This window comes from Lepidochelys olivacea, assembly GCF_965140295.1.
Source record: "Lepidochelys olivacea isolate rLepOli2 genome assembly, chromosome: 10".
Lineage (NCBI taxonomy): Eukaryota > Metazoa > Chordata > Testudines > Cheloniidae > Lepidochelys > Lepidochelys olivacea.
The window spans coordinates 42,003,663-43,039,651 of NC_140420.1; the positions used below are offsets into that span (position 1 = coordinate 42,003,663).

Here is a 1,035,989-nt window from a genome sequence, read left to right on the forward strand (position 1 = left end):
TAAAAGGGCTCCCGAGGTGACCCTGGCAATTACAGCCCAGTAAGCCTGACTTCAGGACCGAGCAAACTGGTTGAAACTATAGTAAAGAACAAAATTGTCAGATACGTAGATGTACATAATTTGTAGGGGAAGAGTCAACATGGTTTTTGTAAAAGGAAATCATGCCTCACCTATCCACTAGAATTCTTTGACGGGGGTCAACAATCATATGGACAAGGGAGATATAGTGTACTTAGATTTTCAGAAAACCTTTGACAAGTTCCCTCACCAAAGGCTGTTAAGCAAAGTAAGCTGTCATGCGATATGAGCGAAGGTCATAGAATCATAGAATATCAGGGTTGGAAGGGACCCCAGAAGGTCATCTAGTCCAACCCCCTGCTCAAAGCAGGACCAATTCCCAGTTAAATCATCCCAGCCAGGGCTTTGTCAAGCCTGACCTTAAAAACCTCTAAGGAAGGAGATTCTACCACCTCCCTAGGTAACGCATTCCAGTGTTTCACCACCCTCTTAGTGAAAAAGTTTTTCCTAATATCCAATCTAAACCTCCCCCACTGCAACTTGAGACCATTACTCCTCGTTCTGTCATCTGCTACCATTGAGAACAGTCTAGAGCCATCCTCTTTGGAACCCCCTTTCAGGTAGTTGAAAGCAGCTATCAAATCCCCCCTCATTCTTCTCTTCTGCAGGCTAAACAATCCCAGCTCCCTCAGCCTCTCCTCATAACTCATGTGTTCCAGTCCCCTAATCATTTTTGTTGCCCTTCGCTGGACTCTCTCCAATTTATCCACATCCTTCTTGAAGTGTGGGGCCCAAAACTGGACACAGTACTCCAGATGAGGCCTCACCAATGTCGAATAGAGGGGAACGATCACGTCCCTCGATCTGCTCGCTATGCCCCTACTTATACATCCCAAAATGCCATTGGCCTTCTTGGCAACAAGGGCACACTGCTGACTCATATCCAGCTTCTCGTCCACTGTCACCCCTAGGTCCTTTTCTGCAGAACTGCTGCCTAGCCATTCGGTCCCTAGTCTGTAGCTGTGCATTGGGTTCTTCCGTCCTAAGTGCAGGACCCTGCACTTATCCTTATTGAACCTCATCAGATTCCTTTTGGCCCAATCTTCCAATTGGTCTAGGTCCTTCTGTATCCTATCCCTCCCCTCCAGCGTATCTACCACTCCTCCCAGTTTAGTATCATCCGCAAATTTGCTGAGAGTGCAATCCACACCATCCTCCAGATCATTTATGAAGATATTGAATAAAACCGGCCCCAGGACCGACCCTTGGGGCACTCCACTTGATACCGGCTGCCAACTAGACATGGAGCCATTGATCACTACCCGTTGAGCCCGACAATTTAGCCAGCTTTCTACCCACCTTATAGTGCATTCATCCAGCCCATACTTCCTGAACTTGCTGACAAGAATACTGTGGGAGACCGTGTCAAAAGCTTTGCTAAAGTCAAGAAACAATACATCCACTGCTTTCCCTTCATCCACAGAACCAGTAATCTCATCATAAAAGGCGATTAGATTAGTCAGGCATGACCTTCCCTTGGTGAATCCATGCTGGCTGTTCCTGATCACTTTCCTCTCATGCAAGTGCTTCAGGATTGATTCTTTGAGGACCTGCTCCATGATTTTTCCAGGGACTGAGGTGAGGCTGACTGGCCTGTAGTTCCCAGGATCTTCCTTCTTCCCTTTTTTAAAGATTGGCACTACATTAGCCTTTTTCCAGTCATCCGGGACTTCCCCGGTTCGCCACGAGTTTTCAAAGATAATGGCCAGTGGCTCTGCAATCACAGCCGCCAATTCCTTCAGCACTCTCGGATGCAACTCGTCCGGCCCCATGGACTTGTGCACGTCCAGCTTTTCTAAATAGTCCCTAACCGCCTCTATCTCCACAGAGGGCTGGCCATCTCTTCCGCATTTTGTGATGCCCAGCGCAGCAGTCTGGGAGCTGACCTTGTTAGTGAAAACAGAGGCAAAAAAAGCATTGAGTACATTAGCTTTTTCCACATCCTCTGTCACTAGGTTGCCTCCCTCATTCAGTAAGGGGCCCACACATTCCTTGGCTTTCTTCTTGTTGCCAACATACCTGAAGAAACCCTTCTTGTTACTCTTGACATCTCTGGCTAGCTGCAGCTCCAGGTGCGATTTGGCCCTCCTGATAACATTCCTACATGCCCGAGCAATATTTTTATACTCTTCCCTGGTCATATGTCCAACCTTCCACTTCTTGTAAGCTTCTTTTTTATGTTTAAGATCCGCTAGGATTTCACCATTAAGCCAAGTTGGTCGCCTGCCATATTTACTATTCTTTCGACTCATCGGGATGGTTTGTCCCTGTAACCTCAACAGGGATTCCTTGAAATACAGCCAGCTCTCCTGGACTCCTTTCCCCTTCAAGTTAGTCCCCCAGGGGATCCTGGCCATCCGTTCCCTGAGGGAGTCGAAGTCTGCTTTCCTGAAGTCCAGGGTCCGTATCCTGCTGCTTACCTTTGTTCCCTGCGTCAGGATCCTGAACTCAACCAACTCATGGTCACTGCCTCCCAGATTCCCATCCACTTTTGCTTCCCCCACTAATTCTACCCGGTTTGTGAGCAGCAGGTCAAGAAAAGCACCCCCCCTAGTTGGCTCCTCTAGCACTTGCGCCAGGAAATTGTCCCCTACGCTTTCCAAAAACTTCCTGGATTGTCTATGCACCGCTGTATTGCTCTCCCAGCAGATATCAGGAACATTAAAGTCACCCATGAGAATCAGGGCATGCGATCTAGTAGCTTCCGTGAGCTGCCGGAAGAAAGCCTCATCCACCTCATCCCCCTGGTCCGGTGGTCTATAGCAGACTCCCACCACTACATCACTCTTGTTGCACACACTTCTAAACTTAATCCAGAGACACTCAGGTTTTTCTGCAGTTTCGTACCGGAGCTCTGAGCAGTCATACTGCTCCCTTACATACAGTGCTACTCCCCCACCTTTTCTGCCCTGCCTGTCCTTCCTGAACAGTTTATAACCATCCATGACAGTACTCCAGTCATATGAGTTATCCCACCAAGTCTCTGTTATTCCGATCACGTCATAGTTCCTTGACATCACCAGGACCTCCAGTTCTCCCTGCTTGTTTCCAAGGCTTTGTGCATTTGTATATAAGCACTTGAGATAACCTGTTGATCGCCCCTCATTGCCAGTATGAGGCAGGAGCCCTCCCCTCACAGACATTCCTGCCTGTGCTTCCTCCCGGTATCCCGCTTTCCCACTTACCTCAGGGCTTTGGTCTCCTTCCCCCGGTGAACCTAGTTTAAAGCCCTCCTCACTAGGTTAGCCAGCCTGCTGGCAAAGATGCTCTTCCCTCTCTTCGTAAGATGGAGCCCATCTCTACCCAGCACTCCTCCTTCATGGAACACCATCCCATGGTCAAAGAAACCAAAGCCTTCTCTCCGACACCATCTGCGTAGCCATTCGTTGACTTCCACGATTCGACGCTCCCTACCTAGGCCTTTTCCTTCCACGGGGAGGATGGACGAGAACACCACTTGCGCCTCCAACTCCTTTATTCTTCTTCCTAGAGCCACATAGGTCCTCTCATGGATTGGTAACTGGTTAAGAGATAGGAAACAAAGGGTAGGAATAAATGGTCAGTTTTCAGAATGGAGAGAGGTAAATAGTGGTGTCCCTAGGGGTCTGTACTGGGACCTGTCCTATTCAACATATTCATAAATGATCTGGAAAAAGGGATAAACAGTGAGACAAAACTACTCAAGATAGTTAAGTCCCAGGCAGACTGCGAAGAGCTACAAAAGGATCTCACAAAACCGGGTGACTAGGCAACAAACTGGCAGATGAAATTCAATGTTGATAAATGTAAAGTAATGCACATTGGAAAACATAATCCCAACTATACATATAAAATGATGGGGTCTAAATTGGCTGTTACTACTCAAGAAAGAGATCTTGGAGTCATTGTGGATACTTCTCTGAAAACATCCACTCGGTGTGCAGCGACAGTCAAAAAAGCAAACAGAATGTTGGGAATCATTAAGAAAGGGATAGATAATAAGACAGAAAATATCATATTGCCTCTATACAAATCCATGGGGTGCCCACATCTTGAATACTGCGTGCAGATGTGGTCACCTGATCTCAAAAAAGATATATTGGAAAAGGTTCAGAAAAGGGCAACAAAAATGATTAGGGGTATGGAATGGCTTCTGTATGAGGAGAGATTAATAAGACTGGGACTTTTCAGCATGGAAAAAGAAACGACTCGGGGGATATGATAGAGGTCTATAAAATCATGACTGGTGTGGAGAAAGTAAATAAGGAAGTGTTATTTACTCCTCATAACACAAGAACTAGGGGTCACCAAATGAAATTAATAGGCAGCTGGTTTAAAACAAACAAAAGGAAGTATTTCTTCACACAAAGGACAGACAACCTGTGGAACTCTTTGCCAAAGGATGTTGTGAAGGCCAAGACTATAACAGGGTACAAAAAAGAACTAGATAAATTCATGGAGGATAGGTCCATCAGTGGCTAATTGCCAGGATGGGCAGGGATGGTGTCCCCAGCCTCTGTTTGCCAGAAGCTGGGAATGGGAGACAGGGGATGAATCACTTGATGATTACCTGTTCTGTTCATTCCCTCTGGGGCATCTGACATTGGCCACTGTCAGAAGACAGGATACTGGGCTAGATGGACTTTTGGCCTGACCCAGTATGGCCATTGTTATGTTCTTATGAAGTAACTTACCAAAGCTCACCCAGAAAGCATCATAGAATCATAGGGCTGGAAGGGACCTCAGAGGTCATCTAGTCCAGTCCCCTGCACTCATGGCAGGACTAAGTATTATCTAGACCAGGCCTGACAGGTGTTTTTCTAACCTGTTCTTAAACAACTCCATTTCCTGCATAACGCTTCCCCTGTGTGTTTACACTCAAGACCTATCTCTTCTCTGTCCCTGGGGACACTGGGTGCACCACGCTGCCCCAGAAAGTCCCTCCCGCAGTTCTGGGGAAAGGGGAAGAAAGGCCAAATCTCACCTTTCTACTGAACTGTTTCAATGTTAGAGCTGTTTCAAAAGCATTGTGGGTTCTTTTATATGAAGGAAGTGTATTCTTCCCAACACCTTCAACCAAACACTCCACATTCTCAGAAAATAGTGAACCATTTTTGCTCAATCTTTCAAAGGAGGAAATTCACCCTTGGTTACAACCAGGTAAGGAAAATGTCAGCCTGGAAAATAGGCTCCTCCCTTTCAACAAAACCCCACCCAAAACACAACCCCCACCAAACTAAAAAGCCATAGCACCAACATGACACTTGAAGACCATGGACTAGATCCTCAAATGTACTGAGGAAAGTAATGGGTGTTAGGTGCCTTTTTTGTCTTGTCTATTTAGATGATCAGCTCTGGCTTACTTTGTTGATACAGTGGGGCCCTGATCTAAACCAGGGTCCCTAGATGCTATTGTAATAAGAGCAAAACCCTGCCAGAGCAGACTATTATTTTTAATCTCATAAAGTCGTTTTTGGTCTTATCAGTTGAAGCCTCTTCCCTTTTCTCCACTTATCTCCTGGCTCACAGAGGCTGTGTTGCTTAAGGCTGCAGTACCTGCTTCCAAGGAACAGGCATGTTGGTGGCACAAAATGCTCTCTTCTTATTGAAGATAATGGGCTATTTGAGGATTCTGGGGCTGGCCTGGCCCAGTCACTGATTTGTGCAGGGGATTGGTCAGGCCTGGAGAAAAAGAAACACGTGCAGCGAGATCATGCCTGAAATTTCTTGGGGCCTCAGCTACACTAGGGGTGAAATCCTGGCCTCATTGAAGTCAATGGGAGTTTTGCCATTGACTTCAATGGAGCCAGGATTTCGCCCTGAGATTCTTTTTTCTGAAAAATTTCCCCCAATAGCTACAACTGGTGCAGAGTAGCAGGCACAGGAGGGGACACCAGCTTCTAGTGCTTTTACCATCATGTTGTTTAGACCTGCTGGGCCTAAATCACCATTGTCTCACAACCTATGCAGTCATTTACACCAATACCAAAGAGAGGTGATATAGTCGAGTGGCTCGGGCACTGCACTCTGAGTCAGGAGACTGGTTTCTCTTCCTGACCCGACTGCTGACCTTCTGTGTGGCCCCGGGCAAGTCATTTCACCTCTCAGTTCTTCCATAGCATTTCTTGCCTTTGTTTTCTCTATTTAAATTATAAGCATGTGGGAGCAGGAATATGTGCAGCACTTAGCAAAATGGGGCAATGATCTTGGCTGGAGCCTTCAGGTGCGATGATGATGATAAATCAGAAGGGCAGTGTTTTGCACTCACTTTACACTGACATCACTGACTACACAAGTTGCAGAGCAATGATGACTTGAGTCCACTGCATGGTGGATGATATGGAGTTTAGAATGCCAGTGACTACCTGTGGCCTTGTCTACACAAATAATCCTACTGTTGCATCCACTCATAAAGCTGCAACGGTGGGAAATTACTCAGAAAAAGCATAGTATAGCCCCCAAAAAAACTAGGCAGGTGACCCAGAGATCCTCACCAATGGACATTCAGATCCGTTTTCAGCTGGGAGAGTGCAAGTGAGAAATCTGCCCAAGTTGTTAAAACAAGTTGGCTGTTTCTCTTTTTAATCAAAGATTTTGACTCCCTTAGGGAACGGAAGGGCAGGATCCCCTGGGAGAATAACATGAGGGGAAAAGGAGTCCAGGAGAGCTGGTTGTATTTTAAAGAACCCTTATAGAGGTTGCAGAAACAAAACATCCCAAAGTGTAGAAAGAATAGTAAATATGGCAGGAGACCAGGTTGACTTAACAGTGAAATCCTTGCTGATCTTAAGCACAAAAAAGAAGCTTACAAGAAGTGGAAACTTGGACAAATGACCAAGGTATAAAGATATCGCTCAGGCATGCAGGAGTAAAATCAGGAAGGCCAAATCACAATTGGAGTTGCAGCTAGCAAGGGATGTTAAGAATAACAAGAAGGGTTTCTTCAGGTATGTTAGCAACGAGAAGAAAGTCAAGGAAAGTGTGGGCCCCTTACTAAATGGGGGAGGCAACCTAGTGACAGAGGATGTGGAAAAAGCTAATGTACTCAATGCTTTTTTTTGCCTCTGTCTTCACGAACAAGGTCAGCTCCCAGACTACTGCACTGGGCAGCACAGTATGGGGAGGAGGTGACCAGCCTTCTGTGGAGAAAGAAGTGGTTCAGGACTATTTAGAAAAGCTGGATGAGCACAAGTCCATGGGGCCGTGTCATAAGGTAAAAGTAAGCTTAGGAGGTTTTCATGCAGGTCCCCACATCTGTACCCTAGAGTTCAGAGTGGGGAAGGAACCTTGACATGGTGGCAGTGGTGGGCTCAACTTGAAATCATTTTGAGATCAATTTGAGATTTTTTGAACAAGAAGCACAGATTTGAAAAGGAAATATTTTTTTTTCCTTTGGGCTGCTGGAAAGCAGGTTTTAAACTGAAAGCAGTTAGAGTTTCTTCTTCTTCTCTGCTTTGGGGCCAAAGCAGAGACAAAAGTCTTTTGTGAGCTGGAGTTTTCTCTACCTAAAGGCAGGGCAGTTAACCTCCTGAAGGGAAATTCACCAGTCTTCACAGACCTGAAGAAGACCTAGAGGGGTTTTCTGCCTATTTGCCTGGACACAAAGGCGTTAGGGTTTTTTTTTTTTTTTTTTAAGGATTTCTCTGTAGGCTGACGATCACTATCAGAGAACATAGGTATCCGGACAGCACAGCAAAATTTTACAAGCCAAGTTTTTTTGTTTTTTTGTTTTCTTTCTTACTCTCGGGTGTAAAGTTAGTTAAAAACAGAGAGGTTAGGATGACAGACTCCACGGTTCAACAAAAGCTGGAATTAGCCAGATTTGAGGCTGAGGAAAACAAAAGGAACGTGAAAAACAGATAGAACTCATGCGGATGAAAATGGAGGAGAAGGAAAAAGAGAGAAAGCATGTGGAGGAGGAGAAGGAAAAAGAGAGGAAGCATGTACTGGAGATGAAGAAGGCAAAGGCTCAGCAGAATATACCAACAAACCCTAGCAATTCTTCTCCAGGTACCATTTTCCATCCCAGAAAGTTCCCCACCTACAAGGCAGGCGATGATACCGAGGCCTTCTTAGAAAACTTCAAAAGGGCCTGCCTTGGGTAAAGCATCTCTACAGACCAATACATGGTAGAGCTGAGGCCGCTCAGAGCTCAGTGGACCCTTAGCTGAGGTGGCGGCTGAAATGCCTAAAGAACACATGAACCAGTATGAACTGTTTAAAACCAAGGCGAGAGTCAGAATGGGGCTAACACCCGAGCATTCCCATTGGCGGTTCAGAGCCCTAAGGTGGAAACCAGACATGCCATTTACCCGACATGCCTACCACACTGGGAAACATTGGGGTGCCTGGATATCAGGAGCAAGTGTTAAATCTCCAAAAGATTTGCCCTTCCTAATGCAAATGGAGCAGTTCTTAGAGGATGTTCCTGAGGAAATAGAAAGATACATCCTAGATGGGAAGCCCAAAACTGTAATCGAGGTGGAGGACATTGGAGCCAAATGGGTGGAGGTGGCAGAAAAGAAAAAAACTGGTCGCAGTTGGAGCGGATACCAGAAGGGACAACCTCAGACCACCCCCTACTACCAGGGGCAGCCCAAGGCCCCAACTACCCCCCAAGGAACCCCCCAGACACCTTATTATCCTGCCACACCGTTCTCCAGCAACCCACCTTGCCCCAGTGATCCATCAGCTGGACGGTGTTTTAAATGTAACAAGCCGGAGCATGTAAAGGCCAACTTCCCCAAGAACCCCAACAGATTCCAGTTCATTGCACCAGAATCACACCAGAGGTCCTCAGGCCCAGATACCTCCCAGATACCCTTGGAGCAGAGGGAAACTGTGAGTGTGGGCAGGAAGAAGGTCACCGCGTGTAGGGACACTGGAGCACAAGTGTCGGCTATCCATGCTTCCTTAGTGGACCCCAATTTAATCAACCCAGAGATCCAAGTTATGATTAAACCCTTCAAGTCCAACTCTTTCAGTTTGCCTACAGCCAAGTTGCCTGTCCAGTACAAGGGCTGGTCAGGAATGTGGACTTTTGCAGTCTATGATGATTATCCCATCCCCATGCTGTTGGGGGAAGACTTGGCCAATCATGTGAAGTGAGCCAAGAGGGTGGGAAGGTCACCCGCAGCCAGGCTAAACCTGCCGTCACGCCTAGCTCTGTTCCGGAAACTTCTACCAGGACCTGGTCAGAGGTGATGGACCTGGACCCCAGGCCAATGTCTGCAACAGCAGTAGTGGATCCAGTCCCAGAGACCCAGACAGAGCCAGTCCCAGAACCAGAACCGGCGGAACAACCAGCACCAGACCCATTGCCAGCACTGAATCCAGTACTTGCAACCCCAACACCAGAGGGCCCCACCGAACCTGAACCAACAGCAGTCCATAACGCTACACAAGGGGCTCAGCCAGAGCCTGAACCCCAACATAATGCACCAGTGGAGAGCGGTTCACAGACAATGGAAACAGCCCCATCCCTACATCGCTTCCAGAGGGACCAAGTATAGGTCCACAATCCAATGAGGAACTGATGTCTCCAGCATCAAGGGAACGGTTCCAGACTGAACAGGAAGCAGAGGAAAGCCTCCAGAGAGCTTGAACAGCTGCACGGAGCAACCCACCGCCTCTCAGCTCTTCTAATCGATCCAGGTTTGTTGTAGAAAGAGGACTTTTATACAAGGAAACTCTTTCTGGTGGACACCAAGAAGACTGGCATCCTCAGAGACAGTTGGTAGTTCCAACTAAGTATCAACTAAGTACTTGAGCTTAGCCCACGATCATCCTAGTGGCCATGCTGGGGTGAACAGGACCAAAGACCATTTGGGGAGGTCATCCCACTGGGAGGGAATGGGCAAGGGTGTTTCTACCTATGTCCGGTCTTGTGAGGTATGCCAAAGAGTGGGAAAACCCCAAGACCAGGTCAAAGCCCCTCTCCAGCCACTTCCCATCATTGAAGTTCCATTTCAGTGAGTAGCTGTAGATATTCTGGGTCCTTTTCCGAAAAAGACACCCAGAGGAAAACAGTACATACTGACTTTCATGGATTTTGCCACCCAATGGCCGAAAGCAGTAGCTCTAAGCAACACCAGGGCTAAAAGTTTGTGCCAGGCACTAGCAGACATTTTTGCCAGGGTAGGTTGGCCCTCCGACATCCTCACAGATGCAGGAGCTAATTTCCTGGCAGGAAAGACTATGGAAAGTCTTTGGGAAGCTCATGGGGTAAATCACTTGGTTGCCATTCCTTACCACCATCAAACAAATGGCATGGTGGAGAAGTTTAATGGAACTTTGGGGGCCATGATACGTAAATTCGTAAATGAGCACTCCAATGATTGGGACCTAGTGTTGCAGCAGTTGCTCTTTGCCTACAGAGCTGTACCACATCCCAGTTTAGAGTTTTCACCATTTGAACTTGTATATGGCCGTGAGGTTAAGGGGCCATTACAGTTGGTGAAGCAGCAATGGGAGGGATTTACACCTTCTCCAGGAACTAATATTCTGGACTTTGTAACCAACCTACAAAACAGCCTCCGAACCTCTTTAGCCCTTGCTAAAGAAAACCTACAGGATGCTCAAAAAGAGCAAAAAGCCTGGTATGATAAACATGCCAGAGAGCGTTCCTTCAAAGTAGGGGACCAGGTCATGGTCTTAAAGGCACTCCAGGCCCATAAAATGGAAGCGTCATGGGAAGGGCCATTCACGGTCCAGGAGCGCCTGGGAACTGTTAATTCCCCACCTCCAACTGAAAGCCTAAGGTGTACCATATTCATTCTCTAAAGCCCATTTATTCCAGAGAATTAAATGTTTGTCCCTTTACAGCCCAGGGAGGAGATGACGCTGAGTGGCCTGAAGGTGTCTATTAAGAAGGGAAAAGTGCTGGTGGTGTGGAAGAGGTGAACCTCTTCATGACCCTTGGGCATATGCAGCGACAGCAGATCCAGGAGCTGTGCACTAGTTACGCACCAACATTCTCAGCCACCTCAGGACTGACTGAACGGGCATACCACTCCATTGACACAGGTAATGCTCACCCAATTAAAGTCTAACCTTACCGGGTGTCTCCTCAAGCTAAAACTGCTATAGGATGGGAGATCCTGGATATGTTACAGATGGGTGTAATCCGCCCCTCTGGCAGTGCATGGGCATCTCCAGTGGTTCTAGTTCCCAAACCAGATGGGGAGATACGTTTCTGCGTGGACTACCGTAAGCTAAATGCTATAACTCACCCCAACAACTATCCAATGCCACACACAGATGAACTATTAGAGAAACTGGGATGGGCCCGGTTCATCTCTACCTTGGACTTAACCAAGGGGTACTGGCGGATACTGCTAGATGAATCCACCAAGGAAAGGTTAGCCTTCACCACCCATGTCAGGCTGTATGAATTTAATGTACTCCCTTTCGGGCTGCGGAATGCACCTGCCACCTTCCCAAGACTTGTAGACGGTCTCCTAGCGGGATTAGGAGAATATGCAGTCGCCTACCTTGACGATGTGGCCATATTTTCGGATTCCTGGGCAGAACACCTGGATCATCTACAAAAAGTTTTTGAGCGCATAAGGGAGGCAGGACTAACTGTTCAGGCTAAGAAGTGTCAAATCAGCCTAAACAGAGTGACTTTCCTTGGACACCAGGTGGGTCAAGGAACTATCAACCCCCTACAGGCCAAAGTGAATGCTATCCAAAAGTGGCCTGTCCCCAAGTCAAAGAAACAGGTTCAATCCTTCTTAGGCTTGGACGGTTATTACAGATTATTTGTACCGCAATACAGCCAAATCGCCACCCCACTGACAGACCTAACCAAAAAGAAACAGCCAAATGCTGTTCAGTGGACCGAAGAGTGTCATAAGGCCTTTAACCAGCTTAAAGCAACACTCATGTCTGACCCTGTACTAAGGGCCCCAGACTTTGACAAACCGTTCCTAGTAACCACAGATGCGTCCGAGCGTGGTGTGGGAGCAGTTTTAATGCAGGAAGGACCGGATCAAGAATTCCACCTTGTAGTGTTTCTCAGCAAGAAGCTGTCTGAGAGGGAAATCAACTGGTCAGTCAGTGAAAAAGAATGTTACGTCATTGTCTATGCTCTGGAAAAGCCTCGCCCATATGGTTGGGGACAGCGTTTCCACCTGCAAACCGACCATGCTGCACTACAGTGGCTTCATGCCGCCATGAGAAATAAGAAAAAGCTTATTCGGTGGAGTTTAGCTCTCCAAGATTTTGATTTAGACATCCAACACATCTCAGGAGCTTCTAAAAAAGTGGCTGATGCACTCTCCCGTTAAAGAGATGTGGAAAATATTGTTAGTCTTTATATACTTGGTAGTATATTTAGAGGTGCATGTGTCTTATTAACTCTGTTTTTTCCTAGAGCTCCAGGAAGAAATCCCAGCCAGCATTTCACCCTATCTGTGATTTGGGGGGGCGTGTCATAAATATAAAGGGAAGGGTAAACACCTCTAAAATCCCTCCTGGCCAGAGGAAAAACCCTTTCACCTGTTAAGGGTTAAGAAGCTAGGATAACCTCATTGGTCATTTTGTTCAGGTGCCAGCGAGGAGACAAGATACTTTCAAAATCTGTGGGGAGGGAGAAACAAAGTCTCTATCTCTGTGTGTGTGATGCTTTTGCCGGGGACAGAACAGGAATGGAGTCTTAGAACTTAGTAAGTAATCTAGCTAGATATGCGTTAGATTCTGATTTCTTTAAATGGCTGAGAAAATAAGCTGTGCTGAATGGAATGGATATTCCTGTTTTTTTTGTCTTTTTGTAACTTAAGGTTTTGCCTAGAGGGGTTCTGTATGTTTTGAATCTAATTACCCTGTAAGGTATTTACCATCCTGATTTTACAGAGGTGATTCTTTTTACTTTTACTTCTATTAAAATTCTTCTTTTAAGAAACTGAATGCTTTTTCATTGTTCTTAAGATCCAAGGGTTTGGGTCTGTGGTCACCTATGCAAATTGGTGAGGATTTTTATCAAACCTCCCCCAGGAAAGGGGGTGTAAAGTTTGGGATGATTTTACCACAGATGCGTAAAGTTTGGGTGTAAAGTTTGGGAGGGGGAGACATTTCCAAACAGACACTTTCCAAATTATATCCCTGTTAGACCATTTGGTGGTGGCAGCGATAAGTCCAAGGGCAAAAGGTAAAATAGTTTGTACCTTGGAGAAGTTTTAACCTAAGCTGGTAAAAGTAAGCTTAGGAGGTTTTCATGCAGGTCCCCACATCTGTACCCTAGAGTTCAGAGTGGGGAAGGAACCTTGACAGGCCGGATACACTGCATCCGAGGGTGCTAAAAGAGTAGGTGGATGTGATTGCAGAGCCATTGGCCATAGTCTTTGAAACCTCATGACAATCGGGGGAGTCCCGATGACTGGAAAAAGGCTAATGTAGTGTCCATCTTTAAAAAAAGGAAGGAGGAGGATCCGGGGAACTACGGGCCAGTTAGCCTGACCTCAGTCCCTGGAAAAATCATGAAGCAAGTCCTCAAGGAATCAATTCTGAAGCATTTAGAGGAGAAGAAAGTGATCAGGAACAGTAAGCATGGATTCACCAAGAGCAGGTCATGCCTAACTAACCTATTGGCCTTCTATGATGAGATAACTGGCTCTGTGGATGAGGGGGAAGCAGTGGAAGTGTTATTCCTTGACTTTAGCAAAGCCTTTGATATGGTCTCCCACAGTATTCTTGCCAGCAAGTTAAAGAAGTGTGGGCTGGATGAATGGACTATAAGGTGGATAGAAAGCTGGCAAGATCATCGGGATCAACAGGTAATGATCAATGGCTCCATGTCTAGTTGGCAGCCGATATCAAGTAGAGTGCCCCAAGGGTCAGTCCTGGGGCCGGTTTTGTTCAATATCTTTATTAATGATGAGGAGGATGGTGTGGATTGCACCCTCAGCAAGTCTGCAGATGACACTAAACTGGAAGGAGTGATAGATACGCTGGAGGGTAGGGATAGGATACAGAGGGACATAGACAAATTAGAGGATTGGGCCAAAAGAAATCTGATGAGGTTCAACAAGGACAAGTGCAGAGTCCTGCACTTAGGACAGAAGAATCCCAATCACTGCTGCAGACTAGGGACTGTGTGGATAAGCAGCAGTTCTACAGAAAAGGATCTAGAGGTTACAGTGGACAAGAATCTGGATATGAGTCAACAGTGTGCCCTTGTTGCCAAGAAGGCTAATGGCATTTTGGACTGTATAAGTAGGAATATTGCCAGCAGATCAAGATACGTGATCATTCCCCTCTATTCGACACTGGTGAGGCCTCATTTGGAGTACTGTGTCCAGTTTTGGGCCCCACACTACAAGAAGGATGTGGGAAAAACTGGAAAGAGTCCAGCGGAGGGTAACAAAAATTATTAGGGGGTTGGAGCACATGACTTACGAGGAGAGGCTGAGGGAACTGGGCTTATTTAGTCTGCAGAAGAGAAGAATGAGGGGGGATTTGATAGCTGCTTTCAACTACCTGAAAGGGGGTTCTGAAGAGGATGGATCTAGACTGTTCTCAGTGGTACCAGATGACAGAACAAGGAGTCTCAAGTTGCAGTGTGGGAGGTTTAGGTTGGATATTAGGAAAATCTTTTTCACTGGGAGGGTGGTGAAGCACTGGAATGTGTTACCTAGGGAGGTGGTGGAATCTTCTTCCTTAGAGGTTTTTAAAGCCAGGCTTGACAAATCCCTGGCTGGGATGATTTAGTTGGGGATTGGTCCTGCTTTGAACAGGGGGTTGGACTAGATGATCACCTGAGGTCCCTTCCAACCCTGATATTCTCTGATTCTGTGATTTCAGGAGCAAGGGAAGGCTTGTGCGTGGCAATGAGAATTGAGAACAATACATGAGTGGGGTCTAGCAGAATGATACAGCCACATAAAGGGTAAATGAGGAAAGATGACCCAGTGGTTCAGGCATTAGCCAGTGGCTTGGATGCCAATCCCCACTCTGCCACTTAGTGTGTGACCTCAGTCAAGTCCTTTTGCTTCCCGTTGCCTCAGTTCCCCACCTGTGCCATGGGGATAATAGAACTGCCCTACCCCACAGGGCTGCTGTGAGGATAAATACATTAAAGATTGTGAAGTGCTCAGATATTACAACAATGGGGACCCTGTGGAAGTACCTTAGACAGACAGTAAACTGCACTGGCGTGATTTGTGTATGTGCTGGGGTCTGCAGCTGTGCAGCTATGGTGGTGGTTAAAACACCAGGGTTGAGAAGGCCACCATTGAACTCATTTTCTCAGCAGGATAAAGGGTTAAGTGAGCCCTGTGGGAATAGAGTGTTTAAGCAGTCCAAATCTGGAGCCTGCTTCAGCTCCCATGGGAGCCAATGGCACAACTCCCACAGACCCATCTGTGATACTACGCCCATATTCTTAATAGAGATATTGTTAGAATATGATTTTGGTATAACTATGATATGTTTTATGCAAGGTGGATCATGTGAGGTATCATTGGAAAGGTTATGATTATCCTATTTGTATGCAAGTATCATTTCTGTATCTGAAGTTAGGAATATGGATTATGTATAAATTACAAAAATGTTTGTGCCTGGGGAATGCCAACCAGATAAAATGCAGTCAGGCTGGCTGGTTAGTCAATGGGCCATTTGGGAGAACAATAGGACTCTGAAGGTGTTAATCTCCCACCTTTTCTGAGAAGCTTCCTGCGATGCTGCTTTGACACTGCAGGGTCATGTGATCATGTCACCTGGTACTGGACCCCATCTCGGCCTACTAGTATTTTTCCACTAATAGGGGGTGGGGACCAAACTGGAAAACAAAGTATTCCCGCCATACATAAATCCTATTTAAGGCAGGAAAGTGAGTTAATCTTTGTTGGTTCTTCACTGAATCCCTGCCCAAGATGACTGCTGAAAACACCTAAAACTGATCTGGGGAAGAAAGAACTGGACCCAGGCTAGAAGGTGTCTGGCCTATGAAAGGAATATCTGGAGTTCTAAGCTGCAAGCAAGAACAGTTTGTCTTCAAGAATCTCTGCAACCTACTTAAAACAACATTTAGAGTGAGAAATTACTACTTGTAGTCACAAAAAGAAAAGGAGGACTTGTGGCACCCCAGAGACTAACAAATTTATTTGAGCATAAGCTTTCGTGAGCTACAGCTTACTTCATCGGATGCATTCCGATGCATTCCGATGAAGTAAGCTGTAGCTCACGAAAGCTTATGTTCAAATAAATTTGTTAGTCTCTGGGGTGCCACAAGTCCTCCTTTTCTTTTTGCGGATACAGACTAACACAGCTGCTACTCTGATAGTTGTAGTCAGTTTCTTTAGTGTATTAAACTTAGCTTGCACGTTTGCTTTATTTGCTCAGTAATCTGCTTTGATCTGTTTGCTATCCCTTATAATCATTTAAAATCTATCCTTTGTGGTTAGTAAACTTGTGTTTCTTTTCTCTAGACCAGTTTGTGCAATTCATAACTGAGCGGCAAAAAGCTGTGCATATCTTCCTCCACATTGAGGGAGGGGCGAATTTCATGAGCTTGTGCTGTACAGTTTTCTGTGCAGTGCAAGACAATACAATTTTGGGTTTTCCGGAGGGGGTGAGTACTTGAGTGGTGGGCAATTCCTTAGCTGAGTCTTCTGATACAGAGCTGATCTCAGTGTCTGTGTCTTTCTGCAGCTGGGTGTGGCCCTACCTGTGTGTGTGCTGGAGGAGGCTTGAGGGTCTGGCTCAGCAGGCCAGTGTAAGGGAACCCAGACTGGTGGAACTGGCAGGCTTAGTGGTACCCCAGTATATCAGGTGGCACCCCAGACGGGGGGCAATCCATCACACCATCCCTGCCTGGTAAGAGCCGATACAGTGCAAGTCATGTAGGAAGATACACAGATGGGGACAGATTCATGAAACAGGATCCCTATTCTCTGTTAAATTACAACTCTCTGAGTGTGGGTGAAAGGGTCAACTTTGAGACAGAAGTCCTTAGATAACCACAGCACTGACCCATCTTGAGCAAAGTTCCCCAAGCTGCCTCACCAATATTCTGGATGGGCCCAGGTAGAGGTGGACCTTGAGGAACCCGGTCCTCGGACCTCACTTGCAATGTGAGTTGGATGGAATATGTGTTTAAAATGTAAGTTGTATTGAATTTAAGTTCTAGGTACAAATTTAATGGCAGTGCTTCACTATAAATATTAGGAAATTCATCAGTAAAGCTTAGGTAACGATTTTCAAAACTGTCTAGGGGATTTAGATGCAAACTCCAATTAAAATTAATGACATATTTAAAACCTCTAGCAGGCTCTATCTCAGCCAGGGTCTCTTGTTACTTATTAACTCAATTGATTCTCTAAATATCTTTAAGATAGGTGGCAAGATAAGAGGAGCAGCTCTTGTATACAAAGAAAGATTTCCTGGCTGCTTTGTCCATCTTAGGTCATACCTGTATATTTTGTTACCAGTCCCTCCCCCCCTAGTCGAAAAGTAATGGGGGAGTGAATGCTGTTGCTGGTCATTATGTCTCAAGCGGTGAATTTTAGCAAATTGCTGTGGTGAGAATACTAACGTACACAGCAAATCCAAACACCCTCAGAACGTCAGGGGGTTGTTTTCTGCACATTGTGTCCTATTTCCATAGATATAGGCATGACTGATCATGCAACAGAGGTGCCCTCGTTACGCTCCAGTAATGAAACTGTTTATGAGTAATAAGGACATCTCCATCGTATCTCATGGACATGCGTATCTTGGATAGAGGCACATAGTTTTTTACTTGGTTACACAGGAGAAGTTAATGGGATTAGTCTAGATTAGCACTGGTGTAAGTGAGAGCTGAATTTGGCTCTACAGCTTCTTCCCCCTTGACACCTCTGCTAACCTCCCCTTCCCTGCTCTTCCCCCAAGTCATATTTTCTGCTGCCATCCTCTCTCCTCCTGAAACCATTGTTGCTCTGGCCTACCTCATCTCCCCAAGATCCCCTTGGTGGATTCTGGATGCTGTCTCACCCACCCCCATTCCTGAGTAATAGAAAGGCCTTCTTGCTTCTTTCACCTTCACTTTCAGGATGGCAAAGATCCTTGCACTCCCCTCTGGAATGACTCAATGGTTCCACAAACCTCTTTTTAACCTCTAGTGTAGCTCTCGAATCCACTGCAGAACACTCTCTCCTTCACCTCTGGAGAGGACCTTGCCATATGCTCCAGTACCGTCCTCTTCATGTCCTCTCCTCCTGCCCCAGCACCCTCAACTGCCACCTCACTAGCTGTGGGCAGGAGGTGTGGAGTGAGAGTTACAAGCCATTGGCTGAATTTAATCAATCTTGTGACATCATATCCATGTATTTAATTGGGGTGCTCTTAAAGGATCTCAGTGTGTTTCAGAGGACTATTTCTTTATTAGCTTCTAGTGACACCATAAACCGCAATAGTGGAGAGCCAATGGTTTGTCACCAAAACCCTGAGATGGAATCTCCTTGTCTCAGTGTGTTAAATGTTTGTTTTATGGGCTTTAAAATGTAATAGTAGGTTAGCAATATGGGGGTAGGAAAGCTCTCACTCCAGTTTCTCATGGACAGGTGTCTACATGATAAGCTTATTAGCTCTTTTTCTGGCAGTCTCAGCAGTGAGGACAAGGACCGAATGGGTGATGGATTATGAACTAACCTATCACCGTAGAGATGGTCCCACCAGTGCAGTTTGGAGGAAGCTTCCCCTGCAGCTGCCAATTGTACCTCTCCCACAGTTTATAGAGGACTTCAGTTTCCAGGACTCTGTCTGCTACCTTTCATGAGTCCTGAGCTCACTATCCACATGATGCTTGCATTTATCTGTTGCTGTATTCATAGGTGCTGGAACTAAGGGTTAAAGTGGTTTTAATCATATACAGCTTTTACAGTTTGGTTCAATGGTTCTCGGCACCCCCACTGTAAAAATTGTTCCAGGACCCCTGCCTGTACTGCAATCTTTAAATTATGTCATATGTATGCGTGTATACACACACCACATATGGTCATGCAGTATCTCTGTGATCATTTGCAGAACCACATGCTAAATAATCTGCCACTTTTACTGCCTCCCCTGCACTCTGTCCACTAAAGCCATCTCCCTGGGACTTATTCCAATGCCCTAGGGAGCTCCAAACAGACACCATTTAAAAAAGCAATCAACTTGCAAAACAAAAGTTTCCTCACTCCCCTCCCCACCACAATGACATGTACTTGGAGCCCAGGATGAGCTAGGTTCAGTACTACAGCAGTAGCAGCTTTTCTGCACATAAAAATATTATTATGAAGTCCATTTACTCATAGGGTAGATGCTACCATAATACATAATACCAATAATGGCCATAATAATAGCTTGGTGCTCTCAGAGTTGATTCCCAGGCCTTCACACTTATTTCCAGTCCTGTAATGTCCTCAAATAAAATGATCATGACTTTCGAAATTCTCAAGGTATAAAAGAGCCATTTAAAGACATTTTTAGAGGTTTTAATGCTCCCTCTGAGCCTGGGACTTAGGACTCATGGAGAAAAATTTCCCAAAGACCTTAGCACCCACAGTGACAGACTGATTTACACGTTTTTGAAAAACTGGTTCATTGTAACAGAGGCCAGATTCAGCAAAGTACTTATGCACCTGCTTAATGTTAAGCACATGCATCAAACCCACTGAAGTTAATGGTACTTAAGCATGAGCTGAAGGACTGGGCCCAACAAGGAGTTGCTGGAAGAATGTGCCTAAAGGTAAGCGCTGTGCTGAATCCCAGCCGCATGCTTTACAGGGGCAGGGATGTTTTAAAAACTCTCTTAAAATATTCCTACATATTTTTCTGTAATACGTGTGGCATGTCAAGAATACAGGGTGCGGGGAAGGCAGGTCTGTAATCCTGCCAGAGGTTTGAGTTTTCTAATCCACAGAAACATTTCAAAATTGAGATCCCCTCCTGCGCCCGCCTTGCTCAAGGAAAGCTCACAATCTCCCCAGCTAGTTGTTGGAGTATTTCACAGGAGTCAGTCGGTGTAGGTCCTGCCCCAAGCTGCGGGGGTGGGGGGAGATGCTAGGCGAAAGCACTGCCGAGCGAGGGGGCTGCTCAGGCCGAGGCGGCATATGCTGTGAGTGTGCACGGTGAAGTCACTCCGCCGCTGGCTGCATTTCCTCGAAGTCAGAACTCCGGTGACTGACACATCCCGCCGCCCTAGGTCGCTGGAGAGCGGAATACGCCGCCAGTGACTGGCAGCAGCCTGCTGGGAAATCTGGTTGCGAGCAGCTGTACAGCTCTTCTCAGGGGAGGCGGGGGGATTCCCACCTTCTCTGCCAGTTATCACCAGGGTGCAGGCTGCCGGCTAGTCCAGCACAGATTGCACGGGCGTGGCCTTTTCCCGATTTAGTTTTATTTTAAATAAATACAAAAGGAAAGGAAATAAAGAGGGCGGAGGACTTAGACCCCCATGTACAATAGAGAATACTATCCTCCATCCATTAGCGCACAGGGCCAAATTCATCCTTGCGGTAAATCGTTGGGCTGCAAAGACGGGGCGCCAGGGCAGTTCGCAAATCTACCAGTTTAGAAAAGCTGGTGTGAAAAACAGCCACCTCGAATATCCTCCATCCATGAGCGCACATGACCAAATCCCCCTCCCTAGGAATACGCCTGGCTGTGTCCTGGCCCCACGGCTTCGGCATCCCTTCAGGGAGGTTCAGTGCAGGGCTGGGCAGGGAGAGAGGCTCTCCAGGTCCAGCTGTCAGTTTCAGCAGCTGTCTCCTGAGAGACGCGGTGAGTCTGGGGTGAGTCGCAGAGTCAGCTGCCCCCTGCCAAGTGGTTTCCCCATGCCCCAGGGAAAGCCCAGGCTTTCCACCCCCTCCCGACATCAAACCCAGCCTGCCTGGTTCGGGGGTGCTCTTCGAAATATAGCTTGGATTCATGACCGCTACAGAGCCAACCCCGCGGGGGAGACAGTAATGTTTACAAGACTGAGGGGAACGCAAGACAAAGGGAAGCCTGAAACCAGTCCATGGCTTGCCAGCGTGTAGAGAGAAAGATAGGCTTCCTTCGAGCCCAGCCTACGATCGAAACGCCGGGCATCCCTCAGACCCTCTGCTTTGCATGCAGCAAGCATGTGTCCAGCACGCTGGCTTTTCAAGGTGAACTGGTCTCGCTTTAGCTTTACATTTTTCCCCTTTCACCAAAGCCACAGTGTTTTCGGCAGCAACACTGCATGACACAGCCTCAACTCCCAGAACGAGGGGAAATGATCCTGGGTTGCTCTTTTTAATATTTGTAATTCACTACCCCCCAGTAGTTTCCTCTGAAACTAAACTGTACAATAAGCCTTCTCAATGAGCTAAGAGGACCCTGGGATCCCGGACCAGGAGCAGCGCTGTAGTGCCCAACCCGAATGGACAGTGCAGGCTGCGCTCAGAAATATTCCAGTGTCCATCTAGCTACACGCCCGCTGCCCAGCCAGACGTTGCCCTTTTAAGAAACCGGGGTGATGGCTCAGGTAGGCAGAGCCTGTTTGCAGTAGTTGCTCCTATGGCAACCCAATTGAATTAGATAGCCTCATGAATATTCCCAGCCCCAGCAGCTGCAGGAGGGATGAGGAGGGCAGTGATGTCAGCAAGCCGGGGATGCTGCAAGTTGCGGTTAATTGTGTCTTAGTGGCTGGGAGGTGAGGAGCGGAGGCTCCCCGGGGTGGGTGGCGGCTACCCCTGCGAGTTGTGCGCTGTGCCGGAGCCGCAGCCCGTTCGCAGGCGGCATGGCCACGGCTGCTGCCGCAGCGGGGCAGGCCCGGCGTGCGGCTCGGACCTAGACTTGCCCGGCGGCGGGGCTCCGGGCGGCCCGGGATTGCAGTGACCCCGCCCCGCGGGGAGTAGGCAGCGAGGAGCTGAAGCGGGACGGGGCTGCCGTCCCCTGTTGCGGACGCGGAGCTGAGCCTGATGCAGAGCCAGTGGCTGGCACGCTCCGGCGAGGAGATGACACGCCTGCCACCGGCCCCCCCTGCCCGGTGAGCTGGGGTGCGGGAGGCCGGGGCCCCGGGGCGGAGCAGCCGCCATGGATAAGCTGCCCCCCGCCATGCGCAAGCGGTTCTACAGCCTGCCCCAGCCCGGCGGGGCCAAGGCGTCGATCATGGATGAGGAGGGAGACGGCGACAAGGACACCCGCAGGCGGAGCATCCGCCTCAAGCCGCTGCCCGCGGCTGGGGGCACCCGGGGAGACGCCGGCCCGGAGCCGGGCGCCAAGAGCAGCACCAACGGGGACTGCCGGCGCTTCCGCGGCAGCCTGTCCTCGCTGGCCAGCCGGCACCTGCACGACGCGGCCGAGGGCAGGCGGCTCATCGGGGGCGAGGGGGAGGCGGCCTCCCCCGGCGAGGAGCGGAGCCCCCAGGGCGGGGGGGAGCCCGAGCTCCCGCCGGCCCCCGCCCGGTCCCCCCCGCCGGAGCCGCAGGCCCTGCCCGCCTCCGCCTCCATCAAAGTGGAAGGCGGGGCGGGGGGCGACCAGATTACCCCGGACGAGGAGCTGCGGCTGGGCCAGGCAGGCTTCATGCAGCGCCAGTTCGGGGCCATGCTCCAGCCGGGGGTCAACAAGTTCTCGCTGAGGATGTTCGGCAGCCAGAAGGCGGTGGAGCGGGAGCAGCAGCGGGTCAAGTCCGCCGGGTTCTGGATCATCCACCCCTACAGCGACTTCAGGTACTGAGACCCCGCCAGCCCAGAGCCCCTCCACCAGCCGTGCACCCCCCACCCCCCGCGCGTGGCCTCCTGCCAGTCCAGAATCCCCCCGCTCCCGCACCGCCTGCTGTGCCCCTCCCAGCCCAGAGCCCCCGCGCGGAGGGAACTTTTCTGGTTAGTTTCCCTGTCGCTGGAGCTAGAGGACACAGTTGTTGCTGAGCAGCCCCAATGCAAACCCGCTCTCCTACTCCGCTGAGTTTAAGCAAAACTTTCACCTCCCTCCATCTTATTTTTGACTATATTGTCAAATGTATCATCAGCTTCCACCTGCGTTAAGGGCCACTCCACAGTCCAGCGTAACTGGGAACCTGCCCTCCAGCCGCTACACAGCTGTGGTTAGTTGGTGCCTGTAGCATGTTAAACTGCTCCTGCCTCTCCACTTCCACCCCTCGGGTCTGTTTTGTTCATGTGCTAGCTTCGCTGTTTGCTGTTGATCCCCAGATCGTTATTCTCCCACCCTCCAAGAGTGGAGTAAGGATGTTGCTGCTGCTCCATAGGGCTACTTACTGCAGCACTACTTGCCAGGCATTTGTATGTACAAGGGATAGCGCCATTCATTAAGCAGAATCCTAGTCCTTCAAAGAATGGTTAAGACTTTTTTTTGTTGCATATATAGATCCTGTTTGTGGAACTAATTTGAATGGGGTTAGCCAGCCTGGTTTTGCTACAAAACTGTTCTCACTTTCACTTAAGTGGCAATCTTTCATTGTGGGTTAATGAGAGAAGTAACTTGTAAGCAGTAGATCCAATTTCTTTAATGCCCTCTGTCACAGTGTTTGGGTATTTTGGGGTGAACGGATGGCTACTGTACAGGCAAGTGTTCCTCGGTGCAATATGTAAAGTACTGCAGTCAGTAAGGAAGTACATAGTGCAAGCAATGTCCAAGGTTTATTGCTTCGACTTTAATTACAACAGGCTTATACACTACATAAAAATTCAGTGGAAGCTCTCCATACAAATACATATCACAAAATGCACACTGCAAATTGTCCAGCACAGCATTATCTCCTAGGATGGGGTCAGGGAGATAGTTACAGGGGAGGCAAAGTGTTGATTTCTTACCAATAAAAAGCTCCTGAAACTATGTTTTAGAGATTTAAAAATCAGTTCACACATTTAAAGGGTCCACACCTGCCAGTGATCAGATTAATTTATATTTCTTGAATTAACACATAATAATAGGGTGTTTTTTTTAATCTGAAAGACTGCACTGTCAATTAAATCCATGCATTGAAGCCCCAAATGCACTGCTGACCCAGCACGTAAGGGTTTCCAATAGTCACATCATCATATTTAGTCCTTGCATGTATAATCTCCTTCATGCACTGATTGAAAAGGGTTTAAAAAGATGTCTCACAAACACAGTAGAATGTGAGGGGTTGGCTTGAAAAACTATAATTATGTGGCCTTGTCTACAGATCTTTGTCTTATCTGCCTCTGCCTGGATGTAAAACCGAACCAAACCTCTGTGTCCTCTTAGGTTATTCTAGAGAACTGTTCTCTTGCATATAGCATCTTAAAGGGTTTGTTTGGTTCTTAGTGCATTGGCTATCTGAGCGGACTCCATCCAAAAGTAGCCTAGAGTTTGCACGTTTCACTCATACTGTGAATTCATTCTCCCCTTCTTTCTTTAGGGCTAATTTTTCAGCATAGAACCAGACTGTCAAACTCCAGTACAGAGATGTTTGTAATAGTAGCCAATGCGCCTCTCATACAAGGTGAGATGTTCCTATTTGGCTAGAATTGCTAAATTAGCCAACACTGACTGATTAAAATAGAGCAACACATTATGAGGTAAGTTTTTATTTCTGAGGTGCTGCAATATATGGCCATTCACCGTATCACACACAGGAATAAAACATGCAGGCAAGTTAGACACACCCAGACCAAATGATCAGGCCAAGTCTGTAACATGCAGTAGGTCTCTTAGTCACATGCATGTGTGTGATTTGTTAGTATTAATAATTAAGTCCTTGCCTGATGTAGCCTTGTGTTTGTGCAGAGATGATAGCTCTGGCTGGATATTGTCCTCAGGTGCAAGGCACTCTTGGTTTTAAATTCCAGTTAAGATGATCAGCTGCTGCTTTGTGTTCCCTTCTAACCTTATGCTAGTAGCCTGGCACACAATATACGCTTTCTCCCCACAGTCCGTACTGGGCCTGCCACAGATGGGACAGCAGCATTGGTTGTACAATGGATGTTAGTGAAGGGGATGAAGAGAAGGGGAGACGATACTGTAGTCTATGGCCATTGCCTGTCTTCCCCCCACTGTTTTCTCCCTTTCCCTGCTTCTAGGTTCCTTGAGAATATCCCTACGAAGATGACTGCCACTGAAAGGAACTGTGTAGATTTCCCTGATAATACTGACCGTGGCTCAGCAAGTTTGCAGATGACACTAAACTGGGAAGAGAGGTAGATACGCTGGAGTGTAGGGGTAGGATACAGAGGGACCTAGACAAATTGGAAGATTGGGCTAAAAGAAATCTGATGAGGTTATCAAGAACAAGTGCAGAGTCCTGCACTTAGGACGGAAGAATCCAGTGCACCGCTACAGACTAGGGACCGAATGGCTAGGCAGCAGTTTGGCAGAAAAGGACCTAGGGCTCACAGTGGACGAGAAGCTGGATATGAGTCAACAGTGTGCCCTTGTTGCCAGGAAGGCCAATGGCATTTTGGGATGTATAAGTAGGGGGCATTGCCAGCAGATCGAGGGACGTGATCGTTCCCCTCTATTTGACACTGGTGAGGCCTCATCTGGAGTACTGTGTCCCACACTACAAGAAGGATGTGGAAAAATTGGAAAGAGTCCAGTGGAGGGCAACAAAAATGATTAGGGGGTTGGAGCACATGACTTATGAGGAGAGGCTGAGGGAACTGGGATTGTTTAGTCTGTGGAAGAGAAGAATGAGAGGGGATTTGATAGCTGCTTTCAACTACCTGAAAGGGGATTCCAAAGAGGATGGCTCTAGACTGTTCTCAGTGGTAGCAGATGACAGAACAAGGAGTAATGGTCTCAAGTTGCAGTGGGGGAGATTTAGGTTGGATATTAGGAAAAACTTTTTCACTAAGAGGGTGGTGAAACACTGGAATGTGTTACCTAGGGAGGTGGTGGAATCTCCTTCCTTAGAAGTTTTTAAGGTCAGGCTTGACAAAGCCCTGGGATGATTTAATTGGGGATCGGTCCTGCTTTGAGCAGGGGCTTTGACTAGATGACCTCCTGAGGTCCCTTCCAACCCTGATATTCTATGATTCTATGATTCAGTGTTTGAACTGAAGGGGGCAAATTTTCCCTGATTTTGGTGCTGAAGCATCCTTCTTGGGGGCAACTTAGTTCTCCCTTTTATGGATGACAATATTTTTGGCCTCTGAAATGCAGCAGCTTGCAACAAATAGCAGGTATTATCAAAGTACTTCCAAGCGCTAGGTATCCTTCAGCCAAAGGACTTTACTTCCTCCATTGCAAATTACTCAGTGCAATACTGACTGCTCCTAATCAAAGGCAGGTACAGATTCCATGCTGTTAGGACAGTATTCTCTGTTGCCTTGTAACTGCATTGTCTCCAAAGTGCTAGGGGAACACTTTGTAATGACAAGGAGGAGTTAAAGACTAACAGATTTATTTGGGTTCAACCCATGGGGTTTTTTTTACCCACAAAAGCTTATGCCCGAATAAATCTGTTAGCCTTTAAGGTGCCACCGGATTCCTCGTTGTTTTTGTGGATACAGACTAACACAGCGACCCCTCTGATATTTTGTAATGACTACACAAGTTCTAGGGCAATGGAGAATCAGGCCCCAGATCTTGTTTCCTGCCTCTGTGGAGTAATCAGTTTCACTGTTGAGAGTAGCTCTTGCACCTGCAAGACAGAGATCTGGAAACTCATTGCTGTTGCATTAGACAGCTGGGGATGTAAACCTGTGGGCTGGATGCCTCAGTATGTCGAGTCACTACTATTGGGCCTGATTCTGACCTGACTTACGTTGGTGTAATTCCACTTGCTTCACTGGAGGTACTCCTGATTTACAATGGCATGAGGGCAGTTCCTGTCACAATGGCACAACAGATGCTTTCATCATAGATTGTCATTAAAGAATCCGTTTTACACCTAATATGGTTAATTCAATGGCAAATCTATGACTCCTCCAACAGTAAAATAAGTTAATACGGATTAATGTTCCATTGATCCCAGCTTCTAGTCCTTTGCAAGAGGGAAAGAAACTGAATGACCTCTACCAAAATCAACTCCAATGCCCTAAGTATGGTGACTAGTGAATGGGCTAATTCTAGAAGCACTTAAAAAGTGATTTAACCAATACACTTTCTATTAGAAATTGCTGTTACACTGTGAAGCATACCTATGTATTAGTTACCAGAGTTTATTTGCATTCATGGTTGATTGCACATCAGTGCAGATTCAATGTATGTTTCCTAAATCAAGATTTATGTGAAACTTTGAAAGCTTTTTCAGTGGCTAGATAAATAGATTCATAATTTCTAACTTGGAGGAAGCATTGAACCAGTACAATTTGTTTAAGATAAAATAATAGGCAAACGATAGGTTTTAATTTGTGTTCGAGTAGAGGATATTGGGGATATCTGCTCTCTCTGTGATCAGGAACTGCTTGCAAAGTGGGTGTAGTATGCTGCTTTTTAGAGTGAACTGAGCCGCAAAAAATGTCAGGTGAAATGTACGAGCATCAGGAACTCTTAAGGAACACAGTTGTTTTCATTCCTGAATGTGGCCCTAATCCCCCAGACACTATCAGGCGTAGTTCTTTCTACTGTGGAATCAATAGAACTGCCCACAGTAGTACACACTAAACCTGGTTGTCTGGGCCCAACTAGGGGATGAGAAACACAAGGCTCATGACTGGGTTTGAATAGACTTATTGATTTGTGAAGGACTCTACGGGGCACTAGTGGATCTGTGCTTATCCACTAGTGGATCTTTCCCTGCTTATCTTTTTACTAATTGTTTTGCTAAGATGAAAAACCATTTGCAACATGTACAGCGATACCCACTGCCTATGTCAGTTCATCAGGCAGTTATTGTCATTCCTGTTCTGAATCAGCAATGGTATGCTCATTACCTACTGCTGTAAAATGGCTCTGAGTGCTACCTCTCTGCATCATTTTATTCCTGCCCATGTTCTGAGACCACCCACCATAGTGAACTCTGATCCTGTGAATTGCTTGCTACTGTTAGTGAAGTGGAATGGAAGCTGCACATTGTTTCAATGTCTCTCAGAATGCAAATTGGGTGAGACTTCTGTTTTAAGTGAGAGATAGAAAAAGTTTTGTCTGTCAGTAAAAATGGACAGTCAAAGACACAGGTTAAACACAGGTGGTTCAAACACTGGAGTCTCTTTTCTTATTTTCAAACTGATTATGCTTGGGTTAAAACTGGTGCTACATTGCTAATTGTGAAATGGTTTCACTGACCCCCGTCCTGCCATCCTTACTGAGGCAAAACTTCCCATTGAATTCCATGGGAGTAGTACTCTAGGGCAGTGCTACTCAAAGTGGTGGTCCGCGGACTGGTGCCGGTCCTTGAGCCATCGGATGCCGGTCTGTGCACACATTGGAAAAAAAAATTGCCAGTCCCCCACATCAGATAGCTTGAGAAGCACTGCTCTAGGGCATTTAGTAGGAATGGTTCAGGGAAACTGCATCTGTATTCCACCTCCTCCCCCTATCTAGCCCAGGAGTGCCCAGTCATATCTCAGATTTCTGCTGTCACTGATCTCTGGACAGGGACTCTTGACCCACTCCCTTCTGATGGGGGATTTTTAAGGCCACACAGCTCCCTGCCATCCATTGAAATATCCCCAGCAAGCCAATCTGCTTAAAGGCCAGCCCTGTGTGTTGCTTTCTCTTTGAGTATGACACTGTTTTTACTGACAGGCACAATTTACCACCCAGCTCTTTCTAAGCAAGCACATTCTTCAGGTAAAAGCATTACAGAGAAAACATATAAAAACAATAAATGGATTTAAACACATACCAGGAGTCACCCAGGAGTCTTATGGGGCCCTAGTAATCCAAAATCTTTCCAACACTTCTGCAATGGTTCTGCTCCGCCCCCTTGGACAGAAGGCCCTGTTTGCTGGATCAGAAAGCAGGCCCTGCATCCATTTAAACCTGGCCTTTTTATATCAAAAGCCCTTTCTTTGTCTGTTGGTCTCTGGAAAACCCAGTTGAACCAATCTATGCAACACCCCCACCCAAGGAAACGATACCCCTCTGGAGGTGTTTATAACCTAACTGATTCACCTGTATCATCCCCCACTTTTTGTTGTTCGTGGAGGAGCTGTGATAACAATCCCTGTCCCCCAGTGGTACATTATACGCTTAAAGCAGCATGGTCCCAGAGATATTGCATGGGGTTGCAACATCTGTCACACAAGGGCCTAATCCAAATCCTGTTGAAGTAATTGGAAAGGCTCTTCCTGACTTCAGGGAGTTTTGGCTCAGGTTCCAAGAGAGGAAGCCCAGTCTTATAGTTGGCTAGTCTAGATTCAGGGGTTCTATTCCTGCCTCTGACTCTGTGTGTGCCCTTGTACAAATCACTTAATTTGTCTGTGCCTTAGTTCTCCATCTATAAAATGGGATAGTAGCTCCCTGCCTTAAAAGGGTGTTGTGGTGATAAGTGCATTTGTTTATGAGGAGTGTTCAGGTACTAGAACAAGCACCATTTAAAGAAAGTAGTGCCTCTATGAATCAAACCCTGCAGCTTATTACCATAATGACAGAGCAAGATTTGGACTATTACCATAGAACAGTGGCTCTCAACCCTTCCAGAGTACTTTACCCTCTTTAAGAGTCTGATTTGTCTTGCATTCCTCTAAGTTTCACCTCACATAAAAACTACTTGCTTACAAAACCAGACCTAAAAATACAAAAGTATTTAAGTAATTTGAAAGGCTTCACTATTATTATACTACACTATTACTACACACACTATTACTGAAAAATTGCTTACTTTCTCATTTGTACCATATAATTATAAAATAAATCAACTGGAATGTAATATATATATTGTACTTACATTTCAGTGTATAGTATATAGGGCAGTATAAACAAGTCATTGTACGAAATTTTAGTTTGTACTGACTTCGCTGGTTGTAAAACTAGACAAATATCTAGATGAGTTGATGTACCCCCTGGAAGACCTCTGTGTACCCCCAGGGGTCTGAGTACCTCAGGTGGAGCCATAGAATACTGCCGTGATTATGTATTATACAACAACAAAACACCAGTGTATGTTGAAAGAATGTTACGGAGGCTGCAAATTCAAGCCTTAAATAGGAAATGCTAGCATTTCAGAGCAGCATTCTGCTGCTTAATGGTGAGACCATCCTTTCTCTTCCTGCAGTCTCCTGTCTAATTCGTCATACACCTTCCAACTTCTGTAGCAAATGGGGCAGGCGTCTTACTGACAACAGTCTCCTTCATTACACAGGTTTCAGAGTAGCAGCCGTGTTAGTCTGTATCCACAAAAAGAACAGGAGGACTTGTGGCACCTTAGAGACTAACAAATTTATTTGAGCATGAGCTTTCGTGAGCTAATGAAGCTAATTCTCCAATGAAGTGAGCTGTAAGCTGTAGCTCACAAAAGCTTATGCTCAAATAAAGTGAGCTGTAGCTCACGAAAGCTTATATTCAAATAAATTTGTTAGTCTCTAAGGTGCCACAAGTACTCTTGTTTCATTACACAGTCATCATTCATTCCTATAGTGGATTGATCCTGTGCACTGAGTGAGGCAGGAGTCATGTGGGAAAAATAGCATATGCTCTTGTAATTACTATATCACAATGCGTATATACAAGGGGGTTGAGTTAAGGTTGTACAGGCAATCTTAATTTGGGCATTTCCTGTCATTTGAGTGCTTGATTTTGCAACCTTAATAACATTCTTTTAAAATAGTTTTGTGTGTGTCATTTCCTAGTTTTTAAGTTTGTTTTTTTAAAAACACAGAAATTCCATCACTTAGCATCATAATAGCACACATGATCATTAGCACACAGCAGATCATTAGTAGGGTTGGCACCTTTAGATCCGCCACACAGACCTCTGCCACTTGAGCTAACAGAGTGAAAGAGAGCAGCAGTAGCCAGGGTATCTATGTAGACCAGCACTAAAGGGCATGAGACACACACTATGGTTTTCACTGCTATTTGGTGACAACAGGGGAATGATGAGACTCAGGAATCTTGAGTTCCATTCTAGGCTGGTGTGTGTGTGTGCTCTGATGGGCATGCACTCTTATGCTCATTTTCCCTAAGTTTCCCCCTCTAACTGGTCCCTGTGTCAGTCCTGTCTCTTTCCCACCCCATCCTAGACAGTTCCAGTCTCCCCTCCTCAGACTTCTTGTCTCAATCTCCTTGCCCAACAAGGCCTAGTCTTATGCCTCTGGGCACCCAGTTTGAGTCTCCCCTGCACTCCCAGTCCCCGCCTCTCTATCCTTAGTTCTCCCCACCATATCTTTGTTCCAATTTTCCTTACCCAGTTCCCCTCCCTCTGACTCCTTATCTAATCTATCTCTTTTACCCTAGTCTCCACCAATGTCCCCTCTGCTCACGGTCCCCAGGCCCACTGGCTCCCAGTCCCAATCTCCCTCTGCAGGTTCTTCATCCAATCTGTGTTGTCATTGTTCCATCCCGGCTCCTTGACTCAGGGCATGTCTTCACTAGCAACGTTAAAATGCTGCTGCGGCAGCGCTTTAATGCGGTTGTGTAGTCCCAGCACCAGCGCTGGGAAAGAGCTCTCCCAGTGTTGTAAAAAACCCACCTCCATTAGGGGAGTAGCTACCTGCACTGGGAGCAAGGCTCCCAGCGCTGGTGCACTGTCTTCACTGGCACTTTACAGCACTGAAACTTGCAGCGCTCAAGGGGGTGTTTTTTCACTCTCCTGAGTGAGAAAGTTGCAGTGTTGTAAAGTGCCAGTGTAGACAAGGCCTCAGTCTCTTTGCCCAGCAAGTCCCAGTCCCCGCCCCACTTTTTAGCTCCTTGTCAGAGCCGTCTCCACTCCCCGCCCCCTCCTTCCCACTTTTCTCAATCCCAACCTCCTTGCCCAGCCGGTCCCAGTCTCCCCCTTTCCCACAGCTCCTCATCTCATCTCAGTCTCCTCCCTTCATCTACTGGTTCTCGGTTTCCCCACCTCCCATTTCCCTCTCCCACTCCCAATCCCTTTGCCCAAGGAATGGCAGTCCCCTTTTCTCCCCCCTACACCGACCTAAAAGTGGAATTCTTTTTATAAAGACCCATTTTTAGATAAACCCTTCTACTTCTTGATTGCTGGATCCAAATAATCTCAAAACGTAAACCCTCCAGATTACACATGTCTATAGAAGTGAAATCTTCATTTTGCTAGGATGAAACAAGTTTGTTTTTGGGGGTGGGAAAGTGTGTTTTATAAAAGTATTACTGGTGAGCACATAGAAAAATATACATGTAAGTTTCAGAGTACCAGCCGTGTTAGTCTGTATTCGCAAAAAGAAAAGGAGTACTTGTGGCACCTTAGAGACTAACCAATTTATTTGAGCATGGCTCAAGTACTCCTTTTCTTTTTGCGAATACATGTAAGTATTTTCAGTGTTATAAACAGGCAGGGCTCTGCTGTGCAGGTGTTTTGCATTATACAATAGTATACACTGTATAATAGTATACATTGTTTTGCATTATACAATAGTATGTGGTGCAATAAAGTAAATAATATCGCATCAGAATGCTTTCAGAATACAGAAACCAGAATGCTGTCTTTCTGGAGATCAGCATCATTTTAGTTTGAAACTACTGACATTTGTGTTTGTTTCTTATCAGTAACTTATTAGCTAAGCCACAGAATTACTCAGACTGCTCTTGGGACCATCGTATCAGAGCTCTCCTCTTTCCCACATCATGCATTTCTCTCTCTCTCTCTCATTTTTAAAGACATGTTAATGCCAAGGCAGTTACAGGTCAATCAAATCATTGTTGGTTCTAATTGGCACTCTAACAAGCTGTTAAATTATTTTACTTGCAGATGAATGTCACTCAGAAATAAAGGTGTCAAATCCTTTTCCTCCTTTGAGAACATCAAAGAACCCATTTCCTTGTATATCTCTTCCCACAGATGAGCGTAAGTGAAAGGTAACTCCGGGAACTGGCTTGTTGGAACTTGAGATTCAACCCACAGAGCTAAATGAATGATGGCTGCACAGAGGGCCTGTATAACCGTGTTCCAGTCTGGTCCCTTGTGTGATTGTACAGTAGGAAGGGTGCAGCTTTTATACAACATGAGGCTATGGAGAAGATTTTCAAAGATGGAAAGGGGAATCAGATGCCCAACTCCCATTGCTTTTCAGTGCTGAACTGTCCTTTGTGCCTGTGAAAATCTCTTTCCTGATCTGTAATATTATCACCTTTTTGGTGCCACGCCCCTCGTGATACTGGGATATAGCAAGGCTACTGAGCGTCTGTCAGAAGAGTTGACTCTGCTTTAAGCCATTTTAAGAGATGTTTTATGTAATGACATCTCAGTTCCTCTCTCTAGGCATTCATGTCCATCACCATAGTGTCTAAGCACGTCTCATTCCCTTTCTCTATTAAATGGCTTAGCTTGTAAGTCAGAACAAGATTTTCCTAGCTAGCAACGTTGAAAGCTCATCCTAGTGCCTCCAAATCAAAGCTGCCTATTCTCTGCCTCGTCTATGACAGGCAGTAGGAAATATTCTGGAATCCTCATTTAGGTGGCCAATTTTGCTGGTGATGCATGAGGCAGAATAGAATGCAGCTTTGCTCTGCACAGATGTATGGGCTCTGCAGTGCTGACAGCACTAAAATGTATTGTTGTTTTTTTGGTCAGCAGACCAAGTGGTTAGGATGTTGAGAACATTGAGGAGGGAGCAAGTGCATTCCAGGCACTAACAAGGTGCCATTCTGGTGGCCCTTTTTTGACCTTGACCCTAGTTAATGCTTCATTTCTTTGAAGTCCCTTTACAAATGCAGTATATTTGCCCCCTGCAGTATATTCATGTCAATTGTGGCCATCCTGTGCTTGGCACTAGCACCAGAATGTAATAAAACCAGACAGTTGCTCCTATTAGGATACTGCATGCAGCAATGGAAGGATGTGTCAATAAGAGAGAGGCAGATGATGATCCAGTGGGGAATTCCAAGGTCAGCTCAAGGGACCATCAATCTGATATGATAGGGTCCCAACCAAGCCCCAGTGAGGCACATGAGTTAATCTCATTTGTGGTGCTTCTTCCAAACATGCTAACTGTTGATTTAAATCTTTGCCACTTTGGAGGGACAGGTTGCCTGTGTTTATGCATCTATTGTTAAGGAGCTTAGAAGCAGGAGAGGTTCTGCAGGTTGCCAACTGACTCTGGGCAGTGAAAGGTGCAAGAGCTTCCCCTCTCCTCTTTCACAGCTGTGGGTCTGGTTTCTGTGATTGCACAAGTGCTTGCTTTACTGGCAATGAGTACCTTCCCTTCCTTGCACTTGGTACCTTGTAGCTCTCCTTTCTACTCAGAGCTGCTCTAACGTTGCTGTAATTTGACAGACATTTATGCCCCCTGCACATTTGGGGGATGGGAAACCTGGTGAAGTATTTATAGATTTGTTGAGGGAGAAAGAAATCTCTTGCAAAGTTATCAGCACTCCAGAGCTTGTGAAGGAGATAAGAGCTGCATTCTGAAGACTTGGGGACTCCATATTAATAAGTCTCTTACTTCCACCCATCACATCACACGTGATTTCATAGCCAGGCACTCACTCCCCACAGCACTAGTATCACTGTTGCCCAGCGCAATGTCTTGTCTGCAAAGAAATAGAGCAGTGATGGCAAGGGGTGGGTGGGTGGGTAGGGTGTTGAGGCCCCTATTTATCCACTGGCTCATTCTGAGAATTCAATCTCCGCTGTTATGTTAGTGAAGAGATTGCAAGGAAGGTGCCAAACCCTGGGGGTGCAGGATGAGAGAATGCAGGAGCCGATAATGGAGGTATTAGAGCTCTGCAAAGAACCAGATGTTGCATTAGACACAGAAGCAGCTCAGGGGGGACACTTTGCAGACACTGTCAAGGTTTGGACTGGCTCTCCCAACAGACGGAATGATAACAGGCTGGATACTGACAGCTGGCTCCATGCTGTCTCTTCACACAGAGAAAACCCTTCACTAAGCACTGATTCCCAAGATTTGATTTCCACCACCTGCTTGCTTATATCGCTTTTTCCAGTGTTGTAACTCCACTGACTGTAGTGATTTACACTGGTGTCAATGAGGAGGGAGTCGGGTACCCTCCATCCACAGTCTTTAATGAGTTGTAGAGAGAGGAAGGGCTCAGTATAATCTGTGGCCATATTCTTTTCTCACTTACACTAGTGCAAACCTGGAGTAATCCCTTCAAAGTCATTGTGTGTCTCCCAGTGTAACTGAAGGATCAGTAGTCTCTGGAGAGGAAGCATTATCTATCTGTCAAAGTGCAATGTTGGGAGGTGGGAGATCTGGGTTCTGTACTTGACTCTGTCATAAATTCATTGTCACCTGGAGCAGGGCATTCTTTGTGACTGGAGAAAGTCACTCTTTCTCCAGCTGTATATCGTGGCTAATAATACTCAGTGACCAGGAGAGTGGTTGCGAGGCTTAACTTTTTGTAAAGCTCTTTACTACCCTCAGATGGAAAGTGCTAAAGAAGGGCAAAATAGACTTACCTGCTCTGGGATCCATTGGTACATACGGTATGTGTGATCTACAGCAGTCCAAGGGTTTACAGAGAAATCTTGGAAGAATTTCTGTCTTTTGTCTTTGAAGATGTGGGATATACCCCTTAGCCTGTTAATGGCACAGGCCTGAATGGATCTCCATGCTGCTGGCTGATTTCTAGAGAATTGGTTCCTTTGTCCTTACCTTAATGAGACAAATTTGACCAGCACCGAATCTGAAAAACAGAATCCAAGAATAACTTCTATGATTCTACATTGCTTGGCACGTTTTTAAAGCTAGATTAGACAGACAATCAGTAAATGTGCCATAGGGACTAATCCTGCATTGGCAGGGAAAGCAGCTAGAGGAATTCTCTCTTTTCAGTGGTCAGGTGCAGCACCTTGGGAAGGATTGGGGATGCTTCCAATATAAAATAATGCCGTGCCTTTCCCTTGTGCACAATGTATGCCACAACATGGAACACCCTCTGCTTGTGGAATCGCAGCCTCTTGGTTACAGTAAATGTGACCCAATGGAAGGCCCAGCCCCAGGGTTATGCGATCTGGCCTTTTTGGGATGTGGCAGGCTTGGAAAACATCACCTGGTATAATCTCCTATGAATAACCTTTTGAATGATCTGTTGTGATGCTGGGCTTTCAGCTCAAACGTGAATGTGCTTCGGACAAAGTCAGTCCTGATTAAGCTCAGGTCAGAGAGTAGCTGAGGTGCTTGTTCCATGCTTGAGAGCTGGAACAAGGCAGCCTGAACCAATGACACATGCTTAAAAGAAAATCCAAGTATGGGGGTGTCTGTAGGCTGAACACTGACTCTGTGTTTGAAAAGGTCTGGTCTTTAGGATTCACAAGGCCCTATGCAAAGTAATGTGCGGGGGGTCCATCTAGTTCTTTCACTGTGAACGCCCCCTGCCAAATCTCTCTGTACCCATGATATCCCTCCTCTCCTGCCTGTCTGTGACCCACCACTTGAATGAGGTGAATTCCTCCTTGTTACTATCCATGAGGCTTCTGTGACCACCCATCCCACTGCACTGAACAGGAGGGGCAGCCTTCCAAGCAGGGGAGGTTAAGCTGGCTCTGTGATCCACTGGTACCGCAGCAATGGCACTGGCAGGTTTGTGTATGGTGTGGGCCACTGAGTATTTGAACAGGGTTCTGGAAACTCTGCCACAAGTGGCGCCGTGCAGTGAAATTTGCACTGCAGGCTGCGGAGGATTTGCCTTGACATCATCTGGCCTGCGCTGAGATCCGCAGACAGTCAGCAGACCTGTGCGCACATCCAGTATCTTCAGCTTTGTAGAATTAAGGCTTAGCTTCAACATAAGCTAATGCAAGCTGTGCCCACCCCACACAGCTGGTTGCGGTATGGCTTTATGTCTGTCTAAGCCTTCTGGCATGGGGGCGGATGTGTTATGTGTGTGAATGACTCTGCTTTGGAAATTAATACATAAAATCGGGGGTGACGCTAATAATAAGACACTGCCTCGTGAGTGGTGGGGATGTGAGAAGCACAAAGCAGAGGCTTTGTCAAGCTTCTGTACTGGGAACAACACTTCTCCTGCTCTCAGAGCATGGTGATTCTCAACCCCAGCTCCACATGGTAAGAGCTCGGATGTCCAACCAGTGCCTGTCTCCTCCCACAGTCAGTGGGCACACTAGAGATTGCAGTGGAGCTTCTCCAAAACCCAGTCTCTCAACCCCAAGAATAGCTCAAGCTGTACTGAAGGTTAGAGTGCATGTAGGTGAACGGGAAATGGGCAGTAGAGGTACAGGTAGCTGATTCATCACTAAGGAGTGAAGGAGACATATAACCTCTATCCATGAATACAAAACTTTCAGAGAGCTTGAGAAAAGTCATCTGTGCCTCCAGACCTCTGGAAGGTGACCCGCACAGGCTGTGACCTTGGCAGCCTTTACAGGGGTATTGTTTTCCTAAGGATGAGTGTTCTTAAACAATTTCTCCAGTGTAATTGGCAGAAATCTACTTTCCCAAGCAATATCAGGTCAGCAGTTCTTCTTCGTCTCCTGAATGAGACATACCAAGGCATGCTGGGTAAGAGTGGCGGGAAATGTTCCCTAATCGTTCATTCAAATTCTCCTTGACTAGCGTTAGGGGTGGTCTTTCTGCATTCATTCATGAGTGTCCTAATGAATTAGTTCACTGGTGGGACTGTTCACTAAAAGAGTGAATGTTAAATGAATGTTTGTGGAAATTTGTTATTCTTCACACCTGAAATTTGATTTGAGGGGTCATGATCCAATCATGGAACACTATCATACCATGTGACTTATAAGCCAATCAAAATGGCTTGAATCTTGAATTTCAAATCTTGAATTCTCACAGCTGAGTGACAGAGTGTGTATGAGTGAGAATTCTTCACAAACCTAGTCGCAGCAAGCTGAGAAAGTCATTTGCTCCTGAACAGTTTGTGGAAAAGGTGAGAGGCGCCATTAATCAAATAAACTATTTTGGTTTGCATTATTCGTCCAACTTTGTAGCACAGACATACAGGCCACCCCTGATTATTTAAGATCCACAGCAGTTTTTGAAAGAGTTGGTCTCTTAGCCAAATTCCATCTGGAGTAATTCCACTACAGCTTCAATAGCATACAGTATTTCTGTTCATATCCTGCCCTGAAACATTCTGTGGGGGTTGCTGTGCATTGCTTAACAGCTGTTGCATTTCATCCCAGAGTTAGCTTCATGCCAGTGCTGGGTGAAATTACTCCAGTACACGTAGTTTGTACTGTACTCTGGGATCCTCATGGATATACAAAGGGAAGGTGTCTTTTCTTTCAAACTATTTTTATTTGAATGGATATATGGTGCCAGATTCCTTGGTGTAATGCCACTAAAGTCAGGGACATTACACCAGAAATGTATTTCACCCACTGTGTTTGTCTGGGGCTGATCTTTCTAGTTTAGACACTTATCACTGCTGTATCTAGAGCAGGGGTTCTCAAACTGGGGGTCAGGACCCCACACGGGGTCACAAGGTTATTACATGGGGGGTCTCAAGCTGCCAGCCTCCACCCCAAACCCTGCTTTGCATCCAGGAATTATAATGGTGTTAAATATATAAAAAAGTGTTCTTAATTTATAAGGGGGGGGGTCACACTCAGAGGCTTGCTGTGTGAAAGGGGTCACCAGTACAAAAGTTTGAGAATCACTGATCTAGAGCAATGCCCGAGTCCTGCTTTTGCCATGCCATAGTGGTATATACATGTGCTTGTTAATGTTTGTTACATGTGGAATCCGACTGCAGGGTTCCACTGCAATTTCATAGAGGTTAAGTCCAGAAAGGAGCATTAGATCATCCAGCCTGACCACCTGCATAACACAGGCTATACATTTTCACCCACTTACTCCTACGCTGAACCCAACGACTCTAGTTGGATGAAAGTCCTCAGGTGACTAATTTACTGTGTGCCACGGGTAGAGAAGAGGAGAGACTGGGGTGCCATCAACATCCATGGCCCCTGCAGAGACAGGGAATCAATTAGGTAAGACATGCCCAGATGATCCCAGCAAGTGAACTGCACTTTATGCTGCGGAGGAAGGTGAAAACCCCACAGGGTCCCTGCCAAAATTCCTTCTTCACCCCACTAGGATGGGGACCTTTAGGGGGCATGGCGTTTTCTCCCCTTAGCCCATGAAGAGGCTGTGGTATGAATCAGTGCTGTCTGTGGTGGGTTGGCTCCTGAACCCAGGAGTTAATTGTCTAAGCAGGTTGAGAGGGTTCTGAGGAAGTTCTCCTGCACAAGTCTGTGAGGAAGGGAGCTAATTCACTCCCTGCTCTTCTAAGCTTCCCAGGAAGGACTGTCCCCTTGTTTCTGAGCACAGAGTAAAGGTTCCATCTACCGATGGCTCAGCTGCGAAGAGTTGGGATTTGGTTTGGAAGCTGAACTGTCAGATCCTTTTTGTCCTGATGCTTCTCTCGCTGACTTCATGAGCTTCAGAGGAGGGTCTTCTGGTTTACACCAGCATGAGAGGAGAAGGTTTGCAAAAATGGGCTGTCTCCTCAACTTAGCCCAAATAACTATCAGAGGATCTATCTGCCTATATCCTCACAACTCTCCTGAGAAGCAGGGCAGTTATCCTTATTTTACAGATGGGGAAACTGAAGCACTTCCCAGGGTTACAGAAGCCTAGAAGAGCAGAGAATTGAACCAGGTTAGTGGCCAAACCACTGGACCATCCTTCCTCTAAAAATCCTCTCTGAGCACTTCAGCATACCAGTGAGTGCAAGTCATTTGGACTGTGTTGTGCCATTGTTAGCCCAGGTGGACACAATTAGGTAGAAAGGGATCAGGTCCTAGATCCTGCCTCCTACCGGAGCTTTCTTAAGTGCAGTGAATAGAGCAATAAAAAATTAAAAGCAATATCCTGGAAATCACCTCGTCAAGTCAAGGGAGCAGTTAAGTTTTTTTCCTTCTCCCATTGAAATCACTGGGAGTAGGGATTGGTCCCCACGTGTGTAGAATTAAATACTACCAAACGTTTTAGACAGTGAAGTATTTAAGGATCCAGCTCCTCCTTTGCTTCCCTGAGTTCAGGGATCTGTGCTTTTTTAGCTGCCATCACAGCTACTTAAAACAGGGCAGGGAATGGACTTACCCCTGGGCATTGACAGAAAAAGGAAAACCCTGTTTTCTGATATTTTCTTTTAAAATATAAATGTGGTTGTAACTTTAAAGTCTGGGGAAATCTCTCGTGGTTGTAATTTTCAAGACTGCACATGGTTTTTTTTGTTACTGATCTGAGGCCATAAACATGACTGGATAGGTTGTGTTTAGCCTTAAGCAAAATATCTTTGTTCTCCTCCTGCTCCCTTTTGGCCCACCTGTGCATTGGTCAGGCACAGTCCCGGTCCTTGCCCAAGGACTGGATAACAGAAAAGAGGATTAATTGTGCCAGTGCCTGGCCCAGAGCAGGACTAACACATTAGACAGGATGCTACTGCCTGTTGTAGGGTGAGATGGGCATTTCCAGCCCATGATCCTGGAGCCATTGGGCCTGCCTCATAAACAATGCCCCTGAGAGCAGCTGCCAGGCTGCAGCGCCCACCTACATTCCCACCTACACATGTCCCAACCTAGGCAGTGGCTTATAGTCACTATCTTGCTCTTTTCTTTTGTTTTCAGATACTTTGCATGTCATCAAGTACAATTGGGTTATTTGTGAGGGGTGCACAGTTCCCAGGGACTAATTCCGAACAGGCATCGGGTAAATTTAAAACACACCTTTAATTAACATGTATGTGGTGTTTGCGGTAGGATCTGAGTGTTAAAGGAGGAGAGCAAGACAAAGTTCAGATCTCAATAACCAAAGATAGACGTCAATTCTGTTCTATTAGTAATTGTAGTTCATTAATATAGATACCTGTGTTTGAATTACTCATGACAGATGGTGGAATAATCATGGTCGATGTACATCAAAAAGCTTTAAAGAGATTGTTTGCTTTTAATAAAAAGCCAGTTAAAATCTGGTGATAAGGAGACCAAAGGGCTTTAGTTCTTCATAGTTCGGAATGCACTTCAGCTGTTTTGGATCCTGTTTTGGATCCTCAGTTTTGGGGAGCCTTAAAGGGCCTGACTCTAATAGGGTGGGTGCTTTCAGCACTTTGCGATCATCAGGCCACTTTAAAGTTTCTCAAGGTGGGAACCCAAAATTACTAGTCATTTTTCAAAACCTTGGCCTTGGCAATGAATACCTTAGAGAGTGTTAAGAAGGGAGGAGTGGTAGATACGCTGGAGGACAGGGATAGGATACAGAGGGACCTAGACAAATTGGAGGATTGGGCCAAAAGAAATCTGATGAGGTTCAATAAGGATAAGTGCAGGGTCCTGCACTTAGGACGGAAGAACCCAATGCACCGCTACAGACTAGGGACCGAATGGCTAGGCAGCAGTTCTGCGGAAAAGGACCTAGGGGTGACAGTGGACGAGAAGCTGGATATGAGTCAGCAGTGTGCCCTTGTTGCCAAGAAGGCCAATGGCATTTTGGGGTGTATAAGTAGGGGCATAGCGAGCAGATCGAGGGACGTGATTGTCCCCCTCTATTCGGCATTGGTGAGGCCTCATCTGGAGTACTGTGTCCAATTTTGGGCCCCACACTAGAAGAAGGATGTGGATAAATTGAAGAGAGTCCAGCGAAGGGTAACAAAAATGATTAGGGGTCTGGAACACATGATTTATGAGGAGAGGCTGAGGGAACTGGGATTGTTTAGTCTGCAGAAGAGAAGAATGAGGGGGGATTTGATAGCTGCTTTCAACTACCTGAGAGGTGGTTCCAGGGAGGATGGTTCTAGACTATTCTCAGTGGTAGAAGAGGACAGGACAAGGAGTAATGGTCTCAAATTGCAGTGGGGGAGGTTTAGGTTGGATATTAGGAAAAACCTTTTCACTCGGAAGGTGGTGAAACACTGGAATGCGTTACCTAGGGAGATGGTAGAATCTCCTTCCTTAGAAGTTTTTAAGGACAGGCTTGACAAAGCCCCGGCTGGGATGATTTAATTGGGGATTGGTCCTGCTTTGAGCAGGAGGTTGGACTAGATGACCTCCTGAGGTCCCTTCCAACCCTGATATTCTATGATTCTAAGGGAGACTGGTAGATTTGTTTTAAACAGCTGGTAGAATCTTCCATTGTAACTCTGATGTAAGAATTCCTCTATCCGTGAGTCTAGTCACTTACATAGCCTCTATCACGATTCTACTTGAGCACCTCCCAAATGTTTATGGTTTTACATTTGTTATGCTCATATTAGGTAGAGAGGTAGTATTCCCATTTTACAGATGGGGAACTGATACAAGGAGAGATTACATGACTTGCTAGAGGTCACACAGAGACTCTGTGGCATAATCAGGAAATGAACCCAGGTCTCCTGAGTTCCCAGACTGTTTAGTGCCTTGATCACCAGTTTGTCCTACCAGTCTCCTGGGATGTCCTTTATGTTTTAGATGGAAAACAGGCAAAAATCTGTAATGAAGAAACTGGGATGCCTCCATCTGAATATATTTCAGAACTTGTTTCTGGCAGGTTGATCATTTTAAAAATATATTTACTTCTCATTGCTGAGCTGAATTCTTAATTAATTCTACATTTCGAAGAACAATTAATCAAAGGAATGGTTTGTGACCGAGTATTACTCCCACAGAAGCCAATGGCAATGCTCTCATTGTCTTAAATAGTGTGAAATCAGGCCCTCAAAGACCAACCCTTATTTAGAGGCAGTATCTATGTAAGTTCTTATAATAGTAGCCAGAGGCTACATTGATGGGTACCTATGCTAGAAGTACTCCAGTATTCTACAGTAGCAGTAGTATGACAGCAAGGTGCAATGTTTTGCAATATTACTGTAACACTTCTCAAAATCAAGGGGACCCTGCATTATTTGTTGGGTTGTGCAAACTCCCATTGACCTGACTGGGCAGGAAAGAAAAGATCAGTGTTGGGCAATGATTATTCTATCTCGGAGAGGGTGGCTACTCACATGAGATGTTTGACACTCTGTATTGCTGATGTTGTATTTAAGCCCACTCCCTGGCATACCCCTCGAGATGGGCCTAATGGGAGTGGTGGGACCACAGCACTGCTGAGGTGTGGATCAGAGCTTTGCTGCCTGGCTCCTCTCTAACATGTTTTATTTAATAAAAACACTTTCCAGGTTTTAGCCTGTGATGTCCCAGGGCACAATGTCCGTGATATTAATACACTGTAGGCCAGTTAGGCAACAGGAGGCTTGCTAGCAGTTCAAAGAATAGACTCTTCTTGCTGCTTCTGCAGAGCTCTTTTTATGGCATTACAAGACGCCATGAATTGCCATGGGGAGCTGCTGGTTTCTTAATTCTGCTCCTCCCATCCAAAACTCCTGCTGCCCTTGAGCCTCCCTCTACTTTCTATCTAAAGCAGAAACACTTGCTGCGGAGGAGTCAGGGAAATGGAGAGGCTCACAGAGACCTGCAGAGGGTTGGGAGACCCAGAGGCTCCTTGCAGATGGAACTGCCCCATGTGGGGCCTGGTCATTCCATGAGGGTGGGAGGGCTGGGGTAAGCTGCCTCCATGAGATGGAAGAGTCTGTAAAAGCGACCTCTTGGAGTTTCCAGTTCCCTGCATGGGTGAAGTGCAAGTGGGAGACAAAAGAGCCTAAGCGAAGGAAGTGAGGCGGTTATGTGAACATCACTCTGTCTCCCAGTGAGTGCCGGGACACTGGGCTAGGAGGCGGGAGACCTTGTTCTGTGCTCAGTTCTGCTGCTGTCTTGCTGGGTGGGACTTTGAGCAAATGACTTACTCTGTGTGCCTCAGTTCCTTCATCTGCAAAATGTGGGTAGCCCCCTTTGGCAAACGGCTTTGATATCACTGGATGCAAGCTCTCTCTGATCCAGGTATTATAATGGAATTAAATGTGTCCAGTGTGAAGAGGGGATAGAAGATGCATGTAAATAAGTATAGCCCTAACCTAGCACAATCTTTCTCTGCTGAGACCGAAAACAATTGCAGCTTTTTTCTTAATTGCTGCATTTAAAAATATGACTCACTTTCTTGACTCTGAGCTAGTGGATACCTGACTAGTCCAGAGATCTCAGCAGCCTTTATCTTCTCCAGCGTGCCTGGAGCTCCTGCCCAGTCTGTTACTCAGTGCAAGCAAGACACTGGCATAAATAGCTGGGGAAACTTTGAGACTTAGAACTGAAACCTCACGTAGTCACTGGATCACTTTTCATAGAATCATAGACTATCAGGGTTGGAAGGGACCTCAGGAGGTCATCTAATCCAACTCCCTGCTCAAAGCAGGATCAATCCCCAACTAAATCGTCCCAGCCAGGGCTTTGTCAAGCCTGACCTTAAAAACTTCTAAGGAAGGAGATTCCACCACCTCCCTAGGTAACGCATTCCAGTGTTTCACCACCCTCTTAGTGAAAAAGTTTTTCCTAATATCCAACCTAAACCTCTCCCACTGCAACTTGAGACCATTACTCCTTGTTCTGTCATCTGGTACCACTGAGAACAGTCTAGATCCATCCTCTTTGGAACCCCCTTTCAGGTAGTTGAAAGCAGCTATCAAATTCCCCCTCATTCTTCTCTTCCACAGACTAAACAATCCCAGTTCCCTCAGCCTCTCCTCAGAAGTCATGTGTTCCAGGCCCCTAATCATTTTTGTTGCCATTCGCTGGACTCTTTCCAATTTTTCCACATCCTTCTTGTAGTGTGGGACACAGTACTCCAGATGAGGCCTCACTAATGTCGAATAGACGGGAACGATCACGTCTCTCGACCTGCTGGCAATGCCACTACTTATACATCCCAAAATGCAATTGGCCTTCTTGGCAACAAGGGCACGCTGTTGACTCATATCCAGCTTCTCGTGCACTGTAACCCCTAGGTCCTTTTCTGCCGAACTGCTGCCGAGCCATTCGGTCCCTAGTCTGTAGTGGTGCATGGGATTCTTCCGTCCTAAGTGCAGGACTCTGCACTTGTCCTTGTTGAACCTCATCAGATTTCTTTTGGCCCAATTCTCTAATTTGTCTAGGGCCCTCTGTATCCTATCCCTACCCTCCAGTGTATCTACCACTCCTCCCTTGAGTGTCATCTGCAAACTTGCTGAGGGTGCAATCCACACCATCTCCAGATCATTTATAAAGATATTGAACAAAACCGGCCCGAGGACCGACCCTTGGGGCACTCCACTTGATACCGGCTGCCAACTAGACATGGAGCCATTGATCAGTACCCGTTGAGCCCGACAATCTAGCCAACTTTCTATCCACCTTATAGTCCATTCATCCAGCCCATACTTCTTTAACTTTCTGGCAAGAATACTGTGGGAGACTGTGTCAAAAGCTTTGCTAAAGTCAAGGAACAACACGTCCACCACTTTCCCCTCATCCACAGAGCCAGTTATCTTGTCATAGAAGGCAATTAGATTAGTCAGGCATGACTTGCCCTTGGTGAATCCATGCTGACTGTTCCTGATCACTTTCCTCTCCTCGAAGTGCTTCCGAATTGATTCCTTGAGGACCTGCTCCATGATTTTTCCAGGGACTGAGGTGAGGCTGACTGGCCTGTAGTTCCCAGGATCCTCCTTCTTCTCTTTTTAAAAGATGGGCACTACATTAGCCTTTTTCCAGTCGTCCGGGACTTCCCCCATCTCCATGAGTTTTCAAAGATAATGGCCAATGGCTCTGCAATCACATCCACCAACTCCTTTAGCACTCTCGGATGCAGTGCGTCCAGCCCCATGGACTTGTGCTTGTCCAGCTTTTCTAAATGGTTCTGAACCGCTTCTTTTTCCACAGAGGGCTGGTCACCTCCTCCCCACACTGTGCTGCCCAGTTCAGTAGTCTGGAAGCTGACCTTGTTCGTGAAGACAGAGGCAAAAAAAGCATTGAGTACGTTCGCTTTTTCCACATCCTCTGTCACTAGGTTGCCTCCCTCATTCAGTCAGGGGCCCACACTTTCCTTGACTTTCTTCTTGTTGCTAACATACCTGAAGAAACCCTTCTTGTTACTCTTAACATCTCTTGCTAGCTGCAACTCCAGGTGTGATTTGGCCTTCCTGATTTCACTCCTGCATGCCTGAGCAATATTTTTATACTCTTCCCTGGTCATTTGTCCAATCTTCTACTTCTTGTAAACTTCTTTTTTGTGTTTAAGATCGGTAAGGATTTCACTGTTAAGCCAAGCTGGTCGCCTGCCGTATTTACTATTCTTTCTACACATCGGGATGGTTTATCCCTGTAACCTCAATAAGGATTCTTTAAAATACAGCCAGCTCTCCTGGACTCCTTTCCCCCTCATGTTATTCTCCCAAGGGATCCTGCCCATCAGTTTCCTGAGGGAGTCAAAGTCTGCTTTTCTGAAGTCCAGGGTCCGTATTCTGCTGCTCTCCTTTCTACATTTTGTCAGGATTCTGAACTCGACCATCTCATGGTCACTGCCTCCCAGGTTCCCACCCACTTTTGCTTCCCCTACTAATTCTTTTCCCTTTGCCGTGCCCCTTTCTCCGGCCCCCCAGCCCCCCGCCCCCAACACCGAGGTGTCTCCAGGCTGGCGCTATGTGATGAAGCCTGTCTGAAAGAGTCATAGACTTTAAGGAAAGAAGGGACCATTGTGATCATCTTGTCTGACCTCCTGCATGTCGTCCACCCGCTCCTGTAGTGGCCTGATAGCCTCTGGCTGAGGTACTGAAGTCTTCAAATCATGGTTTAAAAACTTTAATTTGCAGATATGCAGATTTACTCTAGTTCAGACAAGTAAATGACCTGTGCCCCACACTCCAGAAGCAGCTTTAGCTCTCACCATATAAGCTGAGTTATCCTGTAGGGATGGTGGACCGTTTCCTCAGCTGGTGTGAATTGGCATTGCTGCATTGGCTTCAGGGAGCTATGCTGATTGGTTGTAGCTGAGCATTAGGCCTGGTGTTCTTAGGGGAAAAAGACCTGCCATTTAGGGTCAAATTATTCCTTCCTGCTGGAAAAGGAGGGGAGACAGACTGCTTGTTGCCTCCTCTGACTCCTCCCATCACAGGGCTGGTGGTTTTAGTCTTTGTAGGGAGGAATGGGAGACGTGGCTTGGAAATCCCCTGGATTCCTAAGCTCCATGCACTCAGATCCTAGGCCCCTTGACAGTGCTACACTGGCCTCCCCTTCACCTCTGGCTCTTGGAGCTGGGCTGTTGTTGACTGCCTGAATTCTATTCCCCAGCTCACCTGGAGTAGATAGAAAATGTACTATGGGAGTCAAAGCTGCTCCAAGCTGCATTAATGCCAGAAGCAATTTCTACTGCGAAAGGCAGTAAGCCATAGGGGAGCATGTTGCAGGGAGTGTCTCTTTCCCCTTGGCTCCTCTCATTCCCAACCTGCAGAACCCTGATCCACTAGAGCGGGGGTCAAGGGTCCACTGTAGGCTTGGAAGGTGAGGTGCAGTGGAGAAGAACTAGTTTATAGCTGAGACTCTGCTCCCTTCTTTTGTGACTCATTTGCTCCCTCCTCCTGCAGTGGGATAAATTTATGGAGGACAGGTCCATCAATGGCTATTAGTGTCCCTAGCCTCTGTTTTCCAGAAGCTGGGAATGAGCGACAAGGGATGGATCACTTGATGATTGCCTGTTCTGTTCATTCCCTCTGGGGCACCTGGCATTGGCCACTGTTGGAAGACAGGATACTGGGGTAGATGGACCTTTGGTCTGACCCATTATGGCCATTCTTATGCTCTTTATGTTCTAACTCTGAATGTCATGACCTCAGCAAGCTCCCTGCTTGTCTCTGAAAGCTTGATGCCTTTTCATTACTGTGACAAGCAGACATACCCAGGGCCTGAGCCAAGCAGCAAGAGTGCGTGTGCATTGGCACTGCAGACTACACATTGCTGCTGTTCAACCCAGTTGTAAATCTAGGTATTTGCAAAATCAAAGTCACTTTATTTTTCATGGATTTTGCCCCAAACATTTTCATTTTGAAAAATAATAGATTCTGATCCTGCGTCCCTCCCTCTTGGGAGCAGAACCATGGATGTCAATGGGATAGCACACTGGGGGTGACTTGCATGACTTAAGAGTTGTTGGATCAGCCTCACATTTGACTTTTCACCCAACCCTTTCCCCACTCTTTTGCTTTATTATTTTGATTGTAAATGCCTAGATCCTTAGCTGCCGCAAATCAGTATAGCTCTAGTGAAGCAAGTTCACACCAGTTGAGGAGCTGGTTCAGAGATGTTCGTGTGAGTATGTGAAGCTCAAACGCTTTTGATACCTGCCCCAAATACTGGATGCTTTATACAGACTTCTTGAGCAAACTGCACCATGAGCATCCTGGCAATGGACTTTCTAGACAGATTTCCAGAGCACACTGCTTTCTGGGGTGGGAGGTTCCTGGATTTCTTGCTAATGCTAAGCTCTTGCACAGCAGCATCCACCACCAGCCACAGAACCATCTGTCTTCGGCAGTTGGCTAAGAGATTCTGTGTTATCCTTATATATGATGGCCTGCCCTCGTTTATATGTACCTGCATCACTTCTACTGTGGACTATGGCAATGTGGTATGTCTGGGCACCCTTGGGAAACTCCAATGAATACAGAATGCTGCAGCATGTATCTTCAGCAACAAGGCTACTGCGAGCACATCAGATCTGTCCTCCCCTCTCTGCAGAGCTTTTCATTGAATTCCAAGTCAGACTCTAGGTCTTGATCCTGATCTTCAAGGTACTCAATGGCTTGGGCCCAAGGTATCTAAAACATCATCTAAAGCTCCAAGATGAAGACCCTGGTCAACATCTCTGCTACGCTGGCATAATAAGGGTGAAGTTAGTCTATGCAGGAGACAACTTTCTCAGTAGTTGGTCTGAGAGTGTGGAATGACTCCCCTAGGAACTAAGGACCATCACAAACCTCTTTACCCTCTGTTCCAGAACAAGGTGTGTTTCTTTGACCTGCCTTCTCTCTCCAACATCAACACAGAGCAGCCTGGGCATTCTCAAAAAACCCCCCTAACCTCCAAACCAAACATTCCACGGCACACACTGTTCTCACTGTGGGGAGAGAGTGAACTGCATGGGGAAGGTGCTCAGACCCTGCAGTGATGAGGGGAGGTAAGAATCTGCACAGGATAGAACAGACAAAAATGTAGCAAGGCCAGCTCTTTTCCATGGTTCTTCAGCATTTTCACCTCCCGACCCAGCCAGAACCAAGGAGATCCATGTCAAGCTCCATGTTGTCCCCACTGCTCTACCAATGCTCCCAAGTTTGTCAACCTCTTTGCTAGCTTCTTTCATGGAGCCCCCTCTGCACCTCCCTGAACCCATCCACAAGGCTCCTCCCCTGTCCACATGTAAGTCCTCCTAGAGGCTCCACTTCTGCTGTGCTGTTTACAATGAATTGAGTTGGCTTGTTCACAAATGGACTGTTGTTATTCCCGTTCCCATAAACTCTGTCTATGCATCTATCCCTCCTTAGATTACAAGTTCCTTGGGGCATGGAATATTTGGAAAGCAGCTGGAATATTGTGGGTGCTACTGTAAATAAGAGCAATAATAAAACTGCAAAATTAACCTCATCCAGCTTCCATTAGACTCTTGATGACTGTTCTGGCCATTTCTTGTTATCTGACCCAGTTCATTACTCCAGTAAATGTGGTAATGGTGATGGGATTGCCTTACAAATGTGTCAAGTGGAGTGCCCCAGGGGTCGGTCCTGGGGCTGGTTTTGTTCAATATCTTCATAAATGATCTGGAGGATGGTGTGGATTGCACTCTCAGCAAATTTGTGGATGATACTAAACTGGGAGGAGTGGTAGATACGCTGGAGGGCAGGGATAGGATACAGAGGGACCTAGACAAATTGGAGGATTGGGCCAAAAGAAATCTGATGAGGTTCAATAAGGATAAGTGCAGGGTCCTGCACTTAGGACGGAAGAACCCAATGCACAGCTACAGACTAGGGACTGAATGGCTAGGCAGCAGTTCTGCGGAAAAGGACCTAGGGGTGACAGTGGACGAGAAGCTGGATATGAGCCAGCAGTGTGCCCTTGTTGCCAGGAAGGCCAATGGCATTTTGGGATGTATAAGTAGGGGCATAGCGAGCAGATCGAGGGACGTGATCGTCCCCCTCTATTCGACATTGGTGAGGCCTCATCTGGAGTACTGTGTCCAGTTTTGGGCCCCACACTAGAAGAAGGATGTGGATAAATTGGAGAGAGTCCAGCGAAGGGCAACAAAAATGATTAGGGGTCTGGAACACATGACTTCTGAGGAGAGGCTGAGGGAACTGGGATTGTTTAGTCTGCAGAAAAGAAGAATGAGGGGGGATTTGATAGTGCTTTCAACTACCTGAGAGGTAGTTCCAGAGAGGATGGTTCTAGACTATTCTCAGTGGTGGAAGAGGACAGGACAAGGAGTAATGGTCTCAAGTTGCAGTGGGGGAGGTTCAGGTTGGATATTAGGAAAAACTTTTTCACTAGGAGGGTGGTGAAACACTGGAATGCGTTGCCTAGGGAGGTGGTGGAATCTCCTTCCTTAGAGGTTTTTAAGGTCAGGCTTGACAAAGCCCTGGCTGGGATGATTTAATTGGGTATGGGTCCTGCTTTTGAGCAGGGGGTTGGACTAGATGACCTCCTGAGGTCCCTTCCAACCCTGATATTCTATGATTCCATGATTCTATGATTCTACGTGTAATTTGCTATGTGTGATTCTCAGCTGGGATAGATATGGTGACACCAGTCGTCTCTCTTTTATTTTTATATTCTAGCCTTTTTTTTTTCTTCAATTAATGAGTGACAAAGGCCCAGATCCTCAGCAGGTCTAAAGTGATGTGATTTCCATGGAGCTGTGTCATTTTACACTAGCTAAGAATTTGGCCCATGGTCTCTGTAGCTTGTGGAGAGAAACATAGGTGAGAAATACATTTTGTACAACTTTAGTTTGCGTGTTCTCTTTGTCATACTGTGTTGTGGTTGCAGCATTCTTGATTCTAAACCATAGAGTATGTTGAGCCTGATCCTGTAGCTGTTACTCACGAGTAGCCCAGTTTGTCATGTAAGAGCAACAGGATCAGGCCCATAAGAAGTATGCCTGTGTGTCTTTCCATGGAATTGGGATCTGGCAACTCTGAAACAGGAGACAACCCCATTTGTATTCAGAGATGGGTCCAAAACAAAACCCTGCTCCCAAACATTTTTGGGAAAGTTTTTTGATACAAATCCTAATTTATGATTCAGGCCTATCTCTATAATGGGCAAAACCAAACATTGGATCTGAGCAGTGCTCAGGGTTGGACTGTGACCAGGGTCTGAGTTTTGTAGCTCTGGCCCATCTTTACTTGTATTCCTATACACTCAACAGTAGATGCACTGGGTCTTTGCAAACTACTGCCCCTATTGAGCTGTATATTCTCTACTGCAAGTTTCCAAGGCAATGCACACCCTTGAAGGGGCTTCCTTCTGTCCCCCAGCATGTTGGTTCTTTTTATTATTTGCTCATCAGAGATAAATACATGTCAAGAAGGGTCAAAGCCTGGATCAATGGACAGCAAACAAAAAGGGACTTTTCCATATTCATACAAGTGCGAGATTTTTGGGAGATCAAACAAAGCATGTTGGGCTTGTACATAATATATGTTGGGAGCTCTGTTAAATCAAGACATATCAAACGCATTGAATGTCTTAACAAAGAGTCATGGGGAAGAGGGCTAATGATGTGTTTATCCAGTACAATGGGCTGGACATGAAGAAAGGGTTAGACCCTTTGCATTGCTTTTTCCTCGATGACTTGCTGGGATTCCAGCAGGCCTGGATGAAGGGTGAGAACGAGGAATTATACATAGCTATGTAGCTTTGTAGGGATGTGGTCATGCTGCTTATCCCCTCCTGGTGAAGCTTGGCTAGGATAAGCATAGAGAGAGATGACATCCTTTGCAGTGACATGACTGCCCAAGAAGTGATCCCACTGGGTTTCCCCTGGAACAAGCCAGCAGAACCTAGGCCCCAGACCACAGCAGAAGGTATGAAGAGTCCTCTCTGTGACTTAGCCAGTGCAACACCAACAGTGTGTGGAGCCAAGCCACGATAGGGTGGGGCCATGCTGGCCAAGAGACACACTGATTGGGCACCTCTCCAGGTCAGCTTGTGCCTACAAGTCTCTGGTGAAGGCTGTAATGGATTTTAAAGCAGAACACATATGGGAGGGGGTAGTGGTGCCATCACCAGCTTCCTCAGGCAGTGAATTACTACTCATGTCCCTTTGCATGTCATCTTCAAATCCACTCAACTTTGTCTGAGCCTGAGGTCTCACCAGAACTGTATAAACATGTCTAGCTCCAAGATATGAACCTTTTCCCTTTCAAGCCCTATGGAGGGGAGGGAATGAAATTTTTGCACAGAAAGTAATGGTCCTAAAACCTCTTTGCTCTACTGTCCTGTCGCAGAGCATGACTCGCTCTGAGCTGAAAATGGCTGGATCCAGGGAGAGCGGGAATATGACTAATGCTGTCTAGAAGCTGAAAAGGTAATTCTGCTCTAACTGCCTCCACTCTTCAGATTTAGGGCAGAGAATTCCCTGAACCTGAGCTCTGAACAAATGAGATCTCTTGAGGCTGTGTGTGTGTGACAGGGGATGGGGGTGGCGTGGAGTGGAGTGGGGTGGAGTGGGGGGAGGAGAGGGGAGGGATGAAATCACATAATTCCTCTTTCTTTTTTTAGGAAAGCCAGATTCTAAATATAGATTTAAGAAACTACTTAGTTTGCTGAGCAAGCAGCTGCAGGAAAGAGAGCACGGAGCAGGTCCAGGGCAGTAGCCACTAGAGTAGCTTGCAAAGAACCTAGTATGGCTGCTATCCTTGTGACATGTTTGTGTCTTGTCACTGCAAGGAACATCCTTGTAACACAGTAAAGGAATATGTTGTTTCCTTGTGATGCCATGCGTGCCGGCCAAGGAGGAGATACAAGTAGCCAAATACATTTGTGAACTGGCTTTCCCTTCCATTTTCTACCATGGCATGTTGCACACTGGATTCCTCAGACCTTTCTGCAATCTTTAACACAGTATTTTTTTCAGATGGTGGATGTTGCTTGTTTGTATTTGTATTTGAATTGTGGTGGAACAAGTGTGCATGAAGCTCTCCCCAGGGTTGCTCCCAAGAATGAGATGTGTGCCTTGGGTTATGGAGGGAGCAGTATCCAGTGGGTAGAGCATGGGATGGGAAGACGGGACTCCTGAGTCCTGACTATACCACTGACTCATGTAGCGACCTTGGGCAAGTCACTCACCGGCTCTGTGCCTCTTTCCCCATCTGTAAAATGGGGGTTACGTTTACAGCAGGATTGGAGGGTTATGTAGCTTGATTGATGGCTGTCAAGTGTCATTGAATCCTATTATTACAGGTACAATATAAGTATAAAGCAATACTACTTTGTCTGTGATTGCAGAGCCATTGGCCATTATCTTTGAAAACTCGTGGCGAACGGGGGAAGTCCCGGATGACTGGAAAAAGGCTAATGTAGTGCCAATCTTTAAAAAAGGGAAGAAGGAGGATCCAGGGAACTACAGGCCAGTCAGCCTCACCTCAGTCCCTGGAAAAATCATGGAGCAGGTCCTCAAAGAATCAATCCTGAAGCACTTGCATGAGAGGAAAGTGATCAGGAACAGCCAGCATGGATTCACCAAGGGAAGGTCATGCCTGACTAATCTAATTGCCTTTTATGATGAGATTACTGGTTCTGTGGATGAAGGGAAAGCAGTGGATGTATTGTTTCTTGACTTTAGCAAAGCTTTTGACACGGTCTCCCACAGTATTCTTGTCAGCAAGTTAAGGAAGTATGGGCTGGATGAATGCACTATAAGGTGGGTAGAAAGCTGGCTAGATTGTCGGGCTCAACGGGTAGTGATCAATGGCTCCATGTCTAGTTGGCAGCCGGTATCAAGTGGAGTGCCCCAAGGGTTGGTCCTGGGGCTGGTTTTGTTCAATATCTTCATAAATGATCTGGAGGATGGTGTGGATTGCACTCTCAGCAAATTTGCGGATGATACTAAACTGGGAGGAGTGGTAGATACGCTGGAGGGGAGGGATAGGATACAGAAGGACCTAGACAAATTGGAGGATTGGGCCAAAAGAAATCTGATGAGGTTCAATAAGGATAAGTGCAGGATGGAAGAATCCAATGCACCGCTACAGACTAGGGACCGAATGGCTAGGCAGCAGTTCTGCGGAAAAGGACCTAGGGGTGACAGTGGACGAGAAGCTGGATATGAGTCAGCAGTGTGCCCTTGTTGCCAAGAAGGCCAATGGCATTTTGGGATGTATAAGTAGGGGCATAGCGAGCAGATCGAGGGACATGATCATTCCCCTCTATTCGACATTGGTGAGGTCTCATCTGGAGTACTGTGTCCAGTTTTGGGCCCCACACTACAAGAAGGATGTGGATAAATTGGAGAGAGTCCAGCGAAGGGCAACAAAAATGATTAGGGGTCTAGAACACATGACTTCTGAGGAGAGGCTGAGGGAGCTGGGATTGTTTAGCCTGCAGAAGAGAAGAATGAGGGGGGATTTGATAGCTGCTTTCAACTACCTGAAAGGGGGTTCCAAAGAGGATGGCTCTAGACTGTTCTCAATGGTAGCAGATGACAGAACGAGGAGTAATGGTCTCAAGTTGCAGTGGGGGAGGTTTAGATGGGATATTAGGAAAAACTTTTTCACTAAGAGGGTGGCGAAACTCTGGAATGCGTTACCTAGGGAGGTGGTAGAATCTCCTTCCTTAGAGGTTTTTAAGGTCAGGCTTGACAAAGCCCTGGCTGGGATGATTTAACTGGGAATTGGTCCTGCTTCGAGCAGGGGGTTGGACTAGATGACCTTCAGGGGTCCCTTCCAACCCTGATATTCTATGATTCTATGATTCTTGCGGAGCATGGACTGGCATACAATAACCAATGGGAAAGGGAATCTGGGGGAATATTTGCAGCTGGAGAAAGCTGTTGGCCTGACAGATCTGGAGACCATGAGACATACAGAGGACAGCCAGTGGCAGTGCAAGCTACATACATACACCCTCTCTACCCTTTGAACCAGCCTCTACCATGATTGGAGGGACCACTCGTCAGGATGGAAGGGGCAGTCAGTGTCCATGGTCTGTTTGTGGTTGAAATTGTGCACAAGGATACAATTTTCCACTCTCCTTATGTGAACTAAAAAAATACCATCCTGTCAGACTTGAAGGGTCACAGGTAAAAAGAAGTGTGGTTTGGTGGTTAGTGTGGACTTAGAGTCTGATCCCAGTTCTGTCACTGACTCACTTCAGTCAAGTTTCTTACCCTCTCTGTGATTGAGTTCCCATCTGAATAATTGGACTAATTATGCTCATAGGAATGTGTTGGGAAAGTTAATTCCCAAAGGCCTACGAAGAGCTTTGAGATCCTCATGTGAAAGGGTGAAAAGCAAAATGAAGTGGTGTTATCACAAGCTCCATATACTTGAGGAGCAGCACGCTGACATGAAGGGACCATAGCCTTTGAATGAATAATTTAAAAGGCAATGTTAAATCAAATAAAACAGTAGATATTTGGTGAAGATTATAGAAATGCTTTGAGTCCTGTAGATCCAGTCTTGCTGGGGGGATAGTCTATTGTCTTACAGCTCATCCCAGTAGCTGCAATGGTTGAGGCTGGAGCTGCTGGCTATCCTAGCATCCAGGAGCTGGAGCTTTTTCTCTCAAGGCCCCAAGTTTATGAAGTGCTCTCCCTTCCTGTAGAAGCCAGAGCACATTCAAGGTTGACTGCTTTTTAATTTCTTTTTGTTCATATTTGATGGAAGGGGGGCTCTTGGTAATGGGTTCCTTTTATTGCATCCTGCACTCCTTCATTTGAACTAATGGAAAGTGCAAGGTCCAAGACTTTCTTAATCATAGCAATTAAAAGGCTGTTTGTTTTAATAGGCATATCATTTGTTTATCCCCAGAGGGCCATTTCAGCAACTGCTTAATAGTCCACTGGAAAGAGCTGTCCAGGGTGCTGAAATGGACCAGTCGCAAGGGACATAATGCTTCCTTGTGTCCGTCCCAGAGCATGCAGTTTGACCAGAAAAGTTCGTGCTGAAATCAAAGGCTGTACTAAGAACTAACAAGGCCCTGATTTATTTAGAGCATTGTGCTATTGCATACCATAGATTACCACATTCTCTGTCAGAGATTACCTTGACATAAGGCCAGTTTTGGTAGTTCTTGATTCTCTTGAATTTCTCTATAAACATCTCTTTGTGAACTGTGCTATGCAAAGCTCTTCATGTCTTTAAACAGCATGAAATAGAGTAGATGACATCAAAACACTAATAATTTAAACTAATTCTTATTGATTTAATGCCTTATCTTTTGTAAGTTAAAGGGCATAAATCATATTTTACTGTGTTATAATAGGGTAAATGCATCAATGCACTGAACATTTGAAAACTATTAAACTCTATAACTGGAATAAAAAATATCACTGAGTGCATATTTATATGTGTGATTATATTTTTTACTGTGACAATAAAATGCTCCAATTTTAGTGTATAATAGGGAATTAAGCATAGAACTAAGCCAAAATCTCCTGTGTTCTAATCTCAGCGCTGGCACTGTCTTGACATATTGTTTTGGACAAGTCATTTAACTTTTCTGTATTGTCTTGTCCATTTGTAAAGTGGGGATAAAAAGGTCTGCTTGCCTAGCACTACTGGGGATTAATGAATGTTTAAAAGCACTTTGAAAAATGCAAGTGTTGGTTGTTATTTGTTAATTATATAGAGTTAGGTAAAAAACTGCTGAAGGAGAAACACTAGCAAGCTACTGCACTACCAAAATCTGGGCTACAAATACCAGTTCAAATTACTGCATTACCTTTTTTTTCTCACTCTCCTTCCTCCCCCCCACCCATATAGCATAATACATCTTACATGTTATAGGGGAAATAATAATGTAGGCATATTTGATCTGCTCTGAAAATCATACAGAGTCCTGGACTGTTCAGACAAATTTGGGTGCAGGATAATTTAATATATAATGAAGATAATTCAACTGAAAGGCTAAATACATCTAAAATATCTTGCTAACCCTTCCTCCTCCCCAAACTTGATGAGTGAATTCCATAGGAATTTTATCAAGGCTGGAGCACTGTTTGTAGTGAATCAGATGTGACAGAGTAGCTCTAATCCACTGAGACATAGGCCAATGCCAGTAGTGAATGCCTTGTCTGGTTCCCCTCCCTACCTGTGTCTCTGACCCTATTAACACTTAAACATATATGCAAGTCTCCTACTTGGAGCAGACCTGTTGATGTCAATGATAGTAAAGTTAAACATGTGCAGGATCAGGGCCTGTCTTAGTAACTTAGACCTAGATCCTCAAAGATATTTAGGCTCCTAACTTCCTTTGGTCAATAAAATCATGAATGATGTGGAGAAAGTGAATAGGCAAGTGTTATTTACCCCTTCACATAACACAAGAGCTAGATGTCACTCAATAAAATTAATAGGCAGCAGGTTTAAAACAAACAAAAGGAAGTACTTCTTTACACAGTGCACAGTCAACCTATGGAACTCGTTGCCAGGGGATGTTGTGAAGGCCAAAAGTATAACAGGGTTCTAAAAAGAATTAACTAAATTCATGGAGGCTAGGTTCATCAGTGTCCATCAATGGCTATTAGTCAGGGACACAATCCTATGTTCTCGGTATCCCTAAATGTCTGACTGCCAGAATCTAGGACAAATGAGAGCGTGCTGGATCACTTGAAATTGCGCTATTCTGTTCATTCCCTCTGAAGCATCTGGCACTGGCTGTTGTCAGAGACAGAACACTGGGCTTAGATGGACCATTGGTCTGACCCAATATGGCTATTCTTCTTGATTTCAGTGGATGTTAGGAGCCTAAATATCTTGTAAGGATCTGGACCTTAGCCTCTATTGCAGGTCTGGCACAGCACCATTGCTCACATTCCATCCGCTTGCATACATTTTAACCTGCAGTGGAGATGGAGTTTGGTGTAGTCCAGGTTCTATGGAGAATTGGAACATGCACAACTGATGGGAAGCAGCCAGCACTGATGAGTATGGCCAGGGTGTTAGTCTGGTAAACTGTTATAGGAAGCAGACTTTGCAGTATGCTGTCACGTGATACACACCTTATTATCGGTACTCTTCAGTGGTTATTTATGGATGGCAGAGTATACATCTTATTTGCATAGCTTAGTACGGAGTTAATTAAAGTAATTTATCTCATTCTTTTAACAGGTCCCCTAATCATTTTCCATTATGTAGCATTCAGCTTTTCTGGGTTTTTTAGTCATTTAACACAAGCATTCTCTTTGTGGGTGTTTATTTCAGAGAGCATGCATAGCACATTTGAATAGATCACTATGAGTAAATGAACTTATTTAGCAGGTGAATTCCTACATTGGGTATTTGCCTAACTGTCCTTTAATACATTTAGTAGCAGTGACTCACCACATCTCTTCTATTATCTCTGTGAATAATGCAAAGTTATGACCATCCAACAGAAATACACCAACTCCTGGTTGGAAAAAATAATACTCAAAATAGAGGAAAGTGTCTGTCTATCGCTCCTTCCTTGTGTCTCTCGCTCCTCATTCTACCCAGTGAGTAGCTGCTTTCTGAAATGAACCTTTCCTCCAACCCCCCCAAACCCTACCATCCCCACTCCAGTCATGCTGACATCTGCTAATGCACTTTACAAACAATGATTTTTATTTCTAGCCTGACTAGCAGTCCAGGGAATTAAACTGTGGCCTGTTTCCTGTCAAGAAAGTTGCTGGTGAGTGTAGTAATATATCATTCAACTTGCATCCTCCAGGAGAGGGGAGCTGCTCCTTTGTCGGGGGGGGGGGAATGCTTAAAGGCAGAAATTTAGGAAACATTCCCATGTAAAGAGTGACCATATAAAGAGGGGAATTCTTTTTTCTGAATCAGCTCTTAACCAGCACCCAAGATTGGTCTTGTTGGAGATGGTGGGATGTAGTCATTAAATATACCATTGCACTCTTTGTAAAAGTAGGAAGGTTAGCCATGGTATCTCATTTAAATTCCACTCCTGGTGATATTCCGGCTTTGCTTTTGCTTCATTTCTGTGCATTGGCAGAAAGCTACTTGGTTCAACCCAGAGCTGACTGCATTGCAATGAAGGCTGAAAATGGACCAAATGCTTTGTTAATTTAGAGTTAATGTTAGAATCATAGAAATGTAGGACTGGAAGGGTCCTCAAGAGGTCATCCAGTCCATCCCCTGCATGATGAAGCGGGGTCATCCCTGACAGGTGTTTGTCCAAACCCTTCTTAAAAACCTCCAGTGATGGGGATTCCACAACTGCCCTTGGAAGCCTATTCCAGAGCTAAACTACCCTTATAGTTAGAAAGTTTTTCCTAATATCTAACCTAAATCTCCCTCGCTGCAGATTAAGCTCATTACGTTTTTGTCCTACCATCAGCGCACATGGAGAACATTTGATCCCTGTTTTCTTTAACATATTAGAAGACTGTTATCAGGTCCACACTCCATCTTCTTTTCTCAACACTAAACATGCCCAGTGTTTTTAATCTTCCCTCATAGGTCAGGTTTTCTAAACCTTTTAGTTTTTGTTGCTGTCCTCTGACTCTCTCCACATTTTTTTTTTAAAGTCTGGCATCCAGAATTGTACCCAGTACTCCAGCAGCAGTCTCATCAGTACTGAGCAGAGCAGAGCAGGACAATTACCTCCCATGTCTTACATACGACAGTCCTGTTAATACATCCCAGAATGATATTTGCCTTGTTTGCAACAGCTTCAGATTGGCTCATATTCAATTTGTGATCCAGAAAAAGCCTCAGATCCTTTTCAGCAGCACTACTACCTAGCCAGTTATTCCCCATTTTGTATTTGTGCCTTTGATTTTTCATTTCTAAGTGCAAACTACTTTGCACTTGTCTTTATTGAATTTCATCTTGTTGATTTTAGACCAATTCTCCAATTTGTCATGGTCGTTTTGAATTCTAATCCTGTTCTCCTAAGTGCTTGCAACCCTCCCAGCTTGGTGCCACCTGCATATTTTATAAGAATACTCTCTGCTGCATTATCTAAGGAAAGGTCCCCAAAGGGATTTAGACATTGCAACACCAAGCTTTGTGGTGCCTAACTTTTAGAGGCCTAGAAAATCACAGGTTCAACACTGAGATCTGCAACGCTGGGTTAGGTACCTAGACTCCCTATCCATTGCATAGGGAGAGATCAGCGCCTTGGAATGCAATCCACAAAAGCCAACACATTAGCCCCCACCTAAGCTAGCCAATGGGAGATGATGACAAGAACAAAGGGTGTGTAAGCCACACACCTTTCATGGAGATAGGCACCTAAGTCCAGGCTGCAGGGAGGCGTCTTTCTCCCCCTCTGCCAGGTGAGGCGGGGGCTGTACCTGGGTCTCCCACATCCCAGGTAAGTACTCTAACCACTGAGCTAAGAGATGTTAGGTGGGCACCACCTCCTTCTCTGGCCAGACTCTGAATTGGACCCAGTCTGCTAGGTAGTCTCTGAGCATGTCTGCTGGAGTGGGCCCTGCACACAACTTAGGTGGCTGAACGCCTTTCTTCCCCTGGCTTGTGAATCGCTCTGGGGCTCAGGCAGAAGAGAGGAGTCCAGACACAGGAGAGAGGCAGCTGTTCACATGCCCAGAAACAGGAGCGTGGGGACCCAGGGAACTTTTACTCTGAAAAGCTCAGTTGCGGAGAGAGTTTAGGCAGCTACAGAGTTTACAGGAGTTTTCTAAATCACAGTGGAGCCAAAACTGGGACGTAGGCACATAACACCTGACTTAGATGCCTGCGTCTGGAGTTTAGGTGGAATAGTGACTTCATGGATTCCACCATGGCTCATTAATGAGAACGTTGAATAGTGCGAGACCCAGGACAGACCCCTGAGGGTATGTCTACACTGCAACCAGACACCCTCAGTTCCTGTGCCAGCAGATTCGGGCTCAGACTAAGGTGCTGTTTAATTGTTGTGTAGACATTTGAGCTCAGGCTGCAGCCTGTGCTCTGGGACTCTCCCACCTTGCAGGGTCCTAGCACCCAGGCTCCAACCAAGCCCAAATGTCTATACAGTAGTTAAATAGCTCGTTAGCCCAAGCCCCATGTGCCGGAGTCAGCTGGCACAGGCCAGCTGCAGGTTTTTAATTGCAGCAAAGACATACCCTGAGAGACCCCACAAGATGCATCCTCCCAGTCTGACAGTGAACCATTGATGATTACTGTCTGAGTGTGGTTTTTCAACCAGTTGTGCACCTACCTCATAGTAATTTTATCTAGACCACATTTTCCTAGTTTGCTTATGTTATGTGGGACTGTGTCAAAAGCCTGACTAAAATCAAGATATAGCATGTCTACTACCCCCCGCCTCCAACCCCCCCACCCTCCCCGGCATCCACAAGGCCAATAACCCTGTCAAAGAAGGAAATTAGGTTGGTTTGGCATGATTTGTTCTCGACAAAACCATGCTGGTTATTACTCAGCACCCTATTATCCTCTGGGTGCTTACAAACTGATTGTTTGATAATTTGTTCCAGGACCTTTCCAGGAACTGAAGTTAGGCTGACTAGTCTGTAATTCCTCAAGTCCTCCTTTTCTCCCTTCTTTAAAAAACAGCACTATGTTTGCCCTTCTGCAATCCTCCTGGACCTCACCTGTGCTCTGAGTTCTCAAAGATAATCTAAGATTGCTTCAGTGGTTCCTTACATACCCTCAGGTGAATTTCATCAGGCCCTGCCAACTTGAATACATCTAACTTATCATAATATTCTTTAACTTGTTCTTTCCCTATTCTGGCTTGCATTCCTTCCTGTTTGTTGTTGCTTAAGTATATTTTTCTTATGAAACTGTGGACACTTAAAAAATCCAGGAGAACATAAGTTAAGGTAGCATTCGTGCCCAACACAATACCAGTCTCCAAACATTAGACTGATACCGTCCATGATATTGATCCAGACCAACACACTGATACCCCTCTGACACACAATCATTTTCTGTTCCATAATAATATCCCCTCTTAATGCACACAGCCAAAAACTGAAAATCCCACTGCAGCGTGCACTCTGAACTTTGTCCTTCCAACACTACAATATTTAATTTAATGTCAGTTATTGTAAAAAAACAGTCCTAGCACGTCCACACAGCACACCCAAATGTGTGGGTATTGAACAGAAATGGGTGTGGTATTGAACAGAAAGCTGATTTGACTCGCTGGTCAAAAATCACAAACGAACATCTGCTAGGTATTTACACTGTGACTTTTAAAAAATCAGATCAGCTATGCAATATCCACTGCCATTCAGAAATTCACACAAATATGATTGAAATGCACATGCTCATCCTCTTTCATAGGCATATCCATAGAACATTGTAACTAAATTACAGATTAGCAGGTCAGAGTTAAGGGTGTGGGCTGCAGTGTGATTTTTTTCAGTTGTAAGGTGTGTGATAGTATTGTATTAAAAGCAAGTATGTTAGAACTGGCTGGTCAGACAGTGTGACTGAGCAGCTCAAAACAAGAGGAAAACCAGCACTAAGTCAGCTAAAATAAATCACATGCATTCCTACTGTTAATTTTCTATGTAAGCTTTTGGAAATGGGAGGGGAGCTGTGGTCAGCAAGACAGGAAATGGGAAGGGAAACATCCTTAAGCCAATCTCTCTGTAAGTTGTAGTCCCCACTATGGAAAAAGTTTGAGATCTAGTAGTCACAGCACAGAACTGCGAGTCGAGTTCTGTTCTCTGCAGTGCCACAGACTTGCTGTGTGACCATTAGACTATTCCTTAACTTCCCCATGTCTCCGGTTCCTCATCTGTAAAACGGAGGTGATAATCCTTACCTACCTTTCAGGGGAGTTATGAGGCTAAATTTGCTACTGTTTGGGAAGTGCTTTGGGATCCTTGGGAGGTGCTGGAGAAATGCAGTGCATTTCTATTAACAATTATTAACAATTGCTTAACAATTTTATTTTATTTTATTAACAATTTATTAACAATTATTAACAATTGCTACGAGCCCTTCCAAACATCACATGCATTTTTATTAATTTCCGTCAATAATTTAGAAAGGGCAAAAAAAGGCTTCTTACTGCAAGTATAAAATGACATTATGATGTTTGACCCCTAGGATGTTGGGATCACTGAGCAACCATTGACACTAAATTAATGATCCTTCACTAAGTGTGTTGCATTTGACCTAGATATAGGTGAGCTGTGGCTTCCTCATTGTTGCATTTATAACTTCTAGGAATTCTGGTTAGCAAGTTCCACTAGGCACCTCTTTTTGCAGTGTGGGAATGGTGTCTAGGCCAAAATCCTGGTACTTTTCAACCTCAGTTATCTTCTTCGTAGAGGCCAAAAGTTGTATTTGCTCGCCATTTGGGGCACTCATTAGTGAGTAGTCAGTACACTGGATATAGATGCTCATTGTCTCTATTCCATATGTGATGCCTTCTAAATGCCAGGAACAAAAGGAATCAATGGCATTTGTCTTGACTCACTTCTCCAAACCTGGGCTAAAACTCTGCTTTAAGTACCACATGGAAATGAAGGTTATGACTTAATCTCCGCTTGTCTGCCTCACAAAACAACTGTGTGTGTGTATGTGCACGCGCGCACAAAACTCGAAACTCAGCATTATAATGTCAGCGGCACTGCCGTTGATCAGGTCAAGGCTGACATGTGTTGACAGAGCTAGGAGGGGGTCCTAGGACTGGAGCAGCAGAGACTGCAGTATTCAGGACCACAGGGAGCTGGCAGAGCTGTGTATCTGGATTAATCTACAGTGGACTGGAATACGAGGGAGTGCTACAAATCAGGATTGAAGTATATTGCTCAACCTGTGTGTGGGAAATTTCCTGCTACTCACACTGACTAGTTAGCCAATGCCATCAGTTTCTCACTCTCTGCTGAACCCTAAAATCACCTGCTGATGTTGAGAAAGGCAGGCAGAGAAATCAAAAGATCTCCGCAGAAAGCGACTGTCACCTTTATGTGTATGCAGGGCTGGCTGCTGCTTTAGCTTTCATCTGCTTCCTTTGAAACTTGGGGAGGAATAATGCTCTTCTTCTGTGTGTGCATCTCCCTCTGTATTCCAACGGTTAGATTAAAGATGGCTGAAAGGATTTTTCTCTTGGGAACACATATATCAATTTCTTCCAGACTTGCATGCTGTTGTGTGATTATCTAAATTACTTGAAAAGGAAAGCTGCGTCATCATATCAGGCCCTTAATAAGCAAGTTTGCAGCTTGGATTTGTTCAGTACTAGCACGTATTGCGATATGGAATGACGGTGCTCTGAGGCATACAGACTCATCTCGTTGCTTCTAACATCAGCTACTGTGCTTGCATGCTAGATAGGCAGTTGCACTGGGTATGTGGCAGGGCAATGACCATGCATCGAAGAGCAAGATAAAATTATCTGATGGGATTTTCAGAGGCACTCACTGTTGGCCTAACTTTGCGTCCACTTAAGTTCATTACGATGGGCTTCAATGGGACCAGATTTAGGTCAATGCTGAATACTTCCGAAAATCCCCACTCTGTGTGTTGTGTGTGTCTCTGTCTGTCTGTCTGTTTGTCTGTGTGTATATATATCTTACGTTTGGGGAGTGCAATTTTCATTGATCTATACAGAGAAGTCTTTTGTTAACAAAATAAAGATGAGGGGTCAGATCCCCAGCTTGCACAAATTGATACAGCTCCATTGAACTTGCTAGAGCTATGCTGTTTTATACCAGCTGAGAATCTAGCCAAAGATACAGGCGGAAGGAGTAAAATTCTTACCTACATCTTCATTCTGAACATCCCAAAGTTGGGTGTGGTTGATGCAAACCCATCTTGGCTATGTAGCCAATTTGCCAAGAAACATGTGCTATGTCTGTTTCACAGATCAAATTCTGTGCTTGGTTACATCAATGAAAATCCAGAGCAGCTCCACTGAAGAGTGCCCCTGGTGTAAATAGGAGTGGAATTTATCTCTTGTATTGTAAGCCTTTTGGGACAGTGACCTTGTCTTCCTCTTTGTACTCTCCATGGCAAAGAATATATTGGTTGCTCAGGAAATGAAGAATAAATAAAATATCTTGTGACTGTGTGAGTAAGCAAACAAAGCCGATAGATGAGTTTGTCCTGTGCACTTCATTCATTTACTTTGACAAGCACATTTTAATTTTAATTGTTTATGCTACTTCTACATGATATACTACAGGGCATTTACTGCTATTTTAAGAAGTAATGCAATCTTGGTGATAATGAGGCCACGTTACATTGATGTCTCCATGAGTTAAGTCTCTGAGGTTTGGAGTGAGGCCACTAGGTTACTGTGAGAGTCCTCAGCAAAGTCTGAGAACTAGTGAGGTTTTCTGTCTGTCTTACTCTGGATTAGCTTCTGCAGCAGCATCATGTGATCACTTATCTATTCTACTAATACTTGGTAAAACCAGCAAGTGGTTTATAACATCAGGGATTATGCTCAGACACACAGTGCTTTCCAAAAATAAAATGAATGCTGTTCTGAGAGCCCTTCAGATAATATTGATTGACCAATAAAGAAAAGACCAGAGTATCAGAGACTGGTTTGAGGGCACAGAAGTGAAATGTTTCCCTTGGTTACTTTGACAATGAAATACATATCTTCAGGCACGCGACTATGAGCTGTATTGATCATTTCTGCACTGCATGGGCATCCAGGGAGCACTGTCTAAACTCCCCAAATCCAGTTTCTGCACACGCTAGGCACAGTGAGAAATCTAAGCTGAATTCTCAGGCTCCATGTAATGCAGAGTCCTCTTTCTGATCGTGATCAGCACCATCTGCTTCAGAGGCAGGTTCAAGAAACCCGAAGTGGGCAGTTCTGAGAGAGCCTGCTCAAAGCACTATATTTCTTCTGACTCCCAAAGATCAAAGGTTGGCTTATGCCGGAAGTGGGAGGGTTTGTATCCCTTCCATTAGCTTTTTTTTGGTAGTGTTTGTTTATTGTTAGAATGGTGGTTGTTTTTGTAAGCCATATAAATGTCTTGGTCTCTTGGGTTATTGCAAAGCCCTGATCAGGATTTTGGAGTGGACACCCCCATTGCACCCTACACCCCCATCAGGACCCACCATGCCAGCAACCTATTATCCCTCTTTACGTTAAATGCCTAAATACAGTAGTCATCTGGTGTGCCCTAGACATACCTCTGACAGGCAGGCAGGGCTTGGGGAAGCTAATAAGAGTACAGTTTTATAAAGCAGATGACTTGGTCTCTCTCGCCCTGGGGCACCTCCTTTGGCTGATCTCCTGTCTCTGTCTCGCTTTCTAGGTTCTACTGGGATCTGACCATGCTGCTCCTGATGGTGGGAAACCTGATCATTATCCCTGTGGGCATCACTTTCTTCAAGGACGAGAACACCACCCCATGGATTGTTTTCAATGTGGTCTCAGACACCTTCTTCCTCATCGACCTGGTCCTCAACTTCCGGACCGGCATCGTGGTAGAGGATAACACCGAGATCATCCTTGACCCCCAACGAATTAAGATGAAGTACCTGAAGAGCTGGTTCGTGGTGGATTTTATCTCCTCCATCCCTGTGGACTATATCTTCCTGATTGTGGAGACCCGTATCGACTCGGAGGTTTACAAGACTGCCCGGGCTCTGCGTATCGTACGCTTCACCAAAATCCTCAGCCTTTTGCGCCTGCTAAGGCTCTCCAGGCTCATCCGCTACATCCACCAATGGGAGGAGGTGAGCAGAGGCTGTGTTTCATGTTCACTTGGGTCCTGAGGCCCCTTTCCCCTCACACCAGGAGTGCGGTTCCTCCCACTTCACACCACTGTAAGTGGGAGAAGACTTGGGTTCTAGATGTGGCTCTTGGCAAGTTGTCAGGAGGACCCTCAACCTGGCAAAATTTAGGCACTGTTGCTTTAGACTGTACTGTCTCTTTAAGGGTCATGATGTAACGTTGGATGATGTTGCACTGTTTAAAATGAGAGTAAATTCAGGTCATCCCACGCATGTCATATGAGATTGTAGAGTACCCGCAAGGAGAAATGGATAGCCAGTCTGCCTGCTGTTGCTTTTCCAGAGCCAGAAAGCACTACCAGGTAAATCACCTAGGGCAGGGGTTCTCACAACAAACTCACAACTCTGAGTGTGGCCACAAAATCGTGCAGGGGGCCGATCTGACAATCTTTCCTAAAATATTTAATTAACTCTAGGAAAAACAAATAAATATGCACAGATATATATCCAAGTTCCGACCCACCTCTGTCCCTATCTCCAGTGGCCTTTCAGCAAGAACCCGCCCTGGGGAAGGTGGGTTGGGAACTCATCGGCTGCCTGCAGAGTCCCAGGCTCTCCATGCCCTGGCTGGGTGGGAGTGGGGGAGCTGATCAGAGGAGCACCCCAACAACTGAACATTGTAGCTGCTTTCACAGACAACAGTTGCCACAGGCCCAACGCACACTGGCCCCTCGTGTCTCCAGAGGCGCTGCCCAGAATGCAGGGCACTGATCCCTGCTGGTGGAACATGCTGTTGGTAACAGCTATTCAGGAGCAACAGCTGGGTGCTGCAGGCAGGGACCACTGCTTTCTGGGAGGGGAGATGGAGGGTAAGGGGTGGACTGTGACTTAAGCTGTTCAGGAGGTGGTGGAACCTTTACATTGTTTCCCCCCACACACACACACTATAAATGTATACATTGGGGAGGGGCAATGCCCCCCAATTTCCATCCATACTTTAGAGGCTGTCGTGGCCACAAAAAATCTGCAGGTGTCTGCGTTTGAGAAACGCTGACTTAGGGTATCAGCCTCTCTGCAGGTGCCTGCACAGACATGGATGTGGCCACAGATACATTTTTTCATGAACCTGCAGCACTTGTTTATCCAAGTGACTTAGTTCATTACATGCTTATCTCTTGAGTAAAGAGCTTGGTGATGTATTTATAACCTGCCAGCTTTTCTAAATTCTCAAGCGCCATGTTCAGGGGAAAAAGAAGCCAGACAATCTGTCGGCAAACAGGCATTGCTTGGTGATAAGGAGAAACCTAACAATCCGGCCCCCTGCACCTCCCTGGCCCTGCAAGGAAATTCCAACTTATGGGTGCTGGTACTCTGGTTCCCAGGTTGGTTTGATTGGAGCCCCCTGCCTTGGCTATGGCCTAAGAAATGATCACCTCCCAGTCCCTTGCTCCCTCCACAGGAGCAGGGAAGGAGCACCTGATACTTATACCCATGTCTCAGGAGCATTTCTGCAGTGGAGGAAAGGCTGGTCAAGTGTCATGTATTTTTCTCTTCTCTGTACCCCAGCTAGTCCTGGGTTCCCCAGTTTTGGGAGCACTGATTTTATGCAATTGTGCCATTTCCTGTTATGCTTCCCACAGTGGCATGGCTAAGGAGGGAGTGTCCGCAGTCACTGTGAAATCGCTGGGGTTCATCTGTGTGTCCTTATTAATAATAATTGGTATTAGAGTAGTGCTAAGGGTCCCCAATCAAGATCGGAGCCCCATTATGCTTGGCATTGTGTGGGGAGACAGTGAGGGGCAGTCACCCCAAATAGCTTGTAAATAGAGAAGACAGATGAAAGTGGGGAAGAAAAGTAGAGGCATGGGCGGAGGGAGTGGCTTTCCCCAGACACCGCAGGTCAGAAGCAGAGCTGGGAACAGAATCCAGGCCTCCTCGTTCCAATCAGAGAGCAGAAACAATACCATATGAATTAAGTGTCCAAACACACAATATGAATTGTGAGTAGATGAAGCAAACGAATCCATAGCCTGAAAATTGTCCGTCCAAAACCGTCCATTAATACTGATGAATAAATATGACTGATAAGATCAGTATCCATTCACAAATGACTCAGAATAGGATTAATTCAGGCACAAATATTTGTGATGAGTAGAATCATAGGACTGGAAGGGACCTTAAGAGGTCATCTAGTCCAATCCCCTGCACTCATGGCAGGACTAAGTATTCTCTAGACCATCCCTGAGAAGGTGTTTGTCTAACCTGTTCTTAAAAATCATAAAATCATAGACTTTAAGGTCAGAAGGGACCATTATGATCGTCTAGTCTGACCTCCTGCACAATGCAGACCACAGAATCTCACCCACCCACTCCTGTAACAAACTTCTAACCTCTGTCTGAGCTATCGAAGTCCTCAAATCATGGTTTAAAGACTTCAAGGTGCAGAGAATCCTCCAGCAAGTGACCCATGCCCCACACTGCAGAGGAAGGCGAAAACCACCCAGGGCCTCTGCCAATCTGCCCTGGAGGAAAATTCCTTCCCGACCCCAAATATGCCGATCAGCTAAACGCTGAGCATGTGGGCAAGACTCACCAGCCAGACACCCAGGAAAGAATTCTCTGTAGTAACTCAGATCCCACCCCATCTAACATCCCATCACAGGCCATTGGGCATATCTACCACTAATAGTTGATCAATTAATTGCCAAAATTAGGCTATCCCAACATATTGTCCCTTCCATAAACTTATCAAGCTTAGTCTTGAAGCCAGATATGTCTTTTGCCCCCACTGCTTCCCTTGGAAGGCTATTCCACAACTTCACTCTGATGGTTAGAAACCTTCATTTAATTTCAAGTCTAAACTTCCTAACAGCCAGTTTATATCCATTTGTTCTTGTGTCCACATTGGTACTGAGCTTAAATAATTCTCCCCCCTCCATGGTATTTATCCCTCTGTTATATTTATAGAGAGCAATCATACCTCCTCTAAGACTTCTTTTGGTTAGGCTAAACAAGTCAAGCTCTTTGAGTCTTCTTTCATAAGACAGGTTTTCCATTCATCAGATCATCCTAGTAACCCTTCTATGTACCTGTTCCAGTTTGAATTCATCTTTCTTAAACATGGGACACCAGAACTGCACACAATATTCCAGATGAGGTCTCACCAGTGCCTTGTATAATGGTACTAACAGCTCCTTATCACTACTGGAAATACCTCGCCTAATGCATCCCAAGACCGCATTAGCTTTTTTCACGGCCATATCATGAAAAAAGCGGCTCATAGTCATCCTGTGATCAACCAATGATGGAGATTCCACAACCTCCCTAGGAAATTTATTCCAGTGCTTAACCACTCTGACAGTTAGGAAGTTTTTCTTGATGTCCAACCTAAACCTTCCTTGCTGCAATTTAAGCCCATTTCTTCTTGTCCTTCTTGTCTTAACCTCAGAGCTTAAGCAGAACAATTCTTCTCCCTCCTCCTTGTAACAACCTTTTATGTACCTGAAAACTGTTATCATGTCCCCTCTCAGTCTTCTCTTTTCCACACTAAACAAGCCCAATTTTTTCAGTCTTCCCTCATAAGTCATGTTTTTGAGACTTTTAATCATTTTTGTTGCTCTTCTCTGGACTTTCTCCAATTTGTCCACATCTTTCCTGAAATGTGGTGCCCAGAACTGGACACAACACTCCAGTGGAGCCCTGATTAGTGCAGAGTAGAGTGAAAGAATTACTTCTCGTGTTTTTGCTTACAACGCTCCTGCTAATACATCCCAGAATGATGTTTGCTTTTTTTGCAACAGTGTTACACTATTGACTCATATTTAGCTTGTGGTCCACTATGACTCCCAGATCCCTTTCCGCAGTACTCCTTCCTAGGCAGTCATTTCCCACTTTGTATGTGTGCAATTGATTGTTCCTTCCTAAGTGGAGAACTTTGTATTTGTCCTTATTGAATTAAATCCTATTTACTTCAGACCATTTCTCCAGTTTGTCCAGATCATTTTGAATTATAATTCTATCCTCTAAAGCACTTGCAACCCCTCCCAGCTTGGTATCATCTGCAAACTTTATAAGTGTAAACTCTCTATGCCATTATCTAAATCACTGATGAAAATATTGAACAGAACCAGACCCAGAACTGATCCCTGCGAGACCCCACTCGCTATGTCCTTCCAGCATGACTGTGAACCACTGATCACTACTCTCTGGGAATGGTTTTCCAACCAGTTATGCACCCACTTTACAGTTGCTCCATCTAGATTGTATTTCCCTAGTTTGTTTATGAGAAGGTCATGCGAGACAGTATCAAAAGCTTTATTAATGTCAAGATATACTATGTTAACTGCTTCCCCCATCCACAAGGCTTATTACCTGTCAAAGAAAGCTATCCGATTTGTTTGACATGAGTATTCTGACTCTCTCTAACCCAGGAGTTTGTAGTGTTGAAGGAGCATGAATCTGTTCCTTTCTGTGCTATTGTTCTGCTGGTCCAAGAGAATTAAATAATTTGGCTGCTTCTTGTACTGAACTTGTTTAAAACATCAGCAATTAAGAGCTAATCAGGAACCCTCTTCCCCTGCTACTCTCCTATCTCACAGTGGGCAGCGGCCCCTAATTTTGAGTCTGATAACATGACTAATGTGTGGTTTATTGCACCTTTGCTGCCGGCGACACTAAGCCCAGGGGTGGCTACCATTCGCATTACATCTCCAGATGCTCTGGAACACTCTGAAGATCGTGCTCTCCAGCGAGGTGTTATGCTGCAAGTGGAAGGGACAGATGGCGATGTATTGCCACTGGGGACTGCAATGCAGATCCCAGCAGTGCAAGCCCAGCCCTTTCTTTGGCACAGGACTGAGCCAAAACATCTGGTTCTCAGGGATGACCCAATGGTAGGAAGGTTTCTTGGTTTTGGGTGGAGCAGCAAGAGATGTCCTTGTGGGGTGTCACATGCTACAAAGCAGTGAGGTGTCAGGGAGGAGAGTTACTCCTCCTCCTTGGGCAGGGTTAGTCTGTCCTGCTCACTGGAATCACACAGACAGTTCTCGTGTCTCTTACCCTGAAGTGCCTACAGCTGATCTGTCTCAGATGACAAGTTCCCATGCAGTTCTCCTCACTGCACAGGCTCACTGTCACGGGCCAGAAATGTACAGCTATAGCAGGGAGCCATGTGAGACTGGATTGACTGTGGGGGCAGGGTGTGAGGTGGAGGGCCAGCCAACCAGAGAAAGACAGAATGATGTGGGGGATGGAGGGGAAGTGAGGGTCTGTCTGCGCTGAGGGCTAGCTGATATGGGGAAATGGCTGCATGTGTGTGGGCAAGCTGAGGAGAGGCTAACATGAAGTCACTCTTCCTTGTTAACTAGTGACCCCCATTGTCATCATTCTGTGTCTCTAACTAGCCAGCCCCCTACACACACAGTGGGGGTGTGGAGGGTAGTTAAGGAGAGGGGGAGGAGAGGGTGGGGAACATAGAATCATAGAGGATTAGGGTTGGAAGAGACCTCAGGAGGTCATCTAGTCCAACCCCCTGCTTAAAGCATGACCAACACCAACTAAATCATCCCAGCCAAGGCTTTATCAAGCTGGGCCTTAAAAACCTCTAAGGATGGAGATTCTACCACTTCCCTAGGTAACCCATTCCAATGCTTCACCACCCTCCTAGTGAAATAGTGTTTCCTAATATCCAACCTAGACCTCCCCCACTGCAACTTGAGACCATTGCTTCTTGTTCTGTCATCTGCCACCACTGAGAACAGCCGAGCTCCATCCTCTTTCGAACTCCCCTTCAGGTAGTTGAAGACTGCTATCAAATCCCCTCTCACTCTTCTCTTCTGCAGACTAAATAAACCCAATTCCCTCAGCCTCGCCTCGTAAGTCATGTGCCCCAGCCCTCTGATCATTTTCGTTGCCCTCCACTGGACTCTCTCCAATTTGTCCACATCCTTTCTTTAGGGGGGGACGACCAATATTGGATGCAGTACTCCAGCTGTGGCCTCACCAGTGCCGAATAGAGGGGAATAATCACTTCCTCAATCTGCTGACAATGCTCCTACTAATACAGCCCAAGATGCCATTGGCCTTCTTGGCAATGAGGGCACACTGCTGAATCATATCCAGCTTCTCGTCCACTGTAATCCCCAGGTCTTTTTCTGCAGAATTGCTGCTTAGCTAGTTGGTTCCCAGCCTGTAGTGGTGCATGGGATTCTTCCGTCCCAAGTGCAGGACTCTGCACTTGTCCTTGTTGAACCTCATCAGATTTCTTTTGGCCCAATCCTCCAATTTGTCTAGGTCACTCTGTATCCTATCCCTACCCTCCAGCATATCTACCACTCCTCCCAGTTTAGGGTCATCTGCTAACTTGTTGAGGGTGCAGTCCACGCCATCTTCCAGATCATTAATGAAGATCTTGAACAAAACCGGCCCCAGGACCAACCCTTGGGGCACTCCGCTTGATACCAGCTGCCAACTAGACAGCAAGCCGTTGATCACTACCCATTGAGCCCGACAATCTAGCCAGCTTTCTATCCACCTTATAGTCCATTCATCCAGCCCAAACTTCTTTAATTTGCTGGCAAGAATCCTGTGGGAGACTGTATCAGAAGCTTTGCTTAAGTCAAGGAATAACATTTCCACTGCTTTCCCTTCATCCACAGAGCCTTTATCTCATCATAGAAGGCAATTAGGTTCGTCAGGCATGACTTGCCCTTGGTGAATCCATGCTGACTTTTCCTGATCACTTTCCTCTCCTTTAAGTGCTTCCGAATTGATTCCTTGAGGTTCTACTCCATGATTTTTCCAGGGACTGAGGTGAGGCTGACTGGCCTGTAGTTCCCCAGATCATCCTCCTTCCCTTTTTAAAAAGATGGGCACTATATTAGCCTTTTTCCAGTCATCTGGGACCTCCCCTGATTGCCATGAGTTTTCAAAGATAATGGCCAATGGCTCTGCAATCACATCCACCAACTCCTTTAGCACTCTCGGATGCAGTGCGTCCAGCCCCATGGACTTGTGCTTGTCCAGCTTTTCTAAATGGTTCTGAACCGCTTCTTTTTCCACAGAGGGCTGGTCACCTCCTCCCCACACTGTGCTGCCCAGTGCAGTAGTCTGGAAGCTGACCTTGTTCGTGAAGACAGAGGCAAAAAAAGCATTGAGTACATTCGCTTTTTCCACATCCTCTGTTTTTAGGTTGCCTCCCCCATTTAGTAAGGGGCCCACACTTTCCTTGACTTTCTTCTTGTTGCTAACATACCTGAAGAAACCCTTCATGTTATTCTTAACATCCTTGCTAGCTGCACCTCCAATTGTGATTTGGCCTTCCTGATTTTACTCCTGCATGCCTGAGCAATATTTTTATACTCCTCCTTGGTCATTTCTCCAAGTTTCCACTGGTTGTAAGCTTCTTTTTTGTGTTTAAGATCAGCAAGGATTTCACTGTTAAGCCAAGCTGATCGCCTGCTATATTTACTATTCTTTCTACACATTGCGATGTTTTGTTTCTGCAACCTCTATAAGGATTCTTTAAAATACAGCCAGCTCTCCTGGACTCCTTTCCCCCTCATGTTATTCTCCCAAGGGATCCTGCCCATCAGTTCCCTGAGGGAGTCAAAGTCTGCTTTTCTGAAGTCCAGGGTCCGTATTCTGCTGCTTTCCTTTCTTCCCTATGTCAGGATCCTGAACTCGACCATCTCATGGTCACTGCCTCCCAGGTTTCCATCCACTTTTGCTTCCCCTATGAATTCTTCCCTGTTTGTGAGCAGCAGGTCAAGAAGAGCTCTGCCCCTTGTTGGTTCCTCCAGCACTTGCACCAGGAAATTGTTCCCTACAGTTTCCAAAAACTTCCTGGATTGTCTGTGCACCGCTGTATTGCTCTCCCAGCAGATATCAGAGTGATTGAAGTCCCCCGTGAGAACCAGGGCCTGCAATTTAATAATGTCTGTTAGTTGCCTGAAGAAAGCCTAGTCCACCTCATCCCCCTGGTCCGGTGGTCTATAGCAGACTCCCACCATTACATCACCCTTGTTGCTCACACTTCTAAACTTAATCCAGAGACTCTCAGGTTTTTCTGCAGTTTCATACTGGAGCTCTGAGCAGTCATACTGCTCTCTTACATACAATGCAACTCCCCCACCTTTTCTGCCCTGCCTGACCTTCCTGAACAGTTTATATCCATCCATGACCGTGCTCCAGTCATGTGACTTATCCCACCAAGTCTCTGTTATTCCAATCACATCATAATTCCTTGACTGTGCCAGGACTTCCAGTTCTCCCTGCTTGTTTCCTTGATTTATGTACATGCACCTTCCCTTTCTGTGAACATACAACCCCGACTTCCCCATGGGCTTATGGCAAAGGCTTTAACAAAAATTCCGCTAATGTTCACTTGAACTAAAATGTAAATTCATTCAGTTCATGATAGTCATTTGTATTTGCTTTCTAAAAGTATTCCTGCAAACAAGTGTCCTGGCAGGGATGACTATGGAAAGAGCCAGTTTTAAATAACTAGGAGAGAATATTCTTGGAAAGCGGATTTGAGCTTGAAACCTTGTGTTAAAATCCTCCGGTCAGGGAACAGAAACAAGACCATGTGCCTCTGATTCCACCAGATGGGACCATTGTGGTCAACCTCTGATCTGTGCATCCAATCAAAACAAGGCCGAGTGGTTCAGATTTTGAATGTTAAATACAATAAAAATCTTTGCTCATACAAAGTTCAAACTGAGAAAGAGGCAAAACTGACTGAATAATAAATCTAATTTGCTGAGCTTTGCCAGTAGCACCTACCCTAACACTCAGTACTAGTATGTAGTACCATGTATAGACTTGTCGGTCATTTGAGGTGAAAGCCAATGTTTCCTTAGTGAAATTAAATGTGTATCTGGAGAACAGTGGAATATCCTTCTTGAGACATCTGTTTTTAAACAGCAAAATGACAGCGCTGGTTAAATTTTTGTTTTGGACAAAAAAAATGGTGCTTTCAATACAATGGACTTTTCTGTGGGACTTTTTTTTTTTTTGGTCAAAAAACCAAAAATTATTTTTGCTTTTGGAAACCAAAAACTGGAAAAATTTCAGGTTTTGGATTTTTCTTTTTTTTTTTTCAATTGAAAACATGAAAACTTCTGAAAAAAAATTTAAATGACAACTTTAAAAAAAATTATTTTCCCTAGGAACAAAAAACCTTTCCCCTTTAGCGCTACCAAACAGGTTGCTGATCTTATCCTCTGTTTCTGCTGAGTACTGGTAAGGGGTGTAGGTTTAGCCTGGAGAATATACAGCTCTCAGGGTCTGTAACTTAATTTAATGGGTATCTCAGTTCCAGAAAGACATTGGCACATTTGAGGGACTTCAGAGAAACCCAAAAAAACATGATAAAAAGGAGGGATCAGCTTGTGAAGAAAGAATAAGAGTGGAGAGCAGTGGCCAGCAGCAACACAGAAATAAGGGTGGTTAATGTGAAAAGTGATATTTGTCAATATAACTTTTCACAGCAGATTACCACCCTTACTTCTTCACTGCTGCTGCTGCTCTGGGCTGATAGCCAGAGCCCCACGGCATCCAGGTGAGAGATTGCCGGGGAGGGGGAGGGGGGTAAGGAGAGCCCCTTAAGGTGGCAGGGCTCTGGCTGTTCCCTTTATCCCCACCTCCTGCGTGTGCATGGCCCTTCTTCACAGGCCTCAGCCACCCAGGGCTGACAGCCAGAGCTCTTAAAAAATGAAAAAACGCACAGCTTGCACCTGCCTTGACACAGAGGACCCTGCTAGATGACCTCCTGAGGTCTCTTCCAACCCTAATCTTCTATGATTCATGATTCTATGATTCCCATCCCCCCCGTGGGAGGCCCGCCCCATAGTCTGAGAAGTGCTGCGCTAGAGAATGCAGTGCAGGGCGCAGTCCTGCACTGGGGATGGAGCAGATGGGTCAAATTATAGTATTACAGTGGATCTGCGAGGTCCCAACATTGTTTGGGGGCCCCAGTGTGCTAGGTTTTGAAAATGACCTCAAGGGCATTATTAATCTCTAATGTTCACAGCCAAGGCAAACCCCCACTGGAAAGTCTGTAGCATGACCCAGGACCGTCTCTGAGATTTCTGAATGAAAGCCGACCCACTGGGCACACCACTGCGGGGAGTCTAGACAGTGGACTTCCCAACTGTATATCCCCACATTTCTTTAAATGGCATGATCAAGCTTTTGGTTTAACGCCACTGGGGCAGCCTCTAGCACTCCTGCTGAAGCCCTAGTAACTTGCATTCCCACTGCACAGAATGACCAAGAGCCCTGGCATCTGTTACTTCCGGAGGAAATCCAAGCTCCACTAATTCCAACTTCCATTGATTTTAGTGAGGCAGGATTTCACCCCTGTACATGGTGAGCTGCTGTTTGACTTGTGAAAATGACCCCTTTTGCAGCAAACTGTCATTTGGGGGGAAAGGGTGCCCCTCTGCTCCTACACATCATCACAACCTCCCTTATTGGGTTGTAGCCGCTAGCAATTGACATCTGAACCTAAGCAGAGTCTTTGTTAGAGGAATAAAGCTAACGAGGTCTGGTCTTGGATTTTGCCCTCAGCAGGAAGTTATGTAGCTGTAGTGCAAATTAAGCTTTCCACCTGGGCAATGAAATTACACAATTTCAAAGTGAATAGCATAAAAAAATGTGTTGTAATGAATTATAAAGAGCAAGGCAAATATTTGAATAGCTGCGCGGTTGGGATAGAGAGGAGAAAAGCAGTTGTACAGTTGCTTTCTGGCAACATGTATAAGTATAAGTATTGTATAAGTAGGGGCATAGCGAGCAGATCGAGGGACGTGATCGTTCCCCTCTATTCGACATTGGTGAGGCCTCATCTGGAGTACTGTGTCCAGTTTTGGGCCCCACACTTCAAGAAGGATGTGGATAAATTGGAGAGAGTCCAGCGAAGGGCAACAAAAATGATTAGGGGACTGGAACACATGAGTTATGAGGAGAGGCTGAGGGAGCTGGGATTGTTTAGCCTGCAGAAGAGAAGAATGAGGGGGGATTTGATAGCTGCTTTCAACTACCTGAAAGGGGGTTCCAAAGAGGATGGCTCTAGACTGTTCTCAATGGTAGCAGATGACAGAACGAGGAGTAATGGTCTCAAGTTGCAGTGGGGGAGGTTTAGATTGGATATTATGAAAAACTTTTTCACTAAGAGGGTGGTGAAACACTGGAATGCGTTGCCTAGGGAGGTGGTAGAATCTCCTTCCTTAGAGGTTTTTAAGGTCAGGCTTGACAAAGCCCTGGCTGGGATGATTTAACTGGGAATTGGTCCTGCTTTGAGCAGGGGGTTGGACTAGATGACCTTCTGGGGTCCCTTCCAACCCTGATATTCTATGATTCTATGATTCTATGAACATTTAATGTTTCTATTGTCAATGAGATGGGATGATAAAGAGAATGGATGACTCCAGGGGCTGCAGAGCCATTTGTCTCTAGGTCACTAGTTCAGATCCAGCTTGGTAGCGAGTGAACATTATATGCCATCTTATGACTGTTCGACTATTTATCCTGATCAGTTTTCGGCAGACTCATGTTTGTTACAAAGCCATCACCACAGCCAGCCCCATTGGTCCCCAGTTCCCATTCAGGGGCAGCCTCTAGGTCCTGGAGGGTGGTCTCTCTACAGCAGGGTAAAAGGGCATTGGTAAGCGGATACAGGGAAGTTTGTCCTGCCTCTGCCTGCCCTGGGGTGTAAACAAGTCATCAAGGCTATCACACTGGCACCTTTCACCAGCACCAAACACACTGTGATTTAAGGACAGGATGATCAAATCTATCTAGAATCAGCTCTGTGTGCTATTGAGATGCTGCTGTAGCCTGTCACTTGCTGTCCATAGGACTCTCTTCTAGACTACTCCATATGATGTTCCTTTCCCAGTGCATCCTGGGCAATGTGATAAGGCTGCTCTCCTCATGGAGAGTTCGGATCTATTTCCCAGCCATCTGTAGCAGCTCCTCATTTGAAGTCCATGCCTCCCCAGTCCTGGCTATTTTTTCCAGACGGTTGTTTTTGGGTAGAGTTTTCTGCTCAGTTGTATTCTAGCCCCAGGCTGCTGTGTCATGGTAACACAGGGTCTCAGGTGAAGGAGTGCTGGAGTCCGGCACAGGGAGGAGATTCAGATTCCAACCACGGTGGTTTCATAAGAGGCCTGTAAATAAGGGGGAGCCAGGTGAGCTAGCTATAAACTCTTCCCATAGTTGCTACATACGCTGGTAATGGGCCAGTCACCTACTGTACGACATAGGGCCATGGTGCACTTGTCACACTGAGATCTCCCATCACGTTGCCACATGAGGCATTGCTGGAGCACCCCAATGCTGTGTCTTGTGTTCTGAATTCCAGATTAAGCCCATGTGTAGCAGGAAGAGCAGCTAAGGAGCCGCTGGTAACCCTGTAACTAATATGGAGAGAGTCCAATGAGCACAGGGACCAAGAGGGCAAGGCCTGATGGGTATTTGCTGAGATCTATGGAAGCAGCTGAGATTCAGACCTACATGGGCCTGTGCTAGGCCAGTGCTAGCAGATATGCTAGGCCAGTTGAGAAGGTCTCCATTCTCAGTGGCACTGGGAAGCTGTTGTAAGATACAAACCAGCTCAAGCAGTCCATGTGCCACAGCAAACCTGCCAAAGAAGATCAGTGCAGACCTCTGCTTAGCCAAGGCTGTGTCTTCTGTGGCCAAGCTGCCTAAAATGATGTGTACAGCATATATGTTAGCAGCTGCTGAAGGGCTCCTTTCGATTGAGGGTTTCATTACAAACTGGGATGTTGACCCCACCGCCCTGGTCCTTCTGCTTGCAATCCATGGTATAGTGTTTGGGCAGCGTGAGAGACGTGCTCAGCCAAACTTGCCAGGTGTTTCTGCCAGATGTGCCTGGCACCACATAGCAGATAAGTCCATTTTTCCTTAGCCATAGCAAAGGGCAGCATGCTGCCCTCATAAAATGACAGTGAACCCACTTCTAAGAAGGCTCTACAGATTGTATACATGTCAGGTAAAGAACTTAACGAGACAGCAGGTGAGAGCAGAGTTTCCTCTCTGCTGCTTTATCATCAAATGAGACAGGTGGGAGAGATGGACACTGGACCCACAAGTGAGGCAGGCAACCTGCCTGACAATTTCACAGGGCCAAATGGTTAAAGAACAACCGCAGGAAAGGAGCTGTCTCTGAAACTGAACCTCACCCACAGCTGGTTGCAGGCATGAGCCTAGGGGGATTGGGGCCATAATAGTAAGGTGTAGCAGTAGGGAACCACGCTGGTTAAGAGAGTATATAAAACTGGTACCTACTTTCCACATAGAGGACACGGAGGAATGAATGGGAATGGGACAGAGAAGAGTCACTCAACAAGGCGGGAAAAATAAAAACTACCTACTGTGGTGATTTAGGCCATATGTTTGACAAAGGGGCATCTGCCTTCGAGCCCTTTGGCCATGCATGCTGTGCCTCAACCCTTCAAACTGTTCTACCTAGGCACGAGATCAGGTGCATTCTTCAGCCCACAAGCCACCACTAGCTGCTGTCCAAATTGACTCCACAGTAATGCACATGTGCATGGCCCCTTCCTGCATTCCAGTACAGAGGATGGGTTGGGCAGTGGAGAGACAAGTTAATGAGCAAAAACCCAGGTCTCCTGGTTTGAAGGAGTGTAATGTAGCCCATGGAATGCACTGAATCACGGCAGGAGCTCTAGACTTAGACAGCAGCTGCATACCTCTTTCAGCTCACGCCCACTGTAGTGAAGAAGGCTGAGTACACCCAAACCTTGCTGACATTTTTCGCTTGTCCCCAGACCTGAGATACTAGCATGGCCATTGAGTAGTTGTGAGCTGGAAGGGCACTGTGGGTGTACGAGGAGACTTTGGCAAACCAGTAAAGTGCCTGAAACCACTATAGCTTATTGCCTAAGCAGCCAAGTCAGCAGGCTGTAAATTAGCCAAGTCAGCAGGCTTAGCTTAACCAAGGCAGGAGGGGAGGGAGTGTTTTGGGTGCCACAGAAAGGGCAGCTTGACCCCAGCTTCCTTCCTTATAAGAATTGTGTTGAAGTGGCTGATACATGCATTTTCAAAGAGCAGGATGTGCCCCAGGAATGTCTATTAGGGCTTCAAGGCTGCAAACTCTGGAAAAACCCGCACCTGGTTAATAGATAATCAGAAGGAACCTCTTGCTTGATTATTGAAACTGCTTACTTAACAAGTTTTCTTTAAGGGACATGTCATTCTATTACTAATGTATAAAGAAGGGGGAAAAGTTTGAGGTAGTTGGACTTGTTTTTGGACTCTCCCTCTGGATACATCTTGCAGTCCCCACCGGCAGACGGAAGATTTGGCCACCGGAAGCCTGCCGCTGTGCCACTTGAGAGCCACACTCAGCTTTGGTAATTATCAAGAGTTGGGGGTGTTTTACTAACCTTTTGCAGATATGTGTTAGTGCTTGAGACTAAGTAAAGTTTAGCTTTAAGTGAAAGCACTCTTGTGTTGTCCTGTTTGTGCCAGCCATCTATCGGTCGGACAGCCGTGTCTCCCCTGATTTATTTCCTGACACCACCTCGCACAGAGTAAAAGTTACCAAGAGCTTTGGGTTGAAAGAACCCCAGGTAACATGGGTACTGCCTTGCAAGGGAGCTCCTTTAAGGGCAAGAGCTGCCTTTCCAAGTACGTGATGCACTGGGGGCAGGGTGGGGGCAGATGTCAGCTGAGCTGAGGAACCAGGAATCCTCCTACCTGTAGGGATGGCTCAGGGGGCAATTGGTTGGGCAGCATGCCCAGCAGCATTGCTAACCATTTCTCTGCACACATAAGGGCCAAGGCCTGGTCAGTCCCCCATGGGGTTGTGGAGCACTGCTGGGTGCATTAGCTGGCTTCCCCACTCAGGAAAGCACCAGCTGCCCCTCCTCCCTTGACCTTGTGCAGGTGGCTTAGAGGAGGAAGAAACTTCATGCGTGCTCATCCTCCAGAGTGCACCCAAGCCATCTTTTGCCCTTAGCAATTCCCACGTTACTCCTGGAAGTTCTGAACAGCCATGGTGGGGCGCTCTCTCCACAGCACACCCTGGGGAGTGGCGGCGGGGGGGAGAGGATGGAAAGCTCCAGTCCTGAGCACATTTATTTTTTACCCACTTCTATGCAGACGTGACAGGGAGAGCCAGATGGGCCCTTTCTGTTAGTTAAAGGGGAAAAAGCTCCCCAGGGGGCACAGAGTTTGCATCTGACCTGACACAGAGCAGTGTGAAGGGTTGATGGACGAGAGCCGTACTGATGAAGTTATTTTCTAAGCACAGCTGTGGAAAGAGCTGTGGTGAAGACAGTTTCAGGACATGCAATTATCCAGTTTGCCAGCTTAATGCATTCAACTTAACCTCATTTATATGAAGTAGAAATCAATGTGTAACTTTTTCCAGGCTGCAAGATGACGTTTTACTCCTGCTTCTCTCAGAAAGATGAATTTTCTCAGCTCCCTCTTCCATGTCAAACCCTTTCCCCGCCCTGCTCTCCTGGCTCTGAGCAAACAGGAATAGCCTGTGGGCACAAGGAAAGGCTGGGGCCATTCTCCATGATCCTTTGGGCAACCAGGGCTTTGAATGTCCAGCGTGGGGGGTGAGGCCTGACAGTGCATTTACAACAGAAATCCAAGACCCTTTCTCGTTTCAACCCACCACCACTTAACTAAGAGAGAGGCCCATTCCGTTGTTAATGGAGTTAATCATCAGCCCGCTGGGGATTCTGAGACCTCGAGGAGGCTCCATTACCTGGAGCTCCAGCAGCAGAGCTTCCAGACAGAACCTTGGACCTTCTCTGCGCTACAGCAGCATCTCCCACCACGAAGAGGGGCATTAGTATCCTAACAGTAAGAAACACAGCCAAAGCAAACTGCATGCTGCTGCTGGAGGGGGCTTTCCAGGATCCCCAGGCTAAAATTCTGCCATCAAACTGGAAAGGGGGTTTGGGGGAATTTCCTTGCCTTTGGAGGAGTCACCTCCTCTCTGGATATTGCTAAGCCATCCCTGCCATGGACAGCTTCTCCTGGGGATTGTTGCAATTCCCGTGAAGTGTGTGGAATGGATCAGGGTGCACTAAGGGTTGGGGATTTTCAAAACACTTCCTGGGAGAAGAAACTCAAAAATTACCTCCCACCCACCCCCATCCTCCTCTTTATCAGATGATACATGCTGAACACTGGGCTGTATTCTCCATATGCTCTGCATGGTGTTGGGAACAAAGGATAAGCCTTCCGAAGAGCCGGTTGGGTCCATGCTGCCACCCACCTCTTTCTTTGATTCTCTTCCAGCCAAGAAAGCAATTTTTGTTTAAATACAAAAACAAGTGACTGGATTGCCCAGATCCTCTCCCTCCTCGCTACAGTGCCCTAGGGATGTGAGGGTTTATCCCACGCTCCTGGCAAAGTTTTGTGGGAGCCCCTTGTTTCATGCATTGGCAGCACACTGCTGGTTAGTGCACAAAAATCCCAGACAGCAGGGCAGCCCGAACGCCTGTTGAGGCGGTGAGAGTCACAATGCATGACTCAGCAATTGTGCTGCCGAATGCTCTGCAGCATCTGCAGGATGGACAATGGCAGCAGGTTGTCTGCTTAATGCAGATCCCAAGCTGGGTCACTCTTCAGAGCTATCGGCTTTCACCTTGCTGGTCTCCACAGCTGACACGACTTGCAGATTTCCATGAAATTGTTAGGCTGGTCAAGGGCAAAACGCTTCATTTTCCAAAAGGAAAAAATGAGGTTTTGTTGTTTGTTTGGACAGTGGAAAATGGCAAAGAGTTACCCTGGCAGAGCACAATAACAAATGGCCACCTGCTGAACTGCAGGTAAATGGATCATCACCATTTTCTCCAGGAAGGTCTCCTCCCATGTTTTTGGGAAAAGCCAGAAATCAGAACTGACCAGAGGAAATCTGCCTGTTGATGAAAGGAATGACAATAGAGGGAGGCCTGTACTGAACACAGGTACTTCTGAGTTCTTGCATTGGTCCATGAATGTCAAGACCTCAGTTCCCCGATTAGTAGAACAGGGCTAACAATAGCTGAGCTACTTCACATGGGGCTCGAGAGGTTTAAGATAGCTAATGTTTGCAAAGCACCTTGGAGCTAGAGGATCAGGATCTGTCCTGATCTGCATTCTGAGCAATCCAGCTCAGACACTATTTCAAAATACAATTATCCCTGTGTCGCTCTTTGGCAAGCCATGCACCTCTTCTCTCACCGCTCTAGAAAGACAGTCCTAGGCGAAGCCAAGACCTATATATTCCTCTGTTCCACACTAATTGTCTCCTTTGGCCCCACATTATACTGCAAACCTGCAGAAACACCATCCAGTGGGGTCTTTTACCTCCTCTTCCTTGCCTTATTTACTTTGCTGACCATGAAAAGTCTCATTAGCACAAGATCCTAGAACAGGATCGCGTCACCAAACCTCATGGCTACTGTCCCCTAAGGGGAAGTAGTTACAACAGTGACAATGACACAGCAAGGAGGTGGGCAGAGTGGTTTTGGAAAGGAGTGATGGGCTGGTAACAATGGTAGAGTCAACAAGTCCAGGGCTAGGAGGGTCCACTGTGATCATCTAGTCCAGGGATTCCCAAACTTGGTTCACAGCTTGTTCAGGGTAAGCCCCTGGCGGGCCGCGGGACTCTTTGTTTATCCGAGCATCTGCAGATTTGGCCGCTCACAGCTCCCATTGGCCGTGAACGGCGAACTGCAGCCACTGGGAGCTGCAAGCGGCTGTACCTGCATATGCTCAGGTAAACAAAGCGTCTCATGTCCCGCGAGGGGCTTACCCTGAACAAGCCGCAAACCAAGTTTGGGAACCCCTGATCTAGTCTGACTTTCTGTACAGCACCAGCCAGAGACCTGTCCACAAACAATCCCCGTTGGAGCCAGAGCCGACTGTTTAGAAAAACATCCCATCTGGATTTAAACAGTGCTAGGGATGGAGAATCCACCCTGATCCTTGGTCAGTTGTTCCAACAGATAGTTACCTTCACTGTGAAGATCAAGCTCTTTCTGGATGTGTTCAGTGTGATGAGCTGCCCGTATCATTCCCCTACCTCACAGAGTCTACGCTTTACAAATAGGCCTAAACTGGGCAGTTATGTTGTGAAAGCAGAGGGATTGGTGTGAGAGAGGGGAGTGGGAGGTTATTCTGAGCAGTGAGGCATCATGAGAGAAGGCGTGAAGTCAGCAAGGGGGCAGGCAATAAAGGGATTGGTTGTGGGAGAGGCTGTGCAGATGCACAGGGAGTGAAGGATGGAACAAGTGCAGAAGGGGTATGTAATGGGGGTTTGCACAGAGCCATCAAAGGGAGACTGAGAAGTCAGATTCACTCCTGTGGTGGCTCTGCTGAAATCCCTGGTTTTGCACCAGTGATGAACTGAGTCCCAGGAGTTCAGAGATGGAGGAAGCCAGCAAAGGAGTCCTAATATGGGGGCAGGCCCAGTTGGAGCAGCAGGAGTGTAAGTCCTCCTAGTAGCTGGTGAGAGTAGGGCTAGCATGCAGGGAGGCAGAGGTGGCAGCTCTCAAGGCGAGTGAGGACCAGGGCATGAGGCAGGGGATGGAGAGGGAAGGGCAGGTTTTAGAGCTGTTGGAGAACAGCTGACGTGGCAAGAGCCTGAAGGTGAGGGAGGAGCCAGTGCTGACACCGAGCTCAGGGGGGTGGTAAGAAACGCCCCCCTTCTGAACTCTGCCCAACACTGAGGCGATAAGCCAGAGTCTTCTCCATCCCCAGCAGGGAGAGGCCAGGAGACTCTTCTCCATGAACATGGGTCAGGGTCTTGCTCAGTCTCTGAGAGGTCGGGAGCCTTCCCCGGCTCAGGGTCTGGTAGAATCATTTCCATTCCCGTGGTGGAGAGACAGGGAGTCCTGCAGCAGGTGGCTCGGAGAGAACCTCTCTCAGCATTGGCGGTGACAAGCAATCAAACAAGCAGCAAGGGTGCCTCCTTGTAAACATTGTGAGGAAACAGTGAAGATAATGGATCCTGAAGAAGCTGATAGGCCTGTTCCTCCCAGGGTCCCTGGAGGGGTAAAGAGCATTTAAGATGCAGCAGCTGTGTTTGATTTTTTGGCTTTGCACAGCAAACTGCCAACTATTAATTCCCCTTGATTTGATGTGTCTCAGCACAGCCTATTCTGGAGTTGCTGTCCTCTGAATAGGGTTGATTAGATGCCTCTCCTGTCTATTTTGCCCAAACATCAGCTAATTCCATTTTACACTAACAATGTGCCAGGCTCTTATTGTGCTATAAGAAATAAAGCTGCAACTGTCAACAGTTAATTAGATAAACTTAGGGCTAGAGAGGTCTCTAGGGCTTCAGCAGGGCCAGCGGGTGTTCCCCAGAGCAGGGCCAGAAGCAGAGTCCTAGATCTTGGCTCCTCTGACCCCAACCACCCCAGGTTGGGATTTGCACAAGGAGACTGTCTCCTGTGCCCAGCTCTAGTTAGTTACGGTAGGGCCAGTTCATCCTAATGGCTGAGCTTGGCACAAGGATTGAGGTAAAGGTAGGTGATTTTGTGCCTCTTTGATGCTGGGGCTCATTTGTCCCACGATAGGATTAGAGCAACCCAAGGGCTACCCTGACTTGTGCCCTGACTCACTAGCCATGCTTCCTGCTCACTCTCTTGTACCAAGGGGACTCCTGCAGAAGATGATGTAGCAGTAGTTAGGCTGACTCTATGCTGTTAGGGACTCCTCTAATTCTGGGCGATCTCCCAGAGGGCTGTAACAGTAGCTCTGCTGCCTGTTTAGGGACCCAGCACACAGATGAATTTGGCGCCATGTGTTTGCCCTGTCATCCCTTCTCTCCTGCACCCTGAGTCCCAGCTCAAAATAGCCCAGCTGCTGGAGATGCACAAGGGATTCTTCTTCTTCTGACTCATTGCTTCTGGCAGAAACACTACAGGAGCGTGGGGTGCTCCGCCAGCCAGGTTGTTCCCACAGTGACTGGGGCCCTCTGTGGCCACCACATGCTCTGGGTTGACTAGTGAGGTGGCTGCTTGTGTATGGCGGCTGAGAAAAGGATGGGCCAGGTGGAAGGAGTGCAGCAATGTAGGGTTAGAGCTGCTTATGCCTTCCCTGGTGGTCTCTCCTCTTCCTGGAAGGGTTTGTTGGCCTAGTCTCATGTTGCAAGATACAGCAGCTCATGGCTCCTTCCTCTGCACAGCGAACACGTGCTCTATGGAATATCTTTGCTCTACCGCATCCCTGCTGGTACATATAAACCCCTTTGTGACATCGCTGCCTGAGCTGACCTTCCTGCAGTCAGTGCATCACTCTGTGCTCACTGCAGAGGGGGACATGTGGGAATGAATGCCAATGTCTGAAGGAAATTGTCAGGGCACGTGACCGGACCAAGTGCTTGCGACTTTCTCTTCAGTTCCAGCCCTCCAGCTCTGGCAGATGGGTCTCCATCCCATGCCCAGGACACACCAGACACAGCTTCTGATTCTGGAGAGCACAGGGGAAATGAGAGCTGTGTGGAAGGCTGGACCAAAGAAGAAAAGGGAAGGTAACAGACTCCCGTAAACCAGGAGCCATAGAAATTAGAAATGAGTGGCCTAGTGCTTCAGCTAGTGCCTCCTAGTACAGGATTGTTCCCTGCACTGTATTTCAGGGCTGTTTCCAGATGAGTTTTAGATGGTCCAAATGTTGGGACATCCCCACTTCCTCTGGGAGACTCTCCCACAGCTTCCCGTTGAGTGCTGTGCTGGGAAGTCTTTCTTCCTGATATGTTAACTTCTGTTGCTCAGTTGGGGGATCTCCTGTTATTTCCTGCTTGTGCCTCAGCCTGTCCAGGCCCAATGTAAGGGGTGTATTGGTTCTGTTGGAAATCGGGTGTCAGGAAATGCTCTAGGAGAGGAAGCCCATTTTGCCATCAAGGAAAAATCATTCCCAAACAGAAGGACAAGTCCTCCTGATCCAGAAAGCAGCAAGCATGTGCAGATCGCAGAGTGGGTCGCAGCACTTCTGCTTTGCCAGCCTCACATAACGCTCCTTGTGAGTGCAGCTGGGGATGGGAGAGCACAGCGACTGGCTTCAGGGGAGATGGATAATTCCCTTCCTGGAGCCCCTCTCCAGGGCACCAGAATGGGGGGGCCAAGGCGCCATGACCTCCCCACACTTTTTATTGGCCCATAAAAATGGGGGAAGGGGTGGAGAGGAGCAACTGGTAATCAGAGGCTTTGGGACACCCAGAGTTTGGGGTTGCATCCATGACCATCTTGGCTAATAGCCATTGATGGACCTGTCTTCCAGGAGCTTATCTAATTCTTTCTTGAATCCAGTTGTATCTTTGACCTTCACAACATCCTCTGGAACTTGTTAACTGTCTGTTATATGAAGAAATACTTCCTTTTGTTTGTTTTAAACCTGCTGCCTATTTAATTTCATTTGGTGACCCCTAGTTCTTGTAGACCTCTATCATCTCCCAGCTTAGCTGCCTCTTTTCCAGGCTGAATAGTTAGTCTTTTTAATCTCTCCTCATATGAACACTGTTCTATATGCTTAATAATTTTTGTTGCCCTTCTCGGTACCTTTTCCATTTCTAACATATCTTTTTGGAGATGGGGTGACTAGAACTGCAATCAGTATTCAAGGCATGGGCATATCATATTAATATAGTGGCATTGTGCTATTTTCTGTTTTATCCTCTATCCCTTTCTTAATGGTTCATAACTTTCTGTTTGCTTTTTTGACTGCTGCTGCACATTGAGTAGGTGTTTTCACAGAACTATCCACAATGACGCCAAGATATTTTTCTTGAATGGTTAACAGCTAATTTAGACCCCATCATTGTGTATGTATGGTTGGGATTATGTTTTCCAATGTGCATTACTTTGCCATTATGAACATTGAATTTCATCTGCCATTTTGTTACCCAGTCACCTAGTTTTGTGAGATCCCTTTGTAACTCTTCGCAGTCTGCTTTGGACTTAACTATCTTGAGTAGTCTTCATAGAATCATAGAATCATAGAATATCAGGGTTGGAAGGGACCCCAGAAAATCATCTAGTCCAACCCCCTACTCAAAGCAGGACCAATTCCCAGTTAAATCATCCCAGCCAGGGCTTTGTCAAGCCTGACCTTAAAAACCTCTAAGGAAGGAGATTCTACCACCTCCCTAGGTAACGCATTCCAGTGTTTCACCACCCTCTTAGTGAAAAAGTTTTTCCTAATATCCAATCTAAACCTCCCACACTGCAACTTGAGACCATTACTCCTCGTTCTGTCATCTGCTACCATTGAGAACAGTCTAGAGCCGTCCTCTTTGGAACCCCCTTTCAGGTAGTTGAAAGCAGCTATCAAATCCCCCCTCATTCTTCTCTTCTGCAGGCTAAACAATCCCAGCTCCCTCAGCCTCTCCTCATAACTCATGTGTTCTAGACCCCTAATCCTTTTTGTTGCCCTTCGCTGGACTCTCTCCAATTTATCCACATCCTTCTTGAAGTGTGGGGCCCAAAACTGGACACAGTACTCCAGATGAGGCCTCACCAATGTCGAATAGAGGGGAATGATCACGTCCCTCGATCTGCTCGCTATGCCCCTACTTATACATCCCAAAATGCCATTGGCCTTCTTAGCAACAAGGGCACACTGCTGACTCATATCCAGCTTCTCGTCCACTGTCACCCCTAGGTCCTTTTCCGCAGAACTGCTGCCTAGCCATTCGGTCCCTAGTCTGTAGCTGTGCATTGGGTTCTTCCGTCCTAAGTGCAGGACCCTGCACTTATCCTTATTGAACCTCATCAGATTTCTTTTGGCCCAATCCTCCAATTTGTCTAGGTCCTTCTGTATCCTATCCCTCCCCTCCAGTGTATCTACCACTCCTCCCAGTTTAGTATCATCCGCAAATTTGCTGAGAGTGCAATCCACACCATCCTCCAGATCATTTATGAAGATATTGAACAAAACCGGCCCCAGGACCGACCCTTGGGGCACTCCACTTGATACCGGCTGCCAACTAGACATGGAGCCATTGATCACTACCCGTTGAGCCCGACAATCTAGCCAGCTTTCTACCCACCTTATAGTGCATTCATCCAGCCCATACTTCCTTAACTTGCTGACAAGAATACTGTGGGAGACCGTGTCAAAAGCTTTGCTAAAGTCAGGAAACAATACATCCACTGCTTTCCCTTCATCCACAGAACCAGTAATCTCATCATAAAAGGCGATTAGATTAGTCAGGCATGACCTTCCCTTGGTGAATCCATGCTGGCTGTTCCTGATCACTTTCCTCTCATGCAAGTGCTTCAGGATTGATTCTTTGAGGACCTGCTCCATGATTTTTCCAGGGACTGAGGTGAGGCTGACTGGCCTGTAGTTCCCAGGATCCTCCTTCTTCCCTTTTTTAAAGATTGGCACTACATTAGCCTTTTTCCAGTCATCCGGGACTTCTTGTATCATCTACAAACTTTGCTAGATCATTGTTTATCCCTTTTTCCAGATCATTTATGAATTTGTTGAACAACACTGGTCCCAGTACAGTTCCGTGGGGGACACTGCTATTTACCTCTCTGTTACCTCATTCTCCATTTATTCCTACCCTTTGTTTCCTGTCTTTTAACCACTTCCCTCTTATCCCATAACTGCTTACCTTGTTTAAGAGCCTTTGGTGAGAGAACTTGTCAAAGGCTCTCTGAAAGTACAAGCACACTGTATCCACTGGATCACCTTTGTCTACATGTTTGTTGACCTCCTCAAAATATTTTAGTAGGCTGATGAGGCATGATTTCCCTTTTCAGCAGCTGTGTTTACTCTTCCCCAACAAATTTTGTTCATCTATGTGTCTGATCATTGTTTTCTTTACGATCGTTTCAACGAGTTTGCCTGGTACTGAAGTCAGGCTTACCAGCCTGTAATTTCTAGGATCATCTCTGAAGCCTTTTTTAAAAATTGGCAACATGTTAGCTATCCTCCAGTCATCTGGGACAGAAGCTGATTTAAATGATAGATTACATAGCACACTCAATAGTTCTGCAATTCCATATTTGAGTTCCTTCAGAACTATTGGATGAATACCAGCTGGTCCTGGTGACTTATTACTATTTAATTTATCAATTAAATGGGATAGTTCCTCAGATTTGTCACCTAAAAAGAATGGCTCAGGTTTGAGAATCTCCCTCACGTCTTCTTCAGTGAAAATCAATGCAAAGAATTTATTTAGCCTCTCCACAACGGCCTTGTCTTCCTTGAGTGGTCCTTTAGCACCTCACTTTCCAGTGGCCCCACTGATTGTTTGGCAGACTTCCTGCTTCTGATGAACTTAAACATATTTTGCTGTTAGTTTTTGAATCTTTTGCTAGTTGCTCTTCAAATTATTTTTTGGCCAGCCTCATTATACTAAATATACTCTTACTCTTGAGCTTCCTGAACTTCAGGGACTGTTTTGTCCAGTAACCATTAGGAAGGGCCTTTAGTAGAAGGGAGTGTCACCTAGTGGTTAAATTAATGGACTTGAGGGTGAGGTGGCCCCTGGCAAATCCCCACCCCTGCCTGTGACGGCCAGTCTCTGTGGGCCTATTGCCACCAGTTTTATTCTGTATAAAGGCACTACCCCCGCCCCTGCTGGCATCCTCCTGCTTTTATGCTCTCCTCCCCTCATTTTCACTGGACAAACCCACATCTGATGCTAAGTTCCTACCAGACAGGGACAGTGCGCCACAAAACTAGGACTGTCCATCTTTAATCCGGACAAAAGATTTCCCTACATGGGAGATGGTGGGAATCAGTATCATCTTAGGCTAGTCACTTAACTTCTCTGTGCTGCCATTTCCCTGCCTGTCAGATGCAGGGAGTGCGGGGGAATAATATGCCCAGAGAATCCTATGGACGTTGTGAAGCTTAAGCACTTACCATTGTGTAAAGTGTTTTGAGATCTTTAGACAGAAGAGGCCAGAGAAAAGAGAGAATTATTCTTGTTATTCGAAAGGTAGAATAATTTAATCCTAGTGCTAAATCTTCCAAAAGTGGCACCTTGGAGCTGGCACGGGGAAATGTGCATACTTCCCTGCTGCTGCTGAGGGTCACTCTCACATGTCCCTGCTGTCAGGGTACAGCCTCTGGTATCTGTGTCCTCCACCTGATAACGTGCTTCTGTCCTGAGTCACATTTCAGCTCTGTCACAGCTACGGGGTCAAGCAACTGGCTCCATTCGTCCCCCATACAGTCGACTCCTTATTCTGCATGAGGTCAATATTGTTTGTGGAGCAGCCATTGGCTAAAAGAACCACAGCCCACTAAACCACTGCGCTGCTGGCTCCTTCTCCCCCTCCCCCTCCACCACCACCCCCAGCCCTCCAGCCTATGTGCTCTGAATAGTGTGGTGCAGCCTCACCACTCTGTTCACATCTTGTCCCACAGGACAAAGTATGAAGTTCATAGAATCATAGAATATCAGGGTTGGAAGGGACCTCAGGAGGTCATCCAGTCCAACCCCCTGCTCAAAGCAGGACCGATCCCCAATTAAATCATCCCAGCCAGGGCTTTGTCAAGCCTGACCTTAAAAAACTTCTAAGGAAGGAGATTCCACCTCCCTAGGTAACGCATTCCAGTTCACCACCCTCCTAGTGAAAAAGTTTTTCCTAATATCCAACCTAAATCTCCCCCGCTGCAACTTGAGACCACACTCCTTGTTCTGTCATCTGCTACCACTGAGAACAGTCTAGATCCATCCTCTTTGGAACCCCCTTTCAGGTAGTTGAAAGCACCTATCAAATCCCCCCTCATTCTTCTCTTCCGTAGACTAAACATCCCTAGTTCCCTCAGCCTCTCCTCAGAAGTCATATGTTCCAGTCCCCTAATCATTTTTGTTGCCCTCCACTGGACTCTTTCCAATTTTTTAACATTTTGTGTTTGCTCTGGAAGCCTTTCGGCACTTGAGGAGGTATATAATTAAGTCACACAGGCAAGAGTGGTTTGTGCCACACACTTAGATTTCTCTAATAAGCCACTGCAGGGGTTGGTGGGGTTTGCGTTGCAGCAGGATCATAAAGAACAATCAGCGCTGTCATTCTAATGCAGTTTGTTTTTCCTGGTAACTTTTCAGCACTGCCATTGCTGCTGCGTTAATCTACAGAGGCGAATTTTCAAAGTGCTGCGGGGGGATCGGGGGGGGGGCGGGTGGAGGTTAGCAGCAATGACTGTCATTAAATCAGACATGGCAGCAGAAGTTGAAGAATGGTCCTCAACCATGGCAGCCAAGATGGGAGGAGGGGAATGAGCAGGATGTCATGTGACTCCCCAGAAGAGTCAGTTTCAGCTAAAACTGAACAAGGAACTTTATCCAAATATGAAAGCGGTATTATCCTACCTCTGCATCACAGGAGATCCTCTTCATAGAATTTCCCCATGTTTCTCATCCAGGTCTGGCTCTCTACTAGAAATTTAAAGAAACAGTAGGCTGGAGATTGGAGGAAAGGAACCTGATTCTGATTTCACTTACACTGGATAGGATGCATGAGGAATAGGCTGGAAAATACAATAATTCCATTACATAAAAAAGGCTGCCATTTTCATTATAATTCCAATAGGAAATGCTGCTTGACAACAGACATCAAGACAGAAATAACCAGAGCTGCAGCTGGAGAGACAGGGCGCAGCAGGAGATTTGCACAGCTCTTTGGGAAAGCAAGAAAAAGTCTGACATGGATATAGAACATTAAATCAGAAAGGAAAACTTATACAAGAGTGTTATGGAAAACTCGTGCAGTTCCCTGTCTCTCCAGCCGCACCTCTCATCTTCCTGTTCTGATGCATGTCATCAGGCTGGTAATACGGCAGGGTCCGGCTTTGTTACTGCATATTCCCATTGCCCTGTGAGGCTTTCCTGGCTAAGAATGACACTCGCAGCTCTGACATCCTTTCCGCTCAGTAAACCCCGATCTACCAACCCCCCAAAAAGGAAATTAATAAAATCTAAAACCCTCACCCAGCAGTTTTTACCCTTGAAAGGTTGCAATGCCAGGCACTCCATGAAGTATACCAGGGACTTTGTATTGCTATTTATTTTAAGTGGAAATCACCCAGATACTATGGTGATGGGTGGCAGTACAAAATCCTAAAATAGACACATAGATGCTAATGAGGTAATTGTTAGGGATGTTAATTGTTAATCATTGTTAATCATGTTTCACACTGGATCATGTGGCTAGATGTTATTTTGGATCCCACTAACAGGCTTGTTAGTAGACTGGTTGAAATTGACATCACTTGTTCTGACCAGTTTTTTTCTCTGGAAAGAGGGACCCTCCCCTTTCCCTTTTGACCTGACTTCCTAGCCAGTTCTGACTCCAACTGAAAATTGCCCTCCTTGTCCTGATGGGATTGACATCCTGCTCTTCCCCTGCCCACTCACTCTTTTCCTGGGGCCTGATTTTGATCTCAGTTATACCAATGTACATCAGGAGCAACTCCATTAACTTCAGGGTAAAACCGCAGGAACCTAACAATTGGATTGGACCTGTGGTCCATCTACTCCAGTATCCTGTCTCTGACCATAGCCAAGCTGCTTCAGAGGAATGAAACATGAAATTTTTTATGCCTTCCAAAACACTTTTTTGCATTGTTATAACTCTGGATAGTTGAATTATCCATATAAACTGCCAGACCCTCTTTGAATTGTGTTAAGTTCTTGGTCTCAACAGCATCCTGTGGCAGAGAGTTCTAACTAAGCATTCAGTGAAAAATGTTTCCTTTTACCAGTTTTGAATTTGCTCGAGAACATTCCCTTGTTCTCGAGACTGGGAGAACAGAAGCTCCTGATTTACTTGCTCTATATCATTAATAATTTTATGTACTTTTATCATGTCCTCCCTTATCTGTCCCCTCTCTAAGGTAAACAATCCAATCTCCCCTCACAGGCGAGTTTTTCCAGGCCCTTGATGATCCTCACTGCCTTTCCCTGAATCTTCTCTAAGTCTGCAATATTCTTCTTGGGATGGGATGATTTGCCCACAGTGGTCCAAATAAGGCCAAAGTATTAGTTTATATTAGGGGTTCCCAAACTTGGTTCGCGGCTTGTTCAGAGTAAGCCCCTGGAGGGCCGCAAGATGCTTTGTTTACCTGAGCGTCCTCAGGTACAGCCACTCTCAGCTTCCAGTGCCTGTGGTTCGCTGTTCCTGGCCAATGGGAGCTGTGAGCGGCCGTACCTGCTGATGCTCAGGTAAATAAAGCATCTCACAGCCCACGAGGGGCTTATCCTGAACAAGCCGTGAACCAAGTTTGGGAACCTCTGATCTAGAGGTTTTGGTTGAGTGAGTTTTTCTGTGAATGTCTAAGGCAGCTGTAAAAACCAATGAACATGTTTTGCATCTGAAGAAGTGGTGCTTTACCCACGAAAGCTTCTGCCCAAATAAATCTGTTAGTCTTTAAGGTGCCACCAGACTCCTTGTTGTTTTTGTGGATACAGACCTACACGGCTACCCCCGATACAATGCACATGTGGGTGCTCTCAGCATTTCTGAGGATCAGGCCATTTAGCTGGGTATCTAGATACACACACCTGGTTTGTAAAGGTTGGTCTTGGTTGAGCCAGTATCATTGAACCATTGGGTTAGAAGGGACTGCAAGGGTCATCTAGCCTAACCCCTGCCAAGATGCAGGATTTGTTGTATCTGAATCATCCCAGTCTCCTTTCGAAAACCTCCAGTGAAGGAGCTTCCATGACTTCCCTACACAGTCTTTTCCATCGTGTCCCACTTAATTTCTTTTCCTAACTGCTTGTACCCAGTTCCTTCAGCCTTTTCTCTGGTTTGCATTCCATCCCTTTGATCATTTTTGTTGCTTGCCTCTGGATCCTTTCCAGTTTCTCTACATCCTCTCTATACATTGGTGACCAAAATTGGAGACAGTACTCTAGCTGAGACCTACCTAGCACGCTGAGTACAGTGGTACTATCACCTCCTGTGATTTGCATGCTAGGCCTCTGTTAATGCAACCTGAAATTGCATTTGGTTTTTTTGGGTATTTTTTTGCAACAGCATCGCATTGCTGATTCATGTTGAAGTTGTGATCCACCACAATTCCCAGATCCTTCTCAGCAGTGTGGCTGACAAGCCAGTAACCTCCCATTCTGTATTTATGCATTTGGTTTTTCTTCCCTAAGTGTAGCACTTTACATGTGTCTTTGCTGAATTTCATTTTGTTGTCTATAGTCCAGTTCTCCAATTTATCAAGATGAATTTTACCTCTATCCTCCAAAGTGTTGGCAATCCCCCCCAACCCCCTGCAGAGTTTTGTGTAGTCTGCAAATTTGATCAGTATGCTCTATTCCTACATCCAGGTCATTGACAAAGATGTTAAACAACACCGGGCCCAGAACAGATCCCAGTGGAACTCCACTTGAGACCAGTATATTAGAGCAGATTAGAATTTGGTCTAAGTGGTGCTCTTTTGGATCCAGAACTGAATCTTTGAACATGCCCAAGGATCAGGATGTTAAAAGTGAACAAGGCATGGAGCATAGGGGAACCAGCCTACATTAATGGGGACATTGCTGTGTGGCCACCAGCTAGTGCTGTCTGGTGGCAGGAGTAAAGCCTAAGAGGGGATCATGTAATTAACATTTCATTTGCCTGCTGAGGATCTTGCTTTGTGTGGTTACATATTGGCTCTGTAAAAATGGCTTGGTGGGGCTGACATTTATATAAAGTACCAACCTTGAAGACAGCAGGGGATCTGAGAGTCAAGCTGGGTCTTTTTCTCCCTGCATATTGTCAGCTGTTAATCAAGGTTCTTCAGGGCAAATCAGGCCTTCAGTCACACCCCATTGTCTTTAGTAGACTTGCTTGCTCAGCAGAGACTGGAATTCAGTAATATTCCTGTTGAAGAAGGAGAAAGAGAATCCAGCTCACTCAGTCCTGCAGAGCCAGCACTGCAATAAAGTTTATTTCATGGCCTGACTTTCAGAAATGCTGAGCTCTAATATGGGCAAGGGGCTGCAATAAGAGTCGCAGCTGCTGAGCTTGCTGCAGATCAGGTCATTAGCCACTAGCCAGAGCAGCTCTGACTCTGAACATGCAGAAAGGAAGGACAGTCTAGTAATTAGACCACTAGCTTGGGACTTGGCAGACATGGGTTCAGTTCTCTGCTCCTCCACAATCTTTCTGGGCAATCTCTCTGTGCACCATCTGTCTAATGTGGGAAGAGCCCTGGGCCGCCCCCCCAGGGATGCTGTGAGGGTTAAGATATTGCAGGGTACTCACAGACTGCGGTGATGATGGCTTGGATAGAGAGAAAGGGCCCATTTTACTTTTGACACTTCAAGTCATTTTCCCTCACTTTTTGCCTGCCCCTGCATTGTTGGGAACAGCAGAGCAGGAGTGCAGGGGGCTGGACCCTTGCTCCTACTCAGTGCCTATAACTGCCCCTAGCTCTCAGCATAAAGTGCTCTTAGGGACCTTCCATGCATCCTAGTGCCCCATGCCATGCATTGGAGGGGCGGGGAGATGTCATTGTTCTGGTCTGGCCCATTACACAGTGAGGCCCAAGTCACAGTTTGGATCCAGAGCAGCTTTTGTTACCTGGTCTGCTCTGCACCTGTTTCATGGTTAATCAGAGGATTTAAGTCTCCAGGGCTGTCAGTTCAATACCCTTTTGAGAGCATTTCAATCAGTAATGGCGTAAAAAATGAAGGGTGGAAGTCGCATTTGGTTCCTGAGGTTTTAATCTAATTAACTGGAGGATTGAGTTAAGGGGAAGCGCTCCATCTCTCTGTAGAATGTGACTTGTCCAGGCAGGGTGATTTTGTGCTATAAGCCGCAATATATTAAACTAATACATAATGTAATTGACTGTAACACAATAACAGCATCTGTGGACGGATGTTGCAAATTGGAATTTATGGCATCTGTTGTGTTTAAAAAAGACAAACTAACTGCAGGCATTTCCATTGACAGGAAATCTGACAGCTTTTCAAAATTAATAGCTGAGATTGACAAAGGGTCAGTGTGAAAACAAATCTAATTAAAACAATAATAAAGCCAGCAGGGCTGATTGTGGATCCTGCCCTGGTCCCTGTGCACTGCTCTAGGGGCGGGCCTGTTGTGCACTATGAGGATTCTAGGTTGTCGTGCCATCCATAGGCAGCCATGAGGAGGCTGTCATATGTTAGAGCAGCCCCTGGGCTACTCTAACTGACACCAGTACAACCCATGCAGCGGCCTAGAATCCAGGCAGTGCAAAGGTGGCTTAGGGTGACATATGCCATTTGTGTTGTGCCTCTAGGAAGTACAATACAGACTCTGTCCCTTCAGACACAGGGTAAACATAAGCTTCAGGGGAGATGTCATTTGTTAAGGGATTTCCTAAAAATGGCTGTAATAATGAGGACTTTGGAGCAAATTCTAATAGGGGGAGAAGTAGGAGCAAAGGATGCACTTAAACCCTCCTAAACCTGGTTAAATCCACGCAGGGAGGAATGCAGTGCTCTGACTTCCATAGGGAAATACAGATTTGCAAATGCAAATATGGGTGTTTGGGGATGAACAGGTGCATGGGCTTTTCACCTTTGGGATTGTCTTATTTTAGGTCACATCCCTTCCATACGCTCTCTCTAGATATTTGCATAGTGCTTAATGCAGGAGTAATGTGCGTGTTCTTGAAATTAGACGAAGGTTTCTAACCATCAGAGGAGTGAAGTTCTGGAATAGCCTTCCAAGGGAAGCAGTGGGGGCAAAAGACATATCTGGCTTCAGGACTAAGCTCGATAAGTTTATGAAGGAGATGATATGATGGGATAGCCTAATTTTGGCAATTAATTGATCTTTGACTATTAGAGGTAGATATGCCCAATGGCCTGTGATGGGATATTAGATGGGGTGGGATCTGAGTTATTACAGAGAATTCTTTCCTGGGTGTCTGGCTGGTTAGTCTTGCCCACGTGCTCAGGGTTTAGCTGATTGCCATATTTGGGGTCAGGAAGGAATTTTCCTCCAGGGCAGATTGGCAGAGGCCCTAGGGGTTTTTCGCCTTCCTCTGCAGTGTGGGGCATGGGTCACTGGCTGGAGGATTCTCTGCATCTTGAAGTCTTTAAACCATGATTTGAGGACTTCAGTAGCTCAGACATAAGTTAGGGGTTTGTTACAGGAGTTGGTGGGTGAGATTCTGTGGCCTGCATTGTGCAGGAGGTCAGACTAGATGATCATAATGGTTCCTTCTGACCTTAAAGTCTATGATTCTGTGATTCTTCACTTGCTTATTTAAATGGAAGATGTGATAAATACACTCATTGATCAAGAATGTACTACATGAGTTATTTAATTCTCTAAGTTCACAGCTCTTGCACAGGACCTCTGAGTCTAGCACTGAGTTATATTGGACCCCACTAGCTGTATTAATCCCCTGGTATGTGACATTCACAGATTGTTTTAAGTCTATACTGAATCCTTATCTGAGGCTGGCAAATTAAAGTGTGACTGAAAGAGAGGTAAAGAGTTGTGGCTTTTTGGAACCTGATCTGGACTTTGAGCTGTTGGTTTTAGTTTTTATTTGAAGAGTGTCTCCCATGGATCTGATTTTGTTGCTTTGGTGATCTGATTTTAGGTTTCTGTTTAGATACTGAGCTGTCAGCAATTTGATATCAGGATCAGGTTCTTTCACTAGTGTAATTAGGAGCATAGGAATGGCCATTACTGATCAGGCCAGTGGTTCATCTTGTCCAGTATTCAGTTTCCAGTCAAGGTCAGTAGCTGTGCTTCAGAAGGAAGGTGTAACAAACCCCAAAGTGGCCACAGGGAAAGTTTCTTCCTAAATCCCATCAGTCAGAGGTTGACTTATACCCTGAGAAGGGAAGGGCATTAAAAAAACCCACTTTCTAATGTATGTCCTTGTCACCCAGTCCTTGTTTTTAATCTTGACAAGCTCTTAACATCAGTGATACCTGGTGGCATTGAATACCACAGGTTAAATGTGCATTAGGTGGAAAAAACTGTGTCCCCTCTGATCAGTTTTTAAATTTGGCATCCTTGAATGTCATTCAATGTTCCTTTGCTCTTGTATTATAAGATAGAAGGCAGGTGAAGTGTTCTGATTTACCTTCAGTGCTAGTTGTTGTTTTCTGTCATGTCCCCTCGGTCACCTCCTCTCTGGACAAAACATTCCCATAATTTTCACACTCCCCCTGTGAAAGTCTTTCCTGAACTAATCATTTTCATCTCCTACCTCGAAACCTATGTCTATTATATCAATTTGGAAGCAGGGTGGCTAGGAGTGAATGTGGTGTTCCAGGATGAGGGGACTGATCACTGACTTATGTCATGGCACAACACTTCCCCACCTTAACATTTTGTTTGCTTTTTTGACCACAATGAGCAGAGGTTTTCAATGCACTCTCCACAGCAATGCCCAGTTCCTTTTACCTGTGTTGTTAACTTAGAAGCCAGTAATGTGTGTGGATAGCTCAAAAGATTCCTTCCTATGTGCATTACTTTGCATTTACCACCCTTGAGTTTTATCTACCATTGTCTTGCCAAGTTAACTAGCTTTGTGTCTGATGAAAAGCCCATTGAAATCAATGAGGATCATTCCATTTATTTCAATAGGCTTTGTTCAGACCCCCTGTGAAGCCCCTCTGAAGTTTCTTTAAGTTTTCTCCAGTCTTGACTAATCTAAATAATTTTATGTCATCTACAAACGTTATCATTTTGCTGCTCAACCCTTTTTCCATTTCACAGATAACTATATTAAACTCTGGTCCTGGTACAGAACCTTGGAGCTGTTAATCTTTGCTGTTGGTGAAAACTGACCACTCATCTCTCCTCTTTGCTGTCTGTTGGCCACTTGCTAATCCATGACAGAACTTAACCTCTCATCCCAGGATGACCAAGCTTCCCAAGCCTTAGGATAGACTTTGTCAAAGGCTTTCTGAAACTCCAAGTTAATGATGTCATCTGGTTCTCCTGCATCCGTGACCTACTCAAAGCATTCTAATAGGTTAGAGAGGCAGTGTTTTCTTTGCCAAAGTTATGCTAGTGAGTCCTTTTCAGACCATGATCAGTCACCTATTGAAAGTGTTTTATAATTCTGTTTTTAATGATCATTTCAACCAATTGTGTCTTATGTTGATGTAAGAGGAATGATATAGAATAACAGAACTTGGCACTTACATAGCACTTTGCCTAGTCCATATAGTGTATAAATATTCATTAACTCTTGAAACACTACTGAGAGGAAAGTATTATTACTCCCATTTTACAGATGTGGTGAATGAGGTGCAGAGGCATTATGACTTGCCCGAGGCCCCATATATTAATAAATGATGAGAAATGTGCATCGTTCAGTCATCTATTCCTTGCTAGGTCTTGAACTGTTTTAATAGAGGACATTGATTAAATTATACTCAAAATGTCCTTCTGTACAAATTGTTCTCCTCATAGAATATTAAAACTGAAAAAAAAATTAAAGTCCGTTTTCCTTCATTTTCACCTTTCTGCCGTTAGTTTAATTCTTGCAGTTAGTTTGGCCACAAAGAAGCTAAACTGGTCAGTTTCACTTCCTGATTCTCCTTCACCAGCAGCAGCCCTTGTGCTCGGGCTTCCAGCGCTGCAGGGAATGGTTTAAGTGAAAGATAGAGTCATGGTGCAAAATTCAGATCGACATCTGAGGTGCAAACATTCCAGAATTTTGTTTTGTTCAGACTTGGGCCCATGTCCAGTTTAAACAAACAAACAAACAAAACCCAAAAAAACAGCCTCCTGGAATTTAAAATGCCACCAAAACATTCCAATTTATATGCTGAGTTTTGTAACTAGTGTTTTAGCAAACCTAAGGCTAGATTTTCAGAGTGTCTTAGGGAGGTTAGGGGCCAATTTTCATTGCAGTGGGAGTTGGGTGCCCAAATTCGTCAATCACAAATCATGCCAAACCAATCTAATTTCCTTGTTTGGCAGTTGTACTGATATAGTGGGTGGGGGGAGGCGGTAGATGTGATAAATCTAGACTTTAGTAAGGCTTTTGACACAGTGCTGAGTGGATGTGCTCATTTTTAATTGCAAGTGATTGACATTACTCACTTTTGATTCTTTTTGTGTTAGTTTTCTAGACTCAGAGTAAAATTTCCCACAGTAGCTAATTCCCATTTTCAAAAATGTCTTAGGGCCAGGTTTTTAAAGGGATTTAGGCACCTAAAGATGCAGCTAATGAGAGTTAGACACCTAACCTGCTTAGGCACATTTGAGAGTCCCACTAGGTCTCATCTCCATCTTTAGGTGCCTAAATCCCTTTGAAAGTGTGACCCATAGGCACTTCAGAGCCAAATCCTCACTGAAAGTCAACAAAAGACTTAGGCATCTAAGTGTCTAAATCACATAGGCTCCTAAGTCTCTTAGGCACGTCTAAAAAATTTAGGAACAACCTTATTGTTGCTTTCATCAGACACCTTCTCTGAGATTTCAACCATTGCCTCTTCCCCTCCATCACAAGGAACCTAGGACCTGCTCCTTACTCCTCTTAATGGTCCCAGGAGTCTCACATTTGAGTTTGGTGGGAGCAGGATCCACTCCGGAATCTTCTTCCTAGAGGTATTTGGACAAAGCAATTGAAGGGCAAGCCAGTCACTGGAGTTGTCTGTGTCATGTTTGTCGTGGTAAGAAAAGTTCTTAAAATGATGATGATTAAAATCTAGTCTGAATGGTTGCATGGGAAGGGAGGCAGTTTCCTTGACAACCTGAACTCTAAGAGACACAAACACATGGCGCAAGCAGGATCTTTGGGGTTTTATATATATATGTCTATAAACATCTGCCATTTGCACTAGCTTTTTTGGTGCTAATTAGTCCTGCTACTTCACCTTTTCCTGCTGTAAACATTTTGCAGCAGACACGAGTCTCTGCGTGAGAAGAGAAGAAAATGTTTTTTATTTTTAGTTGGGTTTCCTGGTGGATTTTGTCCTGTCTCCTGCCCACCCACTCCCACCTCCCGACTGGAGAAGAAGCTCCATTAGCATGATCAGTCCTGCTGGAAGCCAGCTGTCTATGAAGAATTAAACTCCCTCTGGAGGTTAGTATAAATCTCTCTTGCTGCCATGCAGTTAAATTATGCTGGCCAACAGAGTGTTAGAGAACATTCACTGTGCAAAGCAAAACCTCTCCACGTACAACATAATTCTTCACACTGTTATAGCCTTGAAAATAACCCCCTTCACCCATTCTTGCACATTTTTTCCACTCCAGATTAGCCCCGATCAATGAAAATGGGTCCGTTGTGAGTAATAGGTGCCTTTGAAATTCAGAACTTGTGTGTGTTAGTGGCAAAAATGGCCATTTTGTGCAATCTTGAGCATTGGTAATTGGCCAAAATGACACACGTTTTGGGGTAAAATGTGTCTGGTTTTGCACATCTTGAATTGCAACCTCACTGTGGGGAAATGAGCAATCTTAGCGGGATGTAAATGAGAGAGGTTGATGGATATTTGGTGGTCAGCAACAGTGGGATAAGAAATGCAGAAAAAGCAACTGAGAGCTTTTGTACGGTGCTGCTAAAATAAAATGTATTAGAGTTTCAGAGAGTATGCGCGCTGGTTCCTCAGTGCACTGAGGGGTGAATTATTTTTCAATCTATCCTAGTCACCCTGGTTTTTATGCCTTGTCCATCACATAGTATATGTTAGCTGGCCAAGGGGTTTGGCTGCGGGTGGCTTAGGTTTGCTTGTTGCTTGTCAGTGTTTTGGTGTCCATGAAGTATTGTATATTCCTGGAGAGTATGTACCTTCCTGCAGGGAAAGCCACCTCATAAAATCGCCAAGCCTGGGGAGGTGCTTGTTTGATCTTCTCCCTCTTCCACTGGCACATCCTGTTGTCAAATAGCAGCCAGGGCATGTCATTGTTAGTGTTGTGTGGGATGTTTGTTAAGTTTGGAGAAAAGGAAGGAAGGTGTTTTCTTTGCAGGCAACAGCAGGCTCTGTCCTCCGACAACAACAAGCCCTAAGCGAGAAAAATAATGATCCCTAAGCAGTTGCATTACCTTGAATGTTGGTGTGGGGCAATAACAGCTTAGACATTATACTCAGAGGTGTGATTGCAGCATAAGTAGGTGCACCCCAGCTAGCATTAACCTAGCTAATGCAAATACCAACAACAGTGAAGCCGCAGCAGCATGGGCTGTGTAAGCCTGTCTGGGACCCTGGGTTCTTACTCAGGTGGCTGATCTGTGCGGCAGTCTGTGCTGCCATGGCTTCACTGCTATTGATAGTCCTGTGAGCTAGATCAAGGTAGCTCAGGTATGTCTACACTTGCTGCAGTTGCACCACCAGCTGCAGTGTAGACATATCTTGCGGTCTTTTCTAGTCAGATCTTGCAAGCTAAGCAGGGTCAAGCTTAGTCAGTGTTTGGATGGAAGACATCTAAGAGGAATTGAGGCTGCTGTCAGATGTAATGTTGGTGACAGGATATTCTGCTGCTCCTCCACCAGTAGGGAGCCTGTGTGAAATCTGTGCAGTGTTACTCTTGTGTTCCTTCCCAGAAGTGGGGGAGGGATCCAAGTGTATACGTTATAGCCAAGCAAATATTTCCCAGTAAATGGTTCACTCAAAGATTTTAGCCTCTTTCTCTGCTTCTGGAATGTTCTTGGGCAGATTAACTTACTGATAAATTGATAAACTAAACAGGAATAAGTCACCAGGACCACATGGTATTCACCCAAGAGTTCTGAAGGAACTCAAGTGTGAAATTTCAGAACTACTAACTGTAGTCTGTAATGTATCATTTAAATCAGCTACTGTACCAAATGACTGGAGGACAGCTAATGTGATGCCAATTTTTAAAAAGGGCTCCAGAGGTGATCCCAGAAATTACAGGCTGGTAAGCTTGACTTCAGTACTAGGAAAACTCGCTGAAACGGCAAAGAACAAAATTGTCAGACACATAGATGAACATAATTTGTTTGGGAAGAGACAACATGGTTTTTGTAAAGGGAAATCATGTCTCACCAATCTACTGGAATTCTTTGAGGGGGTCAACAAGCATGTAGACAAGGGGGATCCAGTAGATATAGTGTATTAATATTTTAGGAAAGCCTTTGACAAGGTCCCTCACCAAAGGCTCTTAAGCAAAGTAAGCTGTCATGCAATAAGAGGAAAGATCCTCTCATGGATTGGTAACTGGTTAAAAGATAGGAAACAAAGGGTAGGAATAAATGGTCAGTTTTCAGAATGGAGAGGGGTAAATAATGGTGTCCCCCAAGGGTCTGTACAAAGACTAGTCCTATTCAACATATTCATAAATGATCTTGAAAAAAGGGTAAACAGTGAGGTGGCAAATTTGCAGATAATACAAAATTTCTCAAGATAGTTAAGTTCCAGGCAGACTGAGAAGAGCCACAAAAGGATCTCACAAAACTGGGTGACTAGGCAACAAAATGGCAGATGAAATTCAATCTTGATAAATGCAAAGTAATGCATATTGAAAACATAATCCCAACTATACATATAAAATGATGGGGTCTAAATTAGCTGTTACCACTCAAGAAAAAGATCTTGGAGTCATTGTGGATAGTTCTCTGAAAACATCCACTCAATGTGCAACAGCAGTCAAAAAAGCAAACAGAATATTGGGAATCATTAAGAAAGGAATAGATAATAAGAAAGAAAATATCATATTTCCTCTATATAAATCCATGGTATGCCCACATCTTGAATACTGTGTGCAGATGTGGTTGCCCCATCTCAAAAAAGAGATACATTGGAATTGGAAAAGGTTCAGAAAAGGGCAATAAAAATGATTAGGGGTATGGAACTACTTCCGTATGAGGAGAGATTAGTAAGACTAGGATTTTTCAGCTTGGAAAAGAGATGCCTAAGGGGGGATATGATTGAGGTCTATAAAATCATGACGGGTGTGGAGAAAGTAAATAAGGAAGTGTTATTTACTCCTTCTCCTAACACAAGAACTAAGGCTCACCAAATGAAATTAGTAGGCAGCTGGTTTAAAACAAACAAAAGGAAGTATTTTTTCACACAATGCACAGTCCACCTGTGGAACTCCTTGCCAGAGGATGTTGTGAAGGCCAAGACTATAACAGGCTTCAAAAAAGAACTAGATAAATTTATGGAGGACAGGTCCATCAATGGTTATTAGCCAGGATGGTCAGGGATGGTGTCCCTAGCCTCTGTTTGCCAGAAGCTGGGAATAGGCAACAGGGGATGGATCACTTGAAGATTGCCTGTTCTGTTCATTCCCTCTGGGGCACCTGGCACTGGCCAATGTTGGAAGACAGGATACTGGGCTAGATGACCTTTGGTCTGACCCACTATGGCCATTCTTATGTTCTTATTAATTTTTTCCTCTAGTTTTATTTCTATCTTTAGTTTGCTCACAACCAATTTACTGCTAGTATTCAACACTTAATACATATGAACAAAAATGAACTATTAGTTAGCTGTGATTGGCCAGATGGTATCATTATTGTTTCCTGAATGGATGATCATTATTTTTGTAATCAGGCAGAAGGCTCAGCAAAGCTACTGATGCTTTGAATCTCTTGGAGAGAAGAATCAGTTTAAGGAGAGAGGGAGCATTTTTCATCAGTTTCTTAAAAACTAATTTTTTTTCCTGTCTATGTAATACAGGACTTGCCTATGGCATCTTTCCTAAAAGAACTGGGCTATTCGGGGGATGGGAGGTGGGGAGTTTTTAAAGGAAATTTCTCTTGTACTAATCATACAAAATAACGGCTTGGACATCTGTGGTCTATTTAATTGTATCAGTACTTGAGATCTGGTGAGGGTCTTAGGGTTCTTGTCCACCTGCTACGTTTGATACCATGTAAAATGCACCAATTTTCATAGAATCATAGGACTGGAAGAGATCTCGAGTGGTCATCTAATCCAGTCCCCTGCACTCATGGCAGGACTAAGTATTATCTAGACCACCCCTGACAGGTGTTTGTCTAACCTGCTCTTAAAAATCTCCAATGATGGAAATTCTACAACCTCCCCAGGCAATTTATTCCAGTGCTTAACCACCCTGACAGTTATGAAGTTTTTCCTAATGTCAAACCTAAACCGCCCTTACTTCAATTTGAGCCCATTGCTTCTTGTCATATCCTCAGAGGTTAAGAAGAACAATTTTCTCCCTCCTCTTTGTAACATGTACTTGAAAACTGTTATCATGTGTTACACTGTTGACTTATATTTAGCTTATGGTCCACTATGACCCCCAGGTCCCTTTCCACAGTATTCCTTCCTCGGCAGTCATTTCCCATTTTGTATGTGGGTGGGCAACTGATTGATTGTTCCTTCCTAAATGGAGTACTTTGCATTTGTCCTTATTGAATTTCATCCTATTTACTTCAGACCATTTCTCCAGTTTGTCCAGATCATTTTGAATTTAAATTTTAGTGCAAATTTGTGCACATGTACGTTTAAAATACACTATGAATGAGTATTCAGGTGTTGTGTGTGTAAAACTCTATTACTCCAAAAGTGGATGGAGCATGAGCAAAGCATACTCGGTCTGATTCTCTTTTGTCCTGCATCTTGCATAGTAATTTACACCAGTGCACAGAAAGAGTGAAATGCTATCAAATCAAAATGGTAGCATTTTACGTTCACTCTGCATTAGTCTAAATGACTACGCAAGGTGCAGGGCAACAGATAAGTGGTCCAGTGAATTTTAAATTCAAGCAAATACTCTATGGAAACCTTTTTTCCTCATTCACTCAACTCTCATATACCCAGAAACAAAAAGCTTTGTTTAGAAAACCAGCTAAGTTTGCTACGTGAAAAAAAAATCACAAAATTTTCCTAGCGCTTCATTTGCAAAACCCAAATAAAGGAACAAATAGTTAAGAGTGTCCTAAATCTCACATTCTCCACGTAATCAACAAACATGCTATTTTCAGAAATAATCAAATGCACATTTAATCACAGCACAACCGTAACACTGTCCCATAAGGTGGGTTTTTTAAATTATTTTTGTTGTCTTGATTTCTTGTACCCTTAAGTGTTTTCTTCTAAAGGGATATTTTTGGATTTGTACCATAAATTAATGTTGTACACTTAAACTACTTAGCCAACACCATTCTCAAGGAAATGAAATTATAGATACTTGACCAAAAATTCTACTGACAATTGATAAATCAGTTGGAGTATCCACACTCAGATATGCACCAACTTTAAAAAACTACACCTTTAGTTAAAACAGTGTGATGGAGCCAAGGCCTAGATTCCACAGTCGGGGCTGGGCCCTGTTAAGTCACCTTCAAGTCTACTTTGCCCTCTGACTTTAGTGGCCGTCTGAAGCTTCGCCCAGCCCAGTGGAGTCCTACAGGGGTGTAGAGCTAGTGGAGATGTATTCTACAGAGTTGGTCAGTGCTGACAGGATTTCAAATGTGTACCACTAGGAGCCTGAAGGATAATCAGGGGTTCTAAGGCACATCCACAACTAGAGGTTGCTTTACTGGGAAAGGGTTCCGTCCAGCTGCGGTGTTCACAGTCCCACCTGCTGCTGGCCTGCCAGGAAGCTTCACTGTTCTCTTGGCTGGGGGTGTAGAGCAGACTTCATAACAGGGATTCACAAGTCACAGCCATTTGTGGACAATTGGCCTGGTTTCTGAGGTGAAGCCCTCAGCACTGTCAGCCAGTGTCACCACCTCCCGCTTGCCTCTCTCCCGAAACAGAGGTTCGGAGGTTGAGTACAGGCTGCCATCCCCTCTGCCAAACCCCAATCACTCAAATGGCAAGCAGATGAAAGACCGAGTGTGTGACCAATTCCAAGTGAGCCCAGGAGTCCCGATAGAACCTAGTGCAGGACTGGTCACTAGCACTCCAGGCTTCCCTACCTTAATGACAAAAGCCAGGCCAGTACCAATCACAGCTCATGTCCCAGTGCGATGGACTTTCAGACACTCTTTCCCCATCTCTCATGCACAAGTAGTGGGGAGGGCAGGGTGTGCTGCAGCGCAGCAACGCACAGCGCTCGGTGAGAGGCCAGCTTAGGAGCTCTCTGATGAGTGTTTGGAACCCATATTCCCCATGACATGGGACAAAATTACAGCAGCGTTATCTGCTCAGACCAAGGGCATCCACCACATCCCCTGTGGCTACTTCTCAGAGTGAGGGTTTCTCATTTTTTCTTAATGTCTGAAAGTGAATCTATTTCAAGGGGGGAAAGTTACTGAACGGACTGCACTGGAGACAGGGGCTGTCTGTCCAGATAGTGGCAACAGCCCAGGGAGTGGTTATGTTGGCTCACCCATGTGCCCTCCCCTTGGCCTGGAAGGAATCAGCCCTGGGGATGGCAATTCATTCTGTATGGCCCATTCAACTCTTGGCTCCCATTCCTGGGTCTGCCAGTCAAGGGGGTCAGTTCGTGCCAAGAGCAAAGGCAGCTGTTTGTCATGGGGATGCCTGTCCACTAAGAACTAGGCTGAAGCTCACAACTCCGTTCACACAGGCTGCTGACGCACATCAGATGGTGAAAGCTTTGCATCCCTAGCTGGAATAGGGCCAAATCCCTAGCTAGGGGGTGAAAAACTTCGTATCCCTTTAACAATCCCCTGAGACGTCCATTTCTGCAGGCTTTTGATTTTCTATCTTTCTATGTTAAAGAAAAAAGGCAGTTCCTGCCACTGTCCCCATGGGCAGGGCTCTTAGGGATGGAATTATTGCTAGAACTCTGATGAAATGTGAGAGTGCAGATTCATAGGAGAGGAAATGTCATTAGCTCACTAAAGCCCTCCATTGACAAATATCTACTTGCGGTCCCTTTCACAGATCATTGCCCCAAGCACCAGCATAGCTCTCGGTTGTCATTTGAATACTCTGGACTTGGGGTGATCATTTCTGTGACAGAAGAAGGGATGAAACCAGTCAAATGATTCTTTCTGAAGGATTTGCTCAGCAGTCATACTAACCTGCTGAGCCATACAAACAGAGCTGGATTTCCTAATGCAGCCTTTCACTTGGGATTCTGGGTCAATCTTGCGTGGAAATGCTGTTTGGTGGCCTCTCATGCTATTTTTGGCTCTGTTTCCTGCTGCACCCAAGAAGCAGAGGAAGCTGGGTAAACAATGGGGTTGAGAAACAGTTAACCAAACTGTCCGCCTTTCTTCTTCCCTAATTACCTGGCCACATCGCCGCAGTCATTGAGCGCCTTACAGTCTTTAATTTATTCTCACAATAGTCCTGTAAGGTAGGGCGGAGCTATTCATAGAATCATAGAATATTAGGGTTGGATGGGACCTCAGGAGGTCACCTAGTCCAACCCCTGCTCAAAGCAGGACCAATCCCCAACTAAATCATCCGAGACAGGGCTTTGTCAAGCCTGACCTTAAAAGGAGGAGATTCCACCACCTCCCTAGGTAGCCCATTCCAGTGCTTCACCACTCTCCTAGTGAAGAAGTTTTCCTAACATCTAACCTCCCCCACTGCAACTTGAGACCATTACAACTTGTTCTGTCATCTGGTACCACTGAGAACAGTCTAGAGCCATCCTCTTTGGAACCGCCTTTCAGGTAGTTGAAAGCAACTATCAAATCCCCACTCATTCTTCTCTTCTGCAGACTAAACAATCCCAGTTCCCTCAGCCTCTCCTCAGAAGTCATGTGTCCCAGCTCCCTAATCATTTTTGTTGCCCTCTGCTGGATGTTTTCCAATTTTTCCATATCCTTCTTGTAGTGTGGGGCCCAAAACTGGACACAGTACTCCAGATGAGGCCTCACCAATGTCGAATAGAGGGGAATGATCATGTCCCTTGATCTGCTGGCAATGCCCCTACTTATGCAGCCCAAAATGCTGTTAGCCTTCTTGGCAACAAGGGCACACTGTTGACTCATATCCAGCTTCTCATCCACTGTAATCCCCAGGTCCTTTTCTGTAGAACTGCTACCTAGCCATTTGGTCCCTAGTCTGTAGCGGTGCATGGGATTCTTCTGTCCTAAGTGCAGGACTCTGCACTTGTCCTTGTTGAACCTCATCAGATTCCTTTTGGCCCAATCCTCTAATTTGTCTAGGGCCCTCTGTATCCTATCCCTACCCTCCAGCATATCTACCTCTCCTCCCAGTTGAGTGTCATCTCCAAACTTGCTGAGAGTGCAGTCCACGCCATCTTCCAGATCATTAATGAAGATCTTGAACAAAACCGGCCCCAGGACCAACCCTTGGGGCACACCGCTTGATACCGGCTGCCAGCTAGACATCAAGCCGTTGATCACTACCCGTTGAGCCTGACAATCTAGCCAGCTTTCTAACTACCTTATAGTCCATTCATCCAGCCCATACTTCTTTAACTTGCTGACAAGAATCCTGTGGGAGACCGTATCAAAAGCTTTGCTAAAGTCAAGGAATAACCCATCCACTGCTTTCCCCTCATCCACAGAGCCAGTTATCTTGTCATAGAAGGCAATTAGGTTAGTCAGGCATGACTTGTGTCTTTGGTGAATCCACGCTGACTGTTCCTGATCACTTTCCTCTCCTCGAAGTGCTTCAGAATTGATTCCTTGAGGACCTGCTCCATGATTTTTCCAGGGACTGAGGTGAGGCTGACTGGCCTGTAGTTCCCTGGATCCTCCCCCTTCCCTTTTTAAAATATGGGCACTACATTAGCCTTTTTCCAGTAGTCCGGGACCTCCCCCGATCGCCATGAAAAGATAATGGCCAATGGCTCTGCAATCACATCAGCCAACTCCTTTAGCACCCTCAGATGCAGTGCATCCGGTCCCATGGACTTGTGCTCGTCCAGCTTTTCTAAATAGTCCTGAACCACTTCCTTCTCCACAGAGGGCTGGTCACCTCCTCCCCATACTGTGCTGCCCAGTGCAGTAGTCTGGAAGCTGACCTTGTTCGTGAAGACAGAGGCAAAAAAAGCATTGAGTACATTAGCTTTTTCCACATCCTCTATCACTAGGTTGCCTCCCTCATTCAGTAAGGGGCCCACACTTTCCTTGACTTTCTTCTTGTTGTCAACATACCTGAAGAAACCCTTCTTGTTACTCTTAACATCCTTTGCTAGCTGCAACTCCAGGTGTGATTTGGCCTTCCTGATTTCACCCCTGCATGCCTGAGCAATATTTTCTACTCCTCCCTGGTCATTTGTCCAAGTTTCCACTTCCTGTAAGCTTCTTTTTTGTGTTTAAGATCAGCAAGGATTTCACTGTTAAGCCAAGCTGGTTGCCTGCCATATTTACTATTCTTTCTACACATCAGGATGGTTTGTTCCTGTGACCCCAATAAGGATTCTTTAAAATACAGCCAGCTCTTCTGGACTCCTTTGCCCCTCATGTTATTCTGCCCGGGGATCCTGCCCATCCGTTCCCTGAGGGAGTGCCCTGACAGGGAGTTTTTCCCAATGTCCAAGCTAAAGCTCCCTTGCTGCAATTTAAGCCCATTGCTTCTTGTCCTGTCCTCAGAGGTTAAGAAAAACAATTTTTCTTCCTCCTCCTTGTAACAACCTTTGACATACTTGAAAACTGTTATCATGTCACCCCTTGGTCTTCTCTTTTCCAGACTAAACAAACCCAATTTTTTCTATCTTCCCTCATAGGTCATGTTTTCTAGACCTTTAATTATTGTTGTCACTCTTCTCTGAACTTTATCCAACTTGTCCACATCCTTCCTGAAATGTGGCATCCAGAACTGGGCACAATACTCCAATTGAGGCCTAATCAGTGCAGAGTAGAGCAGAAGAATTACTTCTTGTGTTTTGCTTACAACACTCCTGCTAATACATCCTAGAATGATGTTTGCTTTTTTTGTAACAGCGTTACACTCTTGATTCATATTTAGCTTGTGGGCCACTATGACCTCCAGATCCCTTTCAGCAGTATTCCTTCCTAATGACTTCCAGGCAGTCATTTCCCATTTTGTATGTGGGCAACTGATTGATTGTTCCTTCCTAAATGGAGTACTTTGCATTTGTTCTTATTGAATTTCATCCGATTTACTTCAGACCATTTCTCCAGTTTGTCCAGATCATTTTGAATTTTAATCCTATCCTCCAAAGCACTTGCAACCCCACCCAGCTTGGTATCACCCGCAAACTTTATAAGTGTACTCTCTATTCCATTATCTAAACCATTGATGAAGATATTGAGCAGAACCGGACCCAGAACTGATCTCTGTGGGACCCCACTCATTACATCCTTCCAGCATGACTGTGAACCACTGATAACTACTCTCTGGGAATGGTTTTCCAACCAGTTTTGCACCTACGTTATAGTAGTGTCATCTAGGTTGCATGTCCTTAGCAAGACAAATCCCAGTGTTTTCAGAATGCCAGTTCTCCCTAGCAAATAAAGAAAAGTGTCCCCACTGAGCTGTACTCTATGGGGCTGTCATAACCATACAGCTAAGGGTAGCCTAGAATTCCTCCTTATCTGTAATGGGTTAAGAAGCTCAAATAACCTGGCTGGCACATGACCAAAAGGACCAATGGGGAAAGAAGATACTTTCAACTCTGGGGAGGGAGACGCTTTGTTTGTGCTTTTTGTTGGGTGTTCTCTCTCCTGGGACTGAATGATGCCAGGCCGAAATCCATCTCCTCCAACCAATCCTGAACCAGTCTCTAATATTACAAAAATAGTAAGTAAAGCCAGGCAAGGCGTGTTAGATTATCTTTTGTTTTAGCTTGTGAATTTTCCCTTTGCTAGAGGGAGGTTTATTCCTGTTTTTTGTAACTTTGAACTAAGCCTAGAGGGAGTTCCTCTGTGTTTGTGAATCTTTTGTTACCCTGAAAAGTTATCTTCCATCCTGATTTTACAGAGGTGATTCTTTTACCTTTTCTTTAAATAACATTCTTCTTTTAAGAACCTTATTGATTTTCATTGTCCTAAGACCCAGGGGGGGTTGATCTGTGCTAACTTTGTAACCAATTGGTTAGGATATTATTCTGAAGCCTCCCCAGAAAAGGAGGTGTAAGGGCTTGGGGGGATATTTTGGGGGGGGACAGGGCTCCAAGTGGCCCTCCCTGAATGTTTGTTTAAATCACTTGGTGGTAGCAGCATACCGTCCAAGGACAAAAGGGATTTGTGCCTTGGGGAATTTTTAACCTAAGCTGGTAGAAATAAACTTAGGGGGTCGTTCATGCGGGTCCTCACATCTGTACCTCAGAGTGGAGAGGGAACCCTGACAGGGGCATATGTCTGTCTGCACCCTGCCTTGATCACATGATACGTGGGCTTCTGAATATATTCTGCTTATGATTAGTACGATGGGGGGAAATACGTTGCCCCTCCTTGTAATGGAGAATTACGGGCTGCAGAGAACCAAATGCAACTGCCTGATTCAGGGCTGCTGAGCCCTCTGGTTCTAAATGGCCCTGTTAAGAGTAAGACTCTGCATACCAGCAGAAGATGGTAGCCCAACTCTGTGTAGCCCAAATCTTCTGTGCCCCCTCCTCTCCACCAGCCTGCCCTCCTCCATGTAAGGCCAAGGACAGAGGGGACAGCTGGATAGGAGACAAGTTCTGCTGAATTTTTCACTGTAGAGCTCTGGTTGGTTTAAGGCTGCTGTGCACTGTGGGAAAGAATGCTGGCACGTGCATCCAATGTACAAACACAGAAAGAGACCCTGCCCTGGGGGGGCTTATAATCTATTTTCAAAACTGGGGATATCAAAGGAGGATTGCTCCCTGGAGAGAAGTAAGGCACAAGTGAAATGCTGAAGAGCAGCTATGTGATTTATTTTATAAAGCAGACTGAAAATTTTAAATCGAAGTGAAATTTGGATGAAGAATGGGAGGGGGTGGGTATATTTGGTGATTTTTTTAACCTGTTTTCTGACTTGCTCTAATATTTTGTATTTAACCACTGATCTGCCTGTGGAGAATTGACCCAACCTTGTCTTGGACTGCCTTTGTTTGGTTGTGTTTCCCTGGCCTGGAGCTCTCTGTCTGTTGGTTGTGTTCGTTGGCTGAGGCGCTGGGTGTGAATCATCTCCCTCCTGGCCCCTGCAGATATTCCACATGACCTATGACCTGGCGAGTGCGGTGGTGCGGATTGTGAACCTGATTGGAATGATGCTCCTGCTGTGTCACTGGGACGGCTGCCTTCAGTTCCTGGTGCCCATGCTGCAGGACTTCCCTGAAGATTGCTGGGTGTCCCTCAACCGCATGGTGGTAAGTGCCTGCTCTTTCTGACACCCCAGAGCCCTCCACAAGCCTGCAATAATGAAGCAATTTCCTTCCAGCCCCCCATCACACAAGCATCCCTCCAGCATCCCCGCAACACACAGCTCCCTATTCCACAACGCTTCCCCCCTCAGCAATACAGCATCCCCTAGGATTGCTAACCCTCCCGGATTAGCCAGGACTCTCCCAGAATCAGCCTCAATCTTCTGGTCGCAATTGAAAGTAGTCAGGGAGATTTTAATAAGTAGGGGCATAGCGAGCAGATCGAGGGACGTGATCGTTCCCCTCTATTCGACATTGGTGAGGCCTCATCTGGAGTACTGTGTCCAGTTTTGGGCCCCACACTTCAAGAAGGATGTGGATAAATTGGAGAGAGTCCAGCGAAGGGCAACAAAAATGATTAGGGGACTGGAACACATGAGTTATGAGGAGAGGCTGAGGGAGCTGGGATTGTTTAGCCTGCAGAAGAGAAGAATGAGGGGGGATTTGATAGCTGCTTTCAACTACCTGAAAGGGGGTTCCAAAGAGGATGGCTCTAGGCTGTTCTCAATGGTAGCAGATGACAGAACGAGGAGTAATGGTCTCAAGTTGCAGTGGGGGAGGTTTAGATTGGATATTAGGAAAAACTTTTTCACTAAGAGGGTGGTGAAACACTGGAATGCGTTACCTAGGGAGGTGGTAGAATCTCCTTCCTTAGAGGTTTTTAAGGTCAGGCTTGACAAAGCCCTGGCTGGGATGATTTAACTGGGAATTGGTCCTGCTTTGAGCAGGGGGTTGGACTAGATGACCTTCTGGGGTCCCTTCTAACCCTGATATTCTATGATTCTATGAATAGGCCAGAAGTCCAGTCGGCGGTACAGCAGGGCTAAGGCAGGCTCCCTGCCTTCCCTGGCTCCGCACAGCTCCCGGAATTGGCCAGCATGTCCCTGCAGCTTCTAGGTGCAGGGATGGCCAGGGGGTCTCTGTGTGCTACCCTTGTCCCAAGCACCAACTCCACAGCTCCCATTGGCTGGGAATCATAACCAATGGGAGCTGTGGGGATGGTGCCTGCAAGCAGGGGCAGAGCCACCTGGCCGCCCCTGAGTCTAGGAGCCTCAGGGACATGCTGCTGTCTGAAGTAAGTGCTGCCCGGCTGGAGTCCGCAACCCTCACTCCCTCCTGCACCTCAATCCCCTGCCCAAGCACAACCTGGAATCCCCTCCCACGGTCCAAACTCCTCAGCCCCAACCCAGAGCCTGCACCCCCTCTCACATCCTAACCCCCTGCCCCAGCCCAGTGAAAGTGAATGAGGGTGGGGGAGAGCGAGCAACAGAGGGAGGGGGGATAGAGTGAGTGGGGTGGGGCCTTAGGGAAGGGGTGGAGAAGGGGTGGGGCAAGGGTGTTTGGGTTTGTGTGATTAGACAGTTGGCAACCCTAAGCACCCCACAGCTATCCAGCAGCCCTCCATTGCCTCCCCAACTCTAGTATCTTCCTTCTCTCTCTAGCAATCACCTGGAGGTGGAGGGAGCTGGCGGGAGGTGGAATGTGCCTTGCAGAGCCCTCTGTGATGAAACAGGCAGGGCTGACAGGCCTGGAAAGCAGCAGGGGCAGAACCTAAGTAGAGCCTGCTCTGGATGCACACAGGAGAAGGCAGGAGCCCAGCTACTCCTGCTGGCAGGAGACAGCAAGAAGGAGGGTTCAAAAAAATTACACAAACCCTGCTCCATGCTGGGAGCAGGCTCTTGTGCCATCTGTGGGGCTGAGCTGGGGCAGCAGCGTGCCCAGTGCCTCCCCATAAGGGCAGGCCTGGGTTTGAACCACAGGCTCCTAATTCCTGACACCAATCCCTGCAGTGGCCTTGAGCAAGTAACTCAGCCTCTCTTGCCTCAGTTTCTCTGTGTATAAGATAGTGCGATCGCACTGCTCACCTCCCTGTCTTGTGGGGGTGTTGTACAGACTATAAAGCACCCTGAAAATAAACTGTGCCAGTCAGTATTGCAACTCCCATAGCAGGAGCAATAGGCAGGGCTCTGCTGGTGGCTGCAGTGTTTATGATGAGACATGGAACATATGGTAAGTGCCTGATGAGCTTATGGTGCCTTTCAATATTTCCCAAAAAATTCAGGATCCCTTATTCAAAGGGACAACATCCAGATGATTAAGCAGCAAAACTGACAAACCTTAAAAAGTTTCCTCTTATTGCAGCTCTTATTGCAGCTCCGGATCCCCCAGCCACTATTTTCTTCAAAATCAGTCACTGAAGCAGAAAGAAACTTGAAATTAAAAAAGTGCAACCAACATCTCATGACTGCTCCTTTCAGAGCTGTGAGGGGCCAGGGTGGGTGGCGCATCTCAGGCTGAGTTAGAAGCCACAGAAAGCCACCTGTGGGGAGGTTGGTTTGTTTATTTCTCCCCGCTGGTGAATGATGCCAGACTGACTACTCTATTGATCTGCAGGACAGGTACAGCACGATCTTCCCCCAGGTTGCCCCCTTTCTATTTCTATTGTGGACTAGAGATGAGGGCCCTGTTGTGCTGGGTATTGGACAGAGACAGAGTGAGAGACAGCCCTGGACGGAAGAGCCTACGGTCTAGACAGACCAGAATGCACAGCAAGGGGAAGTGACATGCCTACGGTCACCTAGCAGGACAGTGGTAGAGCCAAAAATAGAACCCAGGCATCCTGGCTCCCAGTCCAGTGCCCTGGCCACTAGATCATGCTGCCTCTGATTTTCTGCTGATGTGCCTCAACCCTCCCAGGGAGGTACTAGCCTGAGCAGCAGCAGCTGAAAGGGGAGCAGAGTCTCTCTGCCTGGTCAGTGCTGACCCCAGTCAATTAGTGCCAGTTCTGCGGTGGGTTTTGTGACGTGGATACCTGTCCACTAGGAGCTGGGTGGAAGCTGCAAACATGCTGAGCAACCTGGAAGGACTTTCAGACAGCTTCTCTCCTGAGCCAGACTCCCAGAGCTTTGCACCCCATCGCTGCACTCTTGAACAGCCAGACTCCCATGCACAGCCTGGCGTGCCCAAGTTACAGTCCAAATTCAGCCAAAACCAAATGTCATCTGGAGGAGCTGGAGCAAGTGGCACTGCAGGCAAGGAGGGGACAGTCCAGACTGACACATGCCAAGCCCTACACCTAGGAAAAGGCAATAAACAGTATGGTTAGGGAGGGATGGAGAGGCTGGATAGCCCAGGGGTCAGGGCACTAGCTTGCAATTTGGGAGACCAAGGTTCAAGTCCCCGCTTTGCCACAGACTCTGTGTGGCCTTGGCAAGTCACTTAGTCTCTCTGTGCCTCCGTTCCCCATCTGTGCAATGGAGGTGATAGCCCTGCCAGCCTGGCATGTTGAGATGAGAAAGTCATTAAAAATTCTGAGGTTCTCAGAGACTATGGCAATGGGGGCCAGATAAGTACCTTAGATAGACAGACTTGGGGGGTAAACCAGTGAGTCTGAGACCCCCATGTGATAAATCTGGGCTCCCAGTGCTATCCTGGGGTTCAGTACAGCTAAGGATGTACAAACAATGCCAGTTTGTACCCCTGGGGCATGCAGCAGTTTGGTCACCACAGTCGCTCTCAAAGGACTTTGCAAAGGATATTCTTACCCCACCTTTTTTTTTTTAGTGGGGAAATTGTGGCACAGGGAGGTGACGTGACTTACCCAGAGTGACCCACTAGGCCAGTGGTGGAGCCAAGAAAGTAACCCCAGTCTCCCGAGTCCCTGTCCAGTGCTCTATCCACTAGGACACACTGCCTCTCTCTTGTCTCACCCACTACAAAGATGAGCAAAGGATTGGAGCACGAGACCCGTGAGGAGGGAGGAATGGAGCTAAAATTATCATCTTAAAAGGAGATTAGGCGAGGGCAGGGTATGATCACAGCCTATTAATATTTTCAAGAGATCAGTGTGACAGAAGGAAAGGACTATTTGCAGGCTCAGAAGATGGCAGGAGCTGTGGAGGGTGAAGGAAAAGCTAAGCGGGTTGAGGGTTAGGTGAAAAATGAAACACACATCACCTTTGATACAATATATGAATCATAGAATCATAGAATATCAGGGTTGGAAGGGACCCCAGAAGGTCATCTAGTCCAACCCCCTGCTCAAAGCAGGACCAATTCCCAACTAAATCATCCCAGCCAGGGCTTTGTCAAGCCTGACCTTAAATACCTCTAAGGAAGGAGATTCTACCACCTCCCTAGGTAACATATTCCAGTGCTTCACCACCCTCCTAGTGAAAAAGGTTTTCCTAATATCCAACCTAAACCTCCCCCACTGCAACTTGAGACCATTACTCCTTGTTCTGTCATCTGCTACCATTGAGAACAGTCTAGATCCATCCTCTTTGGAACCCCCTTTCAGGTAGTTGAAAGCAGCTATCAAATCCCCCCTCATTCTTCTCTTCTGCAGACTAAACAATCCCAGTTCCCTCAGCCTCTCCTCATAAGTCATGTGCTCCAACCCCCTAATAATTTTTGTTGCCCTGCGCTGGACGTTTTCCAATTTTTCCATATCCTTCTTGTAGTGTGGGGCCCAAAACTGGACACAAAAGTACTCCAGATGAGGCCTCACCAATGTCGAATAGAGGGGAATGATCATGTCCCTTGATCTGCTGGCAATGCTCCTACCTATACAGACCAAAATGCTCTTAGCCTTTTTGGCAACAAAGGCACACTGTTGACTCATATCCAGCTTCTCGTCCACTGTAACCCCTAGGTCCTTTCCTGCAGAACTGCTGCCTAGCCATTTGGTCCCTAGTCTGGAGCGGTGCATGGGATTCTTCCGTCCTAAGTGCAGGACTCTGCACTTGTCCTTGTTGAACCTCATCAGATTTCTTTTGGCCCAATCCTCTAATTTGTCTAGGTCCCTCTGTATCCTATCCCTACCCTCCAGCGTATCTACCTCTCCTCCCAGTTTAGTATCATCTGCAAATTTGCTGAGAGTGCAATCCACACCATCCTCCAGATCATTTATGAAGATATTGAACAAAACCGGCCCCAGGACCGACCCCTGGGGCACTCCACTTGACACCGGCTGCCAACTAGACATGGAGCCATTGATCACTACCCGTTGAGCCCGACAATCTAGCCAACTTTCTACCCACCTTATAGTGCATTCATCCAGCCCATACTTCTTTAACTTGCTGACAAGAATACTGTGGGAGACCGTGTCAAAAGCTTTGCTAAAGTCAAGAAACAATACATCCACTGCTTTCCCTTCATCTACAGAACCAGTAATCTCATCATAGAAAGCGATTAGATTAGTCAGGCATGACCTTCCCTTGGTGAATCCATGCTGACTGTTCCTGATCACTTTCCTCTCATGTAAGTGCTTCAGGATTGATTCTTTGAGGACCTGCTCCATGATTTTTCCGGGGACTGAAGTGAGGCTGACTGGCCTGTAGTTCCCAGGATCCTCCTTCTTCCCTTTTTTAAAGATTGGCACTACATTAGCCTTTTTCCAGTCATCCGGGACTTTCCCCGTTCGCCATGAGTTTTCAAAGATAATGGCCAATGGCTCTGCAATCACAGCCGCCAATTCCTTTAGCACTCTCAGATGCAGCGCATCCGGCCCCATGGACTTGTGCTCGTCCAGCTTTTCTAAATAGTCCTGAACCACTTCTTTCTCTGCAGAGGACTGGTCACCTCCTCCCCATGCTGTGCTGCCCAGTGCAGTAGTCTGTAAGCTGACCTTGTTCGTGAAGACAGAGGCAAAAAAAACATTGAGTACATTAGCTTTTTCCACATCCTCTGTCATTAGGTTGCCTCCCTCATTCAGTAAGGGGCCCACACTTTCCTTGACTTTCTTCTTGTTGCCAACGTACCTGAAGAAACCCTTCTTGTTACTCTTAACATCCTTTGCTAGCTGCAACTCCAGGTGTGATTTGGCCTTCCTGATTTCACTCCTGCATGCCCGAGCAATATTTTTATACTCTTCCCTGGTCATTTTTCCAGTCTTCCACTTCTTGTAAGCTTCTTTTTTGTGTTTAAGATCAGCAAGGATTTCACTGTTAAGCCAAGCTGGTCGCCTGCCATATTTATTATTCTTTCTACACTTCGGGATGGTTTGTCCCTGTACCTCAATAAGGATTCTTTAAAATACAGCCAGCTCTCCTGGACTCCTTTCCCCATCATGTTATTCTCCCAGGGAATCCTGCCCATCCATTCCCTGAGGGAGTCAAAGCCTGCTTTTCTGAAGTCCAGGGTCCATATTCTGCTGCTCTCCTTTCTTCCCTGTGTCAGGATCCTGAACTCGACCATCTCATGGTCACTGCCTCCCAGGTTCCCATCCACTTTTGCTTCCCCTACTAATTCTTCCCGGTTTATGAGCAGCAGGTCAAGAAGAGCTCTGCCCATAGTTGGTTCCTCCAGCACTTGCACCAGGAAATTGTCCCCTACACTTTCCAAAAACTTCTTGGATTGTCTGTGCACCGCTGTATTGCTCTCCCAGCAGATATCAGGGTGATTGAAGTCTCCCACGAGAACCAGGGCCTGCGATATAGTAATTTCCGTTAGTTGCCGGAAGACGGCCTCGTCCACCTCATCCCCCTGCTCTGGTGGTCTATAGCAGACTCCCACCACAACATCACCCTTGTTGCTCACAATTCTAAACTTAATCCAGAGACTCTCAGGTTTCTGCCGTTTCACACTGGAGCTCTGAGCAGTCATATCGCTCTCTTACATACAGTGCAACTCCCCCACCTTTTCTGCCCTGCCTGTCCTTCCTGAGCTTATATCCATCCTGAACAGCTTATATCCATCCATGACAGTACTCCAGTCATGTGAGTTATCCCACGAAGTGTCTGTTATTCCAATCACACCATAATTCTTTGACTATGCCAGGACTTCCAATTCTCCCTGCTTGTTTCCCAGGCTTCTTGCATTTGTGTGTAGGAATGTAAGATAACTCACTGAACATCCCGCTTTCTCAGTATGAGGCAGGAGCCCTCCCCTTTTATGCTCTCCTGCTCATGCTTCCTCCTGGTATCCCACTTCCCCACTTACCTCAGGGCTTTGGTCTCCTTCCCCCGGTGAACCTAGTTTAAAGCCCTCCTCACTAGGTTAGCAAGCCTGCTTGAGAAGATGCTCTTTTCTCTCTTCATTAGGTGGAGGCCTTCTCTGCCTAGCACTTCTCCGTCTTGGAACACCATCTCATGGTCAAAGAATCCAAAGCCTTCTCTCCAACACCACCTGCGTAACCATTTGTTGACTTCCAAGATTCGACAGTCTCTACCCGGGCCTTTTCCTTCCACAGGGAGGATGGACGAGAACACCACGTGTGCCTCAAACTCCTTTGTCCTTCTTCCCAGAGCCATGTAGTCTGCAGTGATCCACTCAAGGTCATTCTTGGCAGTATCATTGGTGCACACATGGAGAAGTAGGAAGGGGTAGCGATCTGAGGGCTTGATGAGTCTCAGTAGTCTCTCCGTCATGTCATGAATCCTAGCTCCTGGTAAGCAGCAGATTTCTTGGTTTTCCTGGTCAGGGCGGCAGATAGATGACTCAGTCCCCCTGAGGAGGGAGTCCCTGACCACCACCACCCACCTCCTTGTCTTGGGAGCGGTGGTCGTGGAACCCCCATCCCTAGGACAGTGCATTTCATGCCTTCCAATCGGCGGAGTCTCCTTCTGCTCCCTTCCCTCATATGTATCATCTAGTCCACTCTCTGCATTAGTACCTGTGGAGAGAACATGAAAACGGTTGCTTACCTGTATCTGCATTGCTCGTACATGGGCGCTCCCCTTTCTTCTTCTGGAGGTCACATGCTGCCAAATTTCTTCACCATCCTTCTGTCCCCGCTGCGTAGCCTGCTCTGATTCTTCAGAACGTTGTGCCCGTAGAAGCATATCCTGACATTTGTCCAGGAAATCTTCAGTTTCTCTTATGCAACACAGGGTCGATACCTGTTGCTCCAGACCTTGAACGTTCTCTTCCAATATGGAGACCAGCTTGCACTTTGTACAGACAAAGTCGTTTCTGTCCTGTGGAAGAAAGACAAACCTGGCACATCCTGTGCAGGTCACAACCGCTGAACGCTCACCATCCATATTACCTTCCTTCTAAAAGCTTCCTCAGCTGTTGTAGTAACTATTCAGAGAAACCTGCAAGATGAAAGGCTCTCCGCAGGCAAACTCCCTCTGTTAGCCTCTCTGCTGTTCGCTGCGCAGCTGGTTTGCATCTGACTGGCTTTTTATAAAAGTCAGACCCACTCAAGGCTCACCTGGAACAAAGCACTCCCAATTCACACTTTTCAAAGAAACAATCAAGCGCACGATCAAACTGACAAACTGTCCCTGCAACAGACACTCATATACTCACCAACACAGCCCCCCTAATGCAGCACTTGGCGTACCTCCTCTTGGACAGATCCCAGGCAAACTCCCTCTGTTAGCCTCCTTCACTTCCTGTTTTAAACTGTAGCACTGCAAGTTTAAACAAGTTGCACTGCAGTGTTCAACAGCTGTTGCGTTCAACCCCAAAAGCAGCTGCCTTTCCATGATGGAAATGATAAGTGATTCTCATAGATGTACCGCTGATAGAGCATGTGGGATCCTTCAGGCTGAGAGACGCTGTAGAGAAGCCAGAATGACAAGGTCAATGGAGACATTTCCTGAGTGCTGCCCAACTGGGGTGAAACACGACATTGTCTCCCCAGTGTGTAGTGCCCTTCTCTTGCCTCTGTCATTGCAGTGACAGCCACAGATAAGCATGAAGGCAGAAGGGTATCAATGCAACCACTGCACTGTGGGGTGGCTGGGTTTCCATCATGCCGCCTCACCAACCTAAATTGGGCACAACAAAGGATTATGTGCAGACCGTGGCTAAACTGCCCTTTTCACTTCTCCTGGTGTGCACTGAGCTCCGAGGCTGGCTGCTCCATGCTCATCTTATGCTTCTGCTCCACAGTGATGTGACCCAGATCATCTTTCTTGGGCCACTCTGCACTGGACCTGTGTGTCCCAGTCACACACACGAGTGAACGGACATACCTGGCCTCTGTAACTTCTCCACAGGCCTTCTCTGCCTTCCCAAGATAAGATCCTGCAAGCCACTGCTAGGGATCCAAATTCTCCCACGGGCTGTGATGCTGTAGCTCTCCTGCCCAGCATCAGCCTTCTGCTCACTCCCACTGAGCAGTGACCTACTGTCTCTAATGCAATTTGATTAACACAAACCACATCCATTTAACAGGGAAGGTTCATTACACAGAGAGGGAGAGAGACCGCTGTGCTGCCTCTGCCCCCTCACAATGGTGGCAGCTGGCATAACTTGGGCTGTCAATCCACTGCCCACCTCACAGGTGACCTGCCATCATGGGCAGAGGTCTGGCCAGGGCAGCTGGTCCAGCCCGGGCAGCTGGTCCAGCCCACAATCTCAGAGCTCCCTCTAGCCCTTCAGTACATAGACAATAGGCCAGGTGGGGAGAGAGAGCTAATGATTGGAGCGTGTGTGTGTGTCATTGTGTAAGTGAAGGAGCATTTTACAGTGATGACTGTGATTGCTAGAATGAAGTGGGCCCAGGGAAAGGGAAGGTGGGTAAATACCATAACTGGAAACTAGTGGTAAGGGAACAACGCGTTCATTAAAACAAAACCTAGTTTGAGGTGCATACGGAGGAACCTCATGGAGCACTGTCTGCAAGTGAAATCTGTGCTCCCATTCCAAGGTGCAAACGCTGCTCCCCTTGGCACAGTGAGGGGCCCATTTCATAGTAGGGCTCTGAATCTGCAATTACCATGTTGTCTCAATGGCAAGAGATGTTTTCCAATGCACTGGGTTGAACTGGATCCTTCTTTGTTAGCAAGACCAGCCCAGAGAGTTTGACACGGTGAAGAGCTCTATATTTATGCGGCTCTGAATGGGTTCCTTTTGCCGCTGCTTTTGTTGTGTTGTCCATTTTTAATCAGGACATTATACGTATGGCCACTGAATATAGCCTGGGTCAGACTATCCTGAGTCTCTGTCCACTTGCTTAGTGCCCATGAGCACTCTCCAAAGGTTCCAGCTGTTCTTGGCTGCCCAGAAACAGCAATTATCTGCTCTGTCTCCATCTGTGCTAGTGGAGCTTCTGACAAGCTTCCCATTGAAGTTGGTAATGTTGGGAGTCCTGTTGTAGATGATTACCAGCCTGTTCACCGCCATTGTGGTTAGATCTCTCCATGGTGGGCAGTGTCCAAAAACCTCTGGGAGCCCATTAGCATGAGGCTTCCTAATGTTGCTACATGGTGGAGCTGAGCCAATGGTGGGAAACTCCTAGGGAGTGTCCCTAGTGTAGACAGGGTCTCTCTAGGTGGTTAATAGAATTATTCCTTGGTTATACTACACTCACCCACCAAACAACCCCTCCCCACAAAGACCTTCCCCAAGCTGGTCTGGCCCATGTTATTGGCACAGATCAATCCGTATCGTTAGCATCTTCCTAGGAACAGATGAGTGGTGAATTTGTGGGTTCTTCACTGTCACTCATGTAACCACAGTGAAGATATTGTTCATATATGTTGTTGCAGCAGTGTGTGATGACAGTGTAATGACCAGGTAGGATTTTGTGGGAAAGACCGTAGAGCTATCACTGCACCCCTAGTGTAGTTAATAAACCTGTATTGGTGTGTGAACTCAGTCTAGTCTGAGTAGCTCACAAAACCTCAAACTTGCCTGCATTCAGCCCTATCTACTTCTGTAGCAGTTGGTGTGCTCCTACTGTTCATTTCAGTGCAGAGCCAGGACTGTCCCAAGAAGGCAATGAATCGATTTGCCTTTTACTGTGACAGCTTAGGGCATCCCTGCAATATGGTCACCCATGGCTTGTGCTGCTCCTAGGGAGTAGTACTATTTTACACTGAAAACAAGTCCCTGCGCTGCTGTTGGGGAAAGGGCTGCTTGGACATTATAAATACTAACTTGCCTTCACCCCTTCATGCCTGTTCAGTTGGGGTTTGGCACGCCTAAACTGGAGAGTAAATCAGAGACGTACAAGTGATGTTAGAATACAACCCATCAAGGGGTTCTAAGCATCAGCTTGGAGCAGGTCAGTTGTGGTACCCCAGCTGTTCCCCAGCTTAACCCAGTTTTTAGGCAGAGCAATGATTTGCTGCAGTTCCTCCTACAGCACACAAATCACCCTGGGAATCACCCTGTAGCCTTTGTGTGCTGTGATCGATGGCGCTGCCTAAGATCATCCTGGGCTAGCAGCATGTTAGTCTCTCTGGGTTCCCTTTGCAGAAGGTTTGGCTGGAGCCAGTATATGCAATTTGTGTAAATCCTAGCCATGATTTTTAAATGTTGGTGCCTAAATTTAGACTTCTGTGCCCAGAGTTAGGCACCTAAATAAAAGATCTAATTTCTTCAAATATACTGAGTGCCCAGCTGTTTTCAGGGGAGTCGTATGTGGCCTTTGGGGAATTAAGTCACCGGTTTAGGCACCTTAAATATGGACTTAGCAGCCTAACCTTAGGCATCTGTGTTAAAAGTGTCTGTCCCAGGGAATGTCTCCCTGGCTTCCTCCTTGTGTCCTGTAACACTGCTAAAGCCTTGTCTGTCTGTCTGTCTGTGTCTGTCTCTTTAGAATGACTCCTGGGGGAAGCAGTATTCCTATGCGCTGTTCAAGGCGATGAGTCACATGCTCTGCATTGGCTATGGGCAGCAGGCTCCCGTTGGCATGTCAGATGTGTGGCTCACTATGCTGAGCATGATCGTTGGTGCCACTTGCTATGCCATGTTCATCGGCCACGCCACAGCCCTCATCCAGTCTCTGGACTCCTCAAGGCGGCAATACCAGGAGAAGGTAAGGACCCTGCTTTGCCACAATTAGATTACAGCTGAGGTGACACCAGTTTATGGATGGTTGGTGTCTTTTCATTCACTCAAAGAAAACCCCACTAGCCCCTGGGAAGAAATCAGTATAACAGCCGCAGGGGGCTGGCTGTGGGAAGGCTGGCCAACCAATGTGTCCACTCTCTTTCTAAAGGGACGTTATCAACTTCAGTGGCAGCTAAAATTTTCACCCACTTTGTCTCTTTCAGGTTTGGTTTCAAAGCCCACGTCAATCTTCCAGAGAGCGCTGCTGTTTTTTAGCCAGGCCTTTCTTTAAAAGTATCTATTCCAACCGCTCCAGCGCTTCTGAGAAACCCTGTGCTACCACATTGTTGAGTGTAGCTCAAAGCACGAGAGAGCCAAACAGACAATGAGTAGGCTGCGTAGCTGCCAGATTAACCACAGGGCGATGCAGTGGCCAAATGTGATGATGTTACAGTGTCATGCTATTACATTGCATCCTTGTGCGTTAGCTGATGCAATGTCAAGACAATAAGTCTCGTGGCACAGTTCTTTGATGGAGTTATTTTGTCCCAGCTGATACAAAAGGGCAGGAGTTCTAACTTAATTTGAAGCAGCCAGGCCCTGCATAGTTATGAAGAAGAAAAAGTGCTTGTAGAACTATGTGTAGCTGTGGGCCTAGAGTCTAGGTGCCCCAGAGGTGAGGAGTCTACTTAACAACAAAGGAGTTTGGTTACCTCCATACATGGAGACAGGTGCCTACCACTGGTCAATAGAGTTCAATCACCTCTGGACAAAAAGGTAGGTAGTCAGGGGAGCCAGGGTATCTCCAGAGTGGGAGAGTGGGCACCCTGACCACTAGACCTCTGGACAAGGAGGTCTAGTGGTCAGGGTGCTACTAGGAGTCAGGAGATCTGCGTTTTAATCCAGATTCTGGTACTGATTTGCAGGGTGACGTTAGGGAAGAGATTTTCCATCTCCATGCCTCAGTTTCCCCAGCTACAAATTTGGGGGGTGATTATTATTTAAACAGGTAAAGCAACATGTTTTTAGGCTTCATAGAAGTGAGTTTTAAGGAGACACTTGAAGGAGATGGAGGGCTAGAATTGTGGATCTGGTCCAGACGAAGGTTCCAGCCATAGGAGATCAAAACTGGAAGTGTGAGGAGGAAGAAGCAGGAGTGGTTGGTTGTGTAGCTTGCACAGAGAGCAGGGGCAAAGCAGGAAGCAAAAGGAAACAAGAACAGAAGTAGGCAGGACCTCATTTGTGGGGAAAGCTCAAACCTGAATTTGATTGAGAAGTTGAGAGGGAGCCAGGGAAGGAACTTGAAGGGAAGCTGGGTATGATCGGAGCAGCAGGCAATGTAGATAATTTTGCCACGATACTGTGGATGGTTTGGAAGGGGGAAAAGAGAGTGAGGAACGCAAAAGAGAAGGAGCCTGCAGCAGTCACAGTACAAATTGATCATGTGTGTGCAGAGTGTGTATGCAAATGTGTTTGAAATGGCAGCATGTAAGCTAAGGACTGATTTGCAAATTCAACTGCCTGGACTTGGTAGCAACAGCTCAGTTTGCATCTGCAGGTCTAGGCAGTTGGGTTTGATCCAGCCAGATTCGAAGTCCAGGGTGGAATGTGGCCCATTTGTGTTTGATTCTGATCAATGTGCATAGTCCAGAGCTCTCAAGCACCAAACAGGAAATAAGGACACAGTTTACCCATGGGGATTGCAGTGGGGGGTGGTTGGAGGGGTGTAACATTTAAAGCAGGACTAGAATTTCAGGATGTTGTGAACGAGGGGTTAATCCTGCATGTATCTGAACATCCCCAGGGAAATCTTTATGGCAGAGTCAATGAGCAGTGAGGGCATAACAAAAACTATATTTTATGTATGCTGGTTACAGCGGATTCATTTCCCCTGGGTTTCTCTCAGGAGCATAGCCAGAGGGAATCAAGTACATTCAATTTCCTGTTGCAAATGGGGCAAAAGATGGCCTAAAAACAAATATATATTTACTTTCTGCATTCCTGGAACTTGAATAGCCATAATTAAAAATGAGTCTGCTTCATGATTTTCAGCTCCCCAGCTCAATTTAGCTCAGTCCTCCTGGGACAGTGTTTCTGCTGGAGCATATTAGAAGCAGTGAGGTTCAGAGGATTGATTTGGAGAAGCAGCCATCAGGCTGGGGACTTATCCTGAGTTGTTGTTGTAGTTGTTTGTATTCCCACAGTACCTAGCAGCCCAAGTTGTGGACCAGGCCCTCAAGTGCTTTGGGCTGCTCCTCATTGGAATGGACGTTCTTGTGCAGTGGTCCATACTGTTTGGCTGGATGGGCTATTTCATGGGTATGATGATGGTGGCCCGGTGCTGAGGAGCAGACATAAAGTGTTGGTCTGGGGAATCTTTTATTGTATTCTTGGCTTTAAACAAAACTTCCCCTCAGGAAAAGGTTCAAATTTAAGCTTGCAGTAAAGTTTTAGGCTGGCTTATGTTTTAGTCAAGCCAGTTTGCTCTTGCATTAGAAAGGCCAGTTGCACAAACAGGGCTTCGGAGGGCCAGAACTCGGGGCCAAACTCTGCAGTCATCAGTGGGAGACTTGTCTGAAGAAGGACTGCATGAGGTGGCCCAACATTCTTCAGTTTGTAATCCGAGCAATTGAATGGTTGGACAGCCTGTTCCAGTTCTAGCTATTGATCGCCCGCTGTGCCCACCCCTTGCTGTATCATAGAATCATAGAATATCAGGGTTGGAAGGGACCTCAGGAGGTCATCTAGTCCAACCCCCTGCTCAAAGCAGGACCAATCCCCAACTAAATCATCTCAGCCAGGGCTTTGTCAAGCCAGACCTTTAAAACTTCAAAGGAAGGAGATTCCACCACCTCCCCAGGTAATGCATTCCAGTGCTTCATCACCCTCCTAGTGAAAAAATTTTTCCTAATATCCAACCTAAACCTCCCCCACTGCAACTTGAGACCATTACTCCTTGTTCTGTCATCTGGTACCACTGAGAACAGTCTAGATCCATCCTCTTTGGAACCCCCTTTCAGGTAGTTGAAAGCAGCTATCTGAGCGCCGCATTTACAAGAACAAACAGATCCTCATGGGGCTCCATGGGGTGGGGAGCTGAGACACAGCGAGATTCAGTAACTTGTGCCCAGAATTGAACCTAGATCATGGGCGACCAAGCCCCTGTCTAATCGCAAGTGCATCCTTGCTCTTGAGCATCTTTCCTTCTTCCCTTGTATCGAGCCTGGCAAGGCATTGTTACAGCAGTTCCCCAAAGGTATCTCTGGCCTGCTGGTGATCTGCCCAGATACCTCCAGGTAACTGCTTTGCATAGGGAAAGGTCCCACACCAGAGAGATGCTGGCTCATGTAACATGTGAGCTAGGCTCAGTCCCGAGGGGTGCTCCATGCCCTCGACTGCCATGCTCTTCAGTGGGAATTGAGGGCATTCAGCACCTCAGGGATCCTTTCCTTGCCATTGCAGAAGCCTTTGGCCCTTAGGTGCCTTGGTCCTTCCTGTTTGCTGCCTGTGGTTCATACTAATCCAATCTCCTGAAGGCTGTTATGCTTTAGTCTCAGCCCAGTTGTTGGGTTAGTTGGCAGGTGCTGGGTGGGGTGTGTGTACCCCTGGGGGTACTTAGAGGTCTTCCAGGGGGTACATCAGCTCATATATATATTTGCCTAGTTTTACAAGATGCTACATAAAAAGTAGGGCTGTCAAGCGATTAAAAAAATTAATTGTGATTAATCGCGCAATTAAAAAAAGTAATCATGATTAATTGCGCGATTAATCGCACTGTTAAACAATAATAGAATACCATTTATTTAAATATTTTTGGATGTTTGCTATGTTTTTAAATATATTGATTTCAACTACAACACAGAATACAAAGTGTACAGTGCTCTCTTTATATTTATTTTTATTACAAATATTTACACTGTAAAAAACAAAAGAAATAGTATTTTCAATTCACCTAATATAAGTACTGTAGTGCAATCTCTTTATCATGAAAGTTGAACTTACAAATGTTGAATTATGTACAAAAAAACCCTGCATTCAAAAATAAACCAATGTAAAACTTTAGAGCCTACAAGTCCACTCAGTCCTACTTCAGCCAATTGCTCAGACAAACAAGTTTGGTTACATTTTCAGGAAATAATGCTGTCTGCTTCTTGTTTACAATGTCACCTGAAAGTGAGACTAGGAGTTCACATTGCACTGTTGTAACCAGCGTCGCAAGATATTTACATGTCAGATGCGTTAAAGATTCATATGTCCCTTCATGCTTCAACCACCATTTCAGAGGCTATGCATCCATGCTGATGACGGGTTCTGCTTGATAATGATCCAAAGCAGAGCAGACCAATGTATGTTCATTTTCATCATCTGAGTCAGATGCCACCAGCAGAAGGTTGATTTTCTTTTTTGGTAGTTGGGGTTCTGTATTTTCCGCATCGGAGTGTAGCTCTTTTAAGACTTCTGAAAGCATGCTCCACACCTCATCCCTCTCAAATTTTGGAAGGCACTTCAGATTCTTAAACCTTGGGTCAACTGCTGTAGCTCTTTTTAGAAATCTCACATTGGTACCTTCTTTGCATTTTGTCAAATCTGCAGTGACAGTGTTCATATATCAAACAACATGTGCTGGGTCATCATTCGAGACTGCTATAACATGAAACGTATGGCAGAATGCAGGTAAAACAGAGCAGGGGACATACAGTTCTCCCCCAAGGAGTTCAGTCACAAATTTAATTAAAGCACTATTTGCTTAACAAACATCATAAGCATGAAAGCATGTCCTCCAGAATGGTGGCTGAAGCATGAAGGGGCATATGAATGTTTAGCATACCTGGCACATAAATACCTTGCAATGCTGGCTACAGAAGTGCCATGTGAACGCCTGTTCTCACTTTCAGGTGATATTGAAAATAAGAAGCAGACAGAAGTATCTCCCATAAATGTAAACAAACTTGTTTGTCTTAGCAATTGGCTGAACAAGAAGTAGGACTGAGTGGACTTGTAGGCTCTAAAGTTTTACATTGTTTTCTTTTTGAGTGCAGTTATGTAACAAAAAAAATCTACATTTGTAAATTACACTTTCACAATAGAGATTTCACTACAGTACTTGTATGAGGTGAATTGAAAACTACTATTTCTTTTGTTTATCATTTTTACAGTGCAAATATTTGTAATAAAAAATAATATAAAGTGAGCACTGTACACTTTGTATTCTGTGTTGAAATAGAAATCAATATAGTTGAAAATGTAGAAAAACATCCAAAAATATTTAATAAATTTCAATTGGTATTCTATTGTTTAACAGTGTGATTAATCGTGATTCATTTTTTAATTGCAGTTAATTTTTTTGAGTTAATCATGTGAGTTAGCTGCAATTAATTGACAGCCCTAATAAAAAAGCACTAGCGAAGTCAGTACAAACTACAATTTCATACAGACAATGACTTGTGTATACTGCTCTAGATACTATGCACTGAAATGTAAGTACAATATTTGTATTCCAATTGATTTATTTTATAATTAGGTGGTAAAAACGAGAACGTAAGCTATTGTTCAGTAACAGTGTGCTGTGACACTTTTGTATTTTTAGGTCTGATTTTGTAAGCAGGTAGTTTTTAAGTGAGGTGAAACTTGGGGGTATGCAAGACAAATCAGACTCCTGGAAGTGGTACAATAGTATGGAAAGGTTGAGAGCCACTCGTCTGGTCCCTTCTGACCTGGAATGCTGTGGTTCTGTGATGGGCCCTGATCGAGCACTGTGCGTTGTTTTCTGCCTTGCCTTGAAAGGGCTTGTTACTCAGTGAAATCCCAGGGAGGGTAGAAAATGGCTGCTCCCAAAGCTGTGAACTTTTTACACCCAAAGGCACTTTGCTGTGTAAATGGTGCGATTCAGCCAAGAATCCCACTGGCATCTTGCTGTACTAGAGCAGATTTGGCAAGGCTTTTTCCCCTTGCTGAATCTGACCTTTTACATTGTTTATTCCCCCTTAGCCATGCCACAGACCCGTGAACCCCCCTCCCTGCCTATCTGCCAGCCCGTCCTCTTCTCCAGGCTCCCTCCAGCATTGCTTCTTCTGTCTGCACTGGTGATTAAAGGTGTTATGTAAAAGGAGCTCAGGTGTTGGGCTCCCAGCAGGGCCATGTGCACAGGTGGGGGAGGGTGACATGGGCTGTCAGAAGAGGCCAGGCTCAATGGCAAATTTGCCACTGTTCATCTCCAGCTGCTCCCACTCCTTCTTGCTGCACTGAGAAGTCCTATTGATTTCTCATTGTCCTAGAGCTCAGCAGGATTAATATTAATGGGAAGTCATTATTCATCCCCCTTGATAGACTCTGTAACCTTGAGCCAGCTGGGAGAGCTGAACGTGCTGCCTCCATACTACTTTGAACAGGACAGAGAGGGCCGAGCTCATAAGAACAGCCATAGTGAATCAGACCAAAGGTCCATCTAGCCCAATATCCTGTCTTCCGACAGTGGCCAGTGCCAGGTGCCCCATAGGGAATGAACAGAACAGGTAATCATCAAGTGATCCATCCCCTGTCCCTCATTCCCAGCTTCTGGCAAACAGAGGCTAGGGACACCATTCCTGCCCATCCTGGCTAACAGCCATTGATGGACTTATCCTCCATGAACGTATCTAGTTCTTTTTTGAACCCTGTTATAGTCTTCTTGGCCTTCACAACATCCTCTGTCAAGGAGTTCCACAGGTTGACTGTGCATTGTGTGAGGGCTCCCTGGACCCCACTTCTCCCTCTCTCATCCCACCAGGAGACTAGTAGGCACTGGGAGCTAGGTGTGTCCTGCAGCGAGGTGGGGCTCTCCTCTATTGTCTCCTGAGATGCAGCCACTGACGAGAACTAGTCTTGCTGCTGTCAGCCATGCAGAATCCAATCTAACTGAAATTTCTTTCCAGAGTCCCCTCTCCCGTTCCAGATCTCACATGCTCTATCAAGCTCTGTTCTCTGCACCTTCACTGCTCTCCATGCTGCCCATTCTAAGACAGATGTAAATATATAGTTACAGGCTGGACCGTTAGGTAAATATTTGCGTGTAGCCCCAGACTGACTTGTCACTGCGCCAAAGGGGTGGCATCAGTTCTCATGCACAGTCACTGGGGACTGTTGGCTTGTCTGGGTTTTTTTTGAAAGAGGCATTAAAACAGGGAATGGCAAACTTTTTGGCCTGAGGGCCACATCTGGGTGGGGAAATTGCATGCAGGGCCATGAATGTAGGGCTGGGACAGAGGGTTGGGTTGTGGGAGGGGGTGCGGTGTGCAGAAAGGGGCTCAGGGCAAGGGGTTGGGACTAAGGGCAGGGGGTTGGGGTGCAGGAGGGGTGCAAGGTGTGGCAGGGGGCTCAGGGCAGGGGATTGGGGTGCAGGAGGGGTGTGGCAGAGGGCTCAGGGCTGGGGGTTGGGGTACAGGAGAGGTTCAGGCCAGAGCCCGCACCACTTACCTGGAGTGGCAGCAGCACACAGCAGGGCTAAGGCAGGCTTCCTGCCTGCCCTGGCCCCGGACTGCTCCGCTCTGCTCCCGGAAGCATCCAGCACCATGTCCCTGGGGTAGGGGGGCCAGAGGGCTCCACATGCTGCCCTCACCTGTGGGTACCTCCCCCGAAGCTCCCATTGGCTGCGGATCCCTGTTCCTGGCCAATGGCAATCCCGTAGGCCGTAGTTTGCTCACCCCTGCATTTAATAGAGACATGCTTACACTGCAGTATTCAGGGTCTGCTTACCACTCTCAAATTCCAGCAGAGAGTCCCTGCTTAACCTGCCTTCTTGTGTCTGGGTGTTGGATCTCACAGCCACTTGGAAATGAGTTGGGTCACCAGCCACTTGGAAATGAGTAGGACCTTCCTGATTTGCACAAATGTGTCCTGTATCCTGTGAATCTAGCCTGGGCTTTTCCAAGCTGCATGGGATGTGAATGCCAGTTCCCATGATCTCAGGCCTGCTGTTTAGAAGAGAGACCTGAACTCGTTCTCTGCCTCTCCATGGCATCAGGATGGGTCAGTATGAGAAAACACAAACCTCAACTCATGATTTAGTCCCACCAGGAAAAGGTGCCCTGAGTCAAATTAACATGACTGCAGCGCTCTTAAAAGCTCTAGGCCAAACAAAAGCTTGAGAAGAGAGAAGGTGTCTCTAAAACATGTAAGTGGATTTGGGGCTCGGTTGATGGCCCTGGAGACTGAGGTTCTGCACCCAGAAAACTAGCAGAGTAGAAGCAGCACGAGGAGAAACTTTCCGGCACCACCCACTGCACCAGAGGGAGCACTTCCTGGGTGTGAGGGCAATCCAGGCCTCAGACCCCATTCAGGCCTTGGCCTCTCTTCTGAGACTGCCAGCACCTGAGCTAATTAGTGCCACTGGCTATTTGTCCCAGTGGGAATTGGAATGAAACCGCCACTAACTTCAGTTAGGCATCCAAACAGCCCTCAGCTGGGAACAGGTGGCATTCACTGCCAGTCTGGAGGTTAAAACGTCTCTCTGCCATCAGCCATCCCCTGGCAATTTCCTTTCTAAGTGTGTACTGTGAGGATGATGGACCTCTGTTTACTAAGAACTGGCCTGAGACCTGTTATGTCTCCATGTCTGTATGTCTCCTTATCCTAGGGTGAGTGAAAGAACTCAAAGTTGAGAGTGAGGTATGTAATCTATGAGCTGTACTGATCATGTCCACATCACATGGGTGGCCTGTGCTGGGCTGAGACTCCATGGGGACTGGCATCTGGATAGATTCTCTGAGAGCTGGGCTGGACTTTTTTGGTTTTCTTCAAGTCCTCACTCAGAACGTGGTAGAAAAGTCACCAGGACATTGCAAAGTCCCCAACCTGTTTCATACAGGTCACTGAACAGCTGACATTGGTAATGACTGTTGGCTTTGAGTCACACAGCCTGTGCTCTGAACTCCAGTCACCCCACCTCCACCACCATCTGGTTTCAAATAGTTTGTAAGAAACAGGTGATGAGTCTTCCTGAATAGTGCTTTAGAAAGGGGCTCCCAGATGCCCAGCCTGGGGCAATAACCTCTTATATCAGGCAGCTCAGGGAGATCCCCAGCATGCAACAAGTGCTGAGGTCTAGGTGTGTCAATCTTATTCAGTAGTTTTCAACCAGGGGTACGTATACCCCTGGGGGTATGCAGTGGTCTTTTAGGGGGTACATCAACTCATCTAGATATTTGCCTAGATTTACAACAAAAGCACTACATAAAAAGCACTAGCAAAGTCAGTACAAACTAAAATTTCATACAGCCAGTGACTTGTTTATACTGCTCTATATACTGTACACTGAAATATAAGTACAATATTTATATTCCAATTGATTTTTTTTGTAATTATATGGTAAAAATGAGAAAGTAAGAAGTTTTTCAGTAACAATGTGTTGTGACACTTTTGTATTTTTAGGTCTGATTTTGTAAGCAGGTAGTTTTTCAATGAGATGAAACTTGGGTTGAGGGTACACAGGACAAATCAAACTCCTGAAAGGGGTACAGTAGACTGGAAAGGTTGAGAGCCACTGATCTTATTGACTTCAGTGTATATGTGGGTTCACCTGAGCCTGTGGGAGGGTGAGCGTACATGTGAAACACTGTGCATGTGTGTGCGTGCGGGGTGGGATGGTGGGAGTTAACTACACGTCCAGCCAACATGTACAAACCTCTGTGGGCCAAACTAATCCATGGCAGAACTCCAGTGTTGTAAGTGGACTTACACCAGGGATGAACTGGCCCATTGCGGAAGAAGGCTAAGATTTTGACTTCTGTTATTCCCGTAAGTGAATCTCTATCGAGGGTGCATGTTTTGGCCCCATAGCCCTGTGCAGCAACAATCTGACCTGAGCAGAGCATTTGTGTGTGTGTCTGCATGTGTTCACAGTGAGGAGAGAGCTCTTGTCATTAGCAGTTCAGTACATCCTGCGTGTGGGGGAGAGGGAAGGGAAGGTTCAAACTTCATTATCAGTTTTCAAATTCATTTCTGCACATGCATGGGAAAACAAATGAGTAACGCTGAGAGCCGAGGCTCCCTGCTGAGCAGTGACCCCGGTGGGAACTGGAGGTGTCTGCTTCGTGGGCGCTGATTGGAATTGCACAGCCTCTTCGTTCCCCACCCCCACCCCTCCATCACGCTTTCCTCCTGCTCACTGCTGCAAAAGAAGCGTTGTTTTCTCCATTACCCCAGCCTTTCCAGACCCACTGGCGCTGAATGTCCCACCCAGGGTGAGCTGAGTGTGCAGGCTGGGATCTTTAAAGAGCTGTGTCCCTGGGAAGTCCCAGCCCCAGGGCTTAAGGACATGACCTGGCAACCAGGGGCTAAAAGGGTCCTATACAGCTGTGCTGTGTGCTGCCCAACTGTAACCTTGCCCCAACCAGCCTGCTTGAATGTGCTGTTCTGATCACAGGCCGTGTTGGAGGGCCACTCAAGGGCTTGCCCGGAGATATCTGCAGGTGCCATGATCCAGCGGCTCCAGACGTTTCTTTCTATCCTGTGGAATCTTTGTTCAAATCCAGCCCCTCTTGTGGATGCCTCCCCTCTCAGATCTGATCTCACATCTGTCCTAGGGCTGCCTCCACACAGACACACTCCATGCTTAACTTGTTCCAGGTTAGAGCGCTAGCCCCTCCGGCCGTGGCAGCTCATGGCCCCGGCCCCTCCGGACTTGCTGCATCAGTTATGAATGTAAAAAACATTGCTTGGTCCCTGGCACCTTTTTCATTACAAATTAAGCACTGGACACCCTCATCAGTGGAGGTAGGTCTCAGGACCTGCACCCACAATCTCCCTGTCTTTCCAGCTGCACTTGCCCTCACTCTCCCCACTCCCTCAGTCTCTCCTGCAATAGAGATGTCAGCTCAATAAGGGCTCAGTCGTATTTGGCTCTGGATGGGTGTCCCCTCCTTCCCAGCTTCCTGATCCCGTTGTGTTCAAAAGGGCCATAACACCTGCCAGGATTGGGCCTTAGCTTTACACCTCACAGACTCTGCTCTGTGAAAATCTATTGACCAAACCTGGAGTTCTTCTTTGCTGTGCTCCTGATTCGGGCTAGGATCAGGCCCGTTGGACCCATCTGCCACGGTGCTTGGATCAGGAGTCTCTCCTAGCCTGGAGAGAAAATCATGCAAATGAGCTCTTTGAATGGCTTTCCCTCCCCTCACACATGTTGATGCATAGGGATGTTTAGTCTGGTGCCGCAATGCACCATCCTTGCTGGGGCATACCTCCTGGGGGAGCACCTGTAAGAGCAGGCGAGCCCTGCACTGCATCTCCACTGTGTTATGCACCCAGATCAACCCCTAAGGGTATGTCCACACTGCATTGGGAAGGGAGCCTCCCAGCCCAGGTTGACAGCAAGGCTTGCGTGAGTGCATTATAAATAGCTGTATGAACTCTGCAGCTCAGGCTCACATGCCAAGGGGTGAGGGTGGGCTTGAGGGCCCAAGCTCCAGCCAAAGCTGCAATGCCAACATCTACATGGCTGTTTTCAGTGCACTAGCCTGAGCCCCACTAACTCAAATGTGTCAACCCAGGTTGGGAGGCTCACTGCCAGGTGCAGGGTGACTGTACCTTTAGGATGCGTCTACATAGCAAACCCCTCCCCCCCGCCCACACACACACACTTAAAATAGCCACGCAGACACCTTGGTTGGAGCTGGAGCTTGGAGCTGAAGCCTGTGTACATGATTATGGTTCGTGCCGTAGCACAAGCCCAAGTCTGTAGACCCAGACTCTGAGACTCAGTGCCCCAGGGTATTGTTTGCTGTATAGACACCGGGTGAAACCTGGCAGAACTCCCATTGACTTCAGTGGGGCCAGGATTTCACCCGCTGAGCATGCAGACTGCCTTGTGGGGGTTAAACATAACAATTCCCCCACCACAGAGGATGTCCCTCTGGTTTGCAGTCTGGCAGCAGAGAGCAGCCATTTCCATTTCATCAATCTGGGAACTGACCCCTCCCTGTCACAGTCCAGCAATGGGATTGTCTGAAATACATCCTCACCTGAATGGGGACTGATTAGAATCATAGAATCATAGAATATCAGGGTTGGAAGGGACCCCTGAAAGTCATCTAGTCCAACCCCTTGCTTGAAGCAGGACCAATTCCCAGTTAAATCATCCCAGCCAGGGCTTTGTCAAGCCTGACCTTAAAAACCTCTAAGGAAGGAGATTCTACCACCTCCCTAGGTAACGCGTTCCAGTGTTTCACCACCCTCTTAATGAAAAAGTTTTTCCTAATATCCAATCTAAACCTCCCCCACTGCAACTTGAGACCATTACTCCTCGTTCTGTCATCTGCTACCATTGAGAACAGTCTAGAGCCATCCTCTTTGGAACCCCCTTTCAGGTAGTTGAAAGCAGCTATCAAATCCCCCCTCATTCTTCTCTTCTGCAGACTAAACAATCCCAGCTCCCTCAGCCTCTCCTCATAAGTCATGTGTTCTAGACCCCTAATCATTTTTGTTGCCCTTCGCTGGACTCTCTCCAATTTATCCACATCCTTCTTGTAGTGTGGGGCCCAAAACTGGACACAGTACTCCAGATGAGGCCTCACCAATGTTGAATAGAGGGGAACGATCACGTCCCTCGATCTGCTCGCTATGCCCCTACTTATACATCCCAAAATGCCATTGGCCTTCTTGGCAACAAGGGCACACTGCTGACTCATATCCAGCTTCTCGTCCACAGCCTAGAGCAGCAGCAGGGGTGGCTGATGGTCACGGCTGGACTGTGCCTGGACCCTGCATGGAGAGTGGAAAAACATACACCGAGTTTTCAGCCCATTTCGGGGGTGGTGGTGTTGTAATAGAACAGGAGATAAGGACCCTAATTCTGCTTACACCACTGTTAATCAGGAGTAACTCCACCGGAGTCACTGGCGTTGAGTGCAGGATCAGTCTCAGATTGTTCTCAATATTTCAGTGTGATATATGGCTCTTGAAAACCCTCCTGCTGCAGTATAAAAATAGAGCCAAGGCTGAGCCATACAAATCTGATCCCTATCTGAACCCCGGTGTTTAGAGGAGCTGAGAACCAGGATATTCGGTGAAGAGTATTTGCAAAATGTGGCTTTGGATCCAAATGCAGCCATCGAATGCTCCAAAAGTTGAGGAGTGGATAGATCTGGCGATTAGGTTTAGTCCTATCTTTAATAAGAAATCAAAGTTGTGTTACTACAGCATCCCAGAATCACCTGGGCATTGCTATGGAAAGGACATACAGCGCAGACTAAGGCCCTGCCTCTGCAAACAGTGCCACACCTGCTTCGCTTTACGCACCCGAATAGTCCTGGGAAAGTCAGTGAGAGTCCTTGTCTGTGTGTGAAGTTAAGCATGTGTAGAAGTACTGGCAGGATCAGTGTCTAATGTAACAGATTGCACTTATCTTGGTTCAAGTGAAAGGTGGGGACTGGAGAAGAGAGGAGTGCAAACTTTGACACCGATCCCAAAGACACTTGGCATAGACCCCTGCAAAGTGAAACAGACGAGCTACACAACTTGGGTTGCTATCTCCCCTGATTTTATTGCAAGTGTTCCAATATTTGTTTATTTTCTTAAAGCCCCAGCTCCTGGAGTCCTGTGATTATATGAGAATCTGTTGTTTTTGCAGGAGGGTTTAAAGTAAGATCTAGCCCTCATGATTGCAGAGAAATGTTAATGGTGTGAACTCTAAAAGCTCAAAATCCAGAAACCAATTAAAAAGAACGCAAAAATTATTAATTTTTTTAAAATCCTGTGATTTTTTTTAAGCCTTCCTCATGATTTTTTGTGGGGCCCAGGTCATGATTTTTGAATGCCTGGGGATTGGCAATACAGTATCAAATCTAATTATAATCTTGGATCATAGAAAATGCAACAAAGATGCAATCAGAATATTCCATTTGGTGGATTCAGTGACCTGAGCTATGCCCTTGTAGAATGTAAATTCACCAGAGCCCCCTTGTCAGGGCCATGGCTTTGTATGTCATGACTGCTGAACTTTGCTTTTAATTCATTCTCATAGAATATATACTGCCCTCAAAGCACTGCAATATTTCACTCACTAAATGTACTGAGCCTGAATCTCCTCCCTTTTAAACCAATGCAGCTCCGCAGAGTTCGTCCTGGGTTTACATGAGTGTGACTGACAGCAGAATCAGGCCAACAGTTGCTGGAAGCACATAAGCAATTGTCAAGGCTGATTCCCCACTCTGGCACTTTGAGTGTAGAAGGTGGGGGCCCGCAAGGATTCTAAAAATTCATAGTGGCCACTCAAGGCTTGTATTAAACCTCCAACCTTACAGCTTCTCTCTGACCTTGGATGGATAGATGCTGCCATCACCCAAATGCAAAAAAAAATGCTTTTGAGAACCCAGAAAGGCACACTTGGGAATTCCTTCCTGTGGGGTGCCCTCAAGCCCTTTCACCGCCCCCCAGGAAGAGCTGAGAAAGAAAAACAAAGGAAATCAGCTGTTGCCACCAGCTAATTAAACAACATATGCACAAACCTCTTAGAACACAAAAATCCAATCCTGTTCTTTAAAAAGGTAACTTTTATTAAACACAAAAAGAAAGAAAAGACATCTGGAACTTAGGCTTTTTGCTAGATCAAAAATTAAGGATCAACATAACTCTCTTGAGGTTCAGCTTAAAGGTTACAAGCAAAACAAAAGTATTTGGGGTTAGCACAGAGGAGTCCACAAGCCATAAAGAAATAAAAGAAATAACCCTAATCACATCTTCCTTGACTTTCCCTGACTTACTTACATACATCTTTGGGGTTTCAGATAAGCAATCTCTAGGTATGATCTGATGATTTTTCATACCTAGCTTAAAGCTTCCTACATCATAGTTCAGCCCAGTTCCTGCTTTGGTCTCCTCTCTCTGGAGAACAACAAAAAACAGGCAGAGGGAAAGTTTTTTCTCAATTTAAAAAAGTTCTAGTCCTCTCATTGGCACTTTTGGTCAGGTGCCCATTCCCTTCATTTTACCTGTGGGCTTTTTTTAACCCTTTACAGGTAAGGCAAGTAGAGAACAGGTACCAAGAGGGATTTTATAGCTAACTGGCTGGCTGGGTGTCCATAAAAGGAATTTCTCCCCCCCCCCCCGTCCCTTCCCCCACTTTCATTTATCACAGCAATAATGCTCTGGGTAGAAAATAAATATTTATCTTGATGAGAGTTTGTAGGAAAGCATTTTGGCTTATTCTAAGTGGCCTTCATGACAACTGTCTGTGTGTGTGTATGTGTGTGTGTGTATCCATGTATATACAGTGAGTTAATTGAACCGAGAAAATGGAAATCAAAGTTTCTTTGAAGATTTGAAGACTGATCTCTGTGGGTCAAGGGAGAGCTTGGTGGAGAGTGGGGAAGGCCAGGAGTGGGAGGGGAGCAGTTCTTCCTATGTGCAAGAAACCTTCCTTGCTGATTCCCTGAGAAGTGTGTCCAGGTCTATGATATTATAGCTGTCACATAGAGACACAACAAGGAGCAATGGGGTAAATTGGGTTTAAAAGTGTTCGGCACCCAAGGGCTTTGAGTGAGCTGTGCAGGGAAGGAAATAGACAGGAAACTAAGGTGACCCACCCTGGGAGAAAAAGATTCCCAATTAGATCCTTCCCTTCTAATACACTAGTGTTGCCTTCCAGGGCTTACTGGGAGAAGCAGACTTGAAGAAGACGAATTGACATTTAAATGCACCCAATTTTCTTCAGAGAGATTCAGATAATCCCTAAATGAGTCTTTTAGGGTTGAACGTGGGGGTGTCACTCATCTCTGCACATGTCACAGAGCTCTGGGCAAATTCAAGAGCACAAGCGAGGGAACTGAGCAGACGACTGCAGGAGAGAGGCTGGGCAAAATGGGCCTGCCAAAATAGGACCTGGACGCAGCCTTCACCCACAACTCACAACACAGTCAAAAGAAACAGTGTCTCTCTGACAGATCCTCTCTGAGGAGCTCTCCGCCCACTCTTCCTGCAGTGCATTTTCATTTTTTGGAGCAGCCTCTGCATTTGTCTGTTCTGTCTGGGACCAGAACTGTAGGTATTTAAATGCTACTTGAAACACTGTGCATGTGTTAGTCACAGCCCTGCTGATGGCAGGAAATACCAGGAAGCTTGAGATGTCCAGTAAAGTTTTCAGGTAAAGTTCATATAAGGATAGACATTTTGGGGTGCAGAATGGACCCACTGAACCTTTTGGCTCCCCCATCACTAGTAAAACTGTAGGCAAGGTGGGGCAGGGAGTCTTTAAAGCTCTGTTGAATATGTTGAGAGATGCTGGTAGGGCAGGAGCAGGGATGGGAGATCTGTGGTTTGAGTCACATAGGGGCCTGGCTAGTAGGATGGCTCTAGAGACACAGGTCAGGGAGTGCCTGGTCTGTAGAGAGCAAAGGCAATTGAACCACAACTTAGATGACACTGAGATGAGGCAACTGTAGGAAAATGGAGTTCAGTCTAATTAGCAGAGTTCACCCTGTGAGCAAACAGCCCGGGTGTATCTGAACTAGCAGTTGGGTCCCAGCAAGAGGCGGCGTGAAAGAGAAGAGCCCTCTGAGCTGCTGGTCATGATCCCACTTCAGGCTCCACAATTCCCTCGAATGACAGAACCAGGGCACAGGCCTTGCACTGGCACAGCGATCAGGCCTGGGTGCTGGCTGTCCTGCACAGGGCAAGGAGCTCAGCAAGCGAAGGGGGAGACTGTCTAAGGCTAAAATTACAAATGCTATTAACATTCAAAGTTGGCAATGAGAAAATACTCTAACATAGCACTCTGCTACGCACCCGCTCCCCCAGCTGCCCTCTCACCTTCTCAGTGAGGCTGAGACTGGCATTTAGCTTTTCCAGTGAGTTCAAAGGAGCAAGATCAGGCCCTCTTTAATTTTCAGCATCAAGCTGAGCAGACAGGATATAGTTCCTCTCTGACTCAGCACTGAACAGCAGCGGGGACTGAGTACTAGCCAATGGCACAACAAGAACACTCACCTTCCTGAACAGCCTGGCTGCAGTTTGTGTCTGTGGCTGCAGTAGATAACCTCAGCATTGCTAACCCAAATCTCCTAGAGGATCGGTTGCTGTGGGGGCTCCAAGGAAAGACGTAGCCAGAGGAGAAAGATCTGGAACCCTGCCATTCCTAGGGCTGTCTCAGAAATCATAGAATCATAGAATATCAGGGTTGGAAGGGACCTCAGGAGGTCATCTAGTCCAACCCCCTGCTCAAAGCAGGACCGATCCCCAATTAAATCATCCCAGCCAGGGCTTTGTCAAGCCTGACCTTAAAAACTTACTATAAAATGCTATAAAGCAACAACCTCCTACTACTAATGTCAGACCTGAAGAGGGTGGGGAAAGCAAGAAGGTCATTGGAACTATATGATTTTATGGTGTGTTACCTCTTAACCTGCTTTAGTTAGAAACTCTTTGGTAAGACCAGTAAATGCTCGCCAACCCTGGGCTTGGGCCAGCAATCAGAAAGAAAGGAGCTTGACTCCTGTGCATGCATTTTATTTCCACTAGTCTTCAGTGAGGGATGCAGCAGGATGTGATAGGTATGCAGAGTGCCCTTTGTACTGCATTCTCATAAACGGGAGATAACAATCAGTCACTCTTCTCCCTGCAGCTCCTCACACTGGGAGGATCCAGCCTGGCTTTCTTTGAATGTTAATGGATAACTTTCTGCTCCCCAATTTGTGTGCTCTCTGGTTCGTATTTTCTTCTGCCATTTTATACCATAAGTAATTGGGTAGATGGTCAGTCCATGGGTGCAGCGCATGGCCACCTCCAAAGATTTGCTTTGTTTTCCTGGGGCTGGGCAACTGTTTTAAATTTTATGGCTCTGGTACCTTCATCCAGCACTTGGCTGGCAATTATTGTTCAATGCGGGCAGTTCTCCAACTAGATGAGGGCTTGGTCTGAGCTGGTCTGGGGGTGGGCAGCTCTATAAACAGCCACAAAGCTAGAACAGTGCTCCTCATTAGGGTGGCCAAGTGCCTGGTTTTTGGCCAGAAAGTCCGATCAAAAAGGGGACCTGACAGTGTCCAGTCAGATCTACTGACTGGACACTCATGTTTGATTACTACGGGCAGGAGAGGCGCTGGATTATCACCTGCCCCAGCCCCTATTCAGGTGGGGCTACCTCCTACCTGTGTTGGGTGGCTGCAGCTCCCAGCCCTGGCTTCACAGGCGAGTCTCTCCTCACCTGGGCAGGGATTGGGAAGGGAAAAACAGCAAGCGACATGGGGGAGGGAGAAGAGGAGTGAATGGGGGAGGGGCCTCGGGGGAAGAGGCGGGGCAGGGGTAGTGCTTCGGGGGGAATAGGTAAGGCAGGGTGGTTCCGACACTCCTGTTGGATTGTCTGATTTTTAAATACTACCAAGTTGGCAACCCTAGCTCCTCTGCAAGTATGATCAGCAGCCTGCTGTGGCAGAGGGACGCTGGGACGTCCCCATGTATTTGCTTCTGATTTACTCCCACCTGTGCTGCACAGGAATGCTCCCCCACAGCCAGTTGGGAATAGGTAGCCACCAAAGAAGCCACTAGACTGCTCCTCTAGTCAGCTAAGAGAAGGTGCTGTAGAGCAGCGCTGACTACAGCATTCTGCCATCCCCCTGCCTCTGTGTTTGCAGCGTTCCCATATCCTTGCTGAGCAGAGGGTCAGGTCTGGATCTGTCACCTGCCAGGGTGAACCACTGGACTTTCTCTGGGTCTAGAGTGGTGTAGGGATGAATGATGCATGTAGGAGAGCCCTGAGTATAGACATGCAGCTGCCCATTGCCTTGAGTGCCACACAGATGGCCACACAGCTGCCATCCCAGATATCCCTTCCCCACTATTCCCCATCTGATATGTCATGGAAATGACTGCACAGCTGCCCCATAAGCTTGCAGTGGTGTCTGTCCACGTTAAACTGACAAAGTTCTCTCTCATACCCATGAGACAACTGGAGTATGTAGGAGCCCTGCAAGACACTGTGCAACTCAAAGCTTTCCTGGCTTAGCATGGGGTCCAGGGCCTAGTAGATCTGGTGGAAAGGTTTTGCCAGACCCATTGGGTTTCAGCAAAGACAATGTTATGAATATTGGGTTTCTTTGATGCAACAGTATTCATGGTACCCATGATGTGAGAGGAAAGATGGTCTTGTTTAAGGTACTAGATTGGGACTGAAGAGAACTGAATTCATTTCTGGGCTCTGCCATGTACTTCCTGTGTGACCTTGGGCATGTCACTTAATCTATTTGCATCTGTGAAATGGGGAGAATAATACTGTCCCTTTCTCCCACTTTTTGTGTTATCTTTTTAGAATGTAAACTCCTCAGGGTGAGGCCTGTCTCTCACTACATTTTTGTATGCCATCTTGCACAATTCCCCATGTCTGATCTTGGCTCCACTCCTGCACCCTTGAGCGAGTGTTGTTTATTCATGGTTCCAGTTCCACTGAAGGCCTTTTTCTCCCCCAGCGCTGCCCATGTCCCATCAAATGAGCCCTTGCATCCCCGTTAAGTGATGCTGTGGAAATGCAAATCCACAAGCAAAACTATAGCCAAATTAGACTGGCGGATGTCTGCAGTGCAGTAGAGCTGTGGAAAAGGCCAGCACAAATTTGGTCTCTGGTGGCCATGCATCACGAAGTAGGGAAACCGAGGGGAGAGTGCTTAACTGTTGAACAGAAGAGGGTGGGGGAGGGGTTGTTATGTGAATGGAAAGTGGGGACAAACTATATTGCAGCTTTTGCTAAATAGCTTAGCTAATGTCTGGCTGTATCTGTCTGTCTTGTCTAGTTAGGCTGTACCCCCTTCAGGACAGGGCCTGTGTTCTATTCTGTTTGTACAGTGGGGCCCTAATCCTGGTTGGGGCTGTTAGATGCTAAAGGAATGCACATAAGTAATAATGAGGGTAATGGACTCTCCTGGGCCATTTGATTCCAGTGGAGCTATGCTGATTTACACCAGCACAGGGGCTAGAATATCGCATTCCCATCTGGGAACCTCATAACTAGAAGGACTTTGGCAAACTAGAGGGAGTTCAGCAAAAAACAAAACTGATCAGGGGGCTGGAGTAATTGACTTCTATGGGAAGATTCAAACCTCTAACTATTCACAGCTTGGTGAAGAGCTGCCTAGGAAATGGCATGGGATAACGCAGAGTGGTTCAAGGTGATGTAACTAGGAGGAATGGAAAGGAAGAGAAAACCAGGCTGAATAAGAGGCTGAGTATCAGGCTCTGTCAGGGTTCCTTCCCCACTCTGAACTCTAGGGTACAGATGTGGGGACCTGCATGACAGACCCCCTAAGCTTATTCTTACCAGCTTAGGTTAAAAACTTCCTCAAGGTACAAACTTTGCCTTGTCCTTGAACCCTATGCTGCCACCACCAAGCGTGTTAAACAAAGAACAGGGAAAGAGCCCACTTGGAGACGTCTTCCCCCGAAAATATCTCCCCAAGCCCTACACTCCCTTTCCTGGGGAAGGCTTGAGAAAAATCCTCACCAATTTGCATAGGTGAACACAGACCCAAACCTTTGGATCTTAAGAACAATGAAAAAGCAATCAGGTTCTTAAAAGAAGAATTTTAATTGAAGAAAAAGTAAAAGAATCACCTCTGTAAAATCAGGATGGTAAATACCTTACAGGGTAATCAGATTCAAAACATAGAGAATCCCTCTAGGCAAAACCTTAAGTTACAAAAAGACACAAAAACAGGAATATACATTCCATTCAGCACAGCCTATTTTACCAGCCATTAAACAAAAGGAAATCTACTGCATTTCTAGCTAGATTACTTACTAACTTGAGTTATGAAGAGCATTCCTGATCTGTTCCCGGCCAAAGCATCACACAGACAGACAGACCCTTCCCCCCCCCCCAGCTTTGAAAGTATCTTGTTTCCTCATTGGTCATGTGCCAGTTAGGTTATCTTAGCTTCTTAACCCTTTACAGGTGAAAAGGTTTTGCCTCTGGCCAGGAGGAATTTTATAGTTCTGTATACAGAAAGGTGGTTACCCTTCCCTTTATATTTAAGACAGGCTCTGTGCTTGGTTCAGTTGTGATCTAATGGATCTAACACACGACTAGATCTCAGGAGGCCTGGCTTCTGTTCCTGACTCTGCCGCTGGCCAGCTGGGTGACCTTGAGCATGTCACTTTACCTCTCTGTGGCTTAGTTTCCCTTCCAACCCTTTGTCTGTCTTGACTGTTTAGATTGTGAGCTTTTGGGGGCAGGACTGTATTTTACTGAGTTTTTGTACAGCACCTAGCACAATGGCACCCTGATCTTGGTTGGAGTCTGTAGATGCCACTGTAATACACATTATTGTTGTTATTTATTATTGCATTTGCTAAGCAAGGTGAAGGGATAGCTCGGTGGTTTGAGCACTGGCCTGCTAAACCCAGGGTTGTGAGTTCAATCCTTGAGGGGGCCATTTAGGGATCTGGGGAAAAAACTGGGGATTGGTCCTGCTTTGAGCAGGGGGTTGGACTAGATAACCTACTGAGGTCCCTTCCAACCCTGATATTCTATGATTATTGATTTGTATTACCATAGCACCTAGGAGGCCCGGTCATGGCCAAGACCCCATTGTGCAAATGCAGAACAAACAGTCCCTGCTCCAAATTCCTGACAATCCAAGTATAAGACAAGAGAGAACAGCTAGGGAGTACAAGGGAATAGTGAGACAATACTGGTCAGTGTAATTGTGGAATAGTCTCCCAAGCCTGTAATGTTTAAACCATGCAAAACTCTGTTACATGTGTAATAGGACACAGGCCTGCCCAGGGAGGGAGAAGGGCTAGCTGACCTTGCCTGTGGAGAAATGTAGTGATTCTGTGATATTGAGTACCAGGGAGATGGAGGGTGAGCTTGGGGCAGATATAAATGTCCACGGAGATGTGAAGAGGAGCAAGTTAGTACACTAGCCTTCTGCCTCTGGAGATCTGGGTTCTAGTTCTGTATGGGCCATTCAGAAGTGAAACAGTGTTTGGTCTCAATCTGATTCAAAAGCCAGCACTAACTTCACAGCAGTTGGCACCCTGGAGGTGCACTGGTGGAGCTGTGTGAGGGACTCAGAACTGGCAATGCAGGGGCTGTTTCCATGGGATGACTCAGGTGCACTGAGTTTTCTGTAGGAAGCTGGCATGATGCCTATTGGTAATTGTGCTCTGCCACAGCTAGACAGAACTGTTAGTTTCTTCTCAGGATTGGATTACGACTGAGATAGCAGGGGTGCTCCAGGTCAGAGCTGAGCTGTATTGACAGAACCAGGACAGGGTGCATGCAGGACTGCAATGCAGGGGTAGAGATGGGATCTGTGGGTGCTGCACATCAGGACTTAAGAGTATTGGCCAAGCTGTGTGGTTGCCCATTACTGGACCAGTAGGGAATGCAAACTGAGATGCCTTGACAGAACTGTGTGGGACGCATGGCTATAAGCCCCTTGCTTTTCTGAGTGCTAGTGGCTGCCAGAACTCAACATCATTATTCCAAAGCCTAGAAGAGCCCATGAACTGAGAATGGAAAGTCTCAAGTCAGCTCTGACCTCCTCCACCATTAATAGACGAGGTGATGGGCTGCCCTTAGATGTGATGTGCACGTCAGCCTAACAGTACTCCAAGCAAACCTCCCCAAATGCCTCCCCTGGCCCATTATTTTCATCAACTGCTCAGTCTGAGGTCATTGCTGATCTAACCAAATGGAGCAAAAGGTCATTCCCAAGTGACCAGCATGAGCCTTCCGTGCTCATTCCTATTGGGGGCCCATCCAAGTGAAGGTAACGGCAGACAGGCAGGCCGTGGGGTGTGTGAGGGCAAGTGAAGCTCAGCCATGTACCTGTTCTGAGGACACGTAAAGGGGGCTTTGGTCTCCTGGGTGGTCCCTGACACTGCCTGGGGTTCTGGGTGTTAACCTGGCAGGAATGGGCACGTTTGTTCTTCAGTCAGGTGAACTCTTGGCACTGAGCTGTTAGCATTCATTTGGCAAGAGCTGAGTAACCCTGTGTTGTTGCCCCTAAACTGAAAATGAAAATGAACAGTTTAAGCCTGAGAACACGGAACGGAAGAGGTTGGGTCTGGTCTGATTGGGCAGGGGAGTCTAATGTGGGAACAGGGGACAGATTCTAGTGGCAAGAATATTGGTGAGAGCTTCTGTCTCTGAACTTTCAGCTGGGAATCCACCCCAAGCCCTCTGGACATGAGATCCTGGCTGCCAGTACCCCACCCAGCTGCTGGGAGGCACGATGGAGGGGGGGCAGGTGTCTGCTGAGAGCTCAAGATAGGGCTGGCTGCACACAGAGCACATGTAGGGAGGAGAGGTGGAAACCAGCAGAAGGGCAGTATGGTGGCTGGGGAGCACCAGGCAGCTGGGAGAGAGCTAGGTGGGTGAGGTGGTAGGGAGAGGATCCTGGGTCACCAAGAATATGTGTCTCGGGTTCCTCTGTGCAACTGACTGAGGAGAAGTCATGCTTACTGTGCTAAGGGTTAAAACGTGTGGTAGCCATTTATGGGAAGTGTGGGAATGGGCTCTGAGCTCCTCTAGCTCGTTGGCCTCTGCATCACCTGGCTCTGCTTGACACAGCAGACGCAGGTCAGTGTGAAGGAGGCAGGTGTAGCCACCATCTGAGATTTGCTCTGACGTGCACAGGCGTCTGCAGTAAGATGACTGGAGGCAGCGGAGGTGCCCTTTGGCGTTGTGTCCCGGTAATGTCTTGCCTTTGCTTGTCTTTCTTCCTGCGCAGTACAAACAAGTGGAGCAGTACATGTCCTTCCACAAGCTCCCCGCCGACATGCGCCAGCGGATCCATGACTACTACGAGCACCGCTACCAGGGCAAGATGTTTGACGAGGAGAGCATCCTGGGGGAATTGAGTGAGCCCCTGCGCGAGGTAATGAGGGGTGCTCTGAGTGTTCATTGGGGGGCTGAGTGGGGCCAGGGCTCCTCTCAGCTCCACAGCAGTGGAGCTCATGGTGTGCAATGGCAGAGGCTGATACTGCACCAGCTGGCATGGAGACGTCACGGGATATGTGGGGTGGCGGTGGGGGAGAAGGAGCAGAGCAATAGGGCCTGACTGTAGCAGCAGCTGACCTAGAGGGAAGTCTGTCATTCCCTGGCCTCTGTCTGCCCATAATCCATTGCCATTGAGCAGAACAGTGCAGTCCGGGATTCCCCAGTGTCAGCCCAGCAGCCAGGACAGCATGTCTTGAGTCTATTAACCAGTGCAGTGCAGGGGATTAGAGCTGGTGAGAACATTTCTGACTCAATGAAATTGTCAAATGACGCTGTTTTGTGGAAAACCTTTTGCAGGGACATGCTGGTTCCAGAGAAGTTGGCATTGGGAAGGGTTTCCGGCTGAGAGAGATTCTCATGTTTCATGGGTCAGTGGTTAGAGCCCCCGTCTGGGATATGGGAGGCGCAGGTTCTAGTCCCTGCTCTACCTGATTCAGAGTGATCTAGGGTGAAACACTCTGTTCTGAATCAGGTAGAGCAGGGACCTGGGTCTGATGCTCATTGCCCCATCCTCACTCCTTTGCCTGACCCAGGTTACAGAACTGGAAGTCGCTGCTTTCCCAGTCCCTATCTTCCTCCTGCGCGAGACATCTAAAAAAGAGGAGGAAACAAGTCACAAAGGGAAAAGAGCCCATGTGATGGAATGCCCCTGTGACTTTGAGTGGTTCTGCTGCTGGAGAGATCCCCAAATGTACCTCTATTATGCCCTATACATGGGTGTTGCATTACCAGACTAGCTCTTTGCAGATGAAGGAGCCAATGCTAAAGCCAATGATCTGGCACCCAGAGTCATTCACAAGTTCATATGCCAAAGCAACAGCATTTTCCCGGACAGCCTGCCAGCCACACATGGTTTATTGCCCAGCACATGGACAGCCTCCCCCCCAACCCTCCCCTCCCCCCACACACAATTTAAACCTTGTACTGCCAATGCCCAGGTGGGAGTGGGCTGGAGGGGAGAGAAGAGCCTTTCTCACTAACACAAGGGAGCCTCAAAAAGGAAATTGCAGAAGAAAGAAGAATCAGATTCCTTCTGGGAGTGGGTTTGGTAGATGACCTGCCTCAATTTCGCTTCACATTGTTTTCTGAGTCTGAATCGAAGTGACCCGGAGCAGCACAGTGCAGTGAAAAGCACTGTCATATCCTAAGAGGGTGTGATGCACTGGAATACACACAGGACGTATATTTTATGACAAAGGTACAATCACATTGTATTTTCTTCATCTGAGGCACTCAAACCAAAGAGGTCACAGCCTACCTGGGACACACTAACTGGTAGGCACCTATCCTGCCCACCTTCTCCCCACATAAAGCCCCCACTTGCCCATGATATTTCCTTTTCCGGCTGGCTGGGTACATCTGCCCAGTTTTTAGCATTTTGGAAGCAGGCCAGGACAATGCAGGACATAAGGCTGCCAAGGCGAGTTACAGCATTTTCCCACGAATGAGCCCTCTAGCTGCTTCATGTGGCATTTCACTGGTGCCACCCACAATGTGCATGGCTGCCAAAGATTGGCCTGTGGGGGAGATGGCTATCGGGTCCCAGGTTAGAAAGAGAGAGAGAGCATGTCGTGAATTCGAGCAATAAGACTGAGCTTCCAGCTTTAGTAAATATGGCTGCATTGAATGACCATCCAGGCCCTCCTAGAGTGCTGTTCCAGCAGGCACTGGATTTGTGTCCATCCTACGGTGGATCTTTTGGGAGAATAGTATCTTGGTTGGGGCTTTGGGAGGGGATCTCTGTAGGTTATTTCACCTTAACTGAAGCATTTCTCTCAGTGCGTGTCTCTGTCTCTTCCCCCCACCCCTCCAGGAAATCATAAACTTCAACTGCCGGAAGCTGGTGGCATCCATGCCGCTGTTTGCCAATGCAGATCCCAACTTTGTGACATCCATGCTGACCAAACTGCGGTTTGAGGTGTTCCAGCCGGGGGATTACATCATCCGGGAGGGCACCATCGGCAAGAAAATGTACTTCATCCAGCACGGGGTGGTGAGCGTGCTTACCAAAGGCAACAAGGAGACTAAACTGGCAGATGGCTCCTACTTTGGAGGTGAGAGTCAGTGACCCACCCAACTGTGCTGCTTGGGCAACAAGACCCATGGCTGTTCCCCAGGCAGTCCTCGTCTGGTTCATGTTAGTGCTTGTCATAGCCAGCACCAGACAGAACTGGAGCCTCTGTCACCTTGTCTGTCTGTCTCCACCTGAGGACTCTTGTCTTACACTTAAATCGTGAGCTCTGTGGGTCAGGGCCTGTCTTTTTGTTCAGTGTTAGGGCAGCGCGTAGCACAGCGGGGTCCTGACCCATGACTGGAGCGCCACGGCATAGAAGAACAATAATGAGATCAGGATCAAGGGGGGGGGAAAACTTTGTTAATGCCCTTTGTTAATGGTTATTTCCTCCTTGCTCCTTGTGCGGTTAGCAGATCTGCCAAACACAGGCCCTTCCTTATACAGTTACTTTTGCCTGGTCCCGCCTGCTGTCAGGCACTGTATTGTGGTGATGGATAGGGATCAGGCTGCATGGTGTTAGGTGCTGTACAAACACGGGGCAAAACGACAGTCCCTTGACAGAGAACTCGCTATTTAAATCTGACACAGGTTACCAGGGGAGCGGAGCACGCGACAGCAGTGAGATGAGTGGGAGCAGTATGATAAACAGTGGGATGGGATTTCATTGCCTGCCTGCAGGCTGTGGGGCTGGTGACTGCAATGCTCTCACTCCTAGGGCTCTGCAAAGCTTTCACCCAGAAACGCCAAACCAAGCAGACTTCACATGGAGGCAACTTCCAGCGCAAATATTAAACCTGCCGAAGCTGAGTGGACCCGGAAAGGATGGGCGGAGTGGGCCGCTCTTCCCCACCTCCTAAGCCCCGTGGCCTGCTCTCCACAACCAAAGGATCCCCCTCCATCTGTAACAGACCTTGGGACCCCCACCCCCGCAGGCCCGAAATTCACTAAAGAATCCCCTTTGTCCTACCAGGCTCCAGGATATTTGCATGACTGTGCAAACCCAGGCCAGTAGGATCCATTAGCTGGGCTCCAGTCTCATGTGGAGTTTCTGGTTCACATAGATCTGAAATAGCAAAGTGAAACTTGTTGGTTTCATCATGAAACAGCTGAGCTCTTGTAGCTCCTCCCTTTCCAGCTATGAGGCCCCCTTTCTCCCCCTAGCAGGCCATGGGGTCCCCTCACTCTTCTCACATGAGCACCGCACACAGTCCCCAGGACCCACATGCAGCCCAGCCTTCTCTTGCCATGGGTAGTTGGCTCTCTCCCCACGTTCCAGACCTTCAGAGGGTGGCTGGCTGACTTGTGAAGGGCTAAAATGGAGGAGACACCTGCTGACCTTGAGCCCTGTTTGGAATGGGCAATGGGTTCCGAGTAATCTGCACTCACCCCCAGAAATGCCTTTGGCTGGATTCCCTGATTGGGGGTGGGGGGGAAAGAAGGATATCAGCTGTGGCATCAACAAAGCCTGGCAATCTTCCTGCGCCAGCTATACCCAGAGGCCAGTGGGAACAGGAGAGCACTACACTGAATCTAGTGGTACCCTTGCTCTCAGAGGGGCAGGGTCACATTGTCTGGACCCATCTAATTTGCTAGAGGAGAATGGCTTTCCTCCTGGTGGCAGGATCCATTAGAGCCATCTCCCAGAGGTGCCAGCTCTTTTTAAAAACAGATTTTAAAAATTATAGCATCAGTCAGAGTTATTACACTGCCGTAGTACCTCCTACGTAGGGGCAGATGCAAACGGGGCAATGGGGAAAGGCATCGTCCAATTACTTACATGCACACACATACACGCACAATGTGTGGTGCAGCCACAAAGTTGAAACCAGCAAAGAGCTTTGTGTGTTCTCTGCCAGCCTAAGAATGGTTATGCGAAGTTTAATTGCTTTAACCTTGGTAATAAAGGGGTTCCACTTGGTGTCCTTATCCTCTCAGTTAATAAGATCGTAGCAGATCCACCAATAACTTGTAAGTTTCTTTGCTTGCACAGCATCAACATGGGGGATCGCTGAACCTCCTGATGCTGAGTTACAGGTCAAATCAGAGACCTGACTGCAAATCTAGGGAGAGTTAGCTTCAGTGAGACGTGGTGTGACCTTCCACTCCCAGTGGGCCAGGAAAAGTGTGAGAGAGACAGTTCCTCCATTCTGAATGCACAAGTGATACCTATGATAAGCCACAATTACAGAACTTGCTGGCTACGTAGATCAGCTGAATCCCTGAGGTGCCATATTGTACAGCAGTTACTGCAATTGAGCCCTCTGGTATTTTGTTCGGTAAATGTTATTGCATAGTGGAACATTTATACCGTTAATGTGGAGGCAGGGATGTCGCTTAGTGACATGAGCTGCTTTTGTTTGGAGGCAGCGATGGTCCCTTCCTCGCTCTCCCACTCCCGGGGTTCTCAGGCTGTGTCTTCATTCCAGAAATCTGCCTGTTGACCCGTGGCCGGCGCACGGCAAGCGTGCGAGCTGACACCTACTGCCGCCTTTACTCCCTCTCGGTGGACAATTTCAACGAGGTGTTGGAAGAATATCCCATGATGAGAAGGGCTTTTGAAACAGTGGCACTGGACAGGCTGGATAGAATTGGTGAGTAGAAAGTATGAGGCAATGCTTCATCACCCATGTCCATGGGCTCCTTTCAGTGGCTGTTTCCAAGTGAGGGAAACCACACCCTGCCCTACCTTCTTCCACAGTCTCTTTTTCAAATGGGTAAAACCTCTCCACCCCATCACCTTTAGCTCCATTTCCAAGCAGATAACTTCACCCCCCAAATACCTCCATTTCCATTATCTCCATTTCCAAATGGCCTCTGTGAAGCACATCCTGCCAACTGTGCAATATTGTGCAGGAACTCCATATGATATAGTGTAATAGCCACCATGGGCTGGGATGTGGGACCCAAGAAATGGGGCTTAAGCCAGATTTTGGTTGGTAGTTGACATTGTGCAAATGCCAGGGGCTTCCCACTACTAAGAGAAATGGGCCAGAATCTGACATCCTTACTCTGCTAGCAATCCCATGGATTTCAATAAGTCTTTGTGCGGAATAAGATAGTACTCAGCATAAATCTGGCCCAGAGTTTGCAGGGACACTAGCTAGGGTATAATTACATGGACTAGCATTATTCGTTTTTACAGCAAAAACTGATCACCAGATGGGATTAGGAAGAGCCACACCCCTGTGATATACTATGGCACAGTGGGGTGTGGACGTGCCGGTGCTAGGCCTTGGACTATAGCCACAGAAAACAAGTCTAGCAGAGCAGACAGGATATGTTTTGAGGAAGGCAGGGGGCCAGGATGTTTGCTGATCCAAAGAAAGATCCCGCTATTGCAAAGTGATCTGCAGAACATAAAAGTTAAGCCTTATATGCTAATTAGCCCAATTATGAATGTATTTGCTATGATTAGATGCCTGATTAAACAAAGATGTGGGAACATTTACAGAACAAAGCCAAGGTCCAGCGTTGGTTTCTTGTAGGTGTACTAAGCTGGGAGTATGGCAAAATACTGAACCCCAACAGGTGAAAGGAGTCATAACTAAGGCTGATACACCCCAAGTTATTGTATAGATTCCCCCAACAGAGTTGGCAGCTCCATTGTGCTGGGTGCTGGACAGACACCTAGGAGGCGGGAGTGTCTGCTCTGAAAAGTGGACCATCTAAATAGACAAGACAAAGGAAGGGAGAAAGGAAGGGTTATTCCCTGTTTATTGCTGGGGAGCTGGGCACAGGGGAGATTAAGTGATTCCCCCAAGGTCAAACAGGTTGGCTGTGACAAAGCTGGAACTGAATCTTCTGGAGCCCCAGTCCAGTGCCGTAACCCCTAAATTGCCCTTTGTTAATTAGACCTCTCTTAAAAACGTGTGCTTGTTTTCACCAATTCCTAGAATCAAAATGACTAGTGCAGTTCTGGGCAATGCTCTGGGTGGGCACGGAAGAGCTGGCAGGGGGTTCTGGGCCTGGCCACACCAAGAGGCATTCATTCAGTTCCGGGCATCGAGCTCCCAGAATGATATTGCAAATTGGAGGGACTGACTCTGGAGGAAAGAGTAAGAGCTAAATATGTGCAGCTTGGCTGAGCACTAGCTCATTAGGCCCTAATGTAAGTGGTGGCAGGTTTGTCACTTGGGACACTTGAATCTAGACTGAACAAAGCGCAAGAAAATGTGCTGTAAGGAGCTGTCCTGTCTTGTCCCCAGGGGATGGACCAGATGGGAGCTAGCAGGGCTTTCCCATTTCTAGTTCTGCAGAGTCTCTGAAAAGAGACTCCCTGTGATGGACACTTACGCTGCCATTCAGCCTTGCAAATGCAAAGCTCCCAGGTTGTCAAGGTTCCTCCCCCACTCTGAACTCTAGGGTACAGATGTGGGGACCTGCATGAAAAACCTCCTAAGCTTATCTTTACCAGCTTAGGTCAAAACTTCCCCAAGGTACAAAATATTCCACCCTTTGTCCTTGGATTGGCCGCTACCACTACCAAACTAATACTGGTTACTGGGGAAGAGCTGTTTGGACGTGTCTTTCCCCCCAAAATACTTCCCAAAACCTTGCACCCCACTTCCTGGACAAGGTTTGGTAAAAAGCCTCACCAATTTGCCTAGGTGACTACAGACCCAGACCCTTGGATCTTAAGAACAATGAACAATCCTCCCAACACTTGCACCCCCCCTTTCCTGGGAAATGTTGGATAAAAAGCCTCACCAATTTGCATAGGTGACCACAGACCCAAACCCTTGGATCTGAGAACAATGAAAAAGCATTCAGTTTTCTTACAAGAAGACTTTTAATAAAAATAGAAGTAAATAGAAATCATAGAATCATAGAATCATAGAATATCAGGGTTGGAAGGGACCCCAGAAGGTCATCTAGTCCAACCCCCTGCTCAAAGCAGGACCAATTCCCAGTTAAATCATCCCAGCCAGGGCTTTGTCAAGCCTGACCTTAAAAACCTCTAAGGAAGGAGATTCTACCACCTCCCTAGGTAACGCATTCCAGTGTTTCACCACCCTCTTAGTGAAAAAGTTTTTCCTAATATCCAATCTAAACCTCCCCCACTGCAACTTGAGACCATTACTCCTCGTTCTGTCATCTGCTACCATTGAGAACAGTCTAGAGCCATCCTCTTTGGAACCCCCTTTCAGGTAGTTGAAAGCAGCTATCAAATCCCCCCTCATTCTTCTCTTCTGCAGGCTAAACAATCCCAGCTCCCTCAGCCTCTCCTCATAACTCATGTGTTCCAGTCCCCTAATCATTTTTGTTGCCCTTCGCTGGACTCTCTCCAATTTATCCACATCCTTCTTGAAGTGTGGGGCCCAAAACTGGACACAGTACTCCAGATGAGGCCTCACCAATGTCGAATAGAGGGGAACGATCACGTCCCTCGATCTGCTCGCTATGCCCCTACTTATACATCCCAAAATGCCATTGGCCTTCTTGGCAACAAGGGCACACTGCTGACTCATATCCAGCTTCTCGTCCACTGTCACCCCTAGGTCCTTTTCTGCAGAACTGCTGCCTAGCCATTCGGTCCCTAGTCTGTAGCTGTGCATTGGGTTCTTCCGTCCTAAGTGCAGGACCCTGCACTTATCCTTATTGAACCTCATCAGATTCCTTTTGGCCCAATCTTCCAATTGGTCTAGGTCCTTCTGTATCCTATCCCTCCCCTCCAGCGTATCTACCACTCCTCCCAGTTTAGTATCATCCGCAAATTTGCTGAGAGTGCAATCCACACCATCCTCCAGATCATTTATGAAGATATTGAATAAAACCGGCCCCAGGACCGACCCTTGGGGCACTCCACTTGATACCGGCTGCCAACTAGACATGGAGCCATTGATCACTACCCGTTGAGCCCGACAATTTAGCCAGCTTTCTACCCACCTTATAGTGCATTCATCCAGCCCATACTTCCTTAACTTGCTGACAAGAATACTATGGGAGACCGTGTCAAAAGCTTTGCTAAAGTCAAGAAACAATACATCCACTGCTTTCCCTTCATCCACAGAACCAGTGGATGAAATAAAGAAATCCCCCCTGTAAAATCAGGATGGTAGATACCTTACAGGGTATTTAGATTCAAAAACATAGAGAACCCCTCTAGGCAAAACCTTAAGTTACAAAAAAGATACACAGACAGAAATAGTTATTCTATTCAGCACAGTTCTTTTCTCAGCCATTTAAAGAAATCATAATCTAACACGTACCTAGCTAGATTACTTACTAAAAGTTCTAAGACTCCATTCCTGGTCTATCCCCGGCCAAGACAGAATATAGACAGACCCACAGACCCTTTGTTTCTCTCCCTCCTCCCAGCTTTTGAAAGTATCTTGTCTCCTCATTGGTCATTTTGGTCAGGTGCCAGCGAGGTTACCTTTAGCTTCTTAACCCTTTACAGGTGAGAGGAGCTTTCCCTGGCAAGGAGGGATTTCAAAGGGGTTTACCCTTCCCTTTATATTTATGACACAGGTGCATGCATACATGTGTGAGCAGGCTGTGCTGTGGTGCCAAGCTCCATACCCATCTGCCGCATCTCTCTGAGTAGGCAATACAACTGCTGAAATCTCTCTCTCAGCAAAGCAGAGGAGAAAGCACATGTGAGCCCAGAGTACATGGTTCCTAGCTGTGTAGACAGCAGTGCCTCCTCTAATAAGGAGCTGTAACATACTAACTGTGATGTCCCCATACTAACTGTAACTAGACCCACACAGAGAATAAGAACCCACTACTGCTACTAGCTAGCAGAGCTGCTTTATTAACTGAAGTGGGAGAGGCCCCACCACTGACATTAACTGAAGGTCCCGGGTTCCATCCCTGTTGATGAACCATGGTGGAGGGGGTTGTTACATACTTTTGATGAGGACCATACATAACGAGGGAGAAATAGAGTAGCAGCGGAAGGAGCTTGCTGTAGCCCTGACATGATGCTCTGGTCCAGGTTCCAGCTGACCTCATGGAACCCACGTTTGCCACCACTTTTCTGTTTTAGGCCCCACCACTGACAGCCTGTTCTTTGCAGTGTGAAGCCTGGGAGGCGGCACAGGACTTGTGGAATCATGGAGCCGGGTGCAGACCCAGTAAGACCAGAGGCAGGGGCAGCGCTGATGGCGCCAGTCAGACCTATTTCCAGTGACAATGCTTCAATAAAACACCACATAGAGCCATTGTTTCCGCACCCTGCAAGCGCCACCCAGATGGCTGCTAGGGAGGGTGGATCAAATGATAAACTACTGAATAGAAGAAATAGTAATGGTGTTTGCAAGTATCAGTCATGCCAGATACTCAGGGGTGAATCCCAGTGTAGGTGGATGTGGATGTTCCCAAGTCATGTGGGAGCATCCCACCCAAACAGTGACAGGATTCAGGGACTCAGTCATGATCTACACATCAGCCCTGTCCAGCCATCATAGAATCATAGAAGATTAGCGTTGGAAGAGACCTCAGGAGGTCATCTAGTCAAACCCGCTGCTCAAAGCAGGACCAACCCCAACTAAATCATCCCAGCCAGGGCTCTGTCAAGTTGAGCCTTAAAAACCACTAAGGATGGAGATTCCACCACCTCCTGAGGTAACCCATTCCAATACTTCACCACCCTCCTAGTGAAAAAGTTTTTCCTAATATCCAACCTAGACCTCCCCCACTGCAACTTGAGACCATTGCTTCTTGTTCTGTCATCTTGCTCCACTGAGAACAGCTGAGCTCCATCCTCTTTGGAACCTCCATTCAGGTAGTTGAAAGCTGCTATCAAATCCCCCCTCACTCTTCTCTTCTGCAGACTAAACAAGCCCAGTTCCCTCAGCTTCTCCTCGTAAGTCATGTGTCCCAGCCCCGTGATCATTTTCTTTGCCCTCCGCTGGACTCTCTCCAATTTGTCCACATCCTTTCTGTGGGTGGAGACCAAAACTGGATGTAATACTCCAGATTTGGCCTCACCAGTGCTAAATAGAGGGGAATAATCACTTACCTCGATCTGCTGGCAGTGCTCCTACTAATGCACCCAATATTCTATTAGCCTTCTTGACAACAAGGGAACACTGTTGACTCATATCCAGCTTCTCATCCACTGTAATCCCCAGGTCCTTAGCCAGTCAGTCCCCAGCCTGTAGCAGTGCATGGGGTTCTTCCGTCCTAAGTGCAGGACTCTGTACTTGTCTTTGTTGAACCTCATCAGATTTCTTTTGGCCCAATCCTCCAATTTGTCTAGGTCACTCTGGACCCTATCTCTACCCTCCATTGTATCTACCTCTCCCCCCAGCTTAGTATCATCCGCAAACTTGCTGAGGGTGCAATCCATCCCATCATCCAGATCATTAATGAAGATGTTGAACAAAACCAGCCCCAGGGCTGACCCCTGGCGCACACCATTTGATACCAGCTGCCAACTAGACATTGAGCCATTGAGCGCTACCTGTTGAGCCCGATAACCTAGCCAGCTTTCTATCCACCTTATGGTCCATTCATCCAATCCATATTTTTTTTTACTTGCTGGCAAGAATACTGTGGGAGACGGTATCAAAAGCTTTGCTAAAGTCAAGATATATAAATCCACCACTTTCCCCATATCCACAGAGCCAGTTATCTCATCATAGAAGGCAATCAGGTTGGTCAGGAATTACTTGCCTTTGGTGAATCCATGTTGACTGTTCCTGATCACCTTCCTCTCCTCCAAGTGCTTCAAAATGGATTCCTAGAGGACCTGCTCCATGATTTTGCTGGGGACTGAAGTGAGGCTGACCAGTCTGTAGTTCCCCAGATTCTCCTTCCCTTTTTTAAGGATGGGCACTATATTTGCCTTTTTCCAATCGTCCGGGACAGGGCCGGCCCACAACATTTTGGCATCTGAGGCGGGGAGCTCAAATGATGCCTCCGTGTCCACCTGCTTGGGCCAAAACTTTGAAAGGTCTCAATTCTGCCTTCTTCCTGTTCTACTCCTCTCATGGTACTGCCCTGCTACCTACCCCAATAAAGGAGAACTAACAACTTAAAATGCCTTGTTCAAAAATTTTAAGTAACACTTTCAAATGCCTGAACAGCAAATGTAACTTTTCTTGTCTGCATAGTAAACACTGGTGTTTTTATCTGTTTAAATAATCAAACTGGTGCTTTCCGTGCTTTCTTGGTTGAAAAGATTTGACCTGCTTTCTGCTGGAGGTCCACAGTGTGGGCCAGCTCATGCTCTATTGAGATGGTTGCAAGGCCGACCAGCCTCTCCTGTGTCATTGTGGAGCGTAGATGTGTTTTTATTAACTTCAGCGTGGAGAAGTTGCGTTCTCCACTGGCAACTGTTACAGGAAGTGCTAGAAGTATGCGCAGAGCAACAAAAGCATTTGGAAAAAGGGTGGTCATCTTATTTGTGCACATATATTCCAGAACAGCCTTTGGAGTTCTTCCTGCTGAAATGTATCTTGGAAGGGCTTTCAGTTCATCACCTAAATCACTAGCATCAATATTGTGCAATATCATCATGTGTCAACACTGTCTTTAGTGCCCTGCATTGCTGGTGTAGGTCTTCTTCAGGTATAGTGAGGAGTTTTGGAATATTATACAACATCCCAAATATACTGCTGTGTTCCTTGAGCTGCATGAAATGTTCTTCAACTGACTGTATTGCACAGTCTCGCACCTGGTTAAAGAATTCAACTTTGAATTGTTGTTTGGGGTCTCTTCTGGGATTATCCCGTGCCTCGTAATCAAAATGTTTTCTTCTTCAGTGATTCTTGTATTCTTGAAGGGGTGGGAAAATAGCTTCAGTGTGAAGTTCCTCTGCCAACTTCTGTGCATTCTTCAGAATGTTTTGAAATCCCTCATCTGACAGGTAAGACTGTAGGTATGACTTTGTTTTGTCCAGTTGTTCCATTGTTCCAGATATATCAAGGTCAAGACTTTGGAGTCTCTTGCTTACAACATTTATTTCAACAGTATGTCATGCCACAACACTAAGCCACACAGAAATTTGAAGTTATATATGTTTCTGGTGATTCCATTTCTCTCTGCCACTGTTCTCCCATGAACAGTTCCTGTCATAGTATTATCCTCCATAATGGCAACTATGACATCATCTATCTTCCCAATTTGGTGTTTAATAGGCTTTATCGCCTCCACTCGACTTTCCCATCGTGTGGCACTCCGTGATTTCAGTGTCAGAGAGGATGTTCCCAGACATAGCTTCAAAATTTGCCATCAATGAGTTGATGCAGAGAAAAATACATAGATGCTTTGAATTACATTAAAAAATTCAGCAGCTTCAGTAGAAGTTGATGCTGCATCACGGACCACCAAGTTCAATGAATGAGAACTGCATGGGACAAAAGAAGCTCGAGGGTTTAACTCTCAAATCTGTGTCTGCAATCCTCTGTTCTTTCCTCTCATGTTGGCACCATTATCGTAGCCCTGACCTCTCGTCAGCTATCGCAATTCCCGTATCTTCCAGCTTTTTAAGAAGCACATTTGTCATACCAGCTCTTGTAGTATCATCAATTTCAATAAATTCTAGAAAATGCTCTCTGACAGTCACCATTACAGGGACATTTTCACTAGGTTCTATTTTTGTTACAAAACGTACCATTAAATTCATTTGTTCCCTATGGCTGATGTCAGGTGTGCAGTCCAGAATAACAGAGTAATATCTTGCTGACTTCAGATCTGCCACAATCTTCTGTTTGACTTTTGTTGCCAGTAACTGTATGATCCCACTTTGAATTGTTTTTCCAATGTAGTGGTGTGTGTACATTTCTTGGGTGGTGACTCTTCTTAGATACTCCTGGAGTACAGCATCAAACTCAGCCATCAGCTCCACAATTTTAAGGAAATTTTCACTGTTTGGCACATACAGCTGATCTGAAGTGCCACACAGTGCTAGGTTTTGGGTAGCAAGCATTCTCACAATGGCAATGAGCCTTTTCAGAACATTTTGCCAGGAAAGAGACTCTGATGCAATCTTCTCTTGATGCTGATCATCTATGGTGGCCTTTAACCTTAGTCTCATCTCAAGCTCTTTCCACCTATGGAATGCTCTCTGGTGATTTGCTGCCTTCTCATGGCATGCCAGATTTCTAGCCAGATTTTTCCAGTCCTTTGTTCCTGTAGAATCCAGTGTGGCTGGAACATTAGACTGGAAGAGTTTGCAACAAAAACAATAAGCAGCATTCTGGGCTTTTGAGTACATAAGCCATGGCCTCTCCAATTTGTCACCATTGGGGATTTCACGCTAGTAATGTGTTGGATGGAAACTTCTATTTTCATTGTCTTTGGGGAACATGAAGTTTTTCTCTTGCTGTGGCCCATGCAGTACAAGAAAGTCCCTCAGGCTACTGCTCAAGTGGGTCCACAGTCCTGGATCATCTAGACTTAAGGAACTAAACTCAGCAACAGCTGTTTCTTGCGCCTCCACCACACTCTTCTCTGATCTACACTTTTCTTCAGGAATGTGCATGGTTACATCCATTTGAGATGGAGATATGGATGCTGCAGTAGCTGCCAGGCACCTGCTCTCTGACTAACTGGAAGATCAGGCATCTCCTCACCACTCACATCCTCGCTGGGGCCGGAAGGCTCACCATGAACATTTGTGTCTATGTATCTCAGGAGAGCTCCTTCCTGCTTAGATAGAAAAGCTTCCTTTGCTTGCTTTCTTTTTTTGAATGCTGCCCCAGAGGGGCATTTTCTTCTTTCACTCATGACAGCTATAGTGGCTCCCAACACTCAATTGAAGGGGACAAATAAGCAGGCTGGTAGCAGGGCCTGTGTGAGGGACGATATCAGCTTCTTAAGGGCCTAACTGGCTCTTACTACTTCAGTTGATTGCCTGTTCTCCTCAAGTGGGTTCAGGGAAGCAGCAGGAAACAAGGAACTCCCTGAGAAGCTGGTGTTAATCAGTCCAGACTCCTGGGGGTGCTAGAGAAGCTCGAGGGTTTAACTCTCGAATCCGTGTCTGCAATCCTCTGTTCTTTCCTCTCATGTTGGCACCATTATCATAGAGAGGTACATAAGAGGCTCCTCCTCCTCTCTCTCCCTGCAGCTCCTGCTGCTTTCTGTTATTCCCTCTCACCTTTTCTCCTGCCTACTTGTTATGTCTCTTGAGCCCTCCTTCCTCCAGCACAGCACTCCACCATCTCTGCGCATCTAGAGCAGAGAGAATACGTATGCACCAGCAGCAGACACAATTTTCTACACTCTGGGTCCTAGTGGCACCCCTCCCCACCACAGTCTGGCACCTGAGGCGGCCACCTCAGTTCTCCTCATGGTAAGGCCAACCCTGGTCCCGAACCTCTCCCGATCGCCACGAGTTTTCAAAAATAATGGCCAATGGCTCTGCAATCACATCAGCCAACTCCCTCAGCACCCTTGGATGCATTGCATCGGGCCCCATGGACTTGTGTATGTCCAGCTTTTCTAAATAGTCCTTATCCTGTTCTTTCACCACTGGGGGCTGCTTACCTCCTCCCTATACTGTGCTGCCCAGTGCAGCAGTCTGGGAGATGACCTTGTGAAGCTAGAAGAGGTGTGCTACTATGCTCCCACTGCTCCCCAGGAGCAGAGAAATCCTCTAGAAAATCTTTGAATGAAAGGCCCTCTTAAAATTGTATTCTGGCCCTGATTTCGCTTTGCTCTGTTTCTGCTGTCAGTGCATCTATGGCAGGGGGAAAGGGGAGCATGCAAATGTTAAAGCTATCCTCTTGAATTCTGCGTCATGTCAAGGGCCTACCTCACCCCCAGAACAACTCAGAGCAGCCCCCAGACTGCTGTAAGTTGTGCCAGTTGTAAGAGCCCTCTATGGGTCATTTCATCAGCAGAGAATGGCTGGAGTGCAGTGCACTCTGGTCAGACCACTTCTCGCTTCCTCCCTCCCTTAATGCATTTTATACCCTGGGGACTGGGAGGGAATCCAGTGTAGAGCTGGGGAGACGCAGAGACAGACAAAGGCAAACTCTGTGTCACAATGCTGCCAATTCTCACAATTGTAGTGCGACTCTGTGTTTTTTTCCTTCAAGCCCCAGCCACTGGAGTCATGTGATTACATGAGACTGTTTCATTTTTTAAAAAGAAATTTCTATTTCTCATCATTCCAGAGAAAAGCTGGAAAATGTGACCCTTAATGGTGCAAACAGCAAACGCCAAATAAGAATAACCCCCAAAATAACTTTTTAAAATCTCATGATTTGCGGGGCCTGACTAGTGATTTTCAAACTCCTAAGGCTGGCAATGCAGTAGCAGTCACACACACTCTGAAGCTCTTCTGTGGCAGGTAGGTGTAAAGTAAGCAGTTCTCAAGATGATTCACACCCTCTGCCCCCAGATTGTTAAGTCTAGCGATAGTACGATTTCCACTGCTGAATGTACATGGGTCTTCTAGAGAGCTGCTCAGTTGCTCCAGCTGTAACACCACCTAGCTCTTATAGAGTGTGTTTTTCATCCATCGATTTCAAAGTACTTTACAAATGAGGTCAGTACCATTATCCCCCTTTTACATATGGGGAAACTGAGCAACAGATAGGGGAAGTAATTTGCCCAACATCACCCAGCAACCAACGATAGAGCTGGAAATAGAACCCAGGAGTCCTGGGTACCGGTCCAATGCTCTGTCTACTAGGACATATTGCCTCTCTGTACAACTACATTGCTTTGGGTCAGAACAACCATGTGCACTGCAATCGAAATTTTTAAAAGGCGTTGATTATGCCTGCTACAGCTCTCTGCCCCCAGCAGAGCAGATGCTGTGCTTTCCAGGACAGATCCTCAGCTGCTGTAAACTGTCAGATCCATTGACTTAAAGGGACTTAAGACCATTTACACCAGCTGAGGATATGTCTCTCCATATTCAAAGAGCAGCTACCTACATTCAGTGAGAATAACCCTGAGTTTAGACTGAGAGCAACAAAGAACAAAAGTCAGGTCCCCAATGGAGAGCTCAGTGTGTGTCATCTCCTTGGTTACAGTCTGCAAAACTCTGCTTGCACAAAGTGGCAGCTATAAACAGAAGATTCCTAGAAATAGAAGGATGCAGTACCCACCTAGAAAACACCCCTGGGGGGCGGGGCAGGGCTGTTATCCCCAGAGTACAGAAGGGGAGCTGGCCACAGAGACACTAAGTGCCTTGCCCAAGGTCACCCAGGGAACTTGTGGTGGAGCAGGGACTAGAACCCAGGTTTCTGGCTAGCACTTAAACCACTGGAACATCTTTCTCTTGTAATCCCCTCCCCATCAAAACCAAAACAGAACCCACCCACAGCGCCTGCTGCTCCATGAATAACATTGTATACAGCATCTTTCATCTGGGAATTTCAGAGTATTTTACAGTTGTCAGGTAAGTATCATGTCTCCACTTTACAGATGGGGACACTGAGGTAGAGGGAGGTGACTTGACTTGGTCAGGATCATACAGCAAGCCAGTGACAGTGCAGGACAAAGACCTCAGGTGATCTGACTTCTAATCCTCTGCTCTAAGAACTAAACAATGCTGCCTCTCAGTAGCATCCCAGTGCTGAAGGCAAGTAGATGTCTGGCCCTCGGATGTCTGTGCTATTCTGTGAGTCTCCAAGAGGAGATACTTAGATCTTGGGTCTCACTGGCTTTGCAGGAATTACTGGAGCCATAATCTTTCAAATCCCTCCTTTGGGTGCCTGGACTTTCCCTCTTCAGCTAGGAAATGAGCATGAAAGCTCGTATGTACAGGTGCATGGTGTTAAGACTTTCCTTGTAGTGATGGCCAAGGAGGAGAGGGGCCACTCCCTGCAGCAGTGCTCTGTGAACTAGCCCAAATTCCATGCATGCCTCTTTCCCTTGAATCAGCCTCCCTCCAGTGCTCCTGCAGAAGTCTTGGTCAGGTCAGAAGGTGACATGGAGGAGGTAGAGTAACTGGCCCACCAGTGCTTTCTCCTGCTCTTCTTGCTCCTCTGCTGAGCCAGGGCAGCCTCTGCCGTAAAAGGTACAGCCGTGCCACCCGTAGTAACAAAGTGAAAAATCCTGGCACTGCTGCTCCCATCTCTCTCTGGGATGCTGCTTCTCCTGCCCATCAGAACTGGTGTTTAACTATTCTCCTGTGCATCCCTAATAGCACAACGTGGGTGCGTGAAGACTAGTACCTTACACACTCTGGCCATAGTGCCTTGCCTCCTGAAGGCTCACCAAGCATTTTGGCTAGGATTTCCAAAGGAGCCGGAAAGAATTAAAATCCCACCCCCTTTGCACATCAACATGCTGCAGGTGCCTAACTTCCTTAGGCTCCCTTGAAAATCCCAGCCTTTGTAAACAGGGGCCACGTCACTAACCACTGAACTGCAGCCATATCGGGGGAGTGACATGGCAGCTGTGTAACAGCACCCAACAGTTTGGGAGAGTCAAGAACACAGCACTAGCTGAAGCTGCCAGGGAAATGAGGGAGGCGGAAGGTCATTCCCCAAGCTGTAATGTGACTGGAGTGGCAGGTGTGGAACATGGTGTGGGACTTGCAGTGACTATTTCTGCTCTCGTGTACGTGGATTTAATGCCATGGATGTTAGTGGAGCTCCTACTGATTGAAGCAAGTCAGTCAGAGTGGAAGCAGCCCTCCCTGCCGTAGTCAGAACTCCAATTTTGCACCTCATCTAGAAAACGGCGGTAGGAAGCCCTTCCCCGCCTGCCATCTGCACTCCACAGTTAGCCAGGAGGAATGTGTTTTCTTGGGTAGGTGTTCAGTGCAGTCTTACCCCAATACCCCTGACCATTCCATCTTCCATCCACCCAACTGTCCCTCCATCAGATACAACGAGCAAGAGGTGCCGACGGGTGGCACGGTGCCCACCCTCCCATACACACATACAGGTACAGTGAACAGAAAGCACAAAGAGCAGGAAGCCCTGGAAAATAGGATGTAAAGCCGGCCGGCTCATTTGTTCAGCCGCATGGATGAGCAAGAGGCAGGGGGAGCAGGGTGCTCTACCATGCCCCATAGCAGCAGAGGGAATTAGAGGTGCCCCTGGTTTTGGGTCCCCACCTACCTGCTCCTGCCTCCCAGTCGTAGAGGAGGTGAGCGGGGGCAGGTTTGCTGTGGTTTCTGGTTCAATTCAGAGCCTAAGAACTCCAGGTTCTTTCATTAGTTTCATTCAAAAAATAAATTGCAATAATAATTAATGCACCTTCCACAAGTGCAGAGTTGCAGCTGGGTTGGGGCAGCTGGGGGCAGGGATACAGGCTGTGCGTCCTGGGAGTTCCTAAAGCGCTGAGCCTCTGAGGCCTGCCTGGTGTCATGTCCCCTGACACAGCACATATGCTATAAAAGGCAGGCCATGGGCAGCCCTAAGGAAGGGAACCGAGTGGGACAAGCTTCTGCCCAGGATACGGTTGTGGGGGGAGCAAAGTGTAAAGTCGAGGCAGGATTTGTGCAGAGATGCACCAGCATGAGTGTTGCTGGGGGAAGGGAAGGGGCTTAATAACAAAGGTGGAAGGTTTCCATTGAGTGACTGGGTCAAAAGCCTCCTGCAAGTAAGACATGAGCTGGGCAAGCTCCCTCCTCACTGCTCTACCTCAGACTCGACCCTCTGCCGCCCACGTCCCCTGGTCCTTGCCCGCAGCCCTTCCTGCCCCCTGATGCTCCAGCGCCGGGCCTCCCACGCACTGCACTGCCAGTGCCCCGATCTGGTCCTTCAGTCCAACTTGCCCCCTGCTGCCCCGGGCCTCCCCCACACAATGCTGCCAACATCCCTGGTCCTGTCCCGCAGCCCCATCATCCCCGTGCTGCTCCAGCCCTGGGCCTCCCATGCACAGCGCTGCCCCCACCCTCCTCCTGCTGCTTCTGCTCCAGGCCTCCCACGTACAGCGCTGCCCCCATCCACCCGCTGCTGCTCCAGCCCCAGGCCGCCTGTAAAATGGGAGCAATAGCCCTACGCTGCCTCTCAGGGGTGTTGGGAAAAGTGACACGCAGTCCATTAATGTTTATGAGGTGCCTACATACTAGTGTTAGAATTACATACCTGGTGGTATCACAACATATGGGCAGTATATAGAATAAACTACACCCAAATGTGGAGTTGCAGCACCAGATCCTGCTTGTCTTACTCACATGAGTAACCTCCAGTGAATTACTTGCATGAGTAAGGCAGCCAATTTGACCCAGGAGGCTATAATTTTATATAAGGATTCTGGTGCATGTATACGTCACTTGGGCACAGGATGGTCCTGGCATTAGAATACAGCCTTAGAATAGCTGCAGTTTGTGTGGGTTTTCTTTGTATTTTAAAACAGCCTTGGAGACTGCCAAACTTCTGTGACATCCCTGTTACCAGTTGTAGCCAGTGACTGACATCACTAACTGACTAGTGTAACAGGTATTATTTTATCTTCTCTCTCTGCTCTTCCGAGCAACCAATGCGCATCGAGAACTTACGATGAGCTTTCGATGAGGAGTAGGAACTGAAATACTTACTAGCCAGTAACAGTCCCCATACTGCCAATGGGTCAGATTCTGACGTGCGTAGTTATGGAGAGTAGATCCTGACTCCACTCATAGTCCCATTGAACTCAATAGACCCGCTCGTGGAGGAAGGTGCTACCCAGTATGAGTAAAGCTGTCAGAATCTTCCCTGATGGCTTGTGTTTGCTTCAACTGAGAAAAATTAGAGTAAGCAGGTGCCTATAAAACCCCAGCACTGAAACCCCCATAGACAGCACAAAAGGTGGCAACATGGTCTAGACTGTGAGCTGTTTGGGGCCCAGATTGTTATTTTGTTTGGTGTTTGTACAGCACCTAGCACAGTGGTCCATGACTGGGTGCTATGAGAATACAGATAATTATAAATAACAGCACCCTGGACTGGAAGTCAGAAGACCTGGGATCTATTCCTGGCTCTGTCACTGACTTGCTGGATGACCTTGGGGGAGTCACGTAATCTTTTTGTGCCTCCTTCCCCCCCTCTCCCCCCACCTTTTGCCTGTCTTGTCTCTGTAGGCTGTAAGCTCAGGGGGACAGCCTTTCTCTCACTATGCTTGTACAGGGTCTTGTTCAATGGCATTCCAGCCTTGCTTGGGGCCTCGAGGTGCTACCATAATAATAACAAAACTACTCAATGCTCTGCAGCAGCTAAAATGCAAATGAGCTTTTCAACAAAGGAATCAGCTAATGTATGGGGAAGGAAACCAGTCTGTAATCAAGCCAGAATCTGCATATGGATGGACAGCACATGTCTGCACAGGCATCGCAGCTGTCAGCTACTGTATGTGGTATAGAGCAGCGGTTCTCAACCGGGCGTCCGTGGCACCCAGGGGGTCAGCAAGCCCTTTCAAGGGGGCCCCATGGCTGAAGCCCCGATTCCCTGCTGCCCCCCGGGGCTGAAGTTGGGAGGCGCGGGGCTGAATCCAGGAGCCCCGATCCCTGGTGCTCCCTGTGGGGCAGAAGCCCTGAGCCTATGGTGGGCAGAGCTGGGGACATGGAGGGCATTGCCCCACCCCGCCCCAAACTGCAGGGCAAGATCAAGGCAGTCCCTGGGCAGCTCCACACCTCCCCAAGTCCTCCCCACATCTCCTCTCCCCGCCCCTTGGCCAGGTCAGAGACAGGAAGCCAGAGCCGGGCAGTGCAGGGCAGCTGCTGTTCTGGCTGGTGCCATGGAGCAGGCATCTGCAGCATTCCTTCCTCTACTGCTGGTGGCCCAGTTAAAGCTGCTCCTCAGTTCCCAGCCCTCTTTGCTCCCACAGAGGAAGCCGGTAAGAGCCCCCAGGTGGGGAGCCCCAGCTCCATGGCTGGCAGACCCCTTCAGGAACAGGGACCACAGGGGAGCCCTTCCAGCACACAGCCCCTAATACCTCTCTCTCTACACCCTGAGCTCTGCACCCTGAGCTACCCCCTACCCACACACAGCCCATAGCCACCCTCTGTGTGCACACAGCCACAGCTACCCTCTGTCTACACACAGCACCTATCTACCCCATCACTGAACCCAAGCTATTTTCAAACTTTGTGAGCTAAACCCCCCCACCTTTGAGTTATAATTTAAATATATAAATTCCCTTCCTGGACCCCACCACGTGGCGGCGGCTCAAACCCCGCTGACCCCTGCCCCCGGCCAAATAGAAGTCAAACTACTTTGCCTATGCCCAAGGGCTCTGGAGTTTTTATAGTTTGTCGAGGGAGGCCTCAGAGAGAAAAAGTTTGAGAACCCCTAGAATCAGGACTCATGGCTCCAAATCCAAAAGCTTCTGCCACCTGAGCTAAAGAGGGCTCCTTGCCCCAGTCCTGCAATTGATTGAGTGCCACTGGGCTCTGGGCTCCAGCTATTAAAGGTTACTAGAAAAACTTCCACAAAGTTTGAGTGCACTCGTGCCTATTTGCAAATGATTTGTCCAGCTAAATAGAGTGCAGGAATAATGGGGAAGGCTGTGGGGGAGAAATATTCATCATGTGATTTATTTAAATATTATTAATGAACTTCCTCAAATAAATTATTCAACAAGTACAATTTGACCAATTCTGATTTTAGCCAAAGTGTTAAAGTCTTCTTTTCCTACGCAAAGTAAACGACAGACTCACATCAAGAGACAACTAACAACATTTTGGGCAGGAAAAAAGATTGATTTGGGGGCCTGCTCTAGACACTGGGTTTGTGCTGATGTAATTATAGGTATGTTACACCAGAGCTGAAGGTGTCATTTCCAGCATGAGCAGACAGACCCATGTGGCTCTGATCAAACTAGCATGCTAACAATAAGCAGTGTAGCCCCAGTAGTGTGAGCAGTGCAAAGGGCTAGTGCAGGTAACATGCTGACAGTGTAGGGGCCATATCCAAGGCTTCTTTGCTCCCCCAGCCATCAGCAGCTGCAATATTGGCCCATTAGAGCCACTGGCAGCCAGCTAAGTTAGGACAGGAGACCAGCCCAGTGCACAATAGTCCAGGATCAGAGGATTGCAAAGGCCACATTCACACCTGCCCCATCCTGAGCTGTGCTGCAAACTTGGCTGTGCTCTAGCCAAGGATCTGACCTGGTGTGCTTACTATTCAGTCTTCAAAATAAAGACACAGAATGAATCTGAGCCTCCCAGGAGCTAACTAGCTATGCAGAAACCAGCAGAATAAAGTGAGAATGTTGAAAACGCATGCAGATTCAAAAAGCAATTCCCTGACCTGTATTCTTAAACTACAGCCACTGGCCTTAGATGGAACTGGAGGGAGAGAGCCAGGATAAACAGAGTGTTCCAGCTAATCTCTCCAGGGTCTGTGCAGAATTTTAACAACAGAAAGCTCATCTTGATGATTTGCTAGAACTGTTGTTGAGAGCTGATTCTTTTCATTAAACCACATGGCCCTTTTCCCTGGGATTCTTTGTGTGTTATCTCCAGTCAGGTGACATGTGTCTTTTCAATTCTTTATTGAGAGAGAACCATCTATTAGTTAAACTCCAAAATTTCAGACGCATCACTGTACTTCAGAGCTCTTATGACTGGAGGGCACATCCTCCAGGTTCTAAATACCACTTTTGTTTTCAGGCCATCACTGTGTTGATGAGAAATTGTTTTTTGTAGGACCCACAGTATTTACTACAATTATTTATTATTTGTATTGCGGGGTTCTCACAACAGAATGCAGCCACCAACTCTTGCTGGTGGCCGCTCTGACAATTTTTCTTAAAATACTTAATTAACTTTAGGAAAAACAAATTAATATGCGCATCTACATGTCCAAACCATTGTAATCTATCTATGTATGCGTTTTATTTTTACAGACTCAGTAATAAAAATAGTGTACAGTTCTCTCTATTCTTTATTGGACCTAAATAGAATAGAAACGCAAATAAGGTGCCTTGAACATTCTTGTCTTTTTTCTTATTGTTTCTTTTGCTTTTTTTGGTTTCTTTCTTTTTTTTTTTTTTTTAAGACTTGCTAGCTACTAAGTGTGCAGTGAAAAGTGATGCAGGGACCAGGGGTGATGGGGCACTGGAGGAGGCAGCAGGGGGGAAGAAGTGATGGGAGGGGGGCTTGGGCCAGAGCCCATCACCATGCAGCCAGGGAATGGAGCCCGAAGCTCCACGTACAGGGGATCGGGCCTAGGGACAGAGCCCGAAGCCCTGTGGCTGGAGCCTGCCACCCAAGGGCTGATGTCTGACCCCACTGCCACCGGGAAGGTGGGGAACTCACTGGCTGCCTGCTCCTCCAGTTTGTGCCTCTCCAGAGGGAGGCAGGGCCCAACCACTGCTGGTGGTCTCTGGGAAGGGGCTGCTGCTTTGCTCTCCCTCCTCCAATCTCTTCCCAGGAGGCCGGGGCCACAAGAAAAGCCCCTGGTGGGCTGCATTTGAGAAATGCTGCCTTAGGAGCCCCAGTCCTGGACCAGGACCCCCTTGTGCTAGGTGCTGTGCAAACAGAACATTGACTCAGTGTATGCTCCAAAGAGCTTGTGCAATCTAATTATGATGCACCACTGGTGTTTCCAGATCTTTGCTAATGCTACTTTAATAAATTGACTCATGTATCTTTATGCACCACTGTCCTCTACTGGATGGTATCAGAACTGCTCAACTATGTGTCAGAGATCCTGTATTACTCACACCTAGTGAAGAGTCTCCTTTACTCAAGTGGCCGGGGTCTCTGCTTTTTGGAGAAGGAAGATCTGAGTTTGATTGCTACTGCTATTATAAAGTTTCGCATATTTGGGTTTAGGAGTCAAACTGGAACAGACTAGTGTGTATTCTATATATTATATTAGTTCTTATACCATGCTCATCGCCATAGTGTCGGAAGGATAGAAGGTCTAGAAGGATAAAGTCTTAACATCACGCAGTCTCTGTGCTTCCAGCACTGAAATGAGAGGAAAATAGATTATCCTCTCCAAGCATCCTACTGTGGTTCACTGAACAAAACTATGGTGCAGAATAGCTTTACGGTTCAGATTACGCCAAACTAATCAGCAGATCTCATTTCAAGGCAGGTGAAATGACAATAAATCCAGCGCGAAGAAACTGATCTGTAGACAGAGCAGTTTAATAAAGAAAGAAGGAAGAAAAGAGTCATTGCAGAAACACTCTCCCTCGGAAACTCCTCTCTCCTGCCTTGCTCCAGCTTTGGCTTGTGTTTAACTCATGGCTTTAGTTAAACTTTCAGGAAACCATCTTTCCTCAACTAGGGCATCACCCTGTACCTATTATGGTCTGACACTGCATGGGGCTGCCCCACTAGAAGTAGCCAATGAGCTGCACACATGGGCAGAAGAGACATGGGTCAGTGGAAGGGTGTGCGAGGGTATAATATGCTGCTGGGGTGCCCAGAGCTGTGCGCCAACGTGTTACCTCTCTGCCTCAACAGGAGTGAGTTTTGCTGGCAACTAGATTGTGTGTCAGCTCCCTGCCACACCAGTCTGTCTGCCTCCCCAGCCAACTCCTCAAGGCTCTCCTGGCCCAGACCTCACCTAGCAGGTGCAATCAGTAAACTCCAGCACCTGAGTGCCCCAGGGATGTTTCTCTGCAGTGCACAGTCCCTATCATGGTGCATTCACAGAAGATATTAAGTTCACTGCTCTGTTAAAGACTCAGTACATCACAGCTTATTAATTGAACTGGGGTAAATACACCCTTCCCTTCAAACACCCCCCTGAACTGGTTTATGGTAAAAGTAAAACAAGTTTATTAACAAAAGAGCATGGGTTAAGAGACACCAAGTAAAAGATAATGGTAGTGCTGTCTACAAGCAAATAAAAGTGAAAATACGTACTTAAAATCTAAAACTTAATCTAACACGATACCGTCTTTGTGCAAGATGGTTTCTCTCATTCTCAGTCTCCTTTCCAGTCTGGCCAGGACCTATCACAGACATCAAAGAGTTCAGTTTCTTTGTTGCCTTAAGGTGAAAGATCGAGATGGAGTCTATCTGTGTTCCTTGTCTCCCCAAAGGGATGTCTTTGTGTTACATGTCAGGAAGGCCTCCTGGGGACTCAATCTCCTGTGTCTTTCTGGGGTGCAGGGCCATGTTAATTCTCTGTCTCTTTTGTTTTACCTCATGATAAGGCCCACTGGTTTAGCATGATAGCAGCTTTGTTTACAGCTAATACGTAAATTGAGGTAAACCTCCCTTCCTTTGTCTGGGGCAGACCGGTCTATCACCTTTACCTAGGTTAGGCTGTCTTTGTCTTAAACAATGTTCTAGTAACATTATACAGAGGGAATTTATAACATCACATATAAGGTTAACACATGCATTTTACAATGATAATAATAACCAGCATGTTATTAGCTTTCATGTGATACCTCACAAGGCATATTGTATACCTGTATTATTGCAGTAGCATGTAGGGTATGAATACAGGGGGCCCTCGGCTCACAGAGGGTAAGGATGTATTGAATGCACTGCAAAGAAGGCACTCTCGCTATACTGCTGTCACGGAGTGCAGACATTGAACAGTTAGGGCCGTCTCCCGCCTCTCAATCTACCTGGGCAACAATCATTAACATCCCAACATTCTGCTGGTGAGTGAGGGCAGTGTCTCTGAGATCAGAGGCGGCTCAAGCATAGAAGGGCAAATTGGAAGCCAAGTGCAGATGACACAGGATGAAGGAGTGAGGTGAGGGGTTTGCTGTGATGATGGATCACAGAGCAGATGCTGGTCTAGCACTCTTAGGGAGGCTGCAGTAACCACTCCTGCTTCTTCCCCTCCTCCTTCCATCTCTTCTCACTTGCAGGCTTCCTCAGTCCAGTTTCTTGCTAAAGAAATCCACTGTACGATATCCACAGAGCTACTAACTTTCAGCCACAGAGTTGGCGTTTGACTGTCTCCTTGAAGGCCCCCATATCTCTCTCTCCGCACCCTGGCCTTGCAGTTGTGTGGGAGAGCTCTTTGTACCCCTGGCTGGAATTTGCACCTGTGACTCCAGAAAACTCATTATTGCAAACCTGAGGTGTTGCCCTCTCAGACCTACCCTTTTGATTCTTAACGTGTTAGCCAAAGTCTAGCTTGGGTAATTCCATTTTGTTTCCTACCCTGCAATTTCAATTGGGTAGGTTCTTGTTTACTTCCTCGCCAGAATTGTTGTATAGTGTTGCTGTGCACTGCTGAAGAGCTGTCCCATTGCATCCCAGAAGTGGCCACACTCTTGTCCTCCATAAAACAGTCCTCAGATATATGGTTTGAATGATGACGGCATCATACAGGGTCTGATGCTCCATTGCCTGCAGCTCATATAGCTATTTACACCAGTGCAAAACACTGCCAAATTCAAATTGTAGCTTTTCACAGCTATTTTGCACTGGTATAAATAGCTACATGAGCTGCAGGGAGAATCAGAGCTTGTCTATCCTGGTTATATGTGTAGCAGTCACTCTCATTCTATGGCAGGTTTTCCAGATATTGACTCATTCTTGTAGTTCTTTTCTGTACCCCTTTTAGTTTTTCAACATCCTTTTTGAAGTGTGGACACCAAAATGGGGCACAGTCTCCAGTAATGGTCTCACTAGTGCCATGTCCAGACATAATACCAGCTCCCTGCTTCTGGTTGATATTCCCCTGCTTTTGCATCCTAGGATCCCATTCTTCCTCTTAGCTACAGCATTGCGCTGAGCGTTCATGTTAGATGGTTACTTACCATGACCCCTAACTCTTTTTCAGTCACTGCTTTCCAGGGTACAGTCCCCCAGTTATAAGGGTGACTTATATTCTTTGTTCCTCGATGTATGACCTTGCATTTGGCTGTGTTAAACTGCACATTAGCTCACCTTACCAAGCGATCCAGGTTGGCTTGTATTAATGACATGTCCTCATCATTATTTAGCACTCCACCAATTTTTGTGTCCTCTGCAAATTTTACCTGCAGTGATTTTATATTTTCTGCCCAATCATTGATAAAGCTATTGAATAGCATAGGACTGAGAACAGATTCCCTACAGGATCGCACTAGAAGCATCCCCACTGGATGACGATTCCCCACTTACAATTACTTTTTGCAGTCTGTTGGTTAACCAGTTGCATTGATTTTGTATAGTGCTAAATATTTGTATCAGAATATCATGTGGGTCTAAGTCAAATCCTTAGAATTTGTCTACATGTGAAAGTTAATCTGGAATAATGATCTCAACAAAGAATGATGACAAGTTTATTTGACAAGCCCTATCTTTCATAAACTTTGTTGACTGGCATTAATTTTGCCTACATTCTTTAATTCTGAAGATGTGATGTGGCTGTGGTGCCAGAGTTCAGGATGGACAGTGTTTACAGATCCAATCTGCCATGCTATGCCTGTATCTAATTCAAATTCTGCAAACCCACTGGGAGGAAGGGTGTTTGTCAGTCCTGGTTTTGGATGGGAGCTGAAAGTGCAGGCAGGAGCCTGGGGCACTGAAACAGAATGAGAAAGGAAGTTAACTGATTGGTGTGGAGCTTGAGGAAAGTTTTGTTTGGGAGGAGGGTTAATATCGCTTTTGATTTAATCCAAACTGGCTGGCGCCTTAGGATGCCACTGTATACTCACCTTGAACCCCAGTCTCAAGACAAGCTGCTATGCATACGTGCACTCCTCAGTGCTGTATACCCAACATGCACGCAGGTTACTACTGACTAACCTGAGCCCTCCAAATCTTGCCAGCACCAAGAAACAAAAGCTAAAGGGAAACCCACAGGCAGCTGCTCTAATATCTTCAGGATGGGATCAGCTGGGAGTGTGGAGTGCAGGGGCGGCCCGTCCATATAGGTGAACTATGTGGTCGCCTAGGGTGCCAAGTTAAATGGGGCCCCAAATTCTTGGAAAAAAAATCAAATTAAAAAAATAATAAAACGAAAAAAAATTAAAAATGAAAAAAATACAAATAAAATACGAAGATGTCATTATTTCAATTCCCATGCATGTATGGAGGGAATAGGAATTATAATTCATTTCTCTACATTTCTGAGAATTTATTAATATGTGAAATCTTTTATTTACTGCAAAAATAAATAATATTTTAGCAAAAAAGAATTTCAATTTGCGACATAGGGTCAAGATGACCCACTCCGCAATTTTGATAAGCAATAATTCAGCCATAATGAAACACATCCACCAGTGGCAAGAGCTGCAATGCTAGTGACACCTAACTCGAATATACATCAAGGTCACATAGCCGGAAATTCATGTAGAGCGGAGATATCGCGAATTGATACATGTCAAACAGTCCTTTTAAGACACGTCACAGGTAGACGGTTAAGAATCAAGCGAATACTGTGGAAAATTGTGTTTCTTGGTGCCAAAGGGTAAAGAATATCGTCTTTCAGCATTATATATCCAAAATGTGAATATCTTCAAGAGTTATTAAATCTTAGCGTTATTATCGGGCTGTATAATTATGAACTTTTCTTTGTTATAAATGGTTCACATGTAATAAATAAGATTCATAAAAGAAAAGTAACAGCGTTAATGCTTAATAGACTACGAAAGTGATGAAGTCACACTCCAAGCGGGTAACCGTGTCGAGTTCCAAACAACCGGTGTCGAGTTATAACGTCGAAAAAGGTCATTTTGTTTCCGTGTAAACACTGTAACTAACTGTTATAATAGGTAAGTGAGTGTATGTTACTAATCATTGAACCTTTAAGCAGTGAAAAGGCATGTTGGGATGGCTGCATTGTGGTTTAAATCTCCAACCATGTGGTGTGACAGCCATCCTTAACGCTATAATGCTTGCAGTCGGGAGCACAGTTAGTACATAACAATATTCAAATGCCCCATGGCAGAAAGAGGAAAAAGAAAACCTCTTTTCAGGAGCTGAGTATCATAAATGAAAGGCTAAGAAGGAAAAGGACCAAGCAAAACAGCAGGGATCCTTCCTGAAATATCTTCTCATTAATCCAAATAAAGATGGAAGCAGTTCACAGCATCCAGATGAAGGAATTTTACTTGGAGAGGCGGTTAGCTCACATCCGCTTGGAAGCAGTTTGGAACATCAAGATGAAGGTATATTACTTCAAGATGAGGGTAGCTCACATCCACAAAAAAGCAGTTTGGAAACTCAAGATGATGGAAACTTACTTCTAGATGAAGGCAGCTCACAGCATCAGACTGATATGGAAGTGGAGAAAATTTATTCACCTTCAGAGACACATGCAGAAATTGAAGTAAATGAAGTAGAAGGAAGAAAGGATGAGGAAGTTACAAACAAGTTACAATATGGGGACCCAGCTTCATGGCCCAGATGTGATGACAAGTGTGCGGCAAATTCTCGTGGAACATGGACCCGAACAAGTTCATGAATTTCCCTTCCTTAAGGATGGAAATAACAGAAAACTCTCTGCTCAGCATTACAAGAGGAAACTAATTAATGGGGAAGAAATTCATCGAAGTTGGTTACAATATTCAGTTTCGAAGGACTCTGTGTTTTGCTTTTGCTGCAAGTTGTTTAGAAATCAAGCAATTGGTACATCACTTACTGAAAATGATTCGAAGGTCTGGAAAAACATATCTTCAATTCTCTCTTCTCATGAAAGAAGTATAGAACATTTGGGATGTTTTCAAAATTGGAAAGAACTTGAATTATGATCGAAAAAAGAAAAAACTATCGATGAAGAAAATTTACATGTGATCAAGGAAAAAGAAGAATATATTGGCAACAAATATTACAGCGTCTGATTGCTTCAGTGAGAGTTCTTGTGGGCAAAATTTAGCATTCCGCGGCCATGGTAGAAATGAAAATTTATACACTCCAAGTAATGGAAACTTTTTAAAATATGTTGAATACCTAGCTTTTTGATCCAGTCATGAAGGAGCATCTACGTAAAATAACTGATGATGAAACACAGGTTCATTACTGAGGAAAAAATATGCAGAATGAACTGATTCAAATCCTAGCAAATGCCATTAAAAAGAAAATTGCAGAAGCTGCCCATTCTGCAAAATACTTTTCAATAATACCGGACTGTACACCAGATGTGAGTCATGTTGAACAAATGACGATGGTCATTCGTTTTGTGGATATGGAAAAGTCTGCAGATGAAGATAATGTTGAAGTGCTTATAAAGGAACATTTTTTGGGTTTCGTACCACTGAAGGAGACGACTGGAGCATTTATGACTTAAACTATTCTACAAGAGCTTGAAAAATGTCATTATCTGTTGAAAACTTATGTGGCCAATGCTATGATAATGGGAGTAATATGAAGGGTAAAGACAATGGTGTGCAAAGGAGAATGATGGAAATCAATCTTAGGGCCTTTTTCGTTCCTTGCAGTGTGCATTCTCTGAATTTGATTGTCAATGATGCTGATAGATGCTGTTTGGAGTCAGGCAGTTTCTTTGACCTGGTGCAACATGTTTATGTGTTTTTCTCAGGCTCAACACACTGTTGGGAGATTCTAACTCGCCACGTGAATTCTCTAACTGTGAAACCACTTAGTCAGACAAGATGGGGAGAGTCGCATTGATGCTTTGAAGCCTCTTCGCTATGAACTTGGAAACATTTATGATGCCCTAATTGAAATTTCTGATGATACCACCTTTACTAGATTATCTGGCAATATGGTATGTTCAGATGCAGAAGCTCTTGCAAATGGCCTTTCCAAGTTCAAATTTGTGACTTCACTCATTTTGTGGTATAATATCCTTTTCGAGATTAACCTCACTAGTAAGCAGCTTCAGGAAAAGAACCTGAACATGCATTCTGCTATTCAAAAACTGCAGCAAACTAAAAATATTCTGGAGGAATTCAGAAGTGATGAAGGGTTTGAAAGAACACTGGTAGATTCTCTTGAGCTTTCTGAAGAAATAGACTTTCTGACAGAATTTGCACCAGAGCCAGTTCGCATTCGGCAAAAGAAACAGCAGTTTTCATATGAAGGACGAGACACACCCATTCAGAACCCAAAACAAAGGTTCAAAGTGAATTTCTACTTTGCAGTCCTTGATACTGCTATTCACTTGGTTGACGAAAGATTTCAACAGATACAGCAGCTAGAGTCAGTATTTGGCTTTCTATATGATATCCACAGCTTGCAAAAGAGAACAGCAAAACAGATAAGAGAATTTTGTATAAAGCTGGAGTTGGCGTTGACTCATGAAAATTCAAAAGACATTGATGCTACAGATTTCTACAGAGCTCTGTTTTCACTAACAAGGTCAGCTCCCAGACTGCTGCGCTGGGCATCACAAAATGCAGAAGAGATGGCCAGCCCTCTGTGGAGATAGAGGTGGTTAGGGACTATTTAGAAAAGCTGGACGTGCACAAGTCCATGGGGCCGGACGAGTTGCATCCGAGAGTGCTGAAGGAATTGGCGGCTGTGATTGCAGAGCCACTGGCCATTATCTTTGAAAACTCGTGGCGAACCGGGGAAGTCCCGGATGACTGGAAAAAGGCTAATGTAGTGCCAGTCTTTAAAAAAGGGAAGAAGGAAGATCCTGGGAACTACAGGCCAGTCAGCCTCACCTCAGTCCCTGGAAAAATCATGGAGCAGGTCCTCAAAGAATCAATCCTGAAGCACTTGCATGAGAGGAAAGTGATCAGGAACAGCCAGCATGGATTCACCAAGGGAAGGTCATGCCTGACTAATCTAATCGCCTTTTATGATGAGATTACTGGTTCTGTGGATGAAGGGAAAGCAGTGGATGTATTGTTTCTTGACTTTAGCAAAGCTTTTGACACGGTCTCCCATAGTATTCTTGTCACCAAGTTAAGGAAGTATGGGCTGGATGAATGCACTATAAGGTGGGTAGAAAGCTGGCTAGATTGTCGGGCTCAACGGGTAGTGATCAATGGCTCCATGTCTAGTTGGCAGCCGGTATCAAGTGGAGTGCCCCAAGGGTCGGTCCTGGGGCCGGTTTTATTCAATATCTTCATAAATGATCTGAAGGATGGTGTGGATTGCACTCTCAGCAAATTTGCGGATGATACTAAACTGGGAGGAGTGGTAGATACGCTGGAGGGGAGGGATAGGATACAGAAGGACCTAGACCAATTGGAAGATTGGGCCAAAAGGAATCTGATGAGGTTCAATAAGGATAAGTGCAGGGTCCTGCACTTAGGACGGAAGAACCCAATGCACAGCTACAGACTAGGGACCAAATGGCTAGGCAGCAGTTCTGCGGAAAAGGACCTAGGGGTGACAGTGGACGAGAAGCTGGATATGAGTCAGCAGTGTGCCCTTGTTGCCAAGAAGACCAATGGCATTTTGGGATGTATAAGTAGGGGCATAGCGAGCAGATCGAGGGACGTGATCGTTCCCCTCTATTCGACATTGGTGAGGCCTCATCTGGAGTACTGTGTCCAGTTTTGGGCCCCACACTTCAAGAAGGATGTGGATAAATTGGAGAGAGTCCAGCGAAGGGCAACAAAAATGATTAGTGGACTGGAACACATGAGTTATGAGGAGAGGCTGAGGGAGCTGGGATTGTTTAGCCTGCAGAAGAGAAGAATGAGGGGGGATTTGATAGCTGCTTTCAACTACCTGAAAGGGGGTTCCAAAGAGGATGGCTCTAGACTGTTCTCAATGGTAGCAGATGACAGAACGAGGAGTAATGGTCTCAAGTTGCAGTGGGGGAGGTTTAGATTGGATATTAGGAAAAACTTTTTCACTAAGAGGGTGATGAAACACTGGAATGAGTTACCTAGGGAGGTGGTAGAATCTCCTTCCTTAGAGGTTTTTAAGGTCAGGCTTGACAAAGCCCTGGCTGGGATGATTTAACTGGGAATTGGTCCTGCTTTGAGCAGGGGGTTGGACTAGATGACCTTCTGGGGTCCCTTCCAACCCTGATATTCTATGATTCTATGATTTGTGTAGTGAGCTTCAGGCTTTTTCCAGACGACTTAAGAAACATTCCTCTCCTGAAGAAGTACTGAAGTTTGTTTGTGAAAATAAGACAATTTTCCAAACATTTTCATAGCTCTACGCATTCTTTTAACTTTGCCAGTTTCCGTAGCTAGTGGGGAACGTAGCTTCTCAAAGTTAAAATTGATAAAAACATATCTGCGTTCAACAATGGTGCAAGAGAGACTTGTTGGACTTGCCACGATGTCAATACAGCATGAAATAGCCTGAAAACTGGATCTAAAAAGAACTAGTGACTGAATTTTCAAAAGTTAAAGCAAGAAAAGTCATGTTTTAAGAGCACAGAGTGTTTTTTATTCGGAGTGTTTTGTAAATACAGGTTAAAGTTCATTGAAGAGTTTTCTTATTTCTTTCTATATTGGATGTGGTGGTAATGGCAGTTAAAGCAGGATAGCATAATGGATGATTTTGGATTTGTAATAATAAAATTATAATTAACATTTTTAATGCATTTTTATTTGAAATCGGACGGAAATATCATCGAGCTGTCATGTACAAATCTATTCTGAAAATTTCGTGTCTCTATTTTATCTGATTTCAGAAACATTGGTTGAACAGATGGACGGACAGACAAACTGAATAATTAAGCCTCTGTTTAAAAAAAACACTTAAAAACATTAAAAGAAAAAAAAGGGGCAAAATGTTTCCCAGTTTACCAAAAATCTCAGCCTAGATCTGCTCTTGGGGCTTGGGGGTGGGGGGCGTGGATTGCATGGTTCGCCGAGGGTGCCAGTTGCTGTCAGCTAGTCTAGGGCTGCCCCTGGTGGAGTACCCTTGAAAAGTCAAGTGGTGGATTTAATTGAAGCCAGTTTGTTAAGGATATGATACAAACCCCTATGAGCAGCAACTCCTGATGAAGCAATGCTGGAACAGAGTAGTTCGTTTTCATTAGGCTTTGAGGATACAACTAAATTCTGATGCATCAGACGTTCTCTCCCATTGAGAAGGTGCCGTGATCTGGTGAAAGGGCTCCACACAACACCCTCACTCATGGCTCAGAGCTGTTCTTTAATCACATGAAGTTTCCCCTCAGTGCCAGGTGGATTCTGGGGCCAGGCAAACTCGTGTCACTGAATTTTGCAACACTTGGAAAAGGCAAAGTGCTGGGTAATATTACACTGCAAGGCTGAAAGATGAGCTGGAACTTATATTTGATTGGCTTGAAATTCCGCTTCCAAAGCACAAATGAAACTATAATGGCAGGCAATCTGCTGCCCAGAGAGCTCTCACCTGGGCAAGCAGAGCCTTTGGGGAGGGAGAGTTCTTCTGTTCCTAGTGCACAGAGACTGCCGCTCAGCTAGAAGTACTTGCTTTACTTACCTCCCTGCTAGGGAAACTGCGAGACTTAGGGTGAAGTCCTGGCTCCATTGACAGAGTTCACATTGACTTCAATGGAATCAGGATTTCATCCTTAATTCCTTACCATTTGTAAAGTGCTTTGAGAGCTTGGGGCGAAAGGGTCGAGAGATGACTTAAATGTCACAGTCACCCTTAAAGGGGAAATGGACATGGACTTATATGATGGAGAACATGGGGGAAGGATGTTCTTGTGAACTCAAACAATGGTTGGAGAGCTTTGCAAAACCTCCAGGGTGAGGAGGAAGTTCCACTGTCTCTCCCTCAGTCCTGCAGGGTAATGCACAGTGACTAATGATTAGAAGTTGTATGCACCCAGCACAGTGTGCTGCGCAGTGTCTCTATTCACTCTATTCAGATCATCCACTGTGCTTGAGCCAGGTGGAGGTGGCTTTAGGTCACCTTATGCACTCCCCCAATATATGGGCTGGGCGGGGGCTGGTCCAGGTCCCAGCACAGAATGCCTCTGGTATGCTCTAACTTATGCCAGGCCACTCCCAGCTCCTTTGCGGCAGCCAAGGCTTGCTGAGGTGTAGGAATGCTCACCCATGCCTCCTTTCTGCTAGAAATGCCCCCTGCAACAAGATACAGGAGATGAGGATGATTTAGAGTATTCTCTGACAGTTCTGCTCCATTGGAGGGTTCCCCAATGCCTCAGGGGGACAGATCGTCAGGCTTGATGGCTGCTTTGCACTGGAGGAGGGCTGAGGATCTGACTCACCATGACTCACTAGCCGAGTAGATGCAATGAGATGTGGACTGGATACGAAGGAGGGATGTCCAACGATTAGCGGAGGAGACTGGGATTCAGCACTCTTGGGTGCTGTCACTACCTTGCTGTGTGATCTAGGGCAAACCACTTCACCTCTCCATGCTTTGGTTTACCCAGCTGTAAAAAATATTGGGACAATAATAGTGACCATACTGAGTTGTTGAGAGGCAAAATCACTTGAAATTAGTCAAGCGCTGTCAGACACTAGGTTGAAAGGTGCTACAGAAGCACTGAGCATTAGCTAGCAAAGTGTTAATAAAAGGTCTTCTGCAGAAAATAACTTACCATTCACCAGAGGAAATTTGCCCTAGAAAATCCAAAGTTGTATGTGTGGCATACATAGCTTCTGCCTTTCAGCAGCTGGGTTTTATCAGGTACAGTTCCATCCTGAGAACATGTTGAGCTTCTCCAGAAAACTGCAGGAATGTGCAATGGCCAGGAAACCCCACTAAACCTTGGCCTCTGTTTTGGATTCCCTCCAGGTGAGAAGAAAGTCCCAGCTGCCACTTCAGGAGCTGTTTGTTGAAAGCCTGTCAGGGATGGTCTAGATAACATTTAGTGCTGCCATGAGGGCAGGGGACTGGAATAGATGACCTCTCAAGGTCCCTCCCAGTCTTACGATTCTACAATTCAAAGGAATCCAGCATGGTGGCAGCATGAGGAGCATGCAGCAGGAATATAATTTGGGGGAAAGTCGGAGTACTCACGCAAGGTCCACCCACAAACCAAGCTCCACCCACTTGAGATACCAAAATGAAATGCCACTGAAAGCAGATCTTTACAAAATCATCTCTCAGCACTGGCTCAGGGGTGAAATAGTTAATAATGTTTGTATTTAATGTTTTGCCATTAGACTTCATAGTGAACTAGTCCATTGAGGTGAATGAGGCAGAGCTATTGTTTCAGGCTCTCTGCAGGCTCAGGCAGACATCACTGACATAGTTACACTCAGGTCTTCTGTTTGGAGTTTTCGTTCCAACCACAAACACTACAGAGTAATTGTTTTAAATGGAAGTTGAGATTCTAAAGCACAAGGTAATAGCCTCCAGACAAAAAAAAGCAGTTTGCCAATCTGCCCTGACCCTGGCCCCTTACAACCGCTGGTGAGCAAGACTCCTCATGCCCCATGAGGCAAGATCTTATGGGACACTACTTGACTAGAGGATGTAGTGTATGTCAGCTTACTGGCTGGCACAAAGCTGCCATGGCACCTCCATTTGAGAGAACTAATGAGAATGGGACAATGTGGCCCGAAAATGAACTGGGAGGGGCAGGCAGTGGCCTTCAATTGATACCCGCTGAAAGGTTTCCCCCTTGCTTTTACCAATCAGACTGATTCTTCCTCTCTCCTTTTTTTCTACAGGTAAGAAAAATTCCATCCTGCTACATAAAGTCCAGCACGACCTCAACTCTGGTGTCTTCAACTATCAGGAGAACGAGATCATCCAGCAGATTGTGCAGCACGACAGAGAGATGGCGCACTGCGCTCACAATGTCCAGGCTGCCGCAGCAGCAGCTTCCACACCAACCCCCGTCATTTGGACTCCACTGATCCAGGCGCCCTTGCAAGCTGCAGCAGCCACCACTTCAGTAGCAATAGCTCTGACCCACCACCCGCGCCTCCCGACTGCTATATTCCGTCCTCCAGTATCTGTTTTGGGGTCTTTGGGGCAGCCGCCCAGCCAGACACCGAGACAACTGAAAAGGCTTCAGTCTATTATACCATCAGCTGGTCCTTCTGCAGTAGGTTCTCCATCCAGCACGCCATCCCAGCTGCGCACTCCAGGAGCTGAAACCCCTTCATCATCTTCCTTCCAAATCCAGCAGCTGGCAGGATTCACAGCCTCTGCTGGCTTAGGCCAGTTCCATCAGGCCTCAGTTGGATCTCCTTCCCCTGGCTCAAGCCAACAGTGCTTGGGTGGCACATCATCAGCAGGATTGAACCAGTTTCAACAGGCGCCTTCAGGGTCTCCTTTAGGGGCAGTTCAGCAGCAGCCACTTTCCAGCAACACTCTGCCTAGTGGGTTTGGCCACTTCCAGCAGACCACCACTAGCTCTCCACCTACTTCCTTCACCCAGCTCTCATCAAACTCACCTAGCAATCTTCTCAACCAATTCCAGCCCACCCCCAGACCACCGCAGGTGGGACAGTTACAGCCCCTCACGGGAAGTGGAACTTTGGGAGGAATGAACCACTTTCAACCCCCTCCTTCTTCCAGTTCTCCATCCTCTAGCTTAAGCCAGCTGGCACAAGCCTCTGGAGGCTCCCTTTCAGGGCTGTGCCAAATACAACCAAGTGCATTAGGTTCTGCAACTGGGACGATAGGCCAGCTGCACCAGGAAAGGTCACCTTTTGCCTCCATGTCTCCATTGCAGCAGCCTGGTGTAGCCTCCCCTTGTTACACCCCTTCTGGCCTTAGTCCTCCTAGTCAGAGCCCAGAGGCCACAAGAACTTTCCAATGTGGCCCTTCCAGGGCCTCTGGCTCTCATGGATCTCTGCTCATGCCTCAGACCTCCAGCCCACCTCCACTGGTCCTTCAACCCAAGAGCTCTCCACATTTGCCACAAAGACGCCTGAGCCAGGACATCAGGTTGATTTCTGCTTCCCAGCCATCTTTGCCCCAAGAATTGTCTCAGACTCTGAGCCAAAGTTCTCCTCTTTCCTCTAGAGAGTCTGTTCTGAGCTTCTTTCCTTTCTCTGGGGGAGGGTCTGGACTTCTCAGGAAGCCGTGTAGCTCTATTCCCGGACGCATGACTTTGCCACGTCAGATGTCCTCAGGTTCTCTGCCACACCCGCTAGTGTTTGGAGCCAGTGCTGTCGTTGCTCCCTCTCTGACTGCTGGTGGGAGGAAAGAATCTGTTGTGCTCCCCGGGGAGCTAGAACCTGTCAGATCCAAACTGCCCTCCAATTTATGAGGATCTCTTCTCAAAGCCGTTTCTGCCACTCCTGCAATTCAGTTCCTGATCAGACTTTCACAAGTCATTGCTTTCCTTTTTCTTTCTTTCTTTGCCTTTCTTTCTTTAGGTTTGACTGTGATTAGCGATAAACAAAAAGAAGATAACCAGGTATTCTTAGAGCTATAGATTTTTGGTCACTTGATTTTATAGAATATTTTAATACGTGGAGCAAAAGAAAATGAGGAGATTTAATCTACTGAGGTAATACACAGATACAATGTGTGCCTGAGCTGGAACTTGTGAATGATCAGCCATAGAGCCACCAAAAGGTTTTCCTGTTGAGACACAGATCCCAGGTTGACATGGGCAGAAGAAGGAACACTGGGCCAGGCCCATAGCTGGTGTATTTTGGAACAGCTCCATTTGAAGAGCTGTGTTGATTTGCACCAGCTGGAGATCTGGCCTATAGTGTCTAGATTTTGAGGTCCTGAGCAGTTTGCTGTGTGCATTGGAAGGTTCTGATTCCCCCATGGTTTTCTCCTGTCCTGAGTGGATTGCAGAGGAAGTGGTGGAGGATCAGTATTGCTAATGCAGTTCCCTGTAGGGATTAGAATCACAAGGGCAGGAGGGTTGCTTTTCCCTTTCTTGGACTCCTTCTGGACAAGGTGAAGCATCTGGTGACCTGGCTATGGAAGGACCCTCACTTCCCTCAGCATTCTTCCCACCCCACTGATGTGTTAGTGGGAGCAAAAGCCAGTCGCAGGTCCATTATGGTAGGGAGGGGCTACGTCCCCTCTGTATTCCTAAAGGGATCGGGGACAGGGGAGGTGTGAGTCTCATCTCACTGGTCACTGTTGTGCTTTGCCAGCAGATCAGCAGCATGGCTGCTGCCTCACAACTAGCACCATGCTCAGAGGCCTGTTGCTGATTTTGCATTCCAGCTGAAGGAAGTCAAAGTAAGTGGTAGGAAGAGGATGGTTCATTCACCTCACCTCCCTCAGTGTTAGCCTCTCAGCTTCTGGGGGCCTCTGCTTTGAACCACAAGAGAACAGGTTAAGATGATGTTGAAAGGAAGAGGCCAGCTAGTTCCCATCCTGCCACTCCTATGTTCAGAGAAGCCCAATGGTGTGGCACAGAGTGTCATCCTGGTGCTCTGCTGGAGCCTGAGGGAGCCACCTGATTTGCACCTAAATTAATATAATGTAAAATGTGTGTATTAAATGCTGCCAGCCATGGCCTATGCTTCTCCTCTGCCAGAGGAACAGAAATCATTTGCTTGACTTCACCAGCAATAATAACCCGCAGTTGATTGGCTGTGGCTCCACTCTGCAGTGACAGCACCATCAGACATAGCCAGATCCTGCGGGCTTCTTGGGCTACATCTTGGGTTCCTGGCATAAGACAATCCAAGTGGGGACAGGACAATAACGAGAATCCTAGAGAGGTTTCAGCCATTGGATGTGCAGAGCGCTGAGCTGCTGCAGCCTTTACCTCTAGAGCAAATATCTCCTCTTGCTTTGCTTGTTTTTTTCTTAGACCAACAGGTGTCTCTGGTCACCTCACTGTAAAGAGCCGAGCACTCGCCTTTTTTCTATCACATGGTCCCATGTGCCCCTTCTTCCTATGCCCTCTGATATCATAGATTCCTTCCAGTGCTCCCATGAAAGCAGGCCCTCCTGCCACAGTGCCAGAACAACAGAAACAATCAGAGTAATAGCAATCCTCCTGTCTCTCCCCAGCCCCTAAAAAACTGGCTGGCTGCTGGTTTTATACCAAATCCTTTGCAAAACTCTGACATGGGCCTGTGTCTCCAAAAGTTGCTGCAAGTGTAACTGGGCACTCTTGGTTCAAGGTGCTTTGGTGGCTCACAATTAAGATGTAATCAGCTTTGGTCTTCCTTAAAGGGTCAAGGGTATGCTAGAAATATTTTCTACTAACTAAATACAGCTATATATGTGTGTGTACATAGGTGTATATGTATATAGATACAATATACACAGCTATACACGCACACACACATATATATATATATCTTCTAGTTTTAAAATACATGTTAGTTTTGACCCTCCTGTAATAGCAATTTGCAGGTGATGCCTATAGAGTATATACCTTGCTTTCCAAAATGTGTATAGGATTATCCGCCCAGCTTCAGCTAAAGGCCCATTTGAAAACAGAAACCACTGACAGAGGGGGAAACTGACCAACAACCCCTTCCCCCCTACCCGCTCAAGGATACAAGATGATTCCTAGAAGGAAGCTTTCGGAGATCTTTTTTAAAAATTTCCCCCTGTTGCCACATGCTGGACAGACCACACTGAGCATCTTGAGAGAGTGGGACCTGAGGAGATGGCTGGGGTCAGAGAAGGTAAGGAGTGGGTGGGAAAGATCTCCTTGAGACCAACAACACCAAGCCTTTGTGGATAAACACGCTGTGACTGCTGTGTAAGCACTTGAATTTCGAATGAGACCCACGGATGCTCAGACACACAGAGCTGCACAGACACACCTGCTGGGCTGTCACTGGTGGATTTGTGTTCCTCCCCCCATTTGGTGGACAGGCTTCATTCGGGTGGGTGCCTTGGTTTTGATTTTCTAGGGGACATTATTTGATTTCTGATTCTTAGCGGTGCAATAGCTAATACTGAGTTACTCCGACTGGACTTCAGTCAATACTAGGCTTTTCACAATAGTTTTTTGTGAGGGAGGGAAGAGTTGTAGGGGAAGGGTTTGGAATACAAAACAGACACAATAAAAAAAAACCTTAGTAAATAAAAAAGACCCTCTGTCTTGGTATCTGTTTACTTTAACCCACAGGAGAAGGTAAACAACAGATTGTATGGTCTCTCATTTCAGGTAATCTATTTCCTACTAGTCCTGCTTGGGGACACTGGGGGACTTGGCATTTCCCTGCCTGTCTGTACCCCTATCTGTCTGTATTTTCCTAACCGTCCATGTGATTTTGAAGGGGCTTCCTTTTTTCTAGGAAAATAAAAATAAATTACTGGAAAACACCAACAAGCACAGAAAAGGAAGGGCTCTGTGCTTTTAAACCGACAAGAGGAAACATGATAGCTGCTTATAGGGATTCGTATTTGTGTTACTGGAGAGCTGGGACACCCCAGCTGAGTTTGAAGCCCATACAAGCACATAGTGAGAAGCAGTCCTTGCTGCCAAGAGTTTATGCTTTCTCGAAAAGTCGGGAGAAAGGAAATATTGAATCCCCATTTTCACGACTGGGCAATGCTGAAATGTACACATGGCACACGTTTTGAGGATGAATTTGTCCTCCAGAATCTAAATTTCATTTCTTTAAAAAAAGGAAGTTCTCCCTTGAGTCTTTGTGTGTGTGGATCCCACTCTAGGTGTTCATGCATCTCATGCAGGTGAGATTGGGTTCTTGAGCCAGCAGTTTCTACTGGAGCCACACCTGCATGTCCTCATGCCCCCCAACCAAGGGTACACAGAAGCCCACCCACCTCTTAGTTCCCTCTTACTGCCTGTGGCAGCAAGGTGGAGCTCAGCTGTGTCCACCTGCTACCTCACAGCACCTTTTACCCAATCCTTTTGTAAAGCTCAGTTCAGTGAGCTATTTCTGCCTTATTGGCAGCCCCTTCTTTGTTTTCATTCTCTAAAATCTGTCATTTCTTCTGGCTATTAGTCAATGCCTTCCTGCTTAAAGACTGAGCCTCAATCCACTAGCTTTAAACCATGCCCATTGTGCGAAGGACGCATCTCTCTAATCCATGGGCACAGTCAGTGTCTGTTCTGTTTGGGCAAGTGCCACATAGAATCATAGAATCATAGAATATCAGGGTTGGAAGGGACCCCAGAAGGTCATCTAGTCCAACCCCCTGCTCGAAGCAGGACCAATTCCCAGTTAAATCATCCCAGCCAGGGCTTTGTCAAGCCTGACCTTAAAAACCTCTAAGGAAGGAGATTCTACCACCTCCCTAGGTAACGCATTCCAGTGTTTCACCACCCTCATAGTGAAAAAGGTTTTCCTAATATCCAATCTAAACCTCCCCCACTGCAACTTGAGACCATTACTCCTCGTTCTGTCATCTGTTACCATTGAGAACAGTCTAGAGCCATCCTCTTTGGAACCCCCTTTCAGGTAGTTGAAAGCAGCTATCAAATCCCCCCTCATTCTTCTCTTCTGCAGACTAAACAATCCCAGCTCCCTCAGCCTCTCCTCATAACTCATGTGTTCTAGACCCCTAATCATTTTTGTTGCCCTTCGCTGGACTCTCTCCAATTTATCCACATCCTTCTTGTAGTGTGGGGCCCAAAACTGGACACAGTACTCCAGATGAGGCCTCACCAATGTCGAATAGAGGGGAACGATCACGTCCCTCGATCTGCTCGCTATGCCCCTACTTATACATTCCAAAATGCCATTGGCCTTCTTGGCAACAAGGGCACACTGCTGACTCATATCCATCTTCTCATCCACTGTCACCTCTAGGTCCTTTTCCGCAGAACTGCTGCCTAGCCATTCGGCCCCTAGTCTGTAGCGGTGCATGGGATTCTTCCATCCTAAGTGCAGGACCCTGCACTTATCCTTATTGAACCTCATCAGATTTCTTTTGGCCCAATCCTCCAATTTGTCTAGGTTCTTCTGTATCCTATCCCTCCCCTCCAGCGTATCTACCACTCCTCCCAGTTTAGTATCATCCGCAAATTTGCTGAGAGTGCAATCTACACCATCCTCCAGATCATTTATGAAGATATTGAACAAAACCGGCCCCAGGACCGACCCCTGGGGCACTCCACTTGACACCGGCTGCCAACTAGACATCCGGGACTGTTGCTCATTGTTCTGGTCCTTCTTCACTCCACTTGCTACTCCTGAGATACTTGGCTAAAGCTCCACCTACTAGAGCAGACAATGAGGGGAAAGAAAGGTTTTGGAAAGACATTCCTCTGACATCAAAAGGGACTCTTCTTCCAGCAATCCCTCTCATTAACTGCCCTTATAAGCAGGAACTCTACCCTGCAGGCTCCTGGTTCCAGTCTGAAACCCACTCAGTCAGCTGTCCTTAGGCCTCCAAACTGGCTAGGAGATGAGCTGGTCAGAAAACTTTAGACTGGCGTTCCATCAGAAAATGCAGGTCCATCAAAGTTTAAATGATTAATGAATTTGTGTCAATTTTGCCAAAATTTTGTTTGGGGGGGCGGGATTTCTGACAATGTAGAACATCCCATTTTGACATATTTTGGAACAAAAAGTTCCAGTTTTCTTTTGAGAATGACTTCATTTCAAATTGTTTAATGTTTTGAATTACAGTCTTTGTTATAACATACAGTTTTAAAAAGTCAAAATCGAAACAAACCATTTTGAACAATCCAAAATGAAAGGGAAGGGTTTTTATTCTCGCTGCTTCTTTATCCCCCGAAAAAAAGGGTAAATACTGTGATGGGATCCCTGAGGTGCAGCCTGGGACTGTGGGACCACTGTGCAGCCTTAACTCTCCAGCCTGGGCTGTGTCTCACAATGCTTTGCTAGTGACAAGCAGCAAACCCCTCTAGGTGCTATTATCACTCAGAAAAACAGCATGTGGAGCCCCACACCCAGATAGATTGCATGAATGCTCCCAGAGCCACATGAATCACACAGAAAAAAGGCACCAGCCAAATCCCCCCACCCCCGAGCCTTGTACCTCAGGAATATACTGTCTTGCACTGCTCAAGATGAGCAGTGCAAATTTATTAATTTGTTCACCACTTCATCAATGGAAAGTGGATATACATCAGCCTTTATAAACCGGAGCAAGCACCCTTACCAAACACTTCAGGCAAATTCACTGGTAAAGATAAACAGTTAAATAAATTTATTAATTACAAAAGATAGATGTCAAGTGATTATAAATGATATGCAAAAAGTCAGAGTTAGTTACCAAAAGAAAAGAAAATATAAGCACGCAGTCTAAATTCTCAACCCTATTAGACAGGACAACATCTAGATTAAGTAGTTTTCTCACCCCACTGGATATTGCAGTCCTTAATATACAGGTTTGTCCCTTAAACCTGGGCCAGTCTCCTTTGTTGGAGTCTTCAGTCTTCTGAGTGTCTTTGTTGCTTGCAGCATAGGTGAGGACAGGAGAAAGGCCAAGCATGTGACCCTGTGTTCTGTTTTATACCCTCGGTCCCATGTGCTTGGAGAATAGAAGTCCAGGCATGTCTGATGAGCATTGCTGAGTCCCCAGGCACAGCTGAGCAATTCCCCTGGTGTGGCAGGTGAATCATTGAATTGTAGCTCCCTTGCTGGACAATGGCTGTTAATGATTGTTTGACACCTGCCCGGGCATTGGTACTCCCTGTCCTTCCTTGGCATTGTCTCTGGAGAGCTAGTATCTGGGCACTTCCCAAACCTACAGCATATTTTAGTGAGAAGCATACAACACAATTCTCATAACTTCATATACGTTAATGATATACATATTTTGATAGAATAGTGGCTTTCAACAGATCATAACCTTTCCCCTGATACCTCACATGGCCTGCTTTATATGCAAGATCACAATTATATATGAATGAGGAATATGGGGGTTACAGGTTGCTCCCCCAAGGTATAGAATGTCACAAATACTTCTTAACATGGGCCTGAGGCTACCGAACAGATTGATATACTGACTCCAGTTCAGAATGGTGACTCTAGCCTCCATCATCCCCTCGTTAGACCCTTAGGATTGGTTTGCTGCTCTCAGCTTCCAAGATGTTTATTTTCACATAGCAATTCTTCTGACTAAACAGTATCTCCAGTCACTTTGGGACATGACCACTCCCTGTACAAGGCACTATTGCTCAGCCTCTCTACTGCCCTGAGAGTATTCAAAAAAGCTAGGCAGTAGTAGGGGCCCACCTGGGAGAAGGAATACAGCTCTACCTGGGCATGGACAAATGGCTTCTAAGAGGTTATTCCGCATCAGGAAGCTTCCAGTGCCCTCTCCATAGTCCTTAATCTGAACCACTCCTTAGGACTGAGAATGAATTACAAGTCATCCCTCACTCCAGCATAGTCCATAGAATGTATAGAGGCCCTTCTTCATTCCAAATCAGCAAAGGCATACCTCTCTCTGGACAGATTTCAGGACATCACATCCCTGGTCTCCACCCTCAGGGAAACCCTGCAACAATAGCAAGACCTGTCTCAAACTATTAGGCCACATACGCTGTGCACTTCTGTGACATCTCTTACCAGACTTCACCTCCCCCTCTCCAAAGCTGGCTGAGGCCTGCTTACTAACCAACCAACCAACCACCATTTGGGCACTCACCCCATGGGCCCAACTCCTTTAGTAGCTTCCCTGCATTGGTGGGGAGCCCCCAGTCTGCAACAGGGGGTACCATTTTGCACCTCTCCTCCCACCATCACACTAATTGCAGGTGTTTCCATTAGGACAGATGGGGGAGCTCCCCTAAACAACTGATACATCCAAGGTATACAGTCCAGGGAAGAGTTCTCACCCCTTATCCATGTGCTGTGGGGCGATTCAGCAGTAGAGCCAGTCTACTGCTCCTGGCGGGGGGGGCCACTGTACAGATCCTGACAGCCAACGCCTCAGCAATGTATTGTATCAATGGACCAGGAGTGCCTGCTCATCCTCTCTCAGTTAGGAAGTGAGTCAGCTGTGGAAATGGTGCCATCTTCACACGATAACTCCCACAGCCCTTCACCTATCAGGGACAAACAATGATCTAGTCTAGTAGGTTACCTCAAAAGACGGTACCCAGCCAACCAGGAGTGCTCACTGAAGCACTCCATTCTTGAACCTGTATTCCACAGCTGGGCCTCCCCCATCATAGGTCTTTTTGCCACCAATAAGAACAACAAATGCCCTTTCATCTGCTCCATAGCAGGGACTGGCCCAGGCTCCCTCTAATATGCTTTCTTCATCCCCTGGTCTCAATGTCTTCCCTATGCTTGTCATACCACCCCCCTCATACTCAAGGTCATAAACAAGATCAGGATGCAGCCTCAGTGGCCCCTTGTTGGGCCAGAAGGCATTGGCTCCCAGACCTACTGCATCTGTCCAAGCAGCTGCCACGCTCTCTCCCCACGCTGCCAGACTTGCTGTCCCAGAATCAAGGGCAAATTCTCCAAATATCTCTGCCCTGATGGTCTGGAAGTTGGCTGGCTGAGCACAACAGACAGGCATTGTGCCACAGAAATCCAAGAGCTCCTGGTACAGAGCAGGAAGCCCTCTACATGATCAGTCTACAGAGCGAAGTGGAAGCGATTTTCCATCTGAGCTTCACAACAATATCTGAACCCTTTGTGAGCTTCTACCCCCAAAATTCTGGATGGCATGCTCAAACTCAAGCCTTGCCATCAGAGTGCACCTAGCTGCCATTTCAGCTTGCTGCCCTCCCATTCAAACTCATGCTGTGGTCCCTCATGCCACTGTTTCAGAATTTCTAAAAAAACCTGTTCATGCCTTTCTCCCATTCCAGAGCCTCCCGCCCTGGGACATTCATGTAGTTCTGATGGGTCTTTTGGTACCCATCTTTGAACATTGATGGACGTTCTCTCTTCACCATTTAACACTCAAAAAAACCACCTTCTGGTGACTGCCTACTCAGCCAGTAGTGTTAACGTGATTCAGATACAAATCGCAGACCCCTCCCTTACTGCCTGCACAAGGGTAAGGTGGTGCTGAAACCCCTGCCCTAGGTTCCTCACCATGGTAGCGTCTAATTTTCACTTAAACCAAACCATCAGCCAAACTGTTTTCTTTCCCAAACCACTCAAGCCCAAGAGAAAACAACTCCCAATTTCAGATGTCTCCAGTGCTGCCCTATATTGCTTAGACAAGACAAAGCCATTCAGGAAATCACCCCATTTATTTGTGGCATTAGGGAAAGCTGTGAAAGGTCAGAACATCTCTTCCCAGAGATTACCCAAGTGGATCACTCAGTGCATTCCAATTTATTACAAACTAGGGCCATGTATACCCTAGAAATCCTTTGCTGGGATAGCTATACCTGTCTACTATACCAGCTCCTAGTGTGGATGCAGTTTATCCCAGCAAAACTGCCCTTTTGCTGGTATAGCTTATTCTAGCCACAACACGTCAAACAAGCTATGAAAACGCAGTTTTGACAATGTAACTCACCTACACTAGGGACTTTGGCCAGCACAGCTCTGCTGGTCAGGGATTGCACCTTCTCAGACTCATGACTGATGCAGCTGTGGCTGTAGAAATTTGTTGTGTTTGTAGACATGTCCTAGCAGATATTCCCTTTTTCTCACAAATCAAGGACCACTCAGCTAGGGCCCAGGCAATATTCCTATATCAGCGATCTGCAGGGCAGCCACTTAGAGCTCAGCAGATGCCTTTACCAAACGTTACACCCTGGATCTGGCAATTCGATCAGATACTTCATTGGGGAGAGCAGTAGGTAGAACTTCTCAGACTTTCCTCACATTAATCTGGAAGCTGCTAGCTAGTCACCATAAGTGCGATCCAAACAGACAAAGACCTGAAGAAGATAAAATGGACACTGACCTTACAGTAACTGTGGGCTTGTCTATGTGAACACTGAATTCACAGCAAGCTGGGGTGTAAATCTACCCTGATCTAGACTGCCATGCATGGCCTGTCCATGTGGATACTGCTGTTGCAGTTCCCTAGTGCACTTTAATCTACTTCCATTTCAAAGAATGATAGATCAAAGTGCTTGGAGGAACTTGTAGTGGGCAGCAATAGGGTCCGCACAGCCAATGTGCAGCAGGCTAGTGCAGGGTAGATTTACACTCCAGCTTGTCACAAATTAAGTGTTCATAGAGACAAGCTCTATGTTTTGTCTGTGCAGATCCCACAACCTGTCCTCCATTCCCACTCCTTCAGAGTCCATCTTTACTGCTATTCTGCATTAGCAAGGGAACTCGAACCACTATGCCCTACATGCTCTTAGGTGAGAGTAGGGGGAAGACATGCAGGGCCCAGGGAATGCCCCCACTCACACTGCTAGTCAACAGATTCCCATCTTGCACATATGAGGTGCATGCAGACCACAACTGGGATTCTCATGGTCAGGACACTTGGAAGACGCAGTTACCATAAGGTGAGTAAGTGGGTGTCCCTTCTGGCTGCTGAGAATACCTTGAAAACATAAAATGACGGCAAACTGTGATGACATTTTACTGTGGTCTGCAGCTGCAGAGAGCTTGGAGCAATAGTTCTGCAAGGAGTGAACTGCCCCATTCCTCTCAATGGAGTGTGGACTTTACATGGTGGTATAGTTAACCGCTTCACTGCTGATCCAAACAAATAAGTAAAGGGGGGAGGATTGCAGACTTGCAGAATCTCCCGTGAGAGGCGTCTCATTTTGGTGCTACAAGTGGATGGCATCTAGGGGAGGACCACCACACTGGCCCCCATAAACCCTGTGGATTCAAAAAGCTCAGAGGGGTGGGTCCATGCCCTGGGGTGGAGCTGAGCCTCACCAAATGGGAGACAATCCCACTCAAACTATATGGGGCAGCCCATGCTCCAGCTAGGCAGCTCACCTGAGCAGCAGGGGCCAGGTCTGCTCCAATACTGGGTGTGAGGCCAGCCGGCTTCCTCTCCAGCTCTAGTGAATGCTGTTGATCTCTCTGCCAGATACTGTCTGCAAACTCAGGCAGACAGCACTGTGTTGATTACACTTGACTCATGTTTACAGGGTTTTCTTTGTAACAAAGAGAGCTAGAAAAATAATGATTTTTAAATGAAAGCTCAGACTCCAGGGTTCTCACAGGTCTCTGGCATGAGTTTATTGCACTTTTGTCTTAATCTGACCTCTCCAAGGGATTGTCTGAGACCCAGTGAAGGGCAGCCAAGTTTGTAGAGGACATGGAGCCTGCTTGGTCATATCCTGAATATTTGCACAATCTGCTGAGGGCACCTCACGTTGGAAATTAAGAATCTCAAGTGGAGCTTGGCTTGTGGGTGGATCTTGGGAGAGCACCACCACACTTGTTTCCAGTTCAAGCCTTGCCCATTTTACAGTTAAGGAACTGACACACAGAGGGGTGAAGAGACTTCCCCACTGGTGCACACAGCAGATCAGGGTAGAACTGGGAATTCACTCCCAGCCCAATGTGGATCCTGGATCTTCAGATTACCTTTCACAAGGGTGAGGGACAGTGCCACAAGGACAGTGTTGCCAACTTTCACAATTTAATCATGCATCTCATGATATGGTCTTTTTTTAAAGTTCCAGCTCCTGGAGTCATGAGACTCTCTGCTGTTTGGATCCAGGTATTTGGATCAGATCTGTCTCCAAGCTTGAATTCTGAAGTTGCTTTTTCCTGGAAGGGCTAAGAGTTCAGGGCCAGACATTTTTGTTGTTGTTCCCTCCGATCTGTCTCTTGTCTTCAGGGGAGGGATATTATAACATGGAACCAGCCTCAGAGCCAGGGCTGGATGAATAATTCATAGCAAACCATTTATGCCATGACTGTCACCTCCTTTTCATGATTAGCTGTGAACAGGAGGCCAGTTTCTCTGGAGTATTTGTCCTTCGGGGCGACTGGCCGGATCGCCTCTGCAAATGATTCCTGGGGAGTGAGCAGGTCATGGTGAGAATTTCACACCTGAAAGATTAGACCGGATCTATGGGGCCTGTGACTCGTTCCTGTTCCCTAGCTGGCTGGGCATAACCCTGACTGCCACCTCTAGGGGTTCCCACCCCCTCTTGATGGTAGGTGTTCAGCCCCTTCTATGGAGAAAACCTGTCAGTCTTCAGCAAACACTCTCTGATTGGCTGTCATTCCTATTCCCCCACCTCCTGGAGAAAGGCAGCCAGACAGAGCTACTCCATGTGCTATAAGGCATCTCTCCCCACTCCCCAGCAAGTGGAGCTCTCACAGCTGCCCCCCAACCCGGCCATCTCTTAAAGGGCCAGGTGCACCCCGAGCTCTCCTGAGTTCTCCTGCTCAGGAGCAGCTTTGTCTCTCGCATTCCTGGCATGGCTCCCTTCCTCCAGGGCAGGGGTGAGGATAAGGGGAGGCATGTGAAACTCCCAGCTAGGAAGGAGAGGAGTGAGAAACTCCTTGCTGCCCCATCCCTTCTGGGGCGCACCCTGCACCTGGAGGGGTGGAGACAGGGCTAGATTAACTCTCCTGTGGGCCCAGGGCTATTAGATTTTGTGGGACCCCTGTATTCAAGTCTTTTTTCCTAATTTAAAACAAAATGATCACAATTATGGCATCGAGGCTATTAATGCTATACTAAACTTGCCTTTTAATTACCTAAAGCCATTCTGTGGTTACATTTCAGTCTCAAAATATGTAGAATATAGCTAAGTTAATTCAAAATAGCCTACTTCTTAGCTGAGAACACCTGTTATATTAGTTTCTTTCTGGGAGGGAGTTTGGGTGCAGGAGGGGACTCTAGGTTGGAACAGAGTGTTGGGGTGCAGGAGAGGGCGAAGGGTGTGGGCTCTGGGAGGGATTTTGGTGCAGGAGGGGATTCTGAGCTGGGACAGAGGGTTGGGGTGCAGGAAGGGGTGTAAGGTGCAGGCTCTGGCTGGGAGGCGCTTACCACAGGTGGCTCCCAGTCGGCGGTGTAGCAGGGCTCAGGCAAGGCTGCCTGCCATAGCCCCACGCTGCTTCTGGAAGCAGCTGGCTGCTGGCATGTCTCTGCACACCAGCAGGGGGAGGGGGACAGCGTGTCTCTGTGCACTGCTCCCACCCCTGTCTCCGTGCACTGCTCCCACCCCCAAATGCCATCCCTGCAGCTCCCATTGCCCGGTTCCCGGCCAATGGGAGCTGCGGGGACAGTGCTGGGGGTGGGGGAAGCAGATGGAGCCTCCTCCTCCCCTCCCACCTGGCCAGGGGCCACAGAGACGTGCCAGCAGCTGGCTGCTTCTGGGAGCAGCATTGGGCCACGGCATGCAGGCAGCCTGCCTTAGCCCTGCTTTGCTGGACTTTTAGCAGCCCGGAGATCTCGATCAACTGGCAGAGGGTGGGTCTGGGTTCCCCTCCAAGCCCCAAGGCAGGGGCATACAAACCCAAGCACAAAGACTCTTGAGCCCAGGATGGGGCTGAGGACTGGGTGGGTTGAGGAACAGCCCCAAAGGGGAGGAAGGATCTCTTGGGATGCCTGGCCTTTGTTACCGTGGCAGGGGTCTGGACCAACCATGGTTGAGCCAGACCCCAAGGAGCTTGGCTGTGCACAGAGCCAGGCCCTCACAGGGCCAATGGGGTGAACAGTAGGGGTGCTAAAGGTGAAGACCCTGCAAGGCCATAACCTGTTCCGGGGGAGGGGGACGCTACAGCAGTAAGTGAATCTACTTGTATGCAGCCAATCAGAGTGACAGAAGTGCTTCCCCGCCCCATCCATTCCTCAGGAGCTCAGAGTTGTTTTGAGGTAGGGGAGGAGGGAGCAAAAATTGCCCCTCAGCTCAGGGTGGCTCTGCTTTCCACCCTCCTGCGAGTGGTGGGTCAGTCTGCATCTCCCCTTTGAAGCCCTGGGAAGGGGAAGCAGAGGGTGACGAGTCCCAGGAGGAGCAGGGCTGAGGCTCCAGGGGACAGACAGATGGGGTGGGGACTGATGTGGGGCTGCATAATGAATTGCAGGGCTGGGGGAGAGGAAGATGTGGGGTTGGGGGAGCACAGGATTAATGGTGTGCTGGGGCTTGGGGAGAAGTTGGAGGGTCCCCACCATCGGAGGGCCACAAAAGCTCTTGATGTGGGGCCCGAATCCCCTCACCCCATAGATTTGAGAGAGTTGATGACACTGCTTGTGACACCTGCATGGTGCCGGGGGGAAGCAGGGATGTTTGAAATCCAAATTCAGCACAGTCTAACCTTCAGTTTTAAACCCAGTCTTGTGAGTTTTGAAGCTGTGGGGTTGGTAATAAGGCAGCAGATTGATTAATTGGTGTGAGGGGCGGGGTCTGTCTGTGTTGGGGGCAGCAGATTAATTCATTGGGTGGGTCGGGGGGTGGAGTAGAGTAATTCCACCCGGGGTGGTTGAGGAAGAGCAGAGCAATGAAGGGAGGGTTTGGAATTAGCATATATGTGATGAAGTGATGGCTGCCACTGCCAGTTCCTCTCCCTGATCCTGGTGGGAACTAATGGCAATTCCTCTCCCATTTGCACAGAGTCCCTACCCCACCCTTAGGCCATGCCTGCTCTGGGGGTCTTTCCCTCATTGCTGCTAGCATTGCAGTTGTACAGGTGCAACCCTTCATACAGACAGGCAAAGCCACTCTCTCCACCATTCTCAAACCCCCAGGGTGAGCACCATGTAAGGGGCTACCCTGGCTCGCCTATGATCATGGCTGTAATCAGAGCAAATCCCCAGTCTAGACTGTATGATTTAAATAGAAATGTGCTGGGTGTTTTGGCTGAAGCTCTTGGCAGGTCTGGCATCACTTTTAGAATGAGATTCCTGCTGCAAATACAATTATTTAATTAAAAAATTGGCTGGCCAAGTAGATTTGTCAAGACTCGTTCAAAATTCCCTGACCATTTCTGCTAGTAAACTCAGTAGAATATTCACACCAGCTGAAATTCACCCCTGTGCAAAGAACCAGCATAAAGCCTAGACATCACTCACTATCTGCTTGTTGCCCGGATCAGTGTGCTATCTGAGCACCTCATCATCTTTAATATAGCTATCCTCACATGCTCCCTGCAACGTACGACAGTGCTATTATCCCACAGGGAACTGGGGCACCAAAAGTCTTGTCCTGGCTCTCATAGAAAGTTTCTTGCAGAGCAGAGACTTGAACCTGGGTCTCACAGGCCTTAGGTTAGTGTACTAGTTGGATACCAGACTGTGCTTCCTTTGCTTATGTCCTTCTGAAAACTTATGTAGTGCCTGGGCATTATGCTTGACCTCTGCACAGAAGTGAATTTCACTCTAAGTTAACACACAGTGGCTGTGAAGGTAGCCACAGCAAATCAATTAAAAAATTCCACTAATGCTTAGAAAATCTTTTTCCCTTTATCTCCCGGCTGTGCTCAGGTATATAGAGCCACTTGTGATGCAAACTGTTGTGTGTCACCATAGCAATTACAGATCTCAAAGGGTGTAATTGGCTTTCGCAAATGGTAGCCAAGAGCATGTTTAATTTTGTCATGGCAACTGTCACATGGAATGGATACATCCCAAACGACTTAAGCATCATCCATCCATATTTAATTAATAGTGACCTGCTTTTTTCTAAACAATAGTATGAGCTATTCAGCCAGTCGGAGTGCTAGACTTTCTCAACAGCTCACACCTTGTACATTTGCATAGTCAGGTGCCTTATACAGTGATGCTTGGGCCCTGATTCCCAACTCACACTGGAGTAAGTCAGGAGGAGTGTAGCTCCACTGATGCCAATGGAATTATGAGAAAGAGGAGAAGCAGGCCCCTGTACTCTATCTCTGAGGAAGAGGGAGTGCAAAAGAGATGAGCCCAGGATGCTAATCTTGGATTTAATACGCCCTGCCCCACCTCTTTTCACCCAGTGCTATGGGGGTGCTTGGATCCAGGGGTTTGGCCTATTATAGAGACGGGGTCTAGCTACCGCATGCAGATACAGATCCAGCTTTAAACTGTGATGCTTCCTCACCAAAACTGGGGGCTCTTTGGTTCATGTGCGACTCCAAACCTAAGCTCTGACATGGGCCTCTTCTTTCATTTTGCAAACCTAGTGAATTATTTGACCTGGCAACTTCCCAAAGGGCTAGTCTACTCTGGCAACGCTCACACCCCTGAGTGAGAAAGTTGCAGCGCTGTTAATTGCTAGTGTAGAGAAGATTACAAGGCTCCTTATCACTGAACTACAAAGTGATTTGTGAATGTTCCAGTCTGGAAAGACTCCTACGTTTCCCTTCACACTCTTCTGTCTGCAAAACACAATGGCCAAAGGAGACCTTATAATTCAGTTAGTGCTGTGCCTCCAAGAGCCAGTGAAATATCTGGAGTGGTGTATGAGCATTGTTCAGAGTTCCTCCTTCCTCATGGGCAGGTCTGACAGCTGCTACTTTCACTCCAGCCAGGTGCAAACACACACTTTTTGCCTTCATTGCAAACCCAATGAACTGAGCAGCCCATGAACTTGAGAGCTCACGGGATGGGCCAGACAGGCTGAGAAACAATACCACGAATGCCCATCAGGCTCATTCTCTGTTTCATTCACCTCCACAACATACAGGATGTTAGAGACTGAGGAATCTACTACTAGTCTAAATGAAGAAAACAAACCCAAAGATTCATGTGATCTTTTGATCCTACATTCAAATTAGAGGACTGGGCCAAATTAGAGGACTGGGCCAAAAGAAATCTGATGAGGTTCAACAAGGACAAGTGCAGAGTCCTGCACTTAGGACGGAAGAATCCCATGCACCGCTACAGACTAGGAACCGAATGGCTAGGCAGCAGTTCTGCAGAAAAGGACCTAGGGGTTACAGTGGACGAGAAGCTGGATATGAGTCAACAGTGTGCCCTTGTTGCCAAGAAGGCCGATGGCATTTTGGGATGTATAAGTAGGGGCATTGCCACCTGATCGAGGGACATGATCATTCCCCTCTATTCGACATTGGTGAGGCTTCATCTGGAATACTGTGTCCAGTTTTGGGCCCCACACTACAAGAAGGATATGGAAAAATTGGAAAGAGTCCAGTGGAGGGCAACAAAAATGATTAGGGGACTGGAACACATGACTTCTGAGGAGAGGCTGAGGGAACTGGGATTGTTTAGTCTGTGGAAGAGAAGAATGAGGGGGGATTTGATAGCTGCTTTCAACTACCTGAAAGGGGGTTCCAAAGAGGATGGAACTAGACTGTTCTCAGTGGTAGCTGATGACAGAACAAGGAGTAATGGTCTCAAGTTGCAGTGGGGGAGGTTAGGTTGGATATTGGGGAAAACTTTTTCACTAGGAGGGTGGTGAAACACTGGAATGCGTTACCTAGGGAGGTGGTGGAATCTCCTTCCTTAGATATTTTTAAGGTCAGGCTTGACAAAGCCCTGGCTGGGATGATTTAATTGGGGATTGGTCCTGCTTTGAGCAGGGGGTTGGACTAGATGACCTCCTGAGGTCCCTTCCAACCCTGATATTCTATGATTCTATGTTTCCCCTTAGTTAAGAGCCCTGCTCCTGCAACCAATGCTTACTGACTGAAGCTAGAGAAATTACACACTTGAGGAAAGACTGCAGGATTGAGTCCAAAGGTTTTATGATCAGGGACATTTTTACCTTGTTAGTTCATGGAGATCCTAAAACTAGTATGGGGGTGGTGCAGTACCAACTGTAGGAAGCAATATGTGCCCAGATGCCAGGGTGATGGTCAGTGGGGAATGGGATGGGAGGTGGGGATGAGGAGTGGGAGAGATGGCTGGGGCAGGTGAAGGGGAATGGCAGGAAAAGTGGGGGACAAGGAATGGGAATGGGAGGAGATGTGGGGGAGGGGCAATGAGTGGAGAGGTGGCCACAGGAAAATCTCTCTATTAAGATGTGGCCCATGCTATGTAGAATTTGGAGAACTCCTGGTAAATTAATGAACTAGTGTCAACTCCTCCTTTATGGGGAAATTATCCACAGTCTTGCTTGTTTCATGCCCTAAAACATCTGCCCTATGCCCCAGCCATTGGTTTTCACCCACTGCTCTACTAAAAAAAGCCCAGGCTCTGAGATCATAGAATCATAGAAGATAAGGGTTGGAAGAGACCTCAGGACGTCATTTAGTCCAACCCCCTGCTCAAAGCAGGACTAACACCAACTAAGTCATCCCAGCCAGGGCTTTGTCAAGCCAGGCCTTAAAATGAAGGATAGAGATTCCACCACCTCCCTGGGTAACCCATTCCAGTGCTTCACCACCCTCCTAGTGAAATAGTGTTTCCTAATATCCAACCTAGACCTCCCCCACTGCAACTTGAGACCATTGCTCCTTGTTCAGTCATCTGCCACCACTGCGAACAGCTGAGCTCCATCCTCTTTGGAACCCTCCTTCAGGTAGTTGAAGGCTGCTATCAAATACCCCCTCAATCTTCTGTTCTGCAGACTAAATAAGCCCAGTTCCCTCAGCCTCTCCTTGTAAGTCATGTGCCCCAGCCCTCTGATTATTTTTATTACCCTTGGCTGGACTTTCTCCAATTTGTCCACATCTTTTCTGTAGTGGGGGGCTCAAAACTGGACGCAATACTTCAGATGTGGCCTCACCAGTGCTGAATAGAGGGGAATAATCACTTCCCTCGATCTGCTGGCAGTACTCCTAATAGTGCAGCCCAATATGCCATTAGTCTTCTTGGCATCAAGGGCACACTGCTGACTCATATCCAGCTTCTCGTCCACTGTAACCCCTAGGTCCTTTTCTGCAGAACTGCTGCTTAGCCAGTTGGTCCCCAGCCTGTAGCGGTGCATGGGATTCTTTCATCCTAAGTGCAGGACTCTGCATTTGTCCTTGTTGAACCTCATCAGATTTCTTTTGGCCCAATCCTTCAATTTGTCTAGGTCACTCTGGACCCGATCCCTACCCTCTATCGTATCTACCTCTCCCCCCAGCTTAGTGTCATCTGCGAACTTGCTGAGGGTGCAATCCATCCCACCATCCAGATCATTAATAAAGATGTTGAACAAAACTGGCCCCAGGACCGACCCCTGGGGTACTCCGCTTGATACTGGCTGCCAACTAGACATCGACCCATTGATCACTACCCGTTGAGCCCGACAATCTAGCCAGCTTTCTATCCACCTTATAGTCCATTCATCCAATCCATACTTTTTTAACTTGCTGGCAAGAATACTGTGGGAGACCGTGTCAAAAGCTTTGCTAAAGTCAAGGAATAACATGTCCACTGCTTTCCCCTCATCCACAGAGCCAGTTATCTCATCATAGAAGGCAATCAGGTTGGTCAGGCATGACTTGAGAGGAGAGGCTGAGGAATCTGGGGTTATTTAATCTTCAGAAGACAACAGTGATGGGGGATTTGATAGCAGCCTTCAATTACCTGAAGGGGGGGTTCCAAAGAGGATGGAGCTTGGCTGTTCTCAGTGGTGGCAGATGACAGAACAAGAAGTAATGGTCTCAAGTTGCAGTGGGGGAGGTCTAGGTTAGATATTAGGAAACACTATTTCATGAGGAGGGTGGTGAAGCACTGGAATGGGTTACCTAGGGAGGCGGTGGAATCTCCATCCTTAGAAGTTTTTAAGGCCTGGTTTGACAAAACCTTGGCTGGGATGATTTAGTTAGTGTTGGTCCTGCTTTGAAAAGGGGATTGGACTAGATGACTTCCTGAGGTCTCTTCCAACCCTACTATTCTATGACTTGCCCTTGGTGAATCCATGTTGACTGTTCCTGATCACCTTCCTCTCCTCCAAGTGCTTCAAAATGGTTTTCTTGAGGACCTGCTCCATGATTTTTCCAGGGACTGAGGTGAGGCTGACCGGTCTGTAGTTCCCCAGTTCTTCTTCTTCCCTTTTTTAAAGATGGGCACTATATTAGCCTTTTTCCAATTGTCCAGAACCTCTCCCAATCACCACGAGTTTTCAAAGCTAATGGCCAATGGCTCTAAAATCACATCAGCCAATTTCCTCAGCACCCTCGGATGCATTCAATCTGGACCCAGGGCCTTGTGAATGTCCAGCTTTTCTAAATAGTCCTTAACCTGTTCTTTCACCACTGAGGGCTGCTCACCTCCTCCCCCATACAACATGTGTTGCCCAGTGCACCAGTCTGGGAGCTGACCTTGTCTGTGAAGACCGAGGCAAAAAAAGCATTGAGTACATCAGCTTTTTCCACATCCTCTGTCACTAGGTTGCCTCCCCCATTCATTAAGGGTCCCACATTTTCCCTGACCTTTTTCTTGTTGCTAACATACCTATAGAAACCCTTCTTGTTACCCTTCACATCCCTTGCTAACTGCAACTCCAGTTGCGTTTTGGCCTTCCTGATTACAGCCCTGTGTGCTCGAGCAATATTTTTATACTGCTCCCGAGTCATCTCTCCAAGTTTCCACTTCTTGTAAGCTTCCTTGTTGAGTTTAAGCTCATCGAAGATTTCACTGTTTGTGGGGTTTCACTGTTTGCGGGGTTTCAGAGCCTGGCTCAAACATGAGCAGGATGTCTGCACCGCTGTCTGCTCCGTAGCATGAGCCCCGCTAGGCCAAGTCAGTTGACCCAGGCTCTGATATGCTTTGGTTTGGGGTCTGGGTTTTTTTGAAGTGTAGACTTACCCCTGGAAGCCATGTCACGCTATACGCTAAGACGTGTGAATGAACAAGCCAGGGCTCACTAGTAGCCAGGGCTCAGGCAGGAGGGAGGCAAGGAACCCTGAGAGTAACAGAGCAGGCAGAGTTGCTCAGGTCCTCTTCAGGTTCTGTTGCCTCTTTAGCAGGATGGGAGGGGGAAGGAAGGGAGCCAGGCAGCCCATGAGCTGCTGCCAGATTCAATCTAGAAACAGGGAGTGAGAAGCAGAGCAGCCTCTGAGTTACTTCTTTGTTCAGAGTGTGGGTGCTGGGGGAAGTGAAGCGCTTGTGGTGGAGGGCAGCAGTGGAGGATCCTGTCAAAGAGGCAGGGCCCTATTTGTGGCTCGGAGCAGAGGCAGATTATGTGGGTTTCTGGTACAGAGCAAGTGGGGGGCCCCTCCCCACCCCTTCTGCCTGCAATCCCCACCCAGTGCTCCTGCCGGGGAAAAGGGGTCAGGGCTCAGAGGCTTGCCATGCCCCGTCCGGCACTCCTGTTGCAGCTCTGGCTGGCTTCACGGGAACCAGATCCAATTTTTCCTGAGAACATTCCCGCTCCCCAAGAGATCTCCTCAATGGAAGACACAGCCCTGCCTTTGCTCCTCCTCTGCTGTACTGATACAGCCTTTTGATAGTCGTGGGATGGAGCAAGGTTAAAGAATGGAGCCTTGCATTACACCAGTGGTTAACCAGGGTGGGGGTGACAACTTCTTCCTGCTGGAGTGGGCCATCTCTGAGACATAGCCCCAGGTCACTAGCTTTTACTCCAAGTCCATAAAACACACTTTCAATATAGTTTCATTATTCCTTAACTATTTCCCATACACACATCTTGCAATGACTATGAATTTTGACAAGTTACAAGCTTTCTATAGATACCTCACATGCTACTGTTTATGGCTAAATATCCTGCAAGATGTGCATTTGGTGTAGTGAGTTTGTCAGGTCTGAAGTCCAAGTTTGCAAAGAACAGGGGACCCTTTGCTAGGGGCTCTGTGTCACAGCCGGGACATGAAGAATTGCAATGGGAATTAAACAGCAGTAGCTTGTGGGGGCAGGGTGGGGGTGAGGGGGTAACACAGGTATTGCTCACTGTGACAAAATGAGGGGCGTCCGTGACACTCACCCAGACAAAGACCTTGGGGTGGGTGGAATTTCTGAAGCCTGGTAACTATCAGACCAAAAGCCCCTCACCCTGGATGGATAAAAGTTCTCTAGAACAGGAACTTGGGGTGGGGGATGTGAGGCAGGGAATTTGCTAAAGCCATGAGGCAGGGTAGGACCACAACTGAGTCTCAGTGGAGGACAGAAATGCTTTCTCAGCTGTATACTTGTATATATCAGCCTCTCTTGGCCCCTGCCCAGTCGCTTGAGGTGAATCTGCTACCACGTGAAGTGTGATTGTCCCAGCGGAAGCTGGGCTCGGCTGACTGGGCTGACCTTGGTTTTCCGCTTGCTGGAGCTGTCAGAAGTGAGCAGCATGCAGGCCCGCTCCTGTCGGCGTGCTGCCGGGGGGAGAGGCACTCAGCCTGACCTCTCTGTCTGTGTAGCTGAGGGCAGCAGCTACTAGTGTCATCCATGTGCCAGCCTCTCTCACTTCAGGAGAGGTAGAGCAGAGTGGCAATGAGGCTGCTTTCCCCTTGAAGGGAAGTGCCAATAGCAAAGGGCGGGGGCGGGGGGGCTGAATGTGTTTGATGGGCTCCTGCGTTACACTCAGAACTCAGCACGTGGGTCTGCAGCAGGCAGGGGAGGGAAGGCGGATGGTCCAGTGGTTAGGGCGCTAGCTGGAGACATGGGTTCAGTTCCCTGTGCCTCCACAGACTCCCTGGGTGAGCTTGGGTTTCTCTGGGCCGCAGTCCCCTAAAAGCACGGCCTTACCCAGCAGGGGTGGGAGTTAGCGGATGTGATTGCAGAGCCATTGGCCATTATCTTTGAAAACTCATGGCGATCGGGGGAAGTCCTGGATGACTGTAAAAAGGCTAATGTAGCACCCATCTTTAAAAAAGGGAAGAAGAAGGATCCTGGGAACTACAGGCCAGTCAGCCTCACCTCAGTCCCTAGAAAAATCATGGAGCTGGTCCTCAAGGAATCAATTCTGAAGCACTCAGAGGAGAGGAAAGAGATCAGGAACAGTCAGCATGGATTCACCAAGGGCAAGTCATGCCTGACTAATCTAATTGCCTTCTATGACGAGATAACTGGCTCTGTGGATGAGGGGAAAGCAGTGGACGTGTTGTTCCTTGACTTTAGCAAAGCTTTTGACACGGTCTCCCACAGTATTCTTGCCAGCAAGTTAAAGAAGTATGAATGGATGAATGGACGAATGGACTAGAAAGCTGGGTAGAAAGCTGGCTAGATTGTCGGGCTCAACGGGTACTGATCAATGGCTCCATGTCTAGTTGGCAGCCAGTATCCAGTGGAGTGCCCCAAGAGTCAGTCCTCGGGCCGGTTTTGTTCAATATCTTTATCGATGATCTGGAGGATGGTGTGGATTGCACCCTCAGCAAGTTTGCAGATGACACTAAACTGGAGGAGAGGTAGATACTGGAGGGTAGGGATAGGATACAGAGAGACCTAGACAAATTAGAGGATTGGACCAAAAGAATTCTGATGAGGTTCAACATGGACAAGTGCAGAGTCCTGCACTTAGGATGGAAGAATCCCATGCACCACTACAGACAAGGGACTGAATGGCTCGGCAGCAGTTCTGCAGAAAAGGACCTAGGGGTTACAGTGGACAAGAAGCTGGATATGAGTCTTGTTGCCAAGAAGGCCAATGGCATTTTGGGATGTGTAAGTAGGGGCATTGCCACCTGATCGAGGGATGTGATCGTTCCCCTCTATTCAACATTGATGAGGCTTCATCTGGAGTACTGTGTCCAGTTTTGGGCCCCACACTACAAGAAGGATGTGGATAAATTGGAGAGAGTCCAGCGAAGGGCAACAAAAATGATTAGGGGTCTAGAACACATGACTTATGAGGAGAGGCTGAGGGAGCTGGGATTGTTTAGTCTGCAGAAGAGAAGAATGAGGGGGGATTTGATAGCTGCTTTCAACTACCTGAAAGGGGGTTCCAAAGAGGATGGCTCTAGACTGTTCTCAATGGTAGCAGATGACAGAACGAGGAGTAATGGTCTCAAGTTGCAGTGGGGGAGGTTTAGGTTGGATATGAGGAAAAACTTTTTCACTAGGAGCGTGGTGAAACATTGGAACGCGTTACCTTGGGAGGTGGTGGAATCTCCTTCCTTAGAAGTTTTTAAGGTCAGGCTTGACAAAGCCTTGGCTGGGATGATTTAGTTGGGGATTGGTCCTGCTTTGAGCAGGGGGTTGGACTAGATGACCTCCTGAGATCCCTTCCAATCCTGATATTCTAAGATTCTATGATAAATGCATTAGGGATTGTGAAGTGCTCAGGTACCAGAATGGTGAGTGCCATACATGTACAGTAGCTAGATGTGAAGGGCGTCTAGACTAACATGTGGTGATAAAGTTAACTGGGTTACCCAGAGTATTATGGGATGGAGCCATGTTCCACCCTTTCTTCCTGTTTAGGCAGTGGGACTCCCCCTCCCACCTCTCTCCACCTTGAGATGCAGTTAAAGAAAGCAGCAAGGACACAGCCTACCGTCCTGTGGGTAAGCTCTTTTTCTGGCACCGAGCGTCCCTTCGCAGAAGGGCTGATTGCTTTGTGATGTGTCAATGACAGGCTGTTTGCATGTAACCACAGCCCTGTCACCCCCCAGATTCGTTCTGTCCACTCCACCCAGTCACTCTCTCGCCCCCTCCCCCTCCTGATCACTCCGTTCTCCATCACTCCCGCCTGCCCCTCTCCCACCCTCAAGCTGAGCACTCCTGGGTTCCCCAGCCTTTCCTGGGAAGGCAGCATGGTCGCAGCCCCAGGCCCCAGTGTGCGATGGCTTTGTCCCAGTTATTTACACGGACATAGGAGGTGGAGCAAGGTCTCATGACTGCCACCTTCCTATAACAGCATCTCTCCTTTCATGTTGCCCCCTCCCAAGCGAAGGCGCTGTATGTGAAGGTGCTGTATCCCACACGCTGTGATTGCTGTTGTTTCTCTTAATCATCTGCATGTTTCCTTGATTGCATTTCATATGGTGATTGAGAAAAGTAAGTGGCAAGCCCCAGGCTTGGCAGTAACTAATCTTCCTGAGGTGGAAGCCTGCTCCCTGTGCAAAGGGAGGCGAGGTGGGTCTGGGTGCCATGCTGGCGCATATAGGCAAGTGATAATGATGGGCAGGATTTGGCTCTGGATTGTGTGAAGGGCAGATGGACTGTTGGCTGCAAAATCACTGCCTGTCAGCTTGGAGAGCCTCTTGCTGCAGGGCACAGACAGTGGTGGTGGCCCTGGGAGTAGCTTGCCTGGATGGAGCCTCCCTTGCCCCAGGCTTCATTTGAACTGGGTTTCCCATGCTCACGAACACTATAAAGGGGTGCCAACATCATTGTCCCTTCGGTGAAATGCTCTGTTAACAAGCCCACACTCTGTTGCTACTCGGAGCACAAGCACTGCACCCCAGGAATGGGCTGTGGGTCACAAGCAGATGGAGGCAACGCAGTGCCAAGTGTTTTCCCACTCACTCACTGCAAGGCCTCCATGCTGCACCCTGAAGGGCAGGCTGCTTTGTCACTTTGCTGTCCACCCAGACGCTCTCCTGCACTGATACATGCTCCCACCAGTGAGTTACAGTTAGGAGAGAGGCCTGAGACTCAGAATTATTCCTGGCTCTGCGGTGTTACTTCAGCCAAGTCACTTGAGTTCATTGTGCCTCTGTTTCCACATTTACAATGCTTCTGCTATGCCTCCCCTCCCACACTCCCAACACAACATTACTGCAACAGCAGCTGATGCTGCCGGCCTCGCCAACCGTTTTCACCCCTGCTCCCACTTTGGGAGCATCGGAACAGGATCCGCCATAATCCTGCATCAGGCAAAACCTCGCGTCCGCCACATTTGTAAATCACTGTTCTGCTCAAGTCCAGATGCTATCAGACCCCTGATTCGAAAAGTCACAGGTGTGCAGAAGTGACTGAAATCTCTGAAATGCTGCAGCTTCTGTTATATTTCCACCAGCGAAAGACAGCAGCTGGGCAAATTAAAATGGAGTCTTCAGCCCAAATGCAACATGCTTTCCCTCTCCTTAGTCTTGCCTGAGCTCCCTCCAGAGTTCCCAACTGTGAATTGCATATACTCTGCTGTATTCAGTTAGCCTTAGCTATGACCATGTCCGTGGCCCAGTAAGAGCAGCCAGGTGCGTGCCCTACGGCCATGTGATCAGAGGAGTGACTGACACCCCACCAGCTTCTGGGCAGACTCCTCCCTCGGGAATCCTCATGGCTTCCTCAGTTGTATTGCAGGTGCCTTGGACTGACCCAGGGAGGGGCACAGCCATTGCTTGGCTTTCTTTCCTTTAGGCGTTGCAGTGCTGGACAGGAGGGTGTTAATAGTGGCTTCCTTGTGGGATATTCATTTGCCAGTCCCTGATGCTGAAAACACCTCTTTGAACCTGAAGGAGTTGATCTCTTCTCCTGTGCTGCAAATTAAACAGCTCTGCTTGGTCACTTTCTTAATACCCCATTTTCTTCTGCCACTTTGGAAACAACTGAGACCTGCCCATACCAGCTCCCAGCTGCTTCTCCATATCAGCTGGGCTCTGCCAAATGCAGAGTGGAGGACTGGGAAGGAGCCACTAAGCTCCTGCGCATGGTCTGCCCATGCCAGTCCAGCCCCTCCCTGCTCGGCCCACAGGCATCAGCCAGGCTGAGATAGAGGCAGTCAAATCCACCTCCCCACTGAGCCTTCTGCCAAGGCTGACAGGCGCTGTCAGCTCTGGCCTTGCTCCTGTCTGTCATTATCACCCCGCCCCCCGCCTTCCCATGCCGATATGTAGTTAGTTCTGTGTGATGCTGTACAGCCCCTGGGGTGTCTTGGGGGAGAGCTAGGGGAGGCATCACTGGGGATGTCTTGCTTGTTTGAACTAGCATGGCTGCTGCCCCAGTTAACCCAGCTGCCACATCACCCTGGGAACAAACCTACGTCTTCGCTCGACAAGGTCTCCAGGTTTGCTCAGCCCTGGCCTGGGTTCTAACTGGAAAGCCCTGGCTCTAGCACTACCAGACATCCTGAGGTATCTTTGTCTTGGGGATGGAGGGAGGAGCTGAGGCCCCTTTTCTATGCTCCACAGCACCTGAGTCCCAGGACTGTCCTCTCTCCTCAGGTCAGTGGGTCCCACAGTTGGCCACGGTGGGGACCAGTGTCTCAAACTGCAGCCGATACTGTGTTTTGACTCGCAGGCTTCTAGGCAAACATGTAAGGTTGGTTGGGTGCATGATGGGGTTTTTTTCCCCTTCCCCTGAGGCATTGGGTCCCTGCTGCAGGCGGGATGCTAGGTGACATGAAGCAGTAAGGTACTGGTGCATCACAAACCCTGTGTCCCCATATGGCTGGCGTTTCATTTCACCACGAGCGGCTGTCATGTATCTCTTTAAATAAGGAGACTTGCAGAGGCATTGGGTAAAAGTACAGGAAAATGAACCAGCCGCTCATCATCCTTTAATGGGGGTTGCAATTTAGCCACAGGTGCTAATGTGTTTTCACAAGCTCTTGCTTTCAAACAGCTACATGGAGAGCAGCAGCATGAGCTCCCCTCCTGCTTCAAGCACTGACGAAGCACTGTGATGGCTAAGCGCACAGCCAGCTGTCAGAAATCAGGAGATTGGCATAAAAATCTTGAGATTTAAAAAAATAATTTTGGGTAATTTTCTTTGCCTTCTGATTTTTGAGCCTTGAAAGTGCCTCCGGTCACATTTCCCAGCTTGGCTTCACAATCACGAGAGATAAAATTTGTTTTTGTTTTTTTTAAAGAATGAAAGCTGAGATTCTTGGGTAATCCTATGATTGCAGGAGCGTTAAGCTAAAGGCTAACTAGTGTGAGAATCGCGATGCAAGCATGAGGGTTGGCAGCACGGAACTTGCTACATCCCCCTGATGTGGAAAAAGTGTTTGTATGTCGGACTAGACTCTGCATAAAGGCTGCCCCAGTGTGGCTCCATCGCGCATTGGGAGATGGTTCTGGCATAGCCCTCCGGCACATACTAGCATGGCCAGATGGCTTCTGCGCAGACGTAAATGGTGCAGTTGGGGCGTATTCTTGGAACAGTTGCAGGGCTAAAAGTTTAACCATTCCCCTGAAGTGTTGACAGCTCAGGTGCAGGAGCAATGAGGCTGAGACTGAGACGGAACCAACGAGCTCACTGTCATGGCACCAAGTGAGTGAAAGGAGAAAAAGTAAATGGCCTAAATGGTGACAATCATATGAGAATATTAAAATCTTTCAGATTTAATAACCCTGGACAGGTCCAATCACCCCAGGAGAGGCATCAGAGTTTGGAAAGAGGCTTCTGTTCAAACCTGTTTCCCTGAATATTGGCTTGGTGGACAGCCGTACTGCAGGGTATGGCCTTTCCCTCCATGGACAGTGTACATGGGTTGGTGGGGGGCAGGGAGGAGAGAGCTAAGTGTTTCCTCCACGACCACAAGATGGCTCCCTGGCTCTTTGCAAACCAGGCCACAGATACGGTTAATTCTTGCCTGGTGTTGCAAGAGGGCTCCTGCCCCTGCTGTGGGGAAAGCCCCACTCTGGGGAAAGGTTTCAGAGTAGCAGCCGTGTTAGTCTGTATCCGCAAAAAGAAAAGAAGTACTTGTGGCACCTTAGCGACTAACAAATTTATTTGAGCTTAAGCTTTCGTGAGCTATTGCAGCTGATGACGTGAGCTGTAGCTCACGGAAGCTTATGCTCAAATAAATTTGTTAGTCTCTAAGGTGCCACAAGTACTCCTTTTCTTTTTACTCTGGGGAAAGCCGCCTGCCCCGAAGCAGCATCTCTGGGGCTGCCTGGCTCATGGCTGACTTGCTCTGTAGCCCCAGCAAGCCGACATAGAGCCTGGGCCTGCTGAGCGCTGTCACCAAGCATTATTATTGTTAATAATGATGAGCTGCAATTTTGCTCTCAAGAAGCAGAAGGGAAAAGTGGGCTCCTGTGAAGATGTACAATATTAGTTGCCATGGCAACGCAGCAGTGGGTGATAAGGTGGGTGATAAGGATAAGGTGGTTATGGACTAATTGCTGCTTGAAGAGGGCTGATTAAACACACGGCTGAGTGGCAGGAGAATTAGCAGGTGACAGAGGCACCTTGTCCAGTCTGTCACATCACCTTCATCGGGATCATTGGAACCTTGTCAGCTCGCCTGACACTGCACTCAGGTTTGGGCTGTATTTTAAAGCAATTAAAGTAATCTGAGTAGGGCATGGCAGGGTCCTTTGGGGACTGGGGTGACACCACTGCTGGAGGAGGCAAGTCGAATGGAAACTGCAAGCCCTCCCTCCCCCCACCCTGAGTCCCGGCTTTGGGCATGTGCAAACATGGCCTCTTTTCTCTCCTATGCTCCATGCACACACTCGCTGACCCTTGGCAATGTCAGTCTCCGACAGCTAGAGGCTTGGCATTAGAGTCAGGAACTCCCACTGGATCATGATTAGGGGTTTGCCCAAGATTCCTAGCTAAACTTTCCCCCTCCTCCACCGTTGTTGTGCTTTGCAGTGGTAGATAGTTTCCCTCCACCCCAAAAATGGTTGCCAGCCAGTGGGGTGTGTGCATGAGCGTATACCTTCTGGGATGTGGTAGGACTGAAAGGAGCTAAAAAATTAATATACTTGGGACAAATTGATGGCCGTAGAAGGAATTTCCTGTTTGTCAGGGTGTTGCACGTTCAGATCTAAAACACAAATCCTCCTGCTCCAAGCACACAGGCCCCGCTACTGAAGCTAAAGAAGAATCTCCATCAGGTGTTAGCAGTAGCTTGCCTAAGATGAACAATAGCGCAGTTCTGAAGCCATCCAGTAGAGGCCAGTGGTGTCTCGGTAGCCTTATGTCCTGGTGTAGCCTGGTCCTGCTGCATCTTCCACCCCCTTGCATTCTCTGACTATCTCCCTTGTCCTTAAACCCTACTTGTCCCAACACATGCAAAAAGCAGCCCCACTTGCAACAGCTGTAGGTCCATTGGCTTCACCAGTAGCTTCCACTCAGCGCCGAATTCAATATAGTTTGGTTAAATAACCTATGGTGCACCCTCCAGCCTCACCAATGCTCCCCACCATTCCCTTCATTAAACACTAGATCAGTGATTCTCCACCAGGGGTACACGTACCCTGGGGGTACACAGAGGTCTTCCAGGGGGTATATCAACTCACCTAGAGATTTGCCTTGTTTTACAACAGGCTACATAAAAAGCACTAGCAACATCCGTACAAACTAAAATTTCATACAGATAGTAACTTGTGTATACTGCTCTGAATACTATATGCTGAAATGCAAGTATAATATTTATATGCCAATTGATTTTTATAATTATATGGTAAAAATGGGGAAGTTAGCAATTTTTCAGTGTAATCCCATGATTGCAGTGTGCAATTTTGTATTTTTAGGGCTGATTTTTAGGTCTGAGTCAGCAGTGTGCCCTTGTTGCCAAGAAGGCCAATGGCATTTTGGGATGTATAAGTAGGGGCATAGCGAGCAGATCGAGGGAACGTGATCATCCCCCTCTACTCGACATTGGTGAGGCCTCATCTGGAGTACTGTGTCCAGTTTTGGGCCCCACACTTCAAGAAGGATGTGGATAAATTGGAGAGAGTCCAGCAAAGGGCAACAAAAATGATTAGGGGACTGGAACACATGACTTATGAGGAGAGGCTGAGGGAGCTGGGATTGTTTAGCCTGCAGAAGAGAAGAATGAGGGGGGATTTGATAGCTGCTTTCAACTACCTGAAAGGGGGTTCCAAAGAGGATGGCTCTAGACTGTTCTCAATGGTAGCAGATGACAGAACGAGGAGTAATGGTCTCAAGTTGCAGTGGGGGAGGTTTAGATTGGATATTAGGAAAAACTTTTTCACTAAGAGGGTGGTGAAACACTGGAATGCGTTACCTAGGGAGGTGGTAGAATCTCCTTCCTTAGAGGTTTTTAAGGTCAGGCTTGACAAAGCCCTGGCTGGGATGATTTAACTGGGAATTGGTCCTGCTTTGAGCAGGGGGTTGGACTAGATGACCTTCTGGGGTCCCTTCCAACCCTGATATTCTATGATTCTATGATTTTGTAAGCAAGTAGTTTTTAAGTGAGGTGTAACTTGGAGGTATGCAAATCAGACTCCTGAAAGGGGTGCAGTAGTCTGGAAAGGTTGAGACCCACTGCACTAGACAGCTCCCCTGCCCTCAAAAGTGCCACCCACCTATACAGCCAGCTGGGAAAGATCAGCTATTGTGATGGTTTGGGAAAGTGGCTGTGCAATTTATCAGAGGGGTCGCTGTGTTAGTCTGTATCCACAAAAACAATGAGGAGTCTGATGGCACCTTAAAGACTAACAGATTTATTTGGGCATAAACTTTTGTGGGTAAAAAAACCACTTCTTCCCAACTAAATCTACTAGTCTTTAAGGTGCCAGCAGACTCCTCGTTGTTTTCATGCAAATTATGACTCTTAGGTACTTGTGTCAGGCTACTAACTCTATTTTGATTGTGCAGCCTTTTGTCTTCTCTACGGTCTATTTGCCTCCACGTTGGTTTGAAATCCCAAAAGCTGGTGCCAAAAGAATAACAAAAGAGGGTCATTAGCTTAAAACGCTCGCCATTTACATGCAATTGCCCTGGACAATATTCTAGTGCCAACCCGGAGGTCTGGTTTAGCAGCGAGGAGGGAACAATGGCAACGCGGTCACCTGGCAGGGTTTTCTGGTCACTTAGGGAGGCGGAACAAGACATCACCTGACCGGTGTGGGACGGGGAGCTAAAAGTTATAACTAGGGAGGAGCTGATTTAGCTGGGTCTTTGGTTATTTTTGTCTGTAGTTCAAAAGGAGAGAGAAGTAACCCAGCATAATAGGGGAGAAGCCTGCTTCAGGCAGGGGGTTAGGCCTGCTTTCCTGAGCCATCGGAAGTCCCTCGGGAAGGGTGAGCTAGTGGGAGTCACTCTGCAGTTAAGCTGTGCATTGTTTTGTAAATAATCTGAATGCTTGTGTTTTGATATGATATGATTAAGTAAAAGAGCAATAATGTGGTATGTGTTAACTGCTTTGTGATACCAGAGTGCCTCCAGGGAGCATTAAACTGGACCCAGAAGCTTTGCCCCTTTGGGGATGGTATGCTGGGCCAGGGTGTGTTTAAGCATGAGTAGACTGAAGGGTCAGTGGGTCAGTGCTGTATCCAAAGAAGCTAGGCCCTTGGAGGGCAGGTTCCAGTTCTAAGGTCTGTGCCCTGATCACGTGCTGAGGGACCTCCAAGAGTGAGCGGTGGGCAGACTCCATTCAGGTCGTAGAGGCTTAAAACACCTGAGGATCCAGGGCCACAGAGACTTGAATTCCCTTCACACTAGCCTGGTGGGTTGCCAGCAGGGGGCACCCAATCAGAATAGTGACTGAGCCCACTTGTCATACTGGAAAGCAAGATGCTCCAAGCTGCACCCCAGTACTCTTCCCCAAGCCTCCTGCTCTCACTGTGCATCAGATGACCACCCCCTCCCCCCAGGATGTACCCATGCAAACTCGCACTGCTCTTCTGATGCAGTGCAGGCTGGCCTGGTTTTGCTCGCTGAGGCAATTGCTTTCCCGCCAAGCAACTGAGTCACTGTTTGGTGCAGGCATGTTCCAGAACTTTCTATGATACTTCACGGAGTGGTGGGTCTTCACCTGAACAGCTGCTGCCCATTTACCGGGCAGTCACGGAGCCTGTGCACTGCCTGGAGCAGGCCTGGGCTTGGGTTCTTGGTTATTTGTCTTATGGCCTCTAAGATGACAGGGGCTCTGAGGTGCTCCCATAGTGCACATAATTTCCCAAGCCCTGGGAGCACATCTCAGGCCTATAATGCAAGGCAGGCAGGCCACTCCCAGCTGGGCATAGGAGGGAGCAAGCACATGGCTTATTGCTGGTCTTCTTGTAGATAGGCTGTGCACAACCTGGTGTGAGGAGTCCAGGTGGACTTCCCCATTACTACCACCACCCCGATGTCACAGTCTCTGGTGATAGCCATGACATGCCCGCTGCTGCCTCAAGTCCCTTCAGCAGATTTTGGGTTCCCTCTGCCCAGACCCCTCACATCTTCTGTATGTCCGAACAAATGCCCATAACCAGGGGCCTAATTGTTGGGGACACTGGGCATGGCCACTAGGTAACTCGAGGGGATGGAAGACCACGAGTGTCGATGAAGTCCCCTCGCACTAGGCCCAGGTGTCCTTGCCCCCCCCCACCCCCACCTGGAGGCACTCGCAGCAGTTATGCTGAGGATCTGCAACAATATGTTGCAGAGTCGGACTGCCTGAAACTAAACAAGGCCAAACAGGACAGATATGGAAGAACAATGCTGAATAAAGCAGCTTTATGTATGGTTTAACAGATGGTACAGAGAACAAGGGAACTAGCTGGTAACTGGATTGGCTGGCTATATGGATACTTAGGGCAGCTTGCTATTGGATAAGTATGCTGAAAAAAGGATGTATAAAAGCCTGTGTAACTTCCTGCTCTGTGTGCAGGATTTGAGATTCTAGTCTCCCTGTATCTTCTTTGAAGCTTCAAATAAACTTTTCTGCTTCTCCGCCCTGTTGTGATTATTGGGTGACGCACACCGGGCAGCGAACCCCTGCTGTTGCTCGCCTCTGGCACTGGGTGCCAGCAACAGCTTTTGGCGTCCCTGGGTGGGCCACGAGGCTACTATTTAGCCTTGCCCGGACCCCTCCTGGAGGTCAAGGATTGCAGCGAGAACCGACACCCAGCGCGCACCGGTGAGTTCATCGGGGGCCTCGGAGGAGACGTGATTTGATCAACCCCGGAGGGCACAACGGTGCAACGCACTCATATAGTGGAGAAGCAGTTGTGGGCAACGGTGAGGAACTGGTCCCTTGGACATAGGGGAGGAGCAGCTGCGGACGACAGTGGGGAACCGGTCCCTTGGATAAGGTAGGAACCTTTTGAACTCCGGATTGTATGCTCTGTTGGAACCTGGGGATGCCCAGAGTTACCCTGTAGGTATGGGACAGGGACAGATCTTGGGGGTTAGGGCACAGTGTACGCCCCTAGAATGCATTCTAGCAAACTGGAAGGTATTTGGTGTAGATCTGATGACTAAGAGTCAATTAAAACGATTCTGTACAGTAGACTGGCCTCAGTATCAACTAGAGGACCAGGAATGGTGGCCACTGGGAGGGTCAATCAATTATAATACGATCCTCCAATTAGTTTTGTTTTGTCAGTGAATGGGTAAATGGAATGAACATCTATCTGTATGCACAAGCATTTATGGCTTTAAGAGATAGAACAGAGCTGTAATTCTGCAGAGCTGTAATTTGACTCTGACTGGTTCGGTAGCAGCTAATGTTAGTCCCCAGACCCTCACCCCCACTGTAATGGCAGAGCCGGTGTCCCCTTCAGCCCCCACACCCCCACCTTATAAGGGTAGGATGCCTCGGGTTACAGAGATTGCCCCCTCGGTGGGACTCTATCCTTTGCTTACCGAGACTGTTGTGGCTCGCCCAGGGGCAGACTGACGTCAGGCTACCACTATGCAAGTTTACACCCATGTGCCATTCAATCCCATAGACCTAGCAGCTTGTAAAACACAGGCTGAGGAATTCTCCACGAACCCAAGCCAGTTTATTTCAGTCTTTGAGGGGTGCCTCAGTAGTCACAAGCCGGATTGGTGCGACTGTAATATCCTCCTGAGAACCCTGTTGTCTGAGGTGGAACAGGATCAGGTTACAGCTAAGGCAAGGGGAGCGTCAGCTTTCAAGCAAAAGAAAGGAAGCTATATGCCAAGTTCCTACCCCAAGTAATCGTAAGCGGCTCAGGGCATTTCTGGGTATGGCAGGCTTTTGCAGGATATGGATCCCAGAGTTTGGACTATGGGCTAAACCCCTGTACGACTGTGTAAAAGGAGCAGATCATGACCCCTTCTATTGGACCCCAGAGGCTGACAGGGCATTTAAAATCTTGAAAAGAAAGTTGATGGAAGCCCCGGCTCTGAGCTTGCCGGATCTCTCTAAGCCGTTTCCGTTGTATGTACATGAACGAAGGGGGGGGTGGCCCTAGGAGTGCTTACACAGCTGTTAGGAACATGGAGACGTCCCATGGCTTATTTTTCTAAGCAACTGAATGAGGTTGCAAAGGGTTGGCCGGCATGTTTACGGGCGATCACAGTTACTGCCCTAGTGCTTGAGGAAGCTGAGAAGCTAACATTGGGAGGGGCTATGCAAATCTATACTCCCCATATGGTCCGAGCCTTATTGGATGCAAAGGGAGGGCTCTGGCTCACCCAGGCTCGGATTGCTCGGTATCAGGCTAAGCTGTTAGAGAACTCTGAAGTCACCTTACAACCTTGCCCCTCCCTTAACCCAGCCACCCTCTTGCCAGAAACAGAGGAACAGAAACATGACTGTTTAGAGATCATAGATGCCCAGTACTCCAGCTGTCTGGATTTAAAGGATGTACCCCTCCCAAATGCAGATTATGAGTGGTACACTGATGGTAGCAGTACTGTAATAGATGGGCAAAGGAGGGCGGGTTATGCTGTTGTGACCCTCCATGACACTGTGGAAGCTGAAGGTTTGCCTGCTGGGACCTCTGCCCAGCTGGCCAAACTAATAGCCCTGACCCATGCACTTGAACTGTCAAAAGGAAAGCGGGTCAACATTTTTACTGATTCAAAGTATGCTTTTGGTGTGCTGCATGCTCATGCTGGCCTATGGAAGCAAAGGGGAATGCTGACAGCCCAAGGCTCCCCAGTCAAGTATGGGCCCCAAATCCTCCGGCTCCTAGAAGCCGTACAACTTCCCTCGGAAGTGGCAGTGGTACACTGTAAAGCCCATCAAAGGGAGGATCAAGATGTGGCCAGAGGTATGCCCGGGCAGATAGAGAGGCTAAGCATGCTGCCATCCCCTCAGACTGAGAATGCCCATATGCATGCCCTTATCCCATCAGTAGGGGAGCTTCCAACCCCTCAGTACTCTGGGGAGGAGAGACATCTAACTGACAAGCTCGGTCTCCGGGAAAAGGAGGGATGGTCCATTCCCCGGAAGGGAAGGGCCTCCTACCAAAGGGCGTGATCCGGCTGGTGCTACAGAAACTATATCAAACCACTCATGCTGGCAGGGAAGCACTTATCCAACTAATGGGAAAATACTTTATCACTTCTGGACTCCGACCCCTGGCTGCCCAGGTACAAGCGGACTGCTTAGTCTGCCAAAAGAATAACCCTCAACCAGGACATCCTGTGCCATCAGCTGCCCTAAAACCCACTCCGGGCCCCAGACGAGTGTAGCAAATAGACTTCACTGAGTTTCCCCGGACCCAAGGGTTCAAATATCTCCTTGTCATAGTGGATCAGTTCAGCGGATGGCCAGAAGCCTTCCCATGCCGTAACTGCACTGCCAGAACAGTGGCCCTCAAGTTTGTTAAGGAGATCATTCCTCGCTTTGGACTCCCCCGGTGGATGGAATCTGACAACGGGACACATTTCATGTCAAAAATCATCCAAAGCATCTCAAATGCCTTACAGATCCCCTGGAAACTCCATACACCCTGGAGACCGCAAGCCAGTGGTGTAGTGGAGCGTACCAATCAGACCCTTAAACAGCATCTCTCAAAAGTGTGCCTAGAAGCCTTACTGTGATGGCCTGATGCTTTGCCCCTCGCCCTACTCCGTATCCGCGTTCTCCCAAAGGGTAGATTAGGGCTTAGTCCCTTTAAAATTATGTTTGGAAGGGCATGGCCTGTGAATGGCACCCCGGTTCTGTCAGGGGAATGGGAGTTGGGTAATGGTTTTTTGTCACAGTAGATGTGTTCCCTATCTGCTGTTCTCCTCTCTCTTCACAGGTATACCAAGGATTCCCAGCCTCTCCCCTTTCACTCTCCCATCCACTCCTTATAGCCCGGTGACTCCGTGCTTGTTCGTACCTGGAAAGACGAGCCTCTCCAGGAAAAGTGGAAAGGACCCTATACCATCCTGCTGATCTCCCACACAGCGGCAAAGGTCGAGGGACACAAGAACTGGATCCATCACTCTCGTCTGAAGGCAGTACCTGCCCCCTCGTCAGCAGAACAGTGGACCGTCCAACCTGCTGACTCCTCATCTAGTGACAATCTCAGGCTAAAGCTACCGTTTAAAAGACACAAATAGCGGGCACCTTAATGCCAAAATGGGCCCACCCAGGTACTGAAGACCCTGGGTTGGGAAAACTCTGGTAATAATTAATTGGGTAACATTGTTATTCTTTGTATTGGTATTTCAAAACTGTGCATATTGGGAGCATAATTCCTTTGTTTCGCTTGCGCACCATGTTGCTACGTTAACAAACCAGACTGATTGCTGGGTATGTGCTCTACTCCACTGTCCCCCAAAACGGGAATGCCCCTTGACATGCTGCCCCTGACCCTAGCAGAATTAGCCGCCACCAAAGAGCAGGAAAGAACGGACTCGCCGTTCTGGAACAAGACTTCTTTACAGCAAGCCACCTATCAGGACCAGGAGTATTCAGTTGCAGTACTCACTGAGGGAGTGTTATGTTTTACCCGAAACCAATCTGATCACTATGGGCGTCCTGTGGGAAAAAGCTCCTGTATTATTATACAGTGGGCTGATAGGTATTGGATAAAGACCAAAAGGGGAGGCCAGCAGTGTGGGTGTAGTGGTTCCTCCCCTTTTAGGAAAACATATGCTGAAAAAAGGATGTATAAAAGCCTGTGTAACTTCCTGCTCTGTGTGCAGGATTTGAGATTCTAGTCTCCCTGTACCTTCTTTGAAGCTCCAAATAAACTTTTCTGCTTCTCCACCCCGTTGTGATTATTGGGTGACGTATACCGGGCAGCGAACCCCTGCTGTTGCTCGCCTCTGGCACTTGGTGCCGGCAACATAATCCTGAGCTCCTGCTCTTCCAGCGTTACACCTGCCCCCACCAAAGCTCCCGACACTGGCAGGCATGCCTGAGTGAGGCCTAGAGGAAATCTCCAGCCAACCCCAACACCCCTGTTGCTGCCACCTCAGCCCTGGTAGCTTTGCCTGGCAGGCACCCTGGTGCCAATTAAGGATACAGCCAAATGCAGAGAAGTCAAGCTGTTCTGTCAGGCTCTGGCTTCTTTGCTTTCCTGGGTGACTGGCAGTGTTGGCAACCTCACTCAGCAGCCAGGAGTCAATCAGGCTAGGGAATCCTTGGCCCCGCTGCTAAGGAAGGAGAGGCAGCTTGTGGAAAATGGTTTGTTCACTGGCACCCTTTCACCAGAGCCTCGTGCTAGGTAGGATTGCCAACCCTCCAGGATTGGCCTGGAGTCTCCCAGAATCGGCATCAATCTCCCAATGACGATTGAAAGCAATCCTGGTGATTTTAATAGGCTATTTTAAGAAAATGACATTACATCGTGCTGGGGGCAAAAATTTTCCTGGAATAGCTTCAGTCAGAGTTGGCAACCCCAGTGCTAGGCAAAGCTGGAGTGCAGCAGCAGCAAGGAATGTGACAAGGAGGGATGGCAAAGCCCTAGGTAATGAGGCTGGGAGAGCACAGCCTGGGATATGTCACAGCCTGGGATATGGGGAGAGCCTCACAGCCTGGTAGTATAAATCCAGCATGTCGGTCAAGTAGCACTGGTGCCTGGGAATGCCCCAAAGAATAGCCATTGTTGGTGCAGCTCCTAGAGAGAGAGTCCTGAGCCCTGGCCCTTTACTGCATGGGGAGTGTCTGTGCCCATTCAAAGAGAGGGGGCACACGAGCGAGGGCTCCTGGGTTGAAGCCCTGCCCCTAGCAGGAACAAAGCCGAGAAATGGCTAGCCACAGCTCCAGCCCTGCTCCCTGGGGAGATGTCCCAGCAGTCGCTCAGCAGGGAACTAGGCTTTTTGTGCTGTGACTCCTGTAATGATTAAACCCAGAGGCTGGGCCTGCATCAGGCAGTGCAGCCCAGGGCTGTGAGGTGAGCAAGGGGCTGGCAGGCAGGCCTGGCGCTGACTGGTTGGGTGCCCTCAGTACAGTCACTGAGCTTTCTGTTGCCCCAATATTTGCTTGCCTTACAGGGGACACAGGTCACAACAGGGGCCTGGCCCAGGCCTCGGGAGAGCTGGGTTTGAGTCCTGTCTGCCTGCTGACTGATGCTGTGTCCGTTTTAATATCTGTCAAATGGGGCTGATGCTATGGCCCTGCTTTGAGCCCTGTGGGTGGGAAGTGCTGTGGTAATAACACCACCACCACCACTGATCACAAAATATTCTGAGCACTGCGGAAATCCAAAATTGTCATAGCATGGCTGGTCCTACCATGGGCCGTCCCCAGCGCAATGGTGATGAATTGGCACAAATCCCAAAGGAAATGTGTGTTACAACTGGGGGAGCTGGTGGGCCTCCAGGAGAGGCTTCCAGGCACCAGGAAGGTGCTGCAGCCTGGGGGTTGTTACAGGGGAGGGGGCTGTCCGGGGCATGAGAGGCAGGCAGGCTATACCGAACACAGAACATTTCCCTTCCCCTGTGTGTGCTGGGGCTTGGCATTTTGCTGCTGCTGACACTGTCTGTTAAAACCCTCTCCAGGGTGGGGGCCAAGCTGGGCCAGGGGAGGAATAACTTACAGCTCTGAGAGATGATCCAGACCCAAGGTGCATTGGCAGAGCTGAGTCTGGGGATCTCCTGACTGGACTTGGAAGTGGGGCTGTGGGTCAGGAATGTGGTACATCAAGGACTGGCCTAGTGGGGAGCTGTGGGTCAGGACTGTGTGGCTCTGGGAGACCTCTGTATGGGAAGCCCAGGACTGGCATTGCAGTGCTGCTGCAGGTTGGGCTGAAGGGGCATCAGCAGAGCTGTGTTGTGTATGTAGCATCTGGGACTGGAATAGCATGAGTGATCAGGACAGCAATTGCAAGTGGGAAGGGGCAGGGAAGGAGGGGGAAGAGACTATGGGTCAGGATTGAGGGGCTGTGATGGGCGGTGGGGGTGGAGGAGCCTACACAGCTAGTCACTATGCCAACATGTCATGGCCACTTCACAGAAAGTTTCTTTATTTCCATTAGCCTTCGATCCTTCACAGCAGAATGACGTAACATGGAGGGAGGGGGGCATTTCTCCCGAGAAAGACAGCAGCAGGGAGAATTCCCTTCCTGCAGCAGGAAACCCATCCCCTGACCTTGTTCTGTGTAGCTGGCCAATGCTGTTGCTGTGGTAACGGTGCGTGTGGCCGCGATGGGTTGCTTCAGCCAGGCCTGGTGTTATCCGCACATACAAAGGTGCTCAAGGAGCTGGGACTCCGTGCCCATGGCAACTGCACTGAGCAGGCTGCAGAGGAGACACGGGGAGGAGAAATGGGCTGAACGTATTGTTTGTTTTAGTCACCTGTTGAAGATCTAGCAAGGACTCCCTTGGGCGTAGGGGTGGGGGTGGTGAGGAACCACTGCTGCCTCTGAGCACTGTAGTTTACCAGAGCAGATACATTCCCTGGGGGGGGGGGGGCAGGGAGGGACTCATTGCTCAGCCCCAGGCTGCTGGAGTGAGCAAGTTCTACATGCTGGAGGGAGAAAAGGGATCTTGGAGGAGCGGTGCAGACTAACCCTGAGCCAGCTTGCACCATACAAGGCTGCGTCACCAAGAAGTGCTCATGGTTCACCACCTCCCCTCTCCCTGCTCAGGGGGCTGAAACAGAGGAAAGGATAAACCAGTTCTGGTGGTGCCAGAACGTTACACCAAGTCTATTTCCTCTGTCACTGACATTTGATTTAAAAACGCCCAGCAGTTGGCACCTGCCTGCTCCTGCAGTGCACTTTCTCCCTTGGCCAGCAGATGGTACGGCAGCTCCACAGCTAAATCCCACGGAAGGAGCTGGTTGCTGGAAGTCCTAGGATGAGGCTCTGGCATCTGAACTAATGGTTTTAGAAGCGTTTTGAGAAATGAGCTGCATTACATATGCATGCCAGTAGCTGCGCTGTGCCCTGGCACAGCTTGGCCTTACCATTGCTAAGGAGATGGAGCAAAGGAGCTTGCAGTAAGGATTGGACTAAATTGTTGCTCAGAGTCCCAGGCCCATTTGTGCAAACGTACAGCAAGTTTCTGGTTTCAATGCTGTTGTAGCCATAAGTCCGATATAGGGTTTCCAGGGGTCCAGTTTTCCACTGGAATGTCTGGTCGAAAAGGGATCCTAGTGGCTCTGGTCAGCACTGCTGACTGGACCATTAAAAGTCCTGTCGGCGGTGCAGTGGGGCTAACGCAAGCTTCCAGAAACGGCCCGCATTTCCCTGTGGCTCCTAGGTTGAGGCATGGCAAAGGGGGCTCTGCACGCTGCCCCTGTCTCGAACGCTGGCTCCGCAGCTTTCATTGTCCAGGAACCGTGGCCAATGGGAGCTGTGGGGGCGGTGCCTGTGGGTGGGGGCAGCGTGCTAATCTCCCTTTGCCATGCCTCCACCTAGGAGACAGGCATGCCACCACTTCCGGGAGCTGCCTGAGGTAATCGCCGCCTAGAATCTGTGCTCCTACCCTCACCTCAACCTCCTGCCCCAGCCCAGAGCCCTAGGGTTGCCAACTTTCTAACTGCACAAAACTGAACACCCCTTCTCTGCCCTTTCTCCATGGCTCTGCCTCCAATCACTCCATCCCCCCTCCCTCCATCACTTGCTCTCCCCCATCCTCAATCACTTTCACTGGGCTGAGGCAGGGGGTTGGGTTGTATGGGGGAGTGAGGACTCCGGCTGGGGGTGTGGACTCTGGGCTGGGGCAGGAGGTTGGGGTGCAGGAAGGATATGGGCTGGGGGGGTGCAAGCCCTGGATGGGGCCAGAAATGAGGGGTTTCTGCACTTAGGACGGAAGAACCCAATGCACAGCTACAGACTAGGGACCAAATGCCTAGGCAGCAGTTCTGCGGAAAAGGACCTAGGGGTGACAGTGGACGAGAAGCTGGATATGAGTCAGCAGTGTGCCCTTGTTGCCAAGAAGGCCAATGGCATTTTGGGATGTATAAGTAGGGGCATAGTGAGCAGATCGAGGGACGTGATCGTTCCCCTCTATTCGACATTGGTGAGGCTTCATCTGGAGTACTGTGTCCAGTTTTGGGCCCCACACTTCAAGAAGGATGTGGATAAATTGGAGAGAGTCCAGCGAAGGGCAACAAAAATGATTAGGGGTCTGGAACACATGACTTATGAGGAGAGGCTGAGGGAGCTGGGATTGTTTAGCCTGCAGAAGAGAAGAATGAGGGGGATTTGATAGCTGCTTTCAACTACCTGAAAGGGGGTTCCAAAGAGGATGGCTCTAGACTGTTCTCAATGGTAGCAGATGACAGAACGAGGAGTAATGGTCTCAAGTTGCAGTGGGGGAGGTTTAGATTGGATATTAGGAAAAACTTTTTCACTAAGAGGGTGGTGAAACACTGGAATGCGTTACCTAGGGAGGTGGTAGAATCTCCTTCCTTAGAGGTTTTTAAGGTCAGGCTTGACAAAGCCCTGGCTGGGATGATTTAACTGGGAATTGGTCCTGCTTCGAGCAGGGGGTTGGACTAGATGACCTTCAGGGGTCCCTTCCAACCCTGATATTCTATGATTCTATGATTCTATGGTTCAGGGTATGGGAGAGGGCTCTGGGTTGCGGCAGGGTGTTGGGGTGGGTGAGACTGTGACTGTGGCTAGGGGGTGCAGGCTCTGGGGTGGGACTGGGGATGAGGAGTTTGGGGTGCAGGAGGGTGCTGAGGCAGGGGGTTGGTGTGTTGGGGGGATGCTCCCAGCCAATGAGAGCTATAGAGCCAGCCCTTGGGGTGGGGGCAGCGCGCGGAGCCTCCCTGACTGCCCATGTGTCTAGGGTCTGCAGGGACCTTGTTGGATCATATTAAAGAAGTTCTGTATTAAAATCACAAATGAGTTTGATTCCCCAGAGTTTCAATTCCAGGGTATTACTAATTAAGAGGTCTCTTGGTTTTTGGTACTGTTTCTCTCCCTCTCTGTGTGAAACTTGCAAGCTGCTAATTGCGTTAGTACATTCTAAGACAGAGTCTATTCTCAAAGCAATTCACAAGAGAGAGAGACTCAAAGCAATACTCTAACAACAGAAACAGCACCCAGAGACTCCCCGCCCTTTTGTTGTATTAACCATTGTGATTAAAATAGAGGTAGAGGATGTATGTGGATGGATGCTTGGTGTGGATAATAACTGAATGATCAGGGAGGTGCCAGCCTAAGAATCCAGTGTCCATCGGCTGAAGAAGGCGTCAAGTGGAAATAACCAGAGGACCCCCCGGAGGGCAGACTGGAATCCACCCAACAGCCTCAAGGATGGGAGAACCAAAGAACAAGATAACATCTTGGAGCCGTCAGGAATGTGCTATCTGCTGATTGATTCAGCAACAGCATGATGAAGCAATTCCCATAGACTGGCATAGGAAAAAAATCCTATAAAAATAGACTCTAAAAAGTGAGAACTTTGGGGTCTGATTCTGCAAACCAACTTCCAGGAGCATCAGATGAGCATCTGACAAGGCCCTGCTCCCTCCTCATGTCCAGGCCACCTGGCCAGTGGCTTGGCATGAGCAACTCTAAGGCTAGTAACTATGATAACAACCTTGCAGAACCTGTGTGTGTGTGTTTGTATGAATGAATGTGTGAATAAATATGAGATTGAATGGAATGTTATAGCTATAACTAACTGCTTACTATGTTTCTTTCTGTATTCACAATAAATGTGGTATTTTGCCTTTTTCCCTTTAATAAGATCCCGCTGGTTTTTATTTTATTGGTATAACAACCTGACGGCTGCTTCTGGGAGCTGTGAGGAGCTAGGGCAGGCAAGGAGCCTGCCTTAACCCCAGGTCCCCACTGCGCCGCTGACCGGACTTTTAACGGCCCGGTTGGCACTGCCAACCGGAGCCGCCAGGGTCCCTTTTTGGCCGGGCATTCCAGTCGAAAACCAGATGCCTGGCAACTCTACGGAACCCCCTCCTGCACCCCAAGCCCCTCATCCCTGGCCCGAGAACAGCGCTCGTGCCCCCAGCTGGAGCCCTCACCCGCCCCCCACACACCTGCCCCCTCCCACACTCCAAACCCCTCATTTCTGGTCTCACCCCAGAGCCCACACCCCCAGCCGGAGCCCTCACCCCCCCACACACACCCCAGCCCTTTGCCTTCAGGCCAGTGAAAATGAGAGCATGAGCGAGGGGCAGGGAGCAAGCGAAGGAGTGAGGGGGATGGCATGAGCGGGGGTGGGGGGGCAGGACCTCAGAGAAGATGTGGGGCAGGGTGTTTGGTTTTCTTGCAATCAGAAAATTGGCAACCCTAATCCATAGCTGCGTGAAGTAATAGCTTTTATGGGTCCAGCTTCTGCTGGTGAAGGAGACAAGTATGTGAGCTCTTCTTCAGGTCTGAAGGGGTGCTCAGAACGTCACAGCTGAAAACAAACTGGAATAGATTGTTTAGCATATGGAATTAACATGTAAGAAATCATTCAAGGTAGACACAGGTAGTTAACAACTTTAGGACAAAGGCGGGTTAGTGGGGTATAGGTTTGTGTAATGAGCCATAAACCCAATGGCTTTAAGGCCATGAGTGTAACAGGGACTACACATTAAGCTTGCGAGCACTGGAGCAGCTATTGATCTTGCTGAAGGGCGCAGGTCATGCACCATCTTGTTCTGAGTTTCAAACCTCACTGTGAACAAGGAAGCTCGCCCATCTTTACTGAAAATAAAACTATGGGGGAGATGGGGAGAGAACACTTCTATATCTAGGTTTCTAAGCTTAACAGCAAAAATTGTAATCCAAAATACACAGGCAACAGACGCACCAGTCCACAGCTCAGTCTGTGACACCTGAATTCGTGCTCTTTGCTTTCCTGGTGCACATTAAGTATCATGCCTGCTATTGGCAACTTTTCCTACATTTCCTTAGATCATGATGATAATCAACGGACAGCCTAATGCTGCCACCTCTGCATCTTGCTTCCGCCTGCAAGAACGTCCTCTCAAGGGCACTGAATATTACCCAAGACGCATGGTAAAAAAATTGTGACAGTCAATCCAAACACTGTGGATTGGCAGGGACCAGCCCAGATATGCTGCAATGACATTCACATTCAAATGCTGCTGCTGAAGTCAACACCCCTGTGCTCTGGGAGTCAGCCCTGGGTGTATGGGCTAGAGCCAGGCTCTCCTGGGCTGCTGTCACAATGTGGGGACTTTGCTATGTGACCAGGGCAGGATTAGGATCATGATGCTGTGAGAGCAGATTTAATAGATGTGGCAGAGCTTAGTTAACAATTTCAAGCTGTGCACAAGGACTTGCTGGGCAAACATGGCACTTCTCTGGGACCCTCTCCTTTGGGACACAGCCAGTGTTCCCACTAATTTTTCCCCAATGAATTTTGAATGTAACAAAATTAATGTGGCAGGGGTGGGACCGAGGGCTTCGGAGTGTGGGAGGGGGCTCAGGGCCGGGGCAGACGGTTGGGATGTGGAGGGAGTGAGGACTCTGGCTCGGGGTGCGGGCTCTGGGGTGGGGCTGGGGATGAGGGGTTTGGGGTGAAGGCAGCCCCAGGGTTACAGTGGGGAAAGAGGACTCCCCCCCCCGCCAAGTTCTCTCTCCCCTTAGCAACACTTCGGATAGGGGGGATAGGTGCCTCTCCCCCAGCTGCGGCAGGGCCAGGGCAGGGCTGCAGCCAGCAGGGAGAGGCATCTCTCCCCGCTGCAGCCTTGAGCACCTGCACGGCACTTAATAAGCTACTGTACAGCCGTACAGCTTAGAGGGAACTTAGGACACAGCCCTCTCCAACATTCAGCCAGTGGCAGACACTGGTGAGCAGCATATTGAGAACAAGACTTGCTGCCTACGGCAGGAGGGGCGGGAATCCCAGAGGGCTGTGCTCTAACCAGCTGCCAAGGGAAATGATTGATTTGCTTTGAATTGCGCCTCCTGCTCCCTTTCAGGCAAGTGGTGCCCCAGATGGCTAGGGTGGAGGCAGCTGCCTGGGCTCTGGGCCAGATTTTTAAAGCTAGTATGATGTCTAAAGATGCCGATAGGCACCTGGGTGCTTTTGAAAATCCCTAGCTGCATTCCTAAAGACCCTTAGAAAGCTGGTCCATCCTGTACCTCATGGTTTTTTGTACAATTGTGCAATGCCCTCAAGGCCTGGGCTCTGCCACTTGAGCAATTGCTTGGGTGGCATTACAGACCCAGGAGCAGGGCCCTATTTTCTCTGTTTTTTAAATGACTAATGCACATGCAGGCCTGAATCCCCCTCCTTGTTGCTCCTGGATGCACCGCCCTGCACTGCCTCTGGAGAAAGGTGGGGCATAACGCTGCAGGAGCAAGGTGAGTTCTTGCCCCACATTCGGTGGGAGAAGGTTTGGGCAGCAGGCTCCAGCGGTGGGAATTCAGGAACCTGGTCATGCAGCCCTGGGCTCTGACCATGGGGCAGTGGGTACTGACACCCCCACCCCCGGACTCCAGCTGCGGGGCTTCAGCCTCCTGCCCCTGGTTCTAGCTGCGTGGCAGCAGGTGCTGGCTCCTGGCTCAGTCCTGAGCTCCGGCTGCACAGTGGCAGGTGCTGACCACAGACGCCAACCCCCCAGCCCCGGCCGCAGGGCAGTGGGCTCCAAGCACTGAGCTTTGGGCACCAACCCCTGGCTCTGGCTGCAGGGCAGCAGGTGCTGACCCCTGGCTCCAGCCTCACGGCCCTAGCCCTTGGTGCCAATCCCCTGCTCCAGCTGCACAGCAGCAGGTGCCGCCACACAGCTGTGGGTGCTTACTCCAGCCACACAGCCCCAGGCTCTGGAATCCAGCTCCGGGTTCTGGCCACAGGCCCTGAGGCCCGGCCCTGGCTGCATGGCAGCAGACACCAGGGCCTGGCTCTGGCCACTCAACAGTGGGGCTCATGACCCACCCCCATTGCCTCTGTATCCATCTTGGCCCCCGCTATCTCCCATGGCCCTATATCCATCCCATTGCCCTGGGCCCCTGCTGCTTCCTCTGGCCCCACATCCATCTCACTGTCACTTCTGGCCCCTGCTGCCTCCCCCTTTGGCCCTCCCATCCAGGGCTTAATGGGTTCTGGGGCTTGCTGAGAAGTGTGATATTAAGAAACATGCAAGTATCACTTTTCACAGCAGACTGACTAGCTATCTATGAAAAGTGATAGGTGTAGGTTTGTTAATAGCACTTTTCGTAGCCTCCCAGGTAGCTACTAAGTGTGCTGTGCTAGTAACAAAGATCACTTTTCACTGCAAGCCCCAGGACCCAGTAGGCCCTGGATGGGCAGGGGGAGGGGGACGAAGAGGGAGGCAGCATTATTTTTGTTATTGAGTCTGCCAAAAAATACCCCCACAAATATACATTACAGTGACCTGGATGTGACTCTGTGCACATTTAACTGGTTTCCCTAAAGTTAATAAAGTATTTTAGGAAAAAAGTGTCAGTGCGGCCACGGGTGAGAGTTGGTGGCCACACTCTAAGGCCGCCAAAAATGTTGTTGCAAGAACCCCTTCTCTAGGAGCTGGACTGCAAGAGGCAGCACATTCCACACAGACGGGTGTGTCAGACTGGGTTGCAGTACAGGACAGTCTGCAGAGCATGCGCTGGTGGATCATGCAAGGTGTCAAGTCTGAGAGTGTGCCAGATTGAGCTTTGTTCCTTCCCAACCCCCCTTAGTTTTTAGTACTTGTTCCCCGACAGCTTGTTTTGTATCACATCAATCAGGCATCTCCCTTCAAGGGCACAGTCACATTCTAGATCTCCACTCATCTCCTCCAGCTGCCCCTCACTCCTCCTGCAGCGTTCTCATCCCCATCTGCATTCCTTATTTCAGTGCTTTCGCGGCTGGAAAAACCTCCCATGTCCTCTCTATCGAACACCCTCTCTCCTCTTCAAAACCTACTTCTGCCAAGAATCTTCACCAGCTGCCTCCATATCTGCTGTTCCTGCAGTCTTGGTGGCTGAGTTTCAGAGGTGCCAACCACATGCAGCTTTCCTTGACTTCAGTGGCATTTTGCGGTGCTCCTCACATATGAAAATCAGGCCCTTAAGTGTATAAGCACATTGGTGTATCTGCTCTGTAAAGCACTGCATCCATTTATAGTGGGGTATAGATATTTACTCAGTCATGCCCATGACCTGGAGAAAAAGTTTACTCCATGGGCCATGCAGGACAGTTTGCTTTTGCACAGATAAAGTCTGAGGCCTTGTCTAAGTGGGCGGGGTGCACTGGCTTAACGTAAATTTGATTGTATACCCATTTAGTCTGTTAAACCAAAGCATCCCGTTTGAATGCTCTCATTTCAGTTTAAGGGGACTTTTTGTGGTTTATCTTAAACCTGTACCTAACTGATTTAAGCTAACCCAAAACAGCCACTAAGCTGAAAAGCGTGTCCATACAGGAGTTTGCACAGTTTAACTAATCTGGTTTAAATTAACACTCTAGATTAAACCAATGCAATGCTACTGCCTAACAGTGCAGTGACAGGGGGATGTAGTGTTGAATGCATCAGCAGCCTGTTCAGTACCTAGCACAATGGGTCCTGGTCCAGAGCTCCTAGATGCTTTAGTAATGCAAATAACTCATTTGATGGATGATCACATGCTATAAGTTTTTCCAGTAAAGAAGTTACATTTAACTGTGAGGTATATGTGGGATGGGCTGCCCTCTGACATTTATGCTTTGTCATTGCCACTCTGTGGGAGTTAGCCAACCAACCTGAGAAATTCTTCTTGTGAGAGACTTAAGATCACCTCTGCGCTCTAAAGGTCACTTCTCCTCCCTCCACCGTATAAAATTTGTATCAAGTTTTGTTTAAATTGCAAAGCCAATACCATCAAATTACCTGGTGACCAATTTAACAGTGGTCTCTTTTCATTTTTAAACCTAGGCAAGGTGTTTGTTTAGCCTTTTCAACTTTTTCTGTCTGGTTTAGGTTCAGATTATGCAACATTCCCGGGCTGCTTGAAAAATGCACCATTGTACAAAAATGAGGTAAATTTCTTTGTAAACTCCCTGTCTCCTATATACGCACAAAATCCCTGCTCAGCTGCAGTACTGAAGGTAGCTACCTAGAAACACGTTGGAGACCAATTCCCATCTAATTCCGCAACACATTGCCAAAGCTTAAGTGGAAACAATCCGAATCAGACTGACTGTTGCCTTGGTTTGGAGGATAGCTGCCATGGGCTGTGTAGATGTACCCTAAGAGAACCAGGCTTAAAGTGAGTGTGAAAATGGGAAGCACTTGGAGAGATCATCCCAGTAATGTAACACATGGGATGTTGCTCGTCACAGGCTGCCCACCCTTTGGTCTTGTAGACTGCTTTCAGGGCAGGGAGCCAGGAGACCTGGGCTCTAGTCCAGACTCTGCCAGGGAAGTAGCTAGGTGACTGGCTTGAGAAGTAACTTACCTCTATTTCTGATCAGTAAAATAAAGATAATACTTAACCCACATTGTAAAGCACTTAGAAAGCTACAGCTTCAAATGGCTAAGTGCAAAGCATTAGAATTCTGTTCTTCTATGGATTTATGGGTTTATTGTATTAAAGACACTTTCTATAGCATACTTCATTGCTTTGAAATACTCTCATTATGGGGCAAGTTTGTTGGAAAAGGAGATTTATGCTGGTGAGTTTCTGAAATGTAGGGGAGTTAGGTGCAAAGACACTGTGCATGTTGGAAAAAACACACCCCACTAGCAGTGACATGCTGGTTCTGCCTTGGAGCCCCTCAACTCTGCACTGCTCCACCCAGAAGGAAAAACAGGTATGAGTAAAATTCAATCCTGGGTCACCGAAAGGGTTACAAAATAGCAGGTATGGTGTGATAAATGAAGGAGGGGTAGCTCCCTTTTATGGACATCCACCCAACCAGTAGCTACAAAAATTACCTCTTAGTAGCTGTTCTCTAATTGCTCTACCTGTAAAGGGTTAAAAAGTCTCACTGCTATGCATAGGTAAAAGGAAGTGAGTGGGAACCTGGCCAAAAGAACCAATGGGAAGGCTAGAACTTTTTAAAATTGAAACAAGACTCTCCTTTTGTCTGCCTGTCTGTTGTTCTCCCGGGGAGAGGTGCACAGGGCAGCACCTATGCTGTAAAAGCTTGGGCCAGGTATGAAAAATCATTAGTATCATACCTAGAAACTACTCATTTAAAACCCCAGATATGTAAGTAGACCACGAATGTCTAGGAAGATGCAATTAGGTTTTATTCCTTTTATTTCACTATGGCTTGTGGATTCCTCTGTGCTAACCCCAGGTGCTTTTGTTTTGCTTGTCACCTTTAAGCTGGACCTCAAGAAAGCTATTCTTGGTGCTTAATCCTTGTAATTGCTCTTTTAAAATCTAGCAATAGTCTGAGTTTCCAGATGTATTTTCTTTCTTTTTTTAATAAATAAAATTTACCTTTTTTTTAGAACATAATTGGATTTTTGTGTCTTAAGAGGGTTGGGCACATGCTATTTAATTAGCTGGCGGCAACAGCTGATTTCCTCCCCCCTCCCCTTTCTCAGCTCTTCCCTGGAGTGGGGTGAAAGGGGTTGAGGGTACCCCCCAGGAAAGCATTCCCAAGTGTGCCTTCCTGGGCTCTCAAAGGGGTTCTGCACTTGGGTGGTGGCAGCATCTATCAATCCAAGGTCAGAGAGAAGCTGTAAGCTGGGGAGTTTAATACAAGCCTGGAGTGGCCACTATTAATTTTTAGAATCCTTGCAGGCCCCCACCTTCTGCACTCGACGTGCCAGAGTGGGGAATTAGCCTTGACATATGGGAATGAACAAAGGGAACAAACTCTCCAAGCAGACCAGAATTTGATTGGATTAAAAAAGTGTATTGGATATCCAATACTAAATAATAAACATGAAGTTATTAAAAAAGCCATAGAGTATACAGCAAATACTACAGAAAAGCAAAAAAAAACCCAACCAATCAAAATTGTACAGAAAGGTAGAATTCTACAGCAGTCCTCAAAATTCTCCTACATCAGAATCATAAAACCATATACAGGGTTGGTTTGTTTTTTCCCAAATCCTTCTGAAGGAAGCTGCCATTTAACAGCCTAACGATGACACTACAAGATATACAATGTTCCAAATTCAAAATCACAGGATATGTAAGAAAACGTAGCGTTAAAATGTGAAAAAGTGCAATACAGATTGTACACTGATTTGAATGTTTTTTTAGTTTAACCTTAAAAACCAACAACTTTGAACAGTTGTTTTATCAGTAAAAATACTAGCCCCCACCCCAAATTCAATGGCAATATTAACATTCCCTGTGTTTTACATAAGTAATATTCACAAAGACCCACCAACTAAGAATATTGAGTACAAATGATGGTACACTTTGGGTATAGGTCAGAGGAAAACATACACAACCCTTACAAGCAACATGTGAATCCAAGTGTGTGTGTTTTGTTCATTAAATACAAGATCTGTAGCTTATTTTGTCCTGAATTGTATTGACAAAGGCCTGAACATCTATTTTCAGGTGGCCCGGGGTGCTCAAACGTTGCACTTTTCACCAACTTTCCCCCCCGTCCCAATAATAAATAATACCAGCAAACCCGCTGGAAATGGCAACACACAAGGAGTCCAGGAAAAGAAAGGAAGTCAAATCCCAAATAAGTCCCAGCTACTTTCCAGGATGATTCATTGCTTCCCTTCTCAGCATCAGGAACCAAACCATTGGCCTAGAGGGTCAGCTTTTAATCCAATGGATAGAAGAAAAAGAAAATGCAGCCTTATTGCTTTCTTTATTACATAAATCCTAATGTTTCCTGCTCTGAGAGGTGCAAGTGTCCCCAGAGAGCCAGTCTGTGCCCACTGGAAGTGCTATTTGCCTCACCTCTCCTATCATTAACCTGTGTTGGCAGAATAGATTTTCCACATAAAGCCATCAGTAAGTTCTTGTTTTCCTTTCTTCAAAAAAGGGTGTATATGAGTTCCATGGGAAGCTGAGATTTCATCAAACACTACTCCTCAGGCCAGTCACCATTGCCGCATGTGGCACGGCCAAGCATGCTGGTGTACCACATGGCAGCAAGTGTGCAAGTAGGAAAAAGAAGATGCTTCCCTTGCCCCACAGCCCTTCTCCTCATGCAGGAATTCCCTTTTAACTTCCCTCCTCCGCGCAGAGAGATCTGTGAACAGCACCTGAGTCATTAACACTGATTTTTCAACGGGTTTTAAACATGTAGAAAAATACATTTTGCCTTGACTGCAGTTGAACATTTAAGATTCTTTTCAAAGCACTGTTTAAATGGCCGGGGACAGCAAAACTACGCTAGGGTTGATCTAGCTGAAAGGGCCGGGGGTGGGTGGGTGGGTGGGTGGAGGTTAATCTAGTTAAAAAATCCTATGGGTGGGGTTTGATTGTTTCCAAAGGCCTGCTATCCTACTGGATTATAAGAGCTCCACCTTTCTCTGCTTCAGGATATGCCAGCACTTAAACCCTAGATTTAAGTACCATAGCAGCGGAGAAGCGTTGTGCAAACTGTGCACTGCTGACTGCTGTATGTTCTAAGAGCTGAAATAATGCTCAATTTGCGCTTAAACGTTTTAAGATCTGTAGGATCTTTAAAATTATAGCTAACAATAAATCCAAGCACTGTTGCCAAAATAAACTGTGATGTCATCTGTACATATGAATCCTACTGTATAAGAGGAACTTTTAAAAAATGGTTCTAAATGACACTCCCACTGCAATTTAATAAGCAGAGATATAATTAAGTTATAAGAAAGGACATAACAGAAGATGCTTTCATTTTCTTCAGTCTTTTAGTGAACATATGAAGACTGGAAAACAACAATAAGGAAACCTCCCATTAGCCCCTGGCTCCCCTCCCCCTTCCCCATTTACTTTTCCCCCATCAAAGTATTGAAACTGCACAAAAAGCGACAAACAGGTCTTTCAATGTTACATTTCAATTCAAACAGATTTGTAATCTCACAGTGATGAGAGGAGAAAGTCAGGCTTTTAATAATTATAATATAAAAATAATAAAAGAGCTTACAAATAGCAATGCAGCATCCCAAGTGGCCATGGATTAACTGCTGGAAGGGGATGTAATTATATGCAGAATAAAAACAAAAACAAAACAGAATACCCCACACTGGCAATGAATTTCCATACACAATAGAACAAGCAGTCAAACGTCAGCCTAGACTGTGGAAAACAACAATGCTTTTCTTTTTTTTTTCAGATTACACAATTTTTTTCCTTTTTATAAAAAAAGATAAAATAAAATAAAAACACACAAATAAAATTGTACATAAATGCGAATGTCCAACACTGAAAAGGCAGGGCAATCACACCACTGAGACAAAACCTGACCAGAAAAAGAATGTAAAGTCCATTTGATTTTTTTTTTTCTTCTTGCCTGGACACTAGATTTCACCTGATGTGTCCCATCCTGCATGGTTTCAGCAGGCAAACAAGACTTCAACTTGGCAATGACTTTGTTTCAGGACGAGGAGGAGAAAAGTCATCCTTTTTAACCAGCATTAGCATTAATGCACCAGTTGGTTTGTTTGCTTTCTACATCTGCTCTCATGTGCTGTCCCTCTCTTTCTCTGTACAATTCCTTGTGTTCCAAGGCTGAGTTCCAAGACTTGTAAAACTGGATTTGGAGTCATGTCCTGGTGAAGGTGTTCATGCTGTAGTGATGGCATTAAGGTCCTTCATTAGTCCTTCCAGGTGGGCCATCTCTTTGGTCAGCTCATCCGGTTCATAGTTCTGCAGGAGATTTAAGAGGGTTACTGGACAAGATGAGCTGTGCTCTTTAAGGAAGAGTGGGAGGAAGCATGATCAATGACTCTGGTATACAATAGGACTATAAATCATGTTTAGCAAAGCCAAGTTTTGATGGTTATGTGACTGCACAAATTGAAACCACCAACAATTTTTCAAATTCTGAAATTTTGCAAAAGTGATGAAAGGAGTAAGAAACTGATGGGCAAAGGGTGCACCAGAATTGGGCATGCAAACAAAACCACAACAAAACATACAGAAATCAAACCAAAAAGGGTGAATTATTGACAAATAGAGTGTGATAGAGAAAAAACACAGAGAAAGTGGAAAAAGAGAAGAAAAACAGAAATTTCAAATTAAACATTTTCTGCACCCACAACACTAAGTACATCAAAGACAATGATTTGAAGCAGTGCTGTGGTAGCATCAGTTACAAAGGATTTTTAGCTGTCATTTTCAAAGCTGGCTGCCTAGTTAGACTGCTTACTTACTAAAAAAAAAAAAAAAAAAAAAAAAAAGATGCTGAGCGGTTTGTAGCTCCCACAGCCTTCAGTGAGAGCAAGGGTTGCTCAACATCTTTGAAAATCAAGCCACTCATTCAGGAGCCTAAATAAGGATTTAGGGTCACAGGTTTAAGTGTTTTGACTTTAATCCTCAACTATCCCCTTTTGTCACCCCCACTCTTCATCCTGGGGATGTAACACGATTGTGCTGCATGGGATTTCTAGTAACAGTTAAATCCAGGCACAGCCTTCTTTCACAACAACTGTAGGGAAATCAAATGCCAACTTGGGCAAGGTCATAGCATGTGAAGCAGCAGTGGCTTTCCAGGAAAGCAAACAATGCTTGCTGGGGCTTCCCACTCTAGTCAGTAATTCTTTGGCACATACAGTCCAGTGCAGAAGTCTAACATAGCTCCTCTTTACCCTGCTCCTCTTTTCATCAAGACAGGTTAGGGGAAAGCCAGAGGCTTGGACAGCTCCTCGTCCTCAGCTAACTGTGCTGGAAGGGAACAACGTTATTGCACGTTCACGTAACTGAGAGGTTTGTTAACTTGAGGTTCTGCTGAACTTGGTAAAATTGTCAATCCCTGCTCAGGAAGGCTCCTGGAGTGGAACAAAGGGAGTAGTGCACATCGAGGCAGAAGTATACTGACAGAGCATTACCATAAGCTTGGCTCTAACTATTAGGCCTTAAACTTAAGTACTAAGTCCTTAACTTCACCACAAAATATAAAAGGAGTTAGCTCTGGGTGAGACTTTCAAAGGCATAAAAGACAGTTCAGAGCCCAACTCCCACTGACTGTCGATGGGTGTTCTAGTCTAGTCTATATAAGTTCTTACACCTGGAGTGCCTGACCTGGGTGCCTAACTGTCCTTTATGCCTTTGAAATCGTCTCCCTTATGGTTAGCATTACTATAATGCTCTCTGCGGGCATCCAGGGAAGTTTGTCATGCTGTGGTAAGTGCTGCCAAGAAAGCTGTAAATACACTTACACTTTCTGAGTCCTCAAGCATCCTGGTGGTCTCCTGCACATCAGGGGCGCTGGGCACTACCACTGGCATAGGCGGTCGAGTTCTCCCTAAAGTCCCGATCGACGCAGTCTTCACCGAGTGAACTGGATGGTTAGAAGCTTAAAACAAAAATGTTACATACTCTTAGCTGTGTTCCCTCTAATTTTTCCCACCCATCTGTGGAATGAATTTTGTTATGTGCACCAATATGGAGGTGATATGTGACACATCACCTTCATATTGGTGCACATAACAAAATGCATGTGGTGGGGGTGGGGCCAAGAGGTTTGGAGTGTGGGAGGGGGCTCAGGGCTGGTGCAGAGGGTTGGGGTACAGGGGTGTGGGCTCTGGGGTTGGGCCAAGGATGAGGGGCTCAGGGCTGGGGCAGAGGGTTCAGTGTGTGAGGGCGGCTGGGGTTGTGGGCTCTGGGGTTGGGCCAGGGATGAGGGGCTCAGGGCTGGGGCAGAGGGTTGAGTGCAGGGGGTGAGAGCTCCGGCTGGGGGTGCGGGCTCCGGGGTGGGGCTGGGGGTGAGGGGTTTGGGGTGCAGGAGGGTGCTCTGGGGCTACGGCAGGGAGAGAAAAGACTCCCCTCAGCGCTCTCTCCCCACAGCAGCATCTGGGCTGGGGTGGAGAGGTGCCTCTATCTGCCTCTGGGGCTGGGGCTGCAGGATAGGTGCCCCTCCCCCAATCACAGCAAGTCCAGGCCGGGGGAGGGCTGCCCTGGCCACGCCTGGGTCCAGGCTGCTCTGGGGCTGGCCCGGGCTGCACTGCCCCAGCCAATCTGGTCACGCCGCCCCAGCTGTGGAAGGTCCGGGCCGCAGGCTGAGTTGGGGCCAGGGGAGGGACACCCCTCTGATGGCAGGTTGGGGGCCGGGCTAGGTGGGGATTCTCCGAGCGCCTGTGTGGCGCTAAATAGGCTACTGCGTGGTCGCGCAATTTACAGGGAACTTAGACTCTTAGCCATAATTTCCCTGTCCAGACGGAGAAAGTGGTTATGGGAATGTCAGAAGCATTGCCACAGTGCAGAGAATGCTCTTGAATTGGCCAGATCAAAAGGGTTCTATCAGAATAAAACTTCTTTTCCAGTGGGTTAGAACTAATGCTTCAAATTAACGAACGCTGGAGTTGAACATCCCTTTGGATTGTCCAAATACTTGAAGATTTAGTTTTCAAGGACAGCAATAAACTTCATGTATGAAATTCAGCCCAGTCTGAAATCTTACCACCTCTCTTTGGCTGTCAGGTGTAATCTTTCCCAAATGACTCCTCCTGGCGCATGATGTGCTTGCTTTTAGACAATGGTGGGCCCCAAACCAAAATGGAGTCACATGTGCTAACTTTTCCTTAACACAAAAGCAACTCCTCATTTTCCTCTCCCTCCCTCATCTATCTCCGCTGACAACTCCACTATTTGTCACTCTATCCTCCTCCATGTGCAGGATATGCACTGTGATTCTCAGAGCTATACCATGTCATTTATCCTTCCACCCCACCCTGCTCACCTTGCTGCGTCAATAATGGTGTGCTTGGCAATGCAGGGTCATATGTGGAACCTGTGGGTGGAACTGCTGGCACTGCAAAGCTCTTCAGAGGGTGAGAGGGACGAACGTGGGCAGTAGGGAGACTTTGACCTGAATCCTCCTCCTGCGCATTGGCCAGATAAGATGCTGTGGCACTTTCTGGATCTTGATGGTCAGCACAACATGTCTGAGATGAGGAAGCCGGCATGGTGTCTGTGCTTGGTGTATTTCGAACAGATTCTACAATGGGAAAGTAAAAATGGGTCTTATTTTCTTCCATGGAAGTTTTCCCTCTTTTCAGCTAGGCTATTAAATATTTCCTTTTGCAGTGTCCCAATAGCCACATGGGACCAAAGCAGGAGTCTCTACCAAGCGCTTTTCCTGAAGATCTTGGTTAAAGCTAGGGAACTGATTCACGCATCAACAATCCCCTGAGCACTTAACATCCAATACTATGTAACTGCCCTGTTTTAAGAAGTAAGTCCATAAAAATTTCACAAGACAAAAAAACAAACAAACCCCAAATCAAAAAAACCAGCCATCCCATGACAATGCAAGCTTCGGCACAAAAGGAGGTCACAGCTGACCAGATGTTTTGCTGTCCTACAAGGTTTCTGCAGCTTATTTTCAGGCAAATAAGAAACACAAGGGGAAAAACAAAATCACCGCTAATTCATATATAGATTTGGTCTATGATACTGGTCTAACAACAGTATGTCTCAAACCTTAATATCTAAAAATGTGTATCCCATTCACATTTCCACATTGCATAACCACAAATGACTTCTTCTCCACACTCATCCTAATGTTACCTATGTGCACTTCAATTCTTCTCTGTCTTTTTTTCTAGGTTACTGTGCCTAAATAGGATGTAGCAATCAAGATATAATATGCCAAGTTGTGGTCAGTCGACTATTAAAGAAGAGTTCATTTTAGTACACAGCTCCAAAGGGAAAGCATGATCAGCCCAATACCTAAGCAATCAATATGGTGCATCATAAAGTCACCATGAAATTCTGTATCATCATCAGCTTTTGTTTAAGAAATAAACAGCATGTGATGCACATCTTAATTCTAATTTGAGACTAGAACACTCCACAACTTTATAACTACTACAAATATCTACCTGTTTATGTATCACCAATCATTGCGATACATAGATGAAACCAAAATCTTCTGCAGGATCATGAAGGCAGGGCAATGAAAGGGAATCTTGTATTTTTATGGTATCTCTATCTGACCTACTCTGTGCACAAGAAAATATCTTGGCTGCAAGAGCTGCTACTTCCATAATCATCTGAATAGTACAAAAAACAAACAAGCAATACCTTCTACTACAACACAATCCTTCATCTGCATATTAGCAACTTCATGAGGTATTTGAAGCTTTGTCTATGAACTGAGACATTCCAAGTCTCAGAAAACAACCGTACAAGCATCATTGTTGCCTATGATACCTTATTAGGATTCAGAATCTAACAACAGACTAAAGTAGAGGTGGGCAAACTACAGCTCGTGGGCTACATCCAGCCTGCGGGACCGTCCTGCACAGCCCCTGAGCTCCCCACCAGGGAGATTAGCCCCGGCCCCTCCCCCGCTGTCCCCTCTTCCCCTCAGCCATGGGCGCAGTGCAGCTTGCGCCCGCCTACCTGCCAGGTTTTCCAGTAAGCCTGTCTTGCCGCTCTGAGTAGCATGGTAAGGGGGCGGGAGGGGTTGGATAAGGGGCAGGAGGTCCCAGGGTGGAGGATAGGCAGGGGGTGGTTGGATGGGGCAGAGGCTCGGGGGAGGGGGGGGGGGGCTATCAGGAGACAGGGAGGAGGGGGGGTTGGAGTCCTGGGGGGGCAGTTAGGGGACAAGGAGTAGGGGGGTTAGATGGGTTGGGGGGGCTGTCAGGGGGCAGGGATGTGGATAGGGATCGGAGAAGTCAGGGGATGGGGGGGGTTGGATAGGGGGTGGGGTCCTGGGGGGGGCACAGTTGGGGCAGGGGGTCCCGGGAGGGGGCGGTCAGGAGACAAGGAGCAGGGGGTTTGGATGGGTTGGGAGATCTGAGGGGGGCAGATAGGGGGCGGGGGCCAGGCTGTTTGTGGAGACACAGCCTTCCCTACCCAGCCTTCCATACAGTTTTTCAACCCCAGTGTGGCCCTCGGGCCAAAATGTTTGCCCACCCCTGGACTGGAGGCATTGCATTCATTGTATCCTAAGAAGTTTAACTATTTGTGATTCCTACAGCATACACAGCAATGTTGCCTAGATATTTCTCATAGCACTGGCTGCTTTAATAGGAATACTGCAAGACTTGTACTTACACACCACTGTGCCTGAAGCTTAAAAACATTATGTAGGAAAGATCAAGATTTTGTTGTTGTTGTTTTAACACAACCAATCAGGGAAGTTATTAATGTTCTCTAAGTGTGCACAAATTAAATGTAAACAGGGTTTTAGATTCTATAGGTGCTAAAAAAGGACACTATCCGATATCTCAGGCTCAACATTTGACCCAAGCAAAATTCAGATAATTGGGGCAAAATCTTCATAAGTACAAAGGGGATTTTGTTCATTCTTAACTCATCACTGCATTACTGGGAAATAAAAATAAAGCTGATAACTCTTCTGTTCCATTTCTGGGTCTTCAGTAGGAATGAACTAGCAAACACTATTCCCAGAGATGGGCTCTCAGTGCTGAATTGGTTATACAAAGCACACTGCTCACTGTGATGAGGTGTGGTGCAAGTTAAGCTGCAGCTGCCAAGCAAAAAACCCAAACATGTTCATTTTAGTTTCAGTCAGACAATGAGTCTCCTTGTTTTGACATATGGAAAGGAAAAAATATCAGTAGGCACAGGGTATGCTATTTTCTCACTTCTAAGGAGACCATAAGAGCAATGGGGACTGATCAGAGTAAACTACTAAAGATGACTTGAGGGTTTTCCTTGGAACTTTGCTTTCCACATTTTGTGAATAGTTCCCTTTCAAATGAATGCTACCTGGTCATTCATCTCTCACCTGTGGAATTGGCCCTGTCTGAATTGGACATGGACGTGCCAATCGGCCAAGGGTTGACCTGATGATGGTGATAGCTGCGAGTTGGAGAAGCGAGGCTGCCGGAGTGGAAATGATGGTGAGGGTTATCGAGTGAATGGATGGGATGAGCGCTAATCACAGCTGTGAATGGACACAAGACAGAAAAAACGCTTAACATACTGACAAGCACGCACACATACAGAAATGCACTGCACCCCTCCCTTCTCCCTCAACGGCACAGTACAAGGTAGCCAGCCATTCATCAGATTCAGAAAGGAATCAAGTGGACTTATTTTAACATCAAATTCCCGCTCTACCCCCTACTATAAAAAAAAAACACCCTCCCGACATCAGTCTTCTCATCATTTTTCTTATGCTGAAAGAACACACCACCTGGTCACCTGCTTTCACCGAGAGGCCTCTTGAGAACATGAGGATCAGCTCCTTTTAGAGCTTTCCTGTATGACTCTAGGATGTAAACTTCACACCTAATAAGGGGAATGGAAATGTGAACTCAAACTGTGAAAACCATTTCAGTCTGAGAGAATTTAATTTTCCAACAAGCATGAACAAGTATTACAGTATCTTTGGTTAATTAAATAATGCTAGACAGATGGTGAGACGCACAGGATGAGATGCAAAAGATTTATTCATGCCTTCTGCTCAGAATCAGCAGAATTCTCATCCAATACATTCAAATTGGAGGCCTTTTTTTCTCTCCACACTTTTCTTTCTGCCTGAGAGGTATGAATACTTGAATTTCTCAAGAGAGCAGCATTTGTATATCTTACATTCTCCTCAACTTGTGGCAGTGACATTAACAGCAAAGCAAGGGTTTCTACAACTGCAAGTTCACACTACATTCCAGAATTTGGAGGGCTGTCTTACACAGAATTTGGTTCTTATGCTAAACTCAAACACTAGATTACTCAAGAAATGGCCCAAAAGAAAGTTGGAGGGATATGCTGAAGGTTAGGCCTCATTGCTAGCCCCATAGTTAAAGAATAAGAAAACTGCAGTCGGTTACTTACCCAAACATGAAGTTGCCCAGACCTATTGCCTCTAAAACTCCCCTGTTAGAAGTCACACACCATGTGAATCCAGAATCTTTTCATAGAATCATAGAATATCAGGGTTGGAAGGGACCTCAGGAGGTCATCTAGTCCAACCCCCTGCTCAAAGCAGGACCAAGCCCCAATTTTTGCCCCAGGATCCCAAATGGCCCCCTCAAGGATTGAACTCACAACCCTGGGTTTAGCAGGCCAATGCTCAAACCACTGAGCTATCCCCACCCCCAAAGTAGTTGGGAGTAAAGTAGTAGTTTTAAAGTAGTTGGTACAGCTAGGGCCTCCTGCCTCACTGCATGCAAGTTTGTACACAAAGTTTGGTTAAAAAGAATGAAACCCCTGCTCCCTCCATTCCTATTCACCTGTTTGGATAACAGTCTCTGAGGTGGGGAGGGTGTGAATTTGTGGAGGCAATGTATTCAGAGATCTGCAGTAAAAGGGAGATCTTACCTGGCTGAGATTATAGCAGTCACAAAAACCATGGGGCATCTATCATGTCATCAAATTGGGAAGCACAAACTATCACTATAAATTGTAGCTATTTCAACTTGTAGAAAAAAAACTCCCATCGACAACTCTGGGCGCTTTCACAATGATTACAAATACACATCTCAAAAATGATGCATTATAAGATAACAGATGGGGCACATAAATAAACAGCTGTCAATTAACATCAAAAGTCCTACACTTTCCATTGCACTCCCTTCCCAAATGTCTGAGGGGAAAAATGGATTTGCAGTGTTTCTGGAGAGTTAACCAATTGGAACTGGTAACCAAGAATGAGTTCCATGTTGAGGGACAATCCCAGAGAACACCCTGCTAATGCCCATCACATGTTTAAATGAATTGGACTCCAGTTTGAATGCAGATTTGTCAGATTCCCAGACCCTAAACCATCTGCAGGTTTGTGAGTTAAAACCAACACCTTAAATGAACAAGCAGCTAACAAAGATCATGGTGCAGGGGCTAATTTTGAAGACTCAAAACTACAGTCTTAGAAATTAGATAAACAGTCTCCAGAAGGACAGGAAAAAGGGGCACAAACTGATAACAATGGTTCTGTAGGACCCTTTAAAATTTTTGTTTTGCAGTAGCCAGCACCAGAGGAGCTAAGAACAGCTGCCTTCGGACATGCCTGAGGCTGCTAATACAACTGCAGCTGCCAACAACTTTGATGAGACTGGTTTTGTGAGCGACAATGCTGGGAGAAGGCTAGAGCCTGGGCAGTAGCCCCTCAGCTGTTCTCTATTATCCGAGTTGATGAAAGTGGTTCCTGTGAAAAAACACCTTCAAAGCCCCTTGAGATGGTGCCAGGTTCCATCAGCTTAGGCAATCCCCCCTTCCCCACCTTTCACTAAACCAAACAGACAGCAGCTTCTAGAACCAGACTTTTTACTCTAGATTTCCCCCAGCTCAAGTAATGCCATCCAATTACCCTAATTACTGACTGATCTCTATTTAACTGTATTTAAAAATTAACCGAAAAAGAGCCCAAGGAAGAGACCTGCAGGCACAGACCAAGACACTCCAAGTGATGCTCAGCACTCAGTGTGGTGGTAGAAGGAACTCAGACAGTTATATCATCTCTGGCATCTGATGTTTGATGAATCAATGGGGTGCTTATCCAGTGTCTTTGGGCTTTCAAGAGGGTTCCAGGAGCCAAAGCACCGGTCGTGGTCACAGGGTGACAATAACCCTCTAAGAGGACACAGGGCCAGTGCACCTGTGTCTCCTGAGCCCACTTATACTGGGCTTAAAAGAGGGCATCTGGGACCGAGAGGGAAGAGAGACCCAGCAAGTGAAGGTTGCCTTAGAACACAGACTGAGTCAGTTAGAAAAGAGGGCGGCGAGAGCTGCCAGAGCCAGGTAACTGTAGGAGGTTCCTGGCAGAAGACTGAAGATATGAGAGCAGCAAGAGAGGTTTGCTGGTTGGCACCCCAAGCCAGAGAGCTAGGGCCAAAGAGGCTGAAGGCCAGGGAGCAGCAGAGGGAGGTGCCTGCTGGCTCTATGCTGGAGAGCTGAAGCAGAGGGCCACAGAGAGCAGAAGGGGTGAGCAGCAGAGAAGCTTTCTTGCTGCTACCTGCATGCCTGAGAGGTGGACACAGAGGAACAGTGAGGGATGCTCTGAGAAGAGCAGGGTTGCACTCCAGCTGGAAGGGTTGGGGTGGCTGTCCTGTTAGCGGGATAGAAGAGGACTCACAAAGAGTCTGGATGTGACTGAAGGTCCCAGTGCATGGGATGGGGGAGAGCATCTTGGGGTTTTAATGACTACTTGCACTGGGGTGATACACTGAACTATGTGGTTGGACCTTTGCACAATGTATTTATAGCAAACCGGCCCCCAGGAGTGTTGTTATTTAAGTGAGAGGGCCTGAAGTGGAGTTACTGGTAATTCTGAAAGGGGAAACTGAGGCAGATGCGCCTATCATGCTGGGGCCTACCAAAAGTGTGTGCTCCAGGTGGAGCCACCCTCTTACAGGCACCATCCCAGAAATGGGAATGTACAGAGGCCGTCTAAGACAGTGGTCCCCAAACGTCTTACCTCGCACCCCACTCTTATCCCTGTCCGTTCCCCCCTCCCCACAGACCTGGGAGCAGGGCCGTGGCTCTGGGAGGATGGGACACAGATAGGGGTAAGGCGGCTGAGGCTGGGGCCACAGCTGGGGGTGGGAGCAGCCCCTTGGCCAGGGGTGAAGGCCTGCAGATGCGGCCAGGCACAGAGCCCTGGGTGTGGGGTGGACAGCTGGGACCCTGGGTGCGGAGCTGGTAGCCACAGCCAGGAGCAGATCCTTGGGTGTGGGGCCATCAGCCAGTGCCAGGGACAGGAGCAGAGTTGGGCAGTGGCTCCCTCCCTGCCCCCTGTGGGGGCTGGTATAGGCCCCAGCCGTGCCCCCCCCCAAATGTTACTCTGTGCCCTCGGGGCACGCCCCCCACAAATGGAAGACCTCTGCTCTAAGAAGAGCAAGGCTCTTGCCATACAGGCTTTGAGATGCTTTCCTGAGAGAAGCTGCCTGCACTGTGAGGATGCATTTTAGTTGCGGTTTCTTCTCAGTGTGGACAGGGTGTCCTTTTTGAAAATACAAGGATGGATTCTTTCAATGAAATACCAAAAGATAAACCATTTCTTCTGCACTCTCTGGGGGAAGCTTGAAGCTCCGGGTCAGAATGCTATCTGCAGCCAATGCAGCTGATATCGCTGCAGTGTCAGTCTCACCAGAGAGAGTATCTGAACACAAACATGTTTGAGTCTTACCCTAATTAAATTTTTAATTGTCTACAAACTCAGATCCTGGTTGCTGGAGGCTCTTGTAACTGTTGTTTAATAAAACAGACATCTAAGCCAAAAGAAAAGTCATAAGGAAAATCTTCAAGATGCTCTTGAGGAACCAGATGAGATCACATATCTCCTTGACATTCAGTACATCATGTTAACCTGCCACCCAGACAGCTGTATTAGTGGTAGATTCTTACTTCATCACAGACACATGCTGCTCATAGCTCACATTTCTGGGCAATGAGGTCTCTCATTAAAAAGAACACAACGTATGCCAGTCAAGTGAACAGTAAGTTTGATCTCGCAAAAGATTCAATGTTCCTTGCAAAAATAATGCCACACACATTTATTTCTGTCAGCATCGTGAACTGGATACTGCCAACTCCCTAGAATACTTACTGCTACAGTAGGAGACCAAATCCTTCCATTAAGAACATAAGAACGGCCATACTGGGTGAGACCGAAGGTCCATCTAGCCCAGTATCCTGTCTTCTGACAGTGGCCAACTGTCAGGTGCCCAGAGGGAACGAACAAGTGATCCATGCCCTGTTGCCCATTCCCAACCTCTGGCAAACAGAGGCTAGGAACACCATCCCTGACCATCCTGGCTAATAGCCATTGATGGACCTATCCTCCATTAATTTATTTAGTTCTTTTTTGAACACTGTTATAGTCTTGGCCTTTACAACATCCTCTGGTAAAGAGTTCCACAGGTTGACTGTGCGTTGTGTGAAGAAATACTTCCTTTTGTTTGTTTTAAAACTGCTGCCTATTAATTTCATTTGGTGACCCCTAGTTCTTATGTTATGAGAAGCAGTAAATAACACTTCCTTATTTACTTTCTCCACACCAGTCATGATTTTATAGATCTCTATCATATCCCCCCTTAGTCGACTCTTTTCCAAGCTGAAAAGTCCCAGTCTTATTAATCTCTCCTTATATGGAAGCCATTCCATAACCCTAATAATTTTTGTTGCCCTTTTCTGAACCTTTTCCAATTCCAATATAGCTTTTTTGAGATGGGGCAACCACACCTGCACGCAATATTCAAGATGGGGGCATACCATGGATTTATATAGAGGAAATATGATATTTTCTGTACTATTATCTATCCCTTTCTTAATGATTCTCAACATTCTGTTCGCTTTTCTGACTGCCGCTGCACACTGAGTGGATGTTTTCAGAGAACTAGCCTCAATGACTCCAAGATCTCTTTCTTGAGTGGTAACAGCTAATTTAGGTAACAGTTAATTACCTATACCATGTTACGGGCCTGATCATGCACACTGCTGAGCACCCTCTACATGCACTGAATTCAATGAGAGTGGAGGGCACTTAGCACCAGGCAGAAGATGCTCAGCATACTGTAGAATTGGATCCTACATGCCTTTATCTATAGGCTACTCTTGTTCCATACTAAAGGAATGCATTTTGTTTTGGAAAAGACTGCTTTCAATATCAAAAGAGTGCAAGGGAATGGGGGAATAGGTTTTTGGCATCTGAATTCATCAAAAAATCATATAAATCTAAATCCTTCGTCATCCTTACTGCACCTGACACCCTTCCTACACGGGATGGAGGAGAGCTTTCAGAATCAGACTCAAATGACTATAGGTTCCTCATAAGGCATCTATATTTAACAGCTTACACAATTTTTAAGTAACTACTCAGAGCACAGATGATTAGTATAAAATCTTGACGGTCTTTCTTCACTCTTTCCCTAATGTATGTAAAACAGGAAGAAATCAAGGAACATTGCACTGAGTAGTTAAAAAGAAACCAACAACCCAATTTGTCATTCTAAGAATTATAATCTTGTAAAAACCTTTGAGCATAGAAAGAAAGAGCAAGCTAAGAAATTCCGAAACAGAGCTATTGATGTCATCAGACTAGTTGGAAAAAGAAAGTGGGGGCCAGGGAATGTGAGAGTTCAAAATTATGTATTTTTATGTAATTAAACAAAGCACCAGAAGGTTGAAAGTTGAGATGTAAAGAACTGGCCACAACAACCTCTCTCAAAAATACTCAAGTATGGGTGCGATTACTTGGATATGTAGACCATAGAATTAAAGAAGCACAGGGCTAGAAGGGACCGCAAGGAACATCTAGTCTAACCCTCTGCCAAGATGCAGGATTTGTTGTGCCTGAACCATCCAGGACAGATGGCAACCCAGCCTCCTTTTGAAACCCTCCAGTGAAGGCGCTTCCACGATCTCCCGAGGCATCTGTTCCATTGTCCTACTGTGCTTACAGTTAGGAATTTTTTCCTAAGATTAAATCTAAATCTGCTATGCTGTAGTTTGAACCCATTGCCTCCTGTCCTGCCCTCTGTGGCAAGAGAAACCAACTTTTCTCCACCTTCTTAATGGCAGCCTTTCAAGTATTTGAAGACCACTATATTGTCCCCCCATTAACCTCCTCGTTTCCAAACTAAACATACTCAGTTTCTTTGGCCTTTGCTCATATGGCTTGCGTTCCCCATCCCTTTGATCATCTTTGTCACTCTCCTCTGGATCCTTTCCAGATTCTCTACATTCCTTCTATATATTGGCAACCAATATTGGACACAGTACTCCTGCTGAGGTGTATGTAAACTGATTGCTCAAGGAAGTCTGAGCTTAGGTCAGGCAAGCGCTGTGTTCCTTTACCACACAGTTCTGTCAATGCATGCCAGCCTTCATCTGGAATTCCCCTCCTATGCCTAGCCTTGACCTTCTCTTGAGCAGTGATGGAGTTCTTTGAGATGTGTCCCCCTTCTGGAGCTCCACTTAAGGTGTACACACGGCCCATGTGCCTTTGATCAGGGTTTTTCGGTAGCAGTGCTCATCTGGCCTGCACACATACTCCAGATAGCCTCATGCCCTGTGTTGAGGATATACAGAACTGTATGGGTGAATGACCCTTGGTTCCTTCTCTATGGTGAAGTCCTGCAAGACAAGACTCTGAAGCAGAGGGCGGACAGTGGAGCACACATAGGGACACGCATCTCAAAGAACTCCAGTTACTGCACAAAGTGAGTAACCTCTTCTTCTTCTAGTAGTGCCCCTATGGGTGCTCCACTTCAGGTGATTCCCAAGCAATATCATCAGAAGGAGGAAGGAGCTTCAGAGCTGGATCTAACACTGAAGATATAATTGCAATGCCAACCAAAACCTCTGAACTGGAGGCATGAACCAAGGCATAATGTTTAGAGAAAATATGTACTGAGATACAGCTTGCAGCTCTACAGATTTCAACAACTGTAACATCTTTCAATATTCCCATAGAGGTAGACTAGGACTTTATTGAATGGGGTAGAACTCAAGAAGGATACTGAATGCTGGCAGCCTCATAACAAGAGATAATATACCCTGAGATTCATCTCGACAGTTTTTGGGTGAAAACTGTGGATCCTTTGGATCTGTCCACAAAATAAACAGTCTGGGTGACTTTCTAAACAGTTGAGGTCTGTCCAGATAAAAGTCAAACACCCTTTTAACATCCAAGGTATGGAGGATAGTTTCCTCTCTGGTCTGGCGTGGCTCTGGGATAAAAACTGGAAGATAAATAACCTGGTTAATATGAAATTCAGGAGATACTTTAGGAAGAAACTTAGGATGTGGCTGCAATTCAAATTTTATCCTTGAAGAAAAATGTAAAAGGAGCATCTGCCATTGAAGTTCCCATTTTTCCAACTCTCCTGGCAGAAGTGATGGCCACCAAAAAGCCTCTTTCATTGATAGCTAAAATAGAGGACACACAGTGTCTCAAAGGGAGGTATCATAAGGGAATTAAGAACCAAGTTTAAGGGTGGGCCCTTTAATTTGCAGGAAGAGATTAATCAATCCCTTGATGAATCTTGCCGTTGTGGGGTAGGCGAACAGTAAGAATCCCTCTACCAGTGAATGAAAGGCTGTGATAGCCACCAAGTGAAACTTGATGGAACTCAGAGAAACACTTATCTTTTTTAATTCCGACAGGTAACTGAGAACAGCAGAGAGCAAAACTGCCCCTGGGCACACCAGTGGTGGAATCTCTTCCATTTTCAATGTTAAGTGTTTCAGGTAGATATCTTCCTGCTCTTTAACAATACCTGTTGTACTTCTGCTGAAATCTCCAGCCCCAAGAACCATCAGGGAGCCAAGCTCTGAGCTGAAGCATTCTCAAGTTGAGATGAAAAGTCTGACTGGAATCAAAACGGTTGGAAGTCTCAATGGTGGACAAGAAATGAGGCGAATCAGGTAAGGATACCACACATGTCTTTGCCAAGTTGGTACAACTAGAATGATTCTGACTTAGTCGTGTTTAATCTTGTTCAACACACTGAGGATCAATGGTTTTGGGGAGTATACTGTAAGAAGACCCCTTGTCCAAAAAATTAGGAAGGTGTCTCCTAGGGATTGCGACCCAGTCCCTATCTCAAGCAGAATTTCTTGCACTTCCTGTTGGTAGTGATGGCAAAGTCCACATCTGGAAGCCCCCAAGTGAGAAGAATATGTTTGAGAATTTGAGACTCTGAGTCCCACTCGGAATCTAGTGAGTGCCTGTTCAGATTGTCAGACATTGTGTTTTGTATGCCTGGAAGGTAACAGGTTGAGATGAGGGTGTGATTGGCTACATACCAGCTATATTCTGGGCAGATATACCGGCTATATACCGGGCACATTGCTTTACAAAAGTGCAAGTCATAGCAGTTGAAGACAACTTCTTTTCGATGCCTGCAGGCTTATTTGAAACCTGGAGATGGCGTTTGTTAGGGTCATAAACCTGTCAACAGGTAGGTAAGCCCTGGCTGTTACAGCATCCAGAGACACCCCTATGAATTGTATCTGCTATACTGAGGTCAGAATGGATTTTTCCAATGTTGAGTTGAAGACCTAACCTGTAGAATAGAGACATGGTTATCCGTACTACAGAAAGAATTTTGTTGTACAATTAGTACTTAAGAAGCCAATTATCGAGGTAAGGGAAAATGAACACACCTAGCTGTCATAGGTGAGCGGCTACCACTGATATAACTTCTGAGAACACGCTTGGTGCAGAGAAGAGGCTGAATGGAAGCAATCGATACTGGAAGTGATCCTGGCCATTGAAGGGGAGGTTCTACATCGATTGCTGAGCCGCCGTTGACAGACCCAAGAGCAGCAGCCAGGAAGCAGACCTTCACATGGAGATGGCGGAGGCCATGGTGTGAACCACAGAGTCTTCTGTGTCTGAGGCTGCTTGGAGGGCCACTCTCGCTGCAGCCATGTCCTCTTCGAGGATCGCCCACAATTCATTCCTGGACCCTTCAGGCAGCGAGACCTCAAAATTGGCCATAGACTGCCACATATTGTAGTCATAGCAACCAAGGGGGGCTTGGTAGTTGGCCACTCTCAACTGAAGGCAGGAAGACGGATAAATTTTTCGCCCAAACAGATCCAATCTTTTTGAGTCTTTTTGACTATAAAACAAAGAAACCTCTTGTGAGGGGGTGAAATGCAATGTGAAAAAACGTATTCTGAAGATCAAGGGCCACAAACCAATCTCTGGAATCTAATGATGGAATTATAGCTGTGAGAGTCACCATTCTTGGCTGATGACCAAATTGTGGGACAGGGGTCTGTACCTGCAGGAAGAGTCTCTCGAGGATTCTCAAGAATCTGACAATCATGTCATGAGAAAACACCGTCTAGCCTTGGATCAGTGGTGAAAAGTGGAAATGGCCACAAGATGCACTCTAATAGAAGAGAGTGACAGGCCCTGGTTCCTCAGACGAAGCAGGTAGTCTAAGATAGACTGTATGGAAGTGTGCGAGGGAGAGATGCCACGCTCAGACGCCCAGTGGGAAAACCTCATCCATTTGGCCAGGTAAGTCAGTCTGGTTGAGGGCTTCCTGCTTCCCAGGAGGACCTGTTGGACCTCATCCGAGCAAATCCGCTCCTCCGGGTTCAGCCACACAGCACCCATGCTGAGAGGAAGAGGGACATGATGCTGGGGTGCAGGAGCCGACCATGGTCCTCTGACAGCAGGTCTGGATGGTTGGGCAGGGGCCAGGGAGGGGCCGCTGCCACGTTCATGAGCATGCTGAACCAGTGCTGGCGAGGCCACACCAGGGTGATCATGATAATCTGTGCCTTGTCTCTCTTGATCTTTGCTAGGACCCTGTTGATGAGAGGAATCAGAGGGAATACATACATCAGGTTCCCTGACCACAACAGAAGGAAGGCATCGGAGAGGGAGTCCTTGCCCAGGCCTTACCGTGAACAAGACTGGTGGCATTTCCTGTTTAGCCTGGTGGCAAACATGTCTACTTGGGGAGTTCCCCACCTCTGGAATATCATACAGGCTACCTCCAGGTGGAGTGACCACTCGTGGTGAGAGGAGAAGTACTTGCTAAGGTGATCCGTTAATGTGTTCTTGACGCCAGGGAGATGACAAGCTTCCAGATGGACTTTGTGGCTGATGCAGAAGTCCCAGAGATGGAGTGCCTCTTGGCAGAGAGTCGAAGAATGTGCTCTCCCCCGCTTTGCCTGTTGATGTAGAACATCAAGGCCGTGTTGTCCATCAGGACTCTCACCACCTTTCCTGACAGGTGATGTAGGAAGACTCCGTATGCCAAGCGGACCGCCCTGAGTTCTTTGATGTTTATGTGTAACGTCATCTCCTCCAGGGACCACATACCCTGGATGTGGAGGTCGCCGAGGTGTATGCCCCAGCCGAAGTCCGAGGTGTCCGATACCAACTTGATAGAGTGATGGGGGCTGTCGAATGGAACCTCCTCTGGGACCATGTATGATAGGTCCACCATCGCACTGACGCGAGTACTGCCAGGGGAATGGTAACAACATTGTCCAGGTGATCTCTGGACTGGGAATAGACCATCGCGAGCCATTGCTGTAGGGACCACATCTGGAGTCTGGAATGTATGTATGCAGACAATGTATGTGCACGCTGCCATGTGACCTGGCTATAATCAGGGGGAATGCGGAGACTTCCGCGATGCGATCTGTCAACGTCTGGCGGCAGGAACACTCTGGCGCAGGTTGAGTCGAGCACCACTCCAATTAACTCTATCCTTTGCACTGGAACTAACATAGACTTTTTGTCATTCACCAGTAGGCCCAGGGAATGACACATGTGGCTTGCAGCACCGCAACATTCTCCTGGACCTGAGAGCTGGAGTTGCCCTTGACTAGCCAGGTGTCAAGGTACGGGTAGATCTGGATACCCTGATGCTTGAGGTAAGCAGACATCCACCGACAGCACTTGGTAAACACTCTGGGTGCTGTCGCTGAATAGGAGGACCGCAAACTGGTAGTTGGAGAACAGTGGGACAGACGGATCCGGGGTATACTTTTCTTATGGGGGGGCTCCTGGCGGGGTTGGCTCTGAGATTGCTGCAGTTTGAACTACTTACAGGCTGGATCGGGAACGTACTGCCCCAGAGTTTTCAGGATAGTGCGGGAGTCCTTAAGGCCACGCAGTTTACTGTCTATCTGCTCTGCAAACAGGCCCTGGCCATCGAAGGGGAGGTTCTGCATCGATTGCTGAGCCTCCGTTGACAGACCCAAGAGGAGCAGCCAGGAAGACCTTCACATGGAGATGGCGGAGGCCATGGCGCGAGCCACAGAGTCTGCTGCATCTGAGGCTGCTTGGAGGGCCATTCTCACTGCAGCCATGTCCTCTTTGAGGATCGCCCACAATTCCTTCCTGGACCCTTCGGGCAGTGAGACCTCAAAATTGGCCATAGACTGCCACATATTGTAGTCATAGCAGCCAAGGGTGGCTTGGTAGTTGGCCGTTCTCAACTGAAGGTTGGAAGACGGATAAATTTTTCAACCAAACAGATCCAGTCTTTTTGAGTCTTTATTCTTGGGCATAGCCCCGGGTCTCCCTCTGGTTAACGACCTCAACTATGAGGGAGGAAAGATAGGCAGTATGGCAAGATACCACCCTGGCTTAACCAGGAGATCTTCAATGATCTAAAACTGAAAAAAGAGTCCTACAAAAACTGGAAACTCGGTCAAATGACAAAGGATGAATATAAACAAATAACACAAGTATGTAGGGACAAAATTAGGAAAGCCAAGGCACAAAACGAGATCAAACTAGCTAGGGACATTAAAGGACACAAGAAAACATTCTACAAATACATTAGAAGCAAGAGGAAGACTAAGGACAGAGTAGGCCCGTTGGGGTGGGGGAGGGAGAAGGGGAAGCCAATAACAGAAAATGTGGAAATGGCAGAGGTGCTTAATGATTTATTTGTTTCAGTTTTCACCAATAAGGTTGGTGGCAATTGGACGTCTAACATAGTGAATGCCAGCGAAAGTGAGGTAGGATCAGAGTCTAAAATAGGGAAAGAACAAGTCAAAAATTACTTAGACAAGTTAGAGGTCTTCAGATCACCAGGGCCTGCAGAAATGCATCCTAGAATACTCAAGGAGCTGACTGAGGAGATATCTGAGCGATTAGCAATTATCTTTGAAAAGTTATGGAAGACAGGAGTCATTGCAGAAGACTGGAAAAGGGCAAATATAGTGCCCATCTACAAAAAGGGAAATAAGGACAACCTGTGGAATTACAGACCAGTCAGCTTAACTTCTGTACCCAGAAAGGTAATGGAGCAACTAATTAAGAAATCAATTTGCAAACACCTAGAAGATAATAAGGAGATAAATAACAGTCAGCATGGATTTGTCAAGAACAAATAGTGTCAAACCAACCTGATAGCTTTCTTTGACAGGGCAACAAGCCTTGTAGATGGGGGGAAGTGATAGATATGGTATATCTTGACTTTAGTAAGGCTTTTGATACTGTCTCGCATGACCTTCTCATAAACAAAATAGGGAAATACAACCTAGATGGAGCTACTATAAGGTGGGTGCATAACTGGTTGGAAAATCGTTCCCAGAATGTAGTTATCAGTGGTTCATAGTCATGCTGGAAGGGCATAATGAGTGAGGTCCCGCAGGGATTGGTTCTGGGTCTGGTACTGTTCAATATCTTCATCAATGATTTAGATAACGGCACAGAGAGTACACTTATAAAGTTTGCGGACGATACCAGGCTGGGAGGGGTTGCAAGTGCTTTGGAGGATAGGATTAAAATTCAAAATAATCTGGACAAACTGGAGAAATGGTCTGAAGTATACAGGATGAAATTCAATAAGTACAAATGCAAAGTACTCCATTTAGGAAGGACAATCAGTTGCACACATATAAAATTGGAAATGACTGCCTAGGAAGGAATACTGCTGAAAGGGATCAGGGGGTCATAGTGTACCAAAAGCTAAATATGAGTCACCAGTGTAACACTGTTGCAAAAAAAGCGAACGTCATTCTGGGATGTATTAGCAAGAGTGTTGTAAGCAAGACAAGAGAAGTAATTCTGGGTCTCTACTCCACGCTGATTAGGCCTCAACTGGAGTATTGTGTCCAGTTCTGGGTTCCACATTTCAGGAAAGATGTGGACAAATTGGAGAAAGTCCAGAGAAGAGCAACAAAAATGATTAAAGGTCTGGAAAACATGACCTATGAGGGAGAATTGAAAAAATTGGGTTTGTTTAATCTGGAGAAGAGAAGACGGAGGGGACATGATAACAGTTTTCAAGTAATAAAAGGTTGTTACAAGGAGGAGGAAGAAAAGTTGTTCTTCTTAACTTCTGAGGATAGGACAAGAAGCAACGGGCTTAAATTGCAGCAAGGGCGGTTTAGGTTGGACATTAGGAAAAACTTCCTGTCAGATTGGTTAAGCACTGGAATAAATTGCCCAGGGAGGTTGTGGAATCTCCATCATTGGTGATTTTTAAGAGCAGGTTGGACAAATACCTGTCAGGGATGGTCTAGATAATACTTAGTCCTGCCCTTGAGTGCAGGGGACTGGACTAGATGACCTCTTGAGGTCCCTTCCAGTTCTATGATTCTATGAGTTTGGTGCAGGGTGAGTATAGAGATACTCATGGCCTTTAGTCTTTCCCTGTGGGGTCTCCACCTCCGGAGGAGGGCGGGATGCTGCGGCCGATGGCCTGAGGCTCCCACTGCTGACCAGGCGGCCTGGGAAGGCTGGGTGAACCCCCATGGATTCCATGGGTACCATGCTGCTGGCCATTGGCCTGGAGGCACGGGGTCGGTTACAGTGCCAATGGGGTTGACGGTACCACTGGTGCCGGAGCCTGTCCTGCTACCAGGGACTCCTGACCAGCACCGAAAATGTAAAGCAGAACGGACACTGCCGAGTGACCATGACCGCCTTGCCCGGTGGCCCTCCTCCCTGTGGTGCCAGCTGCTGTATCTTGACACACCAACCTATCTGATCGGGACCAGTTCCTCCCGTGGAACCCCGTGGATCTTTGGTGTTCGGCGGATCTGCATCAGTAGAATGGTGATCTACACCTCATGCTGCTTGACCTGTACTGGGATCTAGAGCGGAACCAGGAGTCAGAGCGGGTCAGCTGTCGGTAGAATCTCCCTGATCGAGGGGATTCGCGTCTCGGCGACAGGTGCCAGCGATCGATCGCAGGAATGGTGCTGAGGCATTGGAGACCCGATAGGTCGGTCTCGAGGCTCATGCCAGGGGACGTGTACCTCTGCAGGTCTGCACCAGGTTACTGGTGAGCCATGCCTCGAATCTCGCTGTCAGTGCCCAGGGTCCGGAGACTGGAGAGGCATGATGGCTCCGTGCAGGCGAGTGCTGGCAGGATGTCCCCCGCGATGGGGAGCAGTGCTGCTGAGGTGGGTTTACCCCTGGCCTTGGGTACCACCGGTGTAGGTGGCACTGGTAGAGTCAGGATTTCCTGCGCTGCCTGCAGGGCCTTGGGCATTGATGAGACTTCGAGTTGACGGAGGCCCTCATCACTGTCCAGTGTGGCAGGCATAGTACGGGAAGGGCTCGACTGCTCGACATGAGCTGGGGCTCCACTCCCTGACGGAGGTGTTGAGCTGCCCACCATGGGTCTTGGCTCTCCTCCAGCTCTCTCCTTTCCCTTATGGGAAGGGGGAGATCTTCCCTTTGTGGATCTCTTGGGCTTCTTGGCCATGGCTGGGGAGGGGGATTGATGCTGGCTCATGGATGGCACCAGCGGGGCGCTCCATACCGATGCTGCAGTGCTTGGGGCTGAGTCGGACTTCTGCTCCGTTGCCGGGGTCAGCACTGACTCCATCAGGAGTGCCCTGAGATGGATCTCTCTCTCCTTTTTCGTTTTGGGTTTGAACGACTTACAGATGTGACACTTGTCACTTATGTGTCCTTCTCCCACACACCTTAAACAACTAATGTGCGGGTCACTGATGGGCACAGGCCACTTACAATGATTGCATGGTTTAAAGCCTGGGGACTGGGGCATGCCCGTCCATAGACTGAGTCCCGTCGAGGACCAACTAACTAGAACTAATACTAAGGGTAAATACTAAACTATATACAACTATTTTACAAAGAAACTATCATGAGACATACTGAACTAAGTGAAAACTAGTCGAAGCAGCAGAAGTTCCAGCACTGTAACTGGCGGCAAGAAGGAACTGAGGGTGGGGGGAGCCGGCAGAGCCCCTTATACTGCACCATGCAGGCACCACTCCAGAGGGCGCCAGAGCTGGTCCCCTACGCATACTGCTAAGGGATATGGAGGTTGACAGGGCACTAAACGTGCTTGAAGGCCAGTGTACAGAAGGATTCTTAAAGCCTGGATCAGAGGCAGGTCTCAGGGCTTGTTCCATCATGAGCAACCTGAACTTAATTTGCCTGTTTTTCCTAAATCTGCTTGTAAAAGACATGCAGATATTACACTTGGCTGGTATGTGGGAGTCTCCCACACAATGGAGGTATCAAGAATGGCCATCACTAACTGGGATGGATCCCTGGCAGGAAAGATGGTGCTTGATGCCTGGAGATCCTGGCATACGCTAGCAACAATGACCCCCCTGAAGATAGCCCCTCAGCAACAGAGGTGGTGGTGGTGGGTGGGGGTTGATAGAAAAATCCTCCAATAAAAATAGAATTCAAAACAAGCAAACTAGATAAACTATTAAACTAAACTGAACTATCATACAAACTAAACTAAAAGGGCTCAGCTACAGGCTGTGCTAGAGTGGGCATGCAAGATGCTCTGTTTCAGGGTGAAGAGCAGCTGATATGGTGACTAGCCCATACAGCTCTATATATCCTCTGTCAGGGCATGAGGATGTCTGGAGCACATGTGCGCGCCAAATGGTCACTGCCACTGAAAATCTCTGATTAAAGGTGCATGATGTGCATGAGGACCTGAAGTGGAGCACCCACAGACACGCTACTTGAAGAAAAATGCACATTGTGCTGACTTGTGCCTGATAACGGCATATAGTGGTTTTGCGATAAAGACAAATGCTTGTGGAATCCAGCATAAACCAAACTTATATGCACTTATGACCTGAGCCAAGATCTCAGTAATTCTCCGGAGACTGAAGACCAGTAGAATTAATGCATTGTGGCAAAGTTTCCTCTGCTCTCAGAGAGATTGTTTGAAACTGCAAGTATTGTTTGAGAAAAGAACTGTTCTTACAATATTCTGGAGTAATGGGAAAAATAGCATGGCCCCACTGCATGGTGCTACAGCAGTAGCAAAACTTCCAGTTAGTGAGCTTTCCTCAATCATCAGTAACTGGTAGTGAAGAAAATACACAGATAGCAAAGGTAACCAACCAGGCACCCACAAATTACCCTCTTATTTGAAATTTGATTTTTTCCCCCAAATGGGATGTCTGGCAGCTGATGCACATTAAGTCTACACACTGAAAGACAGAAAGAAGTAGGACACATCCAAAATGAGAGTCTGCTTGACCAGGCCCACTGAACCTCAGCTTCTATCAGTGAGCATTCTAGGCAGCATTCCCTGCACCTTGAGATTAGAATAATATAATTTTTTTGGAAGAAAAGTACTATCAGAATGAGTACTGGGAAGCCTACAGGATTATTCTATATAGTTATTCTTTCTAAAATATGTGCAAATGCTTTTTTGAGCTATTTCTTCCACACAGTAAATACTCCTTGTTCAGAAAGGGCCATCCAGATCTCTCTGTCAATAAAATAAAGGTGTAAGAGGACTTTAGTGCCCCTTCCTGATATTATCCCCATTGCAACCTGGGATGGAATTATTTGGGGGTAGGGGGTGTTGAGAATATATTCACAATGTCTTGTTTTGTTGTTCCCAATTATAACAAAACATTCCTTCTGGAAGAGACAATTGTTAAAAAAGGCTGTTAACTTACGCTGAGGGGGCTGAGAATCAAATGGCATCATCATTTTTGGCCTCATCCCTCTTCTTCCTGCCAATGTGGACATGCTGTCCTCTGACTCATGCCCTGAGAAAGAATACTGAAGGTTACTTACTACAGCACTGATTCCTTCATGACAATACACAACCAGGTGATTTGGCTACAAACATATTTTAATTCTGTGTGCATAGTTTGGCTGTCCTCTTCATAATAGTTCTGCAGCTGATGACTGGCAAGCATCCAAGAACAGACTAGATTTAGTTCTTCCACCCCCTCCGCTGGAAAACCAGCAGGGGCAGTTGGGTTACAAGCACTATTGTACATGGGAGAAACAGTCCAGACTTCCATGAAACTAATATCCTATAAGAAAAGCAATTTCTGGAGAGAAATGGTAGTATGAATTAAGCTCAGTCATGTAGAGATGGCACTAATCATCATTTCCCTCAACAGACTAGTATGAGATACTTGTTATACTACCTTGCACACAAGATTACTAACTTGTTATAACTAGGTACCATTATTATGATATACCAAAGAATAACTCAAAAATGTATTCTTCTGCACTCTATTGTCCCACTGATACATATGTAAACCATGAAGATGAATCCCCTACACTGGAATGGAACAGAGCCCTGTAATCTAGTCACTAAACCGAAACTAATAAATAGAAAAATAACAATTTAATAAAAACTTTATTATAATCTAAATAACATTTTAAGAAATACTTTTGCCAGATACAGTGGTTATACTGAAACTAATTTTACACAGTTAAATACCATGATCCAACTACAGCTTGTTGTTAGCCAAGCTTACCCCTGTATGAGTTGCGCCTTTGATGGATATTGCTATCCATGGAATTGTCAACTGGTGTGATGTCCTGGGAGTTGCGAGGGATTGGGGTGTCTGTCATGATTGGGTTAGGGTCTGGAGATTTATCAATGGGTTTCAGCTCCAGTCTTTCATGATGGATCCAAAGGTCAGGGGGTTTGACATCCCTGGAATTTCCTTTGTATTTATGGGACCCATTGACTGATTTGCAGGCAGCTCGTTTCCTTGCAAAACAAGAAAATAAATAAAACATTCTTAGACAAATATTTTGTTACTCTCAGAGACAGGTGAGTTTTCATCTGAATTTTTTTTAGATCTACTATTCAGCTGTGTGGCAGCTATCTACATGTTCCACACCTAAAGGGATAGGCTGGTGTACTATGCAGCCACAGATTTTTTCCTCAAAATCTGCCATGTGCTGCAGAACCTAAGCTTTCATAAACAAATATTAAGTTCCCAGTCCTTGTGGTGGTGAAGACAAATGTGAAGTGTATGGAAACCAATGCTCTGTTGTTGTCCTAAGTGTGCAAACAACCTTAAATAACAGCCACAAGTGGGGTGTGAAATGACACAATTACCTCAAAATGGTGATAACTCTGAAGCTTAATGTTGATAATCTAAATGTTAATGATTTTACTACTGATCAGGTTAGCAGATACATTCAGCTAATGTGCTTACTCGCTCTTGTTGGAGTAACAGTGCCAGGTTCTGGAGTGTGAGGCAATTTTTGTGTGATGTCAAGGGTTTTAATAGGTGGAAAATGAGGCGTTCAAACACCCCTTTCCACCTTGGACCCTGGGAGCAAAAGAGGAAATGGAAAAGCTCCATTTGTCAGGGGGCCAAGGTAGCCTGAAGAGTGCAGCAGGAGGGAGGGTATTTCACTCCCTGAAACTCCTCTGCAGGTTCTGGGTGAGTGAAATGTAAAAGTTAGGAGGCCTTATATCAGTCCTAAACTGCTGAAGAAGTAAGTTGGCAGGAGTGGGCACACAATAGAGTGGAAGAGGGTGAGAGGAGGAAGGACGTGAGCAAGTTTGAGGTGTTGTTCTTGGGGCCTGCTGCTTCTCTTGCTGAAAGGACCTTATAAGCTGGGAAGAAGTTAAACCTTTATAATTTTTAGAAACATAATGTGGGACATGCTATTTAAGGGACTGCTCTACCAGAAAAATCAAATTGATAATGTCCCTTTAATTTAATAAAAGTATCCATCTTGAGATTCACCAAATATACAGAATTTTCAGTCTGCTGCACTAGAGTGCCACGGATCACACGAAGGATTCCTGAATGGTATCTATCAGGATATTTCAAACCTAAGTTCTTTTGGTATGACAATCCTAGAATCATAGAAGATTAGGGTTGGAAGAGACCTCAGGAGGTCATCTAGTCCAACCCCCTGCTCAAAGCAGGACCAACTCCAACTAAATCATCCCAGCCAGGGCTTTGTCAAGCCGGGCCTTAAAAACCTCTAAGGATAGAGATTCCACCACCTCCCTAGGTAACCCATTCCAGTGCTTCACTACTCTCCTAGTTTTTTCTAATATCCAACCTAGACCTCCCCCACTGCAACTTGAGACCATTGCTTCTTGTTCTGTCATCTGCCACCACTGAGAACAACCTAGCTCCATCCTCTTTGGAATCCCTCTTCAGGTAGCTGAAGGCTGCTATCAAATCCCCCCTCACTCTTCTCTTCTGCAGCGTAACTAACCCCAGTTCCCTCAGCCTCTCCTCATAAGTCATGTGCCCCAGCCCCCTAATCATTTTTGTTGCCCTCTGCTGGACTCTCTCCAACTTGTCCACATCTTTTCTGTAGTGGGGGGCCCAAAACTGGACACAGTACTCCAGGTGTGGCCTCACCAGTGCCAAATAGAGGGAAATAATCACTTCCCTTGACCTTGGCAATGCTCCTACTAATACAGCCCAATATGCCATTAGCCTTCTTGGCAACAAGGGCACACTGCTGACTCATATCCAGCTTCTTGTCCACTGTAATCCTCAGGTCCTTTTCTGCAGAAAGGACAAGACTAATAATAGAACCAAGCAACTTTTGCATCTAAATCTTTCATACAAAGACTCAGAGATGAATTACACTAAATGACAGGTTTCAGAGTAGCAGCTGTGTCCCCAGCCAGACACCTGGGAAAGAATTCTCTATAGTAACTCAGAGCCCCCCCTCTCTGGTATCCCATCTCTAACAACTGGGGATATTTGCTAATAGCAGTTGTGGATGGGTCCTATGCCATCGTTGGCAGTCTCATCATCCCATACCCTCCATAAACTTATCAAGCTCAGTCTTTGCCTCTCCCTACTCTCCTCAGGAGGCTGTTCCAGAACTTCACTCCTCTGATGGTTAGACCCTTCATCTAATTTCAAGCTTAAACTTATTGATGGCCAGTTTAACACCTCTTCCTCCCTGATGTTTATTCCTCTGATGTATTTATAGACAGCAATCATATCTCCCCTCATCCTTCGTTTTCTTAGGCTAAACAAGCCAAGTTCTGTAAGTCTCCTCTCGTAACATAGGTTTTCAATTCCTCTGATCATCCTAGTAGCCCTTCTCTGCATCTATTACAGTCTGAATTAATCTTTCTTAAACATGGGACAGAATTGCCCACAATACTTCAGATGTGGTCTCACCAGTGCCTTGTATAATAGTAATAACACTTCCCTATCTCCTGCTTTGAGCAGGGGGTTGGACTAGATGACCTTCTGGGGTCCCTTCCAACCCTGATATTCTATGATTCTATGATTCTATGATCTCTACTGGAAATACCTCACCTGATGCATCCTAAAATTGAATTAGCCATTTTCACGGCCATTCCACATTAGTGGCTCATAGTCATACTGTGATAGACCAACATACCTAGGTCTTTGTCCTTCTCTGTCACTTCCAACTGATACATCCCCAGTTTATAGCAAAAATTCTTGATATTAGTCCCTAAGTGCATGACCTTGCACTTTGCCCTATTAAATTTCATCCCATTTTTATTAGTCCAGTTTTCAAGGTTGTCCAAATCTTCTTTTATGATATTCTGGTCTTCCTCCATACTGGAAATATCTCCCAGCTCTGTCATCTGCAAATTTTATTAGCACACTTCCACTTTTTGTCACGTCATTAATGAACATGTTAAATAAGATCAGTCCCAAGACCAATCTATTTAGTTTAAAGTGAATTAATTCAAGATCACTTGAACCAAGATTGTCCTCTACAATGAGTTCTTCTCTAAGGGCCTTGTTACTTACCAGTACTAAATCTAAAATGGCATCACCTTTTGTTGGAGTAAGATATTTAACTCTTTCATCAGTGAAGCCAAGGAAACAGCCATCCTTAAACAGCTAGTGTTAGTGGCGCAGACCTATATAATAATTAACTGACTTAAATTCAACCCACATAAGACATGATTGATATTGATAGGTAAGGACAAAGAAAATGCATGAATGGCTGAGGGTTGTGCCAACACTTTCAGATGGAATATTTTTTAAGCCTTTGCCAGTACTAACTGCAATTGTGAGGTCATAATGGAGACATCACTACTCTTGCAGTCATAGATGCAGCTATTAAGTAACTGAATAAATGGAGAAAACCAGAACGGAGTAAAGCACATCTTACTTTTTCTGGTGAGAGGTGGTGCGACGAGTGCAGAAGACAGCAACAATCACCACTATCACAATGGTGATCACTCCAACAGATACTATTATGACTAGAAGCATGTTGCTATCCAGGGGGGATGTGGGGCTTCCATGAGGACTGTTACTGCCTGTAGGGGAGGCGGGGGAAGAGGGGGGAAGAGGAAAGCACTTGTTATACAAAACCTTTACTTGAGAAAAAGCTCCCCACTACAGGAGGAAAAAAGGAATCAACAGTGATGGGGAGCCTGAAGAAAGTACACAGTGTCAGACAGAAACTAATCTTGGCTCAGCTGGTGCATTTCACATTAAGTACTCTCTCTCTTATCTTTTGTTATTTAAACATTTGCACATCACCACCTGATTATGGCCTGTACAATTATCCTTTTCTCCTATATAACATTTTGATGATCTATTTCTAAATGATAGCCCATTAAAAATTACGTAATGATACCTACAGTTGCTGTGAAAACCATTAAGGTGTGGTGAGACAATCAACTATATCACAACAAAGAGGTTCAATATGTCAGAGGCTGGCATAGTTAACCTGCAAAGCAACAATGAGTCTTCACACTGAAGTGTATCTGCATGAGCACTTCTGATTAAAAAAAAAAGAATACTGATATAAAAATCAATTGGTTAAGTCCTATTTGTACTGAAAACATGGAAACAGGATACTATGCCAAAAGAGAGGCACAGGGTGTGCTTATATATAATGACACCTGATCAACTGCTCCCCATAGCAATCTCTAAAGAGTCTCCAAGGGAACAACAAACATGCTCATTACATGTCACTGGACCAACTAATGTAAGAATTCTTATCACCTGACGGTATCTCCCTCTGAGGCCACACAAGTTCACCCACTCTGCTACTGTTGTTGAGGATGCATGGATGGGTCCCTTCAGATATTAGGGCAAGAGGACAGAAGCCCACTGGAACACACACTCCAATACCCTAATAGTCTGGGGCTGTAAAAGTGCCACCTGCAGGGGCCTTCCCATTACCTATTCAAGCCTCAGTTTCCTCATCTGTAAAATGGGGATAATGATACTGACCTTCCTTTGTAAAGAGCTTTGAGATGCACTGGTGACAAGTGCTATAAAGAGCTACAGATTATTATTATTACTTAACTCCCTATTCAGTTACCCCCTTCTTGCACCATGTGTCTCCAATGTTCAGATAGTCTTCTGTCATATGAATAAACTCATTCTCCCTTCCTTCCCCTGGAACTTTGGAAGTATTGGAATCTGGAGTTTGTGGCCCAGGTTACCCCTGTTTCTGTAGTGGGTCTGACCTGGATCCTTAAACTTGGGCAAAAGTTTACTTCTGGATGTGAATTTTGTGGCATCGCTAATTAAAACAAAATAAAAATAACAATCAAGCACACAAATTACATATTTGTTCAAAGAAATGGTAGTTTCCTGGGCATGGCTCAGAAATGTAGGTTTCAAAGTAAAATATAAACCTTTAATTTCAAATACCTTCCATAATTTAAAAAAAAAATCCATCTCAGCATGCTGCTTCCAGAGAACAGCACTGTGCTACTAGCAGCTATCTTCTTTCACAGTCCAAGCCTCTAGGACTTTGGGGAATTGTACTTTGCTGTCTCTAGAAAGGTGTGTGGTGGACAGTGAAAGGGAAGAAGGGCCTGAAAACACATCCAGGAAAGCTGACAAGTATGCAGTGAAAAGGACCCTGCTGGAACTAAAGGGTATCAGGCATTCCTTTGGACACAGTAACCACACTTAATACACTACTGGTATTCTATAATGAAAATGTTTCTTTAAAATAAGATACATTTTGTGCAGCTTTAACCAGTGGTACCTGAGTGCAAGACTTTCATGATACTAAATGCAAATGAGAGGAAGGTTTAAGAGCAAGACTTTTTTCTCCTTGACCCTATTATGTTCTATACAATTAATTGTACACTGGTACCTAGTGGCAGTGGTTTTAAACTAGGCTGGGAAAATGTTTGGTGACATAATTGAAATCTGGTGCATATAAACATTTTTGTTCCCATTTGTTTTTTCATGGCGGACAAAGATTATATTATAGTAGCATGCTAAATTATTTTCCCAGTCTTACTTGTGAACTGCTAATATCAAATGGTTCATAAAAGGGGAAAACTGCAATTATTGGAAAAGATGTCTTCAGGGCTGTAAATAATAGCTTCATATTTTAGGAGACATATCACATCATACACCATTATACCAAGACATACTGAATTTCAACCTAATAGGTCTCTGCTGAAATGCTTTATAAAGGGCCTTACCACTCATGGGTGGTTTGTAGTCAGGTCCTATATCCAATGGCCGACTTCCTTTTCCTGCGGACCCTAATGCTGGGAAAAAAACCCCACATTAATAAATATCAATTATGTGATAAACTTTCTTCATCTCCTAGCTATTCATTTCCAAAACCTGTATCATCTTGGATCTATTTTGTACAAGTTTTGTTTTTATATGGACATGAATAGCAAATACACTCCACCAGAGATGTTCCCAACAAGTTCAGCAAACTCTGAATACCTCCAAACACAGAAACAGTTCAGAAGGGCTACCACCTAATAGGTGGATATCGCTTTTCTTAGTAAGTTGGGCTTTTTTCCTTTTTATTACATTTTTAAAATATCAATAACAAGAAATGATCGTTTGTAACCATGATAACCACTAGATTGATACAAGTAACTTCCTAGATGCTTACATTTGGGGTAATATCTACTTGGGCATCACTGAACAATAGCATATACAACAACATGCTAAGTTCCTTTTCCTAGCCCCAGAATTACAAGCCAGCTTAGGAGACAGAAACACATAAACAATGGGAATGTATCTTAGACATAGTCAGTCTTTGCTTATCCATACAAGCTTGCAAGGCAATTTTTTGGGGGTCTCTCTCGCGCCCCCCAGAAAGTGACACTGCAGTCAGAAAAATCTTTTTAGTGGATGTTAAGAGAACAAGTCTAGCAGCTTCTGGTCTGTCTTTCAGAGACAACACACCTAAAAATTACTTAAAGTTCTGGACAGAGCAGTGTGATTAGAGGATGACAATGGAGGTACATCTATTTGTCAGCTGGTTCATTAAGCCAAATAACATATCCACTTCAAGAATCTGAACTACTGTTACCTAGTTCATAGATACTGAATACAACTGACCTAATAATTAGAGTGCAGCTCTCTTTTTATTTTACCATATGTTCACTATTATTATAACTCAGAACTAATTTAGGCAATCTGCAGCAGCAGCACGACACGTGGAGTCACAAGTTCAAATCTAGTGTCAGTGCCCGTACTGAGTTAGCAGAACCTTTCTAGCAGAGAAGATACAACAAAGACAAGTGCAAGAAAAAAAAATCAAATGCACGGCTACAAAATGGGTAATATCTGGCTAGGTGGTAGTAGTGCTGGAAAGGATCTGGGGGTTACAGTGGATATGACTGAATGAGAGTCAACAAAGTGATGCAGCTGCAAAAAATGCTAATATTCCGGGGAGTATTTACAGTGGTGTCATATATAAGAAATGGGAGGTAACTGATCCACTCTACTTGGGACTGATGAAGCCTTGGCTGGATTTCTGTGTACAATTTTGGGTACCACACTTTAAAAAAAGATGTGGACAAATTGGAGAGAGTCCACAGGAGAGAGAAAAAAAGAAGTGATAAAAGGTTTAGAACACCTGGTCTGTAAGGAAAGATTTAAAAAACTGGGTATGTTTAATCCAGAAAAAAAAGACAACTATGGAGGGAAAAAAGTCTTCAAATATGTTAAGGGCTGTTATAAAGAGGACAGTGATCAATTGTTCTCCTTGACCCCAGAAGGTAGGATAAGTAGTAATGGGGTCAATCTGCAGCAAGGGAGATTTAGGCAATTATGACGATACAAAATTATGACAATACAAAATTGCTGTTATGCCAAAGTTAGAATAGAAATGGGTAGCAACACACACACTTACTTTTGTATTTATACACCTATATATATATAATTATAGTTAGAAATATGACAGATATTGCAATCCCATGCAATATCTTTGGGAAGCATACTGTATTAAGTTTATGTTTCACTGTGGGCCAGGGACTGTATGCAACTCCAAGTGGGAGAGTTATTACAGCTTTTCTAGAAGCCAAAAACAGTAGGGGGTGATTAAGTTGAATCCCCTAGGTGGAAAATACATCTAGAGAGGTACCCCACCTGGGGGAGGACTGCACATACAGGTTCAAACTGGATTTTCCAGAGACTAACAGACAAAGGGCTTTTGGCATAACAACACTGTGTTTAAGCTGACTCAGGCCTCCTTTCTGATCCAGCAAACAGACAGGACTTTTTGTCCTAAGGCAGCCCCCAATCCTTGTCAAAAGTTTGGAAAGATTTGGGCCTACTAAGGTCCCTATGACTGATGGGGTGACCTTTGGTAAGCTTCTAATATGCATCTAGGAAGTTTTACTACTTTTATGTTTTCTCTGTAACCTTAAGAATAAAGGTGCTGCTTAGAAAGAGCTGTGTGGTAACTTGTAACTGGTGCATAGCTCTTGGAGAGAAGGCAAAGCACAGGCACTGGACTTTAGGCAGAATGGCTAGCTGGGGATATCACAGTGTAAGGCAGGGAACTGTGCAGCCTTAAATGCCCTAGAGTCAGGAGGGAGAGACACGTGACACTGGGAGCCAGAACCCTCCATCAAGGGGTGTATGTGCCCTCCAGGAACCACAGAGGGGGAATACAGATGCAGTTACCTTGAAACTTTGACACCCAAAACCCTACAATTCTGCAGTCATGAAAGAAGGCTTATAAAGTTAAGACATCATCCTGATTAAGATGGGAAGTTGAAAAAGCAATAAAAATTATCATAGAGATATAATGGAAATGGAGAAGTTGACAGCAATCTCTATAAATTAGCAGTTACGCTATACAGACAACCGATAAGGGAAGCTAAAGACATTAATGAAAAATACAGAAAATACACTAGATTAAAGACAGTAAGAAGGAATTTGTTAAATACATGAGGAATAAAAGAAATCCTAACACTTGTGTAGGTACATTGCTAGATAAGAATGGTAAAATTGTCAATGAAGAAAGGGTAGATATGTTTAGTAAATATTTCTGTTCTGTATTTGGAAAGAAGCTGGATGAAATATTCACATTTTACAACGATAATGAAATACAGTAATAGACAAAATGTTAAGCAGCAAGTACTGAAGGTAAACAGTTTTAAATCTGCAGGACCAGATAACTTGCAATTAAGAGTTTTGAAAGAATTGGCCAAGGAGTTCTCTTACCCATCGATGTTGGTATTTAACAGATATTGGAACACAGGGGAAGCATCAGAGGACTAGAAAAAAAGCTAATATGCCAGTATTTTAAAAGGGTAAATGGGATGGCCTGGGTTACTTTAGTCTGGTAATATCTGGATATTGAACCAGATATTGAAACCAGGCAAAATCATGGAAAGGCTGATATGGAATGGAATCACTAAAGAATTAAAAGATGGTAGCATAATTCATGCCTACTTTTATGGAAAATGGGTCTTGTCAAACTTGATACAGTTTTTTGGATCGGATTATGAATTTGGATGACAAAGGGTAATTGTGCAGACATAATATACATAGACTTCTGTAAGGTATTTTACTTAGGGTATGTCTACACTACGAAATTAGGTCGATTTTATAGAAGTCGATTTTTAAAAATCCATTTTATACAGTCGAAAGTGTATGTCTCCACTATGCGCATTAAGTCGGCGGAGTGCGTCCTCAGTACTGTGGCTAGCATCAACTCACGGAGTGTTGCACTGGGGGAAGCTATCCCAGAGTTCCCGCAGTCTCTGCTGCCCACTGGAATTCTGGGTTAAGCTCCCAATGCCTGATGGGGAAAAAACATTGTTGCAAGTGGTTTTGGGTACATGTCGTCAATCTCCCCTTCCTCCGTCCCTCCGTGAAAGCAACTACACACAATCATTTTGTGCCTTTTTTCCTGGGTTACCCATACAGACACCATAGCATGGCAAGCATGGAGCCCGCTCAGCTCACTGCTACTGTTGCGAGCATTGTAAACACCTCAAGCATTATACTGCAGTATGTGCAGAACGAGGACGATTGTGAGGAGGATATGGGCACAGACGTTCCAATTGTCACATCCTGTGCTTTCAGGAACATCATCGCGGCAGTGGGGCTAGTTGTTACAGTGGAACGCTGATTCTGGGCCTGGCAAACAAGCACAGACTGGTGGGACTGCATATTCTTGCGGGTATGGGATGATTCCCAGTGGCTGCAAAACTTTTGCATGCGTAAGGCCACTTTCCTGGAACTCTGTGAGTTGCTTTCCCCTGCCCTGAAGTGCAGGAATACCAAGATGAGAGCTGCCCTGACAGTTGAGAAGCGAGTGGCGATAGCCCTGTGGAAGCTTGCAATGCCTGACTGCTACCGGTCAGTCGGGAATCAATTTGGAGTGGGCAAATCTACTGTGGGGACAGCTGTGATTCAAGTAGCCAATGCAATCACTGATGTTCTGCTATCAAGGGTAGTGACTCTGAGAAATGTGCAGGTCATAGTGGATGACTTTGCTGCAATGGGTTTCCCTAACTGTGGTGGGGCAATAGACAGAACGCATATCCCTAACTTGGCACCGGACCACCTTGCCAACCAGTACATAAACTGCAAGGGGTTCTTCTCAATGGTGCTGCAAGCACTGGTGGATCACAAGGGACGTTTCACCGACATCAACGTGGGATGGCCGGGAAAGGTGCATGACACTTGCATCTTTAGGAACTCCGGGCTGTTTGAGCAGCTGCAAGAAGGGACTTACTTCCCAGACCAGAAAATTACTGTTGGGGATGTTAAAATGCCAAGAGTTATCCTTGGAGACCCAGCCTACCCCTTGCTCCCATGGCTCATGAAGCAATACACAGGCAGTCTGGACAGTAGTAAGGAGCAGTTCAACTATAGGCTGAGCAAGTGCAGAATGGTGGCAGAATGTGCCTTTGGATGTTTAAAAGCTCGCTGGCACTGTTTGCTGACTAGGTTAGACCACAGCGCAACCAATATTCTCATTGTTATTACTGTTTGCTATGTGCTCCATAATATCTGTGAGACTAAGGGGGAGATGTTTATGGTGGGGTGGGAGGTTGAGGCAAATTGCCTCAGTGCCAATTTTGAACAGCCAGACACCAGGGCGATTAGAAGAGCACAGGTAGGGGTGCTGAACTTCAGAGAGGTTTTGAAAACGAGTTTCATGACTGGCCAGGTTATGGTGTGACAGTTGTGTGTGTTTCTCCTTGATGCAAACCCGCCCCCTTTGTTAATTTTAATTCCCTGTGAGCCAACCACCCTCCCCCCTTCGATCACAGCTGGCAAAGGAAATAAAGTCACTATTGTTTTGAAACTATGCATTCTTTCTTTATTAATTAAAAAAAAAAGGGAGATAACTGATAAGGTAACCTGGGTGGGGTGGGGGAGGAGGGAATGACAAGGACACATTGCTTATTGTAGCCACACTACAAATCAAAACCGTTTGAATAACAGCTTTCTGTTGCTTGGGCCATCCTCTGGAGTGGAGTGGCTGGGTGCCCGGAGCCTCTCCCCCCGCGTTCTTGGGTGTCTGGGTGAGGAGGATATGGAACCTGGGGAGGAGGGCAGGTGGTTGTACAGTGGATGCAGCGGCGGTCTGTGCTTTTGTTGGCTTTCCTGCAGCTACACCAGATGCCTGAGCATCTGCTCCCCCATTAGCTTCAGCATTCCATCCTGCCTCTTCTCATCGCGCTCACTTAATGCTTTTCTGGACTCTGCCACTGAATGCCTCCATGCATTCAGCTGTGCACTATGAGTGCAGGAGGACTGCATGAGCTCGGAAAACATGTCATCACGAGTACGTTTTTTTCGCCTTCTAATCTGCAATAACCTCAGGAACGGAGATGATAGGGGGAGCATAGAAACATTTTCACCTGCAGGGGGATAAAAAGGGAGAGTAAAATTTAAGATGATACATTTCTGAGAACAAAAGGGAGACTCTTTCACAGTGAATCAAGCAATTCACGGCAGACAGCACATGTGCTTTAGGTACAAGGTTGCATTTTGCCTTTTATATTGAGCGCCTGCTGGTATGGTCACACATCACACACGGCTGGGCAACAGAATTCAGTTTCCAGGCAGCCATGGTAAATGGGTTTGGCTTTTAACGCCTTCATAACATGTGGGAATGTTTTCGAACTGCAGCGTCCTCCTTTCCCATAGCAAGCAATGCCGGTTGGGTTTGCCATTTAAAAGGAGGGGCTGAGGTTTTCGGCTGGATGTGCGGCACACCCCTCCCTCCACCCCTCAGCGTGGCTATTTGGGATGTTCCCTTCACCCCTCCCCCTGCCGCATGGCTATGGGATGATCCCTTTTAGCCAAGCGCAAACAGCCCAGCATGAACAGGGTCCTTTTACTGTTTCCTTCCAAAAATTCCCATATTTCAACCAGGTGACCATGAATGATATCACTCTCCTGAGGTGAACACAGAAAGATAAAGACCAAATGTTGCTCGAATGAGACCAAAACCCAGGACCATTCGCTACCATACTTTGTGCTGCAGTGATTCCAGACTACTTGCTACTAGCTTGGCTTGGTAAAGTGTCCTACTGTGGACGACGAAATAAGGTAGCCCTCCTCAAAAACCTTCTGCAAAGGTTTTCAGAGTACCTCCAGGAGAGCTTCAAGGAGATGTCCCTGGAGGATTCCCGCTCCATCCCCAGACACATTAACAGACTTTTCCAGTAGCTGTACTGGCAGCGAATGCATCCCAAGTCTTCAGGGCAAATCAAACATTAAACACTATTGCTTTTAAACCCTGTACTGTAGTTACAAATGTGCACTCACCAGAGATGCCTTCTCTGCCTTCAGGGTCAGGGATCGTGCCTTGGGAGGGTATTGGCTCCAGGGTGATGAAAAGGTCCTGGCTGCTGGGGAGAATGGATTCACCCTTGCCTGTTGTGCATTCTCCTCCTCCTCAACAAAATGCTCCTCCGTGTTGCGTGAGACTCCCCCCTTGCAGGTGTCCAAGGACAGTAGTGGTAGGGTCTCCCCCTAGAATGCCATGCAGCTGATCATAGAAGCAGTATGTATGGGGCTCTGACCCAGAGCGACCGTTTGCCTCCTTTGTCTTTTGGTAGGCTTGCCTGAGCTCCTTGACTTTCACACGGCACTTCTGTGTGTCCCTGTTGTAGCCTCTGTCCACCATGCCCTGTGAGATTTTGGCATATATATTAGCATTTCTTCTTTTTGATTGGAGTTCTGCCTGCACAGATTCTTCTCCCCATACAGCGATCAGATCCAGTGTCTCCCGCTAGCTCCATGCTGGAGCTCATTTGTGATTCTGGAGGGACTGCATGGTCACCTGTGCTGCTGAGTTCGCCATGCTGCCCAAACAGGAAATGAAATTCAAAAGTTCCCGGGGCTTTTCCTGTGTATCTGGCTAGTGCATTGGAGTTCAAAGTGCTGTCCAGAGCGGCCACATTGGAGCACTCTGGGATAGCTCCCGGAGGCCAATAACGTCAATTTGCATCCACACTACCCCAGATTCTACCCAGCAAGGTTGATTTTAGTGCTACTCCCCTTGCTGGAGAGGAGTACAGAAGTTGATTTTAGGTCGACGGAACGGGGTTGCTTGCGTAGATGCATTCATTATAAAATCGACCTAATTCAGCTAAATTCGACCTAACTCTGTAGTGTAGACCAGGGCTTAGTACTGAACAACATTCTGATTAAAACGAGCAATACACAAAACCAATGTGGCACACGCTAAATGGATTAAAAACTGATTAACAGATAGATATTAAAAACTTGTAATGTAAATCATAGAATCATAGGACTGGAAGGGACCTCAAGAGGTCATCTAGTCCAGTCCCCTGCACTCATGGCAGGACTAGGTATTTTCTAGACCATTCCTGACAGATGTTTGTCTAACCTGCTCTTAAAAATCTCCAAAGATGGAGATTCCACATCCTCACTGGGCAATTTATTCCAGTGCTTAAGTACCCTGACAGTTGGGAAGTTTTTCCTAATGTTCAACCTAAATCTCCCGTGCCGCATTTTAAGCCTATTGCTTCTTGTTCTATCCTCAGAGGTTAAGAAGAACAAATTTTCCTCCTCCTCGTTTTAACAACCTTTTATATACTTGAAAACTGTTACGTCCCCTCTCAGTCTTCTCTTTTACAGACTAAACAAACACAATTTTTTCAATCTTCCCTCATAGGTCATGTTTTCTAGACCTTTAATCATTTTTGTTGCTCTTCTCTGGACTTTCTCCAATTTGTCCACATCTTTCCTGAAATGTAGCACCCAAAACGGGACACAATACTCCAGTTGAGGCCTAATCAGTGTGGAATAGAGTGGAAGAACTACTTCTTGTGTCTTGATTACAACATTCCTGCTAATACATCCCAGAATGATGTTCGCTTTTTTTGTAACACTGTTATACTGTTTTCTCATATTTAGCTTGTGGTCCACTATGATCTCCAGATCCCTTTCAGCAGTATTCCTTCCTAGGCAGTCATTTCCCATTTTGTTCGTGTGCAACTGATTGTTCCTTCCTAAATGGAATACTTTGCATTTGTTCTTATTGAATTTCGTCCTATTTACTTCAGACCATTTCTCCAGTTTGTCCAGATCATTTTGAATTTTAATCCTATGCTTCAAAGCACTTGCAACCCCTCCCAACTTGGTACCATCCGCAAACTTTATAAGTTTACTCTCTGTGCCATTATCTAAATCATTGATGAAGATATTGAACAGAACTGGACCCAGAACTGATCCCTATAGTACCCCACTTGTTATGCTCTTGCCGCATGACTGAACCACTAATCACTACTCTCTGGAAATGGTTTTCCCTCCAGTTTTGCACCCACCTTATAGTAGCTCCATCTAGGTTGCATTTCCCTAGTTTGTTTATGAGAAGGTCACGGGAGACAGTATCAAAAGTTTACTGAAGTCAAAGATCATTATCCAAAGTGGGTGTTTTTAGTGAGGTCCTGCAATAAACTGTTCTTATTGCAATATCATCAAACATCATTATCAATGGTCTGAAAGAATATATAAATTCATTGCTGATAAAGTTTGTAGATGACATAAAAACTGGCAGAGTGGTAAATAATAAGGAAAGGTTAGTTCTACAGAGCAAAGTGGATCAGTCGGTAAGCTGGGCTCACCTGATCAATATGTATTTTATTTAACACAGCCAAGTGCAAGAGTATATATTTAGGAACAAAATTTTCAAAAGTGCCTATGTGTAACTTAAGAGGTAAAGTCAAATTTTCAAAAATGACTTAGGCACTTCGCAGGCTACATGTCACAAACAGCCAGTGAGACTTGGTTTCCTAAGTCACTTTTGAAAACTTGACCTTGCATGTTATGTCATTTAGGCACTTTTGAAAAATTCACCCCATTCCTGGAATACTGTGTCCAGTTCCGGTGGACACACTTTGAAATTATTAATTGGAAAGGGTTAACAAAAGCACCACAAGAATGAGAGGTCTTGGTACCTGCCTTACAGGGATGACTAAAGACATTTCATTTATTTAGTTTAGCCAAGAGAAGATGTCTTGGATTGGGACTTGGGCCAGAAAAGCTGCTGCTTTGAACGGTCAAGATAGCAGCAGGGGGAATGCCTGCCTGCTCATCACACATACGAATACAGGAGGTGATCCAGGACGACATTCTTTGGGATGAAACCGGTAGGCCTTTCATCCTGTCTGCTATTGCCACAAAGAGCTGCCCAGATTTGGTCCTCTCAGAGTAGAAGGCCAGGGCACATCTAACATCCAAAAAATGGAGATGCCGCTCCTCTGCACTCCTATGCCCTTTTGGGAAGAAAACTGGCAGGAAAATAGCCTGGTTACTGTGAAACTGTGAGACCACCTTTGGAAGGAATGCTGGGTGGGGGCACAGTTGAACTTTGTCCTTAAAGAACACTGTATATGGGAGTTCTGATGTAAAGGCCCTTAATCCTTTGAGGAGGTGGATGGCCATTTCATGAGAAGACCAATTTACTGTTCACCGGAGGGTGGAAGACTGAGATTGCTGCTAAATGCACCTTGATCAATGAAAAGGCCAGACTTTGTGCTGGAATACCTGCTCCATCTGAAACAACAGACTGGAGGGATGACAGAGTTGGTGAGAGATCTCACTGGGAGGACCACATCAAGGAACACTTCCACTTGGCTAGGTAAGTTGCTCTAGTCGACAGTTTCCTACTACCTAGCAAGACCTGACTGACTTGTTCTGAACAGGCCTGTTTCTTCAGGTTCAACCATGGAGCTTTCATGCAGTTGGGTGAAGGACCCAGATGTTTGGGTGGAGTATATGGCCATGGTCTTGCGAGATCAGGGCCAGGCAGGGTGGAAGTGGCAGCAGGGGCACCAGTAACATGTCCAGCAGTGTCCCTCTCATTGGCTGCTGTGACACAAGGGACCTGAGAGGAGGGTGAAAGTACAAAAATTCATGTCGCTTGGCAGGCACATAGTACTTCTCTGCCCTCTTTCAGGTGGGAGGAAGAGAAGATGGGGTATGCCACAGGGATCTGACCAGACCCATTATGGCTTCATTGACAGGTAGGTCCTCCTTTGACGGGGCTATCATGGCCAAAGTCTCAATGAGGCTATGTGAGGACTCTTTAAGAACCCCCACCCTCCAGCTCTAGGTTAAAAGCCATTCTTTTTAAAAGCTCATGGTGGGCTCTAAAGTCAGCCTGTGGCATCAAGCTGCTAGGTCCTGAGATAGCTTCGTCTGGGGAGGAGGAGGAGGAAGCCTGTACCAGCAAGGGGCCCTCCTCTTCTTCTTCAGCCCTAACTATGTCCCCCCAGGCCTAAGTCCTGTGTGTCAGTACTGGCTCTGTATCAAAGTCCGGGTCTGGTGCCAGATTGTGAGTTGGAGGAGCCCTCCTCTCGGACACTACCGTGATCACGCTAGCACTGCGATAATGGCCCGGCATCAACAAATGGTCCCGCACTGGACTCAATGGCATCTGCGATCAGAAATGAGTCGATGGTGCCGCTAGCATGCAGTGGAGGAGTAGCCTGATGTGAGTTGTACTCTGCTGCACTCCCCTTGTTTGTCCTTCCTTAGTACCGGGAAGCATCCCCTCTTGGACCGTTGCTCCTTATTCTTCTTTCTTGGTACCGGAGATGGAGAATGGTGACGAGAAGCATGCGGTGCCAGAGTTACTCTTCGCATCAAAGCCGAGGTGCTCGTAGCGGAGTGCAATCGGCTTGGCTTTGATGCCGGTTTAGGTGCAGCTTCCATTAGGATAGCCTTTAGTCTAGCCTCCCTGTCCTTCTTTCTATGAGGCTTGAAATCCTGAAAGATTTGGCAACGCTGTCATATATGCGCCTTTCCCAGACACTTTATATAGCTGGAGTGTGGCTTGCTCACTGGCATACACCTGCTGCAGGAGACGCAGGGTTTGAAGCCTGGAGACAGGGGCATGCTCTAAGCTAAGGGCGGGGGGGGGGGTCTAACTATATACACTAATTCTATCTAATTAAGTACACTACTACATGAAATTAAGACTAATATAACTAATCTAGAGAATAACAGGAAAAAAAAACAACTGAATGAATGCCTTGCCAAAGCAAGAGGAGCTGTTCTAGCGACTGTCACGGGTGTTAAGAAGGAAGTGAGAGGGTGAAGGGCAGGCCGGTCCCCTTATACCAGTGCGTAAGCATGAAGCACCAGAGGGCACTCGAGCTGACCTGATGGATACCACTGAGGGTAAAATCTCCAGCAACTGTGCATGTGATGTGTGCACACCTAACGTGGAATGGACACAAGCAAGCACTCAAAGAACTAAATGTTCTTCTGATGTTCAATCACATGTTGGCGTGTCTATAGCTCAACCACAATTTATGGGCTTGCTGCAGTGACAACCGAGTGAAATTCTATGACTTGTGTTACGCATCGAGAGATCAGACTGGATGATCATAATGGTCCTTAATGGCCTTAAAATCTATTAATCTAGATCCCTTTTGCATAGTGACTCTCAGTCAGTCTGGCAAATATCTAATTCCTAGAATGAGGGATTGATAGATTATTCTTTCAACTCTTCCCAGTTTTCACATCTCACGCTACCTTGACAACAGTTCTATCTGCAAGATGCTGAATCTGATCATCCTCTCGCAGCAGTTTTACACCATTGTAATTCAGAGGAGAAATGGGCCCACTAGCCTAAGGATTGCAAGCAATTGTCCTTCTCCAAAACTGATCATCACTGCAGCAAGAATTAGAATAAATGTCTCTATTTTCAACATAACACTATGAACTAGCTAGTGTACATGTCCCATCTTTGGTCCTAGAGGATGTGTACCAGCCTGTCTGCAGAGAGCTGTACTGGAAGTTAAGTATTGAGGTTCTCTGTTGACCTCTTCAGTAAGGATTGGTAGAAATAAAATTTGCATGTAATCCTTAAAGACTTTCCAGTGTTAATAGGTCAGTTTTTTTAGGCTAGCTGTCTTGGGAGTGCCCCATAAGTATATGCAAAAAGAAAAGGAGTACTTATGGCACCTTAGAGACTTAGAGTACTCCTTTTCTTTTATGCTCAAATAAATTTGTTAGTCTCTAAGGTGCCACAAGTACTCCTTTTCTTTTTGCAAATACAGACGAACACGGCTGCTACTCTGAAAACTTACCTTTTGTTACTGTAGGTTAGCTCTACTGTGTACTACACACATTTCCTTTTGTCCTGGTACCTGACCAATGTGCAACACACAGATAGCTTCAACAGGGAACCTGTTCTACTGTGTGCCAACACCTGTGCTATGAGGAAGGAGAGTGGAGGGGCAAAGTATTGTACTATGTACGTAAGGAGGAACACTATGGGAAAAAGATTTGAAAATATATTCTGAGATAACATACCCATCAATATGTGGCTACGGCAGAAATAAGAACCAGAGAGGTTAGTGATTCAGTCCACTCACTGTGGGCTGGTTTGTTCCCTATACTCTCCAGTGCTTTTTCCATCACTTCTCAAGAGACACTATTCCACAGTCTAACAGATCTTGTTGTCAGGAAGTTTTTTCTGCTATTCAGCCTATGCTTTCCTTTTCTTCATTTCACCCATTGCTCCTAGCTTGTCAGCTCTTCAAAGCCCTATTATATTTACAGGAATTATAAAATAAATGTCTCCTGCTCTTCATATATGCATTTTTGAATTAAAAGTTCTATGCAATTATGAACACTAACAAAATGTTACTGTGATAAAACTTTCCTCCCTTAGGATGCTCATGCTGTATTAAGGACATGAAGACAGTTATGTGCAGAACTGAGGTTAGAAAAGCAGTGCAAAAGGGACAGTGCAGCAACTTTTAAATAAAACACAAAGTTTCAGTCTTTCCCATCCCTTTGGGATAGAGACTGGGATAGCAGCCAGGGTTTTTGCAACCAAAGGCTGGATAAGAATTTGTTCCTAAGCTGCCCTCAGTCATTACTGTTTGGTTTGGAACAGGTAAAATAAACAGTGTTTACAAAATATTTCTCAGTAATGGATTTAAAAAGATATTTATAACGTGGAACACATTTTTGCTTTAATCGTATGCCTAAATTCTTTGCTTGTATCCCTTTAAACTCTTTTCTCCCCAAACACTAAAATACATTTCTCTCCCTATTAGTGGGATGTTTACCTTATTTGAAAGAAAGCAAAATTAGCCCTAAAAATTCACCACAGACCCCAACTCCACACAGCAAGCTCAAAGCTACCATTTGTCAAGTTAGTAAGCTTAAAGTTTTTGGTGGCTAAAGTTGTTGCATTCCTAGCAGAGACTGATCTCTACATGAGCCGATCGGCAGACTCTTTCATGCAGAAAGCTGAACAAGACTAAGGCTACTTTTATTTACTGCAAACAATAATAATAGATGTAGAGCTGACAAAACAGCACTTGTGCTAATCCAGCAAGTGTTCTTTGGTCTTCTACCCCTCTGTGCTGAGATCCAGGGTTCACCAGTCAGAGCTCTACTTGAATATCACCTAATCCAAATCCATTTTAACAGAATGATTCAGGGCTGGCATAACCCACTTCTCCCCTCATGTGACATCTGACTATGGAGATCACTTTACATTCCTGACACCCAAACCACAAATAAAATCTCTAGTTCCTCTGCTAATAAAAACTCCACAAGAGCTCGCTCAGTTACATTTAGAGCAGCTGATGTGTGTTTCATTTAACAAGTGCAATTGCAGGTGGAAAAGAAACACAGTAGTGTGTGAAAGAGATGGAATAAAGGAGAAAGAATATCCACTTATTTACCTTGATCATTAGGCATTTTATCTGAGGATTCAGCTACCAGGACAAGCACAGGGGAGTAAAAAAACAAGAGAAAGATCACCAGGCCTGAAGGAGTGACAGACAGTATTCAAAGAACTTCACACAGCAGAAAAAAAACTAGTTAGAGATTTAAACTTCCATTTTTAAAGACAAAAACTCACATAGAAACAATACTGCTAGATATTAAAACGACATCTTTTTTACATATTTTCAAATGTCTTGTTCATTCCTATCCTTTCACCAGTTACCCATGAACAAGCATCTCTTGATTAAAGAGGCAGTTATGTCATACTTGTTCACGTTGTATCATCCATGACATTAACATGTAATTGTTCACAGACCAATAAGAACTTATTTGCAAATCCTGCTGCGTGCACTGTTGGGCAGACGCAACACACTGCACCTGAAGTCTTTAGGTAACTAGAAGTCAGTTTTTCTGAAGTTCACTTACGGCACTGACCATGTAATAATGGCTTGGTGATATATGGGCCAATAATTAATTTAAAATTAATCTCCACAAACATATGGGTTTAAACTAGTTTATGCATTTGTTTCCAGCCAAGAGCTGCTAGAAGAATGAAGAGAAAACATCTTCCCTAATCAAACTTCATCTTCTCCTCCGCAGCCCATATCCAATAGAGAACTGATGCTGCCAGTTGCTTTTCCTAGAGGTATTTTAGGAAATGCTGGAGAACATACATGAGACTTTACCTTTGGGTGTTCTGAACTGTACTGCCTCCGACATAGGCCCCATGCCCTTGGAGTTGCGGGCCTGGATTTTGAAATAATATGGCGTATCAAGGGTTAACTCTTGGATCTGGTGTGTCAATCTGTTTCCCACCACAGGTTCGATGACCCAATCATGTATTTCTGCATTCACATCTGTGCTGTAGTAAATGATGTATCCTGTTCAAAGGTACCAATAAGATAAAATTTATGCACTAAAAGGTGGGATTTTTGTTGCTCCTTAAATGACTCCAGAGCACAAGTCCTATTGACTTTAGATGGAATTGGTGCTCTTAAACCACCGAGGGGCTTTCGAGAACCACAATCTCCTTTGTTTCAATATATAAACATTAATTTAAATATTAGATACACATCCCATGGGAAATTTTAAACCATTGTATTATATCATAAAGTATAACAATGCCACTTAAAATATCAAAATGATCTTACATTTAGTTATAGAGAATTCCATTATTTCCACCTTCTTTTCCAATCATATGAAAACAATGTAAAATTATAATTTGATGACTATTATAAGAATGTTCCCTCAAATATTAGCAGTTTAGAGAAAAATGATAGCTTTAAAATTAAAAAAAAATATAAGTAGTTAAAACTTTTTGCTATCTCTCAGTTTATATTAACGATGAAAAACGTCAACCTCAAGACAATTGCATATTGCCTGTAAAGATATGTTAAATCAACATAATATTTTATTGAATATACTGTATGTATGGCACCATGATGAACTGGCAAAATGATTATGATATATATTTAATGACAGTGAATGGGAGAAACAATATCATCAAATAAGCACTCACTGACAAATACAGGGCTAAACATCAGTAGCCCTATGCACCTGCACAAGGGGACATCTGATGTCTCCTTTGTCCCTTGCATGGGCTACCTGTACCATGGATAGAAGAGTGGAAGGGGCTGCACACTCTGCAGAGCTGTAACTTCCTCTCCCATGCAGGTGGGTGGCACCCACCTCTATTCCCTGGGCTGATCCCATGCAATGGAGCTATGATCTGCCCTAAGCAGCATGTAAAGTGGCAGTCAAACCCAGAGATTAATGCAATTCAAGACAATTCTCTTTACTTTTTGTCTCAATTAATTGGTTGGTATTTTCAATATATTGTACAACAAAGGCCTGTAGAACCCAGAAATTGCACTTCTTAATGTTTATTTACTTCAAGTTATGTTAAAAAACATTATTTTGGTTGCAAATAAGCCAGTAGAAATTAGGGAATGTTACAAATAAAGTTGCCTGTGTAACCTTAATTCACCCCTCTTGTGTGTATGCATTATGATACAGTCTTTAATGACATGATCACATACAGTTTTTCCACAGGACCCTGTCTCCCTCAGTGCACAGAAAGGCCAGTACTCACTTTGTGAGCTGTTTAGTATCTTGTTTTCTATTCAATCCACCAGAGGGCAGTCTGTTCACATGTTCCTGTAAAATGTGGAACTGGCATAGGACTGACATATAAAGGGAATTGTAATGCTTCACAGAATGCAATAATTTTATCAGATTCCCTTTTACAGTGTGATTACGAAACATTTTAAAATCATTCTGCTGTGATCGCTGCACATTCAAACAATAATAAAGCTTAGTCTTGTAAAATTCTACTTAATCCAGGTGAGCAAACACATCATTTTTAGACTTTTGTGCCTGGATTTTCATGACAATTTTGGATTAAAAATCTAAGTTTGTCTCCTTCTTTTTCACATACACATATATGAACACTTGGTGGGGTGGTATAAAGATTTTATTGGCATGGATTTGAGATGGCTGCATAATTTGCAAGTGATTAAACATGGAGTAACTGATTTTCAGACTCAGACCAGTTCAGGTTTAAAGTCCACTAGTACAGTATGAAAGCTAGAAACAGAAGACTTGCACTATTGCAAAGAGGAGAGTCTCATCTTTTCAAAAAAGATACACAACCCTTGTTTCTTGCTGTCCAAGGACTCGTTATCAGACCAAATTATACATAAGACATTTTTAAAAGAAGTTACTGAAGTGGATGTTACAATTTTCCTTTCCCTCAGAGTTCTGTTCAGTTGGACTCTCCATTCCAAAGGTTTCTAAAACAACACCCTTAGGCTTCCCCATTTTTATGGCTCTAGGCAGGAAGTACATTTTACTGGCATACATCATACACTGTTTGAATCCTGCCTTGTTGTCAGAGTCAGTCAGAGCACAGAATCAATCCCTCGACCCCAACCACCAACTAAATAACCTGCCTATGCAATACAGAAGACGTGGGGTGGATGGGGAGCCGAAAGTAGGCAAACATATGGCAAATCTACCTAAAACAACTACAAAAGCAACTTTGAACCAGACAACTGGAATGGCTGCTAAAAAGCAAAGGGCACTCCACACATAGTCCTGAAGCCTGCAGCTAACCAGCTTCAGTGCTGAACAATCCAATCCATGAGGGGGGGGGGCACTCGCACAACCCAGAAAACCCAGAAGGGCATGGCTCTTCTAGATGGGCCTGAGCCAAGCAGCAGCACATGCAGATCCCGTAAGTGGGGATATGCTGTTGCACTTCTCAAAGACAAACCTTTATATACACCACACCATCACGTACTCTCTATCTGTGTGTATTCTCTGCTGTGTGCACTATTGTAGCCACGCTGGCCCCAGTACAGTAGAGAGACAAGGTGGGTGAGGTAATATCTTTTATTGGACCAACTTCAGTTGCTGACAGAGACAAGGCTTTTGAGCTACACAGAGCTGAAGAAGAGCTATTACCTCACCACCTTGTCTCTGGATATATAGCTGTTCATCTTTACATGCCTCTATATTTTCATCCACATTTACAAAATTGAATTCTACATTATTTTATGAATATTGGGGGGATATTTTATTTTCTCCCTTCCCTTCTTTTGTCTGCATGAAGTTCAAAGGTATAGAAACAACCACGCAGATCCAACGTGCAATCCAGAGCAGCTGGCTCCAATGGTCTACAGGGTACAGATATACCCAGTTGTGCTCCTAGGCCACTTATGAATTGCCTTGAACGCAGGGAAATCCTCCAGCACCTACACAAATTGGGTCTAAGTCCACTTTGTACCAGAGGAACATGCTAGAGAATTGGGCCAAAGAGTCTCTTGCACAAAACTCTTAAGGGACCGTCTAACTGCAGATGTGTTTCTCTGAAAGTTTGCTACTAGGATTGCATAAGCCGGTGAAGATGGTGATTTCTACAGTATTTAAAAATGATAATCTAACCTTTCATGAAAATTTTACATGATCCAAACTCCTATTTTACAATGATCTATACTTCATATGGAGATCAGCAATACCAATGCCTCTAAAGAGCAGAGCAGCAGTGGGCTGAAAACTTCAGAGTTGCATTTATTTTTTATACTTAACTCATTTCCAGCAGATGTAAAAGTAAACAGTTAATTTGAGCTACATGAGAAGATTCATAAATAACAAGATAAACATCCTGGATGGGTTTGTGATTAACAAAGAGGAGAGTAGGGCATTATCTATGGTGTCTAATCTGCTGTTGATTAGATATTTTCCATCTACCCTCCCAAGCTCAGTATACCAAAAATAAGTACACAGAATCACTTCAGAGAGTGCACACAAACGGCACCTGTAATTTTGCCATTGGCTTCAGATGGAGGCTGCCAGTTTACAATTATGGTCCTAGGTTTTCCCTCTTTGCTCACCACAGTCACATCTTTTGGTGGAGACGTAGGAACTGCAAAAAAACCCCAAACATTCATTAGAAGCATGTAAGTGATCTCACTGAACGCATGTAAATGATCTCATAAGCATCCTTTTAAACTTGCTTTGCCGCAGAAGTATGGGTGCCCAGCAACAGAAACCCAGTATGTTTAATCGCAAGGTAAATCTAGCATTCTAGGGCAGCCGTTTTAATGATTTACTCCATTAAAATGGCAAATGCCATATGGTGCATAATATTTCCTTTCCTTAAGGAGATATCTATTTCTACAGTCCAACAGATGCTGTGAATCATGACTAGATAAACAACGTGTCTCTTCAATGTTTGTCTTTTTTTTTTTTTTTTTTTAAACAGACAATATATTTGTAGAAGCAAAGCTACTAGTTGAGAGTACTGACTGGTAATCACAATAGTTTAACATTCCTGAAATCCCATCAACCTGAGAAGACACCATTCCATATTTTGTTTTTTACATACATAAAATTTATCTCTACAGAAAAATGTTTGCTCTGGGGCTGAGATCTTGCAACGGCAATTTTCCACCATGAACACATTTGAAGCACCATGGTAAACTCCTAGAGGGTTTTAATTGTAACCTCTGAGAGACCCTTCACTTTGACTACAGGTTTCTGGATGGCTTGCAAGGAAGTCTGCATCTACTGAGGTGTTTTCTCTCTTGCTCTCTGCTAACCGAGGTTTATTTGAACTCTGGAAACAGTTATAATGAACACATGGCCCTTTTGTTCTTTTTAGTAGCTTGAGGCAGAAGTCTTCTCCCCACCGTTCCTCCTGCACAGAAATGAGGATATGATACAGGCCTTTTACCTCCGTAAAAGGCTTAAATGTGTGCATCAGAATCTTACTGTGAACTGAAATACCCAGATGGGGCTCAGATTAATGACAATGAAATGCATAGAGCCGATGTCTCCAAAGGTGCAATTGAATAACCAGCTATGCCTTGGAACTATAACACTATAAAAAACAGACTTCTAATTATGTAATTTTTAGCAAACTATATCTGCCATGGAAACTGAATTCAGTAACAGTCCTAATTAGTGTTGTCACAGTGCTTTTCCTGTTCAAAGTGCTTTATGTATGTTACCTACTGGTGATTAATCCTCCTGTCATCCCCTGTGTTAGGTTACTAAGTATTATTATCCCCACTGTAGAGATGGGGGAAGTGAGGCTCAAAGATTAGTGACTACTGCCCCAATTCAACAAACCACCAAAGATGTTCAAGTGCTCTACGGAATACGGATGAACTTAAGCTAAGCACGAATCAACCTTAGATAAGGCTAGGATGAGCAAACCAGGAACACCGTCAAGACTAGAACTCAGGAGGTTTCCGTTTTCCAGGCCTGTGTTTGAACTACAACAAGAAGTTACTCATCTTGTGCAGTAACGATGGTTCTTCGAGATGTGGGTCCTTGCGGTTGCTCCTCTGTAGGTGTGCTTGTGTCCCTGTGCGGCTGATCAGAGAACTTCAGTAGCAGTGTTCACTGGGCCTGCACATGCACCGTCTCTCCTTGTGCTGCACCACAAGTATAGCTGGTGTGCATGAGCTAATGCCCCTCAGTTCCTTCTCTACAACAGAGTCATAGACAAGAACTCTGAAGTAGAGGGAAGGAGGGTGGATTGTGGAGCACCTGCAGGGGGACACATCTCGAAGAACCACAGTTACCATACAAGGTGATTAAGTTCTTTTTCTTTGAATAGTGTCCCTATGGATGCTCGACTGTAGGTCACTCCCAAGCAGTACCCCTTCTGGAGGGCCAGGACTTCGGAGTCGGGTCAGTTACAAATGACAGCACTGTGAAACCGAAGATGGCATCAGAGATGGAATCCCAGTGATCGCATAGTGTTCTGCGAAAGTGTGAACTGACTCCCATGTCGCTGCTCTACAGAGCTCTGAGCTAGGGACATTCTTGAAAAAGGAGATGGATGAAGAGATTGACCTTGTGGAGTGTGTACGAATAGAGTCTGGAGGGATCATGCTGCAAACTTGATAACACTATCTGATGAAATTTGAGACCCACTTGGATAGCCTTTGGGCACACCTCCACAGAACATTATGCGATCACTGGGGACTCCACCTCCGATGCCATCTTCAGCTCCACAGTGCTGTCATCTGTAACTGAGCACTAGGATGTTTCCACAAAGGAGAGAAAAAGTCTACGGAACTTCCTGAAGGCCTTTGTCCTGTCCAGGTAGAAGGCCAGGGTTCTCCTGACATCTAGAACATGTAATATAGCTTCCCTGTTGTCTTGGTGAGGCTTGCGGTAGAGGATTGGAAGGTGAATCAATCGATGCATGTGAAACGGGGAGGTTACCTTAGGGATGAATTTTGGATGGGACTGGAGTGTAACCTTGATTGGAAAAAATACCATGTAGTGGGGATGTGTTACCAGAGCTGCTATCTCCCCTATCCTCCTGGCCGAGGTAATCGCTGTGAGAAAGGCCATTTTCATTGGCCGAAAACCAGTCTCCCTTTTCCAGTGTTGGAATGATCCTTGATAAGGTGATCTTGAATTTTTGAGCCATGATAAACTTATTGAGAGCTCTGAGGTCTAGTATGGGTCTCCAAACTCCCTTCTTTTTGGGTATTAGAAAATAACAAGAATAGAACCCCTTGCCTTATAGATGTTGAGGTACTGGTTCTACGGCTCATAACAATAGCAGACAATCTACCTCTTGTAGTAAACTCTTGTGAAAAGGGTCCCTGAAGAGGGACAGAGAAGGGTGTTGTTGAAGGGGTAGGGAGGTAAAATGCATGAAGTACCCAGTTTGAACAATCACTAGGACCCATTGGTCTGATGTTATGCGCTCCCAGGTGCTGTTGAACGCTGCCAATCAGTGGCCAAATGGGCATGGTCGGCTGTGTCAGTCAGGGGGATTGGTCTAATGGCACCTTAACCTGCTCGTCAAAAGTGGTGCTTAGACGTAAAGAGCTGGGACGAAGATTGTGGACCAGGTGGTTTGTGGTTAGGGAATTTTCCTTTCTTCCTGCAGCTCATAGTGGTGTTGCGGTTGGTACTGAGACATGTGTTCTACACTGGGATGAGCGACTAAATCATCTCTTTTGTTCCGTATATAGATACCCAGTGACCGGAGGGTAGCTCTGGAGTCCTTCAGGGTGTGAAGGGAGGCATCAGTGTTCTTGGCAAAAAGCTTCGTGCCCTCAAAAGGAAGGTCCTCAACAGTGGACTGTGCCTCTTTCAGGAAGCCTGACAAATGGAGTCATGACACTCTTTGCATCACCACAGTTGTGAAAATGGACCCAGCCACTGTGTCAGCCACATCGAGGGCAGATTGCAGCGATGTCTTTGCCATTAATTGGCGCTCCTGGATAATAGCCTTAAATTTGGTCACAATGTGCTTCTGGCATCTTTTCAATAAATTCATTCACTTTTGAGTAATTTATGTAATCATAATTCACCATGAGGGCCTGGTAGTTGGCGATACGGAATTGTACAGTGGCTGAGGAATACACTTTTTTACCAAAAAGGTCAAGGCGCTTCCAATCCCCGTTGTAGAGAGTAGCTCTTGACAGTGTGATTGGTTGTGGAAGTTGACGGCGTCCACCATGATGGAGTTGGGTGTTAGGTGGGAGAATAGGAATTCAGATTCCTTAGAGGGGACATAGTATTTTTTGTCCACTTACTTGCAGGTTGGTGCCAAAAAGATGCTGTGGTCTGCCACACAGTCTTTTCTGGGTCTAAAATGGCTTAATTAATTAGGAGGGCAATCTTTGAGGAGGAGGAAGAGTAGAGGATGTTAAGGAGTTGATGGTGGGTGTCCATGACTTCCTCCAATGGTATCTGAAGAATGACTGCCACTCTCTTTGCCAGCTCCTGGGAGAGACAAAAGTTGTCTGCTAAAGATGGTGGAAGAGGAAAATTAAGAGGATATGATCCTCTGTGTCACTTCCTCCCCTATACCAGCTTCCTGTTCCTCTATGACGAGGCTTGAAGACTGAGAGGCATGCTGGCGGTGCACCACCCAAGGGTCCCAATATGGCCATTGGGATGGTGGTGGCATAGAGCTTGGCGGTGGCACCCATGGGTGTCCATACCAGGATGGTGCTTGTGGGGCCATCTGTGGGTATATCCTGGGTCTCTGTTGGTAGTAGGCACCATATGGAGCTTGGGAGGAGTACTGCAACACTACCTCCTCTGGCTCATTGTCTGACCCCTCACTACAGGGCAGAGGGGCATGGCAACGGGGATACTTCCCGTGCTTGGTGGAGGCTTGGTGCAAAGGTCTCGGTACTGAGAGATGGGGACTCCAGTGCATCTGGCATGTGGAGGTCTCTGAAATGGTGGGATTCTTCTGGTACTGATTGTCCTGGCATAGGTGGTAGTGTCGGGGAGGACGGGGATCTTGTCCACACCAGTTGCTCCAGTGTCAGGCAAGCTGTCGGTGGTGGTGTTGATGTGGATTTGAGTACCAGGAGCATCTTTTTAGAAGATTGGTTACCCCTGTCCTTCAGGGCTGATGACTCAGTGCCCATGCCCATCGGGTCTGTAGGCCTGTCAAGGAGTTCTGGTTGCTGTCGGTCTCTGTGATCCATAGGTGCTGGACTGAGATAGTCTTGATGCCGGTGATGCCAAAGATATTGAGTGAGATGGTGACTGATTGCAGCTATCTTGGGGCTCACTGTGGGGACTTACCACTCTCTTCTTAGATGATTTATGAGAGGGATCTTCAGCCTGTTTCCTTGACCCAGCCCTTAGATGTAGAATGCTGTAGGGAAGGCTCATGTCTACCAGGCAACTGGGGTCGGAGAGCTGCCTCCATGAAGATGATGTTCTGGCACAGCTCTCTGTCTTTGCAGGATCTTGGCTGGAGTTGTTGGCAAAGACCACACTTCTGTTGTGTATGGCCTTCCCCGAGCCTGTGAACGTACTGAGAGTGCTTGTCTGTAATCAGGATGGTCTCTTTACAAATGAGGCACTTTCTGAGGTCGACAAACCAGGCATACCCCGTTGGGGGGAAGGATCCACAACAGGGGAGAAAGAACAGGAAAGAAATTAATGACAGGTTTCAGAGTAGCAGCCGTGTTAGTCTGTATCTGCAAAAAGAAAAGGAGTACTTGTGGCACCTTAGTTTGTTCGTCTCTAAGGTGCCACAAGTACTCCTTTTCTTTTTAAAGAAATTAATGTATTTTTTATTTTGTTTTCAAGGGTAAAATAAGAAAGGAGAAGTTGACTACAGCTAGAACTCTTAGTAGTAGACCAACTAACTATAGGTATGAAAATTAAGTGATAGTCTTAATGGACTGCTAATGACTTCATCTCTTGTTGGGGTGGTTGAGAAGGAACTGAGGGGGGTTAACCAACGCGAGCTGGAGAGACAGCACACAAAGAGAGACAGCACATGTGCAGGCCTAACGGACACTACTAGCAAAGTTCTCTGATCACCAGTGTAGTGATCCAAGCTCTCCTACAGTGCAGCGCCCATAGGGACACTACTTGAAAAAGACCAAACCCTTCTTCAGTAGTAGTTGAGGAGTAAGTCCTACGCAGCATTGCCAACCCCAACTGTTCAAAAATCATCAGTTAGGCACCTAAAATCAGGAGACTGGATTAAATCATGAACATTAAAAAAGAAAAGATACATTAGGAGTTCTTTTTATTTGTCTTCTGTTTTTTGAGACTTTTGGGTGCACTAAGGTCATGCTTTCAAGGTTTTCTCCACAAACACAAGGAGTAGAAAGTTGGCGACTCCTCCTATATAAGTCTATGAATATCTCTAATGAAAAGATGACTAGTCAGGGATAGAGAAGTGATTTTCTTCATTTCGCCCTGATTCACATCTCAGTTGCCTGTATTTTTAATACAAATTCTACTTAAAAGGTGTTTACACTTTTCTGCAACTTCTAGGTTCCAACTCTAATGGTTCATGACAGATTAATATTACACTAAAACCAAGTTATCAGATGCTCTTGCTTTGGGCCTCACCACACATCACCCTGATAACTAGACCTAGCCCTGCTTGCCGCTTCTGTCAGCTAGGTAAGTCCCTTAAGAATTTAGACCCTCAGTACTAGGTCAACTATAGTTTCTGTGAAGCTGATACTAACAAAGATGTCTAACACGACAAAGATACATTTCAACCACACCCACAAAAAAGAATAACATTTTCAAAAGCAACATGGATGTTTTTGAAAATTTTACTTTAAATCTAAACAAAGTGAATGGTTTCACTCTTTCTTTATGGTATTGTGCAGACTGGACTGGCTCTTTGTGCGCTTTGTTTTTACATATTTTTAATGTCATTTTTTAATAGATATCAAGGCCTTAAGGCTATTTGGACAGGGGCTTATTTGTATTTACAAGTAAAATAAACCAAAAAGTAAATATAATAAGAATAGCAGATTTAGATTAAATCTCAGGAAAAACTTCCTAACTGTACGAACAGTAGGACAATGGAACAGACTGGCAAGGAAAATTGTGGAATCTCCTTCACTGGAGGTTTTCAAAAAGAGGCTGGATAACCTTCTGTCTTGGATGAGCCTGGTGGTCCCTTCTGACCCTATGGTTCTATGATTCTAAGAAAGCTAAGAAAGCTAAAGTGAAGATAGCTGGATGCTAACAAAGAAAGTGAATGCTCCCCACTCTTTGACCAATCTTGCAGGTGAAAAATAAGATACTGGGGGACAGGTCTGGGGCAGAGGGGTTCTGCAACCTACAGATAGTCATTAGGCATGAGTTTCTACCAGCAGCTGTAACACTATCAACAGTTCTGTAGTTTGTAAGCACAGTTTACAGCTCCTATAGTTCTGGTAGCTGCCTAGGCAATTCACGAGGAGATGACGAATGTAGGGCTGATTTTGATGACTACATTTCTATTCACCAAAGTTCTCAGAATAGTTTGTCTCATCTCATTTTTGTCCTATAATTAATGAATTTTAGCAAATTTTCATTATTAATTACAAGATTTTTCTCAGTAGCTGCTATTTAGATATGATTTCTCAGATATTTGAAACATATGTCTCCCTCTTCTTTCTCATTCATTAACTGCGGATCATTTTATCCATTTATTTTCTGTAATTTGATCACAATTCTCTCTTTTATGTAATCTCCACTTCATTGACTTTCAAAGAATATTAATACCAGGATTGCCCCCACTCTGCCCTCTCCCCCACCCCCAAATCCCACATCAGCAACAGCAGAGGACTGCCATTTTAAGTCAGCATTGGGGTAGAACTGACTTTATTCATCTCGTTGAAATGGTGAACAGTTCCAGAAAGACACAAGTGAATACCTAATTCAAAGGTAGTCCCATGAGCTGTCATACTCCAAGTACTTGATCTTCGACCTTTAGTCACCATCACAGAGAACTCATACAAGGTGTTTGGTTTTAAACTGGTCACTAAATAGCTCAAGGTGGTTGTGTTTGCAGTCTGAAAGAAACACAAAGTATAAGGAACTTCTGAAGCGAAAAACATCATTTACAAAGTCTCAAATACTATTGTCTAAGGTAAGTGCCTAAAGCATTATAATAACATCACCAACACTTGAAAACCATAGCCATTAATTCTCTCAATATTCTTTTTTGCTCTACCATGCAAATTCATTAATCATTTACTCTATCTGAAACGAGAAGTTCCTTTCGTAATCAGCAAGAGCATTCAATACTAGTCAACCATAAATGTAAATGCATAAGGTCTAGGACACACTTGTTATGCAGCAAGACTTTTAGCTGTCTACTGGTGGTGTTTAATTTACAGTGTTCCATTAAATGAACTAACCATGGGAAAGAATGATAAAGGGAAGCTAAAATTAAAAATCCATCTTGCAATTTGAGTATTTTTCAAAAGTTATGTTAGGATTCTAAGATAAAATCTAAAGAGTTCAAAAACTAGCTGAAAATGTTGGTTCTCTGAGAGTCTGGGGGACAAAAAAAATTTTTTTTTGTCTGGGGGGACAAAAATTTTCTATACCTATATGTTGGTTTGCAGAAAGGAGGACCATCTGTGGACAGACTTTCCTAAATCACACATAGCCTCCGGCACAGGTAATCAGAAATATGACTCATTTAGTCACCATTTTTGCCTTTGGGCTAAACTGTCCAGTATGTACTGTACGTGGCTTGAGTATAAATAGTATACCTGATGCATACATAAATATACCTGGTTCCTTATTTGGATCTACTGCTAATCTAAAAGCAGAATGAAATGACTGGCAACTTCAAAACTGGACAATGTGACTATATATCCATAAATAATTGCTACCTTCAGAAAATTTTACTTAGAGATAATGTTTCTTTTACTAAAGGTAAAGATTATCTATTAAGTCACATTCCTTGAAAATAATGAGAGAATACCATTCTAATGAAAAGGACATAGAAGTGTAAAGGCAATAACACTCGCATTTCTGATGTAAAGTGTACAATGAAACCTTTTAAAATTATCCCAGTAAAAGATCAAGAAAATTTCTATTTGCCAAATGAAACTTGGAGTCACATAGAGTGCTTTGAATGTTCAAAGAAACGAAAAGCTATTTTTGGATTTGACTAGTTCGGTTTCATCAGGATCAGTATGAATAGGGCCCTATCAAATTCACGGCCATGAAAAACGCGCCACGGACCACGAAATCTGGTCTTTTGTGTGTTTTTATCCTATACGATACAGATTTCACAGGGGAGACCAGCGTTTCTCAAATTGGGGGTCCTGACCCAGAAGGGAGTTGCATGGGGGTCACAAGGTTATTTTAAGGTGGTCGTGGCATAGCCACCTTTACTTCTGCACTGCTTTCAGAGCTGGGTGCCTGGAGAGTGGCAGCTGCTGACTGAGGGCCCAGTTCTGCAGGCAGCAGCGCAGAAGTAAGGGTGGCAATACCATACCATGCCATCCTTATTTCTGCACTGATGCTTGCGGTGGCTCTGCCGTCAGAGCTGGGCTCCCAGCCAGCAGCTGCCGCTTTTCAGCTGCCCAGCTCTGAAGGCAGGGCCGCCCGTAGCAGCAGTGCAGAAGTAAAGGTGGCAGTACCCCAAGCCCCCCACAATAACCTTGCTACCCCACAACAACTTCTTTTTGGGTCAGGACCCCTACATTCTGAAATTTCAGATTTAAATAGCTGAAATCATGACATTTATGATTTTTAAAATCCTATGTCCATGAAATTGACCAAAATGGACCATGAATTTGATAGGGCCCTAAGTATGAAGGAGAGAAAGAATAAAGACAGGGGAAATGACTGTCAGAAATTTCAATTTTAATCAGTCTTACCAAGAAATATTAGATGCATAGGCAAAGCAACCTACTTTTAAGAAAATTTAATCTTGGGTGGAGCAGTTATTGCAACCTAGAGGTTAATAGTCCCTTGTAATTGTTTACTGACTGCCACTTAAAAAAATAAGCAATCCTCCATTGGTAGTACTTGAGCTAATATGAAACCACATATTCAAAAGTGGTTTTCATCAGCTTTACACAGTAAGTGCCATAGAGGATCATATCCATGATCCATCTAGCCCAGTATCTAACCTCTGACAGTAGCAAGTGCAAGATGCTTCAGAGGAACAAGACACTCTGATCTGGACAATTAGGTAATAATCTTCCCCCATAAGGCAAGTCATACCCTGAAACAGCAGGGTTAATAAACTTTATACTTTTCCCCCCTCGCCAGAGTAAACATGGATATTCTTCTTTATTCATATATATGTTTAATTCTTTTTTGAATCCTATTAAGCTCTTGGCCTCAGTCACACCTGGCAGGTATGAGTTTTACAGGTTAATTGTGCACTGTGTAAAGAAGAATTTTCTTCTGTCTATTTTAAATTTGGTGCCTGCCTTTCAGTTTCATTGAATGCCCTTTCACACAATACAAGGCCAAGGAGACAAACTGGAGTGGCCTGATATACTTTCAATTTCATTCACTGTTTTGTTTCATTTACTGTTTTAAGAAGGTGGCAGTGATATCCCATGATACTAAATATTGCTTAACTAGTACTATAATTATATATGATAGATTTTTGCAGGATAAAATTTATTTTCCTTCTATAGGTATCTAAAAGATCTAAACTCCAGAAATAAGTGATTTACTTATTTGGAACCCACCATCTGATGAATGCACTTTGTGTGTAGGACAACTGCATTCAAGCAGCAAAGAAAATTTGAAAAATGCTCTCTGACATGTCAAACCAATGCATCCTCTTGGTTGGCAGCAGGTAGAATACTTCAGCTTCAGGAGATACTTCCTATCTGTTCTAGTGCCACAAAGCTCTTCATAGTTACCTTACATAAAAACTCGGAAAAAGAGGGTTCCTGGATTTGTAATCACAGAACTCCTATTCGAGGTTTACAAACTCATCTTGTTCTAAATATTTTCTACAATTTCAACATATGAGGGGGAATCAAAAGCAGCAAGTTATGAATGGACTGTATCAACATGCAGTTAGCTGCAATGGGTGAAACACTGATGGGTGACACACTGGCTTGAACATCTGCAGCACTGGAGGCATCAGGATTGAGGTAATTGCAAATCCGTAACGTGAGTCATTAAAGGTACTCAGAAATAGGAACAGATCTGGTGATGGATCTACTGGAGGCCTAAAAGCTATTCTCCATAACCGTAGGAAAAAGCTTTATATATCATCTTGATTTGCATGCTGGGGTCACCTAAGACATAGGCACTGCCACCTAACTGATGGATGTCCTAGCTCCTTCCTGAAAAGGGATCAGCAGTATGGGATCTACACAACTTCTTGGAATCCCATCTTGAGATGTATAAGGGAAGAATCTATCATTGACTTAGAGCTGAACACATGAGATGTGCTGAGACAACGAAATTACACTTAATGACCCTCCGTGGGCAGACACTATTGTGGAACTTGGCATAATAAGAAAATTCTTCTGAAACTGCAGATTCGGAAGACAGCTTCTGATTCCTAATGGGATGAACTGCACAGGGTTACTTTGATAAGGGACAAGGTATGTTTTTCCTTAGAAGCTTGTCAGAATTCTGAACCTCCTCAGCCAGAAATTGTGAAATGGAAGTGCCATGCAAACACTGCATCCAGCGGGTCAGACTTCCAAGTCAGATATCTTCAATACTTGGTTGGTCAGTGGCAATTAGTCTGACAGAGAACCTATGAGAACTCCACTGAGACTGATAGCCCCTAATATGTTCACTTAATAATAAGGTCACTGGAAATGGGCTTGGCAACAATGCACATTCATCAATTCATATTCATTAAGACTACCAAGGATCTGGCTGACAGGACTGCTCAAGAGTCCCTTTGGGCTGAAAATTAGTAGTTGTTACTTCTCCATAAAACAGTAAAGAATACGTGGCTGAAGCAGAGAAAAAACAAACAGTGCACAGACTGTTAATGCTCTGGGATAGATGAGCAACCCAAATGGGTCTAATGCTTATGTGTTCTGAGGCAAACACTTTGCATTGAGGAATTTTGAACAATTTTATTTCATTATTATGTATTATGTTTGGTCAATTACTTATGAATCCATGCTCCTGAGTCATCTGGTCACCAGCACAGAGCATTATGGGAGCAATTAATATAGTACTGCAAAAAGAAAAGGAGGACTTGTGGCACCTTAGAGACTAACAAATTTATTTGAGCATAAGCTTTCGTGAGCTATCTTCAATAGGGTCTTAACTCATGAACCTACAAGCACTGTATAAATGGCTCCCGAGATGCCCAGTGCACATGACTCAGGAATGTGGATTCATAAATAATACTTGCCTTTAGAGGCGTAACACAGAAACCATGTATCTTTTCATATCAATATCATATTTGTGGTTTGTAATAAGATTGCTCTGTAAAGGAGCATAAAAGAAGCTCCATTAACTGGCAAATGTAATAACCATTTCCTTTGAGGCTCATTTCTATCTTGCAATGTACAGTCAGCATTTTCAGGCCTTCAAGAAACTGTTAGTCCAAAGAAGTCTTGAAATCAACTGCCTTTGGTATGGTATATGCAGAAAAATCTGAGAAGCAGGGAATGCCATAATGGAATAGTTATACATTTTTACACAATCACCGCCATAAAAATAGTTTTTATCATCAACTTAGTATGACCCGAAAGGCTTGTCTTTTTCCATTTACATGAAGTAGGGTAAATATCTTTCAGTTTGACTCACCCCATTAATTTAGATTCCCATCACTACTGTTTGAAGAGAACCCAGTAGTAGCATACACAGTGTTACTGTGCTACTGGCCCCACAAAGGTGAGCCCACGTCCTTCACGCAAGCAGTTTATGCCAAGGCCAAATGAAGAATACAAAGTCTATATTCTTTAGCATCCAAACTCCAGCAGAGGAAATTAATCCTGCAAGTGTCTTCCTCCCCCTACCTTCACCCCAAAAAGGAGATTATTCTTCTATCTACTCACATATAACACTCCATATTATACAGAACTATTGTCAGAAAAATAGACCCCAAAATGTCCAGTTAGATCAAGTTTATAAAAACCTTTAAACTGATTACTAAACTGAGGGATATTATTGTAAATGGGAGTCCATTCATGTCAAATTCAATTGGACCCAAATCTAAACTGCTTGCTCAGCAAATACCTCAGCCCTCAAATTGCAATTAACACTAAACGGAGCACTGAATCTGTGTTCATTAAATTGTACCAACTGTGTTGATGTTGTTCAGCTTCCAGTACCTTGTATTTCGTGTTTGCAGGAATGTTGGTTTTCCAGCGGACCGTGTAGTAGCGAGCATCTGTGATCTTCTGATTCTTTGGCAGAGAATTGTCTGCCCAAGTGATCCTTATGGTGTCATGGCTCAGAATGGAAGCCTGAACTCCCACCGGTGGCATCATGGGGGAGGGATCTGGCACTGGAGTGTATGGAGCATTAATAACAAATAAATCAACTTCGGAAGTGTCTAGAGGATTGATGGGTAAAAAGTAGTGTATTATAATTAAAAAGGGAGAATGTGGCATTTTAATGTAAACAAAAACAAAAAAGGAAATGCAGGGTTATACAATGGAATGAAAGATGAGGAATGGAGAAAAAGAGAGAAAAGCCAGAGTTAGTAGGGAACATAAGACTAGCAAAGTAATTATTCCATCCCGATTGCTTTTAATGCAAAGGTTATGAATAAAAATATCCTATACACTTCATCACGTAAGCATACTAACATCTATGAACCTCAATCACCGTATAAAGTACTTTCAGGATAAGATACTAGTTCAAACCTTTGGCTTTATTTGCCTCAAAAACATCCACTTATTTCTTCTCCAGAAAGCAATGATATGAGAAGAACAAGATGGACTTCTTAGGGATAAGTAATTAGTGTTTCATTCAAGATTACTGGAGAACTATCATCTTTCAGAGCATTTTGGGAAAAAAATCTATATGTTATATGAAATAGTGATTCAGGGAATTCAAACACCAAGGTACTCTAGAAAACCTAGCAGAATTCTTGGTCTTCAAAAGAAAGATTAAACTCACAACAATGTTCACATCTGATGGATCATCTCTTAAAACAAGGCCAAAATGCTACACAATGTTAGCAATGCCAAGAAGCAGAACGAGACACAGGGCAACAGCAACTCAGAGGCTAATGGATTACTCTGCTTAAAGCCCAAGATAATATCAGGTTTATTATCAGTTTATTACAAGATGAAAAACATTATCCTAATGCCTCATTTAATTTAGTTACTGCAAAACAAGACCTAAACACATCATACAGAGAATGCATGCATTATAATCAGTGTCTCAGCTTCACAGATAAATGCTATACTTTTTCTGAGACATCCATAAAAGGAAAAAATTAGAGCCAGATTTTTCAAATTGTGCATGTATCATCTGCGCTATACAGTTATAGCCACATACTGAAATCAGAACATTTGTAAGTTTTTGCAGGGTAAACTCTAGAATTTAAAACCAAAACCAAACATACAGTTTTGGGTAGTTTAATAGTTGGCTTAACAATTGAAGTTAACCACAAAGGCAATAATGTGAACCAGTTTAGGACACAGAGAATATCTGATATCATAAGAGAATAAAACTCTATTGCATTATGCATTTTCTCATGTCTTTGATTGCTTTCTGGGACTCAAGGCTATAATTTTCAGCTATGTGTAAACAATAAATTAAAAGAAGGCAAACATTGCCCTTTACCTGTATGAGGCCTGGTCACTGCACTCTCATAGAGTGGGATTCCTTCACCAACATTGTTAAATGCTTTCAGAGTTATGACATAGTGGGAACTTGGATCTGATGGAAGAAAAATTCACATGTAGTTTTAGTGCAATTTCTCATTGCAAATTGTTACTTCTATTTCCTGCCTCTAGTTTCTCTATACTTCACTCACTGCTTTACTTGTTAACAGAGAAATGCATCCAATAAGCAGCAAAACTAGAACTGTGAGTTTTCTCTAAGACTTTGTCTTCCAGCATGCTTTGTGTATCGGACCGTACAAGAATTCTTCGCATACTACAGGATGTCTGTATTCACACCAAATCTTTAACTGGAGCAAAACTGAGATAACACTGAGGTACTAGGGCTGTGGGGAGGCAGCTGGGGCTAGAAAGGCAGCATGTCCAAACCCCTTTGCTGATGATGAGTGGCCACTTTAGACTGCAGTTTGTCCCTGAGGGAAGGGGCCAGATGAGGACTGGCAGTGGGTAACTGAGGCGAGGTGGGCTTAGGGGATTGGGGTTCCCCAGGGAGGGGAGACTCAGAGTGTGGGGGCATTGCTGTGGGGCAGAACCCCAAGGTAAGGGGCACCGGGGTCCAGGAGGGATGCGGGGTCTGAAGTGCTATAAGTGGTGGAGATCAGAAGGAAGCAGGCACCAGCAGGAGGCACTCTGAGGCTGGAACTGAGCTAATTCTCAGATGACCAGCAGGAGGCACCGTGGTGGTGACTGCTGGCCATGCTACACTTCATAATGGAAGAATCTTTGAAAAACACAGTTCCTTATTTTTATTTTAAGCTGTGACTTGGAAAATACCGATACAAATCAGAATTAAAATTTAGAAAACAATGTTAGTGAATTTTCCTCACCCAAGTTCTCAATGGTGTAATAGCGTTGTTTGTAGTCCACTTTGATAGTCTGTGCATGAGGACTGCCAATGCCATACCCTATAGCATATCCTCTTACCACAATGTTCTGGTTTTCAGGAGGAGTCCAGCTCACTACAATACTTGTAACAAGTGGACGAACATGTAGGGAGCTTGGAACTTCAGGAACACGAGTTTCTGTTACAAAAAAGAAAAATGCAAACCAAGTATTCTTACAAGTATTCTTAACCCCTTGTGCTGCCACAGAGCAACGCTAATATTTTTAGGAAACCCCACTTACATTTTTTCTCTGTTAGTGCTCAAAAACAAGGGCTGCAAAGAGTGACAAAATTCCAGTTATTCATCTGTGCATTGCAGCAGAAAGTAAAAAGATAAATGAAAACTGAAAATCCAAATATGGTAATTTTAACTACCAAAAAGGCAGGTCTTGTTATAACAGAAAAAAAGAAAGAAAAAACAACCCCTCTATATAGTAAACTAAAATTAACCGACTTTTATATTCCAATATATACAGAAATTCATACTTCTAGTACTTTTCTTAAAGGAGAACTTTTACACTGGAGCAAAATATTACCGACAGAGACAAATCCATTTAACTTTCTGGCTTTTGTTTATTTTCCTTGCCACTTTGCAGTTTTCCAAAATTTGCTTAAAATAAAGCATTTACCCCACTCCATCCTCACTAACCATTTTCTTCTTATGTATGTAACTGCAGCACAGTCACATTGCTGACTTTTTGGCATCAAAGTATTTCCATGACAACAGACTGATGACACAGCAAAAAGATTATAACTTTACTGTAGAATTAAGGAGACAATTTTATAGCTTTAACAACTGCCTGTAAGAAGTTATTAAATTTGCTACATAAATCACTTGTGATTTGTCCAGTGGACTCTAGGTTAGTAGTCTCTCTTTAAATCTATAAGCCCCCTTTATTTACCAAAGCAAGTACACAGACATATTGTGACTATGTGGCTGATGTTTAATACTCTTATAAATCTGCAGCACCTCACTGGTTTAGTTATGAGCCCACTGCATGCAGTCTTACTGCTGAGACATCATCAGAAATGAGCACCTGTGGAATCCACATTAAGGGTCTGAACAGAGCAAACACCCAATCAGGATCCAATCAAATCGATCAAAACTGTGTAGCTGAGTTCAGATGGATTTCCACAGCACTATCAGAAGAATAGCATCAAAGTAATTTTAATGAAGGGCTTTTACCACCATTGTTAATTGAAATATAAGCAACTAAACAAACTTAATATATATGTCTGCACCTTTAACTAAATTGCTTGAAAGTAAAGGAAAAATAGCTGCTTTTTATTTGCATTACTTTCTCCATCCAGTGGAACCTGCAGTGGCAGATGTTAAATATTCCAAATAAAAGATAAGATGGATTAATATTAGGTTCACACAAACAAAAAATCAATTCTGCTAGTTCTGCTGTCTCCTGCCTGCAGGGTTTCTCGCTTAATGAACTGTGCTTTATTTATTGAAAATATGCAACCAACTTCACTGATCAGGATGTCAGCTCATAACATGCTTATTGGCCTGCCTAACCTAGAGGGCTTATGGTCTCCATCTAATATTACTGGTCAATTAAAATTCACAATTATTAAATGCAAAAAGCTACATTAATACAGTGCTAAAAATGAGAGATTAAATTGTACAAACTCAGTCCATTCTAAACCTCTCACAACAGTGTACAGGGGCCATTACATCAACTGGAGATCAGACGGGTGCAGAGGTGCCACAGCCACCCCACTCCATTATGGTGGCACTACACTGTCATAATATTGTCTTATACAAGAGAATCTTTCACAAGCCAAGGTGAGCAGAGTATACGGCTGCTTTAAACAAAAAAGGAGGAATAAAAAGGAAGGTGATAAAGAGAAAAAAGAGAAATGCAAAAAAAGATTAACCGATTATTAAAACTGATCCAAGGACTCTATTCATAACCACTTTCTAAACTGAAATTTCTGTCTGTGGCTACCTCTTGTATGAGCTAGGAAAGGCAGTGTTTTCTCCAGCTCCCTAAGGTTGCCTGCTAGTTTGTGACTCTTTACCTTAGCCATTAGTCTCCAATGTGGAACCTGCTACATACTTTTTGAAAATCTAAAATATAGTGCACCTACTGAATTCCCCTTACCTATCATGGCAGCTATATATCGTCAAATAACGTCAGCAGATTAGTTAAGTACAGCCTCACATTCATTGATGAGGTCACACTGGTTATCCTTACTCACCTCTGTTTTTCAAGATATTCTCTTACACTGTCACTGAATGCAGTGTCTAAGAGTTCTTGTATGAAATGATGAAGTGACACTTTTAAAAAAAACAAACACAGTTTGCTTCTTACCAAACTCAACTGCAGTTGGTCAGATTCTGGATAGCCCCAGCTAAACCATCTTTCCTCATTCAAATCCCTCCTAGACATGCAGGATAGGATTTTTAAAACCATCTAGAGGATTTAATTTCAAATAGAAGATGATATGGGTCTAAATTCCCTAGACTACTTTGAAAATCAACCTCGGTTCTTCCGTAAGACCCCAAATAGTTATCATTTTCAGTCAAATGCCCTCTTACCCTCTCTCTACTATAAAGAAGAAAGGGGTGAGAGAGAAAGAAGTTTAGAAGAAGAAACAGCCTGTCACCAGGGTGTGAATCTAAGTACATAAGTACCTAAGTACGTAACATAATCCTATTATTGTTACCTTCGTCCACATTTTTCCCTTGTCTACTAAGTCTTTGTGCTTCCCATTCATTTCACCACAATTATAGTTAGGCCTCAACCTGCAATGTACAACTTGTGGGCAGACTGCTGAACACACACAGCCCCACTGCAGTCAACAAGACACCCCCTAAGCCAGGAGTGGCCAACCTGAGCCTGAGAAGGAGCCAAAATTTACCAATATACATTGCCAAAGAGCCACAGTAATATGTCAGCAGCCCCCCATCAGCTCCCCCTCCCTCCCGATCAGTTGTTTCGTGGCATGCAAGAGGCTCTGGGGGGGAGGCACAGGGGAGGGGGTGAGAAGGGGTGGAGTGGGGGCAGGGCCTGGGGCAGAGCCAGGGGTTGAGCAGTGAGCACCCCTCAGCACACTGGAAAGTTGGCGCCTGTAGCTCCAGCCCCGGAGTTGGTGCCAATACAAGGAGCTGCATATTAACTTCTGAAGAGCTGCATGTAGTTGGCCACCCCTGCCCTAAGCAGAGCAGTCTGCCAAAGCGCTGGACCTTTGAAGATTGGGGCATTAGACTGGAATTCTTTGGGGCATGCACTGTGTCTTATTTGCTTCATAAAACACTAGCCTGCTGTATAAATGATGAGTATATGATCACACTTTTGCTTGCCTCAAGGAACAACTTTTTTCCCACTTTTGCAGGGTGAAAACATGTGGAGGATTAAAGTCATGTACCCAATTACATTATTTCTTTTCAATAGACATTGAATAATTCATAATTGACATTGGCACCCTGTAATTAGGTATTATTTAGTGGGGAAGGCAGCACAATACATAGAACTGAAAGTAAAGGAGCAGTATTTACATCTTCAGTTTTCAGGCCAATTTCTTGACAGGAATTTTATTACATTAGTGACTACTACTAAAATTATATATAAATAAAATACATGTGTCCTGCTGTGCAATTAGAATATAGTAAACACAATGGAGCAAAATTATGTTTGCTTTGGAAAAAGGTCTGCCAAATTTTGTAGTTACCCTGGTCCATGAATTTTGAGGTCTTTAAAGTCAGAAACATGCTTATGCTCCTTACCATCTAGATCACTCTCAAAAGTTTCTGCTGATATCCAATCAGTAGCTGGTCCTGTACCATTGCTTGTTAAGGCAGCCACACGGAAACTATATTCTGTACCTCGCTCAAGACCTAATATAAAAATAATATACAAGTTACTAAAATAGGAGCTCTAACGGTGATCAAAGAATCACAATTTCTAATTAAAACATCAAGAATCTCACCATCAGACTTTGACAGTAAAAGCTTGTTAATGCAAAACTAAATGAGTGGATGAACACACTGTAGCTGCTGTTGTGACATCGCATGGGTCAAGCCTGAAACGTAGCCAGTGAGTTAAGTGCACTATGTTTTGACCTTTCACCCCTGAGACTGCTGTTGAGCAAAACCTGAGGTCAGGAATGGAAATCAGCACTACTTGCAGTGAGACTCCAGTAAGTGAAATTGACACAAATTATTGTGTAGCAGCCAGACTGTGACAGCAGACACCCAGGACTATGGCGCTCTGGAGACCTTCCCTGTAGGTCACTGGCAGAACAGCATGAACGTCGTGTGTAACATATATAGCCAGCTGATAAATGAAAGACTTTGCTTTTCATGCTAGTAGCCCTTTGTCTGCACAACAGAAACCTCCACATTTCTATAACTAACCTTCTGCATTCAGTGCCAACTATTGAGTGATCAAAGTATGTAGGAAGTGAATTATTCTTCTTAGATAGGTTTCAGAGTAACAGCCGTGTTAGTCTGTATTCGCAAAAAGAAAAGGAGTACTTGTGGCACCTTAGAGACTAACCAATTTATTAGAGCATAAGCTTTCGTGAGCTCACGAAAGCTTATGGTCTAATAAATTGGTTAGTCTCTAAGGTGCCACAAGTACTCCTTTTCTTCTTAGATAAACATCTATAAGCTATAACCAAAGCAATGGTAAGATACACTGTAATAGTTAATATATACCTTTATCAAACATACATATGAATAAGAGCATCCACAGTTACCCCCCAAACCCACCACTGTGCCATTTAAGGTATTTTAAATAAGGAACATAAACCTTTATGGCATGGTTTGAAAAACACTTCCTCTATGAGCAATTATTCCATACTTGTCCATTATGGGATTTCTTGCACCTGCCTCTGAAACATCTGGTACAGATCAGTGTCACAGACAAGATACTGAATTAGATGGACCACTGGTCTAATCCAGTGTGGCAATTCCTATGTAGTGGGAGCTAAGAATTCAAGATGGTATCCAAAGAGCCTTAAAAAACCCAGGATTCAAAGGATCATGTTACATCTTGGAGGAAACAATCCACAGAAAAAACAAAAAACAAGATTTAAAATCCCCCGAGCATAAAATCTTTGTGGTACAACTAAAGTTGTATTAGTTTCACAGATCAGCTAATTTTTAAATGAACACTAGAGTTAAAAACCAGTTCAACATCACCTTCATTATTCACATTTTCGTTTATTATAATAAATGTTTAGAATTTATTTCTTGTATTTTTGTATTTGCACTATTCAGAGCACTCAATTTCAGTTTTGTTTATAAACAATTTCTAATCAGCTCCACTTTACAGAATTCTGTTATATGAAAATAGTAAAGTCTGGATTGTGAATGCTATTTTTAAAGGAATACCATTCCTCTGAAAATTTTCCATTGACCTGTCAACTGATGTTAAGTTTACAGAATTCAGATTGTTCTGACAGAGCCCATTTACATGTACTAATGATATGGGTTGCATGCTGAATTTCCTTAATGACAAGGGTATGATGGGACTAAAACAAAACAAGTGTTTCCAAGTGTAGTTTGGTTTGGCTTTACATGCCCTAAATAGAAGAGGTCCTGCTCCATTCTCGAGCCCCACAGCACCACTGAAACTCACTGTGCACGGAGCTGGCAGATCTGGGAACAAATCATGCAACTGCCCATTTTAAGTGTGTGTTCATCTAGTTAGGCTATTATTTTTAGAGCCCTGTGTGGATACAAAATTTGTATACACATCTGATCTGCAAACATGGTCTGCAGATATAAAGTGGATATCCACAGATTTGCAGGGCTCTAATTATTTTATCTTATAGCAAAAACAGTGGCTGGCTAGTTGTGACTTCAGAGTTTAAAAAATGAACAAAACATTTAGAATCACTTATGTGTTGAGTGTCCTGATTACTTTTGTTATATGATGTACATATACAATTCTATCAACAATAAAAAGAGTACATTAGCACTTTTCAACCAAGGATCTCAAAATCCTTTACCAAGGTTCCACTTTGCAGATAAGGAAACAGACACAGATGATTTAAGGGAGTTGTCCAGTACACACAGCAATCCAATGGCAGAATTAGGAACAGAACTCAGGTCATGACTTCAGTCCTGCCCTACCTGCTGTCCCATGCTGCCTCCAAACTTACCACAATTAGCTCATGTAAAGCACATTTTCAGGTCACCTATAAATGCTAGGAGTGTATGGAATCTTGTTCCCAAACCTGCCATTCCCAGGAACAAGCAGGACCTACTCAGCTCCTGATAACAGGAGCTTGGGGATAATTGTGACTTTTTTCAGTTTTAACTAAATGATGTAAAATAGCTTACCTTCAATTAGCTGAAAAAGTTGTGTCCCACCAATGCTCTCTGTTACCTCACTCTTACGAGATGCTTTACGGTAGCGAATTTTGTAGCCTGTGATTTGACCATTGTGTGTTCCTGCAGGAGGGGGCTGCCAATGTATCATGATGCTCTGTGAAAGGTAAAATGCATTATAAATCACTGCCTCCCATCAAGCCGATCGAACTGTTTTATTCGTAATGCTCCATGTATTACCCCCCAAAAATACAAATAGTAAAACAGAGGATATTCAGGAAAGAATTTTTAATTAATCTGCAAAAATACTCAAATTGTAAAATCTTTGTGCCTAAATAAAACCGAATGTGCACATGGTTCTCTATTTTAAAGTACCCAGGAGGCTATCCTGTAATAATGTTTATATACACATATGTATACACACAGATATATGAAATTATTATAAATCAGACACACAGGGCAGTAGTTAATCACTGGGAACACATTCTAGCTACTTCAGGGTTTTACATTTGATCTAAACTCTTCCGTTCTGTAGTACAGAGCCTCTGTTCTTAGCCCTGGTGCATTGCCATTTAGTTACGTGTACTCCTAACCCACAATGGAGCTTGTGCTGCTCCATACACAGGGTCATAATTCCTCTAGTTTCTTAGTACACACACAACTGAATAGAAGACAGCAGGCACCATCTCCCAGAGTAAGACCTGAGTTGTACCAAAACTGATAAAGTTATCCAAGTGGTTGGAAACTAAGGACATGTAGGTTGGAGGAATCAGGTGATGTACATGGAAAGAAAAAGCCTGCCCTGAACCTGAATACTTGGGGAGATAGTACAGAACTGATCTGGAATTAAGCCTATCAGGGTCTGTGATCTGGAGAGGGGTAGTCTTTCTGGGAGAGGGGGACATGTGTCAAAGTCTGCTTGAGGGATGGGAGGATTTGAAGGAACAGTCCAAGGGGGCTTGAAATTTTGGTCAACCTGGGCTCCATCTACTAGTCATCCACCCGTCAAAAATGGCAAATTAACAGCATCTTACCTTGGAATTCCGCACTTCCAGCGACAGATTCTGGGGTGCAGCACTGGGGACTAGAAATGTTTTAAAAAATTACTCCTCCAAAACTCTGTAAGTAATAGAATTCCTCCCTGATATCGGTCCATTGCATAAGAGTCAAATCCCAAGATCTCTGGTCTTAGACCATATTTTATATACTTATTAAATAGCTCTACCATGAATACTTTACGATAGACAGTAATTGTTCAGCCAAGTAGGTCTTACGGTATATAGATCTAGTGGACACAGGTTCTATATTTTTAACCTGAGTGCCTACTAGTAAGCACCTGAATAAAAGGGGCCTGATAGTCAAAGTTTCTGAGCATCTACATCTCACACTGACAACACCAGAAGAGATGGTTGCTCAGCATCTTTTAAAATCAGAACATTTACTTAGGTTCCTAATTTTGGGCACCCAAAATTTGAAATTTTGTCCGTATTGTTTATATCATGACATCCTCCCAAAGGAAAATTGGATACAAAGTAGCTCAGGTCTGTTTAGTGGTATAAAATGAGAAATTCTTTGTTAAACTGTTTAACTAAACAGTAGCAACTTGGTATCATGACATTTACAATTGGGCTGTGAAAAAATGAACCAATGGATATATTAGAGAGCCTTAGACCCTGTTATGTCCCGTCTGCACTGATTTAGTGGTGCAAAGCTCACATAAAGTTATCCCAAAGGGATAGCGGAGTCTTCTCCTGGCATAGAAACGAAGAGTCAGCATAATGTAAGGGGCTAGGGTGAGGCTGCAGCATAACAAGGCTATATAGGTTGGGATCAGAGCATTCTGAACTCTGGTGATACTTAGCTGGCAGAATAGTTCCTAGGGAACCATTCCAGATAGCATCAATTGAGAGCCCTCCTATGGCTACCGTAATTTACGCTGGGGACTAGCTAGACTCAGCATGGGGGTGGCAGAAGGGCAGGCTTCTCCCTGAATGTGAGCTCAGCACAAGTGAAGATTAAGCCCTGCTCTCTTTCACAAAGACGAAAACAGATTAAGAAGAAGAAAACAAAAACTGAACACTTTCTGCAAGTGGAGCCTGCTTGCAAATAGGGGTGCGGGAAACCTGAAAAAGGGAAGAAGTATCTGAAGGGCAATCAAGAATAAATACAAGCATATTTCAGAGCTAAGCATTACACGTAAAAGCCAGTGTTAATAGTGGCCACTACAATTTTTTTTAAATATAGCCAAATTTACGTACTTCCCTTTCCGATTGGCTTGCCTGAAATAATGTAACAATCGCCTGCTTTTAGCAATAAATACTACTGATTTAACAATATCCACATGGGAAGCAGATCAGAAATACAGGGTTTTTCCCCATCAGCTAGCAAATTTAGCAGGTGAATTATTAAAGGGAAAAAAGGAGAAGAAAAAGTGTAAAGATAATGTAAGAACAAATATGAAACATCAAAGAAATCATCAATTTATCATAGCGGTACTGTATGTGCCACTACAAAAAAGCATCTTTTAAATTTAAGACTAGGACTTAATCATTCCAATGCAAGTATTTATTCTGGGGTTGATGATTATTATACAAGATCTCCACCTATGAACACTTAAAATGAAAACTCATTTAATGTGAAAAATCTGCCTACATACAGTAAATTACAGAAACTCAAAAAAAAAATCTGGGGTTACTGGCTTCAGTATTATTCTGTGTTTTTGATCTAGATATGTTGTACAAGCGTTAGTCCATGATGTGAATATTAGAGAAATAATTGCTTGATTATTAGAAAAGCAGATGTTTTTGCAGGTACAGTAATCTCCTTCCACCCACTTCCAACAATCTCAAAGAGGTCCATTCAGCATGCACGAGCATATTCCGCAACCAGATCATGATACAGGGCAATGTCTTGCAAGAAACTTCTGCAGTTCTATTTGGTTAAAAATCCATTTAATCGGAAGAGATCACCAAATGATTTCCACAAGAAAACTGGAATAAAGCAACTCACCATCTGACAGAGTTTGCACAACAACATCTTGGGTAGAGACTCCAGGACCGTGTTTATTGTAGGCTACCACTCGGAAGCTGTACTCAGTATATTTCTTTAATCCATTAATGGTGTAGGAGTGACCTCCAACATCAACATCCTGTTCACAAAGATACATGCGACTCAATCCCTAAAGCAATGCTGACATGCTAACAGGCCTGGCTCCCGGCAAGCGCTGCAACCTGGTGTGCTGGGTCACAGTGCTGCTCAGGTTTGGCCCCTGCCTCATCATGATGGAGGGGCAGCTGGGCAATACAAAGATTAGGGATCACATTAAAGCCACCAATGGCTAGGCAGCAGTTCTGCAGAAAAGGACCTAGGGGTGACAGTGGACGAGAAGCTGGATATGAGTCAGCAGTGTGCCCTTGTTGCCAAGAAGGCCAATGGCATTTTGGGATGTATAAGTAGGGGCATAGCGAGCAGATCGAGGGACGTGATCGTCCCCCTCTATTCGACATTGGTGAGGCCTCATCTGGAGTAATGTGTCCAGTTTTGGGCCCCACACTACAAGAAGGATGTGGATAAATTGGAAAGAGTCCAGCGAAGGGCAACAAAAATGATTAGGGGTCTGGAACACATGACTTATGAGGAGAGGCTGAGGGAACTGGGATTGTTTAGTCTGCAGAAGAGAAGAATGAGGGGAGATTTGATAGCTGCTTTCAACTGCCTGAGAGGTGGTTCCAGAGAGGATGGTTCTAGACTATTCTCAGTGGTAGAAGAGGACAGGACAAGGAGTATTGGTCTCAAGTGGCAGTGGGGGAGGTTTAGGTTGGATATTAGGAAAAACTTTTTCACTAGGAGGGTGGTGAAACACTGGAATGCGTTACCTAGGGAGGTGGTAGAATCTCCTTCCTTAGAAGTTTTTAAGGTCAGGCTTGACAAAGCCCTGGCTGGGATGATTTAATTGGGGATTGGTCCTGCTTTTGAGCAGGGGGTTGGACTAGATGACCTCCTGAGGTCCCTTCCAACCCTGATATTCTATGATTCTATGAAACCTAACCAGTGCTGTGACCCTGCTCACTGGGCTGAAACACCTGGAGTGGCGAGCTGTGCTCAGCCCGGTGGGTGGGACAGGAACCACCATTGCAGGGTTAGTCACAGACACACACAAAAGTTAGCAGACAAATAAGAAATATTGAATATCTATGGCTTTCTTATCCACCCTGACAAGCCTGCAGCCCAACCCATAATCAGCTACAGGGGCAGCATTGTTGCTTTTTCCTTTAAAGTCACAATCTATTGAGTCAACAAAGCTTAGTCACATAAGAGGATCCCACTCTCTTCCTCCAAAATACTAGCAGTCGAACTCAAGCAATAGAAAGATTAGGGATCACATTAAAGCCACCAATTAAATTAGCTGTTTCCATCTCTCGTAAAAGAGGAATGAATCTGTCTACAAACTTAGCAAGTCCACTTGACATAGTCTGAGTTAATATTGCTAAACTTAAGATCCTCACTGTGTTTCCAATACTTCTTAGCAAGCTCATTGACTTGGCTCTTAAGTATTCCCAGGACACATTCTCTTGTGATGGTGCATGAGCCTTTTGTTGCCCTCTGGAGATGACTGCATCCCTGATGTTTCCCACTGAAGTGGTGGCCCTTAGAGAAGGGCTCTGTGGGACAAACAGCCTGGAGATACATTTTCGTATTAATTCCCAACAAGAACTCAGTCAGTTCAGGAAGACACTCCCACGTGGGAGTGAATTAGATATATGAGATACATGTAAAGCTTTGTGGAGGGAATGGAGCCAGAGACTTCTGATACGTTATTGTTATTGTGGTTAAACCAGAACTGCTGAAATAAATCCAAAACCCAGATAGGCTTTTTGTATTTAAGTCTCCTTTAAAATTTCTGAGTACCCACTCAGAGCCAAACTTGCCCTTTCATAAATATTTCTTCATACGCATTCGCTAACTTGGGGCCTTGTCTATGTAAAGGCTAGTGCAGCTTACCTAAAATCAGTTTTAAAATGAGCAATTTGGTTAAAACAATGCAAACTCCAGTATGAAAAGACATATTGCTATGTAATTGGATTATGTTGATTCATCTTGCCTTGTGAAAAGCGAAACCAGCACAAGTCAGTTTTAAACTGATAAACTGTTGTAAACTCCTATGGATTTTCTTAACTAATTTGCTTTTAAACTAATTTTAGTTTAACTCGTGCAACTTTTTTGTGTAGATCAGACCTGAACAAGTCATGTATCAATTTGCTGTTAAATTAGATGAGCTAGAACATAGAATACTGTCTTAATTTTGTTATTTTCGTACTTCATGAATCCCACAATACTATAAAACTCTCAGTTCCTCTTTTCAGAGGGACATTCAGTTTCTATAGCTCCATAGTTTCACCCTTAATACGCTGGCATTATCCAAATTGCCAGTCAAATGATTGGCAGGATGTTTTGAGAAACTCAGAGGAAAAGCGTTATAACTAGAAAGTATTGTTATTGGGTATATGGCTGTATGACCAGAGTTAAACTGGCATTATATTCTGTCAAGAGAGATATAGGTATCATACCTGTTCATTATCTGTCCCCTTTTCCATGTAATACAGCTTGTAGTTCTGGATTTCACCATTGCCTGACAACGGTGTGTCCCATGTGACAGTGATTGAAGTGGGTGAATTAGCATATGCTCGAATGTTCGGTGCTGGACCAGGAAGTTGAACTGGAACATAAACATGAAACTAGTGTAAATTCATCAAACATAACTATTAACTTTGACATTGCTAAATATACTGAGGCAAACCCAAAGAGCAATCAACCCTGAAATACTCCTTAAAACAGGTATTCTGGGTAACTGAACAAACCCATTAATATTACTGTACATTTTGCAGGCACAAGTTGTGTCCGCAATGGGAGTCCACCCTTCTGAAAACTTATCCCTACATATTGTGCATAGACTTTTAGGCACATTCTACTAACAGTGAATCAAACTCCACTCTATTACACCAGTTTTATATGGATGTCACTTCCCTGACATCAAAGGAGCCACATAAGCATAAAACTGTTGTAAAGGAGAGATAATATGTTCCAGTAATTTTCCACCCTCTTCCACACTACCTCAGTTTCAGAATACCTGAACTCCATTTCACTAATTGGCAGACTGAGAGATATGGTATTGTCTCAAATGGTAGAAAACTTCATTTTTTAATCTCATTATTTGCAAACCCTGCAGACCACAGAGCAACTTCTGATTTCAAAAGGAGTTCTACTGCAAAGGTACATTATATGTTGGAGCTTTTTATATTGCACTTCAGAGATATATTCTGAATGTATCTGCTCTCCATTCATGCCAAAACAGAACTTGTTTTGAAGAACACAGAAATATCAGCCAGCTGGTGTAACAGATGGAGCAAAATCAAAGAACCTCTGACACTAATACTTTCTTCCTTCTCTTCCGCCAAAACAAACACAAAAATTATCCCATTCTTTGTGTCACTGTGTGAAAATTTCATATCTGAGGTAGAAATCTGCAAAGGCACTTACATTTACAACAAATGCTTTAACATTTGTAAACCACTTCCATACACTTTAAAAGGGATGAAAAATACATGCTTAAGTAATTATAATATGTTGATCTAGCTGTCTTTGTGTAGTGCACATTCAAAGTATTTGCACTTTCTATGCTCAGCTGAGGCAATTGTGTGTGGAATACAGGAACAAGCGGTACAGAACAGAGATAAAACATTAACAGAACTAGAAGTAATCATAGTTATAGAAACTAAGGGTTGATGGGATCAAAAGGATCACAGAGTCATAAAAGATAAAAATTAATGGCCTGATTTGCAGAGCTGTTGGAATAACCCCATCTCCCACTGGGGACAATGGGAGCTGCAAGTGCTCAACACTTTTGAAAAAGAGGCAATAAAACTACATTTCAAACAGCATGACAAAAATAGGCAACATTCAGAGTACTGCCTGTTCTCTCATGGACTGTGTATAGTTACTGATGTTTTAATCCACCTAGCCATTATTGGTAGACACAGCTCACTAACTTCCAGATCCTCAAAAGCTTAACACAATTGGAAATATCAGAAGTACCCCAGAAAATTCTGGTTTGGACAGAAGCAAGTTGTCACTCTTATCACCTTCCAGAATAAAGGTTACTCTTCAGGGAGAAACTCTTGGCTTTCAGAACTGAAAAATGCTCTTTATTATCTTTATGATTGGCAATCATATCCCATTCTTAAAAAAATACAGATTTAGGTAGTGAAACAGACAAGACAGTCACCTATCTTTTTGTAACCGTTGTTCTTCGAGATGTGTTGCTTACATCCATTCCATTCTTGCTTTGTGTAAGCTCACATGTGCAGTCGTCGGAGATTTTTGACTTAGTGGTATCCGGAGGGCTGGCTGTGATACCCCCGAGTGCTGCGCTCATGCGTCGGTATACCAGGAGCCGCTGACCCTATGCCCTCTCAGTTCCTTCTTGCTGACAACTCCAAGAGGGCGGGTAATGGAATAGACATGAGCAACACATCTCAAAGAACAACAGTTACGGAAAGGTCGGTAACTGTTTTTTCTTCTTTGAGTGCTTGCTCATGTTGATTCCATTCTACATGACTCACAAGCAGTGTCCACGGAGGTGGGCTCGGAGTCCACAGTCTTGCAGCACTGCTCTGCCAAAGCCAGCGTCGGCTCAAACTTGCTGGGTAAGCGCATAATGAGATGCACACGTATGGACAGATGACCAGGTAGTGGCCCTACAGATCTCTTGGATTGGTACTTGTGCAACGAAGGCCACTGATGATGCTTGTGCCCAAGTCGAGTGTGCCATCACGATCGCTGGCAGAGGCACCTTCGCCAGCGCATAGCAGTGGCAGATGCTCACCTCGGGGTGGAGTGACTGCTCGTGGCGAGATGAGAAGGCTCTGCTGAGGCGATCCGATAATACATTCTTGGTCCTGGGAAGGTGTGCTGCCACAAAATGAATGGCATGCTGCACACAGAAGTCCCAGAGCCAGAGGGCTTCCTGGCAAAGTGCTGATGACCTTGCACTACCTTGCTTTCTGACATAAGCAACACGGTGGTGTTGTCTGTCGTGGTGTTGTCTATCAGAACTTGAACGACCTTGCCTTTTAAGTGGGACCGAAAAGCGTGACAGGCCAAGCGAACCACTCTGAGCTCCCTGACATTCATGTGGAGGGAGCAGTCGACCTGGTGTACTGTTTCCTGTTCTGATGAATCGTGAACAAGTCCACCTGGGGAGAGCCCCAGTTTCTCAGCCTCCTTGTTTTTTTGGGTGAAACTAGATTGCCCTTACTTGTCTCTTTCATTGGCTGCAGAAACAACCAACAACCCCAGGGGCGGGTGAGTGTACAAGTATTTGAACCCCTTGGCTGGGATGAAATACTTCTTCTCAGCCCTCTGGGAAGTGGGTGGCATTGAGTTCGGGGTATGCCAGAGGGCTTTTGAAATCTTTAGGACCCCTTCGTGTACTGGGAGAGTGACATGTGCAGCGGTGGATGCGGAGAGCACATTAAACAAAGCGTCTGATTGCTCCGCCATCTCTTCCACCATTAGGCCTAAGCTAGTGGCCACCCTTCAGAGCAGGGCTTGGTGTCCTTAAAGTCATCTGGTGGGCTAGTACCCACAGCCTGATCTGGAGAGAATGAGGATGACTCTTCCACTGCGGGCAAGCCCAGGGCATCAGCTCCTGTGGGGAAAGAGGGTCTTGGGGTGGGCACCTGCCCTTCCACCCCAGCATCCACTTGCACTTCACCCACTGAGTCTGGTGCTGTCGGTGCTGTCTGATACTTGTCCGACGCAGCGACTGAACGGTGGGTTCCAAAGAGGATGGATCTAGACTGTTCTCAGTGGTACCAGATGACAGAACAAGGAGTAATGGTCTCAAGTTGCAGTGGGGGAGGTTTAGGTTGGATGTTAGGAAAAACTTTTTCACTAGGAGGGTGGTGAAGCATTGGAATGGGTTACCTAGGGAGGTGGTGGAATCTCCTTCCTTCGAGGTTTTCAAGGTCAGACTTGACAAAGCCCTGGTATGATTTAGTTGGGGATTGGTCCTGCTTTGAGCAGAGGGTTGGACTAGATGACCTCCTGAGGTCCCTTCCAACCCTGATATTCTATTATTCTATGACTGACCATTGGTGCGACGGGGGCATTGGCATAACTGGCATACCCCAGGCATTCCAGTAAGGCCATTGCGCTGGCCTCTGGCCCTGCTGCCAGGACAGTCTAGGTCATGCCTGTTGGGAATGTGGACAGACGGCAGCCACGCTTGCAGAAGCCAGAGATGGAGCCAAGCATGGCTGGCCAAGTATGTACACGTGGCCATGTGGTCCAACAACTGCAAACAGGTGTGAGCCATGGTGAGCTAGTAGTTCTTTACATGGGAGATCAGGTCCAACATGGCCTGAAAAAGATCAGGTGCAACATGGCTTCCAGAAGGAAGGCTCTAGCTCACGTGGAGTCGAGAACCGCCCCAATGAACTCTATTCACTGGACGGGCGTTAAGGTGGATTTTTTCTCATTTATTAACAGGCCCCTGTTGTGGCAGGTGGAATGCACCAGATCGAGGCTCCTTTGCACTTGCTCCTGACACCTGCCCTTGACGAGCCAGTCATTGAGATACTGGAAGACCTGGACACCTCAACATCTCAGGTAAGCAGCCACGGGCGCCATATATTTTATGAACACCCTCAGGGCTGATGAGAGGCCCAAGGGCAGTGCTGTGAAATGAAAATGGCGTCCACCCACTATGAAACAGAGGAAACGTCTGTGACCTTGGAATATGGAAATAAGCGTCCTTTAAGTGGAGGGCAGCATACCGGTCTCCTGGATCCCAGGTGGGAATGATGCCAGGGAGAAGGAGTTGCTCGTGAGAAGGGTCCCTGAAGGGAAAGAGGGGGGTGGTAGGGAGGGGCGGCTGAAAACTGCAGGGTATAAAACAGAGATTCTATGTCCAGCACCCAGCAGTCTGAGATGACCTGTGACCAGGTCGAATGATAGGGATGAAAATAGTTGAGGAAAGAACAAGGTGGATCCAGGGAATTGATTGAGGCATCGCTCTCAAGCGCACCTTCAAAATGAGTGCTTTTGGCCCTCGGGATGCTGCACTGGGGCAGGCAGCGCAGGTGAGTGGGAGGAGGAAGGGCAGAAGCGACTAAAGCTCATGTGTCTATCCCTTCTCCTTGCAGATGCCTTACGAGGCTGCCAAGGCCTTGGCAGAGGGGTCAGCCAGAACTGCTTCCATGCAGACTGCAGCATATGCATGGTCAGTGAGTGAAGGGTGGCCCAAGTGTCCTTTAATCCATGCAGCCTCACATCAGTCTGCACTGAAAAGAAACCGTTCCCATCGAATGGGAGGTTCCAGATAGAGGCCTGCATCTTTTGGGACAGGACGGCAGTCTGAAGCCAAGAGCTGCACCTCATAACCACCGTGGCTGCGACCACCCTACCTTTCTTGTCCGCCACGTCCCACACTATTTGGAGGGAGTGCTTAGCCACCGTGGTGCCCTCCTCCACCAGGTCACCAAATTCCTGGGCCACACCCTGTGGGAAGGACTCCTTGAACTCATGGAGGGAGTCCCCTAAGTTAAACTTGTATTGCCCAAGAGGTCCTGATGGTTCACTACCCGGAACTGCAGGCTGGCTGTTGAATACATTTTTCTCCCAAAGAGGTTCAGTCTTTTGGCCTCTTTATTTTTGGGAGTTGAACTAGTGTGCCCCTGCTTGTCCTTTTCCTTAGCCGCAGAGACAACCAGTGAGCCCAGAGGTGGGTAGGTATAAAGGTACTGAAAACCCTTTGGCCGGGATGAAGTACTTCTTTTCAGCCCTTTTGGAGGTGGGAGGGATGGACGAAAAGGTCTACCAGAGGGCCTTGGCAATTTTCAGGAACCCGTCATGCACTAGTAGTGCAATACATGCCAGGGTAGAGGCTGAGAGGACAAAGAAGAAAGTGTCCCCCTGATCGGCCATCTTCTCCATCTCTAGGCCCAAGTTCTCGGCCACTTGTTGAAGCAGGGCCTGATGTTCCTTAAAATTGTTTGACAGGCTGGCCCTCAAGGGTCCTGCAACCGCCTCGTCTGGGGATAAGGATGACGATGAGGCATCATCCCCAGTGGGGGATGGAGGTTTTGTGGTGGGCACTGTCTCCTCTACCCGGACCTCTGAGTGGGTCTCATGCCTGAGCCCGGTGCCGCCAGCTGTTGCTCCAAGGTGGCAACAGATGTGTGGTGCGAAGGGGGCATCGTCATCACTGGCATGCCCCATGCGCTCAAATAAGGCCACTGTGCTGGCCACTGGCTATGTTGCCAAGGCGGTGACGTAGACATAGATGCAGACTCAAGTGCCCAATCGCACTGGTGGAGTTTTGGCAAGGGGCTGAACTGCTCTTCCGTGCTGGAGGAATCATCCTCTGGTGACCATGGCGGGGCTGTCGACACCTGTGCCTGCTGTAGTTTGAACCCACTGCCTCTTGTCCTGCTCTCCACGGAAAAACAGAATAACTTTTCTTCATCTTTTTTGTTGCAGCCTTTCACATATCTGAAGACCATTACCATATCCCCCCTTAATCTCCTCTTTTCCAAATTAAACATATCCGGTTCCGTCAACCTTTGCTCATATGACTTGCATTCCATCCCTTTGACCATCTTTGTCACTCACCTCTAGATCCTTTCCAGTTTCTCTACATCCTTTCTATACATTGGTGACCAAAACTGGATACCCCACTCCAACTGAGGCTTAACAAGCACTGAGCAGAGCAGTACTATCACCCGTGACTTGCATGCTATGCCTCTGTTAATGCAAACTAAAATTACATTTGCTTTTTTCGCAAGAGCATTGCATTGCTGACTCATGTTGAGGTTGTGATCCACCACAACTCCCAGATCCTTCTCAGCAGTGCTGCTGCTACGCCAGTTTTCCTTGAGGAGGTGTTGCGCTGTACCGTCAAGAATGAATACACTTGCTCTGAGGTCCAATGGGAAGTGAGCAAAAGACTTACTGAGAGTCTCTGGGTGAGGATAACAAGGGAAAAGAACAGTAACGATGTTATGGTGGGGGGGGGGTCTATTATAGACCCCCAAATCAGGAAGAGGAAGTAGATGAGTCATCCTACAAGCAGGTAACAAGATTAGCTAACACACATGAGCTGGGGGATTTTAACTTTCCCTGATATCTGTTGGAAGACTATTAGAGCAAAACATAATAATGCAAATCCTGCAAATTATTAGCATGTGTAAGGAACAACTTTCCAATTCAGAAATTTGAGGAAACAACCAAGGGGTCACCTATTTTGGATCTGGTTTTGACCAACGGTGATGAATTAGTTGCAAACGTGAAGGTGGCTGGGAACTTGGGAGGATGTGATCATGATCTGATAGAATTCAAGATCCTATGGAAAGGAGGACATGAGAACAGCAGAACAAGGACACTGGATTTCAGAAAGGCAGACTTCAACTGACTCAGAAAAATTGTAAGCAAGGTGCCATGAAAAGATCAATTAGGAAGAAAAGAAGTCAAAAGGGGCTGATAGTTCTTTAAAGATGTAATACTATAGGCTCAATATCAAGCTATTCTGACACAGAGGAAAGATAAGAAGAACCATGGGAGGCCAATGTGGCTGCACAAGGAGCTTTTTTAAGCTATCTAAAAACCAAAAGGGATACATACAGGAAATAGACGGAAGATCATGTCACCGAAGAATACATGGGAATATTAAGACCATGAAGGGACAAAATCAGGAAAGCCAAGGCAAAGAATGAGCTACAGCTGGCAAGAAATGTTAGAGACAGCAGGAAGAGGTTCTTCAAATATGTCAGACAAAAAAGGAAGATCAAGCACACTGTTGGTTCACTGCTCAATGGAGAAGGTGAGCTGAGAACAGAAGATGACAGGAAGGCAGAGCTGCTAAAGCCTACTTTGCCCCAGTTTTCTCACAAAAATATAATGTGACCAGATGGCTAGCGAAGTTACCATTGACAATAAAGGGAAGGGATATAGATTGGGACAAGAAAAGAACATGTCAGAGATCCACCGACAAATTTGCCTATTTAGAAACTGGGGGATTAATTCCCTGAAAGAAAACTATCGCCTTCCTCTCATGGATAAAAGTGACCCAGCCAAAATTTTAATTAGATCTGCTTACAAAAGTGGAGAGAACTAAATCTGGTTCACTCTGACTGTTTGAATTATTTGGTTATGAATCATTTCATTGAATTAGCACCAACAGCTAAGTCCATCCCATGTCTATCCCTAAAAGGACTTCTCTTATTCTAAGGGAGATTTTCAGCAGACAACTAAATATTTCAAACAAACAATTAAAAATGTATATTAATGCTTCTCAGTTCCTTTGATTCCAATCCATTTGTCTTCTTTACGTCTATGTTACTAGAACATTATGATTGCATGGTTAAATACTCAAAAATCAGTAAAAAAAAAAAAAAAAATCAAGGACTAACATTATTACACAACTCTGCCTGCTTGTGCATACACATTACGATACAGTTACACCATCACAGACTATTTTTCAAATACTTTATTTTTTCCACAACCTTAGACGCACATTGTGACTCTAAGAGCATTCCAATGCCAGAGGGCAGGGGGTTCCTTGTATCTAGCAATGTCTCAGTGTGCCCCAAATCATTCTTGTCATAATCTGTATTTAAAAGGTGTCATGTAAGGTATGATATGCAAACTGGTAATGCACTAATCATTAATAGTATTGAGTTGTGTATGCATGGGTGATGTATGAAAAATTATAAATATGTGATGGAAATGCATTCTAGAAATGTGTTGGCAGGTAGGGCTTAAGTTACCCACTCTGTACAAAGGAATGTGTCTCTAATGTAAATTAAGCAGAGAGACAATGGAAGTACATTTAAATAAAAGGTTAACAAAGCCATCGAACTAGCAAGTTGGGAGATAGCCATATAACTATCGTGACAGGGGAAGAAGACTGCAAAAATTAACATGCCGTCAGCAAGCTGAGCCCCCAGAAGGGTTTCCTGACTGAAAACACAGATAAACTTTGAGGATATAAGCAAAGAGCCATTCTGACTTCTTTCACCTGAATAGACAAAGGAACTAGGTGCTTTGAGCTCTGTGGTGGATCTTGGCTAAGAACTGGCCAGCCATGCTGGAAGAACTGTGGTGAGAAAACTACTCTGAACAAAAGGTTCTAGTTTCTTAAGTTAGGGTTTACTCTTCAAAGCGTTTTTTTTTTTTTGTTTAACCATTTCTTTCCCAATTCCCTCTACTTGGTATTACTTAAATATCTGCTCTTTGTTAATAAACTTAATTTTGGCTTATTACACAATCATCTCAGTGCAGTGTTTCAAACTGAAGAGTAAAATCCTCAGCCAAACTACCAGGCTAGTGCTATGTAGTCTCTTTAAATGGACCAGTGAAATTGATAAAGGTTTGTGAGTGCTGCAGTGAGATAGACTGAGCACTGAAGAGGAGATGGTCTGTGGAAGACTTGAGGGGCTGTTGTCATCACCCTGCAAGGAGTAACCAGGATGGTGGAAGCGAGGGTGAGGCCATAGTCCTGTAAGGAGGCTGCTGGTGTCAGGACGCTGAGCCACAGCTGCACAGCTCAGAAGCACCCAGGACTACAGGGCAAGCAATGACACAACCCCTTACTGGTCTGAGTGACTACTCAAAGCGTCACACATATATGGGTATCTTGTACTACTGTATACTACTCTGTATATGAAAGAATCCATGAAAGTAAGTAATATGAAAAGTAAACTACACTTCCACAGTATACCAGATTAAGTATACAATACCTTAAAAGTGAACATGTACATGTATATACAGGCCAGTATTGTATATAATTCATTTGCAGCATCTTATTATGGAAGCAATGGTTGGTTGGTTCTATAGTTAAGGCTGAATTGAATTTTGCGCCTGAAGTAGGGATTCACCCACTTTATTTCATATGGTGAATACTGTTTATCCCTCCCCAAAATTACAGCACTTACTCCAATTTACAAATTAATTTATGAGTTAAAAATAATTTGAAATGGCTCCTTTAAGAAGTTTAGTTCCCTGGGTCAGATTATTTTTGTCCTGAATGGTGTTACAGAACAACAGATTCTTCAAACTTTCCATATTTTGTGCATGTATATAAAGAATTAGTAATTATTTTCCCCATTATTCTTTATAACAAAACAACCTTAACTGCTCTAACATGAGGGGGAAAATGAAACTTCTTTTTAATCTGGGACTACAAAAATTATAAACTAATCATAACTGTATGGTTAATTCACTGCAATGCTATAGGATGAAGTGAAGATTTGGGTGCCTTAACTATCTATTTTCATACCTCAGCTGTAAGGATAAGGCCTTTGTCTGTAGACATATGGCAAGGCCTAAAGCCCAAGACCTTCGTCTGCAGCCAAATTAAAAAAGCAGCAGCCATTAGCTGAGAAGCAGGAAGTCACATCCTCACATTCCATCTAAATTACATTAAAACAACGTAATATAAGGCTGTTAAGAAGGATACCCTGTCCTAAAGGCACCCACTACCACCAGATAAAGGAACAGATCTTTAAGATGGTTAAAGAAAACTTAGTTTGATAGCATTCTGTCTGTCAAGAAATCACTTATCAATAGTTGTGAGATCCTAATTTCTTTATTGTTTTGTCATTATGGTTCCCACTTCTCTATTGTTTGTATGTACAATCTCTGTCTGGTTCTTTTATTGTTTCTGTCCGTTATACAGTTAATTTTGCTAAGTGCAAATCAATGAAGGTGGTGGGGTAGGATTGGTTAGAAAATTTTGTTACAATATATTAGCATTGGTTAGTTAAATTTTAGTATAATGATTGGTTAAGGTATAGCTAAGCAGGTCTCAATTTTCACTATATAAACTGGGATCCAAAAGGAAGTTCTTTGGGAACCAGCTCCGGGATACAGCCCCAAGAACAGAGCTGCCAGATCTCAACACTCTGCCAATGACACCATGCAGAAACTGAAGTCCCCCAGATGGACCTGATCCTGATTGGCCATCAAGAAAAGTTCATCTGTTTTATTGGGAGTGGTGAGCATTGTATGTGTAGTGTGTGCATTCTAGTTTTTGCTGATTGTTAATAAATAGAGGTTACACAGGATATTACTGTGTAAGGCTCTTTCACCAGTAAAAGACCCCATAAACCCACAAAAGATTAAGCCCTGACTCCACAGGGAAAGGGTGTTTGCCTGAAGCAGCAGAAGAGCCTGGACCCCTAGGAACTAGGAAAGGGTGGGTGCCTAAATTAAGAGGATTATGTCTTGAGCCCTAGGAACCGAGTAAAGGTGGGTGCCCTAGAGCAGTGGTTCTCATCTGGGGGTCCACGGCCCCCAGGGGATCTGTGAGCCTTTTCAAGGGGGCCACGGGGCCCCGTAGCTGAAGGCCCAATCCCCGGTGCACCCTCCCACACAGGGCTAAAGCCAAGAGAGGCATGGGGCAAAAGCCCTGGTCTCTGGTGCCTCCCCCCTGCCCAACCCTGCGGGGCTGAAACCGGGGGGAGGCGCGGGACTGAAGCTTCAATCCCAGGCACCCCCACGGGGCTGAATCCTGGAGCCCCTAGCCCTTGTGCTCCCTGTGGGGCTGAAGCCCTGAGCGCATGGACAGAGTTGGGGACATGGAGGGCATTGCCCCCCCCAAACTACAGCTCAAGATCAAGGCAGTCCCGGGGGCAGTTCCACACCTCCCCCGAGTCCCCCCGCATCTTCTCTCCCTGCCCCCTGGCCAGGTCAGAGACGGGAAGCCAAAGCCGGGCACTGAGGGACAGCTGCTGTTCTGGCTGGTGCCATGGAGCAGGCAGCCACAGCATTCCTTCCTTTACTGCTGGTGCCCCAGGTTGAAGCTGCTCCTCAGCTTCCCCTCTTTGCTCCTGCAGAGACAGCCAGTAAGAGCCCTGAGGTGAGGAGACCCAGTTCCGTGGCTGGCAGACCCCTCCGGGAACAGGGACCCCAGGGGAGCCCTCCCAGCACACAGTCCCTAATACCACTCTCCCTATACACTGAGCTACGTCCTCCCTGCACCCTGAGCTACCCCCCTGCCTGCACACAACCCCTAGTACCCCTCTCCCTGCACCCTGAGCTGCCCCCCTAACCTCCACTGTCCTAGCCCACCTCTCACATGAGTTAGGGGAGGTACGTCAGGGGATGCTACAAAACAGACTGGCAGTGGATTATTTGCTTCTATGCCATGGTCACGTATGCCGGGAGTTTGCAGGCATGTGTTGCTTTAACATAACAGATGAAGGACCCTCCATAGAGGCTGATTTACAACACCTGCAGCAACTGGCAAGAAACACTCATCAGCAAACTGGGGAGGATTGGCTAGGCTCTTTATTTTCTGGCTCGGGCCTTTCCCCATGGCTAAGTGGGTTGTTCAGTCTGTGCTTTAAACTTCTTTTTCCTGTATTAATAGCATTATTCCTGCTGTGCTGTATGTGGTCCTGTGTAAAGGCACTTGTTTTGCGCAGCCTTGGGGATCTTAATTTTACGCATAGCCCGTTAGTGAGCAGATAAAGGTGAGAAAACTCAGGTATGGGAATGAGTATTCTCAAAGGAGGGAATTGTTGGGGTCCCAGGGCATGGCCACTAGGTAAGTCGAGGGGATGGAAGGCCATGAGTGTCGAGGAAGTCTCTTTGCTCAACCCCCACTTCACAGAATTCAGTCCTGGTTGGCCTGAGAAAGCCCTTGCACTCCCAGAATAATGCTGCAGCTGCAGATAGAGCTGTTTTGTGTAGGTTTTGCTGGCGCCAAGTTAGGATAACGGCAGGAATCAGCTACAAGGCCATAACCGCTTATTTGCCTCATTAATCGCAAGGGTAAGCAGGCTGTGCTGTTGTTTTGAATTGCTAAAATGCTCGTTAAAGGTTGCCGGAAAAAGTATTGTTGTAACCCATATAAGGCAAAGCAGTTTTACTTGGCTGATGTGTAATGCAATAGAGATAAGGAGTATAAAGGTATGTGACTCTGCCTGCTAAGTGTGCAGGATTTGAGATTCTTTTCTCCCTGTACCTTCTTTGGAGCTCCAAATAAACTTTTCTGCTTCTCCACCCCATTGTGCTTATTGGGTGATGCACACCGGGCAATGAACCCCTGCTGTTGCTTGCCTCTGGCACTGGGTGCCGGCAACGGCACAGAGCTCCAGCTACCCCCTCCCTGTTAGTTGAGCTACCCCCTGCATACACACAGTGACCTCCTTCCTGCACCCTAAACTGTTTTTAAAATTTTTGAGCTAAGCCCCCCACCTTTGAGTTATAATTTTTGGTTGCGTGGCCCCTCTCAACCCAGGCAGGCTGGGTGGCCTGCCGAGGTGAGTTGGGGGTGGAGGTGGCGAGCCCTCCCTAGGACTCTGCCATGCAGAGATGGTTTGAGCCCTGCTGGCCCCTGTCCCCCACACAAATAGAAATCAAACTACAGCTATGCCCAAAGCCCCTGCCCCAAGGCCCCCCCACCAGGCCCTGGAGTTTTTATAGAATGTCGAGGGGGGCCTCAGAGAGAAAAAGGTTGAGAACCCCTGCCCTAGAGAAAGGTAAGAGGGTAAGAGAATTTGGTGCAGGTAACATAGCATTTTGACTCTCTTGAGTTTATCCTTAAGTCTGAATTTCCTGTGTTTATAACACAGATTTTTGGGACAATTCCAACATCCCAACAATTACAAGGTTAAGTTACTCAACCTCAACGCCAGGTTAACACTTTTTAAGCTGTTTGCAGTGTTACTATAGCCGTGTTAGTCCCAGGATATGAGGGGGACAAGGTGAATGAAGTAATATATTTTATTGGATCAGCTTCTGTTGGTGAAAGAGGCAAGCTTTCGAGCTCCACAGAGCTCCTTTTTCAGTTCAGTTTTTATCTGGACATGTTAATTGAAGAAGTTTATATTGTGACAAAATAGAATATTAATTAAAATATATTAAGAAATTTTAATATATAATTTTAATTTTTAAGGATCTATATATTACAATATTAAATTTATATTTCCAAATATAAATAATCCATACTATCTTAATATCATAATATGAGGCAGACTTGAAAATTCAGTCTAAAGCCATACTAGTAAGATCAGCAAGTGCAACCAGAGCATGAATAGCAACTTATTATGGGAAAAGGCCAGGATCTAGGTCAATGAAAGTCAGTAAGGGGTAGAAATGTTCAAGGCTTACCTTCAGGCTGAGTCGCCACCTTTAGTGGTATGGAGCTCTCTCCAGGGCCATGTCTGTTTTGAGCCACAACTCTGAAAACATACACGGTCTCTGGCATCAGGTTTTGGATTGTCACTTGCATCTCTCCAGGACGACTTGTATTTTCAACACGTTCCCTTTAGGAAAGAAAAGATTTGGGCAGGAAAACAAAAGTGAAGATTTATCACTGATTAGTAAAATGATAGTACAAATCTAACAGACATTCTGTTTGTACATATCTAATAAGTAATTGATATGATTAATTATATTGTACTGATTACACATTAATGTTAATATGCCAAAAGCACTGAAGACAAACAGCTTCTAGTTCTGCAGCTTCATTTTGAACAAACATAGCAAAGAAAAAAGTTACACACCACCACAGTGAGGAGAGGGGGAAAGCACTGTTTTGCTAGATTGTCTTATTCTTCATAACTAGATAATAATTCAACTTTAAAATTTGTCATAGAAGTCCAAAGCCCTGGGAGAAAAATTAAGAACTATTTAAATTGCTTTGGTTATTAATTCAGAGGATTGTTTTTAAAGCATCAGTTTAAGATTCTTTTTTGAGCTCAAATTTGATTTAGTTCATTCTGGTATTTGGACATTTTTTGTAAAATGTCTAAGTCTATGTTTGCAATGTTGTCACTTTCACCAACAGAAGTTGGTCCAATGAAAGATATTACCTCACCCATCTTGTCTCTAAGAAACAGTACAGCACATAATATCAAGCAGTGATCTTAGATGACCCTTACAATACCTGCCCCTAAAAGTCTAGTTGTGACCACTAGTGTATGTTTAAGTTTAGGATGGAGACTCAATCCTTAACTTTTAAAATTTAACAGATTTTTTCAGTTCATGTCACAACCGCAAAGTAAAACTTCATCCATTTTGATCAGCCCAGCAGCTCGAAAGTTCATGTGATGAAAAGTACTTTTTCAAACTAGACTGAAACGTAGTTTTTAATGGGTTTCAGAGTAACAGCCGTGTTAGTCTGTATTTGCAAAAAGAAAAGGAGTACTTGTGGCACCTTAGAGACTAACCAATTTATTTGAGCATGAGCTTTCGTGAGCTACAGCTCACTTCATCGGATGCATACCGTGGAAACTGCAGAAGACATTATATACACACACAGACCATGAAACAATACCTCCTCCCACCCCACTGTCCATCTATTACCAGCAGGACAGTGGGGTGGGAGGAGGTATTGTTTCATGGTCTGTGTGTGTATATAATGTCTTCTGCAGTTTCCACGGTATGCATCCGATGAAGTGAGCTGTAGCTCACGAAAGCTCATGCTCAAATAAATTGGTTAGTCTCTAAGGTGCTACAAGTACTCCTTTAGTTTTTAATGACATTTGGCTTTTCTGAGTTTAGCTATAGCTATATTGCTGAAAAGTGACATTACTGGGGACATTACTGACAATGGGGAAAGCCCATAATCAGACTAAAACTAGTTTTCTATCTGCTCTAAAACAACAATTTTATTCAGTCCACATGGGGACCTGAAATGCATAAAGATGTTAGTGGCAGCCTTTAAATCTTATCCAAACTGGCTCAGAGGAGGTAGGTCTATATTATAGTTAATGTGAGGGATGTGTCGAAAGGATTCTTTAGGCACCATCCACACAAACTATAGTTTATGATCACACATTTGAAAATCACTTGCTCCTGATCTTTTAAAATTTCATTTATTTGGACTGCTGTGGATGTGATGTAGGTTAGATAGACTTCAAGAGAGTTTTTAATATTTTGCTGGAATTCCTTTTTAATTTTTTTTTGGTGACTGGCTAAAGATGCAATACAGTTTAAATCCAGTATGGGGTGTTGGGATTTGTTACAGACCAGCAGATGGAACTAAAGAATAGGAGGAGTTACTCCCTAAAACAACAACTATCAGCAACTAGTGGGAAAAAAACTCCAGTTAGAGGAGACTTCAGTTTGGGAGACGAATGTTGAAGGCCTCATGTAGCCAGCAGTAAAACATCTTTAGACTTTCTAAAAATTATATATGATAATTTTCTAACAAAAAAAATGTTGCACCAAACATGAAATAACTATTTTGGACATCTTTATGACTGATAAAGATGAATTAATCACTGGGTTGGAAGCTGGTAATTGCCTGGGAAGCAATGATCATGACCTGATGACATTCAATATGGGCAAACAGAGGATACCCTCAATCAGTAATATATATACTTGATGCTTCAAGTTTCTCAAAGTTGAGGAAATGAGCAAAAATGATTGGGAGGAAAAATTTAGACAGAAAAAGGAGTGTGCAAATTGGGAGTTTTTAAAGAAGATTTTGACCTTCTGGGGTCCCTTCCAACCCTGATATTCTATGATTCTATGAAAAAGCCTCAATTCCATAGTCAAGAAAGAGAACAAATTTGGTTAAAAGCCCATCCTCGTTTAGTGGAGAAGTGAAGGAAATGGGCACGGGTCACTCGCTGGAGGATTCTCTGCTCCTTGAAGTCTTTAAACCATGATTTGAGGACTTCAATAGCTCAGACATAGGTGAGACGTTTATCACAGGAGTGGGTGGGTGAGATTCTGTGGCCTGCATTGTGCAGGAGGTCAGACTAGATGATGATAATTGTCCCTTCTGACCTTAATATCTATGAATCTATGAAACAATCAGAAGTAAAAAAAAAAAAGCAATATATAAGAAATGGAAAATGGGAGAAGTAGAGATAGAAGTTGATATCAATTAAAAGTTATGAAGTGCAGAAAATTGATAAGGAAAGCTACAGACACCATGAAAAATCCATGGCTGGCAGGGCTACGGACAACAAAGAGGTTTTTTATTTTATTTTATTTTTTAAAGTATATTAGGAACAAAAGAAATTATATCAATGATACAGGACTATTACTAGACGGAGACTGCGATGAGGAGTGCTCCCCACACTGACCCTGCAAGAGCTGAATTAGACCAGGTGGGCCCAATCAGCTGGAGGCAGCTAATTAGAGAGAAGCTGGAATGCGTTACCTAGGGAGGTGGTAGAATCTCCTTCCTTAGAGGTTTTTAAGGTCAGGCTTGACAAAGCCCTGGCTGGGATGATTTAACTGGGAATTGGTCCTGCTTTGAGCAGGGGGTTGGACTAGATGACCTTCTGGGGTCCCTTCCAACCCTGATATTCTATGATTCTAAGCTCACCTGTGAGGGACAGGCGGGGCTTCCACAAAAGACAGGAAACTGGAGGCAGAGGGGACTGTAGGGAAGGAGTCTGTAGTCACTCCCTGAAAAAAAGGGGTGGGACTGAAGAGATGAGTTGTCTAAAGTTACTCCCTGGGAGGAGTGAGTGAAAAGACTTGCAAACCCAAAGGAGTGGGAAAAGCCAGGAGGTATGGAAGCAGCTCAGTGAAAGGCAGCAAGGTGTAGGAATGGATCTTGGCTGCTGTGTAGAGGGTCCCTGAACTGGAACCCTAAGTAGAGTGGGCCTGGGCTCCCCTGCCAGCCACTGCAGGAGTGGCACTGCGAGGTAGTGAAGACAACGACTGCCTGAGATTACTGGAAAGCAGGAACTTCGATACACTCCTCCTCACCTCCCCGCAAGAAAGGGAAACCACAATCGTGACCTGGCCGGAGGGCTGAGTCACAAAGAGGACTGCTGTGTCTCCTGAGAGCAACAGAGGGGCTTCAGAGGAGAACTGACGGGGTGTAACTGCTGGGAGGGGCATCAGCCTGATTTAGCTAATCCCCAGAACCACCATCTAGCAGTGAGTACAGCAACTCCATTACAGAGATAGTGAAATTGTTAATAATGTTGCAAAAAGGCAGAAATGTTCAATAAATATTTCTCTTTTATATTTGGAAAGAAGTAGGATGATGAAATACTTTCCAGTCCAGTAGTGAGTGAGGAAGTTAGACATCAGCCAGCCCAGATAACTTTCACCCAAGAGCTGTAAAAGAGTTGAACACAGAATGCAGGTCACACGTACAGAAGGGAGGACTCTATTCTGGAAAGTAGTGATTCCAAAGGATTTAGCAGGCAGAGTAGACAAACAAGTGAACATGAGCTGCCAGTGTGGTACTATGGCAAAAAGGACTAATGTAATCCTTAGATGTACAAACAGGGGAGTAGGAGTAGGGAGATGACTCTCTCTCTCTCTATACAGCATTGGTGAGCAGGTCTGGTATCCACATTTTTAAAAGAATGCTGAAAAATTGTAGAGGGAGCAGAAAAAAGCCACAAAACTGATTACAGGGAGGAGAAAATGCCTTAGAGTGTGAGATTTAGCTCAATCTTCTTATTTTATCAAAAACAAGATTAAGAGGTGACTTGATTTAAGTACCTTCATGGGGTTCTAATGGGTTCTACAGAGCTCTTTAATATAGTGGAGAAAGGCTGAACAAGAACCAATGGCTGGAAATTGAAGCCAGAAAAATTCAAATTAGAAATTAGGCACATTTTTAAACAGCGAGGTTGATTAACCACTGGAACAAATTACCAAGGGGAATGGTAAATCTCCATCTCGTTATCCTCAAATCAAGACTGGATGCCTTTCTGGAAGATATGCTTTAGCTAAGCACAAGTTATGCTTTAGTCACACATTGTTATTGAGCTCAATACATGGGTAAGTGGGTGAAATGTAACGGCCTGTTGATACACAGGAGGTAAGACTAGCTGAACATAAACTCTACGAAGTGTCACCTGTGTTATCAAAGGAGAACTAAACTTATGTTTATTACCGTTAAAGCAACAAATAATAGACAATGAAGTAATTTTTAAAAGAGATGTTTTGTAGGAGACCAGGCTAAGGTGCCACATTACCCTGTCCAGAAGATCTAAGTGATATAAAAGGGCAAGTAATCTCAGCCACCTCTGACAAGATATTGAATTCAACCACAATGCTGACCTTTAGTGAGTTATATTTTAGGTGGGAGAACAGATTATGCATGTCTGAATATTATGGCAACCAGAGGGGCTAGTGCCCCCAAACTCAGCAAACATCAAATAGAGCTACAAAACAGCAGAAAATGCCTCTACAGATACATTCAGTGTGGGAGTATGGTATTGAGGACTGTCTTATCCAGCTCAAAATTGAAAGGAATCATTAAAACCTACAAATCACCAGTAGTTATTACCTTTATTTTCAAACCATAGAATCATAGAATATCAGGGTTGGAAGGGACCTCAGGAGGTCATCTAGTCCAACCCCCTGGTCAAAGCAGGACCAATCCCCAATTAAATCCATTTTTTTTTCCATGTGAATTTTTGGCCAGCTGGGTGTTTTAAAAATATCATTTAAATACTCTGTTTTGTTTGAAAAAGGCAAACTCTTCCACCTTCTTCAAATTAAAATAAGAGCAGTATTACAGAAGTAGACATCAGCAACTGCCCCAATGAGTTAATAAAAGGAAAATGTTAACCTGTTAATACCATCCTTTCTCTTAATGCACTCCTTTGATTAGTGCACTTTGTTTAACTCTGCAGCAGAGGGCAGACCATTCTCACACTAATGATTACCTGCTATTAACTTGTTTGTGCTGAAGAGGGAGAAACTAAAAGTTTCTCTCATACAATTTTCCCCTCTTTCTCCACACTGCCTTCAGCTCTGGTTTATATTATGGAAAAACAGTGCAATGAAACCAGTTTTAAAAAAAGTTTCAGCTAGTTTTCTGCCCGAGTGGAGACTGGTTTTCAAAACTATTTTTGCCTAGATCACTACCACAATATTATACTCTGTCCCCACTGAAGAAAACCTGTGCTCCCTAAAAACAGTTTTTAAAATCACTTTATAAAAAGTTCCCCAGCACTGTTGCTTTGGTAGTGTAGAAGGAGCCTTAAAAGAACACACGCAACTTAATTTTTAATTGACTATTTTTTTAAATTTCAGTTTGACAGAGTATCCTATTAATATACTTAAAATACTTTTCTGCTTTTTTGATGTTTATAGAGGTCTTTTCAGCAAGAGAGGAGCTGACTGACTATTCAGTGAAACCGACTGACCCCAAAGTGCTATCAAACTGGAAAAACAGAGAAATAGTTTTTCCCAACTAACTTTTTCAGTTACAGTAGGTACAAAATTTTCAGTTGGCAAAATGCAATTTTGCAAATTGATGGGGTCCCTTTATAGCCTACATTGTATATAATGATTGATATTTAAAATACACAAAACAAGTGTAATCCGACGATGTTCAACAGCTGTGACCATCTCATTGACATGCAAAATATATCACATTTTATCACCCAAATGTAAATGTACTCACCAGTTTTACCTAAAAACATAACACTCAAGTTATTTTGCAAAATTATGAAAATAAAATTCTTGTAATGGAAAGGGAACACTTATTTACCAGAAATTAGTTATGTGGATATGTCAAAGTATTATCATTTTCAGTAATAACAGTATACAACAGCATGTTAAAATATGTTGAAATAAGTCTAATTAAGTGGTACATAAATCTTTCATTTATACTCTCTTAGGGAGTCCTGAATACCTTTATGAGCTCCAATGTGTTTAGGTACGCATAATAGGTAACATAACAGATGTCTGATATGAATAACTATATTACCCAACAGAACATTAAGGCTGTCCCATCTCACTCCACCTAAATTTACAGACAAACAGCTTTGTAAGACGGAATTAAGGTTGCAAATAGTTATCAATTACTTCAGGGTAAGAAGCCCTCAAGCGAATATGGTCATTTTCTCAAAAAAAGTTACAAATGCTAGCCTGGAAATTCAAATTTAATGTTACACTTGAAAGAATCCAAAAATTCTGGGAGGAGTGGTAGATATGCTGGAGGGCGGTAGGGATAGGATACAGAGGGCCCTTGACAAATTAGAGGATTGGGCCAAAAGAAATCTGATGAGGTTCAACAAGGACAAGTGCAGAGTCCTGCACTTAGGACGGAAGAATCCCATGCACCGCTCCAGACTAGGGACCGAATGGCTCGGCAGCAGTTCTGCAGAAAAGAACTTAGGGGTTACAGTGGACGAGAAGCTGGATATGAGTCAACAGTGTGCCGTTGTTGCCAAGAAGGCCAATGGCATTTTGGGGTGTATAAGTAGGGGCATTGCCAGCAGATCGAGGGACGTGATCGTTTCCCTCTATTCGACATTGTCTGGAGTACTGTGTCCAGTTTTGGGCCCCACACTACAAGAAGGATGTGGAAAAATTGGAGAGAGCCCAGCGAAGGGCAACAAAAATGATTAGGGGTCTGGAACACATGACTATGAGAAGAGGCTTAGGGAACTGGGATTGTTTAGCCTACGGAAGAGAAGAATGAGGGGGGATCTGATAGCTGCTTTCAACTACCTGAAAGGGGGTTCCAAAGAGGATGGGTCTAGACTGTTCTCAGTGATAGCTGATGACAGAACCAGGAGTAATTATTTCAAGTTGCAGTGGGGGAGGTTTAGGTTGGATATTAGGAAAAACTTTTTCACCAGGAGGGTGGTGAAACACTGGAATGTGTTACCTAGGGAGGTGGTGGAATCTCCTTCCTTAGAAGTTTTTAAGGTCAGGCTTGACAAAGCCCTGGCTGGGATGATTTAGTTGGGGATTGGTCCTGCTTTGAGCAGGGGGTTGGACTAGATGACCTCCTGAGGTCCCTTCCAACCCTGATATTCTATGATTAGGAAAGTATTACTGAAACACCAAAGCCACCCTAGCTCTGCCTCATCCCCATTCCCTGAAGATCTATCCATTGTACCCACATGGAGACATTTTGCTGGAGATATTAGGGGGAACAGACTATTTGCAGAGTTTGGAATTGGTGGAGTTGAACCCTAGAGGAGATGGAGTTAGTATTGTCCATGTATTTGGTATATGCAATTTACACCACTATCTTGTACCATTAGCTACCTAATTAATGGTCCACCTCCTAAGCAGTCTGTAGCCCTGACACTGTAGCTAGGTGTTTATGCAAAGTTTCACAGTACGAAAAAACACTTCTGCACTTGAAACCTTGTACACACTTTGGGAAACCAGCTTGATTTTGGTCATTTTTAGTGAAGAGACAAAAAGGCAGGTATGACTTAGTGATTTTTAGGGAAGGCAGTACTTTATCTTCCGTGGGTACGCTTAATGCCCTGACTGTAGCAACATGAAGTCACGTGCCACAATTTAAATGTGATTCCATCAATGAAAGCAGGTCACTTCTCGACACTGAAGTCACTGATGTGAGATGAAGATGATGGTAATGGTTTGAGGACAGAGTTATTTCTGGTTTTCAGTTCTGTGAGCAGTGATACAGAAGCAGAAAAAGAAAAGGAGTACTTGTGGCACCTTAGAGACTAACCAATTTATTTGAACATGAGCTTTCGTGAGCTACAGCTCACTTCATCGGATGCATACCGTGGAAACTGCAGAAGACATTATATACACACACAGACCATGAAACAATACCTCCTCCCACCCCACTGTCCTGCTGGTAATAGCTTATCTAAAGTGATCATCAAGTTGGGCCATTTCCAGCACAAATCCAGGTTTTCTCACCCTCTGCACCCCCCCCCCCCACAAACTCACTCTCCTGCTGGTAATAGCCCATCCAAAGTGACCACTCTCCCTACAATGTGCATGATAATCAAGGGGGGCCATTTCCAGCACAAATCCAGGTTTTCTCACCCCCCCCCACCCCCATATACACACACACAAACTCACTCTCCTGCTGGTAATAGCTTATCCAAAGTGACCACTCTCCCTACAATGTGCATGATAATCAAGGTGGGCCATTTCCAGCACAAATCCAGGCTTTCTCACCCTCCCCCCCGGAAACACACACACACACACAAACACTCACTCTCCTGCTGGCAATAGCTCATTAAAACTGACCACTCTCTAAGTTTAAATCAAAGTTTAACCAGAATGTCTGGGGGGGGGGGGTAGGAAAAAACAGGGGGAAATAAGCTACCTTGCATAATGACTTAGCCACTCCCAGTCTCTATTTAAACCTAAATTAATAGTATCCAATTTGCAAATCAATTCCAATTCAGCAGTTTCTCGCTGGAGTCTGGATTTGAAGTTTTTTTGTTGTAAGATAGCGACCTTCATGTCTGTAATTGCGTGACCAGAAAGATTGAAGTGTTCTCCGACTGGTTTATGAATGTTATAATTCTTGACATCTGATTTGTGTCCATTTATTCTTTTACATAGAGACTGTCCAGTTTGACCAATGTAAATGGCAGAGGGGCACTGCTGGCACATGATGGCATATATCACATTGGTGGATGTGCAGGTGAACGAGCCTCTGATAGTGTGGCTGATGTGATTAGGCCCTATGATGGTGTCCCCTGAATAGATATGTGGGCACAGTTGGCAACGGGCTTTGTTGCAAGGATAGGTTCCTGGGTTAGTGGTTCTGTTGTGTGGTATGTGGTTGTTGGTGAGTATTTGCTTCAGGTTGCGGGGCTGTCTGTAGGCAAGGACTGGCCTGTCTCCCAAGATTTGTGAGAGTGTTGGGTCATCCTTCAGTGCTGGAAATGGCCCACCTTGATTATCAAGCACATTGTAGGGAGAGTGGTCACTTTGGAGAAGCTATTACCAGCAGGAGAGTGAGTTTGTGTGTGTGGTTTTTGGAGGGGGGTGAGGGAGTGAGAGAACCTGGATTTGTGCAGGAAATGGCCCCCCTTGATTATCACACACATTGTGAAGAGAGTGGTCACTTTGGATGGGCTATTACCAGCAGGAGAGAGAGTTTGTGTGTGTGTGTGGGGGGGGGGGGGGGCGGAGCGTGAGAAAACCTGGATTTGTGCTGGAAATGGCCCAACTTGATGATCACTTTAGATAAGCTATTACCAGCAGGACAGTGGGGTGGGAGGAGGTATTGTTTCATGGTCTCTGTGTGTATATAATGTCTTCTGCAGTTTCCACGGAATGCATCCGATGAAGTGAGCTGTAGCTCACGAAAGCTCATGCTCAAATAAATTGGTTAGTCTCTAAGGTGCCACAAGTACTCCTTTTCTTTTTGCGAAGACAGACTAACACGGCTGTTACTCTGAAATCAGAAGCAGAAAAGATGGCTTCTATAGATTTCTACAATTGTGGGTGTGTGGTTTCAAGTCCAACTATGATAATCCACACAGCCCCTCTTGCCCATGTAGCTTCTTCTTTCTGTATCCAGATCCTACTGTTAGAAGAGAAATATTGTACCCTGGGATGGAGGCACTTAAAGATTTAGTGGATTTATCTGGGGAATAGTTCCTAGACCATTAGATAGGCCCCAACTGCTCACTGCCTCCATCTGGCTCTCTCTGATCACTCACAAATTAGTACAAAATGTGACACAAGGTACTCTACTGCCTGCCCCCTCAAGACAGCTTCCCATATCTATTACCCCCTCACATTGCATCTGTCAGCATTTGGACCATGTGGAATTTATACAATTAAAAACTGCTTTGTAATAATCAGGAGTAGTGAAAGCAGACAGAATAGTTGTCTGCATACGTAGCTGCATTGCTACTGCTTGTTTTCAGTTGTTTATTTTCTATAACTTTCAGCTCTCCTTTTTAAACTTATTCTCTCCCTGAGGACGTTTTTTTAAGCAAGGAAAATTGATTCAGCTTCTTTGGAATATGAGGAAAATGGAAAATATAAGCTTTCCTCTTTTTTTTGCAACCTCTTTTTGAACAGCTCTACAGATGAAGCAGCTGATAAGTGAAAGCTGACATTTGGTATGGTATTTCTGCTCATGAGCAGTGCCTGAGCATTGCCGTGAAAAATCATACTCTGATCATGAAAACTATATTTTGCAGTCTTATCATTAAGCTCGTAAAGTGAGCAGCTAAGGTAGGCCATGCCATATCTATGTGTGGCTCACTTCACTGTGCAGAGAAATTCAGTGAAAGTGAAATGTCGGTGGATGGGCATTCTGCAGGAACCACCTAATTTGCTGCTCATCTTGTATAAAGTAAAAGCTGCACACATCATTACAGTCTGTCAGTTATGTAGGACAGGGTATTCCAGTGGTGTCCAGACAAACAGTTTCACATTACAGAATTTTTTTCCTACTAGTTTTTCCTCTTTTTCCTGTAGAAATTCTGTTTAAATAGCTATGTTAGAAGAATGTTAAGTTTTCACTGTTAGTCACACAGAAGTCAGGAAATGACAATGCAAGTACAATTGTCCCTTTGTATATACACACTAAGACATAGTCCTTAATTACATGATCACATACTGTAACAATGAATGGGACTAGTAGCAGAGTAAGGTACTACTCAACATGATCAAGGGTATGAGAATCTGGCTCTAAATTGTTAATATACGTACTTGGCAGAAAAGACAACTCTCATGACCTGATTTTCAAAAGTGATGCAGCGCTACTTCCACTGAAGACAAGGTGGGTGAGATAATATATTTTATTAGACCAACTTCTCTGGTGAGAGAGACAAGCTTTTGAGCCACACAGAGCTCTTCATTTAGGTCAAAAGAGCTCTGTATGGCTCGAAAGCTCGTCTCACACCATCAGAAGCTGGTCCAATAAAAAGTATTACCTCACCCATCTTGTCCCCCTCATATCCTGGGACTGACATGGCTACAACTACACTGTAGTTCCACTGAAGTCATTCCAACACCGTTAAAAGTCAAATCATAAAGCAAAGATATGTTGGCTCATTATGACTTTGAAAATAGTACAAGTATACAGGAATATAAAAATATTAAATATTACAATATATGTGGACTTAACACAAGAAAAAATATAATGTTTTATTCAACAAATAGAAAGTGATCATGTGATTAAAGGTTGTTTCATAACAGATACGCAAGAGGGGACAGAGTTACCCTTGTACATGCAACCTTAACACTGGGATTTCATAATTTCTGAGTAATTAACTATGTAATTGTAACATTCTCTTAACATTTTAAAAATTGGATTAACAAACAATTCTGCCACAAAGCCATACAACTAGTCAAAGAAGCCAGTCGGCATCAAAAAGTGTAATGGGATACCCATTGTGAACTTCACCACTCTTCTGTCTGAATTTTTTTTTAGACTACTGTTAGGATATCTAAGTTTAGTGTAACAGAGTTCCAAGAAATAATTCTCCCCATTTTTCAGTTTATTTTGTGCATAATCAGTTTCCCTTGTTCGTTTGATTGTTCCCTGCAACAATGGACAGAAAAAACATTTAAACACGAAAATATGATTGCAAGTCACAAAAAAGTGACCAAGGGACTTGTTAACAAACTAATACCTGAAATTAGCCTTAGCTAAGAATTTTCAAATTTTTTTTAGTGTGTATTGTATTTTAATATAGAGATTGTCCCATAATCCACCTTACAAACAAAAGTAAAGTACCTTAAGGCTGTGAAATTCAAAGGGTATTAAGGGGAATTCAATGGAAGTTGGGTGTGTGACTTCCTAGGTATCTCTGAACATCCCAGCCTTAGCATATGTTGCAATGAAAGATAGCAAACATTGGAGGTGGAGATATGGAGGAGCTAGTACTATGTGACAAATCTGCTTTCTGAAGACCATCAGCAGCCCATGCATCTCAGCTTGAGAACTTCTGTTCTTATTCATTGTTTTAAAAAAAATTGATTAGATTTCAAGTTGACAGTATCCTTTCTAAAACAAAGTTGGTATTTCTATGCCAAACCTTTTTCTAATTTTAATTTGATTCAAGATGTGAGTGCATCCCATTTGTTGCCCGATATCTTCCAAATACCTTCTAGAATCCTACCACAGGATTTGTTTGTGAAATTTCAAGCAGATTGGTTTAGGTAGAGTGAAGTTAGTGACTGTATGCATGACAAGAGTCAAGCTTTGAATAGAGGACTAGCTTCAGGCTCTGAATGGAAGATTAGTTGCATTGTTAACTAATCTCCTAATAAACAATGCATTTGAACAATTGTTTGCTTAATTAAGTTCAGTAGAATCAAAATTCAGCCTAAACTGGATAAACACTGGCAACTTGTCAGGTCATGCATAATTTGAATATGGTAAAGCAGTTAGCAAGCACACTCATTTTTAACGAGAAGGTATAGCATTTAGAGAGGACGATGGTTGTATCTTACTTTTAATCTAGTTCATTATACTTTCTTTTAGCTTCTTATTTAAGTTACACACATTTTCTAGCCATAGGTACGCGGATCTCCAGGTCCAGCTTTCATCTCAGGATCTCAACACTTACAAATGTTAAATTACATAACACCCTTCTAAAGTAGGTAAACATCATTATTTTTATTTGGCAGAAAAATACACTTATGCAAAGAGATTAGCAACAGAGCCTGCAGGAATGCTGACTGGGGCTGCGTCCACCTCACATGAGGTATGTCTACACTGCAATAAAACACCCTCGGCTGGCCTGCATCAGTTGACTGAGGCTCATGGGACTCAGGTTGTGGGGCTATAACATCGCAATGTAGACATTCAGGCTCGGGCTGGAGCCTGGGATCTGAGACCTTCCCCATTTGCGGGGCCTCAAAGCCCAGGCTCCAGCACAAGCACGAACATCTACACTCCAATGTTATAACCCCGCTGCCTGAGTTAGCTGATGTGGGCCAGCCGCAGGTGTTGTATTGTAGTGTAGACATACCCTTAGGCACTGATCCAGCAAGATTCTTAAGCAAGTGCCTAACTTTAAACACAAGAAGTCCTACTGAAGTCAGTGACATGACTCACATGCCTGAAGTTAAACAAATGCTAAAAAACCTTGCTGAATTAGGGCCACAACAGAATTTGTGTGGGCCAAAGTAAGAGAACCACGGGGGGGTATTAGCAGCAAATCAATCCCTGCCTACATGGTAATGCCCTGGAGTTTCTTAGATAATTCTCTAAAGATTAAGGGATGCTTCTGCCCCTTTGCTCAGGAGAGAAACACTTCAGCAGGAAGTGTCTTCCTGGTTCCTGCTGTCTTATTTACACAACTGAAGACCCTGAATTGGGGGAGGCAGGCAGGCATTCCCAGAAAGTTGCCCCCTGAGTTCCCAGACGGTAGAGGCACCTGCATCCCCTGAAGACTTGCACTGCTTAAACTGAGTATTAACTCCTGTTTACCAAGTAGGGGAGCTTCTACCTCATGGTGACATTCTGCCATTCTGAGCAGCAGATCCTTTTACGAAGAAAGCTCGATGGATTGAATTAAACTGGTGAAGCACTGTGCCAACACAAGATTCATGAATAATCAGCACTACGATGATTTTAATGGCAATTCTTGTACATAAAGAAGTCAACAGTCACCAACAGTTACCACACTGTAGTATCTGGAATCTGACAGTATGTCCCTGGTTTTAGAACATGAAATAATTTCTGCATTTCAGATATTGTGGTGTGGTATCTATCTATTGACTGTTTAAGGGCTAACATGGTGCAAGAGTTTACCACACTATCAGCATCCCATAGGTGGTGATAAAGTCCACAAGCACTTTTAGCTATTAAGCAGTCTGCTCAAAGTATGCAACTGACCCTTTGCAATGATTCAAAACCAGGCTGATGCCCACTTCACGAACATGCTTCAGTTTGAAAACTACCAGTGTTTGTTTTCCAAGTATATTTTACTTGTCCCTTGAAAATTAGCCCTGAAACAAATATCAAAGACTACCAATTGTAATGGTTTCTAGTAAAACTTTGGCAACCTCTCTAGCCCTTCAGCTTTTGGTCACTGTATGGAGCCACTATATATATATATATATATATATATATATATATATATATATATATATATATATATATATATATATATAGTGGACACCAACAAATTAGAACTGAATAAAGACTGGGAGAGAATGGGCCACTACAAGAAATAATTTCCCTGTACTGACCTTCTTGTCAACTGTTTGAAATGGGCCACCTTGATTGCATTGGCCTCATTAGCACTGCAAAAATGATTTCCCTTCCCTTGGTATTCACCCCTTCTTGTCAACTGTTGAGAATAGCCACTTCCACCCTAATTGAATTGGCTCGTTAGCACTGACCCCCCACTTGGTAAGGCAACTCCCATCTTTTCATGTGCTTTGTATTTATACCTGCCTACTGTATTTTGCACTCCATCCATCTGATGAAGTGGGTTTTAGCCCACAAAAATTTATGCCCAAATAAATGTGTTAGTCTCTAAGGTGCCACAAGGACTCCTCGTTTTTTTTGCTGATACAGACTAACATGGTTATCACTCTGAAACCTATACATATATTGTTTGCCTGTAGAAACTAGTGTGAAGGGACAGTATTTGAGTTGTGAAAGGATGCAGAAAACTGAATTCAATCCAATTCACAAGCATAGATCTTTACCTGTTTATACCTTCCTTGGTGTAGAATACTGTATAGGTGAGGTTGTCTCCATGAGGATCTGATGCTGGTGTCCGCCACGTTAGTTTGATGAAGCGAGTAGAGACGAGGGAGGCCACGACATCCCGAGGGGCCGAAGGCAACGGTCCAGTTGTGGCTGGTGCTAGATGGTCAGTAGTGGCACTGGTCAGTGAAGTGGGAGGTAATGTTGGGATGGCAACATCTTGTCATGTGCAAACATTGGGGAATATGAAGGGCAAACATCACGACGGTTTAAAAAAAGAAAACAGAAAAAAACAAAAGAAATAAACAAAACCACGATGGGAAACAAAACAAAATGAACACACACAAAAAAGGCCATTAAACTGAAGGCTGACATGCAGGCAAAAGGTAACTACTGAAAACTAATGGGAAATATTAAAGGACACATCACTGTAGAGCAAGCAGACCAAATCTCCATTGTAATGGAAGTGGCAAGGGAAGGGGAAGGGTGAGAATTGAGGAAAAATATCACCTCATAAGAGGACACATCCGTGCCCAACAATATTTTTCATTTTTTGAGAGAAAAAAAAATTAACGTTCATTTGCTATTCAATAGTACATTCAAACCTGATTTTCTATTTTACTTTGTTAAAATGTGATATTAATTTGTACTAGACTCAGTTATAAAAGGTAATCTTTGGATTATACAAAGCTCATTGAAGAGGCACTGCAAAGTTATCCAGTTCTGATGTGTAAATTATGAAGTAGTTTAGCAGAGTTCCAGTCACGTATCAAACTATAGTGTCATCTACCTGCTGCATAGTACCATATAACTGGTATCTGAAGGAGTTTGGGGCGTAATACAGTCAATACATGTGATGCAGTGATATTCTTCCCATGAAATTTAGACAGGAAGGTTGTGTTTTTTCTCCAAGGTGCTCCTATCTTCCACCCAAATCAGGTATTTCTCTCCAACAACTAGTTACTTCTCATTGTTTATTAATTTTTTCAATGACAATTTTAAAGGGTATTAACAGAACCACACCTAATGTTGCTTCATGACATGAAGAATACGATGTAAACTTTGTTGTGGAATGTCTTGTATGTCATCATATATGATGCTTCTATACTAATGCTGAGACAAATCCCTTGGATTAATATATTAAAAAGTGGTAAAGTGTAATCTGATGCATGTTAATAGCAGTCGCTACTGTATGTAAATAGTTTTATGCTGAATCCCATTAAGGCAATCCATGCAAGCCTCCACTAAATCTAGTGCAAATATTCTGTGTAGGAGAAGCCCAGTTACATGCAGTACTATAGGCTGTGCATGCAGCAACTCTGATTGCTAAGGTCACCTGACATTTTTTTTCAGTTGCTTACAACTTTATTAAAAACTTAAACCATTCAGGTTGACTTGTTTTTGGAAATGTCATCTAAAATGGTTCAACCATTTCCAAAAATGTGGTTAGGGAACAATACATGTTTCTAACACTCTTACAAACATTTTGTTGAGAAGTCATGTGGACCCTAAACTCAGGTGTCTAGAGGCAAAAAGTTCAATTCATTAACTGTCCACTTTCCAAACTGTGTTATACTACTAAAATAATAGCAAAGTATTATTGTTCCTTTATAGTTTTTCTGAAAATTATTTTGTACTTTGTTTTACATTAACCATGTGTGAGCCTAATCATCATGTCCGAAATATTACTGATGTAAAATCTGAATCAGCACTAGTTGAACAGTCTGACAATATTGTGATTGCTTGGATAATGGAGCTGTTTTTGACCTTCTTGGAAATCAGGATTAAATTGGGATTTACAATAAGCTAAAAACATCTTTGATGCATGCTATGTAGTTTGCAGGCTTTACATTTAACTTTTGACACTTTAGTAGAGGCTCTGGTGTGAATTATTAAAATTTGGAGTTTGCCTCACTCTTTTGTTCATGGTACACAATATGCTATTAAATTTTTTTACGCAGTTATATCATCCATAGGAAAAAGGAGGAAGTGACTGATTGTTGTGCACTAGAGGCATAGAGGGACAACTGCAGTATTGGCGGATGATGAGCACCTCTGTCATGAGTGGAAAGGACAAAGCTACAGACACATCCACAGAATAAAATAACGTTACAGTTGCATGAACGACACACAAGACAGCAAATCAGCACAGACACTGAAAGACAGGGCTATTGATAGTGTTACTAAAAGAACCTTCATTTTAAATTCCAAATATGAAAACTGTCAACAAAATATCCTCTCAGCCTTGACCAAGCACAACTTTCTGTTCTCATAATTTCCATTTCTCCAACAACTGACAATGGCTAAAGCACTATATACAACACACTTACAACCATGCTTAGAATTTAGTTTATGCTTCGTATCACTTTCATATTGCAGGTTCAGTCCTTAAAAAAAAAAAACAAAAACAAAAAAAACCACCCCAACAACTTGCCATTTTTTATGGTGCTAGAAGTGATATTCATTGGCTGATAGCCTAGAATATTTGCTTTCATCAGACCTACAGAATGTTAAAGTCTATAATGAGAACTACTTAATATGAAACAATCACGCACACAATGCCTCAAAAGACCTGTGCTTTTGTTGGTTAAAGGACCACAGCAAATAAGTCTCCATCTCTCTTCTATCTTCTCCTTTGACTGTGACCTTGCATTCCCTTCACTGACTGGTCCTTAACTCCGCCCCACATATCACATATGCCATTCTACCTATCTCCACTATAACTGCCACATAGTCCACATCTGCTGAAATCCCCGCACCCCTTTTTTAAAAAAAATCTCCTCTCTGACCTTGTTTACATTGGTAATGTTTGGGAAAAGCACAGGTGAAGCCATCATGACCACTAAATTCCAGTGACACTGACATTGTTGCTGGGATACTGTGATCAGAGTCTATTTACTTTAAGAAGAGTAATTTTCAGAGATTGTCTAAGGCACCCAGAACCTGGGATAGGTGTGTTTTTGCTGTAGAGTAGTAGAAACTGAAATACAACAGATTAATAACTGCTCCAAATACCAGCATGTACAGAATGCCATTGGCTCTTCTCAGACAAACTATGTAGCGCAGTCAGCATTCCCATCTTCAAACAACTCCACTAGGTTCTCATCCATTTCAGAATCCAACCCAAGCCCCCCCGCATATCTTTATGGATTTCTTACAGACCTTGGGCCAGATTCCGGTCCTCGTTCTTGGGCCAAATAAGAGCTGCAGCAACCCAGGAGAGATGTGGCTGTATGTGGCCTTACAGTGCTTCACCTTGTACTCCTAGGTATATGGGAGGTACCAAGGCATAAAGGGGGCAAAGCAGGGAATAGCATTCATCAAAGTGCTTAGATGTATGCTTAATCTTAATCACATTCATAGTCCCATTAAAGTCAGTGGAACTCCTCTGAAGCTCATATTTAAGTACCTGCCTCACTGTTTCACTGGACTGTGTCCCTAATCACTGACACCCTTTATGTTCCCTCAACACAATCTTGCCATTGTGGATAAAAATGTGGTAGTGTTCTGTATAGCTCCTGTATTCATGAATAATCTCCCTGCTAGGGTGACCAGATGAAATGGACAAAATATTGGGGGAAGCAAAAAAAAAAAAAAAACAAAGCGGCCAGAGCAGCCAAAACCGCAATATGGGACAAATGGCGTCCCGACCGTGCATTGGTCGGGACGTGGGACAAAGAACTAAAAATTGGGACAGTCCCAATTTTATCGGGATGTCTGGTCACCCTACTCCCTGCATAGCTGAAGACTCTCGTTTTAAATTCCAGTTGAAAACCTATTTTTCCCCTACAGATTTTATTTCTTTTCCTTCTACTTTTATCATGTTACTTCATGATTCAATTCCATGAAGTACTTTGGGATTCAGTTTGTGTGAAGAGTGCTATACAAATATCAAGTTGTACTGTACTGCACAGAAGCCACATCAGGCAACCATACGTCTTCTGAAGTGGTAACTACTGGTCCATCCCTGACAGATGACTGCTTCACTGCTACGGGGTAGCATTTTCATAAGCACTTAACTGTGTCTGGAGCCTAAATTCCATTCCAGGGGGACTTAGGCGCCTAACTCAGTTAGGCACTTTTGAAAATTTTACCCACATAATTTCACATAGCATCCATTTCATTGGCTTAACACTCAAAGAAAGTTAAATAGCCACCCTTTTAGTTGCTCAGCCTAATTCCAGGAAGAATAAGGGAAACAAATATCTGTTATGAATTTAAAAAGAAAAAAATTAAACTCAGTAGCAAATCCTTTTCCACAATAGCAGTTCTCCCTCCTAAAATCCAACACTTCTTGACATTCTAATTTCAAAATCTGCATCTTCAGAGTACTTTAGATCAGGGATCGGCAACTTTTTGCACGCGGCCCATCAGGGAAATCTTCTCGCAGGCTGGGACGGTTTGTTTACCTACAGTGTCCGCAGGTGCGGCTGATCGCAGCTGCCACCGGCCGCGGTTCGCCGTTCCAGGCCAATGGGGGCTGCGGGAAGCGATGGCCAGCACATCTGTCGGTCCACGCCGCTTCTTGCAGCCCCCATTGGCCTGGAACAGTGAACCACGGCCGGTGGCAGCTGCAATCAGCCGCACCTGCGGACGCTGTAGGTAAACAAACCATCCCAGCCCACCAGCGGATTTCCCTGACGGGCTGTGTGCCAAAGGTTGCCGATCCCTGCTTTAGATTAATGTTTTGGCTAGTGTATGATGTCTTGGTAATATTGTCAGGTGATTTATTTAAATTATAAGCTCTTTGGGGCAGGGAACATGTCTTACCTATCTTTGCAAATCAGGTTAACCATGTTAATTAAAAAAGTTATATAAAGGCTTTTAAATAACCAAACTGAAACCAAAGTACCTGATGAAATCTGCCCATAAAAAATAACTCTAATGAATTTTTTTTAAATTCACGTTTAATTTAAAACACATTCCACTTATTAATATATTAATCTCTACATATAATGAAACACACCCATCATTTGCTTCAAGTAATCTGTACACTGTATTTGAGGAACCTGAGGGCAACAAGCTGAAGCATCTGGGAGAGCTGCCAAAATTTCCCAGATTAACAAAAACTCAGTTGTGTCCTTGTGTAAGACTAGAGACTGGAAATACTTCTCCTGACAGCATTGTAGGTAGATCACTCAAACACAACAAAAACCAGCGGGGTATGAAAAATAAACTATGAACCAAATAAATGCACAAAGGACTTGTACATTGTACATGTAAGGTAAGCAAGGATTAGGCAAGCAAACTCACCCATGGGAAGCAGCAATTAAATATCAAATTGGTAACAAACTGGTATTTTTGATAGCTATCGTATGCATTTAGAAGACTAAGTTATTTCCTTCTTCCCTTCAGCCCCCCACTCTCTTTCAAAATGCCTCGAATGCCATTACAAACAGATTTGCAAGTACAATGCTCAGCAGTGCACAGCTATGTCAATGAATAATTACACTAAAATTAGTTTAATACCCGTAAAGGAACCACTTTATTATCTCAAACTTTTAAGCACAGTTTAACAAGGTATTTGCGAAATAAGCCTTTATATCCATTTCTCTGGAACATTCCTTAAATTGCTATTTCTGGGTAGTTTTGTATTAATCTCAAATTTTTTAGCAGCATGTCAAAGATGCAAGTGATATGTTAAGAACATGGATAAAGAATCATGTTCCACAGTGCCAGAAAGATCAACAGATCAATCTTCTCAATTACTGCTGATATTGAGATTCTTTTAAAACATATTTTTGAATGGGCTCTCAAGGAAAAAACCCCAAACATTTTCCACACAGTCTAATGGTCACCGATGCTGCACAATCCACAGACAGTATGATTCTTCGATCATTTGAAAGACATGGTTCAGCAGAACCACAGCTGATCTTAAATAAATCAGTCCCCCTTATATTTTAAATAGCAGCTCCACTGTGCTCAGAAGGTTGTCATTAAATAATGATATGGTTGCTAAAAGTATCTTTTGGGAAATGCTGAAACATGGGACTTAACTGCTTGACCAATGGACACTGAAAAGAGGCCGATTTATCTGTCTGAACCATGAAGACTGGATAAACATTTTTAAATAGTATGAAACAAAACTTCCAATATGTTGCTCTTTCTGCTCCAAGAATGAAGTTTTCCAATGCGTTTTATAGTAAACTCAGCAACGAAACATGAGATGCTTGTATTATGAGACCTAAACTGATGCAGATGATCTTTAACAATCAAGATGAATGGTCATTGCAGGCACTGGGCATTCAGTAAGTCTCCAGCTATGACGCCTGGGATTGATATCAAATGTTATAATGTGGGAAATGACTAACCTACAATTAAAAAAAATAAAAAATAAGTTTATCATCCAAAGATATATAAATGTTCTGTCAGACATTATAATGTATGTGCTATAGATTTCCCACACATAGCTCTGCCAATTTGCCTAGGCCATGGGTTGAAATATCTCTTGATATGCAAAGAGTGAATTCCAGCTAAGACAAGCTTAACACAAATCCTACTGACTCAGCTAAAGAGAAGATTCCTAATCATGCACCTGACAGATCTGAAGACCATAAGGTTCCCAGTTAGACCAGCTGTGGCAATGTGCAGAATGAACACTTTGGAGCACGATCTGGCTTGCTAATTGCTCAAATCTGTTCTGTCATACCATTCCTTGGCAAACATTCTAGTCCAAGGGCTTTTCTTGAACAGTGACTACCTATTGTGACAATTGCATCAAAATGCTTTGTAATGTTCACAAATAGCCACAGGGGTCTAGACTGAAACCAAAATCATTGTTATTGGCAACTTAATACACATCAGAACCCAGGTCTCCAGTGGTGAAAGCACAGTATAAAACATTCCCTTAGTGGTTTTCCATCCAGTAAAAAAGTGAGGATGACTACTAGATTTTGACGGCTTAAGATGGTACAATTCTTCAATGACACAGCAAAGAGAATCTCATCATTATTAAAATAATTTGCTGGGGGAGATAGAACTAATTCAAATATATTTAAGTGATGTTATTCTATGATAAGCATTTCAGGATGCTAATGTGATCATTTAAAAAAAGTTCTCTCTATCAAAAACATCACTCCCAAAGGGCTACTAAAATGAAATGTTTTATTGGTTAGCTAATTATGATGAATATTTTCCATGCTGTCCAGCCCCTCCGGTTTAGATTTCCCTTTTCCTCTCTCTTTCTCTCCAACTGCACACAATCGCATAGTCACAGGTTTTCTTCCTGCTTTAAGCAATAGCATTCCAATGCCAACAGCCTAACACTGACTATAGAAAATGAAAATTAAAAAGGTAAAATGGTTGATGACCAAGGTCATTTTAAACTACACCGAAGTAGTAGTTTATGTAAAACTGCAGGTTTTACTATGCATCAGACATAATAAAGAAAGAGATGTATATAGTAAAAATGTTTGTCTAGTGACTAGTACACCTAACTAGTCAGGAATCTTGCATTCTGCTGACAGCATTGCCACTTAGTGGCTGAATGACTGTGGACAAGTTCAATTCTCTGTGCTTCAGTTTTACAGATCTGCAAAATGAGGATACTACTGCTACAATCTACCAAGTAAAGCCATTGTTGAGAATTACCGAACATTTGCGAACGCTCAGAGCCTTGGATATAAAAACATTATATATAATGCTGCAAGCGTAAAGGAAACCCATTTTAAGATTACAAACACAGTGATCAATGTTATAGCTGCTTGAGAACAAAGTACAAAACCTTTTTTTATAAAAACAGCAAATGATCATTTCACCAAAAATCATCAACTAAGTTATTCAAAATGTTTGAATGCTTTATCCTCTTTAATTGTAAAAGTAAAAATAAATGTCTCATAAGAACCAAATTACCAGCTTTGAATTTAGTTATTCTGGCAAGGTTATTTACTTGTTAAAACAGCAGTCTTTTCCGTGTAGATTGACAGTCAAAGAATTACTAAATGCTAGGCCAGAATATGAATTTGAAACATATCTCAATTCCATCAAAAGCACCGTTTGCCCAGCTTTGAGAATCACAGAGAATACCCTCTCCCTCTCCTACATTTAGTGACAGAATATTTATCTTTGGTCTTAGTTAGGAGGCTGTGAAACTTTAAAGAGCAATAGTCACAAGCTACATTCACCAACTAATCAGATTCTTTGATATTTGCCTTTGCAGAATTAAGCAATACAGCATCACCTGGTGGCAGTGTTATCGTCATGAAATAATTGCACCATTACGTATTTACCATATCTTATCTTTTAAAGGGCAGCCCCCCATCTGTTTCTTGTATCGACCTAATCTCTTTTTCTTATGCTTAGACTAAGTTTTTCAGTGAAGGGCTTGCCCTTTTGTTATTCCTAACAGTGCACTAGGCACTACCACCATAAAACTAAATAATATATTAGTTGGTGATACAAGTCACTGGACAAGTGTCCATATCAATAAAATTGACACTTTTGCTGACAGTCTCAGCAGACCAGTATGGTGACTGAATTACTTCTTCACTTTGTAACAGATATTCAGTACAAACACACCTGAATTACACCTTTCTTAGGGCTTGTCTATATGGGCATTCAGTACACAGCAAACTAGGGTGTGACTCTAGCCCGTGTTAGCCTGCCACGGTCTAACAATGTGCACCCAGCTGATGTGCATTAACAGTCCACTAATGCGCTCTGTCTTAGACCTGTTTCAAAGAGAACTAAATCAAACCACTATAATAAACTCTTAAGACAATGAAGACAATATATGGTCACTGTGTGTATTCTGTGAACATACATACATTCAGATGTGTACAGTTTTGGCAATGAGTACATTTTTAAAAATATGTCATTGTAAACTTTTAAAGGAAGTCATAAAATCCAGGATAATAAAGAACACTCCTCCCAAAGTCACGGCATTGTGAAATGTTTTGCTTTAAAGGAAGGAATTTGATTTTTTCCTGTCATATAAAACAGTCATTAAAAAAGGTGTGACAGACCTTACTGATGCATCACACAGCAGTGAGTCCAGAGAGGAAGCAGCCTCTCCTATAATCCTAATCAGAAATGCTGCATTTCAGATAAGATACCAGCATCCAATAGAAGGGAGGTAAAAAGAAAAAGACACTGAATATGTTTCTTATCATAACAGACACAGACTACTAAAAAGAAGTAAAAAAACCGAAACACACAGTCATATGCTCTTCCCCCAGAGACCTGCAAACCTAATTCTCAGAAACAAGCTTTGCGGCTCAAGCAAAACCATAACTACATATTCAAAAATGAAGTAAACAACATACTACAACATTTGAAGATTAGTTTTGTAATATCCTGTCCCCAAGAACACGTAAATAATAATTAAAAAAAACAACCCTAAGACAATGCCATCATATAGTAAGGCAACACAAAATACATCCTGTATAGACTGCTCTGGGAATGTAAATATTCTTAAAAATTGTATTCTTATGCAGAATTGAAATCTCTGAAGAAAAGTGGAGTCTCTAGCAATGTGTGGTAGTTTGACTTCAATTTTTCATACCAGTAGAAAGCAACAATTTGATTCTGACACCTACTACACTATATTCAAACGTAAATAGTTCTTTATAGAAAAGTTACAAATAAAAATATAGTACACACTGGAAAAAACATTTATTTTTACTGCATGTGGAGCCATATACAGGCAATTTACAGAGTTGAGGAGTCAGACTGCAGCAACACTACTTCCAGCTGTGATTTCATTAGGCTTCTGCTACTGACTTGCTGAGTGATCTTGGGCAAGTCACTTCACCTCTCTGTGTCTGCTTCTGATCTAACACTTTGTGTTTCTTGTCTATTTAGACTGTAAGCTCTTCTGGGCAGATGCTGTCTTTCACTTTTCATTTCACCGTTTGTCCAGTGCCTAGCAGAATCAGACCCCAATTTCTGTTGGTGGTTGTAAGCACTAATGTAATACAAACCATAACAATAATATCACAAAACAAGCAGACTTGGGCATACGACTAAATGGCAGACATCCAAGCAACGTCCGTAGTGATATTATGCTTTGTTACTGACCTGAATAAATACTAGTTTATTCAAGTGTAATACTTTTTGAAGAGACCATCAAAGTTCCACACAATCGGGGCTGGACACTTTTTTAAAATTGCAGTATAAATTGAAATAAATACGTGTATCTGTTTTGGAACTGTGGCCGGTGATCTGCTGGGTGGTATTCTAGCCCTAGCACAGAACACTACATAGCTGGAAGTGCCAACTTTCAGATAGCCCTGGACAAATTTCTGTTTGAGGTATTATACTCAAAACTACCAAAATTCTCCTTGTAGTTTCAAGTGGATACCGCATTCTTCTTGCTTCCATGTCTTGAACTTTTGTGTGGTACTGATAGATACTGTTACATTTCACTGCAGAGATGGCTGAAACATTTCCTGCATACAGTATGTCTGCAAAGTGCTCTGCAATCCATGGGTCCAGATCTAATGCATCCGAGGGTGCTGACGGAATTGGCTGATGTGATTGCAAAGCCATTGGCCATTATCTTTGAAAACTTGTGGTGATCGGCACAGATCCTGGACCATTGGAAAAAGGCAAATATTGTGCCCATCTTTAAAAAAAGGAAGAAGGAAAACCCGGGGAACTACAGACTGGTCAGCCTTACCTCAGTCCCTGGAAAAATCATGAAGCAGGTCCTCAAGGAATCAATTCTGAAGCACTTAGAGAAGAGGAAAGTGATCAGGAACAGTCAGCATGGATTCACCAAGGGCAAGTCATGCCTGACCAACTTGATTGCCTTCTATGATGAGATAACTGGCTCTGTGGATATGGGGAAAGCGGTGGACAAGATATATCTTGACTTTAGCAAAGCTTCTGATACAGTCTCCCACAGTATTCTTGCCAGCAAGTTAAAAAAGTATGGCTTGGATGAATGGACTATAAGGTGGATAGAAAGCTGCCTAGATTGTTGGGCTCAATGGATAATGATGAAAGGCTTGATGTCGAGTTGGCAGCCGGCATCAAGCAGAGTGCCCCTGGGGTCGGTCCTGGGGCCAGATTTTTTCAACATCTTTATTAATGATCTGGATGATGGGATAGATTGCATCCTCAGCAAGTTCACAGATGACACTAAACTGGGGGGAGAGGGTACACTGGAGGGTAGGGATAGGGTCCAGAGTGACCTAGACAAATTAGAGGATTGGGCCAAAAGAAATCTGATGAGGTTCAACAAGGACAAGTGCAGAGTCCTGCACTTAGGATGGAAGAATCCCATGCACCGCTACAGGCTGGGGACCAACTGCCTAAGCAGCAGTTCTGCAGAAAAGGACCTGGGGATTACAGTGGACGAGAAGCTGGATATGAGTCAGCAGTGTGCCCTTGTTGCCAAGAAGGCTAATGGCATATTGGGCTGCATTAGAAGGAGCATTGCCAGCAGATCGAGAGAAGTGATTATTCCCCTCTATTTAGCACTACTGAGGCCACATCTGGAGTACTGCATCCAGTTTTGGGCCCCCCACTACAAAAAGGATGTGGACAAATTCAAGAGAGAGTCCAGCGGAGGGCAACGAAAATGATCGGGGGCTGGGAAACATGACTTATGAGGAGAGGCTGAGGGAACTGGGCTTGTTTAGTCTGCAGAACAGAAGAGTGAGGGGGGATTTGATAGCAGCCTTCAACTGCCTGAAGGGGGGTTCGAAAGAGGATGGAGCACGGCTGTTCTCAGTGGTGGCAGAGGACAGAACAAGGAGCAGTGGTCTCAAGTTGCAGTGGGGGAGGTCTAGGTTGGATATTAGGAAACACTATTTCACGAGGAGGGTGGTGAAGCACTGGAATGGGTTACCTCAGGAGGTGGTGGAATCTCCATCCTTAGAGGTTTTTAAGGCCTGGCTTGACAAAGCCCTGGCTGGGATGATTTAGTTGGTGTTGGTCCTGCTTTGAGCAGGGGGTTGGACTAGATGATTTCCTGAGGTCTCTTCCAACAGTAATCTTCTATGATAATCCTTTCATATAAAAGGCCCTGGATATTGGTAATTAAATTATTATTGACATGCCTCTGTCTTCATAGACTTCAAGGTCAGAAGGGACCATTATGATCCTCTAGTCTGATCTCTGCACATTGCAGGCCACAGAACATCGCACATCCACTCCTGTAATAGACCCCTAACCTCTGGCTGAGTTACTGAAGTCCTCAAATCATGGTTTAAGGACTTAAAGTTACTGAGAATCCACCATTTACACTAGTTTAAATCAGCAAGTGACCCTTGCTCCATGCTGCAGAAAAAGGCGGAAAAACTCCAGGGTCTCTGTGAATCTGACTTGAAGGAAAATTCCTTCCTGACTCCAAATATGGCGATCACTTGGACCCTGACCGTGTCGTCAAGACCCACCAGCCAGACCCCTAGGAAAGACTTCATTGTAGTAAATCAGAGCCCTCTCCAATTAAGTGTCCCATCACCTGCTATTGGAGATATCTGCTGCTAACAGTCGCAGATTGGCCACATGCCATTGTAGGTAGTCCCATCATACCATCTCCTCCATAACTTATCAAGCTCAGTCTTGAAGCCAGTTAGGCTTTTTCATAGAATCATAGAATCATAGAATATCAGGGTTGGAAGGGACCTCAGGAGGTCATCTAGTCCAACCCCCTGCTCAAAGCAGAACCAATCCCCAATTAAATCATCCCAGCCAGGGCTTTGTCAAGCCTGACCTTAAAAACTTCTAAGGAAGGAGATTCCACCACCTCCCTAGGCAACGCATTCCAGTGTTTCACCACCCTCCTAGTGAAAAAGTTTTTCCTTATATCCAACCTAAACCTCCCCCACTGCAACTTGAGACCATTACTCCTTGTCCTGTCCTCTTCCACCACTGAGAATAGTGTAGAACCATCCTCTCTGGAACCACCTCTCAGGTAGTTGAAAGCAGCTATCAAATCCCCCCTCATTCTTCTCTTCTGCAGGCTAAACAATCCCAGCTCCCTCAGCCTCTCCTCATAACTCATGTGTTCCAGACCCCTAATCATTTTTGTTGCCCTTCGCTGGACTCTCTCCAATTTATCCACATCCTTCTTGAAGTGTGGGGCCCAAAACTGGACACAGTACTCCAGATGAGGCCTCACCAATGTCGAATAGAGGGGAACGATCACGTCCCTCGATCTGCTCGCTATGCCCCTACTTATACATTTTTGCCCTCACTGCTCCTCTTGGAAGGCTGTTCCAGAACGTCATACCTTTGAGGGCTAGAACCCTTTGTCTAATTCAGTATTGTCGGTATTTTATGCCACTTAAAGAATAGCTGTGACACCCTGAAGTTTGAAAAATATTTTTGATACAATTCTACTATTTCATATAATTATGATTTTTTTATATTTGTATTACAAATAGATTTCTAAGTCAAAGTTCATACGCCCCTGCTGCTTATTTATCATTTATTTATTCACTAGAGTGTTATATCTGACACTACGCTCTTTATAGAAACCATCCAAAATGTTGGGAAATCACATATAGGATAAAAAGAAAGAGCAGATGAACTCTTAATAAAGATCTTGAGTTCCTAGTAATAAAGAACAAGAACAGATACAGAAACATTATAAACAGTACTGGTCCTTCAGTACGTATAACTTTCAGTGTTTCCATTAAAATCAATAGTACTAAAAAATAAACTTCTGTCACCAGCAGAAAGAGTTCTAAAAGGTCTGTGCGTAGGTCAGAGCACACAGAAATTTGAAGTTACATTCCAACCACTTAAGGTCATGGCTCAAGCTTGCAGCAATGGGATGCAACACTCGTCTTACACATGAACTTTTTTATTCTGTTCATTGACTACTAACACAAGAATCCAATTTAAAAAGCAATTGCAATAAACATGTTGTAGAAGAAAAGAATGAGATAGGCTCTTCTCTCTAACCCAAAGGTGAAACGTTTACCACTGAGAAATAGCAAAACCTGGCTTCTTCATGACCTAGACTGACACAAGTAGGAAAGCAGATCTAAGCATGGCTTCATTTTTTCCTTATTCCTCCCACAGTACCTTTAGTATTAGTGTGTCAGCAGCAAAACCAGGCAGAATTAATCTGTCTTTTTAAAGACTTTGGCACTGCGTTAACCACCCCAGCTCCCAGATCACAAACATCATTTAAAAAAAAGTATCACACCATATTTTTAAGGCAGGGACAATTTTCACTTCAGTTTCTATACTGAGATTAGACAATGTACATTATTAAAAACTGAAATTCCTAGTTTTATGCCTTATTTTTAACAATGCTTTGAGCCTGCTACAAAAGCTTATATTTATTTAGAATTCCTTCTTGACACCACTACACAAAAATTAAGATAACATCTGTAGAAAATTAATCTTCTCCCACACTTAATATTTTAACTGTATGAATTCTATTACATATACAGCCAAAATGTAAAATAACCCCCTTTTTTTTTCCAAATGGCGTTCTGCTGTCTATGACATTACTGTATAATTTAACAACTTTGAAATATAAGCAACCAATTAAAAAATTTCACACATTACTTCCCTTCTGGTGCAAAAGCTGATTTTTCCTTTCTACACATACAATAAGAGGTTAGGATCAAGCATAAGTCAAGGCTTGCTCTGCCAAATTATTACTTGTGAGTAATAGAGAGAGGGAAAAAATCCTTTGGTAGAATTGTCATGTAGCTACAAACCTGAAAATCTAGTAATGGCACTCATTCGTTATATGGTGTTATAGTTCTGGCCTTAAGGAACATCACAAAAGAGGAGGTTACTTACCTGTGACTGGAGGTTCTTCGAGATGTGTGGTCCCTATCTGTATTCCACACTTGGGTGTGCATGTGCCTGAGTCTGGAAGTGTTTCTTAGCAATGTCCATTGACCCACACGTGCGCAGTGTCTCCCCTTGTGCTCCCAGCTGAGGGTATAATAGGTAGTGCAGGTTGATGCCTCTCTAATCTCCTTCTTACTGTCATGGAATCCAGTCTGAAGGAGAGGGATGGAGGGTGCGGAGTGGATAAGGACCAAACATTTCGAAGAACCTTCCGTGACAGGTAAATAACCACCTCTTCTTTGAGTGATGGTCCCTACATGTATCCACACATGGTGACTCGCAAGCAATGATTAGCGTGGAGGTGGGTGCAAGAATGCAAATGGAAGTGTGGTCTGCAGTATGGCCTGGCCTTGGTGGTGTCTGTAGCTGCTGTCTATGTGTGTGTTGGGGGGGTGTTGGGATGGGTTGTAGCATTTGCAGATGCACCCCAATACCCAATTTGAGATGCTTTGGGACAAAAGGGATCAGTCAGCAATGGCCACAAATAGTTTTGGCGATGTTTGAAAGGGTTGAGTCCTGTGTAGGTAAAATGCCAGTGCACAGTAGATGTTGAGGGAGTGCAAGGCTCTATCAGCAGGGGAAGTGTGTTGTTTAGGGTGGAAAACTAGCAGGTGGATGCTCTGATTTAGGTGGAATTCTGACACCCACTTTTGGGAGGAATTTGGAGTGGAGACACAAGGACAATTTGTCCCTGTGAAATATTGTGTAAGGCGGGCCCACCATCATGGCCATTAGTTCACTGACCCGTCTGGCTGAGGCGATGGCTACTTTCATTGAATGTCACTTTCACATGTTGCAAACAGTTTGTGAGGGCACAGAGAACACGATTAAGGTCCCACAGGAGTGTGGGCTTGAGTACTGGTGGAAAAGTGTTGAGTAAACTCTTCATGAAGCAGGGGTGTATAAAGATTTGTGGTATGGGAGGGATTAAGGGAGTAGCAATCATGATCTTGGAATGATTGGACCACCATGTGAGGGAGGCCAGCATAGTCTGGGGAACAATGACCCTGGCGTCCACAGGGTCTCTGTTAGGTCTGTATATGGAAAGGAGCCAGGCCTGAAGACAATGCATATGCATGCAGTGTTTCATAGATTCATAGATATTTAGGCCAGAAGGGACCATTATGATCATCTAGTCTGACCTCCTACACAATGCAGGCCACAGAATTTCACCCACCACTCCTAAAAAAGACCTCACACCTATATCTGTGCTATTGAAGTCCTCAAACTGTAGTTTGAAGACCTCAAGGAGCAGAGAATCCTCCAGCAAGTGACCCGTGCCCCATGCTACAGAGGAAGGCGAAAAACCTCCAGGGCCTTCCAATCTGCTCTGGAGGAAAATTCCTTCCCGACCCCAAATATGGCGATCAGCTAAACCCTGAGCATATGGGCAAGATTCATCAGCCAGATACTACAGAAAATTCTTTCCCGGTAACTTGGATCTTACCCCATCTAAAAACCCATCACAGGCCATTGGGCCTATTTACCATGAATATTTAATTACCAAAACCATGCTATCCCATCATACCATCTCCTCCATAAACTTATCGAGTTTAATCTTAAAGCAAGATAGATCTTTTGCCCCCACTACTTCCCTCGGAAGGCTATTCCAAAACTTCACTCCTCTGATGGTTAGAAACCTTCGTCTAATTTCTAATCTAAATTTCCTAGTGGCCAGTTTATATACATTTGTTCTTGTGTCCACATTGGTACTGAGTTTAAATAATTCCTCTCCCTCTCTGGTATTTATCCCTCTGATATATTTATAGAGAGCAATCATATCTCCCCTCAACCTTCTTTTAGTTAGGCTAAACAAGCCAAGCTCCCTGAGTCTCCTTTCATAAGACAAGTTTTCCATTCCTCGGATCATCCTAGTAGCCCTTCTCTGTACCTGTTCCAGTTTGAATTCATCTTTCTTAAACATGGGAGACCAGAACTGCACACAGTATTCCAGGTGAGGTCTCACCAGTGCCTTATATAACGGTACTAAAACCTCCTTATCCCTACTGGAAATACCTCTCCTGATGCATCCCAAGACGACATTAGCTTTTTTCACAGCCATATCACATTGGCAGCTCATAGTCATCCTATGATCAACCAATACTCCAAGGTCCTTTTCCTCCTCCGTTACTTCTAGTTGATGCGTCCCTAGCTTATAACTAAAATTTCTTGTTATTAATCCCTAAATGCATGACCTTACACTTCTCACTATTAAATTTCATCCTATTCCTATTACTCCAGTTTACAAGGTCATCCAGATCCTCCTGTAGGGTATCCCTGTCCTTCTCTAAATTAGCAATACCTCCCAGCTTTGTATCATCTGCAAACTTTATTAGCACACTCCCACTTTTTGTGCCCAGGTCAGTAATAAAAAGATTAAATAAGATTGGTCCCAAAACTGATCCTTGAGGAACTCCACTGGTAACCTCCCTCCAACTTGACAGTTCACCTTTCAGTAGGACCCGTTGTAGTCTCCCCTTTAACCAATTCCCTATCCACCTTTCAATTTTCCTATTGATGCCCATCTTATCCAATTTAACTAATAATTCCCCATGTGGCACAGTATCAAACGCCTTACTAAAATCTAAGTAAATTAGATCCACTGCGTTTCCTTTATCTAAAAAATCTGTTACTCTCTCAAAGAAGGAGATCAGGTTGGTTTGGCACGATCTACCTTTTGTAAAACCATGTTGTATTTTGTCCCATTTACCATTGACTTCAATGTCCTTAACTACCTTCTCCTTCAAAATTTTTTCCAAGACCTTGCATACTACAGATGTCAAACTAACAGGCCTATAATTACTTGGATCACTTTTTTTCCCTTTCTTAAAAATAGGAACTATGTTAGCAATTCTCCAATCATACGGTACAAGTGTTAGGTAGGTGCAGGGTGCCATATGTCTAAAAAAAGGAGAAGCAGCAGCGGACCATGATGCATGGCCTGTGACACTCATCCTTGATGAGAGCTATCAGTGCTGCTAAGTGGTCTGCTGGGGGAAAGTCGAGCTGCGCTCCAATAAAGTTTATCTTCTGTGTAGGCATCAACACTGACTTCTCCTCATTGACACAGATACCCAGAGATGCCAGGAGACTGTAAGGAGCGAAGATCGCAGCGATTGCTTCTTGGTGGATAGCGTCTGCAGGGGCCAGTCATCAAGGTAGGGGTACACTGAGTAGCCGAGGCAGCGCATCTGGGCTGCTATCACGGCAAATACTTTTGTGAATATCCATGGCACTGTCGCTATGCTGAATGGGAGGACCTGAAATTGGTAGTGTGGGCATCCTACCAGAAAACAGAGAAACCTGCAGTGGGTAGAAGAAGTAGTAGAAGTAGAAGTAAGTGTCCTTCATATCGAGAGCCGCAAACCAGGTTCCTTAGGGAAGGAGAGGACAATCGATGCTGGCATAACCATATGGAATTTGGACTTTCTAGTAAGTGTTCAGCACCTGAAGATCTAGAATGAGGCGAACTTTTTCAGGATGAGGAAGTACAGTGAGTAAAAGCCTTGCTCCCTGCTCTATCACACCCTTGAGAAGCAGAGCATCCACTTCTTGTTGGAGAATGATGGGATGGGATGAGTCCTGAGGGAGGAGTTGCGGGGGGGGGTGTCGATGTGGTGGAAATGAGAGGAATTCTATGGAGTATCTGTGGTGGACGGTCTCCAGTAAGTAACTGTTCATGGTGATCTTGCCCCAGTTGTGGGTGAATAGGGCAAGAAGGACTCCAAATATGATATGGGGCATCGTGGGTGGCATCAGGGCAGGTTTGTGGCTCTCAAGCTTCACATCAAAACTGAGGTTTTGCCTGTTGCTGGGAGAGGGTTAAGGAGATGCTCATGGCGGAGGCTGGTAAGCATGACCATTGAGATTGGTGTCACCAACACGGAGGCTCTTGGTAACGTTGGTAGTAGGCTAGGTATGGAGTGTGTGGGCGTGGGCGGAACAGTTGCCTCTGCTGTCCGCATCTCAGGGCCAGGGTATATATACCCAGGGACCATAGCGTGGCCCTGGAGTCCTTCAGTGAGTGGAGGGATTCGTCCATCTTCTCATGGAAGAGTTTGTTCTCATCAAAGGACAGGTTCTTGATGGTATTTTGGACCTTCCAGGAGTCTGCTATAGACCACCGGACCAGGGGGATGAGGTGGATGAGGCTTTCTTCCGGCAGCTCGCGGAAGCTACTAGATCACATGCCCTGGTTCTCATGGGGGACTTTAATTTTCCTGATATCTGCTGGGAGAGCAATACAGCGGTGCATAGACAATCCAGGAAGTTTTTGGAAAGCGTAGGGGACAATTTCCTGGTGCAAGTGCTAGAGGAGCCAACTAGGGGGGGAGCTTTTCTTGACCTGCTGCTCACAAACCGGGAAGAATTAGTAGGGGAAGCAAAAGTGGATGGGAATCTGGGAGGCAGTGACCATGAGTTGGTTGAGTTCAGGATCCTGACACAGGGAAGAAAGGTAAGCAGCAGGATACGGACCCTGGACTTCAGGAAAGCAGACTTCGACTCCCTCAGGGAACGGATGGCCAGGATCCCCTGGGGGACTAACATGAAGGGGAAAGGAGTCCAGGAGAGCTGGCTGTATTTCAAGGAATCCCTGTTGAGGTTACAGGGACAAACCATCCCGATGTGTCGAAAGAATAGTAAATATGGCAGGCGACCAGCTTGGCTTAACGGTGAAATCCTAGCGGATCTTAAGCATAAAAAAGAAGTTTACAAGAAGTGGAAGGTTGGACATATGACCAGGGAAGAGTATAAAAATATTGCTCGGGCATGTAGGAATGAAATTAGGAGGGCCAAATCGCACCTGGAGCTGCAGCTAGCAAGAGATGTTAAGAGTAACAAGAAGGGTTTCTTCAGGTATGTTGGCAACAAGAAGAAAGCCAAGGAAAGTGTGGGCCCCTTACTGAATGTGGGAGGCAACCTAGTGACAGAGGATGTGGAAAAAGCTAATGTACTCAATGCTTTTTTTGCCTCTGTCTTCACGAACAAGGTCAGCTTCCAGACTACTGCACTGGGCAGCACAGCATGGGGAGGAGGTGACCAGTCCTCTGCGGAGAAAGAAGTGGTTCAGGACTATTTAGAAAAGCTGGACGTGCACAAGTCCATGGGGCCGGACGAGTTGCATCCGAGAGTGCTAAAGGAACTGGCGGCTGTGATTGCAGAGCCATTGGCCATTATCTTTGAAAACTTGTGGCGAACGGGGGAAGTCCAGGATGACTGGAAAAAGGCTAATGTAGTGCCATTCTTTAAAAAAGGGAAGAAGGAGGATCCTGGGAACTACAGGCCAGTCAGCCTCACTTCAGTCCCTGGAAAAATCATGGAGCAGGTCCTCAAAGAGTCAATCCTGAAGCACTTACATGAGAGGAAAGTGATCAGGAACAGTCAGCATGGATTCACCAAGGGAAGGTCATGCCTGACTAATCTAATCGCCTTCTATGATGAGATTACTGGTTCTGTGGATGAAGGGAAAGCAGTGGATGTATTGTATCTTGACTTTAGCAAAGCTTTTGACACGGTCTCCCACGGTATTCTTGTCAGCAAGTTAAAGAAGTATGGGCTGGATGAATGCACTATAAGGTGGGTAGAAAGTTGGCTAGATTGTCGGGCTCAACGGGTAGTGATCAATGGCTCCATGTCTAGTTGGCAGCCGGTGTCAAGTGGAGTGCCCCAGGGGTCGGTCCTGGGGCCTGTTTTGTTCAATATCTTCATAAATGATCTGGAGGATGGTGTGGATTGCACTCTCAGCAAATTTGCGGATGATACTAAACTGGGAGGAGTGGTAGATACGCTGGAGGGCAGGGATAGGATACAGAAGGACCTAGACAAATTGGAGGATTGGGCCAAAAGAAATCTGATGAGGTTCAATAAGGATAAGTGCAGGGTCCTGCACTTAGGACGGAAGAACCCAATGCACAGCTACAGACTAGGGACCGAATGGCTAGGCAGCAGTTCTGCGGAAAAGGACCTAGGGGTGACAGTGGACGAGAAGCTGGATATGAGTCAGCAGTGTGCCCTTGTTGCCAAGAAGGCCAATGGCATTTTGGGATGTATAAGTAGGGGCATAGCGAGCAGATCGAGGGACATGATCGTCCCCCTCTATTCGACATTGGTGAGGCCTCATCTGGAGTACTGTGTCTAGTTTTGGGCCCCACACTACAAGAACGATGTGGATAAATTGGAAAGAGTCCAGCGAAGGGCAACAAAAATGATTAGGGGTCTGGAACACATGACTTATGAGGAGAGGCTGAGGGAACTGGGATTGTTTAGTCTGCAGAAGAGAAGAATTAGGGGGGATTTGATAGCTGCTTTCAACTACCTGAGAGGTGGTTCCAGAGAGGATGGTTCTAGACTATTCTCAGTGGTAGAAGAGGACAGAACAAAGTGTAATGGTCTCAAGTTGCAGTGGGGGAGGTTTAGGTTGGATATTAGGAAAAACTTTTTCACTAGGAGGGTGGTGAAACACTGGAATGCGTTGCCTAGGGAGGTGGTGGAATCTCCTTCCTTAGAAGTTTTTAAGGTCAGGCTTGACAAAGCCCTGGCTGGGATGATTTAATTGGGGATTGGTCCTGCTTTTGAGCAGGGGGTTGGACTAGATGACCTCCTGAGGTCCCTTCCAACCCTGATATTCTATGATTTCTAAGCTGGACGATAGTAGCCATGAATCCTGGTGCATAATGACCTCAGTTGCTAGAGGGTGAGACAACGTGTTGGCCGCGTGCACAGCGGCCTGGAGGCCCACCTTGGCAATGCTTCATCTACCAGCGCCTGGAATTCCTGTTGTTGGTCCAGTGGCAGCTTGTCCTTCAGCTCTACTATGCTGTTGTAGTTGTTAAAATCATAGTTGGTTAGCAATTCAGAACTGTAGTCATGCTGATGAATATACCTTCCTGCCCAGCAGGTCCATCCTCTTTGCTGCCCTGTTCAGAGGAGCAGACTTCTGTGGGTGCTTGTGCACCCCCTCCGCTGCTGTGTAGAGAGCTGTGGGGGGGGGAGGAAGGAGGATGCGTAAAAAGAAAATCTGCCCTTTTACAGGTACGAAATACCTCCTCTCTTCCCTCCTAGGTGTGGGGGCACAGGAGGTGGGGGTGCGCCATACTGCACATGCGGGTTGGAGGATGGCCTCGTTAATGGTTAGTTACCCAAGAGGGCCCCTGGGGTTGGAAGATGTCCAGGAGCTGGTGTTGCATGTCCTGAACCTCCTCCAACGGGATACCTAGGTCTGCCACTACCCTTAGGAGCAAGTCCTGGTACTGGTGATGGTTGTCCGGTGAAGAGAATAGGAGGGGAATAAGTGCCTCATCAGACAATGAGTATGTAGCAGTAGGGACCGGCGGAGCCGGTGGTACCAGTTCGATGTCTGTCTCTTCCTCATAAAACAATGACGCTGGTGGCAAATGGGGGATGGTCGATAGGATGCCTTAGATGGTGCATAATGTTTGCGATAGGGATCCCAGTGTCCCCAGAGGGCCAGAAAGAAGGGTCCCTAGGTTTTGGTGGGCCCCATGGGTAGCAATCACAGGCTTCTGTTGCCAGAACATACACTGGGGGGTAAGGTGGTCTGTGCGCAAGTCTGGATTTCGGTGTGACATTGTGGAGAACGAGGGTTCTGGGTCCGAGAACTCCTCGGGCTCTGAAGACAGTTCCGGCAAAGGGAGTCCCATCGGTACCGGAGTGCTGTGGTTTGGCAACAGGACAGACTTCTCCAGCAGCAGTGGTTCATCCTTCAGAGCAGTGGTTCTCAACCAGGGGTACGTGTACCCCTGGGGATACACGTAGATCTTCCAGGGGGTACATCAACTTATCTAGATATTTGCCTAGTTTTACAACAGGCTACATAAAAAGCACTAGCAAAGTCAGTACAAACTAAAATGTAATACATACAAAATGAGAAAGGAAGCAATTTTTCAGTAATAGTGTGCTGTGACACTTTTGCATTTTTAGGTCTGATTTTGTAAGCAAGTAGTTTTTAAGTGAGGTGTAACTTGAGGATACGTAAGACAAATCAGGCTCCTAAAAGGGGGACAGTAGTCTGGAAAGGTTGAGAACCACTGCTCAAAAATAGGGACATTGCCAGAGAGGAGAGGAGACTGCGTGTATGGTAGGACCAGCTCCTTTGTTAACGAGAAAGGCTTGGAGCACCCAGAAGTTCATGGTGTGCTCATGAAGATGCCAGAAGCGGCTGGTGGCATCTGCGGGGCAGGCCTGTCTGCGAGGTGCAGAGGTACCGGTGGAATAGGTGGAGCACACACACCAGTGAGTGTTCTGGACGCATGGGTTGCTAACGGTACCATCAGATCACATTTGCGCATGGTCTTACCCTCCACATGGGGAAGCTTAGGTGCTGGTCCAGCCAGATCCATGTGCAACATCTCATCCAATCTGGCCCACCTCGGGGAGGAAACACTGTGCTTGGGAGAAGTCCATGGAGGGGATCTGCTCTTTTCCCATGGAGAGTGTTTTTTACTCTCATGCCAAGACTTATCCTTGGCTTTTGGTACAGATAGTTCCGGTGCATGCGAGGTGCTGGAGGGGCACTCACCACCTGTGATGGTCGTCGTACAGGGGGGTCTGCTGGTCCCAGATCCAAGTACACCCTCAGTCTCATAGCTTCCTCCACCAAGTACTTATGGAGGCAGAGCTCTCGAGCTTCCCAGGTTCAGGGTGGTAGGACTTGTAGATTGAACAACGCACTGTGACCTTTGCCTTGCTGAGGCAGTTGAGGCACTGCTGGTGCTTGTAACTCACTGAGAATTTTTAAATCCCAGAATCTGGGACATAGTCCCCGGGGGAGTGTGGGGGGTGGGAGGGGGATCAGTCCCGCAAAAGGGAAAGAAACTACACTAACTAAACTAACTTATCTAATTATACTAGAAAGACTATATACAACCATTTACAACTATATACACCAAGTGAAAGGTAAATCACGCTCAGAAAAACTACGAGCGTGAAGGAGCAGGGGTTCCAACTCATGCCATGTGGCAGTAAGAGGGAGGTGGAGAGGCATCGACCTGCACTACCTATTACAACCTGGGCTGGGAGCATGAGGGGATGTACAACACACGTGCGGGTCAACGAACTCTACTATGAAACACTTCCGGACTCATGCGCATGCACACCCATGTGTGGAATACACATAAGTACCATCACTCAAAGAAGAATGAAAATTTTTGACAGAGTAATAGTGATGATAGAAATCAGGCTCATGCTGATCCCCTGTTGTGCTGTTCATCAAAGAAAGAAAAATAGAACAACATTTATACACTGTGGCACAACAGGTTGATCATTTAACTGTAATTTATATATAAATGTCATCCAGATTTTTACCTTGTTTAATCATAAAATATTTTACTAGGTAAGCATCCCAGATACTTAAAAATTGAATCTAGTTTGTTCAGTGCAGATTTTAAGACTCACATAGTGATGAGCAACTTCTCTCACTGTTTATAAATGAATTAAGTTAAACTAAAGTAAGGCCCCTTTAATTCTGAATCAAAGCATCCACACAGGGTTTAAATGAAATTTAACAAATCCACTTTAAATTCACACCTTTGGTTAATTTGGATTAATCTTCTTCAGTGTCCCTTAGTCTCCGTCTCTGGTAAGTGTAAAGGTGTTGCATACAACCAATTTGCTTGGTACAGTTTGGTCTACTCATGACTGTACAGCATGTGACTGAGTACCAACAAGATGTTTTGATTAAAAAAACTTGCATGACACGGAAACAATAGGGCACACATTCGATAGATTAAAAAACAGTCTCACTGACAGATCTCAAAATGTAATTGCTGAAGGTGAGACAATGAGCCGGGCTGTTTCTAGTGGTGTTCCCCAGCGATCAGTTCTTGGTCCAATGCTATTCAATATTTTTATCAATGATCTAGATACAGTAAAACCTGCCAAGAGTGACCACTCATGGAAGTTAACAAAACTGGTTGTTTGTAAGAGATGGTCTCTCTTCAAAGGTCTGCACACCAGAGAGCTGTGGCCTCTGCAAGTAGTCGCTCGTGACAGGTGGTCTCTCTTCAGAGGTGGTCTCTAAGGCAGGTTTTACTGTACCATAAAATCTTTGCCAATATACTTTGCAGATGACTTGAAGATTGGTGGGGTAATAAATAATGAGGACGACATTACTATTACAGAGGGAGCTGAATTGCCTGATTAAATGATCAGAATCCAATAAAATATGTTTTAATACAGCCAAGCACAAACTAATCATCAGGGAACAAAGAATGCAGGCTACATGTACAGGCTGGGAAACTCTGTTTTGGAAAGCAGTGACTCAAAAAAGGGCTTCGGGTCATCGTGAATAACTGTTGCAGTGTGAACTGTCAGTGCGATGCTGTGTTAAAAAGGGCTAATCTGATCCTTCAATGTATAGACTCAGACTTTAAGGCTAAACAGGACCATCATGATCTAGTCTGACCTCCTGCTCTTCGCAGGCCACAGCACCTCACTCACCCACTCCTCTAATAGGCCCATCACATCTGACTGAATTGTTGAAGTCCTCAAATTTTGGTTTAAGGATTAAAAAAAATTACAGAGAATCCACCATTTACTCTAGTTCCATGACCCAGGCTGCAGAGAAAGGCAACCCTCCCCCTCCCCACAAAATCAGGGTCTCTGCTAGTCTGACCTGGGGGAAATAACTTCCTGACACTAAACATGGTGATCAGTTAGATCCTGTGCATGGGGTTAAGACATACTAGCCAGACATGTGGGAAAGAATTCTTTGTAGTAACTCAGAGCTTCCTCATTTAGTATCTCATCTCTGACCACTGGAGATATTTGCTAACAGCAGATGTGGATGGTCGTATGCCATTGTAGACACCTCATTATACCGTCCCCTACATAAAGGGAACATCAAGTAGAAGTTGGCAAGTGATCTTGCCACTGTACACAGCACTGGTAAGCCAGCTATTAGAAGACTGTGTCCAGTTCTGGTGTCCATACTCCAAGAAGGAGAGAGTTCAAAAAAGGGCCACAAAAATGATCCCGGGGTTGGAAAACAAGCTTTCTGATGTGAGTTTTAAAGAGCTCATATATTCAGTTTATCAGAGAGAAGGTTCACTGTGCGTAGGCAGTAACACATGGAGAAGAGATCGAAGAACAGGGGGCTTTTCAGTCCTGCAGACAAAAGGCAGAACAAGGTCTAATGGAGGAAGCTGAAGTTAGACAAATTCAAACTTGAAATATGGTGCAATTTCCTAGCAGTGAGAGTCATTGAACACTGGAACACCTTACTGGGGAAGTGGGGCCTCACCATCACTTGGCGCCTATAAAATAGGATTAGATACATTTCTAAAATATGTTTTAGTCTGTCTTCTGGGAAAAATTCTGTGCCCGGGGTGGGAAGGAAATCAGGCTGGATGGTCGTAATAGTCTCTGGTCTTACAGTTTATGAATCCCCAAGTTCACGCCCTCCCGTCATAGGTCATGAAAAGAACAAAAAGCTCTAGATTGCTCTCAACATGCCCATAACATCGGCAGCACTGTATTAAGACAATGACTGTAATCACCTTTTCACACCTCAGGTCGTCAGGGTCAGGAAGGACTTTTTCCTCCCAATATACAATTGGCTAGATGTATTCTGAGGATTTTTTCCACCTTCCTCTGAAGCATCGGGGATTGGCCACAGATGAATCATAGAAGATTAGGATTGAAAGAGACCTCAGGAGGTCATCTAGTCCAACCCCCTGCTCAAAGCAGGACCAACACTAACTAAATCATCCCAGCCAGGGCTTTATCAAGCCGGGCCTTAAAAACCTCTAAGGTAACCCATTCCAGTGCTTCACCACTCTCCTCGTGAAATAGTGTTTCCTAATATCCAACCTAGACCTCCCACCATACTGCAATTTTAGACCGTTGCTTCTTGTTCTGTCATCTGCTACCACTCTTTGGAACCCCCCTTCAGGTAGATGAAGGCTGCTATCAAATCCCCCGTCACTTTTCTCTTCTGCAGACTAAACAAGCCCAGTTCCCTCAGCCTCTCCTTGTAAGTCATGTGTCCCAGCCCCCTGATCATTTTCGTTGCCCTCCGCTGGATTCTCTCCAATTTGTCCACTTCCCTTCTTTAGTGGGGGACCCAAAACTGGATGCAATACTCCAGATGTGGCCCCACCAGTGAAGATAAGACATTGGATGGGGTGGACCAGTGCTTTGAGGTGGTAAAGAGAACCCTCTTTCTGGATGCTTTCATGGTGTGTTTTCTTTGTATGCTCAGTGTCCAACTGATTTAGGGTCAGGTCAAACTGGCAGGGACCTTGGGATTTTTCAGCCTTCCTCTGCAGCATGGAGCATAGATCACCTGAGCATAACCCACCTAATCAATTCCCTGCTACTGCAGAGGCCTTGGGCCATAGTGGCATATTAGTCTGTCCTGACCTCTACCTGAGGCACTGTTCTGATTATTGGACCCAAACATTTATCCTAAGCAACTATGAAAAGTATGTGAAAGTTCATACGATGTCATCATGATCTATGACTTATTGTCTGCTTAAGAATGAACTATGGAAAACAACTTGACCTATTTTTAATAAATGAATGTTATGGACCGGTGCAGGAAAACCTGAAAGAAAAATTGAAGTAGTCCAAACAAATATGGCCTACTGATATAAGTTAAGGACTGAGATGAGATCATACTTAGTAAACAAGAAAATTTGTGAACAAAGTTACCTATGACAAGTCTGGCCTTATGGAAATGGGTTTAATTGGTGGACAAACTAATCAAAATAAAATATGCTGCCTATCCTATTTCTCATTTTCTCCGCTTTTCATCAAATCCTAAAATAAAACTACACTTCATTCATCCAAACCTGCCTTGTCTAAGGAGAAAGGATCCAAACAGATGATGTCCCTGACCAGAGAATGAACCAGGGCCCATGCAGTAGGTATCAATGTCAATTTGCCAGCCAAAGCAGCCATTCATTCCTGACCAACAGTCTAGTGTTCCAAAAACATCAACAAAAGCCATATTTCACCCATCTTTTCCATCCTGTCTCTTCTCCATATTGTGTCTGTTTATCAGAACAGGATAAGTGAATGCCCTTCTCACATCAGAACAAAGTAAAATTAACCTTTTCCTTTTCCTCAAAGGAAGGTTGCTCTGAAAATATGAGATCGATATTTTGCCTCCAAACGGAGATGGACTTAAAAGGTTTTGTTTACATTTGTTTTGCATAATTGCTCAACCAGAGTTTCAATATGAATGCTAATTTCTTGTTCTTTCTTATGTTTAATCAAACTTTCAATTTGAATGAATCCTTATGGGTTTTTGCCAAACAACCAAGTAGAACCAAGGCCTCTGTGGAAACATACCCCCAAACCTATCCATCACTGTTTAGTCTCCCAGTGACTGAAAAGCTTTAGTCTAACCCAAATTTTTGGGCTCTACACAGGGGCAACTGGGTGAAATTTAACAGATGGTGATAAACAGGAGTTACTACTGGGACCTCCTGGCCTTATACTATATTATACACCATCAGTTATCAACCAGGGGTCTGCGGCCCCCCCACTGAAACTCCGAGCCACGGCGCCCCCACCACACCCCCCACAGTTGTAACAGGGAGCAATGCAGGCCTGAAGCCGCACCCCTGGCACCACCCACCCTCTCCCCGCAGGGCTAAAGCCGGGAGCAGTGTGGGGCTGAAACCTTGAGCTCCCCTCTCCTCCGCGCTGAAGCTGGGAGCAGTGCGGAGATGAAACCCTGAGCTCCCCCCCCTCCCCACTGAAGACGGGAGTAGCACAGGCTGAAGCCCCACTGGCAGAGTTGAGGGGGCACGAGGCTGTTGCTCCCTCCCAAACTGCAGTGCCTTACCCACAGTGGGGCAGTCCTTGGAGGAGTTCCAACCCCCCTCAGGTCCCACCCTCTGGCCAGATCCTAGGTGGGAAGCCAGAGCCAGGCAGTGCAGGGCAGCTGCTCCTCTGGCTGGTGGTGCCTGGAGCCCCGAGTCCCTTTCCCCCAGCCGGGCCCTGGAATTTTTATAGCATGTTGAGGGGGGCCTCAGAAAGAAAAAGGTTGAGAACCCCTGCTATGCAATGATATATGATAATATTCATTACTGACATCATCATAGTAAAAGAGAGATGATGGCTCAGATGATAGGAGATAGGAGGCGGAGGAGAAGATGAGGGTAGTGCACGCAATGGATGAGATGGTCACTGGACTGGACAGTGAGACTAATGAGGATAAGTGCAGGGTCCTGCACTTAGGACGGAAGAACCCAATGCACAGCTACAGACTAGGGACCGAATGGCTAGGCAGCAGTTCTGCGGAAAAGGACCTAGGGATGACAGTGGACGAGAAGCTGGATATGAGTCAGCAGTGTGCCCTTGTTGCCAAGAAGGCCAATGGCATTTTGGGATGTATAAGTAGGGGGCATAGCGAGCAGATCGAGGGACGTGATCGTCCCCCTCTATTCGACATTGGTGAGGCCTCATCTGGAGTACTGTGTCCAGTTTTAGGCCCCACACTAAAAGAAGGATGTGGATAAATTGGAAAGAGTCCAGCGAAGGGCAACAAAAATGATTAGGGGTCTGGAACACATGACTTATGGGGAGAGGCTGAGGGAACTGGGATTGTTTAGTCTGCAGAAGAGAAGAATTAGGGGGGATTTGATAGCTGCTTCCAACTACCTGAGAGGTGGTTCCAGAGAGGATGGTTCTACACTATTCTCAGTGGTAGAAGAGGACAGGACAAGGAGTAATGGTCTCAAGTTGCAGTGGGGGAGGTTTAGGTTGGATATTAGGAAAAACTTTTTCACTAGGAGGGTGGTGAAACACTGGAATGCGTTACCTAGGGAGGTGGTAGAATCTCCTTCCTTAGAAGTTTTTAAGGTCAGGCTTGACAAAGCCCTGGCTGGGATGATTTAATTGAGAATTGGTCCTGCTTTGAGCAGGGGGTTGGACTAGATGACCTCCTGAGGTCCCTTCCAACCCTGATATTCTATGATTCTATGATGCAAGACAATGTTATGCTGGTGGGTGTATCCCCTGCTGTTAATTTTTCATGATGGGAGTAAAGCGGTCAGTTGTTTGCCAGAAAAACTGGTCCTAACTTTCTACCTCGATTCTTCTGATTGAATATTGAGTTCTGGTACTCATGATGCCTTTGATCCTCTCTCTCAGTCTGTCCCCTCCCTGTAACCATCCCTCTATGAACCTATGCATTTCACACACGATATATCTCATCTTCTGGATATCTTTGCCTTCTGAAACATCAGGGTAACTCCTTTGCTATATCTGTTCAAATGCCTTTTCAAGTGTAATTAAGGGCTTGTCTAGAAAGGTAAAGATGTTGCAAAATAAACGGGGGTATGAATTTAGAGTGTAATAGCTGTTCTGCACCAGCTCCCCCTTTAGACACACCTATTCTGCACTAAAAGTGTCTTTTTATGGATTAGTTTAATCCATTTCCAAAGCAGATTAAGCTAAACCTCACAAAGGCACTCTCAGTGTAGAATCAGAGAGTCCACACAGGGGATTAGTGTGGAATAGCATTTCATACTGACAGCTATTAAAAAAAATTACCAAGTTAGATCTCCATTCAGCACTTATCTTAGCTTCAATACTTTAAGCATAAGTAGTACCACTGAATTGAAATTATGACATCTCTAACTTCCAGATTTAATGAGTTCTACTTAAGTAGTAGTCAAATTTCTTGAATTTAATTTCTTAAAATCAGTGGAACTATTCATGCCTAGGCATGTCTTGAAGTATCTTGCTGCATTGGAACCTCAAACAGGAAAAAGGCAAAGGTCATTTGACTAAATCAAGAAATCAAATAGATTTAATGGAAAAAGCACTGAGTTTGCAGCATTCTTGCAGTACTTAATATATCTACAGCGTAAGAAATATATTACTGATTTCCCAAGAGGAAGAATTTAGCTGGACAATGTACATTAAAATGAAAAGGTCCTTCAATATAAAAAGAATAAACATACTGTTGTGTTTAAACAAACTAATCCACAAAATTGATACAACTAGTTACAAAAACTTGGTCAGGTTTTGGATATGATTTTACAAAATGTTATTTGAAGACGTTTTGAGGTTTCTGATATTATTTTATGTTCCTAATACTCAATTTTCAAAATGAGATTTTTCCAGCTCTTCATCCATAATTCAGACTCTGCACTTTTGATATTTTAACCAAAAATAATGTAAGTGTTCCAGACAGTGAGGTCTGAAAAGCTTCCACCTTACTTCCAACACATGCATAGTCACTACCTGTTAAAACTTTATTCTTCAATCAATCTTAAGGCTATATGTTTACCACAGCCATTGCTTTTAGAATTTTTTATAAAAAGTCGTGGTCTTTATAACACTGTAATAAGACTTTCATTTTTTAATGTACGTACGTACGTGCATGTGTGTATGTAAAGACAGAGAGCACAAGTGCAGTGGAATACATATGAGAGAGACAGATTTTAAAATAATTTAAAAGTATTACCTATCATTAAACACTTTTAAATAACTTATGGTCAAAAACAGGATATTTTGGTCAAACTAACACCACCTCATGACATTTCTCATTGTTCTTTGTAAATGTGAGACTTAGCTTTTTCGCTAAAGACCTTATATTCCCATTTTGTCCATGACAAACCACCACCCTTAAGTATTTTAAGCCTTAAAAGCCACTACAGACAAATAAAAAAAAACTTCTGTCATGTTAAGACTTAACTAAACACCATCCTTAGTCTGCTGAGTAACTAATTCACATAACTATACATAGGTTCTGGAACTAGTGGTGCTGGGGATGTGGCAGCACCCTCTGAGTTGAAATGGTTTCCATCATATACAGGGGTTACAGTTTTGTTCAATGTCTGTCAGCATCCCTACTATAAAAATTGTTCCAGCACACTGTAACTATATGTTGATAATTAATAGATCAAAGTGGAGGGTATCAGGCTGATGAAAGAAATTCACCTATAATTTTTGTTCTCTGAAGATATGTATCTTAGCAAATGACCAGTACACTTTTTGGGTACGTCTACACCACACTGTAAACCTCAGTCAGTTGGACTCAGTTTCATGGACCTTGCGTTTCCAAGCCTGCACTTGAGCATCCACACTCCACTGAAAATTTGGATTTACAATTGCTGGACCCAGGTCTCACAGCTGTGCTACCACGTCCACACTGCACTACATAGACCTTCTGACTTTGGTCTAAGCCTTGAGCTGTGTCCACACTGCAATATGACAGGGCTTGGACTTGGGGTCTGAGCCATGACCATAGCAGGATCCTAGGACCTGTGTCCTGACTGCTTACTGACATGAGTCAGACTGATTTGTGTGAGAACAGAAAGGGAGCCTGGGCTCAAACTTGAGTCAGAGTCCAGGCTGAAGGTATGTCTACACTGTTATAAAAACCCAGGGTTAGTAGAACTCAAGACTCTGGGTTTGTTAACTTAGGGTTTGAGTGTCTACATTCATTTGTAACCCCAGGTTATGCATTGTTGAACCCTTGGTCCCAACCTGGGGCTCCAGTATCTACACTGTATTATGTGGGTTCAAGTCCACCCACCCATATCGCAGACTTCCTAGCGCCCTCTGTGATCAAATGTACCCTTGTGTCCACAACTTACACACTGTTATAATAATCTTTGAACTAAGTATGCCTTGTAAGGTATCATCTGAAAACTCAGTTTGCTGGTCAATATCGTCCTGATAAAATACATGTGGCAACATGTGAAGTTATAAGAGTCCATTGTATGGTATTATTAATATATGTTCCAAACTGAGGTTGGAAAACAGGTCTGTCTCAAACAAAGGAATGTGTGTTCTGCTTAATTTGCATTTAAGCAGTAAACAGTCATCAAGCAGGAAGCTCCAACACGTGAGATCCTTTCCTATAGACTCTTTGTCTCCTCAATCTCAGCTGGAAATGGTAAGCATTTCAGCTGGAAAAGGAGCAGCCATTAACCTGAAGAAGGGGTCCTGACCTAAGAAGTTGGGCCAGTAACTGTTGAGAGCATATGGTGAAGAAAACTTTGCTTTGAATTTAACATAGTTTGTTAAGTTAGCCACTAATTGCATTTTATCTTTATTTTTCTTGTAACCATTTCTGACTTTTATGCTCATTACTTGTGTTCACTTAAAATCTCTCTCTCTCTGTAGTTAATAAACTTGTTTTACTGTTTTATCTAATCCAGTGTATTTAAACTGAAGTATCTAAAGAACTATTTGAAATAATTGGTATATTGTTAGCTTAATGAAATAACAGACTTAACATTCTTGTATTGTCCAGGACAGGGCTGGACAGTACAGTGAGTGAGTTGGAGTCATCTTGTACTATACCCAAGGCTGGTAAGAGCCCAGATGTGGCTGGCTCGCTGCAGCACAGGCAGACATAGCTGGGAGTGATTTACATGCTGGTTACTGTTTGTAAACCATCTAGACTGGAGGCTACGACAACAAAGCAGTGTAAAGGGCACCCCAGGTAAGACGACAGTGGTGACATGGCTATTCAATCTAGACTGTACCCTGGGTATGTCACACCCTCCCAAAATATGGCTACTCTAACCCTTTGATCACTGTGCAGTGTGGAAAACTTTGACTGTCCACCAAACTTTACTGTCCGGAGGACAGTCCATGGGATTATGGAATACTTTTGGTAGACTCCCACAGCACGAGTCCAATGGGGCTGCATCTACATTGCAAAGCAATAAGACTTGAATCCTGTGTCCCAGCTTGACTCAGCTCAGACCCTCTACCCATGTGGGGTCCTGGGATCCTTGGTCCAAACCCTGGATTAGCACAATTTGTGTATAGACAGAAGAAGGAGGTAAGGCTGGAGCTTGAGTTTGAACCTTGAGCTTACACTGCTGTGTACACATACCCCTACAGTTTACTTCCCACACAAGACCAGATGGGAATGATCAAATCTCTTTAGGTATTTGATTCCTGGGGCAGAAATAGTTGCTGTTCACATACAGCAACTTGTCAATGATTACTACTACTTTCTTCTCCCTTGTGTTCCATGATCCATTTTTAAAATAAACCTTTATACCTAGGCAAGGATTCAAATTTTCTGGAAAAATCTTATTTAGTCCTAGTCTATAAACCAGTGTTTCACTGGTAGCACACTTAGATTTCTGAAATCCATTTGTGTACCATAGGGACCTTTTCTGATTTCCATTGCTTAGCAATACGTCACCTGAAAAAACACACACACAAAAGTGTTTTCAGCAATTTCTGCTTGTGGGAAGAAGAAAAATAGCCTTAAGGGGGGAAACCCAAAAGAGTCATAGAATCATAGAATATCAGGGTTGGAAGGGACCCCAGAAGGTCATCTAGTCCAACCCCCTGCTCAAAGCAGGACCAATTCCCAGTTAAATCATCCCAGCCAGGGCTTTGTCAAGCCTGACCTTAAAAACCTCTAAGGAAGGAGATTCTACCACCTCCCTAGGTAACGCATTCCAGTGTTTCACCACCCTCTTAGTGAAAAAGTTTTTCTTAATATCCAATCTAAACCTTCCCCACTGCAACTTGAGACCATTACTCCTCGTTCTGTCATCTGCTACCATTGAGAACAGTCTAGAGCCATCCTCTTTGGAACCCCCTTTCAGGTAGTTGAAAGCAGCTATCAAATCCCCCCTCATTCTTCTCTTCTGCAGGCTAAACAATCCCAGCTCCCTCAGCCTCTCCTCATAACTCATGTGTTCCAGTCCCCTAATCATTTTTGTTCCCCTTGGCTGGACTCTCTCCAATTTATCCACATCCTTTTTGAAGTGTGGGGCCCAAAACTGGACACAGTACTCCAGATGAGGCCTCACCAATGTCGAATAGAGGGGAACGATCACGTCCCTCGATCTGCTCGCTATGCCCCTACTTATACATCCCAAAATGCCATTGGCCTTCTTGGCAACAAGGGCACACTGCTGACTCACATCCAGCTTCTCGTCCACTGTCACCCCTAGGTCCTTTTCCGCAGAACTGCTGCCTAGCCATTCGGTCCCTAGTCTGTAGCTGTGCATTGGGTTCTTCCGTCCTAAGTGCAGGACCCTGCACTTATCCTTATTGAACGTCATCAGATTCCTTTTGGCCCAATCTTCCAATTGGTCTAGGTCCTTCTGTATCCTATCCCTCCCCTCCAGCGTATCTACCACTCCTCCCAGTTTAGTATCATCCGCAAATTTGCTGAGAGTGCAATCCACACCATCCTCCAGATCATTTATGAAGATATTGAATAAAACCGGCCCCAGGACCGACCCTTGGGGCACTCCACTTGATACCGGCTGCCAACTAGACATGGAGCCATTGATCACTACCCGTTGAGCCCGACAATCTAGCCAGCTTTCTACCCACCTTATAGTGCATTCATCCAGCCCATACTTCCTTAACTTGCTGACAAGAATACTATGGGAGACCGTGTCAAAAGCTTTGCTAAAGTCAAGAAACAAGACATCCACTGCTTTCCCTTCATCCACAGAACCAGTAATCTCATCATAAAAGGCGATTAGATTTGTCAGGCATGACCTTCCCTTGGTGAATCCATGCTGGCTGTTCCTGATCACTTTCCTCTCATGCAAGTGCTTCAGGATTGATTCTTTGAGGACCTGCTCCATGATTTTTCCAGGGACTGAGGTGAGGCTGACTGGCCTGTAGTTCCCAGGATCTTCCTTCTTCCCTTTTTTAAAGATTGGCACTACATTAGCCTTTTTCCAGTCATCCGGGACTTCCCCGGTTCGCCACGAGTTTTCAAAGATAATGGCCAGTGGCTCTGCAATCACAGCCGCCAATTCCTTCAGCACTCTCGGATGCAACTCGTCCGGCCCCATGGACTTGTGCACGTCCAGCTTTTCTAAATAGTCCCTAACCACCTCTATCTCCACAGAGGGCTGGCCATCTCTGGTCATCCTCTGATTCAGTGTAGAATTTTTATTCTCTTCCAACTGTTCATATTTTGCATAATTTCCTAATATTTTTGTAGCTTTACAAAATTCTATGGTATATTAAGTCAGCATTTCCTCTATTATACCTCTAACACTACAATATTATATCTCAACTCACAATCTGTTCAACTCCAGAAAAATTAATTTAAAAAAACGTTTTCACATTAAACTAATGGCAAGTGGCCTAGAAACTGATTTACCTTTTACATGTGCACGATAGTCCAAAATAATGGCAAAAATAACATGTAGATTATTTGTCTCTGACCCACACAAATGAAGGTAATCATGTATTTTATGGGGGAGGGTATTTGAAATGATCCATATGGACTTTTTCAAATCAGACCACTAGCCTTTTCCATATAAAGTTTAGATGTCTTGTACATACATTCAAGAGGAGCCAGGAGGACTTGGGATGCCTGCTCTGAAACATCAAGCATCTCTTTAATTACCCTCTCAGAAGCCATGTTGACAGGATGTGATCACATGTGGCTAGACTTTCCACCACATCCAATTTATCACTACTATTTTCAGCTAGTTTGAGAACAATATTTCCAGGGCTAATATGGTGTAATTAAGATAGTTGAACCTCTCTCTCCCCTGTGGTTGGTTAGAACCTTTGCCATTAGAAGTACTGGTGGAGAAGAACATGAAAGCTTCCTCTTCACTACCTGGTGAAAAGAAATGGTGCCCTTCAGTTGGGTGCATTGTGCCTTGACCAGAGCATTAATAGCTTTTTGTTGTCAGTTCTGAACAGATTTAAAACTCCATATCCCTGGGAACACTGGTGGGGAACAGCCATATATTTAGCCTGTCTGTGATATTTTCCTTTACTGCCGGAGAAGTGGTTACCAGAAATGTCTTGCTGGACACTACTCAGATCCACATCTACTGGGTTTCCTAACAGAGGAAGCATAATCCTGATCTCTGCTTTTTTTTTTTTTTTTTGTAAAACATTGTGGCCTGATTTGCCAATCCAGATCAGAACCACCATTTTGGCATACACAATCTCTAAAGATCCTGCTGGAAGAGATCAAGTGCTCTAAGTATGAAGCCCCTCTGTGAGAGCACCTCATCTCCAGGTAGGTTGCATCTGTGGTTGAGAAGAAGAAATCTGGAAATCCAGCTCTAACTGGAGATAGCCCTTAACTGGCACCAAACTAGAGAAGCTGAAATTGTTTGTCATCCAGATGTAACGTGAGAGTCTGTTGGTGGCTTGCTTGCATTGCATTGTATTCTCAGAGTCCACTGAGGTGGTTTCCTACTGATACAAAAATAAATAAATAAAAATGGCATGTATTGCCTAGAGTCCCCAAATTCAGACAGAGGGTGTGAGATAAGAGGTAGGTACCACCATCCCCACTTTACAAGTTAGGCGTTAGTTCAGGCACAGAGTTAAGCAAATTGTCCAAGACTGCACTGGTCTGTGGGAAAGCTGTGAATTGAACCCAGATCTCCTGCTTCCCACTCCAGTGCTTTACCCACAATCCCATCCTTCCTCTCACGTAAGGGATGCCGTGAACACTGTTGAAGGTATGCAACCCAATATCTGTAGCATGGCCCTTGCTGAAATCTCTTGGTCCTGGCAACATCTTTCAACAAATTCTGAGACGCCTTATACTTTGCAAGGCTTTCACATGAGCTGCATATCCCAGGGCTCCTACATACACCCATGAGACAATTAAAGTAAGATGGGATGTTAGATAGCTGATCATTAAACTTCCATAGAGACTAAGGTGGATCAATACAAGCTGAGATGATCCATGCAGCAATGATACCCCGAGAGAGTTTCTTTAATAACCACAGTCAGAAAGAGCTAGGCCAAAGTGCATTTTAAAAACATCCTCAGAATTAGGATTTACATAGAAAGAGACCTCAATGGAAGAGCCAATATCCATTCAGTGCAACCAGGAAAGGTGCAATATTCTAACCAAGTTTGGTCTAAAAAGTCAGACTGTGAATGCAATTCCAAACTTACGTTTCTCACAAAGTGATGAGTAGGAAAATAGGAAATACAAAAAGGTTCATAATTCAAATTTAAAGTTAATGCCCCAGTCAGTAAAAGGGGGAAATTCACACTTTTTGGACCTATGTTTGTGTCTTTCTGAAGCCCTTTGCTACTGACAATATTGCACTGGTTCCCATTCATACGGTTCTCTCTGCACTCATAAGGCTATAAACTATTTTTCATTAAAGTTTAAAGGCTACAGAAACTGATGGTACGACCAGAAAAGAGATGACATGGCATACTTCTGGGTACCAGCTCAATCCAACCCCCTGCTCTCAGGATTTCACTCTTCTAACATCTACAAACTAAGGAAAAAAAAAAAAACAGGCAGGGAAACACTAGCTTCTGCAGTAGAAAGGTTCAAAACACACTTACTCTACTATGTTTACTTTATGACTTTGAAGATAGTATATAGTGTATTTTAAATGATGTTTTGAAACAGTTGTCTACATAAATCAGCATATTTATTTACAGTCTATGAATTTTTTGTAGGCGGCAATCAATAATGATTCACTTTTTGGCTGCCTGAATACCTGTCAAGTGCCTGTCATGTAGGGGTGACAGTAAACCATCTGCCTTCCTCCCCTCAAGGCACCTCCTTCTAGTTGCTACCACCTGTTCTTTTCCAGCCCCCAACTGACTGCTACACTGCAAGTGGCTGGACTGCAGGTCCTAGTAGCAGCTCTCAGACCTTTCACCAACATTTAACCACTATAAAAAAAAAACAAAAACAGTTTTGTATAGTAGCCATCAAAGATTTTAACACAGAGTATGCACAAAATAATACTCTAAAAATGCTGGTAGGAAAGAACTTTGTTACACTGGATGAGTTGTGTATCCCTGATCCCTATATTGCAAAAGAATGACGATAAAGATCAGTATTTGCTCAACCTTGGGATGTAAATAGGGTATAAAATAGTAACTGTGTAACCTAATAAATTATATTAGTTAAACGGTTAACAGTTAAGGAGTTCACATAGGTGGGAAACTAGGAGTGCAGAGGGTGCTGCAACACCCCCACATTTTATGTGGGCCTCCACTGCCAGCCCCGCACCCGGGGTCCCTCCTGGCTGCATCCCTGAGCACCCGGGGTCCTGGCTGCCGGCCCCGCATGCCTGTGGTCCCGGCTGCCAGCCCTACTGGATCCATTATATATTATAATATATATATATTGTCAATTCAGATATATTACTTTCTGGTGAAGTTTATGGGATCCTATCTTGCAGGGTTTTTAGAGAAACTAAGAAGCAAAAATGACCACAGTCTTCATCTTGTAATGGAAGGAAACTGATCTTATGATCACTGGTTAATCTTCTTTTGGAAGGTGAAAATACTCCAAAGGTCCTACCAATATGTCCTTGTTTTCCCATGCAAAATACAGCAAGCAGTTAATACTGTCCGTGTCCCCTCCTCCCGTCACACTTTGGTAGCGTCCTTCAAACATCATCATGCAAGTTATCGTGATTTTTGGTAACTACTGTTCCATAGTAAAGATAGAAAAGGAGTACTGCCTGGAATCATTTCACAAAAACAACAGAAGACACCGTTAAATGTAAACTGTGTAATACAGAGCTGAGGGATGCAAACAGCACCAGAGCATCACTGAACCATTTGAAGCTGAAACATCCCTCTGTTTCATGTGAAACAGAAGGCAAAAATCAAACAACGCTCAAAGCGTTTGTTTCTGGCAGTTCAAGAAAATGCAACACACAACGTGAGGAAAAACTAACGGACTTGTGTACCACGATCACTATACATATGCTGCCTGTAAGTGTCGTTGAGGGTACAGGTTTTCATGCATTGATGAGTTTAGTAGAATCTGAATACCGTGTGCCTATGAGACAGACTATAACTTCGCAACTAGAGAAGTGCTATGAAGACTGTGTGAAGTCTGTCTGGGAAAAATTTGAAAACGGTAAAGTAGCTTTCACCACTGACTGCTGGATGGAATTAACTACAGAAAGCTACATGACTGTAACATGCCATTATATTGAGAATTGGGAGCTTTGATCCACAGTTTTACAAACTGAATGTATGGCAGAATGACATATAGCAGAAAACCTTGCTGAAAAACTAAACGCTACAGTGGAAAGATGGGGTCTGACAGGCCATGTCTTGGCATACGTACATGACAATGCAAGCAACATTGTTCTCGCTAACACACCAAGATATGTTACATGGGAATCTATCAATTGGTTTGCCCATACTTTTCAGCTAGCCATAAATGATGAGTTTTCTTCAAGTAGTGTGGATCATGCTGTTGCAGCTGCAAGTAGACTAGTTGCACACTTCCACCACAGCACCGTGGCTGCAAATGCACTTGAAAGAAAACAAACACAGTTTCAGGTTATGCAACACCATCTCATCCAGCCATGTACAACTCGCTGAAATTCAGTATATGACATGTTCGAAAGATTCAATGAGCAAAGGTGGGCGATAACAGCTGCACTTTCAGATTGCTCTGTAACAAAACAATCTGATGCCTGAACGCTTCAGCTGCAAGATGAGCACTGGCAATTAATAGAGGATATCTTAACAGTACTTTCCACTTTAAAATGCACTACAACTGCCATGTCAGCTGAACAGTCAGTGTCGATTTCAAATATTTATCCAATTTGCAACAGTCTTCTTCAAGCTCACCTTGGAAGCAAAGCTCCTGTCGAAAATGGAAAAGTCACTGATTTCAAAGCTGCTGTTCATCACTCTCTGGAGCATCGCATAAAACCCAACGATCCTGCCATAACTGCCAAACCTGCACTTATTGCCTCCTTGTTAGATCCATGCCATAAGCACATGCGGTTTCTTTCACCTGCTGTCCAGATCACTGCTAAATCAAAGCTTCTGCAACTGGCATTGATGTTAGAAACAGAAGAACCTCTGAGTGCTAACGCTGAACCGAGAAGTGCTGAACCGGATGAGCCGATAGAGCCAGTGCCAAAAAAATGCATGAAACTCAGAAGAGTGCTATGGTGATGCTTTTACGTGAAGATTACACCAGAAAGGAGAATGAGAAGAATGTAGTAGAAAATGAACTGGAAAATTACTTCAGGGAGCCTTGTTCTTCACTGGAATGCAGTCCATTGGAGCGGTGGAAGGTCAATGCACAGTGTTTTCCAAGGCTTGGAAAATGGGCAAAGAGTTATCTGTGCAATTCCAGGATCATTTGTGCCTGCAGAACATATGTTTTCCAATGCTGGCCTTGCTGTTAATCGGCTGCACACAAGACTGACACCAGAGCATGTAAACATGTTAATTTTTCTTAACAAAAATCAGCAGTAGAGTTGAAATGCTAATCAGATTGTGTGTGTTTTTGGACGACTCAGGGATATTAGGTAAAAAGCTAAACCAAAAAATGAGTTTTAGTTTTACACATAAGACTGGCTGTTTTAGTTGTTAATAAAGGCACTTGACAAAGATAAATATAGGCGCAGTCGATTCATTGTGAACCAGTGGCCCTGGAATATTCTTAATAGTGGCAGTGCTGAAAGCCAACCCCCTCCTTACCCCTTCCACCCCACCCCCCCAGAGCTGGGCCTGGGAGCAGAGCCCTAACTCGCCGGGGCGGGGAGGAGACACGGACACAGATTAGGGGGTGGAGGCTGGGGCCATAGATGGGGGCGGGCCTGGGGCCAGGACTGCAGGGTTAGATGTTTAATTGCAGTGATCCTTATTCACATCCATAGCATTAGAATCATAGAATATTAGGGTTGGAGGAGGTAATCTAGTCCAATCCCCTGCTCAAAGCATGACCAACACCATCTAAATTATCCCAGCCAGGGCTTTGTCAAGCCGGGCCTTAAAAACCTCTAAGGATAGAGATTCCACCACCTCCCTAGGTAACCCATTCCAGTGCTTCATCACCCTCCTCGTGAAATAGTGTTTCCTAATATCCAACCTAGACCTCCCCCACTGCAACTTGAGACCATTGTTTCTTATTCTGTTATCTGCCACCACTGAGAACAGCCCAGCTCCACCCTCTTTGGAACCCCCCTTCAGGTAGTTGAAGGCTGCTATCAAATCCACCCTCACTCTTCTATTCTGCAGACTAAATAACCCCAGTTCCCTCAGCCTCTCCTCATAAGTCATGTGGCCCAGCAAATCAACAAATCATTTTCGTTGCCCTCCGCTGGTCTCTCTTTAATTTGTCCACATCCGTTCTGTAGTGGGGGAACCAAAACTGGACACAATACTCCAGGTGTGGCCTCACTAGTGCCGAATAGAGGGGAATAATCACTTCCCCCAATCTGCTGGCCATGCTTCTACTAATAGAGCCCAATATGCCGTTGGCCTTCTTGGCAACAAGGGCACACTGCTGACTCATATCCTTCTCATAGCTTCTCGTCCACTGTAATCCCCCGGTCCTTTTCTGCAGAACTACTTCTTAGCCAGTCGGTCCCCAGCCTGTAGCAGTGCATGGGATTCTTCCTTCCTAAGTGCAGGACTCTGCACTTGTCCTTGTTGAAGTGCAAGGACTTCTTGCTGTATTTTGTGCAGGAAAAAAAGGACATATTGCTAGGACCTTTGGAGTATTTTCACCTTCCAAAAGATGATTAACCAGAGGTCACAAGATCAATATCCTGCCATTACAATATGAAGACTCTGGTCATTTTTGCTTCTTAGTTTCTCTAAAAACCCTGCAAGATAGGATCCCATAAACTTCACCACTAAGTGATATATTTGAATTGACAATATATATATTATAACATATAATGGAACCAGTAGGGCCAGCAGCCAGTACCCCGGGTGCGCAGGGCCAGCAGCGAAATTTAATGTTAACTGAAACTGATTAACCGATAAGCATCAGTCTTACCAGTTAAACTTTTACATCCCTAGCTCAACCAGGGCATAATTAAATTAAAAATGAACATTTAAAAAAAGCTTTTTAGGAGGGATCTAGAGACTCCTGGGAGCCCTCTCCCTGAGACTAGAATGAGACTCTCCCTTCCTGATATGATGTCTGAGAGAGCCCTCCCAGGAGTCCCTTCATGGCAGCATTAAAAGGGAAGCAGGAAGAAGTACTTCAGCTGTTGAACCAGGAGGCAATGAGAGTAGCATCAGGGCTCGGGTGAAGAGGAGGGTAATATTTATAACAGCTACATCCCTAAAAGCTTGCATAAATTGCGGGTCAGAGTGTGGCCAGAAGGGCACCAGAGACATACTTCAGAATCATGTGTGATAACTTAGGAAGCAGGCATCCCCATAAATACAGGAGAGGGTGGATGGACTCAAGATATTTGCACTGGGGGGAGAGAGAGCATTGTACACAACCCACATGCTGAATGCTGCAGGCTAGGGAAGTGAAGGGGAGATATTGTTAGGGCAGGAAGAACAGTACCCAGACCATCCTGCCAGGCCTCTGACCTTTCCACATCCTGCCCCCTACAGGCAGAACTGCCCTCAGTTTTCTGCTCCCTGCAGAAGAGCAGTCCTTTACTGCCGGAGAGGAACAGCACTTTGAGATGTGTCTAAGCCAGGCCACCCGTTTCCCATCAGCCCGCTTTTCAAACAGTTAGTATGGCACCAGCGACCCCTCCCCTCCAAAAATATTAACAACTTGTTTCCCCTTTAAATCGCCCATTATTTGTTTCAAGGTCTCTGCCACACATAGCTTGTCCTCAGCCACAAGTTTTTCAGAATTTCTCATTAATGCAAAGAAACAAAATCTCATCCACAAAGGGTGATGTTATCAAAGCAAAATATCTAATTTCTATAATTTTAAATCTGTTTTATATACAGGTTTCTAGTGTACTATAATTGTTAGCGTGCAGTGGACTGCAGCAAATCACTGAATTGCATCTGTGGAGTTTGAAATTACTGTACATGCACAGAAAATGAAGACTTATTCTATGGCTGATTATCATATATAATACAGATGTTTATGACATCTACAACAGAAAACACAAGAGCACAATATATTTCAGTTTGAAACTATTCCCTAGCTGGGCCAGCCCACTTCAGCAAGGACATGACCAAAATTGGAAAGATCTAGAGCAAGACAACAAAAAACAAACACCAAGAAAGACTTTCATACAAAGCATTCAGAAAGATTGAGGCCTTGTCTACACTACAGGGGGAGATCGATCTAAGTAGATCTACTTACTACGGGGTCCACACTATGCTATGTCGACGGAAGATGCTCTCCTGTTGACTCCTTTTGTGCTTCTCGTTAAGGTGGAGTACAGAAGTTGATGGGAGAGCATCTGCGGTCGATTTAGTGGGTCTAGTATCGACCACCAATGCTTCAATCACCACGCGCTGATCCCTCGGTAAGCGTAGACAAGCCCTGAGACTATTTAGTTTAAAGAGGCAGTGACTGAGAGCTGACGTGAAGCACAAAATAATACATGGTAAGGAAGTGGTCAGCTGTACTGCTATTTAACCTCTCTCAATACCAAAGATCTTCATCCTCACCTTCAAGGTCCTGCATAATTCTGCCTTTTCCACTTAACCAAGCTAATTTTTTATGTTTTCCACATCCCACCTCTTTCTTGCCAATATTGACACTATTGATGCCTTATTATATTTAGGTTCCTATGACTCTCATCACAGTAGTATCGGTTTGTCCATCTTTAGAAGATAGAAAAAACTGAGAGATTGGGAAGGGAAGGAAATTGACTTAGTAAGCACCTTCAATAGGTAAGAAAACCATGCACAGACAGTAAGGAATTTTTTGCCATTTGTACATTTTGATTTGATTTTTCAAACTTCACAAAGCTGATATTTCTCATCACCAGGAGCCAAGTCTGAAGATTTATAAAACAGCTGTTTGAGTTAGCATGCCAATAACCTTCAAGTGTAATATATTTTAATTTGCACACCAAACAAAGATTAGTACCAGGTCACTATCTTCATGTACTTTAAGACATCCATACACTCCCTTTCCTGAAATTTTACTTCCTCCTTGCCTTTCATTTATTCTGAGATAGTATAAAGCTTTAATAGCTTATTTTGATATTATCTCTCTGTGTATAAATGTGATGGCAGGCAGCACAGTACACCACTTTTCACGAGTTAGAATTTAATATGCACAGCTCAGTCGTGACTTTGCTCCACCACTTGTTAAGCTATCATTCTCAATGAAGAAAAATTAAATGTGCATTATGCTATCAACCTTGTGATTATATGTCAACAAAGAGCAGTATTTAGAACATATATGTGTTACACATGGAGTGCAATGTTAAAAACATTGCAGGCCACGTAACAGAAACATAATTTCATAGGTGTAGTGTTACACCTGTTATGAGAATCCACCAACACTGCTTCCATAATCCTCTGGCAGCATGCAAAAGATAGGACAGAGTTGTAAGGCAAAGTCCTTTACTGTAACAGGTAGGATTGCTGGAGCAGGATAGAAGGTGAGACAGTAGGAGGAGGAAACAAGCAGCAGAGGAGTGACACCAGGGAATTAAAGTTGAAAGAGAAGGAGGAAAGCAAAACTCTTGGGAGTTTTACAAGCCTGGACAGGGCCTGAATCCAGAACTCAGATATATGAATTATTCAACATTTAAAAACAAAATGAAAACATGGAGTTATCCTTCCATTTCCCAACTTCTGAGAACTTCTCAATCTGATTTGTGTAGTCATCAGAATCCCTCAAGAAGAGATAAGATTACTTTTAATTTTGTTCCCTGAACACACAAATAGTAGTAAATCATTGTTGCATCCAGATTCCTAATACTGGACAGATGGGGAAATACCATAGTTTATAGCACTAAAGCAGTTGAATCCAGCAGGTGGCATCTTTCACTCCAAAATATGTAGCAAATTTTGTAAAATACAGAAATGACTTCAACTAGCACTGAAACATACCCACAATGTACAGTATATTCTCTGTATACTGAACACCCAAAATTATGTCTAGCTGTTCTATTTCTGCTAGTATTGCAAGTGCAGCCATACAATGTCTATGGTCCTATCTGAACAATATCTCTTCTTTAATTTTTCTGAACCCAAAGGAATCCTTTTCTGTGGACAACAGAATGCATAGCAGGTACCTTCCTTGCCATAAAAAATGGTTACTCACTTTCTTGTAACTCTTGTTCTTCAAGATATGTTGTTCATGTCCATTCCAACCAGGTGTGTGAGCGCCTAGATGAGCTCCCCAGCCCATATCCGAGGCGTCTGTCACCAATGAGAGAGAGGGCTGGCAAAGGGCACTCCCGTACAAACCACTCGCAGGTCAAGCCACCATAGGAGGGAGTCCAACACTGGGTGGGACAGGGTTATGATGCTGTCCAGAGCGTCTCAGGCTGGCTGATACACCGACTCCAGTCAAGACTGGAGTGGGCGCAGTCTGAGTCTGGCATGCTGTACCACGTAGGTGCATGCAGCCATGTGCCCCAGCAGCTTTAGGCAGTTCCTTGCTGTGGTCGTGGGGAACTGTCTGAGGCCCCGTATGATGTCCCCTAGCGAGCGAAAACTGGCTTCCGGGAGGTATGCCGTGGCTTGAGTCGAGTGCAGGACTGCACCTATAAACTCTATCTTTTGTACGGGGGACAGAATAGATTTGGCCTTGTTTAGGAGGAGACCTAATTCGAGGAAGGTCCTTCTTATGAAGTCAACCTGACCCTCCACTTGGGCTCTGAAGCGGCCCTTGATCGGCCAGTCATCGAGGTAAGGAAAAACCTGAATCTGGCACTTGCGCAGGAACAACGCGATGACTGCCATGCATTTTTTGAATACTCGGGGAGCTGTCGACAGTCCAAACGGGAGGACGGCAAACTGATAGTGGCCGCTGCTCACTACGAATCTGAGGTAAGGCCTGTGATGTGGGACTATTGCGATGTGAAAATACGAGTCCTTCAAATCGAGGGAGACGTACCAGTCTCCTGGATCCAGTGAGGGGATAATGGAGGTTAGTGAGACCATGCAGAACTTGAGTTTCTTTACAAACTTGTTGAGCTGCCACAGGTCCAGGATGGGTCTGAGGCCCCCTTTAGCCTTTGGTATTAGGAAATACCAGCAGTAAAAGCCATTGCCCCTTAGCTCCTGAGGAACCTCCTCCACTGCCCCCATTGAGAGAAGGGACTGCACTTCTTGAATTAGAAGTTGCTCGTGAGAGGGGTCCCTGAAGAGGGACGGGGCACAGAATTGCATGGAATATCCCCTAGAGTCCTTCAAACTGTGAAGTCTCTTATCTGTTTTTTCAGAGAAAAGGGAGGATCCCTAGAAGGGGAGGTCCTGTATGGTCTGCTGGACCTCGTGGGGCAGTCCAGAGACTTGTAGCCAGGAGCCTTGCCTCATCACCACCCCCATGGCCATTGTGCGCGAGGCTGCATTGCTGTGTCCAGAGCTGCTTGCAGAGAGGCCTGGGAGACCAACTTCCTCTCCTCCACCAGTGCAGAGAACTTCACCCGAGAGTCCTGAAGCAGGAGCTCCGTGAGCTCAGCCATTGCCGAGCAGGTGTTATGTCCGCAGCGGCTTACAATGACCTGCTGGTTGGTTATTCGGAGCTGCAGGCTTCCGGTCAAATAGACCTTTCGGCCAAATAGGTCCAGCTTCTTAGCGTCCCTGTTTTTAGGGATGGAGCCTTGGAACCCCTGGTGCTCTCTCTGATTGGCTACATTGACCACCAAAGAGTCTGAGGGAGGGTGGGTATAAAGGTGTTTGTATCCCTTAGACAACACAAAGTAGAGCTGCTCGGTTTTCTTGGCCCTAGGGACCAGAGAAGCAGGGTCTGCCGCAGATTTTTGGACATGTTAACTACTGTTTTTATCAGTGGCAGAGGAACCCTGGATGAGCCGGAGGGAGCGAGGATGTCCACAACAGAGTCCAAATCCTCCTCCACCTCCTTGGTCTGTATCCCCAGGCTTTGAGCGGCCTGTCTCAATAGCTGCTGGAGAACACGGTTGTCCTCGAGAGCCAGGGCCGTCGATGTCCCTGCGACCGCTTCATCAGGCGAGGACAAAGATGACAGGATGGGTAGCGGGCCCTGCTCACTACTCTTGGCCCCTCTGGGGTCCCTCGGCACACGGTACTCGAGCTGCAGTGCCGGTACTGATGGTGAGTTCGGCCCTGCGGCTGGTGCCAGGGCCGACAAGTCCAGCGGTGCTGAGCCTGACGGTGCTGTTGGGGTCGAAGCTGGAGTCCTCGGCACTGCGGCTGCCGGGAGAGACGGTGCTGGAGCTGGCTGTGCCAGCGGTGCCCCTCCCTCGGACAACAGTGCCGCTGGAGGCAGTGCCAGCGCTGTCTGTGGCAGGAAAGATGCCGAAGACACCGACGCAGTCCTGGATCGTGGACTTGACCTTGGCTCTGGTGATAAGCCCAGAGTGTCCAGAAGCGCCATTGAGCAGACGGCTGCCACTGTTGCTGCCATGGGTATGGCTGGTGACTCCGTCAAGACCTGGACCTCCTGCTCCGCCATCTGCTGGAGTGATAAGAGTCCACCTCTGACTCCGAGGTCTCAGAGTAGGAGAACCACGGAGGAGAAGTACCCTGGGTCACCGGCGAGCAGTGCTGTGAAGCCAAGGGACGGTGTGGCCCTTCTGTCTATGTGGGCGGTGCCGCGGGTGCTGGTGATGGAGAATGGCGGGCCATCATGGCTGACTTGCCCCTGGAGTGGAACGGGGGGCTTGCGGTCACTGGCAACTTGTCCCACCTCCGTGGGGAGGACGGCACCGGGAGGCGCATCAGGTCTGTGGCAGCCCGAACGCCTGCGGCGTCGATGGTAGCTGTATGTCCCCTTGGTGGTCCAGGGACTGAGGAGGGTTCGGACTCAACTGGACCCTGGCCGAGGCAGGAGTCGACGAGACCCTGGGTGGAAGCAAGGAGGGGGTGGTCTGTCCCAACGCACTTGTGGACATCGCAGACCCCTTAGGTTTTGAGAGGGGTGATTGACCCCTCACTGGCCTCTTTACCGGCACCAGGGATGGAGAGCGGTGCTGTGCTGAGGCCGACTTCTTATGGCCCGAGCTGTGGCGGTGCCAGGAGGCCTTAGAGTCCTTAGTCGGAGCCGTTTCGTGCACTGTTGGTGTCGGAATGCTGCACACTGATAAGGATGTGCTCGGTGCTGGTTCGGTGGGTCCCGGGTCGGAGTGTGGCCTCAATGCCTCCTCCATCAACAGAAGTTTTAGTCTCTGTTCCTGGTCTTTGAGGGTACTGGGACGGAAACCCTTGCAGATATGGCACTTCTCTTTCTGGTGACTCTCACCAAGGCACCGCAAGCAGGAAGAGTGAGCATCACTCTTGGGCATAAACTTGCCACAGTCCTCGCAGAGCTTAAACCCTGGAGACCCGGGCATACCCCAGGAGGGGAAAGGTTGCCGGGTGGGGGGAGGGGGGGAACCTCCCAAACCAACTAACTATAACTATAAGGAACTATTAACTAACTGAGAAACTATATACATGATATACTATCAGACACTGCTAAAGTGCTTGCTACTGGAGCGAGCGAAGTTCTAGCTAGTCGTCACCGGCGGTAAGAAGGATGGTGGATGGGGGGGTGGATGGTTGGCAGGGCCCTATATTGGGCACCATGAAGGCGCCACTCCAGGGGGCGCCCAGGCCCACCCTACGGACGCTGCTAAGGGAAAAATCTTCCAGCTGGCGTGCACGCGGCCGGCACACACCTGGTTGGAATGGACATGAACAATCACTCGAAGAACCACCAAGAATTCTTAATTCTAAAACAAGATGAGGATCAGACAGGCAATACGAAAGTCAAATAATAGTATGAAATGAATACTCTCTTGCCTGATGTCTTCCTTCTCCTTCATATCAGTTGTCTCCCCTACCCTCCTAAGACTGATTACCAAAAGTTTTGTGACCTGAGGGTGGGAGAGTGATCCAAGATGATGCCCTAGGATGTTATTTGTACGATTCTGTGTTTCTCTTAGTGAGTATTTCTACTATCATGACAGTAGTTATGCTCCCTTAACACCAAAAATATGTAATATGGGACATCATATGTTTAAATGGCAAGGATGTGAATGTTATTAATGATTTCTCTGACTAGCGCACGATAACAAATATTTATCTTACTCCATAAATGTTCTTTGAAATAATTCTTTTATCAGTTTACAGACGTGATGGAGATTACTTTAAACAAATAAATTCTGACAGAGGAGAATAGCTTCTGAAATTGAAATGAATTTTGTCTGAACTAATTCACTTGTGTAAAGTTCCATGACTGCTCATTTTTCACTTCTGTAGTCCCATTGATCAGGTTCAGTTTAGCTAAAGCCACTATATTTTTATCTATCTGTGCCATAGTACTATCTTAGCCTGGCTCTATTGTGTTTTTTTTTTTTTTTTTAGTAAACAGTCCAGGATAACATAGTACATTCTCCATATTAAATGGGAATAGTTTGGGGTTCACTCATTTTTTTCCTATTAAAAAATATTAATGTACAGTAAAAACACTTAACTCAATGACTCATGCTTTAAAAAGTCTTTCTGGTTTAGCTGAGTTTTGAAGAAAAAGTCCCTTGAAACTGCTCTCCCCCCCCCCCTTCTGGCACCATGTTTCCCCAGTTTATCTTACCATGTTCAAGTATTATCAGCTGGGCTCCAGCCTGTGCATTTCCAACATCATTTTCTGCAACGCACTGATAGAATCCTTCATCTGATTTCACAAGACCCAAAACCTGCAGGTTATGCTCCTTCTGAGGGGGAAAAAGGCAAAACATTTCATGATGCATTCATTAAAAATGAACTATAAATGCAAGCACATTAGTTTTTAAATGGTTTACTATGACTTTTTGAGAAAACGCCCACATATTATAATATCATGGAAAAAGGGCTTTGGAGTTATCTTCAGATCTCATGGCTATTATAACAACCATGAGCCTGTCCCACGTATTTTCAAATGGCTACACCAAAAATCAGCACAAAACTATTATTAATAGGCTATGGAAGTCCATACAACCTGATCCAAACATTCAGAAGTTAAGCATAGGCAAGTATACAATCATGTATCAAATAATTATGTTAGTAAAACCAAAAATGATTGTAAAAGACAGACTGCACACTAGGAAATCAAGTTCTTACCTACACAGTCTTGTAGCCTCAGATTAAACCTTTAAGATACATATTACACTTTAAAGTTTGCTCAGCCAAAACTCAGAATTATATCACAAGTAAATCTCTATGGTACATCTTTGTTTGAGATTTTAATTCTTGTGCAGCCAAAAAGACTACACAAAACTCAAGCTATCTATGGTCAGAATATACCTCATGGCTTGCCAGTTTTCTGCTGTATGGGAAGGACTGAGGCTGTTCAAATTCAAGCTGATATATTGTCTTCCACCAATTAATTCATAACTGCGTATGTTGCACATAAAATATGTATGCTATAAAGAAACAGACTCTTATAGTGTAAGGAACACAGTGTCTATGCTCTTCAATAAAATGCTTCACACTGGATTATACAGCAATAAAGGATTCACGGAGCCATTTAATGTTTCTGGACCTTAACCACACACTGTAAAAACAGGCAGCTAACCCTGTGAAAGAGCATAGCTTATATGTACATACATAGGAGGATTAAGGTATAGGTCAACAGGTTGAAATGACTGAAAATGAAAATGTACTTACTACAATTTTGAAGTAGTCACTAGGGATCACCATGTCTCCATTCTTGATCCATTTCACTGTTGGAGTTGGTTTCCCAGTCACTTCACACTCAAAGACAATATCCATAGATTCATGAGCATAAATATTAGCAGGCTGCTTCAGAAATTCAGGTGGAGCTTTACATATAAAGGTAGAAGGAGAAAAGTTACTGTTTATCTAGACTTTGGTAATATCATTGGAGTTTACACTCTATATAATAAAAATGATAAATAAATTATAAGTCGAGCTGGGTGAAATTTTTGGGACAGAAAGTTTACTTGCTGAAAGACGCAGTTTGGGGTTGACCGGAACTATTTATATATTTGTGTCAAGTTCACCAAGTAGTTTTGATCAAACTGAAAAAGTCTAAAATGTTTCAGTAATGTCGAAATTAACCCAATTACTATCCACTGTCACTGGGCCACAAAGAGAGAGAGAGAGAGAGTATGACTCTATAGCTTGCTAGGTAGGGCACCTACCGAGGATGTGGGACACCCAAATTCAAGCCCTGCTCTAGTAACTAGTTATTTATACAAAGTGGAACAGCTTTAGAGAAGAGATGGAGAAAGCCCCATAACCAGAATATGCCATAGCCCAATTGCAGGGTCACTCTCTGTAAACTGGCAGACCCAAGTTCAAATCCCTTTCTCCACATCACAGAGAGAGGACTGAACCTAGGATCCCCCTCCCCCCCAAATCACAGGTCAGGTCCTAACCATTGGTGAGGAAGGCACCATGACCACCTCCTCCTCAGTTTTGTAAATCTAGTCCTCCTTTCCTTTTGTCAAAATTCCTGAAAAATCAAAACAAAAATTTTTGGATAGAAACAAATGATTCATTTTGACATTAGGAAATCATTCAGTTTACATTTCTCCACCCCCCCACCCCGCCCCGCCCTACTTTTTCATTCACCAAAAAGTTTAAGAGTCAGTTTTGGTTTCGCCCAAACCAAACATTTTTTTTTTTGAATTGACAGTTAACAACTCTTTAAAAGTGCTTATTATTAGAGCTGGGTGAATAAAGAGTACACCAAGCACTGTAAAACAAACCGTAGCAAAGGCACCCAACTCCCATTACAATTCAATGGGAATTGGGCACCTACCTCCCTTAGGCTCCTTTGAAAATTATAGCTGTAATTGTCAGTGATCAAGAACAATTAAAGTAAGCAGAAAATAATTCTTTAAACTACTTTTAAATTCTAACAGAATGAGAATTTTGAATAATAGCAAGAAGTGCCTTCCATCGCCAAGAGATATAGATACGAAATGTTCTAGCTACTGCTGTTTCAAGATTATATTCAGGGCCAATTAAACAGCCAGCTATTTTGAACTGAAGTGATCTGATGGGAATATACGGGAGAAGAAAATGAGTCATATATGATGGAACTACTCATTAAGAGCCTAAAAATCAAAAGTATTTAAAAATCAATGCAGAATTTAACTGGGGTCCAACAATAAGACTTCCGTTGTTGAGTAATATGTTGCACCCTCTTGCCTGTGAAACAGCTTGCTGCTGCATTCTAAATGGAGACAGAGCGTGCAGTGGCATAGGGTATTAAGCTTGGTCTTAAACCTTAAATGCTTAAACCATATGTCACCATAGCTACGGAACCCAGATGTGAGAAAAATCTACACCCCTCGGTACCAAAGCTATGTCGACCTCACTCCTGATGTAGAAGCAGCTAAGTCGATGGAAGAATGCTTCTTTCAACCTAGCTACCGTTCAGTGCTTAATTTGTAATGAAAGAGGTACTGAGGCTCAAGCTGGTTTATTTTTTACTTTCATAACTAACAGAGCAAGCTCAGAGGTACCGGAACTATGAACTGCCAAGCTCAGCCTGGCAAGCTCTGACACAAATTAAGCACTGCTACCTTTGCTTGGAGAGGTGGAGTTCCTACAGCAATGTAAAAACCCTTTTTGTCGCTGAAGTCTGCGTCTACACTATGAGGTTATAGCATCATAGCCAGGGCATCGTAGCTATGCTTCTGCAGTGCCCATAATGTAGACATGGCCTCAGACCAGGAGCTAAAAGACCATTCATGGTTCTGTCATTGACTCACCATATGACTTTGGGCAGACCACTTAGAGCTCCATTGTACAACCTTTATACCACTTTTAATGGAACTAACCCAATGAGGAAAGTCCTCAGAAACACAAGTAAGTTTGTACAAAAGAGCCTTTAAGTTCACTATGCCGAAGTTCTTCCATCTGTAAAATGGGAATAGCACCTACTTATCTTTGTAATGGGCTTCAAGAACTGTCGATGAAAAGTGCTACATAAATATTTAATAAGTTGCATTTCAGAAATACTGTAAGTCAAGTTGGGGCTCCAGAAAACAAAGAATTGTAACTAGTCTATATTAAACAAGAGAATTTGTCCAATTGCTGCACCAATTAGATCATATTGAAAAGGCAGATAAAATCCCACAACTAGTATAATACAGATTTCCTGTAAACACAAGGTGTAGGTATGCTCAGAATCCTAATGCTTGAAACTCAAGGCAGAACATCACCACCAAATAAACTGAATGAAAAATTAAATTAAATTTACATATCCTACAGAACAAGACGACAGATAAGCTGATAAAACCAAAAAAAGCAACACATATGTAGGACTGAAATTTTGTGTCTCTCTCACATTCTTAAAGTACGAATCACCTTGATATCTTTATGAATAGCATGACAACTCAATTTACACAATTTTGTGTCACAGCCAAACATTTTCTACCCTTTTTTCATCTGCATGCTGTCTCACTTAGATTGTAAGGCAAGAATTATGTCTTATGTCCCTGTTCAATACCATGAACCTTTATGGCGCTCAAAATAAACAAAAATAAAAAAACAAGGCCAGACCAGTCGACATCATGTATAACATTGAGCAACCTCACTTGATGCCATATAAACAAAATGTTAAAGATGAAAGTACAGCGGACCCTCGCTAGAATGCGGGATTTAGGATCCATGCCCGGTACCATGTTAACGTGGGGACCGTGTTAAAATGAATTGCAATTAAAGTAACTAAATTTGGGATCCATGGCTGTGACCGTGTTATATGCGAATTCGTGCTATACAGACACGCATTCTAGCGAGGGTCTGGTGTACTGTAAAACATGTTTATTTGATGGTAAAGTAAAATATGATGGATCATAGAACCAAGTCATAGAAAGGAGATAAGTTAAATTATTTTTGTGTACCTTTTAGCCAATAGATCTGATCATACCAACATGGATTCCAGAATAGCATTAGTTAATGGCTGCTGTATACTTGGAAATAATGTGAAACTCTAGGCACCTGCACAGAGATGCAGGGCTATTTTGCTGACATATGCTAGTAGAGAGAATAAGTGGGTAGTGTTAGGACCACTCCAGGTCTATAAATCAGTGCGTATGTCTGACTAGAGTAAGAACCAGAAGAGGCAATGCAGAGGTAACCCTAGGAACAGCTAAGCTTGACAAGAAAACATAGGCTTGTTTTGTTATTTAAGTGAACTATAAAGGCAGACCCTAGGCAGAAAGTAATTTAAGTCTGTTTCCAATATGTGTTGTATATACTCTCCTTTACAGCAGAGAAGGAATTCCCCACCTGATTACGTTTATCAATGGTGGATTAAAATACTCAAATGTAGATGCTTGAAATTCATATAACAATTCCAGAATTGGTCATATTTTGGACTTTCAAGTAATAAAAGTTATAGAATTGTTTTGTATGTAACACAACCCTGCTATGGAACAAATTTACTGCTAAGAAACAAGCACCAGCAGACAACGTATGTCCACACTGCAGTTAAACACCCATTGCTGGCCCAGGTCAGCCAACTGGGGCTCATGGGACTCAGGCTGCGGGGCTTTAAAATTGTGGGGTAGATGTTTAGGATCAGGCTGGAGCCTGAGCTCTGAGGCCATACAAGGGGGACGATCCCAGAGCCCAGGGTCCAGCCTGAGTCCCAACATCTACACAGCAATTTTACAGCCCTACTACCCAACCCAGCTGAGCCGGGCCAGCTGGGAATGTTTGTTCGCTGTGTTGACATACCTTAAGTGCATGCCTACATGGCATTCTGGAGCACGCTTCCCAGCTCAGGTCGACAAAATTAGGGTGGAGGGGCTCACGCTACTGCTCTAAAACTAGCTGTATAGACAGTGCTTTGACATTGCAGCTTGGCCTCCAAAGCCCACCACCCTCCATAGGCTTCAAAGCCCAAGCTGCAACTTCAAAGCACTGTCTATACAGCTAGTTTTAGAGCATTAGTATGAGCCCACCAGACTGAATCTGTTCACCCGACCTGGGAGTCTCACTACAAAATGCTGCATAGACATACCTCTAAGACTCTTTAGCTGAGTGGCAGAATAAGGAATTGCTTGCAGCAAAACTCTATGAATATCACCTGTTCTGAAGAATGTTCACGTTTGTTTGTTTCTGGTACACTCCTAGACATAAGAACAATTTGCGTACTTATTTGGCAGCCATGATTCCAGGGAGAGTCAAAAGCACTCTTTTCCCCTTCACCATTTGTCAAATAAAGTCAATATGTAAGGGCAACAGAGTTTAGGCAAACATCTCACATACTTGACTAGTCAGTGGGATTTATTTCCTGCTAAGGAAAGTGAAGGAATGCTAGAACATGTTACATTTCTTCCTAAGAACATAGTTCCATTTTTATTGAAGGCTGTCTGTATGTGAAGGGTTTTTTTATGGTTACCTGGAGACAAGCAACTCTCCAAACACTAACTGCAGCTCTGGCTTATAAACGAAGCAACTTAACAAGGACATAAGAACATGGAAACATGTTGCTATAAAAAGTAACCAGTTTAAGCACTTCTCCCCCATGTCCACTAACCATTTTAATACAAGGTCTTCTCCAGTGCCTGCGTTTTCATAAAAACTATCATAAAGATAGAAGAAAGTTTCTCCTTGGAAACACACAGACACACACACACACAGAGCTTTTCTGTTCAAACTTAACTTCATGCATGTTCATTACAGTACAGCCTTTAATTTTACAATCATACATTATTTTTACAACATGACTCCTGCCTCATTTGATACATTCGCTGTCCAACCTGGGCACTGCGTGAAGCATGCATCTTGCATAATGAAAATAGTATCCAATCACATAAATAGAGGCTACATTGCACACACACAAGGTTGCAAGGACAACTGTAACTTAATAATGTCCTGACTTGTAAACTCCATTTTGTAACATCATCTTTCCTTTTATGCTGTCTATTTTATGGAATTTCCTAAGGTAAAATAAAATATTTCATTGTATGCAAACCATTTGTTAGACGGAAGCAGAATACTCTGTCCTGAACAATATGTGCATTCAATGAAGAAAGATTCCATGAAGAACCCCTGCTAATCTTCCATAGGCACCTTTATATATTCTAGAAGCAGGCATTATTTCTTCCATGCTCTCCCTCCTACATACACATCACTATTCATAGAAAGGAATGAGACAGGACTCCTTTGGAGCACTGTATCCTTGCATGCACTGTCACAGAGTACAGTACACATGAACTTACACATTAAAAATGAAAATCCACTCAACTTTCTTATGCATGGTATTGCACATCTCCAGTAGAATGCTGATATATCTAACCGGAGGAAACTTCCACTCTGCTTGTATACACACATATGAAGTGCCAACGGAACTTCTGCAGATCACAGCCATATAACAAAAAAAGCGTGTATGTGAAAAGGACATTTTAATAAGTCATTATAACTGGGCCAGATCAAAGATGGTTCTCACCAGACCCCCATAAGACATATCTATCACCCTGGAATTATGTCCCTGCCAAATTTCAAGTTCCTACTATCTCCTCCTTAGACAATGGCAACTGGTCAAAAGAAAGATTGCAGTATTTTAAAAAAATAATTGCAAAAGTTTACTAATTCCCCCTACACTCTCTGTTCTCAAAAATCCCACATTTAGGAGTAAAATCAGAGCTCTTGCTAATACGTTTACAAATCTGCAACAAGGACTGTAACAGAGTCAACTGCTTCTTGAGTGCCCCCTCATGGTCTAGTGTTACACTACAGGCAGCCTGCCTCAGTTTCCCCTCTTGGATTGTTCTGTGCGATGGGACACTAGATGGGGTTACTATAGATGACTTACTACAGAGAATTCCTCCCCAAGTGTCTGGCTGGTAGGTCTTGCTCATATGCTCAGGGTCTAACTGATTGCCATATTTGGGGTAAGGAAGGAATTTTCCCCTGGATTTGGCAGAGACCTGGGGGTGTTTTTTCCCCTTCCTCTGCAGCATGGGGCATGGGTCACTTGCAGGTTTAAACTGGTGTAACTTTAAGTCTTTAAACCATGATTTGAGGACTTCAGTAGCTCAGCCAGAGGGTAGGGGTCTATTACAGGAGTGGGTGGGTGAGGTTCTGTGGCCTGTAATGTGCAGGAGGTCAGACTACATGATTACGATGGTCCCTTCTAACCTCAAAGTCTATGAGTCATAAGAAACCCAAATTTGTACTTTTGTCTATTCACATCTCTTCTTGGGTTATGCTTTATTAAATTAAACGTTCAAAATAAAGTTGTCAAATCCATCCAGAAGTCCACACAAAGGTTTCTCTTCCTTCTCCCTGGCCTTCTTCCAGGGACTTTCCTGATTTGGGAGGCCACTCCCGGGCCCTACCTGGCTAGGGTCTCAACCCTCACTCCCAGGACTCTCTGATAGAGCCTGCTCACACCTAGCAGTCTCTAATCCCTAAGCATTCTCCCTTCATTGTAGTCTCCTGCTGCTCCTTATAGGGTAATCACTCTGATCTCTCCCAGGTATGGCTCATTCTGTAACCGAGGCTGGCTAGGCCCAGCCCTTAAGGGGAAAGCCAATCTGTTGCAAGGATTAAGTGCGATTTACATTTACATCTAAACACCATACAAGATTTTAATACACCACTTTTTGACTTCCTAGCAGGTGGTGATATTATAATTTAACTCCATATGTTATTTGAGCAAAGATTGCCAATTGTGATGAATTGTGTAGTGGCTTTCTAATAGGGACAAAATTCCAGTAGTGAATATAAGACCTAAATCTCACTAGCACTTTTGCCCATCTATATGATCCCTATTAACAAACAAGTACATTCAGACATCTTGCTATTTAGGCAATTAGGGGCTGGAAGCATCATCGAAGACACATAGTTGGTCTTCCTATTTCAAGAGAAGTGTGAGCAATGGCCACTGTCATCTATTCCCCAATAGCAAGTTACAGATGTCACAGTCTTGCAAGTGAAGACAGCATATTATTGGCAGAACATTACTACAAAGCTTTGGGGAAATTTATATCTATCTATCAGGACTAAACAGGCAGGAAATATATCCAAGGTTACTTACAAAGGCAGGAAAGGGAGCAAAAGACAGGCTTGGGAACGAAAGTCAATAGTCAAAAGGTGCGTGTAGGAGTGGAGGAATGGAAAACTGAATGGTTGCCCCAATATTTTAAAGATAGAAAATATGTGAAACAAACAGAGCTAGGACTATTCTTCCAACTTCACCTACAAGACAGAACACAACTCCTACAGTTTGAAATGGTAATGTGTAATTTCATCAAATGATTCAATGTCTCTAGGAGCAGTGTGGTCCCTCTAAGTCAGGGCAATATACACAAATAGGGGGAAATGTAAATTAAATCTTGGGGGAGGCTACCGCAAAAATGGATGTCAAACTGTGTGTGCTGTTACCTATTCCCATGTAATCTTTGTTTAAGAGAGTAGAGTTGGAATGTTTGTCTCTTTCAAATAAGGAGTGAGTGTTCTTCCAGGCTATGGGGCAAAAGCCAAGTTGTTTACAAATGTTTAATATGGAAAATGTACATTTCATTTTCAGTTATTTTCTTTTTAATAATTAAAAAATAATGCCTTTAAAATGTGGTCTTTTACAGTTTAACTACTTCATTGTTTAGCGTTCACACCAATTAAACACAACATAAATGCAGATGTTTGTGGTAGAGACAAATTGATAACCAGAGAGCAAATGAGCCAATTACCATATAAAATAAGATTTGTAATGGAAGATTATGTGTTTCGGTACCAAATAGACAATTAAACTTCAATGCAGCCCTGGCAGCTCTGCTTTCCCTCCCTATCCCTCCTAATGTCATTATCCACGCAAAGAACAATTTTAATTGCTAAACGCTTATGCAGAATTTCACATGCAGACTATTATACTTGCAACATCCCTATTTCACAGGCTCCATTTAATTCCTTCACTATTTTGGAGCTATTTTAAATTTTTAAATGTTTAAACACTGATACCTAGTGATCTCCAATGGAAGCCAGTGTTTAGCAACAGTGCAACTGCAGCACTTCACTGTTTCCTTACTGTGCTATGCTAGATAGAATTCTCTTTCTGACTTGATAGTACTAGTATTTGCATAATCTGTGGATCCATTTTTAGATTTTCAAAGATTAGGAATGGATGTCCCTCAATAATTATGACGGGAATAAAGAAGTGTTGTCTATTGCAAGCTTTGCATTATGATTTCTTTAAGTACCTTTTCATACCTTTGCAACTCTTTTACCTATGTTTGGAGAAGGAAGACTGAACAGCCTCAACAGGTAGCAGCTTGACTAAGGTCTGCTATCAAGTTAGCCACATGCACTGCCTCCAATGGGTGAGAGAACCAATTATATTTAGTCCCTCCCCAAAATCCCCAGATGAGTTTTCCTTTCATTGTTATACCAAATCACTCCTTTTCCCCAACAATAACAAAATCCAAGGGTTTTTTTTTCCAATCTCATTTCAAATTTGCAGCTCAGGCTGAGAGAGAAGAATAAATGTAGTACATCAAACCTTTAAGCACCATTTGGCATAATAACTAATCAAAAGTTGTGTTTTTTAGTTGTGAATACAATTAATTATCCATATATTAATCAAATTAGTGGCATATAAAATATGAGTGAGGTAGGACTTGAAAATACATTAAAAAATGTTTTAGGCCTTATTTACAGCTCAGTTTAATAGCGTTTATTTGAAAATTTGATGTCTTCACTAAAAGTAAAACATATTAATCTCTACGAGATTTTATTAATTTATGTGAATATTTATTTCCACAAAGGGCAATCATCTGAAAGATCTGAGTACAAACTTACATAGCAGAGCAGTCTGGTCAGCCTCTCCCCTTCCAGGAAGCAGCAAGACCCCACCAATTTGACTGACAATGTATCTCTCTACACACGTATACATCATATATCACTTGAAAGCTTATTAGGTCTACTTTAAGATAAGAGAGGACATGGAGCTGTCAAGTGATGCTGTTACTATAGATACAGGGATAAGCAATGACATCATCAACACATTAAAATGACCACTTTGAACCAGTTGCATGTTTGTTAGTTTAATTATTCTACATATTATTTCACGATACAAATTGGATTTCTTTGGGATCTCAAACCATCACAACAATCTCTAGGGTAAAACAAATCTAATAATAAATTTCTAAAGGTATCATTGAAATGTAATAGTGCTGGTGACATTTCTAGTCATTATCATCAACTTGTTCATCCTTAATACCTCTGTTGAGAATGCATGGGTCATCACAGTCCTTAGTCCCTGAACAGAACTGTCTACATGCTAAGGCAAGATTGTTCTGACAACAGAAACAGTTGATTGTGAAGCAACCCCTGTAGGTACAGGCACAAATGAAGTTTTGAAGAAGCTCAGATACAATACATGAACTAGTTCATCATTCACATTTTTCCATCCGTGTTGTAATGGTGATCCAGTACTTGGTTTACCTATGTTCAAAGGTTTCAGAGTTGTAGCCATGTTAGTCTTATCAGCAAAAACGAGGAGTTCTTGGGGCACCTTAGAGACTAACAAATCTATTTATGTTCAAAGACATCCAAATTTTTGTTTGCCAAGATGCTCTTTTGACATGTTTTTCAAAACTGTCCTCATATGGTGAGAGTTTGGCCAGTAAATTGCCCTTTTTGATGGCTAGATTCAGGTGCAAGCAATACAGGTCTCTCTGAGTCTTCTTTTCTCTCTCACTCTGGTCATACAACACTGCTACCAACTTTCCTGCTGCAGAAATAATCGCTTATCTGTCACTCTCCCTCCAATTTGGCAAGCTCTCTGCAACTGTAAGCTTAATTGTTTTAGCAATATTAAATTGCAGATTTTTCCCAGTTCCAAATAGGGATGAGACAGAGTCACATCTTGCTAACACATTTACAGCAGATGTCAAGAGTGTGTCACAAACTGTATGCACACCTCACTTACGGCACCATTTGATAGCTCCACATCACACCTTGTCTAAATGTAAATAAGCTTGAAATGATCTAGGATGTGGGTGTGGACAGGCTGGGTGTATTAAACTCTGAAATTATGACCCTTTTTGGAGAATTGCCTCATGCCTATTTACAAAAACCAGCCATTATCTAATAATAAGCAAACCAATATTCCATTACACCTCAGTCACTATCACATTCCTTCTATGTCCTAACCTTCCTCAAAAGTCCAAAAAAACATGGGTGTTGTAGGGTTTCCTTAACAGATTTGGATATTTCTGATCAAGGGTGGGAGAGTGCTTTCAAAAGTTGAGTGCCTCGTGGATAACACTCTGCCAGAAGCTCTCTCTCTACGATTCCAGGGGCTTCAGATCAGGGTGATTTGATTTAAATCACTAGTCAGGAAGACTCCATTTAATCATGGATTTCTACATAAAAGTGCATTCTTGTTGGTTGTTATAACCTTAATACATATTTTTCACAACTCAGAGATGGATGTAGGTTTCATTTATAGAAGGTACACACTATACATTTTAAAGTGATTTATTTTGAAAACTTTTCAGATTAGTTTTACAGCTATATCAGAAAATGAATGATTGGTTATTTCATTTACCAAAGGTAATTGAAGCAGATATTTATGAAATCATTGGGAGATGAACTATCTCCAGTTCAACAGGTTAATCATTAATATTTGGAGGTTTCAGAGTAGCAGCCATGTTAGTCTGTATCCACAAAAGGAAAAAGAGTACTTGTGGCACCTTAGAGACTAACAAATTTATTTGAGCATAAGCTTTCGTGAGCTACAGCTCACTTCATCGGATGCATTCAGGGGAAAATACAGTCAATATTTGGAGGATTTTCTTGCCGTGTTGTATTAGGAGGAGAAAATCACCAGACAGACATTTAAATTCTTTTATTTAACTAGAACAACAATGTTATGTATTCTGGATTTTTTTCTTCAGCAGCAAACACATAATATTTTAACAAAACAAGCATATGCAGTTTTGAATTTAGTTAAACATTCAAGTTTTTTAAAATCAGGTTTGTTTTTGTTAAAATTGTATTTAACTAAAATAGTTAAATGAAATATTTTAAAAAAAAATTAAATTGACTGTGTCAGCCAGATCAACATGAGAAACTTAAAATATTGGCTTCTGCAGCTAACTCAGTCGTCTTCACCTTCATTTTCCTGTTTGTTCATAATCTGGAAAAGAAAAACAAGTTTTCCTGCTTTTTCAAGGTCCCAAACGATTTCTCAATTTGGAATGAATTAGTCCAAAGGAAGAAAATATTCTTTCTACACTGGCAGAAGAAGCTACTGCTGTTAAAAGTGAGATTATCACTTCAACAGTCTCTGAATCCAAGTGCTTAAGTGACTTCCTCCAGTTCACTGGTGGGACTTTCTCTAAAACAGCATCAGAAAACACATATTTGTTTACTAACTATACTGTGCCCATCAAATGGCATTATTGAGTGATGATTGCTGGATGTCCATGTCATAGCCAACTCTTCTTCTTCAGCTTTAAAGTTTGACCCCAGTACTGAGTATTGAGAATATTTGCAAGAAAATGAGCTGGAGATAGCGCTTGTCCCATTCATTTTTTAATGCTTGTAATTTAACTCTGTCATTGCATATTTCTCTTTTTAAGATATCACTTAGTTCCTTCCAAATTTCAACAACATCAGCAATAAAACAGCTGTTTCCCTGCATTTTGTTCAAGGCTACAGGAATAGGCTTCAGGGTACTCAGCATGTGTTCAACATTTCTCTTAAGCCCAATGTTGAGATCTTTGGCTGTGTCCGGGCCAGCTATTTTTTTATGATTTTGTTCACAAACTGTCATCAGAATAGGCCAGTTCTTGATATAGTGCTCAAAACAGTCCACTACTGAGTTCCATTGCACGCCTTGTGGGAGAGTTAGCTTGGTTCCTCCCACTTTTTTCAGAGCAGCTGCTGCAAAATGGTTGTTACAGAAGTATTTTGCAATTTCAACATTAGCCTTTATTTCTGGCAAAGGGGTGCACAAATGAGCACTGCAACCGTATGTTATACGCTTGGGACTCTCTTCTAAATTTCTTTTCATCTTGGACACATTTACAGCATAGTCTGTGACCAAGCTGCGTACTAGACATTTGAATTTTTTTTCACAGTTTGTTATAGCTTTTACTGCTACTTCTTGGAAGTATTCTGCTGTGTGAGCATTTCCTGATGTATCAATTGTTTCTGTAAGGAAGACATTCCCTTCTTCTGTTGTCACACAAGCACATAGAACAGGATCATTGTGGACATTGCGCCACTCATCAAGACTCAGGTTAACAATTTGACTCTCTAGACCTTTTGCACACTGCTCAATTTCTCTTTCAGACACTTTACCCAGCAATTTGCCTGCGACATCTGCTCTGTTGGGTGGACTGTATTCTGGTCTTAATCACTGAACCATGTAACTGAAGTGTGGGTTCTCAATCATACGGAAAGGAGAGTTTGTTGCATAAAAAAACCAGGCAATTTTTTCATCAATTACCTCTTTCTGAATCTGCTAGTTCTTATCACAAACTTATCTATGTTTGTTTCTGGATGACAGAGATTTTTTTTTTTCTTTTTGCTACAGGTGATATACTGTGGCTATGTGACATATATGATGTGACTGAAACACTATAATTGGCAGATAACTCTGAAACTATAGAAAATGATGGTGATCTTGAAGGTGGAGAGTCTTCAGAATCCTGTACGTTGAGGATCGATTCTCCTAAACAAAAGAAGTCAATGCAGTTATTTAAGTATTATTACCATACTGCTCATTTAGTATTACTCATTGCATTCACTGACACTCAGTACTACTTCAAAGGTGAAATTGTAAAAGGAAGATCTGCCTATTTCAGCTATTTATTTTTTATCACAACTGCATCTAAAATGATAGTACCATAGAATAACAACTATATTTTTTGCTCAAACATGAGAATTCAAGAATAGTCCAGAAGGAAGACAGTCAGTCCTTAAGAAAGAAGTATGAAATAAAAAAGTTTACCAACCTGAAGATCCTGCATATTCACACATGTTCCTTTCATCATCTTCAATGCAGCTTCCTCCTGAGAAGGAACACGTCTCATGTTGTTGTTTCATTCGAGCAACCAGGCCTTGCATTTCTTTGTTGCACAGTTTGCATTTTGCACGCACACCTGTCTTACCCACACGTAGAAGAACTTCATTAAAATATTATGAAACTGGGTCTCTTTTACGGCCTGCTGCCATTATAGGTTTTCCCTTCTAGTGAGAGAATGGTATGTTAGATCTCAAATCAATGAAGGCTATACTCAGCAATACCTCAAGGCATCTGGAATATGCTGCTCAAACAGTTTCACTTTTGTTTCTACTGCCTGTCCCTCTCTTCTCACATTTATCTCCAGACTTCTTCTCTTTGTCCAGCTCTATTCCGCCCCCAACAATCTTCTATTCATTGAACTTTTTGAAACTTTGCACTTTTAGAGAGAGGTAAGGGATTGACTCTGTGTACACAAATTTGCAGAGGGACAATAGGGTTGAGGTCTGTTATTTCTCACCTCTATATATTTATTTAAAAACATTTTTGTTGTTAACAAGCATGTTATCTCTGGAGACACAAATCCACAGTTTGAGAACTGCAAAACCAAACATCTCTGATGGTATCTTCTAGACTGATCACTGAGTCCCATTGGGTAGATAGAAAGATTAACCTAAATAATCTATACAGAAGCCCCTGGAACCCCATAATATTGGGTTCCTAATCCATGAACTATTGGAACTTATTTACAAAACTTTTCTTAAACATGACGTGAATATATTGTCTCATACTATAGAATGAGAATTTATAATTCCAATTCCATGATGAGATCTTTGAGCTATAATGTATCTTAATTAAAACTATCTTTAGATGAGTTTTTTCCTCAAAAAGCATTTTATCAAAAAAATCAGATTTAAATTTTTTAAAAAATCTTATTTTTTATAAAAAAAGTCATTAATTTTTATCCACCCTACTTCAGAAAAAGGAATGACCACAACTGTTTGTATAGGTGGAGAGATGTCTCAAGTAGGCATATTCCAGCTCTTTATAGTCAAAATGAGGAGGTTACTCACCTGTGCAGTAACTGATGTTCGTCGATATGAGTGTCCCTGTGGGTGCTCTACTGTAGGTGTCGGTGTGCCCCATGCCATTGTTCGGAGATTTTTACAGCAGTACCCATATTGGCCACACGTGTGGAAACTGCCTCAAATACCAGTCTTGTCTTAATAGTGCGCATGCGCAGCTGAACTCCTTAGTTCCTTCTCTACAATGGAGGCTGCTCAGCTCCGAAGTAGGGGGGAGCAGGGTGGGGAGTGGAGCACCCACAGGGACACTCATCTCGAAGAATGTCAGTTACCGCACAGATGAGTAACCTCCTCCTCCTCTTCTTTTTTGAGAGGTGTCCCTGTGGGTGCTCCACTGTAGGTGACTGAAAAGCAGTATCTCTCAAGGAGGTAGGGTCTTTGGATCTGGAAGGAATGCAGTAGATAGAACAGCTCTGCCCACAAGGGTATTGGTGATGGGTCCCTGTGTAAGAGCATAATGTTTTGCAAACGTATTTTCAAAAGCCCAAATGGCAACTCTGGAAATGTCCTTAAAAGGGGACGTTATGTAGAAAGGGCACTGAGGCCGCCATGGATCTGGTGGAGTGAGTCCTGATAAAGGTAGGAGGAGTCACGTTCTGCAGTTGATAACAGAGACAAATGCAACTCAAGATCCAGTTGGAAAGTCAGTGGTTAGAGATAAATGAGTCCTTAGAGCATTCTGCAATGGGGATGAATAGCTTGTTGGAACGCCTAAAGGTTTTAGTCCTGTTGAAGTAGAAGGACAAAGCTCTGCACACGTCCAAAGTGGGCATTGTAGATTCAAAGGAATTTGCACGTGGTTTTGGAAAAGGTAGGGAGATGGATAGGCTCATTGACATGGAAAGAAGAGTGCACCTTTGGGGAATTTCGGGGAGTAAGCATAGGGTGACTTTGTCCTTAAAAATATGGTGCATGGCGGATCTGCCATGAGTGCTGCAATTACTCCTGTGCGTCTCACACAGGCAATCGTTACCAGAAACTCAGTTTTCATAGAGAGATGTAGGAGGGAACATGTGGCTAATGGTTCAAATGGTTTTGGGTTAGGCATGTTAAGACTAAGGGGGAGGTCCCAAGATGGATTAGGCGGTTTGATGTATGGGTATAGGATTTGGGGTCCTTTAAGGAATCACTTAGTAACAGGATGAGGCTATACTGCCTCCCCACCAATACTGTCGGATGATTTCTTAAAATTTCAAGACCTCCTCTGGCTGCGGTGACAGCGCAAGCTCCCGGTGCTGAGGCTTCAGGTTGCCTGCCTCTCTCATGGCACCGTCTGGCACTGCAATGGAAACGGTGCCAGCACAGAGGACCTTATTGGAAGAGACCCGGGCTGCGCTTACCTTCCCAGCACCACTGACCTCAGCACATGCATTGAGTGCTATGGTGCAGAGAATGTTGGTGCCGAACGACCCTCGAATGCCGCAGGCACTCCTAACAGAGGGTTTCTCTCACACAGGCTCTCTGGCACCGCAGTTCATACATTTACCGGACCTACAGGTGTCACCTTACCTACAGTTATCTCTACCTGACACCTGTTTTTCTCTGGACATTCACATGAGGTCCAGACACCTGTCTCCGGCTGTATCTCACTTTTCTAGTGATAAGGAAGCCATAGTGCAGGGAGACTTTTCACCGTACCAGTTCTCCCAAATCAGCATTGGTCACAGAAAATCTAGGTCTTCGTTCATCAAAGACCTCCCTCCCTGGTATACAAACCCATGGATGGCACCACCTATGCCTTTCCCCGGTCAGTGGCAATACGGGGTTTATGAGTATTATATATGCGATTCCACTATGATCGCCAAGATGCCAAAAATAGGAGCAATGCCACCTCGCCACCACCAGTGCGTACGGCTACGAATGAGACAACAAGCTGTTACTCCACACTTCAATGAACACGCTACACATGCTTCCCCAACCCTTGCGGCTTCCTGTCCTGCCTTCTTGCACCCCTAGATAAATGCAAAGCGGGGACTTCATCTTTAATTTGGTCATAGATAAAAAGTTCTACTAACTGCTGACCTTGCAACAACCAACATGAACAAAAGGCCAGGATCCTTCTCACTCATAGTGTAGCCTCTTCTGAAAGAGGCAATACCAATGTTTTTGAGACTAAACATCTCGACCCAATATTACACCTCATCCTTACTGTGTTTTCACACTTTGCCATCTCAGTGTCACACTTGAGCCCTCATAACTCATCACCATCCTGTAGCCCGACTCCCCCAGCATTGTTCTACCCTTTTCAATAGGCCAAGGTAATCAAAGGGAGACATCTGAGCACACAAACAAGGGTCTTCAAGTGTAGAATGAAGCAGCTACCTGTAGTCATTATCAGCTCATCTTGCCTACCAATCAGTATTCACAATTCCCAGTTGTTCTAAAGCCCTCTTATTTTGATATGAGACTATCTCATACCATTGTGGAAGGTATGGGATTCCTGAATGGCAGGTGAAGAATTTCATTTTCCTCCTGGTAGAACTAGATACGTTCCAACAGGGTGTGACATGGCTTCCAAGTGTGTTGTATCATATTAGAACTAGGGCTGTCAAGCGATTAAAAAAAGTATCATGATTAATAGCGCAATTAAAAAAATTGATTGCACTTAATGTTGCCATTAAACAACAACAGAATACCATTTAAATATTTTTGGATGTTTTCTACATTTTCAAATATATTGATTTTAATTACAACACAGAATACGAAGTGTACAGTGCTTACTTTATATTTATTTTTATTACAAATATTTTCATTGTAAAAAGGAAACAAAATAGTATTTCAGTTCACCTAATACAAGTACTGTAGTGCAATCTCTATCATGAAAGCTGAACTTTCAAATGTAGAATTATGTAACACTTTAGAGCCTACAAAAGTCCACTCAGTCCTACTTTTGTTCAGACAGGTTTCAGAGTAACAGCCGTGTTAGTCTGTATTCACAAAAAGAAAAGGAGTACTTGTGGCACCTTAGAGACTAACCAATTTATTTACACATGCATCTGATGAAGTGAGCTGTAGCTCACGAAAGCTTATGCTCAAATAAATTGGTTAGTCTCTAAGGTGCCACAAGTACTCCTTTTCTTTTTGTTCAGACAGTTGCTTAAACAAGCAAGTTTGTTTACATTTGTGGGAGATAATGCTGCCCAGTTCTTGTTTACAATGCCACTGAAAGTGAGAATAGATGATAGCATGGCACTGTTGTAGCCGGCGTTGCAAAGTAATTACGTGCCAAATGCACTAAAGATTCATATATCCCTTCATGCTTTGACCATTCCAGAGGACATGGGTCCATGCTGGGTTCTGCTCGATAACGATGCAAAGCAGTGTGGACCGACGGATGTTCATTTTCATCATCTGAGTCAGATACTACAAGCAGAAAGCTGATTTTCTTTTTTGATGATTTGGGTTCTGTAGTTTCCGCATCGGAGTGTTGCTCTTTTAAGACTACTGAAAGAATGTTCCACACCTCATCCCTCTCAGATTTAGAACAGCACTTCAAATTCTTAAACCTTGGGTCAAGTACTGTAGCCATCTTTAGAAATCTCCTAATGGTACATTCTTTGCATTTTGTCAAATCTGCAGTGAAAGTGTTCTTAAAATGAACAACATATGCTGGGTCATCATCCGAGACCGCTATAACATGAAATATATGGCAGAATGCAGGTAAAAGAGCAGGAGACACACAATTCTCCCCCAAGGAGTTCAGTGACAAATTTAATGAGTGTCATCAGCACAGAAGCATTCCTCTGGAATGGAGGCCGAAGCATGAAAGGGCATATGAATGTATAGCATATTTGACACGTAAATACTTCGTAACGTCAGCTACAAAAGTGCCATGAGATGCCTGTTTTCACTTTCCTGTGACATTGTAAATAAGAAGCGGGCAGCATTATCTCCTGTAAATGTAAACAGACTTGTTTGTCTTAGCAATTGGCTGAACAAGAAGTAGGACTGAATGGACTTGTAGGCGCTAAAGTTTTACATTGTTTTGTTTTTGAGTGCAGTTACGTAACAAAAAAAAAAATCTACGTTTGTAAGTTGCACTTTCCTGATAAAGCAACTGCACTGCAGTACTTGTATGAGATGAATTGAAAAATACTGTTTCTTTTATCATTTTCACAGTGCAAATATTTGTAATAAAAATATAAAGTGAGCACTGTACATTTTATATTGTGCTGTAATTGAAATCACTATATTTGAAAATGTAGAAAAGCATCCAAAATATTTAATAAATTTCAATTTGCATTCTATTATTCAAAGTGTCATTAAAACTGTTTAATCACAATTAATTTTTTTAAATATGATTAATATTTTTGAGGTAATCACATGAGTTAACTGCGATTGATAGCCCTAATTAGAACCACCCTTAAAAATGAAACTTTATTCCACCCCAAAATGTTGTTTATAAAGAAAGTAAGGAAACAGTTCTAAAGTATGGCGATCACGCCAGCTAATCCACTCAGTCACATCTTTCATCTATTTTCACACCCTCCCTACTATTGCTGCAATGTGTTTGCTTTTCTTTTAATCTGTTCACTTTGTAGCAAACATGGCTCATGATTCTGCAAATACCATTCTAACTATATCTTTCTGTACTTGCCAAGATTAAAAACGCTTGGGTCTTTCCATACATTTACCAAACTAGAAAATGTGTTGATGGATTGTTCCAATCTGATTTACAGCATAGGTCACCATTTTATTGCTTGCGATAGCTTGGCTATGCCAAGTTGACTTTACTCTCACAGTAGAGAGTACTGTATTCTAAATGGTGTGTATTTCATTTAAATTTAAAAGCAATTTCTTTGGTCAGTAAGATGACCTTAACTGATTCCTGTTAGCTATTTGGCAATGGCATATACAGTACGGACAGTAACAAAAATTTTACAAACCCCTCTATATCAATCAGGTACTGGGTCAAAGGACTAAAAATGAAATTAATGACAATTTTGATTAAATTATAATTTTAAAAAATTAAAAGGAGCGTGCTAATCCCCAGGAAGTCTCAGTTATCCTTTAGCTCAAGTACAAGTCAAACAATGTAATATCTGTCTCAAGGTAACTTAAAATGTAAGCAAAAGCCACTTATTTTAGTTTGATTGGTTTGTGGACTTTTTTTAATGAATACTTTTCAAAGCAGAAAGTCCGTAACAGAATAAGACACAAAATTAATCTCTGCTCTAAAATGGCATACCTGACAACATCTTCCCTCCAAAAGAGACAGATAATGTATACAAATTGATGTTTGGTATTTAAATATACGGTATATCCACATAGAGTAACTGGTTTTCTTAAAGTGAACAGCAGCAACAGGAAATTACTTCATTATAGGGGCTTGTGTAGTGAAAATGCTCTCTTCCCTAATGGCAATGGTGGAGGGAGGGAGAGACTTGTTTGTGAAATAGATTAAAAGAAACTCCCCCAAAAAGCTATTGCTAAAGAAAGTCAAAAGTCTTCCAAGCCTCTGAGTAGGGCTGTCATCTTTTGAAAAACACATTTAATATGTAACTGGAAAATTTGCATAGCAAACAAAAGCTGACAAAATGGAATATACTTAAAGAAATATCCACAGAATTGAAAACTGTCAAATGCATAAAAAAGGCAGTGTACCAAGAAAGATAAAATTGTAAACTAGTATATGCACAACATTTTTTAATATACAAAAGCCCCAATTTCCAATATATGAACTGCAACTGTCCTAATAGGATGAAAGCTCTTGCGGTAGCAACATAATGTACCTTTATTCTTATCTCAGAGAATAAAAATTTCATGTCTGTTTTTAACAAGCAAATGATCAACAGTTTTAGATACTGGGAAAATTAAATATACATACACATTTAGATGTGTAATTCTGAACTCTGGGAATGGTTTACTATGTCAACAGGTCACTGGGATTCTTCTATAGCCCTCCTTCCATGTAAAGCATATAGGGACTGACAATTTTTATTACCTGCAAAACAGTATCTCTCAGATGGGATTTTGCACCTATTGCAGTTGTAAAGGCACAAATGACCAATGAGATAGCAGAATTTTGAGCACTGACACAGGTTGTCTAGAGGCTGATAGCTTCCTCCACACAAATGCCAAAGCATTTAGTATAAAGAGAAATACTTTCAAAGTGAGAGGGAAGAACCCTGGTTGGAATGAAATTAGTTAGAAAAACAAAGGCATCTTGCTCATGCTCCAAGTGAAAAAACTTTCCCAGAAACTGCAAAGTACAAAACACTATCCATGGGCCATTCGCAAGAGAAATGTCTCTGAAGCAGCACAGAAAAAAGTGATTATTAATAAAACTATCCATAGATCAAATAATGGTGGATATTGGAAACATCCTTGTCCATCAGAGAAATACCATGTAAAAGTAAAATAGATTGGATAATGTCTGAAACGCCAAGACCAGTCTCTAATTAGATGGGATCTATTCCCTTTTTATAGTAGAGTGGAAGAGCTTGTAAGACCTGCAATCTGTTTGGCTCTGGCCTGAGGACCTTACAATACTGTAATTGTAGCTTGAGAATGGTCTTTAGAGCAAGGAGTTTATTAGCTCTACTGCCAAAGTGTACAGAATTTGTAAACTGAGCAAGTCTGGATTTTTCCTCTTTTCTTTAAAACAAAAGCTAGCATTAATTCAGCGTTAAGGAAGCATAATCAAATCAGAAAGTCCAAAAGTTAAGACTTCTCTAAGCCAAGTTGCATGTTAGGATGAAACCTTTCCTGTTGTCAAATTCCCAGCTCTGTGACTTTAATCACGTCACTTAACCTCTTTGCGCCTCAGTTTCCATATCCATAAAATGAGGCCACCACCTCTATTTGTAAATCATTTTGTGCTCTACTGATGGAAAGTGCTATGTAATTGCTAAGTATTATCATTTACATGCTATGTGGACAACTTGGCATTTTAGTCCAACTTTTAAAGGTGACTTGTGAAAAATATTCAAAATACTAATTTGTCCTTCTTTGCTTGATAATGGGTTATTAATACCTTTCAGGTTGTCTATTATTAGAGATTTTAAGTATCAGGAATGTCAATTCTGATCTTCCCTGATTTCACTAGAGGCCCTCTTGGCATGTTTTGGAGGATGTGCATTGTGAGATTTCAAACCTTAATTAACAGGACAGTGCTGCTGAATCTTTAACCGAGATTTCACTAATTAAAAATGTTGATTAGTCAGTGGTGTTAGGCAGGTACTGTATTAAGCATAACAAACAAAAGCTAAACAGTTTTAAACCAACTAAGAGCTTATCTACACACAGTTCAGAAACCAATATAGTTAAAGGAGTATAACCCTCCAACTGTGAGCACATTTATACTAGTGTAAAGCTGCTTATATCGGTATCTTATTCTGTAAATTCATGGGTTGTACTGTTTTGGTATAAAATCACACCACTAACTGAAACAGATAAAATTGGTATAAAATCTGTGTGTAGAGCAGGCCTAAAAGTCCTTTTCCCCTCTTGGATGTTTAGGTTTGAGTCTCTTGTGATGTCATAATTTCACTAGCTCTCCAGTCACCAAAGGAAAAGGGGGGGAGGGGAGAAAGAGAGAGTGTGTAGGGAGTGGGGGGTGGAGGGTGTGAATATTAGAAAAAACAGGATTACTTTATAGATCATAAAGAACCAAAAACTGCACAAGCCAAGCTTTTATTTTTCCCCTCTACAAGTCACTTTTGACTTCTGGAGTTTATTTTATACATTAATGATTACCAACGTAATCATAATATTAAACATTAAAATATATATAATGTGAACATAAATGGGTACTACTTAACTAAATATTCATTAATTATATGACAATCAAAGTACAAAATTAATCTCCTAAAGTACTTCTTGGATGCTTCTATATTTGTTTTAGAAACAGATAGCTTATAAATAATTAAGGTATTGATAAGGTGAAATTCTTATGTTCACTGTGTTCCCTCTTGTTTTAATATTTAAGTTTTAACAAGTCCTCCTACTCCAGCTCTTCCAGGACAAATAAAAGCTTATTTGACCCTGAATCCACCCTACGTACCAGGGAAACATCTGAACAACAAGAACTCTCATCAAAATTTAACTCTCTTACAGCAGTGCCAAAACCAATGAAATTTTTATTGGATTCCAGATCCCTAATTTTCTAAATGAAGAACAAATGGTGAGGAGGCATCAGACACAGCACCCTGTACAACATGGAGGCCTGTTGCCTTTGGGCCCTTGTTCCACATTCGTAGCACAAAACTACTTTATATCATAAATCTCCAGAGTTTCTGTTTTAATTTACTGACTTGCCACCTCTAATAAACACAGAGCTGCAAGGGAAGCCAGACTGGTGGCTCTAGGTAGATTCTGCTCTTGGGAGATTATTTTGCTTAGATTTTTTCCTCCCTGCTAAACACCACAGTTTAAAAATCTAGAATGCCGCATCTATTTGTATTCAGATTATTTAGTGAAAGGATTTGCAGTACTCCTTCAACAACATTGAAAATAGCGAACTTTACTCTTGGCATTTATGGATATTATTTTGGATATGGTGATTGTTTTCTTGAAGAGTAAAAAATAAAGGGTTTGAAGGGACAGTCAGGCTGGCTGGTGTGTGCTAATATACACTTCATTTGATATTTAACAATAACTTACAGTCCAAAGTAAAATGTTAATGCTCTCACAGATTATTCATTTAATAAAATAACAGCTCTTTTCCCACAGATGATTATTATGGCATATTAAAACATTTATAATTGCAGAGAGGTCCCTGCATCACTGGTGGAGCAACTGCTATGACAACCTATCAATCTATTGCCATTAAAGACCAATCGTTCCACCAGACTATAAACCAGACTTTCAGAAATAGTAGGCGCAGGTAGTGCCATCTATTACTATTGTGGTTGCCAGAAACTTCCCATTATAAGAACCTCTTCTTCAGTTGCTTAGAACTTTGCCACACTTTAACTATTTCAGCTGAAGTTTTACACACTGGGTATTGCCTCAGACTGAATGTGTTTGGAAAATTTCAGCCAATACAGATCAGCCATTCCTGAGAATAAGACTAGGGGAAAATACCTGATCTTGCCTATGTTAAAAAAATCTGGTAACCTTTTCTTCAAAACCTCTAACACCTCAATGCTTTCAAGAATGGACTTGAAATTTGGCAAGGAGATGACCTTTGTAAAATTCACCCATGCTTGGTCAAGTTATAAAGACTTTGAAAAACTGTAGTTCATACATGTTCAGTAGAGACTTCTTAGACTTTAAGAGCTGAATCCCCTGAAAATTCCTACTGCACTGTACCCGCTTCAGCAGGGGCCGAGCAGAACTTTCCCTGCAATGCAGCTGTGGGCTGCTGTGGGCTGTACAGGGTCAAGGAATCTGAACTGAGAGCAAAAAGCCTGTCTTTCCTGTGCTCTTGACCTCCAGGCCAGGAGTAGGCAGTGTGAGAAGGAAGCTACCCGATTCAAATGTAGAGGGGACAAGAGCTGGACACAAGGAGGAGCAGGGGAAAGTAGTAGTAAATTGGGACAGGAAGTCTGAGGGTTGGGAAGCAGAAACAGGCTGGAAGCTGACAGGAAAAGGGAGAGGGAAACTGGGACTGGCACTTAGGGTGCAGGTAAGAGACTGGGACCAGAAGGGTAGAGGGCTGCAACTGGCTGGGCAAGGATACAGGGACAGAGAATCAGTGGGGCAGGGAGAAGAAGGGGGTGGGGAGATCTTATGGAATGTGGTGAGAGAATTGGGACAGGATAGGAAAAAAGACTAGCACAATAACAGGGGGGGACTGAGATTTGAGGGAGCCCACGAAGGAAGAATGGGACAGAGTATGGATAGGAAAAATGGGCAGGGTGAGGCAACTGGAAGTCAGGGTGCAGGAGAGACACAGACTCGATGAGGAGTAGGGAATGGTGTACTGGGACTGCAAGTCTGGAGAGGTGAGACTAGGACTGGACACTTAGAGGGAATGCACAGATGAATCTGTGTCCACTATAGCATACCCCACTTCCAGAGCCTGGCATAGAATCCACAATTCCCAAGTCTCACCATTAGGCTGTTCACAAGTAGCTGTGATACCTACTGGAAAAGGGTCCCATCCCCATCTAGTAGCAGTCCATGTAAATGAGCACAACCTACAACTGCTTTCATTTACTCTGTTAGCTAAAGAGGCAGAAGACAGTGCAGGGGATGTAAAGCTTCCTATTCGGCTGATGACCCATGTTGGTGTCAATATGCACATGATTCAATTTCTGTTTACTCGGTTTATTTTTTGTTTAAAACGAGGAAATTACACACAAAAGACTATGTTAAAAGAACACTATTAACATTGCACAATCAAGACTTCAAACTTTAGGAAATGCCAGAATTAAGATTGCCTATGAAACCTTAATTCAGCCCCCTATGCATCTGTATTATGGTAGTCGTCAATTATGTGTCATATACTTTTCCTTGCATTGGACCGCTGCCTCATTCAATGCATGGGGGGACATGCTCTGAGACTGAATCAAGATTGTGTAGTGAAGGTGTCTTATCTATAGGACTCCTGCTTCATTTGTTGTAGAAGTTGGAAGGTGAGTAGTGAATAATACGGATGGTCTTCGGGTTAAGGAAATTTAAAAATGCCCTATGGAACTGGATTCTATCCTTGCCTCTGCCACAGAGTTCCTATGTAATGCGAGATCAGTTGCTTAAACCAAACTTTTCAGAGGCGGTTTCTAATTGTGTTCCCCACTTTCTGTGTGCCATGGACACTGAGCTGCAGAAGTGCTGAGCATTCACAGCTGCCACTGATGTCAGAAGAAGTTGTGTACTTTGAAAAATTAGGTGCCTGGTGTCTCAAAAATTAGTGGATACTTTTGAACATAATCTCTCTATGCCTCGGTCCCCCATCTATAAAATGATAATACCACCTAATCTCACAGGTGTGTTGTGAAAATAAATTAATGTTTGTGAAGCACTCAGATACTATAATGATGAGCTCCATAAGAAAGCCCATGAAAAAATAAATAATTCTGTCTTCAGAGAAGGATTTCAATAATGTGCAGTAAATAAGGTCTGGGGCCACACATTGAACATGAGGGGAAAACAAAATACTAAATTGCTACTCATTAAATGAGCCTCATCCATTCTGTGCACTGAATGAGGCAGGGGCTCTCTGGAAAAAAAATAGTATGTTGTCATTTAATTAAAAACTATATCAAGGCATATGCACAAGTGGGCCAAATTAAGGTTGCACGGGCAACCTTAATTCTGATATTTCCTAAATTTCGAGAGCTTTACTTTGCAACCTTAATGTTCTTGTAACACAGTCTGTGTATGTTGGTATAAAAACTCAGCAAAAGTCAAAAGGTCTGCAATATTTTAAAGATACTTTTATTAAAATTGTTCTCTGGATACAGATTTCCTAAACTCAGTATTGTTTTGCCTTAAAAAAAAAAAGAAACTGCATGCACTAAAATAACTGACTCGATGTCCTGTGCTTCAGAAGCCCTTTTGTCATCTTTACTGAAATACTGTTTTGTAACCTCTTACATGCTGCCCTGGGAACAAGAGACATCTCTATAGTAGTCATGCACTGGGAGGATTATTTTTCTTCCTGTTATAGTTGTGCAAACTAGAACTGTATATATCATGCAGGATTTGGCTCACAAAGATGCTCAGAAAATGAACTGTGCAGAGGTCTGCCTTCCATCTGGAAGTAAACAAATCCCTGTAATTTTGCTTTTAGCTCATTGAAAATTGAGGCCTCCCAGGGAACCTGGCCCTGAGTGAGTCTGTTCAAAGTTACTCTGCACCCCACAAACAGCTGGGAAACCCACCTACTTCTTTCATTTAGATATCTTTAATCCAACAAGACTTCTTCTCTCAAAGTCAATAGGAATTGCAGGACTGCACCCAGAATCTTACAGGATCGTGCATTAAATTTTGGTAGAATATAACGAATGATGACAAGCAACGAGGATGTGTGGGTATGTACGTGTACAAAGGACAAGAGTTATAATATTATATGGCAACTTTGTATAGTTATGCACCCATCTTTATGTAACCACTTTTTAAAAGATGTTTTCAATCTCACCCCACTGCACTTTCATACATGCAAATACAGCTCAAGATTTGGAGTAGTTCTGAAATTCAAGTCTAACCTTTTGCATGGCTCTGAGTAGCAGCACACTGTCATATGACAATGGTGCTGTACCACAACATTTGCCTTTTCAGGCTTCTATACTTTCCTACAACAAGTTCTATATTTAACAAATTCAAGCAAGTAAACAAACAAAACTGGTAAAAAACAAGGCAATCTGAAGAGTCTCTAATCCAAACTGAATGTTCAACAGCACAAGAGCTCATGTACTAATTGTTTTAGATTTCCAGCATTATTAAGTTTGCAGACTGGAGAGTTCAACCCAAAGGATATCAGTTAATCTACTATTAACAACATCTTTAAATCTGTTGAAATTTACTATTAAATACTTAAATTCATGGATTAGTTTAAGCAGCATCTAAAAATGAAGCAGTTAAGCTAACAAATTTTATCTCCTCAAAGCCTAGTTCCATACATCCCAAATAAGGAGTTAATAACTTTAGATTTTGGTTGGTCTCTTGAAAAATTCTCTAGAACAAATTCTATTCTATTCTCTCAGTTACTTTAGTACAATGAAAGCAATTGGAATTCAGGCATGCACATATTGGAGATGAGGACCGTAAAGTGTCCAGTATTTAAAGTGTTTTTCCCCAGAAGAAATCAATGGAGGATATATTCTGAATAAAGAATCAATTTCAAATTTAAAAAAAGATAGAAATGCCAAGTGTTTGCAATATTTTGGAAAAATATGTTTCTCAATGCATACGGATAGCAGAGTGTAAAGAATCTATAATACTGATACCCTCCCTCCCACACCAAAAAATCAGCAACTGCTAATAACTAGCAAAAACAGAAGTCACCAAGAGAGAACAACAACATTTACAAAGTCTGGATGATTCAAGTTTTAATTTAGCAAATACAGCAGTTACTTTTTTTTATTGCAAACGTTAACCTCTACAAGTGTTCATTGGGTCATTCCTCTTCTGTTAAAACACCTTTACTATTGAAGTGTCATTTTCATCACCTCTGATTATGGAGATCTTAATAATTAAGAGCCATACATGTTCTTGAATTTTTGATTAAATTTAGGAATCATTGCCCAAAGGGACAAATTAAAGGAACAATTTCAAGTACCATAATTTAGGCCCTAATTTTCCCTGACACCAAAACTGTTAGAATCTGGTGCACAAGTCCTCACACATTCTCAATGTCTTTTTCTCTAGGATTGCTGAGTTTTTATTTTTTTAGTAAGCTTCAGTCTATGAAGTACATGTGATAGTTCATGCTGTACTATAACAGAGCTAGCCAAAAGGGGAAGCAAAACATAAACCTTGTATTCATAGCTTTGTTATTGTTCAGAATGCCTGTGTGACGAAGTGGGAATGTTCTTAATGTTTTCTCTGAATACTGTTTGGGTGCCTCAGTTTCCCCTATGCATTTCTTAAGTATCTAGGTGGTGGGATAAAGGTGTGTAATTGTTGAAGAGCCCTACATGATGCAGAGCCCTAGTGATGGTGTCTGCACAGAGAATGGCTGACACCCTGTCTCCTGGCAACTGATGGCCTGGGCCCCTTCCCTGCAAGGTGCCATCTGAAGGTGTTGGAGAACAAAGAGATCAGGTGGTCTCCCTGCCCAGAAAAGAGACAAAGGCCAGAGGAGGGGCTGGAGGGCTTTTCAGTTTGGAGCTGGCTGGGGAAATGGAGGGAGGCCCAGAATCCGGGTCTGGGCTCCCTATCCCCTAAGATGGACCTCACTGAGGAGTCCTGTTTTCTGTACCTACAAGCTCTGTTTTGGACTGCGTTCCTAATAAACCTTCTCTTTTACTGGCTGGCTGAGAGTCATGGTGAATTGTAGGAAGTGGGGGATGCAGGGCCCTGACTCTCCCACACTCCATGACAGCCTGTAAACAAGCAAAGCTATCCACAACAGGAATGTAGTCATATTAATTACAGCTGCATTGACAAGTCATGGAAAAAATAATTTGTCAAAAAGAAAAGGACAAAACTGATATTTTTTCCTTTTTTAAACTTCTCAGACTGCCTCTTACACACTCTGGAGAAAACAAAACATTTAATAGTACAAAAAATGGAACTTGACTGAACTCATACTACAAACTATCATAGAATCAAAGAATCATAGAATATCAGGGCTGGAAGGGACCCCAGAAGGTCATCTAGTCCAACCCCCTGCTCAAAGCAGGACCAATTCCCAGTTACATCATCCCAGCCAGGGCTTTGTCAAGCCTGACCTTAAAAACCTCTAAGGAAGGAGATTCTACTACCTCCCTAGGTAACGCATTCCAGTGTTTCACCACCCTCTTAGTGAAAAAGTTTTTCCTAATATCCAATCTAAACCTCCCCCACTGCAACTTGAGACCATTACTCCTCGTTCTGTCATCTGCTACCATTGAGAACAGTCTAGAGCCATCCTCTTTGGAACCCCCTTTCAGGTAGTTGAAAGCAGCTATCAAATCCCCCCTCATTCTTCTCTTCTGCAGGCTAAACAATCCCAGCTCCCTCAGCCTCTCCTCATAAATCATGCGTTCCAGTCCCCTAATCATTTTTGTTGCCCTTCGCTGGACTCTCTCCAATTTATCCACATCCTTCTTGAAGTGTGGGGCCCAAAACTGGACACAGTACTCCAGATGAGGCCTCACCAATGTCGAATAGAGGGGGACGATCACGTCCCTCGATCTGCTCGCTATGCCCCTACTTATACATCCCAAAATGCCATTGGCCTTCTTGGCAACAAGGGCACACTGCTGACTCATATCCAGCTTCTCGTCCACTGTCACCCCAGGTCCTTTTCCGCAGAACTGCTGCCTAGCCATTTGGTCCCTAGTCTGTAGCTGTGCATTGGGTTCTTCCGTCCTAAGTGCAGGACCCTGCACTTATCCTTATTGAACCTCATCAGATTTCTTTTGGCCCAATCCTCCAATTTGTCTACGTCTTTCTGTATCCTATCCCTGCCCTCCAGCGTATCTACCACTCCTCCCAGTTTAGTATCATCCGCAAATTTGCTGAGAGTGCAATCCACACCATCCTCCAGATCATTTATGAAGATATTGAACAAAACCGGCCCCAGGACCGACCCTTGGGGTACTCCACTTGATATCGGCTGCCAACTAGATATGGAGCCATTGATCACTACCCGTTGAGCCCGACAATCTAGCCAGCTTTCTACCCACCTTGTAGTGCATTCATCCAGCCCATACTTCCTTAACTTGCTGACAAGAATACTGTGGGAGACCGTGTCAAAAGCTTTGCTAAAGTCAAGAAACAATACATCCACTGCTTTCCCTTCATCCACAGAACCAGTAATCTCATCATAAAAGGCGATTAGATTAGTCAGGCATGACCTTCCCTTGGTGAATCCATGCTGGCTGTTCCTGATCACTTTCCTCTTATGCAAGTGCTTCAGGATTGATTCTTTGAGGACCTGCTCCATGATTTTTCCAGGGACTGAAGTGAGGCTGACTGGCCTGTAGTTCCTAGGATCCTCCTTCTTCCCTTTTTTAAAGATTGGCACTACATTAGCCTTTTTCCAGTCATCCGGGACTTCCCCGGTTCGCCACGAGTTTTCAAAGATAATGGCCAATGGCTCTGCAATCACAGCCGCCAATTCCTTCAGCACTCTCGGATGCAACTCGTCCGGCCCCATGGACTTGTGCACGTCCAGCTTTTCTAAATAGTCCCTAACCACCTCTATCTCCACAGAGGGCTGGCCATCTCTTCCCCATTTTGTGATGCCCAGCGCAGCAGTCTGGGAGCTGACCTTGTTAGTGAAAACAGAGGCAAAAAAAGCATTGAGTACATTAGCTTTTTCCACATCCTTACTAGGAATATTTTCATTAGAGGGCTGACAAATGATTTTTTTAAAATTAGGCTTCTGTCTACCCTTTTTGCTTTTTTATATATACAGGCAGCCTGAAGGCTCTCTCATGATGGTATACTGACTCACTAAATAATATCCAATTCATCAAGATATTCTTTTAGAATAATTTGAATTAATTTGATATTAAAATCCCAAGATATAATTGTGCTGTAGAAATTAGAGGGCATGTAGAACGATGATTTTCCCAGCCTGAAAAACTTTCATATCCCTTCCAGTACAGTTCTATGCCAAAAGTGACTACGCAAAAATGAGATCTTACTCCGCTGATCTACTCCCACTACGTATTCAGAAAGCTAGTTCCTTACTACTTAGAAACCTGTTAGTACCACAGAGTCAACACAACGAAGAAAGCATGAACTCAGTTCTGTTCCTTCTTGTGCATCGATAGAAAACATTTACTAAGTTCCAATCAATTATACTTGTACGAACTCACAGAAGACAAGGTTGCCCAGCTATCACTGAGGGTATAAATTTGGCATTCAGAAACTTTATTACAGTTGATGAACAAGGAGGAAAAAACCTCATTCTTATATCCTAAGTTGCGTTTGCAGATAAAAATATATTTTTACTTGTAAACTGCGTACATTTGATGTGAAAATCACCAAGACACAAATACGAAACCCTGTGATGCCATTTCTATAGTTGTTTTTCAGAGTAGTGCAATGCTTTCAATAAGTGTAGGAAGAGATGCTGAACATGTAGACCTCCATTCCTCGAGAAATCTTTCCCTCTCTAAAAATATTTTGCATAACAGTATCTTAAAAATGTGGCTCCCTCCTTAGGAATGGTGACAAAAAGGAAAAGCCACAAGAAACCATCAATGGTTTAATGTTCAATACCACAATCTCAACCTCTCCTGTGCCCAAATTAAATGTATGAGAGATTGGTAGAAGTGTGAGAAATCTGAACAGTTTGGCAACATCATGAATATGCTAAAAGCTGCTGCCCTAAAATAGCCATTTAGCAGGTGACTGCTGAAGATTTACATTTCCCTTCCACCCAGTATTTTGGTTCCCATTATGTTTTCTCCAGGCTTTCCCTTTCACTCATTTCTGAAGAGGAAGCACATCCTCAAAAATGGCTCTGAAAAACATGCAAAAAAATGCAAGTGATTACATTATACATGCATGCCTTCAAGTCCTTTGTGACTACTACAAAATAATAAATTTAATTTAAATTGATGTTCTAAGTAAACTCAGTTTTATTTAAGGAATCAAACTCTATGGGTGTTTTTCCTTTAAACTATTCTCCTTATAAAGAGAAATTAATTAGCTGATCTACCACAAAAATGCTTAGGGGGTAAGTCACCATAGATAATAGGCCTGGCCCTCTGAAATAAAATTACTGAATTGTTTCATTTTCCATAACTGGATAAGCTTCCTTTCTCCCAAGGAGTACTGCTTCATAATTGGACTTCCACTAATTGCAATACTCTCCTCTTCCCACCAGAGAAATAAAATATTCCCTTCCTATATAACACATCAACCATTCTCATCTTAACTATCATCAAAAACGTATCCTGATATTCACAATATACACACATCTTACCCCACTCTCCTGAGACTCATTTGATTAGTGTCCATTTTGTTACTTACCATTTCCATTTATTTTAAACTTCATCCACATAAACTTTACCAGCAATAACTGGAAATTTAAGAGTATTGCAGAACCATATCACTGCTGGAACTGACAAGATGTACAACAGCAACTGAGAGTAAGAAAGTATAAAGTTGTGAATTAAACACAAAAACTTGATTTAACCAATAAAAGATGACAAGGATCACCCTGGTATCACAGACAGCAATACTTGCCAATTAAGATGCCATTCCTATAAAGGGACTTCTCACCTAAAAGGAAGACATTTTAATGAGCTTCACAATTCACACATTATTTCTTGTGAGTCTTCAGCATATGCATTCTAAAAATTAATACTGAATCTTTGATTTGGGCTTTTACTTTTAATTGAAATTCAATTGTCATCTCTCTTCTTGACAGGCAAGTAATAAAGTCTACAGTGTATCTCCATCTTGTGATCACATCTACTGTCTCCTTCAGCACTTAACACACATTAAAAAGCACCCTGGAAGTTTCTATTAGTGCCATCACCTGACTGGTCTAACATCTATTTCTTTATGAAAAAGGTATATAATTTGCAATAGCATGTCCAACTGTGACAGCCAGTGCCCAGTTGTAATATAGAACAATGCTCAATATTAATTGTTCTTGCTATGTAAGTCTTGGAAAGTCTCATATTGTGTTCCATATGTTATATTGTAAGAGACAATTTATTCCAAGAAATCTAAAAGGAAAATATACTCCTGAGTTTTTATGCACAAACTCAAGTTGATAATCAAATTGATTAAGCCGACATAGTCAAACTTTTTCTAAAATACAAATTAGTATTTTGGTAAATAATAAAACAAGAGGAAATATGAAGCGTGCAAAACAACGTAAAAGAAATGTCAGTGTTACAGCAAACTGGGTTCAAAGAGACATCAGGAATTTGCTTTACTAAATGTTTTCTCTAAAACAAAAATGCCACTCCAGCAACAAACCATTCATTTGAACAGACTTTTTAGCAACATTTCAAAAGGAAGTAGTAATTAAGAGGGTTTAATGAAGCTAGGGGAGAGTAAGAGGAAGAAAAGGAACCAGGAATAGATTGCATTATTCTGGGATGCTGAAAGACAAATGGGATGCTGCTGTTGAGACAGAACTTTCAATTTACAACGTTTTCCAGTTTTCATTTTTAAATCATGGAACTAAGTTTTGAAAGAAATTAAACAGCAGAATTGCCATGCTACTCATGCATCTAGCCAGAGACCCCATTCATATAACCATGTTAAAACACAGTTGTCTTGAGACCCAGGTACAACACTGCTGAGATTTATAGTGTAGCTAGGACTTGATTACGTAGACCAACAAAATTCTTGCTAATAATCTTGTGGTTTGCTTAAAAATAATCCATTCTACAAGAGTGTTTAGTTGCCTCTCTCATGAAACAGTAGCTGTTTTAAAACTCCATTAATGACCTTAATTTGTAAGAAATTTTAGCTGAAGTAAAGGAGAAACCAGTTCCTTCAAATTCCCTTAGTTCAGTATCAATTTCTGCATTGCAGATATTTAAGATTTAATGCCTAATTTAGCAACATTTTCTGTGTGTCTCAGCATTTTTCAAGAACAATTACAAGCAGAACCATTTTGTGATAACTGCATGTGTTATTGATAATTTGGTTTCAGGTTTCTTAATGGTATTTTGTAACTTCTACACAATAAAAATAAAAGTGTCCAAATCGCTCCAATTCTTAGACAAGACTGCGATAACTTAAGAAGTGAAATATATGAGTTATGGTGTGAGGACTAGAAGAATGGAGTCCACACTGGTGGGCAGGCCACAGTGGCAGCAGGTCAATAAATCTTTGTGAAGCAGGCTGATATCAGTTCTTTCCCAGCACTTTTTTCAAGCGCTGACAGAAACAGGCCTCTTCTTGATCTGTCCTCCACTGCTGCTCCTGTTGTATGCCACTGCTGTTCTGAATTTCAGGCCTTGGTGCAAACCTCTGGTACCCCCACTCAATCTGGGGAGGAAAATAATCTTATTTTCCCTCCTCCCCCATTGGTGGCTGCTGCTGACAAGAAGAACTTAGCTATGGCTCCTCTGTGTGACCAAGCTCCTTCCTTCTCCCATCCCCTCTGGGCTTGGTAGCCCCCACATACTGAGCACTCTTTGAGCTGGTCTCTTCCCGTGCAGCTGTGGCTCCTCCGAGCAGCTGCATTTCCCAAAGCCCACAAGGCAGAAGCGGTGGTGTTCAGCCTGCTTCACAAGCTGGTTGGTGAGCTTCCACGCTTTCCCCCTTCCCTGCCAGGCTGCTATGGCTGTAACCCAGTGACATTTGCAAGACATCCACCATTCAAGTGCAAACTCTTTCCATGACTTGTGTCAGGGTCTCTCACGGTTCCTGGTGGCGTTTGTGCTAGGGCCCTGGGCTTCACTGTGTTAATCTGGTGCATCTGAGGGCCTGGACTTCAATGCCTGTGTCTGGCATATGAGGTGCCTGCGCTCAGCACTTCAGCACAGCTACAGTGCACTAACAGATAAAGTCAGGGACTGGGCCTTGGGCAGGTTACTGGATCTCTGACTTAGTATTAGATAATTTCTTTAATATGGACTACTTTCTATATCTATATGAATTGACGTGGTTGTCCCCTTTGCTGAGAAGTAGTAGATTTCAGAGCCTTGTTGCGGGTCAGTTTTCTTCTGCAGGAAAAAATCAATGGTGCAGGGTCAGGTTATTCCTAGTGTAATTTAATTACAAAATGTCTACAAGACCTGCTTATGTTAAATAGAGGTGATAACCTCCCCACAGGCAATTCCTTCACTTCCGCTCATGCATAATAAAAACCTAAATAATCAAATAAATTAAAATGTAAAAACAAAAAAAATCTGGAGATGGATTTAGATGATTATCTTCAGCATGTCTTCTGACAAAAGCAACTGTGTGCTTCCCATTCTGCATTCTTGCAGCACTACATCTATCCTCTTCCCACCTCCAATACATACACCCCTCCCTTATCACAGCTTGGCTCATTTTTTATAACCTTGTGTCAGGGTTCCTTCCCCACTTTGAACTCTGGGATACAGATGTGGGGACCCGCATGAAAGACCGCCTACGCTTATTCTTACCAGCTTAGGTTAAAACTTCCCCAAGGCACAGATTCCTTTCTTGCCTTGGGTTTGCTGCCACCACCAAGTGATTTAACAATCAGGGAAAGGACCACTTGGAGTCCTATTCCCCCCAAATATTCCCCCAAGACTACAGCCCCTTTCCTGGGGAAGGTTTGAGCATATATCCTTAACAATTGGTTACAAAGGGACTACAGACCCAAACCCCCTGGGTCTTAGAACAATGGAAAAATCAGTCAGGTTCTTAAAAAGAAGGATTTTATTTAAAGAGAAAAAGGTAAAACATTCATCTCTGTAAACTTAGGCTGGTAGTTAACCTTACAGAGTAGCAGAAAATTCAAAGAGCACAGAGGAACCCCCTCTAGCCTTAGTTTCAAAGTTACAACAAAACAGGGATAAACCTCTCTCTAGCAAAGGGAAAATTCACAAGTTGAGAAAACAAAGATAAACTAATACACCTTGCCTGGCTGTTAGTTACAAGTTTGAAATAAGAGAGACTTGTTTAGAAAGATTTGGAGAACATGGATTGATGTCTGGTCCCTATTAGTCCCAAGAGCGAACGGCCACAGAAAACAAGGAACCCAAAACAAAACCTCTCCCCCCTCACCAGATTGGAAGCATCTTTTGTCCCCATTGGTCAGGTGCCAACCAGGTTACTTGAGCTTCTTAACCCCTTACAGGTAAGGAGGAATTTAGGCTACCCCTATGGTTATGACACCCTCTTTTTACAACCCTTCCCCCTCTTAACTGCTCTGTGGTCAGGGGATCATAGCATATAACGTCTTATTCTTCATCTGTTGTTTCACCATGAGGGAGATCACCCAATCTACTTTATGTATGTCCTTAACTACTTTCTCCTTCAAAATTTTTTCCAAGACCTTGCATATTACAGATGTCAAACTAACAGGCCTGTAGTTACCCGGATCACTTTTTTTCCCTTTCTTAAGCAATTCTCCAGTCATGCAGTACAACCCCTGAGTTTACAGATTCATTAAAAATTCTTGCTAATGGGCTTTTCATTTCATATGCCAGTTCCTTTAATATTCTTGGATGAGGATTATCTGGGGCCCCCGATTTAGTCGCATTAAGCTGTTAGAGTTTGGCTTCTACCTCGGATGTGGTAATATCTACCTCCATATCCTCATCCTCATTCCCATTTGTGATCCTACCATTATCCCTAATCTCCTCATTAGCCTCATTAAAGACTGAGGCAAAGTATTTGTTTAGATATTGGGCCATGCCTAAATTATCCTTAACCTCCACTCCATCCTCGGTATTTAGCGGTCCCACTTCTTCTTTCTTTGTTTTCTTATTATTTATACGGCTATCGAACCTTTTACTGTTGGTTTTAATTCCCTTCGCAAGGTCCAACTCTACATGGCTTTTGGCCTTTCTCACTTTATCCATACATGTTCTGCCTTCAATAACTTCCTAAATGTTAGCATGGTTAAACACTGGAATAAATTGCCCAAGGAGGTTGTGGAATCTCCGTCACTGGAGATTTTTAAGAGCAGGTTACACAAACACCTGTCAGGGGTGGTCTAGATAATACTTAGTCCTGCCTTATATGCAGGGGACGGGACTAGATGACCTCTCAAGGTCCCTTCCAGTCCTACGATTCTATGAATGTCTTTGATTAGGCAATCATTGTATGTCTATGCATGCCTCATTAAACTGAGAGTAACAAGTCACTTTATATCAGCACAAATAGCTCTGCAGAGTAGGAGGATCTATTCAATTCTGATGATTGGCTTGATGCCTTTTGTCCATGATCACATCAGTGTAAGCAAGTGGATGACAAATTTGTATATGAATGAGTAGAGGCAACTGAGCACTGGAACTTTAGATCAAGGGGATCCATTGCAAAACCATCCATGACCCTCAGGGAAGGCTGTCGTTGATTCATGACTGAATATTTGTCTGCCTAGAAGCCCATTAGAGCATACTGTGCCTCATAGTTCTTATTTAAAGAGAAGCCTATTAGCTCCATCCGTAATTCTTTCTTACAAGGTGTCATAACCATAGGGGTAGCCTGTAAGGGGTTAAGAAGCTCAAGTAACCTGGTTGGCACCTGACCAACGGGGACAAAAGATGCTTTCAAATCTGGTGAGGGGGGAGAGGTTTTGTTTTGGGTTCCTTGTTTTCTGTGGCCGTTCGCTCTTGGGACTAATAGGGACCAGACATCAATCCATGTTCTCCAAATCTTTCTAAACAAGTCTCTCTTATTTCAAACTTGTAACTAACAGCCAGGCAAGGTGTATTAGTTTATCTTTGTTTTCTCAACTTGTGAATTTTCCCTTTGCTAGAGAGAGGTTTATCCCTGTTTTGTTGTAACTTTGAAACTAAGGCTAGAGGGGGTTCCTCTGTGCTCTTTGAATTTTCTGCTACTCTGTAAGGTTAACTACCAGCCTAAGTTTACAGAGATGAATGTTTTACCTTTTTCTCTTTAAATAAAATCCTTCTTTTTAAGAACCTGACTGATTTTTCCATTGTTCTAAGACCCAGGGGGTTTGGGTCTGTAGTCCCTTTGTAACCAATTGGTGAGGATATATACTCAAGCCTTTCCCAGGAAAGGGGCTGTAGTCTTGGGGGAATAGGACTCCAAGTGGTCCTTTCCCTGATTGTTTGTTAAATCATTTGGTGGTGGCAGCAAACCCAAGGCAAGAAAAGAATCTGTGCCTTGGGGAAGTTTTAACCTTAAGCTGGTAAGAATAAGTGTAGGCAGTCTTTCATGCGGGTCCCCACATCTGTATCCCAGAGTTCAGAATGTGGAAGGAACCCGAACAAAGTGTAAAAGGAAAGATATTTTTATATTTTTCACAACAGGTAGGAGAATTAGAAGATGCTTTGTACTTAGATCTGTGAACCATGTGTGACAGTCTGTAGCCAATATTAGAAACAGATATCAGATGTGGGTGGAAATTAAAGGGTTTCTAGTCTATACATTGAGCCTAGGTGATTATAAACAAAGTTAAATCTGGTTTTGAAATATGCAACAATGATGTTTTTGTGTATATATTTTACAAGTTTATACTTTTCAAATTCACAGATCAGTGATGTCACTATTGATGAAATTGACAAACGTAAATAAAAATGTTTGTATTCATAAAGAAAAAATCAGTTTACATTGCTAAGATATATTGTCAGGTCCATTTTGGGCAATTTGTAGGACAACATAGATTAAGATATTAGAAAAAAGAAAATCACAGCACAGCAAATCGCAGTTTAAAAAAACCTCTTTGGTTAATATAAAAATGAACACTATGGCTTAGTTAGATACTACAATAAGACTCTTTCATATACCTTTCCTATTTACATGACAAACTTGTTCTCTATGAATGTAAGACAAGAAAAAACAGTTACTCTCCTTCTCGTAACTGTTGTTCTTCAGGATGTGTTGCTCACATCCATTTCAATCAGGTGAGCTTGAGCCGCGTGCACGATTGTTGGAAACTTTTCCCCTTAGCAGCTCCTGTCAGGTCGGCTGGGGAGCCCTCTGGAATGGTGCTCAATATATGACCCTGCCGACCCGTCCCCCCTTCAGTTCCTACTTGCCAGATACTCCGACGGAGGAGAAGGAGGGTAGGTATTGGAATGGACATGAACCACACATCTTGAAGAACAAGAGTTACGAGAAGGTGAGTAACCATTTTTTCTTCTTCGAGTGCTTGTTCACATCCATTCCAATCAGGTGACTCCCAAGTGCTTCCCCGGACGTGGGGTCAAAGTTAAGGAATCGCTGATCAGAGAACTGCTCTGCCGAAAGCTGCATCCTCTCTGGCATGTCGGGTGATGTCACAGTGAGTGGTAAATGTGTGCATGGAAGACCAGGTTGCCGCTCTCAAGATCTCCTGGAGAGGCACCTGGAAGGCGGCTGACGAGGCTTGTGCTCTTGTTGAGTGGGCCATAATAGCTGTGGCTGGGACCTTGGCCAGCTCGTAGCAGGTACGGATGCAGTCCGTGATACAGGAAGAAATGCATCGTGAAGAGACCGGAAGCACTTTCATCTGATCTGCCACCGCCACAAACAGTTGGTTCGATTTCCTGAAAGGTTTTGTGGGCTTGATATAGAATGTTAGTGCACACCAAACATCCAGGGAGTGAAAGCTCTGCTCCTGCACACTAGCATGAGGCTTGGGATAGAAGACTAGCAGAAAGATGTCTTGGCCAATGTGGAATCGAGACACCACCGTGGGCAGGAAGGCTGGGTGAGGCCTGAGTTGTACTTTGTCCTGATGGAAGACCGTGTAGGGGAGGTTGGAGGTTAGCACTTTTAACTTGGACACCCTCCTGGCTGATGTGATGGCAACCAGGAATGCCACCTTCCACGAGAGATACAGAAGGTAGCATGTCGCCAGTGGTTCGAATGGGGGCCCCATTAGTCTGGAGAGGGCCAGATTGAGATCCCAAGCAGGTAGAGGTGGTCGCAAATGTGGATATAGCCTTTCCATGCCCTTCAAGAAACAACCTACCATGGGGTTGGAAAATACAGAGTGCCCCAACTCTCCTGGGCGGAACGTCGAGATGGCACCAAGGTGTACCCTGATGGATGATCCTGCCAATCCCTGCTGCTATAGATGCAATAGATACTCCAGGATGAGCGGTATAGATGCCTGAAGTGGAGTTGCGTGATGCTGCTCACACCAGCATGAGAACCTTTTCCACTTCTCTAGGTAAGTGGCCCTGGTGAAAGGTTTCTTGCTACCAAGCAGCACCTCCCTCACTGATTCTGAGCATTGGAGCTCCGTTGAGTTTAATCATGAAGCTTCCGAGCCATGAGATAGAGGGACTGGAGCTCTGGGTGAAGGAGGCAACTGTGGGCCTGTGTGATCTGATCGGGGTAGAGCGGCAGTGCGATCAGGGTGTCCACTGAAACTCCAGAAGTGTGGTGTACCAATGTTGGCGTGGTCACACTGGGGCCAGCAGAATTGCCTCCGCTTTGTCTCTGTGGATCTTGAGCAGCACCTCATAGACGAATGGGACTGGCGGGAAGACATACATGAGGTGGTCTCCCCAGAGTAGCATGCACGCGTCAGAGATGGAGCCAGCAGAATGTTGGACACTTCCTGTTGCTCCTGGTGGGAAACAGATCTATCTGGGGAAACCCCCATTCTTGGAAGATGGAATGTATGACATCTGGACAGATGGACCACTCATGGCTGCAAAGCAACCTGCTGAGGTGGTCTGCAAGCTCATTCTGTACTCCTGATGTGGCATCCAAGAGTACTAAAGGAATTGGTGGATGTGATTGCAAAGCCATTGACCATTATCTTTGAAAACTCATGTCGATCGGGGGAAGTCCCGGAAGACTGGAAAAAGGCTAATGTAGTGCCAATCTTTAAAAAAGGAAAGAAGGAGGATCCTGGGAACTACAGGCCAGTCAGCCTCACCTAAGTCCCCGGAAAAATCATGGAGCAGGTCCTCAAGGAATCAATTCTGAAGCACTTAGAGGAGAGGAAAGTGATCAGGAACAGTCAGCATAGATTCACCAAGGACAAGTCATGCCTGCCTAATCTAATTGCCTTCTATGATGAGATAACTGGTTCTGTGGACGAAGGGAAAGCAGTGAACGTGTTATTCCTTGACTTTAGCAAAGCTTTTGACATGGTCTCCCACAGTATTCTTGTCAGCAAGTTAAAGAAGTATGGGCTGGATGGATGCACTACAAGGTGGATAGAAAGTTGGCTAGATTGTCGGGCTCAACGGGTAGTGATCAATGGCTCCATGTCTAGTTGGCAGCCGGTATCTAGCGGAGTGCCCCAAGGGTCGGTCCTGGGGCTGGTTTTGTTCAATATCTTCATTAATGATCTGGAGGATGGTGTGGATTGCACCCTCAGCAAGTTTGCAGATGACACTAAACTGGGAGGAGTGGTAGATACGCTGGAAGGTAGGGATAGGGATACAGAGGGACCTAGACAAATTGGAGGATTGGGCCAAAAGAAATCTGATGAGGTTCAACAAGGACAAGTGCAGAGTCCTGCACTTACGATGGAAGAATCCAATGCACCGCTACAGACTAGGGACCGAATGGCTAGGCAGCAGTTCAGCACAGAAGGACCTAGGGGTGACAGTGGACGAGAAGCTGGATATGAGTCAACAGTGTGCCATTGTTGCCAAGAAGGCCAATGGCATTTTGGGGTGTATAAGTAGGGGCATTGCCAGCAGGTCGAGGGACGTGATCGTTCCCCTCTATTCGACATTGGTGAGGCCTCATCTAGAGTACTGTGTCCAGTTTTGGGCCCCACACTACAAGAAGGATGTGGAGAAATTGGGGAGAGTCCAGCGAAGGGCAACAAAAATGATTAGGGATCTGGAACACATGACTTATGAGGAGAGGCTGAGGGAACTGGGATTGTTTAGTCTACAGAAGAGAAGAATTAGGGGGGATTTGATAGCTGCTTTTAACTACCTGAAAGGTGGATCCAAAGAGGATGGATCTAGACTATTCTCAGTGATAGCAGATGACAGGACAAGGAGTAATGGTCTCAAGTTGCAGTGGGGGAGATTTAGGTTGGATATTAGGAAAAACTTTTTCACTAGGAGGGTGGTGAAACACTGGAATGTGTTACCTAGCGAGGTGGTGGAATCCCCTTTTAAGGTCAGGCTTGACAAAGCCCTGACTGGGATGATTTAGTTGGGGATTGGTCCTGCTCTGGGGAGGGGGTTGGACTAGATTACTTCCAGAGGTCCCTTCCAACTCTCATATTCTATGATTCTATGATACAAGCTGTCTCATCCTGGGTGATAGGTTGACGTGATTCACACCTGGAGTGGTCTGAACCTCAACCTGGCATGTCTGACCATGTAGGTGCAGGCTGCCATGTGGCCGAGGAGACTCAGGCATCCCCTTGCAGTTGTGGTCGGGTATCGCCTGATAGTCTGGATGATGTCTGTCATTGCTTGGAATTGGGACTCCAGCAGGACTACTCTCACTTGTACCGAGTCCAGCACCGTCCCGATGAGTTTTATTCTTTGGGTCGGTGACAGCGTTGATTAGTTCACATTGAGGAGGAGTCCTAGTCTCTCAAAGGTAGCTCTGACAGACTAGACTTGAGACTCCACCTGCTCTCTGAAGCGCCCCTGCAGCAGCCAGTCATCGAGGTAGGGATACACCTGTACCTGCCTCTTGCGGAGAAAGGCTGCAACCACCGACATGCACTTGCTGAATGCTTGGGGGACTGTCGATAGACCGAATGGGAGCACCGTGAACTGACAGTGTTTGTGGTCGACCACAAACCTCAGGAAACATCTGTGAGCTAGACGAATGGCTATGTGAAAGTACGCATCTTTCATGTCGAGGGCGGCATACCAGTCCCCTGGATCCAGGGAAGGTATGATCGTGCTCAGGGAGACCATGCGGAACTTCAACTTCACCACAAACTTGTTGAGTCCTCGCAGGTCTAGAATGGGTCTGAGACCCCCCTTTGCCTTGGGGCTAAGGAAGTATTGGGTGTAGAAACCCTTGCCCCTTAGCTCCTGCGGAACCTCCTCCACTGTCCCTATGGCAAGGAGTAATTGCACCTCCTGGATAAGGAGTTGCTCGTGAGAAGTGTCCCTGAAGAGGGACGGGGAAGTGGAGTGGGAGGGTGGGGAGGAGCAGAACTGGAGAGAATATCCCACATCTATCATGCAGAGCACCCGAGCGACCAAGCATGGTGGAAGTGGAACAGATGATACATGAAGCACAGGGAAGGATTCATGAATAGCAGCGGGTACGTCGTCCTCAGGCATCCCTTCAAAAGCCTTGTTCGGAGCCCGATGATGGCTTGCTCAGGCCCTATCCTTGCCCTGAAGGTGGGTTTTAAGGATTGTGCCTGTTATTTCTGCCCCTACAGCCGTAGAAGTCCTGCTTTGGCGGGGTTGGTACTGCCACTGGTGCTGCGGCTGGGGCTCGAAATGCTTGCGCTGGGTAGCCGGCATGTGCATCTCCAGCAACTTCAGGCTGTGTAGCTTTGAGTTGGTCTGGTCCGAGAACAGCCCTGCGCTCTCGAAGGGAAGGTCCTGCAAGAGGTAACCCGGACACTTGGAGCTAGAAAGTTCTACTCATCACCACCCCCAAGGAGAGGGTATGGGCAACTGAATCAGCCGAGTCAAGGGAGGCCTGTAAGGTGGTCCTCGCTACTGCCTTCCCCTCCTCAACTATACCCGAGAATTCTGCCCTTGACTCTCAGATACAGAAGTCCAAGAATTAAAGTTGTGCCTGCTGAGGATAGCCTGGTGGTTGGCTATCCTCAACTGGAGGCCTCCTGTGGCATGGTTCTTCCTGTCCAAGAGGTCCATTCGTTTAGCTTCCTTAGACTTGGGGCCGGTGCCTGTTGCCCGACACTCCTTTTCATTTATCGCCAAGACCACCATGGAGCAAGGATATGGGTGCAAGAAGAAGTACTTGTAGCCCTTGGAAAGGACAAAGTACTTCCTCTCTATGCCCCTGGCAGTGGGCGGAATGGAGGCTAGAGTCTGCAACAGGGTCTTAATAGTGTTTTGAATGGTCTTTATTAGCAGTAGTGCCACCCAGAAGGACCTTCTGTGGAAAGAATGTCTACCATAGGGTCCTCTGCCTCGACTACTTCCTCCGCCTGCAGGCCCATGTTCTGGGCAATGTGATGGAGCAGGTCTTGGTGTACCCTGTGATCAATAGGCAGGGGCCCTGAAGCTGACGCCCCTGATACCGCCTCATTGGGTGAGGAAGATGAGGTGGCTAGTGGTGGTACAGGGTCCCCCTGGCCCTTGGGTCGCTCCTGGACTGTACCAGGCTCCGCCACTGGCTCAGCGGGGTGGGTGTCTCATGAACTAGTGGCAAGTCTTGAGCTGGTTACGGCCAGCTCCCTGAGGGGCAGGTCTATCTCTATGTGACTGGGAAGGGCGGAGGCCCGAGGTCACAAACCTAGAGCCTCCGGAAGGGGTATCCTGGGCCTGATGGTAAGCCCAGGGATTCCAAAAGGGCCATTGCGTGGGGGATTGTCACTGTGGCTGCCAAGCCGCACGCGCATACTTTCGGCGCCTGCCCAACCTGTGCTGACTGCACTTCGAATTGTATGAATTGGCATCAGACTCTGAAGAATCATAGAATATCAGGGTTAGAAGGGACCTCAGCAGGTCATCTAGTCCAACCCCCTGCTCGAAGCAGGACCAATTCCCAGTTAAATCATCCCAGCCAGGGCTTTGTCAAGCCTGACCTTAAAAACCTCTAAGGAAGGAGATTCTACCACCTCCCTAGGTAACGCATTCCAGTGTTTCACCACCCTCATAGTGAAAAAGTTTCTCCTTGTTGAACCTCATCAGATTTCTTTTGGCCCAATCCTCTAATTTATCTAGGTCCCTCTGTATCCTATCCCTACCTTCCAGCATACCTACCTCTCCTCCCAGTTTAGTGTCATCTGCAAACCTGCTGAGAGTGCAATCCACACCATCCTCCAGATCATTAACAAAGATATTGAACAAAACCGGCCCCAGGACCGACCCTTGGGGAACTCCGCTTGATACCGGCTGTCAACTAGACATGGAGCCATTGATCACTACCCGTTGAGCCCGATAATCTAGCCAGCTTTCTATCCACCTTATAGTCCATTCATCCAGCCCATACTTCTTTAACTTGCTGGCAAGAATACTGTGGGAGACCATGTCAAAAGCTTTGCTAAAGTCAAGGAATAACACATCCACTGCTTTCCCCTCATCCACAGAGCCAGTTATCTTGTCATAGAAGGCAACTAGATTAGGCAGGCATGATTTGTCCTTGGTGACTCAGGCCTGAGCCTTGGTGTCCTGAAGCCATTGGACAAAGTGCGGAGTCCATGAGCAGCTGCTTCAAACAGAAATCCCACTCCTAGGTTTAAAAGCCCTGCACATTTTGCAGCGCTTGGTCTGATGCGCCTTCCCCAGACACCTCAAGCAAGAGTGGTGGAGGTCACTATTTGACATGGGCTTGTGGCATGCGCTGCAAGACTTAAAGCCTTGGGTTCGCAGCATGCCCCAGAGCCCAAGGAGGGGTGAGGGAATAGGGAAAGATCCCGCTCACAAACACCTATATTAATTAGAACTATAACCCTACTAATAACTAACTACAAAACAAGAAAACAACAAGAAGAACTAGAGTAGGTAACTACACTAAGGGAGCACTTGCAAAGCAAGTGAGTCACAGTTCCAATGGCCGCCACAGATGGTAAGAAAGAATTGAAGGGGTGTTGGGACAGCAGGGTCGTATATTGAGCACCATGCCCATCCAACGGGAGCTGCTAAGGGAAAAAGTTTCTGAGGACTATGCACGTGGTGCGTGCACACCTGATTGGAATCGACATGAACAAGCACTCGAAGTAGAAACATTTTTACATCACTGTAATCAAAAACAGTAACTTCCTTCTGTGATTTCCTTAAATTTTTCAGAAGAAAGGATTCATCTATCCAGGTTGCTAGATAAGTTTTATTTTAACAGTACCTTTTTTTCCTGAGATCCTATGAAACCCTGGTGATATCTAGGAAAGCAGAATACTTTCTCCTAAATATGAGAGATTACCGGTACTATTTCATACCTACTGCATTATTTTCTGTATCTGTTATTGAAGTAAAGATTATCATCAGGGCACTACATACAGCTCAGTTAGAAACAGCAATCAATATAGAAGACCTAGACAGTATGAGAAAGGCTTTAGCAGTTTGCAATGGTGGCTCAAATTTCTTCCCTAGCATAGTTTCCAACAATAGTGAAAGCTTAATGCAAAAATCCATGCCATCTAAATCTACAGGCAGACCTATTATTCTGATGTTACAGGATTTAATTTGGTTTTCAAATATCTCTAGTTTCCTGTGAAGTAGACATTATCTCTTATCGATATACCTTCCAGAGATTTAGAGTGGTCAAATGCACTTTCTAAGTGATTGGTTTTATCATCTAACGCTTAACTGTTACAAGAATACTATGAAGCCCAGCTTAGAAGAGAAATGAATCAAAATGAGCTTGTAAGTCATAGGCACATGACAAAATTGGTTGTGGAAGACAAAGAAATGGAATAGATGGGAGACACCATCTGCCACATGGTCAGCATGTAAGGCAAAAGGAGACCAGTAATGATGAGGCTACAAGGGAATCCATCGGTGTTAGGTACAATAAGATTAGAAACTATGTATTTCTCAATATGCTATGTATCTTCAAACACCTCAAAAATAGTATTTTGAATTACTGAAGGAAAATCAGAAATATAAAGTATGCTAGTATTAGCATTCAGCCCAATGTATTATAAGAATACTCAAATGAGGCAAAATATGGCTGCTCAAACTGGACTCTGATGTTTCCTTATGACTCTCAAAAGATGTAATGTAACTTTACATCACACTTGTAAAGTTAAATAAGTTACTACAAACCTGAGACTGGTGTGATTGTAGTTCATTTATACAACTCCTAGCAAGTAGATTGTTTTGAAGCCTCTACAACACGGCATTAAGTACAAACGGCAAAAAATTAAACAGGCAGCTCAAAAATTAGCTGAAAATTTTAAAACTTCCACTTTCCCCAACATTAGCATTAACAGGACTTAAAAAAAGAAACCATACAATACAATACAGAGTCAAGAGATTTGCTAAAGGGATTTTTTCAAGCACTGGTCTGTCTCATCAGCATCAGGAACAGAGCTATGGGAAGGAGTCACAGCCTCCCATTCATCTTGCTTCCCAGGTCAAGTTTCTACTTATTAGGAGAGCTGTTTGTTCCAAGCCCTGCTTCTAGCTAACAATATTATATGACTAAACTGTTTTTCAGACTATTTTGTCAAATCTTGTGAAGTACTTGGATCATATTTTTCTTTTCTTTAGAAAAATAGTAGAAATTAAATCTATAATTTCAAATGGAAAAATACTATAAATATTAATACAAGTACAATCTTAACAGTGTAATCAATGACTTTGGATGCCAGGGGTCACAGAGAAGTGAAGTGACTCACCCACAGTCACACAGAGGTCAGTGATTTGAGAGCCAAGAACACAAGTCAGGTCCCAGTCCAGTGCCCAATCTACTAGAGCCCCCGTCTTTGATGGGGCGAAGGAACAGTTTTGTTCTTGTATAATAGTTTGGTTAATAAATTTATATCTATAGCTTAACAACCTAAAATTTTTGCCCAGTGGAGATCACACTTATTATTCCACCAGTAAAAACTAGCTAAATTAAAAATAAAGTCGACTGGCTCTGAAGTTTATGGAGCATTTCTTAGAAAATAAGCTCTCTAATACCTGCTTTAACAAATATGTCAACATTACAAATTTCCTTTCATTTTGTCATTCAGCTCCACTAGCTCCCAGGAACACTGGGACCACTATTAGTTTCTCCATCTTAGACTGTTTTGAGTGTGACAGTAGCGTGATCAGGTCTGGGCATCTGATGAAATGGGTTCTAGCCCACAAAAGCTTATGCCCAAATAAATTTGTTAGTGTCTAAGAAGACACAAGGACTCCTCGTTGTTTTTACAAAAAATAAAGTTCCAGTCATCAAGACAACCGATTACTAATCAAGCACATTTCTGCAATATAGCAATAATATGGTAGAGATCTTTTTCAAACTTGATTTGAGTGTTGTGATATCCAATGTAATATATACATATATTGGCTAGATAATATATTGCCTTTATCTAGATCTCTTATCGATTAGAAAAGGAGGACTTGTGGCACCTTAGAGACTAACCAATTTATTAGAGCATAAGCTTTCGTGAGCTACAGCTCACTTCCTCAGATGCATATCGTGGAAACTGCAGCAGGCTTTATATATACACAGAGAATATGAAACAATACCTATTCCCACCCCACTGTCCTGCAGGACAGTGGGGTGGGAATAGGTATTGTTTCATATTCTCTGTGTATATATAAAGCCTGCTGCAGTTTCCACGATATGCATCTGAGGAAGTGAGCTGTAGCTCACGAAAGCTTATGCTCTAATAAATTGGTTAGTCTCTAAGGTGCCACAAGTCCTCCTTTTCTTTTTGCGAATACAGACTAACACGGCTGCTACTCTGAAACCTGTCTTATCGATTAGTAATTCAGATCATAAAATGCACAGAAAGTGCAAAAATACGATTTTCCTCTGCTTTACACACCAGGAAAAATCTACAGGAATACCTTCTTCTTAGAGGTACTGATTATTGTAAGTATGGGGAAGGTACACTAAAAATATTCTAGATTTCTCCCTTCAGAGCACACCAATTCCCCCCAAATATATCTTTCCTGAGACTGCTTGATTTTTCTGTACTATTTATTCTGATAGAATATGCCAGGTGATCTAATTACTGCCACGTAGTATCTCAACTCTATCACCCTTAAGAGACACCTTAAATAAAATGTTCCCTTTAAACTGTTTTTCCGGTTTTAATATAGAATATCAATACTGAATGCTTTCCTAGAAATTCATTTCCTGTAACACCAGAAATCTATGGGAAAAGATATGAAAAATAAGACAATACTGTGAAAGTAGCAATCTTAACACTTGCCACATAAATATGAAATCTACACTATTTCATTGTTTAAGTGAAAGGACTTCTAATGCAAGCTATACAATTCTATAATTTACTCTAGGGAAATGAAAATGGAAAAAATTGTTTTATTATTTGTGGCTCAGTATAAGCTGCAGTAAATATTTCAATAGAAAGGGGAAACTCCCTTTAAACTCATTATCTACACCATAAGTACCAAGGCAGACACAGGAAGCTCTAGCAGCAGTCTAACTCGCGTCACAGTATTTGCAGAAATCCTAGGGGATCCAGATACAGCAATAAATTTAAAATGATTCCCAGATGAAGAATGAACTTGTAACCTTTTCAGCGTCTAATTGCCACCATGCCTCTTTCTGATGTAAGTTTATAAATTGAACAGAAGTCAGCAGACTGAATTTGAAATACATTTAGAACTTGTTTCCCCAGCATTTCTTTCACCACCACCACCTTTTACCGAGTGGAAATCGGACAGATACTTTCCTTTGGTGGTTGAGATCAAAACAGTTTTCCCAGTACCCACAACCTACTATAATGTTGCTAAAATAAATCTAATACATAGCACCACTCCTCCTGCTGACAGGAAAGGGAAAAAACAACAACATCCATGTAGCTAACAGAAATCTGACTTTGTACCAAATCCTTTCAAACACTGAACTATATATTCTCCTTCACCGGGAGCTAATCCACCTTGATAAATGCACTCTTCAAGCTCCTCAACTTCAGAATCTGCTTGCTTGCATTGTTCTCTTGTACAATCGTTTGTATCAAACACTGTCCCAGTGCAACATGAGCAGGGACACACATTTCCACGGTACTTTATTTTAAGAACACAGAGAAAGTTCAATGGAGTCCACTGTAAGACTCAGCTGTGTAGCTGAGGAAGAGTTCAGATTTATACTTTTCCTGGGATCTTCTTATGCTCGCTACCACATAGAAAATACCAAAGACATGCGTGAATCAAGAATTTGTGCATAAACATGGCTTTGGGGGGGGGTGCAACCTAAAATGTGTAGCTGAATCTGTGTGCATTTGCTGCTGAATGATTTTCTAGTTTCTCTTAAGGTTTTATTTTCTTCCTTCTGGCATTGGTATTTCCTCTTGCTTAAAGATTTCCACCTAAAACATGCCATTGATGTTAAATTCATTGTTTTGGTTAATATTACATATGGTCCTTCCTGTTTAATGACCAGGTATTACCATCTTGAAACATAAATATTTAAAAGAATGCAGTATGTACGTTGAGGTAGACTTAATCCAATGCAACAGTTACAAATAATGTTACTAAGGTCTTGTCTACACTACAAATGCTTTGCTGGCATAGCTATACAAGCAGAGTCCCTTAGTATGGATGCTGCTGATACCAATAGAAGTTTTTTTTGATGGTATATCACCACCACTTCCCTCAATGACATTAGCTATGCCAACAAAAGCACTCTTTTATTAAAATATCTGTGTCCACAATGGATTTTTTTTTTTGCCAGCATGCTTATGTTGGCTAAGGGGTGTGGTTTCTTACCATCCGGGACCTACATAGCTATGCCGACAAAACTGTAAATGTGGCCTAACTGAAAACCCTATTACCTCTCCTGGTTTTCTTCTCATACATCCAGAATATATAAACAGCTCGCTGTTTGTTCCACAAACACACATCTAAAATCTGAACATTCTCTGGCAAACACTTGTCAGTACCATAATCCATTACTGCAACTTTCTTTTCTGGCATCCCAGTGCCTACACTGCCTACCTTGAGCATATGCAAAATGAAGATGCTGGAATTATCTTCCTTGCTTATCATATCAAATCATGCTCCTTTTTTAATCTTTCTATTGGCTCCCTACTGTCCACTGCATGAAGCTTAAAATTCTTTATTTTGCCTTTATGGCCCTAACTCCTGGCTATATCTATGATCTAGTCTGTTTTCACACCCTCCACTCAATTATCAATGCACAGTTTTGGCTCCTCTCATTCCTGTCCTCATGCCTTAACCACACCACCTGCTACTTGTGGAATGTTCTCCTGATCCCTTCTTCCCAAACCACCACTTTCCCAGCTTTTCAATTCCCTTCAAAAAAAGATTAACTTCTTCTGCAATATCCATGTTAACCAAACCAAACATTAAAGAAAAACTCTCCTCAGCGTTCTTCCTTCAAGACTTTTGTATTTCTAAAAGAGTGCAGGATTTTCAGGGTAGGCCTGCCTTCATTTTGTGTCCTGTACAGTGTAAGATATTGTCAGTGCTTAACAAATGCATGGTCATGAGTAGAACTTGATTAAGCAATATTATTTTATAGCTTTAATAAATCTCTTGATTTTACACCCACAATTTAACAGGTTCAACCTACTGGCTTTGGTAACTTACCAGCAACTGCCTCAAAATTCCTATTCCTACAGTGGCTGCACCTACTGCCACTGTACTTTGGGGGAGCTCTCAGTTAAGAATCTCTGAGAAGAGCCATCCCCTTCAATTGCCCTAACATTGCGAAACAATGCCTTTTTACCCAAACCTGGTAAGTGCAGGTCTACAATAAGTCAGTGAAATATCAGCATGACATGTTAATGGAAAAAACTGAAAGCATGTTTTAATTTGTACAGTCTGTAGTTAAAGATTTCAATAATAATAGAAACAGTAAAATAACAATAGAAAGAAACTGGTTTGTCCAGGAAAGGAAGTTCAGATGAAGCACAGGGGAATTAAGCACCCAAAACTCTTATTTCCTATATAAATCTCTATTGATTTAATTCTCTAAGAAGAATAATGACATAAGAGGGTTGATTACATGGGATCAGAGGATCATTAAGTGGGAAAAGCTGAGAATTTTTCTAGAGGATAATGATACAATAATCAAATTACAGTCACTCCAACCAATCAACAGTTCTTTGCCAAATTACAATAATAGAGAAATGCAATTACTCTCCATACAGTGACTTTTTAAGATGGAGGGAAGTACATGTAAGGGACAGAGGTTTAGAGCCAACAAAAAACCACAAAACTTTCCTAAATTATTCAGTATCTCCCATAAGAGGAGATTCATCATCACTCCCATGACCGCATTGTCATTGGGGCACCATCATTGATGATCAACCAATTGTCTCCACCCCTGATGATTGTGTGTCCGTGCTCGAGTCTCTGTGAAGTCCATTCCTGTCCACTCTTTAATGTTGTCAGTCCATCTCTTCTTCTGTCTACCTCTTCTTCTCTTCCCCAGTACTGTCCCTTGGAGGATGATCTTGGATAGGCCAGATGATCTTGTTACCTGGCCATACCACTTCAGCTTGCGCTTCTTCATGGTCGTCAGGAGGTCTTCATATGACCCAGTGCATTGGGTGATGATGTTGAGGACCTCTTCATTAGTGATGTGGTCGAAGTAGGAGACACCCAGAATTTTACGGAAGTATCTCTTCTCTACTACCTGTATTTTCCATTCAAGTTCTGCAATAAGGTTCCACGTCTCGCATGCATAGAAAAAAATGGAGATGACCAATGCATGCAGCAGTTTCAGTTTCGATTTCAGGGAGATGTTCTTATTCCTCCAAATTGGCTTTAGCTTTACCACACTGCTGCTGTTTGTGAAAGAAATCTTGCCCAGATTTCTGCCTTGGATCCTTCATCAGTGATGATTAACCCCAAATACTTGAACTGTTTCACTGTCTCCAGCTCTTGTCCACTGACAGTGATATATGAGCTGATCTCATCACGTTTGTTTGTCATCAGCTTGGTTTTCTCTGCACTGATTTCCATGCCATATTTTAAAGGTTTCATCCAATTGTTTCACAAGATTGGCAAGTTCATCTTCTCTGCCTGCCAGGCCATCAATGTCATCAGCAAAGCGAAGATTTGAGATTGTTCGCCCCCCAGTACTGACTGTGCATATGTGATCTTCTAGGGCATCAGTCATTATACACTCCAAGTAGATGTTGAACAGTGTGGGCAAAAGAAGACAGCCTTGCTGGATTCCAACAGTGGTGCGAAACCACTCTCCTATTGTGCCATTGACGAGAACTGCACTGCTGGCCTTGGCATACAGTTGTTTAATGGTAAGAATAAAGCTTATGACCAACATTGTACTTCTTCATGGTTGCCCAGAGAGCTTCATGCCATACTCTGTCAAATGCCTTCTTGAAGTCAACAAAGACATGATAGCTGTCCTGCTGGTGTTTTAAGTACTTCTCACATAGAACATGAAGGTTGAAAATCTATTCTGTGGTACTTCTTCCAGCACAAAAGCCAGTCTGTTCTTCAGCAATGATATTCTCTCCTTGTGGCTTCAATCTGTTCAATATGACTTTCAACATCACTTTGCTGGGATGGCTAATTAAGCTTATGGTCCGGTAATTTTGACACAATTGCAGGTTGCCTTTCTTTGGCAGAGTGATGATTAATGACTGTGTCCACATGGAGGGCCACTCACTGATCGGCCGTATCTTGTTGCACTTCTTGGTGAGTACATCTATTACTATTTCTCCTCTGAATTTCATCAGTTCAGCTGGGATGTTGTCAATACTTGTAGCCTTTCCATTCTTGAGCGATTTCACAGCTGTCTCCACTTCTTCAAATAATATTGGAAAGTCATCCTCCTCTGTTCAATCTGAGCTGTCTACGACATGATGATCTTCATTTGTCTGGTGGTTGCATAGATTAGAGCAGTAGTTTATCCACCTATTGATGATGTCCCTTTCTTCTGTAAGACTGTTCCCTTCTTTGTCTTGAATTGCATTAGCTTTGGTTCATCTTTCCTCCATCAAATCTTTTACAACCTGGAAGGCTCATTTGCTATTTTTATTATTGATACACTCTTCAATTTTAGAGCATTGTTTTTCAATCCATATCTCCTTGGCCACCTTCATTCCTTTCTTAATCTTTCTGCCAATCGCTCTGTATTTATCAGCTCCCTCAGTGCTGTTCTTGTCTCTCAAGTTCTATTCTAATATCACATATTTATAATATTTCGTTTGTGACCCATGGTTTTGTCTTCTTACAATGTTTGCCAAGGATGTCCATTGCTGCCTCGTTCATTACAGCGTTGAAATTGTTGGTCATTGTTTCTACGTCTTCCTTTAGAGCAAGCAAGGGGGCAAATTTTCCACTGATCATTGCTTGGAATGACACTGCAATGTTTCATGTCAGAGTCATATTAAGTCAAACTTGGTTCTGGTTAACTTTGGCCTGATGATTTTCCTTAGCCGCAGTCAAAAACTCAGCATCACAAGGTCATGATCACTTCCAACATCAGCACCGGAGAAGCTTCTTGTTTTACCTCTGTTAATCCCAGAATGAAATTGATTTTGCACCATGATGTAGTCCATCTGGCTGTGATGTAGAGCATTAGATGTGTGCCATGTTGATCGTCTGGATGCTTTATGTGCTCCTAATGTGTTTGCAAGAACCAGATTGTTATAGCTGGCTAACTCCAAAAATCTCAATCCTCTCTCACTGTTTACCTCGTTACAGAAAGTTCCACAATAATCTCACCAATATGCCTGTGAGCCAGTACCCATTTTAGCATTCCAATCTCCTTGTACAATCAGGATATGTTTCTTGTGTACCTTATCGATGTTGTCTTGGAGCTCATTGTACAAATTTTCAATTTGCTCATCATCATAGTCTGTTGTAGAGACGTAGACTTGTACCACTGTGATATTAAATAGTACTGCCTTTAGACAGATGGAAATAAGCCTGCTGGACATTGGGCGCCATCCTAATACTGAATTCTTGATATCTTTATGCACCAAAAATCCTACGCCTTTCCCCTGTGGGTCCATTGTCAGAATAGGCCCATTGCGCCTCCTGAATGTCATAAGAGACAACTAAAAGGGGGCTGCCTGGAGAGGGATGGGCTCCGCCAGGTTAGAAATTTGTCCAAGACACACCATATGAGGAGCAAGGCAACGATGTCCATACTGGATTGATTGCAGCCTAGGTTAATAATGTCTGTGCCATACGTCTCCCACCAAGGCAGATGCGAAAAGTATACTACTGGTGTGACCTCAACAAAGAGGATCTGTGGAAGAAATAACATCACCATAACCACATGGAATGTAAGGACATTGAGACAAATAGGGAGGTTGAAAGAACTCACGTACAAAATGGAACAATACACCTGGCACCTCCTAGGAATCTCTGAGGTCATATGGAAGAACTTTGGAGAGGTATTAACAGAATAAGGCCAGGTATTCTATTACAGTGGAGAGGACAAACATGCCAACGGCATAGGATTTCTTGTGCATAAGAGGAGGTTACTTACTTGTAACGAGCTCCTTTGAGATGTGTGGTCCCTATTTGGATTCCAAACGTGGGTGTGCATGTGTGCCATATGATAGAGCTGGAAGGTTTTTGTAGCAGTGCTCGCTGACCTGCATGAACACTGTATATACCCCTCATGCTTGCAGCCAAGGCTATAATAAGCCATGCGGGCTGACACCACTTCAGCATCCCTCTTACCACTGAAGTCCAGTCCACAGCAGAGGTGATGGAAGGTGAATGTTGGAATCCAAATAGGGTCCATACATCTTGAAGAACCTCCAGTTACAGGTAAGTAAACAACTCTTCTTCTTCGAGTGATAGACCCTATATGGATTCCAAACATGGGTGTGAGTAGTGAGCAGGTGAGTGCGAGGACTTGTGAGAGAGCACTGTCTGGAGTACAGCGTGGTTCACGGCTGCGACCACTGCTGTCACCAGTGCAATGAACTGTGAAGGTCGGAATGGAACACCATGTGGCGGCATGAGAGATATTCTGCCATGGTATGTGTTTGAGGCATGCGGATGTGACCGTAAGTGCTCGTATAGTGCATGCTGTGACAGCAACAGAGGTGTAACATTCATGGATGCTGTGATGGGATCTCCAGGGTACAACCTGGAACTGTGGGACTGCTATGCCCCCTTAAGTCTCCAACCTGGGATGGCTGTCTCAGTGCTATGACAATGACAAACAACAAAACCCCTCCAGGTGCTGTGATCACTCAGCCATCAGTATGTGGAGACTCATACTCAGCGAAATTGTATGAATGCTCTCTAAGTCACTCATGAATCATATAGAGAGAGGCACCAGCCAATCACCACAGCCTCCAGCCTTGCACCCCAGAAATATACACTGTCTTACAGTGCAAGTGCTTAATTAGTTCACCACTTTGTCAAAGGAAAGTGGACATGAACCAGGGTTTGTAATCTGAGCTGAGATTCCCAAAGCACTTCAACAAAAAACACACTGTTTTAGGTAAAATATAAAACAGAATTATTAACTAGAGAAAGGCAGATTTTAAGTGATTATAAGTAGCAGGCATAGAGATCAAAGTTGGTTACAAAAGAAATAAAAATAAATTCACAGCTAAAATCTACAAACTAAGCAGGATTTGAATCAAGCAGTCTCTCATCCTAATACATGTTACAGGCAGCTCACAGTTCTCAATACACAGGCTGAATTCCCTTTCCCAAACTGGGGACCAGTCTCCACAGTTCAACATCTTTGTCTTCCAGACAATCTTCTAGGTGTAGAGATGGGGGAGGAGAGAGGTCAAGTGATGATGTCACTGTCCCTTTTTTATACTTTGTTCCAGCTGCTAGAAAGGTCCTTGCTGTGACATGGGGATCAGGCAGAACCCCACTGCGTACATACCCTCTCTAAGAAGTCTCTGGGAGAGTGGATTCTTCTTGATGGGCCAGCGATGCCTGCCTAGTTAGTGTTAGTTGCTCCTTTGTTGCCACTGAAAGCCTGGCTGTGGGTGTTTCCAAAACTCAACATATTTCAGTTACACACTCTTAGGAAAACTTCATAACTTTGGAAACAATGATATTATGTACAATTCGACAGGATATTAATGTTCAATAGATTAAGACTTCTTAAATGATATCTCACAAGGCATACTTTGTACAAAACATAGAAAAAATAATATAATAGTGGTGAATATGGGGGTTCCAGGGTGTTTCTTTGAGGTACTGAATGTCATAGGTGCATCCAGAAATCCAGCTGGAGATCCTCTGCGAGGAGAGGGCAAGCCTCTTGCATCGGTTGACAATGGTGATAAAGCGTCTCAGAGAAATCCGAAAGGCACGCGTGCATTGGAGATAGAAGGCAAGTGCACAGTGGAGGTTGAGGGAATGGAAAGCCCTGTCAGGGTGAGAGGTGTGGAGTTTGGGATACAAGGCCAAGAGGCGAATGCACTGATTCAGGTGGAATTCTGACACCACCTTTGGTAGGAATTTCAGATGCAGGCGCAAGGAAATTTTATCTCTGTGGAAGATCATGTAACGGGGGGGTCAGCCATCACGGCCACCAGTTCGCTGACTTGTTGCACCAAGGTAACGGCCACCAAGAAGAGTACTTTCATGGCTATTCCTGAGTGCCAGCCAAAAACCAAGCTGTGAGGTGGACAGGACCAGGATTGGGATGTCAAAGCTGGACCTGGTCTTCTGTGAGGAGATCCGGGCTTGCACAGAGGAAGATCACAGTGTGAGCAGAGAGGTGGAAGTCTGTGAACCAATACTGACAGGGGTAGAATGGGGCTGTCAGTATCACCATAGTTCAGTCTCTGCAAATCTTATGGAGGACTTGTGGGAGGAGGGGAAGGGGGGAAAAGTCATAGAGCAGATCGCCCCTTTGGGGGTGGGGGGAGTAAGGCATCCCCCTGAGAGTTGTGTCCCATGGTCCCTCTGGAGCAATAAAGGGGCAGTTTGTGGTTTTCACTGGTTGCAAAGGGTTTCCAAAGGGGGGGGGGGGTGCCCCACCTGTGGAAGAGGTAAAGGAGAATGGTGTTGTGCAGTTTCCACTTGTGGTTCATGTGGAAAGACCTGCTGAGTGTGTCTGCCAGTGAGTTCTGGGTGCCTGGGAAATACATGGGCCTGGAGTGTAACGTGGTGTTTGAGGCACCAGTTCCACAATCAGACGGATTTTGTAAAGAGGGAAGGAGAGTAGGAGCCAACTTGATTGTTGATATAAACCATTGCTGCAATGTTGTTGGAGAGCAGCTGAATGTGGTGGGACCAAATGAGGGGAAGGAAGGTTCGGCACATGAAATGGACTGCTCTCAACTCCAGGACGTTCATATGCAGCCTGGCTTCCCATGGTGTCCAGACCCCTTGGGCTGTGTGGTGGTCCAAGTGATGGTGGCTTGTGGGGTAAGGAGGTGTAAAGGGCGTACACCCTTGGAAAGGTTGGTCCACCACATGAAGGAGGCCAGGACCATCCAGGAAAGGAGGATTCTGGCCTATATGATCTCTGTGTGGTCTGTAGATGGAGAGGAGTCACAGCTGACGGCAGCACATGTGGAGGCAAGCGTGGGGCATGAGAGAGGTGCAGGCCACCATACGTCCATGGAGGAAGAGACAGTGGCAGATGGTGGTGCGGGGGTTGCGGCATAAGTGCGCAATTGTAGAAGTGAGCATGGCGAAGCAATCTGCCGGGAGGAAGGCTCGTGCAGTGACGGAATCCAATCAGGTGCCAATAAAGTGGATGACCTGGTTAGGTATCAGAGTAACAGCCATGTTAGTCCGATGAAGTGAGCTGTAGCTCACGAAAGCTTATGCTCAAATAAATTGGTTAGTCTCTAAGGTGCCACAAGTACTCCTTTTCTTTTTGCTGGTTAGGTATGAGGACCAACTTCTCCTCACTGATACAAATGCCCAAAAAGGTGAGCAAGGATCTATCATGGCAGTGATTAAGACTCGTTGGGAGAGCACCATGAAGAGCCAGTCATCCAGGTAAGGAAACATGGAGAAGCAGACGAGTTGTATGTGGGTGGTGACAATGACAAAGACTTTGGTGAAGACACGGGGAGCTGTCACGATACTGAAGAGGAGGACTTGGAATTAGTAGTGAACTGGAGGAACTTGGAAATAGGCATCCTTCATGTCAAGAGCAGCAAACCAGGCTCCATGGGAGAAGGAGGGAATAATCAATGCTAACGTCACCGTGTGGAACTTGGATTTCTGGATAAATCTGTTGAGTACTCAAAGGTCCAGAATGGGTTGCAGTCCCCTGACCTTCTTTGGGATGAGGAAGTATGGGGAGTAAAAGCCCCCATCCCAGTAGCGAAGCAGGACAGGCTCTATGACACCGTTGAGGAGAAGAGCACCAGCTTCCTATTGCAGGAGGGATTGATGAGAGGAGTCCCCATGGAGGGACCAGAGTGGGCAATAAGGGGGGGAACTCTATGGAGTACCCATGATGGATTCATAGATATTTAGGTCAGAAGGGACCATTATGATCATCTAGTCTGACCTCCTGCACAATGCAGGCCACAGAATTTCACCCACCACTCCTAAAAAAGACCTCACACCTATATCTGTGCTATTGAAGTCCTCAAATTGTAGTTTGAAGACCTCAAGGAGCAGAGAATCCTCCAGCAAGTGACCCGTGCCCCATGCTACAGAGGAAGGCGAAAAACCTCCAGGGCCTTCCAATCTGCCCTGGAGGAAAATTCCTTCCCGACCCCAAATATGGCGATCAGCTAAACCCTGAGCATATGGGCAAGATTCATCAGCCAGATACTACAGAAAATTCTTTCCCGGGTAACTTGGATCTTACCCCATCTAAAAACCCATCACAGGCCATTGGGCCTATTTACCATGAATATTTAATTACCAAAACCATGTTATCCCATCATACCATCTCCTCCATAAACTTATCGAGTTTAATCTTAAAGCAAGATAGATCTTTTGCCCCCACTACTTCCCTCGGAAGGCTATTCCAAAACTTCACTCCTCTGATGGTTAGAAACCTTCGTCTAATTTCTAATCTAAATTTCCTAGTGGCCAGTTTATATCCATTTGTTCTTGTGTCCACATTGGTACTGAGTTTAAATAATTCCTCTCCCTCTCTGGTATTTATCCCTCTGATATATTTATAGAGAGCAATCATATCTCCCCTCAACCTTCTTTTAGTTAGGCTAAACAAGCCAAGCTCCCTGAGTCTCCTTTCATAAGACAAGTTTTCCATTCCTCGGATCATCCTAGTAGCCCTTCTCTGTACCTGTTCCAGTTTGAATTCATCCTTCTTAAACATGGGAGACCAGAACTGCACACAGTATTCCAGGTGAGGTCTCACCAGTGCCTTATATAACGGTACTAAAACCTCCTTATCCCTACTGGAAATACCTCTCCTGATGCATCCCAAGACGACATTAGCTTTTTTTACAGCCATATCACATTGGCAGCTCATAGTCATCCTATGATCAACCAATACTCCAAGGTCCTTTTCCTCCTCCGTTACTTCTAGTTGATGCGTCCCTAGCTTATAACTAAAATTCTTGTTATTAATCCCTAAATGCATGACCTTACACTTCTCACTATTAAATTTCATCCTATTCCTATTACTCCAGTTTACAAGGTCATCCAGATCCTCCTGTAGGGTATCCCTGTCCTTCTCTAAATTAGCAATACCTCCCAGCTTTGTATCATCTGCAAACTTTATTAGCACACTCCCACTTTTTGTGCCCAGGTCAGTAATAAAAAGATTAAATAAGATTGGTCCCAAAACTGATCCTTGAGGAACTCCACTGGTAACCTCCCTCCAACTTGACAGTTCACCTTTCAGTAGGACCCGTTGTAGTCTCCCCTTTAACCAATTCCCTAACCACCTTTCAATTTTCCTATTGATGCCCATCTTATCCAATTTAACTAATAATTCCCCATGTGGCACAGTATCAAATGCCTTACTAAAATCTAAGTAAATTAGATCCACTGCGTTTCCTTTATCTAAAAAATCTGTTACTCTCTCAAAGAAGGAGATCAGGTTGGTTTGGCACGATCTACCTTTTGTAAAACCATGTTGTATTTTGTCCCATTTACCATTGACTTCAATGTCCTTAACTACCTTCTCCTTCAAAATTTTTTCCAAGACCTTACATACTACAGATGTCAAACTAACAGGCCTATAATTACTTGGATCACTTTTTTTCCCTTTCTTAAAAATAGGAACTATGTTAGCAATTCTCCAATCATACGGTACAACCCCTGAGTTTACAGATTCATTAAAAATTCTTGCTAATGGGCTTGCAATTTCTTGTGCCAATTCTTTTAATATTCTTGGATGAAGATTATCTGGGCCCCCCGATTTAGTCCCATTAAGCTGTTTGAGTTTCGCTTCTACCTCAGATATGGTGATGTCTACCTCCATATCCTCATTCCCATTTATCATGCTACCATTATCCCTAAGATCCTCTTTAGTCTTATTACAGACTGAGGCAAAGTATTTGTTTAGATATTGGGCCATGCCTAGATTATCCTTGACCTCCACTCCATCCTCAGTTTTTAGCGGTCCCACTTCTTCTTTCTTTGTTTTCTTCCTATTTATATGACTATAGAACCTTTTACTATTGGTTTTAATTCCCTTTGCAAGGTCCAACTCTACTTGACTTTTAGCCTGTCTCACTTTATCCCTACATATTCTGACCTCAATAAGGTAGCTTTCCTTACTGATCCCTCCCTTCTTCCACTCCCTATATGCTTTCTGCTTTTTCTTAATTACCTCTCTAAGATGCTTGCTCATCCAGCTTGGTCTACAACTCCTGCCTATGAATTTTTTCCCCTTTCTTGGGATGCAGGCTTCCGATAGCTTCTGCAGCTTTAATTTAAAATAATCCCAGGCCTCCTCTACCTTTAAACCCATAAATTCTTCAGTCCAATCCACTTCCCTAACTAATTTCCTTAATTTTTGAAAGTCAGCCCTTTTGAAATCAAAAACCCTAGTTGCAGATTTATTTTTGTTAATCCTTCCATTCAGTTTGAACTGAATTAGCTCATGATCACTTGAGCCAAGATTATCCCCTACAACCACTTCCTCTATGAGGTCCTCATTACTCACCAAGACCAAATCTAAAATGGCATCCCCTCTAGTCAGTTCAGCAACTACTTGCTGAAGGAATCCATCAACTATCACATCTAGGAAAATCTGAGCCCTATTATTATTACTAGCACTCGTCCTCCAGTCTATATCTGGGAAGTTAAAGTCTCCCATGATCACACAGTTTCCATTAGTATTTACTTTATTAAAAACATTAAAAAGGGCTCTATCCATATCCAAATTAGATCCCGGCGGTCTATAGCAAACCCCAAGCACTATCCCAGGGGAGGCTCTAATAGTTTTCTTCCCCAATTTAATTGTTGCCCAGACAGACTCAGTCATATCCATTTCATCGCTTCTTATTTCTTTACATTCTATCTCATCATTGATATACAGTGCTACTCCACCACCTTTACCTTTATTTCGGTCTTTCCTAAACAGCACATACCCTTCAATACCTGTAGCCCAGTCATGACTACTATTCCACCAGGTCTCTGTTATACCTATAATATCTGGTTTCACTTCCTGCACCAGTAACTCTAGTTCCTCCATTTTGTTACCTAGGCTCCTTGCATTAGTATACAAACATCTTAATTTTTGCTGTTTGGCCTCACTCACATTCTGTACCCTATTAGGCACGGTTATTTTACTACCAGTATAACCTATTAGACTTGTATCTACACTGCCCTTCCTCCTACCTACAGCTGTATCCACTCTTACTTCATTTTCTTTCCACTCTATGCTAAATTCTGGCGTGGAGATTACCTGGACATCTCCCAACCATCTCCCCCAAATTCCTAGTTTAAAGCTCTCTTAATCAGTTGTGCCAGCCTCCATCCTAGAAGTCTATTTCCTTCCCTACTCAGATGAAGTCCATCCCGAGAGAACTGTCCTCTATCCATGAATGCCTCCCAATGGCCATACATCCCAAAGCCCTCCTTATAGCACCACTGCCTAAGCCATCTATTGATAGTCATAATCTTGTCACACCTTTGTTGCCCTTCTCTAGGAACAGGCAGAATCCCACTAAAGATCACCTGAGCCTCAATTTCCTTAAGCATCCTCCCCAGCCTAGCATAGTCTCCCTTAATACTTTCCAGCGAGAATCTAGCCGTATCATTTGTTCCCACATGAAGGATAATTAGGGGATTCTTTCCCGCTCCCTTTAGAATCCTTTTCAACCTCAGGTCTATATCCCGTATCTTAGCACCTGGAAGACAGCACACCCTCCTATTTTCTGGATCAGCTCTGGTTACAGGCCTATCTATTCTTCTCAGTAAAGAGTCCCCAATCACATAGACCTGCCTTTTCCTAGTGACGGTGCTATTCTCCAGTCTATCCCCTGTTCCCTCTGGCTGCAAGTTTTTTCCATTCCCATTCTCCCTTGTAATCCTTTTTAACCCATCCTGTATCCTCCTGGGGCTCATATTTGGTGTAATCTCCATTAACTCTTCCCCTTTTCCTATAGGACTAACCGCTCTTCTCTTCTTCCTTGCCCTGTCACCTTCAGTGACTACCTGCTGAGCCCCTTCTTCATTTTCCAACTCTGCAAACTTATTCTGAAGCTCTATTTCTCCTTCACTAGCCCGTCTTTTCCTCTGCCTAGTTCTTTTAGTCACATGCTTCCACTGACCACTTTCCTCACCCAGTCTCCCCTCAGAATTCCCTAGTCCTGCTTCCATCTGCAAGTCTGAGCTTTTCCCTTCAGATACCTCATGTCTTTGCTCCATAATCTGCTCAAACCCCTTCCTAAACTCTACCAGACTTTCCACCTGCATCTCCAAACCTCTGATCTTTTCCTCCATCAGCTCTATCAGACGACATTTCATGCAGACAAAACTCTTACCAGGTGCCCCCTCCAGGATCATGTACATACCACAGCTTCCACATCCAGTCATCTTCATTGTGTCATCTGCTACATGGGTCACTCCCACTGCCACCTCTGAATCTGTCATAGCCTTCCCACCTAAATCCTGTTAATCTGGGAAACACAAACCACACCAAAACACCACCACCCACAGCAAAACCAAACCCCACACAAGCACCACAAGACAAACTCCCCTTTCAAACTCCCACTCAAACTCCCCTGTTTACAGCTCTGTTTGCTAGCTCCTGTGCCGCTGCAGCTGTCTGTGCCACTGTCTGTGCCGCTGCCTGACTGGCTGCTACCTTTATAGGACCCCTAGTCAGTGAAGCCCCGCCCCCTAATCAGGGCTCAGCTTCTCTCCCAGCACAAAGCCCCTACAAGCCTCTACACATACAGATACTACCAATACAAAACCAAACAAACACAAATACCTTCTCCTCCAACAGAACTCCCACTCAAACTCCCCTGTTTACAGCTCTGTTTGCTAGCTCCTGTGCCGCTGCAGCTGTCTGTGCCGCTGCAGCTGTCTGTGCCGCTACCTTTATAGGACCCCTAGTCAGTGAAGCCCCGCCCCCTAATCAGGGCTCAGCTTCTCTCCCAGCACTGGATGATCTCCAGTACTCAATTGTCCATGGCCATCTTGCCCCAATTGTGGGCGAATGGAGAAAGATGCCCCCTAAAGATGAATGGGGTACTGCAGGAGGGAGTAGGAACAGTTCCTGACCAACACATCAAAACTGTTGTTTGCACTGCTGTTGGACAAAGAATGTCAACCTCCAAACTGGAGGGAAACCTATTCTAACTGAACTTACTGAATGAACACTAGGAACATCTATTCAGATAATTATATACAGAAAGGCACTAGAAAAATCACTCCTTTAGCAGAGCCAAGAGCATGGAGGGACAAAGGGGTTCCGACTCCAGCCATGTGGTGGTAAGAGGGAACTGGAGCAGCATCAACCCACACAGCCTATTATAGCCTCAGCTGCAAGCACAAGGGAGACGCATGGCGCATCTGAGGGTCAACGGGCACTGCTATGAAAACCTTTTGGCTCCAGCACATGGCACGCAAGTGCACCCATGTTTGGAATCCATATAGGGACCATCACTCAAAGAAAAATAATTTTTCTCTAATGCCTTGATACTAGAAGTCAGATGTTCTTGTTGCTAATTCTATAACAACTGATTGACATAAAAGGACTAACTTTCAAAAAAATATTGAAGTTTTGTCACAACCAAACAAATGAAAGCCAGAAGTAAAGCCAACATCATTGTAGATCTGTCTGATTATGCTTGATTGTTTCAGTGTCACAAATTAACACTTATCTCAGATCTTTTTAATACCCAAATGGCCAGACACAATGGGACAAGTTAAGGATGCAGTGTCAATCTTAACTTTTAATTTCTTTGCTTTCTTTAGTTTGTCTCACAGCTTTGATTTTATTTCCACTTCTACATAAAAAAGTTTGAGTCCCCTTGATGATTCTGTAAAATACATAATCAGCTTCTTAACCATCTAAACACACAAAACACACAGGGTCTTACATAACCCCACCTTGCACAGATATGTATCAACCTGCATATAAATACACAGAAAAAAGGCACACCAGTCTCCCCAAGTTTCTTCTCCCTGCCCTGGAGCCAAGATCAATAGATGGCACTTGCAGCATACTCTGAAGGTCAACAGATTCTCATTATTTTGGATCCAAGTGGAAGTAATTCCAAAGTGAAGCAGCTCTCAAAAAGAATAATTTCTCAACAAACCCCTTTACTTTTAAACCAAGCAGGCTCCACCTTAAGTGCCTGATAACTACCATAACAGCATTTTATGAGGCAAGAGGCATGCTCTCAGACAGGAAGTTCCCAGACCAGTTAGGACTTCACAGATCATTACCAATATCTTTTATTCCATCTAGAAACTAACAAGCAACTAGTGCAGATTGAGCACAGGTAATTTGCTCCCAGTAGAATACTCCCTCCAACCAGTAGGCAGCCAAATTCTTGCACCTTCTTAATATGCAATCCCATAAAGAATATTCTCCGGTAACAATCTTCAGGTGAGCAATTTTCCTTTGTTAATTTAACATTAAGATTACCGGTGGCGAAATAGACAATATGAAATCTGATATCCTGTGACCTAGTATTTCACAAATTATGTAAATTTTGTGAGGAGGCTTTTAAGCTGTATTTTATAACCCAATATCCCAGAGGTAAGCACAGTAGTCACTCTTGAAAGGTGACTTTCTGAACCATTTAACAGTATATCATGGCTTGCTTGGTTGCGTTTGTTCTTGTTTTTTAAAAATATATCTATATAAACTCAGTGGTTAAAAATAGACCACTAGCCAATAGGAAATTTTTCCCATCTGTTCATTTTCCTTCTCCAGATCTGCTATGCCAGGACAACACACTTGGGTATAGTTCCACCCTGCCAGCAAATGGAGACAGCATACAAAGATTTTTTGGTAATATCAGACTCTGGGACTTGCTGGTGGTTCAGCTGAGACTCCTAAAGATTCCTAACAACCATAGATAAGTATGCCTTGAACCCTGAACTAGATTTTAACTACCATAAATACATGACTGCACTAATCTGAATAGAGGGAACCTGAACCAACATAGAAGGTTCGAAGTAGCCTGGAAGGCACCTCTCCACATGTAAATGACCTCATCTGAAGAGAGCGACTTCCATGAAATAGAAGAAGCGTACTGTGTAGCTCAAAAGCTTGGAACTTTCACCAACAGAAGTTGGTCCAATAAAAGATATTACCTCACTCACCTTGCTACTTTATGATAATTTAAGACAGAGTTCAATTAATATACATTTTGAGGGACACTTCTGTCACAGGAAGTTGTGCTTATTACTCTGGATTTCCTAAACAGTATACTGAATCTGTGTGCTTGGTTTTGTGTATATGTATATTTAGTTTCAGCTTCAGTATTTCCCTCCTTCTAGACAATTTAAAGTGTACTTGTGTCTATTTCCCGTCTTAATTATGTCAGCACTAATGAATGGGATAAAAAATCTTAGCACCTGCAAACAGTAAAATGAATTGTAAATTTATTGATTTCCTAAAGGGAAAAAAGTTATTAGTCCAGATTCTAACTATGCAGAATTAGCTTTGTTTTATTTTGTAAGGCAAAACACTCTGTTGCAGAGTCACTTTCCTTTCTTAGGAGGACAAACTAATAAAAGGTAATCCTATTAGAGACAAATGTTATCTATAGAAAGGAATTGGCCCTTAAAACAGGACTACTGTTCTCCATTTATTATGAAACATGAAGAGCTCTAAAATTATGACATAGTTACTATTATAAGATTGGCTAATTCTACCATTAAAACATAATGAAATGCAATCTCTGCAAAACAACGTTGTGGGTTTTTTTAAAAATTATTTTTATAAAAGCAGCCGTCATTACTGTGCAACCCACTGTAAACCAATCAGTCATGCTCTATGACAAGATGCATCATATATGCACCAATCGGGCATTCGGGGGCATTTCTATATCTTGTAGTAGAACAAAGTTCCAATTAAAAATTCATACCTGAGATCCCTCGCGAGGCATGGCAAGGATTAAGAGGTGCCAACATTTCACCTAACTTTCTGTGCCCTCTAGAGAACTTACCTTATTTGTATACTTCTTTGCAAAGTTTACATAACTGAAACAGTGTCTTTAAATATATGTCTCGATGTTATTTCTATTAAAAAAAATAGCATTCAGGAGCAACCTTACACGTAAATGGTATGCACACAACAGAAGAGGAAATGAGGTGAATAAACTGATTTCAGTTTTATATTTTTCCAGTGGGTTACTCTAAGACAGTAACATCTTTACAGATTATGAAAAATACCTGTGACAGTGTCCTTTTCAGGTAAGACCTAGAAGGTAATTATAAAGGCAGGTCATCTTGCAGTCCTAATAACCTAGAGACTGTTCCCTTTAGGAAAGTTTATGGTGCCAAACTTGTAATATTGTCGTACTCATCTGATGTGTGCAACTGTCTTCAATGTGGTTAATATGTATGTATAAAAATTTAATTCCTCATTAGAGTGTTTATGAAATCATTAACAATACAAAGAGTACAAAAACAGCATGAGTATAATCATGTGACATTTCTAGGAAACCAACTCAGGTTGTTGGTTTTGGTTTTATTGTAGAAAGAACAAAAATCTGAATCCCTTTTGAAATCAATGAACGTGCAAGAACAAACCCCTGAATATATACATACGTGGAGATCAGTTCTTTCTCAAAACTAAACATTCTACATACCTTGAACTGTAAGATCTGCTTGAGCTTCAATTGTCTCATTCCCATTATACACAATGCAGGCATATGTCCCAGCATCATCTTCTGTGATATCACTGATCTCCAGGCTCCCTCCCGCCAGCAACAGAAATCTTTCAGAGCTGTGCAAGACAGGACATATAGGTAATGTAGCAAACAAACTAATATGTATGGAGTACTGATTGAAGGAAATATGGAAGGTATCCAAATTAAACTTCTAAATACACTGAAAAAATAGCTGATTACATCACTTCTGAGGTTGGATTCTTTAATGGTATATTAACATAGAGGAATGGTGTGTTTTTAACTAGACTGGTTATTTAAATATAGGTTTAAATTCAACAGTATACATCCCACACAATATTAATGCATTTTTTGCAATTTCAAGCTTCAAATCTTATGAGTTATATGCAACTCAAGTGATTTTAAAATACTGTAATTAAAATTCATGAAAGATGTAAGTATTCAATCACTGCCTTCAAAGAATAATTTTCCCAGCACTAAAACCACTCCAGCCATAGCTGGAAAGTGGTTAAGTCAAGTATATCAAAAGCCAAGCTTAGCATCTATGCAACCTAAGAAATAAATGGCTGTAAATACTCTGCATAATTGCATTTTTGTAAAGAAGGCAGCCATTTGAGTTGTATACAAGAGCTCCAAAATAAAACTTGTTCTACAAGGGCTTCCTACACTAAAACAGTGGGAAGACAGTGGGAAAACTAAACTTACAGATCTAAAACATTGTGGGAACACTAAACTTTCAAACTCTCCCCCATATAAACATTCAGGGCTGACTTTTGTCTTCTTTGGAAAAAAATACCTATCTTCAGATTTTATTATGTAAGCCACGTGAGTGCTTTTTCATGAACCAAACCAACAAACAACAATACTTCTAGCCTCCCTCCTTAGGTATCCTCCCATTATATCCAGCTTTCTTATGTGCTGTTCCTTATATTTAGAAGAATCTTTCAACACTCCTCACTCCCATGCACTGCTACAGACTAGGGTCCGAATGGGTAGGCAGCAGTTCTGCAGAAAAGGACCTAGGGGTTACAATGGATGAGAAGCTGGATATGAGTCAACAGTGTGCCCTTGTTGCCAAGAAGGCTAATGGCATTTTGGGCTATATAAGTAGGGGCATTGCCAGCAGATTGAGGGACGTGATTGTTCCCCTCTAGTCAACAATGGTGAGGCCTCATCTGGAGTACTGTGTCCAGTTTTGGGCCCCACACGACAAGAAGAATGTGGAAAAATTGGAAAGCGTCCAGCAGAGGGCAACAAATATTATTAGGGGGTTGGAGCACATGACTTCTGAGGAGAGGCTGAGGGAACTGGGATTGTTTAGTCTGCGGAAGAGAAGAATGAGGGGGGATTTGATAGCTGCTTTCAACTACCTGAAAGGGGGTTCCAAAGAGGATGGCTCTAGACTGTTCTCAGTGGTAGCAGATGACAGAACAAGGAGTAATGGTCTCAGGTTGCAGTGGGGGAGGTTTAGGTTGGACATTAGGAAAAAAAAAATTCACTAGGAGGGTGGTGAAGCACTGGAATGGGTTACCTAGGGAGGTGATGGCATCTCCTTCCTTAGAGGTTTTCAAGGTCAGGCTTGACAAAGCCCTGGCTGGGATGATTTAGTTGGGGATTCGTCCTGCTTTGAGCAGGGGGTTGGACTAGATGACCTCCTGAGGTCCCTTCCAAATCTGATATTCTATGATTCTATGAGTTCTTGTAAAATTTAATTTTAAACAACTGTACACAATACAAGTACACACATGTCACTAACAAAAAGCAAAACTGAGAAACAAACAACAAAAGCCTGGTTGACTGGATAAATTCCAAATCATCCAAATCCTCCAATAAAAGTGGGAAATAGAAGAAGAGCAGCTGCCTCTTCTGGAACTGCAGAGCCAGATTTTTCTCCTAAAGTAGTCTTTGACATAGATTAATATAGTAAAATCTAGGGTTCACTGGTCTATAGTTATTAATTAGTAATTAATTAGAGCAATCCAATCTTTCTGAGTTTGACCAAGTGGAAGGTCCAAAACTAAAAATACTTTTGTGTAAGTTCTGGCCAGTATAATTACTTTTTTCCTTTATAATTTTATTAAAAGGCAAGTGGACAAAATACAATACTCAACCTATGTGCTTCCTCTGTTAAAACATTTTAAATTAGGATTCTATCATTGGAAGTGGTATGCTAACATAATTGCAAGGGTTATTTGTTATTAGAGAGAGGCATTTGGAACGTTCTTCTATTTTATGTCCACCACAAAGAATAGAAGGACATTTAATTTTTCCCAAGACTGTTCTATCCAGATAATTTACAGGTCTGTACTCCAATTTGTGAACCAACTTTTCTGTTGAACGTGCTGGTTTAAAAAAAATTAAAAATAAAGAATTTCCTTCAAATTATGTAAAAGGAATAGTTCCGTGTGGATACAAATTAGGAAACAGACTGAGAACAAATGTCCAGGAAGACTTAGAGACAAGGCTCTTCTATGGACAATTCCAGTTGGATGACCCAAAAAAATGAGGTAAAAGTAATTATGGAGATTATATACAAGGGAAAACAACACTTCAGAGAGGTTAAAAAGGTTTTGTTTGTTTTTTAAAAAGAGCTTAGGGAATTAGGTTGAGAGTCCATGTTCCAGGAAGGCCATACTGGGAGTCCTAGTATCATGACTGCCTTAAGCAATGGGGCTTGTGCAGGTGAACAGCACAGCTGGCTGGTTCTACACTAGCTAAGAGGAAGACAGCAGAAACTGTTACCTGCAAGTCCTTTCTTGTAATCTTTCTCTCTCTCTCTCTCTCAAAAAAAAAATAAAATAAAATAAATCAAGGACAGAAGATTTGGAGGCAAAGAGTGGGTCGATGTTGTTGCATAGTCTGCAGCAATGAAACATGGTCCTCCAAAAGTCCACCTGAATGTGAAGGGACATGGCTGAAGATGAATAGTTATCCCCCATTCTGTATTTGTGCATTTGATTTTTCTTCCCTAAGTGTAGCACCTTACTTTTATCTTTGTTGAATTTCATTTTGTTGTCTATAGCCCAGTTCTCCAACTTATGAAGATCCCTCTGAATCAGGAGTGGGCAAACGTTTTGGCCCGAGGGCCACACTGGGGTTGTGAAATGGTATGGAGGGCCAGGTAGGGAAGGCTGTGCCTCCTGAAACAGCCTGCCCCCGCCCCCTATCCGCCCCTCCCACTTCCTGCCCCCTGACCGCCCTCTCCCAGGACCCCACCCGCTATCCAACCCCCTCCGCTCCTTGTCCCCTGACTGCCCTCTCCAGGACGCCACCCGCTATCCAACCCCCCCCCCCCCCGCTCCCTGTCCCCTGACCTCCTGGGACCCCCTGCCCCTAACCGCCCCCCTGGGACCTCACCCCCTATTTAACCCCCCCAGCTTCTTGTCCCTTGGCCGGCCGCCCCCCCCCCGAACCTGCACCCCATCCAACCACTCCCTGACTGCCCCCCCGGGACCCTCCTGCCCTTATCCAACCCCCTCCTCCCACCGCTCCCCACCCCCTTACCATGCCACTCAGAGTGGCAGGACTGGCTTATTGGAAAGCCTGGGAGGTGGTCGGGCACAAGCCGTGCTGGCCGTGTGGTGGCATAGCTGGGAGGGAGGAGAAAGAGCAGGGGATGGGCTGGGGCTAGCCTCCCCAGGCAGGAGCTCAGGGGCCAGGCAGGACAGTCCTGCGGTCCGGATGTGACCCATGGGCCGTAGTTTGCCCATCTCTGCTCTAAATTTTAGCTTTAGCCTCCAAAGTGTTTGCATCTCCCTCCCCGCCAGCTTTGTGTTATCTGGAGCAATGGTCTCAAGATGCAGTGGGGGAGGTCTAGGTTAGATATTAGGAAAAAACTATATTTCACTAGGAGGTTGTGAAGCACTGGAATGGGTTACCTACAGAGGTGGTGGAATCTCCATCCTTAGAGGTTTTTCAGGCCCAGTTTGACAAAGCCCTGGCTGGGATGATTTAGTTGGGGCTGGTCTTGCTTTGAGTAGGGGGTTGGACTAGATGACCTCCTGAGGTCTTTTCCAACCCTAATCTTCTACGAGTCTATGATCTGCACAAAGATGAGAATCTTTGCTTTTTGGTGTTGATGCTTCATGTCTTTGTCTCTCTTGCTCATTAGTAGCTGCCACTACAAAGGAGCCTGGGGCAGGATGAGAAAACAAGTGTTCATATCCCTTAGAGGGATATAATACCTCCTCTCTCAGCTTATTTTGCTTCAGGAGGCAAGGAGGAGTGTGTCTGCCAGGATGCCTTAACTGCCTCCATAATGGCTTTGCTAATCAGCAGAATCACTCTTGCAGGGGCTGCCGATACCAGAACATCCACCAACTTGTGAGACCTTTCAATGCAGCTCCTCTGACTGAATATCCCAGAACAGAGGACACCTTTCTTAATAGATCTTGATGAGCCCTGTGGCCCTCTGGTGGTGGCAAATCGTTTGCTACCTCAACAGCTTCACCTGGTGATGAAGACGATGATGCAACAGGATTCTGAGGTTGTGGTGTATTGGAGAAGCCATCAGAGTGACTTCTGGCTGTTCAATACCAATCTCGGTATTAGGAACTGGAGAGTAATGTCACAGTTGTAGTGCCACACAGGAGTGACCTTGAGGACAGTGAATGAGAGTTGAGGGAGAAGGGATGTCCCACAGAGTCCAGAATGTCCACTGATATGGGCATGGGACCCATCCTTGTCCTGGCCATTGCCCTTTTGGAGGAACCCAGTGCTGTGATTGCTGCATGAGCCATGGTGCCCAAGTCTCTGATGAAGCATAGACTTTCCCTCTTGACTGGGACACAGATAAATATACCTCCGAGTCTGAAGCCTCTGACAATGGAGGAGCAAAACTAGTTGGATCTGGGGATAGGAAGCCTGAGCCCGGGGACAGTGGTAATGGAGATATCATTGGAGACTTGCCTCTTAACTGCACTTGCTTTTGTGGAAGTTTGGGAGGTAAAGGTGCCCCAGGTTCCTGACATGGTGAGGTAGGAGCCACAGGCATAGGTACCTACTGTAAGCCTTCCATTACTACCAGGGATATTGCCACCGAGAGGCTAAGCAGGTGCCTTGCAGCTGCACATGCCTCTGGGATGGTTGACAGTGGCAATGACTGATGACCCTGATACAAGGATCTTTCAGTGGACAGCCTCAACGGACCTGACACAGGTTCCAGAGGGCAATCCCTTCTTATAATCATGGAATCATAGAATATCAGGGTTGGAAGGGACCTCAGGAGGTCATCCAGTCCAACCTCCTGCTCAAAGCAGGACCAACCCCAACTAAAAACCTTAAAAACTACAAAAACCTTTAAGGAAGGAGATTCCACCACCTCCCTAGGTAACCCATTCCAGTGCTTCACCACCCTCCCAGTGAAAAAGTTTTTCCTAATATACTTCTTAGGGAATGACTTCTCTAGGGACCATCTGTCCCTCAAACATCTTGCAGAGTCTCTGCCTCTACCCAGCTTCAGTATGACAAATTTAGATTCAGACTCATAGACTTTAAGGTCAGAAGGGACCATCGTGATCATCTAGCATATTGCAGGCCACAGAACCTCACACACTCCTGAGCGTGCTACTAAACCTAAGGAGGGACTATGCCTTTTCTTTGGCACCAGTGAAAGGAACCAAGAGCCACAGACATCTCCCGTGGGGTGTTCCATACTGACGCTGAAGTGTTTGGGGCATTTTCCATATGTGACAACTCCAATGGACAGCAAAGTGCTGCCTCCATAAGTAAACACTTGAGCCTCACTACTCTATCTTTCTTTGAGCAGGGCTTAAGTCCTTTACAAATTTGACACTTGTCACCGATGTGGGATTCTCCCAAACATTTCAGACATGCTGGGTGTGGGCTGCTGACTGGCGTAGGCTTCCTGCAAGTCTGGCAGACCTTAAACCTCAGTGAGTGAGGCACCATTCCTGTACCATTCCTCACACTGAAAGATAAAAGTTAGTCAAAAAAGACCTAAAACTAAAACCTTCCGCTAAAAACTAGCTAAACTAACTAACTAACTTCTAACAGTAAAAGGGAAAAGAGAGAGAGAAGTGAGGGAAGCACTTGTCACAACAAGTCTGAAATTGCTCCAAGAACTGCCACTGGTAGTAAGAAGGGACTGAGGGAGGTCGGGGTGGCTCTGCTTTCTTATACCTGCATGATAGCTGTGGGTGTTTGGGCTGCCCTGACAGCTACTGATGAGGGAAGAAGTTCTCCAACAGCTATGCACAGGGTGTACACATACCTACAGTGGAACGGACATATGCAAGCATTCAAAGAACACACTTGTTAACTGAATTTTGGAGGGGGGGGGGGTGCACAGGTATACAAAAAAACCCAAACTCAACGAGACTTGTGATAAAATCATGAGAGTTGGCAACACTGCTATCAACAGCTCAGAATTCAGTAAACTCAAAACCATTTTATATCAAAACAATCAAAGGCACTTCTCAGTGAGAGCTATATGATGCCCTATTCCCTTTCTATCTACACCCATTTTGACTGTAGAGCTGTTAAAAATGGTCGAGAGCATTATTATATTTCATAATAAGTATTGTGCTCCTACTCTCCTTGTATTCAAACACAGATTAACTGGTTTTGCTCATACTTTCCAATAAAATTCATCTTTGGGCAGAGGCCACAAATGAAAATTTCAGCCTCACAAGCAGAACTTTCAGAATGCTGTCAAGTAGTATCACTGCTTAAATGTAGTAGGTACTACCATTCCTGCCAATAATATTGATTCACTTTTGTAGCTGGACCTCTTACTGCATACTGTGTTTGGCTGAAAGAATAAATTAAAGTCTGAAAAACAAGTTATACACTTAGATCAAAACAACACAAAAAGATTATATAGGGAAGCCTTTTCAACCAGCTACATTTGAACAGCAGTTCTGTGCTGCTGCAGCACACCTTTTTTTATTCTGACTTTTGAAATAGGCATTTCATCATGAATCATTTAAATTCCCAATTAATAGATCTTTTTGGGTAGGTGGTGTGTGCTCAACACAAAAATACCCTTCCTGTGAAAAGTACCCTCTTCTTTTCCTCAATGTCTCATTTCTCTTATTTTCTTTACTGAAACTGCTTTTGCTCGAGTTAGCTTTCTGAGAGATTAAAATATTAAATACAAAGCAAATACTGGTTTGGTTCGGAGATATGCGAAAAGGTACATTACCACATTAAGCAGCAAGACTGCTCGCAGTTATATATGTTGTTGCCATTCTGAAACTCAAACTCACACTGATGGAAAGGGACCAAAAAATGTTTTTAAAAAAAATAGAAAAAATTACCCCAGTTCATGATACACAATACCATGTTTTTATTGAATAGAACCTTGCTAGAAGAATGCATTTTCTGGGTGCTGAATTTAAATATCATATTTCCATAGATGAACAAACATAGGAAAAGCTGGTAGCAACCCTTACATTTAGTTAGCCCAACACTTTCCACTATAAAGTATGCTTGTAATCTTTTCTGCAGAAGCTCAAACAGCTATATGATTTGCAACAGGACTTTGAAATCCTGCAGAGAGAAAGCCCACAGGGTAGAAAAGTATCTTTTCTTTGTACCCTGAAATTCCATTTGGGTTTAGCTAAGTTATAAATTGTTAAAAATTGCCACTTGTGTGCCTCAAGAGAATTTTGGCAGCATGCCAACATAACGGAATGTGAATATTCTTGATTGCTGGGACCCATGCAGCCACCACCGAACACTATGCTGGAAACATGTGGGCACTGCTAGAGCAGCTGCAGTAGCGGTTAAGGGGGAGAGATCTGAAAGAAATACTCAACCCTGGACCTAGCATAGAGCACCAGAAACACCTTAGCATAAAAAACTCCTCCTGTTGCCAGCTAATACAGTTAGTCCTGTAGTTCAAGAGGTAAAGGCCTATGATGCAAGTACTTGAAGTTCCAGGACTCAAAACCCTGATGCTGCTGCTTATTTATTTGAAAAAAGGCATTACAGTTGTATAATATAATTTGTCTTTACCATTTTTCTTTTAAAAATCTCTAGAAAATTACATATACAAATGTTTAAAAGGTCATTTAAAGTTTAGATTGCAAAGTCAAACACCTGGAAGTTAGGAAAAACTAGATTGTGTATACACAGAACAAAACAGTTTTTAATTACAAGACCATGTTCTATTTTTCCTCAGGACCTCTGCCTCATGAACAGGCTGGACATACAAGGAGGCAGAATTAATTTTCTATGGGCAACTGGATTTAAGAGGCCATTATTGTTTTTAAAAAATGCATTTTGGCATGGTGCACAAAACGAATAGTCCATCCTTTTGACAACTGAGAAAGACTCCTCTGTAACTTCAGTGTGCTGAACAGTTTGGCTATAATCTTTCTAAGAAGCTAATATTTTGCTAGATAATCATTTACAAGGGATTATTCATTGCCTTTTGGCATGTGAGATGGTTAATCAGTTACATTTCTTTAAAAGATCTGTTTAATTAACCACTTACTCTTGAAAGGGAAGCTTTCAGTTAACTATAATTTACAGTATTGCATTTCTTTTAATCTATTTCACACACAAAGCACCAATGCTTCCTCCTACCTTTCTCTAGCTATGACAGATCACGTACCTAAACATAAGAGTACAAGCTTTAAAATAGGGTCTCTCAACCTATGGTTCATGACCGAAAATTAGCTCACCAGAATGTGTCAGGGTTGTCTGGGCTCAGCTCCTCAACCCAGGAGCTTCAACCTGGAGCATGGGGTCACAGTGGTGCTCAGGTTTGGCACAGCGATCCCTACATCATGACGACAGGCGGCTGGGTGGGTCAAATCTGAGTGAGTAGCACTGTGACCCCATGCACCAGGTTGCAATGTCACTCAAAAACAATTACCCCGGAAATCAAAATGCTCAAAGCGGGAAGCTGAGCCCAATCAGCCCCCCCAAGACAGAAGCCAAGAGGGAGTGGGCTGTGTCATGTTCTCCTGTAAGTACTGCTCCCCGATATACTCCCCCACCCTCACAGCTGCCCAACATCCCATCTTCCATACCCTATCTTGCCTTCCAGCCTAGACCCCGTAATGTACCTCTCCCCCACAGCCAGGCAACTCCCGTTCTGTCACACAGCCCATGCAGGCCTCTAGCCCCCAGATCTTCCCCCACAAGAACCCAGCCTCTTCTGTCCCTCAACTTCTCCCCCCAGAACTCCAAATCCCCTCCACCCCTTTTATCCTCTGCCCCCACAGACTGGGGGAGGAGGGCTTGTCTTCTAAAAGCATGACTTGCATCACTCATTGCTGAACCTATGAGGCAGTGTTACACGTCATTTCTTGCAGTCAGTGACTGGTAAATCTCATGGCAATGTCACTACATGTTGGGGTAACAAACGTGCTTAGAGTCTTACCCTTGTATGAGTTAGCCAGGATTTTTAAAATAATATTTCAGTGGAGGTTTTGAAAGGAATTAGTTTGGCAAATATTTTATCATGGGGAGCTAATTTCACAATTTACTATGTGCCTCCCATAGCTTTGCTTCAAATAATAATTCCATGAAATTGTTTAATCTTGCAAAGACTGACACCATTAAAATTCACTCATGCTGGAATATGAAATATTTCTTTACTTTAAATCCTGTTGAAATCTTTGATAAACATTCCATCAAACCAAATATATCCACTGCATCTGGCTCACATTATAAATATTCTTTCCAGAAGGCGCAGTCCGCTGAATTGCTAAGAATAAGCTTTCTTAGAATTATAGATTCTAATTGAACACATAGCTTGAGAGGACAATTTCTTTAATTCTATAAAGGGTGATTTGCCACAGTTAAAAAACAGAATGTAAAATGGTTATGTTATCAAATAAAGTAATGAGTCTAGTGGTAAGAAAAGGGTACTGTTAAAGCTAACGCTACAGCATGATTAAAGAAAAACAGCTTTATTTTCCGCCTTTAATATTTCCTCTTGTCTTCAGCTCCACCTTCCTGATTTTCATTCCTGAAACTATCAGGTCTTTTACTGGAAATCAAACCAATCAGACACCCCCAGTATTCCATTCACCTTACAGGGTTCACAGAAAGGAGATCCCCTCTCCCAAATACTTCATGTCCACTCTTTGGGGACTAGATCCCACCCTTTGCTCATTTTTTTTTTTAACATGAACTTTAACTTTTTTTAATGAAGTCTCAGTGGTACATAAAAAAAATCTGTCCAGACCTTAATTAGCAAGTTTATGTTTGTGAGAATGGTCATAAGGGAGAAGTATTATAGTTAGCAAAAAGAAGCTATTTCAGAATTTACCAATAGCTCAGAGTAATAGATTTTTTTAAATTAGATTTTATTTAAACTCAATTTTTTGAATTTTAAATATATTTTTCTTCAAAAATAAATCTATTTAAGATTAAATTTGAAGTTATGACGCACTATATTAAGGCCTACACTTAGTATAATGTATTACAATAATTTAAATTAAACAATATTCAAGCAGTACATGTACGCTGGCAAAGTTTTAAGGAAAGTCAAACCACTGAACTGGTGAAGTCACTATCCGAGCACTTGGTACCAGAATTTGCTGAGATGGTACACCACCTTTTGACAGTCTGCAGATATAGAGAATATTTACTTCATTTTAGCTTATTGAGTTAGTTCAGTTCACTGACTGGCTCATTCAGAGTTGAGAAATCGATAAGGAGTCGAAAAAGGAAAGCTTATTTTCCTTTACCAATTGATGAATAAAAATGAAGTATGAGGATGAGATCTACTACTTCTAAAATCTTGAAGGACCTGGTGACTAGAAACAATCAGTTGAATATATTAACTACAGATCATACTTTCTTTGTTTAATAAATAAGAGTTTTAAATGCAAAACATATTTTGATAAACTTATTTTGTTTTTATGTATCCAGCACATTTAAGGTTTGTTTGTTTTTTTTTAAATTTAACTAATGTAAAGCTATTTTAAAATGCTGGTTTTGTGCATTTTTAATTGAATTCAAATTTCCATCCAAATGCAGCTTAACACAAATCAAATATAAAATTAAGCATCAACTAGTAAATAGAAATGCATCACTAACCATTTTCTAACAAAATAAAAATAAACAAAGAATCTGAAAAAAATTACGTTAAGCTATGTAATTGCTTCAGTTAAGCATATCCTCCTGGGTAGCAAAAAGAAGTACCAAATTTTGATAGTTACCAACTAATGAGAATCTTTCTTCAGGAAAATAACTAAAAAGTACAATTGCAAAACAAGATTAAAATAGATGATTTAAGTCAAGATTTCCTGCTTGCTGATTAAAATCATCATTTAAAAAAATCAAAGAATTAGATCACTTTGATTTAAACCAATTCACCCTGCTTTATACAAAGGACAAAAATACTTCAAAAAAATTTCGAATTTTGAATCGGAATTGCTACTCTAACATAGAATCATAGAAGATTAGGGTTGGGAGAGACCTCAACATGTTTGATTGTGTGCTGGAATGAAACAGGAAAGAAAAATAGAATGAGTGTTCAGGTGTCTTGTATATGGATACTAGGTATTTTTACAACTTGGCTGGGAAACAGAAGGCTATGAAAAATACTGCAATGAGAAAAGGGTATTCTCTACTAGACTTTGCATAAGAAGATAAGCAGTGGTGTGTAATTGTGCAGAATAGATTAACGTTTTTAAAGTGGAATTTATAACCAAAATTTACATCAAGGGAAAACAAGATACTAACTAGCATAGTAAATCATCCATGGAAGCTTCGGTTTCAGAATGGTAGCCATTTGATCACACAGCAGGATTTACTGCACGTTAGAGAAGAACACCAATTTTCACTAAATCTGCTCAAACAATACTATGGTGAATAGTGAGACAGAGTTCAGAGTAGCAGTCGTGTTAGTCTGTATTCGCAAAAAGAGAAGGAGTACTTGTGGCACCTTAGAGACTAAAAAATTTATTTGAGCATAAGCTTTCGTTAGCTGAGGGAGCTGGAAAGCTGTTTGCTTTCTACAGAAAATCATCTGTCCTTTCAAATGTTGTATCACACGTGCAGCAGTCTTAAAAGAACTCATCAAATTCTACAGAAAAGAAATGTTACTTACCCTAACCATAACTAGAGTTCTGCGAGACGTGTGATCCCTGTGTCTTTGTTCTCCCACCGGGAGAATGATGTTAGAACACTGTTGAGAATTGAGAGTTGTTTGTTCAGGTTGTCTTTGCTCAGAAAATAGACTGTCCATAAAGATGCCTGGAGGCACTGGAGATGAAGCTTTGTGAAGAGTGCCACATAGGTGAAGGTGGCCATGTAGTCTAGAAGGACCTGACAAGATCAAATTGTAATCTGAGAACTCATCTGAAGCTGAGCTATGAGGTCCTTCATCGCATGGACTCTGTCTTCAGGTAAGTCTGAGTTGTTGTAGAAGTTTATTTGTCAACTCAGTTTGTTATAATTAATAAAATCACATTTAGAAATTAACACCTGACAATTTGTAATGCGAAATTGTACACTAGTGGAGGAGGAACTCCTCTTTGCAAAGAGATCTAATCTTTTGGCATCTTTGTCTAAAGGAGTAGACCCAGGCTGGTGCAGTCTGTTGCATCTGGTGATTGATCAGACGTGGGGTGAGAAAACAAATATTTTTCCCCTTTAGATGGTACAAAGTACTTTTTATTGATCCTTTGGGGGAGAGAGCACAGGTGGCCAGAGTATGCCAGATTACCTTGGTTGGCTCCAATATAGTTTTCTTGATCAGAAGCACCACCTTGCTAGGCCCAGCAGTCTGAAGGAGGTTCAACAACTTGTGAGTGGGGCCCTGGACTTCCTCCAGGGGAATCTGGAGTGACTCCACAATACTCTTCAGGAGGTTCTTAAACTGTTTATAGTTGTTGGGTGACAATGGCAAAGCCAATGACATCACCTCATCAGGTGATGAGGATGAAAGCGCTGCAGGAAGATTAACTGGGTTTGCCTGGCTGTTTAAAAATAGCCAGAGCTTCGTGAACCAGCTGAGTGGCGGAGAACCAGCTGAGCAGCGGGGACAGCAGAGCAGCTCACAGCAGGAGTTTGCCTGGGACTGGTAAGTATCCGAGTCTGTGTTTGTTTGCTTGCTGAGGAAGTATCCGAGCGTGTGTTTGCTGGGGGGGCAGTGTGAGAGCCTGAGTGAGTGTCTGATTGGCTGCTAGCCTGCAGGGGGCGGGCAGTAGGGTGTCTGTTTGTTTGCGACAGGGAAGCCTGGCTGTTTAAAAATAGCCAGAGCTTCGCGAACCAGCTGAGTGGCGGAGAACCAGCTGAGCAGCGGGGACAGCAGAGCAGCTCACAGCAGGAGTTTGCCTGGGACTGGTAAGTATCCGAGTCTGTGTTTGTTTGCTTGCTGAGGAAGTATCCGAGCGTGTGTTTGCTGGGGGGGCAGTGTGAGAGCCTGAGTGAGTGTCTGATTGGCTGCTAGCCTGCAGGGGGCGGGCAGTAGGGTGTCTGTTTGTTTGCGACAGGGAAGCCTGGCTGTTTAAAAATAGCCAGAGCTTCGTGAACCAGCTGAGTGGCGGAGAACCAGCTGAGCAGCGGGGACAGCAGAGCAGCTCACAGCAGGAGTTTGCCTGGGACTGGTAAGTATCCGAGTCTGTGTTTGTTTGCTTGCTGAGGAAGTATCCGAGCGTGTGTTTGCTGGGGGGGCAGTGTGAGAGCCTGAGTGAGTGTCTGATTGGCTGCTAGCCTGCAGGGGGCGGGCAGTAGGGTGTCTGTTTGTTTGCGACAGGGAAGCCTGGCTGTTTAAAAATAGCCAGAGCTTCGCGAACCAGCTGAGTGGCGGAGAACCAGCTGAGCAGCGGGGACAGCAGAGCAGCTCACAGCAGGAGTTTGCCTGGGAGTTCGCCTGGAGTGAGCCCAGTGAGGCTTACGTCTTGCATACTGCTCTGAGGAAGCTCGTAGTAGGAAGGTGATATGGAAGGGGGGGGGGGGTTCAGCTGTTGTGACCTGCACTGGATGTGCCATGTTTGTCTTGCTTCCACAGGACAGAAGCGACTTTGTCTGTACAAAGTGCAAGCTGGTCTCCATATTGGAAGAGAAGATTGAAGGTCTGGAGCAACAGATAACAACCCTGTGTTGCATACGGGAAACTGAGGATTTCCTGGACAAAACTCAGGATAGGCTTCTAGGGGCACAAAGCTCTACAGATATAGAGCAGGTTGCACAGAGGAGCCAAGAGGCCAGTGAAGAAGCTTGGCAACATGTGACCTCCAGAAGAGGTAAGCGGAATGTCCGGGTTCCAGTATCACAGACACAGGTAACTAACCGCTTTCATGTTCTCTCCACAGGTATCGTTGTGGAGAGTGGACCAGATGATATGTCTGGGGCGAGAAAGCAGAAGGAGACTCCGCAGGTTGGAAGGCATGAGATGCGATGTCCTGAGGTTGGGAGTTCCACGACCACCACTCCCAAGAGGAGAAGGTGGGTGGTGGTGGTCGGGGACACTCTCCTCCGGGGGACTGAGTCATCTATCTGCCGCCCTGACCGGGAAAACCGAGAAGTCTGCTGCTTGCCAGGGGCTAAGATTCGCAATGTGACGGAGAGACTGCCGAGACTCATCAAGCCCTCGGATCGCTACCCCTTCCTGCTTCTCCATGTGGGCACCAATGATACTGCCAAGAATGACCTTGAGCGGATCACTGCGGACTATGTGGCTCTAGGAAGAAGGATAAAGGAGTTGGAGGCGCAAGTGGTGTTCTCGTCCATCCTCCCCGTGGAAGGAAAAGGCCTAGGTAGGGAGCGTCGAATCGTGGAAGTCAACGAATGGCTACGCAGGTGGTGTCGGAGAGAAGGCTTTGGTTTCTTTGACCATGGGATGGTGTTCCATGAAGGAGGAGTGCTGGGCAGAGACGGGCTCCATCTTACGAAGAGAGGGAAGAGCATCTTTGCCAGCAGGCTGGCTAACCTAGTGAGGAGGGCTTTAAACTAGGTTCACCGGGGGAAGGAGACCAAAGCCCTGAGGTAAGTGGGAAAGCGGGATACCGGGAGGAAGCACAGGCAGGAATGTCTGTGAGGGAGGGCTCCTGCCTCATACTGGGAATGAGGGGCGATCAACAGGTTATCTCAAGTGCTTATATACAAATGCACAAAGCCTTGGAAACAAGCAGGGAGAACTGGAGGTCCTGGTGATGTCAAGGACCTATGATGTGATCGGAATAACAGAGACTTGGTGGGATAACTCACATGACTGGAGTACTGTCATGGATGGTTATAAACTGTTCAGGAAGGACAGGCAGGGCAGAAAAGGTGGGGGAGTAGCACTGTATGTAAGGGAGCAGTATGACTGCTCAGAGCTCCGGTACGAAACTGCAGAAAAACCTGAGTGTCTCTGGATTAAGTTTAGAAGTGTGTGCAACAAGAGTGATGTAGTGGTGGGAGTCTGCTATAGACCACCGGACCAGGGGGATGAGGTGGATGAGGCTTTCTTCCGGCAGCTCACGGAAGCTACTAGATCGCAGGCCCTGATTCTCATGGGTGACTTTAATTTTCCTGATATCTGCTGGGAGAGCAATACAGCGGTGCATAGACAATCCAGGAAGTTTTTGGAAAGCGTAGGGGACAATTTCCTGGTGCAAGTGCTAGAGGAGCCAACTAGGGGGGGCGCTTTTCTTGACCTGCTGCTCACAAACCGGGTAGAATTAGTGGGGGAAGCAAAAGTGGATGGGAATCTGGGAGGCAGTGACCATGAGTTGGTTGAGTTCAGGATCCTGACGCAGGGAAGAAAGGTAAGCAGCAGGATACGGACCCTGGACTTCAGGAAAGCAGACTTCGACTCCCTCAGGGAACGGATGGCCAGGATCCCCTGGGGGACTAACTTGAAGGGGAAAGGAGTCCAGGAGAGCTGGCTGTATTTCAAGGAATCCCTGTTGAGGTTACAGGGACAAACCATCCCAATGAGTCGAAAGAATAGTAAATATGGCAGGCGACCAGCTTGGCTTAATGGTGAAATCCTAGCGGATCTTAAACATAAAAAAGAAGCTTACAAGAAGTGGAAGGTTGGACATATGACCAGGGAAGAGTATAAAAATATTGCTCGGGCATGTAGGAATGTTATCAGGAGGGCCAAATCGCACCTGGAGCTGCAGCTAGCCAGAGATGTCAAGAGTAACAAGAAGGGTTTCTTCAGGTATGTTGGCAACAAGAAGAAAGCCAAGGAATGTGTGGGCCCCTTACTGAATGAGGGAGGCAACCTAGTGACAGAGGATGTGGAAAAAGCTAATGTACTCAATGCTTTTTTTGCCTCTGTTTTCACTAACAAGGTCAGCTCCCAGACTGCTGCGCTGGGCATCACAAAATGGGGAAGAGATGGCCAGCCCTCTGTGGAGATAGAGGTGGTTAGGGACTATTTAGAAAAGCTGGACGTGCACAAGTCCATGGGGCCGGACGAGTTGCATCCGAGAGTGCTGAAGGAATTGGCGGCTGTGATTGCAGAGCCATTGGCCATTATCTTTGAAAACTCGTGGCGAACCGGGGAAGTCCCGGATGACTGGAAAAAGGCTAATGTAGTGCCAATCTTTAAAAAAGGGAAGAAGGAGGATCCTGGGAACTACAGGCCAGTCAGCCTCACCTCAGTCCCTGGAAAAATCATGGAGCAGGTCCTCAAAGAATCAATCCTGAAGCACTTGCATGAGAGGAAAGTGATCAGGAACAGCCAGCATGGATTCACCAAGGGAAGGTCATGCCTGACTAATCTAATCGCCTTTTATGATGAGATTACTGGTTCTGTGGATGAAGGGAAAGCAGTGGATGTATTGTTTCTTGACTTTAGCAAAGCTTTTGACACGGTCTCCCATAGTATTCTTGTCAGCAAGTTAAGGAAGTATGGGCTGGATGAATGCACTATAAGGTGGGTAGAAAGCTGGCTAGATTGTTGGGCTCAACGGGTAGTGATCAATGGCTCCATGTCTAGTTGGCAGCCGGTATCAAGTGGAGTGCCCCAAGGGTCGGGACTGGGGCCTCATTGTCTACTTCATTAGGTGTGTTTGGAACCAGAACTCACAGGATTGCTGATTCTCTAATGCAAAATAAGCACAAGTCATGAGACTCACTCCCCAGGAAGACCCAGGTGCAGGCCATGCAGGATTTGAAACTGGAGATCTTAGGCATATTAAGAATCCCAAATAGTGCATGGTGAGAGATGGACAGGGAACCCCTACACCCTGAAACACTACCTACACTAATGAACTCCTAAATTCGTAAAACACAATGATCCAACAATAAGCTATTTCCAGAAAAAAGCTAGACTCAAACAGGGACAGCTAGCAAAACTGCAGGGGTTCCATCTCAAATCATAAGCAGCAAAAAGGAATTGGAGAAGCAGGCTATAAATTTCACCCCTCGTGTCCTTGATTCAGAGCACAAGGAGGCAGTGGGCACAGGCACGAACCAACAGATACTGCTAGTAAAAAATCTTCTGGTCTCATGCACATGAAGTGTACATGCACTCACACTGGAAGACACATAGGGACCATCACTCAAAGGAGAACTATGTTCTATGAAAAACGAATTAAGAACTCATTTTCTGCAGAGTGAGGCAAATCAAATTTTCTTCTTTATTACCATCAAAATAAACTTTATGTCAACAAATACACTTCTCTAAGGAAAGTGCCATAACACAAATGGAATCAACTTTAGCCAGCAACAGCCAAATACCTCTCTCGTCCCCTAGCTGACCAAAGAGACTTTGTAGCATAATATGTAAAAAAAGGCTTTTAGGGTCCAACCCCTTATTTATTCCCTCTCTTTTGTAGAGGTGAACATTTATTTTAAGCTTTAAAGGAAAAAGAAATATTCCTCTTAACTATCTTTCTCAGAGACTAGATGTCCACTGATGTAGTAACCATTAGCTCATACAAGTGTATGGAGTCATCAGGGGCTATGCCTACACTGCAATTAAACACCCGCAGCTCTCCCACGTAAGCTGACTTGGGCTGCAGAGGTATAAAACTGCAGTGTAGATGTCTGGTGCCTGGGTTATGAGACTGACACACCTGCATGTCCTCCGTGGGGTCCCGGAGCCCAGGCTCCAGCCCAAGCCTGGAGGTCTCCACTGCAATTGTAGTGTCCCACAGCCTGAGTTCTCTGAGCTCGAGACAGCTGACATGGGCCAGCCGCAGGTTTTATTGCAGTGTAGACATACCCTGTGAGGCTGGCCTGAAAAGACCCACACGCCCACTTACATTCTAGACAACTGGCCTTTAAATCTAGAAAAAGACGTGCAATACTCAGTCCTAAATCAATTAATCAAGGTTGTACAATGAAGGAGACTTGTCTGTAGGATCTCAGCCTCATCTGTTGCAGAGGTTGTAAAATATATAGTGATTCACGCAGGAGATTACAGGAAGAGAAAGGATGATTTCATGAGCAAGGCAGTTGAATTCTACCATGGAGAACTGGATTCTATCCCTGTCTCTGTCACAGAGTCCCTGTGTGACTCCTGGCAAGCGCTTAAACCAAACTCATGTGTGGTCACTAATTGTATGCTCCTATGTTTCTGGGTGCTCAAATTGAGGCCCTCGGATCTGAACTGATGAAGGGCTGAACACTTAGAGCTGCAACTGAAGTCAGTGGGAGCTGGGTTTTGAATATATAAAGTGCTATATAATGCTATGTACACTGAAAAATCAAGTCCGAGGCATCTCATACTGGACACCAAAATTATTGGATACTTTCAACCTTGATTTCTGTGCCTCAGTTTCTCATCTGTAAAATGGGCATATTACCACCTAATCTCACAAATGTATTGTGAAAATAAATTAATATTTGTGAACCACTCAGATACTCTAGAGATAAGCACCACAAAAAAAGCCCATGAGGAAATTAATAAATGTCTTCAAAGCAGGGTTTGAATAGTATGTAGTAAATAAGGCATGGGACCATACAGTGAACAATGAGGAAAAAAAATTCTCAATAGGTGCTCATTGATTGAGTACTGTCCTTTCTATGCACTGAATGAGGCAAGGATTCTGTGGAAAACATAGCATTTGATCATGTAATTAAAGAATATCATAATGCATATGAAGAAGGGAGCCCAATTAGGTTGCAAAGGTAACCTTAATTCTGGAATTTCCTTATTTTCGAATGTTTGACTTTGCAACCTCAACATTCTTTTAACAGTTTTGTGTGCAATTTCCTGTTTTTAAATATCAAACAAACAAACACATGCAATCATGTGGCATCATACTGACACTCCTGTGGTTTAGATCCACTGTTGTTCTGGATTGACTGAGTCGGTCTGCCCACCCTACATGGCACAAGGCTTGTCACAACCCTCAACCTGAAGACCCCCACATTAGAACAGCAGAACCTACTGTGTCACTTTAAAATTAAGCAGAAGCTGCGTGGACTTAGGGTCTAAAACCCTAAGTCTGACTTGGCATAATAATTCCTATATTACTAAGTTTAGGTAACGGGAAAGTCAATTTCAATTTACAAGCCATTACTTACTCTTCTATGGTAAGTTCTTCTTCATTTCTCATCCACTTGATAACTGGAGTTGGAAATCCTGCAGTGACACATGGGAAAACTGCACTTTGTCCAGTAACTTTGGTAAGTGGAGAAGGTTGCCTCAGAAACACCAGGTTTAATGGAACCTCTGGATCTGCAAATATTTTGTAAATAAAATGACAATGAAGTTATCAAACACTGAATAAAAACAATGAGATTATCAAGTTAACCCCAGTATATTGCTTCCCTTCAGTAGTAAACACAGTGCTCAAAACAATGAAGCAGCTAGTTTCTTCTCTACCTCTTTTTGGTGAAGCTACAATAAACACAAAACTATAAAGCCAAGAAGGCATTTCTACAGAACACTAATTTGTTTTACCTATAAATTGAGTTTCTGCAAAGGGCTAATCTAGGATTAACTGGCTGCATCTGACTTCCTGCTCCAGACATGCAAATTGACCGTTCTGCTGTTGGAGTTCTGGTTTCTCAAGAGCAGTCTGCTCCAAATTCCCCAGGAAACAACCTGAGCAACTAGCTATACCTACAAAACGTGGAAACAGCCACTCACTAAGTGGAGGTTACTTACCTGTAACTGGAGGAGCTTCGAGATGTGTGGTGCCTATCTGAGTTACACTGCACCATGCATCTGGATCTGGAGATTTTGAAAGTAGTAGTGTCTGTTGGTCTACGCACCGACCCTTGGTTCACCTCATGGTTCCATCTGAGGTGATAAAGGCAGGGCAGACCATCCGCATGTCTAGTTCTTTCTTCACTGCAAATCCAACAGATCCACAGTAGAGGGTGAGAAGTGGAATACAGATAGGGACTACATCTCAAAGAACCTCTAGTTTCATGGAAGGAAAAGACGGTTACTCACCTTTGTAACTGTTGTTCTTCGAGATGTGTTGCTCATATCCATTCCAATTAGGTGTGCATGTGCCGCGTGTACGATCATCGGAGAATTTTTTACCCTAGCAACACCTGGTGGGTCGGCTGTGGAGCCCCCTGGACTGGCGCCTTCATGGTGCTGGATATATACCCCAGTTGACCCAGCATCCCCTCAGTTCCTTTTTGCCAGCTACTCCGACACAGGGAAAGGAGGGCAGGTTTGGAATGTATATGAGCAACACATCTCGAAGAACAACAGTTACAAAAGTGAGTAACCGGCTTTTCTTCTTCGAGTGCTTGCTCATATCGATTCCAATTAGGTGACTCCCAAGCCTTACCTAGACGGTGGGGTTGGTGTGAGATGTTGCTGAATGTAGCACTGCTGAACCAAATGCAGCATCGTCTCTGGACTGCTGGACTATTGCATAGTGAGAACCAAAAGTATGCGCTGAAGACCAAGTAGCTGCTCTACAGATCTCTTATATCAGAACCTGTGCCAGGAAAGTGGCTGATGAGGCTTGAGCCCTTGTAGAATGGGCATTGAGGGGCTTGGCCGGAACACTGGCCAAATCATACCAAGCACGGATATAGGAAGTGATTCAAGAGGAGACGCGCTGTGAGGAGACCGGGAGGCCTTTCATCCAGTCTGCCACTGCAACAAAGAGCTGGGTCGTCTTTCTGAACGGACTCGTACGCTCAGTATAGAAGGCGAGGGTCCTACGAATGTCGAGGGAGTGTAGCCATTGCTCTCGCCAAGTAGCATGTAGCTTCAGGTAGAAGACTGGGAGGAAAATGACCTGGTTGACGTGGAAAGTTGAAACCACCTTGGGAAGGAAGACAGGGTGAGGGCGTAGTTGCACCTTGTCTTTGTGGAAGACCATGTACGGTGGTTCTGAAGTGAGACCTCTGATCTCAGACGCACACCTCGCCGAAGTGATAGCCACAAGGAAGGCTGTCTTCCAAGAGAGGTAGAGAAGTGAGCATGGGGCCATCAGCTCGAACGGGACCCCCATAAGTCTAGAAAGGACCAGGTTAAGATCTCATGAGGGTAGAGACGGTCCAGACCTTTATGAAATCTACCGAGAAGACCGAGCGAGGCTTTTCTGCTACCTAGCAGTACCTACTGCACCAAGTGGGAGCAGAGGAGCTCTGACCGAGTTAGCCACGCAGCATCCATGCCGTGAGATGGAGGGATTGCAGGTCGGGGTGACAGAGACGGCTGTGGTCTTGTGAGATCAGGTCTGGCCAAAGTGGGAGTAGAATCGGCGCGTCTACCGATAACTCCAGTAGCGTGGTGTACCAGTGTTGCCTGGGCCACGCTGGGGCGACCAGAATCAGCCGTGCTCTGTCCCTGCGCAACTTGAGCAGGACTTTGTGGACTAATGGAAATGGAGGGAAGGCGTAGAACAGTTGTCCCTTCCACGGGAGGAGGAAGGCATCTGATAGAGAGCCCGGGGAGAGCCCCTGGAGAGAGCAGAATGTTTGGCACTTCCGATTGCTGTGTGAGGCAAACAGGTCGACCTGGGGAAACCCCCACCTCAGGACGATGGAGTGGATGACATTGGGACGAATCGACCACTTGTGAGACTGGAAGGACCTGCTGAGGCGATCTGCCAGTGTGTTCTGGACCCCTGGGAGAAAAGACACCACCAGATGGATAGAGTGGGCTATACAGAACTCCCACGTGTGAATGGCCTCCCGACAGAGGGGGGATGAACGGGCTCCCCCTTGTTTGTTGATGTAAAACATGGCCGTGGCATTGTCTGTGAGGACTGCCACACAATGGCCATGTAGTCGCTCCCGCAATGCCTGACACACCAGGCGCACTGCCATTAGTTCTCGTACATTGATGTGCAGAGATAGCTCGGCGACAGACCATAGACCCTGTGTCTGGACGTCCCCAACATGGGCACCCCAACCCAGGGATGAGGCATCTGTAATGAGGAGGGCTGAGGAGTGTGAAATGGGACCCCTTTGCATACCATTCTGGGATCTAGCCACCAACAGAGAGCTTAGGACCGATTCTGGGACGGTGACCACCATGCTTAAGCTGTCCCAACCTGGACGATAGACTGTTGTCAGCCATGCCTGAAGTGGGCGGAGCCACAGTCTGGCATGCCTGGTCACGTAAGTGCAGGAGGCCATGTGCCCCAGAAGGCTCAGACACATTTTCACCATTGAGGATGGAAAACTTTGAAGGTTGTGGATAAGGTTTGCCAGAGACTGAAATCAGTTATCTGGTAGGAGAGCTCAGGCAAGCCTGGAATCTAAGATTGCCCTAATGAAGTCTATTTTCTGGGTTGGTTCCAGAGTTGACTTTTCCACATTGAGTAGAAGGCCCAACTGATGACACATGGCTATGGTAACTTGAACGTGGGACTGCACCTGTTCCTTGGCACTGCCTTGGATAAGCCAATCGTCGAGATACAGAAACACTTCGATCCGCTTCTGACGGAGGTAGGCTGCCACGACAGCTATACATTTGGAGAATACTTTGGGGGCCATAGAAAGGCTGAAAGGAAGAACTGTGAACTGATAGTGTTCACGGTTGACCACAAAGCAAGGAAGTGTCTGTGCACTGGATGAATTGCTATGTGGAAGTACGTGTCCTTCATGTCGAAGGGGGCGTACCAGTCTCCAGGATCCAGGGAAGGAATAATGGTCTCTAGTGACACCATACAGAACTTCAACTTTACCATGAATTTGTTGAGTCCGCATAGGTCCAGGATAGGCCGAAGCCCACCCTTTGCCTTGAGGATTAGGAAGTAATGGGAGCAAAATCCCCTGCCCCTGAGCTCTCTTGGAACCTCCTCGATCGCCCCCATGGTCAGGAGCATTTGGACCTCCTGTACAAGGAGTTGCTCGTGAGAGGGGTCCCTGAAGAGGGATAGGGAGGGTGGATGGGAGGGAGGGGAGAAAGAAAATTGGAGAGAATATCCCCTTTCCATCGTGCGAAGAACCCAACGATCTGTAGTTATGAGAGACCACACACGGTGGAAATGGGAAAGACGATCCCAGAATGGAGGGGAAGGATCTTGGTTGGTGACTGGTACACTGTCCTCGGGCGCACCTTCAAAAGTTTTGTTTGGGTCCTGCCAGTGGCTTGGGCGGGCCTTGGTTCTATCCGGACTGGTGGGTTTTCTCCTGCCACCTTGCCCCCACCTCCTATAAAAGTCCAGCCTCGGCCGAGGAAAGGGATAGGATCGTGGAGGCTGCAGCTTAAAGGGTCTACACCGCGTGACCGGTGTGTGCATTCCTAGCGAGCGCATTATGGCCCTGGAATCTTTGAGGCTTTGGAGCCTAGAGTCAGTTTTGTTAGAGAACAGGCCCTGCCCCTCAAATGGAAGGTCCTGTAGGATTTGCTGCAGTTCTGGCGGTAGGCCAGACACCTGAAGTCACGATATGTGGCGCATGGCTATGCCCGATGCAAGGGTCCTGGCAGCAGAGTCTGCAGCATCCAAGGAAGCCTGTAAGGATGTCCTGACCACCTTTTTGCCTTCCTCTACTAGGGCCCCAAACTCGTCTCTGGACTCCTGAGGCACTAACTCCTTAAATTTTAACATGGAGTTCCATGAATTATAGTCATAGCAGCTCAGGAGCGCCTGCTGGTTCGCTACCCTGAGCTGCAGCCCTCCGGAGGAGTAAATCTTGTGCCCGAATAAATCGAGACACTTGGCGTCCTTTGATTTGGGTGCCAGAGCCTGTTACCCATGTCGCTCCCTCTCATTCACCGAGGCTACCACAACTGAACACGGCTGACTGTGAGTGTACAGGTACTCATACTCCTTGGAGGGAAAAAGTATTTCCTCTCCACTCCTTTAGCCATCGGAAGGAGGGAAGCAGGCATCTGCTAGATTGTCTTAGCAGTGGTTGGATGGTACATATGATTGGCAGAGCTACTCGGGACGGGGCCTCCGCTGATAAGATGTCCACCACTGGGTCTTCCAATTCTATCACCTCCTCCGCTTGGAGGTTCATATTACGTGCCACCCTATGCAGGAGGCCTTGGTGGGCACGAAGGTCTATTGGAGGGGGACCCGAGATTGTTGTCCCAGCCACTGCCTCATCTGGAGAAGACAAAGATGCTGCCATTGGGGCTAGAGGGTCCAGTGGTGACTCCTGCTGGGATGGTTCCTGTTCTCCATGGTCCATGACGCCGGGGTCTGGGGCTTGCCCAGGGGTCGGGGCTGCAGTTTCCATGCCCTCCGCAGTGGGACAGCTTACGGTGGCCTATGGCACCCGAGGTTCTGAGTGGGCTGAGTGGGAGGCCCCTGACAGGACTCCCTGGACTTGTGGTAAGCCCTCAGGGTCCAAAAGGGCCATTGTGTAGGCCCCTGGCTAGGATCATGGCCTTCCTCCTGCCAGTGTCTGGCATGACCCTCACTGTGGCCAGGAGCTGAGTACTCCGGGCGTGAGCCACCATTGGACTGAGACAAATGGGAGGCAGATAGTGAGAGCCAAGGCGGTGCCGAACGTGATTGCGTCGAGTCTCCAGGACGCAGTGCAGATCAGTACCAGGCCACGGGCGACTGGTGCCATCAAGACACTGGGGTGTGGTGCCGGGACCGAGACTGGTGCCGAGGTCTGGGTTGGTACCAGGATCCAGACCTCGACGATGACTGTCTGCGGGAGCGGCGCCGAGATCTCCTCAGGGATGGAGATCGGTGTGCCGAGTGGTGCCGGGAGTCCCAGCGGTCCCATGAGCTGGAGCGATGCCGTGAGCTGGATCGGTGCCGTGAGTACGACCGGCGACACGAGGGGGAGTGTCGTTGGGACTGCGAGCATCGTCGGTACTGCGCACGGTGTCAGGAGCGAGATTGAATCCACAACCATGACCGGCCATGGTTCCACCAGAGGAGTTATCGGCCGGATCAGGGCTGGCTTGCCCCGGGACAGTACTGCACGAGCCGGAGCCGTGGTTTGCAGTGAGGCCGACTCCATCAGGGTGATGAGATCTCGCGCCACCGCGAAGGTTTCCGGTGCTGATGGGAGCCAGAGCTCAACCATGCTATATGTCGGGCAGCCTGTGCGTACTGGACTCAACGGCTCTTCTCTCAGTGCTGGAGTCAATGGTGTCGACATCGGCGCTTGCACTCTCAGTTGCTCTGTAACCCGACACGACTCCGATGGCGGCCTCAGGGGTGCCGGCGACTGCTGAGGTGGATCAGTTGATTCTGGCCTGCGGTGCCACTTCCAGCCAGGTGAATGAGATTGGCGCCAGACCAGTGGCGCCGGTTGCGGTGTCGGGGAAGTATGGTGCCGCTGGTCTCTGCTAGAGTCCACCTGTGGTGCAGTACCTGCTGCTGTCGCTGGGGTGCTGCGCACCGAAGCGCCTGGCACTGGGTCATGGCACGCCGCTGGAGGATCCGGGCTAAGGGCCGCCTCCATTAGGAGCTGCTTCAACCTAAAGTTCCGCTCCTTCTTGGTCTGGGGCCGGAATGCTTTGCAAATTTTGCACTTGTCCACCTGGTGGGACTCCCCCAGACACTTCAGACAGGAGTCGTGGGCGATGCCAGCTGGCATAGGCTTGGAACAGGCTGAACAAGGCTTAAAGCCCGGAGCCTTGGGCATAAACCCAAGCGGCAAGTGGGGAGGAGAGGGAAAGACCCCTTCCAACCCACTACCCTAACTTTACATATACACAACTACACTACACTAACTATAGAACTATACAAACTGTGGAAAAGAGAGAACGCTAGGGAAAGTGGAGAACAGCAAAACCGCGCTCCACAGTTCCAATGACCGTCATGGGCGGTAAGAAGGAACTGAGGGGGCGCTGGGTCGGCTGGGGTATATATCCAGTGCCATGAAGACGCCACTCCAGGGGGCTCCACGGCTGACCCACCGGGTGTTGCTAGGGTAAAAAATTATCCAATGATCGTACACACAGCACGCACACACCTAATTGGAATTGATATGAGCAAGCACTCTAAGAAGAGTCTCTTCTTCTTCTTCTTCGAGTGATGGTCCCCATTGTATTCTACTGAGGGTAATTAACGAGCAGTACCTAAGTTGGAGGAGGGTGCAAGGATAAAAATGGAATGGTTGAGCAGAGGACAGCTGCGCCAAAGGAGGCATCTGCCGCCAATTCCTGCACCAAGATATAATGCCACATGGCTGCTCAAAGTATGTCCCAGAGTGGCACATCATGGAATGAGGCTATGGTTGAAGCCTGGGCTCTTGTGGAATGTACCCTCAACCCAGAAACTAGAGGCAGTTCCAATAACTGACAGCAGAGCATGATGCACCCCAAAATCCATATGAAGATTCTCTGTGTGGAAATTGTCTGACCTTTAACTCTTCCAGCTATTGCAACAAAGAGTCTAGGAGATTTCCTGATTGGTCTTGTCCTCTGCAGGTAGAAAGCGAAGACGCAACGGACATCAAGAAAGTGAAGTCATAGTTCCTCCTCCAAGGCATGATGCTTTGGAAAGAAAGCAGGTCCCTGTATAGGTTGATTGAGATGAAAGTGGGAAACTATCTTTGGAAGCAACTTCGGATGCAGGCGCAGGGAGACTATCTTTATGTAAAGTGGTGAAGGGAGGGTCTGCAATCATGGCCCCAAAGTTCACCTACCCTTCTCGAAGAAGTGATAGCCAACAAGGAAAATGACATTCATGGAAAGGAGTGACACAGGCCACGAAGACAGTGGCTCAAATGGCAGTTCCTTTAGTGCCGAGAGAACGAATTTGAAGTCCCACAGGAGAGAGATGGATTGTACGGGTCAGAAGATTCTGATGAGACCTTTCCAAAACTTAGCAATCAGCGGGTGTATAAAGATAGAATGTCCTTCCAGTGAGGGGTGGGGGAAAGGTGCTAACTGCTGCTAGGTTTACCTTGAGAGAGTGGAGGGAGAGACCCAATGCTTTCAAGGACAGAAGGGAGTCTAAAAGGAGGGGAATCTCCACAGCTTCTGGGGAAAGCCCTTCTATTGGGCCCAGGAGGTGAAGCGGTTCCACTTGACCTGGTGGGAACACCTAGTTGGCTCTTTCCTGCTGCTTTCTGATGAACACACCTGTTCTAGAGAAGATGCCATCCAAATACCACACTCTGAGGTAAAGTGTCTGTGGATTGGGATGTCTGATCCTGCTGTTGTGCTGTGTCAGTAGCTCGAAGAAAATGGGGATGGGAATTGGGGGATGGGCAGACATGCAGAGGAGGGTGGGAAACTAGAACTCTCTCTCTCAGGATGACTGTTACTCTGTCCCATCTGATCCTGTGGAGTGCTAGTGGCAGCAGTGGAAGAGTAGGGAAGGTGTAGTTGATTTTCTTGCTACTAGTTTCCCCTCCATTATTGCTTGGAAGTCAGCCTAGTCTTGTGACAGTTTTTCAGCAAAATCCTCCAATTTGCTGTAATGAAGGAAATCGTATTTGCCAAGTAATGCATGATAATTCGAGATCCTGAATGGAAGGCTGACTGAGGGGAGAAGACCTTGCAGCCCAAAAGGTCCAGCTGCTTGCCTTCCCTGTCAGATGTGCTGGAGCATGGATGCTGTTGTTGAGCTCGTTCCATCACTCCCCGGACCACAAGTGAATTGCGGGTGGGGAAGGTGTGAGAAAAACTCATACCCCTTGGCTCTCACATAGTAGCATTTATCTGCCATGTTGGTGGTAGGCATACATGTGGCTGGCATATGCCAAACCATTCTAGCTGGCTTGGGGATGGCATCAATTGGCAGAGCAACTCTACTCATCACCAACGAGTGAAGTGTGTCCAGCAGCTTATGAGGAGTGTCTTGGATCTCCTCCAGAGGAATGTGCAGCTCTCCTGCCACCCTGCGCAGAAGATCCTGGAATTGGCAGTAGTCATCAGGAGATGGGGGAGATACCAAAGCCACTGCTGCTTCAGGTGAGGATGATGGGAATCTCTCCTGTTCCAGCAGTACCAGTGGAACCGGACTGAGTAGCTCTTCTTCCATGATCAGTTCCGAGCATCTACTCAAAGGTGCCCAAGACAGCGAAATAGGCAATGTTTCTCTCACAGAATAGACAGGTTCCAAGGATGTGTATTAGGACCACGATCCCCAGTAGGGCCAATATGACAGATCCAGAGGGTGTTGTGGTGGGCTCCACAGTGCAGGAAACCAGTGACTCCTTGGTGGCTGAAGTGGCGGTTACTGCCAGGATGTAGAAGGCCTCCACTGGTACTCATAGTGGCAGGAAGGGATGGACAGAGCTCATTCTTCATTCAATTTCTCTGAAGACGAAAATTCAAAGGCCAGTTCCATCAGCGGTATTGGCGGAGCCAGTGGAAATGTGTTGACCACCAGAGCAGGGAGTGAGGAGTGATTCAGCAGCGGCATGCCCTGCATGGGAGATAAAGTCTCCCTAGAAGTAGAGGGTCCCAGATGGTGTGGAGACCTCAGCTTTCCCAGAGCAAACACTTCCTGGGGCTCTGGTGCTTTACCCAAACTCCCTGGAGTCAAGGGACCTCTCTCTGTCCCAATCCAGTACAGGAACAATGGTCCTCCATGGAGTGGATGGTTCTTGAGCTCAGAGGAATGCCAGCGTTGGTGGTGTGTGCAGGTTGGTACCCAGTACTGACAGATCTGTTAGTTTCAGTGGTCTCTTTTTGTTCTTGTGTGCTTTAGTGTGCGCTACCTCCCCGTGACTGGAACTCATGGAAGGAGCCTCTTTTCTTAGGGATGGAGGAAGACTTACTGCCATGCTTATGTGAATGCTTCCTTGCCTCCAAAATAGGCCCCGGCACAGGGTCCATAGTGGTTGTACCGCTGGTGCCAGACTCAGACTCTGTAGCTGGAGGTGTACTCCTGGCTGCCTCACGCCAATGTATAGAGGGGGATGACGGGGGGAGGGGGGACACCATACCTGGGTCCAAATAAGGTTTCATGGCAACTTCCAAGAGGTGCTTCTGGAGGCAGAGAGCCTGGCCTTCTCGGGTACAGCTGGAGGAGGACTGGCAGATACGGCACCTGGATGAAATATGGCCTTCTCCCAAGCAGTAGAGGCAGCGCTGATGTTTGTCACGGGCAGGAGGTGCAAATTTTAAAGCCTGGAGTCTTTGGCATAGTCCAGTATCCATGCACTCAAACAAAAACTAGTAAACTACCAAAACTACTATATATAACAGTAAAAACAGTAAAATAGTTAGCTTTAGAGTATATACAACTCTTTATCTTTTTTAAAGTGCGTCACATGTGAGAGGACACTAATAGTTCTGACTCAGACCATGTTGTGGTGAGAAGGAACTGGATACATGGTTGGTCCGCCCTGCCCTTTATCACCTCGGGCGAAACAATGAGGCGAGCCAAGGGCGCACGCGTGGACCAATGGACACAACTACTTTCAGAATCTCCGACTCCGGATGCATGGTGCATATACATAAACCCTCAGTGGAATACAATAGGGACCATCACTTGAAGAAGAACTAAACACTATAGGAGTAGCTGACTGGTCCAAACTTCACAACAAACTACAGGACCTGTATTGGTGGAAACTCCAATAACAAAAAAGAAATTACTCTTTCTGTTCAAGGTACCCCAAGGATGGGACTAACAGGCTCTGTGAAACAATTTTAAAACTACAAGGTGGGTTCACGATGACTCACTTGAATTAATTCATCTTTCCCACTCCACTAAACCTGGGACACAGTCTTTACTGGCAGCATTGAAGATTCAGTAGCAATTATTTTGTAGCACTTTGGAAAGATGTGTACAGAATGCTTTCAGGTGGCTACCTGTCAAACACTTAGGATTGACAGAATTCAATTTTTATTTTTGCTAATTTAGATGATTAATATTTTTTCTATTTTTAAGAATATATTTTATTTTTATCTATTTTTATTTTTAATATTTTTTCTATTTGTAACTGTTTTTATTTTTACAGTTGCGGAGAATGAAAATGGGTTGGGGTTAGGGGTGGCACAGCGCTGACAAAGGAGGCCAAGGGGCCCAAGGCACAAAGTGTGGGGGAAGCTGAGGTCCTGACCTAGCACACCAGAGACCCTAGGCCAGGATTGCTAAGAGGAGAACAGGTCCCTGGCCACAGGCTGCTGCTGAACAGTATCTGCCCAAGGATGGCTCTGACACTTGTGGTTGATGAGTGAGAGAGCAGGGTTGTGACAGTTGCTGCAGATGACTCCCTAAAGAGCCAACAGGACCAGTGACACCCAGTCCCTGCAAGTGCAAGGTGAGTGGAAGGCTGTGGGGCTGGCTAGGCAGAGCAAAGCAGAGACCTCTCAGCCAGAACTGCAAGAAGAATTACATGTCCCCTGCCATGGGGGAGGCCACCCACTGTTGAATGACTCCTGTTCAAGACAGAGCCATTCAGCAGAAGGGTGGCCTCCTCTGTGGCAGAGGATTCATAGTCCTCTTTGCGGGTCTAGTCAGGGATGTCTGCTCTGTTGCACCAGGAATGCAGCCTCCCCACCTAGGGTGACCAGACAGTGAGTGTGAAATCTCGGGACATGGAGTGGGGGGTAATAGGAGCCTACATAAGAAAAAGACCCAAAAATCGGGACTGTCCCTATAAAATCAGGACATCTGGTCACCCTATCCCCACCACACCTTGCGCCTGTAGAGATTGGATGTCACTGGTCCTGTGGCAGTGCAGGAAGCCCTCTGGATGAAACATGAGGGGGGCCATGACATTAGGGCTGCAGAGGGCTCCCTGCACTGCCGCAGGGCCACAGGTGCAAGCAGGGAAGGGTACACTCATGCCGATTGTTACTGACAGACACATTTTTCGTCATTTTCAGTGTGTCAGCTGAAATAGACGTTGACCTACATCTATCCATTAAAACGGAATCCTGCCAAGCCTACAAACCAAGCTGCCAAGTCTATATACCAACTCTCTTTCTGTCTGGGAAAATGAAATCCCTGTGGCAGAGTCAACCCTGAGCTGAGAGAAAGAAGTCAAACTGACTGATTTGTATGCTTCAGTAATACAAGCCTTATGCTACACAAAAGGAGACAGCTTTTTCCTTACTCAGGCCACTTGTAAAAACTAAGAGCATCCAAGGGCCTAAGGCTACTTATTTCAGTGGATAAATGTGGTAAGGACATTAAAATACTGCTGTTCTTTTGGATATTTAGAATTAGGGGAAAGGTTAGGAGGTGAAAGTCCTTGTCCATATGGCACTCTTGACTTTATTTTGAGTCTGAAAATGAGACAGTTTCCCAGGATCAGCCTATCTAGAAAGAAAGGTAAAACAAGCAGACTGCCAATTTACGCACATTTTTCTAGCATAGGTGATGGTTATCAGAAAAGGCCACCCTACACTGACAGACAGAATTGAGAAACAGGGCATCCATTGGCTTGAATACTGCGCAACAGTCTACTCTGCACTAAATCAGAGTCCCAGAAATGAAAAGCTCTCTTGAGACAAATGTACATTTTTTCTTCCCACATTGAAAAACTCAGGGTACATGTACATAGCAAAACAAACAAACAAAAAAACATGGCAGCAAGTCTCAGAGTCCGGGTACCTAGGTCAGGCTTGCAGGGCTTGTGCTGAGGGGCTAAAAATAGTAGTGCAGACGCTCAGGCTGGGTGCCCAGGCTCAGAGACTCCTCCACCTCTCCAGGTTTCAGAGCCCGTGCTCCAGCCAAACGTCTCCATTGTTATTTTGAGTTCCGCAACATGAGCCCTGCGAGCTCGAGTCAGTTGATCCGGGCACCAAGACTCACTGCCACAGGTCTTTTTTCACTGTGTAGATGTATCCTCAGTGACCTACTATGCAACCCTAGAAAATATATGCTGCTATTACCCAAAGCTCAAGCTTACCCACTGAGGGTCCCCTTTTGACCCTATCCTGGTCAGGATGGAACAGGACTTTGGTTTGTATCCCTTGTCCCTACCACAGTACGTAATTTTAACACAGAACCTATAATATCCCTTGGAAGTAACTGATTTCCTAGACAATAACACACCATTTCTACCACTTTAGTTAATAGTCTTCTCCTGCGAATACCAGCCTTTCAAGCGCCAGGACTTTAGGCAGAGCCTTTTGAGAGTATATATGTTACACTCACCACCATAAGATCAATACCTAGTAGTCTGCGTGCGCATTTGTCTCTCATCCACTACGAAGGAGGAAGTTAGTTGACAGACAATCTCTAAAATTGGACAAACCCTCAAATCTATTCAAAATGCTATGCAAAGATCATATTCCTGCGTTCATCACTCTGATCACACCAAGAACCACCCTTCTAATTCCTCCTTTCACACCCACTGCTCCACTGCATCATATAAAAACTACTTGTCTTCACCGTTAAAGGCGTTCAAGGTTTCACCTCACCTTACCCATCGTCTCTTATATACTTCTGAGCCATCAACTCCTATCTCTACTCTGCGAACAATGCCAACATTTATCACCCATCACTCCAATTTTCCCTCAAACATCTTTGCATTTTTCTTATGTCGTCCATTATGAGAGGAATTCCCTGTAAAAATCTGCAGAGCCACTATGTTGTCTTCCTTCAAATCCCTCCTCAGAATTCACCTTTGTCATGTCATGATGCCAAAAGACACACTCAACAATGGCTAGGCAGCTAGTGTACTAAGACCATTGCTCATCATATTTATCATTTCACCTGGTGAGCCCTGCCTGCTCACCGGAGCCCGCACCCCTCACCTCCTCCTGCACCCCAACCCCCAGCCTGAGCCCTGAGTCCCCTCCTGCATCCCAAGCCCTTCCCAGAGCCTCCCCAGAACTCCTTGCCCAAGGTCGGAACCCCCTCCTGCACCCTAACTCCCTCCCATAACCCACACCCCCATGGCGCACACACAAAATTAATAAAAATAACTACAGCTGAGAATAAAGCAGATATATTGAATTATATAGTTTACTCTCATCTGGTGTTTTTTGCCAGTTACAAAATTCTTTGCTACAAAAACATGAGTTTGCAACTTTTGGATCTCAAAATGGTAGGTTGAAATACTGATATAAATTATATTTTGCACTAATTGTCAATATGTTTTAGCTTTTCCATTCACTATAAGGAGGACATGTCTAGCTAGTCATGAAATATAGGAGTTTCTACATGCACAGCTTACACCAAAATGTATTTATGCAGACACTACATGTTAGTTTGGTTTGTTTTATTGTTAACTGTTTTATAAACCAGATAAAAGTTACAGAGGGTTTACCATGGATGGACAGGTGGTCAGTGGTATTGATCATAAGTAATATATCTGAGGTATGTAAGAGGTTTGTGAAGGAGTTTTAATTCAAGGAAAAAGTATTTTCTTGCTTTTTACTCCTTTTCTAGCGCATACAATTGCAGAGATCTATTTTGTGTGTGTAAATGGTGCTGAAATGCATTTGCTGCTAATGTCTAGTCATTTATATGAAATTAAAATTATGAAGAAACCTGCTTCTGCTATTAATATGACACAAAACTGAAATGAACTGTTTAAAATGTTAAAATAAAAAATGTTGTGATGAAATTTGTGTTGGTTGATTAGAAACTAACATTCTCCTTTAAACTATATTGACTCAGAATTATGAGACTGATGGCTAGTTCTTGCTCAGAACAGTATGATGGACAACTGATATCTCTTTCAATAAGAACATAAGAACGGACACACTGGGTGAGACCAAAGGTCCATCTAGCCCAGTATCCTGTCTTCCAATAATAGCCAATGCCAGATGCCCCAGAGGGAATGAACAGAACAGGTAATCATCAAATGATTCATCCCGTCACCCATTCCCAGCTTCTGACTGACAAAGGCTAGGGACACCATCCCTGTCCATCCTGGCTAATAGCTATTGATGGACCTAAAAGTTACTCTCAATAAAAGTTACTCTCTTCAAATTAAATGAAATAATTATTTCTAACTAAACACTGGTATCTCTTGTTTAGGGTTTTACAAAAACATTTTAGTTATTTACTAAGCTGACTGATTAATCAGTCAAACTCACTATTTGTGTTGTTTTTTATCCCACTAATTTAAGAAGGAAAAACAATAAATTAAATTTTCAGTAAGTTTACATATACTGATAGAGCCGAAGTAAAGAATGTTTAAACCTAAAAAAATTAACTTGAATTTGAGGCCCAGACTCAGAAAAGTATGTAAGCACATGCTTCAACACATCCCTATTCAGAAAGGAACCTAGATAAAGGGTGTTCTTAAACTCCATTGACTAAGTCTAACTGTCATTGTGCCAATCATAGAATCACAGAATGTTAGGGTTGGAAGAGACCTCAGGAGGTCATCTAGTCCAATCCCCTGCTGAAAGCAGGACCAAAACTACTAAATCATCCCAGCCAAAGCTTTGTCAAGCCGGGCCTTAAAAACCTCTAAGGATGGAGATTCCACCACCTCCCTAGGTAACCCATTCCAATGCTTCACCACCCTCCTCGTGAAATAGTGTTTCCTAATACCAACCTAGACCTCCCACACTACAACTTGAGACCTTTGTTTCTTATTCTGTTATCTGCCACCACTGAGAACAGCCGTGCTCCATCCTCTTTGGAACCCCCCTTCAGGCAGTTGAAGGCTGCTATCAAATCCCCCCTCACTCTTCTCTTCTGCAGACTAAATAACCCCAGTTCCCTCAGCCTCTCCTCATAAGACATGTGGCCCAGCCCCCTAATCATTTTCGTTGCCCTCCGCTGGACTCTCTCCAATTTGTCCACATCCGTCCTGTAGTGCGGGGACCAAAACTGGACACAATACTCCAGGTGTGGTCTCACCAGTGCCGAATAGAGGGGAATAATCACATCCTTTAATCTGCTGGCCATGCTCCTACTAATAGAGCCCAATATGCTGTTGGCCTTCTTGGCAACAAGGGCACACTGCTGACTCATATCCAGCTTCTCATCCACTGTAATCCCCAGGTCCTTTTCTGCAGAACTGCTGCTTAGACAGTCGGTCCTCAGCCTGTAGCGGTGCATGGGATTCTCCCTAAGTGCAGGACTCTGCACTCTATCCCACAATTCCTGACTCAGTAAATGCAATATATTCTAGGTGTCTTACAAATATTCTAGGAGCTTTAACCAGTTAAATTTTTCTAATGTAGACCAGGTGATAGGCATTGATTTTACAATTTAGGGCAGAATGGACTAAAGAGCATTAGAGATAGGTCTTTCTTTCAAGTGAATCTCAAACTGAGCAATCAATTACCTGTCCAGCCAAGATATAGAAACACAGAACATTCTATGGGACAATTTAATTTCCATTCAAAAAGACAGACACTAAAATCAGGAGAAGACTGAAATTCCTTCTCTATAGACATGCAATTTCATTTTCAACATTTTCACAAGGAAAGAGAAGTCATTAAGTGTAGTCCCTAATGTGGGTATCTTGTGCAATAATATAATCTAAACCAGGAGGCTACATAGCATGATAGAAATTCCAAAGAATCCTTATAATTACCACAAACCTGGAAATCTCTAGAGCTCATCTGAAAGGCCCTGCAAATACTCAGAAATATTTTAAAAGCAAGGTGTAGCAGGTTTAAAACAAGAATTCAATCATGGTTTGAAGACTATAAAAAAAAAAAAAGAGAGAGAGAGACAAACTCTATCCCCGGGACAGAAAAAAAGACTACCAGTCACTGCAACAAGGCATCCTGAAGATTTTTATGACTACTAAAACTAAACCTGCTTAGAAACCTGATTTCTAAGTACTTTCAGTTTAGTTAACCTGCCAAGGAAAATATAGAAACCCTGTGAATTACAGCAGCTTTTGATGCCTGTTAAAACCAGAGTGTGGTTTTGACAAACCCTGGTTTTTAACAGGCGTCAAAAGCAGCTGTAATTCACAGGGATTTTATGTTTTCTATGGCAGTTTAACTAGATTGAAAGTGACCTAATTGGAGCAGGTATTCAAACAGTGGAAGTGGAATCAGAGCTCTAAACCATCAAAAAAAGTTAGAAAGAAAGAGTCAAAACTTCTGCACAATCAATGGGAAAGTCCATGTAAAACAAGCTCTCATACTGGTCAGAAGAGCTAGGCGTTGGACCTGGTACCCAACTCAATGTCTTATTTCTGATCCGTTTTTATAGCTGTGTTCCTGTTAGAACATCTAGTCATACAGCTGTTCAGTTGTCCTGTATTACACTAAATACACTAAACTGCAAATAGTTGATGTCATAGTTACTCCTTAGTTTTGTTATAGAAAGGTAATCTGTGAAAAAGATAAACATGGTCAAGATTTTTCAGAAGTGACTAGTGATTTTGTGTCTCCTCGTTTCTGGGTGCGCAACTGGAGACATCTTAAATGGGCCTTATTTTCAGCAGCTGAATGGTCAGTATTTTCTAAAAATTAGGTCTCTCTAAAAATGCCTCAAGTTGGGTACCGCAAAATTGAGGCAATCACAAATACCAATCACTTTTGAAAATCTTCGGCATAGGTATTTCAAACACCAGGTTCCGTTCTGGAAAACCTGAAGATGCCTATCTATACATCTTGCCTGAAAAGAGTGACCAGCCCCTTTCTTTACAATTGCCTCCTCACAAACAAAGCTCTTCTTTAGGGCTTTTAGTGTAGGTAACCTTTTATAGGAACTCTTTCCCAGCACACTTTTCTTGATTGCTTTAGGGCTGTCATTACCTCTGTCACATTTAAAGTCCCAGCTGCCATTTGGCAGCATACTGCTGCTTGCCAGATCTCCTTTCCTTCTATCTGGTAAGCGTTCCTATTATGTTTTCCTTTCATCTTATCATTAAAGGAGATAACACACAAGTATGCAAATGGATAGACTGATGGGGAAAAATCTTTTAAAAAATAGATTAGTACCTGGAAGAACTTTAAGCTCTGCTTCATCACTGTATTTGGGGGACCCACCACTTTCAATGACACAGCGATAGAGTCCTCCATCCCCATCTGTAACATTGCTAATGATTAGAGCTCCACTTGGTAATGTGAATACACGGTCATCCAAAAAGAATGGCTGACGATCCTGCTCCCACCTCACAAATGGTACCAGATCAGCATTGACCTCGCAGTTCAGAATTACGCTGTTTCCTCTATAGACAGATGTTGATTCTGGCTGGCTAGCGAACCTTGGAAGTCCTGGAGAGGAAGGTGAAGAGAGAATGGAAAAATCAAAATTATGCCAAACTATCACAATTCTGAAGGTCAAACCAGCAATCTGACTGTAAGCCTGACAAAAGTTGCACTCCAACTTTCTAAAATTAGCAGATATGGATGAGAACAAGAAAAAAAAATTGCTTATTTGAACAACAAGTGAATACAACACAGATTAAATATTTGAGGGACATCAGATTAAATATGTTTTAATAGGGGAAAGAAACACTGAGGGCCAAATTGTGAAAACCTTTATGGGAGAAGGAGACCATCTGCAAAGAAAACTCACCCACTTCCCCGTGTGCTCCCTCTCTGTGTCCTTAGGAAGCAAACGGTACTCCAGAAAAAATGGTGAAGCCTAGACCAGTCCCCTCTTGAACATCAGGCTATATATGCTTTGGGCCAAATTATGGCATTTAGCCACTGGTCCAAGTAAGTTGTGCTGTAGAATAATATCAGGAACTCAGAGAGGGACTGCACATGGCCCCACTTCCTCTCAGCATTTTTTTGAGTGCCATGCACCCCAGGGCTGAAAATAAGGTCTGAAATTATCACAAAACATAACACATGCCCTGGGGAAGGAGAGGAGGCTCCTGGAATGCTCCTCCCTTCCCAGATCCTACATTCTGCGAGAGGGCCTATTAAATACAATTATCTGTTGATGAGAGGTTTAAGTTAAGAATTTAAATTCAAAAGTCAGGAAATTTTGAAGTGTGCCCCCCACCCCACAATGGCAACATTATCAGTGTTCACTACACAAACGACAAAGATATACATTAACTTCACAGTCATTTAGTCATTCAATCTAAATAAAACACAGTAGGAATGTAGTGCATAACTCCCTTAGGCCCCTTTGTACACACTAAATTTAAAATACCACTGTACTGGTGCACATGAGCAACATGACTAATGTAGCATTTGGAATTTCTTCATATGCAAGTGTTTATATTTTCAGCGTTAACTTTGCATTTATGTATTTTTGTGTATTTAATTTCTTTGCCTTACAAAAAAAATTATTCCTGGATGCAGTACTATGGCATAACAGTTGTATTTTGCACACAACTGGCTTTAAACTATATCACTTTCTAGATAAACCAACAAATCTAGCTGAAACATTATAATAAAAATGGATTGCTCTGCAGTCTTCAAAATTTGTTTAAAAGGCCTAACAAAATGCCTCGACAAAAGTTAGTTCAGGAAAAGGATGAGATTATTTCCCTTTAACAAACTAACAATGTTAAAGTTTAAAAACTCTAAATTCTCATAAATCAGTAAATTTGCTTCAAGTTCCAACACCAATTTATTCTGTGTCTCTTCTCCAACCCCCACCCAAATCTAAATTTTCTAGTACAGGCCACAAACCCCAAGGAAATTACATACCAGTTTGGAAACCCAGCCCACGCACTGGATACTGACCAGAAACCCATGTTCCAAGTATGAGATCATCTTACTTTCTACAAATGTGACAAAGAATAATCCTACCCTCTGTTCACCACACGAGCTGGGGCTCACACCGTATCTTCTAAAACAGGTGGGGCTTTGTTGATATTACTAATATTGGTCAGAAATCCAGATAGAGGTTAGTGATAAAATTGTACTCCATGTATCCTACTCATTCAGTTTAGACAACATGATAAATCATCCACCCTTACAAGGTAAGACTAAACTCTGTACACAGTATAACCTAGAAGAGTGAATATTGGTTGTAGCATATGACTCAATACCATATTCTTGTAATTCATATATGCAACAGCTAGATTTGTTCCTTCCATGTGGCAACTCATGTGTGTTTCCCACTAGTAAGCAGAGAACAAATGGCTGTATAGGAGCAGAACTAAGGTTGCTATCGGGAATTTTAATTGATAATTTCCTGACTTTCAAGCATTTGGGGTTTTTTTTCAAATAAGTTGCAAAGTATTTTCAACTTTCCATTCACCCCTGCCAAGTGAAAAGTTGTCTACCGTGACAAAGTTCCTCCTCTACCTTGGTGGGTCTTGCGCTTATTGGCGGAGTTGCTTGCCTCGGAGATTCACGGCAGCCCTCAGTTTGGCCGTTTTCGTGAACCCACAGTCCAGGTCAACTTGTCCTGTGTCTGACCAGGAGTTGGGAGGTTTGGGGGGAACCCGAGCCCGCTCTCTACTCCGGGTTCCAGCCCAGGGCCCTGTGGAATGCAGATGTCTAGAATGCCTCCTGGAACAGCTGTGCGACAGCTACAATTCCCTGGGCTACTTCCCCATGGCCCCCTCCCAACACCTTCTTTATCCTCACCATAGGACCTTCCCCCTGGTGTCTGATAATGCTTGTACTCCTCAGTCCTCCAACAGTCCGCGTTCTCACTCTCAGCTCCTAGTGCCTCTTGCTCCCAGCTCCTCACACATGCACCACAAACTGAAGTGAGCTCCTTTTTAAACCCAGGTGCCCTGATTAGCCTGCCTTAATTGATTCTAGCAGCTTTTTGACTAGAACACCTGCAGCCAATCAGCCTGTCTGTCTTAATTGTCTCCAGAAGGTTCCTGATTGGTCTGGAACCTTCCTGGTTACCTTACCCAGGGAAAAGGGACCTACTTAACCTGGGACTAATATATCTGCCTTCTATTACTCTCCTGTAGCCATCTGGCCTGACCCTGTCACACTACCAAAACATTTTTTGCAAAGTATTTTAAATGAACTTACTAAAAGCAAAGACAATTGAGTTTTCCCAAAGTAGATGAAGTACACGATCAGCCCTGCATATCTATGAGTTCCAGAATGATCTGAAAAATCTCAGTGGAAATAAAATCAAGAGAACACTAGTACATATCTAAAGGCAGAAAAGTAATTTAATTTACTACACAGCTAGATCAGATTTGCACCATAATTCACAAGTCACCATAAGACTCTTCTATAACAAGCCACAAGTCAATTGATCAACAATATCAGACAAATGACACACTCATGCTTACTTCCTCACATATGCAGCAAGCAAAGCATTTTGACTATAAAAGCTGTAGGCCCAGTGAAGCCAATTATCACTAGGTACAAGTTTCAGAGTAGCAGCCGTGTTAGTCTGTATCCATAAAAAGAAAAGGAGTACTTGTGGCACCTCAGAGACCAACAAATTTATTAGAGCATAAGCTTTCGTGAGCTACAGTATTGGGTACAAGTATTTGCTAGCCAGAATAAAATGTATGCAAACGTTCTTACAGCAGAGTTGTTATAACACAGTATAATAGAATTCGACATAAATATTAAACCAGCTTTTTGAACTAGTGTTGAAAAGTCTAAAACAAAAAGATACGCAAGGGTCTAAATTGTGACGGTCTCAATTACAATAATGTTCAGCATAGTGTACTGAATTTCTGTATTCCCAACCAAAAACCTAAGTGAAATGTTCACATTTCAAGGTATTTACAACCTTAAGATATATTATTTCTTGTTTCAGAGTAACAGCCGTGTTAGTCTGTATTCGCAAAAAGAAAAGGAGTACTTGTGGCACCTTAGAGACTAACCAATTTATTTGAGCATGAGCTTTCGTGAGCTACAGCTCACTTCATCGGATGCATACCGTGGAAACTGCAGCAGACTTTATATATACACAGAGAATATGAAACAATACCTCCTCCCACCCCACTGCTGGTAATAGGTCTTAGGTAATATCTTTTTGTTTTAGACTTTTCAACACTAGTTCAAAAAGCTGGTTTAATATTTATGTCGAATTCTATTATACTGTGTTATAACAACTCTGCTGTAAGAACGTTTGCATACATTTTATTCTGGCTAGCAAATACTTGTACCCAATACTGTAGCTCACGAAAGCTCATGCTCAAATAAATTGGTTAGTCTCTAAAGTGCCACAAGTACTCCTTTTCTTATTTCTTGTGTTATTTTCAACTACCTTGCCATCAGTCTGACACCTTCCCTCTTTACTAATTATGTCTGAAAACTAACCATGGTCATTTGCTTAAAGGAAGCTGGAAAACAGCTGACTATGCTAGGTTTTGATGATGTTGCTATCAGTGGCCTTCATCTCCTCTTTCATTCAACCATATGAATTATCAGAATCTGAGACTAAATCCACTTTAGTCACAAAATGATTGGCAGAGAAGTAAGTTTATCACGGGGTTCTCAGAAGCCAGATAGGATGAGTGGCATAGACATGGAAACAGCTATGATAGCCATAGTTACCATTACATAACCATTTCCATTCTAACCCAGTCTCTTCAGAAGCTCAAAACTGGCTGAAGCTTTCACCTTTCAGGCTGAAATTCTCCCTTTTTGGGTTAACGGGATTTTTTTCTAGAAGTTTGAGCGAAAATGGTTAAAGAGACTGAGGGTATGTCTACACTATGAAATTAGGTCAATTTTATAGAAGTCAATCTTTAGAAACCGATTTTATACAGTCGATTGCGTATGTCCACACTAAGCACATTAAGTCAGCGGAGTGCGTCCTCACTACCATGGCTAGCATCGACTTACAGAGCGATGCACTGTGAGTAGCTATCCCACAGTTCCCACAGTCCATTTTAATTCTGGGTTAAGCTCCCAATGCCTGATGGGGCAAAAACATTGTCACGGGTGGTTTTGGGTACGTCATCAGTCTTCCCTCCCTCCCTGAAAGCAACAGCAGACAATCGTTTCGTGCCTTTTTTCCTGGGTTACCCATGCAGAGGCCATATCACAGCAAGCATGGAGCCCGCTCAGTTCACCGTACATCTCCTGGGGGCTGCTGGCAGACGCAGTACTGCATTGCTACACAGCAGCAGCTCCTTGCCTTCGCGGCAGACGGGACAGTAGGACTGATAGCCGTTCTACATCTCCTGTGTGCTCCTGGTAGACCTCGGTGAGGTCGATCAGGGGCACCAGGACAGACATGGCTATTCTCCTCTTAGAACATCGAATGGGAGCCAGACACTCCAGGTCATTCTCTTCTTTAAGTTTCGTCTCATGGAAATTCAGTCCTGCCTGGAATATCATGCAAGCTGGAGGCTTCTGCCTCAGGCTGCTCTCCCAGCCGGCAGCACTGCACGGTCGCACCTCCCCCAGTCTACCCCTTGCTCTGATGGCTCATGAAGCCTGGACAGTAGTAAGGAACAGTTCAACTATAGGCTGAGCAAGTGCAGAATGGTGGTAGAGTGTGCCTTTGGACGTTTAAAAGCTCACTGGTGCTGTCTGCTGACTAGGTCAGACCTCAGTGCAACCAACATTCCCATTTTTATTGCTGCTTGCTGTGTGCTCCATAATATCTGTGAGAGTAAGGGGGAGACATTTATGGCGGGGTGGGAGGTTGAGGCAAATCGCCTGACGTCCGATTTTGAGCAGCCAGATACCAGGGCGATTAAAAGAGCACAGCAAGGCATGCTGCACATCAGAGAGGCTTTGAAAACCAGTTTCATGACTGGCCAGGCTTCAGTGTGACAGTTGTGTGCGTTTCTCCTTGATGCAAACCCACTTTTCTCTTTGAGAAATGCCTTCACTTTTTACCAGTTATTACCACCTGAGGGACTGTCAAACAAGGAGATTTTTCCTTCCCAGGACAATCTGCAGCTAAAGGAAAAGGGATGTTGTAAAATGAAACCCTTACTTAACAGTTTAAATTTCAAATGCTTCAACTGTTTTTCAATATTCTGTATCATTAATAAAATGCTTAAATGGATTTGTAATGGAGTTTTTCCATGACACTAAGCAGGCTGTGGTCTCTGTATACCAAACCATGAACTTCATTTAAGATAATTTAATGTTGGTCCCTTTCACGGTCATGTTAACATCTTTGACTCTTTGGGCCCATGTAGTCCATTTAAATTAATACAACTGATCCTGTCAGACATTACTTTAACAATTTAGCAAGAAGTGAAGTATTTAGCTGATCTTTTCAACTGTGGATTGGCCAAAGAATTCTTAAGAGAACTGATCTTATCAAGGTCAATCTAAATAGTTTGAAATGATAGGAGCAACAGCCCTGGTAAGTGCACATATCACAGTCATGCTCAGTAAAATGGCATAATAAAGTAGCTGTTTTTATATATTTCCCTAGCATCAAATAAAAGCTGCCTCAATTAAAAGAGAAGGAAAACAAAGTGAGAATTGTTACCTGAAAGCAAAAATACATTGAAAAATACAGACATGTAAAGGGATGCTGTATCAAGGCCTCCTTCCCTCATTCCCTGCTCACTTCACAGTTTCATTCAAAATTCACAGGGAAGGGATTCTGAGTATTTTACTAGAGCTGCAGGAGGAGAGCCAGGGTTCCTGCAGAGCCCTTCCCTCAATCTCATAAGGATCTTATAAAGTCTGCAGGAGCCCTCTTGTCTTTTTGCTATCCAGCTGCGTTAGCAACAAACATACTGTGTGTGAAACAAATCCTTATTTAGCTACTCACTATATGAGCTTGGCAAACGGCTGTGCATATTAATTATTCAGGTTTCTCAGCTCTGTCACATAAAAGCTTTTTTCCCCAGAAAAAGTGAAGGCATTTCTCAAAGAGGGTCACTTCCATGCTAAAATTTCATCCTTCAACACTCAGTTATTTGGTTACAGAGCTGTGTAATAAAATAGTGCAGAAAATTTTTTTTATCATTCCCATTTTACTCAGTCTCTTCAACCATTTTTGCTCAAACTTCAAGAAAAAAATCCTGTTAACCCAAAAGGATAATTTCAGCCTGAAAGGTGAAAGCTTCAGACAGTTATGAGCTTCTCACGAAACTGGGTTAGAATGGAAATGGTTATGTAATGGTAACTATGGCTATCATAGCTGTTTCCATGTCTGTGCCACTTATCCTATCTGGCTTCTGAGAACCCTGTGACAAACTTACTTCTCTGCCAATCATTTTGTGAATAAGGTGGATTTAGTCTCAGATCGTGCTCATTCACATGGTTGAATGAAAGAGGAGATGAAGGCCACTGGCAGAGAAAAGAGAAGTTAGTTGAGATGGGCTGAAGCTATTATTGCTGCTGCTGTTCAAGTCCAATCCTATTTCCTAGATGACAAAACAAGACAATGGACACGACAGAGGAGAGAAAAGAATGGCAAAGATAAAAAAGGCAACTTCTGTTTCCGGTGCTGACTCTCATTTGCAACCTCGCTGCTGGAGAGATGCAGGCATGGTTTAATTAGGGATTGGTCCTGCTTTGAGCAGGGGGTTAGACTAGATGACCTCCTGAGGTCCCTTCCAACCCTGATATTCTATGACTCACTCTTATAAGCCACTTGAAGACTTGGCAAGCTTGTAGCAGCATTGGGCTGTTTAGGATATTGCATTTTGCTGCCTCTCTTCACAGACTCACAGCACTGTTACAAAACACAGTCTTAGACAGGTTTCAGAGTAACAGCCGTGTTAGTCTGTATTCGCAAAAAGAAAAGGAGTACTTGTGGCACCTTAGAGACTAACCAATTTATTTGAGCATGAGCTTTCATGAGCTACAGCTCACTTCATCGGATGCATACTGTGGAAACTGCAGAAGACATTACATACACAGAGACCATGAAACAATACCTCCACCCACCCCACTCTCCTGCTGGTAATAGCTTATCTAAAGTGATCACTCTCCTTACAATGTGTATGATAATCAAGTTGGGCCATTTCCAGCACAAATCCAGGTTCTCTCACCCTCCGCTCCGCCCCCCCCCCCCACACACAAACTCACTCTCCTGCTGGTAATAGCCCATCCAAAGTGACCACTCTCTTTACAATGTGTATGATAATCAAGGTGGGCCATTTCCAGCACAAATCCAGGTTTTCTCACCCCTCCCCCTTTTTTTTTCCAAAAACCACACACACAAACTCACTTATGCTCAAATAAATTGGTTAGTCTTAGACAGGTAAGCCAGATTTTTATTAGACAGAAGGGAAAAGGAGAGGGACAGGAAAGGTAAGAAATAATGTGGGCAGTGAAAAGGACACATGCGGGGAGACAAAGCTTCACACCCCAGTTGGTGTTTGGGATTTAGTCAAAGATGATGGAGATGGCAATGTCATCTGGGTTTCTTCTCCCTGGCCCAGTCTGGTCAGGATATCTATCAGGATGAAAACAACAAAGGCCCAACAGTGTTACAGAATGTCCCAGGAGACTGTGGGGTGGCAACCATGATGGTAAAACTCTGACTTTTCTTGTTCTCCTGGCAGGGTTGCCAACTTTCTACTCACACAAAACCAAACACCCTTGCCCCACCCCTCCTCCGAGGCTCTGCCCATACCCCACCCCTTCTGAGGCCCCACACCGTCTCACTCCATACACACACCCCCGCCTTCTGTTACTTGCTCTCCCCACCCTCACTCACTTGCTCATTTTCACTGGGCTGGCTCAGGGGGCTGGGGTTCGGGCTCCGGGGTGGGGTCAGGGATGAGGGATTTGGGGTGCAGGAGGGGGCTCCAGGCTGGGGCTGAGGGGTTCAGAAGGTGGGAGGGGGGAGAATCAGGGCTGGGCAGGGGGTTGGGGCACGGGGGGCGGGGGGGGAGTGAGTGCTCCAGCTGTGGGTGCAGGCTCTGGGGTGGGGCTGGGGATGAGGAGTTTGGGGTGCAGAAGAGTGCTCCAGGCTGGGATCGAGGGGTTCAGAGGGCAGGAGGGGGGATCAGGTGTGCAGGCTCTGGGCAACACTTACCTCAAGCAACTCCCAGAAGCAACAGCATGTCTGTTGTGTCTGCCTCCCTCCCCCACCATAATGAGGCACGGACAGGCAGCTCTGCGCACTGCCCCATCTGCAGGCTTCGCCTCTGCAGCTCCCACTGGTTGTGGTTCCAGGCCACTGGGAGCTGCGGGGGCAGCACTTGGGGCAAGGGCAGCATGCAGAGCCCCCTGGCTACCCCTGTGCATAGGAGCTGGAAGGGGAACATGCTGCTGCTTCCAGGAGCCGCATGATGTGGAGGCTATCAGGGAGTCTGCCAGCTCCACAGCACAGCGCCACCAGGATCCCTTTTCGACCAGGTGTTCCGGTCAAAAACTGGACACCTGGTCACCCTAGTTGGCAGCCAACTTATGTTTTTCGTCAGCAATTTTGGGGCTCACGTCTCCCAAAGTTTTTTCTTTTTAAGAATCCCGAACGGGGAGTGATGCCTGGAATAGCCCATCTTCTCGTTATTTTGATTGCCAGTTAGGCTTAATTTCTGACACACAAATTTTAGTCCATTGATTTCCAGTCCCACACTTCTTTTGTTTACCAGACTTGATTTCAGCACAGTCCTTGAGTAATATCAGTCGACCTTTTTGTTTGGACTATCTCAGACTAACTTCTTTCTGTACTTTTTCCCACCAACATTTGTTACAGGTTATTTTGACATTTTATGAATTTTCATTCACTTTTGTTGAACAACAAAGTACTTGACAAAGCAGTAAAGCAAGATACTTGCTCCGAGGAGGCTTTGGAAACCTTATATTGCTGAAATGTTGGGAATTTAGAAAGACCATTCATATAGTTTATGATTAAATGATATAAAATGTATCCATATGATTCCTAAAAATAAGAATTTGGTTCATTACTTGAAAACTGTAGTTCTATAAATTGTTCCCAAATTATTGGATTAGGCCATTGTCTTTTGCCCTCAAGTAGCTCTTCTGATCATGAAAACGATCTGGCATCCAATTCTCATTAGGTTTCGATCAAGCCACTCCAGATGAGAACTTCCCTAGCAAAACTAGTGAATAACTAGTTAAAAAATCATTATCTCCAACAATAATTCTGTATCAAACTATGAGAATAGAACAACATACAAGATAGGTCTCTTGACGGAGGCAGCTCTTTAAAGAACTCCAATTTTCAGGTTATTAACATTTCCTTTTCTGCTCAGTGTACCCAAATCTACAGTGAATTAACTAGGCCTAGAAGCACCCAAAACCCAAATCAGTGTGTGAGAGAAGACAAAGGGAAATTAGGTAATATTTAAACACAATACTTTCAGACCACTACACAACAGTCAGGCTATGCAGCCAAGAGTCATTCTGCTCCATGAACAGGTGTCCTTCGACTTGGGTGCCGGGGCTGGCTGCCCGTACCTCTCCTTCTCATTCACGGCCACAACCACCAGCGAGCAGGGCTGCGGGTACGTGAACAAATAGTCATACCCCTTCAAGTGGACAAAGTATTTACAGTTGACCCCCTTGGCCATAGGGGAAATGGAGGCCAGGGTCTGTCAGATGGTTTTGGCATTAGTCTGTATGGTCTTGATGAGGGGCACGACTACCCTCGACGGACCTTCCAGAGCCAAAATGTCCACCACCGGGTTCTCCGATTCCACCACCTCCTTGGCCTGCAGGCTCATGAGGTCCTGATGAGCATGAATATCTATGGGGGAGGCCCAGAGATAGAGCCACAGCCTTGTCACGGGAGGAGGACGAAGAGGCCATGGGGGTGGGGGGGAGGAGAGGGTCGCTGACCGCAGACCCAGGCTTGGGAACTGAAGTCAGAGGCGGTCCTGAGATGGGAAGGGGGCACAACATCTTCTCCATACCCCCAGGAGTGGGCTGACTGGTGGAGGCTTCTGGAACCCATGGTTCAGAGGTGGCCGACCAGAAAGCACTAGACTGTGCATCCTGGGCCTGGTGGTACGCCCACGGGGTCCAGAACGGCCACTGGGTGGGTCCCTGCCCATGTGCCTGCCATGGTCCTGCCCCTGCATCAGAGTGGCCACAGCCTGACTGGCGGCGGTCCCGGTCCGAAAACCGCGATCCCATCTCCTAACCCGAGGAATGGGAACTGGACAGTGAGGGCCAGGGCGGTGCCGAGTGAATCTGTGCCGGTGAGCGGCGTCAAGAAGGAGAGCAGTGCTGCAAGGCTGGGGAGTGGTGTTGGGACCTGGAGTGGTACCTGGACCTGGAGCAGTACCGTGGCCTGAAGCTGCATTGAGACGATGAATGGCACCAGGATCGGTGCCGGGTCCGGGACCTGCTCTGCGACTGCGACCGGCGGGTGGAGCGACACCGTGATTGGGAGCGTCAACGTGAACTGGTGCAATGCCAGGAGTACAACCGGCATCATGAGCATGACCGGCGCCACAATGGAGAGCAGTGTCGGGAGTCCAAGCAGTGCTGGGAACAGGAGCAGTGCCAAGGCTTGACCACCAGAGCCAACAGTCAGATCAATGCCGGCTTGCCTCGAGACAGTGCCATCCACTGGGGCACAGGAAGCTTGGTGTGGAGCAGAGGAAACCCCAACGCCATCATGGCGATGAGGTCCCTCGCAGAGGCAAAGGTGTCTGGAGTGGAAGGCAGCTGGATTTCCACAATGCTGTGGGTTGGAGAGTCTAATGGCACCAGACTCAACGGTTCCCCCAGCAGGGCCAAAGTCGACGGTGCCGCGTCCATGACCTTCACTGCCGTGCGCTTCCTTCTGGGATACGCCACAGTGGCTGGCTCCAGGGAAGTGGGTCTCTGAGAAGGAGAGCCACCCTTCTCCGGCTTTCGGTGCCGCTTCAGTGTCGGGGAGTGGGAGCAGTGCCGAGTCGATGTTGCCAGTTTCAGTGCCAGGGAGTGGCGGTGCCGCGGATCTCGGCCAGAGTCCAACCATGGTGTCGCCTCTACTACCGCCTCCGGGGTACTGTGCACCAAAGAACTCAGTGCCAGGTTCTGCTGTGCCAAAGGAGGCTGGGGACTAAGTGCCACGTTCATAAGGAGTTACTTCAGGCGAAAGTCCCGCTCTTTTTTCGTCCGAGGATGAAATCCCTTGCAGATCGTGCACTTTTCGGCTTAGTAAGCCTCCCTCACAGACTTTACACAAGAGTCATGGGGGTCACCCGTTGAGATGGGCTTGGAGCAGGACTTGCAGGGCTTGAATCCCGGGGATTTGGGCATGAAGCCCCGAAGAAAAATAGTCTGGGTGGAGGCTAACACCCCAACCTGACTGCCACTAACTAAAACAAAGAACTGCCAACAAAAAACAAACACCACCACTCTACCAAAGCTAGGGAAACGTGGAGAACTTGCAGAGAAAGATGTCACAGTTCCAATGACCATCACGGATGGTAAGAAGGAACTGAGGGGACGCCGGGTCAGCAGAGTCATAGATTGAGTGCCATGCAGGAGCCACTCTCCAGGGGGTTCCACAGCCGACCCGACAGATGCTGCTAGGGGAACAACTTTCCGACGGCCGTGCACGTAGCATGCGCACACATAACTGGAATCAATATGAGCAAGCACTCTAAGAATAACATGTTTTGTTCAACCTGAAATGAAACATTTAGCTTTTGAGCTTTTTAAAACACTAAATAATTTAATGAAATGAAATTCAGGTAAATTTCAAAACAAAGTCGTTTAGAATAAAAAATAAATTCTAATTTCAAAAATGTCAAAACAAAACTTTTCGGTTTTCTCTGAATATTTATAATAAAATTAATTCAACAACTTTGACATGAATTTAGGATATTTTGGCCAAAAAAAATTCAGCCGAAATTTTTTGTATTGCTCTACTTAGAAGAGCAATTATCTCTTATAGCTTCGAGTTCAAATGGCTTAAATATGGACCTCTTTCTTAGCCGGTTCAGGAAACTGGAGCTAACCAATGGAGCAGAGTGACATTCCAGCCTTGGTGCCCAGTGTCCGTGATCACTGAGATTCTTAGAAACATTTCTCCAGGGTCTTTTATGAGGTCAGAGAATGTGAGAGAGTCCAACAGAGTTAATGTGAAAGAGAAAACTGCTGTAAGGAGTATCCCACTGATGAAGAGAATGAAGCCAGAGTCGGAAATGTTTCTTACTAGGGAACTGGTTCTTTGAATAAGACCATCATGTGGTCAACTAGTTTTAACAAGGTATGGAAAGTACCTGAAGGACTCTTCATCAAATAGGAAATTCCTGCTAGTGTAGGTCAAAGAGGGATCACTGATGCTTTAGTAGATGAGTGAAGGAACACATTCAGCCTTTTCCATTCAGAATTAATTGGAAACTCTAACTGGGACAGGAGATTCAGCCAGTCTTGGAGTGATCTGCAAAGTGACACCTTTACTGAACCTTCGAACATGGTATCTTCTTTTAGGGAAAGGCAGTTTTCCCTATATCCAAATGCTTACAGAAATTGCAAGAGGCCAAAGTAAAACCAAATGAGAGAGTGGTGTACAGCAGATGTGCACCATCCTAAATGAATTGGAGGAATTTCTGGCACCCCAAAGCATTTGGGATATTGAAGGAGGCATCCTTCATATCAAAGGATACCAAGAATTCCTCTCATTCTACTGCCATGATGAAAAGTTATTCTTCAATATCTCAGATGATGGAGTTGAGCTACCTAAAATTCAACATGTGATTCTAGTTTCCTGTCACAGGAACACTTAAGGGACATCTGAAGTGGATTTCCTTCCACTACTATCTAACTGCTGAATCTATTCAAAGAAAGGATCCCCAAGAGTCACAGCAGTCTTGAGGCAATCTAAAGAGTTTGTGTAGGGGTGTCTTTTTTTGGGGGGGGGTTAAAATCTGACCAATTTTAGGATTCTTTCATGATTTTCATTTACATTCTTGTGAACTGTGAAACCAAACTCATGCTTTGCTATGGCTTTTAAAAAGTCTTGGAGGTTTTGTCTCCCCATTAGTACCACGCAGATTTAAGGTAAGGGAGTAACAGGACTAGACTTCCAAGAAAATACTACCTGGACTGGTCAGAATGGAGGAAAGAAGAACCAAGCATGAGAGCACTCCCCTTGTTAGAAAGGACTCTGGCTCTTCTGAAGAATCCAGTAGATTCAGAAATATCCACTTGTTGCTGACGCTTGTAGGACGAGAGAGAGAGCACCAAATCACACTTAATTTTTTTTTTTTTTTTTACTCTATGAAAGATGTGGTAGCTGATAAGTAATGAGGAAAGGAAGAACTCTATGAGAAGCATGACTGTTAATTATACACATAGGAGGAGCAGTGAGCTGCTGATAGCTTCTTCCTCTCAGCAGTCCTCTTCAAAGGCCCTATTCAGCAGCCAGGGACAGGCTGATGTGGAAAGAGAAGGGCTATAGAGCCTAGAGAAGACAACCCCTAAGGGTGAATCAGTGAAACTGACTGTACAAAAATGTACTGTGAAATGCACAAAGTATATTTTAAAAGAAATATTTGTTCTCTTTCATCCTTTTAAGTTACATATAAAGAGCTTAGATGTTATTTGTAACAGCAGGAGGTAAATATTCTTAAGAATGAAGTTATTTTTAAGATGACTGCTTCTCATTAACCCTTGTGCTGCTCAGACTTACCATGACACTTACTCCGTTTAAACTGCCCACTAACATTCCAATGTAGTCCATAAAGAGCAAGAATCATCTCCTACATTCAACAGAATAGCAGGTGCTCTCTAACAGCATTCTCTGGGAACACTCAGCAACAGTCAAGTGATTCATTAGTAAGAGAGACTTGGATAGTCACAATAACTGATCATAAAAATGAGATATCAGCATAAATAAGTTTTTAAAGTGACTATGTCAAACAAGGTTAACTTAAAAGCAGTTGAAAATCATTAACAGAAATAATCCAAGAAATTATGTTAATAAATCAATAATGGCAAATTACTGAACTTACTGAGAATTTATTCACAAGTTCCACGCCACCTTATGTAACAGTTGCATGTAGGGCTCAAGATCCATGTAATCTGGTTTAGAAACTGTTCTTAAACCCTGATGAGCATAAGCACAGACAATGATGATCCTCCACACTCACAGAATTACGGAGTGAACTGGTATCACTACATCAATTATAAAGTCCCTCACTCGGCTGAACACAAACAGCCTTGACACTGTGAACTGATGACATACAGTTAAGTCTAGACTTGTTAACGTTTGCAGTAACTGAAGCAGTAACACAGAGGTGTGAATTTCCTTCATTTTTCTTAAGGAGGTAGTAATCCTGTGTGTTCATAGGGTTAACCAAGCAAAACTTCACATTTTGTACAACTGTGACCAGCAATCTTTTTTGTATTATTGGAAGGCAGCGAGACTGACTCATGATATAACCTTTGGCTTCTGCCTTCCCTAGCCTTTTAGCCTTTCTGCTTTCTTATACACCTTCTGCTGACTCCCACTGATCTCACCTCTGTCATAAATATAAAGGGAAGGAAACCACCTTTCTGTATACAGCGCTATAAAATCCCTCCTGGTCAGAGGTAAAACCCTTTCACCTGTAAAGGGTTAAGAAGCTAAGGTAACCTCACTGGCACCTGACCCAAAAAGACCAATGAGGGGACAAGATATTTTCAAATCTGGAGGGTGGGCGGGGGGGAAAACAAAGGGTGTGTCTGTCTGTGTGATGCTTTTGCCGGGAACAGATCAGGAATGCAGCCTTCCAACTTCTGTTAAGGTAGTAAGTAATCTAGCTAGCAAATGCGTTAGATTTTCTTTTGTTTAATGGCTGGTAAAATAAGCTGTGCTGGAGGGAATGTATATTCCTGTTTTTGTGTCTTTTTGTAATTTAAGGTTTTGCCTAGAGGGATTCTCTATGTTTTGAATCTGATTACCCTGTAAGGTATCATCCTTACTGTTGGGAACACTGGGGCATGGCCACTAGGTAACTCGAGGGGATGGAAGACCACGAGTGTCGATGAAGCCCCCTTGCACAAGGCCCCGGTGTCCTTGGCCCCCCCTCCTGCCTGGAGGCACTTGCAGCAGCTCTGCGTACTAGGCCCAAGTGTCCTTGGCCCCCCCGCCTGGAGGCACACACAGCAGTTATGCTGAGAATCTGCAACAGTATGTTGCAGAGTCAGACTGCCTGAAACTAAGCAAGGCCAAACAGGGGAGATATGGAAGAACAATGCTGAATAAAGCAGCTTTATGTATAGTTTAACAAATGATACAGAGAATCAGGGAACTAGCTGGGAACTGGATTGGCTGGCTATATGGATACTTGGGGCAGCTTGCTATTGGATAAGTATGCTGGGAAAAAGGATGTATAAAAGCCTGTGTAACTTCCTGCTCTGTTGTGCAGGATTTGAGATTTTATTCTCCCTGTACCTTTTTGCAGCTGCAAATAAACTTTTCTGCTTCTCCACCCCGTTGTGATTATTGGGTGTAGCACACCGGGTAACGAACCACTCAAGCTGTTGTTCAGCCTCTCGGCACTGGGTGCCGGCAACATTACCATCCTCATTTTACAGAGCTGATTATTTTACCTTTTCTTTAATTAAAATTCTTCTTTTAAGAACCTGATTGATTTTTCATTGTTCTTAAGATCCAAGGGTTTGGGTCTGTGTTCACCTGTACCAATTGGTGAGGATTATCATCAAGCCTTCCTCAGGAAAGGGAGTGTAGGGCTTGGGGGAATATTTGGGGGGAAGACGTCTCCAAGTGGACTCTTTCCCTGATCTTTGTTTAAAACGCTTGGTGGTGGCAGCATACTGTTCAAGGACAAGGCAAAGTTTGTACCTTGGGGAAGTTTTTAACCTAAGCTGGTAAGAATAAGCTTAGGGGGTCTTTCATGCAGGTTGCCATATCTGTACCCTAGACTTCAGAGTGGGGAAGGAACCTTGACAACCTCACTTCCTTTTAGTTATTAGAGGACAATTTTTTTCCCAAAAAATAATTAAATTTCTACCATTTTGCTTCTTCTGCCCATATTAATCCAGCAGCCCAGACGTAGCATTGTGCTCAGTCTGCTGTCTAAGCTCTTCTTTGTTTATACTGAAAATTTTAGGGAAATCTGTCAGTTGTTCTTGCGCCAGTGCATGCATCAATGTATTCTGGACAACAGTAGATTCACCACTGTCATTTTATTTGCAGGGTAAATCATACAAATGTAGGGCTGGAAGACACCTTGAGAGGTCATCCATTCCAGACCCAAGCATTAAGGGAGGACCAAGTAAACCTAGACAATCCCTGACAGGGATTTGTCCAATCTTTCCTTAAAAACCTTCAGTGATGGGGATTCCACAATCTCCCTTGGACGCCTATTCTAGTATTTAGCTATCCACATGGTTAGAAAGCTTTTCCTAGTAGCTAACTTAAATCTTCCTTGCTGCTGATTAAGCTCATTATTTGTTGTCCTAATTTGAATGGACATGGAGAACAATTGATCCCTATCCCTTCCTTAGTCTTTATTTTTCCCCTCACAGCTAAACAGGCCCAGGTTTCTTTTAACCTTTTATCATTTTTGTTGCTCTCCTTTGGACTCTTTCCAATTTGCCCATATCCTTCTTAGAGTATGGCTCCCAAAAATTGACACAATGTTCCAGCTGAGGCCGCCCCAGGGAAACAGTGAACTCCCACATTTTATACACAACACGTCTGTTAACACATCCCAGAAGATTAGCCTTTTTTTGCAACTGCGTCACATTGTTGGCTCATATGCAAGTTGTGATCAACTATACCCCCTTAAATGCTTTTCAGCCAACTACCACCTAACCAGTTATTCCGCATTTTGTAGTTGTACATTTGATTTTTCCTTCTTAAGTGCAATATTTTGAGTTTATCGTTATTGAAATTCATCATGTTGAATTCAGATCAATTCTACAATTTGTCAACTTTGTTTTCAATTCTAATCCTGTTCTCTAAATATCTTGCAACCCCTCCCAGTTCGGTGTTATCTGCAGATTTTACAAGCACACACTCTACTCTATTATCTAAGTCAGTGGTTTTCAAACTTTTTTTTGGTGAACCAAATGAAGAAAACTGTTGATGCCAGTGACGCAATGGACAAGGACAAGTGAAGAGTCCTGCACTTAGACGGAAGAATCCCATGCACCGCGACAGGCTACAGATCAACTGGCTAAGCAGCAGTTCTGCAGAAAAGGACCTGGGGATTACAGTGGACGAGAAACTGGATATGAGTCAGCAGTGTGCCTTGTTCCCAAGAAAGATAACGGCGTATTGGGCTGCATTAGTAGGAGCATGGCCAGAAGATAGAGGGAAGTGAATATTCCCCTCTATTTGGCACTGGTGAGGCCACACCTGGAGTACTGCATCCAGTTTTGGGCCCCTTACTACAGAAAGGATGTGGACAAATTGGAGAGACCCCAGCAGAGGGCAACAAAAATGATCAATGGGCTGGGGCACATGACTTATAAGGAGAGGCTGAGGAAATTGGGCTTGTTTAGTCTGCAGAAGAGAAGAGTAAGGGGGGATTTGATAGCAGCCTTCAACTACCGGAAGGGGGGTTCCAAAGAGGATGGAGCACGGCTGTTCTCAGTGGTGGCAGATAACAGAATAAGAAACAAAGGTCTCAAGTTGTAGTGTGGGAGGTCTAGGTTGGTATTAGGAAACACTGTTTCATTAGGAGGGTGGTGAAGCACTACGGAGGTGGTGGAATCTCCATCCTTAGAGGTTTTTAAGGCTCAGCTTGACAAAGCCCTAGCTGGGACAATTTACTTAGTGTTAGCCCTGCTTGGAGCAGGGGGTTGGACTAGATGACTTCCTTAGGTCTCTTCCACCCCTAATCTTCTATGATTCTATCTTCAAATCTTCATGAGTTTGTGCCTTTTCTCTTCTTTATGATTTCTGGAGAAAACTTTCCAGGCCTTCTTAATGAAGAGTTTTAGCCCTGTTTCTATTCCACTTTAGAAATTTCAGGTCTTTATTTCCCCCGTTTTTGAGGAGACGTCCTTGGATGATTAGTCAGATATGACATCTGACACCACAAGAGACTGAAAAAGGAGTTTAAGAAAGATGAATTCACACTGGAACAGATGCATTGACGGAAGGGAGCAGAAGGAAACTCCGCCGACTGGAAGGCATGAGATGCACTGTCCTAGGGATGGGGGATCCAAGGCCTCCACTCCCAAGAAAAGGAGGTGGGTGGTGGTGGTCAGGGACTCCCTCCTAAAGGGGACTGAGTCATCTATCTGCTGTCCTGACCAGGAAAACCGAAAAGTGTGCTGCTTGCCAGGAGCTAGGATTCACAATATGACGGAGAGGCTGCCAAGACTCATCAAGCCCTCAGATCGCTACCCCTTCCTGCCTCTCCACATGGGCACCAATGATATTGCCAAGAATGACCTTGAGTGGATCACTGCAGACGACCTGGCTCTGGGAAGAAGAATAAAGGAGTTTGAGGCGCAAGTGGTGTTCTCGTCCATCCTCCCTGTGGAAGGAAAAGGCCCGGGTAGAGACCGTCGAATCGTGGAAGTCAACGAATGGCTACACAGGTGATGTCGGAGAGAAGGCTTTGTATTCTTTGACCATGGGATGGCGTTCCAAGAAGGAGGAGTGCTAGGCAGAGATAGGCTCCACCTAACGAAGAGAGAGAGAGAGAGAGATGATCTTCGGAAGCAGGCTGGCTTACCTAGTGAGGAGAGCTTTAAACTAGGATCACTGGGAGAAGGAAACCAAAGCCCTGCGGTAAGTGGGATACCAGGAGGACGCACGCGCAGGAGAGCGCAAGATGGGAGGACTCCTGCCTCATACTGAAAAAGCAGGATGATCAGCGAGTTATCTTAAGTGCCTATACACAAATGCAAGAAGCCTGGGAAACAAGCAGGGAGAACTGGAAGTACTGGCACAGTCAAGGAATTTTGATGTGCTTGGAATAAAAGACTTGGTGGGATAACTCACATGACTGGAGTACTGTCATGGATGGATATAAACTGTTCAGGAAGGTCAGGCAGGGCAGAAAAGGTGGAGGAGTTGTATTGTATATAAGAGAGCAGTATGACTGCTCAGAGCTCCACTATGAAATTGCAGAAAAATCTAAGTGTCTCTGGATTAAGTTTAGAAGTGTGAGCAACAAAGGTGATGTCGTGGTGGAAATCTACAATAGACCACCAGACCAGGGGGATGAGGTGGACGAGGCTTTCTTCTGGCAACTAACAGAAGTTTCTAGATTACAGGCCCTAGTTCTCACGGGGGACTTCAATCACCCCAATGTCTTCTGGGAGAGCAATACAGCAGTGCACAGATAATCCAGGAAGTTTTTGGAAAGTGTAGGGGACAATTTCCTGGTGCAAGTGCTGAAGGAACCAACTAGGGCAGAACTCTTCTTGAATTGCTGCTCACAAACCGGGAAGAATTACTAGGGGAAGCAAAGGTGGATGGGAACCTGGGAGGCAGTGATCATTAGATGGTCGAGTTCAGGATCCTGACACAGGGAAGAAAGGAGAGCAGCAGAATACAGACCCTGGACTTCAGAAAAGCAGACTATGACTCCCGCAGGGAATGGATGGGTAGGATCCCCTGGGAGAATAACATGAGGGGGAAAGGAGTCCAGGAGAGCTGGCTGTATTTTGAAGAATCCTTATTGAGGTTGCAGGAACAAATCATCCCAATGTGCAGAAAGAATAGTAAATATGGCAGGTGACCACCTTGACTTAACAGTGAAATCCTTGCTGATCTTAAACACAAAAAAAGAAGCTTACAAGAAGTGGAAGATTGGACAAAAGACCAGGGAGGAGTATAAAAATATTGCTCACGCATGCAGAAGTGAAATCAGGAAGGCCAAATCTCACTTAGAGTTGCAGCTAGCAAGGGATGTTAAGAGTAACAAGAAGGGTTTCTTCAGGTATGTTAGCGACAAGAAGAAAGTCAAGGAAAGTGTGGGACCCTTACTGAATGGGGGAGGCAACCTAGTGACAGAGGATGTCGAACAAGCTAACGTACTCAATTTTTTTTTTTTTTTACCTCTGTCTTCACAAACAAGGTCAGCTCCCAGACTACTGCACTGGGCAGCAAAGTATGGGGAGGGGGTGACCAGACCTCCGTGGAGAAAGAAGTGGTTCAGGACTATTTGGAAAAGCTGGGTGAGCAGAAGTCCATGGGGCCGGATACACTGCATCTGAGGGTGCTAAAGGGGTTGGCGGATGTGATTGCAGAGCCACTGGCCATTATCTTTGAAAACTCCTAGCGATCAGGGGAGGTCCCAGAGGACTGGAAAAAGGCTAATGTAGTGTCCATCTTTTAAAAAGGGAAGGAAGAGGATCCGGGGAACTACAGGCCAGTCAGCTTCACCTCAGTCCCTGGAAAAATCATGGAGCAGGTCCTCAAGGAATCAATTCTGAAGCACTTCAAGGAGAGGAAAGTGATCAGGAACAGTCAGCATGGATTCACCAAGGGCAAGTCATGCCTGACTAATCTCATTTCCTTCTATGATGAGATAGCTGGCTCTGTGGATGAGGGAAAGCAGTGGACATGTTATTCCTTGACTTTAGCAAAGCTTTTGACACGGTCTCCCACAGTATTCTTGCCAGCAAGTTAAAGAAGTATGGGCTGGATGAATGGACTATAAGGTGCATAGTAAGCTGGCTAGATCATCGGGCTCAATGGGTAGTAATCAATGGCTCGATATCTAGTTGGCAGCCAGTATCAAGCAGAGTGCCCCAAGGGTCGGTCCGGGGGCCAGTTTTGTTCAATATCTTCACACCATCCTCCAGATCGTTAATGGATTGCACCCTCAGCGAGTTTGCAGATGACACTAAACTGCGAGGAGTGGAAGATACGCTGGAGGGTAGGGATAGGATACAGGGGGACCTAAAAATTAGAGGATTGGGCCAAAAGAAATCTGATGAGGTTCAACAAGTATAAGTGCAGAGTCCCGTACTTAGGAAGTAAGAATCCCATGCACTGTTACAGACTAGGGACCGAGTGGCTAGGCAGCAGTTCGGCAGAAAAGGACCTGGGGTTACAGTGAACGAGAAGCTGGATATAAGTCAACAGTGTGCCCTCGTTGCCAAGAAGGCTAACGGTATTTTGGGCTGTAGGAGCATTGCCAGCAGATCAAGGGACATGATCATTCCTCTCTATTCGGCATTGGTGAGGCCTCATCTGGAGTACTGTGTCCAGTTTTGGACCCCCTACTACAAGAAGGATTTGGAAAAATTGGAAAGTGGAGGGCAACAAATATTATTAGGGGGCTGCAGCACATGATTTATGAGGAGAGGCTGAGGGACTGGGATTAGTCAGTCTGCAGAAGAGAAGAATGAGGGGGAATTTAATAGCTGCTTTCAACTACCTGAAAGGGGGTTCCAAAGAAGGTGTTCTCAGTGGTATCAGATGACAGAACAAGGAGTAATGGTCTCAAGTTGCAGTGGGGGAGGTTTAGGTTGGATATTAGGAAAACCTTTTTCACTAGGAGGGTGGTGAAGCACTGGAATGAGTTACCTAGGGAGCTGGTGGAATCTCCTTCCTTAGAGGTTTTTAAAGTCAGGCTTGACAAAGCCCTGGCTGGCATGATTTAATTGGGGACTGGTCCTGCTTTGCGCAGGGAGTTGGACTAGATGACCTCCTGAGGTCCCTTCCAGCCCTGATATTCTATGATTCTATGACTGGAAGGAGGACTGACCACACTTACGTACTCAAGTTCATAGTCAAGTGTCATGTTAAATCATAGCTCCTTCTGGATAGCCACTGGCAAGGAACAGTTAGCAAGAATGTTGCAACCTTTACTTTCACATGTGTACCTCACCATCATTATCAATGTGTTCCACATAGAGACTACATTACCAAAAGATGCTCTTTGTGGGATACACCTTAATATCACCCACTTCAGCCAGTGCAGAATGTAGTTGCCTGCTTAAATGGCATTTCATGTTCAGAACGTATTACACTTGTAGCTATGTAATCTGTATAGGCTTCAAGTTTGGCTTCCAGGTGAAATTTAAGGTGTTGGTTTGACCTGTAAAGATCTAACTGATGTAGAACCCTGCCTATATCGGAGACCACCCCTCTCCCCACATGCAATACCACAGCAACTGAGATCAGCTGAGGTGCTTAAGCAAATGATGATACTAAACTGGGAGGAGTGGTAGATACGCTGGAGGGGAGGGATAGGATACAGAAAGACCTAGACAAATTGGAGGATTGGGCCAAAAGGAATCTGATGAGGTTCAATAAGGATAAGTGCAGGGTCCTGCACTTAGGACGGAAGAACCCAATGCACAGCTACAGACTAGGGACCGAATGGCTAGGCAGCAGTTCTGCGGAAAAGGACCTAGGGGTGACAGTGGACGAGAAGCTGGATATGAGTCAGCAGTGTGCCCTTGTTGCCAAGAAGGCCAATGGCATTTTGGGATGTATAAGTAGGGGCATAGCGAGCAGATCGAGGGACGTGATCGTTCCCCTCTATTCGACATTGGTGAGGCCTCATCTGGAGTACTGTGTCCAGTTTTGGGCCCCACACTTCAAGAAGGATGTGGATACATTGGAGAGAGTCCAGCGAAGGGCAACAAAAATGATTAGGTGACTGGAACACATGACTTATGAGGAGAGGCTGAGGGAGCTGGGATTGTTTAGCCTGCAGAAGAGAAGAATGAGGGGGCATTTGATAGCTGCTTTCAACTACCTGAAAGGGGGTTCCAAAGAGGATGGCTCTAGACTGTTCTCAATGGTAGCAGATGACAGAACGAGGAGTAATGGTCTCAAGTTGCAGTGGGTTGGACTAGATGACCTTCTGGGGTCCCTTCCAACCCTGATATTCTATGATTCAAACAGTCCCAGGTTTCAACAAGAGGATGTAAGCAGCGGGGCGTTAACAAGGACCCTAGACCCAAGCTCATTTCCACCTGGTCTGACAGAGCCTGGATACGAAGCAAGACAACAGCAAGGCAATCCGTTCTTTCCTGAAGATTTGGAGTTTTTGTTTGCTTCAGGGATGGGTGGGGGTTATTTTATTCGTGGTGGATAGTGTCATTTGAAGAATATCAAGTCTGTGGAAGGGGTGAACGTTAATGGGAATGGATTGGTGAGTTTTGTCTATAGATGTTAATCCAACTAAATTTTGTAAATATTTTTCATTTTCAGTGTCAAAAGCTCAGGATAGCTATATATTAATTGTACTTAGAGTTCAGACTCTAAAATAGCAAGATCTTCTAGTTTCTGGATATAAAGGGCCACCAACCTCATTAAGCAATTTTCTTCCTCAGTGGGAAAAACAAGAAACAGTCCCACTGCTAATGTACTATTGCTGTACTCCTACAAACTCAGCAAGGGCACTAAAAAAACCAAGTTGCATTCTAATTTAATTACAAAGCTCTGCAACTCACTTGTCTTGGTGCTTTTTATCGTGCTCCCCACCACCATATCTAAGCACTGCTGTATCTTAGCTGACTATTGATGGCATGTGAGGCCCAACAAAAGCCAGTTGTCTCTTCCATAGCGCCTGCTGCAAAGCCAGTATAAAAGAGAACCAAAAACTTGGTTTTGTTGGTAAAGCAATAAGACACTAGTTGAAGAACAGGTATGTTATTAAGAAGCATCATCTTTATGTGGGGGAGAGGGTCCCGGAGCCCAGGCTCCAGCCCAAGCATCCACACTGCCATTTTAGAGCCCTGCAGCCTGAACCCCATGAGCCCAAGTCAAGTGACCTGATTGTTTTATTGCAGTGTACTTATACCCTAAGATAATGGTCCCCAAACTTGTCAGGGTCACATCCCCACCCTTCCAACTGGGACTGTGGGGAGCGGGGCCGTGGCTCCTGGGGCAGAGGGTGACAGGACACAGACAGGGGTAAGAAGGCCAAGGCTGGGGCCACAGCTGGGGGTGGGGCTGGGAGCAGGGCCGGGGCTGGGAACAGAGCTGTGGCCAGGGGCCAGGCTGGGAGTGGAGGCACAGCTGGGTTGCAATAGGGGTGGTAGCCAGGCCCATGACCGGGTACGGAGCCGGGGATGGGGCCAGAGTGGAGCTGCAGGCAGAGCTCGGTGGCCCTCTCTCCTCATTCCCCAAACATTCCTCTATGCCCAATTAGGGGGCGCGTGCCACAGTTTGGGGATCTCTGCCCTGAGACATTTGGGAGCACTAGCAGACAGGAATTGAATGTGTGTTTTAGATGACTAAGAATGCTGCCTTGTAGTAAACTAAAACAGCACCTCAACAGCATTTGGGTTTGAGTGCCAGAACTGGGCACATTTTTGCTATCTGTAATATAAATGCATTACAGTCATGTAATCAAAAGACATACGAATTTATTTAATGTTCTGCTGATCAGAATAATCATGTTGCTTTTCACCAGGTATGCTGGTTGCACACACACACAGTACCTAACACATTGCATTTAATATATGCTTTTTCCAAGCAATATAAACTTATTTGTCTACGGATGTCATTAGATTTACTATAATTGCTGTCTACGGATGTCATTAGATTTACTATAATTGCTGGTTTATTCCTACTATCAAATGCTGATTAAAAAATGATCAACTTACTAATTGATTTGGGGAAGAGGGGAAATTATAAGAATAAAGGTGACAAAATGAAAGATATAGGATTGACCAGATATTTATTATATGAAACAGTATAAAAAGATTATATACATGCACAGTTTCCCAAATTTAATTAGAATTATGAACCCTTAAGTCAAAACACAAAAGCGGAACTGGTTCAAAATGGTTAAAACTCTAGAAACTGATTTCAATGCCAATGCCTCTAAGGGAAGAAGAAAAAAAAAAGACAGCATTCCTTAAACAGACCATGTAATTCAAAACTGACAGGACACGTGAAACAGAAATACCAGAACTACTTTCTTTGTTCCTAAGGTGTAATTAACCTCACAGCATATGGAGTCTTATTTCAAACTAGCAATCACTTTATCTTTCAGTCATCAGCCCATAATACTATCTAACAACTAATTTTCAAGAGGATATTGAAATGTAAATCTTAAATTACCCCCAACTCACAACAGCAAATTTTATTGAAAAAAAATTTCACAGCAAGAAAACTTTTCAAATCTTCCCTTCTACTATATAGACATGATAATTAAGAATCAAAATTTGACCTCTCAGCATATAACCTACTTTAGATTTAAAATTTATCTTTTTTTAAAAAAATCCATATTTTGATACTGAAAACTCAAGCAAATATGGTCCAATAATATTTCTGTTTCACTGAAGAAGCAATCAAGCAATGCACAACTAAGTCTAAAACAAAACAAATATTTGTTTCATTATGTTGATGAAGATTTTCATTCCAAATTTTCCAGTTGGAAAATAAAATTAAAATAAACTTTTTCTCTGCTGAAGAGGTTGACAAAAAACATTTTCTGATAGCAATTTTTTTAAACAATTACTTCCTACCAGAGCTCCATCTAAAGGTGCTATCAGATGACAGGAACTAAAATATATTTGAAATCTTTATAAAATACTTTGGAGTTTTGCTGCCCATAGGATCCTTTAGATTTGGGTTCACAGGGTGTGTTACCCAATTTTTGGGGTGATGCCTGTAGTTTTACAATAGACAAGGGTTTTCAGGTTTTTGTTTTTTATTAAAAGGTTTGCAGAAAGCATTCAAAATTTCTGCAAATGCCATAAATTTGCATAATTCACATTTTTTCATGCCCTTAATACTTTCATATATTGGATGACCAGCTATAGTTTGCTGGATTTGGTCCTGTGATTTTTACAACACTTTTCATCCAAATTGTCTCAGCAATAGCCTAATAGAATCAGTCCCTATGCCTGTTGGGCAGAGCAGAGGGAAGGTGATGGGATGAGAAAATGAGGCAAGATTTTTTTTAAAAAAAGAAAAATCCTAGATGTTCAATCAACATTCTCAGGAGTATTTCTTTAATTCCATCTAACTGCTGCCCTCCGCTTCCCAAGCTAAGCAAGTTCTTCTATTTAAAGGACAATGGGCCAGATTTTAAAGGTATTTAGGCACCTAACTCCCATTGAAATCACTAGAAGATTAGGCTCAATATTTTTACACCAGAAGCTGTGCTTCCCCCAGTCATTCCATCCCTACCTTCCCCTTATTCAAACAACTGAAGTGATTCTTCTCAATTCCCATTCACATACAGTAACTCTTCAGTGAACATCGTCCTGGATAACGTTGTTTTGTTGCTGATCTATTAGAAAACATGCTCGTTTAAAGTTACGCAATGCTCCTTTATAACGTTGTTTGGCAGCCGCCTGCTTTGTCCACTGTTTGCAGGAAGAGCAGCCTGTTGGAACTAGCTGGCGGGGGCTTGGAACTAGGGTGGGCCGGCAGCCCCTCCATGAGCTCCCCTAAGTTCCCTGTGTGCGGCAGTTCAGGTGTCCCTACCCCCACTGCCGTGTGCTGCTCCCGCCCTTTGCCTTGGAGCTGCTCCCAGGAGCCTCCTGCTTTCTGTGTAGGGGAAAGAGCGGTGGTGATTTCAGGATATCCCCCTCCTCCTGCTTCTGTATCCCATCTCCAGAGAGTGTGGGGTGGGACCGGACCACTACAGAGCTCAGGACAGAGGGAGCTTGCTGGCAGCAGCTGCTGTCTCAACTTGCTGATCTACTTAAAAAGGCAGTGTACTTAAGAGTGAGGCCAGCATACTTAAAGGAGCAATACGTCTCTTTCTCACATACACACACGCACGCGCACCCCTGGTACCTTGGAAAGTGGAGGGAGTGGTGCGCATCAGTGAGATAGCGTGGGTTCTTCCTCACGTTCAGTTTCCGCAGGGAATGTTTGCAACCACTGCTATGCCTCTGTGTCTCTTCCCTCCATTCGTGCTGCCTTATAGAGCGTGAGGCTACATTAACAACAATGTGTTAACCCTTGAGGGCTCAGCCGAGTGCTAGTTCATCATTTAGCAGCAAGGCATTCCCTGGGAAATATCCCACCTTATGACTCCACCACTTCAACCAAGCGTCACAATGATCATTACTATGTACAGTATTAAATTGTGTGTTTAAAATTGATACTCTGTGTGTGTGTATGTATATATGTCTTTTGTCTGGTGAAAAAATTTCCCTGGACCCTAATCCTCCCTCCCCCCCATTTACATTAATTCTTATGGGGAAATTGGATTCACTTAACATAAAAATGCTTAAAGTAGCATTTTTCAGGAACTATAATGTTAAGCAAGGAGTTACTGTACAGAAACCAGGCAGGGAAATTTTTGTTCCAGGTGAATGTTCTATAAAAGTAGCAGCATATGAAAGTAGGCTTATAATGGTCTCTCTTTTGCAGCCTTAATTGAGCAGTTATTACCAGTGATCACTATAATACAGTACTCTTCCCAAAAACTTAAGTTAGAAGTTAACACATTTCCTAAACATAGTCCCCCTTACATGTTTGAATTAAGTGATCTTCTGAGCTTTGATTTTTTCAATGTACTGCACCAGAGCCAATTCTACAGATTACTCTAGTGGACTGAGTTCTGACAAGTCAAAAGATGAATTTAATCATGTAACATGCTGTACCTACAGGCATAACAATGAAGAACTACCGAGAGAGAGCCCTTAAAACCAACTTTTCAAACGTACATGTTTTCAAGTATATTACTTATTTTGCAAGTCCTAATGTATTAAAGCTAAATTTAATAAATAGACTGGGATACTTTTTAACACATTCAACATAAGAATAGCCACTTGAGATGAGTGGTCCATCAGTGGTCCATTTAGTCCAGCACACTGTTTCTAACGGTGGTCACTTACCTGCTGTTAAGGAGGTGGTACAAAAAAAGCCCAGTAATGGCTAGTTATCAAATAACCTGTTAGGAAGTTTCTTCCTAATTCTTGGCATTTAGGTGATGATTTTGTGATGAAGCATAAATATTTATTTTTTATTCTAATGTACTTCTTTATGCTCTCTTTATGTAAAGAGAACAACATAATGGTATGTCCTTTTAAGATTCTTACTAGGTTCTTGGCTTCAGTGATATCTAGCAACACTAAATTCCACATATTAATTATGCATGCCTTAAAATGTATTTCTTTTTACCCATTTCATATTTGTTGCCTTTCAATTTCATTGATTGTCTGGTTTTGTTCCTATTATGAGAAAGGGTAAACAGAGTACCCAATTTACATTTGCTATACCAGTGGCTCTCAACCTTTCCAGACTACTTCACTCCTTTCAGGAGTCTGATTTGTCTTGTGTACCCCAAGTTTCACCCCCAATTAAAAACTACTTGCTAACAAAATCAGCATACTATTACTGAAAAATTACTCTCTCATTTTTGCCACATGATTAAATATAAATATAAATATTGTACTTACATTTCAGTGTATAGTACACAGAGCAGTATAAACAACTGTTTCTCTGTATGAATTTAAAAACACCAAAATACAGGCTCAAATTAAATGTATATCCCTCCCTCCCCCACACCCTCAAAAAAAAGGAATAGGACCAAAAACATGCCACATGCTTTCTGCTTGGAACTGGATTTCTCTCACTCCCTAGGCCAGGACTAATCCCAGTGTTTACTGTATCTTTGAGTATTTGTGAAACCAGTTTAAGAATAAATGCACACTTTTAAAGACCGATAGGCTGTTCTAATAAACAGGTTGTTTTGGTTTTGAAGTGAACTCAAATGGAAAATTTGCTGTGAATAATTCCTATACTACAGAGTACTGTGCTAATGAAAACATACAATGTTGGTTGAGTGAGCTCAGATGTTGTATAGCTGGAGGTTGAATTTCATAAATCTGGCATTTCTGCTTGTCTGTAATGTATCAGGTCACTCACTCCAGATGTTGGCATTCCTGTTTTTCCGAAATCAAAAAGGGTTAGCTTTCTGGGTAATCTCAGTTTACTGGAAGTGACAGGCAGAGACTAGGGTCCAGCTCTGCAATATGACTTTGTTCCCTTTTCTCCCCTCACCCCACCATGGAATACTAGAGCACGAGTACGATATCAGGAAACTTGAAACTTTCATGACCTCAAGAGAATTAAAGTAATTAAATTAGCTCTTCTCCCCCCTCTAGTTTAAAGGCACAGGGAGCTTTAATCTGAAATGCAATATTTTGTTTTTCATATTTACTTGCAAATATGTTGCATAAAAAAGGACTCCTGACCTTCATATCTGCAAATCAGAGCTAGCCAGTTTATTTCATATAAAGTATGTTTAAGCTAGACTTCAATAAGGCCTTTTACATGGAAACTTTACCCCAAGGGTCGAACAGTCTTCTCCTTATTTTCTTTATTCAGTGAGCTTTTTATAATGCTGCAAAGAACTTCCTGCTCTTTCTGATTAGATTTTGCCTTTGAATTCTAAAATGACAGTCTGAGGATGTGTCTACACTTAAAGTGCTACAGGGGCATAGAGGGGTTCTCCGGTTGGCGTAGGTAACCTACCTTCCCAAGAATTCTTCCTTCTACACTGGGGGTTGGTTTGGCATAGTTACATCTCTCAGGAGTGTGGATATTTCACTCCCTGAGAGACATAGAATATCACGGTTGGAAGGGACCTCAGGAGGTCATCTAATCCAACCCCCTGCTCAAAGCAGGACCAAGCCCCAACAAAATCATCCCAGCCAGGGCTTTGTCAAGCCTGACCTTAAAAACTTCTAAGGAAGGAGATTCCACCACCTCCCTAGGTAACGCATTCCAGTGTTTCACCACCCTCTTAGTGAAAAAGTTTTTCCTAATATCCAACCTAAACCTCCCCCACTGCAACTTGAGACCATTACTCCTTGTTCTGTCATCAGATACCACGGAGAACAGTCTAGATCCATCCTCTTTGGAACCCCCTTTCAGGTAGTTGAAAGTAGCTATCAAATCCCCCCTCATTCTTCTCTTCCGCAGACTAAACAATCCCATAGCTGTGCCTATGTGAGTTCCCAGTGTAGACCAGCCCTTAGGCTTTTAGACACTTAGATGAGGTGTACTTAATGTGTGTTAAACTCCTCAAAGTAAATGGCATGTTGGTGAAATATTTTTTGCAACATTACATTTTGATAAATAAAGTATCTGTTTTTTCATTCATGTCTTAACCAAATATTATCTTAGGTAAAAAATACATCCCATTCTTGATACACTACTTTTTACTATTGGAAGATTGGAAAGGTTGAACAGGGTAGATTTTAGGAATGCAGTTTATACAATTTCTGTAAGCCATCAGTAGAAACTGAGAAACAATTTAGACAATTTCAGGGTAATAAAAATGTTCTAGTTCACATCTATCATTCTAGATTCTCCCAAGCTGCATTTACTTCTTTTCATGTGAGATGGCAAACAAGAACACATTGCTACTTTGACTTAGTCCCAAATTTGGACAGCTAATCTTGTATATTTAATCATGGGCCAAAATGAAAATTCTCTGTGAAGTTTGGCATATTTTCTTTTTATGCTTTTTTAAAACATTGTCGCGCTCTTGCACAGGAGCTTTGTTTGGAGACAAGGACAAAGATTTTCAAGCGAATAGTGATTTTTAGATGCCTCAATTTTGGTGTGTCCAACTTGAGAGACCTTAAAGGGGCCTGATTTTGAGACAGTGTGGAGCCCTCATGCATACCGCCAATGCCATGGGTAAGATTTTTGTGCTGTGCCTCTTGGGTGGCTGTCTGACACTCTGCATCTTTTTCATGGGACATTAGAGATATGGTAAAATCCTGACCCTATTGAAAATGAGAGTTTTGCCATTTACTTTAATGGAGCCAGGATTTCACCCTTGATGTACTAACTTCAGTAGAGGCAGCAGAATTCTGGAAGCCATTACTTTTTAAATATATCACCTGTAACGCCATCAATTTATTTCCTCCCTCGTTGTTATACTTCTCTCTTTTATTTGCCTGACTGCAGCCTCTTGTGGCACACCTTTTAGGAAAGGACATCTTTGTCTGAGCCCTTTTGGCCATGACACACAACTGGAATGTTAAGGGTCCATCTGTTCTTTACCCTGGTCTACCTTTCCTTAGTTTGTGAGGTATTATCCTCTTTGGGAAGGTTTATGGGAAATTACCTGAGTAAAAATCCATGATTAAAAAAACTGTTAGAAATAAAGTCTGTTAAAAATAGAGAGAGAGTTTAAAATAAGTTGTGCATAACATACCTAATCTGAAAATTTAGCAAAGCTCAGCTGGATAGGCTCACTATAACAAGTTAAAATAGAAAGAAAAGAAATCGCTTACATTCCTTGAAATGAATGTCTATTCTTTGACCCTCTTTGGAAAGAGCAGCCTGAGTTTCCCTCTCCTTTCTGTGTCTGAGATTTCTCTCTCTTATTCTTCCAGGACCTCTTTTTTCAAGATTTCCAGCCCATTTATCATGGGTGTTTCTAAAGTTCATCATTATCCCTAGCACCTCTTACAAAAGTTGTTTTGGTTTGTTATCATACCAGACAACTCCTCACACAGTCCTTAGTGGATAGCTCTACAATTTGTCAGCAACTGTACCAGTCCTCCGAGGCCCAGGGTCAAGATCTATTGTGCAAAAGGTCTGTAAGGATTGTTAATTAACCTAATTTCAAATGGTTAATTTACTGACCACGCAGACAGATTCTCACCTCTGTCAGCCTCAGATAGTCAGCCTCTGTCTACATCTTAAAATGTAGCTTATAAGCTTCCATAATTCAATTTTAACATACTTACTTCCTCCATATTAAATATCACTTGATTGATACCACCATATTCTCTTATAGGCACATTCCTGCCCATGACAGAGTGAGGGTTGTGGGCACTGCTATTTAAAGCTTGTTGGTGTAAATTATAGAATGGACAGGAACAGATAGGAAGACTTTTTTCCCTACATCTGTTAATTACTTCCATAGAAGAATCTGTTACACTCCCATGCCAATTTTCTATTTCACCAATAATTAAACTTACTTCAATAACAGGTCATCTTAATCTCTAGAAAATATACACTTCTGTGCGTGTGTTTAATGCTATGGAATATTCCAATCTGAAAAGCCTTTCAAGAGGAAACAACTCTGAACATATAGCGTTTGGTTCTGTTTCCTATGAGAGTAACACCTGTAGGAAAAAACTGCTTGATACAGATTCTCAAATGGACAGTAGCAGATACTTAATTTACATGTAAATAATAATCTCCCTTTTTGAGTGGAATATTTTGTATGAGATGAAGGTCATTCTAGCCATTTTAATCCTACACACTTAAGTAGCACTAGAGCTTTAGAAATTATAGTTACCCATTGAGACCATTTATTTATTTTTAAAATTAGGCAACTAATTACATTCCATTAGAAAAATTATTAGTTTCTGCTTTAGAAGGATATAAATTTACTATCTAGCAGAGATTGTAGGCCTTTATCAGTAATTAGCAGCTTACTAGCTAGCAAAGTCTCCTTGTTGATATTGACTAATGGGCAGAGTTATCTTTATTTACATAACTGCACTTTATGAAATGCATGTGCCTTCTGACTGCATATTGATAAAAGAGCACCTTGCAATATAAATTCATACCTTGGCCTTTCCAGGAATGAATGATTTGGTTCAGAAATGCAAAAGTGAGAGCAGTATTCTGTGAGGCACCTTAAATTTTACAGAAGTAATTTTATACCAAATTTAAAAAAAAAAAACCTCCGGAGTTATAGTAGAGTTTGTAGGTAGTGAATAAGTAGTTTCGGATTTTGGTATGGTGGTTGAGAGGTACTCTCAAAAATCTCTCTTCCTTCCATGAATGTTGACACCCATTAAAAATAACAACAATTGGATAAAACAAACATTTATTTTGGCTTTCAGTGTGTTGACTTTTCACCCAGAAGGGTGTCTTTCTTCTGATTTTCCTATTTGTAAGTCAGCATGAATAAATCTTTTTGTAACGGATGCAAATGATTTCTTATAGGCTGCATTACAAATGGTCCAAATATATTGCCCATATTCCTAACTAAACTGTGTGTTAGGTTGTGGGATGAAATGAAAGGATATTTTAGTATCAGCAACAACAAGTGCAACTAATGGCCTTTACAATGGCATTATTCAGATTTCTTAGATGAACCAATCCATTGATGCATTTTGAAAAATATAAAGGGTCTGTTATTGTCCCTGGTGTCCAAATTTAAGATGCCACTGAAGCTATGAAGGATAAGAAGTGTCAACCAGGGGTACATGTAGGAAGTACGCAGAGGTCTTCCGGTGGGTACATCAACTCATCTAGATATTTGCCTATTTGTACAACAGGCTACATAAAAGCACTAGCAAAGTCAGTTCAAACTAAAATTTCATACAGACAATTTTCATTAGTACAGTACTCTGTAGTATAGGAATTATTCACAGCAAATTTTCCATTTGATTTCACTTCAAAACCAAAACATACCTTTATATTAGAATAGCCTATCAGTCTTTAAAAGCGTGCATTTATTCTTAAACTGGTTTTACAAATACTCAAATATACAATAGACACTGGGATTAGTCCTGGTCTAGGGAGTGAGAGAAATCAAGTTCCAAGCAGAAAGCACATGGCATATTTTTGGTCCTCTTACTTTTTTTGAGGGAGGGAGGAGTATACATTTAATTTGAACCTCTATTATGGTGTTTTTAAATTTTCCATGCAATTTGCACACATCACACTTCTGACTGTTCCTTTTAATTTCCACTTAACTAGCTTCCTCATTTTTGTACAGTTCCCCTTTTTGAAGCTAAATGCTACTGTGGTGGGCTTCTTTGGTATTGCCCCCCCACACCCCCAAAAGGATGTTAAATTGAATTACATTATGATCAATACTACCAAAAGGCTCAGCTACACTCACCTCTTGGACCAGATCCTGTGTTCCATTTAGCAATTGCCTCTCACCTTGTGGGTTCCAAGACTAGCTGCTTCAAGAAGCAGTCATTAATAGTGTCTACAAATGTTATCTCTGAATCCTGTCCAGAGGTGACAAGAACCCAGTCAATATGGGGATAGGCTTGCACCAAATGCACAAACAGGCCATCTATCCACAAGGCATGCTGCACTGAGTGCTATAAACCATTGGTCCTCAACCTTTTCTTTAACCCAGGGACCCCTAAACTTAAATACACAAACCTGCAGACCCCCAACCAGAGATGGTGTGTGGCGGGAGGCACTCCCTTCCCAAGCGCCCCCGCCCAGGGCTGAAGCCGATCCTTGGCAGACCCCCTGAAATCTAATCCAAGGGCGAGCTGCAAACCCCCAGTTGAGAACCAGTGCAATAAACTGCTGGACTTCTGCCTGCATTATTTGTACTCTTTCAGGGATGTATGTTTGTTCCTTTTTTGTTTGCTTGCTTTTGGGGGGAGGTGAGGGATATTTATTGCCGTAAGTTCAGAGAATGTTAAGTGTGTGTCTGGTTCTCACGTTCCCTCTCTAAACTCCCTCACAAAACTCCCATTTGCTGCTCCTGGTTGCTCGCTCCTCTGGTAGCTTAGGAGCTGTCTTTTTAAACCCCTGCTCTCCCTGAGTGGCAATATACCTACTCCCATACCCCCCCAAATTTCTACACGAGGTTGTATTTGAATTTACAGTGCCCAGGTGTGCTCAGGTTCAACAGCCATAATACACCGCCTTGAGCCACACGGCTTCTATGAGTCATGACTGGCTAGCAAACCTTTTGGGCACTTTGTCTGCACATGCACAGTGAAATCCATTTGGCACATGCCAATCTAGAGCTAAATTCTTTCAAATAATGTTTTCAATGTTTTTCCCCCAAAGGACAAATGAGAATGTCATGCATTAGCTGGGGTAAATGTTGAGAGATTGAGACCATTTTGGGCATGATCAAAACCATGGTTCGATCCCTAGGTCTGTGCAAAAAACATTGATAGACTCCAGCAAACTTAAGAAAAGATGGGGGTTTCTTTGGGATGCAGTGGGGGCTGTATCTCAGGAACCCATGGATCAAATGACCCCCAGATTTAGATCACTAACCTACTTTCGTGAGATACACCAAATTTCAAAGCAATCAGTGTAAACATGTGGATTTTACAGCACGTGGAGACACCAACCTTTAAGCACAAAGGCATTCTTAACTTTAACAATAGCAGAACTAGAGCTCTACTATAATAGAACTTTTTTCCATCTACATCTTCTGATATTGTGATAAAGAACTGAAAGCCCTTTATCTACACTAGCCTTTTCCCTAGGCTTTCCCACACTTGCTGCCACTAGTTCAGATCCACCATAACAACCATGGGAGCTGTAAAGAAGATGAGGGATGCACTTATGTTCTGAGCACTGTCATCTGGACTTTCTCTGAACTCTTGTTTAACATCCCGGGGCTTGACTAAACAGGGAGGGCATAAATGTAATGATTTTTTAAAAATGTAACAAAAATCAATTTTTTAAAATCTATTTTATTTAAACTGATTTTATATTTACATGTTGCTGGCTCTTAGTTTTCTTCCCATTTTATTGCTACAGTAGATAGTTTGTATTTGATGTTTTCATTTCCTAATTGTTGGTAGAATTTTTAGGTTTTACATAGAGATTTTTTCTACTAAGTCGCACACTTAAAATGTTCATCTGCACAGTAAAAAATAATTCTAGAGTCTCATTAACATCCTTAATTGAACAACACAAATTAATAAGCAAATAGCCCAGGCTATATTTGCAACCATCACTACCTATTAATATACTGAACTTCTACAAGTTAAGAAGCTAAAATGTTTTAACAAGACTATACTCATCTCTCAGGGTTTGCAGTTCTGAAGTCAACAGGGCTTGTTCTCCTAAGTCAATTAGGTGCCTAAATATGGACACACGTCCATATAAATATCTATTTTTGTAAATGTTGGCTGTTTATAAATTAGTTCACACTAGATTTGTTAACACACTGAAAGTCTAAGTAACTGTAGGTGCCCAGAATGTGGAAGCAATTTAGTTTTGAAGTGACAAATTTTATGCCACTAAGAGAAAAGTTAATTTTTAGCACCTGCTGCTGCAAAAACTTACAGACATGCTTAACTTTAAGCACAAACAGCCCCACTGAAGTCAATGAGACGTTTCATGTGACCTGCTAAGTGCTAGTGAGATAGGAGCCTTAATTGTCAGTATTTTGTCTGCTGCCTATTACAGTGTTATAGTAGCATTTTAAAAATAAAGAATGGCATTTCTAGATTAGATCATTTTAAATTTTATCTGAAGCTGCAGCAGCACACATTTTCACATTAGTTTTACAAAGCTTCAACCTGATATAAATCAATGATTGGAAAAAAGTCAAGCTATTTAAATTATGTAAACACTCCACCCCATAAGTGCCTTTTCTTCCCCTTGATGATACCACCACCTGATAACTTCCACTCCATATTTGCAAATTGCATGAGTAACCAGTTTAAAAAAAAAACCATGGAGGAAAAGATCTTAGTACTTCTAATCAACTCATACGGGTCATGAAGACCTTGGTCCAACATCTTGTAAATAAAAATATTTAGCATTAGAATGGAAGATTTAAAGTAACAAATCATTTGGAATCTTTTCCACCTAGAAAACTGTACCCATTTAGCACTCCAACTGACTGCATGCAACTTGAGAGGTTGGGTCTTCAACAGCATGGTATCACCAAGCAGTGAGCTGTAGCTCACGAAAGCTCATGCTCAAATAAATTGGTTAGTCTCTAAGGTGCCACAAGTACTCCTTTTCTTCTTGCTACTTGGAAAAGTTTCCAAAACCAGAACGTACAGAATAATTTGCAGGACATGGTTTGCTTAGTGCAGTGGTTCCCAATCTTTTTCAATTGTGCCCCCACAACCGGTTCACTCCCCCCCACCCCCCCGAGCCATGTTCTGGGGGCGGAGGTATGAATGGGGCAGGATGGGGGAGGGGGAGCCACACTCAGAGCAAGACGGGGAAGCCACTGGTATCTCTCTCACCAGAGCCGTCCCTGAGTGCTCCTCAAGGCGAGCAGCAGCTGCTGCTGTTCCTACTTGGGGCGCCAGCTTTCTAACTGTTGAAAACTGGACACCCTGCTCCGCAAGGCCCAACCCTTTGTCCTGCCTCTTCCCCAGACCCTACCCACTGCTCACTCCTGCTCCTGTTGCTCACTCCTCACGTCCCAGGATTCACTTGCCACCTGCAGAGCTGGGCTGCGAAGAGTGGAAGCAGAGCCTGCCTGCCCGCCCAATCGGGGCATGGCAGGAGGGGCCAGTCCCCAGAGCAAGGTGTCAAGATGGGGAAATCGGGTCACAGTGGGACATACTGGGGGTGGACAGGATACACACAACAACCTCTCTGCCTAAGAGGCTTGACCTGGCCAGGAACCAGCCAGCCACTTCTCTCTGTAAGCAGCTGAGCAGAGAGCAGCTCCTCCAGGCTCCAGCTGCTGTGCTTCCCACCCTGCAGTGGCAGAGGCCAGTTACTGCATGTAACTGGACTTTTAGTGTCTGGTCAGCACTGCTTACTGGACTTTCCGGTCAAAAACCGGACACCTGGCAACCCTACTTCCCATCCCCCAGTGATGGACGAGACTGGTTATTGCGTGTTACCACATTTAGTGTCCGGGCGGCTGGGACGGAGGCCGGAGCAGAACTGGGGGCAGAGTTTAGCTGGGTGGCACTCCCTCCCCGCCCCCCCCGACATTCCTCTGCACCCTCCTAGGGAGGCATGCCCCACAGTTTGGAGACCACTGGTTTAGTGCATGGGACTCTGCCTCATTTTTCTTCACCTGGCAGTAAAGAAGCTTTGGGGAGGTTTATCGTCAGTCTTCCAAAAAAGCCTGAACCGTTGTTACCCTGTGGGGGGGATCAAGTCTCAGAACTAGGGGCCATTACCCACTGTGGCAGAGCTCCGACCTTGTCTCAGTGGGTCCCGTGCTTCCTGGCAGATTACGCTAGCCTCAGAGGCTCACTGTGACCCTCTCCATAGCCCTTCTCCCTCTAGAGGCAAGGGTCACAGCCTACTGAGCCATTTTCAACATAATTCAGCAAGGAGGTTGGTGAGCGAACTCCCACCATCTCTGTTGTCCCTACGGGCTTATTCCAGAATAGTTTAGCCTCCTGTCCTGACAAGGGCCTGCCTTCCCCTCCCAGGAGGTGTTTCTGTAGTGGCGAGTTGCCGGGAACCCGGGCCCACCCTCTACTCCGGGTTCCAGCCCAGGGACCATAAATGCAGCAGCTGTTGGCAGCCGACCTTTCACTACCAGAATTGCTACATTTCCCTGGGCCACTTCCCCACAGCTCTCCCGCTTCTCTCTCTCAATGCCTTCTTCACCCTTACCTTAGGGCTCCCTTTCCAGTGACTTGAGGCTGTCTTCATTACCCAGCCCTTCAGCCACACTTCCTCTCCTTGGCTCCCTTCGGCCTGACTGGAGTGAGCCTTTTATAGTATCAGAGGTGCCTTAATTAGAGTCAGATGTTCACATTAGCTTAACAGACTCACCTGACACTCTGCAGGTTAATTGGAGTCAGGTGTTCTCATTGGCCTAACAGCTTCAACTGACTCTTTGCAGGCCAACTGGAGTCAAGTGTTCACCCTAGCCTGGAGCAGCCCCTGCTCTGGTCAGTCAGGGAACAGAAAACTGCTTATCCAGTGGCCAGTATATCTACCTTCTACTACTCAGCTGTACCCAACTGGCCTGGGTCTATCACACCACACATTTTGGATTTTAACTCATTACCAAATCTATACACACCAGGAGGTGTTTGACAGCACAGGCCTTTGGAAGGACCCTCTCCATGGCAAACTTTTAATTTTTTTGGTCTAATCAAAATTAATTCAGCTTTTTTTTTTTATTTATGCTTAGTTAATTTCTGATTTTTTCCAACTTAACAAGGTTATCAAAGTATGAAAATGGAAGTGTGCGCTTTAGCAGCGATGAAACTTTCTCAGTCTTGAAAGTACACTTCAAGAGAGCTGTTCTGCATAGGCCTCTATTTTTGCCCTGATGCAGACTTCCTGCCCAAACATCCAAGATTAGGGGATGGAGTGCTAAACTGCTCCTGAATGATTTGAAAGAAGTCAGTGAAATTCTTCAATATATTAAACCAGTACCTCTTAAGTATACACACTTTGAAGCGCACAAGATTTTTTTATTTCAGTTAAAGAAATATGCACTTATTGTGCAAGAAATATACCAGTACCTCCTCAAAATGTACCCATGTTTTCTCTCTCCTTTACAAAAACCTAAAAAACTATATTCATGCAAAACGAAGGTTGCACAGTTAAAGTTAGAGAATCAGGAAAGGCACAATTTAAAGTTTGTACAACAATAACTTAGCTGTTTTCCACACATGTATATTTTACTTTCCTATTTTCTATGTTCAATGTATAATAATGTACTACTGAGAGAAATATATATCATGAAAGACACCACAAAAATACAGACTGTGCAGTGTGGCTGAGTACGTTATTGCAAGAAACTTAGCTTTTGCATCTTTAAATTATGCAACCCAACACTGCATTTCTGCACCTCATCTTGTTTGCTTTGTCTCTACTTGCGACCCAGCGTAACCAGATGGCTTACCTAAATCTTACATAGAAAGAATAAATAGAAATACTTGAAGTTCACCTGAAAGTGAATTAGAGACTAAGCACCAAATTTATTTTCATATCTGGAACAGGTTCTCTAAAAGCGCACAGTCAAACCCACTGCAAACCTTTCCTGGCACCACATCATCAATTGTTCAGTGCCACAATGACAAGTTTATCGCACTGTGCCAAAAAGGAAGCAAGCAACCAAAAGTCTATTTCCCTAAAATAACACATTCAGTCACAGTCAAAGCAATTTAAAACTCAGAAACTGAGAATTAAATGATATTTTACAAAGCTTTTCTAAGCAAATAGATCTTATCAGCACTGCATATAATATTAATACATGCAAAGCATGAATCAGCAGCAACACCTTACTTTAGTTATTGATATTTTCTATGTTATATAGATGGTATAAGGCCTCTGTTTCTAATGTTGGCATATCATTAAATGTGTGACATTATGATGTAGGGAAAACTTTTAGATTATTTAATAATATTTATAAAACGTATCTGTGATAAATGAAGTCGGAAGGTAGCTTCCTTTTATGGACACCCAGCCAGCCAGCCATAAAATCCTTCTTGGTGGCTGTTCTCTATTTGCTTTACCTGAAAAGGGTTAAAAAGTCTGACTGCATGCATAGGTAAAAGGAACTGAGTGGGCACCTGACCAAAAGAAGCAATGGGAAGGCTAGAACTTTTTAAAATTGAAACAAGACTCCCCTTTTGTCTGTCTGTTGTTCTCCGGAGAGAGGAGAGACTGAGCAGGAACAGGGCTGAACTATGCTGTAGGAAGCTTTAAACCAGGTATGAAAAATCATCAAATCATACCTAGGAATTGCTTATCTGAAACCCCAGATACATAAGTAAATTAGGGAATGTCTACGAAGATGCAATTAGGGTTATTTATTTCTTATTGGCTTGTGGACTCCTCTGTGCTAACCCCCAAATGCTTTTGTTTCGCTTGTAACCATTAAGCTGGACCTCAAGAAGGTTATTCTTGATGTTTAATTTTTGTAAGTGGGTTTTTTAAAATCTAGCAAAAGCCTAAGTTCCAGATGTATTTTCTTTCTTTTGTTTTTAATAAAATTTACCTTTTTTTAAGAACAGGATTGGGTTTTTGTTTTGTGTTTTTGTATCCTCAGAGGTTTGTGCATATGTTGTTTAATTAGCCGGTGGCAACAGCTGATTTCCTTTTTTGTTTTTGTTTTTTCCTCAGCTCTTCCCCAGAGGGAGGGTGACATGGCTTGAGGGTACCCCACAGGAAGGAATTCCCAAGTGTGCCTTTCTCAGTTGTCAAAAGGGGTTTTTTGCATTTGGGTGGTGGCAGCATCTACCCATCCAAGCTCAGAGAGAATCTGTAATCTTGGAGGTTTAATACAAGTCTGGAGTGGCCAGTATTAAGTTTTAGAATCCTTGCGGTCCCCCAGATTCTGCACTTGAAGAGCCAGAGTGGGTAATCAGCCTTGACAGTATCAATTACATTTTACCACTCCTTTCAAAGCCTATATATTCACAGCATATAGCCAGCCTGGCTTTACATGTAGAAGGTTCTGAAAAATACCATTTTCTTTTTGAGTTAAAAACTCAAGCATAGTGTCTGTAGAATGTGTCATATACGGGGCACACAATGTAGTGTAGCATAAGTGTTTTATTGACAATCACTGCACTGCATTACTCACTTGCAGTTTTGCCATTTGTAAGCAATACAAAAAGAAAAGGAGTACTTGTGGCACCTTAGAGACTAACCAATTTATTTGAGCATAAGCTTAAGCATATCTAGTTAGATATGCGTTAGTTTCTGTTTTGTTTAAATGGCTGATAAAATAAGTTGTGCTCAATGGAATGTATATTCCTGTTTTTGTGTCTTTTTGTAACTTAAGGTTTTGCCTAGAGGGATTCTCTATGTTTTGAATCTGATTGCCCTGTAAGGTGTTTATCATCCTGATTTTACAGAGGTGATTCTTTTATTTTTTCTTCAATTAAAATTCTTCTTTTAAGAACCCGATTGCTTTTTCATTGTTCTTAAGATCCAAGGGTTTGGGTCTGTGTTCACCTATGCAAATTGGTGAGGATTTTTATCAAGCTTTCCCCAGGAAAGGGGGTGTAGGGCTTGGGAGGATTCGAGGGGGGGAAAGACGTTTCCAAGTGGGCTCTTTCCCTGTTACATATTTGATAGACGCTTGGTGGTGGCAGCAATAAAGTCCAGGGGCAAAAGGTAAAATAGTTTGTACCTTGGGGAAGTTTTAACCTAAGCTGGTAAGAATAAGCTTAGGGGGTTTTTCATGCAGGTCCCCACATCTGCACCCTAGAGTTCAGAGTGGGGAAGGAACCTTGACACGAAAGCTTAAATTTGCTCAAATTTGTTAGTCTCTAAGGTGTCACAAGTACTCTTCTTCTTTTTTGCAAATACAGACTAACATGGCTGCTACTCTGAAACCTGTAAGTAATACAGTTATTCCAAACTCATTTCAATAAAAGAATTTATATTACACCTCACTGTTTTTTAAACATATGAAATGCATCCCAGCACAGATGGCAACATAAGATCCTATACATCACATAAGACCAACCTACCCAACTTTAATTATTTGTATTACATGTTTGTGTGGTAAACGTTTGTATTACAATGGCCTCATCCACAGTGGACAGATTTGAGTAGGGAGCCCTTACAATCTAAATAAACAATATAATCAAAATGTGAGAGAAAGGAAGTATTATTCCCATTTTACAGATTGGGAACTAAGGCACAGGTAAATTAAGCAACTTGCCCAAGGTCACAGGAAATTGTGGCAGCGTCGAAATTGAACTCCAATCTTTTGTGTCCAAGTGCCAATACTTCAACATCACCACTTCTATCCTTGTTCTCTCAAAGGCTAGGGCCTTATGCAAGATCTCAGCTCCAGACTCAATTTCACTTACCACTAAAAAATGTGTAAGTAATATTTTGTCATATGCATTTCTAACAAATGTTTCCACCCACAATCAATATTCTTCTAAGACATGAATGTGGGTGTGTGGGTTCAAAAAGGTTTGTGTGGTAAACGTTTGTATTATAATGGCCTCATCCAGAGTGGACAGATTTGTTCATGCCAGTGCTTACAAACTTCTTTTCAAGTGTAGCTTTAGGAGTGCAAACAAACAAAAAAATCTGCCTGTGCAGCAGCATTTCTAAGTTTATTACAGGTGATCGTGTCACAGAACCTCCAGCCCTAGACCATGGGAATGTTCAGAACGGTACAAAGGATGAAAAAAGGCCTGGACATTGTAAAAGGTGTTTTGAATTTTCTGTTTCTCACTCTATTAACTTTACATATTCATAATCATTGCACTGAAAATGAACGGACATGCCATACAGTGTAAATGATCTGGTGTAGAACTCAGCAAAATCAAATACCACAACTCAGTGAGAAGAGGCTAGATTATAATTATTTAGATAAAACTGTTGGGATTGCTTTTAATGTCATTTCCAAATAAATTAAATAAATAAATAAATAAATAAATAGGAATATACTTTCCATTTCAGGGATACTCTGTAAGATGGAGAAAAATCAGTTGTTTATTTCCACTGTTACTGGTCTTTCACAATACCACATAATAATGTAATAGAGACAATGTATGAATGTAAATGGCAACAAACAGCAGCTAAGGGAGATGCTGTAGCATCAGTCAGGATGAATTCATTACCCTGAGCCATTTGTGCAGAGAAGAAAAAATTGTCAGAAAAGCTGGCAAGTAGATCATTAGAGAAACGAAGGAAAATTGCTGCATGGCCAATTTTTCCTCCTTAAATTGCTTCAGCTTCTTTTGCTTTTGTTTTTGAAGTCTGATTTGCTGTTGTGAAGTAATTATAAGCCTCTTTCACGTAGGGTATATAGTTTGCATAAAGCTACATTGTCCACAAAAATAATAGAATCAGACATTCCTGAGGCCTCAGCTATAAATAGGAGCCGACCAAATTCATAGAATCATGGAATCATAGAATATCAGGGTTGGAAGGGACCCCTGAAGGTCATCTAGTCCAACCCCCTGCTCGAAGCAGGACCAATTCCCAGTTAAATCATCCCAGCCAGGGCTTTGTCAAGCCTGACCTTAAAAACCTCTAAGGAAGGAGATTCTACCACCTCCCTAGGTAACGCATTCCAGTGATTCACCACCCTCTTAGTGAAAAAGTTTTTCCTAATATCCAATCTAAACCTCCCCCACTGCAACTTGAGACCATTACTCCTCGTTCTGTCATCTGCTACCATTGAGAACAGTCTAGAGCCATCCTCTTTGGAACCCCCTTTCAGGTAGTTGAAAGCAGCTATCAAATGCCCCCTCATTCTTCTCTTCTGCAGGCTAAACAATCCCAGCTCCCTCAGCCTCTCCTCAGAAGTCATGTGTTCTAGACCCCTAATCATTTTTGTTGCCCTTCGCTGGACTCTCTCCAATTTATCCACATCCTTCTTGTAGTGTGGGGCCCAAAACTGGACACAGTACTCCAGATGAGGCCTCACCAATGTCGAATAGAGGGGAACGATCACGTCCCTCGATCTGCTCGCTATGCCCCTACTTATACATCCCAAAATGCCATTGGCCTTCTTGGCAACAAGGGCACACTGCTGACTCATATCCAGCTTCTCGTCCACTGTCACCCCTAGGTCCTTTTCCGCAGATCATGTTCCACTGTGGTCAATTTCACGGTCATAGGATTTAAAAAATAATAAATTTCATGATTTTGGGTATTAAAATCTAAAATTTCAGTGTGTTGTAATTATAGGGGTCCCGGGGGGGGTGGGGGAGAGGGCTGTTGCGGTATCACTACCCTTACTGCGACTCTGCCTTCAGAGTTGGGCAGCTGGAGAGCGGCAGCTGCTGGCCAGGAGCCCAGCTCTGAAGGCAGAGCCGCCACCAACAGCAGCGCAGAAGGAAGGATGGCATGGTGTGGTATTGCCACCCTTACATCTGCGCTGCTGCCTGCAGAGCTCGGCCCTCAGTCAGCAGCTGCCCCTCTCTGGCCGCCCAGCTCTGCAAGCAGCAGCACAGACGAAAGGGTGGCCTGATATGGTATTGCCACCCTTATGTCTGCGCTGCTGCTGGAGGGATGCCACCTTCAGAGCTGGGTGCCTGGCCACCAGCCGCCACTCTCTGGCCACCCAGCTCTGAAGGCAGCGCAGAAGTAAGGGTGGCAATACCGTGGCTCCCCTAAAATAACCTTGCAGCCAATCCCCTACAACTCCCTTTTGGGACAGGACTACCAATTTGAGAAATGCTGGTCTCCCCTGTGAAATCTGTATAGTTTAGGGTAAAAGCACACAAAAGACCAGTTTTCATGGTCCATGATGCATTTTTCATAGCCATGAATTTGGTAGGGCTCCAGCTATAAACTGAACATGACATATTTAGAGAATACAAACCTTCCCCAACAAGTTCCTTATCTCTGTTCTCTAGTCCCAAAGACACTTTGAAGACAATTAGACATGACCTTAAAGGTGACCACCAAAAGGAAAATAAATGGGATTGTGCTTTTTGTGTTTTCTTTGCATCTGTAAAGAAGGTCTAAAAATCTGGCAGATTATTTCCTTTCAAACACTTCTGTTTCTGCTTATTATCTTTGAAATATCAGAAATACCAAGTTTCATCTTCCCTCGTTTTGCTAGAGGTCCCCTTAGAGACTAAAAAACTTGGGTGAGAGTTCTCTCAGCCCCTAAGTGAAGGGACAGGGATGTTGATTCTTCTCAGTTGTGTTAGCCAGGTACTTGAATTAGCAAGTGACAAAGTACTTGGTCTTTTCTTCCAAAGCATCTCCCTCCAGAGAGGGACAGAGGTTTCAGAGTAACAGCCGTGTTAGTCTGTATTCGCAAAAAGAAAAGGGGTACTTGTGGCACCTTAGAGACTAACCAATTTATTTGAGCATAAGCTTTCGTGAGCTACAGCTCACTTCATCGGATGCACATCTTTCCACAGTATGCATCCGATGAAGTGAGCTATAGCTCACGAAAGCTTATGCTCAAATAAATTGGTTAGTCTCTAAGGTGCCACAAGTATTCCTTTTCTATAGAAGAGAGTGCACTGTGACATTCTATACCTTGGGGGAGTGCCCTGTAACCCCCATATTCCTTATTTATATATAATTGTGATATTCCAGAAAGAAGGCCATGTGAGGTATCAGGAGAAAGAACAATGACTTTTGGCAAATCATAACCTATCTAAATATGTATATAATTACTGCACAGGAAGTTATGAGATTGTGTTGTATGGTTGCCACTAAAACATAAATTCGGGAATCGGCCAGATATTAACTCTCTAGGAGACAACAGCAAGGAAAGTAACCAACTCACAGGCGGGTATTGAACAGCTATTGTCCAGCAAGGGAGCTACAATGCAGTGACTCACATGCACAAGGTGACACCAAGGGAATTGCTCGACCTTGCCTGGGGACTCAGCAATGCCCACCAGACATGCCTGAACTTGTGTTCTCCAAGCACATGGGACTGAGGGTATAAAACAGAACACAAGGGTCCCTATGCTTGGCCATTTCTCCTCCCCCCACCTATCCTGCAAGCAACAAGGACACTCAAAAGACGGAAGACTCCAACAGGGGAGACTGGCCCAGGTTTCAAGGATGAAAGCTGTGTACTATGAACTTCAGTATCTAGTGGGGTCAGAAAAACTGCTTAATCTAGATGTTGCCCAATCTAACAGAGATGAGAATTTAGATTGCGTGCTTATATTTTATTTTATTTTGGTAACCACTCTGACTTTTTACCTGGGACTTATATAATCACTTAAAATCTACCTTTTGTAGTCAATAAAATTGTTTTACTGTTTATCTTTACCGGTGAGTTTGCCTAAAGTGTTTGATAGATCTGCTCACATTTACAAAGGCTGGCAGATATCTACTTTCTATTGATGAAGTGGTAAACCTATTAATAAACTTGCACTGCTCCTCTTGAGCAGTGCAAGACGGTATATTCCTGAGGTACAAGGCTGGGAGGTGGGGGGATTCGGCTGGTGCCTTTCTCTGTGATTCATGAATGGTTCTGGGAGCACTCATGCAATCTATCTGGGTGTGGGGCTCCACATGCAGTTGTGCTGAGCGATAACAGTGCCTGGAGGGTTTTGCTGCTTGTCACTAGCAAAGGATTGTGAGAGACAGCTCAGGCTGGAGAGTAAAGGAGGCACCGCAGTCCCAGGCTGCACCCTGGGGATCCCATCACATGCACATCAACATTATCATGCAGTCAATTGCAGGACTCACCTGCTACTGTAAGCTTTGCTGTTCTGCTTACAATGGTCCCAAGGCTTTCCACAGTTGCCACACACTGATAATATCCTTCGTCAGGTTTATTGTGCTTGGAATGTACCACACCATTTATTAATAAAGATCCATCTGGCAGCAGCTGGCGCCGGTCATCTGACACCAAATTTAGGAAAGTCCCATCTTTCTTCCATTCAATTTTTGGAGAAGGCTCACAGTAAGCTGAACAGTTCAGTATGACAAAAGCCCCTCGAACTGATAACGTGTCCACTGGCTCCACCAGAAAATAAAATGGAGTGAAGGTTCTCACGGTGGACCCTACAAAACATAAGTAAAATCTGGAAATGTTTGTTTACCCTTCCAATAGTTATTAATATAAGGAAACGTTTCTTATGGGGAACATAAAAATATTAGAATATCTAGTGAGCCATACTACTCATAACCTCTTACAGTAGTAAATATATTTCTTAATAGTTTGGAAATGTCATTCTTCTGTTCTAGCAAGTTGAAAATTCAAGGTTTCCAGTATTTTCTATTGACAGGAGATATCCTGAGTGGACAACTGTGTTAGGGATTTGAGACGCAACACTGAAATTTTTATGGGACAAGTGAAATACTTTATGGAAAACCATATTTATTAAAGGTTCAAGGATAATCCCAAAAGAAAAGATACAAAGTCAAAAGTGCTAGCCTGACCAACTTGGGATCAAGATAAAAAGAAAGAGGAAGGGCCATCAAGAACAGCTATATGTCCAAGTTACTTTCTACTAAGCCCTATGACAGAACAGGAAAAAATTCAACATACTGACATGCTATAAGAATAACTAAGCTTGGCCTATAAATTAAGCTTTTTTGCCCTCATCCTTCCCAGAATCCCACAATAACTATTTTAATAGGGGAAGAGGTAGTATTCCACCGGACCAGCAATCATCCCACTTTTGACAAATTTAGTTTTATGAAACTTTAGGATTAAAAAGTTAACCTTTTAACTGCGAAGACATACATCGGGGCAGGAGAAGCTTCCTAACAGTGGCGGAGCCACCAGCACCGAACCATGCCCCCCCCCCCCCCGCGCCATCCCTTCCCCCCCAAGGATCCCCTGCCCCAACCCCGGTTCAGGCACCCGACATACATACTGATTGGTTAACCCTTTCAGCACTCAAAATATGCACCAAAGGCCTATTAATGCCCTGTAGTGCTGTTATTAAATCCAAGTTTACTTTCGTTTCATAGAATCATAGAACATCAGGGTTGGAAGGGACCTCAGGAGGTCATCTAGTCCAACCCCCTGCTCAAAGCAGGACCAATCCCCAACTAAATCATCCCACCCTGGGCTTTGTGAAGTCTGACCTTAAAAACTTCTAAGGAAGAAGATTCTACCACCTCCCTAGGTAACGCATTCCAGTGTTTCACCACCCTCCTAGTGAAAAGGGTTTTCCTAATATCTAACCTAACCTCCCCCACTGCAACTTGAGACCATTACTCCTTGTTCTGTCATCTGCTTCCACTGAGAACAGTCTAGAGCCATCCTCTTTGGAACCCCCTTTCAGGTAGTTGAAAGCAGCTATCAAATCCCCCCTTATTCTTCTCTTCCGCAGACTAAACAATCCCAGTTCCCTCAGCCTCTCCTCAGAAGTCATGTGTTCCAGTCCCCTAATCATTTTTGTTGCCCTTCGCTGGACTCTCTCCAATTTCTCCACATCCAACTTGTAGTGTGGGGCCCAAAACTGGACACAGTACTCCAGATGAGGCCTCACCAATGTCCAATAGAGGGGAACGATCACGTCCCTCGATCTGCTGGCAATGCCCCTACATATACATCCCAAAATGCCATTTGCCTTCTTGGCAACAAGGGCACAAGTTTCCTGTGGACAGTCAACAAAATTTGGACACTATATCAGAAACTTGTGACAAGATTTGATGTACCGCATGCCAAGGCAAACCCATTCTCACTGCAATAATATACTGGAACACTAATTGTTGTTCAATGACTGGCGCCATTATACAAAGTTCAATGCATTGTATTGGCAATAAGTCAAAGCAGGAAAATAAAAGGCGGTAGTAGTTCCTTCTTACCTCATGGGATGTTGTGAGGATAAAATTTTTGCCCGGGGCTTGTTTTTAAGAAGTTGTTAACTTTATCTCCTTCGTTAATAAAGCTATTTTTGTCCATAGTTTTTTCTTCTCTTAAAACACCTCTTATTCCTTTTAAGTTCTCTAGCTATAATTAACCATTTTGCCAACCTATCTTTTTGCTGAAACTCTTAATCAATTTGAGTAGTCTTATTTGGTTGACTTCCCACTTTTCTATTGACAATTCACACTGTTTCTTAAAGGGAGACAGTCAATCTGAAATCTAGTTAAATTCAGATTTTGTAGCATCACTTTCTACTTAAAGTGTTTATATTTGGCTGCAAATATAAAAGTTTATCTGCTCTTTTGAAGATAAAGAAATCTTAGTCAATGTGAATTTAATTACTGATATCTCTCTAAAATAACTTTTAGTAAGTTTTGGTTTTATAACTCTGATGGACTGGAGTTCTAAATTACTCTAATAATTCTAAGTTAAATGTTGTGGGCAGCGTGTAACAATTTGCCCAGATGTGTGTCACAGCCAACTCTAAATAGTTAACACATTTTATTTTACTTTAATTCTGTAGAATGTAAAAAAAAATTTAGAACAGAATTAAATGTCTTTTGTCATATAGATTCCAGTTTATTTATATTATTATAAATAATGTGTTTTACAACTTTGATCACTTCATTACTATAAAAAGGTCTAAATAATAAGTTTCAAGATTTATCAAAAGTATTATCTTCCAGATTCAAACTGACATACACCATTTAAAAATGCACTCTCTAACTGAATGAAATATTTCATTAATGGCTAAGTGCTACTTTAGTATATTTATAGGAACAGGATAGTATTGTCTTTCAGGACATTTATTTTATTCCTTGGCCTTTTGTGATATATGGATACCAGTGAGAGCAGTCTGATGTCTTATTTGCAATAGTATGAAATAAAAACATTAAGAAATTATACTTCAAGGGACAAGATAGTCTGCTTTTTTGGTAATTATTTGTAATCCAATTCTGAGTCTAACATATAATGTGGTACCATCGTACAGTTTTTTACTCCTACATTAATTAAAGGGTAAACATGATTACCTTTCCATTTTAAATTATTCTCAAAAACTTCTATAATTAATATTCATATTCTATTGTATGGGTTTTAATTACTATATTCCTAGTGTAGTCAGCGACATAGAGAGGACTGTGTTTCAATATCACTTTCTCTTATCATAGCTTCATCATCACCACTTCATCATATCATAGCTTCTACCAGAGAAAACTCATCAAAAAGCAAGAAATTATTTGGGGGGGGGGACAGAAACTGACAACCAAATCAAGATCTCTTAATAAAACAGTTATTATAATGTTGGGTTGGTGGCAAGAGTTGTCTTAAGATTTTCAGAGCAGCTAATAGGAAAGAATAATAGGGTGGCCTAACTATTTGTTTGACCATGAAAGCACTTCTCCCCCTCCACTTAGGATTTGGAAGCAGGATATGTCACACATAATAAATCACACTGCTAGTATCATGCTAATATAATTTAAAATAATACCACGAGAGCCTTTAACCACAAAATAAGAGGGTATAATATCAAATGTGGCAACTTGGTTCAGAAGCACGAACACAGAACACTGAAGTTTATTTCCATACCTAGCTGGGGAACAAAGTGAGGAATCTGACAAGAGGCTTCTAGGAAGCCAAGAGCATCCATCTGCCGGCTGAAGACAAGACAGCAATGCCAAACTGAGACAAGGCACACACATAATGTCTTTTCACAACTGACTTCCTCCAGAAACTCTGCAACATTAACTACCTCCCTCACAACACCATTCTTGCCACCATCGATGTCACCTCCCTATACACCAACATCCCTTACAATGACACATGCCTTCCTACCTCAAATATCTACAAGACGATGGAAAACACTCAGAGATCCACCCCAAACATTGTTAAACTCACCTATTTCATCCTTACCCATAACAACTTTACATACAACAACAATCACTTTGTCCAAACCATGGGAACAGCCATGGCTACCAGGATAGCTCCCAAATATGCCAACCTCTTCATGGGCCACCTTGAGGAAGGATTTCTGGACAAATGCAGCACAAAACCAACAATATACCTCAGTTACATCTATGACACTTTCATCCTCTGGACAGATAACCTAAACTCCCTCACAGATTTCCACCAAACTTCAACAACCACCATCCATCCATCAAACTTTCTCTAGAACATTTCCACAACTTCCTGGACACCACAGTCAGCTCAATAATCGAATCCTACAGACAAGTAAATACAAGAGAAACATGCATCACCATGGGACTGGTTGCCTCATTACAAAAGCAGCTTTGCCTCTCCTGGAATTATTGATACCTCCTCATCTATTATTGGGAGTGGACTACATCCACCCTGATCGAATTGGCCCTGTCAACATTGGTTCTCCACTTGTGAGGTAACTCCCTTCTCTTCATGTGCCAGTATATTTATGTCTGCATCTGTAATTTTCACTCCATGCATCTGAACAACTGGGGTTTTTACCCACGAAAGCTTATGCTCCAATAAATCTGTTAATCTTTAAGGTGCCACAGGACTCGTTGTTGTTTTTATGCTTCACCACACCTATCTTCACAAATCCAGTAAACACACCAAGAAATCTGTTATCTATAGCCAGGCCCTCAGATACCATAGAATATGCTCTAGAAGAAAGTCCAGGATATACACCTTCACACACTTAAAACCACCTTCACCAAACAAGGACACGCCACCAAAAAAGCAGATCACATCTTGGAAAGGCCACCAAAATACCTCAAGAGAACTTGATTCAAAACAGGAAGAAAAAAAACCCTCTGACTTCACGCCCCTAGTTGTCACCTACCATCCATACAGGAACCCATATAGGTTATCATTAAATAATTACAACCCATACTTGACAGTGACCACATCCTGAAAGAAATTTTTCCTAAATCCCCTCTTCCAGCCTTCAAACAATTCTCCAGTCTCATCATCAGAAGCAACCTCCATACATACCAGGATCCATGACCAGATTGCCATAACAACAGATGCAAAACCTCCAGATGTATCTCCATTTCTACAATGATCAAAATGCCCTACAACACACCTTTCAAGATCTATGGGACCCACACAAGCCTATCACAACATGTGGTATACCTCATCTACTGCACTAAATGCCCCCCAATTACAACTATGTGGGTAAAATCAGACGATCACTACGCTCTCTAATGAACTCGCACAGAAAAATGATTGGTTTCCACTACATGCATCCAATGAAGTGAGCTGCAGTTCATGCTCAAATAAATTTGTTAGTCTAAGGTGCCACAAGTACTCTTTTTTTTTTTTTCTTAGTCCTCCTCAAAGGAAATCTGCAAAACACTTTCAAAAAACAAGCCTGGGAGCTTAAATTCATAATTCTGATGGACACTAAAAATCATGGTCATAATAAAGACACTGGATATATGGCTTATTAAAATCTGTAACCCACTCCCCCATCCTTTTTTGTCCTATGACTGCAGGGGTGCTAACAGGCCACTTCAGCTTGCATGGTCAATTAGAATGTGTTAACTACTTATGCTCAACAATCTGTTCCACCTTGTATTAGCTGTGAGGCTGGGAATTCATTTCCCAGACCAGAAGAAGAGCTATGTGTGGCTCAAAAGCTTGTCTCTCTCACCAACAGAAGTGGTCCAATAAGAGAGATTATTTCACCGATCTTGTCTCTCTAGGATCCTTATTGGTAGTCCAGAGAAACCGAGGACTGAATGGAAACCAAACTGGCTTCACCACTAAAAAGTGGTATTTTGGGTCAGATTTCTGGCATTTTGATAAGACCAGCCTTTCCTTAGTCTTATCTGGGTGGATAAAAATCAATTTTTTTTTTAATTGAAAAAAATCAGACTTTTCGATAAAATGGTGTTTGAGGAAAAAACCTGTCTGAAGATTGTTTTAATTAAGATACATTATAGCTCAAAGATATCTTATCATGGAATAGGGATTAGAAATTCTAATTCTATAGTATGAGACAATATATTCATGTAATGTTTAAGAAAAGTTTTGTAAATTAGTTCCAATAGTTCATGGATTAGGGACCCAACTTTATAGATTATTTAGCTTAATCTGTCTATCTGCCCAATGGGACTCTGTGCTTAGTCTAGAACAGGGGTGGGCAAACTATGGCCCACAGGCCAGATCCGGCCCATCAGGCGTGGCGCCATGGGCCCCGCGCCGCTCCCGGAAGCAGCCAGCACTACATCCCTGTGGCCCCTGGGGGAGGGGGGGCAGAGGGCTCCGTGCGTTGCCCTCGCCTGTGGGTATGTCCCCCGAAGCTCCTGGGGCCACAGTTCCCCGTTCCTGGCCAATGGGAGTTGCGGCAGATGGTGCCTGGAGGCAAGGGCTGTGCATGGAGCCCTCTTCCCTCCCTCCCACAGGGGCCGCAGGGACATGGTGCCAGCCACTTCCGGAAGCAGCGCGGGGCCAGAGCAGGCAGGGAGCCTGTCCTGACCCGAGTGCACACCACTGCCACCCCAGAGCCACTCCAGGTAAGTGGTGGCACCAGGCCAGAGCCCGCACCTCTCCTCCACCCCACACCCCAATTCCCTGCCCAGAGCCCCCTGCCATACCCCACACCCCTCCTGCACCTCAACCCCCTGCTGAGCCCCTGAGCCACCTGCCGCACCCCTCCTGCACCCCAACCCCCTGCCATGAGCCTCCTTGTACACTCCGCACCCCTCCTCCGCCCCAACCCCTTGCCCTGAGCCCCTTCCTGCACACCAAACCCCCTCTCACACACCGCACTCCCTCCCGCAACCCAATCCCCTGCCCCAGCCCTACATTCACGGCCCAGCATACAATTTCCCCACCCAGATGTGGCCCTTGGGCCAAAAAGTTTGCCCACCCCGGTCTAGAAGATACCATCAGAGATGCTTAGTTTTGCAGTTCTCAAACTGTGATTTGTGTCTCCAGAGATAACATGCTTGTTAACAGCAAAAATGTTTTAAAATAAATAATTTCGAGAGGTGAGATATAACAGACTGCAACCCCATTGTCCCTCTGCAAATTTGAACAAAACGCAGGGAAATAGCTGTTTTATTGCTGACGCTGTTGAAATTTGGAAGGAACTGAGTGAGATCTTAAAAAGAGAAATATGCAATGACAGAGTTAAATTACAAGCATTAAGAAAAACCAGATGAGACAAGAACTATCTCCAGCTCATTTTCTTGCAAATATTCTCAATACTTGATACCAGGGTCAAACCTTAACTGGTGAGGAAGAGGAGTTGGCTATGACATGGAAATCCAACAATCATCCCCCAATAGTGCCAACTATAATAAACTTCAGAGCTAAGGGTGACTCATTCAAGAAATATGTTTGCTGATGATGTTTTAAAGAAAGTCACACCAGTGAATGGGTGGAAGTCATTTAAGCACTTGGTTTCAGAGACTGTTGAAGTGATAATCTCACTTTTAACAGCAGTAGCTTCTTCGGCCAGAGTAGAAAGAATATTTTCTTCCTTTGGACTAATTCGTTCCAAATTGAGAAATTGTTTGGGACCTGAAAAAACAGGAAAGCTTGTTTTTCTTTTCCAGATTATGAACAGGAAAATGAAGGTGAAAACAACTTAGTTAGCAGCAGAAGCCAATATTTTAAGTTTCTCATGTTGACCTGGCTGACATAGTCGATTTAATTTTTTTTTTAATATTTCATTTAACTATTTTAGTTAAAACCAATTTTAACAAACAAACCCGATTTTAAAAAAATTTGAATGTTTACATAAATTCAAAAATTCATATGCTTATTTTGGTAAAATATTATGTTTGTTGTTGAAGAAAAAAATCCAGAATACATAACATTGTTGTTTTAGTTAAATAAAACAATTTAAATATCTGTCTGGTGATATTCTCCTCCTAATACAGCATGGCAAGAAAATCCTCTCAAATTCATGATAAACTGGCCTTCCTGGAAGAAATTCTTGGCAAAATTGTTTACCCGAAAAGCCCTATTTTTCAACATGTTTTTCTGCCTTTCTGCATGCATGTGATGTTGCACTGCCGTCCTTGGTTTGCTGAGAGTTGCAGCACCAAAATTCCAACTAGCAACAAAGTGATGTGGAAAGTAAAGCATGAGCAGTGAGAAAAGTATTTCAATTTCAGCATACACGTTTACTACTAAAACCTCACCCCCTTCACCCCATAAGTAGTCTTTTGCTATTGAAAATTATTTTAGTACGATAACTGCACTTGGCACGAGGATTTTTGTTGAGAGCTACAAAGTTAAACGTTCAGCTACATGTGCAGCAGAGATCAGGCATTCCACCTCAGGTTTTAATAGGTCATCCATCGTTGTTGTTCAATAGAGACAAAGGCTCTTGTCTACTCAGAACAACTAACCACCCTTAACCGCCATACTAAAGCATGGTTTCAACATATTCTGGGTTTCCCTGCCAGCGTGGCTGGAACTTGAATAAAAACATGGTCTACTTGGCTGAAAATACATTTCAATCTACTTAAAACAAAGTTTGACCCTAAACTACTAGGGCTTAAATCCATATCCATGTTTAAGCCACACTTTAGCATAAACACTTCGCTTTGGGAAGACAAGACCCCAATGAGGGCTTTTATGTCTATCATAGATTCACAGAGTCCAAGAGCGGAAAGGATCATTTTGATTATCTAGTCTGACCTCCTGTATAAACACACGTCATAGAACTTCCCCAAGATAATTCCTAAAGCATATCTTTTAGAATAAATGTTCACTCTTGATTTAAAAATGGTCAGTGATGGAGAATCCACCATAACCCTGAGATTCTCCCACCCCACCAACCTGACAACAGTGCAATTAAGACGACCACCACATTACATTGCCTGCAACTAATTTACTGTATTTTGGATACAACTGATGAGCCTTCCAAACTTTCTTCATCTTCCCTCACTCTTGACTGAACATTGTGTGTGTTAGTGCTGTGTGTGTTAGAAGCTTTAAAAATAGACAATTTAGTTACATAACTATGAAATGAGTTAAGTAAATTTTAAAGAAATCAGATCACATGAAAAGAATGTCATTACAAAATCTGTCGCCACTTTAATGATTTCTTTAATGAGTCATTGTAAACAAGTACCATAGAGACTTCATGAAAAAATAAAATGAACATTTTGTAGTACTGAGAAAGGGCATCAAAAGTTTGTGCTGACAAAGGAAGAATTCACAGTTGAATATTGTAAATGAACACACTGAAATACTGTTAAATCTTTTTGAAGATTACAGGCAAAGGTTTTGTTAAAAAATACCAAAAGAAAAATAAAGCTCTTTGAAAATATAATTGCTCTCCATAGATCCAAAGGAATCTGAGCTGAAGACTTCCTGTTTCCCTCCCTTGCTACAGCATCACAATCACCATGAAGTTGTAATACAAATTCTTTTATAAATCTCTATTCCATTCCTTCAAAACCACAGCCCTTTATACAATGGAATTATGTGGCTGTGCAAATGGCCACATAATTACCTATTTTAACAGTGAAATCATTGCATAATTGTTCAAAACTTCCATCTTAAAAATTAAGTCTGTAATCATTATGGTTGCAAAGATAACTTTCAGAAAGGAAACAAAATGTAAACTGACAAAGTAATGTCTGTCTGAATCTAGCAACAACAGAAGTGTGAAAAACCCCATTCATATCAATGGGATGTTAACTTTGAAGCCTGACAATTCAAATATCCCTTTTATTAGCTCTCTTGCTTTATTCTTTTTAGAATCCTTGCAACTTAATGTGGCTACTCATTATGGTTGCATGCATTAGCAAATTTTGCAGCAGGGTGCCTTCGGGAGCTAGCTGATGTCCAGGGTTGCTCCTGTGGGAAAATAAGAATCTCAAATACTTCCCACCAACCCCTGCAAAAAGAAAAAAAAGAAAAGAAAAAAAGTCTCCTTGCCACTTTCCAGAAAAGAGAAGAAATCAAGAGCTACATCTTCTCTCCCAAACCAAAAATGTTTGGAGGTCTGCAGGTCAGAGAATGAGTCAACTGTGATTGACTGGGGACTTAGGGAGCAGTAGAGACTAAAGAGCCACATACATTAGGAACTAAACGTGTGAAGCTTTATGTACTTTAAGGGGCAGTGAACACAGGAGTCAGGTCAGAGCAGAAGGCAGAAAAATAGCGGTTACTCACCTGTAACCAGAGTTCTCTGACATGGACCCTGCACCTTCACACTCATGTGATGCACCAATGATGCAGCTTAGTTAGTGGAACATTTTGTAGCCATCCTCTGCTCCCCCTCTTACCTCTTTTTTCACTGTTCCTAAACATTCTGAAGGCAAGCCTATGAAACCGGGGGAGTGGAGGGGTAAGGGGGAGATGCAGAGATGGCTGCAGCTCCTTCCACCACTTGATCACGTCTGAGACTGTAACTAGAACTCTGAGGAAGAGGGGAAGGTAGGTGTCCCTCCTGAGGAACTTCGGTTACAAGTGTGTAACCTTCATTTCATAGAATCATAGAATATCACGGTTGGAAGGGACCTCAGGAGGTCATCTAGTCCAACCCCCTGCTCAAAGCAGGACCAATCCCCAATTAAATCATCCCACCCTAGGCTTTGTCAAGCCTGACCTTGAAAACTTCTAAGGAAGAAGATTCCACCGCCTCCCTAGGTAACCCATTCCAGTGCTTCACCACCCTCCTAGTGAAAAAGGTTTTCCTAATATCCAACCTAAATCTCCACCACTGCAACTTGAGACCACTACTCCTTGTTCTGTCATCTGGTACTACTGAGAACAGTCTAGATCCATCCTCTTTGGAACCCCTTTCAGGTAGTTGAAAGCAGCTATCAAATCCCCCTTCATTCTTCTCTTCTGCAGACTAAATAATCTCAGTTCCCTCAGCCTCTCCTCATAAATCATGTGTTCCAGCCCCCTAATCATTTTTGTTGCCCTCTGCTGGACTCTTTCCAATTTTTCCACATCCTTCTTGTAGTGTGGGGCCCAAAACTGGACATAGTACTCCAGATGAGGCCTCACCAATGTCGAATAGAGAGGAATGATCACGTCCCTCGATCTGCTGGTAATGCCCCCACTTATACAGCCCAAAATGCTGTTGGCCTTCTTGGCAACAAGAGCACGCTGTTGGCTCATATCCAGCTTCTCGTCCACTGTAATTCATAGGTCCTTTTCTGCAGAACTGCTGCCGAGCCATTCGGTCCCTAGTCTGTAGCAGTGCATGGGATTCTTTCTTCTTAAGTGCAGGACTCTGCACTTGTCCCTGTTGAACCTCATCAGATTTCTTTTGGCCCAATCCTCTAATTTGTCTAGGTCCCTCTGTATCCTATCCCTACCCTCCAGCGTATCTACCACTCCTCCCAGTTTAGTGTCATCTGCAAACTTGCTGAGGGTGCAGTCCATGCCATCCTCTAGATCATTATTGAAGATATTGAACAAAACCGGGCCCAGGACCAACCCTTGGGGCACTCCGCTTTATACCGGCTGCCAACTAGACATTTGCCTTTGAGTGCTCTGCACTCTCCCACTCATGGGACTGTTTAATAAGCAGTACAGTCATCTGAAGAAGGTGGGACAGAGTCCAAATTAAAGAGTGATAGACGTACCGCTCTACCAAACTGAGCATCCAACCAGGTCTAGTGCAATATACTAGGTGTAGTGTAAACATGTGACTACTCCTGCGGGAATTCTGCACCAAAAAATTAAAAATTCTATGCACAATATTTTAAAATTCTGCAAAATTCTGCATATTTTATTTGTGAAAATAACAATATAATCATGCCAGTTTCAATTATATTGATAATTTATTTCAAAATACCTGTCAGTTAGTATGTCTGTAATAATACAGACAAAAAAAAAGATTCTGGTAATATTTTTTGATAAATAGAGTCCTTACTAGGCATATTAATACAGAACTTTGAGTAATTTATTTAAATTACAATACAGAACTGTATTTCCTGCACCCGTAAAAAGCAGTGCAAAGGCTTAGGGGGAGTCAGAGGTGATGGAGGATCTGAGGGAGAATGAAGAATCGTGGAGTGAACCAGGAGGGTTGATGGGTATGGGTGGGAGAAGTATGGAACAGGGCTTTTTTGGCAGTGGCAGGGAGGAAGGGATTGTTAGGGAGTAGGGGAGCCTCCCCCATGCAGACACTGACTGACCCCAAGCCTCTCCCATTCAGTCAGGCACATCTGCTGCTGTCTCCACACCCTTCCATGGGCCTCTGCAGCCTCCTCGTCCATCTCCATGTGTCCCTGCAGCCCCCGTCCACATGTGGCCTTGCATCCCCACTCCCATTCAGACCCTGGCTCAACGCTGTCACCCCACTAGCTGCTGAGCCTGTGCCCCAGTGTCTCCTCCACTAGTTATTCTGAACCCCAGTCTGTGACCCCCAGCATCCCCATGTGCCCCACTCGGTCTGTCCTAACCTGACTTTATGGGCAGGATGCTCTGATGATCTTCTACTCCTGGGAGAATTCTGCACCAGTGTGCATGCTCAGAATATTTTTCCCCGGTGCAGAAAATACATTCTGCCCAAGTTCCACCGAGTTCTGCTGCAGTTCCACCACTTGCCCACCAGAGTGACTTGTGGCATGCTGCTGACTGTTCTAGCACCACAGCGGTCTCTGATGGGCAAAAGGCAGAACTGCATCAGTTCTTCAGCGGAATGTAATTTTCTGCAGGAAAAAAAATTCTGTGCCAGACATGAATTCTGTGAGTGCACAGTGGCACAGAATTCCCCCAGAAATATGTGACTAGAGTTCTATGTAGCAGTTCTTCAAATTTCTACAATGAAAATATGTTTAAGGCATGCCAAGGAGACCACCATTGCCTTCGTATAATGTGATCAAATGCCTAATGGGAGAGGAACGGGGCTAATTTGTAGCTCTCTTCAATATTACCCACTCTAGCTCACTGAAAAAGAGTGTGTGTGAAGTAACTGCTTGGATAAGAAATAAAAAGATCTGATAACTTTCTAAACTCTTTACTTCTATTTAGGTAAAACACTAAAGCTGGTTTAGCACCCAAGGTGTGGAGTTTTGCTTTGCTGAATGAGCATGGGTTATATTAATTGATTGGCTGAGTTGGAAATCAGTTGCCACATTGTGTCATGAGTAAATACAGTCCTACCTCATTTAATATAAGGTGAGCTGAAATATGCACAATCACAGACTACAGGGAGAAACCAGAAGCGAGAAAGTACAGACTAGAGCAAAGCTGAAGTCAGAACCTTATTTAATCTTTTTATTACTGACCTTGGCACAAAAATTCGGAATGTGCTAATGAAGTCTGCAGATGACACAATGCTGGGAGGTACTGCCAATCCAGAGAAGGACCAGGATATCATACAGGAAGATCTGGATGACCTTGTAAACTGGAGTAATAGTAATAGGATGAAATTTAATAGTAAAGAGAGCAAGGTCATTCATTTAGGGATTAACAACAAGAATTTCTGTTATAAAGCTGGGGACGCATCACTTAGAAGTAACAGAGGAGGAAAAGGACCTCTGAATATTGGTTGATCACAGGATGACTATGAGCCATCAATGTGATATGGCCGTGAAAAAAGCTAAAACAGTCTTGGGATGCATCAGGCGAGGTATTTCCAGTAGAGATAAGGAGATGTTAGTACCGTTATACAAGGCACTGGTGAGACCTCATCTGGAATATTGTGTGCAGTTCTGGTTTCCCGTGTTTATGAAGGATGAATTCAAACTGGAACAGGTACAGAGAAGGGCTACTAGGATGATCCAAGGAATGGAAAACCTGTCTTATGAAAGGAGATTCAAAGAGCTTGGCTTGTTTAGCCTAACCAAAAGAAGGCTATGGGGAGATATGATTGCTCTCTATGAATATATCAGAGAGATAAATATCAGGGAAGGAAAGGAATTATTTAGGCTCAGTACCAATGTCGACACAAGAACAAATGGATATAAACTGGCTATCAGGAAGTTTAGACTTGAAATTAGACGAAGGTTTCTAATCATATAGTTCTGGAACAGTTTTCCAAGGGAAGCAGTGGGGGCAAAAGACATCTGGCTTCAAGACTAAGCTTGATAAGTTTATGGAAGGGACAATAGCCTAATTTGGCAATTAATGATCAACTATTAGCAGTAGATATGCCCAATGGCCTGTGATGGGATGTTAGATGGGATGGGATCTGAGTTACTACAGAGAATTCTTTCCTGGGTGTCTGGCTGGTGAGTCTTGCCCACACGCTCAGGGTTTAGCTGATCGCCACATTTGGGGTTGGGAAGGAATTTTCCTCCAGGGCAGATTGGCAGAGGCCCTGGGGGGGGGGGGGTGCCTTCGTCTGCAGCGTGCAGCACAGGTCACTTGCTGGAGGATTCTCTGCACCTTGAAGTCTTTAAACCACGATTTGAGGACTTCAGTAGCTCAGACTATAGGTTAGAGGTTTGTTACAGAAGAGGGTGGGTGAGATTCTGTGGCCTGTGTTGTGTAAGTCAGACTAGACGATCATAATGGTCCCTTCTGACCTTAAAGTCTATGACTCTGTGTGGTTACTGGATGCCAAAAATCTAAACCTTTTCCACATGAGCTCACAGCACTTATGACTAAGGCTGTGAGTCTGTCACGGAGGTCGCGGAAGTCATGACCCGGTGGTACTGGACCATGCCCCTCCTTCGCTCCCCCTCCCCTCCCGCCAGCAGCAGCAGGTGACCCAGAGCCCCCCCTCCAGAGCAGTAGCTGTGCCTTAAAGCCCCCCAGAACACCAAATATTTTGTCAGGGGTATATACTACAAGTCATGGACAGGTCATGGGGCCATAAACTTGTGTATATTGCCCTTGAACTGTCCATAACTTTTACTGAAAATGTCCATGACTAAATCTTAGTCTTACTTAAGAGTGGATTGTTCCTTTAATTTAATCGAGAAATTGCATTTCCAGTGAACAGGACCTCTCTAGATCTGACAGGGTCATATGGCACTATAGACTGGTATATCTATCAACAATATGTATCTTATAGCTCTGCATCTTGCAGCAAACACATGGAATGTAAGACAAAGGTTCTTGTTCTCACCCCTCCTCATGTGTTCTCTTCTTTCCCCCACCTTATTTCTGTTTCCACGCTCTCTCTCCCTGCTCTTTTGCCTTCTGTTTAATAAGATTCTGACTTAGCTTGCCACGATAGCACCTCTGGCAACACTGCTGGAATAGAATCACTTCGGAACTTCCTTGATGGCCCCTACGTCCAAGTACAAGCGGACCTTGTCCTCACTAGGTTCTCGGAAGGGATCCCTGAATAGGGAGGGGAGGTGTCAAATTGTATGGAATTATGCCTTTTTACTATTTCTAGAATCCATTTGTCTGTGGTGATGGTACTCCAATTGCTGTAGGAATGAGAAAGTCAATCCCCAAAGGGGTGGGCAGGGGAGCAGTTTCAGATTCATTAACAGTTCTCAAACCTCATGCCAAACCTGTGGTATAAGACCTAGCACAGTAGATGACAAGGAGGTTTGTCTGCCTTTATATGGGTCTTGAAACGCTCTCTCTCTCTCCTGCTGCTACTGTTGAGCAGAAAGTTGTTGGTGCTGATGTTGGGGGTCTGTGTGTGAAATACAAAGATGTGGATGAAGATTATTAGTCTGATATTTGAAGTCAAGAGGACCAAATTTTCTCTTTGAGGACAGCTGAACCACTAGCAACCTAGCTGTCGATCATCTTCTCAGGACTTCATCCATCTTTGCACTGAACAAGCCATCAACAGTTGAATGGAAGGAAGGATGGTAGCTTCAGTAGGATCTTAGACTGCTTTTTTATTGCTTAAGGGAGTAAGGAACCAATGCAGGCCTCTCAGTGCACATGAAAATGGCGGTTATGGAACTGGAGGAGTTGGCTGCTACTGATTCCTTAAGTAGTAAAGTTGAGAGCCAGTTTTGATGTTCTCTGCAAGCTCTTGATGTGAAGGTACAGCAGATTATGCACCATGACAGACAGTGTCCTTCCCCCAAGCAACCTAAATACCTCTTATGGGCATCCAAAGCAGGGAAGACAGTAGTACAAGAGGCATGCCTCTTAAATCCTATCCTATTTCCCTTTGGATCTGTGAGCCTGCACCAAGGTGCAAGAACTAATAAAAACTAATACATTCTTTTATAGAGAAAATAAAACTAAAACATCTAACACTAGTCCTAACTAAGAAATCTAACCAAAGTTCTGAGTCTTTGTAGAGGTTGGATCCAGGCTGATTAATCAAGAGAGGTTCCTCTCCATCTGCTGCTGTGGCTAGAAGAAAGTGAGGCGGATAGAGCTCCACATCCCCTTTCATAGTGTCACTCTCAGAATGCTCAGGAACAGTAAGGGAAGGGTGTGAGAGTTTTCCAACAGGTGCTGCTATGAAATATTCCTCCAGTGGTGATGCACTGCTGGCACATCCCATGAGTTGGGAATGTGCTGAGGGGACAGCTTCTGTTCAGACACAGTCTTCCTCCCTACCTCAACCCACTGCCAAACGGTGTGTAGCAATGAAGTTCTTTGTGGCCTCTATGTGGTCTTTATAGAATGGCACTGGTGGGTGTACTCCATAAATCCACAAGATCTCTGCAACTCAACTGAGGTCTAAAGTACAAATAAGAATATAGATCACTCGCTAAAATTTTCAGAAGTTTTCCTTTTGGCCCAAAATTTGACTCAACTCCAAGTGAAATTTTTGGAAACGTTCAACGAAATCAGTTAGCATTTGAGATATGGAAGGGGAAATAACTTTTCAAAAGGGATACAGTTTGAGACATTTTCCATTGCTTGCATAAAATATGACAGGCTTGCTTTCAAATGTCATATCTTCCACTCACATTGTCCTCATTGAAAACGCATCTGAAGAAATCTGTTTCACCAAGATAAGAAAAGCAACCTTACATCAGCGACTGTTGGCAACACAGTTCATGATCCCCACATATTACATCAAGATTATGAATTCTACGACCAGTGACCCAATTGCAAGAACGCTCATATATCCTGCAAGAATTTAGATATGGACGGTCCATCTTCTGCTTGGCATTGTTCTGACCATTTTTCAAACATTATGAATAGACAAGCCAGACAAATGACAAGCAACCTATGCTAGATGGGGTGGGTAGGCATGGACAGAAGCCAAGAAACAAATCCTAAGAGAGAAAAACAATGATAAAAAGGTCAACAGTAGAATAGGAGAACAACAGGAGACAGAGTAGGAAAGAAGAGTAACCATATCCTCTTATCAACAAAAATAGGTGATATTAAAAAGCCAAAAGACTGAAACGAGGAAACGTGGTATGGAATAAAAAGGACAGTGAAGAAATGCAAAAAGGAAATTAAAAATAAATATTTTCAACATTCTATTTTCATAGGTGTAAAAGGCTTCACTTAGGTCCTCAGTTCCAGCAAAGGTGGACTACTAATTGACAAAAACGAGCAGAAATATGTGGAAATTGGGCATGGAACTAAGGTCCATGGTAAGTTACCAATACAATCCTCTGTGACTCAGAGATCTTGTACTTCATTAGGAAAAAGTGTGTGTTTAGCAGGTAACTATCTTAGTGTGGACAAGGCACATGTAGTTCTAATGTGTGTTAGATGGTTGAGGTAAACCTTGGGAGTAGAGGGGACCAGTGCATTTATACATACGAGGAGTTAATACCCACTTTTCCCAAAAATACATGTAGCTAGAGTGTAAGTACCTCTGCTTTATGGCACTAAATTAGAAAAATAATGTGTGTACTATGGCATTAGAGGAATTTAAACCTCCTAGAGTTAATCTGCATCATCATCTCAAGTTAATTGATAAGTAATTAAAAACAAACACATGGGACTTGTGTTCAAAGAAAAGCAACTGCATTTTAAGGACAGCAATGTTTCCTTTTTTAAATGGAACCTAATCCCTTACTACTTTGGCCACCAGAGAAACTGCAGAGCTAGCAAATCCAGTCATAGTAGGGGGAAATGGTATGCAAATACCTTGCATCACTCAACATCATCTCATTCTTGGTGACTAAGCAGAGTTAAATGTTTTAAAATCTTACTCCAATCAATGTTCAGCCAGAAGGATAGCAGCTATAATGCTGACTGCTTTTGACTCAACTTCCTACAAAAATGTCTCAAAGACAAAAACATCAACAAAAGCCAGAGCCAGTTTTCTCCATCTCCCTCTCAATTGTTATCCACCATTTAAACATTTCTTCTACTTACTTTGGTGCCCACACAAAGTTCTCCTCCCTGCCCATATTTCATGCCAGTAAATAGGACTTTGATTTGCCCAACACTGTCTAAATAGGTCTTAGAAAATTCATTTAGCCTATGAAGAGCAAATGAGCAAAATTTAGTGAAAGCAAACACTTTTTTTAAAAAAAATTGACGCTTTATTCCTGTTTTAAGTATAAAATCACTTCTTCACACACATCCACTGGATTCTCCATCCATTTTAAAATATGATTAAAAACTGCATTACCCCATCCCTTAATTATCCACAACCTTGATCACAGAAGCATAGAATATCAGGGTTACAAGGGATCTCTGGAGGTCATCTAGTCCAACTCCCTGCTCAAAGCAGGACCAATCCCCAACTAAATCATCCCAGCCAGGACTTTGTCAAGCCTGACCTTGAAAACCTCAAAGGAAGGAGATTCTACCACCTCCCTAGGTAACGCATTCCAGTGCTTCACCACCCTCCTAGTGAAAAAGTTTTTCCTAATATCCAACCTAAACCTCCACCACTGCAACTTGAGACCATTACTCCTTGTACTGTCATCTGGTACCACTGAAAATAGTCTAGATCCATCCTCTTTGGAACCCCCCTTGAGACAGTTGAAAGCAGCTAACAAATCCCCCTTCATTCTTCTCTTCTGCAGACTAAACAATCCCAGTTCCCTCAGCCTCTCCTCATAAATCATGTGCTCCAGCCCTCTAATCATTTTTGTTGCCCTCTGCTGGACTTTTTCCAGTTTGTCCACATCTTTCTTGTAGTGTGGGGCCCAAAACTGGACACAGTACGCCAGAGGAGGCCTCACCAATGTCGAATAGAGGGGAAAGATCACGTCCCTTGATCTGCTGGCAGTGCCCCTACTTATAGAGCCCAAAATGCTGTTAGCCTTCTTGGTAACAAGGGCATATTGTTGACTCATATCCAGCTTCTCGTCAACTGTCACCCCTAGGTCCTTTTCTGCAGAACTGCTGCCTAGCCACTCGGTCCCTAGCCTGTAGCAGTGCATGGCATTCTTTCTTCCTAAGTGCAGGACTCTGCACTTGTCCCTGTTGAACCTCATCAGATTTCTTTTGGCCCAACCCTCCAATTTGTCTAGGGCCCTCTGTATCCTATCCCTACCCTCCAGCCTACCTACCGCTCCTCCCAGTTTAGTGTCGTCTGAAAACTTGCTGAGGGTGCAGTTCATGCCATCCTTCAGATCATTAATGAAGATATTGAACAAAACAGGGCCCAGGACCGACCCTTGGGGCACTCCGCTTGATACCTGCTGCCAACTAGACATGGAGCCATTGATCACTACCGGTTAAGCCTGACGATCTAGCCAGCTTTCTATCCACCTTATAGTCCATTCATCCAGCCCATTCTTCTTTAACTTGCTGGCAAAAATACTGTGGTAGACCGTGTCAAAAGCTTTGCTAAAGTCAAGGAATAACATCCACTGCTTTCCCCTCATCCACAGAGCCAGTTATCTTGTCACAGAAGGCAACTAGATTAGTCAGACATGACTTGCCCTTGGTTAACCCTTGCTGACTGTTCCTGATCAATTTCCTCGCCTCTAAGTGCTTCAGAATCAATTCCTTGAGCATCTGCTCCATGATTTTTCCAGGGACTGAGGTGAGGCTGACTGGCCTGTGGTTCCCTGAATCATCCTTCTTCCCTTTTTTAAAGATGGGCACTACATTAGACTTTTCCCAGTGGTCCGGGACCTCCCTCAATCACAATAAATTTTCAAAGATAATGGCCAACGGCTCTGCAATCACATCCGCCAACACCTTTAGCACCCTCGGATGCAGTGCATCCGGCCCCATGGACTTGTGCTCATCCTGCTTTTCTAAATAGTCCGGAACCACTTCTTTCTCCACAGGGGGCTGGTCACCTCCTCCCCATGCTGTGCTGCCCAGTGCAGCAGTTCGGGAACTGACCTTGTTCGTGAACACAGAGGCAAAAAAAACATTGAGTACATTAGCTTTTTCCACATCCTCTGTCATTAGGTTGCCTCCCCCATTCAGTAAGGGTCCCACACTTTCCTTGACCTTTTTCTTGTTGCTAACATACCTGAAGAAACCCTTCTTGTTACTCTTAACATCTCTTGCTAGCTGCAACTCCAAGTGTGATTTGGCCTTCATGATTTCACTCCTGCATGCATGAGCAATAATTTTATACTCATCCCTGGTCATTTGTTCAATCTTCCACTTCTTGTAAGCTTCTTCTTTGTGTTTAAGATCAGCAAGGATTTCACTGTTAAGCCAAGCTGGTCGCCTGCCATATTTACTATTCTTTCTACACATCGGAATGGTTTGTTCCTGCAACCTCAATAAGAATTCTTTAAAGTACAGCCAGCTCTCCTGGACTCCTTTCCCCCTCATGTTATTCTCCCAGGGGATCCTGCTCATCAGTTCCCTGAGGGAGTCAAAGTCTGCTTTTCTGAAGTCCAGGGTCCATATTCTGCTGCTCTCCTTTCTTCCCTGTGTCAGGATCCTGAACTTGACCATCTCATGGTCACTGCCTCCCAGGTTCCCATCCACTTTTGCTTCCCCTACTAATTCTTCCCGGTTTGTGAGCAGCAATTCAAGAAGAGCTCTGCCCCTAGTTGGTTCCTCCAGCACTTGCACCAGCAAATTGTCCCCTACACTTTCCAAAAACTTCCTGGATTATCTGTGCACTGCTGTATTGCTCTCCCAGAAGACATTGGGGTGATTGAAGTCCCCCGTGAGAACTAGGGCCTGTAATCTAGAAACTTCTGTTAGTTGCCGGAAGAAAGCCTCGTCTACCTCATCCCCCTGCTCTGGTGGTCTATAGCAGACTCCCACCACGACATCACCTTTGTTGCTCACACTTCTAAACTTAATCCAGAGACTCTCAGGTTTTTCTGCAGTTTCATACCGGAGCTCTGAGCAGTCATACTGCTCTCTTACATACAATGCAACTCCCCCACCTTCTCTGCCCTGCCTGTCCTTCCTGAACAGTTTATATCCATCCATGACAGTACTCCAGTCATGTGAGTTATCCCACCAAGTCTGTTATTCCAATCACATCATAATCATGATCTAGTCTGCTTCCCAGACTTAAATTCTCTTCTCTTCTTCCACTCGTTCCCTAGCACTTTCCTCTGAGACTAACTCAATCTTCCCAGCATTAGTGCAAAATCCTTCCCTTCTGCAGTGCCTCCTATCTGAAACAGCCTTACTTTTCCTCAGTCTGTAATTGGAGCTCTTCAAATTTAATTTGAAAATCTATTCCATCTTTGCCCTGGCTCTGCTATAACACTTTTTATACAGCTTTTTAACTATGCAACTATGGTAATTATGCAGAAAATATTGAGAATTTATGAAGATGCTACATAAAATAAAAACTCTCGTTTTCCAAATCTATTCCTTTCTATATAGGTATTACTGTGGTATCCAAGAACCTTAAACACTGAAATCAAACATCCTTGGCTAACTTCAATATATTAAGTGTAACTGAATTTGAACAGACACTTATTATCTTTGAAAATACCTACTTTTAAAGTTATCTTAACTACAGCTGGTTGTGTAAGTACCCTGACTGGAAATATTCTACCTTCTTAGGTTACATGAATTGCACAAGTTTAGTTAATTATTGGTAAGAATGTTATTTTGTCACAACAGATTTGGGGAGGGTTATTTTGTTTTTAAGTTACAAATAAATCATGTTAATGTTGTAAAATCAAAATATAAGCATTTTTGTACTAAAAATTCTTGCATTTTTAGAGCAAACGAAAGTGTGCATGTTTCAAGAACTGTCTGAACATAGTAACTGCTGCACAAGAAGCTATCTTTGTAAACCAAAACTGGCTTTCCAAACTGAAAAAAGATTTTCCTTCACTATCCAGTTGTCAACATCTGTAAATAGTTTTCTGAAAGACTTGAACTCTGATATTAAAATAAAACTATATTAAAATATTATGTTCTGATTCAAGTGCCTAAAACTAAGATATTTCAGACATAGAAATTCTGGGGATGGTCAGAAAAAATGACCACAGAAAGGGCTCACTGGCTGCATGGTTCTGCTGTTGGGTTCTACCCAACTAGTTTGACAACATGATTTTACTATTAACACTGTAGATTCAACGAAGTTAGCTGTGGAAGAACATGTTATAATCTACTCTTTCTCCAACAGAATTCCCAATTTAGTACCAATTCCAAAGTCTTCATTGCTGGCAACTAAGTACAAAGTCGAATAGTTTGATACTGGTTTTCATATAAGTAACTGCTGTAGCTCACGAAAGCTTATGCTCTAATAAATTGGTTAGTCTCTAAGGTGCCACAAGTCCTCCTTTTCTTTTTGCGAATACAGACTAACACGGCTGTTACTCTGAAACCTGAGATAAAAGTGTGTTTTAACTTTTAAAATGAGCAAATTTGATTGGAAGTTCCTGAGAGAGGGGGAATCATAGAATATCAGGATTGGAAGGGACCTCAGGAGGTCATCTAGTCCAACCCTCTGCCCAAAGTAGGACCGATCCCCAACTAAATCATCCCAGCCAGGGCTTTGTCAAGCCTGACTTTAAAAACCTCAAAGGAAGGAGATTCCACCACTTCCCTAGGTAAGGCATTCCCGTGCTTCACCAAACTAATGTGGAACATGAGCTGTTAGTTCAGGCACTTTTTCTAACTGTAACCACAAATTAAGGCAGCCATAAGCACCCTTACATGTCAGAACATAAGTACTTTCCAATTGTGTCACTTAGTCATACAAGGATCTCAGGAGAATAGGTTATTTACATATTGCTGCAAGGAAAAAAAAATATCAATCAGCTTGGGTGTGACATTGTACATGTTAATTAAGAGTCCAACACAATTTAAAAAAATAGACATTGAACCCCCTGGAAACCTACGTTTAGCATAGAAACACTGATGAAATTTTAACTATAGTGGCAGTCCCTATTAAGATGTCCTTTTTTGTGTTCTGCAGGTCAATGACAAAAGATCCAAGCTCTCTCACCACAGGACTTAACTTTTAAAAGGCTTTTCGCCAGAATTTAATTAACATTCCCACTGGGCCTTGTAGTACTAAAAAGACCATGTTGTGCCCTTCCTAACCTAGATCATTAAAGAATTAGACAATTGTGTTTTCATTGAAGACATTACACAAGTATAATCCTTGCAAACTGCCAACAAGAGTTTACATTGAACTTATATTTTGTGGATTTGTTGAAGAATACATAATTAAGGGACATATCTATACACAGAGACTGGTACATGAATTAGTCTGAATAAAAATGTTATATTAGGAGATCCATGTGTCATTTTTCTGGACAGCACTGGTAACATTTTGCACAGCCAAATTATTAACATTTTAATTGATATAGAACAGTTGGGAAAATGTTTCAGTGAAGAAACAGATTTAGTGGCAATATTCATTATCATATTGTAGTTGTATGGCAGAATACGTGGGGTCACAGATAACACTGAATGGCATGAGATGAATGAATACATCAAGGGCCTGATTTTCTGGAATGCTAAGTGCCCACAAGACCCATTCATTTCAGTCAGCACTATGTATGTTGACCACTTCTGAAAACCAAGGCCAGATTCTCCAAATTGCTACTATTTTACACTGTCCTCCACAGACATAATTACACTTCACCTCAACAAATAGGGACACTACATAGTTTTACAGTCCATATTGCAGCAAGTTATCCAGAAAGGATGTGTGGATATTTTAATATTTCCAATGCAAGGCTGACAATAGGACCCTGGAGAGAATAAATGATAACTCTGACACTACTTTATTACAATACACAATTTGTTTCATAGTGTTCCAAGTCTACGCTTTCCCAGACTCTCAGGATTCCTCTCTCCGTAAGTGTGAGCAATTTTTTCTCTGGAGCGTTTAATATTATGACTGACTACCACACAATACACAAAAATACTTGTAAAAAAGGATGACTTTTCTCCCCAAGATCACGGCTGTAGTATTAAAATTCATCTGAGGCTTTGACTGCTGTAAACATACAAACATGTTCTGTTGAATACTCTAGGCAGAATACTTCACAAAAATATGCAATGTAAGAAAATGCAAGAAAATAATTATTTCTTGAGAAACTGTACTTCTAAATAGGACGCTTTTTTTCCTTTCCAATGAAAAACTATCTATTTCATTACCAGGTGACATGGTCACATGTCCTGTGAAACCCCAGCCTCCATTCTTCCAGGGCTGGCCCACATGCACCCAGGAACGTTTGCAAGTAAACAGCCCATTTACAGCCAACTGTCCTAGTCAATGGGAGCCATGAAGTTTCCAAACCATTATTAATGGCCCACATTTTGCATAATTACCATAGAACCTCAGAATTATACTTCATATTTCTAGCTTCAGATACAAAAATGATATATACAAATAGGAGGAATATATTCAGTAGATTATAAGCTTTGTAATGATACCTTACAAGAGACCTTTTGCATAAAGCATATTCCAGTTACATCATATTCACACTTATAAGCATATTTCCTAAAACATATGGAGTGCAACGTCACAGCCATCACAATTGCTAGCAGGGGTACTTTCGCCAGCTCGTAGCAGTGGTGGATGCATGCTGTGATCCAAGACGAAATTCTCTGGACTGACACCAGACAGCCCTTCATCCCGTCTGTGAAAGCAACAAACTACTGTGTTGACTTAGGGAACTACCGTATTCTATCAATGTAGAAGGCCAGGGCATGCAACCTGCGCTCCTAATCAGATATGTGAGGCTTCGAACTGAGGACTGGTAAGTAAGTGCCCTGGCCGGCATGGAACTGGGAAACAACCTTGGGCAGAAAAGCCGGAAGCGGGCGCAGCTGGACCTTGTCCTTGCAGAAGACCAAATAGGGCGGCTCTGATGTGAGTGCCCTGATCTTGGACACCTGCCATGCCGACATTATAGCGACCAAGGAGAACACCTTCCTGCAAAGGAGCAGGAGGGAGCAGGACGCTAGGGGTTCAAAAGGAGGGCCCAGGAGCTTCGAGAGCACCAGATTCAGGTCCCCTGGGGGAAACGGGTCTCAGATGTGCAGGTACAGGTGCTCTAGACCTAACACTAACTACAATCGAACAAAGGCCCGAAGTCCAATGGAAGAAACCACTAGCTCTTGACAAGCAAGAGAGGCTCTCTGACTGACTACCACGGGTGGTAAGAAGGAACTGAGAAGGTGTGGGCTGGTAGAGCCTGATATACTGCACCATGAGTGTGGCACTGTAGTGGGCACTACAGCTGGCCCTATGGGTATTGCTAAGCAAAAATCTCAGACAGCAGCACACATCAGAGCGTGCACACCTAGAATGGAATCGACATGAGCAAGCACTCAAAGAAGAACTGGCGAATATGCATATAGCTGATCCTTCTTCCATGGGAACACAAATGCAGCCCAGATTGACCTGGAGCTGTAGCCCACCCTGAAACAGAACTAGGGACACTTTCTGTTTTTCCAAGTTGCAAAGAGATCGACTAACCGAAGACCTCTTATGAGGGATATTGAAGCCAGAATGGCTGTGTTGAGAGACCATTTGGGTCTAAATTAAAGGATTTGCTTAGGCAATCTGCCAGGCCATTTTGAACCCCCAGCAAGTGAGATGCCTTAAAAGTGATCAAGCTCCAAATGCAGAAATTCCACAATTTTGACTGCTTCCTGACAGAGGCTGTCTGACCAGACAGCTCCTTGTTTGTTCATGTAAAACATGGCTGCAATGTTGTCAGTGAGCACCTGGATCATTCTGTCCTGAATGTGAGACAAACTGTGAACATGCATGAAATATTGCTCGCAACTCAAGAATATTTATGTTACCTGGCCTAGTGGGCAGTCCACAATTCTTGAGCCTTAAGATCACCAAGCTATGCTCTCCAAAGCATGGCTGAAGCATCCATTACTATAGTTGTATTGGGGAGAGGAAGAGCAAAGGAAACTCCCCTGCAAATCTTGTCTTGATTCTACCACCAAGTCAGACACACCATCACACTGTCCAGGATGCACACAAGCTTGTCCAGATAGTTAATGTGAGGGTGATATGCTGACTTGAGCCATGCCTGCAGTGCTCTGAGGGCAGCCTGGCATGAGGTGTCACATATATACATGAAACCATGTGACACAGGAGCCTGGGGCAATTCCTCAAAACGATTCATGGATGACCCTTGAGGGACGCACAGAGGTTCTATATGGACTGGAACCTGGAGACAGAGGCAGAAACACTGGCAGAGGTCAAGTCCAGGATTGCCCCCACGAACTTAATTCTTTGTAGAGATAACAACATTGATTTTTCTTTATTTTCAGGTCTAAGAAGCTGAACAGAGTTTAATGGACAGCTGCCTGTACCTGCTGTCTGGATGGACCCAGAACCAGTCATCCAGGAGAGAATACATATGGATACCTCTTTGGCAGAAGCGGGCCGCCACCACCGCCATCCACTTGGTTAAAAGCCTTGGGGCAGATGAAAGACCAAAGGGCAGAACAGTGAAGTGTTAATGATTTTTCTCAACTATTAACTAATATATGCTGGCTAGCATACACATACACACAATATGTATTATCCACACCACATATGTACTAGTATGTATTAAGCACAAATATAATAGTTAGAATCATAGAATATCAGGGTTGGAAGGGACCCCAGAAGGACATCTAGTCCAACCCCCTGCTCGAAGCAGGACCAATTCCCAGTTAAATCATCCCAGCCAGGGCTTTGTCAAGCCTGACCTTAAAAACCTCTAAGGAAGGAGATTCTACCACCTCCCTAGGTAACGCATTCCAGTGTTTCACCACCCTCTTAGTGAAAAAGTTTTTCCTAATATCCAATCTAAACCTCCCCCACTGCAACTTGAGACCATTACTCCTCGTTCTGTCATCTGCTACCATTGAGAACAGTCTAGAGCCATCCTCTTTGGAACCCCCTTTCAGGTAGTTGAAAGCAGCTATCAAATCCCCCCTCATTCTTCTCTTCTGCAGACTAAACAATCCCAGCTCCCTCAGCCTCTCCTCGTAAGTCATGTGTTCTAGACCCCTAATCATTTTTGTTGCCCTTCGCTGGACTCTCTCCAATTTATCCACATCCTTCTTGTAGTGTGGGGCCCAAAACTGGACACAGTACTCCAGATGAGGCCTCACCAATGTCGAATAGAGGGGAACGATCACGTCCCTCGATCTGCTCGCTATGCCCCTACTTATACATCCCAAAATGCCATTGGCCTTCTTGGCAACAAGGGCACACTGCTGACTCATATCCAGCTTCTCATCCACTGTCACCCCTAGGTCCTTTTCCGCAGAACTGCTACCTAGCCATTCGGCCCCTAGTCTGTAGTGGTGCATTGGATTCTTCCGTCCTAAGTGCAGTTATAGAACATAAACTGGCCTATGATTTTAAATAACCCTTCTCACTACTGGTAAGTATCCCATAGCCCCTACCATTCACTGAAGTAAGTGCTAGCTTGAGCAAACAGTGAAGCTGTCAAGATCAGGACACAAGTACTTCACCACAGCAACAGGAAGGGAGTTATGCTCACAGGCCTGGACTGGAATGTCCCAAAGGAAGAGGACAACACATATAATTGTTCTACCCTTGTACAAACTGCGCAAACCCCTTGGACAGAACCTGGTATTTATTTTATGAGCCAGTACCAGGCAGCAGCAAGACAAAAGGGTGCACCCTACCATCGATACCAGACCTACCCTCTGTGGAGGAATCCCAGTTCCTGATCTCTGAGGAACCCAAAGAATTTCTTTTTTTGTTTCTGAGGCCAGGATTGCTCCAAAGTCTTTGACCTCGAAGATAATCTGGGTGACAGGAATCTTCTGCATCTTTTATCTGCCAGTAAAGCAGAGAGAGCACTCCAGGAAGAAGTCATGAAAGAGCTTCCCTTGGATGAGAAAGGCATTTCAACACTGGTCTAAATATCACCCCCATCAGGTTGTGACAAAGATCCACTTCCCACAGCTTTTTCATCCTGGACTTGAAGTCACAAGAAATGGAGCAGCTGGCTCTAATGTGGCCCTTGCCTCAGCACTTGAGACCACATGAATGAAGGTCATTGACAGGCATAGGCTTCAACAACCCAAGCAAGGTTTCTAACACAAGGACCTTGACATAAGCTCCCCCACTACTAGGCAAGGCCCAAAAGCTCATTTGGCTGGAAATTTTTGAACTAAAAGGAAATTTAAAAACAGAAGAAAACATAAAAGGAAAAAAATCAATCATCAAATGATGAAACGTGTAAGTAATCAAGCAGCACTAAGTTTGTCCATGGGAAACAGATTCTCTGACCACTGACAAGAAAGAACTGAAGGAGGGGCAGAGTGAGCTCTGCTCTTTACACCCTTGTTCAGAGCAGGAGGAGCTAGGAAGTGGGTAGGACTGCTCTGATGAAAACCCTCCAGAATTGGAGTCCAGGACATGCACACACACACACTGCAATGGACATAAGCAACCACTAAAAAAGAAGAGGGATGGGGGAAAACACCAAACATTTTTTTTCACATAGATTCTTGGAACCAAAGAAAGATCGAAAGGCATTTCCCCCTGCAGTTTGGCTCTTATTACAGAGGCTATCACCAACTGAGACCTTCTCCACACTGGCAAGTTTCTGTGCAGTAACTCCCGAGGTGTACACACTGCCAAGCCACTTAGTGCACAGAAACTGCGCAGTTGTAGTGCTGTAAAATAAATAAATAAATAAAACCACCCACCCCAACGAGAGGCGTACAGCTTTTTCTCCTGGGGCTAAAGCGCTGCAGTGCCAGTGTAGACACTGTGGTGATTACAGCGCTGCGACTGGCCTCTGGGAGGTGTCCCACTATGCCTGTTCTCACCTCTCTGGTCATCAGATTGACCTCTACTGCCCTGCTCTCAGGTGACCAACCGTCAGCTCCACCCTGTAAATTCCTTTGGAATATTGGAAGTCCACTTCCTGTTTCCTCGGTGATGCGTGCAGTGGTCTCAGCACATCTTTCCAGGTGGCCATGCCTGCTCCATGATCCCCTGCTTGGTGCAATGCCGAGTTGCTGGACCTCATCAGCATTTGAAGAGAGAAGGCTGACCAGTCCCTGCTGCACTCCAGCTGCAGGAATTATGATACATACGGACAGATTTCACAATGCATGACAGAAAGGGGCCCTGACCGGGACACACTGCAGTGCAGGGTCAAGTGAAGGAGCTGCAGAACACCTACCACAAGGCGTGGGAGGCAAACTGCTGCTCCGGTGCTGCGCCCACGAGCTGCCGGTTCTGCAAAGAGCTGGACGCGATACTCGGTGGCGACCCCACCTCAACTGCAAAGACCACTGTGGATACTTCGGTGGCTCATGTACCAGACGAGAGTGGACCGAGCCAAGGGGAGGAAATCTTGGACGAGGAGGCACAGGATGACTCGGAGGTCAGAGATGCATCAGCCAGGAACTCTTTTCTACCCCGGAGAAGGCTAGCCAGTCACAGCAGTCGGATCTTGGCGAAGCGCAAAGAGGGGAGGAGGCCCCTGGTAAGTGGATCTGATTTTGGGAAACGCTGAAGCAAGCTGTTGGGCGCAGGAGGGTTTCAGAAAACAGGCACGTCTCCCACCACATGCCTAGTCTGAGCGGTGGAACAGGCTGCTGTTTGACTCCCTCACTTCAAGGGAATCTCCCTCAAAGATCTCCAAGAAACTCTCGTGGAGATACTGAACAATCCACTGCCACAGGTTCTTAGGCAGAGCTGCTTTGTTTCTTGCCCCATTAATCGTAGCTTTCCCACACCACTGTGCTGTCACGGGGGGCGGGGGCGCGAACCATTGCTGCATACAGGTGAGCCGCATAGGCGCCAGAGTGGAATCCGCAGGCTTGGAGAAGACCCTCCCTTGATTCCCTGCTCACCCTCAGCAGCGAGACATCTTCCATAATGATCACATCCTGTGGAAAGTGTGGGGACAGGAATGATCATCAGACCCCCTCTACAGTGCTGGCTATCCCCAAGAGCCACGCGCCCAGTGTAGAGCAGAGTCCAGGAAGAGTGAGTTACCTGCCCCTGAGGCTACTTGTCATTTTGGGAGTCTTGGGGCTCATGTGTGCTTGCCTGGGGTCAGCTAGTTAGTGACACGTGTGAGTAATGGCTCTGTTTTAAATCACTGAATCAGTGTTGTCTGTGTTGCAAACAATACTGCTTCAGTAAAATGTTGCATTTAAACTTCACAGAGATGGCCTTGGGAGCCCAGCCTCCCCCTTTGTTATTGGCGGCTGAACGGCTGCACAGAATTAGAAAGCGGCCAAAAAGAACTAAGGAGGACTTTCTGTGTGATGTTATAATGCACTCCGCTGCCTAGAAACAGGAACTGAAGGAATGGCAGGACAGCGAGAAGAGGGACTGAAAGGAGAACGCAGCACACCAGAATGAAGCCACAGAGCAGCTCTTAAAGATTATGGCGCGCAAGCAGACATACTCCAGGCGATACTAGCTCTGCAAACCAAGCAGCTCCGCACCCGCCCTCCCCTGCAGCCACAGTGACAAAACTCTTTCCTATGTTCCCCCCCTGACACCACCAACATACTCTTATCAACCTCCTGGCTCCAGTCTATACCCGTGACATTCCACTCCTCCCCCCTCAAAGTCCAGCAATGCAGACTCCCACTACCCTCAACACCTCTTATTACAGAGGATGCAGTTTGGAACTGCTGAAGTACAGTATGCGCTGTATTGTACTCAAAAGGAGAAGGTTGGGTATGATCCCTGGACATACACAAATCTTTAGCTGTTCCGGGATGCCTCCTCCTCCTGGAAACTTCCCTTCCCCCATCCCTCTCACTGCTGATAGGGTTTTTTTTGTCTGACTCTTCTCTGGTTGTTGTCTTTTAATAAAAGAATTGTGTTGGTTTGAAAGCAATCTTTATTCTATTAATTGAAAGCAAAAAGGGCCCTGCAAAGCTACATATAATTATGTTTGTAACGTTGACGACATAAACTGTGACTATATAGATCATTGTTGCAACCAGGGTCCTACTGTTGCCTTTGTAGTTTAAGGAATAACTCCACTGCCCCGCATGACGTTTTGGTCAGAGCGAACAGCATACTGGTCAACAGTTTGAAATCCATTCCTGCAGCCCAAAGAGGCAAGGCAAGCCAGGTCTCAACTTTTCCATCTGCCATGGAACCCGTAGCAGGAACAAGACTTTACTATCTATCCAAAAAACAAACTTTTCCTTAAACTAAGTTTACCACTAAAACTACAATAAACTAGAGCATTAAAATTCTTCTTGAGAGGATCCAGGTCCAATGGAAGCAGAGAGGTTCATGTCTGTTTCTGCTGAGGCTGGAAGGAACTCAGGCAGCAGAGGATGCTACACCCCCTTTTACAGCTTGAATTCACCATAGAATGTTCAGAGGCACAGAAGAGACGGGCAGGAGGGAACGTGGACTCTAAAAGAAACTATTAAGTGAAGGCTCCACCATCTGAGCTGCAGCTGCTGGCATATCCCCATGAGTGGACACTTGAAGGACTAACTGTTGGGCAGGCTCTCTCACTAACTCCTTCAAACACAAACACAAAGAATACTGTGCTTGGTTGCAGTTTTTGAATACTGTTCTATTATAGCTCCTAATGAACCACTTACTATAGGATAGACTAGAACAGCTGTGGGGAGAGCCATCAATATTAAACACTGTTGAAAATGACCAGAAAAAGAGCTCTGTGTAAACTCAAAAGCTTCTCTCTCTCTCACCAACACAAGCTAATCCAATCATTTTACCTTGCCCACCTTGTCTGTTCAAAGCTAGCCATTCCTCTACCTCAAACAGTATCAGAGTTAAGACATGCTAATGATAAACATGCACACACTCTCATTCTTCTTAACAAATGATGCTTTTTCAATAGATTATTCTCTATGGGTGACTGAAAAGCACCTGCCTTAATTAATGCCAAGAAATTTAAATATAGGCTGTCATTTTAGGCAAGGAGCTTAGCTTGCATTTATAAGGAAAACTGTTCATATTAAGCCTACTACTATTTTAAGCTAAGCTTAAACTTAAGCTTTAAATTAAGCTTTAACTAAGGGCTTGGCTACACTTGAGAGTTACAGCGCATTAAAGCAACCGCAGGCGGCCTAACTCATGACGTGTCCACACTGGCAAGACAAGGCAAGTAGAGTGCTCAGATTCCGCGGCTGGAGTGCTCCTCGTAATCCACCTCCACAAGAAGCAGAACGCTTGCTGCACCCTGGCTGGAGCGCCGCGGTGCCAGAGTGGATGCCCTGATCTATTAATGCGCTCTGATCGGCCTCCAGAAGTGTCCCACAATGCCTGTTCTAGCCACTCTGGTCATCACTTCTAACTCTACTGCCCTGCCCTCTGGTGAACAACCATCAGACCTGCCCTTTAGATTCTCGGGGAATTTTTGAAAATCCCCTTCCTGTTTGCTCAGCAAGGCATGGAGTGCTCTCAGCGAATCTTTCCAGGGGACCATGCCTCCACACACCAGGCGATTCCCAGTATGGAGCAATGGCGAGGTGCTGGACCTCATCATTGTTGGGGGGAGGAAGCCGTCCACTCTGAGCTGCTCTCCAGCCATAGGAATTACGATACCTTCGGGCAAATATCAAGGGACATGATGGAAAGGGACCATGACCGGGACGCACTGCAGTGCAGGGTTAAGGTGAAGGAGCTGCAGGATGCCTACTGCAAAGCACGCAAGTCAAACCGCTGCTCAGGTGCCACCCCCGTGACCTGCCGTTTCTACAAAGAGCTGGACACAATACTTGGGGGCGACCCCACCTCCACTCCGAAGACCACCATGGACACTTCAGAGCCCAGTTCAACAAGGCAGGAGGAGGAGGAAAGGAAGACCAAGGGTGCTGATGAGGAGGGAGACAGCCCGGCATCCCTAGATGCATGCAGCCAGGCGCTGTTTTCAAGCCAAGAGGCAGGTAGCCAGTCGCAGCTGACGGTGCTTGGGGAAGAACAAACACCAGAGGAGGTGCCCGGTAAGCAGCTTTTATTTTGGGAAGGAAGTTATTCGGTGCGGGCTCTTGGGGTGAGGAGGGTTAGGGCTGCATGCATGCCTAGATGTGGAATAGGGCACTGATGTGCTCTCTCACACCGCGATAATCAGCCTCAGCAATCTCTTCAAAGGTCTCATGCAGAAGCTGGGCAATGTGCTTGTGCAGGTTCATAGAATATTAGGGTTGGAAGGGACCTCAGGAGGTCATCTAGTCGAACCCCCTGCTCAAAGCAGGACCAGTCCCCAGTTTTTGCCACAGATCCCTAAATGCCCCCCTCAAGGATTGAACTCACAACCCTGGGTTTAGCAGGCCAATGCTTAAACCACTGAGCTATCCCTCCCCCGAAGCTACTGTGCTCCTTGTCCCAGTAAGGCTATCACGTCCGCACCACTGTGCCGTGACAGACGGGGGGACCATTGCTGCACACAGGGAAGCGCAGAAGCCACATTGTAGTAGAAGACCCTCCCTTGCTTCTGAGGTCATCCTCAGCAGCGAGATATCTTCCAGGACAAACTCATCCTGTGGAAAATGTGGAGACAGTGTTCAGTTTTGGGGCCCCTTGCAGCTGCTGACTCTCCCCAAGGCACAGAACCCCAGAAGACAGTACGGCCATGAAACAATCAGTCCCCCTTGCCCCTGTGCTTACTCACCATTTTGGGGCTCCTCTGTGTTATGTGCACTCACTTTGGGACGGGCAATTTCTGCTATTGTGTACATTGTGCTTGTCTTTAAGTACGGCCAAATCACTGCTCTGTCTGGTGTGAACAATGCTGCCTCTGTTAAGTGTTGCATTTTGGCTTTAGAGATGCAACCATGAGATCCCAGCTGTCCTTGTTATCACCAGCAAAAGACTCCAAAGAATCAGGAAGTGGCTGTGTAGAACCAAAGAGGACATGCTGCATGAAGTAATGCAGCAGTCCCTTAATGAAAATCAAAAAGTGCAGGAGTGGCGGGAGAGTAAAAGGAGGGTCCACCAGCAGAATGTGGATCACTGGCACCAAAGCACGGAGCAGCTGCTAAGTATCAAGGAGCACCAAGCGGACTCGACACAGGCGCTCATAGCAATGAACGCGGAGCACTTCCGCGCCCGGCCCCCTCTGCAGTCCTTGTCCCAAAACTCTTTCCCTTGTGCCCCCATGTCATCGCCACTTTCCACAACATCCAGGTTCTTCTCACCACCAGCTGCCTCCAACACCTGTAGCTTCACCACTCAGCCCTGCAAGCTACGACCCTTACCCACTGCACTCAATCCCCCCATCACCATGCATTTTTGCCAGCCTGAAGTGTAGCACTCATTGCACGGCACTCCAGACAGGAAGGCTGAGTATGATAACAGGACATATGCAAATCTTTGATTGTCCCGTTCCCCACCCCACCTGCTTCCCTCATCCCAAACAGCACAGATGTGTCATGCCCTTTCTGTTTCCCAAGCAGTTGTGTTTCTTTTCAATAAATGAATATTTTGACTTTGAAAACATTCTTTAAATATTGCATTAAGTAAAACACACCATAGCCCAGGAAAGAAACAGGCACTGCACGTTAGTGCATCGTACGTAGCAAACACAGATTTCAACTAATGTTGGAACCACTGCACTTCACTCCCATGCAGGGCACCTAACATTATGGTGGCTTTCAGCCTCAAATTGCTCCCTCAAGGCATCCCTAATTCTTGCAGCCCCGCACCGGGCCCCTCTAATAGCTCTGCTCTCTGGCTGTTCAAATTTAGCCTCCAGGTGTTGAACCTCTGAGTTCCATGCCTGAGTGAATCTTTCACCCTTCCCTTCACAAATGTTATGGAGGGTACAGCACATGGATATAACCATGGGGATGTTGTCATCGGCAAGGTCCAATTTCCCATACAGACAGCGCCAGGGGCCCTTTAAACGGCCAAAAGCACACTCCATTGTCATTCTGCACTGACTCAGCCTCTTGTTGAACCGCTCCTTGCTGCTGTCAAGGCTCCCTATGTAGTGTTTCATAAGCCATGGCATTAAAGGGTAAGCGGGGTCTCCAAGGATCACAACGGGCATTTAGACTTCCCCTATGGTGATTTTCTGGTCTGGGAAGAAAGTCCCAGCTTGCAGCTTCCTGAACAGGCCAGTGTTCCAAAAGATGCGTGCGTCATGCACCTTTCCGGACCAGCCTGCGTTTATGTCAATGAAACGCCCACGGTGATCCACAAGTGCCTGGAGAACCATAGAGAAATACCCCTTCAGATTTATGTACTCTGAGGCTCGGTGGGCTGGTGCCAGAATTGGAAAATGCGTCCCATCTATCGCCCCTCCACAGTTAGGGAAACCCATTTGTGCAAAGCCAGCCACAGTGTCATGCACGTTACCCAGAGTCACGGTTCTTCTGAGCAGGATGCGATTAATGGCCCTGCAAACTTGCATCAACACAATTCCAACCGTCAACTTTCCCACTCCAAACTAGTTAGCGACCGATTGGTAGCTGTCTGGAGTTACCAGCTTCCAGATTGCAATAGCCTATAATAGGGAGGGGAGGGATAGCTCAGTGGTTTGAGCATTAGCCTGTTAAATCCACGGTTGTGAGTTCAATCCTTGAAGGGGCCATTTAGGGATCTGGGGCAAAAATTGGGGCTTGGTCCTGCTTTGAGCGGGGGGTTGGACTAGATGCTCTCCTGAGGTCCCTTCCAACCTTGATATTCTATGATTCTATGATAGCCACCAGCTTCTTCACCAGCAGGACAGCTTTCAATCTCATGTCCTTGTGCCGCGGGGTGGGGGCAAGCTCAGCACACAGTCCCGTGAAAGTGGCTTTTCTCATCCGAAAGTTTTGCAGCCGCTGCGTGTCATCCCAAACTTGCATGGCGATGTGATCCCACCACTCAGGGCTTGTTTCCCAAGCCCAAAAGCGGCGTTCGACTGTGGTGAGCATATCCATGAATGCTACAAGCTATCTCATGTTGTATGCATTATGCGAGTCAACATCGACGGACTTCTTACTGTCAGTTTGTAGCTTAAGGAGTAACTCGACTGCCAAACATGACATGCTGGCGAGACTCATTAGCATATTCCTCAGTAGTTCAGGATCCATTCCCGCAGACCAAAAGGAAAGACAGAGCACACAGTACAAAAAACGTTGAATGATGGCACCAAATGTGGATGGAAGCACAGGGATTGCTGGGATGCGAAGCGATGTATCACGGGGCATTGGGGACAGGAACCAGAATGCCCCACGCCCCCTTCTCAAAAGACACAGCACCAGAATGGTAAGAGGTGCTCTGTGGGATAGCTGCCCATAATGCACCACTCCCAATGCAGGTGCTGCAAATGTGGCCACGCCAATGCACTTGCAGCTGACAGTGTGAACACAGTGCAGCGCTTTCGCTGCTGTGGTCTCCGAGGGCTAGTTTAACTCAAAGCGCTCTACATCTGCAAGTATAGCCATGCCCTTAGTTAGCCCCATCCACATCAGTGCTATTGGGTTAGAACAGTTCAGCAGAACTTTCAACACAGTTTTTGAATATAGCTCCATTCCTAGTTTAAGGCCCTTTCCAGCGTGTATATTCTCCAGATCAGAAACAAACGGGGGACCCAACTGCTTTCAGAATTTAAGTTAGAAAACCTCAGTGTGTGTGTTTTCACTAGTTACTGCATAGTATCTTTATTTAAATGCTAATTAATAGCTTCTGAAACGAACATTCCACTAAGATGGATGACCACAGTTCATACTTAATGCTTTTGGCTTATCCTGTTTGGCTACAGAATGAACACCAGTGTCTTGTTTTGCATGGGGAAAGTTTTTTTTTTTTTTTGACAGTCATAGAGCTGGAAACTCTCCTTTTTAAATTATAATAGATTCTGTGGGTAGATACCCTCTTATAATACAGATCAAGCAGATGACATTGATTGAGTACTAATTGCCTAGGATACCATGATAAACATGCACATACTCTCATTCTCCTTAACAAATGATGGTTTTTCAATAGATTATTCTCTAGGGGAGACTGAAAAGTGCCTTCCTTAATTAATGCCAAGAAATTTAAATATAGGCTGTCATTTTAGGCAAGGAGCTTAGCTTTCATTTATAAGGAAAACTGTTCATATTAAGCCTACTACTATTTTATAGGTAGTAATAAAGGAACATGCACTTGTGAAAAGGCTAGATATTTCTTCATGTTAATCAGTAATGATCTAATACTACAGGGTTCACCATTCAACAGCATGTATACAGAACAAAAAAGTTTAGCCATTCAGTCATTAATATAAAATATGTAATAGAAGAAACATATTACATCTAGTGCAGTTGTAGCTTAAGGCAGTACTTCTCAAGCTATCTGATGTGGGGGAACAGCAAATTTTTTTTCCAATGTGTGCGCATACCAGCAGCCGATGGCTCACAGACCGCCACCCGTCCGTGGGCCACCACTTTGAGTAGCACTGGCTTAAGGAGTAACTCGACTGCCAAACGTGACATTCTGATGAGACCCATCAGCATATTCCTCAGCAGTTGGGGATCCATTCTCGCACACTGAAAGCTTTGCGAATAGGGGCTGCTAACAGGGAGTTTTGAGAGGGAGTTCTCCAGGTGAAGGAGGAGCAAATACGGGACCCTTGGGGTAAGTGGCTGTCTGTAGTGTATGCTGAGCTTGTGTTTGTCTGTCTGTTTATTTGAAGGACCATGCTGTGGCCGGCAGTTGGAAGCTCTGAGCTTCTAAACAAGGTTTGAAATCTAGAAGCCTCTGTTCATTGGCTGAGCCTTAGTCAGGGGGCGGGACGACCAGGGCTATCTTAGGAGTACATAGGATATATACCCCTTTATAAAGCAGTGAGCAAGCGACCTGGGTGCTTTATAAAGGGGTACATAGCCCCGCCCCCCCCCTTGCTCACTGCTTTATAAAGCCCTGGCCTCCTTGATAGCTCTGCCAGGATGAAATTAGCCCCTACATATGTACTCCTAAACATGATGCACACACAATTTTCTTCTCTCCCCCCGCACACCCCTCCATCTCCACCTCTTCCTGTTCCGTTAAGTACATCTTGTACAAAAGATAACTTTTCAAAGTAAATATTTAGGATTGAGGCTCACATCTGTCATTAACTTTAATAACTGACAGATTATCTGTCAGCATAGGTTGATGCATAAAAGTTTTCCTCAGAGAGACTCAAAGAACTGCCTCCTTGCAAACTAGCTGTCATCTCTAATTGTTCCCAGTATAAATGAGGCCATAGATGCCCTCAGTCAAGGCACCCTATTTTGAAACAACCACCACTTTTTCTACTGTTTCTAGTGAGAGAAAAGCCAGAAGCCATCATTATTGAAGGGCACACTGTTGCCTCAATCCGAGTGGGAGATGGCAACCATTTTGAATGAGAGCAGGTCTATGTGGAATTCTCTATAGCAAAACATCAACCATCAGCACTCGCAGAAGGAGAACCTTCTAGTTAAGAAAAATAAGAAATAACAACCATTAACCCATAAAAAAAATTTTAAGTGTAGCCCATGCACAAGAGATCAGTAATTTTTTATTTTATTTTTTTTTAACTCCCAGGCAATGTTCCCTCTAATTTTTGATAGGCCGTATGTGGAAAAAAAATTTCTGTGCAAATTTTTGTGCATGCGGTGTTTCGCCGTGTGTGCAGGGTTTAGGATCTGTGTGCACGCACACACACACACGCACAGCTAAGCGGAAACAGCGCTCCCAGGAAAGATTGAAGTGTGTTATTCTGTTATTACAATCATGTGGAACAAAGAAACTGACACTGGGTGCTAATTTAAAGCTGAACCCTAACTTATCCCATTTTTCAAATTAATCTGAACTAACTAGTTTGCTTATAAATTATCTGAAAAATAATTCCATACTAGGAGCTTTAATTTTAGGGAAGATTCACATATTCTTCATACATTCTTCATGTGGTTGAATCACTGCTTTAAATAAGAAACTCAGTGCATCCTTAACTATAAAACCATAATTCTTCTGTTGCTGTGGAAGCAAGAATAGAATCAGTCTCTCCCACTCTCATAGCAGTGTTGGCTCTACAGTGCTGACAGGTAAACTGGAAGTAAAAACCAACTGTAGTCACCAAAGCAAGCAGGGAGCAGAGCTGTTGAGTAAGTAGCTGACATTCAGTTTTCTGGCCATAATGGCACAGTAAACAAGGTTTAGAACAGGGATTGGCAATCTTTGGCATGCAGCCCGCCAGGGTAAGCCCCCTGGTGGGCTGGGCTGGTTTGTTTACCTGCCACGTCCACAGGTTCAGCCGATTACAGCTCCCACTAGCCGCGGTTCACTACTCCAGGCCAATGGGGTCTGTGGGAAGCGGCGTGGGCTGAGGCATGTGCTGGCCACCCTTCCTGCAGCCCCCATTGGCCTGGGATGGCAAACCGCAGCAAGTGGGAGCCACAATCGGCCAAACCTGCGGACACTGCAGGTAAACAAACCAGCCCAGCCCAGCCCACAAGGGGGCTAACCCAGGCGGGCCACGTGCCAAAGGTTGCCAATCCCTAGTTTCGAACATGAATGCAATAAAACAGAAAGGTTAATTTTTGTTTGTTCAAACAGATCCATATAAATACTTGGAATACACAACATTCTTTGGTAGTGCTTAAAAGTTCTGCAGCAAATTTTTAAATTTATTAAAAACAACAATTTATGTGGCCCCACACAGTATGTAGAGGAAGACAGCGCAACTGCACCAAAGGACTGGCCATCTAAGTTAGACATAAAATACAATTTAAATACTAGTTTCAGATTAATAACAGTGCAGATTTCTTTACTTTGCCCTCTCCCCATTTATTTGCTTTACTCCTCTGGACGATTAACAATGAAAAAAGGTTGCAGAATTGTGTTTGCATGAGAGATCTGAAGGGCCAAAGGAGCACATTACACAAACAAGAGTGTTCCAAGCATAAGAGGCAGTAAGGAAGTAGAGAGAGAAAAAAGTAGGAAGGGAACAAAAAAGGAGCCCTAGTTCAGTGGGAAGCCTGATGTGGGAAAGGACAGGGTTGAAAGAAATGAAAGCAGAGATTTAAGCAAGAGGAAAGCTAGAAATCCATGAAGGTGAGGACTGGAAGCTTGTTAGGGAGTCCAGCATCATCTTCCCCATATGCCTTTTTTCAAGGTGGTCTGCATTTTAGTGAATTTTTAAAGGAAAAAAAATAAGTAGCTCTTTTGAAGCATCTTTAAAGACATAGGGATATAAATCAGTCCTGCAAAGAGAAAGAATCTAGAGGCAAGGTAATTACCACTGTCACCTGTGTGAACCTCAGCAGTATGGGAGGGGGTTAAGTATTTGCAGACTGCATTTTCAGTAGCCCTGATTTAGTTCACTAATAATGAAAGATTAAGGATAACATTCTTTCTTCGACTTTCTGCATTAGACATGGCTATGAGTATGGTCAGCTTCAGCTTCCCACTTTACTGCACTAGTATGGCCAACATCCCTTAGCACCACAACAGTAGCGCTGTTCCTAATTCAGAATGTGCTTGACTGTTACCTCATTTAGCAAATGCAATACTTAAAATATATAAATATTAAAATACAAGGAGAATCATGAAAAGAGTTTGGGTCCTAGTAAAACACTGGAGGAAACAGATGGAAGGATGTGCACCCCTGTAAGACCCATGTAGGTACCAGTAAGCGAAGGCCGCCGGCAAAGTGAATATCCCTTTTCCACAGCCCTCATTAAGGAAGATTTCCAATGCTCTTGGCTGTGTAGCAATGTTTCTTTCCCTCAATGCACTTCTCCAAGCTCTGTTGGGAGAATGACACAAAGGACAATGGTATGAGGCACGCTCTTTTTTGCTCCAAATCCTTAACAAGGGAAGAAATCAAGGCATAGGGAAACAGGGTGCAGTGGGGCAGGACTTCCTTGTGAACATGACCATGGGGCTAGAGAAATCTCCACAAGCCAAGCTTAAGCAGTACATACTGAGGCCTCTGTTTTTCATAGAATCACAGAATATCAGGGTTGGAAGGGACCTCAGGAGGTCATCTAGTCCAACCCCCTGCTCAAAGCAGGACCAATCCCCAACTAAATCATCTAACTAAATCATTTTCAGTAGATGGTCTCTTTTTTCTAACTACTAGGCCAAGGGAAGTAGAAAAGGGTATAGGAGGTTCTTTCCGCCAATATGGCAGAAGAGGCAGGAGTCTTCTATCCCCAATCCTATCCAGTGAGACAGAATGCAGGAAGAAAGTGCATCTATGCGGGGGGGAGGTGCGGGGGCAGGGGGGTTGTCGTCAGGCAGAGATAGTCACTCCCTAGACTTCTTTCCATGGAACCACAAAGCTAGCTATGAAAGGTAATGGGAGCAAGCTTGAGAAAACAGAGTTCTTCACTCCGCAGAATCCCTGCATGTGGACCGGAAGCATCAGAAGCAGGTGGAGTTCCCTATCTCTCCACACTTAAGAATCCCTCACTTGATATGGGAGAGCAACTAGGGAATCAAGAGAGTAATTCCCTCTACCATACCCATCGTAGGACACAGAGAGCAACAGAGGGGAGAGGGGACAGGTGCACACAAACTCTCCTCACTATGAAGGGGAGAGGAAGACCCAGGAAACAGCACATGGGTGTGATGCTCTGTACTTCAGGGGAACACCCAGCACCCCCATGTTCATCCTTGTAAAATGATTGCATTGGATACCACACAAAGTTTGTCATGTTCGGTGTCTTCAGAAGGCTCATGATGCACTGAGCATTGTTATAGTAATGTTATAGGTTATAATTTCATGTATGTAGTTATGAGGCTGAAAATGTATCCTTATGGCTTAAAATAGACCCAGGCAAAAACTCTCCAAGAGCAGAGAGGCAGTTCACACCTCATCAGGGCAGGCATAGGACACACTTAGCCCAGCCTTAAAGGAACAAAGGATGCTGGCCTAGGCAGCAACAAAAGGATCTTTTGGACTCTCCAGTGAGTCACCCTCCTTCCTGTGGCTAGTTTGGGACTGCGATGAGGTAATGCTCACCTGACTTTGAAGGGGGAGGGGGCCAGGCCAAGAGGGAAGAAGACACATGATAAAAGGGAGAGACATTTGCCATGCTCTTCCTCTCTCTTCCATCTACATCTACAGGCACCACACCAAGCAACTGAAGTACTGATCAAAGGGGAGAGCCACCAGCCAGCTTGTGGTGAGAAGCATCTAAGTTTGTAAGGGCATTGAAAGTGTTAAGATCAGCTTAGAATGCATTTTGCTTTTATTTCACTTGACCAGATCTGACTTGTTATGCTTTGACTTATAATCACTTAAAAAAATCTATAAAAATAAATAAATTTATTTGTTAATAAATAGTTAATAAATTAATTAATAAATAGTTAATAAATTTGTTTGTTTATTCTACCTGAAGCAGTGTGTTTGGTTTGAAGCATGTCAGAGACTCCCCTTGGGATAACAAGCCTAGTGCATATCAATTTATTTATTAAATTGACAAACTCATATAAGCTTGCAGTGTCCAGCGGGCATAACTGGACACTGCAAGACGGAGGTTCCTAGGGTTGTGTCTGGGACCGGAGATATTGTCTAGTGTCATTCGCTTGCAAAATCCAAGGAGTAGCTTACATGCTAGAGGCTGTGTGTGAACAGCCCGGGAGTGGGGGTTCTCACAGCAGAGCAGGGTAAGGCTGGCTCCCAGAGTCAAGGATTGGAGTGACTGAGCAGATCACTGGTCCAGATAACATCAGAGGGAACGTCACAATGGGAAAGCAAGTTCACACATAAGATATCTCCACAGAGCCAGGGGAAGTGGGAGAAATTCCATGGAAGTCTGAAGGCACCCAACCCCTGAAGCCTGGAGTAGCCCTGAAAACAGGCACCCAACCCCCAAAAGACCTCTCCATGGATGGCAGCACATAGTTTCAGAATAGGCCTGCACTTCTAAAATCAGGCTGCACAAGCATGAACAGCAGGGAGTTCATTGCTCCCAGGCACATCCACTGACCCCTCATGTCAGGCTTGTATCCGCTTTTCTCATGTTTGAGTGGGTTTATTGTTAGTTTTCAGAAATGACTAAACACATAACATGAAAAATTTGGTCCAAAAAGTTAGCAGGTCAACTCAAGGGCAGGAATTCTATAAAACTGGTGGTGATCATGGGAATTACCTTGTCTCCAGATTCTGTTGCATCTCTAGGTCTTAAAGATACTTTTGAAGAGCTACGTACTATTTTTTCCTTTAGAAATTCTATAAAACAGCTTTGATTTCATGTTGGTGAAAATGACAGCACTAGCACCAACACAAAAACAAAACAGTTTTCTTTATTTGCAACTTTCCACAAGGCACCTCCTTTTCAATTAGCATTTTCACTTTTCCATGAGAGGCAAACACACCCCTACTACTAAAAGCCACCTGTCAGACAGGTTTGGCTAAAAACTACTGTGATAATTTTGCACAAAAGTGCATTTCACAGAGTCCTCAGCTCTGTATTCTCATGCAGACCTTCACTTCTCTGAAATTGCTATGCAGAAGCGGTAGACTTTCTGGGCATATACATGAATAATGCTACAAGTGGTTGAGACAGACAATAAGGCATATGAAGTAGATTAAAAAACAAATAATGGAATTAATGAACTTTCCACTCCATTTATTAAGTTAAGATAAATGTCAGACAGTCAGAATTAAGCTCTTTTTAGTAGAACAAAAATGAAGAGATTTCCAAAAAAGTATTAAACGTCAGTAGGTTGAACTATTTTGAACAACAAAATGTATTTTTACATTATCCTCACAGGAATGTCATACATCATTTTACAATAAAATACTAGATAAAGCAGCAGATGATGCAACAAAAATCACAGATATTTCTTTAGCTTTAATTGTCATAACAGAATGGAGGCTGCCAAGAAATGACAGTTACCACGGCATCCCACTAAGATTTCAGTTAATTTGGACAAACCAAATGGCCCAACAATTCAGAGCTCTAATAAAACTTCCAGATATAAAATTCTGATTCCCTAGGAAATTCCGTATCAAATTTCAATGAAAGGATTGAGAAGTGGGGTTGATACATTCTGTTAACTGGGTACCTGTATTAATGTTTCTGAAGTGGGCCACATCATGCACCAGCCCAGCACTGAGGCATTTGGGCCAGCCAGTACCCTACTAGTCCTAGCAAAAGACCGTTACGTTTCGTAACGATTGGTCTTCAAGATGTGTTGCTGTGACAAGGTGCTGGGCAAAGGGTTGCTGATTCAGCTCTCTGTCATGCCAGCTCCCATTTAGGGGAATAAATTAGAGCTGGCTGGAGATAACCTGGCTCTAACTGGGGAAGCAGAAACAGCTGTTGCCTAGTTAGCCTGGGGCTGTATAAAAGCCTCAGTGGAAGAAAGCCAAAAAGGGGGAGCTGAAAGAAGGGAAAAGGCAGGGAGCAGAAGCGGGAAGGTAGCTCTTCCCTCCCTCCTGCAGGCAGATGGTGAAAGGCCAACTGTACATAGTGAAACGGTGGTGGAAACAAGCCTGTGAATCAACTGCACCAATTGCTGTTAACCCCAGGGTCTCAGAGTTGACTTTGTGGACCTAGCAGAGGCATGAGCCAGGGGGCCCTGTCGCACTCTGCTAGTTACTCATGTCCATTCTATTGTAGGTGTGTATGCTCACCACATACACCGGGGCCAGAAGTTTTTCCCTCAATGGTATCCGTAGTGGACCGGCTCTGGCACCCTCCAGTGTCCCACATATGTGAAGGTATAAGGGGTGCCACCAGCTCCCCCCTCCCTCAGTTCCTTCTTGCTGGAACTCCAAAAGAGTGGAAGAAGGGTGGGTCATGGAATAGACATGAGCAACACATCTCAAAGAACAACAGTTATGAAAGGTAACAGTCTTTTATTCTTCGAGTGCTTGCTCATGTCCGTTCCATTGTAGGTGACTCCCAAGCAGTATCACTGGAGGTGGGTAGGAGTTCATGGACATGTCGATTGCAACACAGCTCTACCAAATCCAGCATCATCTCTGGCTTGCTGGGTGATGGCGTAATGCGTCATGAACATGTGTACTGAAGACCATGTTGCAGCCCTGCAGGTATCCTGGATAGGGACATGCGCCAGGAAGGCAGCCGAAGATGCCTGAGCCCTAGGCGAGTGAGTCTTCACTATCGATGGAGGCACAGCCTGCACCAACTTGTAACAAGTACAGATGCAGGTGGTGATCCAGTTAGAAATCCTCTGAGAGGACACAGGAAGGCCCTTCATCCTGTCAGCTATCGTGATAAAGAGCTGGGTCAATCTGCAGAAGGGCTTGGTGCGCTCCAGGTAGAAAACCACGGCATGCTTGATATCTAGAGTGTGCAACCGCCTCTCCTCACTGATCGTGTGAGGCTTTCGATAGAACACCCAGAGGAAGATATTCTGATTGACATGAAAGTGCAACACCACCTTTAGCAGGAAGACCGGATAGGATCGCAGCTGGACCTTGTCCTTGTAGAATACCGTGTACGGCTCTGAAGTGAGGGCTTTAATCTCGGAGACACATCTCACCAAGGTAATAGCTACAAGGAATGCAACCTTCCATGACAGGTTTGGGCCACAGGCTCAAAGGGCCGACCTGTGAGTCAGGAGAGGACCAGGCTGAGGTCCCATTGGGGAACCAGGTCCCAGATTGGTGGAGTCTTCCAAAGCCTTTCAGGAAATTGATCGACATTTCATGCGAGAATATCAATCTACCAAGGATGGAAGGCCAATATGGCTGCCAGGTGCACCTTGATCAAAGAGAAGGCAAGGCCCTAGTGCTTTAAGTGAAGCAGGTAATCCAGGATGGACTGCAGAGACGACTGGGTCAGGGAGATATTCTGCTCCGACACCCAGCAGGAGAAACGTTTCCACTTTGCCAGGTAAGTTGCTCTGGATGTGGTCTTTCTGCTCTCCAAGAGAGCCTGCTGCACCTGACTAGAGAAGGATTGTTCCTCTTGTATTCAGCCATGCAGCATCCAAGCTGTGAGGTGAAGCGAGGCGAGATTTGGGTGAAGGAGCCTTCTGTGATCCTGCAAGTGGGTGGGAAGTGGCCTCAAGGCTGCTACAGTCAGATCCATGAGCATGCTGAACCAATGCTGGCGAGGCCATGCTGGGGCAATCATAATGACCCGTGCCTTGTGTCTCTGATTTTTGAGAGTACTTTGCTGATGAGCGGAAATGGCGGGAAGGCGTACATCAGGTCTTCTGACCAAGGCAGGAGAAAGGCATCGGAAATTGAGCCTCTGCTGAGGCCTTGCAGAGAGCAGAACTGATGACACTTTTTTCTGTCTGGTGGCGAACAGGTGCACTCAGGGAGCTCCCCACTTCAGGAAAAGCATTCTGAAAACCTCTGAGTGAAGGAAGGACCTGCTGAGGCAATTGGCCAGCATGTTCCGGATGCCAGGAAGGTCCAAGGTTTCCAGGTGGATTGCATGCTGGACGCAGAAGTCCCACAGATGGAGGGCCTCCTGGCGCAGAGCTGATGAATGAGTTCCCCCCTGCCTGTTGACAAAGAACATGGAGGCCGTGTTGTCCATCAATACCTGCACTACCCAACTGGACAGCTGAAGAAGGAAGACACCACAAGCCAGATGGATGGCTCTGAGCTCCCTGATGTTTATATGTAAAGCAAGCTCCTCTCGAAACCGTAACCCCTGAATCTGCAGTGTACCAAGATGGGCTCCCCAACCGAGGTCGGACGCATCTGAAATCAGAGAGACCGTGGGTCACAGGCTTGTGGACAGCACGCCGAATTGGGTTGGACTACCACCTCAGGGAGGTAAGTATCCGCAGCAGGTTCACGATAACCTTGTCCAGGTGATGTCTGACCAGGAGTAGATCAATGCCAGCCACACCTGGAGGGGACGCAGGCTGTGTTTCACATGTCGGACAACATAAGTGCATGCTGTCATGAGCCCCAGTAGTCTGAGACAGACTCGGGCAGTGGTAAGCGAATGGGCCGTGACGCTGGTAATCAGATCTGATATTGCCCTGACCCTACCCTCTGGCAGGAATGCTCTGGCTCGGGTAGAGTCGAGTACCACTCTGATAAATTCTATCCTTTGGACAGAGATCAAGACTGATTTTTGTTAGTTTATCAATAGGCCCAGAACTTGACAAGTGGCTCACATCATCTCGATGCTGTGCTGGACCTGGACTCAGACCCTGGAGCAGTCCTTGATGAGCCAGTTGTCAAGGTCTGGATACCTCAACATCTGAGGTAGGCCACCACCACTGACATGCACTTCGTAAACTCCCTTGGCGTCATTGCTAGGCAAAAAGGGAGCACTGTGAATTGCTGGTGGGCAGCTCCAACCACGAAATTTAGGAACCATCTGTGTCCATGAAATATCAATATGTGAAAGAAAGCATCTTTTGGGTCGAGGGCGACGTACCAGTCCCCCAGATCCAGGGAAGGAATGATGGAGGCCAGGGAGACCATGCAGAACTTCAGCTTCCTGAGATACTTGTTGAGGCTCCGCAGGTCGAGGATGGGGTATAGACCCTCGTTGACCTTTGGGATAAAAAAAATAGCAGGTGTAAAACCCTTTCCCTCTCAAGTGCAGAGGGACTTCCTCCACAGCTCCCATCCGCAGAAGACTTTGCACTGCCTGAACGAGCAGAATCTTGTGAGAAGGGTCCCTGCAGAGGGACGGGGAGGGAGGGGGAAGAGATGATACAAATAAACTGGAGGGTATCCCCCCCAGCTACTGTGCTGAGGACCCACTGGTCCAATGTTACAGAGGACCAGGCAAGGAGGAAGGGAGACAAGCAGTTGGAAAAAAGCAGGGGTGCTGGATCCAGGACACAGGCACAGTCACGTTCTATTCCTGGTAAGGGGAGGTGCAAGAGGTAAAGTTTGGGCACCACTGCTGTAACCAATATACAAGCACCAAAGGTGAATATGTCGGCTTCACTGAACATATGCAGATGAGGAGATGGTGGGAAGAGTGTTTTAGACACAGAGGGAGAAAACTGATTTAGCATTCATGGGAGCGATGGTTTCCGAGACATTAAGAGAAAGCAGGATTCAAAGGCAGGGCACCAGCATGTTGTCATGGCCAGTGTCTGTAATATAACACCCTAACCTGTGACTCAGTAAGTCTGGCCAATTACAGTAGCCAAGTCTTGAAAAAACAAAGGTACTTGAACCCCTTAATATTGATAAGGACTTTTTTAAAATGGCATATTTACGTTTGCCTTTTTATCCCCATAAGACAAAGTATATGTTAAATCTTCAGACTGATTCTTACTATCTGGAAAGTTAATCATCATCATATGGAAAAAAAATTATTTATGATGAAGTTTAATCCTTCACAGAACTAAATCTGTATCTAACCAATTTACTTGTAAAAAAACTGACAGCTCAAAGGTCAAGTACAAAAAAGTAATGTATTTTTCATAGATTTTGTATTTTGAACATTTGCTATTTAAATGGAGAGGTGTAATTTGAATTCAAAGTTAGAAAAAAAACTAGCTAATTTCCAAAATAAGAGTGGCACCACACAGAGAGAATTTATTTACCTCCTCATTAACTTAATACAAGTGTGTTCATAATAGTGATAAACAGGGCTACCAAAAAGTCATTAATCTCATGTGACACAAATGCATTTTGCAGCCATGAATGAACCCTGTAGGTCTATGTTTTATATAATCATTATCACCCTTTGTTTTAGGGCATTGAAGTAATTTTATTAAATTGGGAGCAAGGAAACCACACACCCCTAAAAATATACTAGAAACAATCTAAATTATGATCTCATTATTAAATTGTTTATCAATAAAATTCCCAAGAGCCAAATCTTGGTCCCACTGATGCTTAGCCATTGACTTCAATAGCACCAAGATTTAGCCCCAGTGGAGTAAGCAGCTAAAAGAACTTATATTAGAATAAAAAGCTTTTTACTTGTTGATGAAAATTACCTACTTTAACTCAGGGTCATTCCCAAAATTTAAAATCAATTTAGTACTGCTCCGAAGTCTATGAAATGGTGATCTCAATCCAGTTCCTAATGAACAGATGGCTACATCACAGAAAAAAAACCTCACACTCAAAACTCTTAACAGAGGTTAGTACTGAACTTGACGGAAACTATGTCAGCGAGATCGCAACGTAAGTTACATCGACTTAAGCGGTAGTGTAGCCAAGCCCTCAAAGAGCACATCCAAAACATGTACAATGTAATGGGCTACAATGTAATGAGGTGATAAGAGAAAACTAGCAGTGTTACCACCAATTCTTGTACCTGAATGGCACATAGAGAACTTACATTTCCAGTAATATTTCTTTTCATAAGCAGTAATGACTACTGTACACACAAAAATAGAAACTAAGGAAAAAATCATTTTCAATCCAATTATTGAAGCATAGAGTTGTCTAATATTGATATTCCACTGACCATTCATTCATTACTTTCACTACTGCACCAGAGTTTCAATACCAACTGAAAAAGGCTATGAAAAACCATGCACCAGATTAAACCCTTTCTATATAATCTATGTTCTCAACACCTCATCTCCCCATCCACACCTCTATATGCTTCCTATTAAAGTGAACGTCATGCTGTTCAAATCTGAAGAATCTGCCAACATTTAATAATTGAAGGAGACAAATGCCTTGGGGCATAGCATTTGGCGGTCATCGAGGAAAACTGTAGTAATTAGAATTAAAATTACTTTATCTAGCAGGGACCTGAGCATGTTCATGCATCCAACATTAACAGAATGGCAGCAAGGAAAGCAAATACTTATTATACGTAAATAGCTACATGCTTTAGACCGTTTAGAAAAAATGTTTAAATTATAAACTCCTAAATTCATCAGGAATTAAAAGCATGCTTAGGGGTAGGAAGTATTTAGTGAACAAGATATATTATGTCGATCCTACAGTACATTACAATGGCATGTCAATATGTCCAATACACCACTCAACTTCAGACCAGGAATCCTACACCAAAGAAGAGCTAAAATTGTCATACCCAGCGTCAACATTGCAGTAAAGAAAGCGGGGGAGGAGGAGGGAATGCCTCTATAGTGCTATTGTTCAGTGAAATGTTAATCAGGAGTCCCCTTATGCCTGTGGTTTGCTGTCCACATTATAAAAAGATCATGCAACATTTTTTGAATAAGCAAGGAGGACTGGCGTTCTAAGCAATGTTACCGCTCTATTATTTTTGTATTCCCAGAGTGCCTAATGGCACCAACTGAGATAGAAAATCTGTTTTACTATGTGAGCACACAGCATTTAGTACTAGAGCCCCTGCCCCAAAGATGTTACAATCTAAACAGACAGGACAAATTATGAGAAAAAATCAGTATCCCCATTTTATAAATGAGGAATGAAGGCACAAATTCAACGACTTGCCTGGCATGAAATAGAAAAACTGGGGCAGAGCCAGGAATTGAACGCAAATATCCTGAGCCCTAGACCAATCCTTTTACAAGATGACTATCCTTCCTTACTCGAAATAAAAATTAATTAAGACCTGAAGTGCTGAGCTGCTCCTGAACAGGCTAAAACAAGATACACTTAATGTTCTTTAAACTTAAGGCAATAAACACCCCCTGATAAAAACAAAACAAAAAGGGAAAAAGCTTCAGGAGTAAAAAGAGAATGCAGGTAGAAGTCCAGCAACACAGTGGCGGCTATCCAGTTTATTGAACCCAATGCAGCATGTATGATTACCTGCCCTATGGGCAGATAGCATATGAGTGCATTCAGTGTAAGGAGTGCCTAACCCTCAGACACTGTGTTCGGACTTTGGAGACCAGAGTGGCTGAACTGTAGGAGCTAAGGGAGATAGAGGTACATAGATGAGACTTTCCGGAACAGAGTAGAACAGTCCCACCCCTGATCTGACACCTCTGTGCTGTTGAGGAGACTGAAAGTCTCAGGGAAGGAGAACATCCAACTGGAGCAGAGGAAAACAATCCCATAGTTGGGACCCTCTTTACAGATGATGTCATGGTATCCTCTCGCACTGAGGAACCTCACCAGGGGAGGGAACTCTAGTTATTAGGAAGAGAAAGAGCATAGTAATGGGCTATTTGATCATCAGAAACATAGACAGCTGGATTGCGATGACTGGGAGAACTGCATTGTGACTTGCCTGCCAGGTGCGAAGATTGCGGATCTCTCAAGACAACTAGATAAACTTATGTGTAGTCCTGGGGAGGAACCAGTGGCCGTGGTACATGTCAGTACCAATGACATAGGGAAGGATAGAAAAGAGGTCCTGGTGGCCAAATTTAGGCTGTTAGGTAAGAGATTGAAGTCCAGGACATCAATGGTAGCATTCTCTGAAATGCTTCCAGTTCCACGTGCAGGGCCAGTTAGACAGGCAGAAGTGCAGGATCTCAATGCATGGATGAGACAATGCTGTATGGAGGAGGGATTCAGATTTATTAGGAACCTGGGGAACCTTTTAGGAAAGTAGAGCCTATACAGGAAGGATGGGCTCCACCTAAACCAAAATGGAACCAGATTGCTGGCCCTTTAAGTTAAAAATGGTCATAGAGCAGTTTTTAAACTAAGGGGAAAGCTGACAGGTGCAGAGGAGCATGTGGCTCCAACAGAGACATCCCTTAGGGGAGGATCTATTAATGGAGATTCTCTATGTCCTAGTGAAGAGGAGAGAATGGAAGATGATAACATATGGGCAGGATCTGATGAGAAACAGTCAAATGAAAAAAAAGAGTCCCATTCAATTACATCACGAAATGGCAGACAACTGAAAAGTGGAAAAAAAATTAAGTGCTTATGTATAAATACTGAAAGTCTAAATAATAAGATGGGTGAACTAGAGTGCCTCGTATTAAATGAGAATATTGATATAATACGCATAACAGAAACTTGGTGGAATGAGAATAATCAATGGGACACAGTAATACCAGGGTACAAAACATATAGGAAGGACAGAACAGATCATGCTGGTGGGGAGTGGCACTATATGTGAAAGAAATTGCAGAGTCAAATGAAGTAAAAATCTTAAATCAACTGAACTGTACCAGAAAATTTCTATGGATAGTACTCCATGCTTGAATAATAAGAATATAGCAGTAGGGATATACTACTGACCACCTGACCAGGATGGTAATAGTGACTGTGAAATGCTCGGGAGATTAGAGAGGCTATAAAAATAAAAAGCTCAATAATAATGGGGGATTTCGACTATCCCCATATTGACTGGGTATATGTCACCTCAGGACGGGATGCAGAGGCAGTTTCTTGACACCGTAAATGACTGCTTCTTGGAGCAACTAGTCCTGAATACAACAAGGGGAGATGCAATTCTTGTTTTAGTCCTAAATGAAGCAAAGGATCTGGTCCAAGAGGTGATATAGCTGAACTGCTTGGTAATAGTGACCATAATATAATTAGATTTAACATCCCTGGGAGGGAGAAAACATCATAGCAGCCCAACATGGTAGCATTTAATTTCAGAAAGAGTAACTAACTTCCTCATTTTTGTGTAGTTCAACAGAAATTAAAAGGTACAGTGCCAAAAGTGAAATACCTGCTAGCTGCATGGAAACTTTTTAAAGACATCATAATAGAGGCTCAACTTAAATGTATACCCCACATTAAAAAACACAGTAAGAGAACCAAAAAAGTGCCACCGTGGCTTAACAAAGTAAAAGATGCAGTGAGATGCAAAAAAGACATCCTTTAAAAAGTGGAAGTTAAATCCTAGTGAGGAAAATAGAAAGGAGCATAAACTCTGGCAAATAAAGTATAAAAATACAATTAGGAAGGCCAAAAAAGAATTTGAAGAACAGCTAGACAAAGACTCAAAAAGTAACAGCAAAAAAAATTTTAAGAACATCGGAAGCAGGAAGCCTGCTAAAGAACCAGTGGGGTCACTGGACGATCAAGATGCTAAAGGAGCACTCAAGGATGATAGGGCCATTGCAGACAAACTAAATGAATTCTTTGCATCGGTCTCCAAGGGTCAAAATGTGAGGGAGACTCCCAAACCCGAGCCATTCTTTTTAGGCGAGGTCTCATTAGAGGAGGTTTTGGAACAAACTGATAAACTCAACAGTAATAAGACACCAGGACCAGATGGTATTCACCCAAGAGTTCTGAAGGAATTCAAATGTGAAACTACTAAACTACTAACTGCAGTATGTAACCTATCATTCAAATCAGCTTCTGTACCAGATGATTGGAGGACAGCTAATATGACGCCAATTTTTTTTAAAAAGGCTCCAGAGGTGATCCTGGCAATTACTGTCAGACACAAAGAGAATTCGTTGGAGAAGAGAGAACATGGTTTTTGTAAAGGGAAATCATGCCTCACCAATTAGAATTCTTTAAGTATGTGGACGAGGGGATCCAGTGGATATAGTGTACTTAGATTCTCAGAAAGCCTTTGACAACGTCCCTCACCAAAGGCTCTTAAGCAAAGTAAGCTGTCATGGGATAAGAGACAAGTTCCTCTCATGGATTGGTAACTGGTTAAAAGATAGGAAACAAAGGAGAGGAATAAACAGTTTTCAGAATGTACAGAGGTCAATATTGTTGTCCCCCATGGGTCTGTACTGGGACCAGCACTATTCAACATATTCATAAAAGATCTGGGAAAAGGGGTAAACAGTGAGGTGGAAAAATTTGCAGATGATACAAAACTACTCAAGAGAGTTAAGTCCCAAGTAGACTGCAAAGAGTTACAAAGGGATCTCACAAAACTTGGTGATTGGGCAACAAAATGGCAGATGAAATTCAATCTTGATAAATCCAAAGTTATTCACATTAGAAAACATAATCCCAATTATGCATATAAAATGATGGGGTCTAAATTAGCTGTTACCACTCAAGAAAGATCTTGGAGTAATTGTGAATAGTTCTCTGAAACCATCCACGCAATGTGCAGCAGCAGTCAAAAAAGCTAACAGAATGTTGGGAATCCTTAAGAAAGGGACAGATGATAAAACAGAAAATATCATATTCCCTGTATATAAATCCATGGTACATCTTGAACACTGCGTGCAGATGTGGTCGCCCCATCTCAAAAAAAAGATATATTGGAATTGGAAAAGGTTCAAAAAAGGGAAACAAAAATGATTAGGGGTATGGATCAGCTGCCATATGAGGAGAGATTAATAAGACTAGGACTTTTCAGCTTGGAAAAGAGACAACTAAGCGGGAATATGATTGAGATCTATAAAATCATGACTGGTATGGAGAAAGTAAATAAGAAGTGTTATATACTCCTTCTCATAACACACAAACTAGGGGTCACCAAATGAAATGACTAGGTAGCAGGTTTAAAACAAACAAAAGGAAATATTTCTTCATTCAACGCACAGTCAACCTGTGGAACTCTTTTTCCAGAGGATGTTGTAAAGGCCAAGACTATAGCAGGGTTCAAAAAAGAACTAGATAAATTCATGGAGGACAGTCTCTATGCAAAAGAATAAATGGACACAAATCTGACATCAGGAATCATAACATTCAAAAACTGGTAGGAGAACACTTCAACCTCTCTGGCCACTCAGTACAAGACTTAAGGGTGGTAATTCTGCAACAGAAAAGCTTCAAAAACAGACTCCAACGAGAATCTGCTGAGCTAGAATTAATACGCAAGCTAGATACAATTAACCTGGGTTTGACTAGAGACTGGGAGTGGCTGGTTCATTACACATATTGAATCTATTTCCCCATATTAAGTATCCTCACACCTTCTTGTCAATTATCTAAATGGGCCATCTTGATTATCACTACAAACGTTTTTTTATCCTGCTGATAATAGCTCATCTTAATTAGCTTCTTACATTTATATGGCAACTTCCACCTTCTCTCTCTGTGTGTATTCACACACACACACACACACACAGTATGTTCTGTTCTATGCATCCAACAAAGTGGGGGGTAGTCCAAGAAAGCTTATGCTCTAATAAATTTGTTAGTCTCTAAGGTGCCACAAGTACTCCTGTTCTCTTTCCAGGGAGGATAGGTTCATCAATGCCTATTAGCCAAGATGGGCAGGGATGGTGTCACTATGTTGGATCATATTAAAGAAGTTCTGTATTAAAATCACAAATGAGTTTGATTCCCCAGAGTTTAAATTCCAGGGTATTACTAATTAAGAGGTCTCTTGGTTTTTGGTACTGTTTCTCTCCCTCTATGTGTGAAACTTGCAAGCTGCTAATTGTGTTAGTACATTCTAAGACAGAGTCTATTCTCAAAGCAATTCACAAGAGAGAGAGACTCAAAGCAATACTCTAACAACAGAAACAGCACCCAGAGACTCCCCACCCTTTTGTTGTATTAACAATTGTGATTAAAACAGAGATAGAGGATGTATGTGGATGGATGCTTGGTGTGGATAATAACTGAATGATCAGGGAGGTGCCAGCCTAAGAATCCAGTGTCCATCGGCTGAAGAAGGCGTCAAGTGGAAATAACCAGAGGACCCCCCGGAGGGCAGACTGGAATCCACCCAACAGCCTCAAGAATGGGAGAACCAAAGAACAAGATAACATCTTGGAGCCGTCAGGAATGTGCTATCTGCTGATTGATTCAGCAACAGCATGATGAAGCAATTCCCATAGACTGCCATAGGAAGAAATTCCTATAAAAATAGACTCTAAAAAGTGAGAACTTTGGGGTCTGATTCTGCAAACCAACTTCCAGGAGCATCAGATGAGCATCTGACAAGGCCCTGCTCCCTCCTCATGTCCAGGCCACCTGGCCAGTGGCTTGGCATGAGCAACTCTAAGGCTGGTAACTATGATAACAACCTTGCAGAACCTGTGTATGTGGGTGTGTGTGTGTGTGTGTGTGTGTGTGTGTTTGTATGAATGAATGTGTGAATAAATATGAGATTGAATGGAATGTTATAGCTATAACTAACTGCTTACTATGATTCTTTCTGTATTCACAATAAATGTGGTATTTTGCCTTTTTCCCTTTAATAAGATCCTGCTGGTTTTTATTTTATTGGTATAACAACTAGCCTGTTTGCCAGAATCTGGAAATGTTCTGTTCATTCCCTCTGGGGCACCTTGCATTGGCCACTGTCAGAAGACACGTTACTGGGCTAGATGGACCTTTGGTCTGACCCAGTATGGCCAATCTTATGTTCTTATGTAATATCCATGCACTTTAAAAACACTTCTCACTAGGGAGTTGATATGTCAGCTTTTAACATTTATGAACATGGGGTACAACTGCACTATCATGCATGCATGAACACATGTCAAATGGTATGAAAATTAGCCAAATGAAATACAAAATAATCAGTTTGGTTCAAAGAGTTGAAAGTCTACAGCATTACTAGTGTTCTCCTTTTTAAAAGTCAGCATATGCCCAAAGTTAGCTAAGCTATCTTGTTGACGTTTTAATGGCAGCCTATTCTATCGGTATGTCTGCACTACGAAATTAGGTCAAATTTATATTGTGTGTCGCCGCACAAAATGCTCTAAGTGCATTAAGTGCATTAACTCGGCAGAGTGCTTCCACAGTATCGAGGCTAGCATCGACTTCCAGAGATTTGCACTGTGTGTAGCTATGTTCCCATAGTCTCCGCTGCCCATTGGAATTCTAGGTTGAGATCCCAATGCCTGATGGGGCAAAAACATTGTCGCGGGTGGTTCTGGGTACATGCCATCAGGCCCTCCCTCCCTCCATGAAAGCAACGGCAGACAATCGTTTTGCACCTTTTTTCCTGAGTTAACTGTGCAGACACCATACCATGGCAAGCATGGAGCCCGCTCAGCTCACTGTCACCGTATGTCTCCTGGGTGCTGGCAGACGCAGTACTGCATTGCTACACAGCAGCAGCAACCCATTGCCTTTTGCCAGCAGACGGTGCAATAGGCCTGAAAACCATCCTCATTGTGTCCAAGGTGCTCCTGGCCACCTCGGCAAGGTCGGTCAGGAGCGCCTGGGCAGATATGGGTGCAGGGACTAAATTAGGAGCGACTCCACCAGGTCATTTTCTTTAGTCCTGGAGGCAGTCCTTTTGTACCATCTTCTGCCAAACAGCCAGGAGATGTGGATGGCTTACAGTCCTACTGCACCGTCTGCTGCCAGCCAAAGATGTAGAAGATAGATGGAGTGGATCAAAACGAGAAATAGACCAGACTTATTTTGTATTCATTTGCTCCCCCTCCCTCCCTCCCTCCATGAAATCAACAGCCGACAATCGTTTCGGTGAGGTCTGTCAGGGGCACCTTGAAAACTTTAATGGAGATTCAGTCCTCCCTGAAATACCAGAGAGAAGGATAGCTTAGTGGGTTGAGCATTGGCCTGCTAAACCCAGGGTTCTGAATTCAATCCTTGAGGGGGCCATTCTGTGTGACAGTTGTTTTTGTTTCTCCTTGATATAAAGCCACCCCCTTTGTTGATTTTAATTCCCTGTAAGCCATATTGTCAGTCACCCCTCCCTCCGTCAGAGCAATGGCAGACAATCGTTCCGTGCCTTTTTTCTGTGTAGACGTCATACCACGGCAAGCATGGAGCCCGCTCAGATTTCTTTGGCAATTAGGAGCGCATTAAATACCACGTACATTATTCAGCAGTATATGCAGCACCAGAACCGGGCAAAGCAAAACCGGGCGAGTAAGCGACGTCAGCATGGTGATGAGAGTGATGACAACATGGACATAAACTTCTCTCAAAGCACGGGCCCTGGCAATGCAGGCATCATGGTGCTAATGGGGCAGGTTCATGCAGTGGAACACCGATTCTGGGCTCGGGAAACAAGTACAGACTGGAGGGACCGCATAGTGTTGCGGGTCTGGGACGATTCCCAGTGGCTGCAAAACTTTCGCATGAGTAAGGGCACTTTCATGGAACTTTATGACTTGCTTTCCCCTGCCCTGAAGCGCATGAATACCAAGATGAGAGAAGCCCTCACAGTTGAGAAGCGAGTGGCAATAGCCCTGTGGAAGCTTCCAACACCAGACAGCTACCAGTTAGTCGGGAATCAATTTGGAGTGGTCAAATCTACTGTGTGGGCTGCTGTGATGCAAGTAGCCAGCGCAATCAAAGATATGCTGATATCAAGGGTAGTGACCCTGGGAAAATGTACAGGTCATAGTGGATGGCTTTGCTGCAATGGGATTCCCTAACTGTGGTGGGGCCATAAACGGAACCCATATCCCTATCTTCGCACCGGAGCACCAAGCCGGCGAGTACATAAACCGCAAGGGGTACTTTTCAATAGTGCTGCAAGCACTGGTGGATCACAAGGGACACTTCAACATCAACGTGGGATGGCCGGGAATGGTACATGACGCTCGCATCTTCAGGAACTCTGGTCTGTTTCAAAAGCTGCAGGAAGTGACTTTATTCCCAGACCAGAAAATAACCGTTGGGGAAGTTGAAATGCCTATAGTTATCCTTGGGGACCCAGCCTACCCCTTAATGCCATGGCTCATGAAGCCATACACAGGCAGCCTGGACAGTAGTCAGGAACTGTTCAACTACAGGCTGAGCAAGTACAGAATGGTGGTAGAATGTGCATTTGAACGTTTAAAAGCACGCTGGCGCAGTTTACTGACTCGCTTAGACCTCAGCAAAACCAATATTCCCACTATTATTACTGCTTGCTGTGAGCTTCACAATATCTGTGAGAGTAAGGGGGAGACGTTTATGGCGGGGTGGGAGGTTGAGGCAAATCGCCTGACCGCTGGTTATGCGCAGCCAGACACCAGGGCGGTTAGAAGAGCACAGGAAGGCGCAGTGCGCATCAGAGAAGCTTTGAAAAACAGTTTCATGACTGGCCAAGCTATGGTATGAAAGTTCTGTTGGTTTCTCCTTGATGAAACCCCCCGCCACTTGGTTCACTCTACTTCCCTGTAAGCTAACCACCCTCCCCTCCTCCCTTCGATCACCGCTTGCAGAGGCAATAAAGTTATTGTTGCTTCACATTCATACAGTCTTTATTAATTCATCACACAAATAGGGGGATAACTGCCAAGGTAGCCCAGGAGGGGTGGTGGAGGAGAGAAGCACCGGGAGGGATGGTGGAGGAGGGAAGGACAAGGCCACGCAGCACTTTAAAAGTTTAAAACTTTAAAACTTATTGAATGCCAGCCTTCTGTTTTTTGGGCAATCCTCTGGGGTGGAGTGGCTGGGTGGCCAGAGGCCCCCCCACCATGTTCTTGGGCATCTGGGTGAGGAGGCTGTGGAACTTGGGGAGGAGGGTGATTGGTTACACAGGGGCTGTAGTGGCAGTCTGTGCTCCAGCTGCCTTTCCTGCAGCTCAACCATATGCTGCAGCATGTTAGTTTGATCCTCCAGCAGCCTCAGCATCATCACGCTGCCACCATCTTTCGGCTTCAGCCTGCTCTTCAGCCCACCACTTACTCTCCTCAGCCAGCCACCTCTCCTCTCAGTCATTTTGTGCTTTCCTGCACTCTGACATTGTCTGCCTCCATGCATTCATCTGTGCTCTGTCTATGTGGGAGGACCGCATGAGCTCAGAGAACATTTCATCACGAGTGCATTTTTTTTGCCTTCTAATCTTCACTAGCCTCTGGGAAGAAGATCCTGTGATCCTTGAAACACATGCAGCCGGTGGAGGAAAAAAGGGACAGTAGTATTTAAAAAGACATTTTATAGAACGGGTACACTCCTTCACGGTAAACCTTGCTGTTAACATTACATACATAGCACAAGTGCTTTCGTTCCAAGGTCGCATTTTGCCTCCCCATGACTAGCTCCTCAACCCTCCCCCCTCCCCGTAGCTAACCGTGGGGAACATTTCTGTTCAGCCACAGGCAAACAGCCCAGCAGGAATGGGCACCTCTGAATGTCCCCTTAAGAAAAGCACCCTATTTCAACCAAGTGACCATGAATGATATCACTCTCCTGAGAATAACACAGAGATAAAGAACAGATGTTGTTTGAATGCCAGCAAACATACACTGCAATGCTTTGTTCTGCAGTGATTCCCGAGTATGTGTTACTGGCCTGGAGTGATAAAGTGTCCTACCATGAAGGACGAAATAAGGCTGCCCTCCCCAGAAACCTTTTGCAAAGGCTTTGGGAGTACATCCAGGAGAGCCGCAAATGCCAGGGCAAATTAATCATTAAACATGCTTGCTTTTAAACCATGTAAACTATTTTAAAAGGTACACTCACCAGACGTCCCTTCTCCGCCTGACGGGTCCGGTAGGCAGCCTTGGGTGGGTTCGGGGGGTACTGGCTCCAGGTCCAGGGTGAGAAACAGTTCCTGGCTGATGGGAAAACCGGTTTCTCTGTTTGGTTGCTGTGACCTAACTTCATCATCTTCCTCATCCTCAAAACCTGCTTCCTTGTTGCCTCCATCTCCATTGAAGGAGTCAAACAACACGGCTGGGATAGTGGTGGCTGAACCCCCTAAAATGGCATACAGCTCATCACAGAAGCAGCATGTTTGGGGCTCTGACCCGGAGCGGCCGTTTGCCTCTCTGGTTTTCTGGTAGGCTTGCCTCAGCTCCTTAAGTTTCACGTGGCACTGCTTTGGGTCCCTGTTATGGCCTCTGTCCTTCATGCCCTGGCATTTTGAAAACTGGAACGAAGTTCTGATAGCACAGATTCCTCTCCCCATACGGTGATCAGATCCCGTACCTCCCGTTCGGTCCATGTTATAGCTCTTTTGCGATTCTGGGACTCCATCATGGTCACCTCTGCTGATGAGCTCTAAATGGTCACCTGCAGCTTGCCACGCTGGCCAAACAGGAAATTGAAATTCAAAAGTTTGCGGGCCTTTTCCTGTCCACCTGGCCAGTGCACCTGAGTTGAGACTGCTATCCAGAGCAGTCACAATGGAGCACTCTGGGATAGCTCCCGGAGGCCAATACAGTCTAATTGCGTCCACAGTACCCCAAATTCGACCCGGCAAGGCCGATTTCAGCGATAATCCCCTTGTCAGGGGTGGAGTAAGGAAATCAATTTTAAGAGCCCTTTAAGTCAGAAAAAAGGGCTTCGTCGTGTGGACGGGTGCAGGGTTAAATTGATTTAATGCTGCTAAATCCGACCTCAACTCCTAGTGTAGACCAGGGCTATGTGTGTTCCTTATGCTACTTCTGTAACAACCATATACTTTAGCAATGTCCTTCATGGGCATATCACTTTTCAAATGCCCACTTTTTTTCAAAAGGTGCATTTAATATAACAGTGACAGATCAACAACATTTTTACAAATCTATTCGAAGAAGATATTGTTGAATTAAGTTTTACTAGTATAGTTGATAACACTATTTATAAAATAAGTACTTTGAACAGCATTATAATTATAAATACCATTTTATAGGTCTTTTACTTGATTTTCAGGCCAGTCTACATCTAATAGGCTTTCATCTACATAGAAATGAAAGATAAGGTCACCAATAAAGTTTCCAGCATTTCCAAGCAACATTTAAATTCTAGCGTCCAGACCCACTCAGGTACTAAACAGAAAACTTATTGAGTCGTGAAGATGTGGCGGCATTATCTGGCTTCTTCTTTGCCACATTAAGGAAAAGTACTTCAATATTTCAACCATGGGTAGGATAGCTGACAGGGGAGAGACCAAGTACCATAATGCTGCCACTCTGGCAATAAAATATGCAAGTCATTCATACCTAAACATCTGGCACTTTCAGAGTTCATGTCCTTAAAATGCACGTTTCTCCGCTGAACAATGAATGAATATGGCATTGCAGTGTTCCACATGTGTCATCTCTCAACAACATATCAAATTTTACCCATTTCACAAACAATATGGTTTATTCTCAGCTGCCAGCCCTGCAAGCTGATCCTGGGAATCTCCACACCTCTTACACAGCTCAGCTAAATCAGGGTTAATAATGGTGTGAAATGAGGGAAAGACCTCAATTTAGTTTTCAAATCTCAGAATGAGTTTACCAAGTTGGCAGTTAGAAAAAATATTTAGCTGTGAACTTGAATCATGGAAAGAAACATGAAATTCCACAATGCAAACTATGCTTACAACTACTTTTTAATATTTAACAACTTCAAGCATAGTGCATGTGTAAGCAGCAAAGCATAAAGCTTAGTTATATAAAAGGAAATTTAACGAACAGTTTACTTTTTAAGTATATACCTACTTTAGGAAGGCTACTGTATAGCATTAACTACATTTACATTCAGAACAAATTATCGCAAAAATCTATTCAGTACGATGCATTATTACAGGTCCAAAATGATTTTACTTTATCCAGTTGACAGTATTTTTTCAGGAAGAGAAACTAAGCTGCTGGTGATCTCTTCAGGGCAGGAAGGAAATAATTTGTATAAAGTAGCATAATATGCCCTTGAAGAACATACACTCAGAGGCTGAACACCTACAGTTTTCACACTAATTCAGTAGAGAATTCTCCCAAAAGAGAAGTGGTTGGGTGCACTGACATCTCTACAGTCTGTTAAGGAAAAGGGAGGAGTCAAGTGCTCATCTGAGTAGTTATCGTTTAAAATTTCTTTTCTGCAATTTCTTTCTAAAGAAAATGGAGCTTGTTTTCCACTGCATGCCAGATGGGTGAAGACTGGACATGCAAAAGGTACCTAATTAAAAGCACTAAATTTGGGAATAAAAAATGTCAGTCACAGGTTTTTTTTTTGATATGCCCTGAAGTTTGTCAGAGATTTATTTGCAAAAACTTTGTAGTAAGAGCAAGTCAGCTGTCCTGCTGAATACAACATTAAATATTATGGAATACATGATGCAGCTCTTCTCTGTTTTACATTTTATTAATCAGTATTTCTAAGTTGATTTTATATTTTAAATGTACTCTTAAGCCTTCATAAGGTAATCATTCCAGATTATTACATATTTAACTCACTGAAACAAAGACATTATTTTAAATTAATCAGTCAGAGGTTTAATGTGCTCATAACAATGTTCATTGCTTTTAGAAAAAGGGAACACTAATTTACTTTGTGTGATCTCCATAACAATAGACATGTTTATGAAATGTCACCAACTTTAAAAATGTTTTCTAAGATATCAGGCATAACAAAGGATTTTACATCTTACTCCCTACTGGTTTTGCCTGAGGGCTCTCTTAAAACTAGTTCATCTGATAGTCAGAAGTAAAGAAAGGGAAACTCTTTGTCCAGCTATCTGGAGGGAAGGGGGTGTTGTCCCTTTAAGTGCTCTCTTGGGGGTGGGGGAGTGGAGAAAGGGATGGACAGAAAGGACAGGAAGACTTTAGAAACAAGTTTTTTTTAATATAGTAATTAAAATTAAAATGTGTATTTTAGATAAGGGTGGTCTTTTGAAGGATTTATTTAAAAAAACTATATGTCTGAAGATCCAATCACTTAAGGCTAAAGATGATTGTGCATCTAAAAATCTACACAATGATTTTTTAGAGACGTGATTTTATAATCTTCACCAACGAAATATTTTTAAAGCAAATTTTAAACTAAGGTCCTGTAGACTAACATGTTCTGAGTAAATATTACAGTAATGCACAACTGTTTTTGTCAGTAAATTCAGAAACTGACAGTATATACCTAGAGGTTGACAAATGCCTGTCTGTTAAATGCTTCATTACCGCTGGAATGGCTCTTTAACAGTTTCAACTTTGTGCTAATAGGTCTGGCAGGCTTTTTCACTTTTAAGTTACTAGATCCCCTCCAGAGTAAGAGTCACCAGGCTGCAGCAGCTAGCTGTGGGAGCCTGCTGGAAGGGTCAGAACAGGAAGAGCTGGGAGACACTAAGACCCAGTGGTGCCCCAAATTTTCAGGCGCCCTATGCAGCAGGCTGCATATGCCTAAGGAGGGGACGGGGGAGGAGGGGGTGGGGGGGGGGGGGGGGAAGGTGTGTGTGTCCTTTTAAACATCAACTTGAGTTACCTATTATGATTTATTGGTTCTGTCCAGTTGCCATCAATTTTCCCTATTTCATCTCAATTGACTAAGTGTGGTAAAATTAAATGAAAAACCAGTTTTAAAAGCTTCACACAAATACTTGTCTCCTCTTCAAGTATTTTAAACCTTTACTGTTTCATGTTCTGCAGACAAGTAAAATCTTTTACCAAATATGTTTATACACATAGCTTCCTAAAATGAAACACTGGGGTTTTAAGTCACCCAATTTATTTTTGCCAGGATGCAGTCAAGCCTCCATTTATTTTATCTTTTAAAATATTAGCTTTACAGATGTTAAATAGAGATGTAGGGGAAAATCTAAAGGATGGATTCATCTGTGCATTCATTCATAACCCTGATTTTTCTAATGTAAAATGAGTAGGTAAATTTGTTTCAAAAGAAATTATAGAGATTGCATTTCACCATCTAAAAACATTTGTAAATAGAACTTGATATACCAGATCACACTTGATCTTAGCTCCAAGGAGCCAAGAAGTCTAGTATCCTGTCCAACAGTGACCAGTCCCAGATGCTTCAGAGGTAACATTTCCTAACCCATGTCAGTTAGCGATTGGCTTATGCCCTGAAGCACAAGTGTTAATATTCCTTCTGTCTCTTTGATTCTTTATCCAATCTAGTGTGGATGCTCCCATTATCCATAAAAGCACCTAAGGGTTTTCTGTGTTATACTTTCTTTTTAAAATCCTACTAACCTCTTGGACTTCATGGGCTGTACAGACATGCCCACGACAGTGAGCCTTCCAGCCCAGGTCAACAGATCAAGCTACCAGAGCTCACCCGAGCACTCTAAAAATAGCTGTGTAGACAGCTCTTTGAAGTTGCAGCTTGGACTAGAGATCAGGCTCGGAAGCCTGGGGTGGGGTAGGGTGCAGAGAGCCTTGTGTTATGTTCCACTCTTATTGGTCATCTTTGTAAGCTAATCATTTTACCTTGTAGCAATGAATTTCACAAATTAGGTAGACTCCAAGGCCAGAAGGGACCTCTATCAGTTTTGTATATGTTGCTTGCAAGTTGGATAGTCCCAGTGTTCTTATATTATATATATTTGTGTCATATCACACTCTTACTGGTCATTTTTATAAACTAATTTTTTTTTTTAATTTGGTCTTCATACTGAAGCCTTTTCCTGCCTCTAATATTTTTTTCCTCCTGTTTCTAGACTCCCTCCTATTTCTGCTCTTTTTTCCAGGCAGGGTAATTACAATTTAATACAATATTCAAGATGAGGGCAAACCAATTGATATATTATATATTCACTATTATCTTCTATACATCCTAATATTGTTTGATTTTTTGAATGTCTGTGCACACTTAGACATTTTCACTGAGCTGTCCCCAGTAATGCAGAGGTCTTTTTCCTAAGAGGTCATAAATAATTTATAATTCAGAACAAGAAATTCCAGTAATTCCTTACAATGTATTCCTTGCATGTATTAATTTTGAGTTCCAGCCACCTTTATGTTGCCCACTGATTTAGCTGTTCCCTCAGTACCAGAAAGAGTAACTGATCCAGATGAGATGGTTCTGGTTTGGGATATTCCCTTGGAATTTTCTGAGAGAAGGTTCCCTTTTTAGTTGCCTTTCTTCAGCCTTTTTAAATAGTGCCCATGGTGGTTCCTCCTAACCCTGCCAGTATCCAATAGGGAAATCAATATAGAGCTGACCAAAGAATGACAATTCCATTTTGCATCAACTTTTGAGATTTCAAAAGGTGTTTTCTTTCTGCATTGGAACAGAAGCATCACACTCTATTGCTTGGTGGTTAAGATACTGACCCGGGATGTGGAAAACCAGAGTTCAGATCCCTGCTCTACCTGATTCAGGGAACAGACAAACTCCATATGAGGCAGAGCAGAGACATGAATTTGAGTCTCCCAGAACAATATATTAATCACTCCGGTATACAGTCAATTCCCCTCCCTATACCTGAAAACCTGCCCAAAAAAAGCTCCATGGAAAGCAATACCGCTGTGAAATATTTCTGCTTTGACAAAAACAGCATATTTTACCAAAATTTCCTTTTTGCAAAACTGTTCTTACCAGCTCTAATTCCTTATCATAATTGCTTGGTGAGGGAGAATGATCTTGCAGCAGGGTGGATTTGATTTAAACTTCACTCCTCTGAGGGTATGTCTACACTACGAAATTAGGTCGAATTTATAGAAGTCGGTTTTTTTGAAATCGGTTTTATATATTCGAGTGTGTGTGTCCCCACAGAAAATGCTCTAAGTGCATTAAGTGCATTAACTCGGCGGAGCGCTTCCACAGTACCGAGGCAAGCGTCAACTTCCGGAGCGTTGCACTGTGGGTAGCTATCCCACAGTTCCCGCAGTCTCCGCTGCCCATTGGAATTCTGGGTTGATATCCCAATGCCTGATGGGGCTAAAACATTGTCGCGGGTGGTTCTGGGTACATATCGTCAGGACCCCGTTCCCACCCTCCCTCCCCCCGTGAAAGCAAGGGCAGACAATCATTTCGCGCCTTTTTTGTCTGCTGCCAGCCAAAGATGTAAAGGATAGATGGAGTGGGTCAGAACAAGAAATAGACCAGATTTGTTTTGTACTCATTTTCCTCCTCCCCTGTCTAGATCACACTGCAGTCAGTCACAGAGAAGGCGCAGCGAGGTTAATCTAGCCATGTATCAATCAGAGGCCAGGCTAACCTCCTTGTTCCAATAACAACGATAACTTTGGTGCACCATTTCTTATTGGAACCCTCCGTGCAGTCCTGCCTGAAATACTCCTTGATGTACAGGCACACCCTTTGTTGATTTTAGCTCCCTGAAGCCAACCCTGTAAGCCGTGTCGTCAGTCGCCCCTCCCTCCGTCAGAGCAACGGCAAACAATCGTTCCGCGCCTTTTTTCTGTGCGGACGCCATACCAAGGCAAGCATGGAGGCCGCTGAGCTCATTTTGGCAATTAGGAGCACATCAACCACCACACGCATTATCCAGCAGTATATGCAGCACCAGAACATGGCAACGCAATACCGGGCGAGGAGGCGACGTCAGCGCGGTCCCATGAGTGATCAGGACATGGACACAGATTTCTCTGAAAGCATGGGCCCTGCCAATGCATGCATCATGGTGCTAATGGGGCAGGTTCATGCTGTGGAACGCCGATTCTGGGCTCGGGAAACAAGCACAGACTGGTGGGACCGCATAGTGTTGCAGGTCTGGGACGATTCCCAGTGGCTGCGAAACTTTCGCATGCGTAAGGGCACTTTCATGGAACTTTGTGACTTGCTTTCCCCTGCCCTGAAGCGCATGAATACCAGGATGAGAGCAGCCCTCACAGTTGAGAAGCGAGTGGCGATAGCCCTGTGGAAGCTTGCAACGCCAGACAGCTACCGGTCAGTTGGGAATCAATTTGGAGTGGGCAAATCTACTGTGGGGGCTGCTGTGATGCAAGTAGCTCACGCAATCAAAGATCTGCTGATATCAAGGGTAGTGACCCTGGGAAATGTGCAGGTCATAGTGGATGGCTTTGCTGCAATGGGATTCCCTAACTGTGGTGGGGCTATAGACGGAACCCATATCCCTATCTTGGCACCAGAGCACCAAGCCGGCGAGTACATAAACCGCAAGGGGTACTTTTCGATAGTGCTGCAAGCTCTGGTGGATCACAAGGGACGTTTCACCAACATCAACGTGGGATGGCCGGGAAAGGTGCATGATGCTCGCATCTTCAGGAACTCTGGTCTGTTTCAAAAGCTGCAGGAAGGGACTTTCTTCCCAGACCAGAAAATAACTGTTGGGGATGTTGAAATGCCTATATGTATCCTTGGGGACCCAGCCTACCCCTTAATGCCATGGCTCATGAAGCCGTACACAGGCAGCCTGGACAGTGGTCAGGAGCTGTTCAACTACAGGCTGAGCAAGTGCAGAATGGTGGTAGAATGTGCATTTGGACGTTTAAAGGCACACTGGCGCAGTTTACTGACTCGCTTAGACCTCAGCGAAACCAATATTCCCACTGTTATTACTGCTTGCTGTGTGCTCCAGAATATCTGTGAGAGTAAGGGGGAGACGTTTATGGCGGGGTGGGAGGCTGAGGCAAATCGCCTAGCTGCTGGTTACGCGCAGCCAGACACCAGGGCGGTTAGAAGAGCTCAGGAGGGCGCGGTACGCATCAGAGAAGCTTTGAAAACCAGTTTCATGACTGGCCAGGCTACAGTGTGAAAGTTCTGTTTGTTTCTCCTTGATGAAACCCCCCGCCCCTTGGTTCACTCTACTTCCCTGTAAGCTAACCACCCTCCCCTCCTCCCTTTAATCACCGCTTGCAGAGGCAATAAAGTCATTGCTGCTTCACACTCATGCATTCGTTATTCATTCATCACACAAATAGGGAGATGACTACCAAGGTATCCCAGGAGGGGTGGTGGAGGAGGGAAGGAAAATGCCACACAGCACTTTAAGCACAGCACTTTAAAAGTTTACAACTTTAAAATTTATTGAATGACAGCCTTCTTTTTTTTGGGCAATCCTCTGTTGTGGAGTGGCTGGTTGGCCGGAGGCCCCCCCACCGCGTTCTTGGGCGTCTGGGTGTGGAGGCTATGGAACTTGGGGAGGAGGGCGGTTGGTTACAGAGGGGCAGCAGTGGCAGTCTGTGCTCCAGCTGCCTTTGCTGCAGCTCAACCATACACTGGAGCATTCTGGTTTGGTCCTGCAGCAGCCTCAGCATTGAATCCTGCCTCCTCTCATCACGCTGCCGCCACATTTGAGCTTCAGCCCTGTCTTCAGCCCGCCACTTACTCTCTTCAGCCCGCCACCTCTCCTCCCGGTCATTTTGTGCTTTCCTGCACTCTGACATTATTTGCCTCCACGCATTCGTCTGTGCTCTGTCAGTGTGGGAGGACAGCATGAGCTCGGAGAACATTTCATCGCGAGTGCGTTTTTTTTTCTTTCTAAGCTTCACTAGCCTCTGGGAAGGAGAAGATCCTGTGATCATTGAAACACATCCAGCTGGTGGAGAAAAAAAAAGGGACAGCGGTATTTAAAAAGACACATTTTATAAAACAGTCGCTACACTCTTTCAGGGTAAACCTTGCTGTTAACATTACATACATAGCACATGTGCTTTCGTTACAAGGTCGCATTTTGCCTCCTCCCACCGCGTGACTACCCCCTCAACCTTCCCCCCTCCCTGTGGCTAACAGCGGGGAACATTTCTGTTCAGCCACAGGCAAACAGCCCAGCAGGAATGGGCTATACTGAGTGTCCCTGAAGAAAAGCACCCTATTTCAACCAGGTGACCATGAATTATATCTCACTCTCCTGAGGATAACACAGAGAGAGAAAGAACGGATTTTGGTTGAATGCCAGTAAACATACACTGCAATGCTTTGTTCTGCAGTGATTCCCGAGTATGTGTTACTGGCCTGGAGTGATAAAGTGTCCTACCATGAAGGACGAAATAAGGCTGCCCTCCCCAGAAACCTTTTGCAAAGGCTTTAGGACTACATCTAGGAGAACCGCAAATGCCAGGGCAAAGTAATCCTTTCACATGCTTGCTTTTAAACCATGTATAGCATTTTAAAAGGTACACTCACCAGAGGTCCCTTCTCCGCCTGCTGGGTCCAGGAGGCAGCCTTGGGTGGGTTCGGGGGGTACTGGCTCCAGGTCTAGGGTGAGAAACAGTTCCTGGATGTCGGGAAAACCGGTTTCTCCGCTTGCTTGTTGTGAGCTATCTACAACCTCCTCCTCATCATCATCATCTTCGTCCCCAAAACCTGCTTCCGTATTGCCTCCATCTCCATTGAAGGAGTCAAACAACACGGCTGGGGTAGTGGTGGCTGAACCCCCTAAAATGGCATGCAGCTCATCATAGAAGCGGCATATTTGGGGCTCTGACCCAGAGCGGCTGTTCGCCTCTCTGGTTTTCTGGTAGGCTTGCCTCAGCTCCTTCAGTTTCACGCGGCACTGCTTCGGGTCCCTGTTATGGCCTCTGTCCTTCATGCCCTGGGAGATTTTCACAAAGGTTTTGGCATTTCGAAAACTGGAACGGAGTTCTGATAGCACGGATTCCTCTCCCCAAACAGCGATCAGATCCCGTACCTCCCGTTCGGTCCATGCTGGAGCTCTTTTGCGATTCTGGGACTCCATCATGGTCACCTGTGCTGATGAGCTCTGCATGGTCACCTGCAGCTTGCCACGCTGGCCAAACAGGAAATGAGATTCAAAAGTTCGCGGTTCTTTTCCTGTCTACCTGGCCAGTGCATCTGAGTTGAGAGTGCTGTCCAGAGCGGTCAGAATGGAGCACTCTGGGATAGCTCCCGGAGGCCAATACCATCGAATTGTGTCCACAGTACCCCAAATTCGAGCTGGGAACGTCGATTTAAGCGCTAATCCACTTGTCAGGGGTGGAGTAAGGAAATCAATTTTAAAAGCCCTTTAAGTCGAAATAAAGGGCTTCACTGTGTGGACGGGTGCAGGTTTAAATCGATTTAACGTTGCTAAATTCGACCTAAAGTCCTAGTGTAGACCAGGGCTGAGGGTTAGTCCTCTGTCTAATTGAGAGGCAAAACTTGTTGATGGCTGGTTTGTACCCATTTGTTCTTGTGCCAACCTCGGCCCTTAACTTAAATAACTCCTCTCCCTCCCTGGTGTTTATCCCTGTGATGTATTTATAGAGAGCAATCATATCTGCCCATAGCCATCTATTGGTTAGGCTAAACAAGCCAATGGTTTGTGCTTGAAGTGTGCATTCTTATGAGATCAGTTAGAAATGATCCAATTCTCTGATGTAGACTTGACCAAAGAGATGTAACTCAATTATTGTAGTTTTTACTTTTGTTTTTTGAATGTAGTGTTGTCTTGTGCTTTTAAAAAAAAAAAACTCATGAGAGCTATTAACCAGAAGGTTGAGTTTCTTTGCCATTTTGTTCAAGAAGTGAAAATTATTGCTTGTTACAAGCAGTAAGTTACAGTTTATAATGTACTCCAAATTGATTGTAACCATAGTTTAAAGAAAGGCTTACAAGAACTTTCGTTTCCCTAAGCATTACCTTCAGCATTAACTGCTGTTAATGGTTGATTTCTCAGGGATTAGAACCTAATTATTTGATTATACTATGACTAAGGTATGCTTGAGTTAAAAGAAATTCTCAAATGAGAGAAGCTCATGAAAGTTGTTTGACCTAAGAGCAATTATAGTTTTTCTAACCATTACATTTTTTTAAATTAATGCTGAAATAATTAAACTGGATAATGGTTTAAAAATAATGTTGCGGCATTGTGGCTGAGGAACCACTTCTATTATGACAGGTTTCAGAGTAGCAGCCGTGTTAGTCTGTATCCGCAAAAAGAAAAGGAGTACTTGTGGCACCTTAGAGACTAACAAATTTATTTGAGCATAAGCTTTTGTGAGCTACAGCAAAGTGAGCTGTAGCTCACAAAAGCTTATGCTCAAATAAATTTGTTAGTCTCTAAGGTGCCACAAGTACTCCTTTTCTTTTTTCAGTTCTATTATAAAAGCCAGTTTTCAGACCTTTATATTAAAAAAAAATTACCCTTTAGATTGAAATTTCTCTTGCTTTGTTCTTTGCTGAAAGGTGATTCTTTTGGGGGTTGTAGTGAATAGAGAGAAACAATTTTTTGACTTCTCTCTCTGGGACAAAATTGGTTGTTGTAGCATAAAACTCTATAGAGGCTGGTTTTGTTCTATCATCCAAATGGCGCTTAGTTTATACACCTTGTTTTATAATTTAACATAAATCTGTCAACAAAAGCCTCATTTGGAAAGGATTAAAGTTGTTGAAATGTGACTTTCTCCACAAAGTAAACTTGACAAAGGAGATGCCAATAACATACCTTGATGTCTGTATCAGCACACACATACTGTCAATGACAGTGTAAAGCAAAACAGCAATTATGACATCACCAAATAGTCATAGTTGACATATGTGCACAAGTTAGATGGGTGGTGTTGCATGTTCTTGGAAGAAGTCTAAGGTCATAATTAAGGTTCTTTTTGAGTAGACTTTGCAATTCCGACTCTTAGAATGCACCTATGGTGCAGCTTGGACCAGTGGACATTTCTATTAGAAGGACCTGTTAAAGTGCTCTTGTGTGCTTCCCTCCCCACTAGGTTTTCAGCATTCAGAGGTGTAGTTATGAAAAGGGTATGTGACCCATCAACTGCCTCAGTTCCTTCCAGCCACAGTAGCAGTTGACCAGGAATCTTGTGAGGTCTTTGGACCCAGATTCATTGGAAAGGCTCTTTGCTCATGCTGCCACCATCACAGTTTTAATTAGGATATAGTCAGTTCTTTATTTTTATTTTTTGTGCATAAGGATTGTCATGCTCTGGCATGGGTCTTTGGTTCTGATATGTCAGAACTGTAGACACAGAACGAGGGTTCAAGAGTTGTTTCTCTTGCCCTGCTTGCTGTGTATCCTGTTTTGGGTACAAATGTGAGCTGCTTGGCCTGCTTGCGGGGGAAGGTAATTTGCCTTCTTGAAGGTGCTGCATATGGCACAATATCTCCAGGGCCAGAAAGTAGGGTCAGAATCTCCTTCAAGCTGTGCTACTTCAGAAAGAATTAGCAGCTAAACCTGACTATTTTGAAACACAGGGATCCGTGGGCACTGGCTGACCAGCCTCAGTTCCAACCCCAACAAGGGTTAAAAAGCCTGTAAAAGTTCTGATGCAGGTATGTGCCTCCTTTACTGGAGCCAAACCTAATATATCGGTCACTACGGATCAGCAAAGATGGGATCTGATCAAGCGTAAATGTTTCAGCAGAGACAACTGTGAGGACAAAGACCTGTACCTTCAGGAGAGTGCATTTCTGTTTTGGTGGGGGGGGGGGGGGGGGCAACCTAACTGGCTTCAAGACTGAGCTTGATAAGTTTATGGATGGGGACGGTATGATGGGACTCCCTACAGTGCATGTAGACAATCTGCGACTGGTAGTAGCAAATATCCCCAACAGTTGGTGATGGGACACTAGATGAGGAGGGCTCTGAGGTACTACAGTAAATTATTTGCCAGGTGTCTGGCTGGTGTTTCTCGTCGACATGGTCAGGGTTTAACTGGCCACCATATTTAGGATCAAGTAATGATTCTCCTAGCAAATGTATTTTGATGACTTCTGTTTACAGGTGGTTGATTACACCATCCAGAGATAGGGGAAGTGAGAATAGCTTTCTAGAGAAATGAGGTGACATAAGACATGGGCTGAGGAAGGAACCCTGGAACAGCCAAACGGAACAAGTGTTGGGCTAGATTGTGAGTGTAATTTTTGGTTGCTTTTATTCACGAAAGAAAAGGTTACATTTTGACACACTACAACCTATGTGAACTCATGCTTGGATGGGGAAGCCACCAGCTCAAGCACAGTTGAGTGTTTCTGCACATAAAACCAAAAAATGTATTAAACTCAGACAGCATGTTCAGTAACAAGTGTAGGGAAGGGTCCTTTTAATGGCAGAGTTCTGGAGACGGTCAAAGCTATCTCTTAAGCTCTGAAACTCTAAAAGAAAATCTTCCACATGCATACACTATGAATCTTCTAATATCCATTATTATAATTAAAAATCTACATAGTTTGATAGCTACAATAAAGAAAGGGTTTTTTTAATATTACATACATGGAGGTGATATCCACGTAACAAACTGCACAGGTGTTAAATAAATTTTACATAGCTGTGCAACTGATCACATACCTATGATTAGATCACATGCTCACTCAACTACCACCCCAGAATTTATTCTAAAATTCCCCCAGGAAGGTGAACTCTCATTCAGTCTGCTCTGCCATTTGTGCCTCCAGAGGGGGACAGGGCCCAACACCTGGGGAGAGGCCACTGCTTTGCCTTGCCCCTTCCCCCAACATATCACTGCGCAGAAGGCTGTAGCTGCAAGAAAAGCCCAATAGCCGCATTTGAGAAACGTTGACTAAGGATGTCTTTTTCAGTTATGTGAAGGTCACCTGAAACACAGATAGGTGCTTTTTTAGCACTCTTATAATTATTTTTCTTCTAAATATGCAATGCTATACCCTGCTTGATCCCCAGGAGGAATCTGGGCTACTGAATATCAGTCAAGTATTTAGAAAGACTAGGCGTTGCCATCCTACCATTTCTGCTATTATTGTACTGATTGCTCCCTTGCTGCAGATCATTCTCATAGTCATACCAACCTGTATTAAAGTACAACTGTGTTGTCTACACCAGAATTCTAACATGCATGTTAGACATGGCCACAACGTGGGGGAGTGCAGAAGAGGAGCAGACAGGTTAGTGTGTCATACATCCTCTCACCTAAAGAAATTTTACATTCTCACAATACCCGCCCATCTCCCAAAAAATCACAGAGAGCCACTTCGGCTAGAGGACATTTTTAAAAGGATTGTTTCTCACTTGTTTTATGCTCTGTGGAAACGATAAATGTAAACCATCTTGTGGAAAGCCTAACGAAATCTTTAAATTAACCAAATAGGTAAATTATTTTTCCTATGAAAGTTAATTTTATTCAGTACTGGAAACACCACCACACACCACTTCTAAAACTGCATTATTTTAAGACAAATGGAGGACACTTAGGACGGTGAGAGGAGCTGCAGATGACTGCCAAGTTCTACGCTGCTTTCAGGAGGGAGAGAAGAAGTGTGGAGGGGCTGCAGAAGACTGTAGAATGCGAGTTTCATTAGGTGGCAGGGTTATTTGAGTTCTTAATTGAATATATACAACCCTCCCGGGGGGAATTCTACACTAACATTTTAAAATTCTGTGCAAAATACTGCATATTGTATTTGTCAAAATAACACTATATACACACACACACACACACACACACACACACACACCAGTTTCAATTATTTTGGTAATTTATTATAAAATACCTGTCAGCAACTATGTCTAACAATACAGACAAAAAAAAAATCCCCCCAGGAGAAGAGAGTTGAAGAAACCTCTATGACAGTCCAGTTACTGTTTCTCTGCTCCCTTCCCCCGCCCAAAACCCAGCCATGGGGCACCCCCCTGGCTCAGACACTTGCATCTCCCTCCACCCTTGCAAGCCCAGGGATCTAGAGGGAGAAACAGCTTGATTCTGGGTCCCAGGCTTGTACCGCATTTCCTGCACATCACCTCTTTCCTTCAAGCTGTGCCAGGAACTGCAGCTGCCAGGAACCCTCCAGCTCCTCCCCCCAGCAGTGTCTTTTATTTGCAAGCTGATGAGCTGGGCTCTGCTGCATTCAGTGGCCCCTAGTGGTGGCCAGCAGCTCTTCAGCGCCAATTCTGTGGAGGGAAAAGGAAATTCTGTACGGAACATTAATTCTGTGCAAATTCTGCATTGTGCAGTGGCACAGAATTCCCCCAGGAGTAATATGAAGTGCTGCCAGGTAGAATAATGTAATGAACTTAATAAGTGACATACTAAATGCCACAGAACTCACAATTAATACACCTGTATCTTTTAGTAACTCAATTCAAGTGCCAGAAGGTAATTCGCCCTTGGCTTTTGCCATTTGCAAGTAATGCAGCCATCCCAACTGAGTGCCTATGAAAAAAACTTTATACCACATTATCTCATCATGTATTCCCTCAATATAAAAACACGCACTACAGACTGCCTATATAAGTTTACGTACATATATCATCTTGCAGTGACAATCACTGCTAAGATCTAAACATTAATGTGAGAGCGGATTAGTCAACATGCTGTTTCTGAGAAAAAACTGAGACAAACAAGTTGCAGAGTCCACTGATCTATCACTACGGTGACTTACCAGCAGTTATATGTGACAGCTCAATTTCTGCCTTAACCTTTAAATTGAGTTTACTGAAAAACTATAATACAGCAAATGCTCCTACCAAATACTTCATCACCTGTTAACAAGTCTTTGCAAAGATCTGTATGTTCAACATGCCGGGGGTTTGCATTTCTCTGTTAGTTACACATGCTTTTTCGAGCCTATAATTCCTTTTATTTTGATTTATAAAATTTGTTCATAAAGAGAAGTACCTATCCTTGACCCTCAGTGCTCTCTGGTATATTTTTAAAGTAATCCCAAGTAATCCCCTTCTTCCAATGACAATCACCACGTAGCTGAAAACATATGTAAGATCTTTAAAATCTCCCAGAGTCCTCCCAACAAAGGAAAAATAAATGGGTCTGGCAGCAGGCCCTGAAGATCAGCAAACTAGGATATGGGAAAGCTGCGGGAATGCACTGCCATCCCTTTACATGAGTCGGGCTTCAGTTTGGCATTCCCCCACTGCTGTAATTGTGGGTTTATGAGACAGGGAGAGACGGTCCTAAGTCATTTAGGGCTTTATACCTTAAATTCTACTTGGTATCAAATAGTCAGTGCAGATCCAGATGCTCTACTGTCATGTACTCCTGAAAATATGCCCCCTGTAACAAGCAAGCCACTGAATTCTATGTTATCTTCAGTTTCCAGATGGATTTAAGATGTAGCCCAATGCAGAACACACTGCAGAAGTCTAATCTGACTAGGACAAAAGGCACAGATGTTGCTGAAGTTCTGCAACTGAAAGGAAAGTAACCTGGCAGTATGTAAATGGAAAAAGCTGATCTGACTATGGTTGCTACCTGTTCTAGTACCAGCTGAAGTCCAACCAGGCTCCTAGATTGCAGAACTGCCCAAAAAATGGTAGGCGAATATTTACAGAGACAGTCTCAGTCATTTCTTCCAGCCGTTTCCCCAAACCTACCACATCCTTTGCCTTCTCTGGATGGAGTTATAACCAGCTAGCTCTCATCCATGCCCCAATCTGATTCACACATTGGGCTAGACAAGCAGCTACTTTGACTGGACTAGTTGAATATAGAGCTGGGTGTCATCAGCACACTGAAGGCAGTTCAACCTCTATCTTGTTGTAACTGTTCCATATAATACACAAGTTGAACAGGAGATGTGACGAGATGGATTTTACGGAACTTGTGCTTCCTGAAGGCACTCTCAGCAGGGACAACATCCTTTGAGAATGCTCTGCAAGGTAAAAAGGAGCCACCTGAGCAGCTCTGTCTACTCCTGGTGTGGTCTGCAGACAAGGCAACTTTATTAGTGATCAACTGTAACAAGGCAGGTTTCAGAGTAACAGCCGTGTTAGTCTGTATTCGCAAAAAGAAAAGGAGGACTTGTGGCACCTTAGAGACTAACCAATTTATTAGAGCATAAGCTTTCGTGAGCTACAGCTCACTTCCTCAGATGCATATCGTGGAAACTGCAGCAGGCTTTATATATACACAGAGAATATGCAACAATACCTATTCCCACCCCACTGTCCTGCTGGTAATAGCTTATCTAAAGTGATTTCCAGCACAAATCCAGGTTTTCTCACCCTCCACCCCCCCACACAAATTCACTCTCCTGCTGGTGATGGCCAGCAGGAGAGTGAATTTGTGGGGGGGGGTGGAGGGTGAGAAAACCTGGATTTGTGCTGGAAATCACTTTAGATAAGCTATTACCAGCAGGACAGTGGGGTGGGAATAGGTATTGTTTCATATTCTCTGTGTATATATAAAGCCTGCTGCAGTTTCCACGATATGCATCTGAGGAAGTGAGCTGTAGCTCACGAAAGCTTATGCTCTAATAAATTGGTTAGTCTCTAAGGTGCCACAAGTCCTCCTTTTCTTTTTGTAACAAGGCAGATGACAGAGCAGCAGCAGCATGGATACACAATCTTCATCCACTGGATGGCTGTATTAATATGATTATTTAGTTTTGTGGCAGGATACCTTCTACGTTTCAGGATGGGTGTAAACAGTCACACCACTCCCTTGTTGTTCTCTCTTCAGTTAATGCTGTCCCAAATAATTAACTATGGAATTAACTATGACAAAAGAGATCCTGCAGTATCATCACACCAGGTCTTTGATATGTGCAAAGTAAGGTCTCATTTTTCATTAAATCATGAACAGTTGTAACTTTATTAATCACTGATTTGACAATAATCAGCAGGAATCAAAGGCCAAAATCGTTGTCCATTGGCAACCCGATGTCCATGTCTGGTAGAAGATGCTTTAATGCTTCTTAGCGCCAGTACACATTCATCTTATGCGCATTTCTAACCTAACTTGCAAATAAAAATGTTGAAGTCTTATACAAATAAAGTGAGCAATACAGACAAGGAAAAAACTTGATAAAATTCTCCTTTCTAAAGTTTTCCTGATGATCAAATTTTTCCAGATTTTGTCCTAGCCATTCCTCAGCTTTGATCAATAGTACTATTATATTTTATATCCCATACAATAAATCTTCACTATTGACTTAAAAAGCTCAAGTAGTTTGTATCCATTATTTATACTACATTGAAGACGCATCCAGCTACATGAAATGTACTTTTACAATTATTAGAAATTCCACTTTGATATATAGGAAATACAAAATGTGTTTTGTTGGTTCAAGAAATTCATATGTACTAGCAAATTTCATTATGGACATGCAGTCCAAGGTAGAATTGATGAATGAGGTACTCAAGCACCTTGTCAAATGGATGTAAAGGGAACCACCCACAGTTACAAAACAGTTGAAGAGTGGCATTCACAAAATGTAGTCTCTGGCACGAACTTTTCAAGTCTTGTTTTTTTAAAACAAAAACAAAATTCAGACAAGCATAAAGCTGCAGTTGAACAAGCAGCAAAGTTGTAGGGGTACAAATTCAAAGGCCCCCCGAGCACATCTCAATGTCGCCCAAGAATGCCCAACCTAATGCTGAAACTCCACAATGCCTACGGTGTTATGCAGAGCACAAACGTGAGATATGCTGTATGTTGTAGCTTAACTCAGCTGCTATAACTCTTTTTTCTTCAGTACTTAGCATGTGTTTAGATGATGTATTTATGATGATTTTGATGATGCTATTTTTTATCAAAAACAGTGAAAATAAAACAGCCAAGTAACATTTACAGAAATATAAGGCTGAATTAATCAAAACAGATCAGTTTGTGTACTAGGTATGTTTGCTAGAAACATTAGCAATACTACATTTTCACCAAATAAAACCTAATTTTTAAATTCATGACAATATTGTTGCATAAACCTATGACTACATTTAGTGACAGCAGTTGAACTCTGTTGGTGCTAGTGCGTAGACAGATTATGCCATTTTAAATCACAAACTAAGGAAGATATGACTTGCAGTAATATTGCAATAGGTCATTAGAAACTGAAAGGATATCATTACAATTTTAATAAAAGTTTTGTATTAAAATTCAATTGTCAATACATTGAGACCACAGTCTTCTGTACTATGTAAATAGGAAATTAATGGATTCTTTAACATACTTAAATATAAAAATATTTTTTAAATGTTAAGGTTTCAAACTCAAGTACTCAAAAGTTAAGAAATGCCACAATTAAGGCTGCCCATGCAACTGTAATTTGGCCAACTAGCACATATACATTATGATACTTTTTCCACAGGAACCCTGCCCCACTCGGGATAGATGATGCTCACTAAATGAATACCTATTTAATATTTCAAGTTATCCTCATCATATAGCATATGTCCCCATGCCTTATTTACTGCACAGCATGCAAACCTTGCTCTGAATAGAGAATTATTAATTTCCGCATGGGTTTTTCTACAGTGCCAATCACCAAAGTAACTGAATAGTTTAAAAATATTCATCTTCATCACATACCTCTAAGGCAAGATGGAGGTATTTTATAGAATGAGAACTGAGGCACACAAGTTATGGTCAAAAGCATACACTAATCTTGGGTGCACAATTTGAGACACCTAGGGCCTGATTTTTCAGAGTACTTCATATTTTATAGCACTTTACTTGTTCAGAGCACAGCTCCCACTGACTTCAATTACAGCTTTGAGTGCTCAGCAAATTAGGCCCCAGTGCTCTGGATAGGCACCCAGAAAGTGAGGGACACACAATTAGTGGCCTTTTTGAAAAGTGTGGTTTCAGTGACTGGCCCAGCATCACAAAAGAGCTCTGTGGCAGAGGCAGGAATACAATTGAGTCCTCCAGGGCGATATTTAACTGCCGTAACCATCAGACTATCATCCTTTCTCTTTCTAGTATCCTCCGCCTCATGCACTACATACCTTCCAACTTCTGCAACAAAGAAGGCAGATTACACAGTCTCATTCACTACACAATCCTGATTCACTCCCTGAGCACCATCCATCTTCTATACTGAATGAGGCAAGGGCCCTGTGGAAAAAACACTATGCGATCACGAAACTAAAGACTGTATCGTTATGAATACGAGCAAAGGGGGTCAAGTTTAGGTTACACAGGTAACCTTACCTGTGGCATTTCCTAATTCTGAGTTCTTGACTTTGCACCCTTAATGTTCCTTTAATATTTTTGTGTATGTAATTCCTTAAGTTTTTTTTAAAAGCAAACTGGAAAAAAAAGACTTTAAATCACATGGAACTATACTGACCTCCACATGGGTCATCAGCAAGGTTAGAACCTTTATATTAACAGCACAGACCTCTACCCCTTCAGCTAACAGGGTAACTAAAAGTAGTGGGTTGCCAGCCTATGTGACCAGCCACTAAAAGTAAAAATACATTTTGCCAGTCTGTTTCATATACATTTACTGATAGCCAAGGAATACTGAGTCACAGAAATCCTGTGTTCTATTCCAGGTTTTAAAGAGAAGTGTGTTCCACTGGTAATAGACCCTTCTGCCCCCTTCCTCCAAGCCCGACTCCTTCCACCCCAACCCATCTCTTCCTGATCTCATCCCCCACCCCAATTTCACAGCTACCCCTCTGGCTCATTGTCCCAGTCCCCGAGCACTGCCAATCTTATGACTACCACAAATGCTTTAGAGGCTTATAAGTTTGCCAAATTTGAGCAGGTATTTAAAAAAAAAAAAAAAAAAAAAAAACAACAGCAAAATGTACACTTCGATACCAGCGCCACCCTCTTGCCAAGCTGAAAGTCCCTGCTCCAAAGACAGGAAGTACTAGAGCTTCTAAATTAAATGGCTGTAAGAATTTTTCAATACAGTAATTCCTCACTTAAAAAGAAAAGGAGTAGTTGTGGCACCTTAGAGACTAACAAATTTATTTGAGCATAAGTTTTCATGAGCTACAGCTCACTTCGTAAGCTCACGAAAGCTTATGCTCAAATAAATTTGTTAGTCTCCAAGGTGCCACAAGTATTCCTTTTCTTTTTGTGAATACAGACTAACACGGCTGCTACTCAAACTCCTCACTTAAAGTCATCCTGGTTAACACTGTTTCGCTATTAGGTTGCTGATCTATTAGAGAACATACTCATTTGAAGTCACTCAACGTTCCAGGATAAAGTTGTTTGGCTCGCCCCGCTTCACCTGCCCATCCAGCGCTCCTGCCGGGGAGCAGGGTTGGGGTACGGGGGCTTACCCCATTCTGCCCGCCCAGCGCTCCTGCGAGCCAGCAGGGTCGGGGCGCGGGGGCTTGCCCCGCTCCGCCCACCCAACATTCCAGCCGGGGAGTGGGATCTTGCCCTGTTCCACCCACCTGGCGTTCCACCTAGGGAGCAGGGTTGGGGTGCAGGGGCTTATCCTACTCTGTCCACCCAGCATTCCAGCTGGGGAGCGGGCAAGCTCCAACCCCCGCTCCCCAACCCCTCACAATCCAGGCCAATGCTCAAACCACTGAGCTATCCCTCCCCCTGAAGCTGGTTTAATGCTTTACCAGCTTGCCAGTAGGAATGTCTCTGGTTACAATCCAAACTTGTAACTAAAAGTGGAGAAGAAATCAACACTTCATCATATGCTGTCAGCCTCTTTGTACTCGCTTACCTTATTTAAATTACATTTTCCCAAGCAGTGTTTCCAGCTTTATATATCATTCACACAGGTAGTAAGAATCAAATCATTAATTTCTGTTCTCTCAGCACTATGCTGGATGGTAAATTAGACAGATCTACAGCAGTGCAGAAGCTTTGGATTGAGCTAGCCCTGTCAATAATTAATAGAGCTCCATGCTGCAAAGCACAGCAACCAGCTGAATTAACCAAAAATCTTCCCCCATAACACCAGTTACTGGTCTCCCTCAATAGTTACACACACAAACCTGGCAACAAATAAAATTAAGCACTCTACAGAAGCCCTTGATGTGTAATGACTTTTGAAGGTCACTTTTGCCATTTAAAAAAAACAACATTTTCTAAAAAATAAATGTTTCTAGCTCTGCAGCAAGAACTTTTCTTTCTCAGAGCTGCAATTGCAGCACTTACCTTTGGAACAAGAATCAGGCCTGCTGACGGGGGGCGGGGGGCAGTAGAGTCACCCAAGCGGGCCACAGGGCTCCTAGGCACACCTTGGGGGGCCCCGCGAGCCGGCACAGTGGGTCTCTGAAGTGACAACATCCCAGAAGTGACGCATTCATCACTTCCGTCCCAGGCCTCCCCCAGTTCTTCTCAACCATGAAACCTGAAAGACTTTGAAGCAGAAGAGAAGGAGGGCAGGAGGTGAAGCACTCATAGGGACAAAACATCTTGAAGAATTCAAATTACTGAAAAGGAAAGTAACCTCTCCCCCTTCTTTAAGTATATGTCTTGAATGGGTGCTCCACTGTATGAGACTCCCATGAGTATCTCAACATAGAGGTGGGTGCTGAGGCACAAATCCAGAACAGTTCAGAGCACTGAATTGCCAAAAGTGGGTCAGCTCTGGTCATTGGTATGATTTTGTAAAGTTTGGAGAATGTGTGAACCGAGGACCAGGTTGCAGTCCTGCAGATTTCTGTTATGGGGACATCCTTAAGGATACAGAAGTGGACTGAGTCCTCATGGAGTGGGCTGTCACTCTATGACCCTATCCCAGCTGCATCATAGCATGTCAAGATACAACCCAAAACCCACTTAAAGTCTCTGAGTGGCAACTAGTGGTCCTTTATATCCTTTCTTGAACCGATGAAGAGTCTGGAAGAGGAACTAATGGTATTAGTCCTGTTGAGGTAATAGGTGAGGGGCCACCTCATATCTAGTGTGTGGAGAGTTGCTTCCTCTCTCAAGATCAGGCTTTGTATAAAATATAAAGTAAACTATAAAATACTGGTAAATTTCATATCTTGGTTGATATGAAATTCCAATGAGACTTTATGGAGAAAGATGGGGACATAGCATGATCTGTCACAGTAGGCCCCCCTTGATTATCACTACAAAAAGTCGTCTCCCCCACCCCCGCTGGTAATAGCTCACCTTACCTGATCACTCTCGTTACAGTGTGTATGGTAACACCCATTGTTTCATGTTCTCTGTGTATATAAATCTCCCCACTGTATTTTCCACTGAATGCATCCAATGAAGTGAGCTGTAGCTCACGAAAGCTTATGTTCAAATAAATTTGTTAGTCTCTAAGGTGCCACAAATACTCCTTTTCTTTTTGCGGATACAGACTAACACGGCTGCTACTCTGAAACCAGTAGAAGGTAGTGTATGGTGGGGTCTGTTATGAGCACCCCAAGTTCTCTCATCCTTCTGGATAGCTATTAGAAATTAATTATTGCGGGAGAGCAGGGAAAGAGCACCGGGTGGCCATCAGTTCAAATGGGGAGAGGGGTCCCTCAAGGCATTGAGGACCAGATTAAGGTCCCATGTAGGAGCAGGGTTCTGGAGAAGGGGAAATAAGTTCATAGAATCATAGAATATCAGGGTTGGAAGGGACCCCAGAAGGTCATCTAGTCCAACCCCCTGCTCAAAGCAGGACCAATTCCCAGTTAAATCATCCCAGCCAGGGCTTTGTCAAGCCTGACCTTAAAAACCTCTAAGGAAGGAGATTCTACCACCTCCCTAGGTAACGCATTCCAGTGTTTCACCACCCTCTTAGTGAAAAAGTTTTTCCTAATATCCAATCTAAACCTCCCCCACTGCAACTTGAGACCATTACTCCTCGTTCTGTCATCTGCTACCATTGAGAACAGTCTAGAGCCATCCTCTTTGGAACCCCCTTTCAGGTAGTTGAAAGCAGCTATCAAATCCCCCCTCATTCTTCTCTTCTGCAGGCTAAACAATCCCAGTTCCCTCAGCCTCTCCTCATAACTCATGTGTTCCAGTCCCCTAATCATTTTTGTTGCCCTTTGCTGGACTCTCTCCAATTTATCCACATCCTTCTTGTAGTGTGGGGCCCAAAACTGGACACAGTACTCCAGATGAGGCCTCACCAATGTCGAATAGAGGGGAACGATCACGTCCCTCGATCTGCTCGCTATGCCCCTACTTATACATCCCAAAATGCCATTGGCCTTCTTGGCAACAAGGGCACACTGCTGACTCATATCCAGCTTCTCGTCCACTGTCACCCCTAGGTCCTTTTCCGCAGAGCTGCTGCCTAGCCATTCGGTCCCTAGTCTGTAGCTGTGCATTGGGTTCTTCCGTCCTAAGTGCAGGACCCTGCACTTATCCTTATTGAACCTCATCAGATTTCTTTTGGCCCAATCCTCCAATTTGTCTAGGTCCTTCTGTATCCTATCCCTCCCCTCCAGCGTATCTACCACTCCTCCCAGTTTAGTATCATCCGCAAATTTGCTGAGAGTGCAATCCACACCATCCTCCAGATCATTTATGAAGATATTGAACAAAACCGGCCCCAGGACCGACCCTTGGGGCACTCCACTTGATACCGGCTGCCAACTAGACATGGAGCCATTGATCACTACCCGTTGAAGTTGTACAACTCCATAAGGAATTTGGCCACACAGGCATGTAGAAGGGTGTAATGGCAGCCAGGTGTACTCTAAGTTCACTGACAGACTTTGTGTTTAAGTCCTACAGGTAATCTAGGATCCTTGAGTGAAGCTTCTGAAGCTTGCAAAGAGCAGAGGTAACACCAGGAATGGAACCATTTCCACATTTGCAGGTAAGTCTTACAAGTCAGTTTCCTGCTAGACAGAAGGACTGACTGAACACTGGCCAAGCAGTTTAACTCTATGTCTGAGAACCAAACAGGAGCCAAGCCTTCAGGTTCAGAGACAAAAGGTTGGGCTAGGTTAAGGTGCCTGAGTCTTGTGATGGGAAGGCAGAGAAGCACTGCCACAGAAAGATGAAGTAGAGTCAAGTACCATAACTGCCTCAGCAATAAGGGCACAGTCAGGATAGCCCTCACCCCTTTTTCTCTCAGTTTGAGCAAGGTCCTGAGGATCAGAGGTGTAGGCAGGTAAATGCAGTGCAGGACTTTGGGCCAGGGTACTACTAGAGCATCGCCCAAGGATTAGTGCCATATCCTTCTTTGGAGCAGAAGGGATAACACCTTGCACTGGTTGAAGTTGCAAAGAGGCCCACCTTCAGGAGGCCCCACATTTGGCAGATGCTGTGGAAAACAGAGTAGTTGAGTTGTCACTTGCAGTTCAGATAGAAGATCCTGCTCAGGGTAAATTGCAGAAATAGCTATGTGATGAGAGCAGCATCAGCTTCAGTTTCAATGACTCTGCGCATAAGGATTCAGATCTCGCTCCTTCTTGTCAGTTTTTGTAGCGTAGCTGCCCTGTTGTCTAACATTACCCCTCTACGTCATAGAGAAAGTGCTCACATGCATAGCAGACTGTCCTTGGTTCCAGTTTGTTGATGTAACGCAGTAAGAACTATTTTCCCTGTGCTGTGGCAGCTCACAGATACACCCTCTCTCCCCCACAACCCAAGCAGAGAGGTGGTGTGACCAAAAGCACTCCTGTATTCACACCAGACACACCATTGTAATTATCTTTGTATGAAATATGCCCTATGGGAAGAAAGAGCATGGAGCCTCCTTCTCCACCAGACTCCATATTTCCTTCCTTACTGCTTGGATAAACTTTACTTTGAAGGGTAACTTTCACAAGAATCCTCTTTAAAGGTACACTGGACTATAAAAGAGGCAGAAAACTCCAGGAGATTTTTTTGCACCTAAGACAAAGGCACGAGCACCTTTAGGCCTCTGGGAGAGATCCTGACTGAGGACGGGGTCAATCGCCATCTTGCTGGAAGACTGGGTGAGAAAGACCATCTTGAACAAAGCCTTGAACCAAACCTTGCGAGATTAAGATTTAGATTTTTAGATGCGTTTTCATTTTTATTTGCTGGTAACCATTTCTAACCTTATCCCAGGCAGGGGAATGTGTCAAGGGAGGCACGAGCTGTGTGCCCCTTTTTTTGTTTGGTTGGTTGGTTTTTTGTTTTAAAGAGCTCTGGGTGTCAGCCCCAGGTGGCTGGGGCTCATGCAGAAGGGTCGTGCACGCCCAGGAGGTGGGGACAGCTGGAGCCCCACAACCTGGACTTGGGCTCCCCTTCCATCACTCCAAATCCCTCATCTGAATGCTGTGGGGCTCTGGCTGTCACCCCAGGGCAGCAGCAGCAACACAAAGTAAGGATAGCAATGGGGTGCTAAGTCTAATGTGAAAAGTGATATTGAGGAATATCACTTTTCACATTAACCACCCTTACTTCTGTGCTCCTACTAGAACATTGCTGCCTTCAGAGCCGGTTGCCCAGTCAGCAGCCACTGCTCTCCACTCTGCCTCCAGAGCTGAGTGGCGGTATATGTATTTTATTTGGGGGGGGGGGGGAGGGAGAGGCGCATAAAAGACTACAGACACAAGGAAGGGGGTCCCAATCAAATAAGTTTGAGAACCACTGAACTAAATCAATCCAGTGCTGTACTTAACTGAACTGTTTGGAAACTCCAGTTAACATAGCAAACTGTTGACTCCTTACAGGGGCAATGAACCTTAATATCTGAACTGTCAAGAAAGGGAAAGACATTGCAGACACACATTTTTGGGAAAATCCAGGATTGGGAGCGTTTTGGGGTTACCCTGCACGTAAGAACCAAGGCTGGTAGAAGGCAGAGTCTGCCTGGTGTGTTGTTGGCAAGCTGTTGAGATCAGAGCTGCCGGACCAGGGTTGCAGCTATACACAGACACTCAGGGTGTAACCTGCATGATGGTAGGCTGGTTGTGAGCAGCCCAGGTTGGGAGCTACAACAGCAACACATGGTGAGGCACACAGCATTACAGGGTAGGCAGTGACATATCCCTTCCCTGATCTGCATTGCATCCCAGAACATGACATGTGGGTCATGAGGATTTTAGAAGGTGGTGATCGTGAGAATGGGGTTCCCAAACAGACCTTTGGTGGGTCATTCCACCACCTGAGAGAGTCCAATACTCACACAGGTACAATGATCAGTACAGAATTATTGTGTCTGTTTGTGGTGTAGTCTTTAATCATGCCTGAGGACATCTGTGCAATTTCACATGCAGCATAATGAACATGGAGACAGACCTGTGGCCCAGGAGTTGTAGGCAGGTCCTTGTGATTGTTTGAAGGCTGTGATGTAGAGATCAGTGGAGAATCTCTCCTTGTGCAGGTTAACCCTAGCAGTTAAAAAGTATAGCATGGCTCCAATGAAGTCTATTCACTGAACTGGTGTTAACATAGATTGACATAGGGGCCCAGAGACTGAAATAGGGTTAGGGCCTTGGTGGTTGCTAACTAGGTCTTTTGCACAGATTGGTCTTGAGGAGTCAATCATCTAAATATGGAAAGACCACAATACCCCATTGATATAGGTGAGCCATTATCACTTTGCAAAGATATTCAAGGCCATGGAGAACCTACAGGGGAGGACATGGTATTGGTAACACTGTGCGCCCACGATGAAATGCAGGAAGCACTTGTGGGAGGAATGGATAGCAAGATGAAAGTAGAAAACTTGGAGGTCAAGGGTGACAAACCAGTCCCCCAGATCTAGGGATGGGACTATGGTAGCTAACATCACCATTCTGAACTGCTGGGATAGGGTGTAGGTGTTAAGGTTCATGAGGTCTAATATCTACCTCCAGCTGCCGCCTCTTTTGGGAATCAGGAAAGATTTGGAACAGAAGCCTCTTCCCATGAATTCAGGGGGAACTGGCTCAATTGCCCCAGATGCAGAAGGAACTGGCATTCCTGCTTTAGGAGATCCTCATGAGATGTGTCCCGGGAAAGGAGATTAAGGGTGGGTGGAATGTCCCGTGGTGACCACATCTGGGATGCACTTGTCTGAGGTGATGAGCTTCCAACATGTAGTAAGAGTGACAGATGGTCTCCGAAAGGAGGGAGGGTGGTGGAATCATGTATCGGAAGATCTGGAGGAAGAGATTGTTTGAGGCCCTCAACCCAGTTATCAAAATGGTTGCTTGGAGGAAGATGGTGATTGGGCAGTTTTGCAGGATGCTGGTCCTCTTTTCTGAGGTCTGGATCTCCTTAGGACTCCGTAGACCTGAAATAGTCGGGAGCATTGTGCCATTTGAGACTTACTGAAACATCTCTGTTTCAGGCACACATATTGCCAACAATCACAATGTTGCCCTTGAGTCTTTAAAGGAGTGGAGGGAGAAGTCCAGCTCACCACTAAAGAGCTCTGGCCCTTCAAAAAGGAGGTCTTGCAAAATACTGTGGACCTCCCTCAGAAGACCAGAAGATTGGAGTCAGAACGCTCATTCCGCATCTACTGTGGTGGTTAAGGACCATGAAGCCATGTCAGCATCAAAGGCAGACTGCAGGGAAGCTTTCATGATCCACTGACCCTCCAAATTAAGGCTTGAAATTATTCCCCATGATCGTGTGGCAGCTGTTCAATAAAATTAGTATACTTTGAGCAGTTGTTAAAATCGTATTTTGATTTCAAGGCCTGGAAGTTTGCACCTAGAAAACCAAGACCAGCCAACAAATAGCTTTTCCCACCCAGGAGATATAGACGTTAAGAGAGTTGGCGGTGGGCTTGAAGTAGTACTCCATTCCCTTGGCCAGAATGTCATATTTTTTATCTGCCTGTTTGCAAGTGAATGGAACAGTGGCAGGCGTTTGCCATAGACTATGTACAGTTGATAACAGTGCTTCATTGATGGGTAAGGTGATCCTACCCTGGGGAGTGATATACAAAATGCCCACCAGGGAATGATGAGACTCCCAGATCCTCTCTAAAGGAATCTGGAAAGACTCTGCTAGACACTTCATTAAGCTCTGGTAGGCCCTAAAAGTCATCTAAGAGAAGGCATTACCACCTCCTCAGGGGACAAAGAAGAGGAGGACTTGACAGAAGGGAGCAACCCTTCTTTTTCTGGTGGGTCCCACTCTTCTTGGGTCTTCTCAGGTATCGAGGGAACACATGGTACCAGCAAGCGATCTTGCAGTGCCAGTGACTGTTGAGGTAGCTGCAAGGTGTTCTTGTTGCTGTTTCTTCCAGGCAGGTACCCGATCAAATTGGTCACTGTAATATGTCAAGGGGTTCTAGTAGGGTAATTCTAGGAGTCAGCCACCCAGCAAGTTCAGAGTTTTGGTGCGACTAAAAACATACAGAAGGCACTGGGTAAGCTTGGGAAAGCTAGTGCTGATTGCCCTTAGACCACAGGATCACCACTGGCAGGAGAACTGTTAAGCACAGGCTCTGAACCTGGAGCATGTCCCTAGAGGCCCTAAACTCTGCCAAGATGAGACCCAGCATGCCAAGAGCATGCAGGATCCACTGGTTGAGTAGTACAGTGATCTGGTGAGCGTCCAGCAGGAGGAGTTCATCAGAGTTGCAACAATTAGCTTTAATAGTCAATTTACCACTGAAGTTAGACTGTTGTGTATTTGAGTTGTATATTTGGGTTATATGATTAACACATTCGATAAGCACTCATCTTAACTGTTCCCATGGCACAATACTACCAGTTTTAAACTAAAGACTACCTCTGCATTCAAAAAAATGTTTATATAATTAGCATTTTTATTCCTTAAAAGCATACACTGTAGTTCCGTTTCCTTTGTTTTCAACATGTTACCAGGAGTCACATAAAAATCAACAAGACCAAGAAGCAGCTAGAAAAACAGTCAAGAAATGTTTAAAACTGGGGAGAGGGGGGGAAGGGGGTGGATGTAGGGGACTTAAAAATTCACATGATCAAAACAAACCATTAAAGTGTAGTACAGGTGGTATTTCATCTATAAAATGGAACAAACATTATATTTTGGTGCAATTTATAGAACAATCACCTCAAAACATCAAAGTTAATTCAGATTTAGTGAATCTTCATCCTCTGTTGGAATTGGAAATGAAAGCTTTCTCCTTTATGTAATTTGAGGTTAACGCAGTGCTGTGGCTCACTAAGAATTTATATTAAAAACTGTCAGAGACCCTCAGTAACCACAAACTGAAACAAAATTCTGTATAGTATTCATTCTAGATTCTTCCTCCCCATCCCCAATTTAAAAAGAGTAGTAAAAATGAGCAGAGGTACTAACTGAAACCAGATTTCTGGTGCAGCAGTTTTCAAATGCTTAACAGGAAAGGGTAAGTCAGCGTACCGCAAGTTACATTTCAAACAATGTAAAAGCAGCACAAACTATATTATCCTTAACAAAAAGCTGCACCCTATTTTGCTGAACTCTGTAGTATGAAGGGTTCCAAAAGAAGCCATTTTACACGTTTAAAATAACACTTATATTAAGTTAAAATTGGCTATTTTGAGTCAAAGTAATCACCACCTTGCTGAAAGTTACATCATTGTGATATCACTGTAAAAACAATAAGTGTATTCCAACCCTGCTTTAATACCAAATAAAACTCTGGTTGTAAATCACTAAACACTAAATATTGTTTATTTAGTTTTTTTATAAAAATATGTTTATTTCACAGAAAACTCATCTGTGTATACAAATACAGATTAAATGTGTACTTTAATAAACATAGGTGTCATCTGAAAATATAGTACAGTAGGATTAAAAATCCCACAATATACAAATTTCAGACAAATTACTGAATTGAGACAAGATGGAGGACAGGAGAACAAAAGGAGAGAGGAAAATAGAAAGGTGAGGTACAGAGAATAGATTTATAGATTCCAAGCTCAGAAGGGACCATTTTGATCATCTAGTCTGACCTCCTGTATAATAAACCAAATACGGCCTTGTTGTTTTAGACTAGGTGTGATATTTTGACAAAAGGCTCTGTTGGTTACTGTAGGTAGATAAAGAAAGGGAACTTGGGACCAATCTTATTTAACATTTTTATTACTGACCGTGGCACGAAAAGTGAAAGTGTGTTAATAAAATTTGCAGATGACACAAAGTTGGAAGATACTGACAATTCGAAGGAGGACCGGAATATCATACAAGATGATCTGGATGACCTTGTAAACTGAAGTAATAGAAATGGGATAAAATTTAATAGTGCAAATTGCAAGGTCATGCATTTAGGGACTAACAACAAGAATTTTTGCTATAAGCTAGGGATTTATCTGTTGGAAGCAACAGAGGGAGGAGAAAGACTTGGGTGTATTGGTTGATCATAGGATGACTATGAGCAGTCCATGTGATGAGGCTGTGAAAAAGGCTAATGCAGTCCTAGGATGCATCAGGTGAGCTATTTCCAGTAGAGACAGGGAAGAGTTAGTACCATTATACAAGACACTGGTGAGACCTCATCTGGAATAGTGTGCGCAATTCTGGTCTCCCATGTTTAAGAAAGATTAATTCAAACTGGAAGTGGTGCAGAGAAGAGCTACTAGGATGATCTGATGAATAGAAAACCCAACTTATAAGAGGAGACTCAAAGAGCTTGACTTGTCTAGCCTAACCAAAAGAAGGCTGAGGAGATATAATAAGAAGGCTCTCTATAAACACCTCAGAGAGATAAATACCAGGGAGAGGGAGAGGAGTTATTTAAGTTAAGCGCCAATGTGGACACAAGAACAAAAGACTATAAATTGACCATCAACAAATTAGACTTGAAATTAGATGAAGGTTTCTAGCCATCAGAGGAGTGAAGTTCTAGAACAGCCTTCCAAGGGGAGCAGTGGGGGCAAAAAAAATCTAGACTGAGCTGGATACATTTATGGAGGAGATGGCATGTGGCCCATCATTGACTGCCAGTAGCACAAATCCCCAAATGCTGGAGATAGCTCTGAGTTATTGCATATTGGGGAGCATTAGCAGCAGCATGGCCAGCAGATCGAGGGAAGTGAGTATTCCCCTCTATTTGGCGCTGGTGAGGCCACATCTGGAGTATTGCATCCAGTTTTGGGCCCTTCACTACAGAAAGGATGTGGACAAACTGGAGAGTCCAAAGGAGGGCAATGAAAATGATTAGGGGGCTGGAGCACATGACTTACAAGGAGAGGTTGAGGGAAATGGGCTTCTTTTGTCTGCAGAAGAGCAGAGTGAGGGGGGATTTGATAGCAGCCTTCAACTACCTGAAGGGGGATTCCAAAGAGGATGGAGCTAGGCTGTTCTCAGTGGTGGCAGATGACAAAACAAGGAGCAACTAAATCATCCCAGCCAGGGCCTTCTCAAGCCTGACCTTAAAAATATCTAAGGAAGGAGATTCCACCACCTCCTAGGTAACGCATTCCAGTGTTTCACCATCCTCCTAGTGAAAACATTTTTCCTAATATCCAACCTAAACCTCCCCCACTGCAACTTGAGACAATTACTCCTTGTTCTGTCATCAGCTACCACTGAGAACAGTCTAGATCCATCCTCTCTGGAACTACCTCTCAGGTAGTTGAAAGCAGCTATCAAATCCCCCCTCATTCTTCTCTTCTGCAGGCTAAACAATCCCAGTTCCCTCAGCCTCTCCTCATAACTCATGTGTTCTAGACCCCTAATCATTTTTGTTGCCCTTCGCTGGACTCTCTCCAATTTATCCACATCCTTCTTGTAGTGTGGTGCCCAAAACTGGACACAGTACTCCAGATGAGGCCTCACCAATGCCGAATAGAGGGGGATGATCACGTCCCTCGATCTGCTCGCTATGCCCCTACTTATACATCCCAAAATGCCATTGGCCTTCTTGGCAACAAGGGCACACTGCTGGCTCATATCCAGCTTCTCGTCCACTGTCACCCCTAGGTCCTTTTCCGCAGAGCTGCTGCCTAGCCATTCGGTCCCTAGTCTGTAGCTGTGCATTGGGTTCTTCCGTCCTAAGTGCAGGACCCTGCACTTATCCTTATTGAACCTCATCAGATTTCTTTTGGCCCAATCCTCCAATTTGTCTAGGTCCCTCTGCATCCTATCCCTGCCCTCCAGCGTATCTACCACTCCTCCCAGTTTGGTATCATCCGCAAATTTGCTGAGAGTGCAATCCACACCATCCTCCAGATCATTTATGAAGATATTGAACAAAACCGGCCCCAGGACCGACCCTTGGGGCACTCCACTTGATACTGGCTACCAACTAGACATGGAGCCATTGATCACTACCTGTTGAGACCGACAATCTAGCCAACTTTCTACCCACCTTATAGTGCATTCATCCAGCCCATACTTCCTTAAGTTGCTGACAAGAATACTGTGGGAGACCGTGTGAAAAGCTTTGCTAAAGTCAAGATACAATACATCCACTGCTTTCCCTTCATCCACAGAACCAGTAATCTCATCATAGAATCCCCCCTCATTCTTCTCTTCCGTAGAATGAACAATCCCAGTCCCCTCAGCCTCTCCTCATAACTCATGTGTTCCAGTCTCCTAATCATTTTTGTTGCCCTTCGCTGGACTCTCTCCAATTTTTCCACATCCTTCTCATACTGTGGGGCCCAAAACTGGACACACTACTCCAGATGAGGCCTCACCAATGCCAAATAGAGGGGAATGATCACGTCCCTCGATCTGCTGGCAATGTTCCTACTTATACAGCCTAAAATGCCGTTAGCCTTCTTGGCAACAAGGGCACACTGTTGACTCATATCCAGCTTCTCGTCCACTTTAACCCCTAAGTTAGCAGAACTGCTGCCGAGCCATTCGGTCCCTAGTCTGGAGCAGTGCATGGGATTCTTCCGTCCTAAGTGCAGGACTCTGCGGTTCAACAAGGACAAGCGCATCAGATTTCTTTTGGCCCAATCCTCTAATTTATCTAGGGCCCTCTGTATCTTATCCCTACCTTCCAGCGTATCTACCTCTCCTCCCAGTTTAGTGTCATCTGCAAACTTGCTGAGAGTGCAATCCACACCATCCTCCAGATCATTTATGAAGATATTGAACAAAACCGGCCCCAGGACCGACCCTTGGGGCACTCCACTTGATACTGGCTACCAACTAGACATGGAGCCATTGATCACTACCTGTTGAGACCGACAATCTAGCCAACTTTCTATCCACCTTAGAGTCCATTCATCCAGCCCATTCTTCTATAACTTGCTGGCAAGAATACTGTGAGAGACCGTGTCAAAAGCTTTGCTAAACTCAAGGAACAACACGTCCACCACTTTCCCCTCATCCACAGAGCCAGTTATCTCATCATAGAAGGCAATTAGGTTAGTCAGGCATGACTTGCCCTTGGTGAATCCATGCTGACTGTTCCTGATCAATTTCCTCTCCTCTAAGTGCTTCAGAATTGATTCCTTGAGGACCTGCTCCAACATTTTTCCAGGGACTGAGGTGAGGCTGACTGGCCTGTCGTTCCCCAGATCATCCTCCTTCCTTTTTTTAAAGGTGGGCACTACATTAGCCTTTTTCCAGTTGTCCGGGACTTCCCCCAAGCGCCATGAGTTTTCAAAGATAATGGCCAATGGCTCTGCAATCACATCCGCCAACTACTTTAGCACTCTCGAATGCAGCGCATCTGGCCCCATGGACTTGTGCTTGTCCAGCTTTTCTAAATAGTCTCGAACCACTTCTTTCTTCACAGAGGGCTGGTCACCTCCTCCCCATGCTGTGCTGCCCAGTGCAGTAGTCTGGGAGCTGACCTTGTTCGTGAAGACAGAGGCAAAAAAAAGCATTGAGTACATTGGCTTTTTCCTCTGTCACTAGGTTGCCTCCCTCATTCAGTAAGGGACCCACACTTTCCTTGACTTTCTTCTTGTTGCTAACATATCTGAAGGAAACCCTTCTTGTTACTCTTAACATCTCTTGCTAGCTTCAACTTGAGGGATAGCTTAGTGGGTTGAGCATTGGCCTGCTAAACCCAGGGTTTTGAGTTCAATCCTTGAGGGAGCCATTCTGTGTGACCTCAAAGATTAGTATAGAGATTTTAGAGTGGACTCTAAAATACATTACTAAGACTTCTGAAGTTGAGAATAAATGTTCTCATTTCCAGGCTGAGGACTGAGAATACCCTCCGTACTTTGTTCAGACAAATATGGAGCATTGGAAGATATACCACAAATGAGGGGAGCTGTCAACTAAAAAGCAGGGCTGAAAACCACTCCCTACCCAAAACTTCATAAGGCACAGAAGGTCAAGGCTCTTTGCCACATGACCAAGACAGCAAATCGTGAAGAATGAAGAGAAGGCACAGCAGAATGGCTCCTAGGAAGACAGGCAAGTGGGCTGGGTAAGACACAACCTCTTGGGAGTGCAGATTGCTAGCTCTCTCAAAGTTCCAAACAAGGAAGGAAGCAACATATCAGACTCAGAGGCCCCCACCACTCCCTTTCACAGCAAGTGGAGCAAGACTGGCTAGGCAGAGCAAGGACTCTTCTGCTAGGTTTTTATAAAGTTAGTCCAACATATAGATTGTTCAAAATAGCCAATTTGAAGGCATGTACATATATCTCACAGATTGGCACTGGTTCATGACAAAAATGTGTAAAATCACACTTTTCTTGTCTTCCAAATAATTTCAAAGTACTAATTCTGAACCAGAAACTTTCCATTACTCCACCTATGCTTACATCAATGCCATCATCTTTATATTCACTCCTATTCTCTTTGGTCTCTCCATGTTCCTAATCACTTCCGTTGATTCCTTCATCCACTCTAGATACTTGTGTTCTCCTGAATGCTGTCCTATGGGAGACTGTTCTAAAGAGGTTCTAATGTATTCTATGCATCCACCTGTAGCTCAGTGGTTTGAGCATTTGCCTGCTAAACCTAAGGTTGAATGTGCAATCCGGGGAGGGGGGCATTTAGGGATCTGGGGGCAAAAACTGGGGATTGGTCCTGCTTTGAGCAGGGGGTTGGACTAGATGACCTGCTGAGGTCCCTTCCAACCCTGATGATAATCTATGACTTTGCAAGAATCTCCTAGTCATAGAATCATAGACTTTAAGGTCAGAAGGGACCATCATCTAGTCTGACCTCCTGCACAACACAGACCATGGAATCTCACCCATCAACTCCTATAACAAACCCCTAACTTATGTCTGAGCTATTGAAGTCCTCAAATCATGGTTTAAAGACTTCAAGGTGCAGAGACTCCTCCAGCAAGTGACCTGTGCCCCACGCTGCAGAGGAAGGCGAAAAACCCCCAGGGCCTCTGCCAATCTGCCCTGGGGGGAAAATGTCTAAACCTTTTTTGAATCCTCCTAAACTCTTGGCCTCAGTGATACCTTGTGGCAGTGAGTTCCACAGCTAACCATGTCTGGTGTAAAAATATGTTTCTTTTTATCAGTTGCACATTGGTTGGCCATCAGCCTTATGCGACATCCCCTTGTTTTTGTGCTATGACAAAGTGAACAGGAATATCCAACATACCTTCCCTATCCCTGTAATTATTTTGTATACCTCCTATGTGCCTCTTCTTTCTAACCTAAACAGTCCTCATCCTTCTCAATCTCTCCTCTCCTCAGTCTCTCACTGAATGGGGCAGGGTCCTATGGAAAAAACAGCATGTGATCATGTAATTACAGACACTATTATAATACATATGCACAAGAGGGACGAATTAATATTGCACAGGCAACCTTTATACTGGCATTTCCTATCTTCTTAGCGCTTGAATTTGCAATGTTAATATTCTTTGAACAGTTTTATGCATGTAACTTGATAACTTTGAAAAAAAACAAGCTGAAAACACACAAATTCCATCATGTGGCATCAGACTGACCCCCACAAGAAGTATACCATCTATGAACAATTACCTTCCCGTGTTTTATACAGTACTAATTTCTGTATCTTTGTATTGTAATCCCCTTATTGTTTAGACCTGTTACTTGTCTGGCATGTCAACAGCACTATAAAAACAAAGGAGAAGTCAATTATATTAGTCAAGAGGACACCATGAAAACATGAATATAAAATTTTATGGAGGAGTAGTTAAGAGTATCTTTTATGTAGGGAACATTCTGGAATAGTTTAAAATTGTAACAAAAGTTTATCAAAGGTTTAACACCCCTTCCCTCTTAGACTATTGATCTATTATTGACTGAGGACGAGAATCCATTTACAAATTTTGGACTGTACTACCAATCTAGTTGCATCAGGGTTTCAGGAAGATGACATTTGAGTAGATTTCAAGTCTAGGTTAACTGATTCCAAAATTTTAACTTCAAATATGTTGTATGGTAGTTACATTTTGTGAAGAACTTTTAGAATAGGATCTGAGTAATTGTTTAGATTGTCACCTATTTGGAGCAGGGACTGTCTTTATTGTGTGTACAGTGCCCTGTATTAATGAGGCCCTGATCATGGCCTCCAGGTACTATTGCAGTTTTAAAAACAACTCCTCTCATTTTCTCATTAGAGTAAGGTTTAAAACCTGTTCTTAATATTATTTTTTATCCTATGAGAATGTTTCTTAAGTCTGACAGCACAGTTTCAACTTGATTAGCAATACTGCCTAAAAGACCATGAAAAGGCAAGAAAGGCTAACATGACATTTACAGCACACTGCACGAACTGTGAATAGTTTTGTCTAGTATAATACATGGTGTATTGCCATTCCACTTTTCACTTGTACTTACAGGCCCAACGCAATGGCCTTAGTCCAAAACATTCCACTCAATCGAAAGGTACAATTCCATTTGAACAATCCCAAGCCCTATATACAATGCCCTGCACAGGCATTCACGTAGTAACAGCTACATGCAACTAATCACAAAGCCCACCACTCCGACATTTGTATCATACAAAGAGGGGGATGGGGCGCTGTGGGAATCCCAAATCACCCGTTTCCATGGTTACACTAGTTGAGCAAGCAGCATTTTACAATAACCAGACTACCGATTCTCCATGGTCATTCTTATAAGGCAGTGCCGACGGACTATAGGAAGGTTTGCAAATAATGCTATATTAAGATAAGATAAATGTAAAATCAGTTTTGAACCTAAATTTGAGCATTATTAAAACTTTATCAGCTTCACTGTGATTTTAAATTACACTCCCCAAAAGGAAAATTGAGTTTGGGTTACCTGGTACTTATAATTAAAACATACTTCCCCCACCTCTTAAATATTAAGAATAAGTGTCAAATATCAACTATTATTTTGTTAGTCAGTGTAAATGTTTAATTGTACTTTGTAAAACAAATGTAATATTATTTACACAAATACATTTTAAGCACTAATTCTTGGGGGCAAAAATGCTACAAAAATTAAGAGCACCTGACATGCATTTACTTTGTCATTCAAGCAAAATTCTGTGGGTTTAAAATATGTACATATTTAAATTACTTAATTGCTCTTTCTGGGGAATCTCTATTTCTCTTTTTCCCACCACCCCCTCCCCATGAAATTCATTTTTATTTCCATATTGACAAATCTAACAGGCTTTTAAAAAAATATTTAAAAAAAAAACTAATTTTTTTTGCTACAAGTTATCTTTTGAATGCTGATTATTATTGACATCAATTCCTTTCTGTTACACTTCTTTAAAATAATCTGTTATGACATTTGTACTGAGAATCAATCATCTAAAGCTGCAAGTAGTCATGGTCACCCTGCGCATTACAAGGCGTATTAGTCAAGCTGAAATAAAATATCATTTGACTTGCAGACTGCAACACATCAGTTTAGGACAGGCAGCACACAATGACATATTGCCATGTGGGTTTTGGTTTTTTAACCACAGAAAGAAGTTAAGATACCTTGTGTCCATTGTTTCAGAAACTGCAGCTAAAAACTGATAGTAGTGAAGAAATCAAGAACAATTATGCTCAAATGAAACAAAGAAGAACATTCTTTCAGTCATTCATTCAAACAGCAAGTAATATTTCTCCAACTGAGCTTTTTTCAGTCAAAAATGGTATGCACCGACCTGAAATTCAATTTGAAAAGAAGTTCTTTACTATGGGGAAAAAAGATGAGGAAGAGAAAAAACCCACCCAGTTCTTCCACTTGAAGCACAATGTCAAAATGTATGCTTACAATTCTAAAAGCTTTGAGAGATTTGAGGTGTTGAACAGCTGCAGCACAGTTTAGAGAAAACAAATGTTAATGAGATGCTTATAGATCCTGAACAAATTGATTTACAGAGATCTTGTCAAGTGTCTACTACCAGGGGTGCCCCGGGGGGGGGGGGGGTCAAAGTAAACAACCAAATGCTTATAAATAGAAATGAGTTATTCACTACAACAGAATATGAATTTTAAATGGAAATCTAGGGTTTTTGATATAAAAGGCAATATAGCTGTACTACATAAAACATTTTTTTTAAAGTATTAATCTTTTTGAGACCAGTCAGATTTTCTTACCTGTGGAGAGACTTTTCAGCATAGATGCCCCAAAAGCCACAGGCCTCTAGCAGTTTAGCTAGTCTTCTCTACATGCAAAATTCACCAGCTTATCTTGATCATTTAAAGCACTGCAAACCTCTATGTGGACACACTTAAATTAGGTTACACCTCACTTAAAGTTAAATAGCTATAAGCCAGGTGAAAACCAATTTAAGTTATATCCACAAACATTTGTACCAGTTTAACTAATAACTGTTTTAGTTAAACTTGTGTGTTTATAAGGCCTTGGACAAACAGGTAGCAGACCCATCCCCCAAACAACAGTTCATTCCCAACTAGATGTATGTCCCTTTTAACAGGATTGAAGATTATACAGCCAAAACAAGGGAAGGATACACCTACCACTAAAATCTTTATCTTATTAAAAAAAGCGTTGATATTTTTCTAGCTGAATTAAACTTTGACGATTATACTTTTATTAGGCTCTGAACCTAATTTGAGCATGCAGAAGTCCAGGATTAATTTTTGGCCATTTATATATATATATATAGTGTCTATATAAATGTAAGCTCGACAGTTTAATAATTTTACCAAATAACTGTAGTCACAAGGGGATACGTATTGTGACAAAGTTCCTGCTCTACCTCGGTGGGTCTTGCGCTTATGGGCAGATTTGCTCACCTGGGAGCTTCACGGCAGCCCTCAGCTTGGCCGTTTTTCTGAATTCACAGTCCAGGTCAACTCCTCCTGTGTCTGACCAGGAGTTGGGAGGATTGGGGGGGAACCTGGGCCTGCCCTCTACTCCGGGTTCCAGCCCAGGGCCCTGTGGAATGCAGATGTCTAGAGTGCCTCCTGGAACAGCTGTGCGACAGCTACAACTCCCTGGGCTACTTCCCCCTGGCCTCCTCCCAACACCTTTTTTATCCTCACCATAGGACCTTCCTCCTGGTGTCTGGTAATGCTTCTACACCTCAGTCCTCCAACAGTCCGCGTTCTCACTCTCAGTTCCTAGTGACTCTTGCTCCCAGCTCCTCACACACACACACACAACAAACTGAAGTGAGCACCTTTTTAAAACCCAGGTTCCCTGATTAGCCTGCCTTAATTGATTCTAGCAACTTCTTGATTGGCTGCAGGTGTTCTAATCAGCCTGTTTTAATTGTCTCCAGAAGGTTCCTGATTGTTCTGGAACCTTCCCCATTACCTTACTCAGGGAAAAGGGACCTACTTAGCCTGGGGATAATATATCTGCCTTCTATTACTCTCCTGTAGCCATCTGGCCCGACCCTGTCACAGTATGTATCACAAGTCAAGCAGCAAAGCTTGTTCTGATTTTTTTTTTTAATTAGTTTAGTTCTGTAAAAGATGTGGAACTACCCAGCCTAGACATTGAAATACTTCACTTATTCACAGAAGAGGAACAGCACAGGCAGAGAGTCAGTGAAAACTTTCCTGTATTGCCTCACTACATAAACCCGACCTGATGGGGTCATCTCTACAGGTCAGAGTTGTCAGTCTTCCATGCCTACCATGTCCATTCTCATCTACTCAGTCAACCACCTGACCCAGGATCCAACTTTATGAAGTAAGGTTCTCAGTCCAAGCATGACAAGCACTTTATTGGTGCAAGGAACACATTATGGTTCCCCTATTTACACTGATCAGTGCTAGGACATGTTGGAGCTTCACTTGTATTTGTAGTGCTAGATGAATGGCTTCATTCAGTTCACATTCCTTTTCATCTCTTCCCAGAACCATCACCCCACACCAGATAATGTGAAAAGCGTTTCTCCAGCCAGAAAGTCTGGCATCCAACCTAGTCATGTTCTTGTGTGGATATTTAATCAGGTGTCCCAACTGGACAGTTACTAGTAAGCCATAAGGTTAGGCAAGACTGTACTACTCTGAGAGGTCTCTTTGCAAAACGGGTGAAGATGAACAGTTGAGGGATAAAGCAGAAATACAACGTATGCAAATGTAGAATCTCACCTAGGTCAGGAGATCTATACATAGCAAAATAAAAGTTTTGAAAGATGGTAGCAGTTCTGGGCAGACAGGTCGCACTGTTTTATTTTTTGCTTTGTTTTAGTTCTCTATCTATTAGCTAAAATATCTCATGAAGTTCAGTATTTATCACAACTCCAAGGTATTGGAGGTTATGAGCTTGGGGTATGTCAACTCTCTAAAAGTTCACCATGAATCCTGGGGCTGGGAGTAAAATAAGCTTTTGTCCTGTTCTACCTTCTGTTTCAAGACTGCTCTTATTAGTCTTCTGTCAGGAAAGATAAAAGTGAACCCTATTGTGCAGCAAGCGATCACAACCTAATTTCATAAGTTATGTGCAAACAGAATATACTGCAAACCAGTTGTGTTGTATATTATATTATATTATCATAAATGGTGTTTTATAAAGGCCAATTTCCAAACATTAGAAACAATCATGAGCAAAACTGAAAGGAAAAATTTTAAGAAAAATGTGGATGGGAAATGGCTATTGCTTAAAAGACTAAATAATAAAAAAACTTTGGTTAAAAAACCACCCAAATTAATAAAGGGAGCTATAACACTGGAAAAGTGGGGAAGCGAATACCAGTGAGTACAAATCAGCAGTTAGGAAATGCAGACAAACGATGATAAAAAGGTATCAAGGAAAAATCTACAGACAGAAGGGTTAAGGAAAATAAGGAATTATCTTAATGTATCGGGGGGGGATTAAATCCTAAGTAAGGATAGTAAAATTGTCAATCATGACATGGAAAAGAAAGAAGTATTCAATAAATATTTCTGTTCTGCATTTGGAAAGAATCAAGAGGATTCATTCATATCTTACTTTCTATTTCATCAATAACCATGGAAGATTCCATACAGCAAATATTTAAGTTAAACATTTCTAAATCTGCAGGACTAGATAACTTGCACCCAAGAGCATTAAAAGAATTGACCAAGGAGTTCTCTGAACCATTAATGTTATTTTTAACAAACCTTGGAACACTGGGGACGTTGCAGAGGACTGGGGAAAAACTAATGCAATCCCAATATTTTAGAAAGGTAAATGGGATGACCTAGGTAATCAATATTCATCTCAGGTGAAATCATACAGAGGCTGACATGGAACACAATCAAAGAATTGAAGGATGATAGAATAATTAGTGCAAATCAACATGATTTTATGGAAAAAGTCTTGCCATGTGAACTTGATATTATATGATGAGATGACCCAATATATCCACCAAATTTGTAGACACATTTACCTTTAACTATTAATAAGCAAACTGTCAGCAACACATGCCAAAAATAAATAAATATCCTTAAGTGAAACTCTAATAAGTGCTCAACCAATATTTTTCTTACTTTGCCTATCTGTAAATGTCAATCATCATTGATTGAAACATTTTCTTCATCAGTCTGTGTGTGTACAGTGAAACAGACTTTTACAGATAAAATCCTTCCAAGCCAAAATATACTTGATGACTTCCATAAGGCACAGCACAAGATAGGAATCCTGGAATCCAACAACACTGAAAAGGACTAGCAGTCATGATGATAAATAATAGTTGAATATGTACCCAGTGCAATGCTGTAGCTAAAGGTGAACACAATCCTTGGATGTATAAACAGTGGAATATCAAGTAGGAATTGGGAAAGGATATATGGCATTTGTGAGTCCATTACTGGAATACTGTGTCCAGTTCCGGTATTCACACTTCAAAAAGGATACTGAAAATTTGGAAAAGGTTCAGAAGAGAGCTATAAGAATGACTAAGGTCTACAAAACACACCTTATGATGCTCAGTTTTTTTAGTTTAACCTAAAGACGGTTAAGAGATGACTTGATCATGGGGAAGAGATTTCTGATAAACAAAAAGCTTTAATTTGACCCAAAAAGGGCATAAAAAGATCCATTTAGAGCCTTGCAACCCAACAGGACCCAACTACAAGTGTTGGGTTCGGTTAGGGTATGCAAACTCCTCAACATTCTCAGGCTCGGTCAGGTTCAGACAGTTCGGGTTGCTATAGTCAGCACAATAGCCAGCATCACAACCACCTGGGGTATGAGGGAGGCGGCCCCATCCTGGTATAGAAATGGATCCTCGCCAGCCAGCACGGTAATGTCTCCCCTGGGCCTGTAGGAGCCTCTGTGGTGCCAGCCTGGTTGGGGCTCCTAATTGCCACCCCATTCTCTCCACCAATGGGACAGGAAGCAGCAGAGGTGGCCTTGGCTGGGGCTGAAGACAAAGTGAGCCAGGGTCCAATTCCTGCCCCAGGCCAAACCAGCTGCATTGAGCTGGGTCATACAAAGCCACTAAAATCTTGCTGGTGCACTCTCATTGCAGAAATATGATTGAATAAGACAAGAGATCTACTGCACCCAGAACAAGAATTTTCTATTTCTCTCCTAAAGAGAATTTTTACAATGAATTTCTCTCTGCTCTGCACCTTATGGACTCAGTATCAATGACTGGGGAGTAGAATCATAGAATATCAGGATTGGAAGGGACCTCAGGAGGTCATCTAGTCCAACCCCCTGCTCAAAGCAGGACCAAGCCCCAATTTTTGCCCCAAATCCCTAAATGGCCCCCTCGAGGATTGAACTCACAACCCTGGGTTTAGCAGGCCAATGCTCAAACCACTGATCTATCCCTCCCCCCTACTTGGCTCTCCCTTCTGGAAAACTTCCCAGTCCACTCTGCCTCCTGCTGGCAGTGGCAGTAAGAAGTCTCTAAACCTTTTAGTTTCTGCCTCCCGAGAAGCCTTTTCACCTTGGGTTTCACTGTTGTAACAGAATTTATTGATAGGATTCCCAGTAGCCAGTCTCCAAATAGGACTTATCCTCATCTCAGGGGATCTGGAAGAGGGGAAGCACTCATTCTCTCTCAGACCAACCCCTCCTTATATGCTGTAAAAAGGATGCTTTCACAGGTCCACAAATTGGAAGGCAAAATTTCCTCTGGAAGCCATATGATAGTCCCTGGTTTAAACGTCAGCTTTTCCTATATTGAGGAAAACAGAGCTTCAGTTTGGGGGCTTCTACTGTAGCTGAAAAGGAAAAGACCACCACAGGCATGGCTTATAATTAATATTAAGGCTTGTGTGCTGCCCCTCTCCACATATCAGCTATTTTGCTCTCTTTTACCATCAGCTAAGAACAGAGCAAGACAGAGTGTACTCTCAAATGGAGTCTTCATTTATGACCTCTGTTTTGCTTCACCTAAAAAGTAATTTAGGCGGAGGTAAATGTTTTTCTTCCATGTGTGGAAATATACTGAGGTAAGTGGACCAAAAACAACCTGTCATGGCTTCATGGATAAGAGGAAGCGTGGCTATAACAGGAAACCATTTGTAGGAAGAGCTGGTATAGAGTTCCCTTATAGAGTCTATGGAGGCCCTGTAATAGCTGGAATCTCAGTGGGAATACTGCCTAAAGAACCTAGAAGGCGGCTGTGCTGCAGTCGCTGGTGAAGGACAGAATGGATCTTCTGTGGGGAAAACATCTGTCCTGTTCTGCCTGGTCCCCAAACTCCTTGGGAATTGAGAGTTCTTATAGAGTGTTTTTTTCCATAGTTCTTTGCATTTTACAGACTTCAAGAGTGAAAGGTTTTCAAGTTTACCTTGTCTACTAAAACAGAAGGGAGGAACTACTTTGGAATTTTGTCTTAGTGCTCAGCTATAACTGTATTATTTCCACTCCTTGGGAGGTGCCTTGGTGTTCCTGTGGGAGTCAGCTATATTTGACTCCCACTGTACCGGGCCAGTCACTGTTGTATCATGTAGATGCTACAGGTACTCCCGCACACAAAGGCATTGTCCTGCTGCCAAAGCTGAATGTAGTTTGGAGTTTTCAGTTTTTGAAAGCTGACTGCCAGTTCTCTACCTGCTAAGGAACAACAGCTGAGCTCTGGGATCTATGAAGAAACAGATGCAACAGATGACATCAGAAAGTATTGCTGTACAGTCATCATCAATTGACACGGAATAACTGACACAGAAGAGTGAAGGGGGAATGATGTAGTTCTTAACATGTAAAAACATCACTTGGAATGTTTACGTAATTAGATAGACAAACCTAAAAGCCTTATTCTCGGTTGTATCCTTCATTCTCACTTCCACCACCATCACTTCTATTTCTCTTCCTTTTTTGTTGTGCAGTGTTTAACTGTGAGATCTTTGGGGCACAGTCTATTAGAAGTTGTTTATAAAGCTCCCAGCACACTTTTGGTCAATTTATAAGTGATCACTGATCTCATTAGAGTCAAACTTAACTTCTGAAACAACTGAGTTTTGCACACTCAATTTTGATTAAAATATAGGAAATTCTGCTTCACTGGGTTTCTGTTATCGGTATAATATTAGGGGGGTTTTAAAGAGGAATATAAAATATTGATATATTTTAACCTTCTTCCCCATGTACTTCAAAACAGGAGAGTAAAAATATTGTAGAATTACTTTAATTCTATTGCTATTACATAGCCTGATTTATTTTGATTAAAAAACTAGAATGATATAAAATTAATATGGCACACATTTAAGTTAATTAAAAACTGGCTGATAGGTCTCAAAATGTAATTGCAAATGGGGAATCTTAGAGTGGATGTGTTTCTAGTGGGGATCTGCAGAGATCGTTTCTTTGCCCTAAGGCTATCTAACATTTTTATCAATGACCTGGAAGAACACAAAATCATCATTGATAAAAGTTTGCAGATGACACAAAAATTGGTGGAGTGGAAAATAATGAAGACGACAGGCCACGGATTCAGAGAGATCTGGAAGCTTGAAAAAGATATTGGGGCCATAGTGAATAATAAGCTGAACATAAACTCAAAATGTGACGCTGCAACCAAAAGAGCTATTGCGATCATTGGATGCAAAAGTCAGGGAAACTTGAGTAGCAAGTAGAGAGGTTATTTTACCTCCATTTGACACCGGTGAGACCTCTGCTTGCATGATGTGTCCAGTTCTGGTGTCCACAATTCAAGAAGGATGTTGGTAAATAGGAGAGGGCTCAGACAAGAGGCACAGGAATGATTAAAGGATTAGAAAACAAGCTTGATAGTGATAACCTAAATAGATTGAGTTTCTTGAGTCTAATACAAAAGATAAAGGGGTAAATTGATTACAGTCTAAGTAATCTACAAGGGGAACAAATATTTAATAATTGGTTCTTCAATCTAGGAAAAAAAGGTATAATACTATCCAATGGCTGAAAGTTGAAGCTAGACAAACTCAGACTCAAAAAAGGCATACATTGTTAAAAGGGAGAGTAATTAACCATAGGAACAATTTACCAAGGATTGTGGTGGATTCTCCATCACTGAATTTTTATATCAAGATTGGAATTTTTTTCTGAAAGATATGCTCTAGGAATTATTTTGGGCAAGTTCTATGGCCTGTCATACAGGAAATCAGACTAGATGATCACAATGGTCCCCTCTGGCCTTGAAATCTATGAATTTGAAGTATCAAAAAAAAAAAACTTCCTTCACCCTCAGTCTGTGGGTTTTAAATATTTTAGTGCATCCAAACATGCTTCAGTCACAGTGGTTTAATGAACCCCATTTTCTCCAAATAAACTGAGAAAAGCATCAAGTTCTCAAAATGTGCACATTACACACTTAAGCTATAACATTTAAAGTCAACTCCCTTAATTCTCCCCCTTCCCTCACCCCCACCAGTGTCTTATTTCTTGTCTGCCTTAACCCTAGATTGTAGACTTTTTAAGGAAGAGATTTCTTCCCTGATTTTCCGAAGAGTTGAGTAACCAGAGTTCCCACTGATTTCAGTGGAATTTCTGGTTGTTTACCACTTCTGAAAAATCAAGCCATCACTATTATGGAGAGGCAGTTACCTCTTCATAGTTAAGGTTGAGATTTGCTTTCCATTATCAGCCAGGTTATAGCCTCTCTGGCCATGACAGATGAAGTGATTAAATGTTTAAGGTATTTACTCAAGAAATAAACTTTAATCATGCTTTGAAATGTCTTCTAATACAATTTTGAAACATCTTTCCTCAAACAAATTTTGTTCTAACAAACTTATGCTGAGATCTAATACACAGGACAGAGATATTGGTCGCAAATTAGCACCATCAAAATGGTACACTGGGCTCTACAGATTGAAAAGGAAGCCAAATGATTAGTGGAGATCTATGCTTCTGTTAATTTAAACAGGAAACATTCTAACCACTCTGTGTAGACCCTTGATAGCATAAACTAAAAAAGCACCCAGTGTGCGTCAATGCGAACTACATACCTTTTTGTTTCAGCCAACAGGGTTTACATGGGGCAGTTAGAGCACTCTATAATCTACACTCCTCTAGAGTGCACTTTTGCACTAATAGACAAGCCTAAAGAGTCTAAGAAAAGTCTATCTATACTAGTATCTGTATTGAGACTCCATTAAACTGGAGCTGCCATGGCAAGCTGAATTGTATAAAAACTAAAACAAATTCCATCCTACCTTGACAGTGGAATGCTTCCAAACGACAAACTTGTATTGGCTGTGGTTTCTAGATAATAAGAATCAGAGTATCAGGGTTGGAAGGGACCTCAGGAGGTCATCTAGTCCAACCAGCTGCTCAAAGCAGGACCAATCCCCAACTAAATCATACCAGCCAGAGCTTTGTCAAGCCTGACCTTAAAAACCTCTAAGGAAGGAGATTCCACCACCTCCCTAGGTAACGCATTCCAGTGCTCCACCACCCTCCTAGTGAAAAAGTTTTTCATAATATCCAACCCTAAACCTCCCCCACTGCAACTTGAGACCCATTACTCCTTGTTCTGCCACCACTGAGAACAGTCTAGATCAGGGGTCAGCAACTTACGGCATGCGTGCCAAAGACAGCACGCGAGCAGATTTTTAATGGCACGCTGCTGCCTGCCGGGTCCCAGCCGCCAGCCCCACTCAGCCCGCTGTCAAACCCAGGCCAGGACCCCGGCAGGCAGCAGCATGCCATTAAAAATCCTGCCAGCCCCAGTCCATTCTTCTCCACCCCACCCCCCACGGGGGCAGGGTGAAGAAACTTGGCCCTGCCGGCTGCTGCTGCAGGGCAGGCAAGCTTCTCCCCTCCCCCACCTCTTCCCCCAGCATGCTGGGTTCCTGCCCCTCCTCCTCTCCCTCCCTACCGCCGATTAACTGATGGCCCTTGTGGGGGAGGGGGAGAAACAGAGCTGCAGCACACTCGCTGTTCCGGGGACTAGGTGGAGACGAAGTGGGGACAGGGGGTGGAATCAGGGCATATACCCTTCAGCCCCCTGCCATGAGCTGCTCTGGGCAGGGGGCTGGGAGCACCCCCCACGACCCTAACCCACACACCCAGCCCTCTGCCCTGACCCCTGCACCCCCCCCACGATCTCAGCCCTGACTCCAGCACCCCCCACACATATTCAGCCCCCCCACACCCCATGCCCTGACTCTTGCACCCCCCACATTCCCACCCCCACCCTGAGAACCAAACGGGAGCTCCTGCACCCCCACACATTCCCATCTGCACCCCTTGCACCAAATGGGAGCTGCCCAGCTAAGCACTCCATGCCCAAACCTGATCCCCCTCCCTCATTCTAGCTCCTGGCCAGACCCTACACCCCAACCCCCAGCCTGCTCCTTCACCCCCAACCCTGTGCTCAGTGCACTCCCACCCTCAGCTCAGTGCAGAGAGAGAGAGAGGGAGGAAAAGAATGGGCTAGAACCAGGGAGAAGGTAGGTACCCACTCTATGTGGGCAGGGCCAGGATCCCAGACCGGCAGCAGGCTGAGTGGGGCCAGGCAGCCGGGACCCTGGCTGGCAGGAGCCGGCGGATGGAACCCCAGACTGGCAGCGGGCTGAGCGGCTCAGCCCGCTGCCGGTCTGGGATCCTAGCCATCAGCCCCGCTCAGCCTGCTGCTGGCCTAGGTGAATGGAACCCCAGGCTGGCAGCAGGCTGAGTGGGCCAGCAGCGTAAGATCAGCATTTTAATTTAATTTTAAATGAAGCTTCTTAAACATTTTGAAAACCTTGTTTACTTTACATATGACAATAGTTTAGTTATATAATATATAGACTTATAGAGCAAGACCTTGTAAAAAACGTTAAAATGCATTACTGGCATGCGAAACCTTAAAGTAAATAAATGAAGACTCGGCACACCACTTCTGAAAGGTTGCCGACCCCTGGAAACTTTTCATCCTCTTTGGAACCTCCTAAATCATTTTTGTTGCCTTCCGCTGGACACTTTCCAATTTTTCCACATCATTTTTGGGCCCCACATTACAAGACTGGACACAGTACCCCAGATGAGGCCTCACCAATGTCAAATAGAGGGGAACGATCACATCCCTCAATCTGCTGGCAATGCCCCCACTTATACAGCCCAAAATGCTGTTAGCCTTCTTGGCAACAAGGGCACACTGTTGACTCATATCCAGCTTCTCGCCCACGATAACCCCTAGGTCCTTTTCTGCAGAACTGCTGCCTAGCCATTCGGTTCCTAGTCTGTAGCGGTGCATGGGATTCTTCCGTCCGAAGTGCAGGACTCTGCACTTGTCCTTGTTGAACCTCATCAGTTCCAACAGTAACATACTGTTATGAAATCTAGCAAGTGCTTCTTTATAAGAGCTCTCACTAAATTCACAAAGATTTTAAATCCTGGTAAATCCATGGTATCTGTGGAAGAGTGCAAGGATACTGAAATGAGAACTTTTGGAATATTCCCCTCCTCCACCGCACCAGGTGATACAAAAATAATACAACAGGGCATAGCTTTGGGTGGGGCTACTTACGTTTTCTGGATGATTCAGGAGTTGGTATCACTGATTTTTTTTTCAGTTGATTACATTTAATTTTAAAATAAGCCCACTGATGGATTTGGAGGGGCATGTAAATTATGAATATTGTATCTTGATTGAGTCATTGTGATGTTTACTGTCTGAATGCACTGAGTTAATTCAACAGCAGGGCTGTAAGGAAATGCACATAGGAAGAAAGTAGATCCTGATATATACTTCTCAACAAACCCTTGAGAGAATGCAAGAGCCATTCACTTAGAAGCCCTAGCTTGCCTCTTGCCCCTGGCTCCACCCCTGCTGGACCTGCCAGACAGGTTTTCCAAGGACTGACTCTTTCCTTGTGAAGAGGGAGATCAAAAGACTCAAGAGTATTTGGAAAGTGCCTTACCCCCCAGAGATGAAGGGTTTGGGGTAAAACAGGCCTGCCTAGGACTGTAGATAAGAAATCTGCATGTAGATCTTTTGTTGTTTTAAAAATCCTTTTCTCTTACATTAAACTTTGGTCCTAGATTAAAAATACTTTGTTTTAAGAAAGCTGTTTTGGGTCACTAATCCATTGGTCACCGGGTCCCAAAGGGAAGAACCACAAGAGCCCAAACCCAGTCAGACTTGCCTGCTAAGCACAGTCAATACACAAGCCAAGGACCTAGTCTAAGAGTGAGAAAATCAGGTGGTTCCACCTACAGGAAGGTTAAAGTCCTGAGGTGGGTGCACTCAGGGAGATCACGAACAGGCATCAGAGGTGCAGCAAGTCCTGTAATCATGACACCCACAATCACAGGTTGGGTTTTTTTATTATTAAGTGTTAATTATGTTTTCGATCAAAATTTGTTTTCCCCCAGCTTTTGCCCTCATTTCTTGACTGAATGCAGCAGCTTTGAGTTGCTGGCAGCAATAGAAGCGTGGTTAGATGTTCGGCTGCACGTGTGTGTGTTCTCTGTGTGCTGCCTCAGCTCTGCACAGCCAGCCACCACAGCAGACCTTGAGCAAACCACCCAATGACGACAAGATCCGTTAAGGTACGAAGGCACCAGGCCAGGTTTATTGTTGACAAAGCACAGTAATACTACCTGGCAGATTCTATGAGGCTACTAAAACATGTATGCCCGTGATACGGACCCTGGACTTCAGGAAAGCAGACTTCGACTCCCTCAGGGAACGGATGGCCAGGATCCCCTGGGGGACTAACCTGAAGGGGAAAGGAGTCCAGGAGAGCTGGCTGTATTTCAAGGAATCCCTGTTGAGGTTACAGGGACAAACCATCCCGATGAGTCGAAAGAATAGTAAATATGGCAGGCGACCAGCTTGGCTTAATAGTGAAATCCTAGCGGATCTTAAACATAAAAAAGAAGCTTACAAGAAGTGTAAGGTTGGACATATGACCAGGGAAGAGTATAAAAATATTGCTCAGGCATGTAGGAATGAAATCAGGAGGGCCAAATCTCACCTGGAGCTGCAGCTAGCGAGAGATGTCAAGAGTAACAAGAAGAGTTTCTTCAGGTATGTTGGCAACAAGAAGAAAGCCAAGGAAAGTGTGGGCCCCTTACTGAATGAGGGAGGCAACCTAGTGACAGAGGATGTGGAAAAAGCTAATGTACTCAATGCTTTTTTTGCCTCTGTCTTCACTAACAAGGTCAGCTCCCAGACTGCTGCACTGGGCATCACAAAATGGGGAAGAGATGGCCAGCCCTCTGTGGAGAAAGAAGTGGTTAGGGACTATTTAGAAAAGCTGGATGTGCACAAGTCCATGGGGCCGGACGAGTTGCATCCGAGAGTGCTGAAGGAATTGGCGGCTGTGATTGCAGAGCCATTGGCCATTATCTTTGAAAACTCGTGGCGAACCGGGGAAGTCCCGGATGACTGGAAAAAGGCTAATGTAGTGCCAATCTTTAAAAAAAGGGAAGAAGGAGGATCCTGGGAACTACAGGCCAGTCAGCCTCACCTCAGTCCCTGGAAAAATCATGGAGCAGGCCCTCAAAGAATCAATCCTGAAGCACTTGCATGAGAGGAAGGTGATCAGGAACAGCCAGCATGGATTCACCAAGGGAAGGTCATGCCTGACTAATCTAATCGCCTTTTATGATGAGATTACTGGTTCTGTGGATGAAGGGAAAGCAGTGGATGTATTGTATTTTGACTTTAGCTAAACTTTTGACATGGTCTCCCACAGTATTCTTGTCAGCAAGTTAAGGAAGTATGGGCTGGATGAATGCACTATAAGGTGGGTAGAAAGCTGGCTAGATTGTCGGGCTCAACGGGTAGTGATCAATGGCTCCAAGTCTAGTTGGCAGCCGGTATCAAGTGGAGTGCCCCAAGGGTCGGTCCTGGGGCCGGTTTTGTTCAATATCTTCATAAATGATCTGGAGGATGGTGTGGATTGCACTCTCAGCAAATTTGCGGGTGATACCAAACTGGGAGGAGTGGTAGATACGCTGGAGGGCAGGGATAGGATACAGAAGGACCTAGACAAATTGGAGGATTGGGCCAAAAGAAATCTGATGAGGTTCAATAAGGATAAGTGCAGGGTCCTGCACTTAGGATGGAAGAATCCAATGCACAGCTACAGACTAGGGACCGAATGGCTAGGCAGCAGTTCTGCGGAAAAGGACCTAGGGGTGACAGTGGACGAGAAGCTGGATATGAGTCAGCAGTGTGCCCTTGTTGCCAAGAAGGCCAATGGCATTTTGGGATGTATAAGTAGGGGCATAGCGAGCAGATCGAGGGACGTGATCGTTTCCCTCTATTCGACATTGGTGAGGCCTCATCTGGAGTACTGTGTCCAGTTTTGGGCCCCACACTACAAGAAGGATGTGGATACATTGGAGAGAGTCCAGCGAAGGGCAACAAAAATGATTAGGGGTCTAGAACACATGACTTATGAGGAGAGGCTGAGGGAGCTGGGATTGTTTAGCCTGCAGAAGAGAAGAATGAGGGGGGATTTGATAGCTGCTTTCAACTACCTGAAAGGGGGTTCCAAAGAGGATGGCTCTAGACTGTTCTCAATGGTAGCAGATGACAGAACGAGGAGTAATGGTCTCAAGTTGCAGTGGGGGAGGTTTAGATTAGATATTAGGAAAAACTTTTTCACTAAGAGGGTGGTGAAACACTGGAATGCGTTACCTAGGGAGGTGGTAGAATCTTCTTCCTTAGAGGTTTTTAAGGTCAGGCTTGACAAAGCCCTGGCTGGGATGATTTAACTGGGAATTGGTCCTGCTTCGAGCAGGGGGTTGGACTAGATGACCTTCAGGGGTCCCTTCCAACCCTGATATTCTATGATTCTATGACAATGGACACAGCTTGTTGTAAGAAAGACAGGGTATAAAACAATCCTTAATTAAGCAAACTGCTTACCCAAACCACCTTGCTTAGGGTTCTTTGGATTTCAATTGCTTAATTAAATAAATGGGCTTGACAGTTATATTTGGTTTTATAGAATTTTATTATCTATTCTGAACAGCAAATAATAGTATAAGATACAAGGTAAAAATAGTATTGATTATGATTTTGCTAACAAACTAGAAAATCGGTGAATATGTTAATCATTTAGGTGTTCAGAATCAAATAACGAAATCACAACAGAAAAAAACTCCTTATTTTCAACCACTATCCTGGGAAGATGACCTTTACATTTTTACCTTTACACTAAGAGTCCCTCAAAATAGGGCAACAACTGGTTATCAACTTTGTTGTTGCTAACCTAACAGAGGAAAATAAAATAAAACAATCCAAAGGTAAAGCATAAGACAGCTTGGTGAATTACTTACTTGCCAATTCATCAAGATCTCCCTCCAAATAGATCCCTAATAGTCAACCCTTTTTAACCTATTTCCTCACAAATAATAGCCCCAGGATCTGAGTAACACTCCTAACTACCCAACATGAATTCCTACATTTTAGGACACTGTATAAGACTGAGTGCCATTCATGAGGTCTGCACATTTGGTCTTGTTTTATGTCTGTGCACACCTAGAACTTGAAAGGAAGTATGAAACCATTAGCTATGGCAGATATGTATACAGTGTTCTGTAAACTTAATTATCAACAGTAACTTGTTCAGTTTCAAAGCTACTTTACAATAATCTTGATTAGAATCTGCTAAAAAACAAGGATACATTAACTCTGTGACAATCTTTAAAGCACCAGCATGTTCACTTTCTGCCTAATTAGGTACCCAGTTTCAGGAAGTAATCAATTGACTGATTTGGGTCATCACCCAAGAGAAAATTTGTGTTGTCACCAAATCCTTGCTTAGCTATCAGCTCAGTTACTGTTCACAGAAGGAAACGACACTGCAAACATAGGTGGAATGGAGGACAGACAACTATAGTCTTTGCCCAGTGCGCTAGCAGACAACCCGAATTGCTGGAAAACAGAAACACAGTTAAAGGTCCCTATCCAAGGCCGGTACTTGAGATCACCAGGATGACTCCCAGATGGCCAGCACAAGACCTCCATCTTTGGCTTTCAGGAAGCAATGTGCTGAAGCAAACTGGTAGTTTTTTCCCATTTCTGCTGAAGAGGAAGTTACTCATCTTGTGCAGTAAGGATGGTTCTTTGAGATGTGTCCCCCTATGGGTACTTCACTGTAGGTGTCTGTGTGCCCTGCACCTCTAATCAGGAGATTTTTGGTAGCAGTGTACCGCATGTGCCCTCCCTCCCTCGTGGTCTGCCTGGAGGCTATTTAGCACTGCATGGGCGAACCCCCCTCACTTCGGAGTTCTCTATAGGGCTCTGTGGTAGAGAAGGAACACATACACACACTGCTTACTGTAGTTTTCACTCCGTGCATCTGATGAAGTGGGTTTTAGCCCGTGAAAGCTTATGCTCAAATAAATTTGTTAATCTCTAACGTGCCACAAGTACTTCTTGTTCTTTCAACTTTTGGTTGTGTTGCTACATGTCTTTCAGCTTGTCAGAGCATTCTGCCTCTAAGCCTTGGAACTAAGAAGGAGCCAAGCCTGGAGTCAGAGGACACGCAGGTTGGGGTGAAGGATCAGTCCATTGTTTTGAGAAAGTGGGAGAGAAATGGGCTGAAGAGAAACAGGAGGGCATACTGCCATCTGTGTCAGGTAAGGGAGCCAGACTTGTCATGGTCAAGAGGGGCAATCAGAATAACTCTCGCTTTGTCTCGTTAAACTTTCAACAGAATCTTGGATAGAGTAGAAAACTGGGAAAAGATATACAAGTGAGCCCTGTCCCATGGGTAGATGACGGCAACTGCCAGTGAATGTTTCCGCAGGCCAGCCCTGGAGCAGTAACGAGGACCTTTCTTGTTCCTTTAAGTAGTGAAGAGATCCATAATCAGGGTTCCTCAAAGGGCGGATATATCTTAAAGCACCTCTGAATTCAGTTCACACTCATTGTTGTGAGAAAATTCCAACTGAGACTGTCCATTGTCACATTCTGTATCCCTGGTAGATAGACAGCTTCGATGAGCACATTGTGATGGGTGCATCAATTCCAAAGTTTGAGTACTGTCTTGTAGAGGGAAGGAGATCTGGCAGCTCCTTGGCAGTTTATACAAAACATACAGGTCACATTAAGTCCATCACAACCTTTGTGTATTGTTTCTGATGAAAGGCAGAAAGCGTGCACAGGCACTCCTGACAGCCCTTAGCCCCAAAAGAGTGACATGGAAGGTCATTTCTGTGGAAGGCCATTTGTCCTGAACCTTGTGGTTGTGTAGGTGAGCTCCCCAGCGTATTACGGAGACATGTCCCAACATGGTGAATGTGGACAGCGAGAGGAACGCTCTCGCTTGTACTGCATCAAGGTTGGTGCTGACAAAGTCCAGTCACTGTACTGGGATTAGTATACCGCTACAGTGAAGAGAACCCTGTGTGGAACAGTCTGTATTAATAATGATCCTGCCCCAAAGATAAGCAGTAGGAAATCTCCTGTACGATGGTTGTATTGAGCTATGGAAGTAGGCACCCTGTAGGTTCAGGGAAATCAATCAATCAATCTCCTTGCTCTAGAGCTGGTCCCAACTGCTGTGAAGTAGGGCAAGGTGACTTCTGAGTGACGTGACAGGTGTATAGATGGCAGCTGATGCTGCAAGGTGTCATTGTTCAGGCCCTCAACCAGCTCATCAAAAGTGCTTATAAAAGGCAGTTTGAGAGGTCACAGACTGGGGTGCAGACTGTTCCCACTTATGAGCCACAGTGTAAGAGGACCAAGGCTCAAAACAGCACTGAGATGGTGAGTATTGAGAAAATTGTGACCTGCGGTGCGGTTAAGAGGTTTATCTTCTCTTCTGTCCCACAGTTTAGATTCCTAAGGAGTGTAACGTGGTCCGAGAATCCTTCAGGATGTGGAGAGAAAAATCTGTTTTCTCCGCAAAGAGTTTGGCCCTTCAAACTGGATGTCCATAGCTCTTTGGGAAATCTAGAGAGATGTAGCCAACAAAAAAATAATCCACAACCCGCCTCAGTACCTCAGTACCACTGTCATGGAGACTGAGCGGGCAGCTCTAACAGCTACATCCAATGCTGTTTCTAGGACCAGTCTGGCTATTAACTGACTGTCTCTAGAATGATCTGAATCTGTTTTTTGTGTTTCCAGTAAATGTTCCAGAAACACATTGGGTTTCCCATAATTAAAAAAATTGTATTTGTCCATGACAGTTTGGTAATTTATTACTCTAAACAGTAATGTTATAGATGAATACACCACCTTGCCAAGCCTAATCGTATGGAGTTGACTTGGCATTATGTTGCTTGCTTCATGCATTAACCACATCCACTATGATGAAGTTGGGTTGCGGATGTTGAAAAGAAAGTCTGCCTCTTTGGGTAGAGATGTAGGGGTTTTTTGTGTTTTTTGTTTTGTGTGCTGGAGGGATAGCTTCCTCTTCAGGTTCTTTCTTCCCGTTCTGAAAAAGCTCTCTCCTGCCCTGGCTCAGGTGCTCTGGACAGCCAGGCTGTAGCAAACCATCTGGTGGACTCTTCCTGAGACACACTGGGGATAGTTGTAACATGTGTGTGTACGTCGCCCAAGAGTTACAATATGGCCTTGGGGGGGAGAGGGAGAAAGGCCGGCATGGGTGGTGGGCTTACCTCAGGAGGCCCATACCGCAATTGTAGGTTGGCTTGACGGAATTGGGGAGGATCCTTGTAGTGTGACAGTGGACCGCGATGAGGGGCCACAGAAATTCTCTCTTCCTGGCCAGTGTCAGATTCATCAGTGGGTAAAGGTGGTGCTGACTGTGGTATTGGCAGCATACAGCCCGGTGCCAAGAGCAATTCTGGGTGCCAGAATGTGCTCGATATCGGGGTTCTGGTACCAAGTAATGGGGATTGCAGTTGTTCCCCAACCATCAGGTCTCCAGGGTACTGGAGACCATGCAGTACCGTGGGCTCATTTGGTAATACAGAGGAGTGTCCGTGGTACGTTATTAGTACCGATAGTTAGGCAGAGCACTCCCTAAATGAAAGTTTTGTTGCCCAGTACAGAAAGTTTGTTGGTGCCACTATTTTAGAGATGGTACAGTAATTGTCTCTCCCTGGGTACTGAGGCCACAGGTCTCCAGAATATCAGAGCACGTGTGTTACCATAGGCTCACGTGGTACCAGAGAGGAGTGTCTGTAATATGTTGTCAGTATCAATGGTTGGGAAGGTGCAGAACACTTCCTTGATGGGAGTTTTGTTGCACCTGGTACCAAAGGGTTTCTCTGTGCTGCTCTTTTAGAGATTGTACGGTAATTGTCCCCTCTCCTTAGGGGCGGTACCATTGCCTCAGAGCATGACTGCAGAAGCCCCAGGAACAGTGCCCTGGGGAAGAGCTCACAGCAGGAGGTCCCTTCTCAGGTGCCTGCTTCAGAGCTGCGGTGCCAATGGTGCTGTCACAGAGCTCACAGTAGGGGTCCCTTCTCAGTGCCGTGTTTCAGAGCTGCTGGTATCATCGTCCTACCAAGGTGGCCACTCTGGGGAGCCCCACTGGCTGGCCAGCTACTCAGAACCCATGTGTTGGGATCGGTGCCAAGATGGCCACACTGGCGAACCCCTCTGGCTGGCCAGTTGCTTGGAAGAGCTCTTTTTATGAGCCTTTTGGGGCTGGGAAAAATTATTGGGGGGGGATGCCCCCAGACAAGGAAGGAAACAAGTTCTTTTCCTCTTTTTTTTTTTAACCCAAGGAATAAAATAAAATAAAAAAACACTAGGCTAACTACTATTAAGGAGAACAAAGGTAACAAAACAAAACACTACTTATGCTAATGACACAGATAAGGAAGGGAGGACTGCTCACTCTGTCTTGAGGGGGGTTCGCCCATGCAGTGCTAAATAGCCTCGAGGCAGAACAGGAGGAAGGGAGGGAGGGCATATGTATGGGCTCAACAGGACACTGCTACCAAAAATCTCCAATTACAGGCACAAGGGCACACAGACACCTACAGTGGAGAACCCATAGGGACACTGCTCGAAGAAGAATGGTCCAACTTGGTTCCTCTTCTTAGAGATGCTGACACAGACCAGTCAGATGGTTGGTTACCCATACTTCAGCTGAAGATTTGAAATGTCCAACCAAAATGTCTACCATTAAATCAGAGAATGAGTCATCCCCTTTGAGTTCTTGCGATTCCAGCCCCTTTGTGCACATCATCTTGTCATACCAGCTTGTGCAAGACAAGTTAGGCGACAGCTGTTGGTACAAGCATCCTGGGACATATACTGAACACTGGCTGCTTTACTCCAGTCAGCAACTTACTTCTTTAAGCCCACGTCTACACTACCTGCCAGATCGGCGGGTAATGATCGATCTATTGGGGATCGATTTATCATGTCTAGTGTAGATGTGATAAATCGATCCCTGATCGCTCTGCTGTCGACTCCGGAACTCCACCAGGCGAGAGGCAGAAGTGGAGTCGGGGGGAGGGGGGGGAAGGGGGAGCGGCGGCCGTGGGTCCTGCGCCGTGAGGGCACGAAGTAAGTGATTCTAAGTCGATCTAACATATGTTGACTTCAGCTACGCTATTCTCGTTGCTGAAGTTGCGTATCTTAGATCGATTCCCCCCACCCCCATAGTGTAGACCAGGCCTAAATTGGTTTCAGTGGGCCCCTCTATGGTACATTCCCTCACCAAGTTTGCATGCTATGCTTGGTCAAGATGCAGTTTCTCCAACGTACTGGCTGCTGAAAATGTCCTATTTAGAGTTAATATTGTTTATACATCATCTCTCCACATCCTTTGATGTTCTTTTAACTTGTTTTAACAGTCTATTATGAGACAGTCATTTCAAGAATGGTTGCTCTCCAGCCAGCCAGATCACCATAAATATACTTTTCTGTTCTTGTTTAACTACAACGGTGGGACCTTTGTATGTACTGAGATGTGTCCGTGCATTATTCATCGAACAGGTACATTTCTGATTATTCCACTCTGTGTTCATGTATCCTTATCGCATACTATTTGGTTTCAGTCCCTTTTATTTACTGCCTCTTTAGCGCAAGTGTATTTCACTAACTTGATAACACAAGAATGTTATCAAGTTTTCCCAGTTTTTATTTATATCTCCTAAAAAAAAAATTAGCGAGGTCCCACCTAGTAGCAAGCTCTTTATTTAGGCAATCCTACTATAGTGATATGCAGTATAGACATGCCAATGAAGTTCGCTTTTCTGTATTAAAAATTCTCAGTTCACATGTCTAAAAAATTTTTTTATCAAACCATTAAACAATTTAAAATTGTAATCCAGGCTAGGAGTAAAAGGAATAGTCTAACATATATGCATCATGCACAAAGGTCAGCACCTTTCCCTCTTACTCGGTATGATACCTTTGGGAAATAATCTTGATTCCCATGAGCCCAAAATTTTGGTGATGTCTTGCCTAAATCCAAGATATTCAAGTTAATGTGATCATATAGTCAAATACACCACATACAGCTTACTGAATACGACAGTGATTGATGCCCAAAACAGTACAAGTACAGTAGCAATCTATTAAGCAGATTATTTATATTTTGGTGCAACAAAATAGGTACTGATTGCAACTACATTAAAATATTTTAATTTGGTACAAAGAAAAATATTTACTATCAATCTATTTCTTGACATTTTAGAATACTTGGTTCATTAGACGTTAATTTCATTTCAGAGTAACAGCCGTGTTAGTCTGTATTCGCAAAAAGAAAAGGAGTACTTGTGGCACCTTAGAGACTAACCAATTTATTTGAGCATGACCTTTCGTGAGCTACAGCTCACTTCATCGGATGCATACCGTGGAAACTGCAGCAGACTTTATATATACACGGAGAATATGAAACAATACCTCCTCCCACCCCACTGTCCTGCTGGTAATAGCTTATCTAAAGTGATCATCAGGTTGGGCCATTTCCAGCACAAATCCAGGTTTTCTCGCCCTCCACCCCCCCACACACAAATTCCCTGCAGTAGAGTGAATTTTTGTGGGGGGGGGGGGTGGAGGGCGAGAAAACCTGGATTTGTGCTGGAAATGGCCCAACTTGATGATCACTTTAGATAAGCTATTACCAGCAGGACAGTGGGGTGGGAGGAGGTATTGTTTCATATTCTCCGTGTATATATAAAGTCTGCTGCAGTTTCCACGGTATGCATCCGATGAAGTGAGCTGTAGCTCACGAAAGCTCATGCTCAAATAAATTGGTTAGTCTCTAAGGTGCCACAAGTACTCCTTTTCTTTTTGTTAATTTCATTATCATTCATGTAATTTAAAAGGACTTTGCACTATGTTTATATTTTGGTGCATCCAAGTTGTTCTCAATAAATCTATTCTTTGAACAGGCATCTATTGCAGAAATCCCAAGAAAGGTTCATATTGTGTCTGGCATTCTTCAGCTTACAACCACACACACATTACCTGCACCATTTTACACAATGGTAAGGGGCACCTCTTGGAAGATAGAAATGAAATATTTATCAAGGAGTATTCTAAGAAAAAAAGGGAATTTGATCTTGCAATATTGTTTCAACAGAAAAATCTTTCTAAACAAAAACTTAGTGTCCTAGCTACTTTACAATTCCCTACCCACTTTCTAGAGCTAATTTTTCACATTTATTTAAAAAACAGCATTACCATTTATTCTCTAATATGTAAAGTAAAAATAGTAGAAAGTTTCAGCAAAGGGTATCCTATCTAGTATCTCCTCTTTTGCAAGAGACTATATACACTGCAGTTCATCTTCAAGTTCAGTACCAGGTCATTTTTTAAAATTCTGTTTTAGGTAAGCAAGGGACTGGCATATTTCATATCCTCCAAATAATATTAATGCAGCACATTGTGCCTTCCTATGAAGGCATCACAACACCCAGTGACAAGGGAAAGCTTTACCCTATTTTACATATGACAAATCTGAGAAACAGAGAGAAGCAAGTCTATGGAAAAATTGTAAATAGACCCTAGATTGCCACACACAGTCCTGCACATTAGCTGTTACAGTCTAGGTAATACTGTAAAAGAGTGAGTGTAAGCACCTTGGGACAGATGACCACTTTCTTTTATGCGTTTGTACGCCGTCTAGTCCAATGGGGCCCTTTTCCATGACTAACTGCTACTGCAATACAAATAATAAATGATTATGGCTTTGGTTATCTTCAAAGTGGCAGACACGTAATTAACTATACTTAAACGTTAGCCATAAAGCATTGATATTCCAGTAAGATAAGAAGTTATCTTCTGCTTCTCTGATGGCAGACATTTCATGATACTTTACAAATAAAATCATGGATATTCCTTACGTTTAGGTGGGCTTTCCTCCTCTCAATAAAATAGTTTGCGTCAACTGCTGCAATTTAGTAAGGCTGAAACATTTTCACCCAGTAACTTTACTCCTAATATGGTTATTCTCTCAAGCATTTGGCATAGCTAACACAATAAATGAAAGGTGCTTCTATAAAACAAGACTCTAAATGGTAATCCATATTTAAGAGCTCTGCGCCAACTCCACTGTCTTTAATATTTCTATTATAGAGCACTTTAAGATCTACTCATGAAAAGACCTATATAACTGCAAGAGAGCATTATTATAATATTGAGAGACCCCAACAGAGATTGAGGCCTCATTATGAAGACACAGTACACATAATCCCTACTTCACAGAGGGTAGTTTAAAAATAAGTGACAAAGGGTGGGAGAAAGGAAGTAATGGCAAGCCTGAAATGGACATGACCATTGTCATGCATTTTGTATGATACACAGACGCCGAGCACCCACGGAAAAAAAACCCAGCATCCACTGGCATCCCCACGGACCAGCACCTCCTACCCACCGGCAGCCATACTGATCAGCTCCTGCACCTTCCGCCCCCCACTATCAGCTGTTAAGAGACCTGCAGGAGGCACTGTGGTGGAGGGGTAGGAGTGGGGGCAGGAAGAAGCAGGGCAGGAGTGGGAAGTTGGGGGAAGGGGTGGAGTGGGGCAGGGCCTGGGATGGAGCAGGGGCAGGAAGAAACATGCAGGGGCTTGGAGAAAGGAGTGGAATGGGGGCAGGGCCTGGGGAGGAGTGAAGGATCAAGCACCCCCCAGGACCTGAGTAAGTCAGCACCTATGATGACGACATGTATTTGACAGGTCTGTCATGCCCACCCATATCTCAGGGAAAAGTATTGAGAGTGAAAACATAACCCACTACACAATAGCTGTACTCAAGGGAATGTGCACTGGGCTGCAAGCTGGAAAACCACAAATTCTCATCCCAGCTCTTCCAATCACTTAACATTTTGGTGCACTCCAACCTTTGCAAACCAAAGTCTCCTAAGCCTTATTTTATGGGAAATACCTCTTTTTCACTCATTTTTCAAATTAAGATTGCACAAAGACACTTCGAAAAAAACTGGGAATACCCAGTCTTTAACATGAAAACCAAAGTCTCATTCACTTGGAATATTATTTTTTTATGAAAGGCAGCGTGTCAAGTTTATGTGCTTCGCTATGATGTCTCTGACCACCAGACTATAGCATGCTCCTATAGCACAAAATGGAACTCACGATCCTGACCAACATTGGAGTGCCGTCTCCGTCAGCTGCCAAAAGAAATCTGATGAGGTTCAACAAGGACAAGTGCAAAGTCCTACACTTAGGACAGAAGAATCCCATGCACCACTAGAGGCTGGGGACCAACTGGCTAAGCAGCAGTTCTGCAGAAAAGGACCTGGGGATTACAGTGGATGAGAAGCTAGATATGAGTCAGTGTGCCCTTGTTACCAAGAAGGCTAATGGCATATCGGGCTGCATTAGTAGGAGCACTGCCAGCAGATCGAGGGAAGTGAGTATTCCCCTCTATTCGGCACTGGTGAGGCCACATCTGGAGTATTGCATCCAGTTTTGGGCCCCCCCACTAAAGAAAGGATGTGGACAAATTGGAGATAGTCCAGCGGAGGGCAACTAAAACGATTAGGGGGCTGGGGCACATGACTTACAAGGAGAGACTGAGGGAACTGGGCTTGTTTAGTCTGCAGAAGAGTGAGGGGGGATTTGATAGCAGCCTTCACTACCTGAAGGGGGGTTCCAAAGAGGATGGAGCTCGGCTGTTCCCAGTGGTGGCAGATGACAGAACAAGGAATAATGGTCTCAAGTTGCAGTGGGGGAGGTCTAGGTTGGATATTAGGAAACACTATTTCACTAGGAGGGTGGTGAAGCACCGGAATGGGTTACCTAGGGAGGTGGTGGAATCTCCATCCTTAGAGGTTTTTAAGGCCCCCAGCAACTGGAAAATGTGTGCTATGTCTCCCTCAACAGGCTAGTGGAGAAGAAAGTGGTACAGTTATTATCTCTGTATAAGACATTGGTGAGACTATATTGGAATAGTGCATCCAGTTCTGGTGTCCATGCTTTCAAATGGAAGTCTGAAAAACTGGAGAAGGTTCAAAAAGAAACTACAAAAATTATATGTGGTCTGGCCAACATACCTAAGAAGAAGCCCACTCAGTTTATTTTATCAAATAAAATGTTGTGAAGCAACTAGACCTCAGTCTATAATTACCTACATAGAAAAAAGAAAGAATACTAGAAGGTTTTTCTGCCTCTTGTAATGCTTGCCTGCTAGTTTAACATCAAAGTTCAAACTGGAAATAAGATGTCTTTTTAAAAAAAATTTTAAACTAGAGTAATGAATTATTGGAGATATGGTAAATTAGCCATCATTTGGCATCTTTAAATGACATTTGGATGTCTAAGGGTACGTCTTCACTATAGTTTTCAGAGTAACAGCCGTGTTAGTCTGTATTTGCAAAAAGAAAAGGAGTACTTGTGGCACCTTAGAGACTAACCAATTTATTTAAGCATAAGCTTTCGTGAGCTAAAGCTCACTTCATCGGATGCATACTGTGGAAACTGCCACAGTATGCATCCGATGAAGTGAGCTGTAGCTCACGAAAGCTTATGCTCAAATAAATTGGTTAGTCTCTAAGGTGCCACAAGTACTCCTTTTCTCTTCACTATAGTGTTAACACAGGCTCTTACCCAAGTTTTAGCCTAAAGTCCCCAACTATCCACACAGCAAACCCTCTGACCTAGGTTTGGAGGTGCTTTAAATTAGTCTGGGGTATGGTTTAGCGCTTTGGTGCTGCTTTCACTCAGGCTAGTACCCACACTCTTTGGCAGTGAGGTCACAGGCAAAAATCACTCCAGCGATGATGGGCCTCCAACTCCGCTACTCATACTCCCTCAACTCGCTTTGCACCCCACCCCCACCCCGAAGGACAGGAAAGGGGGAGGGATAGCTCAGTGGTTTGAGCATTGGCCTGCTAAACCCAGAGTTGGGAGTTCAATGCTTGAGGTGGCCATTTAGGGATCTGGGGCAAAAATTGGGGATTGGTCCTGCTTTGAGCAGGGGGTTGGACTAGATGACTTGCATGAGAGGAAAGTGATCAGGAACAGCCAGCATGGATTCACCAAGGGAAGGTCATGCCTGACTAATCTAATCGCCTTTTATGATGAGATTACTGGTTCTGTGGATGAAGGGAAAGCAGTGGATGTATTGTTTCTTGACTTTAGCAAAGCTTTTGACACGGTCTCCCATAGTATTCTTGTCAGCAAGTTAAGGAAGTATGGGCTGGATGAATGCACTATAAGGTGGGTAGAAAGCTGGCTAAATTGTCGGGCTCAACGGGTAGTGATCAATGGCTCCATGTCTAGTTGGCAGCCGGTATCAAGTGGAGTGCCCCAAGGGTCGGTCCTGGGGCCGGTTTTATTCAATATCTTCATAAATGATCTGGAGGATGGTGTGGATTGCACTCTCAGCAAATTTGCGGATGATACTAAACTGGGAGGAGTGGTAGATACGCTGGAGGGGAGGGATAGGATACAGAAGGACCTAGACCAATTGGAAGATTGGGCCAAAAGGAATCTGATGAGGTTCAATAAGGATAAGTGCAGGGTCCTGCACTTAGGACGGAAGAACCCAATGCACAGCTACAGACTAGGGACCGAATGGCTAGGCAGCAGTTCTGCAGAAAAGGACCTAGGGGTGACAGTGGACGAGAAGCTGGATATGAGTCAGCAGTGTGCCCTTGTTGCCAAGAAGGCCAATGGCATTTTGGGATGTATAAGTAGGGGCATAGCGAGCAGATCGAGGGACGTGATCGTTCCCCTCTATTCGACATTGGTGAGGCCTCATCTGGAGTACTGTGTCCAGTTTTGGGCCCCACACTTCAAGAAGGATGTGGATAAATTGGAGAGAGTCCAGCGAAGGGCAACAAAAATGATTAGGGGACTGGAACACATGAGTTATGAGGAGAGGCTGAGGGAGCTGGGATTGTTTAGCCTGCAGAAGAGAAGAATGAGGGGGGATTTGATAGCTGCTTTCAACTACCTGAAAGGGGGTTCCAAAGAGGATGGCTCTAGACTGTTCTCAATGGTAGCAGATGACAGAACGAGGAGTAATGGTCTCAAGTTGCAGTGGGGGAGGTTTAGATTGGATATTAGGAAAAACTTTTTCACTAAGAGGGTGGTGAAACACTGGAATGCGTTACCTAGGGAGGTGGTAGAATCTCCTTCCTTAGAGGTTTTTAAGGTCAGGCTTGACAAAGCCCTGACTGGGATGATTTAACTGGGAATTGGTCCTGCTTTGAGCAGGGGGTTGGACTAGATGACCTTCTGGGGTCCCTTCCAACCCTGATATTCTATGATTCTATGACCTCCTGAGGTCCCTTCCAACTCTGATATTCTATGATTCTATGAAAGTACTCCTGCAATTGACGCAACTGACAGGGAAAAAACCCTAAAGTGTGTCAGCACACAGAACCAAGGGATATGGCCCAAACACCTACAGATTAGCACAGAAACAGTGAGCGTACAGTAACATGGGCATGGTTTTGCTGCGGGAAGGCTCAGACCCAAGCTCAACTAACTCTGGTACCAATCACGCAGATTAACTGTGCAGGGAAGACCTATCCTAAAATATATGATCTAGTTCAGCCACAAGTTGTTGGACTAGATGTAAGAAATTTCCTGTGTCATGCAGAAATCTACGGCCTAGTTTATGGAGGTCAGACTAGACCATTATAACAGTTCCTTCTAACCTTAATTTGTGAATCTACAAATAATCTATAGGACATTTTGTTAAAGTATCTCTCATTTTTCCAATTAAACCCATAATCTCTCAAATCAAGGTGTGTCCCAAACGTAGATTCTAGAACAGTAACGAGAAAAATTAATGTACAACTTTGATTAAAAAGAATTCTACCAGCAATTATCAACTCAAATTTTTAACTAATGACTAACAGCTACTAGCTACAAAGAGATTACAAACATGGTAAAATATCAGTGACTAAAGTTTTCATTAACAGGTAGAAAAAACAGAAACTGAGGAGAGAAGGCAAATGTGTTTCTTTATAGATATGATTTGTGAGCAATATGGTGGTGCATATGCACTCAGGCAGGAATCCTATAGTTAGTGTAACATCTTAACGGTTCCAGAGTTTGCAGGATATACAACTCCAAGAACAGGGATCTATGGATGCAATTTCATGGAGGGAAAAGAGGGTGTCAGAGTAAATATGCAAGATTCTGCTGCCAGATGAATTTTTAAATATGGTTCCTTTCCCAGAGTTCCCTACTCTTTGGTTAATATAAGAACACAGTAGATCAAACACTACTATCTGAAACTACATGTACTTTTCTGTACTAATTTTCATAGCTGTCAATACATCTTTCTCTAATATTTGCATTGCCCCTGTTCTACTGTATAGAAAGATTTAAGAGCCAAAATGTGTGTATATATATATATATGTATATATTTCCTGTCCTTTGATCCTTTAGCTTTTTTTCTATGTTTTTTCTAGAGGAAACTGCATATTGCTCCCAAGGCAAAAAGAGATAAACTAACATAATACTGTCAAATCATAACAGCCATGGTTTATTACCAGTCATGAAATATGGATGCTGTTTTCTCTTATATAATTTAAGCACCATAAAATGACAATGAAAACAATGAAAAATAAAATAAAAATATAGGAATACTGATTGAGCCATCCAGAAGTACTAACGAGCAACCAGTGTTGACCTATGTTTCCACTACAGCTGTTGATCGCAGTTAACTCACGCGATTAACTCAAAAAAATTCACTGCGATTAATCGCACTATCAATACCAATTGAAATGTATTAAATATTTGATGTTTTTCTACATTTTCAAATATATTGAGTTCTATTAGAACACAGAATACAAAGTGTACAGTGCTCACTTCACATTTATTTTTTATTACAAATATTTACACTGTAAAAATGATAAAAGAAATAGCATTTTTCAATTCACTTCCTACAAGTACTGTCGTGCAATCTCTATCGTGAAAGTGCAACTTACAAATGTAGATTTTTTTTGTTTACATAAATGCACTCAAAAACAAAACAATGTAAAACTTTAGAGCCTACAAGCCCACTCAGTCCTACTTCTTGTTCAACTAATCGCTAAAACAAACAAGTTTGTTTACATTTCTGGGAGATACTCCTGCCTGCTTCTTATTTACGTCATCTGAAAGTGAGAACTCGTGTTCACATGGCACTTCTGTGGTAGGCATTTGTAGCAGGCCATCTTTAAAAAAGGGAAGGAGGAGGATCTTGGGAACTACAGGCCAGTAAGCCTCACCTCAGTCCCTGGAAAAATATTGGAGCAGGTCCTCAAGGAATCAATTCTAAAGCACTCAGAGGAGAGGAAAGTGATAAGAAACAGGTAGCATGGATTCACCAAGGGAAAGTCATGCCTGACTAATCTAGTTGCCTTCTATGACGAGATAACTGGCTCTGTGGATGAGGGGAAAGTGGTGGACGTGTGATTCCTTGACTTTAGCAAAGCTTTTGACATGGTCTCCCACAGTATTCTTGCCAGCAAGTTAAAGAAGTATGGGCTGGATGAATGGACTGTAAGGTGGATAGAAAGTTGGCTAGATTGTCAGGCTCAACGGGTTATGATCAATGGCTCCATGTCTAGCTGGCAGCCGGTATAAAGTGGAGTGCCCCAAGGGTCGGTCCTCGGGCCGGTTTTGTTCAATATCATCATAAATGATCTGGAGGATGGTATGGATTGCACCCTCAGCAAGTTTGCAGATGACACTAAACTGGGAGGAGAGGTAGATACGCTGGAGGGTAGGGATAGGATACAGAGGGACCTAGACAAATTAGAGGATTGGGCCAAAAGAAATCTGATGAGGTTCAACAAGGACAAGTGCAAAGTCCTGCACTTCGGATGGAAGAATCCCATGCACCGCTACAGACTAGGGACCAAATGGCTCGGCAGCAGTTCTGCAGAAAAGGACCTGGGGTTATAGTGGACGAGAAGCTGGATATGAATCAACAGTGCCCCCTTGTTGCCAAGAAGGCCAATAGCATTTTGGGATGTATATGTAGGGGCATTGCCAGCAGATCGAGGGACGTGATCATTCCCCTCTAGTCGACATTGGTGAGGCCTCATGTGGAGTACTGTGTCCAGTTTGGGGCCCCACACTACAAGAAGGATGTGGAAACATTGGAAAGCGTCCAACGGAGGGCAACAAAAACGATTAGGGGACTGGAACACATGACTTCTGAGGAGAGGCTGAGGGAACTGGGATTGTTTAGTCTGCAGAAGAGAAGAATGAGGGGGGGATCTGATAGCTGCTTTCAACTACCTGAGAGGGGGTTCCAAAGAGGATGGATCTAGACTGTTCTCCGTGGTAGCTGGTGACAGAACAAAGAGTAATGGTCTCAAGTTGCAGTGGGGGAGGTTTAGGTTGGATATTAGGAAAAACTTTTTCACTAAGAGGGTGGTGAAACACTGGAATGCGTTACCTAGGGAGGTGGTAGAATCTCCTTCCTTAGGAATTTTTAAGGTCAGGCTTGACAAAACCCTGGCTGGGATGATTTAGTTGGGGATTGGTCCTGCTTTGAGCAGGGGGTTGGACTAGATGACCTCCTGAGGTCCCTTCCAACCCTGATATTCTATGACTGCAAGATATTTATGTGCCAGATATGCTAAACATTCATATGCCCCGGCATGCTTCAGCCACCATTCCGGAGGACATGCTTCCATGTTGATGATGTTTGTTAAAGAATAGTGCGTTAATTAAATACGTCACTGAACTCCCTGGGGGAGAATTGTATGTCCCCTGCTCTGTTTTACCCACATTCTGCCATATAGTTCGTGTTATAGCAGTCTCAGATGATGACCCAGCACATTGTTTGATTTACAAACACTGTCACTGCAGATTTGACAAAAGGCAATGTGAGATTTCTAAAAATAAATAGCTACAGCACTCGACCCAAGGTTTAAGAATATCAAGTGCTGTCCAAAATCTGAGAGGGACAAGATGGGGCCCATGCTTTCAGAAGTCTTAAAAGAGCAACACTCAGATGTGAAAATTACAGAATTCAAACCGCCAAAAAACAAAATCAACCTTTTGGTGGTGGCATCTGACTCAGATGATGAAAATGAAAATGCACCGATCCGCTCTGCTTTGGATCATTATTGAGCAGAACCAGCCATCAGCATAGATGCATATCCTCTGGAATGGTGATTGAAGCATGAAGAGACATATGAATCTTAAGCACATCTGGCACGTAAATATCTTGCGATGCCAGTTACAACAGTGCCATGCGAACGCCTGTTCTCACTTTCAGGTGACATTGTAAATAAGAAGCGGGCAGCCATATCTCCTGCAAATGTAATCAAACTTGTTTGTCTGAGTGACTGGCTGAAGTAAGACTGAGTGGACTTGTAGGCTCTAAAGTTTTACATTGTTTTATTTTTGAATGCAGTTATTTTTTTGTACATAATTCGACATTTGTACGTTCAACTTTCATACTTCTTTATATTAGGTGAATTGAAAATACTATTTCTTTTGTTTTTTACAGTGCAAATATTTGTAATGAAATATATAAAGAGAGCACTGTACACTTTGTATTTTTTGTTGTAATTGAAATCAATATATTTGAAAATGTAGAAAACAGCCAAAAAAATTAAATAAATGGTATTCTATTATTGTTTAATCTCGCAATTAATCTCGCAATCATGATTAATTTTTTTAATCACTTGACAGACTTAGTTTCGACTAATCCCTCCATAAATATAGTGAGAATCTGCAGTTGTATGTATTGTGTTTTTAAATGGTTTAACAAAACTAACAGTTGGTTTCTGACTTCTAGATAATTGCTAAATGATAGAAAGAATGTAGTAATTTTCACACACTGTTCAAATTACAAAAAGAAAGCATTCTTGAAAACAACATGACACTGAAGTGATAAAAGTAATCAACACCAAGTGCTTTGGGTTGTCCCTCTCCCCCCTTATAAAAGAGTCACATTTTATATTAAAAACTAACTTTTTGAGCTATCGTGCCATTCATTTACCTCAAAATATTGCAAATTATACCTTCTAGGTAGAATACCACCACACTTTGGTTGCTCTTTTAAAAGCTACATTTTAATTGAGAAAAAAAATCACACTGACACACACCTTAAACCATTGTTCAAAATATTAAAGAGTAAAATAATGCAATCTTATTTTTTCATTGCTTCTTAGACCACTAGTTACAAATGTAAACTAATCTAGGGAAATTAATGTGTTACTCAGTATGAAGGTTTAGCTCTACCAATTTTGCTCAACTTCAGCCATGGAAAAGAACTTCTAAGTGAAGCCATATTAATTCCTAAACACAGAAAATGAACAGCAAATGAATAATTTATTGAAGGTTTTTGCTTCATGTCAGCAGTTTTGCTCGAGGAAGTGATATTTATGAAGTCCCTTAGGACACTGAGAAGTTAAAGATGGGAAAAAGGAATAGCACACTAACTTCAGACTTTCACAGAATGATACTTACTGTATCTAGGTTATTTCCTACCATGGATGAGGTACACATACAAACAATGAAGAAATTCAGATTTTAGGAGTCCAACAGAAGCATCAGTGACATTATATCAAGAATCTGGATTACAGATTTATAACTTCAACGACTTATTAGATCACTGGTGGGGAGGATTATTAAAAATATTTAATGTGAAGCCATTATTCTATTTGTATGACTAACTAGAGAAAACTAGATCCAGGCGCAGTTATCTATCAAACCTGCCAGTGCAGCTGCAAATGCCAACCCAGAACACTATTTTCAAGGTCCAATGCACATTCTTCTAGATTTACACTATACAGGGAGACCTCGGACTTAAGACGCCCGACTTACTTCAGACACCACTTACGAAGCTTTTTAATTGACTGCCCATTTCACCCTTATGATGCTCGATTTGCATAAAGTTCGTTTGAAATCACTTCCTGGTTGTGTTATACTGGTACGGAGCTGGAAGGGGTCACTTCTAATTCGCTTTGAGGTAGCAGAGTAACTTGTTGCCAGGTAGGGTTGCCATTTGTTTTTTATTGGCTCCCAGCCCCGGGCTCTGCCAATCAGAAAGCTTAAACAGTGATTGTCTGAGGCTCAGCATGTGTGGCGCTCTCCCTGGCTTTCTGAACCTGTTTTGCCAGTATTCTGAGCAGAATATGTTTATTTGAATGCTGTTTATAAAATACAGCATACAGTAAATACATTGATGTTGCAACATTAGTCATCTATAATTCATTTAGTACAAAAATCTGAGTTATTGTGGTGCAAATAGTGTATCAAGCCTTCGTTCAGGAACCAATCCCCACTTCGTACCATTGATTCCTATGGGAATAGCGGTTTCGACTTGCAACGTTTTGACTTACAACGCAATTCTGAGGAACAAATTGTGTCATAAGTCCGAGGACTCCCTGTACTGTACTTCTACAAGGGTTTAGATAAAAGGAGTAATTTTATCAATTAATGGTCTTAAATCAGTTGATAAAAGCAACAAGTCCTCTTCCATAAGCTCTCCCAACTAAAAAAACGAACAAAAAAAACAACACTCAAATACTGGCCTCAGTAAAACTACTATATTGCAATACATACAGATATGCTTACTCCATTACACATAACAGTCTTTGTAAAGAAACTCCTTTTTACTAGGCTTGAACATTAACAAGTGAAGAAATATACAACTTTCTGTAAGTTCCGTTGCTCCATATTATACCGATAGGGACTATAAATAAACAGTCTGCCTGCTACTGGCAAAGACAACATGGAAAAGAGCTATGAGTACTGTAACACCTCTCCTATAAAGGTAATTTGAACCAATGATCATTTTATTGTCGGCAACGCACTGTTTGGTACATTTGCATTTAACACTGAAAATGATGTTAAGAACAGGGGAGAGGCTAGTGATGAAAACAGAAAGGCCAATTACAATTTCTCAGGAAATGGATTTAAATGGAAAAGCCAACAAGGAGAGGATAACCGATTTCCATTCAGCAGATAGGAACTGTGTTGCACACACAAATGCTGAAGATCTGGAATGTTTAATTAAAACTGGTTTAAAAGAAAAAAGCAATTCAACTTCCAAGAAAAAAAAAGGTGACTTAACAAGTCAAATGTACAGTTCTCCTCTTGAAAATAAGATTTTTAATCACCATGGACTTATTGCAATTTAATTCCTCTCCTAGCTAAACACCTTCAGTGAGCCATACAACAAATTTATATTTAAAACTAAAATATTACATTTTACTTACCCTAAAGGCACAATACAAAAATATTTAAGGAAAGTATTCCAAATAAACTGCACTATAAGGAATTCAACCTTTTTTGGTTTATTGGTAAGTGGTGGCAAAAAAAAGCATAAGAATTTTCAAAACATGACTAACATTTATGTCTTGAGTCCAGAGTGTCAAAACACCCAAGCAACTATGATGAAAAGTGTGAAATAGAAAGAATTTTCTTGAATTTTAGAGTTGGGCCTAAAATATCTGAGTAAAAATGAAAAAGACATTTCTATCTTAACTCTGTAATAAAGACTAGCGGCTTGATTTTTCAGGAGTGCTGAATTCTGCTGAAGTCAACAGGAGCTGACAAAAAACATAGCACGTTTAGGATACAGGCCACAAGTGTTTTCAACAAGCAACATATTTCAGGAATAAAAACTTAAAGCCCAAGTCAGAAGTTGACAATACAGTACATTTTCAGTGAATCTTTCAGAAGTAAAAACTTCCTTTCAATTATTGTCCGGGTAAGGACAAGAGCAATGCAGACACTACGTGTGATCCTTCTTAGCTGACACCTCACTCAAATAGGAAGCATCCAATCAGAAGAGAAAAATCCCAGGATGCTAAAGTAGGCAAGAACTCAAGGATGGAGTGCATTTACTGCCGATATTCATGATATATATAGTCAGTGTCTCTATGCTCACAATTACTAAGTTACTAAAATGACTTTTTAAACCTCAACCTGGTCTGCTCCCAACTGTTGCCACTTCTAAAGAGTCTAAGCAGTCAAAACTGTATTTTTCAACTGTTTGCATACAGATATGTTGAACTCTAGAGAATAGGGCAGCAGTTACCTAAAAGCTCAACGCACCAACATTTAAATACTTTAGCAGAGGGAATTTAGCAGATTCAGAATATTGTGTGTAATTAAAGATGATCATATCTGCAGGTACTCCAACTTTTCTACGTTGACAGTCTCACATGACTCTCCTGAACATGAGAGGTCAGACCAATGAGAGAACAGCAAACACAGTTACATGCGTGACAGACAAGATTGTCCATGACCATTGTAGGCCGTTTTAGTCTTGCTTTGTGCTGTTCATGCTTTTCACATAAGCCATTCATGTGCCTTGCTTCACAGCAGTTAGTGGCAACATAGCAAATCTGCTGGCAACTTGTTCTGTTGCAGGCTGTTGCTTCTCAGTTGCTAGGGTCAACTGACATGCTTTGTAGTTTGACTTCAGTGAATCTTTAAAATTGTTTATATTGACCATCATGAGAACAACTGCCTTGCTTTAGCTGACCATCAAATATGGCCTTAGGTACTCTCAAATTGGCCATATTAACAAACTGCTCAGCGAGTGCAGCTGAGCATCAATGGGCATGCTTTGAATGCAAGACATCCAACAGCTATTAAGGAATTAGATGGGAATCTCATCTCACCATTTAACCCTGCAAACAGACCACAGACAACACATATGAAACTGATCAACATGAACAGTTTTAGTTTTACTAATGGGTCAAAAAATACTTAATAATTCAGTTTATGGAGACAATGACATGGTCATGCACAAAAAGCTTTGTCCATTTCTTTGGTGTTGAACAAGTGTCTCAGGATGAATTAAGGGTTTTGTTCATAGTTAAAGAAAGACTTCATCTAAAAAATAAATCACCCCTGAGAATTTCCATTGACAATATAGACAAAAGGAGAAACACTCTTCCACAATGCTAAGAGTTCTCAGACCATCTACAAATCTGAAGGAGATGGGATGAGTTGAATGACCAAAGAGCAAAAATCAAGCCAATAAAACCTACTCGATCAAGGAGTTTAGGAGAGTCCTGCATCTGACAACAGAAGATCAAGAAGTCCAGAAGAATCAAACTGAGCCCTGTCCCTCATGTGGATTTTCATTCATATTCTTGAACTCATTATTGTTTCTTCATTCAATCAATTGGAGGAAAAAAATATAATATTCAATATGTAGAACAAAAACAATGAACTGCTTGAAGAAATACAGAAGAACCTTAATAATTCATCCCAATGAGAGTGAGGCCCTCCACAAATTAACAAGTAAACAAAATACCAAAGATAATGCATTACTTTAAACAGTTCTAGTTCAGCTCTAATTATTATTGATAATAACTCACAGAATCATAGAATATCAGGGTTGGAAGAGACCTCAGGAGATCATCTAGTCCAACCCCCTGCTCAAAGCAGGACCAATCCCCAACTAAATCATCCCAGCCAGGGCTTTGTCAAGCCTGACCTTAAAAGAGATTCCACCACCTCCCTAGGTAACACATTCTAGTGCTTCACCACCCTCCTAGTGAAAAAGGTTTTCCTAACGTCCAACCTAAACCACCACCACTGCAACTTGAGACCATTACTCCTTAATCTGTCATCTGCTACCACTGAGAACAGTCTAGATCCATCCTCTTTGGAACCCCCTTTCAGGTAGTTGAAAGCAGCTATCAAATCCCCCCCTCATTCTTCTCTTCTGCAGACTAAATAATCCCAGTCCCCTCAGCCTCTCCTCAGAAGTCATGTGCTCCAGTCCCCTAATCATTTTTGTTGCCCTGTGCTGGACGCTTTCCAATTTTTCCACATCCTTCTCGTACTGTGGGGCCCAAAACTGGACACACTACTCCAGATGAGGCCTCACCAATGCCAAATAGAGGGGAATGATCATGTCCCTCGATCTGCTGGCAATGTTCCTACTTATACAGCCTAAAATGTCGTTAGCCTTCTTGTCAACAAGGGCACACTGCTGACTCATATCCAGCTTCTCGCCCACTATAACCCCAGGTCCTTTTCTGCAGAACTGCTGCCTAGCCACTCGGTCCCTAGTCTGTAGCAGTGCAGGATATAGTCTGTACTGTGTATTTTGTTAAAAAAAAAGTCTCAATATGCAAAGTTTACTACATTGCACATTTTATAATGGCAAAAAAAGATCTCCTCACCAGTCAATAATGTAACAGCAGAGAGAGTCAATGTTCTACTGTAATTCATGGCACACCAATGCCATGGGCAGCTGTAGATTTAGAGTACAACAAAACTCAATTGTATCTGCCTGTTGGACCACTAGCAAGTCATACTGTGGAAGTTATCAGAGCTGAAAAGGTACTTCAGCTTGGTTAATTGTCAGATAATCAGAACCACATGAATGATCTTGAACAGAAACTAGTTCATATTTGTTTTAATAAACTAAAAGGCAGAGAGTTCTGGTTCTACTGGATGGAAGGTAGTTTTAAAAGAGAAATAATTTGCTCAGTTCAGTAATAATATCTATTCTCCACCCACCAAAACACTTGCATAATCACATTTCCTTTTTTCATTCAAAAAGTTGACACAGAAATGTCATCCTAATAGAATGAAAGATGGGTCAGTGTCCCATTAAGAAGCAATTAAATTTAATAATCGTATCTGAACCTGTTAATTAAGAAGCTAGAAGCAGAGTAATTCCACTTAAGTGAGAAAATTGTAATAAAATTCCATTTTAACTTGTTAAAAGACAATATGTAAGTAATATTGTCCTGCTGTTTCCAAATTAATGTTTGATCAAAAACCCACTAAAATAAGACAATTATCTAGACCTCACACCTGGATGAGCTTTGGTTTTCAGTTCGTCTGTCTAAAAATATTCTTCTAATATATCAACCTCAAAACCAACTGGATGTATATTCCCCTCTTTTTGCCACCCCAAAACAGAATAGCTTATCAGATGTATGGAAAGGGGAAGTTTAGTGTCTGTAACATTTGTTTGGGTTTTCATGTACAAAAGACTAAATATTAGAGGGATATGTAGTTATTCCCTGCCAGCAGATAGGGACAGAACACAAGATCTCTGATGACATCCCCTACACCGTGGCTCTTAACCTTTCCAGACTACTGTAACCCTTTGAAGAATCTGATTTGTCCTGTGTACCCCCAAGTTTCACCTCACTTAAACTTATAAAATCAGACATAAAAATCCAAAAGTGTCACAGCACATATTTACTGAAAAGATGCTTTTTTCTCATTTTTAATCATATAACTATAGAATAAATAAATTGGAATATAAATATTGTACTTGCATTTCAGTGTATAGTATACAGAGCAGTATAAAACAAATAGTCTATGAAATTTTAGTTTGTACTGACTTCTCTAGTGCTTTTTATGTAGCCTGTTTTTTAGGTAGGCAAATACCTAGATGAGTTGATGTACCCCCGGAAGACCTCAGAGTACTCCCGGGGTACACGTAGCCCTGGTTGAGAACCACAGCTCTACATACACAGGGGTTTTAGGAGTTTCAAAAGCAGAGTGAAGAAACTCCATTGCATTCTTCCTACCTGTGGAAAGAAAGCTGGACACCGCACTGCCTTTGGTACAAAGTAACACCTTGTGCTTGGCCAGCTACCTCTATAGTACACTCAGTAAGAGAAGCAATCATCCTTCCTCCAGTTTCTAGGCCCTATTCCTGTTGTGCTTCGCTGGAGAACTGAGGGGACGAATTATGCTTATGCCAGCTTATTATGGGCCATGAGCAACCCTCTAATATCTGCCAGCCACCTGGAATTGGTGATGGGAAAGCAGCAGAGGAATGAATGTAAGTGGCTTCCATTCTTAGCGATGAAAAGCAGTCCAAAGTGCATTCTGTACAAGAACATTGCACCTGGACTGCCAACATACTGCACACTACAGCTATATCCACAGCTGCATACGGAAACTCACTCAATGGTTCCTTAAGAATAGATATTCTCTGTCTCATGTTCTTGTGAACCAGCTAAGGGCTGTGGTACTGGTCTATCTGATGAAGACAACTGAGAATTCTATAATGGCAAATTATTTATGTGAACAACACCACTTAAAGCCTCACATTATACCTCCTTCTTTTGGATGACTAGCCTTATATAGGAACATGAAGAGAAGTACAATTAGCCATTTGTGAATGCTACTTTAAATCTTAGGACGCTGGTCAGTCTGGCTGTTTCCCACCACCAGATTGGCCATTTTCTTGAAGCTAGATGAGGCGTATAAAGGGTTTTGAGAGAGAGAAGGTGGTGAGTTCATACTCCTAAGTACAGCCAGTCCCACCACACATGCCATTCTGTCAAGTCCTGACCCGTAATCATACATACGAACTCAACAGATGCAATGGCTGAGGGGGGTAAAATTTTCATGAAGCCCAGTGCAACGTCACAGTAAAGCGTCCTGACAGCAGAGAGAAACATGGGAGACAAGAGCCAAGTACAGAAAGACTGAATTTCTGAGTTTACTCTGTTCCAACCTATATGATAGAATAAGGAAAAACATTAAGTGTTAACATTCCAATTTCCATGAAGTCTGTTTTTGGCGTGGAAGATGTGATTCTTTTATTGTGCAATCAAAATATGACAGATTTGGCATAATTTCTAGAGAAGCTCCGAGTTACACTTTAAAGCATGTAATATTAGACACTCTAAAGCATGTAATATTAGACACTCTAAAGCATGTAATATTAGACACTCTAAAGCATGTAATATTAGACACTCTAGTATACTCTAAAACTCAATCTTTCTTGCCAAGCAAGCATCAAAAATATGTTTTACATACCAAAACATGACTGTTTGAAAGCATTCTCCATTAAGGCTAGCTAGTGCTGTAGATTCTTTCTTAAGGCAGAAAAAACAGGCTGCTCTCAACTGAATGGTATGGTGGAAAAATCAGTTCAGTAGCTCCAACACTTCTTTTGAATTTTTTCAGTGGCTGACACCTCTTCTATTAAGATGCCCATAAGGGCTTTTACAGAATCTTAATTGTAGGAACTGGGCACTTTATAAGATAACACAGAATCATGGGGCTGGAAGGGACCTCGAGAGTCCCTGCACTCATGGAAGGACGAAGTATTATCTAGACCATTCCTAACAGATCTTTTCTAACCTGCTCTTAAAAATCTCCAATGATGGTGTGACGGGTCGGATCACTGAAACCCCTTTGGGACTGCCACCCAATGTGTCTAGACTACCTCTCAGCCTGTTTTCCCTGGCAGCTTGGGACTTCAGAATCTTGCCTTGTTTGAGCCAGACATGCTTGCCTGCTGCAAACAGAAATCCAAGTCTGAACCACGTCCCCCACAAGCTGCAGACTTAACTGAAAACAGCTTAAGAAGTGCTCCTGTCTCCAGCACTCAGATGCCCAGCTCCCAATGGGATCCAAACCCCAAATAAATCAGTTTTACCCTGTATAAAGCTTATACAGGGTAAATTCAAATTGTTCGCCCTCTATAACATTGATAGAGAGATATGCACAGCTGTTTCCCCCCCCCCCGTATTAATACATACGCTTGGTTAATTAATAAGTAAAAAGTCATTTTATTAAATACAAAAAGTAGGATTTAAGTGGTTCCAAGTATTAACAGACAGAACAAAGTGAATTACCAAGCAAAAATTAAAAAAAAAAAAACCACGCAAGTCTAAGCCTAATACAGTAATAAAACTGAATACAGATAAAATGTCACTCTCAGAGATGTTTCAATAAGCTTCTGACACAGACCGGACGCCTTCCTAGTCTGGGCACAATCCTTTCCCCTCATACAGTCCTTGTTCCAGCTCAGGTGGTAGCTAGGGGATTTCTCATGACTGCAGTCCCCTTTGTTCTGTTCCTTATATATCTTTTGCATTAGGCAGGAATCATTTGTCCCTCTCTGGGTTCCCACCCCTCCTTCTAAATGGAAAAGCACCAGGTTAAAGATGGTTTCCAATTCAGGTGACATGATCACGTCACTGTAAGACTTCATTACCCACTTGCCAGCACACACATATACAGGAAGACTTACAAGTAAACAGCCATCTACAGTCAATTGTCCTAGTTGATGGGAGCCATCAAGATTTCAAATCACCATTAATGGCCCACACTTTGCATAACTACAATAGGACCTCAGAGGTATATTTCATATTTCTAGTTTCAGATACAAGAGTGATACATTTATACAAATAGGATGACCACACTTAGTAGATAAGCTTTGTAATGATACCTTACAAGAGACCTTTTGCATGAAGCATATTCCAGTTACATTATATTCACACTCATTAGCATATTTTCATAAAAACAGAGTGCAACAAGTCCAGTCCCCTGCACTCATGGCAAGACTAAGTATTATCTAGACCATTCCTAACAGATATTTGTCTAACCTGCTCTTAAAAATCTCCAATGATGGAGATTCCACAACCTCCCTAGGCAATTTATTCCAGCACTTAACCCAATACTCCAGCTGAGGCCTAATCAGCATGGAATACAGATGAAGAATTACTTCTCATGTCTTGCTTACAACGTTCCTGCAAATACATCCCAGGATGACGTTAATTTTCTGTGCAACAGTGTTACGCTGTTGACTCATATTTAGCTTTTGGTACACTATGACCCCCAGATGCCTTTCCGCAGTACTCCTTCCTAAGCAGTCATTTCCCATTTTGTATGTGTGCAACTGATTGTCCTTCCTAAATGGAGTACTTTGCATTTGTCCTTACTGAATTTCATCCTATTTACTTCCGACCATTTCTCCAGTTTGTCCAGATCATTCTGAATTTTAATCCTAACCTTTAAAGCACTTGCTACCCCTCACAGCTTGGTATCATCCACAAACTTTATAAGTGTACTCTCTATGCGGGACCCACTCAATATGCCCTTCCAGCATGACTGTGAACCACTGATAACTACACGCTGGGAACAGTTTTCCACCAGTTTTGCGCCCACCTTATACTAGCTCCATCTAGGTTGCATTTCCCTGGTTTGTTCATGATAGGGTCATGCGAGATAGTATCAAAAGCTTGACTAAAGTCAAGATATACCACATCTACTGCTTCCCACCATCCATAAGGCTTGTTACCCTATCAAAGAAAGCTTTCAGATTGATTTGACACAATTTGTTCTTGACAGATCCATTCTGACTATTACTTATCACCGTATTATCTTCTAGATGTTTGCAAATTGATTGCTTAATTATTTGCTCCATTATCTTTCCGGGTACAGAAGTTAAGCTGATTGGTCTGTAATTCCCTGGGTTGTCTTTATTTCCCTTTTTATAGATGGGCACTATATTTACCCTTTTCCAGTCTTCTGGAATCTCTCCCGTCTTCCATGACTTTTCAAAGATAATCGCTAATGGCTAGATATCTCCTCAGTCAGCTCCTTGACTTCAAGAAATCTAATTTGTCGAAGTAATTTTTAACTTGTTCTTTTCCTATTTTCGTCTCTGATTCTACCTCATTTTCACCGGCATTCACTATGTTAGACGTCCAATCACCACCAAACCTTCTCGGTGAAAACTGAAACAAAGAAGTCATTAAGCATTCTCCATTATTATTTTTCCCTCCTCAAGGAGTAACGGGCCTACCCTGTCCTTGGTCTTCTTCTTGCTTCTAATGTATTTGTAGAATGTTTTCTTGTTACCCTCTATGTCTCTAGTTGATTGATCTTGTTTTGTGCCTTGGCCTTTATATATACCAGGGGTGGCCAAACTTAATAAGCCTCCCAGCTGCATACGATAATCTTCAGAAGTTCAAGAGCCGGGCGCACTTGCTGCTAGAGTTACCAACAAGGAACGTAAACAGTTAAATGGTAAGCATTAGTCTTAACGGTTAACCCAGCCTAACTGTTAACCCCCAGCCCTTGGCAGGCCGAAGCAGACCCAGCAACACCAGCCTGCCAACCCCAGCCCCACCAACCCTAAACAGTTAACTTTTTAAACAATATGTACATCCCTATTGCCGTTTTGCAGGGGTCTCCCGGAATTGGGCTCCATCTCCCAGAGGCTACTGAAGCCAAACTGGGAGATTTTAAGCTGCTAAAAGTCCGGCGGCGCAGCAGGGCTACCTGCTCCCAGCCTGCCCTGGTCCCACGCCGCTCCGGGAAGCAGCCACCATGTCCCTGAGGCCCCTGAGGGTGTCCGCGGGCCTCCGCACACTGCCCCCACCCCCAGCACCAACTCCGCAGCTCCCATTGGCCAGGAACTATAAGGATTCAAAAAAGAACTAGATAAAATCACAGAAGATAGGTCCATCAATGGCTATTAGCCAGGATGGACAGGGATGGTGTCCCGAGCAGCTAGCCTCTGTTTGCCAGAAGTTGGGAATGGGTGACAGGGGATGGATCACTTGACGATTACCTGTTCTGTCCATTCCCTCTGAAGCACCTCACAGTGGCCACTGTCAGAAGACAGGATACTGGGCTAGATGGACCTTTGGTCTGACCCAGTATGGCTGTTCTTATGTCCTAAAATAGGGCTAGTGGCAGAAAAGAATTCATTAACTTGTAAACTCAGCATGTTTAGTATAGAAGTCACTGAGACATGAATATGGAACTCCACAATTCTATTTTTACTAAGTCAGTTTGCAAAGTAGAACATTTTAAAACTGGCAGATAGTAAGAATTCCAGTATTTTAACCATCCAGAGACTAACTGAAGAGCTCTCCAGCTGACAGCAGAAAAAAAGAAACCCAGTAGTACTCTATCATCTTAGGTCTCGTTTCTACACTAGTGCAGGTCTAAGATTCAATAGGGTTTCTCTCCAACCTGAATAGTTTAAATGGAAAAAACATGGATTTGACTCTCCCCTGCAGAATACAAGTAATTTCCATTGACCTCAAATGCAAGAAGTTCATTAGGACCCAAAATTCTGGCTTTTACTGGTGTTATTCTTAGCGAGGGTAAAAGAAATTAAGAAGTATTAGCTGGCAGACTAATTCATACCTTATAGGGAAAATCTTGAGACTAGTAGCAAAATCCATAAAACACCCATTTGTAGTAGGCAATGAAAAATCACAAACCTTGTTAGTTCATCCATCCTCTCTCTCTAGTTACTTACGCTGGATCTAACAAAAGCATATTTGACAGCTGCCTTAAGAGCAAGCACAGACCTGGCACTTAGCTTCTCAGTATGCCAGCATTACAGATCAAGTCAGTACCTACATTTCAGATGAATTGAGTTTAGCCACCACGTCATGTCCCAGAATCTTTTCAGATTCAAATTGTTCATGGAAGCCAGTAAGGCAATATATGTTTGCAGAGGAAAAAAAAAGCAAGCATGCAGTTATATTTTTCTATATTAAAAATGTACATTCTTTGCCACTTTTATTTTTACTTTTTACATTTAAAAATAATTCATGAAGGCATTACCTTATGTAAAACCATTCCATATTTATAGGTCTCTTTTTATATGCCTCTGGCTTTCACAGAAGTCATTTTCCATGGATTTAACTGTATAGTTATGAGCTGATTTTATAAAGCTCCAGAATGTATTATGGAACTGAATCTCTTATATGGTAGCTAAAAATGGGAATTTTTAAAAATATATATATTTAAATCATATTTTAAATACTTTTATTTAAAACAAACCTGTTTAAAATTAAATGAAATTATGACAGCCTAAGGCTTAAGTTTACTATAATCTATTACATTTATATAAATGAAATAAAATATTAACCAGTTACATGTTTTCTGACAAAGTTTTAAAGAAAGTTGAACCAATGAAGTCACTGCTAGAAGTCACTGGCTAAGGCACCTAGAAAGTTTGTTGCAGAGTTAAATCAGCTTTTAACAGCAGTAGCCTCTTCTTCAGGTGCAAAGAGGATATTTTCTTCATTTCAGTTTATTTAACTAGTTTTGTGCAATGACTAATTCATTCAAAGTTAAGAAACTGATTGGGAGTTAGAAAAGGAGTACTTATGGCACCTTAGAGACTAACCAATTTATTAGAGCATAAGCTTTCGTGATGAAGTGAGCTGTAGCTCACGAAAGCTTATGCTCTAATAAATTGGTTAGTCTCTAAGGTGCCACAAGTACTCCTTTTCTTTTTGCGAATACAGACTAACACGGCTGTTACTCTGAAACCTGATTGGGAGTTGAAAAAGCTCTTCCAACCTATGAACAAAACCTAGGTGTGAGAGGATAAGATCTACTAGTTCTAAAATCTTGAAGGACATGGTGAGTAGAAACAATCAATTCACTAACTACAGATAATACCTATTTTAATAAATCAGTTTTAAGTATATATCTTATAGAATAAAGAAGATCCTGCCAGGGTTTTTAAATTCACTCCCTCACCCCTTTTGTTCTACAATAGCTTGAATCTGGTAATCCACAGGGCAGTCTGCAACTCTCCTATTTTTTTGCTTCCAGACATTCAAAATGGGGTGGAATTATAAAGATATAGAATTAGAGTTTTTCAGTTAAGTGATTTACTGGTGGTGGGTTGTGCTGAATTGTATGGATGAATCTGGTTATTTTTAAGTTATCTCAAAAGGCAGCCAGAGATAATTTCAGATGAAGAGTCACGTGGCTTAGAGCAAGCTACTCCCAGTATATCCTGCTATGAGGACATACCACCTTGAATTTCAGTCTCAAACTAAGCAGGGTGTGGTCTGTTCGCTATTTATTTAGGTGGGTGACTTCAAAAAAACATCAGATGTTCCAGGAAGTGTGATTGCTACGCACTAGGGCATCTATATTTTTTTTTTAAAGACATATCTCAACTATGATGAAGAATTTATGTTAAGTCTGAGGTGTAGGGAAAAAAAGTGTAGGGAGGAAAATGTACGGACAGATTCCAAGAGCATCATGCACCACCCTGTATCTTGACATGTCAGTAGCTTCCCTAAAAATGCACGACTGCATATCATGGGAGGCTTGGGGGGAGAGAAGAGAGAATCAAGTATCAACAGCCCTGTGTGTCTTTTGAGAAAGCAACATTATTCTTTTCAGAGTAACAGCCGTGTTAGTCTGTCTTCGCAAAAAGAAAAGGAGTACTTGTGGCACCTTAGAGACTAACCAATTTATTTGAGCAAGAGCTTTTGTGAGCTACAGCTCACTTCATCGGATGCATACCGTGGAAACTGCAGAAGACATTATATACACACAGAGAGCATGAAACAATACCTCCTCCCACCCCACTGTCCTGCTGGTAATAGCTTATCTAAAGTGATCATCAAGTTGGGCCATTTCCAGCACAAATCCAGGTTCTCTCACCTTCCGCGCCCCCACACACGAACTCACTCTCCTGCTGGTAATAGCCCATCCAAAGTGACCACTCTCCCTACAATGTGCATGATAATCAAGGTGGGCCATTTCCAGCACAAATCCAGGTTTTCTCACCCCCCCACCCCCATACACACACACACTCACTCTCCTGCTGTTACTCTAAAAAAAGCTGAGTGATCATGGGGGATTCCAATCTGAGTGACATATACTGGGAGTCTCATACTGCCAGTACTAAAACTTCCTTGGAATTTCTAAATATTATAGATGACAATTTCCTCACTCAAAAAGTGTTCCAACCAACATAGGGGAATTCTATATTACACCTCATCTTGACAAATAAAGAGGAACTGATCAGAGTTAAAGTTAATGGTAGCTTAGGAACAAGTGACTACGACTTGGTCCCATTTATAATGTGCAAACAGAATGAAGTCCACACCAGTAATATACTTTGTGCTTTAACTGTACCAATTTCATAAAGCTGAAAACAATTATGAGCCAAATCAGATGGAAAGAAAAATTTACTCAGAAAAATGTGAATGGTATCTGGGAATTGTTTGAGTACACTTACTAGATACCCAAAAAGCCAAAACCAAGGAAGGCTATATTGATTAAAAAACTGGCCTGATTTAGAAGGAAAGTGAAGGCAGCTATAAAAACTAAAGACAAATACATAACAAATGGAAGAAAGGGGAAGCTGACAGTAACCAACAAAAATCAGAAGTCAGGAGCTGAAGAAAACTTATAAGGAATGCCAAGGAACACAAGGAGAAATCTATGGCCAGCTGAATTAAGGGCAATAAATGGTTTTAAAGTATATTAGGAACAAAAAGAATCCTAACAATAGTATTGGTCCATTACTAGATGGAAACAGTAGAATTTTCAAAAAATACTTCAGAAAAGGCAGAAGTGTACAATAAATATTTCTGTTCTGTATTTGGGAAAAAACAGATGATGTAGTTATATTGTATACCACTTTTTCCATTCCACTAGTATCACTGGAAGGTGTTAAACAGCAGCTACAAAAGTGAGACATTTTTAAAAATCGGTAGGTCCAGATAACTTGCATCCAAGAGTCTGAAAAGAGCTGGCTGATGAGCATGCTGGACCATTAATGTTGATTTTCTATAAGTTTTGTAACACTGAGGAAGTTCCAGAAGACTGGAAGAAAATGAATGTTATGCCAATGTTTAAAAAATGTAAATGAGATGACTTGCATAATTATAGGCCTAACACTGATCCCAGGTACGACAACAGAGCAGCTGATAGAGGACTAATAATGAAGAATTAAAGGAAAGTAATATAATTATTGCCAATCAACACAGGTTTATGGAAAATAGATCCTGTCAACCCAACTTATAATCTCATCAAAAAAAGGTATCAAGTTTGATTGATAAAGGTAAGAGTATTGATGTCATATACTTAGAGTTCTGTAAAGTGTTTGACTTGGAACCGCACAACGTTTTTATTAAAAAAGCCAGAATTATATAAAGCTAACCAGGCACACTCTAAATGGATTAAAAGCAGACTAACTAATAAGTCTCAAAACGTAACTGTAAACATGGAATTGTCATTGAGCAGATGTGCTTCTAGGGGGTCCCACAGGAATCTGTTGACCCTATGCTATTTAAAATTTTCCTCAATGACCTAGAAAAAAAACAAAATCACCACTGACAGTCTGCAGATGACCCAAAAATTGGGGGAGTGAAAAACAACAAAGAGCACAGGTCACCGATACAATCGTAAGCTTGGCGCAAGCAGAAAATGTGTGTTTTAATATGGCTAAACATAAATCCATACATTTAGGAACAAAGAATGTAGGCCATATTTACAGGATGAGGGACTCTGTCCTGGGAAGCAGTGACTCAAAGATTTTGTGGTAGATAATCAACTAAACATGGGCTCCCAATGTGACAACGTGGCCAAAAGGGCTAACATGATCCTTAAATTCATAAGCAGGGAATGTTGAGCAGGAGTAGAGAGGTTATTTTATCTCTGTATTTGGCACTGGTACAACCACTGTTGGAATACGGTGTCCAGTTCTGGAATTCACAATTCAAAAAGGACCTTACACCTTAGTTCCTCCTGTGCAACCGACACATTGGGTAGTTCAGCTCCTACACTGATTCCAGTTGCTTGCTAGTTGTACTTCTTCCTAGGTGATGTCAGCACATTCAATATCGTCTCTCATTGTCTTATGCCAGTTCTTCCTTGATCTCCCTCACTTTCGCCCCTCGGGTACCCAATTCAATACTTGCTTAGCACTCAACTTCCATCTGTGATGCACAGCCTCCAAATCTGTTTTTGTTAGGCAGTATGAGATTGGCCGAGTCTCTGCTCTATGCAGTAACATGCTCATTACAACCACACGGTATAAACAACCTTTTGTTTGGTGTGGATACATCTACAGAGTGAGTGTCAGTGAGTATCAGAGCCCAGGTTAAAGCTATATAGATATTGCAGCTCATGCTCTGAAGCCTAGGGAGAGGTGTGGGAGTCAGAGCCCGAGCAGCAATGTCTACACAGCTAATTTTAGTGCTGTAGCACAAGACCCATGAGCCCAAGTCTGTCCACCTAGGTTCTGCAACTTGCTGCCACAGGTTGTATAGATATACCCTACTTGACCAGATATATCTTTATTGCAGCTACCTTCAAATATCATACCCCCTAAATAGCAAAACTATCTGTTCCATTTCTTTTCCATCCACATACATCTTTGCATTTGTTGTCCAGTTACCTACCTTCATAATCTTGTTTTTTTCTGCATTTACTTTCAATCCAGTTTTTGCTGCTTCCTCTACCTCTAATGTTCGGTCAATCATTCATTCCATGTCATACTTAGGAAAGTGATGTCATAGGCAAAGTCAAGGTCATGTAACTCATCTCTGCTAACCCATTTTACACTGTCCACAATGTCTTTTGTTGACCACTTCATCACCCAGGCTATTTGTACTGCAAAGACATACTCTGCCACTGTTAGCAACAATGCCAGTCCCAAGCGCAGATAAAAGAGGAGGATTATACAGTAGGATTTGTGACCCACTCTGGTAAAACTTTACTGCAATTAAAAAAAAAAGTTCACTTAAACCAAAACTTGAGGATAGTAGGTACAAATGGAGCTCAAAACTCAACTATGATAGATCTTAATTAAGGCCGAAAACAAGCTGAGATTGAGAGACTGAATCTTGATGACCAATCTGTAACAAATGTAGGCACAAGGAATGTACGTAGTTTGTATAGTATAGGAAAGTTGGCACAGGTTACTCACATGAAAATATAACATCTGAACAATTCAAGAATGATGTTGCAAATTGGAGAGGATTCAGAGAAAAGCTACAAGAATGATTAAAGGATTAGAAGACATGCTTTATAGTGATAACGCTAAAGGAGCTCAATCCATTTAGCTTAACAAAAAAAGAGAAAGTTAAGGGGTGACTTGATTATAGTCTATAAGTACCTACGTGGGGAACAAATAATAGGCTCCTGAACCTAGCAAAGACAGGTATAACAAGACCCAAGGGCTGGAAGATTAAGGTGGACAAATTCAGACTGGAAATAAGGCATACCTTTTTAACAATGAGAGTAATTAACCACTGAGACAATTTACCAAGGGTAGTGGTGGATTCTCCATCACTGGCAATTTTTAAATAAAGATTGAGTGTTTTTAGAAAATCACTCAGATAATTTTAGGTATTATTTGGGAGAAGTTCTCTATCTTATGTTATACAAGAGGTCAGACCAGATGATCACAATGGTTTCTTCTGTCCTTGGACTATGCAAATTCTTGTATCTTGGTTATATCTGAATAAATTACATACTATAGTTTGCCTAAAATCCCTCCTAATAATTTCAATTTGCTAAGGAAGTGGATCTTTACTTCTTCACCATGGGCTGCTTTGGATTTAGACCCTGCAAGAGTTTTCAACCTGATCTGATACAAAATGGATGTCACATCCCACTCCAGAGCTGGCTGCTTTTCAGTATTTATGAAGTAGCTCTTCTGTGCAGTAGAGGTTAGGAAACTGAGAACTTACACAGCCAAAAGGGGCTATAGAATCATTGAATATCAGGGTTGGAAGGGACCTCAGGAGGTCATCCAGTCCAACCCCCTGCTCAAAGTAGGACCGATCCCCAATTTTTGCCCCAGATCCCTAAATGGCCCCATCAAGGATTGAACTCACAAGCCCCGGTTTTGCAGGCCAATGCTCAATCCACTGAGCTATCCCTCTCCCCCTCCCCAGCTGGTTTAATGCTTTACCTGCTTGCCCGTATGAGAGTCTCCGGTTAAAATCCAACTTGTAACTAAAAATGGAGAAGAAATCAACACTTCATCATATGCTGTCAGCCTCTTTGGACTCATTTACCTTACTTAAATTACATTTTCCCAAGCAGTGTTTCCAGCTTTGTGTGTGTGTGTGTGTGCGCGTGTACACACACATATAAAATCATTCACACAGGTAGTAAGAATCAAATCATTAATTTCTGTTCTCTCAGCACTATGCTGGATGGTAAATTAGATAGATCTACAGCAGTGCAGAAGCTTTGGATTGAGCTAGCCCTGTCAATAATTAATAGAGCTCCATGCTGCAAAGCACAGCAACCAGCTGAATTAACTAAAAATCTTCCCTCATAACACTGGTCTCCCTCAATAGTTACACACACAAACCTGGCAACAAATAAAATTAAGCACTCTACAGAAGCCCTTGATGTGTAATGACTTTTGAAAGTCATTTTCTCTCACCATTTAAAAAAACATTTTCTAAAAAATAAATGTTTCTAGCTCAATTTATTGTTTGTATACATGGATAAATAGTAAAACAATACATGTATATTGGAGTGTGTTGTTAAACAGATGGAACATGTCTCTTTGGTCTATGGCATGGTCTCTAAGAGTCTGGTCTCAAAGAAGTATCTTGAAATCCTAGTCAGTGAATCAGGTTTAAAAATCACAGGGGTTTTAGGATCCTACTATAATGAATAGAAAAGCAATGAATGAATAGAATAGCAGTGATATTGTATATATCAATTTAAGAACCATGATAGCTTAAAGCACAACAGATGAAGCAATAATAGCTAGCGTCTTGATGTGTAACTAGCAGTCAATGCTCTATCACAGGGTGGGCAAACTTTTTGGCCCGAGGGCCACATCGGAGTTGCAAAACTGTATGGAGGGCCGGGTACGGAAGGCTGTGCCTCCCCAAAGAGCCCAGCCCCTGCCCCCTATCCGCCCCCTCCCACTTCCTACCCCCCTCAGAACCCCCGACCCATCCAACGCTCCTTGTCCCCTGATCATCCCCTCCCAGGACCCCACCCCCTAACCACTGCCCAGGACCCCACCCCCTAACCGACCCCCCCTTCTCCCTGTCCCCTGACTGCCCCGACCCTTATCCACACCCCCGCCCCCAGACAGGCACCCCCAGGACTCCCACGCCTATCCAACCCCGTTCCCTGTCCCAACTGCCCCCCGGGACCCCTTATCCAACCCCCTCCACCCCCCACCATGCTGCTCAGAGCAGCAAAGCCCCGCCGCCTGGGCAGAACCAGCCGCACTGCCTGGCAGGAGCGACGGGCCAGAGCACTGGCAGCGCATTGCACTGAGGCTGCGGGGGAGGGGGGAAAAGAGGGGGAGGGGCTGGGGCTAGCCTCCCTGGCCAGGAACTCAGGGGCCGGGCAGGACAGTCCCGCGGGCCGAATGTGGCCCGCGAGCCGTAGTTTGTCCATCTCTGCTCTATCGCCACAGATTTTATATTACTGTATAAAAATCACAAATTACAGTATTTACATTAGCCTTTGAATTTTGAAGATATACATAAAACATTTTTAAAACAAACACAAACCAAAATTACTAAACAATCAACCATAAATGCAAGAAGTGTTAAATAAGGTACAAATTAAGAGACTTGGAGGTCAACAAATCAATTTGCTGATTAGCAGAGCAGGGCAGTACCAAAAGAAAATTCAGAAAGCCACAGTTCACAAATTGTAGGAGGCACAAACAGATTACAGAAACCTGATAAATTGTGGTCTGTTTTAAAGTAAGACTAAAAGCAGATGGTCCAAAAATTGTTAGAACATTAGATTATCCTCCATCTTAATGTTAGTTTGCTTTAGGTTACTATATTATTTCATTCACATAGTGCAGATACTTAATACATTTTCTTTTAGTATAAAACAACTGCCCAGTTTGCTAAGAGCAAGTCAAAGGAGCACATCCAGTCATTAAAAAAAAAAACACCACGCAAATCAGAAACTGTAGAAATCAAGACAGTCACAAACAATTCTGACACCAACTAGGAATGTAAATATTTTTAGAAGTACCCATTTAAATTATTAAAATTATAACTGATTCGGACCTCACAACGCCTAGAATGGCATGTCTCTCCCCCCTTGCCCCAGACAGATGGGGAGGGGCAGCTGAGCTCATACCGGGGGTGGTACAACAGGCCACGCCAGGACAGCCTGGGGCGGTTGAGGGAAGCCAGCACCGCCCTCACATTCTCAGTGCCCAGGAAAACGGAAAGGGGACCCAGGTACCAAGTTTGTCCCAATGCAGTCTCCACCGGTGCTCCATGCCAACCCAGCAGCAGCTTCCCTTCAATCATCAGCTGAAGCCACAGCACTGACCAGCATGCCATCCACCTCTGCAGCCAAACCCCTTCCAGTGGGGCAGGGGGAGGCCGGGGACTACTTTAGCCCCCAATGGGGCCTGCGGCCCCTTACCCCCCTGCCGGCCGCCCCCCACGAAACCCCACGGGCTGGCGGTTTGCTCATCCTGCTTCCCTGCACTGCCAGGCATTTCTTGGCCTAGCGAGCGGTAGCCTTCTCTTTCCTCTGGGTCCGTGTAAGTATTTCCCCTCAGAATAGTGGGGCTGGAGGGACTGTTTTTAGCAACTAAGGGGTGTACAGACCCTCCTCGACACTGGGGTGAAGACCCCGCTGGGCTAAAGTGTAAATATCGACCCAGCCCTTTAAGAGGGGGCTGGGCTCCCCCATGACCTCTTGTGATGCCTGCCCCTTCCTGGTTGCCATAGTCACCTCTTGTCAGCATCCCAAAATGGTGTGTCTGCTGCAGGAGAACCTGTTCGAGACCTGCACACAGGCCCAAGACCCCAGCAAGGACTTCTACCAGCTGATTATCACGTGGAAGGAAGTGGATGAACGAGGGAGGGTTAATGGTAAGACGAATACTTATCGGTAGAGCCCTACCAAATTCACAGCCATGAAAAACGCATCACAGTCTGTGAAATCTGATCTCCCACTGTGAAAACTGGTCTTTTGTGTGCTTTTATTCTATACTACACAGGGGAGACAAGTGTTTCTCAAATTGGGGGCCCTGATCCAAAAGAGTTGCAGTGGGAGGTGAGGGAGCACAAGATTATGGGGGGCGGGAGGGGTCACAGTATTGCAACAGTTACTTCTGCGTTGCCTTCAGAGCTGGGCAGCTGGAAGGAAGTGGCTGTTGGGCAGGCGCCCAGCTCTGAAGGCAGCGCCCTGCCAGCAGCAGCGCAGAAGTAAGGGTGGCAATACCATACCATGTCACCCTTACTTCTGCACTGACTCCTTCTTAGGTCAGGACCCCTAGAATTACACCACCATGAAATTTCAGATGTAAAATAACTGAAATCATGAAATTTACAATTTTTAAAATCCTACGACCATGACATTGACCAAAATGGACTGTGAATTTGGTAGGGCTCTAATTATCTGTTTAGTATTTTACATCCCTAACACCAATCTTAAGACTCTTTTGAATCATTAAGCAAACATTCTTAAATGACCAAATCACAGTAACTTTGCCATTTCATAAAGCCTGCTGCAGTTTCCACGATATGCATCTGAGGAAGTGAGCTGTAGCTCACGAAAGCTTATGCTCTAATAAATTGGTTAGTCTCTAAGGTGCCACAAGTCCTCCTTTTCATTTCATTTGTGTTATTTATGTAAATGGTAGTCTCTCTTTTGACCTCAATACAATTTGGAACAGGCCATCATATGTCTCTTTAAGCCCAAGAAATTTAGATAATTCAATGTGCATGTATTCATTTGCAGCATCAAATTTGGTGCTTCATTAATACAAGAAATTCCTGCTTTAACACAATGGACATTTTTTTCAGTGTGCCAGGCAGTTGTGTTTGGTCCATGTATTTGTTTTCACAAGTGTTTTTCCTATGGTACAAGAAATTATTTTTCTCATTAGGAAGAGATTGTTATTTGGGTATGCTTCTATAAACCCAGGGATGTAGGCACTGTGTAGAAACCTGAGAGACTGAAAGGGTTAGACTGAAGTCCAGGTAGTCTTGAAATATTTAAGTATCTTTGATTTTGTGGACTATAAAGTCACATTTAAAGGCAGTTATTTATTTTCCACCCTTTGTAAGAAAAAACACTGTACTAAAGATAAAAAGAAAAGGAGGACTTGTGGCACCTTAGAGACTAACCAATTTATTAGAGCATAAGCTTTCGTGAGCTACAGCTCACTTCCTCAGATGCATATCGTGGAAACTGCAGCAGGCTTTATATATACACAGAGAATATGAAACAATACCTATTCCCACCCCACTGTCCTGCTGGTAATAGCTTATCTAAAGTGATTTCCAGCACAAATCCAGGTTTTCTCACCCTCCACCCCCCCACACAAATTCACTCTCCTGCTGGTGATAGCCCATCCAAAGTGACAACTCTTTACACAATGTGCATGACAATCAAGCTGGGCTATTTCCTGCATAAATCCAGGTTCTCACATCCCCCCCACCCCCATACACACACAAACTCACTCTCCTGCTGGTAATAGCTCATCCAAACTGACCACTCTTCAAGTTAAAATCCAAGTTAAACCAGAACATCTGGGGGGGGGGGGGGGGGTAGGAAAAAACAAGAGGAAACAGGCTACCTTGCATAATGACTTAGCCACTCCAAGTCTCTATTTAAGCCTAAATTAATAGTATCCAATTTGCAAATGAATTCCAATTCAGCAGTTTCTCGCTGGAGTCTGGATTTGAAGTTTTTTTGTTTTAAGATAGCGACCTTCATGTCTGTGATCGCGTGACCAGAGAGATGACATGAAGAGCGATCACAGACATGAAGGTCGCTATCTTAAAACAAAAAAACTTCAAATCCAGACTCCAGCGAGAAACTGCTGAATTGGAATTCATTTGCAAATTGGATACTATTAATTTAGGCTTAAATAGAGACTTGGAGTGGCTAAGTCATTATGCAAGGTAGCCTGTTTCCTCTTGTTTTTTCCTACCCCCCCCCCCCAGATGTTCTGGTTTAACTTGGATTTTAACTTGAAGAGTGGTCAGTTTGGATGAGCTATTACCAGCAGGAGAGTGAGTTTGTGTGTGTATGGGGGTGGGGGGGATGTGAGAACCTGGATTTATGCAGGAAATAGCCCAGCTTGATTGTCATGCACATTGTGTAAAGAGTTGTCACTTTGGATGGGCTATCACCAGCAGGAGAGTGAATTTGTGTGGGGGGGTGGAGGGTGAGAAAACCTGGATTTGTGCTGGAAATCACTTTAGATAAGCTATTACCAGCAGGACAGTGGGGTGGGAATAGGTATTGTTTCATATTCTCTGTGTATATATAAAGCCTGCTGCAGTTTCCACGATATGCATCTGAGGAAGTGAGCTGTAGCTCACGAAAGCTTATGCTCTAATAAATTGGTTAGTCTCTAAGGTGCCACAAGTCCTCCTTTTCTTTTTGCGAATACAGACTAACACGGCTGCTACTCTGAAACCTGTACTAAAGATGTTTTTTGTTTTTCCCATCTTCATACAGATCTGAGAAAGATCTATGTGAAGAGCAAAATTGTAATTCTTGTGAGAGCTCTAATTCAGGACAGGGTTAAGGTTGTTTGGAGGACAATGAAAATGTTTGTTTAATGGTCTAAGTAAACTGGGTATTAAGGTTGGTGTCAACGTAAATAAATTTTGCAATTTGCACAGTTTGTAACTGCATATTCTTGAATGGCAATTAACCTTAATTAAAAAAATAATTGAAATTGCCTTAGTTTTTTGTTTCTAATGTAATAAAATTCCAGGCTCTATTGTTTTTTGTGAAAAGTTCTGTACCCTATTTGTGGAAAGCTTAAATGTTGATTAAAGCTCTCTCTGGTATATGAATTTTTTCCCAGAGCAGCTAAGGTTATTTTACGGACTCCATAGTCCCATTCCCCAACCAATTTAGCTCTTCAGATAGCCTCCAGCCTTAGTTCCTCAGTTAGTCTGCACTGCCTAGTTCCAGTCCCCAGCCAATCCTCATTACTTGGATGTAGCTCCACTCCCCGGCCCAGTATAAGTCCTGGCTCCCTAGCCCCAGATTTTCTAGACAACCCCTCTCCTTGGTGCCACCTGTACCTTCTGCTAAGGTGATCAGGAAGAAAGCCCTGTTCTTGAGGCCTCAACAGGTTTGCCAGCTGCCAAAAATGCCTTTACATGAGAACTTGCAGCCTCACTGTCTTCCTGGATCCTTTCCCTCCCCGGCCCTAGCCACCTTGTTCAGTTTTTATCTATGACCTACCCCCCACTGTTGTCCCAATCCATAGCACTGCTGAAATGCAGTTTAAGTGCTAAGGCTTGCAATTAAAACCTTAATCAAGCAATTACAAACTTTAATTATGAAGAGATTTGCAGAGACCCAGTTCACAACAAGATTCAACACTAGCCATTTTTTAAAAGATGCCATATTTGTGAAAAATGTCCTCTCTAACTGCTGAGAGACCTACGTGCACATGTGCAATCTGAAGTTCTTCCATATTTTGTTTGCTGAGAAAGAGGTGGTCAAAGAATTATGTGACACTTGCAATATTTAAAACATGGTTAATTTTGGATTCAGAATTATCATCTTTTAGTTTCTAAATTCTCCGGGGCAAGTTATTTTTATAACTTCACGAGTTTTTAAACTGATCACTTCCTCAAATTAAAACTTAGATGACATAAAAACATGGTTTATAATAGAACAAAGTCTTTATAGAAAGAGGATTTTAAAGTCAGTCTACATAGATCTCTTACATAAACATGTCCTGATGGCAACCTGGAAATGCCTAAATTCTTTAGACACCTGCAGAGTGTCTCTCTCAATCTTTATTCCCAGAAATAAATCTCCCTTCTCTTAAAAGTGTTCCTTTTCAAATGTGCCACAGTTCTTTTAATCACCAGTGCATGCATACTTCTTCCTGTCCTGGCATTGTCTCTTAACAACCCTCAAGTACTTGCAGAGAAGTGGATTATCTTAGTCATTCCTTTCCTTCCTGCTTGTTTTTGCTTACAGCCCCCTACTAAACTAAAGAACCAATTCATATACAGTGTTCACAAACTATTATGGCATCTCCGATTCCTGTATAAATTGAAAGAAGCCAGGAATTAGCAAGGCCTCATGATGTGCACTGCCACTCACTGAATACTGCATTTGAAAAAAATCTGAAAATCTTACATATTTTGGAAACAAGAAGACCACTGGCCAGGCAAGATAGCCACCTGGCATCTCAGAGCAGGAGACATTAAATGTTTTGGGCCCACAAAGTTACTGCTGATTTCAGCTAGTTTGCTTTTAAGGACACTCTGTGAGTAAACCTCTGTAATTATCAGAGTCAGCTGACAATGGGAGACTTACAGATCTTTTAGCTCTGACCACTGGATTGTAGAGGAAGAGAACTTCAGATTTCTGCAGTCTGGCTAGTGTACATCTTTACAACCCTACAGTCATTTATGTTTTGCTACAGAGTTTCTTTTGGGTGAGTTCTGAAGAAACAACTCCTGTGGTCTTGAGGAAAAAAAAATATAAAAAGCACTTAGTCAACGAAGGTGAAATTAGTCCTTAAAACCAGTTGATGTATGTGAATTTGTAATTTGAGTCTCTATGGAAAGGCATATAAATTCTGATATTTGTCTTGCTGAGATGATAGCTAAGCTATTTGACCAGAAAAAGGAAAGTGATTTTCTGAAGAGGTTCACACAAAAAAAGAAGTCGTTGGTTAGGCCAAATTAATGATTTAAAATCCACAGAGGAAAAGAGGCCCATGAGTAATCATTCAAAGAGGGAAGCCACCTTGAGGAATTTTACTTTAAAATGAAAAGTAGATAATCTTTGGTCTTGTTGTGCCCAGAATACTTAAGTGAGAGTAAAGGCATGGATTAGGATTGCCAACCCTCCAGGATTGTCCTGGAGTCTCCAGGAATTAAAGATGACTCTTTAACAAAAGGTTGTGTCACAGAATGAAACCTCCAGGAAAACCTCCAACCAGAATTGGCAAGCCCAAGCATGGATACACTCAAAGTATTAGTTTTTTTAGTAGTTGTTTACATGAAGAATTAATATACTGTAGGCATCCGATGAAGTGAGCTGTAGCTCACGAAAGCTTATGCTCAAATAAATTTGTTAGTCTCTAAGGTGCCATAACTACTATTTTTCTTTTTGTGAATACAGACTAACACGGCTGCTACTCTGAAACAAATCTTCTCTTGATGCTGTTTCATTAGGGCGACCAGACCTTGCACTTTTGTTGCACTGTTTGCACTTTGCACGCATGCCTATCTTACCCACAGGTAGAGGAACTTCATTAAAATATTCCCAAACTGGGTCTCTTTTACGGCCTGCTGCCATAATAGGTTTTCCCTTCTAGTGAGAGAATGGTATGGTACAGGGTTTCCCTAGACCCCACCCCACCCCCGAATTTCCCCAACTTCCACCTCCCTCTCCCCAGTTACACGCAGTGTTGCCAATTTAGTCTTGGTTGGACATTTGAATTGAAACTGAAACATTAATGATTTTTTCATGCTTTGTGTGTATATAAAAAGATCTTCTACACTTTGCACAGTATGCATCCGATGAAGTGAGCTGTAGCTCACGAAAGCTTATGCTCAAATAAATTGGTTAGTCTCTAAGGTGCCACAAGTACTCCTTTTCTTTCTGAAACATTAATACACACTTTAAAAGCATATACAATATATGAGAAAATATTTGTACCAGAGAAAGCATAATGGTTTGAAAAGTCTGAACAAAGACCAGCTTCCTCATATAGCTGTTATTTATGACAATGTCAGAGTATTTGTTTCAACTATATTGACCTACCTACTAATTTCAAATTATTATTTATAAGCAAGCTCTGAATGAGCTCTCCCCTGACAGCTAGTGATGAGCCAATGGTGGGTGGAAAGGCTTCAGGACCAGACTGTATTTACATGAACACACCTACTCTGCCTAGGTATCAAGCAGACAGAGCTGTGCTGCCCAAGTGATCAAGTTTGGCTGGTGTTGGGTTACAAATCACTTAAGCATTAAATGTGGGGGTCATGCAATGTTATCATCCTTATTGTATGAGTAAAGGGCAGCAGAACTGTACTTAGCCTGACTGAATGAGGGGGTCTCCCTCAGTGCTTAATTTGTGCTAGGGCTTGCCAGGCTGAGCTCCAGCACCTCTGGGCTTGTCACATCAATTATGAAAGCAAACTTGCTTGAGCTCTGGCACCTCTTTCATTACAAATTCAGCACTGTTCATCTTCAACTGAACTTCACTCCCTAAGCAGAAGGTTTGGATGTCATATCCTAGTGGAGAAAGAGAGAGAGAGGGTGGGGCACAGGTGTTTTGCTTTTTGGTGTGGGCTCTGCCTCAGAGTCACAGGAACGAGTTGACCTGCCCCTCTCTCCTGTTTAGAGATAGAGCTGATTAGGCTTCATAGAGAGTCTTTTGGTTTGTTAAGTGACCACTAGAGCTGAAATCACGGATAATCAGGTCTAAGTGCTTAGACCTGCTGTGGGACAGTGTTTCTGTGGAAGAGACAGCCCAGCCTGCACTAGCAGAGAGGTTCCCACACTGAGAGCTGGTGGAACCTCAAGGAGACAGACTAGCAGAGGTCACAGTGGCAGCAGAAGGTGACAGTGCACGGCCATTGTGGACAGAGCGGTAGAGTGAACATGGCACGACCGACAACAGTGGCCAGAGCACTGGACTATGTTTTAGTGACTTCACTCCAGAATGCTAGATTTGTGACTGGGAAACTTATATAAATATATGTTTCCAAGTAGGCTAAGCTTTTTTAAATGCATTATTTGCCAAGGTTATCTCAAGAGACCATTATCTTGGGGATTTTCTGTACTAAACTTTATTATAATAATTAATTTTTATGTAAGAATGGCCATACTGGTTCAGACCAATATCCCAGTATCCTGTCTTCCGACAGTGACTATTCCAAGTGCTTCAGAGGGCATGAACAGAACAGGGAATCATGGAGTGATCCATCCCCTGTCATCCACCCCCAGCTTCTGGCGAACAGAGGCTAGGGACGCTCAGAGCATGGTGTTCAATCCCTGCCCATCCTGGCTAATAGCCATTGATTGATCTAACCTCCATGAACTTATCTAGTTCTTTTTTTAACCCTGTTATAATTTTGGCCTTCACAACATCCCTGGCAAAAAGTTCCACAGGTGACTGTGCATTGTGTGAAAAAAATACTTCCTTTTGTTTCTTTTAAACTTGCTGCCTATCAATTTCATTGGGTGACCCCTGTTTCTTGTATTAAGTGAAGGGGTAAAGAACACTTCCTTGTTCATTTTCTCCACACCAGTCAAGTTTTTATAAGCTTCTAGCATATCCCCTCTTAGTCACCTCTTTCCCAAGCTGAAAATTCCCAGTCTTTTTAATCTCTCCTCATATGGAATTTGTTCCATACCCCTAATCATTTTTGTTGCTCCTCTTCTCTGTACCTTTTCCAATATATCTTCTTTTGAGATGGGATGACCAGAACGGCACGCAGTGTTCATCATGGATGTATATAGTAAAAGTAGAGGAGCTTGGTTTGCCAGACTTATCAGCTAAACCAATACTGGCAACCTATATGAAAAGCCTGAAAAACACCATGCTTCTGGACTGCATCAACATGCAGAAAGCCTTATAAGCCCGTCACTGTCAAAGCCAATTTTAGAGGAACTTAAGGAGGCTGCTAAGAATGCTGGAGACACAACTCAGTTTATGTGAACCAACATGGCTGTTGCATCACTCTATTTAAGTAAGAGATACCACACACTACAAACTGGAGGCCAATGTGAAGTGCATTGTCACTTGTTAATTCTGAAGTTGGACACTGGTTTCGAACAGGACTGGCAAATGCTCGCTGTCTTTCTGAAAAAACTCAGCTGACTCTCTAGAAGTAGGAGGTGCAACAGTGAAAGACTCAGCAGTTGAAAAAGTGAAGAACTCTCTCACCATATTCAAAATATGTGCATACATGGCTGATGAATGCACCACTGCAAAGAGGCATCGAGTATTAAGTCAATGCATACGTTATCTTGATGTCCGTGGTAAACCAGTAGATACATTCAAGATGTTTAGGTTACAGAAGAAACATCAGCTGCATCTGTGACATCTTAGAAGAGTTGAATGCTTATAAATTGAACCCCAAAAAGATGGCTGCTTGTGCATTTGATGGAGCTATAAACTTCTCTGGAAAACATACTGGAGTACAAGCTTTGCTCATAGCAAAAATGTAATCCTAATCTGTCCTATACACACTGCAGAGGCCATCTACTCCGGCTAGCACTCATACAAGCTGCAGAAACTTCAAAAGACATCAAAAGGCCGTACATTTAATGGCTTTTTATACTCTTTTTCAGCAACATACAAAAGGACCGAACATCTAGGAAACAAATAGAAGATACACTGGGATTGAAGTTCAAGTTAGTCCAACCTGGGAAAGCCTGCTGGCTTTCTCATGAGCAATTCTTGGCTATTGTCTTAAAACTACTGCAACCGTTATTACTGGCTTTGGAAAGTATCCAACAAGATAGGACAAATCTGAGTAGTGAGGCTGGTGGACTAGTTTTGTTACTAAGTTCAGAGAAGACTAGCACCATTGTCCCTCTTGTAAGTCTACTGTTGAAACCACTGTGTCATTAAACAATACCATCCAGACATCAGCTACAACAGTAGTAGATCTTTGTCCAGCAATAGAAGCTACCCTTGGAGCAATCAGAGAGCTATCCACTGAAAATGTACTGGAAGAAGCAAAGACTTCAGTCCAGAAGTTGACGAATTAAGGTACTTATATTGACTCCTTAAGTGAAGGGGACAAGAAGTGTTTGTTAAGCCAGCTGAAAAAGTACACAAACTTGATTCTTACAAATCTACAATAACGATTTCTGGATTCTACTCAACCTCCACATAGCTTTTACATGTGCCTGTTTCTAACACACCAACAGTTGAGTGGAGTGAGACACTACCAGCAATGGGTCTGCCATGTGATCAGGACAGAACAGAGAATTTTGAACACAAAGTGGAATATCAGATGAGGAACAAATGCAGATTTAACTTCAACTTCTTTATCACTACTAGTGGTTCAACCCAATCTTTGTGCTATGTTTCCTGGGATGAAAGAAGTAGGAATTCATCTCTTGCTACTCCCAGTCACAACAGCTACAGTTGAGCATTCTTCTTCCCCACTGAATAGAATTTTGTGATCTTAAAGAAGTTGCCTTCTGCCTGAGCATGAGCATGAGCCTATCATGAAGGACTGGAAGTAACGGACACATGAGAAGACACCAGACAGTGCAAGAAACCAAGAAGGATGTAGATGTACCGCTTCATAGTAGGCTTGAGTAGCCAACTTTAATTTTGTGATGATTGTAAAATGTGAGTTAAATCTAATAAAATGGTCAGGAAACATTTTTCATTTTTACTATGGTCCCATACAGCCCACCTTCGCCCTCAAAGTCTCAACCCTCGTCAGCCCTCATCCCCCCTGAATATTCCAACACCCCCCCTCATTTCAATTCCTGGGGAAAACACTGGTATGGTAGATGTCAAATCAATGAAGGCTACACTCAGAAAGACCTCAAGACTTCTGGAATACGCAGCTCAAAGTGTTTCACTTTTGTTTCTACTGCCTGTCCCTCCCTTCTCACATTTATCTCCAGGCTTCTTCTCCTTGTCCAGATCTATTCCACCCTCAACAATCTTCTATTCATTGAACTTTTTGAAACTTTGCACTTTTAGAGAGGGGTAAGGATTGACTCTGTGTACACAAATTTGCAGAGGGACAATAGGATTGAGGTCTGTTATTTCTCACCTCTATATATTTATTTATTTTAAAACATTTTTGCTGTTACAAGCATGTTATCTCTGGAGACAAATCCACAGTTGAGAACTGCAAAACCAAGCATCTCTGATGGTATCTTCTAGACTGATCACTGAGTCCCATTGGGTAGATAGAAAGATTAACCTACATAATCTATACAGAAGCCCCTGGAACCCCATAAAATTGGGTCCCTAATCCATGAACTATTGGAACTCATTTACAAAACTTTTCTTAAACATTACATGAATATATAGTCTCATACTATAGAATTAGAATTTATAATCCCTATTCCATGATGAGGTATCTATCTTGATTTTTATCCACCCTAGTTTTTCTCTAGATGTGGAACAAAACCAAATACTGAAGCCTTGATATTTCTGGCAAAACAGAATTCTTGTTTTTCAGCCAGCCCTATTTAAAAAGGAGACAAATACCAAAGTTAAAGTTGTCCATACAAACCTAAGTCGTCTTCTTTGTGCATATGCACTGATTCTTTCACCACACATTTACATACTAATTATTCACAAAATTCCTGGCTCATGAAGTGTGGAGGTTGGATGATGTGCAGTGAACAAGGCAGCTGTTCAATGTTTATTCATTATCTGTTTGGTCCTCACCTTCATTCACTGCACACCATCCAATTCCCACAATGAATAAGGGAGGGTGCAGACTACTTGTCTCACTCGCTGCACACAGTACTGCGTTTATAATGATGCCAGGCCCACACATGGGAAGGGGTCATAATCCTGGATTAGGTGGGGAGATGAGGGCAACAGCTGTCTGCCCTGAGCAGAGCAGGCAGAGGCAGCCAGCAAGCAGGGTAAGGTGGTGTGTCTGGCGCTGCCTCCCCGCAGCAGCTCATACCACTTGGCATAGCTGGAGGGGTTGGCAGATCCAGGTCAGGGGTTTCTGGCTGCCACACAGACAGCTGGACCAGCCCATGGCACCTGCGCACAGATCACACAGCCCCTGCCTCCTCCCTGGGCTCTCGGGCCCCCGCCGGGCCTGGGGCAGTACTAGTGAGAGGGTGCGGCGCATGCAGCTCTCCTGCCCTGTGCGCCTGCCCTGGCCTCACCATTATTCGAATGCAGAGGCCGGGGAGTGTGGGGGTCCCAGACCATGCTGGGCAGGCAGCAGCACCAGCACCTGGAGGGTCGGCGCCCCGACCAGTGGGTGCTCCTTGCTCTAGATAAGCCTCCTTGGCCTGGGCGCCGCAGAACAGCTAGAGCCCCATCACCTCATACCCATTGTGGTTTTTTGTTTTTGTTTTTTTCCTTTTAGAACGTATTCTATGTGCACTTATGTATATTCTTTTTGCCCTAGGGCTACCATCGCTGGTACCCTAATGGCAGCCACCTCCATCTGCAACTTGAACTTGTAAACATCGTAAATAAAACCTGTGCACGAGTGTGCTGTGCCAAAGACAACTCCTGTGTCAATCTCCTGTCTTTCACAATTGTTCCCTAGGGGGGCCACCACATACGTCTGAAGCTGGGCCCACAAAAAATTAATCCGCCCTGACTACACATCATTCAACTTTTGCAGTAAATGAGGCAGGAGTCTAATGGTACCTTAACTCATTCATCATCCAACCTGCACAACAATCGAGGCTGTGCTATTGAAACAATGATTTATATGGATATTAAATGTAAATATTTAGCATAGTCCTCCATATTTTTCAGCTGTCATTACCAAGACATTTTAGCTTTAATTACATTTGGGTTTAAATGGAGAGTAAGTGTTAGACCATTTTCCTTTTCCATTAAGACAGTAGCACATTATTCCCATTTTTGGGGACTTTTCACCCTCCTTTCAGCCTACATACGGAACACAAAGAATTAAGCTTTTGTTACATTCTGGCTAACGCCACTGACAGTCACTAAAGAAACATTAAAAGAACAAAAAAATATTTTTTGAGATAAAGTTTCCTTCTCCTTATGGTGAAATTTCAGTTGTAGTGATAGCACTTGGGGTGTTCTATTACTCTCTAATACATCCTATTAATACAGGATCAGGAGGTGGAGGGTGGCCGTTTCCATTAATACCCTACAACAGAGCCTTAGTTTGACTATCACGGCTCTTGTCAAAATCACAGCCTTAAAGCAAACAACTTTGGTTGCTTATTAAAAATAATTTTATTGTAACACATCAAAAAGTCAAAGTCCTGATGCAAGATATGTTAATAAATTCAGCAAGGCAATGCATCATGCCTTCAGTTTAAGGATTTTATTAGATATTAAACCCTTTTTGTTATAAACTAGATAATTTAATCTGTGGAAACTAAAGCAAAACAGTTCACATCACAGGGTTTAATGCACTAATTCATCCTAACCCCTGATTTTATCACCCCTTATTTGTCTACAAGATTCCATAATGTTTAAGCTGATAACACTCTCCATTCTAGCACATAAAAAAGTGTGATTTCCATATGCAGCGATAAAAGGAAAGCACAGTGAACAGAATGCCATTATAACAAAATGCTTAAACACCCAGAAAACTTGCAATAGAGCAGGGATGGACAAACTTTTTGGCCTGAGGGCCACATCGGGGTTGCAAAACCGTATGGAGGGCCAGGTAGGGAAGGCTGTGCCTCTCCAAACAGCCTGGCCCTGCCCCCTATCCACCCCTCCTACTTCCCACCCCCTGACTGTCCCCTTAAGAACCTCCCACACAGCCAACCCCCCTGCTCTTTGTCCCCTGACCGCCCCCTCCCGGGACCCCCACGCCCCTAACCTCCCCTCCCAGGACCTCACCCCATATCCAACCCTCGCTGATCCCTGTCCCTTGACTGCCCCCCCCGGACCCCACACCCCTAACTGCCCCCCCAGGACCCCACCCCCGATCCACCCGCCCCCGCTCCCTGACTGCCTCAACCCCTATCCACACCCCACCCCCTGACAGGCCCTCCAGGACTCCCACGCCTAATCCAATCCCCCGTTCCCCGCCCCCTGACTGCCGCCCCATCCAATCGCCCCCTGCTCCCTGTCCCCTGACTGTCCCCCGGGACCCCCCACCCCCGGGACAGCAGGGGAGGGGCAGGGGGATAGCCTTCCCGGCCTGGAGCTCAGGGGCCAGGCAGGACGGTCCCGCGAGCCGGATGTGGCTCGCGGGCCATAGTTTGCCCACCTCTGCAATAGAGGGTGGATGTCAAAGTTCATACTTTCACTTCAAAGTCATCTTCCTAATGCACACAGGAGGAAGACTTAAGTTAATAAAACTCCAGGGATGATTTAAATGATGAAATCTGAAAATGCTATGCTATCAGATTTTCCCCAGATTAAGGTCTCATGGAAACCACCACTTTAAGAGCCATCATGGTTTTTGTTTTTCACTTAAAATACTAGATCGAGATTAGTTTAGTTTACCCAATTGTTAATGTTTTACTTGTATTTAAAAGGGAGCTAGAAGAACTTTGAAACAAATCATTTTGTTTTTACTATATATTTTGTATGGTACCTATATACGTTATGCTTAAATGCCACTTTAAGCTATTTCTTCAAATGTGAATTAGGACTCATGAAAGAGTATTAATTTGACAACAATTGAGAATGAAGCCCTGTCCACAGAACAAATAGAGCACAGACCACAATAATGCAAGCGAAACGTTCCTGCCAACGCATAACCCTGATATAAAGGAACTACCCTTAGAAGTGAGAGTGTGGGCTATTCTCCGTGGTCTTTGACCTCTACCAAGAATGCCAACACATGACACAATTAGTGCCAATTTTTGCTGTAGTGATTATGTGCACATCTGTTCACTAAAACTGAACTAAGATGTCCAACTCATTTCATAAAGGACACCAATCCCATACAAGATCTTAGCTTTCAGTCACTACCAACATGAGCTAGCTCAAATCAGTGAAACACAGATGATAGCAGAAGTTACTTATGTGCAATTCTTCTGAAGAAGATGAGAACTTCCATACTGGGCCAGAACAATGGTCAATTAGCATAGTATCCTGTCTCTGGCCAATACACACAGGGCAATTATGGAGTGATCTACCCATGTTTTCCACTCCAGGCTTTTGTCAGCCAGAGGTTTTGGGTCACCCTGAGCATGGGATTGCATCCTTGACCACTGTGGCTAATAGTCATTGTAGGACCTATCCTCCATGAACTTATCCAGTTCTTTTTTTAATCCAGATATACTTTTAGCCATCAAAACATCCCATAGTAATGAGTTCCACAGATTTACTGTGCATAGTGTGAAGAAATACTTCCTCTTGTTTGTATTAAACCAGCTGCCTACTAGCTTCCTTGGTGACCCCTGATTTTTGTATTTTGGGATGGGTAAATAACACTTCTCTATTCACTTTTTCCAAACCATTCATGATTTTATAGACCTCTATCATCTCCTTGTCTCTCTGCTAAACTGAACAGTGCTAATTTTTTTTTAGTCTCTCCTCATATGGAAGCCATTCCATACCCTTAATCATATTTGTTGCCAGTCTCTGAACCTTTTCCAGTTCCACTATATGCTTTTTGAGATGGGGTGACCAGAATAGAACAGTATTCAAGGCCTGATGCACCATGAATTTATATAGTGGCCTTATGATATTTTCTATCTTATTATCTATCCCTTTCCTGATAGCCTTTTCGACTGTTGCTACGCATTGACCTCAAGTTTTTGGAGAACTATCCACAGTGATTCCAGATTTTTTTCTTGAGTGGTAACAGCTCATTTTTAACCCATCATTATATATGTATATTTGGGGTTATTTTTTCCAATGTGCATTGCTATGCCATCTACCATTTTGTTGCCCAGTCACGAAGTTTTGTGAAATCTCCCTGTAACTCTTCACAGTCAACTTTGAACTTAAGTATCTTGAATAATTGTGTATTATCTGCAAACTCCGCCACATGACTGTTCACATCTGTTTCCAGTTCATTTATGAATAATACATTGAATAGCACAGATCCCAGTACAGAGCCTTAGGGGATCCTGCTGTTTACCTCTCTCCATTGTGAAAACTGAACATTTATTCCTACCCTTTGTTTCCTATCTTTTAAGCAGTTACTATCCTAAGAGAAAACTTTCCCTATGATCCCATGGCTACTTAGTTTCCTTAAGACAGTTTGGTGAGGGACCTTGTCAAAGGCTTTCTGAAAATCCAAGTATACTATACCTACTTGATTACCTTTGTCCACATGCTTGTTGATACCCCCAAAGAATTCTGATAGATTGGTGAGGCATGATTTCCCTTTACAAAAGCTGTGTTGGCTCTTCCTCAACATATCATGTTCAGCTAGGTCTGTGAATTCTGTTCTTTACTATAGTTTCTACCAATTTGCCCAGTACTGAAGTTAGGCTTGCTGGCTTGTAAATTGCCAGAATCACCTCTCGAGCCACCACCACCACCCTCTGACCCTCCCCTTTTTTTTTTTTTTTTAAATAAAGTATGTTACATTAGTTACCTTCCAGTCACCTAACAGAGAGTGTCTTGTTTTAGCAATAGGTTACATACCACAGCTAGTAGCTCTGCAATTTCATATTTCAGTTCCTCTTGGGTGAATCCAATCTGGTCCTGGTGACGTATTACGTTTAATGTATCAGTTTGTTCTAGAACCACCTCTTCTATTGACACATCAATGTGGGACAGTACTTCACATCTGTCTCCCAAAAGAATTGCTCTGATGTGGGTATCTCCCCCACATCCTCTGCAGTGAAGACGGATGCAAAGCTTCCTCCCTAAAGATTATTAACAGATGCACAGCGTTTGGGCTCACTCCGAGGGAAAATCCAGAACTAAGTTGTTTTGGAGGTCGACCCCCACTATAGCAAGTGATACACTGCATCCCTGTTAAGTGGGTTCCACAGTAGTACGAATATAGACCTGCACTGGGTCGAAGTGAACAATGGTTTTAAACTGAAATTGGACATTGGCATGACAATAGCCCCAAAGTGTGTGACCAAAAAGAGTAAGATCATGAGAAAGAGGGATTGTTTGTGTTAAACTTGTTCTGACCTAAATTCCCTCTAAGCTGTATGGCCGCGCAGCTGCCTATTAAGCGTCGCACAGGGGCTCAGGGCTGCAGTGGGGATAGATGCCTCTCCCCGCACATGGACCTGCCCTGGACTTGTCGCGGCGGGGGGAGAGGCACCCCTCCCCCCGATCCAACCCAGTCCTAGCATGGACTTGCTGCAGCCAGAGAAGAGACACCTCTCCCACCCCAGCCCAGGTGGTGCTGCAGGGAGTCCTCTCTCCCTGCCATAGCCCCCGGGCAGCCTGCACCCCAAACCCCTCATCCCCAGCCCTACCCCAGAGGCCGCACCCCTAGCCGGAGCCCTCACCCCCACACCACAACTCTCTACCGCAGCCCTGAGCCCCTCATCCCAAGCCCCACCCCAGAACCCTCACCCCCACACCCCAGACACCAATCCTCTGCCTCAGCCCTGAGCCCCCCACATCACACTCCAAACCGTCTGCCCCACCCCCACCACATCAATTTTGTTATGTGCACCAATATGAAGGTGATGTGTCAGACATCACCTCCATATTGGTGCACATAAAGTTCATTCCGCGCATGCGTGGGACAAATTAGAGGGAAAACTGGTTGTGACTCTTGAAATAGTAGGGGAAGCAAAAGTGGATGGGAACCTGGGAGGCAGTGACCATGAGATGGTCAAGTTCAGGATCCTGACACAGGGAAGAAAGGAAAGCAGCAGAATACAGACCCTGGACTTCAGAAAAGCAGACTTTGACTCCCTCAGGGAACTGATGGGCAGAATCCCCTGAGAGAATAACACGAGGGGGAAAGGAGTCCAGGAGAGCTGGCTGTATTTTAAAGAATCCTTATTGTGGTTACAGGGACAAACCATCCCAATGTGTAAAAAGAAAAGTAAATATGGCAGGCGACCAGCTTGGCTTAACAGTGAAATCCTTGCTGATCTTAAACACAAAAAAGAGGCTTACAAGAAGTGGAAGATCGGACAAATGACCAGGGATGAGTATAAAAATATTGCTCAGGCATGCAGGAGTGAAATCAGGAAGGCCAAATCACACCTGGAGTTACAGCTAGCGAGAGATGTTAACAGTAACAAGAAGGGTTTCTTCAGGTATGTTGGCAACAAGAAGAAAGCCAAGAATAGTGTGGGCCCCTTACTGAATGAGGGAGGCAACCTAATGACAGAGGATGTGGAAAAAGCTAATGTATTCAATGCTTTTTTTGCCTCTGTCTTCACGAACAAGGTCAGCTCCCAGACTACTGCACTGGGCAGCACAGCATGGGGAGGAGGTGACCAGCCCACTGTGGAGAAAGAAGTGGTTAGGGACCATTTAGAAAAGCTGGATGTGCACAAGTCCATGGGGCGGATGCGTTGCATCCGAGAGTGCTAAAGGAACTGGCAGATGTGATTGCAGAGCCATTGGCCATTATCTTTGAAAACTCATGGCGATCAGGGGGAGTCCCGGAAGACTGGAAAAAGGCTAATGTAGTGCCCATCTTTAAAAAAGGGAAGAAGGAGGATCCTGAGAACTACAGGCCAGTCAGCTTCACCTCAGTCCCTGGAAAAATATTGGAGCAGGTCCTCAAGGAATCAATTCTGAAGCACTTAGATGAGAGGAAAGTGATCAGGAACAGTCAGCATGGATTCACCAAAGGAAAATCATGCCTGACTAATCTAATTGCCTTCTATGATGAGATATGGTTCTGTGGATGAAGGGAAAGCAGTGGACGTGTTGTTCATTGACTTTAGCAAAGCTTTTGACATGGTCTCCCACAGTATTCTTGTCAGCAAGTTAAAGAAGTATGGGCTGGATGGATGCACTACAAGGTGGGTTGAAAGTTGGCTAGATTGTCGGGCTCAACGGGTAGTGATCAATGGCTCTATGTCTAGTTGGCAGCCAGTATCTAGCGGAGTGTCCCAAGGGTCGGTCCTGGGGCTGGTTTTGTTCAATATCTTCATTAATGATCTGGAGGATGGTGTGGATAGCTCCCTCAGCAAGTTTGCGGATGACACTAAACTGGGAGGAGTGGTAGATATGCTGGAGGGTAGGGATAGGATACAGAGGGACCCAGACAAATTAGAGGATTGGGCCAAAAGAAATCTGATGAGGTTCAACAAGGACAAGTGCAGAGTCCTGCACTTAGGACAGAAGAATCCCATGCACCGCTACAGACTAGGGACCGAACGGGTCAGCAGCAGTTCTGCAGAAAAGAACTTCGGGGTTACAGTGGACGAGAAGCTGGATATGAGTCAACAGTGTGCCCTTGTTGCCAAGAAGGCCAATGGCATTTTGGGATGTATACGTAGGGGCACTGCCAGCAGATCGAGGGACGTGATCGTTTCCCTCTATTCGACATTGGCGAGGCCTCGTCTGGAGTACTGTGTCCAGTTTTGGGCCCCACACTACAAGAAGGATGTGGATAAATTGGAGAGAGTCCAGCGAAGGGCAACAAAAATGATTAGGGGACTGGAACACATGAGTTATGAGGAGAGGCTTAGGGAACTGGGATTGTTTAGTCTACGGAAGAGAAGAATGAGGGGGGATTTGATAGCTGCTTTTAACTACCTGAAAGGTGGATCTAGACTATTCTCAGTGATTGCAGATAACAGGACAAGGAGTAATGGTCTCAAGTTGCAGTGGGGGAGATTTAGGTTGGATATTAGGAAAAAAACTTTTTCACTAGGAGGGTGGTGAAACACTGGAATGCGTTACCTAGGGAGGTGGTGGAATCTCCTTCCTTAGAAGTTTTTAAAGTCAGGCTTGACAAAGCCCTGGCTGGGATGATTTAGTTGGGGATTGGTCCTGCTACTAGATGACCTCCAGAGGTCCCTTCCAACTCTGATATTCTATGATTCTATGAAATACCAGAGTTACCTTTTTTAAGGTTTAGGTTGAGAAAACTGTTAATTGGGTACCAAGTGTAGTGAATAATTGGTTTGTTCATTATAAAGAAATGCTAAACCAGTAGATAAGAAAAGATATAGCAAAATAAGCTGGAGTGATGGCATGATGGGAAGGTGTTTCCCAGGCTTGATTCTGTTATAAATATTTTGGCCAATGCTTGTAACTGCATTTTAATTTGGATATAAAATACAAGTTTGTAGATGCTTGCTTTTGTATTTTGGATGTAACCAACACCATGTGGACTTTGGACTAATAAAGGAATGCTTGTGTGGAATCTGAGTCATGGTAAACCATAATAAATGTATTTGGAAAATTATTTCCAACAATAGGCCTCAACTGTCAGTTCCACTTATACAAAAAAAAAAAAAGGAGATCATTAACTAATACAACAAGCAATTGCAATTATGCAGGGAACGTGAATGGGCAAATGTCAATGTATTACAACTTACTGGTATTTCTTCATAGAAGAATTACAGGCCATTTACATTTCTTGAAAAATAGATTCCTGTTCTTGAAGGTAAAATGTCAGGAATGTCTCCACGGCAGCATATTTCAGGGAGCTCTGAACAGGGAAAGTGCCTGGCAACAATATTTCTACCTCACTATCATATAAATTATGAAAGATCCTGCCACCTATTAGCCAGGTTGGCTATTAGCCAGGATGGGCAGGGATGGTGTCCCTAGCTTCTGTTTGACAGAGGCTAGGAATGAACGACAGTGGATGGATCACTTGATGATTGCCTCTTCTGTTCATTCCTTCTGGGGCACACGAGAGTGGCCATTGTCGGAGGACAGGATGCTGGGCTGGATGGACCTTTGGTCTGACCCACTGTGGCCGTTTTTATGTTATGTTCACCTGACAAGCAGGTCTTCAAGCAGTCTATGTGGACTTCGTATGTCTGCGCTGAAGCTGTGCCACTGAAGTGTAGGTACTATAGCAACAGAAGGGTTTTTTCCATCAATGTAGTAAATCCATCCCTTCTAGAGGTGGTAGCTAGGTTGATGGAAGAAATCTTCAGTTGACCTAGTTGCATCTGCAGTGGGGTCAACCTACCTGACCATCACACAGTGACTGAAATTTTTCACAGCCATGACTACTGTAAGCTAGGTCAACCTAAGTTTTACGTGTAAACCAGGCCTCAGACACTAGTCAGTCCTTGACTGAAACAGAAATCCATACAAACTAACATGTTCAGTCCAGTATCTGAACTCCAAGACAAACCAAACTAATCACCAAATGCGATGAGACCGGAGGTATATACACCTACAACAACAACGAGGAGGGTTAGAAAGCAGAACCAGTTCTTCCAAAAAATAAAAACCTTTTTTCAAAAAGCAAAATGACAACAAGGTAGGCTGAGATTTTCCTACTATTAGCCTGTTGAAGTATCAAGTCAGTATTTACGTCCGATACAATGTTGACAGTCTGACTGAAACGAGGCTGATGCCCACTCTATGTAACACATGAATAAAAATTTTAATTGTGATCAGAGACCAGGCCAGACAGGAGACTCAAGAAACATAGCAGTGCTTTAAAACAGAGAATTGATGAAGTTGGAGAAACTTTCAAGTAGGTTAGTTCCCACCTGAAGTCATGCTCGTTTTGTGACATCAGTTACTGTGAGAAACAAACAGCAGGAACAGAGGAAATTCTAAACAAAAAAATCTTGTGTTTATGCAAATATCCTTAGTAATAACAAAAGAAAACATACAGTAAAAGCACACAAAATAGAGGCAGACTCCCCTCTAAATATGTTTTTCAAAGCTTTCCTTGAGGTCTCTGCAATTCTTTAAACCATCCAAAGTAAGATTAAAATTCAGATATTTAATAAGCTGTGCTGGGAGCAGACTGCTGAAAATCTTTCACAGTGGAAATCTATAAATATTGGATCAATTTCCAAGCACAGCTTTGCATGTTATTCATATTCATACCGGGGAAGTCCCGGATGACTGGAAAAAGGCTAATGTAGTGCCAATCTTTAAAAAAGGGAAGAAGGAGGATCCTGGGAACTACAGGCCAGTCAGCCTCACCTCAGTCCCTGGAAAAATCATGGAGCAGGTCCTCAAAGAATCAATCCTGAAGCACTTGCATGAGAGGAAAGTGATCAGGAACAGCCAGCATGGATTCACCAAGGGAAGGTCATGCCTGACTAATCTAATCCTTTTATGATGAGATTACTGGTTCTGTGGATGAAGGGAAAGCAGTGGATGTATTGTTTCTTGACTTTAGCAAAGCTTTTGACACGGTCTCCCACAGTATTCTTGTCAGCAAGTTAAGGAAGTATGGGCTGGATGAATGCACTATAAGGTGGGTAGAAAGCTGGCTAGATTGTCGGGCTCAACGGGTAGTGATCAATGGCTCCATGTCTAGTTGGCAGCCGGTATCAAGTGGAGTGTCCCAAGGGTCGGTCCTGGGGCCGGTTTTGTTCAATATCTTCATAAATGATCTGGAGGATGGTGTGGATTGCACTCTCAGCCAATTTGCGGATGATACTAAACTGGGAGGAGTGGTAGATACGCTGGAGGGGAGGGATAGGATACAGAAGGATCTAGACAAATTGGAGGATTGGGCCAAAAGAAATCTGATGAGGTTCAATAAGGATAAGTGCAGGGTCCTGCACTTAGGACGGAAGAACCCAATGCACAGCTACAGACTAGGGACCGAATGGCTAGGCAGCAGTTCTGCGGAAAAGGACCTAGGGGTGACAGTGGACGAGAAGCTGGATATGAGTCAGCAGTGTGCCCTTGTTGCCAAGAAGGCCAATGGCATTTTGGGATGTATAAGTAGGGGCATAGCGAGCAGATCGAGGGACGTGATCGTTCCCCTCTATTCGACATTGGTGAGGCCTCATCTGGAGTACTGTGTCCAGTTTTGGGCCCCACACTACAAGAAGGATGTGGATAAATTGGAGAGAGTCCAGTGAAGGGCAACGAAAATGATTAGGGGACTGGAACACATGAGTTATGAGGAGAGGCTGAGGGAACTTGGATTGTTTAGCCTGCAGAAGAGAAGAATGAGGGGGATTTGATAGCTGCTTTCAACTACCTGAAAGGGGGTTCCAAAGAGGATGGCTCTAGACTGTTCACAATGGTAGCAGATGACAGAACGAGGAGTAATGGTCTCAAGTTGCAGTGGGGGAGGTTTAGATTGGATATTAGGAAAAACTTTTTCACTAAGAGGGTGGTGAAACACTGGAATGCGTTACCTAGGGAGGTGGTAGAATCTCCTTCCTTAGAGGTTTTTAAGGTCAGGCTTGACAAAGCCCAGGCTGGGATGATTTAACTGGGAATTGGTCCTGCTTCGAGCAGGGGGTTGGACTAGATGACCTTCTGGGGTCCCTTCCAACCCTGATATTCTATGAGCGCAGAGGGTGGAATAGCCCAGCCCAGTCCCCTTTTTTCTAAAATAAAACAGTCCTTCAAGGTTTTATTTCTTCACTGAATTATTTTCCAATTCCCATGAAAGAAAGATGGCACATATTCAGGCTAACTAACCTGGCACATTCACATGTGAGTCATTATTATTATTTTCATTCCAGTAATGGTTTAAGGTGCCAGAGATCAGCAGCCCAATTGTCCTTCTTGCTGTACAAACATCTCTTACATCTTGAAAAATTTACAGTCTAAATAGACAAGGCACACAAAAAGGAGGGACGGAACCAGAGGTAAAATGACTTGCCAAAAATAACACAAGGAGCAAGAGTATGTTTTCACTGCAGAGGTAACTCAAGTGAGAATAGTACCACAGCAAAACACCCAGGCTGCACAGAGTGCTTATGTTCACAGCTGAATAGTCATACTAACACAGGCTGTAGTCTATACTCCCAACAGACCAGCCAACTCTAATTTAAAGCATCCACTATACTTAAGTTTTCTTGAGGATGAATGGGACTTGAGTTTAGAGGCAACGCTCAAGTTATAATTCAGAGTATCAGCCGTGTTAGTCTGTATTCGCAAAAAGAAAAGGAGTACTTGTGGAACTTTAGAGACTAACAAATTTATTTGAGCATAAGCTGTAGTGAGCTACAGCTCACTTCATCGGATGCACTGAAGGCATCTGATGAAGTGAGCTGTAGTGAGCTACAGCTTATGCTCAAATAAATTTGTTAGTCTCTAAAGTGCCACAAGTACTCCTTTTCTTTTTGTTATAACAGAAGTTAACTCTGCTGTGAAGATAAGCCATGTGGCACAGCTGCAAACAGAAAGCAGGTCATCGAGTACAGTGGCCTCTACACTTGACCTCAACATCACTGAAATGGAATTATGAGGCGACTTCTCTCCTCCCCATGATTTCTGCTACAGAGTAACCATAAATTGGCAATATTAAAAGCTACTTTTTAAAGCCAATTAGCTTTTTTTAATCTGGTTTATCTCCCCCCAGCCTCTTTTAGTTTACACAGCACAGTTAATGAGCCACTGTCTCAAACTGACCCAAGACAAGACAAAGTGAGATTGGTCAGAAAGGGAAAACACTGAAAAACTGCACTCCTCTGGAACAGTGCAGGGAAGTCTAGGACAAAGAATGTGAGAACCTGGGACAGAGCATTCTGTCAAAGAGATCTGGCTATGGAACAATTTTCTAGAGATCTAGCAAACACACAGTAGAGCCATCTCTAGGGCACGTTGCAAGGCATTCCTCTTTGAGAAAGCCTTTCCACCGTGAGTGATGCTCACAATGTGAATACCCTTTTATTCCCAAACCCCGGGCAACTCCTCTCTATGCAAAAAATAAACCCTGCCCCAAGCAGAATTTTGACGCTAAAAGGGAGAAGTACCAGAAACTCCATGAAGTAAACTAGAGACTTCATTCTTCCTTTAAAAAATTAAAAAAAAAAAATATATGGAAAGTGCTCAGATACTACGATGCGCAGCAGTATAAAACTATAAAACAAATTACAAATTTAACAAGCCTATCATATCACCATGCAACTCCAAGCAGATTAATTTTTAATTATTCTCAACATTCTTCTAGTTTCTTTTGGTAATAAAAATGGACATTGCAAAAGCAGGGGACAAAATGTGTATTTAAACCAACAAACTTAGCTGAAAAAATGCTAAATTGTAAGGTCTATTTTGACAGTTTGCCAATTAAAAGTGTAGAAAAGATGGCAGGGTGTAATTTTAACAATTTGGAGAACTCATAGATAAATTCTTGCCGGTAGAAAAAACTGCTAGTAATAATACTTTAATGTACATAAACATTTGTTTTAGTAAAAATAAAATCTGAATTCTAAAGCTCTTACTCCTTAACTAAGCCTGAAGTCTCAAAATATTCTCTCCACTGACCATTTTCTGAACTCGAGAGGAGTTATGCATTTTAAGAACCATTACAGGGTACAGTTTATTTATTATACTTTCATAAGTGACTAGCAGATCATAACTCCATTTGTGGGAATACATTCCTGTATTATGATAGTTATGATTATTTAACTTACATAGATAAAGTGAACACGGAATTGCATTACCTCTAGTTCAGAAATAGAACTGTGAACTCCTAAGGCACAGAATTACTTTTTCTTGCCATATTTCCTTACTATACTTTCCTTTTCATATTTTCTTCCAAGTTCTCCAGAAGAAAAAACAATTATTTTTTCTCCCTAATTAGAGGATAAACTGGTTCCTTTTAAGTCAATCTAATGGAGACACAAGTTTCTCAGAGCAGCAGATTTTGGCATCTTTAACATCCATCTCCTCATCTATTGCATGGAATTTTGGGACACCTACCAAATACCTATTACCAAGAACTTAACTGACTAGCTCAAAGACAATATGAAAGTTAGGGGCTAGAGATGGGATCCACTAGCAAAGTCCAGGACAACACCTTGGGAAGAAATGCAATGCTCCTACCCCTTACTGTAGTTTATATTGACTATTCTAACTTTCCCCCAAATCTCCTTTTTTGCAGCCTCCAATCTGAATCCTTTTCTTTTCTGCTGCTGCTTAGTGTTCTCAAACTGCAGTAGAAACTGACAAGAGACTTGCTGGTTATCCTGCTGCTATTCAGAATACCATGGGCAGCAATGGGAAAACAATGAAAGTCAAAACATTTTCACACTGCAATTGCTTGGGAATGCTGTATATTTGGAGAGAACAGTACTGTATCAATATATTTTCCTCACGGTCATTAGGAACTTCTCTAAAAACTCAAATTTAAATACTACAGAAATTTTATTTAGGACCCCTAGCCCTCAGGAAGACCTTCCTACTAGTCAAGAGCAAGTACATTTTTCAAGCTCTATATTAGGGAAGACGGAGTTATTTTTAAAAAAGGCTGAGCCCTTTGAACACTCAATGAATGTGAACTTCTGCTCCTGTTTCCTAATAACTTCCTGGATACTTTACAATTGTTTCCTCCCAGGAAGTTTATTCAATCTGTGCAGCTCCAATACTAACAATTCTTGTTGAGAGATAAGCTGTCCAAGAATATCAAAAGCACATTCCTAAAACTCAAACATTGACCTGTTTCTGGCTCAGCAACAACAGGGTTTTCATTTGGTCAAATGTCCCATTATTAGTACTGCCAAATGTCTCACTCAATTTTACTAATTCGTCACACTGCAATACAGCCTCCATCAAGAGATGAAACAAAATTGGGATACCATTTTAAAAAGATCTGTTATCCTCTATAACAAATCTACAATACGTATGTGATATAAGGAATTTCTCAAGTTAAGACAAAATTACCTAATAAATGGTTCATTCTGCATAGAAGCCTGTCAGGTTACATCTACACTGCAGCTCAGAGATATAATACCCAGCTCAGATAGAATGTATGTGCCAACTCTGTGTGGGCTATCACCTAAAATTAACCATGTTGCTGTGGTGGCATGGAGAGCAGCTTGGGACAGCAGTCTGAATAAGTACCTAAGACAGAGGTGGGCAGACTACGGCCCGCGGGATCGTCCTGCCCAGCCCTTGAGCCCCCAGCCTCTCCCCTGCTGTCCTCCCTCCCCCACCGCCACACTGCTAGCGCTCTGGGCAGCAGGACTGCATGCTCCTGGAGGGCAGCATGGCAGTGTGTCTGGCTCCAGCTGGGCATCATGGCAGCCAGACATGCCACTCTGAGCGGCATGGTAAGGGGGCCGGGGAGCAGTCAGGGGACAGGGAGCAGTTGGATAGGCGTGGGAGTCCTGGGGGGCCTGTCGGGGCAGTTAGGGGACAGGGAGCGGGGGGGGGGGTTGGGGTCCCAGGAGGGGACAGTGGGTCCCAGGAGGGGGCGGTCAGGGAACAAGGAGCAGGGGGGTTGGATGGGTCAGGAGTTCTAAAGGGGGCAGTCAGTGGGTGGGAAATGGGAGGGGTGAGATAGGGGGCAGGGCCAGGCTGTTTGGGGAGGCAGAGCCTTCCCTACCAGGCCCTCCATACAGTTTTGCAACCCCAATGTGGCCCTCAGGCCAAAAATTCCACCCCCCTGACCTAGGATCTCAGACAAGTGCATATGTGGGTGACTAGAGTGAACTGCTGTGGCCACACCACTAATGTTAGGTGCTAGGTCAAGCAGAACCAGAGCGTTATGCTTTTGGCCCATCGCATTTCCTTTTGATACTTTTTACTTGTAAATTTATCTAAATGTTTAAAATTCTGGAAGCTCCTTATCAAAAGCAGCTGGCCTTATTCTCTATGGAGATTTGGCATTGGTTCTGCTTGACCTAGCACCTAACATTAGAGGTGTGGCCACGGCAGCTAACACTAGTCACCCACATATGTACTGGCATTGCACATTAAAAGACATGGTATCTACAGGGTCAGAAAAATGTCTAGTTAGACTAGAATTAGGATTGCTTGTGGCCTTTATATGGCTGGTCAAACAAAAAGGAAAAAATAAAATCAATCGTTCATTCATTTTTAATACTTTGAAGAAAATTATTCATACTTACTATTAAGCAAAAATTAAGAACCAAAAGTTGTTAATTGGAATACAAATCAAGACAGTTTTATATCCAGAGCTTTACCTTTTGCCCTCTGTTTAAAGAAGTGGGGAGGGTCGGAAAGCTGGCTTTTAATCATTTGGGTAACTTATTACTACTAGTTTCAGAGTAGCAGCCGTGTTAGTCTGTATCCGCAAAAAGAAAAGGAGTACTTGTGGACCTTAGAGACTAAACATGACAAAACAATGGAGAGTTAAGTTTCTTGCAAACATTTGTCCAAATTTCAAGGATTTTGCCACAAAGTTTGCCTAAAGTCTTATCTTCTCTCTATATACATCAGCCTGATAATTAATAAGTGCCTCTGGAAGAAGAGCACTTAGCATTTCTGTAGAGCTTTACATCTTCAAAGCACTGTACCAACATTAACTTATTAACAGTGATACAGAACTATCATACAAACCTAAATTTTCAAGTAATGCAAATATGGCAGTTTCACCACCAATTTCCCAGGAGAACTCATGCAAAGGAAAACATAGTGAATATGAAGATCAAGGATTAGTTACCTAAAATATTATACCTGTAGCATGCATCAATAGAATATTCCATTGTTTACAATTACAGAACATTTTCAGGCAGGGGAAGAGCCACAAAATTAATAATTTTTGAAAAAAAATTAAGACATTAACACTACTCTAAATTGCTCACAATCTGAAATCAGACAAACAATATTCCAAAAAGAGAAAGTTCTTGGAAAACTGAGAAGGAAGAAAGCATTCCTGGAAGAAGTGGGTTTTAATGAGAAAAGGAGCATTCTGTAGAAAGACGACTATGCCAGGTCCAAAGCCTAGAATGTGAAAAAGAGTAATGGAACCTACCTAAGTTGAATGATAAAACTAATAATGACTAAGCAGAGGGCCAGTTGGTGATATTAGTGCCATAATTTAAAAAAAAAAAAAAAAAAGCCACACACAACCTTAAATCAGTGGCAATCTTCCTGATGATTGTATACTTATATGTTGTATCCTTTCCCCTCCCTTCATTTCACTTGTATATTGTATTCCTTTCCCCCACCTTTAGCCTGCTTTTGAGACAGTAATCTCTTTAGGGCAGGGACCATGCCTTATTGACTGTACAATTCGCACACTTTGGGCATTAAAAACAAAATGTAAGGGGAGAAATAGGAGGAAGTTGATCAGAGAGATGGGCGGAGTGAATTAAGAAAGAAAGATCTGGAAGGTTTGGACAAAGATATTGAAGTGAAGGGGATGAAACGCAAGAAGCAAACAGAAAAATTCAACATAATCATCAAGACGTACATAATCATCAGATATTCTTATCCTCATCTTCTCTCTACCTGTTTTTGATCCTCATTGGTTAGGTCATGTCAAACTTAAGTTTATGCTTTTGAGGTCAGGGCCTTTAACTTGTTCTTATGAGATGCAGACTTGCTCTTGTTCAGTGACCTTTCAGTTGCTCTCTAGGCTGCCTCAATTCTAGATGTGAATGTCATGTCATAACTGGCATTTCACAAAAATAACAGTGCTGAACCCAGAAAAGATGACATCATTCACCTGAATTGTCTCTGGAAGCCAGAGATGAACTTTTCAATAATGTGTGAGTGCCTGACAACTACCCTTGAGGTGTACACTGCATGCACAGAAATTTCAAGCCTGAATCCAGAATCCTGAGTGGGGTCTCTATTCTTTTACCTATGGGTCTGGTCCTTTAGGGGGGAGCGCTCTTGTCCAGAAATTGGTTTGCTTTGCCACTCAGAATATGGGTATATCAGCCCAAATTCTCAGCTAAACTAGGAGAAGATACCAAGTCCATGACCTGAAGTGAATCATGGACAATAGATCTGTTCATACTCAAATCATTTTCGACATCGGGGGCACCAATAAGACTTATATGAGACGAGAACCCCTCTTTTAGATCTCATTTTTTTCCTCTTCCAATGCTGACATTTGGACTTTTATGGCAATTAAGGAGGACACGTCCTTCTTGAAGTAATTTTACTCGTAAGGTACACCAAATCCTCATGGTACCCTTAGATGACACCTTGTCCTATTTAGAAACCCATTTATGACAATCCTTAGGCTACCTCAGATCCAGCAGAAGTCCTTAGGGAACAAAATCCCTCCAAGGAAAGGAGATCCACAGCGAAGAATCAAGGAGACAATGATGAAATACGTAGGCCCCATAGTCAGGGGAAATCAATAAAACATGTCCTTTGCAGAGTAGGAGCAAACAACAACTGCAGCTCCTTTTGTAGAGGCAGCTATCTAGTCACAATCTAGACATGCTGATACCAGAGCACCAAGGTTTACAAACGGAAAATGAAGTTGACTGCCTTTAATTTCTGGCAAGTGTCTGGATTACCTATCAAGAGGGCATATCAACCATACAGTCAGAGAAGAGGAGATATTTTGTGACGGATGCATAAGTTTTTAGGCTCCTTATTACTTATGTAACCAATATTGAGTTCCCAACTGGATTGGATCTCATGAAAAGAGCCTAAATGTGGGTCAGTGGGAAAACAATGCTGTTGGTTTCAGAATGACTTGAACTGGTTTGCTGGGAGCCGAAAATAGTAGAAGATTTTACACTTCAAACCAGCTTGATTTTTACATTTCAAGCTGGTCTTTGTTTCTAAAGCAATTGTCTTGTGTATAATACATATACCACACACTGACATTATTAGTGGTGCATGTAGAACTCTTCGAAAGGAAACTAGGCAAGGAGCCTTCTACTAAAGAAAGCAAGTTTGTTTCAGATGATGTTTTACAATCATTTGGAGTAGTGTGCGCGTCTTTAAATGCATCTTCAAGAACGTAAAAAGAATCCTTAGTTTCTCTAGAACACTGACTGTTTTGTTTGAAGCTGCCAAAAGCTACAAACCAAGATCAAACTTTTTTCCTAAAGTATACAGTATAGCTCAGTTCACACAAGCTTCCTTGTAACTGCTAGTTTATGCTCTCTTCTGTGAAACAAACCTTTATGTCTCCACAGTGGAAAAAAACACTGGTATATATCCTTTTCAAGATGTATGTAGGTAGCCAATTAAATCGTAAAGTAATACCTGTTTGAAAGTTTGGCTCAAAGAAGCAATACATTCTTAAAATTGGATCAGTGCCAAAAAAGGTCACATTACACTTTAGGGTCACCAAGACCATTCAGTTTTGGAATCTGGCATTTTTTTCTAATTTAAATTAAAAACCAGAGGTTGGAAGGATTAAATATTATGCACACTATATATGCACATAGATCTTCCTCAGTGGTAAAACAAACCTAGAACTGAAATTTTCAAGGATGCAAAAACAATAATTCAAGAGTTTGTTGTGATTTTACAAGTTATTCAGAAAGAGGAAGAGAAAGGACAGATGGAATGGGCTTTGTAACTTTTCTTCCCCAAAACAGTTCAGCTTTGGGTTTGCTGCTGTGCTATTATTAAACACTTTCTTGTAGGACCTGAGGAAGATTGCACATGCTAGGTTCCTGAGAAGCAGTACATGTGGGTTATATAATGTCCATGAGACAGGAAACGCTGAAGTGAAATCCTTAATAGCACTTAGGCGGAGAAAAACACCAGATAAAAAGAACAAGCATCTGTATAAAAGGATGAAAAATAAAAACTGCATTTTTGTTCGTCTCATGTAATAAGAGCATCCTAGTTTACATTTATATTTTAGCTGCATAGTACAGAAAGAAATGTATGCTAATTAAAAGGAGAAAAATCAGTACAATCACTATTTCCAGTATGTTTGCACTCCATCCACAAACCTATACAATAAGTCACCAAGAAAAGGGATTAAGAACAAATATCAACTGTACCACCTCTCTACCTCTGACCTCTTAGCTTTCTAATTACAAGTCTAGTATTTACAGTAACTTAAATCCATACAGTAACTTAAATCTTATGGCTTCAAACCTAAGAATGCTGCTTGCCATGTTTTACGAACTATCAAGATTAGCTGCGGTCATCTTCACAATTATATATTCATAAAGTCTACCAAACAAGTTCAAATTTCAGTCACTTAATCTTTGCTGATCTTAGTTCTGGAGCAAATCAAGGCTCAGTCATTTCAATACTATTAGCCCAGTTAAACTTCAAAATCAATATAAAAATTTTTTTCTGAGCTAAATCTGCAGAAATTTGTGTGACATTTTAAATCAAAGGTTTTACATATTGTAATTCAGAGTTATTTCCTTATTTTAATTCATGAGTTTCTATATATTAGAAATTTAGATGAACAGTGTTGCACTATTTTAGCTAACCTAAAAGTTAATGGATATTGCAAGTGTGGTTAGATGTTCTGGGGTGGGTAGGTGTGTGTTCTCCCTGTGTGCCACCCCAGCTCTGTGCAGACAGACAGCACAGCAGATCTCGAGCGAACCACACAATGACCACAAGATCTGTTAAGGTACGAAGACACCAGGCCAGGTTTATTGTTGACAAAGCACAATAATAGCACTTGGCAGACTTTACAAGGATACTAAGACATGTATGCTCTTGACAATGGATGCAGTTCAGTGAATGGCAGGACTTTCCATTCCCCACTCGGATGGACCAGGACACTTTGTCATAGATACCTCTTTATACCCCGATACAAACAAGTTCTGTACTGTCCCCCTGACGTGGCTAGTTATTACCCATCTCCGTCTACATATTGGTTTGATTAAAACATTTATTACATTGTTATTCTGACCTTATCTTTTAGGAGAGGTCAGTGTATTCCTGTTATCTTGGGGACTGTTTTTGTACCATCCTTGATATTGGGATGTTTTGGTACCACTGTTCTGGAATGTGTTTGCGTGAGTACTTTGTGCTAGTACTTCTTAGGAATGTGTGTTTTTGCAATATTAGCCCTGTTTTTGCCAGATTCTGTAAACTTGCAAGCAGGCAGAGCCAGACATTTGCTTACAGCCTGACTTTTGCTAACTTTGCTTTATATTAGCAAAGCTTGCCTACTACTTTAGCTCAGGACTCATACCAGCCCTGGAATACACGAGCTTATATTTTAGGCTTTCTTCCTACTACAGCAAGCACTATTAACCTTGCAAAACACTTGTGATAAAGCTATTCGCTCTAATTAGTGTTTTCATGACAACTATTCCTTATAAAATTTGTCAAACCATATTCCTCTTATTTTCTTCCAAATTTGCAAAGAGAAGAAATGCATTAGTCTTCTCAGATCCATGTGATGCTGAGTTAGTAAGCCAGCAGTGAATTTAAAACATTTTACATTATAAAAGGGTTAGAAAAATCAAGCTTCAAACAATGCCACTAAGAGTATCAGACGTTGACAGGAATAATACAGATGTCACTCTGTATATTCAAAGTTATATGGTTTGACTAATATATTTAAAAGGTACAGTATATGATATCAAAATAATCCTTATAGTTATTCTACTATAACCAAGTCGTTCTAAAGCATTATATTTATTAATTTAAGACTAGTCACCTGGTCAAGTGCCCACTTCCACTTCACACTCCACCAGATTGATCCTTGTTGCCATGGTAATGCACTCTCCTACCCATTCTTCCCTTGTTGAGGAACATCCCACTTGGTGAAATCCGAGGGTTGCCCACTTTCTACTGGCACAAAACCGAACATCCTTGCCCCATCCCCAACCCCCGCCCCTACCCCAAGGTCCCGCCCACCCACTCCATTCCCCCTCCCTCTGTCACTTGCTCTCCCCCACCCTCATTCACTTTCACTAGGCTGTGGCAGAGGATTGAGGTGCAGGAAGGAGTGAGGGTTGCAGAAGGGGCCTACGGACTGGGGCAGGAGTGGGTGAGAGCTCCAGCTGGGGGTGCAGGCTCTGGGGCGGAGCCAGGGATGAGGGGTTTGGGGTGCAGGACGGGACTGTGGTCTGGAGCCGAAGGGTTTGGAATGCAGGAGTGGGCTCAGGGCTAGGGCAGGGGGTTGGGGTGTGGACTCTTACTGGGGGTGGGGCAGAGGATGAGGGGCTCGGGGTGCAGGACGGGACTCTGGTCTAGAGCCGAGGGGTTTGGAATGCAGGAGTGGGCTCAGGGCTAGGGCAGAGGGTTGGGGTGTGGACTGTTGCTGGGGGTGGGGCAGAGGATGAGGGGCTCGGGGTGCAGGAGGGGGCTCAGGGCAAAGGGTTGAGGTGCGGGAGGGGGTACAGGCTCCAGGAGGGAATACTGATCTGGGGCCAGGGGTGAGGGTGCAGGAGGCGGTTCAGGCTCCAGCCGGGCAGCGCTTACCTCAGGTGGCTCCCGCTCGATGGCACAGCGGGAATAAAGCAGGCTCCCTGCCTGCCCTGGCTCTGCACAGCTCCTAGAAGCGGCCAGCATGTCCAGCTCCACACCCACAAGCTCCCATTAGACACAGCTCCTGGCCAATAGGAGTTGCAGAGCTGATGCTCAGGGTAGGGGCAGCGCGTGGAGCTTCCTTGAACGCCACTGCACCTAGGAGCCAGACATGCCGGCTGCATCTGGGAGCCACAGGGAGCTTGCCTTAGCCCCACTGTGCTACCAACCAGACTTTCAATGGCCCTGTCAGCGATGCTGTCCCTTTTCAACCAGGCATTCCGGTCGAAAAAGGGACACCCGGCAACCCTATGTAATCCAGGGGAAAATATGGAAGACCATATGATTTGCAATTTCAGCAAATTTATTCTCAGTTGATAGAGTCTAATTTTCCTAAACTACTCAATTCACACAACAAGCATTTAATGTTTACATTGCCTATGTTAACCTAATGCACTTAACATATGGAACCCAGAACATTTTGAAGAGAAAGGCACAGAGAAAAAGCCAATAGCCTCAACACACAGACAAAAGCAGGCATAGCTCCTCCGCCTGCTCCACAGAAACATGCAGTATTTTTAAAATGTTTAAGACTAATATTTTAACTATTTAGCATTACACATCACAGAAAATGAATTTTCAGATTGATGCATGTAGCTTTAGTTTAAATTTCACTCAGCCTGACGTATTTGTCAAACGCCCTTCTGTTGCTCTCCCTAGGGAACTGAATTTCTCCTCTTCCTAATGCATGTGTTCTGTTTTTCAAGAAATAGAACTCAGTGTTTGTTTATATCAATGTATACATTTACATAGCTGCTTCTCCCCTAGAAATACATTTCCAGTAGCTCAAATATTGATTAAAAGCAGAAATGTGCAGCCTTGAAACACTGCTATGACAGAATTTTTTGTAGCTTTGTCTTTGATATCCTGCCACATTTGAAGTAATATTGTTTGATTTCTTATGCATTTCCAAATTTAAACCTTTCAGAACTGAACATAGTTATAACCAAGTAATTTAGATGCAAATATTAGCCAAAAACTGATATTATAAGGTATTGGGGGGCTGGTGGAGAAGAGAAGGAAAATCACTTCAGGTATTCAGTAATTTGTTGTAATTCAGGCCCTCAGTGTTCAGGTCTACCAAAAGAAAATCAATTTCTCGAGCAAATAAAACTGCATAAATTTAGCTTCTGTCTGTTAGAACTTCACAAGAACAGTGCACTGTATCATGTGTAAATTACTTCTTCTTATCCTAAGGAAAAAAAAAAATCTGCTCAGCTACAACCACTTCTGTTCAGATACACAGGACTATTACAGCTCTTCTCCAATCACAACCCAACCCTTACTGCTATTGACGGCTAACAGCTTTCACCAGACCCCTACTGAGGGCCTCAAACATTCCTCTGCTCTGTCAGGCAATGAAAATATCAGCAACAGGATTAGAGCAACCCTCTTATGCAAAGACTAGCTCAGTAACATCCCAACAAAAAAAAAGTTAAAAAACCTGGGTGCTTTTTTAGGTACAGCACATTTATCTGTCACTCCAAATTACAGTCATCCGAATCTGTTTGAAAATTAACTTCCATAAATAGACTCAAAAACCAACAAAAATAAAAGCAGACCTGAAAAATGTGTGTGTTTATAAATACCTTATTGGACATTAAAAGGCACTGACCAAATTAACTAAGGTATAGAAAAAGAGTACTCTCAAAATGAAGGGTATCTGGTTTTATGCTAATATTTACTAGGGAAAGAGACTAAAGAGTAGTGCACAAAAACAACAAAACGAACAAAAAAAACCACACCCAGGATTTTTCTTGCCATTTCTGATCTCATTACACCCCTAACCACCAATTCACTCTTACTCCTATTCAACTTCATACCAGGGAGTGGAGAAGAGCTGAACAGAAGCATTCAAATCCAGAAACATTACAAAAAAAAAAAAACACACACACCCCCCTAGACACACAGAAAATGAAAAATCTAATTTAAAAAAAAAAACCAGGATAGCGGGGCAAGAGACACTTGAGAGGAGCGGTAAGCTCTTAAAATTAAAAAATATGTTTGGGAAGAAGATGGAAAATAATAAAACAGATAACAGGCCTTGTATTATAATACACAATAAATTCAGACGTTTTTCTTAGGCAACTTGGCTAATGTAAAAACCACTAGAATGGCCAAATAACCACCACTGCATATTTTTACAAATCATATTCTATCACAGCTTTCAGCCTAGACTTTAGGATATTTTCTCAGACAACAGGCAAGTCAGACACTCCGAGCATCAGTTCTTTTTTTTGCCAATTATCTTAAATAAGAACACAATTTAAAGCGGGTTCATTTCTACAAGTAGGTGACAAGGACAGTGGCTGCAGCTCTCTCATAATTACATGAAAATTATTAGATTTAAAAAAAATTCAAGGATGCTTGAAAAGCTAATTACTGTCATCACTGTAAAATGAAAATAGTAAGAATTCTATCCTAAAAAATATTTTAATTTTTCTTAAAAATCAACTCTTTGGAAACCTGAATATTAGCACTTAGGTCCTGATCCTGCATCTAACCTGACGGTGGCCACATCAACATCAGTGCAGAAGCTCACCTTCAAATAGGACTCCATGCAAGCTCAGCAGTCTGCCTCTGAAGAGTCAGCTGCAGCACTGTGGCTTTAAGATATCAAATGTATGTTTCTGTAGATTTATATGGCTAAATGTTGCTTCTGTAGAATATATATCAATATGTTTATATTTGTGCACAATACATAATAAACATATTACATATGGCTAGAAAGTGATTTAACCACTGAATAACGGCAAGGTGTAGACGAACTTTTCTGTGCCAATATATTTAAAAACATTACAACTATGATGAAAAGCCAAAGACCAGAAATGCAGGTATGATGGCACATTGTACTTATTTAAATACATTTCTGCCTTCCCTTGCTTTGTGTCAGTATTATGTATTGTGTACTATTTTTCTTTCTACCTTTAAAAAAGGTAAATTTTATTGATAGATCTCTCAATGTTAAACATTAATTTTTATCACTAGTAACTACTACAGATGCAAAAAGTAATAAATGGTACTAGAGATACCAGTCTGAAAATAGAGGTTTATGATAAAAATACTGACATGCATTTAAAATGCACCTGTAGAATACCAGTTTTCCCATTTTTATTTTAAAATTGTTTATTTTAACTTGAAGATACTCAATACGAGGATTATTTTTCACATTTCAAAAACGAAGCAGTTTTAATTTGTATGGTTAATGAATACACATACTTATTTCTAACAAACGATTGATTACACAGTTTCAGAAAGTGTGGTTATTCATTATATGAGAAGGATCTATGGAATAAGCCTTGTTTCCAACTCTCAGGACCTGTTGCTTTAGGAACCATAAAGCTTGATTTAAAATGATTGTTCTAGTGGCTAGAGCAGTTCTTTAAGTCCTCCATGCAACCTAGGGTTGCTTGTTTTCTTTAACAAACTAAATCCAACAGGGTCAAATAGTGATGCCAAGAGAAAGCTTTACATTAGTTTCTACTCATAAATTAGGGCCTAATAAAATCTACTATTTTTTTAAAAAATAGACCGTTTAAAGGGCCAGAAGGACTTGGAAATGGAAATACAAAATTAACCCAACCCTGCAAATCCAGCTCTGTGTTTACAGAAAAAAAAAAACGGGTCATACATTTGACTACAGCCATGATATAAATGGAATTATCCAAAGGTGACCTATTCCTCCCTCCATTCCACAACCCACAATTCTAATGTCTTTAAATGTAATAGAGAAAATGATTATCTGCACAACTCCAGATGTATATAGCACTTCACAGACCAAGGAAAGGACAGATTCCCTGGCCACAACATCTTACAATCTTGGGCAAGTGACATAACTGAGATGCTTTGTAAGAAATCTTTATGGAGCTTTTCAAAATCCCTAGATTACTGTGCATATCCTGAACCCCAGTGCTTAACTAAATGCTAACAATTGTTTAGTCTTCACTTGGGACAGAGAATTAATCTAATATTAGGGAAGAGTAGAGAAAGAAAAGGGAAATGAGTTTGTTTTTCATTCATACCTTATGCATCGCATCCAGTAAGAGACTTCCATAATATTAGTATATTTGCATATTGTAGTAAGATGAGGCCCTGAACCATAAGCCCTTGTATCAGAGGCCCGGTATGAGACCTAAGGCCTGAACTAAAGTAACGGTCGAGACTTTGTTAACATAAACCAAAGTTAAACTGTGAGCCAGAGGCAGGCCCTGCTCACAGAAGCTGGCAAGAAGGCGGCTGATGTTACACATACACATACCTAAAAGGTACTAAGCACTAGTAAGATAAATATGTGCCAAGATAGTACCGGAATGTTCTGGTACTAACACATTCCACATAGATAATAAGGAACATGCTGACCCATCCTAAAGACAGGGTCAAAAGGATAATATGATGGATAGAGTTGTTTTGTTCGAACCAACATGTACAAGGTGAGAGGCAGCACCCTAACACATAGAGGGGTTGTACCTCAATACGTCAGGAGTGATGTGTAGCTTGTTTGTACCTATGTATAAGAATGCACCCGAGGGCTGTCTTGGTCTGTCCTCGGGGGCAGTGGAGAATCCCACCACTGACTGAGCTGGTCCATTGTCAGGGGGCACATATTCAGAGTATGTCCTGTAGGGTCTGCGGGAAACTAGTACTGTGCTTAGTTTGACAATAAACCTGGCCGGGTGCCTTCGTACCTTATCGGAGTCTGTGGTCATTGGGGGTTCTCTCGGGGTCTGCTTTGTCAGCTATCTGGGGGCAGCACACAGAGGGAGCGCACACACACACACAGCCGACTGTTATCATTAAAACAGAGCAGAGCACCACAGCGGTGACATCTGATAACACACATCAAGTTGATAATCAGATATAAACTCTAGATCACAAGTCCCCTCAAACCTGTGCCTAGCATTGACCTCTTAAATCTGTCTTACAGACATCACCACCGCCTCCTCTTCATGAGCATCCATGCCAGCTACCATCACTGTTCACTTCCCTTATCAGCTAAAATGAATAGAATGAGAAAGTATCTTAATTTGATTGATCATCTTAAAACAACGTTAACATATGACCAGGCAGCTCTTAACATACCACCGCTTGAAAACTGCTACTATACAGTAAATCTTTGTAAGCAGATTCTTTGAGTAAAATCCTGGTCCCTTGAAGTCAATGTGAATTTTGAACCACCAAACATCCCACTATTGACTAGGAATGGACAAGATGATTACACTCTTGTGTCTTCATTTTCTATTATTTTATTATAAAAATGTGCTTCAAATTGCATCACAAGGTTGTGAAGTCCAAAAAGGATGGTAACAAGATTCAAGTGCCACAGGAAAAAAAAAAAATCATACAGCATATATGATACAAGTTTATTGGATCTACCAATCTACCTTTTGATAACTCAGTTATGACCTATTTGTAGCTATTTTACTGTCTCATAGGTTGGAGTTCTACACTACACAAAATACATTGACAAGGGTGTGATGTTGCATTGCATATGCTTTATGGAAATATGCTTATGAATATGCTTTATGCAAAAGGTCTCTTATAAGGTATCATTACAAAGCTCATAATCTACTGTGTGTTCATCCTATTTGTATGTGTGTATCATTCTTCTATCTGAAGCTAGAAATATGAAATATAACTCTGAGGTCCTATGGTAATTATGCAAAGTGTGGGCCATTAATGGTACTTTAGAATCTTGATGGCTCCCATTGACTAGGGCAACTGGTTGTAGATGGTTTATTTACCTGCAAGCCTTCCTGTGTACGTATGGGCCCGCTCAGGAAGAATGGAGTCTGAGGTCTCACAGGACATGTGATCATGTCACTTGATACTAGAATCCATCTTAAATCTGGTACTTTTCCATTTAGAAAGAGGGGTGGGGACCCAGAGAGAAAAGATTTCCCCCTTGCGCCAAAGCTACAAAACGGGGTGGAACAGAACAAAGAAGGCTGCAGTCATGAGAAAGCCCCCGCTTTCCACCTATGATGTCTGCTGGAACTAACAAGGACTGTACCAGGGGAAAGGATTGGGCCCAGACTAGGACGGAGTCTAGTCTGTGAAAGAAGTTTATTGGAACATCTCTGAGGGGGAGATATTATCTGTAATCAGTTTATTACTGTTTTAGGCTTAGACTTGCATGTTTTTGCTTGGTAACTTACTTTGTTCTGTTACTTGAAACCACTTGAATCCTACTTTTCATACTTAATAAAATCACTTCTTTTTATTAGTAAACCCAGAGTAAGTGATTAATACCTGGGGGAGCAAATAGCTGTGCCTCTCTCCCTATCAATGTTATAAAGGGCGGACAATTTATCAGTTTACCCTGTACAAGCTTTATACAGAGTAAAACTGATTTATTTGGGGTTTGGATCCCATTGGGAGCTGGGTGTCTGGGTGCTGGAGGCAAATAACCTACTGAGCTGTTTTCACTTAAAGCCTGCCGCTTGGGGGGTGTGGTCCAGACCCTGGGTCTGTATTGCAGCAGGCTAGCATGTCTGGCTCAACAAACAGGGCTCTGGAGTCCCAAGCTGGCAGGGAAAATGGACTCAGAGGTAACTTCAGCACGTCAGGTGACAGTCCCGAGGGTCTCTGTGACCAAACCCATCACAATGGGTGTTAATGCCATCTCCTAAACACACACCACATTTGGGATTTTTTGTTAAAATATATTTTTAGAACATCTTGATTACAAGTTTTTTGTCCTCTTACCATATATTCATAGTATTGAAATTTATTTTTCTGGCTAATTAAAAGTTCATATGCCGATTGGTACATTATATGTTGTATATATATATATTGCAATTTTAAAAAATCCATTGCTGTTTTATACACTTGCACTGTAGTTTCTGTTCAAGTAATGTTCTGTACGATCCCTATAGGCAAGGCAAAAACAACAGCAATGTAAGGTGCCTGAGGTCATAAAGCCACGCTGCTAATTTCTGGAATTCATTCTGCCCATATGTAAATTCAAACAGATTCAAGAGAGGCATATTCAATATTCTTTTTATATAATTAGTGGACAAAGTATTTTTCAATAAAGGAAGTTCACCTATGAGAACAGTGTAGAAGATTGCATTCTATGCATATCAGTTTCTGATCCAAACACAACCACCATAGTCATAAAAGGCACCAACCCGAATATTTAAAAGCTTTGAAGGAAGGATTCCTCAGCATGGATCTGCTGAGACAACAATATTCAGATAACCTAGTTCTAGGCAAGAAATCTTCCAGACCGTCAGGCAAACTGTCTGTATAGATCACCTGTATAAGAAACCAGCGAACAAAAGCAATTCCCAGGATGACAACTGCAGAACACTACAAGAAAAACTGGAGAAGGTCCCTTCCCAAAACAAGTGACTGATCTGTTTCAAGAGAAGCAAGCTAATTGGCATTCTCTGATATATTCAGTGAGAGTATAGAAATGGTTCTTCAGTTATTGCCACTCTACCACATCACAGTACCTTTGGTAGCGGTTAAAAAAACCATCAGGAGAGGTAAGTCATCTCCCTCAAGCCACTGGAAATAGAGGGTGTAAGAGACCCACCCTAACCATTCCTCAGCTCCTTTCAATTTCCACAGACCCACACTTGTATACTTTGCCATAAAGGTAGCAGCACAGTCCAATCTTGTTCTCTACCCACTAGAAATCAGGTTCTATACCCAACTCTGACACTGTTTCTCTGTGACATTTTGGGCAAGTCACTTTACCTCTGCTTCGTTTCCCCAACTGTAAAACTGAGATAATGGATAAGGACACCAGGCAATAACCATACAATTATGATTAAGGTATTTTAGTGTATGCTGTCTCAGATTAGCTGCAACTGAATTTTAAAGAGATTGTTTGTTTTTCTAACACTCCCCAACTAGGTCATCACTAGGCCTCCAGTTGCCAAAACAGAAGTGCTGGAACACAAGTGAGTGAGAGGCATCAGGAGGGAGCAGCAGGATAAAAGGGGGAGCTGGGAGAAAGATTGAGGCAGTAGGGTAGCCAGGGGAGATCCAGAAGAGCAGGGGTTGACTCCCAGAAGAGCCCATACTGTCCCCTGTGACTGACTCCTGCTCCCTGCAGGGAGGGCTCCACTGTCAAGGCAGCTCTGCTACCCATCTCCAGACATAGCCCAACTACGCACCCCCATGCTGTCCTGACCACAACACCAGCTTCCTCCATGCTGACCCAACACCAAGCACCCCCTGCTGGCTCAGAGGATGCTATGCAGCTGGGGAGAGGAAAGAGCCATCTGACCCAGGATTGACAGAAGTACCGGAATGCCATTCTGGCTCCCCCACCAAAAAAAACTGCTGTAATGGCATTCACAAGCATTCTCATAGAATACCAGGGTTGGAAGGGACCTCAGGAGGTCATCTAGTCCAACCCCCTGCTCAAACCAGGGCCAATCCCCAATTTTTGCCCCAGATCCCTAAATGGTCCCCTCAAGGATTGAACTCACAACCCTTGGTTTAGCAGGCCATGTTGGCATGACTTGAGAGCTGAGTGTCCCCAGAGGATTGAGTTAAGTTTGCTTGGGTGCCTTATGTGTGCGTTTGGATTTCTTTTACAATCTGAAAATACATTGAGTTAAAATTTAATTCTGAATTTCCTTGGTTCATAATGATTGTTGCAAATTTTTTTTTGAAAGTGTAATGTTTTCAACCCATAAATTACTAGAGTCAGCCTAACCTGAATACCTGGAAAGATACTAGAACAAGCTATCAATCTGTAAATATCTAAAGGATAATAGGATTATAGGGACTAGCCAACATAGATTTGCCAAGAATAAATCAAGACAAATCTACTTAATTTCATTCTTTGAAGCCCAAGCCCTGCAGCCTTGGTGATGCTGCGCGATGGGGCTTGGGCTTCCCATACCCTGCCTAGGGTGGTGGGGCTCGAGCAGGTCAGGCTTCAATCCCCCCTCCTGGGCTTATGTAGTAATTTTTGTTGTCAGAAGGGGGTTGCAATGCAATGAAGTTTTAGAGACCCTGATCTATAACAACAACTACATACATCAGACAAAGTTGGTATTCACCCACGAAAGCTTATGCTCCAGTACATCTGTTGTCTATAAGGTGCCACAGTACTCTTTGCCGCTTTAACAATTATATACAATCATTAAACTCTGGGGGCAATGCTGCTACATTGTTATTGTGTACCCCATGAGTACCCTTCTGGGTAAACTAAAAGCAGCAAACTGAATCTATATATTCTGGATACCAGTTACAGGTGTATGGGAGCAGTATTCACTGGTTCTTCGTTTTCCATTCTTTAACTCAAGCTTGAGGGGCTGTCAGCTGCAAAGTGCTTAGTAATAGAGAATCTTCTGGCCTGTCATGAGGTTGACACTATTGGTCTCCAAGAAATGCATCTAGATTCCTTTCTTACAAGTAGGCTAACAATCAGAGATTATGACATTGCTAGCTACTGTCTTCATGGAAAATATAACAGCTGTTTATGTGAAATCTGACAGATCAGCAGTTCTCAACAAGGAGTCCGGGTCCCCCTAGGGGGGGCCACAAGCAGGTTTCAGGGGGGTCCGCTAAGCAGGGCCAGCACTAGACTCACTGGGGCCAAAGGCAGAAAGCATCCAGGTCTGAAGCCAAAGCCTGAGCAACTTAGCTTTGCAGGACTCCTGTGGCGTGGGGCCCCGGGCAATTGCCCTGCTTGCTACTCCCTAGTGCCAGCCCTGGCTTTTATATGCAGAAAAACAGTTGTTGTGGCACAGGCGGGCCTTAGAGTTTTTAATAGCATGTTGGGAGGGCCTCAAAGAAAAAAGTTGAGAACCCCAGTGACAGATGTAGAGGCCTTGCCAACTACTTCATCTCACAGTGACGATGTTACAGTCAGTTAGTTTAAAGTTGCAAGTGATAGTAAACTTCCTGATGAAACCTAGAAGGCCCCACTTTTACCAACACTTCAACAACCATCCACACTGAGAACTTTAGTAGCCACCCACACTTCATGGAGCTTCAAAGAATTTGAGAAAAAAATTGACTGCATCTCAGACTGGGCTTCTACAAATTATCTACGTCTCTTGCATAACCTTAAGAAGTCAGCCACCTTTCTTCTCCTCACACGATGGAAGAAACGCTATTCTTCTCACCTCAGCTGGATCACCTCAGCACAGTTCTAACCATTACCAGCCTCTTGCAGAGTTTTTTGAAACTTCCCTCAAAACCAGCACTGTCCCATTCTCACTTGAATAGGAGTGATGATCCCCATAACCACCACTATCCCTAGATTTCAATGGAACTATAGGAAAGCAGACTGGAAAAATACTCAGAGGTGACCAATGAGTATATACTATGAATATCACATAATGCCTCTGTAGAAGATGTTTATATTCACTTTCATCTTCAAAAGAGTCAAATGCATCCCACATTGCTATCAAAAGTCTTACATACCTTGTCTACATGAGGAATGTGCATAACTTTTGAAGCAGTATGAAGAATCTAGTGACTCAGATTGCACATCACAGGGAATGCAGAGATTAAATTACATCAAATATGGACATGAGAAGGTCTAGCAGGAAAACGTGTTAACTCATAAGGAAGCTTGGAGCAGAAGAGAATCTACCACCCATACTTCAGTGTAAAATATCCACCAACAGCATTGCCACGCACCTGATTAACATGACAAAAGCCAGAGTCAGCCCTTTGAGGAATCAGTAAATAGGGAATGGTGTAGAGACAGACTGGCCCCACCTCTGAATGAGGAAGATATATTCCAGCCTTTCCTCAACGACAAAATGGAGGAAGCACTGAATCGCATGAAAGCATAAAAAGCAGATGGCCTTGATGAGATTTCACCAGAAATACTACTATACTTTATTTTGGTAAGAGCAGCATAAAATGGACTGTAAATTTTCATAGCCTGTGTCATTCAAGAGAATAAGACACATGAAATATGGAGGAAAGCTAGGGTGACAGCTATATCAAAAACAGGAAAAAGACCACTCTCTTCTAACTACCTACCATCTGACTTCACTTCTGAGCTATGCTTACAAACTTTTGAGAAGACTAATTCTGCAAAGAATCATACCCACAGTAGAGCACTCTGAGCAATGACAGGCAGACTTCAGACCTATTAGGAGCACTTGCGATCACATCTTTACTCTTACCACCTATATAGAAAATGGTTTTCAACAGGAACAGACAGCAGCTGTTTCTCTTGACTTCACAGCCTTATATGATGCATCTGGAATACTGGCCTACTGGTCACAATGTCAAAGATGTTACCTTGATGGGTCGTATGGTTACAAAAATTCAAAATAGAGAATTGCAAGCAATGCTAGGGAATAAACGGAGCACATGGCTGACCCAGAAGAACAGACTGCCTCAGGGGTATGCTCTGACTCCAACTTATTTTTTTTAAACATAGTTGCAAATTATCTGCCTGCAACAATTTCAAGGTATTCATGTATGCAGATGACAGACTTCAAAAAGATTGAGGACAACCTGAACACATATGGCAGTAGTGGATACTGCAAGAAGTGGAGACTTAAGCCAAGTAGTGTCTCAAAGACAGGGTCATCATTCTCCTACTTAAGTCACCCACTGCTCTACAAGAGCTCAACATCTTGGATGGAGAAAAACTGGTACATAACACAAAACCAGGATATTTAAGAGTAACTCTAGCATGCACACTTACCTACAGGTTGGATAAAAATCAGATTTTTTTTTATTTAAATCTGATTTTTTTGATAAAATGCTTTTTGAGGGAAAAAAAGCAGTCTAAAGATAGAATTTATAATCCCTATTAAAACTAATTCTATAGTATGAGACTATATATTCATGTCATGTTTAAGAAAAGTTTTGTAAGCGAGTTCCAAGAGTTCATGGATTAGGGGGGACCCAATCTTATGGGGTTCCAGGGGCTTCTGTATAGATTTAGGTTAATCTTTCTATCTACCCAATGGGACTCAGTGATCAGTCTACAAGATACCAGAGATACTTAGTTTTCCAGTTCTCAAAGTGTGGATTTGTCTCTCCAGAGATAACATGCTTGTTAACAGCAAAAATGTTTTAAAATAAATATACAGAGGTGAGAAACAACAGACCTCAACCATATTGTCCCTCTGCAAATTTGTGTACACAGAGTCAATCCCTTACCCCTCTCTAACATGCAAAGTTTCAAAAAGTTCAATGAATAGAAGATTGTTGGGGGCAAAATAGATCTGGACAAGGAGAAGTCTGGAGATCAATATGAGAAGGGAGGGACAGGCAGTAGAAACAAAAGTAAAACACTTTGAGCAGCATATTCCAGAAGCCTTGAGGTAGCCTTCATTGATTTGAGATCTACCATACCATTTTCTCACTAGAAGGGAAAACCTATTATGGCAGCAGGCCGTAAAAGAGACCCAGTTTGGGAATATTTTAATGAAGTTCCTCTACCTGTGGGTAAGACAGGCATGCATGCAAAGTGCAAACAGTGCAACAAAGAAATGCAAGGTCTGGTTGCCAGAACGAAACAACATCATGAGAAGTATTCCTTCTGAATGAGATAATGAAAGGAATATATCTGAACATGCAGGATCTTCAGGTTAGTATACTTCTTTCTTAAGGACTGCCTGTCTTTCTTCTGAACTATTCTTGAATTCTCATGTTTGAGCAAAAAATATAGTTGTTTACTCTATGGTACTTATTTTAGATGCAGTTTTGATAAAAAATAAATAGCTGAAATATGCAGATCTTCCTTTTACAATTTCACCTTTAAAGTAGTACTGAGTGTCAGTGAATGCAATGAGTAATACTAAATGAGCAGTATGGTAAGAATTATTAAATAACTGCATTGACTTATTTTGTTTAGGAGAATCGATCCTCAACATAAAGGATTCTGAAGACTATCCACCTTCAAGATCACCATTATTTCTATGGTTTCAGAGTTATCTGCCAATGATAGTGTTTCAGTCACATCATGTATGTCACATAGCCACAGTGTATCACCTGTAGCAAAAAGAAAAAAAACTCCATCATCCAGAAACAACCATAGATAAGTTTGTGATAAGAACCAGCAGATTACAAAAAGACGTAATTGATGAAAAAATTGCCCGTTTTTTTTAATGCAACAAACTCTCCTTTCCGTATTATTGAGAACCCACACTTCAATCACATGGTTCAGTGATTAAGACCAGAATACAGTCCACTCAACAGAGCAGATGTCACAGGCAAATTGCTGGCTATGGAAGTGTATGAAAGAAATTGAGCAGTGTGCAAAAGGTGAAGAGGGTGAAATTATTAACCTGAGTCTCGATGGGTGGAACAATGTCAACAGTGATCCCGTTGTATGTGCTTGTGTGATAACAGAAGAAGGGAATGTCTTCCTTACAGAAACAATTGATACATCAGGAAATGCACACACAGCAGAATACTTATAAGAAGTAGCAGTAAAAGCTACAAAGAGAAAGGTTGAACACATGCTGAGTACCCTGAAGCCTTATTTCTGTAGCCTTGAACAAAATGCAGGGAAATAGCTGTTTTATTGCTGATGCTGCTGAAATTTGGAAGGAACTGAGTGAGATCTTAAGAAGAGAAATTTGCAATGACAGAGTTAAATTACAAGCATTAAAAAAAAGAATGGACAAGCACTATCATCAATACTCGGTACCAGGGTCAAACTTTAACTGCTGAAGAAGAGTTAGTTAGCTATGACATGGACATCCAGCAATCATCCCTCCATAATGTCAACTATAATAAACTTCAGAGCTAAGGGTGAAGCATTCACAAAATATATGTTTGCTGATGATGATTTAAAGAAAGTCCCACCAGTGAACTGGAGGAAGAACTTGGATTTAGAGACGGTTGAAGTGATAATCTCACTTTTACCAGCAGTAGCTTCTTCTGTCAGTGTAGAAAGAATATTTTCTTCCTTTGGAATAATTCATTCCAAATTGAGAAATTGTTTGGGACCTGAAAAAGCAGGAAAGCTTGTTTTTTTTTTTCTAGATTATGAACAAATGAAGGTGAAGATGACTGAGTTAGCTGCAGAAGCCAATATTTTAAGTTTCTCATGTTGATCTGGCTGACAGTTGATTTAATTTTTTTTAATATTTCATTTAACTATTTTAGTTAAAAACAAACAATTTTAACAAAAACAAACCTGATTTTAAAAAACTTGAATGTTTAACTAAATTCAAAAATTCAGATGCTTGTTTTGTTCAAATATTATGTTGAAGAAAAAAAATCCAGAATACATAACGTTGTTCTAGTTAAATAAAACCATTTAAATGTCTGTCTGGTGGTGATCTCCTCCTAATACAGCATGGCAAGAAAATCCTCCAAATATTAACGATCAACCTGTTGAATTGGAGATAGTTTACCTCCCAATGCCTTCATAAATATCTGCTTCAATTACCTTTGGTAAATGAAATAACCAAACAATCTTTCATTTTCTGATATAACTGTAAAACCAGTCTGAAAAGTTTTAAAAATAAATCACTTAAAAATGTATAGTGTGTACTTTCTAAAAATGAAACGTACATCTATCTCCGAGTTGTGAAGAATATGTATGAAAAAAGTTATAACAACCAACAAGAATGCACTTTTGATTTAAATGAATGACTAGTGATTTAAATCAATTTGATTTAAATCAAATCCACCCTGCTTACCTAACTTGGTGGGTTATCAACTCACCAAAGCAACTCATAGGAGGCCATTTCGGCTCTTAATCTTAAGTAAGCTTCCAGACTCAACTTGAGAAGCTAAAGCACACACACAGAGCACAGCAGAGCTTGGAGCTAGTGCTCCGCTATTCAGTTGGAGAATACTGTGCTCCTGTGTGGTTAAATTCTTCCCATACAAAGTTCATGGATGTACAGCTGAATTGAATCATATGACCAACAAACACCAAGTATCTACCAGTCCTCTCTAATATCCCACCTTCTAACACAAAGAATCTCCTTGATGAAATGCAAGAGATGCAATAACTGCAACTTTTCAAAAGATATGTGAAGCGTGTCACCACTGACTCAGCAGCTGACAACCAATCTGGACATTTTTCCACTATTTCTCCAGCAAATGCTGCCACATTGTGCCAAGCCAAACTGGAAGAAGCTGCTCCCCGTTGGAAACTCCTCCTTTATAAAACTCAGTCTGATGAGACACTCCCTGGCTTCAAGCTGCCACACTCTCTCTCATGCAAACTTAACCATTTCAGGTGTGAGATGAGGAGTGTGTCAAATGATCACACCTGGGTACTCAGGAGCAGACCTCTATGTACCCATGATGTGGTTGAGGACATTACACACCTACTGAATGGCTGCTCCTCTCATGCTAGTCTAGTAGGGGGACTTTTCAGACTCCACACTGCTGACCCCGAGGTTACTGAACAGCTAAAATGTGTGATGCCCATCTAAGCCAGTGGTGGGAAACCTGCGGCCCGTGAGGGTAACCCACTGGTGGGCAGCCAGACAGTTTACATTTGCACGGCCGCCCACAGCTCTCAGTGGCCGCAGCTCATCATTTCCGGCCAATGGGAGCTGCAGGAAGCAGTAACCAGCACGTCCCTCTGGCCCACGCCACTTCCCGCAGTACCCATTGGCCAGGAACGGCGAACCGTGGCCACTGGGAGTTGCAGGCAGCAGATTACCCTGATGGGCCACGTACGGCCCACAGGCTGCCCACCACTCATCTAAGCCCTTTTTTACTTATACATCTGTTTGATCTCCCTCCTTTACATTTTAAAACTTTTTTTCATATTTATTGTACCAATTGTGGATTCATGAATACCTTAGTTACAATAAAATTTCTTCAAAACTAGCCTACACACAGGATTTAAGTTAGTAACTATATACAAAGTTTGAATAATGTGTTATTCCATTATTAAGATGGGGCAAAACAGGATTGGCAAGTATTGTTTCTTAAACACCCTTTTAATTTTTTTTGTTTTCTTTTTAAACCTGAAACTGAAGTACTTGGAAATTGACAGAAAGTTAATTCTGTTTTCAAAGAGTGCGATTTAAGAGTGAAGAGTATATATGGTGTTCTTTGATCTTTGAAGACATTGATACCCTGCTTAAAGTGCAAATCTGAACTCAGCCTTAACTATGGAGAAGAGACCAATGCCTGAATAACAAGGGTCTCACAGAATGGAAAGACAGGATAGATTACTGCATATGTGGAGGCAACATGGTCAGGTAACTTTAGTTATAGTTAATTAATGGTCTTCTCTTACAGATGAATATCTCCATTGAATTAAACCTAGGCTGCAGTGATTGGTCTCAGAAGGAGAAGTGCAACACACTACTTTGGGAAAACACACTTCAATCTTTAGAACTCATATTGTAGTTCCCACCAGCACTATATAATTCACATTGACTTGGATCAGAGGAAGCCCTAACCACCTAGGATTTTCAAGCATCCCAGTGATGCCAGGATACAATCAGATCATTCTTTCACTGTGTTTGATGAATGAAAAAATGCTCTTGCTTGCATCTTCAAAGCTTCCAAAAATGAACTAGTCACAGCCTGGGGTGAAAACCTTTTCAACTTCAGATCCAGCTTGTTTACATCCAGTGTCTCCAGGATGGACCTACAACTCAAGATTTCAAATCCAAGGAGCTCTGTTTGAAGGAGTAGAGGTTACTCATCTTGTGCAGCAACTGGAGTTCTTCGAGATGTGTCCCCCACAGGGTGCTCCAATTTACATGGCTGTGTGCCCCTGCACCTCTGATCAGAGATTTTTGGTTGTAGTGCCTGTTCTGCCCACACATGCGACCTATGCATCCTCGTGCCCTGAACCGAGGCTGCTTAAGGCTTCGTGGGTGAACTGCCCTCAGTTTCTTCTCTACCACAGAGACCACGAAGGCAGATCTGAAGTAGAGGGGAGGAGGAAGGTAGTGGAGCACCTACAGAGAGACATCTTGAAGAACTCCAGTTATTGCACAAGGTAAATAACCTCTTCTTCAAGTAATATGTCCCTGTGGGTGCTCCACTTTTAAGTTATTCCCTAGCAACAACATGTAAAGGAGGTGGGAGTTCCAGAAGAGAGTCCATCACTGAAAAAAACTGTGTTGCCTAATGCCACATCTGATCTTGCAACATGAATTTGTGCAAATGTTTTCTGACCTATGTGCCCTGAGGATCATGTTGCAGCCCTGCAGTTTTCAGCAACTGGAATGTCACTGAGTAGAGCTCCAGACTCACTGCATACTCTACTAGATTGCAGTCTCTCTTAGAAAAGGTGTAACCTCAGCAAAAGCATAGTACGCAAGAACAGATCCATTTAGAAAGTCTCTGAGTGGAGACAAGTCTAAGGGAGAGTCTATCTGTAACAGAAAAAAAAAAATATCTAGGTGTCTTCCTGAATGGCCAAATCCTGTCCAAGTAAAAGGTTAATTCCCTCTTAACATCTAGTGTATGAAAAGCCAACTCTTGTGTAGATGGATGAGGTTTCATGGGTTGGGGGTGGGGGGGGAGGGAAGGGAGAGAAGAAAGTGAACGGTTTGGTTGATATGAAATTCAGAGGACAAGAATTTTTGATGAGATCTTAAAGATTACTTTGTTCTCCCAAAGAAAAGGGAAGGGAAGGTTTGTCATTAGAGCCCCATCTACCCAACCCTTCGAACAAAGTGATGTGCACCAAGGCTATCTTCACAGACAGACGTAATGAACACATATCAATGACTCAAAGGGTTATTTTATGAGACGGTCAAGAACCAGACTGAGATCCCAAAGTGCAGGGACTCTGAGGATAAATCCTTCTAGAAATCTCACTGTGGTCAGATGAACAAGTACTGAGAAACCTTCTATTGGAAGGAAAGCTGTTATTTCCTTCTATTGGAAGGAAAACACAAGGAAAGCTGTTATTGCCGCTAAACAAACCTTGAAGGAACAAACCTCATAGAAAGGCCTGAAAATTTTTAATTCCACCAAGTAATCCAAGATTGAGGAAAGACAAGTGGACAGGAGAAAAATGGCACCACTTATTCAAAAGGCTCTCTCTTCTCCATTTCTGAAGGTAAGTATGTCTAATAGATTCCTTTCTGCTATTTAACAGTATCTTTGTACTTCCGATGAACATGTGGTCTCTATTCCCAAGAACCACTGAGGAACAAAGCTTGTAGTTGCAGGATGTTCAGATTGGGGTATAGCATCTAACCCCCATCCTGAGACAACAGTCGACATTTGATCGGGACCCATCACAGAGGGCAAGAGGCGAGTCTGATGAGATAAGGGAACCAAACTTGTCTTGGCCAAGATGGTGCAATCAAAATGAATGGCTTGGTCCTGTCTGATCTTGATAAAGACCTTTAAGAGCAATGGAGTTGGAGGATATATCTAGAAAAGACCCTTTGTCCATGTAATGAAGAAAGCATCTCCTAGAGATTGGGGATTGGGCCCCACCCTAGAACAGAATTTTCTGTACTTTGTGTTGGCTGCCCTGGAAAAAGTTCAGCCTCTGGAAATACCCAAGGTAGGAATACTTTGTCAAGGACTCAAGAGTCCAACTACCATTGTCTGCTCAGGTCGCCCGCCACGGTGTTTTATACCTAGGAGGCAAGAAACCAGCATGGCTATCTGACTGATTATGCATCAATTCCAAAGCTTCAATCACTTCAGTGCAGAGTGAGGGGAATGTGCGCTGACCTGACAATTAATATAATACGTGCAAGCTATGTTATCTGCCATGATCTTGATAGACTTGCTTTTGAGTAAAGGAAGAAAGTGGAGGCAAGCATTTTGGACCACCCTTAATTCCAACACATTGATGTGCAAACATTGTTCCTGTTATGACCATTTGCCTTGGACCGTGAGAGGACCCAGATGTGCTCCCCATTCCAAGAGGGAAGCATCCAATGTTAATAGGACTGTAGGAGGATTCTGGTTGAACAGGATTCCTGCACACACTTTGGATGGATCCATCCACCAGGTGAGAGACTATAGGACCTGACTGGGTACAGATACCTGCTTGTTGGGTACATAAGCAGTCCCAAGACTCCTCTGGAGACATCAAAGATGTAACCTGGTAGCTCCCCATGTTTCCCAGCAGCTGCAGACATGTCCTTACTGGAAGTTGAGGACTGCACTGCATTCTTTGTATAAGGTTCTTTAGCACAAGAAACTTACCTGCTCATTATTGAATCCAGAAGCGCTCTTTTAAAGAGAATTCATTGTGTAGGGAGTAAAGATATGTAAGCCTAGATTTAGGATTAGTGAAGCTGTTGTTTGAACTGCCAACTATATCTCCTTACATGATGAACCCTTGAGGAGCCAGTCATCAAGGTAAGGAAGGACAGTTATTCTTAGACAATATAAGTAAGCAGCTATGACTGCCATGATTTTTGAGAACATCCTAGGGGCGGATGTAGGACCCAGTGCTGGTAACTGAAAGTGAAACAAAGAAATCTTCTATGAGAAGGATGAATCACTGTATGAAAGTAAGCATCTTGAGGTCAGGGGTTGCAAACCACACCCCTAATTCCAGGGAGGGAATTAGAGCAGCAAGGGACACCATTCTGAATTTCAGTTGTCTGACATGTTTGTTCAATTGTCTGAGATCTAGTATCAGCCTACAACCCCTATTTTTCTTTGGTATCGGAAGATATCTTGAATAGACCCCTTTTTACCTGTGTTTAAGTAGGACTGGCTCCATGGCTCCTAAACTTAGGAATGATGAGATCTCCTGTATCATCAATTGCTTGTTGGAGAAGTCTGAAAGGGGGTGGGGAAGGAGGCTAGAAGGGTAGGGTGGAGGGAAGTTGAATAGCACAACCCGACATAATGGCCTGCAATACCCATTTGTCTGATGGTATAGCCTCCCATGCTTGATGAATGAGAGGTGGTGTGCAAATTGAGGAAAGGGCAGTTGTATCATGTAACTGATAAAACCTGGTCGTTGGGTGGTCTGACTCTTGACCAAACCATCAAAACTGGCACTTGGACAATGTTGAAGGCTGGGATGAAGCAGCTGAGGTAGCTGCAGGCTTTTTCTTTGAAAACCTCTTACCCAGTGGCTCTGGTGGCCTAAGGAAGGTGGAAAATTGGGCAAGGCAGGATCTTTGTGCCAACTGAAACTTACTAAACTTAATTTTATGTGCAGGTATGCACATCTCTAATGACCTCAACGTTGCCCTAGAATCCTGTAGGATATGAAGCAAGTTGTCCATAGAAACTGTGAAAAGCTTCTGGCCATCAAAAGGCAAGTCTTCCAGAGTCAACTGTACTTCCTGTGGAAACCCAGACAACTGAAGCCAGGAAGACCATCTCATCACTACCACAATGGAAACAGACCTGGCTGCAGCATCCACTGCATAGAGTAAAGACTGTGGCCCTCCTTTATAATGGCACTAAACTGTTCTCGATGTTCCTGTGGCAAATAGTCAATAAAAGCATTACACGTCTTGTAATTCAGGTTTCCATATTTTGACATCAGTGCCTTGTGGCTAGCTAACCTCACCTTAAAAAGTGTTGTTGAGCTCTTATGACCGAACAGGTCCAGACTTTTTTGGTCCTTTATTATAAGGGATGGCTTTGGGGTATGCTGTAGCCTCTTTCATGGACTACATTCATGACCAGACATTTTGATGTTGGATGAGAAAATAATTCAGAATCCCTGGTCATGATGCAGTATGTTTTTTTTTTAAAAAAAAAATCAGTCCTCTTGCATGGGGGTCATGGGGGAATTGTCAGAGTTTGCCAAATGGACTTGGTTGGCTCTATAAGGGCTTCATTAACTGGCAGTATGCAGCAAGCGCAGAGGTGCCAGGGTTATGAATTGCCAAGCCTAGTGGTGCTGGGGCTCAGCCATGGCAAGCCTTGGCACAAATTAAGCGCTGCTCCTTCCTTAAACTTGGAGTGGGAAGCTCTCGGAACCAGCAGTGCAGTTATTGGTACCGTAGTCAAGAAGTGCTGGAGTCCAGGATTTTGGAGCTGTTTTTCCCTTGGAAGCTCTCAGTGAATGTGGTCTAGATCAGTGCTACTCAAAGTGGTGGTCCGTGGACCAGTGCCGATCCTTGAGCCATCAGCTGCTGGTCTGCAAGCACATTGGAAAAAAAAAAATTGTCGGTCCCCCACAACAGATAGCTTGAGAAGCACTGGTCTAGATGATGACAGGGCATTAGCAGCCGTGGAGGGACCCAGTATGGGGGGTTCATTGTACCCAGTGCCAAAGCCAGTTTTAAGACTTGCTCCATCATTAATAGACAATACTTCATTTCCCTGGTTTTATAGGATCTTCCCTTCAAAGAACAGATTTTACACTTGCTGGGAAAGTGAGAGTCTCCTAAGCAATGAATGCAGTGGGAGTGCCTGTTACTAACAGGGATTGCTTTTCGACAAAAGCAGCACCTTTTAAATCCCAGGGAGCCCAGCATTCCTGGGAAGAAATAGTTGTTCAAGCCCCTCAACAAGAGAAAAATGAAAAAAAGCACATGTGTGTGAAAAGAAAAAGAAAAACAAACTTTCCAACTATAAGGTACTAAAAACCTACACCTAAGAACCAACTATAAAGCTAAAACACTAGTAAAAAGGAAAACAGGTACACAGCAAACCGGAACACGCTAGACTCAAGTCTCTGGCCAAAGGTGCTCGAGAAGGAACTGAGGGCGGTTCACCAGCGTAGCCCCATATAGCCTTGGTACAGGGCTTTAGGTTGTGTAGGGTGCTTGTGCAGATAGGATGGGGACTGCTACCAAAAATCTCCAATCACGATGAGCACCTAAAGTGGAGCACCCACAGGGACACCACAAGGGGAAAAAAAAAAAAAAAACACACCTCTTCTTGTTGACTCATAGGAACCACACTGGCAGACTGAAGAATCTGAATCTACATTCAACAGTAGAACCAAAACAGACAGCTCAGAACAAGTGGCCACAAAGCCTTCTTAGTTAAGAACAATATGAGCCTTTCCTTCCAACTGCATCTGAAAAAAAATCAGCCTAAAAACCACAACCTTAAAACAAATACCCATCAACTAGCCACTTCACATATCTGGCCATGGGTATCAATCACAGAGGATTTGCCATTACTTGTCTTATTTCTTGAAATTTGGCCACTTGTCAAAGAATACTACAGGCAAAAACCAGAAGTTAGTGACTACAAAGAGCCCAAAACTGCAAAAGAAAAAGAGGCAAAAAAGGACCTAAAGGACCCAAAAAGTCACCCATCAAATATACACACTGGCCATAAACAACCCACACAATAAAACCTAAATTAATAAGATACTTTATTCTCTAAAAAGAAAACAAGCAAATGTTTTTGTGCAACATAAATAGAACGTGAAGTTTCTATGGCCAGTCCAGTCTGCAGAAAAGAGGGAGCTGTGGGAAAGTTATGGGGGAGGCCTTTCAAACTCAGTTTCTAAAAGAATAAATGTATTAGCATCTTATGTAAAACACAGAAGGTAATTGTTCCATTCTATTCGGCATTGCTGAGCACTATATCCAGTTCTGGCTGCTACACTTTAAGAAAGATGTGGACAAATTGGAGAGAGTCCAAGGAGAGTAACACAAATGCTAAAAGGTTTAAAAAACAACCTCTGAGGAAAAGTTGAAAGACATGGGCATATTTAGCCTAAAAAAGAGAAGGCTGAGTGGGGACATAACAGTCTTCAAATATATAAACTGTTATTATAGAAAGGAAATCAGTCAATTGTTCTCCTTGTCCACTGAGGTTAGGACAAGAAATAATCAGCTTAAATCTCCTTTGCTGCAAATTATGTTATATATTAGGAAAAACTTTCTAAATATAAAGGATAGTTAAGCACTGGAACAGGTTATCTAAGGATGTGTAGAATCCCCAACATCGAAGGTTTTTAAAAATAGGTTAAATAGATATCTATTGGAGATGTTCTAGGTATACTTAATCCTGCCTCAGCATGGGGGACATGAACTAAATGACTTCTTGAGGTCCCTTACAGCCCCCACGTTTCTACGTGTATACATACTAACTACTTACTGATAGTAAACATTCTGTGTCCCACAAGGCAAAGCACACAATTTCTTTTGGTATGGATCTGCAAAGACAGTTATGACTGAAAATAAAGAGAATAATGCTGGGATTTGTACCGAGTATTATCCCTGGAAAACTGTTTGAATGTTCAAGACTATCAATATCTAGTCTGCTTATATTGGTATAACTGCAACCACACTAGCGCTTTTATCAGTATAACTATTTTGGTTAAAAGTAGGTTAGAAGTATGGGTTTTTTCCAAGTTATACCAGTAAAACTTAGTGAAGACCATGTTGCTGGAAGGGAACTGCAGCACTCTCTCCCCCACAAATTTTAGAGCCTGACTGCATCTTTACCCCTGCACCCAGCTTCCAACTTTTGGATTCTCCTCTTCCATGAATAGCTCCAGTGCACTGCTCATTGCTTTCCCAGGCAGGGTGAAATTTACACAAATCTTGTCAGTATCACTGCAAACCATTATTGTTCTGGTTTCTAGTAAGTAAGAACATCATTAACTTAAGCCACACTTTGGTCTGAATTTTTTTAATCCTATTATTGATATAAGAAACCGCCAATATACATTATAAAGGAAAGGTTCAGTTAAAAATTCTCTACTTATGCACAAGGTAAATTGCAATTGCCATCACACTACATATCATCAGTATCACCGCTGCCCCAATAAACTCAATTTTATATTTGTTTAACTCTTTCATACAGCAACAGGACAAGGAAGGGAAACATTTTTAAAACAAGAAAAATGTAATTAATTGAAAAACCATTACAATTGACAGAAGGTCTCAGCAGAGATTTAGCATCTAAAAACCATTTTTAATGCTTTTTTTGAACTGACTAGATTTCAAGTTCATGCGTCCTTTATACGAGAAGCAGTCACCAGTTAATTTAGGCAGTTATGCTACAGGAAAAAACGTTTTTAAATCCCAGTTTCAACATGCTGAAGTTACAGCATCTAGTCCATACTATTACTGCACACTTCCACTGTAATGCAGCTAAATAATTCCAAATGACGACAAATGAAATTTCATACTAGTCAAGGTGAAGATCCTGAAATGAAGTTTCCTTGGGATTTCTCAAACAGATAAGTGGCTAAAGTATTTTCATGGACATTAAGCAGCCATGCCTCACAGAGGAGGGGAAAAAAAAGCGTAATCCATGTAGTGGTTTTACATTTATTTCCTCTTGGTGCTAATTAGATCCAAACCTCTTTAGGAAGATTATAGTTTGTCCCCAATTAGGAAACAGTCAAATGAATGAAACCTTCCTATAAAACTAATTAAAGCTAAAACTGAGAATTCATCATCAGTTTAAAGTTGAATTTTTAAAAACATTGTAATTACCAGCAAATTCAACTAGAAATAAATGTGAATTTGCATCAATTTAACTTAGCAAATTTTAGTTTACACATATGAAACTAGCGTGGCTTAAAAATGGATCATTCCTACTTAGAATGTTTAGGCCTAATTTAAATAAGATTACATAAGGAAAAAAAATGACTTTTCTGTAGTCTCACATGAGTATTCTGCAAAACTGATTTGGTAATGTTACATTTGCCCAAACTACATTTTTCTGGATACAAGATCATCTCAAATTGATACAGAAATAAAGGAATTTGCTGAGGTAAAATGCTGTTCACTCTAATACTGTCCAATGTAAAAACATTTTGATCTCAACTTCACTACATCACATTGAATTCACATGAGCAGTCTTGTGAAGGGGCAACGGATAAAGCAATTCTTTGTGGTCCATTTTCAAAATAATGTTTCCAAAAGTTAGTACCAGTCAAACATTTTATTTCCTTGTTAATGTCTATCTAGCCCTTCTTCCCCACCATGTTTGATACTCTTGACTCACCCCATTTTTCAAATAAGGACTACAGTATTCATGGTTAAAAATACAACAACATCTGAAATCAGAACCTGGAAAGCAAATTATGCTGTACTTTTTCCCCAGGGTGTGCTCCTGAGCGATATGCTTTCTTTTAAGAAGTTACAGCAACTGTTCTACTGATCTAAAATGCATTTTAGTAACCTGCTACACTTACTTGAGAGAATTTACCAAATCATTAGTAGTAGTAGTGTTACAGAAGTTGGGAGTTACCTTCTTCAGGTATTCAGGGTTTCAAAGAATGAATCAGAAGATGATATAAAGAGGACTCTGGGGTACATTCTGAAGAAGGAAGAACCTATGCAGACGGGACGGATTCCATCTTAACGAAAGCGGAACCAAACCCTGCCAAATTACTTTAATAAAGTTTTTAGGAATTGTTTAACATACGATTTAGGGGAAACACTGAAATTTGCCAAGGATCACTCAGGCTGAACAAAGACATCTGTTAGAGATGTCAGCAACACGAATGTATCTCTGTATCAAGTAAAGGACAGAACAGAAGTTACAGCTGAACAGGGGCAGGGCAGGAACAGGTCAAGATCACACAGATAACTGCTGTTAAATCAACAAGATGTCACATTAAAGTAATAGCCAGATACAAAAATAAAAGTTATGTCTGTATATACAAGTGTAAAGTTTGAAAGCAACAATAAATGAACCTGAATGTATGGAAATGGACAGTCCTTAACATAACAGATATCACTGAAACATGGTGGGAAAAAATAAGTGGGATACTGTAATACTTGACTATACATTATATAAAAAGGGCAAATTAGGTTGAAGATGCGGAAGAGTAGTATATATCTAAGATTCCTCAAAATATGGTAGAATAAATTCTCTGAATGGAGAGGACCATGCAGTTAAATCTATACGGATACAAATCTCAGATTATAAGATTAAAAATATGCAAGCAGAGTTATAAAACCAACATCCATATAAGGAAAAAAGACAGAGTACACAAAACAGATCAAAGAGGCAAAGTCTTATAAAATCATAATAATGGGAAAATTCAATAGTCAAATATCAAAATGTGACATGGCTTAGAGAAGCCAAAAAAGCTCCAATGTAAAAACAAAGAAATTAAAATCTTAAAATTAGGTATAGATGCTATTTAAGAAAAACTATAATAATTTTAAAAGTCATGCATATTTTTGAATTAAAAAAAAGCAAAAAGTAAACTAGTACGACTAAATAGCATGGTTCAAAGAGGTTATTCGAGCCAAGCAGATATCCTTCTGGAAATGGAAATCCAACCGTAGTGAAACCAATAAAAAGAGTAAATTACAGCAGCATTATGTAAAAAGGAAATGGGAAGGGCTAAGAAGGAATCTGAAGACCAAATCAAAAGATATCAAGAACAAAAAAACACTCTTGAAATATATCAGAAGCAGGAAGATAAAAGAAATAGTAGGCTTCTGGACCACCATGGCATAAAGTTAGAAATTAAGATAGATAAGAAAATTGCTGAAAAGCTAAGTGATTTCTTTATATCAGTCTTCACCACAGAGGATGTGAGGGGGATACCTACTCAGACAGTCTTTTGTGGTAATAAACAGGTGCCACTGGAAATTGCTGTTTCAAAAGAAGGGACGCAGAAACAAACTGATATATTAAAAAGAAATAAGTCATTTGATCCAGAGAGGATATACCCAAGAGTTCCAATTGAATTTAAGAAAGAAACGGCTGGGCTGCTCTCAAAAAATATGCAATCAGCTATTATACCAGAGGACTGGAAGAGTAGCAAATGTTGTACCTATACTAAAAAAGGCAACAGGAATGATCCAGGGAATTACAAATTAACAAAACATACTTCTGTACTGGGTCAACTGGATGAAATGATAATTAAAAATATCATAGATCATCAATGATAGCATCTGACTCCACTACTTACAAAGTTAACTCATAACTCTAGTTTTTTCAATGGGTCAGTAAAGTAGTAGTTAATGGAGAACCCACTGAAAATTTAACTGGACTTACAAGAAGCCTTTGACAAAATTCCTGAACAAGAGGCTACTAAAGAAATTAAGTAGTCATGGTGGGAAAGGCAAAGTACTGTCCTGGATCAGAAACAGAGAAAACAGTAGGAATAAGTAGTCAATTTTTGTCTTGCCACAAAGTTAAGTGTAGTGCCACAAGGTTCCAAACTGGGCCTAGTGCCATTTATTTATTAATTAATTCAAAAAGGGAATGAGCACTGAGATGGCAGTATCTGCAGATTACAAAATTATTTAGGTTAGCCAAGACTGGAGGACACTGAGGGACAGAAGGACCTAACCAACTTACCTGAATGGGCAACACAGACAATATGATAGCAGATGGAAATTCTCTGTTGATACACACAAAGTAACGCACACTGAAGGAGAAAAAACAAAAAAACAAAAAAAACCACACCACTAACCATATCTTACTGGGTTCTAAATTAGCTTACTAACTCAGAAGAAAGACCTGAGCATCTCTGTGGACAGCTCAACGAAGACCTCTACTCAATGTGCAGTTGTGGTCAAAAAAGTAAACAACGTTAGGAGGCATAAAGAAATTGGATAGAGAGCACAGGCACCATTACAAAGCCAACATAAAATCAATGGTATACCCTTACTCCCAGTACTGTGTTCAGTTCTGGTCAACACATGGAATGTAGCTAAAAAGGACAGACAATGAAAATTATTGGGGCATGAAAATACTATATGAATTGAGGTTAAAAAGACTGGGACTGGTCACCTAGCAAGAGGGTGAATGAGAGAGAGAACATGATAGACATATACAAAAAATAGTATACAAAAGGCAGATCAGGCACTTCTATTCATCTGCTCATAATGCAAAAACATGGACTTGCCACTCAGTGCACACAAGCCCTACAAAAGAAAAAACATCAGATAGGAAAGGTGGTTGCAAATGTTAAGGTTTCTTCTAAGTAATCAGAAAAAACAAGGTTTTTCTACCTCTTCCATCACACACTTCTGCATTGTAAAGATAGTTTTTTCACAACTAACAGCGGTTGAAGATCCGAGTATAAAAGGTGTCTGAAAACCACTTCTTTGATGGTTCAGAGTCTGAGGGATCTAAAAGCTTTAACACAGTAGCCATAGGCTTAGAAATTCTAGAAGACACATCCTTACACCACTTCTGACACAGTGAGTAAATACATTTCGTAACCATTTTGGTCACAAAGGAGAAGTATGGATTCTGAAATTCACTGTAGAAAGAAAAAAAGAATCAGAGAATAGGAGAGAGGCTGGAATACAAAGTCCTCAGCATTAAAACTTTGGCCACAATTCCTGGTGCTGCTGAGTGTAACTCTGGTAACTGGACTAGCCTCTGTGTTCCACACTGGTGTACCAAAACTGCTGAAGTATATCAGTTTTGTGGCTGGACATTTTAAGAACACTCAGAGTTTTAAAAAAAAAAAAAAAATCTATATTTATCTTTAAGAAGTAAAATGGGAAAACAAGTTACAGCAGAAAGACTAATACGATTGGTCATGATTCATGACCAGTAAATTGACTGTGCACCAATTTTTCACCAAGAATTACATTCACAAATTGTATTTACAAAAGAAATGTACTTTGTCTTAAATAGATGTGTACGTGAGAGAGAGAGAGAGAGAGACCTAAAAAGCACAAAATATTTATATAATAGCTTGTAGATCACACTTAAATTAGCTTTCTAGGACAAAGAAAAGATTTGCAGGAAGAGGAATCAATGAACTAGTCAGCAGCATAGTCAAACTGTGGAAACAATCTTAAGCCAAGGAGAAAGCCTCGAAGTTGGCCTTAAAAAAGGTTTAATAAATCCAACAACAAGAACTGCCACACTTTTTTTTTTTCAGTTTATAAAGAAATGGAGGAAATTTGTGATGTTAGTGACAGCCTCTGATTTTCCCCCCCACACACAGATAATAAAAAACACATGAATAACTTTCCAAATATTACAACGTGTCACATTTCACTGCGCAGAATGGATTTACTATACTGCGACAAATGATAATGTTTAGGCTCTCACATTGACACCATGCCTATTTGGTGATACCTGCTACATATGTTTTCCCTTCCCTTGAAGGGACTATTGTGTAGAGCAACTGATCTTAGAAGCGAATTTTTTCAGGTATTAATAAGCATCTCCAAATAAAACCTCAGGAATAAGTATGCAACTTCTATTAGCAAGAACATGTTCACTTCTAAAGTCTGTTGTTACCTCCACTGTAACCATAAGACCCAGGATTCACCCCCAATTTGAGGCACTGTTATCTTCCTAAAAAGTCTTGTCTCATACTGTTCTCCAAATAGTGTGGATTTCTAATGAGTCTGATTTCTTCCTGCCAGAACATCACAACACCGCAATGGTCTTAAACAATGCTAAGAATACTCACCAAACAAAAAAAAAAAACAAAAAAATGGCATTGGAGAATGTATGAAAAAGGAATTTGTTTACTCCTGGGGGAAGCATACCCAGAATTTATGTCCACTGCAGATTTCTTTGCTTCCCCACAGAAAAATTACTTTCTGATAGGGAAGCAAAGGGAAGCCACAAAAGCGGTCATGCAAACCACCCACCCACCCCAGCAGGATGTTTCAGGTGCCATGGGGAGAGAGCTGCACAGTGATCTCCCACCTCCATGCAGCCAGTGGCCTGTGCTCCCCAATTCCATACTGGAACCTCCACATTTGTTTGACATATAAAATTAGCAGAATTTTACAGAATTTTAAAATATTGTGTGCAGAATTTTAATTTTTTTTGACACAGAATGCCCTCAGGAGTAATTTGTTGTATGAATCCAAGTGTCACTCAGCTTCACAACTTGCAACCATTCAAGAAAGCACTTTTGTATCATAAAAAAAATTGTCAGCAGCATGTGAATTTGTATTAGAAACAATGGTGATTTAATTTTCCAATTGGATTTTTATGAGGAAATCATTACAAATAATTTACACTACAAAACATATTTAATATAGTCACAGTATTCTATGTATAATCCATGGATTTTATAGTAGTTGGAATTACCAAATACAGTACTCCAGGGGCTTAAGTACCTTCATGCAAGAATTTAGTGTAAATTGCTAATGTTTGGAGAGAGGGAATGTAATGTTAATTTCTACCCACTGAATTTCTAACAGGCATTTGAGTATCTGTTCTCCAGCAGGGCGCTTTGAATTTAAGAGTATCATGGCATTGCAGTAACACACTTTCTTAAAGGGCACTTATAACACTGGTAAAAAGTTCAAAGGACCCTATAATGCAACTATGTGCACATACACACAAATTTATTTTTTTTAACTACATGGAATTATTCAGGTTACCATCTTCAATAGGCAACTAAGTGACTTAATTGGAGCACTAGCAATCAATAGATAACCAGTAGTATGGTTGATTTCTCAAATTCTCTCATAGCACTGTAATATTTATTCTATGGCTTTAAGAATTCTTTTGGCTCTTTTATTTGGCATTTTTGAGAGACACTAGGAAGGAGAGATAATATTTATTGATCTATTTCAGTATGATAAAAAGATATGGACAGGCAGTATATCTCCCCATTCACAACCCAAATAGGTTATTAAAAATTTAGTGAACACAGGCTACTAATTTTAAATTTAATCTCTAACATTTGTATTGTAAGAACAACCAGTTTGATATTTAGTGACAGTATTTTCTAATCATACTTTGGGCATGTCATAGCCTACTTTTAACATGTCACATTTAACTACTAGATTTATTACTATCATATTACCATGCACCACATTAAATGTTTGTTGTAGTTAAGAAATAGACAAACAAATCAATCTGGTTATTACACCACTAATAAATAAGTTTTGGGATTTCTCCTGTACATCACCACCAAAAGAAAAGCCTACTACTGCATTTTAATAGAGTACATAATTGATTTGTGCCTTTTCTCCATATATATATCAGTCTCATTAGGCTTGCTGGGGAGGGAGGAGGGTGAGGGTAACATGAGGCAACTATGAAAGAAAATATGCAAGAAAATATTTGTTACTATTTACAAGTGAAGCCATTAAGGAGCAAGGTAACCAATATTTAGCAGAGTAGATGAATGTCTAGAGAAAACAGATAACAAATCAAACACCACCGGTATTGCAATGATGGGAGATTGTGAAAAGAAAGCAATTTAGCTGCAAAAATGATACATTTTTTAATTAGACACATAAAAAATAGTGATCTTGATCCTGCAGCCAGTTGAGTTCTAATCTTGCAGCCACTGAAATCAAGAGAAGGTTGGCCATTAATTTCAGTGGAAGCACAATCAAGCCTACTTTCATTTCATTAACCTCTCTAAGCCAGAACCCAGATTCCTCACAAGAAACTAATATAATTATTAGATAATGGCAATAATTTCATTACTCTTTCCCCTCTCGCATTACAAAGTGTGAAAATGAAAACAAATCCTTATACATTTTTAGAAAAAAAGATCATAACTGCATATCCTTCATGAAGTTGAGGATTTCTAAAATGCTAAAATTGGTGTCTATACTGCAACTCCTGTTTTCTGTCCCAAAGTGACTTATAGGCTGCAATTTGGAAGTTATGTATTGTTACATAAATGAGAAATATATTTGCTAAAAGAACATGTTAATACTGTTCTTTATGTAATTTTCTTGAAAACACCCATCTTGTTCCATTTCCATGCACCCTCATTGCTTCCTTTCGCTGTATTGCAGACTAAGAGGAAAGCATGCATTAAATATTTTTTGAAAATCTCATGCCGATAGAAAGCCATATAAAATTGAGCTACCTGAATATTATTTTAAAAAAAGGACGAGATGCCTGAGCTGTGTTTAGATTTCTCTGACACTGGCATAATTTTATCTTCTCTTTCAAAGTAGATAAATTAATGGTTTCTCATTAAGATACATAATGATATATGTGATGATAGCCATATAAATCATATTTATCATGCACCTTTGTCCTCCTCACCTACACTCAAGACGAACTCAGCTCCACCAGATCTAACAATACAAGCCTCTGAACAACTTTCAAAGACCCAACATTTATAAAACGTTCAAACAAAAATGTGGCATCTCTCCCCCACTTCCCCATATTACACTGCCCTGGCAATAATCACTCCTAAAATAGAACAGTGACAAAGGTTTGATCTCTTGAAAACCACCAGGATACTTTATAGCCAAGAATAACCAAGTGTGTACTATATTACTGAGAGAGAGAGAGAGACAGACACAAAGAAGCCAAGAAAGCTATTTTAAAATGAAAATGACAATATTTTCTGCATACTTCCTGTTTGTGAAAAATGCATACTACACGTAGGTATATGTATAAACTGATCAACTCTGTGTAAATTCATACATTAGTTTACTTTAATAATGTCATTAGTCCACAACCATTTAATTGAAACAGGACTTACAACAACAAAATAAATTTAAGAATGCTAAAATGTGAAGTAACAAGATAATATCACTGCAAAAGTGAGACTGAAAGAAACAAACCATCCACTTACAACTTAGATAAGTAGCAATGTACTGCCTTCCTCTCGAGATAACAAAAAATTACAAACTTTACATAAAGCACTGTCTAGAAAGATTCTACATAATACTCTTGTAACGGACTCCATTCACTTTGCTCAACCATGGCTGAAGAGTTAGAAAAACTTACAGTACAGAAGACTAAACTAAACCAACCAGCTGCTAGTAACTATGTTTTATTCCTGTTGCATAAAGTCCAGATATAGAGACTATTGCGGTCATTCTTTATTCACAAAGAAAAAACGTCAAGGTGGCCTTTCACTGCATTCTATTTATGGGCACTTATGCAAATGCCAAAACAAAACATCATGCATATAGCTTAGGAGGAGTTATTTTCAATCAAGTCAAATTATATGCTGAACATTCCATATACATGCATGACAAGTAATAGATTTATTATGCAGGTGGTACTGGCGGCCTGTGATACATAGGTCCGACTAGATGATCTGGTGGTCCCTTCTGGCCTTAAACTCTACAAAAGAGGTAGGCAACCTATGGCACACATGCCGAAAGCAGCATGCAAGCTGATTTTCAGTGGCACTCACACTGCCCAGGTCCTGGCCACCGGTCAGGTGGCCTCTGCATTTTAATTTAATTTTAAATTAAGTTCCTTAAACATTTTAAAAACCTTATTTACTTTACCTACAACAATAGTTTAGTTATAAACTTATAGAAAGAGACCTTCTAAAAACGTTAAAATGTATTATGGGCACGCAAAACCTTAAATTACAGTGAATAAATGAAAATTTGGCACACCACTTCTGAAAGGTTGCCAATCCCTGCTCTACGACATTAGTAGTGTCCTGTGTTTATAATTATTTTGCAAGTTAAATATATACAAAAATTCTTAATGAAACAATAAGAGATTTGCACAAAATCATGCAAGCAAACTCATGATCTTATAACTATAAATAAACGTCAACCTCCCCACCCCTATCTGTTTCTGTTTGTGTCTTCCCTTGCCATTTCATGTCTAACCTCTTTGGGTCAGAGACCTAGATATATTTGACTTAAATCAAACAACATATTTTTGGAATTTAATAATGATTGCATAAATAGTTAAGACAAGAGGAATTATGTTGAAAATGGTGACTCGAGACATTAATACTCTTACCAACAGTAAAGAAAGGGTAAATTAATAATTTAAACAGTTAACTTTGTAAAAGTATAAAAAACAATCAAAGGGCATGGGGCTTCTTGTCCCTCTAGCCCAGTGGTTCTCAAACTTTTGTACTGGTAACTCCTTTCACATAGCAAGCCTCTGACTGCAATCCCCTTTATAAATTAAAAACACTTAAATATATTTACCACCATTATAAATGCTGGAGGCAAACCGGGATTTGGTGTGGAGGCTGACAGCTCACGACCCCCCATGTAATAACCTCGCAACCCCCTGAAGGGTCCCGACCCCCAGTTTGAGAACCCCTGCTCTAGCCACTATGGCTCCTGTTAACATTAAAGGGAGTTACATAGTACAACAATGTAAAGAATAAACCTGTCAATTTTAATAGTTATAGTATGTATTAGGAATTAGGACCCTACAGTAACCATATGGTGGAATTCACTCTTGGGGCTCTGCTGCAGTGTTCGCTCTCTCTCGCTCTTTTTTTTTTAAATGGCACCTGCAGCACCCAGCGCATACATTATATTTTATATACTAGAGGAACAAAATATTTGTTTTCCAAGTGCAGTTGTCCAATATCATTCCAAGACATGTAATAATTGCAAAAACAATCTGAAATTTAAAATCTTATGTGCCAGTGCTAAGAAGTAAAAGTGGTATGAGCAATCTTTGTAGATCACCACTAATCGGTCATTTTCAGAGTGGTGACACAATTCTAGCCCTATTTCTTCCCATCCAAAGACAAAAAGATAGTATTGTACTTTCTTTTTCCAGATCATTTTTTAAGGAAAAAATCACCTAATTGGCTCCAGGCCACAGACTCAAGCCAACTTCCAGAGAATCTTCTTCTGGTTCCAACATATATAGCATATTTTTAATACTCTCTCTTTGTGGATCCCTTCCCACTTCACTACATCTTTCGCTACCATATCCCATTTTAACATTCTTTTCATAAGGTACAGGCCATGCTTCGGACTTAGAACTTACAAAACTTGCATTTAGTAAAGACGAACACTCTCCTATCATGTAAATATCAGCCACCAGACATACATATTTTATGGCAATAGCAGGACCCACACTGACAACCCCCATGCCAAGTTCCTGCCCAATGTGATTTGAAACAGCCATACTATACCATGTAATAACAGAGCTTATTCAGTCAATTCTATGAAGAAACTCCACTGCCTGATCAATAATTTTCCAACAAAACCTCAAACACAACCACTATCTTTAAAATGTGAAAAATGCAAAAGCTACAATATATTTCCAATCAAAACTTAAAATTATTCCTTGGCACTAGAAACCAGATTTTTTTCAGCATGAATTCAAATGCCAACAAAAGGGACAAAAGTTTTTTTTTTCTTTTTTAGCAAAAGCTTTGCAAACTAAGCAGCTTACACTATTAAAGACTTAATAATCATTCTATAACATATTTAACAGATTTGACATTCTTTGTAAGATTTAGAAAACACTAATTCATATATCACATTTCAACTGGATGTGATTTAATTTTTTAAACCCCTGAAAATCAGGATTCATAATGGAAACACTAAGATCATGAACTGTAAAAATTCGACAAGTGTGACTATTATAATAATTGAAATGCTGCAAAACCATTAATTTAAAGTCTTGTATGCCTGCCAATCCCTGTGTTAAAAAGGCAAAAGTGGCATGAGCAACATAGAAGATCATTAGTGGTCACTTTAAGCAGCGACACAATCTACCCCTATTTCTTCCCACCCAACACAAAAATATGGTACTTTTTTTCTATAATTTTTAAATAAAAAATTACTTATTGGCTCTCATTTACCCAACTGGCTCACCCCCTCCGCAGGTCGTCATCTTTCGGCTGGAAAGCAGTCCCTGCTGAAATCAGCAAGCTGGTCTGGTCTCGCAGCTCAGCCAGGGCCCGATTCTGCTCTCACTGATTTCAATAGTAGTTTTCCCATAGACTTCAATGAGAGCAGGAAACGGAGGTCCTTGGTGAAGCGTACTGGGAACGCCGAGGGAAATGGGACCCAGGTGCCTCCTGTGCCTCTCCCTGCACCGAGAAGTGGCAGGGATAACTCAACTGAGGGAGGTGTGCAGTGGCCTCTACTGGTGCATGTAAGGTGCCCAAGGCTGCCCCGCTCTCACAAGTGGAACGGACCTGCCCAGCGCTGGGGAAAGGCGCCTGTAAATGTCCAGCGCGAAGCAACAGCCCTGACCTTTCCCAAGCCGCGGGGCCACTGTTCCCCGCCCTCTGCGACCCGCCAGCCCGGCGGGCGGCATCGGCCCCTTCCCCGCGGCGCGCCGGCGGAGCGGTCACCCCGGACAGCCCCTGCGCGCCGCGCCAGGCCACTACTGCAGCCACCTCCAGCGACCGCGGTCGCAACCTCCGCGCGGCGCGGAGCCCCTCAGCCCGCCAGCTCCCCGGCCACACCGCCCTCGCGCGCTGCCACGGGGGCTCGCCCGGCTCCTTACCTGCGGGGCTCTGCGAGCTGCTCCTGGCGGCGGCGGCCGGGTCCGGCTGCCCTAGGAACAGGGCGATCCAGAGGGAGCCGAGGAGCCGCCTGGCTCCCCGCGCCGCCATCGCTCCGCGCCCCGAGCCCGGCAGCCGGGCACCCAGCAGCAGCAGCTGCCCCTCCCCCGGGGGCTTCTCCGGCCGGACTGGGTCCGCTCGCCCTTGGCCGGGCGCTGCCGCTGCGGCGGCCTGAGGAAGGGGCTGCCCTGGTCGGGCTCCGGCGGCGAGCGCCGTCCGCGCAGAGAGGCCGGGGTGGGGAGTCACTCCATCGCGGGCCGGTCCCAGCGCCAGGCGTCGCGTCTCCAGCACACAGCGAGAGGGACACTCGCCGCGCTCCGCCCCCAACCACCGCCGCCCGTGAGCATGCGCCGCACGCACGCCTCTTCTCCCGTCCCCCTCCCAGCGGGAGGCAGCGCGCTCCTCTGACGGCCAACCGTCGGGGGCGCGCGCGGAGCAGCACCTTCCCCCCCCCCACGCAGAGAATCCCATACTGCTCCTGGAGAGACAGAAAACGCGGGGCGGGACGGCAGGGAAACCCGGAGCGGGACTCTCGAGGGGATGGCGTCGTGGGCTCCTGTAGGAGCCGCTCCTCGCTGGGCACCGGCACCGGGCAGGGCTGTGGGGGGTCACGGGGCCCTGCTGGTGCAGGAACAGCGCCTACACCCACACTGACCCCCTACCTCCCCTCACGCTACACCCCTCCCCCCTGCTCCTCTGTACTCCCTCTGACCCCCCACGCCCCCTCATCAGGGGTGGGCACCACCACGTTGCGTGACGGACACTTAACAAAATTATCGAACTTAGTGACGGACTTTGGGATGGGGATTCTGTCATTCAGTCATTCAATTTTTTGAAAAATTACCACAGGTCTCAAATTTTTTACCACAGACACTTGTGTCCGTGTATAGACATGTTGCTGACCCCAGCCCCTCATCCTACACCCCTCTGTCCCCCTACCTCCCACCCCTTCATCCTACACCCCACCGACTGCCTATGCCCACTGACCCCACACCGCTCTGATTCCCTACCCACCACTGACCCCACACTCCCTCATCCTACACCCCACTGACCCCCTACACCCCACCAACCCCACACCCCTTCATCCTACACCCCACTGACCCCCTACACCCCACCAACCCCACATCCCCTCATCCAACTCCCTCTGACCCCCTGCACCCGCATCAACCCCACTTCCTCTCATTCTACTCCCCACTGACCCCATACACCCCACCAACCCCACACCCCCTCATCCTACACCCCTCTGACCCCCTGCACCCCCATTGACCCCATTCCCCCTCATCCTACACCCCTCTGACTCCCTACATCCCCTCATCCTACATCCCTCTGACCCCCCTGCACCCCGATTGACCCCACTCCCCCTCATTCTACACCCCACTGACCCCCATACCTCACCAACTCCCACCCCCTCATCCTACACCCCTCTGACCCCCTACAATCAGTATAATCAGCACAGCCCCCCCAATCAGTGTGGGCAGAGAACTCCTCCAGAGCCAGGGTGGGGAGAGCAAGCTCAGCCGTTGGCAGGGGTGGGGGGAGAATCCAGCTTCTCTGTCTGCTGAGGGAGAGGGACACCGGCCCAGGGGCTGTGGAGGATGGGGCCGAGGGCGGGGAGAGGCAGCTCCTCTGACTGTGGGGGGCATAGAAAGTGCCTCTCCAAAAGTGGCCACATTTTTATTCCTGCCCACCCCTACTTATACCCCTTGCCCTCTTCTCTTCTGTGCCATCCCAACAAAGCTCTCCCTCCTACACCACTCATTATCCATTCTTATCCCTACATCCCAATACGCTTGCTTCCCAACTAATCTTTTCTCCCTCCCTCCCCCAGCCCCTGTACCTCTAGGGCAGGGGTTCTCAAGCTGGGGGTCAGGACCCCGCAGGGGGTCGCGAGGTTATTACATGGGGGGTCGCGAGCTGTCAGCCTCCACCCCACACCCTGCTTTGCCACCAGCATTTATAATAGTCTTAAATATATTAAAAAGTGGTTTTAATTTTTAAGGGAGTGTCGCACTCAGAGGCTTGCTATGTGAAAGGGGTCACCAGTACAAAAGTTTGAGAACCACTGGGCTAGAGGGACAAGAAGCCCCATGCCCTTTGATTGTTTTTTATACTTTTACAAAGTTAACTGTTTAAATTATTAATTTACCCTTTCTTTACTGTTGGTAAGAGTATTAATGTCTCAAGTCACCACTGCTCTAGTGTGACCAGTGTTTGCATTTGATCAAGCATTAAAACAGTGCAGAATTATGATATTTTTATGAAAGATAAAATAAATGTTGACAGTACAAGTTATTATCTTACATACCATCCAGTTAAGTTGGCATTACAGGAAAAAAGCGGCATGATGCCGGCTCAACTTCTGTCCCTATGTGCTTCAAAGCAGGAAAAAAAAATTACAAGTTTTACTTCACTTAAAAAAAATTGACTCCTTTAAATCTAGTTTCTATGCCTGGATTTCTTCAGAAAAGAGAAGGTGGGTTATTATGAACCATACGCTCCCTACATATTTTTGAGCTATAGTGCATGTCCCTTTATCCTGATATTTAACTATTTCTTGTTTGATCAAACATTTTTTAAAAGTTCTGGGAAGAAATCTCCAGGAATGCGCACTACATTGGCTTGGTACCTCTGGGACTCACCGTAACCTGCATTACAGATGGCCCAAGTCAGGATCTAGGCTGAGATGAAGAATGGCCACAGATTTTTATACAGTTGCTTGCTTGCAGCACTCGCCCTCACCAACATTTCAGATGGTTCAGCCTGTTGGGAATTATGCAGTAAGATTTCTGGACCTTTCTTAGGAAAAGCAGAACATCACATAATCCATATATATTACCAAAGAAAGTAAATACAGAAAGTATCATGAGCTTGGCTGTAGACGATAGATCGTGTGGTGTGGTCAGGGTGAAAGCTGGAGGCATGTAGGTGGGAATAGCAGTCAGTAGGTTTCCGGTATAGGGTGGTGTTTATGTGTACAACCGCATTTGCTCCAACCCCTCAGACAGAGACAAACACGTACAAGATCTCTATCAAGCATTCTTACAACTACAATACCCACCTGCGGAAGTGAAGAAACAGATTGATAGAGCCAGAAGAGTTCCCAGAAGTCACCTACTACAGGACAGGCCTAAAAAAGAAAATAACAGAACGCCACTAGCCATCACCTTCAGCCCCCAACTAAAACCCCTCCAATGCATTATTAAGGATCTACAACCTATTCTGAAGGATGACCCAACACTCTCACAAATCTTGGGAGACAGGCCAGTCCTTGCCTACAGACAGCCCCCCAACCTGAAGCAAATACTCACCAGCAACCACAGACCACACAACAGAACCACTAACCCAGGAACCTATCCTTGCAACAAAGCCCGTTGCCAACTGTGCCCACATATCTATTCAGGGGACACCATCACAGGGCCTAATCACATCAGCCACACTATCAGAGGCTCGTTCACCTGCACATCCACCAATGTGATATATGCCATCATGTGCCAGCAATGCCCCTCTGCCATGTACATTGGTCAAACTGCACAGTCTCTACGTAAAAGAATAAATGGACACAAATCAGATGTCAAGAATTATAACATTCATAAACCAGTCAGAGAACACTTCAATCTCTCTGGGCACGCGATTACAGACATGAAAGTTGTGATATCAAAAAAACTTCAAATCCAGACTCCAGCAAGAAACTGTTGAATTGGAATTCATTTGCAAATTGGATACAATTAACTTAGACTTGAATAGAGACTGGGAGTGGCTAAGTCATTATGCAAGGTAACCTATTTCCCCTTGTTTTTTCCTACCCTCCCCCAGACATTCTTGTTAAACCCTGGATTTGTGCTGGAAATGGCCCACCTTGATTATCATACACATTGTAAGGAGAGTGATCACTTTAGATAAGCTATTACCAGCAGGACAGTGGGGTGGGAGGAGGTATTTTTTCATGCTTTGTGTGTACATAAAAAGATCTTCTACACTTTCCACAGTATGCATCCGATGAAGTGAGCTATAGCTCATGAAAGCTTATGCTCAAATAAATTGGTTAGTCTCTAAGGTGCCACAAGTACTCCTTTTCTTTTTGTAAATACAGAAAGACTCTTAAAATAAGATTAACAAAGGGAAAACTATTAGTCATTAAAAGTTTGGTTATTATGATGACTAGCTGCAAAGTAAGGAATATTTAGACAACATGTCTCTGTGAACTCGAAGAGAGAATGTAATTTTGTTTTAAGAACTACTGAAAGGGAATTAAGCAAATGCTGTAAAAATATTAGCTTGTGGCACCTTGTTTCTTTGAGGTGTGAGGGTTTGCTGCTAAACAGTGGCTGTTGACTTTCCTGGTAATTAAGGGTATGTCTACACTACCCACCAGATCAGTGGGCAGCGATCGATCCAGCAGGGGTCGATTTCTCGCGTCTAGTTTAGATGCGATAAATTGATCCCCGAGCGCTCTCCCGTCAACTCCTGTACTCCACCACTGCGAGAGGCACAGGCAGAGTCAACGGGGGAGCGGCAGCAGTCGACTCACCATAGTGAAGACATCGCGCTGAGTAGATCTAAGTACATCTACTTCAGCTACGTTATTCACGTAGCTGAAGTTGCGTAACTTAGATCAATTCCCCCCCCCCCACCGTCGACCAGGGCAACATTTCTCAAGTAACCACAGGATAAACAAGAGACGCTTGTCTTTCAAAATAAAATAATAATAAAACAATACATTCTGCAATGCAGAATACAATTAAAGAAAATACTAAATATACTTTGAAAAAAGAAAAAGTATTTTTGTTCTTCTGATGGTATTTAGTTGTATACAATATTTGCCATTCAAATCAAAATAATTTTAATATTGTATCATTATCAGTCAGCTTAATTCTGACTGTTGAATCTTGTATTTTTACAAAGGGGAAAATAAGAGCTATGAATACGCTTTCCTCCTTCATTAAACACACAAAATATGCTCTTATTTTTCCATTCCACTTTGTCTCCTCTAAATAATATGGTCAGAATGTTATTCATATATATATATATATATATATATTCATATATATATGCTATCTTTGTTTCTAATTTTATTATTGGCTAATTGAATCATCTCTTTCAGTGCATAAATTATATTATACTAAGACTCAAAAGGTGGCATGGTAATCATGAGATAACCAGGCCCCTAGGACATTATAAGACATGAAACATGCTAGGCTGGGTACATCCCCCAGCTGTGTGATTGCACTATAACCTGCTTTAGAACTAGTTCAGAATATTTTGCTAGAGACAAAATGTGTATTTTTGCACTTTTAACTAGATAGCAGCACTCAATTTAGTGGAACTGAGCAATAGTTTAGAAAAGTTTATTGTTCACCTTGATGAATCATCTGCTTTATAACACTTGCCAGTCAATCAGCATGTTCTCCTCAATTTAGCCATCTTCATACTAAAATGAGAATATTCCTGGATTTTTTTTCAGTTGTACTTTGAGAGACTGAAGAACGAAAATCTTACAGTACCCAGAAAATGTATCTATATAGCACTGTGATCACAATGTTGGATTGTTACAAGGTATAACCCAGGGGTGTCAACCTTTCAGAAGTGGTGTGCCGAGTCTTCATTTATTCACTCTAATTTAAGGTTTTGTGTGCCAGTAATAGATTTTAAAGTTTTTAGAACATCTCTTTCTGTAAGCCTAACAAATTTATTTGAGCATAAGCTTTCGTGAGCTATAGTTCACTTCATCGGATGCATGCAGTGGAAAATACAGTGGGGAGATTTTATATACATAGAGAACATGAAACAATGGGTGTTACCATACACACTGTAACAAGAGTGATCAGGTAAGGTGAGCTATTACCAGCAAGGGGGGGAACCCACCTTTTGTAGTGACAATCAAGGTGGGCCATTTCCAGCAGTTGACAAGAACATGTGAGGAACAGTTGGGGGGGTGGAAATAAACATGGGGAAATAGTTTTACTTTGTGTAATGACATGTCCATTCCCAGTCTTTATTCAAGCCTAAGTTAATGGTGTGCAGTTTGCAAATTAATTCCAGTTCAGCAGTCTCTCGTTGGAGTCTGCATTACACAAAGTAAAACTATTTTCCCATGTTTATTTTCCCCCCCTACTGTTCCTCACACATTCTTGTCAACTGCTGGAAATGGCCCACCTTGATTATCACTGCAAAAGGTTTTTTTGTTTTGTTTTGGGTTTTTTTTTCCCTTGCTGGTTATAGCTCACCTTACCTGATCACTCTCGTTACAGTGTGTATGGTAACACCCATTGTTTCATGTTCTCTGGGTATATAAAATCTCCCCACTGTATTTTCCACTGCATGCATCCAATGAAGTGAGCTATAGCTCATGAAAGCTTATGCTCAAATAAATTTCTTAGTCTCTAAGGTGCCACAAGTACTCCTTTTCTTTTTATGGATACAGACGAACACGGCTGCTAGTCTGAAACCTTTCTATAAGTCTATAATATATAACTAAACCATTGTTGTATGTAAAGTAAATAAGGTTTTTAAAATGTTTAAGAAGCTTAATTTAAAATTAAATTAAAATGCAGAGCCACCCAGACCAGTGGCCAGGACCCGGGCAGTGCGAGTGCCACTGAAAATCAGCTCGCGTAACACCTTTGGCACGCGTGCCCTAGGTTGCCTACCCCTGGTGTAACCAATTAATAAAGCTAAATGTATTGATACAAATACTGTTCTGTAAAGATATATAAGAAACTTGGTTCACTGTGTTTATATTTTGTTCAGTGTTATGGTGAGAAACGGGTAGTTTTGTACTTCTAATAATAATGACTAGGGCTGTCAAGTGATTAAAAGAATTAATTGTGATTAATTGCGTGATTAATCATACTGTTAAACAATAATAGAATACCATTTATTTAAATATTTTGGATGTTTTCTACATTTTGGAATATACTGATTTCAATTACAACACAGAATACAAAGTGTACAGTGCTCACTTTATATTTATTTTTATGACAAATATTTGCACTGTAAAAAGCAAAAGAAGTAGTATTTTCAATTCACCTAATATAAGTACTGTAGTGCAATCTCTTTATCATGAAAGTTGAATTTACAAATATCGAATTATGTACCAAAAAACTGCATTCAAAAATAAAACAATGTAAAACTTTAGAGCCTACAAGTCCACTCAGTCCTACTTCAGCCAATCGCTCAGACAAACAAGTCTGGTTACATATGCAGGAGATAATGCTGCCCACTTCTTGTTTACAGCGTCACCTGAAAATGAGAACAGGCATTCACATGGCACTGTTGTAACTGGCTGTGACGCTCCGTATCTTGGAGGAACACCCTACACCCCCACATTCATCTTTATAAAATGATTGTGTGGTATCCAATGCAAAGTTTGTCATGTTGGGTGTCTTCAGAAGGCTCATCATGCACTGAGCATAATTGTTATAGTGATGTTATAGTAATTGTTACAGTAATGTTATAGTAAGGTTATTTCATGTATATAGTTATATGTGTGAACAGCCCAGGAGTGGGGGTTCTCTCAGCAGAGCAGGGTAAGGCTGGCTACCAGAGTCAAGGATTGGAGTGGCCTAGCACAGTGGTTCTCAAACTAGGGCCGCCGCTTATTCAGGGAAAGCCCCTGGCAGGCCGGGCCTGTTTGTTTACCTGCCGCGTCCGCAGGTTCGGCCAATTGCGGCTCCCACTGGCTGCGGTTTGCTGCTCCAGGCCAATGGGGGCTGCGGGAAGCGACATGGGCCGAGAGATGTGCTGGCCGCCCTTCCCGCAGCCCCCATTGGCCTGGAACGGCGAAGCATGGCCAGTGGGAGACACAGTCGGCCGAACCTGCGGACGCAGCAGATAAACAAACCACCCCGGCCCACCAGGGGCTTTCCCTGAACAAGCGGTGGCCCTAGTTTGAGAACCACTGGCCTAGCAGATCACTGGTCCAGACAACACCAGAGGGGAACGTCAGAGTGAGCAGGGTGTATGTACAGCTTGTTACTCCAAGTGAAGTTCACACTTTACGCACTGATATTTGTGATTTTAAGTGAGTCTTAAGTTCAATGGCTAAGGACAGTCAGGAGGAGGTCACAATTTTGTTATTTGCTATTGCTTAGTTTTGAGAAAGGGAAATAAGAACAGGAAAGCAGGAAAATGAGTGAAAGCAGTGAAGCGATTGCAAAGTTGGAACTTTTTAGGCTTCAGTCTGCAGAAAAGGAGAGGGAGCACCAGAGATTACTACAACGGAAAGAACTGGAGATAAAAGAAAAAGAGACAGCCAGGGAGAAAGCTGCAAACAGAAGGGCCATGGAAGAAAAGGAGAGAGAAAGAAAGAAAGAGTGTGGAAACACCAACTGGACTTGCTAGAGAAGCAGAAGCAGAACCCTCCCCTCCAATCCCAACAACTCCCATCACTCCAAAAATCCACCAGTGGGAACACTTATGTCCTGTATATAGTGAGAATGATGATATTGCTGAATATCTGACTACCGTCAAAAGGCTGTGTGTAATACGTGAAATCCCTGATGATAAGAGAGTTCCTACCCTGATTGCAAAATTAACTGGTAAAGCTCGAAATATATTCAATGGAATGCCTACTGAAGATGCTTTAGATGATTGTAAATTTAAAGATACTATTTTGCGAAGTTTTCAGATTACCCCTGAAACATATAGAGTTAACTTTAGGAATCTTAAGAGGGATATTGGTATGAGTAATGGGGAATATGTAAACAAAATGAAAGATTTGTTGGGAAAATGGGTGAGGGGTAAAGAGGTGGCAAGTTTTGAGGGAATGTTGGATCTTGTTTCTCAAGAGCATTTCCTAAGCATGTCTAAGTCTGATGTAAAGCAGTGTCTATGGGTCAAAGATGTAAAGTCTGTGGATGAGATGACTTTTTTAGCTGATGCCTTTGAACAGAATCAGGTGTCTATTGAGGACAGGCCACAGAAAGAGGGGTGTAAAACTGGTGGGAAGGGAGGATCCCATTTGCCCGTGGGAAGAGAGAAGGGGGCTGGGAGCCTAAACAGTCTCTTACCCAAAAAGATTCCTCTACTGGGAACTCTTATCCCAAATCTCCTGTAAAAGCAGAAGAGCCCAGAAGGTGCTATCAGTGTAATTCCACTAATCAGCTGAGAAATAAATGCTCTGTGCTAGGAGGAAGCAGGCAAACAATAGCGCATGTTAGTTCTGCTGTCCTCAACACAGAAACCATCCAAGCAATTAAAACCTATCATATTGGTTCTGTGAGGTTAGCCTCTGCAGAACCAGATTTGGAGCATGTTAAGGCTGTCCAAACTGATGGCAGGGAATACTTGGGGCAGAGGGATACAGGGGCCCAGATCTCTCTGGTTAAGTAGAGTGTGGTCCCAAAGGCCAGAGTGTTGCCCGGCCAAATGGCAGAGATTGTGGGGGTGAGCCAAAGCAGATTCCTTATACCACTAGCTAAAATCCATGTGGTTTGGGAAGGTTTGGAAAGTGTTTTGACTTTGACGTGGGAATAATGGAACACCTCCCGATCAGGCTCAAGGGTGGAGAGGGTGGGGAGGGGGCTCTCAGCAATGCCGGGCACAGGCTCTATGGTGGGTTTGGCAGCCACTGCATCAGGAGGTGGACTATCTTCTGTAGGGCCCCCGCCCGGGAAGGAAGTTGATTGATCCAACCAAAGAGGGGTGCCCCTGGTGGCTTGGGTCCCAGTCGCGTGGCACTGGCCGTCGCCTGAACAGGCTCGGCAGCCGTCAGCGGGGTGCCTTCTGCGGCCGGGTTGATGGAGGAGTCCAGTGGCTCCTCAGAGGTGGGAGCGGAAGCAACAGTTAGTGGGAGGGAGAATGGGGAAAGGGGTGCTGGAGTGAGGTTGTCCAGATCAAGGACCGTTGGCAAAGGGTCGTCCACCCGCTCAGTGACCTTGTCAGACCTAGGGCCTCGATCTCCTCGTATATGGAGGGGAGATCGCTTTCCGCCACCCCGGGGTTCTCCCTGCCGGCACCCAAGGCGATGGTCGCCTCGGGGATCACAGAGGCTTCAGATGGTACCAGGGCAGGAGGGGCTCCCTCAGGGGCATCGGAAGGGAGGGACTCCCGTGGAGGGGAGATACTACCTTCTGGTGCTGCCACGTCTTCCCCAGCCGGCACTCGTGGATGGAACGCACCTGTGGGCAAAGTGGAAGGCTTGGCATCTGTGCCCCCCTTTCTGGTTTTCCGGGGGGCCTCCGCATCAGATGGGGGGAGCGGAGCTCAAGCCTTCCCCTTGCCCCGCTTCCCCTTTACTAGGACCCAGCCCTCCGTGGCATCATCTGAGGGCTAGCTAACAGGGGTCGGGGGGCAGGGGCAATGGCTCAGGGACTCAGGGGGGTAACGATGGGGCAGCACAAGGGAGGGACTATTCCCCCTGGGGCGGGCCCTCTCCCATGCCCGGCAGTGTCCCTGCCTCACCCTCTTCCACAGGCCCTGCCAGATTGCAAGCAGTGGAGGCGGGGCTCTCCCGCTCATCTGGGCATAGTGAGGGAGCTGCCCCTTGGGCCCGAGTGGGAGCAGTGTTGAGCTGGGAAGGAGGAGGTGTGGCTTTGGGCGCCGGGCAGCCAGGGGCGCTGGCGATCATAGAGTCATAGAATCATAGAATATCAGGGTTGGAAGGGACGTCAGGAGGTCATCCAGTCTAACCCCCTGCTCAAAGCAGGACCAATCCCTAACTAAATCATCCCAGCCAGGGCTTTGTCAAGCCTGACCTTAAAAATATCTAAGGAAGGAGATTCCACCACCTCCCTAGGTTAACGCATTCCAGTGTTTCACCCCCTCCTAGTGAAAAAGTTTTTCCTAATGTCCAACCTAAACCTACCCCACTGCAACTTGAGATAATTACTCCTTGTTCTGTCATCAGCTATCACTGAGAAGTCTAGATCCATCCTCTTTGGAACCCTCTTTCAGGTAGTTGAAAGCAGCTATCAAATCCCCCCTCATTCTTCTCTTCTGCAGACTAAACAATCCCAGTTCCCTCAGCCTCTCCTCAGAAGTCATGTGTTCCAGTCCCCTAATCATTTTTGTTGCCCTCCGCTGGACTCTTTCCAGTTTTTCCACATTTTTCTTGTAGCGTGGGGCCCAAAACTGAACACAAAAGTACTCCAGATGAGGCTTCAACAATGTTGACTAGAGGGGAACGATCACGTCCCTCGATCTGCTGGCAATGCCCCTACGTATACATCCCAAAATGCCATTGGCCTTCTTGGCAACAAGGGCACACTGTTGATTCATATCCAGCTTCTCTTCCACTGTAACCCCTAGGTCCTTTTTTGCCGAACTGCTGCCTAGCCATTCGGTCCCTAGTCTGTAGCGGTGCATTGGATTCTTCGATCCTAAGTACAGTACTCTGCACTTGTCCTTGTTGAACCGCATCAGATTTCTTTTGGCCCAATCCTCCAATTTGTCTAGGGGCCTCTAAATCCTATCCCTACCCTCCAGCATATCTACCTCTCCTCCCAGTTTAGTCTCATCTGCAAACTTGCTGAGGGTGCAGTCCACACCATACTCCAGATCATTTATGAAGATATTGAACAAAACCGACCCTTGGGGCACTGCACTTGATACCGGCTCCCAACTAGACATGGAGCCATTGATCACTTCCCGTTGAGCCCGACAATCTAGCCAACTTTCTATCCATCTTATAGTCCATTCATCCAGCCCATACTTCTTTAACTTGCTGGCAAGAATACTGTGGGAGACTGTGTCAAAAGCTTTGCTAAAGTCAATGAACAACACGTCCACTGCTTTCCCTTCATCCACAGAACCAGCTATCTCGTCATAGAAGGCAATTAGATTAGTCAGGCATGACTTGCCCTTGGTGAATCCATGCTGACTGTTCCTGATCACTTTCCTCTCCTCTAAGTGCTTCACAATTGATTCCTTGATGACCTGCTCCATGATTTTTCCAGGGACTGAGGTGAGGCTGACTGGCCTTTAGTTCCCAGGATCCTCCTTCTTCCCTTTTTTAAAGATGGGCACTACATGAGCCTTTTTCCAGTTGTCCAGGACTTCCCCCAATCGCCATGAGTTTTCAAAGATAATGGCCAATGGCTCTGCAATCACATCTGCCAACTCCTTTAGCACTCTCACATGCAGCGCATCCGGCCCCATGGACTTCTGCTCGTCCAGCTTTTCTAAATAGTCCTGAACCACTTCTTTCTCCACAGAGGGCTGGTCACCTCCTCCCCATGCTGTGCTGCCCAGTGCAGTCGTCTGGGAGCTGACCTTGTTCGTGAAGACAGAGGCAAAAAAAGCACTGAGTACATTAGCTTTTTCCACATCCTCTGTCACTAGGTTGCCTCCCTCATTCAGTAAGGGGCCCACACTTTCCTTGACTTTCTTCTTGTTGCTAACATACCTGAAAAAACCCTTCTTGTTACTCTTAACATCTCTTGCTAGCTGCACCTCCAGGTGTGATTTGGCTTTCCTGATTTCACTCCTGCATGCCTGAGCAATATTTTTATACTCTTCCCTGGTCATTTGTCCACTCTTCCACTTCTTGTAAGCTTCTTTTTTGTGTTTAAAATTAGCAAGGATTTCACTGTTAAGCCAAGCTGGTCGCCTGCCATATTTACTATTCTTTCTACACATTGGGATGGTTTGTCCCTGTAACCTCAATAAGGATTCTTTAAAATAAAGCCAGCTCTCCTGGACTCCTTTCCCCTTTGTGTTATTCTCCCAGGGGATCCTGCCCATCAGTTCCCTGAGGGAGTCAAAGTCTGCTTTTCTGAAGTCCAGGGTCTGTATTCTGGTGCTCTCCTTTCTTCCCTGTGTCAGGATCCTGAACTCGACCATCTTATGGTCACTGCCTCCCAGGTTCCCATCCACTTTTGCTTCCCCTAGTAATTCTTCCCGGTTTGTGAGCAGCAGGTCAAGAAGAGTTCTGCCCCTAGTTGGTTCCTTCAGCACCTGCACCAGGAAATTGTCCCCTACACTTTCCAAAACTTCCTGGATTGTCTGTGCACCGCTGTATTGCTCTCCCAGCAGATATCAGGGTGATTGAAGTCTCCCATGAGAACCAGGGCCTGCGATCTAGTAACTTCAGTGAGTTGCTGGAAGAAAGCCTCGTCCACCACATCCCCCTGGTCCGGTGGTCTATAGCAGACTCCCACCACGACATCACCCTTGTTGCTCACGCTTCTAAACTTAATCCAGAGACACTCAGGTTTTTCTGCAGTTTCATACTTGAGCTCTGAGCAGTCATACTGCTCCCTTACATACAGTGCAACTCCCCCACCTTTTCTGCCCTGCCTGTCCTTCCTGAACAGTTTATATCCATCCATGACAGTAGTCCAGTCATGTGAGTTATCCCACCAAGTCTCTGTTATTCCAATCATATCATAGTTCCTTGACTGTGCCAGGACTTCCAGTTCTCCCTGCTTGTTTCCCAGGCTTCTTGCATTTGTGTATAGGCACTTGAGATAACTCGCTGATTGTCCCTCTTTCTCAGTATGAGGCAGGAGCCCTCCCCTCTCACACGCTCCTGCTCATGCTTCCTCCTGGTATCCCACTTCCCCACTTACCTCAGGGCTTTGGTCTCTTTCCCCCGGTGAACCTAGTTTAAAGCCCTCCTCACTAGGTTAGCCAGCCTGCTTGCGAAGATGCTCTTCCCTCTCTTCGTTAGGTGGAGCCCGTCTCTGGCTAGCATTCCTCCTTCTTGGAACACCATCCCATGGTCAAAGAATCCAAAGCTTTCTCTCCAACACCACCTGCGTCGCCATTCGTTGACTTCCACGATTCGACAGTCTCTACCCAGGCCTTTTCCTTCCACTGGGAGGATGGACGAGAACACCACTTGTGCCTCAAACTCCTTTATCCTTCTTCTCAGAGCCACGTAGTCCGCAGTGATCTGCTCAGGGTCATTCTTGGCAGTATCACTGGTGCCCACATGGAGAAGCAAGAAGGGGTAGCGATCCGAGGGCTTGATTAGTCTCAGCAGCCTCTCTGTCACATCGTGAATCTAGCTCCTGGCAAGATTCTCGGTTTTCGCAGTCGGGGTGTCAGATAGATGACTCAGTCCCCCTGGAGGAGAGAGTCCCCGACCACCACCACCCGCCTCCTTCTTTTGGGAGTGGTCATTGCGGAACCCCCAACACTAGGACAGTGCATCTCATGCCTTCCAATCGGCGGAGTCTCCTTCTGTTCCCTTCCCTAAGATGAATTATCTAGTCTACTCTCCGCATTAGTACCTGTGGAGAGAACATGAAAACGGTTACTTACCTGTATCTGTGTTGCTGGTACATGGACTCTCCCCTTTCTTCTTCTGGAGGTCACATGCTGCCAAATTTCTTCCCCATCCTCCTGTCCCCGCTGCGCAGCCTGCTCTGAATCATCAGAACATTGTGCCCGTAGAAGCATATCCTGACGTCTGTCCAGGAAATCTTCAGTTTCTCTTATGCAACGCAGGGTCGATACCTGTTGCTCCAGACCTTGAACCTTCTCTTCCAATATGGAGACCAGCTTGCACTTTGTACAGACAAAGTCGCTTCTCTCCTGTGGAAGAAAGACAAACATGGCACATCCAGTGCAGGTCACAAGAGCTGAACACCCCCCGTCCATATTACCTTCCTTCTACGAGCTTCCTCAGGAGTTGTAGTAACTACTCAGAGAAGCCGGCAAGATGTAAGCCTCAGTGGGTATTCCCCAGGCAAACTCCCAGGCAAACTCCCTCTGTTAGCCGCTCAGCTGGTTCGCAGCTGACTGGCTTTTTGTAGAGTCAGGCCCACTCAAGGCTCACCTGGAACAAAGCACTCCCAATTCACACTTTTCAAACCACCAATCAAGCACACGGTCAAACTGTCCCCACAGCAGACACTCAGATACTCAACAACACAGCCTCCTTAATGCAGCCCTTAGTGTACCTCCTCTCAGGCAGATCCCAGGCAAACTCCCTCTGTTAGCCGCTCTGATGGGGCCGGTGCCCTGCTGGGGCTCGTGGGTCCCGGATGCCACTTGCCAGGCCAATGGGCAGTGCCTCCGGACGTGTCCCGTCGCCCGGCAGAGGTAGCACCAGGCCTTCCCCATAGAGTAGTGCACCCGGTAATGGGCCCCCTGGTAGGGGACCAAGAATGACCCCTCGAGTGCCTCTCCGCCATGCACCGCCAGTGGCAGTTGAAGCTGCACCTGCTGGCGGAAAGAGAAGATGTGACGGAGGGTGGGGTCTTTGCAGCCCAGTGGGAGAGGGCTGACAACAGAGATGGGTTTCCCCAGGGTGGAGAGAGCTGGTAACAGGGCAGCATTGGGAAGAAAAGGAAGGACAGAGGTCAGGACCAGACGGACGCCCAGGTCCTCTAGCGGCTCAAGGGGGACAAACACGCCCCCCACCGCCAGGCCCTTCTCCACCGCCTCCTGGGTGGCAGCCTCCGATGCTAAAAAGAAGACAACCTTTCCGTAAATTTTGGAGGCCGCCACAATGGCCGTGGGCCCCACCATCCTCGCCAATGCCCGCATGTAGGTCTCCATATGGGGCGAGGCAGGCACCAGAAGGCAACGAATAGTGTACTTCCTGGTCAAGGTCGGGAAGGGGCCCCGGCAGCTATAGATGATAGCAGAGGTGGTGGGGGGGAGAGATGAGGTAGCGGCAGGCAGGGGGGCTGCCGCCACTTGGGCGTACGCCCTGGGGGCCGGGGGAGGGACACCCGCAGAGCTGGTGGAGGGAACAGCAGGGAGGGATGCCGCGACTGATGTCGGGGCCGTGGCAGTGGGGGCAGCCCCTGCCATGGAGGGCTTGGTCTTTTTTGTGGGGCCTTTACCCTTCTTTTTACCCTGGCCTTTCCCACCGGCTGGGGGGGCTTCCCCAGAGTCGGAGGGGGCGTGGGACGTGGCAGCAGCGGAGGTCGTTCCGGTGTCCACTGCTGCCAGTGCCCCAGTGGGGGCAGTAGCAGGTGGTTCGGCTATGGCAGCGGAGGTAGAGGCTCTGGGGGGCAACGGGGTGGCAACGGGGTGGCAGGTGGGGGAAGGGCGGTGGGGTTTTCTGGAGGAGCACCACCTGTCTCATCCCCCACCATCATGACCAGGGAGGGAAGGGGAGGCACCAGGAGGAGGAGGAGAGAGGGAAAGCAGGTCGACCACTCCTCCCCGCTAGGCTGCAGGCAGGGGAGGAGGGCACCAAAGGGGGTGGGCTGGACAGGGGGCAGCAATCAGGGGTTAGGGGCAATGTAGTGGGGTGGCTGCCTCACTTCTATCCTAGATGGGGCTTCAGCAGGCCAGGGAGGTGGTGCAGGTGGGCGGCCAATCAGAGAAGGCCTGCTAGGGAGCCAATCAGAGGTTGTGTTAGAGACAGCCAATCAGAGCCAGACTCAGCCATACATAAAGGCTGCCCAGGAAGGGAGTAGGCAGTCTCTTCCTGGTGGTCAAGATAGGAGGACTGGCTTTTCTGCTGGAAGATAGCACCTTGGACAGAGCAGTGCTGGGGAGCTCCAACCAAGGAAAACCCCAGGCTGCTAGCCTAGCCCAGGCAGGTGCACAGGGCCAATAGCAGGGCAGGGGAGAGAAGGAGGGCAGAGAGGCTGTTGCTAGAGGGTCCCTGGGTTGGGACCCAGAATACCTGGTGGGCCTGGGTCCCCTGCCCCTTCCTCTTGTGCTACACCAGGCTGAAGAGGAGCGTGGCTTGATCCAGGCTGTGGCTGGGCCCTGCGATAAGGGGCTAGACTTAGAGGCTGCAGCCAGCTACTACAACAGGTGCAGATTGTGGACTGCTGATAACACCAAATCCCTGGAAGGGGGTGAGACTGGAGCAGTGGGCACTGCTGGACGACAGTGTCCTGAAGAGGATGTTGCTGAGCGGGGAGCAACGAGGGTCCCCAAAGCAGCAGAGCAGATAAGGGGCAAGGCACCATGTGAAAAAGGTGCTCCATGACTGGACAGAGCTAATTCCTGGAGCAACCAGCAGGAGGTGCCAGAGGTGGTGGAAATAGGGTGTGGCAAGCCAAGCAAACAGCTGAGTCCAGAGGCAGGAGCTGAGGCAGATGGTAAATGGCCAGTGGGGGTGGTGGAGGGGGCAACTGTAATGGTCGGTGGACACAGATGGATGGAGGGGCGGCTCCACACCACACCCTTATGTCCCCACAAACATAGTCAAGACTCCACCACAAGAGCACAGTTTGAAAGTTACTCAGTCTTAAGGCCCCCTCCATGGTGGTTTGCAAAGACTTCAGGTACTCCCCTGCTAAGAGATGGTCCTCTTCTTCTCCTCCTTGGGGCTGCAGCAGCTCCAGGCAGCAAGCTCTGCAGCAGCAGCTCCAGGAACTCCAGATGGTGGTCTAGTCAGGCAGAAAGGACCCCTCTCAGGAGGTGGTGGTGGTGTCCACAGCAACAATGGCTGGGGCCTGTCACTCCCCCCGTTGGGGTGTGGGGGAGGGAGCCTGCTGGCCTGCACCCCAACCCTCCAAGTGGCTGCAGTTGGAGCAATAGCAGCAGCCGAGGGTGGGGGTCCAGCAGCTGGCCTGCAACCAGGTAGCAGCGAAGGGGGATGGTATCTGGCCCAGCCAGGGGAGCATCTGGAGCAGCAGTAGCAACAGGGAGAGCCCAGAGCCTAGCAACAGCAGTACCAGCAGCGGGAGCAGCAGCCCTCTCCCTCCAGGTCAGAGGGTTACAGGAGAGTGATCCTATTGGGATCCGGGAAGTGGATCTGTGGTCTTTGCCCGCCCACTACTAAAGGATCCCCCCCCAGCCTAAGAGGGAAATCCACAGGACCTGGACACCAAATAAATATGGGGGACAACTAATGAAATAACAGGGACAGGAGTGTGGTCAAAGGGTCAAACAAAGAGAACCGGATGGGGACACTGAGCAGAGAACCCCGGACAGCGCCCACTGCTCCTCAAAGGCATCAAGGGAGTCAGTGGATGCCGCCCAGAGTAACTCTGCCCGGATACGTGAACGGATGGAGGTTCGGAAATAGTCCCCACAGTCACAGGAGACTCCATCAGCCAACCTCCTCACTCTACTTTTATAGATGGCCATTTTAGCTAGGGCCAGGAGGAGGTTGACCAGGAGATCCCATGACTTTGTGGGGCTGTGGATAGGGAGTGTATAAATAAGGTGAGGGGAAAAGTGCAACCAAAAGTGTAATAAAATATTTGTGAGGAGCTGGAATAGGGGCTGCAGCCTGGCACACTCCAAATATATGTGCCAGGGTTTCCCTCATGCCGCAAAAGGGGCAGGTGTCTGGGATAGGGGTGAACTGCACCAAGTACATGCCCGTGCTCATGGCTCTGAAGAAGCTGCCAACTGATATCCCTGGTGGGCCTCAGGACCAAGGTGGAATATAGACTGGCCCACCAGGGCTCCTAACTCTCCAAAGGTGGCAGGAGGTCCCGTCATTTTGTATCGGAGCGGGACACAAGGGTGAGGGTGTGAAGCACAAGCATGTATAGATGTTTCCTTGGCATGGTCTGGAAACAGACCGGCTGCAGCTCATGCAGCCGGCTCACTGTGAGGGGGTCAGTTGGGCTCACGGGTCAGGGGCCCAATGAAAAGGTCCGGCGGGCCTGGGGTGGAGTTGGGCGGGGTACACCCTCGTGCAGGACCCTGTCAAGGTAAACTTGAGCAGCGGGAGGCAAAGCCCCCTCATCTCTTGAAGTACGCGCCAGGGAGTACGAGGTTTGGAGAGCCCCATGCGCTGAGCGAGCGTCAGGGGATCCAGCCAGTCTCCCCGGTTGTAGTCCAGGAGGTCTCCGACTCTTCTGACTTCTGCCAGGACCAACCTCTGGCAAAGCTGGGGGTTGTGTAGCAGGGGCTCCGCGAGGAGATCTGCCCCCTCGGTGGCCACCACGGACCTGGTCATTGAAAGCAGTTTCCAGGTCCGGAGGAGGTCCTGGTAGAAGACCAGCAACCCAGAGAGGTCTCGTGGAAGACCTCTCGGACGGAGATAAAGGAGCTGCCGGTCATATTGGAGCCCTCGGAAGCGGCACAGGAAGGTGTGCGCCAGTATGCTCCACGCGGGACTACCTGCACCATAAAGGAGCCTCTGCAGGGCCTGGAGGCCAAAGACCTGCCCTCCTTCCTCCAGGAGTAGATGGAGAACCCCTGCAGGGACCCAGTGCAGTTCTGACCAAAAGAACTCCACAATGGATGTCCGGAGGTTGGCCAGGTAACCTGGGGCTGGGACCAGGGTGTTCAGCCAGTACCAAAGCATGGACAGAACTAGTTAATTAAGCACCAGTGCTCTCCCTCAAAGGGAGAGGCACTGGAGCAGTCCTGTCCATTTCTGGAGCCGCTCTATCACCCCACCCTGTAAATCGTGCCAGTTCTCCAGTGGAGAGGGATGCATGGCAGAAAGGTAAACACCGACATAGAGCAGCAGATGCTCTACCAGATGGCCTGAAGCACGGGTGGGAGGGAGCTTGCCTGCCACCAGTCCCTTACCACAAAGCCAGAGCTCTTGACCCAGTTGACTTGGGCAGAGGAGGCTGCCAAGTAGATGGCCTGGCAAGCCTCCACCCGCGCCAAGTCACCCGGGCTCTAGACCACGAGGAGCACATCGTCGGTGTACGCCAACAGGACCAGCCACAGCTCCAGCTCCCGCAGCACCAACTCTGGCAACCTCGTGTGGAGGAGACAGAAGAAGGGCTCGATCGCCAGAGCATACAGCTGGTCCAAGAGGGGGCACCCTTACCATACTCCTTGCCCAAAGCTGACCCGTTTGGTCAGGGTCCAGTTGAGCCTGACCAGACACTCTGCGGAGGCATACAGCACCCAGAGAGAACCCACAAACTGGGGTCCAAAGCCAAATGCTCGCAGAGTGCTCAGGAGATAACCGTGATCCACCCTGTCGAATGCCTTCTCCTGATCCAGGGACAGGAGGGCGAACGGCAGACTGTCCCTACACCCGAGTTCCAAGAGGTCCCAGACCAGACACAGGCTGTTGAAGATGGTGCAGCCCGGGACAGTGTAGTTCTGGTCTGGGTGGACCACGTCCGCCAGCACAGACCCTAGCCACAGAGAGATGGCTCTCGCTACAACCTTTTCATCCATGCTGAGGAGTGAGATGGGACACCAGTTTTGTAAATCGTGGAGGTCCCCCTTCTTCGGCAATAAGACTAGCACAGCTCCTCTGCATGAAAGAGGACCCCGCTCTGCAAAGACTCAGCCCAGACGGTGACTAGGCCTGGGCTGAGGACGTCCCAGAACACATGGTAAAACTCCTCAGTCAGTCTGTCCATGCCTGGAGATTTATTGGTGGGCATGCAGCAGAGGGCTTCCGAGAACTTGGCCAGAGTGAGAGGCAGCTCTAGCCGGTCCCGGTCGCCCATGCTGACTGTTGGGAGTTTATCCCAGAACACTCTCTGAGCATTAAGATTGGTCAGATCTGGGGGAGAAAAGGCCTGCGTAGAAGGCCCTGGCCCTCTAGCACATCTCCGCTGGATCTGGGGGGGGGGGGCTGCTGTCCTCTGCTAGGTGTGGCAGGTGATGTGCTTCTTGGGGAGGGCCCTCTTCTTCAGGGCGTAGAAGAATCGGGAGCCATCTCCCGAAGGAGGTGGATGCGGGATCGAACAAAGGCACCCTGGGCCTGATGGTCCTTGAGGGCCCCGAGCTCCTCCCGCTTCTCCCGGCACGCTCTGCAGAGGGGCAGATCCTCAGGGCTGGCGGCCAGATGCCTCTCCAGCTCTAAGACCTCCCGTTCCAACTGCTCTATCGCCGCATCCCTCTGTTGGCTGGCACCCCGGGTCTAGTCACGGCAGAAGAGCCGGGTGCGCACCTTCCCCAGGTCCCACCACCGCCATGCCAAGGGAAAGGCAGGCCGCTGCCCTCACCAGGCCAGACAGAACTCCCGGAAGGACGCCACGAAGCCCACCTCCGCCAACAAGTTGTTAAAATGCCAATAGGCCGGCCCCAGCCTCTCTGCGCAGAGAGAGGCTGTCACAGTGGCTGAATGATTGGAGAACAGAGCTGTCTGGATGCGGGAGGAGTGGGCCAGTGAAAGGTGGAAACGTGATAAGTAGATACAGGCCAACTTGGAGTGGCACAATCAATGGGCCTCCATGCGGACAAAGGTGAACATTGAGACGTCGTCCGGGTGGTGGTCGCGCCAGATGTCCACCAGGGAGCAATGGTCTATCATCTCCTGGAGGACATCTGCTGTGGCCGGGAACCACTCAGTCCCCGAATGGTTCTGCTCCTTGAGGGTAGTATTAAAGTCCCCGCCCAGAACCAGGCACTCGTGAGGATCCAAGGCGCCGAGGAAGGCGGACGCCTGCTGAAAGAAATTGACCACGAGCCCCTGCATACGGACCCAGAGGCGCAGCAGGCGGCCCGGCGCAGCCTCGGCGGCCCCTAGCACCTCAGGCCGTAGGCCAGGGGAGAACAGGGTCGCCACTCCAGCAGTACGAACTGTGAGATGGCTAAAATAGACCCTGTCCCCTCAATCCAGCCACCAGCTGTCTTCAGCAGCTGGATCCATATGGGTCTCCTGCAGGAAAACCACAGAGTACCCCCCTCCTCCCAAAGGAAGGAGAGCACCTGGGACGCTCCTCTCGCAGCATATGAGGGCCCGGGATCACTAGCCCCCAGCTATCCTCTGGAGGGACCCCCGACACAGCCCCATGGCCCACCAAGACGGGCAGGCAAGGGGCAGACCCCTGATGTAACACCCGATGGGCTGGCGCCACGTGGCCGTCAGCAGGGTGCCACCTGTGGCCAGGCAGATGGAGGAGCCCAGAGAACCCTCAGAGGTGGGAGCAGAAGCAGCAGTTAGGGGGAGGGCGCATGGAGAAGGGGGGGCTGAGGTGAAGTTGCTCAGATCGAGGTCCCCTGGCAGAGGGTTGTCCTTCCCCTGGGTGACCGGGATCAGACCCAGGGCCTCAATCTCCTTGTAGATGAAAGGGAGCTCTCCTTCCACCACCCTGGAGTTCTCCCTGCCAGCGCCTGAAGCGACGCTCGCCTTGGGGCTCACAGGGGCTCCAGATGGTAATGGGGCAGGAGGGGCTCCAATGTAGGGGAGGGACTCCAGTGGAGGGGTGGTACTGCTTTCCCATGCTGCCACACCTTCCCCAGCTGGCACCAGTGGGTGGAACGCACCCACGGGCAAGGGAGAAGGCTCAGCAGTGGTGCCCCCCTTTCTGGTCTTCCAGGGGGCTTCTGCACTGGATGGGAGGAGCGGAGCTCAAGCCTTCCACTTGCCCCGCTTCCCCTGGACTAGGGCCCAGCCCTTCATGGCTTCTGGGGGCTGGCTAACAGGGGTTGGGTTGGGGGGCAGGGGTGATGTCTTGGGGACTGTGGGAGGCAGCAGTGGGGTGGCATGAGGGGGGGACGATTCCCCCTGGGGCAGGCCCTCTCCCATGCTTGGTGGTATCCCAGCCACACTCTCCTCTAGGGGCCCTGCTGGATTGCAGGCAGCAGAGGCAGGGCTCTTCTGCTCACCTGGGTGTGCTGGGGGAAGTACCCTGTGGGCCTAAGTGGGAGCACTGGTGGACTGAGGAGGAGGAGGGGTGGCACTGGGAAGCCTGGGGCATGGTGATAACGGGGCATGGCGATAACAGGGCTGGTGCCCTGCTGGGGCTTGGGTGTCCTGGATGCCCCCCTTTGCTGGGCAGTGGGCAGTCTCTCTAGATGTGCCCATTGCCCAGCAGAGGTAGCACCAGGTCTCCCCATGGAATAATGCACCCGCTAATGGACCTTCTGGTAGGGGACCAGGAATGACCTCTCAAGCACCTCTCCATCACTTGCCGGCGGCGGCAGTTGAAGCTGCACTTGCTGTTGGAACGAGAGGATGTGACAGAGGGTGGGGTCTTTGCAGCCCAATGGGAGATAATGGAGATGGATTTCCCCAGGGTAGAGAGGGTGGGTAACAGGGTGGCCCTGGGAAGAAAGGGAGGGACAGAGGTCCGGACCAGACTGACACCTAGGTCCTCTAGAGGCATCCACAATGAATTATATTAAACATGGGGAGACAGATTCTAGGTGGGATTTGTAGTACTGCCTGCTATTAAGGTTAACTAACACTTCCTGTACTAAGACCCTGTTTTCAGTTGCTCATACCTTTTTCAAATTAACTGTTTGGGATGAAATTTTCCATGCTAGCTGTCTCCTTCAGGCAAATTTTTTCTGGAAAACTTAGCCAAAATGGTTCAGCTGTTTCTGAGAATGAAGCTGGGGACAATAAGTTGTTCCCATGTTTAAAAAATCCAGTGTCTGTTTTATTAAGACTCTCTAGTGTCCCCATACTTTGGAGAAGGGACTTAACATTTGTCAGGAATCTGCCTTTTATCATCCTTGTGAAACTCCACCCAAATTTGGCCAAATTATACAGCTTTGAAAGATTGCAGTTTTCACATGCTCAGTAAATTGCTAGAGCTTTGCAGTTTTTCCACAAAAGTTCTATCTCCTTTGAGCACACCCCAGTGCAGAGCTGCAGGGGGCTGAGCAGGATTTTTCCTGCAAGCACAGTTCTGGGCTGCTCTGAGCTGTGCTGGATCTGGGCCCAGGATCTTAGAGTATGGAACCAGTCTCTTCTGTGCCCTCAATGTCCCACTTACTGATGCCTAGGCAGCATAGATCAATAAACTGCCTGAATTACATGCAGGACTGGGTGAGAGACAATAAATTGGGACAAAGCTTGGCAGAGGAGGATGGTGTGACATTGCACCCCATAATGCTTTATAGAAATATGATTGAGTGTAAATATGACATAACTAGAATGTTTTATGCTAGATATGCCATGTAACATCTCTGCAAAGGTTATGATCTACTGAATATATTCATCCTATTTTGTATGCATGTATCATTTTTATATCTGAAGTTATGAGCATTGGCTCTGTTTGTATTTAAAGTGTTTGCTGTAGGAAGCACATCAGGCAGGTTTGGTCAACATAGTGTGAAGGGGTTATTCAAGTAATTGGGAGTAGTCCCAAAGTCCATTGTTAAGATGCCAATCAGCATCTGAGCTTTCCTGGGAATGTTCAAACTAACATGTAAATAATGGTGTCAGCCTGCAAAAAGCTGAATCATTCATAGACCTGTGACTTGCCCAGATGACTAGAGACTCCATCTTGTGGCTGTGATGTGGCACTAGAGAGAATATAGAAGGTTCTAGAAGCCCCTCCATTTTGTCTTCAGCTGGCTCAGAAGATGGTATCCCCAAAGAGATGCCTGAAAAACTGGAACAAAGGACAGTAGAATAATAGAATATCAGGGTTGGAAGGGACCTCAGGAGGTCATCTAGTCCAATCCCTTGCTCAAAGCAGGACCAATCCCAATTTTTGCCCCAATCCCTAAATGATTGAACTCACAACCCTGGATTTAGCAGGCCAATGCTCAAGCCACTGAGCTATCCCTCCTCCCCCTGTAACTATGGGGGTGTGATTGATTGCTGGACCCAGACTAGGCAGGAGTCTAGTCTATGAAAGAAACTTATTGGAACATCTCAGAGGGTGAGATTTACCTGCATTTAGTTTTCTACTGTATTAGGCCTAGACTTGTGTTTTTTATTTTGCTTGGTCATTCACTTTGTTCTGTCTGTTATTACTTGGAACCATTTAAATCCTACTTTTTATATTTAATAAAGTCACCTATTAACCCAGAGCAAGTATTAATACCTGGGGGAAGCAAACAGCTGTGCATATCTCTATCAATGTTAGAGGGCAAACAAGTTATACATGGTAAAATCATAAGCTTTATACAGAGTAAAACAGATTTATTTGGGGTTTGGACCCTACTGGGTGCTGGAGACAGGAGCATTTCTTAAGCAGTTTTCAGTTAAGCCTGCAGCTTTTGGGGGATGTGGTTCACACCTGGGTCTGTGGTTGCAGCAGGCTAGGGTGTCTGGCTCAACAAGGCAGGGTACTGAAGTTTCAAGCTGCCAGGGAAAACTGACTCAGAGGTAGTCTCAGTACATCAGGTGGTAGTCTCAAGGGGGTTTATGACCCACCTGTCACAGAGGGAAACTGGGAGTTGGAGAGGGGGAGACTGTAGCTAGGTAGGCAAGGAGATTGTGAGTGGGGAGAGGTTGCCCCTTGCTGGGCAAGGGGACTGGGAGCAAGGAAGGAAACAGGGATAGACTGGGAGCTAGTGAATGGGGAGTCAGGTGAGGAGATGGAACAGAGTGGTTTAGGGGGAAAGAAGGACTGTCATGACAAGGAGCTAGGGTGTGGGGCAGAACTGGGACTTGCTGGGCAAAGAGAATGCAACAAGAATCTGGGTGGGAGGCTGAACAAGAAGCCCAGGGAGGGGAAACTGGGAATGGGAGCCAAGGGGATGGTGAAGGTGGGTGTGGAGGCAGACAGATCAGATGAAGATCCAGCAGGGGTGACTGGGGCCAGATTTCAAAATGTAACTGTAAATGGAGAATTATCCTTGAGTGGGTATGTTTAGTGGTTTTCCCCAGGGATCAGTTCATGGCCCTCTGTTGTTGAGAAATTTTAATCAATGCCCTGGAAGAAAACAAAGTGATTACTGATAAATTTTGCAGTGGACACAGACAGGGGGAGTGGTATATTAGAACAGCCATACTGGTTCAGATCAGAGGTCCATCTAGCCCAGTATCTTATCTTCCAACAATGGTCAATGCCAGGTGCCTCAGAGGGAATGAGCAGAACAGGTAATCATCAAGTAATTCAAATAATGAAAAGGACATGTCATTGATAGAGTGATCTGGATCACTTGGAAAGCTGGGTATAAGCACACTATGTTTTTTACTACATCCAAATGTAATATTATACCTCTAGAAACAAATAATGTTGGCCATATTTACAGCAGGGGGGACTATTTAGAAGCAGTGACCCTGAAATGGACTGGTGGGTCATAGTGGATAATCATAAATTTCAGTGCAATTTTGTGGCCAAAAGGGCTAATGTGATCCTTGGATGTATAGACAGGGGACTCTTGAGTAGGAGTAGGGAGGTTTTATTAGCTCTTAACCAGGGGGCAGGGCTAATCAGGAAGACCAGGACTTCAAAAAACCTGCTCTAAGGGACTGGGAGCAGCTAACAGGAGGTTTGTGAGGGAGGTTACAGGGGCAGTGTGAGGGAAGGCTAGATACACTTAACATTCCTTAAAAATGTAAGGCCTAAAACACCCACTGATAAAAACAACCATAAAGGAACAAACTTCAGGAGTAAAGAGAATGCAGGCAGAAGTCCAACCACAGAGTGGGGGTGTTAAGGCTGATTCCCCACTCTGGTACTTTGAGTGCAGAAGGTGGGGGCCCTTGTGGATTCTAAAAAATACTGGCCACTCCAAGCTTGTATAAAACTTCCAAGGATCTAGATGCTGCCATTACCCAAATGCAAGGACCCTTAATTTGAGAACCCAGGAAAGAGCACTTGGGAATTCCTTCCTGTGAGGTACCCTGAAGCCCCTTCACCCCCCTCTCCAGGGAAGAGCAGAGAAAGAAGAAAATATCTGTTGCCACCAGCTAAACAAACATGTGCACAAACCTTAGGACACATACAATCCTGTTCTTAAAAAGGTATTAAAGAAAATACATCTAAAAACCTCAGACTATTGCTAGATATAAAAAAACACTTAAGGATTAAGCATCAAAATAACTGAGGTCCAGTTTAAAGGTTACAAGCAAAACAAAAGCACCTGGGGTTAGTACAGGAGGAGTCCACAAGCCTAAAAGAAACCTAATTGCATCTTCCTAGACATTTCCTGATCTACTTACATATCTGGAGTTTCTAGGTATGCTCTGATTTTTTCATATCTGGCTCAAAGCTTCTTACAGCATTGCTTCTGTCTCCTCTCCAGGAGGACAACCACAGACAGATAAAAGGGAAGTCTGTTTCAATTTTAAAATGTTCTAGCCTTCTCATTGCCTCTTTTGAACAGGTGCCCACTTACTTCCTTTTACCTATGCATGCAGTCAGACTTTAACACTTTATAGGTAAAGCAAGTAGGGAACAGATACTAAAAGGGACTTTGTAGCTAACTGGCTGGCTGCCCATAAAAGGGAGCTCCCCGACCCATTTCATTTATCACAGGGGGCTATCCAGTTTGTGTTCAAAGCTGCATGTATAATTACCTTCACTATGGAGGCATGTGTGTGCATTTGGTGCAAGGAGCTCCTAGCCCTCAGACAGTGTACGGGCTTTAGAGACCAGAGTGGCTGAACTGGAGGCATTAAGGGAGACACAGAGGAACACAGATGAGACTTTCTGGGATACAGTAGAATGGTCCCACCCCCGGTCTGACAGTCTCTGTGCTCCTGAGTAGGATGAAAGTCTCAGGGAAGGAGAACATCCAACTGGAGCAGAGGGAAATGATACCATAGGTGGAACCCTCCTTCCAGACAATGTTGTGGTATCCTCTCGCACTGAGGATACCTGTCTGGGGGAGGGAAACTCCAGTTTTTCAGAAGAGACTTATTAGTAATAGGCAATTCAATCACTAGAAACATAGATAGCTGGGTTTGCGATGACCGGGAGAACTGCATGGTGACTTACCTCCCTGGTATGAAGGTTGTAGATCTCTCAAGACATCTAGATAGATTTGTGTAGTGCTGGAGAGGAGCTGGTGGTCATAGTACATGTAGGTACCAACAACATTGGGAAGGATAGGAGAGAGGTCCTGGAGGCCAAATTTAGGCTGGTAAGTAAGAGATTGAAGTCCAGGACCTCCATGATAGTATTCTCTGAAATGCTTCCAGTTCCATGTGCAGGGCCAGTTAGACAGGCAGAACTGCAGGGTCTCAATGCATGGATGAGGTGATGGTGTAGGGAGGAGAGGTTTAAATTTATTAGGAACTGGGGAAACTTTTGGGAAAAGGGGAGCCTATACAGGAAGGACGGGCTCCACCTAAACCAAAATGGAATGAGATTGTTGGCACTTAAAATTAAAAAAGTCATTGAGCAGTTTTTGAAAAAAAGGGCTGGGGGAAAGCCGATAGGTGCAGAGGAGCATGTGGTTTGGACAGAGACATCCCTTAGAGAATCTCCATTAATAGATCCTCCCCTAAGTCCTAGTGAGGAGAGGATGGAAAATGATAAAATACAGGTAGAATCTGATGAGAGTCAAATGAAAGGTTTCAGAGTAACAGCTGTGTTAGTCTATATTCGCAAAAAAAAAAAGTACTTGTGGCACCTTAGAGACTAACCAATTTATTTGAGCATGAGCTTTCGTGAGCTACAGCTCACTTCATCGGATGCAAATGAAAAGAAGTCCCATTGAATTACATTATGGGATGGCAGACAGCTAAAGTGACAAGTTTTTAAAAGTGCTCATATACCAATGCTAGAAGTCTAAATAATAAGATGGGTGAACTAGAGTGCCTCATATTAAAATATATTGATATAACAAGCATCGCAGAAAACTTGGTGGAATGAGGATAATCAATGAGACACAGTAATACCAGGGTACAAAAATATCAGAAGGACAGGACAGATCAAAAGTAAAAATCTTAAATGAACCAAAAACTGTACCATAGGATCTCTATGGATAGTAATTCCATGCTCTAATAATAATATAGCAGTAGGGATATATTACCAGCCACTTCACCAGGATGATGATAGTGACTGTGAAATGCTCAGGGAGATTAGAGAAGCTATTAAAATTAAACACTGCTAAAGGAGCACTCAAGGACGATAAGGCCATAGAGGAGAAACTAAATGAATTCTTTGCATCGTTCTTCATAGCTGAAGATATGAGAAATATTCTCAAGTCTCAGCCATTCTTTTTTAGGTGACAAATCTGAGGAACTGTCCCAGATTGTGGTGTCAGAGGAGGTTTAGGAACAAATTGATAAACTAAACAGTAATAAGTCACCAGGACCAGATGGTGTCCAGGCTGAATCCCCACTCTGGCACTTCAAGTGCAGAAGTTGGGCACCTGCAAGGATTTTAAAAATTAATACTGCCCACTCCAGGCTTGTATTACACTCCCAACCTTACAGCTTGTCTCTGACCTTGGCTTCGTAAACGCTGCCACCACCCAAATGCAAAAAACTCCACACCTTTGAATCCAGGAAGGAGCACTTGGAAATTCCTCCCTAGAATCATAGAATAAGAGTTGGAAGGGACCTCTGGAGGCCATCTAGTCCAACCCCAACTAAATCATCCCAGCCAGGGCTTTGTCAAGCCTGACCTTAAACTAAGGAAGGGGATTCCACCACCTCCCTAGGTAACGCATTCCAGTGTTTCACCACCCTCCTAGTGAAAATTTTTCCTAATATCCAACCTAAATCTCCCCCACTGCAACTTGAGACCATTACTCCTTGTCCTGTCATCTGCTATCACTGAGAATAGTCTAGATCCATCCTCTTTGGATCCACCTTTCAGGTAGTTGAAAGCAGCTATCAAATCCCCCCTCATTCTTTTCTTCCGCAGACTAAACAATCTCACTTCCCTCAGCCTCTCCTCAGAAGTCATGTGTTCCAGACCCCTAATCATTTTTGTTGCCCTTTGCTGGACTCTCTCCAGTTTATCCACATCCTTCTTGTAGTGTGGGGCCCAAAACTAGACACAGTACTCCAGATGAGGCCTCACTAATGTCGAATAGAGGGGAACGATCACGTCCCTCGATCTGCTGGCAATGCCCCTACATATACATCCCAAAATGTCATTAGCCTTCTTGGCAACAAGGGCACACTGACTCTCATCCAGTTTCTCGTCCGCTGTCACCCCTAGGTCCTTTTCTGCTGAACTGCTGCCTAGCCATTCGGTCCCTAGTCTGTTGCGATGCATGGGATTCTTCCGTCCTAAGTGCAGGACTCTGCACTTGTCCTTGTTGAACCTCAGATTTCTTTTGGCCCAATCCTCCAATTTGTCTAGGTCCCTCTGTATCCTATCCCTGCCCTCCAGCGTATCTACCACTCCTCCCAGTTTAGTGTCGTCCGCAAACTTGCTGAAGGTGCAATCCACACCATCCTCCAGATCATTAATGAAGATATTGAACAAAACTGGCCCCAGGACTGACCCTTGGGGCACTCTGCTAGATACCAGCTGCCAACTAGACATGGAGCCATTGATCACTACCCGTTGAGCCCAACAATCTAGCCAACTTTCTACCCACCTTGTAGTGCACCCAGCCCATTCTTCTTTATCTTGCTGACAATACTGTGGGAGACAGTGTCAAAAGCTTTGCTAAAGTCGAGGAACACCACGTCCACCGCTTTCCCTTCATCCACAGAACCAGTTCTCGTCATAGAAGGCAATTAGTCAGGCATGACTTTTCCTTGGTGAATCCATGCTGACTGTTCCTGATCACTTTCCTCTCATCTAAGTGCTTCAGAATTGATTTCTTGAGGACATGCTCCATGATTTGCGGGGGAGGGATAGCTCAGTGGTTTGAGCATTGGCCTGCTAAACCCAGGGTTGTGAGTTCAATCCTTGAGGGGGCCATTTAGGGATCTGGGGCAAAAATTGGGGATTGGTCCTGCTTTGAGCAGGGGGTTGGGCTAGATGATCTCCTGAGGTCCCTTCCAACCCTGATATTCTATGATTCTATGATTTTTCCGGGGACTGAGGTGAGGCTGACTGGCCTGTAGTTCCCAGGATCATCCTCCTTTTTTTTTTTTTTTTAAAGACGGGCACTACATTAGCCTTTTTCCAGTCTTCTGGGACTTCCCCTGATCGCCATGAGTTTTCAAAGATAATGGCCAAAGGCTCTGCAATCACATCCGCCAACTCCTTTAGCACTCTTGGATGCAACGCATCCGGCTCCATGGACTTGTGCACGTCCAGTTTTTCTAAATAGTCCAGAACCACTTCTTCCTTCACAGAGGGCTGGCCACCTCCTCCCCATGCTGTGCTGCCTGGTGCAGTCGTCTGGGAGCTGACCTTGTTTGTGAAGACAGAGGCAAAAAAAGCATCGAGTACATTAGCTTTTTCCATGTCCTCTGTCACTAGGTTGCCTCCCTCATTCAGTAAGGGGCCCACACTTCCCTTGGCTTTCTTCTTATTGCCAACATACCTGAAGAAACCCTTCTTGTTACTCTTGACATCCCTCGCTAGCTGCAACTCCAGGTGTGATTTAGACTTCCTGATTTTATTCCTACATGCCCGACCAATATTTATATACTCATCCCTTGTCATTTGTCCAATCTTCCACTTCTTGTAAGCCTCTTTTTTGTGTTTAAGATTAGCAAGGATTTCACTGTTAAGCCAAGCTGGTCGCCTGCCATATTTACTATTCTTTCTGCACATCGGGATGGTTTGTCCCTGTAACCTCAATAAGGATTCTTTAAAATACAGCCAGCTTTCCTGGACACCTTTCCCCCTCATGTTATTCTCCCAGGGGATCTTGCCCATCAGTTCCCTGAGGGAGTCAAAGTTTGCTTTTCTGAAGTCCAGGGTCCATATTCTGCTGCTTTCCTTTCTTCTTTGTGTCAGGATCCTGAACTCGACCATCTCATGGTCACTGCCTCCCAGGTTCCCATCCACTTTTGCTTCCCCTAGTAATTCTTCCCGGTTTGTGAGCAGCAGGTCAAGAAGAGCTCTGCCCCTAGTTGGTTCCTTCAGCACTTGCACCAGGAAATTGTCCCCTACACTTTCCAAAAACTTCCTGGATTGTCTGTGCACCGCTGTATTGCTCTCCCAGCAGATATCAGGGTGACTGAAGTCGCCCATGAGAACCAGGGCGTGCGATCTAGTAGCTTCTGCGAGTTGCTGGAAGAAAGCCTCGTCCACCACATCCTCCTGGTCCAGTGGTCTATCGCAGACTCCCACCATGACATCACCCTTGTTGCTCATGCTTCTAAACTTAATCCAGAGACTCTCAGGTTTTTCTGCAGTTTCATACTTGAGCTCTGAGCAGTCATGCTGCTCCCTTACATACAGTGCAACTCCCCCACCATTTCTGCCCTGCCTGTCCTTCCTGAACATAGAATCATAGAATCATAGAATATCAGGGTTGGAAGGGACCCCAGAAGGTCATCTAGTCCAACCCCCTGCTCAAAGCAGGACCAATTCCCAGTTAAATCATCCCAGCCAGGGCTTTGTCAAGCCTGACCTTAAAAACCTCTAAGGAAGGAGATTCTACCACCTCCCTAGGTAACGCATTCCAGTGTTTCACCACCCTCTTAGTGAAAAAGTTTTTCCTAATATCCAATCTAAACCTCCCCCACTGCAACTTGAGACCATTACTCCTCATTCTGTCATCTGCTACCATTGAGAACAGTCTAGAGCCATCCTCTTTGGAACCCCCTTTCAGGTAGTTGAAAGCAGCTATCAAATCCCCCCTCATTCTTCTCTTCTGCAGGCTAAACAATCCCAGCTCCCTCAGCCTCTCCTCATAAGTCATGTGTTCCAGTCCCCTAATCATTTTTGTTGCCCTTCACTGGACTCTCTCCAATTTATCCACATCCTTCTTGAAGTGTGGGGCCCAAAACTGGACACAGTACTCCAGATGAGGCCTCACCAATGTCGAATAGAGGGGAACGATCACGTCCCTCGATCTGCTCGCTATGCCCCTACTTATACATCCCAAAATGCCATTGGCCTTCTTGGCAACAAGGGCACACTGCTGACTCATATCCAGCTTCTCGTCCACTGTCACCCCTAGGTCCTTTTCTGCAGTTTATACCCATCCATGACAGTACTCCAGTCATGTGAGTTATCCCACAAAGTGTCTGTTATTCCAATCACATCATAATTCCCTGACTTTACCAGGACTTCCAGTTCTCCCTGCTTGTTTCCCAGGCTTTGTGCATTTGTATATAGGCACTTGAGATAACCTGCTGATCAACCCTTGTTCTCAGTATGAGGCAGGAGCCCTCCCCTCTCACACGCTCATGCTTCCTCCTGGTATCCCGCTTCCCCACTTACCTCAGGGCTTTGGTCTCCTTCCCCCGGGGAATCTAGTTTCCCTGTGTGGTACCCTCAAGCCCTTTCACCCCCACTCTGGGGAAGAGTAGAGAAAGAAAATGATGATTAGCTGTGGCTACCAGCTAATCAAACATGTGCACAAACCTCTTAGGACACCAAAAATCCAATCCTGTTCTTAAAAAAAAGGTAAATTTTGTTAAAAACAAAGGAAAAAAATTATATCTGGAACTTAGGCTCTTGCTAGATTTTAAAAGAGCAATTCCAAAAATCAAGCACCCAAAATAGCTTTCTTGGGGGGTTCAGCTTAAAGGTTACAAGCAAACAAAAGCATCTGGGGTTAGCACAGATGAGATCCATGAGCCAAAATAAAAAAAACCTGATTGTGTTTAAACATTCCCTATCCAAATAATTTCTTCTAGCTATGGAAGATGAATTTTCATTCCTGGTTCAAGCTTTACACAGTATTGCTGCTCTGTCCCTGAAGCCCAGAGACCAGACAAAGGGCAAGTTTTTTTTCCAATTTTAAAAAGTTCTACCTTCCCATTGGCTCTTTTGGTCAGGTGCCCACTCCTTTTCTTTTACCTGTGGGCTTGTTAATCCTTTACAGGTAAAGCAAGCAGAGAACAGACCAAGAGGGATTTTACAACTAGCTGGCTGGCTGGGTGTCCATCAAAGGGAGCTACTCACCCCCCCCCCCCTCCCTGTCCCCCATCCATGTATCACACACCTCCCAAATCACAGATGGTGCTGGCCATCCTGGTTCAGGTCAGGTCCACACTGTCTGGGATTTCTTCCTGGAGGTTTAGGAAACAGTTAATAAGATACATGCACCTCTAATTTTACTAATAATTAGATGAAGCACTAAACAGTACTTTTTACATTTCAAGGATTACAATGACTTAGAACGTAGGGACATTTTTAACCGGCTGATTTTGGGAAACCTTCCCAGGAGAGTGCATCACCCACTTTGTTACAGGCTCCTGAAATGCGTTGTATCTTAAAATCAAAGTTTTGAAGAGCTAAACTCCACCGAAAAGTTTTTTCTTAGTCTCTCTGACTGTGTGAAGTCACTTCAGTGCAGCACGGGCGGTTCCACCTGCAGACTGACGTCCCCAAATGTCTGGGCGTAGCTTCTCCAGAGCTTACACAAGGGCGTAACGTTCTTTTTCGGAGACCGACCAGTGGCTTTCCCTCAAAGTTTTTTTGCTGAGGAACAAGACAGGATGGAATTGTTGCTCTGGTCCTTCCTGCATTAAAAATGCTCCCACACCACGCTTGGACGCATCTGTGGTTATGATGAACAGTTGGTTGAAGTCTGGGGCCCTCAGTACAGGGTCAGACGTAAGTGCTGCCTTAAGCTGGTTAAAGGCTTTGACACTTCAGTCCACTGAACTGCACTTGGTTTTTTTTTTCTGGTCAGGTCTGTCAGTGGGGTAGCAATTTGGCTGTAGTGTGGTACAAATAGTCAGTAATACCCGGCCAAGCCCAAGGAGGATTGGACCTGCTTCTTTGATTTAGTGACAGGCCAATTTTGGCTAGCATTTACCTTAGCCTATAGGGGTTGATAGTACCTTGACCCACCTGGTGTCCAAGGTATGTTACCCTGTTTAGGTCTATTTGACACCTTTTGGTCTTAATGGTTAATTCTGCCTCCCTTATGTGCTGGAAGACAGCTTGGAGGTGTTCCAGGTGTTCTGCCCATGAATCTGAGAATAAGCCACATTGTCGAGGTAGGTGACTGCAAATTCCCCAACTCCAGCCAGAAGGTTATCTACCAGTCTCTGGAAGGTGGTGGATGCATTTCACAGTCCAAAAGGGAGCGCATTAAATTCATACATGGGTGGTGAAGGCTGACCTTTCCTTGGCTGGGTCATCTAGTGGCACTTGCCAGTACACCTTAATTAAGTTTAAGGTAGAGATGAACTGGGCATGTCCCATTTTCTCCAATAGCTCATCTGTGCATGGCATTGGATAGTTTTCTGGGTGAGTTACAGCATTTAGCTTACTGTAGTCCACACAAAAGCAGATTTCCCCATCTGGTTTGGGAACCAGAACCACTGGAAAGGCCCATGTGCTCTCAGAGGGCAGATTACATCAGTCTGTAACAGGTCCTTGATCTCCCTTTTTATCACAGTTTTGGCTTGAGGAGCCATCTGGTAGGGTTGGGCTCTAATTGGGTGAGCATCACCTGTGTCAATGGAGTGGAATGCCCATTCTGTCCATCCTGGGGTGGCTGAAAACATTAGCATGAAGCTGGTGCACAGCTCCTGGATGTGCTGTCACTGCTTACGCCCAAGGCTCACCTCTTCCATGCCAGCGTTGCTTTTTCCGTCAGACTCCTTCTGGCCACTCAGCATAGTCTCTCTCCTGGGCTGTAAACTGGAGAACCTTGATTTCTCTGGAATAAAAGGGCTCTAGAGAATTAACATAGCATACTTTATGTTGTAGAGTAGGTTCTGGGAATGCAAAGAGGTAATTAACAGCTCCCAGGCGCTCTTGGACCATAAAACGGCCCTCCCACAATGCTTCCATCTTATTGGCCTGGACCGCTTTCAGGACCATGACTTGGTCACCTACTTTGAAGGAATGCTCTCTGGCCTTTTGCTCCTGTTGAGCATCCTGTAGGTTTTTTCAAGCAAGGGCTAGAGACTCTTTGAGGGTGTTTTGCAGGTTGGTTACAAAAGTCCAAAATGTTAGTTCTTGGAGAAGATGTAACCCCCTCCCGTTGCTGCTTTACCAGCTGTAATGGCCCCTTAACTTCATGGCCATAAATGAGTTCAAAGGGTGAAAATCCCAAACTGGGATGTGGTACAGCCCTGTAGGCAAACAGCAACTGCTGCTGGTGTTGCTTAGAGTTACTGCTTCCGGCCATGGGGTGGCAAAATCCATGAAAGTCAGGATGTACAACTTTCCTCTTGGTGTCTTCTTAAGGACCCAGAATATGAACAGCTACATGCTGAAATGGAACCTTAAATGATGGGGAGTGGCTGGAGAGGGGTATTGACCTGATCTTGGGACTTTCCCACCCTCTGGCACACCACACAAGACTGGACATAGGTAGAAACATCTTTGCCCATTCCCTCCCAATGGAATGACTTTCCAAAATGGTCCTTGGTCCTGTTTACCCCAGCATGGCCACTAGGGTAGTCATGAGCTTTTCCCTATACTTAGTTGGAACTACCAATTGTCTCTGAGGATGCCAGTCCTCCTTGTGCCCACCAGAAAGTGTCTCCTTGTAGGAGTCGTCCTCCTACAGCAAACCTGGACTAATTAGAGCTGAGAGGCAGTGTCATTCTGTGCCACCATCCAAGCTCCCTTGAGTCTCTCATCCGCTTCCTGCTCTGCCTGGAACTGCTCCCTTGATGCTGGAGACATTAGTTCCTCGCTGGGTTGTGGACTTGGTCCCACTAGAAGTGATGCAGGTGATGGGGTAGTTTCCATTGACTGAACTACTCTCTGCTGATGCACTAGATGGTATTTCAGGCTCTGGTTGAGCCTCTTACACCGGTTTAGCTGCTGCTGCAGGTGCAGGCTCTGTGGCGCCCTTTGGTGTTGGCTCCCCTGACTCTGGTGGGGTTGCAAGCACGGGCTCTGGTGCTGACTGCTCCGACAGTTCCGATCCTTGGACTGGTTCTGGCTGGGTCCCAGGAACTGGATTTACAACTGCTGCCAGAGACTTTGGTTTGGGGTCAGAAATGGCTGGGGCCCTGTAAGAGGGTCAGAAATGGACTTAGGCTAAACAGGCCTCCACACCTGGCTGTGGGCGACCAACCCCACACTTTGTTAGTCTCACATGGTTGGCTAAGTCTTCTCCCAGCAGCATGGGAATGGGATAATTGTCATAGGCTGCAAAAGTCCATATTCCTGACCAGCCCTTGTACTGGGCAGGCAACTTGACTGTAGGCAAGTTAAAAAGAGTTGGCCTTAAAGGGTTGCACCATCACTTGGGCCTCTGGGTTGATGAATTTGGGCTCCACCAGGGATTGATGGATAGCTGACACCTGTGCACCAGTGTCTCTCCACACAGTAATCTTCCTCCCACCCACACTCAGTTTACCTTTGCTCTGGGGGTATTTGCAAGACATCTGGGCCTGAAGGCTCCTGGTGGGACTCTGGAGTGATAAGTTGTAGTCGACTAGTGCTCTTGGGGCAGTTGGCCTTCACATGCCCTAGCTCATTACATTTAAAGCATCGCCTAGCTGACTGTGGGCTGGGGTGAGGTGGGTGGTTGGAGAGTGGGGTGGTGGGATGAGAGGGCATCTTGGGCTTCCCTGGCTGTGTGGAGGGCTCCTCCTTGCAAGGTGGGGCTTTGGGATGACCCCGATGGTGGGGTGTTGTCTTGGGTTGCCCCTGCTGATATCCACTCCACTGCTACTAGCTTTCTTCTCCTCCACCCCCACCCATTTGGTTCCAGTCTCCCCTGCCTCAATTACAGTTTTGGGCTTCCCATCTAGGATGTATCTTTCTATTTCATCAGGAACAACCTCTAAGAACTGCTCCATTTGCATTAGCAGAGACAGATCTTCCAGAGATTTAACACTTGCTCCTGATATCCAGGCATCCCAAGTTTTTATAATGTGGTAGGCATGTTGGGAAAATGCCATATCTGGTTTCCACCTTAGGGCTCTGAACCACCAACGGACATGTTCGGGTGTTAGCCCCATTCTAATTCTGGCCTTTTATTTAAAAAGTTTGTACTCATTCATGTGTTCTTTAGGCATTTCAGCTGACACCTCTACTAAGGGTCCACTGAGCTGCGGCCTCCGCTCCACCATATACTGGTCTGTAGAGGTGTTGTACCCCAGGCAGGCCCTTTTGAAATTTTGTAAGAAGGCCTCGGTATCATCACCTACCTTGTATGTGGTGAGCAGTACCTGGAGAAGGACTGTTGGTATTGCCTGCTGGACACAGCTTAGCCCTTTCCAGCTCTAAGTGCTTCAGCTCTAACTCCGCCTCTAAGTGCTTCACCTTTCTTCTCTCCTCTGCTTCTGCCTTGAAGCCTTTTGCCTGTCTCCTCTCCTCCATGTTGAACTCCAAGCGCTTCACCTATCTTTTGTCCTCCATTTCCAAATGAATCATCTGTAGGAAGAAATCCCTGTCTTCCACAGTCAGAACTCAGTCTGGGTTAAGGGCAGCTCTCCAGCTTGGCACCTGGATCTTGGTCAGGGGAGGGCTGACCCTTCCCTCCTGGGAAATTCCCAGTCCCTCATACCCTCCTTTCATTTCAGTCATGGAGCTGGATGTCTGGGGTTGATCTAGGCCTGTCTTCTCCAGGGCATGCCACTTTGGGAAGACTGGTTTTTCCTAAGGTTTCGTACCTGACCTCAACCTCATGCACAAGCTGCCCTACTCTTAGGGTAACTATTTTGTTGCCCTGAAACTAGAAAAAAAAATAAACTGCTTCTTGGACTCCCTGGCTTCTTTGGTGTGCCTTCCCCCCTCTCCCCCCAGGCAGCAAAGTAAAGAAAAGGGATGGGTGGGAGCCTCCCTGGCTTTCAAGCAGCCAAAAGGAAAAGTGTCCTTTTGAACCAGAAGCACAGACCTCAGGATTTTAAGACTATCCCACCTCTCTACCACCATGTCAAGGTGGAATCCCCACTCTGAGTGTAGAAGTGGGGGCCCCCACAAAGATTTTAAAAAATACTTGCCACTCCAGGGTTGTATTAAACTCCCCGGGTTACAGCTTTTCTCTGACCTTGGCTTGGTAAATGCTGCCGCTGCCCAAGTGCAACCCCCCACCCCCAAAACAAAACAAACCACACAACCCACACCTTTGAATCCAGGAAGGAGCACTTGGAAATTCCTCCCTGTGGGGTACGCTCAAGCCCTTTCACCCCCCCCCATCCAGGGAAGATCTGAGAAAGAAAACGAAGGAAATTAGCCGTGGCTACCAGCTAATCAAACATGCACAAACCTTTTAGGACACCAAAAATCCAATCCTGTTCTTAATCCCCCTCCTCCTCCTCATGTAGCACAGATGGTATTCACCCAAGAGTTCTGAAGGAACTCAAATGTGAAATTGCAGAACTACTAACTGTAGTCTGTAACCTATCATTTAAAGGTACCAAATGACTGGAGGACAGCTAATGTGATGCCAATTTTTAAAAAAGGGCTCCAGAGGTGATCCCGGCAATTACAGGCTGGTAAGCCTGACTTCAGCACCAGGCAAACTGGTTGAAACTATAGTAAAGAACAAAACTGTCAGACACATAGATGAAGAGACTTTGTTGGTGAAGAGTCAACATGGTTTTTGTAAAGGGAAATTATACCTCACCAATCTACTAATATTCTTTGAGGTAGTCAACAATCATGTGGACAAGGGGATCCAGTGGATATAGTATACTTAGATTTTCATAAAACCTTTGACAAGGTCCCTCACCAAAGGTGCTTAAGCAAAGTAAGCAGCCATGGGTTAAGAGGGAAGGTCCTCTCATTGATTGGTAACTGGTTAAAAGACAGGAAACAAAGGGTAAGAGTAAATGGTCAGTTTTCAGAATGTAGAGAGGTAAATAGTGGTGTCCCCCAGGGGTCTATTCAACATATTCATAAATGATCTGGAAAAAGGAGTAAACAGTGAGGAGGAAAAAATTTGCAGATGATACACAACTACTCAAGATAGGTATGTCCCAGACACACTGCGAAGAGCTAAAAAAGGATCTTTCAAAACTAGGTGACTGGGCAACAAAATGGCAGATGAAATTCAATATTGATAAATGCAAAGTAATGCACATTGGAAAACATAATCCCAACCATACATATACAATGATGGGATCTAAATTAACTGTTATCACTCAAAAAAAATCTTGAAGTTATTGTGGATAGAGAGAGACCAGAATGTTGGGCATCATTAAGAAAAGGATAGATAATACCATATTGCTTCTATAGAAATCCATGGTACTTCCACATCTTGAATACCGCGTGCAGATGTGGTTGCCCCAGTCCAAAAAAGATATTGGAACTGAAAAAGATTCAGAAAAGAGCAACTAAAATGATTAGGGGTTTGGAACAGCTGCCATATGAGGAGAGAATAATAAGACTGGGACTTTTCAGCTTGCAAAAGACAACTAAGGGGGATATGATTGAGGTCTATAAAATCATGACTGGTGTGGAGAAAGTAAATAAGGAAGTGCTATTTACTCCTCATAACATAAAAACTAGGGGCTGTGACATTGACAATCTGGGATCATATAGATCATTGTTGTAACCAAGATCCTGTAGTGGCACCAAATCTTATATAAAGGGGGTCAAATGAGGTGTCTAAGACAAGATTATGGTTTGCTCATTATGATTATGCTGTCTATGTATCATTTTTGTGGTTGAAGGTATGAATATTGGCTCTATACTGTCTGTAGTTCAAACTTGTGCTATGCTTCTGGGTGACACCCTAGACAAGTTGGTGTCAGCTCTGCCTAGCCTGCTTGATGGCCCACTAAAGACCATCAGCTATACAATTGACCCATTGAGAGAAGGTAGACACGCCTTGCGACTCAGCAAGGTATGCAGGGACATGCCTATGGCCAGAACTCTGAGGTGTTTCCAGGCCATGTGATGGACAGCTTGCCTTTGGGACAAAGAAAGACAGACCACATGGCAAAAGAATATAAAAAGCTGCTGCAGCTCCTCCATCTGGTCTTCAATCCTGCTTCTTACCTCTTTGCTACACTGAAGCATTGAACAAAGGACTGATGACCCATCCCAGCTGTGGATGTACTCCAGAGATTTGATTTGAACCTGCAGTTTATTCTATACTGCTGCAAGCCTGAACCAAGAACTTTGCCATGATTGTGTGTAATTGATTCCATTTAACCAATTCTAGCTCTCATCTGTATCTTTTTCCTTTTATGAAGGAACCTTTAGATTTTAGATTCTAAAGGATTGGCAACAGCATGATTTGTGGGTAAGATCTGATTTGTATATTGACCTGGGTCTGGGGCTTGGTCCTTTAGGATCGAGAGAACCTTTTTTCTTTTACTGGGGTATTGGTTTTCATAACCGTTTGTCCCCATAACGAGTGGCACTGGTGGGGATACTGGGAAACTGGAGTGTCTAAGGGAATTGCTTGTGTGACTTGTGGTTAGCCAGTGAGGTAAAACCAAAGTCCTCTCTGTCTGGCGGGTTTGATTTGCCTTGGTGTGCATAGAAACCCCAGCCATGGGCTGCAACTGCCCTGCTTTAAGCAATTAGTCCTGAATTGGCACTCAGTTGGTCCCACCAGAACCAGCATCGTTACAAGGTCACTAAATGACATTAATGGGCAGCAGGTTTAAAAACAAACAAAAGTAAGTATTTCTTCACACAATACACAGACTACCTGTGGAACTCTTTACCAGAGGATGTTGTGAAGGCCAAGACTAACAGGGTTCAAAAAAAGAACTAGATAAGTTCATGGAGGATAGGTCCATCAATGGCTATTAGTTAGGATGGACAGGGATGGTGTCCCTAGCTCCTGTCTGCCAGAAGCTGGGAATGAGTGACAGGGGATGGATCACTTGATGGTTACCTGTTCTGTTCATTCCCTCTGGGGCACCTGGGATTGGCTGCTCTAAGAAGACAGGATACTGGGCTAGATGGATCTTTGGTCTGACTCAGTATGGCCGTTCTTATGTTCTTAAGATCTCTGTATATGGCAGTGGTGCTACCACTACTCAGTGGTGGATTGCCAATGGACCAAAGGGGCCTGTGCCCAGGGGCCTTGGCCAATTGGGGGTGGGGGGCACCAGAAAAATGGGTGCCCCAGCAGAAATCTGGAAGTTGAGTTTAGACAAATTCAGACTTGATATAAGGCACACATTTTTAACAGTAAGGGTGATTAACCAATGAAATAATTTACCAAGGGTTATGGTGGATTCTCCATCTCTGGCCATTTTTAAATCAAGATGCATATTTTTCCAGATATGAATTAATTCAGTAGAGACCCATGTCCTGTGTTATACAGGAGGTCAGACTGGAAGATCACAGTGGTTCCTTCTGGCCTAGGAATCTATGAGTGGTGGGGAATAGAGGGGAGAACAGCTTGGCACTGAGACTGGGATGGGAGTCCTGCGGGGGAGACTAGGACTAGCAAGGCAAGGAAATTGGGAGTGGGGTGGGAAGACAGAAGTGGAGAAGAGACAGGACTGGGGGAGAAGATGCAGAAGGGGATCAAGCTTGGGGTAAACTGGCAGAATAGTCTGTGCTCACAAGAGCATGCTTCCTTCCAAAATCTGATTATTCCCAAGTCTCATTATTCCTTTGCAGTCAGCAAATATCTGTGAAACCCTTTGGAAAAGTGCCTTAACCTCCAGTAAATCTGACTCACATAAAGGAGGACAACCTACTGCTGCTAGGAAATAGAGCCGATCCTGGCATTTACTGGCTGGTAAGCCTACCTTGAGTACCAGGCAAACAAGGTGAAACTATAGTAAAGAACAGAATGATCAGATACATAGATAAGCACGATCTTTTGGGGAAGAGTCAGCACAGCTTTTGTAAAGGAAATCATGTCTCAACAATCTATTAGAATCCTTTGAGGTTGTCAACAAACATGAAGAAGAGGGTGATCCAGTCGATACATTTTACTTGGACTTTCAAAAAGTCTTTGACAAGATACCTCACCAAATGCTTGTAAGCAGTCATGGGATAAGAGGGAAGGTCCTTTCATGGATCAGTAATTGGTTAAAAGATAGGAAACAAAGGGCAGGAATAAATGGTCAGTTTTCACACTGTGGAAAATACAAGGTTCCCCCCAAAGAATCTGTACTGGGACCAGGCTGTTCAACATTCACAAAAGATCTGGAAAAGAAGGGTGAACAATTAGGTGGTAAAGTTTGCAGAAGATACAAAATTACTCAAAATAGTTAAGGCCAAAGCTGACTGCAAAGAGTTTCAAAAGGATTTTACAAAACTGGGTGACTGGGCAACAAAATGGCAGGTGAAATTCACTGTTGATAAATGCAAAAAGTAATGGAAAACATAATCAAGACTATACATACAAAATGATTGGGTCTAAATTAACTGTTACAATGCAAGAAAGATCTTGGAGTCATTGTGGATAGTTCTCTGAAAATATTGGCTCAATGTGCAGCAGCAGTCAAAACAGCTAACAGAATGTTGGGAACAATTAGGAAAAGGGACAGATGATGAGATTCTGTTTTATTATGTCATTATATAAATCAATGCTATGCCTACATCTTGAATACTGCATGCAGTTCTGGTCACTCAATCTCAAAAATCTGTTAGCACTGGAAAAGGTGCAGAGAAGGGGGAGGGGTAGCTCAGTGGTTTGAGCATTGGCCTGCTAAACCCAGGGTTGTGAGTTCAATCCTTGAGGGGGCCATTTAGGGATCTGGGGCAAAAATTGGGGATTGGTCCTGCTTTGAGCAGGGGGTTGGACTAGATGACCTCCTGAGGTCCCTTCCAACCCTGATATTCTATGATTCTAAGGGCAACAAAAATGATTAGGGGTATGGAACAGCTTCCATATGAGGACAGATTAAAAAGCCTGGGATTGTTCAATTTAGAAAAAAGACAACTAAGTGGGGGAATACAATAGAGGTCTATAAAATCAGGAATGGTGTGGTGAAAGTGCACAGGGAAGTGTTATTTATCCCTTCACATAATACAAGAACCAGGGGTTACGCAGTGAAATTAATAGGCAGAAGGTTTAACAAACGAACAAACAAAAGGAAGTATTTCTTCACACAATACATAGCCAACCTGTGGAATTCATTGCTGAGAATGCTGTGAAGGCCAGGACTATAACTGTGTTCAAAAAACAATTAGATATGTTTATGGAGGATAGGTCCATCAATGGCTATTAGCCAAGATGGTCAGGGACACAACCCCATGCTCTGGGTGTCCCTAAACATCCAACTGCTAGACACTGGATGACAGGGGATGGATCATTCGATAATGCTCTGTTATGTTTATTTCCTCTAAGGCATCTGGCTCCGGTCACTATTAGAGACAGGATACTGGGCTAGATGGACCATTGGTCTGGCTGGCATGGCCATTCCTATGTTCTTATGCTATCATTTACTCTGTTAGCGCAAAAAGAACAGCAGGACTTCTGGCACGTTAGAGACTAACAAATTTATTTGAGCATAAGCTTTCATGAGCTACCGCAAGTGGCAGTAGAAGATGCAATGGATCTAAAGGTTCCAAACCTGCCAATGACCCACGTAGGTGTCAATATGATGTTTTTAAAAAATTGAACAAACTACACACATGCAAAAAGACGATATGAAAAGAACATTATTAAGGTTGCAAAGTGAAGCTCTCAAGCTTTAGGAAATACCAGAATTCGAGCTTCCTGTGCAACTTCAGTTCTGCCCCTGGATGCAGTTGTTACGAGCATGAGCATGCACACTTTGTTTCCACAGGACCTGGTCTCCTTTAGTGCACAAGATGGACTATCTATGGGGATGGAGCAGTGCTATGTTGGGTTTGTAGCAAGGCCAGAATTGGCTATGTTTGAAGCTGGTTATTGCCATTGGCTATGCCCTTTGGAGATGATATCAAGGTTCTTTTGGAGAATGGTCCAAACGGGGTGACTTGAGCTGAGCAAGTGGCTCACTGGATTAAACATATCTTTAAACAGGGATAGACATGGCATGTTTTAAGGAGCAGATTTTACAAGGCAACTGGTCACCTAATGTTAGGAGGGACTGGCAGCCAGGCCAGGTTTGTTGGTCTCATAGTACCTGTTATTAAATGCATGGTTTAATTCAGCCGAGTATCTTTCAGTCCTGTGTAAGAAGACTTGAGCTGTACTAGGGAACAATACTCTGTCACAGAATAGCATGAGACAAGCCCAGAGTTTTAGTGTCTGTGCATTAGCTTCCCAGGTAGAACCAGCTAATTGCTGCCCAGTGTAACGCACTGGGTTACAGTCGCAGTCCAGCCTGTAAACTGCCTAAGCTTTGGTGTGACCCTTAAAAAGGTCTGAGCCCTTGCTACGGTATCTAAATATCTATATGATATCACAACATTTTTTCATGTGAGATCCAGACACCCTGCCCTAGACTGCTTCCCCATGTGATTTCCTATGCCAAAGTGGTAAAGAGTTATGGTGGGCCAGAAAAAGAAAAGGAAGTATCTGAAATGATTTCACCTCCTTATTCCCCAACACCTTTGCCGATTTGCCTTAAACTTTACAGAAAAAATTCTACCCTAGTACAAGATCATGCCTGTGAAACTTTGGGATGTTTGGTATAGCTTTAGCAAAGCTGTATAATGTTAAATGCAGGATTATAACAGGAGCATAGCTTAAACCTTAACTAGGAGGTAGGACTAATATATCTCAAGAAGGCGGACAGTCACATAAACTTTGGTTGTAGTAGTGCTAATATCTCCAGCCGCTAATAGCTGAGAAGAGTATCACACACACATACGTTAAAAGAACATTGCTTGACTTTGCAAGCTTAGTATTCAAAAGTTAGGAAATGCTTATTTTTTTCCATGGGACCCCTGCCTCAGGGCCACGGGATGGCTGGTGATCCCCTAGTGAGCAGCTACTAAATATCTGGTTTTCATCTCGTTGCTCTATATGTAACCCCTGACTTATTTACTGCAAACTATTAGTTTCCTCATAGGCATTTCTGTGGCACTTTTAACTACAGTATGAGTGCTTAACAAACATTGATTAATTTATTTTCCCAAGAGATGAGGTAGTGGTATTATCCCCATTTTATGCATGCAGAACTGAGCCACAGGGAGATTAAGGAGAAAAGTACACAATTTTGGGTGCCCAATATGAGACCCCGTGGGCCACAATTTTTCAAAGTACATAATCTTACATAGCACTTAATATGTCCAAAGCACAGCTCCCGTTGACTCCAGGTGCAGTTGTGAGTATTCAGCAAATCAGACCCCAGCATCTCAAGCCAAGCACCCAGGAAATGAGGAACACACAGTTAGTGACCACCTGTAAAAAGGTTGGTTTAAGTGAGTTCCCCAGCATCACACAGGAACTCTAGGGAGAAGCAGGGATAGAATCCAGGTCCCCATGTCACCATTCAGCTGCCTTAACCATGAGACCCGTACACAGCTCAACATCATCCTGAATGAGCGTGTCGGTATAAAACCAAAACCACTGTAGCGAGGTGAGACTCACTGGTTTGGCGTCTCCTGCTGGTCATCTCAGGAATTAGCTCTTTCCAGCCTTCAGAGTGCCCTCTGCAGGCTGCTGTCTCACCTGCCACTGGCATCTGTGTCCCTCCCAGACCCTGGTGCCCTTTATCCTGGGGTTCTGCCCCAGCAGTACCCCCCACACTTTAACCTTCTAAACCCACCTTGCATCAGTGACTACTGCTAGTCATCATCTAACCCCCACTCACTGGGGCAGACTGCAGTGTAATGGCCACTTATCATTGGCAAGGGGTTAGGACCAGCTGCTTTGCCTATCCCCGGGCTGCCCCAGTACCTTTCTGGGCCTTTACCAAGGCCTGCAGCATGATCATTTACCAGGCTGGAGCTCCCCTTGTCCTTTTCCAGCACTGCTCCACTCCCAGGTAGCTAGCCCTTCCCATTCCAGGACTAGAGTGAGACTTCTCCAGCTCCTAGCCCACAGCCCTCTTATAAGGGCCAGCTGTGGCTGCTTCCCCCAATCGGCCTAGCAGTTCCCAGCCACAGCCCTCTGCAGGGCTGCTTTTACTATTGCCTGGCCCAGGAAGCCCTCTCCCTGGGCTGTTTTAACCCCTTCAGGGCTGGAGCGGGGTGACCACTCCACTACAACCACAATCTCTAGCGTTCGTTGACTTCACTGACAAACTATCAAAATAAAAGGTTTCAGAGTAGCAGCTGTGTTAGTCTGTATTCGCAAAAAGAAAAGGAGTACTAGTGCCACCTTAGAGACTAACTAATTTATTTGAGCATGAGCTTTCGTGAGCTACAGCTCACTTCATCGGATGCCTAAATTGGTTAGTCTCTAAGGTGCCACTAGTACTCCTTTTCTTTTTGTCAAAATAAAAGAGGATTTTAGATGACGGTAGCCACAAACTGCAAACTTTTTAAAGTCTTTATCAAAAGCTACTCATTCAAATTGTGTGTGATTTACAAGCAAAATGCAATGATTGTTCACAATGGAAGTTTGGCAGTGTACAGGGGACAGAGTTAAGTTGGGTGACCTTAATTACACATTTGCATACTTTCTAATATGTTTAAATATAGTGTGGCAAATTGTCGGTACAATTATGATGGGTCCCTCACTTCCTCTTCTTTGGGGGAGGTTCAGGGCACATTTTCCCTGGTATCTACTGTCCCACTCGTAACCCAGAGAAGGGTAGTGGAGAGGGAGGGACCCAGGCCTGTCCTCTACTCCGGGTCCCAGCCCAGGGCCCTAGCGATAGTGGTAAACCACTTGAACTAGTGCTTCCTTCCCCTGGGCTACTTCCCTCTCCTGCTCTTCAGCTTGTGGGGCTTCCTGCCCTCTCTCTCTGCACAAGCCGGGTGTTTCTTCACCTCGGGTCTTGGTCTTCTAGCCAGCCATGGCACTTCTCCAAACTGCTCTCTGCTCCAACTCCTCCTGGTCTGATTGAAGTAGGGGTTTTTTATCATGTGACTGGCTTCAGGTGCTTTAATTAGTCTATAGCAAACTTTCTTCCCTCTACGGGGAATAAGGCTCCCTTCTAGTACGCTCCTGCTGCCCTCTGGCCATGCTGTATCACAGTAGCCTTAACCTTTAATTTACAGGTTTTATAATATTTCTAGTTTTTGAGAAAATCATATTCTTGAGTTTTTTCCTTAAGTAACTGATAGTTATTTAAAACCTTAACTTCAATTTAACAATAGTTTTTTACCAACATATTGGACTGGGTCCTCCAATCCACCCAAGCTCTGCTTGGTGCAGGACCCGGGGTTGGGAGCAAAGATGGCTTTAAATGACTTCTGTGATTCTCCAACCTGAGGCCATAATGGAGCCTGTTTGGCTCCAGGTGTGACTTAGAACAGCCTCAGGGCTACTCTAAGTTGCACTGAGCCATCCATGGGCCCAAGAGATTGTTCAGGCAGCCCAGGATAACCAGAATCCAGTGGCATTCTGGCCATGGCCCCTTTTCCCTGGTTACACATTCTTTCCTTGGGCCCTTACACCGCAGACCAGGGTGGAAGGTGGCATATGTGACACTAAGCCCCATATTCTTCATAGAAATATTGTTATAATATGATTTTGGCATAACTAAGATGTGGTTTATGCAAAATGGGTTATGTGAGGTATCATTGGAAAGGTTATGATTTACTGAATATGATTATCCTGCTTGTATGCCTGTATCATTTCTGTATCTGAAGTTAGGAATACTGACCATGTATCAATTACAAAAGTGTTTGCACCTGGGGAATGCCCACCAGACAAAATGCAATCAGTCAATGGGCCATTAGGAAGAACAACAGGACTTTTGAAGATGCTGATCTCCCACCTTCCTCCAGCAGCAGCACAGTACCACCTAACAGCTGGCATTGGGTCAGTGTGGACTGAAAGGAAAGAAGGCTCCTGAAACAGCCTGGGTTTTCCTTGGTAGTGTCCCATGCAAATACAGACCCTCACAATCCCTTGTGCCTCTTGAGAGGGTCATGTCACAAAGTGGTTTGGCTATAGGATAAGGAGGCCAGGCACCCTCCCTTTACAATGAGAGGGAATGTGTCGTGACACTGCTCAATGCCTATTAAGAAAGAAGCCACAGGAGTAGCAGCCACTTAATATACCTCAGAGGAGGAAGGGTGCTATTTGCATCAGGTGTGTGGACCATAAACAAACTGCTCTCTTTTAGAAGATTTAACTAGAAATGAGAGAAAGGGATAGAAACAAATGGTAACAATACAAAATCACAAAAGATGAACCTGGGTCTGTACTTGCTAATAGCTAACATCTATTAAAGTAGGTTCCCCCATCCCCCCAAGTTCATTCTGTTGGAGAATTGCCTGATTTCACAAGAACCAGAATCTAAACATTCACGAAAATACCCTCACCCCACAAGGGGTTTCCTCAGTGAAAGGACACAGAGCGCTTCACCCTTCTATGTGTTATGCTGAACACAGCCTTTGGTTTCTATTTGCAGATAGAGCAAACTCTTATCTTTTTGTAAAGTTCCTTTTTTTAAACCTTCATATGGTTTCAATTGGTTGCGGTTGCCTCTGATGTTCTTCATATTAAGACTTTAGCACAAGGCTAAACAATTGAGCCTTGCATTTCATCACCAGTAAAACAGGGCAGAGTGACAACTCCCACTGCCCAAATAGGCCATCACCGAGACACATTATCCCTGGTGATTAATTTTTACTCCAAGTCCATAAGGCATAAGTTTAATATAAATACATTATTCCTTAAATATTACCCATACATACATCCCACAATTATTATGAATTTTGACAAGTTACAAGATTCCTGTAGATACCTGACATGTTACTCTTTACAGATAAACATCCTGTAGACACGTTTGGTGTAGTGAGTTTGTCAGGGCTAAGGTAAGTGTTTTCTGGAAAGAATATGGGATGCTTTGCCAAGGGGGTCTCTGTCACGTATACTTGTGGTTTCTTCTGAAAAATACCATCTTCTTCCTTCACAAAATGTAAATGTTCATTGTGGAGGATGTAGAAATAAATCTTAATCTCGTTTCAACATACTGTGTATTTTTGAGTGTGGGATGAAAGAAATGGGTTCTTTATTTTGTGTGTGTGTGTGTGTGTGTACGAGATATGACCTGCAGATCTGATATCCTAAATCCTGCAATATTCTTTTTTTTTTCTTTTCAATTTTTCCCAGGTCCAAAGTCATTCCAAGTTTCTAAGTTATTTTTTCAGTAGTGAACATAACTGGCTTGTTTCAGAGTAGCAGCCATGTTAGTCTGTATCCATAAAAAGAAAAGGAGTACTTGTGGCACCTCAGAGACTAACAAATTTATTAGAGCATAAGCTTTCTTGAGCTACAGCTTGATAGCTCTGCAGACTGAAGTCCTCTTTCTTTTTACATGGAACAGACACATTATGGGCAGTATCAGTGCAAACATCTTCCCTGCTTCCTTCCAGTCTACCCTGAACTGGAGGACTTGTGTAGTCTCATTCCTTGGCGCCATTAAGAATATCACCAAGGGATGGTAATTAGTGGGGGTCCAGCCATAAGGGCATTTTCTTGTAATGTGATGTCTGTCCATTAGGCAATAGACTAAAATTTGAACTACTTTCAGGTAAGACACCAAACAGCCATCAGGTAGTGATCATTTTCAGAAACTACTGATCTGGACTGGATGTGAATTAATGACCCATTCTGGGTTTTCTGCCACTGTCTTTACTGCAGTTGGTGTTTCTGAATCTCCTTGTCTCTCACTTGGACATGGAGTCATATTCTGACCCTTTTGAAGTTCATTCTGTATTTCTCAGAATCAATGTGCAGAAATACCAACAAGTCAATAAATCCTGTCAAGTCAGAAGTAAAAGCAGTGTGCTCGTAAGGGCTACATTTTCTCAAGAAACTATTATTCAGGCATATTTGTTGTTTCAATTAGTCTGATTTAGAGACTCAGTCAGGGGGCTGGTGCCTGTAGCACTCAGACTGTAATTTGATTTATAGAGCTGCCAATCAGGTACCAAGGAAATAAAAAGGGGGTAAAACCACGTTATGACAGCATCTGTACAGATCTTGACACACTTGACATGCAGTGTACCTGACAGGAAGATGCAAACATCTGTGGCGTGATCACCTGCATTCCACATCCTATCAGAGTTGCATGCTTTGGTTTCCTGTTTTTGATCATTGGTCCCTGAAGAGGCATGCGAAGGAGTGATGGCATTGTGGTGGTTTTTCCAGAACTAGTTGCCCTGATGGGCTTTGTTTGTTTGTTTGTTTTGTTTTGTTTTGTTTTAAAGTGGATTTAATGTGTGTGAAAAGTGCCAGACTGACAGCCCTGGAGATGGGAGCACTGTACCTGTTCAATGGATATACAAGTATTATCTGCCAGAGCTGTCACTCTTGCACATTTCCCCAGCATGAAATACACTCCAATTTTTTAAAATCCCCTCTTGTTCCTCCAAATTCCTGTCTGATTGATAACCTGAGTGACAGGATTCAGGTGGATTCAAATGGAGGATGATGTGTAGGGTCACTGAAAATTGGGGAGAAATTTTAGTAAATTCTACGTAAAATTTTGTGGATAGATAGTAAACATCTGCAAGACCTATCCACAGGTGATTTAAAAACCAAATTAACTCAAAATACGGCTTAAACCTATTTCTGATTGCAAGCTGAAAACATTGGGGAACAGAAGGCGCTTGTTAACCCTTTTTAGGAAAACAGGACTGAATTGGAGCAGTAATCTTCTAGTAAAAATAGCTTTATGCATTCCTCTGAGAAATACATAGCCAAGGCCCTGTGTGTGCTACTAAAGTATGGACATAAATTCTGCAACATAGCCCCCTGGTTTCTATGGCACTAGAGTACAGCAGACTGAATATTCCCTGGCAGCTTCAGGTTACTTCAACAGTGGACATTGTTGTTTTAATAAAATATGAACATGACTAGCACAGTACATACAGAATTTGTGGTTTCATTCATTTTGATATTGAATTCACAATATTTTGTTATCCTAAATTTTCAGTTTTTAGATTGAGAGTGTAATATTGCATTATACAGTTTGTCAAGGGAGAGGTTTTAGCAGCTGGATAAGGTAGCAGCTGAAACCTTTTGGCATCTGGGAAGGCATAGAAGGAAACTTGGGATGAGGGGATGTTTCTACTAAAATTATCAGTGAGAAAGAGTCAACAAAGTTGATATTTATATTTACATTGTCATCAGTAGGATTCAGGGTGAACACCCCATGGTTATACATGGGACAGTTCGCACTCATCTTAGATATTTTTTCAGGTCACCTGCAGACTCAGGAAGATAGCATTGCATGAGTTTAGACTCAATTCACATTTGGCACGATTTCTTTGCAAGCAAAGATCTAGAAATTTAAAAAAAAAATCAAAGAAGCTTAAATTCTACACTGTTCTGGGACAGAGGTTGGACCACATGGGACCCTTTTAATAGCCTACCCTACAATGTGTATAACTGGCAGTCACTACCAGAGATGTGCCTTCTGAAGCTATTGGTCCCCTCTTGTGGGAAGGGTGTGGAGAATCAGCCTCTTCTCCAGTGTTGCAGAGAGCAAAGAAAGAAATTGCTGACTTTTTTTCTGAGCCAGCTTCTGAGATTTCTCAAAGACAGCTGATTCTGCAGGGAAATGCAGATAGATTTTCCATGGCATGGATTTCTAGTGGGTACAGTGACGTGGTATACATCCTTGAGGAAACAGAGAGAAATTCTGCAGTCTCTACATGAGCAAAACTCGCAACGAAGTCAGTGGAAGTTTGGCTCAAGTAAGTACTGCAGAATTTAGACCAGAGTTAGCAATGGAATCCCTGAATAATGATGCTACTGTAGATCCATACATCATTCCTTGTGGCCTCATATGCCTTAGAAGATCTTGTCATTGGTCACAGCTACTATAGCTTGACTGCTAGGCTGACAATGGATAAAAATTGATTACTCTAGGGTGTAAACTGTGGGCAGGGAAAATTCAGCACTAGGTGGGCCGCTGAGAACATTCTCCTAGAGCTGCTGCGTTCTCAGCACAATTTCCTGGTGCAAGTGCTGGAGGAACCAACTAGGGGCAGAGCTCTGCTTGACCTGCTGCTCACAAACCAAGAAGAATTAGTAGGGGAAGCAAAAGTGGATGGGAACCTGGGAGGCAGTGACCATGATATGGTTGAGTTCAGGATCCTGACACAAGGAGGAAAGGAAAGCAGCAGAATACGGACCCTGGACTTCAGAAAAGCAGACTTTGACTCCCTCAGGGAACTGATGGGCAAGATCCCCTGGGAGAATAACACGAGGGGGAAAGGAGTCCAGGAGAACTGGCTTTATTTTAAGGAATCCTTATTGAGGTTACAGGGACAAACCATCCCAATGTGTAGAAAGAATAGTAAATATGGCAGGCGACCAGCTTGGCTTAACAGTGAAATCCTTGCTGATCTTAAACACAAAAAAGAAGCTTACAAGAAGTGGAAGATTAGACAAATGACCAGGGAGGAGTATAAAAATATTGCTCAGGCATGCAGGAGTGAAATCAGGAAGGCCAAATCACATCTGGAGTTGCAGCTAGCAAGAGATGTTAAGAGTAACAAGAAGGGTTTCTTCAGGTATGTTGGCAACAAGAAGAAAGTGAAGGAAAGTGTGGGCCCCTTACTGAATGAGGGAGGCAACCTAGGACAGAGGATGTGGAAGAAGCTAATGTACTCAATACTTTTTTTGCCTCTGTCTTCACGAACAAGGTCACCTCCCAGACTACTGCACTGGGCAGCACAGCATGGGGAGGAGGTGACCAGCCCTCTGTGGAGAAAGAAGAGGTTCGGGACTATTTAGAAAAGCTGGACATGCACAAGTTCATGGGGCCGGATGCGTTGCATCCGAGAGTGCTAAAGGAGTTGGCGGATGTGATTGCAGAGCCATTGGCCATTATCTTTGAAAACTCATGGTGATCGGGGGAAGTCCCGGACGACTGGAAAAAGGCTAATATAGTGCAAATCTTTAAAAAGGAAAGAAGGAGGATCCTGGGAACTACAGGCCAGTCAGCCTCACCTCAGTCCCCAGAAAAGTCATGGAGCAGGTCCTCAACGAATCAATTCTGAAGCACTTAGAGGAGAGGAAAGTGATCAGGAACAGTCAGCATGGATTCACCAAGGGCAAGTCATGCCTGACTAATCTAATTGCCTTCTGTGACAAGATAACTGGCTCTGTGGATGAGGGGAAAGCAGAGGACGTGTTGTTCCTTGACTTTAACAAAGCTTTTGACACGGTCTCCCACAGTATTCTTGTCAGCAAGTTAAAGAAGTATGGGCTGGATGAATGTACCATAAGGTGGGTAGAAAGTTGGCTAGATTGTCGGGCTCAATGGGTAGTGATCAATGGCTCCATGTCTAGTTGGCAGCCAGTATCAAGCGGAGTGGCCCAGGGGTTGGTCCTGGGGCCAGTTTTGTTCAATATCTTCATAAATGATCTGGAGGATGGTGTGGATTGCACCCTCAGCAAGTTTGCAGACGACACTAAACTGGGAGGAGTGGTAGATACGCTGGAGGGTAGGGATAGGATACAGAGGGACCTAGACAAAATTGGAGGATTGGGCCAAAAGAAATCTGATGAGGTTCAACAAGGACAAGTGCAGAGTCCTGCACTTAGGATGGAAGAATCCCATGCATCGCAACAGACTAGGGACCGAATGGCTAGGCAGCAGTTCAGCAGAAAAGGACCTGGGGTGACAGCGGACGAGAAACTGGATGAGAGTCAGTGTGCCCTTGTTGCCAAGAAGGCTAATGGCATTTTGGGATGTATATGTAGGGGCATTGCCAGCAGATCGAGGGACGTGATCGTTCCCCTCTATTCGACATTGGTGAGGCCTCATCTGGAGTACTGTGTCCAGTTTGGGGCCCCACACTACAAGAAGGATGTGGAAAAATTGAAGACAGTCCAGCGGAGGGCAACAAAAATGATTAGGAGACTGGAACACATGACTTCTGAGGAGAGGCTGAGGGAAGTGAGATTGTTTAGTCTGCAGAAGAGAAGAATGAGGGGGGATTTGATAGCTGCTTTCAACTACCTGAAAGGTGGTTCCAAAGAGGATGGATCTAGACTATTCTCAGTGATAGCAGATGACAGGACAAGGAGTAATGGTCTCAAGTTGCAGTGGGGGAGATTTAGGTTGGATATTAGGAAAAACTTTTTCACAGGGAGGGTGGTGAAACACTGGAATGCGTTACCTAGGGAGGTGGTGGAATCCCCTTCCTTAGAAGTTTTTAAGGTCAGGCTTGACAAAGCCCCAGCTGGGATGATTTAGTTGGGGATTGGTCCTGCTTTGAGCAGGGGATTGGACTAGATGACCTCCTGAGGTCCCTTCCAACCTGATATTCTATGATTCTATGATTCATGGGGGAGGAGGCAATAGTTGCCAAAAGGAAGGTTAAGGGTAGGTGGGGGAATGTAGGGAACCAAGACATATTGGAGGTCAAATGTCAGGAAGAAGGGACCTGGGAAGTCTTAGAGGGACATGGAGCTATTGCTGAGACACAGGGATGGATTCTGTTCTCACTTTCACCTGTTTTACTCTGATGTAAAATAATGAGGAAGGAGACCAAGACACATTGAGGCTTGTGATGGGGTATACATACCCCAATCTGCACAATAGAGGGTTAGTGAGCTATTGTGGGCTCAGTTTGCCCCACTCTGCCACACCCATGAGTGGTGTCAGACTTGGAAGGAGGAGTTTACAAAGGGAGAACACAGCACAGCTGTGGCCAACCAGCAAGGAGAGCAAACCTCCAGTCATCAGCTCCTGGAGCAAAAGCTGCCTGATGAAGGAAGGGAGGTGGGCCTGATGTTGATCCACTTCTGATGGGACTATTTTTCCACGGTAGCCTGTGAACCTAGCTGGAGTTTAACAGAAGCTCTCTGAAGAAAGAGCCTTACCACATCTGTGGGACACTTCATTTGCATTAATTTCTTTTCATGTTAATTGACAACTCCAGAAGGAGTGGACTGTCAGGGACAGCTGGACTGATGTGGTAGAGTATCCAGATCTCACAGAGCAGGGGCCAGGTGGTGCCCTGGGGAAGGAATGTGGTGACAGCCTAATTGAGTGATAGAAAGGAGCCTATTGGAGGATTGTGAAGCAGGAAGGAAAAGGGAGAGAGCTTCAGTAACTGAGGGTAAAAACAACAAAGTCATTTAAATGTGGATGCTTATCTTAACTCAGCCTCTGGAAACTTCTGAGCTTTGCTCACCATCAGTTTCTACTCCTTTCCCTGTGAATATAAACTGATACATCCAACTAAACATAACAAAAGCAAACTTTACATTCCAACTGAATCCGTTTAATGCTGCCATTGTTACTCCCCCCAAAAATCTGAGAAACAAACACTCCACTGGAATCAAGATGCTATTTTAGAACTTTGATTTTATGCTCCATCCCCATTTTTCTTAGATAGGCTCTTTGTCCATCTGTTCTACTTAAGCAGCACTCCCCTGGCACACTGCTTATGCTGGAGAGAGCCTTGAAACTCTGCATTTGGCATCTTTCCTTCTAATTTCCTAATCTCCCATCTCTTCGAGAAATTATAATGTAGCACCTCACTTCCATCCTGCCTGGTGGGCACAGGGCTGCTTTTGTCTAAGTGCTGCTACCCAGCTGTGGCACAAATTACCTGGCGGAGGTTCCTGTGGAACAACAAAGCCTGCACCTTACCAAAAGACTCCAGCCACATTTTAAATAGAAACCTCTTACAGACCTGGGGAGTGGAAGTCCTAATCTAGATTTGATCTTGGATCTGCTGCTTTGTTGCATGAGGATGCCAATCTTTTGACTCATTGGTTGTGTAGGTACAAGGCAAATACAGCATTATGGCTAGATCTATGCAGTTTGAAAATAAATTAAAGCTTCTGATATAAACATAAAGATCTGCAGATCTGGGGTAGAAATAGTTGAATTTTCAAACATTTTATGCTTGTTGTACAGTCGGTCTGCAAGGTACAAATAGAACTGAGCAAAATTTTTCAGCTGAAATATTCTTTGTTAAAAAATGCAGATTCAGAGACTCAAACATTTCATGAATTTGTGTTGATTTTGCTGAACTGTTTGTTTAAAAGAAAAAGAGCTAAAAAATTTCAGAAAAAAATTGAAACTTTTCTGATGTTTTCGAAACGAAATGTTTCAATTTGAAAGGACTTTTCATTTAGAAATTTCCTTTAATTTTATTTTAAAAAGTACTAAACATAAAAAATGCTCATTTGACCCAAAACTGCTTGTTTTTACATTTTGATTCACTGAAAATGTTGAAAAATTTCATGTTCTGGTTAATCTGAAACAATCTTTTTCCCAGTGAGTTTTTGTTTGAATTGCCAATGAACAAAAAAAATCCATTATTTGCACAGTTAAATAGAAAAGCCTGTAATGGGCAGGAGTGGCTCTAGCTATTTTGCTGTCCAGGGTGGAAAACATTTGCAGTTCTCCCCTTGAGTGGCCAAGCGAGACAGGAGAAGAACTGGGGGTGGGGGCAGGGGGGAGGGGGGGAGGCGGAAGTTGAGTGGCACACCAGTTCGGCAGCTCCTGGAAGTTGGAACCCAGGATGATCGCCCTGCTCAGCCGCCTCTTCAGCCAGCCCTGGTAATATATTCAATCTGAAATCAATGATGCATTACCGGAGACTCCCTCACAATGTGGTGATAGAATGGCAATTCTTCTTCTGCTTTTGCCAATTCTCCTTCCCCGCCCCCTGCCCCAATGGGCGGAGCTTATTCCAGTTTGTGCACATATATGAATATATCGGTATGAAAGTGAAAGTCCAAACATTTTAGCTACATTAGTCTTCCCATGTATCAGTGTGCCTGATGGGTGGCATTGTCATTGAGTGATTAGATCAGGGACTAGGAACACACTGATTCTACTTCCTATTTTGTCACGTGTATAATGGGAATAAATCCACATACTTAAGCCAACATTTGCAAATTTGGGTGCCTGAAATTAGTATCCTTTATCCATATTCAGACCTAAAATATATAGGCTGCCTAGGTCCATCCAAACTTTCCTTGCCTTCCTCAGCTAGGGCTTCAACCTGACCAGCCACTTTAATCTGCTCCAGAGAAACATTTTCCTGACCAATGAGTTCTTTCTGTGCTTGATCTTATTCCAGATTCACTTCTGAGACATTAGACAGACATTCAGAAACTTCATTTACAGACAAACTGCTCTTTTCCTCAGACAAACAGCTATTTCCCACCAGGTTAGAGTCCCCCTCCCCCTGGTCATAGCATAATGGGTTAAACACAGAAAACTTCTCAGAGTAATACAACATACCAACATTGTTACAAACTGAACTTTCAAGAGGATATGGTTTTTGCTGTTCTTCCATTGCTTTTTTAAACTTGGAACCTAAGTCTGGCAACCCTCTCCTCAATAGCCAGTCATTCCATTTGACTTCTACGAGCCCTTTCCTCTCTTTCAGCCATTCTTTCCTTCCGGGCCGGATTAACTTTTCGTTTGCCCGGCACCAAACATATTTGTTGGCCCCCCTCGGGGAATAATTGTAAAAGGGGCCGGGGGCAAAAGCACAGTGGGACAGGAGCTAGGGTTGGTCCTGGAGCAAGGGAGGGGCCAGGGTAAACTGCAAGCACAGCAGGGCTGGGGAGGGGGTAAACAGGATTCCCCCCCCCGCCGCCCACATAGAGCGGGTACCTACCTTCTCCCTGGTTCTAGCCCATTCTCTTCATCTGTCTTTGCACTGAGCTGCCCTTCCTCCAGTGTGACAAAGTGGGAATGTTCTTAATGTTTTCTCTGAATACTGAATACCTCAGTTTCCTTTATGCATTTCTTAAGTATCTAGGTGGTGGGATAATGGTGTGTGATTGTTGCAGAGCCCTCGGCAGGTGTGATGCTGCCTGCACAGAGAATAGCTGACATCCTGTCTCCTGGCAACTAATGGCTTGGACCCCTCCCCTGCAAGGTGCCAACTGAAGGTATTGGAGAACAAAGAGATCAGGTGGCCTCCTAGCCCAGGAAAGAGACAAAGGACAGAGGAGGAGCTGGAGGGGGTTGCAGTTTGGAGCTGGCTGGTGAAACGGAGGGAGGTCCAGCACTGGTGTCTGGGCTTCCTGCCACACAAGACAGACCTGACTGGGGGGTCCTGTTTTCCATACCTACAAGCTCTGCTTTGACTGTGTTCCTGTTGTCTAATAAACCTTCTGTTTTACTGGCTGGCTGAGAGTCACGGTGAATTGCAGGAAGTGGGGGGTGGGGGTGCAGGACCTGACTCCCCCACACTCTGTGACATCCAGCAGCAGCAGGACAGGTTCTCTTCCAGCCCTCTGGGGTGGGTGTTGGGAGTGGGAGAAGCGGAGGCTAATGTGGTTACTCCTATAACCGGACTTCTAGTTTCCAGTCAGCACTGCTAACCGGACACTCGGGTCCCATTTTCTACTGGAGTTTCCAGTCTAAAACTGGATACCTGGCAACCCAGAAAAGCCTGAGGAGGGGAGGAGGGGCAAGCAATCATTTTTAAAAGTGAGAGAGCTAAGCCTTAAGTGGTGAGAAGCAAGGGGTGGGTGGACTAGGGAGTGGAGAGGAGCTAAAGGGCCGGGCCATATCTGCTGTACTGCCCAGGTAGGTTGGAGACTGTGGGGATCAGCTGACACAGTATCCCCAGCCCAGGTGACATGACAGCCAGTGGTGGATTTAGAGTTAGTGGGGCCCCCCGGCCCTGTGCTCAGCTTCATTTTTGGGGCCCCTCCTTGGGACCCAGCCAAGAAAAAGAACAGTCTCTCTTATCTCCCCCCACCCCCGTTTTTCATTCTTTTTTTCTTCATCCTCCTCCTATAAGTAATAGCAAGTAAATGAAAATAAAGTGAGGTACCTTGATTGTTCTTGTAGTCTAACTTATTTTTCCACAGACCACTTGAAAATCACAGAGGGTCTCGATGGACCACTTAATGATCTTTCCAAATATCGTAAAAAAACTTTGGGGTGTGGGGTCTGGCCAGGAGCTAGGGTGAGGGAGGGGACTCAGGGTTGGGGCAGGAGGTTGGGGTATAGAGCGCTTGCGTGGGGCAGCTCCTGTTTGGTGTGAGGGGTGCAGGTGGGAATGGGGGGGGTGCAAGAGCTCCTGTTTGGTGCTCAGGATTGGAAAGGATGTGGGGGGGTGCAGGGGTCAGGGCAGGGGTCTGGAGGTGTGCGAGGGGGGTGCAGGGGTCAGGGTGGGCAGAGGGCTGGGGATGTGGGCTGGGGTCGCTGGGGTGCTCATGGCAGGGGGCTGGAAGGGGTATGCCCCGATTCCAGCCCCTTCCCAAAGGCCCCACCCCTTCTCCTTCTCCTCCTCCTCCTCCTTCCCTGAGCAGCAAGCACGCTGAGGCTCCACTCTTCCCATTCCCTCCTGCCGGCAAACAGCTGATTGGCAGCAGGGAGAGGGGGAGGGGAGGGAACGCAGCAAGCTGGGGGAAGAGGCAGGGGAGGAGCTTGGCTGCCGGCAGAGCCTGTCCTGCTGCAGCTGGAGCCCCAGGAGCCAGCAGCACCAAGTTTCTGCCCCCACAGGGTCTGGGGGGGCGGAGAAGAGCAGGCCGGGCTGGGGCCCCTTTGGATCTTGGGCTAAGCGCCATGGTGCCAGTGGTGCCTTGATAAATTCGGTACTGCTTTCCTTAGCTTCTCTCTCCAGCTGGGCCAAGGCTTGCTTCTCTCGCCTTCGAATTTCTGCCAGTTTTTGTTTATGTTCAAACTGCAGGCTCTTTCTCAAGGCTCGCAGTTTCATTACTTCTGCTGATGCTTTCTGGTTCATGGTCGCTGATCTTTAACCAACAAAACTCTCAATACCAAAATTCAAATTTGGATAATATGGGGTTCTGATTCAAAGCTTAATTGACCTGGTTCTGTGGATCCTAGCACGACTACGCCACTATAACGATGCTGGCTTTGATGGGACTCTTCTGAGAATATCAATTCAGGACAAATTGCTTAGAGCAGGGCGGTTACAGCCCAAGGCTGGGGTTTCTCCACTTTTAAGGCACACCAAACCAGCCAGGTGGAGAGGACTTTGGTTTTTATCCCACTGGCTAACCATAAGTCATAAAAGCAATTTCCTTAGACACTCCAGTTTCCCAGTATCACCACCCATGCTAGTCATTATGGGGATGCATGGTTATGAAAACCATTGCCCCAGTAAAAGAAAAAAGGTTCTCTTGATCCCCTGCCCTGCTGGAGCCACCCCTCCTCCTCCCTGGTCCACCACTGGTCCTGCTCAGGCGCTAGGGGCACCCCCTGCAGTGCTCCCAGATGAGCAGGAGAGCCCCACCTCCATTGCATGCAGTCTGGCAGGGTCTGTGAAGGAGGCTGCGGTGGGGGTGCCACTGGGCTTGCGAGAGGGCCCACCCCAAGAAGAGGATGCAGAGGACCCCCGTGACCCATCATTAATTGAGATCCCGAACTTTGTGGACTTCCCTGGGGGCTGGTAGAAGGGCACCCACAGAGCTGGTGGAGGGAGCAACGGGGAGGGACGCCACAGCCGGTGGCGGGGCTGCAGCAGAGGGGGCAGCCCCAACCATGGAGGGCTTTGCCTTTTTGGCGCAGTCCTTGCCCTTCTTTTTTCCCTGGCCTTTCCCACCCGCTGGGGGGGAGGGAGCGGGGCAGAATCAGAGGGGGCAAGCGTGGTGGCAGCAGTGGAGGCCACCCCTTTGTCTGCTGCTGCCGCTGCCCCAGTGGGGAGGGGTAGCGGGTGATTTGGCAGTGGCCGTTGAGGCGGGAGCTGCAGGGGATGATGGGGGGGCAGATAGAGGAAGGGCAGCGGGGTCTTCCAGAGGGGTCCCACCTGCCTTGACCCCCACCACAATGAGCGGGGATGGAGGATAAACACGGGCAGGGGTAGGGAAAGGGGGGACAGGTTGACCACTCCTCCACACTAGGCTGCAGGCAGAGGAGGAGGGCACCAAAATGGGAGGGGCAGATGGGGGCAGGGGGGAAGGTCTATAGAGGCAAGGACTGGGGGCAGGGGGGTTTCAGTCATCAACACAAGATAGGATTCCGGCTCCTCTAGCTGCACTGTAGGGGAGAGTGGCTACAATAGCATTGGGGGGGAGGGGTGCAGTGATACAGGGGTTCAACTGAAACAGGGAAGGGGCACAAGTGCATGGAAGGGGCGCACGGGCTAGTCAGGGCAGGGGTACTGCGGTGGGAGTAGGGGACAAACAGGCTGGAGGTAGGACAGGGCAACCAAAGGGCTAGCTTCAGGGGCTGGCACGGGGCAGATGAACAAACACAACTGCAAGGATGGGGCGGGGCAAGCAAACAAACTGAAGCTGCTGAGGGACTGGGGCAAAGTGGGGGAGCAAAAGGCTGTAAGGGGCAGGCAGGGCAGATAGTAAGGGGAAAAGGTGGGTGTCTGCTGCCGGGCGGTCAGTCCAAGGAGTGGGGGGATGATGACATGCGCTTGCAGGAAGTCAGTGTTAGTGCTGGCTGCTGCTTCAGGCCCAAGCGGCGCAAAGAGGGCATGGCAAGCAGCTGAGTCCTGGAGGCAGGAGCTGAGGCAGATGGTAAGTAGCCAGTGGGGATTGTGGAGGGGGCAGCGGTGGCGGAGGGGGGGGGCAGCGGTGGCGGAGGGGGGGGGCAGCGGTGGACCGGGGGAAGGCTCCAGCCCACACCGCCTATGTCCCCACAGACTCAGGCAAGACCCCCACCACAAGAGCACAGTTGGAAAGTTACTCGTTCTTAGAAAGCCCCCACCACAGTGGTCTGCAGAGTTCGTGCACACTTCCCCAGGGGCAGACGATCCTCTTCTTCCTCCTTCTCAAGGCTCCCACCCCAGGCAGCAAACGCAGCAGCAGCAGCTCCAGCAGACACTCCGGTGGCCAGGTAGGTAGTGGCAGTGGTGGAAGGGCTGGGGCAGGGGTCCCTCCAGGGGAGAAAGTGAGCTGGTACGGGCCGGTACAGCGTATCAGTAAGAACCCACACCGGCCCATACTCAACCCTTTAATGTCCCTGCCCCTTTTGCCTCCTCCGTTGGCAGCCCTGGTGGTAGGATCTGTACCTGCAGGGTCACTGACGGGGTTTGGGGGGAATGGGCAGCAACGTTAAAGCGCTGCCGCTTGCCCCCCACTTGGCCACTGACAAGTGCGGGGGAGGGGCAAAAGGGAGCAGCTGCCCCGGGTCTGGTAATTTAAAAGGGCCTGGGGCTCCGGATGCCACTGCCACAGCAGCAGCATCCCGGGCCCTTTAAATCACCATGGGAGCCCTGGGAGGTGTGGGCCAGGCAGCCTGGAAGGGCTGGCTGTGGGATGCTGACCCCCAGCCCTGCCCCTTCTGTCTGGGGCCCCAGCCCCATACCGGTAAGTGTCCTGAGTTACTTTCACCCCTGGATGCCTCCCTCCCCTTCTCTGGGGAGTGGGCCAGCAGCCCCCCCAAACCCTCAAGGGGCTGCAGTAGGAGCAGTAGCAACCGGGGGATCCACCAGCTAGCCAGCAACCAGGTAGCAGAGAGGTGGGAGGAGGGAAGCTGGTCCAGACAAGGGAGTAACTGGAGCAGCAGTAGTGAAAGCCCAGGGCCTAGCAGTACCAGCATCCTACCTCCTGCCCTCCAGGCCAAAGGGCTACAGGAGGGTGGCATGGAAGGCAGGAGTCTGGTCCTGTTGGGATCCTGGAAATGGGCGGCTGGTAGTCTGCCCACTGCTAAAGGACCTCCCCCAGCCTAAGGGGAGGATCCACAAGGTCTGGGATCTCATTTAAGTTCGGGGGACAACTAAAGATAGAACAGGGACAGGAGTGAGGTCACAGGGTGTCAGGGTTCCTTCCCCACTCTGAACTCTAGAGTACAGATGTGGGGACCCACATGAAAGACCCCCTAAGCTTATTTTTACCAGATTAGGTTAAAAACTTTCCCAAGGCACAAACTTTGCCTTGTCTTTGAACAGTATGCTGCCACCACCAAGTGATTTAGACAAAGAATAGGGAAAGCACCACTTGAAGTTCCTATTTCCCCAAAATATCCCCCTAAGCCCTTACACCCCCTTTCCTGGGGAGGCCTGAGAATAAACAAGATGAGCACAAACCAGCCTTGGATTTTTAAGACCCAAAAAACCCAATCAGATTCTTAAGAAACAGAACTTTATTAGAAGAACAAAAAAAGATGAGCACAACTCTGTAAGATCAGAATGGAAGAATTACAGGCAGTCAGATTAAAAAAATAGAGAATCCCTCTAGGCAAAACCTTAAGTTACAAAAAGACACAAAAATAGGAATACACATTTCCTCCAGCACAGCCAATTTCACAAGCCAAAACAAAGAAAACCTAATGCATTTTCTAGCTAGATTACTTACTAATTTTACAGGAGTTGGAGGGCTTGCATCCTTGATCTGTTCCCAGCAAAGGTATCACACAGACAGACAAAAGCCTTTTCTCCCACCTCCAGATTTGAAAAGTATCTTGTCCCCTCATTTGTCATTTTGGGTCAGGTGCCAGACAGGTTATCTGAGCTTCTTAACCCTTTACAGGTGAAAGGGTTTTGCCTCTGGCCAGGAGGTATTTTATAGTACTGTATACAGAAAAGTGGTTACCCTTCATTTGATTTTTACAACACAGGGCTAGACGAAGGGAACCTGATGGGGACACCAAGCAAAGAACCCCGGACAGTGCCCACTGTTCCTCGAAGGTGTCAAGGGAGCAAGCGGATGCCGCCTGGAGGAATTCCGCCCGGATGAGTGAGCGGAGGGAGGATTAGAAATAGGCCCCACAGTCACAGGAAAACCTGTCAGCCAACCTCCTCTCTCTGGTCTTATGGATGGCCATTTTGGCCAGTGCTAGGAGGAGGTTGACAAGGAGGTCCTGCGACTTGGTGGGCCACGGATAAGGAGTGCATAGATAAGAAGGTGAGGGGAAAAGTGCAGCCAAAAACTTAATAGGATATTTAAGAGGAGCTGGAATAGGGGCTGCAAACTGGTGCACTCTAGATACACATACACCAGGGTCTCCATCACATCGCAGAAGGGGCAGGTGTCCAGGACAGGTGTGAACTGTGGCAAGAACACACCCATGGTCATGGCTCCATGAAGGAGCCACCAACTAATATCCCCAGCAGGCTTCGGGACCAGGGTGGAATATAGGCTGGCCCACCAGGGTTCCTGAACCTCCAGAGGTGGTAGGAGGTCCCGCCAATTTGTGCCATGGCGGAACGCGAGGGTGAGGATGTGAAGGGAGTGGAGCATGAACGTGTACAGATGTCTCCTAGGCATGGTCCAGAAACAAGCTGGCTGCAGTTTGTGCAGCTGGCTCATGGTGAAGGGGTGGGATGGCCAGGTGGGGCCATGGGGCAGAGGCTCCGATGAGAAGGTCCGGAGGGCCAGGGCTGTAGGGTGGACGGGGGCACCCTCCTGCAGAACCTGGTCAAGGTAGACCAGAGCAGCAAAGCGGCCCTCATTTCCTTGAAGGGGAAAGGAGTCCAGGAGAGCTGGCTGTATTTCAAGGAATCCCTGTTGAGGTTACAGGGACAAACCATCCCGATGAGTCGAAAGAATAGTAAATATGGCAGGCGACCAGCTTGGCTTAATGGTGAAATCCTAGCAGATCTTAAACATAAAAAAGAAGCTTACAAGAAGTGGAAGGTTGGACATATGACCAGGGAAGAGTATAAAAATATTGCTCGGGCATGTAGGAATGTTATCAGGAGGGCCAAATCGCACCTGGAGCTGCAGCTAGCCAGAGATGTCAAGAGTAACAAGAAGGGTTTCTTCAGGTATGTTGGCAACAAGAAGAAAGCCAAGGAATGTGTGGGCCCCTTACTGAATGAGGGAGGCAACCTAGTGACAGAGGATGTGGAAAAAGCTAATGTACTCAATGCTCTTTTTGCCTCTGTCTTCACTAACAAGGTCAGCTCCCAGACTGCTGCGCTGGGCATCACAAAATGGGGAAGAGATGGCCAGCCCTCTGTGGAGATAGAGGTGGTTAGGGACTATTTAGAAAAGCTGGACGTGCACAAGTCCATGGGGCTGGACGAGTTGCATCCGAGAGTGCTGAAGGAATTGGTGGCTGTGATTGCAGAGCCACTGGCCATTATCTTTGAAAACTCGTGGCGAACCGGGGAAGTCCCGGATGACTGGAAAAAGGCTAATGTAGTGCCAATCTTTAAAAAAGGGAAGAAGGAAGATCCTGGGAACTACAGGCCAGTCAGCCTCACCTCAGTCCCTGGAAAAATCATGGAGCAGGTCCTCAAAGAATCAATCCTGAAGCACTTGCATGAGAGGAAAGTGATCAGGAACAGCCAGCATGGATTCACCAAGGGAAGGTCATGCCTGACTAATCTAATCGCCTTTTATGATGAGATTACTGGTTCTGTGGATGAAGGGAAAGCAGTGGATGTATTGTTTCTTGACTTTAGCAAAGCTTTTGACACGGTCTCCCATAGTATTCTTGTCACCAAGTTAAGGAAGTATGGGCTGGATGAATGCACTATAAGGTGGGTAGAAAGCTGGCTAGATTGTCGGGCTCAACGGGTAGTGATCAATGGCTCCATGTCTAGTTGGCAGCCGGTATCAAGTGGAGTGCCCCAAGGGTCGGTCCTGGGGCCAGTTTTATTCAATATCTTCATAAATGATCTGGAGGATGGTGTGGATTGCACTCTCAGCAAATTTGCGGATGATACTAAACTGGGAGGAGTGGTAGATACGCTGGAGAGGAGGGATAGGATACAGAAGGACCTAGACCAATTGGAAGATTGGGCCAAAAGGAATCTGATGAGGTTCAATAAGGATAAGTGCAGGGTCCTGCACTTAGGACGGAAGAACCCAATGCACAGCTACAGACTAGGGACCGAATGGCTAGGCAGCAGTTCTGCGGAAAAGGACCTAGGGGTGACAGTGGACGAGAAGCTGGATATGAGTCAGCAGTGTGCCCTTGTTGCCAAGAAGGCCAATGGCATTTTGGGATGTATAAGTAGGGGCATAGCGAGCAGATCGAGGGACGTGATCGTTCCCCTCTATTCGACATTGGTGAGGCCTCATCTGGAGTACTGTGTCCAGTTTTGGGCCCCACACTTCAAGAAGGATGTGGATAAATTGGAGAGAGTCCAGCGAAGGGCAACAAAAATGATTAGGGGACTGGAACACATGAGTTATGAGGAGAGGCTGAGGGAGCTGGGATTGTTTAGCCTGCAGAAGAGAAGAATGAGGGGGGATTTGATAGCTGCTTTCAACTACCTGAAAGGGGGTTCCAAAGAGGATGGCTCTAGACTGTTCTCAATGGTAGCAGATGACAGAACGAGGAGTAATGGTCTCAAGTTGCAGTGGGGGAGGTTTAGATTGGATATTAGGAAAAACTTTTTCACTAAGAGGGTGGTGAAACACTGGAATGAGTTACCTAGGGAGGTGGTAGAATCTCCTTCCTTAGAGGTTTTTAAGGTCAGGCTTGACAAAGCCCTGGCTGGGATTATTTAACTGGGAATTGGTCCTGCTTTGAGCAGGGGGTTGGACTAGATGACCTTCTGGGGTCCCTTCCAACCCTGATATTCTATGATTCTATGATTCCTGAAGTACACGCCGGGGAGCATGAGGGCTGGAGAGGCCCATGCACTGAGCAAGCGTCAGGGGATCTAGCCAGTCTCTCCAGTCATAGTCCAGGAGGTTTCCAATTCTGGTAACTTCTGCCAGGAACAGCCTCCGTCACACCGAGGGGGACTCTGCCACCTGCACACAGAGCTGGGCGTTGTGTAGCAGGGGCTCCGCGAGGAGATCCACCTCCTCGATGGCTGCCACAGACCTGGTCACCGAATCCAGTTTCCAGGTCTGGAGGAGGTCCTGGTAGAAGACTGGCAGCCCAGAGAGGTGTCGCGGAAGACCTCTCGGATGGAGATAAAGGAACTGCCTGTTGTATCAGAGCCCTTGGAAGCGGCGCAGGAAGGCGTGCACCAGTGTGCTCCATGCCAGACTTCCTGCACCATAAGGGAGCCTCTGCAGGATCTGGAGGCAGAAGACATGGACTTGAGTGCTCAGGCACTTCAGGCCCTGTCCTCCCTCCTCCAGGGGCAGGTGGAGGACCCCTGCAGAGACCCAGTGGAGTCCCGGCCAAAAGAACTCCAGAACTAGTGTCTGGAGGTGGGCCAGGAAACCCGGGGCCGGGACCAGGGTGTTGAGCTGGTGCCAGAGCATGGACAGGACTAGTTGATTGAGCACAAGTGCCCTCCCTCGGAAGGAGAGGCACTGGAGTAGTCACATCCACTTCCGCAGCTGCTCTGACACCCTGCCCTCTAAACCTTGCCACTTCTCTGGCAGAGATGGATGTGTGGCAGAAAGGTAAATGCTGAGATGGAGCGCGGGTCAGCTGCTCTACCGGATGGCCTGAAGCTCCGGTGAGAGGGAGCTCACCTGCCACCCATCCCCGACCACCAGACCAGAGCTCTTGACCCAGTTGATCTGGACAGAGGAGCAGATGGCCTGGCAAGCCTCCACCCACACCAGGTTGCCCAGGTCCTGGACCACAAGGAGCACATCACTGGCATATGCCGACAGGATCAGCCACAGCTCCGGCTCACAGAGCACCAACCCTGTCAACCTCTGACGGAGAAGACAGAGGAAGAGCTTGATTGCCAGAGTATACAGTTGGCCTGACAGCGGACACCCCGATGCACCCCGTGCCTGAAACTGACCGGCTCGGTCAGGGTCCAGTTGAGCCTGACCAGACACTCCACGGAGGTGTATAGCACCTGGAGAAACCCCACAAACTGGGGTCCAAAGCTGAATACCCTCAGCATTCCCAGGAGATACCGTTGTCTACCCTGTCAAACGCCTTCTCCTGATCCAGGGACCGAAGGGCGAATGACAGACCATCCCTACACCCGAGCTCCAAGAGATCCCGGACCAAATACAGGTTGTCAAAGATGGTGTGGCCCAGAACAGCGTAGGTCTGGTCGAGGTGGACCACGTCCGCTAGCACAGACCCCAGCTGCCACGAGATGGCCTTCGCTATGACCTTATGGTCCGTGCTGAGAAGCAAGACGGGATGCCAATTCCGAAGGTTGCAGGGGTCCCCCTTCTTTGGAAGCAATGCAAGCACAGCCTGCCTGCATGACAGGGAGAGGGCCCCACTCTCCAAGGACTCAGCCCAGACGGTGACAAGGTCCGGGCCCAGAACACGTGGTAGAACTCCACAGTCACCCTGTCCATGCCTGAGGATTTATTTGTGGGTATGCGGCGGAGGGCTTCCGAGATCTCAGCCAGAGTGAGAGGCAGCTCTAGCCAATCCCAGTCATCCGTGCTGTCCATCAGGAGTCCATCCCAGAGCACTCTGCAAGTGTTGGGATCAGTCAAATCTGGGGAGAAAAGACTCACATAGAAGGCTCTCGCCCTCCCGCGCATCTCCGCCTGATCCTTGAGGGGGGTGCTGTCCTCCACCAGAAGGCAGGCGATGTGCTTCTTTGCCCCCCACCCCTTTTCTCCAGGGTGTAGAAGAAGAGGGAGCCACGGTCCATCTTCTGAAGGAGATGGATGCGGGATTGAACAAAGGTACCCTGAGCCTGATGGTCCTCGAGGGCCTGGAGCTCCTCCCGCTTCTCCCAGCGTACTCCACAGAGGGATGAATCTTGAGGGCTGGTGACCAGATGCCTCTCCAGCTCTAAGACCTCCCATTCCAACTGCTCTATCGCCGCACCCCTCTGCCGGCTGGCACCCCGGGTGTAGTCGCAGCAGAAGAGCCGGGCGCACACCTTCCCCATGCTCCACCACCTCCACGCCAAGGAAAAGGCATGCCTCTGCCCTAGCCAGGCCATTCAGAACTGCCGGAAGGATGCCACAAAGCCCACATCCTCCAACAAGCTGTTATTAAAGTGCCAATAGGCCGACCCTGGCCTCTCCACGCTGAGAGAGGCCGTCACAGTCGCCAGAGGGTGATCTGAGAACAGGGCCGGCCGGATGCTGGAGGAGTGGGTCTGTGAAAGGTGACAGCATGATAAATAAATGCAGTCTAACCAGGAGTGGCACAACCGATGGGCCTCCACCAGGACATAGGTGAACATTGACATATCGTCCGGGTGGTGGTCGCTCCAGACATCCACCAGGGAGTAATGGCCTGGACATCTGTCCCAGAGGACGTCTGTGGCAGCTGGACACTGCTCGTGAGGATCCAAAGAGCCAAGGAAGGCAGACACCTATTGAAAAAAGCATAGCCACTCTGGGCCTGATGTCAGGGCATAAACATTGAGGGATGGAGGACAAACACCAGAGGGGATAGGGAAAGGGGGAACGGGGTGACCACTCCTCCCTGCTAGGCTGCAGGCAGAGGAGGAGGGCACCAAAATGGGAGGGGTGGATGGGGGGGGTCTATAGAGGCAAGGACGGGAGAGGAGGGGTTTCAGTCACCAACAGAAGATAGGATTCTGGCTCCTCTAGCTGCACTGGGGTGGATGGCTATAACAGTATTGGGGGGGGGTGCAATGATACAGGGGTTCAATTGAAACAGGGGAGGGGCACAAGTGCATGGGAGGGGGGGGCTAGGTGCATGGAGCTAGTCAGGGCAGGGGTACCATGATGGGGGGATGGACAAACAGGCTGGAGGTAGGACAGGGCAACCAAGGGGCTAGCTCCAGGGGCTGGGGCGGGGCAGATGAACAAACACAACTGCAAGGAGAAGGGCGGGGCAGGCAAACAAACTGAAGCTGTTGAGGGGCTGGGGCAAAGTGGGGGAGCAAAAGGCTGCAACGGGCAGGCAGGGAAGGTAGTAAGGGAAAAGGTGTGGGTCTGCTGCAGTGAGGGGGGAGAGGTTGTCAGTCCAAGGGGGAGGGCATGTGTGCTTGCAAAAGTCAGCATTGGCTGCTGCTTCAGGCCCAAGTGGTGGAAACAGGGTGGGCAAACAAGGCAAGCAGCTGAGTCCTTGAGGCACGAGCTGAGGCAAATGGTGAGTGGCCAGTGGGGATGGTGGAGGGGGCAGCAGTGGTGGTGGGGGACACACAGATGGACCAGGCTCCACACCACACCCTCTATGTCCCTACAGACACAGTCAAGACCCCCACCACAAGAGCACAGTTTTAAAGTTACTCAGTCTTAGAAGGCCCCCTCCACAGTGGTCTGCAGAGTCGCTGCACGCTCCCCGATAGCAAGCGATCCTCTTCTTCCTCCTCGAGGCTCCAGTAGCTCCCAGGCAGCAAACACAGCAGTAGCAGCTCTAGCAGGCAGTCTGATGGCCAAACAGGTGGTGGTGGTACCCATAGCAGCAGCAATGGCCAGGGCTGGGGTCATAGAATATCAGGGTTGGAAGGGACCTCAGGAGGTCATCTAGTCCAACCCCCTGCTCAAAGCAGGGCCAATCCCCAACTAAATCCCTCACTCCCCTCCTCTGGGGAAAAGACCAGCAGCCCCCCCTCCCCACATAAGGGGCTGCAGTAGGAGCAGCAGGAACTGGGGGGGTGCACAAGCAACCAGGTACCATAGAAGAACGGGGGGGGGCTTGGTGCAGACAAGAGAGTAGCTGGAGCAGTAGCAGTGAAAGCCCAGGGCCTAGCAGTAGCAGCCTCCTCCAGGCCAGAGGGCTACAGGAGGGTGGCGTGGGAGGTAGGAGTGCAGTCAAAGGAAACCACACTGGCTACTAGAGGTGGAGGTTTCTGATCCCTGAGTGATCATGGCAGGGGCTACCCTAAAGCAGTCAGGAAGGTGCTAGAAGCATTCAAGTCAGGCAGACTCCATAAGACACCTGGAACCAATTAAGAACTGATTAGAAGCAATCAAAGGAAACAGGCTAATCAGATCACCTGAAGCTCATTTAGAACCAACTGGGACTAGTTTAAAAGGAAGCCCCTTCAAAGAGGCCAGCTGGTAGGAGGAAGGTGTGTTATGGGAAAACTGGGAGAAAGAAGGTATGTAGTAAAAGACCCGGGAGAACAAGCATGGTCAGGTACCAAGGAGGGTGGTAGGAAGTACATTTGGGGAAGTATTCCAGGGAAGGGCTATAGCTCTGGTCTTATTGGAAAACTACCTGTTTCTGCTGCCAATTAGGGTCCCTGCGCTGGAACCTGAAGAAGAGGGTGGGCCCGGATTCCACCACTCTGCACAAATTCTCCCTGAGAAGGAAGACGGGGACTAAAGAGTGTTCTTACACCAAACCCATTGTTTGACCGATGATGACAGTGACTCAGTAAGCTGTAACCCTTGCCTCTAGGAGGGGAGAGATGCTACACTGAGGGTTACAGCAAACCTCTGAGGCAAACCCTAACTGCCTAGAAGTGCAGGACCCCCCCGCCCCCGCGGGAAAGCTGGTGCTCTGCCACAACACACACAGGTAGAGAAATGCCTAGCTGCAGAAAGATACAGACTTTGAGATCTGCTCTGCATGGGAAGACTCAGCTCGGGAATTGCCCAGCACTCAAGTGCACAGCCCCTCAGGAGTGTAAACCCAAAATTATATCGTCTTGCAGAGCACAGAAATCTGTATAGTGTAAGCTCATGAAAATCACACCCTCCCTCAATGTGGAGGAAGATATGCACATCTTTTTGCCCCCTGTTTATGAATTCTACAAACTGGTTTATAGAAAACAAAAACAAGTTTATTAACTACAAAGGATAGATGTTAAGTGATTATGAGGGACAGCAAACAGAACAAAGCAGATTTCTGAGCAAATACGCAAACTAAACTTAATACACTAAAAAAACTGGCTACAAGTAGTAATTTCTCATCCTAAATGTTGTTTTAAGCAGATTGCAGAGTTTCTTGTAGACAAACCACTCTTGCTTGCAGCTTAGAACTCCAGATATTCCTTTCACAGCCCAGACACCTTCTCGCCTGGGTCCAGATCTTTCTTCCCCAGATCAGTCTTAGGTGTTTTCAGCCGTCATCTTGGGTGGGGATACAGTGAAGAACTAACCTAGATTAACTCACTTCCCTGCCTTAAATAGGATTTACATAAGGTGGGAATCCTTTGTTTCCCAGTTTGGTCCTCACCTCCTATTAGTGGAAAAATACTAGTAGGCCAAGATGGGGTCAAGTACCAGGTGACATGATGACATGACCCTGCAGTGTCACACCAGCATCCCAGGAAGCTGGGAGATTAGCATCTTCAAAGTCCTATTGTTCTCCCTAATGGTTCATTGACTGACTAACCAGCCAGGCTGACTGCGTTTTCTCTGGTGGGCATTCCCCAAATGCAAACACTTTTGTAATTGATACATGGTCAGTAGTCCTAACTTCAGATACAGAATGATACATGCATACTGTAGCAGGGTGCTGGTGCAGATGCACCTAATTAGCCCCTGCCCCATCAGCTCCAATCAAAGGAAACAGATTGGGGCTGATGGAAAAGGCCTGATGTCAGCCTGAGGATTATAAAACAAAGGTTATAAAGGCTGGGAGAGAGCCAGAAAGAAGGGTGCGGCAAGGGAGAAGTCAGTCAGGGAGGGAGCTAGAGGCCTCCTAGCTGAAGGTGGACTCTGCCTGTAAGGGAGGTAACCAAACCTGTAAAGCTTGTATATATATGGACACTGGTGGTGGGACAACGATAAGTAAATAAAGACATGGGTGTTGCACAACCCTGAAGCCTCTCTGAGCCTTATTGGGGAGGGTAAGCGGGCCCCAGGAAGAGGGGCGGGTCGTGGACCCTGTTACACGTGGGGGCTTGTCCAGGATCCTTTGCCAAAGACACAGTTTGGTGACCGAGAGATGGAGGACACTCTGCACTGGCTCATGGAGCGACACGGGGAGATGTAGAAGACACTGCAGGCCTTTCAGCAGTCCCACCAACTCTGAGAGGCAGCTCTACTGGCTTGGCAGGCTGAGCAACAAGGGACTTTGAAGGACTTTATCAAAGAACAGGCACCCATGCAGCAGCAGCTCCTGCAGAAACTGGTGAGTCCTGCAGGGGGAGATGGCCCCGCCCCCTGAGCCTCGGCCTCTGTAAGATGGCCCCGGCGGATGACCCTGATGCCTTTTTGGGCACCTTTGAGTGGGTGGCCCTGGGCGCGGGACGTGACAGGACAACCTGGGCCCTGTGGCCCAGGAATTGACAGAGTGGGCGACGCAGTGGTTGAGGCCTGACGCCCAAACAGTGGGGCAGATTATGGATCAGGTGACCCTCAGACAGTTTGTGCAGTGCCTCCCCAATAGCATGCGGGTGTGGGTGCGGCAAAATCATTCTGGCACCATAGAAGCCACAGTCAAAAGGACGAAGGAATATGCCGAGGCAGACTTCTCCCCGAGGGAGCGTCAGACCCTACAAGACACGGAGGGAGGCAAGAAACCCCGTGAACCCACAGGAAGCCAGTAGACAAGTGATGGGAGGAGCTCAAGGGAACCCCTAGCCACCTGAGACAGCTTGTATTCTGGCACTGTGGACAGCTGGGGCATAAGAGCCATGACTGCCTGGTGATGGACTGTGGGGCCGCCGAATTCTGTGGTTGGACCAAGGTTGGGGGGTGGAAGAAGAGACGTGGAATAGCCACCATCCCCTTGTGGGGGGGGGGAGAAAGCCCCAGAGGGGTCTAAAGGATATGGCCTCAGCCCGCTCCCTCATATAGCAGCGCTTGGTAAAGCCTCATTGGCTTATCCCTGGAGAAAGGATGCTGGTGGAATACATCCATAGAGATGGGGAGTATTGTCCTGTGGCCCAGATACCCCTGGAGGTGCAGGGAAGGTGTCACGGTTCCTCCCCCACTCTGAACTCTAGGGTACAGATGTGGGGACCTGCATGAAAAACCTCCTAAGCTTATCCTTACCAGCTTAGGTTAAAACTTCCCCAAGGTACAAAATATTACCCCCGTTATCCTTGGAATGGCCGCTACCACCACCAAACTAATACTGGTTACTGGGGAAGAGCTGTTTGGACGCGTCCTTCCCCCCAAAATACTTCCCAAAACCTTGCACCCCACTTCCTGGATAAGGTTTGGTAAAAAGCCTCACCAATTTGCCTAGGTGACTACAGACCCAGACCCTTGGATCTTAAGAACAATGAACAATCCTCCCAACACTTGCACTCCCCCTTTCCTGGGAAATGTTGGATAAAAAGCCTCACCAATTTGCATAGGTGACCACAGACCCAAACCCTTGGATCTGAGAACAATGAAAAAGCATTCAGTGTTTTACAAGAAGACTTTTAATAAAAAATAGAAGTAAATAGAAATAAAGAAATCCCCCCTGTAAAATCAGGATGGTATATATCTTACAGGGTAATTAGATTCAAAAACATAGAGAACCCCTCTAGGCAAAACCTTAAGTTACAAAAAAGATACACAGACAGAAATAGTTATTCTATTCAGCACAATTCTTTTCTCAGCCATTTAAAGAAATCATAATCTAACACATACCTAGCTAGATTACTTACTAAAAGTTCTAAGACTCCATTCCTGTTCTGTCCCCGGCCAAAACGACTACAGACAGACACACAAACCCTTTGTTTCTCTCCCTCCTCCCAGCTTTTGAAAGTATCTTGTCTCCTCATTGGTCATTTTGGTCAGGTGCCAGCGAGGTTACCTTTAGCTTCTTAACCCTTTACAGGTGAGAGGAGCTTTCCCCTGGCCAGGAGGGATTTCAAAGGGGTTTACCCTTCCCTTTATATTTATGACACGCCCCCCAAATCTCAGCTAGGGTGAAACACTGGCTGGGATTTCTTCCTGGAGCTCTAGGAAAACAGAGTTAATAAGACACATGCATCTCTAAATATACTACCAAGTACATAAAGACTAACAATATTTTCCACATCTCAAGGACGATTTTAACCAGTTGATTCTGGGAAACTTTCACGGGAGAGTGCATCAGCCACTTTGTTAGAAGCTCCTGAGATGTGTTGGATGTCGAAATCAAAATCTTGGAGAGCTAAACTCCACCGAAGAAGTTTTCTGTTAGTTTCTTTGACGGTGTGAAGCCACTTTAGTGCAGCATGGTCGGTTTGCAGGTGGAAACGCCGTCCCCAAACATATGGGCGTAGCTTTTCCAGAGCGTAGACAATGGCATAACATTCTTTTTCAGTGACTGACCAGTTGCTTTCCCTCTCAGACAGTTTTTTGCTGAGAAACACTACAGGGTGGAATTCTTGATCAGGTCCTTTCTGCATTAAAACTGCTCCCACACCACGCTCGGATGCATCTGTGGTTACTAGGAACGGTTTGTCAAAGTCTGGGGCCCTTAGTATAGGGTCAGACATGAGTGTCGCTTTAAGCTTGTTAAAGGCCTTCTGACACTTTCCGGTCCACTGAACAGCATTTGGCTGTTTCTTTTTGGTTAGGTCTGTCAGTGGGGCAGCGATTTGGCTGTAGTGCGGTACAAATCGTCTGTAATAACCGGCCAAGCCTAAGAAGGATTGAACCTGTTTCTTTGACTTTGGGACAGGCCACTTTTGGATAGCATCCACTTTGGCCTGTAGGGGGCTGATAGTTCCTTGACCCACCTGGTGTCCAAGGTAAGTCACTCTGTTTAGGCCTATTTGACACTTCTTAGCCTTAACAGTTAGTCCTGCCTCCCTTATGCGCTCAAGGACTTTTTGTAGATGTTCCAGGTGGTCTGCCCAGGAATCCGAAAATATGGCCACATCGTCAAGGTAGGCGACTGCATATTCTCCTAATCCCGCTAGGAGACCATCTACAAGTCTTTGGAAAGTGGCGGGTGCATTTCGCAGCCCGAAAGGGAGTACATTAAATTCATACAGCCCGAGATGTGTGATGAAGGCTGACCTTTCCTTGGCAGATTCATCTAGCGGTACCTGCCAGTACCCCTTGGTTAAGTCCAAGGTAGAGATGAACTGGGCCCGTCCCAGTTTCTCTAATAGTTCATCTGTGCGTGGCATGGGATAGTTGTCTGGGCGAGTTACAGCATTTAGCTTACGGTAGTCCACGCAAAAACGTATTTCCCCATCTGGTTTGGGAACTAGAACCACTGGAGATGCCCATGCACTTTCAGAGGGGCGGATTACCCCCATCTGTAACATATCCTGGATCTCCCGTTCTATAGCAGTTTTAGCTTGAGGAGACACCCGGTAAGGTTGGACCCTAATTGGGTGAGCATTACCTGTGTCAATGGAGTGGTATGCCCGTTCAGTCAGTCCTGGGGTGGCTGAGAACGTTGGCGCGTAGCTAGTGCACAGCTCCTGGATCTGCTGTCGCTGCATACGCCCAAGGGTCATGGAGAGGTTCACCTCTTCCACACCACCAGCACATTTCCCTTCGTAGTAGACACCTTCAGGCCACTCAGCGTCGTCTCCTCCCTGGGCTGTAAACTGACAAACCTTTAATTCTCTGGAATAAAAGGGCTTTAGAGAATTAATATGATACACCTTAGGCTTTCGGTTGGAGGTGGGGAATGCTATGAGATAATTAACAGCTCCCAGGCGCTCCTGGACCATGAATGGCCCTTCCCACGATGCTTCCATTTTATGGGCCTGGAGCGCCTTTAAGACCATGACCTGGTCTCCTACTTTGAAGGAACGCTCTCTGGCATGTTTATCATACCAGGCTTTTTGCTCTTTTTGAGCATCCTGTAAGTTTTCTCTAGCAAGGGCTAAAGAGGTTCGGAGGGTGTTTTGTAGGTTGGTTACAAAGTCCAGAATGTTAGTTCCTGGAGAAGGTGTAAATCCCTCCCATTGCTGCTTCACCAACTGCAATGGCCCCTTAACCTCACGGCCATATACAAGTTCAAATGGGGAAAACCCTAAACTGGGATGTGGTACAGCTCTGTAGGCAAAGAGCAACTGCTGCAATACTAGGTCCCAATCATTGGAGTGCTCATTTACGAATTTACGTATCATGGCCCCCAAAGTTCCATTAAACTTCTCCACCATGCCATTTGTTTGATGATGGTAAGGAGTGGCAACCAAGTGATTTACCCCATGAGCTTCCCAAAGGTTTTTCATAGTTCCTGCCAGGAAATTAGTCCCTGCATCTGTGAGGATGTCGGAGGGCCAACCTACCCTGGCAAAAATGTCTGCTAGTGCCTGGCACACACTTTTAGCCCTGGTGTTGCTTAGAGCTACTGCTTCCGGCCATCGGGTGGCAAAATCCATGAAAGTCAGTATGTACTGCTTTCCTCTGGGTGTCTTTTTCGGAAAAGGACCCAGAATATCCACAGCTACTCGCTGAAATGGAACTTCAATGATGGGGAGTGGCTGGAGAGGAGCTTTGACCTGGTCTTGGGGTTTTCCCACTCTTTGGCACACCTCACAAGACTGGACATAGGTAGAAACATCCTTGCCCATTCCCTCCCAGTGGAATGACCCCCCCAAACGGTCTTTGGTCCTGTTCACCCCAGCATGGCCACTAGGGTGATCATGGGCTAAGCTCAAGAGCTTGGCCCGGTATTTAGTTGGAACTACCAACTGTCTCTGAGGATGCCAGTCTTCCTGGTGTCCCCCAGAAAGAGTTTCCTTGTATAAAAGTCCTCTTTCTACAACAAACCTGGATCGATTAGAAGAGCTGAGAGGCGGTGGGTTGCTCCGTGCCGCCGTCCAAGCTCTCTGGAGGCTTTCATCTGCTTCTTGTTCGGTCTGGAACTGTTCCCTTGATGCTGGAGACATCAGTTCCTCATGGGATTGTGGACCTAGGCTTGGTCCCTCTGGAAGCGATATAGGGGATGGAGCTGTTTCTGTTGACTGTGAACCGCTCTCCGCTGGTGTACTATGTTGGGATTCAGGCTCCGGCTGAGCCTCTTGTGTAGGGTTATCGGCTGCTGCCAGTTCAGGTTCGGTGGGGCCCTCTGGTGTTGAGGTTGCAAGTACTGGATTCAGTGCTGACACGGGGTCTGGTGTTGGTTGTTCGGCTGGTTCCGGTTCTGGGACTGGTTCCGTCTGGGTCTCTGGGACTGGATCCACTACTGCTGTTGCAGACATTGGCCTGGGGTCCAGGTCCATCACCTCTGACTGGGTCCTGATAGAAGTTTCCGGAACAGAGCTAGGCCTCACGGCTTGTTTAGCCTGGTTGCGGGTGACCATTCCCACCCTCTTGGCCTGCTTCACATGATTGGCCAAGTCTTCCCCCAACAGCATGGGGATGGGATAATCATCATAGACTGCAAAAGTCCACATTCCTGACCAGCCCTTGTACTGGACAGGCAACTTGGCTGTAGGCAAATTGAAAGAGTTGGACTTGAAGGGTTGAATCGTCACTTGGATCTCTGGGTTGATTAAATTGGGGTCCACTAAGGAAGCATGGATAGCTGACACTTGTGCTCCGGTGTCCCTCCACGCGGTGACCTTCTTCCCACCCACACTCACAGTTTCCCTCCGCTCCAAGGGTATCTGGGAGGTATCTGGGCCTGTGGACCTCTGGTGTGATTCCGGTGCAATGAACTGTAATCTGTTGGGGTTCTTGGGGCAGTTGGCCTTTACATGCCCCAGCTCGTTACACTTAAAACATCGTCCAGCTGACGGGTCACTGGGGCGAGGAGGGTTGCTGGAGAACGGGGTGGTGGGACGATAAGGGGTCTGGAGGGTTCTTTGGGAGGTAGGTGGGGCTTTGGGCGGCCCCCGGTAATAGGGTGTGGTCTGGGGTGGTCCCTTCTGGTCTCCGCTCCAACTGCGACCAGTTTTCTTCTTCTCTGCCACCTCCACCCATCTGGCTCCAATCTCTCCTGCCTCAATTACAGTTTTGGGTTTCCCATCTAGGATGTATCTTTCTATTTCCTCAGGAACACCCTCTAAGAATTGTTCCATTTGCATTAGGAAGGGCAAATTTACTGGAGATTCAACACTTGCTCCTGATATCCAGGCATCCCAATGTTTTACAATGTGGTAGGCATGTCGGGTAAATGACATGTCTGGTTTCCACCTTAGGGCTCTGAACCTCCGACGAGACTGCTCGGGTGTTATCCCCATTCTGACTCTCGCCTTGGATTTAAACAGTTCATACTTGTTCATGTGTTCTTTAGGCATTTCAGCTGCCACCTCAGCTAAGGGTCCACTGAGCTGCGGCCTCAGCTCTACCATGTATTGGTCGGTAGAGATGTTGTACCCAAGGCAGGCCCTTTCGAAGTTTTCTAAGAAGGCCTCAGTGTCATCACCTGCCTTGTAGGTGGGGAACTTTCTGGGATGGGAAGTGGTACCTGGAGAAGGGTTGCTAGGGTTTGTTGGTATATTCTGCTGGGCCTTTATCCTCTCCATCTCCTCCACATGCTTCCTCTCTTTTTCCTTCTCCTCCTCCTTCAGCCGCATGAGTTCTATCTGTCTTTCATGTTCCCTTTGTTTTTCCTCAGCCTGAAATTTGGCTAATTCCAGCTGTAGTCGAGCTGAGGATTTGGCCATTCTAACCTCTCTGTTTTTAACTAACTTTACACCTGAGGTTTAGAAATAAACAAACAAAACTTGGCTGTAAAATTTTGCTGTGCTGGAATAGAATACCTATTCTCTGATAGTGATTGTCAGCCTACAGAAAAAGACAATTCCCTTGTCTCTGCTCTGGGCCCAAATTAAAGCAAAAAACCTCCAACTACTTGGAAAACTGCTTACCCAGCCCAAAGAAAAAAAAAATTTCTTTTCAAACCTGTGCTCCTTGTAAAACAAAAAAAAAATCAAAATCCTAAAAAAACCCTGCCACTTTTGTCTCCAGGCAAATGGGTAGAGCACACACCCCCTATTTACTTTTAGGAAGAAAAGAAAAAAAAACCTCTGGGTTGGAAGACTGTGAATTTCCCTGCAGGAGTTAAGTACCCTGCCTCTAGGCAAAGAAAACCTGCAATTCACAAAATAATCCCCTTTTGTCTCTGCTTGGCCACAAAGCAGAGAGAAACCAAGCTGCTTTCAGTTTCAAAGCTGCCTTCTGGACTTCCTAAAAATTCCTTTTTAAAATCTGTATTTCTAGTTCAAAAAATCTCAACTGGATCTCAAAATGATTTCAGGTTAATCCCACCACTGTGCCACCATGTCACGGTTCCTCCCCCACTCTGAACTCTAGGGTACAGATGTGGGGACCTGCATGAAAAACCTCCTAAGCTTATCCTTACCAGCTTAGGTTAAAACTTCCCCAAGGTACAAAATATTACCCCCGTTATCCTTGGAATGGCCGCTACCACCACCAAACTAATACTGGTTACTGGGGAAGAGCTGTTTGGACGCGTCCTTCCCCCCAAAATACTTCCCAAAACCTTGCACCCCACTTCCTGGATAAGGTTTGGTAAAAAGCCTCACCAATTTGCATAGGTGACCACAGACCCAAACCCTTGGATCTGAGAACAATGAAAAAGCATTCAGTGTTTTACAAGAAGACTTTTAATAAAAAATAGAAGTAAATAGAAATAAAGAAATCCCCCCTGTAAAATCAGGATGGTATATATCTTACAGGGTAATTAGATTCAAAAACATAGAGAACCCCTCTAGGCAAAACCTTAAGTTACAAAAAAGATACACAGACAGAAATAGTTATTCTATTCAGCACAATTCTTTTCTCAGCCATTTAAAGAAATCATAATCTAACACATACCTAGCTAGATTACTTACTAAAAGTTCTAAGACTCCATTCCTGTTCTGTCCCCGGCCAAAACGACTACAGACAGACACACAAACCCTTTGTTTCTCTCCCTCCTCCCAGCTTTTGAAAGTATCTTGTCTCCTCATTGGTCATTTTGGTCAGGTGCCAGCGAGGTTACCTTTAGCTTCTTAACCCTTTACAGGTGAGAGGAGCTTTCCCCTGGCCAGGAGGGATTTCAAAGGGGTTTACCCTTCCCTTTATATTTATGACAGAAGGTTTGCCTGGAAGTGGGTGAGGGTAATGGAGGGGTTGGCCTACCCCATGATCCTGGGGTTGGATTGGAACCCTGCCCCAAAAGGGAAAGATGGCACAGGGAGGAGACCAACAGAGAAAGCGAGAGAGAGGAACCTGGAGGGAGGAGGCATGGCCCCTATGGGGGTGGACCCTGAGAAAGAGGAGTCCCCACAACCTCAAGGGAAAAAAGACAGGAACCCTAGATAACACAGCCGGCATAGAGACTCTACGGGAGTGATTCATGAGGGAATGGAGATCCCAGGATGGGACCACCCAGGGGAGGGAATCCCTGGGATAGAGGAAGAGAAGCTAAAGCAAGCTCAGAGAGTAGAACCCTAAAAGGGGGAGGCCCAAACTCCAATACGCAGAGGCCCTAAACCGGAGACACAGGTCAGCCTCGGGGCAGTTGGCACTGATCCGTCTTTCCCCACTGGGGAAGGAAAGAGAACATCCGGGGAGACCGGCCCAACGTTGCAACTGGTGCGACAACCTCTGGGTGAAGATGGGCTTGTGGGGTGACCTACCCCCTACCCAATGCACCTTTTGTGGGTTGGGCATGCCAAACCCCCACAGGGTTGAGCCCGGAGACCACCCAGATGGGCAGGGAGGCCATTCCTGGAGTAAAACCCCAGGCTGAGAAAAGCGGGGCTGAGCAAGATCAGGCCTGGCATCAGCTTAAGTGGGGAGATATGTAGGAGGGTGCTGGTGCAGAAGCACCTAATTAGTTGCTCCCCAGTCAGCTCCAAGAGAAGCAGATTGGGGCTGATGGAAAAGGCCTGATGCCAGCCTGAGGATTGGCAACACCTGCTGGCCTGACAAGCCAAGGGCTATAAAGGCTGGGAGAGAGCCAGAAAGAAGGGCGTGGCAAGGGAGAAGTCAGGGAGGGAGCTAGAGGTCATCTAGCTGAAGGCTGACTCTGCCTGTAAGGGAGGTAACCAAACCTGTAAAGCTTGTACGTAGATGGACACTGGTGGTGGGACAACGATAAGTAAATAAAGACATGGGTGTTGCACAACCCTGAAGCCTCTCCGAGCCTTATTAGGGAGGGTAAGCAGGCCCCAGGAAGAGGGCTGGGTCGTGGACCCTGTTATCCATACAAATAGAATAATCATATTCAGTAAATCATGACCTTTCCAATGATACCTCACATGACGCATTTTGCATAAACCACATCTTAGTTATGCTAAAAACATATTATAACAATATTTCTAAGAAGAAGATGGGGGCATAGTGTCACAGGGCATATCATAAGTCTCTTTGGAATGAGAGACTTTTCCCTGGGGTGGCTTGGGGTCTGGGGAGGGGAGGCATAGCACAGCTGTGGCTGGCCCAGGATTTCTCTGGGGAGGTGGGGGAGGGCCTCGAGGCTTTGGCTGGCTGGAGGCTCCTTCAGCCAAGGGGGGTGGGCGCTTGGGGCTCTGGCCACAGGGGGTGGGGGCATGAACAGAGCTGGAGGCTAGCCCCCCTGAAGGGGGCTCCACCTGTTGCCCATGCACGAGACCCGGTGGAGCAATTAGAAATCTAGGTTTACCATGCAGTGTAGACATCCATCGTGGGTTTAGAAACCCCAAGTCCACAAACCTAGGTCCCACAGGCCGGGGCTTAGTGTGCAGTGTAGGCATACCCTTACAGTTTATATTAGGGACACCAGTTGTCTTCATTTACAATCCTAAACTGCTGTGTAGTTTTGCTCTGATGTCTCACTCCAGTGGTGCACTAGGGACGCCTATATAAGAATTCTAGTATATATCCTTCGGAGTGATGAGCTGCTTAATTAGTTACCGGGCTGAATTCTGCACTCATTCCCATTGGTGCAGCTCTGTGGGGTTACCCTGTTTGTAAAACGCTTTGAAATCCTCAGATGAAAGCTACTCCAGAGAGCTAAACTATTATTACTCACAGTTAAAACACATCAGTGGGCAGTGGGGATGTGCTGACGAACATGAGGCCTCTTTGGGATGAGAAGCTTTTCCCTGGGGTGGCTTGGGGTCTGGGGAGGTAATAAGTATAGCAAGTCTGGAACATACACACCAGCTTTTAGGGAGGAGTTTTACAGTGGCCCTTGAACGGAGGTTGCCTTCCAAGCATTGCAAACACCAGAGAAACTCTTCTTATTTAATTTACGGGCATTGCTATATGTGGGCTGTGGAGTTGCAGTGTGGGAAAAAAAAGGGTTAACAGAAGATCCTTTGATGTGCAGATGAGCTTCTACTGGCAGCCAATGTATGCTAAGAGCAATGCTGATGCCAAACCCTCAGTATATCCAACACTGCACTGAAGAGGTGTCTGCTGAGATATCTCCTCAACGTACCTGATGGGGAGCCAACCACTTGTTAAAATAACATTTGCTCTTATACATATGCTGCTGGAATCATACAGCTGCAGAGAAAGGCTAGCTCCCTCTTGAGAAGTGTTATCCCAGCGTAGAAGTGGATGGTGTATGTTTGTCAACACCCATCGCTATCTAGTACTAGGGAGGGCTGGCAGGCCCTTGTGCATTGACCACGAGAGTTCATGTGAAGGCACCAGGCGGGGCTCATATAACATTTTCTAGAAATGGAAAACAGTAATTTACATTTGAGGGCTAGATTTTACCCCTGGTCGTCCTCTGCAGCAGTGAAGGAGAGCTGGGGGAGGAAGGTCTTCACGCACTCACCTGTATTCCTGTGGAAGATCTTTTCACATTGCAGCTCCAGAATCGCATGGGAGAGAGCATGTGCTATGCACCCAATTCCCCCCTTCATGAGCAAGCTGCAAAGGAGGTGTTAAGTCATGGCTTCCCCTCCGGGTGCCAGTCAGCAGAGCTGAGAGAGGGACTGTGCTGTAAAAGCAGTAGTAAGAGCCTAAGGAGGGGTCTGGGCTTCAGATCCTGAGCTGCAACTAGCTATTCGTAGAGCCCTCGCGCAAGTCCCGCTAGCCCAAATCTGTTCATCAGGGGTGGGGCTCACTCCCACAGGCTGTGTAGACATACCCTGAGAGAACAGAGAACCTAGAAAGGTTGTGAGGGAGAAGGCCTGAGAAAGGCTGTGGTAGGAAGAAGCCCATGGAGGCAGTAGTAAGGAGCTGGACTGAGCAGACCTTGGCTGCTGATTAGAGGGTCCCTGCTGATTAGAGGGTCCCAGTGTAGGGGCAGGCCCAGGTTCCCTTCTCAGCCACTGGTATAGTGGTATGAAGCCTGAGATGGGGACAAGGATAATGAAGAGCCCTAACAGGATTTATGGGGCCCTACGCAGTATTATTAAACTGATGCCCCTATGTCCGACAGCAGCCCGGGCTCGCAGCCCGGCGGCGAGGGGAAGAGGCAGCAAAGGATAGTGAGACGCCCGGCCTGCCTCACAGTGGTGGAGAGTCACAGTTCCCTGCAGAGAACCCTGTACCCTCTTCCTCATGCAGAATGGACATGCAGAAGGTACCTAATTAAAAGTACTAAACTTGGGAATAAAAAAATGTCAGTCAGGTTTTTTGATATGTCCTGAAGTTTGTCAGACATTTATTTGGAAAAAACTTTGTAGTAAGGGTGAGTCAGCTGTCTTGCTGAATACAACATTAAATATTATGCAATACATGATGCAGCTCTTCTCTGTTTTACATTTTCTACAAGAGATCCACTTCCTGGACACTACGGTGCTAATAAGCGATGGTCACATAAACACCACCCTATACCGGAAACCTACTGACCGCTATTCCTACCTACATGCCTCCAGCTTTCACCCAGACCACACCACACGATCCATAGTTTACAGCCAAGCTCTATGATACAACCGCATTTGCTCCAACCCCTCAGACAGAGACAAACACCTACAAGATCTCTATCAAGCATTCTTACAACTACAATACCCTCCTGCTGAAGTGAAGAAACAAATTTACAGAGCCAGAAGACTACCCAGAAGTCACCTACTACAGGACAGGCCCAACAAAGATAATAACAGAACGCCACTAGCCACCACCTTCAGCCCCCAACTAAAACCTCTCCAACGCATCATCAAGGATCTACAACCTAACCTGAAGGACGATCCATCGCTCTCACAGATCTTGGGAGACAGGCCAGTCCTTGCCTACAGACAGCCCCGCAACCTGAAGCAAATACTCACCAGCAACCACAGACCACACAACAGAACCACTAACCCAGGAACCTATCCTTGCAACAAAGCCCGTTGCCAACTGTGCCCACATATCTATTCAGGGGACACCATCACAGGGCCTAATCACATCAGCCACACTATCAGAGGCTCGTTCACCTGCACATCTACCAATGTGATATATGCCATCATGTGCCAGCAATGCCCCTCTGCCATGTACATTGGTCAAACTGGACAGTCTCTACGTAAAAGAATAAATGGACACAAATCAGATGTCAAGAATTATAACATTCATAAACCAGTCGGAGAACACTTCAGTCTCTCTGTTCACTCGATTTCAGACCTAAAGGTCGCAATATTAGAACAAAAAGACTTCAAAAACAGACTCCAACAAGAGACTGCTGAATTGGAATTAATTTGCAAACTGGATACAATTAACTTAGGCTTGAATAGAGACTGGGAGTGGATGTGTCATTACACAAAGTAAAACTATCCCCCCCCACACACACACACTGCTCCTCGGACATTCCTGTTAACTGCTGGAAATGGCCCACCTTGATTATCACTACAAAAGGTTTTCTCCCCCTCCCTGCCCCTGCTCTCCTGCTGGTAATAGCTCATCTTAAGTGATCACTCTCCTTACAGTGTGTATGATAACACCCATTTTTTCATGTTCTGTGTGTATATAAATCTCCTCACTGTATTTTCCACTGAATGCATCCGATGAAGTGAGCTGTAGCTCACGAAAGCTTATGCTCAAATAAATTGGTTAGTCTCTAAGGTGCCACAAGTACTCCTTTTCCATTTGTGAATACAGACTAACACGGCTGCTACTCTGAAACACTTTCTTAATCAGTATTTCTAAGATGATTTTATATTTTAAATGTACTCTTAAGCCTTCATAAAGTAATCATTTCAGATTACTACATATTTAACTCACTGAAACATAGACATTATTTTAAATTAACAGTCGTTTAGTGTGTTCATAACAATGTTCATTGCTTTTAGAAAAAGGGAACACTAATTTACTTTGTGTGATCTCCATAACAATAGACATGTTTATGAAATTTCACCAACTGTAAAAAATATGTTTTCAAAGATTTTAGGCATAACAAAGGATTTTATATCTTACTCGGTACTGATTTTGCTTGAGGGTTCTCTTAAAACTAGTTCATCTGATAGTCAGAAGTAAAGAAAGGGAAACTCTTTGTTCAGCTATCTGGAAGGAAAGGGGTATTGTCCCTTTAAGTGCTCTCTTCAAGGGGTAGCAGGTGGGGGGAGGGGGAAAGGGATGGACAGAAAGGACAGGAAGACTTTGGAAACAAGTTTTTTTTTTTTTACTATAGTAATTAAAATTAAAATGTGTATTTTAGAGAAGGGTGGTCTTTTGAAGGATTTATTTAAAAAACTTTATGTCTGAAGATCCAAGCATTTAAGGCTAAAGATGATTGTGCATCTAAAAATCTATGCAAGGATTTTTTAGAGATGTGATTTTATAATCTTCACCAACTCACTAATGAAATATTCTTAAAGCAAATTTTAAACTAAGGTCCTGTAGCCTAACATGTTCTGAGTAAATATTACAGTAATGCACAACTGTTTTTGTCAGTAAATACCTGGGGTTTGGCAAATGCCTGTGAAATGGCCTCATTACCACTTGAAGAAAAGGAGTACTTGTGGCACCTTAGAGACTAACCAATTTATTTGAACATAAGCTTTCGTGAGCTAAAGCAAGTGAGCTTTAGCTCACCAAAGCTTATGCTCAAATAAACTGGTTAGCTGTAGCTCACGAAAGCTTATGCTCAAATAAATTGGTTAGTCTCTAAGGTGCCACAAGTACTCCTTTTCTTTTTGTGAATACAGACTAACAGGGCTGTTACTCTGAAACCTGTCATTACCACTTGAATGGCTCTTTACCAGTTTCAATGTTGTGCTAATAGGTCTGGCAGGCTGGAGGCCTTCTAACTACTAGATCCCCTCCCGCCAGCTGTGGGAGCTTGCAGGAAGGGTCAGAACAGGGATAGGAAAGCCGGGAAGGTGGACACTAAGACCTAGTGGTGCCCCAAATTTTCAGGTGCCCTACACAGCTGTGTATTTTGCGTATGCCAAAGGATGGCCCCGAGCCCTAAGGACGGGGACATAAGGATCATAGGGCTCAGAGTCATGACCAAAGACCTGATCTAAGGACTCTGGACTTTTATTTTGGGAATGTGTTACCCCAGAAGGGGTGGACATCAATTGTGACCTGGCCACATTGCTGAGTGACTGACAGGAAGAAGCAGATCACCAGAGCAGCCATTGATAGGGGAGAGAGCTGCGATGCTACACCTGGCCATGAAGAAGCACTCCAATAGCGAGACCCTTCCCTTCACATGTTGTGAGGATTAACATCTGCAAAGCTCTGAGTTCCTCAGCTGGAAGGAAAATAAACCAGCTTTGAATAAGCTTTGAATAATCGAGAGCTCTGAATAACTGAGTCTGATTGAATGTATTAATAGGACTCAGATGGATGCAACATGCTTCTGGGCATGACAACTGTGAGCTCAAGTGCAGCAATGTGTCTTGGGCACCTGCCACAACAGTGCAGTTTTGAGAGGTGCAGTGTTCCATTGTTAGACGTGTCATGCCTTAAATGAGGGCTCTTGGCTCAATCCTTTCTTAGGTGGCTGTCTAGATGGAAGCTAAAGTTCATTAAAAACCTCCAGAGGACACCAAGAGCCCTGGCCAACATTCCCTCCCTCGATAAATGAAACAATTTCTAGTATAGGAGACTGTGGATTATTGCAGAGCATATAATCATTGTATTTGCCTACACAATCATTGCACTATCAGGCTTTAACTCATTACCATGCTTAGTGAAGCACTTTGAACTGCCTCAAGCATGAAAAGCACCATCTAAGAACAAGTTTTATTCTCACAGAAAGGTATTATGGAAAGTTAGAGCTGCTGTTGGCACACAAAATGTTATAATTGGCACATGTTCATAAAAGCAAAATCCAGCTTTGTGCATCAAAGCCACAGGGTACCTATTTGTACACTATTCTTCCCAAAGTGCATCCTCTCCCCTATACTTTGAATGGTCTGTGTTCCCCAACATGAGCCAGATGGTAGCAGGAGGGATCTAAAATACTTAACCTTTCTGACTTTTAGAGGAAGAATTAGGAATCCAATCACAGGTTTCTTTCAGTTATTTGAATGAATGTTAAAGTGAGGAGCTAACATCACTGAGCCCGGAGCACTCATGCAGGAGCACCCTAGCCTTTCCTGTTCTGCAATTCCCCCTTATTTCCATCCTGGTCGTTAGACAGCTCACTCTAACCATCTGGCCACCATCCCTATAGTACCTGAGCTCTACCCATGCACCTTATTTCTAATCGGCTCTCCTCAGTCTGCACCTTTTTACAGTGATAAACGCACCTCATTTCTGACCTGCAGTATTCTCTGTAGTACTATTCTTGGAGTTTCATCCAGTTTTGCCCCTGCACCTCACTTCTGAACTGCAACACCCACATGCTATTTCAGTTACTGACTTCTGCCAAGCTGTCAGCGCCCCACAATCCTGACCTTTCATGCACCCTACTGTTCCAATTCTGGACTCTCATGAACTGCCTGCCAAACTGGAAAGTTTTAAAGGGTTTATTGTGAAACAGACAAATGTACAGTAGGGACTCAACTGAGACTGGTAAACTCATTTTCATGGGTGACCAGCAGACCTTGAATGGTTTGTTGTGACCAGAAGCCCCGCAAAAATTAGTCAGTTATGTCTGGAGGTGCCATGTCACTAACATACCCTGAAAGCCTTTATGCTGGCCTGTGCATACTAAAGTGATCACAAGAGACAAGAGTTGTGAGGGAAAAGGGAATTGTTTTGCAGACCCACCCAAAAATACTACCTTGGCTTTGATCATCCTAACAGGAGGTGGCATAAAGAATACAGTTTGGGTGGTCTCCATCTCAATAGAAGGGGGACTACTCCCTGTGGCTGGCTACAGTAGTCAGGAGGGGATTAAACTAGTAGCAAAAGGGGAGAGTAGACAGACGGATGATATGAGCACTCAGCACACAATTGAGAACAAAATCAATAAAAAAACCCCAAAGGACATGGAGAAGAAATTCTTGAATTTCCTATACCCTAATGCTAGGAGCCTGGGTAACAAACAAGAGGAACTGGAATTGCTCATTTATAAGCATAAATTCAATCTAGCTGACATTGCTGAAACCTGGTGGGATGATTTGAACAATTGAAATGTTAAAAATCCATGGTTATAACCCATTTAGGAAAGATTGAATGGGCAAAAAAGGGGAGAGGGAGTAGCACATTACATCAAAAATGGCAGTACCTATGTTAGAATCACTGATAACTCAGAAGAAAATTATCTTGAATGCTTATGGATCATTGACCTCACAGATAAAGCACAAGATCGGGCATTAGTTGGTGTCTTCTACAGACCACCAAATCACACTATGGAACCGGATGACCGCCTCCTTATGCACCTATCTAGAATGTGTAGGGGGAAAAAAATCAACCTGTATGATCACAGGAGATTTCAATTTGAGTGATATATGCCAGAGGTCTCATGTTGCCAGTACTAAAACATCCCTGGAATTTCTAAACATTATAAATGATAATTTTCTAACTCAGAAAATGTTGCAGCCAACACAGGGGAATTCTATATTAGACCTTGCCCTACCTGGTAAAAAGGAACTGATTACAGAACTAAAAGTTAATGGTAGCTTAGGTTCAAGTGATCATAACTTGATCACATTTATAATGTGCAAGCAGAATAAATTCCAGACGAGTAATAAAAAAAGCCTAAAGGTGGGTAATGTAATTAATACAAATCAATATCAGTTTATGGAAAATAGATCCTGTCAAACTAACTTGATTTTTTTTTAATGAAATTACAAGTTTGATAAGGTAATAGGGTTTACGTAATATACTTAGCCTTCTCTAAGATCTTTCAGTCGGTACCACACAACATTTTGATTAAAAAACTAGAATAATATAAAATTAATATGGCACACATTAAATGGATTAAAAAGTGGCTAACTGATAGGTCTCAAAATGTAATTGTAAATAGGGAATTGTCATTGAGTGTGTCTGTTTCTAGTGTGGTCCTGCAAAGATTGGTTCTTGGCCCTACGCTATTTAACCTTATCAATGACATGGAAGAAAACATAAAAACATAAAATCATCACTGATAATGTTTACAGATGACACAAAAATTGCGGGAGTGATAAATAATGAAGAGGGCAGGTCACTGATTCAGAGCAATCTAGATTCGTAAACTGGGCACAAGCAAAAATATGCATTTTAATAGAGCTAAATGTAAATGTATACATCTGGGAACAAAGAATGTAGGCCATATTTACAAAATCAGGACTCTATCCTGGGAAGCAGTGACTCTAAAAAAAGATCTGGGGCTTGTGGTGGATAATGAGCTGAACATGAGCTTGCAGTATGATGCTGTGGCCAAAAGAGCTAATGCAATCCTGGGATGCATAAACCGGGAAATCTTGAGTAGGAGTATAGAGGTTATATAATTTGGTACTGGTGCAACTTCTGCTGGAATACTGTGTCCATTTCAGTGCTCACAATTCAAGAAGAATGTTGATAAATTGGAAAGAGGTCAGAGAAGAGCATGAGAAACGAATGATTGAAGGATTAAAAAACATGCTTTATACTGACTGAGCTCCTTGAGTCTATCCATTTAGCTTAAAAAAGAGGAGGTTAATGGGTGACTTGATTACAGACTATAAATACCTACATGGGGAACAGATATTTAATAATGGGCTCTTCAATCTAGCGGCTAAATGTGAAACATGATCCAATTGTCTGGAAGTTAAAGCTAAACACATTCAGACTGGAAATAAGGCATATATTTTTAACTGTGAGCAATTAACCATTGGGACAGTTTACACAGGGTTATGGTAGATTCTCCATCACTGACCATTGTTAAAACAAGATGATGTTTTTCTAAAAGATATACTCTAGGAATTACTTTGGGTAAGTTCTATGGCCTGTGTTATGCAGGAGGCCAGACTACTTGATCACAATGGTCCCTTCTGGTCTTAGAATCTATGAATTATCAGCAGTCAAAATCCTTAGGCCAAATATTAAAAAAATACTGAGAGATACTGAAAATATGCATAGTCACAGAAGGGGATGAGGAGGGGTGTGTGGTGTGTAAATAAAATGGATTCATGGTGTTATCCAGGATCCCATCCCACAAGCATTCCATCCTCTTCAATTCCCTTCATAAGAAGGAAGGCCCATGACCAACTGTGAAGCATTAAAATCTCTATTTTGAAGTTTAAATGTATTACTTTGCAGGAGGTTTGAACTCAGTCTCTCCCCTCTCTCCCTGGCCTGCCAGATACTTGGAAAGCAGCAGAGACAGCACGCTTAGTCCTCAGGAGGATAAAGTGCCTCATGTTGCTTTGTAGGAACCACTTTGAGGGCCTCCAGACAAACCCAGCTGTAGTGTTTCACAGCTGGAGGTCTGTCATAAGACCCAGAGCCATGAAGCTGGAGGGCAGGAGGTAAGTAAAGAGAACATGAGGGGAACCTTTGGGATTCCTAGAGCTCAATGGGTCCTTTGTGTGTCAGATCAAGGAGGAACACATACATTTGCACCCACTTCTAAGATTGTGTCCAGAGATCCTTACTCAGCTCTTATTTCACAAATTTCCACAGGTTTCAGTGGAAATATGCCTGAGTAACAGCCTCAGGATTTAGCCCATCATGACCCTGGATATAATGAAGCTCCACTTGCAGGGCCATGTTATGCCCTTAGATATGCACATAAGGTTCATGTTGAAATGCATTGGAGCATTCTCAACAAAAATTTGGCCCAGAGAGGAGTTCGATAGAATTCCAATATTGCCTCTTACACGCAATTCCAGTTAGAACCCAGTTCTGCAGTTCCTCTTCAAGCTAAGCATCAACTTCAACAGGAGCAAGGACTTGACTGAGGAAGGGGTGCAGTTTTGGGCCTACAGCGAACAGCTGTGTCTAGCAAAAATATTACTATAAAAAGGTTCCAAGGAATATGATAACTATGCTATTCAGTGTACAGGAAATGCAGTTCAGGGCCTCACATTTAAAGTGCTGACTAAATGATTCACTATATTTTTCAGACTCTTCAGTTTAATTTTTCTATGCTATCTCCCTCTTGCTGCCCTAACCCTAACCCTAAGTGAGGTGAATAGCACTGAGGACCAGACAGTCCAGTTTCATAGCTTCTGCTGACTGGCTCTGACTTGCTACCACACTTGTTGTCTGTTCACTATTAACACCATTGTGCTGCTGGTTGTGACATCCCTATAACAAACTTTGATTTATATAGCCTTATATAATCCCTCCTCCTTTGCACGGCCTTGAGAGCAGTGTAAAGTGGAACTCATTTAAACAGGTCACTACCAAAGGAGCAAACCTGTCGAAAAAATACTATCTTTATGAATCAAACCTCACCCAGTACAGAATAAGCCAGGCTCCTTTATAAATATAGCTTATTTGGATTTGGCAGAGACTGAGTCTAGCATTTACTCCAATGAGTAAACTTAAAAAAAAGAGGTGTGGGAGTATGAATGAGATTTCCAGAATCACAGAATGAAGGAAAGAAAAGATCTAGAGGAAAAATAAAATATCCTACATTCACCACTCCATCATTCAATTTATAGCGACTTCAAGTATTTGAGCAGCCATGCACACAGGAATTCAGTTACCCATTTTATAGCGCACCTCTGACCATATCTGATACTTATCCACATAGCAAGGCAGCAGATGAGCAACACTCTTTTCCACACCCATTGCCCATAGAAAACTTGTAAGCCATTGTGTCGTGAGAGTCATGTGGAGTTATTTCAGCATACGATATCAGAACATGTCCTGCCGCCAAACTGGCAATGCCCACTAATAAACAAACAATCTGATCGCTTCAGGGAGATGATCTTTTTAAAATGGTTAACCCTACAATGATGTGCTGCATGTGCCAAATAGCAAGGGTTGGGTGGGGCAGAGGGGAGCCTTCAGCTCAGAAATTATTGGACCTATTTTTAGGCTCCTGAAGTCATGCGGTGCTGCTTCCACTCTGTCATGATGACCCAGCGTGTAGCATTCTAGGACGTGACAGAGCCGAGGCAGTCATAATGGATCGTGGAGCTGGCCTAGAGGGTGGGGTTAGGGAAGGTAAACAGCAGTTATTTGTATTATGTGGTGTGAATACATTATTTGAACAACACTTATAAGACTTTATTATTAGTAAAGAATGTATGTCCTAGGAAAAAAATCTTTTTCCAGAGCACAGTATTATAATATACAAGCTACTTACTTGAAGCTTCCTCTACTCCCGGAGGCCATCCTCATAATGTGCCAGCACTTCCCTCTCTCTGACATCCCAAAATGGTGCATGCTGAGGTATCCCAGTGCCAGGGGAGCTAGAGAGTGGCAGTTATATATGACAGCGAGGAGGAGAGTGTAATTTCTGTGCTGAGTACCCTTATTTCCTGCTGCTTGGGGCACTCAAAGTATGTCCTAATTATAGAATAAATAGATATTTATATGGCTTAATGGGTGCCTCACAATCCCTTCACAACACACCTGTGAGGTATAGGCATATGATTATCCGCATTATACTGAGGCAGAGAGAGACTAGGGCCTGCGCTAGCAGGAGTCAGACATTGTGACACTGCACATCACAGTCCCTAACTTTTAGGGGCCTAGAGAATCACTGTGATGCACAAAGCTGAGTTAGGTGCCAAAGCTCCTATACAATGACGGGGAAGAAACAGGCTCTCAGACTGTGATTCACAAAAGCCAGCACTTTAGGCAGGGAGGCACCTAAACTATCCAATGGGAGACTCCAACCACTGGGTTGTGTGCTAATCCTCACCCCTCTAGGTGCCTCTCTTGGCGAGCAAAGCCCAGCTATGAGCCGTTTTCTGGAGTTAGGCACCTACAGTGTTATAGTGAGAAGCTAGGGGAGGAAGAGGACCTCCCTTGTAACTTTTAGACTGGGATGTGCGGACCACAGTTAAAGTCCCTCTTCCACCTGAGGGTGCAAAGGGAGTGGAACAAGGATCTAGCACCTCTCAGGTGAGTGCCTAATGACTGGGCTGGGGGGTATTCTGATGTTGGGCTCCTCAGACTCCGCTGTTGAACCTATTCCATTATGGATAACTACTTGGAGACATTGGACCAGAGAAAGAAAACAAACAAGAGAATGACTCTGTAGCCTGGTGGTGAGAACACTTACCCGGGATCCACTCCTTCTCATCCAGTGACTCTGGTTATTCACAGTGGATCAGCAGTGGGAGAGATTGAGGCAGTCCCTCTATGTCAGAATAGCCCAATGGTTAGAGTATGCACCTGAGAGGTTGCAGATCCCTGTTCAAATTCCTTCCTCCCCTCAGGAGGAGGGGGACTTGAACCAGGGGTCTCCCATATCCTAGGCAAGTACCCTAACCACTGGGCTAAAAGTGATGAGGGAGGTAAGCCTCCTTTCTGCCCCCAGCTGCTTTGGGTGAACACACCTTAGGTGCTTGATCCAGTAGGCATACTCAGAGAGCACCTACCAGATTGCGCCCCACATGTGATTTAGGCAGCTGAACATCTACCTTCCTCTGGTTTGTGACTTGCTCTTGGTCTGAGGCAGGAGACAGACAACTGGGCATCTAGGGGGAGGCAGCAGTGCACATACTCAAAGGCAGAAATATAGGTGCTGAGGGCCCCATTATGGCAAAAAATGTAGGTGATAAATGAGTTTAGGTATCTCCAGCAGGAGTTTTGTGCATCGCAGTGGACCTGAAACTAGGACTTAGGTGCCTAACTATTTTTGTACGTTCAGGTCTGTGTGACTTGCCTAAGGTCACAAAGGAAGTCTATAGCAGAACAAGGAATTAAACCCAGGTCTTCCAACTCCTACGCTAGTGCCCTAACCAGTGGGCCATCCTTCCTTCAGGTTACTTTTAAGGACCCTGGTATACACATTAGCTACACACAAACATTCTCCACAACATTCAGCTGACACTTACCTAAAAGCAAGTACGCTCAGCTACAAGCAATTAAAAACACACGTGTAACAGAGTTCTCCTACTCTCACAGTACCGGACAACCAAGTTAGCACTAAGAATACAGTGGAAAGAGAAAATTATATGATAAATATTTACTGCATAAAGTACAGGTTTATTATTTTGGAGAATCCCTTCTAAATGAGTTAATGATAAAAGAATAAATCAGTAACAATAAAAATAATAATTAATAATCACCACCACCACACTTTTGCAACTATACAACCTTATCCAGCTTCCAACATTTAACTATGAGCTAATCTATGGAATCTTTCAGTGAGAAAAATCTTCCATTGGCATTGAGAGGGAAAACCTAGTGGGGAAGTGACCTGATAAAAGCGGTGGGGGCCTGACACTGAATAAGTTCCCTTGACTTCAGTTGGTAGTTGCTTGAGCTCATCACCTCTAAGGATTAGGCCCTCCATGGGTTAACCAAATACATTTTCTGTGCCCACACAACCTTAGATTGAATTAGCAGGACCATTTTAAACAAAAACTGGTTAAAGGAACACAGCATCAGTACAACAAGGTTATGCAGGTGATTTAATTGGTGTGAGATTTGGTAGCCACAGACTGGGCATTGGAACTCAAGTCTAGACTGACCATTTTCACCATCATTATGTGAACAGAGCTGTAGAAAATGTCTGCACCGCTTCTTTCCATTCCAGTCTGTGCTTAAGGAGTCATAGTAACAGCTTGTGGAGTAACAGCCCCTCTGATTTATTAGGTAAAACATCTGGAAAAAATGAAGCCTTGTGGCAATGTAAATCCCCACAAGGGAGAGGAGAGAGGTTCCAGCTGAACAGGGATCCTGTCCGAAACCTGAGCTCTGGTGAAGAGGCTGAGATTACTCTCAGGTTCAAAACCTCAAGCTTAGAGCTGGCCTGTTACCATTTCACCTACTGGCTCAGAAGCCATCACACAGAGCTGGTCCAATTTGGCACAGAGGAATGGAGGGAAGCTAACAGCCCGCAATATGTGGACCATGCCACAGCCAACTAACCAATTTTCATATTCTCTTGCAGCTTGAATGTCTGTAGTAATTCTGCCCTTGACATTACTATGGTAGCTGCTGTTATAAATCACTGCCTGCTGTGATGGCAGTATGAAACATAGACTATATACATCCAGCCCTCAAAACAAAGAGGGACAGCTGACTGCAGAGGGGCATGAAATGTATAGTCCAGATCACCTAGGCTATGTTGCTATTATTATGTGGAGGGAGGTGACTTACAGCTACCTATGTGAATAATGCAAGTTTTTAAAAGGGAAAGAAATAGCTAATTGAGGCTAATACTGATCAGGAATGAACAGAACCTGCACAGGTGGCAGCCGTGTATTTTATGAAGTGGAATTTTGGTTTCAGTTGGGCTGTGTTAGGTGAGTTTAGCAGAGACAGAGCAATGTTGACTGTTAGCAGGAAAGTCTTGCTTTACTACTGAGTCACTGCGTAATCACTTGTTATATATTTTATATTAAAAAAAATCAAAGCTATGGCAGAGTTAGAACTCACACAAGTACTAGACTTAGAATTATTTATTCTTTCTGCACTTCTTCATATAACAACTCATGTTCCAAATTTCAGAGCTAATGATATTTCTCCAGAGACCTATCTTTTGACAGTATTTTTCCATCTAAATCCCCTTTCCAAGCATTTGAATAACAGTTCAAAATACTACCCTGGATGCCAAGGCTTTTTGGTTGTTGTTGTTGTTGTTTTTGGAGGGAGTGTAGGATGGGGGGAAGGAGTAGGAGGTTATTTTTTAATCAGATAAAGTATTGCAGGGAAACCAGCCACTTCTCTCCATTCAATGTATACTCTATGGGGAATCCATCTAATACCCCTTCTCTTAGTGTGAAGCAGGACCAGCAAGATGCTGTATCAAACCAGGGAAGAACAGAAAAGCTGGGATGGAGCACAGGAAATGAACAGGGAATCTGAGGAATGGATTATATAAACTCGAGTAACGAAACTGCCAATGAACAGGTGAGATGGAAACAACGTTTATTTCTTTTCATTGCTGACAAACTGCACCTGGCTAAAACTGTGATTTAGGTGGAGTGGAATACACTTTCTGAGAGGAATTACATGGCTCTGGGGATTAGCACAGTGGTGTTGAGCCTTTCCTCTTTAGGCAGCTGGTTCAACTCCTGTCAGGTGGTAGTTGTAGCTGAAGGTTGTTTCCATCATATGGCTGCTTGAGGGCCTACATGAAATGAGTGTGGTGGTTTCACTCCAGGTCCCAGGACCAGAAGTTCAACTCACAAAAAACACATTATAATTGGAACTAGTTAGCACCTTTGTTGGCAGTTGCAGAGACACGGAGGACTGAATGAGAGTACAGACAGCTCCCACCTCATTCACTGAGAGGCTCCTTCTAAGCCAGGTTTCAGGGCCATGCATGTGGGAAGCTTGCCCTGCTGTCTCTGTGTACGTTTTATGACTTCTATTATGGCAACACCAAAGACCCCAGCCGAGACTGGGGCTGTACTGTGCTGAGATGGTCTCTCTCCTGTAGAGCTCACAATTGAAATAGACCAAACAGATAAGGGTTAAGAGAGGAAAGAGATTTACCCAAGGTCAGAGCAGAGCTCGGAACAGAACCCATGTCTGAGTGCTAGGCCAGGGTTCTAGCCACTAGACCACACACTTTGTCTTTTATGGATTAAGAGAGAATATCAGTCTCTTAGGTTGCCAATCTAGCACCCTTTCACCATTACAGAGTCACATAATGAATTTTAAAATGTTTCTTATAAAAGAAATACATTGGCAATGGGGGCCGAATGGGAGTCAGAGCTGTCATATGGTGTAATTCATACACACACTTGTACAAAATGCTTCAGTGGGAGAGTCGATCATAAGTGAACACAACAAGGAAAGTTTTAAGGTGAGATTTCTCAGACTCCAGGAGCTGCTAGTGCTACAACACAAATAATAACAGTGAATAAAGGAATTGATTCGGGGGAAGGGAAGGGAGTGCAACCCAGACAAGTGGGGGAGAACAAGTGGAAGAGTAACTCCCAGCTCAGGAATGATGCAGGGACAGCTTGACTTACTGGGACAGAAGAAAATAAATAAGGCCAAGATTTCTAGCCTTGAGTAGTGATTGTGTGCACCTGGGTTTTAGGTACCCAACTTGAAACACCTTAAACAGGCCTGATTTTCAGAAAATGCTCTCTGAAAATCCAATCTCTTTACATTACCTCTGGTTGGGACTACCCATCAGCAAACAACAGCTGAACCCAGCAGGCAGAAAGGAGAGCTGGCCTCTCTGAGTCTGCACAAAGGGACCACCCCACACTCCACTACCGGGGGTGGCCTGACAGGCTTCTTCTGCAGTGGAAGTCAAGTGAAGGCCAGGGATTGAGCAACCGAGGGACCTGCATCGTTCCAGAGTGAGCGGTCTGCCTTGCAGTAGGACATCACAACTGCAAATACTGCCTATACTACAGCGGGGTAGCAAGGAAAGACGTCTGTGATGAGTGAAGACCTGATCTGTGTGTGCAGACAGGTGAAGGTTCACAGGTGAAGGGATGTGTCAACATCACCATACACCCATGCAATGATCAGGCCTGAAAAAGATATATGGAAACGTACCTGTCAGCAATCAGCCCTGCAGAGCTCCCAGCTCAAAGGACAGAGTGTACAGGCCCAAATAACTATGAGAACATGGCTTGTACAGTCAAGCTGCTAAGTAGCATTTCAATTTACTATGGGTGTGTTTGTGGGTGAAAGGAGGGAGTTTGTCTTCCCCCGGGGAACTTCATTTCCATGACACTGAATCTGGGTACCAGACTCTGGCTGACAACTGGATCCTGGCAGATTCTGCCTGCTTTTGTCCCCAGCCCCCCAAATTCTACTGCCTTCCTAAACTGTGTCAGAGAGATCTCAGAGACTGGCGCCAGTCCACGGACCTTTCCTTGAGAACACTGATCTAGACTCTTGATGGAGCAAGGCAGGAGTTGTCAGGGATCCTGCGTCTCTCCATACAGAATGTGAATGGGAGTGTAGAATGAAGGCAGGGCTCTACTTCCATAAGATACCTGAATGCACTTATGAACGAAGCAGGGCTTTGAAGGGCTCTTACCTTTTAACATGGAATGACAAGCCTTGTGGATGGGGCAAAGTGGTAGATGTGGTATATCTTGACTTCAGTAAGGCTTTTGATACAGTCTTGCATGACCTTTTCATAAACAAACTAGAGAAATATAGCCTAGATGGAGCTGCTATAAGGTAGGTGCACAACTGGTTGGAAAACTGTTCCCAGAGACAGGTTTCAAAAACGAACCTTCCACACAAACTTCCTCGTGGCTGGATTTTACTAAAACTAGACAAGCCATTTACAACGCACACTTTGCTTCTCTACAAAAGAAAAAGGACACTAAACTTTCTAAACTACTACATGCTACAAGGGGCCACAGCAATGGTTCCCTCAACCCACCTAGCAATATTGTTAACCTATCCAACTATACTCTCAGCCCAGCAGAAGCAGCTGTTCTATCTCGGGGCCTCTCCTTCTGCCCCTCCATCCCCACAAACATGATACAGTTCTGTGGTGACCTAGAATCCTATTTTCGATGTCTCCGACTCAAGGAATATTTCCAAAATACCTCTGAACAACATACTAATCCACAGAGGTCTCCCTACCAACACTACAGAAAGAAGGATTCTAGGTGGACTCCTCCTGAAGGTCGAAACAGCAGACTGGACTTCTACATAGAGTGCTTCCGCCGACGTGCACGGGCTGAAATTGTGGAAAAGCAGCATCACTTGCCCCATAACCTCAGCCATGCGGAACACAATGCCATCCACAGCCTCAGAAACAACTCTGACATCATAATCAAAAAGGCTGACAAAGGAGGTGCTGTTGTCATCATGAATAGGTCAGAATATGAACAAGAGGCTGCTCGGCAGCTCTCCAACACGAGTTTCTACAAGCCATTACCCTATGATCCCGCTGAGAGTTACCAAAAGCAACTACAGCATTTGCTCAAGAAACTTCCTGAAAAAGCACAAGATCAAATCCGCACAGACACACCCCTGGAACCCCGACCTGGGATATTCTATCTACTACCCAAGATCCATAAACCTGGAAATCCTGGGCGCCCCATCATCTCAAGCATTGGCACCCTGACAGCAGGATTGTCTGGCTATGTAGACTCCCTCCTCAGGCCCCACGCTACCAGCACTCCCAGCTACCTTCGAGACACCACTGACTTCCTGAGGAAACTTCAATCCATCGGTAATCTTCCTGATAACACCATCCTGGCCACTATGGATGTAGAAGCCCTCTACACCAACATTCCACACAAAGATGGACTACAAGCCGTCAGGAACACTATCCCTGATAATGTCATGGCTAACCTGGTGGCTGAACTTTGTGACTTTGTCCTTACCCATAACTATTTCACATTTGGGGACAATGTATACCTTCAGATCAGCGGCACTGCTATGGGAACCCGCATGGCCCCACAGTATGCCAACATTTTTATGGCTGATTTAGAACAACGCTTCCTCAGCTCTCGTCCCCTAAAGCCCCTACTCTACTTGTGCTATATTGATGACATCTTCATCATCTGGACCCATGGAAAAGAAGCCCTTGAGGAATTCCACCATGATTTCAACAATTTCCATCCCACCACCAACCTCAGCCTTGTCCAGTCCACACAAGAGATCCACTTCCTGGACACTACAGTGCTAATAAACAATGGTCACATAAACACCACCCTATACCGGAAACCTACTGACCGCTATTCCTACCTGCATGCCTCCAGCTTTCACCCTGACCACACCACACGATCCATCGTCTACAGCCAAGCTCTGCGATACAACCGCATTTGCTCCAACCCCTCAGACAGAGACAAACACCTACAAGATCTCTGTCAAGCATTCTTACAACTACAATACCCACCTGCAGAAGTAAAGAAACAGATTGATAGAGCCAGAAGAGTTCCCAGAAGTCACCTACTACAGGACAGGCCTAACAAAGAAAATAACAGAACGCCACTAGCCATCACCTTCAGCCCCCAACTAAAACCCCTCCAACGCATTATTAAGGATCTACAACCTATCCTAAAGGATGACCCAACACTCTCACAAATCTTGGGAGACAGGCCAGTCCTTGCCTACAGACAGCCCCGCAACCTGAAGCAAATACTCACCAACAACCACATACCACACAATAGAACCACTAACCCAGGAACTTATCCTTGCAACAAAGCCCGTTGCCAATTGTGCCCACATATCTATTAAGGGGACACCATCACAGGGCCTAATCACATCAGCCACACTATCAGAGGCTCGTTCACCTGCACATCCACCAATGTGATATATGCCATCATGTGCCAGCAATGCCCCTCTGCCATGTACATTGGTCAAACTGGACAGTCTCTACGTAAAAGAATAAATGGACACAAATCAGATGTCAAGAATTATAACATTCATAAACCAGTCGGAGAACACTTCAATCTCTCTGGTCACGCAATCACAGACATGAAGGTCGCTATCTTAAAACAAAAAAACTTCAAATCCAGACTCCAGCGAGAAACTGCTGAATTGGAATTCATTTGCAAATTGGATACTATTAATTTAGGCTTAAATAGAGACTGGGAGTGGCTAAGTCATTATGCAAGGTAGCCTATTTCCCCTTGTTTTTTCCTACCCTCTCCCCCCCCAAGATGTTCTGGTTTAACTTGGATTTAAACTTAGAGAGTGGTCAGTTTGGATGAGCTATTACCAGCAGGAGAGTGAGTTTGTGTGTGTATGGGGGTGGGGGGGGTGTGAGAAAACCTGGATTTGTGCTGGAAATGGCCCACCTTGATTATCATGCATATTGTAGGGAGAGTGGTCACTTTGGATGAGCTATTACCAGCAGGATAGTGAGTTTGTGTGTGTGGTTTTTGGGAGGGGGGTGAGGGGGTGAGAGAACCTGGATTTGTGCAGGAAATGGCCCAACTTGATTATCATGCACATTGTGTAAAGAGTTGTCACTTTGGATGGGCTATCACCAGCAGGAGAGTGAATTTGTGTGGGGGGGTGGAGGGTGAGAAAACCTGGATTTGTGCTGGAAATGGCCCACCTGATGATCACTTTAGATAAGCTATTACCAGCAGGACAGTGGGGTGGGAGGAGGTATTGTTTCATATTCTCTGTGTGTATATAAAGTCTGCTGCAGTTTCCACGGTATGCATCCGATGAAGTGAGCTGTAGCTCACGAAAGCTCATGCTCAAATAAATTGGTTAGTCTCTAAGGTGCCACAAGTACTCCTTTTCTTTTTGTTCCCAGAGAGTAGTTATCAGTGGTTCAGTGTCAAGCTGGAAGGGCATATTGAATGGGTCCTGCATAGAGAGAGTACATTTATAAAGTTTGTGGATGCTACCAAACTGGGAGGGGTTGCAAGTGCTTTGGAGGATAGGATTAAAATTCAAAATGATCTGGTCAAACTGGAGAAATGGTATGAAGTTAATAGGATGAAATTGAATAAAGACAAATGCAAAGTACTCCACTTAGGAAGGAACAATCAGTTGCACACATACAAAATGGGAAATGACTAGGAAGGAGTATTGTGAAAGGGAACTGGGGGTTGTAGTGGATCACAAGCTAAATCAACAGTTTTCAGAGTAACAGCCGTGTTAGTCTGTATTCGCAAAAAGAAAAGGGCTCATGCTCAAATAAATTGGTTAGTCTCTAAGGTGCCACAAGTACTCCTTTTCTTTTTTTAAATCAACTTTGTAACACTGTTCCAAAAAAAAAAAAAAAGAGTAAACATCATTCTGGGATGTTTTTGCAGGAGTGTTGTAATCAAGACACAAGAAATAATCCTTCTGCTCTACTCCGCACTGCTTAGGCCTCAACTGGAGTATTATGTCCAGTTCTGGGCACTACATTTCAGAAAAGATGTGGACAAATTGGAGAAAGTCCAGAGAGGAGCAGCAAAAATGATTAAAGGTCTAGAAAACATAACCTATGAGGGGAAATGGAAAAAATTGGGTTTGTTTAGTCTGGAGAAGAGAGGATCAAGGGGGAACATGATAACAGTTTTCAAGTACATAAAACGTTGTTATAAGGAGGAGGGAGAAAAATTGTTCTCATTAACCTCTGAGGATAGGACCAGAAACAATGGGCTTAAATTGCAGCAAAGGAGGTTTAGGTTGGACATCAGGAAAAACTTCCTATCAGAGTAGTTAAGGATTGCCTGGAACAAATTGCCTAGGGAAGTTGTGGAATCTCTGTCACTGGAGGTTTTTGAAAGCAGGTTAGACAAACACCTGTCAGGAATGGTCTAGTTATTATGTAGTCCTGCCTTGAGTACAGGGGACTGGACTAGATGACTTTTCGAGGTCCCTTACAGTCTTACAATTCTATAATTCAGGGGTCAAAGTAGATCCCTGAGGCCCTGATTCAGAAGGGAACTTACATACATTAGAGTTAGGACTCAGTTCTTTTAACTTAGCTTTATTTCATGAAATTCATTCATTCATAAATCCAATGAAAAGTGAAATACTCATGGTATTGTCTTTATGGGTATGTACACAGTGGCAACATGCTCTAACATTTAGGCTCTATCACACAGTCTTGCCACTCAGTGGAGTCACATCTCTGGATGTCCTTTGGTAGTTCACAAGAGATCTGGAGACTTACCAGGTTTCACCTCTTTTCAGTAGTGTTTGGATGTTGGATGCTGTACAGAATACAGGAGGTAGTAGAGAGTGTTTGAAATGCATAAGTAACTGTGCTATGTAGCTACCCGCATGCTCACATCATTAGGATCATACATGTACACAGCTAGAGATTTAATTTTGGAGTCAGGGTGAAACTGGATTTCATAAGCATAGAACTACAGCTGCAAACAACAATTCCATTCCATGAAACATTTTTGAGGTTTCAAAATTTGGTTTCATTAACATGTGGAACAAAACGGAGACCACAAAATATGAGAGAGACATCTAGACTGACCCTCTATAGCCTACTGCAGGGGTTCTCAGAACAATTTTTTTGGTAGCCTCAGAGTGTGGTCACCAATCCTTGCTGGTGGCTGCTCTGAAAATTTGTCCAGACCTGACCCTGCCGCTCCAGGCTGAAGCCCAGAGCCGGAGCCCAGGGCCTAAAGCCCGAAGCCCATGGAGCACACACACTGGCCTCATGTGTCTGTAGAGGTGCTGCCTGGAGCCCGCAGGAGGCTGTGTGGTGCAGGCTGCTGATCCCCTGACGGTGGTACCAGGGAACACCAAGGCAGCCAGGAGCAACAGCTGGATGCTGCAAGGAGGGGCTGCTGACCCTCCCTCCCCCGCCCCATCTCCATCCAAGAGGCTGTTGTGGCCACAGAAAAATCCCTTGGTGGTCACATTTGAGAAACGCTGGCCTAGTGTTTAGGGCACTGCTGTGGGATGTGGGAGACCTTGGTTCAAGTCACTGATTGAGCTAGGATGGAAAAAAAAAAAAGTTGGCTCTGAATCCCTCTCTCCAGAGAAACCGTCCTGACAAAGTTGTTGTTGAAACCAGTGTTTCCATGTGTGCTGGGGTGGGGGGTCCCCACCCAGTGCAGCGTGAGTGCACTCCGTCCCTCAAGACACCTCTGCATCTAGGCAGTGAGGTCTAAGGTTTTAAGTCCAGCAATTTGCTCTTTGCTGTAGGCTGTGCGGCCTAGGAATCAGAGTCTATAGCAGTCCCCTGAATCCCTGGGCTGTAAGGCCTAGCGGCCAGAGTACCTGGTAATACCCTGACTCCCAGGACAATGAGGCCTAGTGGCCAGAGTCAATAATAACAATACTCTGGATCCAAGAGCAGCGAGGCCTAGCAGCCAGAGTCTGTAGCAACACCTGACCCACAGGGCAGTGAGGCCTAGAGGCCAGAGTCAATAGGTTTGCCCTGGTCTGCAGGGCGGTTAGGTTTAGTGGCCAGAGTCAATAGGGTTGGGCCGCCTCACAGGGGGGCAGCAGCTGGGGTAGGGGGACCGGCGTCCTTCCTGCTGCACCAGGTCTCAGCTCAGGGCTCTCGTAGTGGTAAATGGGCTGGCCACTTAGTCAGAGGGGGTCCGCCCAAAACACGCTGACTGCTGTAGGGACAATGGCTCATCCCTCCCTGGGCTACTTCCTATCATGACTCCTGCAGTCCTGGTCTAGACATATTTGGGATCTCTATTCTCCTCAGGTCAGGGCCAGCTCCAGGCACCAGCTTTCCAAGCAGGTACTTGGGGCGGCATTCAGAATGGGGCGGCAGTCCGTGTCCCACGGTGGCAATTCGGTGGCAGCTCTGCCGCTGTTCCAGGGGCGGCGGCAATTCGGCGGCGACTGCTTCAGGCCTCAAAATTGGTAGAGCCACCCCTGCCTTGGGTTGTGCTGATCCCAGAGGCACCAAACTCCGAGTGGCGTCCTCGGGTACCTGGGCATCTGCCTGAGTCTTGGTGTCTGCGGCTCCCACAGTCTGGGGCTTCTGAAGCTCCTGGGCTAGAATCTGCAGCATGCATCCTTTCTCTCTGGCAGCTAGCCCAGACTGAGTTGGGCTGTTCCCTTTTATACTGGTGCTACCCAGTAGCATCGAGCATCTCAGTAGAGATGTGGGGGCGTCACTTCTTCAGCCCACAGTGAGGAATTAACCATTCCCTATCCAGTGTGAGGTGAGTGCACCCTGTCACACCATGTAATGGCATTTTACAACAGAAAAACTTTCATCGAACAGTTCGACTAGCTCTCCATAGCAATACCCCCGCACAATATGGATGCTGCTCATGCAAACACACACTTGGAGAGCCCCCAGAAACTAGGTCCCATTTGTAGATCTTATGCACCTAGCATATTTTGGGGCACTGTGTAAATAATACAGAAAAATGCTCTATACCAAGAGAGGTTTCTCAAAGGCTGTGTCTGCACTAGAATTTTTCTTATATTTTCCATCATGATGGTTGTTGGGGCAGCTCCACCAGTGATAGCAATGGTGGCAGGGCTAGCATGGATGTGCTGCCAGTATTTTTAACCACCGTCTAATCCTGCTCAGGAAGGCCTAGATGGTGGTTTAAAATGCTAGCGAGCACTAACAGCCTTTTCGCGTTAGTGATAATGACAGTAAGAGTGCTAGTAGAAGTGCACCAGGGGAAACTGAAAGAAAAACACTAGTGTAGAGAAGGTTGGTAGAAACATATTACCCACTTTCTACACTACTTCAGTTTTCTACAGGTTTTAACATGAACAGTATTTGCTGGAAATAGCTGACTGTGCCAAAAGCTAGTTGATTTTTTTCTGTCCCAATCATTTACTTTTCAAGAGCCACTGCCATCTCCCAGAAAACAATGAAAGTCACTCTGTGCTTGTGCGAGAGCCAGACCTTTGCTTCTTAGGAATTCATCTGCTCCTGCTGTTTATTAGAATCCTCTGTTCAGGACACTGCTTGTAGTTACTTTGGTAACTGCAAATAAAAGATGAGAATTTCAGGTAGGGAGTGAGCAGTTAGGAGAGAAAGACACAAACTCTGTTTTCATTCAAATATCTCTAAAATAAAAAAAAGGGGGGGACTCTAAGAAAGCAGATGATGGATTTTAGTGTCACAATAGTTTCCAAGTACAGTGTTTTTTTCCACATTTTTATGAGCTTCAGAGCATTTAGAATCAAAATGAACTGGAAGAAACACAAAGATTCTGTTTCTCCTCAAACTACAGCACTTTCCCCTGATCTCTGCATTTTAAGGCTCCAGACAGCTAAATTGGATAGATGAGACTCTACCTTCTTTGCCCACATCTGTGTGTTGAAATTAATTTAGTTCAGGATCCTCTGCATCAGATAGCTCATGGACCCATTGTCATGTTCTTCTGTACCAGATATGGACTGCTCACAAAGTTTGCTTATACACACCATATGTGTTCATCATTATAAGATCCTTTAACGCTTTGCCAGAAGTGGCTGAGGTTAGTTTAAATAAGGTATTTTACACAACTCCACCTAGTGGCTGGACAGTTCAGAATTCCATTACATCTCCCCATTTAAGTTCTACATTCCTACCATTTGCAATATTTAAACTATCACTGTCTTTGCAGTTCAGTGCAGATCAGTCTGTTAAGTGTCTCTGAATCATTCTGGTTTTCTAACAACCCAAATGCATAACGGCTTGGTCATCTGGCTGTCCATTAGTTGCAATGCCTGGCTGTGGTTGATCCAGAATCCTTGAGTCTTCTTCTTGTTCTGCATCTGCCAGCTGCTCCGTTGATTGTTCTCTCTGAGGATCAAACTGTAGATGTCGATGGTTTCTGTTGCACTCTCCAACACTGGTCTTAATCACATATAATCTGGGCATTGAATTATTTTCTCTTTACAACAGCTGGAGTTGTCCATCCTTTTTCTCCATCTAATTTGACAAGAATAGACTCACCAGGTTCTAGTTCCAGCAGTTCTTTTATTGAGTGACATCTGTTGTAAAAGTGTTCATAAGCTCTTTTAGCCATTGTATCCGATTTGGCTACTCTCTTCATGCCTGACTACTTTGGGGATAACTATTGTTCCACCTTTGGAAAAGAATTCGAGTCATCTTCCCATCATGAGTTGTGCTGGACTCTATCCAGTAGCTGCTATTGGTGTTGATCTGTAATTCAGAAGAGCAAGGAATGTGGATCTTCCTGCTGTAGGATTTTCTTGACTGTCTGTAGAGCTCTCTCATCCTCTTCATTTACTTGTGGGTAATGTGGGCTGCTAGTAACATGATCAAAGTCATATTTCATCGGGAATTGTGGTCTGTTGTTTTTCACTAGTTGTTCTGGAATACCAACAGTGAGCAAAAGTGCACTTCAATTTCTCAGTAACAATCCAACATGTTATATCTTTCAAGTACATTATTTCTATATTCCTGGAAAAAAATAGTTCACGACAATCAGGTGATGATGTCCTTTGAATTTGCATAAATCTGGAGCTAGTCTCTACCAAAATCTGTCTGGTAAAGGTGGTGTTATTAAAGGTTCTTTGCGTTGTGTTGGTCTGTTAATGCTCCAATGTTCACATGCAGATAAAAAAAAAAAAAAGTATGTCCTTGCTGATGCCTGGCCACTACACTGAATGTTTGGCCCATTCATGGCATTTAGTTAATCCTTGATGTCCTTCATGGATGAGGTTTAGGATTTCTCCTTTCATTTTGTTTGGAATTACAATGCAATAGCCTTTAACCATGAGTCCATTTGACTTGTTTAATTGTCCACAGGCCTTAAAATAGCTTCTTGTCACTTCCTTAGTCTCCTTTAGATACTTGGGCCTAATGTAACTTAGAACGTCCTGAAGTTGTGTGTCTGTTGAGGTTGCTTTTTGTAGCTGGAGTGGTCTCTTTTCTGACACTGGTCTGTATGCGTCCACAGCATCCACTTTACATCATCTTCAAGTTCAGGGGTAGTTGAGTGTGATTCTGGGCTCCATGACACAGTGCTGGCCACTACCAGATTTTTCCTGGGAGCATATTTAGCAATTGGGGTAAATTGCATTAACTTTAGCAATAGACTTTGATGATGGTTACAAGTGATTTATGACCTATTATCAGTGTAAACAAATCCAATCCACACAGATATCTGGTTGTGCCAGGTCCGGGTCCGGCCTGATACTGGTTAAATGGATGGTGGTTCAGCAAAAGGGAAAAAGCCAGAGGAAACACCAGCAAAAGCCTCACACTTTTGGTCCTGTAACTAAATACAACAAATTTGTTTCCTTACAATCACACTTTAGGTTAATTTGCAGGCAAGGTGAACAATGTGTTTCCACATTATGTATGAATAGTTCATTTGTTGCTGAGTGGAGGGGCGTAGGGGAGTGAGAGTATGTGGTTGGTGGAGGTGGGCGGGGGGAGGGGAATCAAACTTTGCTGTTACTTTTGAAAGAGAAGATTGAGGTCTCCAGGAAACATTTTGGATCTGGAGTCTTGACAGCATTAGCAGGGAGCTGCCGACAAGCCGTGTTCAGACCTGAATAGAGAATAGTAAACAAGGGAGAGATTATATATAATTATAGACAATCATGTTGCTGGGGATAAACAGGAATCAAAAGCACAGAGGCACTGAAGTTTGGCACATCCCCAAGCCCAGAACAGAAGCCAGCCAGCAAGAGGCAGCGCAACTGCAAAGCTCTTCCATTTGGGCCTGCTTTCAGTTAGCTCAGGGGCTGTTTTTTCTTCTATTTGGCTTGAGGCATTCCCCCATAAAGAAAGAGTCTGTCTGAGGGAACATGGGAGCCAAACTGAAGTCAGCAGAATCCTTGTCTGTGACATTAATGGATCACTCTGTGAGAAATGTCAGAAGCATTTGGAAAAGTTACAGCGTGCTTAGGTCAGCAAAAACACATAGGAATTTCTGAACAAAAATCTCTTTACAAACGCTCCAAGTGTCTCTCTCACATACCCTGGGGGCGGATAGTTCCTGCCAGAAGAAGGGGCACTGCAACCTGGAAGCCAAGGGAGTCCACATCTAATAGTGGCCTGTTAGCCTCATTCACAACACCGGACACCCAGGCGTTCAGCGTTAACCTCAAAGGGCCCTTTCTGGCCTCCAGTGTGTTTGTGATGAGACCCACAGCCCACCCACCTGACTGGGTGTCTGAGCAGCAGGAAAAATAGGGCCTGGCAGTTGGCACAATTCTCTCTGCCTAGCTGTGAATCGGAGGCAAAGGAATGAGCAGGAGGCCTGTAAGATGAAACACCCCATCACCACCTGCACTCCTGCTTGGCCCTGCAACAGAGGGAATAAGCAGGAGTGCATGCATGATGGGACCCTCCCTTTGCCATGTGCCTGCCTTTTTGTGACAGCAGCAGAAGGAATGAGCAGGAGGCTCTACATGGGTGGGTGGGTGTGCTCCCCCTCCACCACCTGCCTGCTCTGCATTAGAACAGCAGTGGGAATGAGCGGTAGGCCCAGTTAATTTGTTTTGTTGGACTCTCCCACTACACAGGCAACTGTTTTGTTTTTCAGACCCTGGAGAAGGAGAAGAGGACTCCCAGGAAGAATACAAAAAGAAAAGGAGTACTTGTGGCACCTTAGAGACTAACCAATTTATTAGAGCATAAGCTTTCGTGAGCTACAGCTCACTTCATCGGATGCATATCGTGGAAACTGCAGCAGACTTTATATATACACAGAGAATATGAAACAATACCTCCTCCCACCCCACTGTCCTGCTGGTAATAGCTTATCTAAAGTGATCATCAGGTGGGCCATTTCCAGCACAAATCCAGGTTTTCTCACCCGCCACCCCACCACACAAATTCACTCTCCTGCTGGTGATAGCCCATCCAAAGTGACAACTCTTTACACAATGTGCATGACAATCAAGTTGGGCTATTTCCTGCACAAATCCAGGTTTTCTCACATCCCCCCCACCCCCATACACACACAAACTCACTCTCCTGCTGGTAATAGCTCATCCAAACTGACCACTCTTCAAGTTTAAATCCAAGTTAAACCAGAACATCTGGGGGGGGCGGGGTAGGAAAAAACAAGAGGAAACAGGCTACCTTGCATAATGACTTAGCCACTCCCAGTCTCTATTTAAGCCTAAATTAATAGTATCCAATTTGCAAATGAATTCCAATTCAGCAGTTTCTCGCTGGAGTCTGGATTTGAATTTTTTTTGTTTTAAGATAGCGACCTTCATGTCTGTGATTGCGTGACCAGAGAGATTGAAGTGTTCTCCGACTGGTTTATGAATGTTATAATTCTTGACATCTGATTTGTGTCCATTTATTCTTTTACGTAGAGACTGTCCAGTTTGACCAATGTACATGGCAGAGGGGCATTGCTGGCACATGATGGCATATATCACATTGGTGGATGTGCAGGTGAACGAGCCTCTGATAGTGTGGCTGATGTTATTAGGCCCTGTGTATATATAAAGTCTGCTGCAGTTTCCACGATATGCATCTGATGAAGTGAGCTGTAGCTCACGAAAGCTTATGCTCTAATAAATTGGTTAGTCTCTAAGGTGCCACAAGTACTCCTTTTCTTTTTGCGAATACAGACTAACACGGCTGTTACTCTGAAACCAGGAAGAATACAGACACCTGAGCTCCTATTTCAAAGGTCTGGTCCTTCAAGGAGTTCTCCAGCCAAACTAGGGGAGGCCACACTTTCTATTCCTGATCATTCAAAGGTGAAAAGAAGGGAAATTTAGATAAGAAATAACAAAACCTAATTTTCAGAACTTCTTTAACAACATAAAAAAAAGTGAAGCAGTGTTACAAACCCATCCCACCCCACATGAACACATGGCCTTTCAAAATCTTTTCCCTAAGGAAAAATAATTGACCGTATTAAAGGGGAAATGACACTTGACTAACTGAATAGTGTCATAGTTTGGTGGGTGGCATTATCTGGATTCTAATTTACCGGGATAATGATACTTTCTTGATGAATTCTCAATAAATAATTCTGTTGTCAAGACATTGTCTTGTAAGACGTCTCAATTTTGTGGGTCCTACCAAAATAAAGCATGTGGTCATGCACACCTGCTCCCCCCTCTGGCTGTTTAGTAGCTGTACTGGCATCTGAAGAAAGTAAACCAAAAGGGCTGTGTCAATTTCAGCATTGTTGGAAATAAATCAATAGGTGAGACTAAAGGGAATTGATGTTTGCTAAGTGGAAAGGGGGGGAAAAATGGGTTAGGAAAGACATGTTGGGCCCACTCTCATCTGTTGTAAATTCACATGAAGTCAACAGAGCCATGAGATTTATATCAGCTGAGGATCCAGCCCTGTGTTTTCAGAGATCCATGGGGCTATTGCAGGTAACTGGAAATAAAAACAAACAAACAAAAAAACCCAACCAAACAAACTATAAAAGAGTATATTGACAGTGTCCTCTCAACACAGGCCCATCCGTGACTTGGGATAGGAATGGTGTCACAATTTTAGCACTCTGGCGAGGGGAATATAGGAGAGCAGAATGACAGCTCTTGGATTGATTCCATCTGCTTTCCTTCCTTTTTCACATGGATGTGAACAAGAAGGAAGCGGGATGTAAAGCCCTTATCCTGATGGGAAGTCAGAAACGAAATGAGGTTAATGGTCTCATACCTGGCGGACACCAATCACAAATCCCTCATAAAGGCAGACTCCAAAAGCACAGCTCATCAGTGTTATTTTTTAAAAAAGTGTATTAAAGGTTAAACAAGCTGGAAAAAAAAAGCTCTGGGAAGGATGGATCTGAGGGGCAGTCAGAAAATCCTATTCCACGCACAAAAGACAGACTTGCAAGGCAAAAGGAATCGAAAGAGTGAGCCACCTACCAAGTAACATACAGAGTATATTTCCAGCAGGTGTCTTGGAAGAGGCCACTGGTGGAACAAAGTATTTTTCCTGTCCTACCTGCAGCAAAAAGTATGTGGAGTTTTCATTAGCTGATGGATTATTTTTTGCTTTTGCAAACCTCATTCGCATGTGCCTGAGGAGAGGTTTTTCACTGTGGAGATTTTGGGATGAGCCAATGAGATATGTTAGCAGGGGGTCTCTCCCCAGGAGAGGCCCAGAGCTGGAATATCTGCGACTGCAGCAAGTCAGCATTGAGGTGCATTCACAGAGCTCTGTGGGAACCCAAGGATAAAATAGCAGATGCTGAAAGTTAGCACTGGGGAAACCAGCTTAAGTGGCTTTCTGCCAATTTCCTATGTGTAAGAGGTATTTTTGGGTGGCATGGTGGGGGCCTGAAAGCATAGCTGGAGGGTTTCTGTCTTCTGACTATTCCCAGCTCCCTAGACAACCTCTTGGAGCCATAGGAAGCAGGATCAGTTTCCAGATAGTCCCAGAATTCAGCGGGAAATGGTGATACACCTTTGCTCCTGCCTCCTTTCTGAGCTGTGCTGAAAGCAGCAGCTCAGAATGTAGGCCCAAGAGTCCAGCACCACTTCCTCAAAATCTCAATGGGCTTAACTAATTGCATTAAAGGAGGCTTTGGGTTGGAGCCAGCAGAGAAAGGAAACTTTATCCTCCAGCCTAGAGCTAAGGTTACTGGTGAGACAATGTACGGTGGGAAGGATATCAGAGCTGCACACATTAAGTAAACTCCAGTACTAACTGCAATCTTAATATTAAAGGGACACATTCAAACTTAATATCTGGGTTGGTGCCTAGAAGCTATAGAGATAGATGCCTAGAAATGCCAAGCAGAAAACATGAGAGACACAAGGTGAGTGAGATAATATCTTTTACTGGACCAACTTCTGCTGGGGGGAAGAAGAGACAAGCTTCACAGAGCTCTTCTTCAGGTCTGGGACCAACACGGCTACAACAACACTGCAAACAACAGAAAATATGACTTCCTGCTGGGTTTCCTTCATTTCTGTAACGTTGCTGTCATTCTTTACACATATTTTTCAAATAAATATTTCAACTCTATGAAAAAAAAAATCAGTGCCATCAAGCTAAGATGAGGTGAGTAACCCGGTAATACCAAGCCAACGTGCATAGTTCAGCTGTCATAATTCAGTGAATGCAAGGAGAAAAGCTGCAGTTTTGTTAAGGAAACATTTCTGTTTCAGGGTTCTGAAGGATTGTTAGGAACTGTTGCAAATTAAAACCTGAGATGCCAGGCTCATGTGTATGCATGTATCTAAAGAACTGGTTGGAATTTATTTCCCATGTGGAATATTTCAATGAACATGAAAAAAAACTGTTGTAATCTTATGTGGAGATTGAACTTTTTGTCAAAAAACAAAAGCCAAAAAGTTCAGCCACAATATTTTTAGTTTGGGGGTGAGAGCAGGCTAGATGAAAAGTGAAAATTTTCTTCAGTAAGCAAACTCTTTCCATAAAACAAACAAACAAACAAACCCCATTTAGTTGAAAAATCAAATTCAGTTGAAAGCAAGCTTCCACAGAAAATTTTCAACCAGCCCATATTTATTTTTTACAAACTATTATTTCAATTGGAAACTCCCCCTCCCCCCATATTAGCCCTAACTGCTCTCACTAGTTAATGGTGCAGCAATAAAAGCAGCATCGGCAGTAAAAACAGCAAAGAAAAGCACTCTGATCCCCGCGTATCACATCGCAGATAAACAAGGGAAATCACAAAACATGACACTTCAAGAGCTGTGAGGACAGTTGCTACATCTGCTGAAGAAGAATCACTCTCAGGTTTATTAGCTTGGTTACCACAGATAAGATCTAACACTTAAGCTGATTCAAAGAAACATGCAGGTATTTTCATAACATATCTAACAAGGGTTGGGTAGTTTAAAACCTACATTTAATTAAACAAAATCAGGCTTGAAAATATTCTAAACTCTGCATATGTTGCAGTGTCTGGCTTTTTGGTGTTTTTTTTTTTAAATTCCCCAGAGCAGGAAAACAACAAACCAACAGAATTTGGATGCAGGTACAACAGAAGAAAAGCAAAAAGAGAAGGGAGCAAGATCAATTAACCATCTGATTCCTGTGAGGAGAGTCAAAATGTGGCCCCTCAAGCTACCACTGTTGGTGTCAGTAAAGAGCTAATCAATAGACGCTGGTGATGGCCCGGTGCGGAATGCAGCGCTGTACAGAAGCAGCCCAGAGCAGGGTTACAGCCGACAGGGCTAAAGTCCCCAGACTACAATAAAGCAGCTTGAAGGTGACAGATTTCATTGTTGAAGGTGATAAAATTCCACATGGCATGTTGCAAAACAAGGGTCGGAATTCAGAGCTGGAGGAATCACATGAGACAATGCAAGGGATGGTTTACCTTCCTCTCCTTTTCATGTGGCCAGGACTGAAATTCATGAGGTTTCTGACAGGCTATGAAGGCCACATTGGAACGGCGGGTCGTGATCGATCTATCAGGTATCAATTTATCGCATCTAGTATAGACATGATAAATCTGCTGTCTGCTGTCGACTCTGGAACTCCGCCACAGCGAGAGGCGGAAGTGGAGTCGACGGGGGAGCGGTGGTCATTGATCCTGCGCTGCGGGGACGCGAAGTAAGTGATTCTAAGTCGATCTAAGATACGCAACTTCACCTACGAGAATAGCGTAGCTGAAGTCGACATATCTTAGATTGATCCCGCCCCCCCAGTGTAGACCAGGCCTAAGATCCCTTTCATCAGACCAGGGCTGGATGGCCTGGAACACGGCGGGCCGAAGTGCAACTTGTGGGTTGAACATTAGGCCTGATCCTCCCCTGCTTTGCATCTTGTGTTGTCAGTTACAGCCTAAAGCAGGAGTAAAATGCTACCAGATCAGAATAGCAGTGTTTACCCTTGCATTGCCAAGGTGTGAGTAATGACACAAGGGGTAAAGCAGTGGAAAATCAGAGCCATTGTCCCTAGAAACAGGTTGTGAGGGTCTAATCTGGAGACATACAAGCACCGCTCAGGGGCATGACAGGGTCTCAGGTGCAGTATCCTATCTTGATCCAAGTGGCCAGGTCTCCAGCTTGGGGGCCGAGCATTAAAGACAAAAGGATGCCACTCTGTTCCATTTTGTGCTATGTAGAATATGTCTACATTGCAAAGCAAAGGGATGATTGTAGCACGGGTGGCTTTAGTCTAGCTACCATGGGTAGCAACAGTAGTTTACAGAGTAGCATACTGCAGTTTCTTTGAGAGCGTGTGGCACAAGCTGTCAGCATAGTCTGTGTGGTATGTAGATTGTAATGGATTTTTTACCTTCAGTTCATGCATCCGATGAAGTGAGCTGTAGCTCACGAAAGCTCATGCTCAAATAAATTGGTTAGTCTCTAAGGTGCAACAAGTCCTCCTTTTCTTTTTGCGAATAGTAGTTTAGGCATTAAGGTGCTGAAGCCGTACAGCAGCCACCTGAATACAAGCCCAGTGAGGGCCCTCGGTACTTACTTTGGTTGCTAGCCCACAATTCACCAACATGGCCCCTCATTTGGGCAGAGCTGGCCGAACTCCTGACTTTGAACAAGCGACTGGACTTGTCCTGAAAACTTTTGCACTTTGAGAAACACTGATGCCCTTATGCAAGTGAAACTCCCCATGTCCCAGAGCCTAAGGTCCTCACTCTGTTTCGCTCAGGCACTTGAAAAGGGGCTGTTATTATTTGGAGCTGATAAAAGATCTGATGAGCTGTGCCTGCTGCCTACCATGTGGCTGTTTGAAATGCAGGAAGGAAGCAGCTAGCAGAAACAAGAAGGCAACGGGGGAAAAATAAATAAATAAGTCAAAGCCTGAGACTGAACTAGCAATTAGATCAGCCATGGAATATATTTAAGTCAAATCAATCCAGAAGGGAATGTCAGTCACAGCTCGCGCTCTCTCTCCTTCCCCTGCCCACAGCCCAGGGCATTACAGTCCCCTTAGTCAGACTAGGCAAGAAATACAGCAACAGTGAGTCTCCTAAGATGCTTTATCACAGCTTTGCAAAGTCCTAGTTCATCTTTCCTCTCACGGATTTATTTACATATTGATTTATTTATTCGACTCTCTTTGTCAGGCAAGCCCCTTGAGGTTAAACTATTTTATTTACAAAGACATTGGGGTCACAGATATGAACAATTAAGTCAGCCAAGGTACATCTTTGCATGCACTCTCACAGTGATGTGCTGAGCAGACAAATCAGTCTTGTCAGAGATTCAGGGGTGGGGTGGGATGGGGGGGCTGCCCGAGCCCCCGATATCCAAGTTGGTCAATAGCTGCTGCAAGTGGAAAGAAGGAACTGAGGGGTCGGTGTGCAGAGGGAGGAGAGAGAGAAACCGCCTTGGGGGGTGATGGAAAAACCGTCAGGACAAACCTTTGTGGGGTAACTTAGCAGAAGGAGCAGGGCCTGGTGGTGGAGCCTGTATTGCACCGGCCCTCCACTTTACCTGCCAAAGTCACCCCTAACAAAAAGCAGCACATTTGCTCCTAGCAGGGAGATGGGCTCAGGAGAAAGGGGGAGGGGGGAACAACCGTGGGAAGAGAGTCTGGAAGAGACTGATCTACATGATAGAGATTTCAGCTCTGCTAGCTTCATGTTACAAGGCAAGGCATTAGAGCCCTTTTTATAGATGACTTTTCCACTAGGCAGAACTTCAGTGGAAAACTCTCCTTGCTCCAGTTAGCATCCTTACCACCGTGCATTGGTTGTTTCTCTCCCCCCACCCCATTCCCTCCTCTCTCACTCATTATTTTTAAAGGGAGAATTAACTGAGACACTGATGGCATTTATGCATTGATCTCAGTTAGCTTCTCATGCAGCACCACAGAGCTGTATTCAGGGAAATGCTGTCCCTGGAAAAGTCCTGCTACTTCCGATGGGCCTCCTCTGTGTGCACTGAACTCAGACATCTCACATGCACATGTGTCCTTGGAGATATATGTATATATTTTGGACTGATGTGTTTGCAGTGGATTTGAGTTCTCAAGTGAGGGGCGGGTGAGAGCTAGGCACAGCATGGGCAATTCTGTCACTGAGTTACAATCCCAACCTGCAGTGATCCGGTCTATTCCAGTCCTAGATTCTTTACTTCATTTTGGCCAATGTACCTTAATCCTGACCTTCAGCACCTTTATTAGTCCAATACCAGCACAACTGGGTGAAAGGACCTCCCCTTTATGTCCCATGTGAGAAACTGCACCTTCACCTGCACAGGCCCACAGCACTATGCCAATGCCCTGCAGAAGGAAGAGAATTAATGACCTACTAAACTACCAATAGTAATACCTAGTTCTTTTACAAAGCGTTTTTCAGCAGTACCGCTGAAAGCACTTTGCAACCTTTAATGTGTATCCTCACAGCACCCCTGTAAAGTAGGGCAGTGCTATGGTCCCCATTTTTATACATGGAGAATTGAGGGCAGAGAGAGGCTAAGTGACTTGCTCAAGGTCATACAGAAAGTCTGTGGCGGAACAGGGAATTGAACCCAAGTCTTCAGCTAGTGACCTCAGCACCAAATCATCCCTTCCTCTTTCTACACTATTTCCTGCACCATCTAGGTATTTATTGGAGGGTTGTTACTGAGCAAGCAGGACTGTGCTTAGCTAGTGAGAGATCTGCTTGGCTCATAGCCCAGAATAAGAGTGTCTGTTACCCTCAACAGAATCCTTTTCACTTTATGGAATTGCTTCAAATAAATTCTTAAAGAAGCCAAACAAAGATCAGTGTGTTTCCTAAGCATATTTGCATATCCGTTTGTGTAAGATTTAAGTATGGTATTAGGTACAGGTAAGAACATTGTTATTCACAAACCTTAGTGCAGTATCGCCGTGCACCCAAAAACATTAGTGCATGGTGTACAATGAGATCAGAATCTGGCCTACCAGAAACAATTACACTGAAATCAACAAAGCTATTCTGAGGTTGCATTAGTGTAGTTGCTCCAGATTTACATGGGGGTCAGACTGGGCTCTGGCCCAATATCTCTTATTCACGGTAAGAGTTTTATGTGGAATTCCATCCCATCCCATTCTTTCAGCATCTTAGTCCTTTCAAAAGTACATGAAGACTTCATTTGTGTTTTATTTGACAATCATGCACCAAATATCTTAATACTTACCTATATATATATATAAATCCTACACCAACTATTTGTGGGCCTATGGGTGCATAACAATACCACACCAGTTATCTAATTAAACAGGGAACAGAGATGCCAAGGAGCTCTAAACAGCGGTCTAACCATGTTAAAAAGTTTGCATATCACACTATTGATCCTCAACCTGAGCTGAACAGCTACATTGCCAACCTGATCTGAACAGCTATATTGCCAAGCTAATCAATCACTAATGCCGGTTAGAATATTAATTGCAACAATGTATTAATTTTGCCAATATCCAGTCATTTCTAGTCTATAGGAACACAGCAACTCACATGACTCCTACAATTGTTATAAGTACCGTGCCAGTACCATACACAGCACTTTGCAGACATTGCAAAAAGACATGGTCCCTGGCCTGAAGCATTTATAATCTGGCACACATTCAGGGGAGAGATGAACACATTTCGCTGACAGTCTGAAAAGGAGTTTCCTGGATCAGTTTAATTCAGGAGACTGCATAAAGGTGGGTTAGACACAAGCTTTTAGGAGTTACATGTATATAGCTGTACTTATGACATACTGATCAACATGCATTGGCATGTCTTGCCCATACCTCCATGACTCTCCATACCCATTCTGCATAGAATCACAAAGCAAAGCTTCCTACCTATGCCAAGAGTCTTTAAACCATGATTTGAGGATTTCAGTAGCTCAGACATAAGTTAGGGGTTTGTTACAGGAGTTGGTGGGTGAGATTCCGTGGCCTGCGTTGTGCAGGAGGTCAGACTAGACGATCATAATGGTCCCTTCTGACCTTAAAGTCAATGATTCTATGATTGATAGCAGATGGCCAGGAATCCTGCCACCACCATATAGCCACCAAACAAGAAACAAATCCCCCTGCAAAAACCAACGGATACGTAATGGTCAGCAACCACTCAGAGCCAAAGAGTCTGACAGAGGTCTGCTTAACATGAGACTCTGCATGACATAACCATCTGGCTCTTGCCAGAGCCTCTTAAAGGTACAGTTCCCCACAGAAACCTTGGCTCTGGAGAGGAGTAATGAAATATAGAAATCTTTCCCTCTAAGGATATGTATACATTGCATTTGGGTGTATATAGGTAGACATACCCAAGTTGCATTAATCTAGCTAGAGCAGCTAAATATAGCCGTGAAGATGCAGTGGTGCTGGCTTCACAAGGGGCTGTACAAACTCAGCTGGAGCCCTGGGTACGTACTTACAGTTCTTGCTCACACCACCAGGGCTCATGCTGCCACAGCTTCACTACATTTAGCCCAGTCATATCTACACATGCTGCTATCTCATATCCAATAGCGGTATAGGCATAACCTGAGTCTCTGGTCTGGACTCAGACAGGGAGAGAGGGACTGAAAGTTGTTACCATCTCTGTTAAGGCTAATTCCCCACTCTGGACACTTTGAGTGCAGAAAGTGGTGGCCCACAAGGATTCTAAAAATTAATACTGGCCACTCCAGGCTTGTATTAAACTCCCAAGGTTACAGATTCCTCTGACCTTGGATTAGTAGATGCTTTCATCACCCAAGTGCAGAACCCCTTTGAGAGCCCAGGAACGCACATTTGAGAATTCCTTCCTGTGGGGTACCCTCAAGCCCTTTCACCCCCGCCCCCAGGGAAGAGCTGAAAAAGAAAAAAAAAAGGGAAATTAGCTGTTGCCACCAGCTAATTAAACAACGTGCACAAACCTCTTAAGACACAAAAATCCAATTCTGTTCTTAAAAAAGGTAAATTTTATTAATAAAAAAAAGAAAGAAAATACATGTGGGAACTCAGGCTATCGTTAGATTTAAAAAGAGCAACTACAAGGATGAAGCACCAAGAATGGCTTGAGGTCCATCTTAAAGGTTACTAGCAAAACAAAAGCACCTGGGGTTAGCACAGAGGAATCCACAAGCCATAAAGATATAAAAGGGATAAACCTAATCACGTCTTCCTAGACATTTCCTGATCTACTTACTGTGACAAAGTTCCTTCTCTACCTTGGTGGGTCTTGCGCTTATTGGCGGATTTGCTCGCCTCGGAGATCCACAGCAGCCCTCAGCTTGGCCGTTTTTCTGAACCCACAGTCCAGGTCGACTCCTCCTGTGTCTGACCAGGAGTTGGGAGGTTTGGGGGGAACCCAGGCCCGCCCTCTATTCCGGGTTCCAGCCCAGGGCCCTATGGAATGCAGCTATCTAGAGTGCCTCCTGGAACAGCTGTGCAACAGCTACAACTCCCTGGGCTACTTCCCCATGGCCTCCTCCCAACACCTTCTTTATTCTCACCATAGGACCTTCCTCCTGGTGTCTGATAATGCTTGTGCTCCTCAGTCCTCCAATAGTCCATGTACTCACTCTCAGCTCCTAGTGCCTCTTGCTCCCAGCTCCTCACATGTGCACCACAAATTGAAGTGAGCTCCTTTTTAAACCCAGGTGCCCGGATTAGCCTGCCTTAATTGATTCTAACAGCTTCTTGATTGGCTGCAGGTATTCTAATCAGCCTGTCTGTCTTAATTGTCTCCAGAAGATTCCTGATTGTTCTGGAACCTTCCTTGTTACCTTACCCAGGGAAAAGGGACCTACTTAACCTGGGGCTAATATATCTGCCTTCTATTACTCTCCTGTAGCCATCTGGCCCAACCCTGTCACATATTCCCCCCCCCCAGCTCAACACTACGGGGTTGGGCAACTTGGGACATCAGGCAGCGTACTCGTGACAAGCCATCTGCATTGCTATGGTGGCTTCCAGCCCGGTGTTGTATGGTGAATTGGAAAGGTTGTAGGGACAGGAACCATCTGGTCACCCTTGCATTCTTCTCTTTATTTCGCTGCATCCACTGGAGGGGTGCATGGTCAGTCACAAGGGTAAACCGTCGTCCCAGAAGGTAATAACGTAATGTTTCCATGGCCCATTTCACAGCGAGGCACTCTCTTTCAACCACAGCATACTTCTGCTCTCTCGGGAGGAGTTTCCTGCTGAGGTAGAGGATTGGGTGTTCTTCATGTTCTTCATGCTCAGAGCTCCGGTACGAAACTGCAGAAAAACCTGAGTGTCTCTGGATTAAGTTTAGAAGTGTGTGCAACAAGAGTGATGTAGTGGTGGGAGTCTGCTATAGACCACCGGACCAGGGGGATGAGGTAGATGAGGCTTTCTTCCGGCAGCTCACGGAAGCTACTAGATCGCATGCCCTGATTCTCATGGGCGACTTTAATTTTCCTGATATCTGCTGGGAGAGCAATACAGCGGTGCATAGACAATCCAGGAAGTTTTTGGAAAGCGTAGGGGACAATTTCCTGGCGCAAGTGCTAGAGGAGCCAACTGGGGGGGGGCGCTTTTCTTGACCTGCTGCTCACAAACCGGGTAGAATTAGTGGGGGAAGCAAAAGTGGATGGGAATCTGGGAGGCAGTGACCATGAGTTGGTTGAGTTCAGGATCCTGACGCAGGGAAGAAAGGTAAGCAGCAGGATACGGACCCTGGACTTCAAGAAAGCAGACTTCGACTCCCTCAGGGAACAGATGGCCAGGATCCCCTGGGGGACTAACTTGAAGGGGAAAGGAGTCCAGGAGAGCTGGCTGTATTTCAAGGAATCCCTGTTGAGGTTACAGGGACAAACCATCCCAATGAGTCGAAAGAATAGTAAATACGGCAGGCGACCAGCTTGGCTTAATGGTGAAATCCTAGCGGATCTTAAACATAAAAAAGAAGCTTACAAGAAGTGGAAGGTTGGACATATGACCAGGGAAGAGTATAAAAATATTGCTCGGGCATGTAGGAATGTTATCAGGAGGGCCAAATCGCACCTGGAGCTGCAGCTAGCCAGAGATGTCAAGAGTAACAAGAAGGGTTTCTTCAGGTATGTTGGCAACAAGAAGAAAGCCAAGGAATGTGTGGGCCCCTTACTGAATGAGGGAGGCAACCTAGTGACAGAGGATGTGGAAAAAGCTAATGTACTCAATGCTTTTTTTGCCTCTGTCTTCACTAACAAGGTCAGCTCCCAGACTGCTGCGCTGGGCATCACAAAATGGGGAAGAGATGGCCAGCCCTCTGTGGAGAAAGAGGTGGTTAGGGATTATTTAGAAAAGCTGGACGTGCACAAGTCCATGGGGCCGGACGAGTTGCATCCGAGAGTGCTGAAGGAATTGGCGGCTGTGATTGCAGAGCCATTGGCCATTATCTTTGAAAACTCGTGGCGAACCGGGGAAGTCCCGGATGACTGGAAAAAGGCTAATGTAGTGCCAATCTTTAAAAAAGGGAAGGAGGAGGATCCTGGGAACTACAGGCCAGTCAGCCTCACTTCAGTCCCTGGAAAAATCATGGAGCAGGTCCTCAAAGAATCAATCCTGAAGCACTTGCATGAGAGGAAAGTGATCAGGAACAGCCAGCATGGATTCACCAAGGGAAGTTCATGCCTGACTAATCTAATCACCTTTTATGATGAGATTACTGGTTCTGTGGATGAAGGGAAAGCAGTCGATGTATTGTTTCTTGACTTTAGCAAAGCTTTTGACACGGTCTCCCACAGTATTCTTGTCAGCAAGTTAAGGAAGTATGGGCTGGATGAATGCACTACAAGGTGGGTAGAAAGCTGGCTAGATTGTCGGGCTCAACGGGTAGTGATCAATGGCTCCATATCTAGTTGGCAGCCGGTATCAAGTGGAGTACCCCAAGGGTCGGTCCTGGGGCCGGTTTTGTTCAATATCTTCATAAATGATCTGGAGGATGGTGTGGATTGCACTCTCAGCAAATTTGCGGATGATACTAAACTGGGAGGAGTGGTAGATACGCTGGAGGGGAGGGATAGGATACAGAAAGACCTAGACAAATTGGAGGATTGGGCCAAAAGAAATCTGATGAGGTTCAATAAGGATAAGTGCAGGGTCCTGCACTTAGGACGGAAGAACCCAATGCACAGCTACAGACTAGGGACCGAATGGCTAGGCAGCAGTTCTGCGGAAAAGGACCTAGGGGTGACAGTGGACGAGAAGCTGGATATGAGTCAGCAGTGTGCCCTTGTTGCCAAGAAGGCCAATGGCATTTTGGGATGTATAAGTAGGGGCATAGCGAGCAGATCGAGGGACGTGATCGTTCCCCTCTATTCGACATTGGTGAGGCCTCATCTGGAGTACTGTGTCCAGTTTTGGGCCCCACACTTCAAGAAGGATGTGGATAAATTGGAGAGAGTCCAGCGAAGGGCAACAAAAATGATTAGGGGACTGGAACACATGAGTTATGAGGAGAGGCTGAGGGAGCTGGGATTGTTTAGCCTGCAGAAGAGAAGAATGAGGGGGGATTTGATAGCTGCTTTCAACTACCTGAAAGGGGGTTCCAAAGAGGATGGCTCTAGACTGTTCTCAATGGTAGCAGATGACAGAACGAGGAGTAATGGTCTCAAGTTGCAGTGGGGGAGGTTTAGATTGGATATTAGGAAAAACTTTTTCACTAAGAGGGTGGTGAATCACTGGAATGCATTACCTAGGGAGGTGGTAGAATCTCCTTCCTTAGAGGTTTTTAAGGTCAGGCTTGACAAAGCCCTGGCTGGGATGATTTAACTGGGAATTGGTCCTGCTTTGAGCAGGGGGTTGGACTAGATGACCTTCTGGGGTCCCTTCCAACCCTGATATTCTATGATTCTATGATTCATCTCTGACCATCTGCGATAGGACAGCTCCCAATCCTACTTCAGATGCATCTGTTTGTAAAATGAATTCTTTGTTGAAGTCTGGGGCTATAAGCAAGGGGTTACTGAAGAGGGCTGTCCGTAGATCCATGAATGCTTTCTCTACAGCATCTTGTCCACTTCACCATGTCTGGACCCCAGGCTTTTGTCAGGTCTGTCAGGTGACTCGCTCTGGTAGCAAAATGGGGAATAAATCTTCAGTAGTACCCCACCACACCCAGGAATGCCCGGACTTGCTTTTTCTGATTTGGCCGGGGCCAATTTTGGATAGCCTCTAGTTTGTCTAGTTGGGGCTTGACCATGCCCCTTCCTACAATGTAGCCAAGATATTTAGCCTCGGCTAGCCCTACAGCACACTTGGCTGGGTTGGCTGTGAGGCCTGCCCGTCTTAGCTTGTCTAGAACGGCTTTCACATTTTCTAAGTGGGTTTACCAGTCGATGATGTGAATAATCACATCATCCAGGTATGCCGCTGCACATCATCCTATGGTATGGGGCCATAGGATCTTGTCCATAAGATGCTGGAAGGTGGCAGGTGCCCCATGCAGTTCAGAAGGAAGACCAGTATATTGAAACAGACCCTCTGGTGTAGAGAATGCTGTCTTTTCTTTCGCATCATTGGCAAGGGCAATCTGCCAGTATCCCTTTGTTAAATCAAGGGTGGTCAAAAATCGGGCATTTCCCAGGCGGTCAACTAACTCATCGATTCAGGGTATGGGGTATGCATGAAATTTGGATATCTCATTCAGCCGGCGAAAGTCATTACAAAACCTAGTAGTGCCATTGGGTTTGGGCACCAACACAATTGGGCTTAACCACTGACTGTGGGACTCTTCGATGACTCCCAGCTCCAACATCCTTTTTACCTCTGCCTTGATCTCCTCCCTTTTTGCTGCTGGGACCCGATAGGACCTTAAAGTTACCTTTGCCCCAGGGTCTGTGATAATGTGGTGATATGCTTCTGTGGTCCGACCTGGTTGGTTGAAAACATGACCTAGTATCGATTGATCATCTCAGTTACCTCCTTCTTCTGGTTTGGTGTCAGATCAGTGGATATCCTGATCTGCTCCTGCATGTTATTTCCCTGGATCGGGGTCTCTTGGGCCACTACACATGCCTCTCGTTGGTGCCAAGGCTTTAAGAGGTTAATGTGATAAATTTGTTCTTGTTTCCGGCATCCTGGCTGCCACACCTTGTAGGTTACTTCCCCCACGGGTTCAACCACCTCATAGGGCCCCTGCCGTTGGGCCAAAAGCTTGCTTTCTGCCGTGGGTACCAACACCATCACCCAATCCCCTGGTTGGAATTGTCGGACTTTTGCCTGGCGATTGTAGTGGACCTCCTGCACCTTTTCCAAATGTTCCCATACAATAGGGGTGACCTGGGCTATCAGTTCTCGCATCTGCAACACATTGTCAATTATATTTCTCCCCTCATTGGGTTCCTCTTCCCAGATTTCTTTTGCGATATCTAGTATGCCACAGGGGTGACATTCGTATAATAATTCAAAGGGGGAAAACCCAGTTGAGGCCTGAGGTACCTCCCAGATTGCAAACATAAGGTAGGGTAGCAAGGTGTCCCAATCCTTCCCGTCCCAACTTACCACTTTCCTTATCATTGCCTTGAGGGTTTGGTTAAACCTTTCTACCAGCCCATCGGTCTACAGATGATAGACTGAAGTTCTCAGGGTACGTATATGGAGCAGTGTATACAGGTCCTTCATTAGCTTTGACATAAATGAGGTACCTTGGTCTGTTAATATCTCCTTTGGTAGCCCCACTCAGGCAAAGATCCCCAACAACTCTTTAGCTATTGGTTTAAAGGCCGTGTTCCGCAGGGTGACGGCTTCTGGGTAGCGAGTAGCATAATCCAGAATGACAAGTATATTTTGGTGGCCCCAGGTTGTCTTCTCCAGGGGTCCCACTAGGTCCATGACTATTCGCTCAAAGGGGACCTCTATGATGGGAAGGGGTACTAAAGGTGCCCTCAAGTGGGGATGGGGACTGTGTGGCTGACACTCTGGGCAGGACGCACAGTACCTCCGCACTTCTTCATGTACTCCGGGCCAGAAGAATCGTCACAAGATCCGTGCCAGGGTCTTCTCTACCCCCAAATGCCCCCCAAAAAGATGACTATGGGCCAGACTTAATACAGCATTCTGGTGTTTTTGAGGTACTAGGATCTGCTGTACCTTCTGCCCCTGCACTGGTGCAACCGAGTATAAGAAATTCTTCTTCATAATGAAGTAGGGTCCTGGTCCCTGGGTTTTCCCTTCCACAGGGACCCCATCTATTTCGATCACCTCTTTCCTAATGTTGTCATACCTTGTGTCTTCAGCCTGGTCCCATCCAAAATTTCCTCTCCCGGGGCTGATCTGCCCGAGATCTAGGGGGCCAGTCTCCGTTGCCTCTACTGGTTCAGAGGCGTTAGGGTGTGGGTCAGACTTGGGTGCTTCTCCCTCTTGGGTGCCCTCCTTTTCAGTTGCTTGGGTCTGCCTACCTACGAGAGCGACCCTCTGGCTTTGGGCCAGTATTTGGGTTCCCAAGGCCTTAACTGCCCTTCTTTCCCTTTTCGTCTTTCTACCCTGTCTGGCAGTGGAGAACAAATCTGGGGATATTTCAGAGAAGATCGGGGGTTGACAGTCTACTGTGGATGCCTCACTAACTTCAGGGCTTCCCCCTTTCTCCAATTCCCCTACCGGGAGTAAGTCTCCAAACCCTGGGAAGTCCCTCCCTATGAGCACCGGGTATGGGAGTTTAGGGACTACCCCTGCTGATACCTCAGTAGTGTTCCCCTGAATCTTGATTTTTACTGGGATGGTGGGGTAATAACCAACTGTCCCATGGACGCATGTTATCTCCGTACACTTAGCCCACAGCAGCTGACTACACTTCACGAACTTCCCCGAGACAAGCGTGATAGCACTCCCCGATCAACCAGTGCCGTGGTCTCTATCCCATTTAGCTTCACTGGTCTGGTGTACATATATGGGGTTAGTGAGACCCCCACAAGGTGGATTAGGGAGCATGGGTCTGCCCAGTTCCCCAGGTTACACTGCATAGGCTCCTCGGCATTGGGACACTGTGCAGCTATGTGTCCCCACTCCCCGCAGGCATAACATCTGTGTGGAGCCCTAGGCATTCCCCGGTCTCTTGGTTTGGGCAGTGTAACATCACGATCCTCTTCCCCCTCAGTGGTCCGACTCTTTGTGGCTTCTGGTGGGCCTTCAGCCCCTCTCTTTTTCCACCTGGGCTCTCCTTGCAGCCCAGTCACCCAAGCTCTAGGGCTTGGTGCTGCTAGTTTAGCCTGGGGTGCTTCTTCCTTAACTGGTCAGGTCAGCTCTCTCGCTGTCCTTCGCCTTTCTACCAGTGCGACAACCTCGTTGTAGGTGGAGGGTTCATTCTGGCTTACCCAGGCAGGAAGGTCTGGCGGTAGTCCTCTCATGTACCAGTCGATGACCAGAACCTTTAATATTTCCTCCGGACTCTGGGACTCAGTTCGTAACCACTTTCTTGCGAGATGGATGAGGTCATACAATTGGGACCACGGAGTTTTGTTTTCCTGGTACCTCCACTCATGATATCACTGGGCCCACACTGCGGTCATTACCCCAGATCTAGTCAGGGTCTCTGCTTTCAGCTGGGGGTAGTCTGCCACAGCCTCTTCAGGGAAATCATAGTATGCCTTCTGGGCCTGCCCACACAGGAATGGAGCGAGGATGCCAGACCACTGTTCTCGGGGCCAAGCCTCCCACAGGGCTGTCCTCTCAAAGGCCAGGAGGTATGCCTCTACATCATCCTCCCGCGTAATTTTCTGCAGCCAATTGTTGGCCCGCATGATCTGCGTCCCATCATGGCCGCGGTTCAGCTCTGTAAGGGCCTTTACCTGGTTTACCAGTTCCCACAACATAGCCCAGTCTTGAGCAGCCTGGTCCATCAGCAGGCAATTAGTCTCTTGCTGCAGCTTCACTGCCTCCTGTTGGGCAGCTGCCTGGACACGGGTAGACTCTTGCTGGGCAGCCGTGGCTTGTACCAGTGCCCGCATTACATCCTCCATTGTGGTGAAAAAAAATAAAAATAGACCCTCTCCCCCTTTTTTTCCCCAAACACCCTCCTTCTTCCGCCGTACTGTGTACATCAAATCCCACTGCTGACACCAGTTGTGACAAAGTTCCTCCTCTACCTTGGTGGGTCTTGTGCTTATTGGCGGATTTGCTCACCTTGGAGCTTCACAGCAGCCTTCAGCTTGGCCATTTTTCTGAACCCACAGTCCAGGTCGACTCCTCCTGTGTCTGACCAGGATTTGGGAGATTTGGGGGGAACCCAGGCCCGCCCTCTACTCCGGGTTCCAGCCCAGAGCCCTATGGAATGCAGCTGTCTAGAGTGCCTCCTGGAACAGCTGTGCGACAGCTACAACTCCCTGGGCTACTTCCCCATGGCCTCCTCCCAACACCTTCTTCATTCTCACCATAGGACCTTCCTCCTGGTGTCTGATAATGCTTGTGCTCCTCAGTCCTCCAACAGTCCGCGTTCTCACTCTCAGCTCCTAGTGCCTCTTGCTCCCAGCTCCTCACATGCGCACCACAAACTGAAGTGAGCTCCTTTTTAAACCCAGGTGCCCCGATTAGCCTGCCTTAATTGATTCTAACAGCTTCTTGATTGGCTGCAGGTATTCTAATCAGCCTGTCTGTCTTAATTGTCTCCAGAAGGTTCCTGATTGTTCTGGAACCTTCCTTGTTACCTTACCCAGGGAAAAGGGACCTACTTAACCTGGGGCTAATATATCTGCCTTCTATTACTCTCCTGTAGCCATCTGACCCGACCCTGTCACATTACATATCTGGGGTTTTAAATGAGTAGTTTCTAGGTATGATACTGATGATTTTGCATACCTGGCCCAAGTTTCTTACAGCATAACTCTGCCCTGTTCACCTCTCCCTGGGAGAATAACAACAGACTGACAAAAGGAGAGTCTTTTCTCCATTTAAAAAAATTCTAGCCTTCCCATTGGCTCTTTTGGCAAGGTGTCCACTCACTTCCTTTTACCTATGCAGAGCAGTGAGACTTTTTAACCCTTTACAGGTAGAGCAATTAGAGAACAGCTACTAAGAGAGATTTTATAGCTACTGGCTGGCTGGGTGTCCATAAAAGGGAGCTACTCCCCTCCCCCCTTCATTTATCACAATCTTTCAGCTGTTGATAGCCTGAGTGAAGTGAGCTGGAGTTCTCAGTCCAGTCCATAGCACCTACTGGAGATGGTCACATGGCCCTGGGAACTATTAGGTAGGTACCTGGGTTGGTTATCTTGGTAAGAGATTGATGATGGCTGACTGGACATGAAGACTGAATTTCTCCTGCAGCTAGAGGCCCCACCCTGAAGGGTAATTCTAAGGCAGAAGACAGCATGGGGATGCTTGCTCTGCCACTACCCAAGCAGTACCTGTATTGTGATGAAGTAGAGAATGTCAGTCTCTGGAGCTGTCAATCCAGCATCTTTCACCAGCACGTGCAAGAAGCAATCTAGGGACAGAACAGTGTCTCGTGTAACCTGCAGAGATTAGATTATAAACATATAAAATGACTAACCCATTGAACATGTTCTTCCCATACATATCCACCTGCATACACAATGCACTTGTATTATGTGATATTATAGGTTTAGACAAATGGGTTTTGTACAGGTTTCAGAGTGGTAGCCTTGTTAGTCTGTATCAGCAAAAACAACAAGGAGTCCTTGTGGCACCTTAGAGACTAACAAATTTATTTGGGGATGAGCTTTCGTGGGCTAAAACCCACTTCATCAGATACAGTTGGGTTTAATTTTCAACACCGGGCAGGAAAAAACTAAACTGGAGTCTTTTGAGGGTGTATGTGCTGGGGGCAGAAAGGCTAAGCCTGCTATATCAAGGCTTTCTTAGAAAACAAAAGCAAGAATTAGATGGCTATAAAAACACTGGTTTCGGAGTAGCAGCCATGTTAGTCTGTATCCGCAAAAAGAAAAGGAGTACTTGTGGCACCTTAGAGCCTAACAAATTTATTTGAGCATAAGCTTTCTAGAGGTCCAGCTCACTTCATCAGATGCATTGTCATCCAAAGTACAGTAAATATTTCCTCTCTGTTTCTAGCACAGAGGCTGGGGAGATAAAGAAGTAGCTGAAGGAGAGATCAAGGTGAGTGTCAGTTATTTACTGCTGTTGATGACTGAGGGAACCCCCCACATTTTGTTTTCCTAAAGTACAGTACAAGCTTCAACCTGCTTAACAGCCTGGTTAGCTGTTATTTTCACCCCTCCCAGGGTGCATTTTACATGCAGCTCCAGTGAAATGTGGTACAATTATTAATTGTTCACCAACACATAAAACAAACAGTATTCTTCTTCGCCACCATCACAGCACAGATCTGATCAAACAGGAGAGCAGAAAAGGTCACCCACCAAGATAGTGATTCAGAGAACAATTCTGAGAATGTAAATAAACTCCCGGAGTTTTTTTTTAAAAATTTCCCTCTCCCTGTTTAAAAGAATTGGCCTGTTTGAACTTCCTAGGGAAGTCAGGAGAGTATAAGAAATTGTTAGGCTTGTATCTGGCTGCGTTTCCTTTCTGATGAGAAAATACCCTCTCATCTCCATGTCTAAGGGGATGAATTCTTTATCTCACATTGTGATTGTGCAGGAGCATGAAATGTATCCCTAACCTTGATCTACATCCCCATTTCACATTGCAAGAGCAACAAGAGCAGTGACATATAGATTTAGAATAGGAAATCCACAAAGGGGTATGTGTGTGTGTGTGTGTGTGTATACACACACATTCCAAGAACTAGACTTTTTCTGTCTTTAACACATATGTTGTTATTTAAAGTTAACTCATATGTGCACAACTCCCCAGAGATGCTCAGGGGCCCTGGTTTGTGAGCTTCTGTCTCTGTGGGAAGCTCCCGCCTGCCTTTCTGCAAACTGTCCCCCTGCTGCATTCGATGCGACGGATAATCTGAAGGCCCATAAGAAAGGAATCAAATGCCCGTTATCACGCTGCCATGTTCCATTACTTTGTTTTAAATGGCCATGAACGTGAAGGGAGAAAACACAAGTGGAAAGTTAATTAAGCCACTGAAATGTCTGTGAAGCAACATTAAGGGTGGATTGTGCCATCACTGCTCATGCTGGCGAGCAGTTGCTCACATGCGTCAGTGAGTAAGAGTGGCACAGCCCACCCCTTCACTGTGTATTTTATTTTTTCTTGTGGATTTAGGGCTGGTGAAGTGTGACTGATGCCCAGCCCTGGAGCCAGACATAGAGTTCAATCTGGTGGGGAGTTTGGTAAAGGTGTGACCCTAAGAAGTGCTGCTAAGAAACTGCTCTTTATTTCCAGGCCACAGGAACTTGACATTGGTCAAGTTTACAAAGGTGAATGCCCCTGCAGGGCTCTCTTGGCTACTCCTTCAGGGGGAAACCAACTGAAAGCAGAGGGTGAGCTCTCACCCTTCTCCCTGGCTTTCGGGAGCTCAGTTCCTCCAGAGCTCTCTCTCCTCATGGGCTGGTGAAGTGAGGGCCCTCCCCAGGCAGGGTTCTCCAACATGGGAGCAGTGAGAGGAACTGGGGCTGGGTGAGGGGTCCTGGATTCTCAGCCTCCCTGGAGCAGCGGCACCCAACAAGAGGAGAGGAAGAGGCCCCCATCTGCCTCTTCCACATAAAACTCTGTTGCCTACCAGCTCCCCTTCCAGCTAGGAGGTAAGGGGTGAAGGGAGACTGCTCTGCCTGCTCCAAGGGAGATCAGAGGAATCAGCACCCACTATGCCTCCTCCACTCCAAAGGACAAAATTCCCCAAGGCAACAAAATGGCCCTGTCAGCTGCCTGCCCCCTGCTGGCAGAGCGTATGTGTGGGGGGCAATTTTAGGAGAGGTAATGGGCACTGTGTGGTGCCAGATGGGAAGAACAGGAGGGGACGAAAGTGGAAAATTGAGAGAATGGCAGAGGAGCAGGATAGGGACACAGGGACTTAGATGGAGAGGGGAAGTTAGTCAGGGAAATGTGAAAAATGACAGGGACAAGGGTGTGGCAGAGAGGGGGAGGCAGGAAGTGCTGTGATCCTAGGAGAGGAAAGCAGAGCTCAGGTGACAAGAGGAAGTACAGAGATAACAAGTCTGTGGAAGTCAGGTGCCACAATTCAGCCACAAGTGCCACATTCAGGCCAGAGCAATGTCTGGGATGTGACCATGCAGGAGACGGGGGCTTGAGAGATCCTGCAGTAGGTGAGAGATGGACATGAGAGCTCAGAGATCGTACGGAGAACCTGCTCTGGTGCCTGCTGGTTCTGCTGCACATTTGCTAGTATTGAAATAGAATTTGCCTCTGTCCTGTTCCAGCTGACTAAATATTAATGGTCCCATATCTAACACAGTATCTCCTTCCTTCCCCACCTCCATAGCATCTCTCTCCCACGCTATCTAAATGGCAGGAAAGTCAGTTGGGGAGGCCCTTCCGGTTTTATGTTAGATTGTGAATCCTAGTCAAGTCTGCACAATGCCATTTACAGAAGTGGGGGGCGGGGGACGACAGCACCCAACCGTAGCCCCTCCCCACATGCCTTGGCCCAGATCCACAAAGGTCTTCAGGCACCTAACACCTATTATTGTGCCCTTGCTCTTACACATGTACTTTTGTTGGGCTGGTTAGGGCCTTCTTAGGGACAAGAAATCCTTTCAGATTTCTCCTCTTGTCCCATCCCATTGCTGCAAGCTGGTGTTACCCTTCCATGGTAGGGCTGCTCCTGGGCTCATAAGAAGCCACTGCTAGGGCCCCAGCCAGGTGCAGAAGACAAAGGGTTTTATGGGGCTGTTGGCCCCTCCCATCAGGGTCCCACCCACAACAGTCTCACTCAGCAGCAGCAGTTGTTCACCAACTAGTCCCATGTAGCAAATCCAAACACCAGCCCTACGTCCAGCATCCCTTCACCTGAATGGCTCCAGCAGGCTCTAGCCCATTCCTGGCCCCTGCCAGGCCTCTCTCTCAGAGCTGGAGCTCTATATTCCCTCCCATCCAGAGCTCTCCCCTTTTAGCTCCTCCTGCCCAGCCTGACACCTCTTGCAGGTGTAGCAGGGCAGGCTCATGGAGCCCTCAGCAGCTCAATAACCCTTTCCTGGCCAGAGTGGGGTTTGGATAACCCCTCACAGCCTCCTTATCACAAGACCCACCAAGAAACATCCCCTCTGATTTTGTGCCATCCTCTTATTTTGTTCTACTTTAACCAAAACTTCCACGTTACTGAAGGCTTGTCCCCCCTCCCCCCCATGACAGCCACACTTGGCTCTTCAGTTTGCTCTGTGAAATGCAGTCATTCCTAGTCACTCAGCAGCCCCCAAAGCTGGTGGACTGTTTGAAGTCTAATTTTAGAGGCCCAGGTGAGCCATTTAATAGTCAATCTCTGCTTTCATGACCCCAGTATGTAGGTATTTGGGTGAGTCTGTGCCAGCACAGACTGCACAGGACTGGAGGAGGGAGGGAGGGTAAAGATGGCTGTATGCCATCTTTGCACCCTCCTGAGTCTCCACTGCTCTGGAAGCTGAAACATTGCCTGGCCTAACTTAGCTAGGCCCAGGGCAGCACCACTGCTGAGAATATTGTAGCACCTGATCCCTTATGCTCTTGGCATTCCCCGTACAGCAGGGCTTGTGGGAGAGTCTTACAGAGCAGCTGATAGCGGTCTTATGCATTGCCTGCATCAGAGGAATTCTTATCTAGCCATGGTGGGAAAACGTAAGGACCACAGCAATGAACAAGGTCTGTAATGGGGGTTCAAATCTCATTCTTTGTGTTGACATTTCAACTGTCTTTATCATCCTAAGGGAGCCATTTATAGGGTTGAAATAAGACATCTGCTCTGCTCATAGTACTTCTACTGTTCAGGACCTAAAAACAAGAGCTGTCTCCTCACTGTATTTTAGCTCTATAAAGGGCCCTCAAATTATGCAAAAAGCAAGGAAAAGTGTAAACAATTGTAAACCATCACTGCAAATTGTAAAAGCCCCACACGCTACTCTCTAACAGGTCTAGCTCACCACACTAAAAACCTCAAGTCATTTAGCAAGTTTCCCATTTTGGGGAGGGGGAACAGGGGATATGTGTGTGTATTAACTGGCACCAGCTGCCTCCCTACAGCAATAGAAATGTTTGAAACATGTAGCAACATCCTGTGACAGAATTCAGGAGTGCTACTGAGTCACCAGCAAACCAGGGATAACTCCTGATTGGCTTCCACAGGTGCTGGGGGAAGATATTGAAGGAGGGATGAAGAATGCAGGACAATCAGCTTCCACAGGGTAACATGGTTCTGTCATGTTACAGTCTTATTTCTTCTGGTTAAATGGCTGTATAGGCTGTTAGATCTTGGAGAAACACTTGCTAACAACAGTAAGTTGTGATGCAGTCCTTTCTAGAAGTTGAGTGTGTTATATGTTCATTCCTTCATCTCTCTGACCGAATCATTTTGGAGATGTAGTGCTGCCACTTATGTGTACAGACATTCAAAGCAAACGCACACACACACCATGATGCCACAACATTACACTGCAAGGGAGACAGGAAACTCTAGGGTCAGGCTTAGACTAGGGAATTTTAGAAAAACATTTCCCCGGTGCTACCATTATTTTAACTGCACTGCTGGTAGCAGCAGTCAGAGTCCTAGAGCACACAAAGCTGGGGCCACTTCTGGAATTTTGAATACCCTATAATTTAGACCTGAACACAAGGGGGAATTTGTGCCTAAAATCTCCCCTTGTAGACAAAGCCCTGGGAGACAGCAGGAGAGGATGCCTATGTTGGCAAACTACAGGCATCTGCTTCTGCTGTCTCCCAGGGCTTTGTCTATACGGAGAGATTTTATGTAAAAGTCCAGGGCACTACAGTGTGTAAGTAATGGTTTGGAGTGGAACTTGTCTTTGTTTTTGTGTTGGGTAAGACCAGTTGGATGTGTTTGATTGCGCCATCACTCTCTGAATGCCTGAAGGAATTTCAAAAGCCGTATCAAGGATACAAGCACATGGAGAACTTTTCTTTGGTGCCTGATCTGGAGTGGGAGGTTAAGCATTCATTGTATGATGCTGTCACCACTTAAGCCTTACTGCGGTAAGTACTGTGGCGTTCCCTCCTCAAATGAAACATGGAAAGATTCCCTCCTGCAGGGCTGATAATCCCGCTATCAGCTGTTCCTATCCCCTTGCCAATCTGCACTAGTCCAGCTATAGAGAGAGCCCACGCCAGAATGCTTTCTGCTCCAGTTACAGCTGTGAAGCCCCACTGGAGCTAAAGGAGTAGAACAGCACAGAGAGTGGCCCAGCATGTTTACTTTCTTCAAGGGAAGGCCTTCGGTTTGGATAGATTAGCTCCTTGCCTGTGTTTTCCCCGGCACAGCAATGCCAGCTCCACCCCAGGATCCCCTCTTCATCAAACCCCACCCCCAGGATCCTAACAGTGGCAGCCTGTGTTCTCCACATTTTCTTCTGATCTCTCCCACCCTGTCTTCCAGCTTTCTGGGTTCCTCCTTCAGGGCTGCCTCCTGAAATAACTTTATGAAAGAGAATAGTACATTCCTATTTCAACTCCAGGCTTGGCATTCAAGTCAAAATAAGCAGAGATCAGTCACAGCGTGGGAGGTAGAAAGAGCCCCGCTGTAGCTTTGTGACACATCTTACAACCTCTGTTCCCATTTCTCTTTCTGGCTTGTAGGCTGAACTACCAGCAACGGAAATTTATCCTCTCACCCTCTGACTATACAGGAGTGGGCAGCGTGACACAAGAAATAAAGTCAGTAGGTGGTAATGACCTTGTGAAAAAGTGTGTGTGTTGCAAAGAAGAAATAATTACAGAAAATTAATCTCACCCACCATGCCCCTGCACAGCCAGGACTGGAATGCAGCATCACAGTGACCACATGATCTGCACCTTTTACCCCTCCTGCTCTCTTCCAGTGCATCCTCCTCCCAGGTCTCATATCTCTGGCAGTCACCTGGCTCCAGGTGGAATTACAGAGATCTCCCACTCTCAGACTGGGCCCCAGGCTGCAGTCCCCTGGTGCTAACTGTGATTACTCCAGTAGGTCTGAGTCTGCAGACCTGAGCCCGACTCCAGGCAATGACAAGGGGAATCAATGACCGAACAGCCCCCTTTAAAACAAAGTATCATTTATTTAGAACAAAGGCATTTAAGAGAAAACAGCTCTTCAAAACCACAAACCAGCCTACATGCACATCTAGTTCATCAGGAGTTTAACCATTTTTCATGCAGGGATCTGGCAGGACTAGCTCCCTAGAGACAATTCCACAGAGCTTCTCTGTCTGTCAACTTGTCTCCCTGTCAGAGCTCACAGACAGCCCCTGGCAGCTCACCCGCTTTGCAGGGATCAAGCTACTATTATCTGTGTATAGCCCTTTGATCTGGTAACTCCCAGCATTGGCTAAACAAGGTTTGCAATTGGTTGGAGGCAGGACACAGGCTTCTTGAAGCTAACAGTCTGCCCCATTGTCTTTCAAGTGTGCACTTGGTGTTCCTATCTGGGAAGCCTTCATGCACACAGCCCATTGAATTCAAGCAGTATAGGCATATAACAAACATTCCACTACCCTCACTGTAAGTTAGATCACTACAATAACTTCTCTTCTCTGATCCAGTCAGCTGCTGTGTCCGCAAAATCTTTATATCTCAGCATACATAACACTCTTACATACCAGTTCTCTGTCATACCTTAGTCCTTCTGCTCTGAAAGCACACACTTCTATCACCAGAACTAAAGGAGATCTCCCTTAACTGGCAGTAGTAATAGTCCCCTTATCCTCTGTGTAAGGCAGTCTCCAGCAGGCAGTGTCAGTACATTAAAACTTTTCAATACTCATGAGTGATGGAACAAAGCAGAGTCTTGGGTGGGTTATGATAAATGTGGATATAAATCCTACCCAGAAGCCTATACTGTGTCTAGGAGCCCTACAAGTTTATGACGCCTTGCAGAGGTAAAGTTAGACTCCATGAGGAAGGGTAGAGCCCCTCAATTTAAGGAAAGGGGGGTAGAGACAGAGCCAAGAGTGAATAGGAGTTACAAAGGACATTTTGGGTGAATGACTTTCTGTATATCTACACTGCAATTAGACACTCGTGGCTGGCCCATGCCAGCTGATTCAGTCTCATGGGGCTATTTAATTGAGATGTAGACAGCACCTGGTTGGGCAATGGCTCTGGCAAGTCCTCAGCACTTCAGGGATCCTCTTCAGGCTCCAGCCCCAGCAAAAGGCTGGAGTCTGTCTCCTCCGGTGGCTCCAATATAAGTGAACTGCTGGGCCCACTTTTTATACTGCCTGTCCCACCCCTCAGCTTTTGGTGGGGTGGGTGCGGGTGTCTTGCAGGGAGGCTATGCCCCCTCACTACAGACAGAGGAGACAATTCAGAGTTGAGTCCTAGAACTCCCTGTGACAGGTTCGGTCACAGAGACCTCCTTGGGACTGTCACCTGACGTGCTGGAATTATCTCTGAGCCCATTTTCCCTGCTAGCTTGGGACTCCAGAACCCTGCCTTGTTGAGCCAGGCACACCAGCCTGCTGCAATACAGACCCAGGCCTGAACCACAACCCAAAGATGCAAACTTAACTGAAAATGGCTTAGCAAGTGCTCCTGTCTCCAGTACCCAGACACCCAGTTCCCAATGGGATCCAAACCCCCAATAAATCTGTGTTACTCTGTATAAAAGCTTATACAGGGTAACCTCATAAAGTGTCTTCCCTCTATAACGTTGACAGAGAGATATGCACAGCTGTTTGCTCCCCCAGCACTCACTTAGTCTGGGTTAATTAATAAACAAAAGTATAAAAAGTAGGATTTAAGTGGTTTCAAGTAATAACAGACAAAACAAAGTAAGTTACTGTGACAGGGTCAGGCCAGATGGCGACAGGTGAGTGATCCTATTGGAATCCAGGAAGTGGGTGGGCAGAAGCCAGCCCACTGCTAAGGGACCTCCCCCCAAGCTTAAGGGTAGGATCCACATGCCCTGGAAGCCAAATGATTCCGGGGGACAACTAATGAGGTAACAAGGACAGGAATGAGGTCAAAGGGTCAAATGAAGGGAACCTGACGGGGACACCAAGCAGAGAACCCTGGAGAGCGCCATCTTCTCCTTGAAGGCATCAAGGGAACCAGCGGACGCCGCCCAGAGGAACTCTGCCCAGTTGTGTGAGCAGATGGAGGTTCGGAAATAGGCCCCACAGCCATAGGAGACCACATCGGCAAACCCCCTCTCCCTGGTTTTATAGTTGGCCATTTTAGCCAGGGTTAGGAGGAGGTTGACCAAGAGGTCCTGTGACTTTGTGGGGCCGCGGATAGGGAGTGCATAGACAAGAAGGTGAGGGGAAGAGTGCAACCAAAAATGTAATGGGATGTCTAAGAGGAGCCGGAATAGGGGCTGCAACTTGGCGCACTCCAGGTAAATGTGCACCAGGGTCTCCCTCATGCCGCAGAAGGAGCAGGTGTCTGGGATGGGGATGAACCGGGCCAAGTACACGCCCATGCTCACGGCCCCATGAAGGAGCCGCCAACTAATATCCCTGGCGGACCTCGGGTGGAATATAGGCTGGCCCGCCACTTTGTGTCAGGGCAGGACGTGAGGGTGAGGACGTGCAGCCGGCTCACGGTGAAGGGGTAGGCTGCTCGGATCCCTGGGGCAGGGGCCCAAAGAAAAGGTCCAGAAGGCCTGAGGTGGAGGGTGGGAGGGGCCTGCCCTCTCGTAGGACCTGGTCAAGGTAGGCCTGAGCAGCAGGCGGTAAAGCAGCCCTCACCTCCTGAAATACATGCCCGGGAGTATGAGGCCTGGAAAGTCCCATGTGCTGAGTGAGCGTCAGGGATCCAGCCAGTGTCCCCGGTCGTAGTCCAGGAGGTCTCCGACATTGGTGTCTTCTGCCAGGACCAACCTCTGGCGCACCGAGGGGGACTCTGCCACCTGCACACGGAGCTGGGGGTTGTGTAGCAGGGGCTCCGCGAGGAGATGTGTCTCCTCAGTGGCCACCACGGACCTGGCTGCTGACAACAGTTTCCAGGACCGGAGGTGGTCATGGTAGAAGACCAGTAGCCTGGAGAGGTCTCGTGGAAGACCTCTCGGATGGAGATAAAGGAGCTGCTGGTCATATTGGAGCCCTCGGAAGCGGCACAAGAAGGCATGCGCCAGTGCTCTCCACGCCGGACTATCTGCACCATAAGGGAGCCTCTGCAGGGCCTGGAGGCAGAAGACATGGACCTGAGTGCGCAGGCTCTTCAGGCCCTGCCCTCCATCCTCCAGGGGCAGGTGGAGGACCTCTGCAGAGACCTAGTGTACTCCTGGCCGAAAGAACTCCAGCATTGCCATCCGGAGGTTGGCCAGGAAGCCCAGGGCCAGGACCAGGGTGTTGAGCCAGTACCAGAGCATGGACAGGACTAGTTGACTGAGCACCAGTGCCCTCACTTGAAGGGAGAAGCACCGGAGTAGTCCTGTCCATTTCTGGAGCCTCTCTGTCACCCTGGCCTCTAAACCGTGCCAGTTCTCTGGAGGAGATGGATGCATGGCAGAAAGGTAAACGCCGAGTTAGAGCAGCAGACTGCTCCACCAGATGGCCTGAGGCGCGGGTGGGAGGGAGCTTGCCTGCCACCCATCCCCGACCACCAGGCCAGAGCTCTTGACCCAGTTGACTCAGGCAGAGGAGGCTGCTGAGTAGATGGCCTGGCAAGCCTCCACCCACGCCAAGTCGCCCAGGTCCTGAACCACGAAGCGCATGTCGTCAGCGTACGCTGAGGGGACCAGCCGCAGCTCCAGCTCTCATAGCAACAACTCTGTCAACCTCCGACGGAGGAGACAGAGGAAGGGCTCAATTGCCAGAGCATACAGCTCGCCCGAGATGGGGCACCCCTGCCCTACTCCCCACCCGAAGCTGACCGGTTTAGTCAGGGTCCAGTTGAGCCTGACCAGACACTCTGCAGAGGCGTACAGCACCTGGAGAAAACCCACAAACTGGGGTCCGAAGCCAAATGCTTGCAGAGTGCTCAGGAGATACCTGTGGTCCACCCTGTCGAACGCCTTCTCCTGATCCAGGGACAGGAGGGCGAATGACAGACCATCCGTACATCCAAGCTCCAGGAGATCCCGGACCAGATACAGGTTATCAAAGATGGTACAGCCTGGAATGGTGTAGGTCTGGTCTGGGTGGACCACGTCCGCCAGCACAGACCGCAGCCACAGCGAGATGGCCTTCGATACGACTTTGTAGTCCATGCTGAGGAGTGAGACGGGACGCCAATTCCGAAGGTCGCGGGGGGATCCCCTTCTTTGGGAGGAAGGCGAGCATGGCTCACCTGCATGACAGGGGGAGGACCCCACTCTGGCCCTCCCACACATCTCCACTGTATCCGTGACGGGGGTGCCGTCCTCTGCCAGAAGGCAGGTGATGTGCTTCTTGGGCCCCCTCTTTCTCCAGGGTGTAGAAGAAGTGGGAGCCGCAATCCATCTCCCGCAGGAGGCAGATGCGGGATCGACAAAGGCACCCCAGGCCCGATGGTCCTCAAGGGCCCGGAGCTCCTCCCACTTCTCCCAGCATGCTCCACAGAGGGATGGGTCCTTGGGGCTGGCAGCCAGACACCTGTCCAGCTCTAAGACCTCCCATTCCAACTGCTCTATAGTCACATCCCTCCGAGAATGGGGCCAGCCGAGCGCTGGAGGAGTGGGCCAGTGAAAGATGGAAGCGTGACAGGTAGATGCAGTCCAATCGGGAGTGGTGAGACCGCTAGGCCTCCACCTGGACGAAGGTGAACGTCGAGATGTCGTCCGGGTGGTGGGCACACCAGACATCCACCAGGGAGTGACAGTTGACAATCTCCTGGAGGACGTCCATGGCAGCTGGGCATTGCTCGATCCGAGAGCGGTCCCACTCGTTGAGGGTGGTTTAAAAGTTCCCGCCCAGGACCAGGCACTCGCGAGGACCCGAGGAAGGTGGACACCGGCTGATAAAAGCACAGCTGCTCCGGGCCTGACGTCAGGGCATAAACTTTGATGAGGTTGACCACTAGCCCCTCCATGTAGACCTGGAGGTGCAGCAGAGAGCCTGACACAGCCTTGGTGACCCCCAGCACCTCGGGCCGTAGGTCGAGGGAGAACAGGGTAGCTACTCCAGCTGTACGAGCTGTGAGATGGCTAAAATAGACCCCGTCCCTGCACTCCAGCCACCAGCTAGCTTCAGTGGCTGGATCTGTATGGGTCTCCTACAGGAAGAAAACAGAGTACCGCCCCTCCCGAAGAAAGGAGAGCACCTGGCACCCGTGGAGACCCATCTTACATCCCTGGGTGTTTAATGTGGCAAAAAGAAAAGGAGTACTTGTGGCACCTTAGAGACTAACAAATTTATTTGAGCATAAGCTTTCGTGAGCTACAGCTCACTTTGTCAGATGCATTCAGTGGGTTATTTTTCCACTGAATGCATCCGACAAAGTGAGCTGTAGCTCACGAAAGCTTATGCTCAAATAAATTTGTTAGTCTCTAAGGTGCCACAAGTACTCCTTTTCTTTCTGTGGATATAGACTAACACGGCTGCTACTCTGAAACCTGTCATGTGGCAAAGGAGTTTGGTTCTATAGTGAGGGCTGGAGGGGATCCTTGCTGGCAGGGACTCCTGTGGCCGTCCTTGGGCCTCACAACAATCTGTTGTACTGGTGCCACACAGCCCATCTCAGACCCCATCTCTGGAGAGGGTGGCAGAGGCAAAACAGCAGCCCCTAAGGGGTCAGGACAGCAGAACACAAAGGCCACCCCCTGAGGGTTGTCCAACAGGAAGGGGAATGAGATGACTCCGGGGCAGTGTCAGCATAGGATGTGGGGCTAGGAGGGAATATGGGAACAGGGATGGGACTGGGATCAGGGAGGGGAGCAGACCCAGGATCAGTGGCCCAGGCAGCTGAGCTACCAGGGTATGGCACCTCCCAGCCGGGCTCAAGAGTGAGGGGAAAGGAGCGGGAGGGGGCCCTCAGTGATGCCAGGCTCAGGCACCATAGCAGGCTGTGTGCCCGCAGCCACAGCATCAGGGCATGGAAGTTCAACAGAAGGGCCCCTCACCTGGGAAGAAAATCGGGATCACCCCCTGTTGGAGTGGGGCAACCAGAGCGCTCAGGGCCTGTCTGCATGGCACTGCCCATCACTGCAGTGGGCTCGGCAGACACTAATGGGGTGCTGGCCACGACTGAGCAAGGGGATGAGTCCAGGAGCTCCCTGAGAGTGGGAACAGTGACTGGGCGGCAGGGGGGGAGGGGAGGGGAGGGAGGGGTAAAGGGAGGGCAGTGTGAAGCTGCCCAGATCGAGGCCCGCTGATGGTGGGTCGTCCTCTCTGAGTGACAGGAGTCAGACCTAGGGCCTTGATCCCCTCAAATGGAGAAGTCTCCACCCACTACCCCAGGGGCCTCCCTGCCAGCATCCTAGGCAACACTCACCTCGGTGCCGACAGGAGGCATGGATGGCAAGGGGGTGAGGATGGAGGGCGATGGTATGGAGTGTCGGGAGTGGGGGGGGGGCAGCATGGGGAAGAGAAAGCTCCCCCTGGGACAGGCCCTCTATGCCTGGGGCTAACTCCACCACACCCTCCCCCATGGATCCCGCCGGACTGCACACAGTGGAGGAGTGGCCCACCTCTCATCTGGGCACGTTGGGGGGCTGTCCTCGGAGCCTGAGAGGGAGCAGTGGCAGGCTGGGAAGGAGGAGGAGCGGGAGAGGTGGTTGGCTGGCAACTATGGATGCCAGTGCCCCGGGGGGCAATGACAGGCAGTTTGGCAGTGGCGGTCAAGGCAGTAGCCACGGGGGTGGGGGGGACAGGGACAGGGAAAGAGGTGGAGGAGGGGCAGTGGTTCCACCCAAGGGAACCCACCCACCTTTTCCCCTGCCATAGTCAGTGTGGACAGGGAACAAACACCAGAGAAAAAGAAAGGGGAAGGTCAACCACTCCTTCATGCTAGGCTGTGGGCAGAGGAGGAGGGCACCGAAGGGAGAGGGGGGAAAAGAGTACAGTGGCACCTACCAAGGCAGGGAAGGAGTGGTGCAGGCACCAACCCAAGATGGGATTTACGGCTTCTCCATCTGCACTATATCATGGGGGGGGGTGTAGTGAATAACAGGGCTCAGCGCATTTGGAGGGGATGTGGGAGCACAGAAGGAGGAGCTGGGCAAGGCAGGGGCACTGTGGAGGGAGAGGGGAGAAACAAATGGGCTGGAAGCAGAGTGGGGACAGGGCAAGCAAACCAAAAGGACTAACTTCAGGGGCCGGGTCGGGCAGGCAAACAAACAGACCTCCTGTCAAGGTTCCTCCCCCACTCTGAACTCTAGGGTACAGATGTGGGGACCTGCATGAAAACCTCCTAAGCTTACTTTCACCAGTTTAGGTTAAAACTTCCCCAAGGTACAAATTAATTTTATCCTTTGTCCCTGGATCTCCACTGCCACCACCAAACTCTAACTGGGTTTACTGGGAAACGTAGTTTGGACATGTCTTTCCCCCCAAAATCCTCCCAACCCTTGCACTCCACTTCCTGGGAAAGGTTTGGTAAAAATCCTCACCAATTTGCATAGGTGATCACAGACCCAAACCCTTGGATCTGAGAACAATGAAAAAGCATTCAGTTTTCTTACAAGAAGACTTTTAATAGAAGTAAAGAAATCCCCTCTGTAAAATCAGGATGGTAGATACCTTACAGGGTAATTAGATTCAAAACATAGAGAATCCTTCTAGGCAAAACCTTAAGTTACAAAAAAGACACACAGGCAGGAATAGTCATTCTATTCAGCACAGTTCCTTTCTCAGCCATTTAAAGGAATCATAATCCAACACATACCTAGCTAGATTACTTACTAAAAGTTCTAAGACTCCATTCCTGTTCTATCCCCGGCAAAAGCAGCATACAGACAGACACAGACCCTTTGTTTCTCTCCCTCCTCCCAGCTTTTGAAAGCATCTTGTCTCCTCATTGGTCATTTTGGTCAGGTGCCAGCGAGGTTACCTTTAGCTTCTTAACCCTTTACAGGTGAGAGGATTTTTCCTCTGGCCAGGAGGGATTTTAAAGGGGTTTACCCTTCCCTTTATATTTATGACACCTCCCAAGGGTGAAAGGCAGGGCGGGCAAACAAACTGAAGCTATTAAGGTCCAGGGCAAAAAGGGCAGGGGAGAAGGGTAGCAAGGGGCAGGTAGCAATGGGAAAAGGGGCAGGCTGCAGCAGGAAGGCTGGTGGGCAAGACAGAGAGTAGGAAAGTCCACCAGCCAAAGGCTGCAGGGGAGAGGAAGCAGTCCAAGGGGAGTGGGGGGCTCATGTGCGCTCACATGCACTTGTAAATCAGTTCAAACAAAGTGCTGCTTCAGGCCCAGGTGGTGGAAAAGGGGTGACGCAGGCAGCCGAGTCCCAGAGTAAGGAGTGGAGGCAGATGGTAAGTGGGGGTGGTGGAGGGGACAACGGTGGTGGGGATAGCATGGACAGATGGACCAGGCTCCACACCCCACCCCACCCTATCTTCCCACAGAAACAGTCGATATCCCCACCACAAGAGCAAAGTTGAAAAAAAGTTACTCAGTCCTTTAGGTGGCCCCCCTCCATGGTGTCCTGCAGGGTTCCTGCCCACTCCCTCAGCAGCAGAGGTCTCCTTCTTCCTCCTCAAGGCACCAGCAGGCTTCCAAGCAGCAAAGGCAGCACCAGGCAGGAGGGACTCCTCAGGTGGTGGCAGCAGAAGCAGGGTTGGGGTCCCTCACTCCCCCTTGGGGGAGCAGGCCAGCAGCCCTGAAGGAGAAGCAGCAGCAACCTAGGAGCCCACCAGCCAGGGCTGGGGTCTGGCCAAGATGAGAAGCTGAGGCAGCAAGAGCTCTGGGCCTAGCAGTAGCTCCACACCCACAAGAGAGTGTTGTGGAACACAGATATTAGCCCTAGAATGTTAAAGGCCCTTTTTCCTACAAATTGAAAAGGGGTTACTTCAGGTTAATTAGAGACACCTGAATCCAATTAAGGGCTGCCTGAGACCTTTTAAACCCCTTCTTCTAGTGAGAGGGACACAGACACATCAGCTGTTACTAGGCTAGTAGTATCAGGGAAGTAGCTTCACCAGGAGGAGAGGCTGTACCCCTTCCCATAGGGGAAGCAGACAAGCCCAAGTGCTGGCTAAGGGAAGGACTGACACCCTGGCCCAGTGAGGAGGCAGGGAAAGGTATCACCCTTTGTTTGGGTCTGTGGGACTATTTCCTTTTTTGAGTGGAGAAGGAGCACCCCTTAGGCTTACCCTCAGGCCTACCCTGAAGACACAATCAAGGGAGCACTAAAGGGGGAAGGCAAACCCTGCCTCAGTGGGACTGATTACCCCAGGCCCACCACTGGCAGAGGGGAGAAATGTTAAGTCTGGCAAGAGAGAAGAGGTGCCTTGTCACACCCACTATATTGAAACTTCCTGCTCTTTTTACACTGAGATCAGCCGATTCACCCATGCATGGGTCATCATGTAATCAGGGCTGGCTTAGGCCAGGTCTACACTACAGACCTATATTGGTATAACTACATGGGTCAAGGGAGTAAAAAATCCACACCACTGAGCAACGCAGTTATACTGACCTAACCCCCTGTGTAGACAGTGCTATGGCAACAGGAGAGCTTCTCCTGCCAATGTAGTGACTGCTTCTCAGGGAGCAGGATTAACTATGCCCAGGGCTAGATTAACCTTGTGTGGGCCCTGGCCAGTGGCACATTAGCCACTGGGCAATGGGGCCTGTGCCTGGGGAGCCCTGTAAAAAATGAGCACCCCCCATGCCCTGACCCACTCCACCCACCTACCACTTCTGCTAGGGTGTGGGGTGGAACTGCAGGTAGAAAGGGTGGGCAGTTGGCCTAAGGCCCCACAACCCCCTAATCTGCCTGTGGTCCTGGCACCCAGGCTGTGGCCCAACCCCTGAGGCCTTGCCCCCCACTCCATCATGCTTGGTCTCTTCCTCCCAAGGCTGAGCTCGCTGCTCTTGTAGGGGGGAGGGGGCAGAGAGGAGCAAGATGTGAGTGGATGGGTGCAGGGAGGGTGTGGAGAGGAGTGAGGGGGCGGAGAGGAGCAGGCGAGTGGCAGGTCAGGCAAGGGGGCAGAGAGGAGTGAGTGGGGGAAGCAGAGCCTGTAGGGAGGGGCAGGGGAAGAGGCCAAGAAGAGGTGGGGCCTTAGGGTGGAGTGCAGGAGCTGGGAGTGGGGCCAGGGTCTGGGTGCTGGGGCCCCTTCTGAGTGTTGGCGCAGTTGTCACCATTATAAATCTGGTACTGACTATGCCAACATGAGAAGCTCTCCTGGCACTGTAGTAGTAAGACAAGCCCTTAGCCCCAGGCTCTCCAGCCCATGGAGCAAGCCACCCTGATATAGGCCTTAAATCAATATCATTCTAAAGGGTACATTAGTATAGCTACTCCTCTGAGCAATGTAGGATGCAACAAATACTTGTCATACCCGGTCTTTTTTCAATGAACTATGTTCAGAAATATCCAGAGATGTTTCCTGATTTAGGGCAATATCCATCTTTGGAAGAGTTTTACTGGTGGTTAATGACCTTAATATTTCACATACAGAATTTTATAGAATGCAAAAGAGATGAAGTGGGAGGTTGCTGCTTGCTTAATGTCTGTATAAAAGGAACTGTTGTCTAAATAGGCTCTTCTGTGTATAATGATGCTTCCTAGGGTGCACTCCACAGGTGTGCCACTGGAAAGCTGTTGCCAAATGAATACTTAAATGACCTAATTTTAAACAATGTTCTTAAATGCACTTAAACTCCGTAAAACACCCTGCTGAGGGCAAAATGAGCAGACTGGTTATTCAACAGTCACAGCTGGAAGACAGAACAAAGGTCCAGTCATTAAAGCTATCCCAGAACCAGTATTATTACAACCGTACAGAAATACTCCTGTAATGATTCCTCACTGATTGGCATCGATAACATAATGTAGCAACAGATAATGCTCTCTCTCTTCTGGGTTTATCTTCTTATTGTAGTTCTTGGAGAAAGAGCTTTTCAAGCACTACAAAGTTTGCTTGTTGTGTTTAACATTTAAATAAACTTAACTGTGGCAAAATCAGAGTGGCGTCATTGAAACACTGTAAGTGGGGTTTGTTAGTCATTAATCATGTCTTTGAATCCTTCACTGAAAGTAGGAGCTTAAGCTTATTCCTGACTAGCGGTCTATGGCCCTGTAAAATGTAACTTGAAACATATGTTTAAGTCCTATTGACTTAAAAGGGGTTTAAGCACATACTTAAGTGCTTTAATGAATTGGGGGCCTTAGTTAGCTCTGAGAACCATAGAAAGTAAAAGGATATTGAGCATGTTCAGCATCTATCTGCATGCAAAGAATATTCATAATGTTTCACGGCAGACCCTTTAATTAGTACCTAATCTGTAGATTATAAGGAAAGCATAGCCTGCTCTCAATCAGCACCGTCAAAGTATCACAGAAACTGTTCCCTATTAAAAAAAGAAAAGGGGTACTTGTGGCACCTTAGAGACTAACCAATTTATTAGAGCATAAGCTTTCGTGAGCTACAGCTCACTTCATCAGATGCATATCGTGCGATATGCATCTGATGAAGTGAGCTGTAGCTCACGAAAGCTTATGCTCTAATAAATTGGTTAGTCTCTAAGGTGCCACAAGTACCCCTTTTCTTTTTGCGAATACAGACTAACACGGCTGTTACTCTGAAACCTGTTCCCTATTAGTTACATGTGATCACCACTGAAGCTAACCTCCTATCATCTAATTAATAAGAAAAATGGATTTATATATCTTTCATATAACAAATAGTATTCCCCTTTTGATTGCATACCTGTATTTGTTTAGCATAAAAAGGGCCTTAAGACTCTCTCTGAAATTAGGTTTTTCTGCACTTGAGTCTTTGAACAAGCCTTTTTGTTTAAAAAGCCGGAGGAAGCTCTGAAATGTGCAGAGACCCTAGGGATAAGGTAACATACAAGATAAACTGCTCAGAGATCAGGGTTCTTGCTAGATTAAATGCAATTTTCTACAGCTATGAATGGAAAGAAAAATCCTGGGGAAATGACGTTTTCTACATTTGAGTAAGATCTTACTTTCCCATGGCAGCCTGCACGTCTTCACACTTATGTCAGTGGCTGTCCCTTGCAGACAGAGCTTATCAGGCACTAAGCGTATCTATTTGCAACTTTGTCCCTTTTACCTTTAATTCCAGTAGTTTGGTGATTCCAAGGGGGAAGGGGAAGAACCTCATTAGATCAGGATTTTCCAGGTGCCAGGCATCCAGTTTTCAACCAGAATGCTCAGTTGAAAAGGGACCCTGGTGGCTCCATTATAAGTCCAGTTGGCAGCACAGTGGGGCCCTGGGGCTAAGGCAGGCTCCCTACCTGCTCTAGATCCATGCAGCTCCCAGAAGTGGCCACCAGGTCCCTGAAGCCCCTAGACCCACTGGCAGCCTGAAAGATTCCGCGTGCTGCCCCTGCCCTGACAGCCGGCTCTGCAGCTCCCATTGGCCAGGAACCATGACCAATGGGATCTGCAGGTGTGAGGGCAGCATGCACCATGTGAAGTCTCCCTGGCCACCCATGCTTCTAGGGTCTGCAGGGACCTGGAAGCTGCTTCCCAGGAGCTGTGGTAAGTGCCGCTGGGACCCTGCACTCCAAATCCTCTCCCGCACGCCAACCTCTTGTCCCAGCCCAAAGTCCCTTCCTGCACCCAAATTCCCTCCCAGAGCCTGCACCCCACAACCCCCTACCCCAGCCCCCTCCTGCACCCCAAACCCCTCATCCCTGGCCCCAGAGCCCACACCCCTATCTGGAGCCCTCAGCCACTGCAACCCCCTGCCCCAGCCCAGAGCTCCTCCTGCACCCTGAACCCCTCATTTCTGGCCCCAGCCTGGAGCCCTCTCCTGCACCCCAAACCCCTCATCCCTGGCCCCACCCCAGAGCCCGCACCCCCAGCCAGAGCCCTCACCCACTTCCCTTACCCCAACCCCCACCCCAGCCTGGGGGAAGTGAGTGAGGGTAGGACACAACAAGCGATGGAGAGAACGGGGATGGAAGTGGGGGTGGGTCCTCGGAAAAGGGGCGGGGCAGAGGCTGGGCCTCAGGGCAGGGCAGGGCTGGGCTGTTCAGTTTTGTGCCATTAGAAAGCTGGCAACCCTATTTGCCACTGGAAGAGCCAGGAGTCATACACTGAGTTGGTAGCTTCCTCTGTTCTCAATATTGTCAGCTTTATCCTCCGAGTAGGGCTCCTAGGTGCTACAGCAATACAAATGAATAAATAAAAAGCAAGTGACTATTTCCCAAGGAACTAAACAGTTACATTAGTTAGGATTAAAAAAACCCACCACCACAACCAAACATTTAGAAGAGATACATTGCTGAGAAACATGAGGCTTAAGCCAACCTCAGAACAAAGGGGCTAGGAAGAAACTTCCCCTATGGGTAGAACCTCAGTGAACAATTATGGTATCTTACACCTTCATCTGAAGCATCTGGTATGGAACATGTTGGAGACAGGAGGATGGGAAGTGGGACCACTGTTTATCTGCAATGGCAAGTCAAGAATGTTGTTTGAGGTGATTCCAAAGAGGTAGTCACCCTTTGTTCCAAGGCTGAAGTCTCCACCTTTTTTCATTCCTTGGCAGCATTTTGACTTCTGAAAACTTACCAGATTCCACTGTAGTCAGGTGTAGGGTCATTCTTGGTGTGATGCTGGCAGCCAGGTGCCTGGGCTTGGTTCTACTAGCTTGACTGTCCTTTCTGCTCTGCTCCCACTCTATTGGCCAGCTGAGCTTTGCTTTTCCTCTCTCTAATGCTTGGTTCCACTGAGGCTGAGGAAGCTGTTTTGTGATTTAAATTCTGTGATTTAAGCAGCTGAGAGGCCAAAAGTTAGCACTTGAAGCAAGGATTTTTAAAAGGCCTGATCGAGATACCGCTGAGCTGAGCTGCTGTGTGGCAGCATGTGATTTGGCCCACCAGGGATTTAAAGAAACAGTACACACATTCTCACAGCAGCTAAGTAGTGAGTGGGTCACACTGGATTTTTAAGGTAATTCACAGATTCTACCAGCTCTCCACCATGTAGTAGTTCTTTGCTCTTCTCCCCTACTGCCTCCCTCTTCTGTTCTGAAGGATGCACTGCATTTACTAACTGGCTGTTATCAATTAGCATTAGCTAGAACAATAATGAGACATGCAGTGTTGCTGTAGGATATTAGAGAGAAGGTAGGTGAGGTAATATATTTTAATGGACCAACTTCTGTTGGTGAGAGACAACCTTTCAAGCTTAAACTTCTTCAGGTCTGGGAAACGTACTCAGCATGTTACAACTAAATACCAGGTAGAACAAATTGTTTAGCATAACTAGTTAGCACATATTTCAAAAAGAAAAGGAGTACTTGTGGCACCTTAGAGACTAACTTATGCTCAAATAAATTTGTTAGTCTCTAAGGTGCCACAAGTACTCCTTTTCTTTTTGCGAATACAGACTAACACAGCTGCTACTCTGAAACCACATATTTCAAGGGACCATTCGAGGTGAAAGAGGCCCATTAATACTCAGGGATGGGGGGAGGAGGAACAGAGGAGGGAAAACAAACAGATCCAGAAACTGCAGATATATCTCCACTGTTATAATGAGTAATACTGGTTTCCACAACACACCTTTCAAGATCCATGGGTCCTACACATGGATCTATGGGCCTACCACAACGTATGTACCTCATCCAGCGCATTAAATACCCCAGCTATAACTATGTGAGTGAAACCAGACAATCACTATGCTCTCAAATGAACTCTGACAAAAAAAAAATAAAAATAAGAAACAAAAACACCATATCACCTGCAGGTGAACACTTCACAAAATTATCACTCCACATCTGACCTCTTTCTCAAAGGAAACTTGCACACCACCTTCAAAACATAAGCCTTGGAGCTTAAATTCATAATTTCGTGCAACACTAAAAATCGTGGACTGAACATGGATTTATGGCTTATTGCAACTATCTATAACCTACTAACAAGTCCCTCCCCCACCGCCACCTTTCCTCTCACCCCTTCCTTTCTCTCTATGATTGGAGGGGTATGAACAGGTCACTTCGCCTTAAATGGTTCCTTGAAATGTGTTAACTACTATGATAAACAAATTGTTCCACCTTGTATTTAGCTGTGACACTTTGAGCATATTTCCCAGATCTGAAGAAGAGCTCTGTGTCGCTCAAAAGCTCATCTCTCTCACTAACAGAGGTTGGGCCAATAAAAGGTATTACTTCACCCACCTTGTGTCTCTCATATCCTGGGAGCAACACAGCTACAACACTGCAAACATATAAAACTTTTATACCAGTCAAAGGCAGGTGAAAGATTTTAATCAGTTTTTAAATTCTAACTTTTTTTGGGTGCTTTTTACAAGCCGAAGGAAGGTTGGGAACCTGAGGACTGAAGAGCAATAAAAGCTGATGAAGCCATCACAAAACCCAGACAGTTTCACACTCCTTTGTCCACAGGTATAAATTCCCTTAGTACCTTTGTTGTTTCAGGAGCTGGAAGGAAGAAAGAATTCAAGTGGGGGATGGGGAGGGTGACCCGGAGCTTGCTCAGACAGCAGGGAGGTGCCCTGAGGAAGAATAGATGAAACAGAAGTCACAGAGCTCAGCTAGGAGGGCAACAGTGTGCAGGCAACACTGCTGGCCTTAAGATATGGACTGGAGGTCTTGGAGCAGCCAGGTGTGCTTTACACTGCTTTGATGGAGAGGTTTTTAATTCTTTGTCCAGGAGGGCTCCTTCCTCACACCCGTATACAATAGACAAACCCTACCCTGATCTGTAGCTGGTTATTCCCCAGCTGCCTGTCCCTGCTCCCCAGCTGCTGCCACCAATCGCCTTCCAGCTTGGAGGGCAGAAGGTCCCGATACCAGCAGGGAGATGGATGTTATCGGGCCCAATTCCCCAGCCCACCTTCCTTGTTCCTCTCAGCTCCCAGGCTGCAGGAGCTGAGCATCCCCCACCAGAGTCTGTGCACAGGCAGAGAGGCACTTTCTCCTCCAAAGGCTGAGGAGAGAAGGGGAGAGTGGAGAGAAAGAAGGCTGGTGGGAAAAGACAGAAGTGAGAAAAGGGAGAAGGAAGAGGAAGGAAAGGCCACCTGCCCCTCAGCCCACTCTTTGGCTCTCAGGAGCAGAGCCACAACTACCCCGCTCCACCCCCTCCCAGAGCTTAGTACAAAGGGCCCATAATGTGGGGCAGTTTTGCCACTCCTTTGGTTTTTGGTTCTCCAATGCATCTGGTTCAAAGGTGGCTGCTCACTACCCTGCCCCGCCCCAGTGCTAATGGGACAGATGAATGACTGAAGTCAGCCCACATCTGAACAGAAAGGCACCACAACCTATCTCCACCCCAGGAAGCTGGGCCTGTAGCTGCCCCTCAGATGAGCACTACTCAGCTGTAACCCAGGACTCAAAGTCATGCGTCTCAAAGCAAGAGCTATGGTCCACAAGGGCTTCCCCCATCATGACCTGAGATGATGGGCTCCGTCATTTTGGTCTGCGTTATCAGCATCTGGTGAGAAGACAGATTGCAAGCTACCCCATCCCAGTCACCTATGCCATCCACCAAACCCCCAGAATGATGGGGGCAGAGTAACCATCTGACCTCAGTCCAGCCTCAAGTGCAGAAGAGTGGAAGGAAGAGAATTCTCATTTACAAAGCAGCTGACAAGCCAACCTAGAAATCTCCACTATCTGGAAGTTAGTAAGGCTTCTCAGGAGAGCAGATAGAGATGCTCATTGACATAGTGATGTGGTCCCGAGATCTCACAGCACTAAGAGACTTCAACATCCCTGCAGAGAACACCTCTCACACAAGGGCCCAAAGAAACCTCCAGTCATGAATCAGGGCCTGCAACAGAGCTGGTCTGTAGGCAGCCTAATGAACACAGGTTGCCTGGTTGGCCACAGTGCCCAATTGCTTGGAAGAGTCAGCAGACTGTTCAGTGACTGCTCAAAGCATTCACCCATAGCTGCAATAGCTCCCAGACTTTCCTCAGTCCAGGTAACCAAATTCTGACCCTCGGCTCCAATTTCTGGCTCCTGACTCCTACTGTGACCCTGGTCTCCAATTCCTAGTTACCAACTCCTATCTAAGCATGACCACCTATGTGCTGGTCAATGACACCTTCCATCCATCATGTGCCTTCCACAGCTGATCACCAGACCAACAGAGTTGGTTATCCCTAGACTGGACCTCTTGTTTGGAGATGGATATGGGGCTCTTGAGAAGCATTCCCCTATCCTGGTCAGACCTCAGTCATTCTGTCCCTGTCTCCTCCTAGCAGACATCTGAACCCCAGAAATCAGTTCCATCATTGTTTGCCCTCAAAGGCTCATAGATCCAGCCACACCCAGTTGAAGAGCATCCTCAATGAACCCCTGACTAGACGATTTTATAAACTCTGTTCACCCCATGATGTGGTAGAATTAGTGACAAAGCTATAGTAACCAAAGCTTGCCTCATTTTATTTCATTCTCCAGGGTGAACTCAGATTCCAGAGAGAGGGAGAGAACAGTAAAAAGCACCCCTCACATTTAGCTTAAACTTGGTATTGGGCATATCCTTCTCTTTTCCTTCCCTTGGGTGATAAAATGTGAATAAATTTATAACCCCAACCCAAATGAGTGTTCTTTTCTCTCTCGCTCTTTAAATCCTCCTTTCAAAATTTTGTTCTCTGGCTAAATGAGACCTACGTAAAGAGAGAGGAGCTAATTAAAATAAATTGCACAATTCATAAAAAACCCATAAGCAAACAAATCCCTCCTTCCCTGAAAGAACACTTAAGCTTTTGTTTAGCTGAGGGCTTCCTTAATGTAGCCAGCCGGGCAATCCTTCCAGCCACCCGCTACCGAAACACTGAACAAAGAAACAGAGGGGAAAAAACAACCCCCCTCCACCCGCTATTAACAGGACTTCAGATCTCTGCACTAGAGTGCCTAAGTGACATGGCTGTAGTTAGAGAAGGGGAAACAGTTCTTCCCATGCACACAGATTTGTTCTTTGTTGGCGTTCGGCCCTCTCTTTTCCAGTTATGGCTGTATTTTCCATTGGACGTCTCTCAAGCTACTCATGCTCCAAGGAGCTGGAATTCTGGTGTGGAGTGTCCATAGAGAGGGGATAATCGCTAACCTCATGTCAGGACCTTGCAGGATTCTCATTTACTCACTCCTTGGAGCTGGGGTGCATGGAATAAGAGGCCATGTGTTCTTGATTTACCCTCTTGGCAAGGTTGTGTTCTTTGTTCATTCCTGGTCTCCTTAGACAGACAAATATTTTTGCATTAATTTCTACATACATAACTATATTCCTTGTTTGGTCATCTGTGGGGATTGAATGGCTGCAGACCACAGGAGGAGAGCTGAGAGAAATGTTTCAGCTGAAAAATGCAGATTCAGCTCAATCAAAATATTTTGCAAATTCAGGTAGATTTCACAGAATTATTTCAGTTGGGAAAAAAGCCTAAAACAAATAATTATAACATTTTGTTTTGGTGTTTTCAAAGTGAAATTTAGATCTTTCATTTTGAAATAACTTTTTGTTTACAATTTTTAAAAAGAAAATTAATGCACATTTCTAGAAGTTTTTAAATGACTTAAAATGAAACAAAAGTTTTTGTTTGACCCAAAAGGATTTTTTGTTTATTTACAAAAATTTGGAAAAAATTTCTTTTGGGACACCCCAAAACAACCCCCCCCCAATTTTTTGGAACAAATCAGCAAACCAGAAAACCAGATATTTGGACTGCTCTGCACAAGAGTGAATCTGCAGAGGTGATGCTCTCAATGAACTGCCGTTACCATGGTAAGGAACCGCTCTATATTAACTGCTTATGTTGATTCCCTCCCTGTCATAGTGCGGGACTCACCCCTGTGGTGCCTCCTGCTGGTCGTCCAGGGAATTAGCATTCCAGCCTCCAGAGTGCCCTCTGCAGGCCAGTGTCCCACTTGTTGCTGGCCCCCGTGTCCCCCCTGGACCCCAGTGCCCCTTTCCCTGGGATGCTGCCCCTGGCAGTGCCCCCACAGTCTCTGGATCTGCCCCTCACAGGGGAACCCCCAACCCCCTATTCCCATCTTGCTTCAGTATATGGCTACTGCCCAGTCACCATCTAGCCTCCATTCGTTTGGGCAGACTACAGTATATAAGCCACTCATCACAGGCAAGGGGGGGTTAGACCTGCTGCCTCTGCCTACCCATAGGCTGCCCCTGGCAACCCCAGTACCCTTTTTGGCCTTACACTAGGCTTGCAGCCTTGGGGGTTTTCAGGCCAGAGCTCCTCTAGCCTTCCCCCAGCCCTGCGCCACCTTAGGTACCTGGGTATACTCCCCAGCCAGCCAGGCCTGTCTCCCTCTAAAGGCAGAGAAAGAGTATCTCTGCTTCTGGCCCACTGCCCTCTTATAAGGGTCAGCTGGGCCCTGATTGGGGCATGGCACCAGCAGTGCCTTTTTCCCCAATCAGCCTGGGAGCTGCTTGTCCTAGCCATAGCTTTCTCCCAGGGCTGATTTCAAGCCCTTCAGGGTAGTAGCAGGTGGCTACCCTACTCTAGGAAGGAGAAGTCAGTCTGCTTGGGCTGCCCTGCTGGTTGGAGCTCTCTCCCTTCTCTGAATGCCCTGGGCTGTTGCCCTCCCTCCTCTCTGGCTGTCCTGCTGGCTGGAGCTCCTTCTCACTCCCTTGGGCTGTTGCTGGTTGGAGGGCTCTTTCCCTGGATTGCTGCTGCCACTGCTGTTGGTGGGGGAGGGGAGCGTACAGGCCTGCCTGACCCCCCCTTCCCCCCCCCACCTCTGGAGGGAGAAGCTGGGACCCCACTACTGCCACCTGTGAGGGTCCTTCCTGCCTGGCTGCCGGGGTTGCTAGAGCTGCTGCTACTGCTGGATTTGTCCTGGGGAGCTATTGGAGCCTGGAGCAGAAGAGGACTGAGAGGACCGTCAGCTGCTGGGGGAGCATATGGAGACTGTGGAGATGACTGTGGAGGACGCCATTAAGGACTGAGTGATTATCAAACTGCGCTTTTGTGGTGGGAGTCCTGACTGCGTTTGTGGGGATGTAGGGGGTGTGGCATGGAGCCTGCCCCTGGTCCATCTGTGTGTCCCCCCCAATCCCCACCACCACCATTGCCCCCTCCACCACCCCCACCAGCCACATACCATCTGTCTCAAGCTCCTGCCTCTAGGACTCAGCTGCTTGCCTGGCCTGCCACGCCTGTTTCCACCATTTGGGCCTGCAGCAACAGCCAACCACACAGTGACTTTTCTGCAAGCGCACCTGGGTACACGTGCCCCCCCCTTTTTTTTTTTGGACTGCTTCCCCCCTCCAATTACAGCCCTTGCCCCCCCCCCCAACTTCTTTGACTAAGCCCCTTGCGAGCCCAGTTTACCAAAAAGAGTAGGCTCTCCATAGCAGGGGCTGCCCCCACTGCCGCGTCCCTCCCCGCTGTTCCCTCCACCAGCACCGCAGGCGCCCCCCCTCCGGCCCCCAGAGTATATGCCCAGGTGGTGGCGGCCCGCCTGCCAACCACTACGTCCTCTCTCCCAGCCATCGCTGCTGTTACCATCCGTAGCAGCCGGGGCCCCTTCCCCACCTTGACCAGGAAGCATGGCGTCTGTTGCCTCCTGGTGCCTGCCTCGCCCCATGTGGAGACCTATGTGTAGGCATTGGCAAGGGTGGTGGGGCCCATGGCCATCGTGATGGCCTCCAAAATGTATGGCAAGGTCGTCTTCTTCCTTGCCTTGGAGGCCATCACCCAGGAGGCGATGGAGAACGGCCTGGCAGTGGGGGGCGCGTTAGTCCCCCTGGAGCTGCTGGAAGACTTGGAGCCGTGTAGTCCTGACCTCTGTTCCTCCTTTCCTCCCCAATGCTGTCCTGCTACCCACCCTCTCTACCCTGGGGAAACCAATCTCCATTATCAACCCTCTCCCACTGGGCTGCAAAGACCCCGCCCTCAGTCACATCCTCTCGTTCCGCCGGTAGGTACAGTTTCAACTCCCACCAGTGGCGGAGAGGCGCTCGAGGGGTCTTTCCTGGTCCCCTACCAGGGGGCCTACTACCGGGTGCATTATTCCATGGGGGAGGCCTGGTGCTACCTCTACTGGGCAATGGGGCACGTCTGGAGGGACTGCCCCTTGGCCCGGCATGGAGGAGCACCTGGGATCCCCGAGCCCTGGCAGGGCACAGTCCCCGTCATCGCCAGCGCTGCCCCTCCTCTTTCCCAGCCCACCACTGCTCCCGCTCGGGCCCTAGGGAGGGGCCCGTAGAGGAGGGTATGGTGGGGGTATCGCCGGGCATGAGAGAGGGCCTGCCCCAGGGGGAATCTGCCCCCCCTCGTGCTGCCTCACCATTGCTTTCCCAGGTCCCCGAGTCATCCTCCCTGCCCCCAGACCCAACCCCTGTTACTCCGCCCGCAGACGATGCCATTGGGGCCTGGACCCTAGTACAGGGAAAGCTGGGCAAGTGGAAGGCTCGAGCTCTACTCCTACCACCTGATGTGGAGGCCCCCTGGAAAACCAGGAAGGGGGGCACCGCTGCCGAGCCTTCTGCCCTGCCCACGGCTGCATTCCATCCACCGGTGCCGGCTGGGGAAGATGTGGCAGCACCAGAGAGGAGTGCCACCTCTCTGTCGGGGTTCCTTCCCATGGAGGCCTCCGATAGAGCCCCTCCTGCCCCCTTAACATCTGAAACCCCTGTGAGCCCCGAAGCGAGCGTCGCCCCGGGCACTGGCGGGGAGGGCCCCGCGGTGGTGGGAGGCGATCTCCCCTCCATCTATGAGGAGATCGAGGCCCTGGGTCTGACCCCGGTCACCCAGGGGGAGGATGACCCTCTGCCAGCGGGCCTCAACCTGAGCAACCTCACCCCGGCCCCCCCCTTCCTTGAAAAAGCCCTGAGGTAAGTGGGAAAGCGGGATACCGGGAGGAAGCACAGGCAGGAATGTCTGTGAGGGGAGGGCGCCTGCCTCATACTGAGAATGAGGGGCGAACAGCAAGTTATCTCAAGTGCTTATATACGAATGCACAAAGCCTTGGAAACAGGCTGGGAGAACTGGAGGTCCTGGTGATGTCAAGGAATTATGATGTGATTGGAATAACAGAGACTTGGTGGGATAACTCACAGGTCATGGATGGTTATAAACTGTTCAGGAAGGACAGGCAGGGCAGAAAAGGTGGGGGAGTAGCACTGTATGTAAGGGAGCAGTATGACTGCTCAGAGCTCCAGTACGAAACTGCAGAAAAACCTGAGTGTCTCTGGATTAAGTTTAGAAGTGTGAGCAACAGGAGTGATGTAGTGGTGGGAGTCTGCTATAGACCACCGGACCAGGGGGATGAGGTGGATGAGGCTTTCTTCCGGCAGCTCGCGGAAGCTACTAGATCGCACGCCCTGGTTATCATGGGTGACTTTAATTTTCCTGATATCTGCTGGGAAAGCAATACAGCGGTGCATAGACAATCCAGGAAGTTTTTGGAAAGCATGGGGACAATTTCCTGGTGCAAGTGCTAGAGGAGCCAACTAGGGGGGGAGCTATTCTTGACCTGCTGCTCACAAACCAGGAAAAATTAGTGGGGGAAGCAAAAGTGGATGGGAATCTGGGAGGCAGTGACCATGAGTTGGTTGAGTTCAGGATTCTGACACAGGGAAGAAAGGTAAGCAGCAGGATATGGACTCTGGACTTCAGGAAAGCAGACTTCAACTCCCTCAGGGAACGGATGGGTAGGATCCCCTGGGGGACTAACATGAAGGGGAAAGGAGTCCAGGAGAGCTGGCTGTATTTCAAGGAATCCCTGTTGAGGTTACAGGGACAAACCATCCCAATGAGTCGAAAGAATAGTAAATATGGCAGGCGACCAGCTTGGCTTAATGGTGAAATCCTAGCGGATCTTAAACATAAAAAAGAAACTTACAAGAAGTAGAAGGTTGGACATATGACCAGGGAAGAGTATAAAAATATTGCTCGGGCATGTAGGAATGAAATCAGGAGGGCCAAATCGCACCTGGAGCTGCAGCTAGCGAGAGATGTCAAGAATAACAAGAAGGGTTTCTTCAGGTATGTTGGCAACAAGAAGAAAGCCAAGGAACGTGTGGGCCCCTTAATGAATGAGGGAGGCAACCTAGTGACAGAGGATGTGGAAAAAGCTAATGTACTCAATGCTTTTTTTGCCTCTGTCTTCACTAACAAGGTCAGCTCCCAGACTGCTGCGCTGGGCATCACAACATGGGGAATAGATGGCCAGCCCTCTGTGGAGAAAGAGGTGGTTAGGGACTATTTAGAAAAGCTGGACGTGCACAAGTCCATGGGGCCGGACGAGTTGCATCCGAGAGTGCTAAAGGAATTGGCGGCTGTGATTGCAGAGCCGTTGGCCATTATCTTTGAAAACTCGTGGCGAACGGGGGAAGTCCCGGATGACTGGAAAAAGGCTAATGTAGTGCCAATCTTTAAAAAAGGGAAGAAAGAGGATCCTGGGAACTACAGGCCAGTCAGCCTCACCTCAGTCCCCGGAAAAATCATGGAGCAGGTCCTCAAAGAATCAATCCTGAAGCACTTACATGAGAGGAAAGTGATCAGGAACAGTCAGCATGGATTCACCAAGGGAAGGTCATGCCTGACTAATCTCATCGCCTTCTATGATGAGATTACTGGTTCTGTGGATGAAGGGAAAGCAGTGGATGTATTGTTTCTTGACTTTAGCAAAGCTTTTGACACGGTCTCCCACGGTATTCTTGTCAGCAAGTTAAAGAAGTATGGGCTGGATGAATGCACTATAGGGTGGGTAGAAAGTTGGCTAGATTGTTGGGCTCAACGGGTAGCGATCAATGACACCAGCTGCCAACTAGACATGGAGCCAAGTGGAGTGCCCCAGGGTCGGTCCTGGGGCCGGTTTTGTTCAATATCTTCATAAATGATCTGGAGGATGGTGTGGATTGCACTCTCAGCAAATTTGCGGATGATACTAAACTGAGAGGAGTGGTAGATACACTGGAGGGCAGGGATAGGATACAGAGGGACCTAGACAAATTGGAGGATTGGGCCAAAAGAAATCTGATGAGGTTCAATAAGGATAAGTGCAGGGTCCTGCACTTAGGACGGAAGAACCCAATGCACAGCTACAGACTAGGGACCGAATGGCTAGGCAGCAGTTCTGCGGAAAAGGACCTAGGGGTGACAGTGGACGAGAAGCAGGATATGAGTCAGCAGTGTGTCCTTGTTGCCAAGAAGGCCAATGGCATTTTGGGATGTATAAGTAGGGGCATAGCGAGCAGATCGAGGGACGTGATCGTCCCCCTCTATTCGACATTGGTGAGGCCTCATCTGGAGTACTGTGTCCAGTTTTGGGCCCCACACTACAAGAAGGATGTGGATAAATTGGAGAGAGTCCAGCGAAGGGCAACAAAAATGATTAGGGGTCTGGAACACATGACTTATGAGGAGAGGCTGAGGGAACTTGGATTGTTTAGTCTGCAGAAGAGAAGAATGAGGGAGGATTTGATAGCTGCTTTCAACTACCTGAGAGGTGGTTCCAGAGAGGATGGTTCTAGACTATTCTCAGTGGTAGAAGAGGACAGGACAAGGAGTAATGGTCTCAAGTTGCAGTGGGGGAGGTTTAGATTGGATATTAGGAAAAACTTTTTCACTAGGAGGGTGGTGAAACACTGGAATGCGTTACCTAGGGAGGTGGTAGAATCTCCTTCCTTAGAAGTTTTTAAGGTCAGGCTTGACAAAGCCCTGGCTGGGATGATTTAATTGGGGATTGGCCCTGCTTTGAGCAGGGGGTTGGACTAGATGCCCTCCTGAGGTCCCTTCCAACCCTGATGTTCTATGATTCCATGGACCCCCTCCCCATAACCACTGCTCCTGCCTCCGAGGGTCCCCTGGACTCTTTGACCTGCCCAGTCGCAGGTGGCACTCTGCTGACGGCCACTGAGCCTGCTGAGGCGACGGCCAGTGCCTCACGGCTGGGACCTAAATTACCAGGGGTATCCCCTGTTGGCATGGGGCAACCAACTTCCTTCCCGGGTGAGAGCCCCACTGAAACTTGTCCACCTCCTGCTGCCGTGGCTATCACACCTGCCTTTGAGCCTCAGCCTGGCACCACTGGGGACCCCCTCCCTGTCCCTCAGACCCCTGAGCCAGACCGAGGGGAGCCACCTCCCGGTGGCCAAGTTACTGGGGCCCAGGATCCTGCCTCTGTCCCTCTCCCCAACCCTACTCCTGACCCCGCCCCTATCCCCTCCACCTCCCAGGATGCTATTGCTGCCCCTGGGGCCATCTTCTTCTCTTTCCCGGAGGGTGACCCTCAGGGATTGGCCTTTGTGTTTCCCTGTTCCGACCCACTAGGGGCTGCTATCTTCCCTCTGCCACCTCCCATTGAGCCAGGGTCTGAGGTGGGCCACGTGGCGCCGGTCCATCGGGTGCCACGTTGAGCATCCGCCCCTTGCCTGCCCGTCTCGGTGGGCCATGGGGCTGGGCCAGGGGCCCCACCGGAGGATGACCGGGGGCCAGTGACCCCCATCCCTCCATCGGCTGCGAGAAGAGCTGCGGGAGTTTCTAGAAGACATCCATGGCTCCCATAATAAGGTGCAGCTCGCTCTCAAGTGATGGGGGGAGGATTTTTGTCAAATCCTCTGGGCCGCCTAGGAATAGAGCCACTCATCCATCCAAAGCTCCAACTGGTAAAAAAACGCAGCAGCCTCTCTACTGAGCAACACATCCCCCTGCCCTCTGCACTGGTTGCCACCAAGAGAGAGTCCAGCTCAAGATTTCCATTGTGAGGACAGCCCAGCTACCAGCGAGATCACCTCTCCTCCTGCGATCACAACCTCCTGTGACCGTTTCAGACCACTGGAAAAATGAAACTGTTAATAGATGGAAGCTACTGAGGGCAGGAGACAGAATTTCATGAGAGCTGGACCTACACTGTGAAGCTGACTCCTGCAAGAAATGAGGGACTGTGCTGTGCTCAGAACTACATGCAACACTTGCTATGACCCTTCGCTTCCCCTCAACAGCTCTTCACATATCTGTACACAGACAACCATATCCAGTTAAATAGATTCATCGCTAAGTGTGCTACCACCGCCTCTTCAAGATTCCCTCCAGACAGATGGAGACAGAGCTTACTTTTACAATTGCAACTGTACAATTACCTGGTGATTAGGTCCATGTTCGCAGTGAGAGAGCAGAGTTTGGTGGGAGCCATGTGCAAAGGGGATCAGTCCGGGTGAAATTTAATTTTTTTTTAATATTCACCATTGGCTCCAATTTAGATTCTCCTCCTTGTTGTAATCCCCGTGGAGGAGCTGCCCAGGGCAGTAAGGGTTGGGCAGTAAGGGTTTAGCAGTAGCCAGAGAGGTGGGGGACTGTGCTAGGAAGATAAATTACCCCAACCCTCCCTTCAGTTCGGTGATGGAATTATAACAGCCGGCTCCCACAAACACCTCCATTGCTGGGCAAAGTGGTACAAACATTGTGATGGGGAAAGCACAGCACGAACTAGAGACGGTGATCACTGGGCACCCTCTCAAGTGTGGATGCATGGGGATGAGAGAGAAGAGGGTGCAGGGAGTTTCTTCTGCCCCCTCCCCAAATACACAGTCAGGATTCCAAGCTACTGCTCTCTTGAGCTTTTGATGGGGCCCTGCTAGCAGCCCAATGGTGGCATGGTCAGCCAGCTTCAAGGTATGTCTTAACCCATGAGCCCCCTGCGTGCATTCTCTCTGAGCCATCCTGCATGCCATGCACCTCAGGAAATATTACAGACCCCCGCATGGATGCTACTGCTCCAATCCCCCCTCCCCCCACAGCATTTTGCCCTTAAAAAGCGATAATGCCTGAACTTTGTATGGGTGTTTAGACTCATTTAGTAATTCCTAATTAATGAACTGGAAGGCAGAATGTGTGCAGAGTGCTCTTCTGATTGCCTTTCATTGCGCTTTTGCATCCCAGACTGTGAGGCATTTAGATCCAAATATTTAAGCGCAAATATACTCCAGAAGGATGTAAGTTCTGATGAGCACCAGTGTGTTACACATTAACTGGCCTGTGCGGCCCCTGCTGGCATGCAACAAAAGTTGCCCAATGCACGTTAATGTAGTACTGTTGCTCGTGCTGCAAGGGTCTCAGAAGTCAAATGCACGTGCCCGGCATTTCGAGAGGTGTTATCCTGTTGCAGGCTCATCAAGGTATTTGGAAGGAGAGAATGCCGACAGCTCATTTAATCATAATACTTTGCATTATTTTGCAATTCTTTGCATTATTATTTAATCATAATACTTTGCATCTTCCCTCCAAGATTTCAAAGCACTGTGCTGACATTAAGGGCTAGATGGTGACCCCAGCTGGATATGTTACCTGGCTACCTCACTCCATTGGACTTCACCCCACTCAAAGGCTCATGGACACTCTGCCTCAGGCCATGTCATGCCACTGGGAGAGGTTCAGGAAAGGTGACACCTGATCCATGAGCATTTAACAGAGTCACTGCTCAGGACAGGTCCACCATGACAAGAGGCAGGGCCTATATGGACAGCCCTAGGATGCGTTAAGCACGCGCCTCAAACATGTACCTAGCATAGGTGCCAACTCTGTGGGTACTCCCACAGACTCTGGAGCACCCCCAGGGAAAAATTGGTGGGTGCTCTGCAGCCACCGGCATCTCCCCGCCCCACCCCAGCTCACCTCTGCCTCCTCCCCTGAGCATGCTATGTTCCCGCTTTTCCCCTCTAGCTCCCAGCACTTGTGCCATGAAACTGCTGTTTCGTGCAGCAAGCACTGGGAGGGAGCGGGGAGGAGGAGGGAGAACGTAGTGCACTCAGGGAAGAGGGGGAGGACCAGGGTGGGGATTTAGGGAAGGGGTCCAATAGGGGCAGGGAGGGGGCGGAGTTGGGCGGGGACTTTGGAGAAGGGGCTGGAATGGGGGGGGGCAGAGGCAGGAAAGGGTGGAGTCAGGGCGGGCCAGGGGTGGAGGGGTGGGAGCACCCATCAGCACTGGGGAAAGTTGGTGCCTATGGTACCTAGGTGTTTCAACTCTGCCTGGTTGAGGATAAGCATGGTACATAACCCAGAAATGCCTCTTCTCAGAACCTGGACATTATCAATGGCAACATTTATATAATACCAATCTCCTAGAAAAATAACATAGGCACTGCACAGTTATGGTTGCCAACTTTCTAATATCACAAAACCAAACACCTCTACCCTGCCTCTGCCCCCCTTCCCTGAGGCCATGCCCCTTCTCCGAGGCCATGCCCCTTCTCCAAGGCCCTGCCCCTGCTCGCTCCATTTCCCCCCCTCCCTCCAGCGCTCACTCTCCCCGCGCTCACTCTCCCCACCCTCACTCACTGCCACCAGGATGGGGCAGGGGGTTGGGGTGCGGGAGGGGGGTGAGCAGAGGTGAAAGTAAGTCTAGGGACTTACCAGTACGGGGCTGGACTGGGGCTGGGGCTGGCTCTGGCCCCCGGAAGGGGTGGGGCCTCTGGCGGAAGGGGCAGAGCTGGGGGAGGTCAGAGCCAGCCCCAGCGCACCGTGTACCAGCAAGTGCCTCCTTCCCCCTCCCCAGGGTAACAGCGGCAGCTGGGGGCTCCGGCAGTGGTTTAAAGGGCCCTGGGTGGTAGTGGCGGCTGGAGCCCTGGGCCCTTAAATCATCCCCGGAGCCCCGCCACCTCTTCCCCAGGGCTCTAGCAGCAGGGCTCCGGGGACGGGGCTCCAGCCACCACTACCACCCCGGGCCCTTTAAATCATCCCCAAAGCGTGCTGGAGCCCTGGGGAAGTGGTGGCGGGGCTCCGGGGATGATTTAAAGGGCCCAGGGCTCGGCCACCACTACCACCCCGAGCCCTTTAAATCGCCGCCCCAGCCCCACCGCTGCTACCCCAGGGCTCCGGCAGCAGGACTCCAGCCGCAGGCCCTTTAAATTGCACCTGGGGAAGCCGATCCACCCCGGTACAGCGCACCAGCTCTTGCCAGTATGCCGTACTGAGGTGTACCGGCTTACTTTACCTCTGGGGGTGAGGGCTCCAGCTGGGGTGTGGGCTCTGAGGAGGGACCGGGATGAGGGGTTTGGAGCGCAGGAGGCGGGTCTGGGCTGGAGATGAGGAGTTCAGAGTGTGGGAGGAGGTGCGGGCTCTGGCTGTGGGTATGGGCTCTGGGGTGGGTCCAGGGCTGAGGGGTTTGGGGTGCAGAAGGGGGCTCCAGGCTGGGACAGGGGATTGGGGTGCAAGAGGGCTCTGGCTGGGGGTGTGGGCTCTCAGGTGGAGCTGGGAATGAGGGGTTTGGGGTTCAGGAGGGGCCTGGGGCAGGCAGTTGGGGTGTTGGGGGGTGCAGACTCCAGGAGGGAGTTTGGGTATGGGAGGGGACTCCGGGCTGGGGCAGGGAGTTGGGGTGCAGAAGCGGGTTCGGAGTGTGGCGTCCCAGCGGCACTTACGGTGGCTCCTGGGAAGCGGCCAGCAGGTCCCTGCAGCCCCTAGACAAATGGGCAGCCAGGGAGGCTCCATGGGCTGCCCTCGCACCGACAGGTGACACTTCCACAGCTCCCATTGGTCATGGTTGCCGGCCAACGGGAGCTGCAGAGCTGGTCCTCAGGGCAGAGGCAGTGCACAGAGCCTCCTTGGCCACCCATGTGTCTAGGGGCTGCTGGGACCTGGCGGCCATTTCTGGGAAACGTGCGGCACACCTTAGCCCCGGGCCCCCGCTGCGCCACCAACCAGACTTTTAACAGCCTGGTTGGTGGTGTCGGATGGAGCCACCAGGGTCCCTTTTTGACTGGGTGTTCTGGTCAAAAACCGGATGCCTGGCAACTCTATTCACAGTGCAAAAATAGGGAATAAACAAATACATTCAAACATATTAAGAGGGAAAGTTTCATTATTAAAACCATCAGTAAGACGTGTGTCATGCCACTGGTGTTGATCAGCAAGGCATGTGTTTGCCTTGAAGAAATCCTGGCCCAAGGCAGAAACTCACTCATTCTCTTTGTTCCCTTTCACGTGGTGCTCAGAGCATGCTCAGCTCAGACCTTCCCACAGCAGCCACAGGAAAAGCCTTTCATGGCTGGGGGGTGAGACGGGGACATGCCATCACACTCAGTGGCAGCCCAATGGAGAAGTCCTCTAACTAAGGGCAGGGGAGCTTTGTGCAGCTGGGAGGGAGAGAGACTTGGGTGTGTTTATGTAAATACCATTTGCTCCTGCTCTGCTTAGATATTCAGCACATAGAGAAGTGTCAAAGTAATCAGTTTTGGCTGGGGTATTGGATACAAATCACTTTAGTACTGAATACAGGTGTAGTGAAATGCTGTTACCAAAATGTTGTAATTATTGTGGGAATACAGGGTAGCGGGACTGTGCTTAGCCTGTCTCAAATGAGGGGGCTCACCTTCAGCTGAAAGGACATCATTAAGCCAGGGACTCAAATGCCAGAGCCTTATGAAAGTAAGAGGGATAGGAATCCCAAACCAGGAGGTTGCACATCTTCATTAAGGGTCCTCCCTTGACTGATTCAACCTGTTCCTCCCCACTGTTCAAACAATAGAGCTAAATAGGCTTCCTTAGAAACCTTTTTGTTATGTTAAATACCTAATCAGAGCTGAACTCAGTTGTGGTAGGACTGTGTTTCTGCCCTACTGGCTAAGAACTAAAAATTACTGAGAGCTGAAGTCACTTGAGGTGGGGTAGCCTTTCTGCCCAGCCTGCAAAGAGCTGAAAATTACTGAGAGATTGATGTACAAAGGTCACAGCAGGGAGGCAGATGGCAGCAGAAGGTGACTGACAATCAGCTGGTGAATGAGCATCTGGTGCGGCAGAGAGGTGCAATGAGCAGCTAGCAGGGTGGCCAGTGGAAGCAGCGAGCAAGAGCGGCCAGCAGGGGGGCTGGCAGAGAGGGGCAGCAAGCAAGTAAGGTACCTCTTTACCCCACCCAGGGGGCAAATTCTGTAGGTGCACCTCTGGGGCTGCACTGACCAAGGACAGCAACTGAGAGTGGAGTGCAGAGAAGGGTCGGGCACGTAAAACAGACTTTGGGGTTGCTGGACTTAAGAACCGGAGGGGAAAAGGTCATTGCCAAACTTACTTGGGGGTGGGTCTCTTACTCATGGTTTATGTTTATGAACTCTGTTTGGAGGGTTTTCTCAAATTAACACCAAGTTACTTTCCTCCTTTTATTAAAAGTTTCTTTTCTACACTCAGACTCTGTGCTTGTGAGTGGGGAAGTATTGCCTCTCAGAGGTGCCCAGGAGCGGTGTGTAAATTTCCCAGGTTAGTGGGTGGGGGCTCGAGCTGGTTCTGTGCTGTATCAATGGAAAGGAACCCCTTGATATTGAACCCAGCCCTGGTTGCTGATGGCTCCACCTGGCAGAAGGGTTACACCTATTTAGCCTCTGATACTACCTCATTGGCATTGGCATTGGCATTCACTATGTTAGATGCCCAATCGCTACTCACCTTTTTGGTGAAAACTGAAACAAAAAAGTCATTTAGCACTTCTGCCATTTCCACATTTTCTGTTATTGTTCCCTCCTCCCCCCATTGAGTAATGGGCCTACCCTGTCCTTGGTCTTCCTCTTGCTTCTAATGTATCTGTAGAATGTTTTCTCATTACCCTTTATGTCTCTCGCTAGTTTGATCTCGTTTGAAGCATCGGCCTTTCTAATTTTGTTCCTACATACTTGTGTTATTTGTTTATATTCTGATACCAGTGAGCTCTGTGTTTTTGGGGAACCAGGGTGCAGTATCTAACTGTCTGACTCATAAAAGACCCACCTGCCATGTCTGCTTGATCCAAAACCAATCAGAGAAAAGGCTTGCAGAGAGCAGTGAAGGACGTTGGGAGACACACCTAAACCTCTCCTGACAAGGATGACAAGATTAAGACATCTCCATTAGCATACAGAATGAAGAACAGAGACAACATCCCTAGCATCATCTGCATGAAAGATGGGAGAGGGATTAGCATAAAGAATGAAGAACAGAGAACTGCACTGAACTCTGGGACCAGAAAAGCAGGGAAGCACTGTATCATGGGAATCTCTGCTCCAGATGTTAATGAGCCTATGTCTGCCCACACCCAGTTCAGCAGTTATCAGACCAATTCTAGTAATAAATCCTTGATTGATATCCAAAATACTGAAGCAGCCTAATTGCATTGTGACCTCCCTGGAAGAAAACACCACCCATAGCAAGAGTGATCAGCTCCTATTGTCTAGCCTAAAGAAAACCCTTAAGTTATTCATTTACTCATAAACAAATCTAGTGTTCTCCCTTGAACCATTGTATTTTCTCTACAAAAATCCCTACTCACCCTCCAGTCAGTGTTCTGATGCATAGACCCAAACTCTGCATCAGTTCCACTGGGACTCCATCTCCTGACTGATCGTGCTGGGGGCTCTGCCTGTTTTCTGCCCTTAGGACCCTGAGCTACCACCATCACCTGGGAACCCCGACCAGTTCATGCTTCAAGGAGTGGTGAGATCCTTTTCTCTCTCTCTCTGTTTTCCTTTCTGCCTCAGGTATTAACCTTTAATAATGTATGTTATAGTGATTTAGGCTCTCTTTGTGTAATCATCGCTATTATTCAATAAATAACTTTTATGGTTAAGCTGGTTGCTTCTCTCTCTCTCGTGCTGTCTCTCTCTCTGAACTTTACTCTTTTGTGTTTTTAGCCTCCCCCATTTACTCTGCAGCAATGCTTCTTTTACCTAAGCTAAAGATCCCTGTAGCACCCAAAAATACTGTGGGGTGTGCTCACCAAGTGAGTTACTACCAGTACAATTGTGATATGAAAGTGGGATAGGGATGTGTTAAACCTGTGGTATATAAGGGGGAGGCAGCTGAAAGTGCTGCTCTGCCCAGCCTATTGAGACCAGGGGCACATGAGGGTGACAGCTTGAAAGTGCTGCTTAACCCAGACCATTGAGTACAGGGACATATAAGGGGATGAGCTTGAGGGTGCTGATTGACCCAGTCTGCTCAGACTTGCTCTGTTGAGCAAGAGCGAGAGGGTGTGTGTGTGTGTGCGTGCGTTCGTTCGGTCGTTCGTTCATCTAGTTCTAGGGCTGGAGGAACCCAGTCCTGGGGAACCGAGGTCCAGCAGGATAGCTCCATTAGGAGGGGACTTGCAGAAGGAAGGAGTAGAGCTCCATATGAACACAAAAGTGACATATGCAGTACATTAATAGAATTACAGGACACAAACCCCCATCTCAGAAGAATAACTCTAATAAATGAGCATACCCCAAAGTAACGGGCACATCTGGTAACAATTCATCCTTTGTAATTTAACCTAGTTTCCACTTTTTGCAGGACTCTTTTTTTTGAGTTTCGGGTCATTGAAGATCTCCTAGTTAAGCCAGGGTGGTCTCTTGCCATACTTCCTATGCAGTGGGATCATATGGTCTTGTGCCCTTACTAATGTCTCTTTGAAAAACTGCCAAATCTCTTGAACTGTTTTTCCCCTTAGATTTGCATCCAGGGCTGTATTTATACCTTACGCACCCCTAGGCACAGCATCTTCAGTGCCCAACCCTGCCTATAGCTGAGCTCAGTGTTGCACACAATTTTAGAGAGGTAAGGTGCCCCTAGAACGCCGGCGCCCCTGGGCATGTGTCTACTGTGCCTAATTGGAAATCTGGTCCTGCTTGCTTCCCATGGGCTCTTACCTACCAACTCCCTGAGTTTGCTAAAGTCTGCCTTCTTGAAATCCATTATCTTTATTGTGCTGTTTTCCCTCTTACCATTCCTTAGAATCAGGAATGCTATCACTTCAGGATCACTTTCACCTAAGCTGCCTTCCACTTCAAATTCTCAACTAGTTCCTCCCTATTTATCAAAATGAAATCTAGAACAGTCTCTCCCCTAGTAGCTTTCTCCACCTTCTGAAATAAAAAATTGTCTCCAATACATTCCAAGAACTTGTTGGATAATCTGTGCCCTGCTGTGTTATTTTCTCAACAGATGTCTGAGTAGTTGAAGTCCCCCATCACCACCAAGTCCTGTACTTTGGATGATTTTGTTAGTTTTAAAAGGGCCTCATCTACTTCTTCTTCCTGCTTAGGTGCTCTGTAGTAGACCCCTACCATGACATCACCCTCACAGGCACAGACTTTAATTTTTCCGGGTGGGTACTCCACCTTTGCTCTGCACCGAGGCCCTGCCCCCACTCCACCCCTCCCCTCAAAACTCCACCCTCATTCTTCCTCTTACCACCCCACTCCACCCCTTCTCTTGAGGCCCGGCCCCTGTTCTGCACCCTTCCCTGAGTGCCCCTTGCCCATGGCTGAACAGCTGATCAGCAGATGCCTGGTGGGTGCTGAGTACCCACTATTTTTTTTTCCATGGGTGCTCCAGAGCACCCCCGGAGTCAGCACCTGTGATCATCCTTAGTTTTTACCCCTTTTATCCTTACCCAGAGACTTTCAACAAGTCTGTCTCCTATTTCCATCTCAACCTTGATCCAAGTGTATGCATTCTTAATATAGATAAAGCAACACCTCTTCCCTTTGTTTCCTGCCTGAGTAAGCTGTATTCTTCTATACCAATATTCCAGTCATGCGTATTATCTCACCAAGTCTCTGTGATGCCAGCTATGTCAGAGTTGTTTTTATTAACTACCATTTCAAGTTCTTCCTGCGTATTCCCCATACTTCTCACATTAGTATTCAGACATCTAAGATACTAATTTGATTTCCCCACTTTGTTCTCTCTTACCTCTCCCTTATCTTTGTTATAATGGCCCATGCTCCCTCCAGATTCGACCCTTCTCCCAGGTCTCCATGTTTTGGACTAACCTGTGGGCTTTTGTCACCTGCCCCCATTGAACCTAATTTGAAGCCCTCCTCGCTAGGTTAGCCAGTCTGTATCTAAATATGCTCATCCCCTTCCTTGATAGGTGAACCCCATCTCTGCATAGCAGTCCTTCTTCCCGGAACAGCGTCCTGTGGTCAAGAAAGCTGAAACCATCCTAGAGACACCATCCTCTAGCAGCTGCCAGAGCCCTGGACACCTGGACCTAGGACCTCTGAAAATAACATTTCTGCTGAACAGCTCCCTTAGAGCTAATGTACTTTGTACATCTTCAGAAGAATAAATATGCTCTTTCCTCTCATGGTTGGTACGTGTTATGGGATCTGGACCTTGTTTCTCAACTGGACCTTTATCATCCACTCAGGCCAGGATTTAGGGATTCCACCCCACACACACGCTGTCATTTAGAGTGCCAAAGGTCAATGGCCCAAGGGCATGATTGTCCCCCATTGCTACTCTTACACTACTGTTCAGGATATGCTCCTCATTCCCACAATATCTCCTTTATTTACTCTTCTACCATCCCCCCACCATAGCCTTCTTCCCTCCCCCGTTGGGTGGCTGAGGTAGACACATTTTTTCATCCGAGCTGGGGGTGCAGAGAAGAAGCTGGCCAAGCCCTTGAAGAGCTTTGTTTGCAGCTAACAGAACCCGCAGTGATGTGCTCAGACCCTGTCCTCCCAGGGTTGAAGTTATGCCAGGAGATTCCAGAAGGCCATTCCAGCACTTTTGGGGACATTCTGCTACTTCCAGAATGATGAGGGATAGTTCTGGGAGTATTGGAACTGTGTTCCAGCACTTCTGTTTTTAAGGATTCACACAGCATACAGTCCCACAGTAAATTAGGGGCTCACCTGTATAGCAGAAGTCTCCCCCTCACTATGTAACTTTGTGAGATCCAAGGCAGGGATTTTTGGAAGAGTCTAACTGCAGTTAGGCACCTAGAGCCCAGTGAATTTCAGCCTGCACCTAATTCCCTAAAGCTCCTTTGGAAATTCCAGCCCATCAATTCCCCCTGCAAACCAATAATTTGATGTGTTTTGGTCAGTAATACTCAGACTGAGGCTCATGAGCCCCAAGTGGCTCTTTCATGTGTCTCCTGAGGCTCTTTGCAGCACACGATATTAAAACACTGTGTAATTGGTTAATAATCAAAATCTAAAACAACAAGGAGTCCGGTGTCACCTTAAAAACAAACAGATTTATTTGGGTGTGAGCTTTCGTGGGTAAAAAAACACTTCTTCAGATGCATGGAGTGAAAATTACAGATGCAGGCATTATATACTGATACATGAAGAGAAGGGAGTTACCTCACAAGTGGAGAACCAGTGTTGACGGGCCCAATTCGATCAGGGTGGATATAGTCCACTCCCAATAATAGATGAGGAGGTGTCAATTCCAGGAGAGGTAAAGCTGTTTTTGTAGTGAGCCAGGAACTCCCAGTCCCTATTCAAGCCCAAATTAATTATGTTAAATTTGCAAATGAATTTTTGTTCTGCTGTTTCTCTTTGAAGTCTGTTTATGAAGTTTTTTTGTTCAAGTATAGCTACTTTTAAATCTGTTATAGAATGTCCAGGAAGATTGAAGTGTTCTCCTACTGGCTTTTGTAGGTTACCATTCCTGATGTCCGATTTGTGTCCATTTATTCTTTTATGTAGGGACTGTCTGGTTTGGCCAATGTACATGGCAGAGGGGCATTGCTGGCACATGATGGCATACATAACATTAGTAGACGTGCAGGTGAATGAGCCCCTGATGGTGTGGCTGATGTGGTTGGGTCCTCTGATGGTGTCACTAGAGTAGATCTGGGGACAGAGTAGGCAACGAGGTTTGCTACAGGGATTGGTTCCTGGGTTAGTGTTTCTGTGGTGTGGTGTGTAGTTGCTGGTGAGTATTTGCTTCAGGTTGGGGGGCTGTCTGTAAGCGAGGACTGGCCTGCCCCCCAAGGTCTGGGAGAGTGAGGGATAGTTTTCCAGGATAAGGTGTAGATCATTGATAATGTGCTGGAGAGGTTTTAGTTGGGGGCTGTATGTGATGGCCAGTAGCATTCTGTTATTTTCCTTGTTGGGCCTGTCCTGTAGTAGGTGACTTCTGGGTACCCATCTCATTCTGTCAATCTATTTCCTCACTTCCTCAGGTGGGTAGTATAGTTTTAAGAATGCTTGATAAAAAGATTTTGTAGGTGTTTGTCTCTGTCTGAGGGATTAGAGCAAATTTTGTTGTATTTTAGGGCTTGGCTATAGACAATGGATCGTGTGATGTGTCCTGGATGGAAGCTGGAGGCACGTAGGTAAGGATAGCGGTCAGTATAGCAGTCAGTAGTTCACCAGTAGGTCACTGGTTCTCTACTTGTGAGGTAACTCCCTTCTCTTCATGTATCAGTATATAATGCCTACATCTGTAATTTTCCCTCCATGCATCTGAAGAAGTGTTTTTTTATCCACAAAAGCTTATGCCCAAATAAATCTGTTAGTTTTTAAGGTGCCACTGGACTCCTTGTTTTTATGGATACAGACTAACACGGCTACCCCCAGATACTTGACAATCAAATCTAAGTTATTAATCAATCAGGATGCTTTTACTGTGTCATTTTTCTGTGAGAATAATATAAATATAGTAAATAAAACCATGAATTCACACTACTGTAGCTCTTTTGGGTAATATTGTCACTAATTTGGCTCCTGACCCATTGAGGTAATTGGTTTAGGTCACAGGAACCTTTCTGACCATCTCACCTGACCTCCTGCATAGGTCAGAGAATTTCACTCAGCGATTCCTGCAACTGGACTTTCCGTGGCACTTGAGTGTCTTTTAGAATAACCGATATATTCTTGTTTGAAGGTCTCCCAAGTCATGGAGAATCCACCCCAGCCCTTGGTAATCTGTTCCAGGGGTTAAGTGCTGACTTAGTTATGGATACCGTGCTCCTCACAGTGGCACCTTCACACTTTACTAATTCTGCCTCCAGCTTTTGTCAGGACGATTTTTCCTCAGCAGATTGATATTCACCCCTGTTCTGCAGTTGGAGGAGGTAAGGGACCCAACTGTCCCCAGACAAATGTGCATTACACAGAACATTAGATTCCAACCCTCTGCAAGGAAATAGATTGAGTTCTCTGTGCAAACTAATAATGACACTGTTCCTTGGAGGCTCCTCTAGCAGGACACTTCAACGGCTGCCTTGATGATCCAGCATCCATGATGCAGCTGCTGCTCAGAAGGATCCGCTGCATAAACTCAATGAATTGGAAGTAAAAATTAAGCAGTTAGACTTGGCACATGCAAAACAATAAAGATCCCTAAACGCTCAGCGCCTTATTGAACTAAGGCAAGGCTGTTAATTCGTTATTCACTTCCCAACCTAGACAGAAATGTAATACCCAAGGGCCAGAACCGATGAACGGAGCCATAAATCAAACAGTTTACAAGACCAGCAATTAGGAAACAAGCAGACAGAAGGGAGAACTCAGTGGTAAATCAGAGACACCCCTGAGTATGGCAAATACACAAGACAAGGCAGCCCTTTCCGCCCTCCATCTCTATTTCTCCCATCCATTCACCATTCCTCCCCACTTTTGCTCCATTCCCCATCACTGCTTCTCTCTCTCTGCTTTTCTTTTGCCCTCTCCCCTTCTTCCATCATTCCTCTTCCCTTCCAGAGGGCCCACTCTCTTTCAAGCAGTGCAGAAACAGACCTGCTAAGTGAATGAATGTACCAGCTGGTGCCCAGGCCCAACCACAAACACTAGGCACCCAGAGGTGCCCCACTGAGGAGTGCACAAAAAGCTGTTGGGGGGGGGGGAAGCAAGAGGGGGGCTCTGTTGCTGAAGGAGGCATATGGCTGTTTGCCACAAAGCTAGAATAGCAAAACTGCACATGGGGAGGGGACCAACCACATATATCATGTGATGGAGGTTTTACATTCATAGCTTCCAAGGCCCGAAGGGACCACTGTGACCATCTAGTCTGACCTCCTGTGTAACACAGACCACTTCTCCAAAATAATGCCTAGAGCAGCTCTCTTAGAAAAACATCCAGGCTTGATGGTCAGTGATGGAGAACTCCCCACAGCCCTTCGACATGTTCTAATGGTTATTACAGTTGTTCCAGTGGTTCAGTTGCCAACCCCTCAGTGAGAGTCAAGATAACACTGCCTAAGGAAACCTGTATTCTCTGCCTGGGCCAGTCCAAGTGAGTGCACGTACAGCAAGGAGTTGTGGTGATGACTCCATAGGGCAGATGGCATCTCAGTCCCTCCTTTACCCCAGCAAGTGTGGCTGTGCTAACAGGCCCTATGCTAATATCTCAGTGATATTGCCCAGGGTGCAGCACATTCCTTCCTCAGAGTGGGCCAAGTCCCTGCCGATGCCCAAGGGGATTCGGTCCAGTGAGAACACACACTTTTCTTGCTTCCCCTGCTGCAATCCTGGGACTCGTCTTACCTACTTCACCATCACTGTAGATTCCTGCCTTTTGTCCTCCTTATTGAGCGTGATCCTACATGTCTGCCACTCAGAATACTCACTGCTCATTGCTTGTTCTCGGACCCTGTGCTACTGCATTCCCCACAGTCACAGTGCCACGTGCTGATCTGTGTGCCGGTATGCAAGGCTGCTTTACTTTATATACAGCCTGTGAGGTGGGGGTGGGGGAGGGGGGCGTGATGTATGCACCTGTGTGTGTGTGTGTGTGAATGTGCAGCAAGGGCATCAGAGCCTTCCCAAAAGTGGGGGACCCCCACCCCCTGAGGCCCCTCCTTCTCTCCCCAAGGCCCTGCCTTGCCCCTCCTCTTCCCCCAGAGACCCCGCCTCCGGTAAAGCCAGAAGCTGGAGTGAGGCCGTGGAGCCCTCCTCCTCCTTCCCCCCCCCCCACCCGCTCAGGGTAGGAGCCAAAAGCAGCCCCCTGCCTGTGTTGCTGCCCAGAGCAGGTGGAGAGACCCAGGCTCCCCACAGTTGCCCACACAACTCTCTCTGGCCAGGGGTCGGGGCCTCGGAGTCTCAGCCTGGCCATGATAAGAGCCACATGGGAAGCTGTCAGGAGCTGCAGTGGACCCTCCACCTGGCTGTGGTGCGGGGTGCCAAGAAGAGCAGCCCTGGCCCGCGTCCCCACGCCCTGGGCCCCATGCCCAGAACAGGTGGAGGGTCTGTAGCTCCCCACAGCTGCCCGTTCAGCTCTTATCATGGCCAGGCTACAGCTCTGAGACCCCACCCCCAGCCAGAGCCAGGTCGGGGAGAGCCACATGGGCAGCTGTGGTGAGCCAGCGTGGAGTTGTGGACCCTCCATCTCCTTTCAGCCCCCTTTCACTGCGGGCAAGTGGAGGGTCCATGCAGCTTCCACTACTGGCTAGGTTCCACCAGCTGCTGGCCTGGCTGTGGGGTGGGGAAGAGGATAGGGTCTGCCATGGTGAAAAATGGATGGGCCAGGCCTTTCCACTTTCAAAAAGTGGGAGGGGTATGGCCCCCTGAACACCCCTGTTCCGGTGCCACCGATGTGCAGTCTGGACATTGTTGGCATTTAACCATGCCTTGTGTCTTGCTGTGTGTAATCTGCACCCAGCATTGGTAATTAGGCGAGAGCAAGAAAGCATGGCATGTCCCCTTTTGACATGCCAGTGAGCACAGCCCAGCACCCCTGGAATGGAGAGGGAACCATAGCACATACATGCATTTGTGGGGTGCCCTAGTCTCAGTGCATTTGTCCGCCTTGTTCTTCATTTGCATGCTGCATAAGGAGTGAGACACGCTGAGGTGTTATTTTAAAGACACACCTATTTTGTTAGCTTGGGAGGCAGCAAAACTCTTGCATAAGAGGACGATGACACTCCACAGACGTCAGTAGCTGAACATAGTCCAAAGCTTTGGAATGATTCTCAGATTTTTAGACTTATTCCTCTTTAAAATCAATGATCTTTGCCATCTAGCATCATTAGAGTCATCTGACCTGTGCTTTCATCAAGGAGGGAGAAAGTCTGAAGTAGCAGAGTTGAACGAATTGTTAAGTTAAACAGTAATAAGTCACTAGGGCCAGATGGTATTCACCCAAGAGTTCTAAGGGAACTCAAATATGAAATTGCAGAGCTACTAACTATAGCTTAAATCAGCTCTGTACCAGATGACTGGCAGATATGTAATGTAACACTGATTTTTAGAAAGGGCTCCTGAGGCGATCCTGGCAATTACAGGCCTGTAAGCCTAACTTCAGGCAAATTGGTTGAAACTATAGTGAAGAACAGAATTATCAGACACATAGATGAACATGATTTCTTGGGGAAGAGTCAACATAGCTTTTGAAGAGAGAAATCATGCCTCATCCGTCTATTAGAATTTTTTGAAGGTGTCAACAAGCATGGAGACAAAGGGGAACCCAGTGGACTTCCAGAAACCCTTTGACAAGGTCCCACACCAAAGGCTCTTAAGCAAAGTAGGCAGCCATGGGATAAGAGCGGAGATCCTCTCATGGACTGGTAACTGGTTAAAAAGAAGGAAACAAAGAACAGAAATGAATGGTCAGTTTTCACACTGAAGAGAGGTAAATAGCAGGGTCCCCCAAGGATCTGTACTGGGACCAATGCTGTTCAACATACTCACAGAAGATCTGGAAAAGGGGGGTAAACAGCGAGGTTGCAAAGTTTGCAGACAATATAAAAAGAAAAGGAGTACTTGTGGCACCTTAGAGACTAACCAATTTATTTGAGCATAAGCTGTAGCTCACGAAAGCTTATGCTCAAATAAATTGGTTAGTCTCTAAGGTGCCACAAGTACTCCTTTTCTTTTTGCGAATACAGACTAACACGGCTGTTACTCTGAAACCAGACAATATAAAGTTACTCAAGATAGTTAAGTCCAAAGCAGACTGTGAAGAGTTACAAAGGGATCTCACAAAACTGGGTGACTGGGCAATAAAATGACAGATGAAATTCCATGTTGATAAATGCAAAGTAATGTACATTGGAAAACAATCTCAACTATACATACAAAATGAGGGGGGTCTAAATTAGTTGTTAACACTGAAGAAAGATCTTGGAGAAACTGTGGATAGTTCTCTGAAAACATCTATTCAGTGTGCTGCAACAGTCAAAAAAGCTAACAATGTTAGGAGCCATTAAGAAAGGGATAGATAAGAAGACTGAAAATATCATAATGCCACTATATGAATCCATGGTACACTCACACCTTGAATACTGTATGTAGTTCTGGTCACCCCATCTCAAAGATATATTAGAACTGGGAAAAGTTCAGAGAAGGGCAACAAAAATGATTAGGGGTATAGAACTGCTTCCATATGAGGACAGATTAAAAAGCCTTGGACTGTTCATCTTAGAAAAGAGTCAACCTCAGGCCAGATTGTCAAAAAGCAGGGCAGACACTCCAAACTGGTTGTATGTGCTGTATTTATATTTCACCAACCCAGTAACAAGTGCAAACTCCTAGAGCACTATAGAATATCAGGGTTGGAAGGGACCTCAGGAGGTCATCTAGTCCAACCCCCTGCTCAAAGCAGGACCAGTCCCCAATTTTTGCCCCAGATCCCTAAATCCCTCAAGGATTGAACTCACAACCCTGGGTTTAGCAGGCCAATGCTCAAACCACTGAGCTATCCCTCCCCCCATAACAGTCTTACCATGGAGTCACAGACAGTCCACTTGGGCATTCCAGTCTATCTTGCTACCCAAGAAAGCTGGACTATGTGATAGATGGTCTCACACACACAAAATCACAACAATATTCAGGGTACTCCCAGTCCCAAAGGTCCAGTCACTTACCCCCGGTCAATTGTGCTCAGATTTCAAAGCAAAGACAATACCTGTAGCCAATCCTGTAACAAACTAACTAAAGATGTATTATCTCTTTCTTTTTAGTTATTTACAAGGTTAAAAATAGGAAACATACACACACAAATGAGCTACAGTCTTAGATTTAAAAAAGTAATATAAGCTTCTCTAATGGACAAATCTATACATCCTTTAGAGCTGACCCACACCAAGCAGCATGGGGATCTCTGGCTTATGTTTAGGAATCTTTACTCCTCTTAGTCCAGACAGCACAAACAATCCCTGTTTCTTCTTGTAGAGGATTATCATTCCCTTTAACCCAGAATCCAAGCTGATTGGATGAGTTTATGTGCAGATTTCCCCTTCCTGGAGAGAATTAGGAATGCAATTAACAAGGTCTCTGCCCTTTGATGCTACACAATGCCTCATCTGCCTTGAATGGGCCATCATGTGTGCAGGCCAAGAACTTCATCTTAATTAATGCTTCTTTTCCTGTTTGGTGAGTTAGTTGCAGAAGTTTACAATGCAAACACTCAATATAACTTTATAGGATGGGATGCAGATATTATAAAGTAGGATGAATACATGCAGCATTCCACAAGTATTCCATAAAGTCGTATGACACTAATATCTATTTTAACAATACTAACCCACAGGTGAGCCAGACTGGTTTCCAGCTATGCATTTGTCAGTGTTCAGTGAAGCCCTAGACCTTTGGCATGAGCTGGCTCCTGGTCTGCCAGCATCACAGGGGGGAATATGACAGAGGTCTATAAAACCATGAACGGTGTGGAGAAAAAGTGTTATTTCACATAAACAAGAACCAGGGGTCACCTGATGAAATTAATATGCAGCAGGTTTTTAAAAAACATAAGGAAGTACACACAACACAAAGTCAGCCTGTGGATGCTAAGGGACATTGTGAAGGCCAAAAATATACCTGGAGTTCCTGGAGAATAGGTTCATCAATAGCTATTAGTCAAGATGGCCAGGTCTGCAATGCCATGCTCTGGGTGTCCCTAAAACTCGGACTGCCAGAAGCTGGGACTGGATGACAGGGGATGGATCACTCAATAAATTGCCCTGTTCTGTTCATTCCCTCTGGGGCATCTGGCACCAGCCACTGTAGGAAGACAAGACACTGGGCTAGATGGACCATTGGTCTGACCCAGCTTGGCCATTCTTATGTTCTTTCCTTTCTATGTGTTAGGAGCTTGGCTGGAAGAGGATTGTTTTGGGCACATGACAGAGCCTTGGTCAACACCAAACAAGAATAATATAGTGGGGAAAATGGCATATCCTGTCAGCTTAAGGAAAACAAGCACACAGGCTCAAGAGGGGTGTATAGTGCTACCAACACTGAAACATGGACTTATTTTAGCCAGACTTCAGAGGAGATCTAAAATTGAGGGCCTGGCCACTTGCACTCCTGAAAGCTCCCATGGCACTTTAGCAAGGATAGAGGGTTAGCCCCGGTATTCTGGCTGAGTTCCATCTTGGTTAATTACTTCTGATCCTTCAATTTCCTCTGCAGCTTCAAATGGACAAGCTCTGCTTTGCTGCATGTTTGCTGTGTGCTCACTGCTGGCAGCAACAGGGCACAGTGATGGCATTTTGCCCACCGCCCCAAAGTGATGGCCCAACTTTCTTCTCAGCCCTTTCTTTTTGGACATCAGAGAGAAATGGTGGGGTGGAGGGGTGATATAATACCCTCCCTTTATAGCCTCCTTCTACCATGTGTATGTTAAACAGCTGCCATGCTGCACTTCAGAGCTGGTTCTGTTTTCAAGGTGGGTGAGAGGAAAGCAGGATTTGTCCCTAAACTGTGAGCACTTTGGTGCTACTGAAGTAACAGTCATAGTCATCCCCCACCCTCCCTGGTGCTCTCCTGTTCACACAGGTCACCCTTTAGGGATGAATGTAGAGCCTTCAAAGTAGATCCTGGTCTTGTGGGTGGTGCAGAGGTGCACTGCTCCAAACAGCAGCTCCCAGAGGCAATATGCCTGACTTGGACCCAGGGTTGCCAGGGAGTGCAGGAGACGCATGGCTGCTGCTCCACCCTTTACCAGGATATGGTCCTTGCCCTTTAGGTTCCACTGGCCAGTACAGGGGCTGGGGCATGGGTCACGTGAAGGAGGCAGGCATCGCTGTCCTGACCGTCCAAGGGGTGTCAGCATAGAGGCTGAGCACAGTCTGGACTTCGTTTTCCATTTTCTCCTGAGTGCAGGAGCCTGATTGTGTCCAGCACCAATACAGGGGCCCAGAAGGCTCTTTACTTCATGTCCCACCCCACCAGCTTGCAAGTTGGCATGGGACTGGCTGCAGTCCATGCCGAGAGTGGAGGGGGCTGATTGCTGGGGAGGACGATGCCAGTCACTTTGTTGCATTAGGAGCACGGATGGTACTTGTTTAAAATGAACAAACTCTTCCCTTTGAATGAGCATTACATTAATGCTCTCCCAGCTGCCTGTGGTTTTAATCTTGAATGGGGAGTCCAAAAGATTAATTTGCAAGCGATGCTAGTCCTCAAGTGAAGGAAACATCTCCCCTAGCCTTGACCTTAGAAAGGCTAATGATCCACCTCCACCCAGTGTAAGGGTCGGGAAGCTTTGATGACAAAAGACTTTGAAAGAGGCTGTTATGCAAAATTAACTAAATTAGGTCATTGCAAAATAAAAGAAAATACAGCAGAAATTACTTTGTTTCAAGCAGATGCCACAGAGAGGGAGAGATGTCCTAGCCCAGAGACCTAGGCCCAGAGAGGAGAGTGGGCTTCAAGATCTGGAGGAAAGTAAATCCCAGGAACAAGCAGCCCTGGCATGGAAGCCTCAGCATCTGGAGAGGCTCTTGGGAGACAGTAGGGAATCCTCTTCAAAGACTTTTCCCACCAAGACCTGGGCAAGTCATTGAGAGTTGTTAAGACAAAGGGGCTAGGTGCCAGCTGGCAGAGGGGGTACATAGAGTCTAAGAGGAATCCCCTGAGTTAGACATATGCAGAATAGTTCACCAAAGGGCAGCATGTGAGGTCTCCACTGAAAGCCAGTAGCTCACTGGTCATCATCATCTTTGCAAGCTGACAGCGTGACTTGTCCCAGGAATGGAAGGTCACAGCCCAGCCTGGCTGTAAAACACTGGAAGGACCTTGGGTGTGCATTGCTCTATAAGACATGAAATGTGGGTCATGATTTTATATGTAGCTATTTTGTCACAATACTTCTACTGGTTATTACATGAATCTCTGGGCTTTGTTCAGTAAACTTTTTCTTGTTTTCACTCTAAATATTGTGATGGGTTCGGTCACAGAGACCCCCTTGGGACTGTCACCTGATGTGCTGGAATCACCTCTGAGCCCGTTTTCCACTGCCAGCTTGGGACTCCAGCTGCCTTGTTGAGCCAGACATGCTAGTCTGCTGCACCACAGACCCAGGTCTGGTCCATGCTCCCAAAGCTGCAGACTTTAACCAAAAATTGCTCAGCAAGTCACTTATCTCCAGCACCCAGACACCCAGCTCCTAATGGGATCCAAACCCCAAATAAATCCATTTTACTCTGTATAAAGCTTATACAGGGCAAACTCAAATTGTCTGATAGAGAAATATGCACAGCTGTTTGCTCCCCCAGATATTAATCACTTACTCTAGGTTAATTAATAAACAAAAGTGATTTTATTAAGTATAAAAGGTAGGATTTAAGTAGTTTCAAGTAGTGACAGACAGAACAAAGTAAGTTACCAAGGAAAATAAAACAAAAACATGCAAGTCTAGGCCTAATACATTTAAGAAACTGAATACAGGTAAATCTCACCCTCAGAGGTGTTCCAATAAGCTTCTTTCAGACACTAGACTCCTTCTTAGTCTGGGTCTAATCCTTTCCCCTGGTACAGCTCTTGTTAGTTCCAGCTCAGGCAATAACTAGGGGTTTTCTCATGACTGCAGCCCCCTTTATTCTGTTCCACCCCCTTTTAGAGCTTTGGCACATGCGGAAATCCTTTGTCTCTCGTTGGGTTCCCACCCTTCCTTCTAAATGGAAAAGCACCAGGTTTAAGATGGATTCCAGTATCATGTGACATGTTCACATGTCCTGTGAGACTTCATTACCTACTGGCTGGCACACACATATATACAGGAAGGCTTACAAGTAAACAGAGCCATTTACAACCAATTGTCCTAGTTAATGGGATCCATCAAGATTCCAAGCCACCATAGTTGCATAGTTACAAAAGGACTGCAGAGTAATACTTCATATTTCTAGCTTCAGATAAAAGACTGATACATTTATACAAATAGGATGAACACACTCAGTAGATTATAAGCTTTGTAATGATACCTTACAAGGGACCTTTTGCATAAACCATATTCCAGTTACATTATATTTATACTCAAGCATATTTCCATAAACATATGGAGTGCAATGTCACAAACATACCGAAGTGCTGTGTGTCACATGGCACGGTGCTGAACCTGCGTCCACAGGACTGAGGAGCTAGAAAACTCCAACCTGCAAACTGCTAACAGTAGCTAAAGCAGAAGCTGAAACCTCAGAGGACTCCGGTCCTGAAACCTGATTGGCAGGAAGCTGGGGGGTCCACAGCTCCTATACAAACCCAGCACAGGAACATATCCATGCAACTGGGATCCACCCTGCACTGGACCATGTGCCTTGTGGTTCCTGTTCCTTTGGCTTGACTTCCTGGTATCCTGACCCACCCCTACTCTAGTTATCAATCTGTGGTTCTGCTCCCAAGTTTGTCTCCTGCCTCTGATCTCCTGCTAACCTAACCCTGCCTTCCTCCTGATGCTCAACTCTGACTTTGCCCTCTTGGACTCTGACTTCCTGATATGTGACCTGGCCTGATGCCCAACTCCTGCTTTGACCACTAAGTCAAACTGCCTGTGTCCTGCTCGTGAAAAACTGGTTAGCTGGAACGTGCTGCTTCTTTGGAAGCAGCGACTCCGTGAATACTGGGAATGCCCAGTGAACATGGGGCTGGAAATGCCAAGGAGGTGCTCGGAGGTTGGGGTAGGCCTATCACTAACCTGTACAGAGAGCGGGACCTGTGAGGCCTAGAGGGGAGGGCTTATGTTGCCCATGGCCAGTGGATACATGGAGCTGACTCCTGGCTGGCACAGACACTGCTTCCTCAAACTAAGGGCAGGTGGTAGCAAGGTGCCTCTCAGCCCTGGGTACCTCCAGAAAGTGTCAGTCATATGCAGCTTTTCTGAATTCCCCTGTAGTTTCAACCAGGCACAGTAATCTTCATTTCCTATCCTCACCTGCTGTGTAGTTTTCCTCTGTGGTGTTAAACAGCTGCTGTGCCGCACCCCAGAGATGGCTGCACTTTAGTGACAGGCAAGGTGATTCCAGCATACTGCATATATGGTTTATGAAGTGCTTTTCAGTCTACTTGGAGGAAAGGTGCAATATACGGGATCATAATCATTAACAGAACATTATGGAGAAACCAGCAGGGCCTGGATACAAATAGAATAGATCTATGGCAAACAGACAACAGTAAGAAACATGGTCTCTTCCATCAGAATAGATACACTGAGCATCTCAAATTCCCATAACAGCGTGGGGCCTGCAGGTATGAAGGAGTATAATAAAAGTATTGTGGCTTCCTAAACAATTCCAGTGTCCCTGCGGGGCTCAATCATGTAATAAAGTCAGATATTGACCATTTATTTAGGGACTATGACGTTGCACTCTAACATATTTTTATAAAATCATATGATGAGTGTGAATATAATGTAACTAGAATATGCTTCATGCAAAAGGTCTCTTGTAAGGTATCATTACAAAGTTTGTAATTTACTGAGTGTGGTCATCCTATTTGTAAATGTATCGCTCTTGCATCTGAAACTAGAAATATGAAGTATAACTCTGAGGTCCTATTGTAGTTATGCAAAGTGTGGGCCATTAATGGTGGTTTGGAATCTTAATGGCTCCCATTAACCAGGACAACTGACTGTAGATGGCTCTGTTTTACTTGTAAGTCCTCCTATATACGTGTGTGTTGGCAAGCGGGTAATGGGGTCTTACAGTGACATGTGATCATGTCACCTAAACTGGAATCCATCTTTAACCTGGTGTTTTTCCATTGAGAAGGAGGGGTGGGAACCCAGAGGGACAAAGGATTCCTGCCTTATGCAAAAGATATATATGGGGGTGGAACAGAACAAAGGAGGCAGCCATCATGAGAAATTCCCTAGCTACCACCTGAGCTGGAACAAGGGCTGTACCAGGGGAAAGGATTGTGCCCAGACTAGGAAGGCATCCGGTCTGTGAAAAACTTATTGAAACATCTGAGGGTGAGATTTTATCTGTATTCAGTTTTATTACTGTATTAGGCTTAGACTGGCATGTTTTGTTTTATTTTACTTGGTAATTCACTTTGTTCTGTCTGTTATTACCTGGAACCACTTAAATCCTACTTTCTGTATTGAATAAAATCACTTTTTACTTATTAATTAACCCAGAGTATGTATGACTACCTGGGGGGGGGCAAACAGCTGTGCATCTCTCTCTATCAGTGTTAGAGAGAGTGAACAATTTATGAGTTTACCCTGTATAAGCTTTATACAGGGTAAAATGGATTTATTTGGGGTTTGGACCCCATTGGGAGTTGGGCATCTGAGTGATAAAGACAGGAACATTTCTTAAACTGCTTTCAGTTAAGTCTGCAGCTTTGGGGCACGTGGTTGAGACCCTGGGTCTCTGCTGGAGCAGCCTGGCATGTCTGGCTCAGGAAGACAGGGTGCTGGAGTCCCAAGCTGGCAGGGAAAGCAGAGGCAGAAGTTGTCTTGGCGCATCAGTTGGCAGCCCTAAGGGAGTTTCTGTTGTCCAACCCATCATAGGGACAATGTAATTCAGTTTGAGGACCTTATATAGCATTTTTGATCCACACAATGCAGAATGTTTTACAAGACAGAGCACCATCACTGTCCCCCTTTTACAGCTGGGGAAAAAGAGACACAGACTGGTGACGTGACTTGCCCAAGTTCACCCAGCAGCAGAGTCAGGACTAGAACCCATGTCCCCCGAGTTCCAGGCCAGCACTCTATCAACTAGACCATACTAACCCTAACCTTCAAGCAAATCCCTCACATTTCCCACTGCATCCAAAAGTGAAGCTTTATATAGAAGACCCAACCAGTGTCCCTATAACTCTAATCCTTAGAAGCCATTCTCCAGAGGGAAGGGGGGCTGCTTATCTGTCAGTCACTGAACCCTACAAGAGAGGCCCATAAACATAGCATTACTGATTATAAAAGGGGTGTGTGAAACCCTTAAAGGGCTACACAGCTTTATAGCTAGGACTAACTTGACAACCTCAAGTGCACTTCACATGCAAAGGTTTAATTTTCCTAAATGGGTGCAATGGCTTTCCACACTATCAAGTATGCTTTAAAGAGACACTTGACGGACATGCCAACTTCTATCCTACAATCTGCTTTACCTCAAAGTGCAAAAGTTCTGGGAAGATTAGTGCTCTACAGTAAGCCATATGTTCAATATCAGCTTCCCCTCACAATGCCAAGACATGTCTGCTAGGAATAAAGCCAGAGGGAACATTAACAAATCATAATTGAAATGGAGCTGGTCTTTGGCTGCTGCTCTAAAGAGCTACCACTAGGGGAGCCAGAACATACGCTCGTACCAGACAGAGTGCATTAAGGAATGGTGGGTTGTACAATTAACTCATGGGACATAACTGGGGGCTGCATACAGCCCTCAGGTCTCTGCCCCTTCCTCATGGAGCCGAATGCTAGAATTTTCTTTGTCTAAGCATCTGATGGAAATAAAGCAGTTTCCCTTTCTGGCCCTCGGTGGAATGTGACTGGCTTTTACTTTGAGGGAACCTTGCTTTAGGTTCCCCCAGAAGGCTAAGTGATGCATTTCTGAACCACTGAATGATTGGTCCCAGCCCTTGCAGGCAGAGGTGTTTGATTATTCTGACAAAGGAAGTGTACCCTGTGTATAGGAATAGAGCAGTATCCCTTTAAATACATTGTGACCCCACCAGAGACCCTCACAATCTTTTTTGGGTTTCTAAAACACAAGAGTAGCTGGATGTGTGTAGCTAAGCCTTCCATGTTTGTGTACAGTTATTGGGAACCAGCCGTGCCTGGGTACTTTCTTCCCATTATTAGTGTTGTGTAGAGAGCAAAAGTCTCCACAGCTAGAACAACTCACAACCCAGACAATGCAGCCAGGACAGACAAAGAGAAATGCACTCTAGCCTTGAAAATGTAAGAGCAAGAACCAAACCCAAAGTAGATTGCTACCATCCCTGGGTGATTGTGGCCTGAGATGCCCTGAAACTCAGCAAGGCCAGCCATTCAGCAAGGCCTGGCTCACGGAAGGCTTGTCAAGTGTACTGAGTAATGCTGGGATGGCAAAATAAAGAGGGGGCTGAGATTTGGTGAAGGAGACGTGAGGTGAGCAACAGACAGCTCCCTGAATGAAAGCCCATGCTCAGGAATAGCCTGCATACTGCATAACAGAAGGGATATCAGTTTCCAGTGAGAAATTTTATGTTCATGAAGTCTTGCAAGTGGGACTATCAGTCTATCGCAGGCCCTGTGGAGGGAGTGCGGTTTACACTGGATTCTACTCCTAGCTTTGCCAGTGTCTCACTGTATGATATTAGCCAAGTCACTTTGCCTCTGTGCCTCATTTTATTCTTCTGTCTAACAAGCTTCAGCCCAGTGCTGATGGGCTTTGTGGAGTTTTCATTGTTAATGAGAATTAGGTCTGGATCTTTGGGTAGACCCAGTGCATGCTTTTTGGCTACCAAACGGGTTGCTTTTCTGGTAAACACCCAAAGTATGTCCTCCCCATAGATATGAAGTGCAAGGTGAAAGGTATCAAAATAGGGAGCAGAGGCAGTAAGCAAAGCCTCCAGTGAGAGAGCAAGAAAATCAGCTGTCAGGATGGGCAAGCAGAGAAGATCCAGGGGAGGCAGTGGCACTAGGAGAGAGAGCTCAACACAATGATCTGCCAGAGCCCAGGAGGGAAATCAGGGAGGACATCAAGAAACAACGTCAAGGAATTCTGGGATATTCCCAAGGGAAGCATGAAAGGAGAGATGAGAAGGCGGCTGGTGATGGGCATCGATGGAACAAAATTATAGACAGGGATGGCATCTTGCAGAAAATGAGGCACTTTTGGACCAGGAGAGATGCGGGCCTGGAAGTCAGCGGGCCCTCCATGACATGCAGCGAGGTGTGTGAAACTGAAGGGGACAGAGGAGTGAGACATCTTGTACACCCTGAGAGAGGAGCTGGATCAATGGATTAGGGGGAGCAGGGGGAATGTGCTATGGAAAGGTAGCGTTGGTCCATCTGTGACAGTGCTCAGGGAAACTGGGGAGCCAGAACATCAGGCCAAGATACAGTGTGGGAGGCATAGTGGGAAGAGAGCCTGAGCACCACTGCAATTCTTATACTTGACATTGCCAGAGAAGGAAGCCAGAAGAGTTTCAGAAGTGCTGGTCTCCTACCAGGAACCTGGCAGCTTTTATCTCAGTGAGAAAGCTGCTTTGCACGCCACTATTTCATTGCAGCAAGAAATAGCTGAAGCTGCGCTACACAAAGACAGCAAGGATGCTAGAGTAGGATGCAGAAAATCTGTGGTGTCCCAAGCTCTTCAGCTCAGATGTCCCTCCACAGCACACCCACCCACCCAATAAGAGTGCAGACCTGTAGAGAGCAGCTGGGGCATTTCCTCTTTAGGACAGGAACTACAACTGATAGAGAAGGTTGGGATAAACCAGGAAATGGGACCTGGATCTTTAAGAAAATCCTGCTTCTGCCCATCTAGGCTGATCAAATAAGGTTATTAAATGAGAGAAACAAGAATGCACAGCTGGTTTTAGGGAATTCTGGTTGGCCCTGCTTTTCTGAGCTGCAGTATTGGAGGACACAACAAAGGGGGCAAAAATTCTGGATGAGACTCTGTTTGCAGTTACACTGGTTTAATTCCAGAATAACCCCACTGAATTGACTCCAGATTTACATCAGTTTAACTGAGAATCCGTCCCTCTGTTAGAAACTGAAATGTTCCAGCCAGTGGCTAATCACACCACTGAGCCCATCCCAGGGATGCTAGTGCTACCTACTGAGGCCAGCGGGATTTCACCCATGCAGCCAACATGTTGCCCCTTGTGTACATGATTTGACATCACTCCTGCCGGCCTGTCTTCAAGCCATCGGGAGAGGAAACTCCTGAAAATATAATATGCATGTAAACTGAAGTGTCACCAAACAAAACAACCATTCACTGTATTTTTTTTTCTTTTAAAATAAAAAATCCAGTCAGAACAACATTTGGCTATAAAGGAACCTCACAGATTTGAGAGCATCATGGTAACATTCTCAACGGGGTGGGGGTCTTGCCGAAGGTGTGGTATCTGCAGAAGAAACATGTAGTCTTCCACAAAAAGATATTCCAAGTAGGAGAAAAATCTTTTACATACAAGCATGCCCCTCAGGGTTAGCCTCCTCTAACATGACAAGAAGAATTTTTACAGCCTTGTCTGAAAATCGTTAGGGAAAACGGTGTCTTTATAAAGACACTGTGTAATCCTCAGTATCAAAAAAAGGAAACATGCAAAGTTGAAGTCTCCAATGGTTCACTCAAGGAAGCACCACAGATTTTTGAAAGAGTCCAAGCAAATTCTCCAGTCAGCTACCACATCCACCCACAAAAGAATATAAGAACGGCCATACTGGTTCAGACCAATGTTCCCTCTGGCCCAGTATCCTGTCTTCTGACAGTGGCCGGTGAGAGAGACCTCAGAGGGAATGAACAGAACTGGGCAATTTTGAGTGATCCATCCCCTGTCATCCAGTTCTAGCTTCTGGCAGTCAGAAGTTTAGGGACACCAAGAGCTTGAGGTTGTGTCCCTGATTGTCTTGGCTAATGGCCATTGATGGATCTTTCCTCCATGAACTTGTCTAATTCTTTTTTTGAACCCCATTATACTTTTAGCCTTCACAACATCCCATGGCAACAAATTTCACAGGTTGACTGTGTGTTGTATGAAGAAATACTTCCTAAATGTGCTGCATATTAATTTCATCGGGTGACCCCTTGGTTCTTGGTGATAAATAACACTTCCCTATTTGCTTTCTCCACACCCTTTATAAATCTATAGACCTCTATCATCTCCTTTCCAAGCTAAACAGTCAAGTAGTTTAAAGATCTCCTCATATGGCAGCTGTTCCATACCCCATTCACTTTCATTGCCCTTCTTTGTACCTTTTCCAATTCTAATATTTCTTTATTGAGATGAGGTGACCAGAACTGCACACAGTATTCAAGGTGTGGGCATCTCATGGATTCATAGAGTGGCATTATGATATTTTCTGTCTTAATATCTATCCCTTTCCTAATGGCTCCGACAGTTTGCAGAATATACAATAGTAGTCAAAAAAGCTCAGGTTTTCATAGAACTAGCAACAATGACTCTAAGGTCTCCTTTTTGAGTGGTAGCAGCTAATTCAGACCCCATCATTTTGTATGTCTAGTTGGGATTATTTTTGCCAATGCACGCACACATAAACAATCTGTTTTTAACGTTTACTGCACACTATTCTCTCTTCCAAATTCTTACAAGGACCTTCCACCAAAGGGTTAAAAGGAAAAGACTGTTAGGCTATAGATATTCAGGCCTGTCTGCAAAGGCCTGTACTTTAAGAATTTAGGGGTATTCTTATCACTTGGCTAGTTCTAGAGGTATAAAAGAAAGAATCAAAATCACTGTCTGCTGGTGTAAGGGCCTTCTCTTACTGTGACAGTTTGAGACCCTGTTCTTAGGCTAAGGCCTTTGGCTAAGCAGCAGAGGCAGCCATAAGCTAGGAAGCGAACAGTCACATCCTCACATTCCAAACTAGTCACATTGAAATAAGGTGCTATTGGGCTGTCAGGCACTATCAGGACAGGATTGTATTCCTATCACCTCCAGAGAAAGGGAAGTGCCTAGAAAATGTAAAAGGAAACCTAGCTTGATAGCATCCTCTCTGGCAAGAACTCACTTATCAATAGCTGGGATGTGAAATCCTCACTTCTGTATTGTTTTGTCATTATAGTTCCCACTTTGCTATTGTTTGTCTGTATAATCTCTGTCTGGTTCTGTGATTGTTTCTGTCTGCTGTATAATTAATTTCGCTGGGTGTAATCTAATTAAGGTGGTGGGATATAATTGGTTAGCTAATCATGTTACAATATGTTAGGATTGGTTAGTTAAATTTCAGTAGAATGATTGGTTAAGGTATAGCTAAGAATATTACTATATAAATTAGGGGCAAACGGGAAGTAAGTTGGGATTCGAAAATAAGGAAAAAGGAACTTGTATTTAAGCTTGCTGGAAGTTCACCCCAATAAACATCAAATTGTTTGCACCTTCGAACTTTGGATATTGTTGCTCTCTGTTCATGTGAGAAGGACCAGGGAAGTGGGAGAGTGAAGGAATAGGTTTCAGAGTAACAGCCGTGTTAGTCTGTATTCGCAAAAAGAAAAGGAGTACTTGTGGCACCTTAGAGACTAACCAATTTATTTGAGCATGAGCTTTCGTGAGCTACAGCTCACTTCATCGGATGCATACCGTGGAAACTGCAGCAGACTTTATATACACACAGAGAATATGAAACAATACCTCCTCCCAGCCCACTGTCCTGCTGGTAATAGCTTATCTAAAGTGATCATCAGGTTGGGCCATTTCCAGTACAAATCCAGGTTTTCTCACCTTCCACCCCCCCACACAAATTCACTCTCCTGCTGGTGATAGCCCATCCAAAGTGACAACTCTTTACACAATGTGCATGATAATCAAGTTGGGCCATTTCCTGCACAAATCCAGGTTCTCTCACCCCCTCACCCCCCTCCCAAAAACCACACACACAAACTCACTCTCCTGCTGGTAATAGCTCATCCAAACTGACCACTCTCCAAGTTTAAATCCAAGTTAAACCAGAACATCTGTGGGGGGGGGGTAGGAAAAAACAAGGGGAAATAGGCTACCTTGCATAATGACTTAGCCACTCCCAGTCTCTATTTAAGCCTAAATTAATAGTATCCAATTTGCAAATGAATTCCAATTCAGCAGTTTCTCGCTGGAGTCTGGATTTGAAGTTTTTTTGTTTTAAGATAGCGACCTTCATGTCTCTCTAACAAAGACCCTTAACTAAATTGGGGCAAGAGTTTCCTCTCCCCTGGATTCTGCAGAGCTCCACTCCTGAAGTCCTCACTCCAGCCACAGCCTTCTCTCCTGCTGTGAAACAGGAGGAGGGACTCACAGAGGGCCAGGGAACATCTCCAAGTTTCCTCCAAATAATCCGTTGAGTGGGGAGGGACTTGGGGTGCTGCAGAGCAGGCAGGGTGCACAACTTCCAAATCCTGGTAGTCATTAGGGAAGGGAAGTGGCATCCCAGGCATGATCTGGCCCCTCTGCAGGAATACTTTCCCCCTCAGGGGTAGCAGGGCTCCCTCTGGGACCTCTCTCTCCCCAACACCTGCACAAACCCTCCCTCTCCAAAGTGGATGCACGCACAGAAGGGTTCAGCTCCTGACACACCCTTGTTTTCCCATGCATAACACACAACAGGCCTCAGGATTCAAAGTATCCTGTCAGCCCTGATTCCCTGAATGTAGTGTACAGGACCTGGGTAATACCCCTTTAGAAAATCAGTGAGCCCATTAGTGGTGATCACTGTATTCAGTTTTAGAAGCCAGCCAGAGCAGTGGTGTGTATGTGTAACTAGGCCTTGCATGCTGGGTAAATTTATAAACACTTATTTTGACCCCACCTTGCCCCAGTGATTTTTTCGTACAATTATGGTTGTGGAAAGGGCCAAAGGAACAACACTGATGGTTAGGGTTGCCAGGCATCTGGTTTTCGACCAAAACACCCAGCCGAAAAGGGACCCTGAGGTCTCCGATCAGCACAGCTGACCGGGCTGCTAGAAGTCCGGTTGGCAGTGCAGCGGGGCTAAGGCAGGCTTCCTGCCTGCCCTGGCTCTGTGCGGCTCCCAGAAGTGGCCAGCATGTCCGGCCTAGGCACAGGGGCAACCACGGGGTCTCCACGCACTGCCCCCATGCGGAGTGCCAGCTCCGCAGCTCCCATTGGCCAGAAACTACAGCCAATGGGAGCTTGTGGGGGCGGTGCTTGCGGGCACCTTGACCCCTCCGCCTAGGAGCCAGACACACCGGCCACTTCCGGGAGCCACCTGAGGTCAGCACCGCCAAGCCGGACTCTGCACCCCAAACCCCCTCCTGCAGGTTGGAACCTCCTCCTGCACCCAAACTCCCTCCCAGAGCCCATCTCCCAGTCCCCTGACCCAGCCCTGAGCCCTGCACCTAAACTCCCTCCTAGAGCCCGCACCCCCCACCCCTCACCCCTGAAACCCTTCCTGCACCCCAAACACCTCATCCCCAGCCCCACCCCAGAGCCCATACCCCCAGCCAGAGCCCGCACCCCCTCCCACACCCCAACCCCAGCCCTGAGCCCTCTCCCACACTTCGAACACCTCTGCCCCAGCCCTGAGCCCCCTCCTGCACCCTGAGCCCCTCATTTATGGCCCACTCCAGAGCTTGCACCCCAGCCAGAGCCCTCACCCCCTCCTACACCCCAACCCCCTGCCCAGTGAAAGTGAGTGAGGCTGGGGGAGGGCAAGCGATGGAGGGGGGGGATGGAGTGAGCGGGGGTGGGGCCTCAGAGAAGGGGCGGGGCAATGGAGTCAGTTTTGTGTGATTAGAAAGTTGGCAACCCTACTGATGGTGCTGAAAACTGCTGGCAAAGGCACCATGCAGATGCACACTCCATTGGACAACAGTCCTCCCTAGCAAAAGGGGCAATGTCCTAAAGGGAAATTACCCTGGAATGCACATCTCAAACGCAACCCTCTGAAGAGCACAGCTCCCACGCTCCTCCTCGGGTGGGGAAGAGACAGGCCTCCATCTTCAGCCATCAGATCCCTCTGATGTGTTTAAACCCTCCAAAAAAAGAGATGAAAACAGTGGGAGGACAAGTGGCTAGTTCTCGCTCTCCAGATCTGAGATACAGAACGATTTGATGGACTTCTGCTCAGATCATTGAGTGCCCCGTGTCCACAGACACAGCAGAACCCAGAGATATTTTCAGAGGTCGAATAAAATCAGATACTTTAAAGAAGCAAAATGCCTGTTCTGGCTGGGCTAGAGTGCTAGGGGAGCATGTTCCTCTGAGCCAGCCAGGTGCCCGGCCCCAGGTTGGGACTCCGGATTGGGCTGTATGACTTAAAAAAAAATATCCCATTAGCCGATCCCTCAGTTGACAGCCAGCCAGTTACACACTGGAAATGCCTCCCATCTGCTTTTATTAACTAACAGTCTCGTTAAACCTTGCAATGCTGAGGAGCTAATCTGCTCTTCCCACACCACGCCGAGGAGCTGAAATTTATGAAGAATAAAACATGCTTAATCTTCCCCGCCCCCCCCCCATCTCCTGGCCTCTCTCTCTCTCCTCCCAACAGAGCCAGGCCTCAGCCACCACTTGTCTCTCCAGCAACCTCCTGCTGAGCGCCCCACCTGCAGCCCCCTCCCTAAGAAGATTCCTTTCCTGCTCCCCCCACTACACCCCTTCCGCTGGTAACTCCCCTCCCAGCTCGGGTCCATTCTTCCCCCTAGGATATGCACTCTTGCCCCATTTGGCTCCCTTTGCTGGGTCCTGGGGCCAGGTGAAGGACTGGGAGCAGGAACGCACTTTGCCCGGGGGGGAAAAAGGGGGGGTACACAGAAGGTGCAGGCTGGAAATCAATTAACGTTCCTGATGGGCTGGAGGTGGGGCTTACTCCAGACAGCCCTGCCCCATCCCAGTTACCCCACTGTGATCTCCAGACTTTCACCCCTACCTGTCTCCTAGGAGACAACCAGTCCCAGGAGTGAGTCACTTGTGAAGGAGCCAGTTCTTTAGGAGTTGCTATTAAAAAACATGCCTCAGCAATAGCAAGAGCCCAGCGGCACCCTGGACAAGTAGGTCACTGCACAGGGCCTGAGAAGCCAGGGTAGAGTCAGCATGGACAGGTAACAAGGGATGCGTTTATCATGGGGGAGAGTCACGGCTGCTAATACAAACAGGCTGCTGCCCCACGGCCGTTCCTAGCCTAGCCTAAATCTACAGATTTATGTACGCAGACAGGCAGTGAGACGCCAGTTCCTGGCGGCTGAACAATAACCCTTTGTTTTCCCCGGCCTAGCACAGCCAAGTTTTCAGTCAACACACAGCCCCAAAAATGGACCTGGCCATTCACTCAAGCGGTGCCCATTCCACTACCAAAGGGCAAAGCCATCCTTGTGCGGGTGGTTCTGCAGAGGGGTTTCCGGGGTGGGGAGGGGGGAAGAAGCGTTTGCTAGTGGTTGAAGCAGGAGGTGAGGGCCCCTGGCCCCTACTGCTGAGCAAGCATTGAAGGATAAGCTTGCACATGGAGCCCTCGCTCACACGAGTGAGCGCATACTTACAGGACTAACTAGCCCTCTGCTTGCCCCTCTAAGATGGGGATGATCCAAAAATACATATAGCAATAAGTATGTGCTAGGTACAATGAGCTAAATCCTATCCAAAAACAGGACATAGCCCAGCCCTCCCTCTCCCAACAGCTGATAGGCTGAGAACAGTTCCCAGCCTCTCAGGGGGATTGGGAGGCTCATCTGAGTAATGCTGGGAAAGTTGCTTTGAGATCTTTTGACAAAAGAGGTTCTAGAAAGCATTCTAGTTGGGGAGGGGGGTGAGCAAGACAAACACCCTGTCATCTCCTCCTCTGTGCCACCCCAGCATTGGCTCCCACGACTATCACAGCTCATTGTTATTGTAGTAGCAGCAATATTACCATAAAGCCTAGGAGTCTCAGACATGGACCAGGACCACAGTGTGCTAGATGCTGTACACACACACCCCCCAAAAAGGCATCCCTGCCCCAAAGAACTACAATCTACGTGTAAAACAAGAGACAGCAGATGGCTACAGACACATCAACGGGGCAGAACAAGGACACTCTATTGGGATTACTCACCTGAGCAAACTTACTTGTGTGCTTACACATTTTCATGGTCAGGGTCACAAAGAGTACGTCTAGCTTGAAAAAAATACACCATGTTTTAATATGCCCAATGGTCATGTTCGGCATTAGGCTCCACCCTTTTTTGTCAGAATAAAGACTGGTGTTGACCCAATCAGAAAGCCAGCAGCAGATAGGACCCAGATCTCCTAATTTCCAGGCCTGCTTCTGTTTCTAACCTACCTTTGCATTATTTGTGTCTTCACCTCCTAATATAGTGTCATCTGCAAAATGCCATTAATATGCCGTTTACTCCCTCGCCCAGCTCATTAATGAAGATATTACATAAAATCAGACTGAACACCAATCCCTTTGGCATGCCATTGTATAAACACCTCTTTTAGAAGCTTCAAACAACCTCTTATGCATGAAGGACTGTTGTCTTGAGATGTGAATAGCCATTAGAGCTAATGACTTCACCTGTCACAGTTTATCTGCAGTGAAACCCCTGGGGGAAAACCACCAACTGTACTGATAGTTTATAAAGTAAAAATGAGAGTGAATGTCACATAGGATGTGTATTTGCATTTAGCGGGGATATATGTTAATTCTGTGTGATTAAAATATCTGTGTGATTACAAGTCTGATATAGATTTCTTCCTCACTTCCTGTCCTGAAGTGTTCTGTAGCTTTGTTGCATGATGTTAAAAATATGTTCTACCCTAGAAGTGGCTGCACTTCAGTGATAAGTGAAGTGTAATGGACTATGGCAGTGCAGTACGTTGTAAGCAACTGCCCCAAAGCGGATAGAATCAGAATTACTCAAGTGTGTGACATAGGCCCTATACTGCAAACAGATTCTGTTTTTGGCTCAAGCAGCAGGGCCAGTATATGATGTACAGGCCCCCATCCTGGCAGGAAGGAGGCAGCAATGTAGCAAAGTATCAGAGCAATATTAAAGGAGGAACTTCCTGGCCCTCATGGGCAACAAATGTCAGAGTGTAAGAGATGGCTTACATCCATCATTTACATCAGATACTGAACATGAGCTACTTCAGTTACTAGCTGAGTTACTCCAGGGGCATCTAATGCACTGACCTGCCTCCTCCAGTGAAGGGGGTTTGCAAGCAAGCTGAAGTGAGTTTGATGAGCCTCATTCCTGCATGGTATTTCAGTACAAGCCAACATTCCTTGCTTAGAAGAGGCTCCAGGGCTGCAATAGCAGGAGGTGCTGTAGAGGTACATTGGAAGAGTGGTGCTGGGGTTGCCAGGGATGGGGCAGTATGGGGTGGCTTAGGCCAGGCCTGTGGTGCATAGGCAGAGCAGTGTGTGAATAGCACACCTACCTCCCCTCTCTCACCCTGATACTGGTGCAGTATTTCATGAGCACCAATTTCACCAGAACATTAAACAAAGAGCACTGATTTCTTTGGGACTTCTTGAGTATTCAAAAGTTAGCAGTTTGGCTTCAGCCTCTTTTTTGTGGCCAGAGTAGGAGAAGGTTTCATCTCTTTTTGAGCTAAAATATGGGGAAAGGGGCAGACTTGTCATTATAACAGATCGATCCAGCAGGCCAACAGAGGAAACCACAAACCATTTATTTTTGAAAATGGATCATGCTATCACAGTAGATGCCTGAAATTATTTCAGTTGAATATTATGTTTCATTAGCTGTAAAAGATATAATTAATAATAAAAAAACAAAGGGGAAAGTTTAAGTCTTGCTGCAAAGAACTTATTACAGAAATAAATCTCTCCAGTGGCAAATGTCAATAGAGGGAGGTTTGTGTGTGTTGATTTCCTTATAGGAAGCTGAATTATTATGGAGAAACAATAGTCTCTCCATAGTAAAGGTTGCTGCCAGATTCCATTATAAGCCAAATATTTAGCACCTAGCAGCCCCCAAATTTTGGTTGGCAAAATTGATTTGGTCTGAATATACCCAGGCTTTTCTAAAGGCAAAGGATTTTTTACATTTATTTTTTCAGGTTTAGAGAAAATTGCTGAGCAGTTTGTGAGTTACAGCCCATTAAAAAACACCCATTACTGGCTATAAACTGCTCAGCAACAGCTCCACTGTTAGGATGTAACCCAGGCTCTATTATAACCCCCGTAATCATTCCCCCTTACAATGTTACACAGGGAAAGTGTGACTGTGATTTATGCTCAGTGCACATTAGAAATGTTTTGATTTTGGAAGTTTGATGGCAATTGCCCAAACCGTTTCAATTATGGAGGCTTCAAAGTGGCATTTCTTGAAAATTTTACTCCAAACATAAACTTTTACTAATGCTAACTAAGGCTGTGTCTACACTAGAGACTTTTACCTCCAGTTAATTGATTGCCAGTTAACTCAAGGAAGTGAACACGTTTGTTCAAGCTGGTCTGGACACTCCACGCTGCTTTTGTACCAGTCTATAAATGTTTGTAGTCTACCCTAGGCTCGTTCCTGTGATGTCAGTTGGATCCCAAGTGACCATAGGCAGCGCTGCATGCAAGGGGAGGAGGAAACCCAGATACAGCAGGACTTCCTCCTCATGGGAGGCAGGAGAGAGAGAGAGAAGACAGAGGGACACAGAGCCCTGCACATGTGCACAGACATTGGAACATTCACACTTATGGCATTGGGGGTGGGAGGTGACGGACAAGCACATCTGTGAAGTATGCACCTTGTCCCTGCAACTTTTGGGTTAAAGAAATTACTCCACTCATCCCTTCCCCATCCCCCCACTTTTTTGTAGTTGCACCTATGCAAGAGGGCAGAGTTAAGGTTGCCTCATTCAGCTTAATTTGGATTTTCTAACTTTTGCTATTTTAATTCTCCTTTAATATTACATATAAAACACATAGACACTGAATGTATGATAGATCATGCCTATCTCTTCATCCCCATTCATACAGGCCTTCCTGTTAAGTTAGCACCTACTGGGGGACTTGATGTCTCAGGGCATTGCTAATAGATTACGGAGCCTTTCATCAGTAGGTTGCCAGTTTGAATATAGCTCAGCTCAGCAGAGATTGAAAATATTTCCCATCTAATGGATTTTTAGAGGCCCCTATGTGAGAGGAGTTTGGTGGGTCTCACTTCTAGCAGCAAGACTTTGCAACCTGAATGTTCTTTTAACACAGGTGTGTGTGCACACACACGCAATTGCCTAGGCTTTTTTAAAAAGCAAACCAAAAAATAATCTGAAATTCCATCATGTGGCATTATATTGACACCCACATGGTTCATTAGCAGGGCTGGAACCTTTAAATCCACCGCACAGACCTCTGCCACTGGTGCTGATAACAATAGTAGGCTGGAATGAGACATACATGGATATTTGGTCATGGCAGAGGAATGAGGAGACTAAGGATTCTTGAGTTCCACTCCATGCTCTGGTCCAGAGCGAGCTATAATGGGTATAGACTCTTCTGCCTATGGCCCACAAACAGGGCCCCTTCTTGCCCATCTCTGCCAACTGTTCCCTTCCCAGTCCTGTCTCTTCCCCATTCCTGGCTCCTTGTCCTGCTCACATTCTCTTTGCCTACCCAATGCCAGTCTCCACTCCTCAGACCTCTCATCCCTTTCAACTCTTTGTCTAATCTGTTTCTTCCATTCTCTGGTCTCCAGGTGTGCTTTCCCACCCCGGAGGCTCCCTCTCCAGGGTTCTCATCTAATCTCATTCTTCCCATCCACTCCAGTTCCTTACTCCAGTCCCAGTCTTCCCCACATACCCTAGCTCCTTGTCAGATCTATCACCTCCACCCCATTTTCCCTACCTACTGTTTCCTAGTCCCAGTCTCCTTGCCCAACAAGCATCAGTCTCTCACCCCAACTCCCTAGCTCCTAGTCCCATTTTCTCTTTTCTTCGTCCCTGTCTCCTCAGGCTCCTTGACCTGATTTATTCCTTCCTCTGTCCAGCTCTTGCCCCCTTTGCATTTGAGTCAGGTGCCTTCTTCCACCACACTGCCTGGGTGCAGCAGGGTGGGTCTATGAGAGCACAGGAAGGAGAGGCCACCTGCTCTCCGCTCCAGTGCCTGATTGCACCCCAGCCCAGAGCAGCAGCATGGAGATGAGTGTGCTCAATTGCACACGTGTTGTCCAATCACATATAGGAGCTGTGAAGGGATGGCACATGTTCAGCGAGGGCTGAATCATTTGCGATCTTAGCTACTCTAAGACATCTCCACTGAGCATGTATGAACTGAAATTTTTCTAGACTTATAAGTTAGCAAAATTTGCACAGGAATAGCCAAATGCACGACCCTCACTTAAAGGCCACCGCTGTGCCAAATTTCAAATCCCTATTCTACAGCTTTGCAAAGAAAAAACAAGGTAACAAATTTTTTTTTTTTTAAATGGCAAAACTATGTGTTTGCCCCATCCTTATCCTCAGAAACATCTGAGGCATTTCCACAGAAACTTTCTGGAAAATTTCAGCCTGAGGCAGACACCTAGCATGGGAAAATTCAGCCCAAACAGTTAAGATTTGGCAAAGTTAAGCAACTGAGCAAAGGTCTTAAAATGGGGATTGTTGGACAATCTTAATAAAGGCAGTGCTTTCAACCCTGCCTATGATGTATATACACATAAATACATTACCTACACATTTATACACATGTATATCTATTGATTTTAGAGACAGTAATTCACAAAAATAGCAAATATATTATAATTAGCTTATCTCTAGGGCTTAGACCACCTGATTATTGGTAGGTACTGTTGTTCTCCTAACAAACCCCTGGATATATCCTTGTGGCTATAGAGAAATACAGCTGAAGTAGCCTTACACTGTCAGTAGCAATCTTATCCTGTTCTTACAGCACAAAAGCATTGGAGCTGTTAGAAGAAAGGTCATTTTGCAGGTAGTCTGTGCTATTCTCTTTATTTGTGGGGACATGTGGCCAGTGTGGGGAGCTGCTTGGATACTGCAGGATGAATTTCATGTTCACACATGTGTCACTGTAATCTAAAATGAGAGAAGATTTCCATTATAAATCCCATTTTTTCCCTGAGATTTATATTGTAGATATTTGAATTCATTTTGGGGCTAAACCTCACTGTGTAATTTCTCTGCCAGAGAGCAGCTGTTTTTCTTGCAAAGTGCACAAAGCCAGTTCAGCTTTTTTGTTATAAGATGGTGAAGAAAATCGCTTTCACACATGCACCTGTAAAGCATGCCCAAAAAAGCCATTGCAAATAAGCTACAGTTTAATTTGTCTGAATTTATTGTCAATTAATTTCTAAAGTTCCAGCAAACCTACAACGCAATAATTGTATGCTAGTTTGCCTCTATGTTAACTGTAGATAGATCATTGATACCTTATGACATCAAGGGCAATAGCAAATTTAGAGACATTATGAACCCACATCCCCTTATAGCTACTCACTGATTACCTTTTTATGAATTCCTTCACCTCCATCAGCCTGATGGAAGGGAAGTCACCCTAGAAGCCAGACTTGCTCTCATATACATACTGGAGCCAGCCCTCCACAACACACTAGTCCGTTTATGACTTAGTCTGGTCTAGCAAATCAGTTGGTTTATTTTAGTTAACGCTTCATCGATTTTACTTTGACACAGTCCAATAAAACATTGACAGAAGCAATTTACGTTGGCTCATGGCTCTAGTTACAGCCAACTGCCATGGCATAGTTAAAGAAGGGTTAAGCATTCTGTTGCTAATGTACAGATTAACCTTTTAACCAAGCATATGGATAATTGGTTGGTGACATCTAAGTAGAGAACTCACAACCAATTTGGAGTTTGTGCTCTGGCTCCTTACTGTATTATGTTCCCTGAGGTTGATATTCATGCTCAAATTACTTCAGACAGTGTTACAAGAACCCTTCTCCTTCCTGGCTTGTGATTTACACAGTCACAGTTTTATAGAGGCTGACAATACAAGTGCTCAAGTGTTACCTTACAATATGGATACAGATGTAATGAGATTAATGCTGCAGCAACTCACAAGCATTCAATAAAGTCTAAACACATTCTTATCATTCCAGTCCTTATTTTAACAACACTAGCACACAGCTGAGCCAGACTGATTCCAGATGGATATTTGTCAGTGCTCAGGTGAGACATGTGGATTTCGGCATAAGCTGATACCTGGTCTGCCAGCATCTCAACTCTATTCTCCACTGGTCACAGACTCCCAAAAGGAAGGCCAGCAAACACTGAACCCAGTCACACCAGCTAGGTAAGCATGGTTAACCCACAGGACACTGCAACCCCAGTCTAGAAGTGGGAGTGCCACAAGGTACTACCTAGCCCATTTAGATAGTCTCTTCTTCATGACCTACAGAATACATTTCCCTTCCCCAGGTGCACCTTTAATCAGATTCCAAACACTGCAGAGCAGAGCACAGACCCATCAGGAAGAACCTTCTACCAAGCTTTCTCTACCACACCCAGCTCACTCTCCCTTACTTCCTGTTCCTGCCAATCATATAGCTCCATTATTGAACTAATTACCTCATTAGCCCAGTCATTGCCCACAAGTGTCAACAATCCTCAAGTAACAGGTGAATTGATTCCAGCTGAGCCTGTAATCTTCTCTATTGCAAAATTACCTAAGTGACCATGGTCTTACAGCCAGCACTGTATGTGACGGAGAGTCACCTAATTCCACCCCAGGAGAGCTAACAACACCAGGCCTGTCTCCTATGCGGGTGCACTCAGAGAGGGGTTGGAGGTGCATCCAGCTTTGTAACCATGACAATGATGCAACATGGCCAATTTGTTTAAAGTGGAATCCCTAATTACACCACATCATAGGTGGTGGTGGTGGTGGTTGTGAGTTTCTGATATTTTCAGAGAGCAAATTAAATAGGCCCAGTTTATTTAGATTTAAATCACACCTGAAGCTGAATGTGAAGGAAGCGACTCACTCTGGAAAGAGATGTCATTCATGTGGGCAAATAAACAATCCCTCCTACAACCCTCAACCTTCCCCCTGCTCCCCCTCCCCACCCGCCGTAAAGACATCATGCCACCCTTAGGTCATGGCTTGCATCCAGACATACCCCAAACCATGATGTTCCTAGAGTGTTGGTCCCCAAAACTTTGAAACCTTGTAGTGCCTCCCAACCCCCTTGCCATTCTACCAGGCTCGCATTCTGGATCCCAGGGAGAATTTTGCCCAAGTAAAAAGTGCAGGATCAATATTTGCTAATATGGCTAAAAAAAGGGACACTGAACTTGATATTTTTTAAATCGACTAATTTTTTTTAAGATTCTACACCTGGGAACCAAATTTTAAATAAAAATGCTTTACAAAAATGTAAGGGTTTTTCTAATCCCCTGTTGATTTTTCACAAGGTTTCTTTTAGCAAGGGAAAAAAACTGACTCTCAAAGGCTTGGATCCCGCAAATGCCTATGCACTCTTGGGTATCTACACAACATGACTACTCACTTGTGTTAATGGTTGTAGGATTGCGGCCGAGCCAATTATACAGGGGAAACAGTGAAACAGACTATATCCAAAATGCTGTCCAACAAACAAGAGGAAACAAACAGAAAATATCTACAAATTCTTTCAGTATTAGTCACATTAGGAGTTTGATGCAATGGTACCATGTTTTTCAGGCAGAAATATGATTTTTCAAGTTGGTGGTGGCTCTTTGATTCATTAATTTTTCCAATTTGTAGGACGTGCTGGTTGCTGCCAGTGGGAGCACGTACCTCAATGAGAAAGCCACACTAATTAAAGCAGTACCTGACTGGCAAAATGTCAGCTTGAAAAGAAACACAAAAAGAAATTGCTCTTCATTGAAGAATGATTGTAAATGCCATTCACAAAGGACTAGCTGGTCATGCAAACACGGTAGCTTTTCTCAGAAACCAGGCTCATTCATTAGAATTCAGGAAGACTGGAGTATTCCCAGGTATGACGGCTTCAGCCATGGATTGCAATGCATGCTTTGAAACTAGCAACACTAAAGACAAGAATATTTGTTCTTAGGAAAAAAGTCACTTTCCTTGGCTGCTGCAATTCAGTACCAGTGGTGTTCCGATGCTTTGGTTATGGAGTTACTGGGTGAGAGTCTATGCTGCACCCACTGAGAAGCAGAGACTAAGGTTATGTTAAGCCACACTTGCACCCTCCCACTTCTAGGCTGCTCCCAAGTCCAAAGTGACTCTGATGTAATCCAGTCAACTAGGAGGCTGTCTGTGTTACAGCAGGGTAGGTCAGAATCTCTGGGGGCTACATGAGTTCTCCCCGAGCCAGATCCAGGGCTTTTAAAGCCCCTTTAAGGCACTACAGGCCCTTTGCCCAACATAAAGGGCCCAGAGCAGGGGTGACAATCTCACCCATTGAAGATATGTCTCTAATGCATTTTAAAAGCCACAGCAATAAGTCCAAGAATCCAGATCTATAGACTTGGGCTCACACTACAGCACTAAGAACAGCTGTGTAGAGGTTATAGCTTAGGCTGGAGCTTGGGTTCTGAAGCCCACCTCTCATCCCCTGGGTTCAAAGCCCAAGCCTGAACATCTACACAGCTGTTTTTAGTGCTGCAGTGCAAGTCCTGCAAGCTCAAGTCTGTAGATTTGGGCTCTGAGACTTGCTACCGCAGGTTTTAAAATGCAGTGTAGACATGCCCTAAGCCTATTACTCCTGGGGGAATTCTGTGCCACTGCACAATGCAGAATTTTGTAGAAATTAATGTTGTGTGCACAGAATTTCCTTTCCCGCACAGAAATGGGCTGCAGTGCTGCTGGCCACCACTAGGGGCCGCTGGACTGAGCTCACAAACAGAAGACACTGCGGGGTGGGGGGGGGTGAAGGAGGGAGGGAGCTAGAGGATTCCCAGTAGTTGCAGTTCCCTGCATGCCCTGAGGGAAGGAGACAGTGGCCGTGCAGGAAACTCCACTTAAGCCTGGGACCAAGCATCAAGTTATTTCTCCCCCTGGATCCCTGGGCTGGGGAGGGGAGGGGAGTGGCTGATTGGGCTGGGGAGGGGCCATGGCTGGACTCTGGGGGGGAGAGGAGTGGGTGTCTGGGCTTTTGGGGGAGGAGGTGCAGGTATCTGGGCCATGGGGGCCCCATGACTGGGCTCTGGAAGGGGAGAGGGTTTGTGGGGGATACCGCAGCTGGGCTTGGGGGGAGGTGGGGTGTTGTGGGTATCTGGCCCCCCGGCTGGGCTCTGAGTGGGAAGGGGGCAGAGAAACAGGAACTGGATTGTCATAGAGGTATCTTTAACTCTCTACTCCTGGGAGAATTTTTGTGTGTGTCTGTACTGTTACAGACATACTTGCTGACAGGTATTTTCAAATAAATTACCAAAATATTTGAAACTGATGTGATTATGTAGTGTTATTTTGACAAATACAATTTGCAGAATATTGGGGAATTTTAAAATATTGTGTGCAGAATTTTTATTTTTTTGGTGCAGAATGCCCCCCAGGAGTAGCCTATTTAGTGCTCGTACAGACGTGCAGACAGATACAGTCTCTGCCCTGGGGACTTGCCAGCTAGTGATAGCTCCAGAGTACCTGCCTGCATCGAAACACCACTGGACTTTGTGGGTGTTTGCACTCTGAACCCAGAGATCTGGATCTGAATCTGTCATCTGACCAAGCCCCTAGTTTTATAGCAGCCTGAAACTAACCTGAGCTCTGAACACCCCTGCAGTTTGGGGTGTTCAAAACCTGGATGCAAAGTTTGCAACTCAAGCAACAACCAAACCCTGACAGACAAATGTAACAGTTCATGCTGAGAATCTATAATGATGCCACCCCCAGGCAGATCTCCCCTGGAATTCCAATATTGCCAGCTCTTATCATTTTATTGTGTCTTGTGATACTTGGCATTCTTATTAAAGCCCTAGCTCCTGGAGTCATGTGGTCAGTTGAGACTCTCAGCCTGCATTAATAAAAAAGTTTGTTGCTAGTTCTCATGGTTGCAGGGAAAGGTCTGAGAAGGTAACACCCTCTAAATCTCAAACTAGAAGGCAAATAAAAGGAACCTAAAAATATTATCTTTAAAACTCTCATAATTTTTAAGCAAATCTCATGATTTTCTGAGGCCTGTCACATGCTATATTGGAATTCTTCATGGGAAGCACGGGATTTAAGGAGGAGAGAAGGTTACCTGGTGACTGGGAAGGGGTCAGCTATTCCATGGTACATGAGAGTGTATGGAAGTGCTGTACAACAGAAGGCATGAAGCCCTTAATAGGAGAAAAAAACAGTGGGAACATGTGGGAGGAATGTGAGGCATGTGAATTGAGTTACAGAGCCAGTTACACCTGTGCATCTCCGCAAGCATCAGTGGGGTTTGCCTGGAGGTGAGAGGAGGATCTGGCCAGGAACGTAACCAACAATAACCAGTACTGGCTGAACAGAACAATTCCTGGAGACATTTATTATTGGGGAGTTATTGTTACCAACGGACCCTCATTTCTCTGAGCCATGCTGTGTGAGTGGCTGTGCCTTTTCCAGATTTAATGGTCTAATTAGTGTGGACTCAGTCAGCTCCCTACCTGGTACTCATGCTGAGACATGCTCTCCTCCCTCAGTTCTGCTCTGCTGTTTTTGCTAGCAGGCAAGCACAACTCCACCGCTCCTGGGTTTCGGTTTCCTGTCCTTCCCCTTTTCTCTACTCTGTCCCATGCTCCAGGCTGCTCCCAACTCAGGACTCCTGAGGAGCAGATGAGGCTGTTGTTGAAGTTTGTCACCTTACCACGACATTGGCCTGAGCGCTCCCTGCTGGTGGTGGACTCTGAGGCACCCCCCATCTTCATCCAGGGGCTGAGTTCCCTCTCCCAGCACTCCCCAATGGAGAGCAAGAGACCCCTGCAGAGAGCAGGTTGCCCACTTGGCAGTCCTTCACTGACTGGACCCCTGACGAGCCACTTTTAGCTCTAATTTCCATCCACTGCCCTCACTGAATCCTTTCAGGCCTGTGTGTGCCCAGGAACAGAAGGGGGGTGTGTGGGGGAGGATAAGCGAGAGCAGCCTCCTCTGTAAGGGATGCTGACAGGGCTCCTTGAACAGGACGCTTTCCCTCACCTGACTGCAGAATCAAACCTGTTCCCTTTGCAGAAGTCCCTTGGGGTTTCCACCACACCCGTGCCTCCTGCATGACAGTGCAATGAGTCCACCCATCAAATCACCAGCTACTGAGTCCAGCCCTGGCATGGGCAGCCCCGCTCAGGGGCAAGATGTGTCACAAGAGGCCTTTGCTTTCAGATTGCTGATGCTGGCTGAAGGGCTGAGGAGTCTCTCCCCTGCAGCCCAGCAGACAGCAGGGTTTGGCTGGAACACCTGTCAACAAAGGGGTAACAAGACAAGGCTGCTGCCAGAGAGTGGAAATGCTTTCTAAATGTAAGCCATGACCCCAAGCAGGTCTGGGGAGTGAGGGGGTTACAGCCTGCCAACAAGGAATCAGATCGCCTGTTTCTATCTCTTTAAGGAGTGCTCTATAGAGGGAACATGTGGGAGGTTAATAGCTAATCAACAAGAGAAAGGAGAGTGGGGATTAAACCCCTTTCTGGGTCCAACAGCAAACAGAAGTAGTTTACCTAGGATTTAGCCTGAGTGCGTCCCTGAGTATAAGAATACCAGCTCCACAGCAGGCTATTAAAAGAGCTATAGAACAAATAGCATTAGTGAGTTTCTCAACAGGATCGGACATTTATGTGAGTAAGAACAGCATCCACAGTGACACTAGCTAAGATGAATATCATAACGGCTATTGATTCTTCTGCTTCAGGGCAAGAGCTGCTCATCAGCTGGGGTCAGCTCAAAATCTCCCCCCAAAGGCTAGTATTGCACAATTAGGTGCATTATGGGGGTTTTATGCCTTCCTCTGAGGCATCCGGCATGGGCCGCTGTTGGAGACAGGATACCAGCTAGATGGAATATTGGTCTGTTCAGCTCAGGCAGTTTTTATATCCTAATTCAAAATTTATAGCTCTCTCAACAAGACTCCATGCAGCGAAGTTGTGTGTTCGCCTCACATCTCGCTGTACCTCTTTGCCAGGCAGTGGTGTAATTAGACAGCCCACCCTGAAATATCCTTTGGTTTCAGTCTCTGAGGGAAAACATACAAGGAGTGACTTGAATGCTTGCATTCCTTAGGAAGAGTTTGGAGAATGACGCAGAAGAGTTGGCTACAGCAGCCAGAAGCAGCAATGCCAGGATGACATTGTGTCAAAATGCTTTACAGACATGAAAAAATCCTCACAACAGCCCATGGAGTGGGTCAGTTACTCTTCCCCTTTTCTAGAGGGGGAAACTGAGGCAGAGTGGAGAAGAGATTTGCCCAAAAGTTACCCAGCAAGTTCAGGGGTGGCAGGTTTGTAGAAATTTTGGTGGTAGCCAGAACCTGCCCCCCCAAACTCTGCCCCACACCTGCCTAAGGCTCTAGCAGGGAGTTTGGGTGGGGGGAGGAGGTCTGGCATGTAGGCCCTGGGCTGGGGATTAGGGTGCAGGCTCTGGGAGGGAATTTGGGTGGGGGAGGGGGTCTGGGGTGCAGGCTCTGGGATGGAGTTTGGGTGGGGGAGGGGGTCTGGGGTGCAGACTCCGGGCTGGGGCAGGGAGTGGGAGTGCAGGAGGGGGTGAGGGGTGCAGGCTCTGAGACAGTGTTTGGGTGCAGGCTCTGGGATGGGGGTGTAGGAGGGGGTGAGGGGTGCAGGCTCTGGGCTGGAGTTTGGGGGTGGGGGGTGTGTGTGGGAAGAGGGAGGGGGTGCAGGCTCTGGGAGGGAGGTTGGGGATAGGAGGGGATGCAGGGGTGAGGGCTGTGGGGCTGAGGATGAGAGGTTTGGGGTGTGGGAGGGGCTCAGGGCTGGGACAGAGGATTAGGGTGCAGGGGGATGAGGGCTTTGTCTGGGGCTGGAGTTCAGGGGTTTGGGGCATTGGAGAGGCTCAGGGCTAGGGCGGAAGGGCAGGGTGAGGCCAGCCTGCCCTGCCATTAGTGAAGGGGCACTTGGACCCTGCAGCAGCAGTTGATGCAGGGAGCTGGCAGAGCAAAGTCAGTGTGAGCTGCAGGCTCCAGGGCCGGGGAGAGACCCGGCCCCAAAGATTGGTGGAGCCGGGCCCCCGGGCCCTGAATATTGCTGGAGCCTGGGCACCACGAGTGTATATAACTTGCCGCCCCTGAGCAAGTTAGTAGTAACTCCTGAAATCCCTGTGCTGGTCTCAGTCTCCTAAACTGTGCTGCCACCCTCAGCTGATGTAGGACTCATGGAAGAATTAGCCATACATAAACCAGATTATTGCTAAATGGTCTGCTTCAGACTGCACTGGAGTGAGAAGTGTTACCAGAACATTTCCTTTGCCTGACTGATTCCTGGGAGCCACAGAGCTGGGCTGGGGTTTCATCTGACCTGGGAGTGACTTTCCTCCTCTTTACACCCTTTGTTTTTGGCTTTAGGGTCTCAGGAGCCCTGGCACAGTTCAGCCCTCATAGGGAGCATGAGTTCAGCCCTCATAGGGAGCATGAGTCCAGCCACTTAGACTTTATTAACACTAGCAAAAATGAGACCCACAATTCCTCTGCTGTGGTGGTAGCAACAATGGAAGCTGTAATATACTGAGGCTCTCAGGTATTTTTCCTAATCTAAGTGTGCCAGACTTCCCTCGAGTGTGTTTAGTGTTTCAGGTGACAACAGGCGGTTCCATGAAGGCGAGGAAAGAGCGTATTTCAAAAATTTTGTTTCATAACCGGTGCAGAGTGTTTCACTCCTGTTTGAATGAAAGGACACCACATTCATCGTTCGGATAACCAGGCAGAACCACTCAACTTTGTGTGACAGCACCTTGTATCTAGGGATCGTCCCAGACACATCTATTCAATCTCACTGCTGGATAGGAGGGGATTATCATCCTCATTTCACAGATAGAAAAATCAGAAATTTAGGGCCAGATTTCCAAGGGCTCAGCACCCACAGTCAGGGCTGGGGTTTCAAGAAATCTCGGTACACAACACGCTCAGCTCTTTTGATAAGCAGGACACAGCTTGTTGCCTAAATGGGAATGGGGCTCTTTTGGAATCTGGCCCTGACTGTCCGTACTGAGCCCTCTTGAAAGTGTAGCCCACAAAGGTTACCTTATGGCTTGCTCCAAGTGTCACAGTGAGCCAGTGGCAGGCCTGGGAATAGAACCCAGAAGTCCTGATTCAACCTCCTGTAAAACCACCTTTATTTGCACACCAGCGTCTCTAGTGATGCCAGCATGGTTCTGGAAATGGCAGTTTCATTGCTTCTGCACAGGCACAAGGAGGAGTGTGGGTTTTCTGTTTTGTTGTTGGACCTACAACAATGAAAACTTAATATACGAAGAGTACTGGTGACCAAAATGGTGATTCATTTATGTTCAAATCCAGCATCGTGCATATGCTATGAAAGTGACCTGCAGAGGTGAGTTAGAAGCAGAGACAGGAGTGGAACCTGAGAGACAAGGTTTCCAGCACTAACCACTAGTGTACACTTCCTTGTTATAGGCGGGGATGCCTGACCTGATCCCAGAACTTTGCCCCCTATTTCCAAAGACGAGACCTTGGAGCGAGTCATAAATGTGCCACCTCAGCTCCTTGCCAGGACTCCTTTTCCAATTTCCATTGCCAACAGCAATACAGCCACCCTAAATTCAGGCAGGTTGTTGGTCCCCCCTAGAGCAAGCCCCCACTGTATGTTTCCCCCAGTCCTGCTTTCCTTTCTGGTCTTTCTCTGTCAAGAGGGCAGTACTCTAACTTAAAGGGAATCCAGACCAAATAACAAAGAAGATATTCAGAGAAGGGGGAAAGGATAGCTCAGTGGTTTGCGCATTGACCTGCTAAACCAGTGTTGTGAGTTCAATCCTTGAGGGGGCCATTTAGGGATCCAGGGCAAAAATTGAGGATTGGTCCTGCTTTGAACAGGGGGTTGGACTAGATGACCTCCTGAGGTCCCTTCCAACCCTGGTATTCTATGATATAAGGCCATTGTTTCAGCTGGCAGGTCAATCAATGCTTTTCATGCAAAATTCTGCTTTCTGTGACTAATAAATATTGATCTTTTCTGTTCCCATGCAGCACTGCAATAAACAGTGACTTAAGTATCTGCCAAAGCTGAGCAGCCTCCATAGCTTCTGATATGCATCAGCTTTCTAATTTTAGCCCCATCTCCCACACAATCGCTAGACAGTACATTTCTGCACTTGCTATTGTTCTTGCATTAATCCAATGAGTACCATGACACTATGGTGTCTACAGCATTGCACAACCGCCTTTGAACAGGTGGAGCCCATGTCCTGTGTCATGGTGAGGCACTGGTGCATTTGGACATCCCACAACATGGGGGCAGCTGAGACGGTTAAGGAGATTGCCCTTTTCACACACCCTTTGGTTTTTGTCTTCAGACACTCAGGAAAAGGGTGGAAGGGGCTGAGCCACATTAGAAGAGGTGCTGGGAAAAAGCAGGGTCGCATCATGGGCATGCTGTAGATAATAAACTGGAAAAGTATGGTTAAGAACAGAAATAATGGGAACACAATGTTCCTGGGCACGGAAATCAAGTCAGCCTTTATGTCCAGGGCCAGGCTGCTTGGAACTTTTTTAATTAAAGCACTGAGACTCAGTAGTGAAGTGCCTGACTGTGACCTTCTGTGATCATATCGGCACTGCATGGGCACCCAGACAGTCCTGACTAACCTCCCAAAGACTGGTGGACTCTCACATCACGCATGTGTAAGTGACAAGGTGCAAGACAGAGGAGAATAGCTGGATTCTCCAGAGGTAAGATCTTCTCTGGTTATTCCAAAATCCCAGTCAGGAATCCAAAGGGGGTATCCCCAGGAAATTACGAAAGCCTTCTTTAAATACAAAGTAAATCTAGTGCTGAGTAAATCAAGTGGCTCTGTACCTGTAAACCACAGCTGGGAATCTCAGCAGAAGAGATGATTCCTGCTGCCAGTTGGGCCCCAGAGCACACCAGCACCTTCTCCTCCCAAGCCCCATCTCTGGGGACAGTGACATCCAGGGAAGGCAGAGTGATGAGAAGCAAACTTAGCCCAGCTGCACTGAACTTCAGAAACTTCTGGGGTTCAGATTCCTGTTTGGATGGCAGTTCAGCTCTTACTTTATCCAAACAATTTTGCCCGTCCCTAATAAACACCCCGTAACTAATGACAAGTTCCTGCAGTTTACTGGATAATGACACCCACGGGGTGCAGAGAGGTAAGTATCACGGAAGTTGCACTGGGGTTTAGGAGACAGGACTCATTGTGCAATTGTTCTAGAACTTCACTCCACTGACCAACGCCAAGGAGGATTTCACTAACTTAAGTGTATTATTCTGTGAAATGAAAGCATGAGGGGGAAGGATGGTGGAGTCCCAGTGTCCAATGGAGAATTAGAAAAGAACAACTTATGGTTCCAGAGGAGCAAAAGAATGTATCAGGGTCATGTCACTCTTACTTGAGAGCACCATGCAGGCTCTTGACAGGTTGGAAGGATGGTCCAGAGAATATGGTACTAGGCTGGGATTCAGGAGACCTGAATTCAGTTCCTTGCTCTACCAGAGACTCCCTGTGTGACCTTTGACAAGTCATCTAGTCTCTGTGTCTCAGTTCCCGCACTTGTACAATGGGGATAGTAGCACTCCCCTACCACCTGGGGTACTGGGAGGGTAAATGCATTAAAGAGGGGGAGGTGCTCAGGTACTATGGTGATTGGGGCCAGACAAAGTGCCTAAAACAGATTGACCATGGCAGGTCCAGAGGTCCCTATGCTCTCATTCCTGCATGGAGGGTGTGTGAATGATTGCATTTGCTCACTACCATAGAAAGGAGCTGCTCTCTCTGCCCCTGAGCAGAGTGGCTCAGATTCACCCCTGCTGTGAGCAATGGAGTTAGCCTGTTAAGCACGAGACTACAAGCCAGGAAAGGCCAAGGTCCTGCAGGGCTCTTTGCAATCCTAGGAATTCCATTGTGTGTGATACACACACACACAGCCTGATCCTCAGTGCTTAGTGCTCCAGAGGGAGGAGTGCAATGTGCCCCCCCCCCCCCCCACACACACACATCTGGCCTTCTGTGTAACCCTGTGCCTGGGAACCAGATTAACTGTGCTAATACATCTCAGCCTATTTATACCCACTTATGTCTGAGTAATTGCCCCTGCCTTCCTTGAACTGTACCAGTTTCTGCGTGATACCTAATACTGGGCCTATTAGCCTGGGACTGAGGAATACGGTTCATATTCCTGAAAATGTGACCTTCCAGCATAACGTGCTTTACACAGAAGCTCTGACAAGCCCTGTCTCAAGCCCACAATGGGAGCCATGTACTGAGAAAATTCAATATCTTCCACTGTTTGCAGTGTTGGTCCCAAAATATTAGAGAGGGAGGGTGGGTGAAGAAATCTCTTATCAGACCAACTTCTGTTGGTGAGAGAGACAAGCTTTCAAGCTTACACAGAGCTCTTCTTCAGGTCTGGGAAAGGAACTGTGTGTGTCACAAGGTGGAACAGATTGTTTAGCAGAAGAGTTTATATGTTGAAAGAGATTTAAGGATATCATTAAAACTTTCCCCAAACAACTGCCGGAGAAACTCTACAATCTCATCCCCCACAAATCCATCCCAGGAACCTTCCACATGTGTCTCAAGATACATAAATAAGGGAACCAAGGCAGACTCATCATATCTGGCCACAGCACTCTTTAATGAAGGGGTATCAGGACTCACAGAAGCCATCCTCAAACCACTCACCATACAGAGGGCCAGTTTCCTCCAGGACACAACCAACTTCCTCCAGAAACTCCACAAGATTAACAACCTCCATCAGAACACCATCCTTGCCACCATACATGTAATCTCCCTGTATACCAACATTCCTCATGAAGACAGCATCACTGCCTGCCTCAAATATCTACAAGACAATGGCCAACCCTCAGAGATCCACCCAAAACACATTGCCAAACTCATCTATTTCATCCTCATATGCAACAACTTTATATTTAAAAAAAAACACTTTGGGCAAACCATGGGAACAGGCCTGGTACCAAAATAGTTCCTCAATATACCAACCTCTTCATGGACCACCTTGAGGAAGAATTTCTGGACAAATACAGCACAAAACCAACTGTATACCTCAGATACATCTATGACATTTTCATCCTCTGGACAGGCAACCTAAACTCCCTCAGACTTCCATCACAACTTCAACAACCACCATCCATCCATCAAACTCTCTCTGGAACACTCCTGCACCAACATAAGCTTCCTGGACACCACAATCAACTTCTCCAATGAAACCCTACAGTCAGCTATATACAAAGAAACCCACAGATCACCAAACTTCTCTTCACAGCTCCAGTGGCCACCCCAAACACACCAAGAAATCTGTTATCTACAGCCAGGTACTCAGATACCACATAATATGCTCTGAGGAGAAAGTCTGGGATATGCACATTAACACACTTAAAACCGCCTTCACCAAACAAGATCATTCCATGAGAGAAGCAGATCGCATCATGGAATGGGCCACCCAAATACCCGATAGACCCTGCTTCAATATGGAAAAAACCCTCTGACATCACTTTCTTTGTTGTCACCTACCACCTCACATTGGAACCCGTAGGGGGTATCATTAAATAATGACAACCCACAATCAATAAGGACCACATTCTGAAAGACCCTCTACTGGCCTTCAACCCCACCTCCCCAACCTCGCCAAGCTCATCCTCAGAAGCAAGCTCCCCACAGACCAGGACCCACAACTCAAAGCGACACCAGACCCCCCAGAACAACAGATGCAAAACCTGCAGACATATCTCCACTGCTACAATGATCAATATCCCCCCCCCCAACACACCTTTCAAGAACCATGGGTCCTACACATGCTGTGAAAGGTGTCTCATCCAGTGCCCTAAATGTCCCAATAGCATCTTTGTGGGCATAGGCATCAACACATGGCTGAAAAATTGGTGGGTGGTCTCCACTCACCAGCAGCCAAGCTTCTCTCCCCACTCTGCTCTGTCCCCCTGCCCCACCTTGCCTCCATCTCCTCCCCTGAATGTGCTGCATCCCTGCTTCTCCTCCCAGCACGTGCCACCACAAAACAGCTGTTTTGCAGTGTAACAAGCTCTGGAAGGGAGGGGGAGGAGCGGGAATGCAGCGCGCTCAGGGAGGAGGCGGGGAAGAGGCTGGAATGGGGGTGGGGCAGGGGTGGAGTCAGGGTGGGGCCAGGGGCAGAGGGGTGTCAAGCACCCATTGGCGCCAACAGAAGTTGGCACCTATGTTTGTGGGTGAAACCAGACAGACAATCACTACACTCTCAAATGAACTCTCACAGAAAAAACACCGTATCACCCGGGGGTGAACATTTTTCACAAAATGCTCACTCCACATCTGATCTCTCAATCCTTATGCTCAAAGGAAATCTACACCACACCTTCATAAAACAAGTCTAGAAGCTTAAATTCATAATTTTTAGACACCAAAAATCATAAAAGATGCTGGATTTATGGCCGATTACAGCAATCTATAACCCACTAACCCTCCATTGTCCTATGACTGCAGAGGTGTTAGCTGCCCACTTCACCTTGAATGGTCTCTTACAACATTAACTCCTTATACTAAACAGTCTATTCCACCTTTTATTTAGCTGTGACACTCAGAGTATCTTTCCAAGACCTGGAGAACAACTTTGTGTAATCTCAAAAGCTTGTCTCTTTCACCAGCCGAAGTTAGGCCAATAAATTACCTCACCCATGTTGCCTCTCTAATGTACTGAGAAGGTATTTCACAGCATCAGGACTAGTGTGAAAAGCTTCCAAACAGAAAGACATGGACTGGGGATCAGGAAGCTTAAATAAACCACATCTCCCCTTGATTGTGAATGGGCTTGTTAGAGAAGCTTTCCTCTTTCTGGGATCCTCCCCTTGCCCCAGTATCCCCTGGGAAAAAATCTAGGTGGGAGGAGGCTGCTGAGGTAGCAGATTTGTAGGCGTAGGAGTTGAGGAATCAATGAGGCTCTGAGCACAGAGAGCCGATGGGGAGAGTTGTTCTGCACTTTCCTGACACCAGGAATAAATGATTCAGTGGGAGAAAACATAGCTCAGATGAGGCTGGAATTACCCACTGGAGAGATATTTCATCGTGAGGAATTGCACTCACTGCAGTGTTCATCTCAGTGAGGCTTAATATCGAGCAAAAGGTCAAACCCAAATGGGAATCATTACAGCTTCTTACGCATCCAAACACAAAGCAGTTTGTATGCATGTAGAGTACACACCTCTGGAGCCAGGCCCAGCATGCCAGGGCTGAAATATATACACGCACGGCTCAGTCTGTGAGAGAACAGAATTTGCACACAATAGTCCCAATATAGTAAGTGTATATTCATAAGATTCAGGGAACTTACGGGCTCCTAAAGTGGATTTGCAAAACATTAATCAGCCTTTGCTACCCACATTGTTATTAATCATCATCCCTATCAATTACATTGTGCTTTCCATCTTCCAGGCATTTTACCAGTGCTAACTCATCATTCCTAGCTGGGAAGCGGTTGCAGAGCCTGGAAAAGAAAGGGCTTGACTCCCAGTTGTGTGCTCCAACCACTCACCACACTGCTCCCCACCAATAGGTTACCATCTCAGTTATGACCCCATAACACACACACTGGCTGAGCTCTGAAAGGCAAGAACAGTAAAACATGGCCAGAGGGCCGAACTGCTTCTGCCCTGGAGCTCTCTTGCCTGACACCATAGGCCAGGGATGGTCCTGTTGTAATCCAGGGCAGTGCTTTGACCCAACAGCATCATTTTATTACTATCACTTTTCAAACCCAGTTGTTTTTATTAATGCACCTTCTGGGCTTTGCCCCTTGGCCTGTGCCTGCCCTCCCCACTGGCTGCATGCTGATTATGGGCTTTCCAGGCACGAGGGGCACCGTCTCTGTCAAGGAAGTGCTGGCAGACTGAGAGCTGAACTCCAAGTCCCTCTTTGTGGTGGAAGGGACTCAGTCACTGAGATGTTGGCTCATCCTCTTTCCACCTGTCTCCATGTAGGGCACTGAAGGCAGACTGATTGTGGAGGGTGTCTTCTGACTTTCCTTCGCTTCTTGCACCAGCTCATACTGAGCTTCCCATCACTGCCCCTTTGCCCCTCCCTCTCACAGCAGACGGTGTGATGAGTTCATTCAAAAATCTCAGGCTGCCGGCAATGTCTTAACCAGCAGTCTGATAACTTCAGTGAACTATTAGATTTCTCAGGCTGGTGCAGTCACCAGTTGCCTGCTGTGGTGACATACAAGATAAGGCCATAAGGTCAGCTACAGCAGTAAAGGACACTGTGGGCCTAGGAGGGGCTTGGACAGCTGCGTGACGAGCTTTACTGTACAACACAGACATAGCTGGAAAGAATATCCTGCCTCTTTAAGGGCCAAATGTGCATACAACAGGGCTTCCTTCAGCCCAAGTGCAGAGTAAGAGGGTGAGGCACACTGGATGCCGCCAAGGTCTACAGCAAAGGTCAAATGTGTGGCTAACTTTAGCCAAGCCCCACAGAGGAAGGGAGGCAGGGAGAGAGGTTTAACTCATTCCCTGCCATCTTCTGGATAAAATCCACACAAGGCCTCACACTGGGCTTGATTCTCGATTTCCTTGCTCCCCTGTATTGTCATTTATCTGTGCCAAGTAGGCATGGAATGTGCAACTCTGCTGTGGTAGCATCTCACGCTCACTTTGCACAGAGACAGATAACACAAGGGGCAAGGAAGCAGAGAATCAGGCCTTACTGCCCATAATGTTACTGAAACTTTGCCCCACTGGCTGCATCATTAGACTACAACAGCTCCTTTGCAGTGGTTACTCCACCCAGGGTGACCAGATCGCCCTTGTGAAAAATCGGGACAGGGTGGGAGGTAATAGGCGCCTGTATAAGACAAAGCCCCAACTATCAGGACTGTCCCTATAAAATTGGGACACCTGGTCACCCTAATTCCGCTCTGGGAAAGCGGCTATATCACTGAATCCATTTGCGGAAGGGCAGAGGCAGTGGCCATGTTTAACCCTCTCAAGTGGTTTCCTTTTGTAGGGTACATTTGGGCTTTCCAGATTCCACTCAAGGAATCCAATCAGGCAACTCACTTGGGTGCGTAAATGACAGTGGCTTTTTCAAGATACCTGGAGCGCTGTGAGTGCAGCTGCCTATCACAGATTATTATTGATGGTGCAAAAACGTCATTGTTTGAAATACATTTTTCTCACCATATCGGAGTGACTTTCCACCAGAGTCCCATTCCTGACCTGCAGTCCCCCTGCTATTTCAGCTCTGGTGCCCATGTTGCTCAGGTGATGCACTTCATTCCTAACCGGCAGCCCCCCCGTACCTGACATGCAGCTCCCCCCAATATGCCAGCCCTCAGCACCATGCAAGTCTGCCAATGCACATCCATGGTTGCCTGGAGCCACCCTGCTATTGCACTCCTGGGCCTCCTACAGCTCAGTCAATGCACCTCAGTCCTGACTTGCAGCCCCTACTGCTCTTGCTGGAGCACAGACTACCAACTGTGACAAACTATTTGGTGGTTTCTGCGATGTAGCAACCAAACAGCCACAAGGGACTAGGCTGAAACTAACAGATTCATTTCCGCATGTGACTTAAACCAGATTTAATTTAGCTAGCCAAGGTTATTTTTTGTTTAAATATTTACAGTGAGAGCCCGGTGTAAAGCTGGACTCCTGCTGGACAGCAGTCAAATAGCCACTCTCCCTCAATGGAAAATATGTTTTTAATTGAATATTTTAAAAATCCACAGAAATGTCCAGACCGCAGCCCTCCAAAATTCTTCTCAGGTCACTCCTGGGCCATCCCATGTATTAAGAGAGAAGTGCAGACACAAGCGGGAGGAAGAATTAGCTGACCTTTCTTTAAGGATGATGTTGAAGCAAATGAATAAGGGCACAGTAGTGCTGAGCCCCAGTCATGGAGGAAATTGTAACAGGAGACACCGGATTACCTCTGGAATCGCTGCTGGTGACCACACTGAATGAAATATTTGGAAAACATGATACTGTAGATAGAAAACGTGGTCGGATCTGGCTTCTAATGGTGTTTGGCTTTGTCCATCTATTTGCTTCTTCTGGAAGCTAGATCACTCAGCTATGGATTAGAAGTGCAATTCTGGAATCTCTTCCTTTTTAAATCAGGATTTTTAGATTCAAACTTCAAACCATTTGTTGGCTGCGGGGGCACTGAGAAAAGGAATTGCATAATAATACATGATTGGTTTCAGACAGATCGCCATCATCGTATAGGGTGGGGCCTCAAAGCAATCCCACAGCCCCAGAGTTTTGGGAGAAGTTTAGATCCACATTTTGTGGTGTGGAGGGGCCTGTGATATATTGATGCTCAGAAGAGCTGAGTGTTAAGAATGATGAGAAACAGAGAGCTTAATGGCTATTGTACAAGCATAAAACCAGGCAGCCAAGACAGTGCAACATTCAGGCTTTATTTCTTCCTCAGCGTATGCTGGCCTTTCCCATCAAGCACTTTCTGACAGCGGTGTTCTCTAAGGGGATGTCTACCCTGCAATCAGAGTTATGATTGCAGCATGGGCTGGTATACCTGCGCTAGCTTTAATCTAGCTAGCACAGTAAAACCAGCGGCGAAGATGCAGTGGCACAAACTTCAGTGTGGGCTGTAGAAGCTCACCAGTGACCCTGGGTACATATTTGGGTTATTACCTGGGCTGCAGCCCACACCACCACATGCCCGCTGCTATTTTTACCTATGCTAGGTCGGCAGATCAAAGCTAGTGCAGGTATGGCTATCTGAGCTGCAATCACACCTTGCAGTGTAGACATAAATTCCTAGCTATCACTTTATACCTAAGCATACTACAGTGCACCCTACCTGTGGCTGCAGCACTATGGGAAAGTAACTTATTTTACCTACAGAGGGAAGGCTGAATTCTAATGGCAGATTTAACAGTGTAAGCAAATGCTGACAAGCCCCACATGATCCAGCCCCCCATCTGCCAGTGGCAGAGGAACAAGAGGTTTTTATTGGGGGTCCCACCTGCCACCACATGTCCCACATTTAAATAACTTCTCACTGCCCCCACCTCCCACACTCATCCCTGTCTCTGCATCCCCATCCTCATCCCTGCCCAGCCCCATGCCATGCACTCCCTCCGGCCCGGGCCCTGCACCACTAGAGCCATCACCATTGTTCCCGCCAGAACTGCTGCTGCAGGAGCCAAAGCAGCTGTTCCCACCAGAGCTAGAGTCAGAGTCCCTGGGAAGAGCAGCGTGCTGGGTCCTGCTCTCCATTTGAATTTCCTGGGCAGTAGGAGGAGAGGAGGGGCCTCCGACCAAGCTGAAAGCTCTGCCATTGGCAGCCCCACTCATCACAATTCATGGCAGAGCCACCATTTTGAAGGCACAAATTCAAACATGGCAGCGGGGACTGGCACATTGCACTCCCAAGATGTTCCAGCAGGCAGCAAACACTGGCAGCAGCTTGGACCAGGCATGTATGTGCGGCTGAGCGGCCCTGAGCCTGCAGGGCTCCAAGTGCAGGGGCCCTCAGCAGCTGCACTTAAGGTTGCGGGCACCTGGTGTTTGACCGGAACAGGTGGTCAAAAAGGGACCCTGGCAGCTCTGGTCAGCCCTGCTGACCGGGCTGCTAAAAGTCTGGTCGGCAATGCAGCAGGGCTAAAGCAGGCTCCCTGCCTGCCCTGGTTCTGCACAGCTCCTGGAAGCATCTGACCTGTCCAGCTCCTAGGCACAGGGGCAGCCAGGGGGGCTCCGCCACAGCTCCCATTGGCCAGGAACTGAGGCCAATGGGAGCAGTGGGGATGGCGCCTGCCAGTACACATAGCCCCCTGGCCACCCATCTGCTTAGGAGCCATAGATGCCAGCCACTTTTGGGAGCCACCTGAGTTAAGCGCTGTCCTGCCAGAGCACACATCCCTCACTCCCTTGTGCACCCCAACCTCCTACCCCAGCCCTGAGCCCCCTCCTGCACCCCAAACCCCTCATCCCCAGCCAGAGCCCTCTCTCACACCCCATCCCCCTGCTCCAGCCCAGTGAATGAGAGTAAGGATAGAGGAGAGCAAGCAACAGAGGGAGGGGGGATGGAGTGAGTGTGGGGAGGGGCCTTGGGGAAGGGGTGGGGCAAGGGTGTTTGGTTCTGCGCAATTAGAAAGTTGGGAACCCTAGCTGCACCTGCTATTCATCTCTCACTGCCATCTGCCTCCCTTGATTCGAAGGCCCCGCCTTCACAAGTAGCTGAGTCAGCAACCTTTCCAAGGGGCCCCCTCCCAGCTTCAGGGCTAATGCAATTGTATGAGTCGTATGTGTCTTACCATCCCTGGCCATCAGCCCCATTTTTCTAGGGGCCACAGGGGACCCCACCCAGCGGTCCTGCAATGCCTTTGCAAAATCCCACAGCACTTGAGCATGCCCAGTAGTAGGAGGAGTTTCTTACCCATCCTGCAGGGGTTGCAGCCACTGGCCATGCTGCAGTGCTGAAGGGGCTGCAGTTGGAGAATGCAATTTCTTTCCATATCCTCCTCTTGCCATGGGACACGGAGGTATGTGTGCCTTCTCCGGCCTCTCCCAACCCCTGCTCCGCTCTAGGTCTGCTGATAGAATCTGCGAGCCTCTGCGTCGAAAATAAATCCTGTGATTTATCCCCGTAACTGAAGGATAAATTAAGCAGCACAAAAATACACTTTATTCAGGCCTATAGTTCCAGCTTATGTTCCGGTCGGAGAATAACTCTCTAAAAGTGAAAACCGTCAATAAAATACCAGTTCAGAAAATGGGAAGAAAGATTTTGCTCTTCTGAACCGCCTCCAAAAACCCTAACAAGCAGCAACTATTGTTTTGTAAACTTCCTGGTCAACCCCGTAGTACAAAATAGAAAGTCCAGGGCTCTCTCTCAATTCAGCATTCATGGATCGGTCGTGCCAAGGTTTAAGTCAGGAAAATAATTCATGCAGTAGCACTGAAGTTGCACCTATAATAGTAACTGATGATATTTCTTGAAAAAAATTTGCTTGAAACCAGCACAACTGAGGACCCTGAGATGAGCTACAAACCAACAATCCAATAAACTATCTTAAAACCAAAAGACTCAAAGACCCTGGAGATGAACTTGAAACGAGCAAAGCCAAAGGCCCTGTAGGTCAACAAAGAAGCCGGTCAAAGCAGTCTTCCTGCTGAAATAGGTTTGACGTTCCCATCTGGTAACATCTGCTTTCAAGATTCTGTTTTATCACCAGAGCAATTGTGTATGCTTGTACAGATTGGGCCTTGCCAGTCCACTGAAAGTGATATGCCAGATGAACAGTTTCCTTTTTCCATCTTCATTTTACAGAATGAAAAATGCACTGCATGAAAATTTGCATGTCAAGTGGCTAGCATACTCCTATCTTTCAGATTATGCATGCTGTCACATTTGTTGGTTGTTTGGAGATACCCCCATTGATCTTTGAGATTTTGTTACGGGTTTCAAAGATTGGAAGAATATGCTAAAGTCAATGTCTGTTCATGGGAAGAGCAAAAAACGTATACAGTCACAGTTCACGAAGGACCATAGTATCAGTCCATGTTTTGATACACAAGAATCTGAAAATATTAGGAAGAGGCAAGAAGTAATAAAAATATTGCTTGACACAGTCAAAAAACTTTCGCTAATTTAGGTCTCCCTTTTCATGATCAGCGTGAAATGTTAGAGAGCAACAAACAATTGTGGTATTTACTTGAGCATCATTAAGCTACTTGCCAGACATAATCCAATTTTTGCCCAACAGATCAGTGACACCAAGAGAATCAAATACTTGAGCAAGATAATTACTGATGAACTATGGGTCTTTTAGCATCTGAAACCAGGAGGCACATAGTTAATAGCTGCACCTAAAGCTAAGCTTTTACTGCCATTGCAGATGCAACCATGGATATTAGCCATGTTGATCAAATAGCCATTTTGCTTTGTTAGTATGGGAAAATATGAATATTTTTCCTTTAGACTCAGTTCACGAGATTATGTCTTTCAAGATGTATTATTTTACAAAAGACATCAGGGTGATCAATTTGTCCCCTGGAGTCCAGAGCTACCTGAAGGTTGAAACAACAGACTGGACTTCTACATAGATTGCTTCCATCAACGTGCAAGGGCTGAAATTGTGGAAAAGCAGCATCACTTGCCCCATAACCTCAGCCTTGCTGAACACAATGCCAACAACCACCTCAGGAACAACTCTGACATCATAATCAAAAAGACTGACAAAGGAGGAGCTGTCATCATCATGAATATGTTGCAATATGAACAAGAGGCTGCTAGGCAGCTCTCTAACTCCACATTCTACAGGCCATTATCCTCTGATCCCACTGAGGATTACAAAAAGAAACTACACCATCTGCTCAAGAAACTCCCTGAAAAAGCACAGGAACACATCTGTGCCTAGAACCCCGACCAGGGATATTCTGTTTGCTATCCAAGATCCATAAACCTGGAAATCCTGGACGCCCCATCATCTCAGGCGTTGGCACCCTAACAGCAGGATTATCTGGCTATGTGGACTCTCTCCTCAGGCCCTACACTACCAGCACTCCCAGCTATCTTTGAGACACCACTGACTTCCTGAGGAAACTACAATCCATCTGTGATCTTCCAGAACACACCATCCTGGCCACTGTGGATGTAGAAACCCGCTACACCAACATTCCACACAAAGATAGACTACAAGCTATCAGGAACAGTATCCCCGATAATGTCACAGCAAACCTGGTGGCTGACCTTTGCAACTTTGTCCTCACCCACAACTATTTCACATTTGGGGCCAATGTATACCTTCAAGTCAGCGGCACTGCTATGGGTACCCACATGGCCCCACAGTATGCCAACATTTTTATGGCTGACTTAGAACAACGCTTCCTTAGCTCTCGTCCCCTAACGCCCCTACTCTACTTGCGCTACAATGATGACATCTTAATCATCTGGACCCATGGAAAAGAAGCCCTTGAGGAACTCCACCATGATTTCAACAATTTCCATCCCACCATCAACCTCAGCCTAGACCAATCCACACAAACGGTCCATTTCCTGGACACTACTGTGCTAATAAGCGATGGTCACATAACCACCACCCTATACCGGAAACCTACTGACCGCTATACTTACCTACATGCTTCCAGCTTCCATCCAGGACACACTACACAATCCATTGCCTACAGCCACGCTCTAAGATACAACCACATTTGCTCCAATCCCTCAGAAAGAGACAAACACCTACAAGATCTCTATCAAGCATTCTTACAACTACTATACTCACCTGCTGAAGTGAAGAAACAGATTGACAGAGCCAGAAGAGTACGCAGAAGTCACTTACTACAGGACAGGCCCAAAAAGAAAGAACGCCACTAGCTGTCACCTTCAGCCCCCAACTAAAACCTCTCCAGTGCATCATCAGAGATCTACAACCTATCCTGAAAAATGATCCCTCACTCTCACAGATCTTGGGAGACAGACCAGTCCTCGCTTACAGACAGCCCCTCCAACCTGAAGCAAATACCCTCCAGCAACCACACACCACACAACAAAAACACTAACCCAGGAACCTATCCTTGCAACAAAGCCCAATGCCAACTCTGTCCACATATTTATTCAAGTGACACCATCATAGGTCCTAATCACATTAGCCACGCCATAAGGGGCTTGTTCACCTGCACATCTACCAATGTGATATATGCCATTATGTGCCAGAAATGCCCCTGTGCCACGTACATTGGCCAAACCGGACAGTGTCTATGCAAAAGAATAAATGGACACAAATCTGACATCAGGAATCATAACATTCAAAAACTGGTAGGAGAACACTTCAACCTCTCTGGCCACTCAGTACAAGACTTAAGGGTGGCAATTCTACAGCAGAAAAGCTTCAAAAACAGACTCCAACGAGAAACTGCTGAGCATGAATTAATATGCAAACTAGATACCATTAACTTGGGTTTGACTAGAGACTGGGAGTGGCTGGGTCATTACACATATTGAATCTATTTCCCCATGTTAAGTATCCTCACACCTTCTTGTCAACTGTATAAATGGGCCATCTTGATTATCACTACAAAAGTTTTTTTTCTCCTGCTGATAATAGCTCATCTTAATGAATTAGCCTCTTACAGTTTGTATGGCAACTTCCACCCTCTCTGTATGTGTGTATATTTTTATATATATATATACACACACACACACACATACATATATATATTCTTACTACATGTTCCATTCTATGCATCCAATGAAGTGGACTGTAGCCCACAAAAGCTTATGCTCTAATAAATTTGTTAGTCTCTAAGGTGCCACAAGTACTCCTGTTCTTTTTTTGAATTTCACAGTGTCAGGTCCTCTTGATAACGTTTTACCAAAAATGGAAATGTTGTGTCTCGACTGTTTCTCACCACTAGCCATGGAATGGTTAGTGCTGAACACACAATGAGCCCATGAAGATGTGTCAAAAGCTACATGTGTTTGACACTCTCACAGACATGGTGGAGCGACCCTGCTCCCCTTGCAGTTGAGAAAGATGAGACTGCAAGGTGGGAGCTGGACAGCACCACAGAACAATGTGCCAAGGAAGAGTGTCCCCATGGTGCAAGGTTGCAATAATTGGAAATACACAATCTTGGCAGGGAGACACAACTTTTATTTAGGGTGGCGCTTTGTTTTAAACTTTTTATACTTAAAAAAGCCTAAGGTGACATGATCATTGGGCTCCATACTGCATGTTTGCTGGCCATGCTCTGACTCTGAAATCTGCCCCTGTTGATTTCACTGTTGTTTTTTTTTTTTAAATGTTGTCTCTACATTTGAAGTTTAGTCTCTGGCCAGAGATAAATGCTGCTCCAGTGTGAAAAGCTCCTTGTGGCAGTACTGGGTACAGTTCTGCTAGGAAGAGAGGTAGGCGCATGCATCTTCTTACCCAGCCTGCTCTTGCACCTTGATGCTTGTTTATAAAGTGATCAAAGATCCTGCTGATGTGCATGGCATAAGTCCCTATTCAGATGGATGAGACACAGCTTGGGGGAGCTGGCAAACACGCTTTGCTCTTTTTTCAGGCATGGTAGGAACCCCCTCGCCCCACAACTGACATCAGGACAGGGCACTGTAATCCTCCTTAGCCACATATGCACTCAGTAAGGGGCACCCCAAAGTGCCTTTGTGGATTTTTCTGTTGAGAGCCCCTCCTGATGTCCTGCTGCTGCTTTAGAGATTGCCCACTTCAGCATGGCGCCTTGCTACCTGGGATGTGCTTTGCTACCTGGCATGCCCCGGCAACTATCCTTCATCGAGAAGAACTACCCTATCCACGTCATTCTCCATTGCCATGTGACCACGGCCTCATTTACACTGGTGCAGGGGGGTGCAAAGTGGTGTAAAGTTATTCTGATTTGGTGGCATATACCTGTGCCAAGTAGGTGTAATAAGAGATGACATGGCACAGTGGAAAATTGCCCCTTGGTTACTGAATTAGTAGCTGTGAATGGACTGCATGTAGAATGGGCATTTTAGAACCGTAACCTCCTGGGATGCAGGAGTTTTTGATTAAGTGCCTTATTTTCCTGAATGGGATATGGGCAGAGAGATTCAGAACAAGTTCCGATAATGCCCAAGTAGTCATTGCTTCTCTCAAATGCAGCTCCAGACGTTGGAGGTTCCTGTACTACTTCTAGTAGCACCCACGTGGTGTACAACTCATGACTTTCCACTCGGATTTGTTCCATTCTCCCATGTAACCGTGTCCAGCAAAGGGCGCAGCGTAACAAGCCAACTTTCCTCTTCATCTCAACACAGAGAAGCTCCACTCCATCCGTGGTGTGTGCGTGTGACCCTAGCGTGATCCTCTAAATCCCTCAGGCTCCCAGCTAATTCATGGGTGTACACAACTCCTTCCTCTCCTAGAAACTTCCGCTCGGCACATGCTATCCACATGCACTGCCCCCCCCCACACACACACACACCTCGACTGTGCTGCCCAAGGCTCAACCAAAGCGATCCCAACTCCTGTGACAAGCTGCTAGGTCCCAGCTGTTCCTCGCTGCACGCTTTGCCTCCTCCGACTAGATCAGCCACAGACATGCAGACGTCAGTATAGAGTTCCCGCTGCCCTGCAGGATGAGGATCTGTTGAGGCTGACACGCAGACGATATCCTAAACAAACCAGGCTGTTTATAAACCCCTTGTAAATTGTTTACTTGCCTGATGAGGAACGATGGAGGAGCAACAGATGGGGCCATGTTCTTCCCAGGTCTCATCTGGGAGTAAAGCTGACACGCACTCGGAATGGGCACGAATGAGGAAAGTACATAGAGGAGTCTTCAGGACCAGTCAGTCAATTCCGTGCTAGAGAACAGTGAGAGATTGACAGCCATGGAAACTGCCCCAGAGCAGGCAAATGGAATTGGTCTTGGCTACCAGGACCGTCCCTGACAGCTGCCTTCCACTGGCACAATGATGCTATTGGCCAGTAGGCTTATGACTGCAGGTGACAGAACTTCCATGGGAGCCAGACCAAGAATATGGAACTCGTTGCTGGAGGAAATGAAACTGGCCATTGAACTTGCCACTCTCAGAGCCATATATAAAATACACCTGTGAGCACCCTCTCCCGGAGAGTATTCTCATTAATTCGTTCATGAGAAAAACAAAAGGAGAAGGAAGAGAGAGAAAACACAGTCACCCTTTAAGAAATGGGAGGCACCAGGCGATTACGGTGAGGAGGGCTAAGTAGTTATAGAAAGGAGGGCTAGATGGATGAAAAGAGGGATGTGTATTGGATCAGACAGATAGACAGCATGGGCATGAACACTATATGCTTCCCCTCCACATTTGTCCTGACTCCCAACTCCTGCTGACATCAATGGGTAATAAGGCACTGCTCACATTCAAGACTTTCCTGAGATTTAAGGGACACTGTCAGGGCTGCTAAGCCCTAACCAACCTCGTTTGACAGTAGTCGTGTACGGTGTGTGGAATCCATGCTACATCATTATATTTTGCCCCTTCCACGACCCATTGCACAAAGCAGTTGTAAGACACTTGTTTGTCCCCAGCCCATGAAGGACCTGCTGCCACATCCAGTCTCTTTTTCTGGGCAGTTTTATTTTCCGAACATAAGTAAAAACTCCAGACAGGTACTCAGCTCACCCTGGGCTACAGCTCCCAGGGGATTTGCCCCTTTGCCTCTGTTAGGGTTCCCTCCCCACTCTGAACTCTGGGGTACCGATGTGGGGACCCACATAAAAGACCCCTTAAGCTTATATTCCAACAGCTTAGGTTAAAAACTTCCCCAAGACACAAATTCCTTTCCTTGTCCTTGGACAGTATTGCTGCCACCACCAAGTGATTTAAACAAACATTCAGGGAGGGGCCACTTGGAGCCCTATTCCCCTCCCAAAATATCCCCCCAAGCCCCTTCACCCCCTTTCCTGGGGAGGCTTGAGAATAATATACCAACCAAATAGGTTAACAAGGTGAGCACAGACCAGACCCTTGGGTTTTTAGGACACTAAAAACCAATCAGGTTCTTAAAAGAAAAACTTTATTATAAAAAAAAAAGTAAAGGAAGCACCTCTGTAAAATCAGGATGGAAGGTAATTTTACAGGGTAATAAGATTTAAAACACAGAGGATTTCCCCTCTCGGCTCAACTTCAAAGTTACAAAACAGCTTAGAGAAAATTAACAAGCTAAAACAAAAGATAATCTAACTCATTTCCTTGCTATTACTTACAATTTCTGTAATTTTAGATGTATCATTTCAGTAGGAGCTGGATTACCTGCTTGGTCTTTCTCTTTGTCTCAAGAGGGAACACACACAAAAGAGCACAAACAAAACCTCCCCAGATTTGAAAGTATCTTCTTTCCCCATTGGTCCTTCTGGTCTGGCTGCCAACTAGGTTAATTGAACTGATTAACCCCTTAGAGATAAGTGATTCTGACCTCTGGCCAGGAGGGATTTGATGTTACTGCATACATAAAGGTTGTTACCCTTCCCTTTATATTTATGACAGCCTCTCTCACTCCCGCCTGCTTCATAGCCAGCTTCATGATTCTTCCGTGCTCTTTTAACTGAGCACTGCCACCCAGGGCTTTCTGCCTGGGGGCTTTCACCAGTAGGTTCCCATGGCCTCCCTTGGCAGCATCTCCAAGGGAATTCCTGGCTGCTCTATCTCCCCCTTCCTTACTGACAGCCTAACTTTTCATGGTCCCAGGAGCTGCCCTGCTGTCTTAATTGGCCAGTCTGGAAGTATCTATTCAGGCACATTGGAGCTGCTTCATTTCTAGGTGCCAGCCACCCTATGACACCAGCGCACACTGCATGTCTCTTATCAAAGTGCATTATCTCATGGACACCCAGGCAGATCCAGAAAGGGATCTAGGTGTTGCAACACTGAGCGTCATGGCGCCCAGCTTTTAGGCATCTAGAAAAGTCACAGGAACAAACACTGTGATCCACAAAGCCGAGTTAGGCACCTAGGTTCCCCATAGAAGGTATGGGAAGAGAATGCTACCTTAGACTACAAGCTACAAAAGCCAGCAGGCAATGCAGGGAGCTACCTAAACTAGCCAGTGCGAGGTGCCGAGCAGAGGGGTATGTGCTAAGCCCCACCCCTTTCCCAGAACCAGGTAGGTAAGTCTGGACTGCAGGAAGGTGCCTATCTAAGCTTTGCAATCTGTGAACAGGAACCTGCCGCTTGGAGGTGGCTTAGGCGTCCAAAGTGTTTCTTGTGAGAATGAATTTATGATTTATCATAAACACTTAGAAACATCACGTTTCCCTTCCAAAAAGCCCTGGTGCCTTCTCCTTGTGCTCACACGGGCTTGTTGTTTTAGGGCTGCTTATAAAACCTGCTCAGACCAGCCTGGCACTTAATTTTGTTTTCTCAGTTGGCCCTGAACGCAGCTTGTCTTTCCCTGTGCTTGGAGCTAAACAGTGTTAGCATTGGCTTAGCAGCTCCTATTGCTGGCAGCCATTGTCAGCACAGGGATATTTTCTAGCATGGAGCAGGCCTCTGAGGAGATGTAAAACAATGGTCCTGACCCCTTATGCTCATTAACAAACCCTTTCTGAAAGCATATAGCTGCTAGCTCAGGTGTCTTGTACATTTTCTATTCCACTTTCGCTTCTCTTCTTACAAAGTGTTGTGCGGTACTGCTAAACAGCTGCCATGTTCCACCCCAGAGGTGGCTACTTTTCAGACATGGGTGAAATGATCTCTTTATGCAGAGTGTTTTACAATCCTCCAAGCTGAAAGGATACAGGTGTTGAGAGAGAGAGGGAGAGTAGCAGATTCATAGCTAACTAATTCACTTCTAATGTGAATCAAAGTGCTCATAAAAAGTGTGTCCTTATAATGCCAAAGATCTCTCTTGGAAAGCAGGTGGAGTACCTCAGTTTCCCTCCCATGTTTTTTCTTTAATCTATAAAAGTCATTAAAGGGCTGCAATTGTTTACCAGAATTGGCCATTAATTAAAATAAGAGTTTTGTTAACACAGGATTTCATGTCACAGCTATTTGGCCACACCACAAATCCACGCACTGTAAAGCACTGACATGCTGTCTAGCTAAAGTTGAGGAGGTCACACACCAGTCAGCACACCCTCTCTTTGCTGGGCATGGTGCAACAACCTTTTCAACTCTGGTGCCTCCTGTTGACAGCCCCTCTGAGCCTGCAGTGATTTTCCCCTTCTCAGACTCAGCTTTACAGCCCAGCCACTCCTTGTCTTCACCCTATCCAGGGACACAAAGAGTCTAACAAAGCAGAAGTCTAATGATCTCAGCCCCACCCTGCATTTGATAGTCCTTGTCCAACTTTGCCTCAGGGGGCTTTTACATCTCCTTCCTTTGAGGTCAGTAGGAAAACCCAGCCCTCACCTCTACTCTGGGTGTCGGCCAAGGGGCCCCACACTAAGCAGCTAAGGCCTATGCCCTCAGACTTGCTGCTGTTTCCCTAGGCCATTTCCTACTTTCAGGCCCCTTTCGCAGAGCAGCTCCTTATAGTGCTTTCTCTTTGGAGGTGCTAGCTCCTTATGCTGGCTGATGTAGAGTCCCCTTCAGGCATCCTTGCAGTCTGGGCCTCCTGCAACTACCTGGGGAGGCCCCACCCTACATTCATTTCCCTGGGACTTCTCCTGCTCTGTTTCCCTTGGAGCTCCTCTCCTTAGCATCTCCTCCTTCAGCTGAGCTCTGGTAGCCTTTTCTGGTCCAGGTGCTTATTAGTCAATTAGCTGCCAACCAGCCACCTAGGCACTGAATTACTTGCAGATGGGCTTGTTCCCCTTAAATAAGTCCTTCCTGGGTGGACTGGGCCTTGACTCCCCTAAAATGGGGGGGTGGGCCGGCCGGCCAGCCAGCCAGCCAGCCACTCACTCACTCACCCACCCACCCTCCCTCCGACCAGCTCTTGTTGCCTTAGCATCTGAGTGCTGCACAACACCCTTGTGAGATAGGGCAGCTCTGTTATCCCCATTTTATAGATGGGGGACTGAGGCACAGAGAGACTAAGGGTGGCATCCATGAAGGGACTTCTGCTTTGCAGCACTGAGCATCACAGTGCCCAACTTTTAGGCAGCTAGAAAATCACAGGAACAACTCCATGATCCACAAAGCTGAAGTGAGGTGCCCAGGCTCCCTATATCATGAATGGGGAGAGATCAGTGCCTTCTAATGTGATTCATTAAAGGCAGCCAATGGGAGATACCGATGACAGGTAGACACCTTAGTTCAGGTGCAAGGAGGTGCCTGTCTCTCTTTAGCTATCCATAAATGGGAACTGCTGTAGTCTGCTAGTTAGAGCACCCATCTGGGAGATGGGTAGCTCCAAGTCCACTCCCCCTGCTCCAGTTCATGCTTTCCTTAGTTATCCACAGTGGAACAGCTCCAATAGAAGGGACTAAGTCCCTGCTCTCCACCAACGTATCCCCTAGCTCAGCCTTCAGAGCACTCATAGGAGAGGTAGGAGACCCTGGTTCAGATCCCCCGCAGGTGAGTTTTCTAAGCACTAGGCTAAAAGTTGTAAGTGGCACCCCTGCTTTGAACAGGACCCATTCTGCTGGTGGCCTCTGAGCGCACCTGTTGGATCAGGCCCCAGATATGACTTAGGTGGCTGAACACTTACCTTCCCCTGCTTTGAGAATTGTCTTGGGGATTCAGCAGGAAATGGGCACCTGAACACCTACAGGGAGGCAGCTGTGCACGTGCTCAGAGGCAGGAACGTAGGCTTTGAGGGAGCTTTTACCCTGAAAGCCTCAGTGCTTTATGTGTTTACAGAGCGCAGGAGAGTTTTGTGCATTACAGTGGTGCCAAAACCAGCGCTGGGGTACCTAGCTCACAGTCACACAGGCAGGCTGTAGGAGAGCAAAGACTTAAATCCAGATCTTCCTGATTGCAGCTTAGCATCCTAACCACTGGGCTACCTGTGTTCTCTGCAACAGTCTTCCTCTTTCCATAACGACTGGACTATCCTTCCTGCTGGCCAGGCTTCTCTCTCCAGAAGAGCCATAGGCCTTTTAGGGTTTGTCTACACATGAAAATATTCCAGAATAGCTATTCAAGGACAGCTGTACCAGAATACATTTCTGAGTAATTCCATGTCTGGACACTCTTATTCTGGAAAGAAAGTGCCTTTTCTTTTAAATTAGCTTAATCCAAATTAGCTTTGGACATTTCTAATGGAGGGTGTTGAAGATTGGTGTTATTGTGCAAAGGCAGCCTGGAAAGAAGGGAGGACAATCGGGGACACATGGTCACACCTGCAGCACATTGGTGGAGCCTTGCGAGAAAGCCTGACTCAAGCTCTAGAGGGGATAGGCACTCCTAAGTCAAACCAAAGTAATGAGCTGAACTTGAAGAGGGGAAAGATTAATCATTGTTGGCAGCCAAGAATGTGCAAGTCTAACAAAAGCCAAAGCTTTTATTTTTTATTGCAGCAGGAAAGATGACTTTAGCTAAGAATTGTAAAACCTATTGCAAGAATACATTTTCTTTGAGTCAAACTATAAAATGTGGAGTAAAATCCTCTTAAGCCAGTGACAGTTCCTAATGGAATAAACTTTTTTCTGCAAACCAAAAAAAAAGAGGGGGGAGGATAAATTAGTAAAACTGAGCTTTAGTTTATCAAGTGAATAGATTAGGTTTCAAAATGGAAAATATTTACTTAAGCAAAACCTGCTCAATTCAATATCTTGCTTATTCAAACCATGCTTCAATTAATTTTTTAAGTTTGTGATTATAATTGGACAGAATGACATTTTCTTCTTGTATAAATACATATTTGTGAACCCAGTTAGCCCAGAATTCAGGCAGTAAAAGGAATGATGCTGAAAGCCTTTACCTTGCTAAACCCCAGGTAACATCAGTGCTTCTGTGCTCACCAGTAATAATTTTGGGGTCAGACATTTCCTGGCAGTTTATGACCGGTTGGAGGATCTGAGGTGAAGCAAAGAAACCTTATCGTAGATTGTCATTAAATGTCCGGAAATGTCTGACTGGGAGGTCATTATTGCTATTACAACACGGGTAGATATTAAAACAGAAAAATGGAAGTTGTTTCCTTTGTGCATGTGGAGTACAGATCCGGATCAACTGGATCCTAATTCCTTCAAAGTATAGGCCACGCTTGATTGCAGGATTTAGCATAGCTCCATCTCAAGTGCTGGAAAGTTGAAAACTGAACAGCTCCTGGGATCGTGCGCCCAGCTCTCCAACAAGGGCACTTTAATAGGTGCAGGCTCAAATCACATACATGCTCACATGATTGGCTAAGAGCTGGATTTGGTTGTCCTCATTCAAGTTTGACAGTTTCAGACAGTGATCTTGTGTTGGCCAATGGTTTCTGGGTAATCTTTGTATGTTCATTCCCATGGGCTTTTCCTCTCTTCCAGAGAGACACTGGAATGGACATGTAACAAAATGCAGATGTAACATTCAGTCCCTGGCATCAGATAGTGCTCTGACTATAGTGTGTGTGGTGGTGAGGGGAATAAACCTGAAATGTCAGCCTTGTGTGCCACTAAGTAGCAGTCATCTGTAAACAGGAGGGGCCTTTAGTGAGGATGGGTTTGTCAGAGTTCCCAGGCTACCTGCACCTCAGGTCTCAGGCCATCACCTCTCTCGGGATGGAATCATGTGATTCTCTCACCTCAGACTGGGCCTTGGCCTGAAGTCCCTTCCCTTGGTGCTAACCGTGGTCACCACAGAAGGTCTAACTTAGGCTCAGACTCTGCTGTTCTGTTCCCTCCAGGAGAAATGACCATGGTATCCAGATATCAAGCAGCCTCCTTAAAGCAAAGTATTATTTACTGAGATCTTAAAACAACAAACCATCTCCCTGCATGCCTGCCTGTCTCCCCCTAAGTTTCACCATCCCGCAGGGAGCCAGAGAAGGTTCCAACTGCTTCAGACACAGGACTAGTCTAAGGCAGTCTGTGTCAATGTCCATCTCCCCATACTCACTGACCATTCCTCTTCTGTCTCTCCTCAGAGACTTTTTAACTGCTTAGTGTGCCTTTGATCTCTGGGCTCCCAGCCTTGGCAAGCAGCTGTGTAACTCTGGACTGGAGCCTGGAAGTAACATTTTCATTGCTAAGATCTTGGAATTGTTCCCAAGTGTTACTTGGGTGGCCGCTTATCTAGAGCTGTTGTGTTGCCTTCCTGTTTGTTTTTCCAAGAGCCCCCTAATAAACTAAACCAATACATTCATAGAGGAAAGCACAACATCACAGTATAACTATACAGTGACTGTCTCCTTCACCAGGTCACCCTCAGTATTCATCCCATACAGAGCAGTATGTCTAGATTAGTACATAGCAGCTCAACATCCAGCACAGTATGGGCATTGCCTGTAATGTCATCTCAGATCTGGAGGAGTTGGGAACGAGTATAGGTTGGTTGCTGGCAGCTAATTTAGATATCCTGTTTTTGTTTTCTATTGCAGAGGAAGTGCACACTGCATCATTAGCACTAAGAAAAGAGAGGAATATTAAACTGCAAAGGTCTGACTGGACACAATTTTGAAGCTTGTCTGATTGTGCAGCACTTGACAGTAACTGTACATTGCAGTGGTGCCTCGTTGTGGGGTGGGAGGGTTGAGGGATGAAGCAGAATAATATTTTTGTTTTCCTCAGAGCTTGCTGGCGTGCCGGAGCTATATTTCCTATGCTCTGTCTCTTTAAGGCTTGAACACTGCTAAAAGCAGGCTGTGGTTGCAGCAGGCTCCTTGAAGGCACTTCAGCGTCTGGCTGGGCCGGGAGCTCTGTTGTTGGATTCTACCTGTTTTCACACATTCTAAGGCTGGAGGGATCATCTTATCTGACCTCTTGTGTAGCCCAGGCCATAGAACTGCCCTGAATTAATTTCTGTTTGAACTAGAGCAGAACTTTTAGAAAAACAACCAAAAAACTTGCCAGTGATGGAGAATCCACCACACCCCTTGGCCAGTTGTTCCAGCGTTTAATTACACTCACTGTTAAAAATTTCCAGTCTGACTTTATCTAGCTTCAATTTCCAGCCATTGGAGTCTGTTATATCTTTGCCTGCTAAACTGAAGAGCCCATTATCCAGTATTTGTTCCCCATGTGGGTGCTTATAGACTGCAATCCAGTCACCCCTTAACCTTCTCTTTGTTAAGCTCCTTGAGTCTACCATGTCTTCTAATCCTTTAATTATTCTTGTGGCTCTTCTCTTGAACCCTCTCCAATTTATCAAATCTACTTGAATCGAGGACACCAGAACTGGACACAGTTTTCCACCAGCAGTTCCACCAGTGCCAAACACAGAGGTAATATAATTTCTCTACTCCTACTTCAGATCCCCTGTTTATGTATCCATGAATCGCATTAGAGTTTTTGGCCACAGCATCATACTGGGAGCTCATCAACTGATTATCCTTTTTGACCCCCAATTCTTTTTCAGAGTCTCTGCTTCCAAGGACAGAGTCCCCCATCCTGAAAGTATGGCCTACATTTTTTATTTCTAGATATACCTAATTCATGAGAGAGAGCACATTACTACCAGAGAAACAAGAAATATTTATGAGTTCATCTTAATTGTCAGTCTGGGAGGAGGCTGAGTGGGAGCTGTAGGAAACAAACATATCATCAGAATCTTAGAAAGTACTTTCCCAGAAACAGCACTTAGGGTCAGATCTGACTTTGGAGAAAATCTTACAGGTGAACCTTAATTCTGAATGTAAGAGAAGCCAAGCAGTGATCAGAGCAGTGACAGATTAGCCACTGGGCCCCGTGCCCAGTGGCCCCGGCCAATTGGGGAGCCCCGGAAAAATGGGCGCCCCCATGCCCCAATGTGCTCTGCCCACCTGGTTCTCCTGCCTGAGAGTGGGGTCAGGGCACGGGGGCTTGCCCCGCTCCCCAGACCTGCCTGTCTGGCACTCCTGCCGGGGACCAGGGCAAGTCCCCGTGCCCTGCCCTGCGCCCCGCTCCACTCTCTGGCAGGTGCAATGGGGAGATGGGGGGACTGCAGGCAGAAGGGGTGGGGAGGGGCCCCCACTTGCTCTGGCCCACAGCCTCAAAACCCCTAATCCGCTTCTGGATCAGAGAGCCATGAAAGGACAAGATGTTGCAGCATGGAAACTTGAGTTCTTCCCATGAAGGCAATAGAGACAAATTACAGCATGAAACAACTGAGAGTTCAACAGCACAGGACATGTACGTGACACTAACTCACGAGTCTAGAAGGCTGTAATGAAGGAAAGGCAATAAAGGGGGTGATTTTGCCTTGTGGGGAGAATAAGAACCAGAAGGAACCTGGGTACTGCAGCTGAACCCAAGTGCAGCTGAGGATATGAAAAGACCTGTCTCTCAGTAGTGGGGTGGTCTGGGTAGAGCAGGACACTTACCCTGAGATACATGAAGGAGTTTGCTGGGAAGTTTAAAACATTGGCAATAGTGAGTTAGATAAAATACCTATGTGATAGCTAGGGGATTAGCAAAGATGTTCAAATGATTGTACCCAAAGGAGCGTTTTGGTAGGAAACTAAGACTACTGAACATAACAGTTACTCAGCAGCCAGCCAGACTGTGGAAAAGAGGAGGGGTAACATTTGTGATTTACAGGGACAGGAGTAATGTGGTGCTAAAAGGAGCAGTTGGCAGTGGATTAGATAGCAGCCTGTCCAGAAGGTGTATATTCAAATCCCCCATTTACATGATCTTACAAGCTGGTGTGTCATAAACCACCTGGAGACTGAGTCTGCGTGCGGAGATAAGTCCAGATCAACTTGTCACAGACCCCGGCCCACAATATGTCAGGAAAGAATTCATGTCATTTACCGTCATGTATGACTTTTTGCCAGGTTACAGTTAGCCCGTATTATCCCTGCAGTAATGGCGAGGCTCAGGGGTACAAACAAATTTTGAAAAAGAGGATCTGTTTCTTTCTAGCCTTAGTCAGGCTCTGAGCAACTCCACTAAATGGCTCACAGAGTAGCCCAGTTGAGCTGGAGTTGGGGAGACAGCTGAGGGCATACATTCCCAGGATAAAGGACCAACTTTGTCCTTAATGGTCAAATCTATAGCAGGTCAAACAACCTGACAAAGGGTGCGTAACATTTCAATATGACCAAAAAATGCTGTAAGGGTGTTACTGAGTTGCAATCAGGTGCTGAGGAGAGAGAGAGAGAGAGAGAGAGCTTAGATGGGAAGTGAGAGTGGTTCTGTCACACCACCAACTCTCCCTTTAGATGGAACTGACCTTTTAAGAGGCCTAACTGTTTAGAGATTATTTTAAACCCTACATGATCCTTGAATTGGATTCATAACACCCCAGTAACTCCCTGCATTTGCTCTCTAATTATTGCAAGAGTTAGACCATCCACTTTAACAGCCCAGCCCCACAGTCACATTCAGGTGACTGCTTGCTCCAGCTACCCCCTAATACATTCAGTCCATTCCCGCGGGAGGTTTCTTCTCTCCACTGGGTACAGGAGCATTTTCTGGCTCAGACACAAGTTACACAAGTTCTTTCACTCCATGCAGGAGCAAGCCCTGCTGCTCAGCTTCTCAGTGTAAGTGTCCTGCTCTACCCAGACCACCCCACTACTGAGAGACAGGTCTTTTCATATCCTCAGCTGCACTTGGGTTCAGCTGGAGTACCCAGGTTCCCTCTGGTTCTATTTTAATCCCTTCCTGCCACAGCACATTCAAGAGTTTATACACTGCATCACAGTGGGAAAGGTTGGACCTCTGCCATTGAGCAAGATCAATGACTGACTCCTTGGCCCTACAAGACAGGTGCATTCAAGACAAATGAGATGTTTGCAATTCCTCACACAGCCAAGAAGTGGGTAGATTTAGTTTGGGATTGGTCCTGCTTTGAGCAGGGAATTGGACTAATTGACCTCCTGAGGTCCCTTCCAACCCTGATATTCTATGAGTTCACTGTTTACCATTCCACACTTAGCACTCAGCCCCTGCTAAGGCTGCTCTGTGCCACTCCAGCCTTACATTTGGCTTAGCTGACTTCTTGGGGAATTTCTCGAGTGTAGGTGAATCCCTAATGGCATTGTTGCCTGATCTATTGATTGATTATTTAAAAAATCCTCATTAACACTGTGAGATTTGGTAGGTTCTTGTCCCAAGATCAGGCCCAGTACTGTTAGAATGACTGTCCAGTGGGAATGCCAACAGTGCCAATGTGAGATGCCAACACTCACACTTAGGAAAAAACCTTCTGTGTCTGGGACAGTTTTATGAACACAGTCAGCAAAGTTACTAACTCTCCAAGCTAGCAAGGTAGATAATACAGGATGAGGTCTGAGCATCCATATACTCACACTAACCCTCACAGAACAATCTGAAGTGTCAGTCATTGTCTTCCTCCTCCTCATCACCATCACCAGGAATCACCTTCCTGGCATCTCCCAAGGCACACAGGCTGGGATACAACTTTTATAATGTGTTACACTGATGCCACTATGCGTATTCAGTAGGGGTTTCATTCCTTGTCCTTATTTGAATTTCCTCACCCTACTATATGGGGGTGTCTTTCTCCCATAGGTTATAAGACTGTTTACCTCAAACTTATTAGCACAGATGTCAATTAGCTACCATGGTACTCTGTGGTCAGACATCTGTGGATGTTTCTAACTTATAAATATCCAAAGCTGATATCAATTAGCATCTTGTGGTCACTGTCAGCAGTTTAGTCATTAGAGCAATCTGTCTTGTGAGCTCTTAGGGTCTAGGGTGACTCCTGGTTAGCTGCTTATGCTAAGGCTTTTGGGGCCTTATGCCTTGATTAGTTTAGCTAAGCTATTGTCTTACAAGAATTACTGCCTTAGCTTATACCCACGCTTTACCTAGTAAATACCTGCACCTATAGGCTGCAGCATAGAGTCAGCATTGCTGGCTCTGGCTGGAGGAAGGAGTGTGTCTGGGGCACTGGTGTATGCCAACAATTCCTGGTGACCTCCAGAGATCCTTGGCTGTTGGAACCTGTTTTGGGAGCTGTTGCAGGTGGAGCAGCTTAAAGCAGCCCTGAGGCAGCTCAGAGTTGATCCTCAGGACTGAACAGATACGAGGGACAGGAAACCACAAAGTGGCGCTCTCCTTGAGCTCAATGAGGCCCCAAATGCCTGGTCCTGAGGATGTGGCCCTTGAGTTACCAGGGATGTGGACGTGTCTAGTGCTGTTACAGTTGAACCACAAACGGAAACAGCAATTCAGACAGATGTGCCTAATTACCCTAATCAGCAGAGAGTGCCCAGTGACCGATTCTTCCTGTCATCAGAACTCCAGAGGGAGAATGATCCAGAAACCTAAGCATCACAGATATGTACTTGATGCAAAAAAACTCAACTAGGAAAAACTACCTTCAGTTTGCCATCAGAGTGACTGAAAAATACATGTGTTTTCTATCTCTGCTTACGAGTGCACTGAGCTAGCACCAAGATTAGAACTCAAGACTTCCTTGATCCCCACCCTGTTTTCATTCCTCAAAAATGCAAATGTGACAACTGTAATCTTCTCTTACTCTTCAGGTGTCAGCCCCTAGTGGAGGATGAGAGATTAGAGTCAATTTTGAACCATACCTAAGTGCTGCCGTCTCTCCACCAATCTGGAAAAATTCCAGTACAGCCACTAGAGCTCATCAACATAAAGATTTTGTTCCTTAATCAACTGACACACACATCACAATATTGTCCTGGGGTATAAGGAGTTAATTCTGACACATCATCCCTAGACAGAGCTAAAGTGAATTGGTTCCACGGGGCTGAGTGCTCCAAAGTTCGCCTGACAGCTACTGGCCAGTAAATAATGGAGTGACAAAAGGGATAATTTGGCCTAGTGTCTCCAGATTCTGCCTGCTTAACTGCTCCAGTAATTTTGAAACTTTCAACACGGCTCCATTTACAAGAGCATTAAGTCTATCAAGCACAGATTTATCCTCATTCCTATTATAGGATTTCATCAGATCACCCCCATGCTCTGAAACTGATTTCTGTGTACTCTAACAGCCTTCAGCCTCAGTCTTTGTGTGCGGGTAGATTATCTTCTCATTTTATCTTCAAATATGGCAAGCAATTCTTGGAAAATGTGCAATAAACTCCTCAAAGCTGGCCTGCCATTTCCTCTGATTGCGCTCATGTGAGGCCAGGGACATAGTTTCAAGTAAATCAATACACAACTCTTAAAGGGGTCCTGCAGGTAACAAGGGAGATGAAATGCCTCAGTCATCCTCCCTCCCAAGTTCCTGCCCCATCCATTTCTTGCGTCTTCCTCTTGCACCCCAGGGCACTGCTTTCGTCAGAATATTGCTTACGGGCATAGCTATAGTCCAACAAGCTAAGGAGTCTGGGCTGAAATGCCTGGCATGAAATCCTGACTCCATTTAACTGTTTCAATGGCAAAATTCCCATTGACTTCAACAGAGCTAGGATTTTACCCTGGGTGACTAATGACTTAAAGTCCAGCCTAGCACCTGTCAAAGTAACATAACTAGACACGGAGGGTGTTGAGGAGGAAGCAGACCTCTCTCTTGGATGCCTGACAGCCATGGTCAGTCCTCACTCAGGCAAAACTCCCTGTAACAGGGTGGCTTGTCCTTTAAGGACTAGAGGCCTGGGGCCACCCAACCCTGATTACGAAGGAGGCACACCTGAGCAGGGATCATCTGATTCCCCCAGAAAGGGTAGCTGGTAGCTGCAGAGGAAGAGAGTTCTTGAGGAGGAGAGAGGCTTCAGGGAGTGCATAGGCTCCAGCAGAGAAACCTTGGACTTGCAGATTCAGGCAGGAAAGGCCATGGGGGGGACCTGCTGAGAAGAGAAATGGATGGGCTTGAGGGGGGACTGGAGGACTTTATTTTTACTGTTTTGTTAATTTAATAAACCAGAACCTGAATAGGCTGTGAATGGACAAAAGAGTTTGGGAGTTATTGAAAAAGCGCCTTGTAGTGGGAAACTGAGGCAGGAGCTGCTCACACAGCTGACCTAATGCCACCAGGAGGTGGCCACCCAATGACACTCTCACAGACGTGGTTTTTTTTGCCTGAGCAAGAACTAAGTAAAAGCAGCTCAAGGACTCTGCAATGTGACAGATATTTCAATCCCAGGTGATATCATTGGGGCCCTTATTGCATTAAATGCATGTCTGACTGTGGGCCAGGGAGTGTATGTACCTCCAAGGCAGGGAGGGTCACCACATTCCTCCAGGAACCAAAAGGTGTGTGTGTGTGATATTAAGGTGAACTGCTTAGGTTATAAACACCTCCAAAGAGGTACACTTCCCCCCCGGGGGTGGGGCTTTGCATAGAATCATAGAATATCAGGGTTGGAAGGGACGTCAGGAGGTCATCTAGTCCAACCCCCTGCTCAAAGCAGGACCAATCCCCAACTAAATCATCCCAGCCAGGGCTTTGTCAAGCCTGACCTTAAAAACTTCTAAGGAAGGAGATTCCACCACCTCCCTAGGTAACGCATTCCAGTGCTTCACCACCCTCCTAGTGAAAAAGATTTTCCTAATATCCAACCTAAACCTCCCCCACTGCAACTTGAGACCACTACTCCTTGTTCTGTCATCTGCTACCATTGAGAACAGTCTAGATCCATCCTCTTTGGAACCCCCTTTCAGGTAGTTGAAAGCAGCTATCAAATCCCCCCTCGTTCTTCTCTTCTGCAGACTAAACAATCCCAGTTCCCTCAGCCTCTCCTCATAACTCATGTGTTCCAGTCCCCTAATCATTTTTGTTGCCCTCTGCTGGACTCTTTCCAATTTTTCCACATCCTTCTTGTAGTGTGGGGACCAAAACTGGACACAGTACTCCAGATGAGGCCTCACCAATGTCGAATAGAGGGGAACAATCATATCCCTCGATCTGCTGGCAATGCCCCTACCATAGAATGGTTCAGACTGTTTTTTTCCAGAGACCAACAGACAAAGAAAGGGCTTTTGATATAAAAAGGCTGGCCTTAAACAGCTGGATCAGAGTGAAGGCCCTGAATCAAACAGACAGCACCTTCTCCCTAAGCAGGGGCCCCAACCCTTGCAGAAGGGTTGGAAAGATTTTGGCCTAGAAGGGCCCCATAAGACTGAGGGGTGAGCTCTGGTGAGCTTCTAGCCTGCACATAATAACTTGTATTGTTTTTTATGTTTTCTCCACAATGCTTTTACCCTAAGAAGAAAGGTGCTTGCTTAGAAAGAGCTCGTGGTACCTAGTAACTTCTGGACATATGCTGATTGTAGCTATTGGTGAGAAAGTAACCCACAGGTGCTTGCCTGTAGGCAGGCTGGCTTGCTGGGGACAGAGTAAGGCAAGGAGCTGGTCAGGAGGGAGAGATGCAGGCCTCCACACAAGAGAAGTGATGGCTGGGAGCCTGAAACCTTTTGTGGGTTCCCTCAAGGGACCATGGAGGGGAGACAAGGCACAGTTAGTTACCCTGAAATTTGACATGGCCCCAAGGGTGTTTGCCTGAGTGATAAGGATTGACTAGACACTGAACAGAGATCTCAGGGCTCAGCCCAACAATCTGATCCTGAAAGGTGCTGAGCACCAGGCACTCCTGCTGAAGTTGTTTGCAATTAGGGTGTTCAGTACCTGTCAGAATCAGGCCTTCAGTTCCTGTCATATGGAAGGTAATAATGCAGAGCAGAACCCATGGAGGGGGTCAGGCACAGCCCATAGTTAGGGGTGGGATGAACAATGTAACCCTAAGGGAAGCTCTTGCTGCTATTCTGTCTCACGGTAGCTTTGTGCACGTTCCTCTTGCCCCTCTGTGCACTTGTATGAAGGCCAGAATCCAGTCCTAAAAGAATAATTTTTCAGTGCAGTAAGATTATAACCCAGGTGGGCTCCTACCAGACTGCTATGCTAGACTCCTTCAGAGTTTTGTGGACTGTTGGCTAAACACTTCATTAAGGAATTGTTGAGAGACAGATTATTTATCCTGTGGGGTTGTTCTGTTCACTGGGATCAATGCAGCACATTAAGTTGAGGGGCTAAAATTACTTAAGAAACATCCAGCAGAAAGCCTGGCTGGGTGTGTTTAAAAAAGGATTTTGAAACCAAATTAACTTAGCTGATTGAATTTGTTTGTTTGTTTTGAATTTCAAAAGAGCAAAAGTGATTTAGTCCCTATGGTGGCCCATTATGCTAAAATGGCATTGTCTCGGCCAATCAGAGAGGAGGGATGTTATCCAATTATGGACACATGACAATTTTGCAGTTTTCACTAACTGTACCCTATTATACAAATCCCTGCATTCTGACTTGCTACTAACACTGGTGTCAGTCACTGGAACACATACAAGTCCTGCATTCTCATTGCTTGCTACCCTCGTAACTGACTCATCCGTCTGCGCTGTGCCAAACTCCTTCCACTTAAAAACAAACATTTTTAACCCAACTGTGTTCCAGAAAGATGTATTCATGAGCACTTTCAACAGATCAGTGACAATACCTGGAATTATTTTCTAGCAGTCAGCGTAGGAATTCAGGACACTGGGATTCTGTTCCTGGGTCTGCCGTTGCCTTTCAGAGGTGCAGAGCACAAGTCCAAATGAAGCCCATGGGAGACCAGCACCTCTAAAAAACAGGCTCAAACCATCTCAGCTTAGCCCCAAAAATTAAAGGCACCCAAAATAAGAGGCCACTGAAAATTTGAGCCTATACTTCTCAGTTTTCTTCTTCCCTCTGTGGAATGGGTGTAATACCTGCTGGAGGGGGTTGTGCGGGTCAAGTCATTAACATCTGGCAAGTGTATTGGAAGGTGGTATGAGCGTATAGTATTGCAGCTGGCGTCCACTCCTACACTGGCTGGGTTACAGACTGGAGAGAGGCAGGGGGAATGGACAGAACAACCATGTGTTCTTTTCAGGGGGTTGCACTGCTGGGAGCTGTAGGGGAGACAAATCCTGCTGCTGGAGGGAGCTGGCTGCAATAAAGAATTATTTGGATTTTTAAGACCTACTTAAGTGCTGCTCTCCAAAAGGGCAGGGAAAGCCTGGCCACTGCTTGGAGCTAGGGTGACCAGATGTCCCCATTTTATAGGCACAGTTCTGATATTTGGGGCTTTATCTTATATAGGCATCTATTACCCCCACCCCAGCCCAACTTTTCACACATGCTATCTGGTTACTCAGGTATTTGGTGCCAGTCTGTCAAGTGCAATGAGCCTTGAAGCACACTCAAGCCCACTGAATATTGCCTCAAAAATTTCCAATCACACACACCAGGACAAGGAATTTGGAGATGGCAAAGCTCCTTCGCAGAGACATCAAATGGGAGTCCCAAATGTCTTTAGAGCAATGCAATGTGTGGGCTGCCACTGCACTTCCAGTGAGTTTTCCTCTCCAAATTACCATGGAACCATGTCTGCAGCTCAAAGCAAAAGCTCTTGGTGTAGCAGATTGAGGAATCCCCAGGACTCTGCATCTCGCTTTTACCTACTCCTGAATTTCCCCTACACGTTTTTCCTGAGCATGTGGATACAGAAGGCTGCAAGTTTGCTTGCAGGGCTATTGCACCTAGCTGGGAAGAGCAGACTGGTTGCCACATCCAACAGCCTCAGGATTGTTCAGGAGAACATTACAGGTTGGAAGGAGACTCCAAGGGGACGATCTGAGACTATTCCAGCTATCTGACTAGTCATGGCTATACTCAGGACTACCTTGTGCATTAGTATGCTCTCTGTGCAGCTGCAGCCCAGCAAGCCGAGCTGCACACACCTGGGTCGCAGGCGCTGCCGAGCCTCTCTGCAGTTTGCACACTTTTTCTGCATTCAGACAACCCCCCAAATTCAAAATGAATCTCAGCCAAAAGTGTTGAATTTTTCCTGGTTCCCACCAAAAAAAAAAAAAAATTGCCTCTCTCCCAAGCCCAAGGAGAGTGAAGTGTTCACCTGCCACAGCCCAGGTTCACCAAGTGATTCTGAAACCCCAATGATCCTTGACTGAGTTTTGGGGTGGCAGTGAACCCCATAGTTCAGCAGCTGGCTCTATTATGCTGCCTTTCCAATACCACCACTCTATACCAGTTCCTGCTGCTACAGGGATCGGCATTATTTTGTGTTTGTACAGCACCTAACACAACAAGGTCATGGTTCCTGACTGGGGGTTCTAATTGCTACAGCAATACAAACAGTTATTATTGATAATAAAATCTCTAGTTGGATGCAAGCCTGGCAATACAGTCATCCAATGTGAGGTCCTCAGCTTTCTCTGTGGCAGGGCGAGGACTAGGCAGTATCACTCCATGGAAGGTGAATAAATTATTACTGTAAATTATTCTGACGAAGTGAGTTTTATTAGAAGTCCAGGCACAAAAGGTGCTTGCTGATTGGCTCCCAGTGATGTCATACCCTGAACAATCATACAATGCAGAGATAAGAATTTTCTCCTCTTTATTTTGTATATAATTTTCATTTTATACTGGCAGTAAAACCTCACTGGCAGTGCCTTTCACTGTGGTCGGGGGAGGGGGAATTGCACTGTGCGGCTGATAAAAGCACCGTGGCCTTTGTTACTCAGTTGTGCAATGAACCTAAGGCTAGCAGTTTTAATCTAGAAACGCATTGTGTTGTATTGCTCCATCCACAACCCCAGTTTCCTCAGGAAGGAGGAATAGAGATTTGTATTTTTTTGGCTCATTCGTACCGAGAATCAGCCTGATGGCAAACACGGGATTTGTTATTTATGAACTGACGCTTAATAACAAGTGCAAGTAACAGCAAGGGATCCATCCTGTGTTCCAACATGAGGGTGCAAGCAGGGGTTTAAATAGAGCGGAGAAGAGAATTCCCAATAAATAATTTATTTTGCAGAATTCACCATTTTTCTTCTCTGTCAGTTGATTTGCAAAATTCTCAGCTGAGCACAAAATAATTTGCAAATTTTTACAAGGAACAATTCTCTACTAGCAGGGAATGTTCATGCTCGCCAGGTCACTTACATACATCACATGCTATCATTTCTCTTCCCTCATTAGATGTGTCATCAGATATGTGACATGAAATTTGCTTTTGACAAACATTCAAGCTTTCACCTTTGCTTGTTGCAAGTATTCATACTGGTAGAGGTTGATTGCTAGAATGTCTGCAGAAAGCAAACCTGAAAGCACTACTAATGGGGTTGAATTGGAATGCACTTTCAAATTCAAATGGACATGCACACATTTTTCCTCTTTTTGTTAAGTTCAGGTTTTGAAGCTCCCTGAAGCTGTTATAACTGTGAATAAGGCTCTGAGCCCTGGCACATCTCTGTTGTTTTCTCCAACCATTATGGACACTGTAGTGTAAATATTATCAGCCAGCCCTAGTCTAGCATGTCATTCCTTGGCAGCGCCAGGGGCACGTTCCTGTTTGTGTGCTCTTTAGAATAGCATAGCCTCTTTCTAATGAGGAAACATGGATCTGGAGTCGACCTAGAAGCTTGAGCTTTTCTCTTCAATGACTATACATGGTGATTTGTCCTACAAGGGCAGAAAGGAAACACATGTATCATTTGGAAGATGCTGCATGCTTTGTGGATCTCCCAGATGGCTGCACTGGAGAAATCAGACGTCAGACCTATCAGAGTGCTTAGGCATGCCATTCTCAGTCTTGTGGATCAGGACTCTCATGCCAGGTCTACCCTTAAAAGTTAGGTCGATCTATCTACATCTGTGATGGGTATGCAAAAACCCACACCTCGACTGACATCTGATGCAGTATAGATGCAGCTATGTTGACAGACAAATGCGTCCGTTAATGTAGCTACTGTCACTGAAGCCTGGCCTACCCCAAAACTGAGGCTGACCTGGCTATATTGTTCAGGGATGTGAGAAATTCACACACCTGGAGACATAAGCAAATCTAAACCCCAGTGTAAACACCCCTAAGTTGACGGAAGAATTCTTCTGTTTACCTAGCTACTGGAGTGACCACAGGCGCAGCACCCATGGGGAAAAAATGGGTGCTGAGCACCCACTGGCAGCCCCTCTGTCTGCTGCCCCCCACCCCCATCAGTGTTTGCCGCCCGCCGGCAGGCCCCACTGATCAGTGCCTCCCGCTCCCTCCCCGTGCCTCCCACCCGCCAGTGGTAGGGTGACCAGATAGAAAGTGTGAAAAATTGGGCTGGGGGTAAGGGGGGGGTAGTAATAAGCACGTATATAAAAAAAAGCCCCAACTATAAAATCAGGTCCCTATAAAATCACCCTAGCCACCGGCCCTGCTGATCATCGCCTCCCACTCCCTCCCCGCGCTTGCTGCGATCAGCCGTTTCATGGCATGCAGGAGGCTTTGGGAGGGAAGGGCGAGGGCGTGGCACGCTGGGGAAGGGGGCGGAACGGGGCGGGAAGAGGCAGGGGTGGAAAGAGGCAGGGTGGGGGCGGGGCCTTGGGGGAAGGGGTGGAGTGCGGGAAGGGCCTGTGGCAGAGCCGGGGTCAAGCACCCCCTGGCACATTAGAAAGTCAACAGCTGTGGGAGCGATGGAAAAACTCATCATCACCGTAGCAAGTGTCTACACTACGGTGCTAAAGCAGCCAATGCTGTAGCTGGACCACTGTAGGGTCTGTAGTGTAGGCAAGCCTACCAGGAGGTGGTGTTCCTAGTCTGATAGAAAAACACCAACAACACCCGTGGAAGGGATCTATACTATGGGTTTATGCCTGCTATGCCGGTATAGTCTCTGTAGTGTAGCCATGTTACAGACAGTGAGGTTCCCAGCACTTCTGTTGAAGTAGATTTGCTGAGTCACAGGCTCCACACGAACACCAGGAGCTTCCCACAAACCACTGCACCCCAGTTCCCAGGCATGTCATTTAAAATTCCATGGGAGCAAGTGCAAAGGACTCTGGGTCACATCTGAGGAGGAGCAGCTGTGAGAGGCTGAGTGGAGGGCACAATCTAAAAAGAATTTGAAACCAGGGTTTCTCAGAGAGGCTCTTTCTAACCATACACATGAGCAGCGTGTGTGAGGAGGAGACCTGGCTGGCCGCTTTGAGGTTAAACTAGGGCTGGGCTCAGATCACAGCTTTTGGATCCAGACCCAGATCTACATCTGAGACTTTGCCCAGTTTGAGGAAGGCAGCAGAATGGAGGAGGGATCCAACTCCTGCCTTTGCCACTGACTCACTGTGTCAGCCGGCACAACAGCACTAGCTGCCTCAGTTTCCCCACCTGTAAAATCAGAGCTTATTACAAAGAACTTTGAAGTGCCCAGCTAAAAGTCCTCTAAAAGTAAAAAGCTTTGCTGTTATTATTTGATGTTTTGTCTCAGTCTGTCACAGAGACAGCCCTGAGCTGGGAAACTCAGATCTGCATGTGAATTCCCCCATAGCTCAGGGGAAGAGGGTTTGGATTCAAAATTCTGGTTCAGGCCCATCTCCAATTTTAAAACTTCACTGGCAAAAATGAGAACAAAATATGAGATAAAATACAGCCTCAGCAACTGGCTGGGGATCAGAATAATCAGCATAGGCCTAATTCTGCTACCCTTACTCACTGGATGTAGGATTTTGCTCATGGTGTGAACCATATAAGCAGTAGGGAAGGATCTGGCTCATCTGTTTACCACTTGTCTTAGACTGAGATTTTCTATATCATTCAGATTTTTAATTAAGTTGTTTTTGATGTGTCAATCTTTCCCTCCCTTTCACTTGAGGCATTATTAGACCCATGTATGGATTATAATACATAGAAGGCTGTTCTAGGATGATATGAATCAAAGTGCTGAATGTGGTATTTAGTTTAATTAATCGTGACTGTCAAATGATGGTATTGATCTCAGACTGAGAGGTGCTGTATTGGCCTGGAGGATAATTATTTGCAGGGCAGGTATCTTAAATGTTTTGGTAGGATGATATTTGGAAATTGCAATGTTGTGGGAGGGAAACATGGAGGTGTGTGTGTGCACATGTGTGTCCTAAATCCATTTGTCTGAATAATCCAGCCTCAACAACTACCCAGAAGTCCTAGGTCTTCCCCATAAATTCTTTGTTTCTGTGTAAGACAAACGTTTTTATGGAACTGTGGCCCTAAATATGTGAGGGGAAATGGATGAGGTTATTGATCGGAAACGCTCAGGTTTTGCTTGAGATGCAAGATAAATGATGTCGGTTACTAGAAGGCGAAGGATAGCAGAGTGCTTAGGAAAATGGCAGATGTCCTTGCATTAGCTAACCCTCTCATCATCCCTCAGCAACACATCACCTCCCATATGCCTCTCAGCATCCATCCCTCTGCCAGGATCCAGCCAACCTCACAGGTGTGACACCAAATCTGCAAGTGAGGAGATTTGGGGCAGCTCTGGTGGGAATTTGACATGAAACTGCTGGAGCTGCAGAAAGAATGAAAGGTGCCCCCCCTCCCCCTTCCACACACACACAGCAGAGAGGGCAGATGGAGCGAAAGCTCCAGCCAGCAATCTGTGTGCACACAGGCTGGCCAACCCACTGCTCCCTGCCCGCAGGACTCCATAATCTCCCAAGGCAGGCCTGCTGTTACAAAGAGTCTCATCACTAACGCAGCGGGTGTAGATAGGCAGAGAGAGAGCGCTCAATCTAGCAGGGGGTTAATAAAAGGCCTGATGCAGAACAAAAAAGCCTGTCAGTTGGCATGAGATGTGCTCCCCCCAGGAAATTAAAAATGTTACCCTGTGGTGTACAGTTTGTTCACAGTGGGACGGGCCCAGGCCCTGGGAAAGATGTGGGGATGGGAGGGCTAAACCAGGGTAGGAAGAGGTATCACAAATCTCATCTCTTTATTATTTTTATAACTAACAAATTAGGCACTGCTTAGGGGCTAGCCAGGCACCTCGCAACTCTGGTGATGCCAAAATGCACTCTGGTGACATGTGTTGTCCCCGGGACCCGTTCCTGGATGGGGAAGCTAGGCAGGGCCCCAGAAGAGCTGCAGGGCCACTTTCTCCAGGGTGGTTTAGAACGTATCCAAAGCCCATTTCCTAAAGATCCAAAAGATGTTTCCATGGAAATGGGCGGAGAACAAACTGCAGAGGCATTAGACCCCTCTCCAGTTCAGCCTGTGACTGTGACTGGCAGTGTCTAGATAACTAGCTGATGGAATTGTAATGAAATTCACTAACAATCGTGGTTTGAAACCAAATTGTTTTTCTGTCCACTCTTCCCTTTGGGCTGGACAAATCTAAGGTTTCTAGTATTTTTTTTTCCCCACTAAATTCTGGAATCACTGCGCTTCAAGGTGAATCTTCAACTCCTATTTTCTTCCTGTTATTGTCTGTTTTATCCAGCATATTGTCCCTAAGCCATGGAATATGTACTATTGCAATAAAACTAGTAGAAAAAATAGGATTTGCCATGCTGTGATGCAGGGAGGGAACAGAATGGAAAGCACACAGCGCCCTCTAGTGCATTCTGGCCACACTCCAGCTTCAGCAGCCCACACAACTACTACATACAAGATCCACAACTAATGTGCACGCGCACACACGCACACACACATGCACACACAGTGCTGCCTGTTCTGCTTGTTTGTGACTATGAGAATTCCCTCATCTGCCAGATCTGCAATTTCCATCCATCCCTATTTCCCCACATCACAAGTCAGATTCCATCCATCCCTATTTCCCCCCATTACTCCACAGAGCCTGGCTTAGTTGCTTTCAGAGGTGTTGAGCTCCTGCAGCTCCCATTGAAGGGAAAAGGTAGCAGGTGACTCCCAAGCACTACATCCCAAAACTCCGGGCCAAATCCAGTGGCCTTTCAACTCCTGCAGGCAGCTGAATCCCTCCTCCTAATCTCAGGCCTCATTTCCCGCAACATGTCCTGTCCCCTCTCTTTCTACCAATAGTTGCAGCAATTCAGAGAAGCATAAATGGTGTTACCCAAGGCTTCACTGAAGGCCACAGCCTGGCACCAACAGCCACAGCTGTACAGCAGAGCAATTCCAGCAATGGGGAACAATGTTTTCCCCAATTCCCTGTGGGAAAAACAATTCAACTTGTTTCTTCTGAGGGTGTCAGATCTCCTCTCTGTCCTACCAGTAAGAGATCACAAAGGAAATGGGGAAAGTAAGGCCAACCCTGAGAGGTTGGGCTAACTTCTTCAGTCCACTAACTCCTGGGGTGGAGGGCATTGGCACCATTGTATGCCTTAGGAGGTGCAGGAGAGGAGGAAGGCCAGTCCCTCAAAGAACTGATCGCTGCCCTAGAGGTTAAATTGGATATTTTATAATAATCAGTGTCTTTTACAGAAGGAAGGATGGAATCCATGTGGGACTTATCCAATTGTTGACAAATTGGAAAGGTTCAGAAAATAACTACACATGTAATTCAAGGTCTGGAAAAACCTACCTTATAGTGAGAGACTAAAAAAATTTAGTCTATTTAGTTTATCCAAGAGGAGGCTGAGAGGTGATTTGATCACAATCTGCATGGGAAAGAGATTTCTGATAGTCAACAGCTCTTCAATCTAGCAGAAAAAGGTATAAAAAATCCAATGTTTGGAAGCTCAAACTAGACAAATTCAGACCAGAAATATAGGGTAAACTGTTAACAGTGAGAGGGCAGTTAACTATTGGGACACCTTAACGAGGGATGTGGTGGATTCTTTATCACATGAAGTTTTTAAATCGAGATTGGCTGTCTTTCTAAAAGACACACTCTAGCTCAAACAAAAGTTAAGGATGGATGCAGGAATCACTGGGGAACGGGCTCCAGGTCAGACTAGGTAGTCACTATGGTCTCTTCTAGCCTTAAAATATATAAATCTATTACTCTTTTAGGGCTTGCCTTACCGTCCTGAGCAGAGACTGAGCCAGGTTAAGACTGAGATTAAGACCATAAAAAACTCTGGGACTCTAAACTGGCAATATTTCCAGTAAAAAATAGTTCTTCACCAGCAATGATGGAAAGCTAAGGGAGAGGCTCAAAGTGTCCTGATTCTGGGCTTTCCAGAGCATTTGGTTCCTGTGCCCTGGATTATGGAAATGCTTCCCCTTGATCTTCTGAAAATTGTTACCACAGAAGAGGTCAGTTTACATAGCAAATAGTTAGGACTCTCCCGCCTAAAGTTTCAATCGTGAGGAGTGATTCTCTGTGCCTCAGTTTTGGAGAGCCCAACTTGAGGTGCCTCAAAGGGGCCTGCTGTTCAAAAAGGGCTGAATATGTGTGCTCTGAGATACAGCTCCCTTTAAAGTGCCTCAGGTTGGACCCAAGAACTGAGGCACCCAAACTCATTCATGCATTGTGAAAACATACGCCAACCTGTGTAACAGTTGCCGGTGTACCTCAGATCCCGCCTCTGTGAGGGTCACATGCCTGGCTGCCTCAGGACACCTATCCTGGGCTGATCCCCAGCATGATCCTCAGTCCACCTAACATCACATAAAACAGCTGGTGCCAAGGCCTCCCTTATAACCTTTAGCTTAGTCAGTAGGGTGCTTACCCAGAACGTGGGTTCAGTTCCCCCCCAGTTCAGTTCCTCCTCCACCTGATGAGAAGGGATTTGAACAGAGCCCTCCCCTAATTACTGGGCTAAAGGTCACAGGGGAGGCCTCTGCCTCCCTCGCAACTTGTTTTATGTGGGGTTAGGCAGACAACTAAGCCGTTCTTGCCAGGTGTCTAGGCCCTGTGATTCCTGGAGAAAGGCTCCTGGCTGTGGATCGCAAGCAGAGATAGGTGCAGCTTGGATTTCAGCACCTCTCTCCGTCAGAGAGGTAGGGCTTGGCGCACACTGCTCTCAGCAGCATCACCCAGTGGACGTTTAAGGGGACTCCCCATCTAGCATACTGGCTTTTCTGGATCCTGCTCTCAGGCACCTGTTGCTCCCCAAGCATTGTATAGGACTTAGGGTTTGATTAGTGATTTTCTAGGGGCCTCAGAGTCAGGTGTTGTGGTGATCAGTATTGTAATGCCTACTCACATTTGTGGATCCGGGCCCTTGCCTCTTCCCTGGCTCTGTAGCATTCTTTCCTGATCTTGCATAGAGCAACACTTCCCAGAGCTTTATCTCCAGGGGTCCAGCTTCTTGTCTGCCTGTCACCAGGCTCTCTGCGTGTCTTTCTTTCTCTTTCTTTCTTTCTTTCTTTCTTTCTTTCTTTCTTTCTTTCTTTCTTTCTTCTCTCTCTCTCTCTCTCTCTCCTGGCCCCTTTACTAGAGCTCCCTTCTCAGGAGAAGATCCCAAGACCTATTCTGCCCCTTGAACTCCTGCCTCTTTTCTTCTGCCCTGAGGTCCTTTATTAGTCACCCCCACTCCTCTCACCTGGGACTCAGTCACCCAGCTCCACCCCACATGGGCCTTATTCTAAATTGGGCCTGGCCCACCCTTCAAATGCAACTGGGTGCACTAATTGCTCCTGGCTCCAGTTAACCGTTTCTCTGCTAGTGTGGGGTATACACCCCATCACATTACCCATTCTGAATTGTTGCCAATTGTTGTGTGGTCTTTTTCTTTATTGTTAATCCAGGCTTTGTAAGTTTTAAATCATCCATAACTTTTAAATAGTCTATTCCGCAGCAATGAAAATGACTACCAAGCTATTGCAATCCAACTTTCAGGCCCTGTTGTGTTGTGTTCCTAGGGTTCCATTATAAAATAGGCCCATGATGTTGACATTTCTGTTTAATCTTGTGGGTCTAAATTTGATTAACAAGTACTGTCATTGCTTGGAGGGTACATAGAGTATCATGATTTCTGTATTCTTTTTTTCCCTTGCTGTACAGTGCTTTCTTTTTATAGCACATGCCTAGTGGGTAGAGCACTAGACTGAAACTCAGGAGACCTGGGTTCTATTCCGAGCTCTGTCACTGGCCTGTTGGGTGACCTTTGGCAAGCCACTTCTTCTTCCTGTGCCTCAGTTTCTCCATCTTCCACAGGGGTTTGTGGAATCCCCATCACTGGAGGTATTAAAGAACAGGTTAGACAAACACCTGTCAGGGATGGTCTAGGTTTACTTGGTCCTGCCTAAGCCCAGGGGGCTAGACTTGATGCCCTCTTGAGGTCCTTTCCAGTCCTACGTTACTATTATTCTATAAAAATAGGGATAATGATACTGAACTCCTTTGTAAAGTGCTCTGAGATCTTTGGATTAAAACAAAGTTATATAAGAGCTTGGTATTAGTATTAATATTATTGTATTATTGGTTTTATTTCTATTATTTCTTCTCTATACCTAAAATCCAATAAAAATACATTTAAAAATAAAGGTTTTACTCACGTGCGAGATTGCACTGAATGATACACTGGAATTCACATCCTCCCCATGCTCTTCAAGAAAAAACAGAGGTCCTGGAAACTGAAAGGTGCTGATTTTGCAGTTGGATCTGTCAAGTGGACCCCTGCACCTGTGTAGAGCGCCATTATGAAAAGCATGTGCTCCATTGGTTATTAGGACATCGGGCTGGGAATGAGGAAACTTGGGGTCTATTCCCACCCTGTCACTGACTTGCCATGTGACCTTGGGCAAATCTCGTCATCTTTCCAGGCTTCTGTTTCCCCTCCCACTCGTTATCCATCTTTTCTATTTTGATTGTAAGCTCTTCAGAACAGGGACTGTTTTTAACTCTGTGTTTGTACAGCACCTAGCACAATGTGGCCCTGAACTTGTCAGGACCTTTAGCTACCACTCTAAATCAAATAATGTAAACTAATAATGTTAAATAATGTAACTCAACAGAGTGCGTAATGCCTTAGCCTGAAGATTTTGCATAAGGACATAGACCTCTGCAGCGTCACCTTCGCTCTCTCTGAGCTTGTAAGACGCATGTGACATAGACCTCCTGGGGAAGTCATGTGTTGGGCCCAGATGCCCCCCTTCTTGAGATGTTTGTCCATGTGGCTGTAAAAGGAGAGGTTAGATTGTCCGCAGTGGGCCATCAGCCACTGCCTGACTGTTTCTAATGGTTAAGGGGAAACTGACTATTGTCACAACACTTACCGTGAGAAAAGCGAATCGATAATTTTGGATACAGCTAATCTGGGGCTGGTTACTGGAGGTATCTCTGTTGCCATAGTAATTGTCTAATATATAGAGTTGGTATGGGTGCATCAATAGGCAGGCTGGTTGGAATTCTTTAGTGCACTTGCAGAGCCTCATTGACACAGTTACCACAGCCAGATCACACATGGCAGCTTTATGTCTCTCTGCTCTGAGTGTACAGGGTGGTGCATTAGATGTGGCTCTTCTTTTGGCATCCTTTGTATATTCTTTCATATTCTTTGACACCTGCTAGCCAATTCCATCATTAGGAAGTCGCTGGTGTTCTGGTGGAGCTTTTCAGCTCATGTTTCACTCTTATCCAGAGCTCTCAGGTTGTCTTTGTCTGTTTTCCAGTGTTCCACAGACACGTAAGTGTTTCATGGTTATTAACCTTCTATAGTATTTCCCATGGTCTGGCTTCCCACTTGAAGTGGAGGTTTGCTTCCATGTAGTCTCTTAGCTCAAGCTCTTTACTGGGGCATTATCTCTTAATGGAGAGGAAAGCAACGAAATTCCCTCAGAACCCCAGGGATGCCAAGAATAATAATAGGCTTCTTTTATCTCTTGTCATTTCTGGAACAAAGCCCTCCAAACTACAGGCTGCACTGTTAATGGGAGGGCTGATTTAGGGTGAATTATCATCCATGTTTTTCAAACCTGGACTACATGCTGCCTAGCAGTGTTGCCCATCTTACTCCTCATACAGTCTGGAGTCAGTCTTTGTATTTTTGCAGCTATTCCTCCTGTTCTCTCTTCCTGCTGCTCATAGTGTTCGTCTTCTGGTGTGTCTCATTTTTGGTCAGAGGATTTAATTGTGTGGCTGCCTTCCACAGGTTGATACCTTTTTTGGCAGCGTTTAGCTCTGAATGGGTTCACCCACTTTAGTCTGGATGACAGCTACTGGGCTCCGGCTTTTTCATTCTGTGCAGCTGCTTCAGGTAGTGTGGAATATGCATGATACTTGAATTGTATACAGGACACCACCTTCTCATGCCCTCAGCAAAGGAAAGACAATGGAAAATATTAAGTGTGTGGAAAACTTTACTGGTATTTTGAAATAATAAAAGCAGACTCAAATTCATCCCTGTTCAGAGAACCTGCATAAAGCCTATGCATCACTGAAGTATCCAAAATAGTGCTTAAGAAGAACTTCATTGATGAATCAGTTTTGTGCTAGTCCTTTACACTGGGGTCAATTTTGCTCTCTGAGAATAAGGAAGGTATTTTCCCTTTGCTTTATTTTTCAGTTCCTCCATTGCCTGATTACGTTTGGTTTCTTCCTCTCTGTTTTGGAGTTCTCTGATATTTTTTCTTCAGAATCACTCTCTATTCTTCTCAAGGAGAAATGCAGCTATCTAGTTCTTTGCAGGTTACTTGTGTGAGAAAGCAGACATCTGTCTGGAGACACCTTTAACTGACAGATTAAGATCTGTTTTCACATGCAGCCACAATTACTGCCATTGGTTCCCCTTATACTTTTACCAAATTCTCTGCCACTACGTGCTGTTGCTCATCTAGGTGACAAATGCCAGAGAATGCTGTACTAAAGAAAGATGAATCTATTCAATCTGCGGTAAATAGAAATTAGGAAGAAATCTTTGTTATGCACCAGTTTCTCTTAATAGTGTCAGTTAATATATATTAACCATGATATGTGTGAGTAGTTTGTAATATGGACTATGCAACATACCAATAGTTTTGGGGATCTCCCCAGTGAAGTTTCTGAACCAGCCGTCTGTCAGCTGAACACTGCATAGGCTCATGGCAAAATCCTATTTTGTTTTTCAGGGAGGGTGTTGAAATGTGCCTGACGAAAAATATTGCAAAAGTCAAATTATGTCAGTCACAAGATCCTGTCTGTGTGCTGGAAGCTGGCCCTGGGACCTGATTGTTACTGTTTCCAGTTGCTGTTGTTTCAGCCCCTGGCACAGTTTCTGTGCTCAGTTGTCTCAGAGGCGCAGTGAAGGGGGCAAAGGTGGCAGTGGGACTCCTCGCAGGGCAAAGGCACACCCCAGGAATGCCCTCTGTTGTGGGATCTGAGAGGAGCAGAGCAGCATGGGGCTCATGTCAGTAGCCCTGTGTTGCTCCTCCACCAGGGCAATTCTCTCCCTGCCCATGACAGCTCCCATATGCCGCTGGAATTGGCCTAGGACAGGAGGCCAGAACTGCCCATCCCAATCCTAGGGCTAGTGTCCAGCTTGGTTGTTCAAGCCATATACTGAACAGTTGTGCAGTGAGAGGGCCATTAAGGCTACACAAGCACAATGGATGAGTAACCTCAACAGGCCCTTATGCAGCCTCCCCTCTGCAAGGGGAAAGACCTGAAAAGCAGGAGATCATTAGAATCATAGAATATCAGGGTTGGAAGGACCACTAGTCCTTGTTCTGTCATCTGCTACCACTGAGAACAGTCTAGATCCATCTCCCTTGGAGCCCCCTTTCAGGTAGTTGAAAGCAGCTATCAAATCCCCCCTCATTCTTCTCTTCCGCAGACTAAACAATCCCAGTTCCCTCAGCCTCTCCTCATAAGTCATGTGTTCCAGTCCCCTAATCTTTTTGTTGCCCTCCGCTGGTCGCTTTCCAATTTTTCAACATCCTTCTTGTAGTGTGGGGACCAAAACTGGACACAGTACTCCAGATGAGGCCCCACCAATGTCCAATAGAGGGGAACGATCACGTCCCTCGATCTGCTGGCAATGCCCCTACTTATACATCCCAAAATGCCATTGGCCTTCTTGGCAACAACGGCACTCTGTTGACTCACATCCAGCTTCTCGTCCACTGTAACCCCTAGGTCCTTTTCTGCAAAACTGCTGCCGAGCCATTCGGTCCCTAGTCTGGAGCGGTGCATGGGATTCTTCTGCCCTAAGTGCAGGACTCTGCACTTGTCCTTGTTGGACCTCATCAGATTTCTTTTGGCCCAATCCTCTAATTTGTCTAGGGCCCTCTGTATCCTATCCCTACCCTCCAACATATCTACCTCTCCTCCCAGTTTAGTGTCATCTGCAAACTTGCTGAGGGTGCAATCCTCACCATCTTCCAGATCATTAATGAAGATATTGAAGAAAACCGGCCCGAGGACCAACCCTTGGGGCACTCCACTTGATACCGGCTGCCAACTAGACATGGAGCCATTGATCACTACCCGTTGAGCCCAACAATCTAACCAGCTTTCTATCCACCTTATCGTCCATTCATCCAGCCCATACTTCTTTAACTTACTGGCTAGAATACTGTGGGAGACCGTGTCAAAAGCTTTGCTAAAGTCAAGGAACAACACGTCCACTGCTTTCCCCGCATCCACAGAGCCAGTTATCTCGTCATAGAAGGCAATTAGATTAGTCAGGCATGACTTGCCCTTGGTGAATCCATGCTAACTATTTCTGATCACTTTCCTCTCCTCTTAGTGCTTCAGATCCTCTGTCCATCCCTCACTCCAGCTTTTCCATACTCGTAGGGGCACAATGGGGGGGGAGGGCAGGGCCCCCCCCTTGGCTCCTGACTGGAGCTGGGTGGAATAACAGCAGAGCCCCTTCCCTGCTGGGATGACAAATTTGAACAAGTGGCCTTGGGGCCTGGTGCATGGAGTCACAACACCATTCAAATCTGGGTCAGCTGGGCAGGTAACCTGGGTCCTCTTCTTAGCAATATTCTGGTTGGGCTCCCAAATCCCCCCTCTTCCCCCATGCTTATTCCACCCTCTTCGCCTTAATTGGGGCTGATGTTCTGTCACAAATGGCATTTCCTTCCCCTCCCTTCTTTCTAATGAGTCTTTACCTAACTACTCACATTTGTCCCTGCCTCCTTTTCCTTGTCTCTTGTCCTGTTCTGTTCTTTCCCTTCTACTTATTTTCCCCGGAGCATGTTGGTTGTAGGCTCTGGGCCAAGATCTTCAAAGATATTTAGGCATCTAACTTAAGGTTGCCACCTGTCAGGGTATTACCTGGACAGTCCATTTTTTGGCTTCTATGTCCAGGTGCCATTTAGGATTGCAGGTACCTGGTTTTCAACTGGATAGTCTGGTTGAAAAGGGGACCAGGCAGTGTCCTGTCAGATGTAGACTGGACATCAAAAGTCCAGTTACCACAGGGCAGGAGTAGGCGCTGGGTCATTAACCTGTGCCAGACGCTGCTCAGTCGGGGCCACCTCCTACCTGCAGACAGGCTCCTTGTCAGGCTGCAGCAGCTCCCATCCCAGCCCTGGAGCAGAGGGAGCCCAGCTAGGAGGGGATGGGAGAGGGAGGTGGAGACGATGCAGAGAGCGATGGGGGCAGGAGAGGGCGAGGAGCGAGTGGCAGGCGCAGGTCCTTGGAGGAAGAACTCCCATTGGAGTCACAGGGAGTTAGGTGTCTGATTGCCTTTGAGGCTCTGGGCCTTGCTAATCTTTTTCACTGAGTTTTTTTCAGATGGCTTGAAAGGGAAGCAGCCACCTTCATCTTGTCCATCTGATGGGGTCTGCACTAGTTTGGAGCCAAATATGACAGGACTGGAAACAGAGCCAAGTGACCTTTATTCCCAAGCTTCTCCACACCTTTCTCGAGATTACTGACGCAATTTCCTTACCTCCCTCTTCTGATAAGACTTTAAATTCTTTTAGCTTTGTTGATCTTAACCCTTTGCTCTGTAAAGTGAGGTCCTGTCACTGGCATTAATTCTGATTGCTAAGGGTTTTTTGCCATCATCTCGAATTCATTCTCGCTTCAGTTGCAGTGTGTGTTGTGTTCCCTTTGCTGCCTGATCCACAGAGAGTGTGAGTCTGTTACAGCCTCACCTACAGAGTGCAGCTCTTTAGCTAACCTGTAGCTGCTCATGCTTTCAGCTCTAAAGGTCCTCAGTTCAGTCCTGCATTTTAGCCATGCTGGCAGCCATCACACCAGCACTGCAGAGTTCTTAAAAGAACAGGACTTAAATTAGCAGCATAATTTGCTATGGGACAGTTACCTCCCCTCAGACTTTTCATAGGTCCATGTGCTCTGTGATATTTTCTACTTCTTTCAGAGTAACAGCCATGTTAGTCTGTATTCGCAAAAAGAAAAGGAGTACTTGTGGCACCTTAGAGACTAACCAATTTATTTGAGCATAAGCTTTCGTGAGCTACAGCTCACTTCATCGGATGCATACTGTGGAACGTGTAGAAGATCTTTATATATACACACAAAGCATGAAAAAATACCTCCTCCCACCCCACTCTCCTGCTGGTAATAGCTTCCACCTTCCCCCCCCCACACACAAACCCAGGAGAGAGGGTTTGTGTGTGGAGGGGGGGAGGTGAGAAAACCTGGATTTGTGCTGGAAATGGCCCAACTTGGTTATCATACACATTGTAAGGAGAGTGATCACTTTAGATAAGCTATTACCAGCAGGAGAGTGGGGTGGGAGGAGGTATTTTTTCGTGCTTTGTGTGTATATAAAAAGATCTTCTACACTTTCCACAGTATGCATCCGATGAAGTGAGCTGTAGCTCACGAAAGCTTATGCTCAAATAAATTGGTTAGTCTCTAAGGTGCCACAAGTACTCCTTTTCTTTCTACTTCTTGCCTCCCTTCCCCACGCCACCCCAGACTTTGCAGGACATAATATAATCCCATATGATATTCTATATGCTGTCACAACATTACCCCTTCCCCCAAGAATTTTTCTGAAATGACCCCCCTATTTTAAATGATTCATCTTCTAAAACCAACAGCATTTAAAGTTAAAGGGAGTGCGGGAGAGAAACTATCTGCCCAGAGTTGTTCACTTCTGCAAAAGCACATGCATTTAACATGATGATCCCAGATTCTGTAGAACATTTAAACAACTGACATTTCAGGGCTTTACATTAGATGTCTATTTGGAATTTAAATTCTGGGTCCAGACTGTTAAGATACTTAATGAAGTGATTTAAAACCAGACATACACCTTTCCTGTGTGATCCTGCTTTTGATAGATTACAGTGCTGACATGCATTTGGTGATTGCCAAGACTTGAAAGTGTTTGTTATTAACACATCACTATATAATTAGGGAATTTAGCAGGAGGCTGGGTGTTCACATGTTCTTCCTTTTCTCTGTTGCTGACAGTGCTTGGATGAAAGTCACTCGGTGTCTTGTTAGGAGACAAGTGAAAATGAGTTTTGTGGCCAAAACCAAACAACTTGGCACAATTTAGTACTGTTGGTAGGACTGGAATAGCAGGGGGTACTGCAGATCAAAAGTGAGATGCATTAGCAGCACTGTGTGTCTTATCGAGCAGACTAGCAGGGGGTGCTGCACTTCAGGATTGAGGTACGTTGGCAAAGCGAAGGTGGGGAACCTTGCCCAGTTTCTGAGAACAACACAAAGCTCCTGTTTTAATCAGTGTTTACCTGTTCTTCTGCACAGTTCCACACAAACTGTTTCTTTCAGAATGTTTGTTAGCATCCTACCCAAAAGCTCCTACTCCTGTGACATGTTCTATTATCTAGAACAGATACCACTGGCTAACAGACAAATCCCACTCCATAACCACTGGCTATTATGAAACATCACGTAAAAAGTGCCAGAAATTCACACAGCATTTCATAAAAAGGAACCAAGACATGGTCCCTGCCCCAAAGCATTTACAACCCAAATTAAACAAAGCATGGACTCAAAGTGAAGGTTGTAGAAATGTTAATAGAGAAGAGGAGAAGGTAGGAAGTAGGTGTGAAGGGATTAGTTTGATATAGCAGAGAGGGTGTTAGGCAGACAAGTGAGATGTAGCTTCAGGTGGATGGGGCCAGCATGATAAAAGGCATGAAGCCAAGTGTGCATAAAACAAAAGAAGCAGTAAAGTGAGAGGAATGTAGGGTGAAAAATGAGGAATAGGTGGAAATGAGATCAGGGCTCACCTCTCCCCTTTGCACTCTTTATACCACTTCAGTACTAGGACTGAAGAGCTGAGGTCTTCTATACCATGGACAGTTTTGGGATCAGGGAATTGCAAACGTTTCCAAAGCATCTCGTTCCCTTAGCTGCATCCAGTACTTGCTTGGCCACCTTCTGTGAGCCTGTGATCAGAAAGGCAAACTCAAAGTAAGGCCTTTAAATGTTCAACACTGGTAAAAGCATGCCAGCTCAGAGTGGCTAAGAACCGTGTGCTGTGCCTGTACTTACTGGGTATAGTGGAGGATTCAATCCCAGAGATTTAGGATTGAGGTGATGGAGGTTAACAACAAAAATAATCAACTCAATGGTTTCATACATCTCTTTTCCTCCCCATGTGGGGCAAAAGGCTGTATTTTAAGTTGTCCAAAGTGTGTAAAAGGTAACCGGTCATGTTTTGCCTCTTACATAAAATTGTGCAAATGAACAAAAATTGAGACAGACTGGTACAAACTGGATGTATTCAAGCTAAAAAACATGATTAGGGTCTTTATGGTTCCACTGAAAGTTTGAAATTTCTGCCCTCTTCCCATCCCTGCTGCATCCCCTCCTCTTATTCTTTCTTTTTCCTCTGGCTTGCTCAGCTGTCTAATATGTATCTAGCTTAGCTGGCTAAGACAAATCCACCTTTTGCAAACCTTCTGTGAGCCTGTGATCAGAAAGGCAAGCTCAGAGAAAGGCCTTTAAACGCTCAACACCAGTAAAAGTGTGCCAGCTCTGAGTGGCTAAAAACTATGGGCTGTGCCTGTAATTTCCCACAGCTAGTTTGCAAGCAAAGAGGAAAATGTATCTTTTGTCTGTTCCCTACTACACTCTTTTCTCCCATTTTGTGTGAGCTTGTCGGAACAGGCTCAGCCGCCTTCAATAACTCAAGACCATCTAAACTGGCTTTCTCTTTTTTATTTCCTCCCCCAACGAGAACAGTTAATACCATCAAAACTGCCAATGAAAGGGGTTTCATATAAAAGAATAACTACACAGAAGGGACTAGGGGAAATTGTTAAAATGGAGTTTTTATTTAACTTTTTAAGTTTCACATGCATTAACTCTTTTCCCACCCCCGCCCTCTTTCTTCATGTTTAAGAAAAGGTTACTAATGGTGGTTCTTACAATGGGGTAAGCTATTGCTAACATGTCACACAATGTTGAATCCCAACTTTGTAATGTTTGTAAAGTAAACAAGGTTTTTATTAACATTTTATCTCTTCTTGGGCCTGAGCCACACCTCTTCATCAATCCAACCCACATTTATACACCCCCACCCCAATACAAAAATACATGGAAAGCCAGATGGCTCAGGGGGTTGGAAATAAGGGACAGACTTTCACTTCTAAACTGACTGTTTCACCTCTCATTTGGTAGCTTGAATCAATCTCAGCCCTGTACTGGCTTGAAGTTTGGCTCCTTAAGTGAAATGACTTTACAGGGGCAGGTGTGTTGTAGTTTTGTTTTTGTTTTGTATTTTTGCAGGCAGGAGTCAATATCATAAAACTAACTGTTCAGTTGTCTCTAACTGGTAGTATCATTAGTGATGGAATGGGCCATAGAGACTGAACTCCAGTTGTCCCTAGAGGTGATTCCCGAAGAACATGGTTTGAAAGCTGCCTGTGTGGTACTTGTTCTGTGGGGAAAGAGAAGACTTTAGTTTCCACGGCTGACAATCCAGCACATTTCAGCAGCACCAGATTTAAAAAATAATCTCCCCAAATTGGGACTCTGGCTAACCACCCATCTAATGTCATAATGTAGGAAATCTGTCTCAGGTGAAATAGTGCTAACAATGAAATCCCAGAACTGTACCAATATAATGAGTTGCAACTGTCTTATGGGCATGTCTCCTTATGATGTTCTATGGCAGGGCTATAAAAGGGCTACTTGGCATTTCCCAGTTGAGGGACTCACCCTCAACTAAATGGCACTCACTTGGCAGGGGACAGGCGTTCCAAAGCCCAGTGAGTAGAAACAGGTATTTTAATGTGTTTGGTGATGTGGAGGCTTTCTAAAGGCTGTAGGTAGTACTTAATCCTTTCTTTATCTGCTGTATAATAACAGAGTTAATTGAGAGTTTTGTTACATACTATAGAGCTGAAATCAATGATACCTAGGTCTAAGTATTAATGCTGCTTTGGGGTAGTGTCTCTGATTTAAGAGATTACCCAGGGTGTACCAGCAGTGAGGCTCCTGCACTAACAGCTGAAATCACTGAGAGCTGTGTTAAGTGGTGGGCCCTGAAGACAATTTGGTAAGCAGCCAGCAGGGTGGTTGGCAGAGAGGTGCAGTGAGTGGCCAGCAGTGTGGCTGGTGGAGGGTGTGGCAATTGGTCAGCAGGGCAGCTGATGGAGAGGGCCAGAGCAGTAAGGTTGCCAACTTTCTACTTGCACAAAACTAAACACCCTGGTGCCACCCCCTGCCCCGCCCCGCCCCTTCTCTGAGGCCCTGCTCTCTCCATCTCCCTTCCCTCTGTCACTTACCTCCTCACCCTCACTCACTCATTTTCACTGGGCTGGCTCAGGGGGCTGGAGTGTGTGAGGGGGTGAGGGCTCCAGCTGGAGCCAGAAATGAGTTCAGAGTGTAGGAGGGGTCTCCAGTCTGAGAGAGTGTGTTGGGATGCAAGAGGGGGTGAGGGCTCTGGCTGGGGGTGAGGGCTCTGGGGTGGGTCAAGGGATGAGAGGTTTCAGGTGCAGGAGGGGGCTCTGGGTTAGGGCAGGGGGTTGGTGTGTGTGTGTGAGGGCTCTGGCTGGGGGTTCAGACTATGGGGTGGGGCTGGAGATGAGGGGTTTGAGGGTGTAGGAGGGTGCTCCAGGCTGGGACTGAGAGGTTTGGAGGGTGGAAGGGGTATCAGGGCTGGGGCAGAGTGACGGGGCTGGGGCATGATGCAGGAGAGTGAGGGCTCTGGCTGGAGGTGCAGGTTCTGGGGTGGGGCCAGGGATGAGGGGTTTCAGGTGCAGGAGGGGGCTCTGGGCTAGGGCAGGGGGTTGGGGTGTGTGTGAGGGCTCTGGCTGGGGGTGCGGGCTCCAGGATGGGCCTGGGAATGAGGGGTTTGGGGTTCAAGTGGGTGCTCTGGGCTGGGATTGAGGGTTCAGTGGGTGGAAGGGGGATCAGGGCTGGGGCATGGGGTTGGGGTGTGGGGGGAGTGAGGGCTCTGGCTGGCGGTGCAGGCTCTGGGGTAGGGCTGGGGATGAGGGGTTTGGGGTGCAGGAGGGTAATCTAGGCTGGGATTGAGGGGTTCAGAGGGCAGGAGAGGGATCAGGGCTGGGGCAGGGGATGGGGCCTGGGAGGGGATCAGGGGTGCAGGCTCTGGGCGGCGCTTACCTCAAGCAGCTCCTGGAGGCAGCTGGCATGTCCCTCCTCCAGCACCTACATAGAGGGGCTGCCAGGCGGCTCTGCATGCTGCCCCATCTGCAAACGCCACTCCTGCATCTCCCATTGGCCACGGTTCCTGGCCTATGGGAGTTGCGGGGGCGGCACTTCGGGCAGGGGCTGCATGCGGAGCCCCCTGGCTACCCCTACGCGTAGGACCCGGATGGGGGACATTGCCAGTTGCTTCCTGGGAGCCACGGGGCGCAGAGGCTAGCAGGGAGGCTGCCAGCCCTGCTGTGTGGCGCCGCCAACTGGACAGTCAATGGCCCGGTCAGGGGGTGCTGACCACAGCTGCCAGGATCCATTTTCAACCAGATGTTCCGGTCGAAAACCGGACACCTGGTCACCCTACAGAGCAGAGTCCCGCAGAGACGGGTGGCAGCAAGCGAGTGCCCAAGCAGCGGAGCATGTAAGGTGCCTCCTTACTCCTCCCTCCACCCAGGTGGGAGGTGAACTTTACAAATGCACCTCTGAACTCTGGGTCTGCACTGTCCAAGGACAACAACTGTGAGTGGGGTGCAGAGAAGGGACGGACATGTTAAAGTGACTTTTGGGTTGCAGGACTTAAGAACCTGAAGGGTGGGTCTTTTGCTCATGGTTTATGTTTATGAGCCCTGGTTGCGGTGTTTCCCCAAATTAATGCTGGGTTACTTCCCTCCTTTTATTAAATAATACACTCAGACTGTGTGCTTGCAAGAGCGGAAGTATTGCCTCTTAAAACATGTCTATACTTGCCTCCGGAGCGATCGATCCAGCACGGGTCGATTTATCACGTCTTCATTAGATGCGATAAATCGACAGCCGAGCGCTCTCCTGTCGACTCCAGTACTCCACTGGAGCAAGAAGCATAGGCGGAGTTGACGGGGGAGCATCAGCAGTTGACCTACTGCAGTTAAGACATTGCAGTAAATAGCTCTAAGTATGTCGACTTCAGCTATGCTATTTTTGTAGCTGAAGTTGT

At 45.0% G+C, this 1,035,989-nt stretch overlaps 2 protein-coding genes across 11 annotated transcripts; one reads left to right on the forward strand and one right to left on the reverse strand.

Annotated features, from left to right (window-relative positions):
* The first annotated feature begins 21,729 nt into the window (after positions 1 to 21,729).
* HCN4 (hyperpolarization activated cyclic nucleotide gated potassium channel 4) lies at positions 21,730 to 191,031 on the forward strand. Its single transcript, XM_084641694.1, has 8 exons — positions 21,730 to 22,709; positions 66,273 to 66,696; positions 114,603 to 114,764; positions 126,319 to 126,537; positions 150,245 to 150,391; positions 152,327 to 152,567; positions 154,954 to 155,118; positions 186,746 to 191,031. The coding sequence occupies exons 1-8, from the start codon at positions 22,075 to 22,077 to the stop codon at positions 188,296 to 188,298; spliced, it is 3,546 nt and encodes a 1,181-aa protein (XP_084497820.1). The 5' UTR covers positions 21,730 to 22,074; the 3' UTR covers positions 188,299 to 191,031.
* Positions 191,032 to 240,418: 49,387 nt separating this feature from the next.
* On the reverse strand, positions 240,419 to 769,985 carry NEO1 (neogenin 1). 10 transcript variants are annotated; one of them, XM_084641039.1, is made up of 29 exons: positions 769,596 to 769,985; positions 548,662 to 548,979; positions 501,279 to 501,554; positions 483,683 to 483,836; positions 464,240 to 464,376; positions 396,868 to 397,022; positions 395,816 to 395,936; positions 345,675 to 345,834; positions 330,483 to 330,637; positions 316,874 to 317,022; positions 314,316 to 314,454; positions 312,341 to 312,390; positions 311,319 to 311,463; positions 308,754 to 308,864; positions 304,959 to 305,153; positions 304,073 to 304,168; positions 302,608 to 302,831; positions 297,243 to 297,381; positions 289,884 to 289,991; positions 286,252 to 286,446; positions 285,523 to 285,555; positions 271,540 to 271,608; positions 269,250 to 269,397; positions 265,631 to 265,869; positions 264,812 to 264,904; positions 247,251 to 247,409; positions 244,230 to 244,487; positions 242,710 to 242,846; positions 240,419 to 241,198 (listed from the first exon to the last, which is right to left on the reverse strand). In XM_084641039.1, the coding sequence occupies exons 1-29, from the start codon at positions 769,702 to 769,704 to the stop codon at positions 241,115 to 241,117; spliced, it is 4,356 nt and encodes a 1,451-aa protein (XP_084497165.1). In that variant the 5' UTR covers positions 769,705 to 769,985; the 3' UTR covers positions 240,419 to 241,114. The 10 variants fall into 10 exon arrangements, with proteins under 10 accessions (XP_084497165.1, XP_084497164.1, XP_084497161.1 ...); XM_084641038.1 differs by having other exon boundaries at positions 302,608 to 302,783; positions 345,675 to 345,894; XM_084641035.1 differs by having other exon boundaries at positions 271,540 to 271,602; positions 345,675 to 345,894.
* Between the last annotated feature and the right edge of the window lie 266,004 nt (positions 769,986 to 1,035,989).

Coding starts and splice junctions, on each gene's coding strand:
- HCN4 (XM_084641694.1), top strand. CDS start 22,075: ATGGATAAGCTGCCCCCCGCCATGCGCAAGCGGTTCTACAGCCTGCCC. Junction 126,538..150,244: donor GGCGGCAATACCAGGAGAAG/GTAAGGACCCTG, acceptor CTTCCTGCGCAG/TACAAACAAGTGGAGCAGTA. Junction 155,119..186,745: donor GGACAGGCTGGATAGAATTG/GTGAGTAGAAAG, acceptor TTTTTTCTACAG/GTAAGAAAAATTCCATCCTG.
- NEO1 (XM_084641033.1), bottom strand. CDS start 769,704: ATGGCGGCGCGGGGAGCCAGGCGGCTCCTCGGCTCCCTCTGGATCGCC. Junction 305,154..308,753: donor TTTTGAGAGTGATCTAGATG/GTAAGGAGCATA, acceptor TTTTTGTAACAG/AAACTCGTGTTCCTGAAGTT. Junction 264,905..265,630: donor AAGGCGCAACTCATACAGGG/GTAAGCTTGGCT, acceptor ATTCTTTCTCAG/GGCATGAGTCAGAGGACAGC.